The sequence below is a fragment of the Lutra lutra genome, chromosome 8 (assembly GCF_902655055.1).
Source record: "Lutra lutra chromosome 8, mLutLut1.2, whole genome shotgun sequence".
Classification (NCBI taxonomy): Eukaryota; Metazoa; Chordata; class Mammalia; order Carnivora; family Mustelidae; genus Lutra; species Lutra lutra.
The window spans coordinates 19,159,362-20,054,263 of NC_062285.1; the positions used below are offsets into that span (position 1 = coordinate 19,159,362).

At 38.5% G+C, this 894,902-nt stretch overlaps 2 protein-coding genes, 1 long non-coding RNA gene and 1 pseudogene across 4 annotated transcripts; 2 read left to right on the top strand and 2 right to left on the bottom strand.

Annotated features, from left to right (window-relative positions):
- Window positions 1-229,798: 229,798 nt before the first annotated feature.
- LOC125108101 (uncharacterized) lies at window positions 229,799-229,896 on the bottom strand (annotated as a pseudogene).
- Window positions 229,897-398,668: 168,772 nt separating this feature from the next.
- Window positions 398,669-399,649, top strand: LOC125107861 (protein PBDC1-like). Its single transcript, XM_047743328.1, is given in 2 exon segments — window positions 398,669-399,238; window positions 399,241-399,649. Coding segments are annotated over 2 exon segments (660 nt in total). The 5' UTR covers window positions 398,669-398,700; the 3' UTR covers window positions 399,363-399,649.
- A 1,399-nt stretch (window positions 399,650-401,048) lies between these two features.
- On the bottom strand, window positions 401,049-890,292 carry PLXDC2 (plexin domain containing 2). Of its 2 annotated transcripts, XM_047740347.1 has the most exons (15): window positions 890,277-890,292; window positions 889,133-889,914; window positions 710,728-710,939; window positions 659,981-660,127; window positions 642,708-642,777; window positions 567,459-567,581; window positions 554,657-554,775; window positions 538,300-538,399; window positions 521,723-521,818; window positions 521,453-521,534; window positions 497,238-497,298; window positions 490,855-491,005; window positions 488,978-489,016; window positions 461,235-461,395; window positions 401,049-410,942 (listed from the first exon to the last, which is right to left on the bottom strand). In XM_047740347.1, the coding sequence occupies exons 2-15, from the start codon at window positions 889,242-889,244 to the stop codon at window positions 410,826-410,828; spliced, it is 1,590 nt and encodes a 529-aa protein (XP_047596303.1). In that variant the 5' UTR covers window positions 889,245-889,914; window positions 890,277-890,292; the 3' UTR covers window positions 401,049-410,825. The 2 variants fall into 2 exon arrangements, with proteins under 2 accessions (XP_047596303.1, XP_047596302.1); XM_047740346.1 differs by lacking the exon at window positions 890,277-890,292 and having other exon boundaries at window positions 889,133-890,255.
- Window positions 405,688-413,565, top strand: LOC125106385 (uncharacterized). The gene is made up of 4 exons (XR_007129314.1): window positions 405,688-405,814; window positions 408,561-409,313; window positions 409,780-409,854; window positions 412,389-413,565. It is a non-coding gene; the product is annotated as an uncharacterized LOC125106385 (long non-coding RNA).
- Window positions 890,293-894,902: the final 4,610 nt, after the last annotated feature.

The following is an 894,902-nucleotide window of genomic DNA, read 5'->3' on the forward strand; positions in this document are numbered from 1 at the left end:
TTAATATATGAACACAACATAGAGGGGCAGTCTCCCTGTCCTACATCCCTTCCCCCTTCCTCAGCCTCATGGCCTCCCCAACCTCCCCTCTGCCCCTCCATGCATACCTGGTTATGGTCACAGGATGTTGTACCGCAGCTCGCATTTTCTTCACCACATCTTGTTCTTCTCTCTTTGTTGTAAGTTCTTCGAGAAGCTCCATCTACCAGGAGGTGGGGGATGAAAGTGCACAACTGGGTAGTCCCTTTGCATCACTCACAACTGGGTCCTCTCTCTATATGCATATCATATGTAGTCATCAAATCAATGTTGACCAGCGCAGAAGTACAGTTCTTAATTTCCCCAAAACTTTGTGTCTTGGTTTCAATTTTTTTTTTTTTAATCCACCCTTTCCTGATACAGGAAAATTTTATGCAGAACAAGAACCAGGTAGTACTTAATAAGAAAACAACAACTGAATAAAGACACAGAGCATCTGTTTGTGTCAACACTGATGATAAACTGGTTTTCCTTGTCTAAGCTTCCCCTCAGTTTAATCAGACTGTTTCCAGGATGCTGAACAGCTGGCTGATCATGAACTTGTGGAGAGGTTTATTATGATGGAGGAATGCCAAAGAAAAGACCAGTTGTCTTGGTGGGCAGAGCTCCAGTCTGGAGAATGTGCTCACCTTTGGCTTCTTTAGAAGGCATTACCAGACTCCTGTGCTGTGTTTCTTTGTTCAATGGAGCTAAGTCTTTCCTTTAAGCATGTTCTCATGGTAGGTGCTTAATAAATGGCAACAAAGACCCCCAGCTGGCCCTTTGTGAGGGACACCTTTATTAATTGTTATAAAAGAGGACTCACTTTCATTTCATCATCTTCTTCTTTTCTTTCTTTCTTTCTTTTTTTTTTTTTTAAGATTTTATTTATTTGGGGCACCTCAGTGGCTCAGTCCGTTAAGCATTTACCTGTGGCTCAGGTCACGATCTCAGGATCCTGGGATTGAGTTCCACATCAGGCTCCCTGATCAGTGGGGAATCTGCTTCTCCCTCTCTCTCTGCCCTTCTCCCCTGCGTGTGCTCTCTCTCTCTCTCTCTCTGTCAGATAAATAAATAAAATATTTAAATATATATATATTTAAAAAAATTTAAAATATTTTATTTATTTATCTGACAGAGAGAGAGAGAGCACAGGTAGAGGGAACAGCAGGCTGAGGGAGAGGGAGAAGCAGGCTCCTTGCTGAGCTCAGAGCCCAGTGAGGGGGTTGATCCCAGGACCTTAGGATCATGACCTGAGCTGAAGGCAGACACTCAACTAACTGAGCCACCCAGGTGCTCCTCCCTTTCACCACCTTTGGGATCGTGGAGTAGTGGGTAGGAAAGGATAAGTGCAAAACCATGCATTCAGTGAACACAGATCAAGTATTAATTGAGCACTAACTGAGTATAAAGAAATGATACAAATGATACAAAAGCTTGTTAAGGCTTCTGGGTATGTGGTCTAAGAGAGGACCTGGACAGAGTAAATTATAGTACTTTTTAAATATTTAGATATTTTTGCCAATGAATTTTAATTAAACTGATAGATCTGATATATTTTTCCATATTGTGCTTTGTAAATTACCATTTCTGATATTAATATCAGAAGAAGAAGAGTAGTGGAACATGGTGACCTTTTTTTTTTTTTTTAAAGATTTTATTCATTTATTTGAGAGAGAGACAGTGAGAGAGAGCATGAGCGAGGAGAAGGTCAGAGAGAGAAGCGGACTCCCCGCGGAGCCGGGAGCCCGATGCAGGACTCGATCCCGGGACTCCAGGATCACGACCCGAGCCGAAGGCAGTCGTCCAACCAACTGAGCCACCCAGGTGTCCCAACATGGTGACCTTTAAAAAGACATCACTGATGGAATCACTGGTAGTTAAACATTAATCGATTTAATTATATGAAAGTGACACAAGAGGGCAGCTGTGCACTGTTTCTGAATACCTTTTGCTACAATATATTAGGCTAAAATTGAATATATGAATAATCCAAAGGATAGGAAATTGTCTTTCATAAACTTCCTATTATATAGAAGTAATAGAAGTATTTTATTTAGAAACAAGTGAATTTTTTATACCACTTTAATCCTTACTGGCAAGTAAAAGTTGACAAGTAATAATTTAATTAACATCCTACTGGTGAGCCATAGCTCCTACATTTACGCAGAACTTCCTGGTGATGTCTTAAGAATCATGTACTGATCTGAGGGTGAGGGAGGAGAATGGACGGGGGTGCTCATTAATCAGGGATATCCTGGTCCCCAAGGGAGCATATATGTTGAAACGAAATGTGTGTCCTATGCACGGAGCTTAGCAATAGTGTAGACCTGGAAAGAAACGTCTCAGCTCCTATATTTTCACATAGATCCCGGAAGATGGTTCACTTCTGGCACCTTTTGGTTGTTATTCTTTGAACCCACAGCAGGTAAATATTCTGCATGTTACCTAGGGTCTCCCGCCAGAGCAGTGGTGGGGCTTCGCGGAGTGGATTCCATCCTGGAGGTCAAGCAGATCCTAGGCAGTAGGACAAGGTGCCCTGAGCTGAGAGATCCTCCAGAGGACACCTAATTTCCCAGGTCTGAATTACATCCGGTTTAAAATGCAGCTGCATAGGGACAGAGAGAACTGTGTCTCAGCACAGATGAAGAATGGAGCTGAAACAGATCTCTGGGCTTCCGCAAAGACGACCCTGTGTTCGGGAGGATGCATCTGCTTTGTGAAAATGGGGAGCTGTAACACCTACAGAGCCATCTCCAAAGGGAATGTGGATATTTCATTATTACTTAAAACATTTCAATAAACATTTGTTAATTGTCCACATATGGCAAGATCCAGCTCATGGTGGGTGCAAAGACACTGTCTTCTGACAAGAACTGAATTGATCAGAGAGGAGATGGGGGTGCGGGGAATGGGTTAAGCATCTCATGGGCCGTAGGATGGCCTCAGAGAGCAGGTGCTCTGGCCTTGGGTCAGTAGTTTGTGCTTCAGTGCGAGGTGATCTGATGACTTCATAATGATACCAGTAGAGCTGGGGAGGAGATGCTTGAGACACTGGTGTGTGACTTCACCATGAGAAGCACGGTGAACTCACACTGGAAGCAAGAACAGGGCAGGATGGAAGGCGGGACTGGCTTAAAGACTTGAAAACTGCCCGTAGGCTCCTCATCTGGAAACACCATGGCGGGTGGGTGTATGTCCCAAAATCTCAATGTCAATTCCAATCTAAGCATTAGGGACACCATCTAAGTCCAGAAGTTCAAGCTGGATATCCACGCTGGACATGGGGCATGGGGGTTTTCCGTGAGAGGAAACAGACAGGTGGGGTGGCTCTGAAATTGAGAAACCAGGAAGAGCATTCAGATCAGAGAGTAAACCATGCTCCCATGAATCTAGATGTCATTGCCGATCACAAACAGGAAGCGCTTTGCTTTCTGAGCTGGTTTAAAACAATAATACTGGCAAGGACAAGAACATCCCCACAGCTGTTGTTTCCCTTGAGTTACAGAATTTTAACAGCATAGAAGCGTCTATATAGAAAGGAAATGCAGTTCAAAATGAACAAACAGAGAAAGCCTTAATTGATGTCGTGAGTTCATGTCTCCAGGTACAGCCAACTCTCGTCCCGGGTGCTGGAGGAATTCAAATATGTAATCAGGGAGTCACCTCCAGTAATCTCTAAAAAATCATGTACAACAAAAGAGGAGCCAGAAAATGGATGACAGAAAATGGATGACAGTAAATGTCACAAGTTTTGAAAAGGGGCGGGCTCCAGAAACCACAGACTAATAACTTTGGTCAATGTTTGGTCAGATTATAGAATGCATTTTAAGCAGCTGTCTTATGAGCACTTTGAAAGGAATGTGTTGATGGCTAGCAGACATGGAGTCACCAGGGACAAATCATGCCAAACTAATCTCATCTCCTTTTGTGAAAGCATTTTCTTGAGCTGTGAGATCGGGGAATGACCTAGATCTAGGGTTCCTTGGTTTTAGGACAAAAGTTTGGCAAAATCCATTAAGATACTGCTACAGATAATATGGCAAAATGCACCTAGTATGAAGGTACTTTGGATGGCCAGGACCTGTTGGAAAACTCTGTGCTTAGAATGAAGAACAAAAAATTCAGTACACAATTACATTTGCCACCTGCTAAAGTTGTCTTTTGCAAATTCTTACTAGGCTACCTGTGAAGACACAAGTGAGGAGAAAAGAGGAGTGAGGGTGGCCTACCACATTAGTGATAATAACGGGAAGAATTTTTACTAAATCGAAAGCTGGTGAAAATGACAATTAGTAACCTATAACTAATTGCCTACGTGTAGGTAGAAAGACCCATTCTTTTCTCCACTTTTAGTCTCTGCCTTAGAAACATGGATTCTATAAAACTAGGAAACTGAACATTTACCCCTCTGCATGGGAAGAGATTCTAGTCCCAAGAGCAACAAAACCTGGGAATAATTCTGGCAAGAAATGAATGGACTTATAAGAAGAAAGTTATAGAACTTCGCTGAGCAACATAAAAGAGTATGAATAAATGGAGAACCCTACTCCTGAATGGGAAGATTAAACATGGTAAATATGTTAATTCTTCCATAATTAATTATAACCTTAATAGATCCTAACAAAATCATGAAGAATTTCTATTTTTGGACTTGACAAAAAGATTCTGCGTGCATCCAGAAAAAGTAAACAGTAAGAATGGTTAAGAAAACGGTTCCTAGTGTACACTGGAAGTGAAGTTTGTGCTTGATAAAGAAAACAACCAGTGGAAAATGGACAGATTCATTAACAAAAAAAATTGTTTTCAAAAAATCAAGTTAGAGCTTTTTTATATCACATACCAAATAAATGTCAGAATAAAAATGTAGAAATTTTAACTACTAAAAGGAAGAAAATATAGATGAATATTTGATATTGTTGGAATAAGGAAGGATTGCTAAGCATATTACAATGGGAAAACACACACTGAAACGTGAAACAGAGAAAAAGAGCTATTGACTTGGATGTAAACTTTTTTTTTTTTTTAAATTTTAGAGAGGGAAGGGGGCTAAGGGCAGAGGGAAAGGGAGAGAGAGAATCTTAAGCAGGTTCCATGCTAAGCACTGATCCTGACATGGGGCTCAATTACATGACCCTGCGGTCATGACCTAAGCCGAAATCAAGAGTTGGACACTTAACTGAGCCACCCAGGTGCCCCAAGGATATAAACTTGTTTGAAATTCTTTTTTATTAAGCATTTCATTTCTAGGTAATTGGGAGATTTAAATTCATTTGTAAGAAACAGTACAGAAGTTTATGTTTACCTTACTCAGTTTTCCCCGGTAGGAATACCTTGCAAAACTATAGCAAGAGACCCCAGCTAGGATACTGACATTGATAAAGTCAAGATATGGACCATTTGCAACATCAGAAGGAGTCCTTGTGCTGGTGTCTCTTAGTCACACCCCATGGTCTCCATCCCTAAACCCTACTAGTCACTCACCTGCAGCATGGGTGTACCTTTGCAAATCCATTCACCCCTTGAAGGACTTGTGGGTTGTTTTCAGGTTTTGGCTATTATAAATACAGCTACTATGCAAATTATATATAGCTTTTTGCACAAATGTAAGGTTTCATTTCTCTGGGATAAATCTCCAAGAATGCCACTGCTGAGTCATAGGATGGTTGCAGGGTGGTACCATTTTACATTCCCACCAGTATCTAGTTTCTTTGCATCCTTACCACAATTTGGTGTTGTCGCTATTTTTTTGAATTGTAGACATTCTGATAGATGTGTCATGATATCTCGTAGTTTACATTTGCATTTTCCTAAGGACTGATGATGTTGAACATGCTTTCATGTGTTTATTTGGCACTGGTTATTTTCTTTTTTGAAATGTCTGTGTATGATTTTGTTCATTTTCTAGATTTTTTTTTTACCATTGTATTTTGAGAGTTAAAAAAAAACCAACAAACCCAAACTCTAGTTTTTTGTGAGATGTGTGGCTCGTATTATTTTATCCAAGTTGGTAGCTTATCTTTTCATTCTCTTGAAAGGTCTTTCATAGAAAAAAAGTTTTTAACATTGATGAAATTCAATTTATCAGTTTTTTAATTTTATGGATCATGCTTTGGATGTCAAGTTTAAGTTAATTAGTTCTTAGATCTTGAGGATTTTCTTCTATGTTTTCCTTTTTAAAATATCATCTGTAAACAGAGACAGGTTTATGTCATTTTTCCCAATCCATTTGGCCTCTTTCCTTTTCTTACCTTCTTACATTGGGCAGAACTTCCATCACTATGTTGAATTAGAATCTGATCTTCTAGGCAAGCATTTAGTCTTCACCCATTAAGTATAATGTTAGCTGTAGGTTTTTTGGTAGATGCTTTTTATCAAGTTATGCACATTTCCCTTTATGCCTGTTTTTCTGAATTATTAAAGGATGTTGAATTTTGTCATGCTTTCACTCTACCTGTTGATATGATTGTATGATTTTTCTTGTTTAGCCTGTTAATATTATGGATTATACTGATTCTAGCATGTGGAGCTAGATTTGTATAAATCCCACTTAGTTGTCAAGTATAAATATTCTCTTTGCTAATATATTTTAAAAAATTTTGGGGAGGAGTCAAGATGGCGGAGAAGTAGCAGGCTGAGACTACTTCGGGTAGCGGGAGATCAGCTAAATAGCTTATCTAAAGATTGCAAACACCTACAAATCCAACGGGAGATTGAAGAGAAGAAGAACAGCAATTCCAGAAACAGAAAATCAACCACTTTCTGCAAGGTAGGACTGGCGGAGAAGCGAATCCAAAGCGACGGGAAGATAGACCGCGGGGGGAGGGGCCGGCTCCCGGCGAGCAGCGGAGCAACGGAGCAAAATCAGGACTTTTAAAAGTCTGTTCCACTGAGGGACATCGCTCCAGAGGCTTAACTGGAAGCCCAGGCGGGGTCAGCGCAGCCTCAGGTCCCGCAGGGTCGCAGAAGGATCGGGGGTGTCTGAGTGTCGCAGAGCTTACCGGTATTAGAACGAGGAAGCCGGCTGCAGAGACAGAGCCGAGGAGTGACTCTCAGCTCGGGGTTGCCTTGAACCGGTCGCAGGCTCGGTCAGCTCGGAGCGTGGCCGGAGGCCAGGGTGGCGGGAGACATTGGGCACTGTTCTCTGAGGGCGCACTGAGGAGTGGGGCCCCGGGCTCTCGGCTCCTCCGGGCCGGAGACCGGGAGGCCGCCATCTTCATTCCCGTCCTCCGGAACTCTACGGAAAGCGCTCAGGGAACAAAAGCTCCCGAAAGCGAACCCGAGCGGATTACTTAGCGCGGCCCCGGGTAAGGGCAGTGCAACTCCGCCTGGGGCAAAGACTCTTGAGAATCACTACAACGGGCCCCTCCCCCAGAAGATCTACGGGAAACCCAGCCAGGACCAAGTTCACCTACCAAGGAGAGCGGCGGAATTCCAGAGGAGAAGAAAGCAAAGCACGGAACTCATGGCTTTCTCCCCATGATTTTTTAGCCTTGCAGTTAATTTAATTTTTTTTTCTTTTTCAATTTCTTTTTCTTTTTCTCTTCTTCTGCTGAATTTTTTTTAACTCTTACTGTTTTCTTTTTTTAACGTTTTTTAAATAGTTTATCTAATATATATATATTTTTCCTCTTTTTATATTTTTTCTTTATCGGCTTTCTTTTTTTTAATAGTTCCTTTTTTTTTTTTTTTTCCCCCTTTCTTTCTGAACTCCTTTTTATCCCCTTTCTCCCCCCTCACAATTCAGGATTTCTTCTGATTTGGCTAAAGCATATTTTCCTGGGGTTGTTGCCACCCTTTTAGTATTTTACTTGCTCCTTCATAAACTCTTATCTGGACAAAATGACAAGGCGGAAAAATTCACAACAAAAAAAAGAACAAGAGGCAGTACCAAAGGCTAGGGACCTAATCAATACAGACATTGGTAATATGTCAGATATAGAGTTCAGAATGATGATTCTCAAGGTTCTAGCCGGGCTTGAAAAAGGCATGGAAGATATTAAAGCAACCCTCTCAGGAGATATAAAAGCCCTTTCTGGAGAAATAAAAGAACTAAAATCTAACCAAGTTGAAATCAAAAAAGCTATTAATGAGGTGCAATCAAAAATGGAGGCTCTCACTGCTAGGATAAATGAGGCAGAAGAAAGAATTAGCGATATAGAAGACCAAATGACAGAGAATAAAGAAGCTGAGCAAAAGAGGGACAAACAGCTACTGGACCACGAGGGGAGAATTCGAGAGATAAGTGACACCATAAGACGAAACAACATTAGAATAATTGGGATTCCAGAAGAAGAGGAAACAGAGAGGGGAGCAGAAGGTATATTGGAGAGAATTATTGGAGAGAATTTCCCCAATATGGCAAAGGGAACAAGCATCAAAATCCAGGAGGTTCAGAGAACCCCCCTCAAGATCAATAAGAATAGGTCCACACCCCGTCACCTAATAGTAAAATTGACAAGTCTTTGTGACAAAGAAAAGATTCTGAAAGCAGCCCGGGAAAAGAAGTCTGTAACGTACAATGGTAAAAATATTAGATTGGCAGCAGACTTATCTACAGAGACCTGGCAGGCCAGAAAGAGCTGGCATGATATATTCAGAGTACTAAATGAGAAAAACATGCAGCCAAGAATACTATATCCAGCTAGGCTATCATTGAAAATAGAAGGAGAGATTAAAAGCTTCCAGGACGAACAAAAACTGAAAGAATTTGCAAATACCAAACCAGCTCTACAGGAAATATTGAAAGGGGTCCTCTAAGCAAAGAGAGAGCCTAAAAGTAGTAGATCAGAAAGAAACAGAGACAATATACAATAACAGTCACCTTACAGGCAATACAATGGCACTAAATTCATATCTCTCAATACTTACCCTGAATGTTAATGGGCTAAATGCCCCAATCAAAAGACACAGGGTATCAGAATGGATAAAAAAACAAAAACCATCTATATGTTGCCTACAAGAAACTCATCTTAAACCCGAAGACACCTCCAGGTTTAAAGTGAGGGGGTGGAAAAGAATTTACCATGCTAATGGACATCAGAAGAAAGCAGGAGTGGCAATCCTTATATCAGATCAATTAGATTTTAAGCCAAAGACTATAATAAGAGATGAGGAAGGACACTATATCATACTCAAAGGAACTGTCCAACAAGAAGATCTAACAATTTTAAATATCTATGCCCCTAACGTGGGAGCAGCCAACTATATAAACCAATTAATAACAAAATCAAAGAAACACATCGACAAGAATACAATAATAGTAGGGGATTTTAACACTCCCCTCACTGAAATGGACAGATCATCCAAGCAAAAGATCAACAAGGAAATCAAGGCCTTAAATGACACACTGGACCAGATGGACATCACAGATATATTCAGAACATTTCATCCCAAAGCAACAGAATACACATTCTTCTCTAGTGCACATGGAACATTCTCCAGAATAGATCACATTCTTGGTCCTAAATCAAGTCTCAACCGGTATCAAAAGATTGGGATCATTCCCTGCATATTTTCAGACCACAATGCTCTAAAGCTAGAACTCAATCACAAGAGGAAATTTGGAAAGAACCCAAATACATGGAGACTAAACAGCATCCTTCTAAAGAATGAATGGGTCAACCAGGAAATTAAAGAAGAATTGAAAAAGTGCATGGAAACAAATGATAATGAAAACACAACGGTTCAGAATCTGTGGGACACAACAAAGGCAGTCCTGAGAGGAAAATATATAGCGGTACAAGCCTTTCTCAAGAAACAAGAAAGGTCTCAGGTACACAACCTAAACCTACACCTAAAGGAGCTGGAGAAAGAACAAGAAAGAAACCCTAAACCCAGCAGGAGAAGAGAAATCATAAAGATCAGAGCAGAAATCAATGAAATAGAAACCAAAAAAACAATAGAACAAATCAACGAAACGAGGAGCTGGTTCTTTGAAAGAATTAATAAGATTGATAAACCCCTGGCCAGACTTATCAAAAAGAAAAGAGAAAGGACCCAAATAAATAAAATCATGAATGAAAGAGGAGAGATCACAACGAACACCAAAGAAATACAGACAATTATAAGAACATACTATGAGCAACTATACGCCAACAAATTTGACAATCTGGAAGAAATGGATGCATTCCTAGAGACATATAAACTACCACAACTGAACCAGGAAGAAATAGAAAGCCTGAACAGACCCATAACCAGTAAGGAGATTGAAACAGTCATCAAAAATCTCCAAACAAACAAAAGCCCAGGGCCAGACGGCTTCTCGGGGCAATTCTACCAAACATTTAAAGAAGAACTAATTCCTATTCTCCTGAAACTGTTCCAAAAAATAGAAATAGAAGGAAAACTTCCAAACTCATTTTATGAGGCCAGCATCACCTTGATACCAAAACCAGACAAGGATCCCAACAAAAAAGAGAACTACAGACCAATATCCTTGATGAACACAGATGCAAAAATTCTCGCCAAAATACTAGCCAATAGGATTCAACAGTACATTAAAAGGATTATTCACCACGACCAAGTGGGATTTATTCCAGGGCTGCAAGGCTGGTTCAACATCCGCAAATCAATCAATGTGATACAACACATTAATAAAAGAAAGAACAAGAACCATATGATACTCTCCATAGATGCTGAAAAAGCATTTGACAAAGTACAGCATCCCTTCCTGATCAAAACTCTTCAAAGTGTAGGGATAGACGGCACATACCTCAATATTATCAAAGCCATCTATGAAAAACCCACCGCAAATATCATTCTCAATGGAGAAAAACTGAAAGCTTTTCCGCTAAGGTCAGGAACACGGCAGGGATGTCCGTTATCACCACTGCTATTCAACATAGTACTAGAAGTCCTAGCCTCAGCAATCAGACAACAAAAGGAAATTAAAGGCATCCAAATCGGCAAAGAAGAAGTCAAACTATCACTCTTCGCAGATGATATGATACTCTATGTGGAAAACCCAAAAGACTCCACTCCAAAACTGCTTGAACTTGTACAGGAATTCAGTCAAGTGTCAGGATATAAAATCAATGCACAGAAATCAGTTGCATTTCTCTACACCAACAACAAGACAGAAGAAAGAGAAATTAAGGAGTCCATCCCATTTACAATTGCACCCAAAACTATAAGATACCTAGGAATAAACCTAACCAAAGAGACTAAGAATCTATACTCAGAAAACTATAAAGTACTCATGAAAGAAATTGAGGAAGACACAAAGAAATGGAAAAATGTTCCATGCTCCTGGATTGGAAGAATAAATATTGTGAAAATGTCTATGCTACCTAAAGCAATCTACACATTTAATGCAATTCCTATCAAAGTACCATCCATTTTTTTCAAAGAAATGGAACAAATAATCCTAAAATTTATATGGAACCAGAAAAGACCTCGAATAGCCAAAGGAATATTGAAAAAGAAAGCCAAAGTTGGTGGCATCACAATTCCGGACTTCAAGCTCTATTACAAAGCTGTCATCATCAAGACAGCATGGTACTGGCACAAAAACAGACACATAGATCAATGGAACAGAATAGAGAGCCCAGAAATGGACCCTCAACTCTATGGTCAACTCATCTTCGACAAAGCAGGAAAGAATGTCCAATGGAACAGAGACAGCCTCTTCAATAAATGGTGTTGGGAAAATTGGACAGCCACATGCAGAAAAATGAAATTGGATCATTTCCTTACACCACACACGAAAATAGATTCAAAAGGGATGAAGGATCTCAATGTGAGAAAGGAATCCATCAAAATCCTTGAGGAGAACACAGGCAGCAACCTCTTCGACGTCAGTCGCAGCAACATCTTCCTAGGAACATCACCAAAGGCAAGGGAAGCAAGGGCAAAAATGAACTTTTGGGATTTTATCAAGATCAAAAGCTTTTGCACAGCAAAGGAAACAGTGAACAAAACCAAAAGACAACTGACAGAATGGGAGAAGATATTTGCAAATGACATATCAGATAAAGGGCTAGTGTCCAAAATCTATAAAGAACTTAGCAAACTCAACAGCCAAAGAACAAATAATCCAATCAAGAAATGGGCAGAGGACATGAACAGACATTTCTGCAAAGAAGACATCCAGATGGCCAACAGACACATGAAAAAGTGCTCCATATCACTCGGCATCAGGGAAATACAAATCAAAACCACCATGAGATATCACCTCACACCAGTCAGAATGGCTAAAATTAACAAGTCAGGAAATGACAGATGCTGGCGAGGATGCGGAGAAAGGGGAACCCTCCTACACTGTTGGTGGGAATGCAAGCTGGTGCAACCACTCTGGAAAACAGCATGGAGGTTCCTCAAAATGTTGAAAATAGAACTACCCTATGACCCTGCAATTGCACTGCTGGGTATTTACCCTAAAGATACAAACTTAGTGATCCGAAGGGGCACATGCACCCGAATGTTTATAGCAGCAATGTCTACAATAGCCAAACTATGGAAAGAACCTAGATGTCCATCTACAGACGAATGGATAAAGAAGATGTGGTATATATACACAATGGAATACTATGCAGCCATCAAAAGAAATGAAATCTTGCCATTTGCGACGACGTGGATGGAACTAGAGGGTATCATGCTTAGTGAAATAAGTCAATCGGAGAAAGACAACTATCATATGATCTCCCTGATATGAGGGAGAGGAGATGCAACATGGGGGGTTGAGGGGGTAGGAGAAGAGTAAATGAAACAAGATGGGATTGGGAGGGAGACAAACCATAAGTGACTCTTAATCTCACAAAACAAACTGAGGGTTGATGGGGGGAGGGGGTTGGGAGAGGGGGTGGGGTTATGGATATTGGGGAGGGTATGTGCTATGGTGAGTGTTGTGAAGTGTGTAAACCTGGCGATTCGCAGACCTGTACCCCTGGGGATAAAAATATATGTTTATAAAGCTGTAAAAAAAAAAAAAGAAAGAAAGAAAGAAAGAAAGGATGAATACCTAAGTTTTGTAGCAACATGGACGGGACTGGAAGAGATTATGCTGAGTGAAATAAGTCAAGCAGAGAGAGTCAATTATCATATGGTTTCACTTATTTGTGGAGCATAACAAATAGCATGGAGGACAAGGGGAGATGGAGAGGAGAATGGAGTTGAGGGAAATTGGAAGGGGAGGTGAACCATGAGAGACTATGGACTCTGAAAAACGATCTGAGAATTTTGAAGGGGTGGGGGGTGGGAGGTTGGGGGCACCAGGTGGTGGGTATTGTAGAGGGCACAGATTGCATGGAGCACTGGGTGTGGTGCAAAAATATTGAATACTGTTATGCTGAAAAAATAAAAAAAAAATTTAAAAAAAAAAGAAACACACACAAAAAAAAAATTTTGTCTTTATATTCATGAGTGGTCTATAGTTTACTTTTATTGTGCTGTCTTTTTCTGATTTGGGTATCAGGATAACACTAGTTTCGTAAAATGAATTGGGAATTGTTCCATAAGAATGTAATCTCTGTGAAAGCAGGAACATAGTTTGTCTTTTTCACTGAATTATTTCTAAAGCTCACAACAATGCTTAGAGCATAGTAGATGCTCAGCAAATATTTTGAGCAAATGAGCAGGCAATGTAATGTTCCCAAGTCATGTAAGATTAAATAAATATTAAAATTGGAAGTTATAAATTGAACTGTTTTTTTCCTTCAACAATTTTTTTTTTTGCTAGATGCTGGAGATGCCATGGTGAGGGAGATGAGTATCTCTTTGGAGATCTTACAGACTAGCAGAATAGTTATACACACACACGCACATAAATACATAAATTACATAAAAAATATGTAGTTACAAACTGTGTTGAGAGTCCAGAAAGCTAAGCACAGGATGCTTTCAGAGCAAACACTAAAGGACCACATCTAGCCTGGTGTGTCAAGGAGGACTTCTCTGAGATCTAAAATGCTGAGGAAACAAAGCTATAGGGGAAGAGACTTAGGATAGAGGGAAGAGCGTGCTTATAGCCTCATGGTAGGAGGAACCACAGAATGTCTGCTGAAGTCCAGAGTGGAACAGAGAAGGAAGGAGAACCGTGAGAGAGGTAGCTGGGGAGGTGGGTATGGCCAGACCATGCAAAGCCTTGGAGCTTCATTAATGGTGTTGGTCTTTATCCAAAGAGATATGAGTAGTTTTAAAAGTTTTCAAGCCATACAATAAAATTATTAGACATGAGTTTTTAAAAGCTCCCCCTTCCTGCTGTGTGGGGACTAAATTGGAAAGGGACAGGAGTATAGAATCTAATTAGCAGGCTACAACAAAAAGCAGGTGATGTGGTTTGTACTAGGCTGGTGGCAGTGGCAAGAGAAATAGGAGAGAAAAGTGACATATTTTCATTCATCAGCATACTGAAAACTGAGGATATGATGCAACTCTTGGAAAATCTGACAACTTTTGATATAAATGTTCTCTTATTATGAGAACATACTGAAGAAATAAAATATTCTTTGGTATAAAATTTTCCAACTTAGGTAGTGGTGATAGCACATTCTAGATGTGTGACCTCAGGCAAGGTACTTAAACATTTTGAGCCTCAGTTTCCCCATTTGTTCAATGAGTTTAATAATGGGGTTGTTGTAAGATATGGTAGACGTTGCTAGTGGCCCCTAAGTGCCTATTCTCCCTGTCTCATGGAGTAAAATAAATGTTGGCCATCAAACAGAAGAATAAATTTCCCAGGTGCTTTGGAGTTACATGTGGTTATGTGACAAAGTTCTGACCAATGGGATATAAGAGAAGAACTGTGTGGCAGTGATTAAGAAGCTTCCTTAAGAGAACTCTCTGGGGTGCCAGGGTGGCTTAGTGGGTTGGGCCTCTGCCTTCGGCTCAGGTCATGATCTCAGGGTCCTGGGATCGAGCCCTGCATCGGGCTCTCTGCTCAGCAGGGAGCCTGCTTCTCCCTCTCTCTGTCTGCCTCTCTGCCTACCTGTGATCTCTCTCTTTGTCAAATAAATCCTTAAAAAAAAAAAAAAGAGAGAGCTCTGGCACCTTCTATTTGCCCTTTCTCTTTTTCTTTTCTTCTTCAAGGAATGCTTCCTTTGACCACAGAGCAAGGGTGACCATCTAGTGATGACAGAATCCTGAGCTGGAAGGCTGTTGATCCCCAAGAAGCCCCCAGGCCTGAATACTGCTTTTTTGTTTCATCGTTTGTTGATTTTTCTGCACAAGAGAGAAATCAACAGAGAAAGACTTTCTCTCTTACTGCCCCTCTAGCCTCCTCTTACTTGCTACATAAAGATTAGAAGATGTCATATACACTAAATGCCCAGGACATTGGAAGCAGTCACTAAAGTTTTGTCTCCCACGCCTCTCCTACCAAAAAATTTAAAAAAAAAAAAAAGAGAGAAAGAAAGAAAAGACATAAGACCTTATAATTCTGTCCACCAGTAATAGAGAATTAAATTATATTCTAAAGGGGCACCTGGGTAGCTCAGTTGTTAAGTGTTTGCCTTTGGCTCGAGTCATGATCTCAGGGTCATGGGATCGAGCCCCACATCAGACTCCCTGCTCATTGGAGATCCCTCTTCTCCCTCTCCCTCTGCTGCTCCTCCTGCTTGTGCTCGCTCTCTCCCTCTCTCTCGTTTGCCGTCTCTCTCTGTCAAATAAACAAAATTTTAAAGAAAATAAATTATATTCTTCAATTTTAGTTTTTCTTTGACTCTGGCAAACTGAAAAACATCCAGGAGAAAACTCTCAAGGAAGGGAGAAGGTGTGGAAACCATATTATAGAGGGAAAGGTTAGTTGTGTCGAATTTTCTATTTTTAGATAAAGTTTGCCTATGACTGGGCGAGCGGGATCCTGTGTGTCCATCTCTCAGGCTGGGATTGTAAGGGCATTACCAAACCACCTGCTGGGGACCCGGGCTGGTGCTCTTAGCTGAGAACTCTGGGGGCTTGGGGTGCTGTTGCGGGGGCTGGGTGCTGGCCGGGCTCGCCACCCAGCACAGAGATCAGTGGTTTCCAGGGAGTCCGGGGACTGTGATTGTGTCTCAGGGGCTGCTGAGGAGGGTCGGGAGAGGGAGGGCTGGGTGCAGCAGGACAGGCATCTTTTTCTTCCCCGAGGTCCTGGAAAATAGGGCTTTTAAAACAAAAAAGGTGTGGCTTTAAGTTTGTGAACTGGATAAAGTCCTTTATAGGACTTTAAACCTGGAGTGGAGACTAAGAAGGAAGCACCACTGTTTTCCAATTCCATCTGCTCAGTGACCTGCTCCTGAGAGTGCCAGGTCTGTTTGAACTCACTTCCAACTTAAACCTGGTGGACCTCAGAAGGGAGTCAGAGCTACAGAGTATAAGTGAAGACACTGAAAGGGTAAATAGAAGCTCCCTCTGAAGGAAGCACGTAAGCCACATTCCTCAGTGCGTATCTCCGTCCACATAAAAGGAAACTGTTTGGTGGGGAATCAGTCGTATCAGTGGGGGGATGTTGATATTGGCGGTAATGTTTTACCACAGGAACTGGAAGTGCTGAAAGGAGATCCAGAAGGATAATTTTCAAATAGAATGCTTCTAGGCTTAGTCAAGTGACCGATACCCCTGAGGACACCAGTGGTGGCCTCATCACCTTGAGGGACCCTTCACGTTTTGCTTAAATAGATGTAGCCACCACCTGCACTGTCCCTGGGAAAGTTCTTTTCCTTCCATTCCTCCTGCCACACTGTCTTGTATCTTGTGCTTCAGCCATCCTAAGGGACTTGGAGTTATCAGGAGACGTGATCTAGGGGATGCCTGGGTGGCTCAGTTGTTAAGCATCTGTCTTTGGCTCAGGTCATGATCACAGGGTCCTGGGATCGAGTCCCGTGTCTGGCTCCCACTCCCCCTGCTTATGTTCCCTCTCTCACTGTTTCTCTCTCTGTAAAGAGAGAGAGAAACAAATAAATAAATAAAGTCTAAAGAAAATAAAATCAAACAAATAAAATCTTAAGAAAAAAGAAAAGGAGACACGATCTTCTTCCCGTATATGCTTCTGCTCTGAAAGTCTGTCCCTCACCTAGTTAGTGCCCTTGCACCTGTCTGTCATTGCCCTTGTCACTCTGAGACTGTCTTCTTCTCTGCCTTCCCCACTAGACTTCTAGCTAGGATGTTTTCTCTTACTTTATTCCAGTAATAGCCTGGCACCTAGAAGGTGATTAAAAATGTTTTTTGAGTGGTTGAGTGAATTCTCCAGTGCACAGCCTAGTTCCATAAAGCCTGAGTATCCCTTATCCTTAGAGATTTCAGCTCACTGCAAGGGGCACTGAACTAAATGCAGCAAAAGCCTCAGGAGCTATTCCAAATGCTTCAGATGGTCTGGTGAGTGGACAGTTGTCTTCACAGACCAGCAGATTCTATGGACAGGTAGCCAAGTAGAGTTTCCAGAGAGTGGGGCTAGATATGTGGGCCCAGGTTTCAGCTTTGTCCCCAACTTGCTGTGTGACTTTGAGCAAGTCTCTTAACTTTTTTGTGCCTTTCTTTCTAGACTCCTTTGTACCCAACCTCACAGTCAGTGTCCTAAGAAGCTAGCGAGGCCACTCAGGTAGCTCAGTAGAATCTTCTGGGAGGAAACATGAAGGAGATTGCAGATGTTGAGGGGGACGTCCTTTTTCTCTGGTCTAATGTGGAGGAAGTTATATTTGGAGGAAACCATTAGAAGACCACTTTTGGTCTTTCCTTGCCCCCCCTGCCTTTTACCCTGCAAGGGTGGAGGAGAGATTTCTCTCACTGGCAGAAGGAACAAAGCATACTTGGCTCAGGCCTTTCTTGTCAGAGTCAGTCTTCCCATACCGGCATGATTCTGGAACCTTCTGTACCCTCACCCCGTCCTCACTTGAGAGGCTGCCTTATGGTAGAGGCTCATGACTGGGTAGATGCTATGGATGGAAAGTTGTGTACCGCCCCTGTACCTTCAATTCATATGTTGAAGCTTTAATCCCTATGGTGATGGAATTTGGAAGTGGGGTCTTTGGGAGATGATTAGATGATTAGTATTAAATTATGTCAGGGGGATGTAGCCCCCTTGATGGGATTAATGCCCTTATAAAAAGAAAAAGAAATACAAGATTTCTCCCTATGTGCTCACACCAAGGAAAGGCCATAAAAGATGAAACCAGAAGAGAGTTCTCACCAAGAACCTGACCATGCTGGCAGCCTGATCTCAGACAACCAGCCTCCAGAAGTGTAAAATAAATGTTTGCTATTTAAGCCACCCAGTGTGTGGTGCTGTGTGCGAGCAGATGAAAATGGTGGATAAGCATGGTGGACTGAAGAGCAAAAGGAAGCTCTTTTTTTTTAATTTTATTTTTTAAATTAACATATAGTGTATTATTTGTTTCAGGGGCACAGGTCTGTGATTCATCAGTCTTACACAATTCACAGCACTCACCATAGCACATACCCTAGCAATGTCCATCACCTAGCCACCCCATCCCTCCCACCCCCAACCCCCTCCAGCAAACCTCAGTTAGTTTCCTGAGATTAAGAGTCCCTGATGGTTTGTCCCACTCTCTAGTTTTGTCTTGTTTCATTTTTTTCCCTTTCTTCCTCTATTATCCTCTGTCTTGTTTCTCAAATTCCTCATATCTGTGAGATCACATGATAATTGTCTTTCTCTGATTGACTTATTTTATTTAGCATGATACTCTCTAGTTCCATCCATGTCATTGCAAATGGCAAGATTTCATTTTTTGATGGCTGCATAATATTCCATTGTGTGTGTATACATATACCACATCTTCTTTATCCTTTCATCTGTTTATGGACATCTAGGCTCTTTCCATAGTTTGGTTATTGTGGACATTGCTGCTATAAACATTTGGGTGCATGTGTCCCTTTTGATCACTACATTTGTATCTTTAGGGTAAATACCCAGTAGTACAATTACTGAGTTGTAGGGTATCTCTATTTTCTGCTTTTTGAGGAACTCCCCCGCCCCCATACTGTTTTCCAGAGTGGCTGTACCAGCTTGCATTCCCACCACCAGTGTGGGAGGGTTCTTTTTTTTCTGTATCCTCACTAACATCTGTCATCTCCTGACTTGTTAATTTTAGCCATTCTGACTAGTGTGAGGAGGTTTCTCATTGTGGTTCTGATTTGTATTTCCCTGATGTGGAGTGATGTGCAGCACTTTTTCATGTATCTGTTGGCCATTTGGATATCACATACGCTCCTTTTTTTTTTTTTTTTTAATTTTTCCTCTTTCTTTTTTCAAACAACTTCTTATCTTACCAATTCCTTTTTTAAAATCTTTTTGAATTTTCTTTTTAAGATTTTATTTATTTATTTGACAGAGATCACAAGTAGGCAGAGAGGCAGGCAGAGAGAGAGGGGGAAGCAGGCTCCCTGCTGAGCAGAGAGCCCGATGCAGGGCTCGATTCCGGGACTCTGGAATCATGACCTGAGCCGAAGGCAGAGGCTTAACCCACTGAGCCACCCAGATGCCCCGAATTTTCATTTTTATAGTCATATTCGATCCTTTCATTGTATTTACCCTTATTTTTGTATATATGTGTAGGTTATTCTTCTTTAAATTTTGGGAGGCAGTTTCTTCTAACAGACCAAAATACACCCAAAACCTAGTGTGTGGCCCTGTTCTATTCACCAACCTGATCAGATTCTTTCTTTCTTTTTTTTTTTTTTCCATTCTTTTCCCCCCTGGTTTTGGATCTCTTTAGATTTGTCTAGTGTATATTTTTCTAGGGTCATCATTACCCTTTTAGCATTTTGTTCTCTCATTCATCTATTCTTTTTTGGACAAAATGACAAAATGGAAAAACTCATCTCAAAAAAAAAAAAAAGAACAAGAGGCAATACTGACTGTCAGGGACCTAATCAACATGGACATTAGTAAGATGGTGGAACTAGAGTTCATAATGACAGTTATAAAGATACTAGGTGTGCTTTAACATCAGGCTCTTGGCTCAGTGGGTAGTGTGCTTTACCCTTTCTCTCTGCTTGTTCTCTCTCTGTCTCTTTCTCTCTCTCTCAAATGAATAAATAAAATCTTAAAAAAAAAAAACAAAACAAAGGGGCGCCTGGGTGGCTCAGTGGGTTAAGCCGCTGCCTTCGGCTCAGGTCATGATCCCAGGTCCTGGGTTCAAAGCCCCACATCGGGCTTTCTGCTCAGCAGGGAGCCTGCTTCCTCCTCTCTCTCTGCCTGCCTCTCTGCCTACTTGTGATTTCTCTCTGTCAAATAAATAAATTAAAAAAAAATAAAAAAAATAAAGATACTAGGTGTGCTTTAAAAAAAAATGCATAGAAGATCCTAGAGAATCCCTTCCACGAGAAATAAAATCCAATGAAGTTGAAATTAAAAAAGCTATTAATGAGGTGCAATAAAAAATGGAGGCTCTTATTGCTAGATACATGAGGCAGAAGAGAGAATTAGTGATAGAGAAAACCAGTCAATGGAAAGTTAAGAAGCTGAAAAAAAAGAGAGAGAACTACTGGATTATGACGGGAGAATTTGAGAGATAAGTGATACCATAAAGCAAAAACAATATTAGAATAATTGGTATCCCAGAAGAAGAAAGAGAGAGAAGGGCAGAAGGTATATTGGAACAAATTATAGCAGAGAACTTCCCTAGTTTGGGAGAGGAAACAAGCATCAAAATCCAGGAGGCACAGAGAACCCCCCCATCAATAAAAGTAGGTCAACACCCTGACATCTAATAGTAAAACATACAAATCTCAGAGACAAAGAGAAAATCCTGAAAGTTGCTCAGGACAAGAGGTCTGTAACCTTCAATGGTAGAAATATTAGATTGACAGCAGACCTATCCACAAAGACCTGGCAGGCCAGAAAAGACTGGCGTGATATATTCAGGGCACTAAAGGAGAAAAATGCAGCCAAGAATACTATATCCAGCTAGGCTGTCATTGAAAATAGAAGGAGAGGGGCACCTGGGTGGCTCAGTGGGTTAAGCCTCTGCCTTCAGCTCAGGTCATGATCTCAGGGTCCTGGGATCGAGCCCCGCATCCGGCTTTCTACTCAGCAGGGAGCCTGCTTCCCCCTCTTTCTCTGCCTGCCTCTCTGCCTACTTGTGATCTCTCTGTCAAATGAATAAAATCTTAAAAAAAAAAAAAAAGAAAATAGAAGGAGACATAAAAAGTTTCTAGGACAAACAGAAACTAAAAGAATTTGTGATCACCAAATCAGCCCTGCAAGAAGTATTGGAAGGGGTCCTTCAGGCAAAGAGAGAGCCTAAAGGTAACAGACCAGAAAAGAACAGAAACAACATACAGTAACAAGTCACCTTATAGGCAATACAATGGGATATGCTTGAATTCTGTGTCTTGTTTCCCAGGGAAGAAAGGAGTAGTATGTATAGACACACTAAACAACATAGAGAGCTGTAAGGCCTAGCCTTGTAAGGATGTGTGGTGTGGTCAAACCCACTTTGGTTTAGAATTCTTGAGGCAGGATTTCCAGAATTTCTAGTCCAGGCTCTAAAACCCCCTGCCTCTGCTGTCTCAGCCAAATCCAAGGGCTTTTCTGGCCCTTCATTGCTTCACCTGTAAAATGCAGATGTTGGGCTAGTTGATCTTTCTAAAAGCTTATGAATCCATCATTGTAATCCACACAAAGAAGGTTCCAGATGAACAGTGAGCCTTTTATCTCTTGGTAACTGGCAGAGACTCTTAATTCACTATTGAATATCCATCCATTGTTTCTTCTTTAGTAAGAAAATCAGTCTTTACAGGCTGAGAACTAGAAGATACAACATTGACTTCTCTTGAAGCTGGGAAGCTTTGTATAGAACATCTGAGACAGCTTCTTAAGGAGGCTACAGACAGCTGTTAGGTCCTCTTTTGCCCTTTCTCCTTCCTCCTGCTTCCTCAGAATGTGGAAACAGTGACTGGGAGCCTCAGCAGGCTGCTTCTTGGCTGGGCCAAACAACCATATTAACAATGGAAGCCATATGCAAAAGTTGATAGAAAGAAGGATCCTGGGTTGTCAGTGACATGGGAGAACTGCCACATAAGCCCTACATTGCCTGCCTCCAGATTTCTTTATGTGAAAAAGAAATGAAAAAGTCACTGTTCTTTCTAGTCTTAGTTGCCAATAGTTGAATGAAATTTCTATTTGTCTTTCTCTTGTAATGATAAATCCTTCAACAGGATGGAGAGTCTAAACCAGAATGGTATGGTCCACATAGCTCGTCTTTAGAACAGAAAGGTTAGTTTATATCCAGAAATCTGTGCCCTGAGGGGTCAGAGAAAATTAAACGCTCCTTTACTTTTGGACACTAGTGGTGTACTAGGACTGGAGATTCTTACTTTCGATTGACCCCAGTCATCAGTGACACATTTCAACCAGCCCAACCTAAATGTTTTTTTCAGACATCTCTAATAGTTAACAACTGTGGATCCGAGCAAAACCTGTTGGCCAAAAATTCTTTCAGGCTGACAAAACATACTAGTCCCTGCCAAACATGAAATAACTCTTAGTCATTTAAAATGAACGCTCTAAATCTTCATTGTCAGGACTTCCTGTGTTTTGCACCCTTATGAGGTAAGTAGTGACAGGAAAATAGATATTCGGCTAAATCAAGCAAGTGACACTCCTCTTGAAGCATCTCAAGATGCTTTTACAGAGCTCCTGGATTTAATAGAGGCAAGGTTTTCCATGAAGAGCACAGCAAATATTTCTTCCACATTGCTGCTTATGGTAACTGTGGCCATCATGGGAAGCACCAGGACTTGGAAATGGGAGGCCTGGGATTGGAACTGGAGTTTTTCCAAGTAACTCCATGACTTGGGACAAGTTATTCCGCTTGCAGTCCTCTCTTTCCTTAAATATAGAATTGGGATATTGATATTTATCTTACAATGCCACCATCAGGACTAAATAATATTGTGTGGAAAAGACCTGGCAAAGAGCCCAAAGGAGAGGCAGGTGCTATTTCAGAAACTTTATATTGGATCTATGGCACCACATTGGTTCCCTGAAATCTAGAATTTGATCTTTGAGGTTTTGAATTATTGATTGGGTATATTCAAGTAGTCAGACTCCACCAAGACATTTGACATTCAAACAAGTTAAACTCTTGCTCTTAGTGGCTAAAGGAAGTGATTGACAGAGTTTGAGCAATGTGACCCCCACAGGGCTCCGGGGATGACTTGCTGACAGCTCCAATTGGTGTGTATGTGTGTGTGTCCAATAGTGTGAAGGATGGGATTGGAATTAACTATGGAATTTGACAAGTTTACTAATGAGCAAGAGGGTGTAATTCACTGAGGGAGGGAAAGCCCCATGTGTGTGTGTGTGGGGGGGGTGGCTCTGTGTAGATAAGCCAGGAGAAATAGGGTTTGGTAGCAGTACCCCAGAGGGGGCTGCATTATCTCCATCAGCCCAGTGCAGCAGCTGGAAGATCTCCCTAGTCAGACTACCTGCTTATCAGCTGCTCCTATTGCCTGCTTGGGAATATTTGTGGAGGGCCTGAAGAAGTTCCAGATGAAAACAAAAGCTCCACAGCAATAATTCAGCCCCAATCCAGATGTGGGGGTTCTCTCATTTGATCCTTAAAATAATGATTGCATGCAGCCAAGGGCATTTTGTCTTGTTACTTTTCTTAAGAGTGGATAAACTGAGAAAAAGAGGAGTTGAATGAAGGACTGTTGGACGAGTGACTAGAACCCAGTGGGAACTTGGGTCTGTTAAGGGGTTCTGAGACAAGGACATGGTGCGTCATTATTATTTTGAGCTGATGCTCAATAAATGGTCATTGCTGATGACGCTGGTGGGCTTGGAGTTCTTCTGGCTGGAAGGAGGGCATTCATGTGATGCAGTCGTGCTCTTAAAGGACTTGTGGAAGAAGCCAGCCAGCTGCTTTCCATCTTTTCTGAGGACAAACCAAGAGGAAATTGGTTTCAGCCACATGTGGAATCTATACATTCATCCTGAAGTGCACGTCCTCTTTAAAAGAAAAAAAAAGGAGCCTCAGGATGCAAGCTCTGCAAAATCAGTCCATAAAATGATTAAATTAATGGCAGCCATAACCTGTTCAAATAAAAGCTAACCCAATACATACTGCGGACACAGTGTGTTTTCATCATGAACGACTCAGTTGAGCACATTTTAAAAATGGGACCTTCTCATTTGATACTCAACTTGCCCCTGCCCACCTCCCCATTTCTGGTGAATTCCAGGGGACTGGTGTCCTCTTTATATAGTGCCCGCCTTTGGGGAAGGAAGCCATGAAGAGGGCCACAGGGCTTCCTCTTCTTCTTCTTCTTTTTTTTTTAAAGACTATTTATTTATTTATTTATTAGAGAGAGGGAGAGACAGTGAGAGAGGGAACACAAGCAGGGGCAGAGAGAGAGAGAGAGAGGGAGAAGCAGGCTTCCTGCTGAGCAGGGAGACCGATGTAGGTCTTGATCCCAGGCCCCTAGGATCATGACGGGAGCTGAAGGCCGACACCTAACGACTGAGCCACTCAGGCATCCCTGCAGGGTTTCCTCTTAGGATGATGGTTCGCCTCCAGGACTCTGAGCACTTTGTGGCCATAATTGACACCTGTGACCCCCCAGTTGTGGACGTGCAGCTGGAAACAGAGAGCAGGCGCAAGGCCCCGGTTCACAATTCAATAGCCTGGTTTGTTCACATTTGCTTTTGCTTTTTCTTGGGCCTCTGGGGTCTGCACTCTGTAGCTGTCTGTCATCATTCTCCCCTTTCTTCTACCTTTGCCAATTTACTCAAGTTGTTCCCCCTGCTCCCTTGGACCCACTGTGTCATCAAGATCAGTGCTTTCAAACGTTCATCCCCTGGGGAGCTGGTTCGGCTTCTGAATCAGTGGGTTTGGGTGGGGCCCAAGGCTCAGCATTTCTAGCAAGCTCCCCAGTGATGCTGACGCTGCTGGTCCTCGAGCCGTTTTTGCATGGCTCTCAAGTGTCCCTTGTTTGGCAAGAGAGCTTGTTTCCCTGTCCTGTATCCTCCTGGCCAGTTTGTTGGGCGTGACACCAATCCTCCTGTGTGACTGGGATATAGAAACAGAGTTAGGCAAAGCTAGATCAATGACAACCTTCCTTCTGAGATTTGTTAGCACCGAAGAAAGCAGAGGAACATCTCATCTTGGCATCTTTTAAAATTCCCTCTCTCTCCTGCAGTGGGTAAGTGTTGACCTTGGGCTCACCTAGAGCTGAGTGCAGGAAGGAAATTATAACCAGAAGTTTCTCTGAGCCATTACGTTATGGAACCCAGGAAAGAATGATGGATAGGACCAAATCCCGAGTAATCAAATCATTGTTTGGTCCTCCTCAGTTTTGTTTTTTGGGTTTTAAATTTTTTTTTTTTTTAGCCAAATGTCAAAGACTCTAAATCACATATTTGAATAGTTTTGCATTTTCAAAGCCAAGCTCCAGCAGGGGGTACCTTCCATGTACACATAGACTTCATCATTATAATGATTTTCCTGTTCTATGTGCAATGAGCCAAGAGAGTCTTCAAAGGCCTTTTACCAAAAATGCATTTTCCCCCTGAAATATTCATTTAAGCAATTCAGTTACCTACCCCGGGCTCATGATAAATTATTTAAATAATTGCTCTAATTCTCTGCTTCAGTTTGCTAATGTAGATTTGGCCTTTGCCTATGGATTTATTGCCAGCTTCATGTTTTTCAGGGAGCAAGAATTACTGAAGGGTTGATGGTTTCATTGAGGTTTACTGCTGCGGCATTAGAAATAATGCCACTTCCTCATATCCTACGATTAGAATTTTTTATGTGAGTCTGCTTATCAGATGCAGTAGAGGACATCTCATGTGGGAGTGGTCGGTGAGGGAAAGAAGTCTGTCAAATCACTGGATAAGTTACGTATGGAGCTCTATATATTATTATTAAATATTGTATTTCAGTTAGGCTGTCACGTTTAATTTTTCCAAAAAGCAACATAATATGTAAGTACATTTTCTAGTAATTTGCTCAACGTGATTCACAAGGAATGTTTCCTCAGTATGAGTCCACATCTAATTAATGTCTGCTATGTCCAGCCAGGATCCTCCCTGAAGATGTTACAACTCCGGAAAAACTCCTCTTCATTCTGTTCAGCCTTGATGCTGCTGTAGCTGGAGGTAGTTTAGCTGGTAGCTGCTGGGAGGAGGAAAGTTTGCAGAACCGGCTCGAGACTGGTGCCTGAATGTGACTTGATGATAAGGGGTGATGATAATAGGAGCCCACATTTTAAAAGTCCTGGTGACATCTTAGGTCGTCAAGTGAGAGAAATAAAAAATATAATGGAGGGGCACCTGGGTGGCTCAGTGGGTTAAAGCCTCTGCCTTCGGCTCAGGTCATGATCCCAGGGTCCTGGGATCCAGCCCTGCATCTGGCTCTCTGCTGAGCAGGGAGCCTGCTTCCCCTGCTTTCTCTGCCTCCCTCTCTGCCTACTTGTGATCTGTCTGTCAAATGGATGAATAAAATCTTTTTTTTTTTTTTAAAGATTTTATTTATTTGACAGACAGAGATCACAAGTAGGCAGAGAGGCAGACAGACAGAGAGAGAGGGGGAAGCAGGCTCCCTGCAGAGCACAGAGCCCGATGTGGGGCTCGATCCCAGGACACTGGGACCATGACCCGAGCCGAAGGCAGAGGCTTTAACCCACTGAGCCACCCAGGTGCCCTGAATAAAATCTTTAAAAAAAAAAAAAAAATATATATATATATATATATAATGGAATCTCAAGGACATCAAAACCCAACACATATGGTAGAATTATGGGTGAAGGAAAAGACAGAAGCCAAACCTTTTAGCAGCTGTGTGCAGACTCTGAATAAGGCTGCAACACATGTATCTAGCCTGATTCTACCTTTTCGCCAAATAGGCATGTGCAGTAATTGGGGAGGTGAGCCCACTCCAGGTTCTAACTTTCCATCGTGCTCCCTCCTTCTGTGAAACACACAAGCCAGGACTTCTGCACAGGAAGGCAGAGGGCCTTCTGTGCTCTTAACCTCCAAACTGTTTAAACAGCTACTTTTTTAAAAAATAAACAAAGGCTTTAAGAAACTCGCTTTCTCATTCACACTGACACCCTGTTGAAACTATAGTCACCACCAGGGCCACTACGATGTTCTATTTGGAAGCTCTTAGAGTCCTCCCTTGGACTATTTATTACTCACCTAACAATCAGCGCCAGGAAGTTTTCTTTTACCTTCAGTGACTTCTACCCAGTGGGTATTGTAACACTCTGGCTGGTGGAACTGAACTTTTCCAGGCTCGTCAAATTTCTCATGCTAAGAAAGCAGAGCAGACATTTGGCTTTTAAAATATTCCATAATGCCACAAATATTTTCTAGATGGCTGGCCTGGGCTGGAGTCTCCTAGAAGTATTCCAACCTCACTCCATTATCTAAATTGTTTAATTTGAGTGACACTCAATATGGCACGGGGCGGTGAGCATTTGTCTTCTTATTTCGTTATTGATGAGCTGCTGCTGTTTTCATGCAGCTGAAAGGACTGTTGGTTTATTTGCAATTCATTCTGTTACCATCGCCACAAGCAGCTGTCGCTTTGGAATCTGATGGCGATACTGGGCTTTGATCTCAGCTTTGTTTTGTGGCCTCATTGTCTACATTCCAGCTTTTGCTTCCATTTACCCAACTTCCTAACCCAGAAACCTGGACGCCATTCTTCACTTGGCCCTCTCTTTTCCTGGGATCTAATGACACACACAGAGAACCTAGTCATTTCCTTCCCTGACCACGTCTTTACTTAGGTCATTTCCCTCCACTGGAACCATTGCCCTTGGGATGAAACCCAACCATCTTAGGGCCTGTCAGCATCTGTTCACCTCTCCAGCTTCGTGTGTCCCCATTTCCCTCCCTCAGTTCTATCCTCATGCCACACCAAGCTGCTCAGGGGTCTCAGACATGCCACACTCTCTCCACAGACCTTCAACTGTGTTGTTCCTTCAGCCTTGAATGTCCGCTCTTTCTTCTTTTGGCTAACTTGTACGAATCCATTAGGCCTGTGTTAGGTCATACTCCTGCCTTAAGGCATGCCCTCACCCAGAAGCATATCTCCTCCACAGCTAGCCCGAGTGACAGAGTAAAGCTTTCACCCAGGTCTGCCTGAGCCTCAAGTCCTCATTCCACCCACCATCTCATTCTGTAGCTCCAAAGAAGTACAGCCTTTGTCTTTGTCCTCTGTGGGGCTCTCCCAAGTTGGATAGAAACAATTTTGCTTGCTCTCATTCATGATAATCCCCATATCTAACAATGCTAGAAAGAATGACATTCACATATTTCCCTATTTATTCTTCAAGCCAAAGAATCAGTAGCCAGGCCCTTGAAGTTGGGATCCCTGAGCCCTGAGTCTTGCTTTATGAATATACATATTACATATAGGTAACTGATGAATCAGGCACATTGTTTATAGATAGGTTAGTGTCATGGATAGGCTAGCATTTCCCAAATCAGTATCCTAAGGAGTTGTCATCATCTCAAGCAATATTTCATGAAACAAACAAACAAAACCCCCAAATAACCAGCTGATCTCTGGTCAAATATATCTGGCTAGAGTGCTGTACTATAAACACCTCTACCCTTTTCTAGGAGGTGTTTATGACATGGGAATTCCTCTCGAGTAGAAAACAGTTTAATAGAGATTGTAAGTGTCTGTCTCAAGATGAGACAGCTGGTTAGTGATGAGGCTGATAGAGAACCAGATGTTCTGTGACTGCCACTGCACCCATTTATACAGTTTAGGCCACCCTAGCCCTGAGTCTTCCTGCCTATAGATGATAGACATTTGGAGGATAGAGTCACCCTTCCAGACCACAGAAGTCTAGGTCAGACAAGGCAGCTACTGTGGCATATTAGGCCAGTCACTTAAAACCTAATAGTCTGGCGAACAGAGAAAGATCCTGGGAGCCAGTCTCTGGATAATGATTCCTGATATCAAATTAATTTCCCTGGCTAAGACTCTGTTGCAAGATAGAATTGCTTTGAGTTTTCCTCAGCTGTGTTCTCCAAGTAATCACATTTAAAAGAAGACACAATGAACCAGACACCCATCTCATAGGATGGCACATTGAGATCTGACCATCTATTTCCATTTCCTATAAGCCGTTGCTGCCATCTCACACTTAGCAGACAGATGCTGTGCCTCAAGCAACTATTTCCTGGAGCATGGTTTGCATTACCAGACATCTTGCTCCCTTACTGTCAGGACTGTACTGAACTTTGAAACACTGTTAACTCCAACCAATTTGATTACCTACTACATTAAGCTAATAAATCAAAGAGCAGGTGCTTCCAACCATAATAAAATATGGACTTACCCATCTATAGATATCATAAGGAAACACTGGGATATATGTAAAATTGTGAAAAGGGTAGTTTACAAATGTGTTGTTGCCACAGCAATTAACAATTTGGTTAGATGTCTTTGATATGGGCTCTAAAGTCCAAAAGGCAGGTAGTGGAGGACATCGCAGGTGGGCAAGACACATGGACACGGGGGTGTGTAATCTTCATGAGCAAGGCTGCAAAGTTCCTACATTTCTTTCATCATTACATCTGTTCCACTCATTGGCATCTTTTGGTGCCTTGACATTTCTCCTTGATTTCTATTTTCTTATTTATAAACATATTCATACCTTTATCTTCATATTTCTGGAGTCTGAGCTTGTTCTTTGCTGTGCCTTCTTCTTCACTGTTTGGATTAGATGTCATCTGAAGTCTCTCATTTTCTCTATTAGTTTGTGAGCACTTGGAGGACAAAGGGTTTATCTTCTTTGCTTTTGAATCTCAGATCCTAGAAGACAGTAGTTATTAGACTGTTTGCTGAGCAAAATATGATAGTTCCATATGCCCCCGTGCAGCTGAACTGGCTATACCACAAGAGAAGACTGATCATCTAATGAGGAAATTAAGAAATTACGATTATAAAGATTTTTAAAAAATTTTATTTATTCATTGGAGAGAGAGAGAGACTGAGAGAGAACATGAGAGGGGAGAAGGTCAGAGGGAGAAGCAGAATCCCCATGGAGTTGGGAGCCCAATGTGGGACTTGATCCTGGGACTCTGGGATCATGACATAAGTGGAAGGCAGCCGCTTAACCAACTGAGCCACCCAGATGTCCAAGAAATTACAATTATAGACCAATATTCCTCATGAATATAAATGCAAAAATACTTAACCAAATGTTAGCAAATAGAATGGGAGAACATATAAAAGGATAATGTATCATGTTTATGGGTTGCATTGTGTCCCATTACCAAATTTATATGTTGAAGTCCTGACACCCAGTACTTTACAACATGAGTATTTTTAGAGTCAGGGTCTCTAAAGAAGTAATTAGCTTACAGTGAGGTCATTAGGGGAGCCCTAATCTAGTGTGACTTATGTCCTGGTAAGATGAAATTTGGACACAGATATCCACAGAGGGAAGTTACTGTGATGATCCAAGAAGAAGATGACCATGTGCCAGCCATAGAGACTGGAAACAGATCCTTCCTTCATGGTCCGCAGAAGAAAGCACACCTGCTGACACCTTGATCTGGGCCGTTTAGTCTCCAGAACTGTGAGGAAATAAGTTTCTGTCACTTAAACCACTCAGTCTGCAGGCCAATGAAACCAATATGCATTATAATCAAGAATTAATGGAAGAAAGAAAAAAAATTATATGATTATTTCAAATTGTTTCAAATTTTAGAAAAGGCATTTGAAAAATTCAAAGCCTATTTATAATTACAAATTTTCAGCAAACTAGAAATAAAAGGAAATGTTCTCAATCTGGAAAAGGGCGCCTACAAAAAATTTGAAAGGGAACTTTGAATACTTTTTGGAACAGGACAAGGGACACCTGCTTTCACTACTTCTTTTCCATATTGTATTGAAGAACATAGTGCAATAAAACAAGAAAAAGGAATAAAAGACCCAATAGTAGAAAGCAAGAAATGAAACTGTCTTATTTTCTTTTGCAGATGACATGTTTACATATGGTAAAAACAAAACAAAACAAAACAAAACAAAACAAAACAGAACAAAAAAAAACCCTAGGGAGATGCAAAATCACAAGTAGAATGAACAAATTCTCAGGATACAAGGTCAATATGCAAAAGTCAAATATACCTCTCTAAATAATAACAAACACTCTCAATAATAACAAACACTTGGAAAGCAAAATTTAAAAAAATTTGCAAAAACATAAATCTTAAATTTCTCAGAGATAAATTTAATAAAAAATGTGCAGAAAAAATGCAAGATTGCTCTGCTGAAAACTATGAAATATTGCTGTTAATGGATTGGAAAACTCAGTATTTGCTAAGGCATCCATTCTCCCTAATTTCATTCAACGCATTCAAAATACAGCATTTTGGGGTCAAAGTTGACATGCTGATTCTAAAATGTTATGGAAATGAAAATGACCTAGAATAGTCAAAACAATCTTGCAAAATAATAGAGCTGGAGGACTTGTAATACTTGATTTCGAGAGTTTTATTTTTTATTTTTTATTTTTTTTAAGATTTTATTTATTTGACAGAGAGAGATCATAAGTAGGCAGAGAGGCAGACAGAGAGAGAGAGGGGAGGAAGCAATTTTTCGAGAGTTTTAAATCATGGCAACCAGGGGCGCCTGGGTCGCTCTGGTTGTGTAAGCATCTGCCTTCCACTCAGGTCAGGATCCCAGGGTCCTGGGACAGAGCCCTCAGCTCTGTCAGCTCAGCTCAGCTCAGCTCTCAGCTCAGCAGGGGGCCTGCTTCTTCCTGTGCCTCTGCCTCTCCCCCTGGTTGTGTGCGCTCTCTCTCTGTGACAAATAAATAAAATCTCCAAAAAAAAAAAAACAAAAACAAAACCCAAAAAACTTATGGCAACCAAAACATTATGACAGTAGCATCAGAATAGCCTAGAAGTAGTCCTATGCTTATGTGGTCAGTTGATTTTGACAAAGATGCCAATGCACTTTAAAAGGAAAGATGTTGGAACAACTGGGTAAATTGGAAAAGTTGATTGGAAAACTTTAAAAGGTGACATCTGTGGCCCAGAGAAGTTAAATAAATTACTCAAAGTCACACAGATGGGCCGTGACTCCTAATTTGGTGGTTTTGAGTGGTTTCTATTGCCCACAAAGCTTCTTTTGACAGTAGTTTGGTATATTTATCTTTAGTTTGCATGTAATGTAGCCTGAATTTACATGGCTAGGTAATTTTTCCAGTAAGTTTCTGGTATCTGTTTCATTACAGAGGAGTACTGAGATTTAATCATAGGCATGCTTCTAGAATGGCACACACCTAGCCAGTCACAGGAGCTAGAGTCTGATTTAATCAGTGGGATCTTATCTCTCAAGGGAGGTCTTTACCTAGCACTTTCTTAATGCTATTAATACCTATCTTTTCTCACTTACTTTTTTGAGTTATTTCCTTTTTTTGTGATGCTCCTGAAATGAGCAATGAAAAAGAATATCTTAAAAAAAAAAACTGTTTCTCTTATTTTGATAATTAACGAATCATAATTGGATTAAGGTAGAATTGGGTATTGAGGCAGATGGAAAAGAACTGACTGACAGCTTCAGGTCAGAAGACCATGGTGTCTGCATATCACAAAGTTTCCTATTTTCTGAGCTTGAGTCCATGAGATGGGAGATTTTTATTTTGTGAATCTGGTTTGGATATCTTTTGAAAATATTTTTTAAAAAGTATCAGGTAGAAACCCATGTAAATATTACCAAGCATGGGAAAAGAAAATGCTGCTGATAATAGATGTTTGTAAAGGGAGGGCAGGATATGCTAGGCAGTAGGGTTTTAGAAAACAGCCCAAATTCCAGATTCTTGAGCTTGACGGCTTCATGTCCTTCATCTGCCAGGATGTGAGTTCCAACATGTCCGAGAATTACTTTGAGGAACTCTCCTACTAAGTGGGTTGAAACATTTCTAATACTTTGGGACTACGTAATATTTGCAGTTACAATTTCATAGGAAACTAGTATACCAGATACGGGAAAGAACTTTGAGATGTCGTTATCCAACCAAGTACAGAATATAGATGAGGTAGGCTTAGACAAGTTCATTGACTTGATCAGGCTAACGCAGCTAGTAACTATTACAGGGAAGGAGTCCAGCAGGTGTTCTGATGTCAAGGGCAAAGCTGCTGTCATTATATCTGGACATCTTACAACTTCCATCCCCCTCCCATCCCCAGCACACAGGTAGCTTTAATGATATAAAAGAATGTTAAGTGGGACTTTTCTGGTCTTGGGTTTTTTAGCTGAGAATAACGCATAATAAAGACCAGTGTTGGTGCTTACATTTGCAGGATTTGGTAAGAAAGTGGCTGAGAGGTGATCACAGCCCCACAGCTACCTCCAGCCACATGGAGAAAGAGCCCCTATTTGAGCATCTTCCACACAGAGGATATCAACCCCCAGCCACCACAGAACCACTCCACTAAGACCTTCTGTCCATTTACCTTTTTTAAACTTCTCTGGCCCCAACCCTAGAGGAATCATAACCAGTTCCTGGTTGGTGGAGGACATTGAAGGAGGAGAAAAAAATTTCTACTCCAATTTTTGAGTGTCTAAGTTCTAAGCTGTGGGGAAGGGGAGAAGCTAATGACGAGATGACAAATGGAAATTTTTAAAACCCACTGTGCGTCATTTATTAATATTTATTTATTAATACCCAGAATACCTTAAAAAATTATAGGCTATATCAGGGTAGGAAAGGGAGATCCACCAAAGGAGCTTAAAGAGAGTAGAGGAGAGAGAGTTTCTTCCCGTTCCTTCCTAACTGAGCCCAGATGGTCCAAGACATTGGTTAAATTCCTCTGGGTGTTTACATACTCTTGAAGCATTTATACAGAGCTCGTCTGATTCACACTTGACTGGAGGGGGTTTCCTGATTCAGGGGAGTTTAGAGGTCTTGGGGAGATGGTTTAATCTATCTTCTTGGAGACCACACAGGGCTACAGTCATTGCAGTGTGACTTATCTAAGGCCAGTATGAAGGAAAATGAATTTCTGACTCTGTCTTCTCAGATATGTTGGCTTCAGTTTATTAGGCAATTAAGCTTCCAGAATAGTCTTGGTCATTGATTAGGAGGTGTGGTTTTTCAACAGAGGTGGCCCTAAATGGGAAGGAGTGTGCCTGTAGGAATCACATTTCTCAATTTTTATAAAGCTAGAATTTTAGTAGTTTCTTAAGTCATCAAAATTTCTGCAAGTATGCATATGTGGTAAAGAAAAAATAATGAACAAGAAGGCCCTTCATGGAGTGAAACATTATCAGCCAGAGAACATCAGATACTGTTCAGTAGCACTTAAACGTGGAACCCTTAAAAAAAAAGTCAAAGTCCTAGAAAGACAGAGTAGAATGGAGGTTGCCAGGAGCAGGGGCATTCAGAGATACAGGGAGATGTCATTTAAAGGGTATAAACTTGGGCCACCTGGGTGGCCCAGCCATTAAGCATCTGCTTAATCATAATCCCGGGGTCCTGGGATCGAGCCCCGAATCAGGCTCCCGGATCAGCAGGGAATCTGCTTCTCCTTCTCCTTCTCCTACTTCCCCTCCTTGTGTTCTCTCTCTCTCACTGTGTCTCTCTCTGTCAAATAAATAAGTAAAAATGTAAAACATAATTGTATAAGGTAACAGTTGAAAATTATCATACTTGTGTCCTCATTTCACAGTGAATGTATATATGTTAACACATTGTTACTACAAGTTTATATGATTGTTTTTGTCCATTGTACATCAATAGTAAATAATAAACAGGTAAAAAGAAAAAAAAAAGAACTTTAGATTGTGTATAACGCTGGTTGATTCTAGTTAATTCCATGAAACAATAAAACCTTAAATCTGACATCATCTGAAACTGGTACAATCTCTAAAGTCTGATTCTCTGCCTTAAGTTTTTGTTCTATTATTTTTAGTTTCAGGGGAATGTATATTTTTAGCTTTCAAAAAATGCAATGATTACATAAATTCTTTTCAGCCCTGGTAATTTGGTTGGCAGCCCTTCTATCTGTGTGTATGTAGATAGTGGGAACATAGCTTTCGGATGAATTATTCTCTTCTCCCTTTGATAAAGGACTTTAAAATATATTATCGTTCTTTCTCCAAATAGAAGTGGGTCATTATTTCCCCTACATTGTTCCCTCGAAAAGATGGAGTCTTTTCCATGAGCTGTGCAGATAGGACTATCAGCTTCACGTGTGCAATCAGCAGTGCCATATCCTTTCTCATTGTTAAATCACCATGTGGCTCTAACCAGTTGTAAAGCTAGGGCTCCGGGCCAAGCTTTGCTACCTAAGGCTCTGTCCTACTTCATTACTATGCTGGATATTTACAAATTACATTCCTACCTCCCTGTCAGAACAGTCTCTGTTGGCCCATCCTGAGTCATAGTCTACCCCCTTTTTGTTCTAGAAGTCTAGATTGTTCAAACTACATAGACTGGTTCCTTTGATCTCTGGCTTCTCATTGGATCTGCCCAGTGGAAATCACCAGCAGGAGATGGGAGGGAGAAACAGAGTGAAGCTGAGGTGTTTATTTTTGTGCCTTCCTTCAAGTGCAGTCACCAACAGCAGGCAGCGCATCCAGACCCAGGGCACAGCTCCTGTCCAAGGGCCCTTTCTGTCTGCATGTTCACACAACTCTTTCCTTCTTTCAAGTCTAGGGGTGGTGATGCACTGCTGTAACTAGTCTGGGTCAGTGCATTATCACTTGTGGGTCCCTGTCTCTGCCCTTACTTTGTAAGTCGTCTCTTGGTTGCACTCCCCTCAACATACCCAATGTGAGAGGGACATCTTTTATTGGGACTCTAGTACAATTTCATTCTAATGACTCCTCATGAAGAAACTCACAACAACCATTCTGATCCTCCAATGACTTCTGCTGTCATTTAATTAAAACCTTCTTTAACTCATTTCTGTATCCCTATCACTTTCTAGAATCTTCTATTGCAGACCTTTGGTTGTGAACAGTTGCAGAGCAAAGATTTGTATTTCTGTTGGCACCCCCTAAACCATGAGTTCTTCAGTCCAGGAACATCTGTGTGTCCTCATCACTTGGTAAAGAGATCTTCTAGTATACAGACCTTTGCCAATATCCATTTATTTGGAAAAGGTCTGATAAAATGCACAAAGATGAAAGTGAAATGGGAATAATTAGTTGCTTACTTGTTCTCCTACAGCAATTTTTATTTTAATGGGGATCAGTATAGCATATCAATGAGCTGATATAATCAATCAAACGTGTCAATAATTTGCAATCTAGGTCTCCAGACATGATCTTATTGGTGACACATTTTGAAGAAAGGAGACCACATTGAGGTCAACATTTGTTCCGAAATTTTGCCAATGTCATTCTGCAACAGAAAGTGGAAAATGAACTTTGTGGCCAGAGAGGCCTGGGTTCAGGTCCCAGTTCTACTACTTATGACCTGGATGACTTTGGGAAAATGATCTCTTTTCCACAGAATTCTTACGAAAAACTTGCAATATCACTTTTTCCCCCCTCCAGAAAGAGATTAGGAGCTCAACAAATATTATTCATTTGGTAAATATTAGTTTATTTTCTCTTCTCCTCTTTCAGACCAAATAAATCACAGGGGCCAGGAAATGTAACCCAAAGCAATGGAGAACCAACAGCAACTAAAAAGCCATAGGGATCAGTAGTCATAGCAGTAAAGCCAAAACCAGTTCTGGGGTTTTAATTAGCTCTCCAGTGTGGCTTCCTGCAATTTACCCAATGTAAGCAGCTTCTCTGGGAGTTGGAAAATCTAAAAGCACATTTGTTTAGCCTAGACATTCTGTTACTTGGGTCAGGAACTAAAATCCTGTGATTCACATTCTCACAATAAAAAATTTCAGATGTGACTTGATATTCTAATATCTGTTAAAACTTAGGCAATAGCACATTTATTTAGCCAAAGTGGCACAGTTAAGTATCTTAGCAGCACAGATGCATCATGAAAATGAACAAGAGGAAGCTTTCTGTTGGGTCCTAGAGCTAGTTGGTGACAATGACATGATTTGAGCCATATATCCACTCTCTTACCTAGTACTCTTTTTAGCACATTTTTATTTATTTATTTATGTGGCCAAGGAAGAAGGATATTGAAAAATTCACTTATAATTCTTGGCATAGGCAGTTTTAAGGACTGCGATGCCCTTCTTTCTGTTAGCTTGGGAAGGCTAGATGCATTCAAATGAAACCATTTATCTTATGGCTTGATAGATACGGAGAGTAATGGATTTGTGTAATACCAAAACAGCCAGTCAGTCCCATCAGTTCAGGGAAACGATTGGGAGCCTTAGGGAAGCCATTAGCCCAAAGGTTCATTTAACTGAGTGAGCCAGTTTATTATAAAAAGCTGCATCATTTATCCTGGGTGGATTGTGTCCAGCTAGAAGAATGTGCCTTAGGATTTGCCAGTGACTGCCTCCATTCGCTTCAGCGGACTTCTCCTTCAGCTCCCATTCCCATCAGAAAACTGGCTGTGAAGGTGTCTGTGGAGAAGTGGACAGAGCCAGAGGAAATGGGGCCATCCTGCTGCCATCTTCCTACTTAGTGGCTGCCCAAGATACTCACATTGAACCAAGATGTTGGATCCAGGCTTCCCTTTCTGAATGTGGGATTTTGTGCCGACCTGAAAAACCCAAATGGTATCTCTAGACTTTCAGCCAAGGTCTGCCTGTGCTGGTAATGTTGGAAATTATTCTGAAGTTGGAACAAAACCAGAAAGAGAAAACATTTTAGAGCAAATGAAGTCACGTTTGTTTTAGAATGTTTACTTCACAAGGATGTTGATTTTCTTTTTGGTCTGCTTTGTCCATTTCTATTTCTGTGGGAATTAATAAAATAGTGGCACTGATAAAAATTATCGTACCGGTCAACAGTCATTCGCTGTACTAATTAATTAATTTTAGGGATTCCTGACTAAAAGGGGCGTGCTTCTGAAAGCGTCCAGTTTGGTTTCCAAGTATATTCATTGCCGTAGCATCAATATATTGAAGTCACACTCTTGTCAACAGATTTCACGGTCACAGCCTTTTCAGAAACATGCTAGAGAGCATGTTGTTTTGAGTTTTCCTCCCAATGAAAGCATCTAAACTGTTTGAGAATAACAACAATGAGGACCAATTCCTACAGATGGAAATTAAAGAAGAAAATCGTTGTCTGGCCACCCATTGCAGCTACTGTGTTGGTTAACAGATCACCTGGAAGAATACAGAGGGAAAGCAATCATTTTTTATGCTAATGTAGTCTGCTGGTTTGGTAGCTAGAAGGGGCCTGTGGAGACAGCTTGCCCTTGCTCCATAACATCTGGGACTTGAGTTGGGAAGATTCAATGGCTGGGGAACTGAAATTATATTTACTCACATGACTGACAGTTGATGTTGCTGTCAGCTGGGATCTCTGCTGAGGCTGTTGGCTGGAACATTGATTCTCCACGTGGCTGTCTGAGCTTCTGCAAGGCATAGCACCTGGGTTCCAGCAGCAAGTGTCCCCAGAGAACCAGGTAGACGTGTATCATTTACTATCTGGCCTCAAGAGGTCACACTGTTACTTCAGCCCTTGTAATAAGTCTGCCCCAAAAGCCAGCCTAACAATATAGATCCCACCTGTCAATGTGGAGAGTGTCAAAATCACAATGAAAGAGGCCATCTTTGGAAAATGCAGTCTGCCACACCTGCCACCATCTACCACATCTTCCCTGATGAGGGAGAAAGTATACTGCGCCATGTCTCTCTGCGCTTCCCATGACCTCCTGCCCTGCCCTGGTTGGGCTGTTCCTTCATATTTTACAGACTGTGTGATTAGCTGAGTACTCCCCACCTTATGTATCGAAAGGAAACCCTGATTTTCCTTCTTCCTAATCCCTTTCCTGAGGGTTTCATGAGAAATTATATATGCCTTGCAGCATCTACTTTGCCTTGAAAAGAAAATAAGGAAATAAAGAAGTCATTAAAAATGTATTTCTTGGACAAAAAAAAAAAAAGGTAGAAAAGACAGATAGTACAGACCCAAGATTAGTAAACCAAACTTGTCAGGGCCTAAATATTTTTGCAGTTTTATTAAAGAGCAATTGAAATACAATAAACTGCACATATTAAAAGTATATCATTTGTTCTCTTTTAACAAATGTATACACACATGAAATCATCACCTCAGTCAAGATAACGCACGTATAGGGACGCCTGGGTGGCTCAGCTGGTTAAGCAGCTGCCTTCGGCTCAGGTCGTGATCCCAGCCTCCTGGGATCGAGTCCCACATCAGGCTCCTTGCTCAGCAGGGAGCCTGCTTCTCCCTCTGCCTCTGCCTGCCACTCTATCTGCCTCTGCTCACTCTCTCTGTCAAATAAATAAATAAAATCTTTAAAAAAAAAAAAAAAGATAACGCACGTATTTAGTACCCCCTACACCAAATTTCTACATGTCCTTCCTTCCTCCTTCCTTGTGATTTTGTATATCTTCTTTGGAGAAAGAGCCATTGAAGTCTCTTGCCAATCAAAACATCTCCTCGTCTTTTTAATTTTTTGAATTTTGAGAGTTGTTTATGTAATCAGGATACATGTTCCTTATTAGATAAATGATTTTCCAGTATTTTCTTCCCTGTGGTGTGTGGCCTTTTCGCTTTCATGATCATGTGTTTTGGAGCACAAAATGTTTTAATTTTGACAAAGCCCAGTTTCATCTTTATTTTTCTTTCCTTGTTTGTGCTTTCAGTGTTGTATCTTATAAGAGGTCAGAGCCTGACACATCCAAATATGTGCAGGTCAGAGATTTGCACCTGTTTCCTTCTAAGAGTTTTGTAGTTTTAGCTTTAACATTTAGGTCTTTGATCCATAGATATGGTGTAAGGTAATGGTCCAATGTTACTCTTTTGCAGAGGGATATTCAGTTGTCTCAGACATTTGTTGAAAACGCTCCACGCTCTCCAGTTGCATTTTCTTGGCACCTTTATAAAAAATAAATTGGCCATAAATGTTAGGGCTTATTTCTGGACTCTCAGTTCTATTCCTTTGGTCTATATGTCTGTCCTAATGCCAGTGCCATACAGTTGTGAGTACTGGAGATCTGGAGTTAGTTTTGAAATAGGGAAGTATAAGTTTTCCCACTTCATACTTCTTTTTCAAGATTACTTTGATTATTCTCGTTTTCTTGAACTTTCATATGAATTTTAGGTTCAGTCTGTCTGAACTTCTGGAGAAAAAAGTGGTAGTTTTATAGGGATCATGTTAAATCTGCAGACTAATTTGGGGAATATTGCCATTTTAACGATCCATGAGCATGTATTGTGGACTGAATTATGTCCGTAAGTAGAATTCAAACTCAGACTGTCTCTCTCCAACTTAGTCAGCTTTGTACTTACCACAAGGCTCATTGATTTACTGATTCACTTAGTCATTCAGAAAAGTGTTAATGAATTTAATCTGTGCAAAACTGAAGCACAGTATTTGTTCTGGAAAACCTTGTCTTAAGAGAATTTTCTCTTAATTTGTTATTGTTTATTACTGTCTTCTCTATGTAGGAATTTTTAAAAGTGTGCCCCCACTGGGTTATCACTTAAACAAAATTTGTCTTTAATTCTACAAATTGTAGGAGTTGTGGTAGGGGTAAAATGATGAAACAAATTGCCATGATCCTTGGGAGCTTACAGGGGGCTGGTAGAGATCCGTGTAGGAGATGATTATGGTAAGTGCTGTAACAGAGGAATATTTAGTCTATTCAGAAAAAATAGTTGATGAGGGGTCATTAGGTAGACCAGTCACTGGGTGAGGCACTGGAAACTCAAAGATGAATATGACATGGACATATGGACAGGTCAGCTTACAGCTTAGTGGGAAGAACAAATTTATAAATATATATTGTCAGTGTGATGCATTTGATGATTGATATATTCAGGACACAGAAATGGAAGATATATTAGGAGCATATTAGGAGCATTAGATATATTGGTGAGGGCAGAGGGCTGCAAACAGAAAGGGGCTTTATGTCAAGATATTAGCTCCCCCCATCACTGGGAGAGCTGGAGAAGCAGATTAAGGCTAAGATTCCTGAGCAACACTCAAGAATTTTGGTCTATCGAAGTAACGGTCAACAATGCAGCATCACCACAAGACATAAGTGCTTTTAACTCAAGTCTACTGCAACCGCCACAGGAACCAGGAATGATCACTTGTCTTTAGGAACTCCACCTTTCAACCACTCCCACTTCCACAAGCTGGATATCTCTGCTGCCATCTGCAATGGGTAGCACAAACAGAAGCTCCACATGGAGCTTGTTCCTCACATGGCTCCCCCTGGGAATGTTCATCTGCTTAGGTGCAAATGATATATTACATAGCAAAAAGGATAGACTTATCTTCTTAGGATGATCCCTTTGACAGTCCTTCTCAGCTTTGGGCTTTCATTGAAATTCCCTGGATGTTCATTAAATCATATCCGATTTAATTGGTCTCGGGTACAGACCTGACATCAAGATCTTCAAAAGCTCTCCATTGATTCTGGTTGAAAGTTAAGACTGTAAACTAAGGCATGATGGTTAAGTTCATGTGTCAACTTTCCTGGGCCATGGGGCACCCAGATACTTGGTCAGAGGTTGCTCTGCACTTGTCTGTGAGTAGTTTTTGGATGAGAGTAACGTTTGAGTTTGTAGACTGAATGAAGCAGGTTGCCTTCCCTAATGTGGGTGGCCCCCAGCCATTCAGTTGAGGACCTGAATAAAACAAAAGACCCACCCACCACTCCTGCCAGAAGAAGCTCCTCTTGCCTGAATGCATTATTTGGGACAGGAGTGTTTTGTCTGCCTTCAGACTTGAACTAAAACATCAGCTCTTCTTGGGTCTTGACCCTGCTGGCTTTCACACTGGATTATATACCATTGGCTCTGTTGGGGCTCCAGCTTGCTAACTGTAGATCATGGAACATCTCAGCCTCCATAATCATGGGATCCAGTTGCTGATAATAAATCCCTCTCTCTCATTTACGTGTGTAAATATTATGTAATATATAAAATATATATATTTGGTTCTGTTTCTATGAAGAATCCTAACCCAGGGATTTAGGGTCTAGCTTCTTGCCAGTTCCAACACTGAAGTACCATTCAGGGTAGATTTCGGGTCCTCCAAAATAACTAGGTGACGTTCCCATAGTCTTCCGAGTCCTCCGCCTTGAACCTGAATGTGGAGAACAGGATGGAAGAATGTGGGATGGCAAAGGTGGGGATAATAGACAATCAGAGAGTGTCACCTCAACCTCTGTTGCCGTTATGATGAATGACAGAAGCCCCAGGGTAGAAGGTATTTGGGGGATGTGAACATACCTGATGATACAGGTAGACCTCACATCAGTCTGGATACAGCATATGCTCATTGGCGTTAGGATGCAAGATAAGAGACTTGGAAAATGTTGAAAGGTGGAGCAAGTTAATTCTTCAAAAGCATACCCTTTGGCAGAGGTCCTGTGATATCTGGGAGGCTGTAGTGATGGACAGATGTATGCTGAAAGATCATAAAGAATCCTCGAGATTGAAATGAAGGTATTTAAGCAAAGAATGCAGGGGAAACCATGCTGAGCATAAGTAATGTGAAATCAAATCTGTCTCTGGCGATGTGATGCTTTGCAATTTGTGGGGGAGAACTAGCAGCAAAATCCACATAATCAGCTCATGGCTGTTCCCCAGTTAGTATGGGGAGAGACATAAAGTGTGGTGTGGAAATTAGCTCAGCCCTGTGCTTTGCTATTGCTGGAAAGGCTTTTGACCTGTGTATAGCATATATTTTTATTCTTGAACAGGGAGTGATTTTGTAGTGTTTGTCAGAGACAATGTTCACAAACCACTTGTCATCTTCTGATGAGAGGATTTGCATTATTTAAACTGAGAATGTAAATGATTTTTTTCCCCCAGATGATTGAACAATTGCAGCATTTGAAAGGTTTGGCTCATTCTACCTCATGCACTGAATATACACACTCACACCCACCCACCCACCCACACAAGCTCTTTCTGTGATAATTTACTGCTTATTTGTGTGTATGGGATACGTAGGTGGGGAGAAGGACATAACTGAAAACCAACCACTTCACATTTTGGATGTCAAACCTGCCAAAAACTGAAATGTTTTTTCAGTGAGCAATGTGACAACTGATACAGGCTAAAGTCAGTTTTCCAGACCAGGGGTCAGCTATCCAAACAGTGTGAAGAATCTCTCTGAAGTTCATATGGGGCCAAGAGAACTTGGCTTTTTATACTTTGAGCAGTGTGTGGAAACTTCTTTCTCCAACTATCAATATTTCACAACATTCAAAAAACATTCCTAGGTATTTATCATGCCTATGCTACTGCCTATGATCATTTTACTGCCTATGATCTTTTTATCCTTTTCAGTTTCTTCTCTTGAATATGTCTCACCTACACAGGTACATTTATGTGTCAGAAAATCCAAGGTAAAGGAGTTTGTTTTCAAAAGTCCTCCTGGATTACTTTTGAATGTATTAGAAGATTTCAAGAACGATTAGAAACTCTAAGTTTCCTAGTTTCTGCTGCCAAACTATTTCTTCGGCATTACAGAAAATTAGGTATGAAATAAACACCAATGTTTAGGTTTCCATCTGTGGTACATGGTGATTCATGGAGAGCTACTCGGTTGACTGGCAGTTTGCAACCTGGGACACTTTGCTCCAAAGCAGGATATTTGTCTATGATACCTAAGAGCAAAGACACTGGAATGAATTGTCCAGGAAATTACCTGCACATATTTCCAAGGAAAATTTCCCATTTTTCCATATTGATTTTATGTCATTGGATCTTATATATGAATTTGTGCATGTGGAATGACCTGAAAACATGTTCAGGTCACCCAGGAGATGTACATGGATTGTTCTGTTATCCTTGTCTTAGTTTCCTTGGGCTGCTGTAAAAGAATGTCATTTCCAAGGTAGCTTGAATACCAAACATTGATTTCTCACAGTTCTGGAAGCAAGAAACCCAGGAACAAGGTGCTGGGAGATCTGGGGTCTGGTGGGGTCCTCATTCCTGGTTTGTACACGGCTGTCTACTCCTTGTATCCTCACACAGCAGAGGGCAGAGAGAGAGGCAGCAAGCTCTTTTGTGTCTCCTGTCATAAGGGCATCCTCATGACCTAGTTCCCTCCCAAAGGCCCCATCTCCAAATATTATCACATTGGGGATTGGAGTTCTGACATATAAACTTGAGGGGTGGGGGGATACATTCAGTCCATAGGAAACTTCTCTCTTGTTAGCTGTTTTCTTCACACAGGTTCATTATCTATTCAGGTTAAGGATGTCAGATTAATCACATATATTACCTTTTCTCTCTCCAAAGACCCCATTTTAATGATACTAAAGAGACAAAAGGGGATAAACCTACAGGGGCAAAGTAAATTGATAGGAGTGTCTGAGTCTGAGCAATTTAGACAGAAAGCAGATGAGGGAGGAAAGCCAGTAGAGCTAAGTGAGCTAACTTTGAGACAGGCAATGGACACAGTAAGAAGACCACAAGACCCCAGTGTATCCCAGACCACCTGAGATCTCAGGTTTAGGGAGATCAGATATGGTGCTAGTGAGTCGAGATCCCCAATTCACCTTCCCCATTTGCCTGCAACTTCTCGGTCACTGGCATCTACATTATCTCCATGTTTTGGTATCTGGAAATCCTGGCTCCTGGTCTCCTTGCCCTTCAGTGAATCCCAGCAATCAGCAAACTGTGGGTTCAGACTCAGATCTGCCAGTCAGCCTTTTACTATTTCATTAAAATCAGTAGAATGGGGGCTCCTGGGTGGCTCAGTGGGTTAAGCCTCTACCTTCAGCTCAGGTCATGATCTCAGGTCCTGGGATCGAGCCCCACATCAGGCTCTCTGCACAGCAGGGAGCCTGCTTCCCCCCACCCCCTCTCTCTGCCTGCTTTTCTGCCTACTTGTGATCTCTTTCTCTGTTGAATAAATAAATAAAATCTTAAAAAAAATCAGTAGAAAGAATAGCAAATCATAAAAAAGTCCACCTGAATAACCACAAAACAGCTTTATCAATTATAACTCCTTTGTCATATTTATTTATGATATATTTTTTTTCATTATTATTATTTTTTTAATTTTATAAACATATATTTTTATCCCCAGGGGTACAGGTCTGCGAATCGCCAGGTTTACACACTTCACAGCACTCACCATAGCACATACCCTCCCCAATATCCATAACCCCACCCCCTCTCTCCCAACCCCCCTCCCCCCATCAACCCTCAGTTTGTTTTGTGAGATTAAGAGTCACTTATGGTTTGTCTCCCTCCCAATCCCATCTTGTTTCATTTATTCTTCTCCTACCCCCTCAACCCCCCATGTTGCATCTCCTCTCCCTCATATCAGAGAGATCATGTGATAGTTGTCTTTCTCCGATTGACTTATTTCGCTAAGCATGATACCCTCTAGTTCCATCCACGTCGTCACAAATGGCAAGATTTCATTTCTTTTGATGGCTGCATAGTATTCCATTGTGTATATATACCACATCTTCTTTATCCATTCGTCTGTTGATGGACATCTAGGTTCTTTCCATAGTTTATTTATGATATTTTTAAGAAATATGTATCAGGAATACAGGAGAAGCCCCTCTGATCTTATTTTTCTCCCTTTCTGCATACTGAAGGTAAATCTTCTGAATTTTGGGCTGATCATTCCCATGCATCTTTTTATACTATTAATAAATACGAATCTATCAACAATAAAAATATTGTTTTGCATGTTTTCACATTTATACGAGCAGTATTATCCAGCTGCTAGCCTTTTGCTACTTACTTTCTCATTCAGTATTTTAAAAAAAAATCTATTTAGACAGAGTAGATGTAATTGGTTCATTTTGGATTTGCCACAAATTATTTATTTTCTGCTACTCTTCCCAAATTTCAAATATTAACACCAGTGCTGCAGTGGATATTCTTGTGCAGGTCTCTGTGTCCAGGTGTAAAAGCATTTGTTCAGAGTAGAGACTAGAAGAGAGAATTACTGGTTGGGAGGTATGCATAAATTAATTTCTATTAAATATGGCCAAGCTGATCAGATTGCTTTTTCATATTTAACAATGGTGTTTCAATTTTAATTTGCATTTCTTTTATTATTAGTGAGATTGAACATCTTTTTTTTTTCTTTTGCTATTCAAATTTCTTCTGTAAATTGACTGTGTCTTTTATCAGTTCGGTTTTCTTTTCTCAAAGGTTTTAGAAATTTATAAAATTTACTTTAAATAATACTGAATTAAAATATTTACAACAGGAGCACCTGGGTGGCTCAGTGGGTTAAAGCCTCTGCCTTCAGCTCAGGTCATGATCCCAGGGTCCTGGGATCGAGCCCCGCATCGGACTCTGCTGAGCAGAGAGCCTGCCTCCCTCTCTCTCTGCCTGCCTCTCTGCCTACTTGTGATCTCTGTCAAATAAATAAATAAAATCTTAAAAAAAATAAAATATTTACAACACATATATAAGGAACAATGTGTTAGTATTTCTAAAGAAATATATTTTGTCACCGTTTTATTGGCTGCATGCTTAACATGTGTAGACTTTTATTAAATGCTTTTTCTGAGTGTGTGTCTTTAACATTTTTCTCTTTAAGTTTTTAATTTATCTTTAAAGATTTTATTTATTTATTTGACAGAGATCACAAGTAGGCAGAGAGGCAGGCAGAGAGAGGGGGTGGGGAGAAGCAGGCTCCCTGCTGAGCAGAAAGCCCGATGCGATGCGATGCGATGCAGGTCTCGATCCCAGGACCCCGGGATCAGGACCTGAGTCAAAGGCAGCAGCTTTAACCCACTGAGCCACCCAGGTGCCCCTTTCTCTTTAATTTTTTTTTTTTAAAGATTTTATTCATTTATTTGACAGAGAGATCACAAGCAGGCAGAAAGGCAGGCAGAGAGAGAGGAGGAAGCAGGCTCCCTGCTGAGCAGAGAGCCCGATGTGGGGCTCCATCCCAGGACTCCTGACTCCGGGATCATGACCTGAGCCGAAGGCAGCGGCTTAACCCACTGAGCCACCCAGGTGCCCCTTTCTCTTTAATTTTAAAGTGGGATTTGTTAACATAGAATTATCCTGAATTCCTGGGATAAATCCACATTCATTTTGCTACTCTTTAGGAGAAATATTCTTAACATTATCTTTAGGATTTGTGTACAAAGGATCTCAATGTGATCTCAATTTTGATCTCAGTTTGATCTCAGTTTTTCCTTTTCTTGTCTTTGTTTAGACCATCAGAGTGTATTAACCTCATAAAATCAGCATGGCCAGAGAGGAGAAAAGAGTTAGCTGCGCTGTCATTCCTTCTCCCCGGGAAGGAAGATAGGTGGCTGGATCCTTAGAAATCTTTGGGAACATGCTAGTAACTTTGTGTCCTGGTGGGTGGACTGACTCTCCCAAAAGGAGAGTCCTTATTTTAAAAGCGCTCTTAACAAAATGTCTCTGGTTTATGGCAAACGAACCTGGCATCTATGGATTTGGGAAGCATAGGGAATGAACATAAACTGGGGAACTAGATAGTTCTGGGTATTAGTGGAGATGTTTCATGACCTAAATGCTCCCTGCTGGGTGATGTAATGACCTCAGAGAGGCCTTGTTGTTGCTCTGGGCCAGAGAAGAGGGTCTGGGGAGGAGGGCTGCAGGGCGATAAACAGGAGGTAGATCACCACCTTTTCTGCTTGTCTTGTGCCCCTTAATTGCTTACATCTTTGAAATCGTTAGTACAGATTGGTGCCAGGTAACAGCTTTATCTATTTCCTGACATAGCTTGTATAAAATAGGAATTATTTGTTCCTTATACGTACAGTGGAGTTTAACTGTAAAACTGGTTTATAATTTTTTTAGTTGTGTGTCTTTAAATGTTAAATTTAACATTGAATTTCTTTAATGGTTATTGTTGGACTTTACAGGTGTTTTTTTTTTAAAGAGCTGGAATGTAAATAGATTCTAAGAAGTTATTCTCATTAAGATTTTATAATTAATTTGCATACATTTTTCATACTGTCTTCTTTTGATTGTTAGCTCTGGTTTGATCTATCTGATGCCCATTTTTGGTGCTAATAATGTTTATTTCTGCCCCCCTTTTTTCCTGGTAATCTTGCAGGAAGTGTATTTTTTTTTTTAAAGATTTTATTTATTGATTTGACAGAGAGAGATCACAAGTAGACAGAGAGGCAGGCAGAGAGAGAGAGAGGGAAGCAGGCTCCCTGCCTAGCAGAGAGCCCGATGCGGGAATCGATCCCAGGACCCTGAGATCATGACCTGAGCCGAAGGCAGCGGCTTAACCCACTGAGCCACCCAGGCGCCCCAGGAAGTGTATTTTTTAATTAGTTCTTTTAAGAATCAGATTTTAATTGATGTTCTATGTTTTTTATTTTATTAAAATATGCTCTCATCTTTAGTATTTCTTTTCTACTTTACTTCTACTTGTATGTTATGTTTCTAGCTTCTTGAAGTCAAGACTTTCTTATTTTTTATTAGCTGAACTTAGTACTAAGAGCTTATCAATATGTACCATTTTGGCTGAATCCCATCAGTTTGGCTATGTACTACAAAATTGTCTCTCACTCCTAAATAAATGGCAGTTTCCACTTTGAGTTCCTCTTTAAGAATGAATTCTCTATAAATGTACTTTTAAATGTCTACTTTCTGTGTTGAATATGTATTTTATTTTTATTTCTAAATCAATTTTATTTTATGACAATATAGTCTCTACAGTACAAATTATTACTTGGAACAAAATTTGTAACCGCTGGCATACAGATTTGTTCCTCTTTAGCCTTGTGTACCTGAATCATCTGACACTTTCTGAGATATGTAGAACTTAGAAAGCTTTGTGGTTATAAGTAACAAAAATCTGGTTCGATCAATAAGGAAATTTATTATCATATTAGAAATAAATCCATAGGCAAGGTGTTTACAAGGTTTAATATGCCAGTTATCATCAAGAAACTTTATGTATCTTTTTGAATACTTTAAGCATAATTAAATCCTTTGTTCCCCTGTTCCATAAAGTTAATTTTATCTGCAAATGATGGAGCAGGAAGTTAGAAGTTTCTTCCCGCCATGCATCTTTTAATGGAAGCTGAAGATGTGCTTCAGGATACAAGGGAGTAAACCAAAAAAATGGAGGAAGACATGAGCTTCTGGAAACAATAAATCCAACCTAGGGGATTAGCAAAAAGAAGTTTCAAAATTACAGAGTGCAGCAAGCCTAGGAAAGAACCAATCCAATTTGGAATGGACAGGTCCTCCAAAACAAAGGCATATGTTGGGGAAGGGGTGTATTGTTTATGAGAGCGCCAACAAGCTCTTTGGAAAACAAATGAAGACTAACTAGACCAAGAGTTTTTTTTTAAATGAAAGGCAGCTATACACTCTAAGAAAAACTAAATAAGGAAAATGCAATTATGAACCTATACTTAGTATGGTAGGAAAAATATGTACTAACATAGTTAATGTTAATTTTATGTTAGTATGTATTAACATAAGTGAATAACAAAAATCATTAATTTAAAATAATGATATAATTACAGAGGAAAGGGTCAGGGATGGTATTTTAGTAGTGTGAAAAAGAGACAATGGCAAATGAATAATGTCTAGCATTTTAAAAAGGAAGAGGCAAAAATAAAAAAAGCATGATATTAGAAGAAGAGAGTTTACCACAGAAGAAATGGTTTAGGGAGAAAAAAAGAAAATCACATCTGAGAACGAGACCTAGGGGTGGTGAAAGATGGGCAGAAGTCACTGTTAACACCAGTACTTTTGATTCTTTTCCTTTTCGGTTCATGAGACTAAATTATGAAAATAAAACTTTTGAAAAATTTAATCATGTAAATTGAAAAAGAATGACAGTGTATCTTTCAGACCAACAGTGCTACTCAGAGTCATTCCCTGATTGGCTGAATAGCATATTAAATTAGGAGCAAATGTAATCCAAAAGAGAGAGCAGGGAGTAATTCAATGAATTACTAGTAATTAATTTCACTTTCTACTGAAATACCAACTTTGAAGGCAGTTGTAATGTGTTTTATGAACAGACTAGAACTTGTTTGGTATGAATTGGTAAACAACCTATTTTTCACTGGTCCTTCACCTGCCCCTGTGATATTTGAGTTTGATGTGTCATAAAAACCAGTCTTCTCTGAGTAAATCTCTCTTCTTTCCATGCTTCCCCTTCCCTTCCTCCCTCCCACTCTTTCTTTCCTTTGTTCCTTCTCAGCCTCTTCCTCTTCTTATTTTTCCCTTCTCATTCTCTTTCTGCTACCTCTTCTCTTCCTTTTTTCTTTTTCTTTGTTAAATGGGTACTGTGTACATCTGTATTTCTCACTGTCTCTTGAAACCTCCTGAATAAGCTCATGGAAGATAGTTTAACAAACAAACTGGACTTTGATAAAAGTAAAGCTACAGAATAAGTTAATGTTCTTCTTAATGATATTCCCAGGGTGTTATCTTTGATAATCTTGTAGCTTTTTCAGTCACTTTCATGTGTTCATGTAGAGACTTATGTCCAGATTTTTCAGTTTACTTGGCTGTAATAGGAAAAAAAAAATCTCCTATGTCTTGTGAGGATTGAGCCTCTTTCTGTTGGGATCAGCTTTCTATTGGGATCAACTCATTCCTTGGCAGATCTCTTAGACAGTGTCCCTTTCAAGATAAACCAAGCCTGGCTGACATCTGTGGGGTCTGCTCTTTCCACAGGTAAATTATTCACTTTTTGCTTTCAGTATATCCTCTCTGCTTACTGTGCTAGCAGGAAACTCCGGCAAGTTTCAATCTCTCTCTCTCTCTCTCTCTCTCTTTTTTTTTTTTTTTTTTGAGATACAGAAGAGAGTGCATAGGTGTGGGAAGGGGCAGAGAGAGAGGGAGAGAGATAATCTTAAGCAGGCTCCATGCCCAGGGTAGAGCAGGATGCAGGGCTCAATCTCACAACCCTGAGATCATGACCAGAGCTGAAATCAAGAGTTCGATGCTCAACTGACTGAGCCCCCCCAGCAAGTTTCTTATCTTCAGAATTTCTTCAAGTGTGCATCAGGCAGCAGTCTCTGTGTTTCTAACCTCAGGGGCACACATATCAGGTCTCTCAAGATATCTGTCTTCACACTGTTCCAGGCCCCTAAATAGAAAAGGACTTGAGTATTTGTGAAGATAGGCAAGGATCTTGTTAAAAGATGTTCTTGTCCTAGAAAGCATCCCCATGGTCTATGAGTGGTTCTCTGGAAGCCTTCCTTACTTGGCTTGAGGTGGGGACAGGGGAGCTAAGATCACCAGGCTTTATAATTTTTTTTTTTAATTTTTTTTTAAATTTTTTTATTTTTTTCAGCATAACAGTATTCATTATTTTTGCACCACACCCAGTGCTCCATGCAATCTGTGCCCTCTACAATACCCACCACCTGGTGCCCCCAACCTCCCACCCCCCACCCCTTCAAAATTCTCAGATCGTTTTTCAGAGTCCATAGTCTCTCATGGTTCACCTCCCCTTCCAATTTCCATCAACTCCCTTCTCCTCTCCATCTCCCCTTGTCCTCCATGCTATTTGTTATGCTCCACAAATAAGTGAAACCATATGATAATTGACTCTCTCTGCTTGACTTATTTCACTCAGCATAATCTCTTCCAGTCCCATCCATGTTGCTACAAAACTTGGGTGTTCATCCTTTCTTTCTTTCTTTCTTTCTTTCTTTCTTTCTTTCTTTCTTTCTTTCTTTTTTTTTTTTTACAGCTTTATAAATATATATTTTTATCCCCAGGGGTACAGGTCTGCGAATCGCCAGGTTTACACACTTCACAACACTCACCATAGCACATACCCTCCCCAATATCCATAACCCCACCCCCTCTCCCAACCCCCTCCCCCCCATCAACCCTCAGTTTGTTTTGTGAGATTAAGAGTCACTTATGGTTTGTCTCCCTCCCAATCCCATCTTGTTTCATTTACTCTTCTCCTACCCCCTCAACCCCCCATGTTGCATCTCCTCTCCCTCATATCAGGGAGATCATATGATAGCAATTCCTTTCAAAGTACCATCCATTTTTTTCAAAGAAATGGAACAAATAATCCTAAAATTTATATGGAACCAGAAAAGACCTCGAATAGCCAAAGGAATATTGAAAAAGAAAGCCAAAGTTGGTGGCATCACAATTCCAGACTTCAAGCTCTATTACAAAGCTGTCATCATCAAGACAGCATGGTACTGGCACAAAAACAGACACATAGATCAATGGAACAGAATAGAGAGCCCAGAAATGGACCCTCAACTCTATGGTCAACTCATCTTCGACAAAGCAGGAAAGAATGTCCAGTGGAACAAAGACAGCCTCTTCAATAAATGGTGTTGGGAAAATTGGACAGCCACATGCAGAAAAATGAAATTGGATCATTTCCTTACACCACACACGAAAATAGACTCAAAATGGATGAAGGATCTCAATGTGAGAAAGGAATCCATCAAAATCCTCGAGGAGAACACAGGCAGCAACCTCTTCGACGTCAGCCGCAGCAACATCTTCCTAGGAACATCACCAAAGGCAAGGGAAGCAAGGGCAAAAATGAACTTTTGGGATTTTATCAAGATCAAAAGCTTTTGCACAGCAAAGGAAACAGTGAACAAAACCAAAAGACAACTGACAGAATGGGAGAAGATATTTGCAAATGACATATCAGATAAAGGGCTAGTGTCCAAAATCTATAAAGAACTTAGCAAACTCAACAGCCAAAGAACAAATAATCCAATCAAGAAATGGGCAGAGGACATGAACAGACATTTCTGCAAAGAAGGCTTTATAATTTTTAAAAAAATTTTTTAAATAACCTCTTAGCATGCTCGATATTGATCATCCATTTTACTTCTAGTTTGTGTTCTCATCTCTGAGGCTACTGTCAAAATTCTGTGTTAAAAGACAAAGCTTCTCACCTAATGCCTTGCTAGGGTCTTTATCCTTTTATTTTATAAATGTTCATCTTCTCCTTGACTCATAGTTGTATATATGGGTGGGAAGTATGGAAGTGTTATTTTTGAGAAGGACCAGAATGTAAATAAGTAGCCTGTTGTTGCTAAGGGAACAGTCTTCCTTTTAACCTTTTTCACAGAAGCTATTAACTTCACTTTCAAACCACAGAGAAAAGAGAAACAGCCTGTCCAAGTTGCTAAGCATAGGGTCTTGAGAGGTAATTGGACTAAAGGATTAGAAAATTCTTAGCATGAGGAGAAATGGCAAATGTTCTACTCCTTGACTTCTGTACCACACAGGCTGGATCAATTATATGTGCACATATGGATATCCTAAGACTGAGGTTAATTGTTGCAAGAGTCCTTCTCAACTAGGCTCTATTACTCTATTGTTCATTTTTTTGAATGGAAAACGCCCACCCCATTTTTTTTTTTTTTTTTTTTTTTTTTTTGCTTTTTTAAAGTAACATTCCCATGGCCTAGTTAGACACAAATGGTTCTCTGGAAATCCCAAGAATTGTTTCTAGAGAGAAGCATAAAATATGGCCTGGTGCTGGGAACACTTACACAAGTGGTACTTAAACACCAGCCCTCCTTGAGTTCAGTCAAATCACTTGTCATTGATTTGGTGGCTTCTTGGTCTGAGGTTGCACCATGGAATCAAAACTGAGCCGGTTGCCAATTGGGCAACCTAACCATTATGATCTCCCAGATTATCGGCACATTTATATCCTGGGGTTTGCTGGCTATTGCTGTGTCCACAGCAAGGCAGGATAGAAGTCATTCTAGAAACAGACGCTCCGAGGAACACACCTGACTCTTTTATATAAATAGAACAAAGTGCTTTCAGATCTTTCTCTTGGGTCATTTGCCTGAGTGTTACTTTCACAGGTTCAGGTCCCAAACCTAGGGAGTTAAGGAGCATCACGTACCATTATAAATCCTGGCTCATGGGCTTGGATAACATTGGCATCAGCCCCTGTAGCATGGGAAATGCATACAGGAATCTTCAAAGTTCCATCCAACCGTTCAAGTCTTAACACAAAGGGCTTCTTACTGTAAAGGAGCCAGGGATCTCCTCGTAACCTTTGAATTTATTTTATTTTTAGACAGACCGTAGAGGTCAAGTTCACTGTTACAGTAAGTTTCCAGCGTGTTCTCTATATGTTCTCTAGTTCTCTACTCTATTGAAAATGCACCTTCCAAAAGGATACATTTTTTATTACTGTCACAGAGAAACCAGAAGTTGAAGAAAAGCAAAGTGATTTTTCCTTTGGTAGAAACTGTTCTGCAAATGTTCCTTCTGGCTTCCCTTCAGTTTTTGTTTCTCTCTGAATTCTTCACTGTATACAGTTGATTAATGTAGTTGACTGCTAATCAATATTAGCAGCCAGGGTAGTAGAGATATTACTGAATTATAAATGATCTTTAAGATACATTCCAAGAAGCAATCACTTCTAGGCCTGTATTTGTTATCACAATGTTGACAACCTTGATATCAAGATTTTAATATCCGGTAGGATAATGAAATTTCTACCCAACACAGATTTTCTCTGTCTTTGTACCATGATAACTAAATATACCTTCAGGTTGGCGAATGGTAATATTTTCTTGGCTTGTATTCAGACTATTCATATAAAGGTTCTTAAGAGAGGTTTTTTTCCCCCCAAGACATAGGAGTTCCTAGACATGAGGATAAAGTAACAAAGGAGAGGTACTTCTCTGAGAAGAAAAAAATTGTGTTCTCTGAGCCTTCTAGTTGGTTCTCTGCTCTAGGTAGATAGGTGGCAGGTTACGCTTGGGCTCTCGGCTCTCATCAGCGGTTGACAGGAGCAATGACAAGAATCTAGGAAAAGAGAGTGCCTTTGTAGAAGTGAATGCTGGAGAAAGGCCCAGAGGAAAGCTTGCCGATAAGATTGATTCACGGGAAAAGAAAGTCAGAGTATCACAGGCTCTCAAATATGTGTGAATTACTGCAGTTGCTGGTACCCAGAGGAGAAATGACCCTCATTCCATTCATCTTGCTCCGGCTCTGTCTGCAACCCTTCTGGGATTTAGTGTGTTTTTTGTAAAATGTTTGTTTCCTTTATTTTGTTTCGTTAATTGATATAAAAACAAGATGCCGACTCTCATCGACCCTATTGGGATTAGTGGCTGGCAACAATCAACTTTTGCATTTTGAAAATTATTATCTTGTGGTGCCCAGGCATATACTACCTGATGTTATCGGATATAAATTATTACTGGTATTAGTCAATGCTGAACCATTAGTGAATGGTTCAGAGCACCAAACTAGGCCCTCCTGATTTCCAACTCTCATTTGCTGGCAATTATAGTCCATCCTATACTGACTCCAGTCATGTGCATAAGTCTGGTTTAGAAGCTTCTGCGAGTCAAAGACCCAGTTATCTCTTCTCTTGATTTTCTGAGGGGTGTAGCATCCTCCTGCACGTGATACCTATTAATGGAATAAAAGGAAAGCGAAAGAAAATCAGCATTCTGGAGAAAATACAGTCTGGGCAACAGGGATTATTTTTTTCATCTGTTAGTCTAGAGTTGTTTTCCTTTCTTCCATATGGTTTATTTTACAATACGTATCTGATTATAAAGGTCCTAAAGAAAACTCAAGGAAGTTACTCAAACACAAAGGAAGTTATTCTAACCCCAACATGCTGTAAAACACCAAGATCTTTGAATAAATGAACGAGAAGCAATGAGCACTTCTCTGAAGCCCTACTGATAAAAGTACTAATAGCTAATACCTCGCGCTTTGCATGCATATTATCTATTCTGCCTCACTGCAACCTTGGAGGCAGGCCAGGATCTGGAAGGTTAAGTAATTGGCCTAAGACCCCACAATTAATAAGAGGTCTAGCTGGGATGCCAATCGACAAGCATGTCATTCAGAACGTGCACTCTACCTGCCACCTGAATTGTCTGGAAAACCCTGGAATTAGAGTCAGTCCTCAGAAACTTCATCAGGTGGAGGATGTGGTTGGTTCTGGGTGTGGTTGCCAGGGACCTGTGCCAGCAGGTCCCTGGCAAACTGAACTAGAATTTGGCCTTCACTTCTGTTCCCTCTTGCTGGTACAGAATCCTATCCTCAGTGGAAAGGAACTGCTTAGGGTTAATTAGGTCAGTTATGGAATGGCAACTTGTCATCTCAGGCCAAGAAGAGTAGATTCAAGATATAAAATTTTAAAAAAGCCTAGTTAAGACCATGAGCAATAGAAAAAAAAAAATCCTAAAAACCCAAGAGCGCATAAGCTGTTCCATAGGCATGTATTTTTACAGATGACAGCAGAATCAGGCCGTTATACTTAGTACAAGTTCTTTTGGAAGTGGATTTAGAAACTGAGTCAGCTAGCTGCACCAGCAAGGAGAGCTAAAATTCACACGTGCATTGCAAGCTTGGGACCCTCCCAACAGACAGCATGATAAAATGCAGCAGACTTCCTTTCTTTGAACAGGAAAGTAGAGTGAAATGGCCTGTATTGCTTCAGTCTGAACTTCTGAAAATCCTGTCCAGGCCTGAAAGACTAGGGAACCGTCGGATTGAGAAGGTTCATTAGTTTGGGAGCAGCTGGGGTAAAAAGTCCCCACAAACTGGAAAGCATACTGTGGGGCTTAAAGGAAACCAAGAGGAATTTTTATGAAGTGATATTAGACTTCTTAGGGACTATGAAAAAGGGGCTGCAAATGAGAAGTTCCATCAAAGGAATGATGGAGGGAGACCGACATCAGAGAAAAATAAGACAGTTCTATTTAGCAGAGATTTTAATGGGTGAGAAAAATGTGGAACATAGGACAAGAAAATCCTGCAAAGCTAACACAATACCTTTCTGCCAAGGGCAAAGACTAGGGTCATAGATGGGAATGTGTTTTATACAATCAGTGATATAATGAGATGCGGGCGGGAAGGAGCAGTTGTCTATGAGGTTTTGAAAGCCCTTGAACCTGTTTGCCAAAAGACAAGCAGTTCACACCACATTCCCAGGTATAAACAGCCTAAGTTGGGGCACCTGGGTGGCTCAGTGCTTAAGCCTCTGCCTTCAGCTCAGGTCATGATCTCAGGGTCCTGGGATCGAGTCCCACATTGGGCTCTCTGCTCTGCAGGGAGCCTGCTTCCTCCTCTCTCTCTCTCTCTCTCTCTGCCTGCCTCTCTGCCCACTTGTGATCTCTCTCTGTCAAATAAATAAAATCTTAAAAAAAAAAAAACAGCCTAAGTTAATTACTAGGGCTTTTAAAGCCTAGTCATCCTAGAACACTGGCCTCTGCACCAACTCTCTCTCTTTCTTCTATGTAATAGGGGCTTAGTCATCTATATTACTGAATGAGTAAAAAGATATTGAGAATGTTCTAGATCTCATAGATATAACTCATTATGCTACCTAATTTTTTCAAGCTATAATGCAAATTTTATTGCTAAGGGAAAGCTGGACTGTATGAGAAAGTTGAGCTTCCACGCCAGGAATATGTATGGTGTCTATGTTTGTGAAATAATTTAGTGGGTACTCCGATCCCTGTGATTAAGCATATAGAAGAATGTCTGTTTTGCATGCTGTATGAAATTGAATTAATCAGCATAGCTTACTGCTCTTGCATTTTTGAATTGGTTTTACGTAAAATGAATTTTGACCTTCTAAAGCTGTGATTGTCCGAATGGCTTCTGTGGTTTGTCACGTGGTAGAGGAATTGCCAGTTTGCCTCAGTAACTTACTTCTTCTTTCCACCTGCATCACATTTGCCCAGTGGGGTCCCTGAGGGCCAACGGAGTGTCTGATTTTCTGTGGATTATGAATTATTTGATTCCTCTTGGCAGTTAGGGGCCATTAGCTTAAGTAAAATAGAATGGAACAAAGAAGATAGAAGACAGAAGATTGGTGATTCAAGTCTGTATTTTCTCTGGCAAGCCATACTCCCTTCTGGAAACTTCCTCAACTGTGGAACCATGTAGTAAAATTCAAGTGGGCTCTACTCATAAATTGTCTTTGCCAAATGATCTTTGTAAAACTCAGGGTGGTGTTTTAGCCTATGTATTGAAGATTTTCTCCATCAGAAATGTTCACACCTTCACAACCAGATCCTAGGACCCAGGCCTATATCTGAGAAGCCATAAGATCAGCATGTTGAATTTTGAGATTAGAAATCAAAACCCAAGAAAGTATTCATATTATTTTATTTTATGGCATCTTTATTCAACATAACATCCTGTCATGAATTTATATGTCTTCCTGGTTGAGAAACACAAGTATACTAATACCACTTTTATTGAGTTTCTCATCTTAAAATATGCTGTGGCCTTCAGTGGAAAATATGGCTATTTTTTTAGCTACTGATTTCAAAGTGTTCCTCCTGCAACTGGTATCATTTTATTTGCTCTCGCCTATTTTTTTTTTTTTTTTTTTGAGCATAAAGAAAATACAATGGAACATAACCTGGACTACTTTTTTTAGCTGAAGCAATTGCTTTTTACCATTTTGAAATTTCTCATTCTCAAACCTTTAAAAGTGCTATTTTAAAATAAGGACATTATATGAAAGTATAGAAAAAGGGCCAAGTTATAAAAAAAAATCTTTTAAAAACATGCTTGGTAGCTTAAAAACTGAGAGTTCAATAGCAGAAATCAGCAAGTTGGGGGGTTGCGATCGTTGCAGAAAAATAGCATCCAAAAACTTGGTGAGAATGATCCAGAGCTACTGCTCTCTAAAAGCAGGCATCATGCTTCCACACTCATGCAGGGGACCATCGAGGTACTTCTCAAATAGAAACCCGTTTCCTCATGGGGCTGGATGTTTTGTTGCTGGAAAGGAATTGTTCCTTAATTAGGTGAGCCCAAATTTGTCCTTTACAATTCTTGCTTTATTCCCACAACTAGGACATGGCTGTAGCCTAAGACTATCGACCTTGAAGGCAAAATCCATGACCCACTTTCAGTGTGCACTTAACCTTGCAGAAAAGAGGTCTTTGGTTTGTATTTTATTGATATTTACTAGGCCTTTGTGAGAATGGGTCCATATGAAAGAATTTGACAATCCACGTTGGGGTTGAGTCAAGCAGATGCTACCCAGACACAGAGCGAGAGCTTGAAGTAGCAGCTCATACTTTTGAAGTAGGGATTGTTGTGACAGTTACAGACTGAGAGCCCACAGTTTAAGAATTGATATACACCCCTTCCTCGTGGGCATCATTCCCCCATATCCAGCCTCAAGGATATAAGCACTGCCCTTGGGTTAGGAGCCAGACTGAGGTCCACTGTTATCCAAGGTCAAGTTCAGTGACTGGTCCTCAAAATGTGGAGCCAAGGGTGGTAGTTGTCATCTCAGAAGACCATGGATCAGGAAATGGCTGATACTCCTGGTGGATTCATTATACTAAAATAGATGAAATGCCTTGATGAGCTCCTCAGCACTTAACTGCTGCTCTAATCAGTGCACATTTAATGAAGGGCACACAAATTAATTAGTATAAACTGTAAATGCTGAGTAAGCTGAAAGTAAAGGGGTGAGGAAGGCAACTACTTTTTTTTTTTTTTTTTAAGAAAAAGAGTTGCTCTCATTAGAAATGACTTTGGGGTGACAAGTATTATGTAAAGAAAAAGGGAATATTAGTTCTTTTCACACATAGAGTAATTATGTTCTAAAATTCACAGTTGAAAATAAAACCCAAGTCACTTACGAAAATTGTTATGTGGCACTTGAATTTTGCAATATTTCCACATATTGTATGTGATGAATTATTAACATAAAAATAGAGGGATGATGAAAAATGTTCAATTAGCTTTGGACCTGTTGTAAAGCACAGAAATATTTCTTATTTTTTTTTTATTATTTTTTTATTTTTTTCAGCATAACATTATTCATTATTTTTGCACCACACCCAGTGCTCCATGCAATCCGTGCCCTCTACAATACCCACCACCTGGTGCCCCCAACCTCCCACCCCCCACCCCTTCAAAATTCTCAGATCGTTTTTCAGAGTCCATAGTCTCTCATGGTTCACCTCCCCTTCCAATTTCCCTCAACTCCCTTCTCCTCTCCATCTCCCCTTGTCCTCCATGCTATTTGTTATGCTCCACAAATAAGTGAAACCATATGATAATTGACTCTCTCTGCTTGACTTATTTCACTCAGCATAATCTCTTCCAGTCCCGTCCATGTTGCTACAAAACTTGGGGATTCATCCTTTCTTTCTTTTTTTTTTTTTTTTTTTTACAGCTTTATAAACATATATTTTTATCCCCAGGGGTACAGGTCTGCGAATCGCCAGGTTTACACACTTCACAACACTCACCATAGCACATACCCTCCCCAATATCCATAACCCCACCCCCTCTCCCAACCCCCTCCCCCCATCAACCCTCAGTTTGTTTTGTGAGATTAAGAGTCACTTATGGTTTGTCTCCCTCCCAATCCCATCTTGTTTCATTTACTCTTCTCCTACCCCCTCGACCCCCCATGTTGCATCTCCTCTCCCTCATATCAGGGAGATCATATGATAGTTGTCTTTCTCCGATTGACTTATTTCGCTAAGCATGATACCCTCTAGTTCCATCCACGTCGTCGCAAATGGCAAGATTTCATTTCTTTTGATGGCTGCATAGTATTCCATTGTGTATATATACCACATCTTCTTTATCCATTCGTCTGTAGATGGACATCTAGGTTCTTTCCATAGTTTGGCTATTGTAGACATTGCTGCTATAAACATTCGGGTGCATGTGCCCCTTCGGATCACTATGTTTGTATCTTTAGGGTAAATACCCAGCAGTGCAATTGCTGGGTCATAGGGTAGTTCTATTTTCAACATTTTGAGGAACCTCCATGCTGTTTTCCAGAGTGGTTGCACCAGCTTGCATTCCCACCAACAGTGTAGGAGGGTTCCCCTTTCTCCGCATCCTCGCCAGCATCTGTCATTTCCTGACTTGTTAATTTTAGCCATTCTGACTGGTGTGAGGTGATATCTCATGGTGGTTTTGATTTGTATTTCCCTGATGCCGAGTGATATGGAGCACTTTTTCATGTGTCTGTTGGCCATCTTGATGTCTTCTTTGCAGAAATGTCTGTTCATGTCCTCTGCCCATTTCTTGATTGGATTCTTTGTTCTTTGGCTGTTGAGTTTGCTAAGTTCTTTATAGATTTTGGACACTAGCCCTTTATCTGATATGTCATTTGCAAATATCTTCTCCCATTCTGTCAGTTGTCTTTTGGTTTTGTTCACTGTTTCCTTTGCTGTGCAAAAGCTTTTGATCTTGATAAAATCCCAAAAGTTCATTTTTGCCCTTGCTTCCCTTGCCTTTGGTGATGTTCCTAGGAAGATGTTGCTGCGGCTGACGTCGAAGAGGTTGCTGCCTGTGTTTTCCTCGAGGATTTTGATGGATTCCTTTCTCACATTGAGATCCTTCATCCATTTTGAGTCTATTTTCGTGTGTGGTGTAAGGAAATGATCCAATTTCATTTTTCTGCATGTGGCTGTCCAATTTTCCCAACACCATTTATTGAAGAGGCTGTCTTTGTTCCATTGGACATTCTTTCCTGCTTTGTCGAAGATGAGTTGACCATAGAGTTGAGGGTCCATTTCTGGGCTCTCTATTCTGTTCCATTGATCTATGTGTCTGTTTTTGTGCCAGTACCATGCTGTCTTGATGATGACAGCTTTGTAATAGAGCTTGAAGTCCGGAATTGTGATGCCACCAACTTTGGCTTTCTTTTTCAATATTCCTTTGGCTATTCGAGGTCTTTTCTGGTTCCATATAAATTTTAGGATTATTTGTTCCATTTCTTTGAAAAAAATGGATGGTACTTTGATAGGAATTGCATTAAATGTGTAGATTGCTTTAGGTAGCATAGACATTTTCACAATATTTATTCTTCCAATCCAGGAGCATGGAACATTTTTCCATTTCTTTGTGTCTTCCTCAATTTCTTTCATGAGTACTTTATAGTTTTCTGAGTATAGATTCTTAGTCTCTTTGGTTAGGTTTATTCCTAGGTATCTTATTGTTTTGGGTGCAATTGCAAATGGGATGGACTCCTTAATTTCTCTTTCTTCTGTCTTGTTGTTGGTGTAGAGAAATGCAACTGATTTCTGTGCATTGATTTTATATCCTGACACTTTACTGTATTCCTGTACAAGTTCTAGCAGTTTTGGAGTGGAGTCTTTTGGGTTTTCCACATAGAGTATCATATCATCTGCGAAGAGTGATAGTTTGACTTCTTCTTTGCCGATTTGGATGCCTTTAATTTCCTTTTGTTGTCTGATTGCTGAGGCTAGGACTTCTAGTACTATGTTGAATAGCAGTGGTGATAACGGACATCCCTGCCGTGTTCCTGACCTTAGCGGAAAAGCTTTCAGTTTTTCTCCATTGAGAATGATATTTGCGGTGGGTTTTTCATAGATGGCTTTGATAATATTGAGGTATGTGCCGTCTATCCCTACACTTTGAAGAGTTTTGATCAGGAAGGGATGCTGTACTTTGTCAAATGCTTTTTCAGCATCTATGGAGAGTATCATATGGTTCTTGTTCTTTCTTTTATTAATGTGTTGTATCACATTGATTGATTTGCGGATGTTGAACCAGCCTTGCAGCCCTGGAATAAATCCCACTTGGTCGTGGTGAATAATCCTTTTAACGTACTGTTGAATCCTATTGGCTAGTATTTTGGTGAGAATTTTTGCATCTGTGTTCATCAAGGATATTGGTCTGTAGTTCTCTTTTTTGTTGGGATCCTTGTCTGGTTTTGGGATCAAGGTGATGCTGGCCTCATAAAATGAGTTTGGAAGTTTTCCTTCTATTGCTATTTTTTGGAACAGTTTCAGGAGAATAGGAATTAGTTCTTCTTTAAATGTTTGGTAGAATTCCCCCGGGAAGCCGTCTGGCCCTGGGCTTTTGTTTGTTTGGAGATTTTTGATGACTGTTTCAATCTCCTTACTGGTTATGGGTCTGTTCAGGCTTTCTATTTCTTCCTGGTTCAGTTGTGGTAGTTTATATGTCTCTAGGAATGCATCCATTTCTTCCAGATTGTCAAATTTGTTGGTGTAGAGTTGCTCATAGTATGTTCTTATAATTGTCTGTATTTCTTTGGTGTTCGTTGTGATCTCTCCTCTTTCATTCATGATTTTATTTATTTGGGTCCTCTCTCTTTTCTTTCTGATAAGTCTGGCCAGGGGTTTATCAATCTTATTAATTCTTTCAAAGAACCAGCTCCTAGTTTCGTTGATTTGTTCTATTGTTTTTTTGGTTTCTATTTCATTGATTTCTGCTCTGATCTTTATGATTTCTCTTCTCCTGCTGGGTTTAGGGTTTCTTTCTTGTTCTTTCTCCAGCTCCTTTAGGTGTAGGGTTAGGTTGTGTACCTGAGACCTTTCTTGTTTCTTGAGAAAGGCTTGTACCGCTATATATTTTCCTCTCAGGACTGCCTTTGTTGTGTCCCACAGATTCTGAACTGTTGTGTTTTCATTATCATTTGTTTCCATAAATTTTTTCAATTCTTCTTTGATTTCCTGGTTGACCCATTCATTCTTTAGAAGGATGCTGTTTAGTCTCCATGTATTTGGGTTCTTTCCAAATTTCCTCTTGTTATTGAGTTCTAGCTTTAGAGCATTGTGGTCTGAAAATATGCAGGGAATGATCCCAATCTTTTGATACCGGTTGAGACTTGATTTAGGACCAAGAATGTGATCTATTCTGGAGAACGTTCCATGTGCACTAGAGAAGAATGTGTATTCTGTTGCTTTGGGATGAAATGTTCTGAATATATCTGTGATGTCCATCTGGTCCAGTGTGTCATTTAAGGCCTTGATTTCCTTGTTGATCTTTTGCTTGGATGATCTGTCCATTTCAGTGAGGGGAGTGTTAAAATCCCCTACTATGATTGTATTCTTGTCGATGTGTTTCTTTGATTTTGTTATTAATTGGTTTATATAGTTGGCTGCTCCCACGTTAGGGGCATAGATATTTAAAATTGTTAGATCTTCTTGTTGGACAGTTCCTTTGAGTATGATATAGTGTCCTTCCTCATCTCTTATTATAGTCTTTGGCTTAAAATCTAATTGATCTGATATAAGGATTGCCACTCCTGCTTTCTTCTGATGTCCATTAGCATGGTAAATTCTTTTCCACCCCCTCACTTTAAATCTGGAGGTGTCTTCGGGTTTAAGATGAGTTTCTTGTAGGCAACATATAGATGGGTTTTGTTTTTTTATCCATTCTGATACCCTGTGTCTTTTGATTGGGGCATTTAGCCCATTCACATTCAGGGTAAGTATTGAGAGATATGAATTTAGTGCCATTGTATTGCCTGTAAGGTGACTGTTATTGTATATTGTCTCTGTTTCTTTCTGATCTACTACTTTTAGGGTCTCTCTTTGCTTAGAGGACGCCTTTCAATATTTCCTGTAGAGCTGGTTTGGTATTTGCAAATTCTTTCAGTTTTTGTTTGTCCTGGAAGCTTTTAATCTCTCTGTCTATTTTCAATGATAGCCTAGCTGGATATAGTATTCTTGGCTGCATGTTTTTCTCATTTAGTACTCTGAATATATCATGCCAGCACTTTCTGGCCTGCCAGGTCTCTGTGGATAAGTCTGCTGCCAATCTAATATTTTTACCATTGTACGTTACAGACTTCTTTTCCCGGGCTGCTTTCAGGATCTTTTCTTTGTCACTAAGACTTGTCAATTTTACTATTAGGTGACGGGGTGTAGACCTATTCTTATTGATTTTGAGGGGGGTTCTCTGAACCTCCTGGATTTTGATGCTTGTTCCCTTTGCCATATTGGGGAAATTCTCTCCAATAATTCTCTCCAATATACCTTCTGCTCCCCTCTCTGTTTCCTCTTCTTCTGGAATCCCAATTATTCTAATGTTGTTTCGTCTTATGGTGTCACTTATCTCTCGAATTCTCCCCTCGTGGTCCAGTAGCTGTTTGTCCCTCTTTTGCTCAGCTTCTTTATTCTCTGTCATTTGGTCTTCTATATCGCTAATTCTTTCTTCTGCCTCATTTATCCTAGCAGTGAGAGCCTCCATTTTTGATCGCACCTCATTAATAGCTTTTTTGATTTCAACTTGGTTAGATTTTAGTTCTTTTATTTCTCCAGAAAGGGCTTTTATATCTCCCGAGAGGGTTGCTTTAATATCTTCCATGCCTTTTTCAAGCCCGGCTAGAACCTTGAGAATCATCATTCTGAACTCTATATCTGACATATTACCAATGTCTGTATTGATTACATCCCTAGCCTTTGGTATTGCCTCTTGTTCTTTTTTTTGTTGTGAATTTTTCCGCCTTGTCATTTTGTCCAGATAAGAGTTTATGAAGGAGCAAGTAAAATACTAAAAGGGTGGCAACAACCCCAGGAAAATATGCTTTAGCCAAATCAGAAGAGATCCTGAATTGTGAGGGGGGAGAAAGGGGATAAAAAGGGGTTCAGAAAGAAGGAAAAAAAAAAACTATTAAAAAAAAGAAAGCCAATAAAGAAAAAATATAAAAAGAGGAAAAAATATATATATTAGATAAACTATTTAAAAAACGTTAAAAAAAAAGAAAACGGTAAAAGTTAAAAAAAAATTTAGCAGAAGAAGAGAAAAAGAAAAAAAAATTGAAAAAGAAAAAAAAAATTAAATTAACTGCAAGGCTAAAAAATCATGGGGAGAAAGCCATGAGTTCCGTGCTTTGCTTTCTTCTCCTCTGGAATTCCGCCGCTCTCCTTGGTAGGTGAACTTGGTCCTGGCTGGGTTTCCCGTAGATCTTCTGGGGGAGGGGCCCGTTGTAGTGATTCTCAAGCTTCTTTGCCCCAGGCGGAGTTGCACCGCCCTTACCCGGGGCCGCGCTGAGTCATCCGCTCGGGTTCGCTTTCGGGAGCTTTTGTTCCCTGAGCGCTTTCCGTAGAGTCCGGAGGACGGGAATAAAGATGGCGGCCTCCCGGTCTCCGGCCCCGAGGAGCCGAGAGCCCGGGGCCCCACTCCTCAGTGCGCCCTCAGAGAACAGCGCCAAATGACTCCCGTCACCCTGGCCTCTGGCCGCGCTCCGAGCTGACCGAGCCTGCGACCGGTTCAAGGCAACCCCGAGCTGAGAGTCACTCCTCGGCTCTGTCTCTGCAGCCGGCTTCCCCGTTCTAATACCGGTAAGCTCTGCGACACTGAGACACCCCCGATCCTTCTGCGACCCTGCGGGACCTGAGGCCGCACTGACCCTGCCTGGGCTTCCAGTTAAGCCTCTGGAGCGATGTCCCTCAGCAGAACAGACTTTTAAAAGTCCTGATTTTGCTCCGTTGCTCCGCCGCTCGCCGGGAGCCGGCCCCTCCCCCCGCGGTCTATCTTCCCGTCGCTTTGGATTCACTTCTCCGCCAGTCCTACCTTGCAGAAAGTGGTTGATTTTCTGTTTCTGGAATTGCTGTTCTTCTTCTCTTCAATCTCCCGTTGGATTTGTAGGTGTTTGCAATCTTTAGATAAGCTATTTAGCTGATCTCCCGCTACCCGAAGTAGTCTCAGCCTGCTACTTCTCCGCCATCTTGACTCCTCCCCCTATTTCTTATTTTTTATGTTTAGGCTTTAAAAAAGCAGGAAAGAGATCACAATATGCTAGAGCTAGAAGGGATTTTATGTAATATCTAGTTCATCCCTTTTGGCATTGAGTAAGCACAAATCGTTTTTAGAAAGAGATAGGAAGAAACAAAGCCACACTTAAGGGCTAAAGTAGAACAGAAACAGCACCTTTTATGTTCAACAACAGTTTCCAACTTTTCTGAGTTGCCCTGGATATTTATTGCCTTCTCGTCCCTACTTCCCCTCCTGTTCCCCTTCCTCGTCCTTCTCACCTCTTCTTTTTCCCCTTCTTCTTCCTCCTCTCCTTCTCCTTTTTCCTGTTCATTCTCTTCTCTTCTTCTCCTCTCGCTTTTCCTCCCCCTTCTCCTCCTTCCCCTTCTCTTCTTCCTCCTCCTCCCTCCCATTCTTCTTCTTCATTGTTAGCAATTTCACTGCTTTTTAAATAGCTTGTCTAGCAGGTTGACCATACATCCTAGCTTACCTAGTACAATCAATCTTGGATTACAGCAGTTGCCTTAGGGTCTACCCAGATTTTGTCCCAATTCTTTTAAACATAGTTTTTTAAAAAAATTATTAATAGTTGCACTGGTATGGTCCTTAGTTATTACTATCAGTCTTACTGTTAATAGCTACATTTAAAATTATGCTGGAGGTTGATACACCTCCTCTATCTTTTGGTATGATCTTATCCCACATGATATTAAAAGCATTTTCTCCCTTCCAACAAAGAGATAGAAAATATTTTTTAAAAAAATCTAAGAGAAATTAAGCAGGGATTAAGAATGTGATAACTGAACTGAAAAATTTGCTAGAGGGGTTCAACAGCAGATAAGTAAAAATACCTGTAGAGTGTACACACACACACACACACACACACACATATACGTGTAAAGGAATCAAAGCATATCAATACAAAAATCAATAAAACACAAAGGAAGACAGTGAGAGAAGAAAAGGCAGACAAAATAGCTACAAGACCATCAGAAAACAGCTAACAAAATGGCAGCAGTAAATCCTTTTCTATAAGTAAACACTTTAAATGTAAATGGATTAAATTCCCTGATCAGAAGAAATAAAGTGGTGGAGTGGATTAAAAAAAGTAACCCACCTATATTCTGCCTACAAGATGTTCTCTTTAGATTTAAGGGCATACATACACTTAAAGTGAAGGATTATGAAAAGATATGCCATGCAAATGGTAACCAAAAGACAGTGGTGGGGGGGCTATACTTGTATCAAATGAAACAAATTTTCCAAAAACTGTTGAAGAGACCAAAAAAAAAAATTTTCATAGTGATAAAGGGGCCCATTTACCAAGAAGATATAACAAATATCAATATCTATACAGCTGACATCAGATTAGCTAAATATATAATATATAAAGCATTGATGGAACTGAAGGGAAAAGCAGATAACAACACAGTAATAATAGGAGATTTCAGCTCTCCACTTTCAACAGTGGATAGAACATTTGGACAGAAGGCCAGTACGAAAACACTGGACTTGAATGACACTATAGACTGCATGGACCTAACAGATAAATAGGAGATTCCACCCAACAGTAGCAGAACCATATTCTTTTCAAGCACACATAAATATTTCTCAAGGAAGGATCACATGTTGAGTCACAAAACAAGACTCAGTAAATTTAAGAAGGCTGTAATTATACCAACTAATTTTTCCATCACAGTGGAATGAAACCTGAAGTTAACAGCAGAAGAAAACTGGAAATTTCACAAATGTGGAGATTAACGGCACTCTTGAGTCACCACTGGGTTGGAGAAGAAATAAAAGAATATATCATGAGACAAAAACTCCCCAAAATAGAACATACCCAAAGTATGGGATGGAGCAGAAACAGTTCTAAGAGGGGGAATTCATAGCAATAAACACATAAACTAAAAAAGAAAAAGACCTCAAATAAACAGTCTAACTTTACAGCTTAAGGAAGGAGCTAAAACAAGAATGAAATGACACCAAAGTTAGCAGAAGGAAGGAAATAGTAAACATAGATCAGCAAGAAATTAAACAGAAAATAGAAAAAAAATCAATGAAACTGGGGGGTTTTTTTGAAATGATAAAAAGTTGACAAATGCTTAACTACACAAAGAAAAGAGAGAAAACTCAAATAAATAAAATTAGAAACAAAAGAAGACGCATTGCAACTAATGAAGTAGAAAGGATAAAAATGGTCTACTATGAATAATTATTTGCTAACCAGCTGAATAACCTAGAGGAAATGGTTACCATATGACCAAGGAAACAGAATTCCCATATGATCTCACTTCTGGATGTATATCCAAAATAACTGAAATCAGGATCTTAATAGTCACAATTGCTAAGATGTAGAAATAATCTCAATGTCCATTGCCAGATGGTTGGAAACTCAAATGTGGTACATAAAAACAATGAAATACTACTCAGTCTTAAAAAAAGAAGAAATGTTAGAATAAACAATATGTCCAGCTTTCCCCATATATCTCTCCTTAAGCCACTTAAAAATAAAATATGCTGGAGGAAGGAGTCAAGATGGCGGAGAAGTAGCAGGCTGAGACTACTTCGGGTAGCGGGAGATCAGCTAAATAGCTTATCTAAAGATTGCAAACACCTACAAATCCAACGGGAGATTGAAGAGAAGAAGAACAGCAATTCCAGAAACAGAAAATCAACCACTTTCTGCAAGGTAGGACTGGCGGAGAAGTGAATCCAAAGCGACGGGAAGATAGACCGCGGGGGGAGGGGCCGGCTCCCGGCGAGCGGCGGAGCAACGGAGCAAAATCAGGACTTTTAAAAGTCTGTTCTGCTGAGGGACATCGCTCCAGAGGCTTAACTGGAAGCCCAGGCAGGGTCAGTGCGGCCTCAGGTCCCGCAGGGTCGCAGAAGGATCGGGGGTGTCTCAGTGTCGCAGAGCTTACCGGTATTAGAACGGGGAAGCCGGCTGCAGAGACAGAGCCGAGGAGTGACTCTCAGCTCGGGGTTGCCTTGAACCGGTCGCAGGCTCGGTCAGCTCGGAGCGCGGCCAGAGGCCAGGGTGACGGGAGTCATTTGGCGCTGTTCTCTGAGGGCGCACTGAGGAGTGGGGCCCCGGGCTCTCGGCTCCTCGGGGCCGGAGACCGGGAGGGCCGCCATCTTTATTCCCGTCCTCCGGACTCTACGGAAAGCGCTCAGGGAACAAAAGCTCCCGAAAGCGAACCCGAGCGGATGACTCAGCGCGGCCCCGGGTAAGGGCGGTGCAACTCCGCCTGGGGCAAAGAAGCTTGAGAATCACTACAACGGGCCCCTCCCCCAGAAGATCTACGGGAAACCCAGCCAGGACCAAGTTCACCTACCAAGGAGAGCGGCGGAATTCCAGAGGAGAAGAAAGCAAAGCACGGAACTCATGGCTTTCTCCCCATGATTTTTTAGCCTTGCAGTTAATTTAATTTTTTTTTTCTTTTTCAATTTTTTTTTCTTTTTCTCTTCTTCTGCTAAATTTTTTTTAACTTTTACCGTTTTCTTTTTTTTTAACGTTTTTTAAATAGTTTATTTAATATATATATATTTTTTCCTCTTTTTATATTTATTTCTTTATCGGCTTTCTTTTTTTTAATAGTTTTTTTTTTCTTTCTTTCTGAGCCCCTTTTTATCCCCTTTCTCCCCCCTCACAATTCAGGATCTCTTCTGATTTGGCTAAAGCATATTTTCCTGGGGTTGTTGCCACCCTTTTAGTATTTTACTTGCTCCTTCATAAACTCTTATCTGGACAAAATGACAAGGCGGAAAAATTCACAACAAAAAAAAGAACAAGAGGCAGTACCAAAGGCTAGGGACCTAATCAATACAGACATTGGTAATATGTCAGATATAGAGTTCAGAATGACGATTCTCAAGGTTCTAGCTGGGCTTGAAAAAGGCATGGAAGATATTAAAGCAACCCTCTCGGGAGATATAAAAGCCCTTTCTGGAGAAATAAAAGAACTAAAATCTAACCAAGTTGAAATCAAAAAAGCTATTAATGAGGTGCGATCAAAAATGGAGGCTCTCACTGCTAGGATAAATGAGGCAGAAGAAAGAATTAGCGATATAGAAGACCAAATGACAGAGAATAAAGAAGCTGAGCAAAAGAGGGACAAACAGCTACTGGACCACGAGGGGAGAATTCGAGAGATAAGTGACACCATAAGATGAAACAACATTAGAATAATTGGGATTCCAGAAGAAGAGGAAACAGAGAGGGGAGCAGAAGGTATATTGGAGAGAATTATTGGAGAGAATTTCCCCAATATGGCAAAGGGAACAAGCATCAAAATCCAGGAGGTTCAGAGAACCCCCCTCAAAATCAATAAGAATAGGTCTACACCCCGTCACCTAATAGTAAAATTGACAAGTCTTAGTGACAAAGAAAAGATCCTGAAAGCAGCCCGGGAAAAGAAGTCTGTAACGTACAATGGTAAAAATATTAGATTGGCAGCAGACTTATCCACAGAGACCTGGCAGGCCAGAAAGAGCTGGCATGATATATTCAGAGTACTAAATGAGAAAAACATGCAGCCAAGAATACTATATCCAGCTAGGCTATCATTGAAAATAGACAGAGAGATTAAAAGCTTCCAGGACAAACAAAAACTGAAAGAATTTGCAAATACCAAACCAGCTCTACAGGAAATATTGAAAGGGGTCCTCTAAGCAAAGAGAGACCCTCAAAGTAGTAGATCAGAAAGAAACAGAGACAATATACAATAACAGTCACCTTACAGGCAATACAATGGCACTAAATTCATATCTCTCAATACTTACCCTGAATGTGAATGGGCTAAATGCCCCAATCAAAAGACACAGGGTATCAGAATGTATAAAAAAACAAAAACCATCTATATGTTGCCTACAAGAAACTCATCTTACACCCGAAGACACCTCCAGGTTTAAAGTGAGGGGGTGGAAAAGAATTTACCATGCTAATGGACATCAGAAGAAAGCAGGAGTGGCAATCCTTATATCAGATCAATTAGATTTTAAGCCAAAGATTATAATAAGAGATGAGGAAGGACACTATATCATACTCAAAGGAACTGTCCAACAAGAAGATCTAACAATTTTAAATATCTATGCCCCTAACGTGGGAGCAGCCAACTATATAAACCAATTAATAACAAAATCAAAGAAACACATCGACAAGAATACAATCATAGTAGGGGATTTTAACACTCCCCTCACTGAAATGGACAGATCATCCAAGCAAAAGATCAACAAGGAAATCAAGGCCTTAAATGACACACTGGACCAGATGGACATCACAGATATATTCAGAACATTCATCCCAAAGCAACAGAATACACATTCTTCTCTAGTGCACATGGAACGTTCTCCAGAATAGATCACATTCTTGGTCCTAAATCAAGTCTCAACCGGTATCAAAAGATTGGGATCATTCCCTGCATATTTTCAGACCACAATGCTCTAAAGCTAGAACTCAATAACAAGAGGAAATTTGGAAAGAACCCAAATACATGGAGACTAAACAGCATCCTTCTAAAGAATGAATGGGTCAACCAGGAAATCAAAGAAGAATTGAAAAAATTTATGGAAACAAATGATAATGAAAACACAACAGTTCAGAATCTGTGGGACACAACAAAGGCAGTCCTGAGAGGAAAATATATAGCGGTACAAGCCTTTCTCAAGAAACAAGAAAGGTCTCAGGTACACAACCTAACCCTACACCTAAAGGAGCTGGAGAAAGAACAAGAAAGAAACCCTAAACCCAGCAGGAGAAGAGAAATCATAAAGATCAGAGCAGAAATCAATGAAATAGAAACCAAAAAAACAATAGAACAAATCAACGAAACTAGGAGCTGGTTCTTTGAAAGAATTAATAAGATTGATAAACCCCTGGCCAGACTTATCAGAAAGAAAAGAGAGAGGACCCAAATAAATAAAATCATGAATGAAAGAGGAGAGATCACAACGAACACCAAAGAAATACAGACAATTATAAGAACATACTATGAGCAACTCTACACCAACAAATTTGACAATCTGGAAGAAATGGATGCATTCCTAGAGACATATAAACTACCACAACTGAACCAGGAAGAAATAGAAAGCCTGAACAGACCCATAACCAGTAAGGAGATTGAAACAGTCATCAAAAATCTCCAAACAAACAAAAGCCCAGGGCCAGACGGCTTCCCGGGGGAATTCTACCAAACATTTAAAGAAGAACTAATTCCTATTCTCCTGAAACTGTTCCAAAAAATAGCAATAGAAGGAAAACTTCCAAACTCATTTTATGAGGCCAGCATCACCTTGATCCCAAAACCAGACAAGGATCCCAACAAAAAAGAGAACTACAGACCAATATCCTTGATGAACACAGATGCAAAAATTCTCACCAAAATACTAGCCAATAGGATTCAACAGTACGTTAAAAGGATTATTCACCACGACCAAGTGGGATTTATTCCAGGGCTGCAAGGCTGGTTCAACATCCGCAAATCAATCAATGTGATACAACACATTAATAAAAGAAAGAACAAGAACCATATGATACTCTCCATAGATGCTGAAAAAGCATTTGACAAAGTACAGCATCCCTTCCTGATCAAAACTCTTCAAAGTGTAGGGATAGACGGCACATACCTCAATATTATCAAAGCCATCTATGAAAAACCCACCGCAAATATCATTCTCAATGGAGAAAAACTGAAAGCTTTTCCGCTAAGGTCAGGAACACGGCAGGGATGTCCGTTATCACCACTGCTATTCAACATAGTACTAGAAGTCCTAGCCTCAGCAATCAGACAACAAAAGGAAATTAAAGGCATCCAAATCGGCAAAGAAGAAGTCAAACTATCACTCTTCGCAGATGATATGATACTCTATGTGGAAAACCCAAAAGACTCCACTCCAAAACTGCTAGAACTTGTACAGGAATACAGTAAAGTGTCAGGATATAAAATCAATGCACAGAAATCAGTTGCATTTCTCTACACCAACAACAAGACAGAAGAAAGAGAAATTAAGGAGTCCATCCCATTTACAATTGCACCCAAAACAATAAGATACCTAGGAATAAACCTAACCAAAGAGACTAAGAATCTATACTCAGAAAACTATAAAGTACTCATGAAAGAAATTGAGGAAGACACAAAGAAATGGAAAAATGTTCCATGCTCCTGGATTGGAAGAATAAATATTGTGAAAATGTCTATGCTACCTAAAGCAATCTACACATTTAATGCAATTCCTATCAAAGTACCATCCATTTTTTTCAAAGAAATGGAACAAATAATCCTAAAATTTATATGGAACCAGAAAAGACCTCGAATAGCCAAAGGAATATTGAAAAAGAAAGCCAAAGTTGGTGGCATCACAATTCCGGACTTCAAGCTCTATTACAAAGCTGTCATCATCAAGACAGCATGGTACTGGCACAAAAACAGACACATAGATCAATGGAACAGAATAGAGAGCCCAGAAATGGACCCTCAACTCTATGGTCAACTCATCTTCGACAAAGCAGGAAAGAATGTCCAATGGAACAAAGACAGCCTCTTCAATAAATGGTGTTGGGAAAATTGGACAGCCACATGCAGAAAAATGAAATTGGATCATTTCCTTACACCACACACGAAAATAGACTCAAAATGGATGAAGGATCTCAATGTGAGAAAGGAATCCATCAAAATCCTCGAGGAAAACACAGGCAGCAACCTCTTCGACGTCAGCCGCAGCAACATCTTCCTAGGAACATCACCAAAGGCAAGGGAAGCAAGGGCAAAAATGAACTTTTGGGATTTTATCAAGATCAAAAGCTTTTGCACAGCAAAGGAAACAGTGAACAAAACCAAAAGACAACTGACAGAATGGGAGAAGATATTTGCAAATGACATATCAGATAAAGGGCTAGTGTCCAAAATCTATAAAGAACTTAGCAAACTCAACAGCCAAAGAACAAAGAATCCAATCAAGAAATGGGCAGAGGACATGAACAGACATTTCTGCAAAGAAGACATCAAGATGGCCAACAGACACATGAAAAAGTGCTCCATATCACTCGGCATCAGGGAAATACAAATCAAAACCACCATGAGATATCACCTCACACCAGTCAGAATGGCTAAAATTAACAAGTCAGGAAATGACAGATGCTGGCGAGGATGCGGAGAAAGGGGAACCCTCCTACACTGTTGGTGGGAATGCAAGCTGGTGCAACCACTCTGGAAAACAGCATGGAGGTTCCTCAAAATGTTGAAAATAGAACTACCCTATGACCCAGCAATTGCACTGCTGGGTATTTACCCTAAAGATACAAACATAGTGATCCGAAGGGGCACATGCACCCGAATGTTTATAGCAGCAATGTCTACAATAGCCAAACTATGGAAAGAACCTAGATGTCCATCTACAGACGAATGGATAAAGAAGATGTGGTATATATACACAATGGAATACTATGCAGCCATCAAAAGAAATGAAATCTTGCCATTTGCGACGACGTGGATGGAACTAGAGGGTATCATGCTTAGCGAAATAAGTCAATCGGAGAAAGACAACTATCATATGATCTCCCTGATATGAGGGAGAGGAGATGCAACATGGGGGGTCGAGGGGGTAGGAGAAGAGTAAATGAAACAAGATGGGATTGGGAGGGAGACAAACCATAAGTGACTCTTAATCTCACAAAACAAACTGAGGGTTGATGGGGGGAGGGGGTTGGGAGAGGGGGTGGGGTTATGGATATTGGGGAGGGTATGTGCTATGGTGAGTGTTGTGAAGTGTGTAAACCTGGCGATTCGCAGACCTGTACCCCTGGGGATAAAAATATATGTTTATAAAGCTGTAAAAAAAAAAAAAAAAAAAGAAAGAAAGGATGAATCCCCAAGTTTTGTAGCAACATGGACGGGACTGGAAGAGATTATGCTGAGTGAAATAAGTCAAGCAGAGAGAGTCAATTATCATATGGTTTCACTTATTTGTGGAGCATAACAAATAGCATGGAGGACAAGGGGAGATGGAGAGGAGAAGGGAGTTGAGGGAAATTGGAAGGGGAGGTGAACCATGAGAGACTATGGACTCTGAAAAACGATCTGAGAATTTTGAAGGGGTGGGGGGTGGGAGGTTGGGGGCACCAGGTGGTGGGTATTGTAGAGGGCACGGATTGCATGGAGCACTGGGTGTGGTGCAAAAATAATGAATACTGTTATGCTGAAAAAAATAAAAAAAATTTAAAAAAAAATATGCTTATATTTGTCACTAACACTTTCATATGAATTAAAAGGGGGTATAAAATTCCTTGAAGAAGGAGAAGATTTCTAAGAGAATGGAAGTTAAAGGGAAAGGTGATTTATGGAAAGATGGGAAGCAGGGAATACCTTTATCTGATTCTTGATTTTCCCTGTGGCCAAATCAAAAAGGGTTGAGGCTTTTGTCCAAGTGAACTCTATTTGTTTTTAAGATTTTATTTATTTATGAGAGAGAGAGAGAGAGATCATGAGCAAGGGGGAGGGACAGGAAGAGAAGCAGAATCCCCACTGAGCAGGGAGCCCCACTCAGGACTCAATCCCAGGACCCCATGCCATGATTGGAGCTGAAGGCAGATGCTCAACAGACTAAGCTACCCAGGCACCCTCAAGTCAACTCGATCTTTTAGCAGAAACCTCCAAAGGCAAGGACATTTTCCCTCTTACTATTTACTTTAGCTATGGGAAATACCTTTTAAATTCGTCTAAGTACTTAGAAATCTTAAATAGATTGCAGAATTTAGTGAAGCAATTACTGACTCTCAGTTGAGTTGTTGAAGGTAGTGGCAAGAGAGCCAGAAAAATCTGAAAGCTTCCTGGAACTAACTCCCTCTGACTTGCATAGCCTTCTGTGTTCGCATACACACACCAGTGAAAGAGATGTATTTGGGACACCTGAGTGGCTCAGTGGGTTAAGACTCTGCCTTCAGCCCAGGTCATGATCTCAGGATCCTGGGATCGAGCCCCGAATCGGGCTCTCTGCTCAGCGGGGAGCCTGCTTCCCCCCACCCCCGCTCTCTCTCTCTGCCTGCCTCTCTGCCTACTTGTGATCTCTCTCCCTCTGTGAAATGAATAAATAAAATCGTAAACAAAAAAAGAAAGATATATTTGTTGTTCTGATTTTCTGATTTGCAGATGGAGATACTGAGGATTAACGAGGTTGCCTAATAAACTTTCAAGTCAGTGTTTGCACTCAGGTCTTCAGATTTGAAAGACCATTTTTTTTCCCCCCTACTGCACACTGTTTACTCTTAAACTTCTCTCAATATCAACCAACTGAATTTCAAAATACCTGCCATTCCTAACCAGGAAGTATTAGTGTAAGATAAATGTTTTTGGGAAATGCTATATACTATGTTCTCTTACAGGGTATTATATCTTCTGAGAGATCCTATAATAGAGAACTGCCTGATTTACTTTCAACCAGGGTTTTCAATCTAAACAATGGCTCGGTGTTGTTTCTTAGAACTCAATTTGGGAAGCGGTGTCCAGTGATCAGGCTGTTGTGGGTTTAAAGAATAATGGTCGTAATATTAACTGCTTATATTTATTTGTACCCTTTCTCTTTCTTTTCAAGGATTAATTTATTCCTTAAAAACCCCTCTAAAGTAAATGTTCAAGTCAAATATATGATTACCATTAATTTAAATGGAAAAACTTTTGAAGCATTCTTAGGCTCCCAAATTAGTACCCATTTATGCCAACAGAACCCTGAAATGTATAAAACGGAGCTGGTTATCTGAACAGTCATTCATGATTGTGGTATGGCAGGCTGGGGACTCTCTGGGATGACTCTGTGGTATCTATACTATAATATATGTAGTATCTATAATATCTCTTAGGCTTGTTCATCCAGCTCTTGTGTCATTGATGTATGTAATAAATTGTATGTAGTATGTAGGATGCTTAGGACAAAGCTCACAAAAATTGGCCAACATAGGATACACTAAATCTTTATAATTAAACATTTAATTAAAAAAAAACAGAAAAGTAGAGGCCAAGGAAGTCAATGAAAGCAAGGCACCCATTCCAGGAGATTCTCTGGGCTATAAAATGAACACACCGAGTATCCCAGAAGAACCACATGCCACATGTGGCTACAATATGGTGTGAGGGTGATGAGAGGTGGCTCTTGGTTTACTGTCCCTGCTGCTCAGTGTGCAAAATCTAAATTTGCCCTTGTAATTTAGAGGAAATGTACTAATTAAATTCTTGTAATCCGAATGGATTTATCCTGGAGTACCATCATGATGCCATCCTGCTAATATTGAGATTCTAGCCATTATCTCATTTGATCTTTGCAGTAACTCTGAGGGGGTGGTGTTGGGGCTCACCAGTGCATTTTCTTTCAGTCCCATTCATTTGCTCTTTTGGGCTCATTTTCTTAGCTCCTGAACTCTTTGGCACCACCACAGCAGAAGATTCAAAGTCTTGGCTATGGATTCTTGAAAACTGTCATTTATTTTGAGTATTAACATAAAGGCACCATTGGGCACCCAGGTGGCTCTGTCGGTTAAGTGTCTGCCTTCAGCTCAGGTCATGATCCCAGGATTGTGGGATTGAGTCCCACATCCGGCTCCCTGCTCCACGGGAAGCCTGTTTCTCTCTCTCCCACTCCCCCCTGCTTGTGCTCTCTCTCTCTCTGTCAAATGAATAAGTAAAATCTTTAAAAACAAACAAACTAAACATAAAGACACTGTCAGGTTCATATTAAAGAGGGCTAGGGCTCTGGAGTGGGGCACCTGGATTTCTTCAGCTGCAAAGTGGAGTGGTAACCGGACTCAGAGAACTATTGGGAGATGAGAGTTAATCAACGAAAAGTACTTGCAATAGTGCCCAGCAGGTAATAACCCTGCAATGGTAGCCATTACTCTCAGCCATCACAAGTGACAGGTAGTTACTGAGCACGGGCTGTGAACCAAGCCAAGCCCTGGGATGTCACCCCTCCACTGGGATCCTTTCCTGCTAGAGCTTCCTGTCCACGGTGGAGATACAATCATGCATGGAAGGGAGGCCCTTGAGAGCTTACATTCTGTTTTTATTTTTGAACAGTTTTATTCAGGTATAGTCAGTATACAATAAACTGCATATATTCAAAGCAAACTATTTGGTACATTTTGGGGTATGTCTGTACCCATGAAATCATCACTATCATCAAGACAATGAACATACACATAATCCCCCAAAGTTTTCTCCTGCTCCTTCAACATCCCTCCCTCTCCCCACTCCTACCTCTCTTTTGGGGACATTCACTGATATGCTTCCTGTCATTATAGACTAGTTGTCATTTTTTCAGAATTTTGAGATGGAGCCACACTGCTGTGTGTCGTGGATCACTAGTTCATTCCTTTTACTGGGGCCCGGTAGTGTTCCGCCCTACAAATATGTCACCGCTCATGTATTCATCCTCGTTCTGATAGAAATTTGTGTTGTTTCCTGTTTCTGACTGCTACCAATAAAGTCACCACAAACTTTTTAAAAATAAAACATTTGAAGTGTACATTTGAATAAGTCTTGGATGTATACACCTATGATACCACTGCCACAGTCAAGACAGAACATTTCTCATGATTTGTCACGAGAAATTTCCTCATGATTGTCCATTCTGGCCCCAGGCAGCCACTAAACTGTCATCTTTCACTACGTAGTAGTTTGGGAGAATTTTATATAAATGGAATCATGCAGTACGTCTGCTTTTGGGCTTGTCTTCTTTTATTCAGTGTAATGATTTTTAAAATTCACCCTATAACTGTGTTTATCAGTATTCTATCCCATTTTATTGCTCAGGAGTATTCCACGGAATGTAATACCATAATTTGTTTATTCATCAAATGGGCATTTGTGTTGCTTCCGGTTTTGTGCTGTTGTCAGTAGCTACTAAGGGTATTGTAGAGTTCTGTGCAGACCTAAGAATTTCATTTTATAAGTTCTGTAAAGACGATGCTCACTCAGAAGCTGGTTGGTTACTGCTGAGTATAGTTTCTTCTGAACTGTATTTTCCATGTTATGAACTATGTGAATTTATAACTAGTTACATTTTTCCCTTTGCTTTTGTCTCTAGAATGCTGGGAGGTAAACTTGGGGGCCAGTTCTAGCAATCATTCAAGCTGTTACTGGGTGTAGATTTTGTGTGCTAACATTATCCCTGACTTAACTTACCTTCTATTATGATTTATACTCTCACCCCTAATTTTATCTTTAAATTTTTATTACAGCATATATTTTATAAGGTACCTCAAATCCACTATTTTTTTTAAGATTTTATTTATTTATTTTTAAAGAGAGAGAGAGTGTGAGCAAGGGGAGGGGCAGAGGAAGGGAATTTTTCAAGCAGACTCCCCGCTGAGCGGGGATCCCGGTGTGGGGCTGAATCCTACACCCCATGAGATCATGACCTGAACCAAAACCTAGAGTCATATGCTTAACCAACTGAGCCATCCAGGTGCCCCTCGAATCCACTTTTCAAAGGAGGTAGAGTAGATCAAAGCATTAAATCTGGCGCGATTTGAGAGACATCAGAAAAATTTACCCTGCACTCAAATAGCTTTCCTTTCTACTTGTCAGGAATGCTTGAAATTCTTCCATTGCAGATTCATTTCTTTGCTTCAGGAAGTATTTCCTATTAAGAAGAAATCCTCAGAGAAAAGAAAGGACACCTTAAGCTCGGGTCATGGAAAAACAGATTCATTTATTTGAACTTTTCCAAGTGGACATTTGAGTCTGCAGTGGATGGGAGGGAAGATAGAACAGGGAAAACAAGAAGTCATCATATTATGAAAAGTGAAATGGTGCTAGAAAAGCATTGAAAGGAAGAAACCAGAAGAGAATCCACCATATTTTTTTTTAATTTCACTCATCTCCTTGCTGAGAAGTAAGAATTTTATTTTTACTTATTAATTATTATTATTATTTATTTATTTGTTTTTTGCCTTTTTGGGGAAGGAGTCTTCACAAGGTAAGAATTAAATAAGAATGGCCACTGATGTTTCTTTGCTGACCTGCCTGAAAAGCTTTGATTACTGAAGCATCACAGTGGAATAAAAATAAATGTAAAGGGTCCCAATTTAAAGTCACCCAGTTCAGAGTGGAAACCATTTATTTGTATTTTGTTCCATGTGGTGCTGAAGCTGATGTGGTGTTTGCTGAGGCAGGGACAGGCAAAATAGGGACTGTTGTGGAGGGAAATCCTATTTATGTGCTGCAAAAAAGTTGGTGTCAGATACAATGGGCAATCATGAATACACAGCCCAAAATCAATAAACTCAGAAAGGAGTCAGTGTAGTGCCTGAAAGCAATTCTACAAGGAGAATGAGAGAGAAAGAGACTCCCCACCCCCAAACACATCCACCAAACAAAACCGTGCTAATGTGAATGAGAAACTAGATGTCAGAAAAAGTACTAAATGCTGGAAAGGGTGATTCAGACAGCTGAAAAAAAATAGATAAGCAAGCAGCTGAATTGTAGATGAGAGCACGTGTCAGTTGCACACTCCTTGCTGATGAAAGTCTTGTTGATGGAAACAAAATTCCTTGACATTGAGATCTTGCAAATACGTTCCCTTTATAGACACAAGTCTAATGTCGTTCCATGGCTTGGTAAATTTAAGTTAAATGACTCAATAGACTTGTATTTGATTAAAAGTTCATTTTTGTAGCTATCAGGAGAGAAGGCAATTAGGCACTCCTCCATTCTAGACAACAGGCTAGAAAGGGGAAAATAAACAGTAGTAGGTTCTTGGAGGCAGTGGCTTAGTGATACGTTTTCGGCATGAAGCTAAGTTTCTATTATAGCTCAGCACTGAATCCTGATCTCAAGTGGGAGGTGGCATTTCCTTTTAGAATCAAGCTATAAATATTCTGGGTAAGGAAATTCAACTAGGAAACATACAAGGTATAAACAGATGTACATTACAGCATTTTTCTATGGAAGGGGACTTGTGGGATAGTTTAATTGTATCACCCCCACAGTGTGGGAGCCTGAAAGGATTACAGTAAAGTGCTTCATGAATATTTATTAAAGTGGTAAATAAGGATGACTAGATGGCTCTCTAGATCTCAATGCAGCAATATCCTAGGCAAAGGAAACTAATGTTGGAAATTGTGAAGTTATTGCCACATGTGTCAGAGCAGATTACTCACAAATGGCACAGCCATCCAGAATCATAGCCATTCTCCCCCAAATCACAGTTATATTTTACTACCCACTCCATTCTCATCTGGTTGCTGCTACTTACCTTCATGGCCTGTGAGTCCCCAGACCCGTGGGTTGGGGAGATATGTTTTGCAGGGGCTGAGCTTTGCAAAGCATGTCTTGTGTCTCCAAGTATCTAGGATTCACTGGCCAGAAAGTTAGTTATTTGAGGCTTTTCACCTACAACTGGATGTCTCTCCTCTGACCTCTGGGCTCTTTGGAGCACTCACAGTTTCCCCCCTTCACTTTCCCCACTGCCTGGGAGCCTCATGTATTTCCGTCGGAAAACCTCAGACCATTGCTTGTCGGTCGGGTGCTGAGGTGTTATGGGATATAACCAACATTTAATACTGTGTGAGGATCTCTTACTGTTCTGATACAAAAGAGTCTATCTTTCACATGTTGTGTTAGGCTACCTGGGAGCTGTTCTGGTAGCAGGAGTTGTATCACAGTTCCAACAAACCAACATTTCTAAGTTGCAGTAATTTCTTATATATTCATGGATTCTACTTAACGTCCCTCCCCCCCACCCCGCCCCAAAGAGTTACAGTTTTAAATATCTTTATCTTAGACTTCCCATTTTGCCCTATATGCTAGGAGGACATTGAAGTTCACCAAAATTCATTTGAAGTTCACCAAAATTCTCCTGCAGATAAATCCCAAGGTTTAATTTTGAAGATTGATTTATCCCTCCTTTCCCAGATCAAAGCTAAGATTGGTAAACTCTTCTAAATTGAATTCATGGGTTGACCCTTTTGGACAGGAGTCTTTCCCGATCCATTTTAAATTTATGTTTAAAGCCCAAATATGGCACTATTACTGTTTTTCAAAAGGAAAGAGGATAGGAAAGGAGGAATCTCTTATGTTTTGTGCTGTAGCTTAGCTGAGAATCTGTGGTAATTGCTAGACTGACTCATTGAGGCCTTACTAAATGCTTGTTGGATTGAGCTGCGTTGAACTAAGGTCTGTATTGGAGTAATTAGAATTCTGCTTTCATGCATAGTCTGTATGATTTTTGAAATCCTAGTGTTTTCCCAGGCACATCTCTGCCAAACAGCGTGACAATCAAGATTTCGTCTTTTGTTCTTGTCCCGAAATCTCCTTAGTATATTAGTCTTATCACGTGACATCATTTACTCTATAGGCTCATTTTTGGACTTGAATCCAAGTGTGACTTCTCTAGCACTTTCTCTTACTTTACAAAAACTCTTTGAATCCAGAGGAAAGTTATTCATCCATCTCCAGGCTATGGGAGCCAAAAGCCACTGTTATAGATTGTTTCTACCATCTTGAGGAGATGTGATTGGTAAACACTGTTTACTCTGTCTCGTTTATATCATTGTGTTTAGTTGGCTGGGGTGTAAGTCAGGCAACCCCGAAGGAATCTAAGCAAGTTATGTCATTTAGCATTTCACATGGTTAAGGTTTCCCAACCCAGAGAAGCAGTATTTACTGCTCTATGGTTTTCCTTCGGGTCAGTGACATTTGTTTCATGAACATACTGTCATCTCAATATTTGTTTCCACCTATAAAGTGGACACAAAGATTCTGAGGGGAAGTTTAAAAATATTGCTTGCTAGTGCACCTGGCCGGTTCAGTCAGTTAAGTAGCCGACTCTTGAATTTGGCTTAGGTCATGATCTCAGGGTGATGAGATCAAGCCCTGCATTGGGCTCTGTACTAAGCATGGAGTCTGCTTAAGATTCTCTCTCCCTTCCCATCTGCCCTGCCCTGTCTTAAAAAACAAAACAAAACAAAAAACCCCCAAAACAGTGCTTGCTGCTTTTCACCCATGCTGTCTCGTTGCTTCTCTTCATAGCACATAATAAGATAGGAGACACATTGTGTTTCCGGTAGCTAAAGGAATTTTATTTTCTTTTTGCCCTTTTTAGCAGCACATAGCTGCATAATATATCACTGGAGACCACAGCTAAGACCTCATTTTCACAAGGTTGATATTTTAGTGTACCTATATTATCTATCTATCTAATCTATCATCTATCTATTTTCCAAATCCATACAGTGTCCTGATTGAAGGCAACCAGTAATAAGATTCTGAGTGGAGACTCTGAGGAAAAACTCCTACTTAAAATGTAAAAACTTGGGGTGCCTGGGTGGCTCAGTGGGTTAAAGCCTTTGCCTTCAGCTCAGGTCATGATCCCAGGGTCCTGGGATAGAGCCCTGCTTGGGCTCTCTGATCAACAGGGAGCCTCCTTCCCTTCCTCTCTCTCTGCCTGCCTCTCTGCCTACTTATGATCTCTGTCAAATAAATAAATAAAATCTTTTAAAAAATGTGAAAACTTAATTCAGTTGTAAATTTGAAAAGCCTGGTAAAGATGCACCTTCTTGCTTTGGTCTCTGTCTTCATGGTTTTTCGGGACACGAGTTCCTAGAATATCAGAGCACACCCATGCTCAAATATTAATGTCCCAATTTACCTCAAAGCTAAATATAAATTTAAAAATATTATGCTTTTGTTGTTGTTCATAATGGCTTCACCACCCGGGTCAACACACTGAAATTTGGGAATCGAAGGACTATCTCTGCTCATCAATTTCTCATCTTAATTAGGGTTGTCAGATTTAGCAAACAAAGATTCAGGACACCCAGTTAAATTTGAAGTTCAGATATATAATCGGTAGTTTTTGAGTGTAAGTATGTTCTACGCCATACGTGGACAAGTATTGCATGGGACATACTTTATACTATTGTTCTTTGTGAATCTGAAAGTCAAATGTAAAGGTATTTTTTCTGGTTACTTTCACCTTAATGTAACCAAATAATCCAATTAAAACCAGTCTTCACTCTGCCTTTTCCTGGTCACTCTCTGATTCTGAAATTTTGAAGGAATAAAGGATTGCTTAGCGTATCACACCAAGAATCCCACAAATTCAGTATTGTCGGCATCTGCAAATAGAGGTAGAGGTCTTAGAAAAAAAAAAGATATAAAAAAGCAAATCTGACTTCTTAACTGTAGCAATTCACATTTACAGTTCTTTCCCAGTTCACCCTAACTCGAGTCGTTAGCACATGATATTTTGCAGCTGGTTGGGCCAGCTGTTGTTATCACGATTCAGGTGGGGATAGAAGGACATTTACAATTTTTGTATAGAGTGCCTTCACAAACCCAGATAAGTAAATATGTGGCAAGCAGGTGATGCAAAGAACCAACGAAAGAGTTGAGAACAGACAGAATCTCATCGTTTGAGCAAATGTAAAATGCAAAATCTATTCTGTGGTGTAAAATTCTGGAATATAGTGCCTGCCATTTGCTTTTCCCCAGGTGGGATATTTTATGCCTTTAGAATGCAGATATGTGAGGTTTATATTACCTCACAGTGTCTTTGCCAATGGGCCATCAGGGCCACTCAGAGGTATAAATGTGTCCACCAAAATGGTCAAATTACTAAATTATCCTCCTGATTCCCATGTTCAGCCTCATTTTCTGAGTCATAAGTTAGGAGAACACAGCCATTACTTTTGAAGTTTCCACTGTTAAGTATCCAGACCTGAGGCACTCAGGACTGTACCTCCCACCAAAGTGCAGCCTATAATTACTTTAGAGACACCACTTAGGCCCTGCTCTTCTTCTGTCAGAGGCCTGCCATGTTATTGTGCTTTGTACTCGAAGGCTAATGACTAAATCTCCTGGCAGGGCCACTGGGGACCACGGGTAAAATTAAACCATCATTGCTGTAACACCTCTGGAGCTGGGTTCAACTTCTGACATCTGTTTAACGAGGCATTCTTTTTGAAAAGTTGCTCATTTGGAGTCTTTTCCAAAAGCAATAAAAATGTCTTTCAATTTCACTCTCAACTCAGAGTAAAACAATTTTTTTTTCCCTTTCTAAACCAACCTTCATCTTTCTGAAGAGCTCGAGGAGGTCCAGAAACAATTCCTGTGGAGCTTCAGTGTGCTCAACCAGGACACTTGGAGGACAGGGAAAGTACCAAGGCACTACTTGCAGAATGAGTTCTTGGCCAAAATGAGTTGATTTCCACCTATACTTGAGGAGGACCAGGGAGTTATTCTGTTTTCATGGCCATTGCTTATTGTATCATCCCTGGGATGTGACTACAGTGTCATGGAGATGTGTAAGAAGTAAAGGTCTTATTCTTTAAATATTGTGTGCATAACATAAAGCCTTTTGTCACTTCCCATTAGCTGCCAAATAATGTTCCAACTCCTTGGCCTGTCTTTTAAGAGCTCTGAGGATGTTCAGAGTTGGTCCATAATGACCTTTCACCAAGACAGTCTTTCATGGTGAGGAACTGCCCTGTACATGTTTAACACACATGGCCTTCCTGTCACTCTGACAACCAAAGATGTTTCCAAATTCTTCTGAGGTGTTGGTAATGTCCCTAGACAGAATGACCCTTTCACAGCATGGCCTCAGTTTACCCTTCCCATCCATTGTTCCACTGAGTGAGTACTATGCTCCAGATGTCGTATTTACTATTTGCTGCTGCAAAGAATAAAGGGGATAAATTAATAAAGAAACTTATACACTCTTCGCTCCAAGTAAGAGTTCTGTATGTGCAGGATCTCCTCTGTAGTGCATGACTTTGCTCTTGCTTTCATTCTCTCCATCTGGGCAGAACACCCTCTTGTGATCTCTGAAAGTCCAAACCCTACCTTCTTTTAGGTACAACTTAAATAACACGTGAACTCTTCTCTTAATCAACTAATTTTCTAAGTTTTTCACTGCTCATGGTCTTTGTTAGGCATTCAAGGACATAGCTGGAAAGACAAATGAAATCATGTTTCCTATGCAGGTGTGATGACAAAGAGAAGTCTAGGCTTCTGGGGTGGCAAAGGAAGATTCTTCATGGAAGGTTTCCACAAAAGCAATGCTTGGGTCAAATTTTGAAGAAGGCAAAGGGTTGATTGGATGAGAAGTGAGACGGGAAGAATATTCTAGCTAAAGGGGAAAATTATGAACAAAAGCATGGTGGTGGTAGTTCATTTTGGTGGAAGTAAACAGAGCATAGAGAGAAGTATTGGGAAATAAGGCAGGGAATGTAACCAGGAGCCAAATCACAAAGGGTATTATGTGATGAGCTGTGGAGTTTGGACTTCGTTCTGCAAGTCACGAGAGTAGCTGAAAGATTTTATTTCACATATTATCTTTTTCTGCCTTACAGTATAATTACATATTTATATGCACATTTTTCCATACTTGACTTTGCCTGCTGCATGGACAGAGTCTATATTTTCTGTTTTGGATTAATGAATGAATGAAATAATGAGCATTTTAGAATTTTTTCTTATCCAAAGAATGCTGATTCATTTGTTTCATTTTAATAGACTGATGGGAATTTGGGGTTTATCTTTGAGCTTATTTAGCAAGTAACTTTTTTGTGTGTGAGCAGTTGGCTTCCAGTTACTTTGGTATCGATGGTCAGTAGCATCATTTACTCTTTGTTCTATTATTCATTTTCATATTCATAACACGGTATGTTGAATAGCCAGTAATCCCCTGGGCAATGATAAATCAAAGGTAAAAACAGAGTGATTACAAATTAGAACCTAAAACCCATAGAGCTACCACTTCTTTCTTTGGAGAACATCTGAATCCTGGGTAATCCTGTCACTCTGGCCTGAAGGCGAGCTGACTCCCGCCAAATAGCTTCAAGAGAGGCAGGGAGGCTCCTTCCTAGAAAAAGACTGTCTTCATTCTTCAATCTGTCAACATTTACACCCTGGCTTATCACAGCTGACAGAAAATTGGAGGAGAAATATTTTCAAAACCTCTTGGGCCCTCAGGCTCAAGAGCAAGCAGACTCCTCCATTCCAAAGGAGCTGAAAATTTGAGTGATGAATTATCTTTGTAGAACATAAAACAGAGCACGTTTCTGTCATCTGTCCATCCATACTCAATCACTGTCTGTGGTGCTCATTTTCTTCTTTATTATGAAGGGGGAAATGTAGAAAGTCATAGGGTTCTGGTTCAAGAGGAGGAGTTAAGTGTTAAATTAGCCTTACACAAGCCCTAGGGCTTCTGGAAAATCCTGCTGGGAAGAATTTTTATAGCTCTGATGGTCAAGATTAATTAAGCTGATTTCATGTTCATATTAAACTCACATAATGAGGTGAAACTTTCCAAGAAGTGCCAAATTTTGACCAGGCCATAAACTTGTTTTACCAGCTTCTTCATTCCTTAATTTAAATGAATAGAGAAAACAAAACAAAACAAAATCAACGTTAGAAAGAATTTGCTCGAGGCAAGTTGGTCTGCCCAGTTGAAGATCCCCACAGATCAGTGATGAAGGTGATGCTCTCTTGTTTGTCATAGCTTCCCCGCTGTTTGGCATTCTGTGATATGGAGGGAGATAATGTGTGAGCAAGAGCAAAGAGAGAAAGCACCAGAGGATGTAAGGCATGTGTTATGTAATGCCATTTGGACTATTTAAAACGGTCATGACTTTCCGACGCAGAAGCTTAGAAAAATTGGTTAAGAGTTTACTTAAATTCTGCCCCAATCTGATCTCATACAATACATCGTTATGCCACATTGACTCATTTATGATCCTGAAACAGGGATGGTCTCCTGTTAATACTATGGCCATTACATGTCAACATTACTTTGAGGCAGAGTTTCTCAGCCTCAACACTATGGACATACTGAGCTGGATAATTTTTGTTGCGGGGGTTGTCCTATGCCTTATGGGATGTGCAGCATCATCCCTGACTTCTACCACTAGACAGAGTAGAAACCTCTCTCCCTACTACCTGTGAAGACAGTCAGAGGTGTCTCTGGACATTTGACATGGTGGGCAAAATCCACTGTTTCAAAATGTATTACACTTAAGCATTCACTAAATAGAATGAGAGCCTTAAAAAAGTTAAGGCATCTACCTCTGCAATTTACATATCTGTACCATTAACCACCATCCACTGTCTTTCCTTCCACAACCAACATTTAAGCAAGAAGCTAGTTCAAAACAAAGAAGAATACCCAGCAGTCATTGTTTTGATGTGCTAACAGCCCCTAATGGGAATGGTGACCAATAGTTAAGTGTATCAACTATTACACCGACATCCTAATATAGACTAGGTTCCGTTTGCAGATGGACATGTGCCACGAACTAAATAGCATGTATCAGTAAGTTCTGGAGCAAAGCTCAGCCCCAAACAGGGTCTGGACACTGTAAGGTTTGGTTCGGTGTGTTGCTGTCATTGTATAATAAATTGTGTATAATAAATCCAAGATTGTATAATAAATTATGAGGGGGTCACAGATATTTTGAGAGTCAGCTCCTCCAAACAATAAGGAAAGCCTCTTGCTTTTTTGTTTCTATCTTGGCCACTCTCTAAGAGGACTTAAGGTTTTTTTTACAATAAAAGCATCATTAATAACTTTTTGACTTTTTCTACTGTCCCCGGGGAAACTCATGCAAGCCTGTGACTTCAAAAATCACTGCTACATTATGATTGATTTTTCTTCTGTGTCCAAAATACTTTTTTTATTGAGATATAATTCAAACATCATAAATCGTATATAACTTCACAAACATAAATTATACATTTTTAAAAGTGCATAATTCAGTGGGTCTTAGCATATTTACAAGGTTGTATAACAATCACCTCTGTCTAGTATCAGAATGTTTTCATTACCCTATAAAGAAACCCTGTACCTATTAACAATCTCACCTCAATCCCTTCTGCCCAAGCTTCTGGCAACCTTTCTGTCTCTAGATTTGTTTGTTCTGGATATGGTTTAAGTAGAATCCAACCATACATGGATGTTATGGTCTGCATGTGGACTCTTTAAATTCATAAGTTGAAACCTAACTACAAGCTGATGGTATTTGGAGGTGGAACCTTCTGGAGGTCATTAGGTTACGAGGGTGGAGCCCTTGTGAATGGGGTTAGTGACCCTTACAAAAGAGAGCCCAGATAGCACCCTGCCACTTCCACCATGTGAGGACACAGCAAGAAGACAGCCGTCTAGGAGCTGGCCTCTCACTAGACACTAAATCTGCCCGTAAATTGATCTTGGATTTCCCAGGTTTCAGAACCATGAGAAATGAATATTTGTTGTATAGAAGCTACCCACTTTGTGGTACTTTACTATAACAGCCTGAACAGACCAAGCAAGCGGCCTTTTGTGTCTGACTTCTTCCATGTATCACTGTATTCTCAAGGTCCATTCTGAGCTCAAGACCTATTTCTCCAACCATTCGTTTCCCTGGCTTGCCTTAATCTCACCCTGCTTGGGGCTAATGGAGCACATCACCTGCCTCTCAAACTATTCCTGTTCTTTGTCTCTAGTGCCCTGTTACCCAAACCATAAGGCCTGGAGACTGTCACACGCATCTTTTTTCCCCTCACTGACAACATCCAATTGATCAACAAACCTCATTCACTTACAGTGCCTGTGCCTTACTTCAGATCCTCATGATCCCTCCCCTAGCCTGGTTTATGGACCTCTTAGCCAGGCATCTTGTCTTCAGGATCATCACACCCCTATCCATTCTCTACAGCCCTTCTGTAGTGATCCTCCAGCTGTCTCCTGCTTAAATCCCTCCATGGTTGCCCTTTGCCCTCTGGCACAAGGCTAAACCCCTCAGCATGGCAAACCAGGCCTCTTCTGATCTGGCCCTTTCTACCTCTTCAACTGTTTCCTCACTCCCCCTCCCACTTTCAGCCCACACTTCAGTTATGACAAACCTTGTGCACTTTCTCAAATGCCTTGTGTGTTTTATCTCTGTCTTTTTCTGCATATATGCTGTTTCTTTGGGATGATGGTAGTTCTTCTCTAGGAAGCCTGCTCTCTCATCCCCCGCCCTCAGTCTGAGCAGGAGCTCTTCTCCTACACTTCATCTGTGTCACAGAAATCATCTTTCTGTTTCCTACCTGTCCCTCTCTTTAAGTTGTGAGCCCTTTGATGTGGGAATTGCACCTTCATATTTGTCTGCCAGGGTGGCATTAAAAAAAATACCATGGAATGGGTGGCTTACACACAGATTTTTTTTTTTTTTTTTTGATTCTGGAAGCTAGAAGTCCATGATCAAGGTGTGGGTGGGTTTGGTTTCTTCTGAGGCTTCTCTCTTTGGCTTGTGGATGGCCATCTTCTTGCTCTGTTCCCCACATGGTCATCTTCTGTCTCTGTGGTCTATGTCATAATCTCCTCTTCTTATAAGGACACCAGTCATATTGGATTAGGGCCAGCTAAAAGGCCCTGTCTTACCCTAATTATATCTTTAAAGGCCCTATCTCCAAATAGAGTCCCATGAAGAGGTACTAGGAATTAGGTCTTCAATAGATGAATTTCAGGGAGATACAATTCAGTCCAGAGCAGCCTTCCATTTTCACTTTGCCAACACCTACTCCTTAAATGGAGTCACAATAGGTATGAGAATGAATGAAAGAGTATAAGATTCAAGGTCACTAGGAAAGAAAGTGATCAGAAAGGAGGAAGGGTGGAGAAGACAAAGGAAGGTATGCATAAGATATCATACCAGAAACCAAGGTAATGATGTTGCTAAATCTTTGCATCGAATTAGTGCTGGGCTCAATTCTGACTTCCTGAGGCCAGAGGAATAAAGGAAAACACTAAGAATTATGTTATACATGACAAAGGATTAATTTAAACATCAAGAATTAATAAAATTTAGAGAGAGAGATGTATTTTATAATTTTAAATTTCTTCCTTTTCGTTAAGGGTGCTCACCTCTACCATTTCCTTTTGGATTTTTGGATTGTGTTTAAATGTAGAGAACTAGAAAAACTCTGTGTTCTGGGATTTTTAAAATTAGTTATAAAGCTCAATTTCAGTTATTTACTTGGTCAGGTGGGAGAATGAAAATAAGCGGTATTTAATGTAATTCAATAAAATTCACTTCTAAAAACAACTTTATTATGCTTAGTATAAGCCACATTTTCTGTTTCCACCCTCGGTATGATTAAATCCTCCCACTGAGGATTTAACACTGACATTTGAAAGGAATTGATAGAAAACTAGATCCTGATAGGAAACAGTTCATTAGCCTGTGCTTTGTTTTCAGGAAAGAGCACTTACATAAGGTTGTGTCTAATTGAAGAGCTCAGCGAAGGTCTTTGAATCTGAGTGCCATTGACAATGAGAACCAGAGATACTTCAAAGTGGTCTCATGTGACTCTTAATCCATCCAGAGCTTAGCTTCTTCCTCCAACAGATGTGAGGCTGGACCAGGATCTCTAAGGGCAAGTTTAGCTCAGTCCTTCTGAAATTTTATGGCTCTGACATCACCATCAATCATTATTGCCAACACTAATTGAATAATTAGCACATGCCCAGGCTGTGCTGAGTGGGCACTTTGTATGCATTACTTAATATGATGTTCATTGCAAAATGCGGTAGGGGCTATTCTACCTTTACAGATCAGATGACTGGAGTTTAGAGCATCAGTAACTTATAGCTGGTAAATCGAGATCCTTCCAACTGAATGCTGGTCATGTGGTTTTGTGTTATGATTATAAGCTCTAACCGCTATATTATACCACCCAGCTCTAAGCATTTGGTTAGTACTGGGCTTAGACTGGGCTGTTAAAGCAGAGTTTAGCAAAACATGTCACATTTACTATGGTGGTAAGACAATCTGAAATGATAGAACTTTTGAGATCCTAATGTCCAAGACCTCCAGGAACCTATCTGAGGTCAAAGTTAAGATCATTCAGCTTGCTACAGAAAGGAGATGCATGGAGGAGCTGTGAAGCGTCCCAGTAAGAGGGAGTGGGGAAGTCACCTACTACCGAGTTTGGACTGTGCTGACTGGTTCTAAGAAGGAGCTATTATGGGTTGAACTGTGTCCCCTATAAAGATATGTTGATATCTTAACCCCTACTACTTCAGAATGTCATCTTATTTGGGAATAGATGCTTTACAGAGGTAATCAAATTAAAATTAGGTCATTAGGGTGAAACCCAACCCAATATGACCAGTATCCATATAAAAAGAACAAATGTGGACATGCGTGGAGGGAAGGCAACAAACCAAGGAATCGCCAAAGACTGCTGGCAAACACCAGAAGCTAGAAGAGGCAAGAGCATGACTCTGGTAAAACCCAGGAGCCTCCAGAACTGTCTGTTTCTTTAAGCCCTGAGTTTGTGGGACTGTGTTACAGCAGCTCTAGTAGGCGAGTATAGGGGTTGAGAGAGCTGAGCCCAGTTTTGGATTGCTGTTAGTTTAGCAAATGGATATCTCAGTGAACTTTGCTCAAGGATGGAAGGAAGAGGGGGGAACTGGGAATGTTGATTATAAGAAAACATTGATCATCAATTTTTTTTTAATTTTTAAAAAGCTTTTTTTTGAAATTCTAGGTAGTTAACATAAAGAGTTATTAGTTTCAGGTGTCCAATATAGTGATTCAGCACTCCCATATGTCGCTAGGTACTCATCACGAAAAGTGCATTCCTTAAGCCCCAACACCTATTTAACCCATTTCTCCCCACCAACTTTCCCTCTAGTAACCATCTAGTAACCATCAGTAACCATCTAGTAACCATTTGTTCTCTATAATTAATAGGCTCTCTTGGTTTCTCTCTCTCTCTCTCTTTCTTTGTTTTTTCCCTTTTGTTCATTTGGTTTGTTTCTTAAATTCCACATATGACTGAAACCATATGGTATTTGTCTTTCTCTAACTGACTTATTTTGCTTAGCATTATACTTCCTAGTTCTATCCATGTTGTTGCAAATGGCAAGATTTCATTCTTTCTTATGATTGAGTAATATTCCTTTATATACATACATATATATATGTACATATATATGCTACCTTTTCTTTATCAATTCATCAGTTGATGGACACTTAGGCTGTTTCCATAAATTAGCCATTATAGATAATGCTGCTATAAACATTGGGTGCATGTATCCCTTTGAATTAGTGTTTTTGTATTCTTTGGGTAAATATCCAGCTGTGCAATTGTGCAATTGTTTGTCATAGGGCAGTTCTATTTTTAACTTTCTGAGGACACTCTGTACTGTTTTGCATCGTGGTTGCACCAGTTTGCAATCCCACCAATGGTGCATGAATGTTCCTTTTAGTCCATATCCTTGCCAACACGTGTTTTTTTCTTATGTTACTGATTTTCTCCATTCTGACAGGTATGAGGAAGTATCTCATTGTCATTTTGATTTGCATTTCCCTGATGGTGAGTGATGATGAACATCTTTTCATGTGTCTGTTGGCCGTCTGGAGGTCTTCTTCGGAGAATTGTCTGTTCGTGTCTTCTGCCCATTTTTAATTGGATGATTTGGTTTTTGGGTGTTGAGTTGTCTAAGTTCTTCATGTATTTTGGATACTAACACTTTGGATATGTCATTTGCAAATACCTTCTCCCATTCCATTACGTTGCCTTTTAGTTTTGTTGATTGTTTCCTTCACCCTGCAGAAGCTTTTTATTTTGATACAGTCCTAGTAGCTTGTTTTTGCCTTTGTTTCCCTTACCTTAGGAGACCTTTGTAGGAAACAGTTGTTATGGCTGATGTCAAAGAGATTACTGCCTGTGTTCTCTTCAAGGATTTTTATGATTTCAGGGTCTCACATTTAGTTCTTCAATCCATTTGAAATTTATTATTTTTTTTAGAGCACTGATCATTTAAAAGAAATAATTTTTGGCCATTTTGCAACTATTTTTTGGTTTTGCATAGGTTCTGTTAGAAATATTGTTGATGTTCTATTAGGAACATTCCAGTCCTGTAGGAAACCTAATAGGACTGATTTTTATTTTCTCAAGTTTTATCTTTAGAGTGATATATTTATTTTAATTATTTGTTTAAAAAAATTTTTTTTTACTATTCTCAATGCATCTTTTAAGTAGTGTTCTTAAAAATATCTATATTCCAAGTGTTCTTAAACACTTCTCTATATGTGTTACAGATTGAGTATAACTTCCAATCATTATAAGTGGTGATATAAAATTTCCTTTTAATGTAATTTCAGCTAAAGGAAGATTTTAAGGGCATATTAGCACAGTGGTCTTGGGTATGGCAAAAATTATGAAGGTAGTGCCCAAATGATTGAAGCTTGGGAAAAATTGTGTGGCAGGATTGCTTCAGGTTTCTACTGCTTTGAAATAAAAAGAAAAGCTGGATTTTTATTACACGAATTCATTTGCAAGTGTTGAGAACTTACATATATAAACCCTCCCACTTGTTTATGTAGAGGTTGTAGGAATAGAGAACAAAACTAGGAAAAACACAAGTGGTATCAGGAATTAATTCAGTCCAAAACATTAACTTTGTTTATATACACTGAACATAAAGGCCTGGCTTCTTTTTTTTTTTTTTCTTTTTTTATTTTGTTATGAATTTGTGATTTTTGTCTTGGGCTAAAAAGATCTTGTCTTGGGCAAGAAACTTCATGTTAGGCCAAACTTTATTTAAAAATAAGTTGTGTTAAACTAGATAAATGACCAGTTTTCCTTCTGACTCAGTGATATATTTCTTTTTAATTCTAAATCCCCTGGAAGAATCAAAGATCCTTTTTGCTCTATGTACTGTAAAGTGAAGCAAAGTATATAATAGGAAGTCGTTTCTCTCCTAAAACTCAGCTGGTGAAGTTGGTGACAAGGGTGGACTTGAGAAGGACTGAAGTCTCTTGACAATAGTCACCGAGGATAAAGTGAAAATAGATTGGGAAGAGAATTATGGAAAGGGCAGCTGACCAAGGCATCAAGTCATCTACCACTAACTTTTGTCAGGACTGGCCAAGCAATGAGGAAAGCATGTGTTGATCCAGACCCCCTCACTCCCCTCTGTACATGCCTTCTGGCCAGTTATTTCCAACACTGACTAGATCTGAGAGTTCCATTATTGACCTGCCTTCTAGGTAGGCAGGTTTCAAGGGCCTGCTTGGAAATTCACTTGCAAGGTGTAACACTTTTCATGCACTACATCTCCCATTTACAACTGTCTTTATAAGGGGTCTTGGTAGCATGGCCCATTCATAAATTTAAATTTACCTGTCCTTATTACAAGTCCTAAATTATGATGACAAACTATGAAGAGGCACCGATGGGGAGAAAACATTGAGGGAGGCAAAAATTGTATGTACTTGATTCTTCTAATTTTTTTCTTAATTTTTCTTATAACTTCTTGATTTATCATTAGTCATGCCCTTGAATCTGGAGACTTAACATCAACCACAGGAGAGTTCAGCCTTGGACTGAACCTATTTCTCTTCATCTCTCACATGGTCTTGCTATTATTTTACGTTTCTAATTTCAAGTGGACAGAAGTTATTAATTTATTTTTTCACTTGTTTTATTACAGCATAATTTGCATACCATTTAATCTCACCTATTGACAAATGCATACAGTTGTATAATCAACACAATCACAGAACAGTTTCATGATACCTCAAATTCTCAGGAGCTCTTTTTGGTCAGCCCTTCTGCAGCCCTGACAATCACGGATTTGTTTTCTAAAAGTCCCTTTAATTTAGCATTGCCCAGAATGTCATATAAATTGAATCATAGTATGGTCTTTTGAATATGGCTTCTTTCACTTAGCTTAATGTATTTTAGGCCTTTGCATGTTTCTACAGGGTTCAAGAGTGATAAAAATGTTCCTGCCAAGTAGCATTACATTGTACATACATAACACCCTTTGCTTACCCTCTACACAGGTGATTGGCTTTCGGTGATTATGAATAAAACTTCTAAAAATATTCTTGTGTGGGTTTTTGTGTGAACATACATATCCATTTTATTTATTCATTGTTCATGTTAAATACATTTAAGTCAATTAAAAGTGGCAGAGAATTTCTTTTTTTTTCCATTTTATTTTATTTTATTTCTTTTCAGTGTTCCAAAATTCATGAATTTCTAACTTATTGAAGAATCTATAACAGCTTCATTAGGAAAATGAGAAACAGAAGCGCTGACCCTGGGGAGTCAGGAAGCAAGAGAATCTAATTAATTCAGCTTTTAATTTTTAGTTGACAACTGAGCCTGCAAGCATTTATTTTGGGAAAACATATTTTTGGAAGTATACTCTTCAGTCAAAGCAAAGGAAGGTATTTGGTCAGGTGAAGGGAGGTCCCAAAGCAAAATCTCTTGTGTAAAGAAGGCAGCCATGTGGTTTGGCAAAATACGTCTTCTTCAACGAATCCTCATCACTGTCTGAAGAGAGGATATGAAGTCAGCTTAAGCAACCCTGCCAATCTATCAGTATCTCTCACTATGTAACTTAGACAAGTTAGAAGCTGATTGATTTTGAAGAGCTAGAAGTGTGGACCTGAAGAAGCCAGGTGTAAAATGGTTCTAGCCAATTGGCACCAGGGTGAGTTTAATCATGTGATAGTCACTATCATGGCAGCCATGTTTTTATCCAACTGGACCCATTGTAACTCTACTGGTCTTGTGTAGTCATGATTGCAATGCCCGGAATAAGAAAATTCAGTGAGCCAGGTCCTTTCCAGGGCAACATATCACAAATTCTTTAAGATTCTTCATTTTCTTTTCTTCATTTCTTTTCTCTTATATTCTTGGGTTTCCAGCCAGCTTTTCTCAGCCTTTTTTTTTTTTTAATATGTCAATTCCTACATAGGAACTTGTGATTCATTGAAAGCAGAAGAAAACATTATAGCATTTCTTTGAGACCAGAAGCAGAGGAAAGATTACTTCAGATTTTTGTAGATTAAGTCTTAGCCTTTGGTTTTTTACATGAGCTACAAAGCATAGATTTGAGCAGCTTTGCTGAGTTCAACCCCTTTGTGGTGGTTACGTAGGTATTAGGTATGAACACAGTAGTTATATTTCCTTTCTTGGTGAGTGTTTTTGCTCCTAAGAAAATGTGTTTTTTATTAATCAGAACCTTGCGTCTTAAAGTTGCTTTATCAACTGGCCTGTAATTCGCTTTCATAGCCTTCCCTCCAGGCATTTGTTTTTCTTTCAGTTTGCCTCTAAGTTAGCTGAAATGGATGCAGATTGTCTTGCCATGCCAGGATCTCTTTGAACATCTGTCCAGTCATCTGATCATCCATTTCCTCCTCCCACTCACAAAATCCCACAGAGACAAAACTTGCCCAGGTTTGCACATATGGCTGATGCTCACAGCTTGAAAGTGTCTAAGCTCTTTAAGATTGATTTTCATTTTAATGAAAGCTCATAGTTTTGCCCAGAGATGAAAGCAAGGTGTTAGAAATCCCCAGATTTCCAGGTTGTTAGATCACGTATACAGTAGCTCCGCCACGGCCGCTCCATTTTTAGTAGAGGAGCATGCGTTAATGAGCATGATTTCAAAAATACCCACCTCAAAATTTTAGGGGGTTCAAAATATACCATAGGGGCTGGTTTCAAGAGTTTCCTTTGAACTATTAGGATTCCATGTTGGTGAAATTGTATGGTTACCAAATAGCTTCTAAAAACAACCATAAAAGTAGTTCATAGAAATATCCAATTGGGGAAAAGAGTGAATGCATTTTGAACATGCAGCACCCCCAGCTGGATGAAAGTTTTAAGGCAGAATTCTCCAGCTAGGAGGCTGACTGACTTTGCACACTCTCTGGCCCCTGGAATTGCGACTGGTCCTTTGGGCTCCACCTGGCTTGTTATGGCAACATTCGGAGGGAGATTTAACTAGGAATTGTGAAAACATAAAAGGATTTTGAGAATGATTGAACTCCACTTTTTGTATCTCCAAGGGCCTATCTAGTGTGCTTTCTTGTCTGCAGAACTTTTCAAGCAAATTTATTTGAAACGGAATTAATTTATGGAATGAGAAGAGTTCACCACACAGTTAACTGAAGTGCAATTATGCTGTGAACCAAACATGTCATAATGTTCAGATAGGAGCATCTAAACTTCTAATTCTTCCTTAATAGAAATTGATGGCATCTTCAGCCAAGTAGGGCTGGTGACATCTATTACTTCCTCTTACGTGGTTCGTGTTCTGCTGATTCTGATTCTGTTTGAAGAGTCCTGTCCCAGACTCATCTTACCTCATTCTGTATCAAAATTTCCTGATGTGCATCAATAGATATAAAAATCACTATTTTTGAGATCTTGAAAACAATGCAGAAGCTGAAGTTGGTACTTCTAAAAAAACAAAACAAAACAAAGCAAAACAAAACACCAACAAAAACCAAAACCACCAAACTGAAGTTCGCCATGAATGCAGAATTTTTTCATGGCTTTCCAAGTGGTTTGCTCTCCACCCAGCCTTCTGCATAAACACCCATTGTGGCTATTTATCACCCCAGAAATGTTGTCATCCCAGATGCAAATGTAGTATAGCTCTTCTCTGTTTATCTGTGCCTCTTGCTCAAAGGCCTCATGAACTTAACTTTCTTAGCAGTGATGGGAACCATATTCTTAATTTTTCTTCTTTTCTTGGGAAGAACAACTTGAACCTTGAGACCAAGATGAAAACCTTCTCTGTAGCACAGGGAGCCCTTTTGTGCTGCTCCTTTGTGACGCTACCCCATCATCTCCCAGTGAGGACTTGCTATTTTCCCTCATTCTATGCCTATGTGAAGTGAGCAATACTCCATTCCCACAAATGGCTACTGCTTTCTCCTCCAAATGTATGAGAAAGAATCCCAGCAGAGAAGACTATGATGGTACGGGGAAGTGATATTTGTAGCTGAAATTTTTCCCCATATGCTCATATTTTCATAATATCAACTATAGAAAGTAAAATGTGACACAAAACTTCTAGATTGGTAGAGAGAAGAAGACATGGTAAGGGCTTTCTTTTTCTTTTTTTAAGTTTAAGAAACTCTGAACATAACGATTAATTTATCAACACATTCTTTCTAGTCCTCATGGACTGACATTCTGATTGGTTGGTGTGGAGTTGTGACTCTAATGTAATCCTCTGGGTTCTGCTCGTTTTCTGTGGAGTCCTACTTCAAGTGTGTCTGAGCTTTCCTGTTCAATGTCTTCCCCCCTCCGCTCACACCACATGTGCAGCTTTGGTGTATCCCAATGTGCTTTGAGTGGAAGTCTCTCCTCCTTCCCCTCTTTCTCCCATGGGCCCTTACTGGGCTACACCCTGAGGCAGCTGTAAAAGCCAGTCAGACATGGTGTCCAGTGTTAGCTCACAGGGGAGCTATGTCCAAACCCAGTCAGAAGACCTTTAGTCAACAGTTCAATATTTAGCCTCATAAGTAGGGCATCTATAAAACATGGTGACAGAGTTTATGATGGGAAATATGAGGTAAAAGTTGATGTCCTTGGTGCCAGAGAAAGGAGGTTCCTTCCATAGAAGGGAGGGCTATTTGATGCTCTTGTCTTGCTTTCAGAACACTTTAGAGTTCTGGGGGGTTGCAAACAGAATCACAAGCTTAGTGTTTAGGCGAGAGCAAGGGACCAGATGGAATTCAAGAGTTTTAGTGTCTTTTCATAGTTTTTTTCAATAACTTATTTGATCTTGAGCAACTTCCTGTGAGATTCAATTTTCCCAGAGTTTTAACTAGAGCACTTATTAGAAAGGCAGATTGCTTTCTCCGTTAGAGAAGTTGGAAATACAGCATATGGCTTTTCAACAATTTTTAAATGGCTGGGGTTTTTCTTGTTGTTGTTTGTGGAACATGTTGGGCATATTGTGTTGGGTCTACTGGTCTTCATGGTATTGCTCCATATTTTCTGTCAGAGCTGGCCCTACCTCTCCACTTAACGCCTCTCCTCTTCAGTGCCAGTCATTTCTACGGTGACTTGCACCTAGTTTTAAGGACTCTTGAAGCATATCAATCATATATTCATATCTTTCCTTCCCTTGATAAGGAGAGACTGTTAGCAAATCGGCACTCATTCATGAAATTGATCTTTAAATAATAATGGTGTGAACTCCGAGATAATCAGAGCTCTCATGAGTACTCCGAATTTGATTTGAGTTTATTGTGACTGACACAGTGCTCATATAGAAGTCTCTCCATAAATGTCAGCTACAGTGAAGAAGAAACTTGTATCCCTTTTTCTTGGGCCACTTTTCCCTGGGAACAAAATCAGGATGACACAAGGAATCACAGATAAGTGGATTTCTCTGGCTGTTCCTCCATCCGCCCATGGCACTTCCTTAAATTCCTGTAGAGTAGTTAATTCCTGGAAAATGTTTTTTACGTGGTCTGAATACAACTCTTCTTGCCCTGCAGCAGATTTACCCCCTCATTGATAGATTTGCTTGTCATTCCCAGCACAGGTATGGATGCTCCAGAAGCAGCTTTCTCTGCCTTCAGTGATACCTGCCATGTGCATTGCATGGTGTGTGGTCTTCTTTGGGGGCCGAAAGCATTCATTCATTTTTTTTTTTAATTTAAAAAATTTTTATTTATTTATTTGACAGACAGAGATCACAAGTAGGAGTGGGGTGGGGGGAGCAGGCTCCCTGCTGAGCAGAGAGCCCAATGCGGGGCTCCATCCCAGGACCCTGAGATCATGATCTGAGTTGAAGGCAGAGGCTTAACCCACTGAGCACCCAGGCGCCCCCGAGAGCATTCATTCTTAACACTCAATGCTACAGACCTTTAACTTTTACTCCTGCTATGTATACTTTTTCCCATGAACCCATGGGGCAGGGGTTCAAAGGCTGTCTGTACTACAGAACATCTACTGTGGTGCTCAGAGTGCTTCTTCCTTTCCATAACTTTCCCCCAATGTGAGTCCTCTTTCTCCTCACTAACCTCAGGAAATACCTTGGTTCATCATATAAACCATCTTTAAAAGCTCCCGTCCTACCAATTCTCTGCTCATTTCTGAACCCCAAGGGGGATATCACTTAAGTTAATTTGGAAATTCTACTACAGAAGCTTCACCCCGGTGATTGCTTCGTTTCACCCAACTTTCTAATAGGGAAATCTGGCCTGTATCAGAGCTTTGCTCTGGGTGGTCTCCCACCTGAACTCTGCCTGCCTGGGAATGCAGCTGAATATGCAGACCCATGGGAATATGTACAGTGATTTCTGCCCAGGCAGAAGCTGAGACTCACCTGGGAGTTTTTAACATGCATCCAGCATGGAGAAGCCCTGAGTGAGGCAGAAAGGTCTTCTAAGCTGGGTAAGAAAAAAGTATAAGTTTTTGAAAGAAAGGGATCTTTTAATGAATATAGCAGTTCATAAGGAAGGTTGAGTGCTGTGGGGGCATGCAAGGTCCTTGAATTATTTTCCCAGGCCTAAGTACCACATGTTTCTTCTGAAGACTCAAGGGAAGGGTCTGTCTCCAGGCTTCCCTCCTCACTTCTGGTAGTTTCTTGGCTTGGGGCATCATAACTTCGATCTTGACATGCAACCTCCCTGAGTGTATGTCTTTTGTTACAGCTCCGGCTATATTGGAAGAGGGTCCCATCCACCTTCATGATGGCCTCATCTTAACTAATTACATCCACACTGATCCTGTTTTCAAATAAGGTCACATCTGAGGTACTGGAGGTTAGGACTTTGACATATGAATTTTGGGGGGACACCATTCAATTCCTACATCGTCCTTTTTCCTGCTCTATGCCTGGATGTAGAGCCAGTTTGAAACAGAAGTCAGACCAAGATACAGCTCTAGCCATTGCTGGGACGTAAGTACCATTTTCTCTGTTTGCTTTATGTAGACATGACCTGGATGTGCTATCTAAACATTCTGAATTTCTGACATTCTTCTCCCAGACAGACTCGGCTCCTGAATGAGAGATAGATCTTTAAGATATATTTGTTGTGCAACTCAGAGACTATCTAAAGGTATCCAGCCTTACAGTGGTCACTAAAAATGGGAGAAGAGCAACACAAAAACAATTTTATTTTTTATTTTATTTTTTTTAAAGATTTTATTTATTTATTTGACAGAGAGATCACAAGCAGGCAGAGAGGCAGGCAGAGAGAGAGGAGGAAGCAGGCTCCCCGCTGAGCAGAGAGCCCGATGTGGGGCTCGATCCCAGGACTCTGAGATCATGACCTGAGACGAAGGCAGCGGCTTAACCCACTGAGCCACCCAGGCGCCCCCACAAAAATAATTGTAAAAGAGTGTTATTTGTGTTATGTACTAACATTTTGAACCAGACTGCATTAGGGCAGACCCTTCTAATTGAGAGAAGGATTTTGTGCTTGGATCAATGTCTATTTTCGCCAAAATTAAGATTTTGAATACAGGACATTAATGGTGCTCCATGTTCTACTGCTTGAAAGGAACAAATCTCCTGTGCACAATTATTTATTTTAAGTCACTTGTAGTTTAATGATCAGACTTGAAAATGAACAAGCCTTGCTGGTATTGACTGTGTTATGGCAAGAACTCAGGAGATGAAGGAATGTAAGGATTGAATTTTTCAACTTGCCACATTCAACAAGAGGGAGAAGCCCATTTCTGGAGGGGGTTTTGAGAGAACATTCTTACAATTCTGCTCTATTTCTACATATGAAGAGTCTGTGTACTCCAAGGTGGGGTTTTCTTACAATCACTTTGTACCGTGCCCTGTCGCTTGGAGAAGGAGAAGAACTTTCCTTAGGGGTTGCCTGTGGTGTGGAACAGAGAGCAGGCCAGGACTTGGGTGCTGTGCAGCACAGCTGTCCTCAGAGATAGGGGCATCATGGGATACAGCAACTAAACATACATCTTATAGGAGGGATGTGTGGGGACTTTCCTTGAGATTATATTGGTTCGTGTGATTAAATCCCTCTTGTGTTAGTTACATTCACCAATGGGTGGAGGTTGTAATTTTAATTGTGGTCTCTCTAGCAGATTCCTTATGAAAGATAATGGTTTCTGGTTTGATGACAAATGTGTGGCATGCCATTATCTCCTGCTTTTCTTTCTTATACAATTAAAAGTGTTATTTGAGAAATGTATTTTAGTTATTTCCATTTCTTACATATAACACTGCCTAAAACCAGAATGTTTATTTGTTCAGGGTTTATTGCTACTAAACCTTCCTTTAACTTGAGGCAGGAAGATGGCACCATGAATTGTAGTCTATAAAAAAAATTGTTAACAGACTGTGGAATATACATGAGGAAGATGAGGAGAGAGGTGACCAGACATTCTTGTGTTCACCTTTCCTTCCCTCCTAAACTCCAGACCAGCAATAGATCTCACCTGCTCTACCTCCAAACGGGTCTGAACTCCTCCCATTTCCCTCTAACTACTCATCCCAGGCTGAGCCACTCTCAGCACACACTGGGGCTCCTGTGATACCAACATCTCCTATGCTTCCTTTTGTGTCCTTCAAACCTCATCTCCACCTGGAAACCAGGGTGATCTTTGAAAGCATAAATCTGTCACGGTGCTACTCACCCTTTGGCTGAACTCCAAACCCAGCCTGTGAAGCTCCTCTGTTCCCACAGCCCCATCCTCTCACCCAACACACTCCAGACAAACTGTTCTCCTTTCAGGGTCTTCAGATAGGCTGAGGACCCTTCTGTCTCAGGGCCTTCCCATATACTGTTTCTTCTGCCTGGAACACAAGGCTATCACCACCATTCCCTGCCAGCACCAGCATGTTCACACACACACACACACACACACACACACACACTCTCCCCACCCTCACCGCCCACCCAGACAGGCACAGGCACACAGCTGGTTCCCGGGCATCCTGCAGGTCTTGGCTTCAATGTCTCCCTTTCAAAGAAGCCCCCTGAGGTGCCTGTGCTTGAGTGTTTTCCCTCTTGTCATTCTTTACCACTTCATTTTGTTCCTTTATCATGCAACACCCTGGTGGTTTTGCTGTGAGCACACATTATTCGCTTACCCCTTCCTGCCCATTTTCTCCCCGAAGTAGGCATTGTGTCAGTGTTTCTCATCAGTGTGTACTGTGTTCTCAGCACATGCCTGACAAATGATAAGCACTAAATATTTGTTGAATGGATAAGGAATGTAGAGGGCAGGGAGAGGGAAAGGAGGAAATTGAGAATAAATGGGTCTCCCCCCTCATAATTTTAAAGTTGGAAGAAGCTCTCAAATTTCAAAAGAATTGTAGAGAACACAATAGATAAATAGTTGTTATGTAAAACTATCTACTTGGGTCATTGCATGTAATGAGTCCAGAAAGTCTATATTAGGCCCTGTGGTTTTTTTTTTTTTAAGATTGGTTTATTTATTTGAGAGAGAGAGAGAGTTTACAAGTTGGGGGGAGGGAGAGAGAATATGAAGCAGACTTCCTGCTGAGCATGGAGCCTGAGATCATGACCTGAGCCAGAACCAAGGTCAGATGGAAAACCAACTGAACCACCCACCTGCTCCAAGCACGGTGCATTTTGAGTAGAACTTTTATAGAAGGAATTATGACACAATAGTTACACTTTCCTCTAATTGTGAAAGGAAAGAAAGGAACTTAGAAAATGATTATTCGAGGTAAATCTCCAGTAATTTTTGTATCTCTAATAAGATATCAGGTTTGTATTATTATTCTTTGTGGCTTTCAACATAGTCTCTGCTTTCCTGTACTACCAAATAAATCTTATTTCTCATGGTGGTCCAACTGTGCACCCTTAACTACATTTATTTATGAATTTTTGAGTGCCTACTGTGTTATAATACTATCCAGAATTTGGGCTAATTTCCGTATTTTTTCCTTTGTTCATGTTACTTTTCTACACTGGGAAATCAGTTCCTATTATTTTTTTCTACTTGCCCTTCAAAATCTAGCTCTGTCCCACTTTCTTCGGAAAGCCACTCCTGTTTCAACTCAAGGGTGATTCCTCCATATTTGAAACTCCAGTTTTATTTACGGTTTTATAACTGCCATTTATGGATTAAAATTTATTTACCTGTGGTATTTTGCCCTCCACAGACAACAGCTTTTGGGGGCTGGGTTATATCTACTACCTCTCATGTATACATCATTCAGCCCAGGCAGGCACATAGTAGATGCTCATTAATTATCAGGGGATTTATTGATTGACATAATTGCTGCTGTGTACACATGGAGAACATGCACACATAGGCTTATTTGCTCTGGTTGTGAACTAAAGGAAACCAAGATATTATTCATAAATGTATGAGCCAACAGGGGTTGGTCAATAATGAAAGCTGAGACAAAAGAACACCCACTCCCCCAGGTCAATGCTGTGACAACCAAATACCACCCAGGGAAGGGGAGACTTCAGTTATAATCAATTGACATTATGGCTTCACTGGCAGAGCTATTCCTGTAGGTGGTGAGAAGGTCTTGATGCACCTTTCACCAGGAGATGCCTTTTAAGATCATCTCACTCCTGTGTTCTGCTTCCATGCTCTCCATGAAACCCTCTAATAACTTGGCTTCCCATATGCTCACTTCTCATTATATAATAATAAATAGGCATTTGGTCTCTGTGAACTTGATTAAGGCAAGTTTGTCTCTAAGGGGTGACAGAGCTAATTCCAGCGTATTCAGTAAAATCAGGTTTCTTAACCTTCAAGCTTGATACCAGACCCTGGGGTGTGTGAATTCATCAAGGTAAATGTAACCTTGCGGGAACTTTCTGAACAGCCAGCCATAACATTTGAAACATGAAAAAAAAGTCTCTGTATAGTAATTTTAACGTGCATCTTGTAATATTTTATTTGAATAGAGGAAGGAGGATTCATTCCTTTGCACAGTCTGACAGCAGTGAAGAAATCCTAATTGAGACTCCTTTATAGGGGAGAGAGGGCAGTGTGTGTGTGTGTGTGTGTGTGTGTGCAAATTCTCCTACTTGTGCTACTGTCTCCTGCTCTTTTCTTTTAGGTCAGCTTTCCTGAGCTGCAAAATTTCCTTAAAGAGGAAAGCAGGGAGAACAAACAAATCCTCAATCCATGATACATTTAGGCTTCTGTAGAATTCCCAAAGGTCAATTTCTATTCATACAGGAATCTGTCACCTATTCTTGAAATTCAGAAATAATTTTTAAAATTACTTAGACTAATTTTTCTGGGACAAAGTTACTTGCACACATATTAGCAGCATAAGGTGGCTCCGATAGATGAATTGCAGTCAAGTTAGCAAAAAAGATTCTGCAGCTGTCATTTCTTGAATGATTCTTTGCCCTTACTTCTGTTGTTGCCACCCAACCAAATCCAGTGCAGTGAGTAACCTCAGCAAATTCAAACAGCAGAAGCTCCAAAGAATACGTATTTGAGAACTATTATGCTGTTTTGGACAAAAATTAAAGTGAGATTGATAATAATTTGCTTCTTTAGTTTTGTAAGGAATTTCTGAAAGCAGTGTACATTTTACCATCACATATGCTGTTTAACTTTCTTCTCTCTTTAGAGAAGAAATTTTACAGTATCAGTGATACTCCATCTCCTTATTGAATTAAAAAAGCTAGAATTCAAAACCTCACATTCAAACAAAACAGAATGATTGTCTCATTCAATAATTGGTGAGAAACCTCTGTTTCTAAGAAAAAGGGTACTTCAGATGCCAGTTTATCTGAAGAAAGATCAGTGATTCTGAAACATTTAACCTACTAATATGTTTTCCTGTGTCTCTGTGAGTTGGTAGTATGGTTGAAAAATAATTGTCATGTCCTATTGCATAGTATTATTCCAATAATCTCTGAGAATGAGATTCTAATTTTTAAAAATATTTTACTTATTTGTTTGAGAGAGCAAAAGAGCACAAAAGAGCAAAAAGAGCGCAATCGGGGTGGGGGCAGAGGGACAAAGAGACTCCCTGCCGAGCATGGAGCCTGATGTGGGGCTTGATCTTAGCACCCTGAGATTTGACCTAAGGCAAAATCAAGAGTTGTCCACTCAGCTAACTGAGCCACCCAATCTTTGGTCAAGAAATTTGATTTAGAAATTTGGTAACTGTATAGGGGCATGGGTTAAACTAACACACGGGCCAGAGTGGACAAGAATAAATATTGAATATAACAGATTTCTTTCTATTCTGATGAAGAAACCAAATATCAAGCCAGACATCTGACACCTAAGAAAGTACATATGTTAAAATAAGTCAAGATGAAGTTGTTTCATTTTGATTTTTTAAGCTCGAAGACTTTGCTCTGCAGAATTTGTCTTCACAAGGGCAGATGAGGCATTGAGTTCTGAAGTATTCAAGGTGTATGCAAAACAGAGTGTGACCTAAGTCCCCATATTTGATGCTTTCCTTGTGACAGAGCTCAACAGTGTGTTTCCTATGAAATGTTTTCCTCCAAACAGAAATAACCAGCTTGATAACTTACCCCAATCTCTTGACTTGGCTCTGAACAAAATTGTGGGTATGCAATCTAGATGTGTGTCTGTCATCATTCTAACTTTTGGGACTCAAAGAAAATAGATTTGTCTCCACTCCCCAAGTTCTTAGACATCCAGTGTCCTTGAAATATCTGAGTCTTTTGTTTTTGTTTTTTGTTTGTTTATTTGTCTGTTTTGAAGAAGAAGGAGGAAGTTATTTTATATGGTGTCCACTGGGTCTGAGCTTTATTTCCCTAAACTATTTCAGCCTTTGAATGATCATGCCATATTTTGCATTTTTTTTTTGTTTGGCCTTATGCACACACCAGTCATTCCATCTCTCTAAACTACAGCAAATATAAAACTCTAACAGGCAGCACAATTTTAATGACTTTTTGTAGCAATGTTGGTGGTGGTGGTTGTATTTATTTGATGTTGCTGTTTCTAGACACATTAAGATAGATTATTAGCCTTCATCTTAGAAGTCTCCATGCATTTTGTTACCAAGAATTTCTCCCTGGCCAGTTTTTGTAGCTTCCTGCATTTCACCATGTTCCTCAGGCCTGTCTCTTTTCCCTCATTTCCCCCCGCTCCTCCCTTACCTCTCTAAATTCCTATTAATTTTTTTTTATTCAGAGATTAGCCTTCTCTGGGTTTTATGAATTCCTTCTAAAATAGTGCTTTTCAGCTTGCAGATTATGACCATGCCTGAGAAACCCATTCCATAACTTGAACAAGTGTTTTAAGAAAATTTTAAGAAAACAAAATAGAATCAAAGAGCATATATCCAAGTGCCTTGTCAATGGTAAAGTGGAAAATTGCTGTACATTCCATCATGTTCTGAAACATGTTTAATTCCACAGTGGTAGGCCACACAGTACCATCTTCTGTCCACCCACAAGTGTTCTATCAAGGTATTTTCCTCAGCAAATGATGCTTTTTCTGCTATATGTGTTCTCAAAATTCAAATCCACTACTCATGGAAAGTTGTGCTCCGCCATTGCTGCTGTTGAAAAAAATGTGGCACCAAAGGCTTTAAAAGCTTTCCAGGGGGAAGTTTCAAAATTTTTTACACAGCAGAAGCAAAGCCACCTGTGATGACTCTTTCTGGACAATAGCCTTTAGGTGTATGCTGAGCTTTGTTTAGGAAAAATCCAGACCAATCATCAATATTCATACTATTTCTTTATTGCTAAGCACTTTTAAAAGGAATGTGAAGTGTATGGTCAAGGAGACCAAGAGGGATGACCTAAATTTTCCCATTCAGGGGTTCCTGAAGTTTCCACCTAGGTACTGGTGTCAGTACTGACTGACCAGTACCTCCCATGTCAGGGTGCTGAGGAAAAGTGTGTGTATGTTTGCATTGGGGTGACAAAGTGAGTGATGGGTACTTAGGACGAAGGATACCAGTTCCGTAAGCAACAAAAGCTGAGATAAGTGATTTTTTTTTTATAATTTGTTTTCTCTTTCTTGATCATATATAAGACATAGAATTTTCATGTAAAATAATGACATCTTGGGAATGGTAACTCTGTCTGCCATCAATTTTTAGAAGATCAATATGCAAAAGAAAAAAAAAGATCAATATCCTTGGAATTCACAAAATTTATTTCCTAATAAAACTAAACTTTCTTCAAACAAATTGACAAAAGTAATTAGAGAATAATTCATAAAGTACATATAGGTGTCACAGAAAGAAGTCTTTATGGCAGTGATAGAAACATGCCGTTTTTCTTGGTTAAGTGGGACCACGTGATTGACTGGCCCTGGACACTCCAGGGCAAGGGAGCAGACTCTCAGACTCACAGTGCTTTAAAATTTCTTTATGTTCCAAGCTAGTGTTCTGATACACAGGGGAAACCAGTTCTTTGTAGCTCTATTTATCTTGGGGATGGGAGTACTTTGTTGTAGAAGAGGTAAATTACTACAGATGACACTCTCTTGGAAGATTATCTCTCAACCATAAAGTATTCAGAACTATTTATAAAGCCCACCGATAGACTGATACCAGTACTGCATTTATATTAAATCCATGATGCTAATGTAAGCTAAGGAAGGGGAACTTTGACCAAGATGGATCATAAAGCTTTAGAGTCTAGCACATTCATTGTACATCCATGGTTATTTTCAGTTCACTGACCAACAGTCTTTATGAATGTTTGATTACAAACAGTTACTGCCTATAACCAACTCTATTTATAGTAAATGCTATTTTAATACACAACAATAGACATGTCTACTTTAGACAGATGATATGGAGTTTCCAGTGTCAGCAGCAGCAATGAAGCTATTTTTCAATTACTAGAATCAAGGCAGCACTTATTCCTTTTTATTTTTCTTGTAAGAGTACCATATGTCATTTTTCTCTTTGAGGAAATGGCTATTGTTACTGGAGCGCACTTGGTCATTTTATGAGGCTCTAAGGAGTAAATCGTATATCTGCCTTAAATTGAAATTTTTTATTAATTATTTTTATTAACATATAATGTATTATTTGCCCCAGGGGTACAAGTCTGTGAATCATCAGGCTTACACACTTCATAGCACTCACCATATCACATACCCTCCCCAATGTCTATAACCCAACCACCCTCTGCACATCCCCCCATCCCCCAGCAACCCTCACTTTGTTTCATGAGATTAAGAGTCTCTTGTGGTTTGTCTCCCTCCCAATCCCATCTTGTTTTTCCTTCCTTACACCCCTCCCCCACACCAAACCTCCCACTCTGCCTCTCAAATTCCTCACATCAGGGAGATCATATTGTCTTTCTCTCATTGACTTATTTCTCTCAGCATAATACCCTCTAGTTCCATCCACATCGTTGCAGATGGCAAGAATTCATTTCTTTTGATGGCTGCATAGTATTCCACTGTGTATATATACCACTTCTTCTTTATCCATTCATCTGTTGATGGACATCTAGGTTGTTTCCATAGTTTGGCTCTTGGGGTCATGGCTGCTATAAACATTCGGGTGCATGTGCCCCTTCGAATGACTACATTTGTATCTTTAGGGTAAATACCCAGTAGTGCAATTGAGGGGTCGTAGGGTAGCTCCATTTTCAACTTTTTGAGGAACCTCCATGCTGTTTTCCAGAGTGGTTGCACCAGCTTGCATTCATACCAACAGTGTAGGAGGGTTCCCCTTTCTCCGTATCCTCTCCAACATCTGTCATTTCCTGATTTGTTAATTTTAGCCATTATGACTTGTGTAAGGTGGTATCTCATTGTGGTTTTGATTTGTATTTCCCTGATGCCGAGTGATGTGGAGCACCTTTTTCATGCGTCTGATGGCCATGGATGTCCATGTCTTCTGCTCATTTCTTGATTGGATTATTTGTTCTTTGGGTGTTGTTGAGTTTGATAAGTTCTTTGTAGATTTTGGATACCAGCCCTTTATCTGATATGTCATTTGTGAACACCTTCTTCTATTCTGTCAGTTGTCTTTTGGTTTTGTTGACTGTTTCCTTTGCTGTGAAAAAACTTTTGATCTTGATGAAGTCCCAATAGTTCATTTTTGCCCTTGCTTCCCTTGCCTTTGGCAATGTTTCTAGGAAGAAGTTGCTGTGGCTGAGGTCGAAGAGGTTGCTGCCTGTGTTCTCCTCAAGGATTTGATGTATTGCTGTCTCACATTGAGGTCTTTCATCCATTTGGAGTCTATTTTTGTGTGTGGTGTAAGGAAATGGTCCATTTTCATTTTTCTGCATATGGCTGTCCAATTTTCCCAACACCATTTGTTGAAGAGTCTGTCTTTTTTCTGTTGGACATTCTTTCCTGCTTTGTCAAAGATTAGTTGATCATAGAGTTGAGGGTCTATTTCTGGGCTCTCCATTCTGTTCCATTGATCTATGTGTCTGTTTTTGTGCCAGTCCCATACTGTCTTGATTGACTACAACTTTGTAATAGAGCTTGAAGTCTGGAATTGTGATGCCACCAACTTTGGTTTTCTTTTTCAACATTCCTCTCACTATTTGGGGTCTTTTCTGGTTCCATATAAATTTTAGGTTTATTTGTTCCATTTCTTTGAAAAAAAAAAAAAGGATGGTATTTTGATGGGGATTGCATTAAATGTGTAGATTGCTTTAGGCAGTGAAGACATTTCCCAATATTTTTCTTCTAATCCATGAGCATGGAATATTTTTCCATTTCTTTTTATTTTCCTCAGTTTCTTTCATTAAGTACTTTATAATTTTCTGAGTACAGATTCTTTTCCTCTTTGGTTAGGTTTATTCCTAGGTATCTTATGGTTTTGGGTGCAATTGTAAATGGGATCAACTCCTTAATTTCTCTTGCTTGTTGAGGTATAGAAATGCAACTGATTTCTGTGCATTGATTTTATATCCTAACACTTTACTGAATTCCTCTATGAGTTCTAGCAGTTTTGGAGCAGTCTTTTGCGTTTTCTGCATAAGGTATCATATCATCTGCAAAGAGTGAGAGTTTCATTTTTTCTCTGCCAATTCAGATACCTTTAATGTCTTTTTGTTGTCTGGTTGCTGAGGCTAGGACTTCTAGTACAATGTTGAATAGCAGTAGTGATAATGGACATCTCTGCTGTATTCCTGACCTTACGGAAAAAGGTCTCAGTTTATCCCCATTGAGAAAGATATTTGCAGTGGGTTTTTCATAGACGGCTTTGATGATATTGAGGTATGTACTCTTTATCCCTACACTGTGAAGAGTTTTGATCAAGAAAGGATGCTGTACTTTGTCATATGCTTTTTCAGCTTCTATTGAGAGTATCATACAGTACTTGTTCTTTTATTAATGTATTGTATCACATTGATTGATTTGCGGATGTTGAACCAACCTTGCAGCCCAGGAGTAAGTCCCACTTGGTCATGGTGAATCATCCTTTTAATGTAATGTTGGATCCTATTGGCTAGTATTTTGGTGAGAATTTTCGCATCTGTATTCATGAAGGATATTGGTCTGTAATTCTTTTTGTTGGGGTCTTTGTCTGGTTTTGGGATCAAGGTAATGCTGGCCTCATAAAATGAGTTTGGAAGTTTTCCATCCATTCCTATTTTTTGGAACAGTTTCAGGAGAATAAGTATTAATTCTTCTTCTAATGTTCGATAAAATTCCCCTGGGAAGCTATCTGGCCCTGGGCTCTTGTTTATTGGAAGATTTTTGATGACTGCTTCAATCTCCTTACTGGTTATGTGTTTGTTCAGGTTTTTAAATTTTTTCCTAGTTCAGTTTTGGTAGTTTATAAATCTCTAGTAATGCATCCATTTCTTCCAGATTGTCAAATTTGGCATATAGTTGCTCATAATATGTTCTTAAAATTGTTTGTATTTCTTTGGTGTTGGTTGTGATCTCTCCTCTTTCATTCATGATTTTATTTATTTGGTTCCTTTCTCTTCTCTTTTTGATAAGTCTGGCCAGGGGTTTATCAATCGTATTAATTCTTTCAAAGAATCAGCTCGTAGTTTCATTGATTTGTTCTACTGTTTTTTGGTTTCTATTTCATTGATTTCTGCTCTGATCTTTCTTATTTATCTTCTCCTGCTGGGTTTAGGCTTTCTTTGCTGTTCTTTCTCCAGCTCCTTTAGGTGTAGGCTTAGATTGTGTACCTGAGATCTTTCTTGTTTCTTGAGAAAGGCTTGTATCTCTATACACTTTCCTCTCAGGACTGCCTTTGCTCTGTCCCAAAGATTTGGAACATTTGTGTTTTCATTTTCATTTGTTTCCATGAATTTTTTCAATTCTCCTTTAATTTCCTGGTTGACCCATTCATTCCTTAGTCAGATGCTCTTTAGCCTCCATGTATTTGAGTTCTTTCCAACTTTCCTTTTGTGATTGAGTTCTAGCTTCAGAGAATTATGGTCTGAAAATATGCAGGGAATGATCCCAATATTTTGGTAATGGTTGAGACCTGATTTGTGATCCAAGATGTGATCTATTCTGGAGAATGTTCCATGTGCACTAGAGAAGAATGTGTGTTCTGTTGGGATGGGATGTTCTGAATATATCTTTGATATATTCCATATGGACATTCCATATATGTCCATGTGGTCCAGTGTGTCATTTAAGGTATTTATTTTCTTGTCGATCTTTTGCTTGATGATCTGTCCATTTCAGTGAGGGGGATGTTAAAGTCCCCTACTATCATTGTATTATTGTCGATGTGTTTTTTTGATGTTGTTATTAATTGGTTTATATAGTTGGCTGCTCCCATGTTAGGGGCATAGATATTTAAAATTGTTAGATCTTCTTGTTGGACAGACCCTTTAAATATGATATAGTGTCCTTTCTCATCTCTTATTATAATCTTTGGCTTAAAATCTAACTTATCTGATATAAGGATTGCTACCCCAGCTTTCTTTCAATGTCCATTTGCATGGTAAACTGTTTTCTAGCACCTCACTTTAAATCTGGAAATGTCTTCGGGTCTAAAATGATTTTCTTGTAGACAGCATATTGATGGGTTTTATTTTTTATCCATTCTGATACTCTGTGTCTTTTGATTGGGGCATTTAGCCCATTAACATTCAGGGTAACTATTGATAGACATGAATTTAGTGCCATTGTATTGCCTGTAAGGTGACTGTTACTGTATATTGTCTCTGTTCCTTTCTGGTCTACTACTTTTAGGGTCTCTCTTTGCTTAGAGAACCCCTTTCAATATTTCCTATAGGGCTGGTTTGGTATTTACAAATTCTTTTAGTTTTTGTTTGTCCTGGAAGATTTTTTTAATCTCTCCTTCTATTTTCAATGATAGCCTAGCTGGATATAGTATTCTTGGCTGCATGTTTTTATCATTTAGTGCTCTGGATATATCAGTTCTTACTGACCTGCCAGGTCTCTGTGGATAAGTCTGCTGCCAATCTAATATTTCTACCATTGTATGTTACAGACTTCTTTTCCCGGGCTGCTTTCAGGATTTTCTTTGTCACTAAGACTTGTGCATTTTACTAATAGATGACAGGGGATGAGGGTGCCTGGGTGGCTCAGTGGATTAAAGCCTCTGCCTTCAGCTCAGATCATGATCCCAGGGTCCTGGGATTGAGCCCCCGCATCGGGCTCTCTGCTCAGTGGGGAGCCTGCTTCCCCCTCTCTCTCTGCCTGCCTCTCTGCCTACTTGAGATCTCTATCTGATAAATAAATAAAATCTTAAAAAAAAAAGATGACAGGGGATGGGCCTATTTTTATTGATTTTGAGAGGGATTCTCTGTGCCTCCTGGATTTTGATGCCTGTTCGCTGGGTGTATTTTAGTCTCATAGAAGAAACTATTTCCCAAAATTTTAAAGAAAGAAAACCACATATGTACAAAAATAAGGTAAACACAATGAAGGGATGGAATATGACTGAAAGATGAAAATATTTTAAAAATTCTAAAAAAGGAATTGATGAGATAAGTTGGTTGGAAAAAGGAAAAAAAAAGAGGAGGGAATGTGCTCAGGCTGGAGACTAGAACAAAGCCTTGTGCTAGCTTAGGGTATATTTTGATCTAATAGAAAAAATTGTATCCCAAAATCTTTTAGGAAAAAAAAAGAAACATTTATGTATATAAAAAATAAGGTTAAATACAATAAAGGGATAAAATATGAGTATAACAATGAAGGTTTAAAAAGATTTTTTTTAGAAAGATATTGTTAGGATAAACTAGTTAAAAAACATTAAAAGAGGAAAGAGCAAAAGTTTAAAAAATAGAATAAGAAAAAAATAAAAAAATTAACTTTGCAAGACTAAAGGATCATGGGAAAAAAGCCGTGAATTGTATAAGTTGTTTTCCCCTAGTTCTGGAATTCCACTGTTGGATTTGATTGGTGAGCTTGGGCTTGGATCGATGTTCTTGCTGATCTTCTGGGAGAGGGCCCTGTTGCTGTGATTCTCAAATGTCTTTGCCAGAGGTGAAATTGCACGGCCCTTGCCAGGGGCTGGGCTAAGTTATCTGCTTGGATTCGCTCTCGGGAGCTTTTTTTCCCTGAACACTTTCCATAGAGCTCTGGAGGACGGGAATGAAAATGGCGGCTTCCCAATCTCCAGCCTGGAGGGGCCGAGAGCTCAGGGCCCCAGTCCTCTGTGCACCCTTGGAGAAAAGCAGTCAATCATTCCCATGTCCCTGGTCTCTGGCCGCACTCCCTGGTCTCTGGCCGCACTCCGTGCTCACCCGGCCTGTGAGTGAGCATTTCTATCTCTGGCACACAGCCCCATCCAGAGTCTCCAAACCCAGCAGATTCCTGCTGCTCTGCTCTTCTGGCAGATGAAGGTGGGTGTCCCCAGATCTGCCACTTGTGGGGTCCCTGCTCTAAGAACAGTGACCTGACTGTATCTTGGATCATGGTTTAAGGTAACCCTGATCTGAAAGCGCACTCCTGGGCTCTGTCTCTGCAGCCAGCCTCCCTGCTCTAATACCTGGCAGCTCTGCCACACTCAGACACCTCTGATCTTTCTGTGACCCTGTGGGACCTGAGACCACACAGTTCCTGTGAGGGCTCCACCCCGACTTAGCCTCTGGAGCAATGTCCCTCAGTGGAGCTTCTAAAAGTTCTGATTTTTTGTGTTCCACTGCTTGCTGGGAGCCAGCCCCTTCCTCTGTGGTCTATCTTCCTGTCGCTTTGGATTCATTTCTCTCCTACCTTTTAGAAAGTGATCAATTTTCTGTTCCTAGAATTGCTGCTCTTTTCTCTTCTATCTCCTGTTGAGTTTTTAGGAGTTCAGAATGGTTTGATACTTATATAGCTGAACTCCTGGGATCTGATGTCATTTCAGTCTGCTACTCCTCTGCCATCTTGCCCAGAATTTTCCTTACATTGAATTTTAATCCATTATTAAGAAATATCGTTTTTCACTTTGGGTTAGTATGTAAGAGAACATGTTGATCAACTGGAATTCTCATACTTTGCTAGGGGATTCTAAAATGGTAGAACCACTTTGGAAAGAGTTTGTTTCTTATAAAGTTAAATAAACATCTATGCTATGACCTAACAATTCTCCAAGGTAATTTCCCAGGAGACGTGAAATATATATGTAGAAAAAGATTTTTACAAGAATATTTATTTCTGCCTTTTTCTTTTTTTTTCTTAAAAATTTTTTCTTAAGGCAATTTAGTGATGACTGGCTGTGTGTTGTGTTTGGGTCTTAAATCTACCCTTTCTGGCAGCACAAGAACTAGGATGCTGGACCTTGGATAAGGGCCAAGTTGGGACCTGGGGGAGAGGGGAGCTTCAGAGCTTGGGTGCCAGAGAAGATCTAATATGCTTAGCATTAAGTTACTCATGTTATTTTTGTATAGCCGGGGCTGTCCTGGAAATGACACACCAGAAGGTGATTTAAAATACTTAGTGAGCTCTTCCTTATCTTGCTGAATGTTCCTTTGCCCTTGTCCATATATTTATCACATCACTTATCACTAGGAGGTGTGATGGTAGCCCAGACTTCTAAGAGAATATGTAGCTATGCTCTAATCCTGGTAGTAAGTATAAAATTTTTATTGAAATATGTGGTTAGTTTGAAACTGTTTTATAAACAGGAAGATAAGAACTTTTGGCTTTCTGTGCTTTGGACAGTACTCATGTAATTGGATTCCTGCATGAGAGAGAAAAAAGGTCAGGCAAATCCTTTGGTAGGAAGAATGATGTGAGCAAAGGTGAAATCTGGGTAAACCTATCTGATTCTTAATAGCCCCAAAGTAGAAACAACCTAAATGTCCACTAACAGATAAATTCTCAACAGTAAAAAGGAATAAACTATTGATACACATAGTAACATGCATGGATCTCATAAAAACCAGGCTGAGTGGAAAAAAGTCAGATACAAAATAATACATACTAAGTTAATTGTTTATATGAAGCTCTGGAGCAGTCACACATTAGCTATGGTGGTGGAAGAATCAGATCCCTGGTCACCTGAGTTGGGGTATTAGCTGGAAAGGGGCGTGAAGGAACTTTGGAGAGATGGAAATGTTCTGTATGTTATGGGGGGTTATTTATGTAAGGGTATACATTAGTAAAAATATAGCAAAGTGTATATTTAAAATCTGTGTATTGGATTATATATGAATGACACCTTAGTAAGGTTGATAAAAATAGAAAATGCATCCAGAATATTTGAGACATAGACAATCATTTATTTACTGAATACCTACCACATTCCAAAAAAGCTGAGGATATGTTAATGAATAAAACTAACAAGGGCTCTATCTTCATGAAACTTATGTTCTAGAGGATGATGACAGGCAATAAAAAAATAAACCATAAATGTATAAGATGTAAGGACATACTGCCTGGAGTTAGGCTTTGACAGTCTCACTCACTATGCTCCTGCAGATGGATAGTTTTTTAAACCTGCATCTGATAGTGTTCTCTGACTCCAAATGCCAGAAAGTTAAAGACTGAGGAGCTATGGTCAGTATGGGCAGGAGTAGGTCATGTGTGTATGTGTGTCAGTTTCCTTACCCCTCTCATGTGCACTCCATGTAATTTCTCATGAACAGTGAGCCCCAGTTGCTCACAAAGGTAACTGATCCATTGACATATTCTTTGGTGGTCCTTCTTTCTTCTCTCTCTGATTTCCTCATTTCCTTGCCATGCCTCTGAGATCACCTCTGAAATATACTATTTGCACCCAAATACTTTTCTCAAGTATTTTAACAAACATAAAACCAGGACTTTGCTAAAACCCTGTTTAAGGCTGTTTAAGGTTTTCTAAAACCCTGAGTAGGAGGAGTAGAGAATTCTGAGGATGGCAGAGTGGAAGAAGGGGTATTTTGGCATAAGATGGTCAGAAAAGGCTTGTCTGAGAAGATGACACTTGAGTTGGGGGGAAGGTCTAGGGTGAGCACACATTTAGATACTGTCTGTCAGGATTTGGATGATCTTTGAAGCCATGGGACTAGAAAGAATCACCCCAGAGAGTGAGTGTGCACTTGTGGGCTGAACTCTGAGCACTCCAGTGTTTACCAATTGGGAAGTTAAAGAGGACATAGACGAGGTTAATAGAAAAATACAGGTAGTATACCATTCACATTTGCTGAAGGGAATGATAGAGCAGGGAGGAAAAAAAAGGATGAAGGAGAAATGGGGGACAGCAGCTAAAAGTATGTCCCAGAGTAGGCAAGAGAGGATGAAATCTAATTGTCCTAATGGAGAGGTTAACCTGGATTGGGGCAGGGACCTCAGCAACATTAGTAACAGGAGGGAGGAATTGCATTTGGTTATAGATGTCATGCATTAGTAGATGTAGTAGTGGAAGTCTGGAAGTTCTTTTCCAATTAATTGTTTCTCAACAGGATAGGTGTCAAGCCATCAGCTGAAATTAAAGAGGAAAGGAAATTTGAAGGTTTGAGGAGAGATGAGAAGCCGTGTCATGGACATCTAAGAGAGTGGGAGAGGGAACTGATGAGGTGAACCTGGGAGTTCTTGGTAGCACTAAAACCTACTTGAAACCAGTGGTCATAAATTTGACTTGAGACTAGTCAGTGTGATTTTTTGTTTTCTTCACCAATGGGTACAGAGGCATGGATTAGGCAGAGAATTTGGTTTAATCGGGATTAGGGTTTTGCTGAGGAAGTAAAATGCAGGAAAAAGAAGTAAAGTCACTGAGCTGTATGCAAGGGTTATAATAATGGAATAGACACAAGGCTTGGATGCAGTGGAAAGGTAGAAGTGTCACTGGATGACCCTTTGGGGTTGAAGAATTGTTGAAGTTGGATAACCAGAGGCAATATATTAGAAAACAACTGGGGTCAGAAAGTACAATGCTTTGGGGCACCTGGGGGGCTCAGTCTGTTGAGTGTCTGCTTTTGGTTTTGGCTCAGGTCATGATCTCATGTGTTGTGAGATTGAGCCCCGTATTGGGCTCCATGTTAGCAGGGAGTCTGTTTGAAGATTCTCTCCCTCTGCCCCTCCCCCCCCTCACACACACACACACACACACACACACACTCTCTCTCTCTCTCTCTCTTTCTCTCAGTCTCTCTAAAATAAATAAATAAATCTTTAAAAACAAACAAAGAAAAGAAAGTGTGATGCTTCAAATTGAAATATTGGAAGGCTTGGGTTACTGGGAATGACACAAACTAGGGTATGACCATGGGAGTGACCACATAAGTTTGGCTGATGATAAGAGAAAAAGGGTTCAGGGAGTTGAGAGCCAGGATATTGAAAGAGTGCCTACATGGGATATTAACATCAAAGACAGTAGCAATGAGTAAGGAGTTAAACCTTTAAAGAACAAGGGGTTTGACCAAGAGGTGACAGATGCTTGTAACAAGAAGGTGAACAGATAAACTACCTGGGTATCTTTGCTGCTTCTTGAACATACCAGGCACACTTTTGCTTTCGGGTCTTTGTTCTTTTCAGTCCCTCTGCCTGGAATGTTCTTTTTTGATATTAGCATTATTTCCTTCTTTACCTCCTTTAGGTCTTTGCTCATATTTCATTTTCTCAGTAAGCTCATTTCTGATCATCCTATAAAGATCAACCTTCCAACACACCCTAACAAGTTATTTTCCTACTTCTGATATTAACATACTATATATTTCACTTACTTTATTATTTATGTTTCCCCTTTACTAGACTCTAGAGAGCAGAACTACTTTACTCTAATTTATTGCTAGATCCCTAATGCCAAAGACAGCGTCTGATCCATGGTACCTGCTCAAGAAATACTTGCTGATGGTCTGATGACATGAGTTTCAGAGTTTAGGGGCTGTAGAGAGGATAGAGGGACAAAGGTCTGGAAACAGCAGTGATGAGCAAGAAAAAATGCCCACCTCACCTCCAGGCTGAGAGATTGTTTGGTGTAGAAGAAATAGAAGTGTCTTGAGTACAAACCATGTAAAAGGATTTCGGGAAGCGTCGTTCAATGATTTTCACTGGACCAGATTTCAGGCCAAAGGTTGAAAGGAATGCTTCAAGCAGAGCTAGAATTTAGTTAATTTGTTGTGAGTTACAGAAGGCCCAGGGGGAAAAGTTTCAAGAGACAGAGACGGGTGGCAGCTAGTGGGGGACAGACTTGTACAGAAATAAAAAGGCATCAGTGTGAATGAGGTAAACCAGGTAGGGCTCTTCCTGACGGTCTTTTAAGAGATGGTGGTGGCAAGACCTAGAGGTTTGGGTTTAGAAGACATCAGTGTTACCAGGATCACACAGGTTTCCAGAACTCTCTGTAGGTGTGAATAACATTGGAAGCAAGACACACAGAGGCCAGGTATCCTCAACATCTAGCTCATGTTATTGATGTGTAATAAATATTTGTTGGCTGAAATAATGGATGGAAAAATTAGTGCTGAAATTAAATAGTTAACTCTGAAGAGGGGAAAACATAGAGTAGTCCTAAGGAGTCACTAATGAAAGAGTATGCTATGTAAATTCACAGAGATGACAAAGAAATAAATGTAAGACACAGCCTTTGCCCTTGAACATTTCAGAGTTAAACACAGATTACATTCACTGTTATAGAACTCTGCATTGTTTTAATGACGTACAAAAAAAATAACATAAACAAATGCTCTTCTAGTTTTAACAGAAAAGACAGCACATTTGAGTAGTTGAGTCAGAAATGTAACCTACTTTGCATACAGAGGCCCAGGAGACAACTGGTTTGTGGATGATGATGATCAAAGATGACCTTCATATTGTTCTTGTCTGAGCCAATTAATTATATGGAATCCTGGGAGATTTATTTCCTCCCCATGGTTCAGTTTGTTCTTTCTTAAAAACAGGGCTTAGAATTTCTGAGTTATTAGATGAGAAGCACTAAAAGATTGCCAAAACCAATTTTGGTTGGCTTTTAGAATGAATTGGAGTTTGCTTCGCAGAGAAAGGGCAAGAGCAAAGTTGCAGGAAGCCTGGCTCCTGTTACACCTGGGAGCTAGTGTGGGCTCAGGGACACCTGGGAAGCGGAAGGAGCATCCTAAATGTCCCTTGGGTGGTAGAGACCAGGCTTCTAGCCCCTGGGGAATCAATTAATTGTTTATATCACCTGGTTGAAGGTATGAGGAAGTCAATTGTAAATGTGTTTTCAAGCTGCTAAATTTTTAAATATCAATTTTAAAGACTCAGAAGGGGAAAAAAAGCAAAGCCCTTTGAAGAATTCCAACCTGGAGAATAATTTGCCTACCATTTCAAAGTTACCTTAGCCATTTTGGTAGCATATTCAGGGTAAATAGGTCACTCACCTCTCCTTGAGGCTCATTACTATTATAAAGTTTGTGTGTACTACCAGGACTAGTCTGGAGGCAACTTTCACGAAGGCAGGTGTTGTTGAACACCCAGTCTTAGCCCATGCCTTTATGGTACTAGTTCTCAAAGTGTGTTCCAGGGACTAATTAGAAAGGGAAGTGCCAAGACCCAAACATGGAACCATGAGGTCAAACCATGTTCATAATTATATTAGGTCCTTCCCTTTCTTCACTCTTCCTCTTTTTAAGAATGAATAGCAGTAGAGTTGTCCAGAGACTACATGTCCCATTAAAGATACATTATTTACATTTACGTGTAAGAAATTCATTTTTCTCATTTAAAAAATAAACTAATAAATACTAAAATTCTCCCCTTTAATCTCGAATGTTGCAAATACTGATAGATAACATAGCCATCAATAATTTTTGAAAGTATAAAGGTATTTTTTAGAAGTATATAAAATGTCCTGGGGTCAAAAACATTGAGAACTATGGCTTTATGGTTATCTGGAATTCATTGACAACTATGGGACACAGCCTTTCCCTATGAAAAAATATACCTAAACACTCCTGTCTCCCCCAGCTGGCTAAATAACAAAATCTGAGGCCAAAAACCAGCTGTAGTGATCAGAAGGCACACGACTTTGCTTGTGCTGCTTTTCCTGGTCCACCTGGGCTTTGGGCCATCGGTATACCTGAACCACCGAAGGACCTACCTGAAGATGTCTTTGTCCACCCCACCTGAGCTCCCACAAGCTGGGCCTTTCCCTGTGGCTTACAGAAAACTGGTCCTGGCCAGATGCTTTCAAGCAATAGAGACTTTACCAATCATGGATAAAGAGAGAAGAGAACTAGATTTGGGGACAGACCTAACTAGGGAGTCCTAGACTCCTGGGGCCTACTGTGTCTAGTCCTGCCTACTGTCTTTCTGCCTTAGACATCCTGAGGCTTTTTGGAGCCTAATCTGTCTCTAGGGTATATACTTTGTAGATAGGGTAAGGCAGGTATTTTTGAATCAACAACATTCAGTCCTCATACATTTTTGGTCTTTTTGCTGAGCTAGACTATCTGCCAAATGCCTCTTTCATTGGGGCCCAAACCTTTGGGTCTACTACCTCTACACAGTGTGAGCTACTCACCCATCGTGGACTCATTAGAAAGTTCTTTGCTGTTTAGTTTGACTTGCGATGGTGAAATAAGCCTTTTTTTTTTTTCTTGGTGGTGGTAGAGTTCAGAAAGATCATTTCTTTTAAACTGATTTTTTTTCTCCCAACATTTAATTATAATTTTTTTCAAATATACAGTAAAATTGAAAAAAGTTTATAGTGAACCTCCGGTTTTCTAGAGCCTAGATTGTACAACTATCCTATTTGATTTATTGTTACTCTATCTACCTATCCCTCTATCCAGTTGTTCAATGTAATTTTTAATTTAAACTTTAACAACTCTACAAAAATGAATTGAATTTTTGGTGAAGAGAATTTCCATGTGGGAAATCAAATCTAACCTGGTAAATTTTTATCTGAATCACCCAAACCTTCAGAACCAAAATGTTGTCATCAAAGCACACTGTTTGGGAATGTGGTTTAAGGATAGTACCTTTTGGCAAGAGTACTCTCTTTTCCTTTTCTTGGTTCATAGTGAGGATCTGCACCTTTACTGTTTTTTATTTCTGGAAACTTCTCAGATGTGTTAAGTAATGGAACCAATATCAAGAAGTTATTAGGAGCAGCTGAATAAAATTTAGGCAAGAGGTGATCCGTTGGATTTTCCTAAAGAAAAAAATGGGCCCTTTCAAACCTTTAAAGATTTTTTTTTTTTTATTTTACAGAGATCACAAGTAGTCAGAAAGGCAGGCAGAGAGAGAGAGGGGGAAGCAGGCTCCCTACCGAACAGAGAGCCCAATGCGGGGCTCGATCCCAGGACCCTGAGATCATGACCTGAACCGAAGGCAGAGGCTTAACCACTGAGCCATCCAGGTGCCCCCCTTTCAAACCTTTAAAAAAGACGAGAATATGAACTTTGGTTCTGCAGTAGGAATCAAGTCTATAGGAGAAAAAAAATTTTCTGTTTTTCTCCCTTTAAGGTTTGGGAAAATCTAAAGTTGCAGGGAATAACTGGAGCCTATTCAGCCCATTAAAGTTTATCTTCTCTTAATATTCCAGTTCCCTCAGGACTCTGGTTACAGTAATTGTTTTTTTGAAATATCTTCCAGTGTTTAAGTTTTGCTATCTTTCCCTGGTAAGCTATTGTGTACACAAATAGCCCATGATTTTTCTATAATTAAAAAAAAGTTAAGAGGTTGGGGGCTATTTTATGACATCTGTTTCAAATTTATTTTTCCTTATTTTGCAATTATGCTTGAAGCTTTCTTATCTGTCTTTTGAAGAAATAGTAACTGTGCTTGGCATTAACTAGGCTGGTTAAAAGACTTTATATACAAAAATTAATTTCCCTTGAACTGTCTTTTATAGGCTGTAAACTTCAGTTTTTATGGTTTCCCCATATAGTTCTCCTCTACACTTTTGTTAACAGCTTTGTCTTCTTCTAAACCTTAAAAAAGTGATGTAAAAACCAAAAGAGATAGTAGCCAGGACAGACCATTAAGTCCTACCACTGCCTGTTGGAATGGGAGCTCCTCCCACACCTTGGATCTCACTTTTGGGCTTTGCAGTATTACATTTCCATCTGGGCCATGACAATTTGGTGGACTCACACCATTTTCTTCATTTCATTGACATAATTTCAGGTGCTGGTGGTCATTGGATCCCTTAACGTATTGTATTTTTATATTCATTTTTTGCATGAGAAAAGCCGAAGTTCATTTTTTACTATTCCATTTCCTAGAAAAGAAGTTTAAATGGAAATAAGAACTATTCATCCTTCAATAATTGTGACTAGGAAGTCATATCAGCAAGAAAGTACTTCCCCACCTAAAGTACTGATTCAAGATTCCATTCACGTTAAACTGAGCTTACTGGATAGAGGAGGTGATTTCAATCTCTTTCCCTTGTTTGGAAACCTCATATTTCTAAATAACCTAGATCTGGCAAACACTTAAACAGGAAAGTCACAGGATGTTCGTTTAGGTGGCCTTGATGTTAAACCTAACCTATAAAGCCAAAGAAAATAAATTGCCAAAAGATATGAAAATTACAGTGGCAATTTACTATATAATAAATATAAAATATATATTCAGTCAACGTGTCTTAAAAATAAGAGAGCACTTTACCAATGTCTCTGTCTTTAAAAAACCAGCATGGATCTGGCCTTCTGATTCTTTCCTCAGAACTGATATATGACCCCTATTGTTGAGGGAAGTGATTACTATCAGACCACAGGATATGAGAATTCTCGGACCAGCTTACTTGGAAGTAAGCAACCTCTTTTGGTAATTTAATAATCTCTATCTGCCACATTATTGGTCATCTAAAGAGCAGGATGTTTTATAGTATTTGCTGAAAAACAAATGCTATTCCTTCTTAAGGGAGCAACATAATAGAGAAACACATTGGACTTTGAGTGAGGACACCAGAAGAACATTTCATTCTAGTGCAGTGTGTATGGCTGTGCTGGCTCTCCATTGGATGATTCTGGCCTTGACAGCTTCTCACGCTTCAGTTGAAGTAGGTAGAGCATGGTGCTGTTGGCTCTCGGGTCTGTTGAGGTAGTACAGGTAAGGAGAAGTAGATGTTCCCTAACTTCTGTAGTCTTCAGTGGCTTCATACATAAAATAAAAGGGATGGGACTAGATAATCCCTCTAGTTCTAAAAGCCTTCCTTTTTTTTTTTTGTCTTTTCAAAATGTCTTAGTTTATTTATACCGCTCAATCTGGGTTTATTATTAACACATTTAAGAGAGAGACCATCTTATCTCTTGAGATCAACTATTGTCCCTTTGAAAACACAAAAAAGCACCAGTCTATGTTTCCTTTAGCTAGACCTGGTGACTATTAGAGTGGACATGTTTCCACAAGTGTTTCTAGGCCATGTGTCTATGACCTCTGATAAGCAGCTGTTGTTTTTCTGTGGTATTTCTAAAGTTGATTTGATTGTGTGGTTAATGGAATATAAAGAGAAGTTTCTCCTCACCCAGTTAATCTATACAAATTGGACTAAACAGATAGCTAAAAACTTTTAATAATATATATTTCAGTTCATGGTAGAGATAGCAGTAGATGGTATGGAGGCTGAAAAAGGAAAGTTTTTAATAAGTTTTCAACTTTTATTTTATGTCTGGATCAAATGTCCAGCTTAAAAATCTGAGGTAATGGGTCTTCCTTTTAAGTATACTCTTTGCCCATGTGAATCCCCATCTGACAATTTATCCCTGTTGATTCCAGAAGCTGTACTGCTGGTCTATTTGAACCTGAGCTTGAGTGTCTTGATTATAATTGATTTATTGATGAAATAAAAAATGTTAGCTTTTGAGAGGAGTCAAGATGGCGGAGAAGTAGCAGGCTGAGACTACTTCGGGTAGTGGGAGATCAGCTAAATAGCTTATCTAAAGATTGCAAACACCTACAAATCCAACGAGAGATTGAAGAGAAGAAGAACAGCAATTCTAGAAACAGAAAATCAACCACTATCTGAAAGGTAGGACTGGCGGAGAAGTGAATCCAAAGTGACGGGAAGATAGAACGCGGGGGGAGGGGCCGGCTCCCGGCGAGCGGCGGAGCAACAGAGCAAAATCAGGACTTTTAAAAGTCTGTTCCTCTGAGGGACATTGCTCCAGAGGCTTAACTGGAAGCCCAGGCGGGGTCAGTGCGGCCTCAGGTCCCGCAGGGTCGCAGAAGGATCGGGGGTGTCTGAGTGTCGCAGAGCTGACCAGTATTAGAATGGGGAAGCCGGCTGCAGAGACAGAGCTGAGGAGTGACTCTCAGCTCGGGGTTGCCTTGAACCGGTCACAGGCTCAGTCAGCTCGGAGCGCGGCCGGAGGCCAGGGTGACGGGAGTCATTGGGTGCTGTTCTCTGAGGGCGCACTGAGGAGTGGGGCCCCGGGCTATCGGCTCCTCCGGGCCGGAGACCGGGAGGCCGCCAACTTCATTCCCGTCCTCCGGAACTCTACAGAAAGCGCTCAGGGAACAAAAGCTCCCGAAAGCAAACCCGAGCGGATTACTCAGCTACTCAGCGCGGCCCCAGGTAAGGGCGGTGCAACTCCGCCTGGGGCAAAGACGCTTGAGAATCACTACAACAGGCCCATCCCCTAGAAGATCAACGGGAAACCCAGCCAGGACCAAGTTCACCTACCGAGGAGTGCTGTTTCAATACCAAGGAGAGCGGCAGAATTCCAGAGGAGAAGAAAGCAAAGCACGGAACTCATGGCTTTCTCCCCATGATTCTTTAGCCTTGCAGTTAATTTAATTTTTTTTCTTTTTCAACTTTTTTTTTCTTTTTCTCTTCTTCTGCTAAATTTTTTTAAACTTTTACCGTTTTCTTTTTTAACGTTTTTTAAATAGTTTATCTAATATATATATATTTTTTCCTCTTTTTATATTTTTTCTTTATCGGCTTTCTTTTTTTAAATAGTTTCTTTTTTTTTTTCTTTTTGAACCCCTTTTTATCCCCTTTCTCCCCCGTCACAATTTGGGATCTCTTCTGATTTGGCTAAAGCATATTTTCCTGGGGTTGTTGCCACCCTTTTAGTATTTTACTTGCTCCTTCATAAACTCTTATCTGGACAAAATGACAAGGCGGAAAAATTCACAACAAAAAAAAGAACAAGAGGCAGTACCAAAGGCTAGGGACCTAATCAATACAGACATTGGTACTATGTCAGATATAGAGTTCAGAATGACGATTCTCAAGGTTCTAGCTGGGCTTGAAAAAGGCATGGAAGATATTAAAGTAACCCTCTCGGGAGATATATAAGCCCTTTCTGGAGAAATAAAAGAACTAAAATCTAACCAAATTGAAACCAAAAAAGCTATTAATTAGGTGCAATCAAAAATGGAGGCTCTCACTGCTAGGATAAATGAGGCAGAAGAAAGAATTAGTGATATAGAAGACAAAATGCCAGAGAATAAAGAAGCTGAGCAAAAGAGGGACAAACAGCTACTGGACCACGAGGGGAGAATTCGAGAGATAAGTGACACCATAAGACGAAACAACATTAGAATAATTCGGACTCCAGAAGAAGAGGAAACAGAGAGGGGAGCAGAAGGTATATTGGAGAGAATTATTGGAGAGAATTTCCCCAATATGGCAAAGGGAACAAGCATCAAAATTCAAGAGGTTCAGAGAACCCCCCTCAAAATCAATAAGAATAGGTCCACACCTCATCACCTAATAGTAAAATTGACAAGTCTTAGTGACAAAGAAAAGATCCTAAAAGCAGCCCGGGAAAAGAAGTCTGTAACGTACAATGGTAAAAATATTAGATTGGCAGCCGACTTATCCACAGAGACCTGGCAGGCCAGAAAGAGCTGGCATGATATATTCAGAGTACTAAATGAGAAAAACATGCAGCCAAGAATACTATATCCAGCTAGGCTATCATTGAAAATAGACGGAGAGATTAAAAGCTTCCAGGACAAACAAAAACTGAAAGAATTTGCAAATACCAAACCAGCTCTACAGGAAATATTGAAAGGGGTCCTCTAAGCAAAGAGAGACCCTCAAAGTAGTAGATCAGAAAGAAACAGAGACAATATACAATAACAGTCACCTTACAGGCAATACAATGGCACTAAATTCATATCTCTCAATACTTACCCTGAATGTTAATGGGCTAAATGCCCCAATCAAAAGACACAGGGTATCAGAATGGATAAAAAAACAAAACCCATCTATATGTTGCCTACAAGAAACTCATCTTACACCCGAAGACACCTCCAGGTTTAAAGTGAGGGGGTGGAAAAGAATTTACCATGCTAATGGACATCAGAAGAAAGCAGGAGTGGCAATCCTTATATCAGATCAATTAGATTTTAAGCCAAAGATTATAATAAGAGATGAGGAAGGACACTATATCATACTCAAAGGAACTGTCCAACAAGAAGATCTAACAATTTTAAATATCTATGCCCCTAACGTGGGAGCAGCCAACTATATAAACCAATTAATAACAAAATCAAAGAAACACATCGACAAGAATACAATAATGGCAGGGGACTTTAACACTCCCCTCACGGAAATGGACAGATCATCCAAGCAAAAGATCAACAAGGAAATAAAGGCCTTAAATGACACACTGGACCAGATGGACATCACAGATATATTCAGAACATTTCATCCCAAAGCAACAGAATACACATTCTTCTCTAGTGCACATGGAACATTCTCCAGAATAGATCACATTCTTGGTCCTAAATCAAGTCTCAACCGGTATCATAAGATTGGGATCATTCCCTGCATATTCTCAGACCACAATGCTCTAAAGCTAGAACTCAATCACAAGAGGAAATTTGGAAAGAACCCAAATACATGGAGACTAAACAGCATCCTTCTAAAGAATGAATGGGTCAACCAGGAAATTAAAGAAGAATTGAAAAAATTTATGGAAACAAATGATAATGAAAACACAACGGTTCAGAATCTGTGGGACACAACAAAGGCAGTCCTGAGAGGAAAATATATAGCGGTACAAGCCTTTCTCAAGAAACAAGAAAGGTCTCAGGTACACAACCTAACCCTACACCTAAAGGAGCTGGAGAAAGAACAAGAAAGAAACCCTAAACCCAGCAGGAGAAGAGAAATCATAAAGATCAGAGCAGAAATCAATGAAATAGAAACCAAAAAAACAATAGAACAAATCAATGAAACTAGGAGCTGGTTCTTTGAAAGAATTAATAAGATTGATAAACCCCTGGCCAGACTTATCAAAAAGAAAAGAGAAAGGACCCAAATAAATAAAATCATGAATGAAAGAGGAGAGATCACAACGAACACCAAAGAAATACAGACAATTATAAGAACATACTATGAGCAACTCTACGCCAACAAATTTGACAATCTGGAAGAAATGGATGCATTCCTAGAGACATATAAACTACCACAACTGAACCAGGAAGAAATAGAAAGCCTGAACAGACCCATAACCAGTAAGGAGATTGAAACAGTCATCAAAAATCTCCAAACAAACAAAAGCCCAGGGCCAGACGGCTTCCCGGGGGAATTCTACCAAACATTTAAAGAAGAACTAATTCCTATTCTCCTGAAACTGTTCCAAAAAATAGCAATAGAAGGAAAACTTCCAAACTCATTTTATGAGGCCAGCATCACCTTGATCCCAAAACCAGACAAGGATCCCAACAAAAAAGAGAACTACAGACCAATATCCTTGATGAACACAGATGCAAAAATTCTCGCCAAAATACTAGCCAATAGGATTCAACAGTACATTAAAAGGATTATTCACCACGACCAAGTGGGATTTATTCCAGGGCTGCAAGGTTGGTTCAACATCCGCAAATCAATCAGTGTGATACAACACATTAATAAAAGAAAGAATAAGAACCATATGATACTCTCCATAGATGCTGAAAAAGCATTTGACAAAGTACAGCATCCCTTCCTGATCAAAACTCTTCAAAGTGTAGGGATAGACGGCACATACCTCAATATTATCAAAGCCATCTATGAAAAACCCACTGCAAATATCATTCTCAATGGAGAAAAACTGAAAGCTTTTCCGCTAAGGTCAGGAACACGGCAGGGATGTCCGTTATCACCACTGCTATTCAACATAGTACTAGAAGTCCTAGCCTCAGCAATCAGACAACAAAAGGAAATTAAAGGCATCCAAATCGGCAAAGAAGAAGTCAAACTATCACTCTTTGCAGATGATATGATACTCTATGTGGAAAACCCAAAAGACTCCACCCCAAAACTGCTTGAACTTGTACAGGAATTCAGTAAAGTGTCAGGATATAAAATCAATGCACAGAAATCAGTTGCATTTCTCTACACCAAAACAAGACAGAAGAAAGAGAAATTAAGGAGTCCATCCCATTTACAATTGCACCCAAAACTATAAGATACCTAGGAATAAACCTAACCAAAGAGACTAAGAATCTATACTCAGAAAACTATAAAGTACTCATGAAAGAAATTGAGGAAGACACAAAGAAATGGAAAAATGTTCCATGCTCCTGGATTGGAAGAATAAATATTGTGAAAATGTCTATGCTACCTAAAGCAATCTACACATTTAATGCAATTCCTATCAAAGTACCATCCATTTTTTTCAAAGAAATGGAACAAATAATCCTAAAATTTATATGGAACCAGAAAAGACCTCGAATAGCCAAAGGAATATTGAAAAAGAAAGCCAAAGTTGGTGGCATCACAATTCCGGACTTCAAGGTCTATTACAAAGCTGTCATCATCAAGACAGCATGGTACTGGCACAAAAACAGACACATAGATCAATGGAACAGAATAGAGAGCCCAGAAATGGACCCTCAACTCTATGGTCAACTCATCTTCGACAAAGCAGGAAAGAATGTCCAATGGAAAAAAGACAGCCTCTTCAATAAATGGTGTTGGGAAAATTGGACAGCCGCATGCAGAAAAATGAAATTGGATCATTTCCTTACACCACACACGAAAATAGACTCAAAATGGATGAAGGATCTCAATGTGAGAAAGGAATCCATCAAAATCCTCGAGGAGAACACAGGCAGCAACCTCTTCGACGTCAGCCGCAGCAACATCTTCCTAGGAACATCACCAAAGGCAAGGGAAGCAAGGGCAAAAATGAACTTTTGGGATTTTATCAAGATCAAAAGCTTTTGCACAGCAAAGGAAACAGTGAACAAAACCAAAAGACAACTGACAGAATGGGAGAAGATATTTGCAAATGACATATCAGAGAAAGGGCTAGTGTCCAAAATCTATAAAGAACTTAGCAAACTCAACACCCAAAGAACAAAGAATCCAATCAAGAAATGGGCAGAGGACATGAACAGACATTTCTGCAAAGAAGACATCCAGATGGCCAACAGACACATGAAAAAGTGCTCCATATCGCTCGGCATCAGGGAAATACAAATCAAAACCACCATGAGATATCACCTCACACCAGTCAGAATGGCTAAAATTAACAAGTCAGGAAAAGACAGATGCTGGCGAGGATGTGGAGAAAGGGGAACCCTCCTACACTGTTGGTGGGAATGCAAGCTGGTGCAACCACTCTGGAAAACAGCATGGAGGTTCCTCAAAATGTTGAAAATAGAACTCCCCTATGACCCTGCAATTGCACTGCTGGGTATTTACCCTAAAGATACAAACGTAGTGATCCGAAGGGGCACGTGCACCCGAATGTTTATAGCAGCAATGTCTACAATAGCCAAACTATGGAAAGAACCTAGATGTCCATCTACAGACGAATGGATAAAGAAGATGTGGTATATATACACAATGGAATACTATGCAGCCATCAAAAGAAATGAAATCTTGCCATTTGCGACGATGTGGATGGAACTAGAAGGTATCATGCTTAGCGAAATAAGTCAATCGGAGAAAGACAACTATCATATGATCTCCCTGATATGGGGAAGTGGAGATGCAACATGGGGGGTTAAGGGGGTTGGAGAAGAATAATGAAACAAGATGGGATTGGGAGGGAGACAAACCATAAGTGACTCTTAATCTCACAAAACAAACTGAGGGTTGATGGGTGGAGGGGGTTGGGAGAGGGGGGTGGGGTTATGGATATTGGGGAGGGTATGTGCTATGGTGAGTGCTGTGAAGTGTGTAAACCTGGTGATTCGCAGACCTGTTCCCCTGGGGATAAAAATATATGTTTATAAAGCTGTAAAAAAAAAAAAGAAAAAAAAAAAAAAAAGGATGAATACCCAAGTTTTGTAGCAACATGGACGGGACTGGAAGAGATTATGCTGAGTGAAATAAGTCAAGCAGAGAGAGTCAATTATCATATGGTTTCACTTATTTGTGGAGCATAACAAATAGCATTGAGGACAAGGGGAGATGGAGAGGAGAAGGGAGTTGAGGGAAATTGGAAGGGGAGGTGAACCATGAGAGACTATGGACTCTGAAAAACGATCTGAGAATTTTGAAGGGGTGGGGGGTGGGAGGTTGGGGGCACCAGGTGGTGGGTATTGTAGAGGGCACGGATTGCATGGAGCACTGGTTGTGGTGCAAAAATAATGAATACTGTCATGCTGAAAAAATAAAAAATTAATAATAAAAAAAAAAGTGTTAGCTTTTGTAGGAAAGGGATCTATTGTATGCATATGGAGAAATGTTTCATTCTGGTGTGTCATGCGTTTCCAGCTGGGCCATGGCAATTTGTGACATTATGACAATTCTTGTCATAATGGCTTCACACGCCTTAGCTCTGAAGGTAGAGAGTGAGGCTGTTGAAGATGAGGTTTGTTGAGTTTATCCTAAAGGGTTAGCATAGAGGCTCCCCTCATGTGAACAGCTGAAGAGGTAGTAGAGTGTGGGCCTTCTAAAGAGCACTAATGATGGCTGCAGTGGGGAGACATATTATATAAGGGGAAGGGAGCCTATGTCATAGAGATTAAAAAAAAAAAAACCCTCTTAAACAATCAAGTGCTTTGTGTGTTATTTTCCAGAATTTTTAATGCACAAAACTAAGAAAAATAAGCCATCTTTCCCTACCTTTTCAGAAAAGCACATGACTAAGAAGAAATGTTATATCTGATGGACAAGATGGCAGCTTTTCTGCTGTTCCTGCTGGGCACGTCATCCTTTCTTTTGTTTGAGGGGGTGCTTTTGTGCTGGTGTGTGCCATCCTTTCTAATTTTGGCACTTGATGAAAGAGATAACCTGGCACAAGTTCCTTGGAAACGACATTAACTGTGGATTTGTAGCATGTGTCAATAAAAGTATCTTCATTTTCAAACACTGTCCTAAAATCACTTTCTTGAATTTTAAAGTTGAAATCTTCCAGACTTTAGCTGAGTAAGCAGAGTGAAGAAATAGGCATCCAGCCAAATGTGCTGTTATGGATAATGAGCAGAAAGTGTTCTGTTGCTGGGACAAGGAGGTATGCATTCCACTCCTAGAACTGCCCTTAGTGATTTGAGTGTGTGTGGTTGTGTGGGTGGAAGGAAAAGGGTGAAGAGATGTGAGAGGATAGTCAGGGAAGAGGAAAAGAGAAGCATCATGAATACAAATTCAACCACATCTTGTGGGAAGAGCTTGTACATGATGGACACCATGTATGGACCTTTCTGAGCAGCCAGTAACATTTTTTTTTTTAAATGTCCTAGCAGTGACTCAAATGTATTATTCTCTATTTGAACAAAGATGTCAAAGAAACTCAGTGGAGGGGCTAAGAGAGATACCATTTCTGAGGAGAATAAACAGGTAAGAAGGCAATTTAATGAGCTTCTTAGCATGAGGCAAGGAAGGTAAGTGGTTAAGTGAGAGAAAAGAGTTCAGTCAGCTAGTATGCCTCATTTGAAGAAAGTTTCCAGTTCTCAAAAATCTCACATTGGAAGGTGAAGTAAAGGGCATCTGAACGCTGTTCAATTCAGCACTGAGGTTTCATAAGGACTAGGAACCTGTCATTTTAATCTGTATGGTGTTCTCTGTTCTTTTCTATAATTATATTGTTCTTCAAAGAGGAAGCCAAGTAAGCTGGGGAGGTTTCTCTGAGAAAGAAAACCTGAACAATCTCCACAGGGATGAATCACTTACAATGAAAGAACACTTGATCATGATTTTCAGATCATTTCAGTCCATCACAGAATATTCTCTTAAGAGGTGACGTGAAGTATTGAAGTGGTTCCCTTGAGGAAGTATGACTCCCTTCCCAAGAGGTGACTTGCGTGTGTATGTCGGAAGAGGGAGAGTTGAGAGCTGAGATGGGAAGTAAAAGGGAGCAGAGTTCAAAGGTGGGGAGTGGTCTCCCCAGGGGGCCTTCTCTAGGATCTCAGATGGGGGAATCCTTGAGGATCAAGCAAGTAACTTCTGACAGTGAATGTGCATTCTTAATGCTGCCCTGGGGAAGGGAGTGAGGAGAGGAAAGTCAAGGATGAGGCAGGGTTCTGGATCCCATTCATAACCACTGTAATTCCACCTGACTCTGCTTAATATTGACCCTCTCTATGGTTCCAAAGGGTTCAACCAAAGGGTTGAGAAGCATGGTGGATGCCGTGGCATACTGTCTAATTTTAAGGGTCTTAGCTGCCATGGGTATTGGTTGATGACCACTCACAGCTAAGTCCCTCTAGTTGCCCATTTCTAATGACAAAGACCCAGCCCCACCCGCAATTCAGAAGATCAGGGAAGGGCCAGCCCAGCAGCCGAGAGCTCCCTGGGACCCCAGCTGTGGTTTGTGTCACCGCTGCTCACAGCTCACCTTCTTCCTCTGCCGGGTACTGCTGCCCTCGCTCCTTCGTAGGTGTTACTCCTGAGACTACCTCACGGTATGCTAGCTGCACACACATCTCCAGCTTTGAAAGTTTGTTTCCCAGGAAACCTAGCTAAAGAAAAACAGCTAAAAGACATGTGAAAATGACCAGACAAAATGATTGCTGCAGCTCTTTGACGCTGTGTTATGTTTGTTCATCCAGTAAATATTTCATAAGAACCTACTATGTGTCAACAGTCACATCATTTGATAACTCTGTGGCTGGAGGCGTCAGGGGACTTTAGGATCTTCAGGGTGGATTGATTAAACTTGAGTTACTCCTTGAACTCTTTGGAATCATCAGCCATGTATAACCTTAAAATATTGTTTGCACATTTGTGGCCTGAAGATTAAATCTGCTTATTAGTGTTTTTTTAATAATGATCTATGAAGTGGTTTTAATATTTTGATTTAGTTGCAAATTTTAAAAATTAGGTGATTTTGCATAAAATCTAAATTCAGGCTGTTTTTGAAAACAGAACATCTGGCAACACCCGGCCTGCGTTCCTGGAAGATAACAATCAGCTGGAGCTAATTAATTGTTGTTTTTAAAACTAGTACCCATTCTAGTTTGCCATAGTTCCCACTTGCCGTGTTTTACTGTAGCTGGCTCACATTGCTTATACTTCCTTCTAGGGCTCTGGAGGTGTTCAAATTTGTGAAATTCTAGGTCCATAAGAGTTTCTCTCAATCTCTGGATTGTTCTTAATGATCCTGGGGTAGGAAAGATTTGGGTTTATCCCATAAGCCTGGCCTACCCATGTGAGATGGTCTCAAAAGCATTTAGTATTCTTCTTTTGATGTAGAGCACAGCACTGAAAAAAATGATCTTACTCCTCTAGTTTCTTAATTTTTGAATAGTACTTTTAAGAAATAGTCATTCAGTGTTCACAGCACAGTACACACAAGGGCCATTACAGAATTTGTGAGGTGGTTCTATTCTCCTGGCTGCACACTTTTCCTGCAGGAGCTCAGGAACCATGCCGAGAGCAGTATGGGGTTTCCGCAAGTGGCAAAATAGGACTGGAGCCCATTTCCTCCCACTCAGGCAAGTGCTCTGGCTCCAGGCTGTCCTGACTCTGGCACTTTATCTCAACAAAAATGAAGACGCAGCAGGAACTGAGCCTTAGAAAAAGCTTTGCTGAGAGAGACAGATTTATTCTGGCAAAGTTCAGGACATTGACCATTAGCTGGAATGTTCACAGCAGTCTTTGGCACTGAGTGCAAGTCGAGACCTAGCTCATGGACAGAAGAGAAAAAATGTACACTGTCAGGCAAACCAGGCGTGAGCAAGGGATTCAAGGTGCTGAGGTCAGATGAGGTGGCCCCCTCCAGCTCCCATGTCACTAGAGACAGAGGTGAACACTCTATCCCCTCCTGCCAAGGCTCACCTCTTACCCCTCAATGTAAATGACACAAAAGTGGGGCCCCTGCGTGGCTTAGTCAGTTGAGTGTCCTACTCTTAACTTTGGCTCAGGTCATGATCTCAGAGTCATGAGATTGAGTTCCTCATGGCCTGCTCATTGAGGAGTCTGCTTGAGATTTTCTCTCTCTCTCTTCCTCTCCCTCTCCCCCTTAGGTGGTGGCCATTTTCCTTCCCACAGCCCTCATCACCCAGGGGCTGGAAATGGGACAGTTTTAACTCCTTGCTTCATTTGCCACTTCTTTCTTTTTAAAACCCGTCAATACAGTTCTGGATCCCATCTGCACCTATCTATAATCATGTGGAGGCAGGGGAGGGGCCACCTCATTCCATGCAGCTGCCATGTCAGCAGACTATCCAACCTACTACCCCTTCTAATGTTAGTCACCCACCAATCCTCAAGCCACTTTCCACATTCTTTGAGGATTTCAGCTCCTGGCTCACAGCCACTCTCTCCAACTGTGGTCTTATAATTACAGTGATTCTAATAAGCACAAAGATGAATTCTTCAATATCTTAACCTTTGAACTTTTTTTGTCTCCTCTCTTTCAATTATACTGTCCTTAGCCATATATACCTTAGAAATGGCCATTACCTTAGAACTGAAACCCCTCTATAACCTCCATAAGTTAAGCATCTTATTCTCTACCCTCTCCCTCTGGTTTTCAAGCTTATTATCTCTAGTATCCTGATTACAATAATTCCTTGTCCCCACAAGACATCCAATGATTCTACCATCTCTTAGCTGTCCTTCATCACCTTCATAGTCATCATACTTGCTTTTTTTTTTAAATCAAAGATTTTATGTATTTATTTGACAGAGAGAGAGAGAGATAACAAGTAAGCAGAAAGACAGGCATAGAGAGAGGGGGAAGCAGGCTCTCTCCTGAGTAGAGAGCCTAATGCTGGACTCCATCCCAGGGCCCTGAGATCATGACCTGAGCTGAAGGCAGAGGCTTATCCCACTGAACCACCCAGGTGCCCCATCATCATACTTGCTTTTTAATCCAGCTTAAGTTTCAGAGTTTATCATTATGACCATTCCCTTACATGAGCCCTCCACTCCCTCACTTCTGTCTCCCTGCATTGTACTTCCCTGGAAAAGCCCCATGGTTTTATTTATGCTCTTAGCCTGTTCTGCTCCTACACCTACAACGGTTCAGTTGGACATGGCTGCAGACAAACATAACTGCACAGTCGTATCACATCTTAACTCATAACAATGACCTTTAAATGATTCCTGAGTGCTACCTGAAAATCCCAGTCCATTTCCTCAGTCTATTCAATCTCCATTCTTCTTGACAAGTATTTTATATCTATTTGGATCTTCAAGCCTCTAATACCTCCTCTATTGATAGTCAGCTGGTGACACTGCTTCCTATTTCACTAAGAACACAGAAGCATTCAGAAGGTAATTTCCATAAGCTTTTACCACCACATTTACTTACCTCCCTGCACCTGGGTCTCATAGTCAGACTTCTTCCTGGAACATGGAGCACTTTCCCTGGCTCCTATCAAAGGTCAACCCCTTCTTCTCACTCACTCCAGGACATTTTTCATGCAATACTTCCCCTCTCTCCTCCATCATCAACTTTTCTCTTGCCACACTTCCATGTTACTATTTTTCTTATCTTAAAGAATAATTTCTTCACTCTATATCTTCTTCCACCTTCTGCCTATTTTTCTCTACTACAATACACCTGGGACTTGTCTCTTTAATTTTATGTGTCAACTTGGCTGGGCCTATATTTGATCAAAAATTATTCTAGATGTTTCTGTGAAGGTTTTTTTTTTTTTAAGATGAAATGAATATTTAACTCAGTAGACTTTGAGTAAAGCATATTATCCTCCATAATGTGAGTGGGCCTCATTTAATCAGCTGAAGGACTTAATAGAAAAAACAGGAAGGAGAGAGAATTCTGCTAACAGATCACCTTCACATTTAGGACGGCATCAACTCTTCCCTACATCTCTAGCCTACTGGCCTGCCCTGAGAACTTTGGATTTGCCAGCCTTCACAGTCACATGAATCAATTCATTAAATTAAGACTCTCTCTGTCTCTGTCTCTCTTTCACACACCACACCACACATGCACACACACACATCCTATTTGTTCTGTTTCTCTGGAGAATCCCAACTAATACATTATCCATATCCATTGTTTCTACATTTTCTCATCCTAGTTTTACTTATTCCTACCCCAATTGCCTTTGGTCCCAATTACTGCACTGACAAAAGTTTCCAATGATCTTCATATGGCTTAACCTGAAAGTCAATTCCTTGTTCTTATTTCTTTTACTCTATTAATAACATATACTAACCTATATACTAACCATATCCATCTTAATTATTTTTCTTACTTAGCCTCTTGATTTCTTTTTTTACTGTACTGGTTGCCCCTTCTGGTTTCCCTTTGCTGGTTCTTCTCCTTGTCCTTCTAAGTTCAGGTTCCCCAAGTCTTAGTCCGTAGACCTTGACTCTTCTCTATGTCACCTCCTAGGTGATCTCTTCCCAGTTTCCTCTGGAAGACTCCCAAGTTTATATCTCTAGGCTGGCTGTCCCCCTGTCTACCTAAGGCCTCTATGTAGAAGTCTGACAAAGATCTTCAGATGAACATGTATAAGACCAAGTTCCTGATATTCCTCCTTACACCCAGGTTGTTCCTCCTGATACCTTCGCACCATCCTTTTAGTTGCTCTGGTCACAAATTTTGATTTATTCTTGACTCATTCCCTTTCTCTCACATATTGCATCCAATTTACAGATCATATAAATGTATGATAGAACGTTACTGTTAAAATACATATAGAACCCCACAGTGCCTCTCCCCTCTGCTGTCACCACCCCGGTGCACTCCTCTAGCATCTTCAGATTATTTCAGTAGCCTCTGTACTATTCTTTCAGCTTCCATCCTTGTGCCCCTACAATTCTATTTTCAACAGAGTCTATGGAGTGAGCTTCTAAACTACCTACCTTAAATTATGACACCACTCTGGGGAGACTCTCCAATGACTTCCCAACTCACAATGGAACAAAAGCCAAAATCCTTACCACGTCCTGGAAAAGCCCTGTGTGACCCAACAGTCTTGCTTCTCAAATCACTTCTTGCCTCTTCCCAGTCATTCTCTTCTTCAGACACACCAGGCACTCCACCTGTTTGATTTCTTTATATGTGCTGATCTCTCTGCCTGTAATGCCCATTCCCGGATGCCAACGTGGTTTGCTCCTTCACCCTTTTCACATCTCTGCTGGAATGTTCTTTCAGCCTTCCCTTACTGCACTTACCTCTCTACCAACCTCTCTCCCTTTACACCTATCTATTCCTGCCACTTGGTACATGATACATTTTGTTTGCTTGTCTGCTTGCTTCTTTTGTTGCAGGTGTTCCCCCACTCAAGTGAGAACTCCATGAGCTTTGTCTTTACCATAACTCTCAAACCTAAACAATGCCTGGCATATAGTAAGTACTCAATAAATACTTGTTGAATAACAAATGAAGGTAATTTCTAGGGCATATTTTTAAACAGTTGCTAATTATCTGCAAATGATCTGACCATTAGCACTGCTATGGAGTTATATACAGAACATATATTTGAAAGTGTATTCATCTTAAAGTATCTTTCCAAAGTCAAAGTCAACTTATTTTTAGTGATCAGTACCTTCCAGAACATACCAATCACCTTGTCTTTCTGTCAGCAACAGCCCATTCTTAATTAACCTCTGCTAATTTCTTTTTAAAAATTATCTTCAAGCACTTCTGAGTCGGTGCATTTAAAATTTTGATCCTTAGTCATATTAGGTCTGAAATCCACAGTCCTTATCTTTGGACAACAAAACAGATGATAAGCTTTGAGACCCTTTTATCTAGGTCATTTGATAAATTGTCAAGCTCTCAAAGTAAATAGCCCTTGGGACAAAGGGTCTGTGGTAACCAACAAGGAGCCCTGAGAGCACAATAAGAGGAGGAGCTCAAGGATCCTGAAAGAATAAAACCCAGCCTGAGACAAATGCCACAAAGCCTGAAGTAAATAGAAACTCCCAGAGCAAGGACATCCTCCGTGGTGAGGAGAGCCCTCGCTGAAAGCAATCCGTCAAGCCAAGCTCAGTAAAAAGGAGGAGACCCAGTCCTTGCAGAGCTTTGCCAGAGGTCAACAAACCCAGGATAAATCCCAGACACAGTAAATTGGACCACTGACAAACAGACACATTTTAACCAGAGATAAGTCTGCAAATTGATGAAATGTAATGAAACCCATAATTAGAAAAAAGAATAAATAGGCAAAAATGCCCACTCCCAAGAGGAGAAAATTGCATTTTTCCCTCTTAGAAACAGTTATTTGGACATTATTATTTTTCAGAAATGGGTTTTGTGGAGCCTTGGGCAAAGGTTTTACTCAGCTTGGCCTCACAGAGTTAACCCTGAGCTGTGTTCACTCTCACTGCTGTGACCGGATAGAAGCATTTATTTTTAAAGCATGGCAAATGAGTCTCCCTTGTCAAGGCACTAAATGGTTATCCCAGGTTCTCCCGAAATGAGAACTGAGCCATCCTAAGAGAAGACTATCCAGACATGTATTTCTTTGCAGAAATAAAGCAAAAGAATCCATTCTTAAGGAACTAAGTGATTTCTCCTAGCTGACAGAGTAACTGAATTGAAACTTTGGATCCTGATTTTTTCAATTTCTCCATTTCAGCTTTTTACTTAAAATGTCTGAAAACATCTACAGACTCCTTGCACTGTACCCATTCCTACACTCATCTAGTACTTATTCTCTCTCGACACCCAAGGGTCTGAGAATCTTAGGCTACACCCGCTGGCTCCATTGCTACCTGCTATTCATTCTTCACCCATTTGAAATCTGACTTTGCCTCCCTCCACTGTACTGGAATCATTCTTGCTAAGGCCACCAAGACTTCCTATGTGTTGGAGACGAGACTTTTTCAGGTCTTGCCTTATTGGAACCCTTTGGTACCTCTCATGTTATTGATCATTCCCATCTTCCCCAAATTCTGTGGTCTCCGAGAGCTCATTTTCCTTATGTTTTACCATATCTGTTTGGCCCCTTGTTCTTCTCACTCTGCATACTTTCTGCTGGGTGTTTTGTCACCCCTGATGCTTAAAATCCACTATTTTTCATCTGAGATAGCCTAAATTTTCAGGATGGAAATTCTAAGTCTTAGGCTTCAAAATCTAGTTACTTTTTGAACAAACTGACAGTACATTCTTCAGGTACTCGCATTCAAACTGTCCAAAAATAATCTTGCTTTCCCCCCCCAGCTAATCCCTTGTTAGTAACAGGACTCATCTGTGGCTCCTCCTTCTTCCCTTTCTCCCTACAAAATGCTTTCTTTCAGAAACCAATCCTGACAAGGCAGCCACTTACATTTTTGGAATTTATTTGGAATTCATCCCTCTCCTTATTGTCTTTTTAGGCCCTGATCACCGCTCACATTGATTGTTACAACAGCCTGTTTAATCACTCAGGACAGTCCCCTTCATGGACCTTGAGTCATCCCAACACCACCATAATGGTTTCTCATGGAAGTGGAGATTAACAGTTGTGAGAGTTCTCCATACTTGTTCTTAACTCACTTCCTGGAGATAGCTTGCTGTTCGTAATGAAGGAGGACAACCATAAGTTCTTTAAAAATCCCTCTGACATATTCCTCCTCTAGAAATTAGGCTGCTTTACCGGTGTGCCCTCTGAGTGAATCACACTTGCTTGGGGGTCCCCAGACTGGAAAGCTGATGAATCCCATCTTTAGAACAATGTAGTAGCTGTGTGGGTATTCCTAGAGTATTTTGCAGCATGGACGTTGGTAAGAAATAAAGGGAGAATGGAGTGAAACTCTTTGATAATTTTCTACCTCTTATTTTGCTGATATGTCTGTTTCGTGAATATCAAAAGAATCCAAGTACTGGCTTGCCTCCAAAAGGGAGGCATCCACAATTTCACCAGATGCTGAGACAATGAGTCATAGTTGAGTTCTCAGCTGAGAGTGCTGTTCACTTCATGTCAGTTTAAAGCAAAAAGCAGACTTGTTCCTGATAATGGTTTTCTGCCCACTCCCTCCTTTTCTGCCCACTTCCTCCTTTCCCACTCCCTCCAGCTCCCTAGCCACACGGACCTTTCAGCCAAACCATGCTCTCTTCTACCACCGGGCTTTTGTATGTGCTGTTTCCTAAAGCTAAAAACATCCCTGCTTTTCCCCCACTCCACCTCCATATGTAATTATTTCCTATCTAACTACAAATAGTCAATTACTATTTATTCTTCAGATTTCAGTACAAATCTTTCTTCTCCAGACACTGCATACATACAGCCCACCCTTAAGAATTTCTATTTTCCTATGATCTTTTAGGGCCATGTATCTTTTCTTTCCTTCCTAGCACTTCGCCCCAATTTGTGATAGACAACCAATTGGATTACAATTTGATTAACATCTAACCTCTCCCCATTGGTGTATGAGTACCAGGAAAGTGCAAGCCACAATTTTTTTTTTTAAATGTTCACCACAATCAATCTTATTTGGTATTACTCTTTATTCTTCTTATTTTTTTTCTCACTTGAGATGAGATCTAGATTCTTAACAAAATTTTAAGTGCGATGTATAGTATTATTAACTATGGCACAATGTTGTACAGATCTTTAGAACTTACTCATCTTGCTTAACTGGAACTTTATTCCTGTAGAACTGCAACTCCCCATCACCCCCAATCCCCCCACCCCTGCAAACAGAACAAACATATGATCCAGGAGTCCCTCTATTGCATACCTATCCAGAATAATTAAAATCGAGATCTCAAAGCCATATGTGTACTCCCATGTTCACTGCATCATTATTTATTATAACCAACATGTGGAAACACGTGGGACACATTTGCTTTTGTTCACTGTTTTGTGTTTTTTATTTTTTCCAGTCCCTTGTGCCTTTCACTGTGCCTGCACGTGGACAGCTCTCGATAAACAGTTGTTGACTTAGGGAATAAGTGGCTGAGCTCAGCACTGTCTTGACAGAGGAACTTATCTCCCCTGAAACCCTCTCTGTCTCATGCTAATTCTTATCCGTGGACAAAAAAAGAGTTGCTGTCATGCATTACGTGAGCTCTTGTCTCCAACAATAGCGCTGGAAAAGGGTTTAGGAGAGGGTCATTTTCTTTTTCCCCTAACGTTCTCTTGAAATAAATATGAACGGGCCTCAAAGCGTTCCAGTTTCCCTCTAATAGCCTATTATATATTTCTAGTGCATAAATTTGTCATCTTGACACATTTCTTCTACATATTTTTGGCCTACTCTTCTCTGCGTTGTGCTTTTAAGAATTGTATTGTGTCCCCTTTTAGCTGATTTTGACCCAGATTTTAACTATTTGATGTTCATCTTTATAAAGCAGGACCCCTTTCTCAATCTTCCCACCCCCAGGTTATTTGATTTGCCCACTCTTGCTTTTCTCACATAGAACTAATATTTTTGAGGACCTGTTTTGTGTTAGACCTTGTGCGGAGGAGTTTTTCCCCGGGTTAGTTCACATAACAAGGAAAGCAATGATCTTATATGAGCACCATTATTATTGCCATCTTACAAATCGGAAACTGAAGCTTAGTACGCTATTTTGCCGGCTCAGGTCAAATATTTATCAGGTAGGGGAGAACATTCTAATTCCAGAGACCACTCTTTTTGTGAACTGTGCAAATCCAAATGACATTGGGAAGGTTCATGTTTAACAGACGTCGACTGCTAGAATAACAATTGCATTATGGCTATTCTCTTGAAACAATCAAATGCTCAAGGCAAATCATGAACTATTTGCTCATACATTTTTGTATCTCCTAATATCTAAAGAAATCAGGTTTTTGTCGGGGGCTTTTAAGTGTGAGCATGTAACTTCCTGTCACGTCAGTTCATTTATTCACAACGCCAGAGGCCTACATGGTTACAACCCTGCCCAGTCTTGCCAAGGTCCCAGGGCAGGCAAGAGCCAAAGCAGAGGTCAGGGCTGCTAAGACTTGTTCATTCTGTTCAAGGTGACTTTGAATCTCTTTTGCTTTCTCACTTTGTCCTGATGGCACATTTATCTGTTATTTTCTAGAAGAATTTGCAGCCAGATGTATCACTCTAAGATTTATCCTGGTATGTCAGGCTCTTTTCACTGGAGGGGATTTGGGGAGGTGAGGGGTAGTCATAACCAAAAGAACACCCCTGCAAAGGTACAATGGTAGTTTTTTTTAGCTTGTCAACAAAACCAGTTTTTATCCATTTAATCAGTGCATCTTACTAATTCTTGGTCATTTGTAGTGATCGGCTATAGGAAAATTCAAGTACTAAAGTCCACATTCTCATTTCCTGGCTGGAGTGTTTGTTGCTCTCATTAAACCAGAAACTCCCTGGGCAGAACGAAGGAGCAGCTGAGCAAGGCTGCTTTCCTTATTTCTGTGGGGGAGACCTTGCTGGCTCCTGGGTGTCTGCCCTCACATCAGGATTTCTCTTGGCCCGAGGTTACTTTGAGCAAAAGGAGTGGTGGGTTGCACTAGCTACACTGGAATGACACAAATGGAAAACAGTATCAAGAAACAACTGCTGATATTCGTAGTTATAGAAATTTGTTCAGAAGCCACTTAACGGAGAGCATAAAGTTAGCATGAGGATTCTGTAGTTCAACAGGGAGTCAGAAGGACAGATGCGGGTCCAGAGAAATCTTAACTGGTGGGTAGGAGGGGGTAGGAGTGGGGGTGTTTGTGTGGGAGGAACTTTCCCATATCACCTGGGACTTGTTTTTTTAAGATCTTTCCTGAATCTGCCAACTGTCTAATGGCGATTTAGAAGAACTTCTTAAGTGGGATGTAAAATGTGAAGATGATATGTGAACATCAAAGTCATATCAAAATCATTTCATTATTGAAAAGTTTAGGGGGCCTGGGTGGCTCAGTCTGTTGAGCATGTGACTCTTTGTTTCTGCTCAGGTCATGATCTCAGGGTCCTGGGATCGAGTCCTGCATCAGGTCCACGCTCAGTGGGGAGTCGTCTTGAGATTCTCTCTCTTCTTCTCCCTCTGACCCTCTCCCCCACTCTCTTTCTTTCTCTCAAGTAAGTGCATAAAATCTTTTTTTTTTTTTTTAAAGAAAAGTCCACATATTATAATGTGAGAAAGTATAAGAGGATTTTTTGGTCAGTTCCATAATCAAAGTCCAAGTCAAATTCAATTCCTATCTAGTAAAATGCATTCAGCTAAAGGCATAATGGTGGTATTTGGGGAACATTCCTTGCCCTTTCAGGGTTTGCCATATCCACCCCTGAGGGCTTCCATAGCTTACTCTGCACGGCTACCAACAGGGTTAGCACTTGGATCTCCCTTGGGGGTAATTTGTAGACCCTCATTTTATTTTATTTTATTTTTAAAGATTGTATTTATTTATTTGACACAGAGAGATCACAAGTAGGCAGAGAGGTAGGCAGAGAGAGAGGAAGAGAAGCAGGCTCCCCAACAAGCAGAGAGCCCAATGCGGGGCTCAATCCCAGGACCCTGGGATCATGACCTGAGCCAAAAGCAGAGGCTTTAACCCACTGAGCCACCCAGGTGCCCCTAGACCCTCATTTTAGAAGGATACCTCTTTCTATCATCTTTGCATTCTCTGATGGACAGCCACAGATCTGGTGTGCTGGTCAGAAGTCATAAAGGGCTCCTTGTGAGCCTGTATCTTGAGGTAGAAGAGAAAGCAACATTGCCAGATACTGTCCCAGCTCATAGACCCATAAATATACTGAAAAGCACTTGACAATAGAGACATAACTTTTTGTTGAAACACAAGTTGGCTGGAATATACTTCATCTGTCTAAAATGCCTTTTTGGGCTTATCTATCCAAGAGGGAACAAAAAATCCCCCCCTCCAACAATTTTTTTCATAGTACTTACATCCTTGAAGTCTCACACAGTAAAATTAGCCTCATCTTGTCATGTGACACTCTTTCACTCACTTACTCCTGAATAAACTTCTGGGTATGTGTGTGTGTGTGTGTGTGTGTGTATCTGTGTGTGTGTATATATATATATATATATATATATAGAGAGAGAGAGAGAGAGAGAGAGAGAGAAAGCTATGTGTGTGTTTATGTGTGTATGTCCCTTTAGCAGGAGTCTCAAAAATCTTCTTTTCTGGAGAGGACCAGATTTTTCATTTTTTGCTGGAATTCACTTGTAAATTAAGCTTTGGGGTTTTCAAAACCAATTAGTATGTACCAAATAGTACCTGATACATGGCGAAAGCTTAACAGATATCTGTTGAATGAGTGAAGAACTTGTGGAAAATGTATTTGTCTTAGTTTAAGAGCTTTGGGTACAGATCTGGTTATTTCCACCTATCACTCTAGCTCTGGTGACCAGGAAAGATTGCTGTTACTCATGGCATTTTCAGGAAGCTTCCTCAAGTCAGAGTCCTGGGATTAGAATGAGAACACTCCTAAATTCTTATCACTTCAGTGTAGCCTTTAATATATATTCCAGTCACCATGAGAATGCTTGGGGATTTACTGTCACCCCGCCATTAGGTACTTTTTGCAGGAGGACAGAGAGAACTTGCTGGATAATTATGGAAGATATTAAATTATGATAAAGACAAATATCCTGGACCATCCCCACAGTCTGTAATGTGTTGAGCCTTTCACAGGTAATTGAAATCGGGACTCTGTATGCAGGTCTTATCCTGGCCATGAACTCATGTTTTGACGTCTGAGATAACTAAAATTGTTTCCTTTTCCCGAATAAATGGAATTACCAATTACCAAAGCCTTGTACACAGGAAGGCAACATTTTGACTAAAACGGGAATAAAAATTCAAAATCAGCTTTCTTTTATTTTAGACAGCATGTTACCTCAGTTTATACAACAAACACAAAATAAAGGCAACAAACACATTTCCTTAAATACTAAAGAACAGATTGATAGTTGTCCATGGTATTTTAAAAGATTCTGAAGGAATTGCAGAAATAGATGAAAACTTGTCTTATTGAATTTGCCTTGACCTATGATCACCTGGATAGGCCTTTCCCTGAACCCTGCCCCCCACCCCCACAAGATGCTAACAAAACCGGAGTAGTACATACTTGGAGCGTGAGGAGAAGAAGCTATAGACATATTGACCCCTGTTTGCTGACAGAGTTTGGGTGTGTGCCTCAGATCACTGAATGGAGTTTCTTACCCCAATACAAGATAACACCTTCCCTGAAATCTCAGAGCAACATGCTCATTCTCCCCAAATCTCGTTAAATCACCAGAAGAATTTTTTTTGCCTCTGATAGATTAACTTCTAGGAGAAATGGCAACAATCAGGAAGTTTCACATCAAGGAGCACTGTTATTGGTGCTCAGAATAAAGACAAACAATAGAAAAGGTGGAACCCGTTTCACCGCAGATGAGCAGGGAGGGTACAATTTAACAGAAACCAGGCTGGTTTCACTCCTTTGAGTAAGCCCAGCCTGACAAAAAAAGCAACTCATCCTCTGGGAGATGAGGGACAGGCGACTTGTTAGTTGCATTAAATCTTATTGACCTGACAGATGGTTAAATAAATTGCTACAGATACTGGTGTGCCTTTCAGTCAAATCAATATGTCCCTTCTATTTCATTTTGTACTAATACAGTGGAAATTCACTCTGATCAGCGCTCTGTATGTAATATTCAAATGAAACCGAGGCTTATAATTAGGATCAGAATTCTTTTGTCAAGAATTCAACTTTTGTTGAATCTGTCAAGATATTTTTTTAAGTTTTTTTTTTTAAGATTTTATTTATTTGACAGAGAGAGATCACAAGTGGGCAGAGAGGCAAGCAGAGAGAGAGAGAGAGAGAGGAGGAAGCAGACTCCCTGCAGAGCAGAGAGCCTGATGTGGGACTCGATCCCAGGACCCTGAGATCACGACCTGAGCCGGAGGCAGAGGCTTAACCCACTGAGCCACCCAGGCGCCCCCCAAATCTGTCAAGATATTTAAGGCAGTGTAACTATGGCCATTCTTTGACTGATTGATTCTCTTCCCCACTTTAATCGGTTTGTGTGACCAGAAGTTAAATTTTCGACGTGTAAATTTCTAATGTTTAAGTTCACTGTACAATTTCTGTGCACCCTGTCTGGGAAGCAATAAGAGGGAAGTAACTCCATCCATTTAGTGGGTACCTCCAAGCCTAGCAAACTAGGGATAGAGATATTGTAACATATCTTATACTTTTAAACAATACTTGCTATATTCTTACATTAATATTCTTTTCTATTATTATTATGGTAATAATAACAACCACTCATTTTACTGAAAAATCATTTCCTAGTAAAAATTTTCTACACTCCCTTTCCAACTAAAGAGAGTAAAATATATTTTATGAAATCCCGATAAAGAATTTTCTAATTCTGAAATAGGTACTGAGATGATATATTGTGTTAAAATCATATGATAATTACAAAATGAGGAGGAGAGACCTGCATCTAGTTTGCTTGAAAGAGAAGCCTTCAGCTTTCTATGAGTACTACTTATTAGAAAAGCAAATGACTATTTCTGAGAAATCTGCTTTCAGGTTCTTTTATTGTAGTTATGCTAAGAATGTAGAAGAGACCAGAGGGCAGACCTCTAGAGAAGCATTCTGAGTGTGAATAAAGACAGCCAAAGAAAATTACAAATACAGAAAGAAGGCATTAGGATTAGAAAGAATTCATGCTAAATTGATTTATATAAATACAAATCAAAATATTACATGTGATTACATGAGCAGAGGCTACGTGAGTGAAATCCAGAGGTGAGGTCAATTATCTCTGAGTTTCCATGGAATCTCGTCAAGGGCTACCTCAGAAGAGGAAGGAGGGGAGAGAGGAAGCAAGTAGGAGGTGGTATCTCTAGGCCACAGCCCCTTCTTTTTGTGAATATTGGGTGCCACTGAATTTAGTATTTAAAATAATCCCTCTTTTTAAAAAAAGAAGTGTAAAACCCAATGGGTTTACACGTGGATTTTGGAGTAAGTGGCTTTACCACTTAAAAATTTTTTAATCATGAGCAGGTTTACTTAACCTGCTTAAACTTAAACTCAACCTTATTTAAGCCTCAGTTTCTCCATCTTTACAATGGGGATAATAATTGTTCCTGTCCTTTTAGTGTTGCTGTGAGACTTCAATGAATAAATAGAGGTAAAACTCTTAGAATAATGCTGCAATAGGATTTAATTATCATTAGCATTATTATTTAGTACAGTAGAATAACCCATCAGTAAAGGAAAAAGAAAACAACCCATTGGCTTTAGAAAAATCAGCAGCAGCCCATTCATTAGGAGATTTGTTGCTTAAAGTATACGGCTGAAATGAAATGAATAAATGGTAAATCCCCCCGCTAGTTGCAGCCAAGGAAGAAATTTGAAGAATATGTGAGTGTCATAAAGGACAAGCACCTCCGCACTGGGTAGCAGTAAAATTTAGTAAAATTTAGACCCAAACTGAAAGGCCTTCCCTTGTTTTGCCAGTCACGTTTCTCTGTTTCTGGCCACAGTGATAGTTCTTTCAAGAGTGTTGACAACTCATCAGGCTTCCACCTCTCCTTCACAACTTATCCCTTAACAGTATTAATTCTGCACTACCACTCCACCATAATTGCTCTTATCAATGTCACTAATTAATTTTATGTCACCTGGCTGGTTCACTCATTTCTCTATATTATTCTTGAACTCACAGCAGAATGTAACACAGCTGAGCATTTCCTTGTTTCTGGAACATTGCTCTGGTCTTCCATGAGACGATGTTCCCATAGTTTTCCTTGTCCCCGATTGCTCTTCTCCCCAACTTCCAAATGTTGAAGTTCATCGGGGCTGGTTTTGGGGCTCTCTTCTATTCTTTATCTTTATTATATCCATTTCCCTGGACTTAAAATATCACATATATGCTGAAAACTCCCAAATTTACTTTCAGTTAGAACTTCATTTCTGTTGCTTCCACCTACCTGATATCTTCCTATAGAGGCATAATAGGATTCTTAAACTTAATGTGCCCAAAATGAAGTCCTAGATTTTTCTTTTTTACCAAACCTATTTTTATTATAACCCTATCTATCACAGAAAAATGCATTATTATCTAGCAATTGCTTGAGCCAGAGGTTTAGATACTATCCTTGATTATTTTTTCTACTTCACCCATGCCTCAGTGAGCTCTACAGTTACCTCATCAAAAAAAAAAAAAAAAGAAAAAGAAATTGGCAAATTTTTATTTCTTTCCTTTATCATCACCCTGGGCCAAACCACCTCTGTTTCATGCAGATTATATGCTGATCTTCCAATGCTGCTTCCCTTGTATCTATCCTCCACTTGGTGGCCAGCATGATCTTTTTTTTTCTTTTAACTTTAGATTTCATTTATTTACTTATTTGAGAGAGAGTTTGTGCTAGTGGGGGTAGAGAGGAGGTAGAGGGACCCTCAGACTTCATGATGAGCACAGAGCCCAAAGTAGGGCTCTATCTCACGACCCAGCATGCATGACCTGAGCCAAAATCAAGAGTCTGACACTCGACTGACAGAGCCATCCAGGGGCCCCCAGAATGATCTTTTTAAACTGTAAGTACTTAAAGTCTGAATCATGCACAAAGAAAAGGAAAAATGTCTGTGGTTTGTATTATACATCCCAAACATGGAAGCAGCCTCATTTCGTACTAGACTGGAGTGAGAAGAGTATATACTAAAAAGAGAAGGATTAGTAAATGAATGCTTTAAAAACAGAAAGAATGACACACATATCAAAACAAAGAGAAACTATTACCTATGGGAAGATGTGGGAAGTCGATAACAGAAGTCATTATATAATATTGAAGTTTGCTGAAACTAGATTGGTTAACTATCATCTCATTCAATAATGAACACTCAGATTCTCTACCGCTTCAGTGAATACTGTCATAATGCAGTTTATTCTGTCTGGGTGTGTGTTATATTACAGTTGGATCCCATTAATAAAGGGATAATATAATGGTCTGAACAAATCACTGGGACACCCATTAGTGAACTATGTGGGCTGACTTAGCCCTACATCCATTGCTTGCTTCTATCTAAAAGGTCAAAGCAAGACTCTTCCAAGCACTAAAAATGTGTTATTAAAACAATAACCACAAAACGTTTGTCAGGTATTACACTGAGTCATAGTTCCTCTATTCAATCCCAGTTGTGAAGATCAAAATTTAAGAAAGGAAAACATCTCGTAAGGTGACAATAGTCCAAAATTATACCAAACTCCTGTTAACATCTCTCTCTTCTCTTATTTGGGACTGTTTCAAGTACTCAGTGAAGCCCCAGCTCGGAATTGAACTAGTAATTCCACCTGCCTTCAATTCTCTGGATCTCAATTTTTGTCATCTGTAGAAGAAGACAACTAGACAAATGTAAACATTTTTTTTTCTGGGGCACCTGGGTGGCTCAGTCAGTTAAGTGTCTGCCTTCGGCTCAGGCCATGATCCCAGGATCCTGGGATCGAGCCCTGCGTCAGGCTCCCTGCTCAGTAAAGAGTCTGCTTCTCCCTTGCCCATTGTGATCTCTCTCATTTTCATTCTCTCTCAAATAATAAAAAATGTTTTAAAAAAATTTTTTTTTCTCATTCATATATCTGGAACTTGTTGTATCTTTCTCTTTTAAAGTAAGTTACTATGAAAGGTCAACAGATAGGTTCCCTGGGAGAATTTTGTACATTACAATAAAAGTGTAGGGTGCTTGTGACTTGACAGAGACATCCAATTCTGTAGTTAAAACTACTGTTTTTACATCATTTCTTTTTTTTTCTAAAGATTTTATTTTATTTATTTGACAGAGATCACAAGTAGACAGAGAGGCAGGCAGAGAGAGAGAGAGAGAGAGGGAAGCAGGCTCCCCGCTGAGCAGAGAGCCCGACGCGGGACTCGATCCCAGGACCCTGAGATCATGACCTGAGCCGAAGGCAGCGGCTTAACCCACTGAGCCACCCAGGCGCCCACATCATTTCTTTTTATCTCTGAAATGGAATTTCTAGCTTAAACGGATGTTGTCATAGCTGTGTCCATAATAAAGGAATGATCAAACGGCAGCATTAAAAAAACCTGCTTAGATTGACCATTTAAAATTTTTTACATTGCTTTGTATTCAGACAGTTGAGCATCTAAAATGCTCAGTATATGAGAGAAAAATATATATATATTCCTTTCTATGTAATTATATAATTTGTGTATGTCCACCTTTTGTTTGTGATGATGATACATTAGAAAATATGTGGTTTGTAAAGGAAAAAAATATGGTTCAGATGCCAGCTCTGCCACCTACTATCTCTGGCCCTTGGTCATCAGCTGTAAAAATAAGAATTTTAATGCCTATCTCATGGGGTTGTAAATATGTAGCATATATGTTCATATAGTAACATATGTAAAATAGCTCAGAGTCTCATGCAGAATAGGCATTCCCAAATATTACAGTCTGCCAATATGTTATAATGTAAATTTAACATACTATACAGCAGAGCAGGATTAAAAAAAAAGAGAGTCATTGAATTACAAAAATCAAACTATAATTTAAGAAAATTTTCCATAAATTAAAAAAGACTTGAATCTGAATATTTAAAGAGTCATATGTGTATATATATATACATATACATATATATATATATATATATATATATATATATATATATTCTTTTTTTTTTCTTCAGGAAAACCTGATCCGGTACAGCCAAAACTGTGGTATATGTAATAAAAATATTATATTTTAAACTCAATGGGTTTACAGGGAAGCCAGACAAAAGGACCAGGTCTTTCTGAAATGGAAGAAAATCTATTTCAAACAAACTTTATAAGCTTTAAATGGTATTGTGTCTTCAGTAAACATGAGAGTTACAAAGCTCCATTCTTAATTTTTAATCCTTGCAGAGTTTATTAAGTACCTATTTTTTACATAAATATGATATAGGAGGGAAAAAATAGATCTTGGGTAAGTTAATCGTGTTCTAAATATTAGATCCAGAGAAAGAAGGAAAACTGAAATTTAAATGAATTGGAATCTAATGTATTGTGATTTCTAAAACTTTGGAGGCATTTATTTTATATTATTATTTGAAATATCCCTAGGTAGTAATCAAATGACTTAGATATCTCCCCAAATTTCCCCCTCAAAATAAAGGATTGATCTAAAATTTAAAAAGTAATTTGACATCTAAGTTAAGATAATTATTTAATTTATTCATGTATCTCTGTATCTATAATTACAAAATATTAAATTATTAAAAACAAGATAGCTGAAAATAGCCCACTAGTGTTGGTGATATTGGTATAAATTTTTATTCTCTCTTTCTTTGTTTTTTGAGAAGTAAATTGGGAAGCTCAGGAGCAAAGATTCTGATCTATAAACCATCCTGTAACCTCTCTGATGTTTCTGCTCCAAACATTTTTTTTATTTTTTAAGGATATCATTTACTTATTTGACAGAGAAAGAGAGTGAGAGAACACAAGCAGGGGGAGTGGGAGAGGGAGAAGCAGGCTTCCTGTTGAGTAAGAAGCCCTATGCAGGGCTCAGTCCCAGGACCCTGGGATCATGACCTGAGCAGAAGGCAGACGCTTAATGACTGAGCCACCCAGGCGCCCGTGCTGCTCCAAACATCTTGATTATTTACCCAGTTTTACTAAAAACTGCTCAAGGACACTGATTTGCAAAAGATGAGTTGGCACAACCTAAAAAAGTACCTGGCCCTAAACACTGAAAATGAGTCTGTCACACAAACATAATTTTCATGCTGAATAATTCCCATTTTAAACGATGAGAATGAGTTAAGACAATATAACAGAGTACTGTTGCTAAATATGTGCCTCAATGATTTTTTTTCCATGAAAAGTTTTGTGACATTTTTTCCTGTTGAACATACCTTGAGAGAAGCCCAGACTGTGAAACAGTTACGTTGGAGAGGTCAGAATGAGACTATCTTCGGGTGCTATCAAGCTCTTCTGGTACCAAGCTGCCATTCTCCTGAGATCATTAAGGTGAGATCCTGATTTGGGAAGGGAGATGGACTAGAAAATTTTTTAGGTTCATCCATCCTTAATTTTCATGCTACTGAAAGTGCTGATTATCTTTGGTTAAGAAGGAACAAAACAGGAACTGGAGGAGAAAATGTTGCCCTCTGACATTTTGGACTGGGAGATCATTGTTTATGGATGAAAATGTAGGAGGGAACAATCAGCAACAAGCCTGGGATCTCTTGGGCCCAGCTGTGGGAACATCATTTTACTCTGGAACTCATGACCTTAAAGTCTTTTGAATCCCCCGGCCAGCAAAGGCCATTGTCTCCAGTGGTTAAAAACGTTAGAAGTGTTTAGTGCCCACATGTAAAAAGGGTGAGACAAGGCAAAACAATGATGATCAGGAGATACTGTGGAGCCAGGAAGTCATTGCATATAAGTGAGGAATCAGAAAAAAATTTTTCTAAAGAAATGATTGTACAGCTTCTCTAGTTCAGGCTTACGATTTTCTGGTTGTGGCTTCCCTTAAAATCAAACAGAAAACCTACAACCTCATTCCAAGAATGCACATGGGGAGCTAAGGAGAATTAAATAAACAGTGCTCTGTTTGCTCAAATATTTAGCAAATAGCTCAGGGATTACTGCATACACCATCGTTGAGATTTGAGCCAATTCTCAAAGATGTTTCTATGCTCTACTAATAAAACAATTCATGTATGTATAATGGCACATTGTAATTATTTCCACATGGTTAGCACTTAGACAAAACCTGAGGGAAGAAAGTCAACATTTGATGAAACTTTATCAGAAATCAACATTTATCACAACACAGACAAAAACCTAAATCCAAAACAAGATAAAACCAACAGTAGCAATCATCTGATATGTCAGGACATATTTTTGCTCATATTTTTTTCTCCTTATCACTGTTTTTTCTGGTTATGACTTAGGTAGATGGATGATAAATTTACAGGAAATAACATATTGGTTTTATAGATAAAAAATCTTCCTAAGTGTTGGGGGGTGTGTCTGTCTACCTTAGCCATAAATACTCAGCAAAGCATTGTCTATAATGTAAAAATTTGTAGTGGGGGAAACCTCAAAGAGAATTCTTTTTGGTTTGAGCATCTGGCTGATGGGACTGTATCCAAGGTATTATGATTTGTGACTCTAAACTCAAGCGAAGCCTTGTTCTGGGATTATTCATTCTTGCTTCAGCAATTAACTTACATAGTTGAATTTCTACATAAGGTAATAGTTGAATAGATGGGAATAAAATTGTTTTCAGTTTTACAGAGCAGAGTTATTCCATTTAGAAAGAAGTCACAGATTTTCATAAAAAGACTTAGCCATCTTTATGCCTAAAGCTTAAATTGTGTCTGTCTACAATTTGGAAACCAAGTAATGGTATGGATTGTTTCAAGTAACCTCCTATTTTATACTGATGACCAGAGCTCAATCTATTGAAGGAAGTTTAGTATTTACTAACATTAAAATTGAGTAGATTAGAGCATATTTCCTTTTGTTCTTTCATTCGGCTCAAAAGTTAAATCTCTTGATAATTCATTCACTCATTCATTTGGTAAATATTTGTTGAGTATGTACTATGTGCAGGAACTATTCTAGGCACTGGAGATAGAACAGTGGGCAGAACAAAATCCCTGATTCATGGGCATTGTGTTTTAGAGGAAAGAGTCAATAAACAAATATATAATCTATGTCTATAAAATAATGTCACTGTATGTACTGTACATATGAAGCTAAACAAAGCAGAATAGAAAGGAATTATGGAAAATGAATGAATAGATTGTTTTATGTAGGGTGGTCAGGGAAGATTTTGAGGTTTTAACATCATTCCAGGGGAGACACTGATGAAAGGAGAAAATGAACCATGAGAAAATTCGAAATGTGGAAGAAAGAAGAAGTACAAAGGTTCTAATGCAGGACTAAATTTGCCTTTTGGGGGAGCATACAGAAAGCGAATTTTTGTTGGAGAGGAGTGAGCAAGTGGAAAGCAGTAAATTTTGAGCATAGATAGGGTCCAACTTAAGAGCTTTACTAACTCAGGTTAGGATTTGGATTTTATTCTGAGATGGGAACCATTTAAGGATTTTGAGATGAGCAACATTAAATGGTTAAGGATTTTACAGGTCTCTCTGGGTCTTTTGTGAAGACAGACCTTAAGAAAGAATAAGTGTGGAAGTGGGGAACCCAAGTGGAACGTTATTGTGTCAGTACTGACTGTAGACAGTGGGACCCCAGACCAGAGCAATAGAGGTGGAGTGAGAAGTAGTTAAATCCTAGATATTTTTCAAAGTCAGGAATGACAAGGTCTTTCTGATGGATTGGGTGGATCTTAGGGAAAGTGAGGAATCAAAAATGATTCCAAAGTACTTGATCTGAGCCACTGGGAAATAGTTGAATTACTCATTCTTTTCTCAACTATCAATGAAATGCAGACTGTGCTAGGCACTGTATTAGGTGCTAGGTAAATCACTGAGCAAAAGAGACAAAGATCCCCAGGAAAAGAGACAATAAAAATGAACATAAATAAATGCATTTTTTTTATTAGCAAATGTCTTTTATTTTTTTTTTAATTTTTTTATTTTTTCAGCATAACAGTATTCATTATTTTTGCACCACACCCAGTGCTCCATGCAATCCGTGCCCTCTACAATACCCACCACCTGGTGCCCCCAACCTCCCACCCCCCACCCCTTCAAAATTCTCAGATCGTTTTTCAGAGTCCATAGTCTCTTATGGTTCACCTCCCCTTCCAATTTCCCTCAACTCCCTTCTCCTCTCCATCTCCCCTTGTCCTCCATGCTATTTGTTATGCTCCACAAATAAGTGAAACCATATGATAATTGACTCTCTCTGCTTGACTTATTTCACTCAGCATAATCTCTTCCAGTCCCGTCCATGTTGCTACAAAACTTGGGTATTCATCCTTTCTTTTTTTTTTTTTTTTTTTTTACAGCTTTATAAACATATATTTTTATCCCGAGGGAGACAAACCATAAGTGACTCTTAATCTAAAAATAAATGCATTTTAAAGTATGTTTGAAGGTAATGAGTATTATAGAAAAGAGAAAACATCAGGAAAGTTTAAGGGGGTTGGGTGGCAAACAGGTTCTTCTTTTAAATAGAGTGGTCAGGATAGGTGTCCTCGAAATGGCGAAATCTGAGCAGGGGCCAAGAGGCCAGTGTGACTGAAGCCCAGTGAGGTGGGAAGAGAATGGTGGGTGATGAAGCAAGACAAGTAACCAGGAGACCTAATGTGTAGACTCTTGAAGGCCATTGATTGAGATTTAACTTTATTCTGAATGAAATGTGGAGGCATTGCAGGGTCATTTAAGTAGACAAATGACATGATCTGACTTATGTATATTGCACTCTGTCCACTCCTTTGAGAATATATTACAAGCAGCAAAGATAAAGCAAGGAAACCTATTTTGGAGCAATTGCAACAATCCAGATGAGAGTTGATGGTGTCTTGATAGAGAGAGGTAGCTGTAAAAGCAGCAACAAGTGGCCAGATTCTAGATGGATCTAAAGTAGGTTCTAAAAGTAGCACCTTTTTGATTTCCTGATAGGTTAGGGAACAGTGGTGTTTGGGCTGAAAAACTATAAGGATGGGGTTGCCATTGATGGAAATGATAAAGACTCTGATTTGAGGGGAAGGTGGGAAAGATCAAGAGTTCTGTTTTGTATGTTTTAGGTTTGAGATGCCTCATACACATCAAAGTGAAGGAATCAAGTTGGCAGTTGGATACAAGTCTAGAGTTCAGGAGAATGTTTTTGACTGGAGATAGACATTCTCAGATGGAGGTATAAGGATGGTGTTTAGAACCATAGGCAGTGGATGAGGTCAAGTAGGTTGTGAATGGAGATAGGAAAGAAGTAAAAGATGGAGCCCTTGGGTAATCCATATTCAGAAGTAGGGAAAAGAGGAGGAACCAATGTAGAGATCATCTAGGTAGGGGAAGAACCAAGTGGCTGTGTTACCCATGGAAGAGAGTGTATGAAATAGGAGGATGTGATTAACCAGGATAAAGGCTGCTCAGAGGTCAAGTACAATGACTGAGAATTGATTATGGGAGGTAGCAACGTGAAAGTCATTAATGATTTTTTTGAGAGCAGTTTTTAAGGAATCCTGGGGTAGAAAGTTTTGAAGCCAATGGAAATGCTGGTGGGGAGGAAAAAGCATCATGAAAGCAAAAAAATCTGGGAGAAAAGCAGACAGGGGATGAGAATGAACAGATCAAACCCATGTGATTATATGTGTTGTAACTAATTTTCCTTGTTGGCCACAAACAGCCAAGTTCTTAGGCAAATCTGAAGGAATGCTGAATCATTTATTTTCTCATGATTAGCACTTAATCACTTCATTAAAATATGTGTTGCTTTTATTCAAAATCAATTTTGTACTTCCTTATTAAGCCTTCTGAAAATTCATCTTGCCAAAAGAAATATGAATCCCTTGTAGGGTTTTTATGACTCAGAGACAAAGGATTTCTTTCCTTTTATTGAATTACTTGTGTTACCAAGTCTGGCTACGTTCTGAATCTCATATTGTAATAAGTTAATATTTATTATAGTGCAAGCACAATAATGTAGTGCTTGGCATTGAGTTCACAATAAAAATAATTAGATTTTATTTATACCTTTCCAAAAGAAAGGCAAAGATTGTCATAATGCACTTTATAAATAACAATATGTTGCTTTGTGATGTCTCTTAGATTTTTTTGTAATATTTAATTATTGCATTATCTTACTTTTTTCCTTTTAGATCATAAGCTTTTGGAAGGCGGAGACAATATGCCATGCATATGCCTCATAGCAAAGAGACAGTTGTGTATTAAATCTTATATTCCTTCTATTGAATGATTAAATGAATGCTCTCTTGCTTAAAAGCTGGGTAGTAATAAAGGCAGAATACCTGCCCTTTCTGATACAACACAACTAGATTGTCTTAGAATTTGTGGCTTTGTTTTCCAAAGTGCAAGTCCTTACTGAAACTAGATCAGTATTTTTAGGGGCTCTTTGGTCCTGCTTATACTTTCTTATTCTCCATTAAACATTTAATCATTGAAATAGTATTGACCCTTTGGGGAATGGTACGTTGTATATCTCTCACATCTTAATTAGAATCCAGAGTTTAGTGCAACTGGTATTATTCAGTCATTTCTTTTATAAATAAAGGCATTTGATGGCCCTCGTAAGGCTTACAATTGGTAAATGAGAATGGGCATGTATTCTGATTTGCAGTTTATTGATTTTATTATAAATTTCTTTGACATGATATTTTTTAGTAAAGTTTTGGTCTTTACAAAATATTTATCATCACATTTCTCCAAATGTATGCAATTTTATTTTGTGATCTTATAATTTCATATGGGCTTTATCAGATAGAAATTGGCCATTTACTATTTTGAAATTAACTTATTTTCATGTAAAAATATGCTGATTCCAAGAATTTTCCCATTTGAAATATCTTTAAAAACAGAGGAGACTGAGTAAATATTGCTAACTACAGAGAATTAGATAGCTTAGTTACCAAACTAAATAGGTGTTTTTTGAAGGAAACATCTGAATGTGCAATTTCTAGTTATTGCTTCAGATGAAGAACACCACAGAACATTCTTTCCAGCAAATCTCCTTGGCTTAGCTAGTTTGCTTTCTCTTCCAGCTTAGAGGCGCCCACAAACTTCTCAAATCCTTGCAAAGCAGCTAAGTAGCTCTGTGATTCTTAAGGATTTGATAAAGATTTGGGACTCAAGTCAGTACAAGCAAAAACTTAATTTTTTTGCAAATTTTGGTGGTAAAAACATTAGGCCATAAATTCCTGCCACAGAAAAAGAAATAAAGGGGCTTCTAGGCCTGATATTTTAGTCTGTCACTTACATAGACACCTTCTTAGGCCTTGCCATATGTCTTTAGGATTTTATGTTCCTCCTTTTTATTTTATTTATTTAATTTAATTTAATTCCAATGTAGTTAACATACAGTGTTGCATTAGTTTCAGGTGTACAATATAGTAATTCAACAATCCTATATATTACTCAGTGATCATCACAATAAGTGTACTCTTAATCCCCTCTACTTACTTCACCTATCTTCCCATCCTCCTCCCTCTGGTAATCATTAGTTTGTTCTCTAGAGCTAAGAGACTGTTTTTTGCTTTGTCTTTTTTTATCCTCTTTGTTGTTGTTGTTGTTGTTTGTTTCTTGAATTGCACGCATGAGTGAAATCATACGGTATTTGTCTTTCTCTGACTGATTTATTTCGCTTAGTATTTTACTCTCTAGTTCCATCCATGTGGATGCAAATGGCAAGATCTCATTCTTTTTTATGGTTGAGTAATATTCCAGTGTGTGTGTATGTGTGTGTGTGTGTGTGTTGTGTCTTCTTTACCCATTCATCAGTCAATGGACACTTTTATCTTACAAAATAGTAGAATATATTCCTGTGATCAAAAGTTTATAATGCATAGAGTTAGGTATTTTTATTGTTAAGACATTGCTACCAACTCTCCTTGTGTTAGTTTATTCCTTTTTAAGCTAGTTTTTCTATTAGAGAATCCCAAACAGAATGTTAGGGATATTAGGGGATATGCTATAGCTGTTTTTCTAGTGGAACACACACTCCTGTGATCTCCAGACATTGCTGGGCACCACTAGGTATCAAGCTCTGTGCAGTTTAGTGGAGGCAAAGAGAGAAAAGACATACCTCTTTCCTTCACGGAATTAGAGGTTAGTCAATTCACTTTACTTAAAAAATGTGACCAGATGACAATTATTATTAAAAGAAAGGCATGTGGCCTTTTCTCTGTTTTTCACTCTGTGGAGCTCTTGACTTATTCACCATCTCTCAGCGGATTTGAAAAGAGGATTCAGCGATAGCCAGATGAGTCATAAGTTTGTGGGCAGAATCACAGGTGAAGGGAAGTGGGGGGGGGGGGGGGCGGGACGAGCCTCATGTGCATGGGCTGCAGGACATTACATTCAGTTCTGTTAGGATACCTGTTCCAAAAACTTGAACTTTTTCCAACGTGACGGGTGGAACGTGGTATTGGGGAACAATGGGAACATAAGAACTTTGTGGTTGCTTATTCACAGTTTCATCCACAAGAAACAAGGGGTGAAAGAAGAAAATTTGCACCAGCCAAACATAGCTGATTGTGAATGCACAACATACACACCTCAAACATCTACAGGGATGTCAGTTCACCACGAGGCCCAAGTCACACTCATCCACAGCTGCTGTTAAAGCTTCTCTCCCATTTCAGCTGTTCCTCCTCCCCCTTTAGATAGCTCAGGGGCTGCCACACTGGTGACGCCCACCTCCTCAAGCAAACAGCTGGTCTTTTAAAAATAAAGCACCATATTCATTGCAGTACTGGTGCATTTCTTGCCAGTGTCCAGTGAGAAGTATTGTAGTACTGTTTTAATTAATTTTCTATCTTTTTAAATGTGTCACTGACAAAGTTTCTGACTGCTGTTCCTCCAACCCCTTTCCCCATAAACCCTGTAGTGTTACCTGCCCAGTTTTGGATAGCATTGGTGGTTTTAAGAAACATGTCACATTAGAGCAAACCTGACTATATTTTCCATTATTACCATGTTATCCCATATTTTGTATTTTGTAGGAGGAGTAAAGTTGGGAGCATAAATGCTTAAGAAAACTACGTCCAACTTTAATAACATTTGGGAGACACAAGGAAAGAACTTGAGTGATATTGAAATCACTGGTCTGCGGATAAATAGAAAAGTCAGAAAATTGGAGGCTCGAGCTAAAGTCAGTGTGACTGTAGAATGTGAAGTCTTGAGTGGTCCTGTTGGTGGGCTTGGGCCACTCCAGTCTGATCTAGTAAGTCAGTTGAGTTATTTCTTTGCAATTCAGTAGTTGACAGCTAAAGGTCAACTTCCTCATGCGCTTTCACGGTTCCCTGGAATCTCATCTCTAATTATACATATGTACTGGAGAACAGACTCAGCCCCCCAGTCCCCATATGAGCAGGCAGTGTAACAGTTTGTTCATGCTGAGAGCAATCAGACATTTCCTAATCTGATCAAAAAGCTCATTCTTTAGGCTTGCAAACAAGACTATGTACTACAAAGTCCAATGAAGTTGATTATGAAAGGAGTAGGTTGTGGCTGTGAATAGCTCTGGAAGATGGGAACAATGAGCCTGATTTAAACTTGATGATCCTCTCACTTTCCTAATTAACAGAAAGGAAAGTTTAGTAAGTATAGGATAAAGATGACTGTCCCGGATGCATTCTAAAGTAAACATTAATTGAACTACTATCTCCATTACCTAGATACTGTTGTTTGTTGGATAGTATTGCTCTAGTTAAAGATATTTTCAAGTACTTGCTGAAACTTGCCTTTTTCAGGTCGTTAGTTGTTAGGTATGAAAAGGGTAAATGAATGCAAATATCTTTCCCGGAAAACTTTCTGGACCCACACGCTGACCCCGGGAAGCTGAACTTTAATTTTTTTTATTTTTTTTTCAGCATAACAGTATTCATTATTTTTGCACCACACCCAGTGCTCCACGCAATCCGTGCCCTCTACAATACCCACCACCTGGTGCCCACAACCTCCCACCCCCCACCCCTTCAAAATTCTCAGATCGTTTTTCAGAGTCCATAGTCTCTCATGGTTCACCTCCCCTTCCAATTTCCCTCAACTCCCTTCTCCTCTCCATCTCCCCTTGTCCTCCATGCTATTTGTTATGCTCCACAAATAAGTGAAACCATATGATAATTGACTCTCTCTGCTTGACTTATTTCACTCAGCATAATCTCTTCCAGTCCCGTCCATGTTGCTACAAAACTTGGGGATTCATCCTTTCTTTTTTTTTTTTTTTTTTACAGCTTTATAAACATATATTTTTATCCCCAGGGGTACAGGTCTGCGAATCGCCAGGTTTACACACTTCACAACACTCACCATAGCACATACCCTCCCCAATATCCATAACCCCACCCCCTTTCCCAACCCTCTCCCCCCATCAACCCTCAGTTTGTTTTGTGAGATTAAGAGTCACTTATGGTTTGTCTCCCTCCCAATCCCATCTTGTTTCATTTACTCTTCTCCTACCCCCTCGACCCCCCATGTTGCATCTCCTCTCCCTCATATCAGGGAGATCATATGATAGTTGTCTTTCTCCGATTGACTTATTTCGCTAAGCATGATACCCTCTAGTTCCATCCACGTCGTCGCAAATGGCAAGATTTCATTTCTTTTGATGGCTGCATAGTATTCCATTGTGTATATATACCACATCTTCTTTATCCATTCGTCTGTAGATGGACATCTAGGTTCTTTCCATAGTTTGGCTATTGTAGACATTGCTGCTATAAACATTCGGGTGCATGTGCCCCTTCGGATCACTATGTTTGTATCTTTAGGGTAAATACCCAGCAGTGCAATTGCAGGGTCATAGGGTAGTTCTATTTTCAACATTTTGAGGAACCTCCATGCTGTTTTCCAGAGTGGTTGCACCAGCTTGCATTTCCACCAACAGTGTAGGAGGGTTCCCCTTTCTCCGCATCCTCGCCAGCATCTGTCATTTCCTGACTTGTTAATTTTAGCCATTCTGACTGGTGTGAGGTGATATCTCATGGTGGTTTTGATTTGTATTTCCCTGATGCCGAGTGATATGGAGCACTTTTTCATGTGTCTGTTGGCCATCTGGATGTCTTCTTTGCAGAAATGTCTGTTCATGTCCTCTGCCCATTTCTTGATTGGATTCTTTGTTCTTTGGGTGTTGAGTTTGCTAAGTTCTTTATAGATTTTGGACACTAGCCCTTTATCTGATATGTCATTTGCAAATATCTTCTCCCATTCTGTCAGTTGTCTTTTGGTTTTTTTAACTGTTTCCTTTGCTGTGCAAAAGCTTTTGATCTTGATAAAATCCCAAAAGTTCATTTTTGCCCTTGCTTCCCTTGCCTTTGGTGATGTTCCTAGGAAGATGTTGCTGCGGCTGACGTCGAAGAGGTTGCTGCCTGTGTTCTCCTCGAGGATTTTGATGGATTCCTTTCTCACATTGAGATCCTTCATCCATTTTGAGTCTATTTTCGTGTGTGGTGTAAGGAAATGATCCAATTTCATTTTTCTGCATGCGGCTGTCCAATTTTCCCAACACCATTTATTGAAGAGGCTGTCTTTTTTCCATTGGACATTCTTTCCTGCTTTGTCGAAGATGAGTTGACCATAGAGTTGAGGGTCCATTTCTGGGCTCTCTATTCTGTTCCATTGATCTATGTGTCTGTTTTTGTGCCAGTACCATGCTGTCTTGATGATGACAGCTTTGTAATAGAGCTTGAAGTCCGGAATTGTGATGCCACCAACTTTGGCTTTCTTTTTCAATATTCCTTTGGCTATTCGAGGTCTTTTCTGGTTCCATATAAATTTTAGGATTATTTGTTCCATTTCTTTGAAAAAAATGGATGGTACTTTGATAGGAATTGCATTAAATGTGTAGATTGCTTTAGGTAGCATAGACATTTTCACAATATTTATTCTTCCAATCCAGGAGCATGGAACATTTTTCCATTTCTTTGTGTCTTCCTCAATTTCTTTCATGAGTACTTTATAGTTTTCTGAGTATAGATTCTTAGTCTCTTTGGTTAGGTTTATTCCTAGGTATCTTATAGTTTTGGGTGCAATTGTAAATGGGATGGACTCCTTAATTTCTCTTTCTTCTGTCTTGTTGTTGGTGTAGAGAAATGCAACTGATTTCTGTGCATTGATTTTATATCCTGACACTTTACTGAATTCCTGTACAAGTTCTAGCAGTTTTGGAGTGGAGTGTTTTGGGTTTTCCACATAGAGTATCATATCATCTGCGAAGAGTGATAGTTTGACTTCTTCTTTGCCGATTTGGATGCCTTTAATTTCCTTTTGTTGTCTGATTGCTGAGGCTAGGACTTCTAGTACTATGTTGAATAGCAGTGGTGATAACGGACATCCCTGCCGTGTTCCTGACCTTAGCGGAAAAGCTTTCAGTTTTTCTCCATTGAGAATGATATTTGCGGTGGGTTTTTCATAGATGGCTTTGATAATATTGAGGTATGTGCCGTCTATCCCTACACTTTGAAGAGTTTTGATCAGGAAGGGATGCTGTACTTTGTCAAATGCTTTTTCAGCATCTATGGAGAGTATCATATGGTTCTTGTTCTTTCTTTTATTAATGTGTTGTATCACATTGATTGATTTGCGGATGTTGAACCAGCCTTGCAGCCCTGGAATAAATCCCACTTGGTCGTGGTGAATAATCCTTTTAACGTACTGTTGAATCCTATTGGCTAGTATTTTGGCGAGAATTTTTGCATCTGTGTTCATCAAGGATATTGGTCTGTAGTTCTCTTTTTTGTTGGGATCCTTGTCTGGTTTTGGGATCAAGGTGATGCTGGCCTCATAAAATGAGTTTGGAAGTTTTCCTTCTATTGCTATTTTTTGGAACAGTTTCAGGAGAATAGGAATTAATTCTTCTTTAAATGTTTGGTAGAATTCCCCTGGGAAGCCGTCTGGCCCTGGGCTTTTGTTTGTTTGGAGATTTTTGATGACTGTTTCAATCTCCTTACTGGTTATGGGTCTGTTCAGGCTTTCTATATCTTCCTGGTTCAGTTGTGGTAGTTTATATGTCTCTAGGAATGCATCCATTTCTTCCAGATTGTCAAATTTGTTGGCGTAGAGTTGCTCATAGTATGTTCTTATAATTGTCTGTATTTCTTTGGTGTTCGTTGTGATCTCTCCTCTTTCATTCATGATTTTATTTATTTGGGTCCTCTCTGTTTTCTTTTTGATAAGTCTGGCCAGGGGTTTATCAATCTTATTAATTCTTTCAAAGAACCAGCTCCTAGTTTCGTTGATTTGTTCTATTGTTTTTTTGGTTTCTATTTCATTGATTTCTGCTCTGATCTTTATGATTTCTCTTCTCCTGCTGGGTTTAGGGTTTCTTTCTTGTTCTTTCTCCAGCTCCTTTAGGTGTAGGGTTAGGTTGTGTACCTGAGACCTTTCTTGTTTCTTGAGAAAGGCTTGTACCGCTATATATTTTCCTCTCAGGACTGCCTTTGTTGTATCCCACAGATTCTGAACTGTTGTGTTTTCATTATCATTTGTTTCCATAAATTTTTTCAATTCTTCTTTGATTTCCTGGTTGACCCATTCATTCTTTAGAAGGATGCTGTTTAGTCTCCATGTATTTGGGTTCTTTCCCAATTTCCTCTTGTTATTGAGTTCTAGCTTTAGAGCATTGTGGTCTGAAAATATGCAGGGAATGATCCCAATCTTTTGATACCGGTTGAGACTTGATTTAGGACCAAGAATGTGATCTATTCTGGAGAATGTTCCATGTGCAGTAGAGAAGAATGTGTATTCTGTTGCTTTGGGATGAAATGTTCTGAATATATCTGTGATGTCCATCTGGTCCAGTGTGTCATTTAAGGCCTTGATTTCCTTGTTGATCTTTTGCTTGGATGATCTGTCCATTTCAGTGAGGGGAGTGTTAAAATCCCCTACTATTATTGTATTCTTGTCGATGTGTTTCTTTGATTTTGTTATTAATTGGTTTATATAGTTGGCTGCTCCCACGTTAGGGGCATAGATATTTAAAATTGTTAGATCTTCTTGTTGGACAGTTCCTTTGAGTATGATATAGTGTCCTTCCTCATCTCTTATTATAATCTTTGGCTTAAAATCTAATTGATCTGATATAAGGATTGCCACTCCTGCTTTCTTCTGATGTCCATTAGCATGGTAAATTCTTTTCCACCCCCTCACTTTAAACCTGGAGGTGTCTTCGGGTGTAAGATGAGTTTCTTGTAGGCAACATATAGATGGGTTTTGTTTTTTTATCCATTCTGATACCCTGTGTCTTTTGATTGGGGCATTTAGCCCATTAACATTCAGGGTAAGTATTGAGAGATATGAATTTAGTGCCATTGTATTGCCTGTAAGGTGACTGTTATTGTATATTGTCTCTGTTTCTTTCTGATCTACTACTTTGAGGGTCTCTCTTTGCTTAGAGGACCCCTTTCAATATTTCCTGTAGAGCTGGTTTGGTATTTGCAAATTCTTTCAGTTTTTGTTTGTCCTGGAAGCTTTTAATCTCTCCGTCTATTTTCAATGATAGCCTAGCTGGATATAGTATTCTTGGCTGCATGTTTTTCTCATTTAGTACTCTGAATATATCATGCCAGCTCTTTCTGGCCTGCCAGGTCTCTGTGGATAAGTCTGCTGCCAATCTAATATTTTTACCATTGTACGTTACAGACTTCTTTTCCCGGGCTGCTTTCAGGATCTTTTCTTTGTCACTAAGACTTGTCAATTTTACTATTAGGTGACGGGGTGTAGACCTATTCTTATTGATTTTGAGGGGGGTTCTCTGAACCTCCTGGATTTTGATGCTTGTTCCCTTTGCCATATTGGGGAAATTCTCTCCAATAATTCTCTCCAATATACCTTCTGCTCCCCTCTCTGTTTCCTCTTCTTCTGGAATCCCAATTATTCTAATGTTGTTTCGTCTTATGGTGTCACTTATCTCTCGAATTCTCCCCTCGTGGTCCAGTAGCTGTTTGTCCCTCTTTTGCTCAGCTTCTTTATTCTCTGGCATTTGGTCTTCTATATCGCTAATTCTTTCTTCTGCCTCATTTATCCTAGCAGTGAGAGCCTCCATTTTTGATTGCACCTCATTAATAGCTTTTTTGATTTCAACTTGGTTAGATTTTAGTTCTTTTATTTCTCCAGAAAGGGCTTTTATATCTCCCGAGAGGGTTGCTTTAATATCTTCCATGCCTTTTTCAAGCCCGGCTAGAACCTTGAGAATCGTCATTCTGAACTCTATATCTGACATATTACCAATGTCTGTATTGATTAGGTCCCTAGCCTTTGGTATTGCCTCTTGTTCTTTTTTTTTGTTGTGAATTTTTCCGCCTTGTCATTTTGTCCAGATAAGAGTTTATGAAGGAGCAAGTAAAATACTAAAAGGGTGGCAACAACCCCAGGAAAATATGCTTTAGCCAAATCAGAAGAGATCCTGAATTGTGAGGGGGGAGAAAGGGGATAAAAAGGGGTTCAGAAAGAAAGAAAAAATAAACTATTAAAAAAAAGAAAGCCGATAAAGAAAAAATATAAAAAGAGGAAAAAATATATATATATTAGATAAACTATTTAAAAAACGTTAAAAAAAAAGAAAACGGTAAAAGTTAAAAAAATTTAGCAGAAGAAGAGAAAAAGAAAAAAAAATTGAAAAAGAAAAAAAAATTAAATTAACTGCAAGGCTAAAAAATCATGGGGAGAAAGCCATGTGTTCTGTGCTTTGCTTTCTTCTCCTCTGGAATTCCGCCGTTCTCCTTGGTAGGTGAACTTGGTCCTGGCTGGGTTTCCCATTGATCTTCTGGGGGAGGGGCCTGTTGTAGTGATTCTCAAGCATCTTTGCCCCAGGCGGAGTTGCACCGCCCTTACCCGGGGCCGCGCTGAGTCATCCGCTCGTGTTCGCTTTTGGGAGCTTTTGTTCCCTGAGCGCTTTCCGTAGAGTCCAGAGGACGGGAATAAAGATGGCGGCCTCCCGGTCTCCGGCCCGGAGGAGCCGAGAGCCCGGGGCCCCACTCCTCAGTGCGCCCTCAGAGAACAGCGCCAAATGACTCCCGTCACTTTGGCCTCCGGCCGCGCTCCGAGCTGACCGAGCCTGCGACCGGTTCAAGGCAACCCTGAGCTGAGAGTCACTCCTCGGCTCTGTCTCTGCAGCCGGCCTCCCCGTTCTAATACCGGTAAGCTCTGCGACACTGAGACACCCCCGATCCTTCTGCGACCCTGCGGGACCTGAGGCCGCGCTGACCCCGCCTGGGCTTCACCCCAGTTAAGCCTCTGGAGCGATGTCCCTCAGCGGAACAGACTTTTAAAAGTCCTGATTTTGCTCCGTTGCTCCGCCGCTCGCCGGGAGCCGGCCCCTCCCCCCGCGGTCGATCTTCCCGTCACTTTGGATTCACTTCTCCGCCAGTCCTACCTTGCAGAAAGTGGTTGATTTTCTGTTTCTGGAATTGCTGTTCTTCTTCTCTTCAATCTCCCGTTGGATTTGTAGGTGTTTGCAATCTTTAGATCAGCTATTTAGCTGATCTCCCGCTACCCGAAGTAGTCTCAGCCTGCTACTTCTCCGCCATCTTGACTCCAAGCCTGAACTTTAGATTTAATGTAGTCTTCCTTGGTTTTCCAATCAAATCACAAGGTTGAAAAATAATGGCAGCAGTTACTTGGCTGGTTTTTTCCTGTAGCATGTAGCACAGCTCATCTCAGAAATAGATATTCATCCTTTATCGCTGCTTAGCCCCAAATGCATTATTATTTATTTTGTTGTGGTGGTGGTTGCATGGGAGCTTCTTCACTTGTAATTGTCCCCTTGTTCATGACACATATTCACATGCACACTACTGGCCTTTGGTGCTACTGCACCTAACCAGAGCATCCAAGTGCTTATTAGGGGGAACCACAGACATCATAACTAAGCTTCCTCGGTTTGTTACAACTCCTAAAAAATAGTAGAGAACACTGTTTTTTTTTTTTTTCTTTCTTTCTTTTGAAATACTCTTTATTTCCAGGTGATAATGAGCTACTCATGTGATACAGATCAGAAAGTTCAGAGTTGTTTGTTTTTTTTTTTTTTTTTTTCAAAAATAAATCTACAACATTTTTCTGTAATTTTCTCAAGCCTGGCCAGATTGGGATTTATAATTTCAATGATTTCTCATTTCAGTCTCATAAATTAATCATTGTGATATAAATGTTGGTCCATATGTATTTTTCTTTTCCATGGCTACCTTCTTGCCTCAGAATAAAGTCTAAATTCCTCAGACTAGCAACTTCTGTGGCCTTCTGTCTTCTCCTTCTAGTTAACATCAATCACCACTGATCTCTCTACTGCCACTCTTCTTTTCAAATTCCTTCCAAAGAATCTATCTTATCGCCTCCACTTCTGCCCTGTCCATTAATTTCCTCTCTTCACTATAATATGGCCTCCTTTTCTCTATTCCCTGCTCCTCACCAGTACATCCAACCATTTCCTGAGACTGTTTTTGCTCAAGCTATCATTAACTTCCCAATTGCCCAATTCAGAGAATGTTTTAAAAACTGTTTTAAAATGTCAAAGATTGAACATATCTATTAATCACTGATCATTTCTCAAGTCTCAGTAAATGATAGTTATAGGCTTTTTCTAAAAAAGGGGGTTCAAGGAAGAAGAGATGAATGAAGAGAAATAATCATCAAATTACAGAACGTTGAAGACAAGAGAGTGGCATTTTATCTAATGGGTCTGAGAAAGCTGATTCCTAAGGCAAACAGTACCTGGTACTGATAGGCTAGCAGTACCAAGTACATCTTGAAGTAAGGTCAAATGTGGCAGAAGAGTGACATCAGCAAGATGGTGCGATAGGAGGTCCCCAACTCCTATCCAAATTGGAAAGGAAGAAGCTACATTTTCTGTGTTTGGAGATGACATGATCTAATATATAGAAAACCCAAATTCCACTAAAAAATTTGTAGAATAAACGAATTCAGTAAAGTTGCAGATTACGGAATCAACATGTAAAACTCAATTGCATTTCTATACACTAACAACGAAGTATCCAAAAAAGAAATTAAGAAAACAACTCCCAGTCACAAGATAATCAAAAAGAATAAAATACTTAGGAATAAACTTGGTCAAAGGGTGAAAGACTTGGACTCTGAAAATTTTAACACATAAATGAAAGAAATTAAAGAAAACACAGATAAATGGAAAGATATACTGTGTCCATGGACTGGAAGAATTAATATTGCTAGAGTATCTATGCTATCCAAAGTGGTCTACAGATTCAGTGCAATCCCTGTCAAAATTCCAAAGCCATTTTCCATAGAAATAGAAAAAAAAATCCTAAAATTATATGACACCGTCAAAGACACTGGGTTGACAAAGCAATTTTGAGAAAGATGAGCAAAACTGGAAGTGTACATTTCCTGTAGTCATCAAAACAGTATGGTACTAGCATAAAAACAGACACATTTTGATGGAACTGGAAAACAACAATGAAACCAGACACATAAACCAATGCAACAGAACCCAAAAGTAAGCCACACATATATGGTCAACTAGTAATTGAGAAGGGACCAAGAACACAAAATGGAGAATGGATAATCTCTTTAATAAATGGTTTTGGCAAAACTGAATATCCATGTGTAAAAAAATGAAATTGAGTCTTTTTCTTGTACCATATACAAAAAATTAACTTGAAATGAATTAAAGACTTAAATATAAGACCTGAAACCATAAAATTCCTAGGAGGAAGCACAGGGAAAGAACTCCTCGACATTGGTCTTGGCAATGAGTTTGTGGATATAATAGCACAAGTAATGAAAGGAAAAATTAATAGGTGTAACTATATTAAAATTATAAAGCTACTGCACAGTATAAGCTGCCATTAACATAATGAAAAGACAACCTATGAAAAGAAAATATTTGCACATCACATGTCTGATAAGGAGTTAAAATCCAAAATATATAGAGAGCTCATACTACTCAACAGCAAAATAACAAATAACCCAATTAAAAAAATGGGCCAAGGAGCTGAATACACATTTTTCCAAAGAAGATATGCACATGGTCAATAGGTATATGAAAATGTGATCAATATTGCTAGTAATCAGAGAATGCAAATCAAAAACGAGAACGCGATATCCTCTCATACCTTTTAGAATGTCTATTTTGAAAAAGCCAAGACATAGCAAGTGTTGGTGAGGGTGTAGAGGAAAGGGAACACTTAGGCTCTATTGATTGGACTGTAAATTAGCCACTATGGAATGCAATAAGAAGGTTCTTCAAAAATTAAAACTAAAACCACCATATGATGCAGCAATTTTACTTCTGAATATATTTCAAAGTAAATGAAATCAGGAGCTCGAAGAGATAGCTGCACCCCCATGTTCATTGCAGTATTATTTACAATAGCCAAGATATTGAAACAACCTAAGTGTTCATCAGTGAAAAAATGGATAAAGAAAATTTGGTACATGTGAGTGGTGGATTATTATTTGGCCATAAAAAATAAGGAAACACTGTCATTTGTGACAACATGATGAACCTGAAGGACATTATGCTTAACAAGATAAGCCAGCAGAGACAAATATTGTATGATCTCATTTATATGTGAAATCTAAAAATGTCAAACACAAAAGCAGAGAGCAGCATGGTGGTTGCCAGGGGTTTGGTTACAGGGGAAGTGGAAGATGTTGGTGAAAGGGTACAAACTTTCAATCATAAGGTGAAGAAGTTCTAGGGATGTTATGTGAGCATAATGACTATACAGATGACCCCTGAATGATGTAGACAGTTAACAATGGTTGGGGTGGGACGCCTGGGTGGCTCAGTTGGTTAAGCAGCTGCCTTCGGCTCAGATCATGATCCCAGCATCCTGGGATCGAGTCCTGCATCGGGCTCCTTGCTCAGCAGGGAGCCTGCTTCTCCCTCTGCCTCTGCCTGCCATTCTGTCTGCCTGTGCTCGCTCTCTCTCCCTCTCTCTCTGACAAATAAATAAAATCTTAAAAAAAAAAAAGAAAAGAAAAGAAAAAAAAAGAAAAAAAAAACAATGGTTGGGGTGCTGACCCCTGCAGTTGAAAATCCATGTATAACTTTTGACTCCCCCAAAACTTAGCTATTACCAGAAGCCTTACTGATAACATAAACAGTCAATTAACATATATTTTGTATGTTATTTGTATTATATACTGTCTTCTGATAATAAAGTAACCTAGAGATAAGGAAATGTTATTAAGAAAATCATAAGGAAAAGAAAATATATTTATGGCACTGTATTGTAAAAATCCACATAAATGGACTCATGCAGTCATACTCATGTTGTTCATGGGTTTATTGTACTTAATAATACTGTATTATATACTTGAAATACGCTAAGAGATTGGGTCTTAAGTGTTCTTACCATACACACAAAAACTACAGGTGGAATAATGGATAGGTTAACTAACTTGTGGTCATCATTTCATAATGCCTGCATATATCACATTGATTGTGGTCATCATTTCATAATGCCTACATATATCACATCATCAAATGTATGCTTCAAATATATACAATATTTATTTGCCAATTGTGCCTCAATAATGCTAGAAAAAAATGTGACCCCAAGTAGAAGTGCTGGTGGGAAGTCACTTTAAGAACAGTTAGACTCTCAGAATTTCCCTCCCCTTCCAAACAAAACCCAATGACTGGTATGTCTCACTCCAGCATAATATTGAGGTTATTTCTTAGAGATGGGCTGGATATCTCTCAAGTGCCCTCTAGATGTATTCTCCAGCCCTTTCCACTTTTCCTTAGCCCTAAGAGGCTAATCTACATGGGTTAAATTAATGGACCCCTTTGTTCTTTGGTTTCCCATTGGGTTTGGCCAATGGAGAGCCTTGACCAGAGCAGGAGGCTGTTAAGAAAGTAAGAGCATTTATTCTCCAAGTTTCCCATCTTCCTGTCTTCACTGAAGGTCATATTTTCTCAGTTGTCCTCTTAATGGGACTTTTTCGTTCTATGCTCAAACAACCTCCTCCTTGTCTCATCCCTTGGGCCTACAAGTAGGATTGACAAGAGGTTTAGCACTCTCCCTGGGGGTTTCCTTACACACTTACACACAGCCTATATCTTTGTAAAGAGTCCCTTTATTAAGCTGTTTTAAAGTTATCCTAATTTGAATTACCACCAGCAAGAGACTGGAAGAGTCTTCACTCAGCAATCTGACTAGGCCAGTGGGAAAAAACCTCAGTCCTCAGGGTTTCCAAACAAAAAGGTCCACCAGATCTCCTTTCAGTAAGGGTCATGGTTCACAGCTGAGAAGTTTCATCAGCATGCAATTGTAATCAATTTTTGTTTTTTAAATGTGAACACTTCAGATCACTAGTCATCTGAGAAAAGCTTCAAATAAGAAAGTGAACAAAGGGGTGTCTGGGTGGCTCAGTGGATTAAAGCCTCTGCCTTCAGCTCAGGTCATGATTCCAGGGTCCTGGGATCAAGCCCAGCATTGGGCTCTCTGCTCAGCAGGGAGCCTGCTTCCTTCTCCCTCTCTGCCTGTCACTCTGCCTACTTGTGATCTTTGTCTGTCAAATAAATAAATAAAATCTTAAAAAAAAAAGTGAACAAAGCAAACTGAAAGAGAAAAATAACCTGAGAGAAACCAAGATTTTGCCTGGAGGAAGAGAAAAAAATGCTCTTATTTTAACAAAGATGAAAGCAGATATCTAACTATGCATTAAAAACAGATTTTGTATAAATAGAATAATCAGCAAACAATAATAAAAAGGAAGCTCCAGGAAATGAGAATATGAAATAAATATTAAATATTTTACAGGAGATAGAGGATAATAAAAGAGAAAGGGAAAACACAAAAGTTAAAGATTTAGTCTGTAAATTATAACATCTGAATAACAGACAGAAAAAAGAAATGGGAGGAGAAAAAATTCTCAGAGCAGAAAAATTGAGAAATCACCCAGAATTATGAAAGATGAATTTGTAGATGAGAAGAGCCAGTGAGTGGACAGATAATCTGTAAAAATAGAAATACATCCAGCACTTAATTGTGAATTTCAGATAAGAGGGCAAAAGGAAGTACCCAGGAGCTTCCAGATGGGGAGCTCATACAAAGGATCAGGAATCAGAGCGGCTGTAGACTCTTCAAAAACAACATTGAAAGCAAGACCTCAGTGGTAATACCTTACATACCCCGAGGGAAAATGATTTGCAATCAAGAAGAATGATAGTTTCAGACCAAGGCTTTGTAAAACTTATTTCCTACACACATGCTTTTTTAGGATGCTATTGAGAATATGCTCCACCAAAAAATGAGCTAAACCAACAATGAGGAAGATATAGGATCCAAGTACAGGATTTTCATCTTAATTAGAGGTTAAGAAAGAGGCAGCTGGAGAGATGCCCCAGGAGGAAATCTGTCCAGACCAGAAGAGGTCAGAAAGCGATGTCTCCCGAGATGACTTAGTAAGAGTACTGCATGTGCTTGAAACTTCTGAGATGAGGCTTAAGCACTGGAGCATTGGGGTGTCTGGGTGGCTCAGTCAGTTAAGCATTTGCCTTCGGCTCAGTTCATGATCTCAGGGTCCTGGGATCGAGCCCCACATCAAGCTCCCCACTCAGTGGGGAGTCTGCTTCTCCCTCTCATTCCCACTTCCGTGCATTCTCTCTCTCTCAAATAAATAAAAACAAAGTCTTTAAACACTGGAGTATAAATTTGCAGATGAATTAGTGAGATGTACAAAACTAAGTGAACAAAAATGTGCAATTATTAACTCCAGGTACAATAAAAATATTGTGCAACAGGCATGGAAAAATTATTATGGATTAACATATGTTCCAGCAGTGACATAAATATAATGAGGTAAGTATTTAATAGTAACCTAACCCAACTTTATGAGATGATACTGGTGGTTGGTTGGGTTGAGAGAGAATAAAAGACCTGAATCTTCATCTTCCCTAGAGGGAGCCTATAGATTATTTGAAAAGCAGAAATATCAAAAGAAACATTAGAAGTTACTTAAGAGTTATGCAGGGCACTATGAACAACAGTAACAATAAAGCTGTATATTGAAAATGGTTGTCAGGAGAGGAGGGAAATACACATAAGTGTTGGACAGTGGCGCCAGAGCTCCATTGTTCTTCCTACTGTGTTTAAAGAACTATTTAACTCAACTATGTGCATTTATAATTTTGATGAAAACAAAAACCAAACTGAAAAAATAAAAAGCAGAATAAAAGAACCAAAGAAGACAAAGAGAGAGAGAGAGAACCACATGCTGTTCAGTCAGAATTCTGCCCAAGTAATTTTCTTTTTTAGGAAATCTGACATTAATCTTTTTGCTAAATCTGCCAAGATTGTGGATTTATTTTTAATGGATTTCTGTAGAAAAGAACATTAAAGCGAATGCACTACCTAGAATTTGAGTAAATTGTTTCCCAACAAAAGAGATTTATAATGAAAAAATGATTTTCTGATCCACTATGTGAAAATTGTAATGGTTATTTTGAAAATTGAGTCTTTGGGAAACCTGATGATCCCAGAGCATCTTCAAGTAGTGAATCCTGCCATGAAACTGAGTATTCAGCATCTGTGTCTGGTATCTGGGGCTCTGGGAGACCAACACCTGCATACTTATCAAGTGAAATGATTTTCTGTTCCTAAATATAAATTCATTATCTGATGATTCACAAATAGAAATGTGCTCAGTTAACATCAACCAAGGCAGAAGAAAATGTCATAAAACTCAGATGTAACTTTGTATGTGAGTTGTTTATACATCTAAGAAAAAAATCTTTAATAAATGTATTAGCTGATTTATATATATCATGCCTAAGTGTAACAAGACACAAGGAGGGAAGCTACTGGTTCAATATCTATCTGCCTGTCCTCCCAGATATATGATGTGAGCTGATGCAAACAAAGTAGTTTTTTCCATATAATTTTAAAAAATTATTTATTTAGAGGGGGGAGGGGCAGAGGGAGAGGGAGAGAAAGAATCTCAAGCAGACTCCGTGCTCAGCATAGATCCCAATGTGGGGTTTGATCCCACAACCCTGAGATCATGACCTGAGCTGAAATCAAGAGTCAGACACTTAACCAACGGAGCCACCGAGGTGCCCCTTTCCACAGAATTTTAAACCAGTCCTGAGCTGGGTGGGACAAGGCAAAAGGAGGGCAGATGGATGCAGGATCCGGGTTGGCATCAGGTGCTGGGAGAGCTTCTAGACAGTGAGGGAGAAGATGAGGGAACCATGAAGGAGGAGATAGAAATAGTGATGACTAGTGTGTTGGGCTTCTCAAGAGTTCCTATTTATTTGCCAGTTTGTGTACTAACAGTATTGCCTCTACTCCATATTGCACCACTGCAGTAAATAATGAGTTCAGAGATTTGGAGGTTAGGCTTGAGAAGAATGTGGCTCAAAACTGACTGGTGGGGTGGCCTTGAGCGAGTCTCTTTCCTCCTCTGGTTAGTGATGTTATTTGGCATTCTGCTGTGAAGATCCGGTGTGACAATGCATGGACGGTGCTTCACTCAGTGCCTGGCATGGAGTAAACATCCAGCAGATACTAGAAAAATGATGGGCATGGGAATAGAAGAAATGGTCAATGGGCTGAGGAAGGAGAAACCAGGTAAATCAGGGGAGAATTGGTGTTCAGTCTATTCAAATCATTTCCTTTCTGCCTTATTCCCTGAATTTTGTTTTCTCACATCTGACTGAAATAAAGGTATGTTGAATGAAGTTATGTGCTTTGGCAATGAGCTCACAGTTCTCTCTAAATGCAATTCAGTGGTATTTTCAGCCCTGGTGAAACCAGGGTAGATTACATAGAGAGGAACAGATTGCTCCTAGTAAAATCCAACAGCCACGCACTCAAGAGTCTTGAGTGGGTCGGTCATTGTGCTGGGTCCCCTGGGAGGAAGGTAAGTGAGGTAGGTGCTCTGTCCTTAAGGAATCAAGTGTATTGGAAATCACATTATTTCCCTTCAGTTCAGTTCGGTTCCATTCAACTCAGTTTATTTTAGTTCATGTCATGCTTCAGCCGGTTGTAGAATGAAACTGGATCCTAAAGTAGCAGGTACATTATAAGGGGTTTCTAATCCTGGGTCATTGTGGTTTGAGAGAGGGAAAATTCCACTAACCAGCCCAAATCTCCTTTGTTCTTGCCTGGTTGTGCTGGGTGGCTCAGTTGGTTGGGTGTCAGCCTTCGGCTCGGGTTGAGATCTCAGGGTCCCAGGATCGAGTCTCACGTCAGGCTCCCTGTTCGGCTGGGAGCCTGCTTCTCCCTCATACAGTTTCCCTGCTCATGCTCTCTCTCTCTCTGTCAAACAAATAAATAAAATCTTAAAAAAAAAGTTAAAAAGAAAAAGAAGTTATCTAGTGACTAAAGGGGCCGAGATGCACCACTCATATAATCATAAAAGAGCAGTAAAATTATTTTTATGAAGGGGATCAAGAATTTCTCAGGAAAAGCAAAACAAAACAATGATTCTCTGAAAATGAATTCTCCAAGAGGTCTTCACACACCCACTGCTGGACTCCTTCATTTCTTCTGTCTGTAAAGAATATATCCATTCTTACATTAAAGTTAGTGAAAATCATTGAGTAATTAAACTTGAAAGTTAAACATCTCAGTCTGTGCTTTCAAGGTAGCTTAACTGCAAAAACAATTTATCTTTGAACTGAAAAAAACAACTATATCTGTCTGTCTGTCTGCCTGCCTGCCTATCATATTTTTTTCTAGACCACCAGGAAAAAACCTATAGTCTGACAGAGTCAGATTTATTACCTTTAAATCCTGGGAGACCAAGAAGAAACCTGACATGGGGCCAAGGAGGTTATCAGACCCTTGGTTCAGTGAAAAACTCCTGCAGTTGTGGTCAAAGCAGATTCGATGAGGTGTGATTCAATGTGTCTCCGATGTGCTCATTATTACGGTTTTGGTGCCTTGAGGGGCTCAGGCAACTCCCAGTAGAAACCTCCACTTTGTGAAAATCTAATTGAGTTACAGATCTCTAGGGACAAACCTGTGGTTGGAGTAGATCTGATAGATTTGTGGGGTTGGGGGGTGAGGGGGGGCATGGGGAGGGGACTTCAGAAGCACCCACCCACACACCCTGACAGGAGGAAGTACCTTTTACAAGGTTTGGGTTCTCCCTGTAGAGTTCTGAGCTGGATCCCATGGAAGCCGGTGGAGATCAGCTCTAAATTCCTTGCTGTTTCTCAGTAAGTGAGTGAAGATTAACTAAGGATTGCGTGTGGTCATGGGGCAATTGGATACCCCCTGTAATAGATGAGTTATAGCATGCTAGGCCTAGGAGCATCAGTGGTGACAAAGCAGTGTTCACTCAGAAGAGTTGTTATACATTTTATAGTTGCTGCCTGCCCTTGGGAGGGACAGCGTTTCCTGCTGATTACACAGCTGGCTTTACCTGTGTCCTTCCTGCCTGATTACCGGCAAGGCTCCTCATGGCGTTTGCAGTCTGAGTTGACTCTCGCTCTTCCAGTTCTAGACAGGTTTTCTCTCTCATATACATATTTTAAAAATATATATGTGAAAAATATAATGCAAAATTTGGGAACAGGATCCCAATTCATTTATTCAAATATTCAAATTCAATGCTAATGGATGCGTCCAGGTTTCAGGTTAGAGAAAATTCTATTTTTAAGCTGCAGAGACCCAGTGAGTTGGAACTGAATCTGAATGATTTTAAATCTGAATCTGAATTATTTTAACATAGTAGGAAACATGGCGGGGGGGGAGCATGTTAGTGGGGAAAGGGTTGTGATAGTTTGTATAAAGGCCCAAGTTAAACCTTCTCTCTTTCATGGAAGGCTCTGCCTCCCTTCCTGAAGCTATAGAAGGATTACAGATATTAAACACTTATTCAGGAGAGAATGTAGAGGCTGTTAATGGGAAAAAAAACTCTACCCAACCCACAGGTGTTGTCCACACACTGAGGTCTGCATTTATGCATTGTTTCACTTCCTGACATATCAAAAGATTGCATGACATGGTAGAGATGTGGTAATTATTTCCCTGTCATTAGATGGAATCTTGGTGATGGATGGAGAAACTCTATTGGCACTTTATAAGTTGTGTGACCAATATGTTTCTCTGGGAATAGATAAATGTCTTGTTTTGTCAAAATCTTATTATTCTGATTTATTTGCTTGACTTTTATGTTGTCAAAGAAGTTGTATGATAGATTGGGATGAATTCAATTTTATTTATTATTTATTTATATTCATGTTCAAGAATTAATGTGTTGCCTAAAATCCACCTAGAGGGAATATGTTAGTGCCTCTTCCTTTTGTCTGTACTTTTACAATGATTTGGGGCCTTTCTGAAAAAAGCCCATGGTTCTTGAGAGCTAATAATATGTTGTCTCAGTGACGCTGTGTTTTATCCTTGTGGGCTGGATTTTCTGGAGCCTTCTCTAAAAAGCAGGAGCAGGGTTATCACAACCATCATCTTTATAATTGCAATCAAGCGATATCATTTCGACTAAGACAGATTCAAACTAAACACATACAGCTTTTGCCTTTGGGACAACTAAAATGTAAAAAAAAAAAAAAAAAAGGAAGAAGACCACCATCATAAAACAGATACTTTAAGACTATGATTCAGTAAATGCATGAAAAGATTAAATTTATGTTCATTTAGTGTCAAAGTCTTGCAAAATGAAACTAGAAAGAGTAATTTGGGGGCATATACATTTTGGTTTCTAAAAATGTTTCACTTTTCAGTATTTAAATTAGCCTCTGTATAATCTCTCCCCTACCTCCTCTTACTGCGTTTGGATTGTTTACATCTTAATGTATAGACTTGATTTCCCCTGAGTATAACTAGGCACAGAAATTATTCCCAGTCTCTTAGAATAAAGGCCAAATCAGAGGTAATGCATTTTAAGGTTAATCTCCACTTCAATTAACAACTATATAACAATATTTATACTTACATATGAATACATCCCATTGACACCTGCTACATATCTTATTTTATGAATTAATGTGAAATATGCATTATGGGGAAGTGTTACTACACATCCACTCCTTTAGTGTCTGAGGCTCCTGAAGAGCAGCCTTCCCACCTGGATGAATTAAAACCAGGTATCTAATCCATATATTCTGGATTTGAAAATCATTTGATCCAGATTAGTTGAGATATAAACTGGGTTCTGGAGTTCACACCACTTACATCTGATGGAACTTGAAGATTCTCTGCTTGACCAAACTCTATTCAGTTTCCCTTGAATTTCTCAACCAGGCCTTGACTTTTGGACTTCCATGTTCATCTGTGTATTGTCCAATTTTAGCAAGAATCCTGCTAAGTTTGTTCACCTGGAATCCCTCATACTCCATGTCTGCTCACCCTGAATATATAAGAGAGGTTCTTTCTCTTCCATCATCCACCAGGTGATGCCTGCTCACTCTGGACTGCCTCCAGCAAGAATCTTGTAACATGAGTTCAGTCTGAATTCCACTACCCCTGAAATGTCTCCCTTTGTAAATTTTCATCCACTGACCCCTCCCCTACTCCTTGGCGATAGCTCAAGGTGATGGCTCATCCCTGCTGCATTCAGATTTGAGTCCAATCTTGCACTCACTGAAAGATGCTGTTGCAATGGTCCCTACAACCATCATGATGTCTGTCTTGAATAAAATCTTCCTTATCATCTTTAACAAGTGTCACTGAATAATTTTTTTTTTCTTTCACAGTGTTAAAACTTATTTAGGCCTATGGAAAAGGATGGCGGAACCTATCCAAGATAGAGTTCTGTGGAAATATTAATAAAGGCATATTTATCTATAAGTGAAGAGTTGTTGGCTTTCAGGCACTAAGGTGATCATCAAACTACAGCAATATTAGAAAGGCAAATGAGATTCAACCTCCATAGTATTGCTTGCAACATAATTCTAATATTTGAGTGATTTTTGCATTTCTGGCCCATCCAAAAATTATCATTTTTCTCAGCATAAAATAATACATGCTTATTATAATAAGTAATAAAAATAAAGTAAAAATAAATTACAAATTCTGTCATTTGGAGGGACAACATTTTCTTTTAGCCTTTTAAAACAGCTACTAATATGAAATATATATGTTTCTTCTAAATTTTAAAATCATTTTTTTTTGGGTACACTTTTCACTTAATATTTGTCAGGAGCATTTTCCTATATCATTAAGCAGTCTTCAAAGACTGGTATTTAATGACTTCGTATAATTCCATTGCATGGAAGTGACATATCTTCCCCCCATTTATTTCTTATTGTATATTGAATTTGTAATTCCTTTTAGAGTTTCTCCTTTGGTGAAATGTATGGCATAACTGTGAAGATAGGTGTGTGGGGGCAAATCGAATAATCTAAGATATGGGTTAAGTATAAAAAAAGAAACCTCCTGATTTTTATATAAATGTTCTGTTGTAGGAAATCCTTTAAAGCAAACTATTTTAGCATTTCTTCTAAAATATGTTTCATAAAAGGTAAGAGTTTAAAAAGAATTAATACATTGTGGTTGCAGGTGTTTTAAATTTTTTAACATTATGATTTAATTTACTTGACAAACTCTAAATTCCTCTATCATCTTCTCCCTATGACCTTAGGAAAACTTGGTATTAATGCTTGGGGGAAGAGCTAGGGCAGAGAATTATAATGTGATGCTCCAACTTGTCCTGATGACTCAATATGAATCCTGCATAGTTTAGTATTGCCTTTGGGCATCGTATCTAATTCTGCGTTTACAGTGTTTGATGAAATGAAAGATGGCACAGTTTATATTGTACAAGTCAGAACTTATAGAAGAAAAGCACTTGCTAAATCTTGGAGAAAAAGTGCACACAGCTACTGACAGTGGAATTTCTGGAATCTTGTATTCACAGCCACAGTTCAATGAACACAAGTCTATTGATCAATTGGATTATCCCTGATAGCATTGATGTCCAGAAAATCAGAAGGTGAAAAGAGGAAAAAACTGTTTTCAGTATGAATGTAATAGTAATAAATGGCATATGAATTCTGAAAAAGCATTTGGTTAGGCCACAATTTAGTTCTCAAAACTGTATTTCTCTCTCTGCATGGATATATGTATATGTGTATGTGCATATATATATATATAGAAAGTAGATTACAATAAAAATACTCTATCCATCTGTCATTGTAGAATGCAGTAAATAAATAGCAAAGTAGGAGAATCAACTTTTGAAACAAAGGAAACTTTGAGAGTATCCAACCACTAGATTATGGAAATGAGGAAATGAGACTCTGGAAAGGGAGGGACTGGATGGCAACTATCCCATCTAGAGTGGCTTCTGCCACACACAGTACATACTTAGAAGACAAGATGGACTTTGGTTATTATCACAGTATAATTTCTGCTCCATTTACAAAGACATGCATCTTCCTAATGCCTACTGGATTTCTAAGACTGTAGTTATTTCTTTGAGAATTTTTTTAAAGGTCTTTGCACAGGAGACACAGAAAAAAAAAAAAGAAGAAGAAGTCTTATCCTCTGTCTGTAAGATTGATGCTATCCCTATCACTACTCACTCCCTGGATGACCACAGGGAGATACATGGCTTTGAATTCTGCCAATATGTGGATGTGTCTAAAATGTACATATCTAAATCTGCTCTATTCAACATGTGGCTTGTGAAGCAAAGTGACTGCTTGATTCTGTTCAGCTGTCCAATAAAATAACCAAGTGTGACAAGTCCCAAACTGAAGTATTATTTCCCCAACACACAAACTTGTTTTCTGCCCACATTCCCCATTTCAGTAAGGGCAACTCCATTTTTCTAATTGTTCTGGTCCAAAAATTGGAGTTATCTACTTGCAGTCTTTCTCTCTCTCAGTAACCATGGCGATCAGGCACCACATTTGAACTAAGGAAGAGAAGCGTTGATTGAGTGGCTGGGTGGTGATGTCTCTCATCTAGTTGTACTATGTCTTCAGTTCTCATTTCCATTATTAGTAGTTTTTGTTAAGAGCAATTAAAGTTAGAAAACCAAGAATGACCACCAGAAAAATCCTAAATAATTGATTTAGCTATGCCCATGGGCCAACTAGTGATATGTTAATTTGTAGGTAGTATTTATCCATGTACAGAAAGATGTTTGATTTGGGACTGTGAGATTATAAGAAGTATATATGTTGGTCTCTCTCCCCAGTTCCTGGCACAGAGCTCCTGAAAGCCTGTAATTTCTTAAGGGATGAGAGTACTAAGAGCACCTTTTATTCTAATATTCGGTTTTTGACTCTGGTTCCTGACACAGAGCACCTAAATCCCTTGGAATTTCCTAGATGATAGTAGTATCTTTTGCTCTAATGAGCTCACTCTCGGTGGGTGCCTGGATGAGGACTGGCTCACCAGAAAGACCAAGCCTGACCAAGGTTGGAATTTTGGGCCCCATGCCCTCCATTCTCCAGAGGGGGGAGGGCTAGACATGAGTTAGTAATTGGTCATGTTTCCATGAGGAAGCCTCCACATCTCCCAAGAACAGGGGGTTTAGAGAGCTTCTGGGTTGTGAATACAGGAGGGTGATGCACCCAAATCTGCAGGGACAGACACTCCTACACTTGGGACCCTCACAGACATCACTCTATGTATCTCTTCATCTAGTTGTTCATCTGTGTCCTTATCATATGCTTTAATAAACTGGAAAATGTAAGTGTTGTCCTGAGTTCTGAGAGCTGTTCTGGCAAATAATCAAATCCAAGGAGGGTGGAGATCATGGAAATCTCTGATTTGTAGACATGTCAGACAGAACTTGTGGGAAACCTGGGGACCTATCATTTAGAGTGGAAAATTAAATGGGGGCAGTCTCGTAGGACCAATCCCTTAACCTTTGGGATCAGACGCTATCACCAGGTAGCTGGTGTCAGAATTGAGTTAAATTGGAGGAACCCCATCTGGTCACCAAATTGCTTGTTGTGAGGACAACTCCCAACACCCAGTGTCAGAAGTGTGGTGAGTGTGGTAGCAGCATGTGAGTTAAAGAGAACCACACACGAGACAGACCGTGGTTTTCCTACACAGGGATTCATAAATAACACATTAATGACAAACAATAACATGAGAGCTAGATTAAAAACAGAGAGTTTAAAACGGGCTTTGATTAAACTCGGGATAATTGTTAAAAAGGCATTTTCCTGTTTTTGAGCTCACTGACCAATGTGTAATAAATGTTTTCCTCCTGTCTTTGCTTGCTGGTTTTATGTAAAGCTTTTGCTGCTACATGAAGAAAAATTTTGGTTGATCTGAAGGTTCTCCAGGGTCTCCTAACCTTTTTCTAAAGTCTATTGTAGATATGGGAAATAAAGTCAGCAACAATTCCTGAGAGGACAAAGGAGATGAAAAACAAATAATGATAATTTATTTTAAAATGGGCTCCAAGCTCATGTCTATGCTTATCTGTACCTTGGAGAGACTGCTTTGCCCTGTCACACACGTCCCTACAAGGCTGCCTTTGTGTGTGAGTAAGGCCAAGCTCTTTTCTTCCAGCAAGGCAAACTGGCTAAAAAGAAACTTTGCTGCTTGCTTTCTTTCTCCAAAAGTATAATCATCTATATTCTAAATCCTCTGTCTTGTTGGCTTAGAAAAACTTACTGTATTCACGCTATCATCATTTTTTTTTTTAAAAAGGCCATTCTTGAAAAGAAGTTCAACAGATAATTTAAGTTTGTGATGTGAAACTCATTTCTGCTAATGGGAGACAAATCGTTATTTCTCTCCAGACTGTCTATTCATAGTAATAGAATAATTCAAGCGAATTAAAAATGTGAAGACATTTTTCATCAAGCCACAATGAACAATCAGCCAACACAAAGCATACTGTGCTAGGAAACAGATAATACAATGATGAAGCTTTTCTATAGAAAGAAAAGGGCTTCAATTAAAAAATATAAACTTACTTAATAAGCTACATGGTACAAAAAGAAAGAGTGGTTAAAATTTTTGTCCTCACCCACTGGGAGTTAAATCCTCCATGAAGTTGACCTAACTTAATTACCAAAACGATTATTTTCTTCATTTTCTAGGTGAAAAAATTTGGAGGTCCTGAGGTTTAGTAAGCTGGGCAAGGGCATACAGCTACAGACTGGGGCTGGATTTGAATTTAGCTCTGCTTCTCAACGTCCTGCTTTTCTGCTACACTGCACTGTCTCTCCTCCATGCTGTTAATTTGGCATCGATCTTCAAAGCTTGTGTTTTATTGATCTTTCCCAACCCAAGCATTTCAGGGCACTTTTCTTCCTAAGTTTTCCTGGAAGGGCGATGCTCAAAAATTCGAGACACAGAGTGATTCAGGCTCAAAATTTGGGGAACTCTCTGTACCCTTTGACCTGCTGATCTATTCTTCTGTTCTTTTTAGGCCTACACCTCTTCGAACAAGCCAGCACAGGGCCTGAATAACGATAGTAGCCGATGACTGGAATGGAAGCCTCCTTTCATAAAAAGGAACCTTGAACTTGCTTCAGGAGGAAACTCACTCTCCTTCAAGAGAACACGGCAAAAGGAAACCAGAATTAGGTATGTAACTTAACCTGGCCTTGAGGATGGCTTTGCCTCTTTTTCTGTCTTCTGTGTTTCTGTGAATTTAGCATGCTGGGAACTCTTCACTGGGTATTGTACTTTATTGTTTCTGCCCCTGTCTAAACTTGGGTATGAAGACTAGATCGATCGATTGATAGGTAGATATATAAAATCACCTTCTCACTTGCTAGTCATAATTTTTGAAATTCTATCTTGGCAAGATAGAAGTGGAACCTGGCAATTTGGCCATCCATAGCGAGTGTCTGACTACTGTGGACAAGCCAGCTGTCTTTAATGTAAAAGACATTAAAACACCTCACCTTCCAGGTCATGACACATCATTGAAGATGTGGTGAGGAGGTTACTTTGGTAAGGGATATTTGGAGAACCTACTTCAAAAAGAAAAGGGAGAGCCACTTAATTTTAGAATAGTGAAACCATCCTGTGGAATATTGTAATGATAGATACATGACTTTATGCATTTGTCAAAACCCACAGACCTGTGCGATGCAAGGGGGAACCCTAATGTAAACTATGGACCTTGGTTAATAATTTTTTGGCATTGGTTCAATAGTTATATTGGACATGCCACACCGAAGCAAGATAATATTAGGAGAAACTGTGTGGGGCAGTGGTAGGGGCAACAGAGAGGGGTTTACAGAAACACATTGTACCTCTTGCTCAATTTCTCTGTAAACCTAAAACCTTGAAAATAAAGGCTACTAATTAAAAACAGAAGGAAATGGGAGGGGCATGCTCTAGTCATGACAGAAGCATGCATCAGTCCCAGTATTCCTAAAGCACCTTCTTGAGGATGGGGTTATAATTTTAGGGCTTCTATTTTGTAGGATGGGGTGTGAAGTCTGTAGCCAGTGAAATTACTTTGAGTGATTAAGGAGAGAGAGAGATGGTTTGTATTTTGTGTAAACAAAACCTGAATACATATTAAAGAGTGTTGGATTGAAGGAGACATCAAAAGCTACCCCTAGACAGCCATATGTCTGGGTCTCTATGGTTCCTTTGTTCTGAGGCTGATGAGCAAATGAATTCCAGCCCATCACCCTGGCTCTGGGCTCTGTTTCCTCAAGGGCTCCTCTCGCCAGAGCCTGGAGGGATTCTATTCCTGGGAACCACTGTTTGCTGCTGGGATGGCAGCTGAGAGGCAAGGACACACAGAGGCTGGGGGGGACAACCTCCTTCCCAGCCTCCCTGCTCCTTCTCCTTGGATGCACTGGGGACCCACCTTAGAAAGATTTCATTGTGCACCTATATTTTGGCATGGTTTTCAAGGATTTGAAGGTTCTACAACAGGTTTGAGAAGATTTTCTCTCTCAACAAGGGACATAAAAGCTAACATTTGTGACATGTCTTCAACCAAGAAAATCTGTTTGATACTTGTCCCTCAGTCACAGTGAAAATTTCACTCAAGCTTGGAACAAATTAAAGAAATAGCTAGTTCTTTGTTCATTTTTAAAAAATATTTTATTTATTTATTTGACAGAGAGAGAGAGAGAGAGGGAACACAAGCAGGAGGAGCAGCAGAGGGAGAGGGAGCAGGGAGCCCAATGTGGGGCTCTGTCCCAGGATCCTGGGATCATGACCTGAGCCAAAGGCAGACGCTTAATGACTGAGCCACCCAGGCGCCCCATGTTTATTCATTTTTAACAGATTTCCTGAGGCACTCAGTCACATATTTCAGTAGATTATATTAAAAAGCAGTCCTACTTAGTAGGCAGATGTTTGCTTAAAAAAAAAATTATCTGCCTCCTAATCTGAAAAAAATAAGCAAAGATAACAAAGTTAAATAACATTAAATGCAAGGAGGGGGGACATGTATTTTACGATATTCTAGAAAATGGCCTGACTAGAAATTACACGATTGTTTCCATTTCAAGTTTAAAATTTTCCATTTTCCATGTAACTTTTTTGGTTAATAATATTAACTTATATTTCCTGATACACTTACTAATAGTAGGTGTTCTTCTACTTGGCTACTGAAAAAGAGAGACCAAGAATGGGGGGAAAAAAAAGGAAGAAAAAAAGTTAACTTCAGAAAAGTGTATTTAGTTAAGGAGGGGTTATAGAGTAGAAAAATATTCTGATGGAAGTTATAAAGATCATATAGTTTAGCATTTTGATTTTAAATGTTTGGCCCCAAATCACAAAGGTAAAGGCAGTTCCATATGGAGATGCGCCATTATGCTATTACCAGTCCCACCACTCATGGGAAGCCCGCCGCTCACAGGAAGTCACTTCCAGCTTCTCATCATGCCTTATCCCAGCACTGCTCTGAAGTACCTCTTGTCAGTGTCCCCAAGGATTCCCATGCTGCCAGGGCCAGCTGTCATTTTGTTGTCATCCTGCCTATCTATGAACAGAACTCGGCATGGGTGATCACTCTTCCTTTTCCACTAATTGAAGTGGCTTTGGTGTGCCCCTTGCTCATCACTGGCCCTTCCCTGTCTCCTTTGCCAGTTCATCCTCATTAGGTCTCAAGATGTGGGCTTGCCTTCAAAACTCATGTTACCTCTTCTCCGCTTCTCTTGTCATCTCACCTGATAATCAACCACCTGCTCCACTCCTGCTCTCAGAAGAGACATCTGTTCATGGGCTATGACCTTAGCATGTCAGAAGCCACACTTTTAATGCTCTCTACTCCTTGAATTGGCTCTCCTGTCCGTCCATGGCAACTCTCTTCCTCTTCAGTTGAACCCAAATCTTGGTCCTTTCACCAAAATAAAAAACCCCAGGGAGACTGTAAAAAAGCAAATCCATCCTGTTGCATAAGGCTTTGCTCACTGCTTATTTTTTAGCGTTGTCCCAAATAGTTCAGCTCTCTTTCTTGTCTGTTCCCAGATTGAATGGTTCTTGCCTGTGGAACCAGAGCACAGGCCAGGAATGTGGATGGAATTTGGATGGTTGCTAGGTTACTTGGTGCATTCCACCCCTGCTTACTATTTACAGTGAAGACTCCTAGAAGTGTGAGTTTTCAAAAGGAAAACAAACTCATTTGAGGCTTGCTTATTAAAAATCAAATATTAAGTGGAAAGCACAGATTTAAAAAAAATCTCTGACATTCTTCCTCTTTACTTCTAGGAAATATATTTTTTAAGTATATAAAGTAGGATTGGGATTGGGGGGAAAAATGAATGCTTTCAGAATCTTAACATCAAAACACATGGTACTGACTGTTGGCTGAGCCTGAGTGAAAATATTGTACCAAACATAGACCCCGAGGTATGGTAGATTTCATTTAGGTAGAAATGCACTTATAAGAAAGGGCTGCTATTTTAATTTTATGATTTATTGATACTGTCATTTACCATTCAAATAAATGAAAGAGAATGGTTATATTACATCCAGCATGTTTAGAACAATGTTTTTTACTTTATGAAATAATGAACATAGTGTGCTTGGATCTCAGAGTGTATTGTTGTAAGAGATTTCTCTGGTCTCTCATGAATCACTGGACCCCTTTCATACAACTGTTCATTCTTCATTTGATGCACCATTTTCAGGTGGTCTGCCGGCTCAGGCTCCTCATCTCTAGACCTTGATGATAGCATTGTAGTGAGCTTCTGGTTGTATTTTTTCTATGTCAGGTAGCCTCTTAGTTATCCATCAGTCAAATACATCTTTTCTGAATATACTACTCCATCATGAGAAAAATAAAAAGGGGAAATAATTTTAACAAGTTAACCAAAAGAATAAAGGTCTATAAAATATAATTTAGAGAAATAGTAACTCCTTAAACAATACATCTGAAGGATACTTCATAAGATCCAATTATTACAGCTTGCTATATTGCTTATGGCCATTGGTAAAGTTAGTAGATATAACCAAAATGATAAAATATCTAAAATACATTAGAATAAAATAATGTGCTTTTACATAAATTAAATCACATATAAAAAGGGAATATTTTCACATATATATCCCATATTTAAAAGAAGAGAAATGTCATCTAAATACTCCATCTCAAATGGAGTATTTATAATCTTAAAATAAGGATCAACAGATGATGTATAAACCTAAACAAATGATCTATAAAATCTCTTCAAGTGGTATATACTTATTATTTCTAGGGAAAACGGTTTTTGAAATGGATAACTATTTTATCCATACATTTTCTACATGGACACACCCCCAAATTAAAAGCGATTGGAAGTAAAAAGAAGTTGTCATATTGGGTGTTTGTTTCATCCTCTATTAGTGTCTTTCTTAGTAATATTTAGTAATATTTAATAGCTGGGGAAAAGATTATCATTTTGAGAGATCATCCTTGTGATTATTTCAAACAAAATGTATGTATGGGGGAGGTATGAAGGTGGTATTTTGTGATGTGTGAAAAGCAAAGGAATAATTTTTTAAGAACTATAGCCAGTTGGGAACCTGGGTGGCTCAGCGGACTCTTTTCCCTCTGCTCCTCCCCCACTCTCTCATGTGCTCTCTCTTTCTCTACAATAAATAAATAAAATCTTAAAACCAAAAAATAAAAACAACTGTAGCCAATTCTACCACCAGGCTGGTTGAGCAGTAGTGGGGGGAGAAGAGATAAGATTTGGATCTGTTTGATGGAAGGGCCAAGAAGATTCTATAAGGGAGTCAAGGATGGGTTGAAGGCTTTTGATCTGAGGGACAGAATGAAATAAAATTGTTAGTTATTGAGATAAAGAAGAATGGAGAGTGGAACAAGTTGACCAAGCTGGGGAGTTTAAGAGTTTGCTCTGGGGCATCTGAAGTAGAAATACCGCTGGGATATCATAGCAAAGAGCGTGAGTAGGATGGTGGGCTCTAGTCTAGGTAGAAATGCAGAAAGGAGCAAAAGTGAGGGGCACTTGCAGCCCACATGCACACGGAGCACGTCTTCCTTTCCCCCATCCCTCGAGTGCCATGGGATGTGCAATGGTTAGTGACACATTTGGTGGAGGTGGGGTCTTGCCGGGAGACAAATAGCCCAGGTTTGGTGACATCCTGCCATTTTAGATTTAGATTTAGATTTACATCACCATCCAGAAACAACAGATATTAATGCATCTTGGAAACTTGAGAAGCTTTGATTTCTCCCAGTTTTTTTGTGGTCAATATAACCATGCCCAGCTTGACAGCGTTCCAGAAAACCTCCCAGCAACAGGGCACCCAGGGGCTACAAAAGAAAGAACAGATGCATTTGACTCTATAAATATAAGACCTTTTTATATAGCAGAAATATCAAATGCACAAACTATATATCTATAAGTACTACAAATAGAAAAACTTTGATATAACTAGACTGCTAAAACTATTTGCAAAGCAGTTGACAAAAGGGATTAATAGCAGTACTGTACAAACAGTGTTTACAACCTGGTAAGAAAAAGATGATGAAAATGGTCAAAGGTTAAGAATAAATAATTCTCAGAAGAATAAATCCTAATGGTCAACAAACCCATGACGACGACAGTGTTGATTTATATCAGAGTGGTGGTAATTCAGGCCAGTTCTATCTTGGTTCAAATACTTGTACATGAGGTACACATTCTGAATAATGAGCATGTAATATTTAAATAGTCAGAGGGAAAAAAGAGCTCTTTCCCTCTTGAAGAAGAGAAAATATTCTGAGGAGATAGAAATATGAAAGTGTGCATGGGGTGATGTGGAAAATCGCAACAAAGAACAGGAGCAGACCTCACAGCATGCCAGTCAGGTGGGCGTCCTGGTGGTTCTGGAGACTTGTCAGCAGTCGGCAAAGCTCAGGCTGATGTCTTCTATTGCTCCTAGAATTTTCTACTCCTGTAATAATTTATCCCCTCATCACACATGCTGTTTGCTTGCCTCTACATGTTTCCAAGTATTTCCCCGACATAGTTCAAAGGAACCTTGGAAATCTTAATTTATTATTTTCTCTTGATCTATCCTTAAAATATGCTCCTAAAATTATTCCAACGGTTCCTGGCATGTGTTTTTCACAGTAAGGTGAGGGCAGAGAGAGGCGGGGTATGTGGTGGCATTGGTCTCTCAGCCAGGATTTCTGAATATGTGCTTAGAATGTTCTCAATCAATGAATTCTAAAAGTAAAGTGGCAAGCATGACACTGAATGTGGGGTCCAAGGAGGGCGGGGAATGGTAGAGAGGGGAAATCCGTGGGTTTTTTTTCTCTAGATTAAAATTATAGCTTTCCCAGTTTGCTGGTATTTATCAATAACAATAAGTTGAGTTTAATTCCATTTAACTCAGTAGGAATTAAGTATCTATCATGTCAATTAGGGTTGCGTTAGGTATAAAGAGGGTCTTGTAAGAGGTGGGGAATATAGTCCTAATAGTCATAAACCTTGAACCTGTTTGGGAGATAAGATTTGTACACGTGCAACAATTCAAGACAATGTGTAACTGTCCCTTCATACCAAGAACTGTGGGTGATCATTTTATGACCGAATTTTGTAAATCAAGCTCCCCAAGACAGATTTATTTCCCTCATTTCCTGCATTAGGATTATATCACTACCAGGGTCATAGTATTTCCTAATTAAAAAAAAAAGATTTTAAAATTTCAGTCTGAGACTCTATCCTTAGGCCTTTTCCCCTTTATCTCTTCTCTCTAGTTCTTAATTGTGTGTTTTTCACAATATATTTTTCTCTGACAAATATTATATGTGCAATACGGACATGTTTTATAAAACTTATTGGACATTTGAGTTTAGAGCAAATTTGGAAGGTAAACAATTCAAGAATATTATGAGATGTCTTCCATGTTTCATAAATATTGTCATCCTCATTTCCTTGATATTTCTTTTCTTACTAATTTTGACTTGAAAGATACCATTAATTATCCTTGAGATAGAAACTTTCCTGTTGGCTTGCCCTCAACTCAACTTCAGATATACCTGCATCACATGCTAAAAGCTTCCATAGACTTCCTTCAGGCCACGGTGGCTCATTTGGTCCTTTCCCAAGCTGTCACATAGGTTTATAAAACAATTTCTCTGGATCTTAATTTCCTCATTTACCAGGTGCCAGCATTAGATGACCTCAGATTTACAGTTCCATTCTTCAATAATTCTTTCTGCAACTCCCCTCTCTCAGCATGAAGAAAAGTCTTGTAGGGAAGAAAATAGTCTTTACTCTCCAATTACAGAAACTTTCTAGCCACATTTTTTCCTTAATTAAGAAAAACAGTATCTGTGCTTGAAAGTGCAAAATTGCTGAAATTATTGTGAGCTCCTTGTGCAGAGATTTCTTGCTTGACTTTATATCTGGTCTTTACAAAGGAAGTTCATTTCACTTCTAAGTGTCCTCAAGCCAGGAGTCCGTGGCTTGATTTACATGCAATTCAGAGATTCTCCAGCTTTTTAGCAAATGTCCCTTGGAAAGCAACCTAGTAACTGAATTCTTCAAAAATCAACACCAAAAAAGGCAGTATGGTTTCTGATGGAATACGCTTGAAATAAAAATTCAAAGAAAAGATTTGTGTGTATCATACAGGATTAGAAATGGCACATAAATGGTCTGTAAACTTTGGGTAGGTAAGCATTGGTGGGTGGAGCATTTTGGAAAGGTTTGGAGACGAGGTTTTTTTTTTAGCCACACTGATTGATTTCAGTGGATAATTGATCACTTTCTCTCTTTAGTTTGTTAGTGCTGACACAGACTTGTATCACATGAATAGTTCAGTGAGTTTAAAAATTTTTAAAAATGGCAGTAGTATCGAGGAGGAGTCAAGATGGCGGAGAAGTAGCAGGCTGAGACTACTTTGGGTAGCGGGAGATCAGCTAAATAGCTTATCTAAAGACTGCAAACACCTACAAATCCAACGGGAGATTGAAGAAAAGAAGAACAGCAATTCTAGAAACAGAAAATCAACCACTATCTGAAAGGTAGGACTGGTGGAGAAGTGAATCCAAAGCGACGGGAAGATAGACCGCGGGGGGAGGGGCCGGCTCCCGGCGAGCGGCGGAGCAACAGAGCAAAATCGGGACTTTTAAGTCTGTTCCGCTGAGGGACATCGCTCCAGAGGCTTAACTGGGATGAAGCCCAGGCGGGGTCAGCGCAGCCTCAGGTCCCGCAGGGTCGCAGAAGGATCGGGGGTGTCTGAGTGTCGCAGAGCTTACCGGTATTAGAACGGGGAAGCCGGCTACAGAGACAGAGCCAAGGAGTGACTCTCTGCTCGGGGTTGCCTTGAACCGGTCGCAGGCTCGGTCAGCTCGGAGCGCAGCCAGAGGCCAGAGTGACGGGAGTCACTGGGCGCTGTTCTCTGAGGGCGCACTGAGGAGTGGGGCTCTCGGCTCCTCCTCCTCCTCCTCCTCCTCTGGGAGGCCGCCATCTTCATTCCCGTCCTCCAGAACTCTACGGAAAGCGCTCAGGGAACAAAAGCTCCCGAAAGCAAACCCGAGCGGATTACTCAGTGCGGCCCCGGGTAAGGGCGGTGCAACTCCGCCTGGGGCAAAGACGCTTGAGAATCACTACAACAGGCCCCTCCCCCAGAAGATCAACGGGAAACCCAGCCAGGACCAAGTTCACCTACCGAGGAGTGCAGTTTCAATACCAAGGAGAGCGGCGGAATTCCAGAGGAGAAGAAAGCAAAGCACGGAACTCATGGCTTTCTCCCCATGATTTTTTAGCCTTGCAGTTAATTTAATTTTTTTTTCTTTTTCAATTTTTTTTTCTTTTTCTCTTCTTCGGCTAAATTTTTTTAACTTTTACCATTTTCTTTTTTAACGTTTTTAAAATAGTTTATCTAATATATATATATATATATATTTTCCTCTTTTTATATTTTTTCTTTATCGGCTTTCTTTTTTTAAATAGTTTCTTTTTTTTTTCTTTCTGAACCCCTTTTTATCCCCTTTCTCCCCCCTCACAATTTGGGATCTCTTCTGATTTGGCTAAAGCATATTTTCCTGGGGTTGTTGCCACCCTTTTAGTATTTTACTTGCTCCTTCATAAACTCTTATCTGGACAAAATGACAAGGCGAAAAATTCACAACAAAAAAAAGAACAAGAGGCAGTACCAAAGGCTAGGGACCTAATCAATACAGACATTGGTAATATGTCAGATATAGAGTTCAGAATGACGATGCTCAAGGTTCTAGCTGGGCTTGAAAAAGGCATGGAAGATATTAAAGTAACCCTCTCGGGAGATATAAAAGCCCTTTCTGGAGAAATAAAAGAACTAAAATCTAACCAAGATGAAATCAAAAAAGCTATTAATGAGGTGCAATCAAAAATGGAGGCTCTCACTGCTAGGATAAATGAGGCAGAAGAAAGAATTAGCGATATAGAAGACCAAATGCCAGAGAATAAAGAAGCTGAGCAAAAGAGGGACAAACAGCTACTGGACCACGAGGGGAGAATTCGAGAGATAAGTGACACCATAAGACGAAACAACATTAGAATAATTGGGATTCCAGAAGAAGAGGAAACAGAGAGGGGAGCAGAAGGTATATTGGAGAGAATTATTGGAGAGAATTTCCCCAATATGGCAAAGGGAACAAGCATCAAAATTCAAGAGGTTCAGAGAAACCCCCTCAAAATCAATAAGAATAGGTCCACACCCCGTCACCTAATAGTAAAATTTACAAGTCTTAGTGACAAAGAAAAGATCCTAAAAGCAGCCCGGGAAAAGAAGTCTGTAACGTACAATGGTAAAAATATTAGATTGGCAGCAGACTTATCCACAGAGACCTGGCAGGCCAGAAAGTGCTGGCATGATATATTCAGAGTACTAAATGAGAAAAACATGCAGCCAAGAATACTATATCCAGCTAGGCTATCATTGAAAATAGACAGAGAGATTAAAAGCTTCCAGGACAAACAAAAACTGAAAGAATTTGCAAATACCAAACCAGCTCTACAGGAAATATTGAAAGGTGTCCTCTAAGCAAAGAGAACCCTAAAAGTAGTAGATCAGAAAGAAACAGAGACAATATACAATAACAGTCACCTTACAGGCAATACAATGGCACTAAATTCATATCTCTCAATACTTACCCTGAATGTTAATGGGCTAAATGCCCCAATCAAAAGACACAGGGTATCAGAATGGATAAAAAAAACAAAACCCATCTATATGTTGCCTACAAGAAACTCATCTTAAACCCAAAGACACCTCCAGGTTTAAAGTGAGGGGGTGGAAAAGAATTTACCATGCTAATGGACATCAGAAGAAAGCAGGAGTGGCAATCCTTATATCAGATCAATTAGATTTTAAGCCAAAGACTATAATAAGAGATGAGGAAGGACACTATATCATACTCAAAGGAACTGTCCAACAAGAAGATCTAACAATTTTAAATATCTATGCCCCTAACGTGGGAGCAGCCAACTATATAAACCAATTAATAACAAAATCAAAGAAACACATCGACAAGAATCCAATAATAGTAGGGGATTTTAACACTCCCCTCACTGAAATGGACAGATCATCCAAGCAAAAGATCAACAAGGAAATCAAGGCCTTAAATGACACACTGGACCAGATGGACATCACAGATATATTCAGAACATTTCATCCCAAAGCAACAGAATACACATTCTTCTCTAGTGCACATGGAACATTCTCCAGAATAGATCACATTCTTGGTCCTAAATCAAGTCTCAACCGGTATCATAAGATTGGGATCATTCCCTGCATATTCTCAGACCACAATGCTCTAAAGCTAGAACTCAATCACAAGAGGAAATTTGGAAAGAACCCAAATACATGGAGACTAAACAGCATCCTTCTAAAGAATGAATGGGTCAACCAGGAAATTAAAGAAGAATTGAAAAAGTGCATGGAAACAAATGATAATGAAAACACAACGGTTCAGAATCTGTGGGACACAACAAAGGCAGTCCTGAGAGGAAAATATATAGCGGTACAAGCCTTTCTCAAGAAACAAGAAAGGTCTCAGGTACACAACCTAAACCTACACCTAAAGGAGCTGGAGAAAGAACAAGAAAGAAACCCTAAACCCAGCAGGAGAAGAGAAATCATAAAGATCAGAGCAGAAATCAATGAAATAGAAACCAAAAAAACAATAGAACAAATCAACGAAACGAGGAGCTGGTTCTTTGAAAGAATTAATAAGATTGATAAACCCCTGGCCAGACTTATCAAAAAGAAAAGAGAAAGGACCCAAATAAATAAAATCATGAATGAAAGAGGAGAGATCACAACGAACACCAAAGAAATACAGACAATTATAAGAACATACTATGAGCAACTATACGCCAACAAATTTGACAATCTGGAAGAAATGGATGCATTCCTAGAGACATATAAACTACCACAACTGAACCAGGAAGAAATAGAAAGCCTGAACAGACCCATAACCAGTAAGGAGATTGAAACAGTCATCAAAAATCTCCAAACAAACAAAAGCCCAGGGCCAGACGGCTTCTCGGGGCAATTCTACCAAACATTTAAAGAAGAACTAATTCCTATTCTCCTGAAACTGTTCCAAAAAATAGAAATAGAAGGAAAACTTCCAAACTCATTTTATGAGGCCAGCATCACCTTGATCCCAAAACCAGACAAGGATCCCAACAAAAAAGAGAACTACAGACCAATATCCTTGATGAACACAGATGCAAAAATTCTCGCCAAAATACTAGCCAATAGGATTCAACAGTACATTAAAAGGATTATTCACCACGACCAAGTGGGATTTATTCCAGGGCTGCAAGGCTGGTTCAACATCCGCAAATCAATCAATGTGATACAACACATTAATAAAAGAAAGAACAAGAACCATATGATACTCTCCATAGATGCTGAAAAAGCATTTGACAAAGTACAGCATCCCTTCCTGATCAAAACTCTTCAAAGTGTAGGGATAGACGGCACATACCTCAATATTATCAAAGCCATCTATGAAAAACCCACCGCAAATATCATTCTCAATGGAGAAAAACTGAAAGCTTTCCCGCTAAGGTCAGGAACACAGCAGGGATGTCCGTTATCACCACTGCTATTCAACATAGTACTAGAAGTCCTAGCCTCAGCAATCAGACAACAAAAGGAAATTAAAGGCATCCAAATTGGCAAAGAAGAAGTCAAACTATCACTCTTTGCAGATGATATGATACTATATGTGGAAAACCCAAAAGACTCCCCCCCAAAACTGCTAGAACTTGTCCAGGAATTCAGTAAAGTGTCAGGATATAAAATCAATGCACAGAAATCAGTTGCATTTCTCTACACCAAAACAAGACAGAAGAAAGAGAAATTAAGGAGTCCATCCCATTTACAATTGCACCCAAAACTATAAGATACCTAGGAATAAACCTAACCAAAGAGACTAAGAATCTATACTCAGAAAACTATAAAGTACTCATGAAAGAAATTGAGGAAGACACAAAGAAATGGAAAAATGTTCCATGCTCCTGGATTGGAAGAATAAATATTGTGAAAATGTCTATGCTACCTAAAGCAATCTACACATTTAATGCAATTCCTATCAAAGTACCATCCATTTTTTTCAAAGAAATGGAACAAATAATCCTAAAATTTATATGGAACCAGAAAAGACCTTGAATAGCCAAAGGAATATTGAAAAAGAAAGCCAAAGTTGGTGGCATCACAATTCCGGACTTCAAGCTCTATTACAAAGCTGTCATCATCAAGACAGCATGGTACTGGCACAAAAACAGACACATAGATCAATGGAACAGAATAGAGAGCCCAGAAATGGACCCTCAACTCTATGGTCAACTCATCTTCGACAAAGCAGGAAAGAATGTCCAATGGAACAAAGACAGCCTCTTCAATAAATGGTGTTGGGAAAATTGGACAGCCACATGCAGAAAAATGAAATTGGATCATTTCCTTACACCACACACGAAAATAGACTCAAAATGGATGAAGGATCTCAATGTGAGAAAGGAATCCATCAAAATCCTCGAGGAGAACACAGGCAGCAACCTCTTCGACGTCAGCCGCAGCAACATCTTCCTAGGAACATCCCCAAAGGCAAGGGAAGCAAGGGCAAAAATGGACTATTGGGATTTTATCAAGATCAAAAGCTTTTGCACAGCAAAGGAAACAGTGAACAAAACCTAAAGACAACTGACAGAATGGGAGAAGATATTTGCAAATGACATATCAGATAAAGGGCTAGTGTCCAAAATCTATAAAGAACTTAGCAAACTCAACACCCAAAGAACAAAGAATCCAATCAAGAAATGGGCAGAGGACATGAACAGACATTTCTGCAAAGAAGACATCCAGATGGCCAACAGACACATGAAAAAGTGCTCCATATCCCTCGGCATCAGGGAAATACAAATCAAAACCACCATGAGATATCACCTCACACCAGTCAGAATGGCTAAAATTAACAAGTCAGGAAAAGACAGATGCTGGCGAGGATGTGGAGAAAGGGGAACCCTCCTACACTGTTGGTGGGAATGCAAGCTGGTGCAACCACTCTGGAAAACAGCATGGAGGTTCCTCAAAATGTTGAAAATAGAACTACCCTATGACCCTGCAATTGCACTGCTGGGTATTTACCCTAAAGATACAAACGTAGTGATCCAAAGGGGCACATGCACCCGAATGTTTATAGCAGCAATGTATACAATAGCCAAACTATGGAAAGAACCTAGATGTCCATCAACAGATGAATGGATAAAGAAGATGTGGTATATATACACAATGGAATACTGTGCAGCCATCAAAAGAAATGAAATCTTGCCATTTGCGACGACGTGGATGGAACTAGAGGGTATCATGCTTAGCGAAATAAGTCAATCAGAGAAAGACAACTATCATATGATCTCCCTGAAATGAGGGAGAGGTGATGCAACATGGGGGGTTGAGGGGGTAGGAGAAGAGTAAATGAAACAAGATGGGATTGGGAGGGAGACAAACCATAAGTGACTCTTAATCTCACAAAACAAACTGAGGGTTGATGGGGGGAGGGGGTTGGGAGGGGGGGAGTTATGGATATTAGGGAGGGTATGTGCTATGGTGAGTGCTGTGAAGTGTGTAAACCTGGCGATTCGCAGACCTGTACCCCTGGGGATAAAAATATATGTTTATAAAGTTGTAAAAAAAAAAAAAAAAAGAAAAAAGAAAGGATGAATACCCAAGTTTTGTAGCAACATGGACGGGACTGGAAGAGATAATGCTGAGTGAAATAAGTCAAGCAGAGAGAGTCAATTATCATATGGTTTCACTTATTTGTGGAGCATAACAAATAGCATGGAGGACAAGGGGAGATGGAGAGGAGAAGGGAGTTGAGGGAAATTGGAAGGGGAGGTGAACCATGAGAGACTATGGACTCTGAAAAACGATCTGAGAATTTTGAAGGGGTGGGGGGTGGGAGGTTGGGGGCACCAGGTGGTGGGTATTGTAGAGGGCATGGATGGCATGGAGCACTGGGTGTGGTGCAAAAATAATGAATACTGTTATGCTGAAAAAAATAAAAAAAATTAAAAAAAAAAAGAAATGGCAGTAGTATCTAAATACTTTTAGCATTCTTAATAGAAGAATTAGAACACATCCAGTCATTATGAAATGATAGATTTTTCTTCCACCTTTGGAAGACTTTATTTAAATGCACCAGCACCACCAGACTCCACTGCCAAGAGAGAAAGGGTATTCTAAATAGAAGGCAGAATTAAATTACCCTGGGAGAACCCAGTTACTAGAATCCTGTGTTCCTGGGGACTTGAGAAGATGCATAGAAGAGCTAAAACGTGTTGAGAATTGACCTTGATCAGAAATCAGAAAGTTGCAGTAAGAGTATTTTCAATGAAAACACTGGGAAGTAGTCAATAACTTTTTGATGGATAAGCGCAACTCTTAACATTACTTTGCTCAGAATGGCTAAAGCCCAAACTATAAAGCAGAATCAGTCTGTTGTTTCTAAGCAACTGAATTAATAAGCAGCTAATAACATCCTAAAGTCATACTATGGCAAGTATATAGTGATTTAATATTTACCAGGTTAGTGTGTTAAATGAAAATCTGTTGGCAGTTGTGTTTGTATTTTAGATTGAAGATTTGACCAGTGAAGCATCTCCTCACTTCTCCTAGAGAGTCAGTATTATTTATCCGAATTGCTATTTTTCAAAGACCTATAAATGTTTGCCTTTTCAAAAGTGAAACTATATTTGGACCTAATTCATATTGGGGTAGCTGCTCTGTGGCACAGGAGTTCAACCTGTCATAAGAAACATTTGTACAATAATTTGCTTCTTGACCAAAGATCTTACCCACTTATCCAGATTCTTCTTAATTGGCTCATCTAAGCTGAATCTTTTCTCCACCTCCTCAATCCAGAATATGTTCACTTTCCCCTACCCTTTCCTTGCTTTATGTCACTGTGGGATAAAGTTTTGGAGGCATACTTTGCCCTTTTGATAATATTTAGATTATTATGTATCTGTGTGTATTTACATCTGTTAAGGGAATTAAATTGAAAAAGAGAGGTAAGGGAAATATTCCTCAATTTTAATGAAGGGAAGATCTTAAAGTTGGGAAGAATGATGCAAAAGTCAGTGGGTTAGTAGATTTTTATTCCCTGAAGGAAATGATACTGTATTTGTGGGACTAGCTAACTTGATACAGACAGATAGATGGGGACAGTATGGAAATCACAGGACTCTGAGAAAGACTAAGAATACAGGAACTAAAAAATGACCAATCCATGTAAATTGCTACTGACATGCCTTTAAAGTCTGTCTCCATGGGGATGTTCTGGGAACTCTGAAACCCTAAGGAAAATTCCCCTCCATAGGCTTGAATCTCTCCAATACTCTTCAGAAGATTTCTTTCCTTTCTTAGAGGAAACGAATACCATCAGCAAATTGTGACTGTTGCTTATCATTTATACCGAGGGGCATTATTCCTAGAATATGGCTATGTATGTATTGCAACCAGTGAAACCTGTAATAGTTACAAAATTCCTGCAGAAAATCCTTCTATCCAGGGTTGTTTGTATTGCTGTGGTTGAAGGGTGTTGCCCATTGAAACAATGTAATTATGACTGACTATTCCTCATAACCAATCTTTCTGTCCCAGGAAAGTCATAAAAGAGGCCTCTGTTTTGGTAATCATCTGGTTGTTCTCCCACTTTTTGGCTAAGGAATTCGGACAACCCCCAGTGGGTTTGCTCCCCAAGACAAGCAAGCCATGCCAGCTCAAATGTTCTATGATTCAGGCTTTTGGAAAGAAGACAACTTTGGTCACGGTGTATTGCATAGCATTGCCTTGGATAAAGAATAAAGGGGCATGGGGGGGCACTTTAACTCTCAGAGTCTTGTAGCTGAAATTTCCATCTCAAAACCATCTCTAGCTCAGATAAGGTAGTCTCCCTTGATTTTGGCAAGGAACTAAAATGGCAGTCTTCCAGGGAAATAATGGAGTTAAAATAATTCCCTCCTTTCTTTTCTTTTTTTTTTTAAAGATTTTCTTTATTTATTTGACAGAGATCACAAGTGGGCAGAGAGACAAGCAGAGAGAGAGAGAGAGAGAGAGGAGGAAGAAGGCTCCCTGCAGAGCAGAGAGCCCGATGTGGGACTCGATCCCAGGACCCTGAGATCATGACCTGAGCTGAAGGCAGAGGCTTAACCACTGAGCCACCCAGGTGCCCCAATTCCCTCCTTTCTTATAACACAAGCTTAATAGTTGCATGCTGATGAAAAATACATGTGCACATTCTTTGACAGAGAACAGTCATCTCGTTGGACAACTACAGTGATGCCATGAAGCCCCAAAAGAGGAAATTTTTCTAGGACTGTCCTGAGATCTTAATTTCTTCAACGAATTCTGCCATCGACAGTCAATGTCATACTTTAAATTAAATGCTATTTTGCACCACTCTTTTACTGTTTTAAATATTTTGGGGCGCATCTCCAAATTTTTTTAAAGACCGTGTGATTATAAAATATTGTAACAATTTTCTTAATTGAAACATATAATGAACGTATATTACCCACTCAAAATAGTCACCTTGAAAAGTTTACATTCTTATTTTAGTTATGCACCTACAAAAGTTTAAGATGACAGAAAAAATATGATAGAGGCAGGCAGGACTTTAGAGTGGCTACCATATGATAAGGTGTGTTCCTTAGAAATTTTATTTTATTTTATATGAAAATATGCAGGTTTCTGGTCCTTGTTCAATCATAGAAATGAAAGATGGTCCCTATGGAAAATTTGGAAAATACAAAGATTAGGAAAGGAACTATAAAATCAAGTGTGGATGTACTGCCCAGAAATAATTGCCCCGGCTCTTCCTGCCTCCAGTGTGACTTCATGGAAAGAGTTTCAGTCCACCCATGCCACCCCCTACTGCTGGCCAGCCTCAGCTAGCCCATTCCCGGCCCTGCTTCTCCCATTTCTGTGCTAACTGCAGTTGTGTGTGTGGTCAAGATGTGGGAGGACTACCTACCTGTGTGGTCAATTTAAATAAATAATTGGAAGTAACACATTCAAGAGTATTCATTTAACATTGGCTGAGTGCTTCCTGTTTCTGAGACACAGTGCTAGGCCTGCAGGTGCAATGGGTCAGCACCATTCTCAAGGTGTTCATGGTCTAACAGGGAATTTGGGCATTTACTCCTATAAACCAGTTACAGTGAAGTGGGTGTGATTCAGTAGGTCAGTATGCAAAAAGTAGGTGTGATTCAATAGGTGGATATGCAAAGTACTCATGAAGTCGTAAGTCAGGGCATTTTGAAGGTGGAGTGACATTTGGGCTGGATCTTGAGATAGCAAAGCAATACAATTTCCCATGGCCTACCACCGATTCAAATCTCAGCTTTCACATAAGGATAAAGATAATGAGATCCTTCCCCAAAGTCAGAGCCAGAATTATTCATATATCTATAAAGGAACAAACACAACCTTGTAATAATGCCAGCAATAAAAATTTATGGACACTTAATTTAAAAAATTAAGTAATAAAGCAAAAGCTCTGGGTCTCATCAAAGACTTCGGTGTGGTGACATTTCTCCAGTAGTAAAATAGCCCAAGATTTCTATAACATTCTGTCAAGCAGTTCCCCAAATCAATTTACCTAGCATACAAATGAAAATGAATTTATAAGAGCTGTGAACACCTCCAACACAGGCCCAACTTTATAGATAAAACCACAAGGCTTCTGAATTCTGTAATGAGTTATGTGGCAACCAATAGTCAGGAAACAAAATGTAGTGCCCCTGTCACCGGCTGTCTAGGCCTGAATGGAATGGATGTTTCCATCACACATCTGACTCTCCCGATATACATAGACCTGGACTCAATTATGGAACTGACATATCCAGTTTGTCTGAAGTTCTTTGAGAACATAAAGAATAATAAAACTGGATTACTTCTCACCTTTACCCATTGGAATGCTCTTGCATTCTTGGTTACCCTTCTAGAAGCTAGCGGTCAGACTTGGAAGAACACTGGAAAGATGGTTTAGTATTACTGATCACGTCCAGATTGAAGCAATAAACCTTTCCTCTGAATTCTTATGACTGTTACTTTCTGGATTATTCATTTAATTAATTCAATCTTGTGTATGTTTCAATATATTTTTTTTAGTTCTTTTACCTCTTATTTAGGTTCTTTAAGGTTCTTTATATTTATTTATTCCTCGTTGCATCTGACAAAATTATGGTTACCTTGATGCCCAAGATCTTAGTTTAACACTTTCTAAAACACTCATTTCTTGGACTCTGGCAGTTTAAAACATCTTTGATATTATTTTAATTTTTTTTTTCCTACCAGGAGATTTCTGTCTCACAGACTTCAAAACCATGTTACTAAAAATCCAAACTCCAAATATATTAGAACTGCTGTTCTGTGTAGGGGTTTAAAGTGAGAGAACCTCAAGAATTATGATAGCAGTAAGCATGTTGGGTTTTGTAACTGAAAATTAAGTTGAAAGGCAGAAGGGCTCATTTGTCCTCCCCAGTGTGATGCATACCCAGGACAGTTCTGCCCACGGACTAGGGTTTGGCTCTGTGTGGAAGAGTTCTTTTCAGGATAGTTGGGGCTGAGCAGAACATACAACCTCTCTAAGTACCTTTGTTTGCCATTCCGTGGTAGCATGATCCTGGGATGGAGCTGTGCCTGGTAAGGCTGCACAGGAGGAGAGTGAGAGCAGGCAGTGCACATCTGAGGATGTTTTGAGAGCAGGATTTTTTCAGGTTAGTGGGGGTTGCAAAACACAGGTTTGATGTCCAGTTTCAGCTTCCACAAGTGAAGAGCTTACTAAGAAGCTCTCACTCCCATCCTTGCAATAAGAAAGAGAAGCTGAGCAATTGGAAAAATCAATCGCTTTTCTTGGTCCCATTAGAGAACTGAGGTTTTTGGTGGAGGCTTTAGGATTATCTATGCATAAAATTGCATAATCTGGAAATAATGACAGTTTTACTTCTTCCTTTTTGATTTGGATGAATTTTATTTCATTTTCTTATCTAATTGCTCTAGCTAGGACTTCCAGTACTACATGGAATAAGAGTAGTTAGATGGGTACCCTTGTCTTGTTCTGGAACTTAGAGGAAAAGTTTCCAATCTTTCACCATTGAATATGATATTAGTTGTGTGTTTCTTTTATGTGGCCCTTATTATATTGACATATATTCCTTCTATACCCGATTTGCTGAAGGGTTTTCTCATAAAAGAATGTTGCCTTTTGTCAAATGTTTTTTCTGTATCTATTAAGAGGCTTATATGATTTTTATAATTATATAAGGAACCATCCTTGCTTCCTGAATCCAACTTGATTGTGGTGTATAATCCTTTTAATGTGTTTTGGATTCAACAGATATGTTGTTGAGGATTTTTACATCTACTTTTATCAGGGGTATTCATTTTCCATTCTTTCAGTGTCTTTATCTGGCTTTAGTATCTGGATAGTGCTTGCCTCATAAAATGAGATTAGAAGTGTTTGCTCCTCTTTGATTTTTTTGGAAAAGTTTGAGAAATATCAGTATTAATTCCTCTTTAAATGTTTGGTAGAATTCACCAATGAAGCCATCTGCCTGGACTTTTCCGTGTTTGGGAGGTTTTTGATCAATGATTCAATATCCTTACTCATTATTGGTCTGTTCAGAGTTTCTATTTCTTCTTGATTCTGTCTTGGTAGATTCCATGTTTTAGGAACTTATCCATTTCTTTTATGTTATCCAATTTGTTGGCATATAACTGTTTAAAGTCTTATGATCCTATGTATTTCTGTAGTAAAAGTTGTAATGTCTCCTTATTCATTTCTCATTTAGCTAGAGTCTTGTCTCTTTTGTAATCTAGCTAAAGTTTTGTCAATTTGGTTTATCTTTTTTGAAAAAGCAAGTTTTAGTTTTGCTGACCTTTTCTATTGTTTTTCTGGTCTCTAGTTCATTTACTTCCACTCTTTATTTTCTTCCTCTGCTAGCATCAAACTTAGCCTGTTATTTTTTTAGTTCCTTGAGGTGTTTGTTCAGGTTGTTTATTTGAGATTGTTTTGCTTTCTTAATCCACATTTACTGCTATAACCATTCCTCTTAGAACTACTTTTGCAGCAACCCACAGATTTCCGTATTTTGTGTTTCTATTTTCATTTGCTTTAAGACATTTCTTTATTTCCCTTTCAGTATCTTTTTTTCCCCCCTTCTTCCTCCCACCCCTGTTTTGGTATCTTTGACCCATTAGTTGTTCAGGATTGTGTTGTTTAGTTTTCACATTCCTATAATGTTAAAGCCAGTGTCTTTCTGGCTTTCCTCTTGTCAATTTCTAGTTTCATACCATTGTGTTTGGAAAAGATATTTGTTATGATTTCAATCTTTTTAAATTTGCTAAGACATTTTTGTGTGTGTGTGTCCTATCACATGATCTATTCTGAAGAATATTCCATGTGCACTTGGGAGAAATGTATATTCTGCTGCTGTTGGATAAATGTCAGATCCATTTGGTCTAATCTATGGTTGAAGTTCAAGTTTCTTTGTTGGTTTTCTGTCTGTGTGATCTCTCCATTGTTGAAAGAGGCATATTGATGTTCCCTTATCACTGTATTATTGTCTACTTCTGCCTTAAGATCTATTAGTATTTGTTTGATATTTAGGTGCTCTGACTTTGGCTGCATACGTTTTTATGACTGTTACATTTTCTTTATGAATTGACCCCCCTTATCATTATATAATGACCTTCTTTGTGTCTTGTGCCATTTTTGGCTTAAAGTCTATTTTTTTCTGATAAAAGTATAGCTACCCTACTTTCTTCTGGTTTCCACTGGCATGGAATATCTTTTTCTATCCCTTCACTTCGAGCCTATGCATGTCCTTAAAACTGAAATGAGTCTATTGTAGGCAGCATAGTTGTGTCTTGTTGGTTTTGTTTATTTTAATCCATCTAGTTACTTTGTCTTTTGATTGGTGGAGCTAATCCATTTACATTAAAAGTAATTATTGGTATGTAAGGACTTACTAATGCCTTCTTATTTGTGCTTGTATTTCTGGTTGCTTATATTTCGATTGTTTCTTTTCCCCTTTATATCTGCCTACCTTTATAAATGGGTGATTTTCTGTGGCGGTATGCTCTGTTTCCTCCATCTTTATCTTTTCTGAATCTGTTCTAGACTTTGCTTTGTGGGAACTATGAAGCTTACATAAACCACCTTATAGATATAATTGTATTTTAAGCTGATAACAATTCAATTACATACATAAACTCTACCCTTTTATTCCTCCCACCATATTCTATGCTTTTGAGATCACAATTTACTTCTTTTTATATTGTGTATGCATTAACAAAGTATAGTTGTCATAGTTATTTTTAGTAGTATGTATAGTTAAGTAGTTAACATACTGTCCTATGACAGAATTAGAGTTTTCTAAATCCGACTGTATATTCGCCTTCACCAATGTGTTGTATACTTTCTTATGTTTTCATGTCACTGAGGGGTGTCCTTTTATTTCAGCTTGAAAAACTCCTTTCAACATTTCTTGTAGGGTGAGTCTAGTGATTTTAAACTCTTAGCTTTTTTTTTTTTTTTCCCCCCTAGGAAAGTTTTCATTTCTCCTTATTTGAGGAATAGCTTTACTGAATAGAGATTCGTTTTCTGACCATTTTTTTTTCTTTCAACCCTTCACATAGGCCATGCTCTTCTGGCTTGTAGGGTTTCTGCTGATAGCCAAATGGAATTCCTTCCAAAGCTACAATCTTTTTTTATTCTGGCTCCTTTTAGGATTCTTTCTTTGTCTTTGATTTTTCACAGATTCACTATAATGTGTCTTGGAGGAGGTCCTTTTTATTGAGATAGTAGGGTGATCTATTAGCTCTGTAAACTTAGATATCCAAGTTCCCTGGTTATGGGACGTTCTCAGCTGTTACTTACATGAACTTTCTGCCTTCTTTTTTTTCTCTTCTTCTGGAATCCTGATTATTCTAATACTTGTATGCTTGAAGGAATCTCATAGCTCATGGAAGCCTTCTTTGCTCTTTTTCATTCTTTCTTCTTTGTTCCTAATTTGTTTCAAAGTTCTTGTCCTCTCGATCACTATCTGTCTTCCATTTAATCTCCTCTGCTGTTGATGCTCTCTGTTGCATTTTTCATTTAATTCCTTGAATTATTCAGCTCCAGAATTTCATTTTGTTTTTTTTTAATCATTTAAATCTCTTTTAAAGATTCTTATTTTGTTCATAAAGTATTTCTTGATTTCACTGAATTGTCTTTCTGAGTTTTCTTGTAGCTCATTGAATTTCCTCAGAACAGCTCTGTTGAATTCTTTATCAGCTACATCACAAAATTCTATTTCTTTGGACTCATTTATTGGAGGATTTTTGTTATCTTTTGGTATTGACAGGTTTTCTTGATTCTTCCTGTTCCTTGTAGTGCTGTGTTGCTGCTTTCCCATTTGAAGCAGCAGACACCTCCTCAAATTTGTACCACTTGCCCTCAGTTGGGGTATACTGTTCACCAGTTCTGTCATATCTGGGATTTTCTCTGAACTTGTATTGATACACCTGCTCACTAATCATGTTTCCTTGTTTGGCAGAATTCTTAAGGTTAAATGTCTCTCCTGGTCCTTACAACTCAGTAGGCTGGCTGCTGGAAACCTCTCTTTTGTTTTCCAGAAGGTGGCACCATCTTTCAAGTTTGTGGTTACTTCTTTGCCTACTGCTTCTCACCTGGTTTTCTGAGAGCACTTAGTTTACTGTACAGGCTATCACCACTGCACTCCATGTGCACAAAGAGCTGGCTGCAGAGTAGGGGGAAGAGTGGATTTATCATTCAGGGCTTTGGGGGTGCCTGCAGATCTGGTAGGGAGATCCTTGGGTGAGGTTCTCCCACAAGCTTCTGGGCAGGCTTCCCACTGGGATCCTGACTGTAGTCAGCACCAACTACATCTCTTTTATTCCCTTTATATTCTTATCGGTTTCTTTACCAATATTCCCTGTCCCCCCAACTCAAAGCAGTCCCACCTCAGTACTCTGGTTGCTGCTGGAGAGCAATGGCTTTCTTCCACTGCTTCCTGCACAGATGGGGTAGCCAGAAACTCTCTCACCACTCTTTTTTCCTGTAGGAGACCTTGCCTCCAGATAGTTCAGGTGCATTCTGTGTCATCTTCAGTGGGAAGGTTGGGAGGTGGGGTTGGGTACCTCACAAAATTATTTTTACCCTTTCTACTGCATCAAATGATTATGATTATGATTATGGTTATTTCTTCTAATGGCATGCTGAAATCTCTCCTCAGGAAGGCTGGACTTCTTGGCTATCTGCCCAAGTCAGCACTCTTCAGGTTTCTCTTGACTGTGGCAGAGGGAATAAGCCTGGCAGGGCAGGCTCACTGGCTCAGTTGGTTTTGCAGCCTTGACCAGGGTCTGACCATCTGTTACAGGATGTAACGGTGGGTGAGCCTCCTCCTGCGTCCCCTAGCTCTGGTGCTGAATTCCGCAACTCCCACAGAGGCACTCTTGTCTGAGGATGAATATCGAATTAGTTGTTACAAAAGGGAGAAAAAAGGAAGATGTCTTATATAGCTATGTTGCTGAAATCACTTTTCTGGAGTACTTTAATGCTTTAGAAACAATTCACTCTCCAATTAAATTAAAGGAGGTTTTTTGTTTGTTTGTTTGTTTGTTTTTTAGGATTTTACTTATCTATTTGAGACACACAGAGAGAAAGCATGAACAGGGGAGGGCAGAGGGAAAAGCAGTGGGAGAAACAGAGGGAGAAGCAGTCTCCTCGCTGAGTAGGGATCTCCATGCCAGGCTCAATCCCAGGGCCCTGAGGTCAGGACCTGAGCTAAGGTCAGACATGTAATTGACTGAGGCACTCAGACATCTCAAAAAGGGGCATTTAAATACATGCCTTTAAGTAGACTTTCAGAACTTTGAAAAGTTTCTCTCACTAATTTTTGGGGAGTCACAGGCTTTTTGAAAATCATATTAAAGCCTGCTAAAATGCATAAATATACAGCCATATAAAATTTTAAATGTGATTTCAAGGACTCACGCTACTGAATTCCATCCACAGATTCTCCAGGGATTCATGAAGTCCACATCAGGAAAGTTTGTACTTTGTGCTTTTTTAAGTAAAATGGCTACATTTATTCTTCCAATGGACCTGAAACAAGGGAGAACATGTAGATGATCTTTACCCTCAGAAGGTTTCATCAGTAAAACACTTTTGTGTGTGTCCCCAATAAATACATATTTATTTAAAATTTATACTTTGATATTCTGTCAATTTGTATAATATATGTTAGAAAAAGCCTAATTTTTATCTTACTTTTAGATAAAAACAAAACAAAAGAAGTGTTAATACTATTTTTCCACCCAACTCAGTAGATTGTCTTGTGGACCCCCTAAAGTACATGGATTCCATTTTGGCAACTAAGGCATTAGTTCAAAACGAGAGCCAAGTATATGTAGATACATTAATTAAACAGAGCTATAGTGATGAATGGATAAAGAAGCTGTGGATTAATGGACTACTATGCAGCCATTAAAAGAAATGAAATCTTGCCATATGCAATGATATGGATGGAAGTAGAGGGTATTATACTGAGCGAAATAAGTCAATCGGAGAAAGACAATTATCCTATGATCTCCCTGATATGAGGATTGAGAGGCTGAGTGGGGGTTTGGGGATAGGGAAGGAAAAAAATGAAACAAGATAGGATCAGGAGGGAAACAAACCACCAGAGACTCTTAATCTCATGAAACAAACTGAAGGTTGATGTGGGGAGGGAGGTATGGAGAGGGTGGTTGGGTTATGGACATTAGGGAGTGTATGTGCTATGGTGAGTGCTGTGAAGTGTGTAAGCCTGACGATTCACAGACCTGTACCCTTGGGGCAAATAATACATTATATGTTAATAAAAATAATAATAAAAAAAGAAGAAAAAAACAGAGCTGTAGTGATGTGAAGATAACCTACAAGATATCCACAGGGAGGAATCATGTTTCATTTAATTTCCAAAGAAAGAAGGTGATTACTACAGATTGATTTCACTTGCCTACTTACATTATTTATCAAGCATGATACCACTTACTATGCACCAGCCACTATTTTAAGCACTTTACAAATACGGGCTCCTTTTATGCTTTTAATAACCCTGTAAAGTAAATACCATTATTATCCCAATAACATACTGACAATTTAAAATGATGTTCTCAAGTTTATAAAGTGGCAGTCTTGCTTCCTGGTGCTTGACTATTTTCCAGGGCAAAGGGAGCTAGAGGTAACAGCTGCTGCACTCAGGGGCCATGTAGAAACTGGGTAGAAACCCAGTAGAAACTGAACGGGGAAGCCAACTTGCCCATGGAATGCCTTCTTATGCCTTGTAGCTCTTTTGTGCTTGCCTTATGGGCTAATATGCTTTATAGCCCAGTGACCAGGTCTTTTTGTGCAGATCAAGGATATTTGGAGTTGCTTTTTGATGAATAGGAAGGCTTTACCAGCTACCCTTTCTTGGGAGGACTCTGTGCTAATCTTGGTCTTCTGTTTAAAGTGTTTAAGTGTTTAAGCTTTATCTTAGAACAAGGACCTGGAGCACAGGCTTCATTTCATCCTAGTTTCTTTTAGTTTTAGTGCAGGAGTCACTGGGAAAATCGTTTTCTTTTCTTTCTCTCTCTCTCTCTCTTTTTTTTTTTTTTTGGTTCAGAAGGCTTTTCTTCAATATAAAAAGATGTCAAAGGAGGAGAAGATAAGAGTAATGAAACCCAGCCAACAATTCTCATTTTCAGAAACTCCCATTGTTGCCTCACATCTGTGTCTGCATAGAAGCCATAAGTTGTTACTCAGCCTCTGTTTCTGAAATGCCTTGAAATATTTGGGTCTAACTTCAGTTGATAGAATCAGTGACACTGGAAAACTAGATGTCTGTGGAAGAGGTTTTGTATATTTTTGTATCTGGGGACATTTTTTTTTTCTCTTTGGTATTTACTCAATTAGCAAAATCTGCTCTGTTTGTACATTCTAAGTAGTTAGCATCCCATTTTAAATGACATGCAGAGAGAATTAGCAAACATATTCTGAAATTTTTTTGAGTCCTTCAGGGGGAAAATATCTCTTTCCCTTATTTTGCTTTTTTTCCTGCAGCACTTATTCTTTCCTAATATATTTTTTGTACACATATTTTGTCTGTTGAAGAGAGCAGGGAGCTGGATTTGGTCACTTCTCTATCGCCAAACCCTAAAATGGTGTCTGGCACATAACTGTCCTCAATAAGTATATGTCACATGAATGGATGGATAAATAAATCTAATAACTACCAGTACTGACAGTTGACAACACTGTCTTCCAGATGTCCTTGTGGAAAGGCAGACCCTTGACCCCCAAAGGACCTGGCCAAGGTGAGCCAAGGAAAATGCTGTTGCCTTCAGTATGATGGATGTGATAGGGAACAGGAAATGTGAGGCATGGTTATGGTAATTTGTTTTCACTGTAAAAAAATACAGGCCCATTGAAAAATCTATCAGAAGAACTTAAGAAAAGACATAAATAAGAAGTTATTTTGGCTTCTATTAAGTAGCAATATCTAGATCCTGGAGCAAGAATGGAAAGCTTTATAAAGTTAAATGTAAATGAGGATTGGAGCAGACGAGTTTGATTCAATTCTTCAGAAATGAATTTTAGAGAAATCACTCTACTGGTTTACATATTATTGGATATTAATAATGTATATATTTTTTAGTCTCTGATGAAAAGCTCTTGTTTTCAATTTATATCAGTAGGCTTAACGTGGAGAGAAATTTTCTCTCTGGTAATTTTCAAATAAATTTTCTTTGATTTCTTAAGTGCTTCTTTTGGACTCTTAATTACATTGATAGAAGATGGGTTGCTTCAACACTTTTACTATATAAATCTTCTGTCTTGAAGGAAGAAAATTGATTTTTAAAAAATTTACAATGAGCTATTGATGAAAAGTCACTATACAATGAGCTCCTGTGTATTCATTGAAAGCAAAGTAATACGAGCTATGTAACTTTGTGAGAAAGCAGTACTTGGAACTTTCATTATCAAAATTAATATTATAATCCTCGTTTCCATCAAATATAATGTCATTTACCTATTTTATTTTTTTTTATACTTTCTACATTCAGATTACAGGATCCTGAACAATGTAGCTGCTGTATCAGTGATAAAGAAATTTTTAATATTTAAATGAGAGTAGCAAACTTATAAAATATGTCCAAGTATTAAAAAATTTATTTCCATTTTTATCAAAGCCTATGATTTGGAGGATTTTTATATCCTACAAGTCAATGTGACTAGATTTCAGATCTTGGAGTAATAGTTGTACAAACAATTTATTTCCTAAATTTTTATAAAATCATAAGCCCCATGGTCCCCTGAGACAGAACAGGTATGAAATTGAATTATTGAAATGTTTTCTGCCTCAGATGCCAGTAGCATAGGCTAGGATCAAATAAATACCAATTTTTATTTATTGATCAATTAATTTAGCTTAGTGGTAAAAAGCAGCAGGCTTGGTGCCTAGCGATTGTGTGTTATATATTCTACATACTGTGTAACAAACTACCATACAATTCAATGGTTTAAACAACTATCTATGAGAATTTATGCAGCTCAGGTTTGTCTTTCCCACGATGCTGTAAGCAGGACAATGCAAGATCTCCTGAGACCTAGTCTGGCACATGACACCCTGTCACCTCTGCCTCATTTCATGGCCACAGCGAGTCGCAAGCCCAGCCCAGAATTGAGGAGTAAGGAAAATCTCTTCTGCCTCTTTTTAGGGAAAATTGTAAAATTTGTGGATAAAGAGAGGTGTAAGGAATTGGAGGTGTTAATGCAGTTTATTATAGGCAGAAGAGAGATGCATATTTAAAACAGGAGGAAATAAGTTAGGAAATAATTTTTATTCTTTTTTAAATTATTATGTTATATTAGTCACTATACAGTGCATCATTAGTTTTTGACGATTCATTATTTGTGTATAACACCCAGTGCTCCATGCAATATGTGCCCTCCTTACTACCCATCATCTGGCTCACCCATCCCCCCACACACCCAGGAAATAATTTTTGAAAGGGAGACACATCTTTGTGTGATACGTTATTGATCATCTGCAACCACAAAAAGAGTTATTTGATAAAGATAAAAGATACCCATATGTGCCAGTTTCCACATCGATCCTCTAGGTTGGTCATTTTCAGAATGTGGTCACCGGACCAGCAGAGGTGTCTGGGAACTTGATAGAAATGTAGATCCTCAGGTCCTATCCCAGACTTACTGAGTCAGAAACTGTGGGGCAGGTCCCAGCAGGGCCCAGCTTTGGGAGAACCACTATGCAAGGTCAGTCTTTGACTTATTCCATCAATTTGTAACAAGCTGCAATACAATCTTTTAGTGACTTGAATAGTTTACTCATAACAACATGATCACATCTTTGGGTTCTGTTGTTGGCAGTGTCAAGTGGGAAGATCTCAAAGCCTTCCTGAATTTTTGGCAGATGATTCATACATTTTTTTTTTTTCCCTGCATGAGCCATCATTGGATAGTGGAGAGGAAAACTGTGTTGCTCTATTCTCTCCATACTGAGTCTTGGTGTTTTCCATTTATCTATAATTTCTAAGTCTTTGCCCCTTGTGTTGAATGCCATTTACTCTTCTTTTCATAGCAGGGGTGGAAATAAATGTGCATAATGTATAATGACCATCTTAACATCTTCCCCCTTTCTTAAAGATTTTGCCACTTGACTCTTTTGTCACAGGTAAGATCTGAGACATTTGGGGCAAAAACTGAGGAACAAAATATGTTTAAAAGGTCAGTTCCTTCACAATCATATTTCTTATTTGTCTAGCAAAATTTGTTTGCTTTCTAATCTTGACCATTCTCTCCCCACCCCATGTAGAAGCCTATGTGACTACTTTCTCCCCACCCCCAAGCCTATGTGACTACTTTTCCCTTTGAATGACTTTTCCCTTGACAAATTTTTCATGATGACAGTTGTTGCTCAGGACTTCTGAAGGCTAGCTCAGAGCAATTGAGAAGTGGTGTGAGTTGTGTTTCATTTAATTCTTCTCTCAAAGTAGGAGAATTGCATCCAATCATCAATCATATTCCTATATTAGCATTTGGGCTTAAAGATGAACAAGGGAACTCTCGATGTTGGCAACTACATAATCTTAAGTGAAGGTTTTCTGTTTCAAGCCATTAGTTCTCTCTGTTGATATAATATCATGATGTAATTTTTATTTCCACTTATTTTACTAGGAAAACTTCTATCAGAAAAAGTCAATATCTCTACCAAAGCATCGGTGATTGAATAATGTATACAATTAACCAGCATTGAGTGAATTATGTAGTAAGTTATTTATTCAGTTCTATGAAAAGCAAATCTTTGCCTTTCTCATGGGAAATTATTTCCAAGGTTACTGCACAACTGAGAAGGGGAAAACATGTTAAAAATTCTCAGGTCCATTAGTATAATTATAAAATACCATATATTAAGTATATTAATAATGATAGTTGAGAGTAATCTGATAAGCATAATTTCTGTGGCAAAAAAAAGAGATAAAATTTTATTAATAGATACTGAAGATAATTCTTCTAAAGTCAGCCCCAAGACTTGGATGTCTCTCAAGACTGCACTTACTGCTTCAAATTGCTCATATTATCACCAAGTTAATTCTCCTAAGACACAGCCTTAGTCCTTAGTTACTTTCTGGATGACACCTTCAGCCCCCCCCCCCCCATCCCTAGTTATCTATTTCAGGTTGTGATGACTATTAGCTTATCATTATTTTTTGCTGGGTGTAACATTTGGTTTTCACTGAGATAACCCCAAATGATGCTTGTTCTGTGGTGGAATCTTTTCCTGTAGATAGAGCTGGACTGTCTGGGGTCCAAAATTCCTGATCAGATTGTCTATGTGGCCTGATCAAACCACATAAAATGTGTCCTGAGTGCTTCCTTTTCTCCTGGATCACAGTGTTTGGTATTTTATCTGCACTTACCTGTTACTACATGGAACCTGGATTGTCACCTTTACTGTACAGTGAATGTGTAACATATCACATCAATATGGCTGCCTGTTAACTCCTCTCAACTAACTTTTCTTCACTGTAGTGGTGGAACTAGGGGAGGGACCAAGGGTCAAAGAGAATTTCTGGGTAACCAGGAAGTAAGATTAGGAAGAAGCTTTTTGCAGAGGACAAACACGTGGGGAAAACTAGCTTACTTGACAGATTCGCCTCCAGTTACAATTGCCTATGACAGGGATTTGCCGATTCCCTGTTAACCCATGGAAACCGTGCCGCAGATCACGGACAAAGAGCCCGGGAGACTCTTGCTCAGCTGTGAGGTCTCCTAGGAAATCTCTGTGTCAGCTCCTTGTCAGATGGGAGGATGTAATTGGCCATTACCAAGTACGTGGTTCAAGAGCACTGTCTTTATTCCGGAAGCTGTATTTGGTGACATGTATTGTTCTCACTCTTCAGATGAATTGTGGACCGAGAGACAAAATGGTTTGTTTTAGATTTGGGAAGCCCAGCTGCTTACATAGACACTCGTGCCTTAAAAGCTTGTTTACTGTAATGCATAAAGTGTTTGTTTCATTTGTTGTGTTTATGTGTTTCTGAGTCTGTTTTCCATACCGGCGGCAAGCTTCTTGGAAGACTGGGGCAGTGTTCCTGGTCCTCTTTATAACTGCCTGGCTCATGACAGATGCTCAAAATATGGTTACTGAATACGGGATGAGGGTTTGAATTCATGATGGGAGCAGACTCTGGGGCACATCTCAAGACGCCACCTGAGATACCTGTATTGTTCTTCATTGCTCCTGTAACCTATTTTTACACATTTAGTGGCTTAAAATTACTCAAATTTAGTATCTTACAGTTCTGGTAGTCAAAGTCTGAATTGGGTCTCAATGAGCTAAAATCAAGGGGTCAACAGGATTGGATTCTGTCTGGAGACTCTAGAGAAGAACTTACTCCCTTACTTTTTCCAGCTTCTAGAAGCTTCCTGCACCCTGTGGCTATGGCCTTTCCTCCAATTTTAAACCCAGCAGCATAGCATCTTCAAATCTCTGATTCTTCTGCTTCCCTTTTTCCCAAGGACACTTGTGATGACACTGAACCCACCAGGGTAATACCCCCCATCTCAAGGTCGGTAGATCAGCAATCTTAATTCCAGTTGTAACCTTAATTCCCTTTTACAGTGGAACCGAACACATTCACAGGTTCCAGGGATTAGAACACAGACATCTTGGGGGCCCACTATTCCATCTACCTCATTGTCCAAACAGCATTTTTTTTTTAAAGAATTTTCAACCTTGACTAGATAGCTGTTTTTTTTCTCCATTTCTATAAACTATGTAAAAGTATCCAAATGGCATATAATTATTTTGAGAACAAGAACCTAAATATATAAATTAATCCCATTCAACTTTCTTTCGGGCAAATCGCTTCCATCTGCTTTATATCTGTATGAATCATAAGGACTGCTGGAAGGACTCAGGAATCTTGTATCAATGAGAAAACCCCAATCAAAGCAAGCATGAGCTTTGAAAATAAACCACCATTGTGTTTGGATAATAGCCCATTAACAAAGGTTAATTTTCCTTAAATCGCAGCACATTTTTATTTCCTAGAACGAACTTCAAGCAATTAGAGTCTGTTGGGTAAACTTTTAAAACAAAATCTGAATGTATTGTTCTGAGCAATCCTGTAAAAATACATTTTTAAAATTAACATTCATTTTTAAAATTTAAAAAATGATTGGCAAGAAACTCGTTTAAGCAAATAAAAAGCAAGCTGATGAACTTCAGCTTTCACCGGAGCAACTCAAGAGCATTCATTTTTAGCTTATAAACTAATGAATCCTAAATGGAGACCATTTCAGAGAGAAAGAACTTTGTTTTCCTTCTGTGGGAAATGGAAAGGGTTCTAATTAGGAATATGAAGCATTTTGACATAATGAAGCTACTGAATTGCTCCAAATTTGTCCTGGATTTTGTTAGCTCCAGGGCTATAGCAATAATTTCACTCTATCTTGTGTCCAAGAATCGGCTACCATCTGCCTCAGAGTAACTTTACCTATGTTGGCATTTTTACTACCGATCTAATTGTTTATTTATTTAACTAATGGATTCTGTCCTCACTAGAGCCTGTTATGACATTAAAATGTGTTTTGAGCCCAGAAAGGAATATACTATATTTTTAAAATTTGAAGATATCTGTTGGGTCTTTTCGAGTTTTTGTCTTTCTACATTCCTATAAACAAAATTAAACAAAACCGCCACTGAAGAGGTAAAAATCCCAATATAAATCTGTTCTGATTTAAAAAGAAAAAGAAAATTCATCCTCCTGGGCAAATCTGGGCTCTACAAATATTCGCACAAAATAATTCTTTATCCCCACTTACATTTCCCCTGTACAACTATGGAAATATAAAAGGTCTGTCTCTTGAGTTTCTTCCCTGAGAGTCAAAGGCAAGAAATGAGGTATAGCTCTCCATTAGGAATGTAAAGGTATAGAGTCCTCTGCTTCCCAACGGCCCGTGTCATGTCAGATCTCCTTCCAGAAAAAAGGAAGCATACAGTTGCATCCTTCTGGACTTTATATATAATTTTATAATATAATGCAACATAATATATCACACACATATATATATATAATGTATTAAGTTGTGCAGTTTAAATATTTGCAGGTTATTTGATGTCACTTATACCTCAATAATGAGAAAAAAGAAATTTTTTAGTTTCTTCTGACTATGCTTTTGACTTAGTTCTGGCAGTATTTCCATTTTTTTCCCTAGAACCGGGTTGATTCTCCATCCAAGTCCTGTTAACCTTCTTTTCTAAGGGACTCCAATCTTGAAATTCTTTTGCTGGTCCTTCCAGATTGATCTCTCCTCTGGAAACTTAAGGAGTTACCCCCCTGATGCTGAGCACCAGGATTGCCCAGAGATTCCTATCCCCATTTTTAGCATCCTCCCCAGGTCAGGTGCAGGATTCATTTCTCTCGATGGGGAAGGAGGTGATAGGGTACATGAGTAAGAGAAGACATTCCTGGGCATAATGAGGTTCACTTCAAATCACTTTCTTAACCAACAGACCTACTGCCAAAATGTGTGAGTCACTGACTAAATCTTTCTCCACTGTCCTCTGCAGGAGGCAGTGGGGGGAGCTGCACCAAATTCCAGCTCCCATCCCCAGCTCCATTCTTCATTGCCAACCAGTCCCTTGTGACATTAAATGGGTCAGACACTTGCAGTTTGTGAGGTATAGGGCTTGAATTGTCTGAGAAGGATTCTTAGATCTGATGATTCTTAGATCTCAAGCAATGACTCATATCAACACTTATTAGTGCAATAGGGGCACCTGATAGCTAATTTTTTGCATTTTGCTGTTTTTAGGATTTGCTCTTTCTTTAAACAACATGTTACTAATCCTGTTTAATTACCCCCATTTGTGTGGGTTGCAGGAAAATGCTGCAAAAGAAGACATGGCTCTGTTTCCCATTATGTGAGCCAGTTGTGTTTTGTAACACACAGGATTTGACTTCTTATTTTGCTATTTTTGCACTATGTCATTCATTATTTTATTTTCTTAAATCAAGTTTAAGCACCAAATGTAGAAGTGGCACATATATATCTTGAATTTCTTTTTTCTGATTACTGAGGTGTAAGTGGCATCAAATAACTTGCAAATATTTTGACATACGTTTATACCCTTAAAACCATATCCACAGTCAAGATAATCAACATCTTTTCACTCCTAAAAGTTTCTTCGTGTTCTTTTGTTTCTTCATGCTCTCTGCCTACTACCCTTACCACCCAGGAAACTAACACTCTGTTTTCTATCATTTAGATTAGTTTGCATTTTCTAGAATTTTATATAAATGGAATCATGCACTATGTGCTTTTTTTTTAACATTTTATTTATTTATTTGAGAGAGAGAGAGCATGAGAGACAAGAAGGTGAGAGGGAGAAGCAGACTCCCCATGGAGCTGGGGGTCTGATGCCGGACTTGATCCCGAGACTCCAGGATCGTGACCTGAGCTGAAGGCAGTTGCTTAACCAACTGAGCCACCCAGGCATCCCATTATGTGCTTTTTTGAGGGACAGGGAGATCTGACTTCTTTCACTGAACATCATTATTTTGAGATTAATGCATATTGTGTGTATCAAGGATTTTCTCCTTTTTATTATATGTTATATGATGTATTGTAGTTTGTTTATTCATTTGCTTGGTGATGGACGTTGGGGGTTTTCCAGTTTTCAGCTATTACAAACAAAGCTGTTATGAACATCTAAGTATTTCTAGGAACACAGGCTTTTCTTCCTCTTGGGTAAAAGGACTGGATCACGAGGTAGTTACATGTTTAACTTCTTTCTTTTTTTTTTTTTTTAAGATTTATTTATTTATTTTAGAGAGAGAGGGAGAGTGTGCAAGGAATAGGGGAGGGCAGAGGGAGAGATGATCTCAAGCAGACTCCCCGCTGAGCACAGAGCCCAGTGCAGGGGCTGGATTCTATGACCCTGAGATCATAACCTGAGCCAAAATCAAGAGTCAGGCGCTTAACTGACTGAGCCACCCAGGTACCCCTATATGTTTAACTTCTTAAGAAACTGCCAGACTCTTTCCAGAGTGGCTGTATCTCTTTATATCCCTGCCAGGGAAGTATAAGAGTTCCAGTCCCTCCACAACCTCACCAACAGTTGATGAGGCCACAGTCTTTTTATTTCTTTATTTTTATTTATTTATTTTTTTAAGATTTTATTTATTTATTTGACAGACAGAGATCACAAGTAGGCAGAGAGGCAGGCAGAGAGGGAGAGGGGGAAGCAGTCTCCCTGCTGAGCAGACAGCCCAATGTGGGGCTCGATCCCAGGACCCCGGGACCATGACCTGAACCGAAGGCAGAGGCTTTAACCCACTGAGCCACCTAGGTGCCCCGCCACAGTCTTTTTAATTTTAGACATCCTTGTAGCTGTGTAGTGGTAACTCATCATGCTTTAATTTATATTTCCATGATGACTAATGGTGTGGAGAATTTTTTTCATGTGCTTATTCTCCTCCCTATGTCTTCTTTTGTAAAAATGCATTCTAAAATTCCCGTTCAGAAATGGAAAAGAAAAAAAAGTGTGAGAATCTCTTAAGGTAATCAATCCCTACCAATGGGAATCAGGGTGGGGACTCTGATAAGGAACAAATCAGTCTCTCTTGATGTTCTGTCCTCCAGCCATGTAAATGAGGTTTCTGCAGTGGTTTCCAATGGGTTTGTCTTCATTGGTTCAACATACATGAGCATAAATGAGCTTCAAGTACCTTTGTATATCATCAGACTAATAATTTCCCTTAGAAGTTGGTGTTGAGAATAGCGTTGCTGTTCAGAGCATGTCACAGGGACCTTCCCATATGTACTAGTGCCTCCTGTAGGACAGACACTGCCCTGTGCCTTGCAGTGCTGATGGATGAGAAACTGTCCTCAAGGAGCTTGCCGTACTGTAGGAAAACCTCATAGCAATGAGTTGTATCTCATTTTCTGAAGTAGCATATCTCTTTAAGGAAATGAATGAATATATGAATATGTAAATAAATATCACAATAATCAAAATACTTAAATCCTGGCGTTATGATCAGGCAAACCAAGAATTCAGCAGACTGGCTTCATATTCTGGAACCTTTAAAATTCATGCATTTGGTGCCATTACAGTGTGGGTCCCAGCAAAATGCCAGTTCAGCTGTGCTTAAAATACATTGACAAAGTCATGTGTGAGTCATACTGACTCAAGCTCCATGCCAGACATTTCATATATGTATCACCTTTTATCTTAACTACAACCCACCAAGTCTGGGCTTATAAACCCATTTTATAGATGAAGGGACTCAGTGTTGAAGTAACTCCTCTAAAATTCAACCAGCAATTTGCAAAAGTAAAATGAAACCCAGATCCATCAGACCACACAACACTTCGCACCCATCTTTTGTTGGTGCCTAGAAAAATCCACCTTGTGGGATGCCTGGGTGGCTTAGTCATTAAGCATCTGCTTTCAGCTCAGGTCATGATCCCAGGGTCGTGGGAGGGAGCCCTGAATGAGGCTCCCTACTCCACTGGAAGCCTGTTTCTCCCTCTCCCACTCCCCCTGCTTGTGTTCCCTCTCTCACTGTGTCTCTCTCTGCCAAATATAAATAAAATCTTAAAAAAAAAAATCCACCTTGCATGTGAACCCTCTCTAGGGGGAAAAAACAACACCTTACACTCTTCTCTAACTTTGCTTCTTTCAATCAATACACCTTAGAAGTAAGAATCAGCTGGTTAGAATGACAAAAAAGGTCTATGCAACAAAAACAAATATTCTGGTGGCCCATTTTCAGATATGTATGTCTAAAACTCCTCTAGGGGGGAAAAAAGCATCATCCCAATATGAAGTTCCTATTTTGATCATTGATTTCCAGATTGGAAACAGACACACACCCTGTGCATTGATCAAACTGTAAGGTGGTGACAGAATTTACTCTGCTGGAGAATTCAGCAAAGCTTTGGTGTCAAGAGCTTCATTTGAGGTTTTTTCCAATTCTCTGCTGGGGCTGCTGACCTAGCTGAATCCATCTGGAGATGGTCCCGGGCTCTCAGCTCCGTGCAGAATGTTGAGAGAATAGCAGTGAGGAGAATGCTAGAGACCAGGGCTCAAGGCTTCCTAGTTCTGGTAGAGTTTAGGCTACAACCGAAAGCATTGGACTGGCGGCCTGTGGGCATGGCGTGCACTTTCTGCCTTTTTGGAGGAAGCAGCTTTGATCTGCTGTTATTGGCGACTCCAGTGTGGTCCGTGTGTCTGGGGAATCTCTTGTAAGGTAAAGATAAGCTGCAAAGAGAATCAGGAGATCTGTCCCCGTGTAGCATCACAATCGGTTGGGGACCACATGAACTCAGAAAACTGACATGAAAAATAAACAGAAGCCCACTTTTCATTCTCTACCTTGGCTGATGTATTTGGGAGCTTCTTGCTCAGGCCCAGAACTGGGTTAGGACCCGAAACAGATCTGAGGAAAGTCTGGTCCGAGCTGAGAGCCTTCGAGTGAGTTTGATGTTCACAGTTTGTGTGCCATCTTACAAATTGAAGGTTTGTGGTGTGGAGCAAGACAGGGAGAGCCGCTTTCCAATGGCATTTGTTCCATTACGTCTGGGTGTCACATTCTGCTAATTCTAGAAATCTTTCAAACATTTTCACTATTTTTATATTTGATCTGTGATCAGTGATTGCAACTCACGGAAAGCTCAGCTGATGGTTAGCAGTTTTTAGCACCAAAGGATTTTTATTTATTTTTTTTTTAAAGATTTTATTTATTTATTTGACAGAGAGAAATCACAAGTAGGCAGAGAGGCAGGCAGAGAGAGAGGAGGAAGCAGGCTCCCTGCTGAGCAGAAAGCCCGATGTGGGGCTTGAACCCAGGACCTGGGATCATGACCTGAGCCGAAGGCAGTGGCTTAACCCACTGAGCCACCCAGGCGCCCCACCAAAGGATTTTTAAATTAAGGTACATACATTGTTTTTATAGACATAACTCCATTATACATTTAATAGACTATAGTGTAAATGCAACTTTTATATGTACTGGGAAACCAAAACATTCATTTGACTTCCTTTGTTGAGATACTTGTCTTATTGCAGTGGGCTGGAACTGGCCCACAATATTTCCAGGGTAGGCCTGTACATATTTGTGGAATTCTGTGGCCCCTATCCCTTCCCAGCCACATACCCCTATGCAGGCTTCACGAAGACTGGGCCAGTTTTACTCACCATTGTGTAATGGGCACTTATGACAGTGTCTGACTCACAGTAGGGACTCACTGATCTTGGTATGCCCCTCTACCATCATTCTCCACAATGCAGCAGAATTGGCCTCCCACATACCCTGCTGACTTGTCATTGGCCCACTCAAGAGCCTGTGATGCCTTTTAACTGCCCGAAGGTAAAACTGTACTTATGTAGGAGCAGAGTGTGTAAGACTCTTTACAGCCTGACCTGACCCTATTATTAAGTATATTTATTAAGCACCTAGTATATACTAGGCACTGTGTGATCCCTAGAAATTTATCAGTAGACAAAACAAAGATTTTGCCCTTTGGTGAATGGAGATCTATGACAAAGAAGTAATTTTTTTTTTTTTTTAAGATTTATTTAGTTGAGAGAAAACATGAGTGGGAGGGGCAGAGGGAGGGGGAGAGAATCTCAGCAGATTCTGTGCTGAGCACAGAGGATGGAACCCGACTTGGAGCTCATTCCCACCACCCTGAGATCGCAGGCTAAGAAGTTGGATGCTTAACTGACTGTACCAGCCAGGCGCCCCAAGAAGTAATTTTTATAGTGCAGTAGAAGACAATACATGCTGTGATAAGAAAGAAAAGTTGAGTAGGGTGCCAGTGAAAGGCAATGTCAAGGAGCTCATGGGAGCTCGCAGCTTTCAATAGGAGAGTCAGTGTAGGCCTCATTGAGGGGACATTTGAGCAAAACTTGAAAGAACTGGGGGACTTCACTGATTCTGCCTATGGCTTCCAGCAGAAGAAATGCCCAGTGCAAAACTCTAAGGCAGGAGCATGCTTGGTGTGTTGAAAGATCACCAGGAAAGGTCAGTGTGGCTGAAGCAGAGTGAAGGTGCAGGTCAAGTCACAATGGGAGTTCAGGTCATACTGCCGGTTGTTGTGAAGACTTAGATTATTCCCGCCCCCCCCCCCAATTTTGAGAGTTTATTTGAGCAAAAATCTATTCAAATTGGATAGTGCTGAACCAGAAGTGGTTAGCAGTGTTCCCAACTTAGACTTTAACTTTGAGTGGGATGGTGAGCCATTTCAGAACATTGAGGAGGGAAAAGATGTATTCTGACCTAAGTCATTACATCCATTTCTCTCACTGCTCTGCTGAGACTAGATGGTAGGGGAACGAGGTTGGCTAGGGAGCACTGCAGTAATCCAGGTGGCTTGGGTCAGGATGGTAGGCAAGGAGGGATGCTCAGAGCTTGCTCCTTCCTCAGCATTTCAGCTTGCCCTGCACCTGGGTAGAGCAGCCTTTCAGTTGAAGAAAGCCATTGGGCGAAAGAATGTAGATTCCAGCAGCTGGAAGATGGTGTCTGAGGTCAGGCCTGAGGAATATGCACAGGGCACCAAAGCAGCCTCAGCTACAGCGAGAACTGTGACATCAAGAAACAGGAAGAAAAGGAAGAGTACTCTGGGAGAATGGCATGGTGGGTAGATGAAGCAGTCAGTCTAGAAGGACTACTGGACAGCACTGGTTCCAGTGAAGCTGATGGACATGAAGTAAGGCCTGATGATGTGACTATGGGCTGTGCCACCACCACATTCAGCTGTATGATTGTGGCATGGAGGGGGTGGGGAATGATAGATGATGCAAGGAAAGGAGTGATTATGATGAATGATTGGGGAACTTAACCTGAGTAAGATGAGGAGAGGTGGTGTCAGGAGGTTGAGGGAGAATGGAAGGTGACAGGACCCATCGGTAGGAAGCTGCAGAACTGGCAGAGTTAAGGCACCAGAGGGAATGAGCTGGGGAGACAGTGAGCGAGTGTTGGTCAGGGTGGGATGTGTGAAATTGAGATGAGGGAGGAATGCAGATGACTGATGATGTTCTAGGGTATGGCCATGAGAATGAGGAGCGGAGGCAAGGTGGAGGACCTGATCGCTGACAGAGAGGAACTTCTGGAACAGAGAAGCATGGTGTCAGAAGGATCATATTTGAGAACACTGGAGTTTCCAAAAATGAAGATATTCTTGTGATGGAGAGAACAGCAGTGAGAGAGGTGCCAAATAACCATGAAATAAGGGGGACATTCCTGGGGGCTGTAGTAGAGTATGATTTAACTTGTAGACTTTAGAGCCAGAGCTAGCCTATCTGTTGGCTTAATTTCTTACCATTCTTCTCCATCCAAACTACTACTACCATTAAAAATAAACATCTTTTGAGAGCTTGCTATGGACCACTACCAGACAGAGAACTTCACATGAATTAACTCAACCCTCCTAACAATCCCAGGGAAACTGGATTATGGTTATCTTTGTCACACCCTTAAGAAAAGTGAATAAGAGAGAAGTTAAGTAACATCCCAGTGTCACACAACTGGTAAGTAAGAGAGTGAGGATGAAAATCCAGGCAGGGCTTCCACTGAGACTTACACTGAAGCCACAGCACACAAGACTAAGATCTTGGCAAGCAGCACCCTCAGGACAAGTCTTAGGCTGGATAACACATGTTGAGTCCAAGTTGATGTCCTTTGGGGCAGGACTATTCAAAGCAGAGTCCATGGACGGGCATCACCAGGAGCTCATTAGAAATGCAAATTCTTACACTCCACACCAGACCCCAAGAATTAGAATCTCAGGGATGGGACTCAGGAATCCGTTTTAACAAAGCCCTCTAGGTTATTTTTATGCATTCTGAAATTTGAAAAGACCTGTGTGAACCCTCTCAACTCCAGTATCTTGAGTGTAGATATGAAATATAATGTTAAATTCAAAGAATTGCAACATAACCTCCTCTGACATTTTAACTCTATTTTATGATCTAATCTGATCCACAGTTTTTACAAATCAAGCCATCCATCCTTCTGTATACAGTTAGAGTTCTTAATTCACCTTGTGCTATTGATAGAGACTAAATATAGGAAAGAAGAAAGAGCGTGTAAGGTAGATGCCAAGCTCAAGCTCAGATCTGTTAAATGGGAGAGCTCCAGGGTGCTTAGTTAGGAATCAGCTGGCTCGGTTGGCAGTAGGGGGCCCTAAGCTGGGATGTAGTCAGTTCTGGGGGGACAGATCTGGGAACCATCAGCTTCAACACTAGTTGAAGCTGTGATTGCAGACACAATCATCTATGGGGAAACTGGAGAGCAAGATGAGAAAAAAAGATGAAAGACAACTGAGAAGGGAACATCAATATTTGAGAGGTGAGCCAAGAGGGAGAAGATTGTGAATGTCTGAGAAGAATTGATAACAGAGGTAGGAGAAAGAGAAGAGAGTGCTTAAAACTCAAGAGTTTCAATGAAGGGTTGAATTGCAGTGTCAAAAATCAGGGAAAGATCAAGTGGGATGAGAACAGAAAATAACAATTTAGAGGTCACCGTTGGTAAGTTTTGACAGAAAGTGAGAGTAGAAAACCTTGTGAGAGGCTGAGAAGTTAGCAATCCATGAGGCTGTGGAGACAGGTCTTTCTCAGTGTTGAAGGGAAAACGGTGGACAGAATGTTAGCTTGAGAATGACTAGGATGAAGAGAAAACTTTCTCTCTCTCTCTCTCTCTCTCTCTCTCTCTCTCTCTCTATATATATATATATATATAAATAAAGGAAACTCTAAAATGTTTGTAGGTTGAACAGAAGACAGAGGAAAGGGATAAATTAAAGTGATAAAAAACCAAATTTATCTGATAAGGTGAAATTTTTTGAGACTTATGACATTTATAGCTTTTCTTTCTTTCTTTCTTTCTTTCTTTTTTTTTTTTTTTTTTTTTTTGGTGCTAGACCCATAAGAAATGTTTGCTAGATATGTTTCCAGATGGATGAAATAATTATTGAGATACAGTGTATCCCAGAGTGAAGAAGGACAGCCCTCCATTGAGAAAGGTTCAAGTTCCCTTCCAGATGTACTGATCTCTCCTGCCTCGCCCACCACTGCACTCTTACTACCCCAGGTCCAGGAAGCTCTCACCAACCCCCAAACGCGTCACACCCTCACTGTCTCTTTGCACAATGACTCAATGGTTTTGTACCAGGTTTTACCTCTGCCTGAAGTGTCCTTTTACCTACTCATTCTTCGAGAGTCCTCTCTAGTATCAGCTTCACCATGAAGCCTCTTTTCTGTCAGCTGGAATTCACTGCTGTCTCCTAAGGGCCATTAAAGACTTGTGTTCTTAGGTCTTGTGGACACTTCACAAATTCTCTGCCAATGCTTGTATGCCTGTCTGAATTTCCCTTATTAGGCTGGAAACAGGCTTTGTACCTGCCCATAACCCGCTCCTCAGATAGTGCTTGGCAAATAATAGGTGTTAGGGACTCATGACCGAATGAATGAGCAAAATAAAATTGAATATTGGCTTTCCAAAACTGGTTTTTAAAAAAATTTTTAAAGATTGATTTATTTATTTTAGGGAGAAAGAGAACAAGCAGGAGGGGCAGGGGGAGAGAGAGAGAAAGAATCTCAAGTAGACTCTGCCCTGAATGTAGAATCAACACAGGGCTGAATCTCATGACCCAAGAGCATGACCTGAGCCAAAATCAAGAGTCGTTTGCTTAACTGAAAGCAGCACTCAGGCCCCCCAAAACTGAATGTTTTTTAAAAGAAGCTCAGTAAAATTCAGACTATTGGTTCATCTTAGGAAATACAGAGGCACTTTTGAAGACATTGAAACATCAAAGCCCAGGGCAATCAGAATTATGGTCACTTTGTCAAAGTTATAAAAGGTTTTCTTCAGGCCTGCCTAACATGAGCATATAGACAGAGAAAAACTACCATCCTACCACTCTCAGAAACAGAAATGTGTGACTTAGTACACAGATAGAACAATTGGAATTTTTATAAATGTATTTACTAATCAAAAGACCCTTGAAGGGTGCTCTCCTCAGTTCCAGAGAATGACTTTAGTCACTCATGGGAAGTCCATTATTCTTCTCAGTGGTTGGTTTATGAAAAGTCAGGCAACAGTAATCTGGTCAATGAGGCATGAGGGAAGTGTCTGGGAGCCCTCATGAAGAGTCTTTCTAATTCTTTTTCTCTTTTCTTAGTATAGAATGCTTCATGAATTTGCATGTCATTCTTGCTCAGGGCCCATGCTTCTCTGTTTCATTCCAGTTTTAGTATATGTGCTGCTGAAGCAATAACTAGTTTTCTCATTCCTAACAGGGATCCAAGAAAGGGGCATTTTTTTCTTACATTCTTTGAACATGAATCAAGATGTGATGCTGGAGCTATTGTAGCCATATTGTGACCAGGAGGTGATAAGCCTGAGGAGAAAAGCCAATGCAGTGAGGATGGCAGAAGACAAAGGTGGAAAGATCAGGGTCCCTGGTGGTTGTGTTGAGCCACTGAATTAACCAACCCTCCAAAGGCCCTTACCTCTAGACTTTTTTTTTTTAACTTCTTTTTTTATATGAAACAACAATAAAGTTCTTACCGTTATGTAAGCCAGTTGAATTTTACCTCAACACCCTTTAGCTGGCTGCATTCTGAGAGATGCAGCTGAGCTCTAGATTTAAGGACCAGCTTTTCTAGCATTACTGGTTACTTTAACTTCATCCCTAACTGTGACTTCTTGGGATCCTGTTAAAACATGTTGTAAATCTGTTACCAGTTTTTAAAAATGACAAATAAGCAATCATATGAAGTGCAGACTTCTTCATACAGTATAGTTTTATCTAAAAAAAAAAAAAAACAAGCTTGCTTGAATATTTGACTCATTAATATTACCTCTCCAAAATACCCACCAGCTTTTACAGTGCTCAGATTACAGACCCTACCTACTACCATGATTGACGAAAGAGGATTTCCTAGCATTCTTGCTTTGTGCAGAATGTGAGCTGAAACATTTCCACATCAACTTTTGTTTTGAAATATGTTTCAGGAAGAATGTGGCGAGTTTCTTGGGTTATCCTGTTTGCATAGATTTAAGATCGGTTTTAGCATCTAATAATGCAGACTGACTTACGACTGTGAGAATAATGGCAGTGAGAATAATTATTTTGATTTTAGTAAACATTTATTGAAAACTTAAAACATGCAAGGGACTCCAGGGAAGCAGTATAACATAATGATGTGGAATAAGGGCTTTGCTCTCAAGCAGATGTGGACTGTGGCCTTAAAAGGTCTTGGGCGTTTTCTTGGAAGGGAAACCAAAATAGGAGTACATGTTCCCATGCTGATTCCACGGGTTGATATTGGAATCCTCCGAAAGGTGGGTGGCTGGGGCCTCTTTCCCTTTTACCTTGAGTTTCTATGTGGAGGACAGTGTTAGTGAAAATCTCCTTGCCTCATACCCTATTTCTCTCTAGGTGAGTTTACTTGACATTGGGAAATGAACTCAGCCATGGTTGACTCAGCCCCTTCCACTCTTGTTCTGTTTGGGGATCTGCCCCCCACCACCCTGAGTTTAATGGAGCCATGGCAGAGCAGTAGGACCCATCACAGTGGATAAGTCTATACAATTCAGCCTGGCTTTTATTAGTCATCAAGCTGATATCTTAATCTCCATGTATCTGAGCTCCTGGGTCACTCCTCAGGGAGGATCTGAACTCCTAGACACAGGGAGCTGCATTCCAGAGGCTCTGTGAGACACCATTTGGCCATGCTGCTTTGTTGCACACTGTACAAGATGGTAGAAAAAGGAGCATAAATCTTTCCTGTGTACACAATCCTTTGTTTCAGCCTCTTTTAGCCCAAAGTTCTCATGGAGATCGACTCCTAGGAGCCCTGCTTTTCTGTTCATTAGGTGCGCTCAGAAAAACAGAACAGCCACTGTTTAAGGTAACCTCTCCAAAAGCCTAGTAGATAGGGAGGTTCTCAAGACTGAAATGAGTGTTAAGTCTAACTCCTTCTTTGACTTCTCCTCCTAGATTATTGTTAGTATAACCCCACTTTGATTTATACAGTAGTGAGGATAAAGGAAAAACAGATTATAGTAAAAATTGTCATGCTGAGGTTTTGGTATCATAATTTGGTGTATGAATTCAATTTGGGAACATCATTATGAGTTTTTGTGCTTAGATTTGAATATAATTTTGATTTTCCTCTTCTTACAGTAGTTCACCTTAAAGCACAGTGCTAGATTGTCTCATAGACAAAATCATTCGGATTCTGGGCCTTGAGAATGGTTCTTACTTACCCTGTTCCTGGGGTTTAGGCTGCCATGCATTTTGTATAGGAAGCTTGGCTTCTTGGCTGACACAAGGATGCGTGCCGTCCTCTCCACCAACACAGGTCATACCTGCCCTCTTGTGCCACCATCAGCTAGGAGAGAGGAGGGTTATAAGCTAAGACCTAAGAGGCTTACCGTCTGGAAGAGGGAGAAGAGCACAAACCAACAGAGCCAGTAAAATGTTCTAGGGGTGGGTGGGGTACAAACTAGGAGTCCTGTAGGGTAAAGAGGTGTCTCAGAAAAGAGAGTCTATGGTCCAGGCATAACCGATGAATAGTACCCCTGTTCACTTTCAAAACTGTGTGTATTTGGATCACAAATTGTATGGCAACCCTCATCTAAGAAAGGGTGATCTATTCTTCCTGAAACTTGGGGGGAAAAAACCCCATTAGTAGCATCTTAGGGGTGAAGCTGAGGGTCAAGTAACAATTTGTAAGTATCCTGTGGTCTGAGCCTATGATTACCTTCTATGCCAGGCATTGATGTGTGTGTACGTGTGTGTGTGTACACACACACGCATGTGCACACATGTGCACGCAGGGGTTGGAAAGAGAGCGTGAAAACTGAATGAATAAGCAAATTGAATGAATGAGTGCCATTCAGGCTAACTAAATTACTAAAATAACTAAAATTATTAAATAACAAAAGTAATTTTCCCTTTTTAGAAACTATTCTGAATGGCCGCAGATTTGTCTGCCAGTTTCAGGTAACCTAAGAGGGAAAAAAAAAAAAAGTGATTTTACAAATAACCTTGAAAGACAATTGGTCTTTAAAACAAGCCCTTGGGTCTTCTCTGTCCTCATTCACTACAGGATAATGACGTGAGGATTCATTTGATGAAAACCTCGAAGAAGCTTCTGGGGGGAAAAATCAGTCGTAAAGTCAAAATCATGGTTTTCTTCCTCTTCTTCTTCTTTTTTTTTTTTTTTAGATCTTATTTATTCATTTGACAGAGGGAGAGTGAGAGCACAAACAAGGGGAGGGGCGGGCAGAAGGAGAAGGAGAAGTAGACTCCCCACTGAGCAAGGAGCCTGATGCCCTGCTTGATCCTAGAACCTTGGGATCATGACCTGAGCTGAAGGCAGATACTTAACAGCTGAGCCACCCAGGTCTTCTGACCCCAGTACAGAGAGAATCTGAGGAAGAAAGTGCTAGACTTATTTGAAAATCATAGAGGGTTAGGAGATGAGGTTTAGGAGGAAAAGAAGCAGTCATGTTTTAGCTTCCTGTGAGTTGATCGCTAGAGGAAAAAATAAAAAAATCCACATACGCAAGGGGCGCCTGGGTGGTTCAGTAGGTTAAATGTCTGCCTTTGGTTCAGGTCATGATCCCCCAAGTCCTGGGATGGAGACCTGTGTTGGCGTCCCTGCTCGGTGGGAGGGGAGCCTGCTTCTCTCTCTGCCTGCTCTCCCCTGCTTGTACTCTCTCTCTTTGTCAAATAAATAATTTTTTTTGGAAGATTTTATTTATTTATTTGACAGAGAGAGAGACAGCAAGAGGGAACACAAGCAGGGAGAATGCAGGAGGGAGAAGCAGGCTTCTGGTTGAGCAAGGAGCCCGATGCTGGGGGCGGGGGTGGGGTGCGGGGGGGGGCTTGATCCCAGGACCCCAGGATCATGACCTGAGCTGAAGGCAGACGCTTAAGAGCAGAGCCACCCAGGTACCTCAATAAATAAAATCTTTTTAAAAAATCCAAATGCTTTAGTTTGAAGTTAGTAATAACAACAATGAGTTGATTCAGGCCTTTTCCTCTTTGAGCCTTTAGGGAATCTTCACTGAAAGAGATTGGAAGTAGGGATGCTCTCCTCTGTCTTGAAGCATCTACTAAGAGTCTTTGTTTTGACCTTCTTGCCCAGGACAGGCCGTGGGCCCAGATGTGCAGGTGGTTTGTTTATTTTGGGTGGTTTTAACAGCCCCTGAAGACCACCACTAAAAGTCTTTCTTCAATTCCAAGAATTCCTTCATCAGAGAAGAATTTCACTTTATACAGAGACAGTTGAGCGACCGGAAATACAAACAGCTGGTACAAGGGCTAGCATTTTAGTTCCGATGCTCTCAAATGATTATAAAATGAGCACACCCCCACTTTAAAGTGAATGAGTTTTAATTAGCTTAAAGTAGAACACAAAGGTACTAAAAAAATCTAAGGGGTGGGGAGTTGAGGAAGTAGCCATTTTACTAAGTGATTTGGGTTAGAACTAGCTCTAGTTGTTGTTTTTCCAAAGTGTTGCCTCTGGCTATTCTGGAAGAGATAATGTGGCAACTGAAGACAATTATTCATGTCATTATGTTTTACTGAGCAAAAATATTTCAAATTAAAGTATTAATGGGATACTAAAGCATTGCATCTTAAACTTTAATGAGGGAGCAGAGTATGTGTGTCTTGCTTGAACTGCTATATTTGATGTTTTTCATGTTTCTTTATTTGCTCTACGGGGCTTCCAACCTACTCACCTTATGCTACTACGAACACACAAGATACATACTCTGTTTCTTTCAAGTGCATAACTCTTTGTCAAAAGACATATGTGATTCTGAGTTCTGTATGAAAGGGCAGCATAGATTTGGGAAAAAAGTAGAAAATCAAAAACAACTAAAACCCGAACTGAAAAGATGTCTAGTTTTATTAAGATGTATATTTCATTTTTTTTAGAAAGAAAATATGACTAATAAAATAGAAGTGCATTTTTCTCTAGGGAAGCAGTTGAAAATTCTAAAAATTTATTTCTGCAGTTAATTCCTTATCCCAAATTATTGTTACACACTTGGCTACGGAGGCTTTGCATTTCGATCAACGAGGATTTACTTTTCTTTAGAGAATAGCTAACACACTTCACTGCCCCAGTAACCTTCCCATGACATTCTCCCACACAAAATATTGTAGATTTAAAAAAAGCTTCAACTGATTGAAGCCTATCTGTAGCTCATTCAGAATTGAAAATGGAAAGATTAACATGTTCCTTATTCATGAAACAGGGGAAAAGGCAAAACCAGAAATTTGTGTGACCACCTAAGGGCCCTTTTCTTATCTGCAATTCCATTTCTATATATAGAACGGGCATAATCTCCTCATACATGGTTTTTAAAACAATCCATTGTAAATATAAGTATCATATTTTTCTCCATTTGTACTGCTAAGTCTGGATAAAGATGGTGAGGATGCGTATGAACAGTGCGCAAGACAGTATAGGGAAAGTACCTGACGGGCACCCAGAAATGTGTTAGCCTGACTTGTTTGCCCAGGTGGGAGTGCCCACAGCTGGGGCAGAGCCTGGCTCACTGCTCACCAAACTCGTTTCTTCTTCTGGAGAAAATAAGAACCAGCACAAGCCAATATGTTGGTTGTGGCCAGCATGTGGCTATTTAAATTTAAATTACTTGCAACTAAATAAAATTTACAAATCCATTCCTTAGTTGTCTTAGCCAGATTTCAAGTGCTCCTTAGCTATAGGAGACAGATGTCTACCATCCTGGATAGTGCAGAAACAGAATATTTGTATCATTACTGGGCAATCTTGAGCTAGACTCCATTTCTGTCTCCTTTCATGTTATTGAGCTCTAGTCTATGAAATGTGAGAAGTGATGTGTACCTGGCTTTCAGAACTCCTAATCAATTAATTTACTCTCTTTCTCCCTAATGGCAAATTTGGAGTCATGTGTTGCAAACAGAAGAATCACAATTAGTGAAGCCTTAGTGAGTGACAGAGGCCAGTAAGACATCACAGGTGAACTTGACTCAGCATTCTGCAAACATCAGATGTCTTTCCACCCATTATTTCAGATGACCCATAAGCAGGTGTCTTCAAGTTGCCAGAAGCATGGGGTCAGAGGCACAATGGAAAAAAAAAAATCAGGAATATTACCTCTAGGAAAAAATTCAGGAATAATTCTACTCAAAAAGAGGTGAGAAAAATCTAGTAAATTTTTAGAAAGCTGTATTGAGAAGGAATGAGAAGTCTGGGCTAGAAATTGAGTTTGGAACACCCCTGACATCTCCAACTTGCACCAGCAAAAAGTTATGTGTCCTCTGTTGGGGCCTGTTCCCAAATCCCAATTTCAGCTATGGCACAGGTGGATAAAGGACCAGGGAGATCCTCCCAGAAGGCAGGCCAAAGCCACAGAAAGCACTGGATGAATGAGTTCCTTTCAGGAAACAGGGATGGGAGTCCAATCAAGAAACTTCTACTACTAGCTCAAGGCCAACTCACACTGGCTGGTTGGCAGGATTCCCTCTTTGCTATATGCCAGAGACTGTTCCCAGTTTTGTCCTTTACAAATGAGAGTGTTTGTCACTGACCTCCTGGCCTAAAGGCACTACTGAGTGTTGACTTGTGCTGGGGAGCAGGAGGAAGTAGAGGCAGATAGCTTGCCATTTTGGACGTAGGTCACCAGATGACAGATAGTCACTTCCAGACCTGATTCAAAGAACTAAGCGTTACCTGCAAATCCTGGACTTGAAGCTGGACTGACTAATTGGATGGGGTTTGAACAGTGTCCCTTCAAAATTCTGGCTCCATTTAGTCCAGTGTCCTCATTTTTATCAATGGGGAGAACAGGGTACTTAGAGGATGGTTTTTAAGACCACACACTGGACTCAAAAATAGAGCCCAGGTTCTTGGACATAGAGTCCACTTCTGTGTGTTGACCTGTTCTAACCTCACCAACAAGAAAGTCCATTATATATGTATGGCATTGGCACTAAAAGAAGTAACTTATAAAATAATGTAATATTTTCTAAAGGCAATTATTTAAAATAATAACATATTTCTGGACACCTAGGTGGCTCAGTGGGTTAAGCATCTAACTCTGGATTTCAGCTCAGGTCATAATCTCAGGGTTCTGAGATTAAGCCCTGCACTGGGCTCTGAGCTGGGCGTGGAACCTGCTTAACATTCTCTCTCTCCCTCTCTCATTGTCCCTCCCCCACCAAATAAAATAAATATAAAATAAAATAATAAAATAAAATAAAATAATAAAATATCTCCCCATTAAGATAAATTAATTTCAAGTTGATATTTTAAGCATATGTAGAATATTTCGTATCACTACAAATTACAATCACTGATCATTTTAAAACCACGTAGGTGTGATTAAGGAATTTTTAATATCTGCATTCTGTACTCTCATGATAAGTTCTTCAGATGGTCCTCTTCCAAGAGATATCTCCTATCATGTAACCAAATCATCTTAATAGTTGTGTTCTATGTTTATTTCTCTTCGACAACGTTCTTTGTATACAGTTAGGATGTACAGTTGGAGATCCTGTCGGTAAATTCATCAGACTCTACTGCTATTCTGTTCTGAGATATAGAAGATAAGAAATTACTGTATCAACTGACATTTGAGATAAAGATTCTTAGAGTTGGAAGTCAGTTAGGAGTCATGTAGTCCATCATCCCACTACTTTACCAATAAAGAAGTTGGACAGGTGCTAATACTGCCCGCTACATACATAAGCAGGGATCAATAAATATTTGCTGAAAAGTATGACTAAAGCTGCTTTTCACGCTACATCATCTAACCCGTTAATGAAACTGTGCCAAGATTCTGACTCCTAGACAAACAGTTTTTTCCCTATATTATGACTATCCCTTTTCTGTATTTGGTCGATTAACCACAACAATTATATTAAACATATTTTTACTTGGAAAACTCAGTCCATTACTGCTGCTGGCCATATCTCACTTTCGATAATCCCTCTCACAGACCGTTCTAGCCCCTGGAATGTATAATTGCCATTTTGAACATTCTCTTCTTTTACTGGAGTCTCCTCTGTTTTGTTGTGTTTAGGAATAAATATTAGTTCTGCTTCATAGTGTAGAAAATCAGGATTGGATTTGTTACTTTCTTAACCAAGTTTTGCATATTTCACCCTATTCTTTCATCCTTGTCAGTGTTTTCATCTCCACCCTACCCACCATGGATGATCTGAATCCAGGACAGAAAAGTCAGGACTCATGGACCCTGAGAACCTGACCTGAGAAATGGGTTCTTGTTTGTTTTTCTAGTGGCTGGATTCTTCTTGGTATATAGCTCCTACTTTACATTAATAGTTTTTGTCATGATAATACTTTATGATAATGTTTATATGTTATCCCTTGAAAGGCAATGTCCTAATTTATTACTATGACATCTTAAGTTTCTCCCTCTAGAAGAAAATCTTCTTTATGTTTTATAATTTCTTGTGTGTGTTTCTCACTAGCCCTTACTTCATATTATCTTTCTTTATTAGAGTATGTATTGTTCTCTCATCCAAACTAAATTCATTTTGTTTTATTCTCTGCATTCTAGATTGTTAGTCATATAATCATGGAATTCTGAAGCGAAGAGGGACCTTACAGGATTTTCAGAATATTAACCTCTCTACCAGCAAGGATTCTTTTTATTATTTTCCTTTCTCCTTTTGGTTCCATTTTTTGAAAGATTTTTGTCTAAAAACAATCCATTTGTTTTAGTAATCTTTAAGTTGTTTTTCCATCTTTTACTACCAATGACGTTTATATTGCTACTTAGAAATTCTCATCAGCACAAGACAAGCAGTGTCACTGCATCAAAGTGATAAAATTCTTGCCAATAGGGCAAAAAAGAGGAAACCAACCAAACAATAAAACTTAATGTTTCCATAAGCCCCCACAGTGTTATCTTAAGTGAATACAGGTTTTCCACCAGGCTATTTGAAATGTTGAAAATAGCTCACAGAATACTTCTTTAGATAACCCTTCAAAATCAGGAAATTTTAGGCTGTGATTTACAGGTTTAATCCAATCCCTTTGTTTCACAAGTAAGTAAACCGAGACAAAAATCACACTTCTAGTAGGGGATGGGCCATATCCCAGTTCTATTTTGATTCTAAATTCATATTTTTTTTCCATTATTACACACTTACTGTCTTCAAGGAGGTTTTGAGTAAGGCATCACCATATTCATATCATTGCAGTTAGGTCCCTGAAATTCAATGTTATGTATGGAAATTCTGCAAACCCTAGGACAGCAGATGTCAGAGTATCTATGTGTCAAGAGAGTACCAACTCAGAACCCAGAACTCTTGGTTAGGGAACCTCAAAGCACTAGACGACTTTTAGACTCTCTAGAAATATCTTTAAAAAGTGTGACTAAGTCTCTAGCTCTGTAACTTAGACTGATTTGAACACTCTCTGAATCTGGTTCAGTTCCGTATAATATATTGTAATACCATATAATACAATACAATATCCTGAAATGGGATATTGTAGGCCCCAGGGTCTTTACATTGGGCTTTTATCCATTTGTTTTAATAAATTCTTATAAAGATATCTGTTACCATCCTGACATACTCATTCATTTAATCCTCTCAACAACCTCATGAGGCAAGAATGATTATTATTTCTACTGTCAGATGGGGAAACTGAGTCCAAGAGTAGTTAAGAGCATTGTTGGAATTCACGCAGCTACCTAGTAGCAGAGTTAGTAATGAACCCAGGCAGTCTGGCCAGAGTTCATACTGTTTACCAGCATACCCCAGTGCCTTACTTCTGGCAGACTAACTACTCTGTGGTTGAGGGAGCAAGGACAAAAGGGAGACCCAGGACCTGGCTTCATCTTTGAGTTCAGGCCTTGGGGATGACAGGTGACAGTCTGGGCAATTTCACTTGTGCTTCCTCCTACTTGTTGCTTGAGGCCAATACAATGAAAATGTTACGCGAAGGGCAATTCTAGGATCCTCGCCAAAGATCTGACACCATTGGGTCACATGGGCACATCAGCACAGTACATATTTGATGATTACTGTGTTATTCCACTGTGATGGGTTGAGGGAGTTGTGCATACATTACCCATGGACAAGAAGCGTCAATCCCCCTCCTCTTCTCCACCCCTCCCCCAGCAAGGTGTAATTATGGTTCATTCATTTAATTCTTGCTTGTCAATCACTATTCATGGGAAACCCTTTTAAAGTGTTGACTCGTCATTTTTCCTCTTCAAACTTATAAAGAACACGTGACAATATTTTTCCTCTAACAAAAAGTAGTAACAGAGAAGTGACATTAGCATCCAAATCACTCCAGCACCAGAGTATGCCATCACCAAATGATGAAACACAGAATTCATCTTTCATGAACTAGCAGGACTGCTGTGCTTTTGGTAAAATTATACATGATTAAAACGAGGAGAGTCCAAACTGGATTAACCTGCTGAGGACAGAAGTGTTGACCTCACTTTGGATTTTATTATTTGCAGAGAATTTTTATTTGCTTCTGCTTTCCCCAGGAGCCTGCATGTTATAGGAAAGCAAAATATATTATCGATGCTTTGGTCAAGAAAGAAATGTATCCCTCTAAGAGTGTTCCTTTAAGTTAGAGTTTGTAACTTCCCCCTTCAGCAGTCCCCAGGGGCTGTAGATACATTTGCTGGAGACTCTTCCAGCTGCCCAATCTTTAATAAAACAACTGGTGGACAATTATTTCATTTACCCCCCACTGCTCTATTTCATCGATTCCTGTGGCTTCCAGGCTCAAATGCACCAAATTGGTGGAGATTATGGCAGTGCATAATGTGGTCACCAGGAAGTACATTGTTCGTTCTGTAAAGTGTATTGGGGATGACAGCTTCCTTTTGTGAGGATGTCTGTTTAGCTGTAGAACTAGTCAGGATAAAGGAGAGGCTAGTTCCCTTGGGCCTGTGTTTCAAGGAAGAAGAAAAAGAAATAATCAGAAAAGAGGATGTGGAAATGTTCTCTTCTTTCTCTGCTGTATGTCCTTTAGGATCTGCTTGTTTGTAAATATCAATTACCTTCTAAAATATTACATAAGCGATTTCTTACAGCTGTCAGTTAATCTATTTAAATACCCAATACAATTCACCTTAAATTGAATAACAGTTGAGGGACCTATAAGCAAAATACTCTCCATTTTTTCCTGTTTGGCATCATCATAATTCCATCCCATGTTCAGCCAATTCAGAGGATAAATTACATCCCTGTAAATTCCAAAAGGGTCCAGATGAACCCATTTGGTCATTATCATCCTGCAGTATCTACCAAGAAGCTCATATACGTCTCCAGCATGTTTCCAGGGAAACATGCACCAGCAATATGAAATGAGCGACTATTAACTACTTGAATAAGGTTCTTCATTTAGGCAATTTGAAGATTTTTGCATAATAAATGAATAATAATTATTATAATCAGGTTTTGTTTCTTTGAATAATAGCTTACCAGATTAATTAGTAAAAATTTACTCCAGCCTGCAAACCATAGAAAATTGTGCACAAATTATGCAAGTCTCTGAACATTTTCATCCATTTTATCATATACACAATTACTTAAAATTGCCTTAATCTTAGTTCTTTATTATCTTGGGAGATATTTAACTCCTAAAGCTATTTCCCTGGTTATAAAATCCAAATCCTTCTAATTAAAAGGCAAAATAATTGTATTTTTCTTTGATAGTATAATTTTGTTTTGATGAATGAACACTTCAGTCATTATCTGGGCCAAGGTTAGTGTAAGAAAAGATACCACAGGAAATTATTCTTTCTGGAACCCTGCTCACCAAGGCTCACTGGCCGCTTCCTCTGCTTTTTCTGATAGGTCACTCTGGGTCTAAATGGAAAATAGGAAATCAAGAGAAGAGAGGAAAGTTGCCAGATTCCATAATGATGATGATGACAACAGTAGGGTCTGGACTTACTTTTGTTCTCATGGTTTAACTAGGGGAATGAATTTATAATCCACTTTGCCCCATTATGGGCTGGAAACACATTTAGGTGGCTGTGGATATTGCTACAGGATCAAGAAATAATGAGGAGAATAGTTTCAAATTCTGCATGTATCAAAATCATTCGGGGAACAGTTTGAGTTAGGAGAGTTTTGGTTCATTTTAAGAGACCTATCCCATAGTCACTTGAGCATAAGGAGTACTGTGGTGTCTAATGGTCTCCAAGGCACAGTGGGCCTTTATCATCTGGAATGGAAAGATCTCTGTGCATTTCTCTGATCCTCTGCAAGCTATTTCCTCTCTTTTTTCATGTGGCACTCTCTACTTCTTAGATCCCACGATATCCCTTACCCCCATTCTCCAGACTTTCCTAGATCTCTTCCAATCTTTCCTGTGAACACCTGGTGAGGTTCATGGAGGAAAAAGCTTTCAGGAGTGTGTGGACTCCTCTCTATTTGTGGCCTCCTGCCCTGTGGGACTCCCCCGTGGTCAGTGTGCACAGCCAGCTTCTGCTCACTTGTCCATCACCCCAGCTGAACTCTGCTCCCTGCTTCTTGTCCATTACATCTAATGTACATTGGAAATAAAGCTATGTTGATCTGGAAGGAGAACCATTAGTAAGGATCCTGGGTCAGGGTCACCCAGAAAATTTGCTTTGTGAATAAGCAATGGAAATATATCATCTGATCAGATGAGGGCTATTTTATTCTTTCAGAGCTCTCTGGTACGAAATGTTGTGATGTAGGTAGAAGAATGCAATGTTTGCTCTTTGTGTTAGGCTAAGAATCACCATCTTCTGATGGGAGATGAGTTCACAGAAGTAATAATTCACAAACCTTGGCAGTGCAATTACCATCTTTCTTTTTTTAACACTACTTCCTTGAGCGTAAAGAAAAATTTAAGAGAAGTGTTCTGGTCAATGACCATTTTCTCTGGTAATAGATGTAAGAATAAATTTATCTTTGGCCATCATTATTGTTCCTGATTTTACAGCAACAAATTTTCAAAATAAGTATACGAGGCATGTATAAATCATGAAGCAGGGAAGTTCATTTTGTTAGTGTAATTTAAAGAGGTCCTACCATCATTTTTATTGTGTGTAAAATTCTGTTATTGGTTGGGTGACCATACATCTAAGCTTCTCTGGGACAGTTCCAGTTTACGCCTATTGTCCTACTACAATAATGAATAGCTCCTCAACCATTCACTCTCAAAAGTGTTCCGTTTGAATGATGAATTATGTGACTGTTGGAGCTACAGACGAAGCTCCAGCTGTAACTGTAACTCACCAGTGGACTCGTCCTAATTTTTTTTAAATTTTTTTTAATTTATTTATTCGACACAGAGAGAGGTCACAAGTAGGCAGAGAGGCAGAGAGGAGGAAGCAGGCTCCCCGCCGAGCAGAGAGCCCGATGTAGGGCTCGATCCCAGGACCCTGAGATCATGACCTGAGCCGAAGGCAGAGGCTTAACCCACTGAGCCACCCAGGCGCCCCTAGTCCTAATTTTTAATTACAGCCCATTCATCTCTCCTGGCCTATGCCTCTCATACTTGAGAATCTGTATAACCTTTAATTAGACAAGTCTTTTTCCAATAAAAGAATTAGAAGTGACTCTAATTAACTGAAGGAAGGGATTTATTTTTCTGGCATAAATGATCTTTACCACTGGTATGCTGGGAATGGGAAATCACTCAGCTCAACCAGACTTGAAAAAGGGATCTCCAATTTGGTTTTTAACACGTTGGGCATTCCCTAATAGGTGAGAACCCAGAACTGTTTAGGTCCGTTGTATCTTTCTGGCTAGTAATTTAGGGTATACATCAAGGAGCACTCAAAGAAAGACAGACAGTATGATGTATTATCAGTGGGCAGGGAGTAAACTATCTCTCTGAAGATTTCAAAGTAATGGGTGAAGAGCTATTTTCAGCAATCTTTTGAACCATTTGTCTGGGAGGGACAATATAAGAAGATTCTTCGAAGCTTTCTTTCAGTCTTATAATTATATGTCATGTACTTTCAATGTGGATCAATGTTGAAAAAGTCTCTCTGACAGTGATTGATGGTTTTCTCCTCAGAGACCTCCTGGACAGAAAAATATGGAACTTTCCTCAGAACTTCTTATGCTTTAGCACCTCGCCAAAAGATCTTCCTTTGTGTCATCCAGAATCTCTCTGTCTTTAGGTCAGTTTTATGATTTACATCTGACAGTAGTAATCAAAAATCTTTCATTGCCTTTCTAATTGAGATCTTTTGTATTTGAAGTCAATTACTCTTTATGCTGTAGCCTTCTCTGTTCAAGACTAAACTATAAAATCTCTTTATTTTCTCCTATCATTTTTCCTGGTAAGACCAGATGTCCCTGGGACTCTTTTTTCTCTTGAGGAGTCACTGCTTATGCTGGACACAACATTAGAATTACTAATTAAAGATGTTTCCCAAGTGTTTTAGTTCATTGGAGGTGCTCAATGCCTACAATTCATTTTCGAATGAATGGATGCTAAGACTTCATAACTGTCCACCTTAAGGTAAAACACTATATGATTATGTACTATAATTCATGTCTTAGTAAAATTTTGACTTCCTTTTTCAGTGACAACAGTGCTGGCTCATAGTTAGCTCATGGTTAAATTAGGCCACATAAAACTTCTTCCATTTATTCTTCCTTCCTGAGTTTAAAGTTTGCCAATTTCAAGAAAAACATAAGCTTATTCTAACATCATCACTCTAATGAATAAATTATATTTCAGTGCACTAAATGTAATTAACCTGTGTGGTCAGTTTAATAGCCTCAATTTATATCATTGCTCTCACGTATTCAGTCTACAAATGACTCAAAAGAGAAGCAAATATCTGTTGAGTGAATAAGTGGATGAAAGAAATATCTAACAATATTTGGAGTTTTTTCATGGAGAGAAATTATAAATGGGATATGGAGCCAATTAAAAATGGCTTTCTCCAGATTCCACATCAGTCTAGAAGAGCAGTCATACTCCGTAGACTTTTCAGAAGGGTAGAGAGGAGGGGTGGAGGAAGGAAAAAAGAATGACAGCTACTATTTATTTCATGCCTGCTGTCTCTGTAAGCCTCTGAATTCTCACAGTGCCTCCCTTAGCTAAGCATTACTGCCCTCATTTTACAGGTGAGCCAACAGAGGCTTCAGAAGTGAATTAGACCCCCAAGCAAGTAAGACTCTGTTTGAAGCTTAAGTTCTCTAGCTCCGCCTTGCCAAGAGAGCCCACCACAGTTGTTATAAAAGCAGATGCACTTGGCTTCATCATGACTTGGACAGGCTTGAACTATGGACAAAAGCCCCAGGGGCCAATAATGCACTGACATAACAAAGACTTGAGGGATTTGCTGGACTTGGTTAAGGAAGGAAGGGCAGGAATCAAGGTAGAAATAGTTTTTTTGTCTTGACACATAGACATTTCTCTAATTCCCACACAAATGGAAGCCAGCAATGGTACATGAAATCCAAACAATGCATCATCATGGTGCATGAAAAATATGGGTTTCATTTAGGACTTTTTGATATAATAATTGAAGATAGATTTTTTTCCTAGTATAACAGGAAGTGTTAATACTCCAACTAAGATGGTAAAGGCAGCTTATAAACAAGTGACTCAGAAAAAGTTTCCTATACAGTTCCACCTGTTAGTCTTTTCTCTAGGTCCCATGTGTAGGGGGAAGAGTGTATCAGTCTGACTTGGTAGAGTAACCTTGAGTCTAAATTCACATATTTTCATCTATATTTGTTAACTGTGTGTTCTGTGAATTGGGATAAAGATGGGAAAATTTTAGCTGGTTTCCTGCTGAGCAGCAAAAAGTGTGGGGAAGTAAAAAAACACAGCAGAAAAAGAATTTATCAGCTACATAGATGATGATCATTATGTCAGTAGAACTTGGAAAAGCGGCTCACCAAATACAGCATGCCCTGAGTTGAGAAAAGCAATAGAAGGCAAAAATCCTTTTGGACAGATGATCATTGTCCTCCAAGAACTTAAATAAAAATAAGACAGCAGTTCAGATCAGCCCATAAATAAGTGCTAAAGAGAGGAAGAAGGGTTGAAAATGCAAGAGGATGGATGCAGAAGTAGACTAGCTCACAGGGAGATGAAATCTCCCCAGACACTCACCACAGGGAGGGACACTTGGGCTACACCTTACTTGTGTGCCAAGGACACAATCTAGCCTGTAAGCTTGTTTGCTTTGGCTCATCTAGCTTTGAAACATTTTTAATTTAGCTGTAAATATTGGAAGATTTTACAGCACATTTCCAGAGTTCTGGCTTCTCTTAAAAATTTGTAAGACCTGCTCACTCTGGGTCTTTATTTTCTCATGAGCTGGAGCTGTGGCATTTGAGTTTGTCACCTTGGCATGGGAACAAGGGAGAAGTAGGCAGAATGATAGGCAGAAAGGCAATTAGCCAGGGGCCTTCAGACTAATCTAAGACAGAGGGTTTCCAGGGAGAAAACTTTGAAAAGACAAGTTGGAATCAAACGGAGGGCATATGGAAGGTCAGGATAAGCAATTTGGATTTTATCTGAGAGGTTCTTCCAAGTAATATTTTTATTTTGTGAATTGTACTGAGATATTCTGAGATGACATCAAACAATGTTAGACTTTCAAATTGTTAAAAATTGAATTCACAAGTAGAGATCCCCCCCCCAGTTTTTTGTTTTTGTTTTTGTTTTGCAATTTTTCCATCCAAAATATTTCCTTTAAACATTTGGCACCCACTGCTACTGCTCGACTGGCAAAAGTTTGTCAATGTCAACTATGAAAAGAAAGCAAAGGATTATTTACCCCAAATGCTGAATTAGCTCATTGGGTTTAGTTTAGCAGCTTTATATTTCTTGAGAACTTGTCCTCATAGTTTATATTTTGTATTACATAGTCACATAGACTGCTACAGACATTTACGTAAGTTTGATGATTTCATGGTTTTTGGTAAAGAGTATGTTATTTCACTGGGGGAGAGGGAAGGACTTAGGATTTTGATCCCATACCAAATGCCAAGTGCTGTGCTAAATACTTTACCCATAATATCACTTTTTATGCTCTCAATAAATGCTCCAGATTAGGGGGCAATGGCTCAGAGAGGACATATGTCCTGCCCAAAGGGATGTAGCTACTAAATGGAGTGGCAGAATTTAACCCCACATCCATGTGGGGCCAAGTCCTTATTGTTTTCATTTATGACATTCCTGGAACAGCGTGATCCCAGATACTCTTCCACTTTAATAAGTTTGAGAATCATGACTGCAGGCAATTGGGAGTCATTGACTATTCTGTTCTTTTTTATTAGAGTTTTTAAGAAGCCAGTGTCCTGTATTTTAAAAGGGTGGATTTGGTATTGCAGTGGAGGATTTTCATAGAGGAGAGCAGCTGAAGCAAGTATACTGACACTGTGAGGATAAATGGGGTCCACAGGCAATGTAATGCATTTAAGACTTCTGTCACTATCTGGGGCTGATATTTGCTTAGGAATGAATAAATACATAAGGAAAACTGAGGAACACTTTGATATATTCCATGTACAACTAATCCAAAGTTAGTAACTCAGTATGAAATTGGAATAAAAACATTCTCTGGAATCTTTTAGCATCACCCCATAAATTGATACCTGGGGGATATGTCTATTTCCCGATACCTCTGAGCAGACAGGCCAGTTAGGAGGTGATTATGATATATTACTACTATGGGATAATGATCTGGCCTAGGACCCTAGCAGTGATTCAAAAATATACGTAAAAGGATGGGAGTGAGTTAAGCTGAAGAATGACCCCTCAAATGTGTCCAGGTTCTAGTCTTTGGACCCTGTGAATGTTACATTATACGACACAAGAAACTTTACAGGTGTGATTAAGTTGAGGGTCTTGAGATGAATGGGAGCATCCTGGATTGTAGGGAGGCCTGATGGAATCACAGTGGTCCTTATATGAGGGAGACAGGAAAGGTCAGAGGAGAAGGTAACATGACAATGGAAACGGAGATTGGAATATGAAGGAAGGGACTACAAACAAGGAATACAGATAGCCACAAGAAGCCAGAAAAAGACATGAAAATGGAGTCTCCCCACAGAGTCTCCAGGAAGAACCAACTCTATTGACACCTTTGTGTCAGCCCAGGGAAACCAATTTCAGATTTCTGAACTGTCAGAATTGTCAGGGAATAAATTTGTGTTGTTTTAGGCCACTAAATCAATGGTAATCTGTTACAGCAGCAACAGGAAACTAATACAGGCAGTGAGATTTTTCAATGAAGAAAAGCGAAGATGAAGGAAAAGCTTTGTGAATGCTTGTCTGTGAGTGGTGAAGAGATGGTCAAGGATTATTTCAATATTTCAATACATCAGCTCCAAGGAGCACATCCTACAACCCAGCAATCTTACTCCAAGGGTGCAGCCATGGAGGGATATGTGGGGGAAGGGAGCATTCAAAGCTCCTGGTCTTGTTCTTTGTCTTAAGCTGTGTAGCATACACATGAATATTGGTTTTATTGTCATATATAGACAGCTTTTAAAATCAAGTTTGGATGATGGAGAGAAAGTTGTTACCAGTAAGAGAAACATGGAACTTTCTCTGGGGGAAATTGGGAGACATCTATCTAATAGCTAGAGACACATGTATTCACCAAATATGTAATACTTAGTAAACTCATTTATTGTGGAGACTAGATCAGCCATAAGAATTTTGTGTAGATGACACTAAGAGATAGGGGTTTTATGTACTTACTATGTGCCACACACTGGGCTACATGCCTGACTGGCATTTTCTCATGACCTAGAAAACTATCTTGGCAGAGGACCCAAAAAAGCCACCACAAGCCAGGGCCCAGGAGGGGCCCACTTGGGTTCAAAGCTCTGCTCTTCCACATGCTAGGGCTGGGACCTCAGGCAGGTTACCTACTAATGTCTTTTGGTCTCTGTTTCCTCATCTAAGAAATTGGAATGGTAACAAAAGTAGTTCTAAATTACAGTAACTACTCTATGGAGTTATTACAGTGATTAACTCATACAAAGTCCTCTGAATAGTGTCCAACACATTATAAAAAGCAATTAATAATATTATTAACACTATTATTAACAGTTAGAAAACCTGAGACTTAGACAACTGAAGGTCCAGTTGACGGAGAGTGCGTCTGAGCACACACAGGCTCGTGGGATGGGCAGGGAGGAGCAAAGGGGGAGGGAGAAAGAGAATCATAAGCAGGCTCCATGCCCAGCTTGAAGTCAGACTCCGGGCTTGATCTCATGACCCTGGGATCATGACCAAAGCTAAAATCAAGAGTTGAATGCTTAACTGACTGAGCTACCCATGTGCCCCCTTAAATAGTTTTCTAAGGGACAGGAAAGAAATATGAGTTTATGCTACTTTGGCTTCTCCTTTACCAACCAGTTATAGTTTAAAATATTGGGACCAGTTGTTATATTTATTAAGAATAATATCTATTCCTGGGTTTTGTCTACTTTTTTTTCATACAGCCAAAGCCAGGATTAGCAGGTCATATAGTATGTGCAGAAAGACTTTTTCACTCTTCATAATTTTCTAATAATTAAGACTGACACTAAAGACTTAGCTAATTTGTGTAGTTTTAAAATTTCAAATCGCTATGGGAATTTTAATTGAACCAGATATGTTTGAGTAAACTAGCTTTTCTATTTGAAAAAAAAAAAAGTGACTTGAGTTCCAACTCACAGAGCTTGATTATTAGCCACATCCCAGTTTGTAAAAATTTTTACTTTTTTGAAGAAGATACATATTGGAGGAATCCGGATACCATTTTAAACTCCCTTCAAATAATACAAATTAAATTAAGTTTTTCTTTAACAGATCAAAACAGCTTTTTGTATTTCTTGTCCCATCATTCCTAGCACATACACAAATATGCATATCAAAGTGGTTAACTTGCTGTTGGCTGTTGTAGACTTGAGAAATAATATAAAGCCTATGAGTTGTGATGAAAAATCATAGCTCTAAAGGTACTTAAACCCACTGTGTCTTCTATCTACTATAATTTAACCTTTTTCTTGTTATAGTAGTTTTCAAGGCAATATAGTATCAGTTTCTTTTCAAGCTCTCCAGGTGATTGGCCAAGTTTAGTTCATGATTGGCAGCTTTAAGAACACACAAGGATTTACCACTCAGAATGAGTCAAGCCCTCACCCTTTTGCCTCTAGTACCATAATGTGAAATTGATTCGGTAGCCTCGGCCCGTATCCTTGTACACCTAATTTCCACTGGGTCAGCTGCTGTTACAACCTCGGGAGCCAGCAGCCCTGAAGAAGGGGAAAACCAAAATAATAGCTCTTGATTTGGAGTTTGGAGGATTTTTAGATTCCTTTAAATGTGAGAAACATTTAGGGGAGTCTTGTACTATTAGGAGAATCATCAGACATCATTGAGAGCTAAAACAATTCAGCAGGAGGGTGGAGGGCAGAGGTAGGGCAAGTGTGCTTTTATTTGGGAGTTTCATTTTGCTGCCAGGGTGTGGAACTTACAGAGAATGCTGATTTGCTCCAGCCCAGACCATTGTCTCTCACTGGGGAGGGTATCCTCCATACTCTTCATTAAAAGAAGCTGCCACCAAGAGATTTTTATTGCTAAGGGAATGCTTCTTAAATGATAAGCACCGAGTTTTCAGCTGCTGATTATTGAAGGCGATGATAAGTTGAAGACTTTAATGTTTTTATTCAGTATCACAGTAATGGAACCAGCACTGTGGAAAATATCGCCAATATTCTCCCCCTTTTCCTTGAGCCCTCCCCCTCCAAAGGAGAGTCCCAAAGAACTTTGCAAACAAGTGTAAAACCGACTGATAATTCAGAGGAAGGGAGACACATTACTAATATGGCTAATAAAGTCAGTAACATGACAATCTAAGGAGATGTCCTATATGAATCTTATTTCCATTTCTTTGCCATAATCCATCTGTCTCTCCCTTCCATCTTTTTCTGTCTGCCTGTGTTGGGAGTGGTGGCAATTCTCCATGGCATTTGCATATCAGCGATGGCATTTGCTCCAGGTTATCTTTTGAAGGCTGTTGTGTAACAATCAGCCTGAGAAGCTAGAGATAATGTCTTCCTCTGGGTCTGAGGGCAGATTTGTTTCATGACTGGTATAATTAAGTCACGTCTCCCTCTGGAGCAAAGGCTGAGCAGGTTTGCTTATATACCCTATTTATAAGTTTGGGGGTTTCCTAATCTTAGGGCTCCTCAGATGTACTGTAGGCACAACGTACACCTGAGGCTGTCTCATTACTTCCACAAAACTTGGGGGACAAAGGGAATCAGTGTGAACATGAAGCTCACACAGCCTATGATGCTGGGAATGAAAATGACCTTCATCTCTGACCTAGGAGTCCCACGTCTCCTGCTGGCATCTGTGAAACTATGGAAGCCCAACTTGTTTGCCTGAAAACAGGGTAAAATTTCACACCATTTTCTAGCTTATTCTCTTTGTTCTCATTATACGTTATTTCTCCTCCCCGATTTTAGAATGGAGGTCTCTAAAGGTTTTCCCAAAATCCCTCTGACTCAAGGTATGTGGGCAACCTCTTGCTTGTGTCAATTAACTCAGTGGGATGAATCCTTTTCACAAAATATACATATATCAAATCATTACACTTACATTTATAATATCTTAAAGTTTTATTTGTCATATCTCAATAAAGCTGGGAAAACAAAAAAAGGACTGGGAGGGACTCCTGGGTGGCTTGGCATAAAGGGCGACACCTAGAGGACAGTGGTGGCATAAAAGGAAAGCTAGGCACCTAACTCTGTTAGGACCAGATGAAAGGCTGGAAATCTCTCCACAAGCAAGGGCAGTGGGCATCGTCCCTGGAACAGAGTATATGGTGATTATCTCTTATACACAGACTGTTGAAATGCTATAATACACTAATGAGAATTTAGTTTAAATAAAATAATTGCTTGGTCATAGGAGCAAAAACAGTGTTTGTTACTGACTTTGCTGGGATGGGGAAAGGGAAGGAGCTGTCATGCTTGAACCATGCGATGCATGTTATCCCTTTACCATTGACATCACCTAGTAGCTTGTTAGAAATGCAGAATCCCAGCCTAAACCTATAGTTACTGACCCAAACTGTGTTTGCTTTTTTTTTTTTTTAAGGTTTTATGTATTTGAGAGAGCGAGCGAGCACAAATGGGGTGAGACGCAGAATGAGAAGCAGACTCCCCAGTGAGCAGGGAACCAGACCTGGGGACTGATCCCAGGACCCCAAGATCATGACCTGAGCCAAAAGCAAATGCTTAACCAACTGAGCCACCCGGGAGTTCCTCCCTGATCTGGGTTTTAAACATGTATTAAGACTTGTATCAGACATGTATCAGACTTCCCAGGTGATTCACATGAAAATTAAAGTTTGAGGGCCTGGTTCTGAAGGAGCTGATCTGGCTGTAGTTTGGCTAATCCATTGTCTGTTTCCAGTCCTCTTTTGCCTTGTTGCCAGTGAACCCTGGGTTTAGCAAATGAGGATTTACTGAACGCTGAACTGGAGGATATAGAAAATTACATGATGACAAGCAGTCAGTGCCCCAGACCAAAGGAAAAAAACACACCTTTCCCAGAGAACAGACCAGAAACAGAGAAACTGCCTGATGTTAAACTTTTAACCCCACATGGTCTGTGACTCTGCTGTACCTTTAAGACTCAACTAATTCAGAAGCCCAACTAAAAGTTCAAGCCCCGTTTGGACTCTGAGGCAATTTTGGTTTCGGTTTTTAAAACCCCAAACAAGCTTCTTTCTCCACAACCCTATTCCATGGGGCTTAACACCTCTCTGTTAGATCACATTTTGTAGGAAACTCTACTTAACCTTAGCTAGATCTCAAAGTCTTCATTGTTCCTCCATTACCTGCTTATGCTCTAAAGATGGAAATAGGACAAACACCTGCTTTTCCAGCCTCTTTTGAATCTTTGGATGGCCCCATTACACAGTTCTCATCATAAGATACAAGTACAGTCTGCTGCCTCTTCACTTGCATGTTTCTTCTGGACGAGGATGCAAGCTCCCTGGCTAGAGCATAAGCAACCACCTTGTGACCATGAGGTGACTGACACTCATGAAATAAATGTGCAGAGATCTGAAGAAACATTTAAAAAAATAACCTACCTAGCCTTTTTGTTAGGAGGAAAAGAAAATCCTATCTGTTTCACCAAGTCAGCTAGAAAATCTATTCATTGGGGCTAAACACAATTCCGACTGATAGAGCCAGTATAACAAGTGGTTAGGAGCACAGGTCCTGGAGTAAGAAAAGAATGAAACTCCTGGTTGCAGCACTTACCAGCTATATTATTCAATCTCAAATTCCTCACCTATAAAATTTTTTAGATTCCACATATGAAAGTAATCATAAGGTATTTGTCTAGCTCAGTCTAACTTACCTCAAAGTCCATTCATGTTATTACAAATGCCATGATCTCATCCTTTAATACGGCTTCGCAATATTCCATATGTGTTTATCAAATCTTCCCTAGCCATCTGTCCATTGATGGACACTTGGGATGTTTCTATATCTTGGCTATCGTAAATAATGTTGCAATAAACATATGGGCATATATACCTTTTCAATTTAGTTTTCTTTTTTTTTTTTTTAAAAGATTTTATTTATTTATTTGACAGACAGAGATCACAAGTAGGCAGAGAGACAGGCAGAGAGAGAGGGGGAAGCAGGCTCCCCGCGGAGCAGAGAGCCCGATGTGGGGCTCGATCCCAGGACCCTGGGATCATGACCTGAGCTGAAGGCAGAGGCTTTAACCCACTGAGCCACCCAGGCACCCTTCAATTTAGTTTTCTTACTTCTTTGAGTAATACCTGGGGATGTGATTACTAGATCATGTGGCATTTCTGTTTTTGAGCTCCACAGTAGTTGAACCAATTTACATTCCCACCAGCAGGGCACAAGTGTTCCTTTTCCCATCCTTGCCAACACTTATTATTTCCTGTCTTTTTGACACTAGCCATTCTGACCAGTGTGAGGTGATATCTCATTATAGTTTTAATTTGTATTTCCCTGGTTTATGAATGAGTGTATTTTCATGTGTCTGTTGGCCATCTCTATGTCTTTGTGTTTATCCAGTTTAAATGAGTGAAGTAGGACAGATACATTCTGGGTATGCTAGCTCAGGCACAGGCCCATTCTCCACCCCAGGACTTCGCTTATTTGGGGCCTGAAATGGTGTAGCTTGCCTGAGTCTTCAGATATTGCTAATGTGATCTGCACTTTCAGAAGGTCGATCTACAAGGGCTCCTGTTTAGTGAACTGGAAGCTTTTCAGAAATCTAGACCTGCTGTGTGTGGGCCCAGGATCAGGTTGGTTGGACAGAGGGCACCCTTGGATGATGGTCGGCAGAGAGAAAAAGAAAGTCCTAAAATGCTTCTGAAACTTCACTGGAACAGAGAAGTTATTCCAGATGAAATCCTTTATTTTCTCATTTCCTCCTTCTCTGTGAGGCAGATGAAGGCTAGCTGGTCACTGTCCTTTGTCTATGACTCATATTTATGAACCTGTAATCATCACTGTGGTTTTCCCAGGGGTGATTTCAAGGTCTCCTCTTTTTTCTCTAACTGAGAGCTTATCCTTGAACATTTGCTCTTTCGGAAGCCTGGGATTCTCTTCTGCGGGCTCTTCCCAGGCTTCCCTCATTCTCATCTTTCAGGGCTTAGCTTAAGGTTTAAACCACATTCCCTAGAGAGGCCATCTCTGCCTCTTTTCTGACAGACCCCCCAATCACTGAGGACCCTGTGGACTTCACCACCGCAGCACCAGAGAGAGGGTAGCAGGCTCACCTAATTGCTCATGCTGTATCCATCGCCATCAAAGTTGGGTGGCAGAATGTAGATCCCACCACAGAAAAGATCTGTGAGATCTTTTCCTGTCAGGACAGAATCTTAGAGATTCCAGTAGTTTCTGTTTCTGGGAGCAGAATTCGTAATGTGTGCCTGTCTCAATCAGAGAATGGGTTCCAAAAATGTTAAGGAAAGAGCACACATGATAATGTCCTCTCTAGATGGGTACAAATTCTATTTAAAAAAAGGCAGGTGGAAGTTTCAAAAGAGCAAGTAGCATGAGTAAAGTTTCCAACGATATACTGCCCAAGGGATCATGTAGAGAACTCACTGAGTCCATGTTGATGAAGAGAAAGTAATAAAGATAACTTTAAGCATATGATAGAAAGTCTAGAATGATAGCATTAATTAGAATGCATGATCTCAAACTGTATTTTTGAAAGTTTTGGAGACCTTGCTAATAGAAGTTGAAAAAAAAAATAGTCATAAGGAACTTCTAAGATACTTTCTCCATGCATGAGTATCGACTTCATTTTACGTGTGGGTCAGGCAGACTTCCTTTAGTCTGGAGAGACACATCAGCTACACTAGGACAGTGAGTTTGAGTTTAGTCTGGTGGGTTAGAATGAATATTTGAAAGGATTTGAACAGAAAAACCGCATCATTCACAATATGCTCACTAAGATGAAACCATGGAGATGAAGGATGAATAAAAGGGTGACTTTTACTCGTTTTATGATTTCCTCTGAAATATCCATATTTATGAAAAAAAAAACCAACAAAATACAAGTTCAGGCAATCCTGTCCTGGTTATTCCATCAGTTGACAACATTAACGATAACATGAAAGTCTCATGATTAAATTAGTGTAAGGAAACCTCATCTTGGAAGGATTGAGTCTGACCTAAGCGCTAGGTTTCCTATTTTAGGAAATGCAGCTGAAAAGGACAACCAGTGAAAGTTAGACGTTAGTTTTCCCTTTGGTGTAAACTTTCCCTATTTAGTGTTTCAGGTCATGTTCTTTGAGGATTGATGGTGTTTTCTCCAAACTGTGTCACCATCTCAGAGTCGCCGTCCTGTTTGTTTGTTTCTGCCCTCACCATGGGGGAATGAGAAACAGCAGGGAAGGGAGCAACAGAACTGAGTGATTAGAGGCTGGGTCTGGTCCCCAATTCTGGTTCCATCTTTGGCAATTTATTTTATCCCTGTGAGCCTTGGTTTCCTCAGTATAATCATCAATAAAATAACAGCAGAAGCATCCCCTTTGGCCCTGTCTACACACAGGTAAGGCACCAGGTTCAGGGCCAAACACACAGAGGCACTCAGTACTATTACCATTATTTTGTTATGGGCCAAAGAGCAGAAGGAAAGTTCCATCCTAATTCCACCTTTCTATTTTTCCACCTCAACTCTTGTCCATGAAGATATTTATTTCATATAATGGCTGTCAACTGCTGTATCACACCTCCATATCCTATCAACTGCCAGGAAAGACATGGATTTTATTAATGTCTATTATTTTTATATTTCCTCTTTTGAAACTGTTTTATAAACAACATACTGTACATCCCCCAAGGGAGGTGAGATCTAATAAGAAGGAGAGTACACCAGCTCTTAACCTTACTTTTGCTGGACTTGATCATAGCGTTCTTCTGAGCCCAGGAAGCAAGAGTTTCTGGATGGGAAAGGGAAGGAAACTGTATTTTTGCTTTCATTCTATCTGAGATTTCTATAGGAAGGGCAAATGATCCCCAGTCACAACATAACTCCTATCTGTCTACCCCACTCTATTGGGTTTCAAATGGCACAACCATAAAATTCTAGGCTGTTGCCCATGGAGAAAATGTTAAAATACAAGAAGGATCTTCTCTATGTGGAATACTCTATGGTGAATTCTAAAAAATTCATAGATTTGTAGATTCAGAGATGGATAATTCATAGTTAGTGCAATAGGAAGTATATTCCCAAAGACATATATATGACTGTAGCTCATAATTCATTAAATGCAGTAAAGCATGTTGTGTGTCACTCACTGCCTTTGAAACAAAGCACCAAGAACAAAACCCTGGGGAAGACACAGTTGCTGAACAGTTGGCTAAATTCACTCACTAGCTAAGTAGGCGCTTTCTTTAAATTTATGCTTCAGAAATATTTCAATTTTATGTATTTGTTGACTTGTGAGATCGTATATAAGTGGTCTATATGGCAGATGTCAAGGAGGTAATATAATAATGGACAAAAGAGTGAAATGCAGCAGAAGAAAAGGACAAACAAAAACAGGATATGAATGATAACTAACTTATTTCCTCAACTACTAGCTAAAATTTTCCCCCAATCATGTAGTGAAAACGAATTGAACATGATTGACAAAGTATCTCTCTCTCTCTGTAAATACACTTGCCCACATCTATGCTATATATATAGTTTGTATGTGTTTATGTGTGTGTATGTATGAATATATGTGAATATATTTAGATATCCATGCTTAAATTGGCTGCTAGTTAAAAGATATGCTGTTCTTCACAGAATATATTCAAGTAATCTCAGTTTATTGTCTCTGTAAAGGCAGAAATAAAAGGACTCCATTAGATATCATTGGTATTATTCAAGTCTAGTCCCCAGTTAATAATCAGAGCAAAAATTCTGGTTATTAGATGCTCTTACCATGTAAACAATAGCTCTTCATGAATCTTCAAGAGTTTGAAACTCTTGAAGTCTGCTTGCCTATGAACACATGCTGTCTACCCATATTGGAGAGGAAAAATGGGCTTATGAGGTAGATAATATCCAATTTAGGTTTGCCTATTCACCTATTCATTTCCTATTCATTGAGCAATGATCATTGATGTTTAACCAAGAACTCTTCCAGTTTGAAATAAGAGGGAGGAGTTCTTTAACATCAGATATATACAAGACACTGCAAGTTTTGACAAGTTACAATTTTCAGTCATTGCTGACATTATCACATTCACAATAGTAGCCAGAACATAACTGCTTCTAGTCTCAACAATGAATGAGTACTCAGAGAATAGCTTTCCTAGAGAAAAGACTCTTAAGGTCCAGAATTTTGGTCTGGGAGAGCTTAGAGAGAAAAGTACACCTATTCATGGAAAACCATGAGTGGGGAGAATGGAGAAAATAATTTCACAAAGATCGCAAAAATAGGATCTCTGCAGGAGGTTTTGAGGGGTGATGATTGTGAAGCATTTGGCTTCAAAATGGTTGAGTAAGGCTCCTGGGCTCTCTTGTCCCTCCATTTTCATCCAGATTCAACCAGAGTTTCAATTTTCTGCCCCAGTGGTCTGATTGTAAAAGATGTGGTAGAATCGTCCTATATCAGGGGAGAAGCGAACTAGACTTTTTAAAAATTGTTCATTTAGGATGATAATTTGTGCCTAATTGGAACTGGAAAAAGACAACCAATCCTGGTAAACATAGATGACCACATGCAAGGAAACAGGTTTTAGTCATTTTCAGATCAGAGTAAGACTGTTGGCTACATCAATATGACTTTTCATCTTCCAGGCCAGTGTGGCGCAAAATGTGTTTTGTGCAATACTGCTCCAGTAAAATAGGAAAGGAAATGTAGGAATCCTACACAATAACCAACATTTCCCCCAGCCTCACCCTTAGAGATTTAAAACCTACGGAGCATGTTAAGAATCTGAAATATCCTCTGGTAATAAAACCTGTTTAAATAAATATGTAAATAAACATTTATTTAAATAAGCATTTCCCACAATTGTCTGAAAACAAAATCCTTTTGTATGTAAAGCCTATTCACATCCTTCATGCTAATTTTCTGGGCTCTGTATTTTAGAAAAGATTGTTTTAGTCAAAAACAACTAGCAGGAACAAAATTGGGGGGGAAATGGGCAAACCGAAAACTTAACTTGTATTTCCCTCAGATTTTTGGATCGTCTATATTTTATGAAGTTGTGCTATAATTTTGTTGTAATAATGATTTTTTAGATTGCATTTCCATAGGGATAAGATTTGTCCAATTTGAAAGCCTACATTTTTATTTGGGAGGGCACATTTAACTTTTAAGTGGATTGAGAATATTAGTGTTATAGGAAGATATTAAAAGTTATATTTACTCAACTCTTGAGTGTATTGTTGAATAAGGTGACCATGTACCTCCCAAGATTAAGAATGAAACACATATGGGACCCGCACGTGGCTCAGTCAGTGAAACATCTGCCTTTGGCTCAGGTCATGATCCCAGGGTCTTGGTATTGAGCCCCACACTGGGCTCTTTGCTCAGTGGGGAACTTGCTTCTCCCTCTGCCTCTTCCTCTGCCCTTGCTCCTGCTCTTTTGCACGTGTGCTCTCTCTCTCTCTTAAATAAACAAAATCTTAAAAAAAAGAGAGAATGAAATATATATCTCTTATGTTTCCCTTCTAGCTTGAGTTAGAACAGTAGGAATCCCCTAGAAGTCCCCATGTGCTCTCCCTCAAGGCTTCTCCCATCCCATCCCCCATACTCCTAAAGTTAACACTGACCTGAATTTTGGACCTACTATTCCTTTCTTTTCTTTATAATTTTCCAGTACATGCATCCCTCAATTACGGGCAGTTCAGGTTTTCCAAAAGAAACAGAAACATCTGTTGTAAATCAACCATCATTTCTTAACTATCAAAAAGCAAAGCTGATGGATTTTGTAAGCATCTTATAGAAGCCTCATGAAAAATTTATTATTAATCTACATCTAAATGAAACCTGATTAGAGAAACTAACATGAAACGATTGAGAATTAAAACGAAGACAATATTATAATCCAAAGAGAAAAGTTAAAGATGCTCCAAAAAAAGAAAAACTAAATAGGAATATACACATATCTATATATATATTTGCCAAAGGTAAAATTTATAATGAAGACATGGCAGGTTTCATATTTTTTCTTCTGATACAGCACTGAAGCTGGGTGGAAACTTTCAAAAATAAAAGCAATTATGAATATTTTTGCGTAACTGTTCTTAAGTTATTAAGGCAGCTAAATGAAGCAAAAATAATGAAATAAAACATGGGCAAGTAATGTTCTAAAAGAAGTGTGATATGTTATAAATGAGCAAGAACACATTAAAATTCTTTTAGTAAGAAAACATGTTTCTTAGACATGAAATTTAAAGAGCATTTCTCTGAGAATAATTTAAAGTATTTGCCCCAAATTGAAACCAACCTTGTCCTGGTCTGCAAAAATCTCCAAGTGAACAGAAATACCCTTCTTAATTTGAAATTTGACTCTCAATAAGAGAACTCGTGATTTTTATGGAAATGAAATGCTGTACATTTTTCTAAAAGTGAGTATATATTTATACCATATTCATTTCCCTTTGAAAATGTTGCTGTTTTTTGACAACATGAAATTTTAAGGATTCAAATGTAATAATTTGAATGCAATTGGAAGTTTCATTATGCAGTTGGCAAATGCCAGGCATTTATACTAGTTATGGGGGGGAGCAGTGCAATCATTTTATGAGCCCTTGTTGATTATGTGTTTGTATAAGCAGCTAATCAGAAGACATAGACCTGTATTTGGAATACTTAATACAAGATGGTGACTCAGGAATCATCAACTTATTTCTTTAATTGATATTAATTCTTTAATCTATTTGCTATTAATATCCTTATTCGATGTTTGATCTGTGACAGTAAAGTAGACATAATTTCAGTCACTGGGTTAGCATTTGCCCATAAATTTAAAGTCAAAAAGAGTTTTATTTATCTTCTGCATATAGTTAGATTATGTTACTGGGCCTAAGGAAAACAAGATTGAGCATTTGTAAGTAGATGTGGAAGTCAACACTCTGCTCAAATGATCCCCTTTTGAGCCCAAGGGTTTTGCCCATTTCTTTCCAACAGAACAACCCAGGAAGCCACGGCTGGCCCCTGTCCAGGACTTGTCCAGTTCTCTTGTTGCTCATGCCATTACTTTCCTCTCCACTTCACTCCATTTTCCTTTTTATTAACAGAGTCACAAACTTTCCAAAGAGTCTGATCATGTCACTTCTTTTCTTAAAATTCTCTAATTCCCTGTTGTATGGAAGAGAATGCCAAGACTCTTCCCAGTCTGGAACCAACATCACTGCCCCTCAGTATCATCTCCACCTTCACCATAGCATCACTGAGCCTCTCAGCTAGATGGACATCTCACCTCCACTAACTGGGCTGTGCACTTCAAGACTCCATGCCATCTGCCCTTTTGGACATACATCCTCTCCACTGTGGTCCCCAAAGTCACCTGGAATCTTAGAATGCCAACTTCTTTGGAATAAGGGTCTTTACAGATGTAATTAAAATAAGGACCTTAAGGCCCTCTTGGATTAAGGTTGGCCCTAAATGCACAGGCAGGTGTTCTATAAGAGACAGAAAACATAGAGATAAACAGAAAGGGGGAGGCATGTGAAGATAGAGACAGAGATTGGAGCAATGCATGTACAAACCAAGGAATGCAAAGGATTCCCAGTAGCCATCAGATACCGGTAGAGAGACAATGAATGCATTCTCTCTCAGAACCTCCAGAAAGAACCAACCCTGCAGATACATTGATTTTAGATTTCTGTCCTCCAGAACTGTGAGAAAATGAATGGCCATTGTTTTAAGCCACCAACTCCATGGCAATTTGTTTTATATGGCCGCCCTAGGAGACTAGTACTTCTTTCCTCTGCTTGGGGATGCCCACTCTTTTTTCTGGGCGGCAAATGCCTACCTCAGTGGTTTCTCTTCTCAAATTTAATACCTCAAATGTCTTAAATCATGGCAGAGGAGTAAGAGATAATGGTTAACAGCCATGAGTTTCTGGGCTCAAGTCTTACTTTCACTTCTTAGTGATTAAAAATTCTCTGGTCTTCAGCTTTCTATGTGTAAAAATAGGGATAGACTTTTTAGTAAACATTCTGGAACACATAAAGCACTTGAAACAGTTCTTAACATACAAAAATCCTTCAAAAGCTGTCAAGTATAATTTTTTAAGTGTAAATGTCCCTAATTTCTTCAGGAAAATAGTATTATCATCTTTAACGGGAAGCTATACTAATAAGATACTTAATAACCAAGCTAGTGCCCAAGAAAGGCATAGGGGAGGGTCTGGTCTATGGTAAGGGGGCAGTAAAAATTCGCTACTATTATATGCAACCTTCTCTGAATTTTCACAGATGGAATCATCCCCTCCTTTGGACTCCTTTGGACAGACTTTGGTCTGTCTCCACAGGAATGAGTGATTTGCCCCCATAGGATCTAGCCCAGAGTGTGAGGTTTAGTATGTAGGCGATAGTATTACTCGAAGAATGCATGGATGAGCTTTCGCGAGTGAATTGGTACTGCTCTCTCATCTCAGAATATGCTCCTGTTAATACTAAATCCATTACTTTGACCTACAATGAGTTGATGACTTGACTGCCTCAACTCCAGTCCAGGAAGCTCCTGGAGGTGCACACTCTTTTGATTCTGCCAGGTTCCCAGCTGCACACTTTGCACGTAACAAGCTCTCCGTGGGTGCTTCTCACCCTGCTGATGGATGTCTGTGTGACCGGCAAAGATCTGCTTGGCTCTGGTCACTTCTCACATTTGGATTGATTTCTTCTCTCACATCTTTGATTCCACTTACAGTGATTGGCTCAGAGATACCTGTCACACACAGATATTTAGAGTTTATGATCTTTCGTGAGGCAAACAGACTATGCGAGAAGGTGCGTTTGCCTCCTTAATAAAGGAGTTTTCTTGCCTGTATCCCAAATGCCAGTGTAGGGATGACATCCCCCAGCCGCCTGCCATGTCCCAACTCTGAAACAAGGGACTATGCTTTTAAAGGCAGGTGAAGTCATTGGGGAGTCTTTTTCAGTGCACACAGAATATTCAACTCAGATTTACTGAGCACCTACTGTGTGCTGGGGCACTATCTAACAGATTTTTCTAGTTTCCTCTAAGCTATCCCTGAGATTAGCTAGAAGAGAGTAGGAAAAGAAAGGGATGGAGAACTCATACAAGCTGTCTGCTACTCGTGTGCCCAAAATGTTGCCAGATGCTTTTTTCTAAGACTTAAGTTAAAAGTACTTTTGCACTTGAACTCTATCAGATGGGTTTTCAGCAGTCAGCATCAGAAACTTGAGTTCTTTATCTTAAACATAACAAAACAATAGGAAAGAAAAAGAAGAAAGATGTATTAGAAAAATAAAGGAAAATCTGAACAACCAATTAGATTCAGAAGAACACAGGAACCAGGGCAACTCCATGGGATTTAGCTTGCTTATTTGTTCATGCATTCAATAAATATATTTTTTAATTAACTATGTGCTAGACAGTTTCTTCAATAAATAAGACAGAAGGTATCTGCCCTCTCCCACATGATAGAGAGAGAGAGAACAAGTAAACCAATAAACATACACAAATTTCATGTAGTGAAAACAACAATGAACAAAAATAAAGAAAGAGGATTGAGAATGACAAGGCAGAGACAGGGAGCTGTTTTGGATGGCACCATCTGGAAGGTTCTCCCTGAAGAGGTGATGTAAGTAAAGCCTGGAACAAGATGAGCAGGACACCACAGAGTGTCTTGGGGCAGAACATTCTAGTTAGAGAGATGGACAATAGTGAAGGCTCTGAACTAGAGGAGGCTCAGAAGTCAGTGTGACTGGATTGGAATGGGAATGGGCAGTTAGACCAGTTATGTTAAAACTCTGTGTCATTTGGCTCAGACAAATATCTCCCCAGGAGAGTGTGACTGACCTATTCAGGATCATGTACCCACATCTTGGCCAGGAGGGAAGAGAGCATTTGGAATGACAGCCGTATCGAGTGCAATGGGAGCAGGTCAGTTTCTAGTAGAAAGTGTATGTGCTATGATCAGAAAAAGGATGACCGGAGGAGCAGTCACAACACCACCCACCTTGGGAGAGTCAAATGTGTTTTCTCTTCTCCAATTTAATACTGCAAATGTTTATTAAGCACCTACTTTGTCCAAAGATTTGGGTCTGTGTCGTGGGAGTTTCAAAGGTGAATGCTCAGATCCTGAATGTTCAGGGAATAGTGACGAGTCTCATAGGGCTGTAGCACTTTTTTTTTTAAAGATTGTATTTATTTATTTGACAGAGAGAGTGAGAGAGATCACAAGTAGGCAGAGAAGCAGGCAGAGAGAGAGAGGGGGAAGCAGGCTCCCCACTGAGCAGAGAGCCCAACACGGGGCTTGATCCCAGGACCCTGAGATCATGACCTGAGCTGAAGGCAGAGAATTAACCCACTGAGCCACCCAGGTGCCCTGGGCTGTAGCACTTTTTTACAGAGATGCAAAATAAACAGTGGGGCAGCAGAGTGACTCAGGTGGTTAAACATCGGTCTTCTCCTCAAGTCATGATCCCAGGTCCTGGGATCACATCGGGGTCTCTTCTTGTGTGGAGTCTGCTTCTTCCTCTCCCTCTGCCCCTCCTCACCCCAACTCATGCTCTCTCTCTCTCTCTTGCAAATATATATATATATATATATATATATATATATATATATATATATAATTTTTTTTAAAAGAATCCAGTGGGAGACAATGTTTGACAAGGAGACTGGCCTAGTACATTGAGGCTCTTTTGGGGGTTTTCAAGTAGGGAGATGTTGAATATTCCATATATAGTATTTGCCTAACTAAGCACACCATAAAATACCCATCTATTTATTTTTAAAATCAAGGCAGAGATGCATGTAATGCCAGACTGTAACATACTCCCTAGAAAAAATTAGAAAAAACACATATAAAGTCAGTAAAACTTGATAAAATTTCAGCATTGTATCATTTCCTGGGGATTAAGAAGTCAAATTTCAGGGAGACCCAAACTGAAGAAACTTAACAAATAATCAAGAAGTATTTGTGTTGTGTTTAAATGTCAATAGTAATAATACCATATGTTGCAAATACTTAAATAAGACCCTGGTTCAAATTTCTCTCATTCCAGGCAGTTTGTGGAGCCTGCCTCAGAAGCATTTTTACCAGCTTCCTAAATATATTTATATATTTTCAAGATATTAAACTTGTCTGGCATCTTTTTCTTTGGGATTCCCATGAGGAAATCCTGTTACTTTAGCCCAAATTATTTGCAAATATTTATTTAGAGCTTTCCTAGTAACCAGTGTCTTATCTGTGAGGCCAGTTTCCCAGGAGAATCTTTCCAAGATGAACTGAAAGTAAGGAAATGCAGTAGAAAATTAATTGACAACATAGGACTAGTACAGAGACTGGAAAGAAAGATGGTGTAGGTAGTTTGAATTAGATTCCAACAGGGTAAATTGTGTTTAACTATAAGTTATAAGGCCAGAAATTGTATGTTACAGGTTTACCAGAAGTAGCTTTCTTAGGAGCACAAACATATGTACAATGAAATAGAGGGGAGGGTAAAGACAGGTGTTTTACCCAAAATAAATAAAAACAGAATGATACCTTAATGAAAATATTCCAACAAATGCATTGCTCTTAAAATGATTTCATCGACTAACAACCATAATTTCATCAAAGAGCAAACACTATATGTTTGTCATTAAATATTTGTCATAAATATTCCATTTTGACAAGGCTTACTGCCTAAAATCCAAGTATATGGTATTAAAGTCCACTGAATTCAATTAGCAATCATCCCAGAGTGTGCTTCATGTTCGATCAAATGATGGGATGCAAAGCATCTTTCCACAGATATGATCTTCAAATTTCCATGTTGGACTTAGGCATTTATTCCTTTTAGAGTAAGTATAGTCTTTAAGGAAGGCTCATTGTTCCTAAGTTTCACCAGGTCTTTCCTCAATTGTGTCTGGGCTACTGGTGAGCCCATTCAAGACATTCTTCATTCCTGTTATGGTTTTCTTCAATGTCTGGCATTTCCTCCTGATTCTTAGAAGTTTCATCTCTTCCTTACATTACCCACCTTTTCTTGCCTGTTCTCCACTTTTTCCATTAGAGTCCTTAGCATTTTAAGGACAACTGTGAATTCTGATCTGATAATTCCAACACCTCCGCCATATCCAAGTCTAGTTCTAATGCTTGCTCTATCTCTTCATCCTGTGTCTTTTCTTTTAATACATGTTGTCATCTGTTTTGTTGAAAGCTGGACATTGGTACTGAGGTAAACCGGTATTTGGTCTGAGGTTTTATATTTATATTTATCTGAGACGAGGAGTTAGCCTCTCCATGTATTGCTTGCTGAAGCGGTGGGTGTCAGAGGCTAACACTTCCTCTGATGGCCTTGTTTTTGTCTCTTCTGTTTTCTTTGGGTTTTTCTAGAGACTTCCTAAGTAAAGTCTCAGCCCTGAGGTTATTTCCATTTTTCTCACTCTAGCACTGTTTCCACTGGTAGTTTCTGCTTCATTACATTGAGATTCCCTGTATCTGTCTGCCCGTCTTGCCCATGTTGGGGGCAGTGGTTTACCTTGTGACTTTGATTCTCTAATAGATCTAAGAAGAGCTATTGCTCTTCAGTTTGTCCAGCTTTTTTCCTGTTGTGAGGACAGGACAGAGGACTCCATGCTGGACTAGAAACTAGAGTCTGGGAAGCCTTCCTTTTAATTTGGGAGAGTCTGGGGAAAAAATTGAAAAGCAATTATATAATTTCTACACTGTGTGTTCATCATCAGCGGCAGCTCACCTGTCTGGGCCAATCTTAAATCTTAGTTGCTGAGAAATGGAATCTTGATATACCTTAAAATGGAAAGAGATTTCGAGTGTCTTATAAATCAATCTATTTTTTGAAAACGAACATTTAAGAACCCAGAACGATATGATTTTCTGAATTTGTTCTATGCTAGAGTAACATGAGTTACTCATACTGTACGGTTTTATAGGCAAGATAAACACGACACCAGGAGAAGTAGGTGCAAGGCAAGATTTATTAAAGGCACTCTCCCACGAAGTTTCAGGGCTCAGGAGAAGGGGAGCCAGGAAAGTTGCGCTGGGAGGAGGTGGGCACCGTCGGGCGAGGTTCCTTGCCTCCGGAAAGGGGAGTGGGGAAAGTCGTGCCCGAGGCAGGGAGAAGGGGGCTTTTAAGGGGTCTCGAGGGGAGTTCAGGGGTCTTTTGGCAAGTTTCCCTTATTTGGATATTTCACCTGCTTGTCGGGGTCCCATTGGTCCACGGGAGCCCGGAGCGGGGGTCTCAGATTCCTGCTTGGGTCTTTGTTCTCCTGTCCGAGCTCAGGTTTTGTGGCAGGAACTTTCGCCATCTTAAGTAGCCCTTTCTTTCGGCCAGCCCAACACATACTTGCCTCCAGGGGTTTACAGATCATACATTGCTGTGGAAGTAGAGAGGCTGCTCCCTTCCTATAGCCTTACCCTGTAATGTTAAGAAGAGAAAATTCTTAGAAAAAGACTATTATAATTTATCAGCCTAATTTGTGCCTGGCTTGTTTGCTGGCATGCTTTATATGCAATATGTCATTTACTCTCCCTAATTTACTCTAGAAGATGGATTCTTTATTTACAGATGGGAGAAGAAAAGATCAGAGGTGAATTAGCTTTCTCAAAGTCCCATTGCCAGTCAATGACAAAACCAAGATTCAAACTCTGATGGATTTCCAGAGATCTGACTCTCAACCATCAGGCTAGAATTTCCCCATCTAAGAGGAAGCATTTGAGGGACATAATGCTTTTAACATTTAGTCATCAATTCTGTGTTTATTCAACAAATGTTTATTAATAATCTATATGTGCCAACCTCTATTCTAGGCACTAGAAATCCTTCTCCCATGGATCTCACATTCTAGGGCAGGGGGACATACAACAAAACAAATAATTTAGTAAGTTTCGAGAAGAGTAACAGATCATAGGTATGGGGGGGTGCAGAAATTAAGCAAGGGAGGAATTTAAATACAAGTCAGGGAGGTCCTTATGGAAAAGGTTGTATTTGAAGAAAGACTTGAAAGAGCTAAGGAATGAGTCACAAGTCTGGCTAAGGAAGGAGAAATAAAAGAGGCTGACCAATTCCAGAGTCCAAGGAAGGAGGCTGTTGGAGTGTGTGGGGAACAGCAGAGAGGCTCCAGGCCTATACAGTGGTGAGATATGTTGCATCACAGTCTTCTTGTATTTCAATTTTGGCTTCACAGAGAGGACTGGGGACATTGGATGAAATATTTCTTGGGACGATCCTAATGCTCTTACAGAGGCAGACCTCAGCAGAGTGGTGCTGGAACTTTCATCCAAAATTTTGAAAGAGCGTGGAGATTCCTCACTTTTCCCTTTGCCAGTCCAGGCTCAGAGTGGGTGAAAAAGGTAGGATCCCGGTGGGGATGTAAAGCATAATGATACAATGGAAAGACCGTGAGGACAGAAGTCACGGTACCTGAGTTCTGCCCCTGGCCCAGTCTCTAGAAAGTTGTATGGCCAAGGATAAATACCTTCCCCAGTCACAGTTATCTTATATGTAAAATGGCCTTTTGTACTGATTTTCTTTTTCTCCAAAAACTATCATTCTCTCTCCTGCATCTCCTCTCATACCCTTCATGTGTTGGCTCCATAGAAGAGTTATAGTTAATATTTATGGAGCAATTATTTCCCCCCCCAGCACTGTTCTAAGAGTATTATGTGTATCAAATCACCTAATAGTCAAGAGCACCCTAGGGATGTATATATGGTTATAACCATCTCTAGTTTACAGATGAGGAGGTAGACACTGGAAGATTGTGGACTTGCCCCAGCCATCTGGTGTAAGAGAGCAAGATCCCCAACAGTGGGGAGGCAGAGTGCATATGGGGTTACTGGGTCCTGGGTCAGGATCTGCTTGCATGTGTTGTTTCCACAGGCTCCCTGTTCTGGTTCTGAAGCAGCTGTCTAAAAAAACATCATGTAACCCACATATGTGACTTAAATTTTCTAGTAGCTAAATAAAAAAACAAAAAAACAAAAAACAGGTGAAATTAATTTTGATAGTACACAGGACATAATATATCCAAGATGTTATCATGTAAGCATGTAATCAATATAAAAATTATCAATGACATGTTCACAATCTTTCTTTGTACGGAGTGTTTGAAAGACTGTGTGTTTACACTAACAGCCTATCTTAGGCCAGACTAGCCGCATTTTGAACCCTCAATGGCCACTTTGGCTGGGGGCTACCATATTGGGCAGCACAGATCTGAAGACTGTGCAACTCAATTATCATCACCCTTGGGATACTTTACCAATAACAATTTCAAGTTAGAAAAAAATAAATGTTGCCGTCCATTAAAAAAAATAAAGTGTGTGCAAGTGTATCAGCAACCAAAGCCCTGTTTATGTTCTCAGTGTTTACCCAGTAGGAACAAAACCGGACACACACATAGAATTTACTACACATCGGTCAGTGTTTTAAGTGTTTTGTTTGTCATAACTCATGAAGATTGATGACAATCTCATGCACAAGCTACTCTTACCGCCCTTGTGTTGATGATAAGCAAACTGAACAAGGGAGAAGTTGTATAAGTCATCCCCTCTCATGCAGCCGGGGACTCCAATGCAGAGATTCATATTTAGACAGTTTGGCTATTGGGTCTATGTTTGAACCCTTTTGCTGTTCTCCTTATATGATAATAGTTGGCTTCAAAATTTCAACTGTGTCAGTCTTAGGTCACTAGCAGAATGTGTGTATACCACTGGTTGGAGTGCAAGAAGATAAAATTCATTTTCATTTCAAGCGGAAATTGCCAACTGTGTTTCTGTCTGGATTTCTCTTAATCTCCCATGGATCCATGCATTTAAATCTGGGGATAGAATTTTGGATCCACAGGGCACAGGGGTGAATGCCAGGGGAGGTCTGGCATGCATTTCAACCACACCAACAAGAAGCCAAAATGCCCTTTGTGGGTAATTAGTGCCCTCACCTCTTTGTGTGTTCTCAATAAGTCCGGTTATCCCAGAGCTCAGACTACTTCCAGGAGATAATTAGGGGCTGCTGAAAGCTACGTAGCACAGTCAGGCCACAGGGGCATTGTAAATGACTACTTCTCAAAGAGACTCATCAGCTTTCAGCAGCTCCCAACACCTCGAGCCTGCCTAATTCCCAGAAAGGCTAAACATGGAAGGCTTGGATTATTACATTCTCCTTTGGAGGTTTTGCATCTCTTCTGACAGAGACTTATGTCATTTCCATGTTGTAAAAGCAACTTTGGGGACATGAAGAGTTAATGCCACACATCTGGAAAAGCCTGATTAAAAGATGTCTGCATACTTAACAGCGTGGGAGAGAGTATTTGTCAAGACCATTTTGATGCATGACTGTTTTTATTAATTTTACAGACAACTTTCTGTCTTTCTCAAATTGTCAAATCCAATTTGGGGCTTTGTTGGGGCTGAAGAGCTGTTGCTTATAAAATCTCTATTAAGTGCTGCATATTGTTTGGGTATTATTTCTAATTCTACAATCCCTGTGGTGTAACAGTCACAATAGCAAACACATAGTGAAGGCTAAGAATGCATCAGGCATGATTCTGAACACCTTATGGATATAGACCCATTGACCACTCCAAAAACCTTTGACCTGGGTACTATCATCCTCCTCTTCCTATAGACTAGAGAAAGTCCAGAACAGAGATGGTGAGTGATATCCCAACGTCAGCCAGCCAGCAAGCTGTCAGCCACATTTCAAACCTGGTGTCTGCTTGGGGATTTGTGCTCCTAACCACTACCTTACATGGCTTTTATCTGAATTATAATAATAACTACTTCTGTGTTTTAGAGGTGAAAAGGGATGAGGTAACAAGCCACAGGTCATATTGCTAAGTAGTTCCAGCAATAGAGTTTGAAGCAATTTCTAACTTACTCCCAAGCTCACATACTTTCTGCTAAACCACAAGGGAAAAAACAATTTTTCTCACTGGGGGAGGATCTTAGAATATACTGATCTCAGCCATATGTGGCTTGAGAACTTTTTTTTTCCCAATTAAGGGAAATTTATATTTCTTGTAAGTAGTGTAATTAGAGATGGTAAATTCCAGACTGTTGTGCTTCTCTTACTTATTGGGTGAGTGTGAGTGTGTGTGCGGAGAACCTTAATATGAAGAAATAGCCTCTGTTTAATATTTACCCTAAATCATGGACTAACTCATAAGAAAATAAATGTTTTACTTCATCATGGCTTTCCCCATTTTCTACTTACTTGGCAAATGCGATATCCTGGCAAAATTCTGTGAGTCCTGAAATCTGTCCAGGACAAAAGTGCTTCTCAAACAAGGTCAATGTTAATTATATGATAATAAACAATAGAGGAAAAACAGAATGAAAAATCTTGGTGACTAGAGTGTTCCTAAACTTCTATTTCCCAGAACACTATGTTATAAATTTGTTTAAATCACATCTGGTTTACTAAAAAAAAAACAAAACAAAACAAGTAAACAAACAAAACCTGTAGTTTGATGTCTTCTCAGAAATTTTTGGACTATTGTTATTTAACACCAGTTGAATATTCTTTTTCTAAGACTGTCTTGATTTTGAGAAATAAAAAGTACACAGAAGCTCTAAGAATAATCAATGAATGCTCATATAACCACTGCCCAGAATGACAAATATTAACATTTTAAAGACCTTTTTATATTACTTTTAATGTGCCAGATAAGCTCAAACTCCCTTTTGTCCCCTAGCCTCGATGCATTTCCATATATCCAGAGACAACCTCACACAATAAGGAAAAACCAAATCATGTGTTTATATCAACTTACACACCTGTTATTTTGCACATATTTTACTTTCACACAAATGATTTCATATTTTCATTTTATCATTCTTTACCTTTTTTTCCATTTAACATAGCTTTTGAGTTCTATTCCGATTAATGCCTGATGATCAAGCTCGTTCTACTTAATATACTTTCAGGATTCCATTGTTATCAATATACCACATTTTATTTACTCCTTTTTCTCGAGACGATTATTGAGCTTGTTTCTAATATTTTGTTTTATTTTATTTTTAAGTAATGTCTACACCCAACGTGTGGCTTCAATTCACGACCTGAAGTTCAAGAGTTGCGTGTTCTACCACAAAGACAGCAAGGTCCCTGAGTTTGTTTCTAATAGTTCATCATTACTAATAATGTGACTATGTGTCTCTTTATAAGTATCTATATTGTTTTGCTAAGGTTACCAAAGCACAATACCATAGCCAGATGGCTTAAAAAGAGAAAATTCACTTTCTCCCAGTTCTAGAGACTGGAAGTCCAAGATCAAAGCGTCAGCAGGTTTAGTTTCTTCTGAGTTCTCTCTCCGTGCCTATAGCTGCCTTCTCTCCATGTCCTCACGTGGCCTCTTCTCTGTGCATATGTGTCCCTGGTATCTCTTTTTTCTTATAAAGACACCAGTGAGGGGGGCCTAGGTGGCTCAGTTGGTTAAATATCGACCTTAGGCTCAGGTTATGATCTCAGGGTCCTGGGATCAAGTCTGGCATCAGGCTCCCTGCTCTGCAGGAAGTCTGCTTCTCCCTCTCACTCTGCCCCTTCCCCCAGCTTATGGTCTCTCTCTCTCTCTTTCTCCTCTCAAATAAATAAAATCCTAAAAAAAAATAATTGGACACCAGTGATACTGGATTGTGCCTATCCATATAAGATCATTTAACCTTAATTCTCTCTTTAAAGACTATCTCTGAATATGGTCACATTGTGAGATGTCCTGGGGTTTGCATATCAACATATGAAATTTGGCAGGCAGACATCATTTAGTACCAGTGGCCATACCATTCCTGGCAGTCCAGACTAGAGTTTCAGAGCACGGGCTCTGGAGTCACACTGTCTGGGTTAGATTCTGACTCTGCCCCATGACTTTAGCAAGTTGCTTGGTATTGTACCAACTCATCTACAATAAGACCCATCAGTCTCTTGGGTTGCTGTGATTGTTAAAAGATCTACATGTAGAGCACAACAGTGGTGCCTCACTCAGCATTAGCTAGTGTTGGGTTTACTTGTGTATACTTAAAAAGAGGTAATCTAGCTTTTGGGAATCAAGATGGCGGAGAAGTAGCAGGCTGAGACTACTTCAGGTAGCAGGAGATCAGCTAGATAGCTTATCTAAAGATTGCAAACACCTACAAATCCAATGGGAGATTGAAGAGAAGAAGAACAGCAATTCTAGAAATAGAAAATCAACCACTTTCTGAAAGGTAGGACTGGCAGAGAAGTGACTCCAAAGCGACAGGAAGATAGACCGCACGGGGAGGGGCCGGCTCCTGGCAAGCGGCAGAGCAACGGAGCACAAAAGCAGGACTTTTAAAAGTCTGTTCTGTTGAGGGACATCGCTCCAGAGGCTAAACCGGGGTGAAGCCCACGCAGAATCAGCATGCCCTCAGGTCCCACAGGGTCACAGAAGGATCGGGGGTGTCTGAGTGTCGCAGAGCTTACTGGTATTAGAATGGGGAAGCCAGCCAGAGAGACAGAGCTGAGGGGTGAGCTCTCAGCTTGGGGTTACCTTGAACCAGTCGCAGGCTTGGTGAGCTCGGAGCACGGCCAGAGACCAGGGTGACAGGAATAATTGGGCGCTGTTCTCTGAGGGCACACTGAGGAGTGGGGCACCGAGCTCTTGGCTCCTCCGGCCGGAGACCAGGAGACCGCCATCTTCATTCCCATCCTCCGGAACTCTACGGAAAGCACTCAGGGAACAAAAACTCCCAAAAGCAAACCCGAGGGGATTACTCAGCCCGGCCCCTGAAAGGGCGGTGCAATGCTGCCTGGGGCAAAGACACTTGAGAATCACTACAACAGGCCCCTCCCCCAGAAGATCAACAACAAATCCAGCCAGGACCAAGTTCACTTACCATGGAGTGCAGGTTCAATACCAAGGAGAGCAGCGGAATTCCAGAGGAGGAGAAAGCAAACAACGGAACTCATTGCTTTCTCCCCATGATTCTTTAGCCTTGCAGTTAATTTAATTTTTTTTTCTTTTTCATTTTTTTTCTCTTCTTCTGCCAATTTTTTTAAACTTTTACCCTTTTCTTTTTTAACGTTTTTAACTAGTTTATCTAATATATATATATATATGTATATATATATATATTTCTTTTTTATATATTTTTTTTATATTTATATTTTTTCTTTATTCATTTTCTTTTTTTAATTGTTTTTTTTTTTCTTTCTGAACCTCTTTTTATCCCCTTTCTCTCCCCTCACGATTTGGAACCTCTTCTGATTTGGTTAAAGCATATTTTCCTGGGGTTGTTGCCACCCTTTTAGTATTTTACTTGCTCCTTCATATACTCTTATCTGGACAAAATGACAAGGTGGAAAAATTCACCACAAAAAAAAAAAACAAGAGGCAGTACTGAAGGCTAGGGACCTAATCAATAAAGACATTGGTAATATGTCAGATGTAGAGTTCAGAATGACGATTCTCAAGGTTCTAGGCAGGCTCCAAAAAGCCATGGAGGATATTAGAGAAACCCTTTTGGGAGATATAAAAGCCCTTTCTGGAGAATTAAAAGAACTAAAATCTAACCAAGTTGAAATAAAAAAAGCTATTAATGAGGTGCAATCGAAAATGGAGGCTCTGACTTCTAGGATAAATGAGGCAGAAGAAAGAATTAGCGATATAGAAGACCAAATAACAGAGAATAAAGAAGCTGAGCAAAAGAGGGACAAACAACTACTGGACCACGAGGGGAGAATTCGAGAGATAAGTGACTCCATAAGACAAAACAACATTAGAATAATTGGGATAACAGATGAAGAAGAAAGAGAGAGGGGAGCAGAAGGTATATTGGAGAGAATGATTGGAGAGAATTTCCCCAATATGGCAAAGTGAACAAGCATCAAAATCCAGGAGGTGCAGAGAACCCCCCTCAAAATCAATGAGAATAGGTCCACACCCCGTCACCTAATAGTAAAATTTACAAGTCTTAGTGACAAAGAGAAAATCCTGAAAGCAGCCCGGGAAAAGAAGTCTGTAACATACAATGGTAAAAATATTAGATTGGCAGCAGACTTATCCTCAGAGACCTGGCAGGCCAGAAAGAGCCGGCATGATATATTCAGAGCACTAAACGAGAAAAACATGCAGCCAAGAATACTATATCCAGCTAGGCTATCATTGAAAATAGACGGAGAGATTAAAACTTCCAAGACAAACAAAAACTGAAAGAATTTGCAAACACCAAACCAGCTCTACAGGAAATATTGAAAGGGGTCCTCTAAGCAAAGAGAGACCCTAAAAGTAGTAGATCAGAAAGAAACAGAGACAATATACAGTAAGAGTCACCTTACAGGCAATACAATGGCACTAAATTCATATCTCTCAATAGTTACCCTGAATGTTAATGGGCTACATGCCCCAATCAAAAGACACAGGGTATCAGAATGGATAAAAAACCAAAACCCATCTATACGTTGCCTACAAGAAACTCATTTTAAACCCGAAGACACCTCCAGATTTAAAGTGAGGGGGTGGAAAACAATTTACCATGCTAATGGACATCAGAAGAAAGCAGGAGTGGCCATCCTTATATCAGATCAATTAGATTTTAAGCCAAAGACTATAATAAGAGATGAGGAAGGACACTATATCATCCTCAAAGGATCTGTCCAACAAGAAGATCTAACAATTTTAAATATCTATGCCCCTAACGTGGGAGCAGCCAACTATATAAACCAATTAATAACAAAATCAAAGAAACACATCAACAATAATACAATAATAGTAGGGGACTTTCACACTCCCCTCACTGAAATGGACAGATCATTCAAGCAAAAGATCAACAAGGAAATCAAGGCCTTAAATGACACACTGGACCAGATGGACATCACAGATCTATTCAGAACATTTCATCCCAAAGCAACAGAATACACATTCTTCTCTAGTGCACATGGAACATTCTCCAGAATAGATCACATCCTGGGTCCTAAATCAGGTCTCAACCGGTATCAAAAGATTGAGATCATTCCCTGCATATTTTCAGACCACAATGCTCTGAAGCTAGAACTCAGTCACAAGAGGAAATTTGGAAAGAACCCAAATACATGGAGACTAAACAGCATCCTTCTAAAGAATGAATGGGTCAACCAGGAAATTAAAGAAGAATTGAAAAAATTCATGGAGACAAATGAAAATGAAAACACATCTGTTCAAAATCTGTGGGACACAACAAAGGCAGTCCTGAGAGGAAAATATATAGCAGTACAAGCCTTTCTCAAGAAACAAGAAAGGTCTCAGGTACACAACCTAACCCTACACCTAAAGGAGCTGGAGAAAGAACAAGAAAGAAACCCTAAACCCAGCGGGAGAAGAGAAATCATAAAGATTAGAGCAGAAATCAATGAAATAGAAACCAAAAAAACAATAGAACAAATCAACGAAACGAGGAGCTGGTTCTTTGAAAGAATTAATAAGATCGATAAACCCCTGGCCAGACTTATCAAAAAGAAAAGAGAAAGGACCGAAATAAATAAAATCATGAATGAAAGAGGAGAGATCACAACGAACACCAAAGAAATACAGACAATTATAAGAACATACTATGAGCAACTCTATGCCAACAAATTTGACAATCTGGAAGAAATGGATGCATTCCGAGAGACATATAAACTACCACAACTGAAGCAGAAAGAAATAGAAAGCCTCAACAGACCCATAACCAGTAAGGAGATTGAAACAGTCATCAAAAATCTCCAAGCAAACAAAATCCCAGGGCCAGACGGCTTCCCGGGGGAATTCTACCAAACATTTAAAGAAGAACTAATTCCTATTCTCCTGAAACTGTTTCAAAAAATAGAAATGGAAGGAAATCTTCCAAACTCATTTTATGAGGCCAGCATCACCTTGATCACAAAACCAGACAAGGATCCCATCAAAAAAGAGAACTACAGACCAATATCCTTGATGAACACAGATGCAAAAATTCTCACCAAAATACTAGCCAATAGGATTCAACAGTACATTAAAAGGATTATTCACCACGACCAAGTGGGATTTATTCCAGGGCTGCAAGGTTGGTTCAACATCCACAGATCAATCAATGTGATACAACACATTAATAGAAGAAAGAACAAGAACCATATGATACTCTCAATAGATGCTGAAAAAACATTTGACAAAGTACTGATCAAAGTTCCTGATCAAAACTCTTCAAAGTGTAGGGATAGAGGGCACATATCTCAATATTATCAAAGCCATCTATGAAAAACCCACCGCAAATATCATTCTCAACGGAGAAAAACTGAAAGCTTTTCCGCTAAGGTCAGGAACATGGCAGGGATGTCCATTTTCACCACTGCTATTCAACATAGTACTAGAAGTCCTAGCCTCAGCAAACAGACATCAAAAGGAAACTAAAGGCATCCAAATCGGCAAAGAAGAAGCCAAACTATCACTCTTCGCAGATGTTATGATACTATATGTGGAAAACCCAAAAGACTCCATTCCAAAACTGCTAGAACTTGTACAGGAATTCAGTAAAGTGTCAGGGTATAAAATCAATGCACAGAAATCAGTTGCATTTCTCTACACCAACAACAAGACAGAAGAAAGAGAAATTAAGGAGTCCATCCCATTTACAATTACACCCAAAACTATAAGATACCTAGGAATAAACCTTACCAAAGAGGCTAAGAATCTATACTCAGAAAACTATAAAGTACTCATGAAAGAAATTGAGGAAGACACAAAGAAATGGAAAAATGTTCCATGCTCCTGGATTGGAAGAATAAATATTGTGAAAAAGTCTATGCTACTTAAAGCAATCTACACATTTAATGCAATTCCTATCAAAGTAGCATCCATTTTTTTCAAAGAAATGGAACAAATAATCCTAAAATTTATATGGAACCAGAAAAGACCTCGAATAGCCAAAGCAATATTGAAAAAGAAAACCAAAGTTGGTGGCATCACAATTCCAGACTTCAAGCTCTATTACAAAGCTGTCATCATCAAGACAGCAGGGTACTGGCACAAAAACAGACACATAGATCAATGGAACAGAATAGAGAGCCCAGAAATAGACCCTCATCTCTATGGTCAACTAATCTTTGACAAAGCAGGAAAGAATGTCCAATGGAAAAAAGACAGCCTCTTCAATAAATGGTGTTGGGAAAATTGGACAGCCACATGCAGAAAAATGAAATTGGATCATCTCCTTATACCACACACGGAAATAGACTCAAAATGGATGAAGGACCCTCAATGGATGAGGGAAAGGAATCCCTCAAAATCCTTGAGGAGAACACAGGCAGCAACCTCTTCGTCCTCAGCCGCAGCAACGTCTTCCTAGGAACATCGCCAAAGGCAAGGGAAGCAAGGGCAAAAATGAACTATTGGGATTTTATCAAGATCAAAAGCTTTTGCACAGCAAAGGAAACAGTTAACAAAACCAAAAGACAACTGACAGAATGGGAGAAGATATTTGCAAACGACATATCAGATAAAGGGCTAGTGTCCAAAATCTATAAAGAACTTAGCAAACTCAACACCCAAAGAACAAATAATCCAACCAAGAAATGGGCAGAAGACATGAACAGACATTTCTGCAAAGAAGACATCCAGATGGCCAACAGACACATGAAAAAGTGCTCCATATCACTCGGCATCATTGGAATACAAATCAAAACCACAATGAGTTATCACCTCACACCAGTCAGAATGGCTAAAATTACCAAGTCAGGAAATGACAGATGCTGGCGAGGATGTGGAGAAAGGGGAACCCTCCTACACTGTTGGCGGGAATGCAAGCTGGTGCAACCACTCTGGAAAACAGCATGGAGGTTCCTCAAAATGTTGAAAATAGAACTACCCTATGACCCTGCAATTGCACTACTGAGTATTTACCCTAAAGATACAAACGTAGTGATCCGAAGGGGCACGTGCACCCGAATGTTTATAGCAGCAATGTCTACAATAGCCAAACTATGGAAAGAACCTAGATGTCCATCAACAGATGAATGGATAAAGAAGATGTGGTATATATACAGAATGGAATGCTATGCAGCCATCAAAAGAAATGAAATCTTGCCATTTGCGACGACGTGGATGGAACTAGAGGGTATCATGCTTAGCGAAATAAGTCAATCAGAGAAAGACAACTATCATATGATCTCCCTGATGAGAAAGTGGAGATGCAACATGGGGGGTTAAGGGGGTAGGAGAAGAATAAATGAAACAAGATGGGATTGGGAGGGAAACAAACCATAAGTGACTCTTAATCTCACAAAACAAACTGAGGGTTGCTGGGGGGAGGGTGGTTGGGAGAAGGGGGGTGGGGTTATGGACATTGGGGAGAGTATGTGCTATTGTAGTGCTGTGAAGTGTGTAAACCTGGCGATTCACAGACCTGTACCCCTGGTGATAAAAGTATATGATATGTTTATAAAAAATAAAATAAAAATAAGAATGAAAAAAAAAAGAGTTTATATAGAAATGTACCTGGCCATGAAATTGTTAATGCACAGGAAACACATAGTCCATTTTTCTAGATATTGCTAAATTGCTATTAAGAATGTATCTAAGGAAGGGGAGCCTGGGTGGTTCAGTGGGTTAAAGCCTCTGCCTTCGGCTCGGGTCATGATCCCAGGGTTCTGGGATCGAGACCTGCATTGGGTTCTCTGCTCAGCGGGGAGCCTGCTTCCTCCCCTCTCTCTGCCTGCCACTCTGCCTACTTGTGATCTCTGTCTTTCAAATAAATGAATAAAATCTTAAAAAAAAAGAATATATTTAAGGAAATAACTAACCCATGCAAATATATTTTTTTTCCATAAGGATTTTACTGTAGTGCTTCTGTCACTATATATATGTGACAAAATGGAATGAGCTATACACCTTTTGGTATATGCCCCAAATAAAATTTTATTTATCCTTAAATAAGTATGCAAACTATAAATGTTATTTCACATGCTAAGCTCAAGATGATTGATATATTTTCAAGTAAAATCATCACCTTATAGTATACAGTATAACACATTTTTATTTAAAAATATACATCCATAGTTTGGCTATTGCAGACATTGCTGCTATAAACATTCAGGTGTACGTGCCCCTTCAGATCACTACATTTGTATCTTTAGGATAAATACCAGTAGTGTGATTGCTGGGTCATAGGGTTGCTCTATTTTCAACTTTTTGAGGAACCTCCATACTATTTTAAGAGTGGCTGCATCAGCTTCCATTACCACGAACAGTGTGGGAGGGTTCCCCTTTCTCTGCATCCTCGCCAACATCTCTTGTTTCCTGACATGTTAATTATAGCCATTCTGGCTGGTGTGAGATGGTATCTCACTGTGGTTTTGATTTGTATTTCCCTGATGCCAAGGGATGTGGAGCACTTTTTCATGTGTCTTTTGACCATTTAATGTCTTCTTTGCAGAAATGTCTGTTCATGTCTTCTGTCCATTTCTTGATTGGATTATCTATTCTTTGGGTGTTGAGTTTGATAAGTTCTTTATAGATTTTGGATACTAGCCCTTTATCTGATATGTCATTTGCAAATATCTACTCCCATTCTGTCAGTTATCTTTTGGTTTTGCTGACAATTTCCTTTGCTGTGGAAAAGCATTTGATCTTGATGAAGTCCCAATAGTTCATTTTTGCCCTTGCTTCCCTTGCCTTTGACAATGTTTCTAGGAAGAAGTGCTGTGGCTGAGGTCGAAGAGGTTGCTGCCTGTGTTCTCCTCAAGGAATTTGATGGATTCCTTTTTCACATTGAGGTCTTTCATCCATTTTGAGTCTATTTTTGTGTGTTGTATAAGTAAATTGTCCATACTGTCTTGATGATTACAGCTTTGTGATAGAGCTTGTAGTCTGGAATTGTGATGCCACCAACTTTGGTTTTCTTTTTCAACATTTCTCTGGCTCTTCAGGGTCTTTTCTGTTTTCATGTAAATTTTAGGATGATTTGTTCCATTTCTTTAAAAATCATTGGTGGTATTTGATAAGGATTCCATTAAATTTGTAGATTTCTTTAGGTAGCATAGACATTTTCACAATATTCATTCTTCCAATCCATGAGCATGGAATGTTTTTCCATTTCTTTGTGTCTTCCTCAATTTCTTTCATGAGTGCTTTATAGTTTTCTGAGTACAGATTCTTTGCCTCTTTGGTTAGGTTTATTCCTAGGTATCTTATGGTTTTGGATGCAATTATAAATGGGATCAACTCCTTAATTTCTTTTTCCTCTGTCTTGCTGTTGATGTATAGAAATGCAACGGATTTCTGTGCTTTGATTTTCTATCCTGACACTTAACTGAATTCCTGTAAAACCTCTAGGGGTTTTGGAATGGAGTTTTTTGAGTTTACCACATAAAGTATCATATCATCTGTAAAGAGTGAGAGTTTGGCTTCTTCTTTGCTGATTCGTATGCCTTTTCTTTTTGTTGTCTGGTTGCTGAGGCTAGGACTTCTAATACATGTTAAATAGCAGTGGTGATAGTGGACAGCCCTGCTATATTCCTGAGCTTAGGGGAAAAGCTCTCAGTTTTTCCCCATTGAAAAACTGAAAGGATGCTGTACTTTGTCAAATGTTTTTTCAGCATTTATTGATATTATCATATGGTTCTTGTTCTTTCTTTTATTAATGTATTGTGTCACATTGATTGATTTGAGGGTGTTGAACCAATCTTGTAGCCCAAGAATAAATCCCACTTGGTCATGGTGAATAATTGTTTGAATGTACTGTTGGATCCTATTGGCTAGTATTTTGGTGTGAATTTTTGAATCCATGTTCATCAAGGATATTGGTTTGTAATTCTTTTTGATGGGGTCTTTGTCTGGTTTTGGGATCAAGGTAATGCTGGCCTCATAAAATAAGTTTGGAAGTTTTCCTTCCATTTTTTTTTTTTTTGGAACAGTTTCAGGAGAATAAGTATTAATTCTTCTTTAAATGTTTGGTAGAATTCCCCCTGGGAAGCTGTCTGGCCCTGGGCCCTTGTTTGTTGGGAGATTTTTGATGACTGCTTTAATCTCCTTACTGGTTATGGGTCTGTTCAGGTTTTCTATTTCTTCCTGGTTCAGTTTCGGCAGTTTATATGTCTCTAGGAATCCATTTCTTCCAGATTATCAAACTTGTTTCCATATAGTTGCTTATAATATGTTCTTATAATTATATTTCTTTGGTGTTGGTTGTGATCGCTCCTCTATCATTCATGTTTTTATTAATTAGGGTCCTTTCTCTACCACATCTTTTTTATCCATTCATCTGTTGATGGATGGATAAAGAAGATGTGGTATATCTATCTATATATACAATGGACTACTCCACAGACATCAAAAAACCCTGAATTCTTGCCATTTGCAACAACATGGATTGAACTAGAGGATATTATGCTAAGCAAAATAAATCAATCAGACAAAGATAATTATCATATGATCTCTCTGACATGAGGAATTTGAGAAGCAGGGCAGGGGGTTATGGGGGTAGGGAGGGAAAAAAATGAAAAAGAAGGGATTGGGAGGGAGACAACCCATAAGAGACTCTTAATCTCAGGAAAAAAACTGAGGGTTGCTGAGAGGTGGGGGGAGGATAGAGTGGTTGGGTATGGACATTGGGGAGGGTATGTGCTATGGTGAGTGCTGTGAATTGTATAAGACTGATGATTCACAGACCTGTACCCCTGAAGCAAAAAATACATTATATGTTAATTTAAAAAATATATCTCCACACGCACAGAAAAAGTGTTAATACAATATACATATATATTAAAATTCCACAGTGGCTGTGATTGCATAGTTGTAGTTGGATTACTGGTATGGATTTCTTTTTAAATCCTTTTATTTATCTTTATTTTCTACCTTTCCATAATGAATATATTCTTTTTGTCATAATATGATAAAGTAAAAGTAATATTAATTTTTAACATTCAAATTTTGACTTCTGTAATTGGTGTCCTTTGAGTTTAGTTTAGGACAGTCATTCATTCACCAAACATTGAGTATATGCATCATGTGCATTGGAATAACACTTCAGTGAAAAATAGGCAGATCTCTACCCTAGTGGAGTTTACCTTCCAGCTCACATTCCAGCCAGTTCCTCTGAACAAGAACCACAGTGCACATTGCCCTAGCCTGGCATTCAGGGAGCCAGTAATGCCACCCACCTCCCCAGACCAGTGACCCCCTCCAAGCCCCTGAACCACCAAGAAAGCCCTGAAGCCCAGTCCAGTCATTGGGATGGTTGTGCCTTCCAGTGAATATGGGCCTCTTTAGCTTCTTCTCTGCCCAAATCCAAGCTTCCAGGCTCCCTTCCCAGCTCATGGCCTGTGCCTTGTGCTTTTTCTAACAGAATCTGTGATGTTGTGATATAATAAGAAATTCTTTGGTCTTTGTCCTGGATTTCTGGCATAGAACTTCTAAAACCTTTGGAATTTCCAAGTGATCAGTATAAGAAGAAAGTCTTTTGTTATTAAATATAAGTTCCTTTCAAGGATACCGGGATTTATGTTAATGAAGTGAGTTCTGGTTGGCCTCTGATTAGCTTCAGGATGGGGGCTGGTGGTTACCAGAAAGATCAAGATATGATGAAAGTTAGAACTTTCAGTCCAACATTTGCCCTACAGAGAGGAGAGAGGATCTAGAGATTGAGTAAATCATCAATGCCAATGATTTAATCAACAATGCCTACATAATAAACTTGCCATAAAAACTCATAAATGATGGGGTTCAGGTTGCTTCCAGGTTGGGGGCACATCTAGGTGCAGGGAAAGTGATGCATCCAGAGACAGCAAGGGCTTTCCATGCCCCTTGCCCATACCTTGTCTTATGCATCTCTATTTGATTATTCTTGAGTTGTGCCTTTCTAATAAACCAGTAATAGCAAACTCTTCTCCTGAGTTCTGTGAGAATTCTAGCAAATTCTCAAACCTGAGGAAACAGTTGTGGGAATCTCCAACCTTATAGCCATCACTCAGCAGTTCAGGAGGTACAGACTTGGGAAACTGGAGGGGCAGTCCAGTGGGACTGAGCCCCTTAACCTGAGGTATCTGATGCTAAAGCAGAGGGTAGTTAGGGTCAGAATTGAGTGAAATCATAGGATAGCCAGATGGTGCCTGGACATTTGGGGAATTGATGGTTAGTGTGGAAAACACCACACATTTTGTGTCAGAGGCATTCTGAGGGTGGAAACAATTCATAGTGGTAGAACCACAACTGGAGTCTGAGCTGACCCAGGTGTGAGGGCCGTGCGAGCACACGGGAACACGTGGATATGCAGATCTGTACCTAAGGGCTGGTAAAAGGTGCTCCTTCAACAATTAAAAAATTCTATTTTAAGCTTACCCTGCAAAACTGACAAGTCTCCCAAGATGATGCTACTGGTTCTTCACTGGCCTCTCAGAGGGCATGACTACTGTCTCTTTTCCTTTTGTTCCTTCTTTTCAGTCCTGCCCACATTCCTCCTCAGTAAGTCTAAGGAAATATCCCAATGAAAATTTGTGACTATTTCTGTAACAGAAAGGTTTTTTTTTTTTCTACTGGCTTCTGATTGGTACAAAGACAAAGATTAAAGATAATTCATTTAGTTGAAACTCACTTGGATGCCCTTCTATGTTTGATTATTAGTTGGGGTTGTATTTTTCACAAAAGGATGATGGATGATATTTTATCAAAAGGTCATGTATCAGGCTTAAGAACGATGGGTCTCTAATCTTTACATTGGTCAGATTAAAAAATCACTGCAATAGTTCTGCTAACAGATGGCATTGTGTAATTTTGGTGGTGGTAGAAGGAATAAAGAAATTGGAATAAATCTTGTATCTTAGTAACAGATTATGTCCACTAAACTCCACAGAAACTAAACTAGATAAGAAACAAAACAAAACAAAAAAACTAAAAAACAAAAAACAGAAAACCTCACAGAACATTGTGCAAATAGACAGCTAAGAAAACAAACCCTTTTCTGGTATCAGAGGTATATTTTTAGTCACATATTTTTATTTATGAATACTTATGAATATAAATTTTCCCACAAATGGTAGGAGACCTTTATTTTAATAAAAATGTCCATATTTTTTAATAAAATAATAAATTCTGGCCCCCTTCTCCACCATTAGAAAACAGCTATATTGCTAAAAAATAATCCATTTATTTATTTAGACATACTCTTATTGGACGACTTCAATATTTCCCACCATTGAGACCATGCATACTGCATTAACTGAGCCTTTCACTGGGTCTTGAAGGTTCTAGATCATTTTTATTTCATTCTTCTCCATAGTTGCATTTTCCAAACTTTTGCAAAGGACCTATATGCTTTTATAAGAAAATCAAAACAAACAAAACAAAAGAAAAACAAATAAATACTAAGCGCAAGAGAGTGTGTATTTTTCAATACTCCACGTGTTTTAAAATCTCATGAGGCTCATGGAATTCAAACTCCACTAACAGCAATTTTATGTATAAAAGTGTCGGGACTGCTGAGGTGCTCTAAGGCTGAAAAAAGAGACTGTTAATCCCTTACATAGCATTTCCTTTATTGACGACATTTTCGAGTGATTCTAATTTCGTGGGTCATTTTTTTCCCGGCGCTGAGCAGTAGTCAGCGGACTGGTGAGTCAGCTTGCTCTCTTAATCCACTCCATCACTGGCAAGAAACCTCCTCTTGCTTAGCAAAAGAGTGCCTCAGGTACACCCTTAAGAGGCTCTGGAAGTTAGATTGGCTTCTAGACTATGGAGTTTTTAAGCGCTTCTTCAGCATTTATAAAGCCCCATTGTTTGAGGACCAGCTTTCCCTAAGTTTGTTCCCCTCTTTGCCTGAGATGAGCTAGTGGGATATTTTAATGAACGGTGGAAGCCATGGGAAATTCAAGGGAGAATACATCTATTTATACCTGTTTTCTTAAATGCCATCATTAGTAGTAAGTCTGGAGTTCTCCTTCTGTTTCTTTATTCTTCCAGGAAATGTCCTCCACCCTGACTGTCCCATTATTTTCTAGCCATAAATCTCAGACTTGGTCTTATCTCCAGCTCTGGCACTGGTATTTGACATATATTTCATATTTCACCAGGTTGTCAAAATTGCCAGACCTCAGGATTAATTAAACCACCAAACTGAAATTAGATTTTAAAAGTCCCAATTGATACTGACTACTCACCCAAGACCCTCTTTCTCTCTTCTTACATACAGATCCCTATTTCTCCCAGACTATGGAACATAAGCATCTCCCCATACTGACTTCATGTAATAAACGAGCCCTCAATTTGAGAATCATTAGTTGAGATCTTGCTGTCTGACTTCCTTTTAGCTCATGTTAATTTCTATCAGGTTTCTCAAGAATTTGCATTTTCTTACCCAATGAAAGAGTTTAAAACATAGATTTGAAACAATGCATTCATGGGCCTGGATGAGCTTTCTAAAATTTTGAGCTGTTTGGTTTTAATCCCAGAATGGGGGTAATATGAATGGAGGGTACAGTGAGGTATTACGGGTAGGATTTTCCTAGAAAACTACTGAATGTAAAAATAGATCTTGGAGATGTTAGGGTCCGTTTTCCTCACCTTACCCTAGAATGTATCTCAAGGTGTGGCATGGGCAGGAAGGTTTAATGTGGGTCATATCCATGTCGAGGAGTTCCAAAGCCACCCTGATTTCAAAGTGTTGGCAGGGGTCACAAATGACTTAAAATAAAAGATCATTCTTTTGGGGCAAACTAAATTGCAGAGGGTGGCTGAAAATGGCCAGAGTGCTCTGATTAGTAGACTCCTCCATTTCAGCGGTGGAAGTAACAATACCTAGTATTTTCTTCAAGGACTTACTATTCAGACACTTCACATGTTGACTAACCCTGTAAGGTTGATAGCAGCCAGTTAGCACCTTTGATTTTAAGCATGAGGATAATGAAGTCAAAGAAATATAATGTAGCTAAAGTAAGGGGATTTAGAGACAGAGGCTGAACCATACACTAAATTTCCTAAACTGTATTCCATGCAATTTTTACTAAACCATGCAATGATTATATTTTGAGTCCCCTGCAACAGGGAGACTTTTTGCATGAAGTCCAGGTAAGTGACATTATTTTTTAGGTGTTCGTTTTATTTGGATGCTCATAATGGATTAGGAACTTCCCAGAGGCAAGATGTACCCAAACCTAATAAAAATGGGGGGAAAATAGAAGTCACTGAACTAAGCTGACTGCTTGGGTTAATGCTTTTGAATATTTTTCTCCTATCACACACACACATTGCTCAGCTTATCCAGGCTAAATCCACTCCTTTATGTTTCCCAGACATGTTAGCCTGTTAATCAGACCATCCAAAGATTTTGGCTGATCTATGTATTGCCCTTTTTTTTTTTTTTTAATCTCAGCTATATGGTTTTTACAACAGAGAGATTTTTATGTTTGTTCTCATTTATCTCAAAAAACTTCTTGAAAGTCTTCAGACTATAAACTGTATCTTGTAATAAATGTCTAAGAAAGTAGCACATCCAAGCATATTTATTTTAGGTACCCTGTCGTTGTTCTGCATAACTTATTGCAAAAAAAGGAAATAACAGTCTGTTTGGGTCTAGGAGCGAACATAGCTCCAAGAGAGCACCATGTATTAAAGGTTTTATATATTCCTGATTTGGGGTTTATGTTATGATTTTAAATCTCACAAACAACGTCTAGTGTGTGTGTGTGTGTGTATGTGTGTGAGTGTGTGTGTGCGCAAAGTAATAAGATGTCTTTTGGAGAAAGTGTGCAGACTGCACTTGTCAAGTATGTATTTTATATCAGTCTTTAGTAATAGAGAGGCCTGATTCAGGTTTGCTTATGAGTGACTAATGTGGAATGAAGTCGGTTTCATAATCACATGACTAGAGAGATAACTTCTAGAACTTTTATTTAGTGGGTTTTGGAAACAATGCTTAGAAAAAGAGGTGGCCACAAAAATTAAAATGATGATTCATACATACAAAAATGATGTAAGATATATAAGTTCTCCTGATGATATTGTCAAAAGTACTCACCTTCAAGTAGTTCATACAGAGCTAAAAGAGAGTAATTAATGTGGAAATAATATAAAAATAAGAGACAATGTTTATTATATAATATAGATACAGTAAAGGATTATGAAACAAATAATGCCTGGGCAATTAATTAAATATTTAGGTCCACCTTTTAGAGCATACACTAAACCACCGAAACAAACTTTTATGTCATTAAAAAGTGAAATACATTACTAATAATCTGTATACAAAAGTTAAGCATAATTTTTCATGAATGTCTTATGTCTCACTGGGGACTAGATGGGGACAACTTAAAGTTAATAAAAAAAAATAAAGATAATTTGATTGAACTGCACAAAACTAATAAGCATTCCATATGATAATAATAATGAGCTAGTAATTATTGGGCACTTACTGTCAGGTAATTGTTCTGAATTTATTACATGAATTAACTCTTAATTATCAGAACAGTCCAATGAAAGAGATATCACTGGATCCCATTGTATAGATCAGCAAACTAAGGTACAGAGAAGTTAAACCACTAGCTCAAAAGTAACATGATCAGAACTTGTTGAACAGAAGATCTTAATCTTAATTTAATCATTCTTTCTTCATGAGTGTCTTATATCAAGCTGGTTTTTTTGAGTCTTGTCTAAAAAACGTTGCCCTCCCCCAAGTCAACAAGATGTCTTCCAACAAATCTAAATATTTCAAAGTTTTATATTTGTCACTTAAATCCAAATCCATTTGGAATTGCTTTTTGTGTTTGGGAAGACATAGGATCTTATTTTATTTTAAAAATGTGTGTAGTTATTTATCTAGCACCATTTATTGAAAAAGTTCTCATTTTCTGACTATTCTGCCCTGTATCCCTATCATGAATCATATTTCCATATATTCATGAGTCTATTTTTAGGTTGCCTCTTATATTGGTAAATTTGTCTAACTGCACTACTGCTACATTGTCTTAATTTTTGAGCTTCAAAACAAATGTTGATTTCTAATAAAAATTATCCTTGTTCTAAATATTTAGGCTCTTCTTTGCTCTTCACTCTTCCACATATGTTTAATAACATGATTCTCAAGTGCCATGAAAAACTCTGTTGGAATTTCTATTAAATGGCTTTGTATCTATAGAGCAATTTTCAGAGAACAGATAACTTTTGAATGGATATTCTTTTCACTCATCAGATTATCAGTTTTTTTTTAAAGATTTTATTTATTTATTTGACAGAGAGAGATCACAAGTAGATGGAGAGGCAGGCAGAGAGAGAGAGAGGGAAGCAGGATCTCTGCCGAGCAGAGAACCCGATGCGGGACTCGATCCCAGGACCCTGAGATCATGACCCGAGCCGAAGGCAGCGGCTTAACCCACTGAGCTACCCAGGCACCCTCAAACAGTTTTAAATATGAGATAATCTGATCTGAAGGATAGAAAGTGAAATGTTTACTGTCATACCCAGCTTGAGAGAGTTTTAACTGTAGGTGTAATGTTTTGAAAGGCAATTTGATAAATGGTGTGAAGTGCTTTAAAGATTATAACTTTAATAATTAAAATTTTACAAATCTGTATGTCAAAGAATTTGAGAAAGCCATGGTTTTATATTCAATTCAATTATTAATAATTGAAATTATAAATAATCTAAATGTCCAACAGTAGGAATATAATTAATTAATTATGATGCATCCATTTATGGCATAACATGGAGTCTTTTTGAAGGATTTTTAAAAATATATTAGAAAACTCATGATATAATGTTAGGTGCAAGAAAGCATGACACAAAATTGTGTATGCTGTATGATCTTAACCTTTTAAAAATTCATAGGAGAAAGACTAGAAAAAATATACTTAAATGTCATCAGTGATTTCCTTTGGATAATAAAATTATGGGTGATTATTTTTCTATTTCTTTTACTTTGCTATTTTTCTAAAAGTTACTTCTGAAAAAGTATCGTAGATGATTTTTCATTCAAGAAAAGCAAAGGAAAACTTTTCTCAGTGGCCACTTTTATTTTGATAATATAAAATTCTACATGGAATGAGTGAAAATTTTATCTAACTGTACAGTTACTATCTGGTACCAGCCACTCTATAAGAGTCATGGTTCAAAGTTGACCATGTCCCTGACAGGTACCTGGCCTTTCCTTTTGATGTGCCTCTGCAGTAGCTCAGAAGGAAACTCATTTCTATGAAGGTACCTTTTTATGCCTCATCAATATTCCACTGCCCCATTTCTTCCAAGATAAAATTCCTCAGGGTAAAAAAGTCCAAGGCTTTGAATGGCACTCGAGTGTCAGAAAATGTTTCATTTAGAAATCAGACTTGTAGATCTCAGGCTGCAGGAGCTCCGATGTATGATGAATTTTAAGTTTAAGCTCTGTGGAGAACCCAAGAGAGAGGAGTGCATGTATCTTTGAAGTTACTGTGCCTGTGTCATTACGCGGATAATCAAGAACACATGCTCAGACATTCATATTTGCTACCTAGTGAAGCAATTGCTACACACTGCCTTTTCGTAAAGCCACTCCGTTGAGCTGTGTTGGCCATAGGGTGAAAACTGGTTAGATGAAAGTCCTGAAGATGCTGCTTTAAACACAACAGAAGCAACACCATTTCCATGCATCAGGCACATAAAACCATTCCAGGGACCTTGAAGTACAGAATGATCTGCAGCTGTGCCCACGTGGGTGGGATGTGCTAGTGTTGGATGAGCAAGCTAACTGTGAAGGAAGGTCACAGAGGTTGAAAACCCTGAAAGATTCAATCTCCATGTTGTTGAACAAATGGTGTGAAAGCAATGATTGCCTTGGTTCTACTTCATTTAAAAAATATATCCTTATTTAATGAATAAAGGGTGGACTCACCTTTGTTTATTAGCAGTAACGATGTGCTCTATTAGCTTTATTGCCGCTAATGACAGTAATGCTGGGACTCTGGTGAATGCCAGCCTGTTTGTAATGTCAGGAAGTAGGTGCAAATAATGCAGGTGACACGGGGCTTCGTTACACCTGCCTAACTCTCTGATTTTACATTCCACACAGCAGAGGCATTTTAAGAGCACAAAGTAAAAACGGGAGACCAAGGGACCCTGCAGTACGCCACAGACGTCCTTTCTTTGAAAGAATCTATTTAAAATAGTACTTTCACTGGTAAAAGGATATAGAGCTGCCCAGTCGTCTTGGTCCACCAGGGTCCCTCCTTTAGCAGTTGTGAAGTCTCAAAGCTGGGATAGTTTTTACCCTCTTCATTCTGAACTTCTGATGTCTCCTTAAGAGGAAGGTTTATCACCCAGGCTGGATTGGATTCTCAAGTGTTTTGCTTCTGTGAAATGACTTCTGGGCTCTCTTATGGAATCTAGGTCAAATTTATCTACCAAGGGACCATGAAGCCATCTGTAAACTGAGCATGCATTGGAGATGCGACCAGCAGATTATAGTCATTGTACATTTCCTGTGCTAAACTAGTACACGACTTTCTTTTTATAGCAAACAGAGCCCCTCACTGGAAATCCTCTGTGTGGTTGGGAGAACAGTGGATGGAAGGGCTAAGCAGCTTCCAAGCCAGAATCTTCTTTCATCTCAGAACTATATAACAAATCACACTCCTATTCTTTCTAGGATACACATGTGAAAATCTAAGTGGAAAGTCAAAAGAAAAATAACCACAGTGAGAAAAAAGATTATCCTTACAATGCTTCCTGGCTCACAGCAGTGGATGATTTTACTATTTATTTATGCCCTGCCTGATTCCAGAAAGAATTTATGGAGAAGAACTTTCTTCTACCCTTCTGCCCTGCCACATCAAGTTTCATTTCGGAGTTAAACAATACTACTATCTTCCTCCTATGGCCAAAATCAGAGGTTTTGTCCACGTGTGAAGCAATAACTTCTGGGCATCCTCAATGTCTACTGCAGGCAGGCGTCCCGTGAATGCACATGGCGGAACCTAAGCCTGGCCACATAGGTGAGAATGGGTATGTCAGATCATTCTATTGTCACCACCTCTCCGAGATGATTTCTTCTAGTACAGGTGAGGAATTGTTGGCACTTTCCTCATTTCTACAAAAATGGAAAATATCAGTGTTTCCTCCAAGTATTCTCTCAATAGGCAATGAGCATTAATCATTTCAGCAAATCACTAGATTTCAGTGTGGCAGAGAATATCATTAAGACCTCTGGCATAATTTATTAGCAATTATGAGTGTCAAAGCCCAGTATACCTGCATAGACTTTAATGATTGTTTATAAATTTGGCAATTCATCATTCCATTTTATTCTTATGGTTCAGACAAAGAGCCCTAAAGTGACAAAAAAATAATTGAAATGCCACGTAAAGTGAAAATAGTGAAGAAAACATTGTCAAAATCATCGTCATCATCGCTGCCATCACCAGAATTACTGATAATCCTTGGACATTTACTATATGACAGACGCTCTTTTAATAGATACGTGTATTAACTCAGTCCTTGCAGCGGCCTTATGAGATGGGTGTTGTTATTGCCTGGATTTTATAAATGAGGACTCTGAGGCACAAATTGACTAAGTCATGGACTCAAGCTTGCACAGCTAGAAATGGTAGATCCAGAATGTAAGCCAATTCCCTTCACCACTTCATATGGTGCCAACACAGAACCAAACGTATCTGCTGCCACTGGAGGTGATTTCCAAGATCCCAGTTTCTAGTCAAGACTTAAAAAAGAAAAAAAAAGAAAAAAAAAAAAACAAAAAACAACCTTCATGAAGCAGAATCAACAGAAAAGAAACTGCACAAACTTGAAGTTCCTTTTGGTAAGTTTTGCCTATGTATAAACCATCACTCTAGTAAGAGAGCAAAGATACCCCACCCCGAAAGTACCTATAGTCTTGCCAGACTGGAGTCCCTTCCTCCTATGCCTTCTCCACTGATTTGCTTTCTGTCACCAGATTCCCTAGAATTTTATTTACTTACTGAAATTTTTTTTTATTTGAGTGTAGTTGGCACACAATGTTACATAGGTTTTAGTTGTACAGCATAGCAATTTGATAATTTTATATGATATGCTGTGCTCACCCCAAGTGTAATTTTTGTCTAATTTCTGGTCACAAAATGCTATCCTGTGTTTTCTTCTAGGAGCTTTATATTTTTAGATTTTATGTTTATTCTATGATCTACCTGAGCTAATTTTTGTATATGGTATGGGATATGGATTGAAATTCATTATTTTACATTTGAATATCCAACTTTTTCTACCACCATTTTTAAAAATGATGTTGTATTTACGATTCCGTAAAAAAAAAAAAAAAGATCAGTTTCTTGTGTGTGTGGACATATTTCTGGGTTTTCTATTTTTTTCCATTGATCTTTTCATCTTGTCACTAATATTGCAGTTTTTATTAATATAGCTTTATGATAAATCTTGCAGTCATGTTGTTTAAACCTTTAACTTAGTTCCTCTTCTATAAAGTTTTTTCTTTTTGAGGGGTGTGTGTGGCAGTCTAGAAGCCTGCAAATTTCTAGAAAAATCCCAACTTGGATTTTGATTGGATTGCATTGATTCTATACATCAAACTGACAGAGATTTATATAATACTGAGCCTTCTGATCAATGAACATTCTATGTCACTATCTGGATTTCAAAAAACTTTTTGTTAGCTCTTTATAATTGTAAGTGTATGGGTCTTGCATAACTTTTGTGAGATTTATCACTAAGTATTTAATATTTTTTGATGTAATTATAAGTTTTTACATTTATGATTGTTCATTGTAACATATAGGAATACAAGTGATTTTTGTATAGTAATTCTTTTCTGAAATTTTTAAACTCACTTATTAGCTCTAGTAGCTTTTTTTTTTTTGTAAATTCCAAAGAATTTTCTACATAGATTATCATGTCTCTTGTTAACTGAGTTTTGCTTCTTCCTTTCCCACCTGAAGGACTTTTATTTTTTTATTCTTATCTTACTGCACTGACCAGCATCTCCATTATAATGTTGAAAAGGAGTGGTGATAGCAGACGTTCTTGTTTTATTTTTAATCTGAAGAAGAATGCATTTCATATTTCACCATTAAGTATGCTGTTAGCTATAAGTTTTTCAGAGATGTCCTTTATCAGAGTTAGAAAGTTTCCTTCTGTTCATGGCTACCTGAGAGTTTTTATCAGAATTAATGTTGGATTTTGTCAAAAGCTACAACTATTAAAACAATCATGTGAGTTTTCTTTTTTAGTTTGTTTGTATGGTGAATTACATTGGTTGACCTTCACATGTTTAATCAACTTTGCATTCCTGGGATAAACCCCACTACTTATGAAATATTATCTTTTTTATATATTGATTTGATTTACTTTTTAACATGTTGTTAAGAATGTTTACATAGGTATCCAAGGAAAGCATTTGTTTATGGTTTTTGTCTTTTTTGTTTTTAAGATTTTATTTTTAAATAATCTGTACACCCAACATAGGGCTCGAACTCGTTATGGGGAAGTCAGGCATCTCATGCTCTACTGACTGAGCCAGCAAGCTGCCCTGGTTTCTCTCTTTTTTGTAATGTCTTTATCTAATTTTGTATCAGGATAGGGCTGACCTCATAGAGTTAATTGGAAATTATTTCCTCTTCCACAATTTTCTGGAAAAAAATTGTATAGAATTAATAAGATTTCTTCACTAAAAGTTTGGTGGAATTCACTAGTGAAGCCACCAGACCCTGGAGTTTACTTTGGGCAAAGTTTTAAACACATCCTTGCTGTCTCAGTTTTGAGAAATGAATATTGACATCCCTGACTATAATTATGGATTTGGCTATTTTTCCTTGCAATTCTATTGCATTTTGCTTTATGTATTTAGAGATCCTATTACTAGGTACATAAACATTAAGTATAGAAATATCTTCTGGTTATTTGACTTCTTTATCATTATACAGTGGCTGTCTTTATCTTTGGTAATATTGTTTGCTCTAATTCTACTTTGTTATTAATGTAGTCAGTCCAGTTTTCTTTTGAATAGTATTAGCATGCTTTATCTTTTTCCATGCTATTCTTTTACTTTGTCGATTCTTCATATTTAAAGTCCATTTTTTGTGTACAGCATGTATGTGTATTCCAATCCTTGCCCTTTAATTGAGATGTTCACATCATTTACTTTTTAAAGTGATTGTTGACATGGTTAGATTTCCATCTGCTTTTTTGTTTTTTGTTTTTAATTTGTTCCATTTCTTCTTCATTCCCTCTTTCTTTTCTTCCCTCTTTTGGATTGAAGTTTTGGGAGGTTTTTTTTGTGTGTGTGTGTGTGTGTGATTGCACTCTATCTCTCTTTACCTTATTAGTTACACTGTTACTTTGTTATGTTAGTTGGTTAGTTGTTGCTTTAAGGTTATAGTATATATATATACACATATATATATATATATACTATATATATATTTAAACATATATAGTATATATGTTTATCAGAGTTCTGTAAAGTGATATTTTGCAACTTTACCTTTATAATAAGAAACTTACAAGAATATACTTTTATTTTAACATTTTCAGTCTTTGTGCTATTGTCATATATTTTACTTCTGTATATGTAAAAACCCACTTCTAAGAATGTACTATTATTTTTGTTTTTTATACCCAATTTTATTTTAAAGCAACTTGAACATTATGAAAAAAATTTCCTATGTATCTAACATTCTAATGCTTTTTGTTTCCATGTGTAAATCCATATAGCCATCTAGTATCATTTTCTTCTATAAGACTTCCTTTAAATTCTCTTGTGGCGCTGGTGATGAATTCTTTCAGATCTTGTATGTCTGATAAAGTCTTAATTTCACCTTTGTTTATGAAAGACATTTCACTAGGAATAGAATTCTAGGCTGATAATTTTTTTTACCTTCTAGTTCTTTAATGATTTTGCTCCATTTCTTCTCACCTGCTTTATTTCCAACGAGAAATCTATCATCCTTATCTTTGTTTCTCTGTATGTAGTGTGTGCATTTTCCTTGGCTGCTCTTAAGATTCTGTCTTCATCACTGATTTTGAGCAATTACATTGATACACCTTGGCATAGTTTTCTTGTACTTAAGGTTCCTTGAGCTTCCCAGATCTCTGTGTTTATAGTTTTCATAAAATTTGGTAATTTTTCAGTTATTACTTGTTCAAATGTTTTTTCTACTTTTCTTTTTTTTTTTTTTTCAGAATAACAGCCTGAATAGATCATTTTGGTAGTAGTAATACAGTTCAACCCTATACCACCTAAAGTAAAGTGTATGCATATACAACATTGTGGACTAAGATTCTTGTGGTGGCGGGGTTTATTATAGTTAAGAAACCAAGTAGATTTATTTCAAATTCTGGCTTTGTAACTTGTTCTAGGGAAAATTTTTCACCATTTCTCAACTTCAACATCTTTTTCTGTAAAATGGTGACTATCATGATACCTATTTTATAGCAATCCTGTGAAAATTAGGTACTTAGCTTGATGATCACTATATACATTATAGATAATATTTTTATAAATAATAGCAGTTGAGAACTCCATCATCTTTAAAAATATGCCTTTAGCCCAATAGGAACTTGGACAATTTATACAGTCAATGACTAAATAGCATTTGACAAATGACTAGAAGTCTTCTCATGTTAGCACGGTGAAGGATACAAAGTAAGTATGAGACACAATCACACAAGAATAGGTCAGTGTACATATGACTTCTGAAAGAGGCCTCAGTTTCTTTTTTATTAAAGATTTATTTATTTTAGAAGGGAGAGAGGCAGAGGGAGAGAATCTCAAGCAGACGGGTGCTGAGTGTGGAGCCTGACATGGGGCTTGATCTCATGACCCCGAGATCATGACCTGAACCAAAATCAAGAGTTGGATGCTTAAAAAACTAAGCCACCCAGGTGCCTCAAGAGGCCTCAGATTCTAATCCTTATCTAACTTCAAGATGATGGTTGGAAGGCTATACTCTTTGTGTTCTGTTAGTGCTTTCAAATTCCTCTCTTGTGGGTTGCTGGATTTTTATACTCATACAACAGCTAATCGCCTCTTTGTGGAACTATGCAAATATGTTTAAGTCAGTGAAGCATTAAGTCACCATTACTAAAAGGAGAAGATTCACCAAAAGCGATACCACGAATTATTTAGAAGCCACAGGATAAGGAAGTTTATGAATAACAGTTAAATTGCATGTGATAAGAAGGTAGGAAAGAGCGTCATGAGTTAAAAGAAAGTAACAGGTGGGAAGTCATAGGTTTTCTCTGAATTCTTTCTCTTTTCTAAAGCAATGAAATTCTACATGTCAGGATGTCTTTTGAGTTAATGAGTCTCACTATTAGAACTCTATCACTCTCAGAAATATCCCACACATGGAGTCAAGGAAAGAGGATAATTTTTCTCCTAACATGAATAAAACTGTTTTCTTGAGACATCTTGTTTGTGCTCTGACAGCTATATTCCATAAAACACATTTCTTATTTCAGACAGTCCAGTGGAATTCTTCTGGTGTTGTGTCACTTGGAAAATCTCATTCGAATGAGACATTTCTCACATTAGTTTCTGCAGCCTGGTTTTGGGCTATTTTCCTGCCAGCCTTTGTGGGGGTTTCAGTTATGAGTCTTTGTTTTGGATGCTGCAGGAAAAAAGGAATTTAAAGGAGTCATGGAATCAAACTAAGATGTTAGTAAGAACCCATTGCCCTAGAGTAAAACAAAACAAAATAACAAACAAAAACCTTTGGACATTCACGATCAAGAGGACATTCCAAAACTTAAAAAACTATCCTCAGTCACCTAATATTTACTTCACATCATTCTTGCTTAAGTCATACTTCTAAAAAGAAGTCTTCAAAAATTTATATCATTGGGGCGCCTGGGTGGCTCAGTGGGTTAAGCTGCTGCCTTCGGCTCAGGTCATGATCTCAGGGTCCTGGGATCGAGGCCCGCATCGGGCTCTCTGCTCAGCAGGGAGCCTGCTTCCCTCTCTCTCTCTCTCTCTGCCTGCCTCTCCATCTACTTGTGATCTCTCTCTGTCAAATAAATAAATAAAATCTTAAAAAAAAATTTATATCATTGTATCCTTCTTTAAAACAAAAATATACAGACTTTTTCTTGCTCTCTCCATTTTATATATTCATGTAGTATTAATAAATTAGCTACCTTTGAGTCAGTTTATTATCATATATTGTCAATTCGTCTCCCTCCTATCAAGCTGGAAATGAACTGGGTGCTTCATTCAGATTTCCTATGTTATAGAATCATTTGTTTCTTTTAAGAGAAAGAGAAGGAAATGTGTGAACATAAGCCAAATTTGCTGAAATAGCATTCTGCCCTTTTTCTGTGACTTTTCCTAGTTACTACAGTGTTCTATGTACAAACATGGATAGTCTGCCTTTTGCACAATTATGATCCAAGTTCTTATAGATGCTCTAGTGGTACAAAAAGCACAAGGCTATAAAGGCAGTGAGATCATAATTACTGAGACAAAGATTATAAAATACCCACTATAAGATAAAATTAGGAGGAGCAGACTTGCATTGGATCTTTGCCATATGATTTTCTACATGCAATGTCAAATAGTTCTCATATTACAATCTCTTTTAGTGTAGCGCTGTATCAGGCTAACTAAGCATATTGGACAGTTATGTTACAATGCTCAGTCACATTCCTATTTGAAGTTTTTCAAAATGGTACCATTTTATGTCTGCACTTTTTTCATTTGGTGTTGCCACATGAAGAATATTAATGAAACGGGGGCGCCTGCATGGCTCAGTATGTTAAAGCCTCTGCCTTTGGCCCAGGTCATGATCCCAGGGTTGTGGGATCGAGCCCCGCATTAGGCTCTCTGCTCAGCAGGGAGCCTGCTTCCTCCTCTCTCTCTCTCTCTCTCTGCCTGCCTCTCTTCCTACTTGTGATCTCTGTCTGTCAAATAAATAAAGTCTTAAAAAAAAGAATATTAATGAAACAAATTTTAGCAGTCTTCTACAGTTGTCATGATCTCCAAAAATTCCCAAGTATTCCCATTGATCTTACATCTTTACATTACTCTAGGAAGAGTTTTCTATTTCAAGTTATAAAAATAAGCTGTCACATGGAAAATATTAGTGCTAATTATACAATAATTCCCCTCTATTAGATCTTGTCATCAAAACCTATGAATTAATCAGATTTAATATTTGACCATTGGCCATGAGCAATTACATCCTAATGTTGATCACAATTTATGGAACATTCTTTTATGGCTCTGCATTATGTTTTGAAATTCCTAAATGTTTAACTCCTTCTCAGTTTTGCATAATGACTTTATATCCATTGGGAAGACACTGCAACTCAGTCAAGTGGTGGAGATTGAACAAAGATGTAAATGTCTTAGCATCATGGCATCACATATCCTTGGCATTCACAAATAACTCTATTTCCTTCTCCAGGGAAAGGGAAGTTTTATAGGCTGCTAGTCACAAAATGAAAAGGCAAAGATTTGTAAACCAGAATCATAAGCACATTAGTCTTGGATAAGTATCCATATCTTTTAAATTTCTCATCCTTAATTATTCAGCTACAATTAACTGTGGTTGCTATTAAAGGAACTAGTAGCTTCTGCTTCTGATTTTGCTTCTGTTTCTGAGTTTTGAAACTCAGAGGAGTTTCACCCGAAGTCTTGACTTGCTCCTGTTAAATTTGAGCTGTTTTGAACATGCACAGTAGTCCATGGCTAAAGAGGATATATTTAGTGCATTTCATCATTGTACTTTAATTCAGCAAGCTTTTAGAGCAATTGATTGTATTCCACAAACATGGTGGCATCTTTGCAATGACAGTAATAGAAAGAAAGAAAGAAAGAAAGAAAGAAAGAAAGAAAGAAAGACAGACAAGAAAGCTGTCTATGTGAGGCCAGTACATTTTAAGCAAAAAATCCCTGATATCTTCTTTTTAGAATGCTTTTCCTTGCAAGTCTTGGTCTCACTACTGTGACCTTAGCAATAGGCAACTTGAATGCTCCGGACAGTAACTTGACAATGAACTTCCATAGGCATTGTGATCCTTTTGTGCCCTGGATTTCTTTTTCTATTATTTAGTGAATCCATAGGAATGCAGAGAGAGATGTGGAAACTTGCTTCTTATCCGTGGGTTACAAATGGAGTTGACTGACCTCTAATATTTGGTCTGAAAAATTTCACAGCAGGCATTTCAGTACCACATATATGGGGGCTGGGTGGGAAAGAGTAGACAATGTGTGGACGTTTTCAGTCCTGAATTGCTGCTAATTAGAGTGGCTTCCAGAAATGTGCATTACCTTGAAAGGTTTTTCCCAGGGTTGAGTGGGCTTTGGGATGGAGAGGTGAGACTGAGAGGGTAGACAGGAGGATAAAGGCTTCCAACATACAGATGGAACATGTCTCACTAGATGATGTCCAAATGCCTTGCTAGGGCTGATGCTTCCCATGTGGAGCATATGGCTCTAAGGAAGAATGCAGGCTGCTTAGAAATCAAAGTAGGGGCTTTTTTCTTATCAACTGTTCTGACTTTCAGTGAATTTCAGCAATGTGATGGATCTGGAGTAGCAACGATTGAACTTTAATTTTAGCATGTTACACTGATTAATGAGGGATGTTTAATTGGGAACTGTATTTTGTTTGCTTTTTCCTTGCACCTTTGGACCAAAAAATGAATGGATTTCTAAAAATGTTAGCATGTGCATCGTCTCTTGTCAACATGTATTACAGTAAAACCTGAAATGGTGGTATATTAAAACATTCCTGTTAATTATTAAGAATATAAACGTTTGGGGCACCTGGGTGGCTCAGTGGGTTAAGCCTTGGCCTTCGGCTCAGGTCATGATCCCCCTGGGATCGAGCCCCACATCAGGCTCTCTGCTCAGCAGGGAGCCTGCTTCCTCTTCTCTCTCTGCCTGCCTCTTTGCCTACTTGTGAACTCTGTCTGTCCAATAAATAAATAAAATCTTTAAAAAAAAAAGAATATAAATGTTTTCATTGATGGCATCCAAATCCACAAAGTATTTTCAGATACAGACCTATGAATGAGTTACAAAAATATCATCGAACCCAATAAAGGATACTGCAACATGATTTTTAAATATCTATAAAACTACAAAGAACACCATGTAGAAAAGAAGATGTTTCCCCAGAAACTCGGTGTGAGCCTTTCCACACAGACAGTAGACTTTGGTAGTTTATTTTTATTTATTTTTTTATAAAGATTTTATTTATTCACGAGCGAGAGAGAGAGAGGCAGAGGTGGAGGGAGAAACAGATTCCCCACTGAACAGGGAGCCTGACCCAGGTTTGATCCCAGGACCCTGGGATCATGACCTGAGCCAAAGGCAGACACTTAACCAACTGAGCCACCCAGATGCCCAGAATTTAACAGTTTAAATAGTAAGTTGAGGACTGATCCACTTGGTCTACATCCTGGCTTACTCCAATGACCACGGGTGGTACATTTGCATGCACTTGGTTTCCTTTCTCTGACTGCACATGAATTTCAATATGAACTGCTATTCCTCCCGATTCATTGAGACATATGTGAGAGATACTGGCTGTGTCCCTATCAGTCACCCAGAGGCACATGTCTCTGATTTTGGTTCACGAGGCTTTTACGCATTGACCTTGCAGCCCTAACTGTGCCTAAATAGTTCCTGGCCAGGTGCCTTTTAACCAGGAAAAAAGCAGTTTTGCTATAAAGGTTCACATGTTGGGCAAGAGACAGGGCCGGGCACGCTTCAGCACCTCCTTTAAGTGACTCCTCCTTATGCTCCTTCAAGCAGAACTGGCTCTTCTCATTTTCACTTATCAAGTCCAGAAAAAGTTAAAAGAGAACCAAAGGCTTTTTCTTCCCAACTTTCTGGAGTAAATCTCATGTCTGTGAGAACCTGAAAATTACAAAGTATAACTATTTCAAAAGTTAAGGCTGCTTGAAATTGACTGAAACAATTATATGTCTTTTGTTGAAATATGGTAGTAGAGAAAATGTGTTAGATTTGGATTAATCAATAGACTTATTTGGCTATTCATTGTAGCTATGCTATAGCGTAAGCTTAGTGAATTCTCTCTGCTTGAAGGTAATTGTACATTTACAAATATTAAGTATGGGCTAGTATAGGAATAAGTTGTTCGAAAGAAAGACTTTCTGTGGTCTTCACATGTTGGATCAAATGAAAAGCTCCACTCTACCTGAATTCTGGGAGGCAAAGCTCCAGCTCATATAAAAATGTAGTCATATGTTGACTGAATGAATAAATGAATGAGTGAATAAAACTGCATCTACTCAGACAACATGCAGTTAACATTATGCTATTTATTATCTTGATAATCGGGTCATTGTTGGATGATGTACAGAATAATTTGGAGCTAATCTCTTTCATTACTTTAGTAATTATCTGGAGTTACCTGGGAAATTACCACAACTTTGTAATTCTCTTGGTCACCATAGACAAGCTTGAAATGAAATGATCTTAACAGTTGCCTTGGTGGCCCAAAATCTTTCCATCATTACCAGTTACACAGTTTGTGCTCCAAGGCACTGTATTTGTGGCTGACTTCAATGTTTGTCGTCAGGACCCTATGTTGCTGTTTTTAGATTGGACGCATTTTTGCTCTGCAGGGCACCTGGGGGTGGGAGTGGAAAATTAGATAGGCCTTTTTTTTGTTTAATGAAGCAGGTAACCAGGGAATTTGGGAGAAACACACATTCCATTCCACACCCAGTCAATACAGATTGAGAAAACCAGAAACTTTGTTTTTTTCTTTATCACGGTTTCCTTTATTATCATTTTATGGAAATAATTACCATTCTGGCCAGCAGATTTGCTTGATTACATCTATGAATCTGTTTTTCGTTTTCCTTAAAGGAAGATGTAGTATTAGAAGCAGCCAAGTCCCTCAAACTCTTCGAAATGTTACTCTTTCCTCAGTTGTTTCCAAGGCAGAATCCAAACACCTCAATTTTTAAAAATGTTTAAAGAATTCACGCATCAGAGATTTTTATTTTCAGAAATAAATGTAGATAGCACCAAATAGCTCACCATTATTTCTGGCAATATCCCTGGAATAGCAATAACAAGGACCCTCGATTTTATAGTAAGTATGGAACCTATATTTAAAAGGTATAACATTTTTTTAACATAGATAATTTTAAAAATTTCTTTAAGAAGTTCTTGAACTCAGTATATCCAGAACTCAGTATAAGCAGCTTTTCAGATTCTAAACATCTTCTCTTTAGACAAGATTGGATTGTGGTGATGATTGGACAGCTCTATCAATTTACTAAAAAATCTTGGCATTGTACCCTTAAACTTAATGAATTTTATGATACATAAATAGTACCTCAATAAATCTGATAAAAAATATGATAAGGTTATCATTGTCCAAGTGCTATGTGTGGGCTGATGCTCTTTGCATATTTAATTGAATTGATAATTAATGCTGCTTTGGATTCAAAATGACTCATTTGACACAAAGCCACCCAAAGCACTGTATCTGCCATTACAGTGATTAAGACAAAGGTTCAACCCTACCCTGCCTCGTCCACCTGCATTCTAGTGTTCTGTAATCATTCATAACCAGAACTTTTAGTAAGGGATTCGTGATGACAATAGTTGAGTGTGCTGATCTATTCTGCTTTATTACATTGACATTTGATAATGAGGCCCAATGCCCTTGGTAGATAGAAAGAAAATCAGATTTGCTATATCTTAAGAGGCTTTCAGAGGAAGTTTGAAGGAGTGGGTGGGACTAAACAGGTTTTTCTTATTATGTTTCTTGTTTGTTCGTGAATTCCACAAAGAATAAAGTCTAAAACATTTCGGGCAGTGTTTGTTTGAAAAAAAAAAAAACTGTGTTGTACAGTATGTCAAAGATTTCCATTTACTTATGGTTGTTTTTAAAAAGAAGGAAACAACTTGTTCTGAAGGAAAAATAAGTTGAAGTAGTCGGCTTTCAAGGTGAGCATTCCAACATCATTCTCACCTCAATAAATAATTTCAAAGAAAACTCAGCAGTGAAATAAATATTTCCTAGCTAAAGATTACATATTCCTCTATACTCATTCCTGTTAAAGGCTTTATAATAAGATTTTATGCACAAAGCCCTTCAGTTACCTACCAAGTCCAGACCTCCCTAATGATCATGGCCTTGACATCTTGCTGGTGTCCTTTGCACATTAGTACCCTCACCATATTTTCATACAGTCTTATTGTGGTGCTATTTACATTTCATAAAATTCATGTATTTAACAGGTATAATTCAATGGTTTTTAGTTAGTTTATAGACTTATTCAGTCACCACCACAATCTAAGTTATAATATTTTTCTCACCCCAAAAAGAAACCATGTACCAGGTATCTGAGTGGCTCAGGCAGTTAAGTGTCTAACTCGGTTTTTGCTGGGGTCATGATCTCGGGGTCAGGAGATTGGCCTTTGCATCAGGTGCTATGCTCAGTACAGAGTCTGCTTGAGATTCTCTCTCTCTCTCTTTCTCTCTCTCTCCCTCTCTCAACTAAATAAGAAAGAAAAAGAAAGAAAGAAAGAAAGAAAGAAAGAAAGAAAGAAAGAAAGAAAGAAAGAAAAAGAAAAGAAAAGAAAAAAGAAAAGAGAAGAGAAGAAATAATGTACCAATTAGTAGTTACTGCCCATTTGTGCCCCTTTCCCCAGCCTCACTCCCCAGGGGAAACAACTATTCTGTTTTCTGCCTCTACACATTCACCTTTTTTAGATATTTCATATTAATGTGTTCATACAGTATGTGGTCTTCTGTGACTGACTCCATTCACTTGGCACAATATTCCATATTCCATTCCATTTCATCCATTTTGCCTCAGGCATCAGTACTTCCTTCCTTTTGATTGGCGAACAGGATTCCATCGTAAAGATGTGCAATGTTATGTTTAGCCACTCACCAGTTGATTGAAGTTTAGGCTGTTTTTCCCTTTTAGCTATTCTGAGTAATGCTGCTATGAACATTCATGCACAAGTTTTTGTGTGGACATATGTTTTCATTTCTCTTGGGTGTGCAGCTTGGAGTGGAATTACTGTGTCTTATGGTCAGAATCTATGTTTAGCACATTAATAAACTGCTAAACTATTTTTCAAAAGTGACTGCACCATTTACAATCCCACCCGCAATCAATGAAGTTTCCAGTTCTCCATATCCTTGCCAATTCTTTGTCTTTTGAGTTATATCTCTTCCAGTAGGTGTGAAGTAATACATCATTGTCACTTTAATTTGTATCTCCCTATTCATGACTTTAGCATATTTTAAACTTTCTTATATATATGAATAAATATACATGATGCCCCCCAAAATAATCCAGAGATGCTTTTGAAATCAAGAGAAGAATAAAATATATACCCCACAGCTCTTGCAAATAAGCTAGACCAATCCATGTTCAGTCCATCAGACTGTAATCAAAATAAGGAGACATATTTAAATAATAGTATTTTAACACTACCAGAGAGGCCAATTCAGGAGTAAAACTTAAATAAGCTGTCACCTGAGTCAAGTCATCTTTAAAGTATATTGAGATACATTTCAACTGCTGAAATTTAGTGTAGCAAAAGCCATAAACAATTGCAGGGTAATAAATCCAGGATTAGGTACAATATTTCTTCTCTCTCATTGAGAAGTCAAATAAAAAGTTAGAAAATATTAATAAATTTTGTCCTTACTCTCTATATGCTAAGCTTAGCTCTGATGGAAAAATGAAGGTGAGAAGCAATTACACTACTTCCTCACTGGTCAAGAGGGTTCCCACTCTTCATGTGGCTACCTGAGGCATCTTCTAAACAGATTGTTTTTCCATTTAGGCAAATTTAGTCTACAGCTAACACTGTCTGGTATGACATCAACTGACTCAGGGGTCAAGGACTAGGGGGAAGCTATAAGAATTAGGGCTATGGGAATTAACATTATCACTTTCTTTTTTTTTTTATTTAAAGATTTTTTATTTATTTATTTGTCAGAGAGAGAGGGAGAGAGCGAGCACAGGCAGAGAGAATGGCAGGCAGAGGCAGAGGGAGAAGCAGGCTCCCTGACGAGCAAGGAGCCCGATGCGGGACTCGATCCCAGGACGCTGGGATCATGACCTGAGCCGAAGGCAACTGCTTAACCAACTGAGCCACCCAGGCGTCCCGCATTATGACTTTCTTAATATGAGTATTACATAATCTCTAAATAAGTGAAGCTCTATAAACTTCCATGCTGGGGATCCCTGAATCTCTACATTACTTGACTATTGTTGGCCTTAGTCATCCTGTAAGGGTAATTAGTATTTCTAGTCCATTTGAAATACCAGGACTTGGAAGGCACCAGGTCAGGGAAGATTGTAGCTATATTGGGTATTACCTTCACATTTTTTGCACATAAACATGTATGTGTATGTGTGTAAAATGTACATGTGTATATATGTGTGTATACATGTGTATATGTGTATATTCTATAGTTAATGGGCCAATATTACATGGTACACTGAACACCTGGCTTTTTACATTTAATCTATTTTAGATACCAATTCACATCAATCCATCTCTTAAAAACAGCTGTGTAGGGGTACCTGACTGGCTTAGTCAGGAGAACATGCAACTCTCAATCTCAGGGTGACGAGTTCAACATCCACATTGGGTGTGGAGCCTCTTTAAAAAATAAAATAAATAAAAACAGCTATATAACAACAAAAATATAGCTGTATAACATCCATTACTTGAACGTTGTACATTTTAAAACTTAGTCCCCTGGGGCACCTGGGTGGCTCAGTGGGTTAAGCCGCTGCCTTCGGCTCAGGTCATGATCTCAGGGTCCTGGGATCGAGTCCTGCATCGGGCTCTCTGCTCAGCAGGGAGCCTGCTTCCCTTCTTCTCTCTCTGCCTGCCTCTCTGCCTACTTGTGATCTCTCTCTCTCAAATAAATAAATAAATAAAATCTTTAAAAAAAAAAACTTAGTCCCCTGTTGCTGGACATTTAGAACATATATGTGCGTACACACAGAGACACATCACAAAGGATAAAATTATAAAAGTGCAGCATCAAAATGTAAGTGAATTTTTCATTTTAGTGCATAACGCCAAATCATCCTTCTGAAAGCATACATTCCCACCTTCTGTGTATGGAGGGCATGTCTCTCCAAAGTCTTATTAATGTGAACTTTGTCAAACTTATTATTATGTTGATTTGGTGGCACTCTGTGTCTGTTGTATTTGCTTCATTTTGTTGATCTACTAAAACCATTAGTGTTGACCAGAAATGAGAGGGAAATGAGAGGGAAAAAAATAAAGAAAATAATCATTCATATTTCATTCCTCTGAGGTAAGTCAGTCATTTGCCCAGAAGGAAAATAAGTACCAGACTTCCTGTGTTAGAGCTGAGGGAGTGCAGATCTTGGGCGGGTTAAGTTACCCATCCAATGTCCCAGAGCTCTTAAGAATCAGTCAAGGGCAAAGACCACTATAGCCATGATACATGATTAAGATTCTACAGTATAATCCCACATCTCTTCAGCAGGAAACAGCTTCTCTGTAGAGCTGGGGACAAGTCACTAAGTGGGCCATTTTCAGTCTCCCTCTCAGGTAGAAAGATTTTCCACACCAGCCTTGCTATCTGGACAGAGGCAGACATGGCATTTATTTTAATCCTCTTAAAAGGTAAGACTGTCTTTATATTGGTATCATGACTGGAAATATTGGTGGTGCGTTCAGCTTCCCTACAATCAGCTTAACTTCCCACAAGGGAGTGACTGACTCTGTGAGATTAAACATAAACACAGGAAAAGAAGAACTTCTTTAAAGTACCACAGAGAGAAGAACATGACATGATCCTTTTCTGTGATAATGTTCAACCTACTGACAGACAAGTATTTACACTGGTGAGCATTTATTCAGTCACTTCCCAAGTTTTTGTCAAAGGTGGCCTTGTCTTGAATAGGTGGTTTTCCTCCATGTGCCATTCTATGAGAGAAGGTAAGCTCATACAACCAATGGCTCCTGCTCCTTTTGGGGAGTAACCCTGCTCTTGGCTCTGGGAGTTCAGATGCCCCCAAATCTTGGATGTGTGTCTCACTGGCTGTGTGACCTGGGCCAGTCACTCCAGCTCTCTGAGCCTCTGAATTGTACCTTATCAAATAGACTTGACCACGCCTTCTTCTCAGAGTACTCTGTGTACTAATGAGATCATGTGTGCAGTGCACTTGGCCCAGACCATGTGAAGCACACAATAAAAACTTCACAATTTTCTGCTCTCTTCTCTCCCTGACTATTGTGGAGGGAGCCCAGGATTCAGGGAAAGAAAATCAAAACCACTTAGGTGGCTCAAGGGAACTGGTGAATTCCTAGACTCTGTTTTAGGAACTATTTAGCAGTAATGGTGGTTTGGTTGGTAAAAGAGAAAGTGGAATGTGTGCGTGTGTATGTGTGTGTAGGTGACAGAGTTCAGATAAAAAATATAGAAGATAGGTTTTAAAGTGATCTTTGAGAACAGAGAAAAAAAAATTTTTTTCAGTTTGCTTTAGGGACTAGAGGCTTTCAATGTCCAGAAAAATAAATCCAGAATTGATCCCCTGTGAGAGAGAGTGTAGCAGATATCCAAGGTTTAAAGATGATAAAGAAACATGATTTCCATCTCTGGAAATGAAGCATAAATTAAATTCAGGCCAGGTGAGGGTCAGCCAGCAGAGTTAGACAAGCTTCTTTGTTTTCACTGACCATCATTCTAAAACATCATCCCAATGGCAATCAGCTTAAACGAGGGAGCTCAGGCTGAGCAATCAGGCCCAGATGTGCCTTCATCCCCAGGCTGGGTGTTAACAGGCCAAGGCAGGGCAGGTCAGGACCCACCATGGGGGCCAGTGAGTTAATCTAATGTCCAGGAAATACCAGGATGTCAGGAAATCCAGGAACAAGAAAAGGGATGCCTGAACCCAAGCAGAGTTTTGGAGTTACAAGAGACTAGCGTCTACATAGGCATGGGCTTTAAGTAATAAGCCCAGTGCACTGTCAGCAAGAAAGGAGCTTGATAACACATCAGAGGCTTATTCAGGGCCAGAGCAGATCACAGTCATTCAAAGAGTGTGTGTTGAAACAGAATGTACAAACTGAGGATGGAGAATATAAAAGAAATAAGAAAAAGCTCGCTCTCTCCAAAAAATCCAAAAATATTTCTCCAAAATCAGAGAGAGAAGAGTAAAGTGATAATGAAAAACATTGTGGGATATGTCAAAGAATTTTCTGGAAGGATTCGACTCTTGAAATGTGTCTCCTAAGGAGAATAGTAAATATGAAAGAGAATGGGGGAGGGAAACATAGAACTGATTGGGGGATAGAGGTGCTGTGGAGACACATGTTATTATGGGAAACTGCAGTTTTATTCAGAATAGATCCTACAGATCAAGGAGGCCTGGTCTTTGGGCAAATGTCCAATGAGAGAGGTAGGTGGCTAATGCAGCACATGTTCTGATGGGATTTGTGACTCTGACCAAATCTGGGGTCACTCTGATCTTCTACCTAGAAGAGCTCAGCCCAGGATAGTCATTTCTGCTTGTTGAAGTCAACAGTGTTCAACCTTCCAACAACATTTTATTTCTGGGCACTTACGCTGTGATATCTTTGAGGGCCTACACATAAGGGCTAGGTGGACGCGGAGTCCTTTGATGCCCCAGACACTTTTCTTTTTCAACTCTTCCTCCAGAGCTCTGTACCCTGCCCCAACCAGCATGAGTACCTCAGTTATTGGAAATTTGCCAAGTCTTGTCTAAGAGTTGTTCAGAAAAGCCACATCTTGACAGGATCCTTTCTCTGAGGCATTTTCTGTGGCGTTGTCAGTGGTACCACCAGTGGGGCCAAAGACTACAGCTCTCAAACACACTGGGGCTTTATTTCCTTACCCATCAAATGAAGATGTTGGCCTGATGATCAACAGATAAGTTTCAATTCTAACATTCTTTGTTTTGAGACAATTTACACTGAGGTTGGAAAAGTGGCTCTTGGGAAGGTCAAAATTGAGAGAAGCCTCACTGCTAGAGAAAGGCATTAAGACTCAGGAGCAAGACACTCATCTAGAAGGAAGGAGGAATTCTGTTTGGTGGCAGAAGGTGACTGCATGTTGTTTGAAACCCTCAGTTCTTTAGAGTAGACCCTTATTTCCTAAGGTTTTCAAAAAGAAAATCAATTAACAAGAATCTTGAGAAAACCTAGGTAATAGAGACTATGTAAGTTCTGTGTCCCCAGAATGTAGGCCAAAAGAGTCTCTGCTGGTTGGATAAATGCATGGTATGTTGGTGTCGTAAATATATATTTATTTTGTCCATTAGGATGTGTACAGACACTCTATGCTGAAGCCATGAAAACTGCCCTACATGTGGCCCCTTTTTTGTTGCTGCTAAATCTACCTAAATAGAAAGCATTCTCATTTAAAACCTATGAGCTATGTGATTTGTGCTGGCAAAATTGCACTGAGCTCTTTCTTGAAAGTTATGGTTGTAGATTTCTCGAAAATCCCAAGCCTGTATACTTGAAAATAAAAGATACAGAATATAGGTGAGAGAGTGCGTGTGTTCGTGTGTGTGGGATAAAATATTACAAAATTCTTCATACACAGAATGGTCTTATTATCTGTGGTCGTTTCTACATAGAAAAATAAAAATCATCAGAGTATTATTAATTAATAAGCTAAACAGTTATAAAATGGAAGTCACTGAAAATTTCCTCCAAGCCGAATGTTTAACCATCTAACTAGTAAAAATATATAGATTGCAAAATGAAACTGGAAATCCTGTTAAATAACTATAGGATTTATGAATTTGATGAAAAATATTGGCAAACTACTTCAGCTACATGCCAAATCATTGACAAATAAGAATCTGGCACAACTCACCAATTAAATTGAGGAAGAGAGAAAAAAGACACGAAGATGACCACAAAATCATTATTTCAAAAAAGAGTAATTTGATTATACAAGGATTAGGCCAAACTCTTGGGAAAACTGGTGAAGCCTTTAAATATTTCCTTGCAAACATTACCCTCCCTATAATTATGCTGCAAAATCAAACATGAAGTGAAGGAGTTCAAGTAATCACATACATTTTTTCCTCAGAAGTAAAGAAAAAATTTCTCACTGTTTTTATTTTCTGGAATCTATCTTAAGAACAGAGTTCCAACATCATAGTTACATTTGCAACATCAGTTTAGAAATGACAACATATAAGGTGAAATAGACTCATTTTATAACTTGTGTCCTTCTTTTTATGATAGGGACTTGACCCAAATTGCATTTTTTAAAAAACTATTTGCTATGAAATTTTGGTCACCATCCAAGTACCAGCTATTAGTTCTATAAGAAAAATCTCCTATCTATAATTCTTCCAGGAAAGTTATAACAAACAAACAACAACACAGAAAGAGAATGACCAACCTATTAACATTTTGGCTTACAAACTCTCATGTGTTTTCTTCCATCCAGATATGTGGATGTAATTATATAGGTGTCATTCCATTATCAGTGCTTTTAATCCTTTTAGTTCATATAAACTAAATTGTTTCCCTAAATATTTTCCCTGTGGAATATTTTCTTGGCTGCTCATATTTAGGAATAAGCAACAGATTTGGGGCTATAAATTTACTTCTTCTAACAATTGATTCCCCCCCCCACCCCCACCCCCCCTGCCATAAATGAGCAGAAAAGCCTGCATGAGACCTGCCAGGTCAATGTTCTCATGGTTTTCTGTGTTTTGTTTTGTTTTGTTTTGTTTTTCATTATTGCCTCTGTAAGGAGCCAGATTTTTTTTTTTCTCCGAAGTTCCCACGAATGACATTTTTTTTTTAAGATTTTATTTATTTGACACAGAGAGATCATAGGTAGGCAGAGAGGCAGGCAGAGAGAGAGAGAGAGGAGGAAGCAGTCTCCCTGCCGAGCAGAGAGCCTGATGTGGGACTCGATCCCAGGACCCTGAGATCATGACCTGAGCTGAAGGCAGAGGCTTAACCCACTGAGCCACCCAGGTGCCCCTCCCACGAATGGCATTTAATACTACAAATTTATTGTAGCTCCTATACATGGCCTGTGGAAGGGTGTATTAATTTTGCAATGTTGCTATGACAAATAAGCACAAATTCAGCAGCTTGAATGCAGATTTGTTATCATACTACTCTATGAGAATTAGAGGTCTGACTTGGGCCTTGTTGTGTTAAAATAACAGGGGTGGCGGGACTGCATTCTTCTATGGAAATCTAGGGGTGAATCTGTTACAGCTTTTTGAGACCATTCCAGCAATGTTTTGCTTGGGGTCCCCTCCCTCCACCTTTAAAACAAACATTGCATCTCTCTGCACTTTTCTTCTGTAGCCACGTCTTCCTCTTGGGCATTTAAGGACTCTCGTGATTACACTGGCCTCATCCAGATAGTCCAGGATTATCTCCCCATTTCGAGGTCAGCTAATTAGCAACCTTAATCCTATCTACAACTTTAATACCCCTTTGTCATGTGACAGAACACATTCACAGTTACAGGGATTAATGAGGGCGTGGACTTCTGTAATGGGATGGTGTCCGGGGTAGGGGAAACTTGGTTCTGCCTTCCACAGAAGCCCACAAGACACTGCAGTATCTAACATTTTCTTGCCCCCAAGAGTCACTTTTCACCCACTCAGGAGCATTATCCCTGCGAGCACAAGCCCTAGGGATCAGCCCTCCCACTATCTCCTTCTCTTTTCATCTTTGGACTTTCAGGCCAGTGTTCAGTATGCCTCCAGACGAGAGAATCTTCATAGGAGATAAAGACTCTTCTAGATACACATGTGTGCACCTTAACACACAAACATTTTTCAAAATGAAATCAACAGCACCCGTCTTTTTTACAATATAGAAAAACTCATCGTTGACCCTAATACATCATTGCCCCCCCCCACTTTTTCTTAAGATTTCATTTATTTATTTGAGAAAGAAAGAGAGTGAGCACAGGCTGGTGACGGGTGTTGGAGGGGAGCGCAGTGCCGGGCTCAATCCCAGAACCTCTGGGAGCAGCACCTGAGCTGAAGGCAGAAATGTGACGGACTGAGACACCCACACACCCCTAAATCATGGCCCATATTAAAAGCCTTATATTTATCCAGTTAGCCTAATAATAAACATTTTTCTATGCATCATCAGAAATACTAACAAAAATTTTGATTGAGGAAAAAAGTGAAACAAAAAGGTCTTTCCTAGATTGCTCAGTATTTCTATCTCCTAAACGAGATTTTGCTATATATTAGCTATCTCTGGGGCTTTTGAAAGTTTAAAATACCTTCTCTTCAGGGAAATGATGGATCATATTGTTTCCTTTTCTTTTTCTCTTCTTTTTGTTGTTGTTGTTGTTAAGTATTGCTGTGGAAATAGCAATAAGAAGCTGACATTTTAGACCTGGAGTCTTTCTCCCTTTGAAGTCTTTCTTTCCAAAGAGGACCTTGACTCAAATCATCAGGTTCCTGTTCTCTGTTACATCAATTAATGCTACCTGAAAATCCAATTCAACTTAATTTTCTTGAAATGGAAACCTAGGGAAAACTCCTTCTCTTTTTCAAAAGCAACCTCTCTGAAAGCTGTCCCGGCTATCAAAGCTGATTGCACTGGGCTTCAGGAGGGCAGAAACACACTCATGCTAATGGCATCTGGAAAATAAAACAATGTTACAGCACATTTTGTTTTGATTTAGATAATTACTTGAGAAGTAAGGCCCTGAATCTGTGTATTAAAAATAAAATCGCCTGCCATAGAGCGTTCTCTTAATGATAAAGCTTCTCAGCCATTTAAAGATCAAAGGATGTGGTGATTCCCCACCCGCGCCTCCAAGATATTATGGGAAAGTCGGACTTCTTCAAGTAAGAATCCAATTCTTAATTAAATTGTGCAATAGATCAAGTGGGTTTTCAATAAATTTGGTTTGCCATCCCCCTTAAGCCCAGCCTTCTTCCATCTATTTAATATGGAGCTGGGTAGTCCTGATGCCCAGGGTACCAGGGAATTCATTCTTTCAGCCTGATTTTGTGCAGGGACAAGCCCCAAAATAAACAACCGTTTCCTCATCCCCTAACAAATCATCATCTGATTTCTGAACCAATAAATAAATGACCCATTAAACTCTTTCTGGGGGTGCCTGGGTGGCTCAGTGGGTTAAAGCCTCTGCTTTCAGCTCAGGTCATGATCCCAGGGTCCTGGGATCAAGCCCCACATCGGGCTTTCTGCTCAGCGGGGAGCCTGCTTCCTCCTCTCTCTCTGCCTGCCTCTCTGCCTACTTGTGATCTCTGTCTGTCAAATAAATAAATAAAATCTTTCTCTGGGTCAAATAGAAATAGTCTCGAGATCCAAAATATCAGACCACTTCTCACCCCTCCATCGTCAGCCACTACTGCTAGTCAGTAACTGCTCAGCGGGATGTTATCCAGCTCCAATGCCGGCATCTACTACTCTTGCCCTTCACAGTTCTCCACGGCAACCAGGGGGATCCTTCTGAAATGAGATTATGTCACCCCCTTTAAAAGCTTCTCATCTCACTCAGAATAAAATCCAAATATTTGGGGCGCCTGGGTGGCTCAGTTGGTTAAGCGACTGCCTTCAGCTCAGCTCATGATCCTGGAGTCCTGGGATTGAGTCCCACATCAGGCTCTCTGCTCAGCAGGGAGTCTGCTTCTCCCTCTGACCCTCCCCTTCTCATGCTCTCTCTCTCTCATTCTCTCTCTCTCAAATAAATAAAACCTTTTAAAAAAATTAAAAATAAATAAAATCCAAATATTCGTCTTGCCTACCACATCCCTCCTGATTGGCCAACCAAACTCCTCTCCAACATTATTTCTAATCACTCTTGGTTCCCTCTTTGTGCTCCAACCACACAGGTATCCTTAACTTCCCTCAAACACTGTAAACCCGGTTGCCTCTGGGCCTTTGCACTTGCTGTTTCTTCTGCCTGGTACTCTGCCCCAGGCCTTTGCATTGCCTGTTCCCTCTGCTCTTCCCCCAGATATCTGACTCGCTGATTCTTCCACTTCACTCAGGCCTCTACTTAATGCCACCATTTTAGAGAGGCTTTCCCTCATTTACAATAGCACATCTCTATCCCTTTCTCCCTTGGCCCAGCTTTATTTTTGTTCCAAGTTCTTATCACCCTCTAATATACTCAGAAGCTTCCTGTCTCTCCTCGCTAAAATGGGAAGTCTACAAGGTTTTGCTTTGTTCTCTCTTGTATGTCAAGCACCTGACCTGTGCCTAGCACTGCAATAAACTATATTATTCTTTATTGAGCAGATATTTAATGAGCATCTCCTATGCGCACAACACAAAGACAGCTCTACTATGAGGGAGCTGCTCTCCAGATAGTGACAGTTGAAGGAATGAGGGGTGGAGATGATGAGAGATGATGGACTGAGCCAGAAATTAGCTGACCTGGCTTCCTGTCCAGTTGTGCCACTTATGAGCTTTGGGAATTCATGTAATGATTTTACTGCCGGCCTTAAGCGAGTCACCATCAAAATGGAATTAACAATCTTTGCCACACCAAATCATTGCAAGTATTAACTGAGCTAATGTATATGAAAGTGCTTAGCATGCTGCCTAAGCAAACAAAGAAAGGTCAAATATGTTTGCTTAGCAAAAGAGCAAGCAGTGAACCAACATGGAAAGATCAGCTGGAACAATGGCTTTGCTACAGGTCACTTTTAATGTCCTTTTATTGTAGGGCCACACTGAGAGTGTCCTCTTGGGGGAAGGAGTTGGAATATACTTGATGCTGAATTACATTTTCTTTTGCCCCATTTATTGTTTCCCACTGTAGGGAAAGAGAGAAATCTCAATTATTTTATGGGCTCTGGCTGAATTCTTCATTTGGAATTCCACTGTAGTACATTTAGAAATGGAAAAAAAATTTTCTTTAAATAATTAACTGAATTCATCTTTATTTTTATTATTGAGGTATAGCATTGTGTTAGTTTCAGGTGTACAATATGGTGACTCAGTATTTGTATATGCTGCCAAATAATGAGCACAATCTAGTTTTCCCACTACTATATAAGGTCATAAAATATGGAATATAATATTGTTTACTATAGTCACCATTCTGTACATTGCATCCCCTTAGTTGGACTTTTTGACATAAGAGGAGTGATTCAATGGTATCAAATATTTTCACAGCAGGTTTCAGTTTCCCTTGGTACAGCTTGAACAATACAATGAAGATTTGGTCAGGATTTAAGGGAATCTGAATCCTTCATACTTAACAATTATATCACTTGCCTTTCTGGGAATACAAATAGGTACAAGTAGAACCTTTATCTCACCAAAGAATCAAATATAGCACCAAAGTCATAAGAACTGGAGAATCAAGTAATGTATTAGTCAGTTTGGGCTACTATAACAAAATACCATAGACTAGGTGGTTTAGACAATAGACAGTAGTTTCTCATGTTGATTTCTTTATTCTGGAAGCTGGAAGCCCAAGATGAGTGTATCGACGTGGTTGGGTTCTTGGTGAAGGCTCTCTTCCTGGTGTATAGTTGGCAGGCCTCTTGCTATGTCTTCACATGGCAGAGGAGAAGATCATCTTTCTGTGTTTCTTTTCATTAAGGCAATAATCTCATTCATGAGGGCTCTGACTTCATGACTTAATTGCTTTCCCAATGCCCACCTCCAAATACTATTGTACTAGGATTTAGGGCCTCAAGATATGAATTCTGGGGGGACACAACATTCAGTCCACAGTGAGTAACTGTCACGGAATCCTTGCTTTATTCTCAGACTCTGTGATTTCCTGAGTTGGTAGCCACAATATGTGGAGTGCTTGACCCTTTAAAACACACTCAGGTAATTAACCTTGCTAGAAAACCTTCAATCTAATGAGAAGTAGCATCATTCAAATTTGAACCCGCGATTTAGGACTATAAATCCAATGCCTTTGTGACCTCTGCAGGTGCTTGGGGGAATCAAACAGCTAAGTCAATTGAGAAATGGTTGAGTCCACAGCACACTTACACTTGAAATGGTGACCTCTGTTGCTGACCTGGGTGGGTGAGAAGTATTCCGTTCTTTCGAAGTAGTCATTTTTGGACAGCCATCCTTTTTTTTTTTTAATTTTTATTTAAAGAAGAGCAGATGTAAACTGCTAATAGCATTTCATTCACAGCATTGCCCTAATGTCGCACCACCATCACTATCCACCATAACATCTTATTTCAGCCATGATTATTTGTTAAATACAAGGTAGGTTCCATTGGATTTCAGATCCCAACTCTTCCATGTCTTCAGCGCAAATACAGCATGAAGACTTTAGTATCAACTCTCTGCTGCCTTTTGCAGCTCAGAGTAAAAGGGCTTCAAAGTTCACGCCTTTGATGTGAATTTGACAATTAGCACCTTGAGGTACTAACTGTTGCATATTCTCTTTTCGTATTAATAACTTCTTTTAGAAGATATGAATCCTCAGAATGAAATGTCATTCTAAAAGATCTAGCTGTCTGATCATGACTAAAAATGGAGGGTCCCTATTAAATGGACATTTTATATTTTTACCGAAAAAAATTTGCAAGTAGCCTTAGAAAGTCTTTATGTAAACTGAATGAAATGTCTTATTAGAAAAGACGGCACACACACTTATTTTCTATCTTCATTCACATAAGATGGATGATTTTTTAGTAAGTGTGTGTGTGTGTGTGTGTGTGCGTGTGTGTGTGTGTGTGTGTGCGCATGTTGAGATAATTCATGCTAAGAATATGTTTCTTGCTTTATTATTTCCTGACATTGGCAATCAGATAAGACTTAAAGAATTTGTACTATGTAAGTGATATATATTACTTGGTGAAAATTTAATCTCTGATTGTAATACATTCATATGGAAGGGTTTTATACATTTAAGGTTTTGAAGTTACTTTACTTCTTGAAATGTTTTCTGGCTTTTATGCTAGATTACAGTAAAAAATGTTAGCTATATTTGCATTTAAAAATGTACAAATTAAACTATTATGCTACAAATGAATTTTTCTGAATACAAAAATATAAAATACATGGTATGTGGTTTTTTCATCTGGGTGGTTAGAACTATCCAAACTTGTTAATATCAACAAATAGCTATTTCATTTTTTCAAACAAATAAAACACAATAGGAAAAATGAAGAATATCAGTTATATTTAATGGTATCGTAAAAGTATCAGCTTTATTTTGAACTATAATACCTGTTTAAAAAAGAAAAATAATAACATGCCTTCCCAAAGAACAAACAGCTCTTATTTATAATTTATTACTACAATTAATCATTTTTATCATAAATACATAAAATAATGAATTGTTCTTTCAACAGCATGGAAAGAGTGATTATGTAAAATTATTCCAGAAAATTTCAAAGCATAGCTCAGTGTCCTTAGTTGGGAATGATACATGATTCTAAATTAATAAATTGTATCAGTGTTACATTTCTATCTGTGGTTCTAAGAGGCCAGAAGGACTCCTAAATTTTTTCTTTCTTGCTCTTTTCTTTCAGAGAAGCCCAGTCATTTAAAAATTGTCCTACTTTCATCAAGCATGTATCTAAAACTCTTGCCAGTTGGTAATAAATGTAGAGGCTTTATCAATATTCTAATCTCCGTTTTCTGTGCCTGGTTTCCCACAGACTTCTGGCTGAAAGAAATACAAAAAAAAAAAAAAATCCCCCCAAACCCTTAGACACTTCATTTAATCAGATGGTACCACCAGTCTCTGCGGTGTCTCTTCAGGTCAACATCTATGTAACACAATATCCCCATTCCCTTTGAAATGTGTTCTGAATGGTTTTGAGTACACTTTCCCTTTGGGAAATATAAAGTAGATTCACACTGATAAAGGGGAAAAAAACCTAGTGAAATGCTCAAGGTTTTGAATTTGTTCCAACACTGTATCAACTCAATTTTTATCATTTTCTGGATGCCCTTTATTACCCTCAAGTCCACTTTAAAACTATACTTTTACCTTGGTAATGCCCTCTAGGCAGTTCTTAGAGGAATTAGGGTAATGTGCAATAATGCAATTGAGGGAATTCTCCTCTCAGTCCATCATATGCTCTCTCATCTAATTCAGTTTTGTCAATTAGATGTCAGAGTGGAAAATTCTAGAATTCAGATTAGTTTGGTTGAAGTTGCAATTTTATTGGTTACAAATTGCCTCAAAATGCTAAAGAAGAATATAGTGAAAAGATTTCTTCTGTCAATTTACTGCCACAATTTCACATAGCATTTTGGGGTCCCAGGAATCTTCACATTGGTTTCTGGAATCATTACCCTGATTCTTTTGACCCCATTGTTCCCTCTCTGTTTGGAGTTGTGTTATTCTGGCTTTAGATGTGCTATTAAGTGGAAGTTAAGGTATATTATTTAAAATTTTCAATTATGTTAGTTCTCCCATAAATTGATGTGAAATGAACACATGGGCAAAGGAACAACATGTAAAGAAAAGACTAAAAGGAAATGTAACAAAACAGTCAGTTTTTCACTATAGGAAGGTAATGACTTTTCCCTGTCTTCTACTAATTTGTGTCTTCTAAATTTTTTAGAAAAAGAAGCAATTTTATAACAGTAAAAAAAAATTTATTTAAAAAATTATACTGTGGGGGTACCTGGGTGACTCAGATGGTTAAGCATCTGCCTTTGGCTCAAATCATGATCTCAGGGTCCTAGAATCTAGCCCTTGCCAGGCTCTCTACTCAGCAGGGAGTCTGCTTCTCCCTCTCCCTGTACACCTCCCCCCACTCATGCTCTCTCCCTCTCAAATAAATAAATAAAATCTTTAGAAAAATAAAATAAAAATTAAAAAATCATACTGTGTTTAAGTAAGGGAATCCCTTTAGTCTTTAGAGCTACTTACCCCGCTATTTATTCATAATCTCCGCACATTCTCTCGAGTATCGTTTAGAAAACAAGAATAAGAACTGGTCAACCATTTTAAATTAAAAAAGATGAGGAGATGACAGCTAAATTCAATGTACGATCCTTTATTAAATTCTGATTTTAAAATGTTATAAAGGATATCACTGGGAAATTTGAATATGGCTAAGTATTAGAAGGTAGAAGTGCATCAATGCAAACATTTTTTTTAAAGATTTTTATTCATTTATTTGACAGAGAGAGATCACAAGTAGGCAGAGAAACAGGCAGAGAGAAGGGGGGGGAGGAAGCACGCTCCCTGCTGAGCAGAGAGCCCCATGCGCAGCTCGATTCGGGGCTCGATCCCAGGACCCTGAGATCATGACCTGGGCCGAAGGCAGAGAGGCTTTAACCCACTGAGCCACCCAGGATCCCCAATGCAAAATTTTTTGAGGGGGATTATTGAGTTACAGTTTGGTAGGAAAATATCTTTGCTCTTAGGTCATATAGGCTGAAGTATTTAGAGGTGAAGTGTCAAGATATCAACTGACTCTTAAAGAGGTCATGAAACTTAGAGGAGAGTGAGAATAAATCCAATGCAACAAAATGTCAGTGATGTCTGAATCTAGGTAAGGGACATAGAGATGTTCATCAGTTTATCTTTACAATTTCCATACAAATTTAAATAAATAAATAAAAATATAAATAAATGTTTTGATAGGAAAAATTTTTAAAAATAAAAAATAAATATATGTTTTGATAGAAAAAATTAAAGAAAAATAAATATACATTTTGATAGGAAAAAGTTTTTAAAAAAATAAATAAAATATAATTTTCATACAGGTTTAGAACTTTCAAAATAGAAAGTGGGGGAGACACATGAAGATATGTTTTAATTTTAAATATCTTTGATATCAAGAAGAAAAAATAGCTTGTTTTGCTTAACTTTGTAAGATTGGCTTTCTATGTTAATCAAGATGGATTAATCCATTAATCTGTATTAATCCAGGTGGAGGTAGTTCATTACCTTTAGTTATTAGCTTTATTACTTTCAATTTCTTCCCATGACAGAACAGTCAAATAGAGCTATATTAGTTCAAGTCAGTGAGTCTGAATATTTATAAAGGGTTGCTCTTTGAGTACTTTCAATTAGAGAAAATAATTCGGGGAGTACAAGATCGGGGTTTTGCTAATGGACAGGTAATTTAGGGTGCTTTAATTTCAAATTACATGCCCCCTACAAGATAAAATGTGTATCTTCTGAAGTGGTATTTCACTTGTTAACTGCCTAGAGGAAGATGGAGAAATATGAAATGAAAATGGGGGAAATATTATTTTAAAAGACTCCATTTAAAGTAACATGCTTGTTTTTTCTTTCAACTCAAATTTTGGATTCTGATGCAATACCCCTGAAATACCTGAAACATATATTACAGCTCAAAGAACTGGCACAGCATTTCCAACGCTCAGAACGACCATCTTCCTAGTTTATAACTAGACTGGTTGGGACTTCTCACATTGTAAATCACAACCACACGAAATAAGTACTCCATAAAATTGGTAAGCGGGTTTTAAAAAGTGCTGATGGGAGAGTGAGCTTTTGAAATTTGGAAAACATGTGCAATGCTCAGAATAAGTGAGAGCAGGATGACTTACAGCCTCCAGTCTCCAGGCTACCAGAGGGTGAGGCTGGGGGTCTGATGAAAGGAAAGTAGCCTTTGTTTCTCTGTCTTCCCACGTAGACACGTAGACATCCTATGCATTCACTGAACTCCCAAATCACTCAACAATTTACCCTGACCTTGGCAGGGAGATGTGTGAGGTTCACCCAAAGTTCTCCTGCTTCTGATGCTAAAGTTTACCATGCCCCTGGGGTGGCTGATGTAGACCCATCTTGATTTTCATGGTGACATCCCTCCTGATGCTCCCAGTTGGGGTTGTGGGTGGCTTGGACCTAGGGTCTACTCTCATGTCACCATCACTCATAGTTTTGCTGTTTGGTCACCATTATGTGGCCCTGTTGTCATTGTTCCTTCCTTAGTTGTTCATGCTGATGGAATTGGGCCCCCATTCCCACTGTTACCAACTGTTTCATGCATTTCCCAACAGGGTGGCCTTACCTCATTAGCTTTTTGTTTGTTTTTTTGTTTGTTTGTTTTAATGTGACTGTGGTTTTTATTGCTTTATCTTATCTGCAGATCAGTCCATGACAGACTTTATGGTCAGGGCCATAGGACTCCTGAGGGGGCAGGGGGAAGTACTCAGCCTGATCTCTCAAAGCACTTCTTCCCTGTCAAGGATGAATCTGCCGTCTAGGAGGGACTCAAATATTTAACTCCATCTTTCTTCAGAATGAGTAACTTTCCCACTCCATACTTTCAAAAGTTTTATTCTTCAGGCTCCATAATTATTTCCCTCATTCTCTTATTTTTCTAAAAAGACTTATCAGGAGCTCTGTGAACAAAGAGCTCCAGGAAGTCTAATAGATGCATTTATGAAATGGATAACCTTTTCAGAACTCTCAAGAGCAGCCTAGTAAAATTGCTGTGATAATTGTTCTTTTGAAAGGACAGAACTCTCAGGTATATATAAAATAATGGACTTAACAAGGTGAATGTTTTTAAGAGATAAGAAAATTTCTTTGTTGGGGATGCCATCTGCAATGAACTAGAAGTTAAATTTGGTTGCTTAGTTTCTCTTTTGTGACTTTAGGAAAATATATACATTTGTACACCTCCATGATTTTTTCTTTCTTTCATACACTGATTTTGGGGTTGATACTGAGCTGATAGTGAGATTCTGTTATACGGAAGCATGGTTTTCCCTAAGAGGAATGAACTAGCTATCAGAATGAAAATTATCTTGGAATTAGAATTTTAAGATCATCGATAACCATTAAAAGATAATAATATTAAACATAAAACTTTGGTGGCAATGTGGCGGTGTTGAATAGTGACTATGGAAAATTAAGATTTGTAGCCATTTCTAGTTCACTGCTTCCTCTTTTCTAAGCAGAAAAATCTGTTATAAGATTTTTCTAAAATCTTCAGCTAGAGATCCCCAAACAGGCAAATTTAGCTTTCTGATCAGAATTTAAATCTGCCTGACTCCAAAGCCTATATTTTCCATCACCCCATTTTTATTTCTTTTAGAGGACAAGGAACACCTCCCCCCGCTACACACCCCCACAATGTTCAGTCTGGTCTCATAAAAGGCATTTTAAATGTATTATGTCCATGAAAACAGAGTAAAAGAAGGCTAAATGTATTCATTTTTGTGTTCACATCTTTCTCTCATTTTTTCCTTTGTACTGTTTATCTTTTCCTTGTTGATCTATGCTGTCCACTATAGTAGTCATGTGGCTCTTAAGCATTTGAAATATGGTCTGGCCAAACTGGGATGTTTTTTAAGTGTAACATAAAGACTGAATTTTAAAACAGTATGGAAAAAACATAAACTATCTCATTACTAACTTAATATGGATTTATTATTGAAATGATAATGTTTTTGTTACAATGGGGTAAACAAATTATATTGTTCAAATTATTTTTACATGTTTCTTTTGATCTTTTTGGATGTGACTATTAGAAAATTTAAAGTTTTATATGTGGTTTGCATTATATTTCTATTGAGTACTACTGTTTTAGCTTTATACCAGTCTTTTTTTTTTTTAAGATTTTGTTTATTTATTTGACAGAAAGAGAGAACACAAATAGGGGAGCGGCAGGCAGGAGAGGGAGAAGCAGACTCCCCACTGACCAAGGAATCTGATGCAGGACTTGATCCCAGAACCCTGGGATCATGACCTAAGCCGAAGGCAGACACTTAACTGACTGAGCCACCCAGGATCCCTTTTCCCAGTCTTTGATAGCAATTCTGTATGCATGTATGTGCATGTGTGTGTGGTTTGTCTTTCACTTTTCCTATGTTATATTTTGATGAAAAGAGATGCTACAGCTACAGAATAGAGACTGTGGTGGTCCAAAGAGGGAACTGAATGAATTCCAGAAAAAATATTGGAAAAACTACTGATGTGGTGATGATGTGGTGAGCAATAACATAGAATTTTCAGGAATGAGGGTCATCTGGGTGGTTCACATGATTAAATGTCTGCCTTCAGCTCAGGTCATGATCCCATGGTCCTGGGATGGAGCCCCATGTTGGGCTCCTGGCTCAGTGGGGAGCCTGCTTCACCCTCTGCCACTCCCTCTGCTCATTCTCTCTCTCTGGGTGTATCTCTCTCTGACAAATGAATAAATAAAATTAAAAAAGAAAAGAATTCTCAGGAATGACTTCCTAGGTTTCTCATGGCACCATATACTATGATGGGGAGACCAAGGAAAGAATAGTCTTAGAGGGAAAAACAAAGTGTTCAATTTTTGACTTGTTAAGTTTGATGCATTTAAGTGGAGTTATAAATTGAGGAAATGAATCTAGAGTGCTCATATTCTAAATTCTGAGTGAGCAAGAGAAGGAGGTTTGTCTCCATTAGCTATTGAGGAAACCATAAAAGTTTCCATGGGGTATAACCATAAGTATTTATTTCTCATGAATTTGCAGAATGATTGGGGTTCAGTTGAACTGAGTTGGGGTTGGCTTCTCAGTGCAGATGGGGCTTTGGTCTATTTTATCTGTTATTATAGGGTTCAGCCTGAAGATACAGCAACTACTAAGGAACCTCTTTGTCTAGCAATCACAAATGCTCATGAAGTAACTACATGCTTGTGTCATAACATGCGTTGCCTCATCAACTTCACTTGATACTGGCACACAGTTGCTTTTGCCCATATTCCATCATTCAGAACAACTCAACGGCCAAATCCAGTGTCAGTGGAATTGGGGGCTAATCTCTGCTCACTTTAGTGTTGGTATTGAAAAGTCAACTGGCAAAGGTTGTGGACATGTAAGGCATCAAGTGGTGCGGTGGGGTGAATAAAGAATTTTGAAAAATGATTCAATTTACCTCAAGGCTTATCACTGTAAAATAAAAATAAGGACTCTAAAATACTTTGTTTAGGGACGTCTAGGTGGTCTAGGTGGCTCAGTCAGTTAAACATCTGCCTTCGCTGAGGACATGATCCCAGGGTCCTAGGATCAAGTCCCGTGTCAGGTTCCTTGGTCAGTGAGGAGCCTGTTTCTCCCTCTCCCTGCCACTCCTCCTGCTTGTGCTTTCCCTCTTCCCTCCTGGCCAATAAATAAATAAAATCTTAAAAAAATAAATACTTTGTTTAAAAAAGATTCTCAAGAGTTAGTAGATATTCCTAATCAGTGCCATAATCTGACAGCGTGTAAGGGTAAATCTAGATGTGAAGAAGCAGAAGAATGAGATGGAGAGTACATTAATAATCAATAGAGAAAGTGCTAACAGAATGATTGATGCTTCTGGGTCTGGGCTTTTCTTACTGCTGTATCATTAGCCTGACTAAAGGGATAAGCAGAATGAGTCTCTGGGATGCTACTTGATGGACTAGAAAAACCACAGTTTTACAATCAGGAGGATCTTGGTGTAGGTTTCTACTGTGTTACTTATTAGTTTTTCTGACCTTTTTATGAGGTCCCTTAACTTTCCTGAGCCTTGTATTTCTCATTTGTGAAGCAGAGATGGAAATGTGTGAGTTACAGTGTTGCAGTGTGTATTGAAATGAAACAAGTTATGTAAATCACCTAAACATTTGCTAATATTGTCTTGTTCCTCCCTGTGTAGCCTATAAAAATCTCTTTCCTGGTCAGACAGTCATACTTACTTGTTTGCATCTTTCTCCTCACCCCTCCCAAACTGTAACACCCTTGAGGATAAACAGATCACATTTGTGATTGTAATATCTAATAAGATACTTGGCGTATATTAGGCATTTAGCAAAATGCTCTTTCACAAATTGAATGAATTACTTGCTTTTATGGTGCAGGGACCAGAAACAGAAGTGGGGATCCTTTGTAGTTATCAACTTCTCTTGAATAACAGTATTACGAAGTATTTTACCACGTAGTAGAATACCTTAGAAAGTACCTGGCACATATTATAGGCTCAGTAATTCCTGGCATACTTTCTTTTCTATCTGCAGATTTTTTAGAAAGAACAAGCATACATGACAATGAGCCACTGTACCATCAGTCATAATACTATGACATCTTTAATAATTAAGTTTAATAATTCAATTATTTTGCTTTAAAGATGTTTTAAGCAACCCAAAAGTTCTCTTTTGGAAAACTGTTTCTCTATAGAGAAATCCAGTAACTACTTCAAAAGTTAGAATGGCCAGAGAAGTGTTATTGCTCTAGTGAATTCTCAGAAAGGTAACTGAAAAATGACTATACCAGATAGTTACATATGAGGTGTTCCCCTAATTTTTTCCTACAGTGAATTTACTTGGGGAAATTTTTTTCACTGTTAACCAAAATTGTCATCCTAAGTAAAATAATCTATTTATTGATCATTATATGATAGAGCTCTGATGTCCATGAAGATGTTATACATCTAACTTAATGATAAAGACAAATTCTTACAATAAAGAAAACATATGGACTTCATCAAAATTAAGGATTTTGTGCTACAAAGTAAACCAATAGGAAGGTGAAAAAGTAAATGACAGAAAGGGAGGAAACATTGACAAATAATATATCTAATAAGGAACTTATATCTTAAATATATGAATGTCATGTAATACAATAATTAAAAAGACAATCCAATTAAAATGGGCGAAGGATCTGAAGAGACTTTGCTCTAAGAATATACAAAAATAGCTAATAAACACGTGAAAAGATACTCAACATTATTAGCTATTAAGAAGATGCAAATCAGAACCACAGTAAGCTACCACTACACACTGAGTAGTATGGCTACAATGGAAAAGACAGTAACAAGCATTGACAAGGATGTGGAGAAATTGAAACTCTCATACATTGTTGGTGGCTGTATAAAATGGTGCAGGATCTTCAGAAAACCAATTTATCATTCCTTCAAAATGTTAAACATAGAGTTAGCACATGACTCAACAATTCTATTTTTAGGAATATAACCAAGAGCAATGAAAACATATGACCACAGGAAAAGTTGTAAATACATATGGTAGTATTATTCATAATAACCTAAATTGGAAACAACACAAATATCCATCAACTGATGAATGGATAAAAATATGGTATATGCCTGCTATGGAATAGTATTCAGCAATTAAAAGAAATAAAGTACTGATACATGGTATGACATGGACCATGAAGACATGTTAAGTGAAAGGGCTAGTCACAGGAAAACACACTTACAAATCCATTTGTATGAAATGTCCAGAATAGACACATCTACATCTATGGAGACAGAAAGAAGATCAGTGGTTGTCTAGAGGAAGGAGAAAAAGAATGAGGAGTGATTGCTATTATGTATAGTGTTTCTTTTGTGGGTGATGAGAATATGCCAACTATGTGACAATGGTTGTACAACTCTAAAAATACTACAAAACACTGAACTGTGTACTTTAAATGAATCAATTATATGAAATGTGACTTGCATCTCAATAAAGTTGAGAAACTAAGAATGGTATCAATGCATGTAGGGTAGTTAGTGTTGAGAAAACCTTAGGTTATCTGTGGAAAAGGTCAGGTTGATCTTAAATTTTTATTCCATTAATAGCATAGCAATGTTGTTTCTATAGTGCATTGCTAAATACCTAGCACATACCTAGTTCTGCTCTAACTTTTGGGTAGATGGGAGTTAATGAGAGACAGAAGGTATATGTATTTATCAAATTTGCATTCTTCTGGTAGCAGGAGTAACAGATGATAAAAAGCTCAAAAATAATAATTTCAGATAGTTATAAATAATGTGTGAAGAAAAGGAAATAGGACAATTGAACACAGTATGACTGGTATTGGGGATGGGAAGAATGGGGATGGCCTCTCTGGCATTTGAGCTGTGACCAGGGGCTAGTCAGAGGAAGAACTGGGGAACAGCGCTCCAGACAGATGGGGCTATTGTAAAGGCTCTGTAGTGAGGAAGACTGACAGTGTATCTGCCGCAGTGAGTGAGAAGAACAGAGATGGGATGGGAGCCAGGCTTACAGAAGACATGGTAAGAAGTTTGGATTTTATTTTCAAGACAATGGGAAAATGCTGAGGGATTTGACAGAGAGGAATGAGATGAGAAACCTGTTAAGTTTTGTTGGCCAATCTGCACCCAGGGGCCTCATCTACTTCTGGATCTGATTTAAATAATGAGATTCTGGACTTTGATACTGAGTCAGATACTGTTATGGAATGAAACTCTTGAGAGACACAGCATAATTTGTATGTCAGAAAAATGTAGCTGTGACAGAGGACAAAGTGTAATGTTTGGAAAACATGGCAACAATATTTTGAAGGTCCTTCCTGCCAAGGGAGCTGTTTGCCCTGTGTGGTAGAGGTGACACTGTGTGAGCTCTCCTAGACTTTAAGAGGCCTTAATCCTGTGGGCACATTTGTCCTAACCTCTAGCCTTTTGGGCTTTCCTTTGACTCCTGGAACTTATACTTCATAAGTCCATCTGTGAATTTACTGTTTATTCTGTTTAAGGCGAATTTTCCTTCACATATTTCTATACCTGCTCCTTCTTATCATTGATGGTCTTGGCTCCAATTGTCACCTCCCCAAAAAAGACTTTCTCACAAAGCCTCCTCCCCATGCCCAATTCTTTTTCTGTGGCACTATCTTGTTTGGTTTGCTTCATAACAAAACTACCTACAAGAACCTGTTTTTTTTTTTTTTTTATTTGCATTTGTCCATCTCCCTCCACAGAAATGTAAGACTTAGGAGAACAGAGACTTTGTGAGATATAATACTGTATTATCAGTATTCATATCATTAACCAATTTTTACATATTAAATAAATGAATGGTGGGTACACAAATGGATAAATAGAGAATATTTTTTTACCATTTTTAATGTCTAAGTAATTCAAAACAAAGTAGGTGATCAGTGATCCCCTATATGCTAGCTATTATGCTTGCCATTTTAAAGGTAATGGATCTGAAGTTCAGTGAGGTTAAAATATTGTCTATCATAGAAACTGACAGAGTAAAAGGTAAACCCACGGGCACCAGGTGGCTCAGTCAGTTAAGCATCTGCTTTCAGCTCAGATCATGATCCTAGAGTCCTGGGATTGAGCCCTGCATCAGGCTCCTTTGTTCAGCAGGGAGTCTGCTTCTCCCTCTGCCCTACCCTCCCACCCCTACCCCACTCAAACTCTATCAAATAAATAAATAAATGAAATCTTTTAAAAAACGTAAAACCAGATCTTTCATACATCAAAGACCATGAGCTACATTCAGGTGCTCTTATATTTAAAGTAGAATGTCAAAAGATAGAGATGGCTATGGCTATTCCTATATTTCAGTACTTAGATTGTGAAGAATCCATTTTTTTTCCCAAACGACCTCTACTTCTCTCAAAATTTTCACTCCATGTCTCTGAATATCACTAACCTTCTGGAATCTTGGCAGAGTTTGATACCTATGAACTGATGTGCATTGATATATGAAAGACACCACAGAGGTGTCTATGTGGCTCAGTCAGTTAAGCAGTTGACTTTTATTTCAGCTCAGGTCATGATCTCAGGAACTTGGGATGGAGCCCTCAGTCAGGCTCCTTGCTCTGCAGGGAGTCTGCTTGAGGATTCTTTCTCTCCCTCTCCCTGATCAAAGATAGGAAATAAGCACTTGAAAAGATATTTAACATCATTAGTCCTCAGGGAAATGAGACAGTATTATACACTATTAGCATGACTAAAACAAATACTGACAATACCAAGGGTTAACAATGGTGTGGAGGGATTAAGGCTCTCCTACAGTGCTGCTGGGAAGTATAAAATGGTACAGTCACGTTGGAAAACAGTTTGGCAATTTTTTTTAGGTTAAATGATCACTTACTATGTGAACTATATTCTTAGCTATCTACCTATGTTAGTTTATTGGGGCTGCCATAATTAATTGCCACAAACTTTGTGGCTTAAAATAATAGAAATTTATTCTCTTATAATTCTGAAATCCAGAACTCCAAAATCTAGGTGTTGGTAGGACAATGCTTCCGCTCTAGGGTCTAGGAGACGATCCTTCTATGCTTCTTCCAGCTTCTGGTGCCTCATTCTAGTGGGCAGCATAACTCCAGTCTCTGTTTCTGTCTTCATATGTCCTCTCCTTTTTGTCTGTCTTCTCATCTTCTTTGTCTTAGAGGGACACAGTTATCAGATTTAAGGCCCACCTTTGTAATCCAAGATGATCTTACCTCAAGATCTTTACCTGAATTATATCTGCAAACATCTTTTCTCACAATATAGTCATTTTCACAGGTTCTAAATAGACATATCTTTTTTGGCGGGGGGAGGGTTACCATTCAACCCACTGCACTACCCAACAGAAATGAAGACGTACATCTCCACAAAGATTTATATGCAGCATTATTTATAATATCTCCAAATGGATAAAACACATATATTCATTTACAGATGAAGAGATAAACAATGGGATACACCTATATGGTGAACTCACATTAAGAAAGAATAAACTACAGATACACACAATGTAATATATATATATATTTTTTTTTCTAACTGTTGTCTGCTATTCCATCCTATGAAAGTGTCATGTTTTCTTTTATTCATCCCGTTACAACCCATATGTTGGTAGTCCTAATATTTGGCTGCTACAAACAGGCTGCAGGGAGCAGCGTCTCACGGTTGGCACCAATGTTGTCCAGGAAATATCAAGAAGTGAAATTGCTGGACAATAATATATATCTTTCAGTTTTTCTATATCAGGTTGCATTGTTCTCCACAGTAACTCTTAGGCTGGGAGGCTACGATGATTAGACCCAAAGATAAGAGTGCATCCCAATTGTTCCCAGCCTGTGGTTCATACTTCCCCATGAAGTAAATCAGAAATCTGGACTCTTGACAATGCATGGTTCTGCTACCACCGCCTCCAGCTGGTGGACAGGGAATGTGAGAGTACAGGAGGCACATCTGGCTCTTAAGAGCTCTGTCTTGGAAGTGGTACTTTCTGACTTCAGCTGTGAAAACTCTTCTCCAGGCCATATCCCGCTGTTAGAAAGGCTGGAAATGCAGTCAGTGGCTAGTTTGCCAACCACCTCCCAGCTAAACTCATGTGTTCTGGGGAAGCCTGAGCGGTTTGGTCAATAGCTAGCCCCATCTGTCACAGTTTTGTACCAACTCTTAATCCCATCAACATCTCCCCCAACACTCAGTATTGGCAAAATATGTTTACCAATCCTATACTGAAACAGCACAACTCATTAGTGTTTTCCTTTGTTTTCAACTAATTTTACTGAGTTAAGAAAGGAATATATACTTTTCCTCAAAAACTGGGAGAGAAAGAGAGCGGGTAAAGAAGATATTAAGAACTGAATGTTGGAGCCTCCCCACTGCCCCCGAAATTTGTATGTTAAAATTTAATCTCCAATGTGATGGTATTTTGAGGTGAGGCCTTTGGGAGGTGACTAGGTCATGAGGGTGGAGCCATCATGAGGAGATTATTGCGCTTATAAAAGAGGTTAGAGAGGTAGCTAGCTATCTTTCTGTCATGTGCCATGAGCAGATGAAGATGTCCACTTCAAATGACATTGATTATTTAGTGAAACTATGACAGAATGTCTGTGTCCTATAGACTTAGAAACATGGTGACATTTCGTTTTCCTATGTCATGGTAGAAGGGAAACTCCTCAGGTATGTGAAAGACTGGAAGTAAAATGGCTGCCATCAGGTACGAATACTGAACTTGGTAGCTACTACTGCCTTTTGAAAACATGAAGTATTTCTGGTCCCAAACATGGAGGGCAAACTGGATCCTACAGTCTTACTTGAGAGTCAGTATGTATCACCCAGAGTTTTACTTGAAGGAAAAAATCCATCTTCACATACACACAGAAGACTTCATCATAAATAATAATCAAGCAGTGATCAGGTCTTTAAAAAGAGATTTTAGGGGTGTGTAGCTGGCCCAGTCATTAAGCATCTGCCTTTGGCTTGGGTCATAAGCCCAGGGTCCTGGGATCAAACCCCCATCAGGCTCCCTGCTCCGCGAGAAACCTGCTTCTCCTTCTCCCACTCCTCCTGCTTGTGTTCCTTTCTCACTGTGTGTCTCTCTGTCAAATAAATTAAATCTTTTTAAAAAATAAATAAATAAAAATAAAAAGATTTTAATTGCCAAAACCTAATTCTACCTAAATTATAGTAACAAATGCCCAAGAAAGCTTCCAAAAACAAAACAGTAACTACAGTTTTTCTTGGCATTCAGGGCCAACCCAATTTGTCTCTGTGGTGTTATACTCATTCACAGGGGTATATTTGACTGCTTAAATACTATGCCATTTGCCAGTATCATAAATAGCTATTCATTATTGGGTCTCCTTCACTATCCGCAATTTTACACCATTTCCCCTTTTTTAAAAAAAATATTATTTATTTATTTATTTGACAGCGAGACAATAAGAGAGGGAATACAAGCAGGGGAAGTAGGAAAGGGAGAAGCAGGCTTCCCGCTGAGCAGGGAGCCACATATAGGGCTCAGTCCAAGGACCCTGGGATCACTACCTGAGCTGAAGGCAGATGTTTAACGACTGAGCCACCCAGGCACCCCTTCCTCTTTTTATTTCCCAAAATGCCATGTAGCAGAAAAATAACATTTCTTCAAATTTCACGAAGATGTCAGGAATCATTATAACCTGGAATTGGGATTCTGTTGTTTTACTTTTGCAGTATATAATACATCAAAAATTAATTCATGATAATGATTCTCTGAGAGACTTTAATTAAATTAGGTTGGCCCATCTCCTAGACTGCTAATTACTATAATATCACCTATAGTTGAATATGAATACTGTGTATGCCAAAATAGACAAATGAATTTTTGGAATATAGAGCATAACCATGTAATTTTGAGTTCCTGATGGCTATGAAAGTAATGTGAGATTTAATCCTCTGAACTTTTTATCTTGGGTTTGTTGTTTCTGTTTCTGTATTTATAAATCATAGTCCTATTGCAAGACACTTTAATTCTATTGACAATTTTACTTTGTGCTTAGTTTCTTGTCCTACAATTTATTTTATTTATTTTTTCAAAGATTTTTTTATTTATTTATTTGACAGAGAGAGAGAGAGAGAGCACAAGTAGGCAGAGAGGCAGGTGGAGGGGGAGGGGAAGCAGGCTCCCTGCTGAGCAGAGAGCCTGATGCGGGGCTAGATCCCAGGACCCCGAGATCATGACCTGAGCTGAAGGCAGAGGCTTTAACCCACTGAGCCACCCAGGCACCCCCATCCTACAATTTCTTTTAAAAGGTAGGCTTTCCTATTTTTTTTTTCTTTCATTCTTTTTCTATTTTTATGTGATTTTTGTTTCAGGAATAGTCTAGTTCTCTCTCCCTTTTTGAAAAAAATACACTTTATTTTTCAGTTTTAGGCTTACAGAAAAATTGAGTAGAAATTATGGAGATTTCCTATATGCCTCCTCCCAGCCGCAGGCTGTCTTCCAAAGTGGCAATGCCATTTTGCTTTCCTATCAACAATGAATGAGAGCTCCTGTTCTCACAATATTTGGGTCTATTGGTGTTTTAAATTTTGACCATTCTAATAGGTGTATGATAGTATCTCAATTCACAATTCCCTAAAGACATATGATGTTGAACATCATTTCATATGCTTATTTGCCAACTATATGTCTGAGGCAAGCTGTTTGCTCAGATCTTTAGCTCATTTTAAATTGGGTTTTTTGTTTTCCTCCTGTTGACTTTCAAGAGCTCTTTGCATGTTTTGGATACAAGGTCTTCATTGGAAATGTGTTTTGCAAATATCTTCTCCAAGTCTGTGGTGTGTCTTCTCACTCTCTTAACAGTATCTTTCATGGGGCAGGAGTGTTCAATCCTAATGAAGTTCAACTTATTTTTTTTCTTTTATGGATCTTATTTTTGGAGTTATATCTAAAAAGTCATCATTAAACCCAAGGTCACCTAGGTTTTCTCATATGTTTTCTTACAGTTTTATAGTCTTGCATTTCACATGTATGTTTATGATCCATTTGGGGTTAATTTTTATGAAGGTCATAAAGTCTGCATCTAGATTCACTTTTTTAGATTTCTAGTTGTTCCAGCACCATTTGTTGAAGAACCTATCCTTTCTCCATTGAATTGCTTCTGCTCCTGTGTCAAACCCAGTTGACTGTATCTGTGTGAGTCTATTTCTGGGCACTCTATCTGTTCCATTGATCTGTTTGTCTGTTCTTTTGCCAATACCTCACTGTCTTGATTACTGTAGCTGTCTAGGAAGTCTTGACACTAGGTAGTGTCAGTCCTATAATTTGGTCTTCTTCAGTATTGTGTTGGCTACTCTAAGTCTTATGCCTTCCATATAAACTATAGAATCAGTTTCTTGCTATCCACAAGATAACTTGCTGGAATTCTGATTCGGTCTCTTTCTGGTCCTGGTGATTCAACTTTCCTCTTCCTTTCACTCCTACTGTCATGATAAGCCTCTAACTGTGTTTTCTTTAATTGCTCCTTTGAAACAGAAAATTAGCACACAAACCCTTTCTAAGATATTTACCCCTTGCTTGGAAGAGGCTTGAGCTTTTCAGAGTTCTACAAATGAGTTTGAAAGCTGCCCTCACCTTGCTCACACAGACCATGACTTCTTTTCAGGCTTACTCTTCATTCTCTATCAATGATTCACTTATCCTAAATAGCTACGGCATATGTAAACTGGACAGGAGTCAAAAGTAGTTGCTTATCAATGTGAGAAAATATTGATAAATTTCCTTTATAATATCATCCCATTAAACTTTCTGTTGAGAACTCTCACATACAGAGATAGCTCTTTGCCTGTTGCCTATATCCCTCTATGGAGCATGGTCATTGGCCTCCATAAACATTGCTAAATACAGGGGTTTGGAGCCCCCTCAGGAATAGTTGAAACTGCAGGACTTCTTTTCAAAGAGTGTCCTGCTTGTACATAATCACGTGCTAGTGGAGTGGTAACCAGTAAATATTCACCAGGAAAGTATTTTAAATGGGAATTAGGGGGCTTATATGGAGCCTGATGTCAGGGGCCCATTCACAGCATAGCAGGAAGCAGAATTCACAAATTTTACCACCTGTGTATGTGTGATGGCAAAATCAAACACATCCTTTAAACGTAAAACTCGGGAGCCTGGGTGGCTCAGTGGGTTAAGCCGCTGCCTTCAGCTCAGGTCATGATCTCAGGGTCCTGGGATCGAGTCCCGCATCGGGCTCTCTGCTCAACGGGGAGCCTGCTTCTCTCTCTCTCTCTCTCTCTCTGCCTGCCTCTCTGTCTACTTGTGATCTCTCTCTGTCAAATAAACAAATAAAATCTTTAAAAAAAAAATAAAAAAAAAATAAACGTAAAACTCATTTTAAGTCAGTACCTGTACAACCTGTGTGTGTGTGTGTGTGTGTGTGTGTGTGTATACACGCATGCCAGGCATGAAGGCACATGTGGTTAGTCTTTGCTCAGCATCTAGCTCCCAAGGGCAGAGAACTTATACTTCCTGTTGACCATCCATGAATGAATGAATGAACAGCTCATGTGTGAATGAACAATTGCATGAATGAAGAGTTCTATACATTTGTATTTTAATACTAGTCATTAGGTCCTTTGGGGAAAATATTGGTTTTCTCTTTTATTCTGTGGATCTCTTGAAGGCAAAGACTGTGTCATCCCAACCTCTATGCCTGTGATTTCCAGCACAGTGTCTGGAACATAGCACACAATGAATCTTTTTAAAATTAATAAATAAGTAACCTGGAGGGCTTCAAAGGAAAATTCATTTATCTCTGACTACCTAAAATTAATTAGCAGCTAAAAATTGAAAGCCTTGAGAACAGAAACAGAGATATGTTCCTAGAGAGTCTCATGCCACTTTGTGTGGGTGTGGGCATACATGCATATCTTGCTTCACCTACCCTCCATGTGGATGAAATGTTGGGAAAGCCTTCTGTTATGTTTTATATTTTATGAAACCGAAGTAAGGGAAGCAGAGGCAGAGATATTTGGGGTACAAAAGAGGCCAATGGAGGAAGAAAAGAGAGGATGTTAGAAAAGAGAATGGAATCAACAAGAAGATACCTTTATTCAATGAAGATACGAATATTGAAATCAGACCAGAACAAAGTCATTTTTAGGGTGTTGTCTTTAAACAGATGTGATTCTAGAAAGGGCTACAGAATAGGAAGCCCAGAGGAGTCAGGAGTCCTCGCCCAGTTAACCTAAACAAACTTAAATCAGGTTAAGCCTGCTTGCCACGGTCAGTGGCCACGAGGAGGAGAGCGGTGACAGCTGATAACACCACCTGGTTGAAACGATTAAACAATTCTTTCAAGGTGACTATTGAATACAGAGTCCTCTGCAAATATTCCCAGTGCTTTGTTGAATTTCATTATAGAGCTTTGCAAACTCTTTTAACCTTAGTGAAATCATTATTAGTTAAACAAATCCTCTTCCTTGCAATAGTTCTAGCATTCCGCAGCATCCCAAATTTACACTGAATGGAATCTGGCCATCACAAAGGAAATCCTCTCCTGAGTTAAGGCATCAGCCAAGGCCCAAACAACCAAAAATAAGTTCTGTGAACCTTTGAAGAAATATATCTTCAAGTATAGAGGGCAACATTGCCAATAACCTGTTATCTAATATGACTATCATTTCAATTTTTATAGTGGAAGTCACCCTTTTAAAGATTCATTGTGGTAAGGATTTTCCTTTGTACATCATTGCCAAATCTAATTAGAAGTAGGTGTCTCCTGGGGGATATAAGCCACGAGGCATTGTGTGTGTTTGTAACCAGGTCATACTCTCTTTGGGATTAATTCCATCATGCCTACAACCATCTTTAATCCTTTCTATAATTGTCCAAATTATAATTTTTTTCTTATCACTCCACTACCTATAATACTATTAGCAGTATCATTGTGTTGAGACAGTGGTTTCTCAGGCTACAGCTACCATTTATTTTAACTTTAAAAATCTAGCTCTTAAGCAGAGAATGTCGGGATGTTTTTCCATTATTTTAAAATTTCTCTACGACTGAATATTATTTGTCACTATCAGTCACTGAATCCATTCACCTATATGGCTCATTATGAACGGAACAAATACATCATGCTATTTTCCTTGCAAATTAATAAACCAACTCAATAAATAAAAAGAACGGTACCATAAAATTATACAAATTAATGTTTTTCTACTTTAGAAACACTGTAAGTACAGATAGCTTAATATCTACAGTTAATATATTTGTTTCCAACTTTGAATAGATTCTATAAAGTCAGTATAACATGTATTTGCTATATATATATATATATATATATATATAAAATAAAACTATTTTAGTTTTGCTTATCAATTTCTATCTTTCTGTAGTCTATTCACTAAGTATAGAATTTTGGAATTTTAATACAACAGAAATCATATGCAGGGGAGCTTGGGTGGCTCAGTTTGTTAAGTGTCTGCCTTTGGCTCCAGTCGAGATCTCAGGGTCCTGGTAGGCTCCCTGCTTAGCAGGGCTTCTGCTTCTCCCACTCCCTCTGCCCTTCCCCTTCATACCTCCCATGCTCTCTCTTTCTCTGTTTCTCTCAAATGGTTAAATAAAACCTTAAAAAAAAGGGCATATCCATAGAATTTTGGGAGAGAAGATATGAGGTTTCTTTCAATATTTAATCCACTTTAATCTTGCATATTATACCTGATGAGGTTCACCTACATTTTTTTAATCCTCAATTACCTGTTTCCTATATATTTCCTATATATTTTTCTACTTAAAACTTATTTGATCAGAATGTCAATGAATATATATCTTGTTTTGAGAAATCTATAATTTACTTTAACATAGCAACTTGTTTAATTTATTAAACTATATTTTCAATTCAACTTTGTTAATACACTCTCTTATAAATCATGTTCTGTATCATTGTCTTTGCTTCTCAAGGGTTCATCTGGACCCCTCTTTAGACTGTGACAATATCCCTTAACCAGTGAGACAGCACTTCACAAACTTTTTTGCCACTAGAAACTTACCTGAAGTAACAGTGATGCTTGAGAAAAATCTCTGCAACAGTAGATATTTCATTTCAAAGTCCCAGAAGCTCAACACTTCACAGAAAAAGTGATGAAACCCTTCGGCTATGGAAACCCAAGGCAAATCTCTTGACCTTTTAAAAGTGTAGTCACTGTCTTTCTATTTCATGAGAAGTTTCTGAAAGTAGAAAACAACTTTCACTCTTCATAGGGAATGTTTATTGAAGCCAGAAATGATTTTTGTTTACTCCAAGACATTTCTCTACATTTGGGTGATCTTATGTGTTTCCTATGAGCCCCTCCAAGGTGTGATCTGATTTTGTGAATTCAAGATAAGGACTGCATGCTGAATGATCTAGGCAGTCTCACTCAGAAACAGTTCCTGAGTGGAAAAATGGCAATTTTCAGACTAAGAATATAGAGTCTCAGTGGCACTCACAGAATATCTTCACAACACACACCATTTGATGGCTTAAGCAATGGTGACTTCATTCTGCCTGCCAGGCCAAGTGTGGTCCTCAGACCCCCAGCACCTGCATGTCTTGGGAACTTGTCAGAAGTGCAGATGCTTAAGACCCACACAACTGCTCCTGAGTCAGAATCTACTTTTTCCCAACATCCTCAACTTGTTTATATCTGCACATGAAACTTTGAGAAGCCCCGGCCTCATCCACTTTCTGCTTCAAAAGATAAAAATTCTGGCAAATGAAACGGTGGGCTGTGTATAGGGTTAAAAACAGGCAGGTAAAAGCATTAATGAAAGCCAAAATTTGTTAGTGAAATCAAGCTGGTGTACATAACCAAATCATTTGTAAGAAAAGATAGGAAAGTTTGATCTTGCATAAGAAGCATTCTCAAAGCAAGTGCAATTTAAGACACATGTTGGTCTGGGTCACCTGGGTGGCTCAGTGGGTTAAAGCCTCTGCCTTCAGCTCAGGTCATGATCTCAGGGTCCTGGGATCGAGCCCCACATCGGGCTCTCTGCTCAGCAGGGAGCCTGCTTCCTCCTCTCTCTCTGCCTGTCTCTCTGCCTACTTGTGATCTCTGTCTGTCAAATAAATAAATAAAATCTTTAAAAAAAAAAAAAAGAAAGAAAAAGACACATGTTGGTCTGTCCAATGCCAGGACATCCAGATGAGAAAGGAAAGACTGACGAGTCACACACAGGTGCTCAGTTCTGGACATCTGGTCTACTTTGAGAACCTCCTGGTGACTTGATTATCAAATTTTCATTTTCATTTTCATCAACATTTTTGACCTCCTATGGATGCAGCCAGCCTAGGTCCATAGCTCCTTTTCAGAATTTTCCAGAGACACAGCATTTGCTGACCAGCTGCTGTTTGTGCATAGGGGAAAACATGGGGCTGTTTTCCTGAGTCATTGTAGATTTCCTGACCCTGTGGTATCTGGCCTGTAAGCAGACAGGGTCCCCGTGTGATCCAGGTGTTAAGCTATTGAATAATGGATCTTGCAGTGGTGCTTTTGAATATAGCACTTCAACTGAAGCATATTTCGCATTTTTTACCAGGGCATTGTTGCCAGAAGTAGTTGAAAGTTGCACCTCAAGAAGAGAGACATTGATTTTACTTTCAAATTTTCTTCCTGGAGGGAAGAATAAGTTCTGATCCCGGTTCCATAATTGGAAGCACCTAGTGCATCTGTTCCGAAGCAGATAAAGGGCAATAGTTTCTGAATCAAATTAAGTCAACCATTATTTTATCACTAAATTACTGGAGTCGTCTGTTTATTTTTCTAGCTCCAGCTGGAACATTTTAGGATTAGAGGTGACTTCCTGTTAAAGTAAAGAATTATCTTCATTTTACTGATCTAATTTGTTTGTTGTTCCGATAAAGCCCTGCCTTATTTCCCCTGCTTTAGATACAGTTATTGGAACTTTCACAAAACCAGGTGAATTCCGATCCAAATTATGTATGAACTGAGCTCTGTTTTTGTCAAAGACAAAGATCACTGCAAATCAGCCATATTCACGGAGGCCACATTTTTTCACCTTAGGCTTAGCTTTAATTTTGAACAAAGAACTTAGAAATGGTGAGATGGACCATCCACGTCATCTCACAGGGAAGCAAAGTGATGAAAGAATTATATAAATGTGTTTGTAACAATGATACTTTAAAAATAAATATAAATTGTAAGAATCATTAGTAGTTTTCTTGGATGAGAAAAAGGACTCTTGGAAATATTTCTTTCCTAGCAACTTTGAGAGTGTGATGATGTCTCGTGTACAAATATTTTCCAAATCTGTATGGTTTCAGAAGCTTCTCCCCACTGTTTCTCTAAAATGCACAAATTTCTTCACCTCCCCCTCAAGTTATTGATTAAGGAGGATGTATTTTAGTGGCTTTCAGTAAAGTCACTCAGAATCTATTGTCAGACTCTCAGGGAGAAAGCATGCCCTCTTAGCATTTGTATTTAGCTTAATTTCTTCTTGGACTGCACTCAGGTCTCACCTCTAAGAGCTTGCCTACACGTAAGAGCATAAGAATCAGAAGAGTGGATTAGGCTTACCATCCATACCCAACCAAGCATGCCAAGGATCCCAAGAGATGTGTTTCTGGAAGATGGATGTGTTTGACTCCATGAGCATCTCCTATAAAGGTAAGAAAACCCCTATGATCTATGAAAGGTCCTCTTCTGTTATGAACTTTGAGTTTACTTACATTTTATTTTCCTCTTCATGTTAAACTCTATAGCGCTAGTTTACATTGCACTATGAAGAGTTATATCCCTAATATTAACCTAAAGCTTTCTATACTAAAGATGGAAGAGATTTCCTCCTTGCTCTAATATCCCAGGATTTGATGAACTAGCGGTTACTCTCCTCTATCTTTGTCCTTTGCAATTTTCAACATCAAAAATAGCCTCACTCAATCTTTCCCTTTCCAATATGATTCTAAACTTTTTCCTTTGTCTTCATTGACACCCACCACTACCATTCTGACCATTTTCTTATCTTTTCTGGATCTCTTCCAGGTCAATTTTATTTTACCCATTACAAGTATATTAAATTTCGTGTTAGTGAGCAGAAAAAGAAGGGAGATCTTGGCACATAATAAGCCCCATGGTTAATTTAGATCAGTGATTATAATACATAGTGAACTTTTAATGTTTGGCATTTTTTAGTATTCTGACACATTTAAAATTCTCTTTTAGTTTGATGATGTTTTTAATATTATTTTATGGTACTATTTCTACAATCAGATATCTCAGACTTTACCACTTGGTGATAAGATGTATGTCATTAACACCAAAAATAATATTCACTGATAGTTAAATAATTGTTTCTGATCATTTTATTAATGTTGATGTTTTTCTGATTTTTCACCTGAAAATTTTTAAACATATTTTCACCAAAATGTTTTAATAGTTCATACCACAGTATTGTTCATGTCTAGCCTAAAATGTTAGTAAAGGGGTTATTGTTTCTTTTTAAAAAAGTCATTTCCCATGCTTTTAGTGGTGAGATTTTTGCTACATGTATCCTGAGTCATATTTGATAGAGCACAACTGACCCATTAAAATCCATTTTTTAAGATGGATTTTTATTTATTAGTAGTTCATTAGCTTTTGCAATGTTCAGTTGGAGTGTTATTAGTCATTTTTGTCACTGTTGTTAATTCACAAAGCGTGAATTCATCTGTGGTTTTCCTTCCTGGAAGAATTCATTGACATATTTAAGCTTGGGAGTTTCCTCATATATATTCTCTACCATTTTATGTAAAATAAATTTAAAATAAGACCTTCAATCTGATTTTTCTAAGGAATTCCATTCCTTAACTTTTTTCCTGTAGAAGTATTACCCATTATGCTCTACACATTTTATTTTATTCTTTGTGCTCCTTTTCCTGTTGGGTTGTGGATTTGGGGGAATATGTCTTACTTTGTATTTTCCATAGTTCCTAACTAGGCCCATAATAAATATTCATCAAATTAAATGTCAATTTTCTATAATGACAAAACAGTTTGCTCCTATTTCCAATGGAATGGTGATTTAATTAAAATATAATAGCCTTGGTGTAAGACTTTCTCTAAGACCTTCTGAAAATTTAAACAAGCCATATTTGCAGTGTCTGTTTTTCCACATAAATATATATCACCTCAACAAGTCTATTGGATTAGTCAGGCATGATTTATGCCTAGGGAAACCACATTACCTTTTTCCAAATAGCTTATGTTAGGGAAGGGTTCAGTGTTTCTGCCCCTGTTTTATATATATGCAATTCATTCCAACCAATCTTCACTGATGCTGGGCATTGGGACACCTGTCATGAGATGCCTGTTTTTAGAGCATTGACCACAAGGGACTCATAATGTCTGTTCTGCTGATAGCAAAGTGTATCTGGGTACGTAATTTCCCCCTTGAAATGTCATTCAGGTGACGAAAGTCAATTGAACACAATAACCAAAAGGTGGGAAAACCCCAAGTGCCCATCACTCGATGAATGAGTAAACAAATGTCATATATACAACATAACAGAATGTTCTTCAGCCATAAAAGGAATGAGGCTCTGGTATATGCTACAACATAGACGAACCTGAAATACACTAGGCTAAATGAAATAAGCCATACAGAAAAGTGCAAATATTGTCTGATTCCAGTTACCTGAATTATCTAGAATAAGCAGATTCATAGACTAGAGAAAGTAGATTGAAGGTGACCCACCTGGTGTTTGTGAGAGAAGGGAAGGGGAAGTTTTGCTTAATAGCTACAGAGTTTCTGTCTGGGGTGAGGAATTTTTTCAGGATGAGTCGATAGCAGTAATGTTTGCATAATATTGTGAATGTAATTAATGGCACTGAATAGCACATTTTAAAATAATCAAAATGGCAAATATGTTTTATATATACCTTACCACAATTTAAAGAAATTAATCATTTAATATCATAAAAATCCTCACTGCACACTTTAAATGGGTGAATTATATAGCATAGAAGTTATATCTCAATAAAGCCATTTTAAAAAAAGGTAATGAAAGATTAGGGGTGAAAGCAACCATTTAGTGTCCTTCAAAGAAAAGATGGGAATAATAATCATTATAAAATGACAAGAAAAGAGTCTACCTCACCATGAAATCCACGGAGTCTGACGAAATGTGTGGGAATCAATACACGAATGGCATTCTGGAATGCCCACTCGTCATTTATGCATTTTCAAACTTTCAAAATAAGTTTTCTACTAGAAAGATTTTGTTAAATACATTCTGTTTCACTCTCTGTCTTGGCAGAGCTGTTCATAGTTCCAGAATGCCTTTAGGTGCCTGTGATAGATCTTCTTTTTTTTCCCTCCCTCATCTAAGACTTTGCAAAGTGTGAGAATTGCTTTGTAGTCCGAAGGGCTCCTGAGTCTGCAAGCCGCGTGGCTTTGCCAAGATTGCCAGTCTGCCAAATTCTCAGCTGCCAAAAGACTAGCCAGGGCTTCCTTGTATAATGAAAGTACAAAAAAGGCCATGTGCTTGGCCGACTTGCCTGATTCCCTCTGCTTCATAGAGAAAATAAATCTCTGAAGAAGTCCAAGAGAGAGCTACCATCTGGTCAGACTCCTGGCTTTCTCAACATGGCTCCCACCACGCATTGCCAAATGTCAGGAGGGCTTCCTGTGTTGGATGAAGGTGGCCTGCAAGGTTTGGGGCCAATATGCTAAAATCAGATGGGAGCTTAATGAGGGGGGACTTGGCAGACCGGTGTCGACCTGCCATCTCATCATTGCTTCTGGCACATTCATAGAAGGGTCAACATTTCAGCAATAAAAATTGGAGCCATTTAAGATCTGGCCCCATAGTTGCTGACTATCTGTTAATTTCTTGAAGAATCTGCAACGCATCCAAGTAAAAATCTACCCAATAACCACAACACTGTTCAACCCGGATGACTTGAAGGCTACACTATTGAAAAAAGCTGTAGAACTGTTTGACAGTGCTGACGCGTCACTGTTATTTTGGCCCACTTTACACGCACTGAGATCTTCAGTTCTCAAAGCCGAAGCCAACTTTTCTTTCATACAGAGTAGTTCATGCTGCAAAAGTTCATGTCTTGTAAGTAATCTTTCTTTTATAGTAAATGAGGGTATGAACCTTGTGCATTTATTGTATAATACTGGCCTTGGCCATCTGTTCAGTTTAAATGAGAGTCATGTTTATTCACTGAAGATTCGCTTGTGACCTCCTAGGTTGAGAGTAATTAGTAAAGTCACAATATTAAACTGTATTCATATTTCATATTTTTTTGTAACTGGACATCACGGATGGGGTGTGCAAAGTTTGAACCACAGAGAAGATCACTATCACTTTTTGGGTTTCCATGAGAGAACAGGATAGTTTTCTTATTTGTCTCTTTAATTTATAAGCAAGGCCTATACATCAATATTGTTTTTCTCCAATGGAAGACTCTTCTAGAAATTCCCCAGGCCAGCAAAACATTTATATGCAGTTGTCCTTTGACCCAAATTTCAGCACAAACTGAGCCACAAGATCACATGTGTGCTAGATGTCACTTCAAACTCAATGTTTGAATGACTCATTGAGTGACTCAAACTCATTGAGTGACTCAATGAGTCACTTCTTCAGGTATTTGGCCTTTCTTTCTCATATCCCTACTACTCTTCATATCTCTTCAACATCTGGGAGTCCTCTAAGACCTTTCCCCTGGCCTCTACTTTCTGTCTAGTTAGGCATCAGGTCCTGTCCCTTCCCTGTCCCTTCCTGTCCCATGCCAGCCCCAAATGGTGTCACTTTGGCATACTGATTATTTTGAGCGGAAGGCCTTTGAAAAACCACAGATGGGAGAAGGGCTTTCTGTCCTCCTCTTTTCTACCTAAAAGCAGGTCATGAGATTTCCCATGAGAAGTGTGTCCTCCCTGCACCAGGGAGAGAATATTCTTGTCACTGGAGAGTCAGAGCCGATGCCAAAATAAACTTGTACAAACCAACCTGCTGAAACTACCTTACCTTTCATTAGTTCCCCATTCGTTCATTACTGGATTTTCTATTCAATGGCCCATAATTTACTGCTCTCGCCCAAGCCCCTTTATCTTATCAAATCCCCACAATTTATTCTTTGTTTGAAAAGTATGTCAGTTCTCAGTCCTCCCTGCTTCTTTGGATCTTCATTTTCCTCATGAAGATTCACATATGCACCTAAAAATATTAAAGACTGCATGATTTTCTCCTGTCAACCTATCTTATGTCAGTTTAATCCTCAGGCCCAGTCACAGAACCTAAGAGGGTAGAAGGGAGTTTTTCCTTCCATACGTGCTGTTATTGTTACCCTCATTATGTCACTATGAAAATTTACTTTTTTCCTTCACCCTTTTTACCTCTGCATACTGTCACATTAAATGTTTCTAGAGGTTGCTTTTACTACATCTGGTTAAAAACAGAAAGAGAGCGAGCGAGCCCCATTGCCATTGGTATCCAAAGGAATGAAATGAACACATTTGGTTATTTTTTATTTAATACTCTTTATTTGTATTTATATTTATTTGTTCTGCGTGCCCCACTAGACAATGAGCTCCCTCAGAGGCCTTCTAGAGCTTGGTGTCCTCTGTGCTGAGTATACTCCCCCACATTTATTCACATCTGTCTACATGTTTATTGTATATGTGGGCTGGGTCTGAGGATACAGGTAGTGACCAAAGTATTCTCTGCCTACCTGGAAGTTATAGTTTATTGAGGAACGAAGAAATAGGTCATTGAAATGCTAGAATGTGGATTAAGAGTTTATAGTGCTCTCACGGTTATTGTGTGTATTAGCAGGTGACAAACCTGGGCAGGGTAGCCCAGGAAAGCTTTATGGGAAAGTGATATTTAAGCTGAGCCCAAAAGGTGAGCAGTAAGGGCTTAATAACCCATAATATTCTCTAATAACTAAACCACAGAATTGACTTTACTCTGCAGCGCAGACAAAAGGTCATGGGGGATTTGGAGAGTCAACCGATTGTCATGGCAACTTCCATGCAGGTGAAGGACAACTAGGCAAAGAAATTGCACTTTATTTGATTTCCAATTTCTCTAAAATCTTCCTCAAGAAGACAAAAACATTTTTGTGTTTTTTTTTTAATTTAGATTTTTAAAAAATAAATTATTCTCAGCTAGAATTGGAAACAGGATAGGAATCCTGAGTGAAATAGACAAAGAAATGAAGTTGAGGTAATGTGGTAGGGAAGTTAAAACTGAAGGCCAAGGCAAGACCAGGGACGAATGGCCAAGAATCCCATGGCCAAGCTCACAGTCGGGGCAGTTGGAACCAGGCTGATCTGCAATCTGATAACTAACCTATTGATGGTTGAAAGAACAAATGCTTCTTGGAGTCTCTGTCTTTAAATACAAATTCTTTTCAGTTTAACCATATCCGCTCCTTAATAGTATCTACTTTCATCCCAAAGTGTTTGTGAATATTACATGAATTAATCAACATAAAAGCTCTTTGAGAATTCAAGGTCTCCAAGTATAAAACGGCTTCCTCTGAGTGCTACACAGAGGGGGTTTTCTGTTTACAGAGTATATACTAAAGAGTAATGATTAAGCATATCCTCAAATAACATCATTGTGTACAAATAAATGACACTAAAATTATACAGAGGCTCATGAAAGTATAAATAAGAGGAATAAAAGACATCTTTAGAATCTTTCCCTATAGCCATGTGAGATTTCTGTGCCCCTTGGAGGCAATGTTGTTCTCTTAGTCTTTACCAAAAGAACACAGAGAACAAGGACAGAGTCTACGAATGGACACTAATGCAGGATGAAATGATGTGATTGCCCCAATTGCCAAGAGGCAAACCAGTTTGCCTCTTACAAAATGCCTGCAATTAATTAATTAGATTCGAGGGAGACATAGACTTAGTGATTGCAGACAGATCTCTGAGTACCCCCTTCGAGGATTACAGTTAGGGTTAAAAATGGAAGGTTGTGGGTAAATGCACACAGGTGGTTCTAGAAAGTGAGCTGTCCAAGGATTTCATGAGATGTACATCAGAGAATGTTGTCCTTGCCTCCTATTTTGTGAACCGATTATAAGGCAGTGTTTTTCAAAAGGAATTCAAGAAGAGGAGAACTCCGTTTGCAAATGAGATCGTAAATGGAACTCTCATGTAAACACAGATAGAAATAAAGATGCTCTGATTGAAGCTGATGATTAAAGACAACAATTGGCCCTCTCCTCGGCCAGTCTCCGTGAAGATGACCCTGCTCCTAGAGCTTCACTCCTGGAAAGCATGGACATTCCCTGGATCCTGAAACCCAAGTCCCTCTCTATCTCTCTGGAAGCCCGAGTAAAGTTGCAAAGCCTGGAGTTACATACTCAGCTTCTGTAAGGGATAAACTAGGCAAGTACAAAAGGAAACATTGTCTCAGGGGAACAAAGTTGGAACAGAGGTCCGAGCACAGCTGCGGATCCAAAGAGGTCAAAACACCCAGACACCAGGAGTTTGGTGGATGGTGAACAGTGCAAGGGGGAATTGGTACCCAGTCAGCTCAAACTAGCAAGCAAGATTTTTGAACCTGGAGCAAACTTGAATTATAATGTATTAAGATTTACCATGGTATTACCACGGTATTTGGATTTCCACGTTTTCATTTCAGATATCTGAAAAAAGCTTCATTTTGTATTTCAGTTTTGGGTTCATGTCATAATGTTCCCAGACATAGGATATGTATTTAGAGTTTAGTAAAAAGACATTAAAAGGTATTAGAATTCAAAATTAGACATTGCCGCAATCTTTAGCCAGTGACTATTAAGAACTCAATGTGGAAGAAGAAAAGATAAAACTTTCATGTTAGGGATTTATTTTTAATGAGGAGCATTTTCTGTCTATGTAAATGAAGCACTGTAAATCAGTGGGTCATAAATTATGGATGCTGATATTCGAATCGTGCAAACGTAAACTTAGACCACTAGAGTGGTTGCTGTCCTTTCATTATGCAAAACAAAACGTAATCACAGCAAGAGTATTTCAGTGTGGAATAAAATCCCTAAGATTCATTTTTGTCTCTGTCATTCCAATCACTTGGGAAATAGGATTCCAAGTTGACAATATTTTATTCATTAATGTTTTCTATCTGTTATATGTGGCTCAGATGCTCATGACTTCCTCTGTGCAAAATGAAATTTTAGGGCAAAAAAAGAGAGAGTCATCCTTGACTTGGCTCTCACTGTTGTGGTATTTGTCATAGGTCTGAGTTCAGCTCTGGGTTTGGTATAGCCATATCTTTATATTTATATATAAATTTATATAATTTATAAATAAGTAATATATATTTTATATATTTACATATATTTATTATATATATAATTATATTTATTATATATTATTTATATATATTTATTATATATTTAGATTTGGGGATAAAGTGTCATATATATCTAGCTCTATAGAGATTGCTTTATATATATATATATATATATATATATATATATATATTTTTTTTTTTTTTTTTTAAATCCGTGTGCTGTGTAGCCATTCCACCCCATAGTCCAAAGCTTGCTTTAACTTGATATTGGTGAGAGGAGCAATCTACTGGCTATGGGATGTTCTATTCCTCCTCCAGCTTCCCAGTCCTGCCCAACAGAAGGGTGGAAAGGTTCACTGTTTCAGGCATTTTTATTTTAATTGGTTTATGACCCCTCAAAACCTTGCTGAAGGAACCCAAGCCTTTGGGAATCCTTGAGGACCTAGCCTGACAAACACAGCCTCACTGCCTTCTGGAGGGCCTTCTGATCTTAGGGACTGGCTGCCCCTCCCACTTCGGCTCCAGAGTAAATCTACACAGTGTAGACCTGATCCTAACTCTCCAATACTGACCCCGGACCAACATTAGCCAAGCCCCAGCCTAAAGATGAGCTGCTCAGCCAAGTCCACCCTGGATCAACTGAACCACAGCTAGTCTGCTATGGGAATAAAAGTGTGTTGTCTTAAGCCACTTTGTTTTGGAGTAACTGGCTTCTACATTATTGTGGCAATAACTGATCAACGTAGACCTTGAACCCACCCTACTCCAATTTTTTCTTCTAAAGCAGGTCTGAAGGAGAAAGTATTCAATCAGAAAGTACTTGGGTTCAAACATGTAGAAAAACAGGTTGCAGCTACAGCATGGAAGAGTGCTTCTATCATCCTGATGGTTGCTCTTAATCCTAAAAAGGAATTCATCACAGGCATCTACAGGGCTTTATTGGATGAAGATTTCCACAGAAATATATGATGAAGATTTCCACAGAAAATCCATAGATGAAGTAACTAATGAAATCTATACTTAGGATAAGATGCAAATCTAATTCTTTTTTTTTTAAGATTTTATTTATTTATTTGACAGACAGAGATCACACGCAAGCAGAGAAGCAGGCAGAGAGAGAGAGGAGGAAGCAGGCTCCCTGCCGAGCAGAGAGCCCAATGCGGGGCTCGATCCCAGAACCTGGGATCATGACCTGAGCCGAAGGCAGAGGCTTCAACCCACTGAGCCACCCAGGCACCCCTGCAAATCTAATTCTTACGGTGATCAGAGTTTGCATATTTTGTGCCTTTGGGGAGAGAGAGAGGTTAATCCCAGGTCCTGGCAGGGTTATTAATATCCTGACTATGTTCTGCATGGCTCATTATTCTTCCTGTTCAGTTGGTAGAAAATATATAGCTTTCACTACCGCACAAAGACATTTCACTGATGAAATGAGAAATTGCAGGCAATGTGTCATTTGGAAAAAAAGAAGAAGAAGAAGAAAGGCAGAAATCCTGACTTCGTGCCTCATCTCCACTATTTTCTAGGTCCGTGGCCTTGGGTGTAGCACTCCATCCCTCTGGTTGTATAGAGGATACAAGGGCTGTCTCCTACCTCTACCTCAGTGCTGCTGGGAGAACCCAGGTGAGGGGGTTCCTCCACAGCTGCAAAGAGCGAGATCTACATGACTATGTGATACAGATGTTAGCAAGCAGAGGTTCATAAACTCACAGGGCACTGGCAGTGAAATCATGCAGACCCAGGTTCAGACTCCAACACTACCATTTCCGAGATGTGTGACCTTCAATCAGTGATTTCTCCACCCTGAGCCTCAGGCAACCCTGGAAAAGTTGGGTAGTAGCATTTCAGACTTGTGAGTGCTCAAGGAGATAGGGACTGTGAAACGTAAAACACACAGATGGGCATAGAGTAGGGGCTCAAAAATATGGCAGGTGGCTTAAGTCCCATGCATTGTCTTTTTTAGCACTCATTGATTCAGTGGCGGTGGGTACAGGCATTGAATCTCTGCTGTCACACCATCCCCTGCACCAGGGAGAAAGTCCAGAAATCTACAGCTGATGTCCTGGGCTATTGGGTGCCATGTCGCAGAAGACCCATCCCCTTTTCCCTGATGTCTGCTGTTGACGATGGACACTGCTTCCTGGACTGGAGTTTTCACCAGCTGCTCTTCTCTCCTGTTTCCTTCCACCAGTTCAAACTTCCAATGGTTCACCCTACATAGTAACATCTGAATCAGACTGAGTCTAGGAGGATCAGCCTTGCCTCCACCCTGATGACTATGTCAGCTCTAACTACACCATCATTCATTACCCCCCAGTTTGGTATCTCCACACGTGGCAGCTGGAATGTGCCAGGACAGAGTTTCAGTTGATTCATATTAAGGAAAACAAATCACTAACTCTGGACCATGGTTTCAGCTTGTATGATAAAGAAATCGTATTACTGATTGTAGCATGAAAATAGAGAAAGCTCATACTCCACAAATATTGGAGATCAGGGGGCCCCGGTTTTTCTTGTTCTCTATCAATAAATAAACATTTCAAGGGGGATTAGAGGATTTAAAAATTCACTTCTAAATTTTAGCCACTTACTAAGCTAATGTGTTCACTTTAGAAAGGAGCTGGCATTCTGTTAGAGGTGGCTTGACATTCAGTTAGAACATTATAAAATATTAGTTTTATCTCAATGCAATACTAGTCACCATTTCATTTATTCCCACTGTGGAAAATTTAGGAGAAAAAGGAAAGAGAGAAGTTGAAGAAGAATGAAGTCCTACAGTTTGTTTACCTGCAAATTATGACTGTTGATGTCTTAATGCATTTTCTCCTATCGTGTTTGCTGTGGACAGTTTTACCTAGATCATTTCCAAGTGGAATATTTTTAGAGCCTTCTGGTACAAGACTGGGTTTCAGCGAAGATATGCCAATATTACAAAGCTAGGCCTCTGCCAGAGTCACACTGGCTGTTTTGCGTCTTTGGCTCTGGACTTTTCAAAGCCCAAAATATCTGGGTCAGCCTTCCAAGGCATCTAGAAAGATTGCTTAAACAAGAAGCCAACAAATACTTGTTGTCTTCAAAATTTGTGTCCAAACCTCAATTAGTTAGCGAAGAAATTAAGAGACAGGTTTCAGCAAATTGAATCATGTAGCGTCACTCTCACTTCTGCTAAAAGGAGAATAATGAATTGCAGGTGACAATAGCAGAGGCACCTTATTTTGGATTTATTGTTCTGAGAGTCTCCATTTGTGATTTACAAAACCTACACAGCTTCAAAAAAGCTGCAATTTCCTGTCTAATAAACCCCAAATGGAAAAATAACAAATACAATGAAAAACAGCAACGTAGTTGACAGACTAATATATAGTAATCCCATCGTCATGGTTGAGAGATGGAAAATTATTATTGAATAAGACTCTTTCATCAAACCAAATATTTCCTAATGCCCCAAAGTACATATCTGACATTGCTTCTGCCTTACACATCTGCTTGTCTCTTTGAACTCTGCTATTAATCTGAAGGCAGCACGCAGCTGCACAGTACTAAGATAATTAGCTCTTTCCTTTATATATTACGATGGATAGGGCAGACCTTAAAAACATTCAGAACTTGGATTTGCCTGAACCTGGGGCAATTAGAAGACTTTTCCAAAATTCAAATCCACCCTCTGGAAAAATTTGTATCATTTCCCAGTGCCTTCCTGGAATCTTTTACACATCCCCTCTTGCTGAATATTTTCCTTTTAGCCCATTTCTCCTTATTTTTATACTTCATTGCCAGCAGAACTTTACGATCCTCCTCGGACTATTTCGGAGACAACCAGCCTACAGGGGGTGACACCTGTTCTGAGAGGTATGCTAGCAAAGCACTGGGCTGGCTTTGCATATTCAACATGGACAGTTTGGGTGGCCTGGCCCCCAGAGCTTCAGGAACTGGGAAACACCTACACAAAAGCTGTTTTATAGCTTTCACCCCCCAGGAGATGAAACCCACCGCCCCCAAGGACACAGACAGAGCTGTGCTTGTCATGTATTATGATTTCCTCCCACAGCAGGGCAGTCATCCACAGAGAGTGCTCCAGGGCCTCTCAAGGAACAGACTCCAAAGGGTCTTGTCTTATATCCAGTGCTTTTTTGTCCATGGAAGGAGACAGGGGAAGTGGGAGAGAAGGTGAAGGTGAAGGGAGCCAGGTGAATCCTGGCTTCCTGTGTGGCCGGGAACTGGACCAAGGGTTAAGGAGGCATACTAGTGGGGAAAAATATTTCAAGCCAATTGCAATGTTCACTTCCAATAATGCAAGGTCAGCTCATAGTGTCCAGAAATACCATCCAGGTGGCATCCTTAACAAAACTCACTTTCCTGAACTTAATCTGAAAAGGAAGTGTCTGCTTGTCAACAGCCTTCTTGCTTGACTTATACTCAGTGGAAATATATACCATATTAATTTTCCCTGAAGATTGTCCTTCTCCCTAAAGACAAGCAGATGAGATGGCCAAGTGTCTGACTTGGTTAGAAGGACCGTTGGTGGGTACGCTGTTGGTTTTATGCTCCTCTTTCTCTTTCTTGCCTATTGTTCCCACTAGGGATTTGCTTTTGCTCAGCTGAGAAGGGTCATGGCTATTGAGTTTGTTAGATTTTTATTTTTTTCCCTTAGAAATTCACATTATTTAAGTATTTCCTTTCTTGTACAAAAACAGATTTCATAGTCTGGCCCAAACCCTGCTGGTAATTTTAACCCAGTAGGAAAGTATGCTGTTTTTTAATTTGTTCTAGATGGACTGGCAGGCAGCCTGATGGAGAAAAGCACACATGTCACTTGACAGCTCTTTCTCTCTTACTCTCTTCTTTGACTTGCATGCTACCCCACTGGCCTGGCTCTCTTCCTGCCTTCCAGAACACTCCTCTGCCTACATCATCAGACACTCCACCACTGGAACTGGAATGTTTCAAGCATGAGTGTTGAGCCTTCTTCTATTCTTCTACTCTCTTTCTGGGTCACAGAAAGATTTCTATGAGAAAACCCAGAAAGAGCTGGGTCATAGCTCCTAGATTTTTCCCCCCAAGCTAAGAGCTGTCTTCTGGGATCCAGAGTCATATCTAAATGCCTATCAGAAATGTTCAGTTGTCTCTCTCAATGTCCCTGTGCTGAAATGAACTCTCATCTTCGAACCTGCTCCTCTCATGCTTCCCCATATGTGGTGGATTAATGATGCCTCAAATTTGTTTGGCAATACTTCCATCAAGAAGTGGTATCTGGGGGTGCCTGCATGGCTCGATTGGTTAAACGTCTGCCTTTGGCTCAGATCATGGTCTCAGGGTCCTGGGATTGAGCCCAGGGTCAGGCTCCCTGCTCAGCGGAGAGTCTGCTTCTCACTCTCCCTCTGCTGCTCCTCCCAACTCAAGCATGCTCTCTCTCTCTCTCTCGCTTGCTCTCAATTTCTCCCTCTCAGAAAAAAAATAAAAATCTTAAAAAAAAAAAAAAAAAGGAGGCAGCATCTATGTGCCCTTCTCTTGAATCTGGGCAAACTTGATAAGTGAAGTTTCTGGGTCCAGCATTTAAGAGACTTGCAGCAACCTTGTCAATCTCTTGGAGTACTTTCAATGTATCTGGAACGGAACTTGTTACCTGGAAATAGGATGCTGTCTTCACCGGATACCTAAACGTGTAGCGTCAGCTTCAGGACCAGCTAGCAGGTGGAAGCTAGAAGTGCCTCAGGAGCAATTGGTGAGGCCTAGAAGCACAGTCAGAAAAATGCTGGAGATAAAATGACCCGTATCACGTAATGGTAAAACGTATAGTGCAACCGTCAGCTGTAGAATGTAGAAAACAGAAAACGTATCTGATGAGCTCATAGATCTGGGTAAGGAGATTTTCAGGTCACATGTCAAAAGGGTCAACAATTCCCTTTATCTACATATGAAATATGAGAAGAGAGAAATGAGTTTCAAAACAAATCCTGTTAGTTTCAACCTGAGTGTAGAGGGATTAGAAAGGAGCCAAGACTTTCTGGGCTCAAAAATAAACTATTTCTTATCCCCATTTTCACCCAGGAAATAATTCTCAAAGTAAGAACTTTGGTGAGCAAAATAAGTAATTGTTCTTGTCTTAAGCTACTAAATGTGGGGGTGTTTTCCTAGGGAGCGATAGATTATTGAAACCACAGCACAATAATTGATAGCACAATCAACCCTGTCATTCAAGACACTGAATATTTCCTTTGAATCACTAACAGGCATCCCTCCTCGGTCTGCGTAACTGTGGACAACAAACCAAGAAACGTAAAGGTCGCATTTCATAATAGGTGTCGGATTCAGCCATGTAACAAATGTGTAACTTCAGATAAATCCTTAACATCTCTGAACGTTAGTTCTCTCACCTATAAAATGAATAAGAGGTATTGAACTTGCAGAAATGTGGTGGATATCAAATGACTTGATGTGTATTGGATCCTCAGTATAACTGACTGGAGTATACTAAGCACTTCCCATCCAGGAGCTTAATCAGAAAGACCTCAGCCCAATCCTAGCAGAAGACCAATCTGCCTATAGAACCAATGGCCCTCCCTGTCAGCAAACTGTATCCTTGCCTGAGCACCTGGTGCTCTTGTGTCCCTGGGCGGGCTCAGTTCCCATGGCCCTCTTGTCTCAAATGCACCATTGGTTTTCCTGTTTTATTACTGGCCTCTGAACTCCTGCCTTTCCATTGGTTGGCCTGTGTCCTGTGCTTCACCCACTGGAGGACTAAGTGAAGAGAGGCCAGTCCTTCCAGAACCTGCCCAGGTTCCTGTATGTGACCCTGAATTGTCTAGTATTGGGTCAAAGTAAAAGCTTATTAGTTTCTTTAAGGAGATGTTTAAAACCCCATTAAAAGTTTATGTGATTCTAAAAATGGAGGCGTATATTGTAGATTTTCCAAAAAGATGGAAGACTTCCCTTCATGAAAAATATCTTGGCTATTTAGAATAGCTCATCAGAATCCGAGATATCTCAGTGATTGTATTTTAACATCATAATATCTTCTAACAACTTTGGACACTAGCTAAATCCAGGGGGCCAAAATTAGTTTGATAAAATGAAGAAACTTGCTTCTTATCAAAAGATATCTTTACATTATCTTATTAATAACATGATAGATATAAATGGATCAAGATAATCTTTGGGTGGAATAAAAACAAACTTTCCAGAGTCTACATGTTCCTCTTTCAACCTTCACTTTTCTCTGCTTCCTTTTTCAGCAAAACTGTCTGTGTATACTGTGTCCACTGTCTCTATCCTCACCCTCCCTTGAACTCCTTCCAATCAGGCTCACATTTCCTAATTTTATCAAAAATGCTCTTGTCAAGTCTCTAGTGACCCTCTTGTTGCCAAATCCAAAGGCTAATTCCTGGTCCTCATCATAGTTATCTTTCACTCACTCCTTTTTTTTTTTAAACATCTGCTTTACTTGGCATCCTCATGGCCATTCTCTCCTCACTGTCCTCTACTTTGCTGGCCGTGAGCCAGCAGTCAAGCTCCTTGCCTGGCTTCTCATCCTTTCCATAGTCTTTAGACATCAGAATTCCCCCAAGACTCTAGACTGCTCCTCTTCTTTTTCTCTATTTGTAATCCTTGTCTAGGTGATCTCATCTTGTCTCCTGTCTTTACATGATACCCATGCTGATAATTTCCAAATTTTGATCTGCAGCCAAAATTCTTTCCTAAACTCTAAACTAGTTTATCCTACTACTTACCTGATGCCTCTACCCAGATGTCTAATGGACATCAAAAAAACTAACAAGTCCCAAATCAAATTTCTGAACTTTCCCTGCCTCACCCTTTAAACCTGGTTTTCTTAATCTTCCCCATCTAGGTAAATGGAAGCTTCTCTATTCCAGCTGCTCAAGTCAACAATATTGGAAAAATTCATGACAGGCTTTTTTCCCCTCTCTCATCCCATCTCCAATCTATGAGCTAATTCTGTTGAATCTGTTTTCAAAATAAATCTGGATTCTCAGCACTTCTTACTTTCAGTATGATGACTATGTTATAAACCACCATCCTTTCTTTCCTGGTTTGATGCAACGGTGTTCTAGCTGGTTTGTCTACCCCTGTCCTTCTTATTGTATTCAAATGTCCTTCATGGCAGCCCTCAGCTTTCCCTCTGATGTCACTTGCTTCTGCTCTCTCCTTTACTCTGACCACTCTGTCACACCGGCCTCTTTGTTGTACCTCAAACAAGCTATTTCTGCTACAGGACCTTTGTATTTACTTTTCTGTCTTCCTGGAATGTTTCTTTTCCAGATTATTAGCATGGCTCCCTCTCTCAGTTTATTCAGGTTTCTGCTTAAACATCACCTTATCAATAAGACTTCCACTCCTCATGCAAAATAAAATAGCCAGCTTCCCACCCTGAGCTCTCATACTCCCTATCCCTGTTTTATTTCACTCAATAACACTAGTACTTGGCATAATATATATTTGTTTTTCATCTATTTATTGTCTAGAATGAAAGCTCCAGGAGAATAATGACTCGGGCTTTATTCGGTGTTGTCTCCCCAGTTCTAAGAACGATATCTGGCTTGTGGTAGATGTTCAGAAGATAGAACTGAATGGAGAAATTAAAGAATGAAAATAGACTCAGGATCCGCTGGGGGAATTCATTTGGTTGAGAGTTGTCAGGAGCCATTTTAAAATAGTTGAGGTGGGAAGAGAAGAGAATTTTCTTTGCTTTAAGAGAACATCCTGGGAAATTAGAACACAAAATAGATTATAGGGAATTGCATGGGAAACAAGCAATTGACTTGTTGACTCGTCCTTCTCATCCTGATTTGATGGGGGATTGAAAGGAGCTAGGGAGGAGACAGCTCACTGTCATATCCTGATGAATGACAGCTGACCACAAGGGAGGGGACAGCAAGTTTGGGCACTGCCAGTTACCATCTTTTGTCTCCAGCACCAACAATACATCACTTTTGCCACCTTTGGTGTCTGATCAGGATATATTTATAAGAAATGGCCTCCGATCTTAAGGAACTTCTAATCTAATGACAGAACCGTGGCCTGATGACAACAGTTTTTTAACGATGTTACTGAACCATTCTTCCTCTCGTCGGTTTGGTATCCGGTCACCCTAGGCAATAGCAAACACACACACCATGGCTGTAGAGAGACTCAGTGCACTCTGCCATGATTCTTGCAGTTCGCTTACTTGGACGGCTTTACGATTGTGATGGAGATCCCTGCCTTGAGTCCCATCTTTATTTTCAGTGGCCTGGCCAGGGGTGGTATTTTAAGGTTACTAGCTTCATAACTGGATCAACAGTGCCATTCTTGGATTAACAGATTAATTCTTGTTTCCTTAAATGGTAAGAGGCTCCCCTCCTCCCTCCAGGTCCTCATATGCAGCCTACCAGACAGCCAGATTACTTTTTTTCACTACCCCTTAAAGCCAAATTAATAAAGTCATCCTTACTGTCACTTCTGTGCCATTGATCTCCCTTTTTCTCCCACCTGTTCCTTGCTGACTCGCCTGTAAGCTGCTGGTCTTTGCTGGAGCCTCTGAAACCCCTTCAGGTCAATGCAGACTTTTCCTTCTCATAACTCATTTTGACCTTACAGTAACCTCCACATGGTTTAGTACTTACTTGTCTTCAGTTTCACTTCACTTAACTTTTTTAAGGTCGTTGAGGGTAGCACCAAACCTTATGCATCTTTCTTTTTTCTTTTCTTTTTTTTTTTTTTTTTTTTTTTGAGAGGGAGGGAGTTGAGGGACAGAGGGAGAGAGAGAATCTCCAGCAGACTCCCTGCTGAGCCTACCTCGGGGCTCGATCTCACGACCCTGAGACCATAACCTGAGCAGAAACCAAGAATTGCACACTCAATTGACTGAGCCACCCAGGTGCCTCCCTTACACAGCTTTTTATGACCCACAGCTACAGGCAGAAGAGAACGCATTTAGATGCAGAATAACTTTACTCAATACAGCATGGTTGAAACAGAGAGGCAAGGTACCCAAACTTTCAGAGCTGGCACCATCAAGGAGTACATGGGAAGTGAGAGGGTTTCTTGAAGTAAGGGTGATTCCATCTTAGAACTTGAATGTCAGTTGTGACCAGGAGTGGAAAACCGAATGTTTGCTTAGTTCTGAGTAATAGGTAGTAGCAGTGGAAAATATTTTCAAGAATAAAGACAGGGACTGATGGTAGTAATAAGATGGGAGGCAGAATCTGGACAGTAATCACAGCATTTTACAAGTGGTTAAAGTTAATTTAATATTTATCTTCCTTGGGGCCCCTCAGGAACACACAGCTCAGGCTGCATTATGTGCCTCCTGGCTTAACTGGTATCTGTATCGGGGAGCTTTCCTTGTTTATCTCCTGGGCCACTAAGTTGCACCCTAGACAACAAGCCTGTCACCCCTGAGGAGATTTGGGAGCAAAACCCAAAGACAACATAAATGACAACCCTCTGACCTCCACACATGAAGTACCATTTCTTCCCAGGTCCTTAGAAGTCCAGGCTCCCATATGGCTTGTCTGGCATGACTGTTCACTGCACTGTCGCCATCACTCTAGCTTTCTGGGATGGTTATGGTTTTACCACAGACTTGAGTGATTGGGAAAAAAAAATTAGAAGAGACAACCTAAAAAAACCCAAAATACTCCAGAATGACATCAAATTCAATTAGCAGCTTTTAAACAGGCATGGAAATGAATGGAATATGGCCAGCAAAAAAAAAGGGAGGCGGAGAAAGAGTGCTATTCAGTTGATGAATTAAATGATTGTTCTTCCCTACACTGCTATGTTGCTGAGAGCAGAGTAAATTCTTAATGAGTAATTTTAAGTATGCTTGAAGTGAATATACCCAAAGGAAAAGACTGGAAAACATATTATCTTCAGAAGAAGCAAATGTGTCTGAGTAGTTTCTACTCAAATCATCTGTACGTTGATGACTTGCCTCAGGTTCTCTTCCTCTCTCTCTCTCTCTCTCTCTCTCTCTCACACACACACACACACACACTCCAGAACATTGTATTACTCAGGGCCCCTCAGGTTTCAAGGATCAGGCACACATCAGGTTACCGCAGATGATGAGTATTTAACAAAAGCTGTAAATTTAAAAAGGGAACAAGATAGCAGCAATTAAACTTAATTAAACCTAAGATCCCTTTCTACAGAACTGGCTTCCTCAGAGACCGAGGTTAGAAGTCTTTGACCCCTCTTTATCCTTACCCTACATTTCTAATCCCATGTTCCCATCAAATTTCCTCATTTTGTAATGATTTCTTAACCCATCTACCCAGCTTCAGCCTTTCTATGTTCTGATCTATCATGTGTGAATCCACTAGATTAATCTCTCTAAAGTACTGCCTCCGTTTATAATGCAAAAATTTCTGAGTACCTATTAGACGAGGTCTTTAAACTTGACACTAAAGAAACAATAAAAGCAAGGCAAACATTCTACATTTCACAAGCTCCCGTGTTGTGGGTAAAGACAAATGTGCCAACAATAATTATAATAGAATGTACTACAAACAGAGGTAATAATAGAGACTATGACATGTTTGAATCTATGCCAAGGGGCTTAAGCACTTTATTTAAACTTTTCAAGAAGCCTATGAAGGAAATACTACTACCAGACTAAAGTAAAACATTATTTTATTATCTTAATAGTGAATATATATTTACCACGTATATATTATGTATGTATATAATTATACACACTAAAGGGCTTTGGTAAAATAGCAAGCACATGAAAAACTAGAATGTGAACCTATGTCGCTTTTTTTTTTTAAGATTTTATTTATTTATTTGACAGAGAGAGATCACAAGTAGACGGAGAGTAAGGCAGAGAGAGAGAGAGGGAAGCAGGCTTCTTGCTGAGCAGAGAGCCCGATGTGGGACTCGATCCCAGGACCCTGAGATCATGACCTGAGCTGAAGGCAGCGGCTTAACCCACTGAGCCACCCAGGCGCCCCCCTGTGTCGCTTTAATGATAAATAATGATGCTTTCCAGCTTCTCACTCATTAAGCGCTCATGTCTTCATGGAAGGCTCCTGAGACAGTAACCATTAGTAGACTAAGGATGAGAGCCATGACCCCAAGTTCCTCCGTCAGATCACATGCCCCTGGAATGCTGTTTCCATCACTGACTCTGGAATTCTGGAGCATTTCCCAGACATTACTTAGCTCAGGTGGGACGGGCCCCTGGATTCTGGGTCCATGCCTCTGGGAGGAGAGGAAACCTTTCAGGCTCATGCTTTGGGACTTGAGTCCTCTCCTTGCAAACCCGGAGTCCACACCATTTATCCATTTGAATTCATTGTGGAATTCATGATGGAATCTGAAGCAATGGGAATTTGGCTTTTATTTCTGTTTGTATGATGTACACCAGAACGGTGAGCATTCCAAAACCCTGCAATTGATAGACAAAAAAAAGAATGTACAGTTCTGATCCTCAAGAAAAAAGAAGTTCAGTACTGTGTGTGTGTGTGTGTGTGTGTGTTTACGGAGTTAAAGTAGACAAAAATATTTCCACTAGGTTTCTGACACACAGATGACTGAGTCAAAGCCGACCACCACCTCCAGAGGTATATTAAACTGAGAGATAAAATACCATGACAACAAAACTTAAAACTTGAGTCAAACAGAAAGAGAAATCTCTAGGTGACAGGATCAAACAGGGACCTAGGAGGCAAAATGGTGAACTGATACAGAGGTCGGCAGACGGTGGTAGGAGTTGGTGCGGAGGTCAATTGTAAAAGTCAGCGGTTACAGAGATACAACGGCGGGGCTGAGGGTGGGAGGCTCAGCCTGGGTATGTTAATCTTACCGCCAGCAAGCCTTCTGAAGTTTCGAAAAGTTCTATTATTTATAGCTGCTTTGGCAGCAAAGAGTAAGCATTTGTTATTTCCTTCCCAGTGACCTGACTCTTGATTTCTTTTTCTTGCCTATTTTCACCAACTGGGCCTTCTAGAATGATTCTGAATAGAAAAGTTTTTGTAGACAATCTTGTTGCTGATATTAAAGAGATGTTTCAAATATTCCATTATCGAGAATGATGTTTCAGACTTTTTTTAAGTATTCTTCATGAGCCTTAAGAAGACTCTTTTATTAGTAATTTGCAAAAAGATTTTGTCTTGAGTGGAACATAAGATTTGTAAGCAGAAGGATTTTGTGAGGCAGTACACCTGCCTAAACAGGACAATTGGCAGGGGGAGGGGAGGGAGCAGGACCAGGCAGAAGGAGAGCAGGAGCGGTGGTGCCATTGCAGAGGCTTCTGCTCATACCGGATGCCCTCAGCTTGGGAAACTCTTCACAGTGATCCCCAGTGGAGACACCCTGGAGGCACAGGTCAGGCCTTTGTACTCTCCTATCAGCAGATCTTGGGAAGCTTCTCCTGCTGGTGCAGGCAATGGCAGGAGAGGGACCCAGCAGCAGCTGCCGGAAGCTGACAGGCACAGCCTCTGAGGAAGTGACGGCTTGCATCCTGAAGGCGTGATGGGGGGACACCCCACACAGTGGTATTTCTCTTTAATGCCATGGATGACTGCCAAGAGAGTTGGACCTCTCCATTGTGACTTGACTATTCAGCATGGCTATTAACCAGGGACCCAGAGTACCATTCCTGCTGTGTGTTCGTGTGCAAGACAATGGAAGGGAACTGACCCCTGGAGCAGAAGACCTTAACCTTCACGTAGTACGTCACAGTTTACAAAAACTCTTTCATTTCTGTTATTCCTTTAGATCCTCAAAACAATCCTCTGAGGGACTCTAGTTTTATAGGCTAGGACACTGAGAGTAAGGACCGTAAGAGCCCAGGTCACACACGTAGAAGATTTTCAGGATTTTCAGACTAATCCCACGGCCAATTCTCACTTCATTTGGACTCAATGGTGTGTTCCTAGCTTTGTGTCCAAAGTGCCAGGATGTTAATAAAACCTCAATTTCCCTTCATCTCCAATTTTTGGCAACCTTTTAAGCTTCCCTACAAAGTACAAGTCCAGAACATCCAATGACTTTAAATGTTGCAAACACACACACACACACACACACACACACACACACACACCGTGTATCACTGCATAAATGTCTGCTTTTTATAAGTCACCCTTAATAAGGAAGCCTATTAAATTATGCATTTTAGCACAAAATAAACCGATTAGTCTTGACAGCCACTACATCTTACTTACCCACATGTTGTACTGGAAACAGATAAAATGTCATAGATACGAATGAACATATCTGAGGAAAGTTTTTATGCTTACGATCTCAAGATAGAGCGTAATAGGTCACTTTAAACCAATACAGGATGTCGATGAGGAAAAAAATATAGGGGAAAAAACCCCCAACTCTCATTTTTACTTTCTTCTATCCATGCACATTTTTCTGACAGTCCTAGGACTCTGCATCGAGTTGGCACTGGGGATTTTCCAGAAACAATGGTGGTTATTGGGAGAATCCCAAGCCAGCACATTGTATAAGAGCTTTTTCAGGTTGATTGGGCCTTCATTCTGAAAAGAAGAAAAATAGATCTGAGTTTTTCATAACGCTGTGGCTATTCATTTATTTTAGTAGCAGGAACACTAGTCAAATTATAATTTCATGGGAGGAAATACTGAAATACAGCTCATTTTCTGAGTTAGGTTGGGATGTACCTGTTCTATGGCAATTTTGGTGGAGGCGGGCAAAGGCTAAGAAAGATAAATTCTAGTGGTTCTACATTCTATAATAAAAAGTCCTCACTTTGGAGATTTGGGGGCATTCAGAAATAAAACATGTAGTTTTTATTGGAAGAGGTCCCTTGAATCTGTGGGAAAAGTCATAATGGGGGAGAAGTCTGGGAGGAGGGGGCCACAAGAAGCACCATCTGGGTCAGAACACAGTTTCTTAGGTGGGTTTCCAGCTGCCAACATCTGCACCCTGATTTCACCTGAAGGCCGTAAAGGAGGCTTCCGGGCTTTACCAGGGCAGGAAGGAAGGGGACATTGTGAACTGAAGTCAGGAAAAAGAGGGATAGAGCTGAGGGCTCAAGGGAGTATTCTATGACCTGGATGCTTGACTTTCTCAGAGCACTTCAAGAGCTCTAGACCAGGAATCTCCACAGTAAGGGCCAGCCAGCTTTGAGCCTCAGTTACAAATTAGAAAGCACAATCTTAAAACCCGAGCCCAGAGGACGTGGGAGGGTATGTGGAGGTTCCGTTCTACTCATCAGTGGGTTAGGGAGGGAGGACAGAAAGTACAGGGGTGTAGTGAAGAAAAGTACTATATGGGAAAGAAAGGGCGGTTTTCTGCAGGACATGAGGACTAGAGGCCGAGTCCCTGGGGATTACACGTGGAAGAAAGGAAGACTGAGTCGGTCTGGCTCTGAGCAGTAGGCAATCCCATGTGCGGATCAGGAACTCCCGGACCACTGGAGCCCCTCCTTTTAACCAGCATGGAACTTAAAAACACGAAACTGACAATTTGTTAATAGCCAAAGCACAGCCCCTGCTTTACAGCGGGAAACATGCATCAATTGTCTCTAGAATGACATTGCCTTCCCAAGACCTTGGTACCGAGCAAGCTGACGAAGAAATCGTGGTGTTTGGGCCAGCAGGGGTGCAGTGCTGATGGCTGTTTCTCCCAGGCCAGAGTGAAGCCTTATTTAATATCGCTCCCTTGCAGAAAAAGAATTTCTTTTATGGGTGTCTTTCTCCTGACGGCATCTCTCTGCCGACAGAAACACACACCTAGTCTGGAGAACTGGAAGGGCACAGATCGTACCGTGACCACAATTCTATCCTTCTCATGTCATGCAGCCTCTGCCTCTCCAGTCCCGTTTTCTTACCAAAAGCACCTAGACCTCCAGATAAATGGCCTGCTGTAGGCAGGTGGGGTAGGGATGGGGTGCTAAGAGTATATGGAATCATATAAGAATAATGAAGTCAGTTTATTTCAATCAATAATGAAATCAGTTTATTTCTCTCCTTACCATTTAAAGTAGCTAGAGCACCTGAATAAAAGGCACATAAAAACCTTAATCAAGAGTTTCCAAACCAGATCTTTGTCTTGGGCCTGAGGTCCAAGAGTGTTTGTTTAGCCAGCTGCAAAAATTATGGTTCTGCTGGTTGGAATAAAGCTTTCTAAAGGTGTTTCTCTTTGGTGTTGGGACATGTGGCCTGGCATTTCGATCACTGGCCAGGCCAGGCTGGAAAAAAGAGAACCTTCCCCCAATGGTTGTAATTAGCAGTGGCTCTATGAAGACACAGGCTGCATGCAACCTTCAAAGCATAGACTTTAGCCTGGAATTTGGAAGATTTGTGCAATTTTTGGTGATCTATTATTTATACGGCTGAGTGTTTTCCTACTCCGTGTACTCCACTGCCCCCGCCTCCCCCCCCGCTCCAAAGAATACCAGACAATATCTGCTAAAACAATGACAGTAGAAACCCTCAGTCTTTAATACCTACAATAGAATAGCAGGAATATTCCCACCGGAGCAGAGGGAAACATCTACAGTAATCCTGTTGTCGCTTGTCACGTTGACCTAAATACTAAAGAAGTATTTTGCAAACATCGGCTTTTGTCAGAATAATCTGAGGAACTGTTTTAAAAGACATACTCTTAGGACACATTCCCAGAGAGCTTAACGTTGCTGATCTGCGGGGGACAATTCATTAGTAACCCACATTGTTCTAACACAGTGGCATTCAGACTTCTCAGCGCAAACGGCTCTCAAACTCTGTAAAGCGGTGGCGTCGATGGTAATTTTTTATGAAAAAAATCAATTGTCCCATCAAGTAATGAAACGCACAATCACAGCACAATGAAGGGAAAGTCAGGGGGTCGGGGAGGAAGACTATTTAGCTAGAACCTTTTAACATTAGGTAGGAAATTATTAGGTAAATATACTCTGCACCTTGTAGAGAAATACACAAATGAATGGAATTTTCATGAATAAATTGGCTTTTGCTATTTACCGGGTGCTTCTAATATGAAAAATTAGATTATATCCAAGGGTAATGATATGAAAGAAGAATTATGTATTGTGAAATCCTACAAAAACTTCAAATTTCATTTTATGTATTTTAAGAAATGCACCATTCCACAACTCTTGCAGGCACAAAATTTTGTATCGTTTTGTTTTTTCCTGAGGATGGAAAGGACAAACTTTTTTGGGGTGCCTTTTGCAGACTAGACAGCCCTCATATAGCTTCCTGCAACCTTAAAGAAGCAAGATGAGGTGATTACTAATTAATCTCTAATTTTTGATGCCCTGCCTACTTTCAAATAATATTTAAAGCAAGGTAAGTGTGAATAGATTTAAGATAGATGAAACAGAGGCACATGGGTGGCTTGGTTGGTTAAACATAGACTCTCGATTTCAGCTCCAATCATGATCTCAAGGTCATGAGATCAGGCCCTATGCTGGGCTCCTCGCTCAGTGGGGAGTCTGCTTGAGATTTTTTTCCTCCCTCTCCCTCTGCCCCCTCCCCCAACATACGCGTACTCTCTCTCTCTCTGTAAAATAAATAAATAAGCAAATAAATAAATAAATAAAATCTTTCTAAAAACTAAAATAAAATACATGAAATGGACAAATGTGAATTCTCTCTAATATCCTAATCTCAGAGTTGGAAGAAAAAGAAATCCAGAAATATTTAGATATTTATTCAGTTCATTCAATGTAAAGTGGCAAAAACTGAACACTCACTGAAATTGGCCCTATAATCTATACTCTTCCTCTGTTTTATGCAGGACTAAAGCTAGTTTTATAAGGGGAGGATATTATCTGCACATAACATTCTTCCCTTAGAACACTTCAGGTAACAGGACTCTGAAATAAACAGAAGGGACTGGGGGTGAGCATCTGCCCTCCCACCCACTTCTGTGCATTTTTTTTTCCTTCTGTGCATTTCACTTCCAGAAATATTTATTTATTTTAAAGATTTTATTTATTTATTTGACAGAGAGAGACACAGCGAGGGAGGGAACACAAAGCAGGGCGAGTGGGAAAGGAAGAAGGCTTCCCACCATCAGAAAGCCTGATGTGGGGCTCGATCCCAGGACCCTAGGATCATGACCTGAGCTGAAGGCAGATACTTAACGACTGAGCCACCCAGACACCCCTCATTTCCAGAAATATTTAGAGATCAGGTTGTTATTTTCTGTGCTTTTTCTCAGCCTAAAGGTGATTTTTATCTTTTCTGGAAAACATGATTGAGAGCAATGCATGAATGGAAAATAGTTTTTTCCATTTTCACCACAGGTTTTTGGCTATTTTTGCATTTGAGTAACTGAAAGGGCCAGCATGAAGGGCTGACCTGTTCCATGTGTCCAGTATTACTTAGGAAGAGACTGTAGCCCATGTACAATGGAAAAGCTAAGTAATGGGATTGACAAACAGTGGACAAACACGGCTTTGAATGTGAACATTGCATAATCCTGGGTCATAGAATCGTTCACTTGTATGTGGCTGTGATTTCTCTACTATTTCTTTGTAGAATTAGATGCTTCCTTGCAGGATGATTAAGTTTCCTTTACTTGCTTTTCCTTGATTATGTTTACAGTTTTATTAAAAATAAATTATTTTCAACAGTTAACTCTGATTTGATTTGATTTTTTACCTTTTAAGATTTTACTCATTTATTTGTCAGAAAGACAGAGAGCTGAGAGAGCCCAAGCAGGGGGAGCGGCAGGCAGAGGGAGAAGCAAGTTCCCCATTTTACGAGGAGTCCCATTCGGGATTCGATCCCAGGACTCTGGGATCAGGGCCTGAGCCAAAGGCAGATGCTTAACTGATGGAGCCACCCAGTCATCACTTGACTGTGGTTTTAAACAGTCAGCCAAGAACAGTTTTCTGTTTCTGTTCTTCACTGCTGTGTTCGTCTCACTTCCAGTAACTCACTTCATTAATACTTTTAAAAAAACTATTGAATGCCTTTTGTGAAAAGATTTGACTGTAGTGTTAATTACCATGTTGAAAAATTGAAAGCCATTTAAAAGTCCAAACACAGGAAAAGGATTTAATAGTCCCTCGAAATATTAAGAAAACCTAAGAAATGTGTTAAGATTACTTAGTGTTATAGGAAACACACACACACACACAAAAGCTAAATTTTGGAAAAACAAGAAACACAATTATCTCAATTCGTATCCTGAAATATATCAAACATAAAGATAACAACATACAAAATACATTGAACAATTCATCAAATCTAAACTTAATGTTCTATTTTTATAAAATTTTCCAAGCACAAAAACAACATTTCGAATATGATTGAATCCCTCAGGACCATCTTCCTAAATCCATGGTCTTCCCTGAATCCCCAGAGTTAACCATTAATAGAAATTCTGGGGTCATCAGGATGGCTCAGTCATTAACCATTTGCCTTTGGCTCAGGTCATGATCTCAAGGTTCTGGGATGGAGCCCTACATTGGGCTCCGCGCTTGGCGGGGAGCCTGCTTCTCCCTCTCCCACTCCCCCTGCTTGTGTTCCCTCTCTCACTGTGTCTCTCTCTATCAAATAAATAAAAATAAAAAATCTTAAAAGAAATAGGAATTCTCTGTTTACCGTTCATATCCATGGTTTTATAATTATGATGCATATTTTTGTATATACAATCATTGTCTAGGATTTTGACGTAGCATTTTAAATTTTATATAAATTTGATAAATGTGCATATTCTGCAACTTGTTTTTCCCCAACCAAACTAATATATTTTAGATTTACCCATGCCAGTATTTGCAAATTTGATTTATTCAAATAAAATGAAAGCATGATTGATACAGGTATTGGGAATGAAGCTGTTATCCACATTTGCTACAGGTCTTCTGTGGATGCATGTTCTTATTTCTCTTGAGTAAATTCCCGGAAATACAGCTGGTGGGTTGTATGATAAGTATGTGTAAGAAGCTGTCAAACTTTCTTCAGTGTCTGTACCATTTTAAATTCCCACCACCAAGGCATGAGAATCGCATCTGTTCCTCATCATGACAACACTTGTCCTCCTTTCCTTCTTTTTTTTTTTTTTAAGTTTTAGCCATTTAGAAAGTGTAGTTATGGATCACTATGGGTTTAATATGTATCTTTTCATGGATTTATCTTCCCTTTGTATATCATTTTTTACTTAAGTATCTTTTCAAATTTATCTATTTTTAATGGGGTTTTCTTATTAAATTATAAAGCATCCTTGGTATATTCTGGATACTAGTCCTTTATAAGAATTGGTTTTGCAAACACTTTCCTGTTTTTCAATTATTAATGAATGTTGATTTTTAGTAAATGCTTTTTCTTTAATTTTTTGAGATCAAATATGATTTTTACTCAGTTGCTGTGGCTGATTATATTAACAAATTTCCAAATTTTTGAACTATCCTTAATAAATGTATCCTGGACTAGATATGAATTGGTCAGGCTTTTTAAAATATTTTGTTAAATGTCTTCACTAAATATCTGCAAGTATCTTTATAGATGATGTTAATCTATGATTGTATTTTCTCTCATGTCCTTATGTACTCTTTATATCAATGCTATTCTAGCCAGATGATATGAGTTGGTAGATTTTTCTTCATATTAATTTTCTGAACTGAATCATATAAAAGTAGTTACTGCTCACATAATCAAACACATCAGATCATAAGTCGGGTCCCTTTATTATTATTGTTACTTTTCTTTAGCCCTGAAGATAAATCTCTAAGAGTGTTAATTCCTTTTCCAATCTGGATTGTTGTACACTTAGCCTTGTACACAGTTTTTCTTCAACATTGTTATGGGAATTCTTTTCCTTTTCTGTGTGAGTGTGTCTCTTCCTCTTTCTCTCTCCCTTTCTCTTCAATCCCCCTTCTCTCCCTCTCTCTCTCTCCCTCCTTCCTCATTTGGTGGAACATATCTTCCTGGAAAAGGGTCCATAGGGAATACATTGTTTTGAGAACTGGCAGGTCTAAAGTATTCCAGTCTACACTTATACTTGATTTATGATCTGACTAGAAATAGAATGCTGAGTTCAAATTATTTCTGATTCATTTTGAGGTCATTTTCCATTCTCTACTACCTTCTAGGGCAGTTTTTGGAGAAACCTGATGCCATATAGATCCCTCTGGAATGTGACCCATCCCCGACCCCCTTCCTTCTTCTTATCCCTACAAATCCCTCAAATGTCACAATGATCATTTTAATCTCCCTGTCAATTTGTTAGACAAAATGTGATCTCTCATTACTCATGGAAATCTTGGGGAAATTTCCATTGAAGACCAGGAGTCCCCTTATGGACGTTTCTCTACAGACAGAGGCAGGAAAACCTGCAAACCCTAATGTTCTCCCCAAGTGGAGAAATCCACTAGACACAAGACACTAGTTAAATTAAACCGATTTGTCAAATAGATTGAATTCTGTTCATATTTACTCCATTTATCAAATAAGACAACTCTTCTCACTTACGTGTGATTTTGCTCCCCACTTTCATTTACCTCATGCCATAGAGCAAAGTAGATGGTTTGGGGTGAATGCCAGGAAAAGAAAGTGTTTAGTACAGATTCCTAAATTACAAAATTTATTTAAACGAAAAAATAAAGTGGAAAATTAGAAACTCTTGCAGGCAAAAAAAACCCCTAATGACCCTAAAAGAACATATTTTGGTTGCAATTTATCTCATAAATTAAAAACATGTTCTTAAAGTAAAATTAAAAACTATGGTGAAGTGAAATTTACAACAGTGTACATGATTTGTTTTAGCAATTAATTTTAAATTGGATAAAGATGTCAAAAGATGAAGGAAGAGGTCCTATAAAGATTTTTAAGCAGAGATAATTACAAATCACAATGCCCAAACAAGCCAACGACAGAGTTTCCTGCCCAGAAATTCCTGTGCTCATCTCCCCACACACCCTCCCATCTGTGCTCTCCCCTTCTCGCCCTGGGCTGTGTGCTCTGGAAGGCTGGCGTGTTTGGACTCTGGCTTCCTGGCTGTCCAGGTTCTCATTGGTTATGTGTGATGAGAAGCACTGACAGGATATCAGACAGCAGAAGGTGAGAGAAGAGTTGATGACTTCTCACCCCCAGGGAGGTATCTCTGCCTGTCACAGGAGCCTGAATGTGGGGGCCTGTCTCTGCGGTGTAGCCAGGAGCTCTTCTCCCATGGCCACAATAGGCCATGGGTTCCAGTCGCAGGACTCCTATCCCTCGCTCCCTCCCTCCCGATAGTGAGGGTTAATGGCTTCCTGCCCTTGTTAGACTTCTGTCTGGTTCCGCTCCATTCACACTTCAGAAGTCCCCTCATTAAATCGAAATTCTATTCACTTACAGCCTTTTGAGTATGCTAACTCATCCTCCTGGGAATCTCCCTGGTCCAGCCCACCTTCTAGCCTCCCCTCCCGGCAGGTTCTGGAATGCCCGTTTTACTCTAGCCGTAGAGACTTGTAAAGATACCTCAAAGCCTCTAAGCTTTAAGTAAATCATGTCTTCTTATTTTTCTTTGTACCCATCTTATATCTATCATTTCAAACTCCCCTCCAAGTTCACCTTCCCTGGAGACCTTACCCACTCCTGAATGTGACTTAGATGTCCTAGAGTCTATGCATTTTTTTCATCTTGTCATTACCTTTTAAAATTCTTTAGAAAATTTGCAGGTGCCTGGGTGGCTCGGTTGGTTAAGTGTCCAACTCTTGATTTTGGCTCAGGTGATGTTCTCAGGGTTGTGGGAACGAGGCCCACATTATTGAGATTCTCCCTCTCCCTCCACCCCTCCCCACCTCTCTCAAACTCTCTCTCTAAAAAAAAAATTGTTTCAGAGAATTTTAAATATCCTTTTCTACCTCTCCCCACTCCCAATACTTGCGTTGGACTGAAATCTTCACAGATGCTCTGTCTTGGTCTTCTTTGACCCTCCAGCACTCAGAAAGAATCTGTTGGCTCAAGTCATCAATGGAGAGAAACTGTAAGCCTTGCAGCGGATTGGGAGGTTATCGCAATAGGTTGAAGACAGGGGAGAAAAAGATGTTAGTGAATACAAATGAAGAAGAAGGAGAAGACAAGAAACATAAGTAGCTAACATGAATAATTTTGTGTCTATTACCAGAAGTTAGGATGTGCAGAGAGAATATGACTTAGGAAGAAGATGAACTTGAGGCATCTTTTGGGGATGCGGTGGGGGGGCGGGGAGCCTAGAGGAGAGTGAGCTTGGATACAGATATGCACATCTTTTCCTCTTAGGGGTTGAAGCCAAGAAACTGGCTGAGATTTCAGAGGGAAATCGCTTGGTGTGGGCTGTGTGAGAGCCAGGCTCTGGGAGGGGAGCCAACAACGCAGAACCAGTGAAGAGAAGAGAGACAAGCAGGGAGGGCACCGTCTCCAACGGCCATGGAGGAATGGAGGGAGAGTCTCCAGAATCAGGAGGTTATGGACAAAAGCATCAGGATCAGGCAAAGGGAAAGAAGAAGTCATCAAAATGAGCATTATGAACCCCCTAGGTGGTTTGGAGGCAGCAGTCAGATTTCAGGGGGTTGAGAAAGAATTTGGGGGTGAAATGGCAGCAAAAGGATACTTAGGAATTCTGAGGGGATGACAGTGTGAGCAGAGGGCACCCTTTTAAACTGGGTAGAAAAGAAGATGAAAGCCTACCTAAATTTCTTTGAAATTCCTTCCCAAAGCTCAAAGAAAGAGATTCTCACTCTCTGTGGTTTCAGATTTACAATTTGCTTCCTACTGTCCTTTGGTGGACAGGTCATGAGAGGTTCATTGGTAGCAGTGCATTCCAGAGCAAACATTTGCGTGACATTTGGCCATTTTCATAATTCATTCCAGCATACTGAAACTTTGCTTTATTACGTTGTCCTCATCATTCCACAGATGGCACACTTCAGGCTTTGGTATTTCTATCTTGTGATCTCTTTAGTGCAGTGACCTGTCTACTGCATTCAGAAATTCTTAGGGCCCCTTTGCAATTTGTAGTCACTTTTTCAGGGAAGGGGTTTTAGCAAAATCCCATTTAGGCAAGTCAGCATTTGATGATTTGCTCAAGTTCAAGGCTTGAGAATGAGGCTTTCCTATTAGAAACTAGAAAATACCCATAAGGGAAGCTTTACTAACGGGAAGAGAAACAGTCTCATTTCCTTGATTTTAAAAAAGGAACAGGGGAAATGCTTATTTCTTCCTAAGAAGGTTTTTTGCCAAGATCACCAGGATTTTCATTACAATAGCCATACGCTCCCAAGATTGCTTTGCTGGGTCCAGGGATTGTCTCTTAGTTCCCTGCAGGAAAAGCTGGAGAAGGTGGACAGAGATACTGATGTGGTGCTTCCTCAGAAAACAGAAAGGGAAGAGCAAGTTGATGAGAACACAGGATAAAATAAATTCTGTGACTAGACACATGTGACAGACACAGCCCCGCCAGCAGGAAACGTGGCGCGGGTGTTATTTTAGTTAGAAAAAGGAAAGAAAACGGGAGTCTAAAATTTAAAAAAGAACCTGGAAGATAATAGCCCCTGCTGAAACTGAAGATTTGGGTGTCTTGCAAAAGGTGTGTAGAGAGAATAGATCCATGAAGGAATAGAAGAAAAGATCTGGTAGTGCGTGGGTGTGTGGATTTTTTTTTTTTTCTCTTCTTGTCTTTGTGAAGATCCATTCTGAGTTAAGAAGGCAGAATCATTTGTATTCTTGCTTGGAGATAAGGATCTCTATTGCTCTTCAGCTTCTGTGATGGGGAGGACACAAGCCACAGAAATTCTATTACCATAGTCCCCGATTCAGTGATAGAGATGGAATGAAGAGGAAAACTGGTATTGTTCATAAAGGGAGTAGGATCCTAAATCTTAGTAGAAATCATATTACATTTTGGAGCAGAGACGTAAGTTTGAAAGTAGAGTATTTTTTTTTAAAGATTTTATTTATTTATTTGACAGAGAGAGATCACAAGTAGGCAGAGAGGCAGGCAGAGAGAGGAAGGGAAGCAGGCTCCCTGCTGAGCAGAGAGCCCGATGGGGGGCTCGATCCCAGGATCCTGGGATCATGACCTGAGTCCAAGGTAGAGGCTTAACCCACTGAGCCACCCAGGCGCCCCGAAAGAAGAGTATTTTTATATTTGGATGATGATAGCTACTTTCTATCCTTTAAAAACTTAGGAGGGGTGGAAAAGCTTGAAGCCGTGGATTCTCCTTAGAATTTGGAAAATGGGGAAGCGGGACTCTTGGTCCCCAGTGAGGCTGGAACAGATGGAGAATCAGAGTGAACTGGCCGGTTGTGAAGGAGTATTTTCCAGCATACCTTTATTTGATTTCTTCTTTAGTTTTTAGAAACATTTCCACCTGGCATTCTGTACTTTAATCTTCCGATTCTGCCTGTTTGAATTTGGTGTGTGTTCACTGCTAAACAGCAAAGAGACTTGACTCATAACAGGAAAGATTTTTTTTTCTGCAGAATCTTACACCATGTTTCTTCTCAGAGCCTGAAATGCTGAGACATCATCTCTCCTTGAACGATAAAAGTTAAGCTCCTTGCTGCTAGGGTGTTTACAACATAACTATTTAAGGAGGCTTAAGTAAAATGATGCTATAAGCTCCCTGATTAAATAAATTCACCAGGGTTCCCAGAAATGATGGAAATTCATACTCAGCCAGATTTGTCTGCCATAAAATACACGCACTGGTGTGTAATGTCATTGTTTTTCTGTGGAGTACTTCGCCACAGGCACTTTGACAGAAGCGTCTAAAGCAAACTCTTACAGTGAAGTAACTTCTAGATAAAGATGAAATCTGCTGTTGGCAATGGGAACACGTGGGGGTGACCCACACACTCGAAGGACTCAGCTTCTGCTCCTACCTTCATGCGAGTCTCCCTGAGAGGCTGGAAGGCTGGAGCTCAGCTATTCTCTGTGCCTATCAGGACGGCTCGTTACACCTCTTCTCTTCAAGAAAAGTGACTCTGCCCAGGGTTGTTGTTGTTGTTGTTGTTTTTTAATCTATTTTTAGATTTTATTTATTTATTTACTTGAGAAAGAGAGAGCACAAGCAGGGGGAGTAGCAGGGAGAGGGAGAAGCAGTCTCTCCGCTGAGCAAGGAGCCTGATGCAGCACTTGATCCCAGGATCCTGGGATCATGAACTGAGTGAAGGGCAGGTGCTTAACCCACTGAGCACCCCACGTTGTCCCTGTCCAGGTATTCCTGACATCTACCCCCTGAGGCAGAGATTATTATTATTTGTTGTTGTTGTTAGTTGCTAATTTCCATTTCTACTGCTAGTTTTCTCCTGGGGTAGTCGGCTTACTGTGAATCTCAGTCTACATGTAATTATGGATATCGGCCTGAGCTACAGAGCCTGCTGAAGCAGAAAGTCCATTCTCCCCGCTAGGTGCTTAGTTCCGGGATGGCCCAGGGTCCCAACCAGAATCAACATGATGGATTCTTTGGAGGCTTGCCAGGCCTGTTGAAAGACGTATTACCTTTTTCCACTTGCCTTGAAGGTCTGGGAAAGCAAGCCTAGAGCTGTTGGCATGAGGACTGACTGACTGAGCTTGGCATCCACACACAGGACTCTAGTGGCGTAATACATTCTTATGAGGAACTGAAAGAACTCTCAGAATAAAGTAGTAATTTTAGCAGGTATGCTAACGAAAGTCTACCAGGCTTGTTCTTAGCTTCTCATTGTCTCTGTCTCTGCTGCTCTTTTGAGGACTTACTCCCTTTACCGTGTCATATGGCTTCTGCTTACTCAAGGCTTTTATTTATTTATTTATTTATTTATTTAAAAGATTTTATTTATTTATTTGACAGACAGAGATCACAAGTAGTCAGAGAGGCGGGCAGAGAGAAAGGGAAGCAGGCCCCCCGCTGAGCAGAGAGCCTGAGCGTGGCTCTATCCCAGGACCCTGAGGTCATGACCTGAGCCAAAGGCAGAGGCTTTAACCCACTGAGCCACCCACGTGCCCCTACTCAAGACTTTTAATTACTACTTTGCCTTTATGTGTGTCTTGGCTTCTGTACTACTCTACTATCTGGGTCCTCTTGTATGTTTTTCCTAATCAACGTAATCAAGTAAGAAATTCTAGTTGAGTTAATTATTCATTGCCCAGGACAGAGTTCTCCTGTTAGGAAAATATAAACTTTTATTTAATACACTTATACACACCTTATAGGGGAAGAAAACTTCTACCCTCTTAGATTCTGTGATTGGGCAAGAGAATTAAACTAAGATAAGACAAATGAGAAAAGAGAAAAGCATGACGTTTTATTTAATATTTTTACATGTATGTGGGAATCTTCATAAGGGAAGTGAAAAACCTAAGAAATTATTGTGCCAAAAGTTTATATATCTTTTGAAACAAAGAACAACAAATTGTGGGGGAAGTGACAGGACAAGGATGCATGGGCTGGGGCAGTAGATTGTGGGATGGTGACTAGGAAATCCATAGGGGAGCTAATGGAAAATAAGAGTTGTTTTAGTAGGTAGTTGGTACAGATCCATTTTGGTGTCAACTCTGAGTCTCCAGGGATAAGAATGTTCTCCTCTTCTTGGTGCAGGGAGGGCGCATTTCTCCTGGGAAATCTCATGACCTGCTTTTAGGTAGAAAAGAGGAAGACAGAGAGCCCTTCTTTTATCTATGGTTTCTCAAGTGCCTTCCACTCAAAATAAGAGTGTGCCAAAGTGGCAATTTTGGGCAATATCATGTTCTAAAGTCCTTCAATACTTTTTTTTTTTAAGATTTATTTATTCATTTGACAGACAGAGATCACAAGTAGGCAGAGAGGCAGGCAGAGAGAGAGAGAGAGGAAGGGAAGCAGGCTCCCCGCTGAGCAGAGAGCCTGATGCAGGGCTCGATCCCAGGACCCTGAGATCATGACCTGAGCTGAAGGCAGAGGCTTTAACCCACTGAGCCACCCAGGTGCCCCAATACATTTTTATGCTATACAGGTAGGATCTATTTCCTTTAAAATTATTAGTTGAGTATCTACTATGTGCTGGGCATTGTTCTATGCATGTTAAACTCATATTCACTGATTTTATTTTCATCAAAACCCACTGTATAGCTTGTAAGAAGAGAAGCAGTATTCAAATCACTAGACTCCACATTGTTAACTTTCCCTTTATAATGACCCAGTCTTACTTGGCCACAGCATGTCACAGGCTGTTGATTCCCTTCATGCCCGATCTATGCACCAGAGTTCCTTGTGTCAGGGGCCAGACATGGGCAGATCACCACTGCCCAGTGTGGCATGGCGGCCAACAAGTAGGAAAAGACCTCTGTCCTCCTGGGGCTCTTCCCCAGAATTTGTGTGAAAAACAACTTCATATAATTGTTTTCTCTTTCAACAGGAGTACTTGGTCAAACAATTCCTTCCCTACAAGGATTGGAGGCACTCGCAAGCCTTTTCTGTTCCCCTCACCCCGCGCTCTCGCAGCCAGCCTGCTCCCACTCCCCTTTCCGTGTGGATAACATCCATCTTCTTCGTGGCACTTATCAAGACCCTGACTTATATCTCCTTTTCTGTGTGTGTCTCTCTCTAACATCTATCTCCTCCATTTCCACCATGGCTGGAAATGTAATGTTTCATCACTGCCGAACCATCAGCAGATTTTGGCTATACGAGGGCCACTGCATACACAAGCAAAGAAACGAATAAATGAATGAATCCCTTATCTAGATTTCCCCTTTAGGGAAAGGAAGGTCTAAAAGAGAGGTGAAAGGGTGATGCTCAAGAACGAAAACAAGTGAACTAGAAAGGCAAAGAAGATGACTATCTACAGTGTTATACAAGCTCTGGCAGCCCAGTCAAGTTGGATAGTATCTCTGGTTAACGTTGCAGGAGACGGATGCCGCACAGATACAGTGACCACGTGTCCCAGTATGCCTGGGACAGTCCTGGTCTGTCTCTGGTGACCTGGCATCCTATCTGGGTTAGCATTTGTTTGAGATAACGTGATTACATTTCAATCTTTGTTGACCTGTGTCCCTTTTCCTGGCTCCTTCCAGTCCTAAAGGAACTTATACCTCTCGTTCAAGGGGAACATGTGCGGATTGTGGTTGCTGACAACACCAAGTGTGCTCAGCTCTGGTCCCCTGACCCTTAGCCTCCAGTGGCTGCGGGAGAAACACCCCAACTTGCCACCTGTGATGATGACTTGGTCTGCCATCCTAATGGGCCATAGACAGTGACATTTGCTTCAACATGTACAAAGGTGCAGCGGCAAACGGGGGAATCTGAGGAAAATAAGGGAAAATTATAGGTTAGGCAGGTGTGAAATATCTGTGGGAAATAGCACGTCCTTCCATCCTTGAAAGTATGAATTGTATGGACACCTTTTCTGGAAACCTCAGTCTTTCTTCTTTTTAATTTCATTTTCCCTTTATATTTTTTGTAGATATTTGTGGTTCTGAAATTTTTATATACAAATGGCCTGTTAAACACTCAGATTCCAGGACTCACTTGTAGATATTAAGATTCATTAGGACGAAGGTGGGACCCAGGAATCTGCATTTTCGACAGGTTTGCTCTAAGATGCTGCCACAAGGGGTCTACAGAACCCACCTGGAGAAAAGCACGGATCTGCACAGTGGGGTAGTGCATTCCCAATGGCGAGGCGTGCTGGTAGAAAGAATTTGGGGTCTGACTGAGGATCCCGGGACCCGAGAGAGAGGAAAGATGCAAACCAAATTTTAGTCAGCTTCCTGAACCTTGTCCTGGGATCCTCTGTGCAATGCCTTGTAAAATCCAGGTTTAGCAAGAACCTCGCTAAGTCAGCTCAGGGTGAGTCCTCTGTGCTCCACATCTGTTCACACTCAACACATGATTGAGTTTCTCCTCTTCCACCAGCCCGCAGGCCTGTCTACAGCAAAGATCCTGTAAGGCTGGTTTAGCCAGACTCCCTCTTATACCTGATATTTCCTTTTAGAAGCTTTCCATCCACTGACAGCACCCTGCTCCTGGACTATGAACTCCCATTTGCCCCTACTTCATTTGGAATTACATCTGGTTTTGTACTGAGGTCTCTCTTCCTGTATTGTTCTAATCCTGAATTAAATCTGTTTTTTACTGTTTAACTACATCCAGCTCTGTTTCTTCTTCAGCAAGACCGATATTTACATGGAGATACTATGGACAAGATGGGCATGTTTCTTCTCAACAGGTTGGAAATAGAAAACCTGATAGTGGGTTTAAATATGTAAATACATAGGGGCGCCTGGGTGGCTTAGTGATTAAAGCCTCTGCCTTTGGCTCAGGTCATGATCCCAGGGTCCTGGGATCAAGCCCCGCATAGGGCTCTCTGCTCAGCAGGGAGCCTGCTTCCCTTCCTCTCTCTCTGCCTACTTGTGATCTCTGTCAAATAAATAAATAAAAATCTTTAAAAAAATATGTATTATTACAGATTTTCTTTTAAAGGGTACTTTTTTGGCCTAAGCATCTGAGAACATCCTGCTTTAAAAAAAAAGAAAAAAGAAAGGAAGGAAGGAAGGAAGGAAGATAGGAAGGAAGAGAATCAACCCATCTGCTGTGTTTGCTGTGCATAAAAGAAAATGTTCCAAGTTGAGTTGAATTTCACTGAAGCCATTGTACCCAATTGACGTTCGACAATAACAGCTCCGAAAATCTACATCGTTCCTTTCAGAAAAAAACCCAAGTGAAATGTTTCTTGTGGTTCCCAGATGGAGCAAGAGTGAAGCGAGGGGCACAGTCCCTAGAACAATGTGCTACTCGGGCTCGCCACGTGCTAGCACAGGGGCAGGCAGTGTGGCTGGCCGCCCAGAATCAAAACGCACACGCACGCACGGCCAGTGTTCAAGAACTCAGCAACACACTTCCGCCTTAGTAGAAAATGAAAGCAACCCGACCAGTGGCATTTGTTAAATGTCAGCACTTCAAAAGAACAACAAAGACAGATTTCTGTGAAATTCATAAAGTTCTGGAAGTAGTCATAAGATACCCCAGGAAAAAACCCTTACTGGAAGGGAGAACTTGAGGTTTGAGTCCTCTCTCCATTTACTGGGTGTGTGAAAATGTCAAGTCTTTGAGGGCAAATGATGGAGAGTAATATTATGTGTTGTGCTTGATTGTCTCATGTCTTCAGAATTTTGACCGTGATGGGGTGGGTGGGAGAGGGCAGTGATGACAAGAGCTACTGTATATCATTGTCCCACAGTGACAAGTTCAACCCCATGGGGGACCATTTACAAAAGCAGCTGATGCTAGCAGAGAATTTTGGGTCTGGGGTCCCTGAGTCCCCCGGTGGGAGGGGATGAAGTGAGGGAAGAAGTAATTTACATGTTAGAAGATGCCTCAGGGCCTCTGGGTGCGGGTCTTGGGGTCTGAATCCCTGAATTTGAATTCTTGGCTTCTGTGGTTTCAAACTGGGGACCTTTGGCAAGCAACTTAGACTCTGGCTCTCTGCATCTCTATAAAATGGTGAATCATGATGCTTACTTCTTGCAATTGTTGTTAAGATTTAGAAAGAGCTTCCAAATAGGCTAGAAGAGTGCCTGATAAGCATCAGCACTTAGCACACTGTAAATCACACTAGAATGATCCCCCTTAGTGAGACACAAGATGAAAATCAACAGCATTACATGAACTTCATTAACTCAAAACTTCTCGCTTAGCATATTCTGGAAAATTCTCCTTTGATTTTTGAGGCTTTCAGAATTAATAATCGAGATGTTCCCTGCTGACCCCTCTTTTAAACCTTTTCTTTCTAATCCTTTGTTAAGAGCGTAGATTCAATGAACTTCTCTCTATGGCCAACTTCTTAAAGAACATTTTGAAATGCAGTTGTCTCAGTGAAAGTTACTGTAGAGGAAAAAAAATAAAAGGAGTGGGGTGGAGTTGGGTAGGGAGGGTTTCCAGGGCCAAAGAAAGTTTGTGGACACTCTAGATTAATTGTTTTTTTTTTTTTTTCTGAAGAATATTTCAGAGATTCTTAGTTATATAATAAATTCTTATTTAGCTCTTTTAAATAAGTGCCTGGCACTGTTGAAAGTACTTTATAAACAGTAACATACTAATCCTATTAGGTAGAAGATACTACCCTCATCTTACCAGTAAGAAAACAGAGGTTAAGCACATAGCCTGGGGTCTCACAGCTAAGAAAGGGTGAGCTGGTATTCTAGTCCCTGGCCTCTGCTTTGAACCGCTTGCCCAGGCTAATAGGCAGTTAGAAGCTGTGTCAGGAAGCCTGACCCTACAGTTGTGTGGTTCCCTCCACTTATTTCAATAGAAACCATTTTTTTTTTTTTTTGCAGAACATCTATGAGACTAGTTTTCTCCATAATTCACAAATTCATTGACCTTAATAGGTAAAGGGAATTCACATTTATTGACCCGCTGCTATATCCCAGGGGTAGTGCTGGGTTTTTCTTCCCCACAGTGAGAGGTATGCAGTAGGCAGGCAATCTTTCACCTGACAATGGCGGGCTGTCTTTGGATTTAACTGACCAAGTCTCTACCCTATGCCACAGCTCTATAGCTCATCCGAGCTACTGGATTTTCCTAGCTGCTGGACACAACTATTTATGCTCTCAGCCAGAAGGAAATAAGCTAGGTGTTGGGATTCTAAACAACAGTCTCAAATTAGATCACAAATCATTTCCTCAAGAGCCGAGCCCACCGCCCACCAGGGAGCTGAAGGTGTTTGCATTAAAAGATTCCCATCTTCTCCAGAGTTCATCCATCTGCCGGCTTTGGATCTGTTCAGTCACCTCAGGACTTTTTCTCTAAAACCCTCCCACTCCTCCGCAAAGCAATGCTGACTGTTCTAGAAGCCATCTCTGTATTTATAAGGAGACTTTGTTTTCTGTTAGTTGGGAATTTTAATCCAAAGCATAAGACAGACTAAAGTCAAAAGACAGAAATAAACGTAGGATAGTCACCAAATTCTTCAGAAAGTTAAAAAAAAAAAAAGGCACATACAGTTTAAATTGAATAAAATGTCCTTTAATAGTCACCTCAGAAGATCTAAAATATGAAGTCATCTCTGAACTACAGGGTTCAGTTGATTAAAGATAACCAAGGCTGAAAGAAAAAAATGATACGTGCTTCTACTCCCTGTGATTCCTTCAAACCTACGTGACAAAAAGCCCCCCTTCTCTCAGCAAACAAATTATAACTAATTTGTGCCTTGTCCCTTCTCTTTCGTTCAGTTGTGGTTGCTAATGATAAACAAATACATCTTCACATATTCCTAAATTTCTGTGTATTGTTTATTCATTTAAAAATAATTCGGACAGTTGTTTCGTGTTCTGTTTTTATGTAAAATGAAGGAGCGCGGCCTTTAAATGCAATTGGACTGAACTGCACTTTTTATACCATAGCTGGTTTTGCCCTATCAGCTTTTAAGACATTCCCGAGTGATGATGAAAAACAAACAAACAGCAACAGCAAGCCCTGAAGATTTAAAAAAACAAAAACAAAACCAGAAAGCTAATGTGTCCTAGAATGTTCTTGGAAAATTTTCCCCTTAAAAAATACTTTGCAATTGCTAATATGTCAAGAATGAGTAGAGGCAAATTTTCCATAGAGCTGTATAACTCCAGGAAAATGTTTTTATAAGAAAAAAGAATTAGTTATCCAGAACCGCAAGGCTTTGATATCTGATACTAAACTTGGTGTTCACACACTTATTTAGTTAAAAGGGGTTCATTTCTCCCTTTCTCTGGAAACTCAGGGCCATGCACAAAGGAATTTTTTTCTGGCTATGCCTTATTAGGACAGAGGTGAATATCTGACCAAGCTAGTAATGTATACATATTTTATTAATTTATCTATTATTTTTCATTCTTTGCTTTCTGCCACTCAGCAGGATTCCGCTCTACACTCCTTGCCTCTCGTCCTGGATGTGGTGAAGGAGAAAAATAAACTAAAGGACTAAAATACTTGCCTTTTAAATTCTGTCTTTCAGAAGCCTAAACACCTGGGGACTTCATAGTGATATAAAATGACAAAATTCCTGATTGTAGATAACCAGAGAATCTTGGCCAGAAACAGGAGGAAAACTCTTCACCAACTAGAAAGAGATTTCCCTTGGCAGGAAAGCAGGTAAGAGAGTAGGAGATTGGGAGCTTGCTAGACTCAGGAAGACTAGAGCAAAGGGAAAGTGCCAAGTGTTACATCCAGGAAAAAGCTGACCATCCCCAAGTACACCCATCTGGGCGCCATTAGCAAAATCTCACTCAACCCAACCATGCCCAGGGAAAAGATCATCATGAGGGACACTGGGAGAGTGCCTGGGGCTGTGAGGTCATAGTCCACAGAACTGATGCCTCCCCTGACCTCAGCCTTCCCTTGAACAGCCCTACTTATGGCCTCTGACCCCGGGGCATGCCCTATGTCCTTCCTATCAGAGCCAGTGATGGCATCTCAGTGGCAGGCACCCACTTGCCCAGGGAAAGCCTAGCTAAGCTAAGCAGTGTATTCATTCGTTTATTCATCTTTGCATTCATCCCTCCATTTTAATTCATCAAATCATTATTGACTACAGACCATTGCTGGGCACCCTTGTGGGCACTAGACTGAGAGACAAAGGAGTCCCTCCCCTTGTGGCTCTTCCCTTCCTTTGGAAAGATCAACAGTAAACAAATAAATGCTGTAAAGCAGGCCAGGAAGCTGTAAGTGCTAGGAAGAAAAATAGGGGTTGAAGGATGGGAGAGAGAAGGAAGGTGGTTCTAAATATGGGCTAGTCTGGAAGCCAGCCTGGAAGAGGAGGAGGAAGAGCTTTGGGCAGAGGGGCCAGCAAGTGCTGTGCAGAGTCCCTAAGCCTGAGTGGGGGCCATGGGTGGGGGAGGGGAGCAGCCAGTTGGCACAGGCAAGATTGTGAGGAGGAGCCACTGGAGGGGTCCGTGAGTCTTCAGTACAGGAGTGTCACGGGCAGGGTTTACAATAGACTTACGTGACCAGGTAAGAAGCACAAAACTGATTTCCAGTCCTAGCAAGGGAACGCAGGCTGAGGCATGCTGACCTGGGCACACTGTATGGAGCGCTTGGTGTATACTCTGCCCCTGTGTTTCAAAGCAGATATTTTAAAGCTCAGCTATATGGTCCAAATTATTGGGAAGGTTATATGGTAATTGTCAGAAAAAACTTTCTTTTTTTTAATTTTTTTTTAAAGATTTTATTTATTTATTTGACAGAGAGAGATCACAAGTAGACGGAGAGGCAGGCAGAGAGAGAGAGAGAGAGGAGGAAGCAGGCTCCCTGCTGAGCAGAGAGCCCGATGCGGGACTCGATCCCAGGACCCTGAGATCATGACCTGAGCCGAAGGCAGCGGCTTAACCCACTGAGCCACCCAGGCGCCCCCAGAAAAAACTTTCTACTACTGCTCTCTAAAGTCTCTGCATTGGGAGACCTCAAAATTTCAAAGTAAGGACTCCAGTCTGATTTTTCACCTTCCAGTAAATCTTCCAGGCCTATGGAAGAGATTAAAGACACATTTGTTCCTTCCTTTATTTTCTTCCTCTGTGGCTTGAACCACACAGTGGAATCGAACATCTCATTCTTTGTCAAGGCCATTCAGCCCTGATTAATTTCTGACATAGAAAATGTGGTACCAGCATGTGCACACCTAGTGTTTGAGAGTTACTGATAGAATTCTTGGAGGCTTTGGGGCTCTCTTCCTTTGTGACTTGTAGATTGGGGTGTGATCCCACTAACTGCTGGTTTAGAATTTTGTATTTGTCCCTCATAGCTCTTACTGCTGTTTTGGTCATATATCTATGTATAAGATAATTTATTTAATAATTTGTTTAACAGCTGCATCTGGACTATAGGCTTCCATAGGGTAAGGGGCAGGCTTCCCTCTGGTGTCATTTTATGCTCAGTACGTACTCAGTACATACTCAGTAATAACTCAATATGTAGTCAGCACACATTGTGTGCACTCAATAAAGTGACTGGAGTGTTATTAATGGCTGGATTATGTGTATTAGGAGGAGGAGGTGAAGAGACACCATGGCTTTCCTGTTCCCCTTTGGAGCATGGTGATGCCATACACAGCAGACCCCCTTCCCTGCTTTTGACACTGGTTATAGAGCAGGGAGGTCCACCTACACCACCAGACGAGGTAGGTCTACCTCCATCGCAGGTAGCTGATGCTTCTTAGATGAGGATAAGACATTGTAGGATTGGTCACCAGATTTCCCTTTGTTTGTGTCACTGTGTGTGTGAGAGTGTGTGTGTGCACACACGTGTGCTCAAGCATGCCCTTGATAACGTCAGTTCCCAAATGTGTTCATGTAATCAAATAGAATATGGTCCAGTATATTAACTTTTTGAGTCTTCACTTTCTCATAGTGCCCACTTTACTTAATTAAAAATAATGTGCATAAATTATTAGCACAGTGCCCTGCCTGTAATAGGTAACCAAGAAATGATAATTATTAGTTTTACTGTTAATACAAAAAAGGACATTATCTTTTGTCCTCAATCAGTGCAGTATCATGAGGACTTTCTTTCTTTTTTTTTTTTAAAGATTTTATTTATTTATTTGACAGAGAGATAGATCACAAGTAGGTAGAGAGGCAGTCAGAGGGGCGGGGGGAAGCAGGCTCCCTGCTGAGCAGAGAGCCCAGTGCGGGCCTCCATCCCAGGACTCTGGGACCATGACCTGAGCCGAAGGCAGAGGCTTTAACCCACTGAGCCACCCAGGCGCCCTCATGAGGACTTTCTTATGTCATTAAATATACTTTTGAATCATCATTTTCCTGGGCCACAGTGTCCACTTCATATTGGACTCATAATTTTTTGAATCATTTTCCTTGTCCAAAATGTAATTTCCCCCCAGTTTTGTTGTTGTTGTTTGCTAATGTAAATAACCCTGCAGAGAACATCTGTGCATATAAAACTTTGCCCAAGTTTCTGCTTATTTCTTCAGGATGAATTCCTAGAAGAGGACATGATGAATGTAAGTACATAGACTGCAGAAATTCCTTTCATGTAATGTTAAATTGCTTTCCTACAAGTCCAGCCCAGTTGTTTTCCCAATTATAGTGGAAATTGGTACAACCACTTCACTGCCTTTTTGACATCATGCAGTGTCTGTTTTCAAATTTCTTCCTGGTCTAATAGTCAAAATAGTATCTCATTGTCATTTTAATATGCATATTTGAATGCCGGTGATTTGGGACATTTATATATTCTTGAAATAGTTCGTTCACTGGGCTCCTGAGACACTCCACTCTGCTGCTCTTTTTTCGTTTCTCTGTTTGTTCTTCTTCAGCTCCTCAACTTCTTCACATTGGAATGTCCCAAGAGCCAGTCATGAGGCCACATTTCTTTTCTTTATCTACATTCATTTCTTGGATGATCTCATTGGTGCCATGGTCTTAAATACAATATTGATGTCAGACACTCCTAAATTTATATCTCTATTCCAGACATCTCTTTTGAACTTCAGACCCATAAATCTATTTTCTGTTCAACATCTTCATTAGATGTCTTACACAAATAAAAAAGACATTTCAAACATGAGATGTTCTACATTGAACTTCTAATGTTCCCTTACAAACTTGTTCATTTTTCAGTCTTACTCATTTTTGTTAATGGCCACTCCATTCCTCTAGATTTCTCCCCAAAGCCTGGACTTCAGTTGACTCATCTCTCTCTCTCTCTCTCTCTCTCTCTCTCACCTTCCACATCTGACACATTAGCAGGCCCTTGGCTTTCCTTTCACATGTGGCCATAATCCAACCAATTATCAACATTTTTATTGCTTCATTATAATATAGTTTTCCTTTCTTTTCTTTTCTTTTCTTTTCTTTTCTTTTTTTTTCTTTTCTTTTCTTTTCTTTTCTCTTCTCTTCTTACTTTCTTAATGCACCTGAGGTTCCAGCTAGAGTCTGGTCAATTTCCTTTCTCAAGCAGCCATTAAGTCCACCACTCAGCTACTTCCCTTAATGGGCTCTCCCATTTGGGACCACAGTGTACATCCACCCTAACAGCTTCAGGGATGGGTATCCGACAGCTACTAAGAGACTCTAAGCCCCAGAACTGGCTAAATATTCAAAATAGCCAAGCCATGAAGGCCCCCATGGACACCTAGCTAACTCCACACTGCGTGTCACACATGAGCTCCTTCTTCCAACTCCAACTAGCTGTTACATTATCCCTGGTTGCAATTCCCCATGTGACCTTGCCTGGGATGCTTCTCCCCTTCAAAGATATGAGTAATAGAGTTCTGCCCTTTATCATAACCTCACGGTGTTATTTCCCCCATCACAAAAACTTTCAATCTCATAGAACATAAACCCCAGTCCAGGTCACGTTCATTACCTCTCACCTGAATGACTGCATCTACCTGCTGTCTGGTCCCACTGGAAGCCAGGTAATTTTCTGTTGGGGGTCAGATCTTGTCACACAACTACTCAGCACTCTGCACTGGTTTTGCCTCTCACTCCGGATCATACTGGCCATATTTTCTCTCTGACCTCTTTCTGTGACTCTCTGCCTTACTCGCTCTTCACAAGCCATTCTGACATGCCTGCTGTTTCTTGAACACACCAGGAATGTTACCCCCATGTGGCCTTTGTACTTGCTGTTCCCTTTGAAATACTCCCAGGTTGTGACTCAAATGTTACTTTTCCTAAGTATCTACTTAAAGCGAGAAATTCACTTTTCTAACATCTGTGATCTCCTTTCTTGGTTGTATTTTTCCATTTAGCATTTAGTTTCTAACTTTTTACATTGAGGATTATCTAGATATTGTTTTGTTTTGTTTTTTTAACTTCTTTTATTAACATATAATGTATTATTTGCTTGAGGGATACAGGTCTGTGAATCATCAGTCCTAGACATTTCATAGCACTCACCATAGAACATACCCTGCCATTGTCCATAACCCAGCCACCCACCCCTCCCCTCCCACCTCCCAGCAGCCCTCAGTTTGTTTCCTAAGATTAAGAGTCTCTTATGGTTTGTCTCATCCCCATTCCCAGCTTGTTTCATTTTTTCCCTCCCTACCCCCTACAACCGCCCACCCTGCCTCTCAAATTCCTCATATCAGAGAGATCATATGATAATTGTCTTTCTCTGATTGACTAATTTCACTTAGCATAATACCATCTAGTTCCATCCACATCATTGCAAATGGCAAGATTTTGGTATTTTGATGACTGCATAGTATTCCATTGTGTGTGTGTGTGTGTGTGTGTGTGTGTGTGTACCACATCTTCTTTATTCATTCATCTGCTGATGCACATCTAGGTTGTTTCCATAGTTTGGCTATTGTGGACATTGCTGCTATAAACATTTTGGTGCACGTGCCCCTTCAGATCACTACATTTGTATCTTTAGGGTAAATACCCAGTGGTGCGATTGCTAGGTCAGAGGGTAGCTCTATTTTCAACGTTTTGAAGAACATCTATACTGTTTTTCCAGAGTGTCTGCACCAGCTTGCATTCCCACCAACAGTGTGCAAGGTTCCCCTTTCTCTGTATCCTTGCCAACATCTCACTTGTTAATTTTAGCCATTCTGACTGTTGTGAGGTGGTATCTCATTATGGTTTTGATTTGTATTTCCCTGTTGCTGAGTGATGTTGAGCACTTTTTCATGTGTCTGTTGGCCATCTGGATGTCTTCTTTGCAGAAATGTCTGTTCATGTCTTCTGCCCATTTTGTTTTTGCATTATTTGTTCTTTGAATGTTGAATGTGGTAAGTTCTTTATAGATTTTGGATACTAGCTCTTTATCTGATACCTCATTTGCAAACATCTTTTCCCATTCTGTTGGTTATCTTTTAGCTTTGTCAAATGTTTCCTTTACTTTGCAAAAGCATTTGATCTTAATGAAGTCCCAATAGTTCATTTTTGTCCTTCTTCCCTTGTCTTTGATGATATTTCTAGGAAGACGTTGCTGTGGCTGAGCTCGAAGAGGTTGCTGCCTGTGTTCTCCTCAAGGATTTGGATGGATTCCTCTCTCACATTGAGGTCTTTCATCCATTTTGAGTCTATTTTTGTGTGCAGTGTAAGGAAATGATCCAGTTTCATTCTTCTGCATGACGCTGTCCAATTTTCCCAACACCATTTGAAGAGGCTGTCTTTTTTCTCTCAGACATTCTTCCTGCTTTGTCAAAGGTTAGTGACCATAGAGTTGAGGGTCAATTTCTGGGCTCTCTGTTCTATTCCATTGATCTATGTGTCTGTTTTTGTGCCACTACCATACCATCTTGATGATTACAGCTTTGTAATAGGCCTGAAGTCTGGAATTGTGATGCTGCCAACTTTGGCTCTCTTTTTCAACATTCCTCTGGCTCTTTGGGGTCTTTTCTGGTTTCATATAAATTTTAGGATTATTTGTTACATTTCTTTGAACAATATTGATGGTATTTTGATAAGGATTGCATCATTAAACGTGTAGATTGCTTTAGGTAGCATAGACATTTTCACAATATCTGTTCTTCTAATCCATGAGCATGGAATATTTTTCCACTCCTTTGTATCTTCCTCAATTGCTTTCATGAGTACTTTATAGTTTTCTGAGTACAGATCCTTTTCCTCTTTGGTTAGGTTTATTCCTAGGTATCTTATGGTTTTGGGTGCAATTGTAAATGGGACCGACTCCTTGTTTTCTCTCTCTTCTGTCTTGCTGTTGGTGTAGAGAAATGCAGCTGATTTCTTGCATTGATTTTCTATCTTGACACTTTACTGAATTCCTGTATGAGCTCTAACACTTTTGAAGTGGAGTCTTTTGGGTTTTCCACATAAAGTATCATATCATCTGCAAAGAGGGAGAGTTTGACTTCCTCTTTGCTGATTCAGATGCCTTTTATTTCTTTTTGTTGTCTGATTGCTGAGGCTAGGACTTCTAGTACTATGTCGAATAGCATATCCCTGCTGTGTTCCTGACTTTAGGGGGAAAGCTCTCAGTTTTTCCCCATTGAGAATAATATTTGCTGTGGGTTTTTCATAGATGGTTTTGATGATATTGAGGTATGTACCCTCTAAGCCTACACTGTGAAGAGTTTTGATCAAGAAAGTATGCTATACTTTGTCAAAAGCTATTTCATTATCTATTGAAAGTATCACATAGTTCTTTCTTTTATTAATGCCCTGCATAACATTGATTGATTTGTGGATGTTGAACCAACCTTGCAGCCCAGGTATCAATCCCACTTGGTCAAGGTGAATGATCCTTTTAATGTACTGTTGAATCCTATTGGCTAGTATTTTGGTGAAAATTTTTGCCTACGTGTTCACCAGGGATATTGGTCTCTAATTCTCCTTTTTGATGGGGTCTTTGTCTGGTTTTGGTATCTTGGTAATGCTGGTTTCATAAATGAGTTTGGAAGTTTTCCTTCCATTTCTACTTTTTTGGAACAGTTCCAGGAGAATAGGTACTAATTTTTCCTTAATTGTTTGGTAGAATTCCCCTGGGAAGCCATCTGGCCCTGGCCCTGGGCTCTGCCCTGATTGTCCTAGGCAATCCTTATATCAGATAAATTAGATTTTTAAGCCAAAGACTATAATAAGAGATGAGGAAGGATATTATATCATACTTAAAAGGTCTATCCAACAAGAAGATCTAACAATTTTAAATACCTATGCCCCTAACATGGGAGCAGCCCACTATATAAGCCAATTAATAACAAAATTAAAGAAACTCATCGACAATAATACAATAATAGTAGAGGACTTTAACACCCCCATCACTGAAATGATCATCCAAGCAAAAGATCAACAGGAAATAAAGGCTTTAAATGACACAGTGGACCAGATGGACATCACAGATATATTCAGAACATTCTATCCCAAAGCAAAATAATACACATTCTTCTCTATTGCACATGGAACATTTTCCAGAATAGATTACATCCTGGGTTACAAATCAGGTTTCACCTGGTACCAAAAGATTGGGATCATTTCTTGCATAGTTTCAAACCACAATGCTCTGAAACTGGAACTCAACCACAAGAGGAAAGTTGGAAAGAATTCAAATACATGGAGGCTAAAAAGCATCCTACTAAAGAATGAATGGCTCAACCAGGAAATTAAAGAAGAATTTAAAAATTCATGGAAACAAATGATAATGAAAACACAAATGTTCAAAATATTTAGGACACAGCAAAGGCTGTCCTGAGATGAAAGTATATAGTGATACAAGCCTTTCTCAAGAAACAAGAAAGGTCTCAAGTACACAGCCGAACCCTACACCTAAAGGAGCTGGAGAAAGAACAACAAAGAAAGCCTAAACCCAGCAGGAGAAGAGAAATAAGAAAGATCAGAGCAGAAATCAATGAAATAGAAACCAAAAGAACAATAGAACAGATCAACGGAACTAGGAGCTGGTTCTTTGAAAGAATTAATAAGATTAATAAGCTCCTGGTCAGACTTATCAAAAAGAAAAAGGAAAGGACCCAAATTAATAAAATCAGAATTAAAGAGAAGAGATAAAAAAAAATAAAATAAAATAAAGAGAAGAGATCACAACCCCCTTCTCTTTTCTTCTTCTGGGATCCCAGTTGTTCTAATATTGTTTCATTTTATGGTATCACTTATATCTCGAATTCTCCCCTTGTGATCCAGTAGTCGTTTATCTTTTTCTCATCCTCTTTAGTTTCCATCATTGGGTCTTCTATATCACGACTTCTCTTTTCTGCCTCATTTATCCTAGCAGTAAGAGCCTCCATTTTTTTTATTGTACCTCATTAATAGCTTTTTTGATTTCACCTTGGTTAGAGTATAGTTCTTTTATTTCTGCAGAAAGGGATTTTATTTCTCCAGAAAGGGATTCTCTAGTATTTTCTATACTTTTCTCAAGCCCAGCTAACATCTTTATAATTGTCATTCTGAACTCTAGTTCTGACATCTTACTAATATCCATATTAAGTCCCCAGTAGTTGCTACTGCCTCTTGTTCTTTTTTCTGAGATGAGTTTTTCTGCCTTGTCATTTTGTCCAGAGAAGAATAGATGAATGAGAGAACAAAATGCTAAAAGGGTGGGGCGCCTGGGTGGCTCAGTGGGTTAAGCCACTGCCTTCGGCTCAGGTCATGATCTCAGGGTCCTGGGATCGAGTCCCGCATCGGGCTCTCTGCTCGACAGGGAGCCTGCTTCCCTCTCTCTCTCTCTCTGCCTGCCTCTCTGTCTACTTGTGATCTCTCTCTGTCAAATAAATAATAAATAAAATCTTTAAAAAAAAATGCTAAAAGGGTAACAACGACCCCAGAAAAATATACATTAACCAAATCAGAAGAAACCCAAAACCAGGGGGGAAAAAAAGTATGATTAGGCTGATGAATTAGAACAGGGGCACACACTTGATTTTGGGTGTGTTTTGGTCTGTTAGAAGAAATTACCTCCTAAAATTTTAATGAAAGAAAAACTTTATATATATAAATATGTATATAAATAAGGGTACACATGATGAAGGGATGGAATATGACTGTAAAGATAAAAATTTAAAAAATATTCTAAAAAAGGAGTTGATAAGATAAGAAGTTGGTTAAAAAAGGAAAAAAAAGAGAGCATGTGATCGGGCTGGAGACAAGAACATAGCCATATGCTAGATTTAGGGTATATTTTAGTCTGTTAGAAGAAACTGTATCACAAAATTTTAAAGAAAGAAAAACTTACATGTATAAAAACATAAGGTTAAATACAATGAAGGGATAGAATATGACTATAAAAATGAAAATTAAAAGATTTTTTAAAAGGCACCGATAGGATAAAATAGTTAAAATAGGAAAGAGGAAACATTAAAAAAAATAGAAAAGAAAAAAATAATGAAGATTTTAATAATTTAACTTTAAAGACTAAAGAATCATGGGAAAAAAGCCATGAATTCTATGTGTTTCATTTCCCTAGCTCTGCAATTCTGCAGTTCTCATTGATCTGTGAACTTGGTCTTGGCTGGATTTCTTGCTGATCTTCTCGGGAAGGGACCTGTTGCACTGATTCTCAAATGTCTCGGCCCGAGGCGGAATTGCACTGACCTTGCCAGGGTCCAGGCTAAGTAATCTGCGTGGTTTGCTCTCGGGAGCTTTTGTTCCCTGAGCGCTTTCCGTAGAGCTCTGGAGGATGGGAGTGAAAATGGCGGCCTCCCGGTCTCCTCCCGGAGGAGCCAAGAGCTCGAGTCCCCACTCCTCAGTGCACCCTTGGAGAAAAACAGTCAATCTCTCCCATCTCCCTCGTCTCCAGCTGAGCTTTGTGCTCACCCGGCCTGTGACCAAGCGTTTCTATCTCTGGCGCACAGCCCCGTTTGGAGTCTCCAAACCCAGCAGATTCCTGCAGCTTGTTCCCGCCGCTCCTCCCCGGGAAGAAGGTGAGTCTCTCTGGACCTGCCACTTGTGGGGTCCCTGATCGAAGACCAGAGGCCTGACAGTGCCTTGGATCATGGTTTAAGGTAACCCTGAGCTGAGAGCTCACTCCCCGGCTCCGTCTCTGCTGCCGGCTTCCCCACTCCAATACCTGGGGACTCTGCCACACTCAGACATCCCCAGTCTTCCTGTGACCCCACGGTTCCTGAGACCACACTGTCCCCACGAGGTCTCCACCCCTGCTTAGCCTCTGAAGCACCGGCCCTCAGTGGAGCAGACTTCTGAAAGTTCAGATTTTGTGCTCTGCTGTTCTACTCTTTGCCAGGAGCTGCCCCTCCCCCCATGGTCTCTCTTCCCATCTGTTGCTTCGGATTCACTTCTCCGGATTTCTTACCTTCCAGAAAGTGGTCGCTTTTCTGTTCCTAGAATTGCTGCTCTTCTTCTCTTCTACCTCCCGTTGAATTTGTAGATGTTCAGAATGGTTTGATAACTATCTACCTGAATTCCTGGGACCCAATTAGACTATAATTATAATTATAATTTACTAGGTCTCTACTCTCCACCATCTTGCTCCTCCCTTATCTATTGTTTTATTGACTGCCTTGCCCCCTTAGAATGTAAGCACATAAGGACAAGGGATCTCTGTTGTTTTCTTCTGTGACAAAGGCAGCCCAGAGTAGTGGCAAAGAGTACTGCCCCCAGGTATGCATCTGGTCTCTGCCTCTTACTTGCTGGATAACTCTGGACTGATTGCTCAACCACTAAGTTCCTCCACTTCCTCTTCTGTAACACAGTATCTTAATCAGTTCCAAGTGCTGTTAACAAAATAGTATAGATTGATGGCTTATGAACAAACATTTATTTCTCACAATTCTGGAGGCTGGGGAGTCCAAGATCAAGGTGCCAACAGATTTGGTGTCTGGTGAGAACCTTCCTCCCCTGCTCACAGATGGCTGTTTTCTAGCTCTGTCATCACATGGGGTGGGAGGAGCAGGGGAGCTCTCTGGGGTCTCTTCTTCTTCTTCCTTTTTAATTATTTTATTTATTTGAGAGAGAGAGTGTGAGAGAACACAAGCAGGGCAGAGAGAGAAGCAGACTCCTTGCTGAGCAGAAAGTCCAACAGGGAACCCGATCCCAGGACTCCAGGATTATGACCTGAGCCAAAAGGCAGGTGCTCAACAGGCTGAGCCACCCAGGTGCCCCTGGGGTCTCTCTCTCTCTTTTTTTAAGATTATTTATTTATTTATTTGACAGACAGAGATCACAAGTAGGCAGAGAGGCAGGCAGGGAGAGAGAGAGGAGGAAGCAGGCTCCCTGCCGTGCAGAGAGCCTGATGCGGGGCTCAATACCAGGACCCTGGGATCATGACCTGAGCCCAAGGCAGAGGCTTTAACCCACTGAGCCACCCAGGCGCCCTGGGGTCTCTTTTATAAGGGCACTAATCCCATTCATGTGAGCTCCATCCTCATGACCTAATCACCTAAATCCCCACTTTCAAATACCATCACATTTGGGATTTAGGTTTCAACGTGTGATTTCTACGGGGACATAGACATTCAGTGTCTAGCACATGAGAATGTCTGCCTAAGTGGGATAATAAGATTTCAATAATTTAATATTTGTAAGATGTTTAGATCAGTTCCTGGCATAAGAAAAACAGTATGCGAATATTTGTAAAACAAATAATATTGCTGAATTTCCAGCACACAAAATAATGTGTAGCTCTTGGCGGGGTGATCAGTAAATAGTCATTGAATAAATCCTCAAAATACACAGCAAATGGAAATCCAGTTCTTCAGTGCAAGGGTGTGCTATGAATGTGTTTTGTTTGCTATACCCAGGTGGGCCTACTATCACATTACAAAGAGACATCTGCTGTGAGAAGCTTCCTGAGTACTAGGCGTCTTTGTGCAGAAACATTCTTATTGTGGCAAGAGGGAGACGCATGTTGCAGAAGGGGGAAGAGAGGATTGGCAGAGGTCTCTGACTCACAAGGCCTGAGAAGAACCACAAGAAATATATATTTCATCTGTCCCTGTTTCCTGGCACTGAGCTCCTAAACTCTTTGGAATTTCCTGAGTGATAAAAATGCTAGGATTGTCTTTTATTCTAGGGGGAGACTCTTAGTGGACGCTTTGATAGCTTCAGGATGGGGGCCGGTCACCAGAAAGACCAAGGCAGGATGAGAAGGTTGGAACTTTCAACCTCCCACCCCCCCAAACCCCCCACCCCCATCTCCAGGTAGAGCAAAGCACCTGGAAATTAGGTTAATCACCAATGGCCAATGATTTAATCAATGGTGCCAATTGTAATGGAATCTCCATGAGAACTCTTAAACAATGGGCTTCAGGGAGCCCTGGGAGTGTGGTGTACCCAGAGAGGGCACGGAAGCTCTGAACCCTGTACCTTACCCCAGGCATCTCTCCCACTGGCTATTCCTGAGATGAATTCTTCATGATAAACTGGTAATAGTAAGTAGTCTGTTTTCCCTGAGTTCTGGGACCACTCTCGCAAATTATCGAACCCAAGGAGTGGTTGTAGAAATCCCTGATTTACCGTTAGTTTATCAGAAGTTTGGGTGGTCCAGGATTTTCTATTGGTGTCTGATGTGGGAACAGTCTGGTGGGACTGAGCCCTTAAACTTTGGGGTCTGAACTATCATATGATCTCCCTGATATGAGGAAGTGGAGAGAGGCAACGTTGGGGGTTTGAGGGGTAGGAAAAGAACAAATGAAACAAGATGGAATCGGGAGGGAGACAAATCATAAGAGACTCTTAACCTCACCAAACAAACTGAGGGTTGCTGGGGGTAGGGAGGTAGGGAGAGGGTGGTGGGGTTATGGACATTGGGGAGGATATGTGTATGGTGAGTGCTGTGAAGTGTGTAAACCTGGTGATTCACAGACCTGTACCTCTGGGGCTAATAATACATTATATGTTTATTAAAAATATATATTTTTTAAAAACCCAAAAAAAAACAAAAAAACAAAACTTTGGGGTCTGCACTAACTTCTGGCAATTAGTGTCAGGACTGAACTGAATTGTAGGACACTCAGTTGGTGTCCAGGAAGTTGGGAATTGGTTGGTACGAGAAACAAACCAAGCAACGACACATTTGATGTCAGAAGTGTTCTGTGGGTAGAAACAGGCTGGAAGACGTGCCTTAGTCTATTGGTATGAAGCAGGTTCTCACAAGCTTAAAACGTGTTGCTTCTTGGGAATTACATTTGAAACTACCTCGAGATATGTTGGAAATGTGTTTCTCATTTTGCTTAGAAGCAGACATATAAAAATAGTTTTTTGAGTAACAGAGGTCTTGATTTTTCTGTAAAATGGTAAATAAGCAAATGAATACATTTTTTAAAAGGCAGGTACCTTTTTAAATTTTATAAGCAAACGGTCTTCCCCTAGGTATTGTATTTTGCTATTTAATATTTTATTTTTTATCACTCAGATTGAAAGCTCCCTCCTTTTCACTCTGGTAAGTCTCTTGGAACAGGGCAGGGAAGAGACTGCCCTAGACCTGGGGAGAAATGAGACTTTTCAGGGAGGATAAGTAAGAAGACTCAAAGGCAGGTAGCTTTCCTCCCATGCAATTTCTAGTTTGAAAGGCTTATTTCCCAGTTTATCTTCCCAGGTAATTGTCCCTTTAAGGCACAATTTTTAGGACTAAGGACTAAGGACTAAGGCAGCATTTTTGTGACAAAATCAATGTATCTTTCATAAGCAACAGTGATAACAGAACTAAGTTTTGTTGAGTGTTATAGCATAACACGAAGTGAAACATTTTAGGTCATTTGCTTGTTACAATAATCTTAGGAAGTCAGGATTATTTTAATCCTCTCTTTGTAGATGAAGATTATCCGGTCCCAGAGAGGTCAGCCATGTGATGTCACAGAGCTTGTCCCCTTAATTGCTACACGGACAGGTATCCACTGACCTGAGCTCTCCTATTAGGGGCGCAAAGAGAAGACTTGTCTCAGGAAACTGACATATGTAAACCCAAGAGTAGATGCTCCTCAGTGAGCTCCCGATGATGCGGGGATCCTGGTTGGACATTTCTCAGAAGGGCAAAAAGCAATCACCACCGGACTTTCCTTCCTGTCTTAGCAGGGACTGAATGTTTTCATGCCTTTGAGCCCTGACTGCCAGGTCACTTATCAGTTGTGGTTTTATGTCAAGGAAATCAAACTGGACTGCAGCCGTCTGTCTGAAGTAAGTGAACTCCCACCCTAGCGCCTCAATAAAGCTTCATATCAGGACGTAAAGTAAAACAATAGAAAGTCCGCGTGGCTACCCCTCCCTCTCCCCCTCCACGCACATCCTTTCTGCCAGCGTACTGTGCAGGGTCCACTGGGGAGTCTCCTGCCATAGCCAAGCTCTTGTTCCTACTGTTCTAACAGCTGTGCTCCTTTCTGCTTCGCCTTACTACTGTTTAACCTGCTGAAAGCTAGTTTTGTCCAAATAACGTAGCTTTCCTCAAGAAAATGACTTCTCATTAAATTTCAAAAGACACCATTTTATGAAAGGGATGGTTCCCTTTTTGCAAGTCACTATTTGTCTTTCTGGTGATGTGCTCTTGCGTGTTCAGGGTCTCACTTCAAGGCATCCTGATGCGGATTTAAAACATTGGAGAAAGAAGTAAGATGCAAGGTTCTATGGCATTTAAAATAATTTATGTATCCCATCCTCTAGGCTTACAGCCAAACTGCGGCAGGAGATGCAGTTCACATTCTATCAAGGCTCGCACCACATTGAATCCTTTTGGAGGGAAATCTAAATTGCAATTGTAAAAAGAAATCTGGGGAGAAAAATAGCCCAATGTTATTGTGCAACTCCAAAATGGTTGTAAAGCTCACCAAGAAAAATGTCAGGAGTATATCTGGTAGAAGTTCAAAGGCTATAAGGAAAGTTTGTTGCCGCTATTAAGAGTAATGCACACTAAAAAGGGGTCGATTAACATTTATCAAGAGATGCTGGCCTTTGTGAAATGTATTTACTCTGGGAGGCCAAGCACATTTCCCTGTGACTTTAAAGTGCTAACTGCGAATAAACCCATTCCTGGTTGGGTGGGGAGGGGCATTGCCTACAGGGCCTAGATTTGCAAACTCTATATGGGACTCTCATTGGTTTTCTCTCTTGGACATATTTTTGAAATTTCCCAAAACCGTAATGACCCTTCCTTAGATTTGAAGACGCAGAAGTATAGATGACATTTCTTAATGTTTGGTTTGGGGAAATCGGAACCAGTTAAGGCAGTGGGTTCCAGTCAGAAATTTTATCTTTTCTCTATCCTGCACTCTCATCTGACCTTCTTGGATTCCTGCTAAGCCAGTGGAGGCAGTAGGGTGTGTGTGTGAAATGTGACTGGCTATAAACCGGAGGCATATAGGAGTATCTCAAAACTTGCCTTCTGCCCTCCCAGCTCCTTCCACCTCCAAGGCCCAAGCTCCACTGTGCTGTAATGAGAAAGCACTTAAGCTGGAAAGCCAAGCTCTCTAAATGCAAAGCCTTCTATATGACGGTATCTTCAGTCTCCCTGATGACTAAATCAGGTGTTCATCTGCTTCCTCGAAGAGCTCTGAAATACTTCAACTGACTCTCAAATTATCCAGAAGCAGTTTGCATTGAAATCATCTTACTGTGGACTACTTCAAATCTCTGAGGCTTTGTCTATAGTTTCTGTCAATCTTGACTTCATTGTTTCCCCACTGGATCTGAGATCCAGTTCTACCCTTTACTGACATTTGACTGTAACCACACTGGAAGCTTCATCATGCCTCGGATCCCCACTGGCCTCAGAAAACATTTGATCTTTCCAGTTCCTTTCTGTAATTTGGATTTGCTGAGCTTTGTAGTAACCACAGATAGTCCTGACTGAGCATTTACTAACTCATTAATTCTAAGGACAACTCCATGGGTTACTATTAACATTAAAAAAAAAAAATCACTTGGGGTGCCTGAGTGGTTCAGTTAAGCATCTGAATCTTGTCATGATCTTGGGGTTATGAGATCAAGCCCCACATTGGGCTCTGTGCTCAGTGCAGAGTCCGCTTGAGGCTCTCTCTCCTTCTCCCTCTGCCCTTCCCCTTATCATGTGTGCATGCGCTTTCTCTCGCTTTCACTCTCTTGCTCTCTCAAATAAATAAATCTTTAAAAAAATCATTTGTTCATTTATTTTAGGGACAGCAGCTTAAAGTCAAACTTCAAATACTTTAATTAATAATTAAGTCTATCTCGACTATAAGGAAATTGATGATATCTGTCAATTTCCCATGTTACCCTCATGTGGAGGAAGGCTAACCTCTACCTCAGGCAGTCTTGGTTGTCTGGATTGCCTGGAACTTTTAGAAGATGGAGAAGGGAGTTCTCGTTGTTGAAAGAGTTGGGTACACCCAGGCAGTTCTTGTTCATTTCATGGGAAAATGTGTCCGATTGTATTGTGCTACTTCCTTGGGAGAATGGGGATGTGTAATTTGCTGGAAGGGGTGGCTGCAGGGGAGCGGGGCATTTCATACTTGCTGATGGGCTTGGGTTTTATTAGGAGAGGACCAAAGACATGGAGGCTAAGATCTGAAAACTAAGAAAGAACAGTAGTCATAGAACGGTAGCCAGAACTGAGCAGTTGTCTCCAGAATGGTCTCTCAGTGTTCTCCCCTGCAGTTCACACATCACTTTGCCTGTTGGGTGATCTTTCTAAAAAAGTTTGGGTTGTATGGCTCTTCTGCCTCAAAACTTTCAAGTGCACCTATTGCTCTGAAGATACCCTGTGAGGTCTTGTGGACATCATTGAGGGCTTTAAGGCTCTGGCCTCTGCCTTCTCCCCAGCCTCCTCTCTGCCCTGGCCCAGCCGTTTGCTCAGAGCCACCCTCTGGTATGCTGGTGCTGTCCCCTGGTGAAAGCATACTGCCCTTTCTGGACCACGTTCAGATATCACTGGCTCTATGGAAGTTCTCCTGACCTCTTTTCATCCATAATGAACTCTTCTGCACTGCCCCCTGCCCCCCGCCCCCGGGGACTGCAGCATACTGCATAAATAGTTCTATCCTGGGACCTAAAATACTTAATTTGCCATATTTGTGTAGACGTTTGCCTCCCCACTAGGCTGTGGACTAATTAAAAGCAGGGACGTTGGATTTCCGGGAAACAGGCGCTTGCTTTGTGGGGTGCAACATGGAGACGACCAGTGGAACTGCTGAGCTGGTTTCAGGAGAACTGGCGTCTGTGGCATATGCTCTTTCTCTCCCAGCCGAGTCTTATGGCAACGATTCTGATATTGAGATGGCTTGGGCCATGAAAGCAATGCAGCATGCTGAAGTCTACTACAAGCTGATTTCATCAGTTGACCCACAGTTCCTGAAACTCACCAAAGTGGATGACCAAATCTATTCTGAGTTTCGGGAAAATTTTGAGAAACTCAGGATAGATGTGTTGGATCTAGAAGAGCTCAAATCAGAATCAGCTAAAGAGAAGAGGAGGCCATTCTGCTTGAAGTTTGAAGGGATTGTAGAAGACTTCAATTATGGTACTTTGTTGCAACTGGATTGTTCCCAGGGCTACACTGAGGAAAACACCATCTTTGCCCCCAGGATACAATTTTTGGCAATTGAAATTGCTCAGAACCGAGAAGGCTATAACAAAGCAGTTTACACCAGTGTTCATGACAAAGAAGAAGAGAAAGAAGGCAACTGTGGAAGAGAGAAAGGAACTGACAGGGACAGGCAGAAGAGAAAGGAGCCATCAGTGAAAGAGAAAAAACAAAAACCAACAAAGGAGAAGAAAAAGAGAAAGGAGCCGACAAAGAAATTAGCAAGAGTGGTGAAACAGCTATGTAAGGTAGACAAGGAATAGCATCCTGGAAGCTATGACCCAACTATGTCTACAGATACTACGATGCTACTTGCGCAGACCCTGTGGTTAAATGTATCTCTTTGTGCAATTGAAAGACATAAAGAAGTACATTTTTCTAGCCTAATAATCAAGAGCTACTTTTGTTGTTTTCTTGTATGAACCAGCTTGGAGACTATTAGGGTGTTAGTTGAGCATTTCTTGGTACAGTGTTTCTTGGTTCTCACCACTGGTCAATTAAGAAATTTTACAAATAAATTTCTTTTGGTTCTTATGGAAAAAAAAAGCAGGGACGTTGGTTTTTGTTTATTTGTTTGTTTGTTTTGGAAGCTCTGGAATCAAGCCACTGCATAGCATAGATTAGACATTAACAAATATTTGTTAAGATCAACTGAGGGGGAAAATTTCCCAACTGCCTGTCAGAAGGCTTAGATTCTGGAAGGAATGGTTTGGAATAAGGATCTGTGAGGAGAAAACCTGCTCTCTCAAGTTATAAGTGATACATATCTATAGCTAATTTAAATGCTGTATGATTGTCATAAGCATTTTTTCTTTAACATTTTTATTTTCCAAGAAAATGGCACACTATAAACACCAGTTTAGATGTTTTTCTCTTGTTAGGGAAAGGTGCATGATTTGCATGAGTAATTTTTCCCTTTTGGCAACCTACAGCCAATTTATACCATTTAGAATTGCAGTTCTGTGGGTGCCTGGGCGGCTCAGTTGGTTGAGCGACTGCCTTTGGCTCAGGTCATGATCCTGGACTTCCAGGATCGAGTCCCGCATCGGGCTCCCAGCTCCTTGGGGAGTCTGCTTCTCCCTCTGACCTTCTCTCTCATGCTCTCTCTCACTCATTCTCCCTCAAATAAATAAATAAAATCATTAAAAAAAAAGAATCGCAGTTCTGAATTTACTCCATGTTATTAAAGCTTCATCGATATAGCCCAGAAGACCCATAAAGAGGTAAGACTTGAAAAACCATTATTGAATTGCCCCAAGCAATGGCTGGAGAAATGCCTGGGACTGACTGGGAGCCCCCACAGCAGCTTCTGGCATTTGCTTCCCAGTCCTGGGTTCAGGCTGGTGCACACCTGGGTTTGTGCAAAGGACGGTCCAGGAAGAGTGGGTGATGAACCAGGGAAAGGATCTTTGGAGCTCAGAACATTTCTCTTCAGATGTTCTGCATAAATTAGCTGGGGCACACATTCAGAAGCCCCTGGAGAAAGAGGTACCATCATTTCTAGTTCAGAACAAGGGGGATGGAATAAGAGAGAACCTTTGGTAATATGTTTGGAAAACTGCTGGAGCTCCCAAACCAAGACTAGTGACAAAGTCAAGAGCTCAGTGGAAGCACCTTGACTGATTCTAGTACTTAAGAGTTCAACGGGCAGCTAGGTCCCACCTGTCTGTTCTAGAAATCAACCAGGGCCTCTGTGCTGAGGGGCAGAGGCAGGAACCAAGCCTCCACCCAGCTGTGCACTATGACATTCTAGGTCCTTCCTTTTCTCCAGCTTGCTCTAGCTGGTATCAGGGCAGGTTAGAATCAAGAGGATTTTCTACCTTGTCCTTAGCCCGTGCCTCTGGACACAGCAAAATTTCTTCTGTAAGTAAAATGTTTCAAAACTAGCAGTGGAAAGGAAACATAAGTACGTTGAAAGACCAGGATAAAAGTATTTAAGAAATTAAAACAAAATGATCATTTATTGTTTTTAATATGTAGTCAAATATGACAGCAGTATTACACAAATTGTTCCCTTCTCCCCTTCTAAAATCCCCAATTTGTTGACCCCAACTGTAAGTGAAAAACAGAGTTTAATTCTGAAAATAGCAATCAACAGAGACAACACAGATAACATTTGGTCACCACCAGCTTCCAGACCTTTTTAAGATGAACTGTGTCACCATGGCTGTCAATACACTGACTTTCTTACAAAATTTTTACTAGGAAAAAAAAAAATGAAGATTTCCCACATACTGTAAGCAGAACCAGAGTTGCAGAAAAACTTGGTTTAAGTAGCTGTGTGAGGAAAACATTAATGACTTATTGCAATCATAACAATCCCCAGGTAAAAGAGATGGCAAATTAATGAACTCTAAGGAAATACATTCAAACTTAGGTAATTAATCTTACAATGAAAATAATCAGGAAGCTTGCAGAAGTACATAGCATCTGAATTCTTGAATTTAAACCATCGGTTTCAGTAAAGGTCACACCTCGTCTGCTACCAGACACCATTAGTGCAAATTCATGTACAATCATTCTACATTTGCAGGTTCAGGTACGTCAATGTGAGGTCATCAGGAAGTATGTGTACGTTATTCAATCATGGAAGAATGTGGGCTCAGAATGTCTCACTGACATGGCAGAGGAAATAGGAATGACGCCCAGAGACTGGAGTAAATTTAAAGTGCTCAGTTTTCCAAACCCTGGATTAAAGCAAAATTCTGGAAAACCTCTGCAAAATTCACCTTCACCTGAAAGACACGTCCTTGATGTGAGTATGGGGCTTTGGAAAAACAGTGAGAAACAAACTTGCCATGTGCTGTGCTCTCCCACACAGTCTTTCCTTTTGTAGGGGTTGACTGGGTTTAGAGGGTCAGATTTCCCCCCCGTGTTTTCTTTCAGGAGCACCAAAGTGAGCTTTGTGATTCTGACAAAGGGTACAATTCTACCCACTTCGAAATGCATTTAAAAATATTCCCTGTGCTGGTGCAACTGGCATAAAACACAGACAGCCCCCCGGGTGCCCAGCTTATTCTCTTTTCACACTTCAACGCTGCAGATGACTACAAGCAGAATTACCAGAAACAGTAGTAAATTCCTGGCATTGGAAGTTCCCATGATCCCAGCTGGCATGCAAAAAAGGCTGTCTCTTTTTTTCCCCTGAAAATAATGTACTTCCCAGGCACTGTCCAAATGTCTCAAATGAAGCAAATGAGAGATTTGTTTTGACCAGCCTATGAAAAGACTTTCCCCTTCTCAGCTAGGGCTCTTAGAGTGAGCTACAATGCACACAAAATGTCTGTGTCTAAAGAATCTTAATTCATTGCCCTAAAATGATTTTAACAGGTCTCAGCAAGGAAAACTCTGACTTCACTTTGAGGGTATTTTCAGAGTAGTCTAGTGGGGGGACACTGAATTTGGGTTTTTATTTCTCTGCTATAAATATGACAGTCTGAGCGTGTTTTTGTTCAAACCATCTTAAAAATGGTTGCTTGGACTTGACTGTGTAGACACAGATGATAGTACAAGAATCTGGTCCCGAGATGGTCAAACATCACAGAGATTCAGCTCTGGGTCCACAGTTGAAAGTATCCTTCCTTCTCCTTTCCTCAGGAAAATTTATTTTCTTTTTAGTGTATTTTATTGCCTCTGTGTTGTTGGCTGTCTCATGGTCTCTGGTACAAGGGAACCAAAGCACATGCCTTGTAAGTCAGAGGGAAATAAATGGAAAAGCCTCTTTTTGGTCCTTACTTAACCATAAGTAACCCAGTTTCCAAGAGCAGGGGCCTTCCTGATTTTAGGATTGTGCCATAGGAGAAGTGCAGGTGGATGATGGTTGAGTTTCAGATTAATTGGGGACATCCTTGACTTTCTGTATATCACCTGTGTCCTAGGCTAATGGGCAGGATGTGTGCTCCAGTGTCTGAATGTCTGAATGACCTAATTGTGAGCTGATCTTTGTCTACTATTGATCTGTACATTGCTCTGAAGAAGGTGAAACTTTCGCTCGATAGCATATTTCAATCTTTAATTTTTCTGTGGATCCTATCTACCCACCCACTCCTACGTTTATACCTCTCCCCACATAGCAAACTTCTAAAACAGGTTTCATGCTACATATCTATGCAACAGGCACAAAAGTTTATAGCTGCATCATCAGTAAGTGATATTTTGGTCATGAATATATCGTTTTTGTAGTGCTAGGGAAGAGAGAGACTTCCCACATATCAGTGGGAATGAGAGAAATCACTGAGATTTTCAACCAGAATCAAAACAAACATATCACTATCTTCCAATGTAAAAATTTTTGCTCTATTCCATTAGGAGATTTTTTTCTTCGTAATCTTCAAATGTTAGTAAATTTTAGAAATTAGAAAAAGATGAGGACCAGCATATGATTTATATTATTCCCCACCCCCCAGTCTTTTATTCTGGATTTAAAATCACAGAATCTTTTAGTGTCAACAGTGATCTGGAAATTCACTTATAATAATGAGTTTTGAGCATTTATTTCTTTAGACATAATTCAGTCATTCATAATAAATGCACTAGTGAGAAGCCAAAGATGATGTACTTCATAAACGTGTCAGGGAGAAGTGATTCAAGAAATTATGCGATTTTACTTGAATAATTACTATCTTACAAAAATTACCATTTTACTTCTTTGGAATCATCACTGGGAAAGCGGTGGCAGCTGGATGGCTTAAAAGTTATGTCCGGTTACAAGCAGGCAGATGCATTCCAATTTCAGACGAAATTAGAAGATCAGCTTAATCAAAATGTTACGTAACATCAAACTGTCTGATAGGACCGTGGTAGAGAAGACACACTGAGGGTCTCCTCGGCTGAAACTTTCTGGTTTCTAGGATTGTCTTTCAACAGTGCTTTCTGTGTGAGCTCCTCAATATTCTATAGGCTTTGTAATCAAGGCTTTCAATTGTGTCGGCGTAGTAGCAACTTGTAATAAATGGTTATGATGCTCACAAAGTCTGGTTAGCAAAGGGATTAAGGGGAGGCCCGATATTCCAGTTGAGGGTTTGCTGTTATTTCTGGGAATATATTCTTGAGTGGCTCTCTTTGTAAAACTCCACCAAGCTTTCCAACTGGTGCAGTATAAAGATAAGTGCGACTCACTTGATTCACAGTTACCCCCAGAAAAGCACTGATCTAACAGGAGAACTGACATAAGGCACATCAAATCGTTAGGAGCTTTGGCTTGACAGATTTAAATATCCCCACTCAGAAATTTCCAATTTTCAATTGCTCGAGACGGTAATTTTTTATGCTAGAAGGACCATAAAAAAAAAACAGGTATAGAAATAGAAATATCAGAATATCAGACATAGAAAGCTCATCCAGATATACTTAAAATTCGATGTACCAAACTTCAACTTCCATGTGCATTTTGAAGGCAAAGATGAAGGACCAAGATTTGTAGCTGTGTGATATGACTGATAGGAAACTCCTCAAAATAGAGCCTGTGATACTGAAGTTGTATGATCCTGAGTCCCCACACCGAAACTAACGTCACAGCACCTACTATTATAGCAGCAAAACATAATTACCCAACAGCCTTATCTCTCGCTGTGAAAAAAACAATTTCTAAGTTTCCAGAGATAACCAATCTTCTGATTTTCTCTCAATAAATTTGTAAACCTGAGAGATGGGGAAATAGATAAGGAGGATGTTGGCTTATAACTGAAGTAGTGATTTTACATCCTTTCTAATTCAAAGAGTTTATGATTCCAAGTCTTATTATAAATAAAAAACAAAAATGAACTACCATAAAGTTTAAGCGACAAGTGAAAGTGAAACATTTCTTTTTTTTTTCTCCTAATATATTTTGCTTATTAGATAATCCAGTAGTTTTCCCAATCCCAATCTGGGGACATTTGGAAGTATTTGGAGACCTGTTTAGTTGTCACTGTGTGTGTGTGTGTGTGTGTGTGTGTGTGTGAGAGAGAGAGAGAGAGAGAGAGAGAGAGCGAGCATTACTGGCATAAAACCAACAGAAGCTGCCTGGAAGCTCTCATATATGCCCTATAATACATGGGGGCATTTCCACCCTACCCTCCCACCCCACAAAGAATTAGGGGACCCAAAATGTCAACAGCGCTGAGGTTGAGAATGGCTGAGGCAGTCTAATTAGCGACATGATGATCACACACATTTAAAGTGCAAATGCTTTTTTGATACATTGGTGTTTTTGGAATACCTGAAATCTATGATGTTGAACATTCAGAAAATACTGGCACAAGAAAGTGAATGGTCACATCTAGTCAGAAAAAGTTCAAGTGACCTGGGAAGTCCTCCTGGGTCAGGGACAACTTTGGATGAGTCACTTTTTGTTCTCATGAATGAAACTTACAAACCATTTAAAACAGAGCAAACAGCACTGGTGCCCAGTGATATGTTGTATTTCTGAAACATTCTTCAGGCAAATACCTGATAGTTCCCTATCTAAGGATTAAGACAATTGGAATTGGAAATTGGATAGAGTAATATTGATCTGACCTACTTGCGAAGTTGTGCTTGAGGATTCTATCATATTACAATTATCATTCAATGTGCCTGATCTCTCAGTTTGTTTATTGCTATATACCACAGGTCCAGCATGGGAACTTGGTTCCAGTAGGTGCTCAATAAATATTTAAGTAAACCGAGTGGCTGAATGAGTGAACAAATAAAGGGATGAATCAAAGTGCTCCACAAAAGGTAAAGTGCTTTATAAACACAAGGTAATATGAATAGGTAATGCCACAGACCTCATAATATTTGCTCAAAAAAACCTTCCTAGGGCAAAAATGTTCAAATGGTTTAAAAAACAAAAATTGTGATTATATATGTTGTAAGAAAATATGCTATGAAGATTCTTAGTTTTCAGATGTATTTGGGAAGAAATGAAACAAACGTATAATGATTTTAAATGACAAAAAATAGTGTTGCTCACAGATGACCACAGGTAGGTGGGAGAAGGGCATGCAAAACCAAATAAAGACACTGTCATGGCTAGAACTTGAAATCACTGGTTGTCATAAAGATGGTACTATTCTTATGAACATGACAGAGGAAGATTGGTCCAAAGTTCTATATTATTCTATATTAAGAAGAGTCAATACTACAGATAAAGTTAGCCTTCAGATGGACTGTGTCTTCTAAGCTGCTTGGTTGGTCTTAACTGATGATGAAGGGGTATAGGCAAGAAAAATGGTAACAGAAATTACCAGAAGGGAGTTTTAAGATCAAGACCCAATTCTGACACTGGAAAAATAACCATATCTTTCTGGGAGTCAGTTTTCTGATCTGTAACATGAAGAGCTTGGGTTAGATGACTCGCCATGATTCTGGCATATGGATGCTGATACCAAAATATGGGGTGGATAGGGAAAGTAAGAGCTAGAGTAATCTTTGGGAATTAGTAAAGCTTATTGTAATAAAATATCTGAAAAATGCCTGAAGAAATACCAAGCAAAATAACATTTCACAGGAGGAATAACCATAATAATAGGATCTATTCTCAGTCTTATTTAAATATTAATTTCTTATCATGGAAGGAAAGTTTCTTGAATCAAGGTATGGATTCTGGCAAAACGTTTTCTCAAATGGGCAACAGACTCTAGAGGACATAACTAAGTTTATACTCCTGCAGGAAAGGTAATAATGTAAGAACTTTTGGCTGCAGAAACTAATAAATTATACTAATTACATTATATATTATCTGCATATTAGTATAATCTAAAAGAATAGTAATCCCCTCATTTGCATTTGTAAACTTTTATAGTTTAGAAATTGAGCTCCATGTATTTTTGTATTTTTATATTTTAATACAGCGGGCCTTTAGATTTGTGTTGCAGAGATAAATATTTGAAATTATTTATGTTAGAGGTATTTCCTTCTAAAGAGAAGCCTCCTGGTCAGCCCCTGGGCTTGCCTTTGCTGTGAAGAGTTAACTGGGAAATTAAAAGAAACTAGAGAGTCTAAGTGACTCTGCACAATAAGGAATTGAACTAGAAGCAGCATACACATAGGGACTCTGTCATGGTGGTAGAGTCAAAGTTGGGAGAGACATGACAGAGGGGAAATACTAAGAGAAAATATTAAGATGGGGGGAAAATCGAGCAATTTCTCCTTTGGCATTTTCTCAAGAAAATTTTTTATTGATTTGTCTTTGAATGCTTTTAGGATTGATGGACTTTTCTTCCTCTGAATGCAAATTTGTGCTGAGAGTGGACCAAGGCTGGGCTTTATATGGGTTACAGTGATGTAAGGTTTTAAAAGCCTATACATCTGTACATTTAGTTAATCTGCATAATAATAACCTTGCAAAGAAGACAGAGCAAAAATATTTTTATTTTCCAAAATTGTAAATTGAGAGTCATGGAAGTTAAAGTGATTTTCCTAAGATAACATAGTGGAGTGGAGAGTCAAAGCTGTGTCAGCTGGTATTCTTTTCATTAGAGCATGTTGCCTCTTTGAGATAAAAAACTCTTGGATATGCCCAAGAACTACCAAATCTTCTCTTTTTCTCCCTTCTCCCTTTTGTTCAAGGAGAGGGAATTAAAAGACCTCTACTCTACAGCACTGTATAACAGAATTTTCTGCAATGATGGGAATGTGCTGTGTTGTTCAATATGGAAGCCAACAAGCCACATGTGGTTATTGAGCATTCAAAATGTGACTAGTGATTGAAGAACTCAGTGGCTTTTTTTAAAATTTAATTTTAATTAATTTAAATTTAAATAGCCAAATTTGGTTTGTGGAAAGGATACTGGATGGCACAACTCTAGAAGCTCCATGTGAGAGAGATCAGTAAATGCTCTAGGTATCACAAACTAAAATAATAATGGAGGTAAACTGTACTTTATTATTTATCTTTAGTTTTCTGTTTGTTAGTGTATCTTAAAGTCTAAACACTTCAAAACCAAACCAACATTGTGGTCAGTGCCATCTGGATGGCTTAAGACATTTTTCTTGACCTTCATACCAAATGTTATTTCCTCTGTAGCACCGTGTATCAGATTTCTTCAGAAGTCTGTATGTGTTCCTTTGCCATTCTTAATTTTTAAAACTGTTATTCTGTACTATGTTCATAGTATTTAAGTAATGTACAGATGTACCCTTTCTAATATGTAATGTATGTAAAGTCCAAAGCATCAATGTCCATTCCGAATTTCTAGAAACAAGGTGTACATTTGCTCCCCCTTTGCAGTAAATGGGCACCAGGAACAAATGAGAAATATAAAATAGAATAAAAATTTCATGGAAAAAAAAATTTCATGGATTAGCCAGCCTTTCCCCTTACCACTAAAAGATTCATAGACAGCAGAAACTTTTTACCACCTTCAACTCCTACTCTCATTAGGAAGGGTTCTCACACTTCCAAAAAGTTTTCCCCATTGCTAGGTGCTGTTAGTTCACTGAACAATTCAGTTTTATGTCTTTCTTGTTTATTCATTTCCAGAATTGCCAATTCTTTTAATAGAAAGTGGAAGATGAGCTCTGAAGGAAGAAAGACAGACAACATTACAACTTCAAAGAATTGTGTAAGGAGTTGGATATATACACAAGATTTATATAGCTGTCAATCAACTGCTATTGGAAGCCACACCTATCACAAGAGCTAGTGGAAGAAGCATCATCTTATCCTAAAAGGAATCGTCTATGTGTTCTTTATGTCTTTGTAGAATACCAGTTGCACCAGGTACATTGGCAAGTCATTTGGTTATTGCTAATCTGACCAAACCTACTCCACAAGAAATAAGTTGGGATACTTCATACAAACTGAATGCAGATACCACAGATTGTCATCACATCCTTCAATCGCCTTGTCAGTTTTTTTTTTTTTGTCCTTTTTTGATATTATTAACTAAGTAGGTTAGGAAAAAATTACTAACCTCATCAGGTATTTAAAAATGTAAAGCAAAATATACGTGATGGAAGACGGCACTAGTTTATGTCAGACAACTGTGAAGATAAAATAGGATACTGTTAGTAGACCGATGGTGTGCAGTGTGGACACTGTATACAGATGCTGAGCTGTTAGTAAAGAGCTGCTTATAAGACATCTCTGCTGCTTGATACCTGAATCTGCAAATGTTGGACACTGTCCCCTAGAAGAATCTACAGCGTCTTGGCACAGGATGTCAGTTTCATGGGTCGAGATGTTGAGGAACTTGTACACACAGGACCTGAATTTAAACGCTGGGAGCTCAGTGTACGTATTAACCACTTTCCTCCTCAAGTGATGCCTTTCCTTTCCTCATTCGTGGAGAAGTTTTGAAATCTGGATTATGATCATGGGGCAAAATGTCAGATCCATCTAAAGAGCATTTTGCACCTGCATTATTTAGCCAGGGAGGGAAGGGTTTGATAGGAATGAAAAAGTGGCTCAACTAGGCAGGAGAATGATTGGCACTGCGACTAATGGAACCACTTTTGCTAAGTGACATAAAAATATTCTAATATTAAGGATTATTTTACAACTCTATGGAAGTATGCAGTAACGCATCTCGCATTTGTTTTTGTCTTGATGACAAATGCACTCTTTGAGTCACAAGAGCCTGCCTTGTGTTAGTTATAAACAAAAATATATTTATATATATATTTATGTAACTACTATGTGCTTTAAAGAAAATTACTGTATGATTCAGCAGGGTTCTTTCATTCTTTTTTATCACCAGAGATATGCCGACTTGAATGGCTTCGTAGACAGGAATCAACAATGGCATGGGTCTGAAGTACTGAAACAGCACAAAGTAAGAAAGAAAAAAAAACCAAACAAACCCAACCCCCTTCCCCCTAATATGTTTAGAATCCCTTAATGTTTTTGCTTCCAAAATGATTAAGGGACTCTTTGTATTGTTTCCTTCAGCCAAGAGCAACTGTGGCTTCATAGGATTTGATAGTTGGGAAAACGTAGGCAATGTATCTTAAAAAACAAATGAAGTGTTTTATTCCGAGGCAGGAGAACCGAAAATCTCCTGTGCCACTCCCTCTCTTCTAACCCTTAGCCAAGAGTTTGGCAGCCACAGAAAGGGCAGCACGTAGAAAGGACACTCATTAACAAGGGAGAGGTAGGCACAGATAAAAGATTCTTTCTGTAAAATAATGAACTTGTCCGAACAAGTGGATCTAGACCAGAAAAACAAAATCCTTTTGCCACATGTCTGGTGGAAAGATAGAAAACCTCTTATTTTAGGTTTGTTTTTTGCTCCTGCACAAGCTGTTTCTCTTAGCAATCTTGAAACATTCATCATTGCTCTTTTGAGAGGAAGGGTTCAGGCTTTGGAACACAGTTATCTTTGAGACATCAGAGAAGAATATTTGAACCAAAGGTATAGATCCCTCATGAACTAAAGCTTTATTATTATTGTCTTTTTCTCGATCCCTTTGCAACCCTGCACCTAAGCCAATAGCACTGTCATCTTGTACTTCTGAGAAGTCCACAGGAGATGTTCTGAGTGAACTATAAAATGTCATTCCACTAGGGAATTCTGTATTCAATGGTCAGTGGTACCTTGTATAGGTTTTAGTTTTTCTTTTACCTTTCCAGGGCTGGGCTTGTCCAGAAATCTCATCTCCTTTAGGCTATAGCAGCTTAGGGCTCCTGTGTGTGTGTGTGTGTGTGTGTGTGTGTGTGTGTGTGCGCGCGCATCTTAAAGATATAGGCAAATTTTTAGTCTTAACACCTGTAAGCCAGCACTGGTGCTGTTCTGTCCTAGAAATTTTAGCACTGCTCTGAGACAATGAAACCTTCTTTCTCTCCAACTGGTTCAACTTCAGCATAGGCAGGATGACCCGAACCTCTTCGAAACTTCATTGCAGGCCATCTGCTTGGGCGTCTCTGAAACAGAAAATGCAAAAATAATGACTACCAGGGTGACGGTCATATCATTAAAAAAACATATTTGCCTTCATCTACTTGTTTGGAAGAGAGAGTGAGTGTGAGTGGTTGGGGGGGGTGGCAGGGCACAGGAAGAGGGAAAGGGAATTCTCCAGCAGACTCTGTGCTAAGTGAGGAACCCGATATGGGGCTGGATCCCATGACCCTGAGATCCCGACCTGAGCCAAAACCAAGAGTCCATTGCTCAATCCACTGAGCTACCCAGGTCTCCTGGTATTTGCCAAATATTTTAGATTAACTTCTGAATTAAATTTAGTAATACATTATCCCACATCGCTACCACAGGTGGAATTACCCACGCCCAAAGCTCCACGCTTGCATCTTCATTATGGCATTATTAGCCCCTCTCTGGTGACAGTCTGTTTGCTGGTGCTGCCCCATAGGAGCGAGAACTTCTCAAAGTCACAGTTTGTGCCTTTTGCATGCTTTTGTCTAAAAGATTCTGTAAGTGTCTAACTCAGAAAAAATGAATTTAGTAAAAAATAAGTCTTCTGAATATATAGCCACTGACATTTCCTCTTCTCTAGAAAATCATATCACCTCATTTTATTTATTAATTAGCTCAAAAGCATAAGGCCATACAATTCTGTACAGTTCTTAGAAGCCTGTCTCAAATCAGGTGCTATACCTTTTAGTAAACAAACTGAAAGAAAATCACTTACTATCTTAAGAAATTATTTATTAAGCTGAGGCCTACCATATAGGACTTTTATGTGCTTGAAAATGAACAGATATCACGCCCTGAAAACTGAACTGAACATCGGAGGGCAGAGGCGATCTCCAGCCTAGGAACTAAATAATGGCACAAGGAGACACTGGGTCCTAAAGTACAGGTTATTGATTCTGACAAAAGGTGCGCCCTTCTCCCCAGCACTCTGGCCATCAGATAAACCTTCTGTGATTTACAAATACAAGTGCTGATATGAATTACTAAGTTACAGCAGCAAGAGACACGAAAATGCATTTCACAGCTCCAGGGACACTAGAAACTGTTGTTCCATTGATCAGAGTCTCTGCAGTTCTGGAGTAGAGGAGACAATGAGTGCTGAAGGACCTTTCTTTCTATCTGAAGTTTATTTCTGTCGAAAGAATTTTAATGGGCAAAATGTTACATATCAGTGTAGAGAAACTGGCATCTGGTAGCTTTCTAGATGTGCTAATTCCGTTCCACAGACAATGATTAACGAGCGTCCAAGAGTTTTCACGTCAGGTAGGAATGAGTATGAGCTCTGCCTTCTGGGAAAATATCTACTGAGTCCATTACATTCTGCCCATTCATAATATTCTTTATGCCTGTATAATATTATGTGGTCAGAATGCTTTATATTCCTTAGGTGATTAAGTCCCACGGTGTATGTGAAAAACTGAATTATCCTAATTTTCCAGGAAATGAAGTTAAAACAAAAGAGAGGGCTAAAGAGCAAATAGTGTGTCTTTGGTGGAACTAAAGCTCATCATTGATGGAAATACACTGAGCATGTTTAGGGAGCTGGGCACTCTAATTCATGATCACTCCTGTCAGTGGAAAAATGCCAGTCTGCCACCATGCTCACTATTTAGAACTCCCACTTCAGTTTCAGTTACTTCTCCTTTGGACTTTTGAAGGCAGAGTTGCCCTCGTCCTTCTCTGAGTCAAGTAGCACCACTAAATCTTTGCACTGAATCTCCACCTTACCTGCCATCCAGCTGGCAAGTATGGCCCTGGGAACTAGCCCTAACTGACAACACAGCATATGAAGACATCGTGCTGTCAGGGACTTTAAAAGGTGCACAGATTGTCATCAGCAAGGGACAACAGGTGCTGCTGAGGATATGGTGAAAAGGGAAGCCTCATCCACTGTTGGTGGGAATGTAGATTAGTCCAGCGACTGTGGGAAACACGTGGAGGCTCTTCACAAAGTTAAAAATTGATCTGCCATATGATCCAGCAGTTCTAATTCTGGGCATATACCCAAGGAAAATGAAAACGAGTTTGCTGAGATCTTTGCACCCCCGTGTTTATCGCAGCATTAAACACAGCATTCTTCACAATAGCTAAGATGTGGAAACAACCCAAATGCCAATCAATGGATCAATGAATAAAAGAGCTGTACATATACACAATGGAAAGTTATTCAGCCATGAAAAGGAGGATATTTTGCCATTTGCAACAATATGGATGGACCTTGAGCATATTATACTAAGCGAGATAAGTCAGAGAAAGACAAATACTAAATGATAGCACTTATATGTACAATCTAAAAGGTCAAACATGTTTAAAAAAAATGGTGGTTAACAGGAAATGGGGGCTGAAGGGATAAAATGGATGGTGTTTCAGGATACAGACACAAAATGAGTATTGAGCCACAGAGATCTAATGTACAGTATATTGAATATAGACAGTACTATTGTACAATAAGTATATAAAGTGATAATGTTGCAACCTTATTATATCAATGTATCAAAGTAATGTGTGTATAACTTAAATTTATACAGGATTACAGGTCAAATTTATCCAATTAAAGCATTTGTTTTAAATAAAAAGGAGCATAGTTGATGAGAATGTTGCTGTTGCTGCTACATGTGAAAGTTGTATTTTATTAAGCTCTTAACTGTATTTCATGTTTTATACCAGGTGCTTTACATATATAATCCCATTAAAATTCACAAGCCAATCATTTACAAAATGTAAATGCACAAACCCATAAAGCTAGCAAGTGGCAGAGCCAAGATTTAAAATGAGATCTACTTACTTCCAAAGTTAATTCTCCTTACTATAAAAATTGGTTCTTAAAATTCTGTGGTTTTTGTACGACTCTTGAAATTTGTGAACATGGTTCTAATTTTATTTCAGTCTTAAAAATATAACTAGCAACTTCAGTTGTCTGTTAGTAAGTCAGAATTACTAATAATTTTCTGTCTTAGATGAAAGATTGGAGGATTACTGGTAATGTTTATCATGGATTTTGTGAGCTCACAGCAGAGGTACTCAAAATAGAAAGTACAAAAATGTTGGGTAGTGAAGCTTTCTAACAAGATACAAATTTATTTTCTGAATTAACTGCATATCCTTAAGGAAAATATCTCTTGATTTATTACTACTCATTGTAGGAAAAAAAAAATACCCCAAGATTTAAAATGACTAGAGACTTCATCATTTACACATACTTTGGTTCAGCTATCAGTGGACATCACTCATATACATTTCTAGGAACATTAAATCATTGTATATACTGCTTTATAATTTTTTTTTGCACTTAAGGACACACTGAAAAAATTTATGAACTATCTCTGTACAAAATTATTTTAAATGTCTTATTTTAAATGTCTTCATAATTAAATCGTGATTTATATAGTCAATTTGATTCAGAGTTTTTTCCCATATTTTTGACAATATAAATAATTCTACAATGGATATCTTTGCTGATAACTTGATGGGAATATCTCCAGTCAATTCCTTTTATAAACTCTCAGAGGTGGAATTAGTGGGCCAAAAGAAGACACACAAATTATTTACTAAACACTTGAAATTTCTAGTATGGTACCAGATGCTGTGTTGAAAGACACATGACCAAAAAAAGGTATAGAACGTGGTTTCCACATGGAAGATTAAACCATTGCTGGAGAAAGGGATTTTCAATGTATGTAGCAAAGGTGAGAAAATGCATTGAGGAATTAACATAGGTGTCAAAGATTCTAAAGACAAGTGAAGTAGAATAGGCATAATCTCACTACACAATTATTCAACACTATGTTATTTGTGCAAAAGTAAAAAAAAAAAAATTACCTCTATAGATTTTGACTACATTAAAAGGGCATTACTCCCCCCATAAGAATACCTTAAAATTTATAACAAAATCTAACAAATACCATGCCCTGGGGTCTTAAGAATTTGATGTGATTTTATCCTCTTTGACAATTCCTTGATATCTCAATCTTAGCCCTAAAAATGCTGAAGAAAGAGTAATAACTTTACCCAAATTATGCTTCTTTTCTAAAATGCTTTCACATATCACAAATCAACTAATGATCTTAAATAAATCACTTTGGAGGAGGAGGAGCAAGATGGCAGGGAAATAGGAAAACCTGTTTCAACCGGTCCCCTAAAGTGAGCTACATATCTACCAGAACACTCTGAACACCCATGAAACCAGCCTGAGATGTAGGATTATACACTTCTGGATCTCTATGGGGGCAGAAGATGCCAGTGGAGAGGTAAAGCAGAGTGGAGATGCTCAGACTGATATCAGAGGATAAACAGAAGGGGAAGGGACCCACCAGAAGTGACCCACTGGAAAGTAATACCCCAATATGAAAGTGCCCTGTGGTTGGGGAGCAGCATTACCTTGGAGCCTGGATAAAAAAAAAAAAATCACTCAAAAAGAGCAAAAGATCTTAAGGGGCACCTGGTCGCAGGCATGGGCCTACACCCATGGACCCAGGATGGCCACTGCCGGTGACCACTCACTCCAGAGAGAGTGTGGTGGAGCCTTCAGTTCCTGGTCCTTGAGCCCTCAGCTTTGTGCTGGGCACTGAGTCACCGCTCAGCTGGACGCATTCCCGCCTGCATGTGGGAGAGTCTGGTGTGGGTGCCACCCAATGCTCTCTAGAACCTTTTGTGCTCTGCCTGCACTGTTCAACTGGGGTCAGAGTGCACTCCCCACCTGCACCTGAGAGAGCCTGGTGTGTGCACTAGCTGGAGGTCTCTAGGACCCACCCAGGGTAGGGACACTCACGCAAGAGAGAACCCTTCGCGATCTCTGTCGGGATCCCTTGGTGGTGGCCTTCCAAGACCTGCTTGATAGAGGGATCTGAGCACACCCTGAGTGGGCCTGGACCCCAGACAGCAGTCCTAGCAAAAGTAGCCACCAGAAGTGGGCTCCTTGGACCAATATCACTTGTGGTTTTAGGGGCACAGAGTGCAGAGACAAGTGGGTGCTTCAGGCGACCCTGAGACTGTGGCTGGTGACGTGCACTGCCTGTGGGAGATTGACGGCTCAGCAGAGTTTGCAGAGTGGGAGTCTGTGTGTTTTGGACCACCCAGAGGGGAGCAGACTGAGGTTTCCCTCTGAGACAGAGGTCTGGGCAACAGTTTGCTTTCCACTGAACCTCCAAAAATCCACAAAAAACCACCAAAGAACAAAACCTCCAGAGAACAAAAGCCTGAAAAACTGGTTTCAACAGAGCCCAGCCCCTTTATAGGGAGTAGGAGGACTCAACCCAAGCAAGACTGACTGAAAAACATGGGGCAGGCCCCTCTCCCAGAAAGCCAGCTGAAAAAACGAGAGGACAACTACCACAAGGTCCCCATAAAACTGTAAAACCCCAAGATCAGGGGAAAACAATATATTAAACTCACAGTATTGCCCTAAAACCTATATATTTCATAGATACGACTATTTTTTTAAATTTGTTCTCATGATTCTTGTTTTAATTTTTTAACCTACTTACCATTACAACTAGAGGTTTAATACAACATATTCCATAATAAACTTTTAACTTGAACTTTTTGCATACGTATACCTGTTTTTCTTTTTTCTTTTTAATATACATGTAGATACAAGCTTCAAGGTAATCCTTTTCCCCTAATCAATACTACCTTTATATAAAAACCAGTTTTAATCTCCCTTTATCTGAAAAGTTGAGTCCTTTAACAAAGGTATCTAGATACACCCAGGAAGAACCAAAATAACCTACCTTGCCCACACCGAGGATTTATAACCACCTTCCCATTTTTTCCTTCTGTCAGTGTTTCTGTGTATGTTTTGTTCTGGTATTATATAAATCTTATTCTTGGGGTTCATTTTGGCTGGGTTTTTTTTTTTCTTGTCATTTACTCTGTCAGTCTCTTTGTCCATTTTTGTTTATATACCATATAAATCATACTTTTGGGGCTCATTCTGGCTGAGTTTTCTTTCTCTGTCTCTCTCTTTGTCTCTTTTTTTTTCTTTTTTTTTTCTTTTCTTTTTTTTTTTTTTTTGGTGGTGACTTCCGATTGCTCTGAAGCATTCCAGGGTGCACCTTGCCTGGATCATGGTTGATATATTCAGCTACACATCCCCTCAACCACTTCTCACCAAAATGACTAGGAGGAGGAACACCCAACAGAGGAAAAATTCAGAGACTGTGCCCTCATCATCAGAACTATTGGATATGGACATAAACAGTATGTCAGAAGGGAATTCAGGGTAACAATTATTCAGGCAATGGCTAGGTTGGAGAAAACCATTAGTGACAACATAGAATCTCTAAAGGCAGAAGTGAGAGCCGACCTGGTAGAAGCTAAAAATGCTATCAATGAGATCCAATCTAATCTAAATAACAGCTAGGGTAACTGAGGCAGAAGATAGAATTAGTGATCTCGAGGACAAACTGATAGAGAAAAAGGATCAGGAGGAGCCCTGGAACAAACAGCTTAGAAGTCATGAAAACAGAAATAAAGAAATAAATGATGCCATGGAACATTCCAATGTCAGAATTATTGGAATCCCTGAGGGGGTGGAGAAAGAGAGAAGACTAGAAGATATAGTTGAATAAATTCTGGATGAAAATTTTCACAATCTGGGGACTAGAACAAGTGTTCGTGTCCTAGAGGCAGAAAGAACACCCACCAAAATCAAAGAATCTAGAAAGACATCAAGACACTTAATTGTGAAACTCGTGGATCCTTATTTTTTTTTTAAAGATTTTATTTATTTGACAGGGAGAGAGGAAACACAAGCAGGGTGGGTGGGAGAGAGAGAAGCAGGCTTCCCGCCAAGCAGGGAGCCCAATGTGGGGCTCAATCCTAGGACCCTGGGATATTGACCTGAGCTGAAGGCAGTCACTTAACGACTGAGCCACCCAGGCACCCTTGGATCCTAATTTTAGACAAGAGCCTTGGAGGGCAGCTTGGAGGAAGAGATTCCTTAAGTACATCAGAATAACATGAGACCTGTCCACAGAAGTCTGGCAAGTCAGAAAGGGCTGGCAAGACATATTCAGGCACTAAATGAGAAGAACATGCAGCCAACAATACTTTATCCAGCAAGGCTGACATTCAAAATGGATAGAGAGAGAAAGAGCTTCCAAGACCAGCAAGGTTTAAAAGAGTATGTGACCATCAAGCTGGGACTACAAGAAATATTAAGGGGGGGGGCAGTTCTATAAAAGAAAAAAGAACCCAAGAGTGTCAAAGAACAGAAATCTACAGAGACAATCTATAGAAACAAGGACTTCACAGGCAACATAATGTCGATAAAAATGTATCTTTCAATAATCACTCTCAACATGAATGGCCTAAATGCTCTCATAAAACAGCACAGGGTTGCAGATTGGATAAAATGACAGGATCCATCCATATGTTGTCTACAAAAGACTCATTTTGAACTTAAGGATACATCCAGACTGAAAGTGAAGGGATAGAGAAGCATCTTTTATGCCGATGGACCTCAAAAGAAAGCTGGGGTAGTGATTCTCATATCAGATAAGTTAGATTTTAAACTAAAGACTGTAGTCAGAGATAAAGAAGGACACTACATCATTCTGAAAGGGTCTATCCACCAAGAAGATCTAACAATTGTAAATATTTATGCCCCCAATATGGGAGCAGCCAACTAAATAAGACAACTGTTAATCAAGATAGAGTCATATTGGGGGAGGAGTCAAGATGGCGGAGAAATAGCAGGCTGAGACTACTTCAGGTAGCAGGAGATCAGATAGCTTATCCAAAGGTAGCAAACACCTACAAATCCAACAGGAGATTGAAGAGAAGAAGAACAGCAATTCTACAAACGGAAAATCAACCACTTTCTGAAAGGTAGGACTGGCAGAGAAGTGACTCCAAAGCGACGGGAAGATAGACCGCGGGGGGAGGGGCCGGCTACAGGCAAGTGGCAGAGCAACGGAGCACAAAATCAGGACTTTTAAAAGCCTGTTCTGCTGAGGGACATCGCTCCAGAGGCTTAACCGGGGTGAAGCCCACGTGGGGTAAGCGTGGCCTCAGGTCCTGCAGGGTCATAGAAGGATCAGGGGTGGCTGAGTGTTGCAGAGCTTACAGGTATTAGAATGGGGAAGCCGGCTGGCTACAGAGACAGAGCTGAGGAGTGAGCTCTCAGCTCGGGGTTACCTTGAACCGGTCGCAGGCTCCGTCAGCTCAGAGCACGGCCCGAGGCCAGGGTGACGGGAGTAACTGGGCGCTGTTCTCTGAGGGCTCACTGAGGAGTGGCGCCCTGGGCTCTCGGATCCTCCGGGCTGGAGACTGGGAGGCCGCCATCTTCATTCCCATCCTCCGGAACTCTACGGAAAGCGCTCAGGGAACAAAAGCTCCCGAAAGCAAAGCCGAGTGGATTACTCAGACCGGCCCAGGGTAAGGGCGGTGCAACTCCACCTGGGCAAAGACACTTGAGAATCACTACAACAGGCCCCTCCCCCAGAAGATCAACAAGAAATCCAGCCAGGACCAAGTTCACCTACCAAGGAGTGCAGTTTCAATACCAAGGAGAGCAGTGGAATTCCAGAGGAGGAAAAAGCAAGCACAGAACTCATGGCTTTCTCCCCATGATGCTTTAGTCTTGCAGTTAATTTAATTTTTTTTTCTTTTTCAATTTTTTTCTCTCTTCTTCTGCTAATTTTTCTAAACTTTTACCCTTTTTTTAACGTTTTTAACTAGTTTAATATATATATATATATATATATATATATATATATATATATAATATGTTTTCTTTATTCGTTTTCTTTTTTAAATTGTTTCTTTTTTTTTTCTCTTTCTTAACCTATTTTTATCCCCTTTCTCCCCCCTCATGATTTGGGCTCTCTTTTGATTAGGTTAAAGCATATTTTCCTGGGGTCTTTGCCACCCTTTTAGTATTTTACTTGCTTTTTCATATACTCTTATCTAGACAAAATGACAAGGCGGAAAAATTCACCACAAAAAAAAAACCAACAAGAGGCATTACCGAAGGCTAGGGACCTAATTAATACAGACATTGGTAATATGTCAGATCTAAAGTTCAGAATGATGATTCTCAAGGTTCTAGCCAGGCTCGAAAAAGGCATGGAAGATATTAGAGAAACCCTCTTGGGAGATATAAAAGCCCTTTCTGGAGAAATAAAAGAACTAAAATCTAACCAAGTTGAAATAAAAAAAGCTATTAATGAGGTGCAATCAAAAATGGAGGCTCTCGGGGCGCCTGGGTGGCTCAGTGGGTTAAGCCACTGCCTTCGGCTCAGGTCATGATCTCAGGGTCCTGGGATCGAGTCCTGCATCGGGCTCTCTGCTCAGCAGGGAGCCTGCTTCCCTCTCTCTCTGCCTGCCTCTCTGTCTACTTGTGATCTCTGTCTGTCAAATAAATAAATAAAATCTTTTAAAAAAAATGGAGGCTCTCACGGCTAGGATAAATGAGGCAGAAGAAAGAATTAGCGATATAGAAGACCAAATGACAGAGAATAAAGAAGCTGAGCAAAAGAGGGACAAACAGCTACTGGACCACGAGGGCAGATTTCGAGAGATAAGTGACACCGTAAGTTGAAACAACATTAGAATAATTGACATTCCAGAAAAAGAAGAAAGAGAGAGGGGAGCAGAAGATATATTGGAGAGAATGATTGGAGAGAATTTCCCCAATATGGCAAAGGGAACAAGCATCAAACTCCAGGAGGTGCAGAGAACCCCCTCAAAATCTATAAGAATAGGTTCACACCCCGTCACCTAATAGTAAAATTTACAAGTCTTAGTGACAAAGAGAAAATCCTGGAAGCAGCCCGGGAAAAGAAGTCTATAACATACAATGGTAAAAATATTAGATTGGCAGCAGACTTATCCACAGAGACCTGGCAGTCCAGAAAGAGCTGGCATGATATATTCAGAGCACTACACAAGAAAAACATGCAGCCAAGAATACATATCCAGCTAGGCTATCATTGAAAATAGAAGGATTAAAAGCTTCCAGGACAAACAAAAACTGAAAGAATTTGCAAGCACCAAACCAGCTCTACAGGAAATATTGAAAGGGGTCTCTAAACAAAGAGAGAACCTAAAAGTAGTAGATGAGAAAGGAGCAGAGACAATATACAGTAACAGTCACCTTACAGGCAATACAATGGCACTAAATTCATATCTCTCAATAGTTACCCTGAATGTTAATGGGCTAAATGCCCCAATCAAAAGACACAGGGTATCAGAATGGATAAAAAACCAAAACCCATCTATATGTTGCCTACAAGAAACTCATTTTAAACCCGAAGACACCTCCAGATTTAAAGTGAGGGGGTGGAAAACAATTTACCATGCTAATGGACATCAGAAGAAAGCAGGAGTGGCCATCCTTATATCAGATCAATTAGATTTTAAGCCAAAGACTATAATAAGAGATGAGGAAGGACACTATATCATCCTCAAAGGATCTGTCCAACAAGAAGATCTAACAATTTTAAATATCTATGCCCCTAACGTGGGAGCAGCCAACTATATAAACCAATTAATAACAAAATCAAAGAAACACATCAACAATAATACAATAATAGTAGGGGACTTTAACACTCCCCTCACTGAAATGGACAGATCATCCAAGCAAAAGATCAACAAGGAAATCAAGGCCTTAAATGACACACTGGACCAGATGGACATCACAGATATATTCAGAACATTTCATCCCAAAGCCACAGAATACACATTCTTCTTTAGTGCACATGGAACATTCTCCAGAATAGATCACATCGTGGGTCCTAAATCAGGTCTCAACCAGTATCAAAAGATTGGGGTCATTCCCTGCATATTTTCAGACCACAATGCTCTGAAGCTAGAATTCAGTCACAAGAGGAAATTTGGAAAGAAACCAAATACATGGAGACTAAACAGCATCCTTCTAAAGAATGAATGGGTCAACCAGGAAATTAAAGAAGAATTGAAAAAATTCATGGAGACAAATGACAATGAAAACACAATGGTTCAAAATCTGTGGGACACAACAAAGGCAGTCCTGAGAGGAAAATATATAGCAGTACAAGCCTTTCTCAAGAAACAAGAAAGGTCTCAGGTACACAACCTAACCCTACACCTAAAGGAGCTGGAGAAAGAACAAGAAAGAAACCCTAAACCCCGCAGGAGAAGAGAAATCATTAAGATCAGAGCAGAAATCAATGTAATAGAAACCAAATAAACTATAGAACAAATCAATGAAACTACGAGCTGGTTCTTTGAAAGAATTAATAAGATCGATAAACCCCTGGCCAGACTTATCAAAAAGAAAAGAGAAAGGACCCAAATAAATAAAATCATGAATGAAAGAGGAGAGATCACAACGAACACCAAAGAAATACAGACAATTATAAGAACACACTATGAGCAACTCTACGCCAACAAATTTGACAATCTGGAAGAAATGGATGCATTCTGAGAGACATATAAACTACCACAACTGAACCAGGAAGAAATAGAAAACATGAACAGACCCATAACCAGTAAAGCTATTGAAACAGTCATCAAAAATCTCCAAACAAACAAAAGCCCAGGGCCAGACGGCTTCCCGGGGGAATTCTACCAAACATTTAAAGAAGAACTAATTCCTATTCTCCTGAAACTGTTCCAAAAAATAGAAATAGAAGGAAAACTTCCAAACTCATTTTATGAGGCCAGCATCACCTTGATCCCAAAACCAGACAAGGATCCCATCAAAAAGGAGAACTACAGACCAATATCCTTGATGAACACAGATGCAAAAATTCTCACCAAAATACTAGCCAATAGGATTCAACAGTACATTAAAAGGATTATTCACCACGACCAAGTGGGATTTATTCCAGGGCTGCAAGGTTGGTTCAACATCCGCAAATCAATCAATGTGATACAACACGTTAATAAAAGAAAGAACAAGAACCAAATGATACTCTCAATAGATGCTGAAAAAGCATTTGACAAAGTACAGCATCCCTTCCTGATCAAAACTCTTCAAAGTGTAGGGATAGAGGGCACATACCTCAACATTATCAAAGCCATCTATGAATAACCCACTGCAAATATCATTCTCAATGGAGAAAAACTGAAAGCTTTTCCGCTAAGGTCAGGAACATGGCAGGGATGTCCATTATCACCACTGCTATTCAACATAGTACTAGAAGTCCTAGCCTCAGCAATCAGACAACAAGAGGAAATTAAATGCCTCCAAATCGGCAAAGAAGAAGTCAAACTATCACTCTTCGCAGATGATATGATACTGTATGTGGAAAATGCAAAAGACTCAGCTCCAAAACTGCTAGAACTTGTACAGGAATTCAGTAAAGTGTCAGGATATAAAATCAAGGCACAGAAATCAGTTGCATTTCTCTACACCAACAACAAGACAGAAGAAAGAGAAATTAAGGAGTCAATCCCATTTACAATTGCACCAAAAATGTATGATACCTAGGAATAAACCTAACCAAAGAGGCTAAGAATTTATACTCAGAAAACTATAAAGTACTCATGAAAGAAATTGAGGAAGACACAAAGAAATGGAAAAATGTTCCATGCTCCTGGATTGGAAGAACAAATATTGTGAAAATGTCTATGCTACCTAAAGCAATCTACACATTTAATGCAATTCCTATCAAAGTACCATCCATTTTTTTCAAAGAAATGGAACAAATAATCCTAAAATTTATATGGAACCAGAAAAGACCTTGAATAGCCAAAGGAATATTGAAAAAGAAAGCCAAAGTTGGTGGCATCACAATTCCAGACTTCAAGCTCTATTACAAAGCTGTCATCATCAAGACAGCATGGTACTGGCACAAAAACAGACACATAGATCAATGAAACAGAATAGAGAGCCCAGAAATGGACCCTCAACTCTATGGTCAACTCATCTTCGACAAAGCAGGAAAGAATGTCCAATGGAAAAAAGACAGCCTCTTCAATAAATGGTGCTGGGAATATTGGACAGCCACATGCAGAAATATGAAATTGGACCATTTCCTTACACCACACACGAAAATAGACTCAAAATGGATGAAGGACCTCAATGTGAGAAAGGAATCCATCAAAATCCTTGAGGAGAACACAGGCAGCAACCTCTTCGACCTCAGCCGCAGCAACATCTTCCTAGGAACATCGCCAAAGGCAAGGGAAGCAAGGGCAAAAATGAACTATTGGGATTTTATCAAGATCAAAAGCTTTTGCACAGCAAAGGAAACAGTTAACAAAACCAAAAGACAACTGACAGAATGGGAGAAGATATTTGCAAATGACATATCAGATAAAGGGCTAGTGTCCAAAATCTATAAAGAACTTAGCAAACTCAACACCTAAAGAACAAATAATCCAATCAAGAAATGGGCAGAAGACATGAACAGACATTTCTGCAAAGAAGACATCCAGATGCCCAACAGACACATGAAAAAGTGCTCCATATCACTCGGCATCAGGGAAATACAAATCAAAACCACAATGAGATATTACCTCACACCAGTCAGAATGGCTAAAATTACCAAGTCAGGAAATGACAGATGCTGGTGAGGATGCGGAGAAAGGGGAACCCTCCTACACTGTTGGTGGGAATGCAAGCTGGTGCAACCACTCTGGAAAACAGCGTGGAGGTTCCTCAAAATGTTGAAAATAGAACTACCCTATGACCCAGCAATTGTACTACTGGGTATTTACCCTAAAGATACAAACGTAGTGATCCGAAGGGGCACGTGCACCCGAATGTTTATAACAGCAATGTCTACAATAGCCAAACTATGGAAAGAACCTAGATGTCCATCAACAGATGAATGGATAAAGAAGATGTGGTATATATACACAATGGAATACTATGCAGCCATCAAAAGAAATGAAATCTTGCCATTTGCGACGACGTGGATGGAACTAGAGGGTATCATGCTTAGCGAAATAAGTCAATCTGAGAAAGACAACTATCATATGATCTCCCTGATATGAGAAAGTGGAGATGCAACATGGGGGGTTAAGGGGGTAGGAGAAGAATAAATGAAACAAGATGGGATTGGGAGGGAACAAACTATAAGTGACTCTTAATCTCACAAAACAAACTGAGAGTTGCTGGGGGGAGGGGGGTTGGGAGAAGGTGGGTGGGGTTATGGACATTGGGGAGGGTATGTGCTATGGTGAGTGCTATGATGTGTGTAAACCTGGCGATTCATAGACCGGTACCCCTGGGGATAAAAATATATGTTTATACAAAATAAAAAATAAAATAAAATTTTTAAAAAAGATAGAGTCATATTGATATGAATACATTAATAGTAGAGGATCTTAACATGCCACTCTCAGTAATAGATCATCTAAGCAGAAAATCAATAAAGAAACAAGAGCTTTGAATGACTCATTGGACCAGATGGACCTCATAGATATATACAGAATATTCCACCCTAAAACAGCCGAATATTCATTCTTGAGCACACATGGAACTTTCTCTAGAATAGACAACATACTGGGTCACAAATCAGGGCTCAACTGATACCAAAAGGTTGAGATTACTCCCTATGTAATCTCAGACCACAATGCTTTGAAACTGGAACTCAATCACAAGAAAAAGTTTGGAAGGAATCCCAACACTTGAAAGCTAAAGACCACCTTGCTTAAGAATGTTTAGATCAACAAGGAAATCAAAGAAGAACTTAAACAATTCATAGAAACCAATGAGAATAAAGATAAATCAGTTCAAAACCTATGGGATATGGCAAAGGCGGTCCTAAGGGGGAATATACAGCCATCCAAGTCTCCCTCAAAAAGCTGAAAAATCTAGGATACACTAGCTCTCCTTACGCCTTAAAGAATTGGAAAATGTACACCAAATTAAGCCAACCCCATGCACAAGAAGGGAAATAATCAAGATTAGAGCAGAGATCAATGAGATAGAAACTAGAGATACAGCAGAACACATCAATGAAACTAGAAGCTGGTTCTTTGAAAGAATCAATAAGATCGATAAAACATTGGCCAAACTAATCCAAAAGAAAAGGGAGAGCACTCAAATTAATAAAATTATGAATGAAAGGGGAGAGATTATGCCTAACACCAAAGAAATAGAAATAATCATCAGAAATTATTATCAACAGTTATATGTCAATAAGTTAAGCAACCTAGATGAAATGGATGCATTCCTGGAAACCTAAAAAGTTCCAAAACTGAATCAGGAAGAAACTGACAACCTGAATAGACCAAAATCTAGTAACGAGATTGAAGCAGTGATCAAAAACCTCCCTCAAAACAAGAGCCCAGGACCTGATGGATTCCCTGGGGAATTCTACCAAACATTTAAAGTAGAAATAATACCTATTCTCCTGAAGCTGTTTCAAAAGATAGAAACAGAAGATAAATTCCCAGACTCACTCTATGAAGCCAGTATTACCCTGATCTCCAAACCGGGCAAAGATCCCATCATGAAGGGGAATTTTAGACCAATATCCCTGATGAATATGGATGCTAAGATTCTCAACAAGATCCTAGCTAATAGGATCCAACAGTACATTAAAAAGATTATCCACCATGACCAGATGGGATTTATCCATGGGATGCAGGGGTGGTTCAACATTCACAAATCAATCAATGTGATAGAACAAATCAATAAAAGAAGAGAGAAGAACCACATGGTCCTCTCAATTGATCCAGAAAAAAGCATTTGACAAGATACAGCATCTGTTCCTGATTAAAATGCTTCAAAGTATAGGGATAGAGGGACCATTCCTCAACTGCCTAAAATCTATCTATGAAAAACCCACAGCAAATATCATTCTCAATGGGAAAAAGCTGACAGTCTTCCCTTTGAGATCAGGAACACGACAAAGATGTCCACCGTCACCACTATTGTTCAACATAGTACTAGAAGTCCTAGCAATAGCATCAGACAACAAAAAGAAATAAAAAGTATTCAAATTGGCAAAGAAGAAGTCAACCTCTCTCTCTTCGCAGATGACATGATACTTTATATGGAAAACCCAAAAGACTCCAACCCCAAACTACTAGAACTCATACAACAATTAAGTAATGTGGCAGGATCCAAAATCAATGTACAGAAATCAGTTGCTTTCTTATATGCTAACAATGAAAATATAGAAAGGGAAATTCGAGAATTGATTCCATTTGCTATAGCACCAAGAACCATAAGATACCTGGGAATAAACCTAACCAAAGAGGTAAAGGATCTGTATTCGAGGAACTACAGAACACTCATGAAAAAAACAAGAAGACAAAAAGATGGAAGACCATTCCATGCTCATGGATCAGAAGAATAAACATTGCTAAAATGTCTATACTGCCTAGAGCAATCTATAATTTCAAAGCCATCCCAATCAAAATTCCACTAGCATTTTTCAAAGAGCTGTAACAAATAATTCTAAAATTTGGATGGAACCAGAAGAGACCCTGGATTGCTAAGGAATTGTTGAAAAAGAAAAACAAAACTGGGGGCATTACATTGCCTGATTTCAAGCTTTACTACAAAGCTGTGACCACCAAAACAACATGGTACTGGCAGAAAAACAGACATATAGACCAGTGGAACAGAGTAGAGAGCCCAGATATAGACGCACAACTCTATGGTCAAATAATCTTTGACAAAGCAGGAAAAAATATACAGTGGGAAAAAGTCTCTCCAATAAATGGTGCTGGGAAAATTGGACAGCAACATATAGAAGAATGAAGCTTGACCATTCTCTTACATCATACACAAAGATAAACTCGAAATGGATAAAAGACCTCAACTTGAGGCAGGAATCTATCAAAATTCTAGAGGAGAACATAGGCAGTAACCTCTTTGACATCGGCCATAGCAACTTCTTTCAAGACATGACTCCATAGGCAAAGGAAACAAAAGCGAAAATGAACTTTTGGGACTTCACCAAGATCAAAAGCTTCTGCACAGCAAAGTAAACAGTCAACAAAACAAAGAGGCTACCCATGGAATGGGAGAAGATATTCACCAATGACACTATGGACAAAGGGCTGATATCCAAGATCTATAAAGAACTCCTCAACCTCAACACTTGAAAGCAGATAATCATGTCAAAAAATGGGCAGAAGATATGAACAGACACTTCTCCAAAGAAGACATGCAAATGGCTAACAGATGCATGAAAAAATTTTCATCATCATTTGCCATCAGGGAAATTCAAATCAAAACCACATTGAGTTACCACCTTACACCAGTAAGAATGGCCAAAGTTAACATGACAGTAAACAACAAGTGTTTGAGAGGATGTGGAGAAAGAAGAACCCTCTCACACTGTTGGTGGGAATGCAAGTTGGTGCAGCCACTTTGGAAAACAGTGTGGAGATACCTTAGGAAATTAAAAATAGAGCTACCCCGTGACTCTGAAATGGTACTACCAGGTATTTACCCCAAAGATACAAATGTAGTGAAAAGAAGGGCCATCTGTACCGCAATGTTCATAGCAGCAATGGCCACGGTCACCAAACTGTGGAAAGAGCCAAGATGCCCTTCAACAGAAGAATGGTTAAAGAAGATATGGTTCATATATACAATGTAGTATTATGCCTCCATCAGAAAGGATGAATACCCAACTTTTTTTTTTTTAAGATTTTATTTATTTATTTGACAGAGAGAAATCACAAGTAGGCAGAGAGGCAGGCAGAGAGAGAGGAGGAAGCAGGCTCCCTGCTGAGCAGAAAGCCCGATGTGGGGCTTGAACCCAGGACCTGGGATCATGACCTGAGCCGAAGGCAGTGGCTTAACCCACTGAGCCACCCAGGCGCCCCTGAATACCCAACTTTTATATCAACATGGATGGGACTGGAAAAGATTATGCTGAGTGAAATAAGTAAAGCAGAGACAGTCAGTTATCATATGGTTTCACTTACTTGTGGAGTATAAGGAATAACATGGAAGACATTGGGAGAAGGAAAGGAGAAGGGACTTGGGGGAAATTGGAAGGGGAGACAAACCATGAGGGACTGTGGACTCTGAGAAACAAACTGAGGGTTTTGGAGGGGAGAGTGGAGGGTGGATGGGTGAGCTTGGTGGTGGTAGGTATTAAGGAGGGCACACATTGCATGGAGCACTGGGTGTGATGCATAAACAGTGAATCTTGGAACAGAGAAAAAATAAAATAAAGTTTAAAAAATAAAAAATAAATAAATAAATCACTTTGTTTCCTCATATGGAAATTAATATCTGAGGGTTTGTCCACTAACATTGTAGGATCCTTATACCTGCTTGCGTGAGATAATGGACTTTACCACTGGGGGGATGATAATGATCTGAAAAACTTTTCAAGTTCTTCTATCATTGTCCCTCTTGTCTCCCTCTGCTAACTTTAAGGATTTCTAGATTTACAGGAAATCTATACAAATTAGTTCTAACTGAAATTGCTTTTCTATATCAGTCCCCAGTTCAGAGATCTCATTATGAATGAAAAAAATGGAGCAGTTCTATGACCATAATGGAATGAGTGAAGATTTAGTTCTTATAGAAGAATCTTGAACATTGGTGGTAGAATATGAGGCATCTATCCAGAAGATAAAGATGTCTAGAAACTTGGGCATGATGTCTGGCTCTGCCACAAGTGTGATGGTTCTCGACCTGGCATTTATACTTCTTTCTCGAGGCTTAAATATGTCCAAATCTGTGTTCTTTTTAGAATGGTTAATTCAAATTGTTAGAGAAACTGATAGGGGCCATGGGGTCACTTGCTAACAGAGCAGGATGTATGCTGAAAATTGAAAAATTCAAACCAGACTGTAATGTTAATTCATTACAGAGATTCAGGATATAATGCCTTAAACATTGCTGAGTGTAATGCGTGGGTGATCGCTAATTTCATTTCTGAGAATTATTTATGTGATTAATCACATTCAGAAGTACATGTTCACATAGATATGTTGGCACTGGGGTGGGCTGTGCAAACAGGCATTTTCCGTAATTACTCCTTCAGAACTATTAATTGAACAGTCATCCAGATCTGTCTCAGTGGTCTGTGGCAAGATAATTAGCTGAAATATCTACAAACAAACCTGCAGGGTACTCTCTATTAGCAGTGTACACAAAACCACAGCTAGAGATTTCTCTGCAAGCTTGGAGAGCAGAGCAGAGAGGTTTTTTTGGTGGGTTAGATGAGCCCTTGAAAGGAAGTTACCAGGTGTGAGCATTAAAGGAAAGGGGTGAATTTTGAAATGCAAAGCCCAGCTAGAATACACCAGTAGTGCATGATGGCACCTGACAAGCAGTTGTTCCAAAATTTCTGATGTTTTGTGCTGTTTCCTTCAGTGAATGGTGGGGGAGAGGGAAGAGGCTGGGATCGTAAGGCTTAGACAGCATCATGGACCTGTCACTTCCCAGCACAGCACTTACACTAAGTCATGTGTTTTCCTTGTTTCTCAGTTTTCCCATTTGGAAAATAGAATGATTTAGATTATTGTTTTTCAGATTCTTCTTTTTTAATTAAAAAAAAAAAAGTTTAAGCCACGGACCCTTTGTTGCAATGAAATATTACCTGGAAGTCTCAACAGGATCCAGGAGAGTAGGTTTCTCCTTGTGATGCTCACACACTCTCCCTGAGTCCTGGGACAACCTATGGATCCCACACTATCTCAGAGCACATTCTGGCAACTCTAGAAATAAATCTGCTTTTCTCGCACTTAGCTGTGTATAGAAATCACAAGGGATCTCGTTAAAATGCAGATTCTGATTCAGTAGGTCTGGAAGGAGGTTGGGACTCTGCATTGCCAACAGGGTCCTAGGTGATACTGCTGCTGCTGGTCTACACAGCACAATTAAAAATAATAATAATAAATAAGTGAGTTTCTAGGTGACAGTATATACTTGGAAAAAAAAATTAGCCAACATAGAGTACATCATTAGTTTCAGATGTAGAGCTCAATAATTTATCAGTTGCTCATCATATCATATGCCCTCCTTAATGCCCATCACTCAACTACCCCATTCCCTCACACCCACCTCCCCTCCAGCAACCCTCTGTTTCCTATAGTCAACAGTCTCTCATGGTTTGTCTCCCTCTCTATAACTTCCCATTCAGTTTTCCCTCCCTTCCGCTATGATCCTCTGTGTTGTTTCTTATATTCCACATGAGTGAAACCATATGATAACTGTCTTTCTCTGATTGACTACTTTCACTCAGCATAATACCCTCCAGTTCCACCCATGTTGATGCAAATGGCAAGTATTCGTCCTTTCTGATGGCTGAGTAATATTCCGTTGTATATATGAACCACATCTTTATCCATTCATCTGTCAATGGATATCAGCGCTCTTTCCGTAGTTTGGCTACTGTGGACATTGCTGCTACGAACATTGGGGTGCATCTGCCCCTTCGGATCACTACGTCTGTATCTTTGGGGTAAATACCTAATAGTGCAATTGCTGGGTCATAGGGAAGCTCTATTTTTAACTTCTTCAAGAACCTCCACACTGTTTTCCAGAGTGGCTGCTGTACCAGCTTGCATCCCCACCAACAGTGTAGGAGGGTTCCCTTTTCTCTGCATTCTCACCAACGTCTGTTTCCTGACTGGTTAATTTTAGCCATTTTGACTGCTGTGAGGTGGCATCTTATCACACAGCACACTTTGAATAGGAAGAGTAATGATTCTCTACAGTGTCTTCAAACAGGAACATTCTTTAGAAGTGGGTGGTAGAAAAAATATTCATCTTTGACCTTCCCTGTGTCTCCAGTGGACCTTTGTGGGAACCAAACATGTGTTCAAACAACTGGGTCAACCTTTCCATATTTAGCTTTGATAAAACTGAACTGTCCAGAGGGAAGGATTTTTTTTTTCACTTTTTCATTACTTCTAAATACAAATTATTCTCTGTGCTTTTTATATGTGTTGAATATTATTTCAACACAAGTTAAGTTATAAATATCTGGGTTGCCAGATTTGGCAAATTAACATGCAAAACACCAGTTCAATTTGAGTTTCAGATAAACAGCGAATAATTTCTCAAAACTATACTTCACCTGACATACTTATACTAAAACATTTTTTTCTCACTTATTATTTGAAATAAAAATTTATCTAAGTGTCCTGTATTTTATTTGGCAACCCCAACCACAGGAAAACATAATGGCATTGGGCCCTGGGCCAGTCAAATTTGCAATCTAATTAAAATATACTACTCCTATTTGTGGCTGTGCCTCCTTGCATCAGGAATTGTAGGTCACTTTTTCCTTAAAAAGAGTAACTCAAATTGATTGGTTTGTCTTCTGGTGTGGTCAAGAATTCCAAGCAATAACTCTTGTGTGAAGCAAAGCCTGGGTGTTCTTTAACACATTTTTTACTCGTCTTATTTTAATTGCTTTTCTCATGTGAAAGCTCTTTATCATCCCGCAGTTGCCTCTTCTCCAACCTACAACCACGGGTATACGGCCTTCATTCTAGAACTGTCCTATGGGTGATCCTAAAAATTCAGTTAATATCATCATAGCTGGCACATGTCCAAGATGAAAATGATCTCAATGCACATAGAGAACAGCCAAATACTGGGATTAGCAAAATCATCATATTTTTCATGTGATTTTCCTAAAGCTAAAGTATTCTTAAAATAAATATTAAGTGACATCTGTCTCTCCTTGATGACAACATTATTTTTAGTAGTAGTCATGAAATGAAATGAATAATAATAATGACCAAAAAAGAAATGCAGTGAAAAAATCTTCCTGTTTTAAACTTCATAGATATAATCATGCCAGTGCAAGATATTACAGATGAAAAATACAATAAATATTACCATGAAAAGGGAAAAATAGACTGGCTTAATGTATTTTTGACCTGCATTTAAATTTACTTCATTTAAAAATAGTCATGGTTTTAACAAAAATTTACCATCTTATTTTCTTTTCAAGTTTTAATTTAAATTCTAGTTAGTTAACATAACTAAAATTGGCTTCAGGAGTAGAATTCAGTGGTTCATCACTTATATACAACACCCAGTGCTCATCCGAACAAGTGCCCTCTGTAACCATCTCCCACATCCCTCTCTCCAACACCCCTCACTTTGTTCTCTATCTTTAAAAGTCTTTTATGGTTTACCTCCCTCTTTTTTTACTTCCTTCCCCTATGTTCATCTGTTTTGTTTCTTAAATTCCGCATATGAGTGAAATTATATGGTATTTGTCTTTTCTGACTTTTTTTCCTTAGCATAATACTCTCTAGCCCCATCCATGTTGTTGCAAATGGCAAGATTTCATTCTTCTTGATGGTTAAGTTATATTCCATTGTGGACATTTGGACTCTTTCCATAATTTTGCTATTTTTTTTTTCTTCAAAAAAGACACATGAGGGGGCACCTGGGTGGCTCAGTGAGTTAAGCCTCTACCTTTGGCTCAGGTCATAATCTCAGGGTCCTGGGATCAAGCCCCACACTGGGCTTCTCTGCAGGGAGCCTGCTTCCTCCTCTCTCTTTCTGCCTGCCTCTCTGCCTACTTGTGACTTCTCTCTCTATTAAACAAATAAATAAAATTTAAAAAAAAAGACATATGAGGAATTCTGCTACATGAGTCAATTCCACAATATTCATATTGTAATTTGTACGTTGTGATAACAGAATTGAAGCAACTCAAGTTCTGTTTCATCATCTTCCCAACCATGATGCTATCATTCTTTACTTAAGAACCTACTATTTTATTTATCTTTTTGTGTTTTTATTTTTTTCTTTTTTAAAGTTTTTATTTGAATGAGAATCTACTGTTGTTGTTTTTTATTTTTACTTTTATTTACTTATTTGACAGAAAGAAAGACAGCAAGAGAGGGAACACAAGCAAGGGGAGTAAGTGAGAGAGGGAGAAGCAGACTGAGCAGGGATCCTGATGTAGGGTTTGATCCCAGGACTCTGGGATCATGACCTGAGCCGAAGGCAGATGCTAAATGATTGAGCCCCCCAGGTGCCCTGAGAATCTACTGTTTTAACACATACATACATTATCCTATATGAGCTGGAGACCCACTGAGCCTGAACAAGTACAAAGGACTCCAGATTCTTAGGAATTTACTTCCTAAATGAATGCATGCAGCTGAGTCTGTGGTCAGGGGCCCTGTGTGTAACTGGGAATTCTTGAACTAACTTCACTGTAGAGGACAATGTTTCCTAAAGGACAAGTAAAACAACTGCACTAAGTGGAAGTTTGTATATATATTATGGTAGAAAAACTCAATTGTGACTGAATCAACTTGTTAGAGCTTAGATTAGCAAAAGTTTCTGACACAATTTAGAATTTCAGGCACAGAGAGATAATAAAATGCTGACCTTATTTTGGACAGGTTTATTATAATTATACCATTCTCTATAGACAATGAACCCCCATATTACCTGTACCTGATTGCTCTCAGTGCCCCCTTGGTTGCCTTGCTATACACAAGGAGACTCACAATAAGTATTTGCATTGACTGGCATAGATCTTATTCTATAGTTTATGCCTCATGAGGGGTACAAGCATCCAGATTCTTGGGTAACGAACTTTCTTCCTGACTTTCTTTCTTCCTTTTTTGACTTTAGCTCATTATTGGTTATTTTGTTGCCCCAAATGAGAATGATGGGTGATAGTGACTATTAGTTAATTCATGTGGGTAAAAATGCATTCAGTCACTCAATAAAATTACTATTTAAGCACCTATGTGTAAAACACAGCACTGAATTCAAGACATTTACAGCATATTTAAGAAAAATAAGGGGCTTGCATGCAAAACCTTGAATAGGAGCTAACCAATAGTACAGGCTAAAAATGCACAGACAATAGGTTTGAAATTAAGTATCTGCTGCAAGTATTTGACAATGAATTCTATGAGTTTTGAGGAAAGAGCACTCCATACGAATTTGAGTCATCATAGATGCTTTTGTGGGCACACTGAATATAAAGACAGAGCGCAGTGGGGCACCTGGATAGTTCAGTCCATTAAGCATTCAACTCTTAGTTTTGGCTCAGGTCATGATCTCAGGGTTGTGGGATCCAGCCCTGTGTTGGGCTCCTTGCTGGGCATGGAGCCTGCTTAAGAGTCTCTCTCTCTCCCCGCCTGTGACCTCCCCATCTCAGCTCCAGCTCACACATAAGCACACATTCTCTCTCTCCCTTAAAAAAAAAAAAAAAAAAAGAACAGAATAAGCCACTGGCTTGTGTGCTTTGTTTTTCTCCTCTCTACTTTATCCCCTCTGGCAACTTTAATGACTTCAACATTCTCTTCTCTGGGGGGCCTCCTGGGTCATTTTGAAAATATCCACTTCTATGTCTTCTACATTGCTCATTTACTCATCTCGAAATAGCCACCTCTGCAGCCTGGCCTCTCAGTCTTTTGGATTGTGGGTTCCTGCCTTCCATTAGTGTCACCCAGGCTAGACCCGACTTCTGCCAGCCTGAATTCCATGGCAGCCTGCTAATCACCTCTCTGTCTGTTCCCTCCTCTGATGACCAATCCTGGGTAAGTGCTGTCCTCTTCATCAGAAATCCTTGCCTCTTTATTTTCCTATTCCAGACACGAAGCAGTTCCAGCTAATAGAAGAGAGTCACAGATTCAGGTTAACCCAGCTGCAAAGAACAACACGCTTGCAATTGGGAAGTCAATGATTACTTCTCTTGTTAAATCCTTATGATACATTCAAACTCCAGCCAACCCCATGCTGCCCTCTGTCAAGTCTTGTATATCATCACCCATTTTCCCCTAGAAGGCTAAGGAAGATGCTAATCCTTTCCCCTTTTTCTTCATTAATGCCTTTATAGCTACTCATCCTTCCTTCTTATCTGAAATAAAAAGACGTTCTTCTGTTGCTGCATAATTGCCTCTCCTACTCAATCCTATCTGTGCTATGAAGTTGCTCCATTCCTCCCTCCTCTTCCAGCACCTTAAAACACTCCTTTCATTGTTTCTTTGGCTTATGCCTACACTTCACATCAAAAAGCCCTTTATTTGATGTTTCTTTGTAACCCGCAGTCCTATACCTCTCTTGAATGTCTGGCTGGATCCACTGCCTTCACATTACAAAACCTTATTTCACGTCCTTCGGTCTGGTGCCTGCTCTCTTCCCTGGATCTGCATTGTCTCATGTTACAAATGACCTGATTGCCAAGTTAGTGCTCTTTCCCCTCCCCCCCTTATTCTGTGACTTCTTTAGAGCACTTTAAACTGCTGGCTCCCTTTCATTTTTGACCTTTCCCTTGTGGGCTTTCCATCATGGCACATGCTCTTGCGTCTTGTGTACTTTTTCACCCTCTTAAACTCATCTTTCCTGGTTTATAAACACTAACTGTTAACGTGTCCTAAGGTTTAGCCAGGAATGTTGTAATCTCTTTATTCCCCATGGCATTCTAATTTATGCTCTTGGGTTTCAATTTCATCTTCAGTAACTTCCATTTTTTCTCACCTGACTGCTTTATCTCAATCCATTCCTTTTCTTTAGTGCTTTTTCTGAGACAGCCAACTGAAATTTGACCACCAGCTCAAAGCAAACATGCTTCAAGTTCATCCCCTCATTTTCCTTCTTAAACTAATTTTATCTCCTGACATTTCAAATTCTGTCACTAAAAAATGTAATTTCCCAGTTGTTCAGATTTTGTACTTCGGGGTTCTCTGTAATCCTTTCTTCTTCATTCCATATTCAATGCAAAGAATCAGGATGTCCTCCCCAGTCACCACTTGTCAGCTGTAGGAGTTTTGACAATTGCTTAATTTCTTGGAATCTCAGTTACCTTGTCTGTAAAATAGGGATATAACAATGCCTCCCATTTGTGGACCTCATTGGGAAGTACAGACAATCAAAGATCATTGTTTGAAAACAGTTTCTGACACAAAGATTTATGCAAATGAAAATTGCTAAATTCTATCTTCTTCCTCCATGTGGCTCTTGCGTTAGCCCCATTCCATCCTGCCCACCAGTATCCTAATTCTGCTCCCAGCTATCATCTGCTCATGGATTGCTGACATAGCCTTGAACTCTCCTGAGGGGTCTTCTACTCTTCTTGCTTTCTCTAGCCCCACTTTCAACTGTTATTTCTTCTTCTTCTTCTTCTTCGTTGTCTTTTAAACAGAGAGAAAGAGAGAGAGAAAGTGTCGGGGGAGGCGCAGAGGGAGAGGGAAAGAGAGAATCTTCATCATGCTCAATACCTGATGCAGAGCTTGATCCCATGACCCTGAGATCATGATCTGAGCCAAAAGCAAGAGTTGGATGCTTAACTGACTGAGCCACCCAGGTGTCCCCAACTTTTACTTGTTTGTTACATCATCGATTCTCATTGCTTATAGAATGAGGTCCAGATTACATAGTTCTTTAAACCTGTCACAACTAACCTGCATCTGTGTTAAAGCCATTCCCATACCAATCCATAGATATCAATACAGAGTCAAGTGAATTCATTCTTCTTGCCCTTTCTTGATTTAATGCTTCTAAAAAATCAGAACATACCTACCTCTCTTCTATATGGAATGCCATCTTCTCTTTGCTTAGGCCTAGTATAGCATTTTTTATTTCAGCACTCTACTCAAATTCTACCTCTTTGATAAAATTGCCCCAATTAATCTCCCTCTCTTTCTTATGGATTTTATAGTACTTGGTTGCACCCTTTATTCAGCTATTTCATACCTCTGCTGTTCCTTTTATTATTATTGAATTCATATGTGACTGTTTGGCCTTTAAGATTTTTACATTCTATATCTCTACATATTTTATATCTCTACATAAATAATAAGCAAGGAATATGAATATACATAGGGGGATCATATGGTGGGTTTACTGTCCAAATTAGAACACTTCTGAGAGTGAACGGAGTACTACTAACAATTACATCAGACAATAGACATAAACTAGGACAGTCCTATGCAGACTGGGATGGATGTTTACCCTAGCTGTACCCCTCAGTGATATTAAGAGCATCTACCTGATTGCACTGCACAAATAGGAGCTTTAGTTTTGATTGATTTTCCATGCTACAACCAGAGAAGGTTCCAGTCTTCCTTAGCATTAGTCTTTGTTTATTTTATATATATATGTATATCTTATATATATATATATATATATAGATAATATATCTATATTATATATAATATAGATATAGATATAGATTATATAGATAGATATATCTAACTATATAATATATATAATGATACTGCATTTGACAGTATCTCTTGATTTTTCTGAACTACATGGCTACAAGTGGTTTTCTACTAAAATAGAGTAATAATTTGCTATTAGGTACTTCACTCTGAGGACAGCAAGTTATAGTGAGTGTGAAAGTAGGCCAGTTCACTGCTGCACAGTGACTTGGTTAAAAGACAAGATAGTGCTGCTCTGGTCATAAATGTTCTAATAAAAGTGGAATGTGAGTTAGTGCCACTCTGAACAACAATAAGCCTGGCTGTGTTCCTCAAGGGGTTGCTCCCATAAAGTTACTTATTTCTGGAGCATCACTGTGTTTCTGAGAGAAGTGAAAGGAAAGCAAGTAAATTAAGTTCTAATTAATGGTGACTTTAGGATTGGTAAATAGTGAGCTGTTTTCTGCACTAAAGGGGTGTGTACTTTAATCTGCATTTAATCACAAGATTAGGCAACAACCCAAAAGAATGACCCAAGAGTGGGTGCCATTCATTTGACGATTTAGAGTAATGCTTATCAATCAAACCAGGGCCAACATAGACCATAATGTTTTGCTGGTATTTCATGACTTGCACCAATTTTTAAATGAAAAAAAAAATTGTTTTCATTTTTTTCACTTTCATTTTTCATTTCAAATTGTTTAAATGAACTTAAAAGTTTTAGAAAAAATTAATGGACAGATAGCATACTTTTTACCTATTTTAGGTACCACATTGAAAACCGGAGATCCATAATGAGGTATCTTTTTTAAATTTGAGAAGCTTGACATTTATTTTGGAATTTTGGGTACGTACTATCACTTGTCAAACCAATTCAGAAATTGAAGTTAAAAAAATACTTACAATCCTGAGAAAGGGAACAATAGAGCATTAGTATGGCAGAAAAATAAAAGTTAAGGAATGTGTGCTCTAGAAGATGAATTATAAAGGTATTATAGATGGCTTCATAATGATGTCTATAAACAATGTTATGACTGACTAATATCAGTGTTTAATCCTTTACTTAGGGCCTCCAGCCAATGTTCACTGTCCTTTACAAAGATTCAAGTAATTTCCACAAAAATTTGGTTGAAAGAGCAAGACATTCATCCTGTGTAAACACTGCTAACCATTCTATTGATATTAAATGAATCAGGTTATAATCCTGGAAGTAACTCCAATCCCTACAGTATCTTAAAAATTAGAAATAAAAAAAGATATCTGAGATATATGATTTAGAACCTATAGAAATGACTTTTTATTGCATAACTGATATTATATCCAGGAGTTGGGATAATATGGTTTGTGAATTATTTAGATTTGTTCTCTTTCTCTTATTTGGGTAACCCATCAATATTTGCATAAGAAAAAAGGGCAGGTGTGTGAAATAATGAACCCTTCCAAAAAATACAAGAATCAGGGATGGAAATAAATGGTACTTATACAACTTATGTCTGAAACAAATGACTATTACATTTTTTTCTTTCCTTTTTTTTAATTTTTAAAACTCCAGTATAATTATTAATGTACAGTGACTAATGACTATTTTTTTAAATAGTGCTTGTGACATAATGCTGATGAAAGATGTCTGGGAGTCACCAAATACGGTTTCAATTCCTGGTTGGGTTAGGAATTGAGGGGTTGAAGAGTTGACCAAAATTCACAAAGTGACTAAGTTAAAACCTGGAACTTATAGAAGGTCTGCCCCCTTTGTACTATACTCTTGCTACTTCACCTTTGTTCCATTACCATAAACACCAAGGTCTTAAGCAAATCACTTCCCATCTCTTGTTATCCATGTCCTCATGTATAAAATGAGAAAGCCGACTAACACGGTTCTCTGCTTAGTATGAGCATACAGCTTCCACTCTGTCTTAACCCCTGGTAAACATGTGTCAATACATTTTAAAAAGGACATTTTTTTTTTATCAATGATGTTATTTTATGCATTTAAAATATACTGTGAATGACTCAACTAAAATATTCCAATAAGATTTGCACTAAAAATGTCTGAATTTGTCGAATCTTATAACATCAAAGTTGCAATTTAAAAATCTGCTCTTATTTTCAAAGCCTAAAAGTGTGTTTTCCAGGAAAATGGAGTTTAATTTCTCTTTAGATGAGAGGTATGATGGCAAATAATTGTGAACTTGACTTTTGTGCCTTTGATTTTTCCTTAAGTTTCCTGCTACTTTCAACTTTCTATCATTTCATGATTCTGTTTATTGAAGTTCCACTTGGATTATTTTAGATGAGACTATTTATTTGGCAAATATTTACTAAGCATTGTGTTTCTCCTTCGGGACAAAACAATAAATAAGACAAATATACTGTCCCCTGGAGCTCCCACATCGTTATTAAAGCTCCCCAAGAAGTAAAATAAAACAATACAATGAGAAAAATCTGATTTTGTGTTACAGTCAGTTCCCTGAAAGAACTGATTGGTCAGTCCTACCTATTAACCAGAGTTAATGGAAAAGAACTTTAAATCTCAATCTCTGGTTACTGATCTGTTCCACTGAAATACCAGAAATCATTTCATTTGAAAAACAGAAATAAACTGGGGCACCTGGGTGGCTCAGTCAGTGAAGTGTCTGACTCTTGATTTCAGCTCAGGTCATAACCTCATGGTTATGAGACTGAGCCCTGAGTTGGGCTCTGTGCTGAGCATGGAGATTGCTTAAGAGCCTCTTCCTTGGGGCGCCTGGGTGGCTCAGTGGGTTAAGCCTCGGTCTTCGGCTCAGGTCATGGTCTCAGGGTCCTGGAATTGAGCCCCGCATCGGACTCTCTGCTCAGTGGGGAGCCTGCTTCTCCCTCGCTCTCTGCCTGCCTCTCTGCCTACTTGTGATCTCTCTCTTTCTGTCAGATAAATAAATAAAATCTTAAAAAAAATTCTCTTCCTCTCCCTCTACCCATCCCTACCCCACTTGTGCACTCTTGCTTTTAAAAAAGGGAGGGAGGGAAGGAGGGAGGGAGGAAGAAAGGAAGGGAGGAGAGAAGGAATAGATACATACTAAATTTTCCAATATTCCAAATGTATTCTATTAAATAGATTTTACAGCTGGTTAATAAAATTTTAAATCCAAAAAATAATAATTGTTTAATTTTTAAAATATATTTTATTTGCCTTTCCCCTTCCATGCTCCTGTAATTTTTTGATAAAGAATATCTTTCTTATATAACTTTCTGTCAATATGGTTTCTCCCCTAACAATTTCATTTCTTTGACATTTGGATTTGTTCAACAACCTCAGTGGTTTTATGATCTCAGTTTTCCTTTGATTTAGATTTATTCAACACCCTCAATGGTTTTTAATCCATCTAGCTCCTTTGTGTTCTAAGCAAATTCTAATGCAATTTTATTATTTGTCAGAACATACCAGCTCAGTGATTTTCCCAGATTTTTCATTGTTCTAATGAATTTCTTACATGGTTTTATATTTTATATAATATATATAAGGTACAAACATATACTACACAATATATATAAAGTATGTGTATATATATACACATAATATATACTATATAAAATATAAAGATTTTTAAATTTATTTTCTATATTAATACTCCTTCTTTTAATTTTTTTAAATGGCTTACTAATTTGAAGTCATTTTCTTGCTCACATAATAATCCAAGACAATTGTTCTTATAGACAGGCAATCCATCCACACATTTTACTTCTCAATTCCCTAGGGATTATGTATATCTAGTGATGAAACAGGAGGAAGAGTGTGTAAAATTAATAAAAGCTTTGACTTAAAAATGGCACAGACCACTTTCTGTTGGTCATAGCCATACTCTAATGTAAGACAGAATATGAAAATTAATTTTAAATTGTGTAATTACTTACCATTTGGGAGCATGAATTATGGTGAATAGTTAGCTATCTACACTATACATACTCACCTCATTTTAATGGTTTATATGAGGTTCAGAGATTTACAAATATAAGACACTTTGTACAATATATGCCAGATCTAAAGAAATAATAAATAAATGATATCTAGTATTATTACTTTTAACATTATTATATTTTAACACTCAATAAAGGGGAGCTTAGAGTGTGCACATATAATTATGCACATTATTATATAACATATACATATAACATAAATTATAATGTGCATATAAAAGCTAATAATTGCATTTACTTTTTAACTGAGGTATAATTGATACAACATTATATTACTGGTATATTAGCAATTGCATTTAAAAAATATAAATGCAATGACATGCAGAAAAATACATTTTGTGAAGATTTCCAAAATGTTTGTTGACACATGAAGCCAGTTGAAACAATGAAATGCGTGTTATAGCAATGGCCACCTTCAAATGCACATGGAGCAGTCACATGCGGGAAGTCTCTAGATGTATGCTGAGTGGTGCCAGAAGGCTGAACTGAGTTTACCAGCTCTTGTTTGATATATCTGTGGTCATTATGCTTACCTAAAGTTCTCTAGCTTTCTTAGGAAGGGCTGATAAAAACAATATTGCCAGAGTTCTTGCATGTTGGTAATAGTTTATAGTGCCCTTTATACTTGACGGTTGGTTTTATTGATTATAAAGCCTTGGTCTACACAGTCTTTGCTTTAATATTTTTATCCCATTTTCCTCTCACACACAAAGTTGATGATGATCTAATTAATATTCCTTTATAAATCAGATGTTCCATTTGTCTAAGGGCACAAAGGATTTTCTTTCTTTTAAAAAAAATTCACTGATTTTACTAGAATAAATCTTAATAGTGGTGGTTTTTTGGTCAGTCATCTCAGGTACCTAGTGAGTTCTTTCAACACTTGGACTTTTTTAAAATTCAAGAAGTTTGTAAAAAAAAAATATAGTTTGTGGTACTGATTGACTGCTTTGATTTTCTTCCTTAGGGATTCCTATTATTCATATGTTGGATCTTCTTTGCAAATCTTCAATATTTGTCTTTATCTCTTGTGAGAGAAGATCCAAAATGAAGTAAGCATTGATAAGAGATCACTCATAGAGTTGAAAAGATACTGAGGAAGTAGGGCCTATGTACATCTCTTGTTTGCAATTCCTGGAACATCATGAACTTTTGACTTTTGTCAATTGCAAACTGACCACCTTCTGGAACACATCCTTCTACTTTGGACTGAAATAGAGATAATGTCACACTTGTTAGCTAAATAGCCAATCCTGTATTAGATAATCAGTTTAAACTCTGCCAGCACCAATCATAATTCTTTCAAAACAAGTTATGTAACCTTGCAGTTTTTGCTTTTATAAGCCTGCACTGTCTGCAATTCAATTTGGAGCACACTTTTGATTTAGGTCAATTCTATCTTCTGGATTGCAACCCCTATGACCCCAAAATAAACACTTTTTGATGCTTTACAGACTCTTTGTCTCCACTGACACTCTCAATTTTTTTTTATCTCCTTCTTTAATTCTTTTCAACTAAAAAAGATTTCTCTCTTTTAACCTTTTACTTCTCCTTAGTTATTAAGAATTGTGTGTGTTTGCTCTTCATGTTATTCTAGTGTTTTTCCCTTGTTTCCCAAAATGATATTTTGGTGCTCACCATGGTTTTTCTAAGTTTCTTTAGTACCAATTTGGGTTGTTCTTTTCCGTTTTGCATTATATTCTTAATGCTTTCTACCTCGTTTTGAAATAGTACTTTAGAATTTTTATTAGATTTCTAAAGCATGTCTTTTTGATGTGCTTTCATTGTCTGTAAGAATATTATTCTGCTCTTTGTTCTTTTAAAATTATAGCATTTTTGCATTGAATTTCTACCTCCAAAATCTGATTTTGCTCATTTTTATGTGAATTTAGTTTCCTAGCCTTTTAGAAAGTGGGCTGGTTCAAGTAACACTTACAGTTTCAGAGTTCCCTCTTCTGTTTCTCTTCAATGGTGTTAAAAACATGTGATGGGGTTTGCTGTCTGAAATTTCCTGATCATTTCCTTCTCCAACTTTTACGTGAACCTCTTTATTATTATTATTATTTTTAATGTCTGTTGTCCTTATCCTACTCTATTTTGATTCCACTCCCAGAGTTTTCTCCTAGTGTGGGCGCGATCATGGAAGATGACCCTGGCAAGTCAGTGCTGAGAGTTCCTTGGACTCTAGCCCCTTTAGAAACTCTTACACATGTCACTTGTACTCACCTGCAGCTGGAGTTGGCCCATGCCCTTCCCGTTTTCTGCTACTGTCCTTACATTCACTTGCTGTATTTTCCAGTCAATGTCTAATGGCTATAAATCCAGGTGTGCTGGGCAACTTGTTTTCTCACCTTTTGCCTTCTCTCACATAGATACTGACAACATTCAGATCTGTGGATATTGGTGGTTTGTTATTTTCTATTGTAAATGCTGTCCACAGGTTTTTGGTTTTGATATCCAGTTTGTTCTGTTTTTATCTGGATATTTAAAAGAAAAAAAATTATGGTTCTACCACCATTACAATTTCCTGGAAAGTTCCATTAGTCCCAACTTTTGAGATCTAAAGGAGTCTTTTTGCATTTACTATTAAATTGCATCATTTATTGCTATAAAAATCTGTTACCAAATTGATTTGAGTGAAAATATTACTGAGAATTTTTAGTATTATACCTATTTTTCATTGAAAAAGAAGATAAAACATAAGCAATTGTACTATGGGTTGAGATGAATAAATGAATGAATATATAAATATTGTAGGTTTGTAAAGGCAGCAAGGCGAGGCAGAGATTTATGTGTCTCTTTATTATTTGGAGATCAATAGGAGATAATGATATATTTCCCTAAGTGGAGATACATGGTGGAGAAGAGCTAATTATGTAGCTGCTTAGTCTCCTCCTAGCTTCTCCTGATCCAGAGTATGGATTTACACTCTGCTCTATGTCAGGGAAGCAAATCTGCACCTGTCTGGAATTTGACTCAATTTCATTATTTATGGAAACATGGGGCTTTCAAGTCTTTGAAGTCTGTGTTTGCTCTAGCTAAGAGAATGGGTGAGAAGAAAAAAGCATTTTGCCCATCAGCAGTGATTATAATATAAAGATACAAATGATCACAGATTCAAATAAAATAGGAATGTGAAAAATGCCAATTTAAATTTCAGAAAGTTTTTTGAATGTGAATATTGAAAAATTCCCTTAGGCTGCTTGGCAGAATGTGAGAGGGAAGGGAAGGAACAACAGAAGTGCTTTTGAGTGGCTGGGAGCTTATACATTATACCAAAAGCTCTCAGAATAATCTTAGTCTGCAGAGAAAGTTAGAAAAAGAGGGAGATAGAAAAACACAAAAGGATTGATTTATAAGTAGAAAATGTCAAGTATGCTTTGCTTTTCCTACCTATATAAAGAAAGCATACATATTTAACTGTCAACTTCTCTTCTTGGTAAAATTTAAGAAATGTGTTTGCAAAGAGGACTATCAGAGAAAGCAAAGAATAGCACTTTGGATCTCTGGCTCTTTGTTACTTTCTTCTGTTTCAAGTAACCCCTTACTGGGAAAGAGTTGTTTAAAGCACTTCACAAAAGCTGTTACTTTTCTGACAAATTCCTTTGTTTTTATGGAGACTTTTAAAGACAAACCTATAAATTGCTTATCCTGTAGTGACAGGAACATAAAATCTAAGGCATCACTCAATACTATGAAGTCCCTTAAAAGATGAAAAGTTAATGGGTTCCCCCCACAAGTATTACTTCATAAAGAGTTACATTCCTTGAACAGAAGAATGATGGTCTTGTTGTGTGGGTATGTATCTTACTTTTTCACTTTGGGTTATTCAAAAAAATGAGATGTCTTCAGAAACTGTAAGAATCCACCATCACACCTTTTAGTTTACTTTGCTATTTTTGTACTGAAATGTATGCAATTTGGGGGGGTGGGAGGAAGCCAGAACGTCCCTCACTTACAAGGACAGAATGAATTTTAAATTCATTCTAGCTTAACCACGTATTCAAATACTTGGATCCCTTCTAGTAAGTCCTCAACAAAGGGCCTTTTTTTTTTTTTAAAGATTTAATTTATTTATTTGTCAGAGAGAGTGAGTACAGGCAGAGAGTGGCAGGCAGCGGCAGAGGGAGAAGCAGGCTCCCCACTAAGCAAAGAGCCCAACGTGGGACTCGATCCCAGGACGCTGGGATCATGACCCCAGCCAAGGCAGCTGCCCAACCAACCAAACCACCCAGGCGTCCCAACAAAGGGCCTTCTTGAATGCTTAAATATATGTGGTGGTGAACAGCTCATCACTCAGGAGCCTTTGAGTACATTTTCTAAGTACCTGCGATTATTAAAAGGTGTTTATATTGAGTCTATGCTTCTATCTTCATAGCTTCTCCCCAATTATCTCCATATCCATCCTCCAGAATCACTAAAAATAAATCATATATGTCATTTACAGAACAGCTTATTAATACTGGTGGTGAGCTGGAATGCTTTTCTTTCTCCACTTTCTCTGCTAGAACATCTCTTTCCTTCATTCATTCCTGGCATGAATTTCACGTCCTTAATATTATCCTTCCATCTCCTCTGAACACATTTTACTCTACAATGAACTATAATGAACACATTATACTCCACAAGTATAAGGTGCAGAATGAAGTCTACCATGTTTGGTGAGATGTCAGCCTGCTTTTCACACAACATGCCTTTTTAGATTGACAGCCACCTACCATAAATGATAAATTTTGAGACTCCTTTTCATTATAATTCATTGTTCTTTACTTAACCTCATGCTTCATCAGTCTCCATTTTAAACTTGTATATATTCAAGATTCAAGTCCAATTACAAGCTAATGAATCACAGATATTTCAAGGTCAACAGCAAGGACAACTTCAAAAACAAGGAAAAAAATGATATGTGACTTAAATTTAAATATAAAACAAAAAACTCTGATACACAATTAGGAGATTAGCCCTAACTAAAACCCTAGTATTTTATGTTGCATGGAGATTTGAATAATTATCACAAATTTATTTTTGTTATAGAAGAAAAAGTTTTCTCCTTTGAATAAAACAAATATCATTTCTCTTTCAAAGTTCGTGCCAAGGATAATACTTGGCACAGAGTCAGTGTTCACTAAAAACTGTGTTTTTTTTAAACAGATGATTGGCTTTCTCATTAACATATAAATATTGTAATTAACTGAGAGTAGAGAAGGTAGAAACAGAATTATTCTGACTCTATATTCTCTTATTATGGGATGTAAGGAAAGTTCTTTTAATTTTAAATTAAAAATTATTTCATTTATGTTAAGAAAGTTTGTTAGAGCAAGATATCTAACTCATTTGCAAATTATAATTACCTTTGGCTAATCACTTCTAATAGAATAACAAAGAATATGATTATTTCTATTATTTAAAATAAATACATTTCCTTACATTTGTATTCCCTAGATTCTAAATATTTTTAATGTCCTAACTCAAACTTAAAATTTTAATTTTCTTACAATCACAAATCATTCTTGTATTATTTATACACCAAAGCATGTTACAATAATCAACTTATGTAATTTAATTTTGTATTTTAGTCAGAAAAAAGATATACTATGTGGAATTGGTGGGGAAAATCTTATAATTGAATAAATTCATTATTATTGTGAAGCAATAATTATTGCTAAATTTAAAATTTCTATTTTCAGCCTCCAGAATTTGAAAAGATTTAAGTATTTATTTGAACAAAGAACAGTTACCAAAGTCACAAGGAAGAAATAACTCAACAGTTGGTACTGTAAGTAGAGTAATCTTCTTTTAAAGAGGTAACAGAAGGAGAGGATTAGATTACCTAATACATATATCATGTAACCAAAATGACATAATTTAGGTTTATAGCTGCCCATCTGAATTTTAGCTCTGCAGGTTTTAATTTATTTATTAATTTCATACTTTCATATATTAAGAGCTTCCCTGTGGAGATTTTATATGTAAAAATAAATATATACACATATATGATTTATTTCATGGCCTTCTGCACCATTTGAAATAACTTAGGGGATGGTAATTAAGAAGGAATTTGAGCAGAGAATTCAGGGCAGTAGAAAATATTTTATTCAGTTTTTTTTTTTTTTAAGTAATTCTTCCCAGTGAAGGGAAGAAAATACTTCACTAAATTAGAAGTGCTATTTTAGTTTTAGGAATTTAAATTAAAATGTTGCCCAGAAGATTAAATTATAGACAGGCAGCTATTAAAAAAATCTTTATTTTGGTGACTAGTTATACAAGGGAATCACCATGAATTTGAACTGATATCTCAAAAACATTCAGTGAGACACATGAAGAAAATTTCAGTGTTTTAAAACGGAAAGTGAGAAAAGAAAACTACAGACTACTAACACTGCCTAATTTTTCTTTTTTTTTTTCTTTAAAGCAAACCAGTTTCAGTGGCATCTGGGTGGCACAGTCAGTTAAGCGTCTGACTGCTGGGTTCAGCTCAGGTCATGATCTCAAGGTCTTAAGATCGAGCCCCACTTCAGGCTCCTTGCTCAGCGTGGAGTCTACCTGAGATTCTCTCTCCTGCTCCTTCTGCCCCTCCCACTCATGGTTCTCTCTCTAACATAAATAAATCTTTAAAAAAAAAAAAAAAGGGACGCTTGGGTGGCTCAGCTGGTTGAGCTCAGGTCATGATCCCAGCAACTTGGGATCGAGTCCCGCATCGGGCTCCTTGCTCGGCAGGAAGCCTGCTTCGTCCTCTGCCTCTGCCTGCCTCTCTGTCTGCCTGTGCTCGCTCTCTCTCTCTAATAAATAAATAAAATCTTTATAAAAAAAAAGGCAAACAACTTTCACTGATTCTCCCCTATATTTTGCTATTTTTTTCTGGAAATATGTCATTTAATAAGGCGGATTTTTTAATGAGAGCATCAAACCATCTCAAGTTTTCCTTCATCTTTCTTTCCTCTGAGCTACTCATCAAAAGTGAAAGCCATCTTCTGCCTCCACTGAAAAATGAAAATGAGAAGTATTTTGTTTCAGTGAAACATTTTTTAGTTTCCTTTAAGACTGGATAAGATTAAGGAATACCTTGTAGGTAAAACTTAATTTTAAAAAACATGTGACTTCCATAAAAAAAGACTCGTGAGTCTATGAAACCATCTATTTATTATATAGGTTATTCAACGGATCATGTCTTCCCGATTCCCAAGGGTTATGCATTTAGCAGCTGCAAAGCAAGATGCCAAACTCTGAGTAAACACTTTTTTTCCTCCCCAGCAGCAGCCTTTGAATCCTTGCCTGGCTCCTGTCCTCTGGCTTCTTTCCTGGAGGCAATATCAATTGCCAGGAAAAGTTGAGGGCCACAGCTGCCTGTCTTCCTTTAATCATATTCTCCACTGGTCCTTGTTATGCACAAATATTTGTTGGGATGGGGAATCCCTTGAGTGGCAAACTGCTTAAAAGACCATTGTTATACTGCTGCTGTAGGCGGCACAGCCTGCAGCCCAGGACAGGGAGTCCTGGGTTCAAGTCTCAGCTCTGAAACTAGACTTCAAGTGACCCCAGCACTCTATTTCACTCTCCTGGGTTTCTATTTCTACACTGAGCCTGACCGTAATAAAGGTGTAGAAAGGACACTTTCCACTTAGGTTCCAGGAACAGATGATTTTGGTGGTTTTGATTAATATGGATTTTATAGTATTGAGAGCTATGAGACTGGGGTGAAGAGATAAGAATCATCTTTCAGAATGTTAACTTTGGTGGCAAGTTGGGCCAAATAATTTTTTTAAAACAAGATTTAATTTAAAAAAAAGATTTTATTTATTTATTTGACAGACAGAGATTACAAGTAGGCAGAGAGGCAGGCAGAGGGGGGAAGCAGGTTCCCCGTTGAGCAGAGAGTCTGACGCAAGTCTCGATCCCAGGACCCTGAGATTATGACCTGAGCTGAAGGCAGAGGCTTAACCCACTGAGCCACACAGGTGCCCACAAGATTTCATTTATTTAGGGAAAAAGGGAGAGAGAGAGAATAGGTGAGCATGGGGGAGGGGCAAAATAGAGGGTTGCCTCTTTTGTAAAACTCAACATTCAATTTGAAAGCCACACCTTGATTAAAATATGTTTATAATCTCTCTCTAGCCAGTAGAATGTAAGCTTCATGAGGGCAAAGATTGTCTCTTGTCCTTTTTGTTTATCTCTATAATTTGGGTACTTGGCACATAATAGGAGATCAATGAATTTGAATGAATGAATGAATGGACAACTTATCAAATAGCTTTGTCAGCATTTCCCTCCTCAAGCTTCCAGTTTCCTCTCCCCAGTGCTAAAGATTACTTGGTTTTTTATTTTCAAAAAATGTGGAGAGAATCAGACTTTCTAATCCACTCTTCTTTCTGCAAGGTTTTCTCTAAAGCCAGCATTGTCCAATAGAAATACTGTTCGCCCCATACATAATGTTAGAACTATTTGTAGCCACATTAAAAAGTAAAACTAAGTGAAATTAATTTTAATTGAGGTATAAATGACAAATAATGTTGTATTAGTTTGAAGTGTATTACATAATGATTCAATATTTGTATTTATTGTTAAATGATCATAGTAAGTCTAGTTACTATTTGAAACCATACAAAGTTACAAAATTTTAACTCTTGTCATAATAACTTTTAAGATTTACTCTTCTGGAATTTTCAAATATACATGACAATATTACTGACTATACTCACCCTGCTGTACATTATATCCTCATGACTTATTTATTTTTCCAACTGGAAGTTTGTATCTTTTGACCCCCTTCACCCATTTCATCCACTTCTCAACTTCCCTCCCCTCTGGCAACTACCTTTCTGTCCTCTGTATCTATGAGTTTTGTTTGTTCATTTATTTTGTTTTTTGTATTCTACATATAAGTGAAATCCTATGGAAATTTGTCTTTCTCTGTCTGATCTATTTCACTTAGCCTAATACCTCAAGGTCCAACCATGTTATCACAAATGGCAAGATTTTAATCTTTTTTTATAGTTGAGTAGTATTCTATTGTGCATATATATGTATATGTGTATATACATACATACATACATACATACATACATACATACATACACACACACACAAAATTCCTCCTTATCTATTCATTCCTCAGTGGACTCTTAGGTTAACCTATTTCCATATCTTGGTTATTAGAAATGATGCTGCAATGAATGTAGGGATGTGTGTATCTTTTCAAATGAGTATTTTCATTTTCTTTGGATAAATACCCAGAAGCAGAATTGCTAGATAATATGGTATTTCAATTTAATTTTTTGAGGAAAATTTTTTTGAGGAAACTCCATATTATTTTGCACAGTGGCTGCACCAATTTACATTCCCAGCAACAGCACACAAGTGGCCTCTTTTTTCCACATCCTGGCCAATATCTGTTATTTCTTGTCTTTTTGATAGTAGCCATTCTGACAAGTATGAGTTGATAACTCATGGTTCCCTAATTAGTGACGATGAGCATCTTTTCCTGTGCCTCTTGGTTATCTACATGGTTTCTTTGGGAAAATGCCTATTCACTATTAATCAGACTATTTGTTTTTGTTTTGCTACTGAAGTATATGAGCTCTTTATATATTTTGGATATTAACCCCTTAGTGGATATATGATCTGTAAATATTTTCTCCCACTCACAATAGGTTGTCTTTTCATTTTGTTGATGGCTTCCTTTGGTGTACTTCTGCTTTTTAGTTTGTTGTAGTTTCACTTGTTTATTTTTGCTTTTATTGCCTTTGTTTTTGCGGTCAGCTTCAAAAAATCATCACCACAACTGATGTCAAGGAGCTTACCATCTGTCTTCTTCTAGAAGTTCTTTGGTTTTAGGTCTTACATTCAAGTCCGTATTTTGAGTTAATTTTTTGTGTATCGTAAGATAGCAGTCTAGTTTCATTCTTTTGTATGTGGGTGTCCAGTTTTCTCAATACCACTTACTGAAGAGACTGTCCTTTCACTATTGTGTATTTTTGCCTCTTTCGATGTAAACTAATTGACTACATATGCATGAGTTTAATTTTTCTGGGCTCTCTGTTCTATTCCATCAGTGTCTGTTTTTATATCAATAGTTTGATTGCTATAGCTATGTAATATCATTATTTCAAACCAGGAACATGATGCCTTCAGCTTTGTTGTTTTCTCTCAAGATTGTTTTCACTATTCAGGGTCTTTTGCTATTCCATACGAATTTTGGGATTGTTTGTTTTATTTCTGTAAAAAAATGCTGGAGAATTGACATTGCATAGGGATTGCATTGAATCTCTAGATTGTTTTGAGTGATATGGACTTTTTACTATAATTTATTCTCTTAATCCATGAGTGCAGAGTATTTATCCATTTATTTGTGTCTTTAATTTTTTCATCAGTATCTTATATCATTAGCATATAGGTATTTCATCTCATTGGTTAATTTTTTTCTTAGGAATTTTATTATTTTTGATGCAATTGTAAATGGAATTGTCTTCTTAATTTCCTTTTCTGAGAGTTTGCAGTTAGTGTATACAAGCACAACATATATTTGTGTACTGATTATTTATCCTACAACTTTACTGAATTTGTTTATTCTAACAGTTTTTTGGTGGAATCTTTAGGGTTTTCTATGTATAAGATCATGTCATCCACAACTAGTGACCATTTTACTTCTTTCTTTCCAATATGTATCCCTCTTATTTCTTTTTCTTGTCTAATTGCTCTGGCTAGGATTTTTGATACTATATTGAATAAATGTGGCAAGAATGGGCATCCTTCTCTTGTTCCTGGTCTTTGATGAAAAGCTTTTAGCTTTCCATGTTGAATATGATGTTAACTATGGGCTTATCATATATGGCCTTTATTATGTTGAAGTATGTTCCCTTTATAGCCACTTTTTTTGGAGAGTTTTTATCATAAACAGATGTTGAATTTGGTCAAATACATTTTCTGCATCTCTTGAGATTGTATGATCTTTTCCCTCATTTTGTTTAATGTGGTGTATAATGTTGATTGATTTGCAAATGCTGAACCATCGTTATATCTCTGGAACAAATTCTACCTCATCATGGTGTATGATTGCTTTAATGTATTGTTGAATTTGGTTTGCTAATATGTTGTTGAGGATTTTTTGCACCAATATTCACTGGAGTATTGGCCCAGGATTTTCCTTTTTTGTGGTGTCTTTGTCTGCTTCTGGTATCACGGTAATCCTAGCTTTGTAAATGTGTTTGGAAGCATTCCCTCTTTAATTTTTTGCAAGAGTTTAAGAAGGATATGTATTAAGTCTTCTTAAAATATTTAGTAGAATTTACCAGTGAAATTGTCTTAACCTGAAATTTGGTTTGTAGTAAGATTTTTGATTACTGATTCAATCTTCTTAACTAGGAATTAATTAGTCTATTCAGATTGTGTATGTATTTCTTCATTATCCAGTCTTTGAGGATTGTATGCTTCTAGGGATTTACCCATGCTTCTAAGCTGGTGTATAATTGTTCATAGTAGTGTCTTATCATCCCTTTTATTTCTGTGGTATCAGTTGTAACTTCTCCTCTTTTATTTCTGATTTATTTGAGCTCTCTTGGTAAGTCTAGCTAAAGGTTTGTCAAATCTATTTATCTTTTCAAAGTACCAGCTTATTGATCTTTTCTTCTGTCTTTTTAGTCTCTACTTCATATTTGTGCTGTTGTTATTTTTTCCATTCTGCTAACTTTAGGCTCTGTTGGTTTTTCTTTTTCTAGTTCCTTTAGGTGTAAAGGTGCTCTGTTTATTTGAGATTTTTCTTGTTTTTTTTGAGTTAGGCTTGTTTTACTATGAACTTAGAATTCCCTCTTAGAACTGCTTTGCTGCATCCCATAGATTTTAGTATGTTGTATTTCCATTTTCATTTGTCTCAATTTTTTTTTTTTTTAATTTCTCCACTGCCCCTTTGGTTTTTCAGTAGATGTTGTTTAATCTTCACATACTCATGATTTTTCCAGTCATTTATTGAGTCTTTGTGGGAGAGTGCAAGTGTCGGGCATGCCTACTGGCTTTAGTGGGGCAGCAAGAAAGTGTAGGGCTTGGGGATGCCCACTGGCTTTAGCAAGGCAGTGGGAGGGGCTAGGGCATGCCTGCTGGCTTTTGAAGGGGAGTGAGGCAGTGCAGGGACTGTGTGCCCCTACTGGCACCTACAAGGTATTGAGAGAGTGCAAAAATGGTGCTTACCAGCACTACCATTTCTGGAGAGAGTCCCAAAAGCTCCTTCAATGCTTTCAGGTGGGCAAATGAATCTCCTTCACATATAGTTTCAAATTGCTGCTTCTGTGATGGGCCCTGGAGTGATGAGTCTGTGTGTGAGCCTTTTAAGATCAGTATGTTAGTTCCCTATAGACTTTTAGGTCTCCTGGATGGCAGCCCCATTGGTTTTCAAAGACAGATGTTTTAGGAATTCATCTTTATGGTGCAGGTCTCAAGGGTTAGGGTGCCTGATACGGGGCAGAAATCCCTAGCTCCTAAAGAAGTTCTGGATTTGTGAGATCTCTTCTGACCGTAAGTTGCCATGTTGGGGGTGGGGCTTTTAGTAAGCATGGCTTTCCGTGTCTACCTGTCTCCATATGGTGCTTTTATAATTTGTTGTGAAGGAGCTGTTCCCCAGTTTTCCAGGTCTTTTTCATAAAGAATTGTTCTACAGGTTCAGGGTGTCCGTGGGAGGAGGTGAGTTCAGGATCCTCCTGTGCTGCTATCTTGGACCGCCTCCCAAGTCAATTTTAATAATATATTTTAGTTAACCCAATATCCCCAAGATATTTTCATTTTAACATGTAATTAATATAGAAATTATTAATGAGCTCCTATACATTCTTTTCGCGTAAACTTCCAATCTGGTGGGTATTTTATATGCACCTCAGTCCAAACTAGTCACGTTTTTTTTCTTTTTCTTTTTTTTTTTTTTAAGATTTTATTTATTTATTTGACAGATAGAAATCACAAGTAGGCAGAGAGGCAGGGACAGAGAGAGGGGGAGGCAGGCTCCCTGCTGAGCTGAGAGCCTGATGTGGGGCTCGATCCCAGGACCCTGGGATCATGACCTGGGCCGAAGGCAGAGGCTTTAACCCACTGAGCCACCCAAGCGCCCCAGACACATTTCAAGTGCTCAATTGCCACTTAATTAAGGCTAGTGGCTACCACACTGACAGCTCAGCTCTATACCCTTCTTTTCTCTAATCCTCAGGATAAGAATTATGTTCTATATAAAGGTAAGCCTCATTGCTCTGCATTATCTTAGCATCCTCGTGAGAGGCATTGTGCCTATAATTTTTGCTTTCTTACCTATCATCTTTAAATGAGCCCTTTGTTCAGATTGCTTTATCCATGAGGGTGTGTTCAGTAGTACTTTACAGCATCAGCAGCATGATGTAGTATTCTTAGTTTTTGCTTTACAAAAAAAACTTCAATATTTTACTCATAGAATCTACTTTCCAAGATCGGTCACCTTTATCATTAGGGTCTTATTCATTTATCTTCATTTTTATTAATAGAGAACAATCAAATCTGGACATAAATGTCTAAATATTAGCCATTGTTTAAAAGACTAAGAAAAATCAAGGGCAGTATTAAACGTAAATTCTTTCATTAAGATTACTCATCTAGGGGCGCCTGGGTGGCTCAGTGGGTTATAGCCTCTGCCTTCGGCTCAGGTCATGATCCCAGGGTCCTGGGATCAAGCCCCGCATCGGGCTCTCTGCTCAGCAGGGAGCCTGCTTCCCTTCCTCTCTCTCCCTTCCTCCCTCTGCCTGCCTCTCTGCCTACCTGTGATCTCTGTCTGTCAAATAAATAAATAAAATCTTAAAAAAAAAAAAGATTACTCGTCTAAAGCAATTTGTTTATAGTTCACACAGAATTCTTTCGTGGGGATTCTTTTTCATGTGATTTCTACTGTAGAATATTATTTTCTTGACCTTCAGCTAGATTTATTTTATGCATCTTAGTTAAAAATCTTAAATTGTGATATGTTTAAGTAACAGTGTAAACATTTATTTCTGTAACCCATATTCATGCAACAATGAAATTTATTATAAATCACAGAATCTATGCCTAGAAATGTTCAGCAAACACTAATGTAGAATCTAAGGCATATTTAATTCTTCCAAAGAGACAGTAGTTTTATTAAAATCTATTAAAAATTAAGGTGCATATGATTATTTGAATATTTGTTCTCTGCTATTTTGTTTCAAGATAATAAACTTAATTTTTAAAAAAAGATTTTAAAGTACATTAGTCATTCTTGTTTCATATGATGGGTTTTGGTCAAAATCAGGTGTCTGTCTTTTTGAAACTTAGTGAGAAAAGTCAGGTAAACACAAAATGAAAGTCATCTAGTAAAAAGTTAAAGAAAATATTCAGCATAAAATGTGAAGAGGATGATGGAGGAATAGAAGATAAGTTCAGGAAAAATAGACTAGTCTGCCAGACTGAGTAAAGACTGAATGTCTTAGGAGAATGAAACTCTTACACATGACCCCATATGTGACGACATAGGATATGAACAATTTAATTGTTTAATTGCACAATATACAAGGTGCTGACCTGCTTTATCACAAGGACTTCTTGACTTTCGTCTAGTTTTCCCTTCATTTTAGTTATTTTATTGCCTTTTGTCACATTCACTTAGTATTCCATACAAGGATGTATATCTAGATTTTAATTCCCATTTTATCCCATTTTTTCCACTATTAAATATGAAGTTTAAAGGCTAAAGCCCAGGGGCACCTGGGTGGCTCCATCAGTTAAGCATCTGCTCTTGGATCAGGTCATGATTCCAGGGTCCTGGGATGGAGCTCCATGTCAGGCTCCCTGACACTCTTCCCTTAGCGAGGAGTCTGCTTTTTTTCCTCTCCCTCTGCCCCTCTCCTCATGTGCTCTCTCTCTCTCTCTCTCAATAAATAAATAAAATTAAATTAAAAAAGGATAAAGCCCATTTAAGTACTTTGTATGAGGGAGAGGGTTTGTGTCCATAAAATGCACAATAACTGGTATATATCTTCTGCAAGAACAAAACACAGATAACAGCCATTGTCATTCCCTTCACTAAAAGGAGACGAGAGCAACAACAGCTACACAAATTGGTTACAAATCCAGACAATGATCTTTGGCAATATTTCAGTGCCATTAAATGGCTTATTGCCTTCTTTTGACTTTACTTTTAAGAATCTATTCTAAGGACATAATCTATATCCTTCTATATTTTTACACAGCACCTGAGGAAAGCTCTCCACACACAGAGAGGCAGCATGGCCCAGTGGTTGAGGATATGGTCTCTGGAGAGCCAGGGCTCAAATTCTGACTCCACCACTAGGCTAAATTCATGATGTTAAGCAAGTTTCATCATCTATGATATGAAATAAAAAGATAATCTCTATTTATCCTAGAGTCTTTGTGAGGATTAAATGAGGTAGTAAGTATAAATCACTTCCACTAGGTGAGTTCATTAAGTGTTCATTATTACCATCATTACTGTCATAACAGGGCTAACTATAATAGCAAAAGTAACAACAACAAGAAAAAGGAAGAGCCCCAATGCTCCATAATATGAGATTGGTTGCATAAACTCTGGTCTATCCACTCAAGGGCAAAGTCATTACATTTCATCACAGTATATACAGTGTAGCACAGGAACTAAGTCCTATAAGCATTCGATGCAATCTTAATTTCATTATGAAAAACACACAAGATACACACTGGGTAACATTTTAATATCACAAAAATGGAATGTGTATTATGGTCAAGGGCCTGTCACAGTGTAATGGGTAGAGTGTAATGCATCTCACATTTGATGCAGTTTGTGGTTGGCAGAATGATAACTTTCCAAAGATATTTGTGTCCGAATAGCTAAAATCTGCCAATGCTACCTTCTACAGGAAAATGAACTTTGTAGATGGGATTAAATTAAGGAGTTTGAGATGGGAAGATTATCCTGGATTGTCCAAATGAGCCCAATGTAATCACAAGGGGTCTTGCAAGAAGGAGGCAAAGGGATTTAGAGTTGTTAGTAGATATGATGGCAGAAGCAAAGTTTGGGATCATTAGAAGGGCCAGGAGTCAAGGAATTCATGCAACCTCTAGCAGCTGAAAACAGTAAACAACTTCTCCTGAAATCTCTAGAAGGAACCAGGCTTGCTGACACCTTGTCTAATTCTATACTTCTGACCTCCAGTGAGACTAATTACACCAGTGAGACTAAATCTGGACTTCTGACCTTTAAACCTGTAAGATAATAAGTATGTATTGTTTTAAGCTCCTAGGTTTGTGGTAATTTGTTACAGCAGCAATAGGAACCTAATATATAGTCAAGTAAGGCTCTTTTCTACTTCTAGGAAATGTTAGTACTTTCTGAATACCACCTGACAGCATAAGAGGCAATCAATAAAAGCTACTGACAAAACACTGAATGGAATAGTATACAGCCATCAAAATGATGTTTACAAATGAAAAAATGTTATTTTAAAAAAATAACAGTTTGCATTTTGGTGAAATCACAGTTAACTAACTGGGCAAACATCAAATTCTGCATACAAAAATTCCAGTAGAAAATAAACTAAAATAGTAATAGTGATTGTTTCCACATGTTGGCCCTATAAAGATGACTCTACTTTTTCTTCTTCACATTTCTGCAAATTTTCTATAATGAGCAGGTATTCTTTTCATAATGGGAGAAAGCACATCAATTTCATTTAAAAAGCAGACAGCAGTATAATGAGGCACATGAAAAGCAATTTACATAATATTGGTAAATTCAATCTTTTTATGCACCAATGACTCTAATTTAACTAGTAATTCAAAACCTTCAAATTCCTGGGTCTAGCATGTCAGTTACTGTGAAGTCACGGTGGGTCTGTGTTTTGAATTTGTCAACATGGGTCAGCTTTAATAATAATAAAGCTAAGATTCTCATCTTCAAAAATCACCTGCTGACCAGCCACTGTGAGCTACACAGGGATAGCAAGCAGGGTGTCAAGGAGGAAGTGATTTATGTAGAAATTGGCTGTCAACCAATGGGAAGGAAAAAGGCAAAGGGAAGAAAAGCTCAGGAACCTGCAGAACGATTCTGTTTACTTGAGTGTAGAAAGATAAGAGAAATCTTTCTACAACTGTGGCTCTTTGACCTTGGAGAAACCATTCCACCACTCTGAGCATCAGTCTCTTCCTTTGTGTTATGAGAGCACAGAACAAAGCTATCTCTAAGATGAATGCCAAAAAAAAAAAAAAAAAAAAAAAACCCAAAACCACAAAAAACAAGAAACAAACACAAAAATAATAATAAAAAAAAACTTTCACTATTCTTCAGTCTCACGTTGTATTTCCACAGGGATTGCTATGCACTGATGTGAACTGGGTCCTCTGCACCGTGCAAATGGCCAAGTCCATCACCATCAGATATTTCACAGTGTCTTCATTTTTACAGTGTCAGAAAATAGACTGCATGGTGCATTAAAGGCTTCAATAAGTAAGGGGTTATAGAAGCAGCCTGATGTCTGCTTAGTCACTGAAGCCTTACAGCTTGTCACTTGTCAGCTATTTGAGGAATGCATTCATGACCCAGGAAAGTTTCCTACTTTCTTCCATGAAAGGAAGCAACTTGGCAAAACTTAAAAAACAGCTTTCCAACTAAATGAAATGCTTGATAATTTCACAATTATTTTGATTTTAAATGAGGATGCCATTTCCAGAATACATATGTGAAATTTTAATGGAAGCTCGAAATCTCAAAGGATTTTTTTTCCCCCAGAAAATATTGATAGAGTACCTCTTATTTGAAGGAAGCTCTGTTGTTTAATCCAAATCTTAAGGAACTTTTAAGTCAGTAGGAGGGGAATGAATCAGGTTCATAGTTAATTCTAATGTGAAACAGAAAGGTAAATGCCATAGAAAGAGATCGATGAATTATAATGGATAGAATTTCAGAGGAGGAAGAGAGATCATGTCCAGCTATCCAGACAGAGATGGTTCAGGGAAGCTTAGGGGACACATGGCTTTGAAGGTGTTCAGATCCTGAATTCAAGAACTGGGATGGCAAGAGAGGGCTTTGTTGGTAGAGGAAACAGAATAAACAAAGTCTTGATGGCATGGAAAATTTGGAGCATGAATAGAGTAAAGTAAAAAGGGAAATTTGGTGGTATTGTCATCTCCAGGTGGAAGATGTATGGGATAAAGATCAAAATGATCGACAAGATCTAGACCACCAAGGCCTTGAATGCCAACCTAAGGAGACTGCATGTTAGTCTACAGACAGCTGAGAACCATATAGGACTTTTAAGCAATTATTTAATTGATTAGCTCTCATCTCTCCCTCTTAAAGGGAACAAAGGTAATTCTGTAGTTTAAAATTTATGGTAATTTCTCATTCAACAAGTGAACAAAATTCTAATCCACCTTTCTGTACGTCACCCAATGAGTTGGAAAAGATTTCAGATTTATAGTTTTGAAACTCTAAGGGGGGGGGGGAGATTTCCTCCATTACTTTACTATTTCTTTGGGGTTGGAAGAGCAGTAGCCCTATTAAGATGTTGGAATGAAAGCTGCACACATGATGGTCCCAGGAATTCCAACTGACCAGGGCATAGAATGGGACAATGGACTTTATCCAGTGCCCTCCCAGCATCCTAACTTCAGGCCTTTTGGACATCAAGGCTTGGCTCTGGATCCTTTAGCCAGCTCCTGGTCTTCCTCCCTGATTGTTCTTGGGAACTGGCACTAAATCTACATTTTGTACATGAAAAGAGAACACCAATTCAGCACAGTGCTCTCTCTGTGGCTGAGTGTGCGTGTGTGCCCACATGTGCATGCACATTCATATATAAACATATAAATATACACACATTACACAAAATGGTGATGGCACATACCCTTATCTTTTTGTTATACCTGTTACATCTTACTATTATTTTGTAGTGAAAGCTCTATTTTTCCTAAATGGTTGACAGCACGTCCACCATATTGTATTATGAATCCAGCCAATACTCAATTCGTATTTACTGATCAATACATCCAAGCCAAGTCCTGCAGCCTCCAGTACCTGCTGAATTTCTTCCTATGATCAGCTGAATAGCTGGTCTAACAGGACAAAAACATTATAGTTTCTATTTTTCTTCAGATCTGCGAAAGGCAAGATAGCTTAGCTTATTTCTTTAAAAGCTCCTGAGATAAGGGAACTTATCACATGGAAGCAATCTATCAATATGCTTGTGTGTGCACACATGTGTGAAACCTGTCTGTTCGCGACGGCAAAATGCAGAAGTCAGGTGCTGCATATTAAATACAGGTGGTGTTTGCAAATACACAGAGTTCATCCACCAGCTTGGATTTCATGTGTCATGCCCAACACTTACCTCAATAAAGAAAATGCTGGCTGCTGACGTTGGATGGTGATACATATAGACGGTCACGAGAATGGCTGCTACTATAATGAGGACCAGGATGAGAATTCCAACAATGAGGCCAGCATGAAGGGTGCCCCCTTTCTTCTCGGCTGCGCTGTCATCTGTAGAAGCTGAAAGAACAACATAGAACGTTCATGTGTGTGCTTTCACGTTTGCATTTTCATTAGAGGAGGTGTTTATAGTTCCAATAAAATACCATTAGAACTTTTTCTTTTACTTTCTGTACAACTCTTCCTTTCCGTGACACCAGTTTTAGAAGTCTGATGCTCTTTATTTGGGCAATGAAAAATCCATGCTATTCATGATTAAAAATACATTTATAGTTGTGTTTTAATTTATAGTGCAATAAACAAAATTAATAGCCTTTATTCTAAAAGTACTGTGGAAAATCTAAAACTCTAATTGACTATATAATAAATTTAACTTTGATTTTTCTCATTAAACCACTGCCACTTTTACCTATGGAAAAATTGATTACTGTTTGAAAGTTCCTCTCTCATCTTTTTCTGGAAATTTTATATTGCAGAGTTTAACGCTTCTTTTGATGGGCTAGAAAGTCTGTGCATTTTCAGAAAGTCTGTGCATGAGTTCAAAAGCTAATTTTCAAAATCTTTTTTAAACTGAAATACTCTTTAAAAGAGTAACAGATGGACACTAAATGACCCTCAGATAGTTTTATCACCATCTCAAGAGAACACACAGAATATCAAAATATTCCACTATGCCACAAACCAATATCATTTGGTCTGACTTTTACTGAGATGTTTTCCACTGTAACACTCATTTTCACAGAATCAGAAAAAAGAAATTAAATTTCTAAAGTAATAATTACCAACCCAAAGTCAGTCAACCAAATAAAGCTAATCTCTAAAGTCTTCTCTTGTTCTAAAATTCTGCAATCTTTGATGACTACTCAGGCATTTAAAGATCTTAAATTATATGTAGCAGGTAACTGTTTATGTGCATACTATGACTGATTATTTTGAACCATTAGAAAAATTGCTTAACATTCATAAAAGTTCTACAGCAGTAGATTCCTAGTCTTTTTTTTTAAGATTTTTTAATTTATTATTTATTTGACAGACAGAGATCACAAGTAGGCAGAGAGGCAGGCATAGAGAGAGGAGGAAGCGGGCTCCCTGCTCTCTGCTGAGCAGAGAGCCTGATGCGGGGCTTGATCCCAGCATCCTGGGATCATGACCTGAGCCGAAGGCAGAGGATTTAACCCACTGAGTCACCCAGGCGCCCCTAGATTCCTAATCTTTTCATTACAAATTTGCATCTTTGTTTTAAACATTATTTTTGTCTATTGAACCTCATTTAATAAGCACTGATTTATTTCTCTTATTTTAGATTTTTTGCTAATAAAAAGCAAACATGACTCCCTCTTAGAATGTGTGGTCAATGTGAAGTAACAGAATTCCAGATAAAGCAAAGAAACATGACTTCCCTGTTCTTCCTGTCCACCCTTTAAATTTTTGTTGTTATTGTTTGTTTATTATCTGCTTGAGACCCATGGTAGGTGTTTGGTAATTCTTCTCCAAATCTAATAAAGCTCAATATCCTAAAGCTTTCCCTTATATAACTAAAATTCATTGTTGAAAGAAAATACAATTTAAACAGTAAATCATTATATAAAAATTCACTCACAGAGAGGATTTTGGGAGGAAGGAAGAGTATAAGTATCAGGGATCTGTCTCCCTTTGTAGACAATAAGTCCACTGGCAGAATGTGTCTGATGACTATCTTGGCACTCTGGACTCTTATCAAAGTCTTGCAACTTTCAGGAGAAAGGCTTGGACTGCAAATTATGGTTAATTTCAATTTCAGCTCTTAGCACAGTAGTGGCTACCCATCCTCCACCCCTCAGTCATGTGGCAGGCAGCTGCACATGTGTTCCTGAAGTAGCATACAGGAACTAGGGCAGGCAAAAAGCACCCTGTCCTCCAGAGATCAGGGATCTGTGTTCTGACCACTGATTGGTGCTTCTCATCACAGAGGCACAAAGATGTAGCCATTGGTTTCTTGTACTTTCCTCCATTGTTGCAAACCCTTCCCCCTCTGGCTGAAGTAATTTCCAAGAGATTTAGAGAGCCAGGGCTCTTTTCACCCTCCTCCACTTCATTTTTCTCTTTTTCCACTTTTGGGAGCTAGACAGTAAAGACTAGGACATTCAAAAACAACTGCATGTATGGGGGAAAATTAGACAGTGAGGGCACATGCTTAGGAAGTAGCTCAGAAAAGACCTGATTACACCTCAGGCTGATCCTCAGCTAGAGACAGTCTGCAACAACAATAACAACATATAAGACAATCAACAATAAACAAAAATAATGTCAAAAAGCGGCAAGCTATGGGGAAGGGGAAGGGGAGAATCTGATTTCCAGAGTTACCACATTATTAGATTCAAATGTCCAGTTTTTAGCAAAAATTCACAAAACATGCAAGGAAACAAGAAAGTATGGTTCATTCAAAGCAAAAAAAAAAAAAAAATCAACAGAAATCATTCCTGAAAAACAACTGACAGCAGTATAATAGAGCTTAAAATAATTGTCTTGAAGATGCTCAAAGAACCAAAAGAAGATGGGGAGAGAGTCAAGAAAACAATGTGTGAACAAAATGAAATATCAACACAGAGATAGAAACCTGAAAAAAGCAGAAAGAAATTCTGGAGCTGAACATATACAGTAACTGTAATGAAAAATTCACCAGAGGGATTCAAAGGCAGAATTGAGCAGGTAGAACAAAGAACCAGTGGACTTGGAAGACAGGACAGTGGAAATCATGGACTTTGAGGGACAGAAAGGAAAAGAGCTGAAGGGCCATCAAGTAGATCAACATGCACATTGCAGGAGTCCAGAAAGGAGGGACAGAGAGGGGGCAGAGAGAATATTTTAAGAAATAACGCCCCCAAACTTCCCAGATTCGATAAAAGACATGAATATAAACACCCAATAAGCTCAAGGAACTCCAGTAAGATGAACTCAAAAAGACCCACACCGAGATTCATTATGACCAAAGTTTTGAAAATCAAAGTCAAAGAGAGAATCCCTAAGATAACAAAAAAGAAAAGAGTGAGGAAAGAGCAAGATGGTGGAGGAGTAGGAGACCGAAATATCATCAGGTCCCAGGAGTTCAGCTCAATAGTTATCAAACCATTTTGAACATCTACAAACTCAATAGGAGACAGAAAAAAAAAAAAGCAGCAATTCTAGGATCAGAAAAGCAACCACTTTCTGGAAGGTAGGACATGCGGAAAAGTGAATCTGAGACGATAGGCGGGAAGAGAGACTGCGGAGGGAGAGGCCTGCTCCCAGCAAGTAAGAGAGCACTGGAGCACAAAATTGGAACTTTTAGAAGTCAGCTCCACTGAGGGAAGTTGCTCCCAAGGCTTAGCGGGTGGTAGAGCCCTCCCAGGGACAGTGTGGTCTCAGGACCTTAAGGAACACAAAAAGACCAGGGGTGCCTGCGTGTGGCAGAGCTGCCATGTATCAGAGCAGAGAAGCCAGCTGCAGAGACAGAGCTGAGCAGGGGGCTCTCAGCTCTGGGTTACCTTAAACCATGATCCAAGGCACAGTCAGGCCACTGCTCTTCCAGCAGGGACCCCACAAGTGGCAAATCCGGACACACTCCCCTGCCTACTTTCCTCCTCCGGGAGGAGTGGCACGGGAGTGCACTGCAGGAATCTGCTGGGTTTGGAGACTCCAAATGGGGCCATGTGACAGAGATATAAACGCTTGGTCACAGGCCTGATGAGCTCAGAGCACAGCCAGAGACCAGGGAGATGGGAGGGATTGACTGCTTTTCTCTGAGGGTGCATTAAGAAATGGGGCCCTGGGCGCCTGGGTGGCTCAGTGGGTTAGGCCACTGCCTTCGGCTCAGGTCATGGTCTCAGAGTCCTGGGATCGAGTCCCGCATTGGGCTCTCTGCTCAGCGGGGAGCCTGCTTCCTCCTGTCTCTCTGCCTGCCTCTCTGCCTGCTTGTGATCTCTCTCTGTCAAATAAATAAATAAAATCTTTAAAAAAAAAAAAAAGAAAAGAAATGGGGCGCTGAGCAGTTGGCTCTTACGGGGCTGGAGATTGGGAGGCCGCCATTTTTATTCTTCTCCTCCAAAGCAGTATGAAAAATATTCAGGAAACAAAAGCTCCCAAGAGTTAACCTGCACAGATTACTTAGCCTGGTCCCTGACAACGGTGGAGCAATTCCGCCTCAGGCAAAGACATGTGAGAATCACTGCAACAGGCCCTTCCCCTCAGAAGATCAGCAAGAATATCCAGCCAAGACCAAGTTCATGGATCAATGAGAATTATGGAACTCCAGAGCTAGGGGAAAGCAACGCATAGAATTCATGGCTTTTTTTCCCCATGATCCTTTAGTCTTTCAAAAGTAAATTTTTTTGAATTTTATTTTTTTCTTAATCTATTTTTAAACATTTTTCCTCTTTCCTATTTTAATGATTTTTAAACTATTTTTTCTTATCAATACCTTTTTAAATATCTTTTAAAATTTTTATAGTTATAGTCACATTTTATCCCTTCACTGTATTTAACCTTATTTTTTTGTATACATATAGGGGTTTTTTTTCTTTAAAATTTGGGGATACAATTTCTTCTAACAGATCAAAATATACCCTAAATCTAGCATGTAGCTTTAGTCTAGTCTCCAGTCTGATCACATTCTTTCCTCTTCCAAACAACTTCTTATCTTTTCAATTCCTTTTTGAGAATCTTCTATAATTTTCATCTTTACAGTCATATTCCATCCCTTCATCATGCTTACCATTATTTTTTGTATATATATGTTTTTCCTTCTTTAAAATTTGGGAGGTAGTTTCCTCTAACAGACGAAAATACATGCAAAATCAAGTGTGTGGTTCTGTTCTATTCACCAGACACACACACACACACACGCACACACACATACACACACACGCACACACACATACACACACACACAAAATATTAATATATATATTTTTCTTTTTCCCCCCCTTTTCTCCCCCAGGTTTTGGGTCTCTTCTGATTTGATTAGTGTTTATTTTTCTGGGGTCATTGCTACCCTTTTAGTATTTGTTCTCTCATTCATCTATTTTTATCTGGATAAATTGACAAGGTAGAAAAACCACAACCAAAAAAAAAAAAAAGAGTAAGAAGCAGTACCGATGGCTAGGGCTCTAATCAATATGGACATTAGTAACATGTCAGAACTAGAGTTCAGAATGATGATTATCAAGGTGCTAGCTGGGCTCAAAAAAGCATGGAATACAATAATAGTAGGGGATTTTAACACTCCCCTTACTGAAATGGACAGAACATCTTAGCAAATCAATAAGGAAATAAGGCTTTAAATGACATACTGGATCAGATGGACATCACAGATACATTTAGAACATTCTACCCCCAAACAACAGAATACACATTCTTCTCTAGTGCCCACAGAACATTCTCAACCTGGGTCACAAATCAGGTCTCAACTGGTACCAAAAGACTGGGGATCATTCCCTGCATATTTTCAGACCACAATGCTCTGAAGCTAGAATTCAGTCACAAGAGGAAAGCTAGAAAGAACTCAAATACATGGAGGCTAAAGAGCATCCTACTAAAGAATAAATGGCTCAACCAGGAAATTAAAGAAGAATTTAAAAGATTTATGGAAACAAATGAAAATGAAACACAACTATTCAAAATCTTTGGGACACAGCAAAGGCGGTCCTGAGAGGAAAGTATATAGCGATACAATCCTTGCTCAAGAAATAAGAAAGGTCTCAAGTACACAGCCTAACCTTATACCTAAAGGAGCTGGAGAAAGAACAGCAAAGAAAGCCTAAACCCAGCAGGAGAAGAGAAATCATAAAGATCAGAGCAGAAATCAATGAAATAGAAACCAAAAGAATAGCAGAACAAATAAACAAAACTAGGAGCTGGTTCTTGGAAAGAATTTATAAGATTGATAAGCCTCTGGCCAGACTTATCAAAAAGAAAAGAGAAAGGACGCAAATAAATAAAATCATGAACTAAAGAGGAGAGATCACAACCAATACCAAAGAAATACAAACAATTATAAGAACATATTATGAGCAACTATACGCCAGCAAATTTGAAAATCTGGAAGAAATGGATGCATTCCTAGAGACCTATAAAATACCAGAGCTGAACCAGGAAGAAATAAAAAACCTGAACAGACCCGCAACCAGTAAGGAGATTGAAGCAGTTATCAAAAGTCTTCCAAGTTCAGTCACCTCCCATAATGGAAAGGACTGATGTTGCCTTCCATCTCGCAGTTTCCTTTGGCATGATAAATACTTAGCTTTACTAGCTGTAAGCATTGCCAAATAATTTAACACTACACAATCTGAACACAGCACAAAGATTAAGGCAAAAAATGCAGCAAAACAAAACCAGTCGTATTAAAATTAACTTGATGTCAGTCTCAAGGCCAATGATGTCTCTGTCAGTAAATGCTTGGTGTACCAGAATTCAGGATGAGTCCGAGGTCTGCACATACCCCAACAGAAAATTTTAAGGGACAGGACTTTAGCAAAACAAAGTCAAGATCAGGTATCATGACTGTTGATAAAATAGGCACTATCAGAGGGTGAATAGCTCAGGGCCACATGAATTCCCAGAGGAATTCTACCAAACATTTAAAGAAAAATTAATACCTATTCTCCTGAAACTGTTCCAAAAAATAGAAATGGAAGGAAAACTTCCAAACTCTTTTTATGAGGCCAGCATTACCATGATCCCAAAACCAAACAAAGACCCCATCAAAAAGGAGAATTACAGATCAATATCCCTGATGAACACGGTTGCAAAAATTCTCACTGAAATACTAGCTAATAGGATCCAACAGTACATTAAAAGGACTATTCACCATGACAATGTGGGATTTATTCCTGGGCTGCAAGGTTGGTTCAACACTCGCAAATCAATCAATGTGACATAATACATTAATAATAGAAAAAACAAGAACTGTACGATACTCTTAATAGATGTTGAAAAAGCGTTTGACAAAGTACAGCATCCTTTCCCGATCAAACTCTTCATAGTGTAGGCATAGAGGGTACATACCTCTGTATCACCAAAACCGTCTATGAAAAACCCACAGTGAATATCATTCTCAATGGGAAAAAACTGAGAGCTTTTCCCCTAAGGTCAGGAACACAGCAGGGATATCCACTATCACCACTGCTATTCGACATAGTACTAGATATCCTAGCCTCAGCAATCAGACAACAAAAGAAATAAAATGCATCCGAATCCACAAAGAAGTCAAACTCTCACTCTTTGCAGATGATATGATACTTTATATGGAAAACCCAAAAGACCACTTCAAAAGTGCTAAAATTCATACAGGAATTCAGTAACGTATCAGAATATAAAATCAATGCACAGAAATCAGCTGCATTTGTATACACCAACAGCAAGACAGAAAAGAAAAATTAAGGAGTTGATCCCATTTACAACTGCACCCAAAACCATAAGATACCTAGGAATAAACCTAACCAAAGAGGCAAAGAATCTGTACTCGAAAACTATAAAGTACTCATGAAAGAAATTGAGGAAGACACAAAGAAATGGAAAAATGTTCCATGCTCCTGGATTGGAAGAACAAATATTGTGAAAATGTCTATGCTAACTAATGCAATTTACACATTTAATACAATCTCTATCAAAATACCATCAATGTTTTTCAAAGAAATGGAACAAATAATCCTAAAATTTATATGAAACCAGAAAAGACCCCAGAGAGCCAGAGGAATGTTGAAAAAAAAAAAGCCAAAGTTGATGGCATCATAATTCCAGACTTCAAGCTCTATTACAAAGCTGTAATTAATCAAGGCAGTATGGTACTGGCACAAAAACAGACACATAGATCAATGGAAGATAATAGAGAGCCCAGAAATGGACTCTCAACTCTATGGTCAACTAATCTTCAACAAAGCAGGAAAGAATGTCCAACAGAAAAAAGACAGCCTCTTCAACAAATGGTGTTGGGATAATGGAACAGTCACATGAGAAGAATGAAACTGGATCATTTCCTTATACCACACACAAAAATAGACTCAAAATGGATGAAAGAACTCAATGTGAGACAGGAATCCATCAAAATCCCTAAGGAGAACACAGGCAGCAACCTCCATCAGAGAAAGACAATTATCATATGATCTTTCTGATATGAGTAATTTGAGAGGCAGGGGGTGGGATCGTGGGGGGGAGGGAGGGAAAAAATGAAACAAGCTGGGACCAGGAGGGAGACAAAACATAAGAGACTCTTAATCTCAGAAAACAAACTGAGGGTTGTCAGGGCGAGGCGGGTAGGGATGGGGTAGTTGGGTTATGGACACTGGGGAGGGTATGTGCTATGGTGTGTGCTGTGAAATGTGTCAGACTGATGATTCACAGACCTGGTCCAAATAATACATTACCCTTGGTCCAAATAATACATTATATGTTAATTTAAAAAAAGTTAAAAAAAAAAAAGAAAATAGCAATAATACAGACAACAGGCAAGGAATATTCATTCACTCATTTATTTAAGAGAGAACAAGAGAGTGGAGTGCTGGTAAGAGGGAGAGAGAGAATCTCAGGCAGACTCCACACCGAGCATGGAGCCTGATGCAGGGCTTGATCTCACTACCCTGTGAGATCTGATCTGAGCCAAAATCAAGAGTTGAACATTTTACTAACTGAGCCACATAGGCGTCCCTGTTTATTTATTATAGAGAGAGCAAAAGAGCCAATGAGTTTGATCATTCCCTACAAAAAAAAAATCAACTAAACACAAAAGAAGACAGTAATGCTGGAGGCACATAGAAACAAGTAGCAAAAATGATGGAAATAAGCCCCTCCTTACCAGTAATTATTTTACATTTTAATGGATTAAAGACTCCAATCAAAAAACACAGATTGTCAGAAAGAATAAAAACACATGATCCAACTCTACACAGTCTATACAATACTAACTTCAGATCCAAAGACACAAATGGATTGAAAGTGCAAGCATGAAAAATGATATTCCATACAACTAGTAACTAAATGTCAGCAGAGGTAACTATACTAATGTCAGACTAGTAGATTTTCAATTCAAAAACTTATGAGACAAAGGACATCATGTATTAACAAAAAGTTTCAATACAATAAGAAGATATAATAATTACAAACATTTATCTAGCTAATGACAAACCACCAAAAAACATAAAGCAAAAACTGATGAATCAATGGGAGAAACAGACATTTCTATAATAATAGTGGGAAATTTCAATATCCACTTTCAATATTGGAAAGAACTGGACAGAAGATAAGTAAAGAAAGAGGATTTACCAAAATAAACCAACCAGCTCAAACAGACATATACAGAACACTCTACCCAATGACAACATACACATTCTTCTCAAATGCGCATGTAAGACCTTTTAGGGTAGACCATATGTTCGGTCACAAATTAAGTGTCAACAGGTGTAAAAAATAGATATCATACAAACAAGTTTCTCCATCCACAGTGGGATGGAGTTAAGAAATCAGTAACAGAAATAAAACTGGAAATTCACAAATTTGTGGAAATTAAGCAACAAACTTGACCAACCAATGTATTGTCATGAAATCACAAGGGAAATTAGATATGAATGAAAACAAAAACACAAAAACCAAAACTGAGGGGCTACCACAAAAGCAGGGAATTTATAGCCATTAATATTCACGTTAAAAACAAGAAAGATCTTGAATCAACAACCTAACTTTACAAGTTAAGAAACTAGAAGGAAAAGAACAAATTAAACCTGAAATTAGCAGAAGGAAGAAAATAATCAAGATGAGAGCAGAGAGAAGAAAATAAAGAATAAAAAAATAATAGAGAAAATTAATGAAATTGGTTCTTTGAAAAAACAAAATGGGGACTCACACACTAGCAGTCTAGCCTCAGAATCTGAACCCTGAGCCTCTGATCACTAATCCCACAGCTGATAGTAAACTGTATTTACTGCTATTTCTCCTTACTTCATGTTATCAATTCTGGCAAAGAATTCTAAAACATCTTTGGTAATTTCAAATGAAGAAAAATTAACTTAAATATGGTTGAAGGATTAACATTGTGCCTTCAAGAGGGTAGGGGCTGTGTCTGATCTGTCACTTCTGTGAGACTATGTCTACCTTCATATGCACTGAAAATCCATGTTTGTAAGAAGGAAAGGAGGGAGAGAGGAGGAAGAAAAAAAAGAAAAATAAAGCTGTTGAAAGTGGGTTACAGCTCTTGGAATGGCCACTTCTCCAATAAAAATCAAATAAAGTTTATAGCAGATTACTTTATCTGGTCTTCAGTTACCTTTTCTCTACAATGTAGTCAGTAACAGTAACTCTCCCAGAGAAGTGCTGTGAGAATTACCACTGAACACATATAAAATACTTGGGAAAGTAAGCACTTAATTAATGTAGCCATTGTATTAATATTATTACTTCTAATATGAGGCAGGTTGAGGCAAATGATGGTATCCAATTCATGATAGCACATAAACTATGTTTTTGCCCTTAAGATTTGTTACTTTTTAAAGTTTGGCTTTATTCTTAAGTATGCTTATATCATTGTACTTTGTGCACTTGGCTTTTTTTTTTTTCTTATTTTTAAGAGTGTGATACATTATTGTCATGGGAAAATGGGATTACTTTAAAATGTTGCTTTGGAGAGAAAGTGGCAAAAAAAAAAAATCTACTTGGGTCAAGAGGGGAAGCCTTGAATTTTTCTTCAAATCCTATGTGTAATTCCATCCATCTATCCTCCCATCCCTCTCCTCATCTATCCATCCCTCCCACCCTCAGATCCATCCATCTAAACAGCATCTGGTTCTGTCTCTAGGACGAGTAGTCTTTTATAGGCAGCATGTCAAGTTTCAGCCTCACTGAGGCTGTGTGTGTGTGTGTGTGTGTACGTGTGTGTGCAAATTGGGAGGAGAAGAACAAGAAGACACTTTTGAGTTAGCCTCAGGCTGCCACTTCCCACGTGAACCAGAACCTGTTGAGGAAGCAGCAGGCAAAAAGTGGTCCTTCCCAGGGAGAAACAAAAGAGCCAGAAACATGTTTTATTCAGTAAGAGCTCCGGTCAGTAAAATTATCCCTGACTTGTAGGATGTAAATTGCCAATCTTTAGAACATAAAATCATAACCGGATTTAAACCTTGGAAGCCTCACTCACTGCCTTCATTTAGGCATATATGTTTACTTTCTCACTTATTACTTATTTATATTTTCAATAGTGGCTTAGTTATACTATCTCCTTTCTAAAACAGTACTTTGCAGTGTGGGTGTGGATGTGAAGACACCATTTCATGTCTAATGAAGTCTGTACAGAGTCTAGTTTGTTGCTAGTCAAATAAGTATTTAATGACATTTCTGGATGATGATTTTAAGAAAATAACCAATCTTCATAGATTCAGAATAGTGCTAACCAGGAGACAGACTAAATATTGAGGGATCTATGACTGTGCATATGACTTTACTCTGTGCTGTAATTAGGGCAGACCATTTAAGGAAAAATACAACAAATTCAATTCCAAAATATTACAGAGGGATCCTTGTGTCCCAAGCGAGTGCTATTTCCAAATGCTTCAAATGGTCATCTGGATGGAGTGGCCAAAATTACACAAATATTTCTGGAGAGCTTATTTTTCCATTTTCATATTACTTAAGCAAGTTTTCTGCATCTCTACTCTAGCTGCTTTCTCTACTAACAAGTATTATGATGGCATATAAAAGGTTGTTGAATCTGGAGATGAAGTGATTGCTCTATTGATGTGCTTTAATTTTAAACTCTTTCACTATTTGTTTGCAGGTTGGTATCGTTGCCCCATTAAATGGTACAGGGTTTGCACACTCACGGCTACCTGCAAACAGAATTCGGGAGATCACCCGTGTTAAAAATGATGACCACCTCAAACACAAAATCAGAATTTAAAAAGTGTAAACAAGTGCTAGTGATTTCCATCATTGAAATTAAGTTCATTCACCTTGAGGGTGGACAGCTCCAACTGATTTCAATCCTTCAGAAAAGACTGTGAACAAAAACGTCAATTTTGGAAACAGTCATTCATTCCTGTGGTTCGACTGATTGTTCTTAGAGATGGGCATACAGAATTGGGTCAGAAAAACTTAAGCCTATTTCCGGCACAAACTTAAGGTCATGAGAGTCCATGAGGAGTTGGGGGAGATATTCCAAAAGATGACGAGTAAACTAGTCCGAAGACTCAGACTCTTACTCTTGTCTTAGAAGTATCTTATGCTCTCTCATTCATGTCCAAAAGTGACCAAAGTCAAACAACTATCTTCAAGCACATACAGTATTGTGCACAGGACAATTCAAATCTTTAGCTTTTTTTTTTTTTTAACCTTACATAGTGTGTTCAAATGAGAGGAATTAATGTTGAATGACAGTAAGATACCTTAAAACGGAGTCTCAAAGCCCCCAAAAGGAGGTAAGTAGATATGAGAAAAGCCTATCAAATCAAGGCCATTTTTTTGGCTACTCTGTTGAAGATACATTTTTTTTTAAAGATTTTATTTATTTATTTGACAGAGAGAAATCACAAGTAAGCAGAGAGGCAGGCAGAGAGAGAGGAGGAAGCAGGCTCCCTGCTGAGCAGAAAGCCCGATGTGGGGCTCGAACCCAGGACCTGGGATCATGACCTGAGCCAAAGGCAGCGGCTTAACCCACTGAGCCACCCAGGTGCCCCTGTTGAAGATACATTTTAAAACATAAATGAAACACAGAAAATCAATAGTATCAATGAGAATATACTCTCCTCTGATCCACTGAATGACCCACAAGTTCCTAGCTTTTTAGTACTTTATAAAATGCAAATCAATATTTAGACATAGAAAAGGCTAGGAGAATTGTCAAATATATCTAAGCAATCTGCTATTTTGGGGTAAGTTTTAGCTACCATGATAGTAAAGACAACAGACTTTTAAAAGTTATTTTAAATACATATTAAAAATACTCTAGACCTCAGGCAAATGTGTTTCATTTGCTGCACTCCAAGAAAGTTTATGACCTATTGATAAGAGGAAAAATTAAAGAAATAAGGACATAGAAGATAAGAGGAAAGAGGGGGAACAATTTGACAGGTTGTTTCTTCAAAGTATCATGTTTGATTTTAAACCTCTACATCTCCTTGCTCTTTCTAAGACCAGTATTCTTATCAGGATTTATATCAGAAAATCAGGTGATACTGATATTTGGTGTTTAGAAGTATAGTTCTTCAATATGTTAAAAAGATTTTAATACATTGCTAAAGTGATCTGTACCCACTATTAAATCTTGCCAGTAATTAAAGTTCAGAAATAAAGTAAAACTAAAATAGAAATACTCCTCATCTGAAATTTTATTCACTTTAGAACTAACTCTTCTCTTGGCTTTAAAATGAAACACTACAGCCCATAAATTCCACAATGTATTAATATCCTTTGGGGGCCCAAGAGGCTCATGGGTTGGACAAAGTCTTGCACTAATCTGTACAAAATTCATAAATCTTATACACATGATGTCAAAATGTTCCTTTTTAAAGCTTCAGAATGAAGTTAAACTATGAGTGCTTACAGTGTTAGTGTTCCATTCTCGGATTAAAAACACACACAGACACACGACTTTCCCTGTGGAATATTATCTAATCCATTTATAACCTAAAGCATGTAATGGAAGAAAATCAAGTGATAACATTTTTAGTTAAATTGACTTTCCTTTGGAAGTTTCCCTTGTAACTGATCTCATCTTGTCACTCATCTATTTTCCCCTTAGCGCTTTTAAATTTTTACATGCGTGATCATGACCTTGACTTCATTCTGAGTTGCTTCTGGTATTTCTGTTTTTTTGATGCTTGCCAATCTGTCAATATTTCAGTTATTAAGGGTCCCTCGGAACTATCATACAAGCTATACCTAATCCACAATACGTGTCACTGTGACAATACATTCATAATTCACATTATGACATCTCCATAGGAAAGATTAGGGTAAGTACTGTGAAAAGATATTAAAATGGGTGCACAAAGCCCTGCTAAGTACATTATGTGTGGTGGGAACAATATCTGGCAGGGACAGCTGGCCCAGCTTCTCTCTTGCAGCCTGGGCTACAACAGGGCAGCTGTGAAATTCCGTTCAGGGAAACACAGAGAACATTCTGGGCTAAAAGAGCTTAGGGGATGACAATTTTTTTTAACAATATTCCGTTACCTTTTATCTTAGAAAAATGAAGCTAAATAAGATTTCTGTGAAATCAGATTTAAAAAATGCTTGATTCCATCAAAATGAGGGATTTTGGCTAGCAGTCACCACCCCAGCCGCTTCTAGCTTCATTATGTGATTGGTGCTTCAGTGTAGGCGCATGTGTGAGCATCTAAAAAGAGGGGATTGACTGTGCTTACAGCAGGCATAAGACCCAAAGTAGATCTTTGGAACAATCCATTATCATTTTTCACTTCTTATGTGTATGTACTATTTTTTTTTAAGATTTGAGAGAGAGAGAGAAAGGAGGGGGGGGAGAGGAGGGGGGGAGGGAGAATCTCAAGCAAACTCCCCACTGAGCACAGAGCCCGATGTGGGGCTTGATCTCACAAACCTGAGCCAAAATCAAGAATCAGATGCCTAACCCAGAGAGCCACATAGGTGCCCTGTGTATGTACTACTTTTTATAGTCTACACACACATTTAATATTTTCAGCAACCGAGATCTTTATTAAGACCTAACTTTAAAACTTTTCTTAACATTAGCTTTCTATATATAAAGCTGTCCTTGTATACAGTTGACTTCTCCACCTAAAAATATATTTAAAATTTATTTTTGAAAAATAAGATGTCTCTACTTCTATAAAATAATAGAAGGAAAAGTGATCTTAGCACCTAAATTGCCCAGCCAAATATTAAACTACAGAGTTTCACAGAAATAGTTTGCTCTTTTAATTTCAGGCCAAGTCCTTGGAATGGTTAAGAAATCAGGGTTTTAAAGCACAGAAAAAAAGGTAGAGTTTTCTTAATGAATATATTCACAGTGAATATGGAATACCAAATATAAGGTTGATGATAGTACTTTTAAGATTGGGAGTTCAGAATAGAGTGACTCCTCAAACCATTTAATCCCACCCATTCCAGAATGAAGTCACTTATGTTGACAGGTCATTTATACACAAACATACACAAATTTATACATTATATATTTATACACAAATCATAATGAATTTCTACTTCCCTACCAAATGTACCAGGTTTTCTTAACATGGAGGAAGAACCATCTTTACCTTGCTCCTGTCAGTGGGTAAAGGCAGAGGTATATCCAAACCACTTAGCTAATATAGACCCTTAGTATTTCCACTCTTTGTAATCATGGCATCACTGCTGGGTCATTAGCAGGTGTTCTTAAAATTATTCAAGGAGATTGGATCCATTCTCTCACTGCAGCTGAAGTGCATGAACTTAAGGGCACCTCTCTCATAAACAGTTTTTCCAGTGGAGAGATCAAGCTCTATTTCACACTGTATACCCACCATTAGGAAAACAGGCCAGTGAGGCCCTTTAAGTGTTCACCCCCAGACCATAGCAGGAGCTGGACCACGGGACATGCAAGATAGAACCTGCAGCCATTATTTGAAAAACAAAAAGCCCAGCTGCTGAGGTGCAGTAAACTATTGAAATAAAATCAACCTTGCAGTGATTATCCGTATGCAACTTCTTTTGAAAAGTGCTGAATATTAAATCCATATTATTAAATCAACCCCAAGTTCTTTGACATTTGAATTTATGCTCAATATTAATGAAAACCTTTGGATTTCCTAAGAAAGCATGGCTTAATTTAGTTGCCAAAGATACCATTTTGGTCTCTGTGTATGCCTTACAATTAAAACCTTAGTCCTTCATGTTCTCAACAACCATACGACCCTTTTGTTATTTATTGTGGTTTGATATATACTGTCCTCTGGGAGGGCAAATGGGCAGGACGACATGCATGTGCTATGCTTCATACAGAGAGAGAATCAGAAACTCAGGAAAAAAAAATGATTTGGGTCTGGAATTTCATTTTGTGTTACCAGATCGAATAAAGAGTGCCAAAGGTAGGAAGGTGTCAAAGGTAGGAAGAAAAAATTAAAACAACTGAGAACCAGTTTTGCAGAATATTTATAGTTCACTGCTTTGCATTGATATGGACAAAACTTAGCTCAGATAACATCCCTAGCAAGGACAGAATCAGGTCACTTGCTTGAGAAGAGAGAAACTGTGTTTATCATAATTGCCTGCCCTGAGGTCCTAGAATATCAAGTTTCCTGAAATACAAAGTTCCAAGGGTTGAATGTGGGATAGAACATGGTCAGTCTGGAAGGTGAGTCTCTCATCTTTTCCACCAAATAAGCTTTGTAAAATGGCCCCACAAGTCGTATGTGATACTCCCATGAGTCTTACGATTGCAAGGACCTTGGTCTCAAAGTGTTGAGGGTCCAGGAACCATCATGCTCATTGTGATGTTGATGTAGCAGTTGGTTCTGTTTGCTGAGATGCTGGATATCTTTAACTAGGGGGAAATGGCAGACAAATAGCTATTTTGCTGACTGCAGCATTTGGAACAATCCTCCCTGCAGGACAGGATGGCATTGGGAAGCACAGCACATGCTCTGACACCAGATCATTGGCGGTAAAGCCCAGCTGCATTCTTTACCAACCATGGGACCCTAGACAGATTACAGAAATCCCAGGGCTTCCATTGCCTTGGGTGTAAAATGGGATTACAACAGTACTTTCTTCATAGGGTGCAGTAAAAATTCAATGAGCTAACATACAAAACCCTTAGAAAAGTGCCTGGTATACAGAAACAGCCCAATCTTCAGTAGATAATTTTATCATTATTAGCAACTACATGGGAAGGCTCCAAGAATAATTTAAAGCAAAATATGAATCACATAATCAGAAGTGTTAAATTTTACATCTACTAATTTGAGAAGCTGGTTTGCTAAGGATATGCATTTTCCTTTCTTTAGTTGAGAATTCCAAGAGGCTTGGAAGAATTTATTCATGGGGTTTTTCAAAAAACTCTATCTAGTTTATGAGAAACTTGTTAAAATTTCTCCCTTTTCTTTTAAAGGAGATAAAACTTGCAGCCTAGAAAATCACAGATCTTATGTGTACAATATAACACATTTTAAAAATTTCCATGTCCCCTGAATTTTCCGTTTCTCTTTTCCAGTCAATTCTAACCACACCCCACCCCACTCCACCCCATGATGGGCAGCCACTAAACTGATTTCTTTTATAGTGGATTGATTGCGCCCGTATTGAATTTCACAAACTGAATCACACTGTTTGTACTCTGTAGTGCCTGGCTCTTTTTGCCTAACATGATATTTTAAAAATGTATCTGTGTAATTGCATATATTACTGGTTGGTTTTTTATTTGTGCTGAATAATAATCCACTGTATGAATATACTCAATTTGTTTATTTTTCTATTGACAAACATGTGAACTGTTTTCAGTTATTGGCAATGATGAATAAAGTTTCTATAAATATTCTTGTGAATACTTTTGCGGATATGTTTTCTCTTGGATAAATATATAGAAGTGGAATTTCTGGATCAAAAGTAAGATATATGATTAGTTTTATAGAATTGTTACTTTTCCAAAGGGATTGTACTATAGCACACTCTGATTAGCAATGTAACAGATTTCTGGTGCACCAAAGCCTCACCAGTCTTAGTGTTTTGTCTTTTTAGTTTTAGATATTGTCATAGGTGTATAATGGTATTGAGGCTCTTGCTTTTTTAAAGTCAATCTGATAATCTATGCTTTTAATTGGAGTGTGTATTCTCTTTACTTTTAGTATAATTATTGGTAAAGCTGGGATTTTTCTCCCTATTTTTCTTCTTTGTGTCCATCCATTATGTGATCCATTTTCCTCCTCTCTTGTCTTCTTCAGCCTAAACAAATATTTCTTAAAATTCCATTTAAATTTAGCTCTAACTTTTTTGTACTTTTTCTTTAGTGATTGTTGAACTTAATGTTAACATATATTAAGGTCACTTATGGTTGAAATTCTATATAATTTTGTAATTGAAATAATAACATTTGGTCACAGAAATTTGTAGCAATATTATGAATTGATGTTAAATAAGGACTTCTGTCTTTACTATTCACTATACATTTAAAATCTTGCACGGTATTACTTGAGCATGCAGAATAAAACTAAGGTGAAAATTAGTCTTAATGGAATAGCAAGTCATTGAAAATCTACCTGTTGAAAAAGATTAAACTAAATTTACCATCTAATGGATTAAACTACTTTCTTTAATCATTATGTCTTTTTAAAAATGGCATATCTTTTCTCTCCATCTTTCTTTTTCCCTTCCTCCCTTCCTTCTCCTGTCTTTTTTCCTTTCTCCCTTTCTGTCCTCCTTCCTTCACTCCTTCTTCCCTCCCTCCCTCCTTCCCTTCCTTCTTTCTTCAATTAGATCAGCATATTACATGATATATAAGTACTGGCAATGGAAACACACATGAAAAAATTAGTATTTAAGTCACAAAACTTAAGAAGAGTTGCCAAACTTTGTGGGCCCCAAATACACTTTGCCATGCCCTTTACACATTAATAGGAGGCCTCTTGTTCCATTCTCCTTGGAAATGTTTCATGGGTTCTCTCAGCTCCTAGACACCACACTCTGACCTCTCACACTTATTCTCCCCTTATTACTTTGTCTCCTACTACACTGAGAAAGCAGGATGCTCAGATGAAATTCCTTCCTTCTCCCTCCCACCTATTTCTTCTCCTCCTGTCCCTACTTGCCAATATGAAAACACTATTGGTCATCTTTTAATTCCTTTCTTTATATCTTCTTTGTACTCAACATCGATAACATGCAAATAGGCTCCTAAAATAAAACAACATCATTAGCAACAGAAATCACTACTTTCCTTTTCACTGAACTTCTTGAAAAAGGAGCCTGTCCCTGTTGACTTCAATTTCCTTTTTGCCCATGGACTTCTCAGATTCTTTCTGGGAACTGGGCTACTGTACATTGTAGAACTGTCTGACAAATGTTAAATATTACCTAAATTAATGGTCATTTTTTCTTTCTTTTCTTTCTTTCTTTTTCTCTCTTTCTCTTTCTTTTTCTTTTTCTTTTTTTCCCCCTTAGCCAGTCTATAGCATTGACATTGACATTTTTCACCACTTCCTCCTTGAAATGTTTTTCTCTTTGGTTTTTGTGATAGCAAACTCTACTGGTTTTCTTGCTATCTCTTTAACTCTCTTTGCAGTTTTCTAAACAAACCTTTGTGTTCTCCATTTAGTTCTGTGCTATTCTCATTTTTATACCTTCTTTCTGTGATCTCATTTACTCTCATAATTTCAACTGTCATTTCTACGCTGATGATGCCTACATTTATATCTTTTGCTTGTATTTCTCAAGTGAATTTTAAATTTGAATAGAAAAATGCTCACTGGACATCTTTATTTGGATGGTCCACAGATACTTCAAAGCCAGTGAGGTTAAATTAAGTGCATTGCCTACCCTCAAAACTTGTCCTCTTCTGGTAACCTCTATTAAACACAATCATCACCCATTTAGATAACTAAGCTGAAGTCCTGGGAGCCACCTTGGTCACTTTCTACCTCATAAATCACACATCCAATCAGATATTAGTTATGTAGCTTCACTTCATTAAAAAGTGTTTCTCATGTCTGGTTTCTCTTCTTTATTCCTACTGTCAGCCACTACTCTGGCTTCTCAGCATTTCTTTTGTGGATTGCTAGTACAATCTCCTAAGTAGTTTTGTTGGCCTCAGGTTTACTCCTTTCCCTCTGTTCCCCACAATCGTTCAAGCATGACCTACTAAACATGTGAAGCTTTGCATGGCATTCCCCTGTCTAAATGATGTCAATGGCTCCCAATGTCTTTGTGTAAATTTAATAAACTCCCTTGCCTGGTATAAAAGGCTATGAGTGCTAAAGCCCCTACTTACCTCCCAACCTCACCATCTACCACCACCCGTGTACATCTTTACCCTAGCCAAATAAAATATGATCACTCTTTAGTTACCCAAATAGATCTTGATGTCTCATGCTATTCAGCTTCTGTCTTTGCTGGTCCCTCTGCTGAAATGTCATTCTTCTGTTCCTTTTCTGCATAAATCCTTCATATACTTCAAAACTTGGATCAAGTATCTCTTCTGAGAATCTTTCTCATTATTTCAGTTTTATTCAGATGACTTTTCTCTGCCTTCATAGTTTTTCCCGAGTCTATCATTGTACTTTTCACACCACATTTAATCATTGGTTAATTTCTTTATGTCATCCCACTAGTACACTTGCTTCTTTATGGCGGGTACCAGACCTCATTTACCTTTGTATCTTCATCATTTACTAATGCACTAGCAATGTAAGAAATGTTCCCTGAATAAATGAAATCAAATCGAATCAAATGAACATAAAAGATAATTTTCTGGTGACATATATATTATTTTAGCAGCACAAGGCAATTTACTATGATCACTAGATATGTCATACTAAAAAAATAATTATAACTTTACACATGCTTGCCCCAGGAAGAGTAACAAAAAATATTGGGGGGGGGGATACTGCTGCTGAGGACTCTCATAAATCACAGGTTCCAAAATGTAATGATATATGGGAGTTTATTTCTTCTAACAGGCGATTCCCAACACCAGGTGTCTAACAGAAAGAGGGCAGATAGATAAAAGAGATGAGCACAGAAAAGAAGGGAGGTATCAGTCAGGGAAAATATATAGGAAGACATTTTGCCAACGGCAAATGGAAAATATATCTAGAGGTACCTCCTAAAACCTCTTGAAAGTCATGGATGTGTATTTCCTGAGATGTTCTGCTACATCATTTCATTCTACATCCTATCATCAGCACAAACTCTGTAATTCCTACCAACCAACATAAAGGGGGTAAAGTATATTCCAAAGTGATTTCTTTTTCTTTTCCTATACTGGATAGTGATTTTTTAAACTATTAAATGCAATTTTTGTAGGTCAAATTTGGTAAAAAAAAAAAATAAGCAATTTCATATGGCTCAACAAAATACAGAAAGTGTAATGGTCTTTACTAAAATAATTTTGCAATAACTAAAATGGTCTAATTTTCTATTAATGACATAACAGACATATGCTTTAGGGTCCCCTATCTCTGCTGCACAAGATGTGTTCTCTCTAGGGAGACAGAGGTAATTTGTTGTTGTCATCAATGAAAACGTTGTTTTATGGGAGTCATGACGTATAGGTGAGGACCAATGCATGGATTCAGAGTAAGATATGTCACTCTTATTTTGGGGACTGTGGCATAAATAAATCAAGAATTCACTCAACTCCTGATATTCAAAGTGCTGTCTGTGAACTGATGGTGTCAGCATAGTCTGAGAGCTTGTTGGAAAAGCAATGCTAAGGTTTGGGTTCTACCCTAAAATGACTCTAGCAAAAAATGCATTTTACAAAACTCCCTCTTCACCCAGTAATTCTGATGCAACTTAATATTTATGAGGCATTGCATCAGACCACTTGCTCACAACTCAGCTTTACATGGGATTCCCGGAGGGGTTAAAACACGTGGATGCCTGAGTCCCAGCTCCAGAGGCTCAGATTTAATCGGTGGGAAGAACAGTCTGACCACTGGGGTTTTTATAAGCTGGAATAATAACATTAGATGAGAATAACCAGATGATTCTAATGCACAGAAAAAGTTAAGAACCACTACTCTGGATGAAATTTTAGGAGAGAAATTCTTAATCCTAGGGGATATTCAAAATCACATTCTGTAGCATAAGACATTTTCACGTCATGGCACACATATACTTAGAATAGAGTTAGTGCTACCATGATAAGTAGCCAAACAAAGCAAAGGATAAAACTGAATGTCAAGATATTTTACAATTTTTAGAAATGGAAAGTGAAAGGTAATCAATAGCCGTCAAAAGGAAATAAGCTTCCCTTTCCTTGCAAGACTGTGATCTATGTGAAAGAAATAGATGAAAAAAAGGCAAGAGAAGGTGGGGGAAAAATGAAAGATATGTTACTTTGATGATTTATGTATTAAAGTAAAAAAACAATTCGACTGAATGATAAATGAAACACCAGACACTTGATCTGTCACTACAGACTAGATAATAAAAACATAACCTTAGAAGTATTCTAGTGAAAAAAAATCAGAATAATGTTCTAATATTTTATCTTTGGGTGAAGAGTCTTGGGTTATGTTCAGAAATAAGAAACTAAACACAGAAGAATCAGAATTTAGACTCGCCATTTCATAGCAGCTCATTCAAAGTAGATCTGTATTTGATCCTGGAAATCAACCACTTTGCAGATTTGTACCTCAGAATTAACTTGATCATGTTCTGCAAACTGAATAATGTAGCTATTCCAGCATCTCTTTGATGGGGACATACCTTCTGACTCCAGAGTGCAGCCTTTCAGAAACCAGGTGTAGCAAAATTCCTAGCAATAAGAAGAAATGACAAGCACAGTGCCACCTGCATAATACATCAATGCTCTCTGGAGTGCTGTTACTTTAAATATTATTAACAATTAAGAACTCATATTCAAATATGTTTTTTAAAAGACACTTCACTTATCAAAAGGAAGAACATTTGGAGGAACCAAGAGCAAATGTAGTTTTGGTACTTTGATCATTCTCAGTCAACACTTTTTTTTTTCTTTTTTTAGGAGATGGGAGAGGGGCAGAAGGAGAGGGAGAGAGAGAATCTTAAGCAGGCTCTATGATCAACGTGGAGCCCCAGTGTGGGGCTCTGTCTCACAACCTTGAGCTCATGACCGGAGCCGAAATCAAGAGTTGGACGCTTAAATGACTCAGCCACCCAGGTGCCCCTAAGTCAACACATTTTATTTTTTTAAGGTTTTATTTATATATTTGACAAAAGAGAGACAGGGAAAGAGGGAACACAAGCAGGGGGAGTGGGAGAGGGAGAAGGAGGTCTCCTGCTGAGCAAGGAGACCCATGGGGGCCTCAATCCCACGACCCCGAGATCAGGACCTGAGCTGAAGGCAGATGTTTAATGACTGAGCCACCCAGGTGCTCCCAGTCATAACATTTTAAATAATAAAATCAAATCAAGGATTTTAGATGTTAAAATAATTTTAACATCTGCACTGCAGCAGAATGGTACAATTCATTTTGCACAACTGAGTTGAATCTGGTTGAAGATTTTACTTCTTAATTAAAGGACCCTGCCATTGATTCAACTTGCAAACTTCCTTCAGCTCTGGATATAATTTTATCCGGGTCTAATCCTGAAGACATTTACGTTTCCATTTAGGTGGTATCATCTGGAAGCAACCTAATCAAATGCCAAAGAAGGCATTTAATAGTTTGACCTACTATAATATATAGCTAGGTCATTCCTTAGAAATGTAACTCCTCTAGTAAGCTTTTGCCAGGATTTGAAAACCCAAAGAAGATGTGATTTTACATGCTTATAACCACTATTCACAGAAATATATACATTTAAAAAACACAGTCTAGAAACCCTTTCATGGTGAATTAAACCTGAATTTCTAGAGAAACCAAGAAGGCTGAAAGAATTTTAAATTAGATTTTGAACATAAACACAGAGTTGCCCTGTAGTTTGGAGAACACCTGCTCATGATTGAGACCACTGCTGAGTTCCACAGGAGAATCAACGTGTCGTGATTTTCATAGAAAGGATAAAATGGAAACTACTGCATCAGTACATGGGAAAAGAAAATTTCATTTCCAAACACTTAGAAGTATCGTCAGCTGTTATAGAAAAGGAAATATAGTAGGAATAAGTAAAATCCTTTATGGGGCCATTTTCCACTTGAAGTTTGATTGTAGGAGCTCTGTATTGTAAGAAAACAGTAATACTGAGAGATTGTCCGGACTTGGAATCTGTATTAAGGAATTTGTATTATTAAATAGAAACACACCCCAGGTCTGCCCATACTAGTCAGATAACCTAACCTTTCTGTACCTTCATTTCCTCAGCTATAAAATGAGAATAATAACAGGACCAACTCACAGGGGTGACGCCTGGATTAAATGAGGTAACTACACATGACAGCATTTAGAAAGGTCTCAGGAACATAGTAAACACTCAGCACAGATATTCTTTCTTCTTTTTCTTTTTCTCCTTTACATCTTTCTCCTTTACATCTTCCTCCAACTATTCAGAGATAGCTGTACAGATGGAGGTAAAATTCTACCTTTATATTGGCTTTTCTGAGTCTTTGTATTCCACCATTCACCATCAATCAACATTATACGTCACTGAAGGGGTCTGTACCCAGTAGATATCATTCTCTTTGTTTAGATTTTTTCAAATTCTTGTCTCCAAATTGTTCATAGGTCTTAGAGTTTCCATTCAACCCTTAAGGTGAATAAAACTTCCCCAACCCAAAAACTATCCTGAAACTTCCAGAAGTTCTACCTAGTCCTACTCTAAAAGTGGCAGGAACCTCAAATCACAATTGAAGATTCATCAAGAGTGATTTAGCAGACTGTAACTCAGTTTGGGTCCTGTGAAGGAGAAGCCCTGTTGTGTGCCTTTGGTGTCCAGCTGCTCAGAAGTATTTTCTACTTTCATATCAAAGATGAAGGAAAATGTCCTGGAAAGTAATGTATAATCATGCCAGCTGTAGATTCCACAATAAAATCAACTCTTTTAACCCAAAGCAATGTCCCAGAAAGACTCAGAAGCAAGGTAACCCAATATCTAAAGGCAGCATCATTAGCTTCTAGCTACATATTGACTATTTTGAAAAATGTCACCCTCTTTTTCAGGAATGTAGAGGCCTCTAAATTAAAATGCTTTTAGAAACAGCCAATTAAATGGAATTAAATAAAGAAATAGAATGTGCTAAATTTCTTTGCAACAATACACACACAGTGTATTTAGAAATACACAGCAATTTAGAAAAATTTATTAGTTTGCTTTTAAAAAAATTATCAATAAATGTGAGAAAATGTTTACATTAGGTAACCTTTTTCATTATTAGCCCCATCTTGCAAAAATCTTTACCTGGATGGGGAAGGGGAGAACAGTTCTGAATTTTGTTTTCAACATGTTTAATCAACTAATCAAGTTAGATTTAAACTGATAATCTTTCCTGCATCTTCAAATTCCATGAGATAAAAAACAATGAAAGCATGCTATCTTAATGAAGATATTATAAAAAATAATGTGTAATTTCCCTTAAGTACTGTTTTGAAGGAATATTTATCTTAATACTGGTCAGGTTGGTCTGCTCTAACTGTAGTTTTAGAAAAAGTGCTTTATAAACAACTCTAGGCATGAAAAGAGTTCCTGTATTTAGACACAGTTAAAGTGTGATATTTTGGAATTCTGGGGGACATCATCTGAAAATCCAACAGTCAACTTTTCTAGTATAACAAAAAAGAAAAAAATGTCTTCCATTTACATCAGGAATTTACTTCACTTGATTTCTCAACTTCATAAGGCAGTTTTATGCACTGCATTAAGAAAATTTTCAATGTTTTCAGATTCCTTGCTGCACTAAACAAAACTAAGGATTTTCTTTGGGATAACTGGTAATATTCTGGGGAACTATTTCCCAAAGTGCATTTCACAAAACATTCAGTTCATGAGATACAACGTACAGAAAAGTTTTATGACCAAATCATGGAGAAATGCCCAACACTAATTCTTTATTTCCAACTTGAAATTTCTTTAGAATAAGTGAAAAAAGTCAATCAGGAAAAGGCAATTATCATATGATCTCTCTAATATGAGGAATTTGAGAGGCAGGGTGGGGAGTTGTAGTGGGTAGGGAGGGAAAAATATGAAACAAGATGGGACCAGGGATGGAGATAAACCATAAGGACTCAATCTCAGGACACAAACTGAGGGTTCCTGAGGGATTGAGGAGGAGGGATAGAGAGGTTGGGTTATGGACATCGGGGAGGGTATGTACTACGGTCAGTGTTATGAATTGTGTAAGCCTGATGATCCACAGACCTGTACCCTTGAAGTAAATAATACATTATATATTAATTAAAAAAAATACATGCTTCTCGAAAGCAGAGAATTTGGCAACATCTTGTTCACTTATCATGGCCCCAAGCCTGTAACAGTGCCCTGCACTTAGGCATTCAGCAGGAATTAATGAATAAGCAAATGAATATAACAGCTTTGAACAGCTCTCTAGCAAAGAAACCTCTTTTAATTTTCTTTCATCCAGAGTATCTCATACCTATTTAATCATAGTAATCTTTTTTTTTTTTCTGTTAGCATTATGGAATATTTATTCTAAATATTTAGAATATTAAAAAAAGAGAGAAAGAGAAAAGAAAGCATAGAAATGAAACCACTACCCATATTAAGAATTAAGTATAACAAATACAACAGAAGCCTCTTGGGGAGCCCTCCTCCATTTCATAAGGTAACACCAACTTTAAGACTTATGTTCACATGAAACTAAGTAGCATCCTGCTCTGAGAAGTTCTGAACTGGGGAATTGTTATTACCCCTTCCAGTGCTATGATTTTAACTTATTTCTAGCTTGTATATATGTTGCAAATGGTCATCTGTAAAGCTATCTGCTCACATTGTTAATATATTAACAAGAAAAGAATGAATGAAATAAAACACTATGATACAAACCAAAGACAATGGATAATTGATGTTAATAATGATTACGTGAAGAGGCTAATAAGCAGCTTATCTTTCAAATTGATTGATATGAAATTTAATGATGCTACAATATATACCTTATCATACAGTCAGCCTAAGAAAACATCAAAGTATTTGTTACTTAACGTCCACTGAGTAATTTAGATACTATTCCCTACAGTTGCTAAAAGAAAAAAAAAATCCCTAACAAGGTACATATTGGATTTTGACTTACAAAATCAGCTGAGGCTGCAAAAGTAAAGATCCAAGTCACAGGGTGGCCCCATTTACGTAAGAGAAGCTGCTAAGAGAAACACCTCCCCTTCTTGAGCTGAATAAACAGTTACTGAAAAAAAAAATCTCTTTTATCAAGCGCCAGGAAACTGACAGAGAAGCACATATGAGCTAACACAGTTTAATAAAAAAAGAACTATTTTTTAAAATGTAGGCAATATCTTTCACAGTCTTAATTTCGGTAAAAATTTCTTCCAAATTTTCAAGGACCATTATAGATATTGCTAAATTTTCTTAGGAAAATGTGAAGTATGAAACTACCGAGATGTTCTTTTTGCATGTCTAATTTTTGTCCCTAGCTTCACCTAAAACATAAAAGGCCTATAAAGTATATTTCCGTATTGGTCTGTTTCTCAATTTTATTTATAGAGAATGTTGAATAGTCAAATTAGAGGGGGGAAAAAAAAACCCATTTGAACCCAATACCTCCACCATGTAGACACTCAATATACAAGTAAGCCAAAGAATAGCACGAAAAGAAGAAAAAGATCTGTGGATAAATTTTCACTTTATAATTGCTCATTGGTGTCCTGTAGTTTTATAGGCAAACACGTGGATTAGAATTTCATTCCACTATTGAAACCATTTCAATTTTCAAGCCAATCAATAAATTCTTCCCATGTTAAATACCAACAGAGATTGAAATATAACTTCACTCTATACTAGAAGCCCACAAATCCTTTCTCATATTTAAATGAATGAAATGAATTAGTATCTAAAGGTATTTAAAAAAGAAAAAATATCAATTCCTACCTCCATTATCTTTTAGATGCAGTGCTATCTTGGTATCATCTGGAAGAGAAATTCAAAGTTATTGTAACCAAAAAAATTTTAATGGTGCATAAATCTGATGACCAATAGTCTACCAATGCCTTAATTATAACATGAATAGATTTCAAAATCTTATTCAGTGAATTTCTTAGTGCAATGAGAGCAAAGTGCTAGTTTACACAGGTAATACTAAAATTTCTTACTAAGATTTTAAGATCAAAACTTCAGTAAAACATAAGATTCTTAAGATCTTGAGAAAATTACAGTTATAATTTTAACTTAAAGTTCACTTATTTTTAATCTTTGACAATGACTTATTGTAACTAGACTCTATAGTGATGGCCTTCATTATTCATTTAAAAATATCAGGAAATTCTAAAATATTTATGGATTTAACTTCAAAGGTTAGGCGCTTATCCACTGCTAATAAATACGACCAAAATCATAAATGAAAAGATCTTGCCCATAATGAACAAAATAAACAAATAAACATGCCTTTTTTTTCTTGTTTAAGTGGTTATATTTTATTCTAAATCATAGGATTCAAATTGAAGTAGTATTTTCATGGGGTAGGATTCAGGAACTATAAATTATTTCACAGGCTATATAACAACCCCAAATAAGATAGATTAAAATACAACATTGGCTTTAAAAGCAATAAAATGTATTTAGCAGCTGTCCTCATCTCATTTTATAACTTTAGTTAACTTTTTTTAAAGGATTTATTTATTTATTTTAGAGCAAGAGAGAGCTTGAATGAGGGGAGGGGCAGAGGGACAGGGAGAGAGACTCTCCAGCAGACTCCACACTGAGCACAGAGCCTGACTTGGGGCTTGATCCCACCACTCCGAGATCATGACCTGAGCCGAAATCAAGAATTAGATGCTCAACCGACTGAGCCATCCGGGTGCGCCTCGAGTTAACCTTTATTATCCAATTAAATTTCAATTAAAAGCAAAAGTTTCAAGTTTAATTTATTATTCAAAAGAAAGCAAGGTTGATGACTATAAATAAGTAAGATCATTTTTCCCCCCAAAGCTCACTCTTGGCCAATTAGTCTCACTCTTGGCCATTAGTCCCTAGTGGTACCATTCAGAATATATGGTTCTATTTTAGCTGATATACTTTCTTCCCCCAATGAGTTGTGCCCATGCATCAATATTTTCTAGTATTTTTGTCTTCTCTGGCAGAAGAAATGTTTTTCAAGACACAGTGCCTCTCTATAGATTATAGAGCAACAGATTTTATTGTCTGTATTTAGGTAGATATTAGAACAGCATATAAGTAGCATTATCTATTTTCTCTATATGCCTTTTGCCTTTCTCTCCTGTGACCAAAATACTGAATTCAGGTACCACAAAATTTAGCAATATAAAAGCAAGTCTGTATTTCCTTTTTAGGGAGCACAGGTAGCCAGGATATTATAAAAAGCTAAATCTTAATAAAAGTCACCGTACATTAAAAGAATATTAACACATCTTTTTAGTCCATAATAATTTTGTCTTTTCCCCTTCAGAAATCCTTTAGAAGTCCAGTTGGCCAAAGGATAACTTTCCCTCTAGAGAGCTACTCCAGTTCATGTCAACACAGTGACTTTCCCTTCCTTAAGAAAAAAGGCAAGGGGCACCTGGGTAGCTCAGTTGGTTAAGCGACTGCCTTCGGCTCAGGTCATGATCCTGGAGTCCCAGAATAGAGTCCCACATTTGAGCTCCCTGCTCGACAGGGAGTCTGCTTCTCCTGCTGACATTTCTCCACTCATGCTTGCTTGCTCTATTTCTCTCTCTCTCTCTCAAATAAATAAATAAAATCCTTAAAAAAAACCACACTTTTAAGAAAAAAGGCAGGAATATTGAGAGTACCTTCAGTGGGCAGGCTGGTGGGCAGCTGGGATGTCACTGCTCTTCTGGTGGTTGTTAGGACCCTGAATTTTGTGGTTGTTGCTTGCACAGTTGTGGTGGTTTGAGAAGAACTTTCCATTGGCTCTGTGTTCTCACACATCTTCTCCTTGGACTAACAAGAGAAAAAATGGGAAAACAATTTAAGAGAGATCGTATGTGCATTTTAAAAAATTACATGAAAGAAGCTGAGCTGTGAAGCACAAATCACTCTCAGATCAAGATGAGGAATCAGTTATTTTTGTACAGGATAATATTTGTAGATTATAGTAATTTACAAAATATACAAAATAGATGAGAAATAAAGTGGGATATTAGTAAAGCATTTTCACCTTTAGATATTCAGATTTCATCATTTCTGTGGTTAACCTTTCATACTACTTTTTATCTTGCCCTAAATCTTAGAGTGATTTATAAAAGACATAATGTCAAAAGGGAGAAGTTCATACAAGAAGAAAAACGTGTGCAAAAAGATAAAATTTAAAACATGGTTAGATATGTGGAGAAAGAACGCATTTCAAACCGGTAATGCTAAATTCTAAATATTTGGTAAAATGCTCCATATTACTTTATTGTTTCAGAAACAATCCACCACAGGTTGAAAGAATATTTAAAATTTTTGTTTTCTTTTATGAAATATTCAAAACCACCCGAGCAAAAGATTGAATGACCCTTCTATAATCCCTTAGCCTATTTCTCCTTAGCACAGCTAGATTTTCAAAGACACCAGGAAAAGATGCATATTTTATTTTTTATTTACAGCCCACAAATATAAATCCTCTGACCTTCACCAGCAACAATCTCCAACATCCAAACTTTTATGGTTTAAAAGCTGGTGTTTCTCCCCACCTCTCTGCTCTTCAAAGGACCCCATCCCTCTGGTAGGTCTTAGAAAATAACTAGTATGCACTTGGGAGGTACTCATCTCACTTCTGAAAATTATTATTAAGTAAATTTCTTTCTTAAACTTCTCTTGTCATTCACAAAGTACAATGCACTTATTACTAGTTCAGCAAGAACTCCTGAGATGGCTTCCTTTCTCATTAATGGAATATGATACAAGTTTCTTCCCCACTTCAACTCCCAATATCCTATGGGAATAAAGGTAAAGGATCCCACATTTTCTCAGCCCAGTGGTCTAATGATCTTGCTGACTCTATGTCAGGTACCACCCTTCCCCCCAACCCCCCAGCCTGGACCTCACAGGCAGTTGGAGATGCTTTTGTTCTGAGATCACAGATCCAGTTGTCCTCTTTTCAGTCTTTCCAAGAATCTTTTCACTCAGATTCTGTTTCTCCTTTGATGACACTGAAAACCCAAGGAAAATGATTTTCTCCCTTCAACCCCCTTTCCCCACTTCAACCTCTCTTTCCAAATCCTTCATCTTGCCCTGTTTTGTTTTTCTGCCTTTTAAGAAAATCCCCAAAACCAAATGGAGTAAAAACAACAACAAACAAACCAAAAAACCCACCTGCCTTCTCCCTGCCTGTAACAAAGCTAGAAGAAGCTGGAGGACAATCACACATCCCAGGCTTGGAACTCCATAGGGTTACCACCTGTGGGCGGCCTCAGTGGGCTTTCTGAGCTGCTTGGCAACACTGTCCTGTTTGCTGGTCTCCTCTCCCACCATCCTCCATATCAGCTGCAAACCCTCTCCACTCTACTGAAAACTCTAATCCCATAATGCCTCTCCCAATCTTACCCCGTGGGCTCACCTTTTATTTCCTTGATAAGAGTCATCAGCAAGATTTCTCTGCATTTCTTTACAAATCAGGATTCATGCTTGAATCTGTATGGACCTATCCCTCTTTCTTTCTGTAATCATGGAGGGAGCCCAGTATTTATAGATACTCTCTCAACCTCTACTTTGGCCCAACTCAGCCCACTTTGTCAGGTTTTTGTGAACTTGCTCATTTAATACCATTCTTTCTCTTCAAAATGTTTTCAATCTCAGGTTTTCCACTGTTTTGTTCCCGTTAGCACTTAAACACACTCAAGCATGTCCAATCTTATTTTAAACACTCAGTCCTCCCTCTTCTCCTCAGTCCTCCTTCTTCTCCTCAAAGCTTTCTGACATTCCCCTACTTTTCCTTCCATTCATACTTCCAGAGATAGGTCTGCCCTGGTCTTCACAGACTCCCACTTTCCCTACTTAGGAAAATCTTGTTGTTATCCAATACAAGTTAATTGAAATTTCTTATGCTGGTGGTTCTAATACCTCCTTATGCACAAAATCATCTATATTCTTCACATCTCACAGCATGGGGCCCAGCTAGCTGTGCACTCCCTAGTTTTGGCTTCTATGACACATACTCGCACCAATTTTCTGATAGCTTTTTACAACTCCTTTTTATTTCTATCTCTCTGTTATGTGTTGGTAGTTCTTATAGATCTCTCTTGACTAATCTTTTTGCTATATGCATTCTCACCAGCAATTTCCACCATACCCGTGATTTCAATTCACATGTTTATGTTGATTTACATAAATCGATACCAACAATACACATCTCTCTCTTGGATTTCTGACCCAAATACTCATCTATTGACTTAACTTATGCATGTGGCTGTCACAGACATCTCAAACTCAATAAATCTCCAATGGAACTCATCGCAAATTATTCTCCTCCTGTGTTTTTATTGTCAAAGACCAGTATTAGCAAATACCTGAATGTTTAACCTAACATCCTGGAGTTGTTTAGCTTACAGCAGTAACGGCAGATTAAAGACTCTAAATGGGCCTCCTTCTGCAAAACCAAGTAGCTTCTGGATAAAATTTGAATTTTAAAGCATTACTAGGATTTGCAGGAAGGAGAGAAAATTTCCAAGGGTACCTTTCTATTGTCTCTCCCCCAAAACAAAACAAAGCTAAAGCTGTAGACTATGGAGTAGGAGTCATATGCATTAAGCAAAGGAAAAATGCAGGATTTGCCCAGAGGGCAAGAAATGTTAAAAATCAATATTGCTTCAAGGAACTCAAGCCTGTGCCAGCAGTAGATGGGGGAGATAAATTTATACCTCTCCTCTCCATACTAAATAGGGACATATGGTGTCCCCTAAAATTCTCAGGTTCTCTTCATCAAACATTCTTTGGTGGAAAGTACCATCTATTTAGGTCCTTGGGGTTCCCATGGAATAGGATAAAATAAAAATGCAATTCTAATTAAAGGACACAATAAAAACACAAAAAGAAAAAAAAAAACACACTGACAAAGTCAGCAAAAACAATGAACAACATATTTAAACTACCAAAATCTTTAGATACTGTGATCATCTAATATAAGATGCACAAAAATTTATATATGAAATATTTAAAGAAATGAAAGGCAAAACTTAAAAATGAACTAGTAACGTAGACTACAAAAATGTCTTGGCAGATTTAATAAAGTATAAAATTTAAATTTCAGAAATGAAAAATATATTTTTTGAAATTATTACTTCAATGGATATGTTAAACAGTGCATTAAACAAGATGAAGACATGGGGCGCCTGGGTGGCTCAGCAGGTTAAAGCCTCTGCCTTCGGCTCAGGTCATGATCCCAGGGTTCTAGGATAGAGCCCCACATCGGGCTCTCTGCTCGGCAGGGAGCCTGCTTCCTCCTCTCTCTCTGCTTGCCTCTCTACCTACTTGCGATCTCTGTCTGTCAAAGAAATAAATAAATAATCTTAAAAAAAAAAAAAAAAACAAGATGAAGACAGAATTAATAAACTGGCAAATTGATCCGAAGAAATTTCCCAGGATGCAACACAGGGAAATAAGAAGATAGATGATATAAAAGAGGCCTGTCATGGTCCTCATTTCCATTCAGCCACTTACCTACTAATCCTTCCCTCACCCTCTGTGTTCACCACTACTCTACCCACTGATGCAGCCCAGATCGCCAACATCTTTGGCCTGGGTTATAACCATAGTCTACTTCTTGGGTTCTTGCTTCATAACCTATTATTCACCCATAGCCTGGGTGATTCTTCCAAAGGCCCTGATTAAAAGCCTTTCCCTTGCCTTTATTACTTTTTAATTGAGGAATGATATATATACATAGCAGTAAATTAATTTCAGATGTATGACATAATGATTTGATATTTCTGTACATTGCAAAATGATCACCACCGTAAGTCTACCTTACATCTGTCACCAAACGTAATTGCAAAAAGTTATTTTTGTTGTTGTGATGAGAATTTTTAAGATTTACTTTCAGCAGTTTTCAAATATGTAACACATTATTCTTAAGTACAGTCACCATGCTGTACATTAAATCCTCAGGACTTATTTATTTTATAACTGGAAGTTTGTACCTTTTGAGCCTCTTCTGTAGTTTCACCCACCCCAACCACCCATCTGTTCTCTATCTATGAATTTGGGTTTTGCTTTTTGTGTTTTGTTTTGCTTAGATTCCACATATAAGTGAAATCATACAGTATTGTCTTTTCTGTCTGACATATTTTACTAAGCATAATGCCCTCAAGACCCATCCATATTGTGACAACTGGAAAGATTTCCTTCTTTATAGGACTAAATAATGTTCATTGTGTGTGTGTGTGTGTGTGAGTGTGTACATTCATCCATATACACATTTTCTTTATCCATTCAACCATCAATGGACACTTAGGATATTTCCTTATCTTGGCTGTTGTGAGTCATGCTGCAATGAACATGGGGGTGCTGTTATCTTTTTGAGTGCGTATTTCATTTTCATTGGCTAAATACCTGGAAGTGGAACTGTGGGATCATATGGTAGTTTGATTTTTAATTTTCTGAGGAAACTCCATTCTTCCCTTGTCTTTAGGATGAAGCCCAAACTCTTTCAACTTTTCATGTTTGGGACTTTTTTAGCCCACCAGTCTCAGTTCTCACCACTCCTCTCCTCAGCTCCAGTTACCCTTTCAGGCATCATCTCAGATATCTTCTCCTCAAGCAAACCTTCCCTTATGCTACTTAACCAGACCACATCCTTACCATTACTCTCTGCCATGTCCTTCTCTATATGCTTCAGTGGTCTATCCACCTGCTGAACACACTTCTTCCATTTTTATGCTTTCGGTGCTTAGAATAGTACATAGTAAGTGCTCATATTAGGATCTGCACTTATGGAGAAAATTTATCTCACAGGATAGGAAAAGAAAATTTAACCCTACTTTTAGGCACAGAAGATGGACTGGAGTTGGTGACTTTATTGTATTAGAAAGATATAAATGCTCACCGTAAAGCCATTAATATTGACAACTTAATTAAAAAATTAAAAGGAAACACTGAATATTGAAGATACTTGACTTTGAACTCCTTGGGAATAGGGGTAATTAAAAAAAATTATAATTTCAGTGCTCGGCACGTTCCACAGAACATGGTAAATTCTCCACAGATAAATTTAGGAGGGTTTAAAATATAATGGCTTCTTTATTTCCTTGGCTCTTGGTGGGCAAGAAAATTAAGATGTCTGAATTACACTCTTGATCTTTACACAATATAGCTATTCAATTTCAACATTTTCATTGAAGTAAATGTGATTACATGAAAGAAACATCAATCGGAAAACACAACCACATTTCCAGCAGTATATTTTCATTTTGAATGATGTTGTTCCATAAGTGAAGTGAAATAGATTAGTGTATATCACTATAATCCCCCAAATGAATGTCAAAAAGTTGATTAAAGCTGCACAGTCAATTCTGCACTTAAAATTCAAGTAAATTCTCAATGATGTTTTCCTCAAGATATTTACAGGACATCATAAATAAAAACTTAATTTTAAAGAAAGGTTCTAATAACAATTGGTCTCCCACTAGTTTTAAAGAGAGCACTTTGACATGATTTGCTTTTGCTAAATGAGAAAACTTGCATCACTATCTCCATCACGTTTGTCTCGGGGTTACTGTTTCCTTTTATACCATTTCTGACCGATTTTACATCAATTTGCTGCAAGTAGTCTCTTCATCCATACTGTTGGTTTTGTTACTTGAGCTAAAGAGATGAACAATGGTTTCCGAGATCTTAAAAAGCAGCAAGTGTTTAAGAGAGCTACCTTTGGCTTATAAGATTTGGATTCTGGTTCTATTTCCTAGCCATACATCTAACTCTGCTACCCTTGTTGCCCCCATCCCCACCACCTCCCCTCTCCCCTCCCTCTTCTCCTCTTGATAATATGGGGCAATAACACCTCCCAGGTCTAAGGAAGGCTATGAGACTAAATCGAGATAATACGGGTAAAGAGTTAAGCCCAATATGTGGCACATATTAAGGGCTCGATAATTCCTGGATATTTTTGTTAAATTAGATGCCATGTTCATTAAGATGTAGCAACTCTATATGACAGCTTGGCCCCAGGAATCTTGTCATGAGAAAGCATGTGTACCTCTTCAGGGCATCCACTGTCCACCCAGTCCTGCCGATGGCGATCGAATCCACTGGAACATCTTCAGAGAGGACACATTGCAGTTCAGAAAAGGAAGTAATGGGGTGCACAAGGGGCAGGGCAGGGGGGAAGAAATGAAAAGAAAAAGATTGGTAAGTAGTTCATTCTCAAATTTTCAGTTTAGCACAACATAAACTTTCTTTTATAGAACAGTTAACCAGAGCAGCAGTGAAATATTTACAGTGTGGTGAGTAACAGCTCACTCCTTAGGTAGTCATGCTATTAGGATCACTCATGGCCACAGATTACTCCACTGATGCCCTCTACACCATGCAGAACACCTGGGTCCCCAAGACCCAGGCCAGTTGTTATTCTATGAAGTTGGTTTTCTTTTTACTCATACATTTTCTTTTTCATTACCAAAACAAATGGATATAGACAAAGATTTTGCAGGTATCTTTTTTTAGGATTTCAGAGCTCTTTGTTTTCCTTAATTTTTTTTTAAGACCCATAGTCACTCAAACTCTCTATTGTGCAGGAAAGGGTTAACTCAGAAGGTTTGAGGTGTTCAAACTCTCCCATTTCAAAGAAGGAACTGATCCTTTTCTGTCTGCCTGTAGATAACCTCCAAGCCCTTGGGATATCTCACCGATAAGATTGACTTTGTGTATCTTGGGTGTTGGGCTATGCAAGATAGTTTATGCTAATAATATGCTTTATGCTGAATGGCTGTTTTTATGCACCTGGATACTGGGGCCATACTGTATCAGTTTGACCTCTTGGAGGGACTGGGGACTAGAGATGAGAATACTCATAGAGAAATTCATCCCTATCTGACTGCCCCTCAATAAAAACCCTGGACACAAAAAGCATGAGTAGGCTTCCTTGGTTGGCGACACTTGGTGTGTTTTCTCAAATTGCTGTTGGGGACGTAAGTGCTGTCTCTACAACTCTACTGGGAGAAGACAATTGGAAGCTTGTGCCTAGTTTCTTATGGACTCTACCTTACGTATTTTTCATTTTACTGATTTTTAATCTGTATCCTTTTGCTGTAACAAATGGCCACCTTGAGTTTAACAGCTTTTTAGAGTTCTGTAGTCCTTATAGTGAATCAGTGAATCCAAATGTGTGCTCGTAAACTCCTAACATCAGTTATGCCTATGTTATCTCTAAATGGTCGAAATCAACAAACACTGGCTTAATAAGATTTTGTTTAGTCCTACTCTCTTCCTTTATTGGAATAATTTTCTGCCCTCTTTATCTAACCAGCTATATGGTCCATTTATATTTTTAAGACCCAGAAATTACTACCTAAAGTCCATTTTGATAAAGCTTCATAACTGCTCTGATCACATCTTATTTTACTATTTAACTTTCCCTTTTATATAAAACTTCACGTGCATATGTCTTATTTACCAAACTTGATTGTGAACATTTAAAACAAATTTTTTATAAGATTTTATTTGAGAGAGAGAGAGAGAGAGCACGAGCAGCGGGGAGAAGCAGAGGGAGAGGGCAAAGCAGGCTCCCTGCTGAGCAGGGGCCCTGACATGGGGCTCAATCCCAGGACCCCGGGATCATGAACCAGGCTGAAGGCAGGCGCTCAATCAACTGAGCCATACAGGTGCCCTGATTATGAACATTTTAAAGTTAGGACTGGATCATATAAAATCATACCTAACACATGATCTAACATATGATTTCTTTTTCATATTAGAAATTCAAAATATTTTTACTATTCTGTTAAAATTAAGGATTTACATAACCCCTGAATTTTAATATCTAAGTATATATTTATATATGATATACAAATCCATATTTATGAATATTAATATAGATATTATATATTTTTCAAAATTCATGGAGGTCATTCAACTTTTGTCTTACATTTTCTGATAGTACTACTTCGCAACTTTTTTTTCACTTGTTTTGCAATGAGCCTACACGATGACGACTTTTTCTAAGAACACTTGCCAGAGATTATGTACCACGGCATGGATGAGCATAATTTAATTCAAGTGGAATGTGAAAACATCTCTACTGTCAACAAAGAAGACCATATCTATCATTTTGCCCAGACATGATCCATTAGAGCTCTGCTCTTTTATGCCTACCATCTGTGTTGAATAAACTTAAGTGTGGAATAAACATCAGTGTGTGATTTGGCATCCCAAGTTTGAGAATCCCCAGTTGGTCAAGGCCATCTCTGGTTACCCAAAGAGATTATAACATTTGGAGCCTGTTTAATTCCAGATGAGGTAGATGGCTGTTCCCTCTTCCCCTTTTTGTCCTTTCAAGCTTGTTTAAATATTGAAACATGTATTGACATTCCCTTTTGCAATGGGGATATACCGATTTTCTAAAAAAATATATTTTGGGAGTGACCTAATCACAAATCATTTTGAGAGCTACAAGTAAATAAATGGAACGGATAATTTTTAAAATGCAGTTTGTTTTCACTATTTCACTCTATTCCAGTTATATTCAACGCCAGTGGGAATTAGTAACTTTTATATTTTAATGAGACAGTACCATATCTTAAATTTACGGGTCAGCCAAAATTTCACCTTAAGCAATTAACCCTTTAGACTGTTAAATTAATCCTAGGAAAAGTACAGAAACAGTGCATTTTGTTTGATATATTATATAAGCCCCGAGTTATATTGTGTGAAATTAGGTTCCCCTGAAAATATCTAATTCGATTAAGTAATTCATTAATTTATTCACAATTGATTCCCTATTAACTGATCTACAGTTTACTAATTGCTAGGGTATGAAGGACTAAGGATGGCAAAACATTAAAACATATGATTTGAAAATGTATACATTTTTTGAAAACTCACATTTTTGTAATTTAGAAAATTAACACAACTGGACGTGGAATTTTTGGTCTCTTTTCTAACCTAGTAATCTATACTGTATCGGAAAGCAATTATAAACAAAAGGGTGTGTGTTTGAGTGTGTTACAAGCCTCTAAGAAAAATGGCCTTTATATTATCTCTGAATTCTGAAAAAAACCCTCAAATATCCTCTTTAAGAACACTTTCCTCTCTCCACTGAGCTGCTGCATTGTTTTTTCTAAGACCCAATGATATTAGCCATATTATGGTCCAGCATATTGATTTCCTGACATTCTTAACACTGTTAGCAAAGAGGCTCTCTCCTACACCGTAATCCCCTTGCATTGCTGTTGAAAGCAAATTCATGAATGTAGCTGAGTAAGATTCTCTGGCAGTTTGGGTCCAGCAATTTTCATTGTAAACAAGGCACCCCAGGTGGTTCTTACCACACTGAATTTTAACATCACTGATTTCCAGTTTGAAATGTCCACTGGCAGACCCCTTGCCAACCCTCCTGTCCATCCTCTAAGACCTATTCTCCTGCCCCTCAGCACCCCTGCCCGAATGTGCTGTGCTCTTTCATCTCTGCCTTTGAACACGCTATTACTTATGTCTGGAATACCTTCTTTGTCTCTAGTTAGTAAATCCAATTCAACTCCAGTCTGTCTCTTCTAAGGAGCACCTTCTTTTTTCCCACTAAGAGTCAGCAACCTCTTCTCAGTGACCCCCAGCCCCTTAAATCAAGTGCTAGCATCTATTATTACAGTCTGATTGGTTGTTTTTAACTTATTTTAGACTTGGGAGTACATGGTTCAAAGGGGGGTTAGAATCAAACCACTAGAGTTGGAATTTTGGCTTGGGAACCAAAACAAGAATGAGATCTTAGGCAAGTTACTTTTCCTATCTAAGCTTGTTTCCTCATCTGTAAAACGAGGTAAGGGAGGTTATGCAAGGACTAAAATAGTGTTTGGTACATAGACAACATTTAGTAAATGTCAGCTGTTTTTAATACTGCTATATGTTTTTGTAGTATATGTGTAGCAAGATTGACAACTGTTGAAAATGAGTGAGATTTTCATTTTAGAGACAGCATTATTTATTATTATTATTATTATTATTATTTTTATTATTTATTAATTATCTAGGAATTAATTCTGTGTACCATACTAATGTGAAATGTGTTCTATATGTAAAGTCCTTTATCATCGCATTTGGGACTTAGTATTACAGAATTGTAGGAGAGAAAATCTAAGTTGCTTTCAAACATGGGTCAAATCTTTATGCAATATTTATAGACACACAGAGAGTATGTGGTTTTGTAAATATTCCTCAAAAATTCATTTCAATGAAGTCTGAACTCCTAAGTATGATAGGTTTCCATTTTTAAAAAAATTTCAAGTTATTCCCTTCATCTCAGCATTACCTATTTCCAAAACAATTGATAGAGAGCTGTACTTCAAATTAATCATAGTGTTCTCCACTCAGTTTCAATGGGGTGTTGATTTCATAGTCCCCAGGAGCCATGTTAAGTGAACCCCATTCAGTAAGGCAGCCTAGAAAACAAAGAATACTCTCCTGGTTTGCAGCATCTATCCAATAGAGTGATTAAAGTATAAATTTTGTCTCTTCTCTAACTTATTTTACTTCTGTAGAAACGGTTTCAGAAATATGACTTATTTTGCAAGGGTAATATATTCAGGTGAAGGAAGTAGAGTAAGAGTTAAAATACATACATAAGGGTTAGACATGAAGTGCATCTCGTACTGCACAATTAAACACATGTCATTTTACCATTGAGATGAAACATCTGCAGAAGAGAAGTTAGGAAAGAAACATCACTGAATCTTAAGACTTGGTTAGGAATTAGTTCTAAATCAGGAGTCAGCAAATGTTTTCTGAAAAAGGACCAGGCAGTAAATATTTTAGGCTTTGCAGGCTGTATAGTTTCTGTTCTACCTACTCACCTCTGCCATTACAGGTCAAAAGCAGCCACAAATTTCTAAGAAATGTGTGTGGCTATATTCCAATAAAATTTTATTTACAAAAACAGGAAGTGGGTTAAATTTGGCCCACTTCCTGTAGTTTGCTGGCCTCTGTTTTATATTATTATATAAAAAATAAAGATCTATAAAATTCTAAGATGAGGGCAAATACCTTATCAAGGTGTCTCATGATTTAAATGGTCCTTATGTGTATTTAACAGGGTGTGTTATCTTAATGGAAAAGTCAATTGTTCATTTAGTAAATTTCATCACAGTCTGCAGAAATATGATCCTACAGCATCAAAGAAATGGAAAGATGCTTTAAAAAGAAGCAGAAGTGGGCGCCTGGGTGGCTCAGTGGGTTAAGCCTCTGCCTTCGGCTCAGGTCATGATCCCAGGGGCCTGGGATCGAGTCCCGCATCAGGTTCTCTGCTCAGCAGAGAGCTTGCTTCTCCTCATCTCTCTCTGTCTGTCTCTCTGCCTACTTGTGATCTCTCTCTCTCTGTCAAATAAATAAATAAAATCTTTAAAAAAAAAGCAGAAGTATTTTAGATGAGAAATAAGTATGATGATATATAATGATAACCAACCATGATTATAGCTAATAACATATTTTATCATTGGGTAAAATAGGTGATAGGTAGTATGAAACTGTAAGATATGAGGAAATAATTTTGTCTTAAAATACTAAAAATTTAATTGGAAAGATGTTCATAAAATTTAAAATATTGATAATAATAATTATTCTCAATAAAAAACTAGTAAAAGAATTCTCATTTCCCTTATAGGGCATTCTTTGTTTTTCCCAATTGGGCTCAGGCATGAGATGGCTGAGTCCACTTCTAAAATTGAGAAACCTGACCTTAAAATTTTCCAGAATTTTCATGCCTGAACCACTCATTGGATAGAGCTCTAGGAATAGCAGATGAACATAACTACACAGTAATGTATTACGGAGATAATATTATGGGACAAATTATGAAATTTTACGTAATTTTATAACCCGACCAGCCAACCAACCAACACGGGGCTCAAGGGATTCAACTGATGGGGGGCTCTAGAGGCTCAATCAACTTGGGGCTTGAGGGCCTGGATCCCAGAGCCCTGGGATCATGACCTGAGCCCAAGGCAGATGCTTACTGACTGAGCCACCCAGGGGCCCCTGTTGAATAGATCTTTATCCATTGTTTGGAACTGCCTGTTTTCTTACATAATAAACTCATATGCTAAGCTCTATTTCTGAAACCACACACTCTTTCATTAATTGCTTTGTTCCTTCTTGTATAATTCCTATAATGATTTCATCATTATAGTTTTTTATAACATGATTTAATACCTAGTTTTTAAGTCTTCCTTCATTGATCTTATTTTAAATTTTTTCTTGAGTAGTTTCACTCATTTATTCTATTCTGTGATTTTTACAATCACATTTTGATGTTCCAAATAACAGACCTATTGTGAATTTGGTAGAATGTGGAAATAACTGACATCTTACTACATTCTAGCTTTCCAACTATTAAAATATTTTTTTCAGGTGTTCTTTTAAGGGCCTCATCAAACTTTAACTGTTTCCCTTATATAGGGTCTACACGGTAAATTTGTTAGTAATTACTTTATCTATTTCTGCTATTGTTAAGGAGTTTCAATCATTGTGTTTTCTAATGGTTATTTCTGACATAGAAAGTTATTGATTTTTATGTAGTTATTTTGTAGTTATTGATTTTTGTGTAGTTATTTTGTAACTGGTACCTTTATTTACAAATAATAATGTTGCTTCCCCTTCCAAAAGTCATGTGTTATATTTAACTTTCTTCTCCCTGTGCATTAACTAGAAATACAGAATTCTATTACACAATAATCATATTTTTCCTTTCTTCTTAATTTTAATTGAATGTCTCTGGAGCTTCAATGTTCAGTATATTTTTTTCCATTTTTGTGAAGTAATATTTATTGTTATGTTAATACACGTCCTTCTGTCTCAATCTGCTTTTTTACTTAGAAAAAAATGTTAGATTTTATCAAATACTTTTTCCTCTAAAGCTACCAGTTCTATTAATTGCATTAAAATATTTCTTTAAACCATACAATTTATTATTTGGCCACATTTTAATTATTTCAATTCTGTGGTTTTTGATTCCTAACTATTGGGGTTTTCAAAATTCTATACTCTTAAATAATACAGGATATCTATGAGTAATCTACAGCTAACATCACACGTAATGATGAAAGAGTGAATGCTTTCTTCCCAAGATCAGAGACAAGACAAGATGGCTACTCTCATCACTTCTAATCAACAAGGTACTACACAACTGAAGAGGCAAGGAGAAGTTAGAACCCGAAAAGTGAAGTTTTGGGAGACTGTCAAATCAAATCCGTAATTGCTTCCTGTCTTGGGTCTTTCCTATATGAATGCAAAATAAAATGAGAAGTTAACTCACAGCTTGATTAAGTGGCAAAAATAAGGTAGCCATACCAGATTACAGAAGAATTAGCGAACAGCTGAGACTCATAACAACCCTCATCAGAGACACAAAGTAATATTCATTATGATTTTAGAAGATTGAAAAGTAATGATTTTACAACTAGAATGAAAAAGTCAGCAAAAACCAAAAGGATATCTTAGGGTTAAATGTTTAGACTTAAGTGGATAAACTTTTTGAGTGGGGTGGAAATTGAAGGCTACCAAAAAGATTAAAGTTGAGGTATTGCCCTTTATAAAACCCTGAGATGGTACATATTACCGCACGAAACCAGGTCATAAAGCATCTGTCAGCATAGTCCGTTTCAGAACTAATCTGCCTTAGGATTTGAAGAGGAGAGTAGCTGTTGGGTTTCCTTGGTGCTTTCCCTTCTATAAGATCTAACCCACGCTGCCTTCTGAAGGAAGTGCCACGATGGAGGTTTATCCTTCCCCCAAGTGCAACCCCCGATCAAGGTTACAGCACTTCGCCTGAGGACACAACATTTGTTATCCAATAAAAGTTATACAGTGAGAGATGAAGTCTTCAGTTTACCAGGGGCTATTACAATTTAAGATCAAACTTGTTATCCCAACATTATGAAGAAAATATTTCTTCACTGACTGATCTTAAATATGTCTTTGGCAACTACTCTGAGTCTGGCTGAAAACACATTTTAACAATTTGGTTCCTTATTTATGAAAGATTTCCAACTCCTTTAGAAACACCATAACTTTTAAAGAAGATAAATGAAAATCTGAGGCTGAGGAATGGTAATTGAAGGAAGACTGTTAAGACAATTAAATAGTTTTATTTTGTGTCTTCCAACTATATATACATCAATAAGATGTCACAGAGTTTTTATTTTAGGAAAGGAAGATTATATCATTGGCACTTTTTTCTAAGAGTGAAATTAATAATCTTATAGCTTTTAGAATGTGTGGCTCTAATGTGAGAATTCGAGTCAAAAAACAATGTTATTTTCCACCTAACTAAATGTGCAACTTTGAGGTCTTTTATCCAGGCATCATATTCAGCACATCCTGAAGAAACTGGGAGCACAGCTCCTTGTATCACATTAGAGAAGAAAACTTCCCCTGCCATACTCAACTCCCTCTCAGAATCCGGGCACTAAGAATAATGGATTCTCTAGACGTGAATTAATAATTAATAACTTGCTTAGTAATTTTCAACATGCTACTGGGGCATTTTCAAAAAAAACAAAACAAAACAAAATGCTGTCTCCATTAATATGGGAATATGGGGAAAAGAAAGGGAAGGAAGTCAAGGTTACGGAAAGTGTTGGAGCAAGTTAATAGTTGACATGTGTTTAAAGACGGTTAGTTAAGTAATTCTCAGCCCAGCCAGGCAATATTCCTCAGAATTATTTGCATCTGACTACTGCAAAAACTGAAGGCATGAGTTTAAAATCGAATACATAAGACTGGATTCAGGTCTTGACTTTGTGAGCCATGGCAAGTTATACTGGAGATTCAGTTTCTGTAAAATGGAGATTGTAAAATCAACCTTCCCTGTGTTTTGGTGAGAACTAAACAGGATAATATAGACAAAGTGCTCTTTCGGTGTTTGACATAGTAAGGGCTCAATAAATGTGCTTAGTAAGTGTTCAATAAATGTGCATAGTAAGTGCTCAATAAATACCCTCCATGGCACTTAGGACTGGTTAAAAGTGTTTACTGAAAAAATAACCTAATCTATAACCAAAAATCTATGATATTCTGCAAGCCCTGACCCAGCTAGCTTCTTTGGCCACAAAAGCAAAGGATCTTAAACAAAGAGGAGAAATATTCTCTTTTTGATGAACGAATTTTTTCAGAATCTAAACATTCTTGCCAAGCATTCCACTTCGCTATCTTGGTACAACAGAAGTGAGAGTTGAATCTTGTGGGAAAGGGAAAAAAAAATTTTTTTCTCCTCATGGCTGTGAGCCATTGAAGTTAACAGTCACAAATGAAACTACTGGAGGTTTCAGGATTCCAATTTTTGACACCCTTTCTTCAACTCTCTTGGCTTCATATCAAGTGTTATACTTAAATGGCACCTTCCAATGCATAAAAGTGGACAGAGCAGTGACTTTTATTTGAGGTTGGCTGAGAAAAAGAAAAATAAAGGCTCCTTTCACCAATAAACTTTTTTTTTAAAAGATTTATTTATTTATTTGACAGAAATCACAAGGAGGCAGAGAGGCAGGCAGAGAGAGAGGAAGGGAAGCAGGCTCCCTGCTGAGCAGAGAGCCCGATGCGGGGCTCGATCCCAGGACCCTGAGATCATGACCGGAGCCAAAGACAGAGGCCTTAACCCACTGAGCCACCCAGGCGCCCCTCACCAATAAACTTCTATTCCATGGTGCTCAGATTAATGGCTCCTGGTCTTTAGTGTTGTCTGCCTTCCTGAGGAACATCTACAAGGCATGAATTAAGTTACCTCTGTTCTGCCAAGATAACAAAGTTAGACTCTGGCAAGGAACTAGAAATCCCTCTGATGAGCCAATTGTCTAATCAAAAAAAAAAAAAAAAAGGGTCTTTGTCCTATTTTAAGTTTTGATGTATAGCTTCAGAATTTTCCTTAGAAGGCTGAAATCTGCAGAGAAACAGATGAAGATGGCCTTTTTTTAAAAAAAAAAAAAAAGATTTTATTTATTTGACAGAGAGAGATCACAAGTGGGCAGAGAGGCAAGCAGAGAGAGAGAGAGAGAGAGAGGAGGAAGCAGGCTCCCTGCAGAGCAGAGAGCCCGATGTGGGACTCGATCCCAGGACCCTGAGACCATGACCTGAGCCAAAGGCAGAGGCTTAACCACTGAGCCACCCAGGTGCCCCCAAAGATGGCCTTTCTAGTCTCTTACAGAACCAGAGCATGAACTTTACCCCCATTTTGAACCATAAACATTTAGGAAAGAACTATAAGGGATATAAGAGACCATTACATTTGTTACCATCTTTTCGGGAAGAGTAACCAGTAAATTGATCCAGACAGCTGCATGTCTCTCTCTCTTCTATCTCTCTCATTGCTTAAGAGATTATTTCTAATCTCAGTAGATTTGGGTCCTTGCAAATGATCTTCAGAAAGAAAGGTTGCATTAGGACAGTTAGTATTTCTAACTAGGAAAACCTGCATTAATCACAGATTTTCAAGCTTTGCCTAGAGTTCAGTGTTTGGTGTCGCAGAGGCCTTCAGTGACTGATGTCCTGGGTGAGAAGGAGATGGGAGGGCATGGCTGTGAACCCCCAGCCAGATCTAATTTTCTGTTTTGTATTTGGAGTTTCATTTTTCAAAAATGTTTCTCTAGTTTGAGAAGAAAAAGGTTGGATATCATTATATTAAATCATTTGTACACCTCACCCCATTAATTAATCTAGGCTTGTTATCACTATTACACAATGTAATTAAATCTTTCAGACAAGTACTATGAGCTCATTTAAAATATGATAATATAACATTGACAGGAACTCCAAGAAAAGAAGCATTTTTTCTTTTTCTCTCTATATGTCCCTAGAAAATGTAATTTAAGGCATTATAATGTCAGATAATAACGCCTGACCAGCAGAGCACTGTTTCTTAAAAGATATTTGTTTAATGATTTTTTGATAATGCACATTTATTCTTCAAAAGATACTGTATTTGTGAAATAACTTTTCTAGGATCTGGGTTAAAATAGAATACCTTTTATACACATGTAGTGGTCCATATTCGTTTACATTAATCATTCAACCTTGAAAAGAGTCATTGTTCCCTTTCATCAGTTTATTCTGATTAAAGAACATCATATTTCTCCATTCATATCTTCAGCTCGTGATAAATTCAGTGTCATCTTCTAAAGTCTTAAGTGTGATAATTCCAAGTAAAAGTAAATTGATTTTGGTGGAAACACTTCCAAGACTTTTAGAGTTTGCTGCAATGGTTTTCTTATTATTTTAAAACTACATGTGAGACAATTTTGAGATACATAATATGCATATCTATATAGCTGAGTTCAAGTTGCCTCTTGTCAGGTATGAGTTGTAATATCAATGCTTAAAAAAATACTATGTATATTTTTAGCAGCGGTTTTTAGTATAGAAAACTTTGTCTTCTTTTTGAATTTTTATTATTCTCTCCTCCTTACAAATCTGTGAGCTCGACTGGAAGGGTCTGTTCTAAGATTGCCCTGGTTCTTTCTGCAGATTACTAACAATGTATTAGTAAACTCATTCCACTTTAGGGAATGATTCTGGTCATAAAACAGTGTTCTGCTTCCTTATTTCCTTGCTTTATTCTACATCAGATTTGCCAGGCATATAAAATACCAAATTACTAAATGCTAATTCTATTAGAGTTTTATGCAGCTCATGTGTACAAATGCTCTATGTCTTATTAAAGGCAGCAAAAAAAGAGAGAAGGGTTTTAAGAATTTGGGTGTGAAGCAATTTTCTGCTTCATAAAATACAGTTAGTGTCACCTTATGTTAACAGAAACATCCTTGGATACGTGGTTTTTCTCTTCAGATTTGCTTTTCATGAAACTGACTTAGTATTTCGGAGCACCCCCTTTAAGCCAGATTTAAAAAAAAAATATTTATAGCAAAAGCTATACAGACGTATGCAGAATGATATGTAGACCTGAATCATCATATTATCCTCCCAGCTCACAAGATACATCAATTCAGTCTTCAAAATCTTTTTATAGTATTTATTTTTACACACTATCATGTTAGTTTGACACGGTCCTTCATTTACTGCCCGCTGTTTCCTTAGGTGATGATCATTAGAATTATCTGATTTATCCCAGTGTTTTATTTATTCAGTAACACTAAAGTGTTACTTCAGTGACATAACCAGATAGTCAACATTTGCTTCTAAGGTAATTTATTGAGAATACATATTTTACTTTTTTCCCATTAATTGTGTTTGTTATATGTCCTCCATTGATCTGGCAAACTTTTCCTACAAAAGGTTAGATAGTAAATACTTCAGGCTTGTGGGGCCGTATGGTCCGTGTCACAGGAATTCCTTTGTGGAGGAGAGTGGAACTAACGTAGGGATTCTAGCTCTGCCTCAGGTCCCGAATATACAAATGCAGTTAGAAGGATTCTCAGGGAGATACTAGGGAGGATGGCAACCGCTAACACTTTTGAGAGGTGGGGGAGGAGACAGAAAGAAATGGGCCTGGGGACAACAGGCCTACGCCCACCTGTCCTGAGAAAACTGGACATGTGGACACATGTCGCAGGCATCTCTATTTACAAATACTGTGTTCGACTAGAGTCAGGCCATTTGGTCAAGCTTTCTTGTATATTTCTCTCCTTTCATGTGCATGTTCTTGCTCACTTGGTTATTTCAGACAACCCAAGTTTAAGCTTGCATACTAAAATTTGAGTCTCTGAAGTATTTTATACCCATGCCTTTGAAATACAGCATCAAGGATTACTGTCTCTTTTCATAGAGAGTGCATGAGTCTGTGGTGCGCAGAGGTCTACTTACACTCCATCTTTGATATATGAGTAGAAAACTTGACACAGAAAAAAGCGATACAGGACTAATTCTCCTCTGAGAATAAACCCTTTATACACCATTTTTGCTGTATGCAATTTTAATGGATTATTCACAAATCTCCCCCCCCTTAGAACGCTATGTGCTATTTTTATTATTTTCACCCAATTCCTAGTTTTTATTTTTTTTTTCCTGAGGACTCTTTCTTTCCAATTGTGCACTTTGCACAAATATAACCTCAATTATTGTTAAAGGAAACTTCATATGTGTCTTTTACAACAAACTATTCAAATAAGTTTTGAAAGAAGTTAGTGTAAATTAGCTAATAAGACCCTTTTGGTAGGCAAGGGAAGGGTCTTTTCCCCTTTCCTGATGAATATTGGCTTTAGATTACTTAGCAAAGTTACATGTGCTAACGTTAGGCATGAGAGATTTAAGAAAAATTTCAACCCTAGCATTTCTTTTTTTTTTTCTCTCCTTCATCTCTCCAACCTTCTGTCTTAAAAAAGAGAAAAAAAAAATTACTTTAAATCATGGCTCCACCAAGATTTAAACCAGTTACTAGTTTTGTGACCTGGGCTAAGCTCCTTAACCTTCCTCATTTCTCATTTCCTAAATCAATGAAACAGGGACCTGAACACTTACCTCTGGATGGTCCTTTACAGACCAAGGATAGGATGAGATAAGTGAAAGAGTTTAGTGGAAATGATGGTTTTCATGTGATGCCTGACACTTAGTAAATACAGAATAAAAGGTAGCTATAAGAATTATTTTAAGCACCTCTCTATGTAAAGCATTCTCACCCTTAAAACAAATTTCCTGTCCTTGCTTTTGAAGCTCATGTGGTTGGACAGCAGCAGTGGCAGAAAATCTGGGCAAAGATAAAATAAACCTGTGCGCTAGCGAAGTGCAGGGGAGGGAGAGACGAATTCTGCTCAGGGCACAGGTCAATACAGAGGTCTTACCTAATGGTCAGTGATGTTATTTTAGGACTATAAAACCTGTGTATTTTTAGGACAGCCTATCATTAGAAATTGTTGCAGCCAACATCACGATTCTTGGAGAGAATTGTTCCCCCTTGACTGTGAATTGTCACTGAAGGAAACATTCTAGAGATGAGAGCGGGGAGAAAAGTGGCTCTCAAGGAAAGAGAAAAAAAATGAGTCTCACTAATCCAGAATTGGCAAATCCCCTTCACAGTAGCTCAGAAAAGGAAAATCTGAATGCTAATCTTGTTCAACCAATAAATCTTATTCTATCCTGAAACATCCTTCTTTGCTTTCCCTAATAATCGGTAAGAGCTTAAGTCAGCTTGCCCTAAACTTATATAAAAAGATATATTTTTAGAGTAGTACTATTCTAGATGTTCTTAGAACCAAAGAAATAGGGATGCCTGTGTGGCTCAGTCAGTTATGTGTCTGTCTTTGACTCAGGTCACGATCCTACAGTCCTAGGTTCAAGTCCCAAGTGGGGCTCCCTGGTCTGTGGGGAGCTGGTTTCTCCCTCTGCCTCTGTCTCTCATAATAAACAAATAAAATCTTAAAAAAAAAACCAAAGAAATAACTGGACTATTCTACACATTGTTGAATTACTGGATTTTCTGCACTTTTCCACCAAAGACAGGATTCCTATCATAAAATTTCTCTGTGAAAATTCTGGGCAGTGTAAGGTTGGATGTCTGACTCAGGACTTAACAGTAAATAAACTCTTTAGCATTAAGAAAATTTCATAAATATCTTAAGTAAAGTAGTATTTTCATATCAAGAAATAAGACATAGTCATATTTCAACTTTTCTTGGGGGTAGATTTTAGCAGAAAGCAAAAAATCAGAAACTATCCCACTGACATTTTAATTATTTTCTTACATAAGTCTCTAAAGACCTGGCTGGAGTACAAACATTGCATTTTGAAAGTCTTTCTATATTTTCACATTAGATTCCTGGCAAAACAAGTAATTAAACCATAAACTACTTATTAAATTTTTTCTTTTTTACCATAATGTCAGTCTTTTCAATCTGTATATTAATCTGAGGCTCTCGGATACTCAATAGTCATGTCAATTCTTTTTTTTTTTTTTAAAGATTTTATTTATTTATTTATTTGACAGAGAGAAATCACAAGTAGGCAGAGAGGCAGGCAGAGAGAGAGGAGGAAGCAGGCTCCCTGCTGAGCAGAAAGCCCGATGTGGGGCTTGAACCCAGGACCTGGGATCATGACCTGAGCCGAAGGCAGCGGCTTAACCCACTGAGCCACCCAGGCGCCCCATGTCAATTCTTTTTTAACAGAAACTGACTGTGAATTTTGTTTTTTGCTTTTAAATTTTTATTTTCTTGTTCTTTACGGATATATATATTTTTTCATAATAATTCAGCACCTACTGTTTTTAACTTGAACAAAATCAATCTCACTCTTGGACAATTAACTCTCGATTATTTCCAGGGGAACTCATTACTACATTAGTGCAAGCAAGTTAAGGGACTGGAATATGTAATTTAGCACTGAAACATCCCATTTTTAGATATTCCATATATGTTTTTAGGTTGCATTTGTTGATGTTTAATTTTCCAAATTATAGCCATAGAAAATGTAGTCACCACAGCTGGTTAAAACATAAGTAAGACTTTAAAATCACTTGGTTAATCTTGAAAAAGCAGCTATAAACAGATGTGATACTAAATAATTCTACAGATTTTATTTCTAGCTTGCCAAATGGTGCTCAGATGGAATGCAAACACAGCATTCACTGGCGGGAAAATCAAAGGCAACTTAAAAGAATGCCTTGATATTTCAGGTGGGACTTGGTTATCAGGAGACTTGGCTCAAGCACCTGTTGCTTTTGAGATTGGAAAAAACGAAGTTGGTGCCTATTCTGTATTCACAACCATCTTCAGAGACTGGCAGATGGCCATGGCAAAAAGCAGAGAGAGGCCAAAATGCAAAAGAGATGATTGATAGATAGAAGAAATGATAGACAAAACCACAGTTCAATACTTCTAAAATAAATAAATAGAATTACATGCATTATATATCCAAAAGGCTAATAAATCCAGTAGCATCTCTCCAGAGGAAAGAAATGTAGCCTATATACTCAGAATTGATAAGGGGCACCTGGGTGGCTCAGTCAATTAAGTGTCCAACTCTTGATTCTGGCTTAGGTTGTAAACTCTTGGGTCCTGAGCGCACAGGTGGTGATCAAGCCCTATGTTGGGTTCCATGCTCAGGAGGGAGTCTGCTGAAGATTCCCTCTCCCTGCCCGCCCCCCACCCCCCTGCACACATGCATGGGTCTCTCTCTCTCCCTCTCAAAATAAATAAATAAATCTTAAGAAAAAAAGAATTATAATTGTCTGCTTCTGAAAGCTTCTTTAACTTCAGAATTTTCTGAAAGAATATCCAAAATTTCCTAGTATATTTTAACAAAAGCATTTCCTTTCTTTGCTTTAAAAATATGTATTTGTTTGTTGATTGATTCATTCAGTATAGGTAATATGTACATGTGATAAAAATTCAAACTCTACAAAAGGAAATATGATGAGATGGTAATAATCTCTCTTTATGCCAATTTTCAATTCATGGCAATTTCCCCAAAAGCCAACTCTGTTACTAGTTATCTTATAGATCTTTTCAAAATCATTCTATCAGAGCATCCTTCAAAATCCTTTCATGTCATGAATAAAATAACATTATAGCTTATTACACTGTTACAATTAATTCACACAAAAAGAACTAGTACACTTTTGTTAAAGCTAGGCTTGGAATGCTGAAAAGGAAAAAAAAAAGAGTTTAATTTTGTATTCTTGGGGTGCCTGGGTGGCTCAGTGAGTTAAAGCCTCAGGTCATGATCTCAGGGTCCTGGGATCAAGCCCTGCATCAGGCTCTCTGCTCAGTGGGGAGCCGGCTTTCTCCTCCCCCTCTGTCTGCCTCTCTGTCTACTTGTGATCTCTATCAAATGAATAAATAAAATCTTTTAAAAAATTGTGTATTCTTAAAATACAATTTTGTTTTCCAGAAGAAGGTAGTTAATTGAAATGCTAAGATCCTTTATTTGAATTTGAAAGGATTATAAATTGCACTAAAATAAATTTAAATTCAGTTTAACTCTTACGAACACTGCACATCTAAAAATTATCTTGGCTGTATGGAATTTCTAGAATTCACCTTAGAACAGTGAATTTCTACTTTAGTAGCAGTGATTTAATAAAAATTCAGAAAGCAAAGATGTTCCAATGATTTTAACTAGCTAACAATGTTCCCAAATCTCCTGAATTATTTATTACATATACTGTACTTATCCAAAAACTTCTTGTTTTCTTTTATCAACACCTATTTCATTAACTCCTAATGGATTTTAAAAACAAGTATTTTTATCTTCAAATATTTTTTTCTATATGTCTCTATTCCAAAGTAAGAATAAGTGTTTCCACACAACTTCCGTGTAACCGCTGTAGGCTTACGAGACTCTCAGCCCATTTGTACAAGATCGAATTTCCACTGTGCTCGTCTCAGATTACTTAGGGTCCCCAGAAGAGCTTTATTAAAAAGTTCAATTCCTGGACTCCACTCTGGACCTACTGAATAGGAATCCCTTGCTGAGATTCACAGAAATCTGCATTTTAACAGGCTCCTGGGGCAATTTTAACTGTACTAATAATTGAGAACTACTGAACCTACAGCCACTCAGAATTAAAGAATACTAGAATCAAATATGTCTAGATGAGTTATGCATTTCACATTTCAAGATGTAAAGTCAAAGAGTTTATTGATTTGTCCAAGATCAATCAGCTAACATTGGCTGGGCCATTAGGTATTCAGACATCCAGTCTAATCCACTTAGGACAACAAAACAAGACTGCCTCTCTACTATGCATTTGGGGAAATCTGATTCCTTTTGAGTAAAGCAGGAATGCTTCCTCACTTCTGGGCTCCTCCTGAACTTTGGCTGGCTGGTTCTCCCGGACACAGAAAGTCCAATATAGTTGATAAGAACTCACTCAAGAACAAGAATCTCATCTGGCCTAGATGTGGGCTACTGGGCTCACTGTTTTCAGCCCAGTTTTCAGACCATTTCAGACCTTATTCACTGCTGCTGAGTATAGAATGAAAGATTACTGTATCTCTGAGGACTTCAGTCATTTCTGACATCAGTCAGAAATGATAGCATTCTCTTCTTCCTGTCTATCATGACTAGGCAGCATGACAATAAAGGATTCTAATTAATTTGTCATCAATTAAATAATTTTGTTGGATCTGATATTTCATTAAGGACATAACTTTCCTTCAAAGACAAAAATAGATTATGTTAGTTATAAATAACTTCATATTTTGTATTTAAACCTAACATACAGTTTATTGAAAATGGTAACATTTTCAGCTACCAAAATATTACTAATCTATAATTCCGGTAAGCAGATGGAGGTGATTTCAACTTGAAAGAAAGTCAGCATATTGAAACACAGCTCAACAAACGTTTACTGAAAATTCTTAAAGCTTGGTGAATTCTAAATGTCCATCTGAAATTCAGGGCATTTCAGAATAGAACTTTATTTTACCCCAATCCATGGTAATAAGCCTAGAGTTATAATTCATTTTGGATCAGGGCTGCTGGACTTCCCAAGTTAGGTGTGGACTTCACACTTGATCACCAAAGCCAATGGATTTCCTTATGTGAAAGAATCATGTAAATGTGTAGTATACTAGTAGCCTCGAATATGAACTTCAACCATACTCTCAAAACGGTTACAGGCTATGGCTTTGCCTGGGATATAAAAGGTACATTTAGACAGGCATAATTATACCCTGCTGATTAATCTTAATTGTATAAAGTTCAGAGTGGGCCATATATCCTAAGAATACCTGGAATGTCATTAACAATTGTGGGTGTTTTGATCCTCTCTTTTTAATCTTGAAATCTTGGACTAAATTGATTAAAACTAAATCAGACTAACAGAATGCTTTATATGGCCCTCTGAGGATTACAGTGGAGTTGCACCTTACTTGAAGGCTAGATATGGCAGTGAGTAAGTAGGCAGAAATCATACTGAGTCAAAACACGTTTGAAATTCCTTTAGTACAGTCCTTTTAGGAGCCTGCCACTCTTTTCATAAAACTACTTCTTCCTCTAAAGTTAGTATGGACTGTTGGATTTTGGCTGATCCTAGATGAAGTTGTTGACTTTATTTTAGGATCATGTGGTATGAAAAATATCTGTTGTTTCCTTAAACCCTAAAGTCACACTCAATCCTGCAAATGTGCCTATGTGTTTAGGGGTACATCAAAATAACACCAAAGGAGATAGGTATATTCAAGTCTCCTTGGTGCTCCTATTCAGAAGCGTTAAGATTACTGATTGGGGAAAGGTTGAATTGGCTGCATTATTTAAATTTGTTCTTTCCATTTCTCTCTTCTCTCAAACCTAGGTAGTTTAATTTCTGTAAGCTAAATGAACATATGATAATGAATATATTCTATTTTCAAAAAATTAGTTGTGCCTCTATAGAGTTTTTCATCTTTAATTAATTTAGGTTGATAATACATTTTCTATCATTAATGAATTATTAGCCACTATCTCTGACTTTATACATTTCAAAATTTTTGAAATGTACTACACATGATACTTTTTTTTCCATTTTTCTTTTTGTTACTGCAAAGAAATCCAGTTCATTCAGTGGAAATTAATAGCCAGTGCCATAGTATGTTCAAGGAAATGCAATAGAAATAACAGGTCGAAACAAATATAGAGTTATTCAAAAAGATTTTTCCCTCATCTCATATATCTTCTTAAGTAAACATGTGATATTAGTATTCAGTAGCTACATGTCTTTACCATTAGTAGGGGTTCACTTGTTCTATTTATTCTTTTGATGGGTGGAATCATGGAAATTATTTATTCCCGAATTTTTACCTGTAGTCCTATGACTTTGATCCGAGCTAAGTAAATAAAATGAAGAAAATTCTTTAAAACTGAGACACCAAGAGACTAATTCCTCAATTCTTAATCTGCTTAATTATAAATAGTGACATTTTATGCTAAACATCAGCTTAGTCCTTATGGTAGCCATATGGTTGATATTGACAAAGCCAATGGATGGGAACAGCCAACGTGACCAATTAGAATTCTCATGAAAGTGCAAATTTCTGGCCTTGATCATCTGCAAGATCAGTCCATGGATTGCTATATTAGTCTAGGCTTGGTGTTAGGTGCTGTGGAAGACACTAAAATGAGGAAAGCTACATTTCTGCCCTTGATTTTATGTTCTGTCATTTCTCCTTTGTTGATTCCTCCTTTTGTCTTCAACTCCACCTGGCAAAAATTCAAATTATACCAAGAGTACATAATCACAATAAAAAGTAACACTCATCCTCATGCCTGTCTCCAGAGACAAATATTGTTATCAATTTCTTATGTATCTTTTCAAAGGTATTCTCTGTCTATACAGACATGTATACAAGTATATTTTAAAATAATTTTATATAATAAAAAATTAGCATCATACCTCATTATGCCATGCCAGAAACTAGCTCCTGGAATCTCTTCTATTTTCAATTTACACTCTCTCCGTAGCTGATCTCACTAAGCTCCATGAATTTAAATACTATCTATATGATAATGACTCTCCAGTTTAATGTCCGGCCACAACCTCTTCCCCAAATTTCTGGCTTATATGTTCCCACCTACTCAACATTTCCACCTAAAGTCTGATAGACATCTCAAACTGAACTTGTCCTCAAGCGAGACGTTCAGATGATGAAGGCTAATGAAACCAAGGTCCCTTCAAAAGGTTAAGTTGCTTAGCATGTTACCAACAAATAAACTCTTGTTATTCTTACTTATTTTGCTATATTTTCCCTTATAATGTTCTGTTTATTGCTTTTGCCATAGCACTCATCACTGCCAACTCTATTGTTCGCACATCTGTTTGCTTAAATTCTTTCTCTTCATACTAAAAATGTAAGCTCCATGAGGGAAGTTTGTTTACCACTGGAGTCATAATTTAGGGTATTAACCTGAACACAAAGACACTTGGAAATTTTTGTTGAATGAGTGAAAATAGGAGATATGGTTGAAAAAGGTTGATTTAGGTCTTCTCAGTTTTCAGTGAAGAAACAAAAGCATTCTCACCTACAAGAAATGGGCCACCTATTATAAGTAAACATTTTTGATCACGGATCTCATTAAATGTTCTATAACTCAAATTCCTTTAGACCTTGGAGAAAGCCATTATAAGCATTTTACCTTAGTTTTTGCTTCCTGAAAAACAGGAATTAAAGGAAATAAACAAGCCAATTAAAAATATCTTATCTTTTTGGAGCAAGCCCGACTTGAGAGTTCAATAATCACCACCAACTGATTATCATTCAGGGGTAAATGAGCACAAAGGAGAAAGTAAAAAGAATGGAAGAAAAAAATCCGAGAGGCTATTTTTGTGCTGCTTAGGATAAGACTTCTCTTGTTTTATTGAACTTGTTAATAAAAGCTCTAAAGTCTGGGGAAATGCTTCCGGGCAGCAAAAGCAAAGTTTTGAAGCTCACAAGTCTAAGGAGAAATTAATAAAATGCAGTGGGGAAATTAAGTTGAACAAAAGTGCAATGAGCCATAGTTAAACCAATTAATTAAGCAGGTCTTGATATGTATATAACTGAGTTGCTGAAGAATTAAAAATAAATCCTAGATTTTTAAACCAGTGTTTGGTATTCCGCAAAACACCAAATGGTAACATGCAGAAAACTTGCAGTTTTTAAAGTAGTGTTCTTTGATGAATTCCCTCTTTATTCACATGCATCACCACTTTTCCTTTTTCAATTAATCTTTTTAAAGCAACGATGATGCTTTCAATACTGCACGAAAGTCTTATGCTTTGCTCGATTCTCTTTTGCATTCTTCTTATGCCAATTTCAAAGCCATGAGATTTTCCTGCAGCCTCAGTGACAAAAATATTTCTTTTCCAGTATTATGTCTGCTACTTTTCAGGAAGTAATGAAGATTAACTCACTTAGTTCATCTGCATTCTGGCAGGTGAGGTGTCAAGACCACAGGCTGGGAGTCACACAGATGTAGTTTTAGTCCCAGCTTACCACTTATAAACTAGAAGACCCTGCACCAACAACTGGTTCCTGTAAGCCTTGACTGCCTCCACTGGAAGAAGTTTGCACAAACTAAATACATCTGAAAACTCCTTGATATGTCTGGCAGAGAAATCTCCCAATAAAATAGAAGTATTAATATAATGCCATTTGCAACAATGCAAAATTGCTTGTTTTGGAACTTTGAACATATATTTAAACATAGATTGATTGACAGATAGACACAAACATACATATATTTTCACCAAAAATATTTTTTTAAAAAAGAATGAAATGGTTGCTGGAAGATAGGTTTCTACACTAGTGTCCCAAACCTTCAACTACAATGATATTATTTCAGTTGATAATTATCCCAATGGTAATCTGGCTGGGGTGGCTACCATTCCTGGTTTTCTTTTGACTTTCCTAGCTTCAGCACTGAAAGTCTCTCATCTTCAGAAACCCTTAGTTCCCAGACAAATCTTTTTTTTTTTTTTTCAATTTATTTATTTGACAGACAGAGTACAAGTAGGCAGAGAGGCAGGCAGAGAGGAGGAAGCAGGCTCCCTGCTGAGCAGAGAGCCTGATGCGGGGCTCGATCCCAGGACCCTGAGATCATGGCCTGAGCCGAAGGCAGGGGCTTAAGCCACTGAGCCACCCAGGCGCCCCAGTTCCCAGACAAATCTAATCATGATTCCTTCATTTGGAATCTAATGATCATTCATTCATTCATTCCTTGACTCATTCATTCATTTTCGGCAGTACGAGGTTACATTATTAGGTTCTGGAGATATAAAGACCAATCACCCTTAACACAGCCACAGCCTAGCAGAGGTGACAGACAAACTAACAAGAGTCCATGAGAACTAAGGTGACCGCTGATGATGGAGTTTCTCCCAGATGTCTGAGAAACACTGGGGTTGGGCACCTCACGCGGACTGTGGTTTAGGGAGACCTCTCAAAGGTGGTGAGCACTGAACTGGAACTTGAATTAGGTGCACACCTCAAGCCAGGGCCTACTACTAATTCTTTTGGGAGTATTTCATGTGTGAGCTCAGTGTTACTTAACTGAACATATTAGAGTGCCATCTCCTGAGATGTGTTTTGGCTGTCATCTAACCCAATTTTGACTAACTTCCAATGTGCATATAATCTTTATGGAATGTCAACAATATATGAATACAAATGTCCACAAACTCTTAATTGTAAAGCAGTTCTTTTCACTCTGGAGATATAGGAAAGTTAAAATCTACTTTGAAGAATGTTAATTTCCTGCTTGCTTTTTTGTTATTTGACATTCACGGCACAAAGGAAATTACAGGAACAGGTTGCACTGAAAACAAAACCGAGGTTATAATAAATAATGTTCTAGCCACAATACTGTACTGGTTGCCCCAAAGTTAGCAAGTTAAACATGTTTCTGAAAGCTTGTTATCAAGGACTTGGCGTTCTATTCTTTATCCTCCAATAGCATTGAAAGTGTTCCCGAACATGTCTCTATCATTAGAGCAAATGCTGCAGCAAGATGATAAGACAAAGGCTGTTCCTACAAGAAGCTCTGAGGCAACAAGCACACAGGAAGAGCCTGAGGACTTGGTTCTTCACCAGCGGGGAGAACTCTTCATAGACTCTGAAGGTGGACGGGGACTTATACCCAGACAGACTGTAAACTCTATGGTGGGGGGGAGTGGGAGGGTGGGCAGGTAGGGACCACACCAGTATTATTTGCTGCTACTTTCCCAGTGCTTGGGATATAACTGATGCACAAACGGTTGAGTAAATAACAAAACACAGTTAAGTCTTTGCTCCATATTTCCAACAAAGGATCATTCATTCTCTGAAAACCTCTATGGACTAGAAACTCCTCTTGGTGATTCATGAAAAATCAGACCACGCATTCTGTTTATGTAGAGGTCGGTTAGGGTCACTTTATTCCCTAACTTTAGACCACATCTCTAACCTTTGCTAGTAATCTCTGAGATATTCACTGGAATTTACTAAGAATTTGCATGTGACCATGCATACACTGTCCTTGTTATAGTAATGATATGTCATACCATGTTTTCTGAAGAATATGGGCCAAGAGCATCAATTTATAGACCTATCAGTCCACCATTTAGTTTAAGCCTCATAGAGATAATAAATGTATATCAGATAACTATTTTATTGACTGTGAAGGTTTTTGATAATTTTGAGTAATCAAAGGAAAATACTAAAATTCCTTAAAATCTTGAGCACTTTTTTGCCTTTTGGTCATTTTTTTTTAACTTATATACGTTTGTTCATATATGCCTAATCAACACACCTGACACATCTAAAATTCAATGGAAGAGATAGAAACAACAAATCTTTGTAAAATTTTTAAGTTTTCTGTATTATTCTTTTTTACCTTTGAAGTTTACTACACCAACTGCAGTTGAAGCCAATCTGAGAGGACACACAGGGGCCACAACCATTAAACTGGAGGCATGCTAGGAAACAGGACAGAAGAGGTTTATCAAGACTAATTGGCAGCATGGAGGAAAAAAAAAAAAAAGGATTGCTCAACCAAAATTAAAACCACCCACCTAACCCCACAGACACCTAAGAGGAAGATACTCATGCGTAAACAGGTCAGATCATTAAACTTTCTACCTAGCTCTGTTCACGTGGAACTTACTAGGTAATGGCGTCATCTCCACAGCTGAAATATTGGTAATTTTTGACATTTGTAGCTCTACTCGGTGGTATTCATAAATTGTTCTTCTTCGGACATCTGTAAAAACAAAAACAGAAAAAAGTCTTTCAAGATGTCTTTGCCTATAAAACAACAACTGATAATGAACGTAGAATGATATACTTTTTACCCAAGCTGTTTTTAAAATGAAGATTTAAAATAATCAAACCCTGTGAAGAGACTGATTATAAGAAAACAACCTGAAAATCATGTGCTGATATATCTGGAAGTTTTTTTTTAATCATTGAGGTTGAAATGTTGATTATGGTCTCAGATACCTCACTTAACTAACAGGGGCTCCAAACCATTGTTACCTATGATATACTGAAAAAAAAAAAAAAAATCACAGCCTAAATAAAGTTACTTTTTATGAGAAAATGAGTCCGAGTGCTTTAAAGGTTTAGAAGGAAATTTCTTTAATAAGAGAAAAACAGAACTTAAATCACCTTAAAAATTTAGTGCTGATATTTATTAAATATGTAATATCATATTTGAGGAAGGTTAATAATTAGTACTTATATCGCATGAATGAATTTATAATCATTCATCAGCAAATTCAACAGTATCCCTGAGGGAAAGGCTAGATGAGAGACTCTGACACAAGGTTTAATAATTAAATGTCAGATAAATATGGCAAACATTTTATTATAATCAAGACTTGACGAAATATACTTAAAATCTCCTATTAAAAAAAGACCTGAGCTTTATGTTAATGAGTATGTCCAAGTTTGGTAAATAGAAGTGGAAAAGTAATGTTATCAGCATTTTATTTAGCTCTTGAAATGCCTGTGATGACAGAAAGCCATTTCCTGAATACTATCATATCTCTCAGGAATTATTCGGGAAGCTATAAGTTTATTGAGAAAAATATCATGGTCTCTAGTCTTGGGATGTCATATGTCATCATGGTTGATAGTACACGTTCTTGAACAGTGTTGGGTGGTTCAAAAGCTAGCATTGCTTCTAGATTGGTATCTGTGTGACCCTGGGATCCTTTGTCAGCCTCTCTGTATCTCAGTTCCCTCATCCATGAAATAGAGGTAATAGTACCTATACCACTGAGTCGTTTTGACAACTAAAATGATATAATAAATGCAAATTGGTTAGAACAATCCCTTTCATACTGCAAGTGCTCAAATACATGTTCAGTAGGTCAAACATACATCACACTGGTCACATGCTGTGTGTAATGGTCTATTTCTATAGACCAAAACTCACTGAAGACACACAAAGGCTTGGAAATAAGGTTTCCAAAAATTGTCTTTGACATTAGCTTTGAGAATTAAAATTCTGACTAAGGTCAATTGATCCAACAGTGATCTCTTCTAGGACATAGAGCAAGAATATGGTGTCCAGGAGATAGTGAGGCGTCTTTTATTAAAAGGGTTCAGGAAATGTAGATATACCTACACATCCAGGAGCAAAGTTAAATATCTACTTATAACCTACACATATCTTTACACTTTATCCTTTCATAGCTTTTCACTCATTTCTGATGATTCACCATGAAATTCTACTCCCGAAGAGGAAGAAGGGTGGCCCCCAAGCAGGTTGGAGAGGTTCTAGAGCCATTTGCCAAATGCATCTTCAGGTTTATCAGATTGGAAAACACTGCTTAAGAACCATAATCTAATTCATTTCTTTTTGATATAAGAGAAAGGTGCATATATAATTTTCAAGGTATAAAGTTTATCAACATTAGAGAAAATATTAATTTCATGGTATTTATAAGGTTTCTTGAGGCACACTTTTTTTTTAAGTTTTAAGGCACATAAAAGGATTACCCATGTTCTACTTTGTCTAAATAATACACCTTGCTATATACTGCTTTCCCTTATATTTTACTAAATAATTTTATTCTTGGAAATAAATAACACAAAATAACATAGCTTTGTCATGAGATCACTGGGGTGGGGAGTTTTTAAGTCCCTCACACTCAAGTTTGCTTTATCATATTTGTAGGTGCTTAAAATACTAGTTTTCTCTTCATTTCATATTATACTTTGAAAATCTCAAACTACTGACATAATGACTGTGAAGCCTCTGGAAGTTAATTATTGATTATGCATATGGGGTTAAGGGAAGGTGACCTTTTTTGCTATGCTAATTCTATCACCTGCTCAGACCCCTCCAACTATGGGGATGAAATGAGTTTAACAAAACTAAAACTAATGAGAAAGATTTTTGTTTGATGACCTGCCAATTAATGACAGCTTCTAAATGGTCATTTTTGTTGTATTTCAGAGATACCCCTATCAGAAATAAGTAATTAGGAATGTATTTACTGGTAGCTCCTGCCAATACTAGAAGCTTTCATTTGATTCCAGAAATGTATTTAGCTCATCTGTCTTCTTTAGAAAGTCAGCCAAAATAATGCTGTACCAAAAATTCAGTCTTAGTAGTACTGACACAGCTATAACTGTTTTCTTACAACTTTACAAAACCAAGTTTGACTATAATACCCGTTAGGGGCTTTTAAAAATTAAAAAAAAATAATAAAAGAAACTAAATCTCTGAGCAGACTAAAATGTAGAGAATAAAGTTTAGTATCCAAAATCTTAAGGTGATATGATTCAAAGTATAACTAATGAACTGCATTTTTTAGACATTCCAAGCAATATTAACAGGAGGGAACAGAGTAATCATGTGGAAACACCAGGAATCCCCTCCCAATCAATATTCACTCTGGCCGAAATGAACACAGTTTAATGAGTACCCTGTGGCCTGGTTAGCCATGATCTAGTTTATTTCCTCGTCTTTAAAGCTAACATTCACATAGAGAATGTATGAGTAATTTCCTAAATTGGCGGATTCTTCCATTTATATAAATATTTTAATATTGTCTGAACTGTCAAGTGAATGATTTGCTAGCATGGCCTTACTTAGGCATTGCCAATGCTTTGTGACTGGCCCCAAATGGTTATTTCTTTTCAAGTTCCAAATGAGACCACAACACAGCACCATTCAGTGAGAACTATTTAATGTAGAGTATGTACTGTGCAAATACAAGTTCATTCTCACCATGAAGACATGGGGAAAAAAAAAAGAGAGAGAGAGACTCTTGAGAAAAAAGAAAGAGAGAGAGAGAAAGACCATTACAGCAGTGATTTACAAAAATGTAATCCACTATCCAAAATAGCAGGTTGGCATCATTACATCAAGCATCTACAGATAGAAGATGCTTTGCTTCAAACATTTCTTTATTCCTTTTGTAGTTCTAATTCTATTAAATAATAATGTAATTAATTTCAGCTAAGACAACATAAAATTTAGAGGGTCATGGAGTATTAATCTGTGCCTCTTAGATTTTCTTCTCATCTTTCCTCACTGCTTGTGAAGTTTCAGGCCATTACTAAAACCCAAATGGCCAGATTTCATAAGTTACTTAAACAAGCATAAAGAAAATCAGAAATGACATCTAAAACCAATCTTCACTTTTCTCCTCCTTCCACGTATATTTACTAAGGACTTAAACAAGATGCATGTTCTGACTTCAGTACTCTCTCTGTGCAAGAAGAGAACCAGAACGAACACTGGGACAGTAAGTGGTCAAGCATTATCTGAGTGGGCTGGTGTGACCTGTGGATGACAGGCTTAATATTATGGCTCCCATCGACCTAGGAACTGTTCCTCTGAACATGGTGCTTCCTCTAGGGGAACATACCTCTTTATTCCTCAGACTTATGGGGAGATTCTATAATGTACATTGGTAATATCATGACATTCTTCAATCCAATTGGGTGAAATGCAGTAAGATTTCTCATTTTTAAAATCAAGTTTTTAAAAGCTTTTAGTGCTAAATCATGCAGATGTTTGGCACTTATGTAAGAAAAATCGCCTACATTTCCAAGAAACTAAACTTCCTATAAAAAATCCAACTGGAAAAATTAACATTTGGACATGTTTATAAAGGTATCCAAACAGTGTTAGTTAAAAATGGAAATATTCTCTGTGTAGTAGGGAAGTGTAAATTAAATAGAAATAATCACTATGTAATAGGGAAAAAATGAGAAATAATTAAAGCAAAGGAAAGTATAAATTTGAAGGCAAACGTGATAGAGAAAAGAAGAAAATTGAATCTGAAGCCATAATTTAAAATTAAAAAGGCAAATAACTTTGATATAAAAATTAGATTTTTCTATTCAGATTATTTTTGAGAACTATTTTGACTACTTTCTTATTCCTTCCATAGTAAGGTAACCACTGCAAAAATGAGCTTTTGATTCACTTTACTGAATGAAATAAAGGTACATTAAGTTGGGTTTCTTTTCCTCAGACCAATAAATCCTAGCCTAATAGGTACTCAATAGATATTTATAAAATACATCAAATTTTTAAAAAAGATTTTATTTATTTATTTATTTGACAGAGATCACAAGTAGGCAGAGAGAGGGGGTGAAGCAGGTTCCCTACTGAGCAGAGAGTCCAATGTTGGGCTCGATCCCAGGACTCTGAGATCATGACCTGAGCTGAAGGCAGAGGGTTAACCCACTGAGCCACCCAGGTACCCCTAAATACATAAATGTTTAAATGTCTTGATTTTTTAGTAATGTATTGAAGTCCTTTCTGTGACTTTTAGTATTTTACATTAGAAATGACTGATTAAATTGAGATACATCATCTCTGTATTGGTAAAATTTTATTTTACCTGATATTGGTATAGGATAAAAAGGCAATGAATAAATGAATGAAAAGATTTAAAAAAAAAACACACAGTTTAGCCACAAGTCCCTGAAAGAATTGTTTTGTTCATAGATTCTAAAAAACATTCTAAAATATGTTAAATAAACTAATCAGTGATTTCTAACATCCAGAAAATTCTTAAATACTTGCTTCTTTCTAAAAAAATCAAGCATACCAAATAGGGTATGTTTGCAATGATGTATTAAACAACAGAACATCACTTTGCATAACACTTTCTATCTTGGAAGAGTTTTATGAGAGGATATTTTATGGAGAAAATGTCATGATTTCTTTTTCCTTTTGTTGAGGTTTGAGTGGGCAAAAGCTTATGTGGGAACCAAAGCACCTGAGGAAGCTGGGCTGGAAAGAGAAGCAATTTTATCTGCTATAAAATGAATAATTTTGAAGTGCTTTCCATTTTGAGGACCAAGAAGGTAAGATGACCCAGTTTACTAAAGGATTTGTGGATCAGTGTGTCCTTAAATGAATGAAAAGAACCTGGTAACTTTGAGAATAACAAGAGAGGCTCAGTTCTTCTAAAAGAGATTTAATTGAGTTAGAAAGAAAAAATATCTTCAGTTTTTTCCAGATTATTCATTTCCTCCATAGTCATCAACATGACTGTTTTTTTTTTTTAATTACAGTTGCTAAGTAATTATAATGGAGGTATCCTACTAGCCAATCAAAATTACAAATGGTTTTATTGGGGGGAAGATCAGTTATAAAGAAATATTTATGTTTGAAAATGTATTATTTAATCGTATCAAAAGTTCTAAGGTTTTTTTCAAGGCAAGGAATAAATAAAATATATATTCTGTAAATATTACATCTGCAATATAATATTTTATTTAAATATGCTTACATGGCCTATTATTACCCTGTCCAATATGGTAACCACTAGTCACATGTATCTCTTTAAATTAAAATTAATTAAGGAAATAAAATTAAAAATTCAATTCCCAAATGTCACTAGCCACATTTCTAGTGCTGGTAGCCACACGGACCAGTAAGACCAATACTGAACAGTTTAAATTTAGAATATTTTATCAGTGCAGAAAGTTCCATTAGACAGTACTGGTCTATGCTATTATGTTCTCTGACAATTAAAACTTAAGACATTCTGCGGAGTAAAAAAAAAATCATCTCTCTTTTTGTTTGTTAAGGTTCTTCTTCTTTTTTTTTTTAAGTCTGTAAACATAATTTTGGTCAAATTCTTTGAAAAATTGCTACCTGGCCTATAATGCTTATAAAGAGACCACATATGACAAACTATATACAACGGTCCTCTAAGAGTTCACTGAATCTCTGACTATGTAAAATATATTGACTCTCCAAATTAGCTGTGACTTTTATCATTGAAAATGCTAACATTTCTTATTGACCTGTGAACAGGAGTAACAACGAACAAAGCGAAGGCAAGTTGTAGCAGGAACAGTGTCAATAAATTGAAGACAGCAGATGCTGATAAGAAAGGGATGGATGTGAAGAAAGCAGCAGATAATGTAGGGACAGCGAGAAGAATAAAGTGGAGTGTTCTCAAGGACTCAGAAGTAGCCGTTATTGTTAACTTAGAGAAGAACCATTTCAAGTTAGGTCGGCAGGTTTCCTGCGTGGTTTCTTAGACAAGAATTCTGTGTGTGTGTAAAGCTAACTTTCATATTACTAAGATCTCATATTGCTTTATGTTCCCAAATAAAAGAACTGTGAAGGCAGGAGCAGATTTTCTGGGTTTTCTTGCTGGAAATGTTATGCTCTTTAAGCTCTGAAGGCACAGAAAAGGTGAGGCATGTTGGAGAAGGTCAGCAGCCTAGAGATTCAGATGGAAATTCAGTGTTAAAGTTGGAGCAGAGAGAAACCAACAAGTATGAATGGTACTAGTGAGAACTGTATGTTTATCCGGGAAGATCTCTGCATGCTGAGGAAAAGAATTTGGAGGGACATAAGCAGAAGCCGAGAATTGCTTAATAAAGCTATTTAACGAGAAATTATGGAAATGACACTTGACCTACGAATACATGACAATGTGAAAACTTTCTGGTAATGAAAAGAATATTGAGGCAACAATGAAATATCATGTTCTGCTGATCAAATTTGCAAGGTTTAAAAATGATAATAGCATCTGGGAGCATCTGGGGAAATGGGATATCTAATAAAAAGCTTGTGGGGAAATAAATTGGTACAACCTTTAGAGACAGCAATTTGTCAAAGTACACACAAAAGAACTATTAACCATCAACGGCCACATATTCATTTTTAAAGAGTTGTGTCAACATTTATAAAGAAAGATGTTCAGCACCGATTTACTGATAATTAATAGGAAAATCAACCAACATGACAAACCAGTGTTCAGACATGTCACATGAATTATGAAATAAAGGAATTTGTTGCAGCTACTAATGGGCACATTTTAGACAGGTATTTAGCAGTGCAGAAAGAGATGTGTTATATATATTAAGAGAAAAAGGGGTGAAAAATATTTATAGCCCAATGTCAATTTTCTTAATGTGTGTGTGTTTGCGTGTGTGTCTACTATAAACACGAGTTTGGATGCAGATACAGGGAAACATTATTGGTATCTCTCTGTGATACATTTACAGACCAATTTTCTCCTTTGTATTCGTTATTATTTTACAAATTTCTCTGAGTTAATGTGCACTATGCTTATCGTCACAAGTACGTTATTACATCTGGATTTCTGTAATGAATAATTGAAGTCATTGTACGTAGACCTGTCTTTCAGATCTGTACCTGTGGAGACTGAAACAGCTGATCTCTGTGTTCTTTTTCTTTCTAAAATTCTACAAAATATTTTATGAAAAATGGAAGGTGATGTAGAGACTTTTGGACAGACAGACACACTGAGAAGTCAAAAACCATATGATACTTAGAAAGGATGAGTTTCAGGGCACCTGGGTGGCTCAGTGGGTTAAGCCTCTGCCTTCGGCTCAGGTCATAATCTCAGGTCCTGGGATTGAGTCCCGCATCAGGCTCTCTGCTCAGCAGGGAGACTGCTTCCTCCTCTCCCTCTGCCTGCCTCTCTGCCTACTTGTGATCTCTCTCTGTCAAATAAATAAATAAAATCTTAAAAGAAAAAAAAAAGGAAGAAAGGATGAGTTTCAGAGAGAGGGTGCCGAGGTGTTTTCTAGTGGAAATCCCGTGTAGACCCATTCTCATGAGCACTTGTTCTAGATGTGGTCATCTTAGCGTCACTATCTTTCTAAAGTGACAATGTTTTTTGTTTTTGGGTTTTTTAAAAAAAGATCTATTTACTTATTTGATAGCGAGAGATAGGGAGAGAGCATACAAGTAGGGGGAGCAGCAGGCAGAGGGAGAGGGAGAAGAAGGCTCTCCATTGAGCAGGGAGCCTGATGTGGGACTCGATCCCAGGACCCCAGGATCACCACCTGAGCAGAAGGTAGAAGCTTAACCGACTGAGCCACCCAGGCACCCTGTGACAATGCTGATGCTGACAAAGGAACGGTACATAAGGACACTAACACAGCGCTTGTTTGGTGCCAAACACTGCATGCTACATATGCTTTGCATCATAGGTATTAAGATGACCATCTTGCATGTTAAGTTATAAGAATTAAATAAGATGCTCATGGCCTCATGACTAGTGTTCCCACTACAGTATCCCTTATTCTTTCTGGACAGTTAACTAATTTTTATCTTTTATTTTATTTTTTAGATAAGGGTTAATTTCACCATACGGTTTTTTCTTTTTTTCTTCTTTTTGGAAGGAGCAAAGGAATTTCCTTTGTAATCTCAGAAGTGTTTACAAATTTACTAACAATGCCTGAATTCCCTTTGATATTTTAAACTATGAGATCACCTGATTTTTTTTTTTGAAAGGTAAAGACTAGAGTAAAAAACTATGCTTGAAAGTTGCACTGAAATCATTTACTATTTAGAAGTTTTTAAAAAGCTGAAAAAATAGTTTTTTGTTGTTGACATTATGATGAAATGGTTGGAGAAAACTTCATAATAAATAAGTAAAACCTACCTACCAGCTATTCAAATGCTTTATCAAACTTTCACCAACTGATAAGAATGGTATAGCAAATGTGGTCCCACTGGGAAAACTTATTCTCAAGGTTATAGCTTACATTTCCATGTTGCCATGGGTATATTAAGCTGAGGATCTAGGCTCTATAACCCGTGTAACCAAAATGATGAAAAGAACAGAAAACTGATCTTATGAGAACAGGGTCCTATGTAATGCACCTTGCAAAAGAGAAGAAATGAAACCACTCATTATTTAGGATAATGATCAGTTTTTCCCTAAATTCACTCAGGAGAAGAAAAAGGGGGAACAGAGATGAACTATTTAAATTCCCTGTGAGGATGACTCCTAAAAATCAGGGTTTTTAAATAAGAGAGCAGAATGTTGAAAAGGATTTAAATATTTATCTAAATTCTGACTGCACAAATAGGTAACACACAAATCTCCAGGAATCATCTTACAGTCTCAGGAAAAAGTATAACATATTATGCTCATTTTGGGTTAACCTAATCTCTGGCATAAATAAGTATGCTTTTTTTTTTTTTTTTTTTTAAGGCTGAGAGTACAATGCAACCATATCTCTCCTTCTGTAGAGAAGCTCATGTAACAGACACTGTTACACCTTATAAATGTGGGAACAGATTTTGAAGGAGATTTAAATTTTTCTGTTCCCCAAAAGATTTTTTTAAAATTTTTTTTAAAGATTTTATTTATTTATTTGACAGACAGGGATCACAAGTAGGCAGAGAGACAGGCAGAGAGAGGGGGGGGGGGGAAGCAGGCTCCCTGTTGAGCAGAGAGCCCGATGTGGGGCTCAATCCCAGGACCCTGGGATCATGACCTGAGCCGAAGGCAGAGGCTTTAACCCACTGAGCCACCCAGGTGCCCGCCCCAAAAGATTTTTAAATAGAACACATCAATTCCAGTTTTCTTGCTGAAATAGGGTCCCGTCTAAAAGTAGGGATGAGTGGATTTGAAACTCAGAACTTCCATTCTTTCTTAGTTACTTTACTCAGGATGGGGAACAGTGAGGTCAACAGGAAATGCAAATGGAATTCCAGCAGGCAGCTTACCTGAGGGAAGCATTTCCCTAAACTTGTGCAATTTTTTTAGATGAATGCTGTCTCAACTTCAGACATAATCTGTTCCCAAAATTCATATAAATTTTGCCAATTTATTAAAAAAAATTTATATTTGGGAAAGATATTTTTCCTCAAAACGTAATGGTTATCTTATTACCTTATAACAAGGAATGAAAAATTGCAATTTGGGTTCTACGGTGTAAGCACAATTCTACCATGCTTCAGTTCTGAGAGAATATTTGCATATTAAAATACATTTATAAATTTTTTTTTTAATTTTGTACTTGTGTGGGTCTTTTGGTCTAAACAATAGTATACCAGAACATCAATGTAGACCAAGCTGTCTTTTGAGAAAGCTGAAAATAACATACTTTCTCAGAAGAAAAGCACTCACAAACTAAAACTAGTGTTTTACTTGTGTAATAATTGACTCAAGTCATGCTTGATTTAACATCTCTGAAAGTAGGAATGTGAAAAACACTTGTCCTCAAAGGGGAATCAGCTGGCTCTCCCAGGACATGGCCTCTTATTTAAGAGGATGTCGTTATGTGCCTACACATGCTAATATATCCTTGCTTTGTTCACAGTATAATTCCGTTTTGAGAAAATCTGCCTTGATTTAACAGTTCCCTTGAATGTTACTTCCCAGTAATTCTCAGCTAGTAAGGAGAAACTACCATGGAAGATTCACATTCTTCACAAAGCATTATTCCCACAGATGAACATCATTCTAAATCGTACTTGTAAGATACTTACTACATTTCCAGCCAATCCAAGAAAGTCTTAGAATTTGAAGTCTAAATAATTTCCACTCCACTTACCTTCTGTATTTGAGAGATGGCGTACTTAAACAGAATTAGTTCAAAGGAAGACCAAATAGCATAGGCATGTGATAAACGAGGTCTATCCCTACAGTGAAATATAAGGTCTCTGAACAAAAAACCAAAATAAATTATCTAAGCATGAGATGTATTTTGTTATCATCTCTTGCTTGTGTCTAGGACACAAACATCTTCAGTACTAACACACTAAAGCATCCCTCAGGAGTTTTCTTGAAACAGAGGTTTAAAAAAATAGAAACTTTCAGAGACTGAGGAGTCAAGATGGCAGAGGAGTAGCAGACTGAGATGACATCAGGTCCCAGGGGTTCAGCTAGATAGTTATCAAACCATTCTGATCACCTACAAACCCAACAGGAGATCAAAGCGAAGAAGAGCAGCAATTCTAGAAACAGAAAATCGACCACTTTCTGAAAGGTAGGACATGTGGAGAAGTGAATCCGAACCAACAGGAACATAGGCCGAATGGGGAGGGGCTGGCTCGCGGCAAGAAGCGGGACAACGGAACACAAAATCATAACTTTTAGAAGTCTGCTCCAGGGGCGCCTAGGTGGCTCAGTGGGTTAAAGCCTCTGCCTTCGGCTCGGGTCATGATCCCAGAGTCCTGGGATCGAGCCCCACATCGGGCTCCCTGCTCAGCGGGGAGCCTGCTTCCTCCTCTCTCTGTCTGCCTGCCTCTCTGCCTACTTGTGATCTCGGTCTGTCAAATAAATAAATAAAATCTAAAAAAAAAAAAAAAAGAAGAAGTCTGCTCCACTGAGGGACATTACTCCAGAGGCCAAGCGGTGGTGGAGCCCTCATGGGGACAGTGTGGTCTCAAGTCCCATGGGGTTCACAGAAGGATGGGGGGTGTCTGAGTGTAGCAGAGCTCGCAGGTATTAGAGCGGGGAAGCCGGCTACAGACACAGGGCTAAGGAGTGAGCTCTCAGCTCAGGGTTATTTTAAACTGTGATCTGTGGCACAGATGGACCACTGCTCTTTGAGCAGGGACCCCACAAGTGGCAGATCCAGGTACATCCACCTTCATCTGCCAGAAGAGCACAGTGGCAGGAATCTGCTGGGTTTGGAGACTCCAGACAGGGATCTGTGCCAGAGAGAGAAATGCTCGGTCACAGGTCGGGTGAGCACGGAGTACGGCTGGAGACCAGAGACATGGGAGTGATTGACTGCTTTTCTCCAAGGGCGCACAGAGGAGTGGGGCCCCATGCTCTTGGCTCTTCTGGGCCAGAGATTGGGAGGCCGCCATTTTCATTCCTGTCCTCCAGAGCTCTACAGAAAGCGTTCAGGGAACAAAAGCTCCCGAGAGTGAATCCGAGCAGATTACCTAGCCCAGCCCCTGGCAAGGGCAGAGCAATTCTGCCTCAGCCAAAGACATTTGAGAATCATTACAACAGGCCCCTCCCCCAGAAGATCAGCAAGAACATCCAGCCAAGACCAAGCTCATTGATCAAGGAGAACAACGGAATTCCAGAAGAGAGGAAAGCAAAGCATGGAATTCGTGGCTTTCTCCCCATGATTCTTTAGTCTTGCAAAGTTAATTAAAATTTTTAACTTTATTTTTTTCTTATTCTAATTTTTTAACTTTTCCTCTTTTAATATTTTTAAACTAGTTAATCTTAACAATACCTTTCTAAAAATATTTTTAAACCTTCATTATACCTTTCTAAAAATTTTTTTTAAACCTTCATTATTATAGTCATATTTTATCCTTCATTGTACCTAACTTTATTTTTTGTACGCATATAGGGTTTTTTCCTTCTAAAAAATTTTGGGATACAATTTCTTCTAGTAGATCAAAATAAACCCTAAATCTAGCACAGGGCTTTGATCTAGTCTCTGGCCTGAGCAAATTCTCTCCACTTTAGATTTCTTTCTTTTTCCAACCAATATATCTTATCAATTCCTTTTTTAGAAATTTTTTTTAAATTTTCATCTTTATAGTCATATTCCATCTCTTCATCATGTTTACCCTTACTTTTGTATATATATAAGTATTTCTTTCTCTAAAATTTTGGGAGGTAGTTTCTTCTAAGAGACCAAAATACACCCAAAATCAAGTGGGTGGCTCTGTTCTATTCACCAGTCATATTCATATATATATATATATATATATATATATATATATATATAATTAAAATTAAATTAAATTAAATTTAAAAAATATATATAATATATATTTTTTTTAATTTAAAAAATTTTTTAAAAAAATTTCCTTTTACCCCCTTTCTTCTCCCCCTGATTTGGGGTCTCTTCTGATTTGGTTACAGTACATTTTTCTGGGGTCTTTGCCATCCTTTTAGTATTTTGTACTTTCGTTCATATATTCTTATCTGGATAAAATGACAAGGCCGGAAAACTCACCACACACACACACAAAAAAAGAACAAGAGATAGTACTGATGGCTAGGCACCTAATCAATATAGACATTGGTAATATGTCAGATCTAGAGTTCAGAACCATCGTTTACCAAGGTGCTAGCAGGGCTCAAAAAAGGCATGGAAGATATTAGAGAAACCCTGTCTGGAGGAAATAAAAGCCCTTTCTGGAGAAATAAAAGAACTAAAATCTAACCAAGCTGAAATTTAAAAAGCTATTAACGAGGTGCAATAAAAAAAATGGAGGCGCTTACTGCTGGGATAAATGAGGGAGAAGAGAAAGTTAGTGATATAGAAGACCAAATGACGGAGAATAAGAAGCTGAGCAAAAGAGAGACAAACAACTACTGGACCATGAGGGGAGAATTCAAGAGATAAGTGATACCATAAGATGAAACAATATTAGAATAATTGGGATTCCAGAAGAAGAAGAGAGAGAGGTGCAGAAGGTATATTGGAGCAAATTATTGTAGAAAATTTCTTAACATGGCAAAGGAACAAGTATGAAAATTCGGGAGACACAGGGAGCCCCCCTCAAAATCAATGAAAATAGGTCCAAACCCCATCATCCTGAAAGCAGCTTGGGACAAGAAGTCTATAACATAAAATGGTAAAAATATTAGATTGGCAGCAGACTTATCCAGAGACCAGGCAGGCCAGAAAGAACTGGCATAATATATTCAGAGCACTAAATGAGAAAAACATGCAGCCAAGAATACTATATCCAGCTAAGCTATCGTTTAAAATAGAAGGAGAGATAAAAAGCTTCCAGGACAAACAAAAACTAAAAGAATTTGTAAACATCAAACCAGCCCTACAGAAAATATTGAAAGGGGTCCTCTAAGCAAAGAGAAAGCCTAAAAGTAGTAGATCAGAAAGGAACAGAGACAATATACAGTAACAGTCACCTTACAGGTGATACAATGGCACTAAATTAATATCTCTCAAGAGTTACCCTGAATGTAAATGGACTAAATGCCCCAATCAAAAGACACAGGATATCAGAATGGATTAAAAAAACAAAACCCATCCATATGCTATCTACAAGAAAATCATTTTAAACATAAAGACACCTCCAGATTTAGAAAGAGAGGGTGGGAAAACAATTTGCCATGCTAATGCATATAAAAAGAAAGCTGGGGTGGCAATCCTTAAATCAGATAAGTTAGATTTTAAGCCAAAGACAACAAGAGATGAGGAAGGACACTATACCATTCTCAAAGGGTCTCTCCAACGAGAAGATCTAACAATTTTAAGTATCTATTCCCCTAATGTGGGAGCAGCCAACTATATAAACCAATTAATAGCAAAATCAAAGAAACACATTGACAATAATACAATAATAGTAGGGGACTTTAACACCCCCTCATTGAAATGGACAGATCATCCAAGCAAAAGATCAACAAGGAAATAAAGGCCTTAAATGATACACTGGGCCAGATGGACATCACAGATATATTCAGAACATTCCATCCCAAAGCAACAGAATACACATTCTTCTCTAGTGCACATGGAACATTTTCCAGAATAGATCACATCCTGGGTCATAAATCAGGTCTCAACTGGTACCAAAAGATTGGGATAATTTCCCGCATATTTTCAGACCAAAATGCTCTGAAGCTAGAACTCAATCACAAGAGGAAACGTGGAAAGGACCGAAATACATGGAGGCTAAAGAGCATCCTACTAAAGAATAAATGGCTCAACCAGGAAATTACAGACGAATTGAAAAATTCATGGAAACAAATGATAATGAAAACACAACTGTTCAAAATCTGTGGGACACAGCAAAGGCAGTCCAGAGAGGAAAGTATATAGCGATACAAGCCTTTCTCAAGAAACAAGAAAGGTCTCAAATACACAACCTAACCCTACACTTAAAGGAGCTGGAGAAAGAACAGCAAAGAAAGTCTAAACCCAGCAGTAGAAGAGAAATAAGAAAGATCAGAGCAGAAATCAATGAAATTGAAACCAAAAAAACAGTAGAACAAATCAACAAAACTAGGAGCTTGTTCTTTGAAAGAATTAATAAGATTGATAAACCCCTGGCCAGATTTATCAAAAAGAGAGAGAAAGGACCCAAATAAATAAAATCATGAATGAAATAGGAGCGATCACAATCAACACCAAAGAAATACAAACAATTTTAAGAACATACTATGAGCAAATTTGAGAATCTGGAAGAAATGGATGCATTCCTAGAGACATAAAAACTACCAAAACTGAACCAGGAAGAAATAGAAAGCCTGAATAGACCCATAACCAGTACAACTCACCAATTGCACTATTGGGTATTTACCCTAAAGATAACAAATGTAGTCATTCGAAGGGGCACATGCACCCGAATGTTTATAGCAGCAATGTCTACAATAGCCAAACCATGGAAAGAATCTAGATGTTCATCAACAGATGAATGGATAAAGAAGGTGTGGTATATATATACAATGGAATACTATGCAGCCATCAAAAGAAATGAAATCTTGCCATTTGCAATGACTTGGATGGAACTAGAGGGCATTATGCTGAGCAAAATAGGTCAATCAGAGAAAGATAATTATCATATGATCTCCCTGATATGAGGAATTTGAGAGATAGAGTGGGGGGTTTGGGGGGTAGGGAAGGAAAAAATGAAACAAGATGGGATCAGGAGGGAGACAAACCATAAGAGACTCTTAATCTCACAAAATAAACTGAGGGTTGCTGTGGGGAGGGGGTATTGGTTTATGGGCATTGGGGAAGGTATGTGCTATGGTGAGTGCTGTGAAGTATGTAAACCTGGCAATTCACAGACCTGGACCCCTGGGGCAAAGAATACATTACATGTTAATTAAAAATATATAAATTTTCAAATGATGGCTAAATACATGATCAGAACTACTACCAATGGTGGTTTTCTGAATTTCTAATATTCTGAATTTCTAAAAATCTGAACTTCTAATATGATGAAGAGCTGCCCAAGTAACACATATGCTTTTATTTTACAAATGGAAACTAGACTAGATAAGTGAAAATGACTTAAACAACCAAAATACTTACCTTCTTTGGTAGGTATAGCTCAACCAAAGCTTTTATTTACTTCAATTTATACTTTTTCTTTCATCTTTCTTTAGACTGTTATACAAACATGATAGACATAAAAATGGCATAAAGCTACTCTTTTTCTGATAAATTTAAGCCAAAGAAACAAACAAACAAATAAAACTCATACACCCATCAGTCAAATAATCTGTCATTCCTTTATGCTCTTCTTATTAATGACAGAAATATACCTATGTCACAAAGCTAATAATCCCAAAGAAAACAAAATTACACACTGTTGGCCTGGCTGTTTAATTTTGCTTTACCTATATTATTAGTTGAAGAGTACCAGAGAGATAGCAAATGCCAAGAAGAGTTATAAACAAAACAATATAATTTTCAAGCAGCAATTGGTTAAGTGATTCTGTTACTCAATCTATCACAACTGCCTGAAGTCAGTCTCCTTTAAATTTACCCCACAGCAGGCTCAGATTTTGCAATTACCCTTCTACATACTGGGAATTTGCTGGATCCTGTGGACAACGACAAAGGCATCAGACAGTCCCACTTTCACTGGATGATTGGTCGAACTTATCTGTGTGACCAAGACAGGAATCTGGAAAAGAAAAAGTAGATTGCTATGTGTTAGATTTGAATTTCATTTAGGGGTGGGGGCGGGTAGTGTGATCATCCTATTTATTGGATAAAGGTAGGTGATGGAGATGATGGACCAGGGAGAGAGTGAGTGGGAAATATCAGAGAAGAAAGGCATACAATAGCAAAACATAACATCTGTTTAGTGCTTTAGATGAGCTGAAGTGACAAGAGAGTTCCTGGTCTTATAGACAGCTGCTTGAGGATGAAAGTCAGTAGATTCTCAGGGAGAGTAACTGATGACAAATGCCAAACCTCATCGCACATATAGGCGCACCACGAATACATTCAGTGCTGGCTGTAATTTCAGGAATTGAGACTCTCCTTGTATCATCTGTTTTCCTAAAATACTTTATATTACTTTTCATGGCTTTTTAAAAAAATCCTTGTTTACAAGGGGCCTTATACATCCAATGCCTAGAGAAGGACAAATAGGTACACAGCTAAATATATATTTAACAAACCACTCTTGATTGATAGATAGTGAAACTTGGCAAGCGTTGATGGATGCTGAACTTCACTATTCTGATTGAAACCTATATGGAAAACTTATGAACTATTATGGGTCATCTCAAGGTCACATTTCCTAATTTAAACCTCAGTGAAACCCAAATCTGAATATGACAGACATTTTTTACATTTACAGTTTTAAAAAAAATTAAAACATTCAGAATATATGAAATAGTTACAAATGAGACAAAGTCTTAAAGCCAATTTTTCTAGATTTAGAAAAGAATCAATGGAGATATGAGTACTATGTTTATTTCCAGTTTTATAGACATAAAAATGGGCATGAAACCATCTGCAATAAATAATGGGCCAAGAAACAACAGGGAAGGATAAATGTACCAAAAATCTTAAGGTGGAATAAGCAGACCATGGGCCATCTGTGGATAATTCATTTAAGACCGTATTTGATCAGACCTTGTTGTACAAAACATAATAACCAGCCTAGAAATGAGAAGCCAGGAGAATAACTTGGGCAGAAGTTATAATAAGGGCTGTACTACTCAATTTTTGTCCATGACATCATGAAATTGTAAAAGGGCTATTTTGTTGAAATTAACCAATGAAGAGCAAATTCTAATGTATCTGAAATTTATGGAATTATCTCCAAACAAGTAAATGTAAGACAAAATTTTCTCTTTATGTACTAATAAATTAGTCTGTTCTTAAACAATGTTACAGTATTGCCAATTTTATGTCAGTATGTCCAGTTCTTAACCAGCATTAAGAATACTCTGATGGGGCACCTGGTTGGGTCAGACAGTTAAGTATTCAACTCTTGATTTGGCTTGGGTCATGATCTCAGGGTTGTGAAACTGAGCCCTGAAACTGGCTCACCCTCAGTGTGTAGTCTGCTTGTACCTCTCCCTCTTCCCCTCTTCTCTCGCTCTCTTTCTCTCTCTAAAATAAATAAATAAAAATAAATACATTTTTTTAAAAGAAGTAATCTGGTATTTGCACAGCAGAAACAAAACAAAACCAACATTTCTGTCCCTAAAGGCTCATTTGCTAAATGAACCTCTGACATACTTTTATTTAGTGATTATTAAGCCATACTCAGTAATATATATAACTCCTTTTCTTAGTGGACATTATATATTACCCAGTTTTATACACAATGTTGAGGAAAAAATGCTAATATAAGTGTAATTTATATTTAAGACAGACTTATAGGGCTGCCTGGGTGGCTTAATTGGTTAAGTGACTGCCTCTGGCTGGGGTCATAATCTCAGGGTCCTGGGATCCAGCCCCCCAATCAGGCTCCCTGCTCAGTGAGGACACTGCTTCCCTCCTCCTTCTGCCTCTCCCCACCTACTTATGCTTTTTTCCCTCTCTCTCTCAAATAAAAATCTTTTAAAAAAGACAGACTTATAATTAAAGAAGAAAAGACAAAAATTAGAAAAAAACATAGACAATATTTCCAGTTCCAGTTATATTTTGTATATCCTAATAACCACTAAGTCATAATTGCTAAGTAGCATTATTCATACATGCCTGATCAGGATTAAGTATGAAATCTTTGCTAACTTGTATTTGTCACTTGCTTTCATTCTCCAACATCTGTGACTGCAATTTCCCTCTTCAAGATGAGATATATTTTACCAGATAATTCTGTGGTAAGTGATTGTATTTCTTCTTTTCCCATACTCAAAGCGGAACTTGAGTTTGTATTGCTATCAGTTGGAAAATACTATTATACTACCACAAATATTATATTTTTATACAAGAGCTTGTTTCTCAGGTCACGTTTGGGTTCCTGCAGATCTCCTAGTATCTTATGCTTTCCCTTCTTTACACATTTTCTATTCTACCTCTTTAGTCTTTCTTCCTTATCTCTTTCATCAGCTAGCTACGTTCCACTTTGATTTCCTTTGCTCCATCGCTTTCCATCCTTTCACTCCCTTCCTTCATATTTTGTCTGTGAGTCAAACCCTCTCCTCCTGTGCTTTTTATCTGTGGTGAACTGATTGTACTAATGGCCTCCATCAATGGCCTCTTTGTATCCATACCCTTTGCCTTGTCACTTTTGGTCCCTTCTCACTTGGACTCTGTCTCAGTAACATGGCAAAAGATGATGACAGCAAACATGAAGCAAAAGAGAAGATTGAAAATGTACTTGCACATTTCCACCTCCTTTCTGGGATTCTGGCCAGTTCTATGATGGTATATGCCTTTGGTCTGCTGAAAATATAAGAGAGGCATATGGAGAAATGTTTCCTTTGAGCAGAGGTCATCTTTGACCAGGTAGCCTCTAACCAATCCACCAGCTAACAGCTGGCACATGAATGAGACTGTTGAGATGAGCAAAGTCCAAACCAGATCAGTAAAACTGCCAAGTTGATCCATAGATATCTTGTGAGAAATAAGAAATGGAGTTGTTTTAAGAAACTACATTTTGGGGTCATTTGTTACACAGTAACACTAACCGATACATTTTCTATTAGAGATCCAATGGCAAATAGCTCTGGGTATTTCTACATAAAATGAAAAAGATTCTTCCTCCTTAGGTTCAGGGAGTCAGATAAATACCTTCTTTACTTCTAGGTACAATTAAACTTGAAAGATGAGATGTTCCAGTGGAAGAGTTTCATTTTCTGCATTTTGTTTTCACTCTTCTATATCTCTTTGTTTCCTAGTTTATGCTTTTTCTTCTGGATTCCAAAAAAAATGAAGACTAATGTGTCTAAGTTACCTAGATTCAGACTTATTTAAACTAAGGAAAATCCATCCATATCAAAATGGGTAGCATAACAAGGTAGGTAGTCTTCTGTCATTGAAAATATCCTAAATTGGCCAGCCCTTCAGGAAGATAGTTGTATTTGAGCTATAAAGATGCTTTCAAGCCTCAGTTTGATGGCTTCACTCTATAGAACGATTTTGACTTTTCCAAGCTTCAACAAGTAAATTGTTAACTAGGGTGAAATACTCTATCCGTAAAGACAACTGAGGTAGGTAGAAATCATCCTCTGCTTCTAAGAGAAACAATTTAACTCACTGCCAGTTTTCTACTTATACTTATTCATAGGGCAGTAACTTCTGAGGGTTGTGTCTGACAAACCACTACTACCACAAACATTTCTATTATGCATCTTAATATAATGTGGAAATATAAAGTAGAAATAAATTTCTGAGAATATTATTTACTATACAAAAATTATTTTCCCCGGGTGCCTGGGTGGCCCAGTTGGTTGAGTGACTGCCTTCAGCTCAGGTCATGATCCCGGACTTCTAGGATTGAGTCCTGCATCGGGCTCCCAGCTCCTTGGGGAGTCTGCTTCTCCCTCTGACTTTTTCCTCTCTCATACTCTCTCTCACTCATTCTCTCTCAAATAAATGAATAAAATCTTTAAAAAATTTATTTTTCCTAAAAGGCATATACACTCTAGATGCTCTTTGATAAGCCAGAATTCATTCACTCATTTACTAGATATTAGCTAAATATTTTATGTATTATTGTAGGGATTATAGAAGAGACTAGAACAAATACCTTGCTATCACTGAGCTTATATTCTATAGGGCAGAGATTGACATAAAAACAAGTGAATGTAAAAACTAGAGTATGCTAAAAAGTGTTAAGGAGGAAACTAACGTGTGGTAAAGAGAGAGAAGGGGATGGGGCCTTCCTTAAGAGAAGGAGTCACAGAAAGTTTCTGTGATGAGATGACTTTTCTGTAGTCATGAGCTTGCCATGTGGATATGTGAGGAAAACTCTGAGTAGAAGGACCAGTACAGGCAAAGGTTTTGACTTAATTGTTTTTGGTGTCTTTCAGAATTAAAAGGTTATCACTGGAGAAGGAGGAATTACTAAGATTGTCAAAGGAGATGAGAGGTGGTGGAGGTAGATCATAGGGAGCATGCATTCCCCACAAACTATGGCAATGACTGAGGTTGATTTCACGTTGTAGAGTGAAGGTTTAGAGGATTTTGAACAGAGGAAGGATGTTCTTTTACATCTGAAAAAGACCAATCACCCTGGCTTCTGTGTGATCATGACTGTAGGGGGCAAGGGGAGACGCAGAAGCTAGTTAAGAAGGTATCACAGTTTTCTGGAAAAGAGATGGGTGGCTTGGACTACACTAGAGTGATGCATATAGGAGATGGAAGTGATGGAAAGATGGATTCCAGATGAATTGTGAAAGCACTGCTATGAAGCCAGGTCATGGATTTGAGGAGGGTGTGAGAAAGAGGAGAGCCAATGATGTCACCACAGCCTTGGTCTGAGTGAAAGAATGGTGTTGAGCTCTTCGTTGGGGTCACTGTGTTGTACACCTAGGGGGTGCTTTCAGACTGCAAGCCATGAGAAAGGAGTTGTCTGTCCATGAGAAGGGCCACCTGGGAAGAACTGGAGAAGAGTACTGAGACGTCCAGAGATGGACAGGTGAGAAGCAGAAGATTTGGAAAAGGATGATTTTATGGCAATACCACTGGCCTCAAATGTTTTTCTTTAAACTTTTACAGAGTTCATGAATACAAGTACAGATTTTCTAAAACTGGGCTCTTTTATTATATATTTTATTAAATATTAAAAGAAAATGTACAAGAAGCTCTTGGTTCCCTACATTTTCCAAGAAGGCACCAAGCCATTTATGAAACAATTGCACATAAGGTTTTGAAAACACTACTTTTGACAAGTGAATTAAATGCTTCATATGGTAAAAGATTAATGAGGAAAAGATGAACGATTCCAAGTTTTCTCATAGATTTCTTGCAGAAATAGTCTGTCTCTTTCCACCTGAGATTGTCATATATCCTTTTTACCTTGCTTTCTTGGACTGTAATCTTTTTATTTCCAGACATCAAAGGCATGGGGCTGTTCTCTGAAAGGATCATTCATCCGCTCACTTACTGTGGGTAAGGAATCGGGCTGTGTCAGCTCTCTGTGAGCAAGTCAGACCAGTCTGCAGGATTCCATGTGAGTATTTAATTTAGGGACCATTAGGATGAATCAGGAGGACTGTTAAAAGTCACATTGAACTTGAATTACTTTGAACAACAGAGCAATTGTGTGTGTGGGGTGTGTATCTGTGTATAAATAAACCATCTAGAATTATAGTCAGTATCACACAAATTAGCATAAGAGAGGATCTGGTCTGTCATTAGCATAAGAAAGTCACCTATTCTATAGAAGACTCTCTATGTACAAGGATATGAAGTACTCAAGTCAGAGAAGCTAGATGATGTCCAGGCACTCTAAAAATTTTGCTTTATGGGAAGCAGTATTTTTTTTATCCTTTCTACAAATTTCCAGTCATACTCAAAATATTTCCTAAATGGGGTGCCTGGATGGCTCAGTCATTAAGCGTCTGCCTTAAGCTCGGGTCATGATCCCAGGGTCCTGGGATGGAGCCCCACATCTGGCTCCCTGCTTGGTGGGGAGCCTGCTTCTCCCTCTCCCACTCCCTCTGCTTGTGTTCCCTTTCTCGTTGTGTCTCTATCAAAGAAATAAACAAAATCTTAAAAAAATATATTTCCTAAGTTAGTTCCTAGGGTTTTCAGGAAGCCATTCTGAAATAGTACCAACTCTAAACTATAGAAGCTTTTTTTTTTTTTAAGAAAAAAAGAAATGTACCTTCATTATTTTCAAGTGCCTCTAATAGCTGCCTTTTTATGTTTGAAGCAAAGCTAAATTTTCACTCAGCCTCTGTATGATTTGCATTGAATCATAAATTTCTGATAATGACTTTTACAATTACATTCATTCCACAGGATAGTTTTAGAAAAGGAACATTAACACCAGCTGAAATATGCTTCCATTTCAGCTCACACAAGCATTTATAAATTCTTACTTTTTAGGTATTTTAATTTTCGTTCCACTTTGCAGGACACAGAAAAGTCTATTATTTAAGTATAAATTTTTCTATAAGTGATATAATGAAGCAAATGAAGTATATAGACACAGAAAGGAGTTACAATAAGCAGATGAAATTAAGACAGGAAAAAAATATTAGGGATAGGCCAAGGTAGGGCAGAGCACGCTGGTCTGCAGGGGAAGGTCCAGAGACAAAAGCTGTTGTCTCTTCCATGCTGTGGTGTCATTCTCCAGGACACAGGGGCCCAACACGACCCATAAAACGTGAAGTTTTACCTCTGTCTCTGAAATAGTTAGGGAGGTAACAGCATGTTGCTTGAATCAGAGGTAATGGGATTTTATTTTCCTCTCTCTTCTGTATGGCAATCCTCACCAAAATATTCATTAGTTTCCATTACGGACCCAGCTATCTATCTAATAGGCGGGACAGCATCTCAGCAAGGGCTTGATTGAGTAGTGTGCCTTCCAAAGTAGGAATCACATGCCTATCACTGGAAAAGAATTACCCTAAACTCATTTTTGTTCACTCGCTAATTAGCAACATGGTGTCAAGCAGGTTAACATATATACATTGAAGAAAACCCAAGGCTTACTATTTTGCCCATTCTCACCTACATTCAGCCTTTAACTTCCTACCTCATCACCTTTAAATGTCAGATCTGGCTTCTCTGTTACTCAGTAGGGCATCCAATTATAAGGAGTCACGCTTTTCTTTATTATGATCAAAACAACACATAAAGTCCTCAGTATTAGTGCTTGGTTGTCTGAAAACTGCCTTTCGAACAGAAAGGCTTTCAATTAAATTTGACAATATAAAAATCCACTTGCTTTTCTCCATATTGTTAACATTTTGCACAACAATTTAGGCTTTTTTTTAGCTTACAGTTACCGATCTCCTTTCATATGCACTTGAGCTTTCATGAGCACTTGGGTATGAAAGCAAAGGAGAGCCATAAGCCAAATATATGTTCTTTTTTTGTTGTTTTTAATTTAATTTTTTTTCAGTGTTCCAAAATTCACTGTTCATGCGCCACACCCAGTGCTCCATGCAATACGTGCCCTCCATGATACCCACCACCAGGCTCACCCAACCCCTTGCCCCTCTCCCCTCCAAAACCTTCAGTTTGTTTCTCAGAGTTAGAGATATGTTCTTAACAGCCCTCTCTCCCCCACCTCCATAATCACAGCCTATAGAGAATCTGGAAGAAGAACAACATACGGCTAATAAGTAAGGACAGCCCTTCTATTAAACGAGGAGTTTTAAGCTGAATCTTTATATAAACTAGTGCTAGCCTAGGGTAAGAACAAAGAAACTGCTGTGGGAGAGACTGGAGGGAACATAAAAGTACACTTCCCAGTGAACTATTGCTACGTAGAAATGCAGAGCAAGTGATCGAGGGCTTCTGATTTTTCAAGGGGCAATACAAATCTGTATTCTTGTTTAAAACCTCTGATATCTAAATGTTGGCAACATGTCCATTTTGCAAACACACACTCACGCATGCACACACACACAATCACTGTGAGCTCTGATTTAAAGAGTCCCCCAAATGGACTAACAACTAGAGTTGGAGCTTCACATAAAATAAGACACTGAGGCAGACGACTGTTGTGCAGCGGGGCTCAAGACAGTAAAACCATGCTGGGAACTCTATCTGGGTTTACAGGTAGACAAGGGAGCTTGCCTACACGTGGCCTGGGAATAAAACACAAGAGGAAAAGAGTGGGATTGGGAAACTACTTGACCTTAGAAAGACGAGAGGAATGCACAGTCCTTTCCCCTCAAGGAGAGACAAAAGAGCTCTATGGCCATGGAGCGTGAGAGCAGGAGGATAGGATGTGGCTTGATATCAGCAAGAGCAACCTCCCAGTGACCTCTCAGGGATGAAAGGGAGGAAGGCTTCAAGGAGAAAATGCACCAGAAAGATGAAACACATTCACCAAGAAAACGACAACTAGGGGCAGGGCCAGCATTATAGTAAGTTTCTGTTTCTTTCTTTCTTTTTTTTTTTTAAGATTTACTTATTTATTTGAAAGGGAGAGAAGAGAGAGAGAGCGCACATAAGTTGGTGAGGGAGAGAGAGAATCTTCAAGCAGAGTCCCCACTAAGCGTGGAGTCCAATGTGAGGCTCAATCCCAGGACTCTGAGATCACGACCTGAGTTGAAATCAAGAGTTGTACGCTTAACCTACTAAGCCACCAGGTGCCCCCAAATTTCTCCTTTTAAAACTTTTTTCTAGGTAGATCCTGTTATTGGAACATTATAAAGAGAAAATGGTTCAATTTGTCATTTTCTTACACTGTGAAAAGTAAAAAGAAATTAAAACATCAGGAGCTTTTATATGTGATATAACTTAAAAAAGTATATCTACAAATGCAAATGAATTAGATTCTAAATAAAGGTATGTAGATATCATTTTATATTTCATGTATTTAAAATATGGACAACACTATAATGTAAAATCATCTGTGTCTACATCTTTAGAATGATTTCTTAAGAGTTTATAATCAGGGGGCGCCTGGGTAGCTCAGTGGGTTGAGCCGCTGCCTTCGGCTCAGGTCATGATCTTAGGGTCCTGGGATCGAGCCCTGCATCGAGCCCTGCATCGAGCCCTGCATCAGGTTCTCTGCTCGGCAGGAAGCCTGCTTCCTCCTCTCTCTCTGCCTGCCTCTCTGCCTACTTGTGATCTCTCTTTGTCAGATAAATAAATAAAGTCTTTAAAAAAAAAAGAGTTTATAATCAGCATTTTATGTCATCTAGGTTTTCTCAACCTTGAATCATAAATTTATTAATTTTATAAATTTTATTTGAATTTTATTTGAATATAAATATATAATGTATAGGTATATATTTCAAACATATATCTGTATATATATGTAATTCTAGTAATTTACTGGCACAACTATAAAGTGTTTTGGATGCATATGTATTATATAAACACATGTCCAACGTTCTCACACACAGAGCAGTAGCCATAAAGGCAAATAACTTCATTTCAATGGCAAATGTTTCATTGCTCAGTTCTTTTTGGGTTTCTCTTATTCTCTTGAATTATTTTTTTCCATAAATTCTACAAGCTCAGCAAGTGTTCATCTTTCAGTACTTACAGGATGATTACCATGAATGAAGACTCATTACAGTTTAAATAAGAGAAATAGTCTTAAAAGAAATTTTCAAAATGTATTAAGGGTGCCATTTAAACCTACACCCAATTGGCAATGGTGATTTATTAACTATGCATTCTTCCACAGAAACAGTGGAAGTTAGTGGATGTTACAGTGGATGTTACACTAAGGTACATTAAGTTTAAACACTTAAATGATAAAATAGATTAGAAAGTGATTTTACTTAATAAACAATAAAGTTCTTCTATACTGATCTCCTCTAAGATTTGCTAAAGGAGACAGTCAGGTATTCAACCAAGAAAATGGATAGAATAGGCTGACTCATAGGTAGGGTATACACTCTCTATGATTCTCCCCTGCTGCCATATAGAAGGATTATATGACTTTTTTTCAATTGCACTGTCTGAAATTGATGACTACCCTATCCCTCCTATGAGCTGGTTAAAAGAAAATAACCATATTTGCAAGAGAAACAGAATCACATCCTCCCCTAGTTTGTATCTAAAGTAACATTAAATTCAAAATACAAGAGGAGAAATAATGCAATAAATTCAAAATAAAAAAGAGAAACACAAATCAGAGGAAATGTAACTTCTGAAATATTATGGTATACTACAAAAGACAGCATCAGGATTGTAAGAAATCTGATTTCAAACTCCTAATGTTTTTGGAATGAAATCTATGTGTAGGTAGATACCTTGTTACATTATCAATGGTCCCGAATTTTAGGTCTATATCTACCGTAATCAAGCAAATAAGCATCATTATTCAATAGTAACTAAAAACAATATAAAGAATATGGGTTCTAGGTCACAGCTGGTTATTAACAGAATAGGAAATGGGAATGGTGAGTTTCCAAATTCTAATTGTTTAAGAAAGGGTGCATGTTTTATTTTTTTTTTTTTATTTTATTTTTTTAACTACATACAACCTCTTTTCATTTTTTAAAATATTAATAAAACAGGAGAACCTGGGTGGCTCAGTCGTTAAGCATCTGCCTTTGGCTCAGGACATGATCCCAAGGTCCTGAGATCCAGCCCTGCATCAGGCTCCCTGCTCAGTGGGAAGCCTGCTTCTCTCTCTTGCACTCCCCTGCTTGTATTCCATCTCCTGCTGTCTCTCTCTTTGTCAAGTAAATAAACAAAATCTTTAAAAAAAAAGATTAGTAAAATAAATAAAATAAATGTTATGGAAAGGCAAACCATTCTTTCTTGTGCTCTCAAGAGGGTTATAGCATAATAATGACTAGCTAGGAAAGACTGTCCAAGATATTGAAGTGAGTGAAGCAGTTCAGTCATTTCCGTTTTTTTTTAAAGATTTATTTATTTATTTTGGGGGGTACACAAGAGGAGGGGGAGGTGTAAAGGGAGAAGGAGAGAGAAATTTAAGCAGACTCCTTGCTGAGCATGGTGCCTGACACAAGGCTCAACCGGGGGCTCAATCTCATGACCTGGAGATCAGGATCTAGATAGAGATCATGACCTGAGCCAAATCCCAGTCAGATGCTTAACTGACTGTACCATCAAGGTGCCCTCGGTTTAGTTATTTCTCGAAAAGCAAGTCCAGAGGGAGGCAGTACAGTACAGTGATTAGGTCTACAAGCTTTGGAGTTATATTCCCTTGGATGAATCTTTGTTTCATAATTTGAGAAAGTTACTGAACCTCTCTGGATGTTTCAGTTCCTCACTCTATAAATGATAAAAGCAACTACCTCGTGTGTGTGTGTGTGTGTGTGTGTGTGTGTGTGTGTGTGTGTGTGTGTGAGAGAGAGAGAATTATATGAGCAAACATTTTTTGTTTATTTATTTGACAGACAGAGATCACAAGTAGGCAGGGATGCAGGGAGAGAGAGAGAGAGGAGGAATATGAGATAAATTTTAAGCACTTGGGTCACTGCCTGGCATGTATGAAGAGTTCAATGAATGCTAGATTGTATCAAATTAGGAGATGGTTATTAAAAGTGAATGGGACTTCTGGCTATGGCAGACAAACTTGTAAAAGACCATTTCTCCTACTGAGATCAAGCAGGAAAGATAAATAACATATGGAAAGCACCTGTTGAAGGCATCAGGCAGCCATCAAAGAGCAAAGACTCGAAAAGCCAAGATTCCAGAGAAAGGAAATCACAGAAGTGAATGCAATACCACCTTCCTATCAATGCATTTGGCAATTTACAAGCAAGATTTAGAGACTGAGAAACTGAACAGAACTTCAGATTTGAAGCTGAGGAAAACACAGGGGATCAGGGCCATTAAGGAAAAAGGTCCTGTAGTAAAACCCAGGCCTGGGTGGAGGTTCCTGAAGGACTACTTTCTAAGACTAAGTGCTAACCAGAAATACACCAGTCTTTATAAGGACTGATGCTCAACTTTGAATGAGCTTAGCCCTGATAGTATTAAATAATCTGTTCCATCCTACCTGCCAAACAGAAAAAGCAAACATTCATTGGAGGAAGAAAACATCATCCACAACCTCAAAGTATCTTTTTAGTGGTTGTAAACAATGCCCAATATTGGATCAAAGATTATCTGGCATTCAAGGAGATGGGACCAACGGATGAAAATCTAGAGGAGAAGCCAAAAAAAAAAAAAGACATGATAGAAACAGACCCACAGGAAACCTAGATAAAGCCATAAACTTTAAAGGCACTATTATTATTATATTAAGGAAATAGAGGGCAAGATGGTTAATTTTATCAGATAATTAAAATCGATGCCCAAGACACAAATGGATACTGTGAAACTGGAAAATGCATTAAAGTGAACAGTTGGTAATCTGACAGAAAATTAAGAAAAAGACAATCTGATTTTTGGGTTTTCACTTCATCCCAAGTAAATGGTATCTTTAAAGTGAACTAAAATAAACAGCTGTGTAACAATGGGGAACTATAACTTAGAATAGAATTTTAAATCTTTAGTTCAAAAATAAAAATACCTCAGGAAAGGTAACTTACTTATTTAAAGGAATCCAAACCTCCACTATTCCTTTTACCAGTGTGGCTAGAAGAACATTGGGATTTTGATGGGCGAGCACTGAATGACCCAAAGAGATCTGTATTCAATCCTATTTTAAACAGCAGTAGTACCCTCTTACCTCAATTCTGTTATAAGCAAAATTGTTATGAGTGCAAATGTATGTTCTAATTTTGACCATTATTGATCTAGTTTGTACTGTAAAAAATTATACTGTTGGAGAAATGACTATATGAGGAACATGGCAGAGTTGAAGGTCATCTGAGTGGTTAGTATGGGCAGATGGCATGTTAAGAGTTAATAAAAGAAACATAATTATCCACTGGAATACATCACTTGAGGGAAATAAAAACGAAATTTGTGTCAATAAGTTTATTCAATGCATTACTAATTTTACTCTACAATTAAACCAAGTGCTCTGTTGGTAGTTTCTGCATACATCGGATTTTTTTTCTTCTCACTCACATAAAATAAAATAAAACAAAGCTGGCATTAGCCAGTTAGGAGAAACTTAGTACAGAAAGACTTATGCTTAATTCCCTATCTATAATGTTGGTTCTGTAAATTTAACCTGGACAGGAACACAAAATTATACTCTTTATTAAGTCCTTATGATTTCACTAGTAACTCAACTAGGAATACTTCTAACTGTATGAGATTGTAATTGTATCATTTATTGGAGTCAGATAAAAAGATTACTAAACACCAAACATTAGCCAATATTTATTTAAAAATGAGAATATATTTGTGAATTATTATACATAATCTTCTTGGGAAAGAAAAAAACAATGTTGAGGTACCTTGGCCTCACCAAATTAGACCCTTTAGTCCTGGATTTGTCCTTAACTAACTCTGCAACCTCAAGCATGTTATTTAACCTTTCTGATGCAGTATGCTTAGCTATAAAATAAAGATAATTTTGCATGATCTAATTCTATAATTAAGCTATACACATTTATTAAGTACCTTCAGCACCAGTGCCTTTATGACTATTAAGAATATACGATATTGCTGAAGAATAGAAAACTATACTGTATGTGAAAGCACCTTGTGAAGGATAATACATTATGTAAACAACTAACTATTTTATGCTATTTTGATCATAAATGTTTTCTAGAAATGTCAGAAACATCTAGTTTTCTTCTCAAGTGCAAGGGAACCCTTACTGTGGCAAATTTTACAAATAGAAATTTACATCAGCAAAATAAAATGTATGACAATTACTGGAAAAATTAAGGTATAATATGAAATAAAAAGTTGCTTTCTTTTTTTTTAAATCATTTTTAAAATTTATTTTCAGCATAATAGTATTCATTGTTTTTGTACCACACCCAAGGCTCCATGCAATCCGTTCCCTCTCTAATACTCACCACCTGGTTCCCCAAACCTCCCACCCCCCCACCTCTTCAAACCCTTCAGATTGTTTTTCAGAGTCCATAGTCTCTCATGGTTCACCTCCCCTTCCAATTTCCCCCAACTCCCTTCTCCTAACTCCCCATGTCCTCCATGCTATTTGTTATGCTCCACAAATAAGTGAAACCATATAATTGACTCTCTCTGCTTGACTTATTTCACTCAGCATAATCTCTTCCAGTCCCGTCCATGTTGCTACAAAAGTTGGGTATTCATCCTTTCTGATGGAGGCATAATACTCCATGGTGTATATGGACCACATCTTCATTATCCATTCGTCTGTTGAAGGGCATCTTGGTTCTTTCCACAGTTTGGCAACCGTGGCCAGTGCTGCTATAAACATTGGGGTACAGATGGCCCTTCTTTTCACTACATCTGTATCTTTGGGGTAAATACCCAGTAGTGCAATTGCAGGGTCATAGGGAAGTTCTATTTTTAATTTCTTGAGGAATCTCCACACTGTTCTCCAAAGTGGCTGCACCAACTTGCATTCCCACCAACAGTGTAAGAGTGTTCCCTTTTCTCCACATCCACTCCAACACATGTTGTTTCCTGTCTTGCTAATTTTGGCCATTCTAACTGGTGTAAGGTGATATCTCAATGTGGTTTCTAACCAGAATAAAGAAAGAACAATAAGGCCAATAATAAAGCAATGACTTCTTTAGAACTCTGGGTTCAGAAGGACTAGTGTTCAATAGGATAATAGTCTGGAAATACAAAGAAAGTGTTAAAATTGCCTATCAATATAATATTCCCCACTTCAAAACAGGAAAATCAGAGTGGAAAATTTTTCTTTGATTACAATAAAGAAACAAAAAATATTTTAAAAATACCAAATCCACTACAAAGAAGGAATAGAAAAAATGAACTGTTACTCTGCAATGTGAGACATCCATGAGAATAGTATAAATAAAGATGATGATTTTTATAATCAAGACTAGAAAGAGAGACCACAATAATAAAAAAAAAATCCGTTTTGAAAAAGCCTACAGTTAGTGAGATTTAAGACCCTAGGCTTACTGACCCTACTTCTTTCCAGAAACTTTGCCACTGCTAGTTAAAATAGTTGAAAATTAACATTCTATAACGATACTCTGCAGTTTTAGAATTATACTAGATTATTATGAAAACTAGAAATGAACGGTCCCTTTGAGCTATATTCTCCCAGCTTGCAAGTAAGGTGATACAAGAATATGAAGGGCTATGATATTAAACCATAGCTGTTGATAAGAAGCACCAAGCAGATCAGATTCTATGATTCTATATTATATTCTATTTATATTATTACCCCAAGTAAAAATGATCAATACCACATGGAAGAATTCTCCAAAGGAGTGGAAATATTTGAAATGATTATAAGATTTCCAAAAGCTGACCTAGTTAATTGAAATAAAACTATCCCTTACCCTATAGAAAAGATGTATTTCAGAAAACTTGACCAAAGTGAATAATTTTTAAATTTTCAACATACTTTTACTAGTCAAAGATGCATTTGTCAACAAAAAATAACCCTTCAAATGATATACTGAGTCTGTATTATTATAAATACCCATTAACCCATGGGTTAATATGCTTAGCAACTGTCTAAAATAGCACATCTACTGTTCCTGGAATATTTTTCTTTTATTCTTTTTTTTTTTCTGAAATTTTTTCTTATATTTATTTTGTTCCCCTAAAGTTTAGGTTGTCTAATATACCGTGATTATATTGTCAATAGACTTTCTAAGCTACACATGTTATTATTCTAATTTAGACATTCTATAAATTTAAGGCAATAATTTAGTAAATCTCCATTCTTTGCTTTGTGAATTTGGTAAAATGAAACAAACCATAAGTTTAAATTCCATTCTTATTTCTGTCATTTAGAATGCTAATTAATTTTGCCTATCGGGTTGAAATATACACTGGTTAAAGGGATTGTGGGTCCTAATATGCCTTCAGTATTGGGTCATGGAACCACACAAGTTTTCATGTATAATAATAGTTTTGGAGTTAGAATCAAAACATGTCATGGAAATTGAAAGGAAAAAGAAACAAAAATAAATATAATCAGATGTAGGAGAGAAGTCCTTCCAAGTTGGAAATACTTTTTCTTAGAGATATTTCATTATAATACCATCAGAATATAATTTCATAATTCTATGAAATTCACTAATCATAATACCAATGATATCAGCATAAGTGATATCAGCATACAAAACAAAATCCAAAGAATTAACAATCAGTGCTACCTAGTAGATTAAAAAAAATTTTTTTTGTATGAAGCAAAAGAAACCAAGATATGAGAAAGCGATTTGAGGTTCATGATTATAAAATGTCCCTTTCTTGACACTTGGAGAAAAAGATAGAAGTCAAGATCAAGGGGAAAGGACATCATCAATACATTACTTACTTCTTTGTATCCAAAGATGATGCGTCCATCCATGAGGAGGGTTGCCTGGAATGTGAAGCTTCCCAGGTTGTAATTATCCTGGAGATGTACGTGGTCCCACTGGACAACAAGTGCTGTGCCTATAAACCCCATTGAAACAGAAGAAATGCATTCATAAATATATATCAATCAATTCTGGTGACAGACTTCACAAAACCATGGATATAGTCTTCAAATCTAATAGTTGTGCTTCTTAAATTTTACATGGTTAATTGGAATTCATTACTGAAATAGTTTTTGGGATATTTTTAAACAATTGAGTATTCTCTAAATATTTAGTAAAACCGAATCTCATACTGAGGTTAATATTGAGCCCAGTATGAGGGAATTTTGCCTTAGGAAGTCCATTAATGTTAATGGGTACTGTCTGCTTAAATTTCTATGAGCCACTTTCAAAATGCAACCCAAGGGAACTGAATGAACTTCAAATACATTTGACAAATGCTGAGAAAGAAAGGGACACATTCAGGAAAGCTAGAATCACTTATAAAAGACCTGAAAATGTTTCTTCGATACTTAGAATTAGAGTCTTCCATGCTGAAAAAAATTCCTTCAGCACTAATGGGAATTTTCTTCTCTGGTTCACAATACTGCATTTCTGTCTTTGTAGTATTGCTTCAAGGAGGTTGCAAGGCAGCTTAAAGGGCCCGAAGTAAAGATTTATGAAGCTCCCTTGAGGTACATTGGGAGGAATGAATCTTCAGTGCTATGTTTCATATTCTGATGAGTCAATCAGCCAGAATCAACTATAAACTATTAACATGAAATGTGAAGTGAAATAGCCTAATAGCCACCGATGAGAAGTCACAGTTTTGTTTTAAATGACACTGTTTATTTTCAATTTTTTCCTAAAAGAAAAAAAATGAGCAGCTAAGACTTTAGCTTAGCTCTAAGTATTGGATTTTTTTGGTTGGTTAAAAAAAATCATGTTTACATTCTGTAAAAATGTTTTACAGAAATGAAAAGTATTTTACAGAAATTGAAATTCACAGAACTAAAAGAGATAAACCTATCTCACAGGTCAGTAAACATCTGATTGAAAAGGAAAAAAGAACCAAGACTGTATGACAGAGAGCTTCTGGGTTAGTGAACATGTGGAATTGCTGGGAGAGTAGTGTGCTCCACACCTCTTCCCACATGCCTTGCACTATTGGCTTCTTCCATCTGACTGCTCATAACTTAATCCCTGTATTTGATTGATGTAAAACAGAATACTGTCTGCACTGTGTTTTTGAATTCAACATAATGCTGAAAGCTTTTGACCAATATGTGACATGGGAGGCTTCTGAATTTCCCTCCTCCCATGGACACACCCAATGTACACACAGAACTAGACACAGAGCAATTTCTTCCAAGAGAAATCTAAAAACTAGCTGAGTAACTACTGTAATTTAGGCAACTGAGAAAATACCCACATTGAAACTGCATATATCTAGGTACTGTGATCCTCTCTGGAGCCCAAAAGAGCCAGCGGGCACCTCCCCCACCTTCTTCTTTTTGCTCACTCTGACAATAAAAACAGGTAACCAACATCCTTCTGGAAAGGAGCTTGTACATGTCTGACACCCAGCTTTGGTTGCTGTCACCCAAGAGACAGGCCCCCAGATCACCTGGTTCTGAAAGACAACTGGATTTCCATTTACAAGTCCCATAGGACTGCAGCAGACAAAGAAACAACAGGTATGCACATGAGTACTTGCCATGGCTATGCTCCCAGGGCTCAGCAGAGAGAGAGCAGACAAAAATGCCCATCTTGCCCTGGAAGGGTGTGACTATGTACTTTATAGGCTGGAGCATGTGGGTCTGGCTTTTAGTCCATTTAGCTGTTGACTATTATCCTCCCTAGGACCCAAAAGATTTGATGAGCACTTCCCTCACCATCTCTCTCTGGCTAACTTCAATAATAAAATCAAGCTGCCAGTATCCACCTTGAAAGAGCTTGTCCACACATCTATGTCCTCACTTTTATAGTTTAGCCATCCAGGATTTAGGCAGCCAAATCACCTTGCTCTGATAGAAGATTGTATTTACAAATCCTAAAGGATTATAGCAAATAAGCAGTTTCTAAATGGGTGAAGGAGCACCCCCTTACGGCTAGTAGAGAGACCAGGCAAAAATGCCTATCTCCCAGTATCCCTCCAGAAGCAGTTTGACTGCATGCTTTCTTAGCTGCTGCCCGAGGGTCTGGCTCCAGATCAACCCCATGTGTAGGTGTTGACTATGTCATTCCCTTTGAAACACTGATGGATTTTGGCACAGTCTCAACCACAGGGAACCTCTAAGAACAAACACTATGATTATCCCTGATAGATATTTGAGAGACAACCAGGAGGTTGGGCTGTGCTTATGGATGCAGTTTGTGTCCTACATAAGCCACTCTGACAAGACTAGAGGACATGGGTATTTTATCTAATGTGCAGAAACTAACAGAGACAAGAAAATGAAAACAAACAAACAAAAAAACCCAAAAAACAGAAAACAAAAAACAACAGGGTAATATGTTCCAAACAAAAGAACAAGATAAATCTCCAGAAACCAACCTTAATGAAACATGAATAAGTTAATTTACCTAAATGAGTTCAAAACAGCCGTCATAAAGATGCTCACCGAGGTTACAAAAGCAATCATGAATGAAGTGAGAATTTCAACAAAGAAATAGAAAATCATTAAAAAGTACTAAATACAAATCAGATGAAGAATGCAATACTGACATGAAAATTTTAATAGAGTGGTTCAATAAGAGTGTAGATGAAGTAGAAGAAAGGAACAATGCACATGAAGACAGGGCGGTGCAATTCATCTAATCAGCAAACAAAAAGAAAAGAGTGAAGATAGCTTGAGGAATATATGGGACACCATCAAGTGGACTGATGTTCATATTATAGGAATCCAAGGAGGAGAAGAGAGAAAGAAAGGGGAAGAAAGCTTGTTCAAAGAAATAATGGCTGAAAACTTCCCTAACCTGGAGAAATAAACAGATATCCAGATATAGGAAGCCCCAAAATACCAAATAAGTTGAATCAGGGAGGCTAACATTTAGACACACTATATTAAATTATCAGAAGTTGAAAACAAAGAATCATAAAAGCAGCAAGAGGAAAGCAACTGACTGCTTACAACGGAACCCTCATAAGACAATGAGAAGATTTTTCAGCAGAAAACTTGCAGGCCAGAAAGAGTAGGAGGAGATATTCAAAGTGCTGATAGAAAGGAAAAAACCATCAACCAAGAGTACTCTACCAAAAAGAGCTGTCCTTCAGAAATGGCAAAGAAATGGAGTTTTCCAAACAAACAAAAACTGAAGGAATTCATCACAATTAGACCAGCTTTATAAGAAATACGAAAGGGTGGTCTTTGAGCTAAAATGAAAGGATACAAAGAAGTAATAGGAATTATATGAAAACACAAAACTTACTAGGGTAAAGGCAAATATAAAGTTAATTCAGAATACTCTAATATTGCAACAGTGATGGATAAATCACTTATAACTCATGCATAAAGCTTAAAAGACAAAAGCTATAAAATAACTATAATAATTTGTTAATGGATATACAACATAAAAAGTAAACTGTGCCATCAAAAACATAAAATGTTAGGGCACCTTGGTGCCTCAGCAGTTGGGGTGGTCTACCTTTGGCTCACATCATGATCCTGTAGTCCTGGGATTGAGCCTCACACTGGGGGGTCCCTGCTCAGTGGGGAGTCTGCTTCTCCCTCAGCCCCTCCCCCCAGTGCTCGCACACACACTCTCTCTCCAATAAATTGTAAAAAAATCTTCAAAAAAAGCCATAAAACGCGGTGGACGTTATAAAATATAGAGCTATTATATGAGTTTGTGTTAGTCATGATTGGCTTAAAATAGACTGTATAAACATAAGATGTTTTATATAAGCCTCATAGTAACCACAAACAAAAACGTATAGTAGATATACAGAAGATGAAGTAGAAGGAATCAAGCACACAGCTACAGAAAATGATCAAATCACAGAGATAAAGAGCAAGAGAGGAAGAAAGGAAAAAAGGAACTACAAAACCTCCAGAAGACAACTACCAAAATGACAACAGTAAATCCATACCTATCAATAGTTACTTTATATGTAGATGGGCTTAAATTCTCCAATCAAAAGTCATAGAGTGAAAAAAGAAAAGACATAGAGTGGCTGAAGAGATTAAAAAAAAAAAGAATAAAAAAAACTTTTATATATGCTCATAAGAAACATACTTTAGTTTTAAGGACACATGTAAACTGAAAGTGTAATTATGGAAGACAGTATGCCATGCAAATGGAAACCAAAAGAAAGCAGGTAGAATTATATTAGATATTATAGACTTTAAGCCAAAATCTGTAACAAAAAGAAAAGGAGGTCATTATGTAATGATAAATGGGTCAATTCATCAAAAGGATATAACAATTGTAAAAATTTATGTACCCACATCAGAGCAGCTAAATATATAAAGCAAATATAAACAGATCTGAAGGCAGAAATAAACAGCAACACAGTAATAGTAGGGAACTTCATATCCTACTTTTAACAATGGACAGATCATCCAGTCAGAAAATCAATATGGAAACATTGGACTTAAACTACCTGTTAGACAAGATAGAACCAACAGAAATATGCAGACTAGTCATCCAACAGTAGCAGAATATATATTTTACTCAAGAGCATGTGGAACATTCTCCAGGACCAATCATATGTTTGGCCATAGGACAAGTCTTAAAAAATTTACAAAGACTGAAATTATATGTTTTTTGACCAAAATGGTATGCAGCTAGAAATTAAAAGCAGAAGGAAAACTGGAAAACTCACAAATATGTGGAGATTAAAAAACATCTTCCTAAATAACCAATGAGTCAAAGAAGAAATCAAAAGGGAATACTAAAAATATCTTGAGACAAATGAAATTGGAAACACAACATATCAAACTTTATGGGGTGCAGCAAAAGCAGTTCTAAGAGGAAAATGGGGGATAGCCATAAATGCTTTCATTAAGAAAAAAGAAAAATCTCAAAGACAACCTAACTTCACACTTTAAGACAGAACTAGAAACAGAACAACAAACCACGCCTGAAGTTAGCAGAAGGAAATAATAAAGATCACAGCAGTAATAAATTTAGTGGAGACTCAAATGAAAATAGGAAAGATCGATGAAATAAAGAACTGTTTTTTTAAGATAAAAAAAATTGACAAAATTTTAGCTAGACTAAGAAAAAAGAGAAAAGACTCAAAAAAAAAATCAGAAATGAAAGTGGAGCCTTGACTACTGATAACACAGAAGTACTAAGGATTATAAGAAAATACTATTAGCAATTAAATTATATGCCAAAAAATTAGAAGAAATACATAAATCCTAGAAACATACCACTACTAAAGACCGAATCATGAAGAAATAGAAAACCTGAACAGACCAATTACTAGTAAGCAGACTGAATCAGTAATTAGAAAAAAAGGGAAAGTCCAGGATCAGAGGGCTTCACTGGGGAGTTCTAGCAAACATTAGTAGCAATCCTTATTAAATTATTCCAAAATGTAGGAGAGAATCACTTCCAAATTTATTTCACAAGGCAAAATTCAGTATCTTTTCATGATAAAAATGCTTAACAAATTAAAGATAGAATGTATCTTAACATAACAAAGTCCATATATAACAAGACTGTAGCTTACATCATTCTTGAGAGTGAAAAGTAGAAAGCTTTTCTTCTAAGATCAAGAAAAAGACAAAGATGCCCACTCTCTTTATCCAAAATTGTACTGGAAGTGATAGCCAGAGAAATTAGTCAAGAAAAAGAAAGAAAAGAAATCCAAATTGGGTAAAAAGAAATAAAATTGTCTCTGTTTGCAGATGATATAATATTATAAAATAGAAAACCCTAAGGACTCCACCAGAAAACTGTTAGAAATAATAAACAGTTTCAGTAAAGTTGCAAGATACAAAATCAATATACAGAAATCAGCTGATTTTCCAGACTAACAAAGAACAATCAGTAAGAGAAATTAAGAAAAGAATGCTGCTTATAATGACTTCAAAGAAAATAAAATACCTAGGAATAAATTTAAACAAGAAGATGAAAGATCTGTATGTTGAAAACTATAAGATATTGATGACAGAAATTAAGGAGACACAAATAATGTAAAAATATTCTATATTCATGGACTGGAAGAATTAATATCATTAAAATGTCATACCACCCAAAGCAATCTACAGATTCAATGCAATCTTTATAAAAATTCTAATGACATTTTTTCACAGATATAAAACAGAATCCTAAAATTTATATGGAGGCAAAAAATATTCCAAATAGCTAAGCAATTTTGAAAATGATAAATAAAACTGGCAACATAACACTTTTTTTTAAAGATTTTATTTATTTATTGGATAGACAGAGATCACAAGTAGCCAGAGAGGCAGGCAGCGAGAGAGGAGGAAGCAGGCTCCCCACTGAGCAGAGAGCCTGATGCGGGGCTCGATCCCAGGACCTTGGGATCATGACCTGAGCTGAAGGCAGAGGTTCAACCCACTGAGCCAGCCACGTGCCCCAACATAACACTTTCTGATTTCAAAGTATTACAAAGCTTTAGTGATCAAAACAGTAGGGTACTGGCATAATAACAGACACCTGGATTAATGGAACATAATAGCCCCAAAATAAACCTGTTCTTATATGATCAATTAATTTTCAGTAAAGAAGCCAAGAATATACAATGGAGAAAGAATAGTCTCTTCAATAAATTGTGCTGGGAAAAGTCAATAGCCACATGCAAAAAAGCAAAATTGAACCTCTAAATCACTGTACACAAAAGTAAGCTCGAAATGAATTAAAGGCTTGACTTTAAGACCTGCAACCACAAAAGTCCTAGAAGAAAACACAGAGGGTAAGCTCCTCAATGTCTCAGTAATGTTTTTGGATTTAACAGCAAGGAAAGGCAGCAAGAGCAAAAATAACAAGTTGGGCCATGTCAAACAAAAAATCTAGACAGCAAATGGAATCAACAAAGTGAAAAGGCAGCATGTGGAATGGGAAAAAAAAATTTTTTGCAGATCACATACCCAGTAACATGTTAATATCCAAAATATGCAAGGAACTGATATATCTAAATAGCAAACAAACAAAAAATGGGTAAAGGACCTAAATAGCCATTTTTCTAAAGATGATATACAAATGGCTAACAGGTATATGAAAAGGTGCTCAATGACACCCATCTTGAGGGAAAAACAAATCGAAAGCACAATGAGGTATCAGTTCACACCTGCTATGATGTCTATTATCAAAAAGAGAAGAGATAACAAAAGCTGGAGAAGATATGGAAAACAAGAAAGCCATGTAGTCTGTTGGAAATGTAAACTGTCACAGTCACTATGGAAAACAGTATGGAGGTTCCTCAGGAAACTAAAAATAGAACTACAGTATGATCTATTAGTCCCAGTACAGGGTATATACTAAAGGAAACAAAATCACTTCTTGAAGAGATCTCTGTATTTTCTTGTTCACTGCAGCATTATTCGTACTCGCCAAATATGGAAACAACTTAAGTGTTATAGACGAACGGATAAAGAACACATATGCTGGAATATTATTCAGCATTTGAAAAGAGTGAAATTGCGCCTCTATGACCACAGAAATGAATTAGAGGGCATTCTGTTAAGTGAAATAAGCCAAAGAGCGAAAAGGAAAAACTGCATAGTATCACCTATATGTGGGACCTAAAACAAAACCAAGCACAGCTGAACTCATACAAATAGATTTTAGAGGACTGGTTGCCAGGAGCTAGGGGATGGAGAAAATAGGAAGAGGCTGGTAAAGCACACAAGCTTTCATTTACACTACAAACAAGGTCTGAGGATCTGATATATAACACGGTGACTGTAACTTCTAATACCATGTTGTCTAATTGAAATTTTCTGAGAGTAAAACAAGTGTTCTCACCAGGAAAAAACAAAAAAGCTAAATATGTGAAATGATGAATATGTTAATTATCTCTGTGGTGGGGATCCTGTTGCAATGTATACCTATATTAAATGATCACCTTGTACACTTTCAATATAGAAATGTATTCGTTTCTTTGTGGTAAAAATTCAGATGTCCCCAGATTTTTAAAAATTTTCTCTAGGTGCTTTTCATCAAAGGGAATACCTAACACATACCCTTACAACAAGTGAAAACCCAAGTCTCTTCTTTTTATGGGCATTGGTGTATCTAGACTACCATTTTTTAATTATTAGAAAGACAAGACGATAGTAATAGGCAGGAAACTTCCCATAAGCATAGAAGTACAGGGGTTTCTGATCAGGAAATGCCTCTGAACAGCATCTTTTTTCTCCTTAATGCATGTCTGCAAATCTCAAGCTCTAGTCTCTTCTTTATTCACTAATTTCTGTGAGGCACTTTGATGGTGCAGAGAAACACGGAATTAAAGGGCAGAAGACCTAGCCTCTGTCCTGTCTCTACTACTGTTTGCATGACCTTGGACACAACCTTCACGAACCCGTTTGTGCTCCTACAACATAGTGGAGGAGGGCAGAATAATTACTCCTTTCTAGGGATTTCTACATGAAATACAAGAAAATATAGTTCCCTCAAATTCTGTGGAAAAGAAAGGTCTACATAATTGAGTAATTAAATGTTCTTCATGCAAATTGTGATGAAGATATTCTTAATACATTTTCAGCAGCAGGCTTTTTAAAATAGCAATAAGTTTGCAAGTCAGTTTTTTGTTAAGTAGGACCATCAGGCTCCCCCAACATTTGTTAATTAAATGGTTCTACATACACACTGAGTGACTCATACATAACTGAAAGATTATTTAAGTGTAAATGTCATTAGATTTAAAGCTACATATCTCTATTCTGTTTTGTCAAATAAACAGTATTTCAAGGTTCATCTTATATTAAAAGTTACTGGTACCTAAAACTTTATGATCTACAAGATGGTGGGAGTGGCTTTTGGAGATAATCTTGTATTTCTCTAAGTAGCCCCTAACTTACCTTTGTTCTCTAGGTAGTGCCTAATACAGGTAGTAACTGGGTAAGTAAACCAGGAAAGCACTTTCTTTGGACAATTATGATGTAAGAGTATAAACTGCCAAAAGAAGAGAAAAATGAACGGGGGGCACCAGAGGGGGAGAAAAACCATGAGACACTGGGGACTCTGGGAAACAAACTGAGGGTTTTAGAGGGAGGAAGGGTGGGGGATGGGTGAGCCAGATGATGAGTAGTAAGGAGGGCATGGATTGCATGGAGCACTGGGTGTTATATGTAAACAATGAATCATGGAACGTGACATCAAAAACTAATGTACTGTATGGTGACTAACGTAACACAAATTAAAAAAATAATAATAATAAAAAAGATACAGATGTAGTGAAAAGAAGGGCCATCTGTACCCCAATGTTTATAGCAGCAATGGCCACGGTCGCCAAACTGTGGAAAGAACCAAGATGCCCTTCAACGGACGAATGGATAAGGAAGATGTGGTCCATATACACTATGGAGTATTATGCCTCCATCAGAAAGGATGAATACCCAACTTTTGAGGCAACATGGATGGGACTGGAAGAGATTATGCTGAGTGAAATAAGTCAAGCAGAGAGAGTCAATTATCATATGGTTTCACTGATTTGTGGAGCATAACAAATAGCATGGAGGACATGGGGAGTTAGAGAGGAGAAGGGAGTTGGGGGAAATTGGAAGGGGAGGTGAACCATGAGAGACTATGGACTCTGAAAAACAATCTGCGGGTTTTGAAGGGGTGGGGGGTGGGAGGTTGGGGGAACCAGGTGGTGGGTATTAGAGAGGGCATGGATAGCATGGAGCACTGGGTGTGGTGCAAAAACAATGAATACTGTTATGCTGAAAATAAAAAAAATAAATAAAATAAATAAAAATAGGGGCACCTCGGTGGCTCAGTGGGTTAAAGCCTCTGCCTTCGGCTCAGGTCATGATCCCAGCGTTCTGGGATTGAGCCCCGCATCGGGCTCTCTGCTCAGCGGGGAGCCTGCTTCCCCCCCTCTCTCTGTCTGCCTCTCTGCCTACTTGTGATCTCTGTCTGTCAAATAAATAAAAAAATTAAATAAATAAATAAATAAAAATTAAAAAAAAAAAAAAAAAGAAAACCAGGAATCAAGGAATGGAATTTACATTTCTAAAGAGGGGCTTTAGCATAGTCCATCTCCTGGTTTAGGGACCCAGAATCCTAAACCTTTTCTTTCACTATCAGCACAAAATCCAGTGACACTGTTCCTTATCTCAAAGATGAAGCTGTTATTTAAGCTCATCTCTCTGAGCCCATGAGTTGCTACACCATCCTATGTGCTTACTGGAACGGAGCTATTGGAATTGAGCATCCCTGCAGTGTTTATTGAACCCTAATCAAATTATCTCATCAGTAATGGATGCCAGCTTCTCATTTCCAAAATAAAAACAGGCAAATAGAATGAACTCAGGCCACTTCATGTCACCGTCAACTCCAAATTTACTGATTCTGTGCCCAGGCATACTTCTGATAATTAGTAAAAATTATACTTTTTAATTTGCTATTTCTAAACCATCAAATTATTTTTCTACAAAGTGTTTTTTAACTTATGTAGTTTTTGTGCATTACTATTCTGTGGCTCACTTAGATTTCAGCTATCATCTATGCTGCGCATAATATGGAAGCATCATCTCATTTTTAAAATCTAGTGCTTTAATGTCTACAGAAATATATTAGAAGAAATTTTCTGAACTGCTGCTATCTCTTTTAGAGAAATTTTGTTCTCCTAAACTATTGAATTTCCCACCCTTAAGCGTTTTTTCAGTGATCCTAATTAATCGAAGTTGGAAATATTTCAGTAAGTTGCTACTGTATAAAAGAACTTTGTGAGCAGCCTTACAGTATTCAAAAGTGTTTCATTCATTTAATAAAACATGAACAAAAATGACAGTTATCACTGTCATATTGTGGGACCTCAGTATTCCCTTTGGTCATTACACAGAAGATAGTTCAATAAAGTAAAATATAGTAACTCTTAAGTATTTTTAGAATTCTTAGAATTAAAAAACTATCCTATATATTTATTTTTTTAATTTATTCATTCACTGAATAATTATGGAAGACCTACTATGTTTTGAGTTCTTGTGTTAGGCAGTGAAGAAAAAATGATTTCTTATAGTCACTGTCCTTGTTTTCAAAGAATTTAGTGCCCAGTTGGAGTGCCATCTATTAATTTTTAAGAAATTACTCAAACAAAAGTAAAATTCAAATATTAAGAGCTACCTAGGAATGTGGTATATGAGAAAGTATATGGAGGAAGAGATGAGAGACTGACTTACTATGCTTTATGATTTTGATGCTAATATTATGAAAACTGTCATTAGAATCCTGTGCCCATTAGTGAATGCCTCCAATATCGCCAATAAGTGGCATAGCTTAGAAAAGAATCAACTTTCTTCAAATCATTTTCTATTTACTAGGGTGATTGTGTAAGGAAGTTCATGGAATAAGTTTCAGATAAGCTTCTGGCTGTAGTTCTGACTCAAGTATACTTACAATCTATTCGTACATCTTTGGCATTAGCACCTTAACCTTTTTCTAAGAGGTAGGACAGAGTGTAACAGTGCTTAAAATAATAGGAGAAGGTAATTATTATGGCTAACGTGGGAGTTACTTCGTACTGGAACATACTTTAGTGTTATTCAAGTTGTTTGAAATGTGTTTCTCAAGGTGTAGAACTACCTATGTTTAGCTTCCTTTTTCATTTGCTATTTTGACCTGTAAAATGGCTTCATCACACTGGTCAGACGATAACTTTTAGTAAAATAATCACATTTCCTCAAAGCTGCTGTCACTATTATGTCTATACTACCCATTAGTAAATTTCCTCCTTGGTCTTTAAGATAAGAGTAGAAATAACGGTTCACACCAAATAGTTCCATTATTTTAAAAGATGAAATTGTCATTTGGACAAATAAATACTGTTTTTATATTATAGAGTACAGAAATTTCTATCTTTACTTTTCCAAAACAAACTTTTCTTTTCCTATTTTCTCTGCCAAAGTTACAGCCTTCCATAAGATCCAGATATGAAAATCTATATATGTCTTTAGAACCTTACATTTTTTAGATTTGAATAGCATTTAATGATCTAGTCCAGGTTTTCTCTATTTTATATGTCCCCAGAAGAAATAGTAGGGATAGATTGTCAGGGTCCTTGCTAAATCTTGGTAGTCTCTATTTCCTATTTTAAAGTCAGGAGAACTTAATTTTCATAAGTGCATTTTAACTTTCACTACCTTATTTTTTAAAAGGTGTGTTCATGTTATGGTATATATGTTTTGTAAGTTTTGGGAATTTAACATCAATATATTATGTCATTTGCCTCTATGTGAAGATAATAAATTATCCTTATTTAACTTTTTTTTTAATTTGCAGTAAGGACTCACAGCAAATAGCATCAAATAAATGTATCTGCTTTGTTTGAGATGCCATTTACAGCAACTCATTTATTATAATGCCTAACAGATGTTAACAAATATTTGTTGAATGAATAAAATATTTGTTGAATGAATAAATGAGTGAATGAATGAACGAGTGACTCTTGACTATACACTTCAATCCACATATCAACAGGTACAGTACAGTATTTGTCATCGCAAGGCATTTGCATCAAGCACTTTCTAATCCAATTTACCAAAAAACCTCCAGGTTAACAAAACATTAATATGAATCTGATTATCAATATTTGAAAGTACATATTCAGTAAAGAATAGGCTAACCAATACATACCGTTATCAAAATATCTGACTGTTGAATTTCTGGATACACTGGGATCGAAATTTGCCATTAAAGGTGCTATGTACTGTGTGGCCGTTAGCATTCGATGTACAACTTCTCCAGTGTATATGAAACCTGTCATTGCAAAAACATGAAATATGTTAAGGAAAAGCCCAGATGAAGTTTTACCTCCAAACTTAATTGCAGTCATATTTTGAAAATAAAATATCACAGTAGCTAAAAAAAAAAAAAGGCATATAATTATGTCTTCATGTCTGATCAACAATTAGGCCTGTGTTAAGTAACAAAGTCTCATAATTTTATAGTACCTTGTAGACTGGTAAATCAGAAATCTAGAATATGCAAAATTTTAATTGTGGGAAACGTGACTATTTTCTGGAAGATATCATTAGGCTAAAAAGGCTAATCCAGTAGGTAAGTAATTCAAATATTCAATCTGCCATTATTAATCTCTTGTTATTTTAACACTAGCTGAACATGCAAGTCCTTTTTACAAGTGAGTGAGTTTTCATGAGGTTTAACTGCATTTTCATGAAGTTTAATTGCATTTTTCAAACTGTAATTTCAGTTTGGGATATCCATACATGGATATCTTTAACATTAAGATGCAAAAAATGTTCTGGACCTTACTTTCAAAGTTGAAAGAATGTTTAACATCCATGGAAAAACTTGCACATTTCTGATTTTTAATAAAACTAGAACTGTGTCAAGAAGAAAAATATGACATGTTGCAGATAAAATCATAAAACACTGATAATGCACAAATGCCACTTTATATACAGAATTATCAGTTGCAGCTTATTCTAGTGGCTGGTTGATGAGAGAGAAGTAACTATGAATAACTTCGTATTGAATTAACTTTCAATAGCTCCTATGTTACAACTCTGCCAACTTCCAATTATCCACACTGGCTTTATTTATTTTGTGGATTATCCATGACAAATTGTTAATCCTATACTGACTTCCTGCCTCCAAGGTCTTTAGCTTCCTAAAAGGAGAGTCAGCTCAGGGAATGATAACTAATTTTAATATTAATCTAAGAAATGCACAATTAAGAACATTTATTAAGTAGGCACACACACATATAATAAAATAAAACCCAAAGCAAATTATTTGTGATAATGCAATTGCAATGTATTGTTTAGGCAATCACAGGTTAACTAGACAACTGGGACTACTGTAAATCATTTTTCTGTTTTTCATAAGAATTAATGAATTAAACGAGCAGGACTTAAAAAACCCACAAAATTGTGTTAAAGCTTCTGTTACCTTACTTCATGGTCTGAATAAAGCTTTCATTGGTGCACTGTGGTCTTTATCCTTTCAAATTTTCAGTTATAATTTCTGGGTAAGTTACTCAAAATTTAAAGCTGCAGTTATTTACTTTGAAATTAATTTCTGTCTTTCTAGCAGTGTCTTCTCTCCTTTGACTTCCTTTTCATTTTTCATCAAGGTGTAATTGAATTTTAACTATTCACATTTAAAAATGTATTTTTAACTAGTGAAATCTCTACCATGTATTTTAATCATTGATTATTTCTTGTTTCCCAAATGCCAAGTGATGTCTTTCAAAATAAATTCCCCATGTCTTGAGCAGAATTTTGTACATTTGCAATTTCACATAGCTCAAGTGTACTGAAAGATATCAAGATAGGGTGATACAGTCATTGCTTTTATTTTATTTCCCTGTAAATTTTCAGAGTCACCATCAATGTTCAAAGCCAATATCACATCCCTAAAATTATCAGGATGAAGAATAACTATTTTTCAGGGCATTCGAACTATTTTTTTCTCCTATCCTCACCAGCATGCCATTATAATTTCATCATTAAGGTGGATACAAAAATTCTGTAAAGAAAATATTAAATTATACTCTCAGAATATTCTGTAAGGGATAGTGGCTCTGGAGAGTTATTTCTCTATTCTGTATTCTCCATGTACTAATGGAAGAAACTTCACTTAATTTAAAGAAGAAAGGGGGCAGTGATTCAAGGAAGTATAATTGTGAGTCCACATAAAATTAACTTTCCAAAGCAAGTCTAAGAAAAGCAGCAGCAATTCCCAGGAAAACATTTGCAAAAGGCAGGACCATTAATGATTTCAGATACCCAATTCTGACCGTTAATACTTCAAAAATATATATTTTTACTCCTGGCTGTTTCTACATAGATTTGGAAAAAAAAAAAAAAAAAAAGAAAAATTATTCTCCATTCTCCATAGCCCAGGTTTCAAATCATGCAAATCCTTAACAGCTGCTTCATCAGGAAAAAGTTTTCCAGAACTATGATTTCCCACATTTCAAAGATCAAATCTCACATCGTTCCCACAGAAATAAATAAAAACATGGAAGAAACTATAAATATATAAAAACTATAATTATAATTCTGGATTCGTCTCTTATTGTAACATTAAAATAAATGAGTGCCACTGTTACTGTGAGTAGCGCAGTTGCTACAACTGCTAATAACCAGGACCGGCTATCATGATTGCAAACATGTCTGCCCCTACTCTCCATCCATTACCACTATTGCCATGGCCACCACCAAGAACAATGTGAAAAATCACCCAAGGATGCGAAAAAAACCCCACTTATTCCACAGCATGAGTTGAATTTTGTGAATTCTGAGAACACCCACTTGTTTTCTATTGCAAGCCAATTGCCAGTTTTGGGGGACCAAGGAGTGAAACGCTTCATGGGGATGGGTTCCACTTACTTCCCATTACATTTCTAAATTTTGAAAATGTCACATCAGCAGCAGCTAATAACTGAGTGAGAGAGAAACAGGCCTGCTGACAGCAGGCAAGTGTGATTAGGTATTGAATAAGAACCTGCTACACAAATGTAAGAGCGCTTTTGTGGAACAAAACTTTTCCGAAGCCTCAAAAGCACTTAGAGCTGCCAATGTTCCATTTAGACATTTATCTCTTTTCTTTGGCTTTTTGGGGGCATGCTCAGTTGTGAAGAAAAATACGTATGTCATTTTTCTGGTCGTTCACATTTTGGAGTAGTTCAAGAGAAAATATTTTTATTATTTTTTTCAAACTTGATTGTAGCCATGCGAAGGGCTAATCATAAACTATCTCCTTTGATCACTACATGGTTCTTATTGAAAAGGAGTCTTGGGGAAGAAAAAACCTGTTTTCTTTGTGAAAATTCCAACACCTATACTTTAGAGCACGGTTGTAGTCACTTCAAATCCTATTTCGGCCTCTGTTCATTTAATTGGCCAATTCTAGAGACAGAGGTATCTAGAGATACCTCCATTGCAATCCACAAATGAGACTTAAATCGGTAGATGAATGACATATGAGTACAGAATTTATTTAATGATATAAGCAAATGACATCTTAGTGGTGTGACTAAGTTACTTGACATCTTTGTGCCTCAGTCCCCTAATCCATTAAATGGGGGAGTAATCATGAGGTTGTTGTGATGGTTGAATGTGTTGATACATGAGCAGCACTTAAAAACAGTGTTTAAGGTAAACATTTGCAGAAAATAAGCAATCAGTTAAGTTAAATAAGAAACAATCATTCCCTCTAATTCTTACCTCTTGAAGTCTTTTTGTGTCTAACATATACGAGTTGATTGGACTTAAACTAGGATGTTTTTATGACTTCAAAACTATGCTTCATACCCAAATGGTATGATACAGGTTTCTTTGAATTATTCTAGTTTGGATTAAGGTACACCACTGACTCTAACTACAGGGCAACAGATAATTAAAAGCTTTAGTGTCTAAAGTTCTACATTTGAGATAACTTCCCTTCCCTTACATTATGATGTAGTATGCACCTTGTAAAAATATTAACATCCTATTGGCTGCAAAACGTTGTTTCATTTAACTGGATGTGTCATAGTAATAAAGGCTATATTTGCCTGTGAACATTCCATGAAACTTTAATGTGCAAAGGGCTACATAAAATATTTTATTTCATCATCTTCCAGTTGATATTTTTGACCCCAGAGGAAAGGTTGGAGCTAATGTATATGCCTGTAGGGCATTGAACATTCATAGTTAAATGCTGCCTTTAGAGTACAAATGACTGGTGTATGTCACCATGGTCACCTGTGGGATGTCCCTATACCCTAATCAAATAGATCTGAAATTTATGGTCCTTGTTCCATGAGGATTTAGAGAACAGATTCCTCCTACTGACCCCTCACTAACTTTATATATGATCTGTTCCCTTTCACCACCCTATTTCACTGGGTCGTGTTTGTGGTTATTGTTTTGTCAAATTGCTCAGTATTTGTGGCAGACAACTTGCTGGAAGCAAACAAGTCAAGTCTGAGCGTAATTCAATTTACATTCTGCACAAATACCATTTTATGAATCATAACACGTTCTATAAACTACCCCCTTTCAGACAAATATTTGTTTGTAGTGAAGTCAGCCTTTTAAACAAAACCATATGCAGCAGGAATTGCTAATTTGAAAATTAAGTTGTTTTAAGTTATCGGGTAACGTTAACTGTCTGCCAGCTGCAACCATACAATGACAGGTTTCACATCACAGGCTCTTTCTGGACAAAAATGGCTGCTAGCAGACCTCACAGTTCACTGTGAGGAGACTGGTTTGTACACGTGACCTAGATGGTTAAAGAAAGAAGGAAAAAAGATAGAATAGCACTTCGAGGTTCACGTGAACTTACTAACTACTGGCTCCTGGGAAGTGACTTATAATATTGTCACTCACTGAATATTCTCACTTTATAATTCCAACCAGCTGTTAAGGTAAAATATATCAAATATATTTTCTCTAATAAAAAATTTAAAATATTATGTTAAAATAAATCGCATCTCCTAGACTCCTTTATTTCACTGACTTAAGGCATGATGGGAATTGCAATTCACAAAATCCATCTCTTGGAAGAAAAAAGAAGCAACAATTGACAACCTGGTTATTGGCTGCGGATTATATTCAGAAACTGCCAATGTAGAGATTTATGTTGACCATATAAAGTGCTTCTCTCCAACTCCAAGGAATGAGCACAAGCCACAATTGTGTAGATGAGGAGGAAGAGAGACTTTTGAACTGCTAACAAAATTGTAGCCTGTGGTTCTTGACTTCTCCATCTTGTTTCTCAAATATCAATGTGACTTGTTCTCAATGCAGGTTAATTCCTAGCGGTCATTGTAAATAGCACCCTTTGTCCCCCTCCTCCAGATGCCTCTGATTAGGCAGGATTTCCAGAGATGGGTTCATGCACACTGGAGACAGTGTATGATAACCCCTGAGGTTGTGTAGTGTGTGGACATCACGACTTTTCAAGAAAGCAATGATTGTTCTTGTTCAGCTGAGAATCAAGCTCATTCCCTCTGTTCAGATTGATTCAGGTATTATTTCCAAAGCCTTACTCCTATGTGTGTGGGGGGGGGGTAGGTAGGAATTGGAGGGTTTCTCTAAATTATTTATGCTTCCACACTGGGGATTCAGGGATCCTGTTGTCAAATGTTGGACTCATATGTGGCACCAAGTTATAGCTGGGAGTTACTCCCCAGCACCTGAGGGTCTGCTTAATTTGATGGTATGTTGCTCCATGTTTGCAAAGCCTCTCTCTTGAGTCCCACCTAGTCTCTTAGACCCTACTCCCTGCGGGCAGTCTTTCTAGAAGACAAGTACTTGGTTTTCTGACCTATGAATATTAACTATCTTTGGCAGTTCTGCCCATTTAATGAAATCCAACTTTGGAAAACTACATAGGATGCTTTAAGTTACCAGCTGGCCTTCCAACCATGTTCCATCTTGCTCTAGAGAGGGGCGCCCATGCCCTGCTGTAGCTTTAACTTCATCCCCAGGGGGTTCCATTACCATGAAAAATAATAAAAATTGCCCAGTCCTTTCCTAAGGAAATCCATTTTTTTAATGACCAGAAATAGCCCTGGAAGCAAGATGGCCAAAGACAAAGAGAGGCAATATTCAGGTAGGAAACTTTTTTTCCAACACCATCAGACCTTACTCTACTCATTCACTAATCTGTAGTGTTGCATAAATACCAGGGAAATTTAAAGTAAAAATTTTATATAACAAGAGAACACCTCCTTTGAATTCTTACCTGGAACTGACCTGTTCAGCCTACAGTTTACAAAACAAATTTTATTCCACATATTTGAAATTATAACTATGCCTCTGTATTTCTAAAGATGAGTTTGTTTCCGTTCCTTGCTTAGACATTCCTAGGAGATACAGAGACCTCATCCCTAAGTTCCCAGTCATGTCATAAAAGGTCTTGAGTATACTGACAATCTCTTCCTTGTCCTTCTGTTTTCAGTGCAAGAGAAATACCATTCATCTAGACAGGAAAGAAGCTCTGGAAGGGAGTAGAAGAGCTTTGTTTTCTCAAAGATCACCATCTGCATTGCACTACCAGGTCCAAATCAAGCACTTGCTTCTTCCTCTTTTCTAGCCTAACTAAAGTATTGTTGCCACGTATCGCCTCAGATGGTTTTGGTTTTAGTGCCTTTAGCATTTAAATTCTAGACCCAATCTACTGCCATATATATACTGTTTAGTAGATGATATTAAATAGTTTATGTGTGTGTGTGTGTGTGTGTGTGTGTATATATATATATATATATATATATATATATATATAATACACATGCAATGTATTTGTGTGTGTGTGTGTGTGCATTTCTCTCCATGAGGAGTCAAAGTAGACTGGACCAACCCAGGTTTGAGTTCATCTTTTCCAAGCTGTATGATTTTTTTTTTTAAAGATTTTTTATTTATTTGTCAGAGAGAGAGGGAGAGAGAGCAAGCACAGGCAGACAGAATGGCAGGCAGAGGCAGAGTGAGAAGCTGGCTCCCTGCCAAGCAAGGAGCCTGACGTGGGACTCGATCCCAGGACGCTGGGATCATGACCCGAGCTAAAGGCAGCTGCTTAACCAACTGAGCCACCCAGGCGTCCCTCCAAGCTGTATGATTTTATGTCATCACTTACTCTCACTGAGTTGCAATTTCTTCTGTGAAATTAGGTTAAAATTAATCCCATCTCAACAACACTGTTGTGTGCAGTGAAAAAAGACTACAGACATGTAGCTGCAATTCTACCACTCAACACATATATTTGGAACATCTGTATTGCTCAGTGACATTGTTTCAGAGTCAGAGTTCTGTGGAGACTCGTTCTGCAGCTAGATTCCTCTCCTCATCCACTCTTGTTCTCCGCAACCGTGTTCAGTTTCCAACTGTGCTACTTCCAGTCTCCTTGAGACATGTACCCTTTTATGGCCTCTGAATTGTGATGGCAACTGTATTTACCCAGAAGTTTTAGTAGTCTGGTCCCTTAAGAAGATAAACTCTCAGTGAGAGGGACAAAATAACCTTGCAAGAGAGTGTTGACTCAACTGCATATTCATATTACACTTTGGACTTTATAGTTTCAATATACCCTACAATTTGAACATTCAAAACACTAGATGCCCAAAGATAAACTCACTCTATTTGAGAAAAGAAAGGAATTTATGTATTTGATTTTGTGTGTGTATATATACATATATATATGTGTATGTATATATATGTGTATATACACACACATTTTATTATATATTTTTGTTTTATATATTTCATAATTTTATATTATATTATGTTATGTCATGTTATGTTATATTACATTATGTTATATTATTCATATACTTGTTGGTTGCTAAGAACCAACCTGAGATATTGACAGGAATTGGCTTTCAACACAGCCAAAGAAAACAAGCAAGTATTCTTCCATAGCAAAATGAAACTTCTGTTGTGGAGTAGCAGAGTTTTTGCATCCCTACATTATTCTTATTCTCTCTTGAGAGAGAGAGAGAGAGTCTTAGAGTATATAGATTATAAATCAACACGTGAAATGCATATTGAATATCTTAAAATCTGAAGTATAAAATCCTTAATTCCAGTTAATCCAGTTAGCTTACTTCTCTCAAAGCATTTAGGACATGTTTTTACTCACTTTTCTGACCCAGATGAACCCAATTCATCAATATCTTGGTTAATACCACCTAGACTGAGATTTTCAAATATGCATTTTTTTCAAAAGTATAATGTGTTCTTCCATAAAATTTATGAGGTCTGTTATAGGAAACAATGCAGTTACTGAGAGCAGTAAGAGACTGAAGGCACCCTTCAGACCTTCTTTCTACTCCATGCCTTAGGTTTCTTTTGCAACTCTCACTCTTGAACTAAATGAATAAGCAAATAAACAAAAAAACTAAGTTTATTCAGGGTCATCTCTTCCTAGTGTTGTCCCAGGGGAGAGTTCATTAGAAGATATATTCTTCCAGCACAGTTATTATACAGAATTACTTGCATTGATTTGGTATATGGTCACTGAAGCCAAAAAGAATAGAATGTGGTTAGTACTATCATTTATCTCACAGATTAAATCCTAATTCAAGTGTAAGAGATTCTATTTCCTATAGTCCTACTGTGAAAAAATTTGAATAAATTTACTTTGATCAAAATATGAACAAAGCATTTTCCTTGACCTTGGGAGTCTTTGCAAGGGCTATTTAGATTTAAAAATTCTTAAATACGTATGTAAATACTCATACACATTCAAATATGGATATTTTGTGATGTTCAACTAATTTCTACTTCTTTATATATATAACTACTATATTAATGCTTTTAAAGATAAATGTTAAAAGATAAAATTCATAACATCTGTATAGAATATATGTTTATATATATATGAATAAGTGATAAGCACACATGTATCAGTTTATTTACCATCTAGACTAAAAGATAAAGAATAAAGCACAAATATGACCTTTAAAATGTACCACTAACCACTTTCACACGTTTTTTTATCATTTCCTTCTTTTTCTTTATTGTTTTTACACTGTATGTTTACAACCCTAAAGATGATTAGTTTTGTGTATTTAGATTTTACAATAACTGACAAGTATTTTTCTGAAAATATTTTTTTTGTTTAATCTACATTCATGAGGGAATCATTCCTGTTGCACATGTAGCTGTGTTTCATTCATTTTTCACTCTTGTATCATATTCCATCATACAAAAACAGCACAATTAATTCATCCAATCAACTTTTGAGGATATTTGTATTGCCCCAATTTTTTACCATTACAAATCATGTTACCATGAAAAAATTCTACATGTGTCATTGTGCACATACAGAAGATTTTCTATTGTATAAACCTAAGAAGCTGTATGGCTAGATCATAGGGCATGCACAGGTGGAAGTTCACAAGATAATGCTGAGCTGTTTTTGGAAGTTACACCAATTGACACATCTACTGTGTGTGTGTGTGTGTGTGTGTGTATACACACACACACACACACACACACACACACACACACATACACACATATATGGCTTCATATCCCCATCAGAATTTGGTATTTCAAACTTTCAACTTTTGCTAATCTGCTAGTTGTGAAATTATATTTTATTGTGGCACTTATTTAGATGACTTAATCAAGATTATTTGATTACATTGACTAATTACACTACTCAGACCTAAGTCCTATACGACTCACCTAAGAGTGAGTAATAATGAGATTATATATATATTTTTCAGAAACTCATTTGCCATTGAACTTTCCTTTCTGTGAAATATCTGAAAAATTCTTTGCCTTTTTCTTACTGATTTCTAGAACCTGCTTTATAGCTTTTCAAAAAAACATTCTGATATTACATAAGTTTTCTGTTTTTCATACATTCTTAAAATGTTTTCTTAACCTAAGTTATAAAAAATTCCTCCTTATTCTAATGAGATACATACCTATATATATTTCTTTATTGTTCTCTAAATATTTTATAAATCTATTTCATTATTTCTTCCACCTAATATTATTTTTGAAGGGTACAAAACATGACCCAATTGGTGTTTTTTGTTTTTTTTTTCTCTTCAGGGATAGCCCATTATCATTTTTTAGAAATTTCATCCTATCCTAACTGACGGGCAATATCAACTTAATCGTAAATCTAGTTTGCATAAATCTATATGAAAACTAGATTTACGATTAAGTTGATATTGCAGGTATCCCTGGGGTCCCAATTAAGTTGATATTGATGTATCCCTGGGGTCTCTATTCCAACCCACTGGTCTATTTATTTCTGTATAGTTATCATAATGTTTTATTGTTATCTGTTCATCTGAGAGCATCGTGAATCAACTATCTGTATTTTCCTTTAAGAATATGTGACTATCGGGGCGCCTGGGTGGCTCAGTGGGTTAAGCCTCTGCCTTCAGCTCAGGTCATGATCTCAGGGTCCTGGGATCAAGCCCCACATCGGGCTCTCTGCTCAGCGGGCAGCCTGCTTCCCTCCTTTCTCTGCCTGCCTCTCTGCCTCCTTGTGATCTCTGTCAAATAAATAAATAAAATCTTAAAAAAAAAAAAAAACTTCAAAAAGAATAGGTGACTATAAAAAAAAAAAAAGAATATGTCGCTATCCTTAGTCTTTTACTCTTCCATATACATATTTCTGGATTCATTTTCAACACATACCACACATGTGGACAAGCAAAATAACCGTGTTGGATTTTGACTGAAATTGCATTGAAATTTTAAGTAAGCTTAGGAGGAATTTGCTCCTTTTGACTTTGAATCTCCCAACCATTAAATATGGAATATATATTTATTTAGTCATTCTAGATATCTTACACTACTTTTTATTAAGAAAAAAGTCCTGCATGTCATTTTTAGATTTATTCCTATTTACTTAGTCTTTTCTGAAGATATCATTATTCAAAACTTTATTTTCAGTCAAATTTTTTAACAATTTGTGGTGGCGTTCAGAAACCCTTTTGCTTTCGTGTATTGATTTTACATGCAGCAATCTTACTCAACTCGAGAACTAATTCTAATAATTCATCTGTACATTTTTGGGAGCTTTCATTTACTGACAATCATGTGATTAGAAAATAATGACAATGTTTTTTTCTCTCCAATCATTATATCTTTTTCCTTTTTCACCAGCTGAATATTGCTTGTTGTTTTAATGCAGAAACAATAAGCTTATTTTAAGATAGATATCTAAATGATAAATTGAAATCTGCAGAACATGAAAGAAATATAATTTAGAATTTAAGTAGAACAGTTAACACAAAGATATTTTATAAGACTAAAAAAATATTTTGCAAGACATTTAGATGAAATGTCACTGCTGAGGAATAATAATTCTGATGATTTCTACTTTCTATGTCTTCTTATTTCTAGAGAATTCTCTCTACACCTTAGAGAGAAATAGATAAATTTCTTTCAAGCCATTAATCTGCAGGTATCTGAACACCTTTCTTTTCTTGCTACTTTATTAGAGATGCCATTTTTTCATTTCTTTTGTAACACTTTTACTTCAATTAAACCTTCACATCTGATTATCCAACCAAGGTAAAGCAGTAGGAAATGCTATTCACAAAATCACTCATTTGCTTCTCAACTTACAGTGGCTTTGACCAGAACAACATTTACTGGGAACAGGCAGAAATGGGTACATAGCAAACAAAAGGCACAAAACAGAAACACAACTCTGGGACACCCCAGAGAGGAAAGGACTAATCCAACACCCCCTTTTAGGTTAATTGGTACAACCAGTAGAAAAAGACCTTCCAAGTGTAGCTGCAACATTTTCTAGCCTACCAGGGAAAATTAAAGAGATTCTTAGATTTTTCCCCCCCCCAACACCTTCACATTTATATCTGACAAAAAGGCCCAGGGGCAAAACTATCCTATATTAGGTTGAAAAGAGGCACTTCTCAAAGGGGATTGTGGGAAAGCATGGAAGGCATATTATAAATTGATAACCTGCTTTTCTAATATATTAGCCTTTGTGGAAGAGCAGCAAGAGGGAGTATCTCAAATGCACTTTTGTATAACTGCTTCAGACTAATCGGAACTGAAGGGATAAGGTTTTTTTTTTTTTTTTTTAAATTTCATTTTATGTCTGCTAAGGCAGAGAATGAAAAGGTTTACCATGCTGGGAGGAATTCTTTGTCTGGACGTTCATTTGCAGTTCCTGTTCAATGTGTGAGTGGAGGAGTAGAGGTGGCTGCAGGTAGAATTTGGCCTCAGAGACATAACTCAGCCATAATAGTGCACCTCACATATGTGTCCAAAGCTCAGTGAAACCAGGGCCATGTCTGCATTTCTGTATTTCATCAGAAATACTAGTGCATCACTAGTGCTAAAGTGATACTTTGTTACATTTTTTAAAATATAAAAAAATAAATAACATCTTAAATTTCCCACAAATTGGGAATACAGGAGGCATGGGGAGACATAAAATTTATTGGGATTCATGGTTCAGGTTTCAACATTTCCTTTTTCATACATTGCCATTGTCAGAAACCCTAGGCAGGTACTTAATGACAATGAACTATTTAAACTTTCTCTCATGAAAAATCTGGTGAGTTATTATATACTACGGTGTGAATGGGATATAATCTTTACCATGTTAACCCCTCTCAGGAGTATTTATAGGTTATTAAGAAAGATGACCCTCCCTAACCTTAAAAAAAAAAAAAAAGGTTCTCTTCTATTGTCACTTACAAGGGGCTGAAATCACCCCCCATGAGTATCTAGTCACTGCTGACCTTAAGTAGAAGGTGAGCACAGCTCCCCCCATAACCCCATACCAGCTTATGAAGGGTGGGGGCTAAACTTCTGTGAACATGGGTCACCACAGCCCCTCAAGTGGCTGTTACCATCCTCTGTCAGCTCTTCTGTGGCCATGCGGCTCCTGACCAGTGGCTTTACAAAAAAAAAAAAAAAAAAAAAATCGAATTTCATTACATAGAGTCATTCCAGACACACTTCTCTTTGAGGAAAAAGTACTAAAAAATACGCATTAAGAATATGTTTTTTCTCCTTATTAGATAAGCTTTTAAGGACAGAACACTCATTTTTTTATACATGCTGCTCAGTTTGGCTTGGCAGAGTGCCCACCATACAAGTAATAAATTGGGTTTCAACAATGAGAATGGTCCAAACGCCACAGCTCCAAATATAAAGCCCCCCTGGTCTGGCCACTGCCTGGCTCTTCAACTTCCTCTCCCACATCTTCTCCACACCCATCCTGTGCTTCAGCCACTCCCGACTTCACGTGGGCCCTGTGCATTTTATGTACTTTCACATGCTGAATTTTTCTGCCTGAAATATGCTTTCTTCCTTCTGTGCACTGAAAAATCCTATTTATTTTTCGAGCTTCAATTTAAATGTCTCCTCTTGTGTGTAGCCTTCTTTTATCCTCTCTAACCCCAGAAGATCTGATTACACCCTTTGGTCTTCCATCCCTATGCTCGTCCCAACTTCTGTTATAGGTCTTACCACAACTGGTGTACAATTGTTTATTTTCACATCCACCCCGTGGTCTGTTTGCCTCTCTTCTCATCTGTTACAAACCCTAGAAGACATGGACTAGAACTTTTTCATGTTTGTGTCTCAACATAGAGTCTGGCCATCACTCGTTTACTTGTCCAATTTGCTAGCAATCATCAAGTGCGGAGTATGTTTGAGGGATTCCACGAGGCACTGAGGCTGGAGGAGGGACAGGGCCTTCCCTGGCCTCCTGGAGAGTGGTGTGTGATGAGGCTAGAGACCAGCAGCCTGGGGAGAGCATCAGACTATGGGAGGCCATGTCAGCCAGGGCCTAGGTTTGGGGACTAAAGCTAATGGAAGCACATCGAAGGGCTGAAGCAGAGGCTTCACATGACAAGACAAACTGTACTGAAAGAACATTCTGATAAACACCACATTCAGGAGAGTGTTTATTTCCAGAGAGGAAAAGTGGAGAACCATGGAGATGGGTACATAGTAAAATCTAACTGTGTCTGTTTTGCCCCCTACCTTCAAACTGGCTATTAGGTACAGTGTTTTATGCATTATCTATCTGTCTATCTACCTACCTATGTATCTACCTATCTATGTTTTTGGTATAGCTGCAATATTTCAAAAAACTGTAAAGTTTATTCAGGCAGAGTATAGACAAGCAGGAAGGAAGACATAATTAAAATAGGGTGAAGAATTCACTGCCTATTTCAATGATTTGTGGAAAGATGGGATGGGCTTACACTAGGAGTGAGGTGGCCGGAAGTAGACACATCAGAGGGTTTTCAGAAGTAGACTACTGTCCAGATGTTTCATTGGATACAAGGGGAGAGTGCCGAAAAGGGAGTCAAATGGAAGGTGAGGGTGCCAGTTACTAAGATGGGGATACCAGTGGAGGAGAAGCTAAATCTAGGCCTCACAACTGGTTTCAGAATACAGGTGTGCAAGCAATCCAGTGCCATTTCTGTTGCTCATATGCAGCGGGAAGTATCACAACAAAATCGGTTGTATGGCTGATTCCTGTCACAGACATTCCCCCACTGAATCAGTTGTTTTTGAATTAAGCCCTGTGCACTGAAGTGGGAACCTTGGGGATCTGGCATAATCAGATTCCTTTGACAGATACACACCATTTCAAGGCTTGAAAACGGGAGGGATTACCTGCTAATTTAACCGTGAAACTGGATTTGTAGCTCTGCCCCAGATAAGGCGAGGCTGCATGGACACGCATAGATCAACTACTCTTCAGGGAGCTAAAAAAATCACTTCTAGCATCATTTATTCCATTTTGACGTGTCATATGTGGTTCAAAGAAAAACTGATATAGAGCCTGGTATATATGACAAATGCATTATTTTCCTGCTGACAATGTATTTGCCTGCAACATTAGTATTTCATAAGTACTACATAGATAGACACAGCAAATGCATTGCATGATATTTTCCTTCTAACCTTCAAGCAGGCCTCTCTTTGGAATAATCTAAGGCAGCATAAGTATTGACATAATGTTAAATAAATACAAGACACTGATATCAGTATACTTAAAAATCTACAAAACAGAACTCAATAAATGCAATACTTGGACAGAAGTCTTGTTCTGAGGGTTCCCAACCTAATACAGATGAACAAATATGAGAGCCTAAAAGAGTAAAAAATCTGAAAAGTGGTTTTTTTTTTTTTCACTAAAAAGTAAAAAAAAAAAACAAAACACTAAAGTTTCCCACAGGATATTCTCCCACTGAATTCAGGGGGTCATGGAGAGAAAAACGTGGAGTTGAAATGCAGGGGAGGAATTCTTTTTCCAGAAAAGAGTAGTCAAGATTATTCAATGAGCAGAGGAGCTGTTTAAAATCTAAAGCCGGAATAGGGGAATGGTGAAGGCTAAAAGAGAATTTGAATTTTTCTTTTATTTTCATAAGTGAACCATTTAAGTTTATATTTCCGTAGTGTTCAATAACTGAAAGACTCAGTCGGAGACTATCACATACAATTCAAGTGATGACCAGAATGTTGTGAGAGTGTTAGAAAACACGTAAAGGTATAGGTTCGGATCTGTGAACTGTCTAGATATCAAATTCTACATCTAGGAAATTCCTTCCCTCTGGGAAAATTAAGTTTGTTAGGAGAAAGGGTTACCATGAAATTGGCATGCTGCGATTTCATGGAAAGTTTACAAAAACAGTTGGACCTTCATTCCTTTTTAAAAAAATTGTGGTAAGAACACCTAACAGGAGATCTACCCTCTTACATGTTTGAGTGCATAATACAATATTATTAACTAGAAACATAATGCTGTACAGCAGATCTGTAGAACTTACTCATCTCACACAACTGAAACTTCACATCCACTGGACAGCAACTCTTCCAGTTAGCCCTCACCCAGCTCCTGGGAACCACCATTTTACTCCCCATTTCCATGAATTTGTCTCTTTTGGATACCTCATGGAAGTAGAATCACAAATATGTGTCTTTCTGTGACTAGCTTATTTGACCTAGCACATAGTCTTCAAGGTTCATTCATGTTGTTGCATATGGCAGGGTTTCCTTCTTTTGTAGGCTAATAGCCCATCATACACATAGATCACTTTTTCTTTATCCACTCATCTGTCAGTGAACATTTAGGTTGTTTGTAAGCTCGGCTGTTGTGAATAATTCTGCAATGAACACAGGAGTGCAAATACCTCTTTGAGATTCTAATTTCAATTCCTTTGGATAAAATACTCAGAAATGAGATTGCTGGACCATGTGGTACTTGTAATTTTAGTTTCTTGAGGAAACACCACCCTGTTTCCCATAGTGACTACACATTTCATGTTCTCAATAACAGTGGGCAAGAGTTCCAGTTTTACTGCATTATCCTCAACACGTGTTCTCTTTTATTTTTCTTATAAAAGGCATCATAACAGGTGTGAGCTGATATGTCATTGTGGTTTTAATTTGCATTTTTCTGACGATTAGTGCTGTTTCGTGTTATCTGTTGGCCATGTGTATGTCTTCTCTGGAGAAATGTCTATGGAAGAACTTTGCCCATTTTTTAAATTGTTATTTGTTATTTTGCTCTTGATTTGTAGGAACTCCTTATATATTTTGGATATTAACTCTTTATCAGATACGTAGCTTGCAAATATTTTCTCCTATTCTGTAAGGTGTCTTTTCATATTGTTGATGGTTTCAATTGCTGTGCAGAAGCTTTTTAGTTTAATGTACAGTTGACTCTTGAACAACGAAGGGGTGAGGGGAGCTTGCAGTTGGGAATCCATGTATATAACTTTTTCTTTCTTTTTTTTTTTTTCAAGATATTATTCATTTATTTGACAGACAGATCACAAGTAGGCAGAGAGGCAGGCAGAGAGAGAGAGAGAGAGGAGGAAGCAGGCTCCCTGGTGAGCAGAGAGCCCGATGTGGGGCTCGATCCCAGGACCCTGAGATCATGACCTAAGCCGAAGGCAGAGGCTTAACCCACTGAGCCACCCAGGCGCCCCCCATGTATATAACTTTTGACTCCCAAAAGCTTAACTACTAATAGCTTAACATTGACTAGAGGCCTCATTGATAACATAAACAACACATATTTTGTATGTTATGGGTATATTATGTATAATGTATTCTTATGATAAAATTAGCTAGAGAGAAGGTATCATTAAGAATATCATAAGAGAGGGGTGCCTGGGTGTCTCAGTAGGTTAAGCATCTGCCTTCAGCTGTGGTCATGATCCCAGGCCCTATGTCAGGCTCCCTGCTTAGTAGGGAGCCCGCTTCTCCTTCTCCCTCTACCTGACACTCTGCCTACTTGTTCTCTCTGTCAAACAAATAAATAAGTAAAAATAAAACCTTAAAAAAAAGAATATCATCAGAGAAAATACATTTACAGTACCATATGTAAAGAATCTAAGTAGCCCCATGCAGTTCAAACCCATGTTGTTCAAGAGTCAACCACAGTCCCATTTGTTTATTTTGCTTTGTGCCTTTGTTTTTGGTGTCAAATTCATGAAATCGTTGTCCAGCTCAATGTCATGAAGTTTTCCCCAATGTTCTCTTCTAGGAGTTTTACAGTTTCAGAACTTATGTTAAAGTCTTAACTGCACTTTGAATTGCTTTTTGTGTTTGGTGTATAATAAAGGTCCAATTTCATTTTTTTCACATGTGGATATCCACTTTTTCCAATACTACTTGTTGAAAAGACTATCCCTATCTCATGTGTATTCTTGCTTTAACCCACTGACCCACCCAGGCTCTTGCTAGCCTTGTTGAATAGCCATTAACTATATATATGTGGATTTATTTCTGGCTTTGTATTCTGTTCCACTGCTCTACAATCTGTCTTTATGCTGGTACCATACTGTTTTAATCACTATAGCTGTATAATATATTTTGAAACCAGGAAGTATGATACCTCAATCTTTGTTTTTCTTTCTCAAGATTGTTTTGACCATTCAGAGTCCTTTGTGGTTTTATATGAATTTTAATACTTTTTTTTCTATTTCTGTAAATGTGCAATTGGCATTTGGTAGAGACTGCATTAAATTTTTGGATTGTTTTGAACAGCATGGACATTTTACCTTCTTTATTTTTTCAATTGATAACTTTTTCAAGAACTTATTTATTTATTTATTTTTAAAAAGATTTTATTTATTTATTTGACAGAGAGAGATAGTGAGAGCAGAAACACAAGAAGCAGGAACGGGAGAGGGAAAGCAGGCTTCCTGCTGAGAAGAGAGCCCAATATGGGACTGGATCCCAGGACCCTGGGATCATGACCTGAGCTGAAGGCAGATGCTTAACCCACTGAGCCACCCAGGCACCCCAAGAATTTATTTATTTATTAATGAGGCGGGGGAGAGGCAAAGGTAGAGGGAGAAGCAGGCTCTCCGCTGAGCAAGAAGCCCAATGTGGGACCCCATCCCAGAACCCTGGGATCATGACCTGAGCTGAAGGCAGACATTTAACCGACTGAGTCACTCAGACACCCTCAGCTGATACTTCTATTATTTATTTAATAGATCATCAACTTTGTCTTCTTACCTATCTACAATTGGTATTTCATTTTATTTCCATGCCGAGTAATGAAACAATGACAAAGCTAATAAGAATAAGCTACTTCAAAAAGAGAAGTTAACAGAGTTCATTTTCCTTTAACAGGTAAAATATAAAAATATGTACTCTTGGGGCACCTGGTTGGCTCAGTGCGTTAAAGCCTCTGCCTTGGCTCAGGTAATGATCCCAGGGTCCTGGGATCGAGCCCCACGTCTGGCTCTCTGCTCAGTGGGGACCCTGCTTCCTCCCCTCTCTCTGCCTGCCTCTCTGCCTACGTGTGATCTCTGTCTGTCAAATAAATTTTAAAAAATTAAAAATACGCACTCTAGAATGCACAATGGCTTAGACACTAAGAAATTCAAATGGGACCTTGAAGAATGGAGGCAAATCAGGGCGCAATAAAAAAGACCTGAGATACTGTGCAACGGTTTAAGGGTTCCTGGAGCTGCATCTCTTGCCATTAGCTGAATCCTGACGTGGGGGAAGATTTTATCTAATGCCGAGTGGAGATGTGACAAGTGTTAAGCTGATTTGGGGGCAGTGCATAGGAACCAAAAGATTGGAACGTACTAAACACTGCTTAAATGTTCCACCCCAGGAAGAACTTTACGTTCCAGGAACTCTAAACTGGCACACCCCCAGCGCTCTCACACGGCTGACTTTATCCTCCGTATTCCATTTGGCACAGCAAGTGGCAGTGTCTCCATCACCTATGATGGTGATGCAGACCCTGGCAGTGGCTTTTACCACCTCATTCATGGGGGCTTTGGTTCCTTGGGTAAAAGTTTCCCATTCAGATATGCCCACAGGTCCATTACACACAATCTGCTTAGCCTGAGCAACTGCCTCAGTATACTTCTTGCTGCTCTCAGACCACAGTCCAAGCCCATTCAGCCAGCAGGGATGCCAGAAGCCACAGTGGCCCGGCCAGTCTTGTCATTCTCATCAAACTCGTCAGCACTGACAAAGTCAAGAGGCAAAGTAGTTTTCATACCCTTCTTCTCAGCTTTGGACAACGGGTCTTTTATGATCTAGGCTCCCTCTTCATCAAACACAGAAGTGCCAGTCTTTATGTTGTTGAACACCTTAAGGAAGGCAAAAGCCTTCCACCACCAATAGTCACCTCACTGACTTTGTCCAGCATATTATTGACCAGCTCGGGCCACTAAGGTGGACATTTTAAAAAAAAATGTTATCTTCCAATCCATGAACACATGACGTCTTTCCATTTATTTGTATTTTCTTCAATTCCTTTCATCAATGTTTTGTAGTTTTTAGTATATAAGTCTTTCACCTCATTGGTTAAATTTATGCCCAAGTATTTTTCTCTTTTCAATGCTATTATAAATGGTTTTCCCCTCTGGTTTTCTTTTCAGGTAATTTGTTATTAGTGTATAGAAACACTACTAGTATTTGTATATTGTATGTTGACTATATTCTGACTATATTTGTATTTGTATTTTGACTATATTCTGCAACTTTATTCAATTCCTTTATTAGTTCTAATAGGCTTTTTTTTTAAAGATTTTATTTATTCATTTGACAGACAGAGATCACAAGTAGGCAGAGAGACAGGCAAAGAGAGAGGAAGGGAAGCAGGCTCCCTCCTAAGCAGAGAGAGAGTCCAATGTGGGGCTCGATCCCAGGACTCTGGGACCATGACCTGAGCCGAAGGCAGAGGCTTTACCACTTAGCCACTCAGGTGCCCCCTAATAGGCTTTTTTTGTGTGTGACATCCTTTAGGTTTTCAACATATAATTATGTCATTTGCAAACAGAGATAATTTTACTTCTGTCTTTCCAATTTAGATGCTTTTTATTTCTTTTTCTTGCCAAACAACCCTAGCTCAGAAATGTGTATCACATTAACTGATTTTCATATATTGAACCATATTTCCACCCCAGGGATAAATCCCATTTGGTAATGGTTTATTATTCTTTTAATGTGTTGTTGAACTTTTTGGTTATTTGGCTTGCTAGTATTATGCTGAGGATTTCTGCATCTATGTTAATCAAGAATATTGGTGTGTACTTTTCTTTTCTAATAATATCTTTGTTTGGCTTTGATATCATGGTAATACTGGCCTTATAGGATAAGTTGGGAAGTAGTCTTCCTCTTTGGAAGAATTCACCCATGAAGATATGTGGTCTTTTTCTGTGGTTGGGGTTTTTGATTACTGATTAAAAATAATCTATGAGAGGCACCTGGGTGGCTCAGTGGGTTAAAGCCTCTGCCTTCGGCTCACGTCATGATCTCAGGGTCCTGGGATCGAGCCCCATATCGGGCTCTCTGCTCGGAGGGGAGCCTGCTTCCCCCTCTCTCTCTGCCTGCCTCTCTGCCTACTTGTGATTTCTCTCTGTCAAATAAATAAATAAAATCTTAAAAAAAAAAATCTATGAATCAACAGCAATTCAGTAATGTGGCAGGATACAAAGTCAACATACAGAAATCAGTGGTTTTCTTATACAGTAACAATGAAAATACAGAAAAGGAAATTAGAGAATCAATTCCATTTACTAGAGCACCAAGAACCATAAGATACCTGGGAATAAACTTAACCAAAGAGGTAAAAGATCTGTACTCGAAGAACTACAGAACACTCATGAAAGAAACTGAAGAAGAAACAAAAAGATGGAAGACCATTCCATGCTCTTGGATCGGAAGAATAAACATTGTTAAAATGTCTATACTGCCTAGAGCAATCTATACTTTTAATGCCATTCAGATCAAAATTCCACTGGTATTTTTCAAAGAGCTGGAGCAAATAATCCTAAAATTTGTTTGAAATCAGAAGAGACCCTGGATTGCTAAGGAAATGTTGAAAGACAAAAATAAAACTGGCGGCATCACGTTACCTGATTTCAAGCTTTACAACAAAGCTGTGATCAACAAGACAGCATGGTACTGGCATAAAAACAGACACATACACCAGTGGAACAGAGTAGAGAGCCCAGATATGGACCCTCAACTCTGGTCAAATAATCTTCGACAAAGCAGGAAAAAATATACAGTGGAAAAAAGACAGTCTCTTCAATAAATGGTGCTGGGAAAATTGGACAGCTATATGTAGAAGAATGAAACTCAACCATTCTCTTACACCGTACACAAAGTTAAACTCGAAATGGATAAAAGACTCAACATGAGACAGGAATCCATCAGAATCCTAGAGAAGAACATAGGCAGTAACCTCTGATATCAGCCACAGCAAGTTCTAAGATATGTCTCCAAAGGCAAAGGAAACAAAAGTGAAAATGAACTTTTGGGACTTCATCAAGATCAAAAGCTTCTGCACAGCAAAGGAATCAGTCAGCAAAACAAAGAGGCAACCCATGGAATGGGAGAAGATATTTGCAAATGACAGTACAGACAAAAGGTTGATATCCAGGATCTATAAAGAACTTCTCAAACTCAACACACACAAAACAGATAATCATATCACAAAATGGGCAGAAGATATGAACAGACACTTCTCCAATGAAGATATACAAATGGCTATCAGACACATGAAAAAATGTTCATCATCACTAGTCATCAGGTAGATTAAAATTAAAACCACATTGAGATACCACCTTACACCAGTTAGAATGGCCAAAATTAGCAAGACAGGAAACAATGTACGTTGGATGTGGAGAAAGGGGAACCCTCTTACACTGTTGGTGGGAATGCAAGTTGTGCAGCCACTTTGGAGAACAGTGTGGAGATTCCTGAAGAAATTAAAAATAGAGCTTCTCTATGACCCTGCAATTGCACTACTGGGTATTTACCCCAAAGATACAGATGTAGTGAAAAGAAGGGCCATCTGTACGCCAATGTTTATAGCAGCAATGGCCACGGTCGCCAAACTGTGGAAAGAACCAAGATGCCCTTCAATGGACGAATGGATAAGGAAGATGTGGTCCATATACACTATGGAGTATTATGCCTCCATCAGAAAGGATGAATACCCAACTTTTGTAGCAACATGGACGGGACTGGAAGAGATGATGCTGAGTGAAGTAAGTCAAGCAGAGAGAGTCAATTATCATATGGTTTCACTTATTTGTGGAGCATAACAAGTAACATGGAGGACATGGGGAGATGGAGAGGAGAAGGGAGTTGAGGGAAATTGGAAGGGGAGGTGAACCATGAGAGACTATGGACTCTGAAAAACAACCTGAGGGTTTTGAAGGGGCAGGAGGTGGGAGGCTGGGGGAACCAGGTGGTGGGTATTAAGGAGGGCACGTATTGCATGGAGCACTGGGTGTGGTGCAAAAACAATGAATACTGTTACACTGTAAAGAAATTTTTAAAAAAAGATATTGAAAAAAATTAATCTATGAATCAAAATAATTTAATTGCTAATTATAGATAGGTTTAGGTTTTCCATTTCTTCATGATTTAGCATTTGGTAGAGTCTATGTTTCTAGGAATTTATCCATATTTTTTTAGGTTATCCAATGCATATAATTATTCACAGTAATTTTTTCTGATCCTTTTTATTTCTGTGACATAGGTTTTAATATCTCCTCTTTCATTTCTGATTTTGTTTGAGTCATTTCTCTTTTTTTCCCTAGCTAATCTAAGGGTTTCTCATTTTTGCTGATCTTTTTCAAAAACACCTCTTAGTTATGTTGATATCTTTATTGTTTTTATTTTATTTCTGCTCTAATTTTTGTTTTTTCCTTCCTTCTGCTAATTTTGAACTCAGTTTGTGATTTTTGCTAGTTCCTTGAGATGAAAGGTTACTTTATTTGTGATCTTCCTTTCTGATGTACATGCTTTTAATTATAAACTTCCTTCTTATTTCTGCTTTTGCTACATCCCATACCTTTTGGTATGCTGTGCTCTTGTTTTCATTTGTCTCAAGATATTGTATAATTTCCATTTGATTTCTTGTTTGACTCAGTAGTTGTCTGAGAATGTGTTTTTTGAATTTCACATTATTTGTGAATTTTCCAGTTTTCTTTCTTGCTATTAATTTCTAGTTTCTTCCTATTGTGGTTGGGATATGTTTGATATGATTTCAATGTTTTTAAATATATTAAGACTCTTTTTGTGGCCTAATATATGATCTATCCTGGAGAATGTTCCATGTGCACTTAAGAAGATTGTTTGTTCTATTGCTGTTGAATGGGATAGTCTGTATGTGTCTGTTAGGTTCCGTAGTGTTATTTAAGAATACCATTTCTCTATTGATTTTCTGTCTGGATGTTGTTTCCATTATTGAATGTGGACTACTCAATTCTCTATTATTATTTTGCGGTCTATTCCTCCCCTCAGTTTATCAATGTTTGCTTTCTATATTCAGGAGCTCTGATGTTGGGTGCACATATATTTATACTGGTTGTATCTTCTTAATGTATTCACTCTTTTTTAAAAAAAGATTTATTTATTTGTTGGAGAGAGAGTGTTGGCAGAGGGAGAGAGAGGATCAGAGAATTTTTGAAGATTTCATTTTTTAAATTTTTACTTGTCAGAGAGAGAGTGAGCACAAGCTGGGAAGAGAGGCTGAGGGAGAAGCAGGCTCTCCACTGAGCAAGGAGACTGATGTGGGACTTGATCCCAGGACCCTGGGACCATTACCTAGCCAAAGGCAGAGGCTTAACCTACTGAGCCACACAGAGTCACTGGATTGACTTTTTTTTTTAACCATTATTTAATGTCCTTTGTCTCCTGTGAGAGCTTTGACTTATAGTATATTTTGTCTGACATAAATATTGCTGCCCCTGTTCTCTTTTGGCTACCAATTACATGGAATGTGTTTTTCCATTCTTTTATTCTATATGTGTCCTCTAATCTAAAGCAAGTGTCTTATAGATAGCATGTAGTTGAATTTTTTAAATCAATTCAATCACTCTAAGCCTTTTGATTGGGAAGTTTAACTTATTTACATTTAAAGTAATTATTACTATTGCTATTGTTAGTTATTTTCAGTCTGTCTTGTAGCTCTTTTGTCCATCTTTTCTTGTCTTGCTAGCCACTTTGTATTTCATTGATTTTGTAATGATTTTTTTTTTTCCTTTCACTTTTCTTTTGTGTATCTTCTATCTGTTTTATTTTTGTGCTTGCCATGGAGTTTTCATAAAACATCTTAGAGTTTTAACAGTCTACTTAAATCTAATACCACCAATATTTAGTCATTCTTAACCAATTTTAAAAACAAAGTAAATATGTCTTTCTTGCAATGACTACAGCCTGATTCTTTACAATGTTTATTGACAAAACAAACATTTCACTTTGACATTTTTGGTTTAACTTTTGAACTAAACTAAACCAGATGTTAGTTTACAAATGTGTATATTTTACTTGGAGAACATATATGCCCCAAGTGAAATATATTTTCTCTGAATCTAACACAATTGTTTTAAAAAGTCTAACACTGAAAGAAGAAATTTGCCTATCTTTCAAATTACAAAACATCCTAACAGTTGCTGGTGTAGGTAAAAGAATTTCAATTTTTAAAGTAATAGGATGATAAATTTCTTTTAAAACATCATGAAGAATTTACCGTCAAGGTCAAAATGAATTTATGTGAGAGTAATAGAAAATGATAGAAGGAAGAAGTAAATCAGGCAAGATGTCACAGAAACCCAAAGCACTGATGATTTCAAAAGAGGAGGGGTTTATAGTATGAATGGCACTGCTGAGCTACAGAAATAGAAATAGAAAGAGAATTTAGATCAGGCCATCCCCTAGTATTGCTCATGAAAAAGATCCCAGGAAAGAGAGATGATTTACAGTGCAAGGTGATGGGTAAATAGCTCTAAGTGACATGGTCTGTCATTCCGTGGCCCTCCTTGACCCAGCACTAATTTATCTGTCCAGTTTTCTCCCCAGGGTAGGCAAGAACAGGTCTTCTACCCTGCACTGTTTTTCAGTTCCTTTCTGGAAACTCTCATCTCTGTTTCCCACTCCTGGGCAGCCCTTCTTCTGCATAAACTATAGTCCTTCTTCTGCATAAACTATACCTGTCAAAATCGCACCTTCTCCAGCTTTATGTTAAACACTTCTTTCAAAGCAATCTCCATCCCTGGCAGGCAGATGTCTCACATTCCTTTGAACTTTCATGTCTGTTTTCTACTTCCCACAGCACTGAGAATATTTTTGTTATATATTTACATATATACACACACACCCCCAAAATACTATATATATAAAGTGTTTTTTGTTTTCTTTGATAGACATATTAATTTCTCTTTGAAGAGAAAGAGGATCTGACTCAGAATTTACTACATCTCTATGACTGCTTGGAAAAGAAAACTGTACTTTGCAAATAGTTCATTCATCCCTTCCTCCACTTAGCAATCTGAGGGCTGACTCAGTTCAGATGCTGTTTTGGGGACTGGATACAGCAGTGAAAAGATGGAGAGGCTCCTGCCCTCTAGGATCTTACTCTCAGTGTTTAAGAATTTAATTACTAGTTATGGATCTTCCCAGTTCTAAAGATTTATTACACTTCCTCATTACAGTAGTATTAAAATATATATTTAAGTATTCTCTATTGAGATGATCTTATAATTATTTTCTCTCTGAAAGAAAATATCAGAGAGACGATTTTCAAAAGGAAAATTACTGATGACAATCATCATTCAGAAACTTGAAGACAAGGAGATATTTTCTCAGAAAAAATAATCAAACTGATTGAATTCTTTAGAGCTAAGCTTATAAACACTGGGGTGGAACATCCTAGAAGAAAAAAGACTCTGGTATAATGAGCTTTTAATGTTTTCAGTATACCACTGGTAATATAATCTATCAGCTTAAGAGAGAAGCTGCTTTTTCACTCAAGGAGTAACAACCTCCAACATCCTCAAGTTGCCAATCTGTATGGAAACATTTAAAAACCACTACATGACAGTAAATCCCATTAAAGGTTGCAGTGTGGTACTTAGAAAAATAATGCATTATAAAAAATAATGACATACTGTCATTGACACAATGTCCCAAACTCAATAGCTATTGCTAAATCTATCCTGAAAATAGGAGACTGAAGCATATCATAATATTAACTATTAGTATTAGCAGAAATTTGGGAGACTGTGATATTCTATTTCATAAAGAGAAAGAAATGGAAATATTGTAACATCCCTGAGGGTATGGGTTAGCATTTCAAGTCATTATGGATAGGAGTCGTCGTCGTCGTCTTCTTCTTCTTCTTTTTTTAACTAGGCAATTTATTGTCGCAGAATTAGGAAAAGGCTCAAATTTTTCTTTTTCTCTTTCAGAAAATGATCAAGATATTTGTTGATCTCAGTTCTGACCTGATCTTTTCATCCTTTATATATAAACGACCACAAGAAATCCTCAATACATAGAACTTCCTCATGATTGCTTTACAAAATCTTTAAAAACCTTCAGCATTTTTTTTACCCCTGTCTTTTTTATCCATCTATGATTTGAATTTTTCATCTATCACAAACTTGATATCCAATGAATATTTATAAAGATAAAGCAACAAAACAAAACATACACATGCAAAACAGGTTCTGGAGAGCTACAGTACAATATAGGGCTCATAGCTAAAAATACCATATTGTCTACAAAGGAAAAAACTGGTGGTTTCCAGAGGGGAGGTGGATATAGGGAATGGGCAAAATAGGTGAAGGTGATTAAAAGGTACAAACTTCCAGCTATAAAATAAATAACTCACAGAGAGGAAAAGTACAGCATAGGGAATATAATTACTATTGTAATAATGTTGGGTGGTAGCAGATGGTGACTGCATTTGTCATGGCGCTCACTGAGTAATGTGTAGAAGTGTTGAATCACTATGCTGTACACCTGAAATAAATGGGACACTGCCTGTCAACTAACTTCAATAATACATATTTTTAAAAAAATTAGCACTAGGGATATAATATAAAATATGACTATAGTTATATACTGGTCTATGGTATATTTGAAAGGTGTTACGAGAGTCAGTCAATCTTAGGACTTCCCATTACAAGAGAAAAATTTTTTTTCCTTTTTTTTCCACTTTATTTTTTATGTATATGAGATGATGGATGTTAACTAAACTCATCATGGTAATCAGTTCACAATATATGTGAAGTAAAAGCTTAAATATACACAGTGCCATATATCAATTAGAGCTCAATAAAACTGGGATAAAAAATGTTGCACTGTATACTTAAACATTTGCTAATAGGGGAGATCTTCTGTTAAGTGTTCTTACAAAAATATAGAGAAAAAACAATGAATGAATGAAAGGAAACTTTAGATTATGGATATGTTTATGGCTTTGATTTGGTGATGGTTTCATAGATGACTATTTACCCCCAACTCATCAAGCTGTATTCATTAGAGATCTACAGGTTCAAGAAGAGTCACATACTTGGAAAGCTCTAAAGGAAAAAAAAAATTAGAAGACTGGGAATGATTGATAATTTGGAAAGATATCAAATGAAAACTTGTTAATGAGTTTTCCTCTAATTTTAATATTGATACTAACTTAAACCCACACTTTTCAAACACTGATGAACTGGTAAGCATGCTTTCTTGCCATTATATGATTTTACTTGAACTATTACACACAGATTTTCTTAACTGCCACTAAGATCTCTCTCCTCTCCCTCATGTAACATGTATGAACTATGTACAGTGCACAGGGCACTGGGGAAAGGATGGGAGATACACAGGACCTACTAGTACACTTGTCCTCAGTGCCTTGACTGTTTTTCCTAAGGCTCTATGTTAGTTCATTTTACAACAACTTTTCCTAAAAACTATAGGATGTCTTAGAGGTTTTAATCTGCTGTAAATCCCCAAAAGGACAATTTGGTATGTGGTGTTCCCTAAGTTTATCTGAGTAGGGATTCAATTTTTTAAAAAATTGCTGACTGTCTCTAAACCCTACAGAATACAATGTGATAAACACCACATTTCAGTGAAGAGGGAAGGGCAAAAGGATCCAGGAATACTTGTTGCTGTCATGACCAATTTTTCATTCGTGGTTATAGGTAATAAGGTGTAATCTGTCTGTTTTAAGAAGATCAATCAGAGCATCTTGAGTAACAATCAGCTTTTGTCCTCAAGAGACTTGTTTATTCCCTGAATTATGTCCTCCCCTTGGTTATGATATAAGACCCCAAATTAAATTCTTTGAGCAAATAGATGAAACACAGGTGAGATAAAGGGTTTCTTCACTGAATTTCTAAGGATAATATTGAAAATCTATTTCAAGTATTTCAAAGTGTGAGGAAGATAGGTAGATAGAGGATACGAATCTAAGAAGTCTGATAGGGAGACTGCCAAGTATTTAATTTGTATCTAGAGCCATTTATGAAACCTATAAAAAGATTAATCTGGAAGAATTACTAAAGATAACTTCCTTAGGAAGAATATCCTAGATTAATCTGTTAAATTTTCCTTCTTTTGTTCATATTCCCTTATGAAATTGTTTTACTTCAGATAAATATACACATTCTCAGTCCTAAGAGGTAAATATCTTGCAGTAATTTCTTCTCTAAGGATAGGAATCCAAATAGCAAAAGAGAAAATATTCTGAACAGAACAAACTCTAACACACAAAATACCCTACCCTGAGTGACCCCTTTCCTGGAGTGGCTTCTGTTCATCAGGAAGACTTTTGAAAGTTACCTTTAAAGAGCAAGTCTCCCAGAGCAGTTTCAGGACCCTGACTATGACAGCGAAGGAAGGCCAGCCACAGCACATCACTACTCTTAGGACAAAGTTTCACAAGTGTAGATTTAAACTTACACTGATTAAAATAACCAAAACAGATGTTCAGATGTCACCTACGATGTGATTATTTCTGCCTTTATATTTCTGCTCAAACTATTACTTTCCCCAACTTTCCATCAATCCATTTACCTTCCCTCCAGAAATCCCAAAATTAATTTCTTCCAAGTGATCATTTTTTATTATTCAATTTTTGAAAAACATTTATGGAGCAGTAGATATATAATGGAAAACAACACAGATGTGGTTTCCAACTTGCTTTTTATTGGGGAAGAAAGATATTTAACCTAATAGTCAGAAACAGTAATATATACTAAGCAATAGTGATAAATGCCATGTTATGAGGAAATGTACAGTAAGCAGTCTCTACTGTATAGATTTTAGTATAAGTATATAGTGTATAGCATATGGTATGTAGAATATAGTGAATAGCACATAGCATTTGCCATGTGTATATAGTATTTAGCACAAGGTAGCTAAATGAGTGCCCTGAGAGGGTGAGAGTTGAAGAGTGCTTAAGAGTAGGAGTTAAGGATGGGTTGTTGGGAGAGAGTTCCAGCCAGGAGAAACAGGCTATAATTGGCCCTGAGATAATAAGGAACATGGCTCCTTTGAGAGACTAAAGATCAGCATTGCTTGGAGCACAGGAAGCATGAAGGGAATTGTAACTCCAAATGAGGCTTCCAACTTGTCTCTCTACCTGTATTGCACAACTCTCTTCCTCCCCCTTGAATAATTCACCTCCCTCATGGGGTTTGATGAGGGTGGCAGAGACAGTTTGTCTCCAAGGACCACCCGGAAGGACATCACAGAGCAAATTCTTGTACTGTGGCCAAGTAGGGAGGCTCCTTTGATGCCAATACATCAGCCAGAATAATCTTTCCAATATCTATCAAATTATGAAGGACTCCACTGTTTAGATCCTGACCCCAAGCCTTCCACAGCTCTTACGATAGTGTCCAAAACTCCATCATGGCCCAGACCAACCTCTGTGGTCTGGCTCTTGACTCAGGTTGTTCCGATTGTCATCTAATAAGGTCTCACTCTGACTTCTGCCTCTACTTTGGAAGAGAGTTAACGAGCTTCATGACAGCAACTACCCTGTCCAGTCAGAGATATTCTATTTTCTTCTAATTCAACCTATGAGTCATATGACCAACATGGCCAGATGTTAAGTGCGTGTGGGGTCTTCAACTGGCAAATTAATTTTACAAAAAAAAAAAAAAAAAAAAAAAAAAAAAAAAAAACTGAAGAAAGTTCTTAGTGCCATAGAAGTGAGCTGGGTCAACAAAGCCACCGGACATCCAGTTTCTGGATAAACAGACTCTATTTATTTGTGTTCCCTGTTGAGTATAGTGTCTGATACAAAATAAGTTGTTGTTAAATGTTTGTGGAATCAGTGAATATTTTAAACTATTCAAGCCCAACAGTGCATTTTAAATAATCATATTTTTCATGGGATTAATTGATCAATTACAGTATAATTTAATATCTTAGTATTGAAATGAGCAAATCAATCCATGGAGATTAAGTAAATGATACTCTGGGTCACATCATTAAAGAACAGGTCAGGGAATTGAACTGAATCTGCCTCTGAATGCCATGATCTCACAAAGCACCAGGCTCTTTCTCAGAAGGTTCTTAATGATGATATTTTAAAAGATTTTATTTATTTATTTGACAGACAGAGATCACAAGTAGGCAGAGAGGCAGGCAGAGAGAGAGAGGAGGAAGCAGACTCCCCACTGAGCAGAAAGCCCAATGCAGGGCTGGATCCCAGGACCCTGGGATCATGACCCGAGCCAAAGGCAGAGGCTTTAACCCATTGAGCCACCTAGGTGCCCCAGGTTCTTAATGATGATTAATGAGATGCCCAACCATGATGATAGCCAAGCTAACCAGATAGATAAAGGATGGTCCATTGGGAGATCTGGTTGTTTGTTTGACTTTGCCAGTGCCTATGCAGTTATGTTCCCTATTTCCCTGACTTGCTCAGGGATGTCAGAAAGAAGCATTTATGGGGGAGTGAGGGGAACAGCAGTCATGTCTTTGTTCATGGTGATCCACCTTGTGAATTATCACAGCCTGGTTTTCCCCACCTCTTAGCAGTTCCCTCAAGCATCTCTGCCAATTGCTTAGAGAACATATGAACTGAATTGCACAATGCATTCTGAAGCTAAATATTTGATTTTTAATGTATATTTCACTGATTCCTGCCATTAATGTGCATAATCATAATCACGTTTATCATTATACTCATTTGAAGTTGGCAGTGTGAAGATTACTTGTGAATCATTCCACCTGAGACTGAGAACATATTTTCCTATGGAAATGACATTATACATTGTAGCTAATGTCTGCAGGCCAATCTAAAAATAGGATATTGATTTATGTGGCACAAATATTTATTGCATGTGGAACATTTCTGGACCAGAATGAAGCAGCAAAAGCACAGAAACAGTGATTGTTTCTCCGTATACCAATAAAAAGCTGGTGGAAGTTGAAGTGGAACGTATGGATCATCTTATTCCAAAAGGTCAAGGAGTGGGAGTGATGGTGGTGCCACCACAAGCCCAGAATCAATAGGACCTGGAAGCTCTTAAGATAGTGAGAAGGCAAGATTGCTCAAAGTAAGAGGTGACTGTTGAAAATGCATTCCATCCTCCTGCCGATTAATTATGCTTCTTTAACTTCGTTTTGTTTATTGCTGCCTGTGTGACCTGATTTATTTACCTCCATGAGCTTCAGTTTCTTCCCATGCTTGCTGGCAACAGAAAAACTACATTGCTAATCTGTAGGAAAGATTAGAGATCATACCCCTAATGCCCCTAACATCATGACTGGCTCAAGTAGGCTTTCTATGAACAGCATCTATCCCCACTGTTATTGCTGCAACTACTACCATGATGACTACTGTCACTCTCACCACCATGATTACTTTTACTATTCACTCGTTAAATAAATGAGCTGATCCTAGAGGATTTGTTTCCTACCACAGCCTTCGAATGCACACTACTGGATCTCTTTCCTTTTTCTTGACATCTCAGGAACCATATCATTGTAGGTATTAGTGAGTTGTACCATTTTTTAGTATTGGAGTACAATGTTAAGAAATGAAAGTTTCTACCTCATCTGGTTTAAAGGCAGTTTAAAGGTAATTCCTACTCCTCTAGGCTTAGATTGGACCCATGGTTCAAGGACCTCAAATGCTGGTGGTCTGTCCTCTTAATCCCAATGCCTCTGGCTCCTTGGCTCCTATCAGCAGAAGGAAGATGTGAAAGAAAAAGGGACTGAGCCCCTTTTAAAATTAGCTAGTGCTCTTTGGATCTCTCTCTTCAGGGGCAGTTGTCATGGCAGGTACCAAAATCCATGAGGAAAATTAATGGATTTTTCAGAAAGTGCCACCCCCCCCTCCTGGGCTCTCTCCCGCTGCCATTCTGATTTGAGTGAATCACTCAGGTTGACACTCTTCTGACACTTACCCACTTACCCATGTCCAGTTCTCAGTGGTAAGCCCACAGACTTTTTGTGTTACCTAACATTCCAGCAGGGGAGGGTGCTGACAAGTAACTCAAGCTGGGCTAGTTTTCTTGGCATCTATTAAACAATGGGAACAATGAGCACTGTTTCCACATATCACATCTGCCTTTTGCCCTTGCTCCCGGTACAAGCTACCTTATAGCCTTCCCCTTCAGACTTCTTCAGGTGGAGTGTATGGGGAAGGAGAAACATCACAAGCTTTCTATACTCCCCTGTTCTCTGAAGACCCTTCTTTCTAATGAATGAGAATTTCCCTAACACAAAGTCTTCCATACTTTGGTCTCCTCTGGAGATATGTCTGGGTTCTCTCTTTAGACTCTCGAACATTTTATCACCCATTGTCTTCAGCACTGAGAGTTGACTTTTGATACAGAAGAATATGTTTCAGGTCTTTCCTTTTATCCAAGTATACTGGAACACATGAAGGAGCACCATGGGGAGGAGGTAAGGAAGGAGAGTGAGAATATGAACTGGCAAAGTCTTCTCTCTCCCCTGCTCCTTGTTCACCCTCCAAGTATGGAGTTCATGCCCTCAACAAAGCTGCAGTGCATTTGGAAGAAAAAGAACAAAAATTGCATGTGGTGGGGCCCCTGGGTGGCTCAGTGGGTTAAGCCTGTGCTCGGGTCATGATCTCAGGGTCTTGGGATTGAGCCCTGAGTCAGACTCTCTGCTCAGCAGGGAGCCTGCTTCTCTCTCTCTCTCTCTCTGCCTGCCTCTCTGCCTACTTGTGATCTCTCTGTCAAATAAATAAATAAAATCTTTTTTTAAAAAATCCATGTAGTTAAGGACAGATTGGACATCACATGGCAATAAGAAAGCAGGTTTTGCCATAGTATAAGAGAAGGTGAAAGAAAATCCATATGTCTACCCAGAAGATTCATGTGTAAGGCATTTGCGTAAACTGATTCATTAAAACCAAGAATTACCTGGGGTACCTGGGTGGCTTAGTTGGTTAAGTGTCTGACATTTGGACTCCCAGTTTACAGTCAGGGTCCTGAGATGGGGTCCTTCATTAGGCTTCACACTCAGCAGAATCTGCCTCTCTCTTTCTTCTTCTGCTCCTCCCCTGGCTCATGTGCACTCTCTCTCTGTCTCTCTCTCTCTCTCAATCAATCAATCTTTAAAACCAAGAAATAACTATATGAGACCTAGTTGCTATCAGTAAGGAGTTATAATTTCATTAATAAAATTATATATTCATACAGAAAGCAGATAAAATGACATATAACAACATATATGACAGAACCATTGTACACTAGAGATTAACTCTTAAAGGAAATTTTAACAAGGAGCTGGAGTTGGCCCAGGAAAAATTCCTATGGAAAACAGGAACTAAAGCAAGACATAAGGAACAGGAAAACTGTTGTGTATTTATTATTTTATCATTTTAAAGATTTTTTTTTTCATTTGAGAGAGAGAGTGTGTGTGTGTGGTGAGGGGAGGAGAGGGGCAGAGGAAAAGGGAGAGTGAGACTCTCAAGCAGATTCCTCACTGGGCTCAGAGCCCTACATGACATGAGGCTCCATCTCATGACCCCTAGATCACAACCTGAGCCAAAATCAAGAGTTGGATGCTTAACTGACTGAGCCATGCAGGCACCTCATTATTACTTTTAATAGCTATTCAAAGCAACAAATGAATTTCAATGTAAAACTTTGGAAACAAAATTATAAAAAAGAAAATAAAAATCACATTTGATTCTACTACCCTGAGATAAATATCACTGTTAATATTTTTAATTTTGTTATATTTTTTTCTCCCTCAGAAATCCTATTACATTTCCCTAGATAATCCATTTTCTCAATATAAAGGTGACTAGTGTATATAACATCCTCTCTTCTAATTCCCTCACACTCTCAGAACTTGTGACTCTCAGCTGGTGACTACTCTTTCACTTATAGTGAAATAACTGAGAGCAGAAGACATCAGGATGAACTAGCTCCCATCTATGAGGCCAACCATTCTGACTGGATACCAGATCCCATGCTCTTCTACCCCAAAGGGCTCTGCTCCTTCAATAAGATCTTCTAAGATGTGTCTTCCCAGTTTTCAAGCACATGGATATCTGCATGTACATATAAACACATAAGCAGACGTACACATACACAAACATATACACCTCTTTTGGCTTCACATCTCTTCCAGCTGTGATCCTACTTCTCTGTGCCCCTGGGGAAAATTATTTTAAAAGTTTGTTAAAAATGCTATCTCCTATCTTCATATTCCACTTCCTCTCCAGCTCGTTCTTGAACCCCAACCTATCAGGTTTCTGTTCTCGGGATTCCTTCAAACCTGTCCTTATTAATGTGAGCAGTGACATCCACAATGCCTAGCTAATGCTCACCAGGGCCATGTCAACACCTTCCAAGACGCTTTTTTCCACAAAAATATTAAAAATTGTTTTATGACTGTATTGTCATCAAAACCAATATAACTTAGGCCAGATTCAGTATTATATATCCATTGCTATTATATTCATTTTTCCTTCTAATTAAAAAAATGAAATTAAAATATTTTGTGTGCTCTGCAATATCTTTGGGACCTAGGCACTGTGCCTCCTGTACACAATGGAAAGTTGGTGACTTGTTAGTCCTCGCCCTGCTCAGACTCTCAAAAGCACTTCACATAGTTGATAATACTCTTGTTGATTTCCTTCCCATCTCAGTTGTTGCCATCTTCAGTCTCTTCTAAAGCATACTCTTCCTTCCTGCCTTGTCAATGTTGGCACACTCCATGCCTGAGTGTGGGACCCCTTCTCTGTCTAGGAGAACAATCGTGGGGACTCTCAACCTGTCCCATAGCTGTAGAAAGTGATCCGTCCTAAACATGTATCTCCAATCCCCCATTTTCTTTCTAAACTTTGGACTCAGAATCTTAACTACTTATAATGATATCTCCATTCAGATGTTACATAGGAATCTCAAACATACCTCACCTAAAAGAGAATCCTCCCAATCTTGGTCTTTCCAAGTATTCTACTGCACAATTAATAACATTGCTATTCACTCAGTTGCTCAAGCCAAAATCCTTAAAATCACCCTTGACTTTTCTCTTTTCCTCATATCCTTTACCCAATTCATCAGCAGATGTTATCAGCATTACCTTCGAGATATATCCAGAAACCTTACATTAATGGCAACGGAACAGGACAGATGGATAACCCATTTAATAAATAAAAGGGTGATTAGAATTATGAGCTGAAGGACAGTAGAAATAAATAATAATTCGACCTTGGGATAAGGGCTGTGCCACAGACAAAGAGGAGTGTTAAGGGAAGAGTATTCAGTTACTCTCAGAGAGGCGATGATGATTATCCAAAAGTACAGCATTATAAGAAACACTGAGTTATCCAAATCAAGGTAAGAAATAGATGCAGGACAATGTTTAGATTTGATGTTTAGTAACAATATGCAACGTAGACTGCAGATCTTGATATATGGGGCACTAACTGAGAACTTCTGAAATGTAAAAGATGAGGAGCTCAGAGTCATCTCATGGGGCACGCTTATATATACAGAATAGGAGAAGGAACATTCATAAAATGAGACAGACAAGGATCTCTTGGAAGCTTGGTGGAAAAACAAATAAACAAACAAGATATTGTTATTTAATAGAATCCAAGGGAAGAAAGTGTTTCATGAGGAGATAGTCAGCAGAGTCCAAGGCCACAAAAAGGTCCAGGAGAATGAAGGTCAACGATTGTGTAAGGTGTTGGAAACTACTTTAGCAGTTCAATTTTGGTAATGCTAAGCCTAGAAAGCAGCGTAAGAACATTAAGAACTTTTCAATGAAAGTATCAATCAAAAACATTTTTTAGTAGAAGCAAAAAGGAAATAGCATAGTAGTTAAGGAAGGAAATTGAGTGAACCAAAGATTTTCACAATTTGCACGCTATGAAGTGCATGACAGTGGTTGAGAAGGAAGTGGGAAACTTGAGGAGGCTACGAAAGAAAGGACTGATCCTGAGAGTAGGTTCCTCAGGAGTTGGAAACTAAAGAATAAAGTAATTGATAATGATCGACAGGAATTTGTTTTTATGCTTATAATTCAGTTTTTACTTTCCTGACTCAGAAATACCACAAAAGTTCTGATACTGCCTTTACTGAACTGAAGTGTGATCCACCATTTTCATCATGATTTGGAAGAGTGTGGATGAGTAGATCATTATTCCGTATTTTAGGGATTCTCAGACCTTGATCCAGGATCCTCTCCCACACAATACCAAGCAATTCTCAGACACCAGCAGAATGTCTGAACTTCAACTCAATTCTGACATTATCTACCCAGAGAGAGCACCAGACTCCACAGGTTAAGAGTTCAGTCCCACAAGACGGATACTTCCCACACCCTACTTCAGCTGCAGTTCCCAGGCTGCTACCTCTGTTCTGACCCACTGGCTACAGGTTGGAAGTTCCAACACTATCCTCCTTAGGTTTGATTAATTTGCCAAAGTGGCTTACAAAACTCAGGGAAAACTTACTTATATTTACCAGTTTGTTAAGGGATAGGATAAAGGATAAAATCAACATTTGGATGAAGAGATGCATAAAGCAAGGTATGAAAAAAGAACACAGAGCTTCTATGCCCTCCCCAGGTGCACCAATATCCCTGCTTCTCCACCTGTTCATCAACCCAGAAGCTCTCTGAATGCAGTCCTTTTGGGTTTCGATGGAGGCTGCATTACATCGCCACGACTGATTAAGTCCCTGGCCATTGTCTGATTCAACCTCCAATCACTCTCCCTTTCCCAGAGGTCTAGGGCTGAGACTGAAACTTCCAACACTCTACTAACTTGGTTGGTCCTCCAGGCAACCAACCTGGCATCCTTACCCAAAGGCTTTGGAAAGTTGCCTAACACAACAAAAACCACCTTTATCTCCCTTATCACAAGAAATTTCAAGAGTTTTAGGAGCTATGAGCCAGAAACTGTGAACAAAGACCAAATACATAGGAGAAATATGTATTTGGCCATTTCTTGTAAGTCACAGTATTGTTCCCCATCCTCTCAGACCTTTAAACATATTGTATTATCCCTGTATACCATTTTTAGAAGTCATGAGATGCCATTAATACTTTATATTACCCTTTTTCCCTTGTGACTTATTTTCATCACTGCAGAAAAAATATTTTAAAGTAGATGGATTACAGCTGCTGGCCAATGCCTTGAAATCTTAATGATAACAAGTTCAAATTGAATTTACTAAACTAGCAAGTGAGGACAACATGTAAGATGATATAGTGATTGCCATATAATTGGCAATATGATTCACAACCTGTTTATATATTTTTTTCTTTTAGTTCTTGTGCATATAATTTGGAATGCCAACACTAGCATGGAATTTTTATCTCAATATAGATGTGTGCCCAGCAAAAACTGAGTTCTGGTGATGGATATTTTTGAGATCAACAGATAGAATCAAAAATCAAAATTTAAAACATATCAAATTATTGGCAATATTATTTAACTAACGAAAAGACTCCTTTCCTTTCTTTCTGTCACTTGTGTTGCCATCAATTATACTAGGGGAAAGAAAGAAGAGTCACTGGGATGACATATTCTGAGCAACTGAGCTACAGCTAACTCTGAATTAAATTAAGTGTCTTCTGACTTACACAAATGTGTGGACTTGGCTGATAACTACATAATGTTGATTGTATATTCACCCCTCACTTTGGAGGAAGAAGCTGTTTATATCACATCACCTCCATGTTATGGATTGTCTGTTATGTTGCTATGGAAACCTACTATTTCCTTTCATTATCACACCTCCCCCTACGTGTGTGTGTGTGTGTGTGTGTGTGTATTACAAGTGGAAAATACATGTAGGATTACAAATTTATAAAAACTGCATTATAAACTCCTACATGCAGACTAAGGGTTTGGTAATGTGGGCTCAGTGAGAAAGAAGAGTATTAGATTTTTTCTGCGTGAATCATTGGTTTAACCAGAAATCCTTCAACACTTTCTCCCACTGCTACTTATGGTTCTCCACAAGTTGTAATATTTCCATGGATAGTCAGCATTTGCTAGAATGAGATTCTCTTACTCAGTGTGCCCTTATTGTGTACTTATTTCCAGGGACGAGAAAAAGACAAGCTTTTTGTTCGTTTTCTTGAAGCTACTGGTTCAGATTCCTCCTACAAATTTTGTGACACAGAATTAGTTGTCAGACTCATATTTTCAATCAATTCATTTTCTGAATAGCTAACAAAAGAAATCTTTGCTTTTTCTTTTGTATCAATATTACATATTGGTTTTATATTTCAAGGCTTATTATATCACAATATGCTGTGTTATTTTTTCCATAAAAGCTATTTTGATTAAAAGAAATACTATACTTGAGAATGTATAATTAAAAGAAAATAGTATAACAAAGGATGAGATTCATATGGAGTATAATGAAAAGAATCTCTTTAGCAACATAATCACTCCTTCAGTCAATTCTAACTAGATTTTGTCCTTCCAGACTTTCCCCCTCTTCCAGTAAAGATGAAATACTGTGAAACTGGAAACATTTTCTTATGGTTCAGACTCAAACTGCTTAGCACTTTTTTTCTTATTTTGCTGTCCATGTTCATTTTACATTTTATTGCTAAACAAAGAAACACTAGATAATACCAACAATAATGAACAAACCTTGAAACATTCTTCTGAGGATCAATGGGAAATACACTAGATATGAAATACTTAAAGATTCCATTTTTAAAAAGATTTTATTTACTTATTTGAGAGAGAGAGAGAGAGAAAGAGAGAGAGAGAGCTCGCCAGACAGTGGGAGAGAGAGAAGCAGACTCCTGGCTGAGCAGAGAGATCCACGCTGGGCTGGATCCCAGGACCCTGAGATCATAACCTGAGCCAAAGTCAGATGCTTAACCAACTGAGCCACCTAGGCACACTTCCATTTCTAATTTTTAAGTAAATTTTCAGTTAAGATTATTTAATCATGGTTTATTAAAATGATGGACCACCATGCAGATATTCATCTTGCAAATTAATATGTAATGACATAAGAAAGTGGTCATAACATAATTAGGTCATATAAAGCAATTCTGAAACAGTATGTACTATAAAGTTCCTTTGATATAGCTGGAAAAATATACTAGAAAATGTTAACAGTGAAAGTTTCTGGTTGTGGTATTAACAGTTTTTTTTTATTTTTTTCTTTTTCTTTTTCATGCTCCTCAGATTTTCCAAATATTTCCGAATGTATCAGTTAGGGATGCGTTTGGCTGCAATAACAGAAAATCTGACTACCTGTGGTTTAAACAAATACTGGTCTGTTTTATTTATTTATGTAGTTATTTTTACACTTTAACATAGCAAGAAGACTGGAATGGGCAGTTGTTGGCACTGTTTCAGCTGCTTAATAATGACCTTTCGATTTTTTTCTATATTTTGCTTTGCACCTTTTTCTCCTTATCGGCTCTTTTTCTCAGGATCACCAACTGTTACCTTAGAAATGAGGAGTCATGTCTGATTTCAAGGTGGAAGATGGGGCCAGAGATAGCTTAGTCGTGCCAAGTTCATGACTTCAGTGCCTTCACTGAAGCCCTTTCTGAAAACTAATTCCCAAACTGATGTTTTCTTATATCTCATTTGCTGGACCTGTATCACAGGGCCATCTGGAGCAGGTAGAGATAGATGGCCCCACCTGCTTTACATTCAGTTTAAGTCACTGCCTACACTTTATGGAAATGGTGACCTCTCAACAAAAGCAGAATTCTATTGGCGGGGAAAGAATTAGCATCACGCGTCAATGGTGTCATAGGCTGAAAAAATGCCTCACCTCCCCACCTCAACACCAATATATCCATGCTCTAATCTCTGGGACATTTGAATGTTACTTACGGGGCAAAAAAGGATCTCTGCAAATTCTTAGGTGCTGAGGATCTTGAGGTGGGGAGATTATCCCTGCATTCTCTGGGAAGGCCCTAAATGCAATCACTTGAATCCATTTCCAACAAGGAAATGGCCAGGAGGTCACACATGCACACGGACATACATATGAGAAAATGATGTGAGGATAGAGCAGAGAGAAATTAGAATATTTTGGTCTCAAAGACTGGAGAACTGGGGTCACAAGCCAAGCAATTCACACCAGAAGATGCAAGGAACAAACTCTCCTCTAAAGCCTACCTGGGGAACAAGGCCCTTCCAACACTGAGCTTGGCCTACAGATGCTAGTTTCCAACTCTGGCCTCCAGCATAGAACCCTGAGAGAATAAATTTCTGTTGTTCTGAGCCACCTGGTTTGTAGTATTTTGTTACATCAGCAAAGGAAACGAATACAGACAGGACAGTGAGGTTTTATGTCGCCATCTTGACTATATTATGGCTATATACTAAGATATATATATATATATATATATATATATATATATATACATGTTTATATACATACATGCTAAGTAATAGTACACTTCTAAAATAATGTATTAGTTTTAGAAGAATATTATTTTAAAAATAAGATAATTTGTGGAAACAATGAATGAACTATCCCTGTATTTCCATTTCAAGGAAATAATATATTTTCAGCATGGAGCTACACCAAATTTGAGAAAATCTTCACAGGATCCACAGGAATCTATAACCAATCTCTACTGACTTCTGCAGAAGTTGCCTGGGCATTTTCAGAAGTGGATTTGGCTACACAAGATAAATTACTGCTACCCTGCTGGCTCTAGAGTCCACATTTTTTTTTTTTCTACTCAGTTACAATTTTAAATTTGGAAAATGAAATTTATAAGTTAAAACAAATAGATTCATGCTAATCCAAAAGGCATAATTGGGACAAGTTTTTAAGGAATGAATTAAAGAAGTGGAAAAAGAACCCTGCTCTTAATTTTCCTACAGCAACAAAGTTAAAATAGTAATAGTATCTTTAATCCACCATGGAAAATAAGTGAAGGATGACAGAATATTGGTATTCACTTCAAAGCTGGTTATTAAATTTTTCCTTTTTTCCCTCCAGAACTCAGCATGACACCGGCGATTTTCAGACTATGATCTCTCTTTCATCAAAGTCAGCGCTAGCTGTGAAGACCACCTGCTCCACGTAATTACCTTAAGCACACTCTCAGTGTCTCCTGCTTCAAATGACCTATTTCTTGGTGAAATAAGATGTCTCTTAACTTTGGCTGTGTGAAATATGCTCTCAACTCTAAATTACTTATTCACGGGAGACAAATGCTCCTGGATCAATTCAGAGCACTGATCTCTCTCAGTGGGCCCATGAGAACTCTATTCCCATGGCACAACAAGAAAGCAATCTGCAGATTACCAGACAGAAATGACTACAGAGGTCTAAAAACCAGCCAGCTGAAAAAACGTGCAAAATTGTTCTTCTCAAAATCTCACTCAGGTAAATCTAAGAAGGAAATTAAATACCTTTTTTGCATGTATGAAACAAGTATTTAGATTCTACCTTTAGAGAGAGCATGTTGTTTGCCCAATGTTTGTCATTTTATATTCACCAGTTAACACCTTTTCCCCTGACTCTCTTCCCCAACACATGCATCTATAAATTTGCATGAACTTTCAAGACTTAGAATTTTAAAAAATCTTCATTATTAAACACACAAAACTAGTAATTCTTATGAAATGTAAGCTTGGAGTTCTCATGGAATGAATATTTTCCTGTGTGATTCTCTTCTACATCTGGCATTGTTGGTCGCTTCCTTTGTCTTAAAACTATCTCCTCTCTTAAAATATGGGTACAGAGGCTTCTTCTTTTTCCCCTGACTACTGATCTTTGTTTTCCTCATTTGTTCTCTTCTTCTGCCACACAGTTAAACAGTCATGACCCTCTGTCTGTTTCTTCCTTCTCCCTTCTTGTCCCCCTCTTCTCCATTCCTCACTCCTGCCATCCTGCCCTGGCTTCTTTCCTCCTCTCCCTTCTTTCCCCTCTCCTGGAGCTCTTCCCCTCCCCTCCCCTCCCTTCTCTTTTCTTTTCTTTTTTTTTTTTTTTTTTTTGGAGGTGGGGAATGGTCCTCTTTTTTATCCTAATTTCCCTCTATAGTATTTTCTTCCACGGTAAGATTGCTATATTAGGTAATAATTCCACAATTGATTTCTCTAGTCCTGATTAAAAACAGAGGAGTATGCAAAATCACTTACTCAAAATTGAAATGTGCATGGAGGGAATGTTACCCACAAGTCAGATCCTAATTAGGACAAGAAACAGAGTGGACAGACTTCTGAAGTGTCACATAGTGTCCTCCTTTTATTCCTGCTAAGATTCTACTTAAGTCAGCATTTGCTAAGTTTTCCAGAGAACCTGGTTAGGCAAGATGGTCCTAAAAAAAAGAGACCAGTGGTCAGATTAATTTGGGAAAAACCACGTATCATATCTCCATTATGAATTTTAACAAACATTAATATCATAAGGACTGGAAAATATTAGAAGAAATAAGTTTATCTGTATTTAACCCAATATTATGCAAGCTGACTTGACCATGCAACCTTTTTATAAATCAACTAATCTTGATTAATGTCTTTTAACTCTGCCTAATAATCCACTGGCCCTAGATTGTGTGCCAGCCAATGTCTATACTCTTCGACAGAACACAGAGGGATTTTTAGCAATTCTGAGACCCACTTTTTATGCAATCTTTTTCCATTGCCTCCTCTTCACCCCACCTTCCCCAGTGTACTTAATACTTGAATAATCACCAAATTATTCGAAATCTGGAAGATACCACTTATGCCTATTTTTTTTCCTTTTTATTGCCCATGTGCTCTCATAACTTTTTTTTGAATTATTCACAGATGTGCAACTTTAAAAAAGATTTGCTTCATTAGTTTCCCCTTTATCCAAGTGAGTCATTTGTTTCCCACTGTGTTTGCATATCAACTTATAAATATCTCCAGAAATATACAAATTCCACAGAACCCATTGGATTTAGTAAGTTGCAAACCTACACTGTTCAATAAGGTAGGATGAACTGTACAATGTGACTTTTGAGCACAAAAAATGTGACTGGTCCGAACTGAGATATGCTTTATGCAAAAATATGCATTGGATTTTGAAGACCGAAGGCTAAAAAAGTGGAACAAATTATTTATAATTTCAAGGTTAATTATATATTTAAATGGTAATTTTTGATATATTTGGTTAAATTAACTTTGCCTGTTTATTTCACTTTTTATGTGACTACTAACATATTTTACATTATATATGTTCACATTTGTGAGTGACATTTTTCCATTAGATGGCATTGTTCTACAGGGCGAGCACACTCTTATCATCACAGCTCTTAGTTGTTACCTATAATTGTCCCAACTGTTTCTTGAATAAATGGAATTCGTTAGCAAAGTAAACACAAAGTTAGAGAAGGTCCTGAAATTCTGAACATTTTGTAACATTTTCTTATGAATAATAAATGTCAATATTCCATAAACAATGTCCACATGTTACACATTGAATACAATATGGCTTTGATCTAAACTATCATCATTACTTAGCTATTTTACTGAAAGACCCAGAAAATTATTCCCTTCCAGAATATATCCTAACCATCAAAGTTCACCACAACTTAATATTAGTTGAAAAAGCATACCTCTAAACAATATTAGGAGTACTATGAGTATGGGATTCCAATGGTATGATTTTGTATGTGAAGGCTTTTTTTTCCTAGAAAATTCAATCAAATGTCTACCCTGCAGAATTGTTATCCTTTTACATAGAAGAGGAACAGAAAGGTAAACCTCAAGATCATACTAACCCTTACAGATAAACCCTCCGTCATTCTAGGTTAGTATGCACATAAAACCACATCAGAGCTTCTGCAACTTTCCATGGAAACAATGCTATTTATTGCACTTTGATGATGGCAGCGAAAGAATCTCAATCATAAGCCACCCAAAGTCCTCCAAAACTTCTAGTCCTAGAATTTCTCGCATGAATCACTTTGACGGCACAGTCCTTGACAGCAATGCATTAGAAAACTCTGGTCTAAGACTGGACAGAAAATTAAACCCATGTAAGTTTTAGCCTTAGCTGAATCTCTCTGTGCAACTTTGGGTGGGTTGCTGACTGTCTGTGTCTTTGGATGTGCCAGAACTAAAGAAATAATTCATTAAAACTTCTGTGTATAGTAATTGGAACAATCTGATGCTGAGGATGATCTCAAGCTTTTAAACCATATCAAAATTGTTTTCATGAATGCACAAGACAGTATGTTCCTTTTCTTCAGCTAAAAATCCAATGGTTAATTAAGCAACAGATGAAGACTTCATTTACAAAAAATTTAATAGGTATAAAAATATTCTGTAAATTCTTTGCCTTGTTTCTAGGTTTTATCCGAGTATATCCATGTATATACATGTCTTCTCCATGTATAACAGAATATAAGTTTCTGTTCATGTCATTTTGCTGTTTCTAGCTGGTGTGGATAAATAAGCAATATAAGTCAGTGTGACAGAACGGCTTCACTTGAATTTAAAAGCAATTTTTGCCTATTTGTTTTAAACTATGTTCTCTTACGTGTTTTAAAGATTTCATTTTATAATAACTAATTGTGAGATAAATGTGTTTTTTAAAAAAATAAGACTGATTTATTTCCCAAACTGAACAATCAACATTCCTGCCCTTGGAAAAGTGAATGCAGACAACCAAAGATTGCTACTATCAGGACTATGAATATCTGTTTTGAGATAATCAAAGCTCATAGGAAGTGTAGCAAGGGAGACAGATCCTCTATGAAAATCTAATTTGGGAGGAGGAGTCAAGATGGCGGAGAAGTAGCAGCTGAGACTACTTCGGGTAGCGGGAGATCAGCTAAATAGCTTATCTAAAGATTGCAAACACCTACAAATCCAACGGGAGATTGAAGAGAAGAAGAACAGCAATTCCAGAAACAGAAAATCAACCACTTTCTGCAAGGTAGGACTGGCGGAGAAGTGAATCCAAAGTGACGGGAAGATCGACCGCGGGGGGAGGGGCCAGCTGCCGGCGAGCGGCGGAGCAACGGAGCAAAATCAGGACTTTTAAAAGTCTGTTCCGCTGAGGGACATCGCTCCAGAGGCTTAACTGGGGTGAAGCCCAGGCGGGGTCAGCGCGGCCTCAGGTCCCGCAGGGTCGCAGAAGGATCGGGGGTGTCTCAGTGTCGCAGAGCTTACCGGTATTAGAACGGGGAAGCCGGCTGCAGAGACAGAGCCGAGGAGTGACTCTCAGCTCAGGGTTGCCTTGAACCGGTCGCAGGCTCGGTCAGCTCGGAGCGCGGCCGGAGGCCAGGGTGGCGGGAGACATTGGGCGCTGTTCTCTGAGGGCGCACTGAGGAGTGGGGCCCCGGGCTCTCGGCTCCTCCGGGCCGGAGACCGGGAGGCCGCCATCTTTATTCCCGTCCTCCGGACTCTACGGAAAGCGCTCAGGGAACAAAAGCTCCCGAAAGCGAACCCGAGCGGATGACTCAGCGCGGCCCCGGGTAAGGGCGGTGCAACTCCGCCTGGGGCAAAGACGCTTGAGAATCACTACAACAGGCCCCTCCCCCAGAAGATCTACGGGAAACCCAGCCAGGACCAAGTTCACCTACCAAGGAGAACGGCGGAATTCCAGAGGAGAAGAAAGCAAAGCACGGAACTCATGGCTTTCTCCACATGATTTTTTAGCCTTGCAGTTAATTTAATTTTTTTTTTCTTTGTCAATTTTTTTTTCTTTTTCTCTTCTTCTGCTAAATTTTTTTTAACTTTTACCGTTTTCTTTTTTTAACGTTTTTTAAATAGTTTATCTAATATATATATATTTTTTCCTCTTTTTATATTTTTTCTTTATCAGCTTTCTTTTTTTTAATAGTTTATTTTTTTTTTTCTTTTTCTTTTTTCTTTCTTTCTGAACCCCTTTTTATCCCCTTTCTCCCCCCTCACAATTCGGGATCTCTTCTGATTTGGCTAAAGCATATTTTCCTGGGGTTGTTGCCACCCTTTTAGTATTTTACTTGCTCCTTCATAAACTCTTATCTGGACAAAATGACAAGGCGGAAAAATTCACAACAAAAAAAAGAACAAGAGGCAGTACCAAAGGCTAGGGACCTAATCAATACAGACATTGGTAATATGTCAGATATAGAGTTCAGAATGACGATTCTCAAGGTTCTAGCCGGGCTTGAAAAAGGCATGGAAGATATTAAAGCAACCCTCTCGGGAGATATAAAAGCCCTTTCTGGAGAAATAAAAGAACTAAAATCGAACCAAGTTGAAATCAAAAAAGCTATTAATGAGGTGCAATCAAAAATGGAGGCTCTCACTGCTAGGATAAATGAGGCAGAAGAAAGAATTAGCGCTATAGAAGACCAAATGACAGAGAATAAAGAAGCTGAGCAAAAGAGGGACAAACAGCTACTGGACCACGAGGGGAGAATTCGAGAGATAAGTGACACCATAAGACGAAACAACATTAGAATAATTGGGATTCTAGAAGAAGAGGAAACAGAGAGGGGAGCAGAAGGTATATTGGAGAGAATTATTGGAGAGAATTTCCCCAATATGGCAAAGGGAACAAGCATCAAAATTCAGGAGGTTCAGAGAACCCCCCTCAAAATCAATAAGAATAGGTCCACACCCCGTCACCTAATAGTAAAATTTACAAGTCTTAGTGACAAAGAAAAGATCCTGAAGGCAGCCCGGGAAAAGAAGTCTGTAACATACAATGGTAAAAATATTAGATTGGCAGCAGACTTATCCACAGAGACCTGGCAGGCCAGAAAAAGCTGGCATGATATATTCAGAGTACTAAATGAGAAAAACATGCAGCCAAGAATACTATATCCAGCTAGGCTATCATTGAAAATAGAAGGAGAGATTAAAAGCTTCCAGGACAAACAAAAACTGAAAGAATTTGCAAATACCAAACCAGCTCTACAGGAAATATTGAAAGGGGTCCTCTAAGCAAAGAGAGACCCTCAAAGTAGTAGATCAGAAAGAAACAGAGACAATATACAATAACAGTCACCTTACAGGCAATACGATGGCACTAAATTCATATCTCTCAATACTTACCCTGAATGTGAATGGGCTAAATGCCCCAATCAAAAGACACAGGGTATCAGAATGGATAAAAAAACAAAACCCATCTATATGTTGCCTACAAGAAACTCATCTTAAACCCGAAGACACCTCCAGGTTTAAAGTGAGGGGGTGGAAAAGAATTTACCATGCTAATGTTCATCAGAAGAAAGCAGGAGTGGCAATCCTTATATCAGATCAATTCGATTTTAAGCCAAAGACTATAATAAGAGATGAGGAAGGACACTATATCATACTCAAAGGAACTGTCCAACAAGAAGATCTAACAATTTTAAATATCTATGCCCCTAACGTGGGAGCAGCCAACTATATAAACCAATTAATAACAAAATCAAAGAAACACATCGACAAGAATACAATAATAGTAGGGGATTTTAACACTCCCCTCACTGAAATGGACAGATCATCCAAGCAAAAGATCAACAAGGAAATCAAGGCCTTAAATGACACACTGGACCAGATGGACATCACAGATATATTCAGAACATTTCATCCCAAAGCAACAGAATACACATTCTTCTCTAGTGCACATGGAACATTCTCCAGAATAGATCACATTCTTGGTCCTAAATCAAGTCTCAACCGGTATCAAAAGATTGGGATCATTCCCTGCATATTTTCAGACCACAATGCTCTAAAGCTAGAACTCAATAACAAGAGGAAATTTGGAAAGAACCCAAATACATGGAGACTAAACAGCATCCTTCTAAAGAATGAATGGGTCAACCAGGAAATTAAAGAAGAATTGAAAAAATTTATGGAAACAAATGATAATGAAAACACAACAGTTCAGAATCTGTGGGACACAACAAAGGCAGTCCTGAGAGGAAAATATATAGCGGTACAAGCCTTTCTCAAGAAACAAGAAAGGTCTCAGGTACACAACCTAACCCTACACCTAAAGGAGCTGGAGAAAGAACAAGAAAGAAACCCTAAACCCAGCAGGAGAAGAGAAATCATAAAGATCAGAGCAGAAATCAATGAAATAGAAACCAAAAAAACAATAGAACAAATCAACGAAACTAGGAGCTGGTTCTTTGAAAGAATTAATAAGATTGATAAACCCCTGGCCAGACTTATCAAAAAGAAAAGAGAAAGGACCCAAATAAATAAAATCATGAATGAAAGAGGAGAGATCACAACGAACACCAAAGAAATACAGACAATTATAAGAACATACCATGAGCAACTCTACGCCAACAAATTTGACAATCTGGAAGAAATGGATGCATTCCTAGAGACATATAAACTACCACAACTGAACCAGGAAGAAATAGAAAGCCTGAACAGACCCATAACCAGTAAGGAGATTGAAACAGTCATCAAAAATCTCCAAACAAACAAAAGCCCAGGGCCAGACGGCTTCCCGGGGGAATTCTACCAAACATTTAAAGAAGAACTAATTCCTATTCTCCTGAAACTGTTCCAAAAAATAGCAATAGAAGGAAAACTTCCAAACTCATTTTATGAGGCCAGCATCACCTTGATCCCAAAACCAGACAAGGATCCCAACAAAAAAGAGAACTACAGACCAATATCCTTGATGAACACAGATGCAAAAATTCTCGCCAAAATACTAGCCAATAGGATTCAACAGTACATTAAAAGGATTATTCACCACGACCAAGTGGGATTTATTCCAGGGCTGCAAGGTTGGTTCAACATCCGCAAATCAATCAATGTGATACAATACATTAATAAAAGAAAGAACAAGAACCATATGATACTCTCCATAGATGCTGAAAAAGCATTTGACAAAGTACAGCATCCCTTCCTGATCAAAACTCTTCAAAGTGTAGGGATAGACGGCACATACCTCAATATTATCAAAGCCATCTATGAAAAACCCATGGCAAATATCATTCTCAATGGAGAAAAACTGAAAGCTTTTCCGCTAAGGTCAGGAACACGGCAGGGATGTCCGTTATCACCACTGCTATTCAACATAGTACTAGAAGTCCTAGCCTCAGCAATCAGACAACAAAAGGAAATTAAAGGCATCCAAATCGGCAAAGAAGAAGTCAAACTATCACTCTTTGCAGATGATATGATACTATATGTGGAAAACCCAAAAGACTCCACTCCAAAACTGCTAGAACTTGTACAGGAATTCAGTAAAGTGTCAGGATATAAAATCAATGCACAGAAATCAGTTGCATTTCTCTACACCAACAACAAGACAGAAGAAAGAGAAATTAAAGAGTCCATCCCATTTACAATTGCACCCAAAACTATAAGATACCTAGGAATAAACCTAACCAAAGAGACTAAGAATCTATACTCAGAAAACTATAAAGTACTCATGAAAGAAATTGAGGAAGACACAAAGAAATGGAAAAATGTTCCATGCTCCTGGATTGGAAGAATAAATATTGTGAAAATGTCTATGCTACCTAAAGCAATCTACACATTTAATGCAATTCCTATCAAAGTACCATCCATTTTTTTCAAAGAAATGGAACAAATCATCCTAAAATTTATATGGAACCAGAAAAGACCTCGAATAGCCAAAGGAATATTGAAAAAGAAAGCCAAAGTTGGTGGCATCACAATTCCGGACTTCAAGCTCTATTACAAAGCTGTCATCATCAAGACAGCATGGTACTGGCACAAAAACAGACACATAGATCAATGGAACAGAATAGAGAGCCCAGAAATAGACCCTCAACTCTATGGTCAACTCATCTTCGACAAAGCAGGAAAGAATGTCCAATGGAACAAAGACAGCCTCTTCAATAAATGGTGTTGGGAAAATTGGACAGCCACATGCAGAAAAATGAAATTGGATCATTTCCTTACACCACACACGAAAATAGACTCAAAATGGATGAAGGATCTCAATGTGAGAAAGGAATCCATCAAAATCCTCGAGGAGAACACAGTCAGCAACCTCTTCGACCTCAGCCGCAGCAACATCTTCCTAGGAACATCACCAAAGGCAAGGGAAGCAAGGGCAAAAATGAACTTTTGGGATTTTATCAAGATCAAAAGCTTTTGCACAGCAAAGGAAACAGTGAACAAAACCAAAAGACAACTGACAGAATGGGAGAAGATATTTGCAAATGACATATCAGATAAAGGGCTAGTGTCCAAAATCTATAAAGAACTTAGCAAACTCAACACCCAAAGAACAAATAATCCAGTCAAGAAATGGGCAGAGGACATGAACAGACATTTCTGCAAAGAAGACATCCAGATGGCCAACAGACACATGAAAAAGTGCTCCATATCACTCGGCATCAGGGAAATACAAATCAAAACCACCATGAGATATCATCTCACACCAGTCAGAATGGCTAAAATTAACAAGTCAGGAAACGACAGATGCTGGCGAGGATGCGGAGAAAGGGGAACCCTCCTACACTGTTGGTGGGAATGCAAGCTGGTGCAACCACTCTGGAAAACAGCATGGAGGTTCCTCAAAATGTTGAAAATAGAACTACCCTATGACCCAGCAATTGCACTGCTGGGTATTTACCCTAAAGATACAAACGTAGTGATCCGAAGGGGCACGTGCACCCGAATGTTTATAGCAGCAATGTCTACAATAGCCAAACTATGGAAAGAACCTAGATGTCCATCTACAGACGAATGGATAAAGAAGATGTGGTATATATACACAATGGAATACTATGCAGCCATCAAAAGAAATGAAATCTTGCCATTTGCGACGACGTGGATGGAACTAGAGGGTATCATGCTTAGCGAAATAAGTCAATCGGAGAAAGACAACTATCATATGATCTCCCTGATATGAGGGAGAGGAGATGCAACATGGGGGGTTGAGGGGGTAGGAGAAGAGTAAAAGAAACAAGATGGGATTGGGAGGGAGACAAACCATAAGTGACTCTTAATCTCACAAAACAAACTGAGGGTTGATGGGGGGAGGGGGTTGGGAGAGGGGGTGGGGTTATGGATATTGGGGAGGGTATGTGCTATGGTGAGTGTTGTGAAGTGTGTAAACCTGGCGATTCGCAGACCTGTACCCCTGGGGATAAAAATATATGTTTATAAAGCTGTAAAAAAAAAAAAAAAGAAAAAAGAAAAAAGAAAGGATGAATACCCAAGTTTTGTAGCAACATGGACGGGACTGGAAGAGATGATGCTGAGTGAAATAAGTCAAGCAGAGAGAGTCAATTATCATATGGTTTCACTTATTTGTGGAGCATAAGAAATAGCATGGAGGACAAGGGGAGATGGAGAGGAGAAGGGAGTTGAGGGAAATTGGAAGGGGAGGTGAACCATGAGAGACTATGGACTCTGAAAAACGATCTGAGAATTTTGAAGGGGTGGGGGGTGGGAGGTTGGGGGCACCAGGTGGTGGGTATTGTAGAGGGCACGGATTGCATAGAGCACTGGGTGTGGTGCAAAAATAATGAATATTGTTATGCTGAAAAAATAAAAATTAAAAAAAAAAAAAAAAAAAAAAGAAAATCTAATTTGCTTATACGAACTTTTTGGAAAAGAGACACACGGTCAAAGGAAAAGTATAGATTCACATGCTGTGATACACCGATATTCTCATACATTCTTCTTAGTTTAGTCTAATATAAAGAATGAGGAAGGAGGAGGAAACCAGAATAAATACAATGATGTCTTCTCATGCGAGAAGTTGTTTTATAAAAGGGAACTTAATCCAATGAAATATTTGTCTTTATTCCCAGATTTGTTTCAGTCATGTAGTTATAAACTCAGGCTTATACATTATAAGAAGAAATGATCACATGGACATTGAATTAGTTTCCTAAAGCTGCTATAAAACTTTCTACAAACTCAATGGCTTAAAAAAACAGAAATTTGTTCTTACACAGCTCCAGAGGCCCAATTCTTTTTTTTTTTTTTTTTAAGATTTTATTTATTTCTTTGAGAGAGAGGAGGTGAGAGAGAGCATGAGCGAGGAGAAGGTCAGAGGGAGAAGCAGACTCCCCGTGGAGCTGGGAGCCCCATGCGGGACTCGATCCTGGGACTCCAGGATCATGACCTGAGCCGAAAACAGTCGTCCAACCAACTGAGCCACCCAGGCGTCCCCAGAGGCCCAATTCTTAAATCAATTTTGTTGGGATGAATTAAGGTACCAGCAGGCTGTACTCCTTGTGGGGGGTCTAGGGGACAATCTATTCCTTGCTTCCTCCAGCTTCTGCTGACTCCAACATTCCTTGACTTGCGGCCACATCACTCCAACTTCTATCTCTGTGGTCATATTGCTGGCCTCTTCTGTCTACGAAATTTCTCTTTTCCTCTTCTTATGAGACCCTTATGATAACATTTAGGGCCCATCCTGATAATCCAGGATAATTTCCCTATTAAGATCCTGAACTTAATCACACCCACAAAGACATTTTTTCCTTATAAGGTAGAATTTGCTGGTTTTAAGGAATTAGAAACTGATAATTGGGTTGTCATAATTCAGCCTACCATAGATATTAGAAGTTTCTTTAAAGAACTTGAGACATTCATTTCTCAACCTCCTTGTCAAATACCAACTTGCATGAGACTGTATACAAATCCCATATCCAGAATTTGAATATCTCATAAGCATTTTTAACATCTTTCTAAGTTTCTAATGCTTTCCTAGTCACTGCCATTCAACCAATATTTACTGAGCACTTACTATTCATCAAGCACCACTAATATTATAGAAGTTATAAAAATATTTACCTAAGTAAGTTGGAATCTTTGCTTTAAAAGCCAGCAGACCAAAAAAAAAAAAAAAAAAAATCGTACATTAACTGAGCTGTTACAGATTCTGAAAAAATGACTTTTGGATAGAGCTTAAAGTAACCATGTTTTGGGACACCTGGGTGGCTCAGTCCGTTAGGTTGTCTACCTTCAGCTCAGGTCATGGGATCAAGATCCCAGGGTCCTGAGATCGAGTTCCACACCAGGCTCCCATCTCAGCAGGGAGTCTGCTTCTTTCTCTGCCTGCCTCTCCCCCATTTGTGCGCTCGAGCTCTTTCTCTCTCTCTGGCAAATAAATAAAACAAAAATCTTTAAAAAATAAAGTAAACATGTTTTGATTTTTTTTATCATAGGATCAATTTGAGGCTTAATTTTAAAGCTGAAAGCACTGCCCTTCAATTACTTAATTACATTCTATAGTGTATTACAGAACTAAAATCTGAAAAGACACCTATTCACAGAAAACATTCATTAAATTATCCCTGTGTTAAATTCTCTAGAAGATAATAGATTTTTTTTTTGCTTAGTCAATATTTGTCTAATATTGTGGTTGGAGCTATAACACTAATTCATGCAAATATTTCTTAACACTCTTTACTATGACAGTTACTGGCTAGATGCTGGGCTGACAACCATACCCTCAGAGGTGGGGGTGAGTGGAGAAGAAGGAAGGCAGTTCAGAGGACTAAATGCTCCACAACAGGAGGCAAGGACAAGGTATGGAGGGTATAGTGGAGGAATACACATCTCAGTCTTGGGAGTCAGGGATGGCTTCTATGAAGAAGTCTGTCAAACTGAGACCTGAAGGACCAGTAGGGATAATGCAGGTAAGGGATTGGAGAAGGAGAACCCTGTAACAGGATCTGAGACAAGAGGCTCAGGTTATTGGAACCCAGAGGTATTTAAGAATGGCTGAAACACAGTGTGGGAGGGAGGGTAGAGGTGAAGACATGAAGACAGAATATATGTGGAAACATTGTTGCATTAGAGAAAGATTAAAAAGTACAATTGCCCAAGACTTGGTAATCATTAGATATAATAAGAGTTAATGAGAAGAGAGGTCAAGAATGACAGCAGGACAAAGTAGTAGGTGGTATTTAGTTCACAGAGGGAAGAACACAGGTGGAACTGTGCTTTGAGGGTGAGGATGGGTACAGGGTTTTGCATTCAGTATTTCCTTTAAGGTTTCTGTGAGGACTCAACACAGAGATGCTCAGAACACTGATGGATATGTGAATCAGTAGAAGCCCCCAAAACTTCTGGGCTGGATGTATCTGCACATTGACTTTGTAAAACATAGAGGAGTTGGCAGAGATGAAGTTCACAAGGATACATTCATCTTGACTGCAACGCAGGTAGCAAAATTATTTATTACCTATGGCCTCAGGATACCATGTTTAAAGTTCTATTCATTAAACATTTGATTGAAGATCCTAGGAAAAAATTCTTCATATTAGAAATTGTACAGGGGCAACTGGGTGGCTCAGTAGGTTAAAGCCTCTGCCTTAGGATCAGGTCATGATCCCAGGGTCCTGGGATCGAGCCACACATCGGGCTCTCTGCTCGGCAGGGAGCCTGCTTCCCTTCCTCTCTCTCTGCCTGCCTCTCTGTCTACTTGTGATCTCTGTCTGTCAAATAAATAAATAAAATCTTTAAAAAAAATTGTACAAATGGAATACCATACACCTGATACTTCAAATATCATTTAAAGATATGCTTTTTCAACTATTAACATGTGCTAAACTTTTACCTGCTGTGATGGAATTTTTTCCGGGGTTTCCAATAAAATAGCAAAGTAATGACAGTTTATATCAGTCAGTTTTTGATATGTAACATGTATATAATATTTATGGAATATTCAAACATATTTAAGAAAATCTATAGCTCCAGAATTTCAGGACCCTCTCTAACTTCGTGTTTACCTGACTGGTGGATAACCCTATTAAGACATTAATTATTGTTTAGATAATTCATTTCCATAACATAAAGTAAGGGAGGGTGAACCAGTGAGAAGAATGTATGCAGATGGCAAGACAAGGGTAAATACATGCACTTGATTGTCTCTAGGGCATGGAAATAGAGGAACTGCATAGTCTATCTTCCTCCATATTTTCCCTTCCACCTCCTTTATTCATTCTGCTCATTACCAGGGCCATTTCTTGCTTGGATTTTATGGCTTCCTAAACCCTCCATTGTTTTTATTAGTGAACCTGACAATGATGTCAGTTTTGTATTTTGCTTTATTTCCTGTGGAAAACATCTCTTGTGACTTGATTTCATAGAAATCATACCAGAATATTAAACAATAACTTGATACCCAGATAAACTTAGACATTTTTTCCTGTTTACTATTTAATTTTTCTTCTGTGTTCCAAAAACAGTGGTATAAGCCTGGGAAATGAACCACCATTTATGTCTGTGGGCACTGGGCACCCAGCACTTAGGTCAGCTGGTCTACCCAGTGGTGAGGGCTTGGCTTCGTCTGCGGTGAGCCAACTTCCCTCATGCTCAGCTGTGCCCAAAGCAATGCAAATCTCATGGTTTACCAGGGTGTGCAAGTCAAAGGAACGGCAAAAGGAAATGCTTCTTTACCCAAATGCAAAAAGGTCTTGGGAATAAAAGGAAAAAAAAAAAGAACAATGGATATGGGACCCAATGCTCACTTTCATCCTTGCCAAGACAAGGTGGAGGCCATTTAACATAAAGGTGGGATACATTCTCTCAGGACACAGAATACATCGGAGTGCTATTTATCCTGTTATTCTTCTATCAGTTAACTGCTGTTCTCTTCTGGGCTCTCTTTCACTCTCAATTAACTATTAAGTGTGACAGTTCTGACAATGTACTATCCCTTCTCTCCGTCTCTTCGTTTCCGGTTTTCTGTCTTGGCCCAATTTAGGTTCCATTGTGTTTTAACCAGACAATGGAAATGATGACCAAGACCCAGTTTTCCATCCATCTTTCACAATGTAAACTAGTGATTCATCAGTTGCATATAACACCCAGTGCTCATCACATCAAGTGCCCTCATTAATGTCCATTGCCCACTTACTCCATCATCCCACCAACCTCCCCTCCAGTAGCCCTCAGTTTGTTCCCTAGAGTTAAGAGTCTCTCTGTTTTTATCTTATTTTATTTTTCCTAATACCAAAGACCTTTCTATGTAATGTCTCTAACCTGTCTTCTTGACCTTATCTCTGTGTGTCTCATGCACAAGTCACTGGACAACTCACCACCCTCCATGCATGTTGTAAACAGTTTACTTGCATTTGTACTTCTCTTTCTGCAACTGACTCTCCCAGCTTCTCAGCTTATCCAAATCTTATGCTTCCTTCCTGAACCAAACCCAATGCTACTTCTTCCACAAATCCATTCATGACACAAATAGCGGAAACTCTTTGTTGTTTTAAAACCTGGGCTTTCATTGTATCTCTACAATGTATGATGTGTGTGTGTGCGTGTGTGCAAATTTAGCAACTGATCCTGGAATATAGCTAATTTAACATTTCCTCTTTTCACTATTTGTGAGAGGTTTTTGAAGGCCCATGATGCATGTTATTTATGGTTTTGTTGGAGCACTGACTGAATCACACACTGTGGACAGAACATGCTGGACTGAGTCAACTAGTAGTGATTAATCAACTAGTAGTGATTACAGCTTGTGTCCCAGCATCCTAGAACCTCTGTTTCCCAGACAAGGTCAAATACAATTTGGGGGTGAAATTATACATGATAGTAATATTTCTAAAGTGTGGAATAGATATATCCCTTAGCAAATGTAAAAAGCAGCTAAATTTTATTGAATTAGTATTTGCTAAGGACTGTTCTATGCATTTTGTAGGTATCATAATATTTTTAATTCTCATGATCATTTGCATATTAGATGCTACTGAAATAACCAGTTTATAGACAAGAAAACTAGCAAAAGAGGGCAAAAAACTATTAATTGCAGAGGCAGTACTTGAACTGAGGCCATATTACTCTACAGAGCTTACTCTACTCTACCATTCACCAATATATTCTGAGGTCTACAGGTGGCACACATGAACCATCCACCTTACGTATCCCATAGTATATACCTATACAGATATATTGTATATCTCTACCTCTCTTGAGGACAGAGATCATGCAGTTTAGGCTGTTTATCAATAATGTCCAGCACTATTCCTTGCTATTTACAAGGGAATTGGAGGCCAAGGAAGTAGGAAAAAAAATACCTAGTACTAACAATAGGTTCACTAAAATGCTGAACCTCAATAATTCTTTTCAACCCAGAAAAAGATATCATTCACCCATAATTTCACTTTCTTGTTAAATGCAAGGCTATAAATTCTCATTTGCCTTGGGATTTTTCACTGAAAATGAATTTATTACATATTGGAAACATTTAGCTCCTTCATTGCAGCTATATAAAGTAAGCATTGGCTCAGAAAGTGCAGCAAAAGGAGAAATCCTTAATCTACACTTAGGGACCACTTGTCAGAAACAGAGTTAAAGGAGATTTGAAACTCTTCCAGACCGCCTAGGTCCTTAGCGCTATGAAGTATTCAGATTTTCACTCTTTGACCCATTACTGTTTAGAGCATATTTTTGAAAATAATAAAAAAAAGCAATAATGATTTACACAGCCTATACTAGGGGGATTTATATATTCCATTTATTTCATTCTGCACAGGCTAAAATGTACTTCATTAGCATTTGAGTTAAGACACAGGAAGGGTGGTGTGACCAAATGCCATAACCAATATATCCTTGATTAAAACATCGGTTCAGGGGGGGCCCTGGGTAATTCAGTCGGTTAAGCATCCTCTCTTGATTTTGGCTCAGGTTGTGAACTCAGGGTAGTGAGATCGAGCCCCACATCAGGCTCCGTGCTCAAAAGGGGCATCTGCTTGAGATTCTCTCTCTCCCTCTGTCTACCCCTCCAAAATAAATAAATAAATCTTTTAAAAAACCCCACTGGTTCAGGATATGTCAGAGGTAGTAGAGAAATCATTAACAAAAACATCCTAATGAAATAAACACAGGCTATGAAAGGCACAATGCATTAACAGAAATACTGCTTCTAGATGTAAACTACTTATTTTTGTTTTAAAGCAAACTGCAGATATGTTGCCCCGAGTTTTAAATGATCTACTTCATTAGGTTAAGAAATTACTTTCTCATTGCTACCAAGGGGCTCTTCATCAGGCATAGTGTGTCCAACTGCCAAATATCAAGGTCTAGACACTTAAACTGCATCTATTGGAGGAAGAAAAATCACTTATGGTTAGAAAGTCTCTGTGATGGTCATTCAAGGTTTTACATATGTGGCTCAGCAAGCAAATATCTCACTGGAAAATGTAGATATTTATTGGCTTGAAGCCTCTGATTAAGGCAAAAGGAATGAAAATGATGGATTGTACTTTACTACATGGAAATGGACAAAGCGGCAAAATTTTTAAACATGATTTAGCAAACCGAACATTTTCCTGTTTAGTGTTAATAAATTATCTTAACTATTCTCTGAGTTATAGGTAGATTCTCAGTATCTTCAAGCTGAACAGCACACATGAAGGCATCTTCTTCAAGTCTAAGAATGGGGGTTGGGGTAGAATTTACAGATCTAAAAGGTGGTTCCCAGATAGAATGCTGGGGTTCATGCTGACCCGAAGAGGGTAAGTCAAAAGGAAGCACATTTGACTCCCATTGGAAATCATGGGCCTTGCACGTATGACTAACAACCAGAAACAGATGGGTATGTCAGAAAATCATAACCCCCATAATGATATTTTCGACACTTTTTGTCGTTGTTGGTCTTATTTCTGCCCTTCCAAAACTGGGACCCACAAAATTTCTTCTTCATTTTGCATTTATTTGTTATCCTTTAAAATTTAGAAGAAAAGTTTTTCTTTTCATATGTCCTTTTGCCTTACACTTAGGGTAAAAAAGGCTCTCACAGAGAACACTTGAATCTTAGAAAAGCCATTGCTTTTAATATAAGCCAAGTGGAAGCTGCAGAGCTCTTACTCAGCCTGGCATTTACATCCCTTCTCTGCCTACGGCTATGGTGGGCCGCAAGCTCGATTTTTCAAGGAGCTACTACAAACGTTATTCACTTTCAGAATGAGTTATTTGAATGAGGTGGTTGTAACAGATACAGTCTCACTGAATCCGATCCTTGAATGGGACAAAATAGTCTTCTCTGCTATCCCCTTTCTGACACCTTACCTATGCAGCATCGGACTACAATGCTAATTGGAAGGGTCATCCAAAATTTTGCATTTGAGCCTTGCTGAGAGGGTTCTGTTGACCTATTCCTTGCTTTGCATTGGGGAAATGCTGAGGAGACTATGCAGAAATCCCTTATTTCCTGAAGAAAATAACTTAAAAAAATAAGAATGCGTAGGTGGGAATACATCCTATTATACTGTAGAGCACAGATTTGGGGGAAGAGTTAATGAAAGACATCAGGCACTAACTATCTCTGCATACTGCCAGACCACAAAGACAGAAGAACAAGTACACGTCCCCAGTGAGAAACTCTGGAGGACAGACACAAAACAGAGGTGACATTGAGCCTTGGAAGGGCAAGCCTGTGCTCTGTAGTCTAAATCTTGCCCTGTCAAACTATTACAAGAAAGTAATTAGATCCGCTATCTAGGGATGAGTAGTGACTTTTTTTTTCCTCTTACAGTTTATAGGCAGCTGTAGTTGAATTTATGCCTAAAACCTCTAATTGCTTTCTCTATGGTGAAAATAGAAAGATTTTTATAAGTTCATTTTTACTAGAGTCTCCACTGACCAGATGTGAGTTACATAAAGGCACTGTGTTTCTTAAAATGTGTTTTGTCCCCTTAGCAAGCATAATAAACATGAGACTCACCAGGAGAGTTGATGAAACTCAGATTTCTGGGTCTTGCTGCCACAAAGCGGATCCAGTAGGGAATGTGGGTGCCTAGAGGTGGCTGGGGATGAGGGTTTTAGTCTCCACCATCCACATCAGGTTGGCCTTGTCTCCCCAGTAAAATGAAAATTACTTAAAATGTAAAACTTACATGAATTTTGAAAAGTGAAATGTTAGAAAATGTTGCTCTTTTTATTAAATGAAACAGAATCTGTGCAAAAATGGTGTACCTGCTCTGCCGTCTCAGCTTAAAGACCCTTTCCCAGGCTCATCGCTCATCTAACCAGGTGGCTGATGCTTCGCCCCTCCTACACAGAACGTTGACATCAGCCCATGGGAGCAGGTCTGGTGCAGGGCCCAGAAACCCACATTTATAAGGAACCTCCAGGTAATTCGCAGGCAGTCTGTTACTCATTCTAACGTTTTATCAGTTTAGTGGCGGCCGGCTGCCAAGCATGAAATGGTGAAAAAAAACAGGGCTGCTGTTCAGTTTATGAAATTACGATTTTGTAAAACAGAAGTGAATAGCAGCTTCCCGGCTTCCCCCAATAGGTGAGAGCCTGGTATTAAGGGTGCCAAGCTGTGGGAGAAACACTGGAGGCCCAACCGTTGTACAAACACCCCATCATCGCTTGAGGAGCAAGCAGTGCGTGCTCTCGTCTGTGACCAGAAAGTGTACCATCTATTGTGTATAGGAAAAGGCAAGTGATTTAAATACTCTGTGTGGACACAGAATAGACATGTTATTTCTTGGCCGAGGAATGCACTGAAATAAGGAAGCCACTTGGACAATATTTGAAAAGCCACACATTTCTCAACAGAGATACTTGTGCAGAGACAGGAGTAATGAAATTCCTTACTTCTACCACCGCTTTTCCTCAGTACCTTTAGTAGCTCGTCCTGGAACTCTTCTTTGTACCCATTCTCGACCACATACTAGATTGAGGTATTTGCCAGCTGTCCCATCAGGCCAGTGTTTCCTTCTGTGCAAAAGCCTATCTACTGAAGGCAGCCAACAGCTGTCTGTTGTCCTTTGTATCTTCCTTTTTGAGCCATTGTGGGGTCTGGAATTCATCCCTTCTGGCCTGCACCAGTCCATGACCCTGTGCCTTCACTGCCATCTGCCCACCTCCCACAGTGCCTTGATAAAGCAGAATAACTCTCTGCTTTGGCTGCCTGCACATATCACTCTCCCTTCTCATTCTACCACCCTGATGTAGCCAGTCCTGAAACCCAGACAAGCTTCTGCTTCTCGGAGGAGGCTGGCTCCTGATTCTTATAGTTTGGCTAAAAGACAGGTTACGAAGAATTAGGACATTACTGAGAACTTAAGTATCACATTGTTCCAAAAATCTATATTTCTGGAGATAACTCCTACCGAGTTTGAAGACCAAAGTTACTAAGCCCTTTGGACATCTGTATTAGTTGGCTCAGGCTACCATAAAAAAATACCATAGACTAGGTGGCTTATACAACAGGAATTAATGTTCCCATAGTTCTGGAAAGGCAAGAAAGTCCAAGATCAAGGTTCCAGCCAAGTTTGGTTTCTACTAAGGGCTTTTTTTCCTGGCTTGTAGGCAGCCGCCTTCTCACAAAGTCCTCACATGGTCTTTCCTCTGAATGTGCCCAGGGAGAGAATGACCTCTCTGGTGTCTCTTTGTACAAGAGCACTAATCCCATTGGACCAGGGCCTTCCCTGATGACCTCATTTAACCTTAATTACGTTCCTAGAGATCCATCTCCACACAGAACCACACTGGGGTTTAGAGCTTCAGCATAAGAATTTTGGGGGTCACAGATGTTCAGTCCATAACAAATCCTGAAATAAAAATATCCCAAGGCCACTGAAAGAGGAACTCCACCAGTTCTGGCCTTACTCATTTCTAATTCTCTTGCCCTTCCTTGTTGGTCTGTTCCCAGAACCCCAGTGCTTCCTGCTTCCAAATCTGCAAGGCTTCTTACAACAGATACAAACTATTCACATTTTCTTATATCTCCTCAGAAAATATCCTGGAATTTGTTTTCAGTTTGCAATCATTGTAGCGTTAACTAAGCAGTTGCTAATAACATAAAAATGTGTTGTTCATTAATTGGTGCAGGGCCCAGAAATGTTTATTTGCAGGGCCCAGAAATGTTAAGACTAGTAGATATCTCAGATATCTACTAGTCTTAACATTACTATAACATTTAAACCAAAAATCACTAAAATCCTTTTCTGCCCTCCTTCTCCTGCCATATTCCATAATTTAATATTAACTCAGGTTTATTCCCAGGAACATCAGAGATATCAAGAGAGTTGTGCTTTCTATGTTTTAAGAGGGTATTGATAAATCCTTCAGCAAACAATTAAAGCAAATATTCTTAAAATGGCAATTTTATGAACACTTGCCACTATCTGAAACTCTAAAACACAAGAAATTGAAGTAAAAATAATGAAAAAAGCTTTATACCTTATACTTTTTTATTATTATTAACATATAATGTATTATTTGCCCCAGGAGTACAGGTCTGCGGGTCATCAGCTTACACATTTCACAGCACTCACCATAGTACATGCCCTCTCCAATGTCTATAACCCAGCTACCCTATCCTTCCCCTCCCACCTGCCAGTAACCCTCAGTTTGTTTTGTGAGATTAAGAGTCTCTTACGGTTTATCTCTCTCCCGATCCCATCTTGTTTCATTTTTTCCCTCCCTACCCCACACAACCTCCCGCCCTGCCTCTCAAATTCCTCATACTCTTAACATATTTATTTTGTTTGATAAATATATAGGATTATATTGCATGAAAAGAAATACATGTATTGAGCAAATTTATTCCTGATCAATTCTTACACCAGTAAGAATTTTAAATATTAATGGTGTTTAAAAGGGTAATACAAAAAAAATAATAAATAAAAAAATAAAAGGGTAATACATGAACATAGTAATGACCTGAAATGCAATATGATTGTGAAAATTATATCCCCTTTGTATTCCTGGTCTTCAGCAATCCACCAATTCTCCTCTTTAAGGTTAAATACTATTAACAATTTCTTGCATGTCCTTCTCGATTTTTCTATGCACTTGAAAGCATATATACATTCTTCCAGATCATTTCAGCAATAGTTTATGATGCATAAATACTTACCTGTCAATATATACATGCATACACATACTTTTATTCTGTGACACTGTTCTGCACCTTGCTTCTTTCATTAAGTCATGGAGAATGATCTCATTCTGTTCAAAGACTCCAGGGTACTCCATCCCATGGGTACACAAACCTTTAGTTCACTGTCCCTAACCTGAACATCCTCATTGGTAGATACTCAGATTGTTTTTCCAATCTTTAGCAATAGACATCCTTATACATTAGTTTACCTACATGACCCATCTAGTACACCCAGATGACTCATTTTTAGAACTAGAAATGGCACTGTCAGTTATACATTTTATATTTTAATAGACAATAACACCAGCAATGCTTGAGAGTACCTTTTTCTCCATACCCTAAAAAAACCTTTTTGATTTCTCCAACTTGCTCTTCTAAAATCTTTTCAAACCACATGAGTGGAAATAATATATCATCGTTTTAATTTGCTTTCTCTTATTAGCAGTGAGATGACATATTATTCTATGTTTAATAGCCACTTTTAAAATTTTCCCTTTTTAAAAATATTTTTATTTTAAAACAGGTTTTGATTTAAAGAAAAGTTGCAAAGGTAATACAGAGCCTTTCAATATCCTGGACACCCTGTTTCCCATACCATTAACATCTATCAGTATGGAATCTTTGTCAAAATTAATTAAACAGTGATACATAATCACCACCAAAGTTATTAGGTAAACATACTGATTTCCTTAGGCTTTACATAATGTCCTTTTTCTGTTCCAGGTCCCAAAATACCACATTATATTTTGTCGTTATGTCTCCTTAGGCTCCTTTGGGTTGTGACAGTTTCTCAGACTTTCCTTTGCTTTTGATGACCTTGTCAGTTTTGAGAGGTACTGGTTGGGTGTTTGGAAGTCAGGTGTGATTTTTCTCTGGCTTCTCTTAAGCTTTTTCTCTTTGCTTGCCTGCTTATTTATTTATTTATTCATTTATCTATTTATTATTTTTCCCCCAGTTTAAAAAATATATACCTAGGAGTGTTAACTTTGTGTTCTTGGTCGACATTTGGGGAGTTCCCGGTTTGATGACTGTTGGTGATTTTGGAAAGTTCTTCACCACTATTATTTCACATATTTCTTCTTCTCTACTCTTTCTTCTCCTTTGATAGTCCTGTTATGTCTATGTTACATCTTCTGTTATTGCCCCATAGTTCTTGTATGTTTGATTTTTTTCCCCATACTTTTTCCCTTCAAATTTCCATTTTAGAAGTTTGTCAGTTTTTAATGGACCCATGTTCTTGGACTGTGAACTTCAAAGGCGTTTTCATTTGGAGTAGTATCCCCACCCCCACCCTGGCTATAACATTTTCAGTAGATTTCCTGGAAGCCCTGACTTCAGTTCAGTATCTATTGTTATTGTTATTGTCCCCTATGTAGCTCTAGAGGTAGCTCTAGAGGAAATACAAAAGCCTCTTCTAGCTAGGCTAAGACCTAGAAAAAAAAAAAAAAATCTTTCCCTGAAGATTAGGCTTTTGTTTTGGAGAAAGTTCTATATGTATTTCACAAGGATTACTCTTCCTCTCTCCCAGCAGAGCCATGAGGGGACCCTTTTCATATCTTTACTCTGAGAATCTGACAGGGCTCTTGGAAGTCAAGCCCATAAAAGCTTAAGGGCCCCCACTAAGACCAGAGACTCCAGAATTTTCTTAGGCTTATCCACACTCCAACTCTTGAAATTACTATTTAAATGTTACTACCAATTTGTGGTGCCAGTGGCTTCTGCTCCACGTAATCAGATACCTATTACGTCTCTTTGGATACACCTGTCTTTCCAGATTCCAGGGTGGTTTGTCTTATAAGCTCAGCTCTCTGATGGGTCCAACAAAAGTTGCTGATTTTCAGCTTAGGTAACTTTTTCTTATTGTTAGACTGAGAATGGCAACCTCTAAGGTCTTTGTAATGGGAAGCTGAAATCAGAAGTTCCTGTAATTTCCTTTTTAATAAATTGCCTTTGCCACTTGTTCATTGCTTTGTTGCCATATTTATCTTTTTCTTACAATAACTCCTTATATTAAGGAAAATAGCCCATTGACTGTCATGTATGTTGTAAATACTTTTCTTGGTTTTTATTTCCTTTTTCTTAATTTTTGATGTGTAAATGTCATGAATCATCAATATAACCAAATTTTAATATATACAGTTTTATCAATATTTTCTTTTATGGTTTCTGGGTTTTGTATTATTATTATTATTATTTTGGGGAGAGGGTAAGAGAGAGAGAGAGCCGATGTGAGTGGGGAGAAGGAGCAGAAGGGCAGGAGTAGAGGGAGAGGGGGAGGGAGGAGATAAGAATCTCAAGCTGACTCCACCCTGAGCATGGAGCCCAGTGTGGGGCTTCATCTCACCGTCCTGAGATCATGACCTGAGCCAAAACCAAGAGATGGATGCTTAACTGACTGAACCACCAGGAGCCCCAGGGTTTTGTATTATTCTTAGTAAAATAATCCCAATTCAGGATTACAAAGTAATTCTCTCTAGTTTTCTTCTAGGGTATTTTATATTTCTAGTGTATTTTATATTTATGAGAGAAGAAATCAAGTTAACCCACATAATATATTTCAAATTCTATGAAAATTAAAAGACTTTAACAATAGCATTGTGTATCAGTGGGATAAATAAAAAAATAAATGGTGTTAAAATAAACCAGTAGCCATCTGCATTGAAAAGAAGTCAGATTCTTATTATTTACTTTTTATAATAATAAATATAAGGATTGAAATATGACCTTATTTTCAACTTAACATCTGGAAACTCAGAAACAGAAAAATAACCACCATTACAAAATGACCAGCATTGTTTTTCCTTCCATTTTATTTGTATGGTATTTTAAAATAAATACTATTGTACGTAATTGCAATTTTATATCTTCATCATCATCATAAGCGCTCTTTCCATGTTAACACACCACCTTATAACTTTAATTCTTAGTTACATAACATTTCATAAGTCTTTTTTTTTTAAGATTTTTTAAAACTTATTTGACACAGAGACAATGACAGAGGGAACACAAACAGGGGGAGTGTGAGAGGGAGAAGCAGATTTTCTGCTGAACAGGGAGCCCACTGTAGGCCTCAGATCCCAGGACCCCAGGATCATGACCCAAAGGCAGATGCTTAATGACTGAGCCACACAGGCGCCCCTCATAAGTCTTACTGTTTTTAAACTGTATATAAGCTGGGAATACTCAATAATTTCCAAATTGTATAATCAGTTTTATTCAATTTTATCTAGTGCTAAAAAAAAAAAGAGCTTTAAAAAAATTCTCCAAAATATACTGTTATGCTGAAAAAATAAAAAATTAAAAAACAGAAAAAAAAAATTCTCCAAAATAATCTCTAATTATTGAGAACTGGAAAGGTAAAAAGAGAGAATAGTGAACACTGCTTATAGGAGTGCACTGGTGTAAAGTTTTGGGGGGTAGCTGTGTTTTCAATGCATTGTGGAGGAAATTGATAACTCAGAGAATTACTATTTCAAAGAAAAAAAAAACAGGAGGAAAAAAAAAAAGTCAGAGCTGACTTAATGACTAAAACTTCATGGCCAACCCATAAATGGTAAATCTTACCCTATTTATATTTGCCATAATTAAAAAATGTTAAAGAGCTTTTACTCTTTAACAGTTACATAATCTTTTTTTTTTTTTCAAAATCTAGTTGTTCCAATTTCTCCTTATTTCCTATTTTTCTAGAATAATCTAAAAGTGCTATGGGTTTTCTCTGCAAATTATTAACTAAAATGATGCTTGCTTTTTAAAGTAGCTGTGGAAAATGATAATAAACCAGTTAAAAAGTGTTTTTTAAATCTTCTTTGCCTTCAGCAGAAACCTCTCATTTGAACAATAATCCAAGAAGATTAAATAAAAATATCTCTGTAGCCCCCCAGCTAGTCAGACCAACAATGTAATCTTAATCTACCATAACCCCATTAGAAATAGCCAACAAAACATTTAGAATTATTATTTTTAATGCTATGTTTAAGCCTCAGAGCTGTATCAGTTGAAATGAGAACACCATTTTGAGCTGTTTTTATAGTACACCTACTAGTTTTCTGTGAAGTATTAAAAATTAAGAAAAGAAACTGAAAATAATGGTGAGCATTGAAATAATAGTTACCCATAAGAAAATCTGTCTCCTAATTCAAAGGCTAACCATCACACATAAATTTAACTAGACAAATATTTCATTTTGCATTTGTGGTTGGGTCTTTAGTACATTTTCAAGTTGGTTATTAGCAATTAAGTGAATCTCAAATCCATAAAAGGCCATCTAGATGCTGCTGGGGGGATGTCCATCAGTTAGCCATAACTAACTTTATGCTTTGATGACTTGTCCTCGAAGTTCTTGTCACACAAAGGGTAGAGTAGGAAGCATGCTATGTGTGGCCTGCTGATGATAATCATGCCTGTTATCCAGTTACAGCCTATCGTACCACAATTAGAGAAATATTTCAAGATTATTCTTCCATGCGTTACAGAATTGTTAAATTTGGTGAGACAATCAGAGTCATAGAATGTTGGCACTGGGAGGTCTTTAGAGAAGATTCTGCACTGCAGTTACAGATGACAGATATGCCTATGCGTATAAAGAGGACATCCCAAGTCATCTAGACCCTTTATACCTCCCACTCCTGAATGGATGAGTCAGTCTTTAAAATGGAGATAATAACAAGTTAACTCTTTAAACATTCTCTGAGATATGGATAATGACATCAAAGAAAACACGACAAACTACTTTAAGAAGCAAGCACAGCTTTATGAAGGAAGTATTTTGAAAAGGATAAAAGAGAAAAATTATATATATAAAAGAATAGTAAAAATAATATATGCTATTAATTAGCATTTTCTATGAGATAGGTAACAATAACAGATTATTAGTTAACTTAAACTTGAACAAAAATCTTTCCGGGCTAGATACTTTTATTATGCTATTTTATAGATTGGAAAATTGAGGCAAGACAATAGAAAGTAATTTCCTAAAGATTATAACAGCTATGACTAGTTTGACTTCTAAACTTGTATATTCTGATTTGAATATCAGTATATTTATCTTAAACTAGATGCCAGACTACTTCTCCAAAATACTGAATTGCAATTGCTGGCTTCAGGGGGAATTCAGGAAGCTTCTCCGAATTTATTCCTGAACTGGCTTGGGTCCGAAGTCAGTCCTCAAGTGCTTAGTATTTTTCCCCTTGTTTTCTAGGATCAGACAACGTTGGAGCACCTGCTGTGCATTGCTACTTTACTAATTAGTTACCTAGACACACTTTGTTTTCAATTGGGTGATATATTTGAGCATCTGTGCAATATTGTTATTTTTGTGAATTATTGATGAAGTGACTAAGACAGGATGCAAGCAAAATATTTGTTGCCAATATTTCAAATAAAGCCTGGATCCCTGAAAGGATAAATGGTGCTTTCCAGAGGCAAGTGTTCCTAGGTGAATGTCTAAGCACCAGGGATGGGTAGACTCCTCTGTGGCTGTCATGGCAAAGGAAGGTGCTAAATCTGGAGAATGTGCTGTTTACCCAGGCTCTTATCCCAGCTGATCAACATTCGTCATTTCTGTCCCCAATCATGACTTAACTATCATGCATTAATGGTCCTTTCCTTTTTGTTTTTCTAGAATTTTCTTCCTTTGTTCTGCCCATATTTCTGTCTCTCAGATTTTTCTTGATCATTCCTAGTGACTTGAGTCTATTTCCTGAGTGGCCCCACTCCTATTGCTCTAATCTCCAGCCACACTTAACCCTGGTCCCAAAGAGTCAATTAACGGAATATGATGTGTCGATACACAGAAGAAACAAAGGGGCTTGAGAACATGTAGTTCATAAAGCCATGGTGGAAAGAAATGTAGCAGTGTTGGTGAATCTGCTGAATTTAATTCTGGACACTAGACAGTCTGGGGAACAATGAATCATGTAGGAGGACTGCTAAAATGAACTATCTCGGGTTTTCAGAGGGACTTCACAGAGAATCGTTTAGATACAGCAAAGCAGACATCACAAAACTTATCTTTCTGTCCAAGAATCCTTGAGATCTTGTTTGTTACTTTCAATTAGTGAATCGAATGGGATGGCTTTATTTTGTCCAGCATCTATCCCTTCAGTACTTTCCCTTCATGCATCAGATCTCCAGAGACTCATAACTTCTGCTTTCTCTTAATAATAACAACAATGGTAGTAATAATATTAAAAGACAAAATAACTCTATTCACTTTTTCACTAGATTCAGAAAGTTAATGGATGCATTCTGTTCTGTTCTATGAGGTTATACACTTGAAAGATGACAGACTTGGTATTTATAAATCAATCTTCATGAGTAATAATGAACTCTCTTCCACTCTGAAAAAGTCTGTTATAACTGTTATTAATCAAGTCCCTCTAAAAAGTATGAAATATTATTTGGAACTACAATTAAAATATGATTATTTGAAAGTGAGAACAAAAAGAGAACTGGAAGATTTGCTAATACATATCCAGAAAACCCAATCAAAATAATACACACTGCTTTTTTCTTTTTTTTTTTTTTTAACCTCTCTTATTGGGGACTTAAAGTGAAAATAAAAAAAAAAAAGAAAGTGAATGACTATAGACTAAATTTAGGAAATTACTCTAAATTTGAATTTAACATACCACAGCTCAAAGGGTAATGGTGGGTTTTTTATTGGGAGGGAAATGCCTGAAGTAGGAGGCAGGGAAAGAAGGAAGGTAAATATTTTACTTTTGTCTTTTTGATGTTTTAAATGTCATGCTCTGACTTTTCATATCTTAAACACTGATGACATAATGAATATTTTTTATTTAATTAGTTATCTTGTGGCAAATGAAATAAAATCAATTTAATATTCAACAACTTACATGAAAGTAGTGCTGTATGTCAGTTATATTTCAAAAAAAAAAAAAAACAACAACAAAACCACAACAGAATAAAGAAAACAGAGACGGGTCAGTAAAACTGCTTTCGTACCCTGAGAAAAAATTCTAAGCAGTTTTTTTTTTTTTCTCATTAAACCTCCAATTAGAAATTCATGTTGAAGGGAAGGGAGGGCAAATCCTTTGTACAATCAAGGTGAATAATACATGTTCATGATTACCTTTTTAACTTATGTCATCTTTGATTCCTAATCTCGCATACAACTGCCAGCAATTCCACACACTATTTTAATTATGAACCAGCATCTGTCTACATACTTAAATCCTGGGGCCAGAATGATGTGGATATTGTCACCCTTTCTCTTCCCCATGATTTTGAATGCAGCACTTACCCGTCTCCACATTTTGTGTCATTGTAGTTAGTATGATGTACCCAGGATGGGCTCATGAAAAAGATATCACAAGTGATGGTCAAGATAATTAAAAATCAAATCCTTACACTTAAATCTACTTTAAAAAAAAAAATCTACTTTTTGAAACATTTAAAATATCACCTAAGCAGCCTAAAAATGAAAAAGAACCAATTAGAGTATTGATAAAGCAAGAGAATGAAAGCAGTGTGATATATATTCAAATAACACAGCTTAGTGGTGTCATTAATGAAATGTTTTTATGAGATGCACAGAATACTAGTTTTTTAATGTCTGGAATATTTGTATTCTGAAATATCTTTTAAATAAAAAGATAAATGAATGCTTTCAAATTCTGTTACCAGTGAACCAGAAAATAAGATGGTATTTCTAATTCATTTTGTTATTTGTATGGATGATTGAAGCTTTTGAAAATTAAAATGCTTAACAAAGACTCATGCTTATAATTTATAAATAAATGGCCAGATATTTAGTTTTTATTTATATTTTTAACTATAAACTTAAGTGTGTTCATAATTAAATACATATATATTTAAATATAAAGATGGGTAACAATAACTTAGGCAGATGTCTGTATTTTTAAACTATTTTCTGTTTTGAAATGGTGCTGGTCTTAGCAGTAACACAGACACCTTTAAGGTCATTTCAGTCTTAAAGAAATTTGTGTCTAGGGGCGCCTGGGTGGCTTAGTGGGTTAAGCATCTACCTTTGTCTCAGGTCATGATCTCAGAGTCCTGGGATCAAGCCCCACATTGGGCTCTCTGCTCAGCGGGAGCCTGCTTCCCCCTCTCTCTCTGCCTGCTGCTCAGTCTACTTGTGATCTCTCTCTCTCTCTCTCTCTGTGTCAGATAAAAAAATAAAATATTAAAAAAAAAAGAAATTTGTGTCTATGTGAACAGAGAAAGAGAGGAGGAGTGGGGCTGGATTTTAAGGAGGCATGGGAAATGGGAAAACAGTGTGGGAGGAATGAAACAAATTGTGGTTGAAAATATCCACTTTCACATTTCATTTTCTTTTCCCCCAATCTAATGTAAAAACAAGTTCAAGAGGAATCTATAGACACAATCGAAGAGAACTGAGAGTCAATAGAATATTCATATCCGTTTCACAGACACCCATGTGTCCCTACTTAAAAATCCCAGTCCCTGGTCTCTTTAGAATGGCCTACACTCAACTTGACATAACCTCACTCGCAGTTTCTACTTTTCTCCCAAGCCATTCATAGTTAATAACTTTTTCAAGATTTCTAATGTGACAAGCATTTGTCAGACAGGTCCGTCTGCCTCTCACACCTAGTCAATGACAGAAGAGATCCATCAAAATTCTATTCACAAGTCCCCATTTGAACCATTCTTAGCTTTACTCACTGCGTCCTCACAGATCCTTTTGCCTAGAAACCTCCGCAGCCCTTATGATCAAAGAACCCAACACCGTGTCTTGCACTGGCCCCTTCCGTCCTTCTTCACTGCACCCATCCTGGCCAAGGCACGGTGGACCTTGCAGAGATACCAAATCCTTGCTGCTAACTGCGTTCTTGCCCCCACCCTACCCTGCTCTCCCCTGCCAGCACAGGCCAGATCTGCTCTCAAAAACACCTGATAGCTGCTGGCTAGCAAGCAAATTTATAATGTTCAAGGTATTTGCCATCCTTCCTCCCATCTCCTCTCTACTAGACTCTAACTCCAACCTTCCATTCAGGATAAAGTGATATATTTTGTCAGCCCTCCTGATATGTTCACTATAGGTTCAGCTCTGTCCCTTAGCTCACCATCCCCTTGTCTGGACAGTCCCATCCCTCTCCACATCACTTCCACCTGCCTCTTTGCCTACTAAACCTCTACCTTCCTTCGAGGCCAATATGACAAACCTGTTCTCGGTTGGCCCAAAAGCAATGGTCTCCTCCCAGAACAACCTTCCGCCCCAGCAGCATCTACAGTGAGCCTCCTCTTACGCTCAGTCATATACCCCTTCCTCTTCTTAGACTCTCAGCTTTGGAGCAGGACCCCAAATTTATTCTTTGCATATAGTGAAGTATCACACACTGTGCCTTTCACACGATAGGGACTCCAATCAAAACTGACTCAATAAATGAAAAATAAAAGTGCAAAGAAGTTATTTATTTATTTGAAAGCTTACAAGAGATCTCTGGTTTCATTTTGAAGGAACTCAGATAAGTGTGCAAATTATCTCAGCTGAGTCTCCTTTAAATAGGGTATGGGTTTATATATGCAACTTCCAGGCTAGCTTATTTTAAATAGAGAAAAAAGAGTTTCTTTACATTAGTGTTCTCTTCAAAGGAGACAGAGATCATTCAAGGCACCAGATTTTTCACTTATTTTGAAGATCATTTCAAAGGAAAGTGGTACTTTGAAGCAGTAAAGATGATATAGCTATTGGTTTGGGTTTTTTTTCCTACCAACTCAGCTAAGGGAAATCTTAGTTCATATTGGCTGAATCACTAGCATGACTTTTAAGGATAAAGCAATTTGAGAAGCTGAAAATCAAAGGTGCCCATATTTTTACCGCTGTGTGTGTAGATTTTGAACAAATGTGATTAAGAATTCACTTTTTGAAATTCAGTGGAACACTAGTAACCCAAATATCAGAAAATATGCCTAATGTCCATATTATAAAATAACCATGCTTCTATCATACTTTCAAGATGCTAGGAGGCGTGATGTAATTCATGATGTCAACCTTACTTTTTTCTTTTTCTCTCATTCCTTCAACATATTAATTAAATGGCTATTAAATGCCATGCAATATACTAGCACAGAAATACACAGTGGGCTCAAAAAGACACAGTCCTTCTGTGAATTTGCTTATATTGTGTCCTTTTTTAAAAGCTTTTATTTATTTATTTGAGGGGGGGAGGGCAGAGGGGGAGGGAAAGGGACAAGCAGCCTCCATGCAAAGAGCAGTGCCTGACCCGGGCCTCGATCTCACAAGCCTGAGATCAGGACCTGGGCCGAAACCAAGAGCTGGATGCTTAACCAGCTGAGCCACCCAGGTGCCCCATACTTAGTCCTTTCTTTACACATAATTTAATAGTTTCAGAGCTGAAGCCATTGGCATTCCCTAAAACCCGCTCTTCTGCTTGAGTCTGTAATTTTGGCTGACGGCATCATTTCTCTGTTTGAAGCCACATAATTGCTAAGGCCCTCAATATGTGTCACACAAAACTATTGCAATATTCTTCCAAATATGTGTACTAACAAAGTCTTTTTATACTCGAAGGCGTTACACAAGTGTCTGGATTCAGTTTCTTAAGCTCATCACTTACCTAAATAAGTACTAACGACTCCAACTGACTCTTGAGGCAGTATATAAAATTGTCCCAATCTATTTTATCATCTTAATAGGACATGTTTTTTTGTAAACCCACTCTCAGCTTCACTCAAACTCAATTATTTGGTATCCGAAATATACCTTACCCATTTCTTGTTCTGTATAATTACTCGAGATATTCTTCCATGAGACCTACTCTTCTTTCCCTACACAACCCTTGAAACTGAGACGTCCTTCAAGGAAGATCTTAATCATTTCTCTAAACAGAATGTTCACAGCTATCTGAGCTTTGTCATCCCTGGAAACCCATATTTCATGATTTCTATTTTCTAAGGAACTGCCACATTCTGCTTCACTCTAATAGTCCAGTAGGCTATGTAATCCCAAGACAGAGGTACCTGTATTTACCTTTGCTCAGAGTAGATACTCAAAAACTCTTATTTGCTTGTTGATATTTCCAATTACAAAGCTTATTCTGATTCCTACATAATTCTAAGTCTTATATTAAAATATGACAGTAGTGATCAACAGGACTCTCTCATCCTTTTGGAAGAGCAATCATGAAACCCAGTACAGGAGAAGGACTCTGGTCTTTGGTGAATTAGGCACAGGCATTCGGCCTGGATTTCTTTTAACTTACATCTTTACTTAGGCTTTCATTTTTATGTTTTTCTCTCAGAATACAGGGATATTCTCTGGCCTTTTGCTTATCTCTGCTAGTAGCACTTAAGGATTACATTTTTTCCTGACTTCTGGCATATATTATAAAGTACAATAATTGCCTTTCTAGGGTATTATTAATCTCTAAAGTAACCTCCAAAGGTTGTGCAGAAAAATAACGCTAAAAGATTACATACTGAATCTCAGTGTTTAAGATTCAAATGAGTTGCCAGTCAACCTAAGTGGCATTGAAGGCATGCGGGGAGGACCGAAATAATTGAAGCTAATATACATGAGGTGATGTTTGTCTATATATTTATGTCAATCAATTCTACACATTAAGAGAGAAGAAAAATACTGTAACAACTTCCGTAAGCACCTTTTTTTTCTAGATCTCTTCCCATTTATGCAGTCTTACCATATTACCAAAAATGAATTAAAATGCAGAAGGAAAAGAAGGGGAAAAAAAGGTAGAAGGAAAACAGATGAATCTAAGCTAAAAATTATTATAACTACAATTTTTTTTTTCTGAAAAGTTTTTCCAATAGCTATACTCTTTCTCAGGTTTTATTTATACCCGTGACTTTGTGATAGAAGACAATAGTTTTCCCAATAAGTGTCCCTATTGAAATGTAAAGTAAATTAAAAATAATAACTATAGTGAAACTGTAGATTATTTAGGGTGAATGGGTAGAAAACCACTTACCCCCAGTTGCCACAGTGATTTCACGTAGAAAATGGCCGTAAAATGGAAAATCGAAAGACAGATTCACTCTCTGCAAGGAACAACAACCAGAAAAGAAAATCAATAATGTGCATAATATTAAATGTAAAATGAAAAGTCTTCCACTTAAAAAAAAAAATGATGCTTCTACTTTGCACCACTATGATTGCAGTTGGCTATTTGAACCTGAATCCTAGATGATAATAAAGGATTTCTTTTTTTCTGGTGATTAAGTGTTCAAAGTATGTGAGAAGAAAAAAAGTTGCGCTGTGATGGTCTGTTGGTCTGTTTCTCGCTTACAAAAGGAATCTGGAAGTTTCCACTGCAATTTACGCTACTCTCTCTTAACATCACTATTGCCTTTTAGTTGTCCACTGAGAATCAATTCAGTTATCATGGTAACCAATTAATTTTACAATTCTTTTTAGTTTGATTAGTTTTTTCCAAAATAGTAGAGCATGTTATCTGCCAAGTTTCATTGGATACAACATCAAAAAAAGTATTATGCAATTATACATTCAATTTGTTTTCTGTACATCCCATAATAAAAGGTAGTTTCATGGAACAAGATACCTTGCACTGTGATTTAGACCTGCAGATATTTTTATTTTTGGTGTGATGAGCTCTCCAGATTAGTATATTATGTCCACTTTCAAAAGCAGAGTTGAAGAATAAAAAAATGCTGGTTATTAGAGAACTACTTTTCCTTGCATAGAAGAAAACTGGAGAGACTCAAGAAGAAAGCTCATAAATTTTACCCTTCTCTTTTCTAAAAAGGGGATTGAGGCTTTTAATTTTATTTATATGTATTTTAATTTATTATTATATGTTATATGTATATATTATTTATATTATTGACAAATATTTATATATTATTGTTTTTATATATCAGATATATTTATACATTCAACATACAATTTATACAATAAATATACATACATAGTATAGATAGTAAAATAAAAACAAAACACAAGGCAAAACAAAAACCCTAGATTTTTCATAGTGAAGTGATATGAACCAGACATATTATCATTAGACAAAAAGCAAGAAAAGCAGTGAGTTACAACAAAGGTGACCAACTGAAATAAAAGGATCCCAAGGGGAATTAATTAGTTGGTTTAGAACCCCACAGCACATACAAACTACATATAGCAAAAGGCTTTTTTGTTAAAATTCAACAATCTCTATATTATAGCTCTCCCAATATACAAATTAAAAAAAACAGAGAGGTACACCTAGATTGAATTTTGCTCATTCCAATTTTGCAAATGATTGCTTTTTTATATCCATCAGAGATTTCTAATGACTCATTTTGGCATGAAATTAATGATTCAAAATTTACAGTAACTTTCAATTAGTTTTTCATTTCCTCCTTTTTAATGAAAGTTGCATCTTCAGAAAGGGTTTATCACCATTTTTAATTTTGCTGACTAATGGGAACAATAAAACCCATTTTCACTGCACTAACTGAAATGAGTTGTTATTAATCACCCTCAAATAAAAGGTTTAATGGCAAAATCACATATCTCACAAAAGACATCAAAAATAATTTTTATAAAGGCTCTTGCTGTGGTGTATGGTTCTTCATCATTTTAATTTATTTTCATACTCATGAGCAAATTGATAAAATTTACCATCCATAGGCATCCTCACTTCCAAACTAGGAGTTGGGTTTAAACATACATCATTAACAAATTCTATCATTTACTACCACAGATGAACCGGAAGAATATGATGTTAGTATCTCGGCCACCACAAGTATTTCAATATTTTTAGAAGATGGAGGTGCATAAGTACATAAGTTAAAGACTCTGTTTTTGAGAAGAAAATAGGCTCTGAAAGAAAATTTGCTATTATATGATCATGAAGAGCACTATTATGAAGAAAAATGGCTGAAATGTTTTCGTGTATAAATTACCAGTTTACCTTAGTTACCACCATGACCACCTCAATGATTCTGATAAAGAACTTAGCAATGGAAATTTAGAAAGATGTTACCTTCTCAATACTTGTGAAATCCACTCATTTTTTCTGTGGGTAATAGTTCCCAAATGTAGGTGCTTAATAATTTCCTCATAGTGTCCTGGCTCCATTTCCCCTAGAATTCGTTCTCCATACCGTCTAGCATATCACTCCCCCACTTCATTCAATCTAGATCCCACCGTCTCTGCAATCATATCAAAATAGTGACCATGAGTTCTAAGACCAAACACTAAGTGGCCCCTGCTACCTCACAAATTTCCCTTCCCATTTTCTGCTCCAGCCAGTCTTCTAGAGTATCTTTTAGTTCCTGTAACTGCCACCTTTAAGCCTTGGCTCTGGTACTGCTACATGATGTCTCTTCTGACTGTCATAATCTTTCAACCTTGGTTGGTCATGGCTTCCATATTCTTTAAGCCTTGGCTCAGTTTGGTTGGTGCTCCAAATATCAACACTGACATAAAGACTTAGGGGCAGATAGTTTGTATGGAAGGTCATCAGGAAGCATTTGGTAAAGAAAGTGGGAAAAGTGAGACAAGGAAAAGAGAAACCAGTGGTAGATACATTATTAGGTATCTCACTGCTATAGCTAGTTCTCTCCTTAGAGAATTTCTGAGCAACAACAGGAAACACATACCTCAGAATCTTTTCATTGGAGGTCAGGAGGCTGGGACATTTGTCCATCAACTCCCATCTCCTACTGAATAGAGGTTAACTCTCCCCTCTACCAGACTATCCATGCTTGCACCCTCAGGTAGAAAGAAGAAACACAGTACTTAAGCTGGAAAGTGGCTGATTTGTTAGAACTGCCTCCCATGGTTTCAGGTGAACTCAGGGAGCCAGAAGGAATATGAAGAAGCATCAACAAGAACTAGCTAGGATCACATCCAGAAAGTCCCTCTTTGACCTCTTAGTTCAGGTTATGTCTTCTTAGTATATCTTACCTAGCATTCTTTATGTATATACATATACACATAAAGCAGTTGCACAAGATTCAAATAATAACTGTATCAAAATTAAAAACGGCCCAAGATGAAAACTAGAACTGGAACCTGAATTTGATGGACACCAAAGGCAATGGTCCTAATTAACTGAGATTAAAACAAAGTGATGGGGAAAGTCATACAGAAAGGCAAATTTTTGAAAATTATTATTACTCCTTCTTAAAACATACACACACACATACACACACACCCAAATAATATCAAAACAAAAACAAACAGGGGCGCCTGGGTGGCTCAGTGGGTTAAAGCCTCTGCCTTTGGCTCAGGTCATGATCTCAGGGTCCTGGGATCGAGCCCCGCATCGGGCTCTCTGCTCTGCGAGGAGCCTGCTTCCCTCTCTCTCTGCCTGCCTCTCTGCCTACTTGTGATCTCTCTCTGTCAAATAAATAAATAAAATCTTTAAAAAAACAAACAAACAAACCAAACATAAATTTCCCTAGAATTTCATGATGTGTTTGGAAGCTGAATGATTATATATTCAATATAATTACCCATGGATAACTGGATCATTATTTTGTCTCAGTGTGATATATAAAACAGGCATGGGGGGAGCTGAAGAAAAACTTTATTTGTTCATTCATCCAGTTGACGATCACTTACTTAACACCTCATATTTACCAGGCCATAAGTCAGGGGCTGGGATAAAATGGTCAGTAAGTCCCACCCAATTCCTTCCTTTAAGGGTTCACAAAGTTGTGCAGGGGAACATCACATAGGGATAAACAGCAGGACTAGGCAGGGGCAGAGTAAGGACCAAGAGAGGCCACCAATCCCAGAGCAGAAGGCACTAACACTGACTCTTGTGAAGGAAGAACCAGAAGTTAACCAGATGAGACCTAAAGCCACGAGAACAGAAGCGATGGGTCAACATATAGGCAGAAAGTAAAAGCAGAAGGACTTTGTGATTACTGAAAGGACACTTAAATTGGGAGTGAAGGAAGACAGTCTAGAAAAAAAGGACAAGTTTCCAGCTGGGTGACTGGTGGACTGCAGTACCACCAACCAAGAGAAAGAGTACAAGGCAAAGAGTTATTTTGGTTAGGTGTGAGAGGACTCATTACTTAAGCATCTTTTAGCTATATAATAAAAAATAAATAAGAAAGACCCCAAGTAGTATATTCAACAAGGGACTCTTCTGCAACCAGAAAGGCTAACAGAACCCTGGAATTTGTCACAAAAAGCCACTGTAAACAAAAGCCAACGTAATATTGAAACATACTTTGCACTTTACCCTGTCTTGGATCTCGCCCCTTAAGCAATATATCCATGTAAAGGGAGGAAGGGTTCAGCAAACCTGTCATGTGATTATTAATTAACAGTCTGGGAAAAAATATAAAATAAAAGCTCAGAAGTGAAATTTTCAAGAGCATGCGTGACATAAATAAGATCAACTGAATTTGCTACTTCCTTACACTCCGTGGAAAGCAGTGAATTATTTGAAAGGAGAAATGGTAATTTTGAGACAAGCAAGCACATATGACTTCTCCATATGGGGGAGGATAAACTTATGAAACATTCTTTGAAGAGTTTGTACAGGTTTATAAATAGATCCCAGGTGGTATGGTGCAGATTCATGGCAGGTACAGCCATGCACAACTGTGACCTTTAAAACCACATCACAATCTCCCACAATGCACCCCATAAAATTGCTGCTGGGAACAGACTATCAGACTCAATTAGGGCCATCCTCCCAGACCTCTAAGCGTGTCTGCACCTCTTACTGCCTCTTCTACAGATTCTTCTTATGCTAATTGCTATCTGTTTCAGACTAATTATTATGATCTCTGCTAATTCTTTTTTAATAACACGGGAATTGTAATCCTAAGTAAAGACTATTGTAGTTTAACTTGTTTGCCTATTTCTCAGCAGTATTACAACAATAAATTAATTTGCCAATGCCTGTAACACTTTAAAGACAGAAGCCTCTTAATACAAGTTAAGTATATGGAGTGGGCACATTTATCATCTTAAAAGCCATTTTTTAAAATGTCATTAATAAAAACTGCTTTTTTATTTTAAGACTTTTTTTTTTTTAAGACATCTTCTTATGTACAGCAATAAAGCTACACTTTCCTGGTTCCCCCAAGTGTTTATTCCATTTGTTTAAGACATAATCCTGATAAAAAGAGCTTGGAGCTTATGGCAAGAAAATCAGTAGTAACTAAACTTTAAGTAATTGCTGATTTCATGAGTTCATGATAGCAAAGTGTCCGAAGAATTTAGGGATAATTCACTTATTGGAGAATGAATTCATGAATCAATCATTAATATTTAGCTACATATTTTAACATTTTCTTCTCAGTCATTCAAATCATTTGATGTTTGAGGGGCACACATTTGTATCTTGTAGCTGTCAAATAGGTGGGATATTATTATTATTATTATTATTGGCAAAATGAGGTCTATATTATTTTTCCCAAAAACATTTCAAAAAATAAATCAAATAAATCTTGAGACATATGATTTTCAATTTGTTTATTTATGGCAAGCCTTAACATTGAGAGGAACTGCAAAATTTAAGAAAAAACATACGTTTTGCTTTATTTACATGGGTATTTCTAGTGACACTAGCTTTCGTCTGGAATACCTGAATAAATAATCTCATTTCCAATAAGATTTATATATCTAGTAAATAAGAATGATTGAATAATCATTCTTCTTAGGATAGCTTTTTTGTAGCTAACTATGAATAAACTTAATTTCTTAATTGTGATATGATATATCCTTCCAGAATGCACAATTGAGTAATTTTCTTGAACCTGGATAAAGTCCACATAAAACTCATTCACCTATAAGTGCTTAGAATCGATCACCAGAGCCTTCCTCCTTTACCAATCAGAAAACACACATTTTGTAATCTTCTTTTAATGGAGCATGATGAAGCTTTATTTTTCAATTTGCGATGGTTCTTTTCTCATTTTTAATGATCTAGCATGGTTTTGGACTCAGAGAGACTTGAAATTATATCCCTGCTTTGGTGCTTAGTAGCTGTGTGATTTCATAAATTATTTAGCCTACTTAAGCCACAGTTTGCTCATCTGTAGTCAAGACGTTTCTTCAAGCATTTATTATAAGGATCAAATGACCAAATAACATGTGGACCTTCATAAGCGCTGAGTCAATGATGGTGAATATTACATTACACACACGAAGGTGCCTAGCATAGCAATAGTTCCTTGGAACTAGTTTCCTAAACAAAAATAGCTCCCTATTTGATTCCTAACAAAGAGCTGGAAGTGATGGGATATCTGTTGTCTCTAATATCAATGCAGGCAAACTGCTTTACCAACAGAACCAATATCACCATAAGATACTATGTTCTGAGCCATGTTATGATGCTCTCATGTTTGTTATATTGGAATAATCATAACTACTATATTTATTGGTGTTAGGAAAATAGAATTAGCATTTAATATATCAGCCATTATGCCAAGTATTTTGCCTGTATTTTGGCAAGTATGAATGCTAAAATTAGAAATTGGAAGATAATAAACAGGATATTTGCATAGTCACAAAGTATCCTGCAAAAGATACCTGATCATCACAAAAGGAAACATAGTAACTTTACAGTGAAGGAACAAAATCTGGAAGACATCACCCAAAGCTGGTGATCAAAGTTAACATCACCAGTCACGTACCTCCTGATATGATGCACAATGAAGGACAAAATACCATTTCTGTAATACCACAAAAAGTAATTTTTGCCAAAAACAGAGACCCATGTTAAAACATGAAGAACAGCAGACAAACCCCAAATCAGACACATTATATGAAGTAACAGACCATTACTCATCAGAAGCGTCAAGTTCACGAAAGACGAAGAAAGATTGAAAAACTGTCATAGATTGAAGGATGCTAGGATATTGGACAAATACATGCAATGTAGGTCCTGGAGTGGATTCTAAATAAGAAAAACAGATGGTCTGGGAACAATTAACAAATATGAACAAGACCTACAGATTAGTTAAGAGTATAGGACAAGTGTTGATGTCTTGGTATCAATAATTATACCATGAATATATAAGGTATTGACATTTGGGAAGCTAGGTGAAAGCTATATGGGATCTCTTTCAATGTTTTTTGAAAGTTTTTTAAAAAACCTGAAATTAAAAAAAAAAAAACTTCACGCACACACAAAACGAAATAATAAGTTCTAACCACTAGAAGTACTAAAGCTAGAATTTTAATCCACATACATTTGACTCCAAAACTCTTGAGTTTTGACCACTATATTATTCTATCCCCCTTCTTCTATACCAGGTGTTTCTTTTCCTACCTTTTATCAGACCTTCCATAACTGAGTTTTCTACCTGGGACCCTTAATACTATCAGTTATTCATGTTTTTGTTCTTGGTAGACATAACAATTTCCTTTAAAATGCAGTAATAATAAGATATAGTCAGAAGGCTCTTATATGCATGAGGCCAAAGCCATAAAAAAAGAGAAAATCGAAAAATGTACAGTGTTCTTTGAAGAAACTCAGGATCTCAGGGCCTGGATGGACTGAGCCGTGCTGGGTGGAGCCACAGTGAGCCACGCACCATGAGGCCTGATGGCCACACACAGGTCCCTTCTCAACAGACATGCGCACAGACTGAACTCCATTTTTTTTTTTTTTTTTTTTTTTTTTTTGCACATGTGCGGCGTGGATGCTTCCATTTCCTACCCTCCAAGGACAGATCCAGGGTTCTTATTTTCTAAACTTAGAGAACGTTTGTTTTCTTTTTTACAATTCTCAATGGTAATTGCCTGTCACTGGTTTATTCACCCAGTTCACTGAAATTGATCTCCTCACAAAAGTAACATAAACTGAGACAGGAGAGTGATACAAATGTGGGCACATACACATGTATGTATGCAGATGTAGAGATAGAAAAATTTAAATGGACAGGTTTCCCCAATAAGCAACTCTTAAAGAGAGAAAATGAGTGACGGAGGGCATATACATGTAGGCAGCAGCGATTCCAACTTCTTTGATGGCCCCTGAAGTAAAAATCCTGTTTAGGCCATAAATGAGCTGAGTGTATTCCAGAAATAAAACAGCTATAGTGACCAGTATAACTCATAACATTTTGATCATGGAAAAACTTTTTTTTTTTTTTTTTTTGGTAAAAATGCAATGTTAACCACCTTTCACAGCCCATGTGGACAGGACATGATTGTTAATCCAGTGACTAAAAACACTGGAAACCTAATTAAAAGATCAAAACGTTCATGGAAAGGGGCTAATCAATATGTAAATATATGGACAAGAGACTGGCTATTCCTTTCAGAAATAAAGCCCATCAACTGAATTGATTTTCTGAGTTAGAAATTCTAACTGCCTCAGCACTTTTTTCCTAACAAAACTAAGAACTTAATTAACCCTGCATATTAAATGATGCTCTGCATGGGACCATGCCTATACTGGCAAACAAAATGGAAACACTGTGCATTTACCTGATGCTCCTTTAAAGGAATTAGAGGTGAAGTGAACTGTCACCCTATCTTTTGACCTCTCTCATTGCATGGTTCCCAGCAAACACTTGGCTTGCGGTAGCGTGCCCTGCATTTGTACATGTTGAAAATTATTCAAAGTTGTTTGTGTGAATATTTACCATTCAGGCAGGGTGCAGAGCAACACTGTTCAGGGGAACAGAGAAAGAGTAATGGGATTTTATAAAGAAGTCCTAGGAGGGTGGGTGGGAGGAGGACAAGAACCAGAAGCCACATCTGGATTTTTCCACACTGTTCTAGAAGCAAGGCAGTGGATTCCGTCAGGCGTCTCAAGCTGAAGTGCACATGAGAATCATCTGGGGTACTTGTTAAAATACAGATTCTGATTCTGCAGTTCTCGGGGTGAAGGGGTTGAAATTCTGCACTTCTAACAAACTTCTAGGGCTGCTGATACTGCCCCTAGGGACCCCACTTTGAGCAGCAAGGCTCTATGTCACATAATGGTCTTTGAAACACTAAAAACAGTGCCGTAAGGAAAGCTTAGCAAGCGTGAAATGTGTTAAAAGGGTAAATAGACTGCATTCTGGATAACATTGTCACTTTGCCTGGTAACACTTATATGGCCTGAAATTTTCCATTTCAGGAACTGAGGGATAGAGGTACCTGCTAGCCAGGCAGTGGCTCACTAAGCACTAAGCAGTGACTTGGGACCACAGTATACCAAAGGCAATGACACTCGTGTTTTTTCCTTGACCAGTGAACCTCCAACAGGGCAGGGCAAGAAAAATACTCCTATGGATGCTCCTTTGTTGTTTGCAAAGGTCCTCTCTTGCCTGAGTTGATTACAATCTGTCTTCCCTTCTTTCTCATCAGTGGAAAATAGCTGTGTTAAAAAGGTTAAATGTTTGCATGATGATTGTTAACATTAATGTAAAGGACATCTCTAGCACCATGCCAGCCACTGAGTTGAGCATTGCATAAATGGTAAATCATTTAATACTAACGACAACCTTAGATGGTAGATACTGTTATCGTTCCCATTTTACAGATAAGAAAAGTGATGAACAGAGAGTAAATAACACACTCAAAGTCACCCAGGAGTAGTTGGCAAAGTGGGGAGTCAAATCCAGGTAGCCTGTTTCAAAGTCTGTATATTTAAACATGATATCAAGTTGCCTTTCAACTGAGATGTTAAGATTTGGCACTAAATGAGGGCCAAGTTCATCAGAAGAATAAATAAACAATTCAAAACTTGATTACAGGTTGAAATTGAAATTTAGGACAAGTTCAGTTTTACCTCTTCATCTTCCTTTGTTAACTTCTCTTTTTTAACTTTTTATTTGGAAATCATTTAAAATTAAAGTTACAAAGAGCCTTCTATATTGTTTATACAGATTCACTAATTTCTAACATTTTACCACAGTTGGCAACTTCTGGATTTTTCAAAATCTGTGAAAAATGATGCCTCCCAACACAGCGTCTGGGAGTTGTTCCCTTAGAAAACCTACCCGTCTCTACAATCTACCCTGCAGGGGATTAGGGCTTAGGTGCCTAACCCCTGGCCCATTTATCAGCAATGAACCTTACTTGGCATTTCTTCTCAGGTAGCAGCTGCTGCATGATAAGACATTCCTGGCAATTCATCACCAACTGAGAGTGGCTATAGGAGGTTCACTTCTAGTCCCACTGGCATTTTAACAGAGCACCTCCAGTAAAGAAGGAAACAGATACCCACTTTCTGGGTCTGGAAACTGAGGCACAGCAGAAATTCTAACGGGAAGCCAACTTATAAACAAACAGTGTAAGATTCTATTTTCCTTAGGGTAAGCAATAGGGTATAACTTGGTAAAAGGAAAGAGACAAAAATAAAGGTAGTGAAAATCAGTATTATATATTTTTAAAGATTTATTTATCTTAGTGAGAGAAAGAGAGAGCATGAGTGGAAGGGGCAGAGGGAGAGGGAGAGAGAATCCCAAGCAGACTCTATGTTGAGCACAGAACCCAGCGCAGGGCTCCATCTCAAGGATCCTGAGATCACGAACTGAGCTGAAACCAAGAGTTGGACACCTAACTGACTGTGTCAACAGGCATCCTGGTATAACCAATATTTTTAAAAGTTCTAAAATACTAGCTTGTCCAAGAAATACCAGTTCCAAAATGTCTTAAATTTTTTTTATCTTCTATAATTTCAGATTTTTCATAGGAATTAAGTATATTTTTCAGTAGCATCCACTCTTAAAGAATATTATATTCCATGTTTTGCTAACTTTTCTGTGTTATAAAATACTTCCTGCAAGAGTCATGTGAAAGCTTTATCATTTTACAACTTCAGGGTGAGAATACGTTTTGCACTCGTGTTTTGTAAAATTAACTGTTAGTAAGTCTTCATGGGCTCATGGAGACATCTCAGAAAAGATGATCAAAAATAGGTTGGAGAAGAGAATCTAGAAGGAAAAACAGGAGTAAATGAACTTATTTATTCCACCTGAGACATGGCTGTGGGGTCCCATGTTAGGAGCTTTATGATTATGAAAGTTTCATGCAAATGAAATCTCAGACCAAGAAGGTTCCAGAGAAGCCTCAAGTGTCTGCCTCACTTGTAACTTTGAAAGCTGGGCAGAGATTTATCTATCTAGAATTATTTTGCAACTGTCCCTGGTCACAGAGTATGAATAAGGTTACCTCCAAGACTCTAATTTTACACAAATAATGGTAGTCATCCACTAAAGACACATATGGAGAAATAAGATTGAATTGAACTGAAATATGATGAATTAGAGTATGATTTCTTTTTAAAGTATGTTTTTGGATTTGAAAACTTATATAAAGTTATCTTATATAACATATATTATATAAGTTATATCTTATATAACTTATATAAAGTTATCTTATATAAAGACTTGTTACATGCATTAAAATTGATCACTGTAGGGTTCATAAAGCTATCTTTAAGACTCTCCAAAGTCCTTTCTCTGTCTGAAGTGGTTCCTAGATTCACAGGAAGATCTCAAGGGTAGCTTTAATAATTACTAATATACATCTATGTAAGTAATTGTATCAGTAAAACATGTTTACTAAACTCAGCATATTAGGTTAGCCTAAGGAACATTTAATCTGTGTTATTAAAGCCATCAGCAAGAGAAGGAATATATCTTTCTGTGTATTTATTGACTGGCTTTAAGGCAGGTGGACCAACTCGTTTCCCTGGGATGCAGAGGAAGAGAACTCAGCTACTCTAATCTCATGTTAGTTTTGTGGAATGGAACAAAGACATGCCTTTATTTTCCATAAAAGTCCCTCAAGTAATACTTTCTTCAGGACACAGACAATTATTCTCAAAATTGATAAGTGACTTAAGTACAATAATAATAGTAAAATGAACTAATTAAACCAGAATTTTGGCAGAGAGACTCATGGAGACACAACTCATGCCAGTCTGTCATTAAACTAGAGGAAAATCCTAAGAACAAAGGCCAATAAGGCCAGGTTGATGAACGGTTAGGTCTTACTTGAAATGGAACAGCTCACATGACAGAGAGAAGCAAGTTTAGCCAACCAGTCACAGTCAAAATAAATAAAAGCAACTTATTGTTAGTGTGAACAGAACTCAGGCAAAAATATGTGGTCTAAATTGCAGCCTAATAGAGACAGCAAATTACACTGACTTCTGAGTTAATCATTTAGAAAAATAACAACTTCTCAACAGATTTTCTGGTGTACAGGAAAAAATGAAATTGTGCAGTATGAGAAAACAACTGATCAAATCACCACAGACATCCAAATTTAGCCCACCAACAGCAACATTATGTAAATGAAAGACCCATGGAAATGTTAGTTGGAATGGTGTTACGTTCCTGGCCAAAAAAAAAAAAAAAAAAGAGGGGGGGGGGCAGGGAGAGGGAGAGGGAGAGAGAATCTCAAGCAGACCCCCCATTGAGCAAGAAGCCCAACACAGGGCTCCATCTCACAATCCTGAGACCATGACCTGAGCCGAAATCAAGAGTCGGACACTTAACTGACTGAGCCGCCCAGGTATCCCAACTTAATTAATATTTTAAAATGATGGTTTCTGGGCATCTTCATATAGTCTGAGGATCTCCACTGAGAGTAGTCCAATTTTCAAAATTAAAAAAAAAAAAAAAACATACAAGTTCCATAAAAAACCGTACCTGAACTATGACAGAGATAGCAGAATTTCATTTATTTTTGCTTGGGTTTCTTATATAAAGAATCAATCTTTCTACCAACAAATAGATTAAAAAAAAATGTTAAGCTAAGAGCATGCTTACATTTGGCCAAGAGCACACTGGTGTTTTCTTGCGGAAAAAAATTATGGAGCTACAACATAGATAAAAATAGAGATGCGTATCTATCTACTGGAGAATCCAGGAGAGCACTTGGGATTAACTTATTTGGGGATTGTTTTTTGTTATAAAGAATAAGGCCTCTCAAATAGCACTGCCTTACAATCTCATTTTTATTTACTATTTTCAGCATCCTTTCAAATCCATTTCATTTTTATTCTTAAAGAATCACTAGAAGGTAGTCAAGGCAGGTATTTTTTTCCCCCTTTCCTCCAAGTTATAAAACTGAGATACAGAGAGGCCAGAAACCGAGAAAATGAGTTTTGGAGCCAAGGTTTCATGACTTCCGTGACCCTGAATTCCTTCCACTAGGACAGTGGTACTTCTCTAGAAGTTGTGAATCAGAATTTCATAAACTATGGTTTCAGAAAGCAAAATAATTCTAATTTGTCCGGCTGTGGAATTAAACTTTGTGCCCCACAACAAATTAAATAATATGGATATAGAAATACAGAAGAAAATATCAAAAGTATGGAATTTGAAGGTTCACACAGAGGAAAAGAAACAAGTGGGATGAGTTCCTAGGTTTATAGTCAGAAACTTCTAGATCTGCAGTCTGACAACTGTGTGACTTTGAATAAAGGACAAAAAATCTAAATAAGTTCCAGTATTTGAATATAAAGCTCATTGCTTGCCATATGGTGGGGGCTTAGACAAATTTTCACTATCCTTTGTCTATGAAAACATGCTTCTTCCTCTAATCTATCAAAGTTAAAACTAGGTTTTAACACTTGCTTTTTTTTTACAATAATGATTTAAGAAATGTGATTCAAACCAAAAAGGACAATGGGGAGATCATAATCAAATTATAGCACACATATGTAATATACATACTAATGAGTATGGTTTACATTCTAAAAGGAAAAGGAAATCAATGTGTTTTGGCTTATGAAGGATTTGAAACGAATGATTTCTAAGTTTTCCTCCACCCTGATATTATAAAATGTTATTGTGGAAAGGAGAAAAGGGAAAGCTCTTACTTCAATTCTACTCTCTTCCTTTTACTAGAATATTACTTTAAGACTCCAAAATCCTGCTTAGACTGCCTTTGTAAATGATGGTGGTGGAGGGGAAAATATTTCTTTAAAAAATCATGCTGGGGGCACCTGGGTGGTTCAGTTGGTTAAGTGGCCAACTCTCGATTTTGGCTCAGGTCATCACCTTGGGGTCCTGGGTTTGAGCCAGTAACCTGGCTCTGTGCTTGGGCTCTGTGCCTGCGGTGGGAGGAGGGTCTCTTTTTCTCCCTCTTCCTTTACCCCCTCCCGTGTCCTCTCTCTCTAAAAATAAAAAAATCTTCAAAAAAATATCATGCTTTCAAGTCAGACACTTTTTTACCTTCCTCTGAGCCATTCTGCAGCAGCCTGGGAGGGAGAGGGAAGCTGCATCTTCAGGGACACCCAGTCTTTTCCAGTTTTCTCATTCACCTCCGGCTTATCCAGGGTTGGGTTTGTTAGCCAAATGCTCTTGGGTCTGCCTTTAGATACAGATTTCTTTTCTCTTTTTTTGTCTAATTTGTTGACAGAATGTATGTCCTTGGCCATGAAAATTATACCATTGGGTGATAAGATTTGAGAAACATCCGTCTTCCCTTAGAGCTTAAATTTAAGTCCTGTTTCCAGCTAAATTACCAGAGAGCTTTACACCAAGGATTATGATGCTTACGACATCAACAAACCTAATTAATAAAGTGGATGTGACATGTTCTGTTTGTCATTTTCCCTTGTGCTAAAGCCTCTCAGTAACATCACGGGGGAGAGTAGCAGCAGTTGGTGCCTGGGTTGTGTGGGGGTAGGAGGGAGGGTGTTTATGGACCCTACTGAGCTCCCTGGTCATAATACATTACAGTTCTGTCCTCAACCTGATTCTTCTCCCAGGAAGGCATAACAGAAATGGAGCAAAGAGAATGAAGCAAGATTGGAAAGGTGGAGAGGCCAATTGAGGAAATTTTAAACATGAATCACTCTTTAAAATTTGGAAATCTCAGAGTAAGATTTAACAGATACACTGAACAAAGCAAGAATGTTTGTAGAAAAAAATTTTTTTAATTTTATTTATTTATTTGACAGATAGAGATCACAAGTAGGTAGAGAGGCAGGCAGAGAGAGAGGAGGAAGCAGGCTCCCTGCTGAGCAGAGAGCCCGATGCGGGGCTCGATCCCAGAACCCCGAGATCACGACCCGAGCCGAAGGCAGAGGCTCAACCCACTGAGCCACCCAGGTGCCCCTGTAGAAAAATTTTTAAAAATATTCTATTAACGAAATGTGTAAGTTCCAACATAAAAATATACTTAGGTGAAGGACTCTAAATGGTGAAGTTTTCCAGGAAAAAGAAAACAAAAAGCTAAGAAATATTATCAATTCTGTTGTTGTAAATGGAAGCCTGTACCTAGGGTGTGTGTGTGTGTGTGTGTGTGTGTGTGTGTGTGTTCTGTTGATAGCGATAGGGAAAATGGGTATAGGACCAGTTTCTAACTCTAAGAAATGTTTTCAATGGCTAAAACTCTTGTTAAAAAACAAAACAAAACAAAACAAAAAAAAACAAGGTATGACAATGACAGAGTAGCTAAAATAAAAGTTTCTACCAATGGTAAGTATTCTGATGTCTATGTAGGAACACCAGCTAAGTCACAAGCAGAAGCTCAAGCATTTGCATTTCAGCCAATCTTTGGTGTTGAAAACAACAGTGTTACTCCCACACTACCAGTAAGAAAAAAATGGCTCATTACAGCATCATGATTTTTCTTGAGACAAACCAGAGAATTGAGGCCACATGGCAACTAAGCGAGCCCTCTTCCCAACAGAAAAAATATTCTTCGAGGAAAGACAAGACATTCAAACTGCTGCACTTTTGGAAGAGCAGAGGAAATTATAAAAGTGTGTTAGCAGAAATCCACTAACAGTTTAACTGATAACCTTCATTCTTGCCTAGAGGTTTCATCCATAGCGGCTGACACCACAGTTGGGCCAATTTACGGAAACTTCCTTCAACTGGATGCACCCAACATGTGAACTTTAGCAAAGGGCATTTTACACTATTAGGTACTGTAATATAGTGGGAAGACTGTCAAATGCAAGAAATTTCCGATAGACATTGTCCTAATCTAATCTTTCTCATTTGCTCTTCTTTTGGGAAAATCTGTTCTAAATCCAACAGTGAATCATTTCTGAATCTGTCATCTTGCCCGGGGTTGCCTGAATATGGAAAAGAAAAGGGATGACAGAATTCAGTAAGGCGAGATGGCTCCTTTGTTTGCTTCTCAGTCTCAGAAAACTTGTGCTCCACACCAACAATTCAATGAATCATCTCACGGTAAGTTATTAATTTCCATTTTAACTGTTAGAAGTTGATTTCCTGGAAAGAGGAAAGTCTACATATACACAATGAAGATTTTTGGCTAAAAATTTTGATATAACCATCAAATCTGTGCCTCTTTAAATCACGTAAGCCATTGACTCTATTAGTTCTATCTTTAAATCAATAATGGCAATTACATTTGAAAGGCCGAAGTTGTTGTGTTTTCACTTTAAGTCATATTAAACTGCAAAGACATGATTTCCTTGATGGTAAGATCATTGGTATTATCCATGAGAGCAAAACTAAATACTTTTGAAAAGTTAAATCAAGAATTTCTCAGAAAATGACTATTAAAAAGTGCTGTCTCATCATTTATTAGCTGGAGACCTTTATTTAGGCAGGTTCCTTGACTTTTCCAACACTCAGTTCTCTCATCTCCAATACCTGGATGGCAATAATATTTAAATAAAAGGGGATATGCTGTGAAGATTGAAAAGCTAATCTATATAAGCCTGTAGTCAGACATGTGGAATAGGAGATGGAAAGCCATGTAAAGTAAGTGACGCCTGTATTAGTATCCTGCCATTACCACTATATGGATGCAGAAACTACACCTCATTATAAAGTTACATTCCTTGTTTAAGGAGCCAGAGCTGGTAAATGATAAAATCAGGCTGAAAAAATGTTTGGAGATTTTCAGATTTAATTTTTTTCCTTTATATCAAACTTCTTCACTGAGATACATAATTTGGTCTACATATGCCATTGGAATCATAAATGTTTCTGGTGAAATCTTTTTCAGACCAAGAGATTAATAAACCTGTGTAAAATGGGAGATACCAAATTCACCTGGTTTTTTTTTTCCAATGTTCTCTAAATTCATAGATTACAAGAAGACTGAAAATCATCCCAGATCAATCTTAACTTTGAATATTCAACTCATCATTTTGCTAGGGAAATTATGGCTAATTTATTTAATTAATTATTAAATTGATAGTGGCTTCTCAAAATAATTCTTTTTCATTTTCTTTAAGATCTTATATGCAATTACTAACCTAAATTGCAATTGCAGAACAAAATAATAAAAAGTGAACACAACAAACCAGGGCTGATATGCCAATTAAAGCAAGAATATCTTCCCAGCAGGAAAAAGCCCTAAAAATGCCAAAGCACTTACTGCAGCTTGCCGATGAGTATTGGACAATATTCCATGAATCTTCACTTTGTCCTTTTCCATTTGGTCTATGTTCACCCACAAACTCCGGCTGGCAGAATCAGAGGGACCATATATCCGAGATATATAGTAATTGTGATCTGTGTCCTCCTATAATAAAAGAATAATGCACATCAAGAACAGAGACAACATGGATGGGCCTTGGGGTTATTATGCTAAGTGAAATAAATCAGACAGGGAAAGACAAATCCTGTATGTTCTCACTTACATGTGGTATCTGAAAAAGTCGAACTCAGAAAAACAGAGTACGATGGTGGTACCAGGGGTTGTGGAATGGGGGAAGTGAGAAGATGTTAGCTGAGAGTACAAATTGCCAGTTATAAGACAAATACCTTCTGGGGATCTAACCTATAGCATGGTAACTACAGTTAATGAATATGTAATTATACACTTGCAGGTAGCTAAGAGAATAGATGCCTCACTACAAAAACGAAATGGTAATTATGAGATGTGATGGAGGTCTTAGCTAACGCGAACAGTAATGGTAGCATTAGGGGCAATTGTTTTTCAGTATATAAGTTCACCAAATCAAGAGGATGTACACTTTAAACTTATACAATGTTCTATGTCAATTATGTATTCCAGCCTCAATAAGGCTGGAAAAAAAAGCATTTAAGTCAATATATACCTAATTTATATAATTGACACAGCTGTAGACAGAGTTCCATTAAAAAAAAGAAAGTCCGCCCCCAAAGGAAAGAAAAAACCCTAGAGATAGTGTCCCTAAAATTCTTAAAAAACGAACAACAACGGTACTATGAAACTAGACATGTTACTATTCTTCAAAATAGCCAGAGGCGTTAAATAACCTCTAAGGAAAACGAATTAGATTTAAAAACATATAAAATAACCCTCTTTAGAGGAAATTGTTAAATAAATAAAACATAGAGGAAAATGTACACTCTGTTTACAATATGTCTTTTTACCACAGTAATTCTGGGGCTCTAACTGCCGCCTGAACAAAATGTCACTTTTGGAAATATTTACTGAAAACCTGAACTATAATTACTACTGAGTGACGACAAATCCAAACTTCTCTTCTTTAAAACTTGGGCCGGATCTAAGTTAATGATCCTAGGAATGGAAACAACACATTTTTCCCCCTATAATTTGGGTTATTAAATTCTACTTTTATTTGAAGTCACAGTATAGATTATCACCATGGTGCCCATCACAAAACCTTTAATTTTCACTCAATGAAGAGATTTAAATGTTTTAAAAGGAGGATATTGCTGAGGAACACCCAGAAAAATCATATGATTCTTGCCTAACTCAGATTGCAATGGATTTTACTTTTTTCTTTTTTACCATAAAATGTGAATGTGCTTATCAATTTGAGGAGTCTGCTAGATAAAATATATTTTAAAACATTCAGGTATATGTAAAGATAATGTTTGGTAAATAGAAGGTATATGATTTGAATAATAAGGTATGGAATGCGAACTCTGTTGAATGCATTTGTTACTGAAGTGCTAATTAAATAAAATACAATTATTCTTGAAATCTAGTCAGAACAGGAATTCCAAGAACCTTTTCACAAGTCATCAGGCTATTAATATAGAAAGCTGACTACATAAAGGAAAGGAATTTCCTAGGCAGTATTCTAAACAGATTTTTCCCCGTGAATAAAAGAAAAATTATGGCCCTAAATATAAGTCTTGAGAACAGTGATTAAATGTTAACAGTAAGATTAAAAAAAATCCTCGGTAAATCTCCAACCTCTAATTAAACTCTAGGTATCACATGCAAATTATGGGTATAACCATAATGAAAAATAAAAAAGTTCTTCAGAGAAAGAAGAGAAAAGGAGATACAAAGAAGAACCATGAATAAGATTCCATGCAGCCCAAGAGAGATTTAATATTCTAGTGGTTTTCCAGCACTCTCTTCCAGAACATTATGACACTGACTGCCTGGGTTCTAGGAGGGGAACAAGCATTTTGTTGTGTCTCTAACATATATTCAGCACCTTTCTGCTGTCTGGTGCTTCACCATGGAAGCTGTGAGGTGGGTACCCTCTTTGACACTGAGCACAAGCCATTCTACACCCATCATTCCACCGGCCACAACAGCCCATGGCATTAGAAGCACATAACCTAAAATAGACCAATTAGTGAGACATGTAGGAGTTTATATAAAAAGAGATAATTTGCCTTATTCTGATGGCTGAGATGTCTAGCCATATGACTTACAACTACTGCCACCATTTTGCTACCATGAGGAACCCCCACCTGAAGATAAAGCAAACACAGACAGAGATGAAGTCATCATCTCTGCAAGCACAAGAAAGCCAGCACCCCCATCCAGTGCGTTTCGTGCATCCTGGGCTTTTTTACTTAGTTGAATCATTAAATATTTGTTATTATTAAAACACCTTGAATTGAGTTATTGTCAATTCTGACAAACACATTTCCCTAACTTCCAACCAAAGAATCCTGACAAACACATTTCCCTAACTTCCAACGAAAAGAGACTTAACTTAAGCAACATTGAATAAGGTAATCTCTACAGACTTATAGATCTGGATAATAAACATCTATTCAATTCTGGTATTCCAGCTAATTACACGGCAGGAATGGACACTTGCATCTATACTGCTGGAAATCATCAAGCCTGAATTATAAAGGATAATGATTCATTTTATATTTCAATGAATTGCATATAAGGGGGGTTTTGAAAAAAATAGTCAATAAGTTTAAATAAAAATTTTAATTCTTCTCCCTATTGCTAGTATTACTCTAAAGAGTTCAGCAAGACTGAGGTCAGAGATGTGACCTTCAGGTGAATTATATAACAGAGTCTATGATGATGCCAAAACTTACCATATAAATACCAAATATTCTCTTAAAAATTATAGACTTTCAGTATAGAGTTCAATATAATTGCTACAATTGACATATCTAAAATGACTTTGGTATTTCCCTTAACTCCTAAGTCTCTATAATTAATCAAGAAACAGTCTTGAAGTTAACATAAAGAATATCATTATGCTTAAATAACGGACTGTTTGCAAAAATACACATGATCTTTTTCTAATTACAATCACTGATATGTCTAATAATAATGTTCATTTTTACTTAAATCAGAGCTGCCCAAAATTATGTCACATCTTTGAAAATATTGAGAAACTAAAGACTGGAGTTTGGTGTTCGACTTCTATAGCCCAAGCCTGCCAAGTTGTCATGGCAACTTTTATTCAAAGAGGAAGACAATTTATTGCTTACCCAGAATTTAGACACACAAGTTGTTAAATTCCAGGGAGAGGTGTTTGGTTCAGTTTTTCAAGGAAAGCCATAAAATAGATATCTCAAAAACGTGACATTTTAGCACTACTAAATTATTCAAACCACATCTTGTCCTTTATGGGAGTAATGGTACTTAAAGAGTTGTCAAAAACCACTTCAGGCACAAAGATTCTCCTTTTCTGCTCGAAAGCAAACTATTTCTAATGCCATAGAAAATAAAACAAAACACTACTGTGATATGTACTTGCCAATTCATTTAGGAAACCAACTGTTACTGAAAGTAGATGGCACAGTAGGTAGCTATAAATCCTATAAATCCATGCTTCTCAAATATGCCTGCAAATGTGCAGCTGTAAACAGAGGACATACACCAAAAATACAGGGGGGAAATCATTGTAACTATAGCTAACCATTCTGCAACAATCAGTTTATACAATTCCTAATCCACTCTTAACCTGTCTTCTTTCATCGGTGTTCGGTGTTACATTGTTTTGATGATGGGTCATTTTTATGGATGCCTTACACTGTCTCATACAGTAACAGCATTTGAACTCTAAATTTACTTCACTGAGAATAAAAACAAAAACAAAAACAAAACAAGTACAGGTTGTATGAACATCACTGTGCTGGTCATTCGAAATGCATGAAAATGAATAGATAAGACATAAGCAAAGTTCTTAGTTAAAGGCATTTAGCACTGGATCAGCTGGTTACCTCATGAAGACAGTTTTGCAATAAATAAAGGGATATTATAATTTGAATGGTTCTTACCAAGCATGAATATATACCAAATATATCACGTTCTCACATACATGAATTCACAAGAACTACATATTGCACATAAAGGTAAATGTTTAAAACTAATAAAGTACTACCTGTGTATATTAAATTCCTCAAAAACAGAGTTAAAAAATAGTTCTCTATGTTCTATAAAAATTAATGTTGATAAAAGAAACTAAGAGAACATGATACAGCCATAAAAGAAGAAAAATAGTGAGCTGGTATTCAGGGAAAAAATTACAGCAATGAATTCATTAGTAGTAAGAAAAGGGGTGTGTGGGTGGCTCAGTTGGTTAAGCTGCCCACCCTTGATTTTGACTCCGGTCATAATCTCAGGGTTGTGAGATAGAGGCCCGCGTGTGGCTCAGCCATGGCCATGGAGCCAGCTTAAGATTCTCTCTCTCCCTCTCCCTCTGTCTCCCCCCACCAAAAAGAACAGAATAAAAAAATAAAAATTTAATAAAAGTAATTTATAAAAATATAAATTACTAGTTAAAACATAGAAAACAGTCTTGAGAAATGTACACAATGTGAAATGGAAAAGAAGAATAAAATAAATATTGAAGATGGATAATCATATAAATTATAGAAAAAAGAGATCCTGTATATCAGATAAATGATATATATACATATACACAGTGGCAGAGAGAAGTTTTCTTTTAATGTATTAGATGAACCATTTTTCTGAGGCAAAGAAAGACTTGAATCTGTATACCATGACCCAAGAAAATCTGCAATAGAATTTTGGAATATTAAGAAATTTCCTGGGCTACAAAAGTTGGGTATTCATCCTTTCTGATGGAGGCATAATACTTCATAGTGTATATGGACCACATCTTCCTTATCCATTCATCCGTTGAAGGGCATCTTGGTTCTTTCCACAGTTTGGTGATTGTGGCCATTGTGGCTATAAACATCGGGGTACAGATGGCCCTTCTTTTCACTACATCTGTATCTTTGGGGTAAATACCCAGTAGTGCAATTGCAGGGTCATAGGGAAGCTCTATTTTTAATTTCTTGAGGAATCTCCACAGTGTTCTCCAAAGAGGCTGCACCAACTTCATTCCCACCAACAGCGTAAGAGGGTTCCCCTTTCTCCACATCCTCTCCAACACATGTTGTTTCCTGTCTTGCTAATTTTGGCTATTCTAACTGGTGTAAGGTGGTATCTCAATGTGGTTTTAATTTGAATCTCCCTGATGGCTAGTGATGATGAACATTTTTTCATGTGTCTGATAGCCATTTGTATGTCTTCATTGGAGAAGTGTCATCTCAATGTGGTTTTAATTTGAATCTCCCTGATGGCTAGTGATGATGAACATTTTTTCATGTGTCTGATAGCCATTTGTATGTCTTCATTGGAGAAGTGTCTTATGCTGAGTGAAATAAGTCAAGCAGAGAGAGTCAAGTATCATATGGTTTCACTTATTTGTGGAGCATAACAAATAGCATGGAGGACAAGGGGAGTTAGAGAGGAGAAGGGAGTTGGGGGAAATTGGAAGGGGAGGTGAACCATGAGAGACTATGGTCTCTGAAAAACAATCTGAGGGTTTTGAAGGGGTGGAGGGTGGGAGGTTGGGTGAACCAGGTGGTGGGTATTGGAGAAGGCACGGATTGCATGGAGCACTGGGTGTGGTGCAAAAACAATGAATACTGTTATGCTGAAAATTTAAAAAAAAAAAAAAAAAAAAGAAAAGAAAGAAATTTCCTGGGGCGCCTGGGTGGCTCAGTGGGTTAAGCCTCTGCCTTCGGCTCAGGTCATGATCTCAGGGTCCTGGGATCCAGCCCCACATCAGGATCTCTCCTCAGTGGGAAGCCTGCTTCCCCCATCTCTCTACCTGCTTCTATGCCTACTTGTGATCTCTGTCAAATAAATAAAATTTTAAAACAAACAAAAAAATTTCCTGGTGAGATTTCTCATAGGTTTAAAAAAAAAAAAAAAAAGAGCAGGGCATTCCACAAGATGGTGTTGTAAGAAGAACCTAAAATCACCTCCTCCCAGGGACACACCAGACTATGACAGCAGGATCATTTCCCTCTGAAAAAGATCTGCAAGCTGGGTGAACGGCTTCTCCACAGCAAAGGATAAAAACACCACACCGAGATGGGATGGAGATAGAGACAGGTCTCCCCAAAATCCCACCACTGGTGTGGGGGCATACAATAGGGAGGGGGATCTAACCTGCCTGGTGCTTCTCCAGGAGGAGTGAGGAACTGGTGACAACCTACATCAGACACTCCAACCCCTGGGATCTGCACCAGAGAGATGACCCCTAAAATATCCGGTTTGGAAAACCAAAAGTGCTGATATCCAAGGGATCTGATGTGCTAAGGGAAACTGAGATTTCCTTTTAAAAGTTTCCAGTAAAGTCTCACTTGCCTCTAGACCCAGTAGGGGACAGTTTGGAAAGCACCTGAACTATACGTGAAATTCATTTGCTAATCTAAAAACATTTGCTACAAAAATGAATAAATAAATAATCAATCAATAAAAGCACCTGTTGCAGAGCCAGAGGACAGCTGAAACTCTCCTTGGAGATGGAGATACTGCCAAAGGCCATTTTTACATTCTCCACTTACCCTGCTAGTGCAGGTGGATGAGCTTGAACTTGGCATCCTCCTCCCACCTTGCCAAGACAGGTGGGGCTGAGTGGTGATGATGGCACCATCCCACTGCCCTCCTGAGCCTGGAGGGTGCAGGCCCTTGCAGTATGTCCTGCTCCCTGCTTGGGGCAGGTGAGCGCAAATGGTCACAAGGTTCTCCAGCTCCCTAACTATAGTCTGTGAAAGAAGGCAGTTACAACACTTTGCTCCCTGTTCCCTGGCCAGGGTTGGTAAGCATGAGTGGTTGTGGTGTTCCCCAATCCCAGCCTAAAGCGGACATGCGCACAGACAAGGAACTCTCCTGATGCATTCCTGGAGCCCACAGGTGTGTGCAGTGAAGATAGTCCCCGCCTCCCAGCACTGTGAGTGAGCCAGTGAGCATGCCCTTCCCCCTACACTCTCTAGCTGCCTTGCTGAAGCCGGTGGGTGCATGCAATCCACACAGGGACCCGCCCCCCCCCCACCACCTTTGACTGACTGGCTCCTTGAAGAAGGTAATAATCAGAGAGAGTGTTCCTGGCAAGCCAACACAACCCAGTCTTCTTGTGAAGAAGGCCCACTTACTTAATCTGGAGCTTCAGCCTGAGAAACAGCTTCTGGTTTCCACGAATTTGGAGGCCATGGAGGTGCTCCCAAAGAATATAAGAAGGGAGACACCATCCTTGCACACCCCCATGGCCTCTCTACAGCTTGACAAGACCCCCCAGAAAGGAGCTCACATACTCATCTGGAGCCCCAATTTTTGCAACTGTCACCCAGAGGACCCCTCTAGATCTCCTGGTTTGGAGGCCGCAGGGATTACGATAATGGCCCCACAAGACTGTATGTATTTGCACACTGTAAAACTGCTCCCTTGGGGCCTGGCTTCTTGCGTCTAGCCTGGAACTAAGGGCTCCATGAGATTTGTCCACTTGGAACACGGATGGATCCTAGCACAGTCTCAAAAACAGGGACAGACCAGGAATAAATCGGGGGACTTACAGAACCAGAAAGAATCAAGAGACACCCAAGAGCTAGGACAAGTTTGCACAAGAAGGCTCATCACCTACACAAGGCCACTTCTTTAGACTGTGAGAGGTAGTTGTTTTACCTGATACATGGAAGCAAAGGCAGAGAGTCAAGGAAAATTAGGAAAGAGAGAAATATGTTGCAAATAAAAGAAAAAGGCAAAACCCTCAGAAAAAGACCTTGATAAAACAAAGAATTCTTTATCAGGTAGAAAATAAAATTCAAAGTAATAGTCCTAAAGATGTTCACCAAACTCAGGAGAAGTATGGATGAACATCGTAGGAACTTCAACAATGAGGTAGAAAATATAAGAAAGCATCAAACAGCAGTCACAGAGCTGAAGAGTACAATCACTTAACTGAAGAAGACACCAGAGGAATTCGAGGGGTCCAATAGCAGATTGAATAAAGAAGAATGGATCAGCAAGCTAGAAGACAAAACATTGGAACTCAAAAGGAGCAGGAAAAAGTAAAACACATACACACACAAACTTAATAGGGATGGCTTAATGGATTTAAGGGACAACATCACTCAGAACAATACTTGGAAGAAAAGATGCTCAATATCACTAGTCATAAGGGAAATGCAAATCAAAACCACAATGAGATATCACCTTATACCTGTCTAATGATTATTATCTAAAAGACAAAAAATAACAAGTGCTGGCAAGTTTGTGGAATAAAGAGAACACTTGTGAGCTGTAGTAGATGGTTCAGCCACTATGGAATTTTGCTCAAAAAATTAAAAATAGAACTACCAAATGATACAGCAATTCCACTCCTGGGTATCCATTTGATAAAAACAAGAACACTAATCTGAAAGATATGTGCACCTCTGTGTTTACTGCAGCATTATCTATAATAGCCAAGATATGGAAACAACCTAAGGATCCACTGTTGGATGAATGGATAAAGAAGATGTGGCATATATACAATGTACTACTACTCAGCCATGAAATACAATGAAATCCTACCATTTGTGACAGCAGGGATAGACCTTGAGGGCATTATGCTAAGTGAAATAAGTCAAGCAGAGAAAGACAAACACCCCATTATTTCACTTCTAAGTGAAATCTAAAAATCAAAACCAAATAAAACTCAGAGTCACATACAGGGAATAGATTGGTGGTTGCCAGAGGGTTGGGGTTGCAAAAATGGGTAAAGGGGATCCCAAGTATAAACTTTCAGTTATAAAATAAATAAGTCATGGAGATGTAATGTTCAGCATCAAGATTCCCCACACAGTCCCATCAGTAATACTGCATTAACTTTATTTGGTAACAAATGGTAGCTAGACTTATTGTGGTGGTCATTTCACAATGTACACACAGAAATTGAATCACTATGGCGTATATCTGAAACAAATATAATACTGTAGGTCAATTATACCTCAATAAATTTTTTAATTAAAAAATGAAGCAGAAGCCTTATAGACATCTAGAAAGACAAACCAACTTATCCTTAAGGGATTTCCTCCTCCATGAGAGGAAAAAACCTTTGATAGTCAATACTTCTCCATGAGATCCAATGGAAACAATGTCTACATAATCATTGTGCAGAAGAAAGTTATCACTTAAGAAATTTTTGTGCAGGGATGCCTGGGTGGCTCAGTTGGTTAAGAAGCTGCCTTTGGCTCAGGTCATGATCCCAGCGTCCTGGAATCGAGTTCCACATCGGGCTCCTTGCTCGGCGGGGAGCCTGCTTCTCCCTCTGCCTCTGCCTGCCATCCTGTCTGCCTGTGCTTGCTCTCTCTCCCTCTCTCTCTGACAAATAAATAATGAAATCTAAAAAAAAAAAAAAAGAAAGAAATTTTTGTGCAACAAATCTGTAATCTAAGTATAAAGAAAACATATTCTTTCTTCCTTTCTTTTTTAAAAGATGTGTCTGGAGTTTTGGAAGCTTGACTACCCTATGTTCTCTTACACATAGACCTTGAGAGATTGATTGAAAGTTCTAGCAGAGTGTCACAGCTACTCGTACACCCTTAATTGAAATATGGTTCTCCTCTATCAGGGGAGGTAGTCTTTTTCCACTGCCTGGACAGCTTCTGGAGGGACTTGCATGGAGTGTTGGGGAGGAAGGGCACACCCACCTAGCCAGCCAGATCAGCTGAATCAACCCTGGCAATCAATGAGGTAACAGATGTCATAGCCAGGTCACTCTCAGATCTACAAGCATATTTTTAGTAAATAAAATACAGAGAGAATATACCATAAATGAGACTTTTTCAAAATGTAATGCTGAATTATATAACCAAATAAACCAGGGGGTGAATCAAATATGGTCATAGGAATGGAGACACTATAGTTAACATTCAGATGGTGAGCATCCACTCAATGGAAATTACATGAAGAAAAATAAGACAATTTAGTTATTAGGGTTGTAAGTCAGAATGTAGATGATATGGATCATGAAACTATAAAAATAATCTAATATCATGTTCCATGCCAGGTCATAGAAATGTGAATCTAAGATACATAAATATAGTTTTAAAAAATAATAAGCCCAATTTTTTAATTTTAAGAGAACATTTTGATGCAAAAGTCTGAGACTAGTGGCCCACAGATGGCATGTATGTTGCCAAAGGATAGCAGATACGAAGTTAAATTTATTATTTTTCTGAAAAATAATACAGTGCAATCTCAATTTTACAAAATTACTCCATCTAAATATAAATGTGTATGTCTACTCTCCTCCCTCTCTATCCTCTCACATTACACACACACACACACACACATACACACGCACAGGTACAAAAGATACCATATACTGATTGATTATTTCTAAGTAATGGGACTTAGGGGAGTTTCTTTTCCCTTAACTCTATTGTTTGAAATTTTATAATAAACATTATATATAACCACATTTTTTTCTTCACATAAAGCATTAAAAAATGTGAAGATGCTTTAAGGTATCAGTGGCTGTTTCCTGAAATTAAACCACCAACATATATCAAGAGACACAATGCCACAATGTTATATACAGTTAATATAGAATTACTATGACAGGTGCTTTGAAAAGTGCTTAAGGAAGATTCCTTAAAGATACAATAAATCAGGCATTCACACTCAGTGTAGAGCTTCAAGGTCAATAAGTTAAAATGGCTTTGTGAAATAGCTGATAGATAAATTTCCATGAAACATTTTCTTTAAAATATTAGCTTCAGTAACCTAATTGATGTAGATGATAATCTTTTTCTCTACCTTCTGTAAATGAAATCAGCACTAACAGAAGCAAAAATATTCATTTCTACTAAATTTTGAGTGAGAAATACTTAGTTTGAATCTACATAAAATGATTTTATGTTGTAAGTGTTTTATAGAAGCATGGCTAAATTATCTCTCTATTCATTCATTTATGCAGAAATCATTTGTTTCATGTGTGTAAGGTACAACATATTCTTGGTGGGAAACATTGTGATGGAATGTATGGGAGTTAATGTTAAAGAATTATTCAATAGCACTTCTAGATCTTGGCAATGTTTATAATTCTATGAGAAACATTTAAGGAGTCATTTATGACTTTCTTTTAGCTACATCCTAGTGTAATCTCTGGGCTTATTTCTAGGACCTACTTTCAAGGATTTCAGAAAGGAACAGTAGGCTGGAGACATAGCTACATTCTGGCGACGTCGTGGGTACAGGAAGGAAGGTGGAAAAGGGAAAGGTAGAATGGTTCAAGACATTAAACTTGCAGGCAGGTGATCTGATCTCTGGTTCTCACCAGTTGCTAGTGAGTTCTGTCACTTTAGTGAAGGCTATGATGTGTTCAGTTCATTACAGTGGATTGAAGCTGTGAAATTCTCTGTGCACATAATTCCTCTTTTGCCAGAGGTAAAATTATAGAGTAAGGCGAGCCTCCTGGACTTGCAGCAGCAGCCCAGCCGAATGAGAGGCAGTTACCAGTTGGTCTGGGAGCATTGAGGACATCATGAGACATGGAACAGACTACATGGAAAGAGACGTGAGATAAAAAAATCCCACCTGAACCCCCACCTTTCCCAATTACATTAACAAGAAGGTGATCTATAGGGTATGTGATGTGGGCAGATACTTAAGTTATAGTAGTATCTTTTAACAAAAAGCAAATGATTGTATTTTCATTTTCTTTTACTGGGTTGCCAAAGAATCAAATTAGACCAATGTATTTAAACACAATTGAAAAGCCTACAAACAGAGTTTATAAAGGAGTTTTAAATTAGTCCCACGTAACAGCAGCATGATAGGAACAATGACATCTTACCTTCAAGTAGCCTTCAATATACATCAGCCAGTACTACAGCTATACCCTCTTCAGATACAAGAACAATTACACAGAATACAATTCAATTTACAGTTACAGTGTCAGAAGAACAAAAACCAATTCCTGTATCTCCTGTTGATTATATCAGGTTATTGCCCCAATTCTCATGATGCCCATCCTTTGCACATACCTTCACCATTTCTGTAAGGATTTTTATCTAGCTGGTCTCATTGCAGCATGGTCTAGCCCCCTAGAAATCTCTTGCCTATAACCCTTTATAGGCATGATCATTTTATCAGTTCTTCACAAGAGTTTCATTAAGTAACTCCCCAAACTGTAAGATTAGCTGAGGGGGGTGGGGGAGGGATGTATTGTGAGGTCAGATTATTGTGCAAGACATAAAATACAGAATTCTGGCAATATTTCCACTATAAAAATTTCCATTTCCCCAGTAACAATCTCTTCACATACAGGAGATCATTTCTCATGCTATGTAGAGAGAGACAAAATGTAAGGCCAAGGAAATGCAACACACTTATTGGTGATCTTTCAAAATAATAGGAACATTGGGAGTCTACAGTTCAATTAAGTGATGACCTAGATCTCCAGGAGTTTTGAGATGTGGTGGCATGTGTTCATGTCGATTGATTTAGTAAATGAAGCAGAGCATATTTTCCTCCAGCATATAGTATACTTCTATCTCTTTCTGATAGAAACCTTTAAATCTTAGCAGAATGAGCCTGGGACACTATTCCAGGCTTCGAGTGGTCAGGAAGAAGAGGCAAGAGAGGCAGTCTGGAGCGGTCTTGAATGAATTAATCACATCTTTTATAAATACAAGCAAGTGATCCCGTGTCCAACAGTGGCCACTGAAGAGGTGAATCACCAGCTTATAAGGAATTGTCAAGGGCTCCAAATATCTAGCAAAAATGTGTGATTGAAAAAAAGACTTAAAATATGTATGAGATTTCTATTTACATGCACAAGGTTAGTATTAAAATAATGTAGCCCAAAGGAGATTTGGGCTGAAGTACAGTTTCTGCCTCTAAATAACCACTCTAAGTTCTGGACTTTACTCTGTATAAGAAAGAGTTGAGCTCGGTGTCTCTGAAAGTGCCTCCAGCTAAGGTTCTAAGATCCGACAGCCACAAGGCAAATTAAGAAGTGACTGCCAGGTGTGGGTCAGAAGACTCTTCTTCTTACTTGATATTCACTAAAAACAAGTGTACAGTTTGAAAAGCCAGAATAGGTAGCTAGTTCTAGTTAGTACCGGTATTATTTCAATAGGTACTTAACATCCTTATTGATGAGTTCTAATTGGCTCTTGGATTGAAGGCAAATTCACAGACCTGTTGTAGGTGGTATAAAAAGCCCTGGGGAGACTGTGCATAGCATTTGTGCAAACTGAGTAAATCACAGGTCTTGCATACATACACACTACTACTTTTCAAATGTCCAATATAATTGCAATGGGTAAAATATGTAATTTTACAATGTTACTGAATATTGTGTAATTCTTGGCATATTTTTTTTAATCAGCTGGAAAGAACCAACAGTGGTGTGGAGGGCCTCAAGATGTTCTAATAACCTAAAAAGACCATCATAACTAAAAAGGATGGGAATTTCCATTCTTGATTTAGCATCTGTGATAGGGCAAGATCTCAGGTACCATCCACATACTATCATAGTCAGCTTAGGCTGCCCTAACAAAGTATCATAGACTGGGCTGCTTAAATAACAAAAAACTATTTCTCATAGCTGTGGAGACTCAGAAGAACAAGATCAATGTGAGAGTTTTCTTCCTGGCTTAGAGATGATCACCTTCTCATTGTGTCCTTATGGGGCAGAGACAGAAAGTTCTCTGGTGTCTCTACTTTCTCTTATAAGGCAAATAATCCCACTGAATTAGGGCCCCACCCTTTTAATCTTATTTAATCTTCATTACCTCCTAAAGGCCCCATCTCAAAATACAGTCACATGGGGGTTAGGGCTTCAACATATGAATTTGGGGAGGACATAATTCAGTCCATAGCACACACGGATAGTTCCTTTATTAAGTTTGGATCTGTAAAACAGCCTGAGATTTTTTACCTTTGAAAACTGATGTCATTCTCCAGTACTAATCAAAAATTGTCATTCAAGCTAACATAGGAGGACTTTGGAAAATCCACACAGTTCTCTGCTTTAGCCCATTTTGTAGGAGAAACAAACAAAAAACCCCTGAGAAACAGTGGATTAATTATAATTTCAAAAGAATTATAGAAAAATATTTCAGGAGAGACTTTCAATTGAATTTTCACATGCCAACATATGTAGAAAAACTGGACGGTTTCCTCCTACCAACTGGTACCCAGTTGGCCAATATTCTCAGTTCTAAGGTAACCGTTACTATCCCAATACTAAGCAGTCTGATATTTCAAATGACAGGTATTAATATACTTTCATTTAGTCAGGGTTTTTTTTCCATGCCCTCACCAAAAAGTTTTGCATCTTTCACGATAAAAACTTCTCTCTAAATAATTATTATATGACTCATATTATTTAGTTTTTCTCACTTCCAAAGTTTATAGCATGGGTTTTAAGGGAAAATCAGTATGTAGAAAAGAGAACAGGAATTAGAAGAAAATGTCACTTTAAAGCAAACTGTTGTGTGTGTGTGTGTGTTCTTAATACAAATCTATGCTTATTTGACCTGTGACAAACATACTTCACAAACCCAATAAAATGTGACAAGAGGTGATGTTACTTAGCAAACTATAAATAAATGGATATACTCTCATACTTTGAATGCTAAAATGAAGGAAAAAAAAAAAGAGTACCTTTCTTTCAGCTGCCCCTAATGAAGAGGTGTTTTCAATAAAGCTTCAACAGGTATCTGATATTGAATCAGATTTCTAGATTTTCTTTCCAAACTGAATTCCTTTCTCTATCCTTAACATCTATCAGTGGATTTTTTTCTAGCCGGTCTTTTTGTTTGACCTTTATTTTAAAACTAAGTGAATAGTTAATCACATGTTTATGGGAACTTTTTGATAAGTGTAGCTAACACATATGATATTCCAAGGCCTCAGAGAGGCACATAATATACTTTACACAATGAATCCTTATAGTAACTCAATGAATGATAAAGAAACACGAAGTAGGTTGCCAGGCATCACAAAAATCCCAGGGATATAAAAACAGTTCTCTAAAACTTCAAATGCTATGTTTTTTCCACTTCCACAATACATTTTAGATATTAAATTTTTTAGGACCTCAAAAGAAAAATTACATTTGGTTGAGTTTTTCCCTGAAGCTCCTCGGGCCTTCTGTAACAGCTCTCTCACTGGTCCCCTGCATCTCTCTATTTTCTACAGCAGGGAGCAATCTTTTAAAAAGTAATCCTCTTAAAGCAGAAATCTGATCAAATCGATCTCCTGCTCTAATGAGGCTTCTCATCAAACTTAGAACAAAATTCAAAGTCCTTACCAACACCCTGCTTTGGACACAGACAGTTTCTTCTACTCCATTTTCCTCATCACATCAATCACACTGCCTTCATTCACACTGTCATATTCCCATGAATATGACAATATGCCCCCAACTCATACCATGCACCTGTTGTTTTATGCATTTGGAATGATTCTCCCCTATTCTGTCATGCTTTAATTTTTAAACTGCTTTAATTTCCTTTAAAACACTTGTTTTTATTAGATTTTTTTCTTTTATTTACCATACCCTCTCACCTTTTAAATCTCTCTCTCTCGAGTTCATCACTATATTTTAGGAATTAGACATTGCCTGGTACATGATAGACATTTGATATTTATTCATGTTAGACCTTCTTTGTGTTTTACAAGGCTAGTTTCTCTGGCTTTATCATTCTTGGAAAAGATGTCATAGCTGTAGATTCTCCACACAGCAAAAAAGAAGTGGCAGAGCAGACACATACCAATCCAATTTATTCAGAAATACATTTTATTCACTATTTAGTTTACTATTCTTGAAATCGCCGTACTCTATTACAAAAACCCACAAGCCACCTCTATCAGTAGTCTACTGCTGGGTAACAAGCAACCACAAAACTTCGGGAGTTGAAACAACTATCCATTTGTTCGGGATTCTATCGAGGTAGACTGGGCTCCGCTGGACATTGCCTCTGTACTATACAGTGTCAGAGGGGTTTGCTGCTGGTTTGTGCCAATTGGCAGTTTGGCTGGGGGCTGGCTGGTTTCCAGATGGTGTTGGTCACATGACCAGGGCCTCTAGCTCCATGTGCTGACTCATTCCTTCTCAAGGAGGCTAGATTGTGCTTATTCAAAAGGTGACACAGAATCCAAGAGGGTAAGAGCAGCAGCTTTAAGACCTCCGGATGCATTCCTCAGAAGTTGTGTAACATCTCTTCCATCCTGTTCTCTTGAGCAGAACAAGTCACAAGAAATGGTCTGGAATCAAGGGGTGAGAAGATAGATCTGCCTCCTTTATAGGAGGAACTGTAGGAATTTTTGGCCATTTTTAACCTCTGCCATCACAGTTTTCTGTTCCTGAGTGGTTGAACTGTTTGGCTAAGTGTAAATAAAGAGCTATTCTGCTCCCCAGGAGATACTGCACTATATCTACTTTGTTAAGAGACCATTTTGACAAAACCGTTGAGCAACTTCTGTTAAAAAAAAAAATACATATATATATATATACATATATATATATATACACATACATACATACATACATAAAGGTGATTTTGTTTGGCCCAGAAGTACTTTTAACAATGTAAATCTTCCTACGGTTATCAAAATAGATACCTGTAAGATCATTTCAAATGATAAATTCCTCTAGGATCACACCATAGAAGAAGGAAAATATTGTTGCCAACTCATTTAACTAAGGTAGCTGATGTAGAGGTCAAGCAAGTGCAGAGCAAAGGGAGGCGAGCTGCATAGTTTCATGAGTCATTAAAAATAAAGAGGCAAAAAGGAAAAAAAGGAGTCTGTTGAGTAGTTTTGTTTTAAAATTACCGATGTTAGGTTCCAACAAATACTTCCATAATTTGGTTTTGCTGACTTTGCAGTAAGAATCCCTTTCAGATCTATAAAGCTGGCATTTATATCTTACAATAAAATTGCAGGATAGCTAGGAGAGATTTTATTTCAGTGCAGACTGAAAAGTGTGTTTTTTTGTTTACTTTTGTTTTTATTTTTTGGTTTTCTTTTTTTTTTTTTTCTTCTGTCTTACAAAATCACACAGGGGAAAAATCAGTGTTATTAGCTTCTCACTTTCCTAAGAACTAGCTGAAGGCACCAAGAAAAATACATGCAGGTCAAATATTCAAGAGATATATAGTCTAATGTAGGAGGATGCTGCAAAATGGCCTATTTATTTACAACCATTTCTTTTAGGTGTCACTCATTCAAGCTAACAAGTATTTATGATATACTGATTATATATAGAGGAGGCCTTGAGCCAAGTGCTGTGAAGGGCAAAAAGATGTTTATGATATAGTTCTCATTCTCTAGAAACCTGCAACAGAGTGAGAAAATGTGGGCACTCACATTTCTCTATTCTAAACCAGTATAAGTTTGACTACTTATACTTATACTACATTATTCTAATGTAGAATTGGTTTTTTAAGTCTTATAAGAAGGAGAAAATCTCATTTAGTTTTTTTTTTAAAGATTTTATTTATTATTTATTTGACAGACAGAGATCACAAGTAGGCAGAGAGGCAAGCTCCCCGCTGAGCAGAGAGCCCGATGCGGGGCTCGATCCCAGGACCTGGGGACCATGACCTGAGCTGAAGGCAGAGGCTTTAACCCACTGAGCCACCCAGGCGCCCCTAGGTTTTGTTTTTTGTTTTTGTTTTTTTTTTTTTTAAGATTTTATTTATTTATTTGACAGAGACACAGCGAGAGAGGGAACACAAGCGGGGGAGTGGGGGAGGGAGCAGCAGGCTTCCTGTCTAGCAGGAGCCCTACACAAGCCCCTTCCTGGGGCTCAATCCCAGGACCCCAGAATCATGACCTGAGCCAAAGGCAGATGCCTTAATGGCTGAGCCACCCAGGTGCCCCCTCATTGAGTTTGTGTGATTTTTTAAAAAGGGGGTATTCATAGAAGACAGTTTTTAATCTGGGCCTTGAAAATGATTTGGAACTAAAGAGGGTGACTCTAGTCAGAGGGACTGGTCTAAGCAATGGAATGAGCAAGAAAGATACCCCAATATTATGCAGCATTATGGAAACTAACTAGAACAACATACACATACAGGGGAGTCATGTGAAATGAGTACAGTTAGATATGTAGAATTTAGATGGCACAAACCCTTGAAAGTCTGAACTTGATTCTGCGCAAAATGAGAGCGTTGAAAGTAATGGATTAAATATGGATTTAGATAGAATTATCTAGAAAATAGGCTGGACTAGAGAAGGGAGAGATGATAATTTAACACTGGTTTTTTTTGTTGTTTTTTTTTATTTTTAAAGATTTTATTTATTCATTTGACAGATAGAGATCACAAGTAGGCAGAGAGGCAGGCAGACAGAGAGAGAGGAGGAAGCAGGCTCCCTGACAAGCAGAGAACCCGATGCAGGGCTCGATCCCAAGACCCCAGGATCATGACCCGAACTGAAGGCAGAGGCTTTAACCACTGAGCCACCCAGGCGCCCTTAACACTGGTTTGAAAGCTATTGCGTTAGTCAAGAATGAAACCATACAGCCACAACTGGGTTACTGAGAGAGAGGAGAAAAGGGAAAGAGGCTTTTGTGGGAAAGCTGCCAGAATTCAGGAAGGAAAAAAGCACTCAAAAATGACTCTGAAACATTCAGTCAGGATAACTGCGACCACCTGGTCAGTTCAGGGTTACTGATATCAGTTAACATTTTAAAGCAGAGCTTGGCATTTCTACAGGTCATTTTAAGTGATAGAGGATAAGCAGTCAGACACCAAAAGAAACAAAAGTCATCCAAATCAGTAAGGAAGAAGTAAAACTTTCACTATTTGTAGATGATATGATACTATATATAGAAAACTCCAAAGATCCCACCAAAAAACTATAAGGACTGATGATTGAATTCAGTAAAATTACAGTATTCAAAATCAATGTACAGAAATCCACTGCATACAAAGTACGAAAACAATCCCATTTACAATTGCAGCAAGAAATAATAAAATACCTAGGAATAACCTACGCAAAGTAAAAGACCTGTATTATAAATTGTATAAAACCTTGATGAAAGAAATTGAAAACGACACAAACAAATGGAGAGACATTTCATGTTCATGGATTAGAAGAACAAATATTGTTAAATATCTATACTATCCCAAAGCAATCTACACATTTAATGAATTCCTTATTAAAATATCAACAGCATTTTTCACAGAACAAACAATCTTAAAATTAGTATGGAACTAAAAAAAAAAAAAAAAAAAACCCTAAACAGTCAAAGCAGTCTTGAAAAACAAAAGCAAAGCTGGAGGCATCACAACTGCAGATTTTAAGCTATATTATAAAGCTGTAGTCATCAAACAGTATTATACTGGCACAAAAATAGACACATGGATCAAAAGAGCAGAAGAGAAAACCCAGAAATAAGCCCACAACTATATGGTCAATTAATCTTTGCCAAAGGAGGAAAGAATACCCAATGGGAAAAGGACAGTCTCTTCAACAATTGGCGTTGGGAAAATGGACAGCAACATGCAGAAGATAGAAACGAGACCATTTTATTACACCTTACACAAAAATAAATTTAAAATGGATAAAGGAAGGGTGCCTGGGTGGCTCAGTGGGTTAAAGCCTCTGCCTTCAGCTTGGGTCTTGATCCCGGGGTCCTGGGATCGAGCCCTGCATCGGGCTCTCTGCTCAGCGGGGAGCCTGCTTCCTCCTCTCTCTCTGCCTGCCTCTCTGCCTCCTTGTGATTTCTGTCTGTCAAATAAATAAATAAATCTTTAAGAAAAAAAAATGGATAAAGGACCTAAATGTGAGACCTGAAACCATAAAAATTCCAGAAGAGAAAACAAGCAGTAATCATTTCTAGCTATGTCTCCTGAGGCAAGGGAACAAAAGCACAAATAAACAATTAGGACTACATCAAAAAAATAGTGAAGGAAAGAATCAACAAAACTAAAAGGCAACCTATGGAATAGGAGAAGATATTTGCAAATGACATATCTGATAAACGGTTAGTATCCAAAATACATAGCGAACTTATATAACTCAACAACCAAAAAACAAATAATCCAACTAAAAATGGGCAGAAGATGTGAACAGATATTTCTCTATGAAGACATACAGATGGCCAAAAGGCACACAAATAGATGCTTAACATCACTTATCATCAGGGAAATATAAATCAAAACTACAGTGAGATATCATCTCATACCTGTCAGAATAGTTAAAATCACAAACACAAGAAACAAGAGTTGGTGAGGATGTGGAGAAATGGGACCCTTGTGCACTACTGGTGGGAATTCAAACTGGTGCAACCACTGGGGGAAACAGTATGTAGGGTCCTCAAAATATTAAAAATAGAAATACCTTGCTGTCCAGTAATTGCACTACTGTGTATTTACCCAAAGAATATAAAAACACTAATTTAAGAGGATATATGCACCCCTGTGTTCACTGCAGCATTATCTACAATAGTCAAATTATGAAAGCAGCCCAAGGTCCATTGATAAATGATAAAGAAGGGGGGTGGGGAGAGTGTGTGTGTGTGTGTGTGTGTGTGTGTGTGTGTGTTGGAATATTATTTAGCTATAAAAAAGAATGAAACCTTGCCATTTGCACTGATATGGATGGAGCTAGATGTACAATGCTAAGTGAAATAACTCAGTCAAAAAAAAAGACAAGTACTTTATGATTTCACTCATACATGGAATTTAAGAAACAAAACAGACAAGCAGAGGCAAAAAAAAAAGTGAGAAAAACAAATCAGAAACAGACTCTTCAATATGGAGAACAAACTGATGGTTAGCAGAGGGGAGGAGGTGGGTGGCGGGGAATTGGGTGAACCAGATGATGGGGATTAATGAATGCACTTGTGAAGGGCATCAGGTGATAAGAGGAAGTGTTGAATTACTGTATTGTACAGCTAAAACTAATGTAATACTGTATATTAATGAACCGGAATTAAAATAAAAACTTAAGGATAAATAAATGCAAATAACAGATTAAGGAAATTAAATGCCATTTATTTCCAAATACAGTGCATACCAAGAGTCCCAGAAAGAAGGCCTTAGAAGCAGCCAGACTAAGTGAGAAGACCCCCATATTCAAATAACACCTATGTTTCTATCTTTCCCTCATGGAGGACTTGATGTGGGATGATGTGGGATGATACCATGAGCTAAGGAACGCCTTTAAACTGTAGCAATTGTGCCCGAACTTGTACGTGTTAGAATCCCCTGGACATCTTTCAATAGCCGAGAACACACTCCAGGCCAATTAAATCAGAATCTGGGCTGGGGTGCAGAGTGGGTTCTCAACGTGCACACAAATGTGCAAATCACTGAACAAGAGCAAATATCACCAATTAGTTGAATTTTCCAATGAGCAACTGAACACGTTCTGTGTCTACATGATCATGCCCAAATCAAGATCTTAGAAATACATTTCAAGTTCTCCTTAGAGAGCATAAAAGTTTAAGAGTTTCACTTCTCTAATGTTTAAGAATTTCACTTCTCAAAGATCCAATGTTGAACTTACTACTTTCCCAACCACAAACAGCAAGATTTATATTTCAGAGAACTGTAGGAATAATAAATAGTCCTTCATCTGTTTTTGAAATTGTGACCCTTAGAGCTCTAGTCATGCTGACATCCACCTCAATAAAGAAGGCTGGGTCCAGATTTCTCTTTCTTAATGAATATCAGATCTGGAGAATTTCTGCAATGTTTTCTGAATGTTTCATAGGTTGCATTTGTACATGTCCCAAATACTATAAATTTGGACTCCCCAAATCATTATTTCTGCTGCACTAATTTGATGTAAAAATTTACATGTTTTTTCCCCCTAAGTATACCTGCTTTGAAACAAGTCAAGATCAAGCAACATCAAAAGTGCAAAGGATATGTTGCATCTCTCTGAGATAACAACACGATGGTAAAGATCATTAGTCCGCAAGCCTAATCATCAGGCTCTGTATAAACATGCACTTGGAAGAATTAAACAATCGTAAATTGAGTGTGATGATACCAAACACAATACTAATTATAAATAGTGATCCATAGAAAGATGCTAGATTTAGCTTTGACAAGTTTAACTTTAGGCGCTTTTAATCATTAGAACTGATCCACATAAAAACTGCAATTGAACCATTTTCCTGAAATACCATTTCACTTATTCTTTTCTATACTTTCAAAAGATGAGTCATGTGACTGACTTGACCAGTTCACTCTTGTTTTTGGCATTTGATAGCCTGGGGTGGACACTTGAAGAGGAGAATAATCCTTTTTCTGTTTCCAGGTGTTCACGGTTCAAGTATCAACCAGCTGCCTTTTTAGATTAAATGACTTTCCTTTTGACATTAGGACACTGAAAACATTTATTCAGGAGAATTTCATTTTAAAAAGTACAGTAAACAAAAAAGACACAGTCCCTGCATTTATACACTTTCCAGGCTAGTAGAAGACAGAGGCATTAAGGGATTATATTAATAACATACCCTAGGGCCACTTAATTTACTTGTATATCTCAAATGAAAAGTTCAAAAGAAACCAGGATAGAAACTCTTCGCTGAATGTTCTTACATTAGAATTCTACATATATTTTATTACTTGCATAAGCTGAGAATTTCCATTTCATGGATTTCATGGATTTCCTCTGCTCTCTGATCAGCAATGTAAATAAAAGTTGCTTAGAACAGTCACCAGGTGGTGATAAAATGAATTCAGCTAATTTATAGATACAATTCAGAATATTGCTTAATGGTAAAAGCATTAAAAACAACTTGGGTAAAAAAAAAAAAAAATGAAGATAGAGTATGTCAGAGCTATCCTTGGGTTTTCCCAAGGAAGAAACACTATTACCCCAGAGACTAAGGATGGAGACAATAGGGCAAAAGACTTTTATGTTCACTCAGAGAGCCATGAATGTAATAAACATTCCTTAGAATCAGACAAGTGAGAACAGGCAGGGAGGAACTACATCAGTGTTCTGTTAAAACTAGGTAAAATCTAAAGTTCAATCCAGGTCTTGTGCTAGACTATTTTGACTTGATGATTTATGAGTAATCAGTCCAATATGTATGACATAGTTTCTCAAATCCAACACATATTTGATACCCTGATGTAGTGGAGATTTTATATAACTCATGATGGCCCAGAAACTGCAAAAATAGAGCCAACAATGGTCTGCAAATCGCATAGAGGAATAATAGCTTAATTCTTAAAGCCAAGGATGCAAAACAAACAGACTGCCTCGGAAACTAAGGGATCATTTCCCCCCAGAATATATTCTTTTTTTTTTTTTAAAGATTTTATTTATTTATTTGACAGAGATCACAAGTAGGCAGAGAGGTAGGCAGAGAGAGAGAGAGAGAGAGAGGAGGAAGCAGGCTCCCCACTGAGCAGAGAGCCCCATGTGGGGCTCGATCCCAGAATCCTGAGATCATGACCTGAGCATGTTAAAGGCAGCGGCTTTAACCCACTGAGCCACCCAGGCACCCCTCCCAGAATATATTCTTTTTTTTTTTTTTTTAATTTATTTATTTTGTCAGAGAGAGAGGGAGAGAGAGCGAGCACAGGCAGACAGAATGGCAGGCAGAGGCAGAGGGAGAAGCAGGCTCCCTGACGAGCAAGGAGCCCAATGCGAGACTCGATCCCAGGACGCTGGGATCATGACCTGAGCCGAAGGCAGCTGCTTAAGCCACCCAGGTGTCCCCCCAGAATATATTCTTAAACAATTAAATTGTTCACACTAATATTTTTTTCATTTTTGTTTAAATTTTGTTATGTTTTAAATATTAATGCCAGTATAGTTAACATGCACTGTTACATTAATTTCAGGTGTACAATATAGGGATTCAACAATTCTATACATTACTTAGTGCTCATCGTGGTTAGTGTGCTCAGTTCCCTTCACCGATTTCACCCACTCCTCCCACACACCTCCCTTCTGCTAACCATCAGTTTGCTCTCTATATTTAAGAGTCTGTTTCTTGATTTGTCTTTCTCACTTTTTATTTTTGCCTCTGCTTGTCTGTTTTGTTTCTTAAATTCCACATGAGTGAAATCATGTGGTATTTGTCCTTCTCTGAATTATTTCACTTAGCATAATACTCTCTAGGTCCATCCATGTCATTGCAAATGGCAAGATTTCGTTCTTTTTTATGGCTGAATAATATTCATATGTAAATGTATATTCACATTTATACACATATATATCACTTGTTTTTTAACAAATTGTTTGAAGATTTTATTTATCCATTTCACAATGAGAGAGAGAGCCTAAACAGGAGGAGTCGCAGAGGGAGAGGAAGAAGCAGTCTCCTAGCTGGGCAGGGAGCCTGGCATGGACAGGGCTCAATTCCAGGACCTTGAGATTATGACCTGAGCTGAAGGCAGATGCTTAACCAACTGAGCCATCCAGGTGACCTCATACATAAAACTTATTTCTGCTTTCATAATTGGCTATTATAGATAATGCTGCAATAAACACAGGGGTGTATATATCCTTTCAAATTAGTGTTTTTGTATTCTTGGGGTAAATGTTCAGTAGTGCAATTATTGGGTAATAGTGTAGTTCTATTTTTAACTTTTTGAGGAACCTCCATACTGTTTTCCACAATGGCTGTACCTGTTTGTATTCCCACCAAAGTGCAAGAGGGTTCCATTCTTGCAAACACTTGTTTCTTGTGTTGTTCATTTTAGCCTTTCTGACAGGTGTGAGGTGATATCTCATTGTAGTTTCGATTTGCATTTCCCTGCAAGTGGTAAGTGATGTTGAGCATCTTTTCACATCTGTATGTCTTCATAGAGAAATGTCTGTTCATGCCTTCCCATTTTTAATTGGATTATCTGTTTTTTGGTTATTCAGTTATATAACTTCTTTATATATTTTGGATATTACCCTTTATCAGACATGTCATTTGCAAATATCTTCTCCCATTCCATAGGTTGCCATTTAGTCTTGTTGATTGTTTCCTTCACTGTGCAGAAGCTTTTTATTTTGATGTAGTCCAAACTGTTTAGTTGTACTTTTGTTCCCCTTGCCTCAGAAGACATAGCTAGAAATAAGTTGCTATGACTGATGTCAAAGAGATTACTACCAGGGCACCTGGGTGGTTCAGTCAGTTAAGTTGCTGACTGTTGATTTTGGCATGATCTCAGGGTCCTGAGATCAAGCCCAGGATCAGGCTCAGCTCTGAGCATGGAGCCTGCTTAAGATTCTCTCCCTCCCTCTCTCTTTGCCCCTCCCCTAAACTTGCATGCTCTCTCTCTCTCTCTCTCTCAATAAACAAGAAAGAAAAAAAGACGTTTCTGCCTGATTTCTCTTCTAGGAGTTTTATGGTTTCAGGTCTCTAATCTATTTTGAGTTTATTTTTGTGTGTGGTGTATGAAAGTGGTCCTTTTATTCTTTTGCATGTTGCCGTCTAGTTTTCCCAACACCGTTTGTTGAGGAAATGCTCTTTTTCGCATTGGATATTCTCGCTTCTTTTGTCAAAGATTAATTGACTATATAATTGTGGGTTTGTTTCTAGGCTTTTTATCTTGTCCCATTGACCTGTGTGTTTATTTTTGTTCCAGTACCATACTGTTTTGATTATTATAGCTCTGTAGTATAGCTTGAAATCTGGAATTGTGATAGCTCCAAGCTTTTTCTTTTTTTCAAGAGTGTACTGATTATATTTTAGGATTATTTGTTCTAGTTCTGTGAAACATATTGTGGATATTTTCATAGAGATTACATTAAATCTGTAGATTGCTTTAGGTAGTATAGACATTTTAACAATATTTGTTCTTTCAATCCATGATCATGGAATATCTTTCCATTTGTTTGTGTCCCCTTAAATTTCTTTTTCTTTTAAGATTATTCCTTTGAGAGAGAGTGAGTGGAAGAGAGAGAGCACAGGCCAGGGGAGAGATACAGGGAGAGGGAGAAGCAGCTCCCTACTGAGCAGGGAGTCAGACATGGGGCTCAATCTCAGGACCCCAGGATCACAACCTGAGCCAAAGACAGACGCTTAACCAACTGAGCCACCCGGGAGGCCCCTTACCTTAAATTTCTTTCATCAATGTTTTATACTTTTTAGAGTACAGGTTTTCAGCTTGCTGGTTAAGTTTATTCCCAGGTATTTTATTATTTTTGGTGCAATTGTAAATGGGATTGTTTTCTTAATTTCTCTTTATGTTGCTTCATTGGTAGTGTATAGAAATATAACAGACTTGTTGTGTATTGATTTTATACCCTGCTACATTTCTTACCTTATTGAATTCAGTTATCAGTTTAGCAGTTTTTGGTGAATTTAGTGTTTCTGTATATAGTATTTTATATATATATATATGTAGATCTACATATATATATATTTTATATATATATGTAGATCTACATATATATATATGTTTGTTTTTCTTGTCTGACTGCTGTGGCTAGGACTTCCAGTACTATGTTTAATAAAAGTGGTGAAAGTGGATATCCTTGCCTTCTTCCTAATCATTAGGGGAGGACTTTCAATTTTTCACCACTGAGTATGATGTTAGCTCTGAGTTTTTCATATATGGCCTTTACTGTGTTGAAGTATGATCCCTCTAACCTACTTTCTTAAGGTTTTCATCATGGATAGATGTTATACTTTGTCAAATGCTTTTTTTGCATTTACTGAAATGATCATATTTTTCTCCTTTCTTTTATAGATACGCTGTATCACATTGATTGATTGGCAAATATTGAACCACTCTTGCATCCATGGAATAAATCTTACTTGATTGTGATGAATGGCTTTTTTAATGTACTGTTAGATTTGGTTTGTTAGTATTTTCTGAGGATTTTTGCATCTATACTCATCAGAGATATTCGCTGTAGTTCTCATTTTTCGTAGTGTCTTTATCTGATTTTGCTATCAGGGTAATGTGGCCTCATAGAATGAATTCAGAAGTTTTTCTACCTGTTCTATATTTTTGGAATAGTTTGAGAAAAATAGGTTACTTAACTTTTCTTTAAGTGTTTGGCAGAATTCACTTGTGAAGATGTCTGGTCCTGGACTTTTGTTGGTTGGAATTTTTTTGATCACTGATTCAATTTCATTGCTGTAACTGGTCTGTTCAAATACACTGTTTCTTCCTGATTCAATTTTGGGAGGTTATGTGTTTCTAGAAATTCATCCACTTCTAGGTCACTAAATTTGTTGGTATATTGTTTTCCATGATATTCTCTTATATTCCTTTGTCTTTCTGTTGTGTCAGTTGTTTTTCTCCTTTTACATTTCTGACTTTGTTCATCTGAGTCCTTTTTTTTTTTTTTTCAAGTGAATCTGGCTAAAGGTTTATTGATTTTGGTGATCTTTTCAAAGAACCAGCTCTTGCACCCACTGATCTGTTTTATTATTGCTTTGTTTTGTTTTTTAGTTTCTATTTTTTTATTCCTGTCTAATCCTTATTATTTCCCTCTTTCTACTATTTTTCTTTGTTTGTTTTCTAGTTCATTTAGGTGTTAGGTTAAGTTGTTTATTTGAGATTATTCTTGTTTCTTGAGGTAGGTCTGAATTGTTATAAACTTCTTTTTAGAATAGCTTTTGCTGTATGCCAAAGATTTTGGACTGTTGTAGTTTCATTTTCATTTGTCTCCATGTATTTTCTTATTTCCTCTTTGAATTCTTGGTTGATCCATTTATTGTTTAGTAACATGTTATTTAACCTCTGTGTATTTGTGCTCTTTCCAGATCTTATCACGGGGATGATTTGTAGTTTCATAACATTGTGGTCAGAAAAGATGCATGGAATGTCTTTGATATTTTTGTACTTGTTGAGGCTTTTATTGTGGCCTAATACATGATCTATCTGAAGAATACTCCATGAGCACTGGAAAAGAATGTGTATTCTGCTATTTTAGGAGGGCATGTTCTGAATATCTGTTAAATCCAACTGGTTCAATGTGTCATTCAAAGCTACTGTTTGCTTATTGATTTTCTGTTTGGGTTATCTGTCCATTGATGTAAATGGGGTATTAAAGCCCCTTACTATTATTGTATTGTTATCAATTAGTTCCTTTATGTTTGTTATCAGCTGCTTTAAGTATCTGGGTGTTTCTATGTTGGGTACACAAATACTTATAATTTTAATGTTGTCTGTTGGATTGTTCTCTAAATGATTATATAGTGTCCTTTGTGTCCTGTTACAGCCTTTGTTTCAAAGTCTATTTTGTGTGACATATGTTATTACTATCCCAGTATTCTTTTCACATCCATTTGTGTAATAAATATTTCTCTATCTTTTCACTTCCAATCTTCATGTGTCTTTAGGTCTGAAGTGAGTATTTTGTAGGCAATGTATAGATGGGTCTTGGAAATCCATTCTGTCACCCTATGTCTTTTAATTGGAGCACTTAGTCCACTTACATTCAAAGTAATTACTGTGGCACCTGGGTGGCTCAGTTGGTTAAGCTTCTGCCTTTGGCTCGGGTCATGATCCCAGGATCCTGGGATTGAGCCCCATTTTGGGCTCTCTGCTCAGCAGGGAACTTGCTTCTCCCTCTGCCTCTGCTGCTCCCCCTGCTTGTGTTGTGTTTTCTCTCTCTCTGTTTGCCAAATAAATAAAGTCTTTTAAAAAAGTAATTATTGATAGGTATGTATTTATTGTATTTTGTTACTTTTGTTTCATGGTTGCTTTTATTGCTTTTCTCCATTCCCTTCTTCTCTTTCTCTCTTATTTTATGATTTGTTGGCTTTCTTTAGTGATATATTTGGATTCCTTTCTCTTTATCTTTATATATCTATTACTGGGTCTATTACTATATATCTATTACTGGTCTTTCTTTACCGTTCAAAGAGTCCCTGCTTACATTTCATGTAGGGCTGGTTTAGTGGTCATGAATTCTGTATCTTTTGTTTGCCTGGAAGATTCTTTATCTCTCCTTCTATTCTCAATGATAGCCTTGTTAGATAGAATATTTTTGGTCCAGATTTTTTCCTTTCAGTGCTTTGAATATATCATGCCACTTTCTCTGGCCTGCAAACTTTCTGCTAAAAAATCAGCTGATAGTCTTGGGGATTTCCCTAGTAAATAACTGTTTTCTTTTCTCTTGCTGCTTTTAAAATTTCTCTTTATCACTATGTTTCTGCTATCTTAGTTACTACATGCCTTGGTGTGAACCTTCTTGGGTTGATTTTGTTGGGGCTCTCTGTGCCTCCTGGATCTGGATTTCCATTTCCTTTCCCAGATTTGGGAAACTTCAGCTGTTATTTTTTCAAATAAATTTTCCGTCCCCTTTTCCCTCTTTTCTTCTGGAATCCCTATAATGCAAATGTTATTACACTTGATGGTGTCTTTGATGTCCCTAAGTCTATTCTCATTTTGCATAAGTTCTCTCACCTGCTCTGCTTGATTACTTTCCATTACTCTGTCCTCCAGGTCACTGATTCATTCTTCCAATTCATCTAGTGTACTATTTTTTCCATCTAGTGTATTTTTAATTTCATTTATTGTGTTCTTCATCTCTGATTAGTTCTCTTTTACATCACCGTAAAGGATTTCACTGATGTTCTCCACTTTCTTTTTAATTTTTTTTAAAATTATTTATTTATTATTTATTTAGTGGGGAAGGGCATGGGGAGAGGGAGAGAGAGAATCTCAAGCAGACTCTACGCTGAGCATAGAACCCAATGTGGGACTTGATCTCATGACTCAAGCCAAAATCAAGAGTTGGGACATATAACCGACTGCACCATCCAGGCACCCCTTGTTAAAATTAATTAATTAATTAATTAATTAAATGATGTCCTCCACTGCTTTCTTAAGTCCAGTGAATATCTTTATGATCATTTAGTTTAAATTCTCTATCAGCATATTACTTATCTAGTTGCTCAACTCTGTATCTGTGGTGTGTTAGGAAAGACAGCTACATATCCTAAACTTGAAACTAGTGGCTTTACAAAGCAAATGTTCTGTACTGCCCTAGGTGGCTGACTATTCACCAAAACCCAGCCCTTCAGATGTGTCTCCTATGTGTGAGGTGTGCACCCTGCTGTTGGGGCTGGACTGTTTTTGCCTTCAGTCCAGTTGTATGCAATGGCCCCCTTTGCCTGTTGTGGACAGTGTTTGGTCCCTGTGCTGTTAGTGGGCCAGTCTGGGGACATCTTGGGCTTGGACATCAGACCAGGCATTTGCCAGAGATTCAATAGCACTCAACTGCAGGGCACTTTCTCTGTGTTGTCCCCTCAGAATCTTTTGTTGGTGGGTGGGGCCTGCAGTCAGACCAGTTGTCTACCTCTAGCCCACTGTTGGGTTTCCATGACTGGTGTGTGTTTATCTTTCCCTCTCTCTGGGGCAGGAGTCATTTCAGAGCAGTGCTGGCCACTGTAGGGGCTGCTTGCACACTGCCTGGCCTGTGGCCCTGCCCTCTATGGGTCTGGTCTAGAGTGTACTAGAGAGGGCAGATCCATTGACCTGTAGTGGTCTGGGGGCAGACAGTGTGACAGAGCGGAGGCACTAGCAAGCTTTGAGTGCTGCCATTCCTCTGCACTAAGAGCCTTACAGTGCACAGACTAAGATGGGCTGTCCAGAGGGGTGGAATGGCAGAAGCACAGCTAGGGGGAGGGGGGAGGTGGCAGTACTAGTAAGTTAGGTAGTGAGTCCTGCAGATGGCTGTGTGTTTATGCGGGAGTCAAAATAGAGGAAGAAAAATGACGCTGGCCTGTTCCTTTGCTCCTAGAGGAGCTTCCTAGTGATTTCTGTCCCTCCAGGACACACTCTGAGATTGGTAAATAACTCTCTGTCCCATATGCTTCAGGTATCTTTCAAGCTGCTGTTTCTGTGCTGTATCTCAGGGGAGCTGCATGTTGTGCTGTCTTTTTAAGGGCCAGGACTCAGTGTCTTCTCACCCACTGGCTCTCCCAAAGTTGACCTTGCTTATTTTTTAAAACTCCAGGTTTTAAGTCTTGCTGGTTCTAAGAACTTATGAAATTTAGCCCCTCTGGGTTTTCAAAGACAAATGTCATGAGGCTTCATCTTCCCTCCGCAGGTTTCCTGCCGTGGGGGTTTGTTTCTCTCTCCTCTCCCTGCCATGGCATCCCTCCTACCCACAGACAGTCCTGGCAGTGTTCCTGACTGCTTCTTCATACCTTCCTCAGTGGGGCCTCTTCTCTACATTTAGTTGTGGAGTTTATTCTGCCAGTCTTTGGGTCATTTTCTGGTTTTTTTACATTGATGTTACCATTATCTAGTCGTATCGTGGGAGGAGGTGAGCCTGGAATCTTCCTCTACCATCTTCCCCAGAAGTCTCTGCAGGCTAATCTTTTAAATAAAGAGTTTTAGAAAGTGCCCCCCCACAAATAACTTGTTTGCATAATTATCAAGGCACTTATAATATAGACAAACATTTTAGATTCTTAGTAAAGAATTCACAATACCATAGTTTTCAAGGAGTAACATGTGAAAAAAATAAGGATAACTTGGTAAATTTTTAAAGAAGATCCATTCAGTTATTCACCTCTCCTTATTTATTCTAATATCATGTTCTATTTCTTTTTAAGGCTTTTTTCCTGAAATGATATGGATTTTAGATAATATATATTTTTAAATGTCATTATTTTTCAAATGAAAACACTGAGTCCCTTCTTTCCATTTAGGTTTTGTAATGATATGCAACCTCTAGAGGCCACTGCCACAGTGTTTTCAAGCCTTCCCCTTTTGACATAGGTTAGAACACCCTGAATCACAAATATTGGTCATACTCTTTTTTTTTTTTTTTTAAGATTTTTACTTATTTATTTGACAGAGAGAGCTCACAAGTAGACGGAGAGGCAGGCAGAGAGAGAGAGAGGGGGGGAAGCAGGCTCCCTGCTGAGCAGAGAGCCTGATGCGGGACTCGATCCTAGGACCCTGAGATCATGACCTGAGCCGAAGGCAGCGGCTCAACCCACTGAGCCACCCAGGAGCCCCAGTCATACTCTTAATCTCACAAAACAAACTGAGGGTTGCCAGGGGGACGGTGGGTATGGAGAGAGTGGTTGAGTTATGGACATTGGGAAGAGTATGTGCTATGGTGAGTGCTGTGAAGTGTGTAAGCCTGATGATTCACAGACCTGTACCCTTGGGGCAAATAACACATTATATGTTAATAAAAGAGAGAGAGAGAGAGAGAGAGAGAGAGAGGAAATAGTATTGGTCATAAAATTGCTGAGCTACAGCCTAGAGAATTTCTCAAACTCTGATAAAATATGTTTTATTCACAAGGTCTCTAGGGAAGTTGCAAGGTTTCTATCTTCAAAGTCAACTCTCCCCCAGCCCACCCCGTAAAATGGTAATAATGAATCTAGTAAATGAGTATGTACATGTGTTTCAGATTTCTTCTTCTTGATACGGGGCTCTGAGGAACACCTAAGGTCATGCTGGCTGCCTCTGAGTGCTGACAGGCTATCCTGCAGGCATAGAGAACCACTGTAAACAACTCTAAGCAGGAGTGCAGGGGTGTCTGAAGTTTGTCTCAGTGTTTCTGATCTTTTAATGCTTATTCCAAAAAGCAGCTTCTCAGGGTCCCCTAGGGATCAAGCTATCCAGAGAGCGAATAATGCCCATGCAGTACGTTAGGCCCCAAAGAAATGTAAGCTACTTCCACATGGCTTTCAAAGACCTCTGAGCTTGACTTCCCTCCAGGCCTCATGCTCCTTTCTTCTTGGGACACTCTCTCTCTTCCCACCTTGGCATCTTGGCCTCCCCCTCAGTTCCTGGAATCTATCTCCTCCCTGCTTACCGCCTTCTCAAAATGCTGCTTTCTCTATCTTGAATGTTCTATCCTGCTAGCTCCACCATTAATGTCTCAACATAAACTTCACTTCTTTAGAGATGTTTCCCCAGATATCTTAACTTAGGAGGCCTTCACTCCCAACTAATAACCCTTATCCCTGCACTCATTTTGTTCCTTCATATTTATGCCTCTAGACTTATTTATTACTTTACCCCACTAGACTGTAAGCTCTAAGAAGGCATGGTTCATTTCTGCTTTATTTACTAAAAAAATACTAGCAGCTAACAGTGATTAGATATTTGTTGAAAGAATTAATTTTTTAAAAATGGATGAATAAAACCTAGGAACCTTTTATCTTGTAAAAAATGTAATCATAAATATCAGTCAATAAATAAATTTGTAAAGTATACATACATTTAACTATTTACCCAATAATAATTTAAGGCATAATTGCTAGTCCACTATTTGATACACAATAGTTCTGGGATGAATTCTTGCTGAGTACAATTGTGATTTCAGCATTTTAATAATACATCAAATAAATAAAATGGGCCAGAGAAGAAAGATCTAAATGACTGAGGTTTATAGGTCAAGTCATGTAAGAAATGAACGGAGAAGAGAACCCTGGAAAACAAAGAACTTGCCTTACTTCATGCAGTAGTCAGAAGGAAGATACAAGAGTGAATGTGCTGGGTATAACAGTCGCTAAGGATGAAAAAAAAAAAACATTTTAATAAATTAAGATGTCAAAAATAAAAGTTTCTCTCTTAAGACAGGTAAAATTCCCATTGGAAGACTTTGAACAAGGGCTATTGGGGATCTTACAGATAAGTTTCATGAATCTGGATAAGAAACGCTTTTTATAATATCTCAGATTATTTTATCTATCATTAACTATATCTGAACTATGTTTAGTTCAGGCATATTAAAAAATATTTCCTGAAATAATTGTGATTAAATAAACAATTTGCTATTTAGGTAGGAAATAACCTAAAATCAATCTGAACTTTATAAGAAAACTCTAAGGTTTTTTTTATTTTTGTTTTTTTGTAATTACCAACTTTCCTTTCTACACCTTATCTCTGTCTTGTATTCATTTATTTAAATCAAATCCTTGAGGACAATATTTACCATATGCAATATATTTTTTTAAAGATTTATTTATTTATTTGAGCGAGAGAGAGAGAGAATCTCAAGCAGACTCCATACCAAGTGTGGAGCCCACCTCAGGGCTCAAATTCATGACCCCAAGATCATGACCTGAGCCGAAACCAAGAGTCAGACGCTTAACCAAAATGAGCCACCCAAGCACCCCTGTGACATCTTATTCTAAATAGGGTTATCAAGGGTGCAAGAAGAAAAACACCCATCATTAACTAAGGTTTACTGAAAGATGTATGCAGTTGTGAGTGCTTCTGTCCACACATGGAAAATGTGGGAGAGAGGTGAAGAATGTAGTCATACAGTTCCATTTCTGAGATACTGCAGCCAGAACTTTCAGACCATTAAGAAAATACTATTTACAAATAATAGAGCATGAGTAGAGAGATACACACAAAAAAGAGGTTAAGGCCTCTCTCTAGTGCCACAAACAGGGAGTCCATGTGAATGAAGAAGACAAAGCTTAGTTTGGCAAACTTTTCTTCATGAGAGAAACTATCTTGAGCTCACTGAGAAATGTGCGACGAGGAAACGGGTGGAAAGAAGAAGCAATATGTGCAGCCAGGCACATGACTGGAGAAGAGTAGATTCTCATTAATAATAGAGTAGCCAAGTTCAGATCAGAAGTTAGGTGTTCAAACTGCAAATTTCATAAGGACGTCTTTCAGGAATTTCACATCATATGGTATTTCTCCACATACATCCGGGGTCTTTGTCCCCTGGGGCTACAATAACTAAATACAATAGGTTGAATAGATTAAATAATAGACGTTTATTTCCTCATGGCTCTAGAGGCTGAAGGTCTGAGCTGAGGGTGCCCGCATGATCATGTCCCGATGAGAATCCTCACCCTGGTTTCCCACTGAGTCCTCATATAGCCTTTTCTTGGTGTGTGTGAATGGGAATAGAGCGCCCTCTCTCTCTCTCACTCTCTCTCTCTCATTTTTCCTGTAAGGCCAAAAATGCTATCAGACTGAGATCTCCCCCTCATTTAATCTTAATTGCCTCTCTAAAGGCCCCATCTCCAAATACAGTCACATTGGATGTTAGGGCTTTGACATATGGATTTGGGGGCAGTGAGGCACAATTCAGTCCACAGGACCAAGTATCAGGTATCAGGAATCAAGAGACAAGAGGTGCAGTGACGTGGTGCTTAGGAAAGGGCTGGCTGGCATCAGGAGCCAGAAACAGGCCATGTGAGTCCTTATTTTGGCTCTGTCAATAATCTAGGTTGAACCCAGTTACTTCATCATACCTCTAGAGCAAGTGTTTTGTGGAAGGTACCATTTACATCCAGAGAAACTGCTGTAAAATTGAAAAGCAATACAAAGTTTTCAGACAAAATGTTTGCTCCCTAAAGAGTTATTTGGTTGAGCTCCATTCTTGTTTTCTTCTAAATCTATGTGCATATTAGAAATGTTTATGGCAAGGGGCACATGGGTGGCTCAGTCGGTTAAGCATTTGCCTTCAGCTAAGGTCATGATCCTGGGGTCCTGGGACCCAGCCCCTCCATTGGGCTCCGTGCTTGGTGGGGAACCTGCTTCTCCCTCTGCTGCTCCCCTTGCTTGTGTTCTCCCTCTCGCTCACTCTCTGTCTCAAATAAATAAATAGAATCTTAAAAACAACAAGAAAAAAATGTTTATGTCTTACATATATATATGTACATATATATATATATATATATATATATATATACACATACACATACATCGATATATATATCTCCTCAACACTACTGAATACATGGAGATCATATGATTGTACAGTTTAATCTATTTATTTATTATTTTTAGTAAGCTGGTTAGAGACACAGACAAGACCAGACTTCTATCTTGTTAAAAGTTGAGCCTTTTGCCAATGTTTCAAATCACTTTGATTTCCTAAATTTGTTTTACTGCTAAGTCTAAAAATGTTTCAGTCTTCTAAAAGAAGCAACAACAAAATGTTCATGTGAAGAAATGTCGTTGCTTAAAAATAATATTTATATGTAATTAAGAGTATGTAGAAGTTTTTCTCTTTATGTCTGAATACTTCTGAAACATAGAATACTGAACCAATCCTAAACAAGCCAGAGATTTCTCATGACAGTGGTTGCATACACTGTAATATTTTTGAGGAACAAGAAAATAATCTTGGAGACTTCCTTCAAAATAACCAGTGACCGTAAGACCTCTAACACCATCTTCTGCTTCTTGTTTTCAATAACTTGTTTCCAATGGAAACAAAAGGAGGTTGTCCACTTAGACTGTATTCACATAAAAGAGATATAGAGGAAAAGTAGGATAGAAAAAGTCTGGAATATATGATCTAGAATCATTTTTTTGACACTGAATTCAGCTCAACATATAGTCTCTGCCTCTGAGATGCACAAGAAGGCAGCTACAAGGTGATTTCTGAGAGACAACATGGTATGTTTGCGTCAGTTAAGAATCTGATTAATCATCTGTGTGGTATACACTAGCAACAGAATTTGTTGGCCCATTGGATAGATGGGCCTGTGGACATATTTTATTTTGCCATCACTGTATTAGTCCACATGTGATTAAGAAAAACAATGAAAGAGGGGCACCTGGGTGACTCAGTGGGTTGAGTATCTGTCTTCAGCTCAGGTCATGATCCTGGGATCCTGAGATCAAGCCTCGCATCAGGCTCCCTGCTTGGCAGGAAACCTGCTTCTCCCCCACTCTGCTCATGTTCGCTATCTCTCTCAAATAAATAAGTAAAATCTTGAAAGAAAGAAAGAAAGAAAGAGAGAAAGAATCACCAACATTTAAGGGTATTGATATCTCTTGAGAAACTACAAGATCTGCCATCTAGTGCCCATGTTCCTACATGGCCGCAGTCTGCTGTCGCTGGGTAGCAGCCACCTCACTAGCTGGGTGTTCTTACTCTGGTCTGCTACACTGCCCGTGTCCCATCGTTCTCCTACATCCAGGAAGAAATTCCCTTGAATAAATCATGCCGCGTGTGCCATTTTTTTTTTTTTTTTTGGACTATGACTGGCATGACCCCAGGGACCAGAACCTGTCAAGTGAATGTAAATCCAGTGATTATCTTTAAATATGGGACTGAAGAATCAGAATACTTGGAACCCAAGCAAGGCAATTTTAGTAAAATCACAGGAAAACAAACTTGCAGCGTGCTAGGAATTTAGGAAGTGAAATCTTTCCTATATGGAATTCTGTTTGGAGGAAATCTACCTGGAGGAAAGGGAGTAATCAAACCGAAATGGTGGTTGGTACAGGCATTTTAACAACGTAATTCGATTACTTCATGTTAGAAGTAGGCAGGGATATAATCCATCCAGCAAATGGAAGGAGAAACTCCAGATTGATCACATCACAGGGGAACTTGGAAATCTGTCTCTCCTGACTCCCTACCGAAGTTAGGACATGGGTTAGCCTGTGCATGGAAACCTGGGGCTATAGATGATTCACCAAGGAGGAAGTGGGTGTGCCACCCTGCAAGGGTCCGGAGGTTGATGAGCTGCTCCCTCTCTTTTTTACTGAGAGGCCCAGTGGCCCCTGCCTATGTGGAAGCACTACTGGGGTGAGCAGTCAACTGACAAAGCCCCGTTAGCACTCCAGGCAGGTCAAGATTCATAGCCGTGGTTTCAGGTTTTCTATTAGTAGCTTGGACAGAAAGCAGTAAAGCACATCTAGGTTCTTAGTCTCTGTCCTCAGGAATGTGTGTTTCTGCAGCATTTTAATTTCTGGTTTTCTGGGAGGGAAAGCAGAGAGAAAGACAGGAAAGGGGATAAAATGAGCCACAGGAGAAGCTAAATGACTAAAGAAAGAGCAGAAGCTGTGGCAGCCGGCTCTAGCCGGGAGGATGCTTTTCCCGGCCTTTGCAAAATGCTGGTGGCGTCACTTCGTCCAGAACTCTGTTAAGGAGTGACCCTGCTAAATTCTGGCACACAGCTGTCTCTAACTTGGGTTTTGTATGTGGACAGACTCAAATCTGTAATCCCTCAAAAATACAGCTTTGGGGATGAGGGGAGAAAATCTGGGTAGGGAGCATGAGCTTTCCATCAGTACAAGGAGATGGGGGACTCCCGCGGAAACAAGCTCTATTTCCATATGGGCACTAAGGATATGTCCCTGTGTCTGTACCAGAGAGCAGGAGGGGGTCTCCCCACCACAGCCACGGGATACACGCTTTCTCTGCACCTCTGTAACTGCCTTTCCCTTGTTCTTCATCTCTTCCTCGGCAGAAGCAAATGGTACTTGGACCATGTGAGTGCACAAACAAATCTACTGTTGCACAAAGAATCCCAGCAGACGAACTATAATTGCATACCCCACTTCACTACTCATTTTAATGTGGAAATGGCCAACGCAAATATCAGGCTTTTGCTGGTATCTAGTGTTAGTCCTTGTCACATTCTGTTTTACTCACAGTCCAAGCCACAAGTGAGTCTTGGTTTTCTTGGTCAAAAAAGGAAGGAAAGTCTTTCTATCTTTTATGGGTTTTGTGTTTAACCCTCGCTTAAATACCACTCTTCCTGCATCTAATAAAATCTGCTTCAGATCAATGAATGCTTTACGAACATGAACAAAATCTTCAGCCTTGTCTCCTCTATAAGAGGTTGTCATCTGAGTTAGACTTCCTCAGTCTGGGTCTTTTGAAATAGCCTGGTCATTTCATGGCTTTATGGTTTGGAGAAATATCCACAGTTTCATTTGCCAAACCTTGCTTTAAATAGAGAGGCCTTTTCACTTTCTCTAGAAGGGAACTTACTTTATACCACTCCCATGACCTTGCAATAATGGAAACATGGGAGGGCAGATTTAGACTACCCAAGAGGTCAGTGGTATGTGAGTTTCTAGTCAAAAGCAATATTTAGCGGAGATGGCAACTTTACCACTAAGGAAAAAGAGGGACCACAGCGATCAAAACAGACCAGGAAACAGGCCTCACAGGGTGCAGGTACTGAACAGGGTCCATGAAGGGAGAGAACTGGCGGGCCTCATCAGAGCTGCTCCATTATCTGAAGCCCAACATCCTATGTCCTTTCCAGTTTTCATAATGTCTGATCCCCATTATTTAGAAAAACTCATTATGATTTGATTCCTTGTCCTCTCTTCATCTTCCAGCATCATAATCTAAAGAACATATTTAAAGCATTCACTGAAGCAAAAGGGAGAGTTGGCCAGTCCTCCAGGTAGCTGTTTAATTTTTAATGTCCCCATGGGAAAAAAATGTGCTGGTTGTATTGCTTAGGAAAATAAGACACTGAATTCAAGTACAATCTAAGGGTCAGATAGAAGGTCGTTGTTCAAGCCACCATTAATTTTCTCCTACAGAGAGAAGTTTTATTAACCATAATTAGGACTGATGAACACACACATATGTGTACTTGTACATACACACAATACATGCACACACAAACATCCATAGATAACACACACATACATTTACAAATTATCAAAATTAATATTTACAGGCTTTGAAGAAAAAAGTCTCTAGGATATATCAGCCTGGCCTACACATACGGGTTTTTTAAACTAACTACCTACAATGCCAAATTCTTCCATTTTAATTTTGCAACTGCAGACCAAAGACAGACAATGGCACATTGGTGTAGCAGCTACTGAGCAGATAGAAGATCATGAGGCAGAAAGCAGTGCTAGAATAAAAAGGAACAAAGCAAGAAAATTAATGTTTGTCCCAGATTCTGCTTCTATGCTGTCAACTTGCTCTTTGCTTTGTTTCAGGGACTGTTTCAAAGCAGGAAATCATTTCCTCTTTCTAGATTCTTTATTGCCAACATTTAAAAAGTCAATAGGAAATCAGGAAGGACAGTCCCACAGTCATTTACCATTTATTCTAATTTGCATTCACAAGTGCTAACCAACTTAAAAAAATAATTCCCTTTGAAGACGGTTAAACATTTTTCTTAAGGACATAAAAATGCATGATTTTTTCTTTTGTTCTTTCATGTAAATGACTTTGGTTGTATGCAGAATATATCATATTCTTTTTTTAAGTAACAAAGTTAAGAAATATACCTTTACAAAGCAAAATGAGAAAAAAACAAATCCTTCAAGTGGCCATTACAATTGTTCAGCAACAAAAATGCCTGAACAAAGCATGTCAAATACATGCTAAATCTGCTCAGACCAAGAAAACCTCTTCAGTGAGGCGAAATAACATTTTGACCATCATGGCGAAAGTGATCTTGATTTCCATTTCAGTTCTGTGTGGACCATTGAGTGACTGAACTGTAGCTTCCTTCTGGTCTGTAAACAGACTCATGTTGGTGGGCTGTCAGCAGGAGGGACGGGGGGAGGCTTTGAATACAGTGATTATTTCTGTAGATTTCTAGCAAAAATACCACTTTCCACAGGTTTCTGAGGAACAGTATATATACAAAGATTAGTCTAAATCTTTTGTTTACCTTGAGAGACAATTTTACTACCACCAGGCCCAATTAGTAATGTGAGGAAAATTTCTAATGATAATTATTATTTTGATCTGGCATACTTCTATATTTATTCATAAGGTTGTTTCCTTTATTCTTTAGATTTCATTTTTCCAATTTGAATATGACATTTTTCTATTCTGGTACAGATTAATTCCATTCACTTATAAAATCATGACATCTGATTTCTCACTGGACAGAGAAAGAGGATAAGTAATTCTTTGTTCAACTGGTATTTAAGAAGGAGAATAATTGTTTACACTTGATTTTTAAGATAATAGATCACTATATAGTACTATTTATAATGAATGAATTCACTGTCTTTTTAAGTTCTTTGGGAAGGTTTGATAGTGTTTCTATGTAAACATTTCCAGAACATGAAATTTTAAATGATCTTTTACTCTATACTACTTTTAAATGACAGAACAAGTAAAAAAACGCATTCAAATATGACCACTGTGCAAAGTCTAACCTCAGATAATTGGAGACTATTACAACTTAAAATTTTCTTAGAGAATAAAAAAAATCTGACAATCACAAGTCATTGCATTTAACTTTAAAAATTATAAAATGTTCCAGGCTAGAATTCACAAAACCCTAAAAGGTTAGGAAGAAGCCTTACTAGCATTGTTTTTTTAAGGCAGAAAATCCCATCACCGGATAAAATGCTTTAGTTTTAGAAGTACCTAAAAGACCCCCTTAAAAGGTACTGTGACTAAGTGAAATTTTTAAGTTAAACAGATAGAATTTTGCTTTGTAAGACTTCCTTTCAAATGCCTTTGGTCACAAGTGGGATCAGTACTGTGAATCCAAAATAAGATAGATGATAGATGATAGAGGCATTGTCTAAAAGGTGAATGGTAGTGTTTTCTGTAGCTTTGCTCTTTGAGCTGGAGATGGGGTCAACATATGACATTTACAAAAAAAGGCTAGAAATTATTCATAAAAGAGAAATAATTTCAGTAGTGTTTAATCCATTCATTCAATTCAGTGCCCTGGATTCCAAGCTATTATTTCAATTTAAGAGCTCAGGCCTGAAATACCGTATAGAAAATAGCTCAAAACAACTGTCCCCAAGGGCTGCAGAGTTCAATCCCTCTGTTGTTTCTAGACAGCTCCAGATACCTCTGCGTTGCTGGGGCATGAACAGAAAGGTTTTCTTTCTTTCAAGAAGAAAATTAAGGTATTTACTCTTTTCATTCTGAATGTTAACTACCCTTTCTTAAAAGGACCTTCATATATTTGATGCCTTCCTTAATAGAGTGCCACATCAGCAAATTTCTCTATGACAGAGGCAAAAGCGAAGAATATGAATATATATATGCATGCTTTGTTACAAAGAGACCCTTCTCTGCCTTAAAACTGCTTCAGAAATACAAGGTGAAGGGAAAGTCCCCTGAACACTTAGTAAAAATATACATCGTTGCTTAAAAATAAAAATGCAATTTTTCATACCTTCAGTTTAAATAGTCAGAAAATTTTAGGTGTCTCCTGTATTTGTAAAGGCCAACTCATCTGTAATGTAAAGACTTGTGGTGTTTCCATCTAAGTCATAATATCTGGCAAAGACCCATGAGATATCTTTGAAAAGGTCCAAAGAAACTTATAGGGGTCACATAAAATTACACACCATCACTGTTTATCAGAGGCCTGCAGTCTTTATTTTTCCAGTGCACTGGTGCTACATGACAGAGTGCACATTGATTTGTTAGATAAAATAAGTGGTGAACACTTGGTGTGATTTAGTGTACTCAACTGGTATTAGTATCTCTAAAAATTAAGTTCGTTTCATCATAGGGGCTGGCAGATTCATTACGCTCCAAATCTTCATGGACATAATAAGCAGTGGCCCCTATACTCCTCCAGATGTAGTAATAAAAATCATGCTATTGACACGCCTGTGCCAACCCAAACCTATTTAGTCTTTGAGCTATAATCAATTTCTTATTCTGTTTCTGATTCTGAAAAAAAAATCACAGAAAAAATGAGTCCTTAAAGTGTAATCAATTAATATAGAATGGGGGTGTCCAGTGAATGACCCCAGAAGCTGCCTCTCTATTGCCCAGAAGCTACCTATCTAAGGAGACAGGTTATGTATCACACAATGAAATGTACTCAATCTGAACCCAGCTTTCTGTGACACCTGGTAAGCCCAGTCCAGGTGCTGGTCCTTCCTAAAGGACTGGCAGGTAAGCCTGATGGCTTGTGTCTGACACTTGAATATATATATATTTTAAAGATCTTATTTATTTATTTATTTGATAGAGATAAGGATAGAGCAGGAGAGAGCACAAGTGGGGGGAAGGGCAAAGGGAGAGGGAGAAGCAGGCTCCCCGCTGGGCAGGGAGCTCTACTCAGGAATTGATCTCAGAACCTAGGGATCATGACCTGAGCTGAAGGCAGACACTTTACTGACTAAGCCACTCAGGCATCCCGATCCTTGAGTATTTATTTCCCTTGTGCAATGCCAGTCCCATGCTTCTCCAAATAAAGGGGAAAACCAAATGGCACACAGCCCTGCCTGGAGCCCTGTCCCTCAGTGGGACCCTTCTTCATGGACTTCCCAGAGAAGAGGGGACTCAAGCATCTGCTGTCTTTTTCGCTCCTGACTTCAGGCCCATACTTAGTGGACACTTGGGCCTTCACCCTAAGACCCTTGCTCAACATATTAAAAACTGTACACATTCTGGACTACCAAAATAATTAATCTGTTTTTTCAGTAAGATTTTTTTAAAAAATCAATCTAGATAAAGATCTAGACCTATGGCATTAAGCGGTACTATAATTTTTGATATTGGAAATAATAATTTTCATAAAAGTGTGTTTTGAATGTCCCATTGGAAGTTGGTCTGGACAAAAAGGAAAAAGGATTGCAAGATAATACAATAAGAATTCAGTTGATTAACAGTTACCTGGTGTTCCCTCTGTTAGGGGTTTTCTCTTGCTGCCCTAGTTAATACAAAGAAAGGCAGAAAATAATAGCTGGGTCCTCATGAATAGGTAGGAAAACTCTGTGCAATATTTTTACAATTAATCTAAGGGGTCTGGTAGAGGGAGGTTAAATGTGGTGTTCTCTTTGTACATGAAGAACACAGGAATATTATTCACTCTAAAACATAATTTTTATTCTGAAATAAATTATATGACTAACACACTTAATAATTTTACAACCTGTATGTATCACTTCAAAAACTATTTCCATGCTGTGACTGCAAGTAAACTCAATTAGCTAACAGTGAAGCATCATAGAGATAATTCTGTTATTTTTTATGGAACTCTGAAGGACGGTTATGGATCTTTTTTCATTTTTGTTTCAATAGAGAGCTGACATGTCAAGCTAAGAATAATCTATAATTGAGCAAGATATATGATACTCTATTTTAATCCTCATTACCTTTTTAGAGGATGAGCAATAATTGCAGGTAAGTTCTGCCTGACTTACTATTTTCAGTGCATTTTCTTCTCTGAAGACTAAAAGTCCTCATCAATATTCCAGAAGAAACCAAATGGGATTCAATCAGAAGTTTAAAACTAGGTATTTTTGCCAATTACCCAAACAGAAGGCATAAAAATAGACCTTGTTGTCAGTGTACATACAACCTTTGGCAATATGGAGTTGAAAACATCAGGCCGGTTCCCAACCCATATGAGATGGAAGGTGTCAAGTGTGTAACAGGTCACCCTGCCAGGGAAGGAGATGATAGAGATCCAGGAGGGACTCTTGGCATCAAGCAAGCACCAGAATGGGGGGCAAGATTTAGTCATGGTGGCTGGTGTAAGTTAGTGAGTCAAAATCAGAGTATTTCTGAAATTCTTATGTTCATCCATAACTTTCCTCTAACAACCATCTCATTTTACCTGACAACAGTTCTCATCTAAATTTAATTCATCTCTCCATCCCTCAGATTTGGGCTTTTGGATGCAAGTCCCACTCAGCCGCCCCTCCGCCCCCAACAGCATTTTAGGAGCATCAGTGCAATCCTGCCTTTCCCTATTTAAAAACTTTCAGTAGCTTCCATGTACCTTCTTGATCAATTCCAATTTCTCAGCACGGTGTTAACACTTGTGTCTCCCACCCCCACCCCAGATTCATAAGTTGACACCTAGTCCTCAATGTGATGGCATGTGGAGGTGGGGCCCTTGGGACATGATTAGGTCACGGAGGTGGCATCTTCCTGAATGGGATCAGTGCCCTTATAAAAGAGACCCCAGAGAGCTTTCTATTCCCTTCAGCCATGTGAGGACACAGCGGAAAGACAGTCCTCCATGAACCAGGAAGTGGGCTCTCCTCAAACAACAAAATCAAACCTGCCAGCAGCTTATTTTGGACTTCCCAGATTGCAGAACTGTGAGAAATAACTGTATGTGATGTAAGCCCCCCAGTCTCTGGTAGTTTTGCTATAGGAGCCTGAAGAGATCAGGACACATCACCTAAAAGGGAGTTTAAAGCTTTGGTCCTGCCTATCTGTCTAAAACTCTCTGTCTAGAAATACCCGGATGCTTGGTTACCTTCTAATGTTCTCTTCCTCACTTGCTTTAGATGATGCCTTGTCTCTTTGTTAATCCTGGCTCTCTACAGAATAAGGGTCTTCTTCTAGGTGCTGATTAACTTATGCAGTACTTCTCTTCCTTTCCAATCACACACCCTCACAATGCTTGCTTTCTCATCTTCTGTGGAACCAAATCTGACACCTACATTGCATTTGGGAAATTTCAATTCACTATTGAGTCAAGTAAGTGTGCTTCTCCAGGATTAATCTGAGCACTCCCTTCACACAGCTTTCTGATTCTGCAACCATATACTGAAGCCTCTGCGAGTTTAAGATCTCCTAAAATGGAAATGCCTCATTAAAAAAAAAAAAATCTACACCAGCTTTTCACATTCATAATAAATATAGTAGCAGAGTTATTCAGTATCAGGTGATACTTTTCTTTTCTTTTGGAAAATGTCACAAAGCTGCACAGTCATATTCCTCTCATATTTAAGTATTATCTTCTGTGACTTCACTAAGCAGAACAGTGGCCCAAGGAAAGAATAGGCATGGCAGTATTTTGGGAATTTTCCTTACTCTATTTCTGTGAAATGGGGTGATCTTTCACTACACCATATTTATATTCATTTTTATTATTGTCAGGTCTTTGAAAAAAAATTTTTTTTTTGTCTTTGAAATGAAGAAAGCCTTGCTTACACTTGAGACACAGAAGCGGTAAGATTTCCATTGATGAAAAATGTTCTGATGTATTCTCTATGTCGCAAACATACCGGGAAGATTCTGCCAACATTCCGCATCACGGAATGTCTTTTTCTTTGTAATACAATCATCAAAGCAATCATAATCTCTTTTCGATAAAGTATTTGCCAGTGACTTCTTTCCTTTCAAGTGGATTGCTTAATTACGGACTGCAATAAAATATTAGAGCATATATCATACCTTCATGTGCAGCGATTAGTGACTGCTAACTTTTTAAAGAAATGTATTGTGAAATTCGTCAAAGGAAGATGCAGTCACAATTGGAAATGTGCTATAGCAGAAGATCAAAAAGAGTTGTTACATATGCAAAAAGAAGAAAAACAGTTGGCCTCTGGATTTTAGCTACAGCCATCACACATGCTTGCTGACCATTCTCAATTACACCTTCCTCAGATAAGAGCTTTAATGTGAACATAAATGATGCAATTGCTGTATACGGCTGCAATTTTTAATTTGGTACCAAGACAAGAAATCCGCAGACAGGTTGTTGACAGGCAACTCAATTTAACCTAAGATTTTTCAGGGCACTTCTATCTTCAAAATCAATAGCAAAATCTGCTTTGTGTTCTAATTCTCTGCAACTCAAATGGGTGGCCTGTGGGCTGGCCACATGTGCAACCGCTGAGAGGCACCGGGTTCGCTCAAAATTTCTGAGTCACTTTGGATCATGGAGCTACACTGACATGATCCATAAACCCTATTTTATTTTGAAAGATTCCCTTCTTCAAGCCATCCCGGTGCTTTTGAATCAAGGCAAAAAAAAAAAAAAAATCACAGTTGACAATTCTTCCTAGAAACACTTTCATTGTCCTAAGATGGGGAAGACGAAGCTCAAAATACTGTATGGAATAAGCAACAGAAACTCCAGGTTTGGTTCAGTGTGTAAGAAAGGAACTTGTGACAGATTTCTGTAAAGTGAAGAACTGTAAGTTACCAACATGGTGATGGGAGTTGGCTGATGAAACTGACCTTCATGAGCATCAATAATTCTCACCAATCACTGCTCAGGCCCTCCCATTCCAAAAGGTGCCACCGAGGCTACAAGAGCTCTGTGCCAGCCAAGAGAGGAGCAACCACCACCAAGGTGAAGATACACGGGATGCTCGTCCACACTTGGGTCCCTGGGGCCATAGGATCCACAGAAGGCTGCTCTAACACAGTGATTCAGCCTTACCTGAAAGTCTTGGGAGCCCTTATGTTCCCAAAGGAATGACAAAAAGCAGCACACCAGTGACTGCTCTTAATCCCCACCCATCAGAAGAAGGCACCATCATGCGTCCACATGAACAGAGAAAGTACAAGAAGAAAAGGCAGGCCTAGGTCAACATTCAGATCAGCAGAGGCATTTGCTAACTGTTGAGTCTCTACTTATTCATCAGGAAATACAAATGGTTTCAAAACATCTTTATATCTTCAGGGGAAGAATATTAAAAGAAAGGAAGGAAGAAAGGGAGGGAGGGAGGGAGGGAGGGAGGAAGGAAGGAAGGAATTTAAGAAAAAGGAAAAGAAAAGAAAAGAGAAAAAAGAAAGCATGACAACAACAAGAAACTCTGACTGGAAGAATTTTCCAGTTTTCCAGTCCCTCTATTATCTGTTCTTGGGCAGAGCCAGAAAAAATACTGTCACCAAGTTAAGAGAATAACAGCCTTTGTTTATGTCTGAATGAATTTGTGTCAGAATAGTAAATATGCTATTGTCTTTTGTTTTTGTCTTTGGTGAAAGTGGGGTAGAAAGTCTAGACAATGTCCCAAGCAGGGGAGCATATGCACAGGAATGCCATTCTGGGGGGTTGAAGTCTCACTGGGATACAGATTATTTTCACAGCCACTATTATAGTCAGGGCTCTGGGACAAAATAATTCCCATTCTTGACATCAACTCTGGAAGCATCTAAGGGGAAAAGTACACATTGTCTTTCATGCTCATTGCTTGTATTAAGCGATATAAATCAAAATGCTTATTCCCAAGAGATAAGAAAGACTTTGTCACAATGATGGCACAGAGTAGCCACTCTATCACCATTTGGTTCCTTTCTCCCTTATTTCTGTTTAACTCCATCAGGCAAAATATTTTCCCTAAAAGAGGCACAACAATGTTCAAAAATGCCATTTTAAGGGCCAGGATAAATAAACTTTGCAGAGAAGTTTCAGATGTAGGCTTTTGTTTCCAGAACTAGAAGTAGTGCCAAGGAGTGACTTATGGGACTTTAGTCCCCAATAATCTCCATCAATCCCCAGAACCCCATCAGGATAAATAAACTCCTCAAATAAAAGCAGCCTTCTTGTTATGAAATCCAGCTTCAAGAGAGGTCTCCTTCCACCCAGAATGAAACTCTGAAGTAACTCTCACATTGATATTGGGGTGCTGCCACTATCCAAAATCATTACCTAATCAACATACCATTTACTTTTTCCTTCTCTTAGAGGAAGCAAAGTCAAATAGAAAGAATAAATCTTGGGAGCTGGGCGGGCCTGGGTTTAAATACCAGCCGCTTTATTCATTAATGGAAGAGTTTAGGGAAAATACTAACCCTAAATCTGAAATTGCCCTCATGTAAAAGTCACTGAGATTACCCAATGAACCTGGAGATGCAAGTCTCAGTTGGCTGATACCAGGACTAGATATGATAATCTCCATAATGCCCCTGGCACATCTCAGCACTGAGCAGTCACCCACACACAGCTCCCTGCACCAGCACCATCCTTCTTCCTTTGTTTTATGGACTCAAAATCCCTGACATTATGGGATCTCCTCTGTTTGAGGTAAGAAAAGAGAAAAACTGGCTGAATAACAACATCATAGCATAACAACAACTGGGATTGGAGTGTTAGGGGGAGTGTTCAGACATCCCCGAGCAAAGGGATTTTCTATTTTACGAACGATTCAGAAAATTCAGCATCCTGCATAGAGATCACAGAGTTCGAGGAATGTGTGTTCTCCCCCTTTCAATCTCAGTAAGCTACCAGTTCTGGGCAGAAGAGTAAACACCTCTGATTCTGTTCTGCTCTCCTTTCTTTATGTGGCACCCCAGCTAAAGAGTGCTCAGGGAAGAATTATGTTACCCTCTCCGAGTTGCTATAACAACACTGTTGCCAAAATAGCAGGCACTCTGCAGGAGGCAGAATAGCCTCTTACAGATATTATATGACTTCTGCTCCTGGCACCTCCTCTGTGTCCTGTTAAGGGGCCTGGCTGGGGCAGCCAGGGAGCATGAGTCTCATACCAGCTAAGGGGATGGAGAGGGGTTTTAATAATTGCTGGGCCTCTTGCATACACAGAATCCCAATGACTTGTGCTTCACATCTTCTGAAGATTCCTCTCACTCTGCAGGAACAAAATGATGCCTTGATACTATTTGGAGAATGATGTAGTGTCTGTTTCATGAAGTTGAGTTCTTTTCCTAAATAATGAGTATTTCACGGCAGTAAAAAGAATCTTGTCTGGTTCTGAAAACGTATAAACCTGCTACCTGGGAGAAAATATTCAGCTCAAGAGAGAATATTCAGAAGACAATATTCAAGAGACAATATTCAAACAGACAATGGCCAGACCACGGATAACCATAGAACTCTGACCTCCGACCTCTACAGCAACCAGTCCAGTAAGCCAGAATGTAAACTTATTAGCAATCAGCCCTGAATGGGCAGGAACTGATGAGCAACTGACAGCTTTCCTATTTTTCTTCCCTAGGTCCAACTCAGTATATATACTCCCCAAATCGATCACAAGAGATGCTCTGCTTCTAATTGGCCCATCTCCAGCTCCTCTACGCCAACAACTTCCAATGAGTGCATACCCAAAGACTTCTTTTTGAAAGACATATTTATTGAGAGAGAGAGTGAGAGAGAGAGAGCACATGCATGTTCTCATGCACACAGTGAGGGGAAGGCAGAGGAATAGAATCTTCAAGCAGACTCCCTCCTGAGAGCAGAGCTATAGACAGGGGCTTGATCTCAGGACCCTAAGATCATGACCTGAGCTGAAACCATGAGTTGGATGCTTAACTGAGCCATCCAGATGCCCCATCCTTCTCTTTTTTTAAGTAAGAAATTTCCCCACTCCCTTGCCTGCTTTTGAGTCTCTGCCAGAAGGACGTGATGGAAGCTGACTCTTGCTAGAGCAAACTGAATAAATAACCTCCATTCTCATTTGCGTGTTTTTTTGCTTATTTCCATAAGATCGATCTGTTTGTTTTTGTTAGATCTAGTGGACTAACAGGATCATATTTTATGATTTGCAATGCTAAGTACTATGAGAATTTAAGCCACGTAATACCATCCTTGAGGCCTCTGGGCAACCTTGCAGTCTGCCCAGAATGTGTCCTCAGTGAACTTCCATCCTCATCAAACCCATCTCCAACTCTCTTCCTCCCACTTCACAGCTCCAACCATAATAAAGAACTGCTCACAGTCACGGAGTGAATGACCATTCCTGTTTGCCCAGAACTGCCTTGTTTCTAGCACTGAAACCCGAGGAAACCATTCAGCCCCAGTTCAGCAGGGACCATCGGTCACCCTATGAGTCTCTCCAGCGTGCCCCAGCATTCTAAGACTCTGCCATCGCAGATGCGATTCCCTCTGCCCGGAATTGTCTTTCTCACCCCTGACAGGAAACCAGCCTGTCAAACTCCCCTCAAACTGCCAAGCCCCTGCCTAAATGTCCGTTCCCAGGCTGAGCCTCTTTGAACGGCCCACCCTCAGTCTAGCAGGTGATCTCTCCTTCCTCCATGATGTGATCTAGCTTGTATATATCCTTGTACATATCACGTAGCACTGAGCTGATCAGGTACACAGCGACTGCCTTGCAGGCAGGTGCTGCATCGTGTTCCTCTTTTGTGTCTCCTCTTGGATGTCCCCACAGCAAACCAATGTTTGTGTGTTTTGTGAGTAAATCTACTCATGGGAGATTCAACGGCTTAGCTATGATGTATTTAGTTATTTCATATAGGTATAATTATTGATTACTGAATTACTGAATATGGACTAATTATTTATTAATGAGTTAAATTAATCCTTACAAAAAAATCCAAAATCTCTCGGTTGAACTGAAGGTGGAGCCTGTACACTGGTGAATCCATTTCAGTTACCCAGATGATTTCCCTACCTCAATCTGGGTGGTATTGTCCTGCCCATCATCCAGCAGCAGGTCCGTGAAGCCTCTGGGCTCTGGGGAGTCTTGGCCCATGCTTGCTCGGTTGGAGTCTACTGCCTTGAGAGCATCCAAGCTCCTTTTCCACCGGTGGCTGAAGGCATGTGTGTCCACTTCCACTTCCTCTTCTGTTTGCGGGAAGACCTGAGCAACTTGATAGTGCCAGTCTGTTCGAACAAGAAATAAAATAACGAGTTACCACTTGTTATGAGTCATACACACGCTAGCTAATAGAGCAGAAAAATAATTTTGCCTGTCATGAAGACAGGAAACTAACTCCTAGCAGGGAAATCTGTTTAATTGTAATATTTTGAGTCGGTATGAACATCTCTGAGTAGAATGCAATTTTAAAACATGCCGTAAGTCATGACAATGGTTAATGGGCAGATCCAGCAGAGTCCCTAAAACAGATGTGCAGCCCTAAAGCAATGCATTTTTATTCTCTCCCCTCCCCGCCCTCCACCACACACTTCATAAACATTCTCTAGTTGTTCTGAGAAAATAAGCTACAGTCCCAACAAAAGAATGAAACCTAGTGACTGTTAGCACATTTGAAAAAAATAAAAGCCAGACATTATTAACTTGTGAGCTTACATTCCTTTCACACAAATTCTCCTAGGGAGGAAAGAGGCAACTGTGTATTCGAATGGGTTAAATAATATATGGAACGATCTTTGTGTAAATGTGTTAACCTGCCTTGTAGCTCGCCAGTCAGATTTGGTTCATTGCCTACCTCATTTAGTAAGTAACACCCTCAGGAGGCATCGCGAAGTCTCTTGTTCATTTGTGCCTTTCTCACCTTGGGCTCTTGTCAGGGTGGTAAAGGATGACAGTGATAGGCACTTAGAGAAATGGATGGGAAAGCAAAGAGACCAAATCATAAAGGTATTTTAAAGCCATCAGCAGGGACTGGCCTCACTGACCCAGCTCATCCTACTACTACAGGAGGGAAAATAAGATTTAATCATTACTCCTAGTCTTTCATTTCAGTAGGTCAGTAGGGGAAGGTGTATCGCAAGTACGGGAAATTCAGTTTCTGACCAAGGGGAACAGCCTTCTTCTACGCAACTATTGCCCAAAGATATGAATTGACAGTCTTTATAACTGGCAGGATACAGGTTCAAAAAGGGCTACGAGAGCAGTGATTTAATTATAGCTGTGATGTTGCCCTCAATAGGAGAACATTCCAAGAAATGAAGATGTATTTAATGTGACTTACAATACCACTGTATCAGCTACTTAGCACTCTAATAACTAAGTTAAGGCTACCACTATTAATCACTCGTAAATGGTCTAAAATATTTCCCTTTCATCAGGAAGGTGACAATAATTCTTCCAGACAGAAAGGATATTCCTTGGTTTCACCATGAACTTACCTTCTTCATGCCTTGGCAGATACAGTCCAGAGAAAACCACCACCATAGTGTTGGTAATCTATACTTTTCCCCGGGCTCATAGAATATTAGAGCTTAAAAGAACGTGAAGACAGAAATGGCCAAGCGTTCCACAAAGAGGAAACCAAGAGCCAGAGAAATGTAGCACCATGCACAATTCCCAAAATTGTTGTAAGGCTGAAAAATCTCATGTACATAAAGGGTTGATCATGTTCCACCCTGACACACACGGTAAACATTCAATAATTATGTCTAATGAGTATTGTTACCATCACTATAGAAAGTATTTCTTTTTTAACACTGTTGTCCCACTGGCCATTGAATGGTGCTCAGTAAATGCCTGTTGAATGACTAATGGATAAATGAATTGTTGACAGTCTCTTTGGAGCAAGAATGATTGGACCAGCCAGAATTAAAGGAAGAAATATTGTACAAAGATTCAAAAGAGCTGGGGTGCATTTTTTTTTTTTTTAGGTTTCCAGGATATGGGGCCCAGCATCATTTAAAAAACTCTGTGCTTTGTTTGCCCTATATTTTAAGTGGGAATGAAAATATCTTACCTACGAAAGCAGACAGCTTTTCCTGAGGATGTGTCAGGCTCTAAGACCTTTGATTCTAGGCAATGCTACATAAAGCAATTTTATTTGCTTTATTTATATATCCTGCCTCATTACCAAAAAATATATGAGGCAGCTTACAACAAAAGCAAGCAATATAGTTTTATAATAACCAGATAAGACCTACTGCCCAACACTTAGGTTGAGCTTAGAGGTGTGCATTTGCCCTGCACTAAGGGAGGTGGCTCTCCGAACACAAAGAATCATATCAGAACAACTGGAAATCTATACAGAATTCTTGTTAGAATGTCAATCTAGGTAGGAAATGTAGCCGGTATAATGCAGTTAATAGATTAAATGCTCCTGGATTTAAAAATGTTTTTTAAAAAGAATCACACAAAGGGAACAGCTCCAAGCAGAGGTTTGTCATTCCTCTAAAATGTAAATCAGGAAGTCTACCTAAAACTTCCAAGAATTAATCTTTCTTAAAATCTTCAAAATAGAATTTTCAAAACAACTCTTGGTTTCTTTGAAATGGGTGCTATTGTTGGATATCAACTGCCTGATCTTAATGTTATTATTATCTTCTGGAGAATTGTAATAGAAGACAAAATATGGTATTTTCCATGATGCCTGTAGGCCAGTAACGTTATAGTAGCCCTGTGATTCCTCCAAGGGCAGGGAGAGATGGACAAATAAGTAACATTGGAGGGAATAAGTAACATTGGAGGGGACGAATAAGTAACATTACAGAAAGTCAACTTCTCAACTTCCTTGAGTCCCCTTTCTCATTTTCCCCCTACCCTAGAGAACAGATGAAGCGTGCTTCAAAACACAGGAGGGATAAAGCCCATATTCTCCATTGTTAAATTAATTAAACAAAGAGACCATTAGATTGAGGTGGTTCTGATACCTAAGAAGCGTATGCAAACCAAGCAAACCCTATACCTATAAATGCCTCCAGGTTGAGAAATCAAGACCCAGGATAACCAATCTCACACAGCTAACTGTGCTTCTCTGAATCAGGTAACTGCTTAAGCCAAGCAAACAGTTTGCTTTCTTTTGCCTTTTCCCCCATGCAAGTCTCTCTCCCAGCCCCTGTTGTTGGAGCCCTCCTGATCCTTTCTAGCTCAGTGCTGCTGGAATGAAACTGATTTTTTTTTTTACGTAAATTCTTGAATTTTTTTTTTTTTAATATGCCTCAGTTTATCTTTGAATACCACTTCAGTTGAAATTTGGGATGTTTGATTAATGTGTCAAATTCTTGTTTTCGTCATGAGTATTCAAACTAAGGCTTTAGCAGGATTACTGGGGAAGGTAAATTTCACAGACAGGGAGGTCTCCTATAGAAGACATGCATACATACTTACCCTTGTAACCCCTAGACAGCTATGGGATTTTGGTGGGGATTCCCATCCCCCACCCAGTTAATTTTTAGCAGTGTTTTATAATTTTTTTTTTCTCTCTTGCTTCATGGTCACATTAACAGCAATTACAGCTGTTGATTGGTTTGTCTCCATTATGGATACGCTTGCTCCTCCTAGAATTTGCTACCTTCAACACTATAAACCCGTCTCTTGATTACTCGCTGGCTCTCATATTTACAAAGAATAAACAGGATCTAAGGAAGGAACTGAGGGTTTTTTTAATAAGAAAATTTGTGAGCTTTAGGGCTTGGCTTCTATGAATTTTCTTTTGGTTGCTATTTTAGATCTAATTATTTTTCTCTAGTTATGTTATGAATAACAAGAGGAAACATTTCTATATGCTGGTAATTCAGTACTCCATGGTTCATCAAGACTGGAGTATGAAATTGGCTTAGATTTTGATCCCATTTCAGAATGATTTTTAGACAAGATAAAACAAGTCAAGAATGAATGTTTTACAGAAATAAAGACCGAGAAAAATTGGCAAAACCACAGCATGGTTATCTACATTGTAAATTATTCCTGTGTTCTTCATTTGCTTTCAAATTCATAAAAATATTTTAAATTATTCTTTAAATCACCACCAAAACGAATTACTTAGAAGCAAGCTACAGGGATATAAGTAATGTAATTTTTCCCTTCCCAGCTGTAGTGAAAACAAAAGCAACAGGAGGGATCTTTGAGTAGTCTGGTTGAACAGATTGTTTGCGTTCTGTCCACTCTATGTTAATTAAACCGCTGATGGAAAACTTTCGAAGATAATTTTCTCCAACGTATTTTGCTGTAGTTGTTAATCCCATAGCTCGTGGAAATATTAAATATCTCTAAAGACTCCCGTTTGGATGCAGTAGAAAGCTTAAAGACATATTTCTTTATAGACATATTTCTTTAAAGATATATTTCTAAGAATAAATTATCCTTAACACATTCTTGAGATATTCTTTTTTTTTTTTTTTTTTTTTTTGACAGACAGAGATCACAAGTAGGCAGAGAGGCGGGCAGAGAGAGAGAGAGGAGGAAGCAGGCTCCCTGCGGAGCAGAGAGCCCGATGTGGGGCTCGATCCCAGGACCCTGGGATCATGACCTGAGCCGAAGGCAGAGGCTTTAACCCACTGAGCCACCCAGGCGCCCCTCTTGAGATATTCTATTCAATTAAAATAGCAGATAAACTATTACTGAAGAAGGTATTTCATTACATTCCAAATAGAACATTATTATGAAACCCAATAATGTCTAGTTAATCTGAGAGTAAAAACAAGAAACTCATCAGTATCCTCAAACTTCTCCAGTTTCTTTTGAACCATCATATACTATAAAATAATTTAAAACAAACAAACAAAAAAAACCTATACTGGTCTGGACAGGTTTATATTTGTGTCTTATTTGAATGATTTTATTAAAATAGCTTACATTTAATCAACAGTTACATGTTTAATCATTGTTATATGTTGAAACCAACTTTAACAGTATTTCTTGTGTCTTGTAGACAAATCATACACACAATACATGCCAAACCACCAAGAAATCCATATAAATTGACATGCGTCTTATGTAATTGGGATCTATCTGTATAGTTTTTGACAAGCATTTTAGTCTATACTTTACAAGTGAACAAAACCATCCCTGTGAATCCTCTGCAGAAACATTAGAAGTGTTCACTGCTAAGAGATTTCGCTGCGTAGATTCATCTGAAAATAGATGAGAATAGATGAAATTATCTGATTGAGGTAGACTCCTAAATAGTGTTTTGCATCTAAATCTACTGTGGAAGTGAAGATGAAATTCTCTACAAATGGTTCTATCCTTGGTTCTGTCCAATAATGAAAGGACTACACGGTAGGTTTGGGGTTTTAACTGACAGCATCACAGAGTGAGACAGCCTCAGAGGGGGAAAAAAAAAAAAAAAGCATACAGAGTGTTCTGTTGAGAGATAGCAAAGTGTTTCAGTAGGCCCTAAACATCACAATCTATTTTAAACTTCTCACAGGATTATTTGAGCCCTAGTGGTTGAGAACCACAGCCCTGGACTCTAGTCCCGACACACGTGCTGTAGGGCAAGTCCTCATCATCTCTTTCGTCCTATCTGATCTTACTGTCTTCAAACTCTTCCTTCTCCAATCTGTTCTCCATCTGCTACCAGAGACACCTTTCAAAGTTATTTACTTCTCTCTTCTAATTAAAACCTCCAATGGCTCTTTTACTAACTACAAACACTCCACGTTCTTGTTCCAACCACTCTCCCCACTCTTTGCACCCCTGCCCCCATCATGCCCTACGCTCCCATCATGTAGAATTTCTCAATTATCTCTTTACTTGCAGTGGATATTGTCACGTTTGCATGGAGGAAAACTCTTTCACCCCTGTCTTTGGGAAATCTCACAGTTCTTTAAGGATCCAGCTCAAATATTCTCCTGTTAAAGGAAGTTTCCCTTACTCCCTTGGGAGAGCTAGTTGAAGTTTTTAATTATAATCCAATACTTCTCTTTACCTGACTCTTTAAACACTCTCTGCCTATCCCCACTTGAATGTATGATTTTGCAGAAAAGAGTTAACTCAGCAGACCTGAAATAGCTATCCTTCGAAAATGCTGTTTGCGAGGTTGGCCCTTGGCTAAGGGTCTGGGAACTTGGAATTAGGGAGAGTTCCCGCTATTCTCTAATAAATAAGAGTAGCTCACTATGGCTAAACTAAACTGTTCGGACAAACAATATGGTTTATGCTGAACACCTGCCTTCCTTCTGGGAGTCTGGACTCTGGTACATGGTAGGCAAAAGGTGGTTATGTGAACAGCTACCAGTAAAAAGATCAGGCACTGAGTTTCTAATGAACTTCCCTGGTTGATAATATTTTACACCCATCATCAAAGGTTTTTGCTGGAGAAATTCAATGTGTCCTATGTGCTCCTCCTGGAGAGGACTCTTGGAAACTTGACCTAGTTTTCCCCAGACATTGCCCTAGGTGTCCTTTCCCTTTGCAGATTTTGCTTGTATCTTTTTGCTTTAATAAATCATAGTCATGACCACAACCATATGCTGAGTTATCTGAGTCCTCCTAGCATAACACCAAACCTGGGGCTGACCTAGGAAGACTCCTGACACACAGATATTTCAGATCAGAGACTCCATCTTACATTTTTTATTCCATCATCATAAGCATAGGTATTGACATATAGTAGTATCTAAAACCTTCTGAAGAGCAAATGAATGAATAAGTGAATGAATGATTGACCAAGTTGCTGCTCATCTGAGACATAGTCTTAAAAGATTATGTGTCTAATCTCTTGTCTAAATTCTTAAGACTCTTAACCACTTTCCTGAGCAGCCAAATAAAAGGATGGAAGAAAGAGAAAACTATGGCCAAAAAAAAAAAAATCTACAACAGCTTTTATTTATCTGACATGAGTTTGACTCAAAAATAGCTCTCTGGCCAGTTGGGTGATGTTCAGCAACACTTATGGTTGCAATTTATCATCTTGGTTCATTTTGGTTAATGAAGTCCATAAGAAATCCAATACATGTCTTTGAAGAATGCAGGCATGGCCCAGTGAGATTGGAAAGTTATGAAGTAGGGCGCCTCGGTGGCTCAGTTGGTTAAGCAACTGCCTTCGGCTCAGATCCTGACCCCTGGGTCCTGGAATCCAGGCCCCCACTGGGCTTCCCCTGCTCTGGGGGAGACTGCTTCTCCCTCTCCCTCTGCTTGCTACTCCCCTTGCTTGTGCTCTCTCTCTGTCAAATAAGTAAATAAAATCCTAAAAAAAAGAAAAGTTATGAAGAGGATAAAACAAGGAAAATTTTTAGTTAAAATAGGTGGAAAATTACAAGTTTAAAGCATTAATAGTTTTATTTTATTCTTATTGATTATTTATTCTTATTTATTAAATAGAATAATCAAACTTTTTAATATTATACAGAAAGACAGAATCCTATGGAAAACATTCCTAGCTTTATGAACAATCATGAGTGAGATTTAAGAAAAGTTTAAGGTATTGTTATATATTTACTAAAGTTATAGAAATTAAGTACAAAGAATAAAATTTTGTTAACAGTTATAAAAGAGGTGTTTATGCATGGCTTCTAAGTATGAATTCATAATAATCATAGTAATGCTGATAAAATAATTAAACTTAATTTAGGATTAATTAAATATGATGCACTGTTCTAAATATCTGCATACATTAATGTACTTGGTATGTATTATTATTAACCTGCTTTACACAAGAGAAAATCAATGCATATGAAGTGGTAAGTAATAGATTAGAAAAGTAATCAGAGCTGGAGCCAGAGGCCTGGTCTTGATTATCTAATCTGCCTCTGATTAATCTTTTGGGTGTCAAGTTAGCAATCTGTCACAAACTCTGAAGACATGACACAAAGAAACAATTTAAAAGGGAAAAAATAAATTAGACAAAACACGCTATTGAAAATGGCAAAAATCTGGAACAAATCTGGCATGTGAAAGCAAAAAAGGAATAAAATATCCTGTCAAGTTGACAGCCAATGGGAGGAAATGAAACAATGCTAAGGTAAAAACAGAGCAGAAAGTAACAGCACATTAATACTGATTATGTTTTTTATTATATCTTGAAAGAATGGGAAGGAATTGAAAAAAATAATTGATTTTTGTCATTGTTGTTGAGGATTTTCTATTAACTACTTACTAGAAATTTAAAAGAAGAACTGAATTCCTTCAAGTAGACTGCATATGTGTTTTATGGGGATGATAACCTCCTGTTTCATAATAAAAAAGATGATTATCAAAGAACTCAGGCCATCTGCTGATTTTTCAGATAGACCTGTCAGAGTTGGAGAATAAACTCATTTCCATAATCTACAAATAATCTATAAAGATCTATAAAGAGAGGAAATAGCACTTAATTAAATCTGATAATTTATCATTTAATAAGGTGTTTGAGATCTTCTGAAGAAAACATTGCACGGACCCAGAATCCACATGGAAAATTTAGGTATGTGACCTCTTGCTATGTGGAAAATGAAAGGGGGATGTTTTATAGCCTATGGTCCCTCCCAGCTATAAAAGTCTATCATCTACATATTTTAGGCTATTTGGAATCCTATTAAATATTCAACATTTATTTTCAGGTTTACTATTTAATTTGTGAAAATTCATAGATTATGAGACTTTAGAGTCTCCATAGCACAGCCAAAAAGTAAAACTATTTGGTAAAAATAACTTCACACTTCTTGGTTGCCTATATTCAGAATGCATGTGTGTGTGTTTTAAGTTTTATTTAAATTCTAGTTAGTTAACATATAGTGTAATATTGGTTTCAGAAGTAGAATTTGGTGCTAAATGACTTACATATAACTCCCAGTGCTCCAGAATTGGCTGATTTTAAAATAAGGGCTCTACACTAAAAGCTAAGCCCCAATGCATGAAAAGTATAACTTTGCCTGCCAAGGGAGATGGAAAATTCTGTAAACAAGGACTAGTCATGGCCAATAGCTTCTCTGGGGGGGAAAAAAAAAAAAAAAGTTGAGTCTTTTGAGCCAGACCAGGCCAGATGGAATCAATTGGTATAATGGTGCCCAGTGTCAAACATTATGTCCAAATGCCTAGGGCCCAAATCACTGAGGGTCTTCTATTACATTATAGCTGCCAGATGTCTGATCTACTCAGTCCTGCTGCATATTGTCCTCAGACCATATTCAGTTTGTGGGGTCAGGATCCATAATGGCTCAGTGTTGAGCCCAGGCTGACTTAGCCAATGACCACAGATGACAGCCAATGTATGCATTTCGATCAGATTGTTTTAAAAATTTTATCTGACTTAAATCAAACCATACCATTATGAGAATGGCCCCAGATTTCTATAGGTTAAATGCCCTCTAGAGATTTGTGTGGACTTGGACAAGGGGTCAATAATGCCTATGATTTCCTTAGCACAAAATTATCCTCATTGTTTATGTTCTTTTTTAAAGTTATAGTCCTAAGTTTATAAATATAAGGTTAATACGGACCTGCATTTTCATTAAAAGAGGACTGTAGTTAATGTAAGGCATTTCATATTCTTAGACTCAAACCCAGCAGTATTCTTCTGAAATCTGACTGATTATAAAGTTCAAGCCGAACAAATCAATAGATTAACTGCACCTCCATTCCCTTCTTGCCCCCAATAATGAGCAGTGCTTTCCACACATGCCAGCAACGAAGGAATAAACACCTAGATCTGGGCTCTGCCCTGTGTGGTCTGTCCCCATTAGCTAGCTAGATATTAGTTGTTAAATGCTGAATACCATTCCTAGACAAAAGTGAAAAATACAGCCACAAAATCTCTACTTCTGAGTTCCCTGCTTTGTGCTACGGTTGAAAATACAGCATAAACAAAATACAGTCTGAGGATATTCAACTTTGAGCCTCAGTCATTACAAAAAACACACAAACACAACAGAAAACCATTTAAAAATGTCAGGCAGAAAAACAAAAAGTCCTATTTCAGTTTTATGTAAATTTAAAAGACCAACAGAAAAAACATCAATAGCACATATTAAGATTAATGCTATATGCACTTCTGTTCAATTTTTTAATCTATAAAATGATGCTCATGTATGGTTTATTTGAATATATACAAATACAACCAAACTAATACATTTTTTTAAAGATCAGCCCTCAATTAAAAAAAAAGGACAAATGTCATAAATAGATAACTCACAGCAAAGAAAATATAAATAGTAATAAATATGCTAAAGTAATTTCACATTATAAAAAGTCAGAGAAATTCAACAAAATTGTTTCATATATTAAGTTCACAAAGATTTATTATAAAACTTTATTTGTCAGTATTTGAGAATTTTTTGAGGCAAGTATTATACTCTCTAATATTGGTAGGTATATTCAAATTTTAATAAAAATTTCATATTGGCAAATTTATAATCTGTAGCAAAAGTCTTCTAGGTTTTGGTACTGTGAAAATATTCTGACATGCACAAAAAGATTTATGAATTAGTATGAAATCTATATATATATGATTTGAACTAGGTAAAAGAAAAAATATATACATTATACAATATATAATTATGTATATATCATATACATATATACACACACATATAAAATGTATATAGTATATACATTACATAATATATAAATACACAAAGCAGGGGTATCTGGGTGGCTTCTTCAATTGTCTGCCTTTGGCTGGGGTCATGATCCAGGGTTCTGGGATAGAGCCCCACATCGGTCTCCCTGCTCAGTGGGGAGCCTTCTTCCCCCTTTCCTGATCCCCCTGCTTATGCTCTGTCTCAGTCAAGTAAATAAATAAAGTCTTTAAAAAAATACACAAAAGAAAAAAAGAGAGAGGAATACATTACAGTATTATCAGTGCCTTTTTTCTGTCTTATACAGGGTGGAAGCAGCTAGGTTTTTTCTTTTTTTTCATTTGTTCTCATGGCATATATTTATTTTACACATCTTCTACACTGTTGTACTTCTTTTCTTAAGATTTGTTTATTTATTTTTATTTTTATTTTTTTTAAAGATTTTATTTATTTATTTGATAGAGAGAGATCACAAGTAGATGGAGAGGCAGGCAGAGAGAGAGAGAGGGAAGCAGGATCTCCGCTGAGCAGAGAACCCGATGTGGGACTCGATCCCAGGACCCTGAGATCATGACCTGAGCCGAAGGCAGCGGCTTAACCCACTGAGCCACCCAGGCGCCCTGTTTATTTATTTTTAAAGAGAGAGAGAGAATTCATGTGCACTTGAGTTGGGCGAGGGGTGAGGGAGAGGGAAAGAATCTCAAGCAGATTCCCTACTGAGCACAGGGCCCAGCACAGGGCTCAATCTCACAACCCTGAGCTCATGATCTGAGCAGAAATCAAGATTCGTACACTTAACTGACTGAGCTACTCAGATGCCCCAAACAAAGCTGTTTTAATTAATTAATTAGTTAGTTAATCAGTTAATTTTTAAGTAGGCTCCACACCCTGTGTGGAGCCCAACATGGGGCCTGAACTCATGACCCTGAGATTGATACTTGAGCTGATATCAAGAATCAGATGCTTAACTGACTGAGCCATCCAGGGACCCCTACAATGTTTCACTTCTATAATAAGGGGGAAAAAACAAAAAACAAAAAAACGAAACACCTAAGTCTCTACTTTCTGATGTTCAAATCCAAATATTCTGACATGGTAAAATCTTTCCTCACCATCAACACAGAATTTTCCAAGTGAGAGTTATTATAAAGTGATCTCATAGAGCTTTACTCAAACCTACTGTAGTTGTTTTTCTCATAATTATTGATTTAATGCCATTTCTATATAAATGGCCATGAGCTTGTCTAGGAGAGTTTGTGCGCCTTCCTGTTACTGTAATAAATGTTCACTAAAACTGCTCAAGGTGTCCAGTCTGTTTGTCCTCCTGGGATATGTCATGACATGGTTGCGGTTATGACCTGGTGTTTTCCATCATGACAGCTCTTAAAATAATCTCACTTCTCTGCTTAAATTCTTAGCCTTGAATACTTGGGTATGTTGGGTCATTTCTTGAGAAAATTAGAAGCATCCATGCCAATTTTTCTGCAATTTCCTATACTTTTCTAACCTTGTTTTCTATATTTGAACTTGAAGAGGGTTTCAACACTATAACTCCAAAGTCTTTTAAAATGTTCAGATAGAGTAAAAGAAAAGAATTTTCCTGTTATTCTATTTCTCACATTTGATTCATATATTTAATGAAATATACCTTCATACTACCTTGGAACCACAAAGCAATGGGCAGAACTACTTAGCTTTGGTATCTCCAAATAACTTTGCAGAAAATTTCTTTCCAAAAAAGTCACAGGAAAAAGACTTAGCTTCTGAATACCAAAAGCACTGTGAAGCAAAGATTCATAAATATTTGTTGCAGCAGAAACCATATAATTCTTTAAGCAAAACTGACACTTTGTTATTTATGTTTAAATTCAGAGTGCTTTATGTACAAAGACGTTATTTCCTCCAGTAAGTAGTTTTTGAGTATTTACTAGCTGATCACTTGTATAATTCATCCACTCAACCATGTCCCCTTATGATTAACTCAAACTAGTATTAGCAGTGAAGTATCCTGAGATAGAAAAAATATATTCCAAACAGCCTCTACCACAAGAATGGGAAACTTTAAGCCAAAAATTGAGAAAATGGTGAGAAATAGAAAGTTTGAACATTAGTACAAATTTAGTTAAGAAGTTTGGGTCTTGGGGCGCCTGGGTGGCTCAGTGGGTTAAAGCCTGCCTTCAGCTCAGGTCATGATCCTAGGTTCCTGGGATCAAGCCCCGCATGGGGCTCTCTGCTTGGCCAGGAGCCTGCTTCCCTTCCTCTCTCTCTGCCTGTCTCTCTGCCTACTTGTGATCTCTGTCTGTCAAATAAATAAAATAAAATAAAATAAAATGATTATTTAAAAAAAAAGAAGAAGAAGTTTGGGTCTTTCACAAACTGTATCATACTTTCTACTCCACTGAACTTGACAAGATTTTTTCACTTTTGTTTGAAAAAGAAACATACTTAAATTTGAATTTCAACTGTCATTCATTCAGATGGCAGTTTTAAAATAAAGTTCTCAAGAATTTCTAACATGTTATGAATGTCTGGATTTAATCATTACTTTCCTAAATAAAAGTCCCTAATTAAATTGTGTGATTGCATATATTTATGCTGATTACGCAATTTAACTAGCATTGTAAATAAACCACAATCAACAAAATTACATTAAAAAGGAAAGTAAGACAGTGAAAACTGTACTAAAATTAGACTCAAATTTCTGTGCTATATTCCTAAAATACACAAACCACAGTTGAGGACTAAGCTATCAAAGTGAGACAGAATTCACAGTAACCTTTCAATCCCTTAGAGATTAGCAGTACTCTGAGACTTTTAGAATCCAATTGTTTTATTCCCCTTCTCTCCTTGAATTTACCTTTTAGTAAATGCTTTTTTTACCCAAATAAACAAACTGCAGATAAACTTCAAAGGTCCCTGCTTTAAGTACTTGCTACAATATACATTTACATAAAACCTTCCTTCTATCAGTGTGTCTTTAGTATACAACCAAGAAAAAATATCTGAATTTCATAAAATAATTAAAAGCCTAAAACTTCCAGGGCACCTGGGTGACTCAGTTGGCTAAGCATCTGCCTTTCTGCTCAGGTCATGATCCTAGGGTCCTGGGATGGAGCCCCACATCGGGCTCTCTGCTCAGCAGGGAGCCTGCTTCCCCCTCTCTCTCTCTGCCTGCCTGCCTCTCTGCCTACTTGTGATCTCTGTCAAATAAATAAATAAAATCTTTGGGAAAAAACCCATAAATGATAGACTTTATACAATTTCCTTATAGTGAGTGTCTCCCCACTTTATAAAAAAAATATTCATATAAAAGGGTGAATAACCTGAAGGGTTTTAAAATATTATTAAATTAGAAGACTACCTTTCATCTAATATGAAAAATTAAATCATTAAAGAGAAAATAGGAGAAAATTTTCAATACCTATTATTCTGTTCTAGGTGTAGGAGGCCGAGTTATCACCTTAGTGAATATCCTTCCTTGATATTTCTCTGCATGTCTCCTCCTGTCTTTGTACCAAAAAGTGTGGTGTGCAAGCCCACGTGCATGTGTCTAAATGCATATAGCTTATTTATTTCAGCACTAAAAACAAATATTTTTCCATATTACTGACTATATTCTGTATTTCATTGACAATGCCTACGATAATTAATGCCTTCCATAGACTAATCCTCAACTGTTGAACTTTCAAGTTGATACTGAAACCTACATTTCTGTGAGCAGCCTCACTTCTTTTTCAGGAACAATTTCTAAAAAGTGGGTTTGTACTCTGTCGCACTCAAGACTGTTGCCAGTTTGCCAGTTTCATGCTCATCAATGTGACAGGAAGATGAGTAGCCCTTTTTTTTTTTTTTTTTTTGAGAAAGAGAAAGTGAGAGAGAGTGCACCCATGCTTGCGTGAGATGGGCGGGGGGGGGGGGAGAGGGAGAGAATCTTAAACTGGTTTCATGCTCAGTGGGGAGCTCAAGGGGGCGGGTGTGCTGGATCCAAAACCCTGAGATCATGACCTGAGCCTAAATCAAGAGTTGGATGCTTAACCAGTGGAAAAACTCAGGGGCCCCATGGTTTCCTATATCTTTATTTTTGGCCTATTCCATTGGGCAACATACTCCCCATAAGTGGGGAAAAAAGCTTCTTCTTTCCTTGAGAAGCTCTCTGTTAAAACATTATTGTGTTGTTCTCTCCTGCTGCTGTGAAAAAATATCCACCTCTGTTAAACTGTGCCAATTAGATCCTAATAGCCTAGTGAATTTTCTGGAGAAACCGTCTTACCTACAGAAAGATGTGTACCATTCATTTATCCCTAACTGGGAGATTTTTGTTTAATAGGCAAAATTCTTATTAAAGTACACATCAAATATTTTCTTTGACCCATATCATCATCTGTATTGGGCTGTAGGATAAAATAATAGCACATTACCTTTTGTACAGTAAGTTTTGAAACTCCATTAACATTTTTATAAATTCTACATTTTGTTAAGCATATCCAAGACATTTTTTGTTTAATCATTTGTACTCAGAGTAAGCCATAGTAAACTGGTTTTATATTCACAGACATCTAAATATGGCACTAATAAGCCAAAACTAATTTGAAAATTTTTGATATAAATATCTTACACCTTATCAAAAGGGCTAAAAACACTGGCTCAGAAAATAACATTATTAAAAGCAATACAACACTTGACTTTAGCACTAAATAGGGAGAATATTAACATAGTTTATCCTTTACAAATTATATAATTTAGACCTACTGTCACATTCATACTAAATATTTCCTTTTTAGTATCTCTGTAGTATGGGTTAAAGTATGCTAGTCCTAAAATCCACTCTAAGGTAAACATTCATTTTTGACACTTCATATACAGCATTACACATTATTTCAGTCAACTCTCATGTATTACAGGTAACAGTAGTAGGAGAATTATTTGACTTTGAGGGCAAGTTTAGCTATGTTCATAGACTGAAATCATGATTTGACTTGAACCGTAACCCCATGCAAACATAACACTCCTGCCTATTTACTAGAATAAATTAATGCACACTAACATATGTTTATTCTACACAGATACTTCTCTTCCACATTTCCCAGAGGAAAAGCAAAATGCTCGGAGGCGAACTTTTGAGTATATTACTTATAAAGAATGACATGTGAATGAAGAGAAGAAAACAGATCAGCTTGTTCTCGTTTTAACTTTACATAATGTCTCCCATCTCACAACACACTGCTCTAGAGTGAAGTGTTTTAACCTGCCTTTTGTTATGAATTACTTGGCTGGCTAACAGACAAGCAGTCTGGGATTATTTTTTTAAAGCCATCAATATTCTTCAGTGCTATTTAGAATTCCAAGAGAAGGCTTTCTTCCTTTTTCACTTATCAATGAAATACTTCATGGAGTTTAATTAAAATTAAGTCAAAAATATTCTGTGTTTGTATAAACCTTAAATTTGTTAAACTGTTACTGGATTTTCAAAAACACCTGTTTAGAAAACTGATTTAATTTCTATTTGTATGTAAATTTCTATTTCTAAGCTTAAATTCAGGTCTGTACTAAGAATGCTAATCCCGCTTCTACCATATTTTGGGTACAATCAGAAAGATTTTGCACCAGTCTGTAATATTTTTATCAATATCAGACGTTTAAAACATTTCAAAGCACTCTGCAAAATGCCTACTGACGTTCTTGTTTAACAGAAAAAGAAAAGTGCTTTCTTCTCAATTCATTGTAAATGCTTTCATTTCATTCATTCATTTATTCAACATCAGATCACATAACCTTCCAGTTTCAGACTATCCCAAGGCTTTCAGGTGGTATGTGGAAGCGTCAGCCAAAACAAAGGCCCAGGCAAGAATGAACATCCTACTGGAGAACTGGAAGGGGGACCTGTGTGTCTGGAGTGGAGGGAGTATAGGCTGAGAAGTAAGCCTCACAGAGCTTTAGGAAGCTGGATTTTACTCAGAGAGTTAGAAAGCCACTGGAAAGCTTTAACCAGGAAAGAGCATGATCGGACATGTTTTTAAAATATCACGTCCACTATTCTCTTCAGAATGGTTTGTGGAGGCCTAAGATATATGTTTCATCCCCTTTGGCTAAACTGGTAACAGTAAAAAACAAGTGAATGTTTCTATTCTGCAGATGCTCAATTATCATATGGAAAGACTAATATGTTCATTTAATAAGGGGCGGCCAATTCCCATGAGCTCTTAGCAAAAAGAGTGGAGAGTGAGAAGAAAAAAAATTAGTAATTAGGCTGACAGATGACTAACAATTTAAATGTCCAGGATCATTAATTTCCCATTTCACATATCTAATAAGACAGACGATATATCTGACTGTAAATTTTCCACATGTAACATCATCAATAATTTGTCTATGTGAAAATAGGAAAACAACCAATCTCCACTATAATTCACTTAAATAACCTTCACTATAGTAAAATAGATAGTTGACTCTTGAACAATATGGGTCTGAACTGCATGGGTCCACTTCTATGTGGATTTTTTGCAGTACAGTATTATAAATGTATCTTCTCTTCCTTATGATTTTAACATTTTCTTCTCTCTTGCTTACTTTTGTTGTAAGAATACAGTATAAAATGCATGTAACATACAAAATACGTGTTATTCAACTATTCTCAATAAGGCTTCTAGTCAACAAGAAGCTATTGGTAGTTAAGTAATGGAGGAGTCAAAAGCAATTTGGGGATTTCTGACTGCAAGTGTTGTCAGTGCCCCTAACTCCCACATTGTTCAAGGGTCAACTGGACATTTAAATTCCTAGCCTAAAGGTGTGGCATGGAGAAGCATAAATAAGCTAATTAATTCATCAAACCTGATCCCTTCACAAAGATCCTGGGGGATTCTGAGGAAGGTAGACCAGAAAACCATACTTGGAGAAACAGTGCTGCCAGTAAAACCCTGAGGAATTCTATTTCTCTGTGTCTCTGGCCTTAAAGGTCATATGTTTATACTTGTGGGGGCACCTTCCAAAGCAATGTGTGGAATATGAAGGAAAACATAAAGTAGCCTGTGGAAATTGGTTCTGATTTTACTCTGAAATGGAAAATACTTGTTCAAATATTTGGAACCTTGTTTTAACTTCTTATCTACCAACACCATTTTGAAAAGTGCTTTCTAAACTATTTCTCCTTTATTCACAATAGTCCCTTGAGTTATGTAAGGCACTATCCCTGCTCCCATTTTATAACTGAAGAAATTCAACCGCTAGTGGCTACCGTGCATTGTCTGAAGTTCCACGGCTAGTCGTTAGTTGGCTGACACCTGGGCCTGGGTCTTCAGGAGTCAAATTAATTTTCTGCTCCCATACTAAAGCTAACTGGGCTGTGTAGGGTCATTATGCTAGTCACTGTCATGCCAATATTCAGGCCTTTCACTCGTATCCCCACCTCAACACCGGACCTTCTACTATGGTGTCCATATACCTAACAACCAGCAATAGTGAGCCTTGAGATAAAGGCACATGGCAGGAATTAGAGATACTGAGGACCTGAATTATTTTTGGAACTTGAATGATACTCAGATGAGTCTCAGAATAGTACCTTCTACTCTTTCTTGCCTGATACTTTGTCAATCCATAAGAATATGCAGTCTTATGGCAAACTGCTGGACCCACAATAGTGACAAATTTGAACTACTTTTCTAACCTATAATTGAAGGACGTCTTTTATATCATGAATATTGGGCACTGGAGTGATGGGCAAACAAGGTACTCAAGAAAATTTAGAACTCTGTTTCTCAAATACACACACGATTGACCTGGGGGAGATTAAAATGCAGACCTTGACTCTGTCCAAAATGGGGCCTGAGATTCTGCCACTGCTCCATGGAGCATATTTTGAACAAAAAGGCTCTGGAGAACTAGGTTAAAACCAGGACTCCAAAAAATAATAGCAATCAAAGGAGAACACTTATAGGGGTGAGAGACTAAAAGAAATAGAGCTGCATGAATATTTTAATTCGCTGAGTATTAGCTGTCCTTGAGATTGCCTAAAGGAGTAAGGTATACATCAGAAATACTTAATGTCTGCCTTGCCTGCGGTACACTGTACTAGTCCAGGGGCCAATTCCTCCACCCAGTTTTGACCTCCAAAAAAGTCAAATGGTCATCTAGCCTCCAAAAACAAAACAAACAACAATGAAGAACATTAGAAAGCCACACATACCAGCACAGGCACATTTATGCAGTTGAAGAAAACTTCTTCCTTCCCTTGTTGTTGTTCAAAGATAAATAGTGTGTTGTCTTTCCTGGTTTGGCTAGATTCATTTAGAAAAAGGAATGGAACTAAAAATTACCCACCACAGGGTGGATTGCATCTACTATTGGTACTCATACCAAGTGATTTACTCAGTAAAGAGTGAAGATCTGAAATTTTCTCATTATTGATTAAATGGGGGATGGAGGCAGAGAGATACGTTGTATAGAAGAGAATTTATAACATTAAATGCAGTATCAATAATTCTAGATGTAAAATTATGCTAAAGCACATCCAAGTGGAATAGAAAAGCATGAGCTGCTATGAACTTTCTGTAATACATTTAAGTTTTAGCTGATTCACTCTTCAGAGGGAGAAATTGATTTGCAGGTCTACTGTTCTTTGTTCAATAGCATGGATAATAAGAATATTGTATAGTGATTCAATATCCCCTCAATGATATGAATGATGTCTATGTGGAATAAAGTTTACATAGTTTCTTTCCTTACAATCCTTTGTTTTACTGCCACTGACATTAATAAAAAAACTAATTCTTACTGCCTTTTTTTTTTAATGTTAAAACCCATTACGAGATGCTGAATAGGCATCTCAAAAAAAAAAAAAAAAAAGAAAGAAAGAAAGAAAGAAAAAAGAAAAACCCAAATCAAAAAAAAAAAGAACACCAAAAAAAACAAAAATAAAAAAACAAGACGTCCTTCAGGAGTTGAATGGATAAGAGGTGACACATTCAGATGATGGAATGTTGTTCAGCACTAAAATGAAATGAGTTATCAAGCCCTGATAAGACATGGAGAAAACTTAAATGCATATTACATAAAATAACAGTCTGAAAAGGCTTCATAGTGTGATTCCCGCTTTTTGACACCCTTGAAAATGCAAAACTATGGGGATGGCAAAAGGATCAGTGGTTGCTAGGACTTAGAGGATGGGGAGGGATAAATAGGCAGAACACAGGGGATTTTTAGGGCAGTGCAATTACTCTCTTTGATACTATAGTAATAGATACATGTCATTATATTTTTGTTCACAACCACAGATTTAAAACATCAACAGTGACTCTTAACGTAATCTACGGACATTGGGTTATAATGATGTATCCATGTAGGTTCATCGACTTTAAGAGATGTTATCACTCTGGTGGGGGAGGTTGTTAGTAGGGTGGTCTATCCATGTTTGGGGGCAAGAATATATAGGAAATCTCTGTGCCTAAGGGTGCCTGCCTGGCTCAGTCAGTGAAGCACATGACCCTTGATCTCGGGGTCTAGAGTTCAAACCCCACCCTGGCATAGAGATTACTTAAAAATAAAAAAGAAGAGGAAATCTCTCTGCCTTACACTCAAGTTTTCTGTGGCCTTAATAATATTCTAAAGAATAAAGCCTCTTTTTTTTAAATGTCTTGCTTTTGTTAGTTAAAAATTTAGCTAGTGACCACGATTTTCATTTTTTTATATAAGAAGTGTGTTTCCAATCCTATATAAACACAGATTAATTATGTCCCCCCCAACATGGAAGCAAAAAAAAAAAAAATTAAATTAAAACCATGAGAGACTATGGACTCTGAAAAACAATCTGAGGGGTTTGAAGCGGCGGGGTGTGGGAGGTTGGGGGAACCAGGTGGTGGGTATTAGAGAGGGCACAGATTGCATGGAGCACTGGGTGTGGTGCAAATACAAGGAATACTGTTATGCTGAAAATAAAATAAAATAAAATAAAATAAAAATAAATAAATAAAATCTTAAAAAAAAAAAGGATTACTCTTGCTCACATTACTAGATTGTGTTGCAAAGAAGAGTGTGTCCTTTACCTAAAATAAGGAATCTGTGGTATTTATGAAGAAAAATGTATGTAGGTGATGACCGAACCAGCATACTGTGATACTGCCCTTATAAATGGTTAACAGAATGGAAGAATGATTGTGAATATATCTAACACAAATCAGCCAAATTACCAACCAAGGACTCCAAGATTAAAATTAGTCACATGACATGTCATTATTTCTTCAGAAAAAGACTGAAATATTACCTTAGGTGACCTCTGACTTTAAGAAGATTTTACAAAAATGAATTACAGAAAAATGAATGCATTTACTCTGTTGGGGAAAGGGTCCTTTGTCACTTGTACCATCAGTCAAACTGCATATCCTCTGCAGAGGTAGGAGTGGAGGACACCATGCACCTTGGACTCATGGTAACACCACACCAACATCTGTTTTACTCTTTGTCAAGAGCTGCAGGTGCTTCCACATGCATTTTTTCACCTAACTGACTGAGCTTAAAGGGAGGGAGGGTAAGGAGGTTATGAACAGTTAATGATCACAGGAGGCCTTTACCATGAGTCAAGGCTGGGGTTTCATCTCCAGAAATGTTGCTCCTGAGGAGCAATTCTGAACTCTTTCCCTCTGCTGTGGGTCCTTACTATCAATGTCATGCCAATTTGAAACAATCCATTATTCTATGGATCTCATAATATCAAATTTTGTGTTTATATGGATAGATACCACATATAATGAGTTGGCTCTAAACTGGCAAAAAGGTGCATGCTTAGTTAGTCACCACTGAGAAATGAAGTTCACGCCCACCAGTTATTCTGTGAAACCCCACCTCAACGGATTAGGTTATGCAAAGATGCTTCCAGATTCTGGGTAAATTTACTGAGAGAAGAGGTTTAATGCCAGTGTTGAGTCCCAGATTTCTCCTATTAGAGCTCTCTGACATATCAGGTTTAGAATATTTTCACCTATTAAGTTAACTCCAACTGAAAGAGATTTAAGTTTCAATTGCATCTCAAATTACATAGATTGACAGAAGGAAAGAAGTGTGCACCACAGACTAATGCATCAGGACTCCTATCTCTTCCATCAATTTAGCTGTAAATGTCTATGCCAACCACCTCATCTTTTAGGCCTACATTGTGAAATAAGGATTGGTAGAGGCAAACACTAAATTGTTCAAAATACACTGCCTCTTCAATAAACTAAAAAAAAAAGTTTAAAATTCAACTTAAAACACACAAACCAAACCATATGGCACCACTGAGAATCTTTGATTGAAGGTCAGTCTCATATTTCCGTATAAGAAGAGAAATCAGCGAAAAGTCCACATGAGGACATAGTAAGAAGGTGGCTGTCTACGTACCAGGAACAGAGCTCTCACCAGAATCTGAATTTGTCAGCAATGAGATCGTGGTCTTCTAACCTCCAAAACTGTGAGAAAATAAATTTCTCTTGTATCAGCCATTAAGTCTGTGGAATTTTGTTATAGCAGACTGAGCAAACCAAGACACCAGATTTATCAACAAATGTAACCCATCCTGTACTGTGTGTTTAGCTGTTAATTAGTTTCTGTGAGGCACACAGAGAGGTTCATCTCAAGTACAACTTGCTAAAATATGTCAGTACCTATAACCTTCAACTAGATATAACCACTACAAAGATCGATTCATTTAAACATAAAATAGATATATGGGGCGCCTGGGTGGCTCAGTGGGTTAAGCCTCTGCCTTCGGCTCAGGTCATGGTCTCAGGGTCCTGGGATCAAGCCCCAAATCGGGCTCTCTGCTCAGTGGGGAACCTGCTTCCCTTCCTCTCTCTCTCTGCCTGCCTCTCTGCCTACTTGTGATCTCTGTCAAATAAATAAATAAAATCTTTAAAAAAAAGTTTTAAACATAAAATAGATGTAAAATAAAACACAATCATTTGGTTATTAAAAATACAAAGACCCTCCATCAAATTGACATTCAGTCTCAACTCCTGGGTGCCCTGTGTGTCTACTGTTAGCAAAATCTAATTGAAATAAAAAGCCTGAGGCAGTACAAAAATCATCAAAGAGAATTTGAATAATAATTTAGATACTTTGATATTACTTCACATAAACCCAGCATATCTGACTTACCAAGAAGGGGAAACATTTTTAAGAGAGATTTTCAGTGATAAAGATTTGATTGGAAATTGAACCAACTTCCAAGCTCCTAGAGCAATCTGGATTGTCTAGGCTTAGCCATTTCTTCACTGTGAATATTCGAGGGGCACCTTTATTTTAGGAGGTGGTCAGAGGCAGCCTACACGGTCACATCTTTAGGAACTTAACTAACCCTGGTTGTAAGGCAATCTGGGTAAGTGGTACGTTCAGAGAATCTATACCAGGGAGGAAAGTAAAAGCTATAGTAAGTCAAGGTGATAATTTGAAGAACTTGCTTAAAAAGTACTGCCGAGAGGGAAGAAGTACAGTTTATTCAAGTTGGCTCAGATTGTTCTGAAACTATTTACTGAGTGTGTGCCAAATACTGAACTAGGCTCAGGAAATACAAAAACTGGCATTAAACAGAAGTTTCACAAAATTGGTTTTACTATTCACCTTCCTTGTTTCTATGGGAGCATTTGTCAAAATGAAGAAGAGGAGGAGGAGGAGAAGGAGGAGGTGGAGGAGGAATAAGAGGAAGAGGAAGAAGAAGAGGAAGGAGGAAGAGAAGGAGAAAAAGGGGAGGGGGAGGAGGATGGGAGAGGGAAGAGGAGGAGGGGGAGGAGAGGGAGGTGGAGGAGAAGAGGAAGAGGAGGAGGAAGGAGAAGAAGAGAAAAAGGAAAAAGAAGTTCCATAGCTAATAACGTTTAGGAAGGTTTGGTTAAACCAAGTTAAATATATTACAACACTTGTATTCAATAGTATGTGAGTGTACCAAAAATCTCCAGCTCAGATGACTGCCAGCCTGGAGAATTATTGCCAAGAAGCATTTCACACTGTTCCTGTTCCACTTGAATACATGCATTCATAGTCCCACATACATACCAAAAAAAAAAAAAAAAAAAAAAAAAGCTTGTAAGCAATGCTAGTCACTATTACTATGTTCTTGTTCAGTCATTTCCATAGATATAAGAAACAATAATTATGAAGACTTATCTTTTGTAATTGATACCTTCCAGAATGGTCAGTGACCCACCACTGATACAATTCACTTGCCTGCATATCAAGCTTTCAATTTACATTTCAACTCACCAAAGAGTGGGTCCAAGTGTGATCAAAAATTTTAAAGTGCTAAATTTCATCTGAACTTAAATGATTGATTGACAGTACATTATTTAAAAATCTCAAGTTTAAATACCAAGTAACTACTGATGGGTGAAACTAGAAACAAAATGTACATGATGTTGCTGTGGTTCTGAAACTCTTAAGACCCTGAAGTAACACTGAATTCTGATGGTGCTACCTGACTTTTCATTTTGCTACTCAGAATTAAGTTGCAATTTAACTTAAACACTAAAACTTTTCTATAGACAAGTTTTTTTTTCCAAAAAAAGATTTCTAGACAAATAAATCCTTTTTTTTTAAAAGATTTTATTTATTTATTTGAGAGAGAGAGAGAGAGCTGTAACAGGGGAGAGGCAGAGAAGCAAGTAGACTCCCCGCTGAGCAGGGAGCCTGATGCAATGTGAGGTTCCATCCCAGGACCCCAAGATCATGATTAGAGCTGAAGTCAGATGCTTAACTGACTGAGCCACCCGGGTACCCAAATAAGTTCTTTCTAACATCCCACAGTGGGTTAAAGATAAGCTATAATGAAGCAAATAAATGAACAAATAATAAATGATATTTAGTCTGCAAATATAATAGAGAAGTTGAGACATAAAATTTGAGAACCAGAAAGACTTTAAAGATGAGTCTACTGGTTAAAGATGGTGAACTGCTTCTAAACATCTGCTTCTGCTCTTACTGTAAAACCCACTGAATCCAAGTGTTAGGATATTTTACTACCATAAATCTATAAAACAAAATCAAAGGAAAAGGAAGAACTATAAAACCTTAGCTGTCAGAGAAACAGAAGTTTGGTTTACTCAGAAATTGGATCTACCAGCTCCAAGAGAAAGTGGGAGGGATGGGGGAGCTGTAAATTGAAGAGGATGAAGAGGTAGCTAGACAGCCAGATGACCCGCTCAATCTAGCAAGAAGCTAGAGGCTTACTGTCTGGAAACAGAGGGGACACCAGGTACTACAGACTGAATATCTGTGTCCCCATAAGATTCAAATGTTGAAGCCTTAATGCCAAACATGATGGTATTTGGAGATGGGGCCTTCGGGAGATAATTTAGGGTGAGATTAGGTCATGAGTTTGATGCCCTTATAAATGGGATTAATGTTCTTATAAAAAAGAGAAAGAGACATGAGATTTCTCTTTCCACCATGGAAAGAAGGTAGACATCTACAAACCAGGAAGAGGGATGCTGAACCAGACAGCACCTTGGTCTTGAATTTCCCAGCCTCCAGAGCTGTAATAAACATTTGCAGCTGAAGTCACCTTGTCTACTGGTATTTTGTTATGGCAGCCCAAATTGGGTAGGACAATAGGCAATGATGAAAGCAGGGACATCACCCTGTTACCAGGAGATTACTTAACTTGAAAGGTTATAATCTGGGGACGCCTGGGTGGCTCAGTTGGTTAAGCAGCTGCCTTCAGCTCAGGTCATGATCTCAACGTCCTGGGATCGGGTCCCACATTGGGCTCCTTGCTCATCAGGGAGCCTGCTTCTCCCTCTGCCTCTGCCTGCTTCTCCCTCTGCCTCTGCCTCTGCCTGCCTGTGCTTGCTCTCTCTCCCTTTCTCTCTCTGACAAATAAATAAATAAAATCTTTAAAAAAAAAAAAAAAGAAAGGTTATAATCTGAATATGGAATTACCTGCCCTTTGTCTCATCACTCACTGGTCTCCTAGAATGCTATGGCCAGGCTTAGGTTCCCTAAGTAAGTGAAAGGAAGATTTTTCTCCAAAGGATCTTGATAAAGACCAGATTCTGATCAACAGCTTTGGGGTGGGAGCTGGAGGTTCTAAAACTAACCGCTTCCAAGTGACATGGATGCTGTTGTTCAAGGCTCACACTTTTAGTCACAAGTTCTAGAATCTGACCAAACAGAAGACTGACGGAGACTGATATTTGAGATTTTTCACCAAAAAATCCCAGCCAGATCAACCTAGGGTAAATGCCAATCTTACAGCATCCCACCTTATAATATGAGCCAAGGGCTTTGAGATATCTGAGGAATGATGTAATATAAATATAATATAATATAAAAGAGTGAAACGAAACAGATAAAGGCAATTTGAAGGAAGCCAATGAGGTGACACTATCATTAATATCCTCAGGAAGATTAGAGGCTATATATCACCCATGATATAAGAACAGGCTTTGTTTTTTTTTTCTTTTTCTTCCTTTCTTTCTTTTTTTTTTTTAAATCAGAAGAAAAAGAAGCTCTCAGAAATTCAAATTTTGATATTAGGAATAAAAGAAGGCTTTACAAGAGAACATTGAAGGGGGAAATATGCAAATTAAAAAACAGACGGAAAAATAAGGAGAAGCAAAATGAGAAAAAGGGAGAGAGAATATTATTCTAGAAGACCCCACATCTCGGTAACAACAATTCCAGGAAGAAAGAACAAATAAAATGGAAAGGAGAGAAATATTAAATAAATCTGCTAAGAAAACTTTCCAGAATTGATGAGTTTCCAGATTGATAGAACCCATTGGTGCCCTGCAATGGAAAGGAATATATCCACATTTTGGATACATCATCTCAAAGTCTTTGAACACTGTGGATATGACAAACTAGAAGACAAAAAAAAAATAAGGCCTTCAAAATTGCGAGGGAAAATTAATACAATTTTAAATTCTAAACACAGTCAAATTTCATGTGACAGTAGACCACTTAGGCTACACAAAGTCTCAAAAACCTACCTCCTTGGCAATTTTTTTTTTCAGGAAACTACTGGAATATATACTGTACCAAACTCAGACAGTAAATCAAGGAAAAGTGAGATGAAGGATTTATGAAACAAGAGATGTGACTTGAAAGAGATGAAGGGAATTACAACAATACGGCACAGCTCAGCTCTGGAAAGTTCTCTTGTAGTTCTCATCATCTCTGGTAAGATCTCTCTTCATCCCTGGGAAGCTGAAAGGATGGAGGTGATGGGGACTGGGGGTTATTTACACACCCACTGTGTGAGTGTTTATTTAAGAGATAATGATAAAAGTGAAAAAATTAGAGCTAGCACTAGAAGCATACGACTTAGGTACATGCAGATAAATATCAAGAGAAACAGTTAAAAAGAAGTGAAACAGCTGCCTCTGGAAAGTAGGAAATGACAAGGCAGTGGGAAAAAAAAAGTGATGGTTTACCAACTCTTTAAAGTGTGTATTCACACTACTTTTTTATGAAAATAGGAAGAGTAACAGTGATTAGTCTAACATACTCATTTTGATCATGAAGAAACTCAGAGATTCAGAATGATGACTTTCTGCAGGTCCCTCAAGTTGCCTTTAAGAATCAGGATGCAAGTATTTCATTGTTTTATTATATAAACTGGCATAATTATGAATTAAGCATAATCACAGTCACAAAAGATTAGGTAATTGTTCACTCATTAATTTACCAAAAATCTACTGCATGCCAGCTAGGTTCTCCAGGGCATAATAGTTAGCAAAACCAGACGAGGGCCCTGTCCTCTTGAAGTTTACAAGTTGCTAAGAGACATTAATATGACATTTATAGCTAACTAGAAAGCCATAAGATTTGGAAATTAAGTCCCCTCATTGTGCACTCATCTGTTTCTTTGCTACATTCCTGTGAAAGTTTTTCTCCCCACATACAATCTAACTCTTGACTTCACTTAAGACACAGTAAATGCCAAGAATATTTATTTTTCCTTTCTTTCTCAAGTCACCAGCATGTGAGGTATGGCCTTTAAGTGACTTCATGTTTCCATGTTAATGTTGCTTGGCCGCCAACTTCTCAGCCCATAGACTGGCTGACAGCCCTCCGGGAGCCACAGAAGCCACAGGCTGGTTGGGGAACTAACAATTTCTATCTTGTGGTGCAATGAAGATCCAGTAATAAGCTGATTTTGTTGAGAACTGTGGAACTACACAAGAAATTGGCCACTTATCTACTTCCTGATGGAAATGTGACATAAGAAATTCTACTTAAAGGAATAGTCCCATAATCCAGAGACTTCAAACCATTCTCTGACTTCTCCAAAACTGCCTATCAAGCTTGCTTTCCTCCTTTTTTGGACTCTCAAAAATACTTTAAAGAATGTTATATATTATAGATAAAACAGTAAATATTTTAATATTTTAAAATATTATACATAAAAAATCATGTCTTACTTTCTACAAGTTGATCAAAGTAATTATGATTCATTAGTTTCATCTGTAACACTCCCTTGAAAAAAATAAAATGTTCTAATTCTGTTCTTTATTATTTATTCCAAATGAAAACTCGCTCAATCCATTTTTGGCAGTTTTTTAAAATACTTTTTCATTCATTCTCTTACTGACTATTCTGCATGTCAGATGGAGGCAGAATGGCGCTCTCCCAGGGAGCTCAGTCCCCATAATGATAGGTGTTCAACCAAAGGGTGCTTATTAATGGTTGTTCTTGGGGCTTTCTGGTTGGTGGGCCACCATTCCCAAACCACTTCCTCTCAGACTGGTAATTCATCATCAGAGGGAAAATTCCATTATAACTTAATTCTGTACCAGTGAAACTGGTATTTTTCTAAAGGTAAATCTGAAACCTATGTCCTTTGACTCTATCAGATCCATGAAAGCAACTTGGTTGTATATTTTTACTTACTAATTTCAGGTTCTAAGTAGAAATCAGAAATTTCTAATTAGAAATTGAGAAGCCAAAATATCTTTGAGCAATACCCTTATTTGCCTACTAAGTCCCCTTACAATAATGAGGACATCAAGGTAATTATTGATTACACTGGCAATATAATAATAATAATGGTTTGAGTTCCCGCTAAAGGGAAAAGATCATGTACAAAGTGGTCCCCCCTTATCTGTGGAGAACATGTTCCAAGAATCTCAGTGGATACCTGAAAAAATGGATAGTTCCAACTCTTTTTATACTATGTTTTTTCCTATGCATACATACATGATAAAGTTTAATTTATAAATTTGGCAGGGTAAAAGATTAACAAAAATAATAATAAAATAGAATTATAACAATATACTATATTAAAAATTATAGGAATGTGGTTCTCTCTCTCTTAAAGTATCTTATTATACTACACTTACCCTTCTTCTTATGGTGGTGTAAGATGACAAAACACCTATGTGATGAGATGGAGTCTGTGAATGATGTAGGCATTGTGATGTGGGGTTGGGCTACTACTGACCTTCTAACAATATGTCAGAAGGAGGATCATCTGCTTCCAGACCCTGGTGCACTGGGGGTAAATGAAACCGGGTAAGAGAAATTGAGGGTAAGGGGCACGACTATATCCTCAAATCCTAAAGGATGTCAGACAATTGAAGTATCTTTATCAACTGCAAATGACAAAATGTCCACAAAAATATAGAAATTAACTGTAGGCACAAGTTATTAAGAATAAAATCATTAAAATTGAAAATTAAGGATTCAAGTGTCTAATATAAACTTTTACCTTTGAATTGACAGAGTTCCTGCATTGCCTCCATCATAGAAAACTCAAAGAAATTGTACTTATAGGATTTTCCTTTAGCAAAAATACTAATCTCTTTAACCTTTTCAACATTGTTTCTTAATTCTGACTTATCCACTCCAGGTACATAGAAAGTAGAAATATTTTAAATGTATTTGTTTCACCAGCACACACACACACAAAATCTAGAAAACATTAATTAAATTTCCTCCAACTGATCAAGTAAGTGCTGCCCCTTTTTATTTTAATTTTAATGCCACAGTTCAAGCTTTTGTTATATTTTTTCTGTATTCTACCGGCCCAACTGTGCCCCTGTACCCATTCCCTCCTCATTCCAATATCCATTGTGCAATGTTGCCAAGTACATCATCATAGAGTCAGAGGACTTGATCAAAAATTTCCACTGGCTCTAAACTGTCCACAGAATAAAGGCTAGACTTATTAGTCTAATACTCGAGGCCATTCTAAATGATGTCCCAATCCAGCCTTTAAACCTTCTACCTAAAATGAATGGCACCCACACTCCCAAAGTAATCCATGGACCCTCCTACCTCTGTTCCTAACTCATGCCGCTCACTCTTCTTAGAATATCTCCCTGCATCTGCCCAGCTCATGAAGCATTGCTTGGTTTCATGTTCCTAAGACTATTCTCTGCTTCATTACAGCAACTACCATATGCTGACTTACATCACAGGTAATGCCACCTTTTCTCCCTATGATTCCAGCATCAGACACACTGCTGCATTAAGAGGAGGATTAATAATCATTAATAAATGGTTGCTGAGAGATGAATAAATGAGAAAAACACATGTCAAGCAGAAGTCCAGGACAACACACAGTTAATCTAATAAATTGTTGAATGTAGAAAAGCCCAAATGTATTTCTTTTGCCCAGGGTATGTTCGTTTTCCTTCCTTCTAGAATTCTGAGCACACCAATCCCTACCTTTACATTCAGCCCCTTAGCAGGCTGTAGTCTTGCTGGGCTGTGCAACTTGCCTCTTTTGCCTCAAAGAATATAACCCTAGCGTCTGAGCAGTTTTATTTATTCCTCGTTTCTGATTTAGGACACAGCAACCCTGATTGTCCTGTTGAAACATTAACTAGCCTACAGTACTTCCACACTGATTAATGATAACAGAGAACTGAGACTGTGTGATGAACCCAAACATACAGGTAATAGTAAAACCTGGTTTTAGCCAATGATCCTTCACCTCTTAAAACAACTCCTTCATCATGCAATGATTAGCATATTAAACTACTGGTTTATCCACTCCTCTAGTTCTCCAATAGCTTCTTGAAAAATAGACGTTAAGAGGTAAGCAGCAAGGGAGGAGTCAAGATGGCGGAGAAGTAGCAGGCTGAGACTACTTCGGGAAGCGGGAGATCAGCTAAATAGCTTATCTAAAGATTGCAAACACCTACAAATCCAACGGGAGATTGAAGAGAAGAAGAACAGCAATTCCAGAAACAGAAAATCAACCACTTTCTGCAAGGTAGGACTGGCAGAGAAGTGAATCCAAAGCGACGGGAAGATAGACCGCGGGGGGAGGGGCCGGCTCCCGGCGAGCGGCGGAGCAACGGAGCAAAATCAGGACTTTTAAAAGTGTGTTCCGCTGAGGGACATCGCTCCAGAGGCTTAACTGGGGTGAAGCCCAGGCGGGGTCAGCGCGGCCTCAGGTCCCGCAGGGTCGCAGAAGGATCAGGGGTGTCTGAGTGTCGCAGAGCTTACCGGTATTAGAACGGGGAAGCCGGCTACAGAGACAGAGCCGAGGAGTGACTCTCAGCTCGGGGTTGCCTTGAACCGGTCGCAGGCTCGGTCAGCTCGGAGCGCGGCCGGAGGCCAGGGTGACGGGAGTCATTGGGCGCTGTTCTCTGAGGGCGCACTGAGGAGTGGGGCCCCGGACTCTCAGCTCCTCCAGGCCGGAGACCGGGAGGCCGCCATCTTTATTCCCGTCCTCCGGATTCTACAGAAAGCGCTCAGAGAACAAAAGCTCCCGAAACAAACCCGAGCGGATTACTCAGTGCGGCCCCAGGTAAGGGCGGTGCAACTCCGCCTGGGACAAAGACGCTTGAGAATCACTACAACAGGCCCCTCCCTCAGAAGATCAACGGGAAACCCAGCCAGGACCAAGTTCACCTACCAAGGAGAGCAGCGGAATTCCAAGGAGAAGAAAGCAAAGCACGGAACTCATGGCTTTCTCCCCATGATTTTTTAGCCTTGCAGTTAATTTAATTTTTTTTTCTTTTTCAATTTTTTTTCTTTTTCTCTTCTTCTGCTAATTTTTTTTAACTTTTACCATTTTATTCTTTAACGTTTTTTAAATAGTTTATCTAAGATATATATATTTTTTCCTCTTTTTATATTTTTTCTTTATCGGCTTTCTTTTTTTAATAGTTTCTTTTTTTTTTCTTTCTGAACCCCTTTTTATCCCCTTTCTCCCCCCTCACAATTTGGGATCTCTTCTGATTTGGCTAAAGCATATTTTCCTGGGGTTGTTGCCACCCTTTTAATATTTTACTTGCTCCTTCATAAACTCTTATCTGGACAAAATGACAAGGCGGAAAAATTCACAACAACAAAAAGAACAAGTGGCAGTACCAAAGGCTAGGGACCTAATCAATACAGACATTGGTAATATGTCAGATCTAGAGTTCAGAATGACGATTCTCAAGGTTCTAGCCGGGATTGAAAAAGGCATGGAAGATATTAAAGCAACCCTCTCGGGAGATATAAAAGCCCTTTCTGGAGAAATAAAAGAACTAAAATCTAACCAAGGTGAAATCAAAAAAGCTATTAATGAGGTGCAATCAAAAATGGAGGCTCTCACTGCTAGGATAAATGAGGCAGAAGAAAGAATTAGCGATATAGAAGACCAAATGACAGAGAATAAAGAAGCTGAGCAAAAGAGGGACAAACAGCTACTGGACCACGAGGGGAGAATTCGAGAGATAAGTGACACCATAAGACGAAACAACATTAGAATAATTGGGATTCCAGAAGAAGAGGAAACAGAGAGGGGAGCAGAAGGTATATTGGAGAGAATTATTGGAGAGAATTTCCCAAATATGGCAAAGGGAACAAGCATCAAAATCCAGGAGGTTCAGAGAACCCCCCTCAAAATCAATAAGAATAGGTCCACACCTCGTCACCTAATAGTAAAATTGACAAGTCTTAGTGACAAAGAAAAGATCCTGAAAGCAGCCCGGGAAAAGAACTCTGTAACAGACAATGGTAAAAATATTCGATTGGCAGCAGACTTATCCACAGAGACCTGGCAGGCCAGAAAGAGCTGGCATGATATATTCAGAGTAATAAATGAGAAAAACATGCAGCCAAGAATACTATATCCAGCTAGGCTATCATTGAAAATAGAAGGAGAGATTAAAAGCTTCCAGGACAAACAAAAACTGAAAGAATTTGCAAATACCAAACCAGCTCTACAGGAAATATTGAAAGGGGTCCTCTAAGCAAAGAGAGACCCTCAAAGTAGTAGATCAGAAAGAAACAGAGACAATATACAATAACAGTCACCTTACAGGCAATACAATGGCACTAAATTCATATCTCTCAATACTTACCCTGAATGTTAATGGGCTAAATGCCCCAATCAAAAGACACAGGGTATCAGAATGGATCAAAAAACAAAACCCATCTATATGTTGCCTACAAGAAACTCATCTTAAACCCGAAGACACCTCCAGGTTTAAAGTGAGGGGGTGGAAAAGAATTTACCATGCTAATGGACATCAGAAGAAAGCAGGAGTGGCAATCCTTATATCAGATCAATTAGATTTTAAGCCAAAGATTATAATAAGAGATGAGGAAGGACACTATATCATACTCAAAGGAACTGTCCAACAAGAAGATCTAACAATTTTAAATATCTATGCCCCTAACGTGGGAGCAGCCAACTATATAAACCAATTAATAACAAAATCAAAGAAACACATCGACAAGAATCCAATAATAGTAGGGGATTTTAACACTCCCCTCACTGAAATGGACAGATCATCCAAGCAAAAGATCAACAAGGAAATCAAGGCCTTAAATGACACACTGGACCAGATGGACATCACAGATATATTCAGAACATTTCATCCCAAAGCAACAACATACACATTCTTCTCTAGTGCACATGGAACGTTCTCCAGAATAGATCACATTCTTGGTCCTAAATCAAGTCTCAACCGGTATCAAAAGATTGGGATCATTCCCTGCATATTTTCAGACCACAATGCTCTAAAGCTAGAACTCAATCACAAGAGGAAATTTGGAAAGAACCCAAATACATGGAGACTAAACAGCATCCTTCTAAAGAATGAATGGGTCAACCAGGAAATTAAAGAAGAATTGAAAAAATTTATGGAAACAAATGATAATGAAAACAACATGGTTCAGAATCTGTGGGACACAACAAAGGCAGTCCTGAGAGGAAAATATATAGCGGTACAAGCCTTTCTCAAGAAACAAGAAAGGTCTCAGGTACACAACCTAACCCTACACCTAATGGAGCTGGAGAAAGAACAAGAAAGAAACCCTAAACCCAGCAGGAGAAGAGAAATCATAAAGATCAGAGCAGAAATCAATGAAATAGAAACCAAAAAAACAATAGAACAAATCAACGAAACTAGGAGCTGGTTCTTTGAAAGAATTAATAAGATTGATAAACCCCTGGCCAGACTTATCAAAAAGAAAAGAGAAAGGACCCAAATAAATAAAATCATGAATGAAAGAGGAGAGATCACAACGAACACCAAAGAAATACAGACAATTATAAGAACATACTATGAGCAACTCTACGCCAACAAATTTGACAATCTGGAAGAAATGGATGCATTCCTAGAGACATATAAACTACCACAACTGAACCATGAAGAAATAGAAAGCCTCAACAGACCCATAACCAGTAAGGAGATTGAAACAGTCATCAAAAATCTCCAAACAAAAGCCCAGGGCCAGACGGCTTCCCAGGGGAATTCTACCAAACATTTAAAGAAGAACTAATTCCTTTTCTCCTGAAACTGTTCCAAAAAATAGAAATAGAAGGAAAACTTCCAAACTCATTTTATGAGGCCAGCATCACCTTGATCCCAAAACCAGACAAGGATCCCAACAAAAAAGAGAACTACAGACCAATATCCTTGATGAACACAGATGCAAAAATTCTCGCCAAAATACTAGCCAATAGGATTCAACAGTACATTAAAAGGATTATTCACCACGACCAAGTAGGATTTATTCCAGGGCTGCAAGGTTGGTTCAACATCCGCAAATCAATCAATGTGATACAACACATTAATAAAAGAAAGAACAAGAACCATATGATACTCTCCATAGATGCTAAAAAGCATTTGACAAAGTACAGCATCCCTTCCTGATCAAAACTCTTCAAAGTGTAGGGATAGACGGCACATACCTCAATATTATCAAAGCCATCTATGAAAAACCCACCGCAATTATCATTCTCAATGGAGAAAAACTGAAAGCTTTTCCGCTAAGGTCAGGAACACGGCAGGGATGTCCGTTATCACCACTGCTATTCAACATAGTACTAGAAGTCCTAGCCTCAGCAATCAGACAACAAAAGGAAATTAAAGGCATCCAAACCGGCAAAGAAGAAGTCAAACTATCACTCTTCGCAGATGATATGATACTCTATGTGGAAAACCCAAAAACTCCACTCCAAAACTGCTAGAACTTGTACAGGAATTCAGTAAAGTATCAGGATATAAAATCAAGGCACAGAAATCAGTTGCATTTCTCTACACCAACAACAAGACAGAAGAAAGAGAAATTAAGGAGTCCATCCCATTTACAATTGCACCCAAAACTATAAGATACCTAGGAATAAACCTAACCAAAGAGACTAAGAATCTATACTCAGAAAACTATAAAGTACTCATGAAAGAAATTGAGGAAGACACAAAGAAATGGAAAAATGTTCCATGCTCCTGGATTGGAAGAATAAATATTGTGAAAATGTCTATGCTACCTAAAGCAATCTACACATTTAAAGCAATTCCTATCAAAGTAACATACATTTTTTTCAAAGAAATGGAACAAAGAATCCTAAAATTTATATGGAACCAGAAAAGACCTCAAATAGCCAAAGGAATATTGAAAAAGAAAGCCAAAGTTGGTGGCATCACAATTCCGGACTTCAAGCTCTATTACAAAGCTGTCATCATCAAGACAGCATGGTACTGGCACAAAAACAGACACATAGATCACTGGAACAGAATAGAGAGCCCAGAAATGGACCCTCAACTCTATGGTCAACTCATCTTCGACAAAGCAGGAAAGAATGTCCAATGGAACAAAGACAGCCTCTTCAATAAATGGTGTTGGGAAAATTGGACAGCCACATGCACAAAAATGAAATTGGATCATTTCCTTACACCACACACGAAAATAGACTCAAAATGGATGAAGGATCTCAATGTGAGAAAGGAATCCATCAAAATCCTCGAGGAGAACACAGGCAGCAACCTCTTCGACGTCAGCCGCAGCAACATCTTCCTAGGAACATCCCCAAAGGCAAGGGAAGCAAGGGCAAAAATGAACTTTTGGGATTTTATCAAGATCAAAAGCTTTTGCACAGCAAAGGAAACAGTGAACAAAACCAAAAGACAACTGACAGAATGGGAGAAGATATTTGCAAATGACATATCAGATAAAGGGCTAGTGTCCAAAATCTATAAAGAACTTAGCAAACTCAACACCCAAAGAACAAATAATCCAATCAAGAAATGGGCAGAGGACATGAACAGACATTTCTGCAAAGAAGACATCCAGATGGCCAACAGACACATGAAAAAGTGCTCCATATCACTCGGCATCAGGGAAATACAAATCAAAACCACCATGAGATATCACCTCACACCAGTCAGAATGGCTAAAATTAACAAGTCAGGAAATGACAGATGCTGGCGAGGATGCGGAGAAAGGGGAACCCTCCTACACTGTTGGTGGGAATGCAAGCTGGTGCAACCACTCTGGAAAACAGCATGGAGGTTCCTCAAAATGTTGAAAATAGAACTACCCTATGACCCTGCAATTGCACTGCTGGGTATTTACCCTAAAGATACAAACGTAGTGATCCGAAGGGGCACGTGCACCCGAATGTTTATAGCAGCAATGTCTACCATAGCCAAACTATGGAAAGAACCTAGATGTCCATCTACAGACGAATGGATAAAGAAGATGTGGTATATATACACAATGGAATACTATGCAGCCATCAAAAGAAATGAAATCTTGCCATTTGCGACGACGTGGATGGAACTAGAGGGTATCATGCTTAGCGAAATAAGTCAATCGGCGAAAGACAACTATCATATGATCTCCCTGATATGAGGGAGAGGAGATACAACATGGGGGGTTGAGGGGGTGGAGAAGAGTAAATGAAACAAGATGGGATTGGGAGGGAGACAAACCATAAGTGACTCTTAATCTCACAAAACAAACTGAGGGTTGATGGGGGGAGGGGGTTGGGAGAGGGGGTGGGGTTATGGATATTGGGGAGGGTATGTGCTATGGTGAGTGTTGTGAAGTGTGTAAACCTGGCGATTCACAGACCTGTACCCCTGGGGATAAAAATATATGTTTATAAAGCTGTAAAAAAAAAAAAAAAAGAAAAAGAAAGGATGCATACCCAAGTTTTGTAGCAACATGGACAGGACTGGAAGAGATTATGCTGAGTGAAATAAGTCAAGCAGAGAGAGTCAATTATCATATGGTTTCACTTATTTGTGGAGCATAACAAATAGAATGGAGGACAAGGGGAGATGGAGAGGAGAAGGGAGTTGAGGGAAATTGGAAGGGGAGGTGAACCATGAGAGACTATGGACTCTGAAAAACAATCTGAGAATTTTGAAGGGGTGGGGGGTGGGAGGTTGGGGGCACCAGGTGGTGGGTATTGTAGAGGGCACGGATTGCATGGAGCACTGGGTGTGGTGCAAAAATAATGAATACTGTTATGCTGAAAAAATAAAAAAATTAAAAAAAAAAGAGGTAAGCAGCAGAATCCAAATTGGATCAATTAATTTGCATAAGCTAACAACTTTAAAATTTATAAAATAATTTAAAAAACCAGCTCTACTATGAATTAGCCTTATTTTAAAAACTCCCGTAAACTCAAAAATCTTACTACAGCAGAGAAACAGGAGCAAGGAAGAACTTCAAGATACTACATGTAGCTGCTTGATTCAATCCCGATATAGGATATAGATCCAAGCCAACTTCTGTCAAATTCTTCTGTAATATTGGAATGAAGCTCAGAGTTAGATACCCATGGTAGGACCATTTCTGGTCTAGATTCTTTAGTACTACACAGGAGCACCAGTCGGGCAGAAGGCTTATTCACTTGGAAGTGCCCACAGTTTCCATGTTATTCCTCCCAAATCCCTTCTTGAACCATGGGGGCATTCCTGGGGGCTGCAAAGCCATATCACAGGACTTAAGAATCTCATAGTCAAGAGGGTCTCAAATATGTCTTTATGTTTGCACAATGTAACCGATGTGAAAATGCCATGACTGTCTTCTAAATCAAAAGAATAAGCCAAGGTAATGTCTTCATTAGATGCAGAGAAGGTTACTACATGTGCTTTACAGTTAGCAATTGCTATGATAATCCTATCCTGAAGGATTATGGGAGTAACCCAAAAGAGTTTTCGCTATCAACAGAAGGCTTAAGTTCCCATTACAGATTTACACAACACAAAGGCATTCACTATTCCTTGATTCTATTTGCCTCATATGAACTATCTTGGAAATGTTGTTGTAATCTGCCATGCAGTTTACCGTTGCTAAATTTTAACAAGAACCAGGCTTCTTATTAGGTAGACAGTTGATGCATAAAAGGTCTGAGAACCATCATGAGCAGAGAATTGTTCCCAAACAATAAATCAGCCATTCATTCCCTGAATAAATTAATAAAATACAGTCAGGGCTTGATCAAACCCAATGATACAAAATATTTTCTTCATTTTGTGTAATGGACCAATGCCTAGTAATAAAAAATACAACATGTGAAGGTAAAACTTCTTCTGGGGTGGGGAATAGAGTGGGGGGTGGAGGGAGGCAGCCTAATGTACAACTACATGAACAAGATTTGGATTCTACCAACTCCATCTACTATTTCATTTAGATTAAAACTTTAGTCACTTTTTCCAGCCTTATAGTTTTCCATATTATGGAGAAAACAGAAAAAGTGTGGGTAAATAGACCGTTGGGTCATATGCAGTACTTTCTTCTTTGAATACACACAGTATTTATTTTCCAAAACAGGGTATTTTGAAACATTCTGTTTCCTCATATTTATTTGTATCTTGCTTTATGACCAGTCTCACCTGTTAAAGTACAGTGATTCATCATTTCAACAAAGTGAAAGCTTTTCTGACAAATTATCCAGAGTATAATCAGAAAGAGAAATTATCTCACTTTACTAACCGAAACACTGGCCAATAGCCTACAGGAATCTACAGAAATGTTCCCATGACATGCGTAAAGTACTCTAAGCTACTCATTTCTCTCCAAACTAATAGTTTGGCCTTTTTACTAAATTCTCACTTTCTACCACATTTTCCAAAGAAGCTCTGAAGTATAAAACCGGGAGTGTACCAATTTTGGATAGTATTAGCAATTTAAGTCTTTAACCATCCCGTATCTATCAGTTCCCCCATGAATAAACTTTAATTCACTCCCAGATCCATTGGGGAGGGGCAGGAGGGCAGTGGAATATAATGTCAGGAAGGCTAGTAACATACTTTTTAAAATGAGCATTTACAGTTCAAACCATGGTTTGGTTTTTGTGGGATTTCATTTCCACTGAACAGAAACCAAATACAGATGCATTTGATTTCTCTTTAAGAGTTGGTTATGGATGAGTAGAAGAACCAGAGAAAATGCAACAGAGAAACACTGAAGCAGTGTAGACAAGTAAGTGTATCTTGCCTTCTATCATGGTTCATGACCCTTTTGCATTATAAAGATAAAATATATGGTATATTGCAACTTAGGCTGACAAAGTAGAAGAGAACTGAACAATTGTCAAAGGTGATCAGCTACACGGATATAGCATCTTACAATTTGAATTAAATAAAGCTGTGAGGTCCTTTAGCTATTAAAAATGTCATCAGCAATGAAGCTAATTTGTGTCTGACCAAGGCTGTTACAGTAAGTGATTACTTACAGATGCCAGGCACCCCAGGGAACTTTTGCCACCTGTTTTCAATTTTTGGATTGGCAGCCTCACCCTGACAAAGCTTACTGGTTTAACACTAGGTTGTGACATCTGTTGAAATGATTTTGGTGCTTGATCGATAGTTTTTATAGAATACCATCTACATTGCTGAAAGACATTTATTTTGGCTTTCCCCTACATTCTGGCATTATTTGTAATATACAAAAATAAAATTCCCTGAATGAACTGCATTGTTCAAGTGTTACAGCCCTACATAGTTGTTGAATAAGTCCTGAGTGATATTCTCTTCCAAACCATAGACTTTTAGAAACAAAGGCGATATGAGGTCATCATGCTTAATTCCTCATGTACTACAGGAATCCTTTCCACTATCAATCCAAACGTTTGACTTCACCTTCCATTTGAACATGCATACTATCTCACAAAGCAGTCCATTTCTACTTTAAATAGGGGGCTGTCTAGTAAAACCTTTCCCTCCATTGCATGGAGGCCATATTTATTCGTGACTTCCCCTGGCTGACTATTCTTCTCCCCCTGGGCTGACATAGATGAATTCTAAAGCATCACCTAGGACAGCCTTTGAAATATTTGAACTAGCCATCGAGAAAGATTAAGTCTCCTGAAGGCTAAATATTCCAAGTTCTTTCAGCTAATTCACATCGTATTTGTTCCCTTGACTTCATCATCTTAGTTGTTAGAAATCGAATCTGTTCTATCGATGTCAGTATAAAATCTTTTCCGAAAAATGAACACAATACCAAATAACAGTTTTAACTGGGATGCAGTCTTTGATGTTTCTGAAAACTAAACTGTCAATATAGCCTAATAGTATATTTACTTTTTTTTTTTTTTTAATTTGACAGAGACATAGAGAGAGCACAAGTAGGCAGAGCAGCAGGCAAAGGGAGATGGAGAAGCAGACTCCCCCACTGAGCAGGAAGCCCAATGCAGGGCTCAGTCCCAGGATCCTGGGATCATGACCTGAGCTGAAGGCAGCTGCTTAACCAACTGAGCCACCCAGGTGCCCCAGTATATTTACTTTTGATGAATTTTGCTCTGTCTTTGACTCATGTGGGTTCCCCTCCCCTCTTTAAGACAAGAAAGAAAGCAAGATCCTCCTCCTAAGTTGTATTACCAAAGCTCTGTCACCTAACTACCTCAAATTAGTTCAAGATTCTAGGCACACATGAGTGAGGTGTTATCTGCAATTATTTTCAGTGCACTGACATGTCACTCATGTGTGCCTGGATTCCAACTAATTTTAAGTGGTTAAGTATGTTTTCCACATATTTTTCACATACTTTCTTTCTTCTAATACGTTTATTATTATCATAGTTGTTTTCTCTTAATATGCTTTATCTATCTTTTCTAGATTGAGCACAGAATTTCTTAACAGTAAGGAATGAAGCAGGAAATAAATTAAGTGGTTTTCATGGGTTAAAGCCCAAATAATTAAATACTGTGTTTTGAGCCCATTTTGTTCATTTATTTATCCTTTTAAACTCCCATATTTTTCTGAGTTCATTCAGACATAATTTAATTAATTTCCCTTCTTTTCACTTATCTCTGATACTACTGCCATCTTCCCATCTTTTGGATTCTGGACATGTCTTTTGAAAAGGTAGCTCAGGGCGCCTGGGTGGCTCAGTGGGTTAAAGCCTCTGCCTTCAGCTCAGGTCATGATCCCAGGGTCCTGGGATCGAGGCCCGCATCGGGCTCTCTGCTCAGTGGGGAGCCTGCTTCCTCCTCTCTCTCTGACTGCCTCTCTGCCTACTTGTGATCTATCTCTCTGTCAAATAAATAAATTAAAAAAAAAAATGAAAAGGTAGCTCAATATAGGAGACTTGATAACTCATACTGGTTCCCTAAGTTGATAATTTTTCCTTGACAAGCCTTACCCTAACAAACTCTAGAATGAAGCAGTTCATAGAAAAAGGTGATGTGATATACATTACACTAAAACATATATGTAAACTTTTTTTTTTTTTTAGGGATAAGGGATGTGATGGTGTCATTATGGTCACATTGAACACAAGGTTGGCTGGCCCAAGTGCGTATAAAATCTGTGCCATAAAATAGTCTTGCCATGAGGTTGCCATCTGTTAGCACTCATGACTACAGGCTGGGATTTATGTCTGAACAGGCCATTCAGAGCTCTGGAATGTGGCTGTGGATACAGCTACCCCAACACCAGCTGCCACAGTTGCATTGCTCGGTCCTCAGAGCCCTTCCCCCAATATTGCCTCCACATTCCAGGTCTGTCTGTGCTGGGAAAAACATGGATACCAATTGTTCTCTTCTCTGAGAGTCCGACTCACCAAGTGTGGGCCTCAGCACAGCTGGGGAGTTTCAGGGGCCCAGTGTGGCTGGACTTGAGTGCTAATGTTTTGCTTTTATTCAATATATTTAAAAGACTAAGGGAAGGGAAATGGAAGGAAGAGAATGTAGACTAGTAATAAAATGCAAAACTATATGCTAAATTCATGACACAAGAGGATGTAATAAAATAAGCTCATATTTCTCCTCTATCTCAGAGTAAATCTAATACATAAACATAAAATAGAACAAATATGATATTTTCTTCTGTCTCTCCATCCAAAAAGGTACAAATATACCTGCTTAATGATTACTGACATTTTACTTCCTGATTTATAGTGGCATCATTTAACTCAAATCACAATATTTATTTATTTCAATATCACATACCTATATCTATCTACCTATCTACCTATCTACCTACCTATCTATCCATCTAAGAGACAGAGCTATATTACTTAGCTCTGGTTTAATGTTTGTGCTGTTTTTTTTGTACTTGCAGTTCTATAGTTTCATATTTCTCTCACTTGTCATCATGATGATAACAATGTGATCCCAATAGCACAGCCTAGTTTTCTTTAATTCAGGAAAATGATTGAAGGTCACTTGTTTCATTTTACTGATATCTAAAAGAAGCATCTTCTAGAATTGAGAATGGGATCTTATTAGTAAGAAGGGCATTGCAAATCCATTTGAAGACTACTGGGATATAATTAAATAGGAACTTCATTCCAAAACTAGGACACACAAACCCAGTGTTAATAATAGCTATTCTGGGGCATGCTGAAGAATCGGAAGCTAATCATCTTGATTTCTGAGATTCATACATTTAGACACTTTCATTTAATTGTGTAAAAAAAAAAAAAAAAAAAAAAACCAAAACCCATATTTTGCAGAGAAATCTATTGTGCTCTTGGGGATCTGTGGAGTACAATAATAAGCAATGTTTGGCTTCCTCAATCCTCTGTTTTACCTAAGCCAGGGGATTTGCTGGTACCACAGACATGACTTTATTATTCAAGACACAAATGTCATGTTGTCTTGGCCATGCGATACCCAGGTCATGTGGAAATTGCTTGTACTAAGGAATCCCAGGTGATATATTATGGAATTAAGGTGATAAAAAAGTGAGTACATTATGCCCGACTACATGAGGCCAAAGGCACACATATCTACATTTTCAATGAAAGAACAAAAAAAGTTAGACAACAGTCTGCACAAGTTTTATAGAATTGTCTGTGAGACTTTATGATCGTTGTAGAATTCCTTCTCGAAACAGTTTGCGCTCTATCTTGAAACTCTGTTGCACTAATCATTGCAAGGTCTGGTCATTTTTTATGTGAGTGGCAGAAAAATTTTGAGGGAGTTAAATAATCCAATGGATCATCTAGCTTAATAGCACCCTCAAGCAAAATGATGTTCATTGTTTTTGAGTAAATGCAAATTATTTAATGTTGCTCTAAAATGCACTGTTGTAGAAAAGTGGCCAAATTTCCAAATTTTTCATTTGCAATATTCAAAACCTCACATATTAAGTATTTGAACAGGAGCTTGGCTTGCAGGAGATTTGTTGTAGTGTGCTCTCAGGAACAACACTTTTCAAGGAGTAAGGGGAGCAGAATTAAAAAGAGGGAAAAATTTGGGGCACCTGGGTGGCTCAGTGGGTTAAAGCCTCTGCCTTCAGCTCAGGTCGTGATCCCAGGGTCCTGGGATCGAGCCCCACATCAGGCTCTCTGCTCCGTGGGTGAGCCTGCTTCCTCCTCTCTCTCTACCTGCCTCTCTGCCTACTGGTGATCTCTGTCAAATAAATAAATAAAATCTTTAAAAAAAAAAAAAGAGGGAAAAATTCAACTGTAATACAGTTACAACAGAGGCCTGGGCAGATCCCAGGAGATGCTATGGAGCTGGGAGGACCTTTAAGAGTTGTCTTCTATGGAGACACAGAACCCACTTACAAGAGCCCTTTACTACTAAGCACGATGCTAAGCTTTGGAGATAATGGAAAAGAAAGAAAGAAAGAAAGAAAGAAAGAAAGAAAGAAAGAAAGAAAGAAAGAAAGAAAGAAAGGAAGGAAGGAAGGAAGGAAGGAAGGAAGGAAGAAAGAAAAATGGTGCCTGCTCTCAACCAGCTCGAGTCCAGGGGGGCAAAAAAGCATGTGAGCAAATGATCACACAATGCTGGGTGACCAGTAATTAGCACTGTCCTGGGAGAAAGCCTAGCATAAAACCCACAGCTCAGAGTCTTTATTATAAGATACTGCCAGGATGCTGTGCATTTATTTATTTTCCCTTTAGAGATAAGTTTTGACTGCTTTTAGTATATTGCTCCTTTTGACTTTCAGAGTTATTTCTATGGTGATGAAAGATGGAGAGCCATTTAATACATTATGTATTAATGGGAAGGTAGGAAGCTAGTAGTTTGAAACAATCCAACCCTGAAACTTTTTTTTTTTTTTTCTCACATAAAGGACTGATACTGGAAACCTGAGGTTCCTTTTCCTTCTTATTGCTATGCTCATTCACCTAAAAACAAACAAACAATGAAGCTGTAAGCTCTTACGGTGCGCTGATGCCAGCTCCTGGGAATCAACTTCACACATCTCTTGCCAACTCCATTTCCAGCGATGTCCAGTTGGTAGCTTAAAATTGGTCATGGTGGGAGTATTTACACCAAAGAAACAGGCAAATGCTAGAAATTGGAACTGTTTTCCTTCCTCAGAGAGCAGGCTGTTAAACATTTACTGGCACGCCGTTGCTTATAACTATATTATTTTGGCAGTAAAGGTTTCCTAGTGGCCACATTCTCAATAACGAATGAACACTGTTTGCATTTACATATGCCTAGTTTTAGAATCATCGTAGGTGGAAAGTGAGAGACTGTGGCCAGCTTCCCAAAGAACCAGAGATCAAATCAGTTTTCTGACTTCAGATACAACCTAAAACCTAAAGAAATAGAAGCTTGGCTCTAATCAGTGACAATCAAAAGGGCTCTTCAGACATTTCCCATAATAGCCTCTGATAGCTGTGTCCTTGGGTCAAGTACATCAAATGTCAGATGAAAATAACAGTAATGCAAAGTGATCATAGCCTTTTAGGGTGTAGAGTGTGTTACTTCTAATTTCAGGGGAAAAGAATGTCCTGCGAAATACTTCCCCTGTAAAGTTTATTTCTGGAATGTTATGAACCTGCTGTATAAGGTGAGTTACCAACACAGAGTAAAAAAGAATCTGTAGAAAGTCTCCCAGAGAAAGGGAGAGAAAGGGGTGCGGAGGGCTCTGAGCCATAATCTATTATACAATCATGAGAGAGAAAATTTTTAAAACAATTCACAAGTACAGATGGCTGAAGATGTTTCAGTGGAAAGAACAAGAAAACTTAAAAATGAATCCCCTAAAACATGAATAAATCATAAGCAAATGAATTATTAGCAGTCTATCAGAATCAAGTATAAATTAGATGCTATACTTCTCAATTTCAAAATCTACGGTTCTTAAGCTATAGCCCACACTCCTTTTGCTCACCAAAAAAAAAAAAACAACCATTTTTAAATGTCTTACCAAGAACTGCCCAATTTGGTTATTTCTTTAGCTAAGGTATATTATAAAAGCTGAATTAAATATTTATAAGTGCTTTATTTGAATTTCACTGTGATGCTGGACACACAGAATGACACACTTTTTGAAGTTTACTGGCACAGAGACTCTTCTGCCATAGCATTTTAATCAGTGACTTATGTGACTTATCCTCTAACATTCATACCTGCCATCACTCCCATTTCAGCAGTTTCTGACCTTCATTTAGGGCAGTGGTTCTTGAAGCGTGGTCCCAGACTAGCAGCATCACCTGGACACCTGTTAGAAATGCAAATTCTTGGGGCGCCTGGGTGGCTCAGCGGGTTAAGCCACTGCCTTCGGCTCAGGTCATGATCTCGGGGTCCTGGGATCGAGCCCCGCGTCGGGCTCTCTGCTCGGTGGGGAGCCTGCTTCTTCCTCTCTCTCTGCCTACTTGTGATCTCTCTCTGTCAAATAAATAAATAAAATCTTTAAAAAAAAAAAAAAGAAATGCAAATTCTTGGGACTCACCTTAGAACTACTGAATTAGACGATAGTTGATAACCCTACTGTATAATCAAAACTTGCTAAGAGAAGAGAATTTAAATGTCCTCAAAAGAAGATAAATATGGGAAGTGATGGATGTGTTATTAACTCGATGGGGGGGGGATCCTTTCACACTAATTCATGTATCAAAACATCATGTCATACGTAACCTTTAATTATCTTATAATTTCACTTGCCAACTATATCTTAATAAGGCTGGAGAAATAAAATAAATAAATAAATTTCTTTTATACAAATATTTTATATATTTTATGAGTTTTAATATATATTTTATTTCTATTTATTATATAATATTTTATATTTATATGTATTATAAGGTAAGCTGTAAATATATTTATTATTTATTATAGAAATATTTCATTTATATTTCTTATAATATATTCTATATTCTATTTACATTTATATATTATGTAAATATCTATTATATGTAATATAATATATATTATATACTTAGATATTACATATAATATAAATATACTATATATTATTCAGGAAATACTTCCTGAATGAACAGCCTTCTTTCACTGTCTTTGTCAGTTAAAGAAATAGTGTGGGGTTTCGTTGTCTTAAATAAATTCAGATTTGGGCCCTGCTTCAGAATTCATTTTGGTCACATTTTATCATATTACTATTATAGAGAACTGAATCCCAGTTTCAGTCAAATGATTCTGAACCCATTCCTTTTCTCTGTAAGCTCTCCAGAAATATGATTAGGCATGACAACAACCAAGTGCTTTAAATTCAGTACAATTTCACTTGTGGTGCTCATGCCTTTATTTCTAGAAACAAGTATTTCTAACACAAAAATGTTTACCGAATTTCAGCTTTACGGTGGAAAAAAACCCATAATTTATTTCTTTCCACATTTAAACAAACAAATATCTAGTCACAGAAAGTCACCTAATTGTCACACGATGTTCCATATCAATTGCTTTGAAAAAAAGGGGTAGCAGAGGTGAAAATTAGAGCAGGTTCTTTTTTCAAAAGTGCAGCAGTCACCACAATAGACATGACCACTTTAAATTAGTAGGCAACTGTTTCTTGGCAAGTGCATGATACAAGGGATAACATATTATCATTTTGATGGGCTTCCTAGCTCAGTAAAGATATCACCAGTGCAAAGCAATCAAGTTTCAACTCACAAATCAAGGCAGACCCTAATGAGGCTAATCAAATTGACACCTTTCATAGGTCACTGCAATGCTTCCCAGAGCAAACATTTCTCCAAGACCTCTCTGTCTTTAATGTACCACCTAAGCATCAAATGCTGGTCCTGGGCATCAATGCCATTGACTTTTTAGAGAAACACCTTCATTGCCAGAGTCGGCTTTGATTTCTGCCATAGCTTGCTGGAAGCTAACCTGACACATCTCATGAATTCCAGAAATAACCATGTCATATGACAAGAATTCCTGAAGAACCTTCTTTTGTGCCTCTGGTCTTAATGCAATTTTTGTCACTTTTAATATATGAGGTTTTGCTAATATTTCTTCTCTCACAAGGTTTCTTTAAGACTGCACATGCATCAGAAACTTAACAGAATGCAAACAACAAAGGATTCTTAAGTTACACATATTCCAATGTGCTTGGAGCTCCCTAACAGTCCAGTTGTGGCTTAATATTGAACACCAGTGCATCACTATCCTAGTTGGTTGGGTTGCTATCATCTTTGTTGATACATTCAGTGAGAATGAATGGTTTGTACTTCGATCTTGAAAATAATAAGCTTACACAGTATACATTGCTGCTATTGAGTTCAACCACCACATAACTCAAAGTAATCACTTCATTTAAGGTTCTTCATCAGTGTGCAAGGAAATGTGGAAGTACTATCCATAAACACTGCAGAAATGTGTTGTAAAAACCCACAGAAAGTATCCTGCTAACAAGAGCTAAGTCAATTCAAACACAAAGCCATGCTACGGTCATCACCCGCAGCTTCCAGAAATCGCTGGCAACACAGATGTACAACTGAAGATGAGGTATCACAGCTCAAGGCAAGTAACTTATTGCTGCTCTGCTTTCTAAGCACTAAAATAACTGCATACATAAACCTTCAACAATTTTATATCCTCTAGTCTTTACAGACAGCAGGTTGTGTACACGGATGATTTGTTCTTCAATTGATTACGCAAAATGGCAGTTGAGGAGTAATGAATTGGTCATGTCCCATGCAAACAGACCTTGCATGGCTGTCACAGCTTAATGTAAACTTTTGATTGTCATGTGGTGGGGAAATACGTGTACTCAGATACTACAATTTCTTAGTCGAAAGGTAGCAGGGAGGGACGCCTGGGTGGCTCAGTTGGTTAAGCAGCTGCCTTCGGCTCAGGTCATGATCCCAGCGTCCTGGGATTGAGTCCCGCATCGGGCTCCTTGCTTGGCGGGGAGCCTGCTTCTCCCTCTGCCTCTGCCTGCCATTCTGTCTGCCTGTGCTTGCTCTCTCTGACCAAAAAAAAAAAAAAAAAAAAGGTAGCAGGGAATTATCTGTTTGGAAAAATATCTTTAAGTGTTTGATGGTATGAGTGCAAGTTCGTAGGAGTTGGATGTCATTCAACTTTATGGGATTAGGAAAGAAATGTTCTACCTTCTTGAAGAAGAAGACAAGAATTCAAGAGGTTAGGGAACAGAATAGGGAAGGAAAAGAAAGAGAAGCTGGCCAGATCATGAGGCTCCATCCTTCCGAATACTATATAGTTGGAGTAACCCCAGGGACACTGCAACAGCAGACATAACCTCTGTTCAATTGGTCAGTTTTTGCTGCTGCTGTGCAAATCCCGTCTCCAAAATTCCCCTTCTATATCAAGTAATAGGAAAACCATTAAGATTTGTGTAAGTGGTCTTTTGGGGGAGGGTACTCAGAGTTGTTGCTGATTTTCTTTTCTATACCACATAGCACAGAAAATATGCAGGAGTAGAACTCTAAAAGCTAGAGACATAGAAAATGTCCCAGAAATTTTCAGAAATCCTGGCAATTGTTCTATATTTCTATAGGTGACAGAATTGGGGATGGAAGTATTGAACAAACTCTTCCTAGATCTTCAAGATATGTAGGTCCTTAAGGTTCTCTTTGGCTTACTGGATGTTTTCCATTCTAAAGAAATCTGGTACCCCTCAGCAGAGTATGTTATAAGACATACATAGGTTCCCAGTTTATGACTAACTTAGGTTTAGAATGACTAATTTAAATAAAGTTCATTGTGATTCACTCTATGCTCTGGTATATTTCAGTTAAGAATATTACTAAATTTAATTTCAGTAGTACCAAGGGCACAAGCTACTTCAAGATTTGAAATTTAAGATGTGAATTCTTAACTCACAGACACCATACATTGAATGAAAACCTGGACAAGGTCCTCACTAAGAAAGAAGCCAAATGGACAAGAGCCATAAAGAGATCACTCTAATGCTAGTTTTCTTTTCAGTGATGAATCGTTTTTTAGTAGCTTTTTATTGAAAGACAAAGTTGGATAAGACTTCTACTTAATTTCTGAAATTAAACAAGTTCTTTGATTTCATTTTCTTTTTCTTTCTTTTTTTTTTTTTAATTAGAAATGTGTTTCTCAGCATCACCAAGATGATCATTTTGGGAATCTTTGTTATCCCTTCCTTAAAAATTCAGTAATTTTATAAGAAAAAAAGGATCCATCAAATGGATAGTCCTTAATGACTTTTATGGAATGGATGGTAATCCTGGGTAAACTGCCTGACATCTCAGGATTAATTTCTTCATTTGTAAAATGAGTATTCAGTGGGATGATAGCTAAGGTCCAAATCCAGGGTTAATTCTTCCCTCTGTTGAGGTGTTGGAAAGAAAAGTAACTTAGCTTCTAGTTCCACTTCTATTCAGAAACTTGTCTGCAACAGGCCACAAAGAGTGGGTCAATGGTCCACACAGCAGTTGCTGAGGACTCAAAATTTCCTCTGGTGGTCACAAGATTATATGCCTTGACAATCTGGCAAACTGCCATGTTACGAGGTCTAGGCCAATCTGGGAGCCTGACTTGAAAAGCAACAATAACAAAAATTTTACATGATAGTTATCTGGTTGAGAGTTAAACACATCTTTTTTTTTTTTTTTTTTTTTTTTTTTTTTTTTTTTTTTTTTTTGCGATGATCTATTCTCTATACCTAATAGGAAAAAAAAAAAAAAAAAAACCTCCCCTCCCCAGAATTTAGATTCTATACAAAAATAAAAAAAGATAGCTATGGAACTAAGCAAGTCCTGAGCTACATCACAATCCTTGGAGAAGACATACTAAATCTTAAACACCCTGGCCAATAATATTCCACATACAATTCCAATTAAATTTAGAAAGAAAAGAGTTTGATGACAGAGATACTTGGCCTTATCAGACAGTTGACTGGATAGCCCAAGAAGATATGTCAATTTTCTGGCTTATGTGTTTAGATGTCAAAGGATGATATAGTTCATGGGTTATAACAATTTATTTTAGATCTGTAGGTTTTATTTCTGATAGAAACAAGCATATAGTGAGTGATCAGGAACTTCATCTTGGTTCAGGGAGAGTCCAACAGTCACTCTCCACAATAACAGGGCGTAAGTGTGTATGATGCCATGAAATTAGTCATCTGTGTGTGTCTTAGTAATTTTATAACAGGAGCCTTATTGCTGTAAAATCAAGCTTGATTATACCTTCAGATGATAAAAAAACAGATGATTAAACTCATCCACGCTTCTCTATATGAAATGCTAGCAATGTACACAGAAATAATGATTTTCATTTAAGAATGTGTTAATGCAAGAAGATATTAGATCTAACAGAAAATAAGTCAGACTTCTAGTTAAGAGCTGAGGTGACAAGATCCGAGCTAATCTAAGTCATACAATCTTAAAAAAATAAAAAAAGTCTGGATATTTGATCACCAGGAGATAATCGTTAAGTAAAGTGATGGATATTTGCTAGCCTTTCTGGTACCACCTAATATACAGAACAGGTACCAAAGTGACATATAACTCAATGTCTAAAAAAAAAAAATCATATTGTCCTAATAAGTTTCATTGTAAAAATTAGATTTGTATTGCAAGGGGACATATAAACAGAATATAAATCAGTACAACTTTCCTGAAGGCAATTTGGTAACATGTATTATTTTTTGTATACCCTTGATCCAACAAGGCTATATGTAGAATTTTTACTAAAAAGTAAATCGTATGAATTCACAAAGATAAGTGTGCAAGTGATTTCATCATCATGCCATTTATATCAAAAATTGGAAAATAATCTACACACCCATTACTGGGGTATGGTTACATTGCTATATGCAATAATTTCATGTAACATGATGCTGCTATAAAAGTGATAATTCCATGTGTTGACATCGGAACAAGATATTTCCAGCATAATACTGACTCAAAACACTTATAATTAATGCAATTTTTGGAATACAACATAATCTAAATGTATATATGAAAAGCTCTTTGGAATTTGTGTATGAAAATATTAAAAGTAGCTACTTCTGGGTATCAAATACTTTTCACTTATATGTATTATACTTTCAATATTTCACATGTTCTTACAATGAGCATTTATAATGTTTATAGTCAACAAAAAAATGTTAAGGAGATCAATATCCCTCTTAAAATGTAGCACGTGTTAGTAGTGGACCCTATCTGTTCTGAAATCAATTTCCATGTAGTCCTCCTTAGGAGACTAGAATCAGAGAACTCAATTGGTTTGAGTTTGTTTGCAAGTTCATTAAGCTTCAGTTTTCAAATGAAGCACAGGCATCTTTTTCATGATTTGTAAAATTTCCACATTACTGAATTTCATATATTGAGTTGCCCTGTAACATAGAGAGGCATTCGTGCCTTACAAATCATTCAGGTGTCCAAAGAGTAGATAGATATCTAAAATAGCTCTTTCATTAGAAAGGATTATTCCCAGTAGCTCCTCTTAATTACTATTTCTTAAGTTTTCACTATCTGCACTATAAAATAAGAGTAACCTTATGATAAAAATATGAGTACTAATGAAATCATGTCACTCTAGATCTCCTCAAAATGTGCCATATGGGATGGGATCCTGCCATTACTAGGAAACATCACCGCTTAAGGCACATACACACTTGAAGAGCTGATTAGGTATTCTATTCTAATTCTTTTCACCATATTCATGACTGTAGAGTCCTTGGACTTTGAGCATTTTACAAATGTACACTTTCCCCTAGTGTTTACTCTGAGTTAAAATATTAAAATGTTTTCGGAATAAAATTCTGGGGTTTCAAAGACAACCCAGGAGACCTACGTCCTCCATTTCTCTTTTGCAAGAATGCAATGGAGAGAAGAGGGGTGGAATCTTTTCCCCTGGCACAGCAATGTGACTTGGCCTCATTAAAGAGAGGACATTGGGGCGCCTGGGTGGCTCAGTGGGTTAAAGCCTCTGCCTTCGGCTCAGGTCATGATCCCAGGGTCCTGGGATCGAGCCCCGCATCGGGCTCTCTGCTCGGCGGAGAGCCTGCTTCCTCCTATCTCTCTCTGCCTGCTTCTCTGCCTGCTTCTCTGCCTACTTGTGATCTCTGTCAAATAAATAAATAAAATCTTAAAAAAATAATAAAATAAAATAAATAAAGAGAGGACATTTCCAGAGCAGAAAACAGTTCATTACTGATGAGAGAAGAGAGAAAAGTCAAGAGAAGAACGGCCAAAAAAGACTTAAATTAAAGGATATATTCAATGAAAGAAGCTCAATGACAAGTAACTTAGGGAACAAGGAGGAGCTAGCTATGCACAATACATTTTTCTGTTGATTTGTTTTGTTTTTGAGGATTTATGAAGGGTATATCAAGTGCTTTCAGAAATAGGGACCTAGGAATTGCTGGTGAGCTAACTTCACCTAATTGCCTGAAAACACAGTTTGACAACCAATTTAAAGCACACACAGAAGCGGGGAAGCCTGTTAGTAACAGCCAAGAAGACATCTTTCTGCATTTGGTGCGCTGCAGCCCAGTAAGCTTTTCCCAATTCCTTTCATCAGTATCCTCCGGGTCTCCACTGCACCCCGACCTCTATCCCACACTCATGTTATACTGCATCTAATTTTTGATGGGCCCATTTCCTGAAGGGTCACAAACTGGCAGTTGGTTGGAAACACTGGAACTACAGATATATTTTGGTTGTCCAGGACAGTGATTACATGATACGAATTTGAACGCTTTTTTGTGGGACACACACTGCTTGTTTTCATCCTCTGTTTTCTCATGCCTGAACACCACACACAATTCACTACTTTCTAGGAACCTGAAGGTCTTGGAACTAATATAAACTTGAAAGTGGGAACTCTAACTTACTCTGTTTGCATTTCCACCACTTAGCATAGTAACTGACTCACATCAGAAATTTAATAAATTGTGTAAATAAGTACAAAATAAGAAATGGTAAATGGATTGTAGAAACAGAGTAGATGCTGCAGGTTTGAAAAATAATGATGTTCCCTCTGCCTGGAGTGCTTATTCTCTGAATAGACACAGGTTGAGTTTTTGCAGCTTCCTTCAGATTAAGCTTAAACGGCAACCTTCCAATAAAGCCAGCCTTGAACACATTACATAATACTGTAAATCGGCCTCACCCCTGCTGCGGGCTGCCCAGACCCCATGCCCTGCTATCCCTTGGCTGTTTTTCCAAAGTGCACACTTCCTTACTGATCTGCAATTTTTTTTAAATCATTTTTGTTTAATTTATTTTCAGCATAACAGTATTCATTGTTTTTGTACCACACCCAGTGCTCCATGCAATCCGTGCCCTCTCTAATACCCACCACCTGGTTCCCCCAACCTCCCACCCCCCCACCTCTTCAAACCCTTCAGATTGTTTTTCAGAGTCCATAGTCTCTCATTGTTCACCTCCCCTTCCAATTTCCCCCAACTCCCTTCTCTTAACTCCCCATGTCCTCCATGCTATTTGTTATGCTCCACAAATAAGTGAAACCATATGATAATTGACTGCAATTTATAAAAACATTTATGTATTGCTTTTGTTATTTGTTACCTGGCTCCCAAACCTCCAGCATCTATATTAGAAATGTAAACTCTAAAAAAGCAGGAATTTTCATCTGTCTTGCTCACTGTTGTATTGTAGATGGCAAGGACCAGGCTGAGCAGACAGTGGTGCTCAATAAGTACTTGTTGTACTCATTGACGGAGGTGTAAATAACACATATGGCTGGTGCGAGAGTTTCTTCCTAGGTTTCGAATGTTTTCCGGAGTCAGTCATTCTAAGGCTGCAAGGAGGAAAGGTGAGTAAAGTGTACCACTCATTGTCTTTCCTCAAATCCAAAGAAAATCACATCTAGACACATAAGAGAAATTGTTGAAAACAAAATATTACAAAGAAAAGCTCCAAAACAGAGAAAACAAAAGACATTACTTCCATGGGGACAATGGTAAGAATGAATGGCACCATCAAAAACCATGAAAATCAGTAGATAATGCAGCAACATCTTTGATGTAAAGGAGGAAAATATTAGCCAAAATGTTCAATCAGAATACTATAGCAAAAGCAAAAGTTAGGCCAAATAAAGGCCTTTTGAGATAAATGAAAGCTGAGAGAAATTGATTCAAGCAGAGCTGCAAAAGGAGACTAGGTAGAAACTCCGATCTGCAGGAAGGAAAGAAGAGTAAGGAGAATGTCTGAAATGGTGACAAGAACATGGATGAATATAAAAATGCATATTTTTCTCCCTGCTTAATTCTTTAAAAGACAATTTAAAGGAAAATAATAATGTATTATGATTTTATAACATATTAAGAAATAAGATATATGACTACAGTAACACAAAGAATGGAAGGGGATATAAAAAAATCATGTGATTATAAGGTATTTACATATAAAGTAACATTCATTCAAATAATTCTACATGGGCTTTGATAAGTTATGATTGTACACTGTAACCCACACAACCACTAAAAGAATAAAGAAGGATAGCAAATAAAGAGGAATAGGTAAAAAACCAACATGCCAGAACATGTAAAACAGAATATTAATAAATACTCAATATGAAAGAAGGAAGGAAGAAGATACATGGAAACACAGAGCAGATGGGCAAACAGAAAACTAGCAAGAAGGTAGACTTAACCCAACCATATTAATAATCATATTAAATTTCAATGATCGAAGCTTTCAAATTTAAAAAGCAGATTGTCAGATTAGATAAAAGAAACAAGAACCAATTATATGTTGTCTGTAGTAGACACACGGTTTCTACACAAACACAGATGATTGAAAAGGAGAAGGATGCAGAAAGAGGCCCCCTATACCCACACTGATTCGGTGGAATTATATCACTGTCAGACAAAACTGATTTCAGGACTTGGGGTATAACCGGGAATAAAGAGAGGCAACAGTTTAATGAAAATATGGCCAATTCCTTAAGAAGCTATAATAATCCTAAGTGTATACATCCCAAATAAACAAACCTTTAAAATATATAAAGTAAAAATTTAAAAAAAAAAGAAACAGAAATAGAAGGAGAAAAGAAAATCTAGAATCATCGGTAGAGTTTTTAACATCCTTCTTTTAATATGTTTTAGAACAACTAGGCACATACTGATGCTATTGAAGATGTGAATGACCTTATTAAAGCAACTTAATTTAATTGACATTTAAAGAACCTTACGATTAGCAACTGCAGGACATATATACTTTTCAAGTGCACATGGGCCATTCAGAAGGACAACCTATCTGCTAGCTACAAAACAAATCTTTTAAGTTTTTCAGAAATTAAATCGTTCAGTATAATTCTTTGACCACAACTGAATTAATTTGGGAATCAAATACCTCATGGGTTGAAGAAGAAATCCCATAGGGAATTTGAAATGTTTTAAGTGGTATGATAATGAAAACAGAATCCCAAAATTTATGGGATGCAGTTAACAAAGAGGGAAATTTATAGCTTTAAGTATTGATTTAGAAGAAAAGGAAAGGTGAAATTAATGATGTGAAATTCATCTTAGAAAGTGAAGAAAAGAGAAAATGAAAGGTAAGGAAAGGAAAGGGAATAAAAGAATTCTATCCCAGGAAAATCTTTTTTATTTCAATAGTCATATTTGAGAACATGCCAATTTGCAGATACAAGTTTTGTAAAATTGTTAAGTGGATCTTTCTAGAGTTCAAATGATAATTTAGGGCTATTCAAAATGTGAATGATATATAGTATAGTAAGTAAACATATCTAATTAGAAAATTATTGCAGTCTTTGTTTACCTTCTAAATGTACCATAAAAAGAGTAAAATGCCAACTTTCTACATATATTAGAATAATAAAACATAGCTTAGAGAGAAATGCCAACAGCTATTAAAAGAAGGACTATCGGGACGCCTGGGTGGCTCAGTTGGTTGGACGACTGCCTTCGGCTCAGGTCATGATCCTGGAGTCCCGGGATCGAGTCCCGCATCGGGCTCCCAGCTCCACGGGGAGTCTGCTTCTCTCTCTGACCTTCTCCTCGCTCATGCTCTCTCTCACTGTCTCTCTCTCAAATAAATAAATAAAATCTTAAAAAAAAATTTAAAAAAAAAAAAAAAAAAAGAAGGACTATCATGTTAGAGTGAGGAGTACTATAGTTATTAAATGGGTATAAACCAGGCATTGTGTATGTATTTTGTATTTTGATCTCATTTAGTCCCCCAAATAATCATGTATTAGTGCAATAGTACCTTTTGCAGATGAAGAAACTCAAGGTAAAAAGCAGTTAATGTTTCATTCAACCAGAAGGCAGTCCTTGGACCAGAGTGTGTTAGAAACCTTAGGTTTTCTCTCCCTAATCCTGGCTCCTGGTGGTGAGAGAAGAAGCCATGCACTATAAAATGGGTAGGATAGATGAATCTCCTGGGGATGGACTTGGGGTTGTTATTTTGGGGGGGGGAATGTAGTTCAGTTTGCTATGAAATCAAGGAAGGGAAGAATGAGAAGCAATTACAGATTATCAGTGCAGAGAAGGTCCACATAGAGCCTCATCTGGGCTTGATGTAGTTGGCAAGAAAGAATTTAAGATTTTTGAGCAATAATATAATTACACATTTGCTTTAGGAAAAGTGTCCTGAATGGATGGGAGAATAAGAGAGTCAGTGAAAGCATCCTTCAAGTGACCCACCCCTTAAGTAGGCCAAACTAAGTAGACCTGCAAATTTTCTGACTCTTTAAATTCCAATAGTAAACATGTTTTTCATTCCTATATTCAATTTAATACAGTTTTGGAAACAATGTCATAATTTCTATGTGTTGTCTAAGACAGCAATCTGTATTAAATAGCATGCTGAAGTTAAATCAATAAACTGAACAGAATCCCCAAGTAATAGTGTTTCAGTCATTCTAATTTCTTTAAATTAAATTTAAAATAAATCTATGTGAATGAAGTTTTATAGTGAAAATTGAATTAAAGCTCATATTATGTTTTTGTTCTCTCTGTAACAAAGTCCTATACAGACCATATAGAATACAGATGGACCACCAAAACTCAGATGCAGAAGCAATAAATTATTCCATCCTACAATACGCAAATCATATGAAACATCTGAATGGATAGAGTACCCTACATACTTATACCTGGGTTTTCCCCTCAAATAACATTTACAATCATTTTAGCTACTATTGTTAAAGATTAGCTTAGAGGAGAATTTCATTCAAAATGTTAGTAAGATTAATAAAGAATAAAAATATACCCAGTTTTGTCTTCAAGTAATAGCGTAAAGGGGCTGATAGAGAAAATCGATCAATATGCAAGCCTTGCTATATTTTTTTATTAACTACCTTCAAAAACATTGCTTTAAAAGATAAGCCCATATAGTTTGCTTAACTGAATCAATTGTGCTTTCTTAAAATTATTATACTAATAATCTCTGCCTGTTTCAGTGTCTACCTAATCTGTCCATTTTTCATCGGAGTTAGCTGGATTTATACCACTTGCTATAAATTACTAAACCTCTAAAGACTCGGGTCAAGCTTTTAACATGATTTAAATGCATGCTTCTACCACTCATCCCACACTTCTCAAAGTTATCAGCTTCCTTTTCTAGACTCTTTGAAATTAAAAGACAATCACCAAGGCTTGAAAGAACATCATTTCCTCAACACCATGAAACACATTTGCTTTCATATTTAAAAGAAAAAAAATAGGCAGTTTTGATTTCATTCTATACCAATGATGACTTATAATAAAAATTGTAAATCACTCCTAGAGGTCATTTAGAGCATGATGATTATAAATTCCTTTAAGAAAAATAATCTCAGTGTTCGAGAAAGATACTAGATCGACACCTCTGAAATTGAAATTTGAAATATCTTCCCCCTTCCAATCTTTCTATTTTAAACCAGATCCATTTACTCTTCTCCTACCCCCTTAACCCCCCATGTTGCATCCAGAAGAATTCATTTGAATGCTAACTTTGAGACTGCTATAAGTCTGAACTCTGGTCCAACTGAAAATGAGATCAGTATTTTTGATAGACCTGTTTTTTGTTTTATTGTTCACACCAAAATATGGAAGTTATCTCTGATTTCTCCTGCTGCCTCAGCCTCCAATTCTCTACACACCCTCTGCTTCTAACTTTCCAGGGTGCATGCACTCACACTCACAGACCCACAAGAACATACCCCTAATACCTCAGCAAGTTCTACTGCTTCCACCCTCAGTATCTATCCCCAGTGCTTCCACTTCTCCCCCTCTCCATTCCACAGCCTTCATCCAAATCACCAGCACCCTGGCCTGAGCTTCTACAACAATCTCCATGGTCACTCTGTTCTCACTGCTCTCTCCCTACAATTCGTTTTCTACATAATCTAAATATTAAAAAATGTAAATTGGATACTGTTATTCTGTCGCTTCCACTTACCCCTGACATTTTTCATTGGCTTTCCACTGGCCTCTAAGGTCCTGACTAAGTTAATCACTGACTCTCTGGCCACTCTTATCCTTCTACATGCTCCAGTGATGTTTCTGGTCAGGATGCAGAAGGTTCTCCCCAATCTATACCCATTCTCCATATCTGTGCTGTTTAGAGTCCTCTTCCAGCTACCTGAATCTTTCATACTGATCATGCATTTCCTTCATCCCACTCCCATCAAGACAGACAAGAACAGGGAGATCTGTTTAAAATTTGTCTCTATATCTCAGTCTTGTTCCCCTCCTAGAAAATCTGAAGCAAGTAACAACTAGCCAATTACTCTACAGAATTTACTTATCACTCAGTATTTTTCCAAAAATAGCTGCTTTTCTAATAGGATCACACCTGCACAGGTCCTTTCAACCCCAGCAATCATAACACAAAGCCATAGTGAACGTCTCCTCTATATTTCTCTGACCCACACATGGAGGCGATGCTTTCAGTCTGGAATCCTCTGGGATTCCTGTTTCGTGTGCTAAATGGAATTTCCTATATTTTAATTCTCATTGGTTTCATACAGCCAAAGATTGTTTAATTTTAGCTGAATTACTTTTGGTTTGGTTTTGAGATCCTGTGGGAGAAGCCATATTGTATTTATTCAATAAAAGTTGAGTGAATTTAGGCAGTTGATTATCATGACTTATATGAGGGTCATAAGAAATCAGTGTCATTTCCTGGAAAATTAGCAGTCCGTCAGCTAGTGGAAAAGTGGACTTAATAAAGAACACACTTTAGGGCCCAAACAACAGCTGCCATGAAGTACCAAGCAGGCCAAGGGAGATTTGCCAGACACTCAAGTTTGTAGACATGTCTACTTGTGACTCGTAAATTCTTCCATTTGAATCAGAATCTGATACTCAAGAAAATAGCAAACAAACTAGACTACCATCCCTAGCAGAGATGTGACAGAAGAGAAATAAGAGTTTTAAAATAACAAAATATCATATATTAATGACTAGAATTTAAAATCACATATATTTTAAAATAAGATAGAAAGCTTCCATGAAAACTCCAGCTCATCAGTCAAAGCTTGTGTTCTGCTCAGCAGTTCTGTTTGACCTCCTTTTTCATTAGGAATATAGTAGCAGAGACAAAACTCAAGGAAGTAAAAGTTTAGGGGTACTCTCAGCACTGACTCTCAAAACCTCTGAATTGTATTAAGCCATAAGAAATTGTATGTGTGTGTGTGTGTGTGTTTATTACAATTTGACTATAGTAGAGAGTAAAAGGAACAAAAATTATCACTCATCTCTCCTAGTCACTACAATTAGCCCAAACTGGCAATTTCTAAATTTGGAGAAAACAAATATTCAATAAATATCAAATTGTGTCTGCTTAAGCACTTAGACGCAGGATAAAGTTAAATCTTTACCTGCAGTATCCTACAACAGCAAATTCAGCAGACTAATGCCCTAAGTCCTAACTATTAAAAAGGAATCATTGTAAGTTGCATATGTTTCTGAGAAATAACAGGGCTGGTTTAAATGGAGCAGTAACGTGCAGGTAAAGATTCTTATTTTGCTGTAAAGATTGAAGGCCTTGTTAAAGAGTCATTCATTCAAGAAAAATTTATGGAGCATTCAATATAAGCCACACACTAATACTGTGGCTCCACAAGATATTTTTCAAAAGAACTGGTTACAGAGCTGTATGTGTCTTGTTCTTAATGAATACAGGTGATTGTGAACACGGATCTGAGTCCTGAGTTGGTCTATAGACCAAGGTACCAAAGGAAGCAGGTCAAGATGGTTTAGCTAAACACTACCAAAGAGAGGCTCATGTTCATATATGCAGTTTATATTTAGTACACACTCATACGTATTCAGTTTTGAAACAATCATTTTATAGTCTGCATATAGTAAAATTGTTTAGAACCTGCAGGTGTGTGGTGCTCCAATAGAGACTGTACCATGTACATGGATTGGGGGAGGGGGAGCAGAGGGAGAGGGAGAATCTTAAGCAGGCTCTGTGCCCAACATGGAGCCTGATGGGGGGCTCGATGGCATGATCTTGAGATCATGATCTGAGTCAAGAGTCCATTGCTTAACAGACCCAGGCTCCCATTAAAGTATTTACTTATTAACTTCAGGAAAAAGTCCATTTGGTTTTCTAGATTCATGAGGAAAATATCAGAATGGTGTATACCCCATTTTTCCTGTTTGAGGGATCTGAATAAGTGATGACTGTGGGCATGGAAGTGTGTTCTATAAGTTCAGTTCAAGGTTGTTTGTAGGCAGGCATAGGATTTTTGAGCTATCTGGATATGCAGAAGAGGTTAAATTCAAGATATTACTAATATCCAGACAAAAAGCTTTAGAAACTTGGCCTTTGTCTTCTCACAAGTTTTTAGATCAATTCTTACATTTTTCCCCTTTACCTTTAAACTTATATTTGAAATTCAAGCAGTAAGTCTCCTAACCAGTTTCTTGGCTTTAAACTCTCTCCTGAATCTGTTCTCAGTACATCACCAAAATGATCTGTGAAACAAACAAACATACAAAACTACAGTCATTTACCTCACTCCTCTGCTCAAAGACCTCCAGAGGCTCACTGGAAAAAAACCCTTATTTGGAGTCTGCACCAGGAGCCCCCAAGAGCGAGGCAAGCCTCCCCGCTGGTAGCAGGGATCCCCTCTGCTGTGTCCCCCGTTCATTCTGCTCCAGCCACACTGGCTTCTTGCATTTCTTGCACAGGCTCCACCCATCCTACTCCCAGAAACTTTCGTACTTGCCATCATTTCCTCTTCCTGAAATGCATTTCCCCACATAATCCTGCTTTCTTCAGGGCTTTCAAAGTCACTTTTCTCTGTCATCTGATCTAAAATTGCCACCCTCTGTCCAAGGGCATACTTCTCTTCCCTGCCTTACTTGTTCCTTGTCTCACCATTAGGTTATCTGTTTTCTTTTTTGTCTCAGTTAATATGTCTCTAATTTGTCTCTAATATTTTATCTTACAAGACAAACTGCATGAGGGCAAAACGTTTGCCAGTTTTGATCACTATTTCCCCAGTGCTTAGCATATAGGAGGCTTTCAACAAATATGTGTTAGGAGGGAAGGAAGGAAGGAAACATCACTTTAAAGAAGTTCTCCTTCAATTTCTCAATTTGGTCCCCAAAAGTTGGGTTACAAAAAATGTTCCTGCCTACTGAACACATTTAAAAAGATCAGTGCATCTTCTATGACTCAGTTAATAGTCAACAGAATACATATATTTATATATATACTACTCTTATTGAACATGTGTTATATAACTGCAGAAAGTGAAATGTATCTATTTACCCCATTTTTATTTAGTAGTCCAATGTGTATGTAGACCCACCTACAGAAAAACCTCTAATATCAAATTAAATTGTCATTTTCTATTAGTCACAGAGTAAATCAGTATATATTAAGAAATGAGGATTCTTTTCACATCCTAATATAAGTACCATTCCTGTTATTTTATCCCCATAATAGTACTGTGAAATGTTAATCTCATTTACCACATTTCAACTGAGGTTAAAGGTGTGCCTCTGATTTACCCCCTACCGTTCCTATTAATTGTTTTAGTTTTTCTCTGCATCTAACCTCATGCACTCATGAAGATACTCAGATACTTCTGCTCTGACAAGCACTGAAAATATGATCATGCAGAACAGCTGTTAATTCTCCCATTTCTGCATATCAAAAATTTTTCCCACTTGACTATTAAAGGTCAAATTTTCAACTAGCCTTCACATATCCAAAGAACTAGTATTTGGACACGTAGAATGCTCCTGCAGAAATTCACACTCTTCAAGAATGAATCTAGTATATTCTATCCATTACAAACAGCTTTATAATGAAGATACATAATATATGTATACTTTATTAAATAATAATGTAATGCTTTATAGTTTTAAAAATACAAAAGAGATAGGCAGAGGGATTTCTGAAATAATAATAACCACTTTTTTAAAGATAAATTCTATTATAGTCAACATCTTTACATGAGAAAGGAGAAGTTAGGAGAGGTCAAGCATGGCTCAAAGCCATGGAAAGTCCTTAACTGACATAGTTGGAATGCGTGCTCAGGTCTGACTCTCTAGAGTTCAGAGCATTCATTTAACTACCACACAATAACAGAATTTTTCTGATTCCAACCACAGTTTTTCACTGAAACAATCAAGCATAATTTATAGAGAAAACTATTGGCCATAAATAGGGACGTGGATCCAGCCATGGTTGGTCACAGGGTTGGAAGTGGAATGGGAAAGCCAGTTCATTCTTCGCAGAGGGCACTGCTTTCTCTTTATTACTCCCCGAGACAGAAACAACCACTCTGCAATGTCATCGTCTGCCTGCTTGCTCTTAAGACCCCTGTTTATTTACTTTTTTTTTTCTTTTTCCATTTTCCTTTCATTGGAAATTGAGAAATGACATCAGTGGAGGGTCTTTCTGTTCAGTTTTAACCTCACTCTAGGCCCTGATAAGTAACATGCTGAATATTTGAACCCATCACTATGTAACATAGCCAAAGGATATTTTGGGGGTGCTAATTGTATGAAGAACTGTATCACAAATTATCAATGGTGAACTGAAAATTCACTTCACAAGAAGTTTTTGAATAAGCTTATTTAACCATTTCAACCTTTAGCATTTTTACGGGCCTATGTGGGACATGATCTCATTTAATTATTGAAATGGATAATACAGCCTCTGACATCAAATACCCTACTTGACCCTTAATTTCACAAGACTCATGTCCATAGTTAAGTTCAATGATTCCACAAAAATGTATATAATAAACAATATATTTGATATACTATAATAAACAATGTACTTCTCTAGACCCTGAGAAATATCAGCAAATATATGAGCAGGTGTGAGTAAAACCTATCCATCCTTTAGTATATGTGCTGCTGAAGTGAGCATAACCTATCCATCCTTTAAAGGAGCTTTTAATATTAATTGTGATAATAAAGTAAATGCAACTATGAACTACAGCACAAGTTACAACTTGCTATAAAGCAAAACACCAGAGTTGCACCAAAGAAGAGAGACAATAATTACCAGGAGGGGATTGCAGGAAGTTTCTGGGGGAGCGGCAACATTAGTGTAAGATTCAGTAGGCTAGGGAAATATTTTCCAGGATGGGTTACATGCACCACCTCAGCAAAGTGTGGTAGCAATACAGCACAAAATGTTTTTGGAGAAGGCAGATACCAATTATCAGAAGCATCAGTGAGTACAGGAAGAAAGCCAAGTCACAGAAAACTTCCCAAGACCCTTGCCCAGCGACATGGAGCTAGTTTCTGGGTCAGGACCCAAGCCTAGTATTCTGGGTTCAGAGTCTGTTTTCATAAGCAGCGCACTATACAACACCACAGACTCAGTGGCTGAGAAAACACAGGTTTACCAGCATACAGTTATGGAGGTCAGAAGTGCAAAATGATTGTCATTGGGCTAAAATGAAGGTTTCTTTAGGGCTGCATTCCTTCTGGAGGCTCTAGGGGATAATTCCTTTCTTTGGCCTTTCCAGTTTCTAGAGGTCGCCGCTTGCATTCCTTGGCTCCAGACACCCTTCTCCATTTCAAAGCCAACAGTCTGGTTAGCATCTTCAAATCTCTCTTGACTCTTACTCCCCTGCCTCTCTCTTTCACTTATAAGCACCTTTGGGATTACACTGAGCACATCCGACTAATCCCAGATAATCTTCCCACCTCAAGACTGCTGATTAGCAAATTTAATACATAATTCCTTCTGCAAATTTACTTCTCCCTAGCCACTTGACATAACGCAGCCACAGGTTCTGGGGAAAGGGCGTGGACCTTAAATTTGACTAGAGCAAAAGGATAGATTGGAAGCTGAAACTGGAAAGAAAGGTTAGAGAAAGCACTGAATAGTAATGAATTTAGATTGTTTTTAATGTAAGCAATGAGAAGGTTGCTTCCTCCCAGCCCCGCATTATTACAACTACACTTAGAGGTTAACTCACTCAGGTAGTGGTATATAGAATTAATTGAAGAGTGAGGTGATTGGAAGCAGGGGATTCAGTTAGGAACCAGCAGATTGACCTGAGTCGCCTCGAGAAAATTCTCTAATATCCCACAACTGATTCATGATGATGTGGACAGTCTTTTCAAAATTGAAATCATTCTGCCCGATCTAATGCTTATCCTCAATCAATGGGTGGAAGGAATTTGAGCGGCAGACAGTATTAGGTCCAGTTTGAACGAATGTTCTCTTTCATGGTCTTGTCCAAAATTATAACACTGGGTTTGAAAGCTGGTGTGAAAAGACATTTCCAGTCCTCTGGAAACCTTGTTCAACTTAGCAGCATAATATAAATCTTTCATATCTGACTGGGAGTGAATTAGAAGTTTTGTCGCATTGACTGAAAGTGGTTTGCTGAGGTTAGATATGGGCTTTTCTCACTCCACAAGACTCTGTTAATTCATCCGTATTAGTGGGCAACTGAATTTGCTCTAAGCATCTGAGTGTTCTTGTGAGGCACAGACAAGATGACAGGGCAACGCTGTGGAGTCCTCTGCAAGTCAGATGAACCTGAAGACGATACAGATCACAAAACTAAGCGCTCACAGCCAAGGATTTTGCTAGTACTGCAAGGCTAAAAGCCATCTTCCAGTTCCATCAGGGCTACAGAAGGAAGAATAAACCAAGGCCAAGGGAACTGAATCCAGGCCAGGATGGCCTTGGCAAGACTGAGGGTCGGTGAGTGTTGCCAACATGGCATCCACTTCCAAACAAATTGAAGGTTTGCAGAATGGGGATAATGCCTAATCACCAGTGCAACTGCATGACTTCAGTCGGCTACAAGCACAGCAAGATTTTTTAAATAGTTTCATCAGATTCTCTTGTTAGCCACACAGGATGCTGACAGATATTCAGGCCCCCCAGGGATGAGCCTCACAGTACAGTTGGTAGGTCAGCAGATAAAGCCCTGAGAGAGCAAGACTCCGAATATTCATGTATCTTGACGAGCAATATTAATATAACATTCACTGCAACACACAACAATCTAAGTATGTGTTGCTTAACGAAAATTTGCCAACCACAGAAGTTAGCAAGAAATACATATCTCAAATATTTAATAGCTGACATACCCATGTGTATTAATACAAATTCTGAAGGTTTCATGTCAGAAGTTGGGGGAGAAACAGATTCTTAATCTAGACTTTATTTCCATCTCTTCAAAATACAAAAAAAAAAAAAAAAAAGAATATGATGGCTTTCTAGTGGAATTATACTATCATTTCTTGATTTTTCCAGAGGATATTTACGACTACCAGGCTACAAGAAAATCCCTTGGAAGAAATTTTAACCAGAAAAAAAATTCTACGTTTACTGGAAAGGATATCTCACACTGATTTCAGATTTATGGGAATAATATTTTTCTTAAAATTATAACCTAAAATCCTTCAAATCACTATCAACTTTACTATGTAGGTATTTCTGCATAACAGCTACCAGAAGGTTGAAAATAGGCCACATTTTAGAGGAAAGTGGTAAGAGTTGGCCTTCAACCATTATAATGGTGCAGAGGCTACATTCTATCAGGTGTGGCAAATGATCCTTCCAATGAACAATGCACAGCAAAAGTCTATCTCCTCATGAAACAAACACAAATCACCCTTATTAATACCTACTCTTTCAAGTAAACAAGTCACTGAAATAACTCATTTTCTGAGGATGGGTCGATTAGATTTCATAGTTCTAAAAAGACCAGACAATACTTTTCTTTTTTTTTTTTTAATTTTTTTTTTAATTTATTTGACAGAGATCACAGGTAGGCAGAGAGGCAGGCAGAGAGAGAGGAAGGAAAGCAGGCTCCCTGCTGAGCAGAGAGCCCAATGCGGGGCTCGATCCCAGGACCCTGGGATCATGACCTGAGCCGAAAGCAGAGGCTTTAACCCACTGAGCCACCCAGGGGCCCCCAGACAATACTTTTCTTACTTAGAGAAATTTTTTTAGATGGTATTATACCAGAAAGAAGGGAAAATATCTGACAAAGACTAAGAAGAAAGCCCAGTGACACAGGGAGCTTTGTTTGGTCTAATATTCTAGAAAGCATAACAATATTTTGCTTTAATAGATCTTGACCAGTAAACTAAAGCTAGGCCAACATCATATGGGAATGCTTATGCACTAAACCACTCTAGGGACTAGATTTTGTATAATGGCTATGCCATTAAAGAATTTTTGCCCTGGCAGAGGGGAGAAGTGAGCTCTCTGTGGTCTTGTTTTTGGGAGGAAGATGGCAAAGAAAGAGAATTCCTGAGCATAAGAAGCTTACAATATTTGTCTGAGACCTCATGTAGATTGTATAGAACATTGGGGAAATGCTTAAATTCAACAGCCCCTCATGTAAGAATATGTACTTGTATTGAAAAAGCCCCTATTATAACAAAATGCCTGTAAGTAAGAAAAATGCCCTATTAAATAAACCGGCAGCAAAGCAGGGCTAATTCTGTATTATTCCATGATTAAATATGCTATTATGTAGTGACTATGTACGTTGGCTGTCGCTTTCTCCTTTTTCTGAAGGTTTTCAAGTTACATCCTGATATTGAGCAATTCTTTGTATCAAGGAAGTACACAAGATAGAAAAGAAGCCAAACATAGAATCATCATAGCATCTGTAAGTCATAGCAAGGAAAAGAGGCTTTTTTAAGGCAGAAAGATTATAACTAATCTCTAAAAATGTGGATTTGAATTAAATGGGGCTGTAATTATTCATAAATGCATCTCCTTGTTATTACAAATAAGCCCTGGTAGCCTTGACTTTTCTCCTATAAATACTTAAGTTAATATCTGGTTAACTTAGGATGAAACTATATGATCTACATTGAACTGGATCTGAAAAGAAAGTATACTAGACTTTTCTTCGTGGTGTTTTTGGAGAACCTGATATTGGGTTAATGAGGAAAGCTTAGTACGTAAACAGTACATAGACAACTACAGAATTTTCCTAACACAAGGAAAATTTAGGGAGTCATTTAATGCCAACTCTATAAGACAGTGCTCAGAATTATTAGGAAAAACAACTACAAAAAAGCAAACAGGAGACTATCCCGCTTTTTAAGGCACAGCAGAAGGTGCTCTGTACTGATATTCAACAGGCTTTACCATCTGGACAATCTTTCCTTTTCAACAGCAGTGCTTTTCAACAGCAGTGCTTTTCAACAGCACTTCTAATATTTCAGTTTGAGTCCATTTATTCTTTCTCTGGCCTTTGGAAAAGATAAAGAATGGCTGCAAAATTACTACCATCTTTACAAAATAGCGACTGTGGATACTTATTAAATCTTTCCCTTCGTTCCAGATAAATAACACCAGGGCTTTCTGCTTTTTGTATTCAACTCTTCAATCACTTTGAAAATCCTACTCTAAAACTGAAGTTCTTATTTTTCTAAATGTCAAAGGCTGGAGACAAACACAATACAAAAAAGGCCTGATTAAAGAATGGATGTACTTCATCTCACGAAAGATACAATGTATATATTTGGTTGAAATGAAACAAGAACTACTCAATAAATGTCAGTAGAATCTCAAGTTATGGAGTCCTGGGTGGGGAAGGCAAAGAAAGATAAAAGAAAATCTAAGATGACGAACCCATGGTTGCCATGTACATTTTCATGAATGAAAGATAAAGTTCTGTCATTTTCATAGTCATGAAAGGCATTCTTCTTCTGTAAAGATGTTTAAAAGCATAACCATGGGTTAGGCATCATTTATTTTCTTTTTTTTTTTTAAAGATTTTATTTATTTATTTGACAGAGAGAGATCACAAGTAGGTAGAGAGGCAGGCAGAGAGAGAGAGGAGGAAGCAGGCTCCCTGCTAAGCAAAGAGCCCGATGCGGAACTCAATCCCTGGACTCTGGGATCATGACCTGAGCCGAAGGCAGAGGCTTTAACCCACTGAGCCATCCAGGTGCCCCAGGCATCAGTTATTTTCAAGGAAGACTCCCATTTGAGTTGGCTTAAGAGAAATTTTTAAAAAATGAATTTCTAATAAAGATTCAGTACTGTGCTATATAACCCAATATGTAATGGCTGAAATGACTGGAACCCAGAACTGAGAAGCCAGTAACAAAAGTCTCTGCCTCTTATTTTCTTTCTGTCTGCAGAGAAGCTTCTTCTGTTCCAAGAACTCTGCAAGGCCACCGATGGCACTGCTTTCAGCAGAACAGTCCAATAATACAAAATTAACTTTCTGTCATAATCCCCAATCCCAGGGGAATGGCTGTGATTGGCCCAGCTCTGTCCAGGGACCGACCTGCAGTCAGTGCCATAGCGAGGGCAGGCCCAACCTGTACAAACTGTTGGCTTGCTGCCCACGAATGCAGTTCATGGGCAGACACGTGGATTGACCAACACAGCACAGAGGTAGCACCGTGATGAGAACACATTATCTCTACAACATGAAAATACAGAGCAGACACATGTAGTACAGCCTTCATAATCCAGTTACTTTGAAACTTACATTCTCTGGGAAATGTCTTTGGAAGTTCACATATCTAGGAATCAGGAGCATTTATTTTTGAAATAAAATATAGCAGTGGCAGGGGCATTCTACCAGGGGCCAAGAGCCCTGTGACATCACTGCATAGCTTTGCAAATTTGATCAAATCCTGTTTGATTTTGCTTTCATTAGTTTTGCTTTTATTATTTTATTTGCCGATAAAATTAGAAAGCTGACCTATTATTACTCTGAAAGTCTTCAGGCCTACAAGTAAATAATATTAGCACTCTATTTCATAGCATGAAACCAGCTCCTGAATCGACAACAGGATAATTTTTAAGTGCTAAGTATACCCCATATCCCAGACATATCTCAGGTTAGAAATAGTCAACATATACAAGTATGAGGATTTAATGAAGTATTAACAACTACTGTTTGACAGAATTGCTTCCTATAAGGATTTTTTAAGATTTTTTTTAATCATTTTTTTTAATTTATTTTCAGCGTAACAGTATTCATTGTTTTTGCACCACACCCAGTGCTCCATGCAATCCATGCCCTCTCTAATACCCACCACCTGGTTCCCCCAACCTCCCACCCCCCCCACCTCTTCAAACCCTTCAGATTGATTTTCAGAGTCCATAGTCTCTCATTGTTCACCTCCCCTTCCAATTTCCCCCAACTCTCCATGTCCTCCATGCTATTTGTTATGCTCCACAAATAAATGAAACCATATGATAACTGACTCTCTCTGTTTGACTCCCTTCACTCAGCATAATCTCTTCCAGTCCCGTCCATGTTGCTACAAAAGTTGGGTATTCATCCTTTCTGATGGAGGCATCATACTCCATAGTGTATATGGACCACATCTTCCTTGTCCATTCATCCGTTGATGGGCATCTTGGTTCTTTCCACAGTTTGGCGACCGTGGCCATTGCTGCTATAAACATTGGGGTACAGATGGCCCTTCTTTTCACTACATCTGTATCTTTGGGGTAAATACCCAGTAGTGCAATTGCAGGGTCATAGGGAAGCTCTACTTTTAATTTCTTGAGGAATCTCCACACTGTTCTCCAAAGAGGCTGCACCAACTTGCATTCCCACCAACAGTGTAAGAGGGTTCCTCTTTCTCCACATCCTTTCCAACACATGTTGTTTCCTGTCTTACTAATTTTGGCCATTCTAACTGGTGTAAGGTGCTGAAAGCGACAAGACAGGATGTTCACAATGTTAGGGCAGAGCTAAAAGCTACCAGGGCTGAGGTTCACAATGCTCTCAATGAGTTCCAATCTAATCTAAATTCTCTCAAAGTTAGGGTAACTGCGACAGAAGATAGAATTAGTGATCTGGAGGACAAACAGATAGAAAGGATCAAGAGGAAGCCTGGAACGAACAGCTTAGAAACCATGAAAACAGAATCAGGGAAATAAATGATGCCATGAAACGTTCCAATGTCAGAATTATTGGAATCCCTGAAGGGGAGGAGAAAGAAAGAAGTCTAGAAGATATAGCGGAACAAGTTCTTCATGAAAATTTTCCCAATCTCGCAAATGGAACCAGCGTTCATGTACTAGAGGCCGAATGGTATCCACCCAAGATTATAGATTCCAGAAAAACAGCAAGGCACCTGATAGTCAAATTGAGGAATCATAATTGTAGGTATAATCTCTTGAAAGCCACTAGGACAAAGAGGCTCCTTACTTACAGAGGAAAGCCTATCAGAATAACATCAGACCTGTCCACAGAGACCTGGCAAGTCAGAAAGGGCTGGCAAGATATATTCAGGGCACTAAATGAGAAGAACATGCAGCCAAGAATACTTCATCCAGCAAGACTGACATTCAAAATGGATGGAGAGTTAAAGAGTTTCCAAGACTGGCAAGGCTTAAAAGACTATGCAACCACCAAGCCAACACTGCAGGAAATATTAAGGGGGGGTTCTATAAAAGAGGAAAAATCCTAAGAATGGCATTGAACAGAAATATAGAGACAATCCTATAAGGATTTTAATTCTAACGCCTGTCTTATAAACTCTTGTTAAATTTCAAAAGCACCAATGTGTCTCAAATTCCTTTATTAAACTTTAAGAATCATAGGCATTTTTAAAGTTTATAATAAATAATAAGATGAGTGAAGTTAATTCAAAGAATCAAAAAAAAAGTAAGTTTGAAAATCAATTTAATTTCTCAAACTTAGGAGAGCAATTATTAGGGAGAATAAGAGCAGGTGAAGGTGGAGACCAAATCAATACCAGCACTCTTTCCTTCTTCCATACATGTTTAAATACTGGTAAGGCCTTAATAAAAGGGAAGGGCACCTGTTGGCTTGACCCATGATCTCAGGGTCATGAGATGGAGCGCCATAAAGGGGTTCCACACTCATTGTGGAGTTTGCTTGAGATTCACTCTCTCCCTCCACCCCTCCCCACACTCATGTTAAATAATTATGATAGCACGGATAGATAAAATCTTAAAAAAAAGAAAAAGATTTAAAAAATGCAACTATACATAGGTTAAGAGAAAATTTAAAACCTATGAAAATGCAATTAATTTCAGAAAACTGTTTTAGAAATGGTTGAGTAATAAAACGACTTTCTTTTTTCCACAATTAAATAAGTTTTTATAAGTCAAGAAATGCAGGTATCTACCCAAGTAAAGTATACAGTGAGGGAATTACTTGTCTTGGAGAATTCAAATAAGGAAAAAATACTTATTCCATTACTATCCTGTTACTCGAGGCCAGCATTCAAATTTATTTTAAAGAGATAAATCATATAAACAATTTCTTTAAATCTATATAATTTTGAATATCAGTGTACATTTAAAACTCATAACCTCTCAGCATTTTTAAAACTTTACCAGAATATGTTAACAGAGTCCAGGCATCTTAATACAAATCATCTTATAATAGTCAAAGTTTCTCACTTCATTTTAAATGAAGTAGATCCCCCAGAATGTAGTTATTAGTATGATATCAAACCATGTTATTTTTTAATCTCCCATTTTCATAAAACCCTCTGCTCTTGAGAATCTTTTACATGGCTATATTAAATCACCTAAGTTCTTTCCACCTACTGAAAATTATTCAAATTTAATTTTATTAAAACAACAAACTTGAATATATGTAAGTGTACCCATTATATAAAACTATATATCAACTATACCAAGGTAATTCTCTCCCTGCCTTATCATTCCAAGTCCAAGTAAGCATCTTTCAGATTTCAGAAGTTACAGCTGGAAAAACAGAATTCCCTTCACAGTTCAAGAACCTCCACATTTTCTGCCATTTGTGCCACATTTGTCACACTTTGCCCAACCGAATGTTCTAGTACAACCCTATAAATATTGGGTCCTTTTAGCCACTGTACTGATTTCTCCCCTCTACATATCACCATGTAACATTTCTTCCAAAGAAAATAATGGTAAGGAGAAAAATTTAAACCTCTTTAACCCCTTTAAGCTTACTATTTTGTGAGACTTCCTGATTAATGAAATGAGAGTTTCAGAGTGTCACTGGATAAATCCTGGAACTGAAATATGGATATATTTCATCTTGGGAAAACCAAGTCCCCAAATGCTGAGTTGATGAAATTCAACTAGCATTGAGAAAACTCTTTGACCTGGGGTTGCCCTTTATCTACAGATAGGACTCTCTGGGATTCCTTCTTTTAAGATATTTTCTTTAGATGGTCCTTCCTTTCTGGAGGGGGGCAATATATCAACCCAACCTAAACCTGGATCCAATGCCAACCAAGCCAGTGCCAACCAAACCAGGGCCAACATGGCTTTAAGCTCTTGAAGTCCTACTCCCATCTCCCCTGAAAAAAATGGCTCTTTTTCCTCATTAATTTATAAAGTTCCCCACACAAATAATCCCAGACGGGATGCTCAAATACACAAGTTGGTTAATTTGTATTATTCAAAAAAATTGCACCTTTTTATCCTTAGTTCACTTGAACCTTCTCAACCACTAGAGCAGGAAACCTTGAAATCTTTTTGGATTCCACTCTTTGAAGTGTTTCTCCTTTGCCATTTATACACAACTGGCTCTGAAATTCACCCAAGTGGACCTCAGTGCTATTTTTCATATCTATTCTCTCCTTGCTTCCCATTTGTGATGGTTATGTGTCAACTTGACGGGGTGCAGGGATGCCTGGAGAGCTGGTCGAACACTGTTTCTGAGTGGGTCTGTGAGTATGTTTCTGGAAGAGAATCGCATTTGAATCACTAGACTGAGTGAAGATTTGCCCTCACCACTTGGGTGAGGCATTATTCAATCCAGTGAGGGTCCAAATAGAACAAAAAAGCAGAGGAAGGGCAAATTCCCTCTCCCTTTCATCTTGAGCTGCATGTTTATCAGAGATCCTAGTTTTCGGGCTTTCAGACTTGGAATGAATTACATCACCAGCTCTCCTGGAGCTCTAGCTTGTGGAGGCCAGACTATGGGACTTTTGGGCCTCCACACTCATGTAAGCCAATTCCTTCACTGAATCAACCTAGCAATCTCTTTCTCTCTCTGAGTGTGCATGTGTGTGCGTGTGATATATATAGATATAGATATAGATATAGATATAGATATAGATATAGATATAGATGTATCTATATCTAGATAGATAGATAGATAGATAGATAGATAGATATGTATTTCTTACTGACTCTGTTTTTCTGGAGAACCTTGACTAATACGCTGTTCTCACTATCACTGGCCTAGTTAGGAACATCATTACTTCCTATCAGGACAATTGCAAAGAACTTCTCACAGGATGTCTTGATTCTGTTTTTTTCTGTTCCAATTTATTATGCACACAACTGCCAGTTTAATCTTTCTATTACCCAACTCTGTTACAACATTGCCCTGATAATCAACTTTCATTTACTTCTGCTTGCCTACCCCACAGAGGCCCATCTCTTAAGTTTCATTTCAAGGTCATCCACAACTCAGTCTCACTTATCTTTCTAACTGTATCTTCCTAGAGTACAGGTAACAGAAATTCTTGCTTCTGAGAGATCACACTCCTGCCCTAGGAAGCATTTAATGCCTTTGCCTGAGTCAGAGCCTCAAGCTTCCCCACCGTGCTACTCACATATGGTGACATAAGATAAGCAACACTTGCTATACATAATGTATTGCAATGTTGTAAGTATGGGCATGAGATTTGCAAATGAGGGAGGCCAGCAATGCCACCAAGCAAACAGAGATTTTGAGTTTTTATGACCACTGAGCAGTTAAATGCAAAAGGCATCCAAGACCGAAGGAAAATGTGTTAGCTATTGCTTACACTGTGCCTAAAGCCACAATTATAACTGGCATCCCACAGAACCAAAACCACACCACATAAGTGGGTTAAAAGCTCTCCCAAAGGTGTTCTGGAGATGGAACCATTAACAAGGACTGGCTACTGCCTCCTCCTTCTATGTCAACATGACCAGGAGCCCTTTCTCATCCTGAGAAAAATTTTACTTCAACGAGTCTGCTGAGAGATGGCAGATCCTCTAATGAAATTGTGGCAAAAAAGCCACATCACTACATCACTACCTTCTTTATGCCCCCCTTTTTCCTGACTTACATTTCAGCAATCTACTGGTATCCTAGCTGAGCTATGATAGGAAGAAAAATACAGTCTCTATCCTCATGAAACTTGCAACTTCATAGGAGAGATGGATAAAACAACTGATTATAATGTGATACATATTATAATAAATGTTAAGCTAGAATAACTATGGGGGCATAGATGAGGAAACAATTCATTCTGTGGTAGGTGAGTGTGCATGCATGCAAGGATTAGAAAAGGATGGAAAGTGAGGAGGTATCATGGGCACTGCCCTTACAAATTAGGCAGAGGTGACATGGGGAGATGCTATGAAGCACCATCAACATGGCCAAAGCCCTTGGCATGTTCTGAGTGTAGGGCAGAGTAGACAGAATGTCTGGAGACACAATGATGTGGGATTAGGACCATAAATGACATGCTATAGGGGAATGTTTGATTTCTGGGCACTGGAGATTAACTTGCCCCACAAGCAGATAAATTTCATACTTTGGCAAAGATAATCCTGATGAAGTTATGAAGGATGGAACTGAAGGTGTGGAGAACCATACTACGTTAGGCTAGGTATGAAAAGTTGAGTCAGATGTAAGTCTCACTGTAATTGAAAAGCAGGGAACAAATGGTGGAGACATTTCCACACTCAATAAGAATACAAAGATCCAAAATTAAAAGGTAAAAAATGCTAAGATGAGCTCTCAATATCTGCTCATATATGGAATATTCTAGAATGTGGTCATTGTTTTGGAATGGAACACTTACACAACAGCCACCTTTTTAATGTGTTTTATACATTGTCTCTGGATGTTTCCATGTCCCCATTTCAGAGAGTGGCTAGGAGACATCAAGTGAATTGCCACTGAAAGCCAGGTCTGTCACAATCCAAGGCAGATGAGTTGAGACGGGTGGGGTGTGGGTGGCAAATGCATGACTGTAGCACTTGCCAGTTTCCATTGTATAAGGACTCCACCATGGACAATTTCAAGCTACCAAAAAGAAGTCACTGAATGCAGAGTTGCTAAGAGATGTGTGCAGTTGCCCTCACGTGAGGCCGGGTTGGCCTGTCCCAGTGCACTACCAGATGGATCTCATAAACATGATGTCAGGGATTATATGAAGCAGAGGTCAGCAAATTCAGCCAGCCATGGGCCAAATCCAGCCAGCATCTGTTTTTGTAAATAAAGCTTTACTGGAACACAGCCATGCCCACATGTTTATGTATTCTTTATGGCTAAACTAGCATAGGAATGGCAGGGCTGTGTACTTGCAACAGAGGCTCTCTGGCTGCACACCCCCCCAGGTCTAAATATTTACTATCTGACCCTTTATAGAAAATATTTTCCAACCCCTGATAAAAAGTGTAGAAGAGGCGAAACTGATCTATGCTACTAGAAGTCAGAGTATTAGAGACTCCAAGGGAAGACAGGTAGGGGAGAGTGACCAGAGAGAACACAGGGGAGTTCTGGGTTCCAGGAATGTTCTATTTCTTTATCAGGATGTTTGTTACCCAGTGAAAATATCTCTTGCTTGCAACTAAGATTTATATATATTTCTATATGTAAATTACACATCAACACATTAAAAAGTTTGTTAAAAGGAGATCAAGACATTGAGAGTAAGTTGTACAATTTACAGTGATTTAAACTTTTTCTTTGTTTATATCAGAATAACACTAATACGTATCTTTCTGTTTGATTTTCAACAAATACTGATGGATTCTATAGATCCCTATCAGTAATAGACTGACAGGACCTATCTATTGGGTATGTATGGTTCTTGCCAAAACTTTCCTTCTGATGATTGGTTATAATGCCACTGTTCTAAAATGTGCTTTCAGAATACTAATTCCATTGAATGTCTTTTACAATCAGGATGTTGATGGGCGTACTGCACATCCTTGGCTGGGGGGTGACTCTTCGCCTCTGTGATTCTCCTGAATAGGACTCAAGAAAGTGGGAGGCAGGTCAGTCATATCAATTTGAACATTCTGTGAGGTGACTGACTGCACTAAGACAAAAAGAGGCTTGACAGCAGCTAACCATCTATGGCAACAGTCTAGATGTGTCGCACAGGAGCTAAGGAGGAAGAAGTCATCACCAGACCTAAGCTCCAAGGTATGATTCCTGACCACATGCATCTCCCCTGACCAACTTGCAAAGCCTATGTTTCTCTCAAAGAGGAAATGAAAGGAGCTGGAGCTCACGTTGCCTCCGGCTCTTCCATGGGCCAGGTCCCAGCATGGTAACTTTCCAGATTGGAAAGGCGATTCCTCTAGCTCTAGGCCCATGCCACCTGTCAGCTGTCAGGACAGTGTGCAGCCCTGGCTCTAGCAGCTGGCCAGCCTGCTACCTGATGGTAACATTCAGGAGCTCAGGGATGCTGGTAAAGCCTGGGAAGAGGCCGTCCTCTTGTCAGAGGCCATTAGGATCCCACTGGCAGCCTCTACCACCCATGAACTCTGACACAGGTCCAGACCATGCAGTGCATGGAGAAGAGGAGAAAAGGCTAGAAGACTCACATATAGACAATGATTTGTTGAGCATGATCATGAATTTTTTTAAAAATTTCTCTACTTGATCTTCAACAGGAGTACATTTCCCCTTTCTGGAAAAGGGGCAGCCCTGGGGCATTTCTGAGGCCAACACTCAGTGAGGCAGAAATACTGTTGGCTCTAACGACCAACATATCTCTTCAGACACATAAGAGATCTTTTCCTGGGATATTTTCTTAATGAAGAAGTCATTGAGCAGCCTGCTTCAATTTAGGAAGTTAATGATAAAAGGAACAGAGCATCATTTAGGTCTGGATGAAAACCTAAATCATATACAAGGGCTCTTCGAGAAACTCTGGGAGCCCCTGAAGAAATAGTCCTAAATGCAAACTGGTTTGGATAGAAAACATGGCAAAACCAATACACTGCATTTTTCTTTTGCACCAACTGTACCCAACATGGAAAGAGCAGTAGAAATTGTGCTGATAATCCTTCTTTTGCTGCCAACCCCCTCTAGCAAATTGTAATTGAATCTGAGTGCAGAACTGAAACACAGTCAGGTCATGACTCTGACTAAGGTGTGTCTTTGCTTTCCACCCAGGTGAGCAACACCATTATTACAATGGAGAAGCTCACACTGTGAGCGCTTTCTTTGGGCCAGAAGCTATGCTACTGATCACATGCACATCAACCACATGCAGTAGGTGCCAGGTCCCTTTTGGAGAAGAACTTGGATATGACATGAATTAACTCATTTAATTCACTCATCAAATCTCACAAATATCAAATGGAAGCAAAATACTGCATGCTCATTACTGCTGTTTACAGTGATTTTGTTCCTTTAATCTGCCATCAAAATCTTATCCAGCCCCTCTCTGGCAAAGGGAAGTTGTATGTGTAGCAGCAAGGGTGTCCTAGATAAAGGGACATAAGCAAAGGTAACTGAATATACCAAAACCCCTCTGGTGCGTCTCCAAATCACTTTCCACTTGACCCAAAGTCATGGCCTTGATTCTGCAAATCCCAGCTGTGATGGATTACCTAAGCAGAGCACAATGAGTCCAGAAGAATATTTGGTTTGGAAAGGCTGGTATTTAAACACGCTCAGAAAACATGGTTTTTTATTCCCATGACATTCTGACTTTAAACTTTGCAACTAAAACCTCTAATACGAGATATGGGGGTAATCTAAAAAAGATTACAATTTATTCAAAAGTCATTTCATATGGAAAGCTATCTTTTGGTCTCCTGCAATTGACAGCCTACGCGGTCAGTGTCTTGTTGTGCAGAAGAAAATGTAATGGTAAAGCAGAGTACCAAAAATACAAGGAAATCTTAAAATGCCATACAGTGAGGCAAACACAAAAATTAATGGTAGTTGAAAGCAAGTCTTTGAAAGTACGTGTTTATTTTAGTATTTGTTAAACGAGTTTTGGAACCTCGCCAAAAGAGCCTCTGTAACAACTCCAGATGGCTGACTGCACAGTCTCGGTGCGGGAAGGAAGGTGAGAAAGTCTACAGCCGTGCCACTCGGAATATATCTGGTCTTGTCTGATCTCAGAAGCTAAGCAGGGTTGAGCCTGTTGGTACTTGGATGGAAGAAAGGAAGATGAGAATGTTAAGATACATTCAAAATCAGGAAAGATGTTTCTGTACCATGAGAAGAAAAAAAAAATAAGCAAGTGGAAAGAAAGACAAGAGGAAGAAAATGAGAGGAAAAAAAAGAAAAACAGACCCTTAGTAAGAACCTGGCGGCAGGGGGGGCGGGGAGACCAGGAGTAAGGATAACACCAGCAGTTGAGCTGGTATCTATTACTTCATTAAAATGTTTATGAAAAGAGCGAAGACTCTGGTGCCATAAGGCAAGGGAGCAGGGAGGATGCGGACGGGAGCCCCATGGGACCGCGAGGTTATCTAAATATCATGAGACTACACAGGAGTAAAAATCTGTTTGTACAGCCATGGAAGTTCTTCAGGCAGGAATTTTTTTATTAGATTTTATTATTTAACTTAAATACACATTTATGGACCCAAACTGCCCAAATTAGAAGGTATTTCCTGTTTTGAAATTAAACACATTAAGTGTATTTCCTGATTTAGTCATCCTGGAAGCTCCAGTCATTTTTTTTTTTACTATGTGTGTGGGATTTCATCACGGTTCATTCACTGAACCAGGGAACATGTAGGGAAGCCTGAAAGGCACCTGCCTAGCAGGAGAGAGTCGGAGGCACCGACAGGCAATCTGCCTTCTTCTCCTGCCAAGACGTGTCTGCCCCTCCTAACGGGGATGAGGGTGGGGGTGGGGGCCAGCAACACAGTTGATAAGCATGCTGACGAAGCTCAATTTGGACTTCTGCAGATGGGAAAGGCCGAAAAATATAACTTACCCACTTTAAATCTATCGCACAGATACAAAGCCCAAGCTAGGGGATGCTCATAGTTACTGACATCATAAAGAGATTCTTCTTTACTTCCAAAAAGATTTGCTGTGGGCCTCCTTTACTGCACAGGCCCACCGGAGCATTTAAACTATATATTTTAAATGATTTACTCACACCTCTTAAATAATGTATCAACTGTGAATCACTGAACAATGTGCACCTGTAAAACAGCTGTTTGGCTGAAGCTTAATTACAGTCATCAAAGGCAGCCTGGCTCATAGCCCGGCCTTGGGCACATCAGGGGCAGCCTCCAGAGAGGAGTGGGGAAAGGAAGCTTGCTCCGGTGGCTGCTGAAGGAAGGCCCAGATTCAGCTCACAAGGGGAACTGGATCCCCATGACCCTTTCTCCTCTTCATCTGCACTTTGTTAACTCAAAGGAGGGTGGCTGGAGGAATCAGACAAGCTTCCTTCCCGCGGGTTTTCGACACTCAGGGAAGACAACACTTGCTGCTGCATATCCCATCTTTCAGCAAACACATGGACCACCTCTTCTTTTTCTTTCTGAAACACTTCTGTTTTCCCTAGTTTAGCCATCTTCCCAGATGGATCTGGCACATTTTGCGAAATCAGTGTACACCTCTGCATATCATGAAACAACCCTTTTTTTCTCTAGTCATACTATGTATTTGGCACAGGGCCAGTGTGCTCAAAATGAAAAAAAAAATCTGAATACAAATATCAGCTTCATTGCAGTTCATTGATAAGAGTCAACATATCCTCTAAGTTGGCAAATATTCCTCTTGACAACCGTGAATTATGCCAAGATCACAGAGCTAAAGACCTTATTAGAGGTTTGCAGAGAGCTCAAGTGGAAAAAAAAAAATCCCAGCTGTTTTTTTTTTTTTTAAGAAAGGTTCTTTCCTTCTATAAATCAGTAAATGTTTGCTCCTGAAGTTCTATTCCAACTGAGACATACCATCCCCCTTTTCAAAATTGATTTCAGCCAATTTCTTAATGATACAGTCTTTCCAAATAAATTTTCAGAATTTGGGCCTACAAAGAGTAAAATATCTAAAATGTGAATGGCATTAAGAGAATTTTCGGGGTTCCTGGGGAGCTCCGTTGGTTAATCATCTGACTCTTGATTTTAGCTCAGGTCATGATCCAAGGGTCTTGGGATTGAGCCCTGTGGGCTCCACCCTGTGGGGGTGGACTTCATGCTCAGACGGAGTTGGCTTCTCTTTCTCTCCCTCTGTCCCTCTCCTCTCCAAATAAATAAATAAATCTTTCAGCAACTAGATATGAATAGCCCAGAGAATAGAATGAGTCTGGGGGACACTAACACGAAATTGTGATGGGAACTATTCTCTCTTTCCTTTTTTTCAGGACATGTGGGCATCAGGCAGTGTCTGGTATCAGTATCTCAGAGTGTCTGGGTAGAAAAGCAAGTTAGTCTTACAGTGTTTTTCCCGACCCATAATCTTTTTTTTTTTTTTTTAATTGCTAGCCATTGCTTAATTCTCTCATTCTGCCCAAGAGAAGAAAAACTGATCTCAAGTCTGTGTTTGTGTACAAATACCTTCAAAGTCAGAAAGAAAGAGATCTATGGGAATTTTAGGACATGACTTTTTAAGAGATTCCTATTAAGAAAAAGGTCAGTCAGCTGTTACAAGGTGAAAACAAATTTCCTCAAATAAATATAGGTTCCTTTGACAGTCTGTGTAACATTTCATGTTGCTGAAACAGAACCTAATTACTCCATGTACAGAAGGTATTTCTAGAACTTAAAGCTTAGGCTAACTCTCCAAGATAGAAATCTGGGTTAGGTATATATAAATCAAGGGCTCTGGCCCCTCACATTCTCTGGTAGAAAACTGTTACCCTCCAGAGACTGGGCCCTTCAATGAAGGGTAAAAAGCCTTTATCTTCCCTTCCGACAGCCAAAGCTGACACACTTTAGGATGAAAGGTAGGACAAGGGTCATCTCTACAATAAAACCTGCCAAACCCCATACTGCTCTCCTCTCTCCCTATCATGGCAAGGTCAGCTGAACTAAGCCCCACCACACACTTCATCCTAAGATGGTCTCCCAAGAACCCACCACACTGTTAATGAGTGTGAGCGCTCTTTATTTTCTTGTAGTTACTTACTCTTTTTCTAAAGTTTGTAAAACGGACATTGTTTACATAATAAAAATCTATTTCTGTAAAAGCTTTAATTACATCAGGGTACTCATTCATTCCCTGATACCTTAAGCAACAAAACTTATAAATGCTATACAACACCCATCATAAGCTCATCCCTACTTCCTCCCCCAAACTTAAGAGTCCTTCACAACATACAATGACACTGAACTCCTCATTATCCCAGGAAGGTATTTCTTTTCATGATTCTCTGCTATTGTAAACTTGTGTCTCTACCTGGATTGCCCCTCTTTCCTCCTTCATTAGCAAAATGTCAACTCATCCTCAAGCCAAGTCAAATATCAACCTGGTCTGAGAAGGTTTCTAGGCTCTTCGAAGGGGTGTCACCTCTACTTCCCCACTGTGTGTTCAGTGCGTGTGGTTCACATCTTATCTGGATTTACTATAGTTTAATGCTCTGTGTTCATTCTCCAGGTGACGTTGATCTTTTCTTTAATCCTTTTTATTCTCAGAATTCTAGCAAGGTGCCTGGAATGTGTTAGGCACTAAAAAACAAGTTGAAGGACTACCCAATAAATGAATAAACATGAGTGAATTTTGTCAGGAACATCGGCTTCCTGGTAAATTAGAGAAGGGAAAAGAGAGGAAAGGAAGGCTGATGTGCCTGGGGCTTGAGCAGAAGAAAGTAGGACAAGGAAAGAGATGGAAAGAGTCGGGACAACAATCTTTATCCAAATTACAGAAAACTCCTTAGGTCAGGAGCTACTTAAACTTCTGAAGTCTATCTTACTAAATGACACAGCAATCAAAATGTCAAGGCCTCGGGGCACCTGGGTGGCTCAGTAGGTTAAAGCCTCTGCCTTTGGCTCAGGTCATGATCCCAGGGTCCTGAGATCGAGCCTCGCATTGGGCTCTCTGCTCTGCAGGGAGCCTGCTTCCTCCTCTCTCTCTGCCTGCCTCTCTGCCACTTGTGATCTCTGTCTGTCAAATAAATAAATAAAATATTTAAAAAAAAATGTCAAGGCCTCTTATTGGTGGATGGATATTCAAATAATCATCCTGTCTCACTGATATGCCACATAATATGCCTCATTTCAGTAACTCTGAACAACTCCATGTACCACATGCCTTCTCATTTCATGAGAAAGTCTTCCATAGGCCACGTTTCTCAAAGGCACTGTTGGCGATGGGGAAGGACATACTTTTAAGCAAGAGTGACATTTGGATTCCACTCTCATTATTCTCTCCCCCACAGTATGACAACAAAAGGAACACGTAAAAAGTGATTCTGCATTTCCCCATTTCCCCCATCTTCAATTGTTGAGAAAGTGGTCCCATCTACCCTTCCTGCCATTGCCTGTTGTTATTTCTCGGCCAAGAAAACACAGTGAGGCCTGCACGCAGTTTCCACCTGTGGGGGCCTCTCTAGTGAATAACCCCTTCTCTTCTACTCCTTTGGGTGATTTTCTGACATTGTAACAACCACAGATATCAGAATCATACATCTGGCCTGTTTACTCTTCTCAAAGTAAATATACAGTTAAAAAGGCAATTATTCCCATTAATTATTTTTTCATTTGCTGCCATCTTCTCAGTGCCAAACTGTAAATCCCATAAAACTAAGCTGGAATGGGGACACAGGCCCTTTAAATGGCAACATAAAGTCACCTGGATCCTTGGCTAAGCATGACTAAGAATCATTATTTTTCTTGTTTTTATTGCTACTTCAGGATTCGCATGAAGTCACAGATTTATAATTCATGGCGAGTATTGTGTAACTGGCAGTTTTGCTTTCTCCAAATTCAGTCCTGGTATAAACCTGCCAGCTAGAGTTATATTCTGTGTCCTCTCTTTTACCCTCCAAAGTTTATTTACTCATACTTGCCCTATCTTGGAAAATAAGGGAGAACACAAATTCTACCTCCTTGATGTTACAGATCACTTGATCTGTTTAAGGGACTCATGTGGATGCAGGAAATGTCCATACGTGGGGACTCTCTAATTGCCCTAAATAGGTATAATGAGCATACTGTGTAGCTGATAAACTCTGGCCCAAGACCGTCACTGGAAAAGCTCACAGGCTGCATGCTTTCTCATTTCACTGTGCGGGAAACAGCAGGCAACTCCAACTCAGGGAATGTTATTCCTCACCTAAGTACCATCCCACAGAGGCTGATGAAAGCCAAGCTTGGAATGGACAGATCCTGCACAAAAAACCTGACTCATCAGTCCGTGATTTTCATAACCCACCTCCTCCACCCCCACAACTGCAGTTTCTCACTCCAGGTGGGGAGAAGACTGCATGAAACGCAGGTTAGTTAAGTAAAATATAATTTTGCATAGAACTCCACAATGGAATACTCAGATACCATCCTTATTTTCAAAGATGCTGACGCAAATGCCATTTGATTTTACAAACAACAACAACAACACAGACAGACGGAAGTCTCTGCATGCCTTCTGGCACCGTATACATTGAAATGAACAATCATTCACAGCAACTGCCTTACTATTTTGCGAGTCTGTTATATTATGTCTATCAGACTGTCCACCTGAGGCCCGCTCGAAAGACAACTGTTTGAGGGGTGCGATGTACCACCAGGTTATAAATTCACTGGTGGGCCGAGGCTCACTTAAGCACTCCCTGCCTCTGGTTTCGTCGTGGTCCTCGCTGAGCTGCAATAAGGTTGTCATACTTTCCTGCAGGACCTGGGTGACCTTCTCTGGCGCTTTGATGTTCAATATAGCTTACTGGTGTCACTGCTGGAAGTTAAGTGAGTTAACTGTGCTGTCTAGAGCAGGTCCACAAATTTATATTCTATACAGTAGCAGTTTGCAGACCTTTAACTTGGCCCCGATTTTGAATCCATTTTCTGTCAACCTCCCAAAAAGCACAGAGAGGTAATAGATAAGAAATACAACTTCATTGTCATATGGAACAGGCCATTCTGTTATCTCTACAGATGGTAATAAAATAGGCACTAGGAAACTACACTTGCCACATGGGGAGCTTGGTACCTTTTATTAGCGCCAACTCTCCGCAGGTAGGGCAAGCGGACTCATGGGTACCAAGACCTACGCTACCAACGCAGAAATTAAACCTTCAACAAGCTGAATGTCTTTACCAAAATCTGTTCTTTGATGAGAAAAAGAAACATGGACCCAAGTTTTCTGTCTTCTTCTCATAGCTCCTCCAAATGATTTACACATTAGACTTAAGGGTTAAAAACAGGTCTGGCGATTAAAAGCCATTTTTCAGAACAAAGAAACAAAAAAACCCCCAAAAACAACAAGTTCTATTCCGAAGCACACTAATCACTTTGCTACTTGGAGAGATCATTTTCCATTACTGTTTCAATGTTTTCTCCTACAAATAGATAAGGACATTACTGGCCAATATTACAGGACCCCTGCTAAGGAATCTGAGGCCTCCATGTATCTGGGAGGTCAACATAATTGCCTGCTCGTATAGTAAATTTGAGGGAATAGGATAAATTATGTATTGATAACTAACAATAGCAAGATCAGCTGAATATTTTCAACTTTACTTGATACAAAACTAGAGCAGCTCTCACATATGAATTTTTGCTAGGAAAAAAAAATCTGTTTTTTCAAGTAAGGCAAAGATGTGGTTTTCTCAGTCTTTTTTTTTCCTCTCATCTTCCCCTGACTGCCATGAATTTTTTTTTTTTTTACAAGTTATCTTTACTTGCCTTCGTGTAGCACTTGGGTGAAACACTTTTTTCTGCGTGTATCAGATGAAAACTATTCAGTTTAACAAATATGTACCATAATGCCAAGCCTTCAGAATAACATTATAGCAACATAAAAAAAGATTATATAAGCCCTTTACTTTTTTTCTCTTGCAGGACTCTCCTAGAAACTCTTCTATTGTGTTGAATATAAATGTATTAGTATTTTGTGAAGTGATTTGGATTGACACTGTTCTAATTAGGCAAAACTTTCCTGATAGGTCACCTAAGAGAAATTTCAACTGTTAAGTAATATTTGGGGGTGGACTGTCAGAGAAATAAATCTTTAAGCAAAATCATGAAACCTTATTCTTTCTAAATCAAGCTAGAACTCAATAACATACTTTCTATTTCATGCTGGCAACTTGCAACTTCCTGGGCTAAAGAAATAAAGCACTGAGCCACCTATAAAATGACTCAAAAGGTTTCTCAAATATAAACACTTTTGGCCAAATAGCATTTGGGTGAGTTACAAATAAACAACAACAACAACGCAGACATGTATTAGTGATCAGACTTCCTTTGGAATCCCAAAGTCTCAAAATTAAGAGAGCTCTGTGTTTAAGAGGCTCAAAGGATTTGAACAACAGTTCAGTTATTTTTTTTCAACCCTCAAAAATGTTTGGTACCATGTATGTTAGAAAGGAAATAGTTCGATGAGTCAGTGTCTGAGCTCTCGTTGCCTTGAAGCCAGTCCAAAATGGGAATTTCTGGCACTTGAGACCAACTTCATGAACTTTAAAAACATGTTTTAGTGTTAGAATCACTAGTACATTTTGCCATTCAAATCTCTCAGTTAAGTCCCATATACACACTCTGAAGGGTCAAATGTTTCTTCCCTCTTCTTCACTAAGACCTGTCCTGCATAATTAAGCCATAAAGTAGGTATAATGGGACCCATGCTAAGTGAGTACTCTCAGGTCCACCTGATTAATGACCAGGAGAGGGAAACCTCCCCAGCAGTCACAGCTCCTCCCTCCTGATCCCCAACACCAGGCCTTCAAAACATGCCGAGTGAACAGTTACTGCTGAGGTATGTCTAATCCCCTCTCCATTCCAGCATGCATACATACATACATACATCAAGAAACAGCCCATAAAATGACGAATTAGGATAAGCGGTGTCCCTCAACTTGCAGTAGGCAGAGGTACAAATCCAGCCCCAGGGCCTCCATTAGCCTGTGCTTTCACGTAAATTAGAAGCAGGTGTCTCCTGGGTGGGGCACAGAGACTCTGTTTTCTTGAGTGGCCCTGGGGTACTGGCTTTGGCTTGCGCTTGGCATGGTGTTGGCATGCAGAATGGAGGCTGGGTGATCATCCCTTGCCTTTCTTGGCTAGTGCCTCTGTGGACAGTACAGACCACACAACTCTCTGACAAAAGCCTTGTCTAGTCCCTTGACCCCAGTAAGCTAGAGCCACAGCTTTAAAGAAGAGAGGATAATAGGCACAATGGAGACTTCAGTGGAAAGAATGAAACTAAAATTAACTGTCAACCTTGGTTTTTGTCCACATACATGTAATGCATGGCTTAAGTCAACTAACCATCTCAGAACATACACTCTATGAAAGCAAGAATCACATCATCTTGGAATACTCTCCAAATCCCCAATTCAGTGTCACAGCTTTCCGGGGGGGAGGCTCTCATTACAGAGTTATGAGGTCGATGATCAACAGAGATGAAACGGCCCCTCAGAAACATCCACAAAATTGCGAATACTCTATACTTCATCCATTGTCTTCTAATGATGTAGTGCGGATCTCAATTCTAGCTCTATTTCTTAATTCTAGCTCATAAAAATTAAGATGATTTTAGACAAGTCCATATCCCAAATTATGCCTTTTAAACCATGAAACCAAAAGGTTCTGTTTTTAAAAGAACCATACAAATACAAGTTAATCAAGTACAATATTCACTTAAACAAATAAAAGTAACTTGAATATAGCTAGTCATTTTGAAGCACTAAGCTTCATGACACTAGGTACTAGAAGAGACTGCAGAGGTCAGAAGACAAGGCTCAAATGCCTGTAGGGACTTAACAAGTACTATTAATGAGTATAGTGTCATGAAATCAGGATGCATGCACAGTGATGAAAACCATGGGCATGGCAATGTGTAACAGCAAGGAGTGGAGGGAAAAGACATATATGTCCTAGTGTTATAGACTGAATGTTTAAGTCCATTCATATGTTGAAACCCTAAATCCAATGTGATGATATTTGTTAAGCAAGGTGTGGGTAAGGTAATTAAGTCATTAGGTGGATTATTCCCCACAGAAGAAGAGGCCAGAGAGCTAGTTAGCTCTCTTTCCATCGTGTGCGGATACAACAAGAAGATGGCCATCTAGGAACCAGGGAGCTGCCCTCATCAGACATTGAATTTGCCCATGCCTTGATCTTGTCTTCCCAACCTCTAGAATTGAAGGAAATGAAAGTTTGCTGTATAAACCAATAGTGTATGCTATGCTTGATATGGCTGGCTGTACAGACTAGCACAGCATCTAAAATTGGTGAAGCAATGTGGACACCTGGGTGGCTCAGTCGGTTAAATGTCTGCCTTCAGCTCTGGTCATGATCCAAGGTCCTGGTTCTGGCTCCCTGCTCAGTGCAGAGTCTGCTTCTTCCTCTTCCTCTGCCCACACCACCCGCCCACTCGTGCTTATGCTCTCGTTCTCTCTCAAATAAATAAAATCTTTAAAAAATAAAACTGGTGAAGTGATAGCAAGTTTCAGCTCCAGTCATTTACTGCTGTGTGGGGATGTTATTGTTATTAAATTATTTGGGTGTTTGGGAGTTGGTAAATGGCAAATTTTTTTCTCCTTTTAATCTACTGATCCCAAAATCAGCTTTTTCTAACTATGCAATGTCTCTAATGCTTAAAACATAGCCTCTCAAATACTAAAAGTCAGTAAACACATCTTTGCCTAATCTCTTCTGCAGACAGAACATTGCCGGTTTTCACAATGTCCACCAGCTTGGACTTCGCTACTCACCCAAGTGCAGTTTGCTAATGTCAGTATGAAAACGTACGGTCTAGAGTAGAATACAAGATCGAATTTGAACACATAATAACCAAAGTGCAAGTTGTAGCAATTACAGGCAGACAGAAGAGAAAAATGAAATAAACCAGGTCTGAAGAGCTAAAATCATCCCTATCCGCTCGGGTATATTTCAAAAAGGAAATTTATAAAACCAAGCATCTCCATAAGAAACAAGAGCAGATACAAGATACATTGCTTCCTTTTTCTGAATTCTTTTTGCTTCTTGTTTTTAATTGTGTAGATTAAGTAGCAGCTCAATTTGTTAATTGCTTTCCTTAAAATAATTAACTATTAATTATAGTCACTGTTATTAGACCTCTCCAATTCTTCCAAGCTGCAGATGTTTTTACAGCAGGCTCCCAGTGAGATTGGCAGTGTAGAATATTCTCTGCCAGCAAGCTGATTTCCTTTTAGCAAGCGACTACATGCAAGATAATGTCCTTTGTTAATAAGGTTTTTATGCAAATGAAGATGAACATGACACTGTAAATGCACATGCATTAGCAATTAAAACAGAAGTGCCTGTAAGATAGATTTTTATTTTCACTTTTTGGGATAAGAATCCTGCATTGGTTGAAACGCCCCGTTTTCAAACCACACGCTATTAGGAATAACCAGAAGCCATTTATAGGAGAGTGCGATCCGCTCTGCACCTTTCCCCATGATTTACAGCCACAATGCCATACAGTCAAAACCCTACGTTTACAAGCGTACTCGGTTTATTTTTAAGGTTACATGATTTCCACTGCACTTCACAGGGTCTGTATTAACACATCAAATGTGTCCAGTAACTGTCCAGCTTGCTTCCTGTGACCCTCGAGATATAGTAATGCACATTTACACTTGAGTTAATGGTGCTGCTATGTCCTGCCACTCGACTGGTATCCCATACATGATCTAATAACTTCTTATCGACCCAGAAATGCTTAGCAGACCGTTACCCTGAAAGGGAAGTCATCCTTACACATGCCCTTTAGGAAAGCTGTATTTGTTGTTTGAGGTGAGAAAAGCTTTAATGACAATTTACATGGTACTTATCCTCCAGAAGAGGCAGAATAGGGGAAATCAATGCCTGTGTTAATCTATTACTTTTTTTTAATATGCTCTTTCCCACAATTTTTCAACCCTCGCAACCCCTACTCAGGTGAAGGCAAGCCTCTCTATTTTGTTGTTTTTAAACAGGTGATACTTGAGACTTACTTTACTTAAAAAAAAATTCCATCAGCAACTTCTGTTTAATATCCTTGAGGTCAGAAAATACCAGTATGCTGGTATGCTGGTACCAGTATACAGAAAATACCAGTATGCTGGTATGCTCTAGGCCTACCTATGTTTCTCAGCATTTGCGCCACCTATCTTTCCCAGATTTTCTTCCTGCAGAGTCTACGGGGACCTTGAACTCTACCTACCCCCTGTGCTTCTTACCCCTTAGGCTTAGAAAACCCACCTCCCCTGCAAAGCCTTTTTTTGGACCACCGCAATCCAGGTTAATTATATCCCATTCTGAGCCCGGGATGGGACTTCCTGACTCTGCCTGGAACTGGGTGTAGGTAGGAAACAGCAACTGTCTTAATCTCTCATAGGCTAATCTCCTCTTTTGTCGAATGAAGGACTGCATGAACGTGGCACAGCCTCACGTCGCTCATTGAAACCCAGGGTTTGACCTGCTTGACCTTTCCGGCAAGAAGACAGTAGTATCTGGATAGCTATGATGCATACATTATCAAAAGGCTCAAATGGGAGTCTGAGAGCACAGATGGAAATCCGAAAGGACTGATTCTAGTGATGGAGCGCCTGCAAAGAAAGGGGGGAAATAGCTCACTAGTTCCTTTAAGCCCCAAGAGAAACATGGTGTGTCCAACTCTGTAGGGTTCACCAAGACAGGGTGTGCAGAGAACTTGGCAATTCGGGTTCACTGCTTTAATGGAAGAGAAAAACTGATCAGGACTGTGTGTATTCTTTGTTGTTCAGCTCTCTAGCTTATGAGCTATTCAGGGGAAGCTGAAAAAATTGAAGCAGAATATAAGCATTTAATTTCTTTTATTGTAGTACATTCAGAGGAGTAGGTTTTAAATACCTGTTTAAAAGTTTACTCAGCTATTGACACAGATCAGGGACTTTTGGAGAATTAAAGGGCTCAAAGAGACCCAAATCGTCTGAGTCCCTTTCTTACTGATGTGAGAAAACACCAACAGCCTGATCTTAAAGGACAGCTATTGAAATTCAGATTGAACATGAGCTTTTAACAACTAGAAACTGCATTTGCTTCTCAATTGCTAAATGGATAGGAGCTTAACTGAATCAGACATTTTTTTTTTAAAGATTTTATTTATTTGCCAGAGATAGAGAGAGAGAGTACACACAAGCAGGCAGAGAGGCAGGCAGAGACAATGAGAGAAGCAGGCTACCTGCCGAGCAAGGAGCCCGATGCGGGGCTCGATCCCAGGACCCTGAGATCATGACCTGAGCCAAAGGCAGCAGCTTAAACCACTGAGCCACCCAGGCGCCCCTGAATCAGACATTTTAAAGAAGAGAAAAACCACTGGAGAGGATTTAGGTTCAAAACTCAAAGGAGATTCCTGAATTTGATGAGTAGGAAGTATGATTTAAATTTCTATAATATTATTGATGACCAACCTCAGGATGGAGCTAAATTATAATGTAAATACACTTGAGTTTATCAGCTTATAAGCAGGCCTGGCTGAACTCAGAGCAAGCTGCAGACCACCAAGAACATAAAACATCCTTAATTTTGTCACAGCAGTATGCGAATCAGGGTTCCACGTTGTTTCTGCGGCCAGGTGCAGAGCAGTGCTCGGGGTCAGCGGGCTCTGTGGAAGCCTTCTTCCTCACAGCCCCCCTAGAACCAAATCCTCTGTCACTCTCAGTCATTACAAAGCTGGGGTCAAATTGAGTCAAGCCCTCCCTGAACAGACTCCACAATTCCTGAGAAGAGCTGAGACACTTTAAATATTAGGGTGCTAACTTAGATGAAGAAAATCAGTGAAGAGACACTCCTGAAGGTGAGCCTTTCAAAAAGAAGAAAGATCTTCAGACTCTTGTTTGGTGGTATTTCTATTATTGTTAGATATTCCTGTTTTTGAGGGACTGAAGGTCTATATTTAAACACCGCTGCTAGAAAAATTTCTATTCTGTTCTATATACACATAGGATTTTGCTCCTGAGCTTCATGGCTAGAAAATTAGGAATATGCTTAGATCACATAATCATTTAAACTACAAAATGGCGCCTGGGTGGCTCAGTCAGTTAAGCTTCTAATTCTTGGTTTTGGCTCAGGTCATGATCTTGGGATCCTGGGATGGAGCCAGGCCTCAGGCACCATGCTCAGTGGGGAGTCTCCTTCTCTGACTCTCTCTTCCTTTCCCTCTGCCCCTCCCCTCCTCAGCTGGTGCCCGGGTGCATGCTCTCTCTCTTTCAAATAAAATTTTAAAATAAATTTAAAATTTTAAATAATTTTTAAAATCTTAAAAAATTAAAAAACAAAAAAATAAACTACACAATAATAATTATGACTATAATTCTCATTTTTGAGCACTTAAAGTATACCAGCTACTTCACATATTTATTTCTAATCTACTCCCCTTTGAAGGGAGACCTGAATTCACTGCAGCTCTATCACTGTGTAGCTCTGCAAGATCTGTGAGCCTCAATTTCCAAGGCTCTTAAACTCTGAAATAATAGTGATTTCATAGAGCACCATACGATTGAAAATACTAAATAGCCTGGCATAGTCCTTGCAAATAATTGTTAGCTGCTGTTTCTCTTGTTCCTAACTTGAGTTTTTTTTCCAACTTCCCTCTCTCATCCACTCATAAATATTTCGAAAAGAAAACAAAGGAAAAAGTTCCCCTCCACCTAATTTCCCCCTCAACATTTTATCTACTTTGACACAGCTCACACTCTTACCCATAGAACATTTACAAGCCAGATGCACTTTGTTTCAGGGTATGAGAGAGGTGAACAGGGAAGGACCTGCTGGTCTTTGGACTCTAGACTCTGAGAAAGAAGAAAAAGGAAAATGTCCTTATTCTTATGCATGCTGTCGAGGCTACCAGCAGCCACTTTCTGATTTTAGGATGCTGCATTTAAGTGAATATGGGGAGGGCTTCCATTCTAGAAGCATGGAGAAGCCCATCTCCCATTTATCACACCTAAAACCCTACAGGAAATCAATGAAACAAACAACAGAAAACTCTGAAAGGTAGAAAACTGATGGAAGACTTTGTAGGAATACTCAGACACAAAGAACTACTCATTGACCTGATTTAAAAGGACTGTTGAAAGAAGCAAAGACAGAGGAGATGATAACAGAAGGAAACTTGGAACATCAGAGTAAGAGAGAACTATAGAACTAGTAAGTAGATGCGTAAATAAAATAGACTACAATTCTTCTGAGTTTTACAAATGATGTTAGATGGTTGAAATCAAAATTATATTTTAATGTAGTTCTCAACATACATATAAATAAAACATGTAAAACAACTAAATTATAAAATGGGAAGAGAAAAGGAACCTAAGTGGGGGTAAGGGACCTACATTTCACTTTAAGTGGCAAAACACTAACATTAGACTATGAATAAGTTTCAAATGTGTTACAGAATTTCTAAAGTAAGCACTAAAAAATACAAAAAGATATACAAAAAACACTATGACTAAAGCAAAAGGAACACTAGAAGATGTTTAAGTAAACCATAGGAATGCAGGAAAGGGGAAGCAAAGAAACAATCAAATAAACCAAATAGAAAAAAATAATAATAAAGTGTCAGACTTAACTTCTAACAAAATATCGACAATTTCATTAAATGTTAAATGTTTTAAATATACCAATTAAAGGACAGGGATTGGCAGAGTGGCTCAACCAAATATGGTATCTAAAAGAAACTCGTTTCTACTATGATAGGCAGGGTGAAAGTAAAGATGTAAAAAGAAAATACCAATCATAAGAAAGGTGTTATATCACATCAATTAGACTTCAGACAAAAGAAAATTACTAGGAACAGAAAGCTACATTACATAACAATAAGAGTGTCAATACAACAAGAAGTCATAAAAGAGTGTCTGCTTTCAAGTAATAAAGACATGGCAATAGATTCTATTACAATTAACCTTGTGGCCTTGAACTTCATTAGTCTATACGCTTCTCTAAGCCTCAATGTTCCCATCTCAGAAATAGTGAGACGGTATGTGGGGGGAAGGACTAATAATGCCAAAGTTGTTCAAAGATGTAAATAAAGCCACTACACAAAAGTATAAAAGCTCTTTTCCCTCTACTACACTATAAATTTGGTCTGAAAACTGAAAATGAACACAAGAAATCCTCAAAGTTGACTTTTCAACTCTTTACATAATTATTTTTTCCTTTCAATTGGTCATGAGTATTATTTGCAGACGATGAACTTTTGCTGTAAAAGCAATTCTTTGGAAGGAAAAAAATATCCTGGCAAATTAATAAAGATCTTAGAAAAACAGATTCCAATCAACTTTAGTGCTCATTGTGTAATGACTGGTGAACTGGTGTGAATCACTGGAAAAATCTGTTGATACAAAATACAATGATTAAATACAAATGGGGTGGAATCTAGATGCTTACCATTGTCACCCGCTTCTTCTTTTCAGACTTAAAATAGTAAAGAAAGTAAGGAAGGGGAGAGGTAAATTAGACCATACAATTATTATTTAATATTCCACAAAATAAGAAAAATTACAAAAAAGAGAACAAAAAATGATTACTCAAGCAATCTCAGTTGACGGATCTTCTTCCTTTTTCCTCCCTTCCTTTCTTTCCTTTTGTCCTTTGTTTCTTTTTATTTTTCTTTCAAGTTTCCATGTGTATATTGTTATCTTCCTTTTTGGTGGAGAATGGAAGATCTTATCTTTTCCTTTCAAGCATAATGCTGATTACACTGTGTCTGTGTGTGTGTGTGTGTGTGTGTGTGTGTGTGTGTGTTTTAACTACTCTAACGCATGTGATTTGGATTGAATTAAAATAAACAGCTTTAGTTGACATTAACTTCTCTATTTTCAGACAGAATGGTCTAAGCCAAAATTTAATATTCCCAAACACCCTAGAAAAGATTCAAAAGAAGAAAAAGAGAAATGTACCCTGCCAAAGTTATACTACTGCTTGTAACTGATAGGTGACTGCACAGCACCCCAAATAACGGGTACTACTATTTTCATTCTTCATAATTGATCAAAAGAATGGAGTGGAGCAGGGTGTCTTGGTGGCTCAGTCAATGAAACATCTGAATCCTGGTTTAGGCTCGGGTCATGATCTCAGGGTCCTGAGATCAAGCCCCAAGTTGGGCTCCATGCTCAGCACAGAGTCTGCTTGCCCCTCCCCCCCCTCTGTTCTTATGTGCATGCTCTCTCTCTCTCTTTCTCTAAAATATATAAATAAAACTTAAAAAAAAAAAGGAAGAGTGAAGCAAAGGAATTTACAAATTCGTGCTAATTAAATTTTAACTTAATTTTAGGAAATGATTTAGCTATCAAGTTACTAAATGATAATTGATAATAAGTGAATCAAGACATAAAACTTCAAATAACCTAATATTAGGTTTAAAGTTGTGAATTTATTAATCAGAATAAAACTGATGTTCATAGGTTTTTTTATGGGGGGTTCAATTCATTATGTGTCACTGTATTCAAAACATTCAGATACTTTGAAAACTTGTGAGACCTTTGATATCAGAGTTTATTAAAGGTCATGCTCTCTCAGGTCAAAGCTTATGAAGACACAATTACTAAAGCTGAGTTTTAGATAATTAAGCAGTGGTAGGGAAGCATTCCATGGGAACACTGCTCCAGTTCCTGGTTTTCTGTAGTATACAGTTGAAAGAACCAGTAATTTTTAAAAATGCAATTAGAGCATCAGATTAGAGCATCAAAAGGAAAACCCACTGACTAGATTGAGTTAATTAGTTCATAAATTTATTTTTTCATCTTTGCTCTCATGTCTCTATTTTCATGTTCTTAGACTTTTTATACCACTAACTTCTAAAACAATTTGTAGCAGCTTTCATTAGTCATAATGGTCAATATGATTGTTCTAAGAATAAGTAGAATAGGAACTAGGGAAATAGATGTCACTAATATCTGATATCAACAGATATTACTAACATTATTACTCCCATTGGCCACAGCCACTGAATTTGACTCTGAAAACATGTTATGATATCAAGGTCATATGTATCAAAAGGTGACTAAGGCAGTAATTAGCTCTTTGCTTACATGCATCAGAGATTTTTGATGAATAATTTTATTTTCACCCCCCAAAGCACCCTTCTCGGCATGTGATAGCAAAGCTCCAGCTGTGACAAGGTTAGACAATTTACAAGAATGTGCAAAGGGGGGAAAATGCAGACTGATTTCTGCCTATTTGATTAACCTGATTTCAAGATGAGCTTGTAAAAGTCTTTATTATAGAGACAAAGAATAAACTAAGTTTTTGTTTGCTTATTTTTAAATCTCTGCTAGTTTATGGAAAAATAGGCAAAACTGAGACAAAGCAATCCACATCTCAGCTTTACTGCCTCTGTACACTCAGACCGAAATCCTTATAGAATGCCAAACAAGGGAAATGCTTCAGGGCCATACATCTAAAGTCCTGAGATTCTGTGATTGAAAGTAACATGTGGAATTAGTTTGAGAAAAATAAACTTAAGTCAGGGGAAAATGACAAAAGTAATAAACCTAGAGAGAGTGGAGACTGAAAAAAGGAAATAGCTCCAGGGAAATATTTTGAGATGCAGCAGACAGAAATTTCCAAGCCAGAGAAACAGAATTTGCGTACATGAAACATACTATGCTGGAATATTTTTTTAATGCTTTAATTTTTTTATAAACATATAATGTATTATTAGCCCCCGGGGTACAGGTCTGTGAATTGCCAGGTTTACACACTTCACAGCACTCACCATAGCGCATACCCTCCCCAATGTCCATAATCCCACCCCCTCTCCCTACCCCCGTCCCCCCGACAGCCCTCAGTTTGTTTTGTGAGATTAAGAGTCTCTTATGGTTTGTCTCCCTCCCTTCCTGCCCCCAAAACCCCCATGTTGCATCTCCATTTCCTCATATCAGTGAGATCATGTGATAGTTGTCTTTCTCTGATTGACTTATTTCGCTAAGCATAATACCCTCTAGTTCCATCCACGTCATCGCAAATGGCAAGATTTCATCTCTTTTGATGGCTGCATAGTATTCTATTGTATATATATACCACATCTTCTTTATCCATTCATCTGTTGATGGACATCAGGTTCTTTCCATAGTTTGGCTATTGTAGACATTGTTGCTATAAACATTTGGGAGCACGTGCCCCTTCGGATCACTACGTTTGTATCATTAGGGTAAATACCCAGTAGTACTATGCTGGAATATTATGTATTTTCTATGTATTTACAATATTTGCATGAAATTATTTTAAATACTGAGCTGCAACCCCAAATATAGTGTAATACATCCCATTGATAAAATACTTTTGTTCCTTAATGAACTAAAATAAAGAAGATCAGATGTTTCTTGGCATGATAGGAAAAGCTCTCAAGTGGAGACAAAAGTACTGGGTTCTACCTGACTTCTCCACCAACCTCCCTGGCTTCAGTGGGGACATCAATTCCCTTCCCTGCATCTTCCATTTTCTAATGACAAAGGTGAAACAAGAGGACCTCAGAGATCCCCCAGGTTCTAACTCTCTATGAATCCATAAATCTAACCATTCCCAGTGCTTAGGATGTTTAACAAAGGCTCTACTGAGACTGACGTTATAATTTTTACTGTCACAAGCAAAGGGACTCAACTATAGGGTAAGATAGAAGGGAAATTTTGCAGGACAAAACAATAACCTTAGAGAATTTGAATGAGACAGCTAAAAAGGTCCTATTTAAAATTATTCTGGAGCAAACTATAAAATGTTTAGAGTTAAAGGAGGCATCGTGTATTTAAAGTTAAATAAGAATGGTATTGAGAATGTATATCTTAAAATGTGTCTAGGTAAAAAATATGTAGAATGGTAAGCTTTCAATATTTATTCCATTCAGCAGACACAATTTCAAATTTTACTATGTCAAAGGGATCAAAAAGCTCACTGATTCCTTTCCTATCTTTGATTTTGTCTTCAAGTAAGCACACGGGATCATCTGTACACATTCTCAAATATCACAGCTCTGGGTTGATGGAGATTAATGCTGGGCTGCCCCTGCAGCCCACTTCCGGGAGAGGAGGACCAAGGCTTAGAGTGCAGGTGGTTGCAGACACATCATTTGCCTCATCTGGACACTGGATTTAATAGTGGTATCTACTTCGATGCATGGTTGTAAAGATTAAATGAAGTAATCCATTTAAAGCACTTAATAAATACCGGCACACATACCACGGGTCACATAAATGTCATTTTTTTTATCATTATTATCAACATCATCATCACCATCATCATTATCACCACATCCCAGACAATGTTTAATTAATTTCCAAAGATGAAAGAAGTTGACAAGTTCAAATATATCAAACCTGCAGGCAAAGATACACATAAATGGAGAGTTAACTAATTCTTTTGTGCCCTCTTCCCAGGGCTTCTCCTGCCATTCACAATCGGGACTACAAAGATTGGGACATCATTCTCTACCACTCAGGTCCTGTGACAGTATGTGGCTGATTAAAATCAACACAGACACTTATTTTACTTTCTTCCCTAAATATTTCCTAAAAAGAGTGCGATTAGGATTCCCAGGTCCTAACTACAAATGGTACCATAATAGGACATCCCGCCGACTTCTCCACATACACTAACCATAGAAATTTTATAGCACTTAAGGAATTTGAGCTTTAGAGGCTCATGAACAGGGCCTGGCTTACAATAACATTACAGGACCCGTCATCATCATCACTACTATCCTTTTTGTAATGACTTAGAAGCTATCTATTCTCTCTTACCATTAGAGATCACGTTTCCCAAAGTAGGGCTTCTTCCTGATAAATTTAGTACATTGAATATTGCTTGACCCCAGAAGAATTTAGTAATGAATGAATAACTGATATATATGTGAATAAAATAATGAATTAATAATCAAGTAATTAAGAGAGAGTAAATCAGAGCCAATAGATTTGTTGGTCATATTCTACTCTGTTGTGGCCATCTGGTCATTCCTCTAATCTCTTGCCAAGCTGGTGTCAAGTTTGATTTGCAATTTTGGAAAAAATACATGCTGGCTTCTATAAGCTTTATTAGTTTCTTTCCTCTTGATAATTTGTGTTTAGATATTATAATTTGAGGTGGTAAGAATCTGGAATAAACTCTAATTTTTCTATGAATCAAAAGTAAAGACTAGTTTGGACTAGGTAAAAATGAATCTAAATGAAGAAAAGGAATTAGCTTCATGCTTTCATCCATATGTGTATGGATGTGTATGTGTGAGTGTGTGTATAAAAACTCTGTGTGTATAAAAACTCTGCCATACAAGAGTGACCAATACCCTGGAAGTTTTGATTCAGGGATTTTCAACTTTGTTGAGACTGGTCACCTTATTCATAGGGCCAGAGCTTCTGTTCTTATCTACAGAAACCGGGTTACAGAGCAGTAACTTACACTATGCAAATTTATGAGAGGCTGATATTCAATTAAGATGCCAGTATTTTCATTTACATACACCACTGGAAACAGTCAAGAAGATTACTTTGCTGGTGGATTCTTTCTTTTTTTGTTTTTCCCTTCTCTTGGTTTTTTGTTTTGTTTTTGATTTTCTTTTCCAGAGGGAGAGAGAGAATCTTAGGCCATCTCCACACTCATTGTGAAGATGGATGCAGGGCTGAATCTTGTGACCTGAGATGGTGACCTGAGCTGAAATTAAGAGTCGGACACGGAACCGACTGAGCCACCCAGGCAATCGGGTGGATTCCTTCTTCAAAGGGAACTTTATATGATGACAAAATTATAACTGAAAAGCTGCTTAGTGATCAAACTACAAAAAAATAAATTATCTTAATATCACAACGTGCAGCAAAGAAAGACAGAGCTATCTTCCCCACTGTGGAGGTAGTGCTTTCAGTGTCGTCTCTTTAAAACACCCCCTTCCCTGGAAGCGTGGAAAGCCCTATGGTCAACATCCTCATGTAGTCTTAAGGATCACTGTGGGGAGGAAATGGATAATATATATAAGATACATTACCAGGTAATTAGTAGTCACCCTGTATCGGTATTCTTTAAGTTGGGTTATGTGTACCCCTGAGGGAACACAAATGCTTGCCCTCTTAAAACTAAACTTCTATATTTATTATGTCTTATAACTGATCTCCTTGGAAATACCCTTCAGTCATCAGGAGCTCCCTGAAATGGTGCATTTCTTAGTATTGTTGAAACCTCGTAAGCACCAAGCAAGGAACATTTACAAATAACGTGTGTCAAAAGAGCTTCTATAGATAGGGTTCCTAATACCTCTTCTAGGGATCCATTTTCAAGTTTTTGGTTTTATGTTTAAAAACTGTGTATCATATGTAGAATATATTTATGAAATTTTGATCAATTATATAATCCTAACTATTATAATTCAATCCAGAAAAACAACTCAACATAATGAGAACTGTGGCCACAGAAAAATTTTTTAAATGTTATTTCAATTTATGTAGGTATTTTTATTGCAGAAATTATGATAAATACATCAGTGAAACATTTTCAGGCATAAAATACATGATGTTAGGATAAATTTTGTGGAATAGAAATATGATTTTAAGGATTAAAAAAACATGCAAAAAATCTGACTTATAAAATCTACATTTTTAAAATAAATAATGGTGGATTACAGATTGTTGGTATTTTTGTTTATACTGGACTCATTTTAATGTGATATCATTCTTTCATTAGCCAAAAATTGCTTCTTTTGCAACACCAGTAATTGAAACTTATGATAAAATATTTCAGATGTCAACTTTAAAATGACAGAGGAAATGAAAAGGTGTCCAATTTTCTATTCGAGGGATATAAAAAAATAATTGAAGAGCACTGAGGCAAACTGATCACCCATTTTCTTTTCTTTGTTTATTTTTTTAATTACTCATTTTTCATTAAAAAATTCAGTGTCTCTGCCCAAGCCACAGCTTTTAGAAAGTTAATATGGTTCCACATGCGATCTATATTTTAGAGGTTATATTAACATTCCATGCCTCCCTAATCCTATTTGTATGTTATTGCTTAGTTTAAGGTTACTTTGTTGTTTTGTTTTTCAGATTCCTGACCTCATCCATTTTCAGGTTGCCTTTTCATAATTTTATTACCAGAACACCATCTTTCATCATGTTCCTATATTATCCTGTTGCTTCTCAGTGTAGTGAGCAGATGGGAGATAGTGAGGACATTGTAAGAAAGGATGGAAATATCTCAGAGAAAACAATGGAATGGTCAATGACAGCTTCTGAAAAGTAAGATATAGATGGATAAAGCTTTACCCTTTTTTTAAAGTACTCATGGGAAGTAGAAACAGCTGTATCTTTAAAGGAAATAATACAGACTTATCGCTACCATTTAGGATGAGACGTTCAGGCTCCCAGTTCTCATGAAAATAAAATTCTAGTTCCTGAAGATCAAAGGAAAATTTAATAAATACATTTTCATGGTGTGGAGGGAGTTAACATGCTACAGTAAACCTTTCCTAAAATGTTTATGTTGTCACCTCTTTGAAGTTGAGGGACTTCAATTATTGAGTTGGATGCATGCTTCTTTGCCGAAAGAGAGAGAGAGAGAAAGAAAGAAAGGGAGAGAGAGGGGAAGGGAAGGAGGGAGGGAAGGAGGTAGAAAGGAAGGAAGGAAGGAAGGAAATAAAGAATACTCTAATAGGTGATAGGCTACTATATATAACTGTGACGTCTGTTCATTGCCAATTATACTGTGCCAAGAAACTCAAGTGAGCTTGGATTGAAATCCAGCTCATGTACTTTCCATCAAACTATGATGTCCAGGGTTGTAATGTTCATGAGGGAGTATCTATCTCTTATTTGTACAAAGGTGACTAACAGTAATAGGCTAATAGGCTACAGGCTATTAGTAGCTAATTCTTTAGCTAATAGTTAATAGTAGTTAAGAATACCTAATAGGCTAATAGTAGCCTATTCTCCCTGGCTCTGAATTCTCACATTTGATCTTATCTTCAGAAAATCACGTTTGGCTCTACCTTTAAAATAGACCCAGAATCTGACCAACTTTCAACAATCTTCTCTGGCACCAACCAGGCCCAAGTCATCATAACTCATGCCTGGATTGTTGAAATCACCTCTTAACTAACCTCCCTGCCGCCAACTTTCCCCCATTGTAGTTTATTCTCAGTACAGCAGCCAGAATGATCCTGCTAAAATGTAAATTAGATCATGTCTCTCCTCTGCTCAAAACACTCCCATCCTACGCAGAGTACAAGCCAAAATCCTTACAGTGGCTATCAGGCCAATGTGCTCTCCTCTGCTTGCCCCAGATCCCTGAACTCATCTCTGACTTTTCCACTCACTTCTTGTGCTATAGCCACATTGTTCTCTGCATTGTTCCCTTGAAACACCAGGTATGCCTCTGGCTCAAGATATTTGTATTTATTGTTCCTTCTGCCTGGAACCCAGACATCTATGTGGCCCATTCTATAGTCTCCTTAGAGTCCTGGGCTAAATGTCACTCTACATGTGAAATCTTCTCTAACCATACTATTTTAAAAAGCAGCAATACACACATGTACACTATATTAAGCACATCTTTTATTGTCTGTATCTGTTGTCCTACCATACTTGAGTAATAGTAAAATCTTCATTTTAACACACACACACACTTTCCTTTCTTTGCTCTACTTTGTTCCATACCTGTTAGAATGGCTATTATCAGACAAGTGATAACAAGTGTTGGGAGGATGTGGCAGAAAAGGAACTGCTATGTAATACTTTTCGTGAGAATGTAAATTGGTACAGCCACTCTGAAATACAGTATGGAGGTGCCCCCAAAATTTAAAACAGAACTAATGTATGATCCAGCGATTCCACTTCTGGGTGAAATATTCCAAGAAAATGAAAGCAGAGTTTTGATGAGATGTCTGCACTCCCACATTTATTAAGGCCAGAATAGCCAAGATGTGGCAAGAACTCAGAATAGCCAAGGTAGGGGCGCCTGGGTGGCTCAGTGGGTTAAGCCGCTGCCTTCGGCTCAGGTCATGATCTCAGAGTCCTGGGATCGAGCCCCACATCGGGTTCTCTGCTCCACAGGGAGCCTGCTTCCTCCTCTCTCTCTGCCTGCCTCTCTGCCTGCTTGTGATCTCTCTGTCAAATAGATAAATAAAATCTTTAAAAAAAAAAAAAAAGAATAGCCAAGGTATGGCAAGAACCTAAGTATCCGTCAATAGATCAATGGATAAAAAGGGTATGTATATACATACACTGCGGAATAGTATTCAGCCATGAGCAAAAAGGAAACCCCCATTTGTGACAATACAGCTGGAGCTTGAGGGTAATATAGTAAGTGAAATAAATCAGAGAAAGACAAATACTATATATCACTTACATATGGAATCTAAAAAAAGTCAAACTCATGGAAACAGAGAGTAGAATGGTGGTTACCAGGAGCTGAGGGTAGGTGAAATGGGGAGATTCTGGTCAAAAAGTATAAGCTTCTAGCTATAGGATGAGTAAGTTCTATGGACCTAATGCATAGCATAATGACTATAGTTAATAACACTATATTATATACTTGGAAGTTGCTAAGAGAGTAGATCTTAAATGTTCTCACCACACAGAAGAAATGGCAAGCATGTCATTTAAGATGTTAGTAAATGCTATGGTGGTGATCATCTTACAATATGCAATTCTATCAAACCAACATTGATACCATTGACATGTTCTATGTCAATTATATCTCAATGAAGCTGAAGAGGGGGAAAAATAGACAAGTTGATATTCCTGACAGTAGGATGCTCCTATTCTACATGATACCAGCTGGAATGGAGATTTGAGAGTTGGTCTATAATTTCAAAGATGCTATCTCAAATCTAGGATTCTTATTTCCTTAATTTTAAAAAATCTTTTTCTTAATGGCATATATCCTCGGCTTACACCGACAGATCCCAACACAGAAAGCTCTTTGAAGCACTCATTATTTCTTAAATTTTACAGATGTTTTGGAGGATTTTGTCCTCTAACCCCCACCTGAAGTAAATAACACACCATTTCTTCTCTGCCTCCTCCTCCTTCTTTTTTTCTTACTTAATCTAAGGAGGATTTTTGTTCCTTTTAAAGAAATGTCATGTCTTTTCCTAATGGACACTGTGAATCATGTAACTTCTTGTTTCCCTTTCTGCTGTAGTCATCAGAAAGGTCAGAGCCAAATCTCAACTAAATGATTATTGAAAAATATGTAGTTCATATATTGTCATTCCAGAGTACCACTTTGCACCATACATCTTGTAGTGTAAAATTTGATGTTTTGTTCTCCATGTTTTCTCCATCATTTATATCTATTTGTACTTCAATCTCGACATGTTCTTTTCAAGTCCTTCTGAAATGATATAGATATTTAAGTCAATAAGTCAGCAAATGAAATCTCATTTGCTGTGTGCCTTTGGAAACAATCATCTAAGTTCAGAAGGACATAGAAAAACAATTTTACTGTGGCTAAACTGAAATCTCTAGGAAGTGTGTGACAAACATCCTATAGATATTTTTATATCTCTTTTATTTTTTCCATGATGTACCTAGATGTACCTAGAAGATTTTGAATAAAATCATACTCTAACCACCCAAGAGATCATGACAAAAGGCCAAATAATCAGAAGTTCTTGGCTCCATAAATATATAAGAAATATTTAATTTTATGTATTTGAGAGAGAGAAAGCGCCAGTGGGGTGGTGGGAGGAGAGGAGGAAGACAGGAAAGTAGACACACTGCTGGTGGGGATCCATCCCAAAACCTTAGGATCATGATTGAGCCAAAGGTAGATGCTTAACCAACTGAATCACCCAGGTTCCCCTTGACTCAATAAATATAAAGATGTAAAATTAGAATCAGAATAGATAAGCCACAGATTACAATAAAAATACTATAATTTTATTAAAATATTTTATATCACGAATGTAGGGTTTAAAGAAATCTAACATAATAAACACTGTGTTCTGACATAGTACTCATTTAGTATCCTACTATCTTCACATTTGACAACTATCTGAAGTTTAATTTTTGCAGATTTTTTAAAAAATCAACTTTTCCCCCAGTAATAAGAGTTTAGTGATAACTTCATACCAAATATATTTATCTATCTACAACTACTAGCAAGGTCTTACTACTTTTCCTACTTTGATTGTGGTGACCTGTCCTCACAAAGTTTTTTTGTGGCAACTTGATATGGTTCATGGGTATTTATTCTCATATAATATGTGCAATCAAAAAATCCTGCATTAATTCTGTAGAAACGATATTTTAATTGGGCAGCAGTTGGTACCTTAAAGGCCAGTATGTTTAACTACCAGAACATCGCCAGCTCTAGCAGCAGATGGAGGGCAAACAGGTTGTTCGTTCTATATAAACTATCTGGTTGGAAGGGAAATTGGACATTATGCTAACTTACTCTTATCCCTTAAGTATTTAGTGTATCAGTGAAGTGTGCAAATCTTCAAGTGTAACACACACACACACACACACACACACACACACACATATAAATAGGAGAAATAACTTGAAGTGTAAACTTCAGAGAAACATTTGGCCTGTGAGGCTTCACAGGGAGACTGGGGGCAGCTCTCAGGGATGAGAAGGAAAAGCAAAGGAGCTAAGGGAAAGAGAGCAAGAGAAGGAGACAGTAAAAGAAAAATCCCAAGTTCTCCTCCTCCTTGTGACACCTGAGTGAATTCTGCATGGGGTTAATGGGGCGCCTTTTGAGTTTTCTTTCTGTTTCTTTCTGTTTTGTAGCACAGACAAGTGCTGAAAAAAGGAGGGTGTAATTCTTGAGGGCAAGGAAAAAAAGGTTTGATAATTGCAGTGATTGGACTTGGAAGAGTTCCCAGCCTACACTGATATGGAGACTTCCTCGTCCTCTTCTGTCCCAGACACCCCTCAGGAACACAGAGCCAAAGAGAGAAGAGACACAGATTTGTAAGCCCTCAGTACTGATCCCTAAGTTAAAGTCAGCTTTTCTCATTACTGTTAAATTTTGTTATAGCTGTTAATTTTCTTCCAGTTGTGTTTGCTAGACTAACATTGGTTTTGATTGTCGTTGTTAATTAAAGCTAATTTTTGTTGTTGCTGTTAATTTTCTGCTGCTTGTGCTTGCAAGACGTATGTGTAAGTTTAGACCTGTTTTAATGTCTCCAGATGAGATACTGTAGTAAAATTCTTAAGTGGTAAGAAAATAAGTGATATATGCATAACCATAACAAAAGTTGATAACTTTTAATATCTAAACTCCTTGATGTCAAGTTTAAACTATCTACCCTACTCAGTGAATGACTCAAGGAAAGAAAGGTTATGGAGAGACAGGTATTTCTTCAGTTTCCCTAATTACAGAAGAAGAAATATATGGTAAATGATAGCAGAATCTTCAATTTTACAAAACCAAGGCTCTCAGCTCATCCTCCTATTTGAAAATCACATTTTTACTTTATATATTATTTAATGATGAATTATGTTACATATATATTACTACCTATGAAAATTACATATAACTATATGTATTCTAATTAGGGACATAGAACAATATGTTTTCAGATTAGGGATATTTATTAGAGACCCAATATCAATTCTTAACTCTACTACTAACTAGATGTGTAACCTTGACCAAATCATTTAATTTTTCAGGGAATCAGTTTTTTCACCCATAAAAGTGATAGGAATGGGCTAGATGACATCTTAAAAAATACCACTATAGAATAGTTTAAAAAATAAACTTATTGGGGTGCCTGGGTGGCTCAGCGGATTAAAGCCTCTGTCTTCACCTCAGGTCATGATCCCAAGGTCCTGGGATCCAGCCCCACAGTGGGCTCTCTGCTCAGCAGGGAGCCTGCTTCCTCCTCTCTCTCTGCCTACCTCTCTGCCTACTAGTGATCTCTGTCAAATAAATAAATAAATAAATAAATAAATAAATAAATATAAACTTGTTAAAAATTTTTAATACAGTAAGAAGGATATATTTATTTTTTCTATTTCCTAAAGTACTTTCCACATTTTCTCTTGATAATACTATTAAAGAGATCTGTGAAAGAGATGTGACAAAAAGAAACAATAGACTCATTTCATTTTGGATTATAGAAGATCTCTGAACAAGACAAGTCTTGTATTTATTGATAGAAGGAGAAATATCACTGTCCTTTTGAAGACAACACGATTCCCCAGGGTCATAACTGCCCCCAGTTGTTAAGAAAAATAGTCCAAATAAGAGGCTCTGCAAAGAGATATGGACAAATGAATGCCCTGAGCCATCCTCACTCACTTTGCTCTCTAAGGAATATGTGAATTGTAGAAACTGGAAACCGGTTACTTCAAATGAATCTTCGATTCACAGGACTATGGCATATAGGAGAATTTCATATTATGTTATGGAAAAGATTGGGGAGTAAAATTAACTTCTTAGGATTGTACTATAAAATGGAAAGTAGGAGTCCTTTAGTTTCTTAGGATCTTGGACACTTCAGGGACACCCCAGAAATTACATTTTTCATTAAAATGTACCTTTCTCCTCTCCCAGAAGATTTCTTAAGTCCCAGCTCCAGGCTGTGATGCTGGGTCCAAGCTAGTTTCTCCTAAAGATTGGGCTTTGACTTCCTGTGGGATCCAGAGGCCTGGGGGACTTCTTTGAGCTTATTCCACTTTCAGGAATGGAATCCCACCAGGTCTGACCCCTGGGCACTGATGTAGATTCAAAGGAGTTGACCTATTAGCATGGCTGACCCCTGACCATTCAAGTCATTTATTAAATCCTATTCATAAATATTCAGGTTTCTTCTTTAAAATTCATATATGATGCTTCAAGAAAGGAAAGGACTGTGTGACTAGTTGATCAGACCTAAGCTGTCATCTGTTCTTCTGACATGCCGATGAGAAAATAAAAAAATACTGAAGTATTGTTTTACTAAGTACAAAATTTCACTTACTGTGGGTTTTGTCTCTAACATAATTTTCAACTATTTATTCTATACACTTCTTAAACATTGCTCTTAATTTCAAAAGGATTGCTTCTTTGCAAGGGAAGCCATTATTATATAAGTCATAGATCATTTTGCACAGAACTTCCACCTGAGTTAAAGTTAGACTTAAGAGAGTTATCAGATGGAGTTTATGGCATTCTTGAGTAAAGGAGCACTTCCCTCAATTTATTTATATTAGATGGTTTTCTAGAAGTATTTAGGACTTTGGGGATGAACATTATAAAAAATGTAGGCATAGGCATTTGCTGCATAAAAAAATTAAGTAGCCCACAGATCACTTTATTATAAGCCTTCAAATATTTCAACTGATGAAATAACAGCATATGGTAAAATTTTTTGCCCTCTAAATGGTATTTAATGCTTCCTACAAAAAACATCAAGAATGTTACACATTTCTGATATATACTCAGGCTTGGAAGTATTCAGTGGGACTTAAGATTCAGCGTAACAATAGGCTTTTATATAGATACATATGCAATTTTCAATCACAAGCACACTGGACTCCTAGCAAAATGTGTGCTTGTCAAAACTGTAGCCATTGTTAAATCCTGTATCAAATCAATTCCCCACATCTAGGAGTCCCAACAGCCTGCATAAACTGATTAGGAAAATGAGTAGGTAGGTGAGTCCCCTTGAAACAGGATTATATTATAAAGGTCAAAGCCAAGCCCTGAGGATGCAAGATAAAATAAACCCAGATCTCTAAATATCTATAGAATTAATCTGCCTTGGATGAATCTTCTTCTTGGGATGACAATAGTGAATCACAACAATGACAAAGGGCATTTCAACTAAGTCAACAGTACAGAAGCAAGTCTCCTCCTACTGTCTGGCTTGGGTCTTAGCTTATTCTATACCCCGAGAGTTGTATTTGAAGATAAACAAATCCATACCGAGACTTTACTGCTGTGTAGGCACAGAGAACGTCAAAACTTCTGCTGCATGAAGTGACCATCAAATGTGGAGGCAGTTTGGGGGGGGGGGGGGGGGACAGTGGAAGCGATTTCAAAATATAAGGTGGTTTCTCCTTCTTTATAGAAGCTATCTTTCCTTTACATCAAGTTCTTACCAAAGGATTGAATTTTCATGGCCAAAGATGAAATAACCGGATATAGCTTGAATTACAAAATCATAGTAAACAATAATCCTGTATATGACAAACAATGTACATAGCAGCCAACAATTTTGATTGGAATCGTGGTTGTAAGTTTACATCTAAAATTTCCACAAGTAGAATTATTTCAACAAGTACCTTTGGCATGTGATGTCATGAACCAGCCCTTTCTTTATGTGCACTGGGATGGCAGGTTCCCATAATGGGAATGAGTGTAAAACGTGGGAGCCAGACTGCCTGGGTTTGAATCCCAGCTCAAATTCTTTCTGGCTGAGGGGCTATGGACAAATCAAGTCACTCACCCTCACCATACCCAGATCCTCATCTGTCATCCAGATATAATAACACATATCTGCTTAGGTGATTTTGAGGATTCATTTACAGTGTGGCTGGCACCAAAGTAAAAGAAATATGTAAGTATAAGCTGTTATTATTATTGAATAAATATTTACCAAGTACCTACAAAGTACCAGGTGCAAATGACTCATATAGTAAATACTTAATGTAAGTTGAGATTTCCTTGTACCGTATTAACATTCTATAGTTCTAAAATTACTTGTTTTTCTTTAACGAAAGGAAGCGTCTCTTTGTAGGAGTCCCTTTTTGCCCCCATAAACGAGCAAACTCATTAAGAGAGAACAATCTAACATGAGAATGAAGTCATGCTACTTTTTTGTTTCCGTAAGGATTTCTTAACTTATTCTGTGAAAATGAAAATCCCATTTTTTAAATCAAAGAAGCAATTTCACATGTAATATCATGTGGTGTTTACTTTGTTCAGAACTTAAAGGTAAAACCAATTCTTCGTGTTATTAGACTTGAGCTTTACTTCAAAAATACATTATAACAGCTAAATGGAATTAATCTAGAAGCAAAAAAAAAAAAAAAAAAAAAAAGGTTTCCTTAATCATGCCTAGCTTTAAAATCACCCCAGAGGTAACCAACCTCCCAAAGGCAGTGGGTCTAAAATTAGGTCTTGTTTCTAGGTAGGGAAGATGCAGCGAGTTTTTAAGCAGGAGGCAGAGGTTGGGACCCCGTGGCTTTCATTTGACAATGCCTGCAGCAGGTACTCGAGCAGGGAGCACAGCTCAGAACGTAATATTTCCTGTGTTAGACTGTGGCTATGCCATTCAAAAGACTATAAGGCAATTTAACAGGTGTGAGTGGTAATTAGGGAGACTGTAGAAGGGACATGGGAGAAAGGAGAAAAGGAGAGAGATGTGCACGGGAAGGGGTTGAAAAGCCAGGTGGGCACGTGTGTGAAGTCAGGACGAGACAAACTGGAAGCTGAGAAACAATGTGCTTTCATGCACATATGGGGACATGCAAACCTCTGTAATATTGCAATTTTGTTACTACAAAGAGAACAGAAATACTAACTGCACCATATTTTTTTAAAGAGGATAAAGCATATTGTGCTATATTTTAAATATTTTAAATATATTCTTCTCTAAAGAGAAGAAGGTGAGGCAGAATGGCAAGAAAGGAAGAAGAACGGAGATTAGATCCTATAGATGCTGAAAAGAAAAAAAAATAGTGGGAAGGTCAGAAAGAAAGCAAGCACTACGTAAAGCAGAAAAGAAGGGAAAACAAAGGAATACAAGGGAAAAAAATGTCCTGCTCCATGAATTACCTGGAGCAGGATATATATATATATATAAAATGACAGACATATGACAGACATATGAGAAATATTTAATATGACTTTTATATACATACACATACATCTAAGTATATTTTACTTATATTTTACAAGTATGAGGACACACGGCACTGGACTGTATTAAATAAATCTATTTTATGTTTATACCTAGTTGAGTTTAAAAAGTAGGACTTAGCAATCCTTGATTAAAAAACAAACAAAACAGTCCTCCATCATGATTATAAAGTTTAAAGGGATTGGAGAAAGACCAGTGCTGTCCCCAAATTGAGAATAATAGACTCCCTGCCCTTAACTTTCAGTAAGCTGTCAAACTTGTCATGTAGTGGGCACTAATAATGAAAGCAGAAGTAAGTGAGTGAATGAATGAATGAATGAATGAATGAAAGAATGCCAGACAACTGGCTCTGTTAGGAAGCCAGTTCCACCATTTGCTCTACCTGGGACTACTTGGACCTTCGACTGCTTCACTGATAAAACCCAAGCTAACAGAAAATGTACAACCCATACTATTTTTTGTGAGAACGAGGTGAGCACACTGAAATAAAGGTGTTACAGTCAGCGCTGATCTGAATTATAGTGACTACCTGATGATACTACTGGGGAGCCCATCACAGAGCACCGGGCAGATGATCTGTCTTGGTCCATGATTTTCCTGCCCGTAGATGTCTAAAATTAAGACTTCAGAATTACATTAGGTCTTGAAATTGCAAAATTATAAGCTTTTAGTGACACCAATATATAATTTGGGTGATGCCTTAGTAAGACAAATAGGAAAGGCCACAGAGCAAGGAAAAGAAGGCAACCAAGGAAAGTAATTCAATTCGCTGGTATAGTTGTGGTCACTTAGTAAACCCCCTTTTCAAGAGCGCCTGAGTCATTAAATGAGGATATATTTTGAGGGCACTGGGACACCATCTAATTGCATGTTCCAGCAAGTTATTAAATGAGACCCCAGTGGTTTGAAAACAATTAATGAATCATTTAATGAATGGCACATCAGTATATTTGGAGGATCCCAAGAGGCTTGAATGAGTTAATGTGTGGTTCTAAGTGCATGATTAATAGTGGGAGTTAATGTTATGGGCAAGAGAAATAAAAATAACTGGAAATGGAGAGAATCAACAGAGTTTGTCACCGTATAAATTTAAATGTACCCCAAAGGGAGGGACAGTACCACTTCCACAAAATGTCAAATTTTATCATTGTCTTTAAGTTGTAAAGTAGGAGAAGGATGAACACTAGCACTGGACCATCTTTCCAGAAAAGCAACAAGTCGAAATGTGGGCTCTATTAAATTTTCATAAAAATGTTTCCCAGAGGTAGATGGATTTTTTCCCCTACTAATTTCTGCTGAATGTTAAGATAAAAGCGTGGGCTACCCTTGAATAAAGATTTATATTACATTACCTCCAAGTATTTAATTAACTTTCCTAAGAGCTGAAAGTCCTTTGGACTTGGCCTCCGAAGACGAATGCTGGTTGGCACCGTCAAAACCGCCACTCTCGTCCTACACACTCAGGTGATAGAGCGTTTTGCTTGATTTGTAGCAGGTGTTCTTCTTTTGTGGCATTTTTAATCCCTGAGTTTGATTTCACGACCCCTCCCCATTTCCCCAGGGATGGCCAGGCCTAGGGGCGAACTCTGTCTGACATACTTCCCAGACGCTTGTCACTTGGCCACCTGGATCCATGCAAGTGTGGTCTGCCCCAGCACTGACTGCATCTCTGTTCCATCTGCCTCATGTAATATGTCCCTCAGTCTGCACTGAACTTACCCAACAGGGACTGGCTGTACCTCCTGCCAAGCTCTACTTACACAATCATCCCCCAGCCTGCTCTTCTGGTTTTCACGGGCTTCCTTTCCTTCAGTCGTCCTTCAGACACCAATCTCTACCAGGTCTTACCCTAGTCTGCTGCCCCCTGCTCTAGGTCATCCCCTCCTGTGTATTTATTAATTTTTTTAATCATTATTTTGAAGGCTTCCCTGTAGTCTGCCAGAGATCAATAACCAGAAGGGAAAAAAAAAAAAAAAGGACTTGGCTTGAAAAATAAAATCTGTAATTTATGCCAAATCCTAGATACAAGTGAATGATTGCCTGATAATTTTAATACTCCCAGAATTCTCAGGGAGTAAAATTCATATCCCTTTGGTCCATTTGGTTCAATAAATATTTATTAAACAATACATTCTTATCATTCTCTTGGCAAAGCTGATAATTCAGTCTCTAGTTTATTAAAAAATTGACAGTAAAATAAAGGGAGGGAAAGAAACCTCCTCCAAGGTGAATGCTTGAACTGTAGCAAATCCATGAACCCCTGCTCACAGGGGGACTCCGAAGCCTCCTGCAATGGCAGAAGCAGGGTAATTCGTAAGCCCCTCAACATGCTGCTACAAAACAATTTCTCAAGACAGAATGTGGGCTGTGGAGAAGGAATTCAGAATCTTGTTTTCTTCCTTCTTTTGGCTGGCTCAGCGCTAATGTCATCTTTAAATGATTTACATCCTGCTGATGCTGTCTATGTAATTAGAAAAGCTGTCTATCCTATTTCAAAAAAAAAAAAAAAGGAAAAGAAAAGCTGTCTATCCTATTTCAAACAATAATCTATTTTATTTTTACTTTTTGTGTCAAATGAACTGAATAACTTTGAACACTTTTACACCCAAGACGAAGGCTAACACTGTCTTTGAGATCATTGCGACTTTTGAGCAGTCCCCACTACTTCATTATTCCTGATGAACAGGGAACACACACATTTATATTTCAGATGCACAGAAGATACCTGTGAGCACACACATGTGTGCACAAACACACACACACGTTTCATGTAGCCTCCTCACTCTTGAGCCACATTTTCACTCACATAAATTATTTTTCAAGTTTCAATCACTAGCTTCTCTGATGAGAAGAGTTTCACTGAATGCCAATGATCTAGACTAGAATGAACATGTCATCTGTAACCACCAAAGAGACATAATTAAAAGATTAAAAAATATGCACCTAATATGTAAAGTAGGGCTTATTCCCACTAGTGTGTTCTGGGGACCCACACGTGTTCCTGAGACCCTTACAGGGGACCATGAAGTTAAAATTATTTTATAATATTGATACCCTATTTGTCTTTTTCACCCTCATTTTGCTCATGAGTCCACAGTGGAATTTTCCAGAGATTACATGTTGTGTGATAGCGTAAGAGACTGACTTCAGATGCAGATATGCAGGTCAAGCCATCTTCTGTTAAGCTCACTACTAAAGAGATTTATAAAAATGGGAAACATATTGCCCAAGTCTTCTCACTGTTTTTGTTTTCAGAAATTTAGTATTTTTTTCAGAGAAAAAAGTCACTTATGTAAATGAGTAGTGGGTTTTATTATTTTAAAGGAAATGATTAGGTAAATACTTTAAATTTATTTTTAATTTCTAATACAGTAAATATCAAGAGATATAACTTACAACAAACAAATTACTAGGATCTTTTCACAAGCTTCAAGGGATCCCGAGACAGAAACATTTGAGCATCACTGGTCTAAATACCTTAAAGATGAGTTTCTGCAGCATGAACATGTTTAAGGTGGGGAAGCTGGATGACTGAGAGGCATGGACGTTGAGGCCAAATGACTGAACTGCATTTTAATTTTCTTTATCCTCTCTCAGCATCTAGGATTTTTTTCAAGTCTGAATTTAATAAGGAAGGAAGGAAGGAAAAGGAAGGAAGGAAGGAAGGAAAGAAAAGGAAGGAAGGGAGAGAAGGAGGGAGGGAAGGAAGGAAGGAAAGGGGAAGAGGAAGAGGGAAAGAGAGGAGATTAGAGAAAGAAAGGAAATTGTAGGAAAAGAGAAGCCACAATATTGATCTTAGGAGCACTATTTAAAGTACCGCAATATTCCAGAAAAAAAGAAAAGGAGACAAGACTTCTCAGCATTCCTTTCTTCCTCCTCATTGAGACTGACCAGCCCTTTGAGATAAACCATTATACACTCATGTAGGATGTAAAGAACTTACACATAAGTAAAATAGAAAAAAAATGATAATTTTCAGTTTTGAGTTTCATGCTTTGGAATTTAAATGTGAACTGACTGTATACTGTTTTTTTTAATTTAATTTAATTTAAATATTTTTATAATTAAATAATTTAATTTAATTTAATTTAATTTAATTTAATTTAATTTAAATATGTCTGACTGTATACTGAGAAGGTCAGGTTCTGGTGCCATCTATCTGGTGCCCAGCTAGGCTTTCTCACGGCCTCCTTAAATACCTTCCACTTTTCTCATCATTCCTCATAAGCCATGCATTGTCAAATTTTACTGTTTCTTGTTTGTTTGTTTTTAATAAATTTTAGTCTCCCTGAAGTATATGACAAACAAAGAAACCAAGGCTGGAGTTCAAGCAAACAATCTAAAATGGGGCTCTCAGGGGCGCCTGGGTGGCTCAGTGGGTTAAGCCGCTCCCTTCGGCTCAGGTCATGATCTCAGGGTCCTGGGATCGAGTCCCACATCGGGCTCTCTGCTCGGCAGGGAGCCTGCTTCCCTCTCTCTCTCTCTGCCTGCCTCTCTGTCTACTTGTGATCTCTCTCTGTCAAATCAATAAATAAAATCTTTAAAAAAAAATAAAAAAAATAAAATGGGGCTCTCATTTTATCTGTTCTTAGTTATATGCTTCTGATAACTGGCTGGTCACAGTGTCACATCTTGGCTGGTGTTATCAGGGAGTTGACTAATATTTGAACTTACTTTAAACAAATCTTTCTGACATACGCTACTGTTTATCTACATCTCATCTGTTCGTTCAGACTTGTTTCTTTGAATCCACATGCAGAATTTCCTACTTGTCCTTATAAACCTTTCACACTATTAAATCTGATTCATTGAGATAGCTCTCTCCCACATTGCTTCATGACATCTGTTTATGGAAGCAGGATAGCAGCAAGGAAAAAAGAACTGATTGACTTTGGAGTCAGACAGAACCAGATTTAAGTCCCAGTTCTGCCAGTCGACTATCCAACTTCCCCACTAATCTCTTCCTCCATCCTTCCATTATTAGCCTAAACATGGATTTTTAAAATCCTGATATTGGCCTTCTGGACTTATTTCTCCCTGATCAGAGGATGCAAATTCCCTGGTCCCTTCATCTTCCTGGCTATATCTGCTGTTGAATAATGAACTGATGTTTACTGTGTGAAGCTGTAATGGAAATAAATGTAAATGAAAATTTTAAGATCTTATGAGGAAAAGCAAGTAATTCTGAATTTCCATTAGCCCAAACCTTATTTTGAACATTCATATTGCTTCAGAATGAGCCGGAGTTCCATAATTAGGAATCCATCAAAAGAAAGTCCAGTAGTCACTTAAATAGAAACCTAGTAGGCACTCAATATCAACTTTAATTAAAACATGTCAATTTTTTTTAATATTTTTTTAAAGATTTTATTTATTTATTTGACAGACAGATTACAAGTAGGCAGAGAGGTAGGAAGAGAGTGAGAGGAGGAATCAGGCTCCCCACTGAGCAGAGAGCAGATGCGGGGCTCGATCCCAGGACCCTGGGACCATGACCTGAGCCGAAGGCAGAGGCTTTAACCCACTGAGCCACCCAGGCGCCCCAGAACATGACAATTTTTAATAGATGAACTGGAACTGGAACCAGCAGTCAAGATCTTTCCAAAATAGCTGTCTAACAGCATACGGCGACTGTATAAAGAAGCAACTGAATATTAAGTGAAGCTAGGCATTTTTTCCATCCAATTAGAAGAACACTGAGATTTTGTAAAATATAAATATTTAAATATGAGCACTGTATAATAATAAGATATGTGAAATACATAAAATGTAATGACACAATAATTTAAAATTGCTAGTAAATTACAACGCCTTCTAAAACACAAAACTGGACAAGTTATCTGAACCTATTGGTAGCTACAGTAATTGAGAAATAGATAAACAATTTAATTTAGCACTATAATCAAATATATTAGTTCTTGAAACTTTTTCATGGTATCAGTGATGCAGTGGATTTTTAAGATTTTTGTTGTCATATCTCCCTTTTCAATCAATTCACAGCAGGCTTATTAAGACTTTATATAGGGGATGTTAAAACAGGCATCAAAAAGAAAAGTTCTAATAAAAGTTCTGTTATCTGGCACCATAGAGTTATTGTTTAATCAGTAAATCTAGTGGGTATTTCACTAAATTGTAAAGTTGCTTCACAGTTACTAATTCAGTGAAACTTTTTGTGCAATTAGACTCAGCCTATTAGTTAAAAAACTCACAAGGTAAGGGAGACACTGGGGAGAAAGTCAAAGACTACATCTTAAAAGAAATAAATATCTTATATGTAAAGCCCAGAAGCAAGAGAAATGGGTGGGGGGGAATCCAATTCTTTCAAAAAAACTTAGGCAGGTTCAAGGCTCATTTGAGCACAACTTCATGTTAAATTCTCTCCTGTGTTAATAAATGTTCCAGATCTCATGAGACTGTTAAAAAAATTAAAATCAGATCATTGATAGAAACATGTTTTGCAAGCTCCTAAAAACTATAATCATATAGGGTTTTTTTTTTAAATCATTTTTGCTGATTTATATAGCATTTTAAATGGTTCTTGAAAAAGCAGAAATTGAAAAAAAAAATTCCAGGTACAATAAAAGCATATAACAATGTACAAAGAGTAAAGTCAAATTTAGTATGAGTTGGATGGGACAGAAGTCTAGAAAGAGAATAATGGGGATGTGCCTGCCTCGTGCAGTCAGTAAAGGACTGACTCTAGGTTTCAGCTCAGGTCACGATCTCTAGGTCATGAGATCGAGCCCTAACCTCAGGCTCTGAGCTTTGCGCAGAGTCTGCTTGAGATTCCCTTTCCCTCTTCCACTGCCCCTCCTAGCTAGTGCTCTCTCTCTCAAATAAATAAATAAATCTTCAAAAAAAAAAAAAATAATGAGTGTCAATATAGAAGAAGCTGAAAAAAAGACAGACAATTAATGAAAAATGCTGGAAGCTTTATTTATATCAAGAATTCCAAAATACCCCTCCTCTGCCTAACACTTTGTATGCTACATTACCAATGTTAATAATATGTCTTTTAAAAAAAATAAAATAGAGAATACTTTCCTCACTTACCCTAAATAGAAAAGCATTTTTTAAAAAGTCACTATTCAAAAAACAAAAAAACAAAAACAAAAAAAGGTAAAAAGTCACTATTCAAATTCATGTAATAGATACTATAGAATACCAAAAGATGATTAACATACTCAAAAAGTGGTCACCCAAGTTTAAAGTACCGATTATCGTATTGTATTCTTAATGTTTTGAAACCATGCCTACACATTGTATCCTTAAGTCATGGTCTAAAGTGTTATCTCATGCTGTGGTTTCTTTTTTTTTAAGATTTTATTTATTTATTTGACAGAGATCACAAGTAGGCAGAGAGGCAGGCAGAGAGAGAGAGAGAGGGAAGCAGGCTCCCCACAGAGCAGAGAGCCCGATGCGGGGCTTGATCCCAGGACTCCGGGATCATGACCAGTGCCAAAAGCAGAGGCTTTAACCCACTGAGCCATCCAGGCGCCCCAATGCTATGGTTTCTTATGTAGAACAGTCTCACTATTTCAGAATAACTTCAGTCCATATGCATTAAAGCAATTAAAATGTTTCAAAACTTCCCATAAGAAGGTATTTATTTCCTAACAGAACAGCAGAAAGAAAGGAAAAGCTCCGAGATCAGGGGTTTTTAAATGTTCAGAATGGTCAAGTTTACTAAATCAATTCAGAGCTAGGTCTTGTATGATCTGTCATCTGCATTACATACACAGTTTCAAATTGGTGTTTCACCTTTACTTCGTTCTTACCTTAACCTATCCTATAAAAGACAGCTAAATTAATCCTTACAAATGCACTTCTACTTCGTGTTCCAGATCTTATGCCTTGAGTGGATTCCCACTCCCTACAGAAAGTACAACCTCCTCAGCTTGAAATCCAAGATCTTTTACAACACGGCCATGGAGTGGCTCATCTTCCCAGAAGCCCTCTTTCCTCTGTGTCTACACCATAGTCCAATAATTCTGAACTGAGTGTTACTTGTCAAATACACCTCACAATTTTCCGGAACTATAATTTTGATAATGTTCTCCTTACTCCCAAAATAGGCACTGCACACATCTTGCACTTAACAGCAATAGCACTTCTTTACACTTCTACTCTGTGTAGAAGCGTACATGTGCCATCCCTACCTAGGAGACAGATACTCTTCCAGGGTGACCATCCCCTTGGCATCTTGACTGTGCGATGCGGTCATTTCTACAACCAGATATGCTGGCTCTGGCTCTTTTGCATTTCTAGAACACACTCCATCTTCTAAAGTGTTTACTTCTCTGGATTCTCTTCTATATGTCCTAACCTCCATCTTCCTCTTCACCTGCATCCATGATCAATGTGACCGCTCTGTCCTAAATATTTCTCGGAAGACAGATATGGTATAAGTAATTCAATAAATCTATAATTTGGTTAAATTCTCTTTCAAGCAAAAGACCATGCTTTACTCACAACTGGGTGAGTGTTGTTTTGTGCTTCCGATACTTTCACAGCAGAGGTGGTTTTTCAAATACCTACCAGACCCTATATGATACTAACATAGTTTAATGAAAAAAAAAAGGAAGTTCCAAATAGTAATATGTTTCATATATAAATCATTAAACATCTATATTTGTTAAAATGCAAGCACCCAGTGAAGTGTGTAGCACATTATGGGCATTTAAAATTTAACAAATAAATAACAATTATTATATATACATAAAATGTGAAATATATATATACACACTAGCTCACACAGAGAGATATAAAACTCACTGATCACTTGAATTTATACAAAATGCATCTAAATATTCTTGATGAATAAGAAACTGCCAATCAATTAGCAAACCTTCACTGAGTGCGTTCTAGAAGCCCAGTGTTACAATACCCACACAGTATTTTATAGGTCATCAATGCTAATGTGATTCTATTTTAAATATTTCAAGTGTAATCATGCTTACTTTGCATTTGTTTTAATGGTATTCTTCAAAGTTGTAATTTTTAGAGTTTTAATTAGCTGTCCTCTCATGGCTTTAATCACCTAAACAAAGGGATCTTTTTTTTTTTTCCATTACAGGTGCTTAAAAAAAATGGATCCAGATTCTCCAATGATTTATTGGCTAATTCTAATGTTAAAGATAAGAATAACTCACTCACTTAAAAGACTAGTCAACACACCTAGGGCAGTGGCATCAATAAAAACTAAGGAAGTTAAAGATTAGACCGTAAGACAAAAAGGAAACATCCTCTACACTTGTGGGTGAGAGACCTTCTGTTCTAGCTTCTCCATGCTGTGACTCAAATTTCCTAGCAATTCTGAGAGAAAATAAAAATGCCTAATGGGAGACATTTTGAAATAGTATGACACCCAGAAAAAGCCAGGGTTCATTTTACATATCTTCTATAATATAAGAAGATGATTGGGTAATTTAAAGGTGAGAAATATTAGCAGAAAAAAAGACACAAAATAATATGCTTTGGCACTAATACCAAATTGAGCTGTGAACCATGTAGTGCAATTAATATATCAGAAAGACCTTAAACCATTTAGTTTCAGTTAACTATTGGGCACAAGGATAGCTATTGATGAATTAAATTATCCAAATGCCAATGAACACCTTAATTAAAGGAGTTTGCCTAGGATTGATCACTGTACTCATCTAAAGATTTTCTTTGGGAATTCTCAGAAAGAGTATTCTACTTAAATTTGGCTCAAGATAGTATTTATTGCTCCAATATGCAATTCTCAAAGTTTTTAAAGTGTTTGTACCTTTTTCAAACAGACTTTTTTAACTGTAAGAGGGGGAAAGAGCATTTATAAAGTTAAATATTTTAAATGATTTTAAAAATTATTTAACTTAAGATGTAAATAAAAATTAAAAACATTTTTAAAGTGGCCAAATAGTATAATTCCAGTCTTCCGTTCTGACATGAGCCATGACCACAAAGAATACAATTTCAAGAGTCTGATGAAAAGTATATGAGATGTAGGGGCGCCTGGGTGGCTCAGTGGGTTAAGCCTCTGCCTTCGGCTCAGGTCATGATCCTGGGATCCTGGGATCAAGCCCCGCATCGGGCTCTCTGCTCAGCAGGGAGCCTGCTTCCCTTCCTCTCTCTCTGCCTGCCTCTCTAAAAGTATATGAGATGCTTATATGGTATTTTCCAAATATTTATATTCACATATCTTACAGTTAATATTTTTAAGTACAACATTTTTAACCTATAAAGCAGTAATTCTAGGTTATTCCATCTGACAAGTTCTTTCTAGCTCAGCCCCACTCTAAAGGTCTTTGCTACCCATGTTCTCCAGTTCTCCAGTCTTCCCAAAAGGCAAGGTTGACTTGGGTTGTGTCTATTGTAGCAATGTTACCCAAAGCTGCTTTAGGTCCCCTCTCCCACTGCACAAGGTATTTGCTGGCATTATTTTACGTAGAACACATTCTTCCATTGATACTAACCCATGCCGAAGACCCAGGAAGAGGCAGAAAAACATATCAAAATGTTACAGAATGTATTTTAATAGGGAATGTCTTTAATAGTGGATGAGCTAAGTTCTTATTAAAAAGGCCAAAGTAAGTGACTTGATTGAGTTATGGTTTTACACGTCTCCAGAGGCAGGTAGCAGTCAAGAAGGAGTGAGTAGTTTTGCTTGCTCTGTGAGGTCACCCAGTGACCCAGATACCTTTCACTTCATTGTTACACTAGGGTCTGACCTTTACATTTGTAGTTGGAGCTGGATTACCAGATCTCCATTTCTGCCCACAAGGAGGAGAAGCAGTGTTCACTTAGGTGATGATGCAGGTGTCGCAAATATCATTTCTACTCGATGATTGGTGAAAACCTAGTCACCTGGCCATACCTAGATACATTGGGGGTGGGAGGACTAGCTAGGCAGCTCTGTGCCCAACTAAAAATTGCATTATTCTGGAAGAAATGGAGAATGGATTTTGCAGGCAAAGAGCAACCCATAGAGTTGGATTTGAGGGCAACATAATATAAATAATGGTAACCCACAAAAGTTTGTTCTAGTCTCAGTTCAGCTACTGACTATAGGCATGCACTGTTTCACTTTTCTGTTTATGTCTCTCTGCCTTATTTCAGTCATCCTTAAAATAAAGAGTTTTAAGCAAATATAATTTTATCTCCACAAATTCAGTGATCAACTTATGTTTAGTGGGATTCAACGTTTAAGGCCATCTTCACATCTTCGACTGAATTTGCATTTTACATATGATCACCTGCTTTGTAGGCTTCTTTAAATGTGGGCAATCTATGGTTAATACTAATTTAATTATCAAAAAATCAGATGTACTTTTGTGTGAGTTTTTTTAAAGTAAGTGCTGTTATGTCCTTGAAGAAAATCTAAGTTTAACAACTTCAACCTAGTTAAAAGAGAATTATTTAACCCAACAACAGTTAACAGTTGTTAGAAGCATAAATGTTTCTATCTACTATGAGATAATATGATAATCAGGAATCTGGAAAATACTGTGGAATTAAATGAGAAAAAAAAAACCCTGATATATGTTGTTGCTCTAACTAAAAATATTCATGAGTGATTCCGTCATTAACTATTCAGATTTAGTGATGCTTTGTCTCCTCTTAAAGAATTGTTTTTCTTTCCTTTTATAGAGGAAATACACCTATCTCACAATATTGATTAAGAAATCAGAAATCACAGTTTTGTGATTTCAAGCTCAGGAAGAGACCTACTTTCTACTGAGATTTTCAAATCTTTTTTTTTTAAAGATTTTTTTATTTATTTATTTGACAGAGAGAGATCACAAGCAGATGAAGAGGCAGGCAGAGAGAGAGAGTAGAGGGAAGCAGGCTCCCTGCCGAGCAGAGAACCCGATGCGGGACTCGATCCCAAGACCCTGAGATCATGACCTGAGCCGAAGGCAGCGGCTTAACCCACTGAGCCACCCAGGCGCCCCGAGATTTTCAAATCTTGATGCACAAGTTTTTCTTGCTGGTTTCCAAATAATCTTTCAAAGTTAACAAAACTATCATTTTGCCACAAATAGAAAAAAAAAAAAAATCTCCTACTCTGTAATCCTAAACCCCTCCCTCCTAACCCATGTTTTTCCCTTTGATTCCTTTACCACTCTCTCAGAACTGTGATGCAAATAAGACTTGAAATAAGAAATAGGGAAGGATAAAATCATGGGCCAGTGTTTGGACTCATAATCCCCACCACTGATTATCTTCTAATTTTATAGAGTTCAGTTGAAAAAATGCTCCAGGAAAATGCTAAGAGCTTTTTTTTTCCCCCTCCCAAGGCAAAAGGTTACAAAAAAATTTCAGGAGTGCATTTGCATTGAGTGTTTTTGCATATATCAAGAAAATCAACATGCTGAGCTTTTCTCTCTAATTAAAATGTCCCATATTTTATGACATTGAACTAGAGAGAGTTGACAAATCTCTCACCTCTCTGATTCTCAAACTTGGATTTCATTTTATCTTGAAAGGAAATTATAGCGTTGAAATTGAAGTTGAATTTCAACAGAAATTTTGCTGTTGACTTCTTAGAAAAGTTGAACTAATTACATTAGCTTGTATTTCCATCTTCCTTGCAAACCACACATTCACAGCAATATCTCTAAATTGTATTTGCACTCAGCTTAGCATTCTGGGAAAAGACTGAACACTGATCAGCTTGTGCACGCATGTGTGTGTGTGCATGCACGCGTGCGGCGTGCACACACACACACACACACACACGCACGCCCCATACAGCAACTCCATTTCTATTGCACTTACTCTTAATTTCCTTGACAAATTTGGGACATTTCATTTTCCTTATAATAATTACCAATGTTGCTAGCTGGCTTAAACTTAACTGTTTACTTACTTAAATTTACTTAAATTACTTAAATTTACTGCTTAAGGACATGTCTAAAACTCACATTACCCTTTTTCATCTTTTTAGTCTCTCTGATGATTCCTTCAGAATAATTTAAAAAAAGAGAACATTTTATCCTTTTACCCCCATGATGTTAAATACAACTTTCCGTTATTTATTTTTCATGACACCATTAAAGAGTAAAATTCAGAAAGGCTAGTGAGTACACGCATTTCCTTTTTTTTTTTTTAAAGATTTTATTTATTTATTTGACAGACAGAGATCACAAGCAGGCAGAGAGGAGAAAGCAGGCTCCCCGCGGAGAAGAGAGTCCATTGTGGGGCTCGATCCCAGGACCCCGGGATTATGACCTGAGCTGAACAGAGGCTTTAACCCACTGAGCCACCCAGGCGCCCCTCAGGATTTCCTTTCTATATTTTTTCCTATCACATTTTCTAAAGTTAATGGAAGAACTAAAATGGCACACTCTCCTGCCCTCTGCACCATTTTCCACATTGAATCCCAGAAAGGAACATCAAGGCTGAGCTTATAACTTGGAGCACCTGGAAACAGCTCTGGCATTCTGATTTTATTTTTGGATGCTCAGTCTGATATGTTTCATTACAGAAATAGGATTAGCTCAAAGAGTGGTACGGTTAGGTGTCAGAGAAGTCATTTAGACCACTCCTCCACCCCATGAGGCAATTTCCTCCGCTGTGTTTCTGACAGCTGCTTCCCCAGATCATACAAAGTTTATATTCCTTATCTTGGCTCAAGAACCTCTAAGAGCAGGTTCCAATGAACACTCCCAGCCTCACCTCTGACAAACCCCTAATTTCAATCACCCGATAGCTAGCCCTCCACCTGCATCAACCTCAGTCCAGCTACCAATTCAGCCTCCTAACATCACTTCCACTCTTCTATGCCCAATTCAAAGGGCATCCCTTTCAAGGAGCCCTGCCTGATCTTCTCCAGCTCCCCAAAAGGAACTCCCTTCTCTGCCCCTAATTCTGAGCCTATTAGCAGTGTGAACATGTTCTCCAACACTTAGCACATCACGCCTTGCGTTGAGTGTTGTGTGTTTTACTTTTCCCTCTCCTAGAGGTATAGTTCTCCGAGGGCAGGGAGTCTCCCTCTGCATGTTACAGTCTTAATTTTGAACAGGTTCAAGAATCCCTGACTGGGGGCACCTGGGTGGCTCAGTGGGTTAAGCCACTGCCTTCGGCTCAGGTCATGATCTCAGGGTCCTGGGATCGAGCCCCAAATCAGGCTCTCTGCTCAGCGGGGAGCCTGCTTCCCCCTGCCTCTTTGCCTACTTGTGATCTCTCTCTCTTTCTCTCTCTCTGTCAAATAAATAAATAAAATCTTAAAAAAAAAAAATCCCTGACCATCTGAGGTTGGGAAAAGGGACAGTGGTTGGGTAGAGAAGGGACAGTGATTGATCTGTTCATGCCGAACACAGTAAGACTCCTTCTATTTCTGATACAGTGAGTTGCCCCCTTGATACTAACGAGGAGGAGGAGATTTGACAGTTGAAAAGCAACTCACTCACTTATTTCATGTTTACCTAAAATAAATTGTTTCTAAACAGAAAAAAACTTTATCTTAAATGCTCCCCATGCTTCTACCGTATGTCATCTTCCCGCCCCTGGACTGGATTTCATTCTTCAAGCTGACTAGCAGTACCACACGTTTTACTGATTGCACTAGGAGGAGTAAGCAGAGATAGTTCAGCTGCAGTCCTAAGTGTGCTGACCCCAGCTGTTTATTGGGATAAGCTTATGCTTAGGCAGGACACGCTTTATACATGTGTCCTACCACTTGCTGGAATGGCTCTCCCCTTCTCTGCCTCTTCCTTGGGCACCCACCAGCAAGTCTGAAATTTTAAGAATATGGAAGCCTGGTACCATAATTAAGAAAAAGACTCATAGATGTTTTATAATATGTCCTCATATGAAAATCGGTTCCATGTATTGTTTCAGAAACATTTCCTGACTCCCCGATATCATTTTAGGCAGAACTAAACACTGCTAGGTTCCCACATACCACTTAATCCCACTTTGCAGTAGAAATGGAACTCTGTATGGCACCTGGGTGGCTCAGTCCCTTGGGCCTCCATTTCTTGATTTTGGCTCAGGTCGTGATCTCAGGGTCCTGGGACTGAGCCCCACATCTGGCTCCCTGCCCTGGCTCCACACCCAGCAGGGAGTCTGCTTAGGATTCTTTCTCCTTCCCTTTGCCCCTCCTCCTGCTCTGGCACACACTCTCTTTTTAAAATAAATAAATCTTATAAAAAAAAAGAAAAGAAATGGAACTTTGTGATACCAAAGAAATGAAATGAAATTTCTTATACTGTTTAATAAGAGAGTAAAATTTTTTATTGTTTATATTCTGAGAGTTTTTTTTTTTAATAAATGTTCTGGCCAATTCCAGAATCGTCTACATAACTGCTGGTCATACTCTGGATTAAAAAGTGATTCTCTGCAGATGGGAAGTAGCATTAGATCCACATTAACGCCAAGTTTAGGAAGATTTTCTATAAAACAACAAATATATACTCTGCTAGGTGTGCAGGGCAATGAGCATAGAGTCAGCAAAATTCCATGGAAAAATCCCTTATTGTTCCCGACATTTTTCTAGGCTCTCCCCATCCTAAATCACCAGAGTGAAGGACTCTGGGAACTCCATGGACAAACATTAGCATTGAGCTGTCATGCGCTCTGGCACACACCATAAGAACACTGCATGAACACCCTTGTTTTGAACCAGTACCCACCCTTTTGCTGTATTAGGAGGTTTTCTGTCAAAACAATTCTTTGGTGTCATGTAAACAGCCAAAATGTTCTGTGAGGAGTTTGTGCAATCATTTGAATCAGCATAAAGATTAGACATGTGGAAACAGGGAGTTAACAAAACAGTCCTAGACTCTTTTCCTGAATACTGGTGACCTTCTGGTAGACCCAGAGAAACTTTAAAAGCATTTCTCAGGTTGCAAGAAAATGAAGCTCTTTATATTTGGGTTGACTTAGCCCAGAGAAAAATCTGAGTCCCATGCCCACAGAGCCTCACTGCTGGGGAACATCCTGGGGGATGAGAAACATTTCCCCAACCCCAACTCCCCCCACCTTGTTCCTAGCTCTCTTCCCAGCATCCCCTCCCTCCGCCCTTTTTTGCAGTTCAACAGCTGCCTCCCCCTCCCTCTAGAGCATTCCAGCACTCTAAACCACATTTGTCTAGGTGCGGCTGAGATACTTTTCTCATTAGTTGAGCTAAAGCAATGTCAAAAAATTTTCAGGGAGTCTTACTAGCCATTTAAGTGTGAAAATACAAAAACAGAGAAATAAGTACAGGGTGTTCTTATGACAAAAGATCTAAAGACTGACACCAACTCTGCTGGGCTGACTCTTTTTATGAGGCCACAAATTCCTGGTCCTGATTTGTGTTCCTGGCAGGTGTAGAGGTTCTTCTGGCCTGTTATACCATCTAATAGGACTGCCACCATTGTCAGGGTTACTGATATCCTTATGGACTCCCAAACCTGCTTTTCACGTTTTCTTTACATCTGGGTGCTCCCCATTAAGGGACTGAACTTCACCTTGGGGATGAAGCTGCTAGAATTTTTCCGCTGTTCTATCTGAGTTGCCTTCCCAGATGCCTTAATTCAGTTTCTGGGCTACTTTATGGCTAATGGTCCCAGAAATTCCTTTTTAAGCCAATTGGGTTTTCTGAAGAAAAAATAACTCAACAGTTTCTTCTAAAGGGAAATAACTTGCCCATTATTCTAGATGAGCATTTTGGCCTAGTTGTCCCTGAAAATGTGGCTGCTGTTCACTCAACAAATATTTATTAAATGCCCAAGAGGTAGCAGGCATGCCTCCAGAGCCTAGAGATAGAGTAGTGAATAAAACAGACAGACCTTATTTAAAGGAAGGTGACATACAGTAAACAATGCATACGTCAGTATGCTAGGAGACAAGCATCATGGGGGAGAAAACAGAGCAAGAATAGAGTATTGGGAAGGCAGCATACATAGTTACATGGGAAATATCAAGACAGTCCTGACATAAGATTATATTTGAATATTAGATTATTTTAGTTCAGAGAATCTAAGAAAAAATAAGTCATAATAAATAAAATATGTCACTCTGGTACATCTGACACTGTCATAATACTATAATCTGTCTTCTACTTGTTGATTCACTCAATATTTGATTCACTCAAATCATTATTGATTCACTCAATAATCCCAGGGAATTACTGGAAGGTTTCAAGGTATGATAGGTCCCCATGTCAACATAGTGTAGTTAAAAGAATGACAATGTCTTCATGAATCCTTTTACCACATATATGAACTATTTGCTGTATAAGGTCCTGATTCTGTAATAAGGAAAATGGTGCTATCATTACCCCTTGCTTTGCTGTTCTTCCTTTCTTTAGGATACTAAAAACTAGGATCTCCCAGCTTCCCAGAGGATTTCCATCTGCCTTCTATCCTCTTTCCAATTCCTCACTGTGAAAAAGCATCACATCAGTTCCTAATGGTGGTTAGCAGCGAGGCTGTCTGGGTTCAAATCCTAGCTCTCATGGAGGGCAATTCAGACTAAGTCTGGGTTTATCTGTACAAAGGAGATAATAGCACCTGCCTGACAGGGATGCCATATATGTGGCATGAGAAATGCAGAAAGAGCATTTAACACAGAATCTAGTACACAGTTAGCAGAAAATAAATTATGTATGACAGATTTTTTTCCTCTTCATCTGACCTTCACACCAAACCATCATGGCAATCTAATACCACAGCAAAATAGGAGAAGTAGAAGTTGAAATAGTAGTAATAGTAGTAACAGCAGTAGTGATTGTAGCAGATTGTAGCAGATCTTCATTTAATACTCACTAATGCCAGGAAATGTCCTAAGCATTTTATGTACAAACCTCGATCACCCTCAACCACAGTAGAGAGAGGGGGGACGTGGAGGGTGGGGTGAGCTTGGTGGTAGGTATTACGGAGGGCCCATATTGCATGGAGCACTGGGTGTGATGCATAAACAATGAATTTTGGAATACTGAAAAAAAAATCCAAAAAACAATCCCAAAAAACAAACAAACAAAAAAAAACAGATGCCTTGTTTTCTATTTTCATCCTCTAGTAGTTCCAACCTTTTCCTTAGGAATTCCATTTCTAGTCCTACCTATCTTTTCTGAATTTTAGTATCCATAGCATCTCATTAATTTAAATAACTTTGTAATAGTCATTTGAAATAAGACCCTGGATTTGTTTCCTTTACCTCATTTATTCAAAAACTCCATTGAACAATCTTTCCTCTCCCTCTGTGAGTCTACAGACTTTTCTCCTACTGTTCCTCTAATGATCATGTCTCACCAGAAACTGCCTTTACTTTAAAAAGATCTACATTTAATTTACCTTTGTTCGCTTGATCTTTTGAGAGATGCCCAAAACCACTAAGAATGTTTGATAAAACTTCACACCAAGTGGTATGCTCATGATGGCTTATTAAACATTTTAATGACCATTGCATTACTGCCTATTCCTCTATGATGAATTTTATATATTTGCACTTGTTTTTTGAACAATAGAGATAGGATTCTAGCATAATCAGAAATATAATACATTGCTATTACATTAAATAAAATAGGAATTAAACATAGTTAAATACGAATGAACACTAGTCAATGATAGTAATGCAACATTAGTTAAACATTTAAACTTAGCATTAAACACTCAAAGGTAATATTACAATCATTAACCGTATTGTGTTTACTCTCTTATAATCCTCTCAAGAATCCTATAATAGAATAATTAAGTTTTATACAAATGAGAGGAATATAAGTTTAGGGAAATTAAACTAACTTGTTCATAGCTACTAAAGGTAGAAAGGCGTACAGGCAAATCTTGAACCCTGAGTTCTGTGACTCCAATGCCTATATTAAATTATTCTAATCTGTGTGTAACAATCTGTAGGATAGGGCAGAGCTAGCATATATTTAATTGAAAATTATTAAAGAGTATAATCAAATGTCAAAGGAGAAACAATCTTTAAAAAAAAACAAAAATATTTTCAATGTGTGTTTTTTTTTTAAAGATTTATTTATTTATTTATTTGACAGAGAGAGAGATCACAAGTAGGCAGAGAGGCAGGCAGAGAGAGAGGAGGAAGCAGGCTCCCCATCGAGCAGAGAGCCTGATGTGGGGCTCGATCCCAGGACCCTGAGATCATGACCCGAGCCGAAGGCAGAGGCTTAACCCGCTAAGCCACCCAGGTGACACTATTTTCAATGTTTTAACTAAGACTTAGTTTCTCATTCATATTTTTGAGTCAATAACAAGCATGATGTATCCTGGTGGTTTCTCCACAATTGCTATGTTCCAAAATAATATCTGAAGAATGTAGTGCCAAGGCAAAAAGTATCGGTTGATAAAATAAATAAAAACACTAGAAAAATTACTTCAATGATAATGAAGGTGTTTAACTAAAAGGGATGCTTTTTCATTAGTCAACAGAATTTGTATTAGCAGTACATTTTACCTATGCACTGGGCAGTTACTTAAGTGAACGGGAATAAAATAATAACGGTTGTATATTTTCTTTTAATGGTACAGCTTGAAACTTCCTTTTGAAGCAACCTTAGTCAAAAAATGGAGAGACTACATTAAATTCAGAACAAGCACAGTGTCTATAAGATGTTGCTTTTTAATTCTGAGAATGTCCATAGTTGGCAAAAGTTGTGAGGATATCCTCAATTGTATGCACATTAAGATAATTTAAATAATATTTCAAGTCTACATATGCAGGGGTGCCTGGGTGGCTCAGTGGGTTAAGCCTCTGCCTTCAGCTCAGATCATGATCTCAGGGTCCTGGGATCCAGCCCCACATTGGGCTCTCTGCTCAGCGGGGAGTCTGCTTTCCCCCTCTCTCTCTGCCTGCCTCTCTGCCTACTTGTGATCTCTTCCTCTTTCTCTCTCTGTGTTAAATAAAATAAAATCTTAAAAAAAAAAACTACATGTGCAACTGATGGGTCATTGAATACTACATCAAAAATTAATGATGTACTACATAGTGGCTAACTAAACATAATAAAAAATAAATAAAAATAAAAATAAAACCACGGATTATACTTATAAAGGTCCTCAAGCCCCCAAATAACAATTTTTAATTTCTAAATGTAGCACATTTACAGATGGTAAGTTTAAAACTAGTTGAGACCTTCTATTAGTTTTTAATGCTAATGTTTACCAATTTTTTTAAGAATTCTATTTACTAATATCGGCAACAGTCAACCAAATTTCATAGGATCACCTGTTCCAGCTTCTCAGGGATAGATTTATAGATACGAACTACATATGTTTTCCTGGGATTTTCCTATCTCCATCCTGGTCATCATTCCCACAGTTTAGAATAACCTGAGCCTGCGTACATGATTATCTTTCTACTCAGTTTCACCCAGGAAATTTCACCTCATTTCCTCTTATTTTAAACACCTGAAGAGCTTAGAAGACTACATAGTTCAGGAAGATGATTTGTACAATGCAATGATTCCTCTTTTCACTGGCAATGAAGTATAAACAAGAATGAAGGTGTGAATTCCTGGAGCCGGTATGGGGATGGGGTGGGTAAGCATCTTTGCTCTGGCTGTTGTAACAATAACCGGTAGGGCAAGGCAGTAAGAGGCGCCATTTGTCAGTTAGGAAACCGAGCGAGGGTTTGAGGGTATCGATATGTAGGCATTCATCATGTGTCCGTTAGCTGTAAGTTAAAACTGTGGGAGAGAGGGGCGCCTGGGTGGCTCAGTGGGTTAAGCCGCTGCCTTCGGCTCAGGTCATGATCTCAGGGTCCTGGGATCGAGTCCCACATCGGGCTCTCTGCTCAGCAGGAAGCCTGCTTCCCTCTCTCTCTCTCTCTGCCTGCCTCTCCGTCTACTTGTGATCTCTCTCTGTCAAATAAATAAATAAAATCTTAAAAAAAAAAAAAAACTGTGGGAGAGAGCGCTTAAAGAAATGTGTTAAGGAGCTGTGAACACCTACTTTATGCTTACAGCTACCATCATGGTTTGTGCTTTATAAATGTTCTATTTTCTCTAAGTGTCAATTCTTTACAGAGCTTCCTGAGATGGCCCTGAAACAGAAAGTAACACCCCTCAATTAGAACTTCCATAGGAACATCCCAGGACTTGGAGATATCTTAGAGGTGTTTTTCCTCTCCAGTATCTTTTGGGATGATAAATGGCAGGGAAGTAGGAAAGTGAATGATAATGGTATGAGAAAGCCTTAAAAACACAAAACCAGAGAGGATATCTTTTGGTCCATTTGGTCCAGTATAGGGATGGCTGGACCTCCAGAGCATATCAAAGTTTTTTTTAAATTTGCAAAGTGAAGCACAATTCAATTCTACCTCTGTCAAGTAGAAAAACACGTTTCACAAGAATAAAGAAGAGTCAAGTTTTTCCGTCAGCCTTCTGAATTCTTATGCTCAAAAAGAAAGGGTAAGATTTTTAACCTACAGTATAACCGAGTGCTGTGCAGCACAGAAAGCCTAGGAGAGGACTCTTCTGGTTGTTGGTAAAACAGCTAAAAAACTAATCTCACCCCTGGATTCCCTCTTCACAATCCCCTATTGCCATGTTGAACTCTAGTCTTTTTCCTAGGCCACCATCCTCATTGTGTCCCCTGAGCATTAATTAGGTTGACTCTCGCTGCCAGGAATGCCTCTTCTGGCTTCTCTTTCATATAGCCTTTGGATCTTGGGAGTAGTGTTACCTCCTCCAGGAAGCCCCTTTTGACTCACCCTTCTAATCTATTTTAGGTGTTTCTCATATGTGAGGGCAGCCTGACATGAATTCCTTTCTAAGCTCTTTTGCGATGCTCCTGAAAACACGTATTGACTTGTTTGTTCAGTTCACTTATCTGTGATCCCTTTAAAGTGTCTGCATCTTACTCATCATCACATCTCCACTGCTCAGCACAATGAATATTAAAGCTGTTCAATGAATAATGATTGCATGTATAATTAAGTGAATTAGCTAATTCTCATGGAGAGTCCACTTTCCCCATTTTTCTAACAATCAACATTTCATCAGCACTTTTACGGTGGTGTTTAGCATTAACAGAAAGGCAATGTTATTTTGATGAAAAGTACTCTTTAAAAGTGTTCTATTTTTTGATTTTCCAATTATTTATACTCTAGATATTTCCAAAAAGAAAAGAAAGCTTGAGATAAAATGGCAATTGGCATACACTGTAAGGATCTTAGAGCAAAAATATCACTTCGCCTTTTGGGGAAAATACTATTGGTCCGGCCTATTCAACCTGGTTGGAATAGAATTTTCTGTGAGAGTGTAAGACAAGACACAAGGGAACACATAATCCTGAGCACCAGCCACGGAACTAGTCAAGGTGACAATGAACACAAGGTCATATGATGGAGTTTACAATTATGAATTAAAGTAAAAGCAATATATCAAATCAATCAAATAATAAATCCATAAATAACAAAACTTTACAATAAATTATAGCAACTAAAATATGTAATGATATTTACTTCAAATGCTCTTAAAGAAGATGCATTTAAGTCAGTAGGCCAAATCAAAATCACGATCCTGAGAAGGCTCTGCAAGAGCTGTTTCCAGATTTTACCTAAGACTGCATGCCAGATAGCATAAGAAACAGAAACATGATTAATCAGCTGAAACCATTCTTTCTCATAATCGAATAAAAAGGATCTGTCCAGTTTTATCACAAATGGCATTTTGTGTCAACTCATTGATTTTGGTCCCTCTCTTAGCACATAAGGTGTATTATTTGTGGATAATTAGCTTGAAGTGGTCAGACACCCAACATGTATTTCCTGCATAATCATACTTCAATTGCATATTTAGCAAACCCAATATTCTTTCCTTCCAATATTAAAAAATACATTTTAAGAAGTGTGTTCGGTCTACACCTTCCTTAAAAATCCATTTTTCCTTTCTCTCTCGTCTAGTGTATGGCCTAGGACCTTCAACCAAATTTTTTAAAATGCCCATTATTTTTTAAACCAAAACCAAGTTAAACCAGGGAACCTAATTCTTCTTCCCTTCACATACTGAATCATTAACTCAGCCACACTTTGAAGGAAAGACGAAAAAATGCCTTTATTGACTTATCTGGAAAAACTAGCTGAAGTAAGTAACTGCCACCAGATACCAGTGTCTATGCCCGGGAATGCCTTAGGCAGGGCAGTGGTGCTCACTGGCCTCCAAGGATGTCCTGCCTCCTTGGCTGCTCCTCACAACAGGACATGCAATTTCTAAGCAGCCCAGCTGTCAGTTCATAAACAGCAAATGCGAAGCGTATGTGCCCACACTATATACCAGCCCTGCCAACACCTCCATAATGTCATGTCAGCTGGCAGCTGCTTCTGAACAATTCCCAGAACTAAATACTATTTTGAACTGAGGTCTGTGCAGATGTCTTTGTCAATACAAAGTTTCCATGAACATCTACCCAAGATCCAAGATTCATCTAAACAAAACCTGGCAGGGGGAGTGGGGTGGCACGGGGGTAAGCGTCCATAACATAAGAGTAACACATTCACATCTTCAGCTTCTCAGATGCCATTAAAAATTGAAATGTGACAGGAACATTCAAATGTGTGAGTAAGGTGGGTTCATTTTTGGATCTCAAAGATCAAAATCACCTTCTCTTTTTCTCTAAAACCAGAAATGGACAAGAAAGAAAGGCTCTGATCTGTTACTTTGTTCACATCACTTGAAAACCAGAAGAGAATGAATATAAAACAGTCACTGCTTTGGCTGATTATAGTAAAGTCTTCACAACCTATTTCTGCTGTTCCTCAAAGCAGATTCAAATAGAGCAGGAGCTCCATACAGTTCACATCTCTCACTTCTAGATCCTGAAGAAGTAAGAGATGAGGGTCCCAGGGACTAACGGCAATTAAAAAACAGATGTGAACCTACAGTAAGTCTAAGAAACTTGGTTAACCCTTGGGGAGATGTAAATGGATCCTACACCATTTGCTTCCATTTTTCCTTGACTGGGAAGGTTAAAAAGGTTAAAAAGAAAAGAAAAACGAGTTACCATAGGGTACATGTTATGTAATGTAGCTATAATAAATGCCTTTGATAACAATACTTATAAAGCAGGTAAGCTTTCTCATTTGTGACCGATGAGCCAATTCAAATTCTTCAACTTGAAGAATGGAAAGTGGAAAGAACCCTTTTGTTCTCCCTTCCCACAAGCCTATTGCTATCACTAGGGCAACTCTTTAGTAAGTACTGAATTTTCAGTGCCTGGAAAACAGTGAACATTTAATAAATAATATGGCTCAGCAGACACTGGCTGCATAAAATCTTTGCTTCTATATTGAATGAAATTACTTGTGCAATCTCATATTTTACACAAAAGCACTGTATCTGAGTTAGACACTATATAAATACTATATATTATTAAATAATATAGTTATATCTAAATATCTAAATCTAACGTCTACTTATATATATTATACATTTATATGTGTAATTACTATGTACTGAATACTAGAGAAATACCATATAAATACTAGTCAAAAGAGAATCTCATAGCTTTGTAAAGAAGATGAATAATTTAAGCTATTTAATTAAAATTAATTGAATTGTAATGCTTTAGCTTTAAATCTCCTTAAGTCAGGCTATATTCCATATTATCACATTCATTCTTAACACCTGGCCACTGTAGGTTCTATAAAGAAGTGGGTAGACATTTGGAACATCGTTAATACCATCTCCCAGATTTAGAGTTGAATGTCTTTAAATATCATCATTAATATCAGTTCCTATATTTAGCGTTGAAGAAAATGGTCTAGCATTCCCTTAGGAGTTTTAAATAAATACCACTTCCTAATCAATGTGAGTAGTCTACAAATAAAATTTTCTCAGGGGTGAAAGACCAGACTACTGATGTAGCTTCCATATAGGTAAGGAAGGGTCTTTGCTGTCAAGTCCATCATCCAATGGAGATGTTAGCATGAAGCCAATTATCTTAGAATTCAGAAGAGTTACAGAAGATGTGCTCCAGTTCTTACTGAGGTGGAGCTGGGAGTCAAGGGAGCTGCAGGAAAGGTTAAATAAAAAAAAAAAAAAAAAAAGGACATTTGAACCAAGGCTTAAAAGATGACTAAGAAATTGCAAAGCAGAAAAGAGGGGCAGAAGGACACCGTGGACAAAAAGAACAGAGAGTATATATGAGAGACGACAGTGCATTAAGCAAACACGGGTGAGTCAGGGGAAGCTGAGAACAGAGTGGCATACAGTAAGGCTAAAAAGGCTACATGAATGCTTTAATTAAGGGTTCAAACAATCTCATAAGAACTAGGAAGACATCGGTGATCTGAGCAAGGAGGCGGCAAAGTGAGATTTCACCTTTGGAAAGACCAACCGGGCAAGAAAAGCGAGGAAGCAAGATGACAGAAGCAGAGCTGTGAACAGTCTACCGGAAAAAATAGTTCCGGAAAGACACTCAAAAGTCCGTCACTGGGGCACCCGGGTGGTACAGCTGGTTAAGGGTCTGACTCTTGGTTTCAGCTCGGGCTGAGATCTTGGGTTGTGAAAGCAACATCAGCATGGGGTGCCACACCCAGCATGGAGTCTGCTTGAGACTCTCCCTCCTTCTCCTTCCCTTAACCCCTACCCATGCTTACACACTCTATCTCTAAAATAAATAAATCTATCTTCATGTTAAAAAAAAAAAAAAAGGCCTCCGATGGCCAACAGACACGAAAAAGTGCTCCACATCACTTGGCATCAGGGAAATACAAATTAAAACCACAATGAGATACCACCTCACACCAGTCAGAATGGCTAAAATTAACAAGTCAGGAAATGACAGATGCTGGCGAGGATGCGGAGAAAGGGGAACCCTCCTACACTGTTGGTGGGAATGCAAGCTGGTGCAACCACTCTGGAAAACAGCATGGAGGTTCCTCAAAATGTTGAAAATAGAGCTACCCTACGACCCAGCAATTGCACTACTGGGTATTTACCCTAAAGATACAAATATAGTGATTCAAAGGGGCACGTGCATCCGAATGTTTATAGCAGCAATGTCCACTATAGCCAAACTATGGAAAGAACCTAGATGTCCATCAACAGATGCATGGATAAAGAAGATGTGGTATACATATGCAATGGAATACTATGCATCCATCAAAAGAAATGAAATCTTGCCATTTGTGACAACGTGAATGGAACTAGAGGGTATTATGCTTACCAAAATAAGTCAATCAGAGAAAGACAATTATCATATGGTCTCCCTGATATGAGGAAGTGGAGATGCAACGTGGGGGGCTTGCGGGGTAGGAAAGGAAAAAATGAAACAAGATGGGATCGGGAGGGAGACAAACCATAAGAGATTATTAATCTCACAAAACAAACTGAGGATTGCCGGGGCGAGGGGGGGTAGGGAGAGCATTGTGGGGTTATAGACATTGGAGAAGGTATGTGCTATGGTGAGTGCTGTGAAGTGTGTAAACCTGGAGATTCACAGATCTGTAGCCCTGGGGCTAATTAATAATACATTGTATGTTAATAAAAAATTAAAAATTATATATATAAAAAAAGTCCTCCACTCAGGGTGTATCTTGTGGGGCAGAAAGAATGGAACAAATTTAACAGATAGCAAAAAGGTAAAATGACCAGACTTTGCTAATTAGGTGGTTGCATGAGAGGACTGAAAAAGATTAGATTAAATTTACTCGCTTATTCTGGCACTGAAGAGTGTGTACACGTTGATGCCTCTCACCAATACTAAAAACACGGAAGGGAATGCATTTAACTTCAAGCACACTAGGTCATATAAAGACGGGGACCTGGTATTTCCAACAAACACAGATGGAGCATCTGGTTTGTCCCCCACACACTTAAGCATGGGACATAATGGGTATTAATGGTAAACAAAATAGGAATGCTCCCTACCCTCAGGGAAGTTTGCTTCTTCCAATGGAGAGAGATCTTGACTTCTGTCCCCAGAAAATGATAAAACATCACTTTTGCCCAGTTCTCCTTTGGTTTATTTCTCAAGCACAGGCAATTCCCAAACTCTTTTTTTTTTTTAAAGCCAGAATAGCACATACTTAGATAAACTTTTAATCTCTATTTCTGTGCTCATTCATTCACTTTCCCCCCTTACTCATTCCACATTTATTGACTGTCTTTTCTTTGTCAGGGTGTGTTAGACATTGTACCAGGTGTTCTTACTGCTAGAGAATCTTGGTAGCATGGCAAGCACAGTGCATGGCTGGCTGGCACTGGTCTGCTCTTAAGTTATTTTGCCAAGTTTCTAAACGTCACTGGATTTCCTTCAGCAGTCAATAAGCACAAGTGATTAGACCAAGGGTTACAAAGTATACTGCAAAGCCCAAGCTCTTAGTAGAGCCCAGACCACCCAGGGGGAAAAAGAGAAAGAAGGGAGCAGTGCCAAGTTGGCAGCCTAACTAACCCCAACTTTTATCTCTGTAACACATTTTACCTCAGAGCAAGATTTTCCTTTCTTTAAAAAAAAGTTTCTGAGTCTAAAATAAGTTAAAAATCCACTGAGTGGAGAGATTTCTAAGATTCCTTAAAATCCTGAGGCAATTCCTCTGCATTTTCCCTATAGAAAGATTTTAATGGTCATATGTCCCTAGGCCAACCTATTACAATTTATTTGACCAATAATATGGCTGAATTAGAATACTAATGGTATGGCCTAAAATAGGAGTCTTGGGAATAAGAAAAAAAACAGTAATGAAAGGAAGAGAAAGGTGTAAAAGTATTTGATTCTTGGTACGCTTGGCAGTTTCTCTTCTATATCCTTCAGAACTCTCTTCAACCTTCTCTCTTCCCCCCTAATGGCTTATATAGATATTGTGATGCCTTTTGGAGGGGGGTTCCTTCCTTTTCCTCCACCTTACAATCCAAAATATACTCTATCCCTAAAACTACTCACTTTTCTTCTTCCTAAACTCTCCCCTGTACCCTCCACCCTCAATCTAAACTCACAGTTCTTCAGTACATCTAATTTCAACTAGATGGAGAGAAGAGAGAAATCTAAATTAATTCATTCCCGATTAACCTGAGAGCACCTGATCTTACCAAAGATATTTCCATTTTTACAATGTAATTGTGCTAATTTATTATTTCATTTTTTTTTTTTTATTTGAGAGAGAGCAGAAGTGAGAGAGATCACACAGAGAGGGAAAGGGAGAAGCAGATCTGCTGCTGAGTGGAGAGCCCAATGTGGGGCTCTATCCTAGGACCCTGAGATCATGACCTGAGCTGAAGGCAGACAATTAACTGACTGAACCCCCCAGGTGCTGCATGGTTGCTAATTAAAATAAATGTCTAATTTGATGCAACTAACTGCAATTCCAAAGTAAAAATAAGTGATTTTGAGAACTTATTGCTCCTTTTATTCAATATTTGTTTATAATCTATTTTGTCCTTGACACTGCATCAAGCACTGTAGATTTCACTTGACAAAAGAGAACCTGGTTCACCCTCAAGAGTGGGAGATAGCAGATGAGCTGCACGGTACAGGTTCCTATCAGATGAAATACCATGGGAAGAGTGAGTGGCAAAGAAAGATGATTTGGGAGACCATGACCACCACGGGGGGGTTTCTGCTTGAAAACTGGCCCCTAGAAATGAGCAGCTGTAAGTAGCCTTCTGTTCTGATTCCACGTTTGCTTCTATTCCTCCAAGAGGCCAGTTGGCTGGTTGACTGACTTGTCTCGGTGTTGCTCCCAAGGCATTCAGTAATAAAGTAAAACAGAAGGAGGGATGGTAATTTATAATTTCAAGGTCATGTTTAAGTAAATCAAAGAACAGTAAAGTCCAGTAAGAAATGCATCCAAGAAATGCACCCACACCTGGGTGGCTCAGTCAGTTAAGTGTCTTTCTCTGGCTCAGTTCATGATCTCAGGGTCCTGGGACCAAGCTTGACATCAGGTTCACTGCTCAGCTTGTCCCGCTCCCTCTACCTGCCACTCCCCCTGCTTGCGCATGTGCCCTGTGTCAAATAAATAAATAAAATATTTAAAAAAAAATTGCACCCGATAGCTGACTCCTCCCCACAAATATATTTAAAATACCCAAATTCTGAATTCTGGAGAGAGAGGAAAAAAAAAGTTATTTTAAATATTCTAATAATGAATCACTAATTGGTCATGAATTCACTAATTCATTGAAAATTAGGTGAACACTATTTTTCTATATCTATTCCTGTGGCTGTTATTTGGCTTACATAACAGTACTTCATAACGTAAGCCTGCTTAACAGCTGAAGGGATGGAGAACAAGCATGTGTTTAAAGTTCAACATCTCTAATACCATGTTGGTTTTGAACCCTGAATTGTGATGCATCATCTTTCTTCAAAGTTTCTAGCCATGAATAAAAACTTTCCAAATTTCCAAATTGTCTGAAAATGAACCTTTCAGACAACTGTGATGAGAGAAGACAATTCTCTATTTCTACTAAAGAAAAGAATTATCTATCTGTACCATTTCCAGATATCTCCTAAAGTGTTGAGGGAAGAATATATTTAAGTGAAGGACTGATTCTTCATAATGTGCACAAACGGAAGCAATTAACTCCCATTAAGCTCTAATTAATGGATTATCTGATCCATTAAAGTGTATGCAGTTTGCAATTTTAATATTAACGCAGAATTTAAGAAGAGGGTAGTTTTCAGGTATGAGTGAAAGATATACACTGAGACTTAACTCTAGCCAATCTTTGTCTTCTCCTATCATTGAAATACAAGAACTGTGTAATTTTAATTACATTACAGAAAACTGAAATAACAAACAAAATCACTTCCTATCCAGTATGGGTCGGCCTGGCTCTGTAACTTCAGGTGGTAATTGTTCAGGCACATAACTTAATTTCTGCATGCTTTAGTTCCTTCCATTGTAAATTGGGTAATTTACAACTTGTGAGAGTTTAATGAAATAATCCACATAAAGTGTATGTGTAAATGTCTCTCATATAGTAAATTAATAAATTATAACTATTATTTTCCCCCTAATTAAAAAAAAGTTAGCCATAGTAGAAATTCAGGTTGCATGGCCCTAGCTATTTTGTACATGTCTGTTTTGCCTGATGATCTTTAATAAGGACGTAATTTCAGTAATTAGCATTTTCTTTATCCTCATCACCAGAGTGTAGTATATTTTGAAGGATACAATTAAATAAGGTATTTAAGAATAATAGTGAGGTAAGACGTTAGGGAAAATAAACAAAAACTTTTCAAAATTGTCAGAATTTCAAAGATGAATGTTTTTATTTTGCATTTTCATTCATGCCTAGGGACAGTTCATTTTTGGTAGGAGGCAAGCAGATGAAGCATGTGACTGGCAGAGCTGAGCTATCTGAGAGCCTGGAGAGATGTAAAGAGATGAAATGAGCATGAAAACTCGGCACAAATTTCTAGTTCTGGCCAAGCCTACAGTAATTGACTAAAGGTTCTCAAACTCTGTGTGAACTTTGTGGACAAAGTTGTCAATCCCCAAATCTGGTCCAAGTTCATCACAGATCATCAATATCAAGATAATGATATCTGTCAAAACTTGCTTAAGCTTAAGGAGATGTTGACACACTGTGTGCGTGTGTGTATGATATCTTTAATATCTTTTAGTGTATCAGTATATTTTATTACATTTTTTAAGTATATAGCAATATCATTCTAAAGTCTAAAGAGCCAAAAGTAAATTCTGGTTTAAAATAGTTAAAGTGGGGGAGCCTGAGTGGCTCAGTGGGTTAAGCCTAGGATCCAGCCCCACATCAGGCTCCCTGCTCAGTGGGGAGCCTGCTTCCTTCCCCCCTCTCTCTGTCTGCCTCTCTGCCTACTTGTGATCATTCTCTGTCAAATAAATAAATAAAATCTTAAAAGAGTTAATGGCATATTTCCACTAAAGGAAAAAAAAATCAACAAAAGCATGTGAAACACTTGTAAAAAATAAATAATTCACAAAAAAAGACTGTATAAATATATAAAAATGTATATATATATATACTGTATAAATACTGTATAAAGACTGCATAAAGACTGTATAAATACTATATAAATATAGTAAACTGACAAAATATCACCAAATAAAAAAATGTGATATGCCCAATTTTTAAGCAGCATACAATATTAATAACAGCTAAGAATTTTGAGTACTTGGTTTGGTATAGGCACTAAACTAAGCCCATTATATTACATTTAATCCTATGGATTTTTACAAAGGAAGAAGCTAAGTCTTAGACCATTTAGGTAAACTTCTTAAAGTTACATAGCTGTGAGAGGTGCACTAGGACCCAAATTCAAGTCTATTTGATTCCATAAATATAAATATCTATGAAGGAAAAAGTAGAGGACGTTCATTTCAAGAACTTCAAAAGCCAATAGTAGACAATAATTTGAAATGAAACCAGACTTTAATGAGCCTGGTGAGTCTGTTATATTAACTTAGAAAAAGATGGAAAAATATATGGTATTTGAATTTTAATTATTCGTGTACTTGTTTATTCCCCTCCAAAATATTGTCATCTATACTACTACAGATGGAAAATTATATTCAACAAATATTTGCTATATGAACCAGGCACAATTCTAGGCTTGCTGGATATGTTCATATATAAAACAAAGATCCCGGCCCTTAACTAGTTTACATTTTAGCTCCATTATAGTTGAATCTATTCACAGTAATAACAAAAGTGATTTTTAAATCCATGGGAGACTTTTTTCAAATTGTGATTTATGAAAATATTTTTTTAAAGATTTTATTTATTTATTTGACAGAGATCACAAGTAGACAGAGAGGCAGGCAGAGAGAGAGAGAGAGAGGGAAGCAGGCTCCCTGCTGAGCAGAGAGCCCGATGTGGGACTCAATCCCAGGGCCCTGAGATCATGACCTGAGCCGAAGGCAGCGGCTTAACCCACTGAGCCACCCAGGCGCCCTATGAAAATTTTTTAAATGAACGCTAGACTGATAAAATATTATTTTATTGTTTTAAAGATTTTATTTATTTATTAGAGAGAGAGAGGGAGAGAGAGAGAGAATGATGGGGGAGAAGCAGAGGGAGAGGGACAAGCAGACTCCATGCTGAGCACAGAGCCCGACTTGGGGCTTGATCTCACAACCCTGAGATCACGACTGAAATCTAGAATCAGACGCTTAACCAACTGAGCCACCCAGACACCCTAAAAAACTCATTTTAAATGAATACTAAATTAATATTTTAAATTAATCTCCCAAGGTCTCTATTTATGCATCATGGGTCATGTTCCAATTGTACATATATTGGCAGCATAGCACACTTTCCTTCCCAGTGGAAAAGTGTTGTAAATGCTGGTTAGGCTCACAGATGTATGTTTACACAACAAACTATTGGAACTCTGAGACTTAAAAATTACAGTCCAAATTCTTGGTTTTGAATACAGTGCTCATAAAAACGTACAACAGAGGAGAAGGAAGTAAAGACCATAGCTTAACCTCTGTTTACTGTGCAAAACTGGCTAAAGATTGGTTTCTAAAGAGGTGAAATGTGTCCCTGGCACTCTCCAGCAGCACCCTCTGCCTGGGTACAGATTATATCCGCAGGCACCGGTGCTTTGGGAAAGCCAGACTAGGCTAGAATTCACAATCAGTGTGCAAGGGACAGGGACTCAGATTTTTACTTCAATTATATATATATATATTAAATTAACACTATTAAAAAAATAGGTCCTTTGCCTCTATCGACATTTCTCAAGCAAAACGTTTTGGATTGGATACCTCTCTGTTGGGGTCTGTGGTCCTGTGACTCCTAGAATGTTTGGCACATCCCTGCCCACTTCCCAGTAGATGCCAGTAGCACCCCTGGAGTTAGGACAACTCCCAATGTCTCTAGACATTTCCCTCCGTCCCCTGGGAGGCACAATTGCCCGGGGTTGACAGCCATTGATTTATATTAAAAACAACATATCTAAGCCCTTTGGCCACTGTATTTTAGGCTAGTCTGATTGCTGTGGAAAGACAAATGGGCATTTTCTTTTAAGATGCTATCATCTTAGTCAATTATGTAGAGACGGTACTCAACACGGTTTATGCGACGTCCACTGATTTCCCAGGCCTCAGCCACTCATCTGGACTCAGGCCCGAGCAGGCCCCAGCGTTTCTTGCCAGTCCCATCCTATAAAAGCCCTCGGATGTTGCTGCTTTTTCTCCTGTGGTCACAGACGGACTCAGCTGTCTGGGGATGGAGGGCCGGGCTTCCGTCGGCTGTGCCCACCGTGGCAGGAGTCACAGCATCTCTGGTGTACAGGGTCTGACCCATCCAGACCCGCAAAGATGCCAGCTCCTTACAGAAGCTACCAGAGGGGCCAAGTGCAGAGGAGTCCAAGTCCTTCTGGGCAAGTTTTAACTGATGCAAGAAGCCAGGACACAGACTAACCCAGGTAAAAATCTGTTCCAAATGTTGCATACGACCTCTCAGGAGACAACTTGTGGATTCAAGCATCCAGTTATGTTTTCTAGTGAAACCGTAGCCAGTTCTACAGCATCTTTTACTGACCTTCCTGCCCTCACTCTTCACTTTCCCTTTGCCCTCACTCTTGCTTTCCAGGGACTATACATCCCCCCAAAAGCAATAATAAAAAAAAAAAAAAAAAAACTGCCTCCAGCTCAATGTTACAGACCCTGAACTAAAACAGAAACAAAAAGAAAAGGGGAAAAGAGAAGAGGAATAAGGAGGAGAAACAGAAGATGAAGTTGTTATGGCAAAGGACTATAATTACTGCCAATGTCCATACTCTTTACATTTTTTATTAAACAACATAGGTATGACCAGTACTGCTTCTTGTGAAATGAGACACATACCCTCAGAACAAAAGTAGGGTATTTCCCACTTTAAATTCAACAGGTTCAGATAACAAAGGGCTCTGCACTGGATCCCTTGTACATCCCTTTGGGGTTTAAAACTGTAGCCTTTTTTTTTTTTTCTATATCTGTAGCCTTCATCCAGCAATTGAAAGAATACATTACAGAGCAGTTAAATAAATGGCTTTCTTGAATTGTGTCCAAGATTCAAATTACTCTGATTAGTTCATATCTGTAAAATTAATAAAAAGCATTCTCACTCTCATCCTAGTGATGATTACACTGCTTCTTTTAGTGTGCCGGCATAAGGATTAGAAACATTACAGCAATATGGAGAGATCAAAAATATTTTTAACAATCAGATTATTTTGCTTACTAATTGACTTAATGGTAATTTACTAACCTCAGAAGGGACTTGAAATATGCACTATTCTGAGGGCTAAACAAAATAACAACAACCCCCCCATAAAACACACAGAGTTTCCCTACCCTGAGAGTGCAAAGTAGGAATATTGTCTGTTTTACTGAATATGCCTTCTGATGTCTTGATTACCTACCACTTACATATTATATTTTCTATAATCAAGAAACTTAAGGGGCGCCTGGGTGGCTCAGTGGGTTAAGCCTCTGCCTTCAGCTCAGGTCATGATCCCAGCCAGGGTCCTGGGATCGAGTCCCGCATCGGGCTCTCTGCTCAGCAGGGAGCCTGCTTCCATCTCTCTCTCTCTCTCTCTCTCTCCCTGCCTCTCTGCCTACTTGTGAGCTCTATCAAATAAATAAATAAAATCTTTAATTAAAAAAAGAAACTTTAGATGAACTATGAAATGTAACAGTATCAAGACTGCAAAAAAAAAAAACACACCTTTCATTTCTAGAATCCATTTGTATTTCTCATTTTTCAACGACTTATCATCTTTATCACTGGATCTAGACCAGTCCTTCTCAAAGTTTAATGTGCTCTGGAAGCACATGAGATCCCTTTTACAATGCAGATTCTGGTCCAGTAGGTCTGGCTTTTTCTAAAAAAAAACCCCAAGTGAACCTGAGGCTCCTACTTCGTCAACCACACTTTCAGTAAAAAGACTCTAGATTCCCTTCTCAGAGCCGGATTCAATCCTTCTTTTAACTAAATTCAAGTATCAGGCTATTTCTTCACTGAAATCACCCCAATGCCTTGGTGCCATTGTCATCATCTGACTTTTCACCTATGTCTACGTCTTAAGTATGTCACCAACTTAACTTCTTGAGGAAGAGAAAAGAGCTGAATGGAAGCATGGACTATTCTCTCTCTCTCTTGTTCTCTTGCGCCATCCTGGACTGCTTCTTAGTCATAAGTGGTACTGAGGAAAAGGGACACTAGGGCACCAAGGCGGGTTAGGAGGAATGGGTATAGTAAGTAAAACCTTTGTCAACAAGTACCAATTCCTTGGGGCACCTGGGTGGCTCAGTGGGTAAAAGCCTCTGCCTTCAGCTCAGGTCATGATCCCGGGGTCCTGGGATTAAGCTCAGCAGGGAGCCTGCTTCCCTTCCTCTCTCTCTGCCTGCCTCTCTGTCTACTTGTGATCTCTGTCTGTCAAATAAATAAATAAAACCTTTAAATAAAAAACAAAACAAAAAAACAACCAAGTACTAATTCCAAGTGTGACCACTCCCAAAAACAACTAAGATTTCCAAGAACTGGCAACACTGTATTTCAGGTCAATGGAGCAACTATGTGTTGAGACAGTATTATAGGAAATGTCCTAGGCTGTGATGTTAGATTACTCTTATGGATAGTGACAAAGAAGCAAGAGTAAACCAGTCCTTTGTTTGGGATACGACCACCCCTGGCTAGACAACTTCTCCCCACTGAGGTCCCAAAACATAGCACTAGGAAAATACTATTATTCATTAACATGGTGTCGTTAAAGTATCTTGTTATCTTTGTCTATCTCTGTCCATTTCTTGTGAAATCCTTTATTTTTAAATACTTTCAAAAGTAAGAAATAGATCTTATTATTCTTTGCATCTTTTGGAGTTACATATTTTAATGCTTGGTAGATTATAAGCACTCACCAAATGTTCATTAAACCAAGCTGAATGATACAGAGGGTCTTCTATCCCTGAACAAGATATCCCTCCTCTAGACCCAATAGCAAAGCACTGTGAACTTTCCGGCAGAATCCACTTTTCACTTAGCTCTAGGGTCTATGTTGTCACTGGAGAATTCTGCCTAAGCCATTATTTGCTTTCTTATCAGCTACTCAAAAGTGCATTAAAATTCATGACTTTTTTAAAGTATGGTATACAGGATATTTTATTTAAAATGCATATTTTGGTGGCTCTTATAGAGAACTTAACAGATAGTAACTCAAATGCAGATTATTTGCTTCAGAATCTCTCAATATGGGGTGTGTAAGTAGTGGCTGTGTAGGAACCGATTAAACTGGCCTCTCATGATTAAACATCTATGAGATATTAATCTTTTTTAGCAAATTTCCTTTGTATTTTGCCTCTTAATTACAATAACCTATAAAAGAGTAGATGTTCAAAAGTTTCAGGAGACAACATCTATAAACAATTCAGCTGACTTCTCACTGAAAATGTTAAAAGTAGAGAGACTTGCTAAAAGAATACTTAGTATTATGTACTCAAAATTACTGTGGGGGAAAATACATATTCAATTCTTCCTTATTCAAAGAGCATGTGTGTCTCTAAAAAAAAATCTGTCAGCTAAGCAGGTGCAGTTTTCTTCTAGGTAAGATAAGGGATGCTTCTAATTTAACTAGACAGTGCAAGAAAATTGACAAAGAAAGCAATTATTGTCAGTGAAGTTGAGCAGTGAGGTTAGTACCAAGCATAGTCTTCCCCCTCCTTGCTCTGTTTAGAGGCTTCAAAATACATTGATCAAGGTCACTGAAGTAAGATGGTGGTTACTGACAATGACCTCATGTCTATCAAATTACTCTGAAATAATTCAGGGAGTGAGTGAGTGTATCTTAAAGAACTACACTTGATATCCCAAAGACTGCCTCATCTGGGTAGTCCCCAGTGCCCATATCACAGGCAAAGAAGAACTCCTTTTAGGAAAGAAATCTGAAAAATTTCTATTTATTAGTTAATTTGTTAAATTATTTATTAATAAAATTTATTATTTTCTCCTGTACCTTCCCCTGCTCGTAAGTGCATATTTCACTTTATATACCTTGAACCTCACAGTATCCTATTTGGCCTATTGAAATAAGACAACATATGTAACAGGTTAACATATCCTATGAGACTTCATTTTCTAGGATTTCATTTAAAAACTTGACAACTCTGTGTGTGTGTGTGTGTGTGTGTGTGTGTGTGAAAGAGAGAGAGAGAAACAAAGAAAGGGGAGAGAAAAAAAGGAGAGAGAGCACTTGTTTGTATCTATGTAAGCTAGTTTACAATATATATCAATAACTTTGCTCCATGGGAAAGAAAAATTCATTTTGATGATTTCATTGTTTTCTTTTCCCTGTATCTATGATAAACATGTTTCTTTTGTAATGAAAACAGCATTTTTCATTTAAAATACTATGCATATGGTGCATGGGTTGAAAAACTATTTGTTTGTTATAATTCCACAAATCACTCTATTTAAATTAATGCATGGGTATATGGAAGGATCAAAAGAAATGTCAAGAGCTATTAATAGGGCATTAGTAGGGATTCCTTCTTTGTATGATAAAATCTTAATTCCCACTTAAAGTTTAAAGCCTCTGTACCGCTGATTAAGAATATAGCAATGAAATGAAATTGTCTTTTCTGAAAGGTTCTTTTCAAGGGATGAAGAATGAGTTCATTAAAAAATCTGCCATCCTCTCATTCAAAAGCCTTTGAGGCAAAGAGAATCACTTCAGTAAATTCAAGTGCAGCTAAAAAGAAGAGCTTGTGGGGGCCGTGGTGAAAGGAAGGACAGAGGTAGTCCTAGTGGGCACTTCACACGAACATCTGAAATCCCTCTTAATTTGCACCAAAGATGTTGGAAATTTAAGTTAAAAACAAAAGCAAATGTCTCTACTTCCGGTATGATCACTAAACACTTTTAATTGATTTTAGCCATTTCTCATGCATGTTTTATGTGAGCTTCTCTTCCATCCAACTGAAAATTTTAGTCAAGGACTAAGAAGAGATTTTATAAACATCCCTGTTACTCAACAAGCCTCAGTGATTGGCTACTGGGCACAGAGCCATGCTGAGAAACTGAGAAAAGTCACCAATAAAAGATACAGGTCTTCTCTTAGAAAAATGTACAACGTATTTGAGCTAATTCCAGGTAGTAGGCATGCAAACAGTGCAAAACCACCACTCCGCAGGAACAAAAGACAACAACAAAAACTGAGGGCAAACTTCTAAAGAAATGATCCATTCTGCAAGGAAAATCGGGCAACACTTCCAAGGAGTAGGTGCCTCTTGAGTCTGATTTTAATTGCAGATACAGAACTGGATTGAGAAGGAAAGAAATATTTTCTAGATGAAACAGCATGCACAGAAGAAGTTAGTGAAGACAGATTAATTCCCAGCATAAAATGGGATCCCACTGGGTCTGGGACTATTTTATTCTAACCCAAGTATCCAACTGCCTTGCATTCAATAAAATATATTAGAGACATAGTTCTGCGGTTAGGTGCACAGATTTAGGAGTTAAAACGGAGTGGATCACAGCCCCTGCTATTTACTAATTGTGTAACCTTGGGGAAGTACCTCCCTATAAGGATCCTTTACCCCATCTTCAAAGTGAAGGTAATCATAGAACCTCTGCTATCAAGCTGCTCCAAGAACACCATACTTGGCCCAATGTGTGACACAAATTAGAACACAATGTAGGTTAGCTATGGCTGGTTTGGGGCTGAAAGAAATTGAGTCTGGGACTCATAGAAAATGAAAGTTGGGGTTGTAGAGGCAAAATCAGTTTAGGCAGTGATTCTCACACTTCAGTGTGTATGAAAATCCTCTGGAGGGCTGGTTCATTCCCAGACTGCTGGGGCCCACCCCCAGAGTTTGTGGACTTAGTAGGTGGAGGGTGGAAGCAAGACTCTACACTTTGAGTAAGTCCAGTCCCCAGACGATGCTGCCCCTCCTCACTTTGAGCACAACTGAGGTAAAACTTACAGGCCAGGCAGGCACTTTCCACCAGAGGAGATGACCTGATTCCGTGATTTTTCGGATGTGTTGTATAGGCCTGCGTGGAGACCCAAGTGGGTCCTGCTGAATGGCCGGGATTTCTGCCCTATGTATTTATAATAGTTACTAAGAATACTTTTTTGCTGCCCATTAAAATCTATTTGAACTAATCTGGACTTTTCTACTCTCAGGCCAGATACAAAGCATGCACATTCCAATATTTGATGCAAAAATGCTATAAAACACTTTATTATTTTCAGTAAGGGCCTGAATTAGAAGGGAACAAAATAAGTAAGAAATTCTTTTTGTGGCGAGCCTTGTCACACTTCTCAAATGGCCACTTGAGCAGAACCAATTATGTGCCTGGAGGTCTTAGCCTCTGAGAGTTTTCCCACCATTTCCCTTTCCCCCACATTGTGTGTCTCAACATTGGCTCCCTGATGGGTAACCGATTTCAAACCCTCCAAGAAGAGTACGGTGAGATAAACAAAGTCTGCCAGTCAGGGCTTATTATGAACCCAAGCAAAAAACTCAATTATACTTTTGTGGACAAAAATTGTTTACAGTAGCGTTTATCCCTATAAAGAAAAAAAAGCTATTTTATGTGAGAAAAAAAAAGCTGAATGAATAGAATGTATCATTAACACTGCCCTTTCAAAAGTCAAAAGACTCGAGGAGAAGCTGATTCAGAACTCATCACTAAGAAAACTTTCTCGTCTTCTCTCTAGTTTCATTAACTTCATAAAGCCCCTAGGTCCCCTTTCTTTTCTTACCTTCTTCGGTAAAAATATCAAATCTCAAGAAAATATGAAAGGTAATTTTTTTTCCTTTCATTTTCTCCTCCTCCTCCCCCGCAAATAGCTTTTTTGTCACTACCCAGATCCAAATTACTCACCTTTGGCACAAGCACCAGGTTGATATTTACTCATTAGGGTGGTTGCCATGACTACCCTCGAGGTACCAAGCAAGAAGTGAGAGGTCTGACTCATAAAATCTAGCGCCGCTTCGTAAATTTTTGGCGTGGTTGGGATAGTTTGGAAATAAGAGAATTGACTTCAGGGAATTAAATAAAAAGCCTCCATAGATGGAGCCTATTGATGTGGTCACCTTGGCGTGGCACTACTTACTGCGGAGAACTATTTACCACAGGGTTTTGCTCGGTGATTGACACGCAGGAGTAGAGTTCCCACAGGTTCCAACAAACACCTGTTCTTCTCCTGGCATGGGCTTAAAATTACACTCTACCTCCTGCTTATAATAAATTGTCCCTTCTCGACACAGCTCAGTTTAACATTTCAGCTGACAGAAAGTCACCGCAAGTGCCTCTCCAAAGGTGTGGCCAAAAATAAATCCGACACACTTTTTATTGTTTGTTGGCACACCTGTGAGAGCTTTGTGCTAGGGCGCACCTGATGAGAAAATCAGACCTGGTGCGAGGGCCTTCTGACACAGACAGGGAAGGTGATGAGCACAGAAGTTAAGGGACTCGCCACACATGTTGAGAGTGTAAGACGCAGCGTGAAAACCAATCTGAGACCAGTCATCTCACTAAGGAATAACTCGTATTCCATCCCAGCGAGTACCTACCACACTCAGGCAATGAATAACCAGAATAAACCAAATCGAGACATTTTCTCTTACAATCAGATTCTGAAAATATTGAAAGAAAGCAACTGGGCTTACGTTCCTAGTTCGAATATTCATCTAGAACTTGGTGAAGTTGGGATGTAATAAAAACGCCTTCTATATGATTTGGGAAGCAAGATCTTTGTCTATTTTGAGTGTCTGTGGCTTCCTGGTTAGTCATTTGAGTGAGTTAAAGCTAGTTGATAGCTACTATTAGTCACTAGACTTTAGCTAGCACCCATGAAAATAAGCAGTTTAACTCAGCTTTTTTGTTAGTAATTTTCACCGGAATACTCTCTCCACAGGGATAGAAAGCATTGACTCAAGAGCAAATTTACGAAATAAGCTATGATGGTAAATCCAGTTTCACTATCAAGAATCATACTGGGACGCCTGGGTGGCTCAGTCGGTTAAGCGTCTGCCTTCAGCTGAGGTCATGATCCCAGGGTCCTGGGATCGAGCCCCACGTTGGGCTCTCTGCTCAGCAAAGAGTCTGCTTCTCCCTCTCCCTCTGCTCTTCTACCTGCTTGTGCTCGCTCTCATTCTCTCTCTTTCAAATAAATAAATATTTAAAAAAAAAGAATCATACTTATTCCTGAACAAATTATGCTTTTGCTCTTCATAGTCATGTCATAGAAGGTTCCAGAAGAGAAAAACCAAGGTAATCAATGTTGGGGCCACTGCCTTCTATATATACAAATGTACTGTTGTTCTGCTTTTTCTATTCTTGAATTACTTTTCTCCCCAAGTTTTCCACTTTTGTTTCCTTCTTTTTTTTTTTTTAAAGATTTTTGTTTATTTGACAGAGAGACATAGTGAGAGAGGGGACATAGGCAGGAGGAGTAGGAGAGGGAAAAGCAGGGAGCTGCTTAAGGACTGAGCCACCCAGGCGACCCTCTTTCCTAACCTTTATCTTTCTCTCCTTGAACATCTCTTCACTAGAAAATATCTTATAAGAAGTTCCCAGTGATACCCATGGATGGAGTTCTTAGGTAGATATGCTGGACATAACAGTAGTTGACACTTTGGAAATCCAGAAGATAAAAATAAAGTACTGAATAATTATCAAATTAGTATGATAGCTTTAAATTCTGAAACATATAAACAAACATAAAACATAAGAAATTATTCAAATGCATTTGCTATCCGTTTAAATGAAGCAAATTATGCTTATCACATGAACATTTATTTTCTTTTCTTTTTTTAAAGATTTTTATTTATTTATTTATTTATTTGACAGAGAGAGATAGAGAGAGAGATCACAAGTAGGCAGAGCAGAAGGCAGAGAGAGGGGAGGAAGCAGGCTCCGTGCCGAGCCGAGAGCCCGATGTGGGGCTCGATCCCAGGACTCCGAGATCATGACCTGAGCCAAAGGCAGAGGCTCAACCCACTGAGCCACGCAGGTGCCCCTGAACATTTATTTTCAAACAATATTTCAAAATAGATTATGCTAAATAGGATTTAAAACACCGGGGGACGTCAACACCCTCACTGCAGAAATAATAACATAGTTACATAGATATTAAAAGTTCAGTAAGTTTTTTGTTTTTTTTTTAAAGATTTTATTTATTTATTTGACAGAGAGAGAGATCACAAGTAGGCAGAGAGGCAGGCAGAGAGAGAGAGAGAGGAGGAAGCAGGCTCCCCACTGAGCAGAGAGCCCAATGCAGGGCTCAATCCCAGGACCCTGAGATCATGACCTGAGCTGAAGGCAGAGGCTTTAACCCACTGAGCCACCCAGGTGCCCCAAAAGTTCAGTAAGTTTTATAGAAAAAAAGTGATATAAGGAGAAAAACTACTTGGAGCATATAGAATACAGAATAAAACTTTTTTAAAGTCAAGGTATTTAGAGAAACTCTGTTAATAAACAATCAATAGACATAGCTCTGAACCACTTTTTAAAAAATACTTCTATCAATTTTATTTAATTACATTGGATAATATAAATATGATAGCAGATGGCAGAAAGACTTTACCCAGCAAAAAAGAAAGGGCACACTTATGGTATACATTATGAAAAATGCACAACTGTGAGGAAAATATTCATTTATCCATCTACAAGGAAAAAGCCTAGCCACAAGTTTGGATCTATGGCTTTTTTAAAGTTTTTAACATATTTAGCTACCTTCAAATTCACCTTGCCTAACCAAGAGAACTTTTTTTATAAGTTAGACTTCACAAATCATCTTTAGGCTTTGGATTTCAGTTCATTTAAATTAAAGCCAGAATGAGTATTATTTATTAAAGATTTCATTATGCTAGGAGCCTGGGTGGCTCAGTTGGCTAAGCATCTGCCTTCAGCTCAGGTTATGATCTCAGGGTCCTGGGATGGAGCCCCCCATTGGGCTCCCTGCTCAGTGGGAAGCCTGCTTCTCCCTCTACCACTCCCCCCCAGCTGTGTTTCCTCTCTCTCTCTCTCTCTCTCTCTGTCAAATAATTAAATAAAATCTTAAAAAAAATAGATGTTCATTTTGCTGGGCTATAGACATGTAGAGAAATAAGGGGGTTCAATGGTCAAAGTTCAAGTAGGTCGAAGAGAAGATAAATCAAGAGTGGGCAAAAATACTGGGGTCTGTAGTTGTTAGGAAACATTTTTTATTCTTTAGAGAGGGAGAGAGAGGGGGATAGGGTAGGGTGGGGAGGAGCGGGGGAAAGGGAGAGAGAGAATCTTAAGCAGGCTCCAGGCCCAGCACAGAACCTGATGCAGAGCTTGATCTCATAACCCTGAAATCATGACCTGAGCCAAAATCAAGAACTGGATGCTAAACTGACTGAGCCACCCAGGTGTCCCAGGAAACTTTTTATGAAGGAAGAAGCAGGGGTGGAAAGTGGGTGCTTTTGGTTGAACCCTGAAAAATAATTCCAGTATTTAAACCTGTTACTATACATACACCAGTGTTTATTTCACAGGCTTCAAATTAAATATTAAGATACCCTTAAATCTTATCTCCATTCAGTTAAAAACATAAAAAGCCCTTATTTGTGAAATTTGGTACTGTTCTAACTTCAGAGTCCTACTCCAGGTCTGAAACCTCAAAGAAAATATAGTCATCTGAAGATATCTGTAAACATTATCATTTATCCTTCTCAAAAATTTTCACTTTCTATCCCAAGTGATCTCCAACGGGGGGCATAGCAGACCATCCACTGGGTGCCTTGTTCCTTTTACTTTCTGTTTTGTTCCTCTTTTCTAACATACACACTACTATAGTAGCACAAGCAAACAAGATATAAATAATCAATGTGGAACACCAAGCATTAGCACTTATCGAGACTTTCCTATGTGTTAGGTCCTCTGCTGTCATGAATTAGTTCCTTTAATCCTCAAAGTCACCCTCTTAGATGGGAATTGTTATTATTCTCATTTTATAAATGAGTAAAGGAAGGCACAAAAATCCAACTGACTGAGGTTACAGTTAGTAAGTGGTCAAGCCAGAATAGATAATAAAGATGATGGGGATTTTTAAAAACAAAACTAGGGGTGCCTTCGTGGTTAAGCGTGTGATCTTGGTTTCTGCTCAGGTCATGATCTCAGGGTCCTGGGATCTAGGGTACCTTGGGTTCTGCGCTCAGCAGGGAGTCTGTCTGCAGCTTCTCTTCCCCTGCCCTCTCCCCACTTGCACTCCAGTGTGTACGCTCTCTCTCATATAAATACATCTTTAAAAAAAAAAAAAAAGCTAAACTAAAAAGAAAGAAACACACTGAATCCTAGTAATGATCATTTCTGACCACTGAGTGATGGTCAAGATTCTTCCTCCTTGTACTACTTTGTTTTTTCTAAAATATCTAGTAACTGACAGGAATTATGCTAGTAACTTGAAAGAAATAAGGAAAAGCACATACTCTCAATATTAATACACTGCAATTTAGTGAGAAAAAGTAGAAAACCAATAGAGACACCAAGCAGCAAGTCAGAAACTTAACGGAAGCTGGAAAATAAAGGAGCATGGGCTTATTTTCTCTCATAATGCACACATTTCAAATGAGATCATGGTCAAATAAATATGAACAGATATAAAAACAAGTTTCCATCTCGGAAGTTAAGATTTGAAAAGTAGTTAAACTGAAAAGGATCTAAGATTTGGAGAAGGATTTGAAAGCTGATGGTATGGGATACATCTCATCAGACCTGTTTGTATGCACGTTTTGTTTTAAATTGTGATGGGTGAGGGAAACATCAGTGTCTATTCTATATGGCTGAGGAGAGTTCTCTGCTTCATAAGGATTCTAGACAGGCTTCTAGAATTAAATTGGCGGCAGTAATCATGTTGTTATTAGTGTAATTGCTTTCTGACATCTGTTTCCCTGTCATAATCAGTTCTTTGATAATAGCAATGACATGAATAGTATATATCTAATCAGTGATGTTCAATGCTTTGCCAAAATAAAAGTGAAATTATATGCCAATTATATATGCTCTCACCAGATACTCCTCAACCATGTAATATTATATTTATGATATATGGTACAGTAATGAGGATATGCCAGGTCTTGCCCTCTGATAGTAATTTATTTTTAATAATTTTTATGTTTCCATATAAATGAGAAGGTTCTCTATGAAGTAGCAAGGAATAAATTGTATATATTGTTGCTCAAGGCATAATAAGTACAATTTGTTAATAAATTGTGTTTCTATTTACATTTTTATTATCAAAGCTAACTAGTCAGGGTAGTCTGTCTTAGAGCCGTGAACTTGGTAAGCTGTAATGAGCTCAGCTTACTTTTAACAAGCTAAGTTTAAATTTAACTTACTCTCCATAAAATGGAAAGAGCATTCCAGTCTGATCTTGCCACTACAACTGATGTCATGACCTCTGAAAGTCATAAAAACTTCCTGGGTTTGTTCTCAATTATTCCTCTTATATCAAAAATCACTTAAAAAAAAAAACAAACAAGCAACAAAATAGATAAGAACCCCTCTACTGCCTACCTTACTCAAACCCTCTGAAATTTTAGATTCTTGAAGATCTAAATGGTTACTTTTTAAAAAATGAAAACAGGTGAATACCAGTTCAGCCTTCATTATCATAAGATGCTAATGCATATTTAACTTGCCACAGGAAAGTGACTGGATGTATGCTTAAAGTCTACATTTGGAAAGGTACACTAATACACATGAATACCTACTGAGTTTCTGTAAAATTTATCATTAATGAGCGCTTTCTATGTACCAAACTGGGTTCCAAGGGTTGTCTATATTCTACATTTTAATCCTCACAAATAACTTGGTGAGGATTATTATTGTGATTTTACAGGGGAGAAAATCAATGCATTGAGGGTGGAGCTAGTTTACCAAGATCACAGAAGGAGGAATTCACGGGACTAGGAATGAAACCCAGGGCAGACCTTTAAGTATAATTCTAATGGATATTTTCTTTTTAAGATTTTATTTATTTATTTATTTGACAGAGAGACAGCGAGAGAGGGAACACAAGCGGGGCAGGGGGAGCGGGAGAAGCAGACACTCCACTGAGCAGGGAGCCTGATGTGCGACTCGATGTGGGGCTCCATGTGGGGCTTGATCCCAGGACCCTGGGATCATGACCTGAGCCAAAGGCAGACACTTAAGGACTGAGCCACCCAGGCACCCCATTTAACAGACTTTTTTGAGCAGGCTGCCATGACACTCTTAATTCCAAAACAGAACAACAATGAAAACAAAGCCTCACCAGTGTTAAACGCAACACATATAAAGCTGTATTATGTAGTTAATAGTCAAAATACCTCCCAGAGTAACTGAAGGCTTTCGTATTTTCTAGAGCCATTTGTTTTTTACTATCCACCCTCGACATAAAGCAACTAATAAGTCTACAATTATTAAATTCAAAAAGTAAAAATTGTACACCAATCTACCAATTAATTTTATTGAATACTAACCCAAAGACAACTGGTGATCTTAATGAATAATAATTTCAATTGGTGTCATAAGTAAACCTCTTTATTGGAAGACTCCTTCGGAACAAAAAAATACTCACACTCTTAAATAGAAGGTTTTAGAGTAAATGGTACAAGCTATTGGCTTTATAACACTAAGACAGTATAAATCATAGAAAGTTTACCTACATATATATAAAATCAAGAAAATTAGAATTTCTTGACTATGATCAAGAAAGACATTTATACAAATAATTGGAAAAGGTTAAAGAGAAAGTTCACTGCATAATTGTCTGTGGGGTAGCAGGGTAAGAGTTTCATTACCAGCTCTCACTACCTGTGTTATCTTAGACAAGTCTCTTCATCTCTTAAACTTCTTTTCTCTTATTGATAAAAGCCAGTGTTCATAGCAGCATTATTCACAATAGCTAAAATGTGGAAGCCACCCACATGTCCATCAATGGGTGAATGATAAGCAAAAGGTGAAATATGCATACAAAAGGAAGGAAATTCTGGCACCTGCTACAACATGAAGGGACCTTGGGACATTATGCTGAGTGAAGTAAGCCAGTCACAAAAAGACAAAGACAAATATTGTATGATTCCACTTATCTGGGGTACTTAGAGGAGTCAAAATCAGAGAAAGAATGGGGATGGCCAGGACCAGGGAATTAGTGTATAATGGTTACAGAGTTTCAGTTGAGAAAGACGGAGAGTTATAGAGATGGATGGTGGTGATGGGTATTACAAATGCACTTAATACTACTGAAATATTCACTTAAAAAAAGATAAAGATGGTAAATTTTGTGTTATGTGTATTTTACAATAAAAATGGGGGGGAAGAAGTCAATGGATCAGTATAGAGAGTAAGTACAGTATTACATGGTAAAATGTTTTGTAGAGGGCGCCTGGGTGGCTCAGTGGGTTAAGCCGCTGCCTTCGGCTCAGGTCATGATCTCGGAGTCCTGGGATCGAGCCCCGCATCGGGCTCTCTGCTCTCTCGGGGAGCCTGCTTCCTCCTCTCTCTCTGCCTGCCTCTCTGCCTGCTTGTGATCTCTCTGTCAAATAAAAAAAAATAAAAAATAAAAAAAAAATAAATCTTTAAAATAAAAAAAAAATAAAATGTTTTGTAGACATACAAGTGTGTAGTGTCTTTTCATTTTGCCTATTCATCCCACCTTTCTTCCTTCTGTAAACCGAGCTGCCTCTAATCCCAGCCGACCTCCATCTGCACGTTTGCAAGAAGAAAACATTCCTCTAACAAACAGTAGTTCAGAACCTGCGATGTGCCAAGCCATGGGATCCAGCAGTGAGCAGTAGACCAGGTCCCTGCCATCTAATGGTAATGGAAGGACAGTATGGGGAAAAGACAAAGAAACAAATGTTTTAAGTGTGGGGGGAGGTAATATCAAAGAGTGGCTACTGTCTAGTGAGTAATCAGCAAAGCCATTATGAAAAGATGACATTTGAACTGAGGCCCAAGTAACAATTAGGACTCAGAGGAAGACATGAGTGGGGGCTGTATTCTGCAAGACAGGAAGTAAACATAAATAATCGTGGTTTGTGATGAGATAAAAGAGGTAAGCAGGCACTTGTAAATAAAAGGCCATGGAAAAGAGAACAGATTTTATATTTCTATTAATGGAAAGGCATTAGAAATCTTTAAGCAAGAGAGCACCATGACTGAATTTATACCATGCAAAAATAAGGTGTCATGGAACCTGGTCTCCTGGTCACAGGGCCACAGTTCTGAGGTGGACAATGCAGTCCTCTTTCAGAACTTTTGACCTCTGGACTAGAAATGTATCAGGCCAAGCCATTTTGGAGTGGCTGAGGCCTGAGGGCACTCACTCTGTGTTCTGTCATGTGGACCAGTGAAGCAGAAGGAGCCTGCTTAGAGATGAACAGACAGGCACAGAAATGACAGAGAGTCTCTGAGAGTCCCTGTGGCCTGGTCGCATTGTTCTTCTTGAGCTCTGTGAGGCCTCCCCCCAATTCCCTGCTTTAAGTTAGTTCAAGTTGGATTTCTCTCATTAGAGAATTAGATGCAATTATCATTGATGTTATTATTGTAACTGTGGGTTACATAAAAAAGTAGCAGTCTGCATACATTATGTATTTTCGTATTCTAGTAACTCTGTGGTACATTATTTAAAGAAACTAAGAACAGTGAAGCAAGGTAGCTCAAATGACAGCCCAAAGAAGTGGTGGGGCTGATTTCAAACCCACATTTCTCTCACTACCAAGTGTCTGCCAGAACTTAGCACCACCAGCAGCTTCCATCTGTGACCCAGACCATCCTGTGGCAGGATGGGACCTGACAGGCATAACAGGAAAGGAAAACCAGCAGCAGGCAGTTAACTCTTGCTCCCAAAAGGGCCAGTGTTGAACAAGGAAGATCACTGAGTCCCTTATCTCCCAGGGTCAAAAAAAAAAAAAAAAAAGTAAATCTATACACAAGTATTGACTTAAACCCCAATGCCTATGGTCCCTTCTTTCAAAAGGGTGTGTAATTGCCCAAGAGAGAAGACTTACAAAGATGGCAATTAAAAAATGAAACATACAACTGATTACCAAATTAACAGGTGCTCATAATACGTGAGGGAACTAAAAAAAAAAAAAAAAAGAAAAAAAAAAAGGCAAAGAAATGTGAGAAGACCTCACAGCGGGCTTTCTGATAATCATGGAAGGAACCAGATGGAAGGTACCTTGAGTTGTTTAATATCAGTCTGAAGTTTCAATCTTTACTCTAAAGAACAAATATTTGAAGTAAATTTACTTTACACTTTTCAAAATTGTTTCAAAACTTTCATTAAGCTAAGGAGACTAACAAACTGATTTGTCTTTTTTATTGGGTCATACATACACTTGATCCCAAATTTCAAATGTTGCATTTGTTACTACATGCTGGAGAACACTATAGAGTTGAAGTTAACAAGTAATATGTGAAATATCAACAATGGGTGTTGTTTTAATTATTTTGTAGATAAATAAAGCATAAAAAAATCTATTCTAGAGAAACAAGTAAGTATTGAGAGATTAGAAGTTTTACTAAGAAAGTGTCACCTAATTTCACTGAATTATAACCTTTCTTACCTTGCTTTTTTTTTTTTTTTCCCCCTGTTTCACCAGAATGGAAGTATTAGAAAAACTAAATGTTTTTATCATGGTGACTTTTTTACTAATGTCTTAAATATTAAGGGTCTTCATTGAACAAGAAATAAACTAAACAAAAACAAAAATAAGAGGACTGTATTTCTGATTTCCAGGAAAGTTTATGACAAAGCAATTTACATGGACAAACAATGAAAAATGACCTAAGAGGCTCAGTTACGTGCTGAAGTGTCACTCTAGATGGATGCACATTTCCATTCTGCATTAGCATTTCTACATGTCGTATAAAGCAATTTTCACAAATTTTCCATTTTGTTGTTTTGCTCTTTGCAATGCATTACAAAATTAAAAAAGGATAGATAATTTAAGAAAACACAAAGTAAGTAACGACCTTATGGCTCATTCACAAATACCATTAAATTATCAGAGCCTGATCTAAGCCATGCCATTTTTCATTTTTTACTTTCCTCCCCATTCATTGAGTTCCCATCTCCCTCCTCCACCTCCAAACACACAAACACACACACACACACACACACACTGAGGACACAAAGCAATGTTCCAATTACTAGAGAAACAAACTTATAATCTTCCTTGAAAGACAGCCTACAGATGAAGGGTTTATTTGTTTCAACTTTTTTTTTTTTTTTTAATTTCAAACTTACATAAGCTTGATTTTTTTTTTTTTAAACTTCAAGCTGGTCAGGAATGTCTTGCTGGGTAGCATGTTACAGATGATAATAATCAGTCCTTTTAAACACTTCTAGCAGTTTTATAAAGCAACTCTTACCTTGAAGGCAATTTTGGAAGGAAATAAATACCTCTTTCATAAGACTTTGCCAGTTCTTAGTGAGAAGAGAGTTCCAAAGTTTTTATGAAAAAATATTTTGACCCTTACTTCCTTGGTTTCTTACACACAAATAATTGTTAGGTTAGGTCGCAAATATTTATCGAGCACCTACTATGTGCCAGGCATGGTTTTAATCACTATAAAATTCATCTTGAAAACAGCCACAGAAATTACAGTGAGAGAAAGCATCCCTCTTTTCTTAGTTTATGAGTTGAATTCCTGGCCTCCCTATTGATAAAAGAATAATGAAGCCATTACTCTTTTTCCTTCAGGGTGTGACACTGGCTTAAAATTTTAAAAATGCCTGAAACTTAACAAACTGTCTTAAATATGCTTTTCTATAATACAACTATTATTAATCATGTTATGACTATTTTATAGCCCAGACTTAACTGATAAAGGAAACATTCATTTTTCTTGCTGCTATTGATGAAATTCCTGCTTAAGTTGAAATTTTCTTTCTCTTTGTTTTATTTGAGATATTTCATGGATTTAAAGATCTGGGGTTATACAAATGTAATGTAATCTAAGTTTTCATTAAATTTTTATTAGCTATCACAGCAAGTTTTTCACATGTTCTATAATAAAGTATTCCTCGAGTGAAGCTGCATTTGGGGAGAACAATGATCATCCTCCCAGAGATAACAATTCTAACATAGTATATTGTATTTGTAACATACTCATATTCTCAAGCTGCCCATCTGTCTACTGGCGGCCTCCCCCATACTTATGTACAGGCTCAAATCCCCAGTCCTAGCAAAACTCTCTCTTGTCCAGATGCTCCCCTCTGGCTACTTCCTTTCCATCATTTCTTTCCCAGACATTTTTTTTTTTTTTAAAGATTTTAGTTTTGTCCATGTGTCTATTTCCTTCACTCACCTTCACAACTTACCATACTGAAATCTGTCACCCATTCGCCCCCACTCATCTATCCAAACCACTCTTAGTAAACTCCCAGATGATCCCTCTTTGCCAGTGATCTGGTGATCCAGTGATCTGGCTTTTCCTCCCTGGCTTTTCCTCCCTCTCCGTGTTGCCCTCCTCATTTGCCCTCCTGGGCTCCTTCCTCCATTCGCTCTTCCCAGACCACAGTCTCTAGGACAGTGATCTTTACCCTCCACTCCTATCTCTTCATGCTTCTTGTCTGGTTTCCAACACCACTAATACACTGATGATTCGACATCTCAATCTCATCCATCACCTCCACTTGGTAGAGCTGATCTTTCTACTGGGATGCCCCATAATCATTTCAGTACTTGACAATTTTAAAGCTGAACCCATTTTTCTATTCCCTAAAGAACCTGGGAACATCTCCCCTCATTGGAAGCCTTCATCATTTTCCATTCTTATTAATCCAGCAGTTCCTAAATCAGCAGTCTCCAGGTCTGCCCCTTCCTATGTGTTCTCTAGACCAGTACTAGAGACCCTTCTAAAAGACCTAGTTGAGCCTGTCATTTAGCTATCAAAAATCTGTCATTGTCCAGTTGTCACTTTCAGGAGTGAGTTTCCATATCTGTCTTTGGTAGATGAGCCCTTCTTAGTTTTGCAAACTGCCCTTTCCCTATAGGCAACTGATCTCCCCAAAGAGCACACAGTTTTCTAACCTTCAGGTTGTTCTCTCTGGAATGTGTACCCACCTTCTCCAAACTCCTAATTAATGCTTACACATACTTCAAAGCAAAACTGAAACACACTTCCAGGAAACCTTTCCTGACCATCTGGTCTAAGTCCTTTGCCCCAGAGCTTGCTCTCCGCTGCGCGCACACACACACACACACACACACGCACATACACACACACGCAGACACACACACACACACACACACCCCACATTTTCTTAGAATTATCCGGTTACTCTCCTATTTTCAATACTACACTGTAACCCCTACCTGGCAAGTTATATACATATATTTTTTTTTTCCTTTACAGCACAAATAGAACATATCCAGCAAATATTGGCCAAATGAACAAATCATTTTCCTGAGAACTAAACTTCACTATCAACACCAATATAATGCCATATTAATTTCAATTTATTTCAGTCCTATCTCATTTTGAAACAATGACAGAGTAAGTCAGTAGTTTCCAATTTATGAATTAATCCAATTGGATAATTTGGATATTTTGAAAGCTTATATTCACTTCTGATAATATTAACCAACAATGTATCAGTAGAAAGGTATTAAAGTGGTACCCTAGGCACTATACACTACACACATGGGCATAAAATGAATATTGGTTTCGTTGTCACAGCCTACCTCCCTTTCTGCTTACTGTCTGCCTCCCAGCCTGTCTTTGGTATTCCTGTTGTTTTGCCTCTGTAAGCCCTCCACGTTGACATACACACACATCCTTACACACTCCTAGTGACTTCATGCTGGCCTTGGTCTAACCAGGGGGCATGCCTGTCCCAGTCTGATCCTGAACACTCTATCTCTTTACCACATCTATTTTATATAGGTTTCAAATAGAAAGGATGTGGGTGACCATGGCCCTTCCTCTTGATACTAAAATTTCCCAAGATAGACTACCTCAACACAACGCCTGACTCTAAGTCAACAACTACTAACACATCAGTGCAGGAGACAGTAGTATATGAATGTTCCATTGCTCACCAGTAACATCATAAGTGCGCCCACCTCAACTAAAACACCAAAGGCCTCCGTATAGTCGTGGGAAAAAAACGCTAAGTATGAAATACTCAGAGAGCTCTAGATTTTTAAAGACTTCCATTCATTTCTTCTTTTGACATTTCTTATCTTCCCATTCACTGATGAAATCTTAGAACAGCTGTCTTGATCTTACATGTGTTTTGCTTACCTTTTCAGAGACATTCACTCAGACACAGGTAGCATTTTGGATCCTTTACAAATAGGGCATCATTATGCAAAAAAAGTTAACTTGTCATCTAAGGGGGTTGTGTAATCCCATACAGCAGTTTATGTATCCCTAGAAGCAAGTACATTAAGAAGGTCAAAGTATTATTTTCTTGCTTCAGTGTAGATGACGCAGCATAATTTTGTTTTGTGTCCTCAGCCCAGGCCAAAACAAAACAAAATAAAACAAAACAAAACCTGCTTTGGGGGAACTTCGTCTCATTTTACACAACATGGGTTTGTTAAAAATAAATTCTTTTGAGTGTTCTTTTAATGCATGTTTTATTGGAATAGTGTTCTTCAAATCCAGATCTCGCCCTAGGCGATCACTGAGTGAGGGGGAGGATTCTGAAAAATAGCAATGCTTTGCATTCCCAAGGCTAGTCATGCAAGTCAAAGCCTGTTGGAGGTGCAGCCTGGGCGCCGCTTAATGTTCACACAGCCATCAGAGCAACTAACAGGCCTTGGTTTTTCTTAAACCTACAACACCACCAGCACACCTGGTTGTTACTAAGCTGGAGATGATATGGTATTATCTCTAGCAGTTTGAAACACGGATACCCCAATAACTAATATTTTTAAATTATTAGTGAAAGCCTCCTCAGACTGCTCACCACTCTGGACGGAATTCTTTGCCTGGCTCTGCCTTACCTTTTTACTCTCATTTACATTCCTCCCTCAATGTACTGCTTCCATACTTCTTTATTTCGAGGGTAATCATACCAAACCTTTAGAATACAGAAATTTTTCACCACAGTGATTGTGCTGGAATAGAGGACTAATTTTATTCCCATATTACAGATGAAGAAATGAGGGCCTCAGGAGTTAATATTCCTTTTTAAAAATATTTTATTTATTTATTTGAGAGAGAGAGAGCATGAGAGGGAGGAGAGTCAAAGGGAGAAGCAGACTCCCAGCTGAGCAGGGAGCCCCATGTGGGACTCCATCCTGGGAGTCCAAGAGAATGACCTAAGCCGAAGGCAGTCGCTCAACCAACTGAGCCACCCAGGCACCCAGGGGCTAATATTATTGCACAAAGTCACCTAACTGGTAAATGGCAAAGCCAAGGTTTGGACCAAGCCTGTCTGGCATGAGAACGTCCTCTAACAACCACAAGGCAATTGAATGTTGTCTCCCGCAGAGCCTGTCCCCCACCTCGACCCTGCGGTCCTCCTCCGGCTTTGCTGCTCCCACAGACACTTGTGTGTCCCAGCGTTACGCTCATGCTCGTCACAGTTCTCCCACGAGACTCATGCTACATTCGTGCTTGTGTTCCCCTGCAGATCACCTTCCTTAAGTGTAGAAACCATGTTTTATTTTTTATATAAAACAGTGAATTAGCAAATTAAATTGACTGAATAAAAACATCTTCCAACTGAAATTACCCTGCTGGAGGAACAGCTGAAATAATATGAAAATTAGGCAATCTGAACTTTATAAAGGGATTTCAGATTATACTGTGAAAATGTCATATATTTTAAGCACACATCACACATAAGTACGTAACATATGGCAATCCCCAACTTACATATAAAGAATATCATTTTGAATGCCTAGGTTTCCAATTAACTTACAAGAACGTATTTTACTTCTAAGACATCAATTTATTCCTCCACCCCAATAAAATATTGATTACTTATTGGATAAATGAATGGATGAACGAATGAATCAATGCCTTCATTGGAAGTAAAATAAACTTCTGTGGACCTCTACCATTCAATAAGTAAGTTGAGGATTTTAACTGAAAACCTACCATGTGCTAGGTGCTATGTCTGAAATACAGTTTTATTATTTTCATTTTATTTTTAAATTCTTAATGGTCTGTAAAATACCAACAAAAAAGTATTAAGTGAAAAATAAATAAGTATTGGCTGTAGATAGATTTTGCCTGATTAATTTTTTCCCCTTTTAATTCTAGGTACACATTAATGGACTAACAAAAGCTATGATATGATACCCATTAAAGAGTTAAAGCTTTCTCCTTTCAACTGCCTGGAATGTGTATCTATCCCCACAACAAAAATAAAATAATAGGAAGTACAGGGCAAATGCAAGGAAGACACAAGATTAAACAAAAAGAAAGATTAGAAAAATAAGACCCAGGTAAGAGAATTTAATGTGCAAAATGCAAGAGGAACACAGTGTTCCTTAAGAAAACCTACCGGGCAGAACTTCCACCTGATATCTGAGATTTGAATTGTTTTAATGGCTAATGAGATGACACTCTACCAGATGAGCTGATAAAGAAAAGTTATTTAACGAATATTTATCTAACGCTTTCTTTTTTTTTTTTTAAGATTTTATTTATTTGACAGAGAGAGAGAGAGAGAGAGATCACAAGTAGGTGGAGAGGCAGGCAGAGAGAGAGAGAGAGAGGAGGAAGCAGGCTCCCCACTGAGCAGAGAGCCCGATACGGGGCTCGATCCCAGGACCCTGGGATCACGACCTGAGCTGAAGGCAGAGGCTTTAACCCACCGAGCCACCCAGGTGCCCCTATCGAACGCTTTCTATTATACATCAAGTAATACGAAACTGTCAAGGAAAAAAAAAAGGAAAGTAAAACATGGTTTCTACCCTCACAGAGTTTACAGTTTAGTGGAAGAAAGAGTCATTAAATACTTACTCAAATACCAATATAATAAAAAAAAATAGTAATTACCAAGACTTTTCAGTGGCAAGTAATCAATCTCACCACAAAAACTGGAATTTTCAGGTTTACGCTATTGGGAAATCCCAAGACTGTCTACACAGGGCTTTAGACTTGCATCATCCCAGTGCCATCACTGGTGCAACCATCAGACATTTAAAAACAAAACAAAAACAAAACAGGAAGGGGTGAATTTGAACCTGGAGAGGAAAGCCAGGACCTGATTACTGAGAGGCCTTGACTGAAGTTTCCCTTGACTAAAAGGGAAGGGTTAATTGACCTGATGTCCATGACACAGGGGCATTATCAGCAGCCACCTGAACACATGCTGAACTGTCTTGGGGAAGCATGACACTATGACAGAAGGCCCAGGAGAACATCATAAAAGTCAGAGCAAGGATGGTCCCAAACACCGGTAAGGTGCTGTTTCCAACCGGAGGGGGTAAGAGATACTCAGCAAATAATACCAGTTGTTCATATCAGAAAACGAGTATGGACCAGAGAAAGAATTTTATGTGTCTAGGAAAACAATAAATAGACAAGGGTAATAAAAATGTGCCTGAGGGTAGCAAATATAAGTTGTAGAGCACACAGAGGACGCCGACCTGAACGCGGGTCAACTCCAGCAAGTGGGTCACATTCAGGGCTTTGAAAGGTGGCGACTCACACTCTCGAGTGCAGAATTAAGAGATGCTTTAGACTCTTCTGTAGAAAAAACTATTTAAAAGTCTTTCCAATGATTTGTATCTGGAATCCTTTTAATATCTCATCTTAGAGACTATTTCCCAAGTTGCATCTTTAGCTTTGAGAGAACTGGAAATTATGCAAAGTATGCAAATAGCACGGTTCAATTAATTGTTATTTCATTGTTTATCCATATGTCCTTTCAAACTATGGAAGAAGCAAATGAACCAATTTTAATATTTTTTCAGACAATTCAAGTTGCTGGTTTATAAATCATTGAATAATTAATTAATAAGTATAATTAATGAAAGTATGATCATTTAAGTTTCTGTTCTTCCTAGCTTAGTAAACGACCTGATCATCCCTAAACCATTATTTCTAAATGAACTCTCAATTCTTCATAAAATCATGAAAATTCCCTTACTCCGCACTCACTCAATCTCTGGCTTGCCTATATATCTGACTCATTGGTATTTAAATATGAGTCATCATGTCAAATTATGATGTAAAAATTCTGCTCCAAGAAATATGTAGAAATTAGATACACAATTCTTTGCCCGAGTAATAAATTTGAACAAATACTGTGTATCATACAAGTGGAACACTAACAACAAGATTCTTTTGTTGAACAAATTTTCAAAGAGGACTTCTATTCTTGGAGCTAGTGATTCAGTGGTGATCAGTCACACATGGCCTCTAACCTTGGGCAGCTCACATGACTACACCTCCAGTGATGAGAAGTGATACGACGAGGACATTCAGAGTGCACTTTGGTGAGACAGTTGTCTAGAACTTGGAGCTGCCAAACACACACTCAAAACATTATTCAATATGCCAAAAATCAAATCTAAGCTGAGACCTGAAGGACAAATAGTCAGAGAGAGGAGGAAAATGTGCTCCAAGAAGAAGGAGTGGTGTGTGCAGTTTCAGAGGGAGAGAGTGTGTGCTCAGGAAATGAGAGAACAGGTGGGAGGAAGTGATGGGTTTGAATCCAGGGAGGCAAGCCAGGACAAAATTACTGAAGGCCTTGACTTTAGGGTGAGAGCAAAAGGAAGGCAGGAAACATTTTCAAGAGAGAGGTGACATAACTAGATTTACATTCTAGAAAGATCTTTCAGGCTTCCAGCAGGACAATTTTGGAGGCAAGGTATGAATCTATTGAAGTAAAGTGGGCTAGAAAAAAATGGTGGCCTGCCAGAGCCAGAATAATGGAATGAGGGATGGAGAAAAGCAGTCTGGAGTCAGACATCAGTGCTTGGTTTTAAAAAATTGGCTTCTTATTGGCTGTGCCTATTTTACAAACCTCTCTCCTAAAAACAGCTTGACAAAACTGACATTGCACAAGCCTGGCTTCCTGCATAAAGCTGTTTTGCAATGTCCAGACAATGAGACTATAATCTGCAGAATGACTTTGAATCATGCTTGTTTTTAAAAATATCTAAAATGAACAACAGATGTTAAAAAGATAATGAAGGCTAAATAACAAAGAAATAAAACAGACTGCCTGGCTTGTCAGTTTATTCCTGATTAAAAAATATCCAGATGAGTACACATGAGTGCAGAGCAATAGCCCGTCAGAAACTGTGTGGAGGAAGAGATGAGGTTAGGATTTGCAACTCAAGCATATTATAACCCTTTAATTTATACATGCTTGTAGTCTAAAGAAAATCATAAATCTATTACCTTTAAATGGTAGTAATTTGTAAAGTGTACTTTCTTTCGGTGTAAATCTCCCATGAAATTGATACTAATTGGCTAAAGAGCAAACATTAAGGAGAATCCTAAATCCAGGGGCTTTTACCATTCTCACCAGAGCTATCTCTTTTCTTTTCTTTTTTTTTTAAGATTTTATTTATGTGAGAGTGTGTGTGTGTGTGTGTGTGTGTGTGTGTGTGTGTGTGTGTATGTGAGAGAGAGAGAGAGAAAGCAAGCACAAGTGGGATGCGCAGAAGCAGAGGGAGAAGCAGACTCCCTGCTGAGCAGGAAGCCTACTGGGAACTCCATCCCTGGACCGTGAGATCATTATCTGAGCCAAAGGCAGGCACTTAACCGACTAAGCCACCCAGGCGCCCCACCTGAGCTATTTCTTATGAAGGAGCAAACCTACAGTCTTGCCTGGAACTGCTGTGCTGGTGCAGAGAGGGTCACTAAAAGGGGCACTGTACAAGTGTCACCATTTCCATGTATTATTTGCCTAGTCCTCACCCTTCATTTGTAGTAGTTTCCAAGGAGTTAGGAATGCACATTCTTCCCCTCCACTGAGTTACTCATTTTAGTTAACCTATGGTTTCCACCTGTATTTCCTAAGAAACAATTATAGATGTACCTTTAGTTTCATGATGTGATCAGGAAAACACCACTAGTTCTCAATCTAAGAACATTGTTTCAACTCAAAAAGATCACTGCCAAACAGTCACTATTAACAGTTTGTCATGAAGTGCCATGGTACTTGCTCCGGCTTTTAGATGCTATTGGAAAGAAATTACATCGTCTCCAAGGTGTTTAGAAATTGAAATCTTTACTAAATAACCCTGAGATTTAATGTGACTTCAATGTCCAACAGAGTTTTTAGTGAAACCTAGAAAGTTTAAACAGATAATGGAAAAGCAAAGTCTTCTAGAATAGCCAGGACACTTCTGAAGATCAAAAACAAGGAGGACAGGTTTGCCCGACCAGATATACTTATTATAAAGCAAAAGTAATTAAGATTGTGCGATAGCCAAATAGTGATAGTTATCAGGGTTTCTTCCCCACACCACTCCTCTCCTCCTCCGCTCCACCCCCCCACCCCTGACCTTTATCTTTGAAGTCCTTAATCTTGGAAGAACTATCAGGGCTTGTCCTAGGCATTATCTTTCATAGTAGAACATCCATAAGCCCGATAACCCATGGATCCTGTCTTTAAATATAAGTGGAGTAGCCCCTGCACAGGAACATGAAGACACATTGTATGGAAATGGACAGCATGAGTATTCAAAACTGCACTGATTGAATAACTACACTGATTGATGGAAGACGGATAAATCATTTGTGGGGAAAATAACTGGAAAGCGATGAGGCAACTGTGGAAAAATTAGGACCAACACAAGTATATGTAATACCTGTGTACAAAACAGCAAGTGATGTTATTATTATATTAAAGTGGTGAATTATTACACAATTCAGTCCCAACCAAAAGTGTTTTGTGACACATTCATCAGTATTATGCAAGACTTGCCATATTAAGACACATTACCGCAATACTCTAATATAGGAAATAGTTTTACATGTACTTTAGGTCAAATGAAATGCTTTCATAAAATTCATTAATTTGAATGGGAGAAATTTAATTTGAATAAAAGACATTTTTTAAACTATGCAAAATTTTAAACTCCAATTTACAAATCAAAACAGATGCAAATATACATCACCCAAGATATAGGGTATCCTAAGATGTTAATTAAGCTATGAAAATAAAACACCGAGCAGTATGTTTTTAAATATAGCAAGAATGCCTTCCAGCTAATGTGAAATGCCATTTTTTTAAAACTAGAAGTCAACTTTATTTTTATAGAGCATCCAGAATTGTCAAATAGGTATAAATACTCTTGAAATTTGTGTCATGTAAACAAAAAAACCTCAAATGATCCTCTTTAGTCCCACTCCAAACAAACAAGTATCAAAGAACAAAAATGCAAATACATAGTGATATGTCTCTTCGTTCAACTTTTGTTTCTTAGTTTTTCATAGCTCAATTGTGAACATATAGTACACTTATCTAATTTTCAATGTGAAACTATGGACTAGCAAAATAATTGAGGTGTTTTTTGTTTGTTTGTTTTTTTAATCAAATGTTCAGGACAGGATTCCTTCAAATAGGAATCCATTTGCACCAAGAATATGATTTCAGGATATCAAAAATCATTCCACATATGTTTTTTCAGGAATTTCTTGCAGTGCAGACTACAGTGATATGTTGAAGGAAACGGAGACCAGAAGAAGGGGAAGGTACAGTCAAAATAATCAGGTATAATACCAGACTTGCTCCCTGTTATGCCTGCAGTAATTTCAGTGGGCTGTTTTGACCGAACAAATGAATAAAAATATACCAGTTAAGCAATCAGATCTGTTGTGTCAGTGATAGCTACTGTCTATATTTGTTTCTGGAGAGAGTTAAGCAAATATGCATAATCGAAATACAACCTAGTAGACTATTTCACATCTTGAAAGTTATTATTATTTGTGAATTTCATATTCTAAAGTGATAAACTCTGCTTATCTTGCTTCTCTTTTAGGGTTTAGAGAAATAAGTATTTTATTGGATGTTGAGATCATGGTTTCAGAGACAAAAAGCTGGCAGCTGTGTACAGAGAACACAGACACAATTAGCAAGTGTGTTACCCAAAACCACTACCTTAAAAAACGTCATTGCAAGCTGAATGTACCATATTCCAACTGGACCAAAGAAAATATGATCCTGATCGAAATAAACCAGGGTATACTTACCAAGCCTTGTGCTTAAAGAAAATGAGTCGGCTTTATTTACGCTTCTGCCATCAATGAACACCTCAGGAGTATGTAGAAAAGTGGCTTTTAAAAATTCTGATTTTTATGCAGTTTATCCACAGGGCAAACTCTTTACATTCACTATATTCTCAAAGCCTCAATGAGCTAACAAGCACCTTACCTACAGGATGAGACTTTGAGCAATATGATTCTACAAAAATTTTCCAATTAGTTAGTGAAAAACAGCAGATGAGGAAAGGGAGAAACCAAGCAAAAAGACTCCATAAAAGTAGAAGGGAAGTCTGCAACCCTTGCCTTTATGACCCTCTCAACAAAACCACAGGCCGCTCTCTACTAGACATCTGAAGCAGTAACAGTGACCATCACAGATTTTAATTTAGAAAAGGAAGAGAGCTACTAGTGCTTACATCTGTTTGGATGACCTCTGGAGGAAGGGATTAAAACTCTGGCTTTCAAGGAAGGCCACAGAATTTCCAATTTCATATTCATATCTGCAATCTTTAACAGGCTACCCAAATTCCAGACAGGTCCCTGACAAGACCTCAAATTCTGTATAAATACCCAAATCGGTACCACTATTCCACATCTCACCACCTTCTTAATTAAAGAGGGCAAAATGAAAAAGATCCAGAAAACAAATACAAAATGAGCTCAAAGTCCAGTTGTAACACAATGTGGAATATTTACTACATAATTTACTATATAATTTATAAATTACTATATATAATACTATATGTTTACTATAGAATATCTAATATACTGGGTTCTTCCCTCAGATATTATTGTGTTCATCTGACCAAGTAATATGTGTCACAATAAATACTGGCAGAAACTGTCTTGATAAAAGTATCCCTACTTAGTCTGTCATTCTTCAGTAACTTCCTCAGTTGAACAGAACCATTGTTTGGATCATAGTGAGGGGAGACATTCTGTGTGAACCTTAGTGAAGAAAAAAGACTTCTCAGAGCACAATACTATGAAGACATAATTAAAGCTTTGAGAAAATGTGCTTAGAGTAAAGACAAAGGACTGGAATTAGATTAAAAGAAAGCTGAGAAGCAACAATCATATATAACCTTATGTATTACACTGATCACTCTTTGTTTACTTACTTCCCATCTCTAAAACAAATACAAGACAAGATTTTAAGTGAGGGAAGTTAGGCAAAAATAAATTAGCGGGAAAGAGAAGATGAAGCCCCAGGTAAGCTAGTCCACAAAAAAAAGGGGGGGGGGGCAGGTGGGGAACGACCAGAAGGTTTATACACTTGTTGGATGTGGGCTACAAATTGTGCTCTGAGCTTTCAAGAAACCAAATTTAAGAGGTAATGCATCTGATCACGACTCACAATATCCAGAAGGAAACAACAAATTCATTGAGAATAACAACTCTATTAATATAGAAGATTTCTCTCTTTCTCTCTCCTTCTGCCCTCACTACTCAGGGAGCAGACGCTGTGAAATACATTGCATAGTACCACAAATTCCACCCCCCAAACAGCCACCATAACAAATTTTATGAGACTGCTTTCAGCTTTTTTTAACTTTTTTTTTAAAGCCTTTTAGGAATTTCAGTGCAGGTTGATGGTATGAGGCCTGAGCACAAATCAATTCAAAAGTAATTTCACAAAGAACTAAAACGGTTTGAACTATTTAATAGTGTTAATCTCCACTGAAAACAATCACCTGTATCGATATATATATATACACATACACATGTATGAATATATACATATGCATTTTTATATTTACATATGTAAATATATGTATATGCATTTCCATATATACACACACACATATATATAAACACTAAAGCTGTACTCATTATCTCACAAGTGAATAACAATTTCAATACTTTGAAAATAATTTCCACCCACATTCCATCCCATACACACACACACACACACACACACACACACACACACACTGTACTTTAAGGTGTTAGATTAAGAACATGAGTAAAATTTCATTCAGAAACCAGAAATATAGTTGGGGGACAGAACGAACTTGTTAAAAGTTCTATCTATTAATAGAAGCTTTAAGGTAAGTACTACCTACCAGAAGCATTATGACAGTTCAGCAGATCTCTGGAATCTACTCTCTTGTTTTAAACAATTAATTCTGTGAAACCTGTCTACATATTCATTTCCAACTGACTAATGGAAAAAGTCATAAATAGGGTAAAAAGAATATTTTTTAAAGTCTCCCAAGGTGACATTCAAGGCAACAGTCCAGCTTGAACTATAATTCCATTCGGTTCAGTCAGTCCAACAGCTGACTGAGCATTGCATGCATGCCTCTGTGGTAGATGCCACAGGTGGTTCAGAAATGAATGACAATGGACCCTGACCTCAAGAACATGATATATGGTCCAAAGAAGTATATGAAAGAGATGCAGAAATGGGAAGGGGGAAGAAAAACAACAATAACAACTCTTACTCTAGGACCCAGAGTCAAACAAGTGCCCTTAAAAAGGCAGAGTTTTCTCTGGAGGGTTCTAGCTATTAGGTGAGATAAGCCTGTAAGGAAAAGTAAGATGGACAGAAGGAGATGGACTAGGGAAGGACTAGTACACGTCATAAATGCTTAGGGAACATCAAGGGACCTCAATTAGAGGGTTCAAAAACAGGGAGAGAGAGAAGTGAAACAGTAGGTCTAGGCCACATGATCTCGAAGATCATGGTGAGGAAACTGTATTTAATGTGGTAGGAAACATCTCGAGACTGCACACTCATGATCACAGTTGTGGATCAATTCATTAATCTTGATAAACATACGGCTTCTACAATAGGAAATATCTTTTAGGAAGCAAAAACCGGACCAAACTAATGAATCCATGTTGTCTATATCTTTGCAGGAAACTATCTTATAGAGAAGAAACATGTTTGGAGCAAATTAGTATCTTCTATTACTAAGTTTTACTCAAGTACATTCTACTTGATAAAAACCTGTTTCTGAAGATCAGACTTAACAAATTCATACACTGTCCTACTTAAAATAATTTAAGTCCCAATGCAGCCAAGAACTAAAGATCTTACCCAACCTTGGGCTTCAACTTGGATCTATTCTCTAGAGGAAAAAGACTCTCACATTTTGTGTTTTAAAAATTTTTTGCATGCAATCATGAGTCATTGATTGATTAAAAATCAACCTGCTTTTAGTCCATTAATCTGACCCACATATACTTTATAGAGAATATTCAGTTCTGCTATAATTTTCTGTTCTAGGTATATATGCAAACAGAAAATTTATACTAATGACCGTATGTCTCAACAGAGATACTCTCATAACTCCAAAAGTTAGTAATATTTCAAACTAAGTCTTTTAACTTCAATGAAAGCTGAAAACAACGGAAAAATGTCCCAACAGATAAACAACTAAAATAAATATGAATGACCTGCTAAAAGTAAAGTATTTCTCTCTAGTACATAGTAATATTAAAAAGTTAAAATAGTGGGAATTCCATGAAGTCCAAAATGATCTTTGCTCTCTCTATAGCAGTCCTGAACTTCTCTGTTGCATTAAGATACATTTAAGAGTAATAACCAGGCCAAAACAACTCTGTAATTTTAGGCTTTTTGTCCTCATTTAAATTTTAGAATTCTTTGAGACGCTAATACATCCTTCTCCTTTGACACTGTTATTAAGTCTAGTAACAGTCTATCTTTCAATCAATTTAGGATATAAAATGAATGTCTAACAACACAGAGATGAAATCAGATTTATAGAATTTAGGATTATTCTAAGTTTATTTTTCTCTAAACATTGGGTGTTGAGAAAAACTAGTATGGCAAATACTTCTAAGGTATATATAGATTACATTCAATCTCAAAAATAAATTCATTACATGATAATGAAATTTTAATCATAAAGGAAATATTTTAAAGCTACATTCTTGAGAATTCCACAATAATTTGAATTCTCCAACAGCGATGCAAAAAAGGTTATTCGGTTTTTTCCACTATACAAGTACACCACAAGAAAGTATTTGAAGTATAGACCTTTACATAACAGGAGGTGCTATATAAATACTGAATGAATGGTTATTTTCAATTAACATGGGAAATAAATACTCGTTATTACAAACTGCCACTCATTAACTTGAAATATCAAAAAATATTGCCCATAAGAAAAACAAAGTATTCAAGATCATTAATCTGAGACATTTGGGAAAGAATGGGAAGAACAGGAGAAAATAGCAGTTTCTCTGCCCTCTGGTGGCAATAAAATCAACTGCAGCATTTTTTTTTTTAAATATTTTTATTTTTATTTATTTGACAGAGAGAGATCACAAGTAGGCAGAGAGGCAGACAGAGAGAGAGAGGGGAGAAAGCAGGCTCCCTGCCAAGCAGAGAACCCCATGTGGGACTCGATCCCAGGACCCTGAGATCATGACCTGAGCCAAAGGCAGAGGCTTATTAACCCACTGAGTCACCCAGGAGCCCCAACTGCAGCATTTCTAAAGTAATGCATAATTAAATGCCCTGTTATGAAATCAGGTTTTTTCTCCCTGTGCCAAAATGTCTGTGATAAAAATCCTGGTTGCTACATGACAAGTTTCAAGGCAGCTGGACTTTTAAAAATTTCCTCATTTTGAACTTTTACCTAGACTATTTACAAAGGAAGCTGTTTTTTTTCTATTTGTTTGCTATATTTTATATATTCAATAGGCTAACCATTTAACTCCAAGATTATTCAACTACATGTAGACTGACATCCAGTAAAGAAGCTACTTCAGTTTGCAATAAATCTCTAAAACATTTACCGAGAAATTTAAAACAATTCATTATTTTCCTCAATCCTATAAATATATGGGTTTCTAGAGTAATTTTCCACCACAGATACTAGTTTATAATTAGTCTGTAACACCTGTACATTTATGTTGAGCAATTTTTAGGCATTTTCTAATCCACAAAGCTTTTAATTATCTGGTCGATTTTAGAATAAATCTTTACTTCATCCTCAAATTGAGAAATTAGAATACAAAATGTATTGTAAACATGTTATTTTCTCAGTAACACATTGTTAATGAAAAAAGCTCAGAAAAAAAATATTTGCTGACCTTTATTTTATTTTTTACTGTAAATGCATTATTTACTTCCAGTGCCAAAGAAGTTTTCAAATAAACAACTTGGGATGCATTTACGCACACACATCTCTCTAATGTCCTTTGGGATGAAGTAAATTGTTTTCCTTAAGCATCTACTTATTCCATGAATGTGGCTATGCCATATCAATATCATAAGGTGAAAGTCTTATTTTTTAAGCCAATAAAATGTATCAGAGAAATAAACAAGAAAGAATAATCTACTGATATGATACCTAGTAAGCAACAACCTATGTCCATTTATGCAGAACAAAATTGCATGTGACAAAGACAAATCAATATCAAAAATAGTGGAGTTCTAAGGTGTTTCACAGTTTTAAAAGTGTGGTCATCATGTTGCCCCCTCCTCCCAACCCACACACCCCTCCAATCATGAATTGGACAACAGAGTCAGAATCTGTGCCTTCTCTATAAGAATTTACACCAGGGGCAGAGACAGTGTTTTAGTAGATCTCTAGGTCTTGGATTGGTAAACTTCATTCAAATACTTTCTCCAAGATTCACCTCACCTGGAATCCCCAGGCAACCTCAGTAGGCTTCCATCTGCAACTTTCATTTTTGACATTTGTGGACACCTGTATACTTTCTGAAGAAGCACTTAACCACCATCGCAACCCCCACCTTCAGAATTAAAACAAAACCTTGATTATTCTAATCTGAAAGTTTTTTCTTTTATTTTCCTTCAGAATTAAAACAAAACCTTGATTATTCTAATCTGAAAGTTTTTGTTTCTTTTTTTTTTTTTCCTCCCAGTGTTTTCATTCATTTCACCTCCTCTGGAAGTCTAACCTGAGTTCACAAATTTCTGTCAAGGTCTCTCTCTGCCTGTTTCTTCCTTTCTTTCTGAGGGGCAGAAACGGTGAGGAGGCACCCAATTCTCAGTGGCCAGTGTCGCGGGAAGCACCAGGACCTCGGCTCAGCAGCACCTAGCCTAAGAGCGAGCGGGCGGTGGGTGGAGGGCTGCTCCGCGGGCTCCGCGCTGGCCCCGGGGGCGCGGCTCCCGGCTGGACGCGCACCTGGCTGGCATCCGCCTGAGCAGGAGACACTGCCACTGGGAAGATGCAAAGACCTGGTCTCCGCGTGGGGGCAACGCCAGGGCACTTGGACGAACCCCCGACACGTTCAGGCCTGTCTGAGAAGCCGGACCGCGGAGGACAATGGGGGATAGGGATTGGTCTCCAGAGGCGCGCCCGTCCCACTTCTGCCCCCTCCACCCCTCCTCTGCGCCCCACCACACCTACCCCGCCCCACTTGCAGGGCCCGTTTAGCCCAGACAGCGAAAGGGAGCTAAGGCGGGGATAGCCTAGGGAAGAAAGGACTCGCCACAGTAAATTTTTTTCCAGCTGGTGGGGGGGACTCTGCAATACCAGGCTGCCACGATGTCCCCCACCCACAGCCCCCATCACGCACTGGCTTAGTTTGTAGAGGCAGCAGGGAAGCAGGAGGAGCCGGAGGGGAGACTGCCCAGGGATGCCAGCTCCCGAGAGAGGTATCTACAGAAGGAGGTTTGCTCTTACACACCAGAGCCCTCTCTGTGCGACTTGGCGAGACGGTACCACCCCCTGTCGCTCAGGTGAAGGAAACATGAAATGCTCAAGAAAACCCCCAGTCCCCTTCTCTAACCATTCTTTTCCCCATTCAGAAAGTCCAAGTTTACCCGAAAAGCAATTGCAATAACTTTCCCAAGGGCAGACAGATAAAGTGGGGGGTGGGTTGAGAATGGGGGGGGGGCGTTAGCGAGGTCTTCAGTGGCTCACAAAATCAACAAGCAAAAGTGCATCTTACCATTGATTTGGTTTCCAGGCTCCCCTTCAGTGAACTGAAACTGGTCCATTAAAAAGTGGCAAAGTAACACAACTCCTGCAGCGGCCAGGTCGGCCCTCGGGAACCTCGCCATGCCGCCTCCGCGACCTCCCTCCCCCTCCCGCCAGTCCTTCCTCGGCGCCGTGTGCTCGGGGGCTCCGGGTGGGAATGGGGACGGTGGGGACGACGGGCAAAGCTCTGCGGACCGGTCTTGGCTGAACCTGGAGCCTTTGTAAATTTCGATGGGATTTCACACTCAGGAGCTGGGAAGAGGAAGAAGGGAGAGCGAGGGGGGGGTGCAGTTCTCTCTGGACCTCCGGGTCTCTCTTCGCAACTTGCAACACTCGCTGCCCTCACCCCAGACACAGGACAGCAACTGCGGGGAGGAAAGGCCACTTGCAGCCGGGTCTCGCAAACTCTCGGTTCCGCACAGGCAGCGCCACCCGGGTCCCTGGAGATAGTGACTTTCGAGCCCCCGCGATACGCTCCACTGGGTTCAAAACAGATCTAATTCCACAGCCAGCGCGGCTGCCTTCTCCAAATCCAAGAGGGCTGTCGGCTCAGAAGGAACTTTCCCCAATGTTGGGACGGCCCCCGCGGGAGGTTTGGGTTTGCGGGAAGGGGGTTAATGTGGGCTGGCGAAACCCCTCCGACAAGTTTTTCTTCTTTTCTTCGCCCGACGCAGGGCGCGCGTCCTTTCTCGCAGCCGGAGGGATGGGCAGCCCTAAAGAGCTGAGCCCAGGGAAGGCTAGGGCTGCAGCAATCTGAGGTCCGGAGCCAGGGGGGGAAAAATGTGTGTTTTTAAAAAAGAAAAGGAATGGGGAGGGGGAGGAAGAAGAAAGAAATGGGGGGCGGGGGGAGTCAGGCCAAAACCTATCGGGAAAGGGTTCCTCCTGGCTTAGGAGGAGGTGGCCACAAGCCTCGCCGAGCCCGGGGAGTTTGGTGGCGGAGGAGGCGCCACCGCCGCGGAGCTCCCCCGCGCTTCTGCTCCACACTTTGGGGAGGGAAGGCAGTTCGCAATTTGCCAGATCTGCCGCTGCACCCTCCTCTCTCCTCCCTCCTCCCTCCCCCTCGCTCCTTCAGGCTTCTCCCACCTTCCTCCCCGAAACCGGCAGCTAGCACCGACCTGTCCAATGGCTGCACTTTCCTCGGAGCTGGCAGCGGAATCGCTGAGAGATTAAGCCGGAGGAGCAAATCAAGGGGGAGTGAGAGGGCAACTCCAGCCCGGCGCGCCCCCAGCAGCCGGCTGGCCAGAGAGTCAGGAGAGGAGGCGAGGAAGGCGAGCTAGGAGGGGAGCGCCGGGCTGCACCTCCGCGCCGCCGGGGCGCCATCCTGCACCCAGCTCTTGGCCTTTGCAGCCCCGCCCGCGGTGCCTTCGCCCACCTGGCCCCCCAGGCCGCCTTCGCGCACGGCTCCGGGAGAATCGTGGCCCCGCACCATACTCAAAAGATGCCAGCGGCTGGCGGGGTCTTCCTGGGCGCTAAAGGGTTAATTACATTTCGCCATTCCCGGGAGGGCTCGAGTAGCAGTGGTTGGAGTGTGAAGAAAGCAAACCCGAGAGAGTTCAGCTACTGACCCCGAGAAACCCTTTAGGACCCCAGACCTTCCAGACGGGAGGAGGAAGGTAGCACGCGGGAGCGTGGTCCCCTGCCGCCGCCGCTGTTTTGTAAAGCGTCCGCCGGAGGGAAAGCGAGAGTTTAAAGAAACAGGAGGCCCATTGAATTCCCTACCCGGGCTTTAACAGGCTTTCGCTGGCTGGTTTGTTTTTGTTGTTGGTTGTTTTTTTTTTTTTGTTTTTTTTTTCTTCTTCTTCTTCTTCAGCTCCAGGATATGTTTCGGAGTTAACCCTTCCCAGCTCTCGCACTAGTTTACATCTTAATTTTGCTTAGTTAACGTCAGTTAGAAGGGACAAAAACAAAGAAAGATGGCAAAGAATATTGGTTAAAAATATAGATTCTAGAGCCAGAGTATGTGGATTGGAATTCCGCCTCCTTCCACTAAATACCTATAGGACTCCAAGCACTTAATCTCATAGTGCCTCAGTTCCTCATCCATCCAATGGGGACAACTGTAGTAATGCTCTTATAAGGTTGTATTTAATTCAGGGTTATTACTAGATACTTAACCGAACACCGTGCCTGTGCAAAGCACAAGAGTTTGTTTCTTAAAAGAGACAGGAGAGGGAAGAGAGAAGGGTCCTCAATCAATGAAGAGTTTGCTTCACTGTTCTTAAATTCAAGGGGTCATATTAGTCTATTCTTGCCCACTCTATTCCAGGCTCTGAATAGTTTATGGACGCTACTAATGAGCACCTGTGAACAAAAACAACCTCATTCAAAATGGAGTCAGCAGCAATGAAGGGAGGGTTCTCACCCAGTACATACCACTCTTTGCAGCCTTCTTTCTGTACCCCGAGAGAAAGAAACCTACTTTACCTACCCGAGGGGGAAGAAGAAGGATTTTCTCCTTGCTCAGCAATAACCTAGAAGAGAAACTGCCACAACTCAGCCAATGAGAAGCTGCAACCCTGAACTCCGCTCTTCTCCAATAAGCCTCTCAAAACAACCGAATCCCTCCTGCCCTCTGTAAAAGCAAGCCCCTGTCCTTTGTTCTTCAGACTTGCCTTTGATTTATCATAGCTTACAGGTCCCAAATTGCAATTCCCCTCCTATTCCCAAATAAACTTTTCTTTGCTGGTTAAGTAACTGGCAATTTTATTTTCAAGGCTGGCAGACCTTTATTTTGTCACAAAACCCAATGAAAGTGGATCCTGATAAACTACTCTGCTAATTTGGGGCAGAAAGAATGGCTCTCTCTCATGGTTACTTGGCTGGTGAGGAGAAGGGAAGCAGGAAATGCAGTATGTTTTCCATAATCTCATACTCAATTTGCTATTTATATCAGAAATATATATGTATACACACATATGTATATAAACACGTTACCTATATGAACTTTATTATTCTAAGGCCTTTGCTCTCTCCTGAGGTTTCTCGCAACTGGTTGATTTCCTCCTCACCTTAATTACAAAATCTGGTTCTTTTATTTCTGCTCAAATGAGAGCTTTTAAATTCTGTGTAACATTACAACCAAATCTGAGTCTCTGCAATACTTATCTGTTTAATATTAAGTTGGAAAACAATTTTCTAGTCAAAATTTGGTTGTTGTTTAATGGATGTTGAGTTTTTTGTCTACATTCCTAGTGTAGAATCAGGAATGATTCATGAATCACAACTTCATGAATCCGTGTAAAAAGTTTCCTAAAATGGTCTGTACAACTCCAATTCCCATTATATGCAAAATTATAAGAAACCCAGCAGGAGCCATCTCAAGAAAGCATTATTTCTTTTAATCTGGGATATTTCCCTCTACTTTCACAGTAGGAAATAAAGGGTGTTTCTTCTTTTTTTTTTTTTTTTTTTTTTTTTTTGAGGAGAACCAAGTCCCTATTTCTCCCTAGTATCCCATTTTCTTTCTTTTTTTCCTTTGTTACTATATGCAAATTAGGAGTATTTTTCTTCTTTGTTGCCAGCAATGCTTTGCCCTCCTGACTGAAGCTATAAACCTTAAATGGCAAATTTGATGCCAAACACTGAAAGGAAGTGACTCTGGACATTTTTTAAATATGTTTTGTCTATCACTGGTGCTGTTTAATTGTTTCATTTTACTCATATGATCTTATTCTGAAGGGTTACCCACATAGAAAATACTTAGGCATGGGAGAAGACAGAAGTAAGCGAAATCAATGATGCATGAAATTTTAATGCCACAGAACTAAGAAAGAACATCATAAATGTAGGATTTAATGTTTTGTCTTAGATATCAATTGATAATCACTTATATATAAATAAATATGTGTATACGTATACACATATATATATATTACCTTTAATATATATATTACCTTTACATTATAACAAGCAACAGATAAAGCATACATAGGACAGTATGTTCAGAATGAAACGGAAGGCGCTCATTACTCATATAATCCTGGCTAATTAAAAGCGGTTATATTTTGTGGTCTAAATGATTTCAGTTTGTGGTATATCTTGCACCACAGTATTACTATCTATTTCAACTTCACGGAGACAAATTAAGGCATCTCTGTGACAAAAGCTGCATCTTCCGTCTGACTTGAAAGAAGAGTTAATAATGAATGAGGCTCATTTCTATTTACTCTACATAGAAGAATTGAATTGCTTGGTTTTTACCCACTAGCTTAGTTTTATCTAACCTCTCAAGGAATAAATCAATCAGGAATCTTGGAGGAGTGATACTTGAGTTCTTTGTCCATGACTAAGATCTGGAATTTGCAGAACACTCTCCTCTAGGATCTTAAGATCATATATCAGAATCATTATCAACAACACAGAGCTTTATGCAGACCCAAGCTAACTTCTATAGATTTCCAATCTGTTTGCAAGCCTTTATTTACACCAACCCTCAGGAATATTTCTACATGTTCCAAGCACAATACCATCCGTATAAAGGCAATTACAATCACCTATCTCATCCCACCTCCAACCCTAATGTTGCTGTGGTTCCAAGGACCAATCCTAAATTCAAACTTGGCTAACAGGATACTCAAGAAAACATCATGCTTACTTGGGAAAAAAACAAGATGTAATACAGGCCATGGAGTACTTAGCATTTATCATGCTCTATTTTTTATTATTATTTCAGGAAATCGTTCTTGTCCATTTTAATAAGATTTGTTAAAAATTTTCTACAATCTGTTCAAATAAAGGGAAATTGCTATTACTGGATTGACTTTACTTGGTCCTCAGCTAATATTATGACCTTTTCCTCTAGGTCTCTGGCATTTCCTGTCCCTCCTCATTTGATAGGGCTAATTTTTTGATCTCTGATACAAAATTACAAGACTCATTTCTTCATCTTGGCTGACTTCTGCTCTCAGAATCAACCAGGATTTCATTATACTGTTGATGGACATTTCACCTTTTTTCTCTTTTATAGTTTTATGTAAAAATTTTATGAGTAGAGTGTTTTTGAATGAAATAAGCATTTAAAAAAATCACCTAACAGCTAACATCACCTTTTTTTTTACAGGAACAGTTAACACGAAGAATACTTAGTACCCTTTCTCTCCTCATATCAATATTACATTTACTATTTAAATGAAATTAACATAATATTTTAATTATATTTTGCTCATTCATAATGAAATAATACATTGTATTAACATTTCATTCATGTTTATACTGTCTTCCATCTTAATAAGCTAAAGTTTTCTTAATTAGTAAATAGCAAAGTACAGAAATGTGCAACTTGTAGTAGTAAAGAAACTATTAAAACGGATTACTGAAAATAATTATGAAAATGAGTAGGAGCATTATCTTAATTCTTTTTAAGTAACAATAATGTGCACTAGAAACACAGACCTTATTTATTCCTCAATTGTACTCACAGATAAGATAAATCCTACATTTTTCAAAAAAAGGAAAATGGACAAATGCTCAGCAAGCACTTAGTAAATTAATAAATGAAATAAGCATGTTAAAGAATATTCTGCACAATGTCTAATAATGGAGCACATGGAAAGGCTCTGAAAATGTTGATTGTTGTAGATATTGTTGCTAACCTTATATGCTATCCAGATTCTTCTGAACTGATAAAACTGTCTGAAGTACAGGAAATATGTATCCCAAATGTCAACCCCAGCAGCAGGCATGCTTCTGCACAGCGCTTGGTGGAGGCCAGTGCGCCTGGCACAGATCACAGGTGCTCTGCA

Coding starts and splice junctions, on each gene's coding strand:
- PLXDC2 (XM_047740347.1), bottom strand. CDS start 889,244: ATGGCGAGGTTCCCGAGGGCCGACCTGGCCGCTGCAGGAGTTGTGTTA. Junction 554,776..567,458: donor AGTCAGATATTTTGATAACG/GTATGTATTGGT, acceptor TGGGGTTTATAG/GCACAGCACTTGTTGTCCAG. Junction 491,006..497,237: donor ACAGTGGATGCCCTGAAGAG/GTACACATGCTT, acceptor TTCTCTTGTTAG/TCCAAGGAGAAGATGTGTGA.